This window comes from Lasioglossum baleicum, chromosome 12, assembly GCF_051020765.1.
Source record: "Lasioglossum baleicum chromosome 12, iyLasBale1, whole genome shotgun sequence".
Classification (NCBI taxonomy): domain Eukaryota; kingdom Metazoa; phylum Arthropoda; class Insecta; order Hymenoptera; family Halictidae; genus Lasioglossum; species Lasioglossum baleicum.
This window is the reverse complement of record NC_134940.1, coordinates 12,446,759-13,585,018: the sequence shown is the minus strand read 5'-3', so window position 1 is coordinate 13,585,018 and position 1,138,260 is coordinate 12,446,759. Positions and strand designations below refer to the sequence as shown.

General features: G+C 42.8%; 77 protein-coding genes, 3 long non-coding RNA genes and 2 other non-coding genes across 216 annotated transcripts; 42 read left to right on the top strand and 40 right to left on the bottom strand.

Annotated features, from left to right (window-relative positions):
• Window positions 1-3,074: 3,074 nt before the first annotated feature.
• Window positions 3,075-14,519, bottom strand: LOC143213952 (protein big brother). The gene is made up of 3 exons (XM_076434344.1): window positions 14,076-14,519; window positions 12,935-13,126; window positions 3,075-3,594 (listed from the first exon to the last, which is right to left on the bottom strand). Exons 1-3 carry the CDS (start codon window positions 14,265-14,267, stop codon window positions 3,298-3,300), a joined length of 681 nt encoding a protein of 226 aa, XP_076290459.1. The 5' UTR covers window positions 14,268-14,519; the 3' UTR covers window positions 3,075-3,297.
• Window positions 14,520-26,113: 11,594 nt separating this feature from the next.
• Window positions 26,114-31,451, bottom strand: LOC143214045 (uncharacterized). 3 transcript variants are annotated; one of them, XM_076434582.1, is made up of 7 exons: window positions 31,309-31,451; window positions 28,772-29,181; window positions 28,260-28,693; window positions 27,874-28,177; window positions 27,699-27,804; window positions 27,194-27,448; window positions 26,114-26,863 (listed from the first exon to the last, which is right to left on the bottom strand). In XM_076434582.1, the coding sequence occupies exons 1-7, from the start codon at window positions 31,413-31,415 to the stop codon at window positions 26,686-26,688; spliced, it is 1,794 nt and encodes a 597-aa protein (XP_076290697.1). In that variant the 5' UTR covers window positions 31,416-31,451; the 3' UTR covers window positions 26,114-26,685. The 3 variants fall into 3 exon arrangements, with proteins under 3 accessions (XP_076290697.1, XP_076290698.1, XP_076290699.1); XM_076434583.1 differs by having other exon boundaries at window positions 27,194-27,445; XM_076434584.1 differs by lacking the exon at window positions 31,309-31,451 and adding an exon at window positions 29,270-29,409.
• Window positions 31,452-31,989: 538 nt separating this feature from the next.
• Window positions 31,990-37,339, bottom strand: LOC143214042 (zinc finger FYVE domain-containing protein 1). Of its 8 annotated transcripts, none has more exons than XM_076434570.1 (9): window positions 37,200-37,339; window positions 36,263-36,400; window positions 36,012-36,125; window positions 35,224-35,724; window positions 34,873-35,139; window positions 34,395-34,767; window positions 33,597-33,861; window positions 33,071-33,518; window positions 31,990-32,894 (listed from the first exon to the last, which is right to left on the bottom strand). In XM_076434570.1, exons 4-9 carry the CDS (start codon window positions 35,675-35,677, stop codon window positions 32,671-32,673), a joined length of 2,031 nt encoding a protein of 676 aa, XP_076290685.1. In that variant the 5' UTR covers window positions 35,678-35,724; window positions 36,012-36,125; window positions 36,263-36,400; window positions 37,200-37,339; the 3' UTR covers window positions 31,990-32,670. The 8 variants fall into 8 exon arrangements, with proteins under 8 accessions (XP_076290685.1, XP_076290686.1, XP_076290684.1 ...); XM_076434571.1 differs by lacking the exon at window positions 37,200-37,339 and adding an exon at window positions 36,698-36,716; XM_076434569.1 differs by lacking the exon at window positions 37,200-37,339 and adding an exon at window positions 36,579-36,713.
• Window positions 37,340-37,381: 42 nt separating this feature from the next.
• Window positions 37,382-41,247, top strand: Rbpn-5 (Rab GTPase-binding effector protein rabaptin-5). 2 transcript variants are annotated; one of them, XM_076434580.1, is made up of 9 exons: window positions 37,382-37,737; window positions 38,033-38,140; window positions 38,206-38,651; window positions 38,843-39,339; window positions 39,477-39,758; window positions 39,848-40,067; window positions 40,154-40,264; window positions 40,332-40,546; window positions 41,074-41,247. In XM_076434580.1, exons 1-8 carry the CDS (start codon window positions 37,692-37,694, stop codon window positions 40,497-40,499), a joined length of 1,878 nt encoding a protein of 625 aa, XP_076290695.1. In that variant the 5' UTR covers window positions 37,382-37,691; the 3' UTR covers window positions 40,500-40,546; window positions 41,074-41,247. The 2 variants fall into 2 exon arrangements, with proteins under 2 accessions (XP_076290695.1, XP_076290696.1); XM_076434581.1 differs by having other exon boundaries at window positions 37,383-37,737; window positions 38,206-38,639.
• A 729-nt stretch (window positions 41,248-41,976) lies between these two features.
• Pat1 (Protein interacting with APP tail-1) lies at window positions 41,977-45,111 on the bottom strand. 4 transcript variants are annotated; one of them, XM_076434585.1, is made up of 10 exons: window positions 44,964-45,111; window positions 44,740-44,893; window positions 44,295-44,414; window positions 43,953-44,221; window positions 43,689-43,865; window positions 43,360-43,615; window positions 43,155-43,276; window positions 42,819-43,095; window positions 42,317-42,482; window positions 41,977-42,251 (listed from the first exon to the last, which is right to left on the bottom strand). In XM_076434585.1, exons 2-10 carry the CDS (start codon window positions 44,887-44,889, stop codon window positions 42,019-42,021), a joined length of 1,770 nt encoding a protein of 589 aa, XP_076290700.1. In that variant the 5' UTR covers window positions 44,890-44,893; window positions 44,964-45,111; the 3' UTR covers window positions 41,977-42,018. The 4 variants fall into 4 exon arrangements, with proteins under 4 accessions (XP_076290700.1, XP_076290701.1, XP_076290703.1 ...); XM_076434586.1 differs by having other exon boundaries at window positions 43,953-44,203; window positions 44,740-45,062; XM_076434588.1 differs by lacking the exons at window positions 44,740-44,893; window positions 44,964-45,111 and adding an exon at window positions 44,562-44,716.
• On the top strand, window positions 44,975-47,902 carry LOC143214043 (T-cell immunomodulatory protein). 2 transcript variants are annotated; one of them, XM_076434579.1, is made up of 3 exons: window positions 44,975-45,531; window positions 45,644-47,237; window positions 47,493-47,902. In XM_076434579.1, the coding sequence occupies exons 1-3, from the start codon at window positions 45,512-45,514 to the stop codon at window positions 47,754-47,756; spliced, it is 1,878 nt and encodes a 625-aa protein (XP_076290694.1). In that variant the 5' UTR covers window positions 44,975-45,511; the 3' UTR covers window positions 47,757-47,902. The 2 variants fall into 2 exon arrangements, with proteins under 2 accessions (XP_076290694.1, XP_076290692.1); XM_076434577.1 differs by having other exon boundaries at window positions 45,637-47,237.
• A 200-nt stretch (window positions 47,903-48,102) lies between these two features.
• LOC143214049 (cyclin-dependent kinase 5-like) lies at window positions 48,103-50,379 on the bottom strand. The gene is made up of 7 exons (XM_076434596.1): window positions 50,220-50,379; window positions 49,735-49,823; window positions 49,458-49,651; window positions 49,300-49,387; window positions 49,046-49,217; window positions 48,771-48,982; window positions 48,103-48,451 (listed from the first exon to the last, which is right to left on the bottom strand). The coding sequence occupies exons 1-7, from the start codon at window positions 50,254-50,256 to the stop codon at window positions 48,344-48,346; spliced, it is 900 nt and encodes a 299-aa protein (XP_076290711.1). The 5' UTR covers window positions 50,257-50,379; the 3' UTR covers window positions 48,103-48,343.
• LOC143214051 (uncharacterized) lies at window positions 49,640-53,658 on the top strand. 2 transcript variants are annotated; one of them, XM_076434601.1, is made up of 5 exons: window positions 49,640-51,678; window positions 52,379-52,441; window positions 52,502-52,564; window positions 52,643-52,756; window positions 52,826-53,658. In XM_076434601.1, the coding sequence occupies exons 1-5, from the start codon at window positions 51,607-51,609 to the stop codon at window positions 53,141-53,143; spliced, it is 630 nt and encodes a 209-aa protein (XP_076290716.1). In that variant the 5' UTR covers window positions 49,640-51,606; the 3' UTR covers window positions 53,144-53,658. The 2 variants fall into 2 exon arrangements, with proteins under 2 accessions (XP_076290716.1, XP_076290715.1); XM_076434600.1 differs by having other exon boundaries at window positions 52,643-53,658.
• On the bottom strand, window positions 53,342-61,451 carry LOC143214050 (orcokinin peptides-like). 2 transcript variants are annotated; one of them, XM_076434599.1, is made up of 4 exons: window positions 57,896-60,656; window positions 55,724-55,802; window positions 53,862-53,973; window positions 53,342-53,628 (listed from the first exon to the last, which is right to left on the bottom strand). In XM_076434599.1, exons 1-4 carry the CDS (start codon window positions 57,974-57,976, stop codon window positions 53,430-53,432), a joined length of 471 nt encoding a protein of 156 aa, XP_076290714.1. In that variant the 5' UTR covers window positions 57,977-60,656; the 3' UTR covers window positions 53,342-53,429. The 2 variants fall into 2 exon arrangements, with proteins under 2 accessions (XP_076290714.1, XP_076290713.1); XM_076434598.1 differs by lacking the exons at window positions 53,342-53,628; window positions 53,862-53,973 and adding an exon at window positions 53,984-55,513 and having other exon boundaries at window positions 57,896-61,451.
• Eef1gamma (elongation factor 1-gamma) lies at window positions 61,165-63,618 on the top strand. The gene is made up of 8 exons (XM_076434590.1): window positions 61,165-61,323; window positions 61,450-61,599; window positions 61,815-61,878; window positions 61,952-62,094; window positions 62,347-62,649; window positions 62,741-63,055; window positions 63,145-63,297; window positions 63,390-63,618. The coding sequence occupies exons 1-8, from the start codon at window positions 61,312-61,314 to the stop codon at window positions 63,543-63,545; spliced, it is 1,296 nt and encodes a 431-aa protein (XP_076290705.1). The 5' UTR covers window positions 61,165-61,311; the 3' UTR covers window positions 63,546-63,618.
• Window positions 63,619-64,305: 687 nt separating this feature from the next.
• Window positions 64,306-65,792, bottom strand: Mrpl49 (mitochondrial ribosomal protein L49). The gene is made up of 3 exons (XM_076434602.1): window positions 65,657-65,792; window positions 64,933-65,119; window positions 64,306-64,852 (listed from the first exon to the last, which is right to left on the bottom strand). The coding sequence occupies exons 1-3, from the start codon at window positions 65,759-65,761 to the stop codon at window positions 64,578-64,580; spliced, it is 567 nt and encodes a 188-aa protein (XP_076290717.1). The 5' UTR covers window positions 65,762-65,792; the 3' UTR covers window positions 64,306-64,577.
• Window positions 65,793-66,038: 246 nt separating this feature from the next.
• Window positions 66,039-89,741, top strand: East (enhanced adult sensory threshold). Of its 7 annotated transcripts, XM_076434564.1 has the most exons (9): window positions 66,040-66,179; window positions 67,510-67,733; window positions 68,107-68,232; window positions 68,488-72,774; window positions 72,862-72,937; window positions 73,416-73,678; window positions 73,818-73,973; window positions 74,065-74,378; window positions 74,671-89,741. In XM_076434564.1, exons 4-9 carry the CDS (start codon window positions 68,512-68,514, stop codon window positions 76,265-76,267), a joined length of 6,669 nt encoding a protein of 2,222 aa, XP_076290679.1. In that variant the 5' UTR covers window positions 66,040-66,179; window positions 67,510-67,733; window positions 68,107-68,232; window positions 68,488-68,511; the 3' UTR covers window positions 76,268-89,741. The 7 variants fall into 7 exon arrangements, 6 of the variants coding, with proteins under 6 accessions (XP_076290680.1, XP_076290682.1, XP_076290679.1 ...); XM_076434565.1 differs by lacking the exon at window positions 67,510-67,733 and having other exon boundaries at window positions 66,039-66,179; XM_076434567.1 differs by lacking the exons at window positions 67,510-67,733; window positions 68,107-68,232 and having other exon boundaries at window positions 66,039-66,179.
• Window positions 89,742-89,892: 151 nt separating this feature from the next.
• LOC143214048 (uncharacterized) lies at window positions 89,893-205,394 on the bottom strand. Of its 4 annotated transcripts, none has more exons than XM_076434591.1 (3): window positions 204,474-205,394; window positions 95,116-95,446; window positions 89,893-94,722 (listed from the first exon to the last, which is right to left on the bottom strand). In XM_076434591.1, the coding sequence occupies exons 1-3, from the start codon at window positions 204,547-204,549 to the stop codon at window positions 94,074-94,076; spliced, it is 1,056 nt and encodes a 351-aa protein (XP_076290706.1). In that variant the 5' UTR covers window positions 204,550-205,394; the 3' UTR covers window positions 89,893-94,073. The 4 variants fall into 4 exon arrangements, with proteins under 4 accessions (XP_076290706.1, XP_076290708.1, XP_076290709.1 ...); XM_076434593.1 differs by lacking the exon at window positions 204,474-205,394 and adding an exon at window positions 119,508-120,526; XM_076434594.1 differs by lacking the exon at window positions 204,474-205,394 and adding an exon at window positions 100,467-119,483.
• A 6,512-nt stretch (window positions 205,395-211,906) lies between these two features.
• On the top strand, window positions 211,907-212,818 carry Grx5 (Glutaredoxin 5). The gene is made up of 3 exons (XM_076434603.1): window positions 211,907-212,140; window positions 212,322-212,463; window positions 212,527-212,818. Exons 1-3 carry the CDS (start codon window positions 212,066-212,068, stop codon window positions 212,712-212,714), a joined length of 405 nt encoding a protein of 134 aa, XP_076290718.1. The 5' UTR covers window positions 211,907-212,065; the 3' UTR covers window positions 212,715-212,818.
• Window positions 212,819-221,983: 9,165 nt separating this feature from the next.
• On the top strand, window positions 221,984-250,631 carry LOC143214565 (uncharacterized). The gene is made up of 4 exons (XM_076435779.1): window positions 221,984-222,013; window positions 222,624-222,743; window positions 223,313-223,953; window positions 250,292-250,631. Exons 1-4 carry the CDS (start codon window positions 221,984-221,986, stop codon window positions 250,629-250,631), a joined length of 1,131 nt encoding a protein of 376 aa, XP_076291894.1.
• Window positions 250,632-250,638: 7 nt separating this feature from the next.
• Eag (potassium voltage-gated channel protein ether a go-go) lies at window positions 250,639-353,979 on the top strand. Of its 4 annotated transcripts, none has more exons than XM_076434453.1 (14): window positions 250,639-251,623; window positions 310,278-310,378; window positions 312,383-312,515; window positions 324,656-324,924; window positions 325,781-326,080; window positions 327,219-327,472; window positions 332,371-332,636; window positions 334,001-334,286; window positions 334,481-334,844; window positions 342,275-342,390; window positions 344,165-344,281; window positions 352,071-352,228; window positions 352,696-353,087; window positions 353,194-353,979. In XM_076434453.1, the coding sequence occupies exons 1-14, from the start codon at window positions 251,545-251,547 to the stop codon at window positions 353,833-353,835; spliced, it is 3,477 nt and encodes a 1,158-aa protein (XP_076290568.1). In that variant the 5' UTR covers window positions 250,639-251,544; the 3' UTR covers window positions 353,836-353,979. The 4 variants fall into 4 exon arrangements, with proteins under 4 accessions (XP_076290568.1, XP_076290567.1, XP_076290569.1 ...); XM_076434452.1 differs by having other exon boundaries at window positions 327,219-327,487; XM_076434454.1 differs by lacking the exon at window positions 344,165-344,281 and having other exon boundaries at window positions 327,219-327,487.
• Window positions 335,381-340,281, bottom strand: LOC143214003 (MTOR-associated protein MEAK7). 3 transcript variants are annotated; one of them, XM_076434465.1, is made up of 2 exons: window positions 339,796-340,281; window positions 335,381-338,836 (listed from the first exon to the last, which is right to left on the bottom strand). In XM_076434465.1, exon 2 carries the CDS (start codon window positions 338,834-338,836, stop codon window positions 337,505-337,507), a length of 1,332 nt encoding a protein of 443 aa, XP_076290580.1. In that variant the 5' UTR covers window positions 339,796-340,281; the 3' UTR covers window positions 335,381-337,504. The 3 variants fall into 3 exon arrangements, with proteins under 3 accessions (XP_076290580.1, XP_076290582.1, XP_076290581.1); XM_076434467.1 differs by having other exon boundaries at window positions 340,022-340,281; XM_076434466.1 differs by having other exon boundaries at window positions 340,040-340,280.
• Window positions 353,980-365,244: 11,265 nt separating the features above from the next.
• Window positions 365,245-372,597, bottom strand: Gnmt (Glycine N-methyltransferase). Its single transcript, XM_076434468.1, has 5 exons — window positions 372,365-372,597; window positions 368,623-368,958; window positions 368,374-368,509; window positions 367,885-368,005; window positions 365,245-367,083 (listed from the first exon to the last, which is right to left on the bottom strand). The coding sequence occupies exons 2-5, from the start codon at window positions 368,954-368,956 to the stop codon at window positions 366,793-366,795; spliced, it is 882 nt and encodes a 293-aa protein (XP_076290583.1). The 5' UTR covers window positions 368,957-368,958; window positions 372,365-372,597; the 3' UTR covers window positions 365,245-366,792.
• A 530-nt stretch (window positions 372,598-373,127) lies between these two features.
• On the bottom strand, window positions 373,128-375,525 carry LOC143214006 (zinc finger protein 706). 3 transcript variants are annotated; one of them, XM_076434472.1, is made up of 4 exons: window positions 375,383-375,522; window positions 374,871-375,166; window positions 374,518-374,662; window positions 373,128-374,372 (listed from the first exon to the last, which is right to left on the bottom strand). In XM_076434472.1, exons 3-4 carry the CDS (start codon window positions 374,659-374,661, stop codon window positions 374,283-374,285), a joined length of 234 nt encoding a protein of 77 aa, XP_076290587.1. In that variant the 5' UTR covers window position 374,662; window positions 374,871-375,166; window positions 375,383-375,522; the 3' UTR covers window positions 373,128-374,282. The 3 variants fall into 3 exon arrangements, with proteins under 3 accessions (XP_076290587.1, XP_076290584.1, XP_076290585.1); XM_076434469.1 differs by having other exon boundaries at window positions 374,927-375,166; XM_076434470.1 differs by lacking the exon at window positions 374,871-375,166 and having other exon boundaries at window positions 375,383-375,525.
• Window positions 375,526-376,089: 564 nt separating this feature from the next.
• On the top strand, window positions 376,090-380,985 carry LOC143214000 (NF-X1-type zinc finger protein NFXL1). The gene is made up of 5 exons (XM_076434456.1): window positions 376,090-376,709; window positions 376,822-377,128; window positions 377,200-377,312; window positions 377,381-379,061; window positions 380,064-380,985. The coding sequence occupies exons 2-5, from the start codon at window positions 376,865-376,867 to the stop codon at window positions 380,514-380,516; spliced, it is 2,511 nt and encodes an 836-aa protein (XP_076290571.1). The 5' UTR covers window positions 376,090-376,709; window positions 376,822-376,864; the 3' UTR covers window positions 380,517-380,985.
• Window positions 380,986-381,124: 139 nt separating this feature from the next.
• Window positions 381,125-391,309, top strand: LOC143214564 (uncharacterized). The gene is made up of 26 exons (XM_076435778.1): window positions 381,125-381,451; window positions 381,541-381,600; window positions 381,677-381,803; window positions 381,896-382,446; window positions 382,517-383,297; window positions 383,359-383,574; window positions 383,662-384,003; window positions 384,137-384,480; window positions 384,559-384,830; window positions 385,354-385,419; window positions 385,493-385,646; window positions 386,495-386,734; window positions 386,839-386,972; window positions 387,051-387,140; window positions 387,218-387,307; window positions 387,385-387,474; window positions 387,552-387,641; window positions 387,719-387,808; window positions 387,886-387,930; window positions 388,053-388,148; window positions 388,231-388,391; window positions 388,470-389,835; window positions 389,989-390,341; window positions 390,506-390,673; window positions 390,751-390,947; window positions 391,080-391,309. The coding sequence occupies exons 1-26, from the start codon at window positions 381,357-381,359 to the stop codon at window positions 391,222-391,224; spliced, it is 6,363 nt and encodes a 2,120-aa protein (XP_076291893.1). The 5' UTR covers window positions 381,125-381,356; the 3' UTR covers window positions 391,225-391,309.
• Window positions 389,823-397,621, bottom strand: LOC143214002 (cationic amino acid transporter 2). Of its 2 annotated transcripts, XM_076434464.1 has the most exons (13): window positions 397,326-397,621; window positions 397,145-397,264; window positions 396,737-396,915; window positions 394,513-394,759; window positions 393,884-394,168; window positions 393,417-393,521; window positions 392,947-393,325; window positions 392,704-392,843; window positions 392,291-392,393; window positions 392,053-392,201; window positions 391,812-391,978; window positions 391,634-391,742; window positions 389,823-391,566 (listed from the first exon to the last, which is right to left on the bottom strand). In XM_076434464.1, exons 1-13 carry the CDS (start codon window positions 397,378-397,380, stop codon window positions 391,439-391,441), a joined length of 2,166 nt encoding a protein of 721 aa, XP_076290579.1. In that variant the 5' UTR covers window positions 397,381-397,621; the 3' UTR covers window positions 389,823-391,438. The 2 variants fall into 2 exon arrangements, with proteins under 2 accessions (XP_076290579.1, XP_076290578.1); XM_076434463.1 differs by lacking the exons at window positions 396,737-396,915; window positions 397,145-397,264; window positions 397,326-397,621 and adding an exon at window positions 395,178-396,042.
• Window positions 397,622-400,325: 2,704 nt separating this feature from the next.
• Window positions 400,326-402,028, top strand: LOC143214007 (uncharacterized). 2 transcript variants are annotated; one of them, XR_013010082.1, is made up of 3 exons: window positions 400,326-400,800; window positions 400,877-401,045; window positions 401,887-402,028. It is a non-coding gene; the product is annotated as an uncharacterized LOC143214007 (long non-coding RNA). The 2 variants fall into 2 exon arrangements; XR_013010083.1 differs by having other exon boundaries at window positions 400,326-401,045.
• Window positions 402,029-402,304: 276 nt separating this feature from the next.
• LOC143214001 (protein kinase C, brain isozyme-like) lies at window positions 402,305-470,893 on the top strand. 5 transcript variants are annotated; one of them, XM_076434458.1, is made up of 13 exons: window positions 402,305-403,064; window positions 428,611-428,642; window positions 428,724-428,806; window positions 433,664-433,775; window positions 450,545-450,673; window positions 452,418-452,571; window positions 455,248-455,476; window positions 455,565-455,696; window positions 455,946-456,211; window positions 456,402-456,603; window positions 457,494-457,682; window positions 458,043-458,183; window positions 458,911-470,893. In XM_076434458.1, the coding sequence occupies exons 1-13, from the start codon at window positions 402,865-402,867 to the stop codon at window positions 459,061-459,063; spliced, it is 2,022 nt and encodes a 673-aa protein (XP_076290573.1). In that variant the 5' UTR covers window positions 402,305-402,864; the 3' UTR covers window positions 459,064-470,893. The 5 variants fall into 5 exon arrangements, with proteins under 5 accessions (XP_076290573.1, XP_076290574.1, XP_076290575.1 ...); XM_076434459.1 differs by lacking the exon at window positions 433,664-433,775 and adding an exon at window positions 438,895-439,003 and having other exon boundaries at window positions 402,306-403,064; XM_076434460.1 differs by lacking the exon at window positions 402,305-403,064 and adding an exon at window positions 408,899-410,530.
• A 3,412-nt stretch (window positions 470,894-474,305) lies between these two features.
• On the top strand, window positions 474,306-476,464 carry LOC143213917 (peptidyl-prolyl cis-trans isomerase sig-7). 2 transcript variants are annotated; one of them, XM_076434279.1, is made up of 4 exons: window positions 474,306-474,468; window positions 474,541-475,031; window positions 475,106-475,347; window positions 475,573-476,464. In XM_076434279.1, exons 1-4 carry the CDS (start codon window positions 474,399-474,401, stop codon window positions 476,312-476,314), a joined length of 1,545 nt encoding a protein of 514 aa, XP_076290394.1. In that variant the 5' UTR covers window positions 474,306-474,398; the 3' UTR covers window positions 476,315-476,464. The 2 variants fall into 2 exon arrangements, with proteins under 2 accessions (XP_076290394.1, XP_076290395.1); XM_076434280.1 differs by lacking the exon at window positions 474,306-474,468 and having other exon boundaries at window positions 474,544-474,684; window positions 474,773-475,031.
• Window positions 476,465-476,602: 138 nt separating this feature from the next.
• Window positions 476,603-528,709, top strand: Dnalig3 (DNA ligase 3). Its single transcript, XM_076434245.1, has 20 exons — window positions 476,603-476,844; window positions 500,461-500,797; window positions 502,362-502,676; window positions 521,466-521,704; window positions 522,319-522,398; window positions 522,660-522,737; window positions 522,857-523,034; window positions 523,170-523,325; window positions 523,858-523,989; window positions 524,058-524,137; window positions 524,191-524,278; window positions 524,362-524,439; window positions 524,636-524,759; window positions 525,186-525,256; window positions 525,548-525,694; window positions 525,850-526,500; window positions 526,585-526,698; window positions 526,919-527,010; window positions 527,232-527,322; window positions 528,020-528,709. The coding sequence occupies exons 2-20, from the start codon at window positions 500,482-500,484 to the stop codon at window positions 528,164-528,166; spliced, it is 3,177 nt and encodes a 1,058-aa protein (XP_076290360.1). The 5' UTR covers window positions 476,603-476,844; window positions 500,461-500,481; the 3' UTR covers window positions 528,167-528,709.
• LOC143213926 (uncharacterized) lies at window positions 477,386-507,859 on the bottom strand. Of its 2 annotated transcripts, none has more exons than XM_076434291.1 (4): window positions 507,481-507,859; window positions 484,657-484,838; window positions 484,257-484,485; window positions 477,386-481,409 (listed from the first exon to the last, which is right to left on the bottom strand). In XM_076434291.1, the coding sequence occupies exons 2-4, from the start codon at window positions 484,816-484,818 to the stop codon at window positions 481,348-481,350; spliced, it is 453 nt and encodes a 150-aa protein (XP_076290406.1). In that variant the 5' UTR covers window positions 484,819-484,838; window positions 507,481-507,859; the 3' UTR covers window positions 477,386-481,347. The 2 variants fall into 2 exon arrangements, with proteins under 2 accessions (XP_076290406.1, XP_076290407.1); XM_076434292.1 differs by lacking the exon at window positions 507,481-507,859 and adding an exon at window positions 494,700-497,204.
• Window positions 528,710-529,303: 594 nt separating the features above from the next.
• Window positions 529,304-650,918, bottom strand: LOC143213929 (prohormone-1). 4 transcript variants are annotated; one of them, XM_076434298.1, is made up of 5 exons: window positions 648,711-649,110; window positions 636,665-636,744; window positions 608,117-608,170; window positions 549,102-549,224; window positions 529,304-532,506 (listed from the first exon to the last, which is right to left on the bottom strand). In XM_076434298.1, the coding sequence occupies exons 4-5, from the start codon at window positions 549,210-549,212 to the stop codon at window positions 532,342-532,344; spliced, it is 276 nt and encodes a 91-aa protein (XP_076290413.1). In that variant the 5' UTR covers window positions 549,213-549,224; window positions 608,117-608,170; window positions 636,665-636,744; window positions 648,711-649,110; the 3' UTR covers window positions 529,304-532,341. The 4 variants fall into 4 exon arrangements, with proteins under 4 accessions (XP_076290413.1, XP_076290414.1, XP_076290412.1 ...); XM_076434300.1 differs by having other exon boundaries at window positions 531,964-532,506; window positions 549,108-549,224; window positions 648,711-650,918; XM_076434299.1 differs by lacking the exons at window positions 608,117-608,170; window positions 636,665-636,744; window positions 648,711-649,110 and adding an exon at window positions 558,768-559,003 and having other exon boundaries at window positions 549,108-549,224.
• Window positions 579,888-610,412, top strand: LOC143213928 (uncharacterized). 2 transcript variants are annotated; one of them, XM_076434296.1, is made up of 3 exons: window positions 579,888-580,433; window positions 609,257-609,430; window positions 609,960-610,412. In XM_076434296.1, the coding sequence occupies exons 1-3, from the start codon at window positions 580,311-580,313 to the stop codon at window positions 610,047-610,049; spliced, it is 387 nt and encodes a 128-aa protein (XP_076290411.1). In that variant the 5' UTR covers window positions 579,888-580,310; the 3' UTR covers window positions 610,050-610,412. The 2 variants fall into 2 exon arrangements, with proteins under 2 accessions (XP_076290411.1, XP_076290410.1); XM_076434295.1 differs by having other exon boundaries at window positions 579,889-580,433; window positions 609,257-609,436.
• Window positions 610,416-613,910, bottom strand: LOC143213914 (tRNA (uracil-5-)-methyltransferase homolog A). Its single transcript, XM_076434273.1, has 8 exons — window positions 613,230-613,910; window positions 612,963-613,121; window positions 612,699-612,897; window positions 612,469-612,596; window positions 612,144-612,394; window positions 611,838-612,072; window positions 611,389-611,581; window positions 610,416-611,249 (listed from the first exon to the last, which is right to left on the bottom strand). The coding sequence occupies exons 1-8, from the start codon at window positions 613,524-613,526 to the stop codon at window positions 610,975-610,977; spliced, it is 1,737 nt and encodes a 578-aa protein (XP_076290388.1). The 5' UTR covers window positions 613,527-613,910; the 3' UTR covers window positions 610,416-610,974.
• Window positions 613,627-616,584, top strand: Pnkp (Polynucleotide kinase 3'-phosphatase). Of its 2 annotated transcripts, none has more exons than XM_076434275.1 (9): window positions 613,627-613,785; window positions 614,050-614,220; window positions 614,426-614,946; window positions 615,006-615,251; window positions 615,312-615,380; window positions 615,449-615,718; window positions 615,784-616,065; window positions 616,147-616,208; window positions 616,298-616,584. In XM_076434275.1, exons 2-9 carry the CDS (start codon window positions 614,079-614,081, stop codon window positions 616,419-616,421), a joined length of 1,716 nt encoding a protein of 571 aa, XP_076290390.1. In that variant the 5' UTR covers window positions 613,627-613,785; window positions 614,050-614,078; the 3' UTR covers window positions 616,422-616,584. The 2 variants fall into 2 exon arrangements, with proteins under 2 accessions (XP_076290390.1, XP_076290389.1); XM_076434274.1 differs by having other exon boundaries at window positions 613,696-613,854.
• On the top strand, window positions 616,774-621,566 carry LOC143213905 (putative RNA-binding protein 19). The gene is made up of 12 exons (XM_076434246.1): window positions 616,774-616,905; window positions 616,980-617,184; window positions 617,260-617,462; window positions 617,538-617,756; window positions 617,830-618,097; window positions 618,166-618,372; window positions 618,445-619,376; window positions 619,451-619,653; window positions 619,726-619,842; window positions 619,931-620,036; window positions 620,111-620,234; window positions 620,299-621,566. The coding sequence occupies exons 1-12, from the start codon at window positions 616,870-616,872 to the stop codon at window positions 620,364-620,366; spliced, it is 2,688 nt and encodes an 895-aa protein (XP_076290361.1). The 5' UTR covers window positions 616,774-616,869; the 3' UTR covers window positions 620,367-621,566.
• On the top strand, window positions 621,745-651,890 carry LOC143213900 (uncharacterized). Of its 4 annotated transcripts, XM_076434231.1 has the most exons (19): window positions 621,747-621,988; window positions 633,278-633,338; window positions 637,432-637,614; window positions 637,692-637,951; window positions 638,201-638,455; window positions 638,516-638,701; window positions 638,772-639,037; window positions 639,360-639,835; window positions 639,950-640,072; window positions 640,148-640,606; window positions 640,716-641,004; window positions 641,116-641,310; window positions 641,378-641,458; window positions 641,517-641,597; window positions 641,667-642,123; window positions 645,558-647,006; window positions 648,762-648,930; window positions 649,334-649,453; window positions 650,106-651,890. In XM_076434231.1, the coding sequence occupies exons 1-19, from the start codon at window positions 621,980-621,982 to the stop codon at window positions 650,555-650,557; spliced, it is 5,571 nt and encodes a 1,856-aa protein (XP_076290346.1). In that variant the 5' UTR covers window positions 621,747-621,979; the 3' UTR covers window positions 650,558-651,890. The 4 variants fall into 4 exon arrangements, with proteins under 4 accessions (XP_076290345.1, XP_076290344.1, XP_076290346.1 ...); XM_076434233.1 differs by lacking the exon at window positions 645,558-647,006 and having other exon boundaries at window positions 621,749-621,988; XM_076434230.1 differs by lacking the exons at window positions 648,762-648,930; window positions 649,334-649,453; window positions 650,106-651,890 and having other exon boundaries at window positions 621,745-621,988; window positions 641,520-641,597; window positions 641,667-645,671.
• On the bottom strand, window positions 651,886-673,965 carry Actn (alpha actinin). 5 transcript variants are annotated; one of them, XM_076434251.1, is made up of 15 exons: window positions 673,060-673,203; window positions 672,604-672,728; window positions 658,268-658,502; window positions 657,813-658,148; window positions 657,285-657,374; window positions 656,666-656,751; window positions 656,106-656,451; window positions 655,614-655,890; window positions 655,349-655,520; window positions 655,052-655,288; window positions 654,807-654,891; window positions 654,634-654,737; window positions 654,319-654,558; window positions 653,951-654,247; window positions 651,886-653,835 (listed from the first exon to the last, which is right to left on the bottom strand). In XM_076434251.1, exons 2-15 carry the CDS (start codon window positions 672,703-672,705, stop codon window positions 653,677-653,679), a joined length of 2,766 nt encoding a protein of 921 aa, XP_076290366.1. In that variant the 5' UTR covers window positions 672,706-672,728; window positions 673,060-673,203; the 3' UTR covers window positions 651,886-653,676. The 5 variants fall into 5 exon arrangements, with proteins under 5 accessions (XP_076290366.1, XP_076290363.1, XP_076290365.1 ...); XM_076434248.1 differs by lacking the exons at window positions 656,666-656,751; window positions 673,060-673,203 and adding an exon at window positions 673,755-673,965 and having other exon boundaries at window positions 657,289-657,374; XM_076434250.1 differs by lacking the exons at window positions 656,666-656,751; window positions 673,060-673,203 and adding an exon at window positions 673,548-673,736 and having other exon boundaries at window positions 657,289-657,374.
• Window positions 673,966-674,970: 1,005 nt separating this feature from the next.
• LOC143213920 (uncharacterized protein C19orf47 homolog) lies at window positions 674,971-678,559 on the top strand. Its single transcript, XM_076434283.1, has 3 exons — window positions 674,971-675,449; window positions 675,530-676,585; window positions 676,657-678,559. The coding sequence occupies exons 1-3, from the start codon at window positions 675,431-675,433 to the stop codon at window positions 676,797-676,799; spliced, it is 1,218 nt and encodes a 405-aa protein (XP_076290398.1). The 5' UTR covers window positions 674,971-675,430; the 3' UTR covers window positions 676,800-678,559.
• Window positions 677,193-680,311, bottom strand: LOC143213921 (uncharacterized). 3 transcript variants are annotated; one of them, XM_076434286.1, is made up of 5 exons: window positions 679,418-680,307; window positions 678,795-679,336; window positions 678,117-678,682; window positions 677,853-677,998; window positions 677,193-677,758 (listed from the first exon to the last, which is right to left on the bottom strand). In XM_076434286.1, the coding sequence occupies exons 1-2, from the start codon at window positions 680,076-680,078 to the stop codon at window positions 678,933-678,935; spliced, it is 1,065 nt and encodes a 354-aa protein (XP_076290401.1). In that variant the 5' UTR covers window positions 680,079-680,307; the 3' UTR covers window positions 677,193-677,758; window positions 677,853-677,998; window positions 678,117-678,682; window positions 678,795-678,932. The 3 variants fall into 3 exon arrangements, with proteins under 3 accessions (XP_076290401.1, XP_076290399.1, XP_076290400.1); XM_076434284.1 differs by having other exon boundaries at window positions 678,795-680,311; XM_076434285.1 differs by having other exon boundaries at window positions 677,853-677,993; window positions 678,795-680,311.
• A 574-nt stretch (window positions 680,312-680,885) lies between these two features.
• On the top strand, window positions 680,886-686,292 carry Tmep (Transmembrane endosomal protein). 2 transcript variants are annotated; one of them, XM_076434281.1, is made up of 6 exons: window positions 680,886-681,338; window positions 681,680-681,873; window positions 682,524-683,118; window positions 683,187-683,422; window positions 683,497-683,581; window positions 685,039-686,292. In XM_076434281.1, the coding sequence occupies exons 2-6, from the start codon at window positions 681,688-681,690 to the stop codon at window positions 685,212-685,214; spliced, it is 1,278 nt and encodes a 425-aa protein (XP_076290396.1). In that variant the 5' UTR covers window positions 680,886-681,338; window positions 681,680-681,687; the 3' UTR covers window positions 685,215-686,292. The 2 variants fall into 2 exon arrangements, with proteins under 2 accessions (XP_076290396.1, XP_076290397.1); XM_076434282.1 differs by lacking the exon at window positions 685,039-686,292 and adding an exon at window positions 684,054-684,821.
• Window positions 685,231-690,738, bottom strand: LOC143213903 (uncharacterized). Its single transcript, XM_076434244.1, has 3 exons — window positions 690,080-690,738; window positions 689,891-690,004; window positions 685,231-689,820 (listed from the first exon to the last, which is right to left on the bottom strand). The coding sequence occupies exons 1-3, from the start codon at window positions 690,194-690,196 to the stop codon at window positions 686,704-686,706; spliced, it is 3,348 nt and encodes a 1,115-aa protein (XP_076290359.1). The 5' UTR covers window positions 690,197-690,738; the 3' UTR covers window positions 685,231-686,703.
• LOC143213909 (uncharacterized) lies at window positions 690,718-694,254 on the top strand. Of its 2 annotated transcripts, XM_076434261.1 has the most exons (11): window positions 690,720-691,058; window positions 691,185-691,348; window positions 691,437-691,831; window positions 691,956-692,112; window positions 692,225-692,461; window positions 692,530-692,656; window positions 692,737-693,121; window positions 693,198-693,310; window positions 693,381-693,548; window positions 693,620-693,751; window positions 693,834-694,254. In XM_076434261.1, exons 1-11 carry the CDS (start codon window positions 690,955-690,957, stop codon window positions 694,090-694,092), a joined length of 2,241 nt encoding a protein of 746 aa, XP_076290376.1. In that variant the 5' UTR covers window positions 690,720-690,954; the 3' UTR covers window positions 694,093-694,254. The 2 variants fall into 2 exon arrangements, with proteins under 2 accessions (XP_076290378.1, XP_076290376.1); XM_076434263.1 differs by lacking the exon at window positions 691,185-691,348 and having other exon boundaries at window positions 690,718-691,058.
• Syx8 (syntaxin 8) lies at window positions 694,197-697,286 on the bottom strand. Its single transcript, XM_076434288.1, has 6 exons — window positions 697,145-697,286; window positions 695,493-695,620; window positions 695,228-695,422; window positions 694,893-695,146; window positions 694,732-694,824; window positions 694,197-694,651 (listed from the first exon to the last, which is right to left on the bottom strand). Exons 2-6 carry the CDS (start codon window positions 695,525-695,527, stop codon window positions 694,491-694,493), a joined length of 738 nt encoding a protein of 245 aa, XP_076290403.1. The 5' UTR covers window positions 695,528-695,620; window positions 697,145-697,286; the 3' UTR covers window positions 694,197-694,490.
• Window positions 696,429-701,757, bottom strand: LOC143213901 (uncharacterized). 4 transcript variants are annotated; one of them, XM_076434236.1, is made up of 5 exons: window positions 701,486-701,757; window positions 699,763-700,496; window positions 699,258-699,665; window positions 698,753-699,160; window positions 696,429-698,655 (listed from the first exon to the last, which is right to left on the bottom strand). In XM_076434236.1, exons 2-5 carry the CDS (start codon window positions 700,424-700,426, stop codon window positions 696,692-696,694), a joined length of 3,444 nt encoding a protein of 1,147 aa, XP_076290351.1. In that variant the 5' UTR covers window positions 700,427-700,496; window positions 701,486-701,757; the 3' UTR covers window positions 696,429-696,691. The 4 variants fall into 4 exon arrangements, with proteins under 4 accessions (XP_076290351.1, XP_076290350.1, XP_076290349.1 ...); XM_076434235.1 differs by lacking the exon at window positions 701,486-701,757 and adding an exon at window positions 701,294-701,479; XM_076434234.1 differs by lacking the exon at window positions 701,486-701,757 and adding an exon at window positions 701,304-701,479.
• Window positions 701,758-705,216: 3,459 nt separating this feature from the next.
• Egr (TNF superfamily member 12 eiger) lies at window positions 705,217-711,789 on the top strand. 4 transcript variants are annotated; one of them, XM_076434278.1, is made up of 6 exons: window positions 705,217-705,351; window positions 706,017-707,110; window positions 708,163-708,794; window positions 709,074-709,185; window positions 710,150-710,470; window positions 710,547-711,789. In XM_076434278.1, exons 2-6 carry the CDS (start codon window positions 706,745-706,747, stop codon window positions 710,727-710,729), a joined length of 1,614 nt encoding a protein of 537 aa, XP_076290393.1. In that variant the 5' UTR covers window positions 705,217-705,351; window positions 706,017-706,744; the 3' UTR covers window positions 710,730-711,789. The 4 variants fall into 4 exon arrangements, 3 of the variants coding, with proteins under 3 accessions (XP_076290393.1, XP_076290391.1, XP_076290392.1); XR_013010061.1 differs by having other exon boundaries at window positions 705,220-707,110; window positions 710,547-711,281; window positions 711,360-711,789; XM_076434277.1 differs by having other exon boundaries at window positions 705,242-705,351; window positions 705,861-707,110.
• LOC143214563 (armadillo repeat-containing protein 3) lies at window positions 710,856-715,173 on the bottom strand. Its single transcript, XM_076435777.1, has 11 exons — window positions 715,130-715,173; window positions 714,742-715,044; window positions 714,227-714,551; window positions 713,884-714,132; window positions 713,452-713,764; window positions 713,287-713,400; window positions 713,011-713,241; window positions 712,264-712,438; window positions 712,052-712,158; window positions 711,405-712,006; window positions 710,856-711,030 (listed from the first exon to the last, which is right to left on the bottom strand). The coding sequence occupies exons 1-11, from the start codon at window positions 715,171-715,173 to the stop codon at window positions 710,863-710,865; spliced, it is 2,631 nt and encodes an 876-aa protein (XP_076291892.1). The 3' UTR covers window positions 710,856-710,862.
• On the bottom strand, window positions 712,394-713,218 carry LOC143213927 (uncharacterized). Of its 2 annotated transcripts, XM_076434294.1 has the most exons (3): window positions 713,088-713,218; window positions 712,842-712,997; window positions 712,394-712,764 (listed from the first exon to the last, which is right to left on the bottom strand). In XM_076434294.1, the coding sequence occupies exons 2-3, from the start codon at window positions 712,977-712,979 to the stop codon at window positions 712,525-712,527; spliced, it is 378 nt and encodes a 125-aa protein (XP_076290409.1). In that variant the 5' UTR covers window positions 712,980-712,997; window positions 713,088-713,218; the 3' UTR covers window positions 712,394-712,524. The 2 variants fall into 2 exon arrangements, with proteins under 2 accessions (XP_076290409.1, XP_076290408.1); XM_076434293.1 differs by lacking the exon at window positions 713,088-713,218 and having other exon boundaries at window positions 712,396-712,764; window positions 712,842-713,059.
• On the bottom strand, window positions 714,997-730,877 carry Gli (carboxyl ester lipase-like protein Gli). Of its 7 annotated transcripts, none has more exons than XM_076434253.1 (18): window positions 730,522-730,870; window positions 729,738-730,011; window positions 727,614-727,993; window positions 725,201-726,915; window positions 724,726-725,124; window positions 724,272-724,643; window positions 724,041-724,189; window positions 723,379-723,527; window positions 723,125-723,278; window positions 722,603-722,902; window positions 720,202-720,509; window positions 718,289-719,447; window positions 717,976-718,166; window positions 717,720-717,906; window positions 717,481-717,586; window positions 717,212-717,407; window positions 716,965-717,080; window positions 715,001-716,387 (listed from the first exon to the last, which is right to left on the bottom strand). In XM_076434253.1, exons 11-18 carry the CDS (start codon window positions 720,463-720,465, stop codon window positions 716,018-716,020), a joined length of 2,589 nt encoding a protein of 862 aa, XP_076290368.1. In that variant the 5' UTR covers window positions 720,466-720,509; window positions 722,603-722,902; window positions 723,125-723,278; window positions 723,379-723,527; window positions 724,041-724,189; window positions 724,272-724,643; window positions 724,726-725,124; window positions 725,201-726,915; window positions 727,614-727,993; window positions 729,738-730,011; window positions 730,522-730,870; the 3' UTR covers window positions 715,001-716,017. The 7 variants fall into 7 exon arrangements, with proteins under 7 accessions (XP_076290373.1, XP_076290368.1, XP_076290371.1 ...); XM_076434259.1 differs by adding an exon at window positions 716,745-716,773 and having other exon boundaries at window positions 716,212-716,387; window positions 722,603-723,278; window positions 730,522-730,877; XM_076434256.1 differs by lacking the exon at window positions 723,125-723,278.
• Bib (MIP channel family protein big brain) lies at window positions 724,287-740,696 on the top strand. Its single transcript, XM_076434272.1, has 4 exons — window positions 724,287-725,660; window positions 726,779-726,905; window positions 736,558-736,765; window positions 737,929-740,696. Exons 1-4 carry the CDS (start codon window positions 725,351-725,353, stop codon window positions 739,069-739,071), a joined length of 1,788 nt encoding a protein of 595 aa, XP_076290387.1. The 5' UTR covers window positions 724,287-725,350; the 3' UTR covers window positions 739,072-740,696.
• A 692-nt stretch (window positions 740,697-741,388) lies between these two features.
• On the top strand, window positions 741,389-762,383 carry Upf1 (Upf1 RNA helicase). Of its 4 annotated transcripts, XM_076434240.1 has the most exons (8): window positions 741,389-742,089; window positions 742,877-743,154; window positions 743,232-743,387; window positions 743,637-744,230; window positions 744,301-747,592; window positions 747,778-762,006; window positions 762,070-762,141; window positions 762,228-762,383. In XM_076434240.1, exons 1-5 carry the CDS (start codon window positions 741,889-741,891, stop codon window positions 746,441-746,443), a joined length of 3,372 nt encoding a protein of 1,123 aa, XP_076290355.1. In that variant the 5' UTR covers window positions 741,389-741,888; the 3' UTR covers window positions 746,444-747,592; window positions 747,778-762,006; window positions 762,070-762,141; window positions 762,228-762,383. The 4 variants fall into 4 exon arrangements, with proteins under 4 accessions (XP_076290355.1, XP_076290356.1, XP_076290353.1 ...); XM_076434241.1 differs by having other exon boundaries at window positions 741,389-742,077; window positions 744,301-762,006; XM_076434238.1 differs by having other exon boundaries at window positions 744,301-762,006.
• LOC143213911 (poly(A) RNA polymerase gld-2 homolog A) lies at window positions 749,189-753,618 on the bottom strand. The gene is made up of 10 exons (XM_076434266.1): window positions 753,433-753,618; window positions 752,978-753,366; window positions 752,698-752,885; window positions 752,346-752,629; window positions 752,099-752,267; window positions 751,877-752,020; window positions 751,667-751,795; window positions 751,405-751,594; window positions 751,220-751,335; window positions 749,189-751,159 (listed from the first exon to the last, which is right to left on the bottom strand). The coding sequence occupies exons 1-10, from the start codon at window positions 753,616-753,618 to the stop codon at window positions 750,996-750,998; spliced, it is 1,959 nt and encodes a 652-aa protein (XP_076290381.1). The 3' UTR covers window positions 749,189-750,995.
• Window positions 755,427-756,717, bottom strand: Epsiloncop (coatomer subunit epsilon). Its single transcript, XM_076434287.1, has 3 exons — window positions 756,575-756,717; window positions 755,941-756,414; window positions 755,427-755,858 (listed from the first exon to the last, which is right to left on the bottom strand). Exons 1-3 carry the CDS (start codon window positions 756,668-756,670, stop codon window positions 755,550-755,552), a joined length of 879 nt encoding a protein of 292 aa, XP_076290402.1. The 5' UTR covers window positions 756,671-756,717; the 3' UTR covers window positions 755,427-755,549.
• On the bottom strand, window positions 757,278-773,845 carry Cv-2 (crosveinless 2-secreting protein). Of its 2 annotated transcripts, none has more exons than XM_076434265.1 (11): window positions 772,878-773,845; window positions 767,316-767,459; window positions 764,758-764,843; window positions 763,369-763,471; window positions 761,629-761,805; window positions 761,079-761,261; window positions 760,685-760,944; window positions 760,336-760,495; window positions 760,023-760,210; window positions 759,541-759,938; window positions 757,278-759,233 (listed from the first exon to the last, which is right to left on the bottom strand). In XM_076434265.1, the coding sequence occupies exons 2-11, from the start codon at window positions 767,401-767,403 to the stop codon at window positions 758,975-758,977; spliced, it is 1,902 nt and encodes a 633-aa protein (XP_076290380.1). In that variant the 5' UTR covers window positions 767,404-767,459; window positions 772,878-773,845; the 3' UTR covers window positions 757,278-758,974. The 2 variants fall into 2 exon arrangements, with proteins under 2 accessions (XP_076290380.1, XP_076290379.1); XM_076434264.1 differs by lacking the exon at window positions 772,878-773,845 and adding an exon at window positions 768,420-771,905.
• A 7,302-nt stretch (window positions 773,846-781,147) lies between these two features.
• Window positions 781,148-786,860, bottom strand: LOC143213908 (protein PTHB1-like). The gene is made up of 12 exons (XM_076434260.1): window positions 786,478-786,860; window positions 786,327-786,415; window positions 785,507-785,771; window positions 785,039-785,349; window positions 784,764-784,894; window positions 784,310-784,487; window positions 783,929-784,177; window positions 783,485-783,730; window positions 782,454-782,746; window positions 782,211-782,381; window positions 781,997-782,134; window positions 781,148-781,910 (listed from the first exon to the last, which is right to left on the bottom strand). Exons 1-12 carry the CDS (start codon window positions 786,750-786,752, stop codon window positions 781,671-781,673), a joined length of 2,586 nt encoding a protein of 861 aa, XP_076290375.1. The 5' UTR covers window positions 786,753-786,860; the 3' UTR covers window positions 781,148-781,670.
• Window positions 786,861-787,462: 602 nt separating this feature from the next.
• On the top strand, window positions 787,463-800,161 carry LOC143213924 (dynactin subunit 5-like). 4 transcript variants are annotated; one of them, XR_013010064.1, is made up of 6 exons: window positions 787,463-787,624; window positions 787,706-787,893; window positions 788,207-788,318; window positions 788,391-788,622; window positions 797,422-799,678; window positions 799,828-800,161. XR_013010064.1 is itself a non-coding variant. In XM_076434290.1 (5 exons), exons 1-4 carry the CDS (start codon window positions 787,577-787,579, stop codon window positions 788,586-788,588), a joined length of 546 nt encoding a protein of 181 aa, XP_076290405.1. In that variant the 5' UTR covers window positions 787,464-787,576; the 3' UTR covers window positions 788,589-788,622; window positions 799,828-800,161. The 4 variants fall into 4 exon arrangements, 2 of the variants coding, with proteins under 2 accessions (XP_076290405.1, XP_076290404.1); XR_013010063.1 differs by lacking the exons at window positions 797,422-799,678; window positions 799,828-800,161 and adding an exon at window positions 790,510-792,112 and having other exon boundaries at window positions 787,464-787,624; window positions 788,391-790,176; XM_076434290.1 differs by lacking the exon at window positions 797,422-799,678 and having other exon boundaries at window positions 787,464-787,624.
• Window positions 788,604-834,038, top strand: Picot (putative inorganic phosphate cotransporter protein picot). Of its 4 annotated transcripts, none has more exons than XM_076434270.1 (8): window positions 788,604-788,622; window positions 827,096-827,286; window positions 827,865-828,107; window positions 828,625-828,712; window positions 829,349-829,575; window positions 829,794-829,943; window positions 830,109-830,483; window positions 830,863-834,035. In XM_076434270.1, the coding sequence occupies exons 2-8, from the start codon at window positions 827,128-827,130 to the stop codon at window positions 831,046-831,048; spliced, it is 1,428 nt and encodes a 475-aa protein (XP_076290385.1). In that variant the 5' UTR covers window positions 788,604-788,622; window positions 827,096-827,127; the 3' UTR covers window positions 831,049-834,035. The 4 variants fall into 4 exon arrangements, with proteins under 4 accessions (XP_076290385.1, XP_076290384.1, XP_076290382.1 ...); XM_076434269.1 differs by lacking the exon at window positions 788,604-788,622 and adding an exon at window positions 801,249-801,382; XM_076434267.1 differs by lacking the exon at window positions 788,604-788,622 and adding an exon at window positions 805,755-809,002 and having other exon boundaries at window positions 830,863-834,038.
• On the bottom strand, window positions 788,652-791,677 carry LOC143213931 (ionotropic receptor 75a-like). Its single transcript, XM_076434301.1, has 7 exons — window positions 791,369-791,677; window positions 790,903-791,018; window positions 790,535-790,705; window positions 789,924-790,165; window positions 789,585-789,793; window positions 789,112-789,386; window positions 788,652-789,030 (listed from the first exon to the last, which is right to left on the bottom strand). Exons 1-7 carry the CDS (start codon window positions 791,675-791,677, stop codon window positions 788,652-788,654), a joined length of 1,701 nt encoding a protein of 566 aa, XP_076290416.1.
• Window positions 834,039-834,729: 691 nt separating the features above from the next.
• Window positions 834,730-842,930, top strand: LOC143214437 (uncharacterized). 8 transcript variants are annotated; one of them, XR_013010150.1, is made up of 8 exons: window positions 834,730-835,065; window positions 836,488-836,700; window positions 837,366-837,541; window positions 837,762-837,920; window positions 839,312-839,660; window positions 840,180-840,350; window positions 841,273-841,403; window positions 842,789-842,927. XR_013010150.1 is itself a non-coding variant. In XM_076435515.1 (7 exons), the coding sequence occupies exons 2-6, from the start codon at window positions 836,499-836,501 to the stop codon at window positions 840,338-840,340; spliced, it is 1,047 nt and encodes a 348-aa protein (XP_076291630.1). In that variant the 5' UTR covers window positions 834,730-835,065; window positions 836,488-836,498; the 3' UTR covers window positions 840,341-840,350; window positions 842,789-842,928. The 8 variants fall into 8 exon arrangements, 2 of the variants coding, with proteins under 2 accessions (XP_076291630.1, XP_076291628.1); XR_013010147.1 differs by having other exon boundaries at window positions 834,737-835,065; window positions 840,180-840,493; XR_013010146.1 differs by having other exon boundaries at window positions 834,737-835,065; window positions 840,180-840,493; window positions 840,961-841,403.
• On the top strand, window positions 841,414-845,040 carry LOC143214439 (uncharacterized). The gene is made up of 5 exons (XM_076435517.1): window positions 841,414-843,363; window positions 843,568-843,782; window positions 843,960-844,032; window positions 844,113-844,199; window positions 844,310-845,040. Exons 1-5 carry the CDS (start codon window positions 843,134-843,136, stop codon window positions 844,491-844,493), a joined length of 789 nt encoding a protein of 262 aa, XP_076291632.1. The 5' UTR covers window positions 841,414-843,133; the 3' UTR covers window positions 844,494-845,040.
• LOC143214435 (transmembrane and coiled-coil domain-containing protein 6) lies at window positions 843,825-846,634 on the bottom strand. 3 transcript variants are annotated; one of them, XM_076435509.1, is made up of 8 exons: window positions 846,089-846,634; window positions 845,788-846,000; window positions 845,545-845,726; window positions 845,288-845,480; window positions 845,042-845,210; window positions 844,823-844,963; window positions 844,301-844,473; window positions 843,825-844,195 (listed from the first exon to the last, which is right to left on the bottom strand). In XM_076435509.1, the coding sequence occupies exons 1-6, from the start codon at window positions 846,332-846,334 to the stop codon at window positions 844,827-844,829; spliced, it is 1,140 nt and encodes a 379-aa protein (XP_076291624.1). In that variant the 5' UTR covers window positions 846,335-846,634; the 3' UTR covers window positions 843,825-844,195; window positions 844,301-844,473; window positions 844,823-844,826. The 3 variants fall into 3 exon arrangements, with proteins under 3 accessions (XP_076291624.1, XP_076291622.1, XP_076291623.1); XM_076435507.1 differs by having other exon boundaries at window positions 844,823-845,210; XM_076435508.1 differs by having other exon boundaries at window positions 844,301-845,210.
• Hdm (meiosis specific with OB domains hold'em) lies at window positions 846,214-849,874 on the bottom strand. The gene is made up of 9 exons (XM_076435506.1): window positions 849,103-849,874; window positions 848,875-849,006; window positions 848,211-848,479; window positions 847,798-848,029; window positions 847,568-847,684; window positions 847,325-847,484; window positions 847,032-847,239; window positions 846,641-846,944; window positions 846,214-846,355 (listed from the first exon to the last, which is right to left on the bottom strand). Exons 1-8 carry the CDS (start codon window positions 849,221-849,223, stop codon window positions 846,750-846,752), a joined length of 1,434 nt encoding a protein of 477 aa, XP_076291621.1. The 5' UTR covers window positions 849,224-849,874; the 3' UTR covers window positions 846,214-846,355; window positions 846,641-846,749.
• On the top strand, window positions 849,790-854,434 carry Alphasnap (Alpha-soluble NSF attachment protein). Its single transcript, XM_076435516.1, has 5 exons — window positions 849,790-850,012; window positions 850,617-850,813; window positions 850,887-851,152; window positions 851,234-851,407; window positions 851,526-854,434. Exons 1-5 carry the CDS (start codon window positions 849,924-849,926, stop codon window positions 851,673-851,675), a joined length of 876 nt encoding a protein of 291 aa, XP_076291631.1. The 5' UTR covers window positions 849,790-849,923; the 3' UTR covers window positions 851,676-854,434.
• Window positions 854,435-854,685: 251 nt separating this feature from the next.
• Ars2 (arsenic resistance protein 2) lies at window positions 854,686-861,970 on the top strand. 8 transcript variants are annotated; one of them, XM_076435495.1, is made up of 16 exons: window positions 854,686-854,843; window positions 855,234-855,378; window positions 855,479-855,745; window positions 855,964-856,161; window positions 857,360-857,426; window positions 857,515-857,762; window positions 857,829-858,001; window positions 858,073-858,204; window positions 858,298-858,548; window positions 858,619-858,759; window positions 858,862-859,110; window positions 859,189-859,359; window positions 859,421-859,683; window positions 859,838-860,113; window positions 860,218-860,349; window positions 861,497-861,970. In XM_076435495.1, exons 2-16 carry the CDS (start codon window positions 855,257-855,259, stop codon window positions 861,573-861,575), a joined length of 2,769 nt encoding a protein of 922 aa, XP_076291610.1. In that variant the 5' UTR covers window positions 854,686-854,843; window positions 855,234-855,256; the 3' UTR covers window positions 861,576-861,970. The 8 variants fall into 8 exon arrangements, with proteins under 8 accessions (XP_076291610.1, XP_076291609.1, XP_076291605.1 ...); XM_076435494.1 differs by having other exon boundaries at window positions 855,467-855,745; window positions 855,967-856,161; XM_076435490.1 differs by having other exon boundaries at window positions 855,467-855,745.
• Window positions 861,971-862,566: 596 nt separating this feature from the next.
• LOC143214432 (uncharacterized) lies at window positions 862,567-899,929 on the bottom strand. 5 transcript variants are annotated; one of them, XM_076435499.1, is made up of 10 exons: window positions 898,785-899,929; window positions 886,447-886,569; window positions 875,493-876,437; window positions 868,749-868,992; window positions 867,276-867,678; window positions 866,680-866,807; window positions 865,995-866,114; window positions 863,754-863,771; window positions 863,116-863,263; window positions 862,567-862,931 (listed from the first exon to the last, which is right to left on the bottom strand). In XM_076435499.1, the coding sequence occupies exons 3-10, from the start codon at window positions 876,435-876,437 to the stop codon at window positions 862,835-862,837; spliced, it is 2,103 nt and encodes a 700-aa protein (XP_076291614.1). In that variant the 5' UTR covers window positions 886,447-886,569; window positions 898,785-899,929; the 3' UTR covers window positions 862,567-862,834. The 5 variants fall into 5 exon arrangements, with proteins under 5 accessions (XP_076291614.1, XP_076291617.1, XP_076291615.1 ...); XM_076435502.1 differs by having other exon boundaries at window positions 863,760-863,771; XM_076435500.1 differs by lacking the exon at window positions 898,785-899,929 and adding an exon at window positions 889,363-896,366.
• On the bottom strand, window positions 873,978-874,139 carry LOC143214715 (U1 spliceosomal RNA). Its single transcript, XR_013010197.1, has one exon. It is a non-coding gene; the product is annotated as a U1 spliceosomal RNA (small nuclear RNA).
• On the top strand, window positions 885,269-885,340 carry Trnaa-ugc (transfer RNA alanine (anticodon UGC)). Its single transcript has one exon. It is a non-coding gene; the product is annotated as a tRNA-Ala (tRNA).
• On the top strand, window positions 896,365-898,411 carry LOC143214445 (uncharacterized). Of its 2 annotated transcripts, none has more exons than XR_013010152.1 (3): window positions 896,365-896,609; window positions 896,721-896,817; window positions 897,332-898,409. It is a non-coding gene; the product is annotated as an uncharacterized LOC143214445 (long non-coding RNA). The 2 variants fall into 2 exon arrangements; XR_013010153.1 differs by having other exon boundaries at window positions 896,367-896,609; window positions 896,753-896,817; window positions 897,332-898,411.
• Window positions 899,813-904,363, top strand: LOC143214436 (uncharacterized). Of its 3 annotated transcripts, none has more exons than XM_076435510.1 (6): window positions 899,813-899,966; window positions 900,693-900,724; window positions 900,812-900,922; window positions 900,997-901,183; window positions 901,289-901,621; window positions 901,882-904,363. In XM_076435510.1, exons 1-6 carry the CDS (start codon window positions 899,892-899,894, stop codon window positions 902,326-902,328), a joined length of 1,185 nt encoding a protein of 394 aa, XP_076291625.1. In that variant the 5' UTR covers window positions 899,813-899,891; the 3' UTR covers window positions 902,329-904,363. The 3 variants fall into 3 exon arrangements, with proteins under 3 accessions (XP_076291625.1, XP_076291626.1, XP_076291627.1); XM_076435511.1 differs by having other exon boundaries at window positions 899,855-900,189; XM_076435512.1 differs by having other exon boundaries at window positions 899,855-900,600.
• On the bottom strand, window positions 902,937-909,281 carry Chld3 (Chitin and LDLR binding deacetylase 3). Its single transcript, XM_076435504.1, has 10 exons — window positions 908,903-909,281; window positions 908,320-908,454; window positions 907,978-908,082; window positions 907,739-907,882; window positions 907,479-907,661; window positions 907,171-907,309; window positions 906,881-907,002; window positions 906,288-906,517; window positions 905,992-906,162; window positions 902,937-905,875 (listed from the first exon to the last, which is right to left on the bottom strand). Exons 1-10 carry the CDS (start codon window positions 908,949-908,951, stop codon window positions 905,597-905,599), a joined length of 1,557 nt encoding a protein of 518 aa, XP_076291619.1. The 5' UTR covers window positions 908,952-909,281; the 3' UTR covers window positions 902,937-905,596.
• On the top strand, window positions 904,615-905,504 carry Lsm7 (U6 snRNA-associated Sm-like protein LSm7). 3 transcript variants are annotated; one of them, XM_076435524.1, is made up of 4 exons: window positions 904,615-904,755; window positions 904,840-904,851; window positions 904,917-905,100; window positions 905,224-905,504. In XM_076435524.1, exons 1-4 carry the CDS (start codon window positions 904,747-904,749, stop codon window positions 905,361-905,363), a joined length of 345 nt encoding a protein of 114 aa, XP_076291639.1. In that variant the 5' UTR covers window positions 904,615-904,746; the 3' UTR covers window positions 905,364-905,504. The 3 variants fall into 3 exon arrangements, with proteins under 3 accessions (XP_076291639.1, XP_076291638.1, XP_076291641.1); XM_076435523.1 differs by having other exon boundaries at window positions 904,840-904,857; XM_076435526.1 differs by lacking the exon at window positions 904,840-904,851 and having other exon boundaries at window positions 904,617-904,755.
• Window positions 909,282-912,139: 2,858 nt separating the features above from the next.
• Window positions 912,140-918,949, top strand: Scp1 (Sarcoplasmic calcium-binding protein 1). Of its 3 annotated transcripts, none has more exons than XM_076435520.1 (5): window positions 912,140-912,486; window positions 914,387-914,553; window positions 914,820-914,949; window positions 916,102-916,205; window positions 917,480-918,949. In XM_076435520.1, exons 1-5 carry the CDS (start codon window positions 912,435-912,437, stop codon window positions 917,606-917,608), a joined length of 582 nt encoding a protein of 193 aa, XP_076291635.1. In that variant the 5' UTR covers window positions 912,140-912,434; the 3' UTR covers window positions 917,609-918,949. The 3 variants fall into 3 exon arrangements, with proteins under 3 accessions (XP_076291635.1, XP_076291636.1, XP_076291637.1); XM_076435521.1 differs by having other exon boundaries at window positions 912,458-912,599; XM_076435522.1 differs by lacking the exon at window positions 912,140-912,486 and adding an exon at window positions 912,968-914,322.
• On the bottom strand, window positions 912,467-914,415 carry LOC143214444 (uncharacterized). Its single transcript, XR_013010151.1, has 2 exons — window positions 913,694-914,415; window positions 912,467-913,552 (listed from the first exon to the last, which is right to left on the bottom strand). It is a non-coding gene; the product is annotated as an uncharacterized LOC143214444 (long non-coding RNA).
• Window positions 917,931-937,804, bottom strand: Npc1a (Niemann-Pick type C-1a). 8 transcript variants are annotated; one of them, XM_076435487.1, is made up of 22 exons: window positions 937,649-937,804; window positions 933,294-933,421; window positions 932,198-932,666; window positions 929,649-930,000; window positions 929,277-929,569; window positions 928,861-929,053; window positions 927,779-927,910; window positions 926,817-926,939; window positions 926,509-926,726; window positions 926,091-926,392; window positions 925,788-925,985; window positions 925,511-925,712; window positions 925,111-925,408; window positions 924,715-924,842; window positions 924,374-924,631; window positions 924,148-924,311; window positions 923,952-924,064; window positions 923,269-923,855; window positions 922,948-923,136; window positions 922,781-922,868; window positions 921,999-922,090; window positions 920,358-920,501 (listed from the first exon to the last, which is right to left on the bottom strand). In XM_076435487.1, exons 3-22 carry the CDS (start codon window positions 932,309-932,311, stop codon window positions 920,496-920,498), a joined length of 4,050 nt encoding a protein of 1,349 aa, XP_076291602.1. In that variant the 5' UTR covers window positions 932,312-932,666; window positions 933,294-933,421; window positions 937,649-937,804; the 3' UTR covers window positions 920,358-920,495. The 8 variants fall into 8 exon arrangements, with proteins under 8 accessions (XP_076291597.1, XP_076291600.1, XP_076291603.1 ...); XM_076435486.1 differs by having other exon boundaries at window positions 920,361-920,501; window positions 921,924-922,090; XM_076435482.1 differs by lacking the exon at window positions 921,999-922,090 and having other exon boundaries at window positions 917,931-920,501.
• On the top strand, window positions 935,294-937,898 carry LOC143214440 (mitochondrial coenzyme A diphosphatase NUDT8). 2 transcript variants are annotated; one of them, XM_076435519.1, is made up of 3 exons: window positions 935,294-935,771; window positions 935,870-936,300; window positions 936,765-937,898. In XM_076435519.1, the coding sequence occupies exons 2-3, from the start codon at window positions 936,256-936,258 to the stop codon at window positions 937,470-937,472; spliced, it is 753 nt and encodes a 250-aa protein (XP_076291634.1). In that variant the 5' UTR covers window positions 935,294-935,771; window positions 935,870-936,255; the 3' UTR covers window positions 937,473-937,898. The 2 variants fall into 2 exon arrangements, with proteins under 2 accessions (XP_076291634.1, XP_076291633.1); XM_076435518.1 differs by having other exon boundaries at window positions 935,294-936,300.
• Window positions 937,899-938,575: 677 nt separating this feature from the next.
• Mlf (myeloid leukemia factor) lies at window positions 938,576-943,581 on the top strand. Of its 6 annotated transcripts, XM_076435251.1 has the most exons (7): window positions 938,576-938,856; window positions 939,409-939,604; window positions 939,688-939,976; window positions 940,276-940,414; window positions 941,437-941,532; window positions 942,353-942,411; window positions 942,671-942,813. In XM_076435251.1, the coding sequence occupies exons 1-6, from the start codon at window positions 938,804-938,806 to the stop codon at window positions 942,369-942,371; spliced, it is 792 nt and encodes a 263-aa protein (XP_076291366.1). In that variant the 5' UTR covers window positions 938,576-938,803; the 3' UTR covers window positions 942,372-942,411; window positions 942,671-942,813. The 6 variants fall into 6 exon arrangements, with proteins under 6 accessions (XP_076291366.1, XP_076291363.1, XP_076291367.1 ...); XM_076435248.1 differs by lacking the exon at window positions 942,353-942,411 and having other exon boundaries at window positions 942,671-943,581; XM_076435253.1 differs by lacking the exon at window positions 941,437-941,532 and having other exon boundaries at window positions 938,578-938,856.
• Window positions 943,580-946,880, bottom strand: LOC143214338 (uncharacterized). Of its 2 annotated transcripts, none has more exons than XM_076435259.1 (5): window positions 946,720-946,880; window positions 945,433-945,766; window positions 945,155-945,344; window positions 944,520-945,071; window positions 943,580-944,433 (listed from the first exon to the last, which is right to left on the bottom strand). In XM_076435259.1, exons 4-5 carry the CDS (start codon window positions 944,958-944,960, stop codon window positions 944,254-944,256), a joined length of 621 nt encoding a protein of 206 aa, XP_076291374.1. In that variant the 5' UTR covers window positions 944,961-945,071; window positions 945,155-945,344; window positions 945,433-945,766; window positions 946,720-946,880; the 3' UTR covers window positions 943,580-944,253. The 2 variants fall into 2 exon arrangements, with proteins under 2 accessions (XP_076291374.1, XP_076291375.1); XM_076435260.1 differs by lacking the exon at window positions 946,720-946,880 and adding an exon at window positions 945,942-946,680.
• A 1,299-nt stretch (window positions 946,881-948,179) lies between these two features.
• Window positions 948,180-954,519, top strand: Anchor (integral membrane protein GPR155 homolog anchor). 4 transcript variants are annotated; one of them, XM_076435243.1, is made up of 11 exons: window positions 948,180-948,327; window positions 950,793-951,079; window positions 951,154-951,443; window positions 951,521-952,332; window positions 952,415-952,482; window positions 952,570-952,716; window positions 952,789-952,928; window positions 953,002-953,167; window positions 953,287-953,455; window positions 953,557-953,743; window positions 954,078-954,519. In XM_076435243.1, exons 2-11 carry the CDS (start codon window positions 950,979-950,981, stop codon window positions 954,389-954,391), a joined length of 2,394 nt encoding a protein of 797 aa, XP_076291358.1. In that variant the 5' UTR covers window positions 948,180-948,327; window positions 950,793-950,978; the 3' UTR covers window positions 954,392-954,519. The 4 variants fall into 4 exon arrangements, with proteins under 4 accessions (XP_076291358.1, XP_076291357.1, XP_076291356.1 ...); XM_076435242.1 differs by lacking the exon at window positions 948,180-948,327 and adding an exon at window positions 948,834-950,362; XM_076435241.1 differs by lacking the exon at window positions 948,180-948,327 and adding an exon at window positions 948,834-950,638.
• Window positions 954,520-954,997: 478 nt separating this feature from the next.
• Elp5 (Elongator complex protein 5) lies at window positions 954,998-957,237 on the bottom strand. Its single transcript, XM_076435255.1, has 3 exons — window positions 956,321-957,237; window positions 956,089-956,224; window positions 954,998-956,002 (listed from the first exon to the last, which is right to left on the bottom strand). The coding sequence occupies exons 2-3, from the start codon at window positions 956,147-956,149 to the stop codon at window positions 955,191-955,193; spliced, it is 873 nt and encodes a 290-aa protein (XP_076291370.1). The 5' UTR covers window positions 956,150-956,224; window positions 956,321-957,237; the 3' UTR covers window positions 954,998-955,190.
• Window positions 957,129-965,439, top strand: Madm (MLF1-adaptor molecule). 2 transcript variants are annotated; one of them, XM_076435244.1, is made up of 11 exons: window positions 957,132-957,803; window positions 958,643-958,729; window positions 959,258-959,482; window positions 959,573-959,703; window positions 959,784-959,878; window positions 961,926-962,009; window positions 962,088-962,375; window positions 962,667-962,826; window positions 962,927-963,113; window positions 963,206-963,325; window positions 963,619-965,439. In XM_076435244.1, the coding sequence occupies exons 1-11, from the start codon at window positions 957,222-957,224 to the stop codon at window positions 963,919-963,921; spliced, it is 2,262 nt and encodes a 753-aa protein (XP_076291359.1). In that variant the 5' UTR covers window positions 957,132-957,221; the 3' UTR covers window positions 963,922-965,439. The 2 variants fall into 2 exon arrangements, with proteins under 2 accessions (XP_076291360.1, XP_076291359.1); XM_076435245.1 differs by lacking the exon at window positions 958,643-958,729 and having other exon boundaries at window positions 957,129-957,803.
• Window positions 965,440-965,569: 130 nt separating this feature from the next.
• LOC143214329 (uncharacterized) lies at window positions 965,570-999,313 on the bottom strand. 5 transcript variants are annotated; one of them, XM_076435229.1, is made up of 23 exons: window positions 999,276-999,313; window positions 999,086-999,177; window positions 995,916-996,164; window positions 994,806-995,128; window positions 993,371-993,481; window positions 991,829-991,920; window positions 991,607-991,696; window positions 991,104-991,207; window positions 972,953-973,017; window positions 972,636-972,795; window positions 972,413-972,555; window positions 971,807-972,011; window positions 971,590-971,751; window positions 971,253-971,534; window positions 970,848-971,096; window positions 970,575-970,750; window positions 970,367-970,516; window positions 969,602-970,094; window positions 969,105-969,255; window positions 968,806-969,028; window positions 968,605-968,734; window positions 968,419-968,539; window positions 965,570-967,684 (listed from the first exon to the last, which is right to left on the bottom strand). In XM_076435229.1, exons 3-23 carry the CDS (start codon window positions 996,147-996,149, stop codon window positions 966,966-966,968), a joined length of 4,383 nt encoding a protein of 1,460 aa, XP_076291344.1. In that variant the 5' UTR covers window positions 996,150-996,164; window positions 999,086-999,177; window positions 999,276-999,313; the 3' UTR covers window positions 965,570-966,965. The 5 variants fall into 5 exon arrangements, with proteins under 5 accessions (XP_076291344.1, XP_076291345.1, XP_076291343.1 ...); XM_076435230.1 differs by lacking the exon at window positions 999,276-999,313 and adding an exon at window positions 999,252-999,270; XM_076435228.1 differs by lacking the exon at window positions 999,276-999,313 and having other exon boundaries at window positions 997,753-999,128.
• LOC143214339 (uncharacterized) lies at window positions 973,114-978,712 on the bottom strand. Its single transcript, XM_076435261.1, has 2 exons — window positions 974,626-978,712; window positions 973,114-974,136 (listed from the first exon to the last, which is right to left on the bottom strand). Exons 1-2 carry the CDS (start codon window positions 974,676-974,678, stop codon window positions 973,812-973,814), a joined length of 378 nt encoding a protein of 125 aa, XP_076291376.1. The 5' UTR covers window positions 974,679-978,712; the 3' UTR covers window positions 973,114-973,811.
• On the top strand, window positions 974,063-989,673 carry LOC143214337 (electron transfer flavoprotein beta subunit lysine methyltransferase-like). Of its 2 annotated transcripts, XM_076435257.1 has the most exons (6): window positions 974,063-974,373; window positions 974,565-974,682; window positions 978,367-978,506; window positions 980,661-980,816; window positions 980,896-981,360; window positions 989,037-989,673. In XM_076435257.1, exons 5-6 carry the CDS (start codon window positions 980,943-980,945, stop codon window positions 989,390-989,392), a joined length of 774 nt encoding a protein of 257 aa, XP_076291372.1. In that variant the 5' UTR covers window positions 974,063-974,373; window positions 974,565-974,682; window positions 978,367-978,506; window positions 980,661-980,816; window positions 980,896-980,942; the 3' UTR covers window positions 989,393-989,673. The 2 variants fall into 2 exon arrangements, with proteins under 2 accessions (XP_076291372.1, XP_076291373.1); XM_076435258.1 differs by lacking the exons at window positions 974,063-974,373; window positions 974,565-974,682; window positions 978,367-978,506; window positions 980,661-980,816 and having other exon boundaries at window positions 980,889-981,360.
• On the bottom strand, window positions 999,199-1,002,120 carry LOC143214335 (protein-L-isoaspartate O-methyltransferase domain-containing protein 1). The gene is made up of 6 exons (XM_076435254.1): window positions 1,001,215-1,002,120; window positions 1,000,676-1,000,769; window positions 1,000,185-1,000,488; window positions 999,988-1,000,122; window positions 999,655-999,906; window positions 999,199-999,471 (listed from the first exon to the last, which is right to left on the bottom strand). The coding sequence occupies exons 2-6, from the start codon at window positions 1,000,697-1,000,699 to the stop codon at window positions 999,248-999,250; spliced, it is 939 nt and encodes a 312-aa protein (XP_076291369.1). The 5' UTR covers window positions 1,000,700-1,000,769; window positions 1,001,215-1,002,120; the 3' UTR covers window positions 999,199-999,247.
• A 156-nt stretch (window positions 1,002,121-1,002,276) lies between these two features.
• L(3)mbt (lethal (3) malignant brain tumor) lies at window positions 1,002,277-1,012,089 on the top strand. 6 transcript variants are annotated; one of them, XM_076435235.1, is made up of 17 exons: window positions 1,002,277-1,002,505; window positions 1,005,779-1,005,986; window positions 1,006,650-1,006,944; window positions 1,007,069-1,007,284; window positions 1,007,358-1,007,980; window positions 1,008,050-1,008,206; window positions 1,008,277-1,008,451; window positions 1,008,525-1,008,705; window positions 1,008,777-1,008,975; window positions 1,009,045-1,009,262; window positions 1,009,339-1,009,567; window positions 1,010,097-1,010,286; window positions 1,010,362-1,010,483; window positions 1,010,570-1,010,933; window positions 1,011,009-1,011,083; window positions 1,011,162-1,011,468; window positions 1,011,533-1,012,089. In XM_076435235.1, exons 1-17 carry the CDS (start codon window positions 1,002,441-1,002,443, stop codon window positions 1,011,656-1,011,658), a joined length of 3,750 nt encoding a protein of 1,249 aa, XP_076291350.1. In that variant the 5' UTR covers window positions 1,002,277-1,002,440; the 3' UTR covers window positions 1,011,659-1,012,089. The 6 variants fall into 6 exon arrangements, with proteins under 6 accessions (XP_076291350.1, XP_076291348.1, XP_076291349.1 ...); XM_076435233.1 differs by having other exon boundaries at window positions 1,002,283-1,002,505; window positions 1,007,045-1,007,284; XM_076435234.1 differs by having other exon boundaries at window positions 1,002,285-1,002,505; window positions 1,007,045-1,007,284; window positions 1,008,789-1,008,975.
• A 565-nt stretch (window positions 1,012,090-1,012,654) lies between these two features.
• On the top strand, window positions 1,012,655-1,113,818 carry Fng (Fringe glycosyltransferase). Its single transcript, XM_076435246.1, has 9 exons — window positions 1,012,655-1,013,426; window positions 1,015,198-1,015,434; window positions 1,020,519-1,020,567; window positions 1,025,562-1,025,664; window positions 1,059,086-1,059,245; window positions 1,083,477-1,083,562; window positions 1,102,608-1,102,773; window positions 1,107,298-1,107,383; window positions 1,110,651-1,113,818. Exons 1-9 carry the CDS (start codon window positions 1,013,166-1,013,168, stop codon window positions 1,110,706-1,110,708), a joined length of 1,206 nt encoding a protein of 401 aa, XP_076291361.1. The 5' UTR covers window positions 1,012,655-1,013,165; the 3' UTR covers window positions 1,110,709-1,113,818.
• Window positions 1,113,819-1,138,260: the final 24,442 nt, after the last annotated feature.

Sequence of the window (1,138,260 nt, the reverse complement as noted above, 5' to 3'; positions counted from 1 at the left end):
TACATAGTGTTGTAACTTTTATTGAACAGCTCGAACCATTTAAACAATCCACACGATTTGCAATACACTTAAGAGGACGTCTGCCCACTTTGACTGTCATTCACGATCTACTGCGACGCACATGTCGCCGAATTCTCCCTCTCACATTCTCTCGTCTTTCCTTAATCGACCTATCACTCGTTCTGTTTACTCATTCGCTCACTCTCTCACTCGCCAACTTTCTTTCTCACTCATTCACCCATACATACACCACAATAGTGTACACAATTAATTGGACTACTTTCTGGTAAACCGAGAGATCGTGATCGTCAGACATCCGTGACGGTGGTAGCGAACGCGTTAATCGTTCTGCGGAGGAATAAAAAATAGGGCCGAGTCGGTTACTTCCTGTCGGACTGATCTTGAGGAACCTTTCGTGGGAAGTGACAGGGGTCCTTGTTCCCCCAGTATCGGTTCTCCGCGGGTATGGCTTCTTATAAGAATTCCAGGCCAGGCATTATCGTCTTACATCGAGGCTACGCGACGCGCGATTATGCTTGTCCTGCGAGCGTGTTTTGCTGAACATTCTGACGAACTACTTTCAACAATGCAGAATAACTCCAAAAATATTTGAACACTCAATTCCTGATTCTGACTCGATACCGGACGAATGATTCTACCTGATCCTCCGGCCTTGGGGTTTTACGATAGGATTTCTTGGACCTGGGAGATTGAAGGGAAAACATGAACCGTACAACTTTCCTCGTTGCTACGTGCCGCGTGTTGGCTGCAGACCGGCCAGCTAAAGAAATGACAATAGCTCGATGCTAGAAAGAAATTGCTGAAAGACTTATAGGGGGTCGACCGTGCCATAATGTCATTCCAAAAGTCCTCGCCTAAATAATGGGTAAGTTGTAATTAGGTGCAAGAATAAATCCAATGGCCGTAAAAAGTTGCGAGATCAAACAAAATACGGCCAAGTTCGTTAGCTTAGAAATACCTCTTGCAATACTGAAACCCGCGTTTGTAAAAATTAGTTTAAAAGAACGCTATTTAATTTTTCAAGAGTTACACGGAGGGCTAAATTATTCAAACTTGGCCGCTACCTAACACCTTCTATGGCCATTGGTTTAAAAAGTAACGGCCAAGTTTGAATAATTTAGTCCTCCATGTAACTCTTTAAAAATTAAATAGCGTTCTTTTAACCTAATTTTTACAAACGCTTTTTTCAGCATTGCAAGAGGTATTTCTAAGCTAACGAACTAGGCCGTATTTTGTTTGATCTCGCAACTTTTTACGGCCATAGGAACTTGGCTCCTGTTTACAGGATGTTTTTGTTGGGATTTCATCAATTTTTGTTGAAATTTCATCAATTATCAAGTAGGCATCAAAGAAAACGAAATCCTTTCCCAATCTGCAAGACAAAATCCAAATTCTATGTATCGAAGATTAACACTCTGCCGGCGACGCGACGCTCGGATCCCTTTGCCCCCCGCCGCTACTGTTTTTTTCATCAGTATTTGTTGCGACTTCGAAGCTAATAAAACGTATACTTATGTATGTTATGCTCTATGTTCTATCCTACGTACCTATTTCGTAATGTCTTTTTTCAATACAACCCCTTTGAGGTGTAAAATTTCAAACTTTAATAATTATTCCTTTGAGTGTTTGTTATGGTGGACCTATGTACCAAATTTCAAGCTGGTAGGTCAATGGGAAGTACCCAAAAGGTTTTGATGATCTGTCAGTCAGTCAGTCAGTGACTTTAGCGATTTTTGAGGTCCTATATCTCGGAACCTACTAATGTTGGAAGATTAATCTTTTGTCAATATTGAGACATGATAGCATTTAACAAGTGTACGAAATTACGTCTCTCTATCTGCCTCCAATGCCGAGTTATAAGCCTCTAAAAAACGGCTAAGTTGTTTCGTAGAAAAGGACGTAGTGCAAGAACTTGGCTGGTGCACCACCGTGCACCTAGATTCCGAAATTTTCGAAAATTCCTGGAACAGTTATCGACGAGGCGATTTCGGAAAGCCGGTCGATCGGGAACAGACCTAAACGCTCACGTATTTGCGGATCGACGGGGGAGAGCCGCATTAGGGTGTTATTTTCTGGAATAATGCCGTGGGCGTTCGAGCGTGGCAACGTGCGGGTGTATCGGTGCCCCGTTGATCCCATCAAACGGGAATCAGTCCGGAATCTCCCCCGTAAATCGGCTTTTATTGTTTTAAACTCGTTCGTATCGGATCGAATCGGATCCCGTCAACCCTAACGCGCGTTTATCCACCCTACCCTCCGACCGAGATGGATAAAACGGTAGAAGGAATGGACACGCGAAAAGGATGTCGAGGAATTTAATAATAACGGGTAAGATTAAGTATTAACAGCTGAAATGACTGGGATGGTAAAGAGCTTGAAATTAGAATTATAAAAATATAAAAGATAAATTTAATAAAATTTAAAAATATATAATAATTGGGATACATTTCCAGATAGTTACTACAGGTAATAGTGACAAATAATTAACTTCTTTTATTATAAAGTTTATTCATCTATTTAAGAGGAATATTCCTAATTTTAATCATAGTCTAAACAATAATATGTAATTACAATGTACAGTAGACTTTTAGTATACTTCTCATTTTCTCTTTCTTCTCTTCCTTCACGAACGCTTTTCCTTTTTGCACGGAGACAATTCCATATTGCGAGGGTGTTACATATTGTAATGTTCAGCAAGTAACACTAAAATGGTACAAGCAATATTTTTTACTCGCTGGACATTACAATATGGAATTGTCGCGAACAGGAAGAGCTTTCGCAGAGTAAGAGAAGATATAATCCCCGGATTATTGAAGAAATATCATAATCCAAAAGAAAATTTTTACTATACAAGGAGAAAATGTCGTTCTCATCCCCTCCGCTTCCAACCCCGACGTTTCACCGAACACGCTCCAACAAAAAACAAATATCGTCCAACAAAACGTTGTGTGTTATGCGAAGATAAAAATATGCGGAAAGAAACAATGTATTACTAAAAATAATAATGTAGCACGGCGTGTTGCTCCACATTTCGAGTTATTTCGTGTAAGAGAGAGGTAAACATCGCGTTCTTTCAATAAACATTTCCAAATTAAAACTCTCGCCTGATAATTATGTGGTGTAGTTCGTCACGAACTAACTCGCCCACCAGCGTACGACCAATATGTATCGCGGAGCATCTGGTCGAAGGTAGCAATGTGAAGTCACCTAATAATGAAGCACATGATGTATGCCGTCTGTGGCACCGCGCAGAAACGGTATCGCGTTTATTATTTATTATGTTTGTTGCGTTCCAATCGCATTGTATTGGTGGCCGTGTCCGTGGTGATGGTGATGATGGTGGTGGTGGTGGTTTAAATGGGGCGCTCCGGTTCTGTATGCCCGCTGTTTCTCGTCCAGGTCTCGTTGCCGCTGACTATACCGCTCGACCTGGTCCCGGAGGATAGCGTCCTCTTCCGCGGCCCGTTTCTCATCGAATTCGAGACAGCCGACCCCGTCGAGCCTCTCCAGGTCGATCCAACCTCTCCACAACACGCAGACGCCGTTCATTATCATCTGCGCCCTCAGGTGCACCTGCAACCGAAAAGACAGACTCCATTTTAATAATAAATTCTCCCGTCACCACTCAGAATTCTTTCGGTATTTTTCTAATTCGTCGTGCCATTTGTATTGACATAGTCTAATGCTGGGATAAAGATAATAAAGACAACAATGCCTTCAATGTAGACGTATGAGAACCATCCTCGTTAATTCCCTGCTGTTCTATTACGATGTGTAATACTGCAGCTATGTACACAGGGTGCCCCAAATATCTGTGGTTGCAAGGAAAAACGCCGCATGTCGCAATTTCAAAAAATTCGAGTTTATACATTAATTCTGCGGTTGCAAGGAAAAACGCCGCATGTCACAATTTCAAAAAATTTCAGTTTATGCATTAATTGAGATTTATGTACTGTAGGATTTACGTCTTTATCAGAAAAAAAGTCATGAAAATAAATTCGAAAGGCTTAAAAACATAATGCAATTAAACCGATATCCTATGGCAAAGCATTAGTGACTATAACTTTAAACGGCAATATCTCGAAAGTGAAATTATGTGACATGCGGCGTTCTTCCTGATAACCACAGAAATAATATTGCAGCAACTCTAATATTCCCACTACTCGACAAATGGCACGAATTGTCAGAGTTTCCCATTTACAAATCAAAGCAGAAGATCATGGCAATACATTTATTTTGAAAGTTGGATTTTATCGGCGGAGTGTAGCTGTCGCAAATTGCGCTGCCGAATAATGCAAATTACGCCTCGTAACGAAACGAAACATTAGGACTTTTGAGGGAGATAGCGCCCTAGAATCGATCTTTTATCTAGCGTTCTTGATTACTGAAGACCCCCGTGTTTGTATAATATTATCGAGAAATGAGAAGGTGAATCCCGCACCCTTGCAATCCTGAAAAAACGAGTCTACCCCCTTAATAATTCTCTAGCGAAGCCACGGAGAGCATTTCTGCAAAGGAAAAATTTGCTTCAAATGACTCTAGGAGTCAGCCCATTTAATTAAGTACAACATTTCTGGGACATTATAGATTATAATGTCGTATTATAGTGTCGTGATTGTATTGTGTTGTTGAATGGATGGAGAAACAAAATGTAAGAGGCCCGTCGTGACGCGTCTAGGAAATCCCACCTGTACAGATGGCACGTGACCGGTTGAGGGTTAATGGTGAAATTGTTTCGCAATTTCATCTTTCCTCGAAGCTTGTACCGTCCAATCTGCGTAATCGTTCTCTGGGAATAAGAAACGTTTGCAGCAGGGGGGGTCGAGGGGTCTCCGGGAACATGATTGAAACCTGAAGACGGGTTTGCGAGCCTTAATCGACCCCTCCCACGACGCGGTCCGTGGTACAAGCTGCTTTTGCTCGCTCGAAATTACTCGTCCGGCGATTCCTCCTCTCGTTCCTTCCTCTTTCATATACCCTCAGCCACCCCTCTTCAAACATTTGATTCAATCTCGCGAGAATCGATCTGCGAACTCTTTTCGATGCAGTCGAAGTTCTCTCCAAATGTAATCGAATCGACGCAACAACAATTTTCGAAATCCTATCGTCGAGAAAATCTTAATCAACCTGTGCAACAATAATAAGTGGACCGTGCATTCTATGCATTTGTGACAAATATTAATTGGCCAAATGAAAAACGGTATAAACATTTGAAGACTTCAAAAATGTGTCATTTTCAGTTTTTGCGATTATTAGCTCGAGATTAATATAATTTTTATTTTACCAAGCATAAAGTTTTATCTTTAGTAATTTCAGCAAGTTGAAAATAATACACTGGTGCCTCTAAACTCTCTTAACCCTTTGCAGTTGATTAGATACCAACATATTTAATAATGGAAACAATATTGTGAATAATGGTACAGCAATTTTCAGTGGCGATTCTGACAAGGGAAGCACCCCAAGTGTCCGACTTCGATTTTGATAATTTTTTGTGAGATGATGGTATGTGGATCCGTAATTATGTATGCAAAATATTAGGTGTAGTTACTCAATAATTTGTAAGATATAAACCATTAAAGTTTCATACCTGTGAATCACGCAACCTGCTTACACGGCTAATGGAACTTCGAAACTTTAATTGTTTATATCTTACAAATTATTGAGTAACTACACCTAATATTTTGCATCATCTCACAAAAAATTATCAAAATCGAAGTCGGACACTTGGGGTCCTTCCCTTGTGAGTCACCCCTCTACTGCTAGGGGTTAATTTTGCCACTATTGGATATTGTTCCATTTTTATTATATGAATAAAATCCGCAGTAGTGAGAACGAACGCAAGAAGGATTTTGTAAAATTCATCGAGTAGAAAATCTGAGCCAGCCTGTACCGTGGAATGTACGCGAAACGAGAAAGAGCGGAAGGGAGCTGGTGCCGACGGCTCTCGAAACAGTCGAAACAAGCAATTAGCTCGTCCCGGTCCGAACAGGGTTATTTTATTTCCTGGCAAATGGCCCCGTTTCCGGCGCGCCGCTTCAAAACTGTTACGGAATCCGTCTCGCCCCTGGAAAACCTGTCGAGAACCTTTTCTGGCTCTTTCCAAACTAATTTCACGTCCTTCTCCGCAGTTACGGAAACCGAACGCTATAATTCGGTCGCGTAGTTCGAGAAATTAATACGTCCGTCGTCGAACTAAATAATTATAGTTTCGAATTCGAAGAACCAAGTCTCCTTCCTCTCGAGATATTGAGGATTCCGTAGTCAACGTCGGATGCAATATTTTATTCAGACACCATTTCGACGCAGAGAAAGACGTTACAAAGGTTTTGTTATGAAATATAATTAATTGAAAATAACAAAAATTGTAAGAATCTGCGATTTAAATGAATAGCAAACCCCGAATTCAAAGAAACTTTGTACATGTATGCATTAGGTCGGAAAGAAAGTTCTTGCGGTTTTTATTATAAAATCAAAATAACAAAAACCGCAAGAACTTTCTTTCCGACTTAATAACTTACTTAGATTTTCAAAATATATGCTATAAATTTTCATTAAAGGCAGAGATAAACATTTTTAAAATCGTGACCTTTACCTCTTCCTTTGCAATTGCGACCAATAACAGTTTAAATATATATATATATATATATGTTCGGATACAATTTTTAGGAGAAAAGAGAAGCTTGTCGAGATAAATCGAGGTTGTCGAGCGTGGCAAACAGCGAGTCGTCGTCGAATTACGAGCGCGCGTCAACAGGGAAAAGTGGGAAGCCGGTTTCCGGGCCAAAAGAGAGAGACACAGAGAGAGGGAGCAGAAAGGACGACGGAAAAATCATCGTTAGAAGCCTCGGTCTTTTCAGCGTTTTTTCCTTCTCCGGTCGAAACTTACAGCTGGTTGTTGACACGGCGTAACAATGTGGCGGCGCAGCGTGCGACTCTTTGTGAAATCATAATCGAGCCGCGGGTGACTGGAACTTTCGGCGACTCGATAATCGAATCGTGTCGCCGCCTTCTCCGACCCGGCGAACCCGTCGAATTATTCGCTCATTTTTCACGAGCGTTCGCTCCGAAAAAAGATCCTCGAAACGCGTCGCTAAATCTCTGTTCCGTCGCGAAACTATAACTCTGCGGAGACCCCCAGGCTATTCAGTTTACGAAACACTAAATCGTTAACCACTTCAATGAGTCACGATCAAATTCTCCAGGATATGAATCTTCCTAATTGGTTAACCAGTTCATGACATCAAGAATATTCATTAACAAATTCGAACGACTAGCCCGCGAAAGCAGTTGAATTTCTAATCGATCGTTTCGCTTCTTTGATCAGCTGACGTCACCCACTACTGACAATACATTTTGACTTACAATGCCGAACGTCTGACGCGCTGAAATCGCTGCACGATTCGTGAGGCTTGTGCGACACGTAATCGGGAAGTACCGCAGCTCGGAGGACGAGCATGATCCACGTATTCATTTGCATTTGGGGAAAGTACCACAATTTCGCTTACGCGTTCGCCGAGAATTCGTCACGGAATTATTTTCGTTATGTTCGAGATTGAATGTTCCAGGTTAAATGTTCAATTTCGAATGTTCAAGAATGAATGTTCAAGTTTAACTTCAATTTGGAATGTTCATGTTTAACTTCAATTTGGAATGTTCAAGTTTAACTTCAATTTGGAGTGTTCAAGTTTACCTTCAATTTTGAAGTTCAAGTTTAACTTCAATTTTGAAGTTCAAGTTTAACTTCAATTTTGAAGTTCAAGTTTAACTTCAATTTTGAATGTTCAAGGCTGAATGTTCAAGTTCAACTGCAATTTGGAATGTTCAAGTTTACCTTCAATTTTGAATGTTCAATTCTACATATGTAAAATTGAAAGTTCAATGCTGAATGTTCAAGATTGAGCGACAAAGTTTCGTGCTTTAAACTAACGTTTACACACGACACTTAAACTTTGAATGTACAGGTGTTCAACCGTTCAAATTCGAATCCCCAAGTATGAATCTTTGAAGTCACTCTGGCAATTCAAGTTCAGAGCAGCCCCGAAGAGGCCACTAAATCAACGAGCAAAGAGAGCTCCTACCGGAGCGTAGCCGGAGAAAAAAAACCGGGAAAACAAATTAATCTCGTTAAAAGGGCGCGCGAGAGAGAAGGGTGCTTGTGTGTTCAACCCTTCGTCACCCGGCTGCTATTAACGAAATGTCCATACCGGTTAGAAAAAAAAAAACGAAAAAGAAATGAAAAGAGAGCGAGAAGCTAAAGAGACAAACGTTTCGTTCTCACGAGCGGAAGAGGAATATATGTATCCGAATCCATTTCACACCTTTTCTGTTCGCGCGACGACGGGGCGTGACCCATTATCACCCTGGCATAATAGTCGGGCGATATTTAAACTGTAACACGCGTGTCTCAACCCTTTCGCTGGCAACATTTGCATGTCGCGGCGGCGGCGGCTACAATGAAAACCGACAGAGACGTGACGTTCGAGCCTGCTGGAACGAAAGGGGTGAAAAATCGGAAAAGGGTGGAAACGAGAGAGAGAGAGAGAGAGAGAGAGAGAGAGAGAGAGAGAGAGAGAGGGAGAGAGAAAACATGGTCGAACCGAAGGAAGAACAAACGGGAGACCGGCTATTTCGCAGGCTCCTTTGTTTTTCGGTAGGCGTAGCCGGCCGCTGCGCTTTTTTGCGATCGGGTCCACTAACGACGGGCACAATGCCCGGAACATTCGTCAACCAGCGGTCCTGTCGGGAAGGCTAAACCGGCAGGACACAGCGCACATGGTCAGCGGAACCTCCTTTTGTCTTCCGTCCAACTGGGTTTCGACCGGCCATCTTTCTCTCGCCTCTGCTCGCGGGTTTTCTGCCGACGGTTAACCCTTTGCCTCGTAAAAATCATATCCGTACCAGTTTAGGGACGATCGTATTTCGCTTGAAAGTCAGTGATCTACACTTATCGTCTTCTGTTATCCCCTCACAAGGAGAGGTCACACCGGCGGGGTCGCCGATTTTAATTAAACTAATCTGGCGAATCTAGAGCAAATATAAGCTGACCCCATGTCCGAGCGTTTTTGACAGTACTCATTATTTATCAAGATAACTAACATTGAACAGAAAATTCATTGATATATTTTTGTTTTATTTTCTTTCTGATGTCGTCCTTGAAGGGTTAATATGTTTCGAGTTCCCAATACGATTTTGGCTGACAGTTAATCCTTCGACAGTCTATTATTTATTCATATTTTATTCATTGTCTCGCACAGTAGGGTTAACAGTGTGCGCCAACGTTTTTTCAGCCTATTTGCCATCGAATTTTACGATCGGACGAGTTCGAGGAACCAGAACGATTCTAGAGAACAGTGTTCCGGGCCGAAAGAACTACCGAAAGTCCTGGCCGAGTTGTAAATCTTCCCGATACCTAAGTCAACGGAAATGTTCGAAATGATATTAGAGGAAGAGCGTCCAGAGCTCTCCTTATTCGTTAGAGAGACTCTAAAAGTGAACGCGTTGATTTACCAAAACGCTCCATCACATTTTTGCATTCTGATGCCATGCGGATATGATGCATTTATGACAGACCGTGTAGGTGTAGGATATAAAACAGTCAAACTATTTAAAGAATGATACTACAATGATAAGATTTGTCTGTGGTAATAGGTGTCTCGGTTAATAATGTCGATTTTGTTATGACATTATTAGTACATTTGTTGGTATAGCCTAATGACGTCTATGGCGTTTTAGAGGGTAAACATACACCATCAAAAGCCAGTTTGTTATTAATAGTCATTGTGCAAAAACCATAGTTTTTCGTAGCTTTAAATATGTTGAATTTCGTACCAGAAAAAGGAAATACGTTTCTAACTTATAAGTTTAATAACCTTCTTCCATTTGAAGGAAATGGCTGCTGAAAGTTATCGATTGTTGTAATGTAAATGGGTTGATAAATAATCTGTAGGGTGTAAGAGATCGGCGTAGAAAGAGCAAAGCAAGCGTGAACGAGCAAGGATCTCGATAAGATCTTCGAGGTTCGAGTTCGAAGCGCGCCCTTTTCATTTCGCCGGTCTTTATCGGTCTTTATCGGGCTTTATCTCGATCGCGAGATCTCTCTCCCTTAATTATTTCCTCTCCGCGGGGAACGGGCCGCGTAGACAATGGCCGGCGGACACGTGCTGCCGCGCGTCGCTCTTTATTACGTCTCTTTTTCCCTCCGTTTCTCATTGTCGGTTAAAACAAAACGGTAGCCGCGGGTCGCCGTGTAAACAACTAGCAGTCCCATGCCCCTCCCTCTCTGTAACGTCTCCTCTCCTCGAGCAGGGAAATAATGAGTCGTTAGCGAGCACCACACTCCACGGACAAATCTCGAAAAGCTTGATCCCCGGCGATCACGATCCGTGATTCACCTCCGCACCGCGAACCACCGGCCGTTTGCAATTTTTATTCGACCTTTTTGTTCATACTATTCGTTCCAGGAATATAATGCAGATGCCATTTATAACAGTAAATCCAGAAGAAATTGAAAATACAGTTATCCTATTTATAATCTTCTAAACATATTGAATAAGAAAATTAATTTCCATCGTACTCTAGTTTGTTGTAATTTGGGTAGAAAATATTGTTCTAATTTTCTCGGAATTATCTTGGAATTCGACAATGAATTCTTCATTTTTGAGGAAATCATTGAGGATTTCCAATACGATTTCAAGAAAATTAAAACGATACAAATTCAATACATCTAACAAACACAATGCACTTAAAGAATAGGGTGCAATGTTCAATTTTTAAATTTGCACAAAACGAAATCGAACGTCAAGTGCAGATTAACTTTGGTACACTAAATTTATTTTTAAGTTCGATCGAACAAATAAAATAGCACGATTTATAACATTGTAAAATCGAGAACCTTCCGAGGTTGGATAACTCGAGGATCGAGAAAGCGTGGCGATCGGGCGAAGAGATCGAAAGCGGAAAATCGGGTGGGCCCGAGAAATCGAGCAAATTGCTCTTTAAGTGACGGCTAAACGGTGACAAAACGGTTCTGAATCGCGCCACTTCGAACAGAAGAGAATCGTTTCGGGTCCGAGAGACCGTTCCTAGATCCTGCCGGAGGATCTTTCGGTCCCGAAGAGGGACGGGTCGAGATTTATGAGCCATTATATACCGGGTGGCTGTTAAAGCCTTCGGGCATCTGGCACCGGCCCGTTTGACGGATTTGGAAAAGCGCTAATTGGCTCTGGCGACTGCTAATGGATCGCCGAGTCCTCCGTATCGGGACACTCGCTAAACAATTGCTCAGTGTTCTTTCCAGAAGGTGAGAACCATTATTCACCGCGAAGAACTTTGATCTTACAGTCTTCGGCGGTCTATGGTTATTATTAGAGACCGGATTTTATACACGTATCACTAAAATTGGCCAAACTAGAAACCTGTAGAGGCATTGGAAGACTTGTTGATGAAGATCCGCAGTCTACTTTATTAAAAAATCTTACGAGTTCGACGAGAGTGCAAGCACGCTCGAAAATTGCTCGGTTTAATTGTCAGCGGCGAACAGCAAATTCTGCAGGCGTAGCAGCTAGAAAATGGCGGATTCGCGACGCACCTATCGATCGCGATGGCGTCGCCCCTCCGTCGGCGCCGGCGTACGAGATTATGCGCTCTTCTGGAAGGCTCGCAGGACCGTCCCCATAATTCCAGACGAATAACAAACAACTTCGAATAAACTATAGTGCGACTACTTTTCGGAAGAACATCGTAGAACATTGTTGTGTTCCATATTTTCGTTGTTTTGGCAGATTAAAGCCTGTGCAATTTAGAATATACATACATTATACTTTGTGACGATTTAAAATATTCATCTCCATGGTTAGAGCGTCCACACACTGCCGGTAAGACCGACTTTGAAAAACAAGAAAAAGTAAAACATGAAACAATAACAAAACGCATAACGATAAGCGTAATAGGGAAGAAATGCAATGGAAATATTCTAGGTGAAAGATGTCGGTTTTGGAGTTGTAACAATTGACTCTGGAGAAAGATGAATGGTTTTTTGGAATTCGCCGTTGGATATTTTATCGGTAAGACGGTTGGTGGTCCGGCATTTTTCTTGCTGGCCGACTCGTATTTTCCGGCGAGGTTTTCAGGGCAGACGCGTCCGGACCCCTACGAACCAACAAAATTCGGGGCCGGATGCATGTCCCGTTCCGCCGAGAACGCTGACACGCTGACACCATTGTCCGAGAAGCAGAAACTGATACTAAATTGTCCGTGGGGGTGACTCCACGTCCCGGGACATACGATGCCAAGGACACGAAACGCGCAGACAATTCAGACCGGCCTGTTTGACGACCTCGGAGCCATTTGTCAGCTCGCAATCGACCAATTACAATCAACCAGTCAACCAATTACCGTTACCAATCTTTCAAAGCCAACCGATTCGTCCAATACCGCAATGTTCTGGTTCACAATCGATTCGAAAAAATTAGAGTTACAGTGGATCCGAAATGTGGTTCCTCATTATTGTTCTTTATAACAGCCGAAAAAAATCGCAGCTCAAGTTTCAAGCACTCGTTATAAATGGGAATATTTGATCTTCAAATCTGTCACAGTTTCATTCGGGGAAAAAATTTTTCATGCTTTCACAGACGATGCAATGTGTAGCATTTTCGACCAAAAACGTGTACTCAGTTTTTCACCTGCTTTATCGTGCGGAAATGTCCTAGCAAAAATGGACGACGGTCTCAGAAAGAGAGACTTCGAGCTTTAAAACGAGTCCAAATTTATAATTTTGCTATCTTTTTTTAACGAAATTATCGTAGTTGAAATATTGAGAATTTCTGGAGATTCGTAGATCTAGTGTGCAAATCCTTTTTGAATTTGCGGGATGTTTGCGTCGGTTCGAGATTGTTTAATACATAGTGCGACTCACTTTGCCGCAGTCTTTCTCGAAGTCGCAGTCGCTTGGATCCACCGCGTAGTTCCCGGAGGCTCTCCCAAAAGCCAATTGCAGATTGGTGCCGGTCGCTGCGAAAGCGATCTCACAGAGGCCCTCCCGGCAGCCATTTTGAAACCGTACCCGGCGTTCCTCGATCGGCCTGTCCCGGAAACCGGTGTATCTGACCTACAAAATTACGATTGAACAACAGCATTAGTATTTTTCAGCCTTTTTTAAAGATCTATTACTTAATTGCTTTAAAATCCTCACGAGCGACGAGTTTTGTGAAAAGAAAAAGAATTGAAGACACTCGTTTACGCTTATTTCTACGTGAAACTTGGATTTGATTAACGCTAAACCCACCGAGCTTTAAATAACAAGATTAAATTTATTTCAACTTTGTGCGGTTCATATTATAATATCGGCAATATTAAATATATTCATTTAATTATTTATCACGAAAGCATCTTTATAATTTCAATAATTGTGAGATAAGGAATCTGTAACCGGTTATTTGACCGGTGATGGTAGGTTTAATGTTAATGTCTGTCAGCGATTTACCCGACATGTTTAATAATGTAGGTTTACGGAGCATTAACATTACTTTATAATAATAACGAATTTAAAGAAAGGAATTTGTTGAATCCTCATGAACGCATCTTTACGTGTCCCGTAAATCTAGTGTTGAAATAAAGAGAGGAAAATAATAATAATTGCAATTGACGTTGCCGTCGGGAGTGAGCGAGATCAACGATTGTTTCGTAATCGTCGGGAAATCCATGTTTCCTCCAACAGTCGATGTTTATTTTGTTTGTACGTCTCAGCTGATATATAAATAAAAAACTCGAAAGTAAATATACCAACTCTAGCCGTTCAAGGACGAGTACCCTCGTATTGGTGACATCAAGTCGATGAATTTAAATCTCAAGGTTGCGAACGAATAATTTAATCATAATAATTGCACGAATTGTATGAAATCTCAAGCACTCCCCGTTTTGCGCGAAAAAAGATCCCCATCGAGGAAGCGACGAAATCTTGTCGGACACTATCCTGATGGCTCCGATCCCCAGAAGACCGACAATGTTTCTTTCCGACAAACCCACGGTCGAAAGCAAAAAGTCAAAATCAAAATTACCTCGCTTTCCCTGCTGAGTCTCCTGAAGAGCTCGTCGGTCTCAAACTTTCCCTTTTGATCGGGGACCACTTTGGGCACCTTGAAGACGTACCTGGGCCGGCGCTGTTCGTACAGGCCCATTCCGTCGAACGGCAAAACACTGACACCGAGGCCCCCGGCTCCTCCGGCGTGTTCGCTCATCGTGTGCATCATCTTGCCTTTAATCCCCCCACCAAACAATTACTGTCCGAAAATCAACGTCGACACAACAATCGACGATCAGAAAAGCGCAAGAGTAACACTGTGTTCTTATTAAGGTCGGTTTTTATTGTTCACACTGAACTGCGTCGGAGATCCTGAACTTGAAACACTAACGGAGCACCGAAAACCGCGCGTTCAACTGCGCCGAGCTGCGTCGAGCTGCGTCTCAGTGGTGACTAAGGACTCCGAGACTCCGACAGCGTAAAGCTCCGGGATCCCTGAATCCTGGCCCAGGTCACGCCCCTGGGACCGCCCATCAGTACCCCCACCACCCGTTTCGCGGCTCTGAATCACGGGACGCTGACACGTGGGGGATCGACCCCCCACCATCGCCACGAGGTGACTCCGAAATTGCGTTAGTCAGATTTCCCAGCAGATGATACGGTTGCTCGCCTACTCTCGGCCCCTGCGAGGCTGCACGTTGCAGCCCGGCGTCCTCGCTAAGAGGACCTCGCGGTCCTCTTGTTGCTACTCGTTCCAAAATATTTGAACGTCCACAACTGTTAAACAGATTTCTTCGTTCGAATCCTGATAAAATTTAAGAGAGTAGAAATGTCGGGAGAATCTTAAAATAATGTTGTATTATTTTCAACTTGTTCAACATATTAAGAAAGCTAATACGTTTCTATTCCACTCCAGTTTGTGCTATTGAACATTTCCATTCTGCATTCAGATCCGCTGTCTGGTTATTTACCTTCAGATACTCGCACTCCACTTTCTAGAATATTCTACACAGCTGGTTATATGGAACATAAATAAATTTTTATTCAATAATATGATTACTTTAGAGCAAAATAAATACAGTGGCTCCCATTAATATGCGGACGCTCTAAAAAAAAAACGATAGCTTTGTTAATATTGGACTATGCGATTCGAACTTTTTTGGGAAGCTAGAGCAAATAGTTTACTACAGGATGTTAAAAGAAATTTTGTCGAAAATTGCACTTGGTCGGAATTGTAGAAGAAATACTAAACGTTGAATTTTAGAACTTTTTTATGCGGGCCTATATTGAAATTTTAAAAAAATACGTTTTGTAGATCTGTGTCGATTATATGCACTGTGAAAGTTTCATCGAAATCGGTTGATGCGAAGAAAAATGACAGGCATTGGAAGATATAAGAATCCTTAAGAAAATCCTTTAGAAAATCGTGAAAAACAGCAATTTTTACCATCTTTAACGTTTATAGCTCATTAGAACGTCGACGGATTTTGATGAAGTTTTCAGAATATGTTTAATTGATACAGATCTGCGAAACTTATTTCCTAAATTTTCCATATAAGCCCACGTAAAAAATTTGGACAATACAATTTTCAGTGTTTTCTCTGCAATTCCGACAACTTGCAGTTTTTTCCAAAAACTTTTGTCACGTTGTGTAGCAAACCAACTGTTCTAACTTCTCCAAAAATTTCAAATTGTATATCCCAATATTAAAAAAGTTATGGTCTTTTTAAGAGTGTTCCAATATTAGTGGGAGTCACTGTATGTGCTAGCGTAGCCGACACCTTTTTTAAAATTTTGAGATGTTGTAGATAATATATGCGAGTAATTAAAACCAGAGACCTAACAGTGTCTCTGTTCATAGATTTATTCGGTTATTCTTACGCATCGATTACTCGTCGATTACTCATCATTGAGCATCGATGAGAGTCAGCCGTAAACAATTTCCGCACCGACTTCATAAACTTCATAAATTTTCTGAAGAATAAACGTCAATTCCAGCGTGATATTTTATATTTTCTTGGAAGAGACCGTCTAAAATATACAAAAAGACGAATACAATGAGTAAAAAAGTGTCCGTGCACCAACGGGAGCGAATGGAAAAGTATAGAATCTGGTGGATCCGAGTCAGCTGGTAGCAGTAAGAGCAGGCTGTCAGCGTGTTCGAGAGATGAAAAGAAGGATGGGCGAGGCGACGAGTGGCAGGACGATAATGTATAATATACTGTATCGGGATGATCGTGTACGGGGATTGGCCGACGCGTCCCCCCATAGATATAAGGAAAATACGTGTCGGGGGGTCCCTATTTTTCGAGCCGGGAACCTCTCTGCTCGCGTTCTAAGTTGTAACAGCGTGTATCCCCTCGAGGGAACAGATCTTCATCATCTATTTGAGAGGGCTCATCCATTTGAGAGGATCATTGTCAAGGATCCGCGATTAAAATCGACGACCCTTTGCATGATCCGCGTTACCCGCCAACGGATACCCGTTTATCCGTTTTTTTTCTATTTTTCATTCGTCGATACAACAGATCACAGTAGTTAGCTGAAGAAAATAATGTTCTAATAAATAACCCTTAGCACACTCGAGCGGTAACTCTGAGGCACCGCTAAAAATTGCTGCACAGGTACCATTATTCGAAATATTGTTTGCATTATTAAGTATGTTGGTATCTAACCAATTGCTAAACATTTAACATGTAAAATGACAAAAAATCCTATAAAATGGAGCTATTCTAGGTCGGAAGAAATGTTGAATTTTCGAGTTAAAATAGCTCCGACGAATTCAATACAATTACATTAAAATAATACGCTTAAAATTACATATTGCTCTTATTTTATTTATAGTGAGTATTGATACGTGGCGTTAAACTAAACAGACAAATATTACTTTTCCTGGTTTAATCGGATTATCATCATATTAGATTTTGACTATCGTAAAAGGACGATACCTTTTTTTTTAAATCAGATCATACGACATGGATATTTTTTGAGAAGTTAAAGCAATTATAGTTTCCTACAAGACGTGAAGAAAATTTTGAATCAATCGCAATTGATCGGAATTACAAAGAAAATACTAGAAGTTGTTGTCTACCAGTCTTTTAGAGAGGTCTATACTGAAAATTTAAAAAATACATTTTGTAAATCTGTGTCAATTATACATATACTGAAAATTTCATAAAAATCGGTCAACGTTGCAATAAACTACAGAGTTTAAAGATGGTGAAAACTGCAGTTTTTCACGATTTTCAGCCTACAACCGAAATAAATTTCTTTCTGCAAATTCCGTAAAATGAAACCGTTGCGGGTGGAGGAGACTTTCGAATATGGAGGGGAAATGAGGCGAATGTTTACTTTATTTATACAGGTATGGAGGCCAGTTTACGGGATAATAGAGCAATATCGATAATCCGAGCAGGGTAAATATTTTCCAAAGTCACAATACGGAGTAATAAATGTTTTGTATGGATAGGCTCGAGTGTGCAAGGGTAGATGGAGGAGCAGGGAAGGGAATGGGACTCGCGTTCCGCTCAGGTAGTCTCATTGCGAATGTTGGTGTTTGCGCGTCGAACCGAGAGATCCTCGGGATGAGGCTCTTCGTCTATGTTTTATTGCCAACGTTCTTCGTTTCCCAGGTTTATTTATTGCGCCCCCGCTTCCCTTGAGGAATCCTGTCCTTCGGTTCTTGCGGAACAGATTGCTGTTCGCTGATAATAAAACGTTGGAAGTGCGGGCGACACGCAACCCCTATATAAACCTCGCTTTCCAGCTGCCGTTAAACAACTTTATTGCTGAATTTCAAGCGTCACAACAGTTCATAGCAGTTTACGATCTCCCTAATTGCCAGACTTATCTCGCCGCGGAGAAATTCTTAATGTTCAACGACAGTTCTCACTTGTCGGTGCACAAAACAGGACGGAGGTGTTCCGTGCATTTTTCATCCCTCAACTCTGTCCGACGTTCAGGCGAGTCAGTTTGCTATAAATAATTCGGAACGAACTTTCACTATAATGATCGAGATATCTCGTTTTCACGATGTCGAAAAAAGATGCCGAAACGGACGAAATATCTCGTGTATCTTTATTATTGATATAAAGTGTTTTATTTGAACATTTTTGACACAAGTAATCGATTTTTAAGACATGTCATCGTCGGTGGAATGTGGCTTAAAAATTATAAATATAAAATACTCCATATTTTACACAATTAGGGTTCTTGTTGTTTATTTTGTATGCCATTGTATGGAATGCAGAAGGATAATTGTAAGCGTAGATGATCTAATATACAAAAATACAATTCACAGAAACAAATCTGATCCAACAATAGAATGAGTAGTTTGGAAAAAATAAATGGCCGACGGAAGGAAACCAGATATGTATTTATGTAAAAATTGTTCCGTCACGTTTATTCATTTCACCATGATTTCAAGCATTCCATGCGAAATAAACAATAAAAACTTTAATTGCGCCAAATATGGTGTATTTAATACTTATCACCTTTAAGTACTTTCCACCAACGATGACCATGTCTTTAACCCTTTGCACTCGGAGCTGTTCTAACTCGAAAATTAAACATTTCTTCCTAGCTAGAATAATTCCATTGCATATGATTTTTTTTCATTTTATGAATATGAAACTGTTTTAATAATGTAAACAATATTGTGGTAAATGGTACAGCAATTTTTAGTGGTACAGCACTAAGGAACCATAGGTCTAAATCTAAATTCAATTGTTCTCGTAAAAAATTATGGCGAAGTTTTCTCATTATCAAACTGATTTTATTTATATCAGCATTACTTTTTCGATGTGAATTCGATGAAATCCGATTAGAGCCGGTCGTCCGACGACGAGGAAAACGCGTCGCCATAAATGCTAAGCACGTCGAAACGAATTTCACGTGTTCGTTCGCCGTGGCGTCGCGACGACCGGCGAAAAACGCGCGATGACGGGACGCCCGCCCCTGTTCTGCTCGGATTGGTCCAGCAACCTCGCCAATCCCAACCTCCGACGGGAAATCTCGTCGATACGAATCCCAGAGCTGGTGCACGCTGCTGAACGCGCGCGTTTCTTCTTCGTTTCTTTATGGAAACCCCTCCACCGTTCCCGTTCGACGGTCCAACTTGAAATTCGAACCTGAAACGCATAAAACGGCCGTGTAAATCTTCCATCGCTATGCGGAAACGTTCAACAATTCCTATCTCCTAATGAAACACAATCTTTTGCAGTTTTGCTTCTTACGGACCTTCATTCTCAAGCTCAATATTAATCTGAAGGACGTTAAAATGGGGAAAGACGCGTTTTCCAGGATTGCAAGGGTACGAGCTGCGCCTTCTCATTTCTCGATGCAAAGATGGGGTTTTTCAATAGCCAAAAGCGCTAGATAAAAGATGAATCTGAGTCGCAGTCGCCCTCAAAGATCATATTTTTCCGTTTACGAAGCGTAATTTGCATTATTCGGAAGCATAGAGCTGCGGCCCGCATAAAAAAGTTGTAAAATGCAACATTTAGTATTTCCTCTACAATTCCGGTCAAATACAATTTTTGAAAAAATTTCTTTTCACATCCCGTAGTAAACTAATTGCTCTAGCTTCCCAAAAAAGTTCAAATCGCATAGTCCAATATTTGAAAAGTTACAGTGTTTTTAAGTGTGTCCGAATATTAGTGGGAGTCACTGTATATATTTTTTAAGCAAAGGTACTTTAAAAAAAATGTGACAAGAGATTGAAAATTCGAAGATCTCAATTAAGAAAATTAAGAAAAACTCACAAGGAAATTATTATTTAAAAATGATGTTTAAAAATCACTTAATTGGGAGGTGCATCTGGAAGGTCTTTGGCTTAATGTTCTATGACGGTCAGGGTAGATACGTCGTTGGTGGGTAGTTTACCTGAATTCGGACTCGCTCTTGTTCCTTCGTCGCAGGGTTTTATGACTGAACGAATTTCTTGTATTGTATACACTTAACTAATTTAGGTGACTGTGCTTCTTGCGGGTTCTGGGGTTAGTGGCAGGCAGTTATATTTTATTTGAGGCATCCTTAGCATTGGAAAAACCGAGAAATACCTGCATTTATTTCGGTTTCGGTAAAGCATCTTGGCATAATACCGGTATAAAGTTCCAAGACCTCTTTGGAGTCAAAGTAACCCCCCTATTCGTCCTATCAGGATTAAAAAGTACAGGAATTTTGTATTTAAAAAAAAATTAGATTAAAAAGTTACAATTATGGTATTTATGATCCTACTATAACCCGCATATAACTTGGTTATATGGGTTACAGAAATCTTGTGTTCGGGTTATTAGGTTAGCTTTTGACTGAAAAACCCTATCTTTGCATGATAATGAAGAAGGCACCCGTATCCTTGCAATCCTAGAAACGAGTCTACCCCCTTCAGATTTATTTGAAGAAGATTTGCGTCTTGCTCGATTTTCAATTCAATAATCTATCTTCTGTTATTTTGATTTTATAATAAAAACCGCAAGAACTTTCTTTCCAACCTAATAGTATACTGTTTAATACTTTGAGTGCCACGTCTACCAAAAATCGAAGTCGGAATTATTTCTCCAGATGTTTAAATCAATTTTCACGCTAATCTCTTCTTTGTACCTTTAATTAGAATCTGCAAAATGCAAACAGATCGAACAACTACTTGTTGTCACAAATTCTCAATCCTTATTTCTTTAAATAAATGACTTTGATTTTATGGAATCTTCGATTCCACGCATTATAAACTAGAGTCGTGTTCAAAATATTTTGCTGATCCATGATCATTACCAGTCTGCGGATTTTTATGCACTTATGGCTTCTAACAATGTTCAAAATATGCTAAAATACAAAATTGCACAGAGTTTAATACGATTTTTATTTATTTCAGGTCTACAAAGACTACCACTGAAAATAAGATTTTGTTCGTCCCCACTTCCTTTAAATTTTCGTAGGAAAATTAAAAATTGCATAAACATCCGCAGTCTAATCATTACATTAACATCAGTTTCAATAGCTCGAATTAGTTGTCGAACCTGCAACAAGTAAAAAATATGCATACGAATGCTACCTAGCCAATCAATCAGAATTGAACTTCTCAGAGTAACTTTCGCATAATCGATCGTCGTCTTTTGAATTCGAAATATTATTAGCTTTGACTAGGACGTCGATTTCTGCGATCGTGCTTCCGTCGCGAACGAAACGAAGCCGAAACACGAGTCGACACGGCAAACAAGGAGCAGATCGATACGAGCCGGTCGCGAAAGCGTTGCTAAAGAAACTTGGTAATGGTGCTGCCGTTTGGATACGGGCTGTAAACGTGTTCAGAGTCTCGTCGATCTTCGCGATCATGTCCTGCGAGAAGAGAAGTCCTTCCGATTTGAACGCTTGGGAGCACAAAGCCTACAAACGGCACCGTATGAAAGTAAGTATACAGCTAACGTGTGCCAAAAAGTTTCGGCAAAACTTTCCGAGGAAACGGTGTTTCATGTCGGATCCTCTATCGTTCGGTTCGAGTGACGTTAAATAGTGATCTAGCAGTTCATTTGGAAAACAATGACTTAATACATCCACATTACTTTCTAAATGTTTAGCAATGCCGAAAATGTCGATATTAATGTAATATAATAAAAATTATAATTAGAAAAAGCATTTAAAAATGAACATTTTGTGAATATGATTTTCGATCTTATGATTATCGAACTTATTTAATATTTCCAAAAAACTTTTTCTTAAAATTAAGAGCATTCGTTCGTTATTTATTAAATAAAGCTTATTGCAACGTTGACCGATTATGATGAAATTTTCAGAAGATGTATAATCGACACATAGATCTACAAAATGTATTTTTTTAATTTTCAATACAGGCCTCCATAAAAAAAGTTGTAAATAGCAACTTCTAGAATTTTCTCTGTAATTTCGACCAACTTAAAGAAGTCATCGTCCTGTTAAAAGTGTCCGAACATTACTGTGGTTCACTGTATTACTTTTTTCTCCTGCTTACAGAAACAAATTTTTATTTTGTGATTAAAATGCTTCGTCCGAACAGAATCGGTATTGCAATTATTAATAATCGTTCGGAACTTGATGGACAATCGAAATCTTGATTCAGGTAATGAAAGCCACCTGCGCGATAGACGTGAATCCCCCGCACGGTAGACCCCACGTGGTCCTGAACGCGAAGGGCTTGCAATTAGAACGGGAGAAGCAGGATCGCATCCTGCGGGAGAATTTCATCCTTTTGCAGAAGCTCCGTGACATTATGCACCGGAAACGACCCGCAGAGGAGAGCCAGAGACTGAAATGGGATCAGGCAAGATGCATCAGGACTCGTTAACGCGCGAAACGGGGTTCGTTCTTTTCATGATCCAGGAAATAACAAACAAGTTTGCCAATTTTGACAATAGTTTTATACTTGTAACAAATCGAACAACGAAATGAATGTATGTCGCAATCAGTAAATAACCAGTTTTAAACGCACACAGGGAACATTAATAATTAGACTGAGGATGTTTAATCAAATAAAATGTTGTTTTCAGTGGTAGTAATCTTTGTAGATCTGAAACAAATAAAAATCGTACTAAATTCTGTCGAATCTTATATTCTAGCATTTTTTGAAAATTTTCAGGAACCATAAATACATAAGGATTAGTTTTAATTAATTATTATTCGACCGTTTATTCTTTCGCTTCAGATAATTTCGGATAGGTACAAATGATGATCCGCTAGATGGAGCTACGCGCTTATTCCTACTTAAAATCTTAAAATAGCGCCGTTCAGTGTAGCGGCGAAATGCCCAAACTTGTAGTCAAATGTTACCGACAAAACACCAATTAATGCCGACGCCATCTGTCAGAGGGAACCGTAATTATTTTAACTACAAGCTAGGACGTTCTGCCACTACGCAGAGTGGCGCTAATTTCAAATTTCTAATCGGCTAGAATTTTAAATGTTTTGCCGCCATGGGGCTATCTTCAAATTTTGCGAAACAACTATAATTGTTACGCATAGATTGAAATTTTTTCAGCTATCCGTTACGTGCCAAAGGGGCAAATTATTTTTCGTAGTGTATTCATTCGGGGTTAGAAATAAATGAACTCTGCTCGTACTTGATTTTTCAGATTCTTTTCATTAATAAAGTTCTGTCTTGGTTACAATCTAAAGTATTAAATAGTTTACTCATTTATATAAGCAAGGTCAAAAACTTAACAAACATTTTACAGTGTTTCGTTTAAAATGAGTAATAATTATATTAATAATAATAATAATAATATAATTATCAATAATAATAATAATAATAATAATAATATTACGCATATCGCCAACAAAATTCGTATAATGTACAACTCGTAGATATACATATAAATTAACATCTGTTCCTCAAACAAATGATTTCTGCGTTTGGCACGATGTCATGTAATCGAAGCAAATTAAACACCATGTTACATTTTGATTGTCCGTGGCTAGATGTGAGATACAATGAAGTATGGTTTGCTTCGTACACTTGCGTTTTCTTCACTTCTCTCCCTCTCTCTCACTCTCTCTCTCTCGCTTTCTTTTTTTATTTTTGGTGTTTCATTCGTCGATGGTTTCATCTATGCAATTTAGTCGGCCGTTCTTCACGAGGATTTGAACATTATATTTAAGTAACGATTCGCATGCATTACAATTTACAAGGTCGCGTAAAAGAAACGGTATTTTCTATTTTGTGTACAGTACGCTACAGTAATACTTCGTAAAAAATACTCGACGAGTGAGCTATTTTGTACAATTACTGTCTTACAATGTTTTTTCGTTTTTATTCTTGTACTTATATATCGCTATGTGCAAACGCGTGTCGTTCGACTGTTCTTTTTCTTTATAAATAAATATCATTTCTCCCCGAGTACCGACGGCCGACCAGAGTATTTTGCCCAAATGTCAGGATTTACTGGTGTATTGCTTTTACGTTGCTCCGCTAATCGATTACATCTAGTTTGTAAATGATCGATTAGCTAAATTACTATTATTATAAATGGCATCCCACCCCCTAATTGATTACATTAGAATAAACTACATGGAAGAACAGATCTTCAGTCGTAGCAAACGAAAGCTAGACTAAAAATTTCAACAAATAGTGAAAACTGTGATATTACTTTCATTATATACATACACATGTATATGTATTCGTGCAATACATGTACATGTGTATATATATTTAATAATATACAATATATATTACTAATTTGAAGATGCCAGTTTCCCTATCTAGATTAGAATGTCAAGGTGTCAGCAAGAATGCCAATTCAATAATATCAGAAAGTGCGGGTCAACACCTATCCCGTTTCTAAACAAAACTTATAAAGCTCTAAAAACATCTGTTTCACCAAAAGTATAACAACAACAACAAGGCATGTTTAGTTTTGCAATAATATCACAGACAATAGAAAACGTAAAGTCTACAAAAACTGGTCTTGCTTGTGTGTGTGTGTATACGAATTTTGAAAAGAAAAACCGCTCGAATCAGTGAGAGCACGAGCATCTAAAGAATACAAATATACAATGTATACATTAAATAGGATAAATTTTTTTTTACATTACAATAAAAAATGTACATTTGTCTCAAAAATTGCTTCACCGTATCATATATGTATATATATCTATATATGATTATATATGTATATATATCTATATATGATTATATATATATATATATAATATATATATGTACATATATATATACGTACAACATGGCATTCTTCCTTGCACCCATATCTTGGATTACTTTTTTTCCTTCTGTAGCTGACTAGCTACAATCACATAAAAAGTTTTGGCAGCGCGCCCTGTCAATATTTATCCTTCGAATGTGTCGTTACGCTAAATCATAGAACATCCGGAGTGATGTCGCGTTCCGGTGAATTTTTCCAAATGTACAAACGACGACATCCTCCCGACTGAAAATTGTATAAAGTCGCTTCTCTCGAGCGAACGATCATCGCGTAGCTCTTTAACTAAATCAACTTACTACGGGGAGCAGATCATCGAAGACCTCGAGAAAGTAAACTAGACGTGTGGATTAAATATCGGACGATAAACAATGCGATAATCAATAAGTTAAACTAAATTGCACCTTCTTCGAAAGCTACACCTACACGACTCGTGTCTCCTCGTGTCTCGAATATATCTGAGCCAGCAGTTTAATATAGATCTCACGGGTAACAATTCGTTATTATTCCTCGATTGTGACGCTTAATTATCATTATCGACCTAACCAGAGATACCGCGTTCACAATTTCTTTTCCTTTAGGTTCGCACATGATGTCGCAAGACTAGAAACGTCTCCGATTTAAAATTTCCAAATCAATTTTAAATTGGTAACCGAGCTCTTCTCGAAAAGATTACACGTTGTTTTTCCTTTTATCTTCTTTTTCCTCTTCATGAAAATTTGCTTCGAACCGTGTAATAACGTTATGTAATCATAAAACACATGGAATTGTTCAGGTTGCGCTACCGTGCTGTGCTTGTAGTGTCACGCAAGTTACGCTATGATTATAATTAGTAAATGGTTTAAGCTAATAAACTGTGTTTTTAGCGAATTATTAGGAAGAGCTTTTATCACGCGGGCAGTGCCCTGTAAAAATATATACGTTCTCTCTATATAGAACTAGACGTTTAAATGTATGCCAGACCAGTTCTCTCCCGTATCGATATACATATATATCTCCACCCCCTTTGTATACACGTCTTCGATTACTTATCAGGTATTTCACGATGCCTCTTAAATATTACAGATATATTTGTTTTTTATTATTTTCTTTTTTTATAAAAATAAGTTTACCTCTTGTGTTTCCCACGCCCCCCGATCAATATACATAGTATCGACTCGACATGATATATTGATTCTTTAACAAAATTTTTAAACTGGTCCGCGCATACATCGTAGGATCTACATATATATATATGTATATATATATATATATATATATATATATACAGCATTGTTTAAAATCATCTCAAAAGCCACGAAGAGAGTAGAAAAAGGCATGAAATGATAATGTTTTCGTCATTTCAAATCCATGTTTTTTTTTTAGTGCACCTCGACTTTGTGATTCTTGTCTATCTCTCTCTGTCTCGCTCTCTCTCTCTCTCTTTCTCTCTCTCTCTCTCTCTCTCTCTCTCTCTCTCTCTTTCTCGCTCTCTTTTTTTCGTTTTTGTTATTGATAATTCTCGCGGTACGCATTTTTGCACACATACAGCTGCGTACTTGACCAGATGTATTTCAGTGTAAATGAATGAGCACATGAACGTGTCTGTGTATTTGTGTGTGTATGGCTGTGTATGAGTGTGTATGAGTGTGTATGAGTGTACATATGTATATGTATATATGTATAATATATATATAATCTTTTTTAAATATATTATCAATTTCTCTATCGAATAGATATCAATTATATCTCTATACATATCTACAAAAACCTAATATATAGAACTCTATTATCATTAATTAAACTCTCTATGAATTAATATGTATAATCGTCACAACAGGTCTAAAAAGTTTCATCGTTATTTAGTTTAGTATGCGATAGTGTTTCCTTCATTGACAATCCCGTGAACCGCCTTAGTTGTGTCCATGTTCATTGTTAACATCTCTCTTTCTCTCTTTTTCTCTCCATCTCTTCTCGACTCAAACACTACCATCCTATTATTGCTTGTTGCTTAGTACTACTGAATTTATTTTGGCATATAGCGAGTTCTAAACCCTGAGCGACCGCCAATTTTTTGTCATTTCTTGTTTCCCTCGCGTTAAATAGAAATGCACCTGACAGAGCTTCCCTTCGCGTTCTTCTCCCACACTTTCTTCTTACACGCCTAAAAATGGCAATATAACTTCGATGCGAATCATTGCTAGCATTGGTTTTGCGTTCGAAAGACAACAGAGCTTTTGTAACCAGTGATATATATCTACACATATACGTATATAATATATTGTATATGTATACGTATATGTTTAGAAGGTGTTTCAAGTCTGTTTCCGTTTCAATCGTATCATTGTATCGAAAGAAAGTAGAATATCGCGGGAAAACATTTCTGTTTCTTTTCTTATCCGAGGATGGAAAAAAATAATAACGAGCGCACGTGAACACCACCATACGTGAGGTACACGCCAACGATAAGTTTTATATAATTTGTTTTAAATACCGCTTTCCTTCGCTCCACTTTGGCCAATGTTTACGCCTCTTTTCCGGCGGGTTCGAGTAGTCGTTCGGAGCCGAACGTTTCTTCGGCTTCGACGTACCCTCCGACTTTGGTGCTGGACTAATACCTTGTGTGTGAGGCGTTCTAGCGTGATTCAGCGCCGTGGTCACGCCTGCTAAATTTAAAAGCGCATCCGCACCCTCTGCTATCTTCCGTTGCTCGTCGAAATCCGAATTCGTTTCCTCGCTTGGGTATCTGCTGAATAATGGAACACGAGAAACGCGTCAACAACGGCACTCCAACGCGAATTTGCCAGTCATTTCTCGACACTCTAAATTCTTTCGATTACAAAACATGTGCGTCTTTCCACAATGTACTTGTAATTAGTTCTAAGTATGAGAATCTAAATTTGTAATTCACATGTTATAATTCTTGTGGTCGCTAATGACCTTGATGTTGATGCGACCTTAAATAAGTAATTGAAAGAAAAAAAAACATGTGCGTTTACCTTTCTCGTTGCGCCGTAGTGATGCAGCTGTACGTATGGTCTTCGCTGGAGCTCCTAGTAATCACTGGAATCCATTTCTCAGACTCTGGTAATTTTCGCTTACGATCTGCAAGTAGAAGCTGTTATAATGCACATTCGCCTGATCGTGTCAAGCCTGTCCCTTGTTATACGGTACCTTTATTATGATTTAAAATAATAGGTCCGTGTTTAAAAGAAAGCATAGCAGCGGCGGCTGCATCCACATCGCTGTCTACTTCGGCTTCTGTGTTGTCGGAAATGTTACTCGACGCCAGTCTTTTGGAGAGGTACGGGAAGAGAATGGGGTCTGGAAGGCGCGTGCTTGTATTCTTTCTCGGCGGTTTTTCTGGGGAAGACAAAGTTTGAGCGGTAGGAGGTGGGAAGGGAGCGCGAGACAATGCTTGTATCAAGTTTGGTCGATACTGAGCATCTACCATCCATAACGAACCTTTGCCCAAATTCTGAAAGAAAAACAGCAAGTTTCCCGTTTAATAGAAATATATACGAAATATGTATACCGGAATTCAAGCCGACGGAACTTACCGGCGCTTTCTCCACTTTGCGGAAACATTTATTCAAGCTTAGATTATGTCTTACAGAATTTTTCCAGCCAGTGGGGGCGTTCCTAAAATATGGAAAGTGATCCAATATCCAAGCATACACTTCCTTGACTGGTAGGGCTTTTACAGGGCTATCTTCAATAGCCATGAAAATTAAACAGGAAAATGAGTATGGTGGTTTACTGTTTCTGTGCAAATGAGGATCGTATGGTATGTGGGTAGGATGCTTGTTCCGATTCGAAACCGGCAGATTGTTGTTGCTCAAGGAGATCTTCGTTTGATTATTTTGCGAGGAATTGTAATGATTTTTTACCGATTCCTGAAAGATTTGCATCGACTTTTGACCATTCTTAGTCGCGTGTTGAAAGCTCTGACTATGACTGTGCGACGTCGAATTGTTTATCTTGCCATTGTTATCTGTCGAGAGAACGAGAAAACGAAAATTCGTAATAAATATTTCAATCCGTTTAAACGATCCGCGTGATATATAACTACCTGGACAATAACCGTCGTCTAAGCTCGAGATGGAGTTCGTGTTTTCAGAAAAGTCTGCCGCATCGTCGCACACATTGTTATTCAGTGCGTTCTCGTTTTTTATATCTTTGGGAGGATTCGCGATGTCCAACCCCTTCAATAGATTCTGCTGATGGAGCCAACTCAACGAGGTCAAATCGTCGTCCAACTGACTATTCTTTTCTAGAGATTTTTCCGACATCGAGACGTCCTCGTGAAGCTCGTCGGACGAATTTGCCTCGACGAAAGCACTCGCGTTCTCCTCTTCCTTCATCGTGTACACCGTTTCTCCGAAACTGAACACCTGAGTGCTATTAAGTCCTACTCCAGTTTCTACTCCCGATGCATCTGGTCTATCTGGTGGCATGTTGTGTCCGGTATCTTTTTTGTCACTGAAAACAATTACAAACATTAGAAACTTAGTCTTCGTGCGGTCGGGTCAAAATGGACCCGAAGAAAATTTTATTCTATTTTTCCAACCTGAACAGGCAAAAGTTCGTGTCAGTGGTCAGAGGAAATTAATGAAGTGGTCTTTGAGGACACGGGTCAAAACAGACCCAGGCACCGCAGTGCGGGCGAGGAGGGGAGGGTGGGGATAGGATAGTGGTGAACAGATAAGAGAATCGCTCGCGTTATCGGCCCGAATTATTTCGCTCCTTGTTCGTCGAAGCGAAATGGAATTTTAGCCTCGAATCGAGGAAAGATAGATAAGCCTGAATGATTCTGCCGGCCACGAAGCAGAAATGCTGTTGCCAAGCAACAGCTACCATGTAATGCTAGCAATATGGTTGCACCTAGTTTCTCGAACGAATCTTCGATTCTTCGCAACGCTCTAATTATCGTTGTTGGTAAATTGTACGTTCGAAATTCGCCTTGTGAATTTTCAAGAAAATCGTGTTGACCGATGAGAGTAGACTGCAGATATCGCTTTACAGTCGAGTATCAAAGATCCGAAAGGAAATGGAATTTTTGATCGGGTATAAAACATTAATTCGTTGAATTATTTCAACATGAATCGATCCTCCGAAGCTTGTTGATTCTTTCGGGTCAAATACAAACGACAGAGAAACCAAAATACTTTATTGGGCTTTCGCGGTACTCGAACCTCTCGGCAGTCGCAGTAGGTCAACGATACCGAATCAAAAAGGGATTTTCGGTTGACTCTTTCCCGAGTGACTTCGAAGCAGCGAACGCGTAAAGATCCGCGGTCTATTTATAGCGGGTTAAACGCGTGTCAACTTGGTCGCAGATCATTCATAGGAAAGCGATGGGAAGACATAGAAATGAACGTGTAAAAGAGGTTAATCATCGTGGATAACGTTCGTCTCCTATTTTTGGTAGCATATAGGAATACTATAATTAAGAATGGACGCGTAAGCGAGTCCCGAGTGAAATTGAATTTCCGCGCATGCGACGCGCCTGTAGCCTCGAACCCAGAATGCCAACGTCGTCATTTGTTTATTCGCTAATAAGCGACAAAATGGCCGCGCTATTGGGAACACATTGGACTCTGAAAATAAACTTCGAAGGGATCGATGCGTTCCTCGATACCGTTCACGAAGGCCCTAAACGATAGTGTCGCGGGTACATGGTGCGTGCTACATTTCACGGATTCCGTGCGACCGACACTGTACATTTAAACAAGCGCTTCGAGAAAAATGGCGTCTGCACGGCGCACTCTTGTTTTCCCAGCATGTTTCTCTGGCCTTGTTGTTAACGTTGCAACGTGAACATGTTCGATACCGCTTTCCAGACTGTTCGCGTTCATGGTTCTTCCGAATTCGGGACAGTAAGAACACTCCGACTGCATACGACGAATACTACGTGGATCACGACCAAAAGATTTATCGCGGACGATTCGTTTTTTGCGAGAGACGATACACGACGGGTTCGACGATGTAAAACAGCAGGAAAAGCGGAATCGAACTTGTCCTCGGCGAGCTCCGGACTCCACGTGAACGGTCGTCGAATAATTTGGGAACACGCGAAAACATGCCACTGCGTTACTTGTTGAATTCAAATATGGAGTTGATAATGATTACGAAACTGGAGCAAACATGAAAATGGCCACGGTTGCGGTTACACACGATATCAACCCTCTGTTCCCCGAGAAATACGTCCCTTTTTCTTAATAATCTGTCCTCGGATAGATTTCCTAATAGATATTCTAGTAACGAACGAGATTCGAGCACACCGAAAAAAGCTCCTCTGCCAACCATATTTTTAATGTATTCTTATGCACGCGTCATCATTTCAGACGTCGAGATTTCAAGAGGACGAAACCTTTCTTTCCTAACACCGTGATCGAACGATACTGCTCCGGGTACATTCACGAGATTCTCGCTGTTTAGATGAACATTTTTTGGGTGATAGCCACATTGGAACGTTTAACGAATGAAACGGCGTTTTGCGTCTTTTTAATTTTCACCGTCGCGCGAGATCGTCGCCGCGCACACGAATCTCGTCACTTGAAAACGAACACGAAAAATGCACCGAGGATTTCTCTTGAAAAAACTCACGTATTCGAGTAGACAGACGGCAGTCTTCGTTGGTTTTCTAAAGACGGGCATCTCAAGCACACTCTACACAACACCCAGCTGATTGAGACGCCATATTTTGACGTCATCACGTGTTTGCCGAAACATTTATCGGATCTCGAACATCGATGTATCGCACGCAAGACCCGGGAAAACATGAACATCTCCGACACTACAAACTAGCCATCCCTATTTCATACACGTGTACACGTGTAATTCACGTAAGTACACATACTTCAGTACGTGTTATTTTAAGTACACCGGTACACGCGTACTATTTCACTTTAAAAACTATGTTTACATTTATTGTTGTACCAACAACCGCGCAATTTGTGAAACCATAGTCTCGATAAATAAATGAATATCGGTGTTCTAAAAATTAAACAAATATAATGAGTGTAATTCGCGTACACGTACTTCAGTACGTGTTATTTTAAGAATGATGTTTATATTTATTGTTGTACCAACAATCGCGGAATTTGTGAAACCACAGTCTCGATAAATAAATGAATATCAGTGTTCTAAAAATTAAACAAATACAATGAGAAAATGACACGCACGAAAGTACGTGTAAATACTTGTTCAAAACCACTTTTTCAGAGGTTTCGAAGCTTATAAAAGAGTCAGGTTCAGATTAGGATTGTCGGAGAATGAATAACCATATTGTTTGAGCATTTATAACTTTATTCTATGATATCTCAATCGTCGTAATTTACAGCATTGAATAGAAAGTAGTTCTCTTTTCTCTTAAATTTGCGAAAACGGGTTATAGGTACATAGAAGTCTAACAGAAAAGTTGCTTAATGCTTTTTCTGGGATCTAAAGGCAGTCACAGCCCGACAAACCGTGACGTCGATGACAACGTTTGTCTCGTCTCGTCTCGTCGCATAATAATACCTTCATGTCATACTTTATAATTCCATTCATACTGCTACAATATACTGCACCATATACTTTATACTGTTGTGTAATGTATTCGTATCGTAATGATGATGATTTGTTTTCGTCAACATGATTTCTCGCAGCGACGATAATTGTTTATCATATATGTATATATTCACATGGCACAATCATAGGAAAAATTCTTTACAATAATGTATTAAAATATTTAATTTCAATTCGTTCGATGGCGAAGAGTAGTTCGATAACCGCAGATCGGATTGATACCCGCGCGAACACATATACGGGGAGAGGAGGGCATATACAAAATTTGGAGAACAGCAAATTAGTACTTTTGATCACCTTTGTAGGCGGTGTAATATTCACAAGTCATCGTGTACTGCGCGGATGAGTTAATGACGTCCCTAACGAATTGATTTTCTCTTATCTTCTTACATGATTCTCTTAGTCGAGCTTCTTGCACTCGTCGCAAACGCGAACCGGCTTTTCCCATCCTCTGTGTGGAACAGGATTGCTATTTTGCGAACAGTCTTGACACACTCCACGCCCACAATCTCTGCAGTGGTGCAACGGAAGGGAGACAGAGAATTTTTCGTGACACACGCAACAGCTAACCACGTCCGAGTCGGGGACCCAATACAAGGGTCGAACGCTATCCTTTATAAGTGCTGTAACAAATTTGAAACAACGTTGAGCACGTAAACAATCTATTCTCGATGATGCAATTATGGTTTTCCTGTAGAAGTGTACGAGAGAGTGTCGGGTACCCGATGGTCGGGACAGGTTCCGATTCCATCAGGTGTTCGACATTTTCTCGCACATCTCTATAGTCCTGTCACCTTACATTTCGAGTAGTTCAAAACTGTTCCTACTGCGCTCAGAGTGGAGACTACTTGCTCCGAGACTTTCCTAGCGTTCACATCCTGCGACGTTTCGGTGACTTCATCGTTGGTATCAGTATTTTTAGCATAACAGTTATCGCAGACGCGGACCGGCGTATGCCAGTTTCTAAACGGGACACATTTCTTGTTGGAGGAACACTGAGAACAAAAGCCTTCGCCGCACGACCGGCAATGATGCTTCGTGTCCGCTGGTCCGAACACGGTTTCACATTTGTGACAATGTTTAATTTCGTTATTAGGTCTCCAGTATGACGGTGCTACTTGATCGGCAACCCACGCGGACAACGCTTTTGTCGGTTGTAACGAAACATTAGTCACAGCTTCGGTAATGTACGACACACCATCGATTACCTTTTGCGCAGTGTTCTGTGTCCCAACAGAATGATTTCCCTAAAAATAAACAAGACGATGAGACGGTTAAGATAATGAACGGTCGGGTGCAAGAAAAATAATACACGAACGGCGTACCATGTTCCACACATGTATGATCTCCGAGCGAACGGCAAACTCTTCTTCTGGATCTTTGTTGCCGTACCAATACTGTCGACTTCTATAGATCTTCCCGCAATGGGGACACTCTATCACATCCCCTGCCCATGCGTGCGTAACTAAACTGTACCAACTATTATCGTTCTGTGATTGGATACGTTTTGTGACTCGCACCTCGTTTCCATCGCTATAACATTGTTTACATATATATACTAAATTTTCGTACTGATGCTGATACCGGCACCTACGAACACGTAAAAGTCAAACGTTATCTGGTTTCGCCGATTCGACACATCGAAATTAATCCACTGTAATCGTTACTAATTAATAAACTGCGAATTTCATACATTTATGACAAAAATAGGTACGTTCAATTTAAAGCCACGAACCTATGAAAAAGATTTAAGGATATCAGTGCATTAGTTGCAACTTAATAAGGTAATCGATAGAAGAAAGAAATTTATACTTGACTGCTATGTCTTAGAATCAATGCAAACATTTTTTATTTTGCATAAAGATCCGCAATCTACTAATTAATCTAATTAACACGTTCCCTACTGCGTGAATTTCATCTGTTTCACACGTCAAGTTTAATGAATCTTACATCATACTCCATAATTTAGTTTAGTTCATTTCGGAACAGATAAACTGATGTTCAATGCCAATAATTTTATAAGAATCGGTGTAGAAACGGGTCTCGGCGTGTACCAAAAAATGGTACACATGGCAGGGAACGTGTAGAGTCTGATTCGATGGAATTTCGATCAGGAAACTGACCTATTGTTGCTATTGTGCGGTACTCCCTGTCGAAGATGACCCATACTGTTGGTGCATCTACACCCGCAGCTGAGACACTTGACGGGACAAGTGAAATATTGATCGGGAAACAGGCAAGTGGTATAGTTGTCGATTCGCCCAGAGAATTTGTCATTCAGAATCCGTAGCGTATTGTAAACTAAATGCGGTTGCCTGGCGTATCGAACAGTCGTGTTGTTTAATTCTTTCGTTATAGCAGTGTGCAACGGCTCGTAATCAGCTGTGAAATTTGCTGCCTGCAGACCAACGTATTTCATAGAACTGAACGCCTCTGTTCCCAGTTCCATCTCAGCGAACCGCGTTCGGAGGATATCTTCCGCGGTTTTTGTTTCGCCTGCAACAGAAGGAAAATAATATATCTGGTGTGACATCGACGCTGTGATTGAGAAGAGAACTTGTATTGAAGTTACTGTTAATCGGAAAATGTGGCAATATGTACTGTTAGTCAGAGGCTGGGTGTATCTAGTTTCGTGTAGTACTATGATACTTGGCCCCATTGTACTTAAGGAGTTTAGAACACCTTCCCTCTGCCCTACTGCTTGCAAAGCAGATTGAAAATGATGACTGTAAGCTCTAGAGGCAGCACCAAGAAATGTGAACAAGTCCCTATTCAATCTTTCGGACTGTGTTCTATACACTACGATATCGGACACAGCGAGAACTTTAAGCAGTAACCTCGTACGTTCATTCTCGTGAGGGGAGACACCTGAAAAGAAAACAATTTAATTATAGAATCGTTTCTGTATTTAGTTTCAAAGTATGGACTCTGTAAATAGAAATATTAGAATACCTAGCAGGCCTTCCGTATCCAAACAGATCACTTTAAGGACTGGATCGAAAGCAGCCCAAACACCCAACGTGCAAGAGTTCTGATCGTTGGAGGTTTTAAATACTTCGTCCCCTTTGAAAAATGTCTGATTCAACGTATGACTTTTCCCATCACCTGTATTCCCAAAAATAGACACTACTTTTACTCTCAGATCCTTCTGACCACAGTTCAATTTCTCCACAAACTGTTTCGCATTGGCAACCCTCAGATTTTCCTGTCCGTCGATCAATAAGAAACTCCTCGACTGGTTACACCGGCACTGTACTTGTAGTCCATTCTCGAAAATCCCATTCGACGAGATCGTGTCATGGTTGGGACAACACACTTCCCTGTTGAGAATGCTCGTGCTGTCTACACTCTTCAACATAGCTGGTCTGGTCGCTTCGAGCTTGTGTTCTCTCGATAATGCATTCATACTACGATTCTACAATGTCGCGCTTCTGGAACATTAGGTTAGATACTCTGGAAAATTAGATTGACAATAGATTATTAGAAAAGGAATCGGCGAGAAAGCGGAGTCACGTCGAATCATTTGAATGGTCGAGTCGGGAAGAGTTAGTGTGGTTAGCGCTTATGTAAATAAACTGGAGAGAGAAAAACGATTGTGACGCACCAGTGAAGCGGCAAACGATGTGTTATTGTGCAACGGGACATAACAAAAGAGAAACAACGCAAACACGCATGCGAGGCGATCCCGTAAACATTTACTTGCGCGAATTGACAGAAGCCATGATGGCGACGTTCCTTACCTTTTCAGGATTTAATGATTCATGGCGTTTAAGAAGGTAGCATCACGGTAAAAGCGGGTTAGCGTTTCGACAGCACCGTCGACGTCGACCGGGAACGAGGGATTTCGCACGACCCTAGAAATTCAAATGACCCTACTGGTAAATAACACCTCCATTACGAGTAACTGACAGTGCGGTCGCGCAGATCCAACCAGATCCAACAGGCAACTCTTTGGAAAAACAGATCGACAGTGATTTCAAGGCTAACGTACCACGCTTTCTTTTGTCCTGAGAAATGTATCGCAATCTTTTTATTCGTTGCTCGATCTCAAGGTGTACCGAAGAACCACCAACCGAGGTAACCTTACGATCGTGAATCGTAAACAGTTGCTGGAGCTGGAGTCGATTCCCTATAAAAACAAACGACCGTTGATTGTATATATGTAGTGCTAATCATTTTCCATTTTTTTGAAATATAGCGCGGTAGGATCCACACAATATGAGCTTAGATTTTTAGGAGAAAGTGTTTCTACAGTAGTTTTTAAGACATTATATATTTTATCTACTATGTATACGCGCATTACATGCCTCTATTTGTATCGCACAATGTTACGAAACATTATATATTGCTATGAATCATCAACCTGCTGGAAAACAGCGAATGCAATACATAATTGCATTGCAATTGTGCAGCTAAATAGACTCACGACTCGAGAAAAAGAAGGGGATTCCGATGCTTGGCATTGGTCATGCGTTATCAGGTTTCTTTCGCACACCGATACAATCATGTTCGAGATAAGTTATGTGCCCCGTTTCTTATTCAATGATAATGCAGGCACGTAAGTTGTTATTGATAAATATGGCGGTTCAATATTTGCGATGCATTGAAGTTGATTAAATTAACGGACAAGTATACATATATATATATATATATATATAGAGTCGTGAATTGTTAACAAATTATTTAGATATACTATGTTAATAAAATAAAGGGACAACATTGAACATTTCTTTATTCAATTAAGGAGCAATCGATACAATGAATCGCTGTATACATAATTACGAATATAATGCATAAATAGTATACTATTTATAATAGAGCTCTATCACCGAATATGTACATTGTAAAATATTTTATTTAAATAGTTTATATTATACCAAGAATGGCATATTCTATCAAAGGATGATTCAACATAAACGTATAATTACAGTTCACAAGTAAGCTGCTGCGTCGTTTCGCGAATTCATTGGGAATATTCCTGGCTGGCTCGCGGTGATCGCACCGTGCGTTTTGAAGTGGCCGCACGCGATATATCACTAAGGCGAACGAGAGTCCGGTAAAAGTCGACTGCGACGTCGCTCGATTATCGAATCCGCACTGTTCAAAATATCGATATACTGATTGACGAGGAAGTGCTGATAATACACCGCTGCGCTGGCTGACCGCTGGATTATTGAGGTTGATTTTTCGTTTCATCGTACGTGACATCGTTCTGCGTGGCCACGCGCGATTCTACTGCCGAGACGTTTTCGTTGGAATGAATGTCAGCAAAATCTGATACTGACTGGTACGGCACACGTGCCATAATGTCACCGAAAGACTCGGCCGAGGAGAGTTTTAGGATTCATTTCTCTCCCTTGCACGAGAACCAGTGACCCGCCCCGACGAAATTTTCTTTGGCCGCAGCACATCGTCGAACAATGGAGAACCACACAGAGGACAACACCATCAACATGAACGGAAGCGGTACGTTCGATACGCCAGCACATTCGCGAAATTGTTTTCAGTGTCACGTCAATGACAGAAACGCTTTCATACATTTCACGCGAGACAACTAGTCTTCTTCGTTCGTTTCCGCTCCGCTGCCGTATAACCCGTAGAAATTATAAAACTATTTACTGTAACTTGAATTATTTGTAGCAACGTTTAGCATACCATTTTATCCCTATATGGTTCCTTTAGAATTGTTCATGCATTGTTGACACCTTGTTCACCAGTGAACTGGATTGAGTTTATTAACAAAATGTTTGCACTGATTTAGAGGAGCTGCAGGAGAAGATAAGTAAATTGGAATCGGAGAAAGTGAAGATGCAAGAGGAGTTCAATGTTCAGAGGGCAAAGATGAAGGAGCTGTATCTTCAGAAAGAAGGTAACTAACATTTTTGTGTATATAGATATTGTATAGATGGTGTTAATCGCAGTATATATTTGCAGAAGAACTAAAGAGGGGATTAAACGACATCACTATCCTGCAAGAAGAGAACGCCAAGCTGAAAACTGAGTTGTACGAGGTAAAGAATGAACTGGATAGGACTAATCTGAATATTCTGAACGATGTACTCTTCGAGAAAAGGAAGGCTGAAGAGGAGATAGCGTCTTTGCAAAAAGTTATACATGAAACGGTAGAGGAGTCGTCAAGCTCGCAGAAACACATGGATACAGAAGTGTCTAAATTGAAAGTAACCCTGTCCAAGTTGCAAGAGGAGAACAAGTGGTTAAAGTCGCAGTTACCCAAGGAACCGTCTGTGGATGGGCCGCAGTTATCGTTGACCTCAGTAACGAAAGCACTAACTCGAAAAGTAGTTTCACAACTAGGCGCTGATGCTTTGTCTTTAGGTCCCGACAATCTCGAAGAAAGCATGAGGAAGGTAAAAAGATATGTACGTAAACATTAGGATACATGGTTTTTGAACTTTTCTGTAATGAACTCGCAATCGCGACACCGCGTTCTCAGAAAACTGTTCATAAATCATCCCCGATGATCACGATGAAGCATTTGTTTTATTACTTGTGTTTTTTTTCCTATCGATTTTACGTAGGTGTGCAAATATTAGAAAGTATTGCTTTATAGGCACAGGAAGATGCAGAAGTTCTGCGTTCACTGGTTGTGCCACTCGAAGAAGAGATTAAAGCGTTGAAAGAGAAATTGAGAGCCACAGACGACGAGTTACAGAAGTGCAAAGAAACGCAATCGGTAAAGAGACAACAGGAGCCGGGTTCGTTCGAGCCTGCATGCGACATGTGCGCCAATTACGAGACGCAATTAGTCAAAATACAAGCCACCGCGAAAGATTTAGAGAAACAACTGTTGGACTCCGAGCGTATGCTACAAATGCAGAAGGAGGACCTGGCCAAAGAGGTGGAGTTTCGCAAGGAAATGGAGGAGAAATGGAACGAAAAGAAGGAGGAACACAAAATCAAAGTAGGCGAGCTCACGGACACCTCGCAGACGGTACAACAGAATTTGGTCGAGTTGAAGAAAGCTTTCGAACAACTTCAGAGAAACGCCAAAGAAGAGCTGATGAAATTGACGCGGGGTCGGGAGGAAGTACAGAGGCACCTTATCGTGTAAGAAAACTTTTTGTAATTGTACAGCTTCGATATCGTTGTCGTAATCTTAATTTTAGACACGTGTAAAGTAATAAACCCCTTTGCCAAGGCATTCCTGACAAAATTTTATTGAAAATCTAGTTGAATCTTTGCAGACTGCAAAAAGAAAATGAGAATCTCGTTGGTAAGCATAGTAAACATTCCCAGCAACTGCAGAGTGAGAGTATCAACATGCCGAACAACGTCGAGGAGCTACATGTTAGTCTTTTGAAGATGCGCGAGGATCTGATCACTGCTAAAGTTGCACAAGAAGTCGCGCAAGAGAAGGAAGAAACGTTACGGTACGAGGTAACATTGCTGCATGAACAAATGGAACAAGAAAGCAGAGTAAAAGAACAAGAATTGTTGGTACTGAAAAATGAAATTAGCGGATTAAGGTACAGTTGCCTGATGTTCTAATCTTACGAGTATTTGACGACCTAATAAGCGTTCGGTATCTCTAATTGTATCTTTTTTCTTTACACAGAACTCACTTAGATAAATACATTAGGGATCATCGATCACTTGCCCAAAGGGAAGAGAAACTCGAGCGTCTAGAGAAGCAATTGGAATCTGTTTTGAAAGAGAATAAAGAGGCTGAATTAAAAATTGTTGAATTACGGCAAAGAGTTACCAGCCTACAACAAGAACTGGATACTAGTGAAGCGGTACAGAAAGACTTTGTTAGACTGTCGCAATCGTTGCAGGTATGAAATACGAAGGAACTTGGAATACGTACAATTGTTGGAACGTGTGTGTTGTTATATTACAAAATCGATTGTTTGCGATATAGGTACAATTGGAAAGAATCAGGCAAGCTGGTAGCGAAGTAAGATGGCAACACGAGGAAGATGTGGAGGAATGCCCCAGTTGTCATAACACTTTCACGGTTACAAAAAAAAAGGTATTGTTTTCTCTTGTTCATACATGTTTCGGCGAAGGCTAAAGAAATTTGTATATGTTTCTTGCAGGCGCATTGCCGACATTGTGGCCATATATTTTGTCAGTCTTGTCTTTCACATGTCGTGAAAAGTGGACCGAAACAAAGACCATCCAGAGTCTGTGATGTTTGCCATACGTTATTGGTGCAGGATACAGCGCCGTACTTTAGCCAAGAACCCCCACACACACCTGATTAAATATTCTAACGCGAAACCAGTCCAGCAAGATGTGCAATATGAATTCGGTAATTCAGCATGTTGACGAGTTACGGGGTTCGACTACTGTGAACTTACCAAACATTCGAAGTTTCTTTTATCGCTTATATGGTAGTTCAAGGTCTCGAATAAAATGCAGACAAATGCAAAAAATTATGTTTTGTTGGATTCGAAGAATCTAGTTTTACGAAGTAAACTATTTTTAACACTAGGTTTGCAGGATGCGTTCTAAGATTTCTTTGGGTATATATTATTTTAAAAAAATGACTAAACGTTCAGATAGGCAGATTCTCGTTATTTTGATAAAGTAATGTAAATTAGGGCACTTTCATTAGTTCTCCGTAAACCTAGTATTAATTTCTCTATTCGTTTTTGGCAATTTATCATACACTAAAATAAGATGTAAAAGCGCTACTTAACCGAATATGTAACTTTTCGTTTTTATGGACCGTATCCGAGAATTGATTGCCTTGTCGGGCAATTGCAGTAGTCTAACCCGTTAACTGTACCTCTAGGTGGACACGTGCGTTGATGTAACAAATACTTCTGCGATCAGTTTCAGGAAGATTTAGAAATGCTCTTAGTATGAGAGGATGCTAGATAAGATTCCTATTACCTGACAACTGGAGTGATAAGATAAATATCGTGTAAATACGAATTATGTACTACTTAATGTTTATTGTAATTTAAAAGATTAAAGCTTTTGAATGTATGTGTTATCCAAAAATTCATGACTCTATTGTCTTGTTATCTATATTATTAAAATCACTAATTAATTTCACTAATTGATTCAACTCATCTTTCGCGCATTTTGTTGTTTTTGCATACAAATTCATTTATTTTTTATTCAAGGTATCACAGATACAAACGTGTATGTTAACATACATATTTTATCTTATTATATTATCAACACCAAAACACGATACTGTATAGAAGACAGTGAACATTCAATAATATGCTGCTTGTGTTATTACTTTAACGTAGATACCATGAAAATCGAGAATGTATTACGATTTATGCCTGATATATTGTTCTACTGAACAATGGACCGTTCCGTAAACAATATGTATACATTCTTTCTGTTAATGTCAATTTATTTTCACAGATTGCTACAAGAATGTTGCATTATACCTGTAATTACAGGTGTGTGCATGCGTGCGCGTGTGTGCTATTTTCAACTCGTTTCAACCGCTGTACGGCTGGCTTATGGGAATCTCGTATCCATAGTATACATGTATATCAGTGCACGGTACCCGTGCCGTAGACTGATCTGGTCATTAGAGAGGGGGTATATCATCTCACCTTGATTCCCCTCATCTGGCATCACTGCGCTGTAGAAATATGAAAAATTTCATGTAGTTTACAATGAGTCTATCAACCACGGGCACCGTGTTGACATATAAAAGTTACATGTACATGACACGCGACTGGAGGGCTAACTAAAGAAGATTACACGATCCTTTCTTCATTTACATTTATTCAATACTATTTACAAAGTTTGTTACATGGTAAAAAATTGCTCGATCACATCCTCGATCGGGTCTAAGTGTCTACTGTGTAGAATTGAAAGTGGATCACTGAATTTCTCTTGTTCCGTTCTCAGTATCCTCCAGTTGTTCAACAAGGTTTGATACTCCATCACTTTCTCGAGTTCGTTCCTTTGTATATGAAGATGTAAAAGACCTTGGTAATTATATTTCAATCCACTGTAGTGTTTGCCGAACAATTTTATCCCTATAATTACACGAACGCATTAATTCACGGGCCATTAAACTCTGAAATGATCATTTCACACTTACAAATTGCAATACTGCGATGGTAAAGCTTTTCAGCGTCTTCGTACCGATGCATATCGAAATTGTATAACGACGCTAAGTGTTCTAGGCTCAAGGCGACATCGTGATCGTCCGGTCCTAATGATTCTTCCATGATTCGTATAGCTCTGACATGCATTTCTGCTGCTTTCTGAAAGTAGTTTTACATATATACATGCAGGGCGTCTCGTTTAACTCTGTCACCCCTTATAACTTTGTTATTTATACAGATACAAAAAAATGTTTTTAGAGAAAGTTATCGTATTTGGAGAGGGGGCGTAAGAAGTTGAGAAGGTCATCTCAAGGTCATATTTTCTGTTGCAGCTGCCCTTGAGTGACTTTGAATAACTCTATCGACATATAAAATAAAAGACTGCACATATATAACTTTCTCCCGAAACATTTTTTTGTATCTGTATGAATAACAAAGTTGCAATATTATTATGGAATATTTCATTCGCCTGTTAGTTACACCACAAGTACCTACCTCAAACTGGCCCATAGTCTGATAAAGGCGTCCTAAATTCCCATAATGCTTCGCGCTATGCGCATGGTTATCACCAAACGTTTCCCTTGTTACTGCTAAAGCGTTATTATGACAACCTTCGGCACAGGTTAATAGCATATACTGCGACTGTGTGTTACGTTTTTTAATTACTATTTCCTCCAATATTAACGCGTATATCCTCCTCGCACTCGCGAATAAGAAATTATTCCTGGACAAAAGCTTTTCCATGGTGCTTATCGCCGTTACAATCTGTCTTCTGCATCCGAGAGTTTACAATATGAATAAATTGAATAACTTCATTGAAAAATTGCTCACCTAGCTGTTACAAAATTTCCGGTGTCGTATTCGTACACGTATGTAGCATACGCAAGATCCACGTACGCCAACGCGACGTGTAAATTTAACTGCGAACACGACTTCATTAATTTTACTGCTTTCTAGAAAATATCATTTAGGTGTAAAACAAGTCAATCAAACGCAAATATACGATGAAATAAATTATAACAAGTAGTATGCTTACGTTGTAAATTAGTACGCTATGAAATAAGCAATCGACCTTTAATAAATATAATCCATAATCTAGAAGGGCATTAGTGTACACAGGATGGTTTGTCTGAAACTTTTGTCTGGCAAGCTGAACAGCTTGTTTGATTAATAAACCAGCTTTCTCAAATTCTCGTTTGCACATACACGATTTTGCAGCCTGTCTCAAAACGTCGACAGTGACGCGAGCTGGCAATGTGGGTTTCAATTCCTTCAAAGCGTCTATACTCCAACTGAATAACAATAAAAATACAATCAGCAAAATCGGCTAACAACTATAAGCGTTTACGCACAATGTATAAGCACCTATAAGCGTCATGGTAGTTATGCGCCATGTAACACATAAGGCTACATTCCGTGTAAAAGGCAGCAAAATTGCATTCTAATTTCGACTGTTGTAATTGCGTCCATATCGTTATAGCTTGCGAGTATGTTTCCACTGCATTTTTGAACGAGCAATACACGGCCTGGGTGTGCAGCAATCTGTACAATCAGAGATAATTCTTATAAATATATGTTTGTGTGCAATTATTTGTACAAGTTATATTAAAAACATGATATAGTGTTTACCTCTGGCGACACTCTAACGTTCTATACCAATTTTCTGGTGTAGTATTGTTCAACAAACATAATTTCTCGCATTCGAGTAATACTTGCTCACTGTTAGGATAGCAGCCTGCATCACTGAAGAATCTACCGAGTCTCAGACCTAAATTTATCATCCGATCTTGTGCTTTTACATTTTCACCAACATAGTTGCAGCACTTAATATATCTTTCTGTTAATTCTTCTTTGATCCTGATTCCATTGCTAACAAAGTCCTTGAAAGATAATATAAACTGGACTCTCTCTCTCTCTCTCTCTCTCTTTAAGCCAGGTGTTAAAGACTTAGTTTTCGTACCAAAGTCTCACCTCAAAGCATTTTAGTAAATCTACTCGCCGGCTTGTAACTTCTAACATCTTGGAAAAGACTTTCAATGTGCTCCATTTTAGTTCTTCGAAACAACAGGATATGCTAGATACCTTGTAGATCTGTAAAATTAAGGGCAATATATTTGTCTATTATGTTATCAGTGTTAATAGAAGAAGACATTGGTACAGTGTCTTCATTTGTTTTATCTTGTAAATGGATGAGAGTGTTTACAAAAGAAGAAACACACAAGTGCGTAATATACCTACATGTGTTTATAGATTTTTGCGTGATTCAAACGGAATCTGTGTATGCGTATGCGTGTATGGCCGTCTTATAGCATATAAAGTTCTAAGCATGTACCATGCATGCGCATGTTATACTTATATGAATCGCTAGTGACTGTGTGAGTTTAAAGAGCTGTACATGAAACGTTCTAAAGTTTACCTTGTAATAGAGATCGACCATCACTGTCGTCGGTAAAGTGGCCAGATGTTCATAATGTGGAAAATCGTGTAGGCGCCTAATATCGATTATTGCAGCCATGCTCAACTCGTAAAGACTTTTCGGTGAATATGCACATACTTTTTCGGCCATTTTCCTGGAGGGTAAAAAGTAACTAATAATAAATAACTATCTGCTATAACCAGAGAAGATATGAGAGTTCTCACGCTTGAGATTTCGGTGCCTCCAGTATCAAGTATTTTAGTGCTGCTGCACTGTGCTGCACCCTGCACCCCACACTTTTAGCTTGGATCTTGGACCCAGCTGACCCAGACGTTCCGACGACGCACTGATATGTGACTGATATATATACAATATATATACTATGGATACGAGATTCCCATAAGCCAGCCGTACAGCGGTTGAAACGAGTTGGAAAGAACTTTGTACAATTACAATTTTTAATGTGTGTATATAGTGTGTGTGAAAAATTTTGTTTATATAGTTGTGACAATATTGCATTTATTGTAACAGTTCACTAACAGAGTCGGTAATGCAGAACCGTGAACTGAGAAATGCAGTGCATGCACACTCTGTATAGATCTTAAGTCTGTGACAAACGTATGAGTCAGCTGTCAAAAGACATGAGCGACGCAATCGGGTGACGAATATATGTTTACGAGTGATTTTATCAAAAACTTATTTCACACTATCCTGTTTATAGAGAAAGCAAATGAATGGATAGTGGAATTGATTTCATGAAGAAACGACAGCAATGCGTCAGCGTGGCAAATGGTAGACTATCTGGTTACACAGTAACTGCAACCTTGGCAAATTAGTTAGGTTAGAAGTGTAATTCGTAATAGATTTTGTTCTTTTGAAACAGCGAATTGATTTAAGATTACAGGGGCTGTTTCTTTGATTCAATGGAGATACAGATTAACAGATGCAAAGGCAAGAGAATGCGACTCGAGTGGATAACGATTTTATGCGCGATAGCCTTAGCTATTGGATCAGCGAGCTGCAGCGACATAACAGCAGCGGTTTTCGGAGATGTTCTGGATGGAATGCCAGCAGCCTTCGGTGATTTCAATTCCGATGAATTGACCGATGTATTCATGTTGCGGAAGAACGGGACCACAGTTGAGATATTCCTAGCCGCTGAACAGGAACCGCTGCTGAGACCCAGCTCAGACTTGAGCTGCACATTTGGTCGCATCGTGGTCGGCGTGGTACCAGGAGACTTCGATGGAGACGTTTTCATGGACGTATTGGTGGTTACGTTTGATATGGAATCGAAATTGTCGTACCTCTACGTACTCTGGGGTGGTAATGGAAAATTGAATTGCACCAATGAGAAGGAACCATTGGTGAAGATGAAGGGTCAGCCATTAGCATTGGACCACAATGGTGACATGATCATAGACCTTTACGGAATAGACGAAAGAGGTGAGAGGATGTTCTGGATATTTGATCAGAGTAGAGGTCCACCCAAAAAGGAACCAATGCATCCTCCTAGGAATGAACTGGGCAGGCCAATACCACCGATCGACGAACCTCACTCGAACGCTTACTTGGATTGGAATGGCGACTTTTTAGCGGATCTGGTGGTGACATCACGGGAAGCGTTCGAGATCTGGTTGGGTGTCGAGGGAGGAGGTTTCGTCCACAGGAACACCATACCGTTCCCATACAACAGTTCACCCGAGAGAAGGTTCTCCGGCGTGATTGGACAAACCCTTTACCTGGACATGGAACTGACTCGTAATATGAACCTACTGCTGCCGCTGTGTTTCGACGAGGCGTGCACCAACAGCACGATTATGATGTACTCGGACCGCTGGTATGACCTGCGAATAAATTTCCGAGACAGCAACAGCGTGCTCTGGGGTTTCGTGAAGCCTGACGGGCAACGATACACAGACACGATCACTCTGCGAGGCGGAGACTTCAACATGGACGGCTATCCGGACGTGTTGGCCACGCTCCGTTCGACCAGTGGCAAGCAGAAACAGTCATTCCTACTCGAGAACGTTGCGTGCGACGCGTGCGTTGGCTTCACTCGGACGTTCCAGGTGAAATGGCAAGCTCTGAACCCGTTTTACAATGAGACCGCGATGGCCGTGTTCTATGACTTTTATCAGGACGGGATTCTCGACGTGATTATGGTGGAGGTGAACAAGAGCACCGGCACCTATCGCACGGCCGCGTTCAAGAACAGCCTGGACTATGACGCGAACTTCGTGAAAGTGATGGTGCTCACTGGCCGCAACAACAGCATGTACCCGATCTCGCCAGGATCCCTTGGCAAGAAGAAAAGAACCTATGGCACCAATTTACCAGGACCCTCGATAGCATATTATACCACCACTCAAGATGGTAGTCCGAGAAAGGCGTTAGCCGCACAGTTGCCCCAGAGCGCGCACTTTTCTCTGAATTTGCCGTACACGATCTTCGGGCTCGGCAGGACACCGAACTTTGTCGACACGCTCACGATAGGGGTGAGCAACAATTTGATATTAACGCGTTTACGATTGGCGGATATTGTCTGGCTCCAGGGTTAAAGGTAGATCTCTATTATTCGCACGAACGCGGAGCGTATTTGTTCAGCAGTGGTATTTATCTGGTCGTCTGATCCTACACGTTCCTTGCCAGTGCAGATAATAGAAATCTACCTTAATTCTGCAATTTTGCTACTCCCATATCTTCTGTTATCTTCCGTTATCCGTTTCACCGTGTTTTTCTGATTGAAACAGGTGGGCGGCAAGTTCCGGGAGTGGCCGCAGATCATTCCAAACTCTCAGATGGTCGTTATTCCGAATCCAATAGCGGAGCCTTCGAAGTGGAAGGCGCAGCTGTTTGTAACCCCGAGCAAACTAATTCTACTGAGCGCTGCTGCGTTGACCGGCACTTGCGGTTTGATATCGTTCATAATCATCGCCTTGTATTGGAAGGAGCGAAGGGAGGACAAGATCGAGAAACTGCAGGAGGCGCACAGATTTCCCTTCGACGCTATGTAAATGTGTAAATGCGAGGGGAAGAAATGTGAATGATTTGTTGCTCGCTCTCACCCTCAACGAATGTGTATATTTATTTCATTTGTCGACGTGTAAGTGTTTCATAAACGATAAATAAAATGGGTGATCGATCGATCGTTAAAATTGAAGTCGCTTCGTAGCATGGAAAACGTGTATCGGTAAACATGTATTTACTTTGAACGCGGGGGGCAAGGAGAACGAATAGGAAAATATACAGGAACGATACACGCGTGAATTTGTAAAGTATTTTGTACACGTGCTTTCTCCTCCCCCTTTCTCTCTCTCTCTTTCTTTTTCATTTGGCTCCACAGAACATGACCGACACCGATCAAATTGACAGTTTATTCGTTACTCTTTGGGCATTCTTAGAAAAAACAGGACTCGTCGGCATGTTTTATCACGCATCGCGGTCGACGCGACACATCGAATACGAAATATACGCGTATATTAATAGCAATATGTATATGTATATATTAACAAATGATCTTTACCAGATTTGTTTTGGTCGCTGCGCTACTCGCGGTATATGCGCCCCCGCGATCATCGGGGACTAGATTAACTGGAATGCGCTACTGGCAACGATCGTTTTTCACGGCAGGGTTCAAATCATTGAAGTAAGGATGAGTCATTGCCTCGTCTGCAGACAATCGTAACGCTGGATTGCACACTAACAGTCTCTGAAATAAAGAAGAGGAACGTGAGCGACGCATTCCGATTTCGTGGACGCGGATTACAAGATACAGTGAAGTCGCGATCGAGCTCGCTAAGGACCTCCACCATCACTGTCCCTTCGTCTACCCCTTCCACTGGGAGGCATCTCCGCGAGGGTCCAAGAAGCTCGAGCTGCCACGCTTTATACTTTCGGCACGGTCAACGCAGTCATAGAAAAATTGTTTTCCTACACGATCCCTGTCCCTGCTCGGAATAGGCGATGGGAGCTAGATCGCAATTTTACTGTATCTTGCACTCTCTTTATCAGCATCGGTTAGGCGTTACCTGTAACAAGTCTCTGCCTTTGGAGTTCAGTTTTGGTGTGACATGAGCCAATCCTTGGCCAGCCTGGTACGGAGGGAACGGCTTGTAGTCGGGAAGCGTGGTGAAGTCCGGCCAAGTCTCTTCGGTCGGTGTGCCGAGCATTTTGAATATCCGTTTAAGTTGATCCTCCACATCCGACCCAGGGAACAACGGTCTGCCGGCGTTCGCTAGTTCTGCGAGCAGTCAATGAATCGTGGCGAATCAAAGATTCAGAAAATTAACCGATCGTTACTCACCAGCGAATATACATCCCGCGCTCCACATGTCTATGGACGTTGTATATAATTTCGCGCCGAAGAGAACGTCCGGTGGACGATACCATAATGTGACGACTTCTGCCGAGTAACATTTCACTGGTATTCCGAAGGCTCTAGCCAGTCCAAAGTCTGCTAGTTTCAACTCCCCATTCTAGAAATCGATTTGCAACCACTTTCTAAAACTAGAGACACCTCCTTGTCCAATGGACAACAAGGTAAGATGGCCATCTTACCTTGTTGATGAGCAGATTCTGCGGTTTGAGATCCCTGTGTAGTACATTCCGGCTGTGACAGAATGCCAATCCACGCAGCAACTGATATCTGAAACGATTGATGAATACATAGCGACCAGATTTTTAACTTGTCCAAGATTTCTTCGCGGAGTTCTTACAGGAAGGATTTGACAACATCCAAGTCTATTTCTCCGTTCAGACTATCGAAGTACTTTTTCAGATCCTGGTCGCAGTGCTCGAAGACCAGAGTCAGTTTCCTGTCGCAGTGCAACACGTCATATAGCCTAACGATATTTTTGTGTTTCAGTTCCTTCAACAGGCAAATCTCTCTGAGCGCGGACGACGGTACACCCTTATGAGGACAGAAAAAGAACAACGAGCGTGTAACGATAAAATCAGTCGGCCGACTGTCACTAAGCAGTTAGGTGAACATACTTCGTCATCATCGTCCAAACGTACTCTCTTCAGGGCGACGATTTCGTGAGTCTCTCGGTTCTTGGCTTTGAAAACGGTTCCATAAGTGCCTGGAAAACAACGAGAACGTTAAGCGGACCCTACACGGTCAATCAGGAATGACAGTCTGATTGAACAGTCAGACTGTCAATCCTTATTTCAATCACGAAGAAATATTTCCAAATATCTGGAAATCCGTCAGTCCATTTCATCAGTCCGTCAGTATTAATCTTTCACGACCAATCCGAATGTCAATCTTCGACGTGACTGTCATTCCGATTGACCGTGTAGGGTCCGCTTTAAAGCGATCCGAAAACGATGCGCGTCTATTTATCGATGCAACTGTCAAAACCAATGCACTTCGTCGAACTGCACCCGCGTCGTTTACGGTCCGCGAAAACGTACACGTACACCATTCGAATCTTGGAAACGAATACATCGATCGACAATATTTGGAACACACCTACCTTCTCCTATTTTCTCGAGTTTCTCATATTTTTGCATATTTTTGGCGATCCTATGGGCGGAATAGTCGCAGAGTGGTTAGCGCTGCACTCGGGAACGATCGTGCGCGAAAACACCGGTGCAGATGGCAGCACTGCCGACAGAGGAATATCGATAGCTGACCCTCGACCTCGACCATCGATAGTCATCGACAGCGATAAAATGGAATCGTATCAGCCCCATTGTACCATTCAACTTTGTCTTTAGAAACAACAAAGATATTTGAGGTACAAACGTTTGGTGACTCACCCTGTATACATATATGTACTGATAAAAGTGGTGACAGAAAGTATAATTGTGCTCTTTCCTTGAATTCCTTGTTCAACAATAATACGGATAATTAATTGAACATTTCTCAAATCGAACACGATTTGTTGTCGACGCAAGTATACATTCTGTCCATTCGACGAAGATCGCGACCGTGAAGTGAAAGTTGTAAACGGAAATCAATAAAAAGCAAAAAAGAAAGGTAATTTACAGTTGAAACGACACGCGACCTACACAATATGTTGAGCAGATAATATCAGTAGATATATACGCGGGGCACGTGTTGCGTTTATGACGACCTCCACGAGGGGGCGACCCGCCAACGATTATTATGCATATACACGAGAATTATGAATATTAATGTTAAGATGATTCATATCCATCCTCTCAACAATGAATAGCTAAAAGGGTTTCTGTTATGTAGCGTTACCTTCTTTCCGGTTCAAACAATTCAAATCGACCGCCACGCTGCACGCAACTCGAAACTGTAATCTCTCTCGACTAATCAAGCTCGATCTTTCTCATTATCGATACTTTTTGAAATCATCTCTACCCAATTTCGAGGCTTGGTACATCACAGAAATTTTCTACTGGATGGGGTAAAATCTGGGACGGATCGAATCGAATGTCCTTCAGCAGGATAGGCTTCGCGTAACCTAATGCGAGCAGCATTACGGATAGTATCGGCGACGATAATTCAATTATAATATAATGTGTGGCTAGGTACTGTGGTAGCTCGATACGTTTTACAAATCCTACCGTGGCACTCCGTCAATATTCGGGAACCAAACTCTGAAATTGCGGAGAAAATAAAGAAAATATTTATACTTACATAATATAATGCATCTTCGGTTTGCGTTCTTCAAAACCGTTTAGTCGGTGACATTTATCGAAGCAGATCTTCGAGAATTGTTTTGTTGCGAATCTCGATGCTCGCTTCGTTGTTTCGCTCGGAGAAAAGTTCGGACGAGTGTGCCACAGAGCCAGGATGTATTAAATCCGAGAACTTGGAAAATGGATGGTCGGGTCCGATAGAATCGGCTGAATCAATTAAATCCACGTGATCGGACGTATCCGTGCGCGATGCATCAACTTTTAGGAGGCGTGATCCCGATGATCGCGCACATTGTGGTCCTATTCTACATCTGTTGGCGAGTAAGCCTCGATAAAATACTCCGCGATCACGACTAGCATAACTAAGTACGAGAATATAGTGGAGCAGCGAGGTGAGAGGTGTAGTGATGTTTGTTTCTATGTGCACCGCTATTCTCTCGTTATCGCTCCGCTGTATACAGTTGCATTTAATTTCAGTAAGTCCTCTATAATCGCGAAAGTCTCGGGGAGGTTCGTTTGCAAAGTTCGTAGACGGACACTATCTTTCTGAGCTTCAAAGGCCGAGCTGAACGTCAAGAAGGACAGCACGTGTAAAGAGAGACCACGACTGCGACTCTCCGCGTCGCTTTCTTTCCCATACGCTGTCCTTCCTTACGCCCAAAACTTTCACCGTCAATTAAACCACTAAATATAGTTGAAATTATATCGTGTTTGGTATTATTTTAATCAGAAAAATGACACAAATATATTAGTGAAAGTTTCATAAAAAAAATAAGTAGTAATAAAAAAGATTAAATATTGGTGTTACATTGTATGTTGCCGGCGACTATTAGTAGCGGTTCACACCGATATACCCGAGCCGAGATCAGATTACTACAGTGCAGATATTTTTTTTTCATTTATCGTGTACCACCTTTTAGCGACTATAGAGGATTTACTGTACATTGGTGTGATTTCGCCGCGATGTTATCCTCGATCTTCGCCGCTCCACTACATCCGTACCCTAACTCGCGGAATTTAGATTCTAGCGGCGGCGAGGGTGCGACGCAAGATCATGGCCGAGATGAGAGAAGTTTGCTCGAGCGTAATGTATAGCTGACTCGCTTCGGGTGCAAGTAATGTTACAGGTGGATCGCTTTGACAGGTTCGGCAGGTCCGCGAAAACATCCAGTACATCGGTGAGCACGTCGCCAAAGCTGTGGAAGAGGTGCGTGACACTTACCGAGACAATACCGTAGTTCCGTCGACTTGATTAATTCTTTCTTTGTCGCACGCGCTCTTTCAGATCAAGCAGGACGTCGGGGAGGAATTGCGAATCACCGATCGACTGACTGCTCAGAGCTCGAAGGTGGCGTCGATGTTGCAGCGATTCTCGGAGCTCGAGACAAGCGTGATAGAGGTAAAAAAAAAACAGGCTACTCAAAATCGCAGTCCGATTGCTTACTCGCGAATTCGGAATCGAGAGCAGGCGGTCCGGATGAACAGGAACATGGAGAACGCGATGATCGAGACGCCGGGGGACGTGAACGAGGAGATCAGAAGAATCATTGCTGTGATCGAGAACAAGAGACGCGAATGTGAAGAACGTTCGGAGGACGCGAAGGATAGAGTCGGAAGCATGACCGGAAACGGAGCCGGCCTAGTTCGCGAAGGGGCTCGCCGGAATACCCTGTCGAAGTTCTCCGTGTGCGCCCCCCGCGATCTTGTTCCCGATCGTCCGCGGACTCCGACCACACCGGAAGTCCGTCTTCTCGGGGAATCGGTCAAACCGACCGGCAGAGCTTAAAGCGGTTCGACTTTTGTTTATTTCTTTCGTAAAAATTTATCTCGAGCTCCCCCAGCTCTCGAACGAAGCAAGTTCCTCGTAGCAAGCTTCGAGAACTGAAATAAATATTACAACATTTTCGAAGCTCTGTCATGTGCGAGCTGGGAATAGCTGCGCGATAAGGATCCCGAGGCTGTCGAGTTATCAAGGCGAATAAAGAAAAGAAAAACGAGCAAGATTCTGTTTGCCAAGTGGTCTATTTGCGCGACGGAATCGTCGCTGCTACAGAGGTTACGATATCTTAGGATCAGAGGTTGAGGGCGTTCGATCCGCGAAACGCTGGATAACCGGTCCAACCAACGCGATCCCTTCTGCCGTGGTCCATGGTTCTTTTGAAGAAATCATCGAAAGGCGTCCTATCGATCTCGTCGATGTTCCGTTTGCCGAATCGTTCGATCGGCGTGAGATGAATTCTTCTAGCAGCCGTGGCGGGATCGATCCATCCGCTGCGAACAAATCGTCGACGACAGAACCAGTCGTCCCGTGAGAATTAGAGGTGTGCGAGAACCCGAAAATGTCAGGCAGGTTCTCCAAAATTTCGCGAATATGTCAGGTTTCCCGAGGAACACCGGGATATCCGACATTTTCAGGTTCTCGCATACCTCTGGAAAGAATACAACCGAACACGGGGGTCCACGGGGAAAGGAAGAAGAAAATTCATTCTTTTTTCTGTGCTTACCTGGGGAAAGAAATTCCACGGGTAAGATCGGACGTCCTCACGAAGTCGCGGACACGGTCGGGACGACCACGAACGCCGACTATGTCGTTCGGGTCGTCGTTGTCCAGCGCACCTTGAATGAAATCGGAACGAAATCGAAATGTTCGATTCGCACGCCTGCTGAACGGTCGCGGTAGACTATGAATTTCAACCCTTAGCACTCGAATGGTGACTCTGAGGCGCCACTAAAAATGGCTGTACCGTTGTTCAAAATATTGTTTACATCAGGCAGTTCCAGCCTATTCCCCTCCGACAACTGCAAGGTCACCCACCATCGAACCTCTTTATAATGTATGCGTGTACATCGCGTCGTGCTATACATTATAACGATGAAGTCCTGGGGGAAGAACCTAAGCAGGGAAGGTGCCTCGAATAGCTCCGGAGCTACTCGTTGGAACCGCCTGGTTCACATGATTAAATATGTCGGTATCTAATCAATTGCTAAACATTTAGGTATCGTATGAGGTATCATACCAATTTCATATCCATAAAATTGAAAAGATCATAGGGATTGGAAATATTCTAGGTCGGAAGACATGTTCAATTTTCGAGTTAAAATTGCTCCGAGTGCAAAGGATTAAAGTAAAAGGATTAGACTTAGAGGCTACTGACAAGACCGAGTTTTCAGTGGAGCGAGCCTCCGCGTGTCATTTAGGTACCGAGGTTTTTACAAGGAACTTTTCGCATAAGCTGTCTTCCCGCTATCTCTCCGCGGTATCAATGTGTGCTAGAGATCGTGGTTTTGAATAACACACGCGTATTTGCATGCACGTATACATATACTTTAGCGCGTGTCATTTTAAGTACACGTGTACTATTTCACTGGAACGATACGGGAACAGAAAAGGAAGATGGCTGCATCGAGATCGTTCGTACGTACGATTTTTATTGTCTAATGCAAGGAATTCGATACAAAGACGATTCTATCGTCGGCTATACCCGCAACCGTTCTCCAGCCGAGCGGAAAACAAAAGGGAAGCTAATTGGCGCAGCGTTTCATTGACCGGCGTCGATCGTGTCTCGCGATTCAGTCTCGGCCGTGCGGGATTGAAACTGTCGAGCGGCACGGGCCAGATTTCGCACCAAATTCCCTCCACCGATTTGGTCCAAGTTCCGGCGGAATTCGTCGCGAGCACCGTTCAAGCTGCGCACCAAATTCCCGCCTCCGATCTGATCCAAGTTTCGGGAATACCGATCGTTCATAGAGCGCACGAGATTCCCGCCTCCGATCTGATCCAGATTTCGAGTGTACCGATCGTCCGTGGAGCGCACGAGATTCCCGCCTCCGATCTGATCCAGATTTCTAGAATACCGATCGTCCGTGGAGCGCACGAGATTCCCGCCTCCGATTTGATCCAGATTTCGAGTGTACCGATCGTCCGTGGAGCGCACGAGATTCCCGCCTCCGATTTGATCCAGATTTCGAGAGTACCGATCGTCCGTGGAACGCACGAGATTCCCTCCTCCGATCTGATCCAGATTTCGATCGAACCTCGCGACTCCCGCCTCCGTGGTCGAGGCGAATCCTTTCGGCGGTCGGCGATCACCGAGCCATTCTCGATCCCGATCCGATCGCGACTCTTCTTCGACCGGCTTTCGTTGCTCCGTCGGATCTAAAATGTTCGTGGCAGAACCGTGATCGCGACGATTGATCGGATTTTGATCCGGATCCTGGACGAAACGAGAAGCATTCGGTACGATGCACCAGATATTGTAGACGAGACACGAGGGTACGAGGGTACGAGAGGTGATCGACGCACAAACACAAGAACAAAGCTCGAACGACACGGCTTCACGGCTCAACGATCAACCGGATAACTTACCGTGGTCTTCGAGGTACGCGGCGAGGATCTCCGCAGCCATCGGCCCGTACTGGTTCCGTTGCATCACGCTTTGTCCAGTCTGCAACCAACAATCGTTAAAAGCTCCTCCCTCGGAAAGCGCGCCGCGAGCATGCCAGTATAACACGCGACGCACAACAAGCCAGCAACACGCGAGCCTACGCGACCCAAATGGGAAATTAACTATTCGCTCGATAACTAGTCGCGGTTGAGATCGGCGTAGATACAAGTACGAGGACAGTTCCTTGAAACGGGGCTCGAAACGGGTCCGAAAATAACCCAGATCGGAAAATCAAGTTCTACGCTAGTTCTGATTGAAACGGATAGGAAGAACCTTCACCCTGAAAAAACCCTTGTGGAACTAGAGCTCCCTGTATCATGTATACAGGGTGATAAGGGCTCATGCGATACCAAAAAAATGTTTGTTTTTATGTAATTCTTTTTAGAGATGTGAAAATTTTTTTGGTTTCGCACACGAGCCCCATTTTACCATTCTCAACTTTGTTCTTCAGACATTTGACGCATCTTTAAAAAGAACAAAGATATTTGAGGTGACAACGTTAGGTGACTCACCCTGTATATGCAAATACACGTGTACGTTTGTAATGAGCGAAACCGGATCTTAATCCGTGTAATATTAAATTCACCGCGGAGGTACCCTTGTATTTTAATTCCACGTATACACTACATATTCGCTCATTTACATTACACGAGTTTCTTTAACTTTGAATTACTCGCGTATAGTAGTTGCAATCTCAAAACTTTAAATTCAATGTTTCAAGCATAAATACAGGTGTCGACCACGTTAGCAAATATTCACTTTACATTAAAATAGTTATTTCATTGAATAAAAATTTATTTTTGTTGGAGTGGTATAAAATTTCACGTAACCTGTTATGTAGGAAGTAGAGCGAATATATTCCTTCTCAAATTTATTTAAAACAGATAACGGTCTATTTCGGTTCCCGATCAGACCTTCTTTTCGGTGCTGGAAACGACACAAGCCGGGGCGCAACAAGTTGCGTCGAGTGACTCCAGTCGAATAGAGTCGACCCTTTACGGGCTAAATGGTTCTCGTACCTTGGTACTTGCTGTGACATCGTGTAACTCAATTATATCCCTGCATGTACTTTTACTAACCGATTTAGAACAGCTCGGAGTTGCTACAGTTGTTCTGGTAACCGTATAAATCAGTGAAATGAGTGAAACAACGTACCGAATTTCAGCAAGGAAACCAAACTTATCAAACAACTAACGTAGTATGTCCTAACTTATTTCATGGTGTCGCTAATAAAACTATAAATAAAAAAACTGTATCTGGATTATTGTCCTTTATTCATGCTTTTCTTCCTACCGAGCACAAGATGTGACTGTCACACGTTGTTTTATAAATATTGCATGACTGAATTTATTTAGATTTCTCACAATTTTTACAATAAGCGATTAAATGAAGAAATTTATTTATCTCATGGAAGCATCTTTGTAATGTCAATAATTATATGAATATAAACTGCGGATCTTTATGCAAAATAAAAATTTTCTTTGTCAATTACAAGACACGGGAGTCGTATAAAAATTTCTTCCTATCTTTTAGAATTTTAAATCGTCTTAACGAAAGTCATTCGTGGTACGGTTAGTGTTAACCAACGGATACCAAGGTACACCGATTTTAACCAAGTCCCTTTCAGGATTCTAGCGGAAGTTCTCGAAAATAAAACAAGTAACTATGGGCGCAAAGCTGATTGTATAAAAACGTAAATGCCATAGTTATTGTAAATATGAAGCACATTTTCAATAGTTGTGCTGCACCAAAAGGAAGCCTAAAAGTCTTTTATATAAAAATCCAGAAGAAGGTTGTTAGAATACATTACTGGTGGTGAGTTGTTGGTTCGCGATAATATCGAGTCAGACTCGCGATTAAGATTTCGAACAATATTTATACTGAATGTGTGTATGTTATTCAATTCCTTTAAAGCTTGAACACTTCAATTTTGTTGTTAACGATATGTAGCCACTGGAAAATATACAGGCATAAGACGGTAGCCTGAAATTTTCTCTTACAAAAATATGTTCTTGTTACGAACGACAAGAAAGTTTGAATCACCGTGACCGAAAACTAAATGATAGTGCAAAAGGGGATAATGTTATCTTTACCTGAAGAGGGCTGGCTGCCACCCAAGCTGCCGCGATCGACCAAAGGAAGATCGGCAGGGCACAGTGACCGAGTGTCGTCATCGCGCGTGTCCTTAGGGCGAGATCGAGAGTGTTGAAATGCCGATGTTCACGTGCGAAGGATCGTGTACCGTCTACGAGTCCTCCTCGACTCTTTCCACCGAATATATACAGGTAGAACGACGGTCAAGGGGTGAAAGGGGTGCGAGGACGCACGCGCTCCGACGCGATACCGTGGACACAGAAGCTCGTAGGGCGCGGGACGAAGGACGAAAGGCAAAACGCGACGCCACCGAAACCCATTAGATCGGCCCACATCGACGCGATGATGATGTTACATTTACGACACGCATATCGGTGCATTATCATGGCTATCGGTGACAAACAAAAACGGACGAACGAACCGTCTGCTTCCGGACGGACCGCATCCCCGAAGACTTGCCCAAGTTATACTAATTCATCGAGAATGCACATCCATCCGCATCCATCCTTACACAACTTCAAACCAATAAACCAGATAAGATGGTCGGAAACGCCCTTGGTCCAAATTGAACGGCCTATGAACCATTTCATAGGGTATCGAGAAAAAACACGTGAAAATTCTGAGAAAAATTGAACCGATGTCGAGCACCTAGATACATAAACCGCAATTAATACGGATTTTTCAGTTGAAAATCATGGTCGTAAAACGCATCGAAAACTTCAAAGAATTCGGAAGAATTCATTTATATTTTTACAGCATCGGCGTATGGATATCAGTATTGTTCACGAATTTTTTTCACACCTTTTTTTGTGGATTTGAGACTAGACTTCTTAGTCTAGACATCCATTTCTGCGCAACTTCAAATTGACAATACGTGTCTTGTTCGTTCGAATAGTACCGGTTCATCTGATCTCAGTTTCCCATAAGTTGCGATAATGCACCAGCATGTAACTTGCAGAAGTGTGTGTTGTTAATACATCGGTTCGTTCTCCGGGAGCAACTGTGGCCAGTGAGTTCAACTTGGTGGCCGCCATCTCGGAAGTATTTCGCACGCGTCGCGAGAGTCGGTCTAGCGAAAAATCTCGTTAGTGGTATTCGCAGTTTTAGAAGTGGATCCAGACGAGCCCGAGGGAACGAACGCCGCTTTCCTCTCGAGATGGAGCGGCAAACGATCAAAGAAAGACGTCTGCGAAGGAAAGGATCGAAAAAGGGAGCGGGTACTGGTGATTTGTAAGGAGAGCGGCGACGGGGGTGCGTCGCGGCGCCCGTGCGATCGATCTTGCTCGCATCCGATGCAGAAAATAAATCCTGGAGGCCGTGAAACGCAAAAGTGCGCGCCTCCGCTTGAGCGCGCCGTGACGCGTAAAAGCGCGACACTAAATCGCGACTACGAATTGCCCGTAAACACACAGTTCAATTATCCGCGATCCGTTAACGCTTTATGAGGGCTCGAGCACGCGTCGGCGAATCGACCGCGAGTCAAACGCCGTGGACGCAATTGTATTCTCTCCCGGATAGGATTACCAGGTGCCATTTGATCGCATTAGCGCATTAGCGCGTCTCCTCCTCGGAGTTATGAGTTTTCTTCGGTCGTGTAATTTTCACGGATAAAAAATTGATGTCGCATCGCATCGATCGCAACATCGAAGCGAACGGAGATAGCGATAGCACGCCGGATATCGACACTCGAGGCGATGTTTACTATGCAGTCCATCGAAAGTTTACCTTTCCGCGGTTCACGCTCGAAAGCGTTCCCGCTGGCAGAACTTTCGCTTTCCTCCCTATCTTCCCGACACCCTCTGATAGCTATCGACGCCCGACATCCACTCAACGAGCTTAATCCGCTAAAAGATTCGAGGCTTTTATCTTAATTTATCTTAATGCTGTTCGATCCCTGGATTATACGTCATTTGGATCGACTTTGGCCTCTCTCCCTTCGTAGTCTCCCGACCTGCTCCTCCTGCCCTTCTATTATCAGCTTGGATTTTCAACGCGTTCATGTTCCACATAATTGAAAGCCGTGCCGCCCGGGCAATTATGCGAACTGGCGCGAAATTATGTCCACCGCCAGCTGTCCAGCTGTCCCTAATTTACAATGTACAAACTTTATACTAGAGATCGCGGTTTTGAACGTGTACTAAAATACACGTGAACTGTTTAATAGGAAATTGAGGATCCGTGATACACGTGGTACACGGATTGAGATCAGGATTCGTTTTCTACATGTGAAATAGAGATCTCTATCGTATACGCACGCGCACCGAGTTCACAGAGTTCCACAGATATGTATAAAAATTGTCTGCGGCGTTGGTACAGAGTGCTTCGTATTTTTCGATTTTCCGTACGCCAGTTGTAGATGATTTCAAATCGTAATGCAGCTACCATTAAGCGCGTTCTTCCAGTTTTTATTCAAGTCCTGGAAAGTGAATAAATATTTTAAAAGTCGCCCCTCAAAGTTCAGCCACGTTGCTTGAGCAGTAAATCAGAATTTTGCCGAATTTCGGAACGATCTAGAATTTTCCTACGAGCCTAAATGGACCTATCGCACAGGACAAACTCTCAGGTCCTCGAAAATTGAACATTTCCGCCGCAAAAATTTGGATCTGGCGATGGTAGCGTCTCTCTCGATGGTAGTGACAAAACGCTCAAACTGTTAGCCAAATGTTACCGACAAAGAAGACCAGAGCACTCGGCGCCATCTATCGGATGAGAACTAAATTTAATTAGCAACAAACTTGAACGTTTCGCCGCTACGTTAAATGGCGCTATTTTCAGATTTTAGGCAGAATATCGGAACGGTACCATCTAGCGGATGATGGAAAACGACTATCTCTTTTTCTTTCGGAACGAGTCTTCGCTAGATCAACGAATTTATATGATCGATTATGTTTGCATTCTCTTCAAACTCAGACAAATAAGTAATAGTCTACGGACATTTCAACCATATAAATCGAAGTTTGACCTTTATGTTTATGCATTTTTCAATTCCGCAGCGCAGACAACCAAACGATTCCCAATGCTCCAATGCTTTAAGAACGTCACTGTTAGATGTCGCCGTCGTTCACTTTTTACCGCATAATTTGTTATTCGATTAAATATCAATTATTTCATAGTTATTGCAAGATTTCACAGCCCGATATCGTAGCATAGGATCGTAATAGATGATCTGGTAACGGTAACTCCTGTCTTTCATTCGAATTTTCCGAAATAATCTAACGAGTGCACGACGATCTATACCATAGAATATTATGCTATAGATAGGGATGTTGGTTTGGATGACGACTCTGAAGAGTAAGAAGTGGGGCTGACAGCTTCGCGTTGTACAGTGGCACATCTATCAACGTTAAAAGCTTTATGCACCGAAGAGAAACGATCCTTACCGGCCTTCGACTTCCTCTTCCCGTAACTGGATATAATGGCGTCCGGAGTAAGTCTTTCTCGTGTGATTCGCACCGTGAAACATCGACCTTACGACAATTCGATAAGAGCATACGTGTCAGAAAAATGACGGCTGGACCGAAAACGCAACTAATGGAGGTACTATTTATTTCAGACTCTGTACACCTACCCAGATAACTTCAGAGCCTACAAGGTGCTGATTGCGGCTCAGTACTCCGGTGCACAGGTCAAAGTCGCAGATGACTTCGTTTTCGGCGAGACGAACAAGACCGAGGCCTTCCTGAAGAAATTCCCCCTGGGAAAGGTACGTTTCCACGTCAGTCGTAACATGGTCTTGTTCTTTGTACACTCGTAACACTATATTCAGAAACCAGCTGGTATGAACACTACAAAAAAATTAACAAGTGTGTACGAAGATTTCCCCCGGTAGACATCTAATTCGTTCTAACAAGAAATATATATTACGGATCAAACTTTTCAAAGTATTCGCGTTAATGGTCCCGTGATTTTATCCATCAGGTCCCAGCGTTCGAAACAAATGATGGGAAGTACATCACAGAGAGCAACGCGATCGCTTATTATGGTAAAATTCATAATCGATATACCGTACACGCGACAGTACTCGACGATGTCTAGATTGAATTATATTTTTTCAGTGGCTAATAATCAGCTGAGAGGCAAGGACGATCTCGAGCGTGCAGAAATTATCCAATGGTTCGGCTACGCAGACTCTGAGATTCTTCCAGCCAGTAGCGCATGGGTTTTCCCATTGCTTGGTATTATGCCTTACAATAAGCAGGTATAGATTAAATGTATTTTGACGTTTTATTTTTCTCCCTATTCCTCCTGCAAAGGCAAAATTAGTCCAATTGTATAACTAGTTTTGTAACTCTTGGAGGTATAGAAACATTAGCATGTATTATAATCATGTATGGATTCTTTTGTACATGATTTGTAACATGCTTACAGTTGGAAACCTTTGGTCTGCAATTTGCTGCGTCTTGTTAGGATTGCAATTGTTTGCTAACGTGTATGTTTGATTCAATTTCAGACAGTGGAACACGCCAAGGAAGATATAAAGAAAGTGATGACTGCCCTTAATTCTCATTTACTTACACGTACTTACTTGGTTGGAGAACATCTGACTTTGGCTGATATTAGTGTAGCCATGACGTTGCTTCATTTATACCAATATGTATACGAGCCGAATCTACGTAAACCTTACCAGTGTGTAACTCGATGGTTCCAAACAGTAATTAACCAACCCGAATCTGTGGCTGTTCTTGGTGCCTTTAAATTGGCTGCGAAAACACTTGAATACGATCCAAAGAAGTTTGCAGAAACCCAAAGAAAAGTTAGTCGGTTACAGTCTTGTTTTTCCAAGATCTATATTCGTTTCAGCTGTTTTTTTTTTCTCTAAGTCAGTTATTCGTCCTATTTTACAGACTTCCAAGAAGGACAAAAAAGATAAGGAATCCAAGAAAGAATCAAAAGAACCTAAGGAACCTAAAGAACCTAAAGCGCCCAAGAAAGAACCAGCAGAAGAATTAGATCCTGCAGAAGCTGCTTTGGCTGCTGAACCCAAAACAACAAATCCTTTCGATACTTTGCCTAAAGGCACGTTCGATCTCGATGATTTCAAGAGATTTTATTCCAACGAAGACGAGGCAAAATCTATACCTTATTTCTGGGAAAAGTTCGATCCAGAACATTACAGCATTTGGCTCGGAGAATATAAATACAATAACGAATTAACAAAGGTAAGACTATTTGATCGCTTGACGAGAAATGGAGACGAAACGTCGAATGTTTCGCACGTGTTTTTAATGAATTTTCCTATTCTGCCCAGGTTTTCATGTCTTGCAATCTGATCAGTGGTATGTATCAACGATTAGACAAAATGCGCAAGGCCGCATTTGCTAGTGCTTGTCTATTCGGCACGGACAATAACAGTAGCATCAGTGGTATTTGGGTTTGGCGCGGAAAAGAACTCGCTTTTACGGTGAGTTTCGGTGTTTCGATATTTTCTATTCGCTTTTTCGTCGCTATATGTATTTAGAAACGCAACGGGACTAATCGTATCGTTTTATACAGCTGTGTCCAGACTGGCAAGTAGATTATGAGTCATACACTTGGACCAACTTAGACCCGAGCGAAGAGGAAACGAAAAAATTGGTTCAACAATACTTCAGCTGGACTGGTACCGACAAAGAGGGACGCGAATTTAACCAGGGAAAAGTTTTCAAGTAAACCCCTTTGCCCTATGCTTGCTATTAAACGGAACATTTTTGTTCGCATGAAATAAACGTAAAAGAAACATTGATTCAAGTACCATCGAACTTTACACAAAGAACCTTTAGAATCCTGTATTTAATTAAGGTGTTTTCATTTCGAGAGGAAGAATGTTCTTTTCCGCAAGTCTCTATTATTTGCAACGATGGCTTTTCTCAGTTTACATATTTTCGTGTAAACGTACTGTTCTTCGAGAGTGATATTTAATTATTTTATTACCGAGTTAATCGTTGCAGTATATGAACGTAAAACAAGACCGCAACATTAAAAAAATAATAGAGTGATATTAATTTTGGTATGCGCATTTTTAGAAATTTCATATATATATATTATATGTATATGTGTGTTAAATTATTTAATCTATAAATTGTTTAAAATTATGTCGTAACTATAGAAATACAATTGATTCGATAGACTTAAGAATCTTTATGCATTTGTTACTGGTTGTTTAATTAAAAGAAAGAAAAACCACGTAAATATTTCAATTTGTAAATTAAATATTAAGAAACACGAGATTATCATTGTAGTGCTGCTTCATCATACCAGAATTCATTCTCCATACCATCTTGTGTGAAATTTCATTTTAAATATAATGCATATTTTTACAAAAAATAAAGTTGTTGAATATTTCAATGATTGGAATAAAATTTCTACGTTTATAAAAGCTCTGTATATTCCTGCTTAAATATTTTGTTTTGTTGTTATCAAGGACATAAAGTTGCACGTTTTCCTAGCATTTTATTTTCTCACTCTATCTAACAAACAGCAATTATAACTACAAAATGCATTCTCTTTGTACACAAATACATAAGAATTATAATTTAATCGTAATTTGGCAAAAGGTAACTAGACTGCGGATATTTACCAAAAATGAAAATTGTCTGGCTCAATCGCATAAACGGAACTTAAAAATAGGAATGTATTTCCTTAGTAATTTTAATATGATTTCTTCCGATGTCTTAAGAAAAATCTGCAGTCTAATTAGAACATTTAAAACCCTTTAGAATCCATCCATCTCCTAATAAGGGATACAAAATCACCCCTAAATTTAATTATACCTACTAATTCGTTTATACGCATACCAATGGGCTTGCCTGTTTCTTTTTGCATATGTTCTTTTAATTCAGCTTCTAAAGCCCAAATATCTCCCTGAATACGTTTGAGAATTGTCAGTTTTCGCAGTCCTCTGTTGTACACTCGAAGATAGACAGGGAGCATAAAATTTTTCGAGCGCTGTACATAATACGGATAATCTCCTGGTTTAGCTGTTAAATTGTAATAGATAACATTTCAATGAAATGACAACATTTTAAACACGAAACCCTTTGAAGTAACATGGACGTACCAGTAGGTGGTTTCCAGCCAGATGCATATTCTCTATTCTCGAGCTCAGGCACAGGTATGACCTTAGGTCTGAGCAAACGTTCCACATACTCCCATTCTTTCGGATCTCTCGTTACCTCGTAATCTGTGTACTTTGAGGGATCTTCGTATATAGGCGAAGATACGTAGCTGCTCCATCTTTTTTGGATCTAGCACAAAACAAAAGTCTCATTGATTATTCCCGTGTTGTCCTCGAATAAAATTTGTGTACGCGTGCTTTTAGGTTAACGTCTCGTAACCACGTGAAATACTATCATCAAAACCGCATGTTTCTCTGCGAACTTCCCGATAACGATTTCATTGAAACGAGCGCCAATGTTTTCCCGAGCAACGTTAAAATAATATGGCGTACACTTTGCGTAGTATTGTTGAAGTTCAACAATCCGCTGCCCGAAGTTTCGTTTAAGGTCGCCTTTAAGAAACTTCATTAGAAACGTTGAAATCGTGAAAACGAGAAAATCGTCGTGAAAAGAACGCGATCGTCGCGAATACAGTATGATCGAACGATAAATGAACGGTTCCACACGTTTTTCTGGAAACGTGGTCTATTTAGCATGGCCCTTCGCTAGTTCGCCCGAAGGTATCTATTATGAAAACGGCGGACGAGCTTGTTTATCAGGCGACAGATTACGAGAGGCGAGAAAAGTGAGGAATACTCGCGAAATTAGAGAGATCGATAATATTACCTGAACCGGGATCGGCGTGGCATGGTTCAACGGTTCAAGTTGTCGAGCCGATCGCAGAATAATCGCGGAGAGTTTGGAGCGTGCGAGGAGCCGAAGGGCGGCCATTTTGACTTCGGTAAATAAGGGTCGGTGGCCGCCATTGGTGCGCACGGGCGCGTCTTCCTTCCCGTTCTCGTGCCAGATCGAGGATTTCCACGCGGCGAGCCTGTATTTCCAGCATTTTCAACGTTTTGCGGGAAACTTGGTCGCGGCCGGTCGCTCGCCCGATAGACGAACGCGTCGTCCGACGGTCCGGAGTTACGTGAAAATCGACCGAACGGCCAACGGGGCCTCCAGTTATCGCGAACACTGTATACGCCGAGGTAGCAAGTGCCGCGTTGCTCCGAATTTACCCGGAGGATCCTCGCGGTAGAACGAGGCTCGGTCGAACCGTTCTCGGGCCGGCGACCGTGCACGAGCCTCCAGGAAGCTGTTCCAGCCGGAAACACCGGCCCCCGCGAGCTCCGGAGGGGTGAGATTCTCGGTGAGAATAACCACAGACTTAACATCCCTACAGACATTGCATCTCATGGGCTTTTCTGTGTAGGGACGACGGGGTCCCAAGGACCCCGTCTACCATTTCAGTGTCGCGCCCGACGTTACCGACAGCTCGGCAATTTATTCACGTTAGCGAGAACCGAATGTCCTCTTATATCTCGTTTCTACTACGAACACTTCGTCCGATTTCGAAGCGACCAATGCTTTCAGCGCGTACATTCAAACGGTGGAAATAGTATTTGTGAAATATGTAACAGTTATTCTTATTTTAATACGTGTAACTGGGTCTGCCAATCACATCATCGGAGAAAGTATATTGCGATCAACCACCATTACAATCCTAGATTCTCAAAAATCGTTCGGTCCAATTGTGGAAAATGTTATTCTGACTTGCAAGTCCAATGAATTTATAAGCTTGATTGTGCGTGTATAGTGTATTCTTCTTAGTTCGAACAAATCTGTTAAGAGCCTTTTCTCCAATATCAAGCTAATCGTAATACCGTCTTCCAACAATGATACTACTTTTTCTTGTGTTAGTATAATTGGATTCTGTAAGACAATGCTTTGTTATACAGTGGACAGAGAAGCAGTATACCTGAAAGAAAAGATATAAATTTTGTTTACAGTGTTTATATCCATTACGATAATATTAATAATAAATGAAATTCAACTTGGCAACATAGTAATAACTGAACGAACATGTTAATACTAATGAAATGTTTGCTATAATTCGTGATTGTCTTGGAAACATTATCAACTAACTGGAAATGGTTTTCTCCAAGTTCATTGACGAACATTACCTGTGGTTTTCAACGACGAATTCTAACCTGCAATTTTGAGCAATAATTTATGCCTTCCTCAATAGTTTCATCGAACAAAGTGCTTATCAAGCACATTACATTGCAAAAGATTCATATATGCATAATAAACAATGCACTCGTAGAAAATTTCGAAATTCATGACAATCTAATACTTACACGAAAGAATAAAAATGATTTTCAACAGGTCACTGAATGTTCACATAACCGTGTGATAAAATTGTTTACTGTAGAGTATCCAATGAATCCGTTTCTGAATTTCGACAACTCTGAAAATCAGTGAAAAGAGATTCCTCGAATATTTTGGCACGAATCGAACGCGACAATGTTCCATTATTTGATCTGACAACATTGTAAAATCCAGTCACCTCGGCACATGGTTTTCGCGTTGCTGTCTGACGTAGTTCGCTAGTCGATCGTTTCATTTCGATAGAGTTCGTTGTGATCCTGCGCCGAGTCGGATGAACAGAAAAATGCATTAGCATGCGATGTCTATAGGAATCTCGCAGTCTGTGGAATAACGCGAACGGGAGTTACCGCGAACGAACTATGGACCTGGGAGAGGTCGCGTGTTCCGCCGTCAGGTGGCGGTAGCCTGAAAACAGTGGGACAGCGTATAAGAGACAGACACCCTGCAACGGGACTGTGTGTTTTTCACGGGATTGTTTTCCGCGTTTTCCCGCAAGCACCGTGCTCCCCGACGGTGATTTCTGGGCCGAGAGGTGAGTACACAAGGTCCATCGAATCACAGGACCCGAAATTGGCTCGGCAACTGCCCGCCTCGGCCCCACTAAACCTCGGAAATCCCGAATCGGGTCCGACCTTTTGTTTATTCGTGGCGATTTTTTCGCGACGATTCGTCGCGTGATTTTCGACGGTTCTCGTCAGTTCACCCCAGGATTTCCTCTCTCGGTAGTTAACGCGCATCCTGGGCTTTCTTACGAGCACCGAGTTGCCACGATCCCGGCCACGATCGTCGAGATATCACGGTTAATATTTCGAAGCGATTCCCCCCCGACCGAAAGAGAAGAGAGGCGCTCGCCGTGTGTATCCGTGTAAATGCAAAGTTTGTCACGTAATTTTTCTGACCGCCAGGGCCGCATCTATCAACCCCACTATTCCGGCCGGCCGATCGCCTACTCGCACCCAAAGACGAATTATGTAGCTTCTTTGGTTGGCGTGCGCTCTCGATTTGTTCCTGTCTCGTTTGTAAGAGGAAAGGTACTGTTTTTATTCGATTATTATTTTTTCTCGCGTACGTGTCCCTTCGAGTATCATTTCAGTTTCGTTTCTCTCTGTTATATGTCTCATTTAAAGTTGAACTTTTTGACGTATGTTTATTTAGAAGAGTAGAAAAAGGAAATGGGGAAAAAATGGTTAAATTTTATATTCGATATTGATACTAATTTATAAAATTATACTTTCTCCCTCGACTGGTAATTGATTTGCAATATCATGTTACCGATGGAATTGCAGGAGCCCAATGTGGGTGGAAGTGAGATGGCATCCAGGGAAAAGAAACCCTTAGCGCCTTCCAAAGCAAAACAGAAGGCGAATAATGAAAGCGGCTTGTCGTCGAATGAAATTAAAAGCAGGAAGGGTAAGACACTGTCAAATCTGAAGCAACAGCAACTGGCACGCGATATCTTAGAGGCTGTGGCGACTGGCAGTCAGCTTCCTCCGAAATTAGAGGCTAGCCTGCCGCGTAAGAAGGTCCTGAGGAACCTGAAGCGCAAGCAGAAGCTGAGAGTAGCGAAAGCAAATCTTATCAAGTCCAAAGTTCCGAGGAAGGTAGCCAACAGAAATTTATGCAGATTAACATCCGACGTCAAGAAAAGTGTGCGAACAAAACGAGTGAAACTGTCGGAGGAGAGCGGTGCTAAGACATTTGATAACAATTCAAAAGTTTTAGAACAACAGATCGGTGACATCGATTTGGAGGGTACAGGGACAGAAACGATTAATAGAAGTGCCAAGAATAATCTCAGGACCAAAAAGACCAAATTTGTAACAAAAAGTAGCGAAGAAATAGAAAACGAGGATACTCAAGACAAAGACACGGATTCCATTGCTGGATCCAGTACCAAGAACAGTCCGAAACTCAGCAGGAAAGGTAAAGGTTCGGACAGTCCGGATTCTTTGACGAAAACCGTCAAGTCGACAAAGTTCTCTGGATTCAAAAGAAGTAGTATCAGGGAGAAGGACGTGTGTCCTAAGAGCACGGAAGCAGACATCAAGTATACAAAAGGAAGGAAGAGTAATAACAGTAAAGACGCGGATTGCGGCAAGGTATCGAACGTCGACACGAAATTTTCGAAATCTCTCCTCGAGGCTAAAAGCTCCATAGATCTTACCATCGACGAGGTGATAGCTTCGATGTTGAGCGATTCGGAAATAGATAGTCAACAAGGAGTAACAGAGAAAATCGAAGGAAAAGTAACGAGAAGTAGGAAGATGCTGGTAGAGGACAACATAGTTCCTGACATTGAAATTAAGAAAGAACCAGACCGGGAGGAGACCAAAAGCGTATCCGACGGGGAAAATTTAGGCACGGAATCAATTCAAAACGCGATCCAGTTACGAAAACGGTCGAGCACGTCGATAGGCCAGAGAAGTTTAAGGAATGGTAAATTACGGCAATCGGACGCCGGTCTGCCCTCCGACCTGGATCAAAAGAGATGTCGCAGATTAAACTCGGACGACCCCAGCAATTCCGAAGTTATGGTAGATAATGTTACGGATAGCAATCTGGACACAGAGTCTTGCTTTTCAGAGTCTAGCGGCAGCGATCCTCATACGGTTCTCGTAGCAGCCAAAGATGAGCACTCTTTGAAGCAAGAAGCGCTGAAGAATTGCGACGACAGTTCCCAGAACGGATCGGAAACAGAGAACAATAATAACAGTGATCGAGTAGATAGAGTTAGCGAGATAGGACCCACACTGCGCTCAAAAACTAAAGCCAAAAGTACAGAGGTCGACGTGAAAAATGACAATATTAAAGCGGAGTACACGAGAATAGCACCTAAGAGTACAGAAGCAGCGCAGGAGGACGTAAAGAAAGTAAGCAATCTAGAACAAGTTAGGAAGGATAATATTTTAGCAAAGTTCACGGACAAGTCCAAGAGCCGGCGGAGTAGTTTAAACATAGATATGAAGAAGACGGTTAACTCTTTTTATAGTACAGACAAATCGGACGTGAATCCGAAGTCCCAGATCGATCAGATGATAGAGAACATTAAGCTGACTATAGCGAAATCGATCGAGAGCAAGATCTTCGGGCCGGAGAAGAGTCTTGGGTTGAGCAAGAACTTCGAAGTGCCGAAGATCGAGGAGATCATCGCGCCGTTGTGCACGGAGTCCCAGAAGCTCGGGCTCGAAGAGAACGCGGACGAAGAAAAATCGGCTATCACGAAAAACGAGATGAAATCGGACAGTTCGGAAGCGAACTCGGTACCAAAAGTGGCTGACACTGCCAAAGAAATTGAGAAACTAGTCATGGGTGATATCGAGCCAGCAGAAACTCATTCTCAAAATATCCAGGAAAGCGAGTCCCACGAGGCCGACGAGAACAACAGCGTGCACAACAACAATGCCTCTGAATCTGTGCAAGTCGCGGAGAAGAACAGCACCGAGAACAGTTCGAAAACCGTGGAACAGCCTGAACAACCAAACGAGAATTCCGCCGCGATCGAGGAGCCTGAAAAGTGTACGGAACAAACGGATGATCAAACGACGAAGACAGTGGACGACGCTAAGAAAACTGTCGCCGTTAGGAAATCGCCGAGGATAAGCGACAAAGGTTCTCCGGAGAGTAGCGAGACCAAGAAGCCGAGCAAAATAATAGCAAACAGTAAAACTGTTCACAACGAGGAATCTCCGCACGAGGAATCGAATAAACCCGCTTCCGAAGAGAATGTCCTGAACAAGGAGCCAGCGAAAGAGGTCTCTGAATCTTCTAAGTTGTCCGCCGAGTCTGTTCTCTTCGAGTCTTCGAGCAACGATCCTGAAGATGCAATCTCGCAGGTTCAAGAAAGCAAAGGGGATGAAGTTAAATCGGACGAGCAGCCCGTTGAATCGACACCCGAGGATCCGTCGACCGTTCCCGCAAACATGGAGGAAGCAGAAACATTGGAGAGTATTTCGAAAGAAGTGGAGAGACTGCTGGCAGAGGATCAGCCGAGCAATCAACAGGAAAAGGACACAACAGAGAATGTACAAGATAAAGAGGAGGCGAGTGTCGAGGACACAGCCGAGTCCTCCGCGCCTCACACAATATCCAGCAAGGACACGGAAGAGATAGCTGTAAATAACATAGCCGAAGAATTGGAGAAAACTGTCGAGCAAGAGAAACCGGAGGCAACAGAGAACGCCAAAGAAACTGAAGCTCCGAGCGAGGCACAGGACACGGGAGACAATAGGAATAACTGTCACATACCAAACAGCCCTAACTCGAGTTCAGATTCGAAAGAGAACACGAATACAGACTCCAACGATAGCTCTATTTCCGTTCAGGACTCCATTCAGGATTCTGCTCAGGATAGTAAAGAGAAAGATCCGGACGGCAATCCGGAGAGCGAAACATGTAAAGAGGACGACTCCTGCAACGATATAGCTAGCAGTCCTTGCGAGACCGTGGAGAAAGGGACGGATAAGAATTCCGAACACGTTGAATCGCCAACGGTGACGGAGAGCCCGGGGGAAAAGACGAGCAACGAGAACACGACGGAAGAGCAGAAGTCTGCCGGCGAGGAGAAGAAGAGAGTGTTGAGAGCTCGGGATAAGGCGAAGAAGGCCGAGAAAGGGCAGACGTCGTCGAGTAGGGAACGCAACGACAATTCGAAGGGAAAAGCTGACGAGGACGGTGCTCAGAAGAAACAGAACGACGCCGAGGAAGACTTGGCAGAGGAGAAGACGGAGACCCCAGCCAACATAGAGGATCCCGAAGAAAGCCAGAACAATGGCGACCTGGAGTTGAACGACTTGGACTCGAAAGCTCGCCCTCGACGCAGCAGGGAGCCGAAGAAACGCAAGGATGACCAGTCGGTGTCCCAGAAGATCAAGAGACCGAAGCGGGAGGTGCGGAGATCCGACCAGCAGAACAAGGAGGAGACCCTGCTGGATAACGAGGTGGCCACAATCAACGAGAACAATCGATCGTTCTTGAATAAGTACAGCAGCGGGGCCGAATGCGCCGGCAACTTCAGAGGATTCTCCGAGGGAGGCAGAGGAAGCTTGGAAAAGCATAAGAACACCGCGGACAGCGCGCGCAGCAAGTCAGAGAACGACTTGGTGATCGCTAAAAAGCTTAGCAAAGAGAGCTGCGAGGACAGGCTGTCGAGGAACTTGTCCGAGAATCATGTAACCAAACAAGCCGAGAACATTAGCATGCTGGACGTGGAGTGCAAACCGGCGAAGACACCCGAGACCTCGCAGAAGGATTCGGACGAGACGTCCACGTCAGGCGAGTCGTCTAGCAGCGTAAACGTCGCGGAAAAGATCCTGGAGACGCCCGAGGACAAGGCCAAGAAGGAGTCTATCTTGAGATTGTTGGGCCTCGAATCCTTGGAGAAAGCCGCGGAGAGACTCAACCATCAGAAGGCCAAGAAGGAACAGTACACCGGCACCTTGAAGACCGTGATCAGGGTGCAGAAGGAGAAGGAGAGGGACAAGAGACGATCCAGGTCGCCGTTGAAGATGGTGTTGAAGCAGGGTCGTGGGGATGGCGAAGGCGATTCACCAGAGTTCTACACCATTCAAAAGGAGGTAGGTGTCGATCACGATATGAACAGATATACGAGTGATTCGTCGACAGAAAACTTCTTAATAAATATGTCCTTCTTTCGTTTTCAGTTTGGAACCAGTGGTTTGGGCGATAGCAGCTCTGGTGCGAACCGAAAGTTCTCTACTAACCACAGACACTCTTGCGGTAATCCTGGTTGCGGGAATAACTACATTCTTAATCGTTTCCTTCGCCTCTGCTTTATTAAACAAACACGTGTCCTTGTACCCTGTTCAAGCCCTACAATCGCGGAGAGAACTGTTTGACTCTGATCGTCGGAAGAATTCAATCAACCCTTTCGATGTTTCTCTGGCATTTAAAGGGTTGAAGATCTATTCGATCGGTGTTCTTACATCTCGTGTCAAGCAGTTTTTGTCCCCCTCCAGCCCTGCAAGTCATGTTTATAACAGTTCTTCTCTTTTGTTTTTAAATAACAAGCATGCTACCCCGTGCTACTGCTTCAAAGATGAAACCGATTCATTTTGTAACCCTCTCCAGTTCACCTTCCAACTAAAGTGATCACACTTTGCCGTGATAAATAACATTCAATCTCGGTTCAGTCCACGATCCGAGAACCTCTCCGGAAGGACTGTACATAATCGTCGATCCTTTTTTATCGCAACAGACGAAGACAACGAGGACGCTGCGCCGAAGGATCGACAGTCTCTTGTGATTCCAGAGAAGTCCTCTTCATTCTCCATTCACCCGGGTCGTCTCTGCGCGGATGTCTGTTGCTATTGTTTCGGGAAGTTCGGTTCCTTGGACACACCGATGCATCTGGCACAGATGAAGTCCGACGAAAGACGAAAGAAGATCCTGAACATCGAGCGACATCTTACCAAGGACTCTTGCTTGTGCGACGCTTGCTACCGCCATGTCGACAGAAAGGTACATTTTCTTCGATTTGTTGGCGAAGTTGTGCAAAAGTTATAAAATAAGAATTTATCCAAGCAATGCCCAACTCCAATTTCTAGACTCGCGACCATTTTCGCCAGAATTGTTTGCTAAATAGGATCATTATTCTCAGGCGAACACGAGTCCGACGAATATGCAGACCAAACCGCAGAAACAACACCGACAGCTGATGGTGTCGAAATGTTCGGCCCGGGACTGCAGGGACGCCGCGAGACATCACGTGAAACGCCGCTGGTTGCTGAAGATAAAAGCCGGTTTGCAAAAGCAGGTGAGTAGTACGTTTTGAACGAAGGAACATTTCGTTTGGTACACAACGAGACATTTGACGTTCTAACGAGCCACTCCGCTGCTATCCACAGGTGGATATCGATTGGGAGTCCAGCCAACACACCTCCATGTCGTTTTGCGTCAGTCATTACTCAAAGATAGAGCGATTCTTGACCTGTGCGCTCTGCAAACGTCGGTTGGCGAGAAACTACACTCATCAGCTGGCGAACGCTGAGACGGACGAGCTGAACCAACTACTGGGACAACAGGGTGTTCCTGTTGTGCTGGCTGCTGGTACCTTCGTTTGCAAGCTGTGCCGTTACTTCACGCAGCTCCAACTCAAGTACAAGGACGTCGAGAACATGAACACGAGCCATCGGGGCTTCTTCAAGAATTATCGTAAGAGGTAGGTCTTGTGTGGTTAGACGATTACTAAGGTTAGCTGCGATACTAGCGAAGAGAACGAAGTGACGAGTAGAGCTATGCTCAGCAGTCGACTATTACAAGCGCTGCTCTGATCGACGCTCTCTTCCCTAGTATCGCAACTCCAATTTACTCCTTCTTCTGCTTTTATTCGGCAAAAACGTGAATGTAGAGTAAAGTAATTGTTGCTTCAGCGTGGACACAGATTTCGAGTCACCTGTAGAAACGGTGACTACTATTTTCATACATACTGTACGCTCGATTTTCTTGTTTAGAATTCTACACTACCATGATATCGAGGTCCTGGACAACGAGGACGACGAGTTATCGTCACAGAACCAGTCCAAGGACAAGGAGAAACGAAAGAAGAACAAATGCCCGGCGCAGTCGAAGAGCGGTACCACGAAATCCCCGGACGCTACGGCCAACTCCATCTCGGAGAAGTCGACGCCCGAGCTGGCCAAGGTCGAGTGCGTTATCTCCGAGACGGACAACGAGAATAATCGCGCGACAAAAACGAATTCGGCGAACGAGGTGATCGTGCCCGGGGACGCGCAGTACCTAGGCCTCGAGAGCACGGTGGAGAAGTTGAAGAAACGCAAGATGCTCGAGATGCATTCGTACAGTACCGGGTCGGATGGGACGATATCTTGCGATACCCCGAGCGAGGTGGTGGAGATCCTCGCGATGGATAAAGAGGTGACCCTGACCAGATTGCCAAAGAGACCGAGAACAAGCAACGACATCACGCCGGTGGTGCAGCGGCTAGGCGCGAACCCGTCGATCAGCGTGCGTACCTTGTTCCCCGGCGAGGAGGAAATGAACCTCCACGCGAACATCGAGTTCGGGAATGTGCGGGAGATCACGCCCCAGGGCTGGGAGAAGTGCGCCACAATGATACAGTACGACAGGGACACCAAGCTGCTCTGGCAAGAGCTGCAGAGACCGTACGGGAACCAGAGTTCGTTCCTCAGACATTTGATACTTCTAGAGAAATATTACAGGTCTGGCGACCTGGTGCTGGCTCCGAACGCCTCGCGGAACGCGATCAATTACTCCACGTCCGTTCAGAACAGACTGATATCGTACGAGGGTCCCGAGAAGATGGACGAGCCGATCATGGAGCCGATTGCTTCCGAGTACCACAACTCCCGGCGTCTGAGCGGAGGTTATGTGCTCGAGAGGGACCGGTCAGCTCTGCCCGGCACCAGCACCATGAAGACCGCCACGACGACCACGGCCTCGCAGCAATCGGCGAAAGGCAGTCCCTCGCGAGTCCTCAAGCTGAACTCCGGCGTGTCGATCATCAAAAAACCGCCGCCGAATTTGCAACGATTGAACCTGCCGTCCACTAGCAACGCCACGAACGGCAACGTGAAACGAAAAGACGGCGGCCAAAGGGCGTCGCCGGCCTCGTCCGGCGGCGGCAAGGTGTTCCAGATGAGCGAGCCGGAGTTCAAGCGTCTGCAGACGTTGAAGAAGCAGAAGCAAATGCTGACGGAGAAGTCGATGGGAAGCACAGGGGCGACCGGCGCCGCGGCCGGCACGAGTTCCTCCTCGCCGCCGAACTTGAAGTCGACGCAGTACCAGAAGGCGCAACAGCTCGCCGCGCACACCCAGTTCCAGAAACACCTGAGGATGCAGCAGGAGATGCTTAGCCGACAGAGCAGAGGCGACTTCGAGCCGTTGATCTGCGATGTACGCTCGTTGGCGAACGAGAACAGCCCCACTCAGAACTTGCTGCACAACCTGAACCTGCCGAAGTCGATACAGGTCACCACCAAGTCGTCCAACCAGATCCCGATATTGCCGAAGATCCCGAAATCGTTGACGGTGATACCGCAGACTGTCACCAGACCCGCTGACAAATGAGACAGAGAAAGAAAGAAGGAGAGACTATGAGACAAGGCAAGGCGGACGCTCGAGATTCGCTAGACAGAGCGGACAGTAAGTAGCTAGACAAACACGTTGTTATATCCTCTGCGAAGGAACCGTTTCGCAGGCCGTGCGACGAATCGGCTGCGAATCGAGGATCCGGGTCGAGTCGAGACCGAGCCGAGACCGAGCCGAGCTGTGGAATCGGCTCATCTCGCGGCGCGAGCGCGCGCGCGCTCAACGGCGCCGAAACGGACGGAAACCGCCCCCGATGGAAGTGAGACAATATCTGCCTTAATCGAGCGCTTCGTTTGCTACTGCGCTCCGGAAAAAGCTCAAAAAACATATATACGACGCGCGCGTCACGGGGCGCGTCGTCGATCGAATATTTTTCTTCGTCGACCTGGCCGCGCGTACGTTATAAAGATAGAAATATAGGAGTTACGAAACGAGGAGAAACAGAGTACGGATATCACGAGGACGTTAGAGGATACTCGGAGAGACACTAACGGAGATTTAATTACACTAACCAACCAAAGCATCGACGTGTGTATGTGTGACCAGGGGTGATATATATATATATGAAAGGAACGAAGGAAGCTAACGGAAATTAGGGAATACGGTCAGGTAAAGAGAGAGAAACGTATAGAGATTTTGTGTGTGTGTATATATATATATATATGTGTGTACACCCATTTCTGGGGGATGGTGGAGGGAAGTGCCTAAAGTGTGTCGCGAAACGAAAGTCGTTAGTTTTTAATGACAGAGTATATCGTTGAACGTATTCGAAACACAGTATACATGTATATATATATAGTTGGTACAGGTACAGTATGTCCGGTTTGAATTGATCAGGTTGAGACGAAGGTTGCAAGGCATCGTATCGTAATGATTAGACTGCGGATTTTGAGTCTCCGACAAAAATTGATACGTCGAATGCGAAACAGTAGAAACATTCAAAGAATTTAGAAGTAATATTGTATTATTTTCAACTGAATAACATTATCAATCTTCACATTGAAATGAAATTCTATTCTAGTGTAGTTATTACACCAGTAATATCGAACCACTAGAGAATACGTGAACGTACAATAAATCTGAATTTTGTATATTTCCTCCTGTGTTTTGTAATTAACACAGACAATTTTTATTTTACATAGAGACCCGCAGTCTAGTGTTGATAGTTTGACTTCACGGTGACCTTGGAGAGTCTCGCGAAGGATATACGACGTTCAAAATCTGACCGTACTACCACCTCGAAGTGTCTTTGAAGCTTAGTGTAAGTAGATCGCGTAACAAAAAGAACATACAGTGAACCACGAAAGTATTTGAACGCACTTAAACGTCCTGACTTTTTTTGAGCAATTAGAAGAATTGAATTACCAAATGACATGGAAAAAAGATTTTGAAAAAATCGCAATTGCTGAGAATTACATGAGAAAGTAAAAGAAGCAACATTTATAAATTTTTCATCAGAGCCCGTAATGAAAATTTAAAATATACGTTTTGTAGATCTATGTTAGTTTACACTACGGAAATCTTCATCGAAATCGGTTGACGCAGAAAAAAAAACGACACGCATCGAAGGATGTAAGAATCTGTGGATTTTAAGCAGAAACTGACCAAAAGTCGCGAAAAACAAAATGGATTTTGACCATATTTAACCACTCGTAGCTTGTAGGTATGTTAATCGATTTCGATAAAATTTTCTAAGATAGATCTGCAAAACATATATCTTAAATTTTCATCAAGAGCCCGAATAAAAAAGTTTTAAGAAATGCTTTTCCTATTTTTCCATGCAACCTTGCAAATTGTAATTTTCGGAAAATCTTGTTTGCAGATCATTTAGTAAAATCAATGCTTCTAATTGCTTACAAAACGTCAGGTCGTTTGGTACAATTATAAAAAAGTTATACTGTTTCAAAGCGCGTTCAAAAACATTCGTGGTTCACTGTGGACTCCCACGTAACTTTTCTAGGACTCTCCAAGGTGACTTCAAAGTCGAATAATTGGGTCATACATGTACTCTTTACGTGCTTCGCAAGAAGTCCCCTGCTAGGAACGCGGCTGTAAGCCGTCCGATTGGGTCACTCCACGCGCATTTTCAATTTTAGCCGAATTATTGACTAAAAAGCGTGTGACGTCAAAGCCTAACCATTGGATGCGAGCAAGGACCCCCTTTGCCCCTGTGACGTTCCGCAAGATTTCTTGCGAGGCACGGAGAATACATTCGTCCGATGCATTTGTTCTGCAACTTCAATACTTTGGGATGGAATCCCATGTACACGTTCGAAACGGACACACTGTATATCGAAAGCAGTAATAACGAGAGGGGTGGGCGGAGAGGTGGACGGAGGATTTTCCGACGGAAGGAAGCAGGCGGAGAGGGAGAGAAAAGAAATTAAGTGGACGGGAAGAATGGAGACCGGAAGCCCCGAGACTGCTTCCGGCCGTTTCGTTTCCTCGCTCGATCCGAAAGGGATCCTCCTCCTTAGATGAAACACGTATCGATAGAAATATTAATAAAGATATACATATGTATGCAATTCCCACGAGTGACGGAGCTGATCTTTTTGCCTTGCTGTTATCAGTACTTGAGTACTCACTGCTAGACATATCGTTGTTCCATGTTCTTCGGGAGAGAATGATAGGGAGAGAGAAAGAGAGAGAGAAAGTGATAACCGGAAAGAGATCGAAGAAGTGGAAATCGGTGGTTCGTTCCTTTTGTCGAAGGCGTCCGAGGAGAAAAAGTCGAGCATACACGCGGCGCCGGTGTGTTTCATCGTGCACCGGATGTCTCGGCCGACTCGCACTCGCCTTGAACCGCGGCCGTACGTTGCTCCCGACCGTGCATGTGCGAACAGACACGGCGGGAAATCCGAAAAACGGTTTCGAACCGTTTCGATTCCTTCTAAGATCTGAGAAGCATATCCTGAACCTGTTAACCGGGCGAATCGGTGTCGACAGACCTTGTGCCTGTGTCCCCTCGTTAGCGTAGCGTTCTCGGGAGACCGTATCGGGCTGTACAGACGTTCTTTCAAATTGCGTAACCCACCGCCGGCGGTGCCCGGGTCTATTCCGACCATTAGCATCTCGAAATTGTCACACGATTATCTAAGACGATCAAATGAAAGATACATACATATATGCTGGATTAGAATTAATAAAGGGACTAACGGGTATGCACGAAGAACCTTCAAAAATATAATATTTAATAAATTTATAAATAAACATGAAAACTGTCCTGAGCATCATCAATTCTACTGTTACAACCACGTGGTCATAGAAGAAAAAGAGAGGTTAGGGGATAAGGTGGGCACATGACAGCGAGACGTTAAGGAGGGAATACACCGGACAAGACACGAGATCGACTCCTGTGATAAACGTGATTACAAAGTAATTTTAGATTAATGTAGATACAGAAATGCGGTCGAATGCTTTTTGATAAACGAGCAAGAGCGGAGTAATATATGACGATGAAACATGATACGGAGTCTAGTGTAAGGGACGAGTTGACTTGTCTTCCCCGGTTAACAGATTAACGTGCTCTAGTGTAGCGAGGAAGAAAAGCGTCGTCCCCCCCTCCCCCCTGTTGGTTAAAGTTGTTCGAGGACGTCGATTATAACGGGAGAAATGTGATCAAGTTCCAGCACGGTCGGGAGGTGGTCGAAATCTTTTCGAATCGTGCGCGACGGACGAGACACCCGGTACATCCTGTTCGTCATTGGTACATACATATATATATACACACCTATGCATATATATATATATATGTATATATATATATTTTGTCTACCTGGAAATCGTTTCGGAGGTATAGAGGGATGCTCCGCGGAAATCAATTGTACATTAGAAGAAGAGGAAATATATATTTTGGCCCGCTCGCCAGAGGAGAGCGCATAATGACGACTTGTAATTAATTCTAATCGCAAAAACGAAAGGGGGAAAGAGTTAGCGGGCAATTGTTGGACGAGAGCGGAGTTACGAGATAATTGTTGATCGTGTGTGAAATGGTAAACACACACACTCCGAATAGGTGTAGATCTATTATGCCCCGAGCTTATTTATTACGTTAACTGCACACATATGTATGCGTACACGCACGTGCGTAAACGATCTGCATCTGTATTGCGCGTGTACACGTGCGTGTAAATATATATATATCTGTGTATGTATATACGTATGTATATGTACATATATATACGTTTCTATCGCATTGTATATAACTTGATAATTATTTTCTAGTTGATAACCGATGAGGATTATTATTAATATTATGATGATGATTACTATTATTATTATTATTATTATTATTATTTCAATTATTCGATTGCTACACGCCACGACGTATCCGGTCGCGTGCAGGATTCCTTTATCGATCGTGTGACACGATCTATAGGTCGCGCGCGGATCAAACGAGTGCGAGAGAAAAAGAAAGAAAGACAAAAACAGGCGAGCGAGAGAGAGAGAGAGAGAGATTTTGAGATTTCCACGATTCTTTTCTTTTCTTTTCCTCTTCTACACACTTCTTCTTCGTCTTTACATTGTCGCCACGTGAAGTTCAACGCGAGGATCCGATGTCCGAGCTTCGATAACCGAGTTCTACTATTCGTTCGATCGTGTTGTGTACCGTTTAGAATCTACTGCCTTAATGAAAGTGACTAGCGTCGTTATACATAAATATATATATATAATACCGATATTGTAAATAGCCCGAGAATGATTTTACATGATGAAACAAAACAAGCTAATCTTAAGGAATAAATGTAAATTACCTCGTTACACAGAGAGAAAATTCGAGACACGGGAAGAGCGTCGGGGCTCGAGAACTTTTATAACAGCGATCCCGGTTCTCGAGAACGGTTACGAACCATCTTTCTTCCGAATAACTGTTACGAACGACCGACATTTCCAACTGTTATCTGCTCTTATTACAAGTTCGGTTAGCATACAGGTTCCGAGTGGATATTTTCTTGTGATCGATATTACTATATTACACCCGCACGTATTTTTACTATAAAATCATTGTAGAAGAAGAAGATTTTTATATCGATTCCTAACACACCGTCGAAGCAGACGAAGCGACTGCTTCTTGTTCACTCGACACGCTATATATTATTCAAAGTAGAAGTTTTCATTTCATATCTGATATGTAACCACACTATAATAAACTCGATTGTACATATTCTAATATTTTTCATTCTGATACTTAGCCGCGCATTTTCTTTTCTACGCTCGAACGAGCCGATAGGATATATTATTTATGATAGAAATCGAAATAATTGTTCGACAGAAAGATGCTTCGTGACTGAACCTTCGTCTAACAGTTTGAAACAGTTCCGTACCGTTCCGAGCTCCGACGAGGAACAGGATCAAGCAACGAAACACGAGGGGCGCTTCGATTTATCGATCGATCCTCGAGAACTGCGATAGAGTGATTAGTTTCTTGAGGGAGAGAGAGAGAGAGAGAGAAAGAAATCGGCAGGAGAGCTGGGATATTTTCACTTTTGATCCGATCGTGTCGTCCAATCGAAACTGCCTTTAGTATTCGAAAGCAGGGAACATCCATTTCTCTGCTTTCTTCTGTATATTCGAACACGGTCGCCATCTTGCTTACAAATCCTTCGGTAATAGAAAGCTATTAATAGAAAGTTATTAATAATTTTAAGAGATTGAAAACAATGCAGAAGTGTTTCCGTATTCTTTAAATGTCTTCGCACGCGTCTGAACTAACAATTTTTGCCAGAAATACGAACTGAAAGTGGCGTAAGTGGATGTTGCACGTTTGCGGTGAAAATTTGTGTAACTTCAGACAGCAGGAAAATTCAAAAAAATGTATAAAGAGAAAAATAGATTCCTGTTTGATATTTCACGAAGATCTGCGATCGAGGAAGCTTTCGGTTCGAGGATTCGTTGTTCACCGTTCGCACTGGTTACGCGTTCAAGCTAGGACGCGATCGGTTCAAGAGTGCATATCCCCTTTGGTTTCGATTTGAAAAGAAATGTCTAATGTCGGCTGTGTTGAGTACGAGATAGGTTCGTAGCGTAGCTTTCGGCTGCTCTTTACTTTACCGGACTCAAAATTTGTGCCTTTCTCCTACGAATTATGATGTGTTTGGTATGTAATCCAGTAGATTTGTACCCGACGCGGATGCAGATCAAAGTTTCGAATCTCTAGGATCAATGGTTCAGGAGTTATGGTCGCTTAAAGTTGAGCATATTTCCAGTTTCTTGACAGGTAAGGGCGCCGCCATATTGGTTTGTAGTGACGGTCACACGCCGCTTACTGAGTTGGCTAGGATTAGGATGAGGGGGCGGTAAGGTAAGCGGCTCGCGGTCGTCACTACAAACCAATATGGCGGCGTCCTTCCCTGTCAAAAACACTGCAGATTGCTCAACTTTAAGTAAGCATAACTCCTGAACCATTGATCCTACAAGATCGAAACTTCGATCTGCAGCCGCCTCGGGTACAAATCTACTAGATTACATACCAAATACATCATAATTCGTAGGAGAAGGGTACTAATTTTGAGTCCGGTAAAGTAAAGTTCACCCTAGCTTTCGAAGGAACGGAGACTCATTGATGGGGAAAATTGCTTAAATGTTCAACGATATCGAGCGATCGTTTTCTTCGTATCGGAACTGTTCGAGGCTTCTCCATCCGCAAGCAGCGTTACCAGAGTGTAGTGGTATCCGCAAATGATTCTTCGCTGGGACAATTGAATAATCTCGCGTGCAGGGCCTCTCTTTCGCGAGGAGTTTTCTCGACGCGTCAGCTACCTTAAACAAAACAGTGCCGCGAAATCGAAGCAATATATTTCAGTGAAATTTTGAGAAGTATCTGAAAAATATCGAAATTTCTTTCCGGTCGAATAACCATGTAATCGCGACACTAAACGTCGTCAGAAGTTTAAGCCGGCTTCGTTCAAAATGGCAGCGGGCCCTCAGGAAGAATTATTAGCCGACACTACTCTTCAAAACGAGTTAACCCGTTGACCACGTGATTCTCATAGTGATTCTCGAACGAGATCAATGCTATGATCATTTTGCTGCGTAAAGCACGGACGCAAGTAGATGATAATGGGCCGATCAAAGAGAACACAACGGAAATGAGTGGACTACGAAGTCGGACATGACCGACGAATTAACTCGTGCTCCTACGTTAATAGGTTAACAGCTGATTTCGTCAAGAGCCTGACGACACGCTCTCGAGCACGATCTTTGCAATCCCGATGATCATATTGTATCATAGCGCGCTCTTCTTAGTCATCCGAAGATTTAGCAACGCGTTCCTCGTACTTGGAGTCAAACTGGTGTCCCAAGGGCGCCGTTGTTGATTCAGACTTTTCACGAGGCCGGCAAATCTACAGGGTGGACGACAATTCGCGCATAATTCGTTATAAATGAGTGACCGTCGTTGGTCTTTCGCACCACGATTTCTGTCGTGGTGCTTCTTTGCCGTTATCTCTGAATAGAATTATTTTATATCGTTACTAGACAGCGGATCTTCATGCAAAATAAATATTTTCTATCTGTATTGTAACGAAGCGGAGTGAATTAGAAGTTCGTCTTCTTTCGAAATATGTTCAACAGGGTTGGAAACAATATAACAGTATTTTTAAACTCTTCTAATGTTTTTACTATTTTAATGTACACCTACTCATCTTCGCTGTAAATGAATCAAATCCGCTGTCTAATCGTTACAGAATGCAGATAATCGTTCCTCGTTCGATGAGCCTAATTTATTTGGAATCGAGCAGGTTGCTCGCTGTTCACTTTTTAACCGTAATTAGTCGCCATTTGCGGAGTACAAGTGTAGACGACTCGTCCGTGAAAGCACTAATCGCGAACGGTGAATTTTTAATCGAAATCGAATCGGAAGTATCTATTTCCAGGGAATTATGGAGGTCAGAATTATTTCCACCCTGTCCAGCGAAACTAAAGACATATTTCGCGGCAGAGCGTCGCTTTCTCGAGAGGTTGCTTCATGCTCCGGTTTTTCTAAATGATTTTTTTAGCCATTTCTCACATGTCGACATCGTCGAACGAATCAAAATAGACTTGTGTTATTCGCACGAACATTGAACGCGTTCGTCCACAAGATCAACTTTTACCCTTTGTTGCGAGAAACAGTGAAATATTGTTGGAACAATTCTTTGCTCTGAAGACTCCTTGATCGATAACGAACGGATATGTATAAACTGCGAGTTTCGTGTACAGTGGACCACAAAAGTGTTCCTACGCCCTTTAAAATGGAATAACTTTTTTTATAATTGTACCAAACGACCTGATGTTTTGTAAGCAATTAGAAGTATTGGTTTACTAAATGATGTCAAAAGAAAATTTCCCAAAAATTGTAATTAACAAGGTTACATGCGAAAATAAAAAAGGCATTTTTTAAAAACTTTTTATTTGGTTCCTTAAAATTTAAAATATATGTTTTGTAGATCTATGTTAGTTGTACTGATGCTGAAAATTTCATCGAAATCGGTTGAGATAAACACGAGTCGTAAGCGGTTAAAAATCGTAGCTTTTCACGACTTTCGCTCAGTTTCAGCTAAAAAAAACAACAGAATCGTACATCTTTCGATGCCTGTCGTTTTCTCCTGCGTCAACCGATTTCGATGAAATTTTCAGTACGTGTATAACTAACATAGATCTACAAAACACATATTTTAAATTTTCAATAGGGACCCAAATCAAAAAGTTTTTAAAAAATGCGTTTTTTATTTTCGCATGTAACCTTGTAAATTGTAATTTTTGGAAAATTTTCTTTTGACATCATTTAGTAAACCATTGCCTCTAATTGCTTACAAAGAGCATTAGGTCGTTCGGTACAATTATAAAAAAGTTATTCTGTTTTAAATGGCGTACTACTTTCAAATGGCAAAATTGGAGAACTCGCATACAAAACTGAAAAGACATAAACACGTTGAACGCTACGTCGGTCGTACATGGGTGACACTATTGTTCGTGAAAGTCTAACGAATTAATTTTTACAGTGGTGCAGTCGAGTAGATTAATTCGTATCAGGACATGGAGGAGCGTAACTAGTACGATAAATTTCATCATAACAGTTTTGGATTGATCAATTGGATTCTTTTGCTTTCGTGAACGTGTTAAAAGACGTTGCTCCATCGTTTCCGACTTTCTCTGTTGGTTTAATGGGAAAATACATTTTCGCTTAATGTCGGCGACTTGCAATCCACTTAAACGATTTTTATTGTGTTCTAGATATGTGTTTGTGCGTATAACGGAAATCCATTTTGATTCGCGCGAGGCGTCGTCGAACGATCATCGGCCGATCGATCGTTGCCGAAAACGGATCGGATCGAATTGAATCGAGGAGCGACGGTTTTCGAAAGTCAAGAAACAGCACACGACACCGTGTCCGTGAGACGAAGTCGCAGCGAAGAGACCGAGCAACTTCGTGCTTGCTCGTGTAATCTAATCTGGAAAAACGTTCACGTGGCGACACGTAAAAAATGGCGTACGTACACACACACAGAGAGAGAGAGACACACAGACACACAAGAAGGACACTGTTCGGTCCACGTTTGCGAGCCTCACGTACGCGTGAACGGTAGGAAAGAATGTCTACGTTGGTATTATATGTATATTAAAAATATATGTATATATAATACTGAACGCGTTACGACTATACAAGTACACATACATGCGTGCACGAGGTCCACGTGTACGTAGATGTGTGCACGTATACGGCGGATAAACAAAATGTAATACAAAAAAAAGGTACTTGACAGTACATTATACATATAAAATGCTCTATTTTATTAAGGATATTTTTGATATATCTATATGCATATATATATATATATATATATATATATACATATATACGTATAAATATATACATACACACATATATATATATACATATATATACATATATATAGAAAGAGAGAAATAAAAATTATAAATATATGTATATCGAAACTATGCGAGATCACCGATCGAATAGGATATTTGACGATCAGTGGAATTATTGTTATCGGCGGCCGATCGCGTCCGAGGAAATTCGCGCGGCCATTTTACCGAGCGGTGTGCAGTGCGTGTCGAACCGTATTTTTCTATTCGGACCCCTTGTGACCCTAATCACAGCAACGATTGTTCACAGTTTCTCCGCTTTGTTTCCCGCGGAAAGAGCGAGCGCGAGACACAGAGAGAGAGAGAGAGAGAGAGAGAGAGAGAGAGAGAGAGAGAGAGAGAGAGTGTGAGAGAGAGAACGCGATCAAGCTGCGATCCCGCTCGTTTCTCGTCCAGGGGAGAATCGTTAATCTCTTATTTATTAGTGTTTTACTGCATGAAGTCTCGCGTCCCGACTTTTCTCGTTCTCCTCCTCTCAATTCTGATTTTTTGCTCGTCTCGCACCCTTCTCCTCCCGCCCCCCGCTCGGAAAAACGAAGGAACACGCGAAATTCGGATAGTTTTTTATAAGTCGTTGTTGTAAAGAGATAATTGTTACAGCCCCGTGTTTGTTATGTCCGCGAGAGAAAGGTGTAGGCGAGATGTACGTTCCTTCGTTCGAGAGCACGGATCTCTCTCTCTCTCTCTCTCTCTCTCTCTCTCTCTCTCGTCGAGACCTTGCGGGATCCTTTCATTCTTTACCCGTTTCTCTTCCACTCTTCGTTCCCTTTAACGTAACAGCTAAACATTTAACTGAGGCGTATTCGATTATTGTAAGAACCTGTGTATCGATTACAGTTTTGCGTTAAAATATACCTTTTTTTTCCCCTGAAAACTGGAGTACGTCGAATCAATTCTTTCTGGGAGCTACAGTCTGCTTTCGCGAAAGGAAGACACCCGAAATACGGGCAGTAGTTGTAACGGTTGTCAACCCCGCTCGTATTATCTGCAACGATTTGTCGAATTTCCGAAAAAAATCAATTCACAATGTCAATTTGATGTTACACACCGTTCACGTACACGTGCCAATTGATTTTTTAAGCGGTTCGAAGAATTTCGCCCTTGCATCACGGCTTATCACGTAGAAATTAAATCGATAAAAAAAATCAAATTTGTATTCGTGATTTGTTGTAATTCTGTTCGAATGGAATCTTTGTTCAGCAAATATTCCGAACCTTTCACGTGAACATATTAAAAATATCTGCTGATTCTCGATGTGTAAAATATTCGAACTACAAACACGTAAAACTATCAAAATCAATGGTTCCATCGTTGCAAGCACGATACATTTTCCTGAAAATGGCGGACGGGAGTCGGGGAACGATCGGACGCGCGAGTCGAAAATGTTGTCGTCCACGCAAACTGCATACTTCTCGGCGAATGATCGCTCGCGAGTGTACACGGACCGCTGTACACAAAGGAACGTGAGAAACCGCGGTAGGGGAATGAGAAGAGAGCGAGAGATTGTATACGTATGTTCCCGTGTATGTGTCCTGCACGTATGCGCGCGCGTGTTTGTGTGTGTGTGTGTGCGTACGTGTCTGAAGAACAGTGTGAACGAACTGAATTTAAGTTTTAAGAATTCTATTTTTGTGATCAAACGAGAAAAAGCGTAATTACTGGTAGTCGAGTGGGGATAGAAATCGTCGAATGACTTTTTGCTGGGGAAGAGAACGCGCGAGAACACACATTGGTGTCTTTGTTCCTTTTGAAATTCTCGTCGGCGACGCGAGTCGTCGCGGTAAAAATAATGCCGTGAGCCCGGCAGCAGCGCAGCGACTTCGAGACTTTTCGCTAGTAGTCGATCCAGAATTGTGAACGGCCGGAGAACCGTTAACGCTCCGGGAACACGTGTCTGACAACATACGGTTCTGTTTCCACTGGCAAGTAGACGCGACTACGTTTGCCGGGACACGCGAAAGAACCGCTTGCCGGGGCAACCGGATTCCTTCTCGGCTGCGAGAACACAACGCGGCACGGCTTTTCACTAGAGCAGTTCCTTGAAACGACGAACGATCGGCCGGGCTCGACTGCCATTAGATTCTCGCAACGTGTAATAACGTTGAAATATTTTTCGAGATGTTTTCAACGATCACGGCGACCCGTCGTTTCGTGAAACGAGTCGGGATCGCGACAGGGGAAAAAATCATTCGACGTTCCCCCGCGGGGAAGAGATATTTTTGAAAATTGCGTAAATCGAGAGATGCGGCAGAATTATGGTCTTTCTTAGCAGATAATATTTTATTACGTGAAGAGCGAGACGAACGATATATATATATATGCGAAAAAAAGCAATACGAATGAACGAGAGCAAAACGCTGTGAAAACTATGTGTGCCTGTGTGTATGTGTCCGTGGTTAGGTTTTCTCAAATTTGCATGTCGCAATGGCGCCAATTTCACCAAACAACGTTGCCGTTTCTCGGCCAACTTCAGAAGCATGACGCACGTATCTCGAATCGATCTGTTCGGCGCGTGGTTCTGTAGCTTACTTCAGAGGGACTCGTGCGCGCGCGTTGACAGTCCGACGGTACTTCACGTCGAACACAAGAGATTATCGTTGGCGTGTGAAACCCGAGGTCCGTTCGATTGTTTTCATGATATCTCGAATTTCGAACACATCGATGGTTCCCCGTGGAACGCGCGGCACCGCCGGCACCCTAGACAAGCATCATCCGACGACGCGACGGAAAAGAATAACGTGTTCATATTTTTTACCCGATTTTCTAACCGGGCATTCGAATCGGCCGAGGACACGCTCTCTCGGCGACGATATATGTAGTGACAGTCGGATGATTCGCGATCGGTTCTCGAACGGTCGCGATCCTTTAAACGCACAAACGTCATGTCGACTCGACACGGTGAATAGTGAGCGATTTGTGCGCGATTACGTATAGAGACGATTTTTCACTTTTTAATACAGCTCGTAGCTCGTCGGCGAACCGAATCGATACGCGCCTCGACTGAACTCGACTCGCGAATCTCGCGATCCATGAAAACACGGCGATCCACGAGGTCCGTTTCAACGGGAACGATAATTCGATGGCGTTCCTCGGAAAGAAGAAGAAAGAGTATATTAGGAAGTTTTGGTGGATTTGCCGCCTCTCCGTACCCAGCCATTCGATAGCTATCCTTTGACACAATATCGACATCGATCTCGAACATGTTTCTCTTCCCTACCCCCGCTACTTCTTTCCTCTCACTCTTTTTTCTTCGTTTTTCACTTCGAGGACCGAACGTCGCAAAGAGCAATGTCGATACTGTGCGAGAGAGCAATTGTTAGGGGGAACAAATTCGATACGAGACACGAATAAACAAATGACAGAGACGCTTCTAGCGTACGCAGTGACAGTGTCCATTTCATTTCTTTTTTAAAATTCGGCACACATCGTTATGATTACGTTATTTAAATAAATATTATTAACACGCGTTAATACTATTATCGTAACCTTTGTTTATTTGGTTCTAATGTAATAGTTATTAGTTCGCCATCCTTTGTATATATATTCGCAACACTCAATAAAAAGAAAATATTGAAAAATACTACACGCATGCGTTTTTAATATTCGAATATGAACTTACTTGTTCGCCTATTCCTGGTGTATACATATACGTACCTTTTCAGCAATCGTAACAGGATTCGTATAAGAGGTTAGAACGAAGAGGCGGGAACGGAGACAGAAGACGAGACGCGGTCTTATATTTTTGCAGTTTATTCGCAAATTGTTCGTATAATTGGTAACTGATCTCGGATAACTAGTACTAAAAACCTAAACAATGTATGAAACTTTATACATAGTTGATTACTCTTACACGGGTGGCTAAGGCAGCTATTTACAGTGTGACACGTCGCGTCAAACCATCAGATCGAGATCCCGATTTTACCGGCGTCGCAGACGATCGCGTATCGAGTTAGGAACCGTCCCCTCGAACTGTGGTTCGAACGTTCGAAAGGAAGATTGGATTTTTTTTTTGCATTATTTCCTCGTTTGTGTATATATATATATATATGTATATATAGACTGCGGATCTTTATTGTGACGTTGCTACAGAATTTGATTGATCGTTGAATTGTTCTTCACCTGTTAACCGTGCCCGACGAGTCGACTCGTCTATCGCGTTGTCCTCTTATCTATTTACCCACAGACTATCGAATTAGTCCTGTCAATTTTGTTGCTAAATCGTCTAATCAACAGTTTTGTAAATTCATCTATAAAAATTGTAAATTCGCATAAACACCCGCAGTCTCATTATCACCGTTTGCTTCGTTACAGTTTGTTTCATTCCAGCAGCTCTCTCTCTCTCTCTCTCTCTCTCTCTCGCACGAGATTTGTAAAAGTGTTTTGACGATACTTCGATTTTACCGATATGATTACGTAACGGAGACAGGTTTGCGTTAACCCTTTAGGTTGCACGATACACGTATAGAGGGCATCGTCCGTGTTCAGCGACTCGATTCCCGTTACCGGAACGGTGAAAATATGGAAAAGAATCTAACCGTGAGACGCGAGGGAGGCTAGGAGGACATACGAAAGATCTCTTTCGAACGAAACGTAACAAGAAGGGCTGCGGGAAAACAACGCGTCGTCGAACATCCAATTCCTTTTTAGCACTTTTGTGAACGGTATAGGGAAGGGGAAGAAGTTAGGAGGAGGGAACGGGCACGGGTAAAGCTAAGTATAGATCTAACATCCGATGTATTTTTGTGTCACGCGAGCACGAGGGTTCTACGACCCTTTTTATAGTCTTATCGAACTGCAAAAGAGATTGCAATAGTCTCGGTAGTAATTACTCGAGGCTAAATAATGCGAAGATCACACGTTTGTTCGAGTGTGTACTATTTTTTCTTTCGAATATTTCCGACCGACCACTGTGCGCCTAGGTTAATTATAGTTCCAAACGCCACCGCGCTTTCCGACCACTAACCGGGCAATAACGCACAAATCAAAATACGATCCGAAACGAAATATTGGTTCTGGTAAGGTCGGGGTAAGAGAGAAGCAATGATAAAGACACGCGTACTTTCTTGACAAGATCGTTGTTTCTGATCCCGTGACACAAACTCCCATACGATGTTAAATCTGTTCCCTGGCTTAATCGTGCCGGGGCCACTCTTACAAATGGATCAACGTGAAGTGCGACCGACTTGGTCCACGAATTAATGCCAAACATTCTTTTAGGACAATGTTCACCCTCGATCCTCTGTGGGGAAATCTCGTAGCTTCGATTCCTCAAGAACCGTACCAGATTAACGCGATTCATGTTTGAAATTGATTCGCGGATTCTCGCCGGTTAGCCAACCGGATGTACAAAGTATTGCACCATACAGTGTCTGCAGAGTCCACGCTAAGATACACCATTTTATCGATCGAGCTTATCTATATATGTATCTTCTGAACAATACATTCCTATGTACAAGAACAATGTGTACAAATTAATATACACGGTCGCGTGTATCGTTTCATCGTAACAAAATTTTACAAAACTTATTGCGACATTCTTAGCTTGAAAGGGGGAGGGGAAAAGTTGAGTTAACAAAATTCCGCGTACGCGCGGTCGTGAGACCGTTAAGTCGTTCGACGTATCGAAATGGAACATATACTTTGAAAAGCGAACAAAAAAAGAAAAACATTTGTAACTAGTGAAAACGAACGCTCGGCTGTACCGTTCGTCAATTCTCTCACAATTATTCGTCTCTCTATTCCGATCGAACACGAACCCGACCAACATTAACAACTCGCTCGAAGCCTAGCTGCGCCAAGGTTGAATCATAAACGCGGCCCTCGTTAAAATTCCTGCGATTAAAATCAACTCACGGTACAAATTTTCAGTTACCGTTTCGGCTCAACGATTCTCCGCTACTTCCCAAGCTTAACATTCCGTTTCGTTTACGACTCAACCCATTACCGACCGCCATCGTATTTAGTTTGTCTGCTTCGGTATTGACGACGCGATATTGCGTGTAGCCAGAATCAAATTGTGGTAGCGTTCGACAGAAAACCGGAAAAGCCCGTCGAAACAGTTTGAATTCGTCGCTGAAGGACTGCGAGGATACGACTGCCCTCTCGTTATTATCGGCGCGAACGAGGGGGGCGACACACGAGACGAAATATCGTTAGATAGTATAACCGAAGAACGTTGCGCAACAATTAAGGCCCACCGTGGCATTATCGCGGGGTACAGTGAATTCGTTCGATTTCATCGCACACCACCACATTATTATTATTATTTGTTTTAACTCACGACGCTACTCTAAAGGCATTTTTACAGAGGCGCAGGAACGCGTTCCATCGTTCAGAGCGTTTTCTCGTCTGTTGCACTTCGCGTAATTGTCCGTCGAGAAATTCCACTACAAATTCACCTATAATATTATCGATAACGTGCTCTTACAAACGTACTTAGAATATATACAAATTACACGTATATATGTGCATACACGTATGCATTGTCTACATATATATATACTATATATGTATATATATATATATATATATATATATATATATAGATATACATATACGTGTACATATACATATATATATACATGTATACAATATGCCTACGCGTAGTTCAGGACATTTTGGTACCGGTCGATCGTACGTACAACTTCCGGCGCGAAAATCTTCCGTACGTACACCTCTAAATACCAAATTCAACTCTAGAGAAGTGCCCAACGGATCTGGTTAACGATGCGACAGAACCTCGTCGAGGCTATTCGAAAAGCATTCTACATGGTGTCCTCTCGTTGCACGTCACTTCCGCGTCTCGGGCCGTACGTCTCCGTCAAGGTCGACGATACCAGGAAGAGAAACGCGTATTCGTACAGCACGTGACAAGAGAACACCGTGTACCTCTTTTCGAACTTCTTATCTATACAAACTCGCGCGATCACGAGACAACAAGACTAAATCCGCGGGATAGCATGAGGTAAACGCGACGCTCCTCCGCGTAACAACCACGGCGCCGATCGTCGCTGTTTGCTCGAGGCTCACCGCTAATGCCCGACCGTATAAATCTTTAACCTCTTGCCATACAACGTCAAAAGTCAGGCTCGCGATAAAAAATCTCTTCCAGGAAACTATAAGCGACAAAGACGTTCATAATCGTTGTCGATGTAACGGAAAAAAAAATCTTTAAGGGGTTAACCAATTTGCATCGTGGAGGAGAGATACGCACCCGTACATCTTAGACGACGTGACGAAGTTGGAGCAAACAGTGCATTGCTGTCGTCGTCATCAATAATACGTATGCGCGCAACAACACGTATAACAAATACATATATACAAATTACTAAAACGCGAAGTCTTTTTTTGCTTTTCGAAATTTTTCTACTTAAATATAATAAAATGAGAAAGATTGCTGGCCAGGGCCACTGTTCCTCGTTCTTCCTCACGATGCAAATGGTTTAATACTCTTTCCCGTCTGCTGGAACGATCGCCGTGCGTGTTACGAGCGAGGAGCACATATTTTGACGAATAAAAATTTCTATGGATCTAGTCTTATCGTCCGGGGATCTCATCGGTTAGTCGAATGTTCCCTACCAGTCCCGGTGTGCACGAGAACATTGTTAGGTGTCCCCTTGTGTTCTAGGGGGATACCTAGCCGACCGAAGAAGAGTCCTCTTTCGAGTCTCCGGTGCCAAACACATCCTCGACAAGAGGCGGGGCGGTGTCTGCGGAGCTAATTCGACGACTGAGCACAACCAGCCTCCTCTCTCTCTTTCTCTCTCTGCACCCTCCGTGTCCAGGTTCATCCTCGCCGTGTGTCCTCGTGTGTGCCGCGAAACCGTCTACCCACATCGTCGTGGTCGACGTCGTGGCCCTGTTTCGGGCCCGACACGACGATTGGAGGATGGAGCTCGAGGCACGGGGCTCCCTTCTAAGTTTCCAGGCCAGGGACTAGACTGTGGAACGTCTGGATGTCGTGGAAGGCCCTGCCGCAGCTCTGGTTGTTGTTCCTCTCGAACTTTGCCAGGTCGAAGTGCTCGTCCAGGGACTGCAGCTCGACCAAACGTTCCTCCAGGCTCTTCGCCGAATCCGCGAACCTGGCGAAGTCGCAGATCCGGTCGGGGTCGACGACGTCCGACGTCTCCATCATGCCAACGTCCCCGGATCTTGCAACCACATTATTCAACTGCGCGCCGGAGTCGTCCAACTCGCTGGGGAATATCACGGAGGAGCTGCAGCAACTACTTGTGGTGGTGGTGCTGTTGTTATTGGCGGTGTTGCTGGCGTTGCTGGCATGGTTGGCGTTGCTGTTACTGTTGCTGGTCGTCGTGTTCGCCGTGCTGGTGCTGATCATCGTGGTCGACGACGATCGAACGTCCACGGTGCCCAGACGATCCTCTGTATAGACCAGGTGATGGTGGTGTGGGGACTCCGGCTCCTGGACCTCGTCGATATGAGAGAGCAGCCGCGGCGTCGGTGGCAGGATGTAGAAGTCGCTGAACACGTCGTCCTGGAGGTCGAGGTCATCGTGCCTCTGCCGCTTCGAGCCGAGTCCGTCGGTCCTCGCGTCCTCGCTCAATCTGCGCAGATCAGTCACACGATCAGATCGCGAACGATCGTCAACTGTTACCACCGGTTGGTTATGTCTCTCTCGGAAGTTGGGACTCGCTAAACCCCCCACCCAAACACGTTACACCGTGGACGCGCCCTACTCCGTTTCCCCGTTGGTTTCTTGTGCAATCAACATTATGTAAAACGAAGCTAGAACCATTAAGATTTAGCGTTCTTCTTCCGCCATTGCGTAGATATCCGATCAACGTTACGCGACTCTACCGTTACGAGATTTAACCAGTCGAAAGAGTAGAAATCCCCTTGTGACTACGCGGCGAGGAACGAGTACCGAGGGTGAGACCGAGGTTCTAATCCGATATCGAATCCCGCGACATTTCCGCAACACCGACCGGATGCTGTACCTTTTTCTGGAGGTGGTGTCGTCGTCCGTCACACCGACGATAAGGTTACTGGAAACATTGTTCTCTTTGGTGGAGTCGTTCAGATACGTGACCACCGGAAGCCCGTAGTTCCTCGTCTTCTCGTCTCTGTTCTCGCGCTGCAGCCGCCTCACGGCGTTATTGATGAGGACCGATCTGCAGAGGCTGGCTTCCGGGTCCTCGATCCTCCTCAGTTTCCCCGCGGAGATCTTCAGAAGGCGACGACGTTCCTCTCGCGCACGATACTTGGCGGAAATCATCGTTGGTCGGCTCCTGCGTATCACTAGATCCTCTTCTAATCTCATCTTAGCGTCTGAAACGAGAAAATATTTCACGATATAGTTGTTTATTCTTCCACCGTAGAATTTGACAATTGGACTGCGGATTTCTGCGAACGTTTTAAACGTGTTGTTCGTAATCTACTCATTTTTATCACGAACGCATAAAATCCGCAGTCTATGTCGCGAAAGGTAAGAACAATTTTTTTTAGTGAAATCGTGAAGGTGCATTTTATCGTTGCACGGCGTGTCCGATGCATTTTGTTGCTGTTGACGGGCACGGTGGGAAACGGAAAAATGTTTGCGTAAGGGTGGATTTATAGTGGAGCAGCGAGGTGAGCTGTGCGGTGAAGAAAAAGAAAAACAAGGAAATACATATGTACTTTTTCATTAGTGTATGTGTCGAAATGTTGTCACGAATGCTGGTTTCTTTTCACCGCGCCGCTATCATCGATGCTCGCAGCTCCACTATAAATCCACACTAACGGTATCGCCGAGGAGACTGTAACGCGTGGCGACCATACAGGGAAGGTTAGCGGTACGCGAGCACGAATTTACGTGTTTACATGGAGCGCGCACTCCGCCGATTATGAGCCAGATTATCGTATTCTTTTCCGCTATTGTCGCGGATGACCCGAATACGAACTTCCGTCGTTCAGCGACGCACGATATCCGTAACACACCGCGTTCCTCCGAATCGCCGAGAACCTCTAAAGAATTCTAAGAATTCCCCTAAAAACGACAGCATGTTCATCTTTAACCTGTTAACCGGCCGAGACGAACGTTTTACATACCCAACTTCGTTCCGCGGTAATTTCGCCGGTTTCACTCAGCCATGTTCATTTTATGTATAAATTTTTATTTCGAACAATTCCGAAACATAAGGTGGACGTCATTTTGTCAATCGGGATTGATAGGATAGATGACAGAGGAAACAAGTATGATATAAGTGACCCTCCCACCCCTCCACCCTTTGTTCATTTTTTATGTAATTTGATCAGCCAATAAATCGTGTCAGCTCGGTACGCGACAAAAACAGTCGAGTGCGTTGATATTGAAACGGTCGAGATGTGAGACGTGTTTTTTTCTCCCGGCGAATTGACAGGATGTCAATGTTCCCGCAGGCGTGGAGCATGCGTGACCGATTAACAGACTGCGTAACACGCTATTTATAGAGATCGCTTTTTCTATACACGGGAGAGCGACGGAATTCTCCTGCGACACGAGCTTCCTAAGTGTTTCTGCCGGTGGAAGAAAGTCTGAGTCGTCGAATCAGAGTACGTTTCACTCGTATCGTTTATGCACCGATCTGTGGACATTCTCATCGAGCAACTTCCTAACCTATAAATCGTAAACGGTAGAAGAGCGCACAGTGTGCGAGTACGTTCCGCGAAAAATCATAAAGTTCCCGAAGACGCCTCCCGGGTTTTCCTTTTCTTTCATTGGTGGTCGCGTCATTCCGCGTAACGGACGTTCGCAACGTTTTTTCCACGAGTGATCATGGAAATGGCATAGAATTACGTTGTTCAGCGGCATAATCGAGCGGACGACGGCTGCCTAGCACGTAGAAAGTACGCAGAACCGGGACTACCGTTAAAAAGGAGAAAGATTCGACCGAATATCGTCGTGATTAACATCGGCGATTCTAGGTTAAGAGCGGACGCGTCGAAGGAAAATCTGATTTCAACGGGACCCTTTTCTCGCGGTTCATTTTCCCCGCGGGTTATTCCCGCGAAATGAGTCAACGGTTCGCGTACGTGACAATTAACACGTTAACGGGAAAAAGCATGAAGCATCTCTTTGCCGGAAATCATTCCCACGAATGATCGGTTGAGTCATAGTCGCGGACAGAAATAATTCGAAAAACGAGTTGTTCGACCGGCTGACAGGTGGCGGCTCCGACATGTTTGCCTGCCAGCAACAAGATGGCTGCCGCGCGCTACATTAATCGCGTTGAAAGAATCGACGTTCCGAGTGTCGCGTGACACTTGTTGCTAAATCATTTGCTGCGTATCGGTGTTGAACTTTAATCGATACGAGATATAGTTTGAGGTTCGAGCGACGATATCCAATATTAATCGGTGTCACGACGATCGTTATTATTTTGACGGTTTGAAAGCGTACGCGAAAACAGAGTCGTTTGATTCTAGTGTCCGGCTGTTTCGCAAACAATGGCGAATCACAGAAGTAAAATCAGTTAGTAGGGTAGTTTAACGAGACGCCCTTACGACGGGTGGAGGGAGTGGATGAGGAATGATGGAACCAGTACGAAGTGCCTATAGACTGCGTACGACCACCATAATGCGGTCAAGTCTACTTGGCGAGATCCGTCGAGCTTCGATTCCACGACGGTTCTACTTAATTTTGTTGTTACGGAGAACGGAGAAGCACCGTGGCGACCTGAGAGACGATTTTACGCTCCAAGCGTGCCTAAGCTAACTTTCTCTGCGAGAAGAAAAAACCGCCATGGATACGCGTTACCTAACCTGTACAGTACAGTCTCTGCTTCGGAGTCGCTGACTCGTGCGCGTCGTCCTCTCCCCACCCGTTTTCCGTAAGCTTGCTCGCGCGTAGGATATATATTTACACATCCACACGGGCTTCCCCTGTTTCCTCGCGTACCGTACCTTCTCCCTTCCTCCCCAACGTCGCTGCCTCGTCATTTTTATCCTATACAGTTACTCGAAACAACTTAACTGTCGATACTGTTGACATTATTCCCTTAACGCAAGACGCAGATTAGATAATTTAGATTAGATAAATTAAGCGAATTATAAATACGTCAACCCCTCAAACTCTAACAACTTGGCACCTCGAAATAAATTATACCCTGCAGTTTATTCTAACAAGTATAATACATAGCTGTTAATTTTTGTAACGTCGCAGAAATTTTCAAGGTTGCCACGTTAACGGATCGATTAAATCGTAGTGTCTTTTTATGTTCTTTTTCTTAGGAATTAAAATATTAAATATCTTTGCTTAACTTATTCCAGTATTGAAATATCGGTGGGTTGGTTATTCACGACGCGCGTCGCAGATTGCTCTTACATAGCGCGTTGTAACAGCTTCTCCCTGATCAGGATGTTCAATTTAAGAATTGATACCAAGCTCGCGCGTTGCTCGATAAACCCGAGACGGTCTATCGAAATTCGAGCTGCGCAGTTCAACCCTTATCTGTTCCATAATCGGCGCAGATAAGTTTTCGAGTACTCTTCGAAAAAAAAAGGCCGAACGATAAACCGGCGGCTTCCAGTTTCACTGGATCCCGCCCAATCCGTTCGCGAGGAGATCGCTCTAAAAAGTATACGTCACTTCGATGCCGTTACATCTAATCTTACATCACACGCCGTAGCGGAGTAGCGTCTGGCAATTAAACGAAGCTTTGACCTCGGCCAGAATTAGATCCGTTTAAACCTGTCGTTTCAAAACACAGAAATACTTGACCGTTACAGGATCGCTGCTTACTTTCGAACCGCGGTGCCGATTTCCGAGTTGCCGCGCTCTTTTGTCCTTTAACCCCTTTTGCCGTATTTTAACGAGTCACGATGATGATCGTAAACGAAGTCTAACAAACACGAATGTTATCGCCTTTCTTTTGAAATGAAATAAAATTTGTAATCAATAGACTGCGGATTTTATGCATTTATAACAAAAATGGGCGCGTATATCTTAAAGCAGTGGACATGTTAAAAATATTCAAGGACATCAATGTATTAGTTTCAGCTTAATAGGATAATTAAAAGAAGGATACAATTTTTATTTGGCTCCTGTGCCCTGCAATCGATACGAAGATTTTTTATTCTGCATAAAGATCCGCAGTCTAGTAATCAATATTTAAGCATGGAAGTAGATATATAGCCATACAAAAAATATAAATTTTCTTTTCTCTTCTACATTTTTGGGGATAAAGACGTTTTAATCACTGTAAGGGGTTAATACTGTCCTCTATAGAAAATCACCGTCCTCTACAACGGAGGTAATCTCTAATCTTTCGAGAACATCGCTATATAGAACCTAGATCGATATTTCTCCGATATTGGGTTGACGAGAAAGTAGTGTTTTCGCAGGGAAGGAGAAATGTATTCGGTTCGGTCGTACAATTTGCGAAACGCGTTTATTAATGCACCGCGTACACCGAGCCTATCGATATCGGTTCGAGGTAAGACGCGAGGTAAGGAAAACGCTTCGAAAGGCCACCATATTGAACCGTTCAAAGTAGAAAGCGGTCGGTGCATGGGGGACGACCAGGTCGAACCGTTGCCGCCCGTCCGTTCCCTGCAGGGGCCTTGAAAGGAATGCGCGGATAAAAAGAAATCGGCGAGCGAGCACTTTTACACGCTTCTAAATAAACACGTACAAAGCGAGTCGGCCGTGTGCGTAGCATTCCGTTTGATCCGTTCCTCTATCGCTCGACTCACGATTATTATCTCCGGTTTTCGGCTCGTTTACAAGCATTGTGTTTCATTATAGGCCGTGCATTTTATTCTACAGCTGATTTCGCGTGCGCGCGCGCGAGTACACAGAATTCCAAAAATCTCCAAGATTAAACCGTGAAACGGTTCGGTTAACGCGTTATACCGAATTTTCATTGTACCGTTTTATCGACCGTACCGAAAACAAAAATTATTTCACCGGGGTCCACTATTCTCTCCATGCTCGCGAGTAAATACTAGTGCCCCGTGTTGTAAATAAAGGTTTCACAGATGAACGTATGCGGAGAGCTGGTTCATTAGCTCGACGACTTTTCTCCTTCGAGATACAAATCGCTGGTTTTATTGGTGTAGATATGGCTAGAGGTTACATTTATTGCGAGAGCGTGGTCGTTCCACTTCCCAAGGACGATCCAATAATACAGTGGCGGCGCGAGTCGCAAGAATTACACGGAATAATGTGTCGGTTTTAATACGCTCGGGAACAACAGGTACATACGTAGTATTCGGCCGAGGAAACACGTTCGCGAACGCGGAGGGAAAGTGATAGAGAGGAAGAAAGACGACGTGTAGACGTGTTCCGTACGACAACATCGAGGAAAATCGTCAAATAGAGGGAACTCACTTTCGAACTATGGAAAACCGTGTGCGTACACGCGTCGTTACACTTTCCACATTCCTTGGCGCGATGCGGCCGGGACGAAAAAAAAAAAAAAAAACAAAGTACCGGAGAGTACCGAGCCGGGAGGATTAACTGTTTCACTAGAGTTCACAGCACACGAAACCGGAGAGTCGAACGAGATCTGGTTCCGTCGTTGCACTCGCGAGAGAGAAATTTCAATGGAAGTGCGTCCGCCGCGAGCCAGTCCGTGTCAGACGCGCTCGGTGTCTCGAACTGATCTGTGCGTCACGCGTAATCGCGGCGCACGTACGACGATAGTCCCGACGACAACAAAAGTGTTATCGGGCGTCGCGTGACGTCACGAGTGCTGTGTACGTGTGAGTGCAGTGCCGCGAACCACGCGCATGCGCGCCCCGTCAACCTTCCATCCCCCACCATCACCGGTGGAACGCGACACGGAGAGCTTCCACACACCGCATGCAGCAGGCACACCGTTTGTTCGAACTGGTTGTCGCGCGCGAAACATTTAGGCGGCCGGCCCCGGCCCGGTCCGAGCCACTGAAAACACTATCACTTTTCCCTTCAGCGCTGCGAAAAGAGAAAGACGCCGCAGCTGATTAGCATTCCGATTATCTTTTCGGGACGCGTCCGCTTCCGTCGAACCCCTCCACCTTCCGTGCTTCGAATGCTACCTCCGTCGCAATTACCGTTTCGTTACCCAGCGTAGGTCGACGGCTACTTCTCTCAATGATCGAATCGATCGACATCTCGTCGTAAATGGGCACTGGTTTTGAATTGAATAAATTCGCAATTTTCCACGCGAAATGAAAAGCTGGATCGAAATGCTTATTACGACGCTGCACGGTCGGATACCGTTTCATCTCCGCTCGCTTCAACGCGCTCTTTCTCTCTCACAGCTTCGAATATACCCTCCGAGACAGTGAACAGGTACCGCGCGCGCGAGCCCGTGTATGCATAAACACGTACGCGCGAAACTCCGTTAAGGATTTCTCGTAGCTCGTTAATTGCGCCGACGCGAGTACTTTTACTCTGCGCGAATAATGAAACGAGCGAATCTCTTTCGTGGAACGAACCCGTCCGCCCGCGCGCGCCTGTAACCACCCCTATCCGACTTCAACCCGTCCTCGAGTTTAATCCAAACGAATCCGAGATGGTTCAACGGATTACTTTTAGAAAAATATTCTTATATTTATCATTGTATTGTGTTTGTGTGATATAGCAGTATAGAGATCGTGGTTTTGGACTTGTATTTATATACACGTGCTTTAGTGCGCGTCAATTTTAAGTACACGGGTGCCCGTGGATCCTCAGTTTAATTTGCATGATTTTTAGAACATTGATATTAATTTATGCATCGAGGTCTCGCAACTTCCCCGCTGTTGTTGATACAACAATAAATTTAAACATCATTTTTATTTTATATGCCTGCATTTCGTTTTTCAAAATTAGTGACTGTGTCCGAAAAATTAATACCAATTAAAATGCACCCGTGTACTTAACATGACACGTACTCGGAGCTGGGGAAAATAGTATGTGTACACAACTTTGAAAATAAAATATTTTATTTGATGCAGTAATTTTTGAATATAAAATAATTTATTTGAGACAGTAATTTATTTGGAAAATAATATTTCATTTGAAACGTACAATTTTAAATATTATTCCTGAAAATAGTGGTTCGAATTCAATACATTTATGAGTGTAACTGTATGTTCACGCGGTTTCTCAGAGTACTATAACAATGCAAATAGTAAAACATTGTATTTCGCGTTTCAGATTGTTAGAATATAAATATTTTATTTTCGAAATTGCATATCTCATTTAAAATACTATTTACTTTAAGCAAAATAAAATCCGAAATAGTAAATAGTATTTGAAATATTTCTTTCGCCAAATAATGCCCACTTCTGCACGTACTGAAGTACCACCCTCCAGTCCACCCTCTTATAACGCGATTAATTCGTACCGCGTTATAAGAAACTCGGAATCACATACGATTGGTAATTTTTGGTTCGCGTTGCAGGAAGGTCTTACGTAGCGGGTTTTGTCTGGACTGTCGCAATATCCCCGTGATTTCTTTCGGGCTCCAGCGCCACGAAGTCTACATAGAAACGATGAAATTGTACGGGGCAATCGTTAAATAGGCCGTGACCATTTGGTCGGTCGACTTTCTCTGGCGAGCTGCGCGATGGACGAGGACGAGTAATCGGGGGGAAAAAAAGAAGCGGTTCGTATTTAGAACGCTTTGTCTCTCTGTGAACGACCGTTACAAGTATCGCGGGAAGCATCGCGACAATGCCACTACGACGACGACAGCGACATCTTATCTCCGGCGAGCGCGAGAGGCTCGACGATTCCTCGAGTCCCGCGCGCGCGGTCGGTGCTTCTTAAAATAAACCGGAAAAAGGGAGTCGTTCTTCGCTTTTGTTTCCGATTCCGTGGCTACTTAACAACCGACTGGCTTCGGCTCGTGTCCCATTGTTGGGAAACCTAATACCTATTCTATACGCGCCGCGCACACCAAACATTTCAATATGCTAATGCGCTCGAATAGAACTCGAATAGAACGGCGATCGGTAATACACATAGATGGAGTCACCGTTTACCCCGGGTTATCCGATGCTCGAACAAACGACCCGCTCATTTTCATATTCACCGGAACGAAAGAAACATAGTTATTGTCATTGTGACGCGCAGAGAAAGATGCGCATTGTCGCAGGATCACGAATACACACTCCGTGTCGCGGAGTCAGAATGCACGAGCTGCATACCGTGCGACTTGCGTAAAATCGAATCGACTTTGTGACGCATTTATATGTACCAAGTTTATGAGTCGCCAGTAGTGATTAAACGACCTTGCTCTTTCACCGATCTTGCTCGCTTACCTATCCGACACTATTTCACGAGAATGAACACTGAAAGACTATTTCTCACGATTTGTTTTAGTAAATGTTAAAGCAAAATACAATCCTAATTCCGCTCCTATAAAATTTGAAAAACCTCACATAGGCTCTCCTTCCAGACACCCATTCAATTACTCCTCGGCATTGTTTCAACGCGCTTTGAAACAGCAGCGCAACATCGATTTATAAACTGGCCAGTTATCGAAGTTGCTCGGTTAGAAGTATCAACCGAAACGCGTGGCATTGTATTTAAAAAAAAAAAATACAACAATCTGTAAATATATCACGTGCGATGCAACAGGTTGAAAAAAGTCAATGGACGAAAATCTCTCGATGAAATTTCCAGTTAATTTCCAACTCGCGACCCTCGTGGCTCCAATAACGATTCGGCGATACGTGCGCGAGAAATCAGTGAAAAGAATATTGTCCCGTCACTTTCTCCGAATCACGGATTTCACGTGACGCGTGCTCCGTTTCTGTTCAGCTTGTCAAAAAAGAAAAAAAAAGAAATATATCAATGTTAACGTGGATGTGGGCACTAGTAGTGCTGGCACTATCGCGTTAAAATGCAAATTAATTACACAACAGTTTTTCTTAGCGCCGATGTTGCGTAACCACGAGTGCCGTATTGTTTTTCCAACCATGGCTTTCCTGAAACCATTATATAAACTATAAAAAAGCATCGCGGGAAATATGTGCGAACATTTTCGTCGGCGAGAGAGTCCCTTAGCGAACAGGTGACGATTTCAGTGGTAGGGGTAACGTTCGGGGCTCGTCTTCCGAAAAATGAACCAGATAGGATTATCACATAGTACTGTAACTCGGCGAATCTCGGTTGGAACGCGGCGACCACGTCGAACGTTAGGTGCAGCGCAATATTCCGACGGCCTCGAGTATTCGCGTAGCAGGAACATTAACGACCGTCAGCTTACTTTGTTGTCCGTAGGCCGCCGCGCGCCGTAAAGCCACATCAATACACGGCAATCACGCTAAGAGCAGATGTTATCCCTACCAACGCTACCCCTCCAGTTTCCTCGACTCTTTGCCGGAGAGATCGGCCGAGATTCGAGTGGGGATGAATCGGCTCGTGTCGCCGATACTCGGCTGTCCCCCACCCACGCGACGCGTGTGTGCATCCACTACGAATCAGGGTTGTGCCGCGCGCGAGCACGTTCCCTTCGTGCGCGCGCGTTCGCTCGCTTGTCCACCCACCCGCGATTTTTACTTATTAACTCCTTATCGGGTCGACTTTATCGGAAAACAAAAGATGCCCGACCGAGGGCACAAAGAGATTCTCCGTTATCGCTTTCATCGTGATTAGAGAACGAAAATGACACGCGCGCCCGCGTAAGATTATACCCGAGAACGTATGACGCCTGGCATGTCACACTGGATTTTAATTAACCATACATCGATACGACCGTTCACGGTATCGCGTCTCTTCTCGATCGAAAGCGAATAACTCTTTTGTTCGACGCGAACGCCGGGGAAAATCATAAACGCATACATTCTCGGAATTGACCGATCGCTGAAAGACACTGTGATAACACAGTGTCGCAAGATTATCCTATGATTCACCATTGGCAGTAGTCCTCAGCGGAACCCTCAGCGTTTTTCAAACTAGAATCAACGGCGAGTGATCAACGTTGCCAAGAATAGGGTTGAACCTTTCTTCTCGGTACGTCACGAGCGTCGTGTAAATATAGCGTGACGATTCAATGAGCTACTCGCCGATGCGCCCAACGGGAGCTACGGCCCTGACACGTGTCTCGTGCCACGTTCGAAGGTGTGCGCACATCTACGTGCAAAGGGACCGAGGCTCGGTGTGAGTATGTATTTAGCCAGAGGTTCGGAAGGAGAACGTTCGCTCGGAGTGGGGGAGAGCAGTGTATCGATAGAGGCCGAGGAGAGAGAGAGAGAGGGAAAGAGGGGCAGAGAAGGAGAGAGAGAGAGAGGAGACGGCCGTAACGTCGGTGTAGGTAGGCGTGTGACGTCACGCGTTCCACCAGCTGGTCGGAAGACGACGCGCCACTCTCCTTGTTGCCATGCCCGTGTTTTTGTCACGATAACACTGTCGTCGAGAAATAGGGGCGAGAGAACCAGTGTGAGCTTGTCGGACCCAAAATCGTTTCCCGGGACTGTTCGCCTGTCGGTCCAGGGCTGTTTCGAAGCAGCTCCCTGGAGCTTAGGGGGACTTGCCCCACACTTTGGCTCCCCTGCTCCCACTTTCCAGGGCCCCACCTGTTGACGACACGCTGCTTCTCGTGACTCCAATTATTTTTCGATGCGTAACAAGTAACAGTCCCCCGATTGCGGAATCTTTCTGTGCATGTACGTACCAGGAATGATCGGCGGATTACTGAAAAAATTTAAACGAGCTTCCGTCGTCCGCTCTTCGGTATGCACAAAAGAGTTCCCATCGAATTAACGCACAACGGACGTTTGCCTGGCATCCTCGTGCGACTATGCGGCAACCCCTCACGCTATCCCACAGTCACGCGTAACCCGAGGAAATAGGAAAACACCTGGCAGATATTCGATCCTGTCGATTCTCCTTCGGAGGCGAACGTCGTTTTCGTTTATCACGACTCAATTCGGCCGAATCTCGACGGAACCGGTGTTCCCCTATGTATCATTTCCGACTTTATCTCCGATCGTGTATGATAGCTATCTGGGACGTGCTAGTATAAATTAATCCGGGCTAATTTCGATGAAAAACGACTCGCGAAACGATGACACGTTTCCGGCGACGAACAGGCATCAAACGATTCGAAGACGTTAATGACGTTAACGCAGCCAGGATTTCCCTAAAGACGGGTGTCGCGTACGCGAGCCGTGACGTAATGCCGGCATTAGTAATTATTGTGGCATAATGCCGCGTATGACGACGCGCAGCAACGAGCATTTATGCCCACGCAGATGGAAGGAAACGCGCGCGCACACCTAAGGGAATTCATAAAACCGAGAGCAAAGCAATGGCGGCCCGCGGTGCGGCTGAATGTGCTTCGGGGGCCAGGCCTCCTTCGGATTTCTGCCATTGTGAGCGATGCTTTGCATTCTGAGGGTGTCACATGGTTCGGTGATCCCCGCAGCAGCATCGTGGATCGTCAATGGCTTTCGTATATATCACTTGTTTCGCTACTGCGGCTTTCGGTCGAACGCCCCGCGAAAATAGTAACATTTACAACCGTGTCGCATCAAAGTGCGGGCTCTCCCGTTTGATTTCTGCGGTGAGGCGTTCCGTCGACAACTCGACGCTCTCTGTTTGTTTCAGAGAGACACTGGCTGTGATCAGATTAGCTGTCCGCCCAGCTTCAATCACTCTCGAGGTTCATGAAACAGATAGGGAGCAAGACAGCTGTTACTATGATCGACAGGCGGGTGTCTTCTCTCGAAGAGCAGCCGGTTATTGTGACAATTATTGCGAATAAATTCTTAGGTGTACATATTGGCTTTTGGAGCGGGAGAATCGTAACGGGTCAATAAAAATTCGATCCGCGGCCGTGCGAAACGAATGTCGCGGCCGATCGATTGTATAATTAATAACGCGTGCGACGCGCGTAATATCTCGCGGCGAGGTGCATGCTCGCGGAAGGTCAGTGACAGAAAGAAGAGTTCACAGTTCCACGGAGCGGCGCGACGCGGCGGCGGCCAGTCATCGTCCTCCCGAAATTTCGATTGGCATCGCGCTGGCAGCGCCGTCCGCGGCACCCTCCGCTACTATTCCTGGCTCGAAACTCATTCCACGAGTGAACAAACGGATGCGCGTACGCACGCTGCCTCTATTTTCGCATGTGCTTTTCGACAGTAAAGGCGCTTCACGGTTAGCTGCATTAACGTCCATCGATTGTTTTCCGAACTCGGTTTAACGCGCACAGTAAAATGATGATAATTAAATAAATACTAATGTACAGGGTGAGGTTAAGTTATGCTTTTTGAAGAGTAACCTTTACGATGGTCATTTGAAGGTCGACATATTGTAAATACATGGTTGAATTTGTCTCTTCATTAGCTATAATGTTACACTAATCAGAATACGTCGTTTCATTAAAAAAAAAAAGCGACGATCACCTTGAAATAACGGAAAGCAGGACCTGGAGAACCAAACACTTTTTCGTATTACTAAAAACAACGGAGGGAGTCTTAGCTGCTTCGGATCTTTCAGGATGTTCTGGAGGTACAATGGGAGACGAAAGTACAAGAAATTCGAAATCCATCAATATATTCATGAGTATATTTTTGTTTTTGAGTGTATTTTCTTTTTTGGAGTTTCTAGTTGCGTTTTTCCAAGGTTTAAATAGGGTTTGAAGTGGAATTTTATGAATTCTCCATAAGATAAGATTAAGTTGCTATAATTCTTAAACGGTGCAGTGAACCGAACCCAAACTTTGGTAATTGCATTAATTTAGTAAGAATTGTATCTTGTCAAATTTTCAAAAATTTTGTTGCGTTTTTATATACCTCCGGAACATCCTTAAGCAAAATAAAAAATATCTGCATTGATTGCAAGCCGCAGGGGCCAAATATAAACTGCTTTCTTCTTTTAACTATCTTTTTAAGGTGAAACTAATACCCTGGTGGCCTTAAATCTTTTTAACATGTCCACAGTTATAAATTGTACAAAATGTATAAAATCCGCAGTCTAGTCATGATCCTGGTGCTGCATCGATAAGTTTCGCAGCAATTGCTTTGTCTCGAGAACAGTGTGACACGATGGGCGGGGGGTGATAATCGCGGGAAGTTTGTAAAATCTCAACTGCAAGCGAGATGGAGATGCAAGCGTCGCTTTCAACCGAAGTATGTACACGGAAAGATTAAGCTGGCACGACGGTCTTTAATAAACTTTATCACGCACCGAACTGTTCACGCCGAACGTCGTCGCCGTTGCTTGCGACACTCTACTGCGTTTTCTTTCCCTGTGTAAGCACGTACGCTAAAAACCCGTCTAGTAGGGATGCCGATTATTTTCAAAAAGATCGATTTTTCTGAATCGATTATAATCGAAGCTTCGAGAATCGATCCACTAAATAATCGATGTTTTGAATAATCGATTTTTTTTAGAAATATCTAGAGATGATAAAAAAAACGAAGATCAAAATTTTGTTGGACTCTTTTATTGAAGGAATAAAGTAATAATAATTATTAGGCCGCGGATCTTCATGCATTTATAGGAAAATTGAGTATACGAAAATCGAAGAAGTTGAAAAATTTATGATGTACTTGTTTCGCGCATTCCGTTGCGCGTCAGCCAATGGTCGCGTGGTCGGCCGAGTACGAGTAGGGAATTAGCCATTGAACGAGTTCCGTTAGAACCCTTATGCGCAGTAGAATTGTCGCGTTTTAGAAACATTTATAGTTATTTTTGATGCTAGTTGGATCTCTTTATACAGTCTCCACAGTAAACACTCCACGGTCTCCACGTATTTTTACAATTTTAGAATCGATCATTTGTAAAAATCGGATACGATTTGTAAGAATCGATTCTAAAAATCGATTTATTTTATGAAAATAATCGATTTTTTAAATAATCGATTAAAAATCGACATCCTTACCGTCTAGTATGAAATCAACGGCGAAAGATCGAATAAGAATAAATCGTAGGCGAACTACCGATGGCGTAGACGCGATTAAGAGTTGATCGTTACGTCGTACGTACCTACCTAAACGCAGCTTAATAACCTGTCCACGACAGCGTTCTATTTCCGTCGAAGGATTCACCATAGAATGAGATCAGTGCACTAAATTTATAACCGATCCCTCTCCTTACACACCGGAATGTTATCGTCTCTCCGTCTCTCTTTCTTTCTCGCAGCTACGCTGGCTAGATCTCGCCGGCAGACACGTTTCAACTCTCGAACGGTCAACTACCTCGTAACGGCGCGGAAGTCTGAGGATGGGTCACCCGTGACCCATGCTACAATTTTTTTCAGGTGCGGATTTTTTGTTTCGACGACGGTACTCGCGAGACAATGATGTTACGCAGAAATGCGCAGGAGTTGAATGAAGTTGAAAACTTGAGACAATGACACGTTTACAAACCGACGTTGTCAATAAGGCATCGTGGCGCGCCGTGTGTCAACAAAAACACGTTCGCTCGCCAAGTACGTATTTACTGGTGTAATCGAGCAGCGACGGGTTCGTCTTCCACCAGACGATACCGAGAGTCGCGACCTATGACTGCTTGATTGTTCCTCTTAACTGCGATTCAAAGTTCAACTTCGATTTCTGCCATGAATTTTTGATCGTGCGCACATATGTATGTACATAGGTGACTGTAATCGAAACGTAACTCGGTAAAAATTTTTATAGCTTTATGTTGGGTTGGCAAGACAGTAATAATTTCGGTATTTTCAGGTGAAATGTGAAACCGAATTTCCTTATTCGAGCGATGAACTTTTTAATCAATAAAATATTTTCTTATTTAATTTTCTTTTGACAAAAAGATCATCGAACACAAGGGAAAATATTTTAATCATTATAGTCTATTGATTAAATAAAAAATTTGGATTCTATATATGTCACCTTAAAATACTGAAATTATTACTTTCTTACCAACCCAATAATTGGCAATACTTAGGACCGTTCACAGCTCTAATTAATAACTTGAAAAATTTATTTTTGATGATATCTCGTGTAGACATATTAGTCTTTCCGATATCCATAGTTGGGCAAAAATTTAATCAACGATTGACGACTAAGTTGCTACTTCAATCGTTAATCGCAATTAACAGTTAATCTCCTAGTTTAGTCGTTAATTGCGGTTAACGATTAAATTTCTACTTTAGGCGATAATTGCGATTAACGATTATTAATCGTCAATCGGATAATTGATTAATGATTAACTGCTGAAATTTCGAAATGAAATATGGAATCAACACTGTGTGAATACTGAAAAAAAAGTAAATGACAATTTCGATGTTTGCGGTCAGAAATGACTCCGGCACGGCACTCTGAGGGCTAACAGATGTTTCAGAAAAAGAACCGCGGACAAACCGAAGTAATTAGAAATGTAATCGATTCGAGATTCTGTTCTCCCTGCGTTCTTTTTGCGGGGAAATGGCCGACGGCAGCGGAAAGTTTCAAATACGGGCTCAATCGATCGAGAAATCGTGCGAATTATTCCGAACGAAAAAAATCGCGCGGACCGAATAATATTTCTAGAAAATTCGATCAAGCCGAGGCAAACGGCCGGCATCGAACAATGGTTTCGGTTGATCGGTCGCGTTTCGAAAGCCCCTATCGCGAATACACCTTTTGCGCCCGTAATTTCCCACGAACTCGCTTTCGAATTAGCCGATACGGCTCCGGTATTATAACTTATAAATGAAAATTCACCTGCGACTTCCAAGTGTCAAGTGAATCGTTGCGATCCGAACAGTGAATTTCCCGCGCGTATCTGTGACAGAATTGAGTAGATGAAATATATAAAATTGTTGGAAAATTTAGAAAATGGAAGATGTCGATATATGATTTCTCCTCTATTAATATTATTAAGGAGGGACATAACATTTAATTTACTTTCTGTTTCTTGCAATCGATGCAGATAATTTTTATTTTCCACGAAGTTCCGCAGTCTAGTTATTAACCTGTTCGCTACCACTGTCACAAATATTTGACACCCTTAATCTGACAGTTCACTTAAAAACAGTAAAATTAATTTTATACACTCTCTTCGTTGTTTGAAGTCATAGTAGAATGCATAATTTTCAGAGAGTCTGTGACTTTCTTCTGCTAAACTGTTCAAGATTGGCTACGTTGCATTTAATAAAACTTTCGAACAAGGAAGGTAAGCAACGAAACAAATGCTGGTAGCGAACGTGTTAACTATTAACGATGTTCTTTAATTTCTATGACCTTGTCACTGTGTTCTATTTCGTTTGCCCATTCTTCTGATAGACGCATAAACTCCGCAGTCTATTGAAAAGTTACGAACACGTGGTGGACGCGATTCCCAAAGGGCCGAGAGTCGACACAGTTCTTCCCGGTGCAAAAGGTTCGAACGAAATGGACTTGGTAATATCGCAACAATCGCGAGTCACCGAGAAGCCATCCTCGACGATGGCGCCGTGCCAAGTAATCCATTGCTTGACGATTTTATTCATAGGGGTCTGAGGAGATGTATGGCTCCTTCGTTCCCATTGTCCCGTCATTAGAAACTAATTTCTCGAAACGTGGAACGTTACAAATATGTATCACACCCGCAACACGAACCACCGCCGCTACGAGAATTATTAACTATCCCAGGGGCGGTTAGGATCGGCTTCAAAGACGTCCGTTCGTGTTTCCCCACAAGATTCAACGATCAAAGGCGCGCGACGCACGCGGATCGATGGGAAACACGCGAACCGCGTTACATATTTATAAACCGCTTGCGACATCTCTTACTGTCATAATTGCGGGGGAAAGTCATGGCCGGTAAACGTTGCAATTCGCTGACAATGGAAAATCATGAATCATCGTTCGACGGGAGAGAGAGAGAGGAGAAGATTTGGTCAAGGAACCAGCGACGAAAAAGACTTTCGATTTCGACGCGGCCATCTTGCGGGAATCGCGGAAGCGTAGCATTTCGGCTCGCGTTACGACAATTGCAGTTAATTGGGTTATTTTTCGCTCGACCCTGGGAAGCTGCCTCGCTCGATGCTCGTATCGGTCGCCTCGTCGTTCCCCTCTCCTCCTCCCCTCACTCTTTCTCTCTCTCGTCGCGACTAGGATAAAAGAACGGCCGCTGCAAAAGGGGATAAAAGAACAAGAACTCTCCATTTTGCCCGACCAAGGTAGCCTGAACTCTCCTAACCTTTCCAACGCGCGTCAGTAGACGCCAGCATCAAGGATTTGATTTTCAGCATTCATCGAGGGACAAGTCGCTTTGTGTCGCAGTCATTTCTCTTTGGAGAAATCGACCGCTTAACACATTAACGATTCGCATCATTAGCGCGTGCACGGGAATTCATCCGGAATTTTTCTATTATCTATCCACCGGAAGTCTATTAACCCTTTGCATGATGATGTCGTGGAGACTTTTAACAAAATTGATTAAATATCAGTGACGTAAATTGCCATTGGGCTGAAATAAAATTCTATGTATTTTGTTATTGTACAGTCAAAAATTATGAACGACAAAGTGTGTTCAATCTAAACCAGAAAAAATGTGGCTTTGTACCAAATGAAGCTTAAAAATCACATTTTGCATAATAATACCTAAGCGAAAGTATTATATTCCGTGACCGGAGGCGAGTATAATAATCTCTATTCGAAGAATCCGAAGGTACGGACTACGGGCTTTTAAGAATTGTAAAATAATCGCCGGAAAATGTGTTAATTGGAGTTCGACGCTAGATAACGCGAGCCCGTGAACGACTGCACTCCGCTTCCGAGCACATCCTTATTGTTACGAATATCGAACCGATAGTCGTAGGCGTTCACGCGCACGATAATCCGAGGAATGCGCGCCGGGACGATTTTCAATGCTGTCGTTCAGCGAGGTTGATACTGGCCCCGGGCCAACCTCGTAACAATCACCTTGACGACAACTTTCTAGAACCTCTGACGGAATACAATCAATTTGCATTTCAGCGACGCGCGACTCGGCTCCGCTCCGCTCGGCTCAGCTCAGCTCAGCTCAGCTCGACTCGTCTCTCGACGAGTCTACAGTGTTGCGTTCACCGGTAAAAGCGGCACGCAGCCCGAGAGCGTCGAGCAAAATTGCGCAGCTCCCGCTCGCGCGCGCGGGTCGACTCCCCCGATCGGTAATCGATAGCCTCTCAAGAAATTAGCGCGAGCTTGTGTTGTCCGGAAATCGAGTGTCGCCACCGAGGAATAAATTAAAACGAATAATCCCCCCGCTCCGCGACGACTTCCAGCGAATTTCTTTGGCAACCGCTTTCCTTCGTCGGTCAAACGCGTTGTCACGCCGCTCGCGATTTTTCAGAACTTTACAACCGCGAACAATGCGTAAAGTTAATCTTTTTTATTGAATCAACCAACCACTAAAATCGATTAAAATGTTTTACCATACGAAAATGACAAAACTGTATTTAGCTGGATTGCGAACAATTTTTATTCCAGTATGTGCTGGAATGAAGGAATTTATTGAAACATTTCCCATGGAAGTAGCTGTATAATTTTAATAGTAGAATAAAAAATATGAAACCAGATGTTTGATCAACCCCCTGTGTTACGATCTAGAAAAGATTATTTCCCAATGGTTATATTTCTATCACAACAAAATAGAACATTATTTCAGATTAAAGGAAATCGATAAACTAATTGTTCTAACTTATCGACAAATTCAGACTTTTTAAGGGTGTCCTAATTGTATTACACCTAGCACACAAGAGGTTAATATTTGTCTATTTAGTTCGGAGCTGGATCGAAGCGGACCCAGGCATAGATTCACGAGGATTCCCCGACGATTTCCGATGGCTGAGAAGACCGAAAATATATTTGTCTAATTAGATAGACCCTTAACTGGAAGCAGCATGGCGGTCGAGGGTGGGGGAGGGGAAGGTGAGTACTAGGTTGAACTGTACTTCGAGCGGCCCACTTTCTTTACTTTCACGCTGGCGTCGTTCTTCTTTCGACGCGCTCGCTACTCGGGCTTCGTAACTCGACGACGAGAAAGGCCCTATGGCGGACGTGCACACTTGCTCTGCTCGCGTACAGATGTGCAAGCAGGCGCGCGCGTGCGAGCAGTGCAAGAGCTACCAACACCACTGTCCCCCACCGCCGGCAGAACGCCGTTGACTCCCGAGTATGTATGTACGGTCGTTCGCGACACGCAAGAGTAGCATCGAACAATTTCTAACGGGTTTCCGTTGGTTCGCGCGCCCTCAGAGCAAGGAAAACGCTTCGCAGCAGTCTCGTCTGCTTTTCGCCACGTTCCATCTAATTGCTCTCCTTCGTTTCTTTTCATCGAGAACAGAATTTGCAACCTTATCTGATGCATACGCTAAGCTGTACGGCCAGATCGGATTGATTCGCACGATGAGAAGCGCAAACATCTAACCTCTTTCTCTCTTGAACGATAGTAACTTCGATCCATCGAATCTTAACACTTTGTCTACCGGAACCCTATGTAACCCTGTGCAGTCGGAGCTATTTTAACACGAAGACATTTCTTTCGACCTCAAATAATTCCATTGTAATGATTTTCTTACAGCAATTTTTAAGGGTCACTCTGAGACGTTACTAAATTGTTGGTTCACAATTAACATTACTGTTGAGGGATCCATTAGAAAGTCTTCAGCAATGGTGCCATGGGCTTTTAAAACTGATGAAATATTCCTACTGTTAGAAGGTTCATTCATTTTGCCCGTAAATGCATAGATTCTAATAGGGTCGTGTGTTCCCGGTGATCCTGGCAGTGAAGATTAGCTCCTAGGCTATTTCCGTCGGGCAACAAAAATCGTCGTAGAAAAACGTGTGCGTCGCAAACGGGATTTTTATACCGTTAATTGTTGGACGTTCGCGTGCGTCTATTGTTCTCGGGTTCTTTTGCAAGCGTTTACACGGAATATACGCTTCGTATGGTGGATGCCCTTTCGCAAGTCACTTTGTAATTCAACGCAGATCTGGTATGCGCGATAATACCTTTGTTTAGCGTTCAGATCGTCGTCTACGATGCAGGAGCGCGCGAGTTCGAGTGCGCAGAGAAAGAGAAAAGCTGGTGTTGCGTGTGCTGGTTTGTGTGTTCGCTCAGTCCACCACCAACAGCTGCGTTCGTCGCCGTAGCCCTATGAAAGTAGCTGTACGCTCTCTCGACCGAGACGTAAATAGTTACGAGCCTCTTGCCGTAGAATTTTAAAGCGGAGTTAACGTCTGCCTCGCGATACGTTTAAAGCGATATCTGTACGCGCGCGCACGAAGCTTCCGTGAACGCCACCGGTTGCCACTTTCAATATACTCGTCGCCTTGGTCCATGGCTTACAATTAGCTCGCGTTACATCCGCTCCTCCATTGCGGACGCAGGGCTGCCCCACGGTCCTCGCAGGCTACACGCATTTTTGCTGTCCGAACATTTTCTTTCGGTTTTCCTGTCTTGTTGGGACCGTTCTCCGCATCAACAGTCCGAAACAAACGTATTCCTTGCAATACGATCGAAAATTACGAGGGTTCGAGCCACCCCTCCGGCCAAAAACCATAACTGTATACAGTAAAGTCGCGTTTCCTGTCCGCGATCGACTACGCGATCACTGTTCTTCTCTACGTTCGCCTTTCTTTTGAACTCTCGCACAGTGAGCCAGAAACCGATCCTTTTGGACAAAAATCTGCCGACAACTCAGTTTCTCATCGACTGTATTCTCGGTTTCGTTTGGAGAAAACGGATTTTGAAATTTCGAACAGTGCAAACACTGGAAAAACTTGAGAATATAATGGTAACATTTTCAGCTTATTAAAATGATTGGCAATTGAAACGGGTTTTTATCGAAATTCTGTTCGTCGCAATCTTTTTGTTTCGCATAAATATCCGCAGTCTAGCCATACGTAACGATAACATCCCATTAAAAGCTGTCGAAGTCTCGTCGCGATAAATGTTAACTTATTTGTAGATATCGCCCGGAGGTTGAGTATTACAAAGGATATCGCGATAAAAAGTTCGTACTGGTGGTCGATGAAGCAGGGTGTACGCTCAATGACCGATACATTATCTAAGAGACCGGTTATGTACGCGAACCTCTATCTACTGTTCACCAAGTGTGGGATGTCGCGAGGGACCGTCTCGATGGAGTCGTAAATAGTTACGTCGATGCCGTCGTTGAATTTCAAGGAGGACGGAGAGGGGCACGCATGTCCAATGAGATGGTACATAACATGTAGAGTAACGCAGATTAGTCCCGACATGGCAGAAAGAGGTCAGAAATGCGGCTCTAATCCGCTGCTACTCGACCGGGAACATCTACTTTTTCTCACGGACGGTTTCGACGTAAACGACGTTGAGTAACGTATTTAAGGTTTTTATTTAACGTTTTTAGAGGAACATATTACAAAAATTGTTGAAGGAATGCAGTGAAATTCTGTCAACACCCTGTTAATGTTCCTCTAAAAATATTACCTAATTTCTCTGGATATATCCGCTCTTTGTGCGCCAATATACATTAACCCTTTGCACTCCTTTGTCGAGTGTGACTCGACATCAGAGAAAGAAAAATATAAATGAAACGGGTTTTTATATGCATTTGGTTCTTCCTTTATTTATTTAATTGTCTCTCATTTTTTTAGTTAAAACAAATATAAATTACTAGAAAGTTTGCGAGCTATATTTAATATAACTAGTAAACAAAAATGTTTAAAAAATGGGTGGCTGTCCAGGAACTGTCCTTTGAAGTAAATTTGTTGGCAACAAACATGAAAAATAATTCGGAGTGCAAAGGGTCAGTCTATAGTCTCAAACTGAGAATTTGTGAAAATCAGTTAAATTCCAAAAGGTTCTAAATGTCATTATTTATTTAATTGTCTTAGTTTTCCATTGAAACAAATACAAGTTCCACAAATATAAATTGCTAGAAAGTTTGGAAGCTGTATTCAATATGAATAGTAAACAAAATTGTTTAAAATGGGTGGCTGTCCAGGAACTGTCCTTTGAAGTAAATTTGTTGGCAACAAACATGAAAAATAATTCGGAGTGCAAAGGGTCAATCTATAGTCTCAAACTGAGAATTTGTGAAAATCAGTTAAACACAGAAAGGTTTTAAATAATCTATACATTTTGGTTGGCAATATTGTACCTTTTCCGTTTCGCTGAAATTACGTCGAGAAAATGGTGCGAGCAGGAACGAGAGAGAAGGATAGGACAGTTACGTTTAAATCGTCCTTGAATGTAAGCGGAGACACCGCGCGAGAGCGTGCCGACTGTAAGAATGTAGCACGCGTATGCAGGGTGTTTCCAGTACATCGGTAGACTGCGGAACTGTATGCGTGTGCGCGGCATAAAAGATTGAAAACAGTAGACTACAGCTCGATTTTACTCCCCGGTAGCCGGGGGTATTGAAAACGTACATTCGAGAGGGTAGTATAATGCCCTATAAAGGGTCAAGTGGTTAAAGCCTTCGACGCGGGACCCTAGGCTCGCTGGCCGGAGCGTAGCATACGGCGATTAGCGACCAATGACATTTTAGGTTACGTAAAATAGATTCGGACAGCCGGTGGTATCCGTAGCCCTTGTTACCTATCGACCAGCAGTAGTCGGAGTTAATGTGGTTCCCGCGATAATAACTCGATACGTTGGCTCGGTACGTGTCTCTGTTCCGTAAATCTACCGTGCATACGTTGCCTCGCGGTGGGGGGGACGCGCGAGGAGTGGGAAGAGCCGGAGGACACCGCAGGAACGCGATGAGAATCGAACCAAGTGCTCGCGAAACTGTATTAATCTGGATTGCGTCGAACGCCGGTAACAATTAATAAACGAAATTCCCGTATCAACGATTTAATAAAATATACAACGGTGTTTCGGAAGTAGTGTACGGTATATCGTTTTCGATACACACATTTCCCAAGCGGTGCACGGGTCCGCATCGTTCCGAAACGATGTTCTGACTCATCGACTCTGGAAACGGTTAGGGGAAAAAGTTATCGGTATTGTGGCGAGCTGTCCTGCGCGAGACCGAGGCCAGTCTCTGGAAATATCGAAAGATTTTCGACATCGATCCCCGGGTCGGAAACGCTTTCCAATTATTTATCGGTTTTCCATTTTCGTCGGGTTCACGGTATATGTATGTGTGTGTATGCGCCGCATCAGAAAATGAGATACGAATTGACCATGATCATACGTTACGGCCGTAAAGTGGACAAAATCGATAGGGGCCGAGCAATCCACTTAACGGCATTCTCTAAGCAGCCGCTGAACGTGATAAATCGAAGGCTGCGGACTATTTAGATATGCCGTAACGATACATCGAACGGTCGGTGCAATACGAGATACGGAACAGATTAAACGCTAACGAACAGTTCTCCTAGCTATGTACCGGCCGCCTCTCGAGCCGGCAATCGAATTCGTTCGATCGACTTTTTGGAACCGCGCGCGCTCTCCGCTCGACAATCGCTACGAGGGCGTTACGACGGTCACGATTATTATTAAACTAACCGTGGTCGCACGGTGCTCGACGCTATCGTAATGCGGAGGCTCGACCACGTAATAACGTCGAGACCCCGTCCAATCTAATGGTGCATAAAAACGTTACGACTCGCGATTAGTGGATTTCTTGAAAAGTTATTCGATAACAATTTCGTCGAGCAATCGTATTAGATCGGCTTGCGGTAGGCAGAACGTCCGAACGAGATTATCTGCAGAAAAGTGGACTTTAGTCAAAACAAAGCTCATCAAAGCTTAGTAAAATCTTTGACTCGTAACGAATATACAGAGTCAATCGACTATCGATCCGCGAGTATACCATGGAGTCGAGGGTCGAGAAAAAATATCGCGCGGCGGGGAGGGAGGTAGGGTCAAGTACGAGAACGAGAGCCTGTACGTGATACATACCGTGACGCCGTCCCTGGTACACGACAACAGAACGCGTTTTAATAATTGATATCCGCGCGCGGAAAGAAAACGATCGTTGTGCAACGTCGGCACGAACCGAAGCCCGCATGTCACAATACATACATCGAGGTTGGAACGCGCCACCCCTTTTCCGTGGCGATTCTCCGGTCGCGGAAACCGTTTCAAGGAACACAGCCGGCACACGGGGTTCATCAATCCTTGGGAGTAAACGCCCACAAGCAAATCCCCCCGAAACCCGACCGCGGGTTCTTGTTCCTCGGGAAATTACGCTTGTGCCATTGACGATAGATGCTGCGTGTCGTACGCACAGTACGCGCAATATCGTTTCTGTCGCAACAAGATCGTCGGCCGCGTTACTTACTGTACAATGACAGTAGGAACGCAGGGGTGGGAGGAGGGCACGAGAAAAGCCGGGGAAGATACGAGGCTGTGTGGGGTAGGGGGGTGGGGCGAAGGTAGGAGAGAAAGAGAGATGACGAGAGTGAGAGGGGGAGGGGGAGGGGGAGAAAGAGAGCTAGAGAGAGAGTCGCGAGAGCCACAGGGAACAAATAGGTGACGCGCGCGTGTGGATGGAGGTTGCTCAACTTGACATCGCTTTCGTGACGTCATAGAAAATCACTTTACCTCGAGACGAAAGCAACCGCGCTCCCGGTCCGCTGTCTTCGTACCCGTACGGACCCGCGTACGTCGATGGAGTCGGGAACGGAGAGTGATAAAGAACACACGGACGACGAGATGATGAGAATCCCCGGAGAGAGAAAGGGGTGAAGAAGGCACCGCGCGCGCACACACACTACACACGCGCGCACACACAGAAAAGCACAGAGAGAGCGAAAGAGAAAGAGAGAGAGGAGACGATGGTGTAAGTCTGTTGGCGAGCGGTACCCGCTCTCCACTCCGCCGACTGCCGGAGGACGTCTCTTCTTTGTTCTTCCTTCCTGCTCTCGCAGCCACTCTCGGAGAGCTCTGCCACACACTCGGCTGACTAACGGAACGAAGTTAATCGGAGCACGTTAGAGCTTCTCGCTGTCTTTCTCTCTATCTATCTATCTCTCTCGTTTGTTCTTTCTCTCTGTGTGTCTCTCGAGTCCGTGTCACTGTTGCACTCTTTGATTTGTATGCGTGTGTATGGACAGGTACACGATAACGTCGATAAGTGTGTGTATATATACGAGATAGGCCTCCTCCTTGGACGCACACCGCTATTAGATCTCGTCGGCCGTTAAAAGTGCCCTAGCACGCGACACCTAACAAAGTTCGATTGCCGTGTGTGCGTGTATGCCTACTCGCGAAACGATTCGACCGAAGGACGAACGCAGAGAGATGCACGTATACGTTCCGTGTGTGTCTCTTGTGCATGTATAGCTGTCTATAGCGAGTTCGTGTGTATGCGGCAGCACACGGTCACAAGTACGTGGGGACGGATATACACACGTATACGAGCGAAGAAAACACTGCGTATCCGTACTGTTAGTCGAAAAGAGTTGCTTCCGACCGACGACGTTCGTACGCAAGCAAGGCCGGAGCACGACTGAGCGCGTACGCGAGCCGACACTGGCCGAGCGTGTGGCCCACGACGCGGAGATACCCGACCGAACGTCGTACCGCTACGACACGAGTTCCGAGTCCTTCGCCCCTTCCCTCCCCGCCCCACTATGTATCTATAGTTTGCCCGACCCCCTCACTCCACCGCGGACCGCCACACCGTACCGACGCGACGACGCGCGCGTTGTTCCTCCTTCGTCCCCGCTGCACGATCTCTTCGCTATATCTCGTGCTTAAACTCGTACACGTCCTTCGGTGTACCGGAGATACATAACGCGATTTTTTTTCCACGCGACCACCAATACGCCCAGCCCGCGCCCGAAAAAGCCTAGCCGAATTGTAATTCTCTCGCTACCTGTGCTTCTTTCTCACGGGATCGAGAACTGGGGTCGGATCCAATGCCGAACAGGTGTGAGGCAACAAGGTGGGGGCCCGGGGTTAAAGAGACTAGGGGAATGCTAAGTGATTCGCGCTCAACGCACGCTCTCCAACCACACTCTGTGTTCTTGCTGTATTTGCTCGCGTTATTGCGCTCGCGAATTTCACGTTCGACCGCCGCGCCGCGCCGCGCCGCCGCGTCGGTTTTCCGCGAAGAGCGCGCGCGTCTTTACTGTTATCTGCTCGCTACTTTGTTATTAAGCGGTCATGTGATCTCTGGCTGACTCTGCCCTCCAGAATAGAAAACCGACGGAATCACGGACGTGAATCGTACGGTTCGAAATTAGAGATACTTATTTCACGTGTATTAATGTATGCGTAATGTATTCGGTACATAAAATAGGTACAAAAATTAATTTGCAAACAGGTCTTGTTAAAAAAATGTGATCAATACGCTGCGGATCTTAATGCGAAATAAAAATTGTCTTCGTCAATCGCAAGACACAGCAGCCATGTAAAACTTTCGTTCTATTTTCAACAATTTTAATAAATTAAAAAAATTATCTCAATGTTTTTACTGTTTTAAATTACATCCACCGATTTTTGTCATGAATGCGTAAAATCCGCAGTCTAGCGGAATCTGATATGTTTTAATGTTCCGTTTCAATCGATTTTTTACCACACGATGTAAATATGTTAGTGTTTTTCTATCAAAGCAGACAGTTTATTGAATAAACTTCATCAATAAAAATGATGTTGTTTATTGTTGTACCAACAACCCCGAAATTTGTGAAACCGTAGTCTCGATACACAAACTATAATATCAGTGTTCTAAGAATTATGCAAATTAATATGACGATGCATTAATGCATGTGTATTTAAATACACGTGTACCCGTATACTTAAAATGACATGTACTAAATACAGGTGTGCAAACACATATGAAGGTTCTTTAAAAAATTTATAAATGTAGCAGTGCGTGGATTTAAACATCATCGATGATATAATTATAAAAATGATCCGCTGTTCGATGGGTGAACTAACAAGGGAAGGACCCCAAGTGTCCGACTTCGATTTTGATGATTTTTTGTGAGATGATGGTATATGAATCTCTAATTATGTATGCGAAATATTAGGTGTAGTTACTCGATAGTTTTAAAGATATAAACAATTGAACTTTCACGCAACCAGCTTACACGGCTAATGGAACTTCGAAATGTATGAAACTTTAATTGTTTATATCTTTCAAAGTATTGAGTAGCTACAGCTAATATTTTGCATACATAATTAGGCATCCATATACCAGCATCTCACAAAAAATTATCAAAATCAAAGTCGGACTTTTTCTCCATCAATTACCCCACTATTTAAAATTCCAAGATTAGGATAAATTAACTTTAACATTAATTACGAATTGGTGAAATACTTTTTCTCCAACGAGACATCGTGGAATTATCTTCCATCCAGGAAATGACCATTCCTTGTTGATAAGTTGTTAATGTGGACGGTATACCGAAATAATAAAGCGTGCTAGAATACGGAAGACGGTGCGAGCCGACCGGCCGACGAACCAGTAGGTGGTTCGCGCTGGATTTAATGGCAGATAGGAAGGGTACATTATACCCAATGGGTTATACGTGGAATTTAGTGGATGTACGCGCGTCTAAGTACCGTAATGCGATATGATAATGCGCCGCGCGTGGTTTTGTGCGAACGTCCACGTGAAATATCGTCGCGAGCGTAGGGTGCGCTTGCGCGCGAGCGCACCTTGGAGGGGAAAAAACGCGTGCTTCTATCGAAACATTAAACCCGTAACCCTTTTGTTTGTTAATCTCGTTCTCAGCCTGCCTCAACCCCTTCGCTTATTTTTAACCATTTCCATCGGGTATATTTTCATTCGAAAATTAAACATTTCTTCCAACCTACAATAATTTCATTTTATATGATTTTTTCCCAATACAATACAATACTTAAATGTTTAGTAACTTTATTCGATAGAAACAAATTTAACCCTTTGCACTCGGAGCTATTTTAACTGGAAAATTAAACATTTCTTCCGATCTAGAATATTTCCATTCCGTATGATTTTTGAAATTTTATGGATATGAAATTGGTACAGTACCTAAATGTTTAGTAATTGATTACATACCTATACATTTAATAACGTAAATCGTAAACAATATTTGGTGGTGCTTCAGAAGGGACATCCGAGTGCAAAGGGTTAACAATTTCATTTTTAGTGGTGACCCTGAGTCACCAAGTGATCGACTTCGATTTTGATAATTTTTTGTGGGATGATGATATATGGATCCCTAATTATGTATGCAAAATATTAGGTGTAGTTGCTCAACAGTTTTAAAGATAGAAACAATTAAAGTTTCATGCTTCGAGAGTTTCGAACTTCGAAAACTACAGCTCAAATCATGGAACTTTACTTGTTTATATCTTTAAAACTATTGAGTAACTGCACCTAATATTTTGCATACATAATTAGGGATCCATGTACCATCGTCTCACAAAAAATTATCAAAATCGAAGTCGAACACTTGGGATCCTACCCTTGTAAGGGTTAATGATGTAATTATTTAAGTTTACTCGTAATTTTATGGAGAAGTTGATTAATTCGCTGGACTTCCTGAAGTTCGGTTTTATATTTTGGATTGTCCGGCGTTCGAATCGATCTCGAAGTAAAATCGGTGTCTTCCGTTCAGACGCAACATCGTTACGGCTGATCAGCTGGGCAAGACGAAAGCGAAAGTGACTTGATACGTTTAACTTATCAGCGATTAAGCGCGCGAGTTATTAAAACGCCCCCACCGTACCCCGTCATTCCTATCTTCTCGCGCGCGTTTCTTCCTTTCACCGAGTAAAAGTGAACAATTTAATGCTGGACAGCTTCGTGCGCTTAAATCGCCTCCGCCGTATCTAGGATATCTTCTCGATTCGAAGATATCCGGTCGAAATCGCTTCGGATTTCGAGCGAAACCGAAATCGCGAGAAACAAAACGAGATTCGCGGGCTCACGCGGTGACGTAACGTTCCGTCTCTCCCGTTAGTGTCACGTCTAGGGCGCCCATGCCCAGAAAATCCAGTAGGCCAAGGTGACATTCCTCGAGAAAAGTCGGATCAGAAAAAAGAATGGAGAATCCTGGCGTCGGGACACCGGTGTTTTTCCTCCATGGTGAAAGAAGAAACAAGCTGGAATGCGGTTGAAAAAAAAACGGCGCACGTTTAAAAATAGACCGTGGAACAAGGAACTTATCGATCGTTAATTACGTAACCGACTGAGGAAAGAGAGACGTTTCGAAAGAGTCACGTGATCAACGATCCCGTCCGCTCCTCTTGATGCCGGCCACTCTTGTGCACGGCTCTGCGTGTATAGCTACTACATCAAGCATAATTCCCCCATCTTGAACGGACTTAATCTACTCACTATTCATGACCGTTTCGCGTTCGCCGATTTCATTTTCCTGTTCGAGATTATCAACGGCTATCTCTCTGTTTCGTACACCACTTTACACGGCTAATCTTATCTGCCCCGATCCGTTCACCGGAACTTGTGTACGCACAAAGGGAATTGTGTCGTGCGACATTTCGCTTTATTCCATTCATCTAACCCCCTTGCCCATTCGCTCAACGTCGAAGGTGATTTTTATATTTTGAAAAATTATCCGAAATTCGGAACTGATATAACAAGACTGCGGATTTGATGCATTTATAAGAAAAAAAACTTTTCAAAAACCACGCTTATATTAAAATGCACTAAAAAGGAGAAAATCATTTTTTTAGACATTAGTCACTATAAATAAAAGCGTGGAGCGCTAAACTATATTGACGTAATCTTCGTGGGCGCCCCACGCTTTTATTTATAATCACTGATGTCTAAAAAAATTATTTTCTCCTTTTTAGTGCCTTTTAATATAAGCGTGGTTTTTAAAAAGTTGTCTTCAATGAACGGAACACCACACTGACTGAGCTCCTTCGGTGCGAAATGGGTCAGTGTAGTGGGAATGAGTCGGAGTGGAAACACGTAGAGGAGTAGGGAGCGCTGGCGTGCGGAGTGGGGATCGCAGAACGCGATCACGTACTACCGAGCGTCGCGCGACGAGGTGTGACGGTTAATATTAAATTTTTTTTCTCCTGAACGCACAGTTTCTTTAAAATTTATTTCTTAATATTACATTGCCATCCAGTTCTGAGCTATGTTTAAAGTTTCAAGTCTCTAGCTCATCGGGAAATGGTTTAAAATGTAAGCGTGGCGAAAATATTTAAGACCATCAACGTATTAGTTTCAGCTTGACAGGATTATTAAAAGAAGAAAACAATTTTTATTTGGCTCCCGTGTCCAGCAATCAATGCGAACATATTTTATTTTGCATAAAGATCCGCAGTCTAGATAGAACTTTAACCTGTCCGGGTAGCTCAGCGTTGAAGGGTGACAGAGTTCGCAACTCTGGGTTGAAACGGACTCAGGTAAGTATATTATTTCCTACCGTTTTCTCAGACTTTCATTTCTTGTCGCATTGTGTTGTCGATGCGACGAAGGATCGCGTTTCCAGCGCGGAAATAGATCAAATCACAGTGGAATTAAATCAAATGATTATGCACAGTGCGAGAAGCGCGTGCACTGTAGAAACAATCGCGGAGAGAGAAAGAGAAAGAGAGAGAGGGAGAGAGGGGGGACACGTCGAATCAGGAAATTGCGACGGGGATCGATGTTTCGGCTTAACTTGTCGAGCCACGCATTAGCACCGACAACTATTTTTTCGGGTTAACGAATTTAAAATGGCTCCGTAGGGCGAGGGGAAACTTTGATCCCCCACCTCCCGTTCCCTCCCGCACCACCCACTCCGCTCCGATCGAAACTTCACCATTGAACTGCAGGCCGAATCACAAAGCAGACATTTCGTTGAAATAATCGTAAACATCTGCGACACAAAGCTGACACATACTCGCAGGAACATTCACGAGCAGATTCCATGGCGAACGTGTACCGGGAGAAATTTAATCAATTTATTTGAAAATGATCACGAGTTTGCGTTCGACCGGTCGACTAACACTCGTAACCTCAGATAAATAAATGATTGTTGCATGACGACTTTTTACCGTTTATTTTTATTCGGAAAGTACGTGAACAAACGCGTGAGTCACTGTGCTGGACACGGCTGTGTATTGCTCATATATATATACACGTATATATATCCAATCGATGATTAAACACTTATTTCGGTCGACTGCGATTATACATCGGTCGAATAAAAAATACCAGCATCGATTGCGATTGATAATCAAATATTTGGAAGGCAACCGTCGACTGGCATCGACCGCACGATGCCCAACTGTGTGGATCGCTCGCGGGCCATTTGGACAGGATTTTTTTCGAAACGGTGGACGTTCGTTTACGTTTAAATATTACTCTCGTTAAGTGGATTGATAGCTGGGGTCTAGAGTATCTAGTCCCCGGAGCAGACAGGCGGCGTGAATTATTATAAAATACAGAGGGAGACGGGCGTGAGGATGGACGTAACGTTGGCTCCTTGAAAAGGATGCATTATTTAAGGAACTCGCGTTTCGAATGGAACGCCACGGGAGCAAGTTTCGGCGCGGCTTTTGTCTCGAGTTTATGCCGTAACGTTTCAGTCAGCTCGAATGAAAGTTATCCTCTGTTAGGACGAGGAAGGGTCGATCGGAGGTGGGGGAAGATGCTCGGCAGGGGGAAGAGACTGGCAACCTGGCGGCGGCGGCCGGGGAGACGCGCGGGAGGGGGAGAGGAGGAGAAACGATGCGCAGTACAGCGCAAAATAGACGCACCGAGGCTCTTACTCGTTTGTATTCGTTTTGCCTCGAACCGACATACTTCCAGCCGATATTGGCTACCGACTCTTCTTTCTGCCTAACCAGTTTACGTTACTTTCCTTGTTTCGCTCGTGCCCGGCCACGGACCACTCGATACATTTGCCGGTGGATCGTCTACAGTCAAACGAAAATTCGAAGGGCGATCGAATCGAAGCGAAATGAAAAGGGTCGCTAAATTTTAGAACAGCCTACTGGCGGAAATCGATTTATCGTGGCCCACATATTAGGCCTTAGTACTCGAGCGGCCACTCTGAGGCGCCACGAAAAATTCCGAAATCTTTATTCAAAATATGTTTTCGTGCACCATTGTTCGCTTTCTCGAATTCGAAGACGAAATTTCATGTTTAATAAATTACTAAAAATGTCGGTATCGTACGATTAAATTACATCAGTCTCGTATGCACAAAATTAGCAAAATCGCACACAATCAGAACATTTTAGATCGGAAGAAATGTCTGGTTGGATCACCCCATAAGTAGCGTCGTTTCGTCACTGTGAAATAAAGATGCGTACACTCTTGCTTTTGTGATCGATAGATTTTCGCACACTACGAACGATACAAATGCTATCGGTGTTTGTTTAATTCCGTGTCAGCACCTGTCAGTAGCCGTCGTGCAGCCGGAGCAGCAAGAAGGGGACACCGTGGACTAGGACTATAGCGCGGCAGGCCCGCCATTTTCAACCCTCGGCCGGTCACGTGCCGCGTCTAAAGGCTGTATCGTTTTCGGGGATTTCTACGGCTTTGAAGAAATTTGCATGCTCGAGATAATCGGAAGGAAAGATCGTTTATGAGAATAATTCGGTAGTGGGGAAAGTCGAGAGGCTGAGCACCGCTGGTCACGATAAGGTCTACAGTCGTAAACGTATTCGGCTACTCGTTCCGCTCCCAGATATCTATAAATCAGACGGTTATCGGGCATTCGGTCGACGTGGCAGATTGAATTCAACCTTGATAATACATTTATCGTAGTTAATTTATCGCGTAACACCTCTTTTAATAACCGGCGTGCGACGCGACGGCCGCAACACCGCCGCCAGAGAGAGAGAGAGAGAGAGAGAGAGAGAGAGAGAGGGACAGAGAGGGACAGAGAGAGAGAGAGAAAGAGAGAGCGAGAGAGAATCCGTGTAAATAATCGTGGAATAAAAGGAGGGTAAACAAGGTCGGTCGCCGGGGTAAAGGCTCGGGATCCAATGCATTGAACGGTCAACGACGTTCTGACTGGTGCGCAGACGGGTCCGCGCAACACGTGACCAAGCACCTAGCCAGCGAGAGCGTGCCTAGTCGAGTGGGGAAAGCCTTTTCCCTAGAGTTTCGTGCACGAGTAATGACAATCGAGGCTGGAAGAGAGGAAGGTGTATGATTGCGACGTGATGCGAATCGAGACTGCCACCGAACTTTCCTCGATATTACAGCGGCACACAACGGTCAACTCCATTTACCTGCGAATTTCGGATGAACGGCCATTCCGAGTTACAAGCATTTTCCAAATCTGTATTCAAGTTACAGGAACGATCTCGGGAGCATGAGCTCCTTTTTGCCCCCGGGAGCGATTCTCTGTTCCAGACAGAGTTGGGCATTAATCGATTAAAATTTTAATCAAGATTGATTGGTTGATGTGTACGATTAAAAAAAGAAATCATCGAAAAATCGGAGACTGATTTAATCGATTGTTGAAATTAATTCACACACGGTCCAACTCTGATTCCAGAGTCGTTCCCCTGGTAGCATTTATGGTGGGCATTTTGTTGGGCCTTGGTTGCAATGTTGGTTGGCCAACCGTTAGAAATGTTGCCTTTTTATGCAGGTGGACCGACGATCATGAACAACGAAGGGCCAATGTCATTATTGGACAGCGGATCTTTATGCATTTATATAAAAAATGAGTAGGTGTAATTTAAAACAGTGAAAACATTAAAGAATTTAAACATTCTGTCATATTATTTTCAACCTTTTATCCATATTGACAAAGAAAATAAGTTTCTATTTCATTCCAGTTTGTTATAATTCAGGTAAAACATTTTTATTTTGTATAAAGACCCGCTGTCTAGTCAATATACAAATACGAACGTCCAACTGGGCCTGTTAACATATTATTCTGATGTTCTCTTTGACGGTAATTTACAGTATATCATAAATAATGTACATATAAACAATGCATTTAAAAATTAGGATAAAAATTGGGAATGATTAACCCCTTGCCGTACCATTTTCTTTATAGCTACAGTGATTAGAACGTCTTTATCCCGAAAAATATCGTAGGAGAGAAAAGAAAATGTATATTTTTTGTATGACTATCAAAATCAAATTTCATTTCATCTAAAAAGAAAAGCATAACATTTATATTTGTTAGACTTCGTTAAAATCTTCATGACGAATTTGACTCGTTAAAATACGTCTATAATAATTAGACTGCGGATCTTTATGCATTCATGAAGAAATGGTTTGGGTAGAACATAAAACAATAATAGATCAGACAAATTTAAGAAACACATATTGTTTTTAATGTAACAAACTTATCAAGGGCCGAAATCAATGTTTATTTTCTTTCTGCTTCCCACAATCAATGCAACATATTTTTATTTTGCATAAAGACACGCAGTCTAGTAAAAATCGTAGGTCCAACGTTCGATATTGGTTGGCAAATTGTTACAAATGTTTGTCGCAGGCCTTATGTTGGCCCAAGCAACTTTTGACCAACCATAAATGCTACTCGATTGTAATCCTTTCTCGAATAATTTGATTTTTCCAATACGATTCCGGTTTCTGCGAGAGACGTCGGGATCCGTGTTTAAACGTAATAACACGGATTTTTGATGCGCGTCTTACAACACTGGTGCCGCGCGCACGCGTGTCCCTTTAATACGCGCTCAACACCGTAATCTCGAAAATAAACGTGTGTTTGCGGGAATGCGACCGGAGGAACGGCAACAGAGAAGCGAAACGGCGAGGAGAGAAAAACGCGCGTCAGGACTCGTTTCGTAGCGGAGCTGTCGGGAGCGTTGCACTCCGGGACTAGGGCTGCAAATGAAGTTCGAGCGTCGAATTCTACCGATTCGGATCCGATTTTTTAAATCTGTCCTTCGGTCACCAAGGATACGCAGACTTTTATTATGCAGGGTGTCTCATTGGCATTGTTATTTATGCAGATTGTTTGTGCAAACAAAAAATGTTTGGTGAGAAAGTTGTCATATTTGGAGGGGGACATGAGTCCGTGTGGGCGAAGGTCGTCGCAAGGCCATATTTTCCGAGATCTTACGAACAGTAAAGTTTCTTTTTTAACCAGTCAGCTGTGATTGACGAGTATGCTTGTCATGTAGAACTGGCAGTACATATTTTGTGACATGACGAGTATACTCGTGATGCGTAAAATTTAGTTAACATTGGCTATTTAAATTGTAATTTAACGAAAACAAAGATATATTCGTAAATTTCAATACGTTTAGAATATTTGAAGGTCAAGACAAAATAAAACGAACGAATAATAAAATATATGAAAAATACTGTTTAAAAACCATTATATTAAATATATTAAAATGCTTATATTAAAATGCACTGACAACGAGAAAATAATTCTTCTCCTGGTTCTCCATAAAATAGCGAATCCAGTTAAATGATGAATAATATTTTTCCCCAAAATTTTAAGCAATAAGTCCAAAATTATTTCTGTTATAAAATTAGTGTCGGAATAGATAGAAAAATTTAACATAAATTTAAATAAAATCATGACATCAGTGACTATAAAAATAAAAGCATGGAGCACCCACGAAGATTGCGAAGATTAGCGCTCCACGCTTTTATTTTTGTAGTCACTAATGTCATGATTTTATTTATATTTATATTAAATTTTTCTATCTATTTCGACACTAATTTTACAACAGAAGAAATTTTCAACTAATTGCTTAAAATTTTGGGGAAAAATATTATTAATCATTTGACTGGATTCAGTATTTTACGAAGAACCAGGGAAAAAATTACTTTCTCCTGTTTGGTGGATTTTAACCTTTAAAATGCTGAGTGGGGTCCTATGGGACTCCAGAAAGTATTTTTCCATAATAACTTTGCAAGTAATTGTTTGTAATTTTTCATATTTTATGTATTTTCTCTTTTTTCATCGTCAAGTATTGTGGGTGATTTGTCTATTCTAAAAACATTACTGTTATTTTGTTTTTAGATAAGATCTAGCGACAGAAAAGTAAATATTCTTTGTAAAGAATATCGAATGTTCATCTGCAAAGATCATAGAGTAGAAATAATGGAGAAGAAACCTGTACGTTGCTTGGACTATGACGAATGAAGAGTATATTCCATTGTTTAGAATCTTGATCTATTAAGTGCAAAATTTCAGCAAGATTGGACTATGGGCAGTGGTATAAAATTCGATTACAAGATTTGCCGCATACAACAACACGGCAAGTTAATATTATATAACCATGGTAAAAAGTATAAATAATTTGAGATGTATCTATGCATCCCCGAATGCACTGGCGTCATCGCGGGATTTTCGCGACACACATAGGTGCGCGCCCTGAACAGAGGTCGCCACAGTTAACTGGTTAAAGAATGATACGGTTTTGTATTTACATTTTGATAGAGCGTTTCAAAACAAATACAATGATCTGTTATGAAGATCATTTAAGATCCCTTAAGGGCAATCGACCCTAAAATCTGTATCTCCTACAATACATGTAATATTGATTTAGTAGCAGCCCTGGAGGCACAAAATCTTTTCGAAATAGTGGAAACAATGTTTGCTCGACACTTTCCATTCGGTGGTTACGAGGAGACCCTACCCTTAGTCCTTCCAGGGTAAAACTCGCAGCGGTATCTCGTTTCCTCAGATTATGGATGTCGAATTAGGGTCTTTCCTGAGCCTGGTCAAATTTTCAAGGGTATACTATACCTCTGCAGGGTACTCCATAGATCTCGATAAGAACTGTACCTCGAATATTTTCAGTAATAGGTAGAACTCAAGGTTAGGACGACTGAAACTTTTTCAACGCCACTTAGGATTGTCCTGCAATCGAACAGAGGAGACTTCCTGACGTTCGCGAGGGCGAGGAACCGTCCCTATTTCTGGCCTGTGCCGAGGCCTGATTCAACGGGCTGCGAACAGCCTAGGATTAGAAGGTTGTTTGTCCTCGCGGCCGGAATCCTCGGATTTCCGCTTTCGAGCAACGATTTTCAGTCTATTTTTACTTGTTGCGACAGGAGGCCGCGGTCCTTGTCGTTGCACCCCCGAAAACTAATCCCTCGTCGCGTGTCTGGCGCCCCGATGTATTTTTCCTTGCGGCCATCGCTGATTCCGTGACAGGAACAATTTTATAATAACATTTAGTCGATAAAATTAGGACTAGAATACTTCAATCCTCTCGGCTTTGCGGAGGGACTGCGGATTTTATGCATTTATGACAAAAATCGGTACGTACGATTTAAATCAGTGGAGGTATTAAAAAGATTTAAGGCCACCAGTGTACTAGTTTCACCTTAATAAGTTAATTAAAAAAACAATGAGATTTTTATTTGGTTCCTGTGTTTTGCAATAATGCAAACATTTTTTATTTTGCATAAAGATCCGCAGTCTAGTAATAACACATACATTTTAGGCAATAAAATCTTGTCTGGTGACTCCCAATCTCTCTGCCAATTCTTCTTGCGTCTGGGTCGGATTTTCGTTGAGCAATTCCTCCCAACTGACCGTCATCGAACTTTCTCGGTGCACCTGAACGATCGTCGACTTCCAAATTAAAATTTCCGGCTTTAAATCTTTGGTACCACTTTTTCCGTGTTCTCTAAGATACAGCGTTCCATCCCAGTGCCGCACAAATCATTTCAGTAGCTTCAACAGCTGATTTCCTAAGCTGGAATGCAAAGAGTAAATTGTTGCATAGAACTGGAAACTCTCACAAGGGCAGGACCCCAAGTGTCCGACTTCGATTTTGATAATCTTTTGTGAGACAATGCTTTATGGATCCCTAATGATGTCTGCAAAATATTAGGTGTAGTTACACAATAGTTTCAAAGATGCAAACAATTGAACTTTCACGCAACCTGCTTACACGGTTAATGGAACTTCGAAAGGTATGGAAGTTTAATTGTTTATATGTTGAAAACTATTGAGTAACTACACGTAATATTTTGCAGACATCATTAGGGATCCATGTACCATCGTCTCGCAAAAAATTATCAAAATCGAAGTCGGACATGATCGTAGAAAAAGAGGGGAGGAAACTTATTTGCACACCTAATAATAGCTTGCCTGTACAGTGTAAAAGTGAAATCAAAATTTTAAAAATATAAATCAAATTAAGAACAGGTTTTAGCGAAAAGTGGTGGTTTGCAATAACCCTAGAGGGTCGTAAGCCAAGATTAATTTCGCAAAATGCAGTTTGTGCTCGCGCATGGTTGATCCGTTGATAATCCAATCGGAAGAAGGTGTTTCCCAGGTGCATGACCGAAGGTGGATGACCGAAAGAGAATCAAAATCGACGGAACACGTATTCGACGCGGCGGCTATGCGGACGGTAGGCTCGCGGCGACAGTGTTCTTCCGCCGAAGGCCATGGTTTCGAGGCTGAGAACACTCGGACTAATTTATTCGGAAATATTCATGCGGTGACGAGGATGCTCGGCGTGCTCGTGACCAACTGAACGCGTACGCTAGAATTCACGATAAACAACCTTGTCTGTCTGTTCTGATTGGAACAAAAAAATGATAGTAACCCGAGACAATGTGCCAATTAAAAAACGGACAAGAAGGCTGGCACGGAAAAAATCCTTTTTCGCTTGGTTGAAACGGAAAGCGGGAGTCGTCATCGGGTTTCTAAAGCGAGCTACAAGCTTTGACCGTATCTCTGCGGGATCGTGGCGAGATCACGGATGGGCCAAAGGGGTTAAACAACCAAGACCTTTCGAATTCGAGGGCTACGGACTCGTTCCTTCTCTTTCATCCTTCGTGAATCCACAGGACTCTGTTCGTTGACTTTACGGGAAACATTGAGATTTAATATCTCGAGAAGGACGTCGCGCGGTGGCCACTCGCGGAGAAAGGAAGTTCGCCACAGAGAACAACTCGAAAGTTGCACACCGCTCGCTTCGTGACCGAGCGTATCCTGCTTTAATAGCAAGCGTCGCCGATTTTTCGTTCGACGGGCTTTAAATGCCTCGCTGATAGACCTCTCGAACATCTATCGTTGGACCCTCGTTCAAATTAGTGGATTTATTCGATCTTGTCGCGCGGGAATACTCCCGAGATACGGAATCGGAAGGCGATGGCCTCTTTTGGCAGCCCTATCGTCGAGCCTAATTCACTGGATCGTGTGTTATCGTACAGGGTTGTCCAAAATAGACTACAGGAAGTTTTTTTAAAGGTATTATCTATGACAATTATGTGTGAAAGTCGATATCTGTCAAATGACCACCACGACCATGTTTACAGACATCAATTCGAACGTCAAAATTTTCGATGACATTTTGTGGCATATTTGTTCATTTAATTCACCAATTTCATTTCTAATGCTGTTTTTTAGGTCATGAATTGTTGCTGGTCTGTTGGCATAATGTTTGCTTTTCAAATAACTCCAAAGGAAAAAGTCCAATGTGGTTAAATCACACGAACGAGGTGGCCGTTTCACATCACCATTTCTTGAAATTAATCGACCATTGGATTTCAATCGCAATAGAGTGATGTTTTCACGCGTTATGTGTGGCGTAGCTCTTGTTGCAAAATAGACATTGCTTATGTCGATTCCATTTAATTTCATAAATAATCAATAATTATTTCATTATAACGTGCACCATTCACTGTAACTGCATCTACATTCTCGTTTTCGAAAAACGAATGAACAGATTACGCCTTCAGACCAAAATCCACAGCAAACAGTAACTTTTTCTTGGATGAAGTGATTTTTCTTGAATAGCTCTTGGATTTTCATCTGCCCGTATGCAACAATTTTGCTTATCGACGTGTCCATCCAATGTGAAATGAGCTTCATCGCTGATGATGATGTTGTGTGAAAACAATGCATCAATTGAACGATGTTTCACGATCTTTCACGAACAGCAGCAATGTTTTCATTCGAACGAGCTGTTTTTGGTCTGCCAGACTTTGGTTTATCATGAACAGATCCAGTTTCGTCAAATTTTTCCACCAAATTTCGAATTGTTTGCTCTGGTGAACGACTATGTATGCCGAAAGAATCACGTAATTTACGACGGGTATGTTTCATTGAACATCGATTTTCAAAATAAGTATTAATAACTTTAACACGCTCTTCGATCGAATACAACTCCATTGTTAAAATTGTCTATCATTGTAGGTTAGAAATACAAGAAAGTGACAAGAAACCAACATCCTAAAGGTACTTTTGGATAACCCTGTATGTACAAATTACAAACATGGACTGATTGAAATTCGAATTGCTCCAGTTCGGAGTAAGATCTGTGAAGGGAGTATAGCTCCCATCAGCAGCCCTATGCCATCAGAGCTAATTCGAAGATGGAGAGCCGGGAGAATTTTATTTCATCGAACAAATTACAAGCATGGACCGGTGAAACTAGCCCGTAATCCTGAAGCTCCTTGCCGTCCATCGTCGGAGCTATTTCGAAGAAAACCTCGGTTTCGAAAAGGAGGGTAGAAAAAGGACCTTTCGTCACGCGGCGGGGGAGCGCGGAAAGGTGCGGCGCACGTTCGGGAATCAGGAATTTCCTTGAAGTTTGATTTTCATGTTTGGCCTGAGCGACCCGGCGCGACGCGACGCGACGGCGGCGCGGCCGCTGCTAACCGAGAAAAATTGCAGTGTACTCACGAAGGACGGTCGAGGAAGTGGAGAAGGGTATATGTATAGTATGTATAGCGATGGCAGGAGGGGCGGCAACGGAGGGGAAAGAGAACGCCGTCGTCGGCTCGCCGGCGATGCAACGGAGACAGAATCGAACGGTGGAACATCGGCGAGATAGGGGAACAGAGCCGCACGAAGGGGAAAACGACTCGGAACTCGTGTCGTAGCGGTATACTCGTTTTCTTCTCGGCACCCGCGTATCTCGTTGCCACGAAATTGAACAACCGCGACACCGCACTGTGAGCACCGAACGAACGCTCGCAGAATTTCCCCGCGCCGCTCCTAGACTAACCAATTATTTATGTATTTCTTTTTGTCAACGCGTCGCGTCGGTCCATACAGCGGCTCCGAAAACCGTTCGCACGCCGAGCAATTCGATTCCATTGAACTCTATCGGTGTCTCTGCTCCGCGGGTATTGATCCCGCTTAATAATAAGAATTTTCTGCAATTCCGCGGCTCCCACTCGCTGGACATTATCCGATTGTTTCCCTGTATTTTTGTGGAATTCGCTGCACCAATAAACCCTGTGTAGCTGACCGAGTTGTACCTATTTTCATGTACTGCATTTCCTTCAACAATTTTTTTAATAGCCCTCCAAAATTATCGCAAAAACACGAATGTGCTAATATGATCTGTACAACAAATGGCTTACAAGTTATTTGTAAACTAAGAATGTGTTTCTTACTATGCTACACATTCTATCTCATTTGATGAAATGTTGTTTTAATTTTCTCAAAATATTTTTCCCTTAAGTAAAACACTAAAGCTGACCTTCTTCCAATTTTTTCGTCCCAATTAAAAAGATCATGCAGTGAAGGGTTAAGTACTTAAGGTTTGATAGTTTACTGTAAACAGGATTCTCGACGAGCATATTACTGGCGATGAATAACCACTGATATACATAGGGTGATTCTGGGAACCGGGACAAGTTACTGCTCGTTTTTCAGTGAAACTAGAAGAAACAGGAAACAATTATATGTCCTAATACGTCCTAACTTCCTATGAACTTATTCTCCGTGTGGATGTGTCGATATTTGTTAAAAGATTCTGATTTTCCCGGCTGATCTAGGGACATCGCGTTGCATTTCCACCGTTTCCCGATTTTTCCAGGAGTCGGAAAACGAATCGGTTCGACTGGGCCCGTCTGATCGGTGAATTATTGAATATTTCCGTTTTGTTCGTAGAAAACGACCCTCTTGAGGAAGTCCGATAAATAAATAAATAAATGAACGGACACGTGATATCGGCGGTGCGTCTTGGGTCACGGGAGCGATATTCGCGAAGGAAGGCGGCTGGCCGTAGGGACGGTCGATCGGCAGGAATTAAAATATCGAGCGTCTCGAATAGGAGAGCGCAGTACTCGAAAGCTGCACGGTGCAAGAGGAACGAACGGGGAGGAGAGGTCGGGGAGAGCCATAGAGAAAGAGAGAGAGAGACGAGAGAGAAAGCGAATGAGGGAGAGAGAGGAAGAGGGAAAGAGAGAGAGAGAGCAGGACGAGGACCCAGCCTGGAGGAAAGAGGACAGCAGGACTCGAGTAGTCCTGGCTGGTTCCGTCCTCGTTTTACTCTTTCGAACTGCGCCGGGATCCCCTTTCCTCGTCTCTTCCGTTCGTTTTCTCGTCGGGTTGGCGAACGAACCAACCAACCAACCAACCAACGAACCAACGAAAGACAGAGGCTTTTGTTCTGGCTCGTGTACCGGATAATCCATGTTTATACGATTTTGGTCGATGCCTTTCGCGTAATATTGTTGGACGGGCATCGGCGCACAGTCATCCTCCTTGGCAAAAAGAGAGAAAGAAGAAGGACCCTCGTCACTTTCGAACGGCAGATGTTGTTCGATTCCTCGCGGACATGCTAATGAATATTTCGACGCCGCGTTGCCGGCTGCACCACCCCGCGTCAATTACTTCTCCTTTTTCAGCTTGAGGTAGGTCTGGCGACTGCGAGCATAAGTCGATCACTCGACTCTGCCGCACAGGTGAGAATCGACAGAAACCTGCGGAAAAACCGTGGCCGAATGTCGGCAACAACCTGCGCATAGTCGACACAACCCCGTGACTCGAGTCTCGCGCGAAGACTGCTTTCTGTATAGATTTTGCGTGGACGTTTACCACAGCGCTATCTGTCAAGCCTCTACGGTCCAGAGTTAGACAAAATTTTAATCAACGATTGACGAATACATTTCTGCTTCGATCGTTAGTCGCGATTAATAATTAATCTTCTAATTTAGTCGTTAATTTTATTTAGACGTTAATTGAATACTTATTAATCGTTAATTGCGTTTAACGATTATACATTCTTTTCAACTGTAATCGTCAATCGGATAATTGATTAATGATTAACTGCTGAAATTTCGAAATGAAATACGGAAATCAATACTGTACGAATACTGGAAACTGAGTTTAGATGTATTATCATTTGGTCTATAATACAAACTCTGTTTACGTGCTTCATGTTTTTTTTCGTTGATTTCTTTTCTTAATCAACGATTGACGATTAACTTCATCGATCGATTGAATTAGTCCCCGATTTCTCGATGATTTCTTTTTTTAATCGACGATTGACGATTAACTTCATCGATCGATTGAATTAGTCCCCGATTTCTCGATGATTTCTTTTTTTAATCGACGATTGATGATTAACTTCATCGATTCTTCAATGATTACCTTTTTTAATCGTACACATTAATCAATCAATCTTGATTAAAATTTTAACCGAATAATGCCCAACTCTGCTATAGTCGAACACGATGTCAACTTAAATACAGTAGGACCCGATTATATTAACAGATATGCGTTTAAATGTGAGTATATTATGAAGAGAAATAGATTTTCAAAAACAAAAAATTTATTTTGGAATATAATTGTACATTTTAATTATTTCCCTCGGGTGTCGATTATCCATCGATTTCGTATTTCGCTCATGCACAAGGAAAAGATATAAAAAGAGATATTGCCGTGTAATGTTTCGATCGGTAATTCTTTGACGTAGGACATCGGTTGAATTGTATTATTTTGTGGCGTTTTTCTTGTGCATGAGCGATTTCTTTCGACCTAGAACATTTCCACCCTACATGGCTTTTTCAATTTGAGTATGAACGCAGCTTTCTTTAGTAATTCATCAAACACGATCAATAACGCAAAAAATGAGAAATGGCAATTTTTAGTGGCGTCCCGGAGTCGCGGAGACAATGTAGAATGTACAGACAGTGTTAACTCCCAGGAGATTGTTCGAAAAGAATATCGAATATTACCGAGAAAAGGAATTTATTTCTCTCTTCAGTGGTTTTAGTCGTAAGAAATGTACTGATACTCTCACATTCTTGTAATCTCTTTATTACACCCACCCATTTTTCTCATATCTGCATAAAATCCGTAATCTAATCGTAATTAAAAACGATGCCATTGGAGAATACATAAGCGTACAATAAACATAAACAGCCTTGTTCTTTCAAGAAACAATGGCCGGGAAACGTGAATCACTGTGACCATAAAATAAATCGTAGTGCGACGGTGTGGACAAACGAGATCAGATATAAGCCCGTGTCCTTTCCAGTAGATCTCGATCATCGGCTTACCAAAACACCTAGTCGACTCAATTTCACGACATTAAATTAATACCATCTATTTTACAGGATCGATGTGCGTCGGAAGAAAAGCGAGTCGAGTTAGAGCGAGAGCATGACGAAGGGGGTTGGCGAGGGGGGTGAAAAGGAGACGAGTTAGCGAACGATAGAGACAGGACAGCATAAGAGAACGGAGTAGGTGTGCGCCGGTGAAGGAGCGAGCAGAGCGGAGCGGAGCAGGGCGAAGGAGAGAGTAACGGAGAATGAAGCTCGATGAGAGGAGGATAAGAGTGTGCGCGTGAAAGGGGAATAAAATCGTGCGAGCAAGAGAGGGTGAGGGAGAGAGAGAGAGAGAGAGAGTCGAAGAGAAAGAGTGGGAGAAACACGGCCGGCTGGAAAAGGATGGGGATAGCCGCGTGACAATCGTAGAAGGAAGAACGGTAGACGAGCCAGAACAAAAAAAAAGTGCTCTCTCGTTCTGTCCGTCGGAGAGAGAGACGCGAAAAAATGAAGGGAGAAGCGACGACGAAGTTCGAGGGACGAAGTGGAACGCGAACGAACGAACGAACCGTGGTCCATGGACTCGTCTTTGCCCTCTCCGTTCCTCCTGTCTGTTCCCTGTTTCCCTGTTTCCCTCTGCGCCACGCAGGACGCGGTCCACCCTTACACTGTATCGCGTAACATTCTGGGCTGCGAACTACACACTGATCCCACATCAGGATTTACCAGTTCAGAATCAATATACGCTCTCGCCCGAAAAACTCCCAACCCTTTGCACCCAACTCTCTAGACATTCTACCTAGAACTGTCTCATGTTGTCGCTCGTTAAATCGTTCGAAGCAAAATGGCGCAAGTCAATATTTGATTGGTTTTGCAACACGTATCGAGGGTGGTTTGTGATCGTCGTTAAAATAATTGTGATAGAATTATAGCTTGGATATTTATCATGGTTTATAGAACTTTTATTCGACACATTCAACAGGGTGTTAACCCTTTGCACTCCATTGTTGAGTGTGACTCGACATCAGAGAACGAAAGATGTAAATGAAATGGGTTTTTATATGTATTTGGTTCTTCCTCTGTTTATTTAATTGTCTTATTTTTTAGTTAAAAACTACGACAAAGTTTGAGTAATATTTAATATAATTAGTAAAGAAAATTGTTTAAAATAAGTAGCAGTCAAGGAACTGTCCTTGGAAGTAAATAAGACACTTGAAACAGCAGGGAGTTGTTGGCAAGAAAATTGAAAAATAATTCGGAGTACACAAATGGTTCATATATAATAACAACCATGTATAATAACAAACATGTGTATAATCATTCCCAGTGCAAGCATCGTTATAATGTCAATAATTGTAAAATAAAACACCGGGAGCTGTTCATTTGGTGGTAGGTTTAGCGTTAACTACCCAATGATTAGTTTGATGATCAGTTTCATGGTCTAAAATATTTGGCGGTCAATACAAACTTTTCTGTATAAAGCTTTGATCACAGATTCATTTACAAGCCATGAACATGTGCGTCGAAAATTTCCACCACAGGAAATCGTGGTCATTGCTGTAGGGATTAATTAATCTATATATTCTAATTCACTCCTATTCTGGACAGAACGGTGATCGGTTGGTCCGCCACCTTGCTTCTTTATCGGAGCACCTAGAGTCGGATCGCGTGAATCACCCGGTGAATATTCTCTGACTGCCTCTCTCCCCCTCCTCTCTCTCTCTTTCTCTCTCTGTTTGTTTGCCTCCCTTTGTCAGTTCTCCTCTTCTCTCTGCCGAGAACGAATACACGGAAGGGCGAATGCACAGAAAGAGAGAGAGAGAGAGAGAGCGAGAGAGAAATATGTGGAGAGGGAGCGAGAGAGAGAGAGAGAGAGCACGCAGTTGCGTTGACGGCGTGTCGGTGTGCACCGGGAATCTGTGAACAGCCGGTTTAAGCCGGAGAGGAAGAGGAGGAGACGGCGGTCGATCGATTTTCATCGTGTTTCAAAATTCTCTATGCGCGTCCTGACCAGGAACTAACCACTTATACCGGCGGCCAAGTATCGGCCGCTACTTTTCTACAGGTTAGCAGCTTCTACACCGCGAGCGGTTTCCCAAAAAAAAAGACACTTCATCCCTCGACTTCGCGCCCGCCCTTCACCAATTATGCCGGATTCACAATCCTTCGTTCAGCGACACGACTCCGAACTCGTGGATCGAAACCATTGTCTTCCAGACGTTGCTCGACGTCGACATATTTTCTTTTTCAGAATACAAGCTCAAGCTGTTGACCAAACTTCGGATATCATCCCCTATATCCTTCTCATTAGTGCGAGAAACTGGTGGAACTCAAACTATGAGGGAACATCAAACGAATTTAATATCACTGGTACGTTATTTACAACCTGTTACAATTATTCAGAGACGAAACCAATTTTGTGGTGCTAGCAATTCTACGTAAAGATCCGCAGTCTGTTCGTCAGTGTTTCGGTATGAAACCGAGTCGGGAATGAATGAAACTGCAGAATGGAACGTAACGGGGTGCTAAAATATTAATCGTTTGTCCAACCAAAATAAGTCGCGTGCTGCCGAAAGGTTTTTGGGACTCTGCTTTCGTAAATGAATTTTTTAACACTGTGAGGCGAGAGACTGAACTCGTCTAGATTTAGAGATACACTTTTGCGTTCATCCAATCCAGAATATCTGGGATTTGCTGAACGACCCGCAGCAAAATAAATCTGAACATTTCAATACTTATTTCATTCAACACGTTACTGTAATTTGTTGGAATTTTTTCGACCGCTAGATTGACACTCGCGAGTGTTAATTTTACCGTCATTGTCGGCCTTCTATTCGACGCAAAACACTGTTGGGCTTCATTCACAATTTCGGCGAGGTTTCCCAAAATGACCGGCGGAATCCCTTATTTTTGAACGGAACGCGATAATGGCGGAGTTTCCGTGTCGAACACACGGCGATATTGTTGCAGTTTGTTCGGTGGCGCGGCCTCTTTGCGATTCATTGGTCTCTGTTACATTACACGGGGCGCAACGAGTGTTTCGTCGGGGTCAATTCACCCCCTCCAGGCACGCGGCCGGCTCGAACGGGGTTTACTCGTCCGCCTGTCGGCTTTTTGGTTAATCGAGTGCGGTTATTCGTAAATATTGAAAAGCGCGTTTAGATCCTCTGCGCCCCCGCCCCTTCTTCGACAACCATCCCGTCCTCCCCGCCACCACCTCGCCCCCGCCTCGCCCCGCCCCGTTCGACCCCTTCCCCGACGCGATATCGATCGTTTGCTTTTTGGGTAACGAATTAGAACTGTTTGCCGCGGGGTTGGGTAATTTGATAATGACGTTTCGCGCGCGACAAATCTCGCCGATCATCAATCGCTCCAGCATTTCCGTATCGCGTTCCGAAAGGAACTATTCGGGCCACTAATTTCACGACTCGCAAAATCGTTTAACCCCCACTTTAAGTGTTCAATATAAATCCCCAAAGTTCTCCATAAAATATAATTTCTATTCTTGTAAAAATATATTTCTGCAAAAGGATTTGTCTAAGAATTTCAGATACATTCGTGCCAATTAAAACACTCCTTCTTTCTTTTCAAAGATATTATAACCAGTACAGTTTTAATTGTTTCGACATCGGAAAATTATATTGTACGGTCTAAATAATGGAAAATATGTACGCAAAATCTCAATACAAAATGGAAAAAATAAAATACAAAAGAAATCGAAACTAGCAATTTCTAGTATATTTTCTAGAATATTAAAAATATTTTTCAAAAAGTGGGGGTAAACGATTGCAAGCATTTTATGGTTTTCGGAAAGATCCGCAAGGGTCGAAGGGATTCCGGCGTGAAATATGGTGTCGGGGAAAGGATTGTAAAGTCAATGAGAATTCGGGGGCACTCGGCGCGTCGAAGTAGGGGCACGCGTTAATAGACGAGAAGACAAGAGTCTCGTTTCACTTTCTATGGGAGCTGTTCGATCTCTGGTTCGGATTGCGTCGACCGGGCCCTTACCATTCCAGTCCGAGACTTTCACCTAACGTTATGCAAACTACTGAAAATTCGAACAGCGAAAGACTCACTGTCCCTCCTACTTTTAGACTATCTCAGGGCCGTGCATGCCTCGACCTATTTCTCTTCTAATTGGTCCGCACCGTTCACGAATTTGCGCTTTCGAACTTCTAATCGATCAGCTGGGAAACAAAAATCAATGTCCATGGGTCTGTTTCTGAATTTATTCAACGACAGTTGCAACAATTCTCTAGTGGCTCTTTCGATATCAATTACCAACCGTTGAGACATTCTTGATGATTTGGTAAGAAACAACAACAATTTCGTTCATAATCTAGCAAATTCCATGGATGAATATAGTTTGTTACAACTTCGACTGGGGAATCATTATTACTCATCATTTATCATTAGTAGACTGCGGATCTTTATACAGAATAAAAAATGTTCATGTCGATTCCAAGACACAGAAGCTAAATGATAATATCCTTGTTGTTTTAATTATTTTATTTAGCTGAAACTAATACGATGATGTTCTTACATTTTTTTTAAATATGTCCACTACTTTAAATTCTATTTTTAATTATTATATATTATTTTCTATATTCAAGTTTTTGTTATAAATGCATAAAATGAGTATGCGCAATTTAAAGCAGTGGACAGATTAAAAGGATTTAAAAATATCAACGTACTCGTTTCAGTTATTTGATATCATTTGGCTCTTATGTTGCACAATTTATGAAGGCAATTTTTATTTTGCATAATGATCCGCAGTCTATTTATCATTGTGCACATTTTTCAAATACAAGCAGGCGTGTATACTAACAAACATTCATGACATCTATACTCTACAGCGTGAAGAATCTTTCAGTTAACAAATTGAGCTTGGTCCTCTGGTTTTTACAAAATGAGACATAGTATTCAGAATTTACGCAAAGATTCACGCTACTCGAGAGAAAAATATTGAGCGTCTTTTAAATACATCTCAGTCATTAAAAAGTCTGTTAATAGGCTTTCGGTGGCTAAAGGGTTAACTAAGAGGGACAGTTTATTTTATTTTGAGCGTCAGGAAGTTTCTTTTCAGCGAGAGAAATTTCCACAAGCCCGGCAGTTCGACAATAATGCACTTAAAGTTACTGTTCGAAATCATTTTTCCGTAAAATTGAAGTAGGCGTTAGCAGATGACGCGAACTGTATCACGCATTTCCTGCACTCGACGTAAACACAGGAAATCTGCGGTCTAATAATAAGGAAGATGAGCCCCGAAGAAAGATGGGCGATAATTAATAAAAAGAAATATTTCGGAGCGAGGCGGCGCAGGCTGGCGGCCATCCAAATTGACGAATCAGATTACGGGAACTAGGTGGACCGAGGGTTCATTAAAACTTGATGTCCAAATCGTTGGTAAAACACCACCGACTGAAAGAGGTTAAGAACCTCTTGCGCGTTTTCCTTTTCCGCCGGGCTTTTCTCGGTTTCGAGCTGGCCCCGATAATCGGATTATTTTGGTGTGGTGCGTAAAACATGCTCGTTATCGGACGACGGTGACGACGACGACGACGACGTCGGCGGCGCTACCGGCGCCGACAGCTTTTCACAGTTAGTCGCGCCACGCCGGAAGATCGATCAGCATGGATGGTCTCGTGCATGATATGCCTATTACGCTTGCATTACCTGAATCACGCTATCAGAATCTCCTTGTCCTTCGACACTGATCATACTTGTCCAACGATGTCGATGACCATAACATTTTTTTATCCATAACCATCCTCAGTTTTTGATGAACTGAATATCTTCAACTCTTTACCGTCCTATCGAATTGTTCCCAGCTTGTTGTTGAAGTTATTAACCCTTTGCAGTCAGAGCTATTTTAACTTGACAATGAAACATTTATTCCGACCTAGAATAATTCCATTTGTATATGACTTCTTTGCATTTTATTAAATTTTATTAAATGTGTAATTGATTCGTTTTTTTTTTATCGATAACAATCCTTAGTTCTTGATTAACTGAATTTCTTCAACTGTTTCCTGTCGTATTGAATTGTTCCCAGTTTGTTAAAATTATTAACCCTTTGCAGTCGGAGTTATTTTCACTTGACAATGAAACATTTATTCCGACCTAGAATAATTCCATTGTATATGATTTTTTTGCATTTTATGGATATGAAATTGATATAACACCTCATACAACACTTAAATGTGTAATTGATTCTTTTTTTTTATCGATAACAATCCTCAGTTCTTGATGAACTGAATTTCTTCAACTGTTTACCGTCGTATCGAATTGTTCCCAGTTTGTTAAAATTATTAACCCTTTGCAGTCGGGGCTATTTTCACTTGACAATGAAACATTTATTCCGACCTAGAATAATTCCATTGTATATGATTTTTTTGCATTTTATGGATATGAAATTGATATAACACCTCATACAATACTTAACCCTTTGCACTCGGAGCTATTTTAACTGCAAAATTAAACTCTCTTTCCGATCTAGAATATTTCCATTCCTTGTGATTTTTAACATTTTGTAGACATGAAATTGGTATAGTACCTCATACAATAACTAAATGTTTAATAATTAGATACCGATATATTTAATAGTGTAAACAATATTTTGAATAATGGTACAGCAATTTTTAGTGGTGCCTCAGAGGGGACAACCGAGTGCAAAGGGTTAAATGTGTAGTAATTGATTAGTAGATAGCGGATTTGATGCATTTATGACAAAAATGCGTAGGTGTAATTTAAAACAGAAAAACCTTAAAAGCATTTGAAAATACTGTTATATAATTTTCAGCCTATTAAACGTATTAAGAAAGAAAATAAATTTCTATTTCACTCCAGTTTGTTGCAAATCAGGTAAAAAATTTGTATTTTGTATAAAGATCCACTGCCTCTCAGAGTCTCTCAGAGTCGCCACTCGAGTGCAAAGGGTTTAAATAAGAATGAAATGCCAATCTGGCTCTAGTCCCATGCAATTAACATAGCAAATTTTTATTTTGCATAAAGAAATGACCACCGTGCACAGGATTCTTTTGAAGTCAGGGGTTTCCAAGATTTTTCGCAAGTTAGACGGCCCTGAGAATGAGTAATCGACAAGAAACGAAATGGAAATGTAATACACAGAGTGCATAGCAGCAGGTGCTAGCGGAGAAAAAACCCAATGCTGATGTCCCCGGGACGTCTATTTATCGATTTGCGCAGCGATGGTGTGTACAATGCCTCTTACTACAGAACTTGTGTTGCCACGAGAGAAAGAGAGAGAGAGAGATAGGGGGGAGATGGAGAGAGAGAGAGCAAGAAAAGAGAGGACATAGGTGGGGATCAGATCAGATTTCGAAGGATCGAACCGTGAGCAGGTATTCTCGCGAACAGATTCGATCCCGATAACCGAACCTCTTCGTATTCATTTAGAAAACGTTTTCGACGTCTCTCGAACGATTCGAACGCGATGCCCAGACACAGTTCTATTATCGCGGGACTAATCGACGAGCCAAGGATTGTTTAAATACATTATTATCGGCGACGAGCAAACGTTGATCTCTCTGCTGGGATCGCGCGCTCGGTATCCTAACGAGGAAATAACGATTTAACCCCCTTCGCGAAAATAGTCGCGGAAAAGATCGTCCCGTGGTTTCCCGTTCTATTCGTAATTTCATTTTCTCCAACGAATGAGATCGTTCAGTTATAATCAGATTGCGGGTTTTACGCGTTCGTCACGGAAATAATAAGTGTATAACTTGGAACAGGAAGAGCATTAGAAGAATTTAGAGAAATACTGTTATATTCCTTTCCATCTATTAACACTAAACCTATCATTGCAGGTCACATGACCGGTTTTATATTTTTCGATTTACAATTATCGAAATTATTCGGTTGCTTAAAATTACTACTAGAATCAGTTACTTGCGTACTAAAAATTGCACAAAATTTCAACAAGTAGAACCCTGTCATTTTTTTATAAGAGAAATCATTTTAATCGCTTTTATTGCTCGATGGATTGAACAACCGAGACAGAAAATAAATTTACATTTCGCTCCAGTTGGTTACAACTCGGGAAAATTTGTATTCAGTCCGGTAAACATATTTTCGTCAACAATCGACATTTTTAGGTTGTCGAAAGTGCCTTCGGTTTTAAGTTACAGCCGCTCGTATTTACCATAGAAAGCTTCAAAACCGCAGTCTAGTATTAAGGGCATAAATAAATAATTGCGTTCAAGTCGCTGATCCAAGAAAAGTCTCCGAGTTCAATGGAAATGAAACGACGATCGTGGAGTTGCGGTGGTTCTTTGTTCGACGAAAGGTGAACGCAGGGGCGAGTGACAGCAAACAGGGGGTGACAGAGAGAGAGTGAGAGAGGGTGAAAGAGGAAGGGCGAGAGGAGGAGGGGCAAATCCAGCGTCGAGAAATCGGGGATACAAACGAACTGCAGGCTTTCGAGCAGGATTCTCGAATGTCCGAGCTGTTTCTATCGGCAGGAGAGGTTGGTATCTATAGTACGGCGCTAGAAAATAGCGGTTGGCACGCAGCGAGCAATGGAGCCGAGGGCTTCCATTGAGAACCACCAAAGCGGCCCCTACAATCGCTGGCGGAGGCATGTCGAGGGTGGTGCACCTCGGTTAACCCTGTGCATACGCCATTCGAAATCATTTTCCACGCGTTATTAACCCGTTCTACGTTGCCGGCCCTCTGCACCCCCTCGTTCTACATTTTATTTCGTCGTCAAACATTTTCAAAACGAATCGACCGTGTTATTAACCTGTGCCTCGATCCTCTCCCCTCACTTTACATTTTATTTCCATTCTTGAACATTTGCAAAACTACATTAACCCATTCCGTGTGTCCCGATCCTCTGCACCCCCCGCCTCTCCATATTTTATTTTGTCCTTGAACATTTACAAAATCAATCAATCGCGTTGTGAACCCGTCGAACGTATCCCAGTACTTTTTACCCTCTCATTTCATATTTGATTGCGCCCTGCAACATTCGCGAAACGACTGCATTAATTTAGATTCTTAAACTTAGAATTAAATACAAGTACACACACATTGTGGAAAAATTAGTATCAATTATACATATAATAATGGTTGCATGGTGTGGTACAAATTGATGTATTTTAAAAATGTTATGACTTGGTTGATATTTTTATGAACATTAAGGCATTCACTTAAATTGTTACGGATAGCAAAGCGACGTCTTTGGAAGGTGAAAAGGGAACAGTGCAATATAAGATGTTCAATCGAAAGTATAGTATTACATCGAGTACACATGGGAGGGGGATCTTTCAAAATTCTATATAAGTGAGTTAGGTTAGTATGACCTTATAATTTTATTTGATCGTCGGACAATTTAGAAAAGAATTATCGACCTGTTCCCGAGAAGGATCGTACAGAAATTAGATCTCGAATTCGAGCGCGCGCGAGCACGGGTCCGGGTCCACTCGCTAGAAAATTGAAACGGGAGTAAGCGCACAACACGTAAAACAACAGCCGCACGCTCTGATAACTCGTGTTTTCCGATAGGTTAGGTCAGGGACGAGACTGGAAACAACCTTTCGAATCGCGTCCCAACACACACAACATACGCATACATAGATGCGCGCGCGAGCCCTTTTCGTCTTTCCTTCCGCGGTTTTTTCTTGTCTCCCATTCATCGAATCTTCCGCCATTATTGTCACCGCGTTGCTCGTTTGCTCGTCGATCTCACGGTATCTCAATTGAAAAAGAAACATAAGTTCCTCCAGAGTCAATTTTATGAAAATCATTGTCGATCCTCGAATTCCTCTTCGAAGGATTCTCTGAGATTTTCGGGACACCCTGTATAACAGCTACCTTTCTCGCTACGTCTCGAGCAAATTTCTCCCCAGGCATTTTCCAATCGAGGAGACGAAACAAGATGCGACTTCCTTCCAGGATTACCATCGAAAGGGAATTTATTAACACTTAGGGTTGCCAGATCTTCTATATTTGAACTTGATCTCCTATATCATATTTGAATTTTCCAAAATCTTTGTTTGAATAAAAAAAGTTTAAAATGTGCTGTGTACCTCTTTTACGTGAACTCCTATTATTTTGAGCCTATCTCATACATAGATAATTGCAGTTTTCACTACTTCTTCTATATTTGGATAAAACATTATCGCAACCCTATTAACACTAAACCTACCACGGTCAAATGACCGGTTTTATATTTTCCAATTATCGAAATTAGAAAAATCCATTCATGGATTGAAAATCGCAAAGTTACAGACGATCTCAATTATAACGTCGCCATTTTGCAAGGCAATATTTACCAGATACTATCAACGCTTGGTAGGTTTAGCGTTAATGTCCAGGACAGCCGGTGAGCGAGGCGTTCAACGTGCCAAGGGACAGAATTCAATTTCGCAGATGAGCATACTAAATAATAGTTCTGCCCGTGACCGAAAATATTCGCTCGCGTGTCGCGGCACTGATATCGACACCGTGAAATATTCTAAATATACAGGGTGTCTCGCGGCGCGTGCAGCCGCAGATTTACGAATGTAAAACACGAACGTCGCGCGCGCGTCGCCTCGCAGGTAGTTCGTCGATTTTTCTGGCGCGATATAAACATCGCGGGCGCGCCTTTAATGAAAATGGTCGAACGCAAATGGAAAGCCGTCCTTCGTGTCGCCTCCCCGGCTTTTCTTCTCTTTTTCCCCTCGTTCCCCTCCCCTTCCATCGAGCCCTCTTCCCTCGGCCTCTCTTACTCCGTCTCTCTCCAACCTTCTCTCTCTTTCTCTTTCTCTCTTTCTATCCCGACGGTTCCCCTCGTTCTCCTTCTGGTCGCTCCATCGACTTTCCTAGGGATCTCACGGATAATGTATAGCGTTCATTCCTAAACCATACGCATCGCATTCTCGACGATAAGCTTGAATAAAAAAACGAAATGGCTCTGTTTGCCGTTCTCCCCCTCCCATTTCTCGAATGTGAAAAGCGAAATTAGCTTCGCGTTGTTCACGCGGAAAGCAACTGGAGACAATTAATTTCAACATCCCCATCACTGGATCACGATATGCAAATGCAAAATGTAAATTGATTTTACCAAATCAAAACGCTGCATGTCAGATAATTTCACCTTCGAGATATGGCCGTATAAAGTTTTGGTCAGTTTGCCATAGGATATCGGTTATAGTCTACCCAATCTCTCGGTTTGGAATGGAACTGGCGAATCTAAAGTTTTCTCTGTTGTTAAGGATGTTCTGGAGGTACAATGGGAGACAAAAGTACAAGAAATTCGAAATCCATCAATATATTGGCAATGAAAGCCATTCACGAGTATATTTCTGTTTTTGAGTGTACTTTTTTTGGAGTTTCTACATAGTTGCGTTGTTTCGAGGTTTAAATAGGGTTTGAAGTGGAAAATTATGAATTCTCCATAAGAAGACGTGTTAAAATGTGCAAACTTTAAGTTGCTATTATTCTTAAACGGTGCAGTGAATCGAATCCAAACTTTGGTAATTGCATTAATTTAGTAAGAATCTTGTCAAATTTTCAAAAATTTTGTTGCGTTTTTATTATACCTCCAGAACATCCTTAATGAATGCATCACTCTTATATGCTATACGTTTATTGGTATATTATTTTCATCTTGAATAAGTCCAGTCTTGTCGCAGAAAAGGAACGTTTGAGGAGATATGTAGCCTGTGGTAAGTTGTCTACGTGAAGTGTCATCTTCTTGGGAAATAAGTTCATGTAGAATGTAATTGTCAATATTTGCTAATTCACTAAATTGGTCTCTGGTAAGTCTGGAGAAGGAAAATGTCAATTCTAGGTACAGTGACTCCCATTAATATTCGGACGCTCTAAAAAACGCGATAATCTTCTTAATATTGGACTATACGATTCAAACTATTTTCGGAAGCTAGAGCACTTAGTTCACTACAGGATGTGAAAAGAAATTTTTTCGAAAATTGCAATTCGTCGGAATTTTAGAGAAAATACTAAAAGATCCATTTTACAACTTTTTCATGTGGGCCTATATTGAAAATTTTAAAAATACGTTTTGTAGATCTGTTTCAATTAAACATATCCTGAAAATTTCGTCAAAATCGGTCGACGTTGCAATGAACTGCAAGCGTTTCAAGATGATAAAAATTGCAGATTTTCACGATCTTCCGCCTCCAACTGCAGTAAATCTAAGAATTCTTACATCTTTCAATGACTGTCATTTTTCCCCGCATCAACCGATTTCGATGAAACTTTCACAATGCACATAACCCACACAGATCTACAAAAAATATTTTTCAAAATTTCAATACAGGCCCGAATAAAAAAGTTGTAAAATGCAACATTCAGTATTTCCTCTACAATTCCAGTCAAATGCAATTGGAAAAAATTTCTCTTCACATCCTGTAGTAAACTAATTGCTCTAGCTTTCCAAAGAAGTTCAGATCGCATAATCCAATATTTGAAAAGTTACGGTGTTTTTAAGAGTGTCCGAATATTAGTGGGAGTTACTGTATGTCAGCCGCGTCATAAAGAGTTGCGTTTTTAACATAATGTTGTCAATCTGAAGGGGCAGAATGCTTTCCCCGCGACTAGGGCCGTATACCGGGTGTCCGGATCGCTTTCTGGAGCAGTAGGCCAGCGAGTAGATTAGGTAGATCGAGGTAGATCCAGTCGGGGCCGGTGGCTCGGCCGAGATACAGTTTTCTTCGCGGCGGCGCGGAAAGAAGTGAAAGTTCATTTTTAACCGGCCGCTTACAAAAGCGTAATTACACGGTTAGCCAATCGCTCCGATCATTGTTTTGAGCGGAATGATAGATCCCATCGAAACTATCATTAAACCGCGCGCGGTTACGTAATCGAGCCGCGTCGCGCGTTCGCATCCTCCTCGCGGACTCCGCGCGTATTAAATACGCGTGCGGGCGTGTATGTGTAACGCTGACCGTGCGGCACAAGCGTTATTAATACATGTCGAAGAACGTGTGCCAACAATAGTGATTTATTTTACGTCGACCACTGCCATTTATGCGTATCTCTCACCGTCTCTCTCCCTCTGTATCAAACTACTGGAACAATTTTCGACAGTATAGCGAGATTCAGGCTTGTGTCGATTATGCGAGCGTGCAGTTTTCCCTCTTTAGCGTCCCGCGGTTTCGACGAACGCTGTTTCCTATTGGCTGGCGACGTCGCGTGCGCGCAGTGACGTACACGACCGCCATTGGCCGAGTCCTGAGAGGGCAGGGCTAGAGGCGCGACGCTAAAGGGGGAAGACTGCGAACCCCTGTATCTGTTCGAAATTTTGGAAATTCATTCCTCCAGAGATTAACTAAATGCCGAGGCTGATAGCGTGATATTTTAATTCTTAAGACGATGAAGAATGTTTAGTTTTTTTCAAGAAATGAGAAAGCGAGATCGAAAAGTTCGTTGCAGCTTGTAGCAGTGGAAGTTCGATTGAAAATAGGCGAGAGCCTTAGCGAGGCACGGGTGTCAGGCTAGTTTATAAATAAATTGGTCGACGCAGCGAGCACCGAAAGCGGACGAGATCCGTTTTCGATAATTCTTTAGCGTCGTTTTTGTTACATGCAGTTTCGATGGGAATGGAGGGCCGAGCCCGAGACGGTTGAACGCATCAAAGCAGAGCAATCGTTTGTCGAATGAGCGGTACACTCCCGGTCTTTATTTTCAGTAGCAGGCCCGGCTATATTTAGGCTGCTTTAGTCACCTTCGAAAGTGCCTCCTCGTCGAACACTGTACGTTCGACGGGTATCGATAGCCTAACCTCGTCGAGGCAACGGGTTTCGTCGAAACGAAACGACAATCTCCTCGGAACTCGCACGCACCGAATTATTGCTCTGATCGACACCTAACGTGGAAATCGCGAATATCCAGTCGAGCAGATTCGATGGAAAAGTTTCGCAGCGAACTGGTTCCCTCGTTAGCTGGCGAGTCGCGGTTCTATAAGAGCTGCAACCATAAGCTGTAGACCGGGCTCCTCTTGCATCCTTTCCCGTGATTACAATCCGCGGGGACGTACGATCAACGCCGCGGATAACTGTGTTTACAGGAGCTGGCCCCGGCGTTATCTTCGCCAGCTTCCGCAACGTCCGTGCTTCTTTCGTAAACCCACCAGGAATTCGTTAACCTCCTCCTCAACGTCCGCCGTCACGGATTACGGGTGTCCCTCCCGACCTTCTTCGTTCGCGACTGATTGCAATAACTAGGCTGCCGATCTCGATTAACTCTCTCGTTTACGTACCAGTACTTCTTTTCTCCGAAAGGGTTAACCCGTAACTGTTGAAAAATGAGCTATAAAAAAAATATATAAGAAAACTTTTTAAAAATCACGCTTATATTAAAATGCACTAAAAAGGAGTAAATAATTTTTATAGGCATTAGGGACTATAAATAATCCCTTCGTGGGCGCTCCACGCTTTTTTATTTATAGTCACTGATGCCTAAAAAAATTATTTTCTCCTTTTTAGTGCATTTTAATAGAAGCGTGGTTTTTAGAAAGTTTTTTTTATATATTTTTTATTTTCTACTTTTTAGTCTTTTTTAAATGGAACGCAAGATATAGTAATACTGGTATGAAATATGTAGTAAGATATAGAAACGCAAGATATGGAAATACGCGACATAGAATGAGGGGATGACTCCGAGATGAGTCTGAAATTGTCCGAAATGGAACTGAATGAACGGAACACCACACTGAGTCGCGAAGTGGGCCAGTGGAGTGGGGATGAGTCGGAGTGGGAACGCGTAGTGGAGTAGGGAGCGCTGGCGCGCGGAGTGGGGATCGCTGAACGTGATCACATACTACCGAGCGTCACGCGGCGGGGTTGTGACGGTTAATATTAAAATTTTTTTTCTCCTACACGCACAGTTTTTTTTTAAATTCGTTTTTTAATATTGCATTGTCATCCAGTTCTGAGCTATGTTTAAAGTTTCAAGTCTCTAGCTCGTCGGGAAGTGGTTTAAAATTCGATTACAAGATTTGACGCATACAACAACAACGACAACGCGGAAAGCTAATATAAGCGTGATAAAAATATTGAGCTAAGAAAGCAATTTTGTTGCTGTAGTATCGGTACGCAAAGTTTAAATTACTGAGAGAGTGAGGCTTTCTCAGCAATATCTCAATGAATGAGAACACAATGTTCTAATTGTGCAGTTCGCCAGCAGATCTTCTTGAATAAGTCTCGAAGATTCAACTCCGTAAAAATCCATTGTTGATAACCACCCCCGTGGACGGGGGGTGCGGATGCAGTTCGCGGGTCGAATGGAACACACGATGAAGCAACTAATCAACTATTTCGCGTGGCTCGGATACGCTCGGCGATTTATTTTCGTCCGGCTTGGCAGTGGCTGTCATAACGTGATTAACCACTTGCCAGTATTAATTCTTCGGGATGTTTTTGACCGATCGTGCCGACAAATGCGCCGAGTTGTAGCGATAGAACCGTTCCGCGGATACACGAAGGATTGGTTACTTTCCGGGACTGTTTTCGCGTTGTCATAGCGCGAGTTAAAACGCAACAGACTCGGCACTCGACGACGCGACGTTCCGTTGTTACGAAGAATGGTAATTGTTCAGCACTGATTAGATAAACATTATTTAACGCGTTTGAATATACATACATAGGTGTTTATCATATCCAGAGTTGCCGGATTAAGACTAGTCTCCCACTCTACCCTTCCCCTTGCACAACGCTGGTCACATACTCGTCGGCCCGGTCACGTGTGACGTTTCGTTTCTGTCGTGCATGCGTCACAAGAGAGAGGGTAACCGTACTCCCCTTAATTCGAGTCAATTCCCTTGATCGTATCATAACCTAACCCAGACGCATATGGAAAACTAAATAAAGCAGGTATTATTAAACTATTATTATTAGACTCCGGATCTGTATGCGAAATAGAAAGTTTGTGCATAAATTGCGAGACACAGGAGAGCTGGAATTAAATATTTCCAGCCGGATATCTCGAGAAGTATGGCAAGATATTAAGATAGTGTAAAACACGTGACCAAGGATTTCGAGGGGAAAAGTGGAGGGCAGTGTCAGTTTTTTATTTGGGTGGCGTTTTCAAGGTCATCTGAAGGTCAACCTTGTTTTTTCAAATGGAAACCTATATTTTTTATTATGGGATCTTACTGTAGGTAAAAAGACCAGCAATTTTCATTGTGAACTAACAAGTCAGCCACAATAACGTCATCTAACAGTTTCATTTAAGATTACAATGTAAAAGAAAATTTCTGTGCTTTCTTTTGGCACGGTACAATTATAGAAAATCCTATTAACCCCTTGCCCTACGATTTATTTTACGGTTCCTGTTATTGGAACTATTTCGTAGATCGTAATTTCCTAAAAAAGGAGAGAAAATATCTATCGCACGCCTATATTCTTCTCTAATAGCTGTACATTAACAAAACCAAAATAGAAAATTTTATTCCGGCTTAAAAGAAATTATTAGCATACATTTTTATTAGAATCTGTTCAGAATCTTCATGACGAGACAGACACGATATTGTGAGACAAAGGATTAATAGGCTTCCGGTAGGTAAAGTGTTGATACTCTTAAAGTGTTTGAATCTTTTTTAAAAAGTCATAAATGCAAGAAATCCGGAGTCCTCGGCGCGGCAAGATTCCTTTGTGACAACGTCTTCCGGCTGTTGTGGCGACCTTCTAGCGAGGCTGGCCGTTTTCGCGAGGGAACGCAAGCCACCGGGAACGGTATCGGGACTAAGATCGGCCCGCGCGGCGAAAAATAGCGCATTTAATTATAGGTCAAACGCAAGATTCCGCGGAGCAGCTGTTTAAATAGCGATCCGCTCTCGCCCGTCCCGAAGACGATACTCTCGCCGAGCCGATTCTAATCGACTCGTCGAATCGAAACTTCGATTTCCCCCACCCTCAAACCAATCTACTCGCCGACAGCAAGGTGTTTCGAAAATGAGGCAGAAAATTTTTACTTTGCATGAATATCTAATAAGGCGCTCAACTAATAAGACGAGGGGAACGCGAAACAAAAGAACTTGCACACTAGATGGAGAAAAAAAATATATAAAAAAAACTTTTCAAAAACCACGCTTATATTAAAATACACTAAAAAGGAGAAAATAATTTTTTTAGACAATTAGTGACCATAAATAAAAGCGTAGAGGACGTAATCTTCGTGGGTGCTCCACGCTTTTATTTATAGTCACCGATGTCTAAAAAACTGATTTTCTCCTTTTTAGTGCATTTTAATAGAAGCGTGGTTTTTAAAAAGTTCTTTTTACAAATTTTTGTATTTTCTACTGTTTAGTCTTTTTTAAATGGAACGCAAGATATAATAGTATTGGTATGAAATAGTAAGATATAGAAACGCGAGATAAAATGAGGGGGATGACTCCGAGAGACGACGTCCCTTGATGGAGTTCGAAATTGTTCGAAATGGAACTGAATGAACAGAACATCACAACCACACTGAGCTCCTTTGTTGCGAAGTGGGCCAGTGGAGTGGGGATGATTCGGAGTGGGAACACGTAGTGGAGTAGGGAGCGTTGGCGCGCGGAGTGGGGATCGCTGAACGCGATGTCGTACTACCGAGCGTCGCGCGACGAGGTGTGACGGTTAATATCAACATTTCTTGTTCTCCTGAATGCACAGGTTTTTTAAAAATTTGTTTTTTAATATTGCATTGTCATCCAGTTCTGAGCTATGTTTAAAGTTTCAAGTCTCTAGCTCATCGGGAAGTGGTTTAAAGTTCGATTACGAGATTTGACGCATACAACAACAACGACAACTCGGCAAGCTAATATAAGCGTGGTAAAAATAGATTCATTTTTTATCTAGCGCTTTTAACTACTGCAAAAGCCCATCTTTGCTACCCCCTTAACGAATCTGTCTTGCCGATGTAGTTTCGTCCACGAAATTCGAGGGCAACCATAATGTCTCCAACTACCTGAAGACAATGTCCAGCGGTGGTTTCTGCCTTCGGCCCTATCGACTCTAGCATCATAACTCGCCGGACAATGAAAACAATGTGCTCGGCTGAGTAATCCTCCTCCTTCGGATGCTCTCGGGCGGTTAATTGTGAGCAAGAGAGAGGAAGAGAGAGAGAGAGAAACAGCGAGAAAAGGACGAGGAGAGCCGGTGACCTGGCCCGTTGTTCGATGGAGACGCTGTTAGTCATACGCATACCTGCCTACTTAGGGAATTCAAGAGCCAAGTATGGCAAGACCTTGTGTTATCCGAACCGATAATATTCCGGGTATACTGCCGCAGTGTTTTGATCGGTCCTGGCAATAATTCACGCCCCGTCACGTTACAGATAGTCGTCCACCCTTTGCACTGCAATTCCATTTCCTGGCCACGTTTCTTAAACTTGCAATTACGTCTCTCGCGAACAATTGCTCGTTATTCGACGCTTTATCCCGTGATAATGCCCAACAACTGCAGCTCGCCATCGTCTATTTGGCACAGGAAAGTTCACGACGACCTACCACTCTTCGTTTAAAAGTAGAAAGGATTAAAATATTCGGCAAGGATTGTTCGTATCTCGCGACCACTCGTTTCGTGGCTTTCTTCCGGCCTCGGTGTCTCGAGGACACGTCATCGGACTCGTGACTGGCCGCTAGCGGATTTTTATGCAATCCCGACTTTCTCGCAAAAAACTGCTCGAAGGGCGATGTCGTTACAAATACGAAACATATGTTTCCCTCACCGCTGAATGTCGCTGGAATTGTTTGCTTATTCTTCGAAAATTTTCTACGACATTCGATGCTGCTTTATAGTTTCAATCACAGTGTTGGGCAATAAATAAATTTATTTAAATAAATAATTACTTATTATTTGAGCAAGTCTAAAGGAATTATTTAAAATAATAAAGTTAATTGTTATTTACAAATACAAATTCAATTATTATTTGTGTGGACAAATAATAAATTAAATTGTATCTTTTTATACCTGAAACCTGTACACCTGAAAAGGTTGCCATAGCAGACAAAAAACGCGCACGCGTTCATTGTGTACACAAAATACGAGAAATAAAATAAGACCAAAAACTATCTATTTGATTTTCACCTCAATCCAAGTAATAAATCATCTTTTATTTGGAAATAAGAAATAACTTTTGGAATTATTCAAAAATTACTTTTATTTAAATACAAAGTTTAGTTATTATTTGCAATTAAAATCGCACGTTTATTTATTATTTAAAATAAAGCCCAACACTGGTTTCAATGCATATGTTTGGAACATAAAAATTTCTTCATCAGAAACCACAGAAATGTTAAAATGGTTACGAAAAGAATTTGAAAATGGTTACCCGGTTACTGGTATGTATAAGGGTTAATCTGTGTCGGTAAAATTGAATGCTATGTAAATACAGTAATTATTTCCGTAAAAATAAATCAAGTAACTTCGATTTGAGAAATGCCTCCGGTATCTAACTGATAGGGTCCGCAAATAATCCATGAATAATTCCGACGATCTATAAATTCGTAAGAAATACATTGCATAATGCTATTGTCATGCTCGAAGCGCCATCGGAGACCGATGAAGAACGATCTCACCGTTTCCAGATCTTTTCGCGGAACAATCGATCGGTTCCTCGAGTTCTGCGAAGTCGAATCCGAGCTTGCCGGGTCGCTTTCGCGGCTAATTATTTTTATCCACGCCGGCGAGTTTATTAATTGAGTCACGAGAGCGACGCGTGTTTGGCCGGTACTCTTGTTTCGTCATCCTCGGCTCTATCGTTTTAAATAAATTATTCCGTTGCGTAGAGCTCGCCGCGAAAGTTTCAGGCCTGCAAATAAGTTCGGTGCCTTTTTATTCGGTCGTAACTTTCGTTTCAATTATACATTCTTCCCGCTGCTGTGATGGCGTTAAAAATATATTCTTACATGCAATCGATATCTCGCGTCTTAAAAAGTTACAGATAAAATTCAAAAGCTTGGTCGATGGGTCCCTAGGAACTTTATCTTCGTCTCCAGATAAAGACTTGTTCCCCACTCTATATTTCCACTTCCAGGACGCTATTCCCGCACGCTAGGGTACTGGCAGAGAGAGAGAGAGAGAGAGGGTAACTGTAATCCCTTCGATTCGAGTCAATTCCCCTGATCTAGCAGGGTCACTAGACCAAATAGTTGTGTTATCATTTCTCTGGGATTTTAACGCTAAACCCATCACCGGTTCTAGATTTTTTATTTTACGATTATTGATATAATAAAAATAATTTCATAAGAAATGATTGTATAGATATCTTTAGTGGAGCACATATTACAATAGGAGCCGCACAAAGTCTAAATAAAATCAATCTTGTCATTTTTATAAGGAAACATCGTACCAGTTACTTTTATTGTACGTTATCAGTAGACTGCGGATGTTTACGCAAAATAAAAACTTTCTACCTAAATTGCAACAAGTTGGTGTGAAATAAATATTTAATTTCTTGCTGAATATATGTTTCCAATACGTTGAAAATAATATAGCAGTATACACATTTAAATTCTTCAAGTATTTTTACTGTTATAAAGACCTACCCATTTTTATCATAAATGCATCAAATTCACAGTCTAGTTATGAGGTGTACGATGAATTGGAGAGAAAACGATCTTTCACCGACCAAGAACGTAGGCACGTAATCCTGCAACGCGACAATGCTGGGTCACATTTTGCACAAAGGACGAGGGACATTCTATGCGTTAGTTGCCCTAACAGACTATCATCTGTTCAGGTCCGTCTAACACAATTTGTCCAGGGAACAGTACAATGACATTGAAGAGATGAAATAGTGCATCGACCACTTCGTACCCAGGTAGCCGCCATCTTTTTTCCGGGAAGGCATCTATAATCTAACATGGCGAATACTTCGAGACATGATCTTGGAATACTTTCTTCATCGATAAAAGTTTTATTTGCACGCCTAATAGCCGACTTCATTGGCAATGGAGATTGAGCCAGCGAATGTTTTCGCAGTCGACGAGGAAACGCACGATTACACACGGGTCTTTCTCGTTTCGGAAAGGACGGACTCGCACGAGGCTGTCGGATTTCGTCATTCCGAGAGCGAGAGAGGACCTGCGAGAGCGCTCGATTGGTAACCAGAGCTCCGGATTATCCGTTTACACGTTCCCGCGTATAATTAACAATTCCGTGTATCGTCGACGGACACTTGAAAATTCGTTTATCAACGTTTACGCTCCGCGTTTCAAACGGGCTGGGCGTTTGCACGTTCGAAGCGTAGGTCTCGAAATGTTTTCCAGAACCCCCGGGGACTCGCGGGACCGCATATTTACGCGCGAACAATCGGAACTCCACGCAGAACCGAGCGAATTATCCTTGGAACCGAGAGAAACACATCGTGAAAAGGACAATCTCGGGGTTGGGTCGCTGTCCTTCCAAGGATCACAGGCGGCTGATTGTCAACCAGGGAGATCCCTTCGGAAACCTTCCGAAATTACCTTTCAACAGCCAGTCATTTCCAGTGAATTCTACTACTCTCAGGACTTTTAAAGGCACGCAGCTGATCTTTAACCCAGGAACCTTTCTATTCTTCTTTAGAACGATACAAACAATTTTTATTTTCCATAAAACTCCACATTGATTGCAATCATGCTTGCTTTGGCGAACAAGGCTTATTTGGGAAAACGTTATGCATCAACCTAATATATTTTTAAAGCGAAAACTTCTTTAGGCGCACCGCGTACACAATAGCTGGACAGTGAATGGGTCTGATCCGTCACGCTCCGAGGTGAAACGCTGTTCGGTAAACTCGGGGGAGCAGAGAAACAGATAGGGGTTGTGCGGTCTTATGCGCATAGTATTGATCTGTTTATTTTACGATTGTTTATTTATACCTATCGCATCGACAACGAGACTATTAGCGACCACTAGAAGACAAATGAATACAGAAACGAGCACCAGAAATTGTTCAAACAAAAGATCGATGAAGCGACGATGCAAGCAACTGTTTTCGGTAAACGACTGGGACAATTTTGCATAGAATTTGCCGAGGGGCGCGTTAAAAACGGTGTTTTCGCGAAAAGTGGACCGGTACCGAGTGTCGAAAAATAAATGAAAAAAGAAGCCGAGCTCTCTCTCTCTCTCTCTCTCGGCCACGAGACACAGCGGAGCGGAAAACAGGATCCAGATATGAGTGGAGGGTTAGGAGCATTGTCCACCTGTCCACCTTCGTTCCCCCAGCCGGCCGCGAGGCACCTGCGTGACGTCACACGAGGAAACAGCTGGTCGCTCCTTTCTTACCTGCGAGTCTCTGTGTCCGCTGCTCTGCAACCTTTCCCCGTCTACCTTTCTCGTTCGCCTCTCCTCCTGCCCCCCGCCCTCCTCCTCACTCTCCGCCAAGAGCTCGATCCTCGTTCCTTTTAATCGCTTCTCGCTCGTGCGCCTTGTTTACTTTTCCCCTCTCTCTCTCTCTCTCTCTCTCTCTCTCTCTCTCTCTCTCTCTCTCTCTCACGCAAATACCGCCGAGGATCGTGTCCGCTTCGTTCTTTACCCGATCGCGCGCGAGTCGCGTCTCGTTTCCATTCGTTGGCCAACTTTGTCTCTCTTTCTTCCTCTCTCTCTCCTCTCCTCTCCTCTCCATCGGCTTTCTACTCGCTCCGTCTTCGTCCCGACACTTGTTTTCTTTTTATCAAGCATCTGGAACCTCCGGCGAGGTTCATTTCGGCTATACCGTACAGTTAGAGCGAGACACCTATTTTACAAGATTCGGGCGAAAACGATCTCCACCTAACGAAAATACAGATATTCTACTCTTCAAACCTTTCGGTGGCCGACCAATCAAAATACGTACACTAGGAGGAGTATCTACTTTTTATATCATTCGCATTGCACTCGTGTTTTGAGTGTTTCTCTCTTAATGAGATTCTACACAAGAATTTAATAAATATAAATCAATTTCAGAATAACTTTGAATACCGTGCCCACCTTTACACTCATAAAAGTATTTTAAGCATTGCTGGTTTACGGAAAATTGTCAAACTCGGGTCACAAGTGACTTATCTAACCCAGTCTTTATTATGCAGAATTTAGAAAGGACAGGGGAATTAATCTCCGGTGAAAATCATCAACGAACCGGACAATTTTGAACTGCGTTATTACTAGACTGCAGATTTTATGCATTTACAAAAACGAGTGTGGATCAAAATGAAAATAGAATCTAAAAATACTGTTCTATTATATTGGTCTTAGTAAAATAATTAAGCAAAGAACAAATATATGGAGCTTCTGTATGTTTTAACGAATGTAGACAATTTTTGTTTTGCATATACAGTTAGGAAGCAAAAGTGATCACATACTTTAAATCAGAATAACTTTTTTATCAATGGACCAAGCGACTTCTATTTCTCTGTAAGGTTACGTGAATTAGTTTGGTAAATGACGTCTAAAAAATGTGTTGAAAAAATGCATCTGGTCGGAATTGTGAGAAACAATAGTAAAATTTGAAAGATGTGTTTGGTCAACTTGTATAAATTATATACGCTCCGAAAATTTCATTGAAATTAGTTAATTTTGGTTTACGAGTTATAAACGATCGAAAGTGGTGAAAAGCCAAAAATCTTGAAAACTTGCGATTTTTACCACTTTTGATCGTTTATAACTCGTAGACCAATTAACCAATTGCAATGAAATTTTCGGAGCGTATATAATTTGTACAAGTTGACCGAACGCATCTTTTAAATTTTCGTTATTGGCCCAGCTAAAAACCAAATGCATTTCTTCAACATATTTTTTAGACGTCATTCACTAAATTAATTCTTCTAGCCTTACAGAGAAACTGAAATCGTTTCGTCCATTCATAACAAAAGTTATTCTGATTTAAAGTGTGTGTAATCAGTTTTGCTCCTAACTGTAAATCCGTAAGTCTAGTTATTACCCAAAAAATATCATTTCTCCGCGGTATTACAGTGGCCTACGAAAGAAATACGAAACGGATATATGTAGACTGCGAATCTTTGCGCAAAATAAAATTTTTATACATCAATTGCAAGCTATAGGAGCTAAGTAAAAATTTATTTTGTATATCGGCATTGTTAAACTCTTTTAATCCTTTCCCTGTTTTGAGTTACACCTACTTATTTTTGCCGTGAATGCGTCAAATCCGCAGTCTAGATATATGTATGTATCGTGTGTATACAGAATGCTTGACGGTCGTGCGTGGAGGTCTGCGATTTGTGGCAGCCATAGCGTTCACGGTCAGATAATTTGTTGCAGCTCTCGACCGAGCATTCTTCGTCGAAAACTTATTAGACACCCTCGCCTTCGAGGGCTTCTACGAGACCCTTTAAAACCCCGTATCTCCTGGCTGGCCTTGGGACCACCGAAAAACCAATCGATAGACTCGACAGAAGGAGCTCGTAAATCCGCGTCGTTCGGCTCGGCTCGAAAAGCAGAAATTTTCGGCCCACCAGGAATTCCGTGAAAAAAGAAAAGCAAACAACTCCTCCAGAACCGCTTATTCAAAATTCTGCCCTCGCCCCCCCCCCCGCCCCCGCTTCGGGACTGGACGTTCCAGCGCATTCCCTTTTTATTTCGTCGCAAAATACGAGTCCCGCCGTTACAAGACGTTCGCGACGTTCCCGAAACTTTATCCATACACAGGTTGTGCGTCCTAAGCTGACAGCTTTATCTGTACGATCTGCGTCATTAGTATTCTGTATAATCTTCGAACAATACTTCTAACTTGTTCTTTGTTCCCTTTTCTGAAAGATGACCAGTGAGGTTAACACTATCGCCTAACACAGTTAATCTTTTGCACTCGAAGCTATTTTAGCTCCAAACATTTCTTCGGACCCAGAGTATTGCCATTGCTTTTTTTATTTGATCCATACGAAACTCTGATCCAACTTACTCATACAATATCTAAATATTTAAGAATCTATTAAATACAACCAATAAGACTGCACGACTAAAGCGAAAACTTGTCCGTTTCTCGCTCGCTCGGCTAAACTCGGCTCCCCCGAGTTTACACGAACAGCTTTTCACCTCGGAGCGTGACGGATCAGACACATTCACTGCTCAGCAATTGTGTACGCGGTGCAGTGTCGCCAGATCGAGGAAATCGAGGGGAATACAGTTTACCCTCTTTCTGTGATGACCAGATTAATACGTTACCAGTCTACGGTCTTAGTGGGGGATGTTGGAGTATGCTCATGGTGCTGGAATGGGACAGCGGAAGGGGAAAAATCGACCAGTTCTGGTCGATTCTGGCGGCACTGACGCGGTGTGTCTAAAGAAGTTTGCACTTCAAAGACAATGGGGAAAATATTTCGAATAGTGGCGCCTCACAGTTGTCATTCGAGTGCACTGCACACCCGAGGGGTGCGGGTCCATGAAATTACGGGCCAAAAGTTTATCAACGCATAAATACAGGGTGTCTCCTTTATTTTCAATGGCACAAAAAATATTTATGGCATAATTTGTTGTATTCCGGATACTCAATATAAGTATATTTATTGAGTACAAATTCTAAACGAAATACAAACTACGGACGTAATACAAAAGATTTTAGTAGTCCAGACAAGACTCGGTAATTAGAGACTGATCGGAAGCGAATGAAGACTGAGAAAAGAATGCTCGCGAGAAGAAGAAGTCAGCAGGAGATATAGCTTTTGAGTCCTGTAAAGTGGGGGTTGTTTTAGGTCTAATGGTCAGTAAGGGATGAATCATGGGGATGAGGTTCAACGATGAGTAATGGTAGATGGAATGTCGAATTGAAGATAGAGAGACGAACTGAAACGTTTAGATTACATGAGTGATTACCAATGCTAGAGAGAATCTTATCGTTGGTATACAACAAATTTAAATGGTACCGAAGGAGGAATATCATAGAAGAACAATTCTTTTTTGTTCGGTTATTTTTTCATAGTTTTATTCAAGGTCATCGTTACTTTTTATCGGGAAACTTCTTTTTTTTTATAATTCGATCTTGTTAATGACTTAAGCATATTCAAATGTATTTTTTCAGCCGCTATAAGAAGGACTAAAAAAAAAAAGAAGTTCTCCCGATAAAAACAACTAAAATACAAAAGAAATTGTTCCTCTATGGTATTCCTCTTTCGCTACCATTCAAATTATGACATGAATATTTGTTGTGCCATTAAAAATAAAGGAGATAATTTAGGTGGCCTGCTTCAGCTGAGACACCCTGTATTTGTCGCATAAAAATCCGCGGTCTAATCATGCGATACCAATAAACAATTTTGTCGACGGAAACGCGAGAATCGTGGACGTAGTCGGCGAGGCCAGCGCTGCTAATTCCGAAACGAATGACTCCGGGATTAAGCGGGCGAGGAAGACGCGCTTACGAATACACCTTGTTACTAGAGTTCCGCTCGGCTATAGAACTGCATTTTGGAGGGAAGAGGCGGGCGTTGCAGGAGGAGGAAGTAGATTCGCAGGCGAGTAAAAACCGCGCGCGCGGGGCAGCAGTGCTTATCTCGAAAATGTGGCACACGTTATTCGCCCGGCGTCGTCCGTCTTTGTCCGACGGTCGTGTCACCGTGGCTGGTCGATGTTCCCCTCTCGTTCCACGGGGTTCTCGCGCTGGATGAAGCGAAACAGAGGAACAACGGCCGAGAGATGGCGATGGGGGGGAGGGGGAGTCGGTTCGTATATCTCCGTTCCGCTCGTGCGGAACTCGTTCCTCGTTCCTCCTTCCCGTACCTTTCGACCCGCAACACCTCCTTTTCCATTCGCTCGGCTCTGTCTCCGTTGCTCGGCCCGAGCCCGAGGTTTCTCCCCTCGATGGAATAGTGTGACTGCATATATATACACCCGGCTCGCACACACGTCCATCCGAACACAAACGTTCACATACATACACACACACACACAGGGTGTCCCGAAAATTGCCGCCGACTGTCGGACGATTCCAGCAGCGATCCCATGTATTCCCCGGTTTACGATGGAAAAGATTTCAGCATCTAGGTTGCATGCGACTCGGGGAGAGCTAATCGATCGGCGTTGACGTAAGTGTACGGATACTTTCTGGATGATATGCTTGCGGGAACACCCTCCGCTAGCCAGTACAGCATTCTGTCCCCGTAACTGTGAACAAGATCTCTACCATAGCTGTTAAAATGTCATCCCTATCACCGGGGGGATTGGATCCAGTGACCGAGCCAGAGCGAGGTATCTCGAGTATCGGTAAGACTCGCACTAATGCAAGCAAAAGATTGCAACTTTCAATCTTTTCTGCGAAACTTCTTATTCGTCTCTTCTTCTGATTAAAAATTCAAGACGATATAATTGCGATTGCAATTACTCGCTCAATAAGCGATTAAAGGTTCGGCCGTGAAGGAGAACGGGCAATGGACAAGAAAGAAGAGAGGCAAGCCAGACAGTCGTAGCGTTCGGGAGAGATGAAAGACTGGCGTGAGCTCAGTTCTCATTTTTGGTTTTCCGCGAATCAAACTTCTACCATCGCGTTCGTTTCGTTCTTCTGATTAAGACGACACCAGACACGATGTACTCAGGGCCGGCCTAAGATATTTGGCGCCTGTGGGCTATCTAGAATAATGCACCCCTCCTCATATAAGAAAATATACAGGCAGGGAAGCAGGGCGACCGGTGAAGTTTTACGAAAGCTTCAGAAGTAGAAAAAGTCAATATATTATTCCAATAAACAAATAGCCCATTTAGTCCTGTGATTACGGGATTAGACACTAGTGATTAGACAGTTATACGATTTCCACTAACAAGGGAAGGACCCCAAGTGTCCGACTTCGATTTTGATCATTTTTCGTGAGATGATGGTATATGAATCCCTAATTATGTATGCAAAATATTAGGTGTAGTTACTCGATAGTTTCAAAGATATAAACTATTAAAGTTTGGTACTTCGAAAACTTGAGCATGGTATATCAACAAGGCATGAAACTTGAATTGTTTATATCTTTAACACTATTGGGTAACTACACCTAATATTTTGCATGCATAATTAGGGATCCATGTACCATCGTCTCACAAAAAATTATCAAGATCGAAATAGGACACTTGGGGTCCTTCCCCCTTGTAAGAAAGGTTAGGCTAAGGAGCATTTTGGTCGAAACGAGAAGAGCGACGATACAGAAGACGACCATCGGCGGGTTAACCCAATTCCGAAGGCATCGAGGAAGGAACGAATTGCGGCGGACAGAAATAAACGTGGAAAGGGCGGGTTCAGAAAGGGTTCGAGAGCAATTGCTGTCTCGGTGGGCTCCCTACTTTTCAGACGCCTGTTGTGCATCCGAGTAGAAGGTTATACGGAGCGCGGCCACGTTTACACGTGTACACGTGTATCGTTGTATACATATGTATAGTATAGTTGTAGTCACTCGCGAGGCTCGTTCCTCGAGCCATCTTCAAACTACAGTTAATTCCCCCGATGGACGCGTGGCGCTGCTGAACCGCGTGTGCACGATAAACGCGACGATGACGATTCTTCTTCGATAACAGCGTCGTTTACTAAGTGATTTTCAATGCGCCAGCGACACAGCGGCTCTCAAACCACTCTCTGATATCACTGGCAGCGAATCAGACCGCGGATGACGATCGCCTGAGAATCGTGCGATTCCTCAAGACTCCTATATCGCACCGTTGTTATCTTCCAGCGTCGTTGATCGCTCTGTGTCTCGAAAGATCGTGCGTTCGCAGACTTTACTGACTTACACGAATTCTTGCAAGCGGACATAAACAATTTCAGATCGAACACAATGCATTTTTGCGTTAATTATTGTGTTGTATTGTATTATAATTATAATCATAATTATTGTATTGTATTATGATTATAATCATAATTATTGTATTGTGTTATAATTATCATCATAATTATTGTATTGTATTATAATTATAATCATTATTATTGTATTGTACTATGATTATAATCATAATTATTGTATTGTATGATAATCATAATCATAATTATTGTATTGTATTGTATTATAATTATAATCATAATTATTGTATTGTACTATAATTATAATCATAATTATTGTATTGTATTATGTATATTAGTCTCTCCTTTTCCTATGTCCTGCAAATAATAAAAACAATTTTTCTTTTGCTCAAAGATCTGTCGCGTTATCGAATAAAGCGAGCAACGGCGACATAAGGAAAAATGATGCCGCAGCCGCCCAAAGTATATTTTTTATTGTATTTACGTCGAAAAAAATGTACATTTCCGTAATTCAGAAATAACACGATCATCGGTTGAATACAATCCGATCGGTTTGTGTCGCACTCTCCTTTTGAGACGTCGAAGCGTGACCTTGCGTTCTTCCTCAAGGTCAATGCAACTGTTTCACCAGTAAACAGATGCTTTAAACTGCTGCGCGATTCATTGCACAGTTTTTTTGATGCACGTAATTAGTGCAACAAGCACATAGTTCTTGTTGACAGATTCTATACGCTCCGGCGATAGTGAACAGGAAAATGCGCATGTACAGGCATACGCTAATGATGCAAATCGGTCAAGTATATTTTGAGCAGCGTTCGCTTTCAGGAACGTATCCAGATTGACTGGCGATGATTTTTCCCATGGGGCCTGGTGTCGTGTTCGGGTTAGGGGCAAATCGGGGGCGTCGCCTTCGTCCGGAGAAGCCTAATCTCGGTCCTTGCTCTTTTATGCGGTGGAAGAAGTGTCGCCAGATCAGGGGAACTGACAGGAATTGAGGGGAGTACGGTTACCCTCTCTCTGCCAGTAGAGGGGTAGTCACGTCACATTGTGACGGGGCTGGCACATGGAGTTTCTTCATTTTGGATTGTCATACACGGCCCATTTTCATAGCACGCTGCGATTTCGTGCAGGAAACTCTTCCATTTCTTCATTTGGTTCATGGGTGACTCATCGACGAAGCTGTCGAATTTTACCTATAACTTTTCAAGGCGAAGAGATATTGATTACACGTAAGAGGGCATTTCCAAAGCTGAAGATCGACAGTTTAAAACGCCCCCAAGAACGAGAGGAAAGTACGATTCAAACTAAAGTTACGATTGAATTAAGAAGCATCATTTTGGATTGTCACACAGGGCCCATTTTCATAGCACGCTGCGATTTCGTGCAGGAAACTCTTGCATTTCTTCATTTGGTTCATGGGTGACTCATCGACGAAGCTGTCGAATTTTACCTATAACTTTTCAAGGCGAAGAGATATTGATTACACGTAAGAGGGCATTTCCAAAGCTGAAGATCGACACTTTAAAACGCCACCAAGAGCGGGAGGAAAGTACGATTCAAACTAAAGTTACGATTGAATTAAGAAGCATCATTTTGGATTGTCACACAGGGCCTATTTTCATAGCACGCTGCGATTTCGTGCAGGAAACTCTTGCATTTCTTCATTTGGTTCATGGGTGACTCATCGACGAAGCTGTCGAATTTTACCTATAACTTTTCAAGGCGAAGAGATATTGATTACACGTAAGAGGGCATTTCCAAAGCTGAAGATCGACAGTTTAAAACGCCCCCAAGAACGAGAGGAAAGTACGATTCAAACTAAAGTTACGATTGAATTAAAAAGCGTCATTTTGGGTTGTCATACAGAGCCCATTTTCATAGGACGCTGCGATTTCGTGCAGGAAACTCTTCCATTTCTTCATTTGGTTCATGGGTGACTCATCGACGAAGTTGTCGAATTTTACCTATAACTTTTCAAGGCGAAGAGATATCGATTACACGTACGAGGGCATTTCCAAAGCTGAAGATCGACACTTTAAAACGCCACCAAGAGCGGGAGGAAAGTACGATTCAAACTAAAGTTACGATTGAATTAAGAAGCATCATTTTGGATTGTCACACAGGGCCCATTTTCATAGCACGCTGCGATTTCGTGCAGGAAACTCTTCCATTTCTTCATTTGGTTCATGGGTGACTCATCGACGAAGCTGTCGAATTTTACCTATAACTTTTCAAGGCGAAGAGATATCGATTACACGTACGAGGGCATTTCCAAAGCTGAAGATCGACAGTTTAAAACGCCCCCAAGAACGAGAGGAAAGTACGATTCAAACTAAAGTTACGATTGAATTAAAAAGCGTCATTTTGGGTTGTCATACAGAGCCCATTTTCATAGGACGCTGCGATTTCGTGCAGGAAACTCTTCCATTTCTTCATTTGGTTCATGGGTGACTCATCGACGAAGTTGTCGAATTTTACCTATAACTTTTCAAGGCGAAGAGATATCGATTACACGTACGAGGGCATTTCCAAAGCTGAAGATCGACAGTTTAAAACGCCACCAAGAGCGGGAGGAAAGTACGATTCGAACTAAATTTACGATTGAATTAAAAAGCATCGGACTTATTCGCGCACCTAATGCATACACGTCGGTGTACGTAACAATTTTTGTTGTCTGGAGGCCGCGAGAGCCCGATGAATCGATAAAAGCGACGGCGACCGAGCGCCGCGCGGCGTGTATTACCGACCGATAAACGTAATTGAAATTGAAAGGCGGACGGATATTTGTTTGTCGAGAGTTTGGCCCGGCCGGTGATTCGAAATGGCTGCGTACAAAGCCCCCGGGCCGGCCCCCTTTTTGATCTTACGCAGTCGAAGCACAAAGACGACGACCCCTTTGCAACTCGGGGAGAGGACCGGGATATTTCTCTCTCTTGACGGGGTGTGCCCCGATCTGAATGCCCCGACCATAATAGAAGGGTGCAGAATTACTTAGGTTCGATAATGCTTCTTTTTTTTCCTTTCTTCGGTCTCTTGGCTGCGTGGACCATCCGATCGATATTGTTTTATTTCGCCAGTCCTCCTTCTTCTCTTTCCGTGCAGTGTCCGCTGGCCGCGCTCTCGATCATCCTTCGAAACTGTTCGGGACACAATATGTATTGTCTTCTTGTCGTGATCTTTAACGCTCCTTCGGCCTGTTAATACGCTTTAATAACCGTGCTGTATATTAAAGAATTATCTAACAATAACAACTCTTGAAAGTCTTTTTAATCCTGGATAATTAACCTCTTGCTGCATCATTTTCTCTACAGTTACAGTGATTAAATCATCTTTATCCGCAGAAATGTCGTAGCAGAGAAAAGAAAATTTATGTTTCTTGCATGGCTACGTTTATTTAAACGAATCTTAAGCGAATCAAATTTTATTTCATTTAAAAAGAAACGCGTAACATTCATATTTGTTACACTTCGTTTAAAATCTTCATGACGAGTGTGACTCGTTAAAATACGGCAAGGGATTAATCTTCCATAAATATGTCGATCGGAACAGTTGCATCTCGCGATATTAGAAAAGCATTAAAGTCAATACCAAGTAAAAATGTCTTATTTTGTGTATCCTGTTCCTTTATGGGTTAAAAAATGTTTTTGGAGCCTTTAACAGCATTACCAACTTCGATCATAAACCAACAAGTCGGTAATTACATAATTATGATACAGCACAATTATTTGACAATTTTCTAGTCTACCTGGTGCACCAGAAATATGAGACAGAATTATTCGCACGGTAATTTTTGCCATATTGAGTGTGGCAGGTTTTTCGATTTTTATTCACGCAAAATTGTGCTGCTAGTTACTGACATCGATAGTACGTTTCGAAACAAATTCCATGGATCATTAGACACACACTTCGGCGAAGACGCTCTGTATATCATTTATCTCGGTGATTCTTTATCTCTCAGTGTCCCTCTCTCTCTCTCTCTCTCTCTCTCTCTCTCTCTCTCTCTCTCTCTCTCTCGTTCTCTCTCGCTCTCTCGAGTCGGGGAAACGGGTTCGACCCCTCGATTACGAAGATTATTCCGTTGCTAGTAAATTGCTTATATAATCAGAGAGTTTCGTAATATGCTCTCCGAAGGCCGATACCGAGCGCTGAAATAGTAGCAATAATTTATTCGACGGTGGCCCTTTGGTAGAAATGATGCGCGAGATCTTTGTGCGAGCGGAAATTTCAACAGATTCGTTTAGCTCCATTGTTCTACGACATATCGATTATTTCACTGAATTAGAAATAAAATACGCAAAGTGAAAATACAAAATGTTCGCGAACGGGAAAGATTGCAAATGAAATCGATGGATTAGTAAAATATATAAAAAAAAGCTTTTTGATAACCACGCTTATATTAAACTGCACTAAAAAGGAGAAAATAATTTTTTTCCTGGTTCTCCATAAAATACCGAATCCAGTTAAACGATTTATAATATTTATCCCCAGAATTTCAAGCAATTAGTTCAAAAATTTCTTCTGTTGTAAAATTAGTGTCGGAATAGATAGAAAAATTAAATATAAATTTAAATAAAATCTTTACATTAGTGACTGTTAATAACGTCATTCAACGCTCGATGCTTTTATTTTTATAGTCAGGATTTTATTTAAATTCATATTAAATTTTTCTATCTGTTCCGACACTAATTTTGTAACAGAAGAAATTTTAAACTAATTGCTTAAAATTTTGGGGAAAAATACTATTAATCATTTAACGATATTTTACGGAGAACCAGGAAAAAAATTATTTTCTCCTTTCCAGTGCATTTCAATATAAGCGTGGTTTTTAAAAAATTCTTTTTTATATATTTTATTTTCTACTTTTAATGTCATCGGAAGCAAGTGTGTATACAAAATTTCAGCAAGAGGTTTAAAATTCGATCGCAAGATTCGACGCAACAACAACTCGGCAAGCTAATGTAAGCGTGGTAGAAAAACTTAGAATAAATCACGTGGATTAATTGCAGACGGCGCGAAATGATGTCAGGCGAACGGCGAACGCATGTAAATGAAAATTAACATTCAAACGAAGCCGTCCATACGGGTACGTAATTAGTAGACTGCGGATTTGATGCATTTATGACAAAAACGAGTGGATGTAACATAAAACGGTAAAGACATCAAAACGATTTAAAAACGTACATACGTTATATTTTCCATTTAGTAAAATTATTAAAGAGAAGAAATTTTTATACGGTTCCTGCGTCCTGTAATTGACGAAGAAAATGCTTATTTTACATAAAGATCTGCGGTCTAGTAATTCCAGCTGATAGTATGATAGAACGACCACTGGAAAAAAGTTTCTTTTACCAGGAGTGATATCGGGGAATGTCTTTTCCTTGGTCGTTTACAATTCCGATCGAATTTTGTGTGACGCACGAAGCTGCCCGAGCAAGTCTTCCGGCGTGATTTACAAGGGCAGCAGTTGCACATTCTTAACAATTTTATTGCACGGTTTTCTGGGGCACGGCAAACCGTTACACGTTCGTTCTTGCAATTTCTTGATGCCTACTACGATTTTGCCATTTAACTCTCTCTCTCTCTCTCTCGACGATCACGCACAGTCTTTAAACACTGTTTCATTCGCCATTCGAACGAAATAGTTGCATGAAAGATCTCAGGATAACGTCTCACTTATTTCTGCTTTATATTTTAACAAATTATGTTTCACCCGTGGCGTCACGTTTCAAAGAAATACATCTTGAAACACAGACAGGAAGGGATCCATTTTATAGTGTATTCGATAAATGTAAATCGGTAAATTTCCACACTTTAGCAAATTAATTATTGATGACAGTATCTCTCGAGCTCTGTGTTTGCAATTATATAATTTTACAGCAGCGCAGATACTTTTGCTCGTGACTGAATTAATCTTTAACCTTGCTCTCCTCTGGTAAAGTTTCCAGAATGTTTACCCCTCAGAATACTAAAATGTCCCGTGTCTCCAAAACAGATTTTCTGTATAAATAGGTTAATAACTTTTTACAATGCATTCAAAAATATGTACTTACATGGTTTTAATTAAAAAGACAAAATTGACCTCAATCCCCTGCCCCATTTATTTAACGGCTCCAGTGATTAGAATTTTATTTGTAGATCGTAATTTCTTAAGAAAGGAGAAAATTGATATAAATTGTATGCCTGTGTATGTTCTCCAACAGGTGTATACTAGCAAAACCAAAATAAAATTTTATTTCGGTTCAAAGGAAATTATTAACATACGTTTTTATCAGAATATGTTCAGAATCTCCATCAGGAGTCAGAGACACGATATTGTAAGGCAAGGGATTAACATGTCCTCTATGCCTCCACAGAATAATGCAACAGAAAATATGCATTTCTATTTAAAGAAATGATGCAATTGTTAATTGCACATGCACAGTTCCACCTAAAAATAATCTGAGGACCTACGAATGTAGCGCTCTTCCAACCATTTATCTTTCCCTTTTGATATTTTTTCGTAAATGCATTAATAATGGAGTTATGGCCCGAAACAGTTTGCGTGAAACACCCTGTAATTTCTAATGTTTTGTAACAGTAAATAACACAATGTGATATATCGTTGAATTCGTCTTGGAAAATGGTATCGTGGTATGACAAAAATATATATTTCCATTTAAAAGACTTACTTTGTTGTTGAAATCCCCCATCCCCGCCATCATAGTCCCGAAAAAAATGACACCGTATGATTGTTTCCTTCATACCGAACGAGATTTGATAAACGAAACACCCTGTATGCGTAGTTCCAAGAATGGTTCGCCGTTCGAGGGTTAACTTCTGTTTACCCCGTAGGAGAGCATCGAGGTTCCCACCCGGAAGAACCGAAAAATGGTGAAGAGAAAAAATTATTCGGCGCTTTCATCGAAGTCCACTAGAGACTCGCGAAGTCTGGAACAGATCGTTCCGTTCGGGCAACCGAAGTTCCCTCGTTAGACCAGATAGCGGAGGATCGAAGAGATTGCGATTGCGGGCCGGCCTTAAAATGGAATTCGTCCGAATACAGATGCAAATCTACGGTTTCGGCGATCCGCTACGCCGAGAGAACAATAATTCCATCCCGTTCCGTCGCGCGTCGCTCTGCTACGAAGGATAGTATGTATGTAGTACTAAATACGTGCAGCTTATCGCGATCGGGCCGTGTGTTGCAATGTAAACTCGCCACTTAAACCGTATTGTTTAACTATTTCGCGACGATTGTTTAGCAAACGTTGCTCGCCACGCGATCGCTCCGACAATTATACGGATTCGAAGCGACGTCCGACTGTACGTACATGTATGCACTGTACACGTGAGCCACGGTAATCGTTCACTTTTCAAGTTTATTTATCTCGAGCCGTTGTTTATGTTCGCTTGAAAGCACTTCTTATCGGGCACCTCGATAACTCGGAACGCGCGAACGTTTGCACCAATTTACGGGCTCGAACGTTAATTTATGAACAAGAAAATTCTCCGGTTTTCAAACAGCTCCGATCTCGTTTTATCGGCCTCTTAACAATCGCCTAAATGTCTCATCTCGACTGTGTGTCGTTGTGCGAAATAAAAATTGCGAATAGCAGCGAAATTGAAATTTACTTCTGTCCTCGACACTTCGAGTGCCCGATCAGCGATTCAACGAAATCGAAGTAGTTTATTTGACGAGAGAAAAATTGGAAAGTTAAGATGAGCGACGCTAATCACTAGACTGAGGATGTTTATGCAAAATGGAAATTTTTTCTGCACCGATTGTGGGAGCACAGGATAGATAGAAATATATTTCCACCCTTAACAATCATGATAAATGAAAAATTATTGTAGTGATCTTTAATTTCTCTGATGTCATTTAATAATAATTAGACAGTGGATTTTATGCATTTATGACAAAAATCAATGGATGTAAAAAACAGTAAAACATTAAGACAATTTAAGAACGCCCATATGTTATTTTCGATTGATTAAAATTGTTGAAAATAGAAAACAGTTTTATATGGCTTCTGTGTCTTGTAATTGATGGAGACAATTTTTCTTTTGCATAAAGATCCGCAGTCTAATAATAATTCTAATAATTTAAGAATAATTCCTCATGAAATTAAAAATTGAAATAAATTAAAAAGATTGTGGAAGCAAGCTTGAGCCCTGTTGACGAACACACAAAAATCGAAAGATGTAAATACTGATTTATTCGGTCGCATCTACCGAATTCGAGAACCACGACCTGAAAAATGATTTCGAGGATTTCGATGTAGCCTGGATCCTTCCAAGGATAACTGTCCCAACCCGTATAGTCTTCTTTATAGTGTTCCAGTTCCTCGGATTATCATGAAAGAGGAAAGAAGCAGCTGAAGGGCCAGGAAAATGCCCGAGGGAGCAGCGCGACCCACTTGTTCCCGTTGATAGACAATGAGACTCGGGTCCCGATGCCGACCGGCTCCCTCCGAAAGGTTAATCGGTAATTAAAACTCGATTACCGTCGCCGCGTTTCCGCGGGATATCGAACAGGAGTCGTTTCTCGTATTCGGACGGCTCGCCGATAAGTTTTTGGCCGGTGCAACGACCTCGCCAACGGTCTGTCGTTTGCTAAAAAAACTCTTTATCGGCCGCGTTACGTAACGGGCCGGCCAGTTTCCCGCGAACGCTATGCCGAGGCTCCTCGATTAAACCAACAGAACCCGTTCCTCGATCTACAATCTACACCTACACGATCGTTCGTCTTTATTACACGCTTGTCGTCAAAAGTACAATGTTTCTGTTCTGGGAGCGCTCCGGATTGCCCGCAGGGGCAAAGCATGAAACTTTCGATTTGGCCTACAGAGTAGATAATTGTGTATATCTTGGGTTTTCTATGTGTACCTAACCACAGGTAGGCGTGGCTTCCTGGCCTTCAGTTTTGACGGGGTCGAAACTAAGTTGTCAGCCTGAGATTGTGCTACGAGAAAAATTATGCCACACAAAGGAGAAAACAGGAAAGTCCGTTAACTTGATATTTTTCTGTGGAGATTATCTCGAGTGGACGTGGCTTCGTGGCCCTCGGCTTTTAACGGATCTAGAACGGTGTCCCATAGGACATTAAGTGCACTAAGTCTAGTATCTTGCTTTTTTCTGTATAGATTGTATTGAGTAGGCGTGGCTTGGTGGGCGTGGCTTTGTGGCCCTGGATTTTACCGAAGCCAGACGACCAGTGGTTTTTAACCTTTCTGAAGTCGGGGAATACTTTTGATTATATGAAAAATTTGCGGAACACCAAAATTAATGATCGAAAAAACAAACAAAAATTTCCCGCGTGGAGATAAATATATTTTGGACAATATATTATTAAATATATTTAATAGATTTCGCGGAACACCGGTTAAGAACCAGTGCTCTAGACTGTAGAAGCACTCGAGAGTAACGAGGAAACGGAGGACGGGGGCGGAGAAACATAAGAATCATATTCTATCACGATTGGGCGTGGTCTTGTTGCTCTCGGAGCAAAGAAATGTTCGAAAATCCGCAACCGAGAGCGAACCAGTTGCTTGTTCGTAATTTTTCGATAGAAACGAAGAGAGACTTCGTCGTTAACGGCAGCTAGAGTAAGGAATGAACTTTTCGAAGGAAGTAATGCCATTCCGTGAAAATGCTGGGAATGTGAAAGTCCGAGCGCGCTGGAAGGCTTCGTTTTCTACAGAAACGATTATCACCGACGCCGACGCCGACGCTGACGCCAACACCGACGCCGCGACGAGAGCCTCCCGGTGACCTAGAAGTTCTCGGTAATCGCGGATCACAATAGTGTCACCGCAGGATTATCCTGCAGTTGACAAACTACCTGCCGGCTACCTGGGCGATTTACAAGCGTCTCGTACTCTTGGGAATCACGTTCGACTTCTTCGTCGGAGGGGCGCGATTAAACGCGACATTGAGACTCTACCCTCGGTTAACTAGTCCTGGCCCGGCTCGTAAATCACGCGTAGGAAATTTTCGTCCAACAGGGAAGCCTCGTCGCCCCTTGTTTCGACGTCCCTGGCTCGTTTCAATTCCTTTACACGAGCGTGCTGGCAGCGAACGAGAAAATTGCTGCACCCCTTAACCCTTCTGAGGGCAACCGAAACTCGTGGACGAGGCTCAGGCGTCGATACTTGAAAGCTTTGAGCATTTATTTCTATCCTAAGAGTCTAGGAAATATTTGACTACATATATGAGACTGTACAACTACCATACTCTCTATACTAAACATACAAGACTAGACAAATACTATACTATACGAAATTGTACAACTACTATACAAAACTATACGAAACTGTACTGCTGCTACACCATACACTTACTACGCTATTATGTATTACTTATGCGAGACTATACAACCACTGTACGAGACTACAACTACTACATCACTACACAGTGTTCGGCAAATTTTTATTTTAAATAATAAATACACGTGTGATTTTAATTTCAAATAATAACTAAACTTTGTATTTATATAAAAGTAATTTAAATAATTTCAAAAGTGATCTATTTATTCATTCTTATTTGCAAATAAAAGATTATTTATTATTTGCATTGAGGTGGAAATCAAATAAATATTATAGTTTTTGGTCTACTCTTATTCCGTGCATTATTTTTATACAATGAACACGTGCGCGTTTTTTGTCTGTTATAGCAACTTTTTCAGGTATATCGCCAGTAGTCGAGCCTGTCCGGCCCGATTTGTATTTGTCAATACAAATAATAATTTGAAATTGTATTTGTAAATAACAATTAACTTTATTATTTCAAATAATTCATTTAGACTCTTGCTCAAATAATAAATAAATTGTTTTTGCTTTTTATTTGAATATCCAAATAACAAATAACTTGTTATTGAAATTTTTATTTAAATAATTATTTATTTAAATGACTTTATTTATTGCCCAACACCGACTACACTACAGTCAAGGTGCTAATGGGGACGTTGAAAACATTTCTCAAACTTCATCAAAAACCCCGGATAAACTGATTTTGTTTTTACGAGCAAGGAGATATGTGGTTCATACAGGGAAACAAGCGACAAAGGGTTTTCGAACCGGTATCGATAAAACAAGAGGATCGCGCGTTGGAAAACACAGGCGATTCGACAAAGTTCTTTCAGTTTTCGGGGCATGTTTTCGCCGGAAACGCAATTTTCGTAGTGGTTCTCGCCCCTCGGATGCGAACGACGATCGACAAAGGGGAGTTCGCCGCGAGATACGCTCGCGAGAGGACTACTTTCTATCACGGTTGCAGAAAAATCGACGACGAACGCAGTCGGAACACCGGCGCGTAGAGCCGAGATCTAACTGTACCCGGTCGCGAACGTTCCGAACGGGGATAGACTAGTAGGATAAGAATGTCGGGCAGCACACCGGTTGGGAAATGAATTGTGACGTGGTCTGGCATTGAGGGAAAGAGAGAGAGGGACGAAGAGAGAGGAAGAGAGACCGGGAGAGACACGCGCGTGCACGGACACGATGAAACGAGCGCATCCACGACCACGAGCACGGTAAAACGGAGAAACGAGCCTAACCAGCGTCGTCTAATTCGTCGCGTGGCCTGATTTCAAGGGACGCCGCAGAAAATCAAAAATCTATCATCTTCTCTTCAGTATTCTACAAGATTTTTCTGATCCGCAGTTTCCACGGTTCAATTCGTTGCTGGAAATCCCAAAATTCACACGACTCTACCGTTTCCAGCCATGTCTTCGAAACAGACGGTCCCCTAACTTCGAGGGGTGCTTTCACCCCCTCGACGGGGATATTAACAGCCTCGAACGTTCTCAGCCCTTATGCAGGGAATGTTATCCAAGGGAAATGTATGGACAATATCTTCGAGCTTCATTATTAGGTCAGCCTCGTGTGCCTGGTCATTAAAGCTGCAGACGAGCAATATAATTATTTAGATATCACAGGCTCTCTCTAGATCACTCTACAAGACTTGTTCATTTTTAATGTATTAGAAAACCTTCATCTACTAACAAGGGAAAGATGGTATATGGATCCCTAATGATGTCTGCAAAATATTAGGTGTAGCTGCTCAATAGTTTTAAAGATATAAACAATTGAACTTTCACGCAACCTGCTTACACGGCTAATGTAACTTCGAACAAGCTATGAAAGGTCAATTGTTTATATCTTTGAAACTATTTAGTAACTACACCTAATATTTTGCAGACATCATTAGGGATCCATATACCATCGTCTCACAAAAGATTATCAAAATCGAAGTCGGACACTTGGGGTCCTTCCCTTGTAAGGGTGATATAAGGGTGACATTCACTACTGTGCAAAAGAAAGAAACACACGGCCATATTTAATAGAAAAGAAGAGATGTAAGATATAGAAAATATCTTCTATAAGACAATCTTATCTTATCGTCTAATAAGATATACATATAGAAAAGATTTTGTTCCGCTGTTTAATTGAATTATAATTCTGAGAATATATATGTTATTGCGGATCATTGTACAATACAATGTCTACGTCAAGATATTGTTTGTCATTAGATCTTGTAATTATACCGGGTGCTCCTTTCTTTCGTACAGTAGTGTATGGGGAAGACGAAACTTCTTATTTTGCAGGAAGATCCGCAGTCCAATAATGTGACTTTTGGTTAATGAATTTCTTCATTGATTTCGTGTAGGATTTCATAAAATCTGGTATTGAACGCGGTTAAGGAGCGAAACAAATTCGTGTGTAGCGTGGGTTGCCTCGCGATCGATGCGAACATAATTCTCGCCTGGCATAAAGATCGGCGTGGTCCGGTGATAAACGCGGCCAGGAATTTACGTAAGGCTAAACGCGTGACGCTGGTCCCCTACTCCGATCGAGCCGCGCATTCCATGCCGGAGGAACGTAAAAGTTCCCGTTGCCCCGTCGAAACCCACCACTTTCACTCTCGGCAAAAATGTCCCCGGCGAGAGAGCACGCGGCACCGTGTCCATCCTACGAATTTCCTCCGTTGCGTCGCGACGATGGCCCCCCGTGGGAAAACGCGGTCGTACGCGGCCGTATGTGGGTCACCTACCCGCGCCACTGATAAACCGATTATATCCTTACTATTATTTCACTTTATCGTCCGCGCCGGTATCTTTCGACACTCATTTCCACTCGATCTTCGCTCTATGTACATTACTGTGCGAAAGAAAGAAACGCCCAACATATAATTGTAATTATAAATATCTTCTTTATTTTTAATGGCACAAAAAGAATATCCATGGCATAATTTGAATAGTTCTTCCAAGGTCATCGTTATTTCTTATCGGGAAAACTTATTTTTTTTTACTACATCTTGTTAATGACTTGAGATATTCAAATGTATTTTCTTCAGCCGCTATAAGATGGAATAAAAATTGAAAAAACTATGAAAAAATAACCGGATAAAAGAAGTTGTTCTTCTATGATGTTTCTCCTTCGATACCATTTAAATTATGCCATAAATATTTTTTGTGCCATTAAAAATAAAGGAGATAATTTATGTGGCCTCCTTCAGCTGAGACACCCTGTACAATGACTAGACTGTGGATTTTTATGCGAAATAAAAATGGTTTCCAATGATTGCAAGACACAAGAGCGAAATAAACATTTCTTTCTTCGTTCGATTTTCTAATTAAACTGAAACCAATACGCTTATGTCTTTAAATCTTTTTAATATGTCCATTGCTTTAAATAATGCTTTGATCTTTGTCATAAACGCATAAAATCCGCAGTCTCTAATAATGATAAACAATAATCTTTATACATATAGAAATTGTATAGTACAATGAATGATTTCTATTTGATCCGCAATAACACATGTTCTCAGAGCTATTCAATTAAACAGCGGAATCCTTTTCCAAAGGTGCTGCTGTCTTTTGCACAGTAGTGTGTACGTATACCAAATAGATTATACCGTCTGCCCGTTCAGGATCGTTTACGTAATCATTCTAATCAAAATGATCTGCGGCTAATTATGACAAAAGTGAGGGGGTGCAATTTAACCCCTCGTCTAATAATTTAACCCCTCGCATTATTGCTTGCTCTAACATATTTTATAACAATATCGATTTGTTTAATGGCACGTTACAGGCATTCATAACAAAATTGCGCAATACTATATGTTAACCGTACCTGTATTTGTTTAGTTTCGCACGGTCCATTTTTATGTAAATTTTAGTTAAGACTTAGGTTAAGATTTTACGTCAAGATTTTTTGTCGTATCTTCTTTTTGTTATATCAGTTATACTGTCAAAACTGTACACATTTGTATAAAAGGACCTCGGTCCGTATATAATAATAATAATAATAATAATAATAAATATTCTATTAAATTATTTTGTTGTAGTCGATAGCCTTCGGGGAAACGAAGAACGAAATTTCCATGAAACTCATGTTACAAAGAGTCTAGCAAGGAGTATCTCGGTTTTACAGAACTCTAGGGGTTGTTCGGTGGGCGTCACCCCTAGAGTATTGTGATTTCGGGGTTGCTCGGTGGGAAAACAACTATACTCCAGGTAACTGAAATTTAACTGTCCTCTTCGGAATAATGGCGATCGAACAATCTCTTTTTCACAGCAGTACTTTGATTTTATAAAACTTTTGGGGTTGCTCGGTGGGCGTAACCCCTACAGTATTCGTATAGCTTCTGGGGTGGTTTGATGGGCGTTAGCGCGCGACAACTGAAATTTAACTGCTCGGATAATAGCGATCGCGAAAAACGGCGTCATCGGCGTGCGTGTTCGTCTACGATATACGTGTATGTGTGGTCGCTACGAGATACGGCACTGCTCCGAAGAAAGTCGTTTCCCCGATAGTCGCGTGAAGCCGTTCTCGCCTGTGTGTTGCGCGTATCGCCGCGCGCTCTGACCCAGAAACCCACTTTCTTACCGAATTAAAAGCGACATCGCCGAGCGCGCCGCGGCTCCGGATAGATATACGCTCGGCCAAATACATAGATCGCCGCGATCTCCGATCGCTTCTTCGATCCCGGCTAGAAAATCGAGCTGTCGTCGGTCGGGAACGCTACTCGAACCGATAACACGACGAGATCATTCGTAGTAAAATGATCCTCTCGATACAACGCGGAAACGTCCTCGATCTCTTCCCTAGATCGAAGAAAAACGGCGGAACAATATTAATGCAGTGGCAAAAGTTTTTTTCTCAATTGTTCTTCTGCAAAACTCTTGCCAACGTATTCGTGAAATTTTTCTGATCGGAATTGTACCAAACACGACGCAATTTGGATGATTTGCAGCAGAGCAAAAAATTTAGACCATTTATGAGACGTGTCTATAAATTGATAAAGAAAGGGCGTGAGACACTCTGGACGTGGATGTAATTGAATCAATACGCAATTGTGTAAAATTTAGAATTAATTAAAATTATATTATACATAATATACGAACGCATGACGCGTGTATCGTTTACCTCGAGTCGCGCGAAAACGCCAAAATGTATCGAGCAACCTGTGTTCGAACACGGACTTCATTTGTCTGAACAATTCAATTATTCGAATCAATTTTGGGACGAGGAGCGATGATTTCCGAGTGGCCAAAAATTATGCGACCGGCCGTGCTCGCGTGGAAAAGCACGACTCGCACCTGTTCCACGGCTACGTAAATGTTTGCGGGTACAATATCGTGTTTGGCGATGGCTGGCGTTCTCTCACCTGGCCGCAGGGACGTGTCCTTTTTTTTCTTTCGGCTTTTTTTTCTCCGGCTTCGAACCCTCTCGATACCGTGCTCGCCAGTCGCAAGGCGACCTCTGTACACTAAAACAGTCTCACCTGTGGCCGCTCGTCGTCGATCTCGAGATAACGATCACGCGATGCCGCACGATAATCCGACATTTTACCCGGATCGTAGAATTCAAGCAAACCCGCCGCCCACTGCGCTTTATAAACTCTCTGGCATCGACCGGTCAGCGGGATTACAAACCGCGGGTTAATCAACACATTATCGACCGACGATTATTCCATAATTTTTGGAAATTCATCGCGCCTGACTGGAGATTTCAGCAACAGAAACTTCGATCATAAACCAACAACTCAGGTTCAATAAATAATCTAACCATTTCGTTTGGGATTATTGTGCGAAAGAAGTTCTCCACGCTTCCATTTGGTGCAGCACACTTATCGGAGAACCTATTAACACTTTAATTGCCGAAAGCATATTAATAGGATTCTCAGTCACTGTATTTTATCGAAAAGAGGCTCGAATAAGTATTCTATTAACGAGCCAGACTCGCAATGAAGGTTTTTAACCGAGTCTGACAAATATGAATGTTACGCGTTTCATTCTAGATGAAATAAAATTTGATTCGTTTGTAATCAATATTTAAGCATTCAAATAAATGTAGCCATACAAAAAATATAAATTTTCTCTTCTGTGACATTTTTCGGGATAAAGACGTTCTAATCACTGTAACTGTAAAAGAAAAGGTACAGCAAGGAATTAATAATCCCCGAGGGCTTATTAGACTTGGTAGACAGCTAATCTTTATGCAAAATAAAAATTGTCTATGTGAATTGCAACAAGCTCGAGAGAAGTAGAAACTTATGTTCTTTCTTAACATGTTTAAGATATTGAAAATAATATAAAAATGTTCAAATTCTTCTGATGTTTTTACTGCTTTAAATTACGTTTACTCATTTTTATTATGCATAAAATCAGCTGTCCACTTGTTAGGAATCATTGGGAACTGTTAGACTGTTACCGAGAGTGCTTTTCAGCTCACGAGGATTAAGAAATCCTTAGCCGTGTAGCGTAAGTGTCTTGTTTTATATTATCGCCGATAAGTAATGTGTTAATAAGTTTCCGGTAGATAAGTCTGGTCGATGTTCTACTATATTTAGTGAAAATATGAATATATACATCGTTTCTTAAATTCAACTGGAAGTGCATTTCAAGGCAACGCACGGCGCTGTTAAGTTCTACGCCCGACAAGTAGACTCCTGTGAATCATATCTGGGTAAACATGGCGACGAAAATGGCGGACGAACAAGTGAACGCGATGCTTCCGCGAGAATATGGGTCGTACATACAATAGTAATAGATACACAGGGTGGGACAGGTGCTTTCTCCGAGGCTCTGCTCCATTGTTGACCTCGATAGGATGTCGGTGACCTATAACAGCCGCGACCTTCGGATGACCTTCGAAAAAGAACCGTGTCTCCTTCGGAACTCGACCGCGACACTTGTTGGAACTCCGGCCTCGAGCTTGATCATCTGGCTTTTCTCTTCGAACCGGGATCTATCGATCCTTCTTCAACTTCTCCGGTCTCCGAACTACTCAATAATCTATCTGAACCTTTATCTCGATCGGTCTATCTTTAAATATGAATCTCACAATCTTACAATTTCATTGAAAATAGTCTAATTAACTTCATAGACTTATGGTGTCAAGCAGAGACCAAAAATAACAGTTATTCTAACATTTTCTACGATAGAAACCATTGATAAAAAGTTGATTATTGTTGAAATTTAAGATAATGTACACGAAATATAAAGAAAAAAATCCGAAGAACAAAATCATTAAAAGATATCGATCTTTGTACTTTTTGGTTACAAATAACAGTTATTAGTGTCCAAAAAATTGTATCCTCCTCGATAACAGTTATCGATGATCGAATTTCTCTTCACTTGTTCGTAATATTTATTGATGAGAAAATTCATTTTGGTTGTTTATTTAATTATTGAGTTGTATGGAGCAAGCCTGTGAAATTCATTGAGAAGGTTTCATACAACAAGACGAATCAACAGACCATAAGAACAGCACGAAATCTGTTTGTTTGTCACATTAAATTTTGATTGTAGCAATTAATTTTACGAATAAAATATTTATGAAATAATTGATTGTCTACCATTTGAAAGCTGTACTATTTAATAATAACTATTACAAATTTCCTTCATCGATAACTGTTATGAGCGATCGAAATGAACTTCTCTCAACGATAACATTTACCAACAAGAGAACAAATTTTCGGTCACTTATAATACTTATGTGAAACCAATACGATTTTAGTCGATGAAATACTTGTCATTCTATGACTTTTTTCCTTTTGATTATAACAGTTATGGTCCCTGGTGTCAAGTGTTAGTATACAGTATAATACATACTCGAAAAGTTCATGACTGTTTTTTAAATTGGAGTCTCTAAAAACATTATTTAATATTCAATTTAGCATTCAAACTCGTGCAGCAGCGTAACAAATACATAAATTTGGAAAACAAAAATATTACAGCTCGGATATGGAACCTGCTACCCCAGTAAAATGTCCTTTTTATCCACCACAGTAAAAGGGACATTTTACGGCGTTTAGGCTAGCTCGTCCACGCCATGCGTCGACGGGGAAGAGGTGGTATTTGCATTTAAGGCCAATGGGATACACATGGTTATCGTCCTCTTGAATCGCCGACCGGCGCCGTTTCCAAACGGTGGTCTAACTTGTTGCACGCGTCCGAAGAATTCGTAAAGGTCAAAGAATGGCGCGAACGGCATAAATCAGCCGGCGTTCAACGGCCGCAGTATCCTAAGTGCTCATTGGTCACCGATATCGACCAATCGGAGGTTAAAAACCATTTTTTCGTTACACTCTCGACTGCAACTCTACAAACTCTTCGACAAAATGCTTCCAAAAAATCATAACACTCTGCTTCGAACATTATCATATACAAGTTGAACTCCACTTGCTTGAAGCTTATGATTCCTGCGAAATAAATTCGCGAAGGTAGGTTCTCCCACAACACGCCTTCATACCTAATTTCTGAAGTGCAAACTTTAAATTGTCCATAATTTCCATAACAGAAGATCCCAGCAAAATTTTCTTTTTCCCCCGAATATTTTGGACTTTGCGAGGACCGCGAAGGTTTGACGCGCAATATTCCGGCGCGCAGGAAGTTGGTCAAGCTTACCTGAACGCTCGAGCGGCCATTACCACTCGTTTTCCGAATCGCAGCGAGATAAACGTAATATCCGGATAAAGAGTTTCGACGAACGAGCCGAAGATAAACAGGCTGAAAGAGAGAACGGCAGCCGTTCTCGTTCATCCATTATTCTAGCGGCCTCTGGGACCGGCAGGAAATTAGCCGATCGAATTGCACGGATCTGTGTTGTTCGAGTGCTGTGCTCTCGTCCACCGGACGGTCAGTTAGTCAACAACCGACGAGACGAAACCAGACGGGACGAGACGCGACAGTGAATAAATAAGAACGATTTTTCGACGGGTCGTCGATTCGTTCGCCGAGGCATTGACCTAATTGCCGAGTCAGGGACACGGGGCCAGGCTTTTCGACCGTTGTACCCTGCCCGCCATCAAGGACCCACCAGTTCGTTCACACCTCCTACGTACTGTCTCCCCTCTATTTTTAGATCGATACATGTATACTTCTTTTACACGCGAAAAATAATCGGCCGAAGGAAGGTCGATGCGTTTCGGAGAAAAAAGATGAAGATGTTCAAGAGAAATGTTATACAGGCTGGTCCACGCAACTTGCACACCTATGCAATAACTTTCAAAGAATGCGTTGCACGAAGAAGTTTTGTATACAGAAGTTGCATGGTCTGGAGGGGTACATCACGTAGTGTATTTATTTTCTTTACAGGTGGAAGCGTCTCGGAGATTTGAAGGTCGACTTTGTTTCTTTAAATGGAATACTATATTTTTTATACGAAAATATGGAAGAATGTCGAATTCTGAGTAAAACAAGTATTGACCTTCATTAGCCCTAAACCTAATAATTAACGAGTAATTTCACTTTATTTCTTGAAGATTTTACTCGTTAATTATTAGGTTTTTGGGCTAATAAAGGTTCCATTCTTCCATATTTTCATATAAAAAATATAGTACTCCATTTAAAAAAACAAAGTCGACCTTCAAATCTCCGAAACGCTTCCACCTGTAAAGAAAAATAAATACACTACGTAATGTACACCTTCAGACCATGCAACTACTGTATACAAAACGTTTTTGTGCAACGCATATTTTGGAAGTTATATAGGTGTGCAAGTTGCGTGGACCACCCTGTATTTTAACGCTACCTTGACTTATTTTTTAAATGTAGAATCACCCCCTCGTTCGTAAGAAATAGATTTATTCAATCATTTCAGCTACTCGATTTCTGACACCAATGCACAATTACTTATAATGATCAATTATAATTCTGTGTGTGCGTAATCGATAATTGAATGGGTTGGCGCAATTTAAACCAGTAAAAAGGTTGACAGAATTCAAGAACGTACTATTTTCAACACATGGTAGAATCAGTAACGAGGAAAGTAAATTTGTGTTTGGCTTCTATAGACTGGAATCGATGATTAAAAATTGTATTTTGCATAAAGGTCCGCCGTGTAATGACAAAGCATTCTGCGTGGCACTGTTGCTAACAGCTTGTTGGCTCGAACAGCCTAGGGGGAAATGAATTTCCATCAGAAAATCGAGGAACATTGTCGAAGATTCAGTGCTTGGACAGAGATCGGCAAGAGGATCGAGGATCGCACGAGAGTTTTGATGCGAGGGACGCGATCGCCATATCTGTATGGCGCGGCGAATGAACAGTAGGAGTAAGTGTGATCGGTAAGGAGGACGATCGTCTTTCCCGCTGGTGGTGGCTGTTTATACCTATTCGACCCGTTGAATTTTCATCGCGTGCCAAGATTTAAAATGCATCCGCGCTCCAGCGGCGCGGCGGCGAGGCTGTACCCGTTCGTTCACCGAAACGTTTTGATGAAAAAAATGCAAACGCGGGGAGAGAGACGTGGCTAAAGAGAAGGGGAGTAAAAGAGGGAGAGAGAGAGAGGGGGGGAGAGTGGGGAGAAGAGGGAGAGAAACGGAGAGGGAGAGAAAGGGGCAGGAGGGGCTCCGGCGGCAGCACTGCGGCAGAAAACTGGTCCAGGTGCAAGCTCGATACTCCCGGAGAGCGTGATTCGCGTTGAATATTCGCCAACTGGAATTCCTTATCCCTGCAAAGCCGGCGTTGCCCTGCGAACGCAACGGTACTACTCGCTTTTCAGCTCGTTCCTCCTCGCTACAAGCACACGATCGAATATCTCCCGCCGATTAGAAGCTTCGCGACGATCACGGCTCCTACTCGCGCGATCCTCCCATAATTAACCCTCCCCGTAAGGCCACGCCGGGTCGTTTTCGTCCGGCCGAAAATTTCACTTTCGAATCCTCTCAAAGGCAAACGCTGAGACGCCCTTATTTTTCCGAATTTAATCCGTAAAAGTTTCATAATCTATTGATACGAGACATGAATAAATATCCTGGATTTGTTCAATTACTGTCGCAGGTCGCAAACTAATCCCTGAAGAGATTCGAACATAGGGAAGACGGAGGTTCTAGGTTCTACTCTTGACTTAACTTTTGTCTACTTTCGTTCTGAACGTCGTTGCTATGCTAGTGCTAAAATGAATACACTTACATCCCGGGTTCGATACGAACACTTTCAACTTCGCCACGACTGACTAACAGCACTGCATAGTGTAACTAATTTCTAGGTAGATGTAGCAAGGATATTATTTCTAAGTGAACAGCGCACTTCGATCGACGCGTTTCAGACGATTCCACGATTTCACAGCGGGCACCAGGGAATTCCTGGTTTCAACTTTCAAAGATCCAAGGACGGATCCTTGGAAGGAGTGACGCGCTCGCCGCGACGCTCGTCGTTCCTCGTCGTCTGTTCGTCGATGGATTCCGTCCGCTTTCGCTCGTCGCGATAAGATTAAGCACGTTTATCGCCGCGATAGATTCCCCGACCTGTGAAATCGAGCGATCGCGCAACGGCCGAGCGCACGGTGGGCTGTGGAGACCCATGTCTTATAGAAAAATGGTCTGTATTGAAATTTACAGTGTACATAATAATTGTGTAATTCATTACGGCAGCTATGAAAATAATGTAGCTCTACGTGGGCAACCTGGGTCGTCACGTTTCTGAAAAAAAGTCTGGAATACGTATTCAATTCCCCATTTGAATATAATAATCGTTGGAAAGTTGAAAGCATTAATGGGAGAAAGTAAATATTGGCAAGTAAGAAAAGAATGGGATAAAATAGAAAAGATTGTAAAATTAACAATAAAGACAACTCTATGAAAATTACAGTGTATTCAATTTCGAAACACTTGACCCAAAATAACGCAGCTATTTTTGATCTCGTAGTCTAGAATCGACAGAACGGGAGTAACCCCCTTAAATCGGCTGTCTGCGAAGGTCCACGGTCGTCGGAGGGGCAAAGAGGTGGATAAGAGGGGGTGGTCGACGCTGAAAGGATTAATGAAAACGAGGGTCCCGAAGTTGGGTCAATGGCGTAACCGTAGGGCGCGTGACTTGCTTCGGATTCGACGGACACACGGGCCTAAAACAATAGAGCGGCCCGACCGCTCCTTCTTGTTTTAGCGAGACGATTAATCGTTGATAAACGAACAAACCGTCGCGGGTACACGGGAACAAAGTCGGTCGTATTAAATGAACACGCGGCGCGAACGAAATCCGCCCTCGATTTCGCTACAATTTAATTCGAAATACCTTTTCATATACCACATAATCGAAAATTCTCTTCTTCGACTCTCTCGCGCTATTCGACCGTCGTTATTCATCGGGACAACACGATCCGCGCCGCGATTTGTTTACAGGAATAACAGAAATCACGGGCAACGCGACAGAAAGGCAAGAATCGACGATTTTCAAAACCATTGTCGATGAAACGGATTGGGTGAACATTTTTGCCCGGTCACCCAGAGCTATCCAGTTAAAAAATTTCAAATTCCAATAAAAATCATAAAGGGTGCAAACGGAATGACCAACGTTCTCCCGCTCGGAAGGGTTAATTATCCCTTTGCGTCAATTTGTTGAAACACTATCAGCGTGAGGGAGTCACTGAAAATATTTCTGCAAATTACTAGGAGTTAAAATCGTATTAAAAAAAATTTCAGACAGGAATGAAAATCATAAGAGTGTCGATGAAAAATATATTATCGCGTTAGTTATCGTTTCCTATCGCCGCGGACTTGGTTCTCCGTGCCTGAAAGAGTTAAAGGGAAGAGGATCTTCGGCGAGTGTCTCGTCCGATCGATAGTCGGTCGCCTTCGAGTAGAAACTCGCGTATGAACCGGCTAGGCTCCTGGAGCTAATAAGACACTGTAGTTCGCCGGTGCATCGAGCCTTTCGCAGCGTCAAAGCGAATCCATAATTACATTTTCATCGTCGGGGCGTTCACGCTCGTGCCGAGGGTGGGGCAACGGTTCCCAATCAATCGTACCCGCTAAACTACGGAATCAGTTTATGCCGTAACGAGATCATTTCAACATTTAAATGACTCATGCCAGTTTGCTCGAGGAATTCTCATGAAACGCATGAGCTAAGAGAACAGGTATAATCATTGTCTCCAAAATACTCGCCGAGAGTAAGAATCCTTGGAATGACGTGGTCGCAAGTGACCAGTATACCGCGGATTTTTATGCACTTATGAAGAAGTTGAATTTAAAAAAGATTTAAAAAATCCAAGGATATTATTACATTGTTTACCATGGAACTCCTGTTTCCCAAAATCGATGCAGAACATTTAAAGATGTACAGTCTAGCGATTAGACCTAATGAACGCGATCGATAGCCTAGAGAAATGAGGGTGCAGAACAACGGAGAAGAGTGGTGGTCTCGAGGTGTGCTCTCACGCGTTTTCAAGTATGAAAGATTGCAGTTTGCCTTTGTTCTAGAACACAACGACGACCCCCAACCGCGCGAAGGTGTCATTAGAATATTATTTCATCTACAGGATTACTTTTCTCCAAAATCGAGCCTCCCTTATTCGATTACAATTTTTCGCAGACGTATCGAGCGTAACATCATCATCGGTACGTCGATAAGAGGTTTTCCGTCTTCAAGGGGGACGCTCTTAGTCTCCTCTCGGCGAGGATGTAACGCGCGGCCGATGGACGCGATAAGTGGATGTTTACGCGCGCCGAATCCGCGCAAGCCGGTAATAAAATGCAATGAAAGTTGCGGTTCGCACGCCTCCGACGGATATATCGCGTACGACGACGACGACGCGACGTCCCGATCGATATTACATGTACATACACGCGACACACGCGGCCCGCTCTCCGCTCGGTTCGGTTTAGAGGCCGGGCTCGATAGCAATTCGGTGTTTTACGATGTTGATCGACCCGCCGACATAATTACGAACCCGTGCGTCTGACGTCCAATTAATTCCTGCCGGACCGTCGGGTTTTCACGGACATCTTTCGCGTCGATTTTATCAGACGTTTTAACCCCCTCGGTGCAGTGGAAACAACCGAACCTGTGTAATTATCCGTTCGATCGAATCAAGAGAAGTTACCGTACCAGCGTTCGGATATTTTCATTCCGGGATGATGACATTGTCATCTCTAATTTTTTTATCATTACCAGACTGCGGATTTCTGCTGTTTGGGGGATCTCTGAATCCTCATTCTTCGACCGTCTTTGAGCACTTGCGTACAGTATAACGTGATCAGAAACTTGTTTAAAAAGACTGCATATCAAATCATTGTGTAAGAATTGTGATACACAGTTAATTGGGAGTCTGCTCGTGCTTTTAATCAACTTCCTCTAGCTCTCGAGTCTCCCGACTCCTAATTCCTGATCTAAAGCATCGGACGTTTTGCTATGATCGCGACACGTGTCCCTAAAGGACTCCTACGCTTCGAGACTCCTGGATTAGCCAAAGCGGATTGGTCGATGCCTCTCGCTGGCTAATAGAAGCTAAAAGGTGCGAGTAGAAAGTCGCTGAACTAGGTTGGGGGCGCTCACGGGGCTGCGGCTCACCCTGTTTTCGACGGCAACCCCGGAGAAGGTTAAATCGGGGAAGGTGTCGTAACATTATTACGCGGGCATAGCGAGCCGCCGATATAGTCCGTTGCGTAATACACCTTGTCATCCCCATCCGGTTCGGGGCTTTCCCGCTCGCGAATATCTGCTGTAATATTCCGTAACTCGTGGGAGGTGGTATCACTTCCCGTTTCATCGAACTTTTTATTAATAACGAGCCATTGTTTTCGAACTGCATGGAAGAGTCTGCTTTCACGGTTCGTTATCGTTTATTTTCGATTTCCGCCCAATCCTCGAGACTTTCACTGCTTTCTGGTGATTTATGTTAACTCTTGTGGTTGATGCTATTTCGTTGAGCCTACCTTGATTAACCCTTATCTCGAAATGTCACACGAGAGCTTGACGAATTCTAGTTGTCTGATGAAGACAATTTTTACTTAGATTAAATACACGAACTTTTCAAAATTTTAATAGTTAGGCCCGTTGGCATTGCGTCCAACAATATTTTCACATTTTCCTAAATATCATTCTATTAACTAGGTTCACCCAGCACTAAGAGTGACTATTTTACATCAGTTTATAAAAATAATCCAAATTTCGAGCCATTTTTGTATAATTATATACTCACAGAAATTTACACTTACAAGGGAAGGAACCCAAGTGTGTCCGACTTCGATTTTGATAGTTTTTTGTGAGATGATGGTATATGGATCCCTAATTATGTATGCAAAATATTAGGTGTAGTTACTCAATAGTTTAAAAGATATAAACAATTAAAGTTTCATACCTTTTTGAACCTTGTTGCGTGATTCACATGTTCAACTTTAATTGTTTATATCTTTAAAACTATTGGGTAACTACACCTAATATTTTGCATACATAATTATTAGGGATCCATATACCATCGTCTCATAAAAAATTATCAAAATCGAAGTCGGACACTTGCGGTCCTCCCCTTGTTAGTATCAAATGCAACGTTGCCTCTATATAATAATAATAATACGACATCGTGGTCGTCACACATGCATGACGCAGGTAGGGAATGACTGCGATGACGAATCGATCTTAAGTACGATAATCGTTTGTCTCCGAGATGACCTTGGAGAGTCTTGAAGGTCAAGCTTTTAAATGTAACTCTAGAGTTGTTTCTATAGGGTGTCCCAAAATTCCTTCAACAGCCGGAAATGGGAGGTTCCTAAGATCATTTCAAGCAACATTTTCCTCGGCCCGGCGCGCCAACTGTCTATTGGCCGACTGTGCCAACTCGCGTCTAGATCGCGCTCTGATTGGTCTGTGTTTTTCGTTAATAACTCCTAAACAAAGCCGCGGATAACATTTTTGCAAAGGAAAATGTTGCTTGAAATGATCTCGGGAACCTCCCATTTCCGGCTGTTGTAGGAATTCTGGGACACCCTGTATAGCGTCGGCTTCGAATTTGGCGCAACAGCTTTGTACGAAACGAAGCATAGTAGTGCCCCGCGATTAGGATAAACTGGGAACCTCTGATCCGAACATCGACTGCGTTGCGTAATGCGTTCGCGAGAGCACTTTCGCCGCTCGGATGTAAGTTGTCGGTTCGATGAAACAGCGTGATTTCCAGTCACTCGACTCCTCCGAGATTTCCGTGGATCCAGGTTAACAAACCAGCCGCGGAACGATCGGATCTTTTATCGGCATAGCGATCGGGCGATTCCCGGCCGAAGTCTTGTCACGCTTGTCGTCTTCTCGAACACCTATCGGCTTGTGCGCGGTGTATAGCGTACATGTACGCGTACACACGGGACGGGGGCCACACAGCATACAGACGTACGGGACCGGCGCTACATAATCGATATCTCGGCGTGGCCAAATGCCTTCTAACACCGGTTATTGATTTGCAACTCCACCTCTGGCCGGCGTGTACGCGCATAACGCCGGCATAATAAACCAGCTCTAACATCCGTGCCGGCGTTAATGTCGATCCAAGAAAGATAACACCACCCGGTTGACCTTGGCACTCGGAACACATCCTGGACAAATCGCGTCCTGCTGATCCATAAACTGGAGGGGCACCGTGAACGAGAACTGTTCGGATAACGGAGCGCGTATATACGTCGAACGAGTTTTCCACGACCGGAGAACCGCCTTGATCATTTCCAAAGTGAAAACCTCGGTGAAAGCTGAGCCGTTTCTCCTAGACGCTCGGGGAACTCGCGAATTCAACCCCCTGCGCTTCGATTTCTTCCGCGGATACACTAATCGGGAAAAGAATAGTACTGCTCCACCGACGGCGAGGCAGGTGGACGAAGAGAATGGATATTTATTTATATCGGATTTAGTTTATTATTAATCCTGCGTCTGCAAACTTATTTTATCGACGCCGTCCGGATCGTTCATGTTCACGAGTAATTTTCTTACTCGGGTTTTGAAAAATATTTTTCCATTCTGGAATACACATTGGAAATTTCTGGATATGAAGGGCCAGGTCGCAGACGGAGGGTTAACTTCAGTTTATTTATTTTAGTCGGAAACTTTTGCACAACCTCTGGAACAATTTTACGTCAGCGTCCCCCATGAAAATTATAAACTACCGTAGATCAGATCGTCGCGCGTTAGGTTAGGCTGTCCTGCGTACCGATACGTCAGAACGAATAATAATAGTTGAACGAGGAATCGATTCGCGTGGAAAGCGGTGAAAAGCGAAGAAAAGGGGAGTACTCGGTCGTCTGCGCGTGTAAAACGAAACGACGACGCAAGGACGATACGAACGTGTAAAACGACGTTGTTACATTATCTAGCCCCGAGCAAGCAACAGACTACCGGAGCAAGTAAATAATTAACCGGGGTAAAATCGCGCGACCCGTTGATTAATTAACCCGCGTCGCGTCGCGTCGACCGGACCCTCTTTAACGATTTCGCGTTCCGTTCGCGATGCGGTTAAAAGGCGGCTTCCTTCGTTGCTCTGTTCGGGTATCCGCGAATATGTATTTGATCTTCCTGATCCTACGGCAATTTTGCGGGGTTCCTCTTCTTGGAATTCAAGAAGGTGTCGCATGTTACGACAGTAGAAAGATTAAACTAATAATTATCAGTTTTTTAACGCTGAACCTACCGAGCTTTAAAAGTTCTTTGAAAATTACGCATTTTCGCTCATTGCCTCGGAGGTACGTAAACTGGCCATACGCATAAAATATGTGTCTGATCGTACTTAATCATACTTGTTCGTCTATAACAGAATATACTTCGAATTTTACATTGTTAAAAAGTCCATATTTGCCCTAAGTTGTCACGAAGGCATCATTGCACAGCTTGGCATTCTAACTTTTTCCGTGTGCGACGTTTCCGATTTCGAATAAAAAGATTTTTTCGACCCGGTCAAATCTGCAGTGTACTCATGACGTGTTCGGATAAGCGAGGTTCCAGCCCGCCCGATCCATTTGGCTCGTCGTCGGAGCAGTACGTCGCTCGGACGTCAAGGCACGGGACGTTTCTTCCATTCTGGACGTGGTTCGCGACACGACGGTCTTAACGTTAATTGTCAGTGACGCACGGACGTGACGAAACCCCGGTCCATCTAATTATGAGGCGCGGGTAGAGGCCAGAACCCGGTGAAAGGCGCACGGCTACAGCTAAAAGTCCGCAATCCGCATCGCCGCGGCGCTAAATAAGTCCTGGCCAGAAGGACTCGCTCAACGTTACTCAACCGACGCCGCGAATTATACCGTTGGAATGCGAGAGACTATACGACTCGAGCCTCTTATCGTTTAGTCATTGATTCGGCGCCGAGCAAGCGAGCAAGCGAGACAAAGAGAACACACCACCGGTTACAAACAAAAATCAATCGGCCCTCGTTGCTGGCGCAGTCAAGATTCGGGACACCTCGACTTTGAAGCGGCAGCATTTTTTACCGCGCCTAACCCAGATTCTCCCGTGATCGCTTTCGAAACTAGCCTACCGCCACCTTCTCCTGGCGACTTGTCCGTGCACGCCAGCAAATAACGATTGCTTCGTTAACGTGAATTTACAGTTCACGGATGACCAGAGCCGAAAGAGACAGATAAAAATCAGAGTATGTATTTAGGGTGTATGCATAGAAGTAAGGTTGTATGTATCGGGTGAACGAGGAATAATCATCGGGATATTCTTCAGTGAAAATTGATGGGGCCAATTGGTTTTTTTTCCGTGTAACTTTCACGAACGTGTTCTCGCGACGCTTTTCTGATTAAAACGATACTACTCTCTATACCATGCAACTTTTGTACACATCATTTTTTCACTTGCAAGCAATATTGAAGGTGTGCGAGCCTGGACCACCCTGTACATTCGGATTCCAATCGTTTATCCGGTGATCCGGTCCCATACGGGCCGGTTGAAAAGGGAGCCTACCGTGATTAAAGAAAAGCTGGTCGAAATTGAAGTAGGGCGGCGGGGTCCTTCGCTCTCGTAAGGGTGAAACGACCGACAGGGATCAGCGGGTCGGTGCGAGTTTTGAAACGCAACCGTGACACCGTTCCGCGCGGACCTTGTCCGTGAATTGTAGTTAGACAGGGCCCGTGACCCTATCCTACGCACCTGTGCGGTGCCCCGGGAACGATACGATCGCGATCATCGGCGAAGTTTTACGACGGGACACGAGGGCGCGATCGATAATCCACGGTGGGGGCCCGTCTCCTCACTCTGCTCCGCTCTACTCCGCGCCAAGCCGTTACGGTATCTGTCGTACTCCGGCTCGAAAATTAAAGATCCGGCCGTCACGCGGGCAAAAACGTTGTCGCGACAGAGACCAGCAACCTTTGCGACGAATATTTTTCCCCATCGCCGACGGATATGTTCCCGGTTCTCGCGGGCCTCGCTCCTCCCCGTTCGAATTTCCCGCCCTTCCCGAACGATCCTCGAGGAATTCATCGGACAACCTTCTGCCGATTAACGCGTTGACTGCCATGTCTACGGTGACACAGTTATGTAATATGTCATAATGCGTAATATGTATTGCTTTGATTTTATGGAATTTTCGAGGCTGCTGAATCAACTTTTAGCAAAATCGAGCTACACAAAAATTAGATCTCATCTTGGATCGTCGATAGCCCGAGAGATTTGAATCTGTGCGAGGCGGGACATAGTCGGAGGACGTGAGGGGCGCAGCCGCGAGATTTTCGTTCGAATTTCTTCGTTTCCGCGAGACAAGGAGACGACGTAGCGTCGCACCGGCGCGTTTCGTTTGTTTCCTTTCCGCCTAGTTCTTTTTTTGTTTCCTTTAATTTCTGAACCGGGTAGTTTCCTTTCGCTTAAAAGGAGCGTGCACCGGCGCGATGATCAAAAGGGGCAGAACACGAGGACAAAAAGGAGAAGCCGGCTCTCCGAGCGACGAAACACACGGCTCGCTAAAGGAGTCAAAGAATTTTTCGCGGGCAACACCGACCCCGGTTTGTTTTCCGGCTCGCATTGTGCTCGTCGCCGTTCGTTACGGCCGGCAATTATCTGCTGGCTAACCTCGCCCCGTTAGGTTTTAGCGCTTTTAACACCTTTAGGAGCACCGCGACAAGCAAAATCCTAAACACAATTTCGAGAAAATCGACTAACGAGACGGCCGCTCTCGAACCGGACATTGCACGCCATTTTGAATATATTCAGTTAACGTTGGAAACGTATAAACGGTATGAAATGTGTGTTAGATACGTTCCCCTACTTTGGTTCGTGGATTAATAAGAAAATTGTTGATTTCTTGTTTCGGGTTTTTTAAAAAACCGAACCAATTCTAAGGTACTTGTTGCAGTCCCTAATTTAATAAGTGATATTGCAGCAAAATGTTTAAACCTTCGCGCGACAAAAATAAAAATTGTACGGATTAGTATTTGCCTGGAATTCAGCGGCCACGCTGCTAGCAGAGAGGATCAATATATTATTTAAACGAATGACTTTCTTCTACACTACTAAATTTCTCATTCAAGAAAACAAAATTTTCAACCCCCAAACTAGCATCCGTAGATTTGATCCCGTGGGCGATGGTTGACTGCGGATTCTAGGCATTTACGATAAAAATGACTAAAATGTTAAACTTCGAAGATATTAGAGGAATGTTTGCAATTTATTCAAGTCACTAAAAGATCCGCAGTCCGATAAAAATGAATATGTGTCTACTTTTTTGGGAACCATCTCTCACACGTTTCACTGAAATTGGCTCGCGTGAATCGAACGCGTTCCGCCGTTAGTTACGTGTCTCAGGGTTAAATATGAGATTGATGCTTCGTTTCGGTGCACGGTCCAATTGATTCTTTTTTCGTTGGAAGTCGAACGGGAAGGTTCTCGATGGAGCAGACTGGAACGCGACGTGTAACATAGCGGGCTGGGCCATTGAACGGGCAACGTTTGATTCGAGGCATTTACAGGTCATCCCTAACCACCCCCGAAGGGACGAAGTTTCGGGCCGCCTCGACCGATCGATCAGTCGGCCCTGTTTAGCCACCTCCCCCCTGAACAACGCTGAAATCTCCTCGACAGTGTTCGCCGAAGGATTCGACTTACGTCGACGAACGAGACGCGCGTTGATCGATTCTTCACGCCCCGGTCGATTTGCCGAGCGGTGCCATAAACCCGAATCTACGTTCGCTTTGGATGAATCATCCGGGATGTACATCTAAAGTGAAAAGCTTAAATTTGTCTATTTACCAGCTATTAATCAACCACTGTGCTATAATTTATTTTAGGGTTGCGATGATTAGAATTGTCGTGCACAATGTCCTAAAAAAAGACATTGCTTCTAAGTTGTTTAACCCTCGTGTAGCCAACATACTAAAATATAATCTAAAAACTTTAGTATTCAACATTGTTTGCACAAATTCTTATTTCGAGACTATAAATCAATATTGTGGACAAAGAATTCAGAGCAGTTTTGTATGATTTTTGGAAGAACACTAAAGAATTGTTGGAAGAAATGCAGTAAATGGTTGGCTTAAATGCGTTTACTGTGTTGCGTTGGATCTACCCAATTTTGTAATAAATGCATAGTCTGGTTATCAGGAAGCTGAAGAGCGCTGTAACCTGCAACAATTTATTTTTTTGAAACTGATCACTGGCCAGCGGGAAGCTTTGTCGCGAGATTATCGGATGATTAGAGAGCCGCGCCAGGAAACAGAATATGTAAAAAGGGGAGAGTAGCTAGAACAGTCGGCTCGCTCGTCCTCAGACAACACATAGTATCGCCGGGGCATCGGTTATCGGCCGAGAAGCTGTTAGAAAGATCCACTCGCTATTACACGCTGGATGGTTGTATACTAGCGCCGGTGCAAAGAGGATTTCCCGGGGCGAGGATTATTCAAATCCGGCTTGAAAGCCGTTTTCAATGGAGACACGCCGATACGCCGAGCCGAGCCGAGCCGTGTCACCGCTACCCTCGTTCCACGTGTCTTCTGCACCCCTGGCTCTTCCGCGCCGCTCCGCGAACCACCTAACGTAAGAACAACAGTCGAAAGGAGTCAAGGTCGCCGTTGTCGTCCCGCCGTTTCGCCTTCCCTCTCGAACACGCCGCATCGCGCCCGTCTTGCCGTCTCCGAGTTGCCAATTGCAAAAATCTGACGAAATTCACGGTGTCCCGAAATGATGTGTGTCGGGCAAACTTTTGTGTCAGATCCCGAACCCGACTCGAATTTTTGGTAATCGCACGGGCCTGCAAAGCGACACGGTGCCGCTTGCCGATAGAAAAACAGCAAGGTTCGGTTACGGACGGGCCGAACCCGAGCCACGCATAACCAGCCTCGGAAATCATCGAGTTTAGTAGATCGGGGACGCGTATTTCCGCTCCTCTTGCGCGCGCCTACCATTTAACCTCGTTTCTTCCATATCTTCTGCCGCTCGAGTTCCCGCACCGCTCCACGCGACTGCCATTGTTCGATCTTCTCCGGTGACCATGAATATGCAAAGTCGAAACTCTCGATCTTCTTCCCTCAAACTTCGCCGCGGTTGCCTGTGAATGAGGCGAGACGAGAACCTTCAAAATCGACATGCTTTCAGCCTCTCTCTCTCTCTCTCTCTCTCGCTCTTTCCGTCTCTCAGTATCTCTGATTCTGTGGGTACTTCATGGTCGATATGATGGTACAAATTTCTTCTTTCTTATCTTCAAGGCTGTTTTTTCGCAAAGTATAGGAATTATTTCCAGAAAAACTATTGACCCTTTGGAATCGGGATTTTGCACACAGGCTTATTAGTATTCGAAGCACACGTGTGAGTTTTTTCAAATAGAAATAATCAAAATCACGCGAGTTATATATTTTTTTTGTAGAGCATCTTTTAAAAAAGATAGGTCGACAGACGCCATGATTCCAGTATTCCTGTATTGACTTTTTGAAGATGAAAAACCATGTCATCCCCTTTGAAAAATTTATTAGTATTCGCAGCACACGTGTGATTTTTTTCAAATAGAAATAATCAGAATCACGCGAGTTATATATTTTTTGGGCCGACGCCATGATTGCAGCCTTCCTGGTTCGATTTTTTGGAGATGAAAAACCATAACATCCCCTTGAAAAATTGACGCGGGAAATTTTAGAATTCAGAGGTGACGTAAAATAAATCACAGCGTGAGGGGTTAATGAAAAGAACAAAATGGTTCCAGTAGCTTATAAATAATGCAGGAAATGAATATCTTGCACAAAGTTCCGCCGTCTAATGACTACTGCGGTGACTTCGGGGAATTGTTGCAGCAGCGTTCAAAATTCATGAATTTGAAAAACAGGAAGGGAGTACGTTTAGGCTGCTCGGGCAGACTGCGCGCCGGTAGATAAAGGTTGCGAGTCAGGACAAACGCAGCAGGGCTGTCGCAACGATTGATGCATCGATGCGCCGCATTAAATAAACTTCCCGACGCGTTACTCTCCCGCACCCTGCAGCGATGCAGCAGGCAGCGACGAGTCTCAATTTTCCCGGAAGCTATGGCCGAATTTAAAAGTCAATTAACCGGCCGCCACTGTTACGCGATCGAAACCGCGCCGCGCCCAAATATTTGCAGCTAATTCCTCCCGCGCGCGCGTTTACCACCCTAATACTCGTCGACGAATGTAACCACTCGTTCGTTAATGCCGCTCGATAGAAAACGATTTGTAGACTATTAACGTTTCCGGCTAAACATTCTCGCCGCGTGACGCTCACTAGCTTGCTCGTGCGCGCGCGTGCTACTTCATCGTCGCACGCAATATTGTTCTCGATTCGAAACTCTCGCTGCGCGCGCGCTAGGGTTTTTTTTACACTCTAGTCTCCGGTGTTCTACCGCTGCTGCCTGCTTCCTTTCACTTTTCTTTCCACCGAAACTTTCGGACTTTCTTCCCATGCCTTCTCGTCGTTTGCATATCGAACGCTCATCGGACCAAATTCATCGCCGCACAGAAAAATTAGATTCGCCGCGTGCGAATTATTCTTCGTTCGTTACACCTCCAAAAATTATACCTACAGTTGTCAGTATTCGTATGTTTGCATACGCTCCTCGGGAATGATTGCATTAAAGATTCTACGATAATGTCTCGCCAGTGTTTGCTTCGCATTTTAAACCAACACATGCTTCATTTATAAGGACGTGTGGTAAGGACATACATTTCACAACGCAGACGGAAAAAGAGATCGATCATTTAACAGTAATGTGAAAATAATAAATGAATTTTCACTTCGAAGAACGTGCGACGGAAATATCATTATTCAAAATACTTTTTACGATATTAAATTTCATGTTTGATAAGTAAGAAATTTCTCTGAATGTCCATTCTTTGCTCGCTAAATTGATTGTCTTAAAATGAGAATTTTTGCAAATATGTTAAATACAAAAAAGGTATTAAATAATCTATACATTTTAGTTGGCTACATAAGTGTTCCACGAGTGAATCAGTTTCACAGAATGAGAAAAAATTATCTGAAATGGAAACATTCTTGATCGGAAGAAATTAGTGGTTTTTGAGCTAAGGGTTGAAACCAAATTGGTGGGCAGACTGCTGAAGGATTAAGTACGGTCCCGCAAGTTTTGGGACAGAACCGCGCCAGGCAGAGGTCGTAATTTGCAAATTGGACGGTGACGCGCAGCGCGTGCGGTTTCGCGAAAGAAAAGGGCGCGAAATACGGTACCGGCGTATGGATTCGTCGAACAGTGGTATTAAGGGCATTGAGAAATCACAGTGAGAGTCGTGGACGCGTCTCCGGAGGTTCGTGCGGTCAGAAAAAGAGGACAGCAGAGTGGAAAGGCTGGTCCGGAAGGCAGCTGTTCGACAGAAAGGACATTCTGACGACCAAGTGTCGCTTGTCACGGGTTTCGTTTCGCAACACCCTGCGCTCGATTATAATTTCCAGAGGGCACAAAGAGGACCTGGTCTTTTGTCGTTCGATTCTGCGACGCGTGTGCGATCACGCGACCGAGAAACGCTACGGGAAAAGTACCGAGTGTCGATATCCCTTCGTACACCATATTGCCCGGCGAGTGAAATAAAAAGGAAAAGGAAGAAATTCGAGCGCGCCACTCGCAGAGAAACATCACCGCAGTGCACCAACCAGCGATTATGCAGTCGTCTTAATCGCGGAGAAACTAACGGAACTATTCGCACGTTCGAATGTCCTTTTAATAGACTGCGTTGGTAGCAGGCGCTCCGAATTATCCGAGCGAAGTTATTTCCGTCTTTCTTCTTATTTCGAATTTATTCGAATGCATCTTGCATCTCCTGCGATCCTTCTGTCCCAAAATGTTCTACAACGAACATCATACTTCACGATTTATTTCAACGTATATTTTTATATCTCGAATGTAGATTAATAATCGTACAAGAAACTAGAAACCTCTTTGGCAAGAACGTCTTTCAACTCTTGTGTAGCCAACCGAGTACCTGCATTTCTTTCAACAATTTGTTGATGTTCCTCTAAAAATATTACAATGCAAATTTATGCAAATATTTTAAATACAAAAGACTTTAAATAATCTGCACATTTTGGTTGGCTACATAAGGGTTAAACAAATGTGGGGGGCAGGTATGTGGATGCTGACATAAGGGTTAAACGCGCGGGAAAACAAAAATGGCGGTAACGCGTTAAGATTGACGTTTCGTAGGTTAGGTTTCGTCCCACGCGGAAAATTTTATAATTCCATTGCATGAAATCCGTTCCCGTTTGTACAAAGATTATCGTTGCACATTCAATAATTTCGATATCTTCATCCCGCGGCTTAATTACTCCCGTTAGGACCGATACGATTGCCCTTTGAGCATCTCTGCATGGTTTATGTACGCTGCATGACAGAGCGCTCAAGTAAAAATATAATATATGCGTGTACGTATGTGTGCTCCTACCTTTTATTTCGATCCATCGACAAACCAGAAAGTAAATCCGAAATGAATTTCAGCGATGTATAAATTTTACTCCGAGCAAAAGCCACAGTCACAGGTGCACGAATACTTTTTTCCCTAGCTGTACGTTCCACGATAGAGCGTCTTAGAATACCTAACCTGACCTAGAAACAACGGTCCGCGAGAAAGCGAATTCAAAGAGGGAAAGAGAAAAAGAAATCAAGTGACGTTCGACCAGTGATCAAGGCGCAAGGTGCACATGGCTAATTTATTAACACCCCGTATAGTCGAGCACCGAGCAGGAAAGCAATATGCCTGAAAGGGTCATCGAGTGTATCCGCTTCGACACAGGTTTCACCAGGTGTGCGCCAATATAGCGTCGATACTGTCGTGCACAGTGAAATATTATTTCAAATACGCCGTATAACCTACTTCGGTTCCAATCTGACGCGCGCTTCTTATTGCTTCGTTTGTTACAAATTCCTCAAAAATACATTATCTAATATTTGAGATCTGGCTTCATCTTGCATCAACGTGTCACCGCTACGTAACTTTTGGCGGCAAATTTCATTGCGAACAATTTCTACATAATAGTTCTAGCATATTATTCTCGAAATGTTACCCAGAACAACTGGTTTTGGTTGAGTTACGAAAATGCAAGACAGACAAGGAAGAAGTAAAATTGCGAAGGTCGTAACGCTCACCCTCGAGCAGGTGCCAGTCTTCGTCGAGCGATGCCAGTGCCTGTGCCTGATTAGCCTGTTGTTCGAAGTCGAGCATCTTGGCCCACGGTGTCTCTCCTCTATCTCTGTCTCTGTCTCGCCTCTCCGCCTCTGCGCGCAGTGTATCTTCCTCTCGGGCACGGGCAAACTATCTAAGTCACTACACCTCGCACGACAAAAACTATCGCCACACAGTTCTGTTGTCTCCTGGGTCCGTATAGCTTAGTCCGCACACCGGCGTGGCGAAAGGAACACACGGATGATCGTGTTACGGTTTTGCGAGCCGGACACACCGCGGTGGAATCTCGTCGCGCGGAATCTTCTCGAGCGACAATTGAAAACTGGTGTGTATCAAAGACACGACTTTCCCCTCGTAGAAACGCTCGCTCGGATAATCTCGAACGTCCTTTCGTCACGAGAGAAAGAAAGAGTGGGTGGTGGGGATAGGAGCGAGCGAATCGGACGGAGCGTGAGGGAGCGAGGCCAGGCTTCGCTCTCTCTCTCTCTCTCTCTTTCTCTCACTCTATGCTTCTCTTTCCCGTCCGCGAGCGTCTCGCCGACCGAACTCTTTTTTTCGCCGTTTAAAACTCCGCTCTCTGTTTACATCGGAGTGTTTTCTGGTTGGTCACCGGTCCGGTCGGGAAACGGCGCAAGCGTCGCGCGCGCGGTCCTCTCTTCTCCTCTCGAAAGGCCTAATAAATGGCTGGGAGAGAAGATCAGGATATTTTCACGGTGTGCCCGACGACCGGGTGTACGCGTGTTCCATTTATTTCAAAGGGGGAATGATGATGGTGTGTTCGCGCGGGTCTTCACGGAAGAAACCGTGTCTCTCTGGCAAGATTACGAGACGAGCAGGCTCGCCCGCGTGCATACGTGGCGGTACTCGAACCGCGACTGATTTCCCCTATCACTACGTGCTCAGCTGCCACCCACTACCCTCCCCCCACCAGACCATCCACTGCCCCCACCTCCGCCTCCACGCAAGCTTGCTGGTTGCAAGCAACGGTAGAACGTCTGACCCTCCCCTCGGCGCCTATCCGCACCCCTTTCTCCCTATCCACACTTTCTCCGTCCCTGTCTTTCCTTCTACAGCTCTCCCTCTCTCCATCTCTCTCTCTCTCCCTCGCTTTCCTCTCCCTGTCTCTCTGTCGCACATACTCTCTTTCTCGCCACAAGTGTACAGGGTGCGGCGAAAGTTGTGGCGCAATCGAGAACAGGGTGATCCTACTCCGCAATAACAAGTGGAAAGTGTAAAATTAACTTCCTATTATACTTGGATGGAAATGGGTCGAACACGGAGAGCAGGTTTCCAAGAAGAAATGTGCCGAAGTGCCGACTATTAGATAGTAGATTATATTTTGAAGGTGATTCTACAAGTCTAAACGGAGCATGTGTCCAATTAAAATATCCAACGATTCGGGTAATACAGTAGCCGGTATAAAGGTTGAGGTCAAGCCGGAACGTCCGTGTAATTGTTTCTGCACAATCTACTCTTTGTACGATCAACTCTGTGGCGCTTATTGTTAACGGATTTCTGCGCGACGTCGACGACCTACTGAACACGTAGCTTCAACGTGCACCAGTGTCCGTGACGCTCGATATGAATCTATATTTACTGATATTTATACGGGGTGTCTAGCGATTGCCGTGCACCGACGACAACTCGTTCGCTTGCTGATTTTTCTTACTCTTTATAACACGCACGTTTTCCAATTCACAATAATTTTCCGAACTGTACAGCTTCTACTAAAGTTATGATGTTTTTCAAGGAAAAGTACCTAAGAATGGATATTACTAAGAGGATCGACCTACAATGCAGGGTTAATGCGAATCTATAAAATAATAAGTTCAAGGCCTGCATGCATAATTATACATATATGGAAGATAAGATAGGAATCAATTTTAACGAGTATTTATTTGCCCGTTTCATTTGCTTATTCTCAATCCCGGTACTAATTCCGAATATTCAGCCTTTTACGAAAAAGGTTTGCCGACCCCAGCGCTAGCTGAGTCCGCGAAGGGTATTGGTCTCATCGGCGAGCGTGTGCACGCCTCTCCCTCTCTCTCATTTCTCTCTCGTACTTTGTAGTCTGCGACCGTTAATGCAGAGAGAAGTTCGCGAGGCACTCGTGAATCCTCTTCCACTCTCTATTTCAGTTCCTCTCTCGGCCTCCGCGTTCCTTCCCGCTCTATTTCAACCGTCCGTCTCCCTCTAGCTGTGCTCGGTCCCGCTTCGTGCTCGGGCTCGGTCTCGGTCTCGCTTCTCGTTTCCACCGACACCGTTCCTCGTTCTCCGTCCTTCGTGAAAAGACTCCCATCCTCGTTCCCGTATTCTCTGGGTTATGGCTAGCCCGGGTTACCGGTAACCGGCCAGTAAACACAAAGTTATGCGTCTCCCGGTTCTAACCCGCTACTTTTCAGCGTGCTACCTGGGAAACGAGACAGATGCCGGAGATTCTGTCTTCTGGCCGATATTGCGCGGCTCGGAAACAGCTGCCGAAGCCGAAAATTATCGTGGCCAATGATTCTTCCGCGGTGCAAACAACGCGCACTATGCGCCTTCACGATTTTCCATGCAGACAAGCTATGCAGAAAAGATTCAACAAGTTTCGTGCGAGCGTTCGCGCAGGGATTCGATCGTGGGACAAATCCCAAGGCACAGCGCTGTTGTTAAAAAGCAACCGGTCGACGGTCGGTGTACGTTCTCGAAAAAAATTGGTGTTAACAAGAGTATTGTGAAATCTGTGGTGATCGTATTATCCCGCAGCATTGTGATTACTTTGATTAACCAGTTAAGGGTTAAGGTCGCGAGCGCAAGCCACGGCTCCTGGAACGTGTGTCGCGTGCTCCCTAGCATACGGCCCTGATGGCTCGCGCGCCTCGTCATTTGTCCTCGCGCCCCTCACCGCCCACCGCCGCCCACCACCGCACACAGGATACCGTCCGCCGCTCACCAAGCCACTCGATTTACTTCTCTCCCTAACCCCACCCCTTTCGCGCCGCTCTCCTCTCCTCTCTCTCTTCCTCCGACGAGCGCGTCGCGTGGCACTCTCTCCCTTCCACTCTCTCCTCCTCCCTACTGCTCCTCTTCTAGCCGTCTCGTTCCATTCCATCGTCCCTCGCAGTCGTCCTTCCCTCTTCTCCGGTTATTCGATTACATTTCCTTCTCTCTCCGACGAGACGCCGGAACCATCGGTCCGTTTCTGTTTTACATTGTTTTCTCCACTGCGCATCTGCCGAACTTCGTATATTTTTGTTTCTTTTAGGTATTCCCACATCTCCGATCGCTCGTGGATCGCCCCCGTATCGGATCGACTCGATCGTTCTCGAAATATCTGCGACGCTGATAACATAGTTCGATTACGATTAGTTGCCCGACGGTAAAAATCGACCGGTATCTGATACCGTGTAGAAAGGTCAGTGCTGCGCTTGAAAGGTGTTTTCTTATCGTGAATTCGATGCGAGACGCAGCGAGAATCCCAGCGGGATTATTTTTTCTCGTGTTTTCGGCCGAGCAGAGCGTCGCGTCAGGCTGGTTGCATTCGCGCCGGTACGGTCGACCGACCGGTCTGTCTTTTTCTGTTTCGTTCTCCCGTGCTCGACCTCGAGAGGAATCGGCGTAAGGTTTCTCCCTCTTCGTCGCGCGTGCCACGATCCGCACGTTCACGGATTGCCCCTCTCCCTCTTGTTCCCGGTAGTCCGCTCCTTCTCCCTCTAAAGTGTTTGTTCTTCATCGCAGATGCTCGCCAGTGCCGACAACCTCCCCCACCTGAACTAACTCCCGAGGATAATCGAGAGCCGACCTGACGATCGTTCGAGCCTTCTACATTCTATCCGAAATCGTACTCCTATCGTCGATACGGATTCCAAACTGTTCATTGCTAGAAACATATCCGTGCGTTTTATATAATTTTATAAAAAAATTTCAAGTCTAAAACGCGAGTCTTGTCTAAAAAGTATTTAAACATAGAGGCCCCTCTAGATCGTGTAACGTTCAAAGAGAGCGCACATGGTGTTTTTAATTCGATGTTCATTGACGCGAAAAATTCTGGTTTAATGACGTCGGTGAAATATTTGCGCCGAATAATATTTTCAGGCATCCAATAAAGTTGCACGGCAGAGTTTCGGCTACCTGGCCGCTGCGGGAGTTTCGAGTTTCCTGTGAACAGGAAACCGTATCATTTAGCGTCACCATCCCACGAGTGAAAATGCATTAACTGGCAGTGGCGGGCAACATTACAGCAAAGTGAAACCCGTCGTCACGGTGTGGTCACGTTAAAGCGAGCTCACGTAAAATAGTGCAACAATCGCAGCCCCTGAACAGTATGATCCCACTAACGTCCCTTTCCGGCTTGTCCCTTATTCCCTCTGCGACCGACCCCTCAGCAGCTCCCGTCAGCCTTCCTGTTTATTAAACTCGGGTCTCCCACTGAGCATTCTTGTAGATTGTAGCACAGTCACAGTTCCAACAAAAGAGCCAGAACGCAAGGTCGTCTTACAAGATCACGCGCAATCGTTGCGTGTGTCGCCTTAGTGTAACGTTGTAGCTCTACCATACCGACCGAGCGAAAGTTCCATGTGGTTCCATGCGTAAACGATCCATTATCTCCTAAAAACATTGGGCATACTACGCAACTGGACCATCCAAATTTTATAATACTTTTAGATTCGATGTAAAGTTTACTCGGTTACATTAAAAACTGTTGAACTTCAGTCTGGCTCCGGGATTCAGATAAAGATTTGTCCTTGAAATGGCGATGTTCCAGTTGTTTCGAGGCGGTTGTATGTATCCGTTGGAATTCCAATGCTACGTCATTTTTAGCTGAGTTGTTTATTCTACACTGTCGACGTCATGCGAGACGTACGGAGTGGGGCAAGAAGAGTGAGGAACATTATTTCTTTGAACTTGATTACGTCACGTAATCTTGTAACGCGACCGTGTAACCGATGGACAATAAGTAAGCTTGCCGGAATTACGCAATAGTGAAAAAAATGTACACGCCCGTCGCGCGTCGGAAGGCCGACTTGCCGTTCGTTGGTCGCGGGGAAAGAGTTTATCGAGTTTTTTTTGAAACATGCTAATGAAACACGCAACCGCCGCCGCTGCTGCTGCGAACTCTTTGACAAAATTCAGGGTTCGAGAATTACCGCGGTATGAAAATGGAGAATCAGTCGTCGCGAAAAATGTATTTTTCCAACATTTTAACCTGTTGCTATTTTCGTGGCTTTCATCCGTGACCTATCACAAGGACTTGGTCCGCGAAGCTGTGCGCCGCGACGCGTACATCGGGCGAACTTTAAAATCTCGTGGGCGTTCTCGCGTAGGTTTGCGAGTAGGAGCGAGTTTCCATGGTGATCGGTCGCTGTGACCATGATTTCGACGTGACGTCATGGATTCGGAAAGGACATCCACGTGCTGCAGACGTGCGGCGTCGGTTAACGAGTTTCCCCCGTAACAATTTTTCACCGTTACGTCATGGGAAAAATGCACTCGGCCAGACGATGCCGCCGAGTACGCATACCCCAGCTCCGGGGGAAAAGCTCGTGCGTGCGTCATTCGGTATTCAAGAATCAGAAAACTCGAGACGGACACGACACTAACGCTACACGGCGCAAACAACAATTAACATGGACCTAGAGCTAACCTATTTGATAGGGCCTCTATAACCTGATTCCGGAGCGTATGCGAAACGTCAAAAGAACAAAATAAATTGTTTGCCGCGTTTAAAACGAATCGAGTAAAGAAATATTTCAGCGGTTGAAAGCTAGTCTCGCGAAATCGTTCGACATCGGTCCTTAAAACATTTTTCGGCGTGGTTTCTGTTGGGCCGATACCGTATCGAAGCTGATAAGATAAGTTTACAGTATTTATGGATATTCGTGTAATCGTGCAAAGGACAGAGTCTCGACGCAAAGCACTTTCTACAGAGATACATACCGTGTATTGACTTCGCAGGTTAATTAAAATGAAGCAGCGAACAGAGTCTCATTATTATCTCGTTTCGCTGGCGAAGCATTTAAGCAAATACGTTCAAAGTTTATCTGAGAAGTATCGTAACTCAATGCTTATGTTACATGTAGCCTACGGAAGTAGGCCACGATCGTTGATACGGGTGACGACTGTAGATCGAATTTGAAATGGTCTGGAGAAATGCTAATCTATTTACTTAAAGGACTTTTATACGTTAAATAATATGCTCCTTACAACACGACTCAAGTCGAATTAAGAATGTCGTATGGCTCCAATTCTTTCGCGAATGAGACTGAAATATGTTTGATGTGGCTTGCGTAAGGATGATTTGATACAAGTCAAAATAATAACATATTACATAATTACGGCGTGTAATGGTTACGTAAGATGTGTGCGTGCAACGTTCCAAATGAGAATTGAAATTAGGTGGTGCAAGAGTCGTTCGGGTGGGAAAATTTTTTGCGACGCTTCTTCGAGTGGCTGTATTCAATTGGGATCGATAGACTTCTTGTGAAAGTTACTCTTCGAAGCTTGAAAGCGTAAACGTAGTAAAATGTCCGGTGGAACGCATGTTAGATACGAATTACTGACAAGATCATTAGCAGCCTGATACTATTCGTTCCCCTCCGTTGAGGCACTTGTTATTTTCAGCTTCAGCTCGGATATACGTGGGAAAATTAAAATCTTCCTGGTACACATATTTTCGTAAGCCCGAGGATTGATAGAGACGGAGATTTCAATAATAACGAAAAATTCGTTTTGCCGTGAGTAATCGATTCGTTCTTCAACTAAATCTGGAATGAATATTACACAAAAGAGTCTCTCTCATCATACATCGCGATGTATCTGGTATCAGTGTAGATGAGAAGTAAACTCGTCCCTAGGAATCATTTACACTTCGGCTATTGGAGTCCCAGGTGGCGCTTCTGCAGTTACCACTATGCTTATTTTTTTATTACAAAAAAATGCAAGCTCACAATTTTACTTTATTATTGATAAGCTAACAATTTTAATTTATGCATCTAGTGGCTACAAACAGCTTCCTTGGTCTTGTGGAGGAAGATGTATGAAAGATAGATACTGTAGATACATAGTATAGGAAGTATATGGCTTTCCCACAAGAAATGTCTTAACTACGTCTATTGTTAAAGCATTGTTCTAGACAACTATCAATTGGAGTACAAGTATAAACAACTATGGAAGACGTTTATTATGCTTGCGCCACAGACGGGAATACTATGGCCATCTAGTGACAGTTTGCATGAATACAAATGGCCTCTTTCGCAGAGTGGTTGGCCTCGTCGATAATGTGAGATTGTAATTAACAACAGCGGGTTACATATGACAAGCAGAATCACCGACCAGATACTATTAATAGTATCTCGTCGGTGGCAGAATATTCAATGGTCGCGCGACCGCTAGGTGGCTAAAATATTTATCAAATGTTGGGTTTGGTGAGCGGAATGGTAATGCTGCACAACCAATGGTTTGGCACGATCTGTATATTGACCGGATAACCTCTCGCACGTTGTATTTTTTTCTTCTGTAAAGACTCTGTTTATTGTCAAATTGTGGACACAGAGAGCTGTTTTTAGAGAAAGAGATGATTCCATTCCGATTTTACAATGGAATCAGGAGCTTCGCCACGAAACTGACCAAAGTTGGTGACCTTGTCAAGGTTTGTCATTCTCCGAATAATATGAATTAAATATAGTACGATATTGTTAGACATCGTCTATTTTAAGTTTCGAGATATCGTCTGCTTCAATTTTTGTGCCATCGACGACACGGGCAATAATATTTTTCCCGTGAAATGCTTGTCAAACCTCCTCCTCAAAGATCAATTTGTTTGTTCGTAGCAAAACAAAGTGGTTGTATTCATGAAGGGTGTACCAGAGGAGCCCAGGTGCGGTTTCAGCAACGCGGTTGTTCAGATATTGAGAATGCACGATGTCAAGTACGATGCACATGATGTTCTCAAGGATGAAAATCTTAGGCAAGGTAACTACAACCAAATAATTTCAATAGAATAAACGATACATGGATATTTTTACCTATACGCAGGTGTCAAGGACTTCTCGAACTGGCCCACGATACCACAAGTATTCATAAACGGTGAGTTTGTGGGAGGATGTGACATACTATTGGAAATGCATAGGAACGGCGAATTAGTGGAGGAGCTGAAGAAGGTGGGCATCACGAGCGCCCTTCTGCAGAAGGAAGAAGCCAAAGACAAGAAGCTTAAGGACTAAACGTTTGTTTAAGAGTCTAGTTTGTTTATAACATCTGTAAATAAATCATTTATTTGTTGACGTTCATTTTTGTTACAATAAATCTTAAATTCTTTATGCGGCTAGTCAGAAACCGTCTTTGCATCCCTTACTCTTTTCGTCGAGATAGTCGTTTACGAGTCGATTGATACTTTTGAACTGATAATTTTTATGCAATTCCACCTGCCACACTGCCACCGACGAGATACTAATAATACTATGTAGTATACATCAATAGTAAACATCTTGAAACAAACGCGAGTAGTGCATTATCTGTCGCGACACTAATTTATTAAATTCGATATACATACAAAACTCCCGTGCACTTTAATTTCTTTTTATGCAATTCTAACAAAAAGGGGAAGCAATAGCTGCTAGTACTAAACGGCGGCCATACCGGCTGCGAGTACTTAGGGGCAGCCGCCACACCGGCTGCGAGTACTTAGGGGCAGCCGTCACACCGGCTGCGAGTACGTAGGGGCAGCTACATCGGCTGCGAGTAGTCAGCGGTAGTCTTGTCAGGGTGCAGCGTGGCAATTCATTTATCGCAACTCTAAAAGGCGTTCTACATTAAACCGTCTACATTAAACCGTTAGACAGTACACGCGAGAAAGGGATTATACTTCGCGAACTCGAATATTATTGCAAATTCGGACTTCGCAGCCGTTTCGACTGCGACTACTTATCTATTCTATTGACCTATAACAAGATTTTTATGTAAGTGTTATTCAAATGATTTTCGAAATAGAAGATATAGGCTGTACAATTTTTCATTAATATTTTGAAAGGAAATGTTCAATAATAAAGATTAATTGAGAAGATATCTTGGAACTTACATTCTCTCTCCCTTGAGGTCCGTTTAAATAAGGACACCTAAATATCTCTTCAGGTTATTGTGATGCAAAAAAATATTTGTTACGTAATGTGCATGGTGTCAATGGACCTGGCACGAATATTTTTTTCCGAAGGTAATTTTTTTCGGAGTTATCAAGGTCATCGATTTTTCTTTATACATAACTACATTTCTTTTTATTGCATCGTGTAACTTATCGAAAAATAAAATACATTCAGATATTTATAAAAACATGACTTTAAAATGGCCTTAAACTTCGAAAATTAAAGTTTCTAACTGATCTTTCGATCGATGGATTCTTTGCCTCGGAATCTGATAACAGAAACAACAAACTCATTAATTTGAATCGACCAACAGTCAGAAACTACGTCAGGATTAATAATAAATAGTAGTAGTAGTAGTAGTAACATGATATTTGGTCCCCTCAGGGTTTCAAATTCATTTACCAATCCTCTTCCTCTTTCCACTCTCACCATCGCCTTTTTCAGCGGGACCTACTGTTTATGGTGGGTTCCGAACCACCTTTTGCCAACAACACGTGAAAAACACCCCCGGGTGGGTCACTTTCCGGTTTTTTACCAGACGGTCACCCATCCTAGTGGCGTTCACGTTCCACATTGTTTAACTTCGGTGATCTAACGAGAACCGGTGCTTTCAACGGGACTACGGTTGTTGGCGATTAATAATAAATAAATAATCCAATTTGAGTATAAAATCAAAATCAATTTGAACGGAAATTAGATAAACTTGATGTGTATCGCACGACACGAACTCAAATAAGTACAGTTCATCGTCACGACACAGTAGTAAATCCGAGTTAATGGGAAATAAATAATTCAAATTGATAATTCTTCATTAATGGTTTGAAAGAAGAAGTTCAAAAACACAATTTTATTGGGAAGATAATTCGTACTTACGCTCACGTCCTGTCCTGCATGAAGTAAGCACTAAATACCCCATGCTGCGTCTCGCTTTCGATTATCGAAAGCATTGACTAGTATCGATCTAGAATCTAGACTATCACTATGGACTTTGTTAAATGGAATTATGTATTTCTTTATGCATATCCTTTTTCTGCAGTCTCTATAATACGTGATATTTGCATCAACATTTACCAACATAAAGCGCTAAAACGGAATTGATAAACTATGATGATGTGCAATGCTACACAAATCACTGTATACGGGAACCGGCTATTCGCCGCGCGAGTGTTAAAAGCTCCACCGAGTCCTGGCTCCGCCCCGAGAGTCGAGGATTAATTAAATGAAAGTGATTAACGCACCTAGGCTGCGTTACTGCGGCGTTTATGGGGGCTGGCCGGTAGCTAGTCTCGGCAGGACATAAAACCGCGAAGGTCATCGGCGAGGCAGCGCACCACCACCCTACTACATCTGGTTGTCGTAGAGTGGAGCCGAGGGTAGTTAAATTTCATGGCCGGCTGTGAAAAATCGACCGTGTCTTACCTCTCAGTAATTGGACCTGGACGCGATAGAGGAAGAGAGAACTCGAAGAATGACAGAAGGGTATGGGAAGCGGAATCGGATTCACTCCCCGAGGGATAACATTATCCGGCAGTGCGTCGCCGAGGATTTACTACCAGTTTCCGGTTTCCTCGGCGCGAGTCGCGAGGTACAAATGCAGTCGGAGGGTGGAAAAAGTGGTTCAAGGCCGACCGTGTGTAGCGTAGCGCGCGGGTCACGTCACGGCCAGGGGTCATGCGTGAGCGTAAACGTGCATCGTGCATCGTGTTCTTCCGCATTGCGTTCACGAACTTTTCTTGCCCCCTTTACGATCCGCCGACCGAATTTATGGTCATCGCCAGCCAGCGAGGGCGAACGTTTACTACCGGCGACTGGCGTAAGTAAGGGAACGTGCGAGCTCGGACGCCATACTTTCGGCACTTGAAAAGCTCTACCAAAGTGTCTTGACCCTTCGAAAACGAATAACGGCACTTCCGCGTCGTCGGACTCGCTCGCGCGATTTCTAAAGCTTCTGGGAAACATTTCGCTCGAATGGCTTTCCGAACGGATTGCGAGGGCTCCGCAAATGCGAATATTACAATTCCATTTTTATCCTCGCGGCAGGTACGCGTGTCGAGCGACTCGTCCTTGAACGGGGATCAGCAAATCGCAGGATCGCGTGCGTGCACCCCGCGACTTACTCTTGTTTCCTTTGCCACCTTCTCGCGATTCTTTTCCGATTTTCCAGAGATTTCGATCTTTCGAACGCGCCTGAACGGTGACATTTTACGGCTCGGCTACGAGGTGCGCGTCGCAGCGCGCTTTCCGGCCGGGAACTATGCTCGCGGGAGCATCTGGCTCGAACACGTGCCATTTTGATTCCCCGACACTAATTGCGAGCCGTGTCTGGCTGGCTCTCGAGCACCAAATTAATTAATGGCATACCAAATGACGAGACCGAGCGAGAGAGTCTCCGGACTCGCGCGCGTGCACCCATCTCCCCGGAAAAACTGAAGTAACACGATGTACGCGACCGTGCCGCGAATACCAATGCTTCTTCGGCGTGGTCGTCGTCCAGAAGGAGCGTCGTCGACGTGCCTCGTTAGCGACCCGCACATTCTTTTTTCTCTCTCGCCTCGATTCGCCGTTTTCTTCATTTTCTCCGCGATGTGCTCTTTATCCCCGCGACTCCCCGCCGACGTTATCGCGTTCCCGATCCTCCTTCCGGAGACGCGACTCGAAGAAAAATTTGTAACTTTTCTCTACGGCGGCTACGGTGACCATATATTCTTCATCTGAACCCATTAACCCCTTGCCCTACGATTTATTTTACGGTTTCAGTGATTAGAACATTTTTATGGATCGTAATTTCCTAAAATAGGAGAAAATTGATACAAATTGCATGCCTGTATGTTCTCGAGTAGCTGTATATTAACTAAACCAAAATAGAATTCTGTTTCGGTTTAAATATTTAATGAAATGTGTTGTAGCGAATATCAACAATTTTATGGAAACTTGAAAAGATATTATACGTCATTTTTCAAAAGTCGTCGGATTTTGCTCATCTATTGACGTCACCGATGAACGAGCATTTTCGAACGGAGAACAATGTGTGCGGATCAGTGAAAAGTCCCAATTAAAAATCGGACATTTTTCATATGCGACAACGTATTGATTGAAATTACGGGTGCGTTTTCACGAGAAACGAACGAATATATTCCTTTGTTCCGGCACACGTTCTAATAAACATTGCGGAAGCAAGTTCAGCGTTATCCCGGCTATTTTGCGAAACAGTTATTCTCGAGACACCAATCCCCGTCCGTCGTAAAGATTTTATGAAAGATCGACGTTGATCCTGAAACGCAGGAAGAGGGGCGGAGGGAGGGAAGCTGCTTCCTCCTGAAAAAGGGGGTGGGATTAATTACGCGCGATTTCCGAGCACAGACTGGCTCTCCGCCAAATGGACTTTTAAATACGCGATCGCTAAACCGAGAACGGACGAAAACACGCGCGGCTGATACCCTCGCTTAGCAATCAATTTATATTTTCTTCCACCACCCCCGGGTTATGCTATAGTTACGTCCACCTCTGATACACTGAGCAACTGGGAAGTAATCAATTATTATCGAGATCGATATTATACGTTCTCTCCGTGTGTGCTTAATTTTAATGTTTATAATCCGGAAGTTAGAGAAACGGGCACGTTCGAGCGACCGCCTCACCTGAAAATCCTCGAATCCCCTTTTGAACTTCCGCAGTTGCAGGCGGATCTTCGGTAACTCGGTTGAAAAGTTCGAGTCGGCGAGAAAAATTCCTCCTAAACCAGTTCCATATTTCGGATTGAATAATTCGGCGAGAACCTTGGGCCAACCCCTTTTGCAGATTCGATTTGCAAAACTTTACTGTGTCGGATTTTTCCCTCGGCGAACAACAAAATTTCTATATCTAGTTTGTTGGGTAAATTTACAAGGCAGAAAATTCTGTTACTGACGCAATTATTAAAACAGATGCCAAACCACCTAAATAATTATTGCATAGATTGCGTATTTTATGCATTTATGATAAAAACGAGTAGATATTTCACTGATACAGTTTTATTCCTATGATGGCTCAGGTGCGGATTACGTCGTGTATCAGATGAGGGTACCTACGAGTCAGGAATGACTTTAGACGACTTAAAAAATTAGTACTCACTAATTTTTTCTAATGTAGAGAACATGTGAATCACAAATCAAATATTTTCTAAATTATAATTATTATTCTTATATTTCCTAATTTTTTAAATTTAAGTGGTGTAATGGTTTTCTAATTTGGCTTGTAGAGCTGTCCATAATCATCCCACAATTTCTCGAACTCTTTTTCCAACATTTATTCAAATAGCATATGTTTATATTTACTTTTGCATTCAAATATTATCGTATAATGGCTACATTTAATTAATCATCAATTAATCATTTTGTTAAAGGTACGTAAGTGTCCGGTGATTTATGGACGGGAGTGCACCAACATATTTAAGAATGTATACAATATTGTGAATAATGGTACAGCTATTTTTAGTGGTGACTCTCGGTCACCATTCAAGTGCTAAGGGCTGAAATTATTAAAGAAATTTTTAAGCAAGTTCTTGTAAAAGAAAATGATTATTCTGCATAAAGAACCGCAATCTAGTAATGATACAAATCTAACGATTCTATTGTAATCGAATACAGCCGAAAAAGTTGAGTATCGACGTCAGGGTTCAACTGGACAAGAAACACCGCGACGGAGTTAGCATCGGACGACCCTAATGTTATCCGATGTGGGAGAAAATTTCGGGTATTGATGCAAGGGTTGAGCGGAACGAGAAACCGCGATGGTAATGATAGGGGTGATAAGTGCGCGGTCCACGGCTGTGAGTGCCGATGGAAATGGGGTGGCCGGCGAGGTGGCGCCCTCCCTTCAACAACTTCGATCGAGCCAACATCCGTCGCCTTCTTCTCCCTCTCTTGTCCATGTTCTTCTCGCGCGTTTCCCTCCTTTATTCAGGAGCGTCGCGACGCCCCGAATCACCCCTTATTAACTGGTTCGCATTCGCATCCCCTTTCTCTTAGATCGAAACGCGATCGTCGTTGCTCGAACGAAACCTCGATTTTCTTCTACAGCCGACGCCACTGGGCGTCACGTGGCCTGGGGACGTAACGTCACGCGTTCGCTCGCGAGTGCTACCACCCCCTTTCGCCCTCAGCTTCGTCGTTGCTCTACTGTTTCAATAACACCTTTGAACGAATCGCAACTTTTAAAGTGTTACGTCACACACGTATTTGATACGCTTATTGCACGTTTAAATGTTAGTCGATTTTCCAATTGATGGAGAGAGTTACGGTTAATTATGTGTACAGCGTGAGGTTATAGATAGAAGGATTAAAGTGATTCGATTGCTTCGATTCGCGAGCAAACAGCCTTCGCTTTCGGTCTGATCAAATAGATCGCCCGCGGTACCGTGGAATTCTCCACGGTATTAATATGTTACTCGCGTTTCATAGCCGCGTTTAAAGAGCGCTATCTCGCTGGCTATCAAATGATAAGATCGACAGTTTCGTGGGCATTATAGCTCGAATTTCCCCGCTGTTGTTATTCTATATTGAAAGCTCTGAACGGGGCAGAACTTTCGCAATTGAAAACCGTTGAACGCGGGTTGTACTGAAAATCGAGCATCAACAGATCAAAGTAATCAAACGAGTTAATCCATTCGCTGCGACCATCACGAATACGTGACACAATCTTGCAGTTCATTTAAAGATAGCCAAACTAATTGTCCAAATTAATGTAAAGTCGAAAGTCGTACTACACAGTACAATAATATTCAGTGATTCCATGGACATTTGCTAAATAATTAGAGCATGAACAGAACAAAGTAATCAAACGAGTTAATCCATTCGCTGCCACCATCACGAATACGTGACACAATCTTGCAGTTCATTTAAAGATAGCCACACTAATTGTCCAAATTAATCTAAAGTCAAAAGTCGTACTACACAGTACAATAATATTCAGTGATTACATGGACATTTGCTAAATAATTAGAGCATGAACAGATCAAAGTAATCAAACGAGTTAATCTATTAATTGCCACCATCACAAATATGTGACACAATCTTGCAGTTCATTTAAAGGTAGTCAAACTAATTGTCTAAATTAATCTAAAGTCGAAAGTCGTAGTACACAGCATAATATTCAGTGCTTCCATGGACATTTGCTAAACAATAATTTCCATATTTCATAGACCAGGTATGCTGCGTTTAATCAAACATTTTAAGATAGCAGATGAGTAACGAAACATGATCTGCAAGCGAATTCATTCAGAACCACTGCAGCGTTAACTGGAAAATAGTTTGATTTTGACGCACCGGTACGTCATCGGTCGCCAAGGGGTTGATAAGTTGAACGAGTTTTATCGTCCGATTAACACAGCCGTATTTCGTATGAAACGATAGGATCCGTGGGTTTTAAGCGGGCTACGGTCCGAATCTTGCCGCTTTTGATTCCCGGTGCTCGAGAACGACTTTAAGGGTGGCACAATGGCGCGGGCCGCGTCTTTATGCACTCAGCCGAGTAATTAAAGCGTCGTTCATTAAAACGGTAAACACGTTCCGCGGATAATGAGACGCTCCTGGAGAGGGGTAGTTCGCGACACCCCTCTCGTGTCTCCGCTACCGCAGAATTTGCGTCGGGACGCCGCGCCGCGCGTGTCGACTCACGTAGCCGCGTTGTGTCTCCATTAACCTAATAAACCGCCGGAAACGTCGAACACCACCGATTCCCCCGATCCACCGACACGATTTTCTCTCCTACCACGACCGTCGACCATGCGGAAAAATCAAAGAGCAACTGGGTTATCGCCGTTTCTTGGACCGCCTGCATCTCCACCCCACTTCCGAGGGGGATCCCCATATCTCAACTTGCCGAGCGAAAATCGCCGAACTAAGGGGCGAGTTCAAGCTGAAACAATGTTCCTCGAGTTCTCGGGGGTTCCATGACCAGCGCACTGCGTTCCGACAGACCGTATCTTCCGACTCGCAGATTCCTCTTCGACTCCGGATTAGGCCGGAAAGAATTCTCCCTTTACTCGAGGTGGTACCGTTTACTCGAACGAATCTGCTTCGACGAGAGCTATTCACCTACGGTTCGAACAGTATTTCCAAACGGTTCGAATATTTTCAACTACTCTAGGATTTTGTGGCAGTCATGGTTAGGGTTGCCAGATCTTCTATATTTGATATGAGTCTTCTACATTTGAACTTGATCTTTACGTACCTATAGGAATTTTCAAAAATCTTTGTTTGAATAAAAAAGTTTAAAACGTGCTGTGTACCTGTTTTACTTCTTCTATATTTGGATAAAACATTTCTGGCAACCCTAGTCAGGGATGAACTCACTGAAATCCATACACAGCAATGTTATTTATCCCTTTACGCTCTGAAGGCGGCACTAAAATCTATTATTCAATAGAGTTTTTGGATTATTATTATTATTGAGTCGCTTTCTGGAATTTGAAGATAGGGAAAATATCAAAAGAGATTATTGTAATCTCTGTAATATCATATAGAAGAAAAGTGACAATCCATTGAGCAGAGTACAATTCGTCTAATATCAATTAAATTACTAAAAATTCGTGTACTGTATAGGCTTAATTACGTGTGCACAATGTAAATTTGTGTCTCCTAAACTCATAGGCATTTTAAAAAATTTTGTTGTAAATATTGCACTGTCATCCAGTTCGGAGCTATGTTTAAAATTTCAAGTCTCCAGTTCAGGGAAGTTAGTTTAAAATCAATTGCAAAATTTGTACCGAACAGACAAACAGACAGACATAAAAGCGAGCTAATAAAAACGTAGTAAAAAAGTAAAGCAGTAAAAAATGTATTGATATTGTGCAGTTTAAATAACTTCCATTTTGAACCTAGCGTTGCAAGTATACCGGTTGGAAACTTCGTAACTTCGATCGAGCGGCCAGAGAAGTAAAACCTGGTTGTCAACCTCTTGCCAAGAACTAATAGATTGCGGATCATCGTGTAAAATAAAGACTGCTCAAATTAATGGTTAATCCTGTTTAAAAGTCGGAGGAAATATCCTTAAATTCTTCTAACTCTCAGTTAAGTACTTGACCTATTCATTGTCCCCGCGAATTCATAAAATCCGCAGTCCAGTGATTAAACATTATACTGAACGTGGGCGAGTACAAGACCCGAATTTCCTATTTCATAAAGAACACTATCCGGCAAAGTTGTTCCACAACTACGGCAGTTGGTGAAGAAATGAGACAAGGGGGATGAAGCTTGAATAAGCCACCCCTACTCCGATAGTAAAATCTTCCGCAGACAGGGAAGAAGACGGTGCAGCCCCGACAAGAAGGTCTCCCCCGTCTCTGATAGTTGGTGTCGTTGGAGGATCTTCGCACCATGGCGCCCATGACCAGGGCAACATCTGCGGTAAGGTCGGCCCCGTTCATGCTCCGCGAACTATCTCGGATCAATCAGGCGTGGAAACCCCCGATGGAGAAACAGAGAGAAAGAGGGGAGAGGCAAGCGAAAAAGTTTCGCTCGAACCGCCCCCCCCCCCTCCCCCTCCCGCCGTTGTTCGAAAGGGAGAGAGAAAGTAGGGGCAGAAGGAGGAGGAGGAGGAGGGGGAGGAGAGAGAAGAGTGTAGAAATCCGAAGAAATTCAGAGACGAAGTCACGCAAAATAGGGGGAGGTTGGGTGGCGAGAGGGGGGAGTGGTCGGTTATGGTGGGGAGAGAACGTTACGGGGGATTGGGTGTTCGGGGGTAGTCAGCGCCGCCACGGAGGGTGAGTCTCAGTCGCCACTCGGTCAGCCTGCCGCACGGCTGGGTTTCGGAATCCGTCTACGCGAGTACGGGCTCTCTTTCTCTCCCTCTCGCCACACCACACACAAATACACACACAGAGAGACACACACACACGCGTACACTCGCACATGCACACAAGAAACACATACATATATATACATACACACAAGGCATACATAGAAACGCACAGAAACAGAGAGACACACACACACACAGACACACATACATACACAGAAACGGAGAGACATACACACACACACCCTCGTCGACATAGAGGAGTGTGCACGCGAGGAGAGCCGAAACAGGGGTGGCGGAGTGCTTGGAAAGGAGGAGCAGCAAGGTGCGGATCACCTAGTTCGCTGGAATCACCTCTAGCTTCGGCGAGAAAAAAATACGATCTTCGGCGAGTCCGGCGATCGTTGTAACACAGCCGCGACAAAACGTATCCCGGACGCGTACCCGCAACCGGTCAGCGCGTGTGCACCCGACCACGATCGATCCTCGCGGCGATACGATCCAGAAACGCGATGGACAGAACTGCCACCATCCTGCGACCAGCCAGATAGCCGAGACCGGGCCCAACGCCGCGCGGGACTGCTAATCGGTACGATCCGTAAGAGGCGGGCTCGTCCCATTTTTATCACTCTCTCTCTCTCGGCCCGAGGACGAGGACTCATCCGCGCGGCCTCTGGATGATCGTTGCGGTCGCGTGGTGCGCCACCGGACTCTTTCTCTTTCTCTCTCACTCTCGTTTCCTCTCGCCCTCCATCTGCGTCTTCTCTCTATCTATATCTTTACCCTCTACGTCGGCCAGTTACGTTTGTTAGACCCATGTTTGTGATCGAACGTCTCTCTCGCATCGAAATCGATTCGACGATCGCGAGAAAAGGAGAGGTTCCCGGAGGTTCCTCCGTCGGGTTTAGGGTACGTTCTCTCGGAAAAGTGGAACGCTTGTGGATCAATCGCCGGGGAGTAGTCAGTCGGCGGTGTCGCGCGCGCGAGAGAGTTCGTCGATCGCGAAAGATCGAGCGATCCACCTGAGTGCACCGTGCGACTCGGCCGACGACGATAGAAGTCGCGTCTCGTCGTTACATATATACGTTCGAGAGAGTGTTCTACGCCATTGGTGGGTGAGTGCTGCTGTACTCAGCGAGAGTTCCACGCGTGTCCTCCGCGGTCGACGCGGGGGTGGGGGCCTCGGAGGGTGTCACGGAGGGCAGAGAGGACAGAGGACTGGGGGTGGGGAAGAGAGAGAGAGAGAGAGAGAAAGGGGTGTGGAGGGGCCTCAGTTCCAGCGGACTCGCTTCGAGCCGAGAACAGGTGAATCCCTTCGAGGAGGCCGAGAGCGTACGCCCGGAAAACCAAGCCAGAGTCGTTTGTACGAGTTCGCGGCGATCCTGCGATACCGTGGCCACAGCGAACGGGAAATATTTGGGTCAGAGAGGGTCAAGGAGGCGGATCGGAGAGTCTCCGAGAACCACGACGGGAGTCGACGACTCGCGTTCCCCCCTGTCCACGAACACGCACCCTTCGAGAGTTTCGATCCTGCGATATCGGGACTAAGGTATTCCGGATGTTCGGGGCCGAACCACCGTCTCTCCCTTAGCAACCTTTCCCAGAGTTGGAGTTGTTTCGAGGAACCGTCTTCGGGTTCAAAAGCTTGTTTGCCAATGAGTGCTTCGAGAAACGATACGGTCTAACGGTTGGAAGAGTTCTCTCAGCATCACAAACCTTTACCCGTTGAGGTCCAAAAGAGCTTCGTCTCTTTCAGTTCCAGAATTTGCTCTGCAATCTAGATCTGATTAGATTGCTCTTGCATGTAATCGTGGCATTGATAAATCTAGATCAGTCAAATAAGTATATTGGTGCAAAAGTTAATTAAAATAGGACCGCAAAGGGTTAACATTTCAATTTGTATTTCGTTCGATATATTCCTCATGACATTTTTGAGCCCGCTAGTTTGGTACTCAAAGTGTTAACCCTCGCACGTTGTTCGAAAATGGTTGCACCGAAGATCCTTCAGTGCACCGAAGATACTTCTCACCCCTTCCGTATTTGCGTATTGTTATTTGATCGAGCTGCGATTTTCCCCCCATCTGCAACGTGTAGAACTTCTTTTGTGTTTATGTTAGCAAACTGAAACATATTCTACATTCTAATGGTTGTTGGAGGTAAAAATAGCAACGTCGTAACGGGGATGCGTTCTCTCATTGAGAAAATTCGTGCGACTTACAGAGAATTTGTAAAGGGTTGATCTTTTACACTTTAACTGGTGTATGTTGCCTTATAAAAATGACAAGATTGAATTCATTCAGATTTTATTCGATTTTTGTGTGCTTGAATATGGATCCTATGGAAGCATCTTTACAATTTCGACAATTGTGAAATCGAAACTCCCCGAAAGCGATCCTTCGACCGGCAGTGGTACAGAGATCCTCTCGGCACCGTGTCTCGTTGCGAATCTGGGTCACTTTCACAACGTACGTCCGAGTCGTTTGGTCCTAGATTCGGTTCATCTCACGAGACTGTTGGAAAATTTTCTGTATCATTAGGATTCGACCCTTCCAATTTCGGTCTCCAGATTGCTTTCATTCCGGCGAATTCTTCGGAGGCGTGATTCGGCAGTGAACTAGTTGATTCTATAAAAACGGGAATTCGCATAAACGTCCGCAATCTTCGTATATAACTGCCTCTTGGAAGCGAAGCATAATCGGTGTATTATTTGAGCCACGAGCCAAATCGATTCACCAGCCACCGGATTTTTTGACATTCCAAAGCTTTCGTACTTTTGTATTTACAATAAATTTCTTGACGGGCTCCAGCGTCGCACTTGTGGCAACCATGATTCAAAATTTACGCATGTCGTTATTTAAATGCACATAATGACTAGACTGCGGATTTTATGCATTCATAGGAAAAATCAGCTGGCGAATTATTATAGTTTCAACTTATTAAAACATTTACAAAAAAGAAATTTCGATGTACTTCCATTTCTCGAAATTAGGTAGAAAATATGTATATTGAATGAAGATTGTGCAAAAGTTAAGAACAGTGTTTATATGTTTATTATGTAAGTACTTATTTCGTAAATTATTTTTTAGTTCTTCGAGTTGACCGATGTGACGAACGAATTGGTCTACGACTCGTGAAACTTCGCGAACATATTCTGAACTTGATCCCACCCCCATCGGGTGGCGCGTGTCGTTCAGGGGCGTGAATCACGAGCTTTTCCTCGAGAAGGGAGCGAGAGGGGGAGGTTAGATTTATTAGGGCTTCCCGGTTAAGATAATCGCGAAAGGCTTACGCGATCGGATCGAGGTCGACACGCTTAACGAGTCGCGTGAAAACAGTTGCGTCAGCACTCCCCAAACCCTTCTCTATGTGTCGTGGACCAACGTTGTTCCGACAATATTTTGCTATTCCTAATGCGTGCGACAGGTCCCAAGGTTTGTCTCTAGAATTCTACGTGCTTCCACGTTCCGCTATTGTTTCAACGTTTTTGTTGTTCCAACGGTTTGGGGTGCGCCGAGTCACGTTACTGCGGACGCTTTTTCTCTCTTTCCCTTTTGCTCCTCTCCTGTTTGAAGCCGCCCTTGTCGTTGACAATACGCGCTGCGAATCGAAAGGTAATTTGTGCAATGATCAAAAGAAAATTTGTCGTTTTTAACACTACCACTGCGCTGGTCGACTGACCGATTTCAGCTTTTTCCATTCCACACTTATTGATCGTAGGAAATGATTATATCAATTTTATCATTCAACATTATATTATTAGGTGTGCAAATAAGTTCTTTCCTCTTTTTTTCCAAATTCAAGATTTTATTGCATAATATGTGATAAATGAAATGTAATAAAATCTTGTCTGGTGTGACTCCCAAACTTTCTGCCAATTCTTCTTGCGTCTGGGTCGGATTTCCGTTGACTATTCCTCTAACTGACCGTCATCAAACTTTACGGTGCACCTGAACGATCGTCGTCTTCCAAATAAAAATTTCCGGCTTTAAATCTCTGTTACCACATTTTGCATATTCTGTAAGGTACAGCGTTCTCTCCCAGTGAAGTCCTAAACTGGAATGTAAAGAGTAAGCAATGACGCATATGATGCTTCTATTGCACGCCATATATTGCTTGAAATTGTTGCATAGGACTGGAAACTCTTAGTCCTCATCACGACTCTTCTTAAAACTAAAAGAACGCTCTTTCTTGGTACCAAAATCGGGAAGTAATTAGAATTCATTCAGAAGTTATGATCGTAGAAAAAAAGGGGAAGGAACTTATTTCCACGCCTAATATTATGAATACTGTGTCAATTCTGAATACATTGAACCTTGTTATTTTTTACCACGCTTATATTAGCTTGCCGAGATGTCGTTGTTTTATGCGTCGAATCTTGTAATCGAATTTTAAACCACTTCCCGATGAGCTACAGACTTGAAACTTCAAACATAGCTCAGAACTGGATGCCAATAAATAAAAAACAAATTTAAAAAAAAACTGTGCGTTTAGGAGAACAATATTTTTTAATATTAACCGTCACACCTCGTCGCGCGACGCTCGGTAGTACGTCATCGCGTTCAGCGATCCCCACTCCGCGCGCCAACGCTCCCTACTCCACTACGTGTTCCCACTCCGACTCATCTCCACTCCACTGACCCATTTCGCACCGAAGGAGCTCAGTCAGTGTGATGTTCCGTTCATTCAGTTCCACTTCGGACAATTTCGGACTCCATCAAGAGACGTCGTCTCTCGGAGTAATCCCTTCATTCTATCTCGCGTATTTCCGTATACCAGTATTACTATATCTTGCGTTCCATTTAAAAAAGACTAAAAGGTAGAGAATAAGAAAATATATAAAAAAATCTTTTTAAAAACCATGCTTACATTAAAATGCACTAAAAAGGAGAAAATGATCTTTTTAGACATTAGTGAGTATAAATAAAAGCGTGGAGCGCCCACGAAGATTACGTCAATATAGTTCAGCGCTCTACGCTTTTATTTATAGTCACTATCTATTTTTAGTCTACGTCTAAAAAGATTATTGTCTCCTTCTTAGTGCGTTTTACTGTAAGCGTGGTTTTTAAAAAGTTTTTTTTTTATAAATTTTTTCTATGAGTCAACACAGCCGCTCATGATGCATGGTAAATCACTGTCGAAACAAAACTTACGTTGGTTGGCTTGTTGGCAACTTACGGGTTTTGGTAAAATCATCTATGAAGATGGAAGCTTGCATAGAGACCCAAGGTCTAGCGATCGCAAAGGGTTCCAGCAGATTGCTCTCGAATTATTTAACGTCGATCTCACGACCAGGGTTTCCCCAGCGTTGCAACTTTGACGCGGGTTTATCACCGACGAATCTGTGCTCGAATCGAAATGAGAATTCTCGAGGGGACACGGACCTGTTCGATAGATTTCTGACTGTGAGGAGTTGTTATCATCATGCTAAGTTCCCGACAAAAGGGACGATTTCGATAACGCTCCGTCCGATGATTATTATCCACCCTTCGGGTATGGGGAGGCGGGGATGGCTGTAATCGGTGGTTTCTTTCTGTCTTGACGCGAGTCCTGGAGCTCTGCCAGGTTCACAGGTCGCCGCGTTTGCAAACTCTTGGTACACGGCTGGCTGACGACGCGTTATCTATGCATTTCCGATACGGGACCGCTCTCTCTCTCCCTCTCTCTCTCTCTCTCTGTCACCCTCCCTCGGTTTACCTTGAATTTAAGGGGTCCGTACCATGCGAAATTTACATCGCGACGAGCTGTTGCCACGGAGCGCACGCGATTTTTCGCGCACGCTGCTGTACAGCATTTACAATCCTGCAGTCTACTTTGAAAAATTACGAATTTTTCGTTGCCGAATTTCTAGTTCACCCGGTTCATTCAGTTTTAATCAGTTGAAAGTAATGTGTGGGTACATTCTTTAAAGCGTTTTACTGTATTCATTTATCCATTTTTGTTGGATACATACAGTGAGTGTAAAAAGTATTCGTACACCCTTTAAAATAGAATGACTTTTTTATAATTGTACCAGACGACCTGATTTTTCATAATCAATTAGAAGCATTGGTTTACGAAATGATATGCGAAAAAGATTTTCCAAAAAATATAATTTACAAGGTTATATGCAAAAAGGCATGTTTAAAAATTTTTTTATTTGGGCCATTAATGAAAATTTAAGATATATGTTTTGTAGATCTAGGTTAGTCGTACACATACAGAAAATTTCATCGGAATCGTCTTCGTCGAAAATTTCATCGGAAAATTCGTGTAAAACTACGATTTTCACAATTTTTAACCGCTTGTAACTCGTGTGTATGTTAATCGATTTCGATGAAATTTTCAGCCTGTGTGCAACTACCGTAGATCTACAAAACATATATTTTTAATTTTCTTTAAGAGTTCAAATAAAAAAGTTTTGAAAAATGCCTTTTTCATTTTTGCATGTAACCTTGTAAATTATAATTTTTGCAAAATCTTTTTTGCGTATCATTTCTTAAACCAATGCTTTTAATTGATTATAAAAAATCAGATCGTCTAATACACTTATAAAAAAGTTATTCTGTTTTAAAGGGCGTACGAATACTTTTCACACTCACTGTATTTGCGTATATCTGTGAATTTTTTTACAAAAATTATCGTTCATTATTTTTGTTGAACAACCGGACCAAAAAACGAGAAACACATCTGATAAGTGATCTAAATATTCTGTTCCTAGAACTAGTATTCCGCAGGCTAGTTCGGATAAGTAAATACGATCTAAATACTGTCGCGTTTGGTCTCGTTTTAACCAGAAAAATGTCACGAATAAGCCAGCGAAAGTCTCACAAAAGAATCATCAAAACCAAAACAGTTATGTCACTGGATTAGCATAATTAGCTCAAAGTTCCATAACGTTAGAAAGAGATCAGGTTGCAGCGTCTGTAAACAAAGTAAAACTGTGATACGGAAGTTCCCGCGTGCATCACAAAGACGCTATTCTACCGTTTAATTAACAGAGATACGAAAATTTCGTCGGTCTTTTTCCGGTTCCGGTCGACGGTGCGCGCCGCACAGTGGAATGGATTGGCTTTATGAATTCGGCTGACCCCTCGTGGGAAATCGAGGACCGTATATGCGCTCCGTTGGCCCAAATAGAATTTCGCGGTGTTCGAAACGGTGGGGCAGGGGGAGGAGTCAACGAGAGAGGGAAAAATACCGAAACGAACGAAAGAACGATCTCGCTGGGGCGACCGGCGTGCGGCCGGATCTGTTGCTCGTTTTTCCGACCGGTCTCGTTCACCCCTTGCTCGCTTTTATCCGCGGCGGAGTTGCTCGGGGGATGCTTTGTCTCACCGTCTCCTCTTTGTCTAACCCTTTCCTTCCGTGCTCGGTATTCCGCCATTTTTTCCCCGCAACGTTCCCGTTCCCGATCTCGCGACGTCTTTTCACTCGGCCCTCGCGCTCTTGTCTTTTCTTATTTCCCTCCCTTTCTCTCTCTCCCACTCTTTCAACTTCCTCTCTCCCTCTCCCTCGCACAACCCTCGATCCGTTTCTCCCTTGCCTTGTGATTCCTCTCGCAACCGCGCTCGTCAAAGCCACTTCGTCGTCAACAATCTGCTATAAATAGACTGACGTGCCTCGCGTGCGCGCGAGATCAAAATTTCATCGAGCGATCGCTAGAACCTGGTCGAATTTCTTTCTACCACCCTCGACTTTCCTCTTCTTCTTTTTATCGGTTAACGGTCGTGTTTACCCCCCGAGGCAATTACAAGGAAATTCGCTTGCAACCGTGCAGCGCGCAAATTAACTCGAGCGGATTTTCTTGTCTCACGCTCGACGGTTTTAAGCTCTGTCCCGTGAAGCGCCGCCTATAACGAATCTAGACGGTTCGACCAGTAATGCATTCTTTTCTTGTTTAACACTGAACCTACCACCGCTCGTCATTTGACTGGTTACTGGTTTTTTATTTCACAATTATTGAAATTACAATGATGCGTTCGCTGGAAATGATTATACACATTGTTGTATCGAAGCACAGGAAATTAAATAAGTAAAATAAATCGCCGTGCGAGGGTTGCAAGAAGTTCTAAAAAACTGGAAGTGGTTACACTGGGTACTCCGGCGAGGAAACAGAGCGTTCGCGAAGTGCGCCGCATAATGCTCGGCCTTGTCTCGACATTTTTTCGGTCGAAGGGACGCGAAAATTGTCGCAGTTGCATGACGTCGAGCGTACCTCGTTTTCATTCGTGTCGCAGTGGCTCGAGATCGAAAAATCATCGAGACGTTGGTCTCTCTATTTTGTTATTGGTGCAACGAGGTTGACGGCAACCGACGGGATATTTCAAGATGGATGGGTTGAGGAGAAAACTCGGGAAAAATCCGTCGCGATTCCGGTTGCGCGCGACAATGGAAATTGGCTCGTTGAAATCTCGTACGCGGTGTAATTTGATTTTCTCGGGAACGGTCCGTCTGGACGTAGCGACAAACCGCCGGGGAACAGCGAAATTCACCGAGCTGTTTGTTCTCGTAATAACTAAAAGCGAAATATTACGTATGCAAATTGATTCGGTGCTTCTCGGATTCGCAAGTTTCGTCCGACTCTTTTTTTTTTACTCACGTTTCCTATTATTTTTCAACAATATGAATTTCGTCTTGTGTTTCATCAAATCTAAATGTGTCAAACCAATTCACACGCAGCTAATACATCGTGCAGCATCCTCTATAGATCGACAGCCATTTTAATTAGACTCCCTTTTAATCGGCCCTTTGGCATGATGAACAATTAATTGTCGGTTAATCCTTTTGAAATCATTTTGAGGATGTTGTGGATGTTCTAAAAATGTATTTCTTTGAAAGGGGTGATTCCTCAGGTTATCTGAAGTAATTTTTCCCGTTGCGATAATGTTCTCCGTGGCTTTGTTGAGAAATTATAAATGAAAAACACGGATTAATCAGAGCGCGATAAGTAGATAATTTTTGGATCACACTGTATAATAGATCTACTGTACAGAAAGCCGACATCTTCTTCAAAGAGTCTAGCCAAAGAATATTGTCCCTATCGTAATTGTTGTTCAACACGTCTGCTATCGCACTAAAACGATCGATTTTCCTATCCAGAGAAAATGATATCCCCGCACGCCCCCTTGTTTTTCCTTTTTTTTTCGAGTTTGAGGACTGTCAGGGAAAAAATGCATTTACGCACTATCATCCCGTATAAAGATGACGGTCGGGGGGAAAAACACTAAAAAAAAAAAACCTAACAGTCCAGGACTCAAAATTGAGACCCGGTTCACCCCTTACTAGCCAAAGAATGGTGAGCACTGCGACCCGCTACTCGCATTACTCCAGTGCTCACATATCTTTGGCTCTCTCCCACACCTGTTCTTGTCTTATAATATTCCCGCCGCCCCCTTAACGGTTATAAACGAGGGTTAACGGAACCCATCCGAACGTCCCCAGGCTTCGAATCCGTTCTGCTCGTAGAACTAGATATTTATTGGCAGCACGAAGCTCTGCGACTCGAACGGAAGAGAAGAAACTGCCTCCAGGGACGGGAGCTGCACCCCCATTCCACCCCCGACTCGAAAACGCAACATCGATCTCAATTAACACCTTCTGTGCCAGCGAGTCGCGAAGTTTCACCGTTCTCGCGACATTTCCGCTCGAAAGCTTCATTTGCGCCATTTAGTCGCACATCGGACTGCTAATCGCGATCTGACGTCAAACTTTGATCAGTCTTATCGTGAACTATCATGCTCTATCATACGAAACAAAGCTTCAAATTAAAAATCAAATTTACCCCGTCAATTGTCGATTCGTTTTCTCGTGTAGAGCCACCCCATCCGTCGAAGAAGGTGTGGCGAAGGTTATTCTATCTATGATGTTGGGATATCTGATAAAGAAATTGTTTGAACAAAAGTTGATCAGTAACTGCACGACAATAAATTGTTATAAGAAAGAATTAGCAAAAAGGTTTTCATCTGATAACAATAAACAAATCACTTAAATTTGTTTTAGCAACATTGTATTTTTTCCCATTAATCGATATACCTTGGTGTCCTCTTTAAAAAAGCATTAGGTATACAGTATTTTATCGATAATTGTCCCCAACACGGGTCTGCCCAGGGACAATTATCCGCCAGGGATACTATTCTTTGACTTTTGCCGAACGTAGAAAAGGACAGCGGAGCTCGAGAGGCCTCGATCGCCGAGAAGTATAAACAAAACTTCTATATTGTTCATTATTTATTGATGGGACTTTGACCAACATATTCGTGTCATTTTTATCATGAAAATGATACCAAATATGGTATAATTCCAATCAGTGGCGCACCCAGGATGTAATCTTGGGGGGGGCCGAGTTGAACCCAGTCCTAGGTTTTGCGTGATGACCTTTTTTTTAAGCCAAAATATCTATCATCGGTACCCAGGGCTATTCCGCGATTTTAATTTTGGAAGCTGAACATTTTTTTCTTGGTGGGGGACTTGGCCCCCTGGCTCCCCCCCTGGGTGCGCCACTGATTCCAATTATATTGACTTGTGTAATGAACGGTGAAAGTTTTCGACGCAAAGAAGGACAGTGTATTGGGAAAGAAAGAGAAGATGCAGTTCAAAGGAACTTCCCATATACTGTTCCCCCTTACGTTCGAAATTTGCATCGTTCATTAAACAAGTCAGTATACTCTGAATTATATCATATTTGGTATCATTTTCATTAGAAAAATACCGCGAATATGTTCGTGAAAATTCCATAAAAAAATAATGAAAAATAAAGAAGTTTTATCATTGGATTGGTGTGGTGTCACCGATACATCTGAGCCGTATGATGTCATACTTCTCGGCGACCGAGGCCTCTCGAGCTTCTTGGCCCCTGAAGGGGGTGCACACCGTAGGAGTGGGGATAGTTCTGGGCCACTTATCGGCCAGACATTTGGGACATTTATCGATAAAATACTGTATCAGGTTGGAAACGGATCAGTTACAGAGTTACTAATTTTCTGCCGATCCCCATAAGAGTCCGCGCACCGCGCCACTATGGCGTCCGCGAGGGTATATCTTCCGTTATTGTGTTTTCTCCTTAAATCGATTTCAGAGTGACAATTGCAATTTCACGCGCGGTTCGTCGAGTTAATCGACGCACTAGACGATTCACGGGGTTAAGGAGGCGGGATCATCCAATTAATCAGACTCATGAGCTCGGTATGCATCGGCGTGCGTCGGGTTGCCGTGCAGTCAACAAGGAACAACGATGAATTGTCGGGGATCGTTCGTTCGGAACCATTCCGGCCTGTTAACAACCGAATCGAATAAATTATCGACAGGCCGTGGAACGGGGAATGGAGGTCAAGAGGTCGGTCATCGCCGGTTCGATTCTCGTCGGATATGTATACCGCGGGGTATCGCAGTTCGTTCGTTCGTTGGTTCGTTCTTTGGCCTGGCTCGGAGATGCTCGAGACGATCCGGCGTCTAGCGATCTCTCGGAACTTATGGCTGCGGCCCCGGATCGTCTTCGACGCTTTACGGTCAACGGGAGCAATCGAACACGCTCTTAAACCATTAACGCCGGCGCATATTTCATCTGCTATTAGTCAGACGCCCGGGAACTTTATCTTCGGATCTTCAACTTCACCGATGAATCACGATCATACGACTTCAACGACTTCTCTCGCTAGTCTGCAAACTCCTCTCGGTAAGACGGCGAACTTTGATACATCACTGCGAATCGTTAATCCTCGTACGTTCCTCATTTTCTGTTTCTCTGTGCAGTTGTTCGCCTCTGGTTTGGTGGAAACTGAAACATTTTAAATTTTAACAAAAGTGCGACAGGAACCACCGATCAAAACTCAATTGTTCTCTTAAAAAATGAGGGCAATGCTTTTTACCACGCTTATATTAGCTTGCCGAGTTCTTGTTGTGTTTACTTGATTGAAAAGATCATTAACAGAACAACCATGAAACCACGAAAATATTTTTAAAGGTTGATCGGGTTTCAGCCATGATGAACCAATTTTTCAAAATGGACTGAGCCAATGAATTGATTAGATCCGCCGGCAGGAGTGTACTCGTGCTGGCCTAATGAAAACTTTTAACACCCCCGCGCCCGATAGCGGAGTATATTCTATAGACCCATAAAATTTGCAATCCACTTAGGCGTTCGAAACTTACCGAATGGAAGTTGGCCCGTTGATATTGACTAGGATTCGCGAGTACATGTGAACTTGATCCCATCCCTAGCGAGCGGTGTTCCCGTGACATGGATCGTAGAACGCTGCTGGATCGCGAAACAGGGACGCGCGAATGACGTCATACCGTGCTCCGGGACTCCATTGACCGACGGGGGTTCGCGAATTCCTCCGCAAGTTCCGATGAAATTCTCGGCAGAATTTATTTTTCAATCCATGATAAGAACGGCTTCCAGAATTCACCGCTCTGCTTTCTCTCTTTATTTCTGTTGAATGAAAATGACTGCAAACTGTCAGGTATTTTTTTAGGCGCGTGTAGCATGTGTGCATTCGAGGACGTGTGCACCTACATTTGTAGACAAATAATTTAGGCTCTTTTATGATATCATTATAACCTCTTGAACTGTATATCATTGGGAAGCTCTGAATTTTGCGATTAATTTCATATAAAATACTCGTGCTTAAAAAATACGTATACAAATGACTTTGTTGGAGAAAATGTGGTGGCTAACCCAACCTAATAATTACATTTATTAATATTATAAAAATATTCTTAATATTTTTACGAATAAGGATGTAAAATATATTTTGCTTTTCATGTAGTACTTGAAGTACACTATTGAAGTTAATTATATTCTTCGTCTTCATTAAGTTCGTGATCTTAATCCTCTGTGTGCTTACTGGGTCGATTATCTTGACTAAGTCTTTTATAATTCTAGGCTTTCAAAAAGTCTAAAAAACTTCTGGAATACGTACCGAAGTCGATATTTTAATATATGATCATTGGAGCGTCGGTAAAAGCACAAATTAATGATTAAAGATTGATGAGAAAAAATAAATCTTGAAAAAAATTGATTTTGAGGGTTGAAACAATGGGGAGAAATTTGGTTCACTTTTGGCCAGAATTTCGGCGCGACTTGTCGGTGTGCGGCGACTCTCCCACCGCGTTTATCGAGCCATCAATCTCTCCTGCCCTTTGCCTTCCTCCTCGGCGTAGGTGCAAGGTGAAGCCGAAAAGGTGGCCCACCTTCGTCGAACGAGGAAGGTCGATCGATCGATAGAAACACACCGGTTACGCTGCGCCTTTCGAAACCAGACGCTGGCAAACGCTTCGCTGCCATTGTCAACAGTGGACCGAGGTTACCATTTCGGCCTTCAACTTCGCTACCTTGTTCGCGTACCTGACGGTTAGGCTAGGTCAACGAAGCTACCGCGAACCGATTGATTCGCGGGCGCGGAGAGGGGGACAAAAACGTAACTTCGAAGAACTATATCGCGAAGTTCAAGTCGAAAACTAGGTTTTAGAGACGATCGATAGCTAGCCGAGATTGTTAATCGTTAAATTGTTTAATATGTCAAGGCGAATTCAACGACTATACATACTTGCTTCTTCACGAAGAAATCAAACCTTCCTTGGAGGCTAAGAAGTCGAAATTTATGGTAGCATTCTCGATGATTTTTACCACGCTTATATTAGCTTGCCGAGTTCTCGATGTTGTCGATGTCGTTGTTGTATGTGTCAAATCTTATGATCGAATTTTAAATCACTTCCCGATGAGCTGGAGACTTGAAACTTTAAACATAGCTCAGAATTGGATGACAATGCAAAATTAAAAAACAAATTTTTAAAAAAAATGTGCGTCTAGGAGAAAAAAAATGTACCTAACAAACTGCTGAAGTTGAAAACGATCTATTAAAAAGTCTTACGAACTTCAAAAAACTGTGAAATAACCGCCGGTTGATAATGCGTTAATAAAAGTATTTTTCTCGCCAATTAAGTCGTTAAGAGAAACTTGCAGCACGTGCACTTATCGCGTGCAAGCACTGCGGGGTTAATATCGGTCGCCGGTTTGTCGGAGAACAATCCATATTCAATTTTCAGTATTTGGTCGCGAGAAATCGCGCGGACCAGAGAAGAAAAGCGTTATTTTCCAGTGAAAAGTGGTCCGACTACCGGGGGTAGTTGTGTCGCCGCGTTTCGACAGTGATTTCCGAGGTTTTCCGAGGATATTTATTCGATCGTCTGGTGGTCGGAAGGAAACGCTGCACCGGCACTTCCGTTGTTCGGTGTCGCGCGTGAGCCATTGTCCTTGTTCCCGCCTCGGGAGCGATTTCTTCGGGGACGGATGGACGTTCGAGGGTTGCGGAGCACGGTTTCCTCGCGTCCCTGTAACACTTTCGACGTTCTGTTTTTCGTTCCCGCCGGGGGAAACCGCATGGAACAGCTATCCGAGAAGCAGTAGAGAGAGAGATACCTTTGGAACATTACGGCTCGTTAGCTATGAAAGTAGACGCCTCGAGGGGGAGGTTCGCAGGACGTCCCTGTCGGATACCGTCTGTTCGACGACATTAGTGTCCCGTTCGAGCACAATGAGCGCGCTCGCTCGTGAATATCGCTAGCCAATCTCCGTACCCGCTGTGGCTTTTGCCTATACTCGAGCCCAGCGATTCTTTATCATTCTGTACACCTGTGCCCGACGCCACCGCCATTGTCGCGACTCCTTGCTCGTATCATTAGCTTGCAAACGATAATTTTGTTCGAACGCGTACGTAAGAAAACACGGAACCGAGGACGACGCTGAGAAGTAGCAGAATATACTTGTTCTATCCTAGAATGTAATGCTATGAGAGTTTTCGAAAGAGAGTTCGCCTCGGCAAATCCTGAGGAATAGTGTTCCTGATTTCTCAACATTTTTCGTTTCTCGGGAAATGAGAAATAAGACTATGTTTCTCGAGAATTCTCTAGAATTTTTAATAAAATAAAAACATATTGGAAAACTTGTGATATTTGAAATATCGTTGATAATATTTATCGAAAGCGCAAAAGACGTTAACTCAATGTTTATTCCTGTCCACTATGTACATTAGGGTGGACCTAAGCTATATACTTGGAGAGAAATTTTTATCAAGATACAATGCACGCAACTATCCAGTATTGTTCCTTTAGGTGAGAAGAAAATTTGTGCAAAGTTTGAGATCGATCGGATAAAAGGATGACGTGGCGCACTTAAATTGAAAAAAATTTTGATAATTGTGATATTCACCTTAACTATGGAACGTGGCACATCGTTGGATTTGTATTTTTTTCTGAATAGGAATATAGAATAATTATATGACCTCCTTTAAATAAAACTAACGATGAACTTGATATTTCGAAATATGATTTCCAAAAAATTTTTTTATTTTGCCATTATATTTACCTTATTGAACAGTGAAAATTTCTCCTCTGACATTTTTTCGTATAATCACAAGTAACAGAGATATTTAAATACTTACATTAAAATGTAGCATATTTTGACTGATGGTAGGCCATACGTATTCGTTCATTTCCGAAAATATGTTATAAAATGAATGAGATTCGTAAGAATTTTGCTATATTTAAATTTCACGAGAAATACTGTAATTTCTGAGAAATAACCAATTATGAAATTTCTCGAGAAGGAACACTACTGAGGATATCTTGCCGCCGCCATGTTGATTGGCAGACGATCCGTAGACACCACGATTGATCGTGCAATTCGCTGGACAATTAATCCAGCATGATCGTTCCATTATCCGAACACCGAGTTCTCTCGATAACATTCGGGCAACCGACGTTTCACGGAGAGACCAAATTCGTTATCGAGATTCAAAGCCGAGGAATCTCTGGAGCCGAGCGCGTTTCCCGATCGAGAGTCTCGAAGGTCTATTTATCGTTCGAGTTATTCCGTTGGTTCTGTGTATATACTGGATACGGGCAGCCTGGGGAAGGGGAAGACCCGCGCCGGTGTTGAAAGCCACTAGAGAGGCTCGATTACGTGTTTGTTCGATGTTCGGCAAGGCGACCGGTGTCCGTGCTAGGTAAAAGCGTGGGTCCTGCAGCCGATCGATCAACGCCGAACGAGAAAAAGGGTAAGCGAATCCCGACAGTCGTGCCAAAAACTCCTCCCACGAAAAATGATGGGCTACCTTGAGATACGGCTTGCTTTCTGGCGAGGATTCGGATCCGCTCGAAATCCGGGTGACCTCTTTCCCAACACGGTCTTTGCTCCCTTTTCCTCGGCGTTTTCCGATCCCATCGGAACCCTCGCGATCGCTCTCGACATCTTCTCTTCTTTGGAGAACGCTTCGATTCGATGAAAGAATCGGCAATCCGCTATTCACAGATCACTCGAAGGTCTTTCGAAAATGTTTAGTCCTGTGGAGATTCCAACGAGTCCTCCAGAGCCTTTGGTAGACAACCGAAAGCTATAGAAAGTCTCAACGTACTCGAGGACCTCGAGTTATCCCAATTGTCCTAATTGTCTCCTGCAAGGCTTGATCACAAATTAACCCTCAGACAGCGAACCACTCTTACAACTACGTAATTGGTAATTTAGACTGCGGATTTTTATGCAAACTATAAATTCTCTGCATCGATTGCAAGAAACTGGTGCTGAATAAAGATTGTTTTCCTTCTGGAATCATTCTAATAAGCTAGAAATGGTATGTCGATGTTCTCTAATTCATTTAATCTCTTTACTGTTCTAAAATTTACCGTTTCATTTTCGTCATAAATGCATAAAATCTGCAGTCTATTGATAATTATTCACTGCTTGGCTTATCGATTTTTGAAAACTTTTCAAGGTACTTCTTGTGGACACGTTAGAAATATCCGGGCCTGACATCTCGGTTAGAATAATTGCAGGTTCTACAGGGACCTTGAGACCCTTTTAAATGTCTTCCAGCGACTTGATAATACTTCGTATATCCTTCGCGGATTCCTGGAAGACTTCCAAGATTCTCGAGACTTCTTCAGGAATCTCTAAAGCCCATCGAGAGCCTTGGACATCGTCTGAAGGTGTTCTAAAGACAATCGAAAGTTCATTTAGAAAGTTCCTCCGTCGGTCAGTCAGGAATTGTACCGGGTTCCTCGCGGTGACCTTGGAGGTCCTCCGGGAATCTTCGAAGGCGTTCATGACGTTCGAGAATCTCCGAAAGTCTTCTCATAGTCGTGGGAGTGGTCCGAGCGTCCTTGAAGGCTGCTCAAAGGTCTCGAGTGTCCCCTGGAGTTTCGTAGAAGTGTTCTACATCTGGAAAATCGATGATATTCTGCCGGATAGACGGAATTCCTCGCCGTTCCGAGCTCTTCTTCCGATACGGCCGCAGACGTCGCGACGTTATAGGATTTCTATAGGGAGACGGCGATGATTTGTTCCGATTACGCGCTCGTTTCCGCGTTCCCTTTGTCTCATTTTCGCGTTGGTCTGATGGAAATCGAATAACCACGCGAGCCGTGAAATTTCTCCCCCCCCCCCCGGAGGAAGGGTTAGGGTGCGATACAGGAAACCTTGGCGCGAAAATTAGCGAGTCCACATTTGACTAAAATTGAGATACCTGGAATCTTCTCTATCCCAAATCTTTTGGCTCAACCTGCACATTTGCGAGTTATCGAAGATTGGGCGTTCTGAACAGGTTTCTTTCTATCTTTCTTCTATCTCGAATGGAACAGAAAATTGTGATTGAAATAAAATCATTTTTTTCTGTCGAACAATAAGTTAAGATGTTGCAATTAATTTTCTACTTGGTGTTGGTAAATTCAAGAATTTTTAACAACACAAAATGATGTCTTTAATTTTTCTCTTCTCGAATGGAATGGATTGAAGATAGAAGAAAATGCATAACGGCCCACCCAGTATATTCATTTGATAAAATTATGTATTATCGCCTTGCCTCTCGCGGATTTCTTGAACAGAATGATTCAAAGAAGAATGAAATATCCATTTCGCGCGATGCAAACAGTTTTAGTTCGCATAAAAATCCGCGATCTACTAATAACAATCAAGTACTGCCGGTAACAACGGCGACCGTATAACTGAAGTTGCTCGTTCTATTCAAATAAGATTGTCGCGAGCGAAACGTAACAGTCGAGGCAAGCAGATTAAGATAGGTTGAAAATCGGCCGGCCAGTGAAGGGCTAAAGCGCGCAGATAAGATGGGTCTCGGAGCGAGAGACCGGCTGCCGATCTGCAAGTCAAATGAAAGCGGGTACGAAATTGGGACGGTTCACGAGGACCGGAAGTCCTCGGCAAGGGCGTCCAATTTCGATCGCGTGGAATCTCGTAGGACTCCGTCGCTCGAAGGTCGAGCTGCCGCGGTTCTTTCTCGAGAATGATCGAGCCTCGAACGAGGCTAAACTTGTTGTGCTCGCGCGTTTAGAAATTTTTAGATCAAGGATTCGACTGTTCGGCCGTGCCGTTCTCCGAGGCTCCTTTGTCGATTAGCGAACCATCAAGGAAACAATAAGACCGTGGAGGGCCAATATATTCGGATTCGGAGAAGTATTTCGCGAGAGCAGCGCCGCTCTTTCGTCGTGTTCGAGACGGGTCCCGCAATTGGCACGCGACCACGAGGAACAACTGAAATCGCGGACCCGACTTAGAAGAATTCTAATGGCGAGCGCAGGTCGGGTACGAAAACGGGGAAATTGCGAGCGGAGTCCTCGATAAGAATATTTTGTTAACACTAAACCTACCATCACCGATCAAATAACCGGTTACAGATTTTTATTTCACGCTTATTGAAATTATAAAGATGCTTTCGTGGTAAATTATTAAATAAATATATTTAGTAGCATAGATATTATGATATGAACCGCACAGAGTTCAAATAAATTTAATCTTGTTGTTTTTATAAGGCAAACTACTTTTAAAGCTCGGTAGGTTTAGTGTTAAATGCATTTTTCTGAGAAAATTAATATAATCAGATTCTTGAGAGAAACAATTACCCTAAGATTACGATTCAGGGATCGATCTGCCTAATACCAGCCAATATCGCGCAACAGCAACATTTTCAGTCTACAACGTCCCAGGTAGCATCAAGAATGTTCTATTTGAAAAGGATGTATGTATGTACCCAGTTTGTTGATAGAAACGATTACCGTAATTTAACTTGCAATTCTCCATCCGGGTCTACAAGCCAGGATTACGATTCAGGGATTGATCTGCCTAATCCCAGCAAATATCGTGCAACAGCAACATTTTCAGACTACAACGACCAAGCTAGCATCAAGAACGTTCTATTTGAAATGGAAGTACCCAGATTGTTGAAAGAAACGATTACGATCTGCCTAATCCCAGCCAATATCGTGCAACAGCAACATTTTCAGACGACAATATCCCAGCTAGCACCAAGAATATTCTATTTGAAAAGGATGTATGTATGTACCCAGTTTGTTGAAAGAAACGATTACCGTAATTTAACTTGCAATTCTCCATCCGGGTCTACAAGCCAGGATTACGATTCAGGGATTGATCTGCCTAATCCCAGCAAATATCGTGCAACAGCAACATTTTCAGACTACAACGACCAAGCTAGCATCAAGAACGTTCTATTTGAAATGGAAGTACCCAGATTGTTGAAAGAAACGATTACGATCTGCCTAATCCCAGCCAATATCGTGCAACAGCAACATTTTCAGACGACAATATCCCAGCTAGCACCAAGAATATTCTATTTGAAATGGATGTACCCAGATTGTTGAAAGAAACGATTACCGTAATTCAACTCGCAATTCTCCATCCGTGTCTACAAGCCAGGATTACGATTCATGAATCGATCTGCCTAATCCTAATGCCTTTCAGAATACAACCTCCCAGCTAATGGCAATGTTATTAGCACTGCCTACAGTCGGACTGTTGTCTTCGAAAGAATGTTTGTGGAGTCTTAACAAGCCTGGTTCAGCAGTCGAGAGTTAATTCCAATCGATGTGCCTAATCCCAGTCAATGTCGCGGAACAATTACGTCTCTTTGACTAGGACTGCAAGGTCCTAATTAGAGTTAATGAAAATGTTAGTAGACTTCGAACTATTACACAAAATAATAATTATCTGATTAGGAAGAAACACAGGTTAAATTCATTTTTGCTTTGATAATTAGAATAAGACGAAAATTATACATTCTTGAATTCTCTCATGCTTTAACTGCTTTAAATTGTACGTGCCCATTTTTGTTATAAATGCATCAAATCCGCAGTATATTAACCCCTTGCCCTACAATATCGTGTCAGGCTCGTGATGAAGATTCAGAACAGAGTCTAATAAATATGTATGTTATTAATTTCCCTTAAACCGAGATGAAATTCTATTTTGGATTTGTCAATGCATAGTTATTGGAGAACATGTAGGCATACAGAAGATATAAATCTTCTCCTTTTTTAGGAAATTGCGAATTACAAAAAAAGTTTTAATCACTGAAACCGTAAAATAAATCATAGAGCAAGGGGTTAATGACAAATACATAATATTATCGCGCTTATATTAACTTGCCGAGTTGTCGTTGTTGTTGTTGTTGTTGCATGCGTCAAATCTTGTAATCGAATTTTAAACCACTTCCCGATGAGCTAGAGATTTGAAACTTTACACATAGCTCAGAACTGGATGACAATGCAATTTAAAAAAAAAATTTTTTAAAAAACTGTTCGTCCAGGAGAAAAAAATTTGTCTATATTAACCGTCACACCTCGCCGCGCGACGCTCGGTAGTACGTGATCGCGTTCAGCAATCCCCACTCCGCGCGTCAGCGCTCCCTACTCCATTGACCCACTTCGCACCGAAGTAGCTCATGTCAGTGTGGTGTTCCGTTCATTCAGTTCCATGTCGGACAATTTTGGACTCCATCAAGAGACTTCTCTTGGAGTCATCCCCATATTCCATCTCGCGTATTCCCATACCTTGCGTGTCTATATCTTACTATTTCATACCGGTATTACTATATCTTGCGTTTCATTTAAAAAAGACTAAATAGGAGAAAATAAAAGAAAATATATTAAAAAAAAACTTTTTAAAAGCCACGCTTGTATTAAAATGCACTAAAAAGGAGAAAATATTGTAATTGTTTTAGGCATTAGTGGCTATAAATAAAAGCGTGGAGCGCCCACTAATACCTAAAAAAATTATTTTCTTCTTTTTAGCGCATTTTAATATAAGCGTGGTTTTTAAAAAGTTGTTTTAAATATATTTTACGAGACCCCGTTCCGAATGTTCGTCACGAGTCTGACTCGATATTGTAGGGCAAGGGGTTAATAAGCTGGGAATAACGCTGCTCTTAAATGGTTCTAATGTTTGTACTGTTATAATTAATTTATAAATGCATAAAATGCGCAGTCTAGTTACTAGTACTGACCACAGTTGGACAGTCGTCTTAGAAAGAATGTCGGTGGAATCTTGGCGAAGCCGGTTCAGGAGTCGAGGGTTAATTCGAATCGATCCTCGGCGGGCCGGCCTCTCGACGCTCCGCGCCGCTCTACGTCGCGCCACGTCGTCGGTGCCGTTCCAGGCAACTGTATTCATCCCTTTGCCGTCTACCATTGTTAATGGATCCGCGAATCCCTCTTATCCCATCCGTTCCGAAGCGTTTCACGGCTCGAAGCAACCAGCGGACCGTGAAAACGCTCGCGAGGGCCTCGATTCACCCCGGAAGAACGCGGACCCGTTGATGCACAGAGTTTCCTGCGAAGAGAGGGGAGCATGCTTCCCTGCCAGGGAACCTTGTAATTCGCGCCTATAATTGACACCGTTTGTGCGGTGGGATTTCAAGTGACTCGACGATCTCGATGCAGAGAACTCGGCCGCGGGCAGGAATGGGGGCCGAGAGATTAGCTGTGCGAGAAAGCGGGAAAATTTATTGTTAGTCTACACAAATTCGAGAGCCAATGCGGCGCACTGCCATAAGGAGGCGACTCCATTTTCGGGTGTTTCGAGTGAACCATTGCTAATCACTAGACTGCGGATATTTATGCAATTTTCAATTTTTGTAGACGAATTTGAAGAAAGTCGAGTAAAATACAATCTTATTTCCAGTGGTAGTAGCCTTCTGCAGATCTTAACGAAATAAAAGTTGTTCTAAATTCTGTCGAATTTTATATTCCACCTTTTCACAAAATTTCAGAAGCCATAAATGCATAAAGATCCGCAGTCTACTAATCACGTATTATAATTTACACAGTGGAGCTGATTGTTAGGATCCGAGGAAACTAAAGAATTTTAAATAAGGAGTTTTAAAGGAATTTTAAATAAGTTCGTTCAAAATTTTTCTAAAATCGAAGTGCTGTAACTTTGGAAGAAAACGTCGTAGAATATTCGTTCTCGCCTCGTTGTCAAGCTGGAACCTCCCACTTTCGAATACCATTGTTCGTATTTCTACTTTTTTGCAAATTTTGCAAATTCGAACGTTCGGACTGATGTTGAAAATTTCTTTTCACGAATGAGACCAATGCAGATTTGAAGACTACAGTCACACCTTTAATATGACCGCTCGAGGGTCACGGCATGATTATTTTTGTCCAAGTTAATTTTTGGCCAAGTTAATATCTGGCCAAGTTAATTTTTGTCCAACTTAATGTTTGTCCAACTTAATGTTTGTCCAAGTTAATGTTTGTCCAAGTTAATGTTTGTCCAAGTTAATGTTTGTCCAACTTAATTCTTGTCCAACTTAATTCTTGTCCAACTTAATTCTTGTCCAACTTAATTCTTGTCGAAGTTAATTTTTCTCCAAGTTAATTTTTGTCCAACTTAATGTTTGTCCAACTTAATGTTTATCCAAGTTAATTTTTGTCCAACTTAATTCTTGTCCAACTTAATTTTTGTGCAACTTAATTCTTGTCCAACTTAATTCTTGTCGAAGTTAATTTTTGTCCAACTTAATTTTTGTCGAAGTTAATTTTTGTCCAACTTAATTTTTGTCGAACTTAATTCTTGTCCAACTTAATTTTTGTTCAAGTTATCGAATGAATAGTGTGGCGGGGAGCATTGTCACAAAGGGAAACGTCACTTTGAATAACCTCAGGAGGTACATTTTTGGGTCAACCTGTAGTTCGAGTCGATTTACGAAGAGTTCGCTCAACCTCGCGTGGGCGCTGTTTAGGGTATCTTCGGTCGAGTTTTCATTTGGGTTGTCCGCCGAGATTCGACGGTGGAAATCTCGAGGAGCGCGAATCAGGGGCGGCGAGACGCAGTGACGCGCAAAAGTTATTACCGAGAGCAATTTTCGAAACGGTATGGAAGAACGGCGCCACCGCCATGCCGCGCCGCTATCGGCAGTAATCTCGGGCCAGCACAATGCCTGACAAAACAAAAGGTAGTATGTATCGGCGAAACGAGCTGCTTCAAGAGACTGACGCGAAGAGGAATGGCAATCTCCTGCCTCGACTCGGCCAAGTCGAATCCCGAAACCTCGTCCAACCTAGAATCTTCCTCTCGAATGCATCAAGTTGCTCCGAACCATCCACCGGCTCCCACGGAACCATCGAATATTAATGTTTCGAGCTACGGGTTACTCTCGAAGGTAATCCAGCGTTCGACTCGATCCGACGTAGCCATTGTCGTTGTTATTCATTCGAAATGAATCGTTTCTATATTCGATGCTCGCGAATCGAGAATTCGATCCTCTCTAATCGAATTAACCACCCTCTCCGACGGTTGATAAGCTACTGGTACAACGGGTCGGGTTAAACAATCATTTCTAAATCAGAAAATTAAACCCTTACACTACTATTTATTTAGTTTATACTTATTGTATATCCATGTTTTCTCCAAAGGCTATACAGGGTCTCCCAAAAATGTTGTATTTCCTTCAAGGGCCTGGTTCCTACGGTTATTTGAAATCACTTTTTCCTTTACGAAAATCTTCTCCTCGGTTTCGTTAAGGAGTTATTAACGAAAAACACGGACCAATCAGAGTTCAGCTACCTCCGACGTATTCCGGCTCGGCCAATGGTAACACCACCCCCAGGGCGCGTTCTGATTGGTCCATGTTTTTCGTTAATAACTGCTAAACAAAGCCGCGGACGCCATTTTTGCAAAGGAAAATGTCGCCTCAAATGACCCAAAGAACCTCCCATTTCCGGGACTTACACTTGGTCTGGGACACCCTGTAGAACGCAGCCTTCATTGCTAAACTGAGCAACAAATTGTTTTTACGTAATCTTGTTTTACAAACTGTAACTCTTTTACTAGACACCAATTCAATCATCTTATTTGAAAGTGGCGCCCTTTTTGGAATCAAACGAGCTGGATGGAGTGCGTTGTTTTTCGCGGGGTAAACGGGCGACATAAAGACGGTGGAAAGTGGGATACGATCGTTAATTGTCGTTCGGCGGCAACCCGATAAACTCGCGCCGGCTGTCGCGTCGATCTTCAACAATCGGACCGGTTTAATTTTAGCCGGGGAATAGAGGCGGTCTCGTCGCCGGTATTCTTGGAATCGGATCGATCCGTGAGCTTCCGCTCGAAAAACGCGACCAATCTCGCCGCGATACCCGACGAACGGACGTTACCTCTATCTCTCTCAGCTGAACATACAACGATGGCCCGCAACTTGTAAGTGTTATCGATTCGTTAAATGACGTCACCGATTTCAAACAAACATTCGTTTCCGATCGTTCGCCAACGACACGCCACAAAAGAGTTTCATTTATATCGGCACGCCTAACCTCTACTGGTCGGCTGTTTGCCGATGAAAAATTGTGACGGCGTTTGACTGGCAGCGTGGGCTCCTTTGAACGTCATAATCGTGCTCGTCCGAACAATAGAAACGACGTCTCTCTTTTTCGTTGGGGATCACAGTGTCCGGTATCACGCTTAGACCCGCTATTAAATCATCGAAACATTGAATCGAAGTGTTAAGGGAGTAGACGCCTTTTTCCAGGATTGCAAGGATGCTGGATTCGCGTTCTCATTTCTCGATAATACGAAAATGGGATTTCTCAGTAGCCAAATATTTAAATAACTTAAGTATTTAAAATATTTAAAACGAGAAACGTGGGCCGCATGCAATAGATAATTGATGCGTGAATAGTTTGTGAGTGATGATTGTTTGTATTGTTTGTGAGAGTTGTGAATGTAGAGTATAGATGGAAGCGTGAGCGCGCGTGACTGAGTGAGAGGCCACAAGTATATAGAGGGAGTGCTTGTTCTTAGAGGTTATGTTTGAGTCGATCTATGGACGCCGCGTGTTGAGAGTGAATTCTTTAATTTTTGTATTAGCATATATGTAATCATTAACTATATTAAATTACTATTAAACAAATATGCATTTCCACCCACTCATTTACCACATAGTTCACCCAAATCACTAACAATTTTATTGCACTGCAAATGATATGAACTGTCGTGCGAGTTTTCTCAACGGCAGCTACTCTCTACACTCCTTACTATGTATTATTTTGCTCCCCACCTTTTTCGTTTTAAATCTTACAAGTATTTTCACAGAAATTTTCAGGACTATCTGTACCGGGTCAGGAGTCTGTATGGGGCTAGGAAAAAGTATTTTATACTTTTCAGTCCGTTTTAAAAACGTGGTATTTTCAAAAAATTTATTTTTTTGTATTATCGAGAAATGAGAACGCGAATCCGGCACCCTTGCAAAATCCTGGAAACGAGTCTACCGCCTTAACTAGCGCGATCTTGACAGGACTAACTCGATTTGTCGATATTGACGTACGTATCGTTGATACAGAACATCGTGGAAGGGGCCCCAGGTGCTGTTTAAACTTTCCGATTTAAATATCGCACCGTGTTGTTGATGCTCGTCGGGGTGCTAGAGAGCGCAGCGCCATTGAACGGCTCTCTGTCTCGACTTGGCACGACTTACTGCCCGCAGCGTGAAAACACAATTTCATGCCCGGCCGTTGGCAAGATGTACCGGTGCTCTGTCGCCGAGATAGGCACCGCCGGCGCTCCATTCACCAAGGGAATTAGCTCAAACTTCTGAATACAGTGTATTGATACCTGCAGGGAACCGTAGACTGGAAAAGCGTGTAATGCTTGCGACCCGGGCTGAATACGACCGTGCTGGAATATATCCGCACGCGTCCTCGCATCCGTTCCCAGATTAGCTAGAGATAGTCCCTTGAAACGTGCTTTGGATCCCTTCTTTCGAAGCACACAGGGTATAATTGTAGCCGAGCGCCTCGAGTACGCAACTCGCACGCACCGTCATCTCCTGTTGGTGATGCGGGTTGTCTACTCTGGGCTATGGAAACTAGGCGCTCATCTGTTCCATTATAATTAGTTTACGGATTTTATGCATTTACGACAAATTGGGTACGCGCAACAGTGGCGCACCCAGGATGTAATCTTGGGGGGGGGCCGAGTTGAACCCAGCCCTAGGTTTTGCGTGATGACCTTTTTTTAAAGCCAAAATATCTATCAACGGTACCCAGGGCTATTCCGCGATTTTAATTTTGGAAGCTGAACATTTTTTTCTTGGTGGGGGACTTGGCCCCCTGGCTCCCCCCCTGGGTGCGCCACTGACGCGCAATATGTATATAAAGCAGTGGATAAATTAAAAATATTTGAGATCATCAGTGTATTAGTTTCAGCTTAACCCCCCGAGCACTGGGACCTGTACTGCTTTGCAGGGGTCATTTCGGATTCGCACCACTTTTCACTGATACGGACGTGTTCACGATTACTCGAGGTTCGCACGGGTACACAGGGTATTTCACCTAACTTGACCACTAGGGTTTGTCGGTTTTTAAAAACCGGTTTTTGAAAGAAGATTTTGCAATCCGCATAAATATATACATAACACTTATATTAATCCGCTATAATGATTTTGATGTAATCAAAAAGTACACAGCTAGTGGTATAGCGGAGAAAGGTCTGGCAACATTGTTGGCTTAGTGGAGTGTGACTGCACGAGAACTGCAAGAACCTGAAGAAGTGACTTCCTCCAGTCCTCAAACATTAAACAAGGAGTTCTTGGTCTTAGAGGCTACAGATAGAAGAACAAAAAATTTAGATGTATTATTTAATGGTTTAAAGACAATTAAGCCAAGTTCAGTAGCAAGTGAGCGAGTTTTCTCTATTTCTGGAAATTTTGTGTCCAAACTAAGGACACGACTAACAATAAGCAATAAATCCATCGACGTTCTTTGCTTTCTGAAGTCATACTTTATTAAACAAAGAAAGAAGTAACATAATAATTTACATAAATATAAAACATTTGTTAATTTCTGTGATTTTTTAAGGGTATTATTTTATTAATTTAATTTCGCAATATTTCTGCTATTTCGTTCTTTGCAATATTTTATTCATTTTTTAATTTAATCATTTTATGTATGTATGTACATGTACCTTACTTTTTCCTTTTTTGTATTTTTTTAATTATTATCAATAAAAAAAATTAAAATCTTCTATTTTAAATTGTAAATATGTCTTGTTTTCTATCTGTAAAATTTCAAAACCGGTTTTTTAAACAGTCGGTTTTTGTATAAACCCTATGGACCACCTTAAAATAGGGCTCATAGGATATAAAAAAAAATGGTTGTTTTTATGTATTTTTTTTGGAGATATGAAGGTCACCTTCATTTTTTGAAATGGAATGAAGTATTTTTTAATACATCAATCGATGCAGCTGGATATTCGTGATAAAAAGGTACTAACCTATGAAAAATGAAGGTGACCTTCATATCTCTAAAAAAATTACATAAAAACAAAAATTTTTGGTATTACGATACCCCATTTTACCATTCAACGTTGTCCTTCAGACATTTGACGTATCTTTAAAAACAACAAAGATACTCAAGGTGGTCGAGTTAGGTGAAATACCCTGTATAAACCATGTTGGTCAAGAATGACTGGGAATTGGGGTAGAAATTTTTATCTGGCTCCCGTGTCTAGTTATGTGGCTGATAGGATCTAAATTGACAAATCGGTAGAAAAGTGAGGAAACCTGGCGAAGCAGCAACCGTAAGTCTAACAAGAGTTCTCCTTTGGTTTCCAGGTGGTACACGGTCGCCTCCCGGAACAAGACGAAGCTGGTCGACGAAGAGGAATCGAGCTCTCGGATCCCCGAAACCCGCCAAGCATTCTCGATCATAGCCAGCCAGGTTGCTCGCAGCGGCAGCAGGAATATCCGGCGGCCGGACCCTGGTTCAAGGATCGAGGATGTGATCGAGTACGCGACCACCATCAAGGATGTGACCGACGACGAGGCTGTTGCCGTCGCGTCCTTGTTCCCCTCGCAAAGGGATGTTCTCCTCCGCGGGCACCAGCTGCACCGACGCCGAGGAGGACGCCGAGGATGTGGAGAACGACGTGGCAGGTACCGCGCAGTCGTCTAATTACTTGCCGTCGGGTATCCGTGACAGCGCGCGCGATAACCTGGAAGGACTGCGGTTAGATGGGTCATCGATCGCGCGTCCACCAGCCGAGGACAGTATCGCGAGGCCATCGACGTCGTGGTCGCCGCCTCGATAAATCCGGACCGCCGTCCTCCTCGTTCCCTTGGTCGGCGTTCTCCTGCCGCGCCTCCTCCCGCGCCACCCCCGCCACGCCGTCTAACAATAATAACGTTAATATTAATACCAATAATAGTAACAATAATAATAATAACGACCGTTCGAGGGGATCGACGTCGCGCTTCCGGACACCGGAAGAACCCTCCAAGACTGCTGCCGAACCCGAAGCGCCGGAGATCGTCCTCGCGAGGTGCAGCGAGCAGTTTGTCGAACGTCGAACGACAAACGGAGCCCGGTCCAGGTGACAAAAAAGACGACTCCGATCAACGGTGTCGCCCTCCCGGGACCCAGGAACGGTTTTATTCACGGTGAAACCGTGAAACGTTCTAGGGGAGGATCCAGGGGATCGATCAACCGGTCTAGATCGATTTCGACGGCCAGGACTCACCGTGTGTCGCTATCTCGGCCCTTGGGACTACATATTGGATGACCGGTGGTGATAGTCACGATGGTGAACTATCCGCGAGTCATGACATTCAGTTAGTGTTGTGGTGTCGCGGCCTGTTCGTCACCGTTGCTAGCCGAGCCGGATAACGGAAATCTGGGGAGAGAGAGAGAGATATATACATATATATATACACGTATGTATAATAGTGCTACGAGCGCGAGCAACCGCCCCGTTTGAGATGAGGCGAGGAAGACCGATGACCGTGATGATCAGCGTAGCCGACAGAGGCTGGCCTAGGTCCTGATAGCCGCAGCGACCAGGATCCGGGGATAAATCACGGGAGAAAGGATGCCAGGGGGGCGCAGGGGCCTGGTCGCCCCGCAAAACACATTCTTGGAGAACATCATACGACGGAGCAGCAGTCAACGTGAGTACCCACGGCTTTGATTGGTTTCGTTTTCCGATGGAATCGATGATAGCCAAGCCGAGGCGAGCCTGGAATCGCCGGGCTACCTCGGCAACCGAGAGATAGATATCGAGAGAAAGAGAGAGAGAGAGAGAGAGAGAGAGATAGACAACGGGAGGGAGATAGAGATGGGTTGCCGTTACAGGCAAGTATGCTTTTGTGGGAATTCACGGCATTTTAGTGCGTACCCCTTCCCCGCTATTTCCTGTCCCTCTCTCTCTCTCTCTCTCTCACTCTCTCCCTCTTTTTCTGTATCGAGTTCGCTTTCTCTGCATGGAAATAGGTCAAACTAATAACTTTACGTAACCGCGGCAAGTGTGCAGAGATAAAAGTTGGTCCGCGCGCGAAAGCTAGTAACGAGATTACTCGCCGTTGACCATGATAGATTCTACTTGCCAGGGGACCATGGTGTGGGTCGATCGGCCCACCGTTTATAGCGAGTCACACGCGAAACACCGATGCACTGCGACAGATTCTTTCGGCGTGGAATCGACCCTTTCGAATCGGACTGCGGCAGTGTGTTCGTGGTTTCTCGAAATTTTTCCGAATAACTCGGTAGACTTCACTTTTTGGTCGACGGTCGGGAGCAGCCGTTGCCGCAGGGAATAAAATTCTACTTGGCTCCCGTTCTCTCTTGGAACCTGGCCCCGACAGCGGGGTCATTCGAATGCACGTCCGCAGTCCGGTGCGGCTGCGCCGTTTAGTTACATTACGCTACGCAATTTATATTTCGACTGTTTCACGTTTTGTCGTTCGACTACGGAATCGATCGACGCTATTCGTTAATACGTTGACTGGCGGCCATTAGTGTGTCATTCGAGAATTATTGTTGTAACTAGACAGCGGATCTTTATGCAAAATAAAAATTTAATGTGTCTAACAGATTGAAAATAATATACCAGTATTGTTGAGTTTCTCTAACGTTCTTTTTACTGTTCCTACTTTTTATCGATCGTATAATTGTTGATAAAAGATGTAATGATGCTCTCGGCGCGCTAGTTCGATCCAATTTCACCTCAAAGCAATTTTGCAATTTGAATTAAATTTTCGACGTTTCGACCTATGTTTAGATCATTTTCAAGAAAAATAATAACTGCGTCTGTGAATTATTAAACAGAATAACTAGTGTCGACTATTACCATCAGTAAATTAAACATTAAATGTCAAAATTGTCGAAAATTTAAATCAAATTGCGAAATTGCTTTGAGGTAAAATTGGATCGAACCAGTGCGCCGAGAGCATCGTTCTTTTTACTGTTCTGAATGACATTTTTCTCGCGAATACATCAAATCCGCTGTCTAGTGATAATATAAGGATCAAAGGACATTAACAACATAGATATTTATTAAGCTCTGTTCAGAATTCTCATCACGAGTTTGACTCGGTGTTATAGTACAAGGGGTTAAGAGATTGGTTCCGATTTAAGAGATTAGTTTTGATCCAAGGAATTAGCCTTGCCTCAAGGGACACATCTTAGTTCTCGAACAGTTAATGTACCGGAACGCAGGACTTGAAAAAAACCGGCACGGAATCCAGTCGTCCTGCTTTCGCTTCATCCAGCGGGGGCGGGAATATTTAATTAATGTAATCGGATGAACCGGGTAATTGGCGATATCGGACCGCCTTTTCTTGCGTTTGTTTGGATTCGTAGACGTGTGGACGGTGCAGCGTCCCGGGACGCGTTAATTGCCGCCGATAACCCGTTTCTTTGTATTTCCTTGAGATAAACGTCGATCTTCTTACGGCTCCTTGATCGGTCAAGGATCGTTTTCTCTCCAGCTCGTCGTGTACATTAATCGTTGTTGGTAATAATCCACAGTAATTGTTTATATTCAGGTTGAGGCAGCTTCTAATATAATATGATGCCGTTAAAATCCTAGCAAAACGACAGGAAAATATTTTGACGTGGACGTGGAAGCAGTGTGTCTACACCAGGGGAACTGACTCGAGAGACGTCGACTCTCGGAATCATCCCCTCATTCTATCTCACGTATTTCCATATATTTGCGTTTCTATATCTCACTATTTCATACCAGTATTTCTATATCTTGCGTTCCATTTAAAAAAGACTAAAAAGTAGAAAATAGAAAAATATATGATATAAAAAAACTTTTTAGAAACCACGCTTATATTAAAATGCACTAAAAGGGAGAAAATCATTTTTGTAGGCATCAGTGACTATAAATAAAAATGCGTGGAGCGCCCACGAAGATTACGTCAATATATCGTCTCCACGCTTTTGTTTATAGTCACTGATGCCTAAAAAAATTATTTTCTCCTTCTTAGTGCATTTTAATATAAGCGTAGTTTTTAAAATGTTCCTTTTTATATATTTTTTTATTTAAAAAATAATGCGTTTTTGCACACCCTTGAAGGGGGTAGTGTGAGACTAAGGGATTCGGACTGAAGTTGCAACCGATTGAATGAAACGGCACTGAACTTGCTCACCCGATAGCTCTGGGTCGAAACCGACCCCGCAGTTCGAGGGTGGGAGGATTCCAGCAATCGACGTCCTCGATATTCCACGCAATATGAACTCGCAACTAGGTCTGCCTGGGAGCTCTTAAACCGGCAGGTGTACGGTATTCGAGGCCGTGGGTCTTGTTCGCGCTCTCGAGAGCTTGTTCCGCAAGCCTCGAACGTTCTCCCCGGCTGCAGTTCTCTCGCTGTAGTGGAAACCCGCGGAAACAGAGACACCGCGCGAGATATAAACGTCGTCGAACGTTGGCGTGTTCGTCTGGGTTGGTCGAAAATCGTCGGAACGCCGGTCAAAGGTCATCGACGATGAATAAGCTGTTGCGAAAGGGTTAAACCGAGTGTGAGACCCGCCGGCATTGACCCATTAACGCGGAAGCCCACAGATCCCCAGAACCGGAAAACGCGCGCGTGTGTGCACACCTCGGAACGATCGAATTATGCCAACGTCGGCGAGGAACGGCTAGACGGCCGTGTGTTTCGTACGGAATAATTTATTCCGCGAGGAGAACGATCGGTCGACTGAATTTCGCCGTTACGGACCACCGTGCACTCCGCTTCCGCTGATATTAGCCGTGCCGTGCCGGCATATTGACTTTATTTATTGACCGGAAAATTAGTCGCGTCGCTAATCGTATCCGGCAAACGCTGCGGCCGATAGTTAGCAACGATTCCCGTGTCCATAAGATATAGACCCTTCCGAATCTCCTGAATTCCGTTAACCCTTCGAGGACAGCATCAGTACACCATGATGAATATTTAAAAATTGATTGACGCGGGCTCAAAGTATCAGACACGATGCATCTTCGTACTTCATCATTTACCTTATATATTCCGAACGTAGCTGTGAGATATTTCAATAAGCCCAAGGGCTGTTAGGGCCCTTTTCTACCACGCTCATATTAGTTTGCCGTGTTGTTGTTGTCGTATGCGTCAAATCTTGTGATTGAATTTTAAAACACTTCTCGATGAGCTAGAGACTTGAAACTTTAAACGTAGCTCAGAACTGGATGACAATGCAATATTAAAAAACAAATTTAAAAAAAAACTGTTCGTCTAGGAGAAAAAAATGTTTGTATTAACCGTCACACCTCGCCGCGCAACGCTCGATTGTACGTCATCGCGTTCAGCGATCCCCACTCCGCGCGTCAGCGCTCCCTACTCCACTACGCGTTCCCACTCCGACACAACCCCACTCCATTGATCCACTTTGCACCGAAGTAGCTCATGCCATTGTGGTGTTCCGTTCATTCAGTTCTATGTCGGACAATTTCGGACTCCACCAAGAGACGTCGTCTCTTAGAGTCATCCCCTCATTCTATCTCGCGTAATTCCATATCTTGCGTTGCTACACCTTACTATTTCATATCGGTATTACTATATCTTGCGATCCATTTAAAAAAGACTAAAAAAGTAGAAAATAAAAAAATATGTAACGACAAACTTTTTAAAAACCACGCTTATATGAAAATGCACTAAAAAGGAGAAAATAATTTTTTTAGACATTAGTCACTATAAATAAAAGCGTGGAGCGCCCACGAAGATTACGTCAATATATAATAGTTTAGCGCTCCACGCTTTTATTTATAGTCACTATTGTCTAAAAAAATTATTTTCTCCTTTTTAGAGTGTTTTAATATAAACGTGGTTTTTAAAAAGTTGTTTTAAAATATTTTTTTAAAAGTTAGTCTAAGGACGATCACTAGGTACGAGGGAACATACGAAGCACTTGGTCGCTGCAAGTAATAATACATTTTGATCTGGGTTAGGTTAAGAGGGAGTCCGCTGCATTTCTTCCTTCGAAATCTTCTCCCGCTCTATTTGTACCACGATTTAAGCTGCAGTCTAGAACACGCAGACGAACCATGTTCGAATGTCTTCTGAATTTTATTCCTTGTCAAAGGCCAAAGATACAGACATTTTATCCTTCGAGCTGTGCAGAATCCTCTTCCGCGCTATTAGTGCCACGATGGAAGCCATAATCTGTAGAACGTGAACGTCGAGGTTCGACGGGAATTGCAGCCACCGCGTTGCATACGCACTGCGCATTCGAATCCTGATTACGTCGTCGAGCTGGGAACTCGGGCAACGATAGGAAACGCGCGACGTCGCGACGTTTCCGGTCCCCGTTGGCTCGTAACTATGCTCTTCTGCGATATTGTAAACGACTGCAGATAGCGGGTGCCGCGGAGCAGCAGGCGGCGACCCTTTTCTCCTCTTTTCGCTCTGTGAAATGAGCGATAAGCGGTCGATGGTTCTGTGCGAGGGAATATTTTATGCTCCGTAGCGAGTCGCGAAGATTTTCCAAAGACGCGCGCGACAATGGTGCGTAGGGAGCCGAGCTATTCTAGAAAGTACGGTTTCCCGAGGCTCTGTGATATTCCATTCAGCAGCTCGACGACTTGGCTGCCGTCGCGACGACGTCTCGGGTCTTCCGCGAAACTTTCCGAACATTCCCCGGAGCACGCTAAGCGTCCAACTTGCTCCGACCTGTCCCCGTGAATTTTGGAAACGCTCACGACCTCCGGGACCAGGCGGAAATCCTTCGAGCAGGGTCTGAACTCCGTGCTCTCAGGATCGAGAAGGATCCGTGAGGTCGATGAAAAATTTCCTCCGTGCCCAGGGAACGACGTATTAGCTATCCCGGCTCACTGTAATCCGGCCGATTTAATCTTTCATAAACCGCATCGCGCCGGGAACGATGGATCCGCGGAGCATTAGCTCGGTGCATTTTTTACGAACGGTAGTAGTCGCGTGACGCAAACCCGGTATATTTTCACCGGTCGAGCCAGTCTCGTCTCGTCCTGTCCCCGTCCCGTCTCGTCCTGTTTCGTCCTGTTTCAGTCGCGTGCTGTGATCGTGTCCGTGTATTGTACCATGAATTATACGGGGGAGAGCGCTAATTAGCGGTTCTCCCGAGTTGCCCGGGAATGACTATGTCATAGACCGGATACGGATCCGACACAAACCCGATACAATCTCGTCGTTGATCAAATTTACGCGCGAGACTATCTGAGGAATCTCCCTGTCACATCCTTGTTTTAGCATCTGGGAGTCTAAATTTATCCTGGGAGACTCTATAATTGTCTCTTCAATCGAATCATAGGTTTCTCGTAGACAACCGCATTAATTTCGCTATGGTATCGCTCGGGACACGCCCTGGGCCCACTGTAGCCCCTCCTTAGGCGCGACCATAGTCACGAACCTTCTGCATCTAGGCTCAGGACTGTTCAATTAGGTTCTCGTCTGTAATTCATGTACAATTCGTACCTGGCCCACCTTAGTTCGTCCTAGACACGTCCCATACCTGTTATAGTTCGTTCTAGACACGCCCTGAGGCTTTTATAGCTCCGCCTTGGACACGCCCACCGTAGAGAATGTCTTCCTCACAAGTCTAGAACCACCTGCTAGGATTCCGCTATAACCTCGTACTAAATCTTATCATTGGGCCTGGTGAATATCTCAAACACGCCCTGAGACCGGTGACTATCTTAGACACGCCCCGGGCCCGTCTTAGCCCCGCCCCGGGCCTTCTGCATCCACCTTTAGCCCTTCCTATCGTTGCCAAATGATGTTATTCATATCGTTCGTGATTGTTCAATCAATCCCCCGCTAGAAACTAGTTACCAACATCTCGTCGACTCCTTTCAGCCCCGCCCTGCCCCGCGTTGGCCCCGCCCACAGTCCCGAAACTTTCGATAGGAACTCATTGTTTGCTTCGTAAACTTGTTTGCCGGCGGCTTGTATTCGGGCGGGAACGTTCCTCGGATAGTTTCGCGCACGAGTTACGACCGGGCCTCGTCCTCGTCATTGATACGTGTGAATAGGCCGTTAAAGCTCGCGGAGCGTGGCGTCAACTTGCCGCGGCGCGAGGCGCGACGGCACTCGTGCTCTTGTTCGCGCTTGTTTCGCGGGCCCTCCTGCATAGGCTGTTACGCCCTCAATTCAAACGTGCCGTGAACGAATTAATTAGCGGCGAGAGAGGGACAGATGGAGAGACGCGAAGAGGAATCGCGCAGTCACGTACACTGTAGAACCGTGCCGCGCGTTTTCGCACTCGTGAAAAACACTCGGGGGGGGACCCGTGTTAAAAATCCTCGGCGACACGCTCTCGCCGCCCTTCCCGAGAACAGCGTAAACGGTTGACACTAACTTCCACCACGTTGCTGCGACATTAACTCCATAACGGACTCGTAAAACGACGAGAGGATAGCAGAGAGAGAGAGAGAGAGAGAGGAGGGAACAGACGTAAGAAACGCGTAATCTTTTTACGCTGCTAATTGCGCGACGGTGGGACGGAGACCACTGTCAAGAGACCCGTGTCTAACATTGCCACTTTAACGGGGGCGACTTTCAAGCCGCCTTCTTCTTCTCCACTCCTCGCGTTGCCCGGACTGTTCTCGAGAATTTTTTTGACGGTGCCGGGACACGGAGTTGCTGGGAACGCGTCGAAACGTCCACTGTTTCCAGGAGGAAGGGAAACAATGCGCCAAAGTCCAAGCAGCAAGCCGAGTAGTTCTCTTCCGAAAAATCTTGTGAGGAACAGCTTTTAACGCTCTGTTGTTCGACACACCCTGTATTAATTCGAAATGGGCTTCTTTAACGTGCCGAATTATATTGTTCAAATAGCTGGAAGATAGCGAGTTCCCATTGAATCGATTTCGATTTGAGTGCCGCCGCGGAGAATCGTTAGCCGAGGCTGGTTAATTGGTCGGATATTTGATCGCTGGGCGATCCGGTTCGATCGTCGAAAGGAAATTTCCTGTCAGCTTGGACGACGTTCATTTTCAACGAGATTTAAACACGGCTAAGGTCTCTCAGCCTTCGGAAAGCCCGGCGATATCCTCCCTTCTTACCTCGAGCTCCCGTTTCCTCTATCCCACGGTAATCCCGAGGCTTCGTACACGAAACTTTCGAGACTCGAACGTTCCCTCCCGCGGTTCCATTAATGCGATTCCATCGGGAGGGATGTTCGCGAATCTTTCGGGCGACGGGCGGGTCTGCTCAGACCCGGCTTCCCTTCCAACTTTTCGTCGAACTTCCCGGAAAGTTCCTCGCGGCCCCTATTTATTAAATGCACGCTGCGAAACTTCGTTTAACGCGTTGACCGACGGCTGCTCGGTCACCGGGAGAATTACACAAGGACAAGCAGTTTGTTTGGCAGAACGAAAATTCAGAACTTCACCGATTTATTTCGTTTCCTAGATCGTACAGATGGAATAAATAACAGGCTCGCGGAACTGGTGAAACAATGTTTCTTAAGCGGTAAAGTTCCTTCTATCTTTCCAGTGGAAACAAAGTTTTGTTGGGAACAGATTGCGGAGCTTTATGCAAAGTAAAAATTGTCTGCGTCATTTACAAGGTTACGGAACTGTGAAAGAAATGTTTCTTAATTGAATAATAAATAAACATGAGTCAAATAGAATATTAGTCAATTAGAACAAGATGAAAATAATACATTCTCGAATTCTTTCATGCTTTCGCTGTTTTAAATTTCTACTACTCAGTTTTCTTGCGAATGCATAAAACTCGCAGTCTGGTTATGAATGCTTCAGCGTCGAAGAGAACTTTTCTTTTGAGAAATGGTCGAGGGCGGAGAGGTGATCGGCATTTTTCTTCGAGAAACGATCGGAGACTGGGATTATAAATGATCGTAATAGCCAGGAGAATGGTACAAGGGGTTAACGCGATCGCGACACATTGAATACACGAGCGGGGCCAATAATCGTTTCCAGCCTGAACGAGATCTTGTGCAATTAGTAATTCTGGCTGGACCGATTCCGTGTGTCGCGATATCCATCCGCATCGAGGATTTTCCATTGAACCGGGGGCTTTCATTTGCGAAGCAATTTGTCCCCGTCAAATATTGACGGCGTATCCCGCCTATTAATTACAGAATTAACATTCCCTGGGACACGGGGCGCATTTGGTCGGCGTCAAACCACGAGCCAGCAAAATATTCAGTGAAAAGTACGCGCAATATTCAGAACGTTCTTCGTTAATCGACAAGAATATTTTTGAGAGACTGTTTCTATGAACAGGACGCAATTTTCGATTAGTCGATTAACGCGAATTGTTTGATTGAAGCTTAGACCATTTATACTTATAGACTCAGCTTCAGATAACATGCCTTGTTCCAAGATTACGTCGTCTACCAGATGACGGTTGTGAGCAGAGTGATATATTTGTGCAAATTAATGTGGACAAGACAATTTTTGTTCAACTTTTTTAATATTGTACTATACGATTTGAACTTTTCTGGGAAGCTAGAGCAATTAGTTTACTGCAGGATGTGAATTGAAATTTTTTCAAAAATTGCAATTGATCGGAATTGTAGAAAAAATAATAAAAGTTGCATTTTATCACTTTTTTTTTGTGGGCCTATATTGAAAATTTAAAAAGTACGTATTGTAGGTCTGTGTCAATTATATGCACTGTGAAAGTTTCCTCGAAATCGGTTGATGCGGAAAACAATGACAGGCATTGAAAGATGTAAGAATTATTGCAGTTGGAGGCCGAAAATCGTGAAAATCTGCCATTTTTACCATCTTTAAACGTTTGTAGTTCATTGCAACGCCGATTTTGACGAAATTTTCGGAACATGTTTAATCGACACAGATCTACAAAACGTATTTTTTAAATTTTCAATATAGGACCACATCAAAAAGTTGTAAAATGCAACTTTTAGTATTTTCATTTTACATTTTCGATCTATTGCAATCTTTGAAAAAATTTCTTTTCACATCCTATAGTAAACTAATTGCTCTAGCTTCCCAAAGAAGTTCAAATCGTATAGTTCCTTTTCACTTGTTCAGAATAATTATTGATGAGAAAATTCATTTTGGTTGCTTATTTAATTATTGAGTTACTATTACTGTAATATTACTATTATATTATTGAGTTAATTGGGTTACTCTTTTTTCGGATGGAGCAAGCCTGTGAAATTCATTGAGAAGGTTTCTAACAACAAAACAATTCATAAGAGCAACACAAACTCTGTTTGTTTGCCACATTAAATTTGGATTGTATCAATTAATTTTACGAATACAAAATTTATGATATAATTGATTGTCTACCATTTCAAAGTTGTACTATTTAATAGTAATTATTATAAATTTCCTTCATCGATAACTATTATGAGCGATTGAAATAATTTTATCTCATGGAATAACTGTTATGAGCGATCGAAATAAATTTCTCTCATTGATAACTATTATAAGTGATCGAAATGAATGTCTCTCAACGACAACTGTTATGAGCGACCGAAATAAATTTCTCTCATTGATAACTGTTATAAGTGATTGAAATGAATGTCTCTCAACGATAACATTTACCAACAAGATAAAAAATTTTCGGTTACTCGTAATTTTCATCTGTAACCAATACGATTTTAGTCGATGAAATACTTGTTATTCTATGACTTTTTTCTTTTTGGTTATAACAGTCATGATCCCTGATTGTTACTGAACTTCCTTTCCGAAATTCATATAAGACGAGATGTCGGAAATGGATACGCATTTCGCTCATGATTTTTTGTTGATCTTATACCCACGAAAACCTTCTCTAGACTGTCCCCGAACAGCTACGCTTAAGTGCGTTGGTTTATAAATCGACGCATGAAAATCTACGCACAAAAGTCGGCACGAACTTATGGGATGACCTAATAAAATGTTGGCGGGGAAAGTTGCAAGAAGCTTGCTCGAACAGAAAAAGAGTTTACATCCAGCTTGGAGAGAATTTTTACTGCGTACACGGGATTCGAATACTGTCGCGCGTGCCGTGAATTGATCGCTCGATGGTATCAGAATACGCGACTCTCTAATTATAATTACACCGGTCTGTGTATCGTCGCACCGGCTGCGTTATTAATAGCGGCTGAATTCGCCCGTGTAAATGTAGCTCGCGAACGGTCTGCGCGGGTTTAATCGGGCCGCGCCTCGCCACGTCGGTGAATCCTCGCGCGCGCGCGCGCGCGTGCCACTCCTTTTTTCAATTTTAAATAACGCACTTTTTTTACTTCTGTTTGTTCGACCGTCCGGAAACTGGGTCGAACTTAACCAATGTTTTACCCAGCCCGAATTGCGTTCTCCTGGAAAAAATGAAAGTCTCGTCGAGTAATCTTTTGCAGAAAACGCCCCCTGTGAAGGTTCACAAAAACGCGCGATTTTCAAGGCCGCGGCGGCCATTCTTCCCGCCGCTGTTTTTCGAATTGAAACGCGAAGAGCTTGTTCGCTTACGTTGATTTTTCGTGCAGTCGAAATGCAGATTAATTGAAAAGGGAAAGGCGTGTTTCGCGGAGAATATCTCCTTAAAATTATAATGAAATTGTGCCAGTTGCGAGGTCGAGGCGGCCATTTCTTCAACCGGTGCTTCGGGTTAAAACACGAGATCTTATTTATCGACGATTACAGTTTATTCGCACGGCTAAAATTACGTCGAGTTAGAGAACGAAAAGTGTGTTCAATAGAACGTTCTTTGGAGAACGCCTTCTAAAAATTATAATAAATTACAAAGGACGTTTGTGTTGAAATCTCCTACCAAAAATATCAGTAAAAACGAACGAGTTACAAGGTCGAACCAGCCATTTTCCCAACCCGCGTTCCCGATTAGATTCGGCACAGATAATAATCGAACCGTTGAAGCGGCAACGTGGCTCCCCGAATGTCAGTCTCTCCGGGTCAATTCCGACCCGCCGCTTTGTAGATCCGACTGCTCGCATTCCGGTGACTAATTTCTAATTACCATACTTAACGAACGGGTTCGTGGAAACGCTGAAAGCGGGTTTCCGTGCTCTTATAATTTACGGGGGCGCACAATCCAGATTTGCTGACGGTAGAATAAAGCGTGCGATCCGCTGGAACGGTTTTCCGGTGAAATCGATGGAACTGGATCCGTCGAATGTAGGACCGCGAAAGAAGTTCACGGCGACAAAGTGTCCGATGATCCGAGCTGCGCGGCCGGTCCGTTCGAGCTCGAAAGGTTCGATCTAATAAAGCAGAAATTCGGTGAGCCGGGAGTGGAAGAATTAGTTCGGCCCCCGGGGCAAAAAAAAAGAAAACCGGCCGAAGAAGATGAAGAGGAATCGATAACGCGGGCCAAACGGGCTTGAAGAAAGCCGGCCGAGTACGGAAGATAAATCGTCGTCGTATATCGGAGCGGAATGACTCGATTCGCGTTCCATCGGTCCTCCACAGTGAAAACACACCAGAGCCCCCGGGCTTTCCTGGCACCGGACCGACCCGAAAAATCGGCTACACGGTGTATCTCGTCGGAAAACTCGAAAACAAGCATCCATCAATTGTCTCTTCGCGAGCCATTGAGCGCTCATTGTCCGGGCCCGCTTTCAAATATTATTATCGTCCCTATTGTTCGATACCCCGCTACTGTAAGACCGTGTTTGCTCGCCGGACGCGGTCACTCGACTGTGGATTTTATGCGAATTTGCGTTCGTATAAATAATTACCGAGGAACTCTCTGACAAACGAATGGGAATTGATTCGACTGTGTCGATCGTTCCGGGCAGCGGAATTCAATCGTGGCTTTTCGAGATAGTTGTCTGTTTGATGTTGCCAAAATGTACGCTAGGCTTGAGAACAATCGCTGGTACATTTTTCCAGAAAATTCATTGATATACTTTCATACCGTGACCTCTGCTTGTCACAGGGTTAACATTCATTGTTTAAACCTTTTCGGAAAATTGGTTCTCGTTTCGTACCTTCTCGGACATTTTGAAACCTGTGCCGACCAAACGACGTTAGATAGAACGAAACAGGTGGTAATCCCAAAGGTCTACATTCAACGAGTGAGCCACACGAGGAAGAATTTACTAGCTCACAACCTTTCAGCCAGGGGCGACGAGCTAATTATCGATTACATGGATAACTCTTTCGCTTGATATCATTATATCGCGAGTGAGCGAATTAATTTCTGTATTTAATAAAATGAAAAGATTGTCATTGTCACGATGTAGATTCTTGCAAATATCTCGGTGCAATCAGGTCAGTGGAATAAGGGTTGCTGATGGTTAGACGAGTAGCTTGAAGTAGTAGAATGAGGATTACCTACGGTCAGGCAGGGAAATAGGTCAGCGCGCGATCAGACAAGTAGCATACGTTGACGAACGATCAGCCGAGTAGAATACGTCGGTATGCGGTCAGACAAGTGAAACGCGCGAACTCGTACAAGTGGAATACAATCTGTAATGAGAGGAGTATAATGAGCTGTGAAATGTTCCGACAAGTAGAACGGGTAGTTGCATGGTCAGACACACCTAAATTTCATTTCATTTTCATTTTGCATAAAAATCCACAGAGTAGTATTAAGAATAATACTGGCCAGGACACTGTAATGAAGTCGGATATGGTCAGACAAGTGGAATAGTGATATGTATGGTCTGACTAGTAGAACGGGTAGCTGTATGGTCAGACACAGCTACATTTCATTTAAAAATCCACAGAGTAGTATTAAGAATAATACTGGCCAGGCCACTGTAATAAAGTCCGGCATGATCAGACAAGTGGAGTAGTGACGTGTATGGTCCGACTAGTAGAAAAGGTAGCTGTATGGTCAGACACGCCTTTTCATTTAATTTTCATTTTGCATAAAAATCCACAGAGTAGAGAGTATATTAAGAATAATACTGGCCAGGCCACTGTAATAAAGTCCGGTATGATCAGACAAGTGGAGTAGTGATGTGTATGGTCCGACTAGTAGAACGGATAGCTGTATGGTCAGACACACCTACATTTCATTTCATATTTATTTTGCATAAAAATCCACAGAGTAGTATTATGAATAATACTGGCCAGGCTGCTGTAATAAAGCCGGGTATGGTCAGACAAGTGGAGTAGTGATGTGTATGGTCCGACTAGTAGAAAGGGTAGCTGTATGGTCAGACACGCCTTTTCATTTAATTTTCATTTTGCATAAAAATCCACAGAGTAGAGAGTATATTAAGAATAATACTGGCCAGGCCACTGTAATAAAGTCCGGTATGATCAGACACAAGTGGAGTAGTGATGTGTATGGTCCGACAAGAGACGGAAGAAGCGAACAGTGTCATTTTCGCGCTATGTTTTATTTGCGAAGATTAGAGTTGTCACTCCTCCACACGTGATTAGTAAAATTGTAAAAAATTGTTAATTGTAAAAAACCGCGCCTTTATGTAATTTAAAATAACACTTGGAACACCCTGTAGAACACGCGGGCATGAAGAATTCGAGTTGTATGCAGTCGAACAAATAAAATAGCGATGGTACACGGACGGAGCAAGGTGTGATTCACGATCAGAAAAGAGAGAATAGCCGATCAGGTGGGACAAGATTGAATTGTGATCTCGTCCGGAAAATGTTCGGAACAGTGTAGGCTGCGGAATAATGTATTGCTATGTGGAGAGTACCGAATACGATCAGACAGCAGCAACCAGGTGTGTTCAAATAGAATCGGCGATCAGGCAGCATCTAAATTGAACCGTGAACGCGTCTAATCCCGTGCACCGTCGGACGGTGTAATATTAACCATCGCGACTGGTGTGCCGGTGGAAGTTTCGTAATAGGCGAAGAGTCACGGGTTTGCACGGGAACAACTCCGTGGATCCGGTGGATCGGGCTTGCGTCGCTCGCCTGTCGAATTTCGCCGGTGAAAATCGACAGGCGGGGTCGTGGGGGTGAACAACCCCTGAGAGCGTTCTCGCGACAGGCTGTGTGGATCGCGAGGCGTATCGACAGGATTCGTTTCAAAATCGATAGCGGTATCGCGAGAGCGAACACCGCGTCACCCGGTAGCTAAAAAATGGCGGACAAGGGAGTGGGACACCGAGGGATTGATTACGGGGCACCGTGTCTCTCGGTTGTTATTAAAATTGCAGGTATCTACTGTCCCGATGGTTTTTGGATAAGTCGTAGAAATCGATATCTTGGAGAAAGTTTTTAGGGGGGGGGGGCGGTCTGTGATGTCGCATAAGTTAGTGTTGCTGACCGGTCGCCGGCACAGGACCAAGGGTAGAGCCCGTTTAATGGACCCGAAACTGCAAGAAATGTCTGTTACAATTCGATTGATACTGAACTTATGACGTGTCCAAAAATCATTGAAATCGGAGGGTGAATGGTTGTTCTGCAGTTTCACCCGGGGCTGTGCTCCGGCCCCAAGGGGAGCGGAGCCGCTCGGAGCCGCGCCGGGCCACTCTCGAAAGCTTCGACTCCGCTCGGTCTTGCTGCCTTCTAAAAATAGTCGCGCATCGAATAACGAGCCGGCCACCGCGCCGCTAAGGGTTGAAGTTTGCATTGTGAACGCGTACGGCCCGCCCCCTGCACACGACTGCCCCCATGTAACCGAAGATTTGACCCAATGACCCAGCGAACCGAGCCGAAACCGGCCGGAAACGCCCGACCGTCGACCGTCGCTCACCCTCTCCGACACCACCCTCTCTCTCTCTCTCTCTCTCTTCCCGTTTCTCTCGCTTTCCTCTTCTCTCTGTCTCCGTAACAACCCCCTCGCCACCACCCTCCTTTCACCTGTCACTCGCTTGTTCTCGTTCGGGAGTATCGCGCCGACTGCCAGTCGCTTCTGTCGGTGTCTTCGCCGATACTGCGACTCGTCATTTTTATTGGCTCGCCCTCTCATACACAGGGTGGACACACAAATCCTCTCCAACCCCTACCGTTGCCTCACCCGTAACTCGATTTTTATTTCCTTTGCCGCATCGCGCGTCCCATCAGTCACTTCTGCCGCTATTTTCGACGATACTGTCACTCGTCCTTTTCACAGGAACATTTTTCTATACCGGGTGCATCGAAAATCCTCTTCAACCCTCGGCACCTGTTATGTAGTCGCTTTTTCATCGTTTTAGCGTTCCGCGTGGAAGGCAGTTGCTTTCGTCGATGACCTCGGCAATATTTTCACTCGTCATTTCTTTAGATTCGTAGGGACATTTTTGTATACCGTGTGAACCCAGAATCCTCTGCAACCCCTATCACCTGTTCGTCGCTTCTTCGTAGTTTTCGCGTGGAAGCTGTTGTTTTCGTGGACGTCCTCGGGAATATTCTCAATCGCCTTTTTTGAAGGATCACTCGCACAGTTTTGTATACCGTGTGGACCCAGAATACTCTTCAACCCCTATCACCTGTTCGTCGCTTCTTCGTAGTTTTCGCGTTTCGCGTGGAAGCAGTTGCTTTCGTGGACGTCCTCGGGAATATTATCAATCGCTCTTTTTGATGGATCACTCGCACATTTTTGTATACCGTGTGAACCCAGAAACCTCTTCAACCCCTATCACCTGTTCGTAGCTTCTTCGTAGTTTTCGCGTGGAAGCAGTTGTTTTCGTAGACGTCCTCGGGAATATTATCAGTCGTTCTTTTTTCAGGTTCACGAGCACATTTTTGCATTACGGGTGGGCCGAAAAATCTCCTCTTCAACCCCTATCTCGTTTCACCTGTTATTCGCTTTTTCGTCGTGTTAGCATTTCGCGAGGAAGGTAATTTGCTTGCGACGACGTCCTGGGGAATATTATCATTCGTCCTTTCCGCAGGTTCACGGGGACATTTTCTCTCTTCAACCCTTTCCTCTTTTTCGTCGTTTTAGCGACCCGCGTGGAAGGCAGTTGCTTTCGTCGACGTCCTCGGGAATATTATCATTCGTCCTTTTCGCAGGTTCACTGGGATATTTTTATACACCGGGTGGACTAAAAAGTCTCTTCAACCCTTCCCTCTTTTTCCTCATATTAGCGTTCCACGTGAACTACAGCTCACTGTAATCGAGCTACCACTGATTCGTCCTTGTTACAAGTTAACCAGAACCCTTTCATATACCGGGTGGGTCGAAAATTCTCTTCTCACGTGGTTATATTTTGAAATATCAGGATCGTGGAATCATATTAGTATGCAGGATGATTAATATGGATAAATATAAAGAAAGTTAATATTCAATTATTTTTTTCCATAAAATTGGTGGATACTTTAATTCTTCTTACGCGTGTTACGATATTGTGCACGCGATTTATGGTTCGGTTAACTACGCCATATCCCGGCAATTAGAGCAAGTTCACAGAAGACAACGACGCGTCCGGCGCTTAGTTTAAAAAGGAACCGAGCTGTTTATCACTTCCGCCTACATTATTTCTGCGCCGTGCTTGTATGCAGGTCTATCGACAGCGTGGAATCGACGGGCCTCTCCTTGTCTATAGACGGTATCGATTAACCGACGTAATTGTGACACGACCGCCAGGAATATTTATTCATTTATTTATTCTAAACCGACCGGACCATTTTCGCTCGCATACATAAATCGCCGCGAACGCTTAACCCATTTGCATCATTAGCGTACATACGCGCGATTTTCTCTGGTCGTCAAAACGTCTTGCTTTCTCAAAGTGCGAGCTGGAACATACGCTTGTTTATTGAAGCTGTCAGTTTACATTGCTGTCACTCTCATGAATAATACAAGAGTGTAACAATGTACACATATGAGCAAACTACTGAAACAGTTCTATTTATTCAACAATTTTCTATTTATTCAACAATGTTCTATTTATTCAACAACCTTCTATTCAGTCAACAATTTCCTATTTTCTCAACAATTTTCTATTTATTCAACAATCTTCTATTTATTCAACAATTTTCTATTTATTCAACAATTTTCTATTTATTCAACAATTTTCTATTTATTCAACGATCTTCTATTTATTCAACAATCTTCTATTTATTCAACAATGTTCTATTTATTCAACAATCTTCTATTTATTCAACAATCTTCTATTTATTCAACAATCTTCTATTTATTCAACAATGTTCTATTTATTCAACAATCTTCTATTTATTCAACAATGTTCTATTTATTCAACAATGTTCTATATATTCAACGATCTTCTATTTATTCAACAATTTTCTATTTATTCAACGATCTTCTATTTATTCAACAATGTTCTATTTATTCTTTACTGTAAATATGTTTCTTCCCCAGTCAAAGGGGAAGTTTGTCCCCCTCGCGGTCGAAAAAATAAAAACAATTTGAATGAAAAACTTAAGAAAATATAAATTATGAACGGTCCAAAACGAACGGCCCGCTGCTACTGAGATTATTAAAAGAGGATATTTTTATTAAACTTTCTCGCAATCGACAGCCAATGTTTATTTTAAAAATCCGCAGTCTAGTGGTAATTATTTTCCACTCTTCCGATGCAAACAGGTTAACGGATACTACCAGAGATTTTCCGATTGTGTTCATGAAAAAAAAGCCAATAGCTCGCTCGGTTTAATAAATACCGGGTATCCTTTAATGGCCGAGCAGAATATGCTCCGTTATCGAGGCCGGGATATATTTATAAAATATTACGGCGCGGCGGGTCGCGGTCAAAGTTTGCGCGATGTTTTCCGCGTTTTTCGGCGAGCGCGCGCGTCGAAGTTTTTCGTTCCCGTTCCCATCGGATATTTCTTTCCGATTCAGCAACTCGCGCTCAACTATTTTCGCTCTTGCAACAACGCCGCGCCGGCCCGATAACACCGGCAAATATTCCTTTATTTTACGAGTTGCACACGGCCCGGAGAATGTGCCGTGCGTAGACACGCGCATTTTCTGATAAATGCAACACCTCGCCTGGAAAATCGCTTCGCGCAACTTTGCAATCAAACAGGAGCTCCGAATGAAGTATTAGGATATTGTATGTTAAATGTTCAGTGATTGGAACAATAATTTGAACACGCTACCAGCATTTCTTTCATTGCAAATCTTTCTTTAAAATACGTTTTATTGAAAGGACCTTCGTTGGTAAATATTCGAGCAATCCAAAGAGAACATCGAATCTCCGAATATTGATTTTTATGTATAAAATTATGACTCCGAACTTATTTTTCCGTGATTTAACACTAGACCTACCACCACCGGTCAAATTGACCGGTTCCAAATCTTTTGTCTTACACTTATTGAAATAATAACAATTATTTGATAAGAAATTGTATAGATGTCTTTAGTAGAGCACGTGCTATAATAGAGGCCGCACAAAGACTAAATCAAATTAATCTTGTCATTTTTTACCACGCTTATATTAGCTTGCTGAGTTGTCCTTGTTGTATGCGTCAAATCTTGTAATCGAATTTTAACCACTTCCTGATGAACTAAAGACTTGAAACTTTAAACATAGCTCAGAACTGGATGACAATACAATATTAAAAAACAAACTGTGCGTCTAGGAGAAACAAAATATTTAAATATTAACAGTCACACCCATCCGCGCGACGCTCGGTAGTACGTGATCGCGTTCAGCGATCCCCACTCCGCTGGCCAGCGCTCCCTACTCCACTACGCGTTCCCACTCCGACTCATTCCCACTCCACTGGCTCACTTCGCATCGAAGGAGCTCAGTGTGGTAGTGGTGTTCCGTTCATTCAGTTCCATTTCGGACAATTTCGGACTCCATCAAGAGACGTCGTCTCTCGGAGTCATCCTCTCATTTTATCTCGCGTATTCCCATACCTTGCGTGTCTATATCTTACTATTTCATACCAGTATTACTATATCTTGTGTTCCATTTAAAAAAGACTAAAAAGGAGAAAATAAAAAAAAAATATATTATATTAAAAAAAACTTTTTAAATGCCACGTTTGTATTAAAATGCACTAAAAAGGAGAAAATATTGTAATTGTTTTAGGCATTAGTGGCTATAAATAAAAGCGTGGAGCGCCCACGAAGATTACGTCAATATAGTTTAGCGCTCCACGCTTTTATTTATAGTAACTATGTCTAAAAAAATGATTTTCTCCGTTTTAGTGCATTTTAATATAAGCGTGGTTTTTAAAAAGTGTTTTTTATATATTTTTATAAGGTAGCATGTTCCAGTTACTTTTACGGCTCGGTAGGTTTAGTGTCGAAAAAGAAACAGTGTTTATTTTAATGGATACAGTCGCAAGGTAGCCATAAAGTCAATTTCTAGGTGTATTTACTTACGTGGTTTGTAGGGGTAGTAGAACATATATCTATGACTCTGACTGGTATGTTATAGAAAGTATGTGAACATGTTCCTAAATAAATATATTCATCAAAGTATTTCAACATTTTTGGATCCATGGAAAATTGAAGGAAACGTAGTGAAAGGATCTATGTTCTAGCGGGGCTGTCTACGATTTGTTGGCATTGCTCGTGATACAGATGGCGGCCATGACAGAGGAACAGTGTGGCACGCAAAGAACCTGCAGAACATGTAGATCAATTCAATCTTGTCATTCTTATGAATAGACTGCGGATTTTGTGCATTCATGACGCAAATGAGTAGCTGCAATTTGACGCAGTGTCAAAATTGGAAGAATGAAATAGCAGCAATATACAGGGTGTCAAAGTTAAAGAAGACCTTTAGGAGGTCACAATGACAGGACCATCTTGAGGAGGGCTGTCCACTTTGCTGGCATGGCTCGTGAAGTATTGCTGTCACAAGAGGGGAACAGCGTTGCACGCGAAGAACCTGCAGAACCGTCGCGTCACGTCGCGTCGCGTCGATTCGACGCAGTCCGTTTCACGGAAACAGTGCTCGTCTTTGCTCGTGAGAAGAGGCCAGTGTCGTATAAGCGTTGAAGAAGCCACTCGTCGAAGAAAAGGGAACACTCGGGGGGGCCGTCTCCTCGAGTTTCGATCGAGAGAGATCCTTTCAAGATCAGCCCTCAAACTGATTTGACTAATTGCGCGGACTTAAATCCCGCGGAAATGTTTCCTCGCCACGGGGCCAAGCGACACCATCCTTCGGTCGCAATTCTTTCGAAAGCGGATCAACCTGGGCAAAGTCTCTCTCCTGCTAGTGTCTTCATTCCCTTAAAAGTCGGCGAGAAACTACTCGCGGGAACGGGGAACGCCGCTTCTAGAACTCTCCCCGTAACTCGATTCCATCTGTGGAATTCGCCCGGTATGTCGAAATGGAATTAGTTAATTCCGATGTCCCGGCTCCACGGTCGTTTACAATGCTCCAGCCCGGCCTGCTCGGCCGTGCAACTTTGCATTTAAGTGATTAGGTTTTCGCGCTGCCTATCATGGCACTTCGAGAATTAGCCGTTAGAGAATTAGTTTTGCCGGCAGAATTTTTTCTTCGACTTTCACCGGGTTTCACAGGGTTAGGCGTGTTCTCGCAGAGCTTAAGGTTTCATGAAGATCATCATATCATTTATATTCCCATTCGCTGTGTTGCTAGCCTACGTAGGGCAGCTCAGAAATACTACTATTAAAATATATTAATAAAATTGTGGTGTTATCGATGAATATACCGTGAATCGGTAAGACACAGGACATAGTAGACGTCGGACCGGAAGGGGACAAAATTTAATTCGAAAAATATATATAAAAAGACTTTTTAAAAACCATGCTTATATTACAATGCACTAAAAAGGAGAAAATAATTTTTTTAGACATTAGTGACTGTAAATAAAAGCGCGGAGCGCTAAACTATATCAACGTAATCTTCGTACTTTTTAGTCTTTTTTAAATGGAACGCAAGATATAGTAATACTGGTATGAAATAGTAAGATGTAGAAACGCAAGATATGGAAATACGTTAAATAGAATGAGGGGTGACTCCGAGAGACGACGTCTCTTGATGGAGTCCGAAATTGTCCGAAATGGAACTGAATGAACGGAACACAACACTGACTGAGCTCCTTCGGTGCGAAAGGGGAGGGGATGAGAGGGAGTGGGAACACGTACTGGAGTAGGGAGCGCTGGCATACGGAGTGGGGATCGCTGAACGCGATCACGTACTACCGAGCGTCATCGTCATACACTCTAGCTCATCGGGAAGTGGTTTAAAATTCGATTACAAGATTTGACGCATATAACAACAACGATAACTCGGCCAGCTAATATAAGCGTGGTAAAAATGAATGTATTCGAAGAATCTCCCATCCGTCTAATGAGAAATTAATAATTTATGAGACCTTTGGGAGGAGGAAAATGAAGGAGATACCGTTGCATTTGTATTCGAGCAGCGAAAGGTCAAGGTTCGGAGGCTGTACGAGGGGGTGTCGAGGGTTTATTGAAAAAGTTTCGGGTCGAAAATTTGATTCGCCTTTGTCCCTTCACCTGTTAGCCCGAACGGGCTCGCTGCTCCCGCGCATAAACAATTTCGCCGGCACGCGACAAACGGCCTTTCCAGAGAGGAAATAAACGCGGCTTTAATTACGGACGTTAATTGCCGGACACACGCGACGGATATCAATTTGTCAATGAATCCGAGCGAGCGCGTGTCGGCGCACGAACCCTGCTCTACGTTCGAGACGTGTCCCTGGAGCTCGGTTGTTTTGCGATTCTTCGCCAATTATTTTGATCGAGCCGCAGGGGCCTGGCAGTAGCAGGACAGCATTACAAATTGGGAGACGAAACGTTGTTCTCTTCGCGGCAATTAATTCGATCAGCGATTTATTCGCTTCCGATTCTCGGATAACGGACTGATTTCACGGCGAACAGCTCGCCCCAAAAATGTCGAATTCGATCACCGGGAAATGAAGTCGCAGGCACACCAATTCCCTCGTAGACGGCGTAACTCCAACGCGTTGAAAACGATGAAGAACGTAAAAATTAACATTTCTTAAAGTAAAATACGTGCGCAGGAAAAATTTTTTTCCAAATTAAAATACGTGCAGGATGTAAACAATTTTGTATCGGAACGAAATTACCGTGGATTCGAAGGTTGAAGTCTCCCCTCTCCATCAAGCCCAAAGATTTTGAGTTACGATTTTTTGTTCCCATTTTATCACGCATTGAGTGCGCCGGCAGCGTCAGAATGAAGCTCGATTCATCTTGACTGAAAAGGGTTGACTTTGAAATGCTGTACCTGTGGTAGAAATATCGAACGATAACTGTATTTAGGTTCATTTTGAAGGCTTAAGTCTCTACTTCCAACCCTCTCAAATAGCTCCTTCGAAAAAAATTTTCCACTGAGAAACGAGCAAGGACATGGTAATTTTTCATCAATGAAAATTAATAAACGCTACTGTCACGGAGAAAAAACGCCGCGGAACCTGATCAGTTTCTATTCAGGATCGGCGCTCGTAGGCGACCGGAAGTGGCTCGAAAACAGAGTGACGGAAGAGGCAGCTATCGCTGCCACGTTTCCTCGATATCTCGTCCGACGTGGCGGCCCGTTCGCCTATTTAGAATATTAAACGAGGCTCGTTCTCCTCCGGCATTGTGCGCGGCAGTAGCAAACGCTAACTGCACATTAGCTTTTCCTCGTTTTACGTATTTGCTTTTTTTTGTTTCGACTTTTTTAGGTCGCTTATTAAAGCCGGCTCTCGAAGCGAGAGACACCTACCAGAAAAATCGGAACCGAGGTTCGTATTGATTTTTTTATTTTTTTTTCAATAATGTTCCGTCAATGAAACGATCTCGAAGCTTGTGTCCCGAATTTCTCTATGCTTTCTGCTCGGAGGATTGTTCTTGGAAACCCGAATGAATAATTTCTTCCTATGAAATTATTAGGCGAACTAATTCGTGGCTCACGCAGTGGATGAATTTTAAATTCAAATTTTTACTAGGTACGTCGGAGTTTTTAAAATGTGAAAATTTCAAGTTCCCGGAAATTCAGAGGTTGGGTGATTTTTATCGCGATAAAATATTCTACAAAGGCTCCTTTGTGCTTTTAATAATGATTAAACGGAAAACTTGTGTGATTTTACCTCCTCCGGTAATTTGAACGTTAAGCCTTGGTACTCGAAGCTATTTTTAACACGAAAACCGACATTTTTATTCGAGCTGTATCATCCCACGAACGAAGAAGAAATATTGAGCTCCAACTCAATGCATTTACTCCAGAGGTGGACATTATCTGGCGAAAAAAATATTTGAAATACTATTTAATATTTTAGATTTTATTTTGCTTAAAGAAAATAGTATTTTATTTGATCAATCTGAACCTCGAAATAAAATATTTCTATTTGAACAATCTGAACCTCAAAATAAAATATTTCTATTTTAACAATTTCATCCACAAAATAAAATATTTCTATTTTAATAATCTGAAACACAAAATAGAATATTTTAATTTTTGCGTCGTTATACCTTCAGATTCGTCGAATACTTTCAGAAATAAACAGTTTATTCTTACTTTAATAATTTTAACAAGCTGAGAAACATAGATTTGCACTCTTAAATCATTGTAACCTTTCTACTGTTTTAAATTGCAACCACTCATTTTTGTCATAAATGCATAAAATCCGCAGTCTAGTAATAAGTGTTACGAATTCGGGTACAGACTGAAGAGAAACAAGTTTAATTCCGTGAAAAGTGACTGGAACAGCGTTACAGTAATTTTTCGCCCACGCTTTAAACGTCAAAGGACAATTTAGCACGAACAAAGCCACGCCCTTTGTTCGAATAAAAGTCGGCGAAAAATCTGCAAGGACGTGCACCTTGTCTAAGATAACGCGCGCTACGTGTCTCGCATGAAGCGGCCGGAAATGAATAAAAAGGGCCCGAAGAGAGTGGAGAAGCTTAGAGATGCGTATAGGAATGGTATTCATGGCTCTGTTCCGCGAAGCATTCCGTTCTACGCTGTTCCAACCGTCGAGAATGTTTCCGCGCATTGCGAACGAATTTTGTTCGCCCACGATATTTCCCAGATTAACGTTATCGTCTGCGCGATCGGTAACGGAATGGGATCGATCCCGTTGCACTTCCGGAGAGTGGAAAAATGGATTGGAAATACAGGCCTAATAATACCGGAAAATTGTCCAGGCTATAGGATATTTTCATCCTCGGGGCGAACGAGAAACCGAGTTCCGAAAAATATCGATACTCGAACGATCGACTACGGCGTTTCATCCACTGAACTGCTGCCACGGCTCTTTCTACCCCATTGGAGTTAACCATCGTCGCACATATGCCACGTCCACTATCTTGCAATTTATTAACCCTTGAGATGCGACCCCTTTTCACAACTATAGAATTTGTATCGCTGAACGCCACCTTTATCTTTTATTTATCAATTTTTTAAACATATTTTTGAACACTTTTCTTGTAAGCTCGTTGATCTTTCCGATGTTCCGAAGGTAACATTTAATGTTTTGAGTAAAAATGGACCCGCGTTCCGCCGTCAAAGTAGTGATGGTAGTCAAATGAATTTTATACACAATGCAGCGAACCAAAATATACTTAAAACCTCAAATGATTACTTAAAACCTTTTTCATTTAACGTATTTGCAAAAATTCTCATTTGAAGACTATAAATTCACCCCTTGCCGTACATTTTCTTTTAGAGTTACAGTGACTAGAACGTCTTTATGCACAAAAATGGCGTAGATGGGAAAAGAAAATGTGTATTTTTTGTATGGCTACATTTATTTTAACACTACTCTGTGGATTTTTATGCAAAATAAAAATTAAATGAAATGTAGATGTGTCTGACCATACAACTACCCGTTCTACTAGTCGGACCATACACATCATTACTCCACTTGTCTGACCATATCCGGCTTTATTACAGTGTCCTGGCCAGTATCATTCTTAATACTACTCTGTGAATTTTTATGAAAAATAAAAATTGAATGAAATGTAGATATGTCTGATCATATAGCTAGCCGTTCTACTAGTCGGACCATGCACATCACTACTCCAATTCTCTGACCATACCCGGCTTTGTTACAGTGTCCAGGCCAGTATTATTCTTAATACTACTCTGTGGATTTTTATGCAAAATAAAAATGAAATGAAATGTAGATGTGTCTGACCATACAACTACCCGTTCTACTAGTCGGACCATACACATCACTACTGCAGTTGTCTGACCATATCCGGCTTTATTACAGTGTCCTGGTCAGTATTATTCTTAATACTACTCTGTGGATTTTTATGCAAAATAAAAATGAAATGAAATGTTGATGTGTCTGACCATACAACTACCCGTTCTACTAGTCGGACCATACACATCACTACTGCACTTGTCTGACCATATCCGGCTTTATTACAGTGTCCTGGTCAGTATTATTCTTAATACTACTCTGTGGATTTTTATGCAAAATAAAAATGAAATGAAATGTAGATGTGTCTGACCATACAACTACCCTTTCTACTAGTCGGACCATACACATCACTACTGCACTTGTCTGACCATATCCGGCTTTATTACAGTGGCCTGGCCAGTATTATTCTTAATGCATAAATTATATTGATTACAAACGAATCTATTTCGTCTAAAATGAGACGCGTAACATTCATATTTATTAAGACTTTGTTAAAAACCTTCGTCACGAGTCTGGCTCGTCAAAGTACGGCAAGGTGTAAATATATTAGCAAGCAAAGAATAGACATTCAGAGAAATTTTTTAATATTTTTAAAGGAAAATTAACAAATTGTTGAAACTCTATGACGTTTACGTATTCTCTCTCATTAGAGAAACTCGCGCACTATAAGTATCTACGAGGAGCCGTCCGATTCGTGAGTCTCCGTGCCTTGGAGAGTACTGTGCTCGGCTGCCAGCAGGATGGCCCGGGTTCGATTCCCCCTGCACTCTAACCACACCAATCGATTTTCCTTCCCTCCGAAATTTGTCCACGTTCAAAAAAATACAAAATTACAAGTATACAAATGTAATCTGGGAAAAACACCGCAAAGTACACTTTGTAAAACTGTACAAGCGGAAAAAGAATTTCTCCAAAGGACAAAATATGTATAATACAAACGATATGAAAATTGGCAACAGCGTGTGTGCATAGTTAATAATTGGGTTGGTAACAATTCCTCCCACGCAGGCACCAGGGAGAGATTCCCGCGTACACCGAATGCCGACGCACGCACACGAACGATGTAGGATGGTTGGAAACAGGAATGCATAAAGAAGAAGAAAATAGTGCCCGGAATTAGCGGAGGGCGGTTGTGTGTAGTTGCGTGTACACGCTCTAGAATGTCAGGATGCCAGCAGGTAAATGGCACGCATGGTTGAGCTTCCGGAATTAATTATTAGCCGTAACGTAGTCCTCATTCTGGGAAAGTTCGTGTGTCGTGCGTGGTTCCAGCTAATTCTGGATTCTGTCCGTGGGAGTAGCCGATTTAGTATCCATTTCTCCGAGAAGTGTCCTTTCTCTTCGGAGAGCAAAGAGAGGGAGAGAAGAGCAGCCTCTTTCCGGCTGTATCGACGTTCCCAGCCTACGCGGGGCCGTGCCCAGATGATTTTCGGAAACGACTGGCAAACGAATAACAGCGCGTGGAAGCACATGGACAAATTGTATCGCCGATTCCGCGGCACAATAGCGGTGGCAGCCGCTGCCGCCGCAGGTTTTCAGCAAGGCAAATGCCAGAAAGGCTTTGCCCGTATATAAAAGAGGAAAGAGAGAGAGAGAGAGAGGGGAGAGAGCCGGAAAAGAGAGAAAAGCCGTGGGTTCGAGGATCTCGAAAATGAATACACACAGAAAAGCTGCGCGCGGACGTAAATAGAGGGGAAGATTCGCGAAGTGGGACGTGTTCTAAAAATGGCGCGGCGCTCTCTAAAGATAGAAAAATACTTAAAAGCGCTCGAGGGAATCCTCTCTCCGAGGAGAATCGGGGACGAAGAAATATTAGAGGAGCACGAATTATCGACCGTCTAGTAACTTCGTAACGAGAGAAAGAGAGAGGAGAGAGAGAGAGAGAGAGAGCAAGCACGCGGCGGCTGCAAATATCCTCGAAATTCGAGGAATTTCCTCTGTGTGTAACCTTTCCGTTTCATCATTTTAATAGGCGGACTCTCGTTTCGCTCCGGAGCAGGTCGCGTGTCGCCGGGAATTTCGAATCGGATTTTCGTCGTATCTCGCAGCTTTATTACCACGAGCGCGGGTTATGTCCCCAGCCTAAGGTGTGCGTGAAACTTCCGTCATATATTCTACCGGATGGGAGAGAAATTTATTGAAAAGCTGCGAGCAGATATTCGTACTAGGTGTGTAATTGCACCCCTTCGTTGAAACATCCCTGTACATTATAAATTGAATCAATGTTAACCCTTTTGATCCATGTTTTACAATTCTATAGTCTACAATATTTAGGACTATTCGCTGCTTTACTTCCCAATTTTTATAAACATATTTTCGGTGGTATTAGTTTTTCTATTGATTCCAATAATGCATTCCATTCATTTGCTAAAAATTAAATGACGATTCCGATGCTCTGGGTCGAAATAAACCCAGGCTCCGCCGTCGAAGGGTTGGTCGGAAAATATACGGTGTCTCAACTGAAGGAGGCCACCTAAATATCTCCTTTATTTTTAATGGCGCAAAAAAAATATTTATGCCATAATTTACATGATATCGAAGGCGGAATATCATAGACGAACGACTTTGTTTGTCCGGTTACTTTTTCATAGCTTTTCCAAGGTCATCGTTACTTTTTATCGGGAAAACCTCTTTTTTCATTCCATCTTGTTAATGACTTAAGCATATTCAAATGTATTTTGCAGCCGCTATAAAAAAAAAGATGGAATAAAGAAAAAGTTTTCCCGATAAAAATATTAACGATGACCTTGAAAAAACTATGAAAAAATAACCGGACAAAAGAAATTGTTCTTCTATGATATTCCTCTTTCGATACCATTTAAATTATGCCATAAATATTTTTTTGTGCCATTAAAAGTAAAGGAGATATTTAGCTGGCCACCTTCAGCTGAGACACCCGGAATATTTGTAAATGTAAATACATACCAAGATTATAATATCGGGATAAAGTAGAAAATAATCATAAATGTTTTCAAAGGAGAATATGCATAAAGTCATCTAACTCAGATTAGCAGAAAAATTTAATAGTATGTATCGTTCGGTATAATTAACTTGTAAGTTAAATCCACATTGTGGGTTTTCTGCGTTTATAGTAAAAATGAGCAGATCAGATACAAAGCAGTGAAAACATTTAAATAATTAAAGAACATCGTTGTTTTCACCTGTATAAAGTCACCGAGGAAAGAAATAAATGTCTACGTAGCTCCCGTACGTTGAAACAGATGATTTTAACATCGAATATATGAAAGGGCACGGTCGAGGGGAAGCTTGCCAGTAAAAGGGAGAGCTTCGCGTTTTTGACGGGTCCCTGGACACTGACAAACTGCAACCGCGAGAGGATGCGTTCAGGATAACCGAAGACGCTTCTCCCGCGAGCTGTCGCGTCGACGTCAATTATTCTCCTCTGATAAATGGCCGGCCGTCGACCGACTTCCCCTATCCGACGCGAATCCTATTCGTTAACCGAGCTGTTTTTCCAACGAGGCGTGCGATAATTTCTCTCCTTCTTTTTCTTGTTTGCTCCATCAGCGGTGTCCATTCGGGTCGATCAGCGAAAGTTTCCTTCCTCGGAACGGGGACGCTGGTAATTTATTTATTTTCATAGACGAACAACTTCCCTTTCATACGAACGTGATACGTGATCAGTGGACAGCGAATCATTATGCGAAATAAAAATTGTTTGCAATAATTGCAAGACACAGGAACCAAACGAAAATTTCTTTCTTTGATTTCGAGATAAGCTGGAATTAAAAGATTTAACAAATAAGATATTTAATGGACTCGATCGTTGTCCATCATGTAAAAATTAACGACTTTCCGAGGTTGAAACTTCCGCTCTCTGCAAAATAAGTTTGATCGAGTTCAAGTTAACGTAAGAAAACATTTATCAGAATCAGGCATTAAAAATTTCTTTTTTAATCTTTCGGATTGAAATTTGAAGACTGCTGAATGTTGATTAAGTTTCGTTTAAAACATTTTCTTCTCACATTATCGGAAGTGTCTGATAAATCAGGTTCAGGTTTTAAATAAACACAATGATCAATCATTGTTGAAGTAATGGATTGTATAAACATAATTAAAAATATTTTATTTAAAACTGTGCGAAAAACATAATATTAATTACAAAAAACAGAAATATATCGCAATTTTTATGAACAACGATAACAGTTGACATTATATTATATTATATTGACAAATCATTATTGTCATCACTTTCTTCTTCAACATCTTTCAATATTAATTGTTCGACTGCCTCATAAAAATGCCAGAGGTTCGGCCGCAATTCAGGCGACAAATACTCTTTAAAGTTTAAACAATAATAACTTGTATACCGGGACCGAATGGGATATGATTCTTCTTCATAGAGAAAAGTACGCTGATAATAATGCACCTTGATACAATGGAGAACGATGGGGAACTCAAAAGATATCATTTACCAAAGATCGAAAACTTTGAAGATTCTCTATAGTTTATTGAGCATTGTTATCTCAATAAATTATAAATATTAAATCTTAGTACAAAAGATATAATATTAAATAGATTCTACATAATATTAAATAGATTCTCCAGGGCATCAATAAGAAAAGAGGTAATTTTTTCGGTAGCAAATGGGATTCATAAAATGTTGATTTTTAAATACTTGTTCTAATCACAATTTTTAATAAATCTCCTTAATTTAATCATTTTCGAATGTCATAGACATTTAGGAAATAATATACATTCGACAAACATTGATTTGGGCTAGTTGCTGTTTTACCAAATGAACAGCTAGCTAGATCGGGCGGCCAGTGTGCGACGTACGCAAATATTTTCAGTAGAATTACAGCCGTCTACGTCGACATCCGGGCGACAACGTAGAACGCATTCGAAATTAATCGACGGGCTTCGGTTGCGTAGGTGTGCATAGGTGTACGGTCGCGTGGCTATTATTCCGGGGATTCGTCGGCTTCCTAATAACGGAGATACCGTCGTCGATTCGGTTATCTCGTTGTCATTCACGGGATCGTTCCGTATTCCGTATTCATCGGTGAATATCGGCAATTTTCAATGATCGGGCCCGCGGCCGGCGCTAGTTGGGGGTTGGTTGCAGAGATAGAGAGAGGGTGAGCACAAGCCGGAGAGAGGAGCGGAAAGGGGATAGAGGGAGGGTGTACAATGCCGGCGGGCCGCGCATCGAAAGTCTATTAAATTCCGGCCAATTCTCCGGGTCGGACAATGAGTCACCGTTTCGTTTATCGTTCTCCCTTCGATCGTTCACCATTATCTGACGATTGTGTACGCGTGTGTGCGCGCCACTGCGAAATATTTCTCGGTGCATCTGCGCTCTACGTGCCCATCCGAGAACGCCACATACCCGGAACCTGCGAAACGACTGTACTGCACGTTCCTGATTAATTGAGCCCGTTAATGCGAAACTCGTGCAACTCAATTTACTCCGTTATTTACTCCAGATTTTTTATTTACAAGTAGACTGCCGATCTTCAAGCAGAGTGAAAATTGAAAGACATTACTATCGCTCGTTCAGAACTTCAAGAAGCTGGAAACAGTACATTGATACTCTCAAATTCGATCTTTGCACTCTTTCGAATTGCACCGCTGCACAATGGTCCGAGAACGCGATTTTACTGGTCGAATGTCTAAATGTCATTGATACTTTCTAACAGTTGGTAATCGGATGCTTTTGAGGTCACTGATAAGGAATCGGGCATAAAAAATTAAAAATTCAAAGCGGTGGATTGAAAACTATGCAAAATTGTTTTTCGTGGTCGAAATTAAACAGACACACATATCGACATTTTTCAACTTAATGAATTTGTATATAACTATATTTCCGATGTTAATACTAAATTATCCAAATACTTCAATATCGGTAATTCGAATTTCTCTTCATCTGGATCTCGCGAGCTTTTATTTCTTAATTATCGTACAAACTACTTATTCGAAATTGTTTAAACTTTCATATAAAGCAAGTTTAACGTTTAACACTCCTAAACATTTTTTCAAAAACCTTCCCAATGTTTAAATTGTTAATAATATTACAGCATTTGTACATAGATTAAATAATGCTGGGAAACTAATTCAATAATGAAAACACGCCTATTAATATACAGGGTGTTTCGTTTATCTGATAACGGAAATATCTTGTGACGCACTGAAGTTACGAAAAAAATTTGTTGACAAGAATTGTTCGGTATGAATTTTTGAGGACTAGGATGGTGGGGAGGGGGGATTTCAAAGTCAAGTTAAGTTTTTTAAATAGAATGTCCTATTTTTTATACCGAAAATTGACTTTTGGCCAGTAAAATCGCATTCTCGAACCACTGTGCGCTGTCTAATTGTTATGTAGACACAATACACGGTGTTCCAAAAATGCTGTACTTAAAAGCGGTGATTTCCGAAGTTATTTGAAGTAGCCGCGCGTATTTTGGTCCGTATTTTCCGCGAATAAGTCCTCAACAAAGCCGCAAAAGTTACTTCAAATGACTTCAGGAATCAACTTTTCTTAAGTACATCTTTGAGACACCCTGTACATTCCAAGTAAAAGCGGTGAGATACAAATGCAGGGAGTAGAAACGGTAGAATAAAAAGGCAAACATCCCTTTGTCACGCTCAATCGCTGCAACGAACACCTCCAAGATAAGATTGGAGGTCTAGGCCTGCGAATCGAGTGGCTAGAAAACCAGAATTGAAATAGCTCAGGAGCGGTCAAGGCCTGTTTTATTTAATTGGGGGGCCAGAATATATTCAAGCGTGTAAACAATCAAAATTGAAACACACAAGTCTAGATCATTGAAACGCGAAAAACCAAAAATATTCGAGCATTCGCCACGTTTGCCGACAGGAAACACTGCGGAGGCTCTCAGCAAGATCGTTCTCCTGTCCGATCCGTAATCGCAGATCGACCGTGGATCGCAGTTAATCGACGACCCGACCTTTACCGAGAGCCTCGAGATAAGTCGGCATCGATCGCCCCGGCGATAATTTTGACGGACACACGAGCACTATACGCCACCGGATTACGTAATCCACCTCCACTCTCGCCTTATACACGAGGAGAGCTATCTCTGTGATGTCCATGGAATTGTCAATTGGCTGACAGTTTCTCATTTTTTGGTAATTTATTAGTAAAAGATATTTATGCCTCCAAATTAAAAAATGTTATTTTGTGAAAAGCCAAGCTTTAAAGTTTTAATTTGATACTTTAATTTAGAGGGGATGACCGCCCCTATTTATTACGTACAGGGCAACTTTCTAGAAAATTTATGTTCCTTTCCACGTTGCTTTGAAAATTAGGCAAATTTCATAATCGCAGTTTCGATTACGAAGGCTTATGCCTCCAGGTTTAACAGTCTTATTTCCTGCAACAAAATTTTCCTGAGGGTGGCCCACCCCATCAATAGAGTAATCGCAGCTTCGATTATGAAGTTTGCCTAATTTTCAATAGGCAGAATAAAATAGACAAATCGAATCGCGTAGAAAGGAACACAAGTTTTTTAAAAAGTTGACTTGTACGTGATAAAGAGGGGTGGTCATCGCCTGCCGAAAAAATAAGTCAGCGCCGGAAGCGAGAGATATTCGTCGCGGAAGAGGCGACAATGGTGGTATAAGTCGACAGCATGAAAGACAGTAATGCGAGAGGACGCAGTGGGGGGTAAGAGGAAGGCCGGCGGGGAGAAGATACAGGGGTGAAAAGACGGGAAAAGAAGGGTAGACAATAGCTCGTCGATGTCATCACCCCGTTGGCAGCGTCGTCGCGATCATCCCTCGACTTGACATAAATTTTCTGTAAAGCTGCGACTATTTTTGGCGTCGGAGAGGGTATGCGATCGACGGAAGATCCGAAAGGGGGACAGGAATAAGAGAAGAAAGGGGTTCGGTCGTGCACAGTCAACCGTCAACGTCAAAATACCGAAACAACCACGCAACAACTCTCTCTACTATAGTTCGCGCAACTTTCGAGTTCCCCTCGTTGTTGGGGAAAATTTATTTACATCTTCTAACCGCCTCCGGGGTCAGTTCAACCCCTTATCGAGGTGTCGCCGATCGATTTCGGTGGAAATAAGAGAGAACTTTTTAATAGGCTCTGTTCAACTTTCTCTCAGACCCTTTTTACAACTATATATTCATAATCGACTATGTTTAGGATCATTCAGAGCTAGACAGTTATTATTAGACTGCGGATCTTTATGCATTTATAGGAAAATTGTGTAGACGAAATTCAAAAATGTTGAAAAATTTTCAAAATTGAAGATGTCAGTGTATGATTTTTCCTCTGTTAAAATCATTAAGGGAAGAAATAACAATCAATTTAGTTTCTTTTTCTTGCAATCGATGCAGAAAATTTTTATTTTGCATCAAGATCCGCAGTCTAGTTATTATTAACTACTCGAGGGAACGTGGATTGTTCAGATAGAACAAGATTTATTTATTTGATAATTGAACTGCAGATTTTAATTGCAAGATGCAACAGTTGGATTGACATTTATGTCTTTTCTGAATTATTTCAACGAGCTGAAAATAATCCAGCAGTATTTTACAGCTCTTTAAATGTCAGTTGCATTTGATCTACTCATTTTACCACGCTTATATTAGCTTGCCAAGTTGTCGATGTTGTCGTTGTTGTTGTTGTATTACAAAAGATATTAATATTAACCGTCACACCTCGTCGCGCGACACTCGGCAGTACGTCATCGCGTTCAGCGATCCCCACTCCGCGCCCCAATGCTCCCTACTCCACTACACGTTCCCACTCTGACTCATCCACTGGCTCACTTCGCACCGAAGAAGCTCAGTGTGGTAGTGGTGTTCCGTTCATTCAGTTCCATTTCGGACAATTTCGGACTCCATCAAGAGACGTCGACGTCTCGGAGTCATCCTCTCATTCTATCTAACGTATTTCCATATATCTTGCGTTTCTATATCTTACTATTTCATACTAGTATTACTATATCTTGCGTTCTATTTAAAAAAGACTAAAAAGTAGAAAATAAAAAAATATATAAAAAAAGACTTTTTAGAAACCACGCTTATATTAAAATGCACTAACAAGGAGAAAATAATTCTTTTAGGCATTAGTGACTATAAATAAAAGCGTGGAGCGGCCAAGAAGATTACGTTAATATAGTTTAGCGCTCCATGCTTTTATTTATAGTGCTTTTAGTCACTAATGACTAAAAAAATGATTTTCTCCATTTTAGTGCATTCTAATATAAGCGTGGTTTTTAAAAAGATTTTTTTTATATATTTTTTTGGTATAAATGCATAAAATGCACAGTTATCATACAATTACAGAATAACTTTTCACCAAGCATCACCAATAATTTACAAGAATCATTTTACATTGACGTAAAACACATTCGGACAATTACGAATTGAGACAATAGGGAAACATTTTCGACAAGAGCACCGGCGCAGGTACAGTTGCGTTGATTCTCGAATTTCTTTGTACCGGAGGGAATTAAAGAAAAAAAAAATAGAACGACAACGGTGAATTAATAACGCGAGTTAAGGCGAACAAAGGGGGGCTCTCTTCGCCGATTTCCGGCGCAGCTCGATCGCAAAGGCATTATTTCTTTCAATCCATTTCCTCCCCGATTACGCGACCGAAACTCGAAACCGGGGCGAGGGCTAATTGCGAGGGAATTAATTAACGCCGATTATTCCTCGGTCGATTCAAATAAAGGGGAGCTTCCCGATTCGACTCGGCGTGAAAATACGCGCGATTCACCGAGCAACCCTTGACAAAGTTCAAGGAGAGAAAAATTCTCGCGTTTTCTCTCCGTAGAAAAAGAAGGAGGCAGAAAGAATCGCTGCACGGTATCGTCTAAATTATACCCTCAGGAGGATTTCTTAACTTGTTCACCGGGGAAGACGCGTTAACTCTGTATTTTTCATCAATTATGTCTCCCATTATTTCTCGGCCTTTCCGGCGGGGAAAGTGGTTTAATTACAGAAGGTAGCCTGTTTCATTTTCTCAAAAATGAGAAAGTTCATCTCGTCCTTCGACGCGGGAATTATTAACAATTCTAGAGCCGAGTTCAGCTCGAACCACATCGCTTCGGTTTGTCCGATAATCCACAGCCATTGTGCAAATTAATTTTCAATTCAATATGGTACATAAAACAATATCGCACGTTATCTGTTTGATAAAAAAATGTCATTGGTAATGCAACAATAATGCATAAAAATATCAAATAACTGTTACATTCGTATTATTCCACACAGGACTGTGCACACGCGAGACTGTGATCATTAGACTGCGGATTTTATGCTTTTATGATAAAATTGGGTCGCTCGAACACAAAACAATAAATATGTAAACCGTTCAAAGACATTATTGCATCATTTCGTACCCATTAAAATCGTTATGGAAGAAAGGTCCTGCTGTTAAATAAGTACTTTACGTCACTTGTTACACGAAATAACGATTTGAATTTCAAGAGGGTGAGTTGGGTCTGTATAAGGGTTAATTTTCAGTGTGAAACTTGCATTACTTTTGGCCAAGATTCCGGCGACTTTCGGCGTTCGTTCGAAAGAGAAATTTCCCCGAGGCTGTTTCGTGTCTCGATCACGTGATCGTCGATCTCGATCCCGGGGAATCGTCACGAATCTCGTGTGTCGGTGTGTGCTCGGGGACGCACGCGAGACGACAGACGACGGCGACTCGACCGGAGGGCGCGTGTGTTCATTTTTGTTTTCGTTCCTCGACTCCCGGGGCTCCCGGGATTTTATCGGCCCAACGAAAAGCGAAACTGCACCGATTACGGGCACGATTTGTCGGCGAAACGAGCGTGGATCGCGTGTCGCGATGGAAACTCGCCCCAAGGCTGATCCGGCCGCTCGAATTCCGGTGACAAGCCCGCGACTTGCACGGCTCTCCTCTTTCTTTCTCTCTCTCTCTCTTCTATTCCGAAAGGGAGAAAGAAATCATTCGTTTCCGCACGACTTCTTACAATTAAGATTTATTACAGTGACCCCGAAAATCTAGCTTCCAAATCTAGCTGCCCAATCTAACTGCCAAAATTTAGCTTTTCGCTGAGAAACAGTTTTTTTCGTGTACAGTAGAGCGTCAATTATCCGAATCGATGAATGAGAGATCTCGAAATTAAAGATTAAATCAAAGATTGCTTTAACAAATAAGTTTCGTTGATGTTAATTGTATATTTATTTATTCATTTTTTGAATTCTTTATTCTTTTAAATTTAAATCATATATTCTTTTATTTTATATACATGCATATACAGTGAGTGTAAAAATTATTTGTACACCCTTTAAACACTAATAACTGAAATTGTTTATAATTGTACCAAACGACATGATTTTTTATAATCAACTAGAAGCATTGGTTTACGAAATTATACGCGAAAAGAAATTTCCCAAAAATTATAATTTACAAGGTTACATGTAAGAATGAAAATGGCATTTTTTAAAACTTTTATTTGGGCCCTTGATGAAAATTTAAAATATATGTTTTGTAGCTGAAAATTTCATCGAAATCGATTAACATACACACGAGCTACGAGCGGTTAAAAATTGTGAAAATCGTAGTTTTACACGACTTTTGATCAGTTTCTGCTTAAAATCCACAGGATCGTACATCTTTCGATGCGTGTCGTCTTTTCCTGCGTCAACCGATTTTGATGAATTTTTCAGTATGTGTATAACTATCATAGATCTACAAAACATACAGTATTTGATCGATAATTGTCCCCAACACGGGTCTGCCCAGGGACAATTATCCGCCAGGGATACTATTCTTTGACTTTTGCCGAAAGTAAAAAGGGACAGCGGAGCTCGAGAGAGGCCTCGGTCGCCTAAAACTGTAAACATAACTAATCCAAAACAAAACTTCTTTATTTATCATTATTTATTGATGGGACTTTGACTACCATATTCGTGGCATTTTTCTAATGAAAATGATACGAAATATGATATAATTCCAATTATATTTACTTGTGTAATGAGTGATGTAAGTTTTCGACGCAAAGAAGGACAGCGTATGGGAAAGAAAGAGACGCGGAAAGTCGCAGCGCGCCGACACAGTTCAAAGAACTTTCCATACGCTGTTCCTCATTGCTTCCGAAACTTTCATCGTCCATTACACAAGTAAATATCATCGGAATTATATCATGTCTGGTATTATTTTCATTAGTAAAATGCCACGAATATTGTTTTGTCGCGGAACTGTCGGTTCGCGAATATTCGGATCACTGCCCGCCAAGCTAATCTTGGGCAGGTAATTCAATGATATGATGAGCATAAAAGACAACAATTATTTCGCATGAAAATGAATGACGTTAATGGAAGCGTTTCGTCCCGGACCTGCTAGTGGACTCGTCAGTAAGGCTGATCTAGTAGGTCCTGCCTTATACGGTTGGTAATTCGTGACATTTACCTTATTTTGTCGTGGAAAGATTATTGGTGATGGAAATTTTGATTACGAATAAAAGAGTCGTTTTGTTAAATCGATCGTAACTGTTTTTTATGGGGGGAAACATTTGTTATTTGTTTTTGATTTGTGCCGAAACCTTCTTCATCGTGAAGAATTGGCTGATTTTAATGATGTTTCATGAAAATGCAAGGCGATGTGTTGATTGGGCATTGCCGAATGTTTGCAAAATCCATTCAAACACACCCTTGATGACTCGTCATCCTCCACGGCCGACTTGAGCAGCCTTCAGGTGAAAGGAGAGAGTCAAAGAATGAAGTAATCGATATTACTCCAGTAAATGGTCTCTTGTGATCGAGACAAAACGCATCTAAATATCGTCCGAAGGAAATACACGAATATTGTTCCTGCGCGACGGAACAAATATGTCGGTGAAAGTTCCATAAAAAATAATGAAAAATAAGAAAGTTTTGTCATTCGGATTAGTGTGGTCTCACCGATACACCCGAGCCGTATGATGTCATACTTCTCGGCGGCCGAGGCCTCCCCAGCTTCATGGCCTCTCAAGGGGTAGTACACCCCGCAGAAGTGGGAATAGGTCTGGGACACTTATCGTCCAGAAATTTGGCACATTTATCGATAAAATACTACAATATATATTTTAAATTTTCATTAAGGGCCCAAATAAAAAAGTTTTAAAAAATGCCTTTTTATTCTTGCATGTAACACCTTGTAAATTATAATTTCAAATTATAATTTTTGGAAAATCTTTTTTTGCATATACTTTCGTAAACCGATGCTTCTAGATAATGATAAAAAATCAGGTCGCTCGGTACAATTGTAAAAAAGTTATTCTATTTTAAATGGCGTACGAATACCTTTTACACTCACTGTACATACAGTGGCACGTCGGTATTCGTCTGCTTTGGAGTACGTCCAATTCGGAATACGTCCTATTTGGACATGACAAATTCTGCTCGGTGTACGACTTCTGTTCGGTATACGACATAATTTTTTTGTGTGACTTTTGCACACATTAGAAACACTTTAGAGGCATCCTGAGAAGAAGACAGAATCAAAGTTCTTCGGACAGATTTTTGATAAAAGTCAAACCAGCTGAGCCTAATAAAGACAGAAGACGGAAAAAGAAAAAAACACCAGAATGTCAGGTTTTACAGCAAGGGGACTCTTCTTCCACAGAATAGAATATCATTTGTTCCTTTTTGTAATTTACCATTAAGCAGAGCTTAAATTCAAAAATCTATAATAAAATCTCATTTTTTATTTATGTGTTCAAACAGCGTTTAAATTATTTTACAATCCCATTAATGTAGATATAATATCAATAAGAGTTTTTCTTTTACATGAGAACGGATTAATAATTTTTGCATTAGTTATGGGAAAGGTTCGTTTGGTGTACGTCCTATCCGGTATAAGTTCAAACATCAGGAACGGATTAAGGTCGTGTACCAAAGTACCACTGTATAATATAAAAAAAATGTGTGTGTCCCACAAATGTCGTCCAGTGTTACGGATAGTGTGGAGTTTGTCCGGAGGAGTAAGGTGGACACGGTGAAATGCTCGATCGCTTTGATTTACGGGGGATCGATGGCAGGTTCGAAATTCAGGGAAGTGTCCCAGCACGAGATCCGTTGGTCCGCGTTGCGACAGGTGCGACAGGAGCGTATCCGTGACTGTGGGAGTGTGTGCAACTGCAACTGCATCGGCTGCACCTTGACCCAGCGATCCGGCTTCGGTCGCGGCTGAAAACTCGCGTGCGAATCAAGATTAAGCAGCTGAAACACGGGCTGACCTTACTCGGGCGAGCACGCTCGCCTCGCCTCGCGTTGCCTCGCTTCGAGTCGCGTAGGGTGCGTAATAAACCCCTAAACGATTTCGCAAGTTATGCGTTATGCGTTATTCGTTATGGGCTATGCGCTATGCGTTATGACTTATGCGTTATGCGTTATGCGTTATGACTTTTGCATTATGCGTTATGCCTTATGCCTTATGCGTTATGCGTTATGCGTTATGGCAACAAACCCTGCCTTCTCGAGCATTTCCTCGGAATACAGTATTTTATCGATAAATGTGCCAAATGTCTGGCCGATAAGTGTCCCAGAACTATCCCCACTTCTGCGGAATGAACCCCCTTGAGAGGCCATGAAGCTGGGGAGGCCTCGGCCGCCGAGAAGTATGACATCATACGGCTCGGGTGTATCGGCGAGACCACACTAATCCGAATGACAAAACTTTCTTATTTTTCATTATTTTTTATGGAACTTTCACCGACATATTCGTGGCATTTTCCTAATGAAAATAATACCAGACATGATATAATTCCGATGATATTTACTTGTCTAATGGACGATGCGAGTTTCGGAAGCAATGAGGAACGGCGTATGGAAAGTTCTTTGAACTGTGTCGGCGCGCTGCGACTTTCCGCGTCTCTTTCTTTGCCATACGCTGTCCTTCTTTGCGTCGAAAACTTTCATCATTCATTACACAAGTAAATATAATTGGAATTATATCATATTTCGTATCATTTTCATTAGAAAAATGTCACGATTATGGTAGTCAAAGTCCGATCAATAAATAATGATAAATAAAGAAGTTTTATTTTGGATTAGTTATGTTTACAGTTTTAGGCGACCGAGGCCTCTCTCGAGCTCCGCTGTCCCTTTTTACGTTCGGCAAAAGTCAAAGAATAGTATCCCTGGCGGATAATTGTCCCTGGGCAGACCCGTGTTGGGGACAATTATCGATCAAATACTGTATGTTTTGTAGATCTATGATAGTTATACACATACTGAAAAATTCATCAAAATCGGTTGACGCAGGAAAAGACGACACGCATCGAAAGATGTACGATCCTGTGGATTTTAAGCAGAAACTGATCAAAAGTCGTGTAAACCTACGATTTTCACAATTTTTAACCGCTCGTAGCTCGTGTGTATGTTAATCGATTTCGATGAAATTTTCAGCTACAAAACATATATCTTAAATTTGCATTAAGGGCCCAAATAAAAAAGTTTTAAAAAATGCCATTTTCATTCTTGCATGTAACCTTGTAAATTATAATTTTTGGAAAATTTCTTTTCGCATATAATTTCGTAAACCAATGCTTCTAGTTGATTATAAAAAATCATGTCGTTTGGTACAATTATAAACAATTTCAGTTATTAGTTTTTAAAGGGTGTACGAATACTTTTTACACTCAGTGTATATGCATATATGTAAAATAAAATGGGGAATGGGGTATGCATTTACGCACACCCCCCTTGAGATGAAGTTTATGGGGTTAGTGTGGGACTCGGCTCCCTGTCAGATGGAAATTAAGGGAACGGGACTATATCCCTATCCACACCCACTAAACACCCACAGCCAGGGGACTCGCAACCCCGTTGTGTCCCTAGCCAGGTGTGAGACGATCGTAGGGACCCACTATACGTATTACCACCTACGATTCGCCCTGACGCTTTGACACCGGGTCTATCCTCCGCTGAGGGTATATGCTGTTCCGTATCGGAATATTAGCCTACTCGTCGACAACCCTCCAGCGTGGATAATTCGAGAGGCAATTACCGAGAGAAAGGGAGAGAGAAAGAGAGTTCCACGCGAACTCTCGCGCGAGACACGCTTAATATTTCGAGGGGATAAAAAATTTGGACGTATCTGGGTTAGGAACGAAATGTATTCCGGCCGTGCTCGGGTCCACGGGGTTGAAACAAAGCGGCCGTTTCATTAATATTTATCAAACCGAACACGTTTAATTGCGCCTTACTTAGTTCGAGCGTGTCGCGGCCGCGTAAATATATCCGCAGTCCGTTCATAATTAAGCAGAGGGACGGCCAATAAGCTACCGGGGAACGTGCACGCGTAAAGGGAAGGCTAATTAAACACAATCTTTTTATTGCCGTGATCCGAAGGCTTGCGCGTGCCCGTGTTACCGACGCGACGATTCGATGCGTCACAAGTGGAACAGGTTCGCGTTGGTCAGACGTATCCAGTGAATTTTTAATAGATAACTATAGGCGACGTCGTTGACAGTTACATTTAGGGATTGCAATCCCGCAATGCGGGATCCCGCGTCATTAGTCCAGTCAACGAAAAATCGTAGAGGAAAATGGAAGGAACACAATTTTTAATTTTGGGACTTTGTTTGGACTAGTTAGGAGGTAAACATACTAAAAGTCCCCACTCCTAGGAGGTGAGCGGGGTGCAGGGGGCACATAATTTCCGAAATATAAGCGGAAAACCGAAAAAGGGATCTTCTACGTGCCCCCTGCACCCGCTCACCTCCTAGGAGTGGGACTTTTAGTATGTTTACCTCCTAACTAGTCCAAACAAAGTCCCAAAGTTGAAAATTGTGTTCCTTCCATTTTCCTCTACGATTTTTCGTTTACTGGACTAATGACGCGGGATTGCAATCCCTAGTTACATTGTACGCTCAGACTGTGCCAGCAACTAGTAGACTGGGACTATATCGATCAGACAGCTCGCCCATCAGCCGGTTCTACTTGCGTCTGACTTTCCGAGATTGATTCTACTTGCTTCCGACTCTGTTTAGAATTGAATAATGCCAACACATTATTTCCAACATATAGCTGGAGTACTAGTTCTTCGCATGTTTGTTTCGCATAAACATCCGCGGTCTACTGAACCTTGAAGATTGTTTATAATGCCACCTGATCGTTGGACTGCGGATCTTTATGCATTTATGGAGAAATTAGTTGGGTGAAATACATATAAAACAGTAATGGGTTAGACAAATTCAAGAAATATTCTAACGTTGTTTTTAACGTAACAAAGTCATTAAGGGAGGAAATCAACTTTTTTTAAAATTATTTATTTGATGTTGCTTCGACATCAAAGGTCATTAGCAACGCGGTACATTTTCTTACAATATTTTGTACATATTTGTATCCTTAATGTACTGGGCAAGAGCGGCGATATACTCCTCAGAATCTAACAGAATTAATTTTCATATTTTGTGCATTCTATTGTTAGACGATTCATGTTAACTGGTACTTTACATATATCGCAGATCGTGTTTTCTTTTTTATTTAAAAAAAAGTGAATGGGTTATTTCTGAGTGCCCTAATTCTAGAAATTGAAGTTTGAATTTGACGATCTATTGGACTTGGGAATTTTTGCCACTCAAGGTCGGCTCCTTAATTTTATTTTATTCCTGCTTCCCACAATCAATGCAGAATATTTTTATTTTGCATAAAGATCCGCAGTCCACTGATCATTGTAGACCGTTCTCACTTGCGTCTGACTGTCATCGATCGCCTCTACTTGCTTCCGATTATTACTAGACAGATCTTTATATAAAATAAGAATATTCTACCTGAAATGCAACAAACTGAGGTGAAATAGAAATTAATTTTCTCTCGTTAACATATTTGTTAATTAGATAGAAAGTAGTATAATAGTCTGAAGAATATAATGAACATTCTTGCAAAAACCAGATAAGTGTAGATTTGAAAAGTGTACGAAACTTTCGGAAGTGCAATTTCACTCGAAAGCGAGCATGCACGATTCTTTCCTGAAGGTTTGCAATTACCACGAAAGAAAACGTAGGGCAAGGGGTTAACACGATCGCTGGCAGCACTTATTTCAACAATAACCTTCATAGTTGAAATATAATTTGCCTGGTAAAACACGAAGAAAGTGATTGTCAAAGAACGGTTATAAGTTCACCTTACTTTTCTAGATTTTATAGATTGAATTGAACTCTGTTGCGGATCGGAGCGACTTTCTCTTGACTTTCTCTGGACGGTTTTCGAGAATGCGAGTCGGTAGGATCGATAGAAGGATCGGTCGAAGCTTTCGGTTTGTTTACTTCGGCTAGATCCAGGCAGAAATCACGCGGCGCTGGCGTCCAAGGGTAGATTAGCCGTTTCACGTGAAAGGGGAAAGATGTTCGAGGATCGGTACGAGCACTTCGTTGGCCTCTAAGTAGAAAAGTCCATTAAACAGCAGGCGGTACGTGTGTGCGCGTGCACGTGCGTGCGACCGTTCCTTTACGTTCTGTACTCTCTCTCTCTGTGTGCTGTTACTCGTACAATCGAGAAAATCGAATCGTTCTCTTCTCTCCCTCTCTCTCTCTCTCTTTTTCTCGCGAACTCGATCGCGTGCGTCACGCTGGACTAGCTCGATAAAGATCGGCCCGCTCGATAAACAGGAGAATTTCATTTCGCAACAAATAACGGCAATTACATTTACCGTTTCTGTAATAACAGCTTGTTAAATCGGTGCTCTCTTTGTTCGTGCGCGGCTTTACCACAATCGCTGAACAGCTTCTCGAACCTTGAATCTTCTCGCTTTAATCCCATTGGACGCTCGATTACGGACCAATGGCGCACGGAAACTACCGACGAAGGACGCTGCGGTATACCTATGTATGCCGTTGTTAAAACATTCGGGTATTGTTTGTTCTTAATATAATCAACAGTGATCTATAGGAACAACTTGGATTTTAATGTGAAATAAAAATTTTCTGCATCGCTTTCCAGGTACTGGAACGGAATAAAAATGTATTTCTTCTCTTAATTTTATGTCGATAAGGTCACATCCCACTTATCTTTCTACTGTTTCATGATACACCTATGCACAGAGTTGGGCATTAATCGATTAAAATTTTCATCGAGATTGATTGATTAATAGACTGCGAGTCTTAGTACAAAATAAAAAATGTTCGTATCAATTGCAGGACACAGGTGCCAAATAAAAATTGTATCCTTCTCTTAATTAGCCTATTAAGCTGAAATTAATACACTGATGTCCTTAAATATTTTTAACATGTCCACTGCATTAAAATATACGTGCCCCCATTTTTGTTATAAATGCAGAAAATCCGCAGTCTACTGATTAATGTGTACGATTAAAAAAGGTAATCATTGAAAAATGGACGATTGATGAAGTTAATAGTCAATCGTTGACTAAAATAAGAAATCATCGAAAAAAAATATAAAAGCACGTAAACAGAGTTTATATTATAGACCAAATGACAATACACCTAAACTCAGTTTACGTTTTTTTCAGTATTCATATAGTTTTGATTTCGTATTTCATTTCAGCAGTTAATCATTAATCAATTATCCGATTGACGACTACGATTGAAAGGAATGTAATCGTTAATCGCAGTTAACGACTAAAGTAGAAATTTAACCGTTATTCCGAATTAACGATTAATAAGTATTTAATCGTTAACCGCAATTTTTTAACGATTAAGAAGTATTTAATCGTTGACCGCAATTAACGACTAAACTAAGAGATTAATTGTTAATTGCGATTAACGATTGAAATATAAATTTATTCGTCAATCGTCGATTAAATTTTCGCCCAACTCTGCCTATGCACCTTTGTTAATGAATTAAGTAATAAGATAACAAATAAATGCATCAAATCCGCAGACTCTTCATGAGATCTTAGGTTGTTGACCAAAACGAATTCAATTATGTTTCACATTCGTCTGAGGCTAATATGTACACACTTCGTACATATTTCATTCGAAGGTCTCGTCGCAAATTTGCTTCTCGACAAGACAAGATTCAGTGAAGTCGTGAACTCAGCGGTGCATAAATATTGTATTAGTACAATTTTCAAACGATCTTTCAGTGCCCACTACTGTATTCCATTAGTTATTGATGGAGACAACACGGCAAACGTTCAATGAATGATTTTCTACAGTGGCATAAAGTTAGAATATTCGGTCTAGCGAATTTCATTGGACGTTTCAAATTCTCAATACCGCTGCGCGACACGGAGAACAGTTTGGAAAAGGATCAGAAAAGACGCGAGAGAAAGAGAGTTCGAGGCGTGACGGGACGAAGTCGAGAAGCCGAGAGGAGCGAGAAGAGAGCAGAATTGCAAAGTGGAAATGCGAGACTCGCTTTAAAGGCGATAGAATCGATTGGTTCCGGAAGTCCTAGGAACGAGATGAACAAAAGAATACTGCGAGCGAGGCACTCTCGGCGACGATGATCGGGGACAACTTTATTCGATCAAAACTGATACGATGATTCGATATCGTTAGCATTTCATTTTGCCCGGCGCAAATAATGCTTGCGGACGGTGCTGCGAACAATTCGATTTTCTTCGAGCAGCGAAATTGCATCGCTTCTCTCAGATTCACCGGAGAAGAACACACTTAATTACTAATTAGCGGCTTCCTCGACCGACAGAAGTTCCTAGTTCATCCGCGGGACGTATAATTCTATAACGGTTCCGACGATAGTTTACCGAACCCCTACTCCGACGAGACCGTGCAAATAGTTTTGTTAATTAGATCCTGGATTTACCGCCTTTTCATTCGGTAATTATTGCAATCGCAAAGACACTTGCGTGGGAACGAGCAGGTATTATAATGAATCGGTATTACACATGTATGAGAAGCACTATTATATTATTTTTGACCTACTGAGTGAATTAACAGGTTCTTTCTTCGCACTTCTGTGCCGAGTGTGACTCGACTTCAGAGATACAGAAATGTAAATAAAGCTGGTCTTTATACATATGTATTTGGTTCTTCCTTTATTTATTTAATTGTCTAATTTGTTAGTTAAAAACAAACATAAGTTCCACAAGTATAAATTACAACAAAGTTTGAGTAATATTTAATATAATTAGTAAACAAAATTGTTTAAAATAAGTAGCAGTCAAGGAACTGTACTCTGAAGTAAATTTCAAATGAAACACTTAAAATAGTGGGAAGTTGTTGGCAAGAAGATTGTAAAATCATTCGGAGTGCAAAGGGCTTAATTGTTTTACTTGGATTAGACTCGAGTGTAGGTAAAAACAATAAGATATTAACTAAATTTAATTATCATACACGTTAACTATATTTTATTAAAATTCACTAGTAATATAAACATCTGAAAGAATGAAATTTTAGTAATATACCCTATTTAATTTTTAAAATAAAATTATTTTAACCTATAAGTGACCTTGGATGAACCTTGGGTGACCTTGGCCCCATGTGTGTGACGGATAATGTGTTCAGACAGAGAACAAACCTGTGTTTCACTCGAGTTTGTTGTAATTCAGGTAAAAAATGTTGCCTGAACATCCGCAGTCTATTGATCACAGACTCGGTAAGATTCGCAGGCAATTAACACTAAACCGAGCCTTAAAAGTAACTGGTACATGTTCCCTTATAAAAATGACAAGATTGATTTTATTCAGACTTTGTGCGGCTCCTATTGTAATACGTGCACTACTCAAGATGTCTACAGTGGGTGTACAAAAGTATTCGTACACCTTTTAAAAACCAATAATTTTTTTATAATTGGAGGAAACGACCCGATTTTTCATAATCAATCAGAAGCATTGGTTTACGAAAAGATATGCAAAAGAGATTATCGAAAAATTGTAATTTACAAGATCACATGCAAAAATAAAAAAGGGATTTTTTTATTAAAACTTTTTTATTTAGGCCCTGAATGAAAATTTAAAATATATGTTTTGTAGATCTACGTTAGTTACACACATACTGGAAATTTCATTGAAATCGATTAACATACACATGAGTTACAAGCGGTTAAAAATGGTGAAAAACGTAGTTTTACACGACTTTTGATCCTTTCGAACCACACATCTTTCGACGCGTGCCGTTTTTTCCTGCGTCAACCGATTTCGATGAAATTTTCAGTATATATATATAACTAACATAGATCTACAAAACATATATTTTAAATTTTCACATTATTGGCCCAAACAAAACAGTTTAAAAAAATGCCTTTTATTTTTGCAGGTAACCTTGTAAATTATAATTTTTGGAAGATCCATTTCGCATATCATTTCGTAAACCAATACTTCTAATTGATTATAAAAATCAGGTGAGATTTGATACAATTACAAAAAAGTTATTCTGTTTTAAAGGACGTACGAATACTTGTTACACCCACTGTATACAATCGTTTCTTATGAAATCAGTTTTATTATTTTTCTAATTGTAAAATAAAAAACCTGGTGCCACTGATTCTGACCGGCGTTGATAGGTTTAGTGTGAATCACAGCGTGACATCCGTAGAAGCAAGTGGAAGAAGTCTACGACTAATGAAACCGATTCAAGTCTGAACGGGCCACGTTGGTTGGACACAAATAGAAACGGTCCGGGGCGAGCACGAAACCGTACAATACTGTTAATATTTTGATTTTATTACTATTGAGCCTGCAGCGAAGCCGTGCAAGCGTCCGGTGCAACGCGTGCTTCATTTCCATGAGAAACTGCGGTAGCTGCGATGGAGATCCTACCGCTATAATAGTATTCGCACATCGATGCGCAAGGAGGAGACGCACATGAATTTTTTTCGCGATCGGTTTGACACGCGTGTTCTCCTTCGCGAACCGATCATGGGAACCAGGTTCGTTCTCGGGGCCGAAAGTGGTTCAAGTACGGCCATGCAACGACGCGCTACTGCCCCCGAAATAACGATTACACCCACACTGTTTACCTGGGAGACGAACTATCGATTACGCCGGCCGATAAATATAACGTTACTAAAGCCGGCCCGACCTTCTCCCCGCGGAGCATAGTCAACGCTCGTTTTCAAGGTGGCCTTCTTATTCCACGACCGTACGTGGACGTCGTCGGAGGAACGTGCTCCAGAAATAAATAAATAATTACTAATAATTTACGGACCCCCGCAGAGTGCACTCAAGAATTATTGTCGCGGAGACTGTTCGTTGGATCGGGCTAAATAATTTTACCACGCTTATATTAGCTTGCCGAGTTGTTGTATGCGTAAAATCTTGTAATCGAATTTTAAACAACTTCCCGATGAGCTAGAGACTTGAAGCTTTAAACATAGCTCAGAACTGGATGACAATGCAGTATTACAAAACAAATTAAAAAGAAAACTGTGCGTTTTCAGGAGACAAAAATTTTAATATTAACCGTCACACCTCGCCGCGCGGCGCTCGGTAGTACGACATCGCGTTTAGCGATCCCCACTCCGCGCGTCAGCGCTCCCTACTCCACTACGCGTTTCCACTCGGACTCATCCCCACTCCACTGACCCATTTCGCAACGAAGGAGCTCAGTGTGGTTGTGGTGTTCCGTTCATTCAGTCCCATTTCGGACAATTTCGGACTCCATCGAGAGACGTCGTCTCTCGGAGTCATCCCCTCATTCTACCAACGTATTTCCATATCTTACTATTTCATAACAGTATTACTATATCTTGCGTTCCATTTAAAAATGACTAAAAAGTAGAAAATAAAAATATATATTATAAGAAAATCATTTTAAAAACCACGCTTACATTAAAATGGACTAAAGAGGAGAAAATAATTTTTTTAGGCATTAGTGACTATAAATAAAAGCGTGGAGCGCCTACGAAGATTACGTCAATATAGTTCAGCGCTCCACTCTTTTATTTATAGTCAGTAATGTCTAAAAAATATTATTTTCTCCTTTTTAGTGCATTTTAATATAAGAGTGGTTTTTAAAAAGTTTTTTTTTTATTTCAAGCAGCAAGGTTCGAGATATCGTGGGAATTTTTCTAGTAGCGGTCATTTCATTTTATTTGGCCTGAGAAGTCAGATACCGCCTTCGCTTTAAGAGAGAATTTTAACTCGAAGACTACCAGTCCGATCGAGTTGATTCTGCTTTTGTTTTAACCAGCAAGGTTTAGGTAAACTATCCTAGAAATATTTACCTTATTCGTCAGTTTGTAAACTGGAGCAAAATCGAACGTTGAGTAAAGTTCTCCCTTGACCGGAAGTTTCCGGACGGAACGTTTCCCCCAGTTAGCACGGTTTCCAGCATGCGAGCAATCCAAATTGGTGGCGAAAGAGGTGCGGATGGTCGGGGAATGCGAGTTCGGCGACAGTGTTTCTGTTCCCGGTCTTAATTTCGAGCAGGATTAGAAAGTTTTCGAAGTCGGGATTAACCGAGACCGAACTAGCGGTGTCCCGACTGCGAATTTATCGGTCCGGAATCGTAGCTTCTTCGGATTTGGTGGGACAGGTTCTTGTCGAGTTCCAACAGAGTATTAATAGGGCGCGAGGGTTCTTCGGCCTGCGAAAAAGTTTCCGCGGTGGCCAACGGTTACGCGAAATTTTATTCAATTTCACCTGATCCGATTATCCTGTTATTTAACTTGGCTGGCTGCGCGTCACCGTTAGATTACCTTGCTAATGAGATACAGGAATTTCCGCGGGTCCTCCGTCCGCCAAGTTGCCCGGAAACGTCGCCGCGAATTCCGCCATTGTTCCCGGTTCTTCCACTCGCCCACTCTTGTTCCTGTAATGCTAACTCTATGGAGAAAGTGTAGATCCTCGCAGCAGCAAATTGCACAGTCGCCGAAACTCTGTCGCCTGGAAAATACCAACAGGAAGCTGCGAACCGAAATTCTCTGAACAACAAGGGAAACTGCACGCGAAAGTTGTCGATGTCCAAGCAAAAAGATCGTACATTTTTTATGAAATATGGAAATAAAAATTGTCACTGGCAAGTTGAGTTCTTCAAATATCTTACGTTACAATTCTGAATAACAAAGACATTGATTTGAATGATGTTAAAGGATGTCGAATTAGATGGTGTTAAAGGATGTCGAGTTAAATGATGTTAAAGGATGTCGAGTTAAATGATGTTAAATGATGTCGAGTTACATGGTGTTAAAGGATGTCGAGTTAAATGATGGTAAAGGATATCGAATTAGATGGTGTTAAAGGATGTCGGGTTAAATGATGTTAAAGGATGTCGAGTTAAATGATGTTAAATGATGTCGAGTTACATGGTGTTAAAGGATGTCGAGTTAAATGATATTAAAGGATGTTAAAGGATGTGGCTTTAAATGATGTTAAAAAATGTCGATTGAAATGGTTTTAGACAACAAAAACTGATGTCATTATAACCTCTCGACGCGAGCACTGTTCCAGAAGGGAAGAGTGTTACAAAAGAGTATGTTACAGCGTGCAGTTTCGGGGCAGGGAATTGGATTCGAAGTCGAGGCGGCGTTATCGGTAGCCGAATCGCTCCCGTCGAGGAAAATTCGGGGGAAACTCGATCAACGGGAGAACGTTGCGCCCGACAATCGTTCGCGGCCGTCGAGCGGAAGCAAAAGAACGCGGATCCGTCGCCGGAAAAATTGCTGCCGGCCGATAATGCTCGGAAATCCGTCCACCAGTCGGAAAATCGCGATATTTCGCGATCGACGCGCGATCCAATTACCGCAAAAGTTTCTACGACTTCCGTTCCGACGATCCTCCCTCCTCCAGCAAGAGCGTTAAGAGACCGATCGCACCGGAAGTTGGACTTGTCGGATGTCTGACACGGTCTGTTTCTACTGATTCTCCTCGAAAGCGGACGAGGAGGACCGCTTTCCGGCGATTTACGACTCCCAGACAATTTCTGCTTGAATTGTAAAAGCGCATTCTACTGTCTTGCAATTGAGATCTCATATTTCGCGTAAACGATCGTGATTTATTTATTCGTAATAAGTTTTTCGTTGCTTTTATCAATACCAGGTCTACGGAGCACTAAAAACTAACTATTTTACGTCGCTTTATAAAGATAACAGGGATGTACCCCTTCATATATATATGTATATAATAATATAATAAATTTGTTGAATAAATCCTCATGGATGCTCAAGTCCCGCAAACCTAGCGTTAAATTCCACGTTCCCACTCCATGAATTATTTAAACAATTCAGCGGATGGTTGTCACGTGACGTCTCTGAATATTATGCTGGGCGCTACGACTTCCGACATCCAAGTGGATTCAACTAATTTGACTATCTCCGAGTGCAGGATTGTGGACATCACAGATTTGTGACGGTGCCGGCGAACGTGTTAATACTATTCAACGCTAGAACCATCGAGCACACAACACGACTAACGTATATATTGCTTTATAATAACGACAAGATTCGATCCAGTCAACGTTTATACGATTTTTAAAATAATATATGCTTGGGTATTTAAGTTCATTGAAAATTTCTCATGGGAACACTTTTCAATGTTTTCAATAATCGTATAGAAGAAATCGGAAACAAGTCATTTCTATAAAAAAAAAACGCTGATTTTTCCAATTACCAATTTTTTACAATTTTATTAACCACATGTCGAAGTGTCAGCTGTAATATTCACAAATAAAAAATTAATGGGTGACTCTTCGTATGTTATCTATGAAAACTGAATAAATTCAGTCCTGTTATTGTTATAAAGGAATAAACATCAGCCTCGTTTACGGCTCGGTATTTCTAGTGTTAACATCAACAAGCTCTCGTCCCGATCGAGACTCTCGCAATCAACTTTTTAAAACACTCGAGGCAATTCAAAAACAAGTTGCGAAATGTGAAATTGTGCGACGCAGTAGAACAGTTCGAGAGCCAAGTGGAAGTGGATCTCGAAGCAGGTTCGGTTCATCGCGATTTGGGCCGGGTTCCGAATGTTTTCAGGCCGGGCCTGGCCTCATCCATATTCAAGAGCCACTCCGCTTCGCCGAATCGGATCCGCCTCGATAAACGCATCAAAAAGCCTCGCGGATCCGTGCCCAAGGGACTCCGAAGAGAGACGGAATTTTTAATCGATGATTAAGTTTGGCGAAAGTGACCTGCCGCGCTTTAATCTTCCCCGGATTAGCGCAGGACAACCTGGCCGACGCGATAGTTCCCTAGCTGTTCCCTTTATCGTCGTCAGCTTGCCAGGCCATTCTACCAGCCTAATTTGGCAGAGTCCCGGCCCCGGGAATATTAATGTTCAATTTCCTCGGCATCCTTCTTATCCAGTTGGCAGAGTCGACTGGCAAGATCAGCATGAAAGAGAGCCGGGGGCCGCCACTTGTTCGGACTCTGTACAGTTCTCTCGACCATTCCTTCCGCTTGCTGGTTCCTAAAGGCGCATTTACACTTCTTCACTCGGGATGAATCGCGGATGAATCTTCCACGATGAAAGATGACCACCGGAGTGTTTATGCTTGTCAGGTGGCTGCGCATAAAATGTCTGATTCCTGACAGTTAATACTTCTTATCGAATTCGATTCAATGGCTTTAGCAAAAGAAGAACCTCTGAACCTCTATTCTAGACGTAGCTCTTTCGAAGAGAAACTCTCTTCTCCGTTTTCTCTGACGCAGATAAAAAGGTGACTGTCTTAACGAAGAAGCAGGGTAGCTTTCGTCATGAACTAAATTGGTAGTTCTCGTTTTCAGTAGTTCCTTAAGGAGGAAGAATAACCTCTCTCAAGAATAACCTCCATCTAGATAGTTCTTTCGAGGGGAGTAGCTCTCTCGCGGAGAGAATAGAATAGCTTACTTATATAAGAAGGTAGCACCTGTTTTCTGAAGAAAAAGGCCAGTTTCCTCGCGAAGGAAGCCAGCAACCCTTTCAGGGAGAAGTATAGCTTCCAGGCAAAGCCACTACCTAATTCACTCGTGCAACAATCAATAAGCTCCATAACGAAGCTTCCTCGTTGATGCCGACTCGGATCTTTCGACCAGATGAGCAAACAAAGAAGAAATCCGGAGGTGGTAAGACAAACGAGGAGCAACTCGGAGGGATTTGTACCGGTGAATCTTCTAATCCGCGAGACACCGATCGTATAATAGTTACACTCTGGTCGTGTTAGAATCAGTTTGTCAGCAAGCGTCCACGGAGACCGTAAGCCGTCGGAAGCCAGCTCGGACGGCGATCGTATATCCCCGTCTTCATCTAATTGACAAATTTGGCCGAAACAGCCTCGGTTGGCAGCCTCCTCGAGAGGTTCCCGAACCACCACCGTTCCCTTGGTCTCGTACGGCTCCTGTTGCATAGGCCCGTCGAGGGAACACTGCGAGAAGCTTGGCTACGCTCGAGGACGCACTGTTCGCTGCCTATCGAGACCAAGAGCCGCGGCTTCGAGAGGACACTCGATCAAAAGTGCCTCCCTGTTGCTACCTCCGTTGTTCCCACGCCTTCTATCGGTCCTTCTCGCAAGCCCGTCTCAGCCCAGCTGTCCCTCTGTTTTAGGTTGTGCGGGACGAACCGCGTCCCGTTTCAAAACCGACGACGCAATCTGGCGTCTATCATTCTCCGAAACAGCACCGGGCACTCTCAAATTGATCAGGCGGTCACTGAACGCTAGATATTTTATTGTCTACCGAATTTTCAGCAACTGTGCTGTGTTCCAAGAGGAAACTTGACGATCACATTTTATAAAAAAATCTCAAACAAGATTAGATTGCGTTATCAGGAATGAGTGGTTAATTATAGAACAACAACTCGATCCTGGTGACGTAATCTAAGGATCTTCTGAAGTTTAAAGGGTTCATGGCTGAGGATTCCGCAATATATCCTTCAATAACGATAGCAATAGCAATTTTCTAACCCCTTGCCTAGCGTTCCTTCTCGAGCGTTATTTCTCATTTCTCGAGAAATTTAAATCTAGGAAAATTCTTATGAATCTCATTTATTTTATAAGATATTTTCGAAAATGAACAGATACATATGTATGTCCCACCATCAGTCAAAATATGCTACATTTTAATGTAGGTATTTAAATATCTCTGTTACTTGTGATTATACGAAATAATGTCAGAGAAGAAATTTGCACTATTCAATAAGGTAAATATGTGTAATGGCAAAATAAAAAAAATTTTTTGGAAATCACTTCGAAATTTCAAGGTCATCGTTATTTTTATTTAAAGGAGGTCATATAATTATTCTATATTCCTATTAAGAAAAAATAGTTAAGGTGAATTTCACAATTTTCAAAATATTCAATTTAAGTGCGCCACGTCATCCTTTTATCCGATCGATCTCAAACTTTGTACAAATTTTTTTTATCAACGATATTCCAAATATCATAAGTTTTTCAATATTGTTTTATTTTATTAAAAATTCTAGAGAATTCTCGAGAATTCTCTTATTTCTCATTTCTCGAGAAATGAAAAATGTTGAGAAATCAGGAACACTACCCTTGCCGTGTCATTTTCTTTACAGTTTCAGTGATTAAAACGTCTTTGTCCCCAAAAAGTCGTAGAAGAGAAATGAAAATTTATATCTTTTGTATGGCTACATTTATTTTAATGCTTACATATTGATTACAAACGAATCAAATTTTATTTCATTCAAAAAGAAAGGCGTTGGTAAGTTTTGTTCGGAATCTTCACGACTAGTGTGACTCGTTAAAATAGGGTAAGGGGTTAAAAAATTACTATTGCTATTGTTATTGAAGGATATATGTATTGAGGAATCCTCAGCCATGAACCCCATAGACTTTAGAAGATGATTAGATTACGTCACCAGTATTAAGTTGTTGTTCTTCATTGAAATTGCTATTGAACGATCTATCGAAGAATCCTCAGCCATGAACTATAGACGTTGAACAATTGTCAATTATCAATCATAACAAATAATCAGATTTTCAGTGGTCGTACCGTACCAAAAGGAAGCTTAGAAATTTTCTTTCACGTTATAATCTGAAACATAAATTCTTAGATGACGTAGCTGGAGGTGACTTGTCGGTGCACAAATGGAATTGTTGTTGCCGTTGATTTGTTAATCGCATTAAATCGAAAGTTGCGAATTGCGCGCCTCCGAAGGATCCACGATTGAGTTTCCGAGAGATCGGAATCTTTCGGTAGTAAACAGTTGTAGGAGCCGGATTTATGGCTGTGGGAGAAACGCGGAACGATCCCGTGGATGATTTCTAGGGTGGAGAGAATGGTGGTCTGCCGAGTCGGCGAATTAGCCTGTGAGGCTCGTAAATCGGAGGTGCGTGGCCTTGACCCGTTTCTCGGGACGAGACCGGGTCAAAGGAGTGCTCGTGTGCTCGAACGACGAAGCCCTCGCCTCTGTGGCGTGCACGACGACGATGACGGTAGGGACCGAGCTTAACCCGTGTGTACCCCCGCGCATTATCGTTATCGTCGAGACACGAGCTATTCGGAAATGGCAAATGTCGAGAGAACCGGAGGAACCTTCTGTCGCCAGGCTTGCCACTCACAATCGTAAACTAGTATCCTTTTCCCTTCTGTTTCGTTCCTGTTCTCGTTCCAACTTTTATTTCTCTCGAAGTCCCCGCAACGTTCGACATTCTGATCAATTTCAATTTGATTTTAATTATGGTCAATAGTTTTTCACGTGGAATTTTGTGCTTTATCTTAGTCCGAGAAAAAATATTGGCACTCGAATTAAAAACACTAAAGGTGACCTTCATGCACAAAATATAATAAATACCACAAAATACTATATACAGTGAGCGTACAAAAGTATTCGTATACCCTTTAAAAAATAATAACTGTACCAAACGACCTGATTTTTTATCATCAATTACAGAAGCATTGGTTTACTTACAATTCCTTAATTTAGAGAAATTGATGAAACAGTATTTTAAGGTTTTAAGATTTTGGTAGGGAGTCTCCGTTATTTTAAACATAATGCCAATGTCCGCTTATATTTCTTTATTTTAAGTGGAACAATACATGAAAAAACATCATTTTGGATTAAAAAATTTTTTTAAAAAGTCGAGTCGCCCATTTATAACATAAATAGAAATCTGTATTTATTTTTTGTCTACTTCGATAGGTGTTACCAAGTTTTTATATTAAATTCTACTTGATTTCTTCTTTAATACGAAGTAGATAACTCAAAATGTCCAAATTTCAAGTTACCTAGTTATTACATTCAGCCGGCGATATTATCTGAAGTAGGGTCTATACGTGTACTGTATGGTCCAAGGGTTAAGCGCTAATCATACCCGAATAAAGCCGACGCGACGTCGAGAGAAAAATCGTGGCGTGAGAAACGTCAGGATTATAGTCGTTCAATTTCACCGGTGACGAAATTCACGGTGGCTGAGCATCGTCTGAGCAACAACCCACGTAGAGGCCCGGGCAAATAAACAAATTTATTGACAAGCAGCCCGGTATTAGCCGACGAGAAATAGCCGGCGCGATCGATCCGGTTTTTCCAATAGCGAGAACAAGCGGCGAGTTCCGCGGCTGCCGCGCCAGAAAAATATTAATACCCGTTCGTTCGCGTTCGTTCGGGTTCTACCGTGTGTTTCCTGAGAACCGGAGGCCTCAGGATCAACAGTTTTATTATTAAACGTCGCCGTGCACCGGGCCCCGGCGAAATAAACGGCGGAACGGACCGCCCCGAGCAAAACACCGCCCATTTTTTGACAAACATGTGGAAAAACCAGCTGCCGCTGCACAAACAGCTGGAACTCGATCGATGCTCACGTTTTCGCTGCCTATCGGGGTAAACAGCGGCTTATTAACCCTGCTGCCACCCTTAGTCCACTCTCAAGAACCATTTTTCTGTGTCCTGTCCCGACACCCTGATGATCGAAAAACTTGCTTGTAAACTCCTCTTTTCAGGATTGCAAGGGTGCGGGATTCTCCATAATACAATTGCTCATTTCTCAATAATACAGGGTGACAAGAAATAACGGAGCTAATCATTTCTTATTATAATTCTGTCAAATCGACGAATTTCGAAAAACCAAATGATAACAACCATAACATAGACCTTTAGTATTCATATATTTAAGAAGTTTCGAAGTGGCCACCATTTGAGCCGATTCAGAGGCTCAAATGTGTTTTGAAATTTTCGGCTATGGGACGCAGCTCTTCTGGCGTCATTCGGTCCCACACCCGGTACAGAGATTTTTTTAGCGACTCGAAACTTTTGTTCTCGAAACTCCGTTATTTCGTGCCCTGTACAAACACGGGGTTTTTCAGTAGTCAAAACCGCTGGATATGGTAAAAGATCGATCTAGGGCGCTGTCTTCCTCAAAAGTCCTATTTTCCGTTTACGAGGTGTAATTTGCATTATTCACGAAAAATACGGACCAATCAGAGCGCGGCTACTTCAAGTGACTTTGGGAATCACCCCTTTTAAGAACAACATTTTTGCAACACCGTGTATTGTGTCTACATTAGAATTAGACAGCGGTGCAATTCGAAAGAGTGCAAAGATTGAATTTAAGAGTATCAATGGACTGTTTTAAATTGTTTGAAGTTATGAACGAGCGAGAGTAATGTCTTCCAATTTTCACTCTGCTTAACACTAAACCTACAATCACCGGTTCCACATTTTTTATTTTACGATTATTGATATAATAAAAATAATTTCATAAGAAATGATTGTATAGACATCTTTAGTGGAGCACATATTACAGTTGGAGCTGCACAAAGTCTAAATAAAATCAATCTTGTCATTTTTATAAGGGACCAGTTACTTTTAAGGCTCGGCAGGTTTAGTATCAAATATTGTAAAATATTCCACGTGAGAAAGTTAGTCAAAAATACAGAATACATTTCTTTCATTTGACTCCTCGTTGACGAGAAAATCGAGTTTGAATGTCCATCATGCTCGGGTCTCATTTGTAAGTAGAGCAGATAGGTTATGGTCAGACGCGTCGCCGATGAGAAACCACTTGTGACCGAATATTTATCCTGAGATGAATGCTTCTTTAACACGTCATCTACCGGAAGCCTATTAACAAGAAATCCTCTATCTTCGTGCAGAATAAAAATTTTCTACATCAACAGCGAAAGATAGAGGCCAAAAAACAATTTCCTCCTCTACTTAAGAACGTTAACCAATTGAAAACAAAATATATTGATGCTGTTAACTTGTAATGCTTGCGCACACTCATTTCTATAATTGTAAGATTACATTATTGAATTGTTGGTTCACGATTAAAGTTGCTGTTAAAAGACCTGTTAAAAAATCGTGGACTTTCGAAAATTTCGGAAGAATCGCCAGTGTATAATGTGTTAATTTAAAATGTTAATAAATCTGGTGCTTGGTCGAAGAAAGATTGATCAAAAGGCAGCCTCGACAGAGCGGATCGGTTAAGGCGGCTATTCGTTAATTAGAAAGTATAAAGGATCGTTTGATTTTCCGAACGCATAAAGATGATCGCCGAGGATGATTTCGGGCACCGTTATTTTCAAATGACTGTCATCCGAAGATTAAAACGCCACGGGAATACGATCAATCTTTCTTTTTTCTTTTTTCCAGCGAGCGAACGCTTAGAACGACGGACAAGCAGAAATAATTCCGACTAACCCGATGCTCTTTTTTTCTCTTCTGTTCACAGCTGACAGCAGTTTTCTCCTGGCGAACGCTCAGATCGTCGACTTCCCTATTGTCTATTGCAACGAAAGCTTTTGCAAAATCTCTGGCTATAATCGTGCCGAGGTAATCCTTGTTCCGCGGGAAATCTTTATTCTCTCTCTCTCTTTCTCTCTCTTTCTCTCTCTCTCTCTCTCTCTCTCTCTCTCTCTCACTCTCGCGAACTTAACGAGACCGCGGATTTTCATAGAATATAAATGTACGGCCCCGCGAGGGATCAGCGCCGCGAAGAATTAATTTTTATCGCGAGACAATTTTGTGCCTTCTTTCGAGTCGGGTTTAGAAGTGCCCTAATAGCTTCCCGAACAGATACCGAATATTCAACTGTTTATCAAAACGAGCAATTTTCCACGCGTCAACAGTTCTAAATTTTAATTTCGGCGAAAAAAAGAACCGTGTCTTCTAGTTAACAATACAGCAATTATTTAACGCGAAAGTTAGTCGTACATTAAACAGAACAATTTCGGAGAATCGAATATTTTTCATCGTCTCGTCGTGAATTGAAAGTAACAATTCTTCTCGACATCTTCGGAAGATCGAACTGTTTCAAAGTCTAATGAACGAATCGTTTAACGAGACCCAGTGGTAAAATAAATATTTATATTCCGCGATCGTCGAGAGACCTACAGGGTGTCCCAAAAATGTCGAAGTACCTTGAACGGATCCTTAGGTCATTTGAAACAACTTTTTCCTTTGCGAAAATCTTCTCCGCGGCTCTGTTAAAGAGTTATTAACGAAAAACACTGACCAATCAGGGAGTGGCGTTGCAGTCGGCTGAGCGTGAAACCGTCCGCTGTAGCGGCGCTCTAATTGGTCCGTGTTTTTCGTTAGTAACTCCTTAAAGCCAATGCGGAAATTTTCGCTAAGGAAAAACTTAGGGTAAGCTATTGCTGGCACTGCAGTAGTTATTGGAACTTTTGATTTAAATGGCAAATATTAAGAATTCCTGGTATAGAAAATCATGTTTTAATTGCTTCTTATTTATATTTCAATGCAACGTTGTAAGTTTTCATAACAGAGTTCCACATATGACTGTTTAGTTACACTGACGAGCATAACTGATTCAACACTGTTTAAATCAGAATAACTTTTTTATGAATAGAGCAAACGACTTGAATTTCTCTGTAAGGCTAGAAGAATTGGTTTAGTAAACGACGTATAAAAAATATTTTGAAAAAATGCATTTGGTCGGAATTGCGAAAAACAATAGTAAAAATTGATGTTCACTATTTTTTCAGCCGGGCCAATAACGAAAATTCAAAAGATGTGTTTGGTTAACTCGTATAAATTATATAGGTACGCTCCGAACATTTCATTGAAATTCGCTAATTGGTTTACGTGTTATAAACGATCAAAAGTGGTAAAAATTGCAGTTTTTCAAAATCTCTGCTCTTTTTACCACTTTTGACCGTTTATAAATCGTAAACCAATTAACGAATTTCAATGAAATGTTCGGAGCGTATATAATTTATGCGAGTTGACCAAACACATCTTTTAAATTTCCGTTATTGGCCCAGCTAAAAAAGTAGTAAACATCAATTTTTACTATTGTTTTTCGCAATTCCGATCAAATGCATTTTTTCAAAATATTTTTTAGACCTCATTTACTAAACTAATTCTTCTAGCATTACAGAGAAATTGAAGTCGTTTGGTCCATTCATATAAAAATTTATTCTGATAGAAAGTGTGTTGAATCAGTTATGCTCCTTTCTCTATTTGTCTTACGATTGTTATTCACTGAATATATTTTATAATAAAAGATTTATGACCCGTAAAACTGTTTGATTTTGCTGAAAAATCTCTATTGGCGTATAATAATCGAAAGTTGAGCTCGTTGAAACGTTTCAAAAAGAGATAAAAAGACTTTTACTACGATTTTGGCTTAGGGTGCTAACTGCTAATCATTGTACAGTTTACCCTACTTCGAATGACCAAAGGAACCGTCCCTGTCGACGTTCTCCGACATTTTTGGGACACCCTGTATACCGACGAAAACAAATATCGATGATTTGATGGGTCCCATACCGTGGTGGGAGCAGTTTCTGACATTTCTGTTCATGATCCTGTCAGGTTATGCAAAAGTCCTGCCGCTGCGGATTCATGTACGGGGAGTTGACGGACAAAGAGACGATCGCCAGGATCGAGGAATGCCTCGAGGGCCAGATTCACGATCAATTCGAGATCCTGCTGTACAAGAAGAACAGTAAGTAGCTCATCGATGCTCGATAGCGTGTCGCGGCATGGGAGAAGCTTAAATGTGGTGTTCGTGGCTTCTTTCGCGGTTGGAATCGACGATTTCGGTTTCTCTCGATGCCGTCCCCCAACGGCCATCGGTTTCCTTTTCTTATCGAGATCCTGGGGAATTTGTGGCCAACGGAACAGCCGATGTTTTATCGCCCGGCCTCGCTAGAAATGTCCTCAGAACGATTCCAGATAAAAAAAAAACGATCCGACCGAGAACTCTTCAATTTTTCAACTGGCAAAACCCTGCCCTGTATACTAGCGAGCTGTGAATTTCAAATTTCACGCTTTACGGACACTTCGCGCGAAATTCCGATCACACCGGCTATGCGACAGACTATAAACCAACAAATTATTGTTGCATCGAGTTTTATGAAAAATTCACACGTCTTAAAATATTAGATACTGATCCTTCGGGTCCTGGAGACGCTTCTAGTAATTTCGTGGTTATTTTATCACCTAATACAATTCAATGGCTACTTTGTTAAAAGAGTACTGGATTAGACGAATTTAATATTCATCCTTCGAGACCTGAAGTAGTTTAAAACATTGGATGGTTACTTTATTGAAGAAGTATAGAATTACAAAATTAAATATTTGTCATCTGAGACCTGGAGGTATTTTAAATCATTCGATAGTTACTTTATTAAAGGAGTGCTGAGTTAGAAAAATTTAATATTGATCCTTCGAGTCCTGAAGGTACTTTAAATCATTCAATAGTTACTTTATTAAAGGAGTGCTGAATTAGAAAAATTTAATATTGTTCCCTCGAGTCCTGAAGGTACTTTAAATAATTCAATAGTTACTTTATTAAAGGAGTGCTGAATTAGAAAAATTTAATATTGATCCTTCGAGTCCTGAAGGTACTTTAAATCATTCAATAGTTACTTTATTAAAGGAGTACTGAATTAGAAAAATTTAATATTGATGCTTTGAGTCCTGAAATATTTAAATCATTGGATGGTAACTTCATTAAAGGAGTATAAACTTAGAAAATTAAGTATCTATCACCTGAGATCCGAATTCGATGATTAACTTTATTAAAAAAGTACTGAACTAGAAGATGATGATACTAAGTCATGAAGATACTAAGAACAATTCAAATACTTTAAAGTTCCTGAAAGCAGTAATATGTTCAGTTTTAATAAGATTGTTCGAATCAAAAAACAGAAAATGTATAGAAGCGCAAGACGCGGTTGCTGATCCTCGAAAGGTGGACTTACAATTTCTTCAGCAACCAAACATTCGTTCCAATTTATACTCGAAGATCTTTCTCTCTCTCGTCATTTACCTACATTGAAATTGCATTTTCATTTAACTTCGATTTCATACAATTGACATGGGGAGTTCTCATTCTGCATAAAGATTCCAGCGACGAATGTCAGAGAATCGTCAAAAACTGCCGCCTTTCGGGGGGTTAGATCTGGGTTAGAAGAATAATTCAGGACGCGAAGGGTTGACACAGAAACGAGGAACCTTTGGTTCGCGGAAATAGATCGATGAGATCGATGCTTAATGTCAAAGTTGAATCTCACTAGGTTGGTGGTCTGTCGTAGTCGCGTTCCCCTTCGTTGACGGTGTCGAAGAGCACATCGAAAATCGTCGATTTTCCACAACTTGTTTTGACAGAACGCGGGACGATGTATCGTTGTGCATGCAAGAAGTCGCTGGTCGACCGGCGGGAACACATTGTAGTTCACGTGTGCGTCGATCGAGATCAAGATCAAGCGCCGATCGGACCGGCTTAGAGATTTCGTGTTGTACGTGTTGGTGTCGCCTGATAAATATATATATATATATACATTCTCGCCTCGTGTGTCAGTGAGACAGCGTGTCGAGCGACAATTTTGTTTAGCGAATTGTTCACTGTTCACTGTTTCGGTTCATGTTACTGTCTGTCTGTCTGTCTCTCTTTCTATCTCGTTATCATCGACGCTTCTGAATCATCCTTCTCTGTCATTCTCTTGTCCATCATATCTTTTTTTTTTTTGCTTTCTTTTCTGATTAATGTCGCAAGAGGGTTAAAAAGGCCGAGAGTTCTTTTTGGGGCAGAAATAAATCGTCGAGTTAAAAATACCCTAAGCGAGAACCCTATTAGACGACGAGCGAGCTCGCGGCCGAGCAAAATAATGAATGATCGTTCTGTTTAAAGGTGCCCCACGAGGTATGTCTAGCACAGGTTCGCAAAAGAGTGCTCGAAAGACCCACCAGTAAGTCACCCTCGAATCTAACTATACAAACACTATATAAAAACCTATATTATAAATATTTATATATATATATATTATACTATAATACACTATGAGACACTATATATATATATATAATTCTATCTTTCTCTATCTATCTATCTATCTCTATACATATATATATATTTTTTCTATTGATATATTTTATCCTGCTTCTCGAAAGGAGAGTCCCTGCATCCTAACGTTGGGCACCGAAAGAGAAAGTCGACATAAATTAATTAAATTCATCGATACTATCTTCGATTTTCGAAATAGGTACCACTATTACAGTGTTTTACGGTCTCTTCAACTTTTCGAAGTTTCTCCGCAACTAATGGCAGTCACATCGACTAAAACAAGCAACGACTGTTTGTCTTCCGTTCTAAATTGCTCCGAAGAAACATTAGAGTGCGATAGAATTCCCTCTTGTCTTTATGGCTTCGCGTGCCCTGCGATTTCTTTTACAGCAATCCCGGACTCGGACATCTTTAATCGTTACAAACGAAGACTACACAATTTTAAGTCATTTCAAAGACGTGCATTTGTTTTTTTTCTGTACTTCCATGATATCGAACGAAATTATGAAATATTGAAGAAATCAAGATAGAACTTTTTGTCACGGTGACATTCTATAACGATAAAGGTCCCTCTAAATCTTTGCCCTATCCGGACCGTTCTAATTTGGCCCCGAATTTTCTGTATTCATAGTGTAAGGCAGTGCTCGGATTTATTTACTCGCGACGGCCGAGTTTCGAAGGCTACGCCCCCTCGACCCGGCCCCGCGTCTCGCTCCCCGTGGCGGCCCTAGTTCGGCCGTCGCGAGTAAGTAAATCCGAGCGCTGGTGGACCGGAGCACCTCCGCGGATCGGAAAATGCAACTTTGAAACCGTGAAACTGGCACGGTCGACTTTCTTTTCGCCTAGTAGAGCTGTCCAGAACATAATCACGAGATGGACAGCAGTTGCGATTTCTGGCGATCCCCAGGGGACCGAGTTCTTTCGAGAAACAGACCATAAAGATATTCTACGAGTATGTACAGCTGAGATATGTATATTGTATACGATGTTATATACGCCCATCTGTAGCGTGAACAAGAGACGGCACACGTACAAGGATCGTCGAACGATCCCTGGACCGAGGGGCGCCCATAATGAGAGGACACTATTCGATCTCCCGTCTACTCTTGATTTCAGTTAATTTCTCCCCGAATCGTACTGATATAATTAGTACTATAGCGACAAGCACAAGTAATCGCGCGTAATCGTCTCAGCAAACACACCTCTTGCCTGTTGTTTGTGTTGCCTCGAAAGCCCGCTCCGGCGAACGCCATTTTCTCCGTTTCGCTGCGGTCCACCATCTTGTCGTCGCGAAGTTTCTGCTCGCCGTACTTGCGCGACGAGAAATTCACTAATTTTCGACCAGAATTGAATCACCGTCTTTGCAAACTAATTTCATTCGGGGATTAAAAAACTTTTTTCATACTTCCGTGAAAGTTTTACTACACGAGTCACAAGTAGAAGGCGGATCTCTTCATGCAAAGTAACAAATTTCTACGTGAATTGCAACAAACTGGAGTAGAAATAGAAATTTATTTTCTTTCTTAATATGTTTAATAGGTTCAAATAAATGCATAAAATCCTCTGTCTAGTCCTAAAATATCTGTTCTTTTTTCATAGGAGTTTCTTTCATAGATACTCGCTTCAACAGAATATACAAATTCGAAGAAAACCGAAATATTAAATCAAAGAAATCATTGGGTTAAATAAAAATTGAACTGCTGACATATTTATGATGCCGAAAAATTCGTTTATAAATTCAGACAAACAATTCCGTCCCCCATTTCTGCCGGACGTGGGGCACTCAAGGTGTTAAAATCATTTATATCAAACCCTGATGTGAACTATGCCGTGTATCGTTCACATCTACCACACGAAACTGCTAAAGGTCCGTTCACACGACTCTCAACATCAACCATTCCCCGTTAGTATCACCTTCGAGCCGTTCCAGCGGTTCTAAAGGAACGAAAAGAGTCCGGGAGGCTCCCGGAATTTCAAACGACCGAAACAACGGTGCCCCGGTTAATTTTCAAGTTGGAAGACTCCGCCGAATCGCAGCGAAACGATCAAAGTCGAGGCGAATCGAGTTTACACTGGGTGAAATCTATTCGATTAATCGGGAGTACGTTCGCTGGGCGGGCAGACAAGCGTAATGTAAGCAGCGGTGGGCAAATCCAACGATTTAAATAAAACGTTTCCAATCACGAACAAATGAGAGCGCTCCGAAGTGCTCCAATCAGAGAACTCGAATCGCGAAAATTTCCGAGAGTCAGATGCCGGTGGGAAAAAGCAACAACGTTAACGCGAAGCGACGACGTTCCCTCTGGTACAGAGCTTCCGGTCAGTGAGATAAATTCTGTCCATTCTAATCTGTCTGAAACGTGTTATTTCAAGGGGATGGTGCCCACCCCTGAACTGTATGTTTGTCCGTGTGTTTCGTCTTAATTGAAACGCTGCGAGATAGTATATATCGTAACTGAGATATACCGGCCTGCTCTGCCGGCGAATAGAGAGACTCCTCGCTGGCAGTGTGTAATTACGAGTTTCTTTGTCGATTTTATTCGGAAACAGCCGTAAATACCACGCCCACCGTAGTAGGTAAACCAGCAGCGTGTGTCCGTAGCCGACGTTAGCTCTCGCCGTCGCGAGGAATCCCGTCGGACGCCATCGAAAGCTCCACGAGAAGTCTCCTCTTTTAGACATTTATCTATCTCCTCCACCTCTCTCTCTGTCTCCGTTCCTTTTTTTCTTTTAATACTTTTTTTTCCACCCTCGATCCTGACGCGACCGAGCAAGCACGGTTTGTAATCGAGCGCGACAAGCTCAAAGTGAATTTGTTCGATTGTCGAGACCGAGCCAGATCAAAGAATCCCGGGAACAAGGCTCTCTCGCGAGACGGATTAAAGGAACGCCGAAGAAAAATGGAAACGAGGACGAGCCTTCGACCGGATGCTGGGGGAATTTAGAGGAACGGTTCCCCGCACTCGAGAACGGCTACCACGAAAATACACCGATGACGAACATACATTTTTGCGGGGACTTTTTACGACGCTTTCGTCACGTTCCCGTGACTAAAATGAGTCCAAACACAATACAATCTGTGGGACCCCTACGTTATCCGAATCTTAACCGTCCAATCTAGATGCATGTCTTGTAACACACGGAAAAAATAAATTAATACTCTCGACGTTTATAGAAAGAACGTCTTGTTCATTCGGGATCATTCTTCAATAGAAAATTGTACTTTGATGCAGTTGAATATTATTCACAGTTGAGTTCATTCGTATAAACATACAGAAAATTCATTCTCTCGTGCGCGATATTCGTCTGGAAGTGGAACAACAGCAACGCTAACAAGCCACAAGTAACTGCGAGGAACAAAAGAAGTTCAAGAAAAGAGAAAAACCAGATTACAAACCTGTGCTCGGCTCGGCGCGATTGTTTCCGGCCAAAATTCATTTCCGATCGGTACACTGTGGATCTTTATGCGGGACAAATGCGTTTAACATGTTCCCTGTCACTGTCGCTTCTGTGTAACGTTCGCAGTCCCGCAATTCATTGGAAGATAGTCAAATTAATTGCATAGTCAGGGACTTCATGACAATTAAACTCTTTTAATATTTCGTAAAGAAGATTAACATCGAAACTAGACTGCGGATCTTCTATGGCAATTTGAGAGATAAAATCTAAAAGACATTATTCTTCCTCTTTCTACAATAAAACTTCCAATCAAAAAAACAATATTTCACTCGATTCCATTTTTAGAAAGTAAACTATAAAAATGGTAATTTGCATAAAATTAAAAAATCAAAATAAAAGAAACAAATTATTATTATGAATTTTCATGCAAAATAAAAATTGTCTGCATTAATTGGAAGACGCAGGAGCTACAGGGACATTTAGTTCTCAATTATTTGAACGGGTCTGAAATAACGCGACACTATTTCCCAAATATTTTCACGCATAAAATCCTCAGTCTGCTGATCGGTACGTCCAGGAATATCCGTACAGCCAGGCGATTTGGGGACGAAAACGAACCGGAAGCGGGTGGAGAAAACGCCAGACGCGAATCTCCGCGAGTGCTCGGCGATAATATAAAATAATTTTCCGTGGAAATATTGGTGGGATATACGAGCCTTCGGTTTTAACGAGGAATTGTTGACGAGACGCGACTTTTTCACCCGCGGACGGTTCCTAGGAAGCCCTCGTCGACGCTTGTCCCTCTCCATTGTAGCCGCGTAGCCCGCGAAAGATCGCTTAATTAAGCGACATCGTCGAGCACCGAGGAGGAAACGACAATAGCCGTTGTCGAACGCTCGTCGACGACCTCCGAGCGATGTTTCGGGGTGAGAACTTGACGATCGCCGAGCGTCGAGGACTTTTCGGAGCTTCTCTTTTCACTCGGGAGACCGGCCCCGACAAGCCTCTCCAATTGGAACTCGTCCCATCTCTCTGCAAAACTCAAAACCCGTTCCCAATTCAGAACGCCATCCGGTCAGCGTTGTCCGGATCGATCCAGGACCTAGATATCGCGAGATCTCGACTAATTGAAGACTGTCGAAACGACGCGCGACACGGTTTCCCGTGCCAACATCTTTCCCGGAGTCCTCGCCGCTCGTGTAACCGTAAACACTCGTCCACCAATCCACGACCAACGCGAAACGCTTCTCCCCTATGTGGACCGTTGTATTTTCGAATTTTTTTCATGGTCGGACAGTTCCCGAGAAGCGTTTCGCTTGTTAACGATACACAGTACACAAACGAGTTTAGGGTTTAGGCTCCGCGAGAAAGCCACTGTTTTACTCCGCGAAAGTGACACTATTCTCCAATAGTGTATTGATCGTGAGGACACTACTCTTTTCTTCATGAAAACGCTTTTTCCAGAACCGAACTGTCCCATTCCTTCGCGAGATGAGTACTCTTTTCTCCACGAAAGAGCTACTATTTTTCTCCCCAAGAGAGCCATTATCTTCGCCATTGAACTATTGAACTATTTCTTTCCTTCGTGACATGAGTACTCTTTTCTCCACGAGAGAGATAGTATTTTCTCCACGAAAGAGCCGCTATTTTTCTTCGCCAATAAGCTGCTCTTCTTCTCCATGAGATAACTTCTCTTTTCTCCACCAGTAAGCTATTCCTCTCCTCTATGAGGTAACTACACTTCACGACAAAACTATAAGACACCTCTAGATTTCTAATGTTTCTCAATACCAATGATGTGTACAAAGATTTTCTATACAGATCTGTATAAAGTATCCTCTGTTTAGTAACACACGAAGTAATTGCTATTATTTACGTTGTGTCTTAGGAGTTGTATCTGTTTACATGAAAAACCGGTGCGTCAAAACGATAAGACATAGTGAAGAAGAATAGTGATGTAATTACTCTGTCCAACACCAGAGTTCCACAATTTTTGTTTGGTGGTTCTTATAGAGCTTTTTGCGCTGATTCCGAATCTGTACTTAATATTTCTCCTAGATGCACAGTTTTTGAGAAACATGACTTTCCTTTCTCCAATTGATGGCTACTATTTTCTCCACCAATAAGCAACTCCTCTTCTCCACGAAAGAGCGACTACTTCCCTCCAGAACATAATTTGACCTTCTCTCCGTGAAGGAACGTTTTAACCCCGCTCAACGTTTCTTTTTCAATTTACACAGCTTTGTAAGTAAGAAAAATCTCTGTTCATGAATTCGGAGAAATTATGAAGTCAGAGAAACGACTATAAATGTGCGTACTGTTATTTGCAAGACTTTTCCAGCATGGTAAATTCGATTTGTCGCGGAGCCTATTGTTCTGGGCCACTCGAAACACTGTATATACCCCGACAGCATACTCAACCTCTCTTCCTGCCCCTAACTATTTCAGAAAAGAAAATAGATTGTAACTAGAACTAGTAATATGTATACAGCCCTATGAGGACAAGTCCTCGAACCCGAGAGACCAATCATCTCTCTTTATAAATAGGCACGAGACATTAATGATCATTTTTCTCTCTTTCGTTCGATTCAAAATCCTTCACAGCGTTTCGAAATATAGAAGCTAACTGGACGAAACTGTACTCTCTTCACGTTTTCCGACAACAAATTGAAAAATCTCTCTCCATTTTCGTTTGAACCATCTCTCGCCATGAAACTCATTACTGGACTGCGATTCTTTGTGCGAGACAACAATTTTCTAAGCTCTCTGTGGCTCACAGAAATTCGACAGCAGTGGATTGCGATAATCATTTCAATAAGTTGAAAACGTTGAAATAATTAGGCTGCGGATTTTCGTGCATTCCCGAAGAAATTGACTGGATGAAATATGAAACACTAAAAGATTGAAAAGATAAGTTCTATTCAATCACTGCCTCCCGAAATCGACGCAGAACATGTTTAATTTCCATGAAGATCCACAGTCTGGTGATAACAGTCTCATGTATTTCGTCCACTTATTTTTGTTGTAAATGCATAAAATTCCAACACCCCACCTTCCAAAGAATGATCGACCGCATAAATAATGATCCAGATCGTTCACCTAGAACAGTGTTTCCCAAAGTGTGGTACGCGTACCCCTGGAGGTACAGTAAGAGTTTGGAGTTTCCAAACTTAATGAAATTTTGACACGTCATTTAGGGGTACTCTGGGGTGTCGAATCTCAGTTTTCGACCTCGAGGACCCTGTGCTAACTTGGGGAGGGGGAAAAAACCACGATTTTAATTACCTTGTTTTGGTTTTTCGTCTATTACTCAAAAACTGTGGGTCCTATGAACTTTTGTCTTCCATTTTGGGAAAGAGCATTAAATTTCCTTCAAATTTCGCTGGTCAATCTTTTTTTTCGACCAAATAGGCACCGAGAGACAGGCGTTCAAAATTAGGAAATTAAGTGGCAACTGAGATTCGACACCCCAGAGTACCCCTATGTCAAAATTTCATTAAGTAAATAATGAAAAATAATAAAATAATAAAACTAATGAAAAATAAAAAATATTGCCGACTGGACTAGTAGTTACTCAATGGTTTGAAAGATATAAACAATTGAAGTTCCATGATTTGAGCTGTAGTTTTCGAAGTATGAAACTTTAATTATTTATATCTTTAAAACTATTGAGTAACTACACCTAATATTTTGCATACATAATTAGGGATCCAAATACCATCATCTCACAAAAAATTATCAAAATCGACGTCAGACACTTGGGGTTCTTCCCTCGTCAGTGTTACAACAGTTATAGAAAGGGTACACAGATGTCGAAACTTTGGGAAACGCTGACCTAGGAAATACCATAAGCATTTCTCCGCGGAACGTCAAGTTTGGTCCAGCTAGCACGGCAAAGTTCGAAGCATTGTGCGCTTTTGAACGATCCATAGTGGATCCATAAATAGTGGACACTTTGCACAACGGGAAACATCCATCGATCACTTCGATCATCGCCGAGGATGACCACGCGTTAGACACGTGTCCTCCTCCTGCACTTATCGACACACGGAACACCTAGAACACACACATACACAGCCACAAGAGACACTCATTTGCATGGTGGCATGAGTTCGCCCACAAAGAAGGCTCCTCGAGTCGCCGAGGTGGCTTGCTTGCATCGCTTTGCTCGAGAAGACACGGCTAGAGCTACCCCTAATTGTCTGTTTTAGAGCTGCGACTATCGATTCTCCATGAATTATCGATATCGTACCGATGCTTAACCCTTCGTGGTGTTTTATGCAATTTTTAAAGCGCCCGCGAGATCCAGAGCAAAGTGCAAATAATGCATTGCTTGCGACGAACTCGGATGAAAATGCAATTGGACTGCGGATTTTCGTGCAGTATGCAAATCGTCTGCATTGATTGCACTATTTATTTAACATGCATTTTCGAACAATTGATTAGTGATTTTATTCCTTTCTACATAAATAGACAATTTCGTTACTGAAGCTTCACAGTTTTTAATTATAAATAATCGTTGTCTGCATGAATTACAGGAAACAGCAACCATGTAGGAGTCTCACTTTTTCTTTAGTATTAAAAAGAATACGTTGACATTCCCAAATCCATTTTATTAATCTTTGACTTACTTTAAATTGCACCCCTTTTTTGTCATAAATGCATGAAATCCGAAGTCCAGTTAATAATTCACTGTCCAACACCAAATTTGTTTTCAATATACTGTTGGGTCCTTCTTATAGAGTTTTTTGCGCTGATTCCGAATCTGTCCTTAATTTTTCTCCTAAAACATATTTTTCAACTTTAAACAAATATTGTGATGTTATTATAAAAGATATTGAATTGTTCTTTACAGCAAAAGATTCTGTAGACTTTCCCGAATACAGTGATATCCGATATTAATACGTTATGATTGTTTAAACATGTTTTAAAAATGTTTTTCAAAGCCATGTTTTTCAAAAACTGTGCGTATAGGAGATAAATTAAGGACAGATTCGTAATCAGCGCAAAAGACTCCATAGGAAGGACCCAACAGTATATTGAAATCATAAAAAAAGTTGAAATTTGTTGGACAGTGCAATCATCGGGTTGCAGTCTAATTTAGGTGATCATCGATTTACTAAATGTACTTGAATGTACTAAAATGGAACGTATCATCGATATGATCGAGGAATATGGGTGCCATTATCGATAGTCGCAGCTCTAGCCTGTGTAGTTGATCTCTGTGTGGTCTGTGTTGCTTTGCTAGCAAGCGGGCAACAGCTTCCGTGTGCGTAGCATGATAGACTGCGATAACGTTGCCAAGCCCTGCAGGAAGGTTCTCTCTCCCTCTCTCTTTCTCTCTATCTATGTATCTATCTTTCTCTATCGACCTTTCTCTCTCGTCCGGCAAACTTTCGCCATCCTACACTCGGAATGAAAGCCTTTAATCCTGGCACCCCTAACAGGGAGGTCGTCGAACCCCTACCAGTCGGACAACTCGGGATGAAAGCCACTTTGCTCGAGCTTAATGTTCTCGCGAACTTATGTTTGTCGTCCTGCACGCCTTTCGAATTAACCCGGGCTAATTAGACTGCGGCTCCTCTTCTTCGAGACTGTTCAACATCAGTCCCCCATTGATTCTGTATTCGAAAACCATTTGACTCCGAGTCGGAGTTGAGTGAAACTTTCTTAGAAACAGTTTTCAGTTCCTCCTGTAAGGGTTGATTTAAATAGAAACTCGATTGAATCGAGCGAAAGTTTGTTTTGAGCAATTCTATCTTCCTCTCGCGGAGATTCGATCGATTTTTTTGTAGAACAAAATCAAATATCGTTTAATCAACTTTACATCCGTCAGACCGTGAACAAACTTTACAGAAAAATTCGATTAGAATCACCGCGGGAAGAACGGAATTGCAGAGGAGCTGCATTGGACTTGATGACCGACAAAATTTTTTAACACTGAACCTACCACTGTCGGTCAAACAACCGGTTTTATTGTTTACATCTTAGAATTATTGATGAAGTTGCTTTTACGTGGAAATTGCTTCGATAAACTTCCTTATCCAAGCATATATCGTAATAAAAATTCCAGAAAACATTTTAATCGGTTTTAGTGCTCGGCAGGTTTAGTGTTGATAATGTACATTTATTGTTTGAGCATTCGGAGTGCAATTAATTAAATGAAAGGAAGCGAGTAGACTTGCGGCCGAGTATGGTGGTTGAAATCCTCCAGAGAGACCTTGCTGCAGGACTTTGCCGAGAAAGCAAACTTTGTCGCGGCAAAGAGCATCGGGCTAAGCGGCTCATTAGACCGGAGGACTAATGTCGACTAGACGATTAGCGTTGCCCGGCAACGTGGCACAGGGTCCGCCGTTGAATTGACAGTGGTCCCCGTTTCTTTTCCCGTTGATGCGCAGAAACACCACTATGGCTGCTTCTGCAAATAGCGCCGATCAAAAACGAACGGGACCTGGTGGTCCTGTTCCTGCTTACCTTCCGGGACATCACTGCCCTGAAGCAGCCGATCGAGACGGACGACAGCAAGGGCGGCCTATCAAAGTTCGCGAAACTCGCCAGATCGGTCACCAGGTCCAGATCCGTTCTCGTCTCGCAGTTCAGCTCCCATCTGCCCGCCCTGAAGGACACCGCGTTGCCGACCACTACGAAGCAGTCGCACCTAGCTCACGTGAGTACGCTAAATCATACTACCCATCGACAACCAACGCTCCACCTGCCAGAGATTTATGACAAAACCTCAATTATCCGGAACTCTTTATCGAATTCCGCAATTTCTCCGGAAAACGTAGGTGAACTAATAAGTAGATTGTGGATCTTCGTGCAGTTTTCTAAAAATAAAAATCGTTCGTATCAATTGTAAGAAGTTGGAATCAAGTCTTTCAATTAAACTTGAAAGATCTAATGTTACAAAAATATATAAATAAAAGCGTGGAGCGGCCACGAAGATTACGTCAATATAGTTTAGCGCTCCACGCTTTCATCTATAGTCACTAATATCTAAAAAAAATTATTTTCTCCTTTTCAGAGCATTCTAATGTAAGCGTAGTTTTTAAAAAGTGTTTTCTATATATTTTTGTGGATCTTCGTGCAGTTTTCTAAAAATAAAAATCGTTTATATCAATTGTAAGAAGTTGGAATCAAGTCAAAATTTATTATATCCTTTGAATCCCTATAGGAGGGGTTGGTCACGTGACTGCCAGTTTTATACTTTTATACTTCGTCGTATAATTCGTCAATTTGACAGAATTATAATAAGAAATGATTAACTCCGTTATTTCTTGTCACCCGGTATTTCCAAAATCCGATTGATCAAATTCGTTGGAGCTTTTTCTGAAAATATCGGTGAACTAATAAGTAGACTGTGGATCTTTACGCAAAATAAAAATTGCTTCCATCAATTGCAAGAAGTTGGAACCAAGTCAAGATTGCATCTGTAATAACTTCATAAAGCTGGAAGAAATACTTCCGCTATCAATATCGGTGGAACTTCGAAGTGAACTGTGTGTTCTCTCTTTCTGATTCAGATGTTGACCTTAAGCGGCGACGTGATGCCGCAGTACAGACAGGAGGCGCCGAAGACACCGCCGCACATTTTGTTACATTACTGCGCGTTCAAGGCGATCTGGGACTGGATCATTTTATGTTTGACCTTTTACACGGCCATCATGGTACCCTACAACGTCGCGTTCAAGAACAAGACCAGCGAAGACGTATCGTTGCTGGTGGTCGACAGCATTGTCGACGTCATATTCTTCATCGACATTGTCCTCAACTTTCACACGACGTTCGTCGGCCCCGGCGGTGAGGTGGTGTCCGACCCGAAGGTACTTCGTCACCTAAAACCCTCCAATTTTTTCTATGAAATTCTGAACGGTGAACACTTCCTAATTACTATAACCACAAAATGAATGGTAGGGATTAATTATTTTTTATGAAACTTGTACGAGCATATTCGTAGCATTTTCCTGATTAAAATGAGCCCAAACATGATACAGTTTGGATCCTATTTACTAGTTCGATCCACCGTACAGTGGAATCTCGATTATCCGAACTAATCGAGTAGATGTCGATATTCGAATAATAGAATAGTTATCTAGCTACAGTGCTAGATTTGTACGATAAATCGTATTGCATTTCACTTGGGATTGAAACACGTACGTACTTCAATCGGTTCGGATAATCGAGGTCCCACTATGTCGTGGATTTCAATCAGGAAAATGTCACAGATATGATGGCAAAAGTTTCATAGAAAGATCATTAACACTTTGAGTGCCACAATTTTGTTTATCTAAACTTGAAAGATCTAATGAAGATGTTACAAAAATTTGGATCTTTTAAATTTTAAACCACTTCCGATGAACATAGCTCAGAACTGGATGGCAATGCAATATTAAAAAATAAATTAAAAAAAAAAACTGTGCGTCTAAGAGAAAAAATAATTTTTATATTAACCGTCACACCTCGCCGCGCGACGCTCGGTAGTACGTGATCGCGTTCAACGATCCCCACTCCGCGCGCCAACGCTCCCTACTCCACTACGCGTTCCCACTCCGACTCATTCCCACTCCACTGTCTCACTTCTTCTCACTAAAAGGAGAAAATAATTTTTTTAGACATTAGTGAGTATAAATAAAAGCGTGGAGCGCCCACGAAGATTACGTCAATATAGTTTAGCGCTCCACGCTTTCATCTATAGTCACTAATGTCTAAAAAAATTATTTTCTCCTTTTCAGAGCATTCTAATATAAGCGTAGTTTTTAAAAAGTGTTTTCTATATATTTTTTCCATTCTTGTATCGCTAAATAAGTTATTATGACTTCGTGTAGCTTTTATAAGCATTGGCGTGGCACTCAACGTGTTAAAGACAACAAAGTTTAGTTACTGGATTAGTTTTTTGTCGGAACGAACCGTATTTGTTTAGAGGAAGATTGGCAAGGGTAAGGAGCGTATTGTGGGTTCCAGGTGATCAGGATGAACTACCTGAAGTCGTGGTTCGTGATCGACCTGCTCAGCTGCCTTCCGTACGACGTGTTCAACGCGTTCGACCACGACGAGGATGGGATTGGCTCGTTGTTCTCCGCCCTGAAGGTGGTGCGTTTGCTCCGCCTAGGTCGCGTGGTCCGCAAACTAGACCGGTATCTGGAGTATGGAGCCGCGATGCTCATTCTTCTGCTCTGTTTCTACATGTTGGTTGCTCACTGGCTGGCCTGTGTCTGGTACGTCACTTTAAGGTGATTTTACCCTGCCCACACACTGAAAGGTAACACAGCTGCGGCAGGATTGACGGCTAACCTCGACGTCATTTACATAACACGATGTTTACGTGTCCCGATTGCCGGATGGGACTCTCGAGAAACTCTATCGACAACAGAACCAACGTCCATCTCTGATCGCCACGTAGCTTCTCGCAGTTCTAACTCTGGAACAATTGGACCAAATTATTGAGTTCGCCTCTTCTGTTTCTTTGAGTCGTTTATACTTTTACTGGGCCTTTTGCCTTATACTAGCTCTTTAGCTAATGATTTGTGAGCTGGATATTAGAAAATAGTCACTCGCAATAATATTCGGACACTCTTAATAAGACAGGAAGTTTTTTAATGTTTAACTATATGAACTATTACTAACTGTTTAGCTAACCATTTGAGCTGGATATTAGAAAACTACGATAATGTCAAAAAAAGATAATAGCTTTTTCGTTATTGAATCATATGACTCGGATTTTCTTTAAGAAGTTACAAAATAGTTTACTGTGAATACTGAAAATACTAAAAGTTGTTATTTCGATTGACGCGGATCTGTAAAACGTATTTTTAAATACCGGGATCCCAAGCCAGATCGGGACGCTTCCAATTAGAAACATACAGAGACACGCAAACACTACACACAGTGACGCATGAGCCGCTTTCCACGCTCGTTCCGATCGGGGAGGAATCGTATTTAATTTTACAAGATTAATCGATAAATGATCCATCGTGACCCGGCTATATGCTATTCAAATTATTCGGTTCGCAGAACTTTTATCCGCTGTCTCGAAAGTCGTGTTTCCATTTCACTTTCAGAGAAGTCAAATTTTCGAATTCGACAGTTATCGAACATAACAGTTATCGATGATCGAATTTCTTCTCACTCGTTCATAATAATTATTGACGAGAAAATACATTTTGGTTGCTCATTTATTAAGTTGTCTATTCTTTTCCGGATGGAGTAAGCCTGTGAAATTCATTAAGAAGGTTTCGTACAACAACAGACCATAAGAACAGCACGAAATCTGTTTGCTTGTCACATTAAATTTTGATCGTAACAATTAATTTTACGAATAAAAAATTTGATTGTCTTATATATATAAATAATTGATTGTCTACTATTTGAAAGTTGTGCCCTGTGATAATAACTATTACAAATTTCCTTCATCAATAACTGTTATGAGCGATCGAAATAAATTTCTCTCATTGATAACTGTTATAAGCGATCGAAATGAATTTCTCTCAAGGATAACATTTACCAACAAGAGAACAAATTTTCGATTACTTATAATCCTTATTTGTAACCAATACGATTTTAGTCGACGAAATACTTGTCGTTCTATGACTTTTTTCTTTTTGGTTATAACAGTTATGGTCCCTGTTTATAACTAGACTGCGGATTTTATGAATTCATGACAAAAATGGATGACTGGAAAACAAAACTGTCCAGAATAATTTCAGAATATATTCTTGTTTTCTCTCTCGACATGCTAAGATTATTGGAAAAGGAAACACATTTTTATCGATTACGTATGACCGACTTTGACCATTTTTTATTTAGCATAAAAATGCCCAGTCTATTTATAACGTCACAAAAAAATGCAACGTTGCAGTCTACCATTTCCTGACGGTTTCCGCGGGGAGAATTAATTCCCAAAGTGAGTTGAGGAAAGTCTGAGAAAAATAGAGAGAATCCTCTCCCAAGACAGCGTCGAACACGCGAGTGTTTCGAGCGAAAAGTTGGCGAACAGGAATTGAAAGCAGCCGGCTCCCCGATACGGAACGAGACTGCTACAGCTTTTAGAATGGTAACGACACGTTTCCGTTGCCTAGTGAACCAGCTGCGCGAACCGAAAGAAACCCGGCGCAGCGTAATCACGCTGCCGGGGGAGAAACAAGTGGGAAAAAGAAGGGAAAAAGATGGGAAAAAGATGGAAACGAGGGAACGGGTTGCATCCTGCATCTAGCTCGTTCCACGCGCTTCTTAATTACTTTCGCTTCTGCCACGCGAGCGGCCATTAGCGCTTCAACTAGTCCAACAGATAAAACAGATCTCGATTCGATATTATAGAGAAACGTAGCGACCAGTTAGCTCGTCCCGTCCTCTCCCGATTAGCGGGCGAATTCGTCAGAATAGTCCAGGCCACGCATAGGCTGGCCGAAAACCCCACACGTTCATCGAAACCACGAAAGTGCCGGGGTGATTCAATAATTGTCCGGCAATGCCGTACAAAATTAAAGGATCACCAAATTGCCCATATTCAAACAGTTGTAACTTCATGAAAAAACGTCCCAGAATATTAATCCAGGTCTCATTTTAATGCTTGAATCTTCTACTTTCGAAACCCAATACCCATTTCTCAACAAAATTTTTTGCACGATGTAACAAGTAAAATAATAGACGTACATTTCTGTTTCGAAAATTATGCAAATTCAAACGGTCCTACAGACGTGAATAATTTTTTTGAATGGATGAGACACCAATGTAGATTTGAAGATAGGAGTCCCGCCCTTAAAATCATCCCTCGATGGTCACTGTACGATTCTTTTGGACCAAGTGATTGACAATTGAATGGAGGTTGTGCCGTGAAGAGTGTGCTCGCTTCCTCACCCGTTACATAATGTACAAACTTTGTTGAGAAAAAGGAGCAATGGACTCCAGCAGTAGAAAGTTGAAGGTCCAAAATAAAACTAGAACGAATATTCGACGACGTTTATTCGCGAAGTTACAGTACTTTGAACGCGGGCAATTTTTCACCGAAAATCTAGCGATCCTTTCATTTTGCACGCCAGCGTGATCCTCGCGCTTGCGTTAATGTTTCTAACAAAGTCCCTTTATTTTTCAAGTTACATGAACCACTTCATCCTTCAATTACCACAGCTGTTATCGTATATACGCTCTGTAAAAATTAAACTTTATTTCATCACGAGAGGGTGCGTGTTGCGCCTGTTGCTTCTTCAATTGTTGCAGGAGCAACGAACGGTTCTCCCCACTCGAAAATATGAAATTTGTTTTATTAAGGGCATGTGCTGCGCCAGCTGCTCTTTTCGTTGCTACATGGAGCAACGAATTGTTTTTCCATTCCCATTTGGAAATATGAAATGTATTTTATTGTCTGGCAGCGTGTGGTGCAACTTGGTTTTCTAACAGGAACGATGGATCGGCACTTGGCTCTGGAAAATAACATTTACTTTACGGTCTAAGAGTTTGGGTTGCACCTGCTGCTTCTCCAGTTGTTACGTCGGAGTAATGATATTTTTTCCCACTTAGAAAAATAACATTTATTCGAATATCCGCGGATGTATATCGGAGTTGCTGCTTCGACTGTGTCGGACAATTGTTTTAACGTTTCCTGTAAATTGTAGAAAATACAAATGCGTTTAGGACAGAGCCGGGGAACTGGCGGTCCATGGGCCGCACACGTATTGAGGAAATTGAGGAGGCACGAATTAAGGGAAAAAAGTTACCCCCTCTCTGCCATTAGCGGTCGCAAGCACGGTGGGGAAGAAGTTCCCCGGCTCTGGTGTAGGATCTTACATTTCTAATTGATCAGCTCTCCCGATCACATTATAATACTTGTCAATCATTGAATCACCCAGGTAGAAACAAGAGAATAGCGACTATAGAAAGCATGCCGTGTACTTGCATTGTCACAGTCGCCCGGCAATTGCCTGTCATTCGCCGATATACACTGCCGTGTATGTTTAGACGCTTGGAAAGATTCAATCAGACCTTTTTATTATCATACCAATGTTCTTTACGTCCTCCCTTGACTACTAAAGTACTAACACTAAACCTACCGAGCTTTAAAAGTATATAACTGGTACATGTTCCCTTATAAACGTGACAAGATTGATTTTAATAAGACTTTGTGCTGCTCCTATTGTAATACGTGCTCTACTAAAGATATCTATAGAATCGTTTCTTATGAAATCATTTTTATTATCTCAATAATTGTAAAACAAAAAATCTGGAATCGGTCATCGTGACCGCTACTGGTAGGTTTAGGGCTGCTTTTTACTTTACCGGGCTCAAAATTTGTGCCTTACACCTATAAATTATGATGTATTTGCTATGTAATCCAGTAGATTTGTACCCGGGGCGGCTGCAGATCGAAGTTTCGATTCTGTAGGATTAATGGTTCAGGAGCTATGCTTGCTTAAAGTTAATCAATCTGCAGTGTTTTTTACAGGTAAGGGCGCCGCCATATTGGTTTGTAGTGACGGTCGGTAAGCGGCTCGCGGTCGTCACTACAAACCAATATGGCGGCGCCCTTACCTGTAAAAAACACTGCAGATTGCTTAACTTTAAACAAGCATAGCTCCTGAACCATTAATCCTACAGGATCGAAACTTCGATCTACGGCCGCGCCGGTTACAAATCTACTGGATTACATGCCAAATACATCATAATTTATAGGAGACTGGCACAAATTTTGAGTCCGGTAAAGTAAGTTTACCCAGGCTTAGTGTTAAAGGTGTAGACTTCATTTTCTAGGATTGCAAGGGTGTGGGATTCGCGTTAGTTAGACTTCTGAGGGTGATAGCGCCCTAGATCGATCTTTCATGCAGCGTTTTTGACTACTGAAAAACCCCATTTTTGTATTATCGAGAAATGAGAACGCGAATCCCGCACCCTTGCAATCCTGGAAACGAGTCTGCCGCCTTAACATTAGAGCACAAGATCGAATAAAAATGCTACCAATTTGCACATCTGATGTTTGATACTTTCCGGAGAGGTTGCAAGCGTCTAAACGCATTTAGACGGTGGTGTACGTATCGCGTGGCCGTGCCTGACGGCGAGACGCGATGATCGGTGTTGGTCACGATCATCCGTGTGAGAGAAGGTGTGTGTCGGTTGCGTTTTGAAGGTACTCGATCGGAAGATCGGATGCTGACAACGGTGTCCAGTACTCCTGGCTGTGGAAGCTGGCGAACGTCACCCAATCACCGTACAGCTACCTGTGGACCAACACCAGCACCGCACCTGAACTGGTCGCGGGTCCGTCCCGTAGGACCATGTACGTCACCGCGCTCTACTTCACGATGACCTGCATGACCTCGGTCGGGTTTGGAAACGTCGCCGCAGAGACTGACAACGAGAAGATCTTCACCATCTGCATGATGATCATCGCCGGTACGGATAACACATACATACACACATACACACCTTGCACCACCGCATCAAACCGATAGTACTCTCTCGACCCGCTACAGTCTCGAGAATATTGATTAACGCGCCGCCGAGGACCTTGAAGGTCCCACGTATGCGTTCTGACCTAATTTCCCGTGGCGTAAGTCGTTCTCGTCGGGAACTCATGCTCCGCGATCGTGCGAGTGCATTGAGAGAGACTTCGAGGACACCCATGCTCGCGCCGTAATGATCCAGAGATCACGCCAGAGTCGTCAGATCAGGGGAATTCACTCGAATCGAGGAGAGTACGGTTACCCTCTCTCTGTCAGTACCGAATCAGTCACATGACATTGCAACACATGCACGACAGAGACGAAACGCGTCACGTGACAGGGGCCATGGCGGACACGTGGGGGAATAGCGTCGTGGAGGGGGGAGGTAGAGTGGGAAAGAAGTCTTTATCGGACGACTCTGGATCAGTGTCACCAGTTGAGAGCCAAACGGCTCTCACACATTCTCCTCCTTTACCCCTTCCACTATCCCATCTAGCACCATGCGCACACTCCAACGTCCCCCTCTAAGACCGTAGACTACGGTGCCCGTGCCGTAGACTGCACTAATCATCAGAGAGGGGGTACATGCATTCCCCTCGATTTTCTCGACCTGGCGACACTGCCCTGGATCACGCTGGTATTATTGGTAGCTGAAAAGAAGTCGACGTCACAGAAATCTCAAGTAGCCGAGGATCTGCAAATTTGTAGTACTAATTAAATGTATTAGTATGCAGTAGACGATGATATAAGCTGCATTATTATAGCGGATCTTCGTGCACAATAGAAATGGTCCAAGTCAACAAACAATTTAATAAATTTTTTAGAGGAAAGTAGGTAGAGCTTTCAGCCCAGTTCCCTTATCCCTGTGCTGTTCAGTTTGTAGATGCTCGGCAACTTACGGTCCCTGTACACTACGGTAGAGTACGGTACACACAAGGTGTGTTGATCACGTGTGTCGTATGGTTCGAGGAGTTATTCTGCGAGCTAATCTAGCCACGACTTTACTGCGAGGACTCGTCTTCGAATCGTTTAGCTGCTGCACGACGTCGCGTATCTGTTTGAGCTACGTGTTATTCTAAGATGAAGTGATTTCTGATTACCATAGCAGCAAAATTGTCGTTGGTTCGTGATAAAGTTACGTCCACAGTGAAGTAACATCGAGCAACTGTTTTGTCGCCTTCATCTTCTTAAAAGAAAGATATGAAAGTTGCTCGATGTCGCTTCACTGTGGACGCAGCTTCAGATTACCTCGTCGAGGCATTCGATGAAGTTGGGTGAATTCAATTGACTAATTCGTGGCCACGCATCCCACAGCCCTGCTCTACGCCACAATCTTCGGTCACGTGACCACGATAATCCAACAAATGACCTCCGCGACCGCGAAGTATCACGACATGCTGAACAACGTGCGGGAGTTCATGAAGCTGCACGAGGTGCCGAAGGCGCTCAGCGAACGTGTCATGGACTACGTCGTGAGCACCTGGGCGATGACCAAGGGCCTAGACACCGACAAAGTGCTCAACTACTGCCCCAAGGACATGAAGGCCGACATCTGTGTTCATCTGAATCGAAAAGTCTTCAACGAACACCCAGCGTTCAGGTGAGAGACAATGCGACAATGAACGTCTGAATAGTTTAGCCAAAAATATTTTAAAAGAACTTTATGCTTAACCAAACAAATTTCTGTAACTTGACAAACTACCGGGCCTGACGCAATGACGGATTTCAGACTATTTCTATTACACAGTGCTGATGAAAGTCTGTTATGCGAGTCGCGTATTTGTTGTTGCACAGGCTGGCCTCGGATGGTTGTTTGCGCGCGCTGGCGATGCACTTCACGATGTCGCACAGCGCTCCCGGTGATCTGCTGTACCACACCGGCGAGTCGATCGACTCTCTGTGCTTCATCATCACCGGGAGCCTGGAGGTGATCCAGGACGAGGAGGTGGTCGCGATCCTCGGCAAGGGGGACGTGTTCGGGGACAGTTTCTGGACGAACCAGTCCGTCGGACAGAGCGCGGCGAACGTGCGAGCCCTCACCTACTGCGACCTCCACACGATCAAGAGGGACCGGCTGCTGGAGGTCCTGGATTTTTACCAAGCGTTCGCCAACTCTTTCGCCAGGAACCTCATCCTCACGTACAACCTGAGCCATCGGGTGAGTCTCCGTTCCCCCACACCCTTCTTATAGCGCAGTGCATCCTCCCGTAACACAGAAAATTGTGTACTAATTTAAAGGACACGTGCAATGGACGGCGGAAGAGTTACTCTTCAAGGTCCTCTATTTGCAAGATTTTAAAGTCACGCGTGTTTCTTCACAGCGGAGCTTGTGTGTTTCTTTCGATGTCCGCGTAGGGCATGAAAAAACCAATTCGCCAACTTTCATAACCATTCTGATAATCTAGTATCAAAATATTTGTGTCTGAAAGTACCCTATCTTTCTTACATTAAACAATCAGAATTCGTTTTTTACATGCTGCACAGGGACATCGAAAGAAAAACGCAAGACACCCTTTAAAACATGCCCGTGACCTTGAAAAACTTTCCCCGCTAGTAGATGCGCCCTTTGAAACGTTGTAACTTTGTCTTGAGAAGCTTTTTCGTGCGACAATAAACAAGGCAAATATTCAGAGGAAGATGAGTAAAGGACAACTGAAGGTCAGCTAGGTATTTCCAAATAAAACGAAGACTATATTTCCCATGTATGTCAAAGGCTGAGTTCGGTTCAGGATAAACGATCGAACGTTCGTGGATGTTTCAGCACAGTTTATTCACCCCCAAAAAGTCTGGAACAACAGAGTGCGGTGTTTGTTTCTCTTTGGTTTATGTTGAATCGCGATAGGAATAACACGCACGCGCACACACACAGTCTTATGTAACAATAGTATTCTTAACCGACGTTTATCGCACGATGTTCACCGATAACGGCCGGCTATCAGCGTTATCGGCGCGTTCCGATTTCTAAACGACACACGACAGTCACGACTCCACCACCCAGGCACTAGAGAATAGGCATTCGAAAGACACGGCGACTCGTTTAGATTGCTTCCCTCTCGATGATCGCGACACGGTATGGTTCGTTGAGTTAAGTAAATCGCGCCGAACGACGATCGCAAATGATTTTAGCGCGAGAGAAATCTATATACAGGGTGGACCACATACAACAACTCGCCTCGTTTGCTACCAACGACAGGAACAAATACGCGCGGAAGCTGCTCGATCTCCAAGGAGCTCTATTACAGTCAACCCTCCTAGAACGCAATTAATTCGTACCGTATTATGTTATAAGAAACTCAGAATTAGTACAAATCAATTTGGCACAAATCGAATCGCAACTTTTGCTCCGCGTTATATAGAGGGTTCGCTGTAATAACATCTCCGGTTGTTTACAAGCGAAGCCACAGAGGACATACAGAGGTCAACCACGTTGTTTAAACGCGTTAAACGCCACGGGGTCATGGGTGACCGGCGCTATGAAATTACTTAAAAACGATTGTCACAGACTGCGGATTTTATACATTTGTGGATAGACGAAGCTTGAAACAACCGATACATTATTTTCAACTGCACAAAATTTTAAAAAAAAGAAAAGGAGATTGTATATTTGACTCCCGTGCCTTACAATTGATCAAACATATTTTTATTTTACATAAAGATCTCTAGCCATAAAATTAATATCAATTTATTAACGAGATGAGCAAGGCGAGAACTTCTATATCGATTAACTAACAATTGCTATGAATGACACCATCTCTATAAATTAAATAATTGAAACTTATGTGAAATGCATAAAATTCTCGTGGCAGTCTTTATATTCTGTTAGAGCATGGCGATTACAACAACCTATATTACGAAGGTCTTTCAAGGTCGACTACAATGGAAGCAATTGAACGACCTTGACTGACTTTCGTAGACAGAGTTGACCTTTATATATTCTCTACATGTACTTTTTCCTATCGACAGTGAGAAAAAGATGTCCTGGTGGCCTGTTTTTAATGCTTCACCCTGTACACACGTATATCAGGCCGTTACAGAGACACGAGAATTTCTTGAACGAACGGTACAGTGAATGGAAACGAACGCTTGTTGACCCCTTACACGATTGGTACGACCGCGAAACCCGGCATTTATTACCTCGCTCGTCGTAAGATCGTACAGATACGGTTTTACAATGATCTCTCTGTTCTAAGAAGCTGTTTACATTTTAAGTAGCCTGATACAGATTCGTCTATACCCGTAACCAGGGATCGAAAAAGTTATTAGAACATTTCCATGGGGACCATTTACACACAGTGAAACTACTTTAAAAAATGTTCTCACATCTCGAGAAATACAGAAATCAAAATTGAAACATTCCAACAGATGACTATTGTTAAACGAATACTACTACAAGGGTATTAAACAGTTATCGCTACACTGCTGATCTTTACGCAATCATCGATTGTTGTTAAAATCCGCAGTCTAGTTGTTACAGTTAAGTCGACACACTACGTTATTTATTTGCAATATTTACGCCGTTAATTCACATCAATTCTATGAGAACATTTTTCAAACAAGTTCCTACAAAACAGACTACAGAAGAAAATAAATCTGAACAGAACTTTCGAACCCCTTGCACTATGATTTCTTTCGACGCTACGAAATAACTACAACATTGTTCGACGTCGCTAGTTTTCTACAAGAAAAAGAAAATGTACCGCCGTGAAAGAAACTAATAAAACATTCTGATCTTGCTCGCTTGATAGAGCAAGGGGTTAAAAAAGAAAGACAACGGTCTATTTCGATCCCTGCTCGCAACACGCGAATGGCACCGGTGCATCACTCTTTCTTCTCTCTCTGTCCGTCGCTGTGCATTTTGCGGCCGGACATCTCCAGCATCGCTTTCGCGGTGTTGTCCTGGTCCAGTACCGATTTAGAGTCTCGCACGTTTTCCTCCACCTCTGGTAACGGGCCCACGCCCCACACCTCGCAGTGTTTGATCTTGAAGTTCTCCTTGCCGCTGAGCTGCACGTAGTTCTGGAAGGTGGTGCAGGTCAAGCTGGACTTTCCTGTCCCGTACTCGCCCTCCAGCCAGAGTCCAGGGTAGTTCAGCTGCCCACCCATGAGCAAACCGTTAGGCATAGTCTGTTGATAAAGATTCAGATACTGATAGTGCTTGTTGTAACCGGTGGACGAGAACGTCAGTATGTCCGGCTCGAGTTTGAACAGAAACGACGAATGATTCCCTATGAAATTGGGCCCTAGGGCCCAGCTGTCCGAGGCGAATCCGCCAAACACATGATTATCGGTGTCCTGGAGGATGATGATCGTGGAGCCTTGCATGGTGATTCTGCCGAGCATGGTCGAGAACGATTCCCCGTGCACTTGGCTGGAGAACAGGAATCTCCACTCGTTGCGAAGCTCGTGCGGCAAGCTCAGGTTTAGAAATAGAACGTCGCCTAGTCCTAGAATGCTGGGGAAGTGTGGTATGTTCTCCAGACCCTTGCAGACCGGCAGCAGGTTCAAGTCGTTTATTCTGCCGCTTGTGCTCTTGTCACCCTTCTTCTGGGAAACTAGGAAAAGGCACTGGAAGACATGCGATTGGATAGTCTTGAATGTCGCAGCAGTGACGAACCAGTTCTCGATCTGGTCGATGGTCAACATGTCCCCGTGTTTAAGAATGTCTTCGCACAGAGTCCTCGAGCGCATCCCTATCCTCCTGGTGTTCACGGTGCAGCCGATGCTGCTCCAGGTCATGTAATGCGCGTTACCAGAGTTCTTCTGGAGCCTCAAGTAGGAGTTGATGGTCGCTTGAACGTATTGCAGAAAAACCTCGGTCGGTATCTCTTGCTTCTGCTCCTCCTCGGAGAACCCATTGAACACCAAGCTCGTCCTCTCCTCTGGGCTACCTCGAACCGCGTACACGTACAAACGGCCAAAGTTCTCTCCGTTGATGGCGGAGACCTTCTTCCCTGGCTCGTGACAGAGGAACCGTACCACGAACTGCAACAACGTGTCGTCCAGGTGGATAGACCAGTGCTTGAATATGTCCTCACGCTTTATGGAGCCCGAGCTGCGGAACATCGACTTGAATAGGTTCTCCACCAACGTTAGCTCGTCCGCGGATAGGATATTCGCGGAGGAGGCTGTGCGGCTCCATGCATGACCCATCTGGAACAGTTCGTGTTGATTAAATCTTCAAATAAGATTGGGAAGCTGTTCTTTGATCAGATAGAGATGTGGAAGAGACAATTAGAGAGAAAATCAAGCAAAAGAGGTAGTGGAATTACAAAATCCCGCAAATTGCAAACAGTTGGAATCTATGCGAGTCACCGTAGGCATCGATCAAGCTTCAGCGAATTAACATTACTGTTGTTCTATTTATTATACAGGCTGTCTTGGCTGTCTTGATCACCTCGAATATTTATGTACGAATATTATGTACCTCTAATAAATGGTACACTGTGCCAGACATGAATTTAAATGGTGTCGAAGGGCACATCTCGTAAGGCACGTGCTGGTACATACTACATATACTTTGCAAATTGTTTCTACCGTGCTTTGAGGTACATTCTACTTCTCTCAGCTACTGCATGGTAACTTATTATCACAGTCAAACAGAATGAAATGATAAACAGATGAGAAATTTCTTGCATTTCCTATATTTTTCTATTATTTTATATACAGTCTTACTTCTGCGTAGCGTGGGTCAGTACTGACAAGCTTGTTTTGGACCGTTGCGTGCAAGCATGAGCTGTGCACAACGCCTGTGTACATTTCTTACTAACCAAGGTTATTAACACATTCTCACCAGGTGACGCATACGTAAATTTCCAGATTCTTCTGTGTTTAATTGAACAGAAAAGCTATTCTCTTATGCTAAAATAGGTATTTCAATAACAAGACATATTAAGTGGTCACTGGCACCATTAGATTGCTTAATTAAAAAAAAATTTTCCTCAATATCATAATATTCAACATATTAACTGGTTAAAAAATGACAGTAGTATTTTTTAACACAACATAACATTGCAAAATACCGTGACCTCGATCAGCGGCTGTGTCGAAATAGGTGCGAATGTATTAAACTGTACAACAGTAGTGTTATCTCGATAAAATTTGATTGATACCTATGTCCACTGAATTTGGTCCCGATGACAGCTTTGTCTGAGCAGCGACAGCCTATTCTACTCGACAACGACGTGTCACTTTCTCTTCGTTGGCATTCGTAACTCGTCGACGTGTCGTGTACGTGACAGGAGACCGAAGAAATAACAGTTTGTTTCCTCGTTGAAAGAGCGAGATAAGACGTCTTGTCGACGGAGAAATGCCGAGAGCACAGAGATCTGCACACACCTCTTCGTCGTTTCTCACCGTGTGAATTCAGATCGGTGGGAAGTGACGACGGTGAAAGTACGCGCGAGGCTGCGCACTTTTCGCCCGAATCAGGTTCGATGCATCCGAGACGAAGTTCCGAGACGGAACTCGTCGACGGAACGGTCCGCGACCTTATCCGTTCCGACGCGATAAATAAAATATTTTGAGGTTAGCCGAGTACGGGCAGTCTGCTACTTGTGCGCCTATCGACTCCCGTCACCGCGCGTGCGCGGTGGCCGAATGTGGGCGTGCGAACCGCCTCGCGTCCCTTTCGTTCGCGATTTTTCATCCGGAAAAACAACACAAGAACCTGTTTTTCCGGTGTCGAACCTGTACGAATGAACACCATCGAATCCCGACGACTGTTGCACGCTCCAAGACATCGAAGAATCAACTCGTGTCAACAATTAACCCATTTTACCGCTGAACCACTGTTTAACCCTTCCTATGTCAAATTGGCAATGACATTAGGAATTGAAGAACGAATTGTCAAATTGGCAATGACATTAGGAATTGTTGAAGAACGAGGCGTTTACTATTAATCAATTTTTCAAGCATCGAAATTGTAAGTTCCCACGCCAATCATTGTCCTAGAATATTCGGAAATTATGTGCCTAGGATGTGAAAGGGGTTAAAGGATTAAAGAGTTTCGTGAGGGCTTTTTGAATTCTCCAAAATGGGGTTTACGTTTACATAAATAGAAGTGGAGGTTATATAAGTGCCATTTTTATGTACTTAGTGAATGTAAACGGGGACTAATGAACGAAGTATAAAGGATAGTAGAAAGTATTTAAAAAGTAGGTGTTACACAAATATTAAATTATTAAATTCTATATTAGTGTCGCAGCATTATTTTCCGGGATCGAAAGAGTTGCGAAACTTTTTAATAGGTGCTATTTAAAACGTGGACCGCAGACCTTTTTTGAAAAGCGTTCTCGCATGATGAGCTCCGATGGGAACGGATAAATAAAAATGTATAGCGTCAATAAAATTTAGCAAAGTATAAATAGAAGGTATGAATTGTTCATCGATAGAGTAAATATTCTATTCAAGTAGTATTCACAGTAGTTTGATCGCAGTTCAAATGTCTGCGAACTCTTTGCAAATTTCGTAAGAAAATTTGTCAAAATTGGATATAATAACTTGTTTGAACATTAATAAGCTAATGAAGATAATTGTTTATTTGGACGGCCGATTATTTGATTAGGCGTCGAATTTCTTGCTCCAATAGATCGAATTCAATGTGCGAATTGGCACGTGTTATTACAAATCTAATTTTGAACGGAACAATGCGGTCCGTGTCGTTGAGATGGACCACGATAATTATTAATACTGAATAATTAACCGAATAATCGTCACCTACATAGTATGGGGCGGAAAACCGATAAAGGGTCCGCCGCGTTGCAGAACATTAATAATAGCAATGGAGATTCCCGGGAACAGAAATAATTATTCTGGGAACCATAAATAATCCCCGGTCTTCCTATACAATTGCGGATCCGCTAAATATTTGTTTATTTAGCCAAATTACCGGCCCAAGTGCATTGCACTATAACAATTAATTAGAAATGACCGAAATGCAGACCAACAAAACATTTCGAAATATAGGTTACATCCCGCTCTCGTACGCTACGAAAAAATATCTCAAATATTTATTTCGATTTGCTATTCGACTATCATCATGCGAACGCATTCATGCCGCTGCACCATCCATTATGCAACAAAGGGATCACTTGTGCATGAATAAATCGAATCGAGTTAACCCGCAGAAGACGAACTGAAACGTCATTCGTGCTCGATTTCGTTTCTGAAGGATCTTCTTAATATCTTGTTTGGATTTTCGATTCGATACAACTATGTGTAACAGCTTCGTTTTACAATACAATCTTCAAAGTAGAATCCCGTTTATAGTTGAATTTAGAACGTGATCAATTTCTTTTTATCCTCCGTTTAAAATGCTTTCACAATTACAATTCTCTCCTTCTTTCTAGGCATTCTGTGCAATAAGACATATCCACTCTATAGCGTCGCGTGACGCTAAGGGGGGAAACTGGCGTTCACTTCAAGAGCAGTCTTACATTTCTAATATTATTTTTAGCTACATTTATTTCTTTTCTTACTCGTTTCAACGAGTCTGAAATATTTCGACGGTGTTTTGAAATTATTGGAATGCATAAAACCCGCAGTCTAATTATATTTGACCTGTATTAGGAGAATTCGTTTTCTGTGCAGCTGATATTCCGGAAGGTGGCCGACGTCCGACGGGAGAAGGAGCTGGCCGAGAGGAGAAAAAACGAGCCGCAGTTGGATCAAGCGCAGGATCACCTGGTGCGCAAAATTTTCTCGAGGTAGGGACAGATTTGTTGCCATTGAGCTCGAATGGATACCGATCGCGAATCCATTCCGCGCGGAACGACGCCCGCTGCTTCGCTCGACGGTCCCTCGTCCTTCCAGCTTCATCAAACGCATTTCTCTTCGCAGAAAACTACTTGTTCACTGCCATCAAACCGATACTTTAAGCTCGCACAACCTCGGCAAAACGATCGACAATCTACGAATACAATTCCCAACAACGGGACCAGATCAATTCGATCCCTAAATTGCTCTCATAAAGCAAATGCTCCGACTGTGCTACATTTCGATTCCGCGCACGATGCAGATAACATTATCCAAGTCAATTGTAGGAAACAGGAGTTGTCAGGTGTGCAAATGAATTCTTTGCTCCTGCAATGACTCGATCGCAACTTCATTTCGAATCCAAATCGTTCGAATATTGGAGATCGATTAGAGAAATATTGCATTCGTTAGTAAGCAATTAATAGATTCACACGAATATAAACGAATTAATTGGTGCACGTAATAAGTGAAAATGTATTTCTTCTTCTAACAATTGAAAACCGTATACTGCAGATTGTATTCGTTCATAATAACAATGAGCTGGTGAAATACAAAACAGTAAACAAATGTAAAAGATATTGCTACATGTAATAATGAATAGATCAGTCACAAAACTATGAAAACATTCAATGAATCTAAGATTGTTATTATTTTCGACGTATTAAAATGATTTATCTTCTGTTCCCTAGAATTGAGACTTCGAAACTTTTTAATTCGCATAAAGAGCGGCAGTCTTATGACCGCACAAGCGAAAGGGACGAAAGAGGATGGAGCGCGCGAGGCGGCGGCGGCCTTTACACCGGTTTTGCATAGAACGGCTGGTATCCGGACATCGCTGTAGATCTTTTTCGAACGGAGAAAGGCGAAAAAAGAAAATAGACGAGAATGAGCTCTCGAGCGAATCGCGGCGGGCGTCTTCGACGAAAATCCGTTTTGAAAGGCGCGTGCGTTCTCTCGCCGTTGTTCGATCGATGCTGCCGCTCGAAGCGGAAAGAGCTTCGTGTTTGACGAGACAGGGGACACAGATCCTGGTCCTGGTAATCGAGACTTATGTCCTCTCAGGCGGGACATCAAGTCCTCGGAATGTGTCGAAACAGTGGGGAACGCGCATGCGCTCGCATCGATTGTTCGGCGGCTATAGGCGGACTGAACCGAACGGTATTTTCTACATATATACATATACAGTATATGAGATTACGAACGAACGACGAGAATAAAAAGGAATTCGTTAACGAATTTAACGGAAGGAAGCTTTGCAAGAAAGGGAGAGAGCGTGTGGCTTGCGTGCGTGCGTCTGCGTAGATGAGAGCGAGCGAGAGATTGTGTGCGTGAAAGAAAGGGAAGTAATCGGAAGTAATCAAAAGTAATGAAAAGACGCGGATTAAAATGAAAGCAGAGGTGTGTCGTCAGCGGGCGATCCACGTTTCATTACCGCTACTAAAAACTGCTACTTTGCTACTACTACTCTACTATTACTACTAATACTACTACTATCACTTCTACTAATACTTACTACTTACTACTACTACTTACTATTACTACTATTTACTACTACTACTACTTACTATTATTACTACTACAACAACTACTACGACTACAACTACTACTACTCTATTACTCTACTACTCTACTACTACTATACTACTACTATTCCAATCCGTATCTCTCTGTGGTAAATTGTTGTTGATTGTTGATCGTTGCTTGGCTGGCCTGTTGTCCGAAAAGGTTCAAGACCGACGGGGAAGCCCAGATTGGCGTGACCAGGGCCGCAAACGGACGGTCCCAGCAGGATTCCGACGAGGAGCTCACCGTGAACGTCCTGCCGCCCTGGCCCAGTTTTAGGCAATTTCATTTCTTACGTATTTATTTCTCTTCTTCATTCTTTTTTATTGCCATCTTTGCTACTTCTTACGTACCAATCTCTAATTAAGAAACTTTTGCGTCGACACCGTCGATCGATATATAATACTGGAAAATAAAGACAGATTTTAATGACAAAAAAAAAGGAAAAAATGAGAACACACTCTCTAGTTTACCGACTTGATTGAATTATACCGTTTGATTGATTCGATTTTTATTATTCTTCTTCTCATTATGATTATATTTATCATCGTTATTATTATTGTATATTATTATTATTATTATTATTATTATTATTATTACTGTACACTCTCAACTGTGACTTTTCTACCGCTATGATGTATATACATATATAAATATATATAAATATGTATTTATATGCCATCGAGATGATATGAATATTTATATATATGTATATATGAATATGCGTACGTGTGTGCGTGTCTGCGGCTGTGGGCAAGGACGGCGCGTGTCATTTTTTTTTCGAAATTTCGATGTGCGTGCTGATTACGTGGAAAGGAATTTTGTAGTTTTCAAAAGATAATACGATTCATAACCAGAGTCTAATATTTGATTCGTAGGAGCTAGGCAAGATGATGTCGGTCCGCAAAATTTTGGGAGAACCACCACTCTATTCGGATCTCTCCCCTCTCTGATTTCCTTCTATTTTCTATTTATATTCCGTAGTCTATTTATTAGTCTGCTTATGCTATAACTCCTTTAGCAACGAATAAAACGGCCAGCATTACGTTCTGTATGTTTATCTTACTGGAAATCACTTTTTAATATATGTATACATATATAAAACACACGAAACATACAAAGGAAGTAGAAGAAGGAGAAATAATCGTTTATCTCCGATTCGTATATCTTTTTATGTTCCTAAATTGCTACAAAATGACTTCATAAGCGACATAATAAACTCTTTCAACGCAATTTTATTATACGACATCTTTAAAGTTTCACTAATTGTAAGACGTCCATCGAGATTTTTTCCATTCTTCTTTAATACGATACAAAAACCATTCTTACAATTTCCCTTGGGAAAAGCATAATTTTGATGCGATCGAGTAATCATACCACAATTTTCTTTATTAATACAAATTGTACACCTAAAGCTGTGTCCACACTGCGGCAACATCGAGCAACTTTTTATTCGGTAACAAGAGACAAACAAGACACGTTGTGGACACAGCTCAATACACGCATACCTTAACAAGACGACAGAGAAACGTTGCTACTAACAAGAACATTTGAAATCGCTATGAATCTGAATATTTGTTGGGTCGCGTGACACGCGACGTTTCGCCTTAACAGCCCCAGACACGTGTGCATCACTACACTCACACGGATAATACCGTACACGTGACCACGTGCGAGACTCGTACACGTCCGATTCGCATCAATTTTTGTTTCTCTTTTTGACCGTCCGGAGAGAGAGAGAATATATATTAATATCCGGACAGGTAATCCTGATTTTTGGCGGACACGGGACCCCGCGGTATTACGAGCGACACGACACGATCAAGAGAAAAACAAAAACGTTTGATTTTTTTGTCGGAGAACGGAAAAAATTGTGCTCTCTCGATATAAGCGCGCGCACGGTCCCGTCCGCGCTCGGAGACACTCTCGTTCACGTTTCCGGAGTGAAGGGTATCACGGATGTGCAATCGCTGTACACACGCTTGAAAGAGACAATCGAATCCATTCTATATATGTATATATATATGTATACGTACACGCGCGTGTACGGTATACGTATGTATGTATACATATATGTTTATTCTATTTTCACAGCACGTCCACGAAACACCACGCCTGGCCGAATCGAGGCTCGAGGACTCTCTTCGTAGATAAGCGCACGTTTGCAGTAGACGTTTTCAGTATGCATAGACGCCCGCAGAAAACACGACGAATCTCGTTAATCCGAGAAAAACAGGCTCTGTCTTATTGTTCGATCCTCGAAACGCCGGCGAATCGACAGCCTCCGTTCGCACGGAAACACGTCCCCCGATAGAACAACACTTTTCTTTTACTTTCTCACGCCCCTGAGCGTACGCCACTGGCTAACTTTTAATTCGCGTCTGTATCCCTGCCAGAAAATATTCGATCAACATATATGTATGACCGTTTAATTATCTGGATCTTCCGTCTTTGATCAAATATGAGATAATGGGATCCACGAAAGTTTCTTAAGGATCACGTTGCTTCCTTTTTATTAAATTAGTTTAGACTACAATGTACATACAGGGTGCAACAAAATTTAGTGTCATGGTTTTGGCAGATGGTTGTACACCTTCGGATCGCTGGAGATTTGTTAAAAGAAATTGCCTTCAAATTTTTCTATGCTTGTATCGCATTCTACTCACCTGTGGACCAAACTTGTGAAAGGAACTTAATTTCAAGATCAAAGTCAATTTTGCGGCTATTCCTTTTAACTTTCCACCTATCCGAAGGTGTGCAACCATCTGCCAAAGCCATGACACGAAATTTTGTTACACCCTGTACAATTGAGGACACCGCAGCAAGAAGCTCCATCTTTACCAATTTCGAGTAAATTACTAATTATTGTTTTTTTGCTTGATTGTTTTACGTCGCTTCTTCAACTGTTATGGTTATTAAGCGAATTAGTAATTATTTCGTTGATAAATTTTCATTTTTGGCTAATTTTTCGAATCTCGAGACGCATTTTTCTCGCTGCAATTTCCTCGATTTACTTCTTCCACGAAAATGTTTTCTACTTACGAACATTCTCCCCCGCGGAAAATTAGAAATAGTTTATGTAAACTTGCATCGAATTTGGTACTTCCAGGAAAATATCTTTTAACACGTTACGAGATCCACCTCCGCGGAAGGTTAAGAATAGTTAATTTAAACTTGCACACGGTTCCAGCAGCCTTAATTGTAGCACGCTCAAAGGTTGAAACGGCAGGTGGAAAGTTTAACAAGCTAACGTAATTGTTTGTAGTTGCTCGTCCTTATAAATTCGCACAACGATCGCTAACTTTGGCCGGTGATGTACGCTCTACCTCAAAATTACGAGGTAAACCTCTGCTTATCTTGTAATTAGACTGTGGATTTACATTTGCATACTGGCACTAATACCTTTTTTGTCTTGATACCTCGATATGGATCGTCTTGAGAACATTTCTACAATTTTGATTGAAACGTTTTTGGAAAAGAGCACCGTTTTCTATACGCTTAAAAGACATTCTTTTAATCCTTATCTCAATATATTTTGAATTTGTCTTGGAGAACTTTTCTGCATGTTTTTGTAGACAGACAAGAAAATTACTATAAATTTCTACTTCTTTATTAGAAATTAATTTATATCGAAGACGATAAATTAAACTATACGCTGAATACTATCAAGCCAGACGACTACGATGTTATTGAACATTGTAGAAAATATTAACTGTTAATACATTATCTACCGGCAAATATTAATAGCTCCTAAAAGTATTGTGGTCTTAGTAAATTTTATAACAGACGTAGACATTTTTTTCTTATCATTTATATATAATATGTCCATATTATATATTATATATTTATATATTATCATTTTTAAAAAGACATCAAAAAGACAAGTTCATTTAAAATGTTTAAAAGTTCCGCGAAGCGTTGACAGCTTTCCGGTAAATAAAGTGTTAACACAAGGTTCAGACCATTTGTAAACAATGATTTTGTGAAAGCTACGATGATCTCGTTCTCACCGGGGACTGTTTCCTTCTGTAAGTATGCGACATATCGGTTCGCCTCCCGTTTTGAGCATTCACACGAATCTCATACATATGAACGTGTATCTCACGATACGGGAATCCGCGATTCGCGTGTTTCCTTCGCGAAAAAGTTCTGAGGGTGCGAATACGCTGGCAGGTAACTTGCGAAATTGCGAGAGCAACTTGCAGAAGTTATTTGGGTGGTCCAAAAACGTACTCCCTTGAAAGAAGTGATTTCTGAGGTTACATATTGTTAACAGAGCCACGAAGAAGATTTCCGCAAAGGAAAAACTTGTTTCTAATGATCTGTAGCATCGTTCCCTTTAACCTTTAACTACCCTCGCCTTGAATTTTCACGTAACTACTTAATAATATTGGTGTACTTTTTACACCAGCGCGGGTAGTTAAAGGTTAAGTAAATACATTTTTGGATCACCCTGTATATTGTTCCGCTCTCTGAGAACAACTGTCGCGAGTTCAACTTGCTGGACATTATCTCACAGTAGGGATGTTCGATTTTCTGAAGAATGCTCAGATTACACGTGTCGCGAGAGTCGCTCTTGCATGAATGTCGCTTATTATTTGCCAGTGTATTGGCACCTTAAGTCTCGCGAGAAACGCCGCGGCGCCGACAGCTAGAGGCCAGAAGTAGAGCTTCCGTTTCGTTTTCGTAGATGCTCTGTAGAAGGTCCAGGCATCGAACACGTAAAACTGCTCTCATTCCCATGTGTGTCTCCTTATTCTCTCAGGTGTGACTCGGGCAACTCGATTCGGCCAGGTGTCGCATTCCACGGGATGCGTTGTATACACACAACCACCACCAGATACCATATATATATATATAATACAATGTTTGCCAATTTCTGGCGATCATTGCAGTTCTGACGAATGCTAGAGTGCTGTAAGATATACGGCTTTAGAGGGTTATGCGCATCTTTCTCCCTCTATACATGTATATATATATATAATTTTTAGCGGAAACCAGGATTGTATAGTGCGGACCCAAGGGCTCCGTAACTCTTTCGCCCGACGTTCTTAATCCTAACATCAAAATGGCCGAGCGTTAACCCCTTGCCTTACGAGACTCTCCAGATCGAAATTTAATCAGGCTCTTCCGATAACACGAAATACAGCAGTGCAGCTCTTTCGATGTTCGATTCAACACGTTCGTGACTGTTCGTTTTGTTTCATAATTGCAATACTCTAATAAACCGTTGCACTAATATTTATATTCTATGGTTACAGTGATCAGAAACTCTTCGTCCTTCATAATTTCTTAGCAGAAGAAGAAAGTTTACAGTTATTCTATGCCTGTGTACAAAACAGAATTTAATTTAGATTTAATACGAATAACTAGACTGCGGACTTTCTGCATTTATGACATCTTTGATCAGGCTTCAAGAGGAAAGCGATAAAACGTAACGCGGCGCTGGGAAAGAAACGTGCTACAGAAAATTTCCAAAGAACAGAATAGGATTCGCGCGGAGAAGAATAAAATTTCGCGGGGGGACAGCGTTCCGCGTTTGGAGAATTGGATCTTGTCGGAGATAACAGATCGCAGGGCAACCGGTTAAAGTGGAGACGGTGGTCGCGCGACGCGAAACGAAATTTCATTCGAGATTCGCAGCCCCGCGGAGCGAAAGAAGTGGCGAAGTCCTCGCTGCGCCTCGAGCATCCGATCCTTTTACGATTTTATGCAACGCCGAATGCATGTGACGTACACACTCTAGGATTCAAGTTTCTCTTCTTCTTCTCTCTTTTCTCTTCTCTTCTACTCTACTCTCCACTTTCTTCTATACCTCTGTACTAACTATATCTGTCTATCTAATATCTGTATCTCTGTTCTCTCTCTCCCTATCTGTCACCTGTACTTATATATATATTTCTATATACATACACGGACACACCGACACACAAAGAGACGTACATATTATATATATGTATACACATATACATATGTGTATACATATATACATATACCGGTGGCGAGTGTAGCTGCTTGAAAGACTGCCAGACCGCCGCCAGGGTTGAAAACAGTCGCAGAACCGCTCGAGAAAAGATTATTATAGTTGTACCTCGATCGCGGCATGGTTATATGCATGATAGATACTTAGAGTACCTAGATTAATCGACAAAGAGGTGGTCGAGGATCCTCGCGAAGATTGATCCGGTTCTATCGTCGACAACCGATCGGCTAACGGCTATCCGGATGTTCTTCGAGCAGCTCGCCGCACACTCACCAACGTATCATCGGACGTCGCGCGTCGATCAACCTGAATCGTGACTCTGTTCGACAAAAACAATTTATGATTCGCAGAAAAATCGATACAGATCCTACGGGTGAAAACACACTGTCCAACGCTGTTTCCGCAATATCCGATCGCTCGTCCTCGAGCTTCTCACCCTAAACGCTCAACGGGACAGCAACCATTTTGCAAATTTACGGTCTTGAAAATGACGGTTCTCTCAATTTTTGTTGTTCAATTGCAGTGGCGGATCTAACGGGATACCATGGAGCCACGAATTTTAAATAAATTTATTCAATGTGTAACGGTATGAAATTTTTCATTACTTTTCTTTTTTGTTAATAAGTTTATGAGAGTTTTCTTGCAACTTCTATTTCTAGCTTGAGTTTGGACCTCCACTTGACTTGAGCCGCCACTGTTCAATTGTGTTAAGCCTGATTATTATTAGACTGCGGATTTTACGCATTTATGGTAAAACTGAATAGGCTAAATACAAAACTGAAAAGACATTTAGAAGAATCTAAGGTACTTTGATATTATTTTCGACTTTTTAAGATGATTTAAAAAGAATACACATTTTCATTTAACTTCAGTTTCTCGGACAATTTCTATTTTGCATAAAGATCCGCAGTCCGTACGTAAAGGTCGTCCAATTAAAACAATTGACACTAGACATCTGTGATCGAATACTTTCAGCCGGATTAAGGAAAAGTGCCGGTCAGAAAGCAAAGGAGATCGAGGAGAGCCGCTGCCAGGCGGATATTGCGGAGGTTTAATTCAGCGGACAGTGGGTCGAGATAATCGGGCAACCTAATATTTATCCGTCCGCTCTGATTTGTTATTCCGTTCGAGTGGCCGCGGAGCAGCCAATAATTCAAAGTTCGAGAGAGCCGGCAGTCTAATTACAGCGCTGTCCGAAGCTCTCGAGTTCGCAAGTCGGTCGCGATTCAACGTGCAAATCGTTGCCGCCCGTTGACAACGTGCCTCGACTTTTCGTCGGGAGCTGAACGGACTGTCGACATCAAATACCATTCGCCCGACTCGACTTGAAGAACGAGAGTCGAGTCACGATTGACCGTTGATCGACGGTTGCGATCGTCCAACCCGTATGTTTTATCGGCATCTTTTATCACCACTGCGACTACTGTCTTTCGAATCCCGTAGGCACACCAAAGTAGGTTGCTCGTGAACACACCGCTGGAGCTGTCTCCCTTTTTCTAGCCTCAGTAGAAACGAACTTGACTCATATATATAATAAATATATATATAATCTTTTTCTGCCACCAAGTGAACAAAAAAAAAACAACCATATATCTCTTCTTCACCCCGTCCGACTGAAACGCAAAAAAAAAGTGATAATCGTTGATGAGAACGAGATACACATGTGTATACGCCTCTCTATCTCTCTCGCGCTATCTGATATGCGATGCGAGAGAACGAACGGTGGGGAACGAAAGTTTCACGGATGACCAAAGAGAGAGAGACAATGTGAAACACACCTCTCCCGCCCGCACCCTCCACCCCCCCCCCACCACCACCGCCCCTCGTCCGAGGGGAGCAAAAGAAAAGAAAACAGAGTAATTTCTATATTACGATCCGATCTTCTTCTTCTTCTCCCATTCTCCACCGACTTTTGTACACCATGTATTTTATTATTACAACCCTTTACTTAATTGAATCGCCTAGTGAACTACTGGCCTCTTTGACCCCCGTAACAATTGTAAATAGCCCCAGCAACGGGTTGGTTTCTCGCCGCGGACTTACTAAACACGAGCGTTTCTCGCTCTCTACTTTTTCTCGATCCAGGTTCCGCAGGGAGAGACACACCGCCGACGTCGAGAAGGGCGACGGAAAGGACGGCAAGGACGGGAAGGAGGGCGAGTCCTCGCACTCGAGGAAACTCTCCACCACGGACGAGAGCACCGCCGCAAAACCGCGGACCGGCAAGTGGGGACGACTGTTAGGTAACTGGCGAAATCTCGTTCGGAAAAACATTCTTCCAAATTAACTCCCGGCCCATTCGGGAGCTAAGCGAAGCCGCATAGGTAGAGATCGAAAACGGTATTATAGCACACACGGTGGCGCGTTACCCTATGGGCAACTCGGGCAAATACCCGGGGCCCCAAGCAAAACGGGGCCCCGAACACAAACCAAGACCCAAGATCCAAATTCTACGTTTTTCTCCCCAAGTTATTTAGTTGGGGCCCCGAAATGCTACTTTGCCCAAGGCCCCAACTAGTTATAACACGCTACTGAGCACACATATGGACCGGTTAAGAGAGCACCTAGAGATGAAACGTTAATCGTGGTTAGGCTAACAGAGCCTCGATCACGTCTTCACCTACCCAAACAAACCAAAACTTGCTTTCTAAAAAGAGCAACGCGGATAAACGAAAAGTTTCACCCTAACAATTTTGCTTTCGCACCGCAGGAAGCGCGAGCCTGGACTCGGGCAGCGAGACAGGATCGGGCCCGGACACGTTCAAGCGATCGTTGAGCGCTCGGGACGCGCGACCAAGCTCCAGCGGAGGCAGCAACAAGATTTTCCCGAAGTTTGGGAAGCTGGCAGGAACGATAGAGGAGACCGGGGACGGAGAGAACGGCAAGGAGAGCAGTCAGTTGCAGCAACAGCCGGCGCAGCCGAGCCCTGCAGACTCGAAGCAGCTTCAGCTACGTCGTTTGGAGAGCTACGACGACGGTCTGATCACACACCCGAGCCACGACCGCGAGATCCTTGCGGCGGTGTTGGAGGTCAAGGTAGACCTGAAGCTGGAGGTACAGCGGGTGAACCAGAGGCTGGCGAAGATCGAGGACATGCTCCAGGTGAGAGCTCTGTAGAATTACTTCATAAATTGTAATTATGTAGAACGTAACTCGATTACAATTGTATTGATTTATTTTGTAATTCGTAATGCAAACTCTGCCACAGGTGTTGATGACGCGGCTACCGACGATCAGTCCCCAGCAACAGAAGCCGGGCGGTTTCCCGTCGGGCGGTGGAGGGTCGAGTGGGACCCAGCCGTCCAGTCAGGCTGCTCCGAGCTCGTCGAGCTGCCAACAAGGTTCTCAGGCGACCCAGACGACCGGCGGGAACGGTATCGGCGAGCAGAAGGTGTCCATAGCAACCGCGTCGACGTCGACGATGGCCGGGGAAGGTTACAGGGAGCAGGGTACGACGACCGAGCGTATCTCGAAGTCGCAGGAACACCATCATCATCACCATCACCATCATCAGCAATTGTCGGACCGGCTGAAAGACTCGGACTACAAGAGTTCGTCGAGGGAGGTCAGCAAAGAGCTGTTGGAGAGGCTCGCTCAGGCTTCGACTTCTCGGTCGGACGACGCCGCGCCCCTAGGACCGTTGATCCTGAGGAAACGCAGGAGCAAATCGAGGAACAAGGGTGCGGCGCCGCTCGCACCGCTCGCCAGCCAACCGATCAGCCCGTCCGAGGCCACGGAGACCACGCAGATGCTCGAGTGCACCGACGACAGGGATCAGCAAACGACCTCCACCGCCGCGGAGAGGAGCGACAGGAAGAGGCCTCCGCCCAGGCCCAGAGAGTACTTGTGAAAGTTCTTGTGGCTCCGGTCGGTTGTCTCGAGGCTCCTGCTCTGATCCTTCGGAATTCTGGGACTCTAGGAAAAAAAAGAAACTCTGAGAGCCGTTGCACCGCCTCCTCCGCAAAACTTGGCGGGGGAGCAGACGACTGGCCGCCGATATATACATACGTATATGTATATTTGACGAGGGCTCGGCACACGAAGAGCCCCGATGACGACAAACGGTGTGTTCAGGGATACCGGTCCCCAACGCTCGTTTCGTGACCGATGGGGACCACCGTTCCTTACGCGGTTTAGGTTAGATCGTGTATACCTATTGTTTCGTAGTCGATCGTGTGGAGCTCAAGGACAGCCGTACACACACGCCGGCGGACTATTCGGTTTTTTTTGTTATTTGTCTTGTTTGTTTTTTCTCGACGTTCAACGAACTGTCTAAACGCGAGGAGGCGCTAACTGCGCGTTGTTTACACCATTAAAGCCGCGCGCATTGTCTGTAACTTTCACCGCCCCGCGCCCGTGCCTCGGCGCCACCGCAAATTATACGCTAAAAATCCGCTTCGCGAAGAAATCATCCTCAGCGAGCTTCACCGAGGATCGTCGGAGCACACGCGAGAAACGAACCTACGGACAGGAGGAAAAGTACTAGTGTAATTAAGTATACATATGTTTATACGGGGCGGGTCCGCCACAGTGGTCGATTTTTCGAAAAAGTGGGAAACATGAAGCTTTTTCTTTTAGCCGTGTGTTTCACTGTTTACATTTCATGCGTTGTTATTTTTTAAAGCCACATTTCCAGCTTTTTTAAACAGCTCGGTGGAACACAAACATGATGATTCAGATTTTAATTGAGATTTTGTAGTTATAAATGAGATTAAACCGAGAGAGGCTTACAGCTGTACATATTAGACATTAATATATCAAATTGTATTACTATTGTCAACTTCTAAAATTATTTTTTTTGTCCCATTTTTCACACTCGTCGACCACTGTGGTCCGGTGACTGGGCCGCAACTGTGATTCTGTTGCTATCGCGGACAGGGAAAAATTCTGATTTTTCTTATTTTCTACCTACGATGAAAAACATAGTTATAGCTCGGCCCAGTTACTAGATTCACTCTATGTAGGATGAGCCTGGTGAAGCGACGGCTTTGAACAATGAATAAATTAATTGTTGTATAAAAAAGCGTTTCGAACAGAACTTGCACGGTGTCCAGGGTTAGTACTGTAATCCATATTTGCTTTGCTCTTTTATCAGGACGCGAAAATCATTGAATTTTTTAAACGTACCATATAAAGAAGCCTCTCAGTATAATATTTTAGCACTTAACGTTTCAACAGAGATAGTACCTTCCACAAAATAATTTTTATATTTGTCTAGCGATGCGTAACATCTACCAAGAACGAGATGATTCGAGAAGGGACATAAGTTGTTCCATGAAAAAGAAAGAATTGTACCAATCGCAGCTCGATAACAAAAGCGAACAAACTGGAAAACTGGAAGCAACCTGGATTCCGTGCAAACAATTTGCGAGTTGTTCGGAGTCGTCGCGTCGCGAGCCTCACCCTGTATATATCATAGTTCTCCCTCATTAGCGTCGCGCGCGCGCTATCAAACAGCGGACGCTGACGGGGGAAAGCCTGTAGACGATTATCGAATGTAAAAAAATTTCAATCGATAGGTAAACGATTTCGGGGGGTGGGGGGTTAAGGGGACGTTCGTGCCGACGAGACGCTCCCGCTGCTAACAAGTTGGCATATTTTTGCATGGCCAAAAAAAAAATAAAACAAACAAACAAAGCAAAAAGAAAAAAAATAATAATAATGCGATAACAGAGAGCGAGCGAATGAGAGAGAGAGAGAATATGTGAGCGTGTGTGTGTGTGTGTGAGAGAGTGAGAGAGAGAGAGAGAGAGATTGAGATTATAATCGAGTTTCAATTGCTTGCGCGACGGCTTCTTCGAGACATCGAACCACGTGTGTAAATCAACACGAAATCCGAGGGAAGGGAGAAGAGAAATCGAAGAAAACTGTTTTTTCCAAAAATACTCGCGTTCTACGTGGAACAACACAAATACAAGAACACACGTGAACACTATACACACGTAGACACGTACAGGGGTTTACACGCGCAGGAAACACGAACACCGTAATCGTAGATCTCTACACGCATTTTAGGGGAATCTCAGAGCTAGAGTCGTGGAGGCGCGCGAATGCGAATAGATTTTAAGCGACAATTTTATCGAAGAGAAAGAACAGGGATGAGATTCTGCGAAACGATTTTATACATATTCTTCCTTCGAAAGGATTGCTGGATCGCGTCGGGGAAGAGTTGGCGCACGAGCTTGTGCCGCAAGCTCGATCGATGAGGAAACGAATTGATATCTTATCATTATTATTAGACTGCGGATGGCATGCGTTTATTATAAAAATCAGTAGATGAAGTTTAAAATTGTAGCGAGATTAAAGGATTATGAAAATGTCTATAGCTTACTTTCGACTTATTAAAATATTAAAAAGAAGAAATACGTTTGTATAATACTCCAGTTAGTCGTAGTGGAAATATAAAATTTTTATTTTGCATAAAGACCCGCAGTCTAATTATTATGCTCGTATAAATGATCACCAATATGGAAAAATATGTGAAGCTTCGACGAGTACGGTTCTACATTAAAAAATGGACACGTCAGATCTGTGATTTATTTACAGTGCTAACAAATTCCCAGTCGCTTGAAGCGTCTTAGAAAATAATGATTGGAAAGAAATGAATATAAATCGAGTCTCGAATTAGACTAAATTGCCGCAAAGAAAATAGGACTAATGACTCCCGGCACAAGCTTGCGCGTCGACCCAGTGCTCGGAGCGATTAGGGCACGGTGTGACACAAGATCAGAAGTGACCTTCGCTCGGTATCAGCGACAATGGTCCCCTAATCGCTCCCCGATGTACATGTTATCGAGGAGGGGGCTGGAAATGCGGGGGTGGAGTCGACAGTCGAGAACCTGAGCTCAAGGCGAACCGATTTGTCGCCATTTTTCGCGATCCTTGAAGAGATTGTTCAACGCCGATCGGATTCGGTTTCTGACAGTGTGGAAACGCTGGAACTCGTTGGTGTTCTTCGCTTCGAGGGAGAATTCTGCAACAGTTCACCCTGAGAGAATTTTTCTTGGCTTCCTGTTAACGAAAAGTCCAGTTCGCTTAACTATTTTCTATTGACAGCGTTGTTATTCAATGTCAACTTCCCGAAAGATGCACGGGAAAGAGGGTGAAAATAATTGGGAAAATTTATTAATTCTCCGGAAAAAAGAAAAATTGTTTACACATTATTTGCAACCCATTAGAATTATTAAAAGCAGAAATCAATTTTTATGTAACTCCTTTCTCTCGCAATTGGGGCAGACAATTTTTATTTTGCTTGAACATCCGCAGTATTTTTCAACTTCATTTCTTCGGTTCTACATTATTAAGAGAATGGAAATAAATTTGAGTAGGCATACTCTTATTATTGTTATACTTCTGTCCGGTAAATAACGTTCTATAAAATGGCTGGGGAGGTTCTCTCAGAGCGAACAAACTCGTCGCATTTTTTCAAGTATGCTAGAACCGCGTTTATGCGATCAGCAGACGAGACTGTTGGAATAATCGACCAGTTTGGATAACAGAGACTCGCTGCTCTCCTCAGTTTCGATAATAAGAACTGAGACAGCTTGAACAACAATTTCGACGAACATTTTGGGAATTCTGATCGGAATTCGGATAATAGAGGCCCGCCTACGGTCCTACGGGTTCGCATGAAAGCTTGCTCGTATAAACGAAGTTCTACCGTGCTCTTTCTCAGAAAGTATTCTCACCGATCTTCTCGAAGAGAAGTCAAACATGGCCGGTTCGACAGCCGTTGATAACGCGCGTGTCCTCTCGCGGGAAACTTCTCCGAAGAAGATTTGTCGGGAGAAAGCCACTCGATTTTAGACAAAAGTGGTTTCCAATCGTTTCGACGCCTGAGATTATTGTTTGCGAGGTGTACATTCTGCGCGAAGGAATAACAAAGAGGTTCTGCGAGCAACGGGAATCGCAATGTACAAGAATCCGGAGATGCCTAGGAGTCAGCTTTATTTTTTTAAACGGATCCACGCGCCCGTTGCCGGCAGAACCTCTCTCGGATCTTGGCGACCGACGATCGCGATGATTGTCGGACCGGTCTACGTTGTAGAACATTGTTAGAAGTCAATTTGGCCGCGCTTTCGAAGCGTTCCCGTGACTCGCGAGGGGGACGAGCTTTTCTTCAAAAGTTGTTTCGTACCGTCTCGCGAGCTTGCATCGTGTCCCGTGGACGTCGCATTTCTACACAGTGGTCCCTACATCGAGGCAGTTAACATTCGGAAAATCAATTCTCTCGTGTAGGCGTTCGTTGAATTTATATTGAATGTCCGCCGAAAATGATTTTTATATGCATTTCTTAAACAGAGAGCAATCTTTTGAATCAAGTGTACACCCCGTCAATTAAAATATTCGGAATCTGTGAAAAATACTCGACAAAGAAAAAATTCTTTGAATGTTCGACATATCTGTCGAGTCTTAAGAAGTTATTGTTCGAAAATGTCCAGCTAATAGTCCTTGCGATATACAGGTAATTAAACGAAAAAAAATAATTTAAAAAATACAAGAAACACTGCGTTATGTACCATTGAATTTTTCGTTCAAGTGCGACATTCGGATCGGGACCACTGTGATCTCGAGTTGGACTCCGGGTTTCTCTCCACAATCGTTTCCCGTAGCGTCCGATGAAGTTCGACGTGTCTTATACTTTCTATTCGATCGGAGCCTCTTCTGAAATTGGCAGAATTGTTAATCGGCCGCTCGAATCGTCGCTGACCGTACCGATCGCTAAAAGTGTATCGAATTGTATGATAAAAACGACAGTGTACAGTTTCAATTCTCTTTACCTCGAGGCATACTAAAATGTCCGTAGTTCTTAATTTCCGGAAGAGCTTGGATGAAACCGGAGCGCCAATCACGAGAGGATTGCGATCGCCACCGATCGATGGTACACGTGTCTCGATCCTGGATCCCGGGTAGTCGATCACGCGACTCGCGACTCGCCAGGGTTTCTTAACTTTGTTACGTCGCGAACCATGACCTAATAACCGCGTACATATGGCATTCACGAAGCCGAACAGCAATATTAGGTGTATATATACCTTGTAAAACTAACGACGTCTGTATATATTATATATGATACATGTATCGTGCGTACGATTACGGCGCATCGCGTCCGTGACAGCGCGTTCGTCGTGATTCAGGATATGTCGTACGGATGTCGTAGGACGTCGCGACGTCGGCCAAAATCGACGGCGTTCCTCGACTTCCGGTTTGCAGACCGGAAGGCACCGCGCGAAGGTCCGACTCTCCGTAAAATCGACAAACGCGAGGCGTTCGCAGGCCGAATCGATTAATGTTAATCAACTTTCGAGTTTAGTCGACGCTTTACTGCCAAATCGATCGATATGCTCACCTTTAATCACGAACCCTTTACAAGTTTAACTATCTAATCTTTAACACGTTAACTGCCATTTTATGCGTTTCATACTTGTTTTATTCTTGGAAGCGATCAGCGGTATCAGTTAATTTCATTATGTCATCCAGTCAATTATTAATTTTTATTTCTGTCCAACGTGTGTTAATTTGCTACGTGTAATTTATAGGACGATTTCTTCTCTAAATTTTGTAATGATTTCTACGATTTTAAACAAATTTTTAAGAAGCTCCGAGATGTTTCGCTAATTTTCTTTTCAATTGTACTTCCAAATGGCAGTGTACGAAATGATCGTTAACTCGAAGCAACGAGTAGCACCGAAACGTTCAAGGATTTTCGCAGCGTAATACCCTATAAAAATTTTCCATTAGATTTCAATCCGAAGTGCAAGCTGGTCGATAAATTAATGTTCGATGGAATTTTCTCTTTTAGTTTGCCGAATTAATCGATTACGGCGAACGAGAGCGGCTCGCGCGATTCTCTGACAGCGATCGCCTAAAAGGGGTGAGGCTAAGAAACACGACACACACCGGTTCTCGCAAACTTTGTTGCCGCTGCCTTTTTCCAGATAGACAATTGCTGCGAAACAATTCTGAAGGACAATCAAAGATGGAAAGTACTGATCTCACACTCTCCGTAGAACGAAGCGATTAATTCACTAAGGCTAGATGTATTTCGTTAGCTTAAACTAAGACACCGCGGCGAATCACCGAGCTGACTGCTTCAGGAACTATATCGTTTCTAAACTCGGGGCAATCCTGCCGAAAACTTCATAGATTCTGGCAGGACTCTTCTTCGATTGCTCCACTGAGAGGTGTACATTTATTGGTACCATAAGGTCGTAAAGACTACAACATCAGAGTTGTGCTAATCCAATTACATTGTAATTAAATTACACAGTTGAATTACATTGTAAGTAAATTACACAATTGAATTACATTGCATTTCAATTACACAATTGAATTACATTGCATTTCAATTACACAGTTGAATTACATTGTATTTCAATTACACAATTGAATTACATTGTATTTCAATTATATAGTAATTCAACTACGTCGTAACTGAATTACATAATTCAGACCTTTCAATGAATTCAATTACTCAGTATTTTAATCAGATGTCTAATTGAAATACAATACAATTAAAATATGTACAGCTCTCCAAATTATAGCCCAGAACTTTGAAGAAGTGCGATATATTTTTATGTTTTTCTGTCATATACTTTTGTTTGCTGTCTACGCGGCGTAGGTTCCATTCCTCGTCCTCCTTCGTAATACGTAATGCTATGTCATAATTGTACTCCAATCGCAATTACAATATGACTGAATTACGATGTAATTCAATTACTTTGTAATTATAATTCCTGGAATAATTCAATTACTTTGTAATATTATAATTCCCGGAGTAATTCAATTGTAATTCTGCACAACTCTGTACAACATATTCAAACTTGAACAAAATCCGAAACAGTACTCCAAAAAGTGTCCGAGAAACGAATAACTTTTTTGAAACCGATCCAAACCGCTTCAGTTTTTCGGAGATGTTGAAAGGATCAGTTGTGAAACTGTTGTTCGAAATTTCGACAGAACGTGGAGGTTATAATTTTTAACTTTTTCATCCGTGCCTATAATGAAAATTTAATGCATGCATTTTGTAAATCTGAGTGAGTTGTACACGGGTAGAAAGTTTCATCGAAATCGGGTGCCGAAATCTGGACGCTAAAAATTGTTCGTTATTATTTTCTCGTGGAAGTGGTCGAGGAAGGTCCCGTTCGAATCCACGGGTGATTTTTCGGCAGTTTCAACTTAATTCGACTGCGCAGGCAGAAATAAATCTGGGACAAAATGATCGAATGCAATAATCGTAACGGAGGACGGAAGCGTGTATAATGGCGGACTCCTCATGACTAACCCTTCAGGGACGACGTAAACCGTACCGATTCCCAAAGATGAAGGGTCGAAACACCGACGACGATACGACCCGTCGAAGCCCGAGAACGTCGACACCTCCAAACACAACACACACACACGTATTTTGTATATTCTTTTCTACGTAACTATACCGCTTTAAAATCGAGGCGTTGATCGACGATCGTTGATCTCCGGAACGGGAACCGATGGGGAACGAACGGAACAAAGCGAGAAAGAGAGACGGGCGAACGCGCTGCCAGGGGTGGCCGTGCGTGTAAATATTATAAATAATCTAGGAGGAGAATGAACAAACAAAAAAAACAGAAAACAAATCGAGCGATTCGAAGAGAGGACGAAAGAGAGCGAGAGAGAATGTATGCGTGTACGCGTGAATGCGACGAGCGAACAATTGTAATCCCGCGTAATCGCGGGAGAGAGAAGGAGAGAAAGAGTTATTAAAGAGTTACCGAGGACTTTGTTAATTAGGTTTTAGCGGCGGAGACGATATAGCTGGCTCTATCGTAGTTTCTATACTTAACGAACGCGCGAAAGTTTAACGGGAATGGTGCGAGGGAAACGGTTCTTCTTTTTTTTCTTCTAGCAGCTCAAGCCACCAAGTCGATCGAGCAAAAGAATAAAAAAAAAAAACAATGCGAAACAATGCGGCGGATCCTTTTTTAAGCTGATCACTGGATCGAAGCTTGCGGTTCCGAGACTCGCTGTCTTTTATTCTTGAAAAGAGAGAGGGTTCACCGAAATGCTGTCGTTGCATCATTCGCGGGGGATGGAAGAGGATGAACGTCGATGGGTTGCGGTGTTTCAGGTGCTCGGAATCGCAAGGAGGTCCCTCGCGCTCGGTTCGCAATCCGAGAGCTTCTCCCATCGCGCACGTTTCCGTGTACCCGTCAAACGAACTCGTATCGCAGACGATCGTAAGCCACGCGTCGACGAAGGAACCTTCGGAACACCGAGAACTGTCGATCTCTTCTTGAAACGATCTCGCGATCGTTTAAGGTGAAAGATCTTAGAGAGAAGTAATACCGGAAACGTCGCAAAGAAAAGCTGGGAATCGCAAGAAGGATGCACAGCAAATTATGGTGAGGTAGCAGAAGAAAATCTGTAGACGCGACAACAGAAATTTTGTCGAAAATAAAATGGGGGCGGAAGAGGAATAATCGCAGGAAACAACAACAAAAATGTTGGGAAGTACAAAATAAAATGGGGGCGTGAGGGGAATAATCGCAGGAAGCAACAACAAAAATGTTGGGAAGTACAAAACAAAATGGGGGTGAGGGAGATACCTGTAAAGTGGGATTTTGGGGAAAAGAGCGAGGGATCTGAAGGATCTCTTGATCCTAGGTGACCGGGACGCGCGTTGGTTTGCGATCGATCCGATTCGAGTGTCGACGGAAACACGGGTAGCGGAACTCCGTCGACGCGGTGCTCCTTGTTGCCAGACGACGCAACGACGAACCGGAAGGCACACGCTTGCCTGCGTTTCCCATGGGCGATCGGCACAAAAGATCGGCACGGACGAGAGCGATTCGTTCAAGAGAAGAGCGCGCAAACGCGACGATTCAGAATCGTCTTTTTTTCGAACCGGAGACACACGCGAAAGCGGAAGCGTAAGCGAACAAAACGATGGATAAACATGTGATATTACCGATTTTTTATATCAGCTACTTCGCAATAATTATCAGCCGTACTCGAGGGGGGATAGAGCGTCGCGACACACGAGTCGTCGTCTTCAATTAACGAGGAAAGAGCGAAACGAGGAAAGAGAGAGAGAGAGAAAGAAATCCGCGAGGAAATACTTCTCTTATGCTTTGCCGGTGAACACACAGTCGATATTCGATACGGTGATCCGCTCGAGACCGAACGATCCTTGCGCGATCGATATCTTTTTACCATTTCCGTCGACCATGCCCGCCATTAATCCTGATTTCGAACGGTATCGCTGTCGCGCATCGATCGATCGATCGAGAACGACCGGTTTTTTTTGCCAAACGGTCGGACGAAATGGGAGAGAGTGTAAGAGAGAGGGAACGCGGGTCACATAGTTACACTTTTGCGACGACGACAGTGATCGCTGCGACGATCGAAGAAGCCGTGATCGTACCGAATTTTCATGAGAATGGTTAAGAAACAAAAGAACAAAAAAAAAAAAGAAAACAAAACAGTCTATAATAGTAGCTATCGAGCGGAATAACAAAGAAATAAAGAAAAAAATATATATATATTATTATTATGATTATTATTAATATGATTAGAACGGGGGGAGGGGAAATTTTTGCTATAACTAAACACTTCGTCCATTTTTCTATATGGGCAATTCGTTGCACTGTAATCAATCCTCGGCCTTGTAAATTCTGTCCTTGTCATTTCCGGGAACGCTGCCCGGTGAACGGATGCCGCGGAGGATCCATCGATCCCTCGTTTCCCTGTTGCCTCGATCGCAATCGTTCGGTCGAGGTCTTGTTGATGGGAAACAAAGAAAATAGAGTTTTTCGAATTTTTCGGGAATCGACGCGCGCGCGCGCGCGAGAGGAACCGAGAGATCGGAGGAAGGAGTGATTCTCCGCAGATGGATCCGCCGGGATCCACGCCGCGGCATTCGTGGATCGTTGTCAGCCCGAGCTCTTTTCGGACTCTCGTGTAAAAAGAATAACGACCGCGCGATCTCGACGCGAGCCGGCGAACGAAACGCGACGAACAAAACGAACAGCGTGTCTCTCACCGTGTCGCCGCGTTTCCTGTTCTTTGTTGTTGTTTCTCGGTCAGGAGCGATCGTCGACGATTCGTCCGTGGACACACACGCCTGCTCGATCCTCGAGGAATCGGCCCGCAGAGAGATACAGAGAGTGAGAGAGCGAGAGAGAGAGAGAGAGAGAGAGAGAGAGAGAGAGAGGGAGAGAGAACAGTCACTGGGGAATAGAAGAAAACGTTGTCGAGTGGCCGTGCCTTGAATCCACGATTCAACCGATTTATTCGTCATGATCTCGATCTTTTCAATCGGAACCCAAAGCTCTGACGCTACTAATTCGATCCTCGTTCTCCATGTTGACTGCCACGTCGATCGTACATTAATATTTTTTACCGACTTCGTAAAAGGAGGAGGTCACTCAATTCGATCTGTATGTGCCTTTTTTTTTCAAATTTTGCATTTTTTCATTCTCCGCGGTTTTTATTGCGAATAATTTATTAGCTTCATTGTGCATTTATGATAAAATTAGGTAGATGTAGATCAAACATAATTTGAGAATATCAATACGTTATTTTCAATTTAAGTTGAATAATTAGAAGTCAATTGTTTTTCTAGTAGGTGGAGACGTAGAGGACATATGAAGGTCAACATCATTTTTTCTAATTAAACCGTATATTGTTCAATCTAGCCTGTCATTCCTCGTGAAAAATGATTAACCTATGTATACTTGAAATTGTAGGATCAATTGTAAAGAGGTAAACATTACGAGTACTATTTCGCGATACAGAAAGTAAAATTAAGAGCGGCAAGAGCAAGAGGGAATCGTTGTGCGATTATGGTCGTCGTGAGAGCCGAGGCACAGCCACCAAGCGGTGTAATAAGAAAGTGTTTGTTTTCGATACCGACACCGTAGAAATTCTAAGCGTTCGAATGGCCAACACGCTCGACCAACGAAAAACGAGAGATTTCTTCACCGTTTCGCTAGTCTTCCCACGTTGTTCGCTCGAAATCGGCATTTGGGGCCGGGCGCGATCGAACGGCCCGAGAAAACGATCGAGAAGCGTCATTATTACGAATCGTCGTCAACGACCGCGCGACGCACCGTATCGTCGAGAGATCAAATTGTAGCATCGAACGAAGCCTGGCTAGAATACTCAAAAGAAAGCTGCTTTCGAACTTATAATAAAAAAACCATTAAAACTTGACGAGAACGATTTTCTGTGCGCACAGCACACGATCGACACCCTCCAATTCTACCGAACACTGTTCTCGTCTTTGTTCACCAGTCACTTTATTCGTTATTCGCGGACTCGCACGATGCGCGAGTCGATACAAAACATAGCACAATAATTAGATAATAATTAAGACTATATATCCAAATCATGAACGCAGAGCGCGATCTCGAGCTATCTACGCTCTTCACCTATCGATCGTTACTAGGCTGCCGATGTTTAAGCAAAATAAAAATTGTCTGCATCAATTACAAGGAAGTAACATCAAAATTGATTTCTTCTCTGGATAATTTTAATAGGTTGCAAATAATGTTAAATTCGTTTGATATGTCTCAATGCATCAAATCCGCAGCCTATTAACCCTTAGCAGAGTTGGGCATTAATCGATTAAAATTTTAATCACGATTGATTGATTAATGTGTACGATTCAGAAAAGAAATCATCGAAAAATCGACGATTCGATCAATCGATTGATGAAGTTAATCGTCAATCGTTGATTAAAAAAAGAAATCATCGAAAAAATACATAAAAGCACGTAAACAGAGTCTGTATTATATATAGACCAAATGACAATACACCTATAAACTCAGTTTACATTTTTTTCGGTATTCATACAGTTTCGATTCCGTATTTCATTTCGAAATTTCAGCAGTTAATCATTAATAAATCACCCGATTGACGATTAAGTACTTAATCGTTAACCGCAATTAACGACTAAACTAGGAGATTAATTGTTAATTGCGATTACCGATTGAAGTAGAAATTTAGTAGTCAATCGTCGATTTTTTTGCCCAACTCCGACCCTTAGCAGTCGAGGGGTGACTCATCTCATATCCATAAAATGAGAAGATTCATGTACAATGGAATTGTTCCAAGTCGGAAAAAATGTTTAATTTTCTAGTTAAAATAGCTCCGACTGCAAACGGTTAATTACTCTCTGAACGAGTTCACATTGCTCCCGATATCTAAAGCGTCGAGTTCGCGAGATCTACGATTAGTCCAGTCTTCGAAACAAAATGAAACCTTGAGTCGACTGATCGTTTGAGGCAGCTCCGCGCGTTGCTTCCAATAAATAAATCTAGAGAAACTAGAGTAGAGGTTCTGTGAGAAAAGCACACGCGAAACTTGCGCGCAGAAAAGCGTTTGCAATGGAAGCACATCCATATTGTAACCGCAGAGTATAGTACTCACACATTATACATAGAACGACGTTTCCAAACCGCACCCGCGCAGAATTACACACAGATTCAATAATTACAAGCCACTTAATATCTCAGAATAGGTAAACAAACCCAGACCTAACTCCTAAAAATTTTCTGCGTGAGCGTTTAATTTTCTGCGAGCAACATTCGCATGCGCTTCAGTCAAATAATGCCTCGCAACGATCCGCCCCGCCGCAACCAGAGATCCTGAGCGTCCTCCCGCGATCCTTGATCCTTCTCGCGAGAGTCGATCGCCATTGGCGGCGACGCGGATCACGCGACGGCTACAAACATCACAGAATAATTAAATTTAAAGAATATAGATATCTAAATAGTGTAAAAGAAGAGATAGCGGTTCATTCCGTCACGGGCATGTGTCCTATCTTTCAGACGCGTTTCTCCATCACGTGGATGTAGAAGCCGGGATGCTTGACGTCGTCCAGCTGCTTGAAGTCCCCGTAGATGGTGTGCTTCGCTCGGAAGTGGAACGCCTCGTCCAGCATGTTCCTGAAGATGGTAAGCCTGTGAGGATAATACGAGAGTCTGAACTCGCTGATCTGCTCCTGAGCGTATTCGTCTTCGACGTCGTCCAGAGTGATCATGTAATCCAAGGTCACCATCGCTGGCTTGCCCGAGACGAACAGTACCGACGCCTTTATGCTCGTCATGTGTTGGCTCTGGAAAAAAACGACGTTGTACAGATCTCTCTGAATTGTTTTCCAAATCTTCAGCGAAATTCTTTTCACTTTTAACAAAGTTTGGGTTCACTTTTGTCAGAGGGGGCAGGTTAGTCGCACCATGAGCGCTATAACCTTGCTCTGAGGTCCACCATCTCACTTTTGTCATAACTAGACTGCGGATTTTATGCATTTATGACAAAAATGGGTAAGCACAATTTAAAGCAATGGACATATTAACAAGACGTAAAGACATCCGCGTATTGGTTTCAGCTTAATCAGGTAATGAAGAGAAGAAAGAAATTTTCATTTCGCTTCTGTGTCTTGCAATCAATGCAAACATTTTTTCTTTTGCATAAAGATGCGCAGTCAAGTGATCAATCTTTACACATTAGAGCATGATCATTGTTGTTTAAACCCCTCTAGTCCAATCCCTTAATCTAGAGGATCTAGAGAATCTAGAGCAGGCATGCACAACTGGACGATTTAGGAGCGGGAGGGTGGGGAGAACTGCAACAGGAGCCGTTCTTGGAGCTACGAGTTGTGCATGCCTCATCTAGAGTATTCTAGAGCATAATCGCTCGTGAAGCTTGATCCACTTGGAATTGCCGTGCTATTCTCGCGTCGATCGCAACGATCATCCGACGACATTTGACATTCCCCTATCGCTCACCGATAAGGAAGCATAATCAATAGTTTCTTCTGTTATCCTTGTTTTCTCGTTCCTACGCGCATGAGATTAATCGAGCACACGCGTTTGCACGACTCGACATGATCGTGGACTACGTTATCGAGACTTACGTTATAGTATATGCATTTTGGTGGTATGTTCCCGGTATCGATGATGTAATCGTAGTTCCTGTGATCGATCAGCAACAGGCCGCCTGGTTTCACGCAGCGCTCGAAGTTCAGCAACGCTTGCCTGCGAACGATTCCCCGGAGGAATTAGACAAACGAATACTCGGGCTTTCGAAGAATGTGTTAGGTTAGTGCAAAAATTCCTGCGAAGGCGTTTTTATAATTTCGGTCATTCCATCGTGATAGGTTTAGTGATAACTCGACTGCGGATCTTTATGCAAGGCAAAAATGTTCTGCATTGATTTTTAAATTGATGATTGAACTTGAAAATTGATTTCATCCCTGAATGATTTTGTTGCATTAAAAACAACGTTACAACGTTCTCAAATTCTTCTAATCTGTTATTGTTTTATGTTTCACCCAGCCAATTTCTTCATAAATGCATACAGATCCGCAGTCTAGTGATAACGCTAATCTTCGTGTCTTAACTACCTTTGCTCCCGTTGGTCACCGAACGTGTCCGGCATGTGCGCGAAACTGTTTCCCAGGCAGATCACAGCGTCGAAACCCTCTCCTACCAGGTGGCGAATGTCCTTGGGCAAGGTCAACCAATTCGCCTCCTCGATCACTGGAAAATAAACATTTGTTTAAATTATACTCTCTTCCCGTTCTTGCTGGTGTTTTGAAGTGTCGATCTTCAGCCTTGAAAATACGATGCGAGTAAATCGGAGAATCATTTACCCCAATTGTCGAATGCCGGCTCCTTCCGCCGATCCCACCTAGTTTTCAGAGCGTATTTCAGCATTTTATCGGAAGCGTCGACGCTGACCACCTCGAAACCCTCTTCGAGTAGCATGATCGAGTCGACGCCGGTTCCGCAGGCGACGTCCAGGATCCTTTGGCAGCCTTTATCCCGCAGGAGACCAACCAGGAAGTCTCGGTAGTTCTGTGTCCTCTGTTTCTTGTCGCCGATGAACACCTCCCAGACTTTCGCGGCCCTGCCGTCGGCATACTGATCGCGGACCCCCTCGGCTGCTGTGCCGAGAGACCGGGTACGGAACACTGAGTCCATCATATCTGAAAATAACATTAATTTGAGGCAAAGGGTTAACCCTCCGTATACTATGCCGGAGTCTATTTTGACCGGGAACATCAAAATTGTCATTTAAGTACTTAATTTGTGGCAATTAAACTAACTGAATAACTGTTTCATTGAGGATATCGGAAAGGCTAATGTGTCTGCACGAGATATCATCAAAAGTAAATTTTTAATTAGAGCTGCGAACGGTCCTAAACATTGCCAATTATATAGCTAATACAGGGCTCGGAATTACGTACTCGCGACGGCCGATTTTTGAAGGCTACGCCTCACAGTGGGCCAGATCGACGCGCTAGCTGTTCATGAGTTAAAAAATGACAGTCCTCATATCGATTTTTAACCAATGCACAGTGATGAATTTTTTTGATTATACGGCCATTGATAAACATTCGAACTTCTCGCTAGCTAAGTTGAATCATTTGTATTTGTTTTTTTTTTTTATTTATTAGATATTAGATATTAGAGAAGAGAATAATAAATTAGAGACTATAGTAACAGCATCGGAGTATAGCATCACAGCAGTTTTTCCATATGGAAGACCTGTATTTTACCTTTGTTAAGAGGAATTATAGTATAGATTTTTGTTTATTCATAGATAAATAGTGTTATAAACGGAAAATCCGTATGATCAACTGAATATAGTCAGTGACTTTGTAAAATATAATACTTAATTTTGTTTGAATTTTTGTAATTCTTTAAATATAAGACAGTAATGACACATTTTTGTTATTTCATTAAATGTAATAAACTTCATCGATTAAAAAATTATGGATCACTCTTGTTTGAATGCTTGAATAGCCAGTTTCCAATTATTATTTATTATTCACACAATTTTTAAGACATTTCCGGTGGTGTAACAAACAAATGTTTTCTACGAAAAGTAATCAGTACACAGTCTTTTACAAATCTCAGTACAAAAAATTTAAAAACAAAATTTTTTTTTTTTTAAATTGTGTTCACCTTGATTATTTATCTATAACTATATATTTTTTATTCAATAATATTATAGCTGACGCCAAGACTAATCCAATGTATTTAATGTGGTCTTTATGTTTTGAAATAATGGTGAACAGCCAGTTTTCAAATATTATTCCTTATTCACACGAGTTTTCATACATTTCCGGTGGTATGAGAGAAAAATGTTTCCTACAAAAAGTAATCAGTACTCAGTCTTCTACAAATGTCAATACAATAAATTTGAATAATTTCTTTTTTTAAATAAAAAATTGTGGTCACCTTTAATATTTATTTATAACTATATATTTTTTATTTAATAACATTATAGCTGACGCCAAGACGAATTCAACGATCTATTTAATGTTGTCTTTAAGTTTTGAAATAATGATGAAATAGGCGTGAACAGCTACCGAGCCATTCTGGCCCACTGTGCGCCCCCTCGACCCGACCGGCTTAGGGTGCCAATCATTGTACAGTTTTCCCTATAATTCCCCATTTTGGGGAAGCAGAATGTAGGAAGAAATGCAGTAAATAGGAGTATCCGGGTATCCGGTTGGCTACAGAAGGGTTAAATAGCCTTCTGCTTCTCGAGGTCGCCGAAAAGTCACTGTCCAGCCAAGCTTATTCGACCTTGAGGAACTGGTCGCAAACAGCTTGCGAAACCGTGCGAACCGTGCGAAACAATGAATACACGTTATCAGAGTGTCCGATAAACCCCTGATGCACGCGAACCTTATCGCACCCGAGAAACGAGCGAGACTCGAGGAGAGACGAATATCGAGAAGGTCTTCTCGAAATTGAATGTCGTTCGACAAACTACCCGGCGTCGCTAGTTGCTCGGCTCAATGCCTAACTGTTAATTAGGGTTAATTAGGACCGCGATGTTATCGGGACACGAGGTGCACCCGGAAACCTGACGATGCATATCGGTTGCACGTGCATTGCACCGTTGATGCAATCGACGTCATCGCCGTGAGTCGGCAGGAATCCACAGAACACGGGACTATTGATAGACGACGACTATCAATCCTGAAATGGGACCCCTTCGTCGCTAGATCGCGGACTTTTGTGGGAAATAAAAATTGTCGGACATGGGTCCGTCGAGTGCGAGACATGTGCACCGAATGAAAGTTTGCTTCTTTCTTTGGTGACATCAAAAAATTGAGAAAATTATATAATTTTTCTTCTCTCTGTTTATCGCTAAACATTTTTCAGTCGAGATAGAAACTGCGTATTGCGGACGTGCACAGAAACATTGGCACAGCTTGCTTTTAATTATATAAGTCGTAATTTAATAATGAATTCATTTATTGAATCGATCGTGTGCAATCTCTTTTAGATACAGTAACCATAACTTGTAAAAGTTAACCGAGTACATCGGTTTATTTTCTGCGATTTTTATTACAATCTATACTCGAATAAAGAAACCGTAGGTGTTAAAACGGGGGTCCAATTTCTTATGGTACTTTTCAATTAGGTTCTCTTTATGCGCCGTCTTAAAAGACAATCTTCCATTGCAAGCTCCGATGGGAGTAGATCAAAGTTTTAATAATTCCAACTTCTGAAATATGAAAATAACAGGAGCAGATATTCCGTTAAAAATCATGGAGAAAATTGTTTAGCGACAGGCTGGAATGGCACTGCTTCGATAAGAATGTATAATTGGAAGAGAACCGCGAGCAAACAAATTGAACGTTTGAATTTTTTCGCAGATAATGGCGCCGCGCGTGGTTCGAAATGACAACGGCCAGTTTATCATGTTTATCGGGGCGCAGTTTCAATGGAAATTTCATGAAAATACGAGACAGTCGACAATGGGTAACGAGATTAAACAAGGAAACAACCGGACCCGGGATTAATAGGTGTTTACCTAGTTTCTTATCTCCTATTTAAATGATCCGCAAGTGGTCACGATAAGATTGCGCGAAGACCCGTTACGAAATTTCGATGAATTAACAAAAAACGTTCGTGCGGGTCACTCTGGATTCTTGGAGATGCGTGAAATTGTTGCGTCAGATGGCTGTTACACTGTAACGTCCCATATCGATTGTCCGAGACCACGGTTCGAATAAAAATTAGATAAAATTACAGGAAACTCTATCGAACAATTGTATAAAATTATACTCGAAAAAACATGCAGTGAAAAGACGAAATAATTCGCACAGTCTCCGGTGGTTAATACACAAATTTCCTTAAAATTCCTTCCGAGGTATTTTCCACTGTATTTGTTCATTCGTGCAGTCGAACAGCTTTCAACATTAATAAAAAAGAGATTGACAAAATTGAAGATAGTTGATCGAAAGGATAGCCCGAGGGCCGAGTTTCTCTTATAAAATAATCGGCAATGAAGTGGCTTTTAAGTTAGCTTTCTAAAAAAAGAAAAACAGTGCTGCAGGAAAACTTTCGAAAATGAAATGTGTAACGTACCGTTTGAGATAAATCTTCGACGCTTTCCTGGAGAGCACTAAGATTATTTCGTGTGACTTTCGACTCTAAAATAGCAAGTGGGAGCTGCGTAATCGAGAGAAGAGTGTTCAGTTCACACGGTGTGTCAAAATGCCACTAACGCGACGAGCACTGGCACCCGACCGTATATAAGGTTCCCGGGTCCACACGGTATGATGTAATTTTCAACCCGGTTGGAGTATAATAGTTGACGAACAGTCATGACGCAGCAATCCTCGAGGAAAATGCGTGTAGTAATGATTACCGTTCGATTTCATGGTGCGCGCAATTTTCCTCGCGATAACCACGGTATCCTTATCGTTACATCTATCCGTTTAGTAATAAAAGAATTCTTTTATCGCCTGGAGAATCGCTTATAGTCGTAGACCGACGCACGAAGTTGCACGGTAACGGTGCGCAAGGGGCAGACTCCCAGAAACGCTTGGACACATTTAGAAAAAGTTCCCAACAACAAGAAAAAATTGCTGGAAACCATGCTACGATAAAATTGCATGACAGGTTTCACTTTAATTACTTTTGCTCGATAAAAGTCTACTAAAGTCGAAAGCTTACGTGAGAATATTTTGCAACGTCCGCATACTATAATACGTAATTCGATACTTACCATTCAATGTGCCAGCCAAAAAAGGACTCTTTTTCGAGGGATCTCGAATCATTGAAGGATAGAGATTGAAAGTAACCGGCAATGATTGTAGGTCGATGAAAAAATTAAGCCATCGAGTCGTTCTGATTGGGTAACAACATATAATTACAAGTTCTGGTGTAAAATTCTATAATAATTATCCTCTGTCGGAACAAATTACATAATTCACGAACTTATTCCTATACACGCTAGAAATTCCTAAAAACCTTATCAGCTTTGCGATTACTGATAAATGCATTTCTAAACGCAGGGTTGCGTCTGTGTCAGCGTAGGTTCGTCTCGGTGTATGGAACCGAATGTACAGTGCAATTGTTGTTATGTACGTTTCTCGTTTAAATCTAGACGGATCAAAGGAAACGCTCGATCTCTCGTCGGTACAAAAGAGCATTCAAGTACTAAGCATCAGTTTCAACCATGTAAAAATCTAACAATGGATAATTTGGTAAGCTCGGGAACAAGAGAAACCAATGCTGAAACGTGTGCACGCAGTTAAACTTAATTGGTACAATGTGTCGGTTGTAACGTTCTTATTCGATAGAATAAATCGGTAAGGTATATAGTCGAATGGCAGTTTCTTGTCCCTTATAAATTATCTTCTCTATAGTCACTATTCACAACTTTTTCGATACTCGAAGACTACGTAATACGAACGAATTTTTCATCGATAGACTTTAAGGAAGAAAACGAACTACAGAAACAATTAGTTCTCCGTACGAAGAAGCGCATAGTAAACGAACGATTCGGAATCCACGGAGCATAGTGTTTTCTTTTCAATATCTTTCTTCGTCTTTTCTTGTCGCCGTTCGTGTTCTTGTCTTATACGTTGAAAAACGAGGTAACTGCTCTACTACCTGCATCGTTAAAGTACATATAAATATTTGGAATCATTTTGCTAAATCGATTTACTTTATTTCTTAGCAATGTACATGTTCAATTACGTTAACGGTTAAGTGAGACCTTAGCGATCGTGCTGAAGCATCTTTGGAAGAAAATGAAACGATTTTGTTCTCCGACCGAGTTGTCGACAGTTACAGCAATTTGGGGCGTGTGTGCACGGAAATTCATTTCTCGAATGTGCAATAGTTCACTCGAAACGCGCTAACAATGTTTAATTGAATTCTCTTAATTGGAACTATGTAATGATCAGTTGAACTGTATCACACTCTTTTATTATTCGCGATAGTTTCTTTCGTTTTACGTTCCCTGTCCCTTCCACTGTTACGAGGGATCCTACCCTCATATATTCTTCAAATCCTCTGGCAGATCGTTCTTCGGGTGCTTGTTCTCGAAGTGTTGTTTATACGTCTTTGGATCTGGCATTTGTGCCTGCGAAAGTGAATACAATCACGTATTAGCCAATGTTAAGCTTACCGATGCGGCAACGCATTCAACAGTTTTTTGAATCACCATTTAACAATTCTCTTCTAGATAATGGTGTCAAGTCCAACGGAAGGTGTCCCAATAAACTTACCTTGCATACTGTGCATACGTGTACTAAAGCTTTCTGTGCTGCCTTCTTCTGGTCATTGGCACTGTGTCCCTGTTGCTTTTTCACTTTCGCTGCCTTTTCAGCTGCCTTGGCCTGCGATTGGATTCTTTGTTGTCCACGAGCCATTCTGAAAAGAATCGTACCATCATTTTAGCAACAGCTCCGTTGAAAAATAAACTCTCCGAACTCCATTCTATATTTTCTACTCTTCGTTGATCAACATACACAAGAAAAAATCTCAACAAACAGACAAGAAAGAAAAAGGGCTATATAAGTGCAAAGACTTTATTTATTATTATGTAAGTAATCGGTACAGTAATGTGTGTTTCGCTTACAAATATTACTACGAACGAGTGTTAACAATGTTTTCTCTTGTGAAAGGCGCACATACATCATATATAAACTGGGCTACGATTCAACGCAGAATAAATATCGTCGGACCCGCATACGCAGCAGCCCATGGATCGTGAGCACTGTGTGTGGTTCGAAATGTTCACAAAAAGTTCACTCGAAAGCGACCGGATCGGGACTGTGCATCTTCGTTCGTCCGAGCAGAGTCCGTTCCTTTCTCTTTGACAAACTATTATTACGTACTTTCTCTTGAACCGAGATTACTCAGCACGTAGCCAACCTATAAAATGCGGTGCGAGTTGCGATACATTACACGGTGAAGCATTCGCGTTATCGCGAAATCCGTATCTCGATTAAAGAACGCAATCGGGCACCGTTCGATTTAGAGAAGCATATCTTACGCGAGCCAGAGGGAAAAATCGGGAGAAGAAAAAACGGTAGATCGGTGCTCGAAAATCGCACACGCGACCGAACAAAAAAAATATATTTCGCTCACCTGTCCGAGGATGAACGTGTTGCGAAAACGAGACTCTCAGGCCACCACGATGATCCGGGGCACGATTTTCGGCAGCCACGAGCCCAGCTATTTTTCCTCGATTTTTACGTTCCGTCGCGCGAGACCGAGCAATCGCCTCGAAAAGCGAAACACACGCACGAACGACTCGCGAGAAACGGAACGGGGATAAGTAAGTAAGTAAGTACGTTCGTTCAAAAGGAGCACCCACGGCACATCTGTCGGGACCAGTGGTCTTCGATCATCCGCACGTGAACTAACTAACCGTGCTACCGTCCGACGAGGAATCGTTTCATACGGGATCCCGAATCCCGAAAGGCAAAAGAAAGTACACGAGACACTCAAAATATTACAGTGTCCCGACGCGGTTAATCTTCCGCTCTCCGGTGGTCTTTTTCGTTCGAATTCCGCTGATACACACAAGAACGTGAAATTGTTTTCAATCGATATTTAAATAAAGGCTCGCAGGTTCAGTGTCCGCGTCCCTAGATTCGCCGGAGCTCCGTACGAGGTTTTACGTTCGCTCCGGAACATGTTTCCTTCCAATGGGAAATGTTGCCTTCCAATAGCTCCTCCACACTATTGGTTCTCGAATCGTTCTGGAATCGCACAATTTGTTTCGGTTTCGACGCACTATATACGTAACGGTGAAAAAGAAAATAATTTTTATTGCTCTAATTGTAAGATCAATGTGGAATGGATGGGTTATTTGTTGAGGTTAAAATAGTCGAGACGTCATTTCCTATTTAGGAAGGAGTAAACGGGGCTTGCCACAGCCAGTCTTATACTACTGATTTTAGAGATTTTTTTAAAAAGCTGTAGCAATACCAGAGAGTAAAAAGTAATTACAATGTCATATTGCAAATCGAAATGAAACACCACTTCCGACCTGCCGTAAGATGACACTGCTTTACTTTTCGGCGCGCAATTTGTTACGTTGTAATTATTTAACTATTATGCGCATCTTCCGGAGGGATTCGTTTCCCGATGCCCTTGAACAAGAATGCGGTGGTCTATTTATTATTCGTATAGTGTATTATCCTTTGCAAATTGCCCAATCTTTTTATCATTATACACGTACTTTCATAGATATCGTTTTATACGTATGTAGATAGGAACAACAGTAGTGGGGCGACACTTGTGTGTGTTTATTGGTGTGCGTGGCAAAAATATGGCTACAACTTGGTACTATTCAAATGGAATGTTTCGCAGGAAACGCTTCTCTTTCGGCTTCATATACATTACTGAATAAACATCGAATTCTTTTATGTACCATTTAAGTGTCAATGACTTGTTTGCATTGCTGCATGTAAGTAAATGAATCACATTTCATACATAAGTATTCTTTAAAATAACCTTGATGTAATTGTATCAATAAGGAGTACTTAAATAATTCGTCTCTTGTCCCATTGTATGTGCAGGCTCTGTTGAATCATTTTGACCAGTACAAATTTCCAAAGAAACATGCAGAAGTTCAGACGTGCTCAAGCACAAGATAAGATAGCGATTAACAAGCATTTAGAGGCGAATGCTTATTTAGAATCATCCAGTGAAGATGAGGACGATGTAAATACAGAAGACATAGAAAATGTAGTTGGCAAAGTGTTGTCTGCCTATCAAGGAGGAGAGGTAGACACGGAAAAGACTTTATGTTACTTAGTTAATCTATTTCAATCTGGCAGCACAGTTTGTTTAATCTGCATCTCAACTGTAAAGAAAGCAGACGCGGTACGATTAATTATATTGATTCTCTGATTGACACACCATTCGACACATTTATACACATTTATATATTACAGATCTGGAACTGCAGCAAGTGTTTTGCTTTTTTACATTTATCCTGCATTCTGCATTGGATACGAGATAGTCTTAACGTAAAACGTGAGAAAGGTGTTGCTCCTATTTGGGCATGGTAAGAGATACGTTTAAAGATACAATTTATACTATATGATTTTTTCTATATAAACAAATCTGTTTCAGTCCAAAATGTCGTATGGATTATGGACAAGACGAAGTTCCTCGTAATTATAAATGCTTCTGTAAGAAAGTTATAGACCCTGTGTTCCAACCATGGAGTATACCGCATTCCTGCGGAGATGTATGCGGCAAACTCTTGCAACCAGAGTGTGGTCATAAATGTGTTGTACTTTGCCACCCTGGGCCATGCCCACCGTGCGCGAAAACAGTATCGATCAAATGTTTTTGTGGTAAACAGGCTCCTGAACAAAGAAGATGCAACGCCAAGAACTGGAGTTGTGGCACAGCATGTAACAAAAAGTACAAATCATGCTCGCACAGCTGCGTGCAACTATGCCATGCAGGAGATTGCCCTCCTTGCCCGGAGTCGTTGCTACTCGAATGTCGCTGTAAGAGCAGCACAGAAATAAGGCAATGCTATGAAGGTGCGTGGAGTTGTGAGAAACCTTGTCGCCGGCCTCTGTCCTGCAACATTCACATTTGCCAAAGCACATGCCATTTGTCCGGAGACTGTGGTCCGTGTGTTTTGGAAAAGAATAGAACATGTCCCTGCGGCAAGAAGCGTTACGCGGTTTCTTGCAGCCAGGAACAGTTGCCCACGTGCGGAGACACGTGCGGCAAGCTACTGGATTGCGGTTCGCATTATTGCAACATGAGATGCCACATGGATCAATGCGGACAATGCTTAGAAGTAGTAACAAAGTCCTGTCGATGTGGTAGCTACAAGAAAGAAGTCGCCTGTGGCAAAGAGTTCCACTGCAACAAGAAATGCATGCAGATGCGCCTCTGCGGCAGGCACATGTGCAACAGAAAATGCTGCGATTGTTTGATCAAAAACACGTTCAACGTGTGCGAGAAAATTTGCGAGAACACTTTAAATTGTCGCAAGCACAAATGTTCGGGCCCGTGTCACAGTGGTCCGTGCTACCCTTGCGAGCGTACGGATATTATCCAATGCAGATGCGGATACAACAAAATAACGGTACCGTGCGGCACTACGAAGAGAGTGAAGCCTCCACCGTGCAACAAACCGTGCAAGGTGCCGCCGATCTGTCATCACCCTAAAAGGGAAACGCATAAATGCCACCAAGGTCCGTGTCCACCCTGTAAAAAGATTTGCGATTTGGTGTACAAACGATGCGGTCATTCTTGCGTTGCCGTTTGCCACACCAAGGTTTGGGTGAAGGTGAACAAGAACGACGTGAAAGCGCATCCTGCGGGACCGTGGGAGATACAGAAAGAAACGAAGCAGCTGAAAACGTTACCGTGTCCGCCTTGCGAGGTGTCGGTACAGGTCACATGTTTGGGAGGCCACGAAACACGTCCGTGGCCTTGTCACATGGCACGGCCTACGTCTTGCGGAAGACTTTGCGGGAAAATGTTGCCCTGCACTAATCATACTTGCGAGTTAGTTTGCCACAAAGTATTATCCACAGAGGATACCAAGAATGCTACTCCGTGTATGGATTGCGAGAAACCGTGCGAGTTCCCGCGTCCACAAGGTTGCACGCATTCCTGTCCAAAGTCGTGTCACCCGGCGCCCTGTAACCCTTGCAAGCAACTAGTTAAAATTCCGTGTCATTGCGGTATTGTCACTTTGTATAGAAGATGCGCCGAGTTGACATCGGCTACCGCAAAACAACGCAACGACTTGCTCAAATGTGGGAACCAGTGCCCTAAAAATGTAAATATAATGTCCAGAGGTGTGCGAAAAACGAAAATATGGTACCGGATGGATGAGACGGGTCGGGAAGGCATCGGGTTGAGAATTCTATTAGGTTGAAAAGAAAGTTTTGGGAAGTGTTTTGGATCTTCGTCGTAGTCTAGCCACTGAGTCGATCGTTTCCTATTGTCGTAAAGAATCCATTTTTCATCGCACGTTACAATTCGTCTGAGAAATGGATCAGTTTTATTGTGCAAGAGAAGGGCAGATGACACTTCAAAACGACAATTTTGTTGATGTTCGTTTAATTCGTGCGGCACCTATTTATCAAGATTTTTAGTTTTTCCAATTTTCTGTAGATGGTTACGGATTGTTGTATGCGTTACGCCCAATTCAGAAGCAAGCTCCCGAACGGTTGTACGAGGATTGGCTTCAACTAGGGCCCTCAGGTCATTGTTGTCAATATCTGATGGCCGACCACTGCGCTCATCGTCTTCAAGGCTCTCGTCACCGCTTCGAAATTTTTTAAACCACCATTGTGCAGTACGTTCGTTAGTGGTCCCGGGGCCAAACGCCTCGTTGATATCGCGAGCAGTTTCGACAGCTTTCCGACCTAGTTTGAACTGGAATAAGAAAATTGTTCGAATCTGCTTCTTGTCCATGTTGTTTTCAACACCCTGAGAAATCTGGAAAACTAATTTGCAAATAAAATTAATATCACATCTTCATAGAGCGAAAAATGCACTTTAAAATTATATACAAAGTCAATGCAATTTAACACCAACTTAATAGAGCATCTAAAATCAAAATAACAAAAACCGCAAGAACTTTCTTTCCAACCTAATAATATACTCGAGAATCCCAAAATTTTCGAGAACGCTAATATTCTTGGGAATCTCGAAAATTGTCGAGGACGCGTTCCGATCCCGAATAACATTTACGGGTTCTCGCACATCTCTAATAACATCTTTTGTACATTTATGAGATTTTGTATACAGTATTGTCTAATTGGTTCTGTTTCAGTATCCATGCGGTCACCGATGTATGTATGATTGCCATCCCGGTGTATGCAAAAACGAGAATGAATGCAATAAAAAGGTGAAGTTATTCTGTCCGTGTAAACGTATCAAGAAGGATTTTGCATGCTCATTGGTACAAAAGGAACAAATTCAGTTACAATGCGATGATGCTTGTAAGAGGTTGAAGATGGAGAAAAGTCTGGCGGAAGCAGCTTTGCTAGAACAAAAACGGCAGGCCGAAGAAATACGTAATCAAGAGGAGATCGAAAAATTCGAGAGGAAATTCAAACCGCGTCGCAAAGGAAGGGACAAGTACGATAAGAAACAATCGCGAAAAGAAACGAATAGTCGCTATTGGAAATATTGGATTTTAGCGATTTTACTGTGTACGGTAGGTATAGCGATAGGCTACTGTTCGGTTCAGGGGACCACAAATTTAGGACTTTTTTTTATATAAACCCGTAGGCTTCGACGACAAAATGCCGAAAATTTAAATTGCAATCCTAAGAATTCAGTAGTTCAAAAGTTATGCGTGTATAAAGTTCGATAAAGAGCGATGCCGCTAGATGGCAGAACAAGTACGCAGTGACGTCGATAATGTAGAGCAGCTATCTTTGAGATGTATACTTTGTTCACATGACAAGCTGTCATGGAACAGTAATTAAAATATACAGGATCTCAAAGAGAAGTTAGAGTCCAAGTTGGTTGGTGGTTAGGCGTTACGCTCTACGCTAGACTATGTATATTTTAAAACACTAAACATACCATCGTATATATTTTTATAATCCTTGAGTATAATCATTATGTTATGGATCTTGTGCCATCAAATTGAGAATACCCAAAGAACATTATTTTATCCTTACATGTGTAAAAAGTCATTAAACTATTGAATGATAGCAGCAATAAATTGTTTAATTTTACGTAAAGCGTTTTACTTTATTTGATCTACAAGAAATATTTATAAATAAAATATGTATATAATATATATGTACCTTATTTGTCACGTTAATATGAAAATCTAATGAACCAGCTTGAATAATATATATTGTTCTGAGGGAAGCATGATTATTTGTAGATTCTCACTAATATTACCTAATATTTCCGTACACCGATTGATGGTACCGTAATTTTATATGCAGCTAATAGATGGCTGTTGCATAGCATTCTCTTATCGTAATCTGAATGAGACTGTACAGTCAAGTACAGTGTACAGTTCCGTATATTTATGAAACCGATGAAAGCAAAGTGTTTGTTGTTTATATCAAGGTATTGAAAACAAGAATACACAAGAATAAGAATGGCAGTCCCATCAGTTTCACTGTCGACCAGAAATAAAAAGCATTTCTTGGGAGTACCGGCACCTTTGGGATATGTTGCTGGTGTTGGAAGAGGGTAACGTATAAGACACAATGTTGTTTAGTTAATCTAACCTCTGATGACAACACGAATTGTTGATTTCTATTGTAATTCATTATTTACAGAGCTACAGGATTTACAACTAGATCTGATATTGGTCCAGCTCGTGATGCGAACGACGTGTCGTAAGTATTCTCTGTATTAAATTCCTAGTGTAGTTAGTAAATGTGACATATCCTACTGTATTCGGTTGTGTTGTAGAGATGATCGACATGCTCCACCAACAAAACGGACAAAAAAGAAAGAAGAAGAGGAAGAAGATGAGGAAGATTTGAATGATTCTAATTACGACGAGTTTTCTGGATACGGAGGCTCGCTTTTTAGCAAAGTAAGATGGCATTTATTTTATTGAAACTCTCAACTATTCTAATCCAAATTTCTTGTCCTATCCAAGAATTAATATGTTGCGTATTTACACAGGATCCATATGACAAAGACGACGAAGAAGCCGATGCTATTTATGAAGCTATTGACAAGCGAATGGATGAAAAGCGCAAAGAGTACAGGGAGAAAAGACTCAGAGAAGAGTTGGAGAGGTACCGTCAAGAACGTCCTAAAATTCAGCAGCAGTTTTCTGATTTGAAGAGGGAACTGGTGAACGTAACCGAGGATGAATGGAAGAACGTTCCGGAAGTAGGCGACGCTAGAAACAGGAAACAACGAAATCCGCGGGCAGAGAAGTTCACTCCATTGCCAGACTCAGTGCTCGCTAGAAACTTAGGCGGTGAAACGTCCACGAGTATTGATCCCACGAGTGGTTTAGCTTCTATGATGCCTGGCGTGGCAACACCTGGAATGTTGACTCCAACAGGAGATTTAGATTTACGAAAAATCGGACAAGCTAGGAACACTTTGATGAACGTCAAACTGAATCAAGTTTCCGATTCCGTGGAAGGGCAAACGGTTGTCGATCCGAAGGGATATCTCACTGATCTGCAAAGTATGATTCCGACGTACGGCGGTGATATCAAGTAAGATTAAATAGTATCCTTAATTTCGATAGTATTTTCCTCGAATTTATAATCGGCTCTATTTTTCCAGCGACATCAAGAAAGCCAGATTGCTGTTGAAGTCCGTAAGAGAGACGAACCCCAATCATCCGCCAGCGTGGATCGCATCGGCCCGTTTGGAGGAAGTCACAGGAAAAGTACAAGCCGCTCGAAATTTGATAATGAAGGGCTGCGAAGTGAATCCAACGTCGGAAGACTTATGGCTCGAAGCGGCCAGACTCCAGCCACCGGATACGGCTAAAGCGGTGATCGCTCAATCCGTACGCCATATACCAACGTCCGTCCGGATATGGATAAAAGCAGCCGACTTGGAGACAGAAACGAAAGCGAAGAGAAGAGTGTATCGCAAAGCGCTCGAACATATTCCTAACTCGGTCAGGCTTTGGAAAGCGGCGGTGGAATTGGAGGAGCCTGAAGACGCTCGTATTTTGCTTAGCCGCGCCGTCGAATGCTGTCCCACCAGCGTCGATTTATGGCTTGCCCTGGCCAGATTGGAAACCTACGACAACGCTAGGAAAGTGCTTAATAAAGCGAGAGAGAACATTCCAACTGACAGACAAATCTGGACCACTGCGGCGAAATTGGAGGAAGCTAACGGGAACAAACACATGGTCGAGAAAATCATAGATCGCGCTATATCTTCCCTGAGCGCGAACGGAGTCGAGATTAACAGGGAGCACTGGTTCAAAGAAGCCATGGAAGCTGAGAAGGCGGGTGCGGTGCACACTTGCCAAGTTATCGTCAAAGCGATCATAGGTTTCGGAGTGGAAGAGGAAGACAGGAAACACACGTGGATGGAAGACGCAGAAACTGTATGTTCGACGATATGCTTCATTTAATAAGAATAATAATTAAATTTATATATTGTTTCAGTGCGCTCAACAAGGTGCGTTGGAATGCGCCAGGGCCGTTTACGCTTACGCATTGTCAACGTTCCCTAGCAAAAAGTCCATTTGGCTACGTGCAGCGTACTTCGAGAAAACGTACGGGACGCGAGAGTCTCTGGAATCTTTGCTGCAGAGAGCGGTTGCCCATTGTCCTAAGAGCGAAGTGCTCTGGCTGATGGGTGCGAAATCCAAGTGGCTGGCTGTACGTGTACATGATCGATCAAGTCTTACATCGATGTTTTATCAACGTATTTACATACATATATCTGACTGTGCTTTTCTTCTTCAGGGCGACGTTCCGGCAGCCAGAGGTATTTTGTCCCTAGCGTTTCAAGCAAATCCGAACTCTGAAGAGATTTGGTTAGCAGCTGTGAAACTGGAGTCCGAGAATTCGGAATACGAGAGAGCCCGACGATTGTTAGCAAAGGCTAGAGCATCTGCACCGACTCCTAGAGTAATGATGAAGAGCGCCAAGCTAGAGTGGGCTTTAAACAACCTCGACGCAGCCTTATTGCTTCTCAGAGAAGCTCTGGAAGCGTTCGACGATTTCCCTAAGCTGTGGCTAATGAAGGGTCAAATTGAAGAGCAGCAAGGAAATTTGGATAAAGCTCTGGAAACTTACAACCAAGCGGTGCGTTCGTGAATAGTAGAGGTGTGCGAGAACTCGCTCCGATCCGGCATTTTCAGGTTCTCGTACACCCCTAATATATAGGCAATGTTGTACAGCATCTAATCGTGTTTATACGTTTTGATTTGTTTTACAGATAAAGAAATGCCCGAGTTCCATTCCGCTGTGGCGTTTATTGGCGCAGTTAGAGCACAGGAAAGGTCAGGTGACCAAGGCTCGGTCAGTTTTGGAAAAAGCTCGCTTGAAGAATCCGAAGAACGCGGAGCTTTGGTTGGAGGCGATCAGAAACGAATTGAAAAGCGGCGGTGTACGGGATATGGCGAACACGCTAATGGCGAAAGCTTTACAAGAATGTCCTACGTCGGGGTTGCTTTGGGCGGAGGCGATTTTTATGGAGCCGCGACCGCAACGGAAGACCAAAAGCGTTGACGCGTTGAAGAAATGCGAACACGACCCTCACGTGCTTCTCGCAGTTTCCAAGTTAATAAATAAATAATTCATTACAACGCGACTGGTTAAAATCGATTTCTCTGGTAACTGGTCGTGTCTTTTTTTCAGATTGTTCTGGTGCGAGCATAAAATTTCAAAATGCAGGGATTGGTTCAACAGAACAGTGAAGATAGATCCTGACTTGGGAGATGCATGGGCATACTTTTACAAATTCGAACTTCTAAATGGCACTGAGGAACAACAAGAGGACGTAAAGAAACGATGCATTACTGCGGAGCCTCATCACGGAGAAAATTGGTGTAAAGTATCGAAGAATATAGCGAACTGGTGTTTGAGTATAGATCAAATTTTAATATTAGTGGCGAAAGACCTGCCAATTCCGATATAATAGTCTGTAAACTAAGAGCTCCAACTCATCTGTATATACTTTTTAAGGATTTACGTACGATAGCGAAATAAATGAGCGCCAAGTGTGTCATGAATGAGTTACTGTGTTTTGTAAATAAAATTTAATAAGACCAGTAGGCGCATTTAGTTTTACTTGATTCAGACTGAGATTTCCAATTGATCAGGATTCTGTATGTGTAAACTTTAGACTAATGAGACTAGATGTCTCGAAGGAAATTAGGATACTGAAGGATAATAGATGAAAGAAAGGTGCAGATAGAGAAAAGATAGAAAATTGTAACAAGAATATACAATATATATATTCAAGATATAACAGTATGCCTAGAGATACAAAAGTGATGGAAAGGAGAGAATGGAATTACTGATGAGGACGACGTATGATCGCGAAGCCCGCGAAGATAATACGGAAATATGAAAGAAAGTCGATCGTGTGTATCGGTATAAACGGCTTGATACGGAAGGCTGTATATCGGCATAAACGGCTTGATATAAAAGGTGACAAAAGACGAATGAACACACAGGGCGCTTGGCGCAGTCCTCTTTATGCTCTGGTCAACTCTGGTGGGCCATCGGTTTCAGCAGGAATAAGGCATGAAGTAGTGGGGATTTTGAAATTGATAGAATATGACGTTAGGGCAACGACCTAACGAACGGTCCAAAGAGAAAAAGGAAATAGGCAACGGATTTGACATTGGGAAGAAAGGATATAATGGCCGACGCGACAATAACAGCGAGTTCGACGAACTTTTGACGGTTTACAAATTATGTAGTTCGATTACCTTTTGCCGGTTGTCGCCAGTTGTCGCCGAACTCGAACAGCTGAGATTGATTTCATTATTCATTTTTTAGAAGCTATCTTCACAACTTGTGCACACATGCGCATTTCAATACGGAGATCCAAGATTATATGCATCGTCGGTGTTATATGTTCATTGGATTTTTTCTGTACATACACATTTTTCCAAATGCTCTTTGTGTTAAAAAGTGTACAAAAGTGTACAGAAAAAAATTTCTTCTATAGAAACGTACACTATTATTATTTATAAAGGTCCAAGAACCAAATTGAAAAAAGGGCTCTGTACGCTACTCCGCAATAATACAGAGCATATTTCAACACAAAGAACATAAAAAATATTGCTTCAACGAGGGAGCAGTGCTTCGATTGTGGACACCTCTTCTCGCGCATGCGCGAGAAAACAGTAACGTGTCCACTATTGGGTTGCAGAGCGGCCAGAGCCCTGAGGCAGCTATATTGGCGAGAATGTACCGAAATAATCTTACCGGACAAAAAGACTCCAGGACGTGTCCTACGAGTTACAAAATATACATAAATACATTTGTTATACATTCATTTTTCAGAATCAAATCATATAAATTTTTTTAAATTCTGCGGGGGTGCTCAAGGAACCCCATTTTATCGAGAAGCTTACGTTATTGAGGCTGAAATCGCCGCGCATGCGCGAGAAAAGGTGTCCACAATCGAAGCACTGCGAGGGAGTAGGTAGTTTCGCCTCTGTAGACGCGTTCTATGCTTTGTATTCGCGCCACCCATACTTTTCAATTTGAAAAGTTCAGTTGAAATCTGTCCTGGATCACGTTCGATCACGTTGCGAGGCGCCTAACAATCGGGACTCAGGAACACGTTTGTGCTTCATTCTCATGCAAATTCGTGCCATTTCAAAACAGTGAAGCTTACAGACGCTCAGATGGCTAAAAGTTTCAATCGGTGGCGTGATTCGCCTATTAGTAATGAAAGATCGATTCTTATTTCGGACAGTGACGATGATATTACTGAACATGCTGAAATAGAACCAGTTCTTTTTATCGAGACCAGCGATAGCAGCGAGAACTGTTCCAGGAGCCTAACTCCGGAGAGGTAAGCTAACTGTTTTCGTCTCTGGACCCATAAAATCTTCGTTTTTCGCATCGTACTGATGGGTGGTATTTCTACGCGTGTTTTGTTTTGAATTCTTTTTCCAGACACGCATTAAGAAACGAGAAGGAAGATGCGTTAAGAAAATCTCATTTAACGGAAAATGCCGTTAAGAAGAGCATCAAAAAGCATATCCTATATTCTGACAGCGAGGATGATAGTTACATACATGAAGGAGATGGCACGTATCGAATTTTCTTATATGTATAGCATAAGAACATAGTATTGAAACTGTATTAAGAATTATACGATTTTATAGAGTCGCACGATCTTACCATGCCAGAAGCACACAACGGCAATTTCAGTAAGCATTTAGACCTAACACAGACCAGTGACAGCGAAGGAGATGGTAAATATCGAATTTTCCTATATCTATAGCATAAAGACATAGTATTGAAACTGTATTACGAATATACGATTTTATAGAGTCGCACGATCTTACCATGCCAGAAACACACAACAGCAATTTCAGTAAGCATTTAGACCTAACACAGACCAGTGACAGCGAAGGAGATGGTACGTATCGAATTTTCTTATATCTATAGCATAAAGACATAGTATTGAAACTGTATTAAGAATATACGATTTTATAGAAACGCATGATCTTACCATGCCAGAAGCACACAACGGCAATTCCAGAAAGCATTTAGACATTACCCAGACCAGTGACAGCGAAGGAGATGGTATGTATCGAATTTTCTTATATCTATAGCATATGGACATAGTATTGAAACTGTATTACGAATATACGATTTTATAGAAACGCATGATCTTACCATGCCAGAAGCACACAACGGCAATTCCAGAAAGCATTTAGACATTACCCAGACCAGTGACAGCGAAGGAGATGGTATGTATCGAATTTTCTTATATCTATAGCATATGGACATAGTATTGAAACTGTATTACTAATATACGATTTTATAGAAATGCATGATCTTACCATGCCAGAAGCACACAACGGCAATTCCAGTAAGCATTCAGACCTAACACAGACCAGTGATAGCGAAGGAGATGGTACGTATCGAATTTTCTTATATGTATAGCATAAAGACATAGTATTGAAACTGTATTACTAATATACGATTTTATAGGAACGCACGATCTTACCATGCCAGAAGTACACAACAGCAATTCCAGTAAGCATTTATCCCTAACCCAGACCAGTGACAGCAAAGAAGATGATACATATCGAATTGTCTTATGTCTATAGCATAAGGATATAGTATTGAAACTGTATTAAGAATATACGATTTTATAGAAACGCACGATCTTACCATGCCAGACGCAGATGACAGCGATTCCAGTATGCATTCATCGGACATGAGAACAGAGGATCAGCCTATGTCTTTAAATAGTCAGTCTAATATAGATATTAAAGAGTTCTAGTTGTGGAGCACTTTATGAAATTAAATATAATTAATTTTGTCTCTTTCTAGGCTCTATCACGGACGAAAAAGACGTAGAATCTCTCAATGTCACGATGTCACTGGCGAAGCAAGAGATCGGAGTTGGCAATATAGATCCAATGGTCGCTCAAAAGAGAGCTCTGCTGGTTTGTAAAATGGAACACTTGCAGAATCAGGTGTACAAATCGAAAGTAAGTATGTTGCTTCTTGGGAAAAACGAAACGAAAAGAATGATTTCATTTACGCTGTTAATAACTTCGGATTTTTAGATGGTACTTGAGGCTGGTAACGTTGACCTGTTACCGGACAGAGGCAAAAAACTGCGCGAGAATGTTGCGGAACAAGAAGACGAAATCGAGAGAATCGCGAAAGAATTGGAAAACACTCCGCTCACGAAGCATGTGAAGTCAGAAATGTCTGACCCCGTTGTCGTCTCCGATGACGACGTACAGTTCGTTCCAGAAGAATTCGATAATACAGAAGTGTCCCATTCGAACAAGTTCTTAGATCCTTACCCCATCGATGTGGATAGCATACCAATGAGACCGAAGTTGTCTCCGCAGAACAAAGAACTTGGTAAAAAGGCCCAAGCGACTTTGGACAGAGAATTAGCGTTAACGGTCGACAGACTGCAAGACTTACACGGATCTCTGATCGCCATGCCGTCTGAGAATGAGAGAGCAGAAGACCCACAAGGTTTGAGGGTAAAGTTAATGCCCCATCAGCAGCGCGCGTTGGCGTGGTTGATGTGGAGGGAAGGGCAGAAGCCTTCGGGAGGCGTCCTTGCCGACGATATGGGCTTGGGGAAGACCCTTACGATGATATCGTTAATAATCGCTGGCATTGCGAACGCAGGACTGAAAGAGTCGAATGAAGACAGCGACGACGAATGGACGGACCACAATGCCCCGTTACGTCACAAGGGGGGCAGTCTGGTGGTGTGTCCAGCATCGTTGTTGTCACAATGGGAAAACGAAATCAACAACAGGTGCAAGCGAGGAATGCTCTCGGTCGAAGTTTACCACGGTGTCAACAGAGAGAGCGTTCCTAAAAGACTAGCGAAGAACGACGTGGTGATCACGACGTACAATATACTGTCCCGCGAATTCAAGACAAGAGCCACTGCATACAAGATCCGGTGGGAGCGAGTGATACTCGACGAGGCACACGTGGTTCGCAACCATAAGAGCCAAGCGGCGGAAGCGGTGTGCGGCCTTGTGGCCAAGAAACGATGGGCTCTCACCGGCACCCCTATCCAGAACAAGGAACTGGATTTGTACTCTATATTGAAGTTCATCAAGTGTTCTCCATTCGACGATATACGAGTCTGGAAGCGATGGGTAGACAATAAAAACGCGGCCGGGCGCCAGAGGTTGGCGACCGTGATGAAATCGTTGATGCTTCGTAGAACAAAGCAAGATCTGCAGGCCAAAGGCGATCTTGATTGTTTGCCCGACAAATGCATAGAGGAGGTGTTGGTGAAGCTCGACCCGCAGGAGCAGTTGGTATACGAGAAGGTTTTGATCTATTCCCGCACACTGTTCGCGCAATTTTTGTCGCAGAGAGCTGATAAAGATCATATGTATGATCTAGCCGCGGGAAAGTACGATAAACCCTCTTTTCTTTCGAATCCTAGTACGTATGCGAATTGAATACAGCTTTCGGTAATTACTTACTTCAGGGGAGCTTTCTATTATGCTAGCTCCGCTAAATGTAAACATTTACATACTCGTATTTCTCCCTGTAGAGCTTTCGAGCGTGTCTAGTTAAACCGTTATCCCTTTCCAGACAAGAACACCCAGTTCACGAAAGCGCAAAACAGATTATTGTCGATGCACGCCGATGTTAAAACACACGAGATCTTGGTTCTATTGCTGCGCCTACGTCAAGTCTGCGTCCACCCGTCTTTGATCCATTCTATGTTGGATCAAGAGGATATGAAAGAGTCTGGACTGATGGATACAGAAAACGTGGACTCTAACTTGTTGTCGAAAATGCACGATATAACGTTGGACGATGGCACGGGTGAAGGAGGAGATGCGAACACCAGCGACACGGAGATAGGCGTAGACCACAGGGTGGCAACCAATTTACTCACGTCCAGCAATCCAGTCTTTCGTACCGAACGTGTCAGCTCCAAGGTGAACAGTTTTCATACGGTTAATTCTTTTGAAGAAATTTTTTTTCAAAAAATTCAAATGTCGAAAATGAGAGCTAGCCTAGTGCTCGATTTAGGTCCGACAAGTTTTGATACTACATACTCAAGCGCATACTCAAATTCATGTTGGAATTTCTTCATTCCTAGATGCAAGCGGTACTAAAGACAGTGAAGCAGATTTTGCTAAAAGGCGATAAGTTAATCATCGTGTCCCAGTGGACGAGCATGTTGGAGATCGTGGCAGCCTATTTGCCTTCGTTGGAAGGCGCTACGTTCCGGTTTTTTACGGGCAAGGTGCCGATTAAAGACAGACAGGTACATATATCCGAAGGACAGATTCCCCGATATACGACGATACTTTGTAACTTAATTCGCGTTCGACGATTCTCTAGGGTATAATGGACGACTTTAACGCGGAACGTAACCCGAAGATATTATTGCTGTCTCTCACCGCTGGAGGTGTCGGATTGAATCTGGTTGGCGGGAATCATTTGTTGTTGATCGATATTCATTGGAATCCGCAATTGGAGGTGCAGGCTCAGGACAGAATTTATCGTTTCGGACAGAAAAAGGATGTTTACATATATAAGTGAGTGATTGACACTATTGTCGATAAGGCTGGGCCCGCACGTTGCAACGTCCGTTATTTCAACGCTTATGTGACCCGGCAGCCAAAGCGTCCGCGAACAGTTCTGGGTTAAGCATGGAAATACTTTTGCAGGTTCATCTGCAGAGACACGATCGAGGAACGCATCAAGCATCTACAAGAGAGGAAAATGGAGATAGCGGCGAACGTTCTCAGCGGCGACAACTCGACCGTCTCGAAGCTCTCCCTCAACGATCTCAAATCCCTGTTCGCTCTCTAACGAGAATTCCTTCTGGTTTAAAACCGTATATTGTGATAAATATTTATATTATAATATAGCAATATAGTTTTCTATTGATACATGAGTGGAGCAGTTTGGTTATTTTAGCGCGATCAGATAGGTACTCAGAGTTGTCGAAAGACTTTTATTAGAAATTTAGAACGCGCAGAAAGACACACACACACATACACACATAGAGAGAGAGAGAGAGGTATCACGTGAGCCTGGGAATGTTCGTGGTGTTCCACGTCTCCTCGTTGACGACGTTGTCGATCGGCTTCTGGAGTTTCTTTTGCCTCATCTTACTGTGCCGGACACCGTAGCAGAAATATATACCAAGTCCTACGAAAAAACAGAACATAGTTCGCGATTCGTTCGTCGGGTCTGCTCTACGATTCAATCCACTCACCTATTACCATCCATATTGCGAAACGCACCCATGTCATCTTGTCCAACATCATCATCAAGTAAATGTTTATGAGAATGCTGAGCGCGGGCAGAAACGGCACCAGCGGAACCTGGAGATTACCATTGAAGTAGTTAGCAACTTAAACTCGTTGGAAATGGTTCGTTGTATGCGCGCGTACCGAAAACGCAAGTTTCTTCCCGGAAGTCGGTTGCTTGTAGATAAAGGTGAGTACTGCTATCAAAGCGATCATTACGATCGCCAAGGGCACGATTACTGCGGCTCTTCCGGACGCTATGTCTTCGGAGTATAACGAAACTAGGACACCGACGCAGACGCACAGGACAACTGCAAAAGAATACTCTATGAAACAGCAACGCCAATCGGAAGAGAAGACAACGAAGAAGAGAAGCGATTCTTACGGTAGCAGACGACGAGGTACGTGACGATCTGCGACGTCAATTTCGTCGAGTGATTCAATCTGTTTACGTTAACCAGTTGCTTGACGATGAACGCTACGGTCCTCGGATCATGGTCTCCCTTCTTTTCGTATGCTTCGCTCTCTTCGTACCTGAAGCAAGAGCGATCAAGATGATTCAAGTAGGTTGTCCTATCTGTTGACTGACATCAGCTTGAGATCAGCACGTTGCCATTCCTTACCGGAGTATTAAAACACAAGTCGCGACGATCGAGTAGGCGAGCAGAGTTCCGATGCTCATCATGTTAACCAGTTGTGTCAATTCGAATATCGCGGCCAATACACCTGCGAATAAACGCGCAAGTTTGCAATCAGGTTTGTGCCACCGATAGTGTACAGGGTGTACCGTAATTATACGTCACGATAGTCACGAATGAGCATCATTCCCAAGGCCAAAATTTTAAAAATATGGCGCCATTGAAAGTTCGTCAAGTTCGCCTGACTAGCATTTGTAAGAAGTAGAACCGAGTAATATTAAAACCTCAATTATAAAAGATCGTAGAATCTCGCTATGGTAGTCGTGACATATAATTGTGGTACACCATGTACAGGGTTTTAGACGCGAACACTGAACAGACTCTTCGCGAAGGCAAACCTGTGAGAAGCCCGGCGGAGAAGGTTCCCATCAGAGGCGTCTGGAACCGCGAGCTGACTTTGCCCATCCATTCGAAAATCAATCCGTCCGAGGCCATGGCGTAGAGGACTCGCGGTAGCGGAAACATTGCACCTAACAAACTGCAACAGTCGAATCAAGAATGTTCATAAAATTATCATCGAAATCTGTGGGTAGGTAGCTGTTCTGCAGATTCACCGAACCGATCGAAAACAGCGAGTTTACCTGGCGCACAGGCCGCAGATAGCACCAATCGTGACGACCCATTGCGCCCAGGTCCAGCCGATCTTCTGGAAGAGGTACGGGAACGGCGCATCCGGGTTCTGCTCGTAATAAGGTAGAACGGTGGTAAGAACCGTGGCGACGCCGAAGTACGCCAGGAAGACGACGGTTAACGAGACCACGATCGCTATCGGAATAGACTTCTGGGGTTCCTTCGCCTCTTCGCCAGTGGTCGCAACACAATCGAAACCGATGAACCCGTAAAAGCACGTCGCGGCTCCTGTTATGATACCGGCGATGCCATAGGGTGCGAATCCACCGGTTCCGTATTCGCAGCTCTCTTCAGTGCACGGAGGTTTCGTTTTCCAATTGTTTACGTCAGCTTCGACCAATGGGACATCACAATTACGGTAAGCTAGATTCTGCTATTATTCGGGTATCGAGAACAAATATTCTACCGCTATTATTATTACCCTTGAACGATCCAGCGATAATCACGAACAGGACCACCAGCAGGTTCACCAGGGTGAAGAAGTTGTTCGCCACGGAGGACTCCTTCGCCCCGAAGGCCAGCGCGGCTGAGAAAACCGATTTCTAGTCAAGAATCGGAGAGAAAGAGGAGGGCGGATCCTACGGAGCAGCGTAACAGTAGTCCGGATCCATTAAATTACTACCGCTGTTATTTGCACGCCGTTCGCCATTGACGGAACTACTTCCTAGGAGTTTTCTTTCAAATTGGATCAAATCGTTCGAGCCTTTTTGAGATCGCTCAGAGGTTATTCTATTTTGATTGAATTCTATTTAAAATCGGACACATTTCATGTGCAATAACTTAACAACTCACGGATAATCAACGGATACGGACCACTGTGGCGGCGGTTGCGTAATGTGAAAAATCAGAAAGATACACGCCCCGGTCGGCGTTTACGAGGTTGTTTACCGGAGAAGATAAGGGTTACTCCAAACGCGAAGAAGTCCGGATAAGAGGAGAGGTGATCGACATCCATGTGCGCCGCTGATTCGAACGCGTTCCTCATCGTGTTGTTGAACAACGCGTCCACGTAGGTGCTTAGACCGCGTACAACGCTCGCCGAGCCGATCACGTACTCCAGGATCAGTGTCCAACCGATCAGGAAAGCCGTGAACTCGCCCACGGTTACGTAGCTGTACACGTACGCGGATCCGGCTCGCGGAACTCGGGCTCCAAACTCCGCGTAGCATAGCCCTAATCCACAAAGAGAAAATCTCCTCTTAATACTTGCACATGTTCGACAATCCATTGGAGGGAAAGCTTCCACTTGTTGCGGCACTTGTGACACAACATGATTCGGGATTATTCAATCTACGGATAACGATATTCACGATGAACAGAAAGAAGTACACTGCTGAAACTGGATGACGACCGGAACAAACGAATATCCAGGTAGATGCTATGAAGTTCGATCGACTGTGGTCTGGATGCAAACAATTGTTTTACACTTGCATATTTTTTAGCCGGGTCGCGAGTTACGAGAACCAATCGGTGATACTGGGGGCCAAGGAACAGAGTCAATAGAAAATCATCTGTACCTGCGAACATGGAAGCAATTGCTGCGATGGCGAAAGAAATCACAACAGCTGGTCCAGCGGTTGTTTTCGAGACCGATCCAGCGAGAACGTAGACACCCACGCCGAGGGTCGATCCGATTCCCAAGGCCGTCAGGTCCAACGTGGTCAGACACCTCGCCAACTTGGTGTCCTCCGGAGGTTTCGCGTCCTTCTTTCGGCTGAAAGCTTCCAGGAGGTCTAAGACTTTCCACGACCTCATGTTGTACAACTGAAAGGGAGAGAAGCACGTGACAGGATATCTCTGTCGGCCTCGAGAAGGAGCTCGAACCTTTTAACTAGGGCTTAAAAACCATTACAATATCGATTTCAGTTCTTGAACCTTCGTTTCGACTAGCTGCTACAAAGCTGCTACTAATAAGCAGATTGCGGATCTTTATGCAAAATAAAATTTGTATGCTTCATTGCCAGAACAAGAAGTCAAATGCGAATTTACTTTATTTTTGAATAATTTCAATTATTTGAAAATGACTTGCCTATATTATTATATTCATCAAATACTTTCGCTGTTCTATGTTTCATCCACTAATTTTTACCATGAATGCATAAAATCCGCAGTCCCCACGTCGGCGCTAGGATGGATTTTTGTATCAACTTTTCCGTAAACAAACAGTTATTCGAGAGCTTACCTTGTACAGGGTACTCATCGACGATTCCATTTCGGCGCAAAAATCGTTTAGGCAACGTGTACGAAGTGACTGGATGTTAACGCGGCGAACTCATGGCTCCCGACTACAGCACGCTAATTAAAATGTCTTTAAATCAAGCTTGGTAGATATCGGTCGTCGAGTGCGATTGAGTCGTTCAATTGGTCGGAATCGTTTCATCGCCCCGCGGCTAGATTAGAGGCGACCGGTCTTAACTGATGCGATCAAATCGCTCCGCTGGTTCGTTGATTCTCTCCGATAAGTTCGTTGATATCATGAACTCGTGCTATCGAACGTTTCACAGGCACCGTGATCGAAAAAATAGATCTTTCGTCTACGCTCGTCAAACATGCCAGCAGCCTGGCTGCGATTATCGCAGAGGCACAGAGAAAGATTTTTCCGAGCAATATTGCTAATTTTATAGTTTAAACACCGTTGCAACATTCCGTCCTGCCAAATGTTTACAGTAAATGTATACGTATAATGGAACACGGAGTCACGTACTCTAATATCAGCCATTTATCGCTAGATTGATTATTGATACAGTGTCGCGTTCCGAATCAAATTTGCCTCAAATGTTTTCTACATACATACCTGTTATTGGTATCTGTTCGCAGGTGGTTCTCTCCGTTTCTTTACCGACTTTGAACTGCTCGCGAGTACTATTTTGCTAAAGACCGTTCTTACTGTTATCTGATATCGATTGTTCTTGGAACAGTAACAGTGATGCGTACATGGTTCACTGCAACTCATATTTCCTAAGGCTGGGAGAGGTGGTAAGCCATTCGAGAAGTTATGTCGATGATAAAAAAAGTAAACGTTTATTTCTATAAAACAATGCGCTCTGTTGTCACGGCTACTACACGTCGCCGTAGCAACAATTATAAAATATATATATAACACTATATACTTGGCGTTAATAGAATATTAAAAATGTTTTTATCGGACGGATATTGTGGACGGCTCGAGTAAAGCACGATTAGGTAGATTCGCTTCCTCCACTTGTTCAAAGCCTTTTGCCTCTTGTTTCTTAATACTTCTACCCTGCAACGACACGCTGGGTTTCCTCAGATCTCGATAACATTTGTTTCTGCACCGATTTTCACTGCTACAACGAATGTGAGACGTTGGAAAGTGTTTCGAAAAATATGTACAGAATTTGAAAGAAATTGTGCTGTAACATTATGGAAAGAGCTTTTCCAGGGTTGCTTATTACGAATAATCCGAGCGACGCTTGTGATACATATGATGGTACTGTGAATGCACACAATGTGTCCAATCGTCGAGTCGCAGGCATACAGGTACAGAGATACGAGTCACTTAACTATCTTTCTTCGGCTTGTTCGTTGACTGATCTTTCACTGTCTACAAGTTCATGAGTTATGTTCTAGACCATAAATTAAACAAGGATATCGTGAATACAACTCCTATCATCCAGGATGGCTGCAAGTTTTCGACGCCAGACTAAAATGGAAAAAATCGAATGTACTTCTTAGTGTGAGTTATTTAATTCAAAAGCGTTATAGTGTGGTGTTACTCACAATAACATAATAATTGCATTTGTCTCCTTGACAGCAATCCGAGCATTTCCAATCCTGATACCAAATGTAGGTGCAATCAGGCATGTTCGCTTTTTTTATCCTCTCGCATTCCTTTTTGGTGGAACACTTTTTGGAAACATAAAATTGTTTCTTGGCGCCCTGGGACCAGTACGGTGTACCTGGAATTAACGGAATGGAATACAAGCTTGTTCTTGATTTAGTGAGAAGATGACTGTGGACTTCATGCATTTTTGGCAAAACGAAGTAGGTGCGATTTGAGACAACATTCAAATTATCAGGGAATAAAAGAAACTATTGCTTTTAAATACATATAGAGATCTACAGTCATGAGACGATGTAAACATAACCTCATCGTCAACGTTCTACGGACAAACATTTAAAACTTACTTCCCCATCTGATCTCGGTTAGACATGTATCCTGACCTTGTTCGCAAGTCTTTGTGCTTTTCAAACATTTTTCTGTATTACCTTCCTGTTTATTACACACGTAACATTCCAGGGCGTGGCCTAAAAATATTAATGAGTCAATCTCAAACAATTGGGAGAAAAATATATTCGTTGAACGTACCGATAGAGAAGCAGCACGCGATCACCAATAGTAAACAATATTTGTTTCCTGTCATTTTGAAGGTAACTTTGAAAACAAAAGGGTGTAAATAGTTGAAATAGTGTGTAGACTGAGCGCGCACGCGATGCGATACAAACAACGCGACACTTGTTTGAATCGAATCTGCTAAACCAAAGAGTAGGGATACATACAACAAGAGGCGACACTTACATTAGAAAGAAAACGACTTTTTGGAGGGAGATAACCCATACAACCAATTTAAAGGTCCATTCGGTAAGGATCGGTAAACTTCGGCAATGCTTGTTGAATGCTTGTATATATTTCATAATATACATATACTGTAATATATGTAAATTATTTAAATTAAATTATATATAAATAGATTTAATTGTCAGCAATAATAGTTGGAAATATTTGTATGATAAAATAATGGTATGCGAGAATGATATAGTATTATGAGTCTGTAAGGTTAAAATTACAAATATGTGTCTTTTATATTTGTAACATGTTTGTAATAAACATTTTTGTAGTATCTCTGTAATGGATTTCTAGAGTTATCATTTTCTTATATTTCTTCTTTTTTAACTTTTGAATTTCGTAAAATTAACATAAATACTTCGAAAACCAATGTTAATAAAAATATTATATTCTAAATTAAAATAAATAGACTCATAATTAATAGATATTGCCGCGAAATAAGCATATTAAATCTAGTTGATTTAAATTTCCCGCGTGTCTATGTCGAACGACCGACATTACTACTGCCCGGATAATGAGGAAACTATGAACAAAGAGTAAATTTGAGCAAGCGGGATATTTAAATCAACTGGATTTAATATTCTTATTTTGAATTGGTTTTCGAAGTATTTACATTAATTTTACAAGATTGAAAAAGAAGAAATATAATAAAATGACAACGGTGGAAAATATATTTTAAGAATATCTATCACAAAGATATTACTGAAATGTTTATTACTTTGCTACTTAAATTTAAGTATATTACGATATACAGCATGGGAGAAAAACACGGACCAATCAGAGCGCGACTAGAGCTGAGCGTAGCGTTGGTATTGGTCCGTGTTTTTCGCTAATAAATCCTTAACAAAGCCGCGAAGTATATTTCTGCAAAGGAAAAAGTAATTTTAAATCATCTCGGAATTCACTCCTTTGAAGGAAGTACAACATTTTTGGGACACGCTGCATATTATAAAATATTTGTAGCACAGTTCAACGAACGTTGTCGAAGTTTATCGATCCTTACCGAAGTAAGTACTCTAAATTGATTCTATTACCTCGTCTCTCTCTAAAAGTAGTTTCTTTGTCAGAGTGTCGCCTCTTATAAAAATAAACCTCGATCCTCTTTGATCGAGGGTGATTACTATCGATAGCACGAACTATCGATATTTCTCTATCAGTATTAGCGTCGCGTTGTTGGCGAGACAGTGATCGCGTCTACAAGAATTCGAATGTGCATACATACCTACCTACACGTGGGCACATTTCTCACGAAATTGAATAAAGATTAATAGAGCAGCTAATTCGATTAATTCGCGGTACCGGTAGATCGTTCGCGGACGCGATTGGCCGAACCAGTGCGTTGATCCGAATCGATCGTTACCTTTCTATCAAACCAAAATTCGGTGTTCGAGTGAAATGTACGAGCGAGAAGATCGTGCATGCACCTGGCCATTAAAAATAACTTGGAGGTATTATTGAACCGCGTACGTTTAAACTTGGATTGCTGATTTTCTAGTAGACCGTTATTGATGGTATCTAATATTCCAAGTATTTTATATGTTTGTAGAAATCTCGTCTTTGGCCATTCTACAGGCGTCTTTTTTCGAAGAAAACATGTACGCGCTCCATTCAGAGTTGAGCATTTGAACAGTCACGAATGAAATTAATGAAATATTTGATTATCGATTACGATGAGTAGGTGTTTCAGCTCGATGGAGAACCGGTATCAATCGATATCGAGCAAGATGCTGACAAGATCGACGATCGATTCCAATTAACTCCAATCGACTCAGTACGTTTATTGATGGCCAAATTCAAGATGGCGCCAGGGGTTTCGCAAGAGATTCGACAGTTTGAATTTGTTCGAATTGGAGTAGGAACAATTAGGTAAGAGAGCTGTCCTTGTCGTTGTCGTTCTCCTAAATTGTACCTAATCTGTTATTTTTACAATTAATAGATGAATGGATGACGAAACAGCTCGATCGTTATCCTCACGATCCATCTGATGATAACCGGACTGGCGCCGCTTCTCGTTTTTTTTTATGGCGTAAGTCTCGACGGAAATTAAATTCGGATATACATCTTTGCATAATTTAAATCGCATTTATCTTTTATAGGACGGTATTATTACACCGTTAGCGGAAGTCACGGTTTCGTACGATTCCGAAACCTCTCTACCGGAAGTGCTGTGTCTTTAACCCTGTCGACGTTTATGTCGTGTATGCTCGTCACGAAAATACGGCGATTTGACAAGTACATTCGTATGAAAATAATTAATCACACACAGATGCATACTTCCAAAATGAAATAAAACGCTGAAAGGCTTGTCGTTTAATGAAATATATGTATTCAGGGTGTTTAGCGAAACGGTGAAAAGTCAAGGTCACCCTGTTGCTTTTGAAATGACGCGACGTATTTTTAATTGCATAGTATTATAACCGTATCGTTTCGTCCGTCGAATACCCTCGTACACAGTATTGCTGATAAGTATGCAGACATTCCGCTATTTTTAATGACTAAAAAGTCTCATAACTATTTTCAGATATACATATAATTACAGTGAAGAAACTGTCCACATATTTCCGAGCGGCAGTGTACGTCGCATGGGGGCAGAACTTTTTCAAGAAACCGATCGCGTTCGAGTGACCGTGGGGTCGATCAGACGGGAGACTATGTTCAAAACTAAAAATATTCAACCCTTATGTGGACCATTGAGGTCGCTGTGGCCCTGTCCATACCATTCGCATCACACGGGAGAATGAATAATTTCCTCTTTACTATATTCAGATAGAGAAATTTCAGTACAGTAGGTATTCGCACATTGCACTTCAATTTCGTTCGTTGTATTTTGTATGTGGAAATGGTAATTTCGTGGAGGTTTATATTGTCATATGTACACATTGATCGCGATTTCGATTCAACAGTGGGAGAGTGTATGTGGGAAAAATCATATACGCTTGATTGGACCACCTCTCGTTCATTGCAAAAATGCCGGTTCGGTTCTCGTGCAACGAGCGAATAGTATCTACTGTACACGCTAACGACGCAAATAGCTTAAATCATTTAATACGTATCGATGTTAATTATTCGGAGATTTGGTTAATCCTTTATTGTCGCGTTTATCGGATCGGCGAAAATGAATTTACAAGGTATTTCTTGATATCACATTCGTTACGCCGGAGTTGTTGCGCTTTTTAAAGCCCACTCAAGAGTTAATTAGCCGGAAGTCCAGGTTAAGGTATGCTATGAATCTAGATGCATCGTTGCTGGATGGGACACGGGAACATTGGACTAAAAATCATGCTCGTCGACAGGTCAGAGCGGGAAGGCGAATCGCGGAAGAATGAGAGAAACGGCTGCTGTTGACGAGGCACGAGACGATTCCGGAGCACGTTCGTCGGAAAAAGCGAGTACGAAGATAGGAAGGAAGAATGCATGCGACAAGAGAAACAGAGAGAAACAGAGAAAGAGAGTGAGAGCAAGGTAGGCCGATGCAGGCGGTTCGTGCTCGCTCTCTTCTTCTAATTTGAACTCTCCCTCAGGGTTTCGGTGAGGTCGTGTGTGCTCGCTCACTCGCTTGTTCGGCTCGCTCGCGGCACTCGCGGCCGTCGGATGTCGATATTCTAGTGCGCGGCGCAGGCTGAGCAGTGGCAGTGTCGAGCCACTGCGCCGAGAATCTAAAATTATCGGTTGCTTCGAGAGAGAGAGGGAGAGAGGGAGTGCTGGATAGGTACACGTGCACACAGATAGGTGCACATGCACACTTATACAGGAGGAGAGTGAAAAGCGATGAAGGTGGAGCGAGCAGAGCTGACGAGAGCTTGATTCGGGGGGGGAGGAAAAAATGACGGGGTGAGGAGCACGGGGCCAAAGAGTGAGTGAGAGAGAGAGAGAGCAGAATGTAGGAATGGCTGAAAGAATACGTAACCGAGGAGGTAAAGAGGGGCAACTTCTCGCGCGCGGAGAAGAAGTATCGACGATTCAACGGAACGTCCGAGGTGTCGCGATGAATGTAAGCAAATTCGAAACTGTGAGCGGTCAGGACCAAGGAGACGCTTGCTCACGAGGGTGCCATAAATTAGGCCGTTCCCTGCAGACTATTGTATACCGCATACACTGGCCCGGTGGCTCCGATGCAATGACGACGATGATACATTCCCCGTAGTATGCTCGCCTCTTTACATATCATGCGTAACTTCCTCCGTTCAATCCATACGAATAATTCTCTTACAAGAATCTGCTCGTTAGTAGAACCTCTCCGTTACAATTTCCTTCGAGCAGCAACCGTGCACGAATTTTAATCGATGATCCTGCACCGTTGCAGGCCGGTCGCAGGTGGACCCGGAAGATCGAATCGCGGGGCAGAAGAGAACGGACAACGACGACGACGAGGATCAGAGAAGAAGACGGGGTAGCTGAAACGACGTGATACGAAGAGCCCCGCAGCGAGCGGTGGAGAAAGAAAGAGGACCGGCCGAGAATGGTGGGGGGCGTTGGTAGAGGAGGGGTGAAGAGTTGCAATGGTGGGGGAATACGGGGGATCTATAGCTATGGAAGCCGCGGCCGCGGGATGATAGAATGCGCGCGCGCTTGGTCCCGCGAACCAAGCTAGCCCGCGGGAGCGAGGAGGAGGGAGAAAGGTGAAACGGAGCGGGAGGGTGTAAGCGGGTGGTAGATCGGTCTAGTGGTGGGGTTGGAGAGGCCGAGGCCAGAGAATCGTCGACGGCGGTCGGCGCGAGAAGAACGTTACCTCAGCCACCGATCGGATCGAGGAGCCCGCGTTGAACGAACAACTGCGTTTCTAACTGGACGGTTTAGACTTTAGACGTTTCGTCGTGAGAGTATCAACAACCACCTCTCAGGCCGCTGCCCCCTTTAGCTCTATCTCTTTCTCTCGCTCTGTGTTCATACGTTTCCGGCGACGTCGTGTCCGCTCGCGGTCGATTCGCTGGTGTACGTACCGGTCCGACTCCAGCCGCTAGCAGCCGCTCGGAGCCGCTCGGAGCCGTTCGGAGCCGCGGCCAGCCAGGGTCGGCGGTGCGTGCGTGCTTGCGCGCGCGCTCGTCCATCCTTCGAGCGACGACGGTGACAGTCGGGGAACAGCCGCGGATGTGTCCGTAGCCGTTGCGCGCTAGACCCGAAAGAGAGAGAAACAGGATCGTTCTTCGTCGCGTTTCCTGTGAACGATTGTTCGTAAAGCCGTATTCTCGTATCTGAAAACACCCTGGTGTACCGCGCCGTCTCTGATCGTTTCACGAATTCCTATACTCGGGGAGGAGCAGAGAGCCAACGGCCGGCCACCATGGCCGACGAACAGGAGGCAAACAACACGTGCGAGGACTCGCTCGGCCCCGGGGACGCAACAACCGCGTTCGCCAAGAAGATCCGGGGCCGAAAGGGTGCCCTCAAGAAGAAGAATGTGTACGTCGTCAAAAACCACAACTTCATGCCGCGGTTCTTCAAGCAGCCGACCTTCTGCAGTCATTGCAAGGACTTCATATGGTGAGTGTCAATGCACATTGTTTATCCGTTTCGAATCTCGTCGCCACCCTCCCACCCCCTTCCTCTATTATCCTCATCCTCAATCTCTCCTACTCATCTACCGCAGATTTCGATCGCGGAGAACCCCCTTCGATGCACGGGGCGAACCCATTAGAGAGCTACCTGTGCGAGAGAGGGCTGCACGGCAGGCTGTGTAATGCGAGTGTTCTGTAAACCGGAGCACAGGGATTGTTGCACGAGCCGAAATCGATCAACCCCCAGGAGATAAAATGTTGAGAGAACTCGTGGAACAATATACCTTTGGATTTTAACCCCTTTCGGTCTGAACGGTGATTTTAGAACTTGTTTCAACATACGAATGCATCGAAAATGGGAAAAATAAGCAACTATTGGTGCAAAAGTTAATGTCGAGTCTAATACCGAAACTACCGAGCACTAAAAGCGACTGACAGGACTGTACTATAAAAATTGAAAGAGTCGTCTCGTTCCAATTTTACGCGAGCTTTATTGTAACCTGTACTTGAATGAAGCACGTTTATAATGTCAATAATTGTAAAATAAAAAGTCTGAAATGGGTCATTTGACCGGTAACGGTTTAATGCTCAAGGTTCTATCAATTTTTTTTTTGATAGATTCTCATTTGCTGGTATTCACTTTTCGGATGTTTTTGTGGAATATAATCTCGTATGAAAACAATTAGGCACACAGGTACACACTTCCGGGATTAAGCGTAACGCTTAAGGGCGTTTATTAATGGCAATGTTTTTTAATAGTCTAGCGGTTAATTTTTTGTCTGTGAATGGCTATCGCAAATCGTGGGACGGTCGTTATTATTACCATTAATCCTTCGCGCTCGGAGCTATTTTAACTTCGAAATCAAACGTTTTTTTCCGACCTTGAATATTTCCATTCCATACATTTTATTCATATGACATACTCCCAATCGACTCGCATAATATTTAAATATTTAGAAATTCATAAGATGCGAACTAGTGACGTGAAAAATATTTTGAATATCGCTATAGCAATTTTTAGTGGCGCCTCTCTCTCTCTCTCTCTCTCTCTCTCTCTCTCTCTCTTTCTCTCCGAGTCGTCACTAAAGCGCAAAGAGTTAATAGTATTGTGGTTGTACATATACACTTCGGAACATAGCGATAGCATTGCCACAACTGTCAGGGGGGTTGTGGAATGTCGCGTAATTATTTCTATATATGCGGTACATGAAATGTTCGTTTAAATTGAACAAGATCGAATTATAGTCGACGTTATTCGAATGAATTTTAATAACGGGTCTTGGTTCTTAATTCGAAGGTGTCACATGCTTTTTCTCGAAGACGGTTTCTTTCAACGGTAACATGTCTGAAGCTTGCCGACGACGTGACAGCTCGTCGAAATTTTCCGCAGCAAAATATCCAGATTCAGATCTACCGGATTACTCTAGCCGAGCATTATCTTGTTAGTTGGTCCAGGAAATGTTCTTGCGCGAACAAAGAGCAGCGAACGATTCTCCAGAACTTCAATGTACTCCGACTCTCTTTACTCGCGACGATGGAGACGTTGATTCGGGTTCGAGTGGAGATATCGAATGGAATTGAAAAATTACATTTTGATCTGAAAAGCTGGAAAATGTCAGCGGTGCTCCGCAGTGTGTACCGAGAGGGCACTCGACGGTTTATAATCACGTCGGTTCAGCAAGAAATTCTTCGTGTCCCAGCTAGAGATTCACTGGGTCATCGAGAGAAACTGAATTTTAACCAGTTTTTAGAAGATAGTCCCCTCATTCGATAACTAGGCATCGTAAATCTTGTTAGGACGATCCTTTCGAGAGGACACGATAACCTCGCGATTATGGTAGCTAAACAATCCAGAATTTTTTTCCACGCTCAACCTACTGGACCCTAAGGGTAGGTACATGTTGCTTCAATATATTTGTCCGACGAAAGTAATTCGACCACTTGCCACGATAACAGCTTCACAATCTCAAGAAGAAACAATAGAAGTGTTGTACAGTAGGATCTCGATTAACCGGATCCCGGTTATAAACAAATATGCGTTTAAATATGATTATATTACAAAGGGAAATAAATTTTCAAGAATAAAAAATTTATTTTGGTTCTCGATCATCCATCGGGCCTTAATTTATCCGGGCTGTTTGTCCCCCGATCAAGCCGGTTATGGAGGTCCTACTGTATTTCAGAATTATTGAAATTATACAAATTATTCATTGTTCGTAATAATGGGCAAAATGAATTTTTAAAGATACACCAAAGAATCAGCCATGTATGACTGAAACGAGCATGTTCATAGACGTAGTTCCGCTAAATAATAAATAAACAAATTAGACCTAGCAGACGAGATGCGAAGTGCCACTCTGTCGAGTAAACCAAATTGAGATATCCACAAGGTGTGTTAGAGTTAGCTCATATGTTAGTTTTCGTATTATTGAATAAGTTGTTTCGATTTTTTGCGACTTTTCTGTGCATAGGCGTGGGACTGAACGTGTCAAACGATTTCGACAAGACAGGTATAACAGGCCAGAAGCGTTCCTCGTGTTAACTTGTTGGTACAGCAGTAAGATGACCGAACGAACGATGTTTTAAGCTTAGTGCATCGAGCAGAGGTCGAGCGTGTTAGAGCGTGGTCGGGAAAGTTGGTGGGGTGATTTTGATTAGGAATTTGGCATGCAATCGTGCCGCGAGAGGCCGATTGCCGTTGTTTTCCTCTTGGCGCGCGACAACTGCTCCAGCGATTCCGTCTCCGATTTTCTCACGCGTATCACTCTGTGCAGTCTCTCTCATTTCCTTGTCGATTTGTCTGTCTCTTCGTCTATCTTGTCCGTCTGTGTTCGTCGGAGAGACACACGCAAATCCAGCGGACAGCTGCCATGCCGGCGAGGCAGCTCGAGCAACGTTAAACGGTCCGTCCTTGGGAATACTCGCGCCTCGTCCGAATTAGAAGCGAGAGGTCGATCTCGGAGAGCGCGGGGTTTACGAGTGTCTGTCTCTCGGACGAGTGCCTCGATCGTTCATCGAATTCCAGGTCGGAACACGCGGTACACCAGAGATCACCGGTGTGTCGCGGCCTTGGCTATAGTAACCGGGTAACGCACGGGCCCGGCCCGTGTAGTACCGTCGCGTCGCGAGAGACCGTTCACCGTACACAGCTGGCCTGCAAACGAGCATCTTATCTCTGCATCGTTAACATTCCCAATTTCGAAACGTCCATTCCTCCGGCCCGTCGCTGCTCTTCGAGATTCCGTGCCGCCTCTGATATACCCATCCAACTCCTAACATTCAATCTACCATCACCGGTTAGATCACCGAGTTTATACGTTTTGTCTAAGCTATTATTCAACTTAACGGTAAACCTACCGTGCTTTAAAAGTAACTGGTACATGTTACATTATAAGAATGACAAGATTGATTTTATTTAGACTTTGTGCGGCTCCATTATATTATAATACGTGTTCTACTAAAGATATTTACTCATACATACAATCAATTCTTATAGAATCATTTTTAGTATTTCAATAATTGTAAAATAATAAATCTGGAACCGGTCATTCTGACCGGTGGTGGTAGGTTTAGTGTTAACCCTCATCCGTCCCTCATTTCACGAACTGAATCTCTTCATTCGGTGTCAAATTGACACAGTGATAAAAAATCGGTAAAATAAAAAGGTAAACAGTTCTTTTTCGATGTTTTTTTATTCAAATTGATGAGTAGGTCTTTCGGTTATGTATTTCGCATTGAAGAAATAAAAGTTACGAAGTTTCGGACTTTACCTGCGAATTACAGAACAGTATAACTTATTTCGCGACGGATGAGGGCAGTGTTGGAAAATTTTATTTTAAATAATAGATAAACGTGTGATTTTAATTGCAAATAATAACTAAACTTTTTATTTAAATAAAAGTAATTTAAATAATTCCAAAAGTGATCTATTTATTATTACTTATTTGCAAATAAAAGATTATTTATTTTTTGGATCGAGGTGGAAATCAAATAAATAGTTTTTGGTCGAAATTTTTGGTAAAAAAATACAATTAAATTTATTATTTGTCAATACAAATAATAATTGAAATTGTATTTGTAAATAACAAAATTTTAAATAATTCATTTAGACTTGCTCAAATAATAAATAATTATTTTTGCTTTTTATTTGAATATCCAATTAACAAATAACTTGTTATTTAAATAATTATTTATTTAAATAAATTTATTTATTGTCCAACACTTAAAATACAAAGGGTTAATAAATCCAACCTTGTCGTTTTTATAAGCGTCCAATTTAAACCATTAGCCATTTGCATGGCCTTCAATAAGAAAGTTGATCTTGAAGAAGTAAGCCAGAGAAGCGTCCAACTTAAATCGCGAACTATTTGCATCGTGTCCAATAAGAAAGTCAATGTCGATCTCAAAGAGGTTCGTCGGAGAACATATCAAAGAGAATTGATGCGCAAGGATTCGAATGGGCCCATTCATAGTTATCGTCGAAAGCATCCGGCCTGCAAGGATTAACACTTTGAGGACGAATGTCGACACCGACGTGCTGACGTCAGAATTATGCGCATGATTTCTAAGTTTGCGAGCGAATAATTATTACTAGACTGCGGATTTTATGCATTTATGACAAAAATGGGTACATATAATTTAAAGCAGTGGACATGTTGAAAATATTCAAGGACATCAGTGTATTAGTTTCAGCTTAATAGGATAAAACAAAGAAAAATAAAATTTTTATTTGGCTTCTGTGTCCTGCTATGAATGCAAACATTTTTTATTTTGCATAAAGATCCGCAGTATAATCATTACACACACTGGGGCTCTCGATGCAAAATAAAAATGATTTGTATAAATTGCAAGAAACAGAGGATCCTCCAATTATTGTAACTGTTCTACTGTCTTAAATTGCATCTGCTCAGTTTCGCCATAAATGCATGCAGATCTATTAACTATTATATGAATTTATAATATCTGTCTGCATTAGTTTCAGTTTAATAAGATGGTTGAAAGAATACAAAATTTTTTATTTGTCTCTCGTGTCTTGCAATCAATGCAAACATTTTTACCACGCTTATATTAGTTTGCCAAGTTATCGTTGTTGTTGTAGAGACTTGAAACTTGAAACATAGCTCAGAACTGGATGACAATGCAATATCAAAAAACAAATCAAAAAGAAAACTGTGCGTCTAGGAGAAAAAAGATTTTTATATTAACCGTCACACCTCGCCGCGCGACGCTCGGTATGTAGTACGTCATCGTGTTCAGCGATCCCCACTCCGCGCGCCAGCGCTCCCTACTCCACTACGCGTTCCCACTCCGACTCATCCACTCTACTGATCCATTTCATACCGAAGGAACTTATTCAGTGTGGTGTTCCGTTCATTCAGTTCCATTTCGGACAATTACGGACTCCATCAGGAGACGTCGTCTCTCGGAGTCATCCCCTCATTCTATCTCGCGTATTTCCATATCTTGCGTTTCTATGTCTCTTACTATATCATACCATTATTACTATATCTTGCGTTCTATTTAAAAAAGACAAAAAGTAGAAAATATAAAATATATAAAAAAATCTTTTTAAAACCCACGCTTATATTAAAATGCACTAAAAAGGAGAAAATAATGTTTTTAGAGATTAGTGTCTATAAATAAATGTGTGGAGCGCCCACGAAGATTATGTCAATATAGTTTAGCGCTCCACGCTTTTATTTACACAGTCACTAATCTCTAAAAAAATTATTTTCTCCTTTTTAGTGCATTTTAATATAAGCGTGGTTTTTAAAAAGTTTTTTTATATATTATATATTTTATTTTGCATAAAGATCTGCAGTCTAACAATTATATACCAAACGAAACATCGATGCGTACGTAGTTTCGGTTTCTCCGAGTACTTTGGGCTCTGACGCAAGATTCAGTTTTCTCCGAGGAAAATATTGATATTTTCGAAAATCCTCGTACGAGAAGGGGAACCTTTTCCTTTCACGGTGAAAGCTGGCGAAATGATCGATCGCGTTATAGGAAGGTGGTGAAACTCGAGCAGAAAGAAGCAACAGATTGTCGCTCGAAATTGTTTCGTTCGTTATCGGCGGACGTCCGTTGTGTTGCAGCGCGGGTTCACGGAGGCACGAGAGTACAATTGGATAGAAAAATATCGAACGGTGCTACTGTCCGACGGGTTTCCCCGGGTTTCGTAGGGATATCTGGGGGGAAGGTCGAAGGGTGAGAAGGGCGGGCGCGCAGGACGGGCAGAAAAGGTCGCGGGATTGAAAATTCCGGTCTAAATTGATGCGGGCGCATCACGGATCCGAGTAATCGGAGCGTTGGCTGTCGATATCGGGTCCTGCACAACCTATTTACCGTTTATAGTTGAAACATTTACGGTTTCTGGTTGAAACGTAAAGGCCTGGCGAGCATCGAGGCACAATAGCTCGCGACCCAGTAACCAAACCAAACTAACTTGTTTCGCCGGCATCGATTTTACCGTCGAGAACGGACGCGGACGCAACAGACGTTTCCGATGCCCGATGCCCGATGCTGGGGAAAACCATGTTTTCTGACTTGTCCGCGATCATTTCTCCCCGTCTTATACGTTACAAGAATTCTCCAAGTCCATTGATTCTCTTCAATCACGCCCCACAGCGTTGCAAAATCCCCAAAACGCGCCATTAACGCGCCCCGACGATTTATTTCCTGTTGTGCGATGAACGGAAAATTTTGTAGCAATATAAGCGAGAGCGAGCCAATATTCATCTACAATTTGCATTTTGTTTCACATTCAAATATCTTGCATAGTTATCGAGAAAAACGCTTACGAAGTTACGGGTTCTCTGGACGGTATATGTATATCTAAACTAGTTCTCCGAAAATCGTCTCCGGGAAATCATTTTTTTTCTGCTCTTTACGATGCATAGAAAATTCCGAAAAAAATCCTATGATCAGAGTTAATTTCCCTGTGCAATTTGCATTTGGATTCGTTCGAATATCTCGCATAGTGATCGAGAAAAACGTGTGCAAAGTTTAGGGGTCTTGTGGACGGCATTCTGGACAAAATTAGATCGTTTTCAGAAGCGATTGCGAGGCGTTATGAAGACAAATCGAGAGTTCGCTAATTGCCGGGTTTCGTGCATCGTCGTCGACGTTCCTTCTTCCCCCACTTAGGATTCGGTTAACGAGGTCCAAGCGTAATCGACTTGAATTGCGGCGACCAGTCGGTTCAGCGAGACGCTATCCGATTCGATCCGAACTGAACCGATTCGAATCGATTCGAACCGGTCCGAACCGCGTCTCCAGCTCCCCCGGGACTGTTTCGCGGAGTCTTGGGAATTGTGTGGGACCCAGTGAAAAGCGAGCGTATGTCGCGACCGCTGGTCTACCCGGCTCGGAAATGGTGAAATTTCGGATCTTCGTTAACCGCGTCTACTCGAAACTGCAGGAGACCTTGGCGAGATCCATCGAACAAAGGTGTGTCACGTGCCCCCCTCCCGGGGGACGGGGGACATGCGCGTCCGGGTCGGAGTGACGGAGTAAATCCTAGAAGTTGCTGCTTACCGCTTTGCTGTACATTCAAACAGTGTCTACAATTTTTGTAGATTCGAGTCGGTGTAGAAACGTATTTTTTAAATGGTTCATATACCAAGTGTTTCACCCAACGAGACCACCTTGAGAATATCTTTGTTCTTTGTAAAGATACGTCAAGTGTCTGAAGGACAAAGATGAATCACCTTCATTTTTTTAAATGGAATGAGGTATTTTTTAATACATCAATCGATGCAGCTGGACATTCGTTATAAAAAAGTGCTAACCTATGTATGTCGAAAAGTAAGTAGTTCAGGAGATATTTCAATTAAAATAACTCTAAAACATCATTACTGTCGTTCTAACACATTAGCGTTTAGTTACTAGCGTAATGTTTTAGTACGATAGTAATGGTGTTTTAGAATTATTTGAATTGAAATATCTCTTGATCTACGAACTTTTCGACGTAGGTTAGTACTATTTTATAACGAATGTCCAGCTGCATCGATTGATGTATTAAAAGTACCTCATTCCATTTAAAAAAACCTTCACATCTCCAAAAATATTACATAAAAACAACATTTTTTTGGTATCGTATGAGCCTCATTTTACCATTCAACGTTGTCCTTCAGACATTTGACGTATCTTTAAAAACAACAAAGATATTCAAGGTGGTCAAGTTAGGTGAAATACCCGGTAGACTGAGATGAAAAGGTTGAATCTTCAATGGAAGAACATTAGAACACCAAGTTTTCTGGAACGATCTCCAGCCAGCATTTCGAGGAACGCCAGCACCGCGCGACGTTAATTAATACCGAATCGACCTCGAGCGACAACGTTTCTTCCACCGTGAATTCCTTCGGTCTGACTCCAACGACTCGGAACTCGAGACTCGCGGAACAGGAAACGTTTCCCGGACAGGAAGGTCCGTGGATCTGTCTCGCATTAGCCGGCGGAAAATGTCCTCGCCGATTTCGCGTTGTAGGACGTAATTTGAGGAAGCAGTCGCCGCTTCGCGTTTTCGCAATGATCTATGCAGCGCGTTGAAGAAGTGTAATAAGTAATATGTGATGTGTAAAAAAATTTTATAAAAAGAAATTAAACCGACTTCGAAAAAATGCATTAAAAATTATGATATAATTTCCATTTAATTTATGTGAATGCACACGAACTTTAATACAATACAATCATTTCGGAGGCGGCGAAAAATTGAAAATTTTCGACACTGGAAATTACGAAAATCCTTAAATTCTTCTACATGTTTCCACATGTTCATGTATCTTCTCTTCCCAGCTACTGATTTCCAAGTTCAACATATTCCAATGAAATCATAATCAGCAACATCTGTCATTTGGAAAATATTTAAATTTCGCGCCGCCTCCGGAAAGATTGTATTGTATTTAAGTTCTTGTGTATTCACATAAATTAAATGGAAATTATTTCATACTTTTTAGTGCATTTTTTGGTGCGTTTTTTCGAAGTCGGTTTAATATTTTTTTATACAATTCTTTTATTTCACGCTTTTTAGTGAAACGAGTAGAATTTGTAGAACACCGTAGGATGGTTTTTCGGTCTTATTGGTTATTTGCAATAAAAATCGCAAAGAATGAGGAAATGCAAAATTTGTTTTCAAGGGACCAATCGGGAGACATATCCTACAAAATGCAGAAGGTTTCGTTCCGATTGGTCCATCCATCTCGGAGTAATCGGTGAACATACATGAAATAATGCATTTTTCGCAAATAAAATCGTGAGGAATAAAAAAATGCAGAATTTATATGCACGGGACCACTCCGGGGACATACTCTACAAGATGCAAAAATTTTTCGGTCCGATTGGTCCATCCATCTCGGCGTAATCGGTGAACATACATAGAAAAAGAAGCGAGAAAAAGGCACATACAGATCGAGTTGAGTAACCTCCTCCTTTTCCGAAGTCGGTTAAAAAGTAATCTTCTTGTTACCGATTTGTGTAGCTACGGTGAGAATTTTGCTACTCCGCATCAATTTCCGCGTAGTCGTTTGTTTATTAACGAGGCTATCACGATTTCTGCCGATGCAACAGATGATTATTTTTCCGAACATGCTAGTAGTATGTGAATACATACTGTGAATGATAGTATACTGTGAATCCTCTGCTACGGTGAATAATTATTTCATCGATTTCTATAAAGTCGTTTGTTCACACAGCCGCCGCTCAAGGGATTCAGTGTTCTCGCTAAACATTAAAACTACGTTTACACAAAAGACTCGGCCCTACTTCGCTTCCAGAAACTTCTTGAATGCGCAGAAATTTATGCAGCAACCCGAGCAACTAGAATCTCAGGAGAGCCCGGTGGAAATCTTCGAGTTTCTTATCGAGTTTCGCGAGCAGAGGTTTAACAAACGAAAAACGTACCCGGGGTTTTATACGGCGCGGTAAGTGGAGTAGCCAGCTGGTTGTTATTTCAGGTCTTCGCGTATGTAATCGATAATAATTTTCTGCGTTAGGTTTGCAAATGAATGCGAGATACGTCACAGCTCGAATAATTCAGATCGTGGACGAAAAAACCCAAGAAGCATTTCCCCGATAGCTTGATATTTACTTCGCTGGCTTCCTGCGCCCGCGACTCACGTGCCGCGATCCCCCAGCACCTAACCTATTTAGGAGACCATAAATCGTTATCGAATTGTGTGGTTTCGCGCTAACAAGTTCGCTTTATCTGCAAGGATGTCGACCGGCTCACGCGGCCGCTTCGATCCAGCCACGCGCGCCGCCGTCTTTTACAATTCAGTTATTTCTCTCTCTCTCTCTCTCTCTCTCATTTGCTCTCTGGTCCTTCACCGTTGTTGCTCCGTGTTCGACGGAGAAGAATTGACTGCGAAGGAAGCCACAGTCGTCTACACTATGCCTCATAATTGCTGCCTCATTATTCCCCTCGGGTCACGTGGAATTACATAAAATTCGAGCGGCCATTTCCATCTTGTTTGCGGAAGAAGCCTAGTTTGTCGCGCACAGGCACGACTCGCCGCTTTACATAAATCAATGATCGCTGCGCGTTTCGGAACGATTCATTTGCTATCTATTTTAAGCACATTTGTTTTCCATAATTATTCACACATTTATGTACGCAAATTGCTTAGCCCGTTTCCTATTCCTATTATAGCCCGAAATTGGAATTTCTACGCCCTTGCGATGAACGGAAAATTGAAAAAACAAGTTCAATTCGATGTGCACGATGTAAAACAGATTACACAGATTAAAAATGATCTCTGGGTTGTAAGATAATAGTAATCGAGATAGGCACTTACAAAGTTGAGGGTCTTCTGGACCAGGTTTGGTTCCCTTCGAAAACCGTCACCAACAAGTCATTTCTTTCCGCCCTTCTCGAATGATCCAAATATTTTGGAAAAAATACTTGAAGTACAGCTAGCGTTCCTCTATAATCTGCTGTTTACTTCGTTCGAATATCTTGCGCAGTAATCAAGAAAAGCACTTATGAATTAAGTGTTCTCTGGGAAGCAAGTACTCCAGCCAAGACGATTTGCTTCTAAAAATCTGTTTCTGTCTTAATGAGTGCCCAAAAATTTTGAACAAAAATCCCCTAATTTAATATCTCCCCACAATGTGTTTCTTGTTCGTTTAAATATCCTGCATTGTAATCGACATGAACATTTATGAGGCTAACTCTGTGCGGTATTGTAAACAGGTTGGCTCCGCTGCGATTTTCATTGTGTAAACAATAATAATTCCGTTAACCCAGAGAATATTCAAATCTACGATCAGGAATTAATAAAACTACCAATGTTAGACTAGTGAAAAATTTTTACAAATTGGTCGCTCGCCGGTAAATCACGGATGGCAGCAGCTCGAGCGGGAACAGGCAGAAGCGTGTAAAACGCGATAAATTCCGCGAACGCTGAGCAGAGATGCTCGACGAAATAGAAACCGGTATAAATTAAAACGAAGCGTTATTCCAAAGCGGTCGGCGTCCGAATTCGAGCAGCAGCGGCGCGTCGGAACGAAGCGCTGCTTATTTAAACGAGCCGGAGGTTCTGTCAGAGAGAGAGAGAGAGAGAGAGAGAGAGAGAAAGAGAGATTAATATTCCCGGCTCGGCTGTTGTCGTGAGCTCTAATAGACATTAACGATATTATATTTAGCAGCGGCAGTGCAATTTTCCCGAACACACGTTTTCCGCGCGAATCGATCACGTTCGTCGTGCGAGAGGAGACTAGCGAGAATTGTTTTTCCTGCTCGCGTTGGTTGTCGTTGGTCGTACGTGATCGGGAATCGTGCGCGAGAACCGGTTTTCGTTGACTAATCGAATACGCAGTGGACAGCTTTATCGTTTGCCTCCGCGAGCGAAATAATGGAATTAGATTGACCCGGTGTAGAGTTACGAGGCCTCGACGACGACGACGACGGCGACGCGCGACAAAACGAGCCACGCGTTTCGATGCCGTAGAAAAACGCGTCCGATTGACCAGCAAACTCTCGCCACGACAGAGACTTCTGGACTTTTTTTTTTCGGGACGAGAGGACGACCCGAAGGATACCAGGAAACGAGGAAACGAGTCGATTGCCTAGGGAGAAGGGCTTGGCCCAGCCAACCCTCTCTACAAACACCCATCTACCAACGATTACTCAGAGGCCTTTGCCTTCGACGACGTTTGCACGATAGATTTATTATCGCGCCTTTATTGCTGATACGATACGCGCACTCTTCATCTAGCACGCTTCGCAGCTATTCCCATGCTACCGTTCACATCGGTGACAAACACTGCTTATCATTTTACCACGCTTATATTAGCTTGCCGAGTTGTCGTCGTTGTTGTTGTTGTATGCGTCAAATCTTGTAATCGAATTTTAAACCACTTCTCGATGAGCTAGAGACTTGAAACTTTAAACGTAGCTCAGAACTGGATATTAAAAAACAAATTTTTTTAAAAACTGTGCGTCTAGGAGAAAAAAATTTTAATATTAACCGTCACAACTCGTCGCGCGACACTCAGTAGTACGTCATCGCGTTCACCGATCCCCACTCCGCGCGTCAGCGCTCCCTACTCCACTACGCGTTCCCACTTCGACTCATCCCTACTCCACTGGCCCATTTCGCACCGAAGGAGCTCAGTCAGTGTGATGTTCCGTTCATTCAGTAAATTCAGTTCCATTTCGGACAATTTCGGACTCCATCAAGAGACGTCGTCTCTCGGAGTCATCCCCTCATTCTATCTCGCGTATTTTCATATCTTGCGTTTCTATATATCTTACTATTTCATACCAGTATTACTGTATCTTGCGTTCCATTTAAAAAAGACTAAAAAGTAGAAATTATAAAAATATATAAAAAAGAACTTTTTAAAAACCACGCTTATATTAAAATTCACTAAAAAGGAGAAAATAATGTTTTTAGACATTAGTGACTATAAATGAAAGCGTGGAGCGCTAAACTATATTGACGTAATCTTCGTGGACGCTCCACGCTTTTATTTTTAGTCACTAATGTCTAAAAAGATTATTTTCTCCTTTTTAGTGCATTTTAATATCTTTTCCCACCATTTACGATGAGCTTAAAATTCTGGCAAAAATATACGATATAGAATTAACTTGGCTCTGTTCTCTCCATTTCGATTCGTTCGAATGTCTTGCACGGGAGACGAGAAAACCGTTTATGTAGTTAGAGCTTCTTTGGACTGAACTCTGGACTACTTTGATTGTAGCATTTTATTTGTCGGAATAGAGAATAATAGAGAAACGCACCTGTGAAGTTAGGCTTTCGTTCGACCACGATGTACCGTTCTTCACCGCGTCTATTCAGTTCCAGTCTTTATCCTCGTTCATGATTAAAGTCGAAAGGTCCGTGAACATTGAAGTACATACACAACTACAAATTGAACGCATGCGCTGAACGATTCCGCGGAATGTCAGCGAATTTCGCGTAGGCCGTTCTCTTTGGAGCAAATTGATGAAACACGCGAGCGGTTGTGTTCTCGCATGATTACCAGCGGAAGAAATCTGATCGGTTCTCGAATGCATCGGGAGCACGGGGATCCCGAGGCAGCTAATAAGGGATGATGAAGCGTGAGAGCGAGCTGCGGTAAATTCGATGATTTATTAGGAAACGAAGATTATTGTGTGGAAGGGAAGCGTCGCGAGCGGTAGTTGGACTGTTCGGGATCCGCGGGATCTTTCCGGTCGGTTGGAAATTCATTTATACGGGCCGCGAGGCAGCCACTGGAAAAGACGACTCGAGGAAATGAAACGATCTCGACTCAGAGCGCAGCCTCATCCCTTTCCACTAGTTTCCACTCGACGCGAAACACCGGGCGCCGAGCGTTGCAGACGAGAGCACGCCAGAGGGACGAGCACTTTTAACACATCTCGGACCAGTTTATTACAAACTGTGCACTTCAGACTGCTTCTTCTTCCGGCGGAATATTTCTCTTCGAGCCAGCCTCGATTAAAAATCATTGTCCCGTTAAATCCCAATTGCCGGGCAATTAACGCCGCCGGAGGGCTAAACGCGAATCTAGACTTTTCCTAAATCGTCCTAAAGTGTTCGATTTGAGAATTTTCGATGTTCGAAAGGTTTGGATTAGGAAATACAGTAATGTCGCGATATTTTTCTGCGACCTTCTAGCCAGATTTATCCAGTGCCTACTCGAATTACAAAACTTCTTTATTTTTCATTATTTTCTTTTATGCGACTTCCACCAATATATTTGTTTCATTTTCCTGATTAAAATAAGACCAAACACGATATAATTTCAACTGTATTTAGTGGTTTAATCGACGATGAAAGTTTCGAATGCAACGAAAAACGCGACGGCGACTCTCCGAGTCTCTTTCTTTCCCATACGCTGTTCTTCGTTGTGTTTGGTGTCATTTTAATCAGAAAAATGCCAGAAATAAGTCGATGAAAGTCCTATAAAAAAATAATGAACAATAAAGAAGTTTTGTAGTTCGATTAGTAGTGGTTCACACCGATACGCTTCGGCCGCGCGATCCGTATTTACGTGTTGTCCTTTTCTACGTTCGGCTTCGATTATACTCCGGCGAAATCGGCGCGGTAGACGCAGTCATAAAAAGAATGTCTTTACACGACATGCCTTCGTGCAGACAACAGGTCGTTGGAAAAATATCGCGATTTTACTGTACTTTGGTAGCCTGCAGGTTTATTATACGTTATTATGATATTACCGATCAAAGTTAAATGGTGTCAGACTTTGCTGCATACCTTGTAACTTTATGCACTTTTGTGCATCGGTGCATCAGAAAACAGACCCCCTTTTTTGGATAGGAGACCTATGTTTTTGACTGTATCGATGCAATTTATTGTCCCCTACATAAAAGTATTAGTTATGCCCGGGACTTATTCCTTGGGAAGTTATCGTAACTAGAAAAGCAATTCTAATTAAAGAGCACGCTATAACAATGCGATATAACGATCCACAGTCGCAGCTTGCCAAAGCATCTAGGAAAAACTATATTTTTAATGTTACGATACGATTTTATTGGCCACCGCTCTGCACGATGGTTCTTCTGCGATATACAGGGTGGGAAAATAATTTTTCATACAAAGAAATATGCTCGGGTAGCATAGCGGGGGATGTAATAAATATTTTTCGCGTGGGTGGAAGCACGAAGATTTCACGAGGTCGACTCCGTTGTTTCAAATGGAACGCTGTATTTTCTAGTCACTGCACAGCAAGACATTCAGATTATTTTACGAGAGCTCAAGGTCTTCCAAGGTCGAATGTCGTAGTAAAATGACCTTCACCGTTGTCCTTCGAGCGTTAAATTATTGTTTTAACGACAGTTTGGTTTTGTTTATACAATATCTTCTAGTACCGGTTGAGGACACTAAGATTTTTACGACAGACGATCGAGTCAATTTCTGTGCTCGGACAGAAATGGCGCGAGATGCGAATAAAGGCACGGTCGGCGATTTTATAAGTCTGCGCACATCGGTTTTAGCGGCGGGACGTTGAGGCGTTAATGCGTTTCCACGTGTAACCACGGACAACCGATCCGTAAAACGCTCGCGACGTAAAACAGCGATTTGGAAACCTGTTATTGTGGACAAAATTATTTGAACGTTGTGTCAAGGTTTCAGCTTGTAGTATAGTAGGTCGTTAAATTCGTTTCGACACCGGCTAGAATATTATATGAAGTTACCAATTAAAAAATCGAGATGACCCCCATTATTTCTAAAAATATACAGCGTGAACATTATAAAGCGTTACACACACAGACGAATATCTCCAAAAATATTGATCATATGCAAAAATATTTCAGATGAAAGTTGTTCAGTAGCGAGGGGGATATCATGTGGTGGGACTTTTATTTTTCCCGGCGGACACTCCAAGGTGAGGTGAAGGTCAACTTTCTTTCTTTAAATGGAATGTCCTATTTTTTATACCATAGATCGACAGAGTATCAAATTCTGAGTATAAAAGTGTTGACCTTGATATGTGCTAAAACTAATAGTTAACGAGATATTATCCAAAGAAGAAAGAAAATTGTTTCGATAATGTCTCGTTAACTATTAGATGTAGGACATATGGAGGTCAATATATTTTTACTCAGAATTCGATAGTCAATCGATTCTTGATACAGAAAGTAGGTCTTTCCATTAAAAAAAATCAAGGTGACCTTCTCCTCACCTTGGAGTGTCCATCGGGAAAAATAAAAATCCCATGACATGATATCCCTCTCGGTACTGAATAACTTTTATCTCAAACATTTTTGCGTACGATAAATATTTTCGGAGATATTCGTAACGCTTTATAATGGTCACCCTGTATATGTACATATATTTTTTAATAATTTATATTGAAAGTGTGTGGGAAAGGCATTTTTCTGCCAGGTCATTGGAAATGCCTGAACAACTGTCCGACATTTCGTGTTCAAAATTAAAAATACCTTTACGTCGATTTATTTCCAAAAATGCCATGAATGTAACTGACACGAGATAAATGAGAACAGTTCCTGGATTTTCAAGCACTGAAGGGTTATCGATTGTATACAAAAATTGGTTGAAGATGTAAAACCTGAAAAATTAAATTCCGCCGTGGAAAAACGGGTTTGCAGCCGCTCTGTGCGCGGCGGTGAGCCTAACATGCTCGTCGACGTCGTTGATCCGTCGTCGGGTGATCGCGTCGCGACAATGTCCCGGAAACGGTAAGAGACGCTTGTAGAAGAACGATCGTTCCTCGGTGAAACAGCCTGGTAACAACGCGATCGTTATTTTTGAACGTGGTTGAAAATATTTTCGAGGCTCGCGAATTCGGAAGCTTGACGCCAGGCAGCCGCCAAACATGAACAGGTTTGGCGATCGTCGAGCCACTCCAGGATCAAGCGTTTCGAGCGTTCGCCGCCAGCTACTCGAAACGCTCTGTGATGATCCCTTAACCCTTTCGTCGGGCCTCAATATTTATAAGCTCGAAGAGGGCCGTGCATCCGTTAACAGTTTTCGTTTGATCGTTGCTTCGCAAGCTCTCTGGCCACGTTCCTCACTCATTCTCCCTTACTAATCACCGATCTGCGTTTCATTAGCGAGCGCTATGGTCTGCATCGCGTGCATCCAACGCCGGCGGATTATTATTACTCTGCTGGCCACCTTGCTGGTTAGAATTTATATCGAGAGCGACTGTCGACAACCGTCTCGAACTCTAGTGTTCGCAAAACTGGATTTTGTATGTGTTTATTGCGACACTTTTCACTTTAGCCTTCAACGTCGCCTCCGACAGAAAACCTTCAGGATTTTTCTTTGCTCTCAACACGTCATTTAAAAATTTGTAAAAAATGTACACAGTAGGGCGAAACCTGCACATATAATTCGCATTTTTGTTTATTCGAATATCTTGCATGGTAATCTAGAAATACCTTCGTGAAGTTAGGGGTTATCGATGTAATATTCTAGCCAAGTTTGGGGCCCTGCGCAAGCTCTCGCCGGAAAGATATTTTTGTACCCGTCAAAGAATGAACTAAAATTTTGAAAAAATATACAAAGCAGTGCGAAACCTGCGCATATAATTTGCATTTTAGTTCATTCGAATATCTTCCATGCTAATCGAGGAACAGAACGGAGAAGTTAGGAATCGCTAAGGTAGTATTCTATCCAGGTCGTTTGTGAAATCCACTACCAAAAACGGATTTTCCGCGGGTGCGAGAACTCGACTGTCCGGAAATATTTTATTCTGTTTCCGTCGCTGTTTTTTTTACTCGGCGTGCTGTTATTTATGTAACAAAGGGATTACGCGGGGCGAGTCGCAGCGCCGTGCCCCGTATAAATCGAATCGTATCGAGTCGAATCTTATTGGCGTTCTGTCGCTCGCTTCCGGGATTACCGGCAACCGGGACACGGATTCCACTAATCCCCGTCGTTCCTCAGAAATTCACGGGAATCCTGCTCGGCCGTCGAGGCCGTGTCCCTTCCCCTCCGAGCGCGTATGCGAATTGGTTCCCCGGCCTTTAAAAATACCCACATTTTCACGAATCGAGCCTGTTTCGTAATTCGGCCGTTCACGGGGCGCCACGCTTGCTAAAAAAGCCACGGGACCATTCCACGAAAGCGAAACGCGGTCTCTGTCCGTCTGGCCGACCGCCAATCACAGAAAACCGCCTGTTGAATTCGCCATCGAAATCAACCGCGAGCCCCCACCCCTTCCACCCTTTTCTCGATGATCGATCGATCCAGAACGGAGACACCCTCGACCGAACTTCCGCCGGAGCCGGAGTGTCCTCGCTTTCTTCACCGAGAGGAACTTTCGCGATCGAACAACTTTCCTCGGCGCTATCGCATCCTTTCTTCGAAACCGACCGCGAATCTTCGCTCCTCGAAACTTTCAACCAGCACACTAGTCGACTGGGAACCCATTTTTCGTAGTGAAAATTGAATTTTTCAAGTTTCATATTTTCAACACATTTTTGTATACACCAAGTCGACAACCCTCCGGAGCTTTGGATTCCAAAATATTAGCCATTTTGGTATTCAAAGTGGGATAAATTATTCTGAGAGCTCTTTGCAGAGCATGAAATAACAGGTTCGAATATTTTCATTTTATTTATAACAGTTACATGCGTGGCATTTTCTTTGAAAATAAATCGACGTAAAGGTATTTTAAATTTTGGGTTACAAAATGTCAGACAATCATTCTGGCAGAAAAAGTTTCGAACAAAAGTTCATCGGTACTCGCTTTTCTATTAACTTCAATGTAAAATATTAAAGAAAAAAAAATTGTTTAGAAAATATGGAGGTCATCTCGATTATTTTAAATATTTTTCATTTGTCAATATCTTGAATTAAACGAGTAAACATGCTTCGAATTGCGGCGTGTTCGGTCTCCCTTTAATCAGAAAAATGTGGCGAATAAGCCGGTGAAAGTTTCATTAAGAGATAATTGCGAACGCGAAAGTTCTGTCATTATTGTACCAGAGACTGATCCCAATCTCGCCCACTCGTTTCTGTAATAAGTGCATAAGGTCTTTGCGCGCCGATAATCTAATGTTACATCGATGCAGAAGATCGGATTGAACCGGGTGACCGAGTATCGGTGAATTTCAAGCATCTTCCTGTTCGTAGGTGGAAATTGGTCTCGCGAAATGCGTGGGCGGTCGGCCACGGCAACACGGAATCGCGCGAAACCGTTGTCAGAGTGTAGGCGGTGGTTAGACGAACGGTGGTTGGCCGTTCGCCAAAGTTCATCGTCGTTCTCTCTCTCTCTCACCGCTCTCGCGAATAATATCAATCATAACTATAATAACATTGTTATCGCGCGCGCACCGAGAAACATCAAAATTAGTCGGCAGCTATCTTCGATTTCGAGAAAACAAGCATTAACGAGCGTACCTCGTCCAAAAGATTTCGTACGATTCGTCTCGGAGTCAGTAGGTTAAAGATAAGTCGGTTAAAGATAGTTCTATATCTTCGAAAAACCGTGCGAAATTTGTTGTCGGTTTATTCGTCCGACATCGGGCGCGCTTGTATTTTATTAATTCCTTTTACGAGATGATTAAAACTTTTCTATCGTTAATGATATCTCGGAAGAAGTAGTCGAAGTCCGAGCAAAACGAAGAATTAATACATCATAAGGCACAGGAGAAACCTGAACTTCTTCCTTTAACAATATCTATAAATCATGAATAATATAGTTCCGTCATAAATGCATCAAATCCACAGTTTGCCGAGTCCACTCTATTCTCGAAAGTCGAGAAAATGAAAATAATAAAAGGAGCACGATATACTCGAATTGCAAGGAACGCGATCGCGAAGAATGCGTAACGTGTCTCTTTCCGACTCTTGTGTCTTGCGAGTACCTGAGAACACTTTGATCCTGTACGGAGTACGGAGAAATTAATTTGTATTCGATCTTTGTGTGATGCAATTGCTTGAGGAAATTCTGATCTTCAATGCAAAGAGAATAACACTGCAGTCTCCTCCAATTGTTTCAGTGAAATCTTAGTCTTGGAAATACTTCTAACTCCTTTAACGACTCTTACATCTTGCAACAGCTTCAGAAAAATTCAATCTTGAATGCGAGGAGAAACAAACGTCTAGTGGATCCGAATGTCTTGCAAGAGCTTCGGAAAATATTGATCCTGAATAGAGGAAGTATACCTGAATGTCTCTTTGCCCTCAGTGCCTTAAAATTGGTTCAGGAAATATTGATCCAGAATGGAATTGCTGAATTTCTATTCGACTCCTGAATCTTGCAACAGCTTCAGAAAAATTCAATCTTGAATGCGAGGAGAAACAAACGTCTACTGCATCCTAATGTCTTGCAAGAGCTTCGGAAAATATTGATCCTGAATAGAGGAAGTATACCCGAATTTCTCTGTGCCCTCAGTGCATTAAAACTGCTTCAGAAAATATTGACACTGAATGGAATTACGGAATTTCTATTCGACTCCTGAATCTCGCAAGAGCTTCAGAAAATTTTAATCCGGAATACACGATTAACTAGAGTCCAGTGTGTCGCGATGACTTTCGAAAATTGCGGGAGAAGATATCCAGAGGTTCAGTCCGATAATAATGTATAAACCGGGTGGTTTTTCGGCTCGAGGAAGATTTTGAGGGTCGCTTCGGCTGTGGAAGCTGGCAGGTCGAGTCACGGTCGGTCCGAGGGAAGTGGGTCGATGAAATGGAACGTATCGGGTCGGAGCACGATGCTGCAGCCAGCCGAGTTCGATACAGGGTGTATTCACGGGGCAGAAGCGGCTCTGGTGCTCCTATATTCTCTTCGTTGGCTCACGGAGCAGAACAGAACAGAATAGAGGAACAGAACGGAACAGAATAGAGCTGAGCGGTGCGGAGAGGACGCAGGATTTCTGTCGGAAGCGGGGCGAAGCGGATCGAAGAGGGTAGCTCTCTTTCTCTCTCTTAGTCTCTCTCGGTCGGTGTTCGACGAGGCTATCTTTGGGAATTTTTGCTGGTCCGTTGCCGCAAAGGGAGTCAGCGAGTAGAAAATCGATAGACACCGAGCGCATCCAATTAGGCGGGAACAAAAGGCTTTCGGTGGTTTCGCCGCCGCGTGTATCTATCTATATTCTATAATATGTGTATATTGTGGAGGATTGGCCGCGGAGAGGACCGGGAGCGACGCGCGTGCACCTCGGATCTTATCCCGCAATGAAATCCGTCCAGTCCCCCCAAGAAGCACGAAAATATCGTTTCGCGAAATTGGATTCAGCCCCGAGAGAAGCTCGCGAGATCCGCGCAACCGCGGCGTTGGCCGACCCGCGCGAAAATTACCCTCTATCCCCGGGCCGAAAATCGCGCCGTCAGGTTCCTGCACCAGTTCTGTCTACCACTGCACATTCTCTTCCACAGAGACGACGACGACGACGATCCCAAGTCAGTCGTACCCGTTCGCCACTGATCCACTTTTCTCTTTCCCTAACAAGCGTTGGAAAATTTTAAAAAATGCACAGAAGCCCGACATTTCCGCTTATTGTTTGCTTCTTGGTACGTTCGAATAGCTTTTGTAGTTATCGAGATAAATGCTCACTCAGAAATCATTTTTCTCCACCCTTTCCGAATGATATGAAATTTTGGAAAAAAATTCGAGGTATGGCTGGAGAGTTCCTCCGCAATTTGCTTTTTGTTTCATTTAAATAGCTTGTATAGTAATTGAGAGAAACGCTTATGAAGTTAGGGGTTGTCTAGACGGAATTCTACATAGACTTTGACCGCTTTCGAAAATCAGCTAAAAATCCAAAAATGTTGAGAAAAATATGCGAAATAGAAGTAACTCGCGCCTACAATTTGCAACTTACAATTAGTTTGCTCAAATATCTGGCACGGTGCCCGAGATAACCGCTCGTGAAGTTACCAGTTGCTCGAAACAGTATTTTCCATAAAAGTCATGAGAACTTCGGGCAGAGCTATAGTAATTCGCGATGTGCGCCGTCGCGTCTGTTCATCAGGACACTTTGAATTCACGAGAAGACGGTCTTTTGATTCGGCTACCTTTTGAGGTATATTTAAGCAGAGCTCCGGCGCGGTAGCGAGAATCTTCTGACGATCGTAAAACACGGTGATCCGTGGAAACTTCGGGGCTTTCGTGAAACGGGATATTTTTAGCGAACGTGCTCGCGCGCGCGCACACCCACACACCCACACTATTCACGATTTCTATGTCCAGCGAGGCTGGATTACGGGTTTCTTTTGGTTCCGGGCTTGTGTGTCGTCGATCGATCCTGTCCGCAACGGGCTCACCGGGAAATTGTGTTCGAGGCATGGCGAATTTTCATCACCCGCATCGCTCTGTATATTAAGTCGGGGTTCATATTGATTTCATCCTCCTTTTTTAATAATGTTCCTGTCGCTTCTGAAACTTTTATGAATAATACGCAAACGATGCAGCGCCGATCCTGATTTTTTTACGGGTCGATCAAAGGGTTCCTTTAGAGCCTGCAACATTTAATAACCTGATGCTCGACTCACTAATTCCCTCGAGAGTTAATCCGGTTTTCATAAGCCTTCCGTTGGTCTACAATTTCTCTTAGGCTCTGGATAGTGTGCTTAATCTGTTGTTTCTGCTGATGAACCTACGTTGATTAGGGTATATTTTCGCAGACGGGCATGCTCCTTCACGGGTCTTCAACTTTCCCTACCATTAATCTCTAAAGTTTAACTTCTGTGCGCCGATCGATCGTCTTTTAACCTCCTGCGTCCAAAGATCCCAAAATTTTTCTTCGACTCTATTCGGAATGAACCCATCCCAGCCATAGTAATTTTCTTTACGATTAAATTTAGTTTCCGTTAGTCTTAAAGCTTCTGCAGATGTCTCTAATTTTTCTTAGTCCTCAAAGTTCAGCTTGAGAACGCCCACGGACGATTTCTGAATCGTTTTCAAAGATCCCAAAATGTTTCTTCGACTCTGGTCATAGTGAGCAAGTTGCAATTCTTGAGATGAATCCATTCGAGCTGTAATAATTTTCTTTACGATGTTTGCAATATAGTCTTAAAGCTCCTGCATATAATCTCAGTTTGTTCCCAGAATCGAATTTATCTGGGACCCTATAATCCACGTTCAAGACGACAAGTCTTGATTGCGCGTAGAGACGACCATTTTTGAAGAAAGCTGTAGCAGAAGCTCGAAAGCAACAGGGAGATGGGGAGTTCGGTCCAGACCAAAATGGAACCGGGTGGTTCTCGCAAACCGTCGAAAGTTTCGAGCGCTTTAGCCTAGCCGGCGGCTAGCTCAAGCGAGAATTGCATTTTCAACGTCCAGGTCGGCTCTCGCGGTTTATAACCGGCGACGGTTCTACGCTGGACCCTCGATTAAGTCGGCTTCGACGAGCAGATCGATATTTCAAGGTTCCGCCGACCTGCAACGTAACGTTTGCCCTCCGAATACGAAAATACGATCGCGTAACTCTTTCCCTCCGAGCTTTCGTTCCGCCGCGAATCTCCTCGATCGTCTCCGAGAATGATTTATCCTGGGAACGAGCAGAAATCCCTCTGTGTATGGTTTCTGGTTGGTCGCGCATCGCGCGGGTCGGTAGAAGCGTGGAAAAACATTAGTTTCGAAATAAAACACTGTTTCGCAACTTGTAAAACACCATCGGAAAGTTATGACAGAAATTTAGTTAGTGCAGTTTAAAAAGCATTGCATATTTAAATTATTCCATATTCTAGATGTGTATTCTATAATATATAATATAATTCTATAATATAATTCTATAATATAATTTCCAAGCGAAATGAATTTGTGAACGATTAAGAGCTATGTTCCAATTTAGGAGCCGGACCGTATTAGGCTATTTTCACCGCACGTTCTTATTTGCGCGACGGGTGCAAACGGCAAGAAAAAGGTTTCCTGCCCCCTGCACAGAAACGATGCTGTGAATGAAAGAAGGGCGCAACGACAATGACAATCAGCGAAACGAGGCGAAGAAGAGGGGACGGTGGGAAAGTCAGGGAAACGCGACGAAACGCGAAGAAACGGCCAATGAAACGCAAGGTGCATCGACGAGGAGACGGGGGATGAAAAGCGTTGCCGCAAATCCGCGATTAGCCTACATTCCATCGAAGCTTCCGTCGAAACGTGCTCGATTACGTCGTTGCACAGGCTGCCACGTACCTGTGATCCACCCTCGAAAATTAGCTAAACCACTTTAAAGGCGTGGAAGGGCTCGGATAATGATTCGCAATCGCTTGTGTGTCGACCTAAAAAAAAAAACAATTTCCTGGAACTGGTTCTCCTTGCGAATGATTGTTTAAGCACGAAAACATAATCTCCGTTGAAAAGGGTAATTTTTCCTGAACATTTTTAAAATCCGCAGTCTACTGATCACACACACTTTAAATCGAAATAACTTTTTTTTATGAATGAACCAAACGACTTCAATTTCTCTGTAAGGCTAGAAGAATTAGTTTAGTAAGTGACGTCTAATAAATATGTTGTAAAATTGCGTTTGGTCGGAATTGTGAGAAAACAATAGTAAAAATTGATTTTTACGACTTGTATAGCTGGGCCAATAACGAAAATTTAAAAAGATGTGTTTTGTAATCTCGTATGATACGTTCTGAAAATTTCATTGAAATTGGTTAATTGGTTTACGAGTTATAAACGATCAAAAGTGGTAAAAATTGCAATTTTTCCAAATTTTCGGCCTTCTTACCGCTTTTGATCGTTTATAACTCGTAAACCAATGAACCAATTTGAATGAAATTTTCGGAGCGTATATTCTATAATTTATACGAGTTGAGGCCAAATACATCTTTTAAATTTTCGTTATCAGCCCAGCTGAAAAACAGTCGTAAAAATCAATTTTTACTATTGTTTTCTCACAATTCCGACCAAATGCATTTTTTATTTTTTCAACATATTTTTTAGACGTCATTTACTGAACTAATTCATCTAGCCTTACAGAGAAATCGAAGTCGTTTGGTCCATTCATAAAAAAGTTATTCTCATTTAAAGTGTGTGTTTTGCTCCTAACTGTATATTGGGTTGGAACGAACGTTCGTATCGTTTGTAAATTAAAATTGAAAGCTAACATTCAGATATTTATTCATAGATTTATTCAATACCATATTTTCCATTCTGTTCTATTACTTTTTGCCATCCTCGAGGTAACTTCTCGTGTTATTGAATAAACATATGAATAAAATACCTTAATTTTATCTTCGATTCTGAATTTGAAAACGCGCTACGAACTTTCCTTCCAACCCAATATTATTATAATCAACCCCTTGCCGTATCATCTCCTTTACAGTTACAGTGATTAAAACGTCTTTATCCTGAAAAATGTCGTAGGGGAGAAAAGAAAATTTATATTTTTATATGGCTACATTTATTTGAATGTTTAAATATTAATTTCAAGCGAATCAAATTTTATTTCAATTAAAATGAAAGTCGTAGCATTCATATATTAGTTAGACTTTGTTCAAAATCTTCATGACGAGTGTGGTTCGTTAAAACATATTCGTAACACATATTACCTACATGTTCACTACATGTCCCCAAAGTTTCATCATTTTTCGAATGTCCGTGTCACCACTGAACTTAACCAGCACAATCGTTTGTTTCAGGGGGTTCGGCAAGCAAGGGTACCAATGCCAAGGTAAGCTTTACCTCCACATCCTTCCCGGACATCCGTAAAGCATTGCAGACATAAGGTATGCCGATGATGCTCGTGTTTCAGTCTGCAGCTTCGTGGTGCACAAGCGATGTCACGAATACGTGACGTTCACGTGTCCCGGGGCGGACAAGGGAGCTGATTCGGATGTAAGTGTCGACGTACAAGTCCGTGTCTATATGAAAGTCCGCGACTTGTTTTGTTTCGGTTTATACTACTCGTTTCTCGGCGCAGTTGATACGCGCCCGCGCGCGCGCTCGCCTTTCCTCGTCTTCGTCGCAGCCGTGGATCCATCGTTCTCTTCGTTTATACGTTCCACACCGGAAGCGTACAGTCCCGGGAAACCACAGATCGAAATCATAGAAATACAAGGACGAATGATTCAAAAGATCCTGGGCTGGAGAGGACTGGGAAAGGATCACCCGGGGCTGAGAGCTATATATTTATTCCACGTTTTCTCGCACCGCGCACGATTGGCCTAAGCGTTCTCTGCGCTTCGTTTAACCACGCTTGTGACACGGAATAATTTTCGCGGATACCGAGCCGAACCGATTATTCCGCGAAATCGCTGGAACCGCCGCAAAACGTTCGCGACTCTCCTCGAGATCCCCGCGAGGAAATCAGTTGTCGAATTCGATTCGGAACACGAGGATCCGTCTCGGGTCGCGAACGTTTCGTCGACCGCGCGGAGAAACCGGGTTTTCAGTTTACTTTCGGGGATTCTGACTAAAAACGATCAATGTCCTAGCGTCTTCCCCGGCCCCTCGATGCTGATCCCCTCGTGCTTCTGTGCTTCGAAGATGACTCTCTCTCTCACTCTCTCTCTCTTTCTTTTTCTCTCTCTTTCTTTCTCTCTCTCTCTTTCTCTGACTCTCACTTTTGACACCCACGAACGTTCCTTATCCGATTCGATCTCTCGACGATCTCACCGATTCTTCTTTCACCGATCTCGCGACTTTAATCCGGCGATTTTACGCTTCGGATCTACGAGGCGACGATCTTAATCCCCGAGTCCTCAGAAATTCGCTAAGACGATTTTCACGTGAACCAATGGTCTAGCAGATGCATGATGTTTCAGCTGATTCCAATAGTTTCAATCCCAATAGAGCGAAGAACTCGCAGATGCAGAAAATATGAAATAATTTCCATTTAATTTATGTGAATACACACGAACTTAAATACAACACAATCTTTTCGGAGGCGACGCAAAATTGAAAATTTTCGACGCTGGAAATTACGAAATCCTTCAATTTTTCTACATGCTTTCACATATTAATGTATCTTCTCTTCCCACATACTGATTTCCAAGTTCACTATATTCCAATGAAATCACATAATCAGCAACATCTGTCATTTGGAAAATTTTCAATTTTGCGCCGCCTCCGAAAAGATTATATTGTATTTTAAGTTCTTGTGTATTCACGTAAATTAAATGCAAATTATTTCATACTTTTTAGTGCATTCTTTTAGTGCGTTTTTTCGAAGTCGGTTTAATAGTTTTTTTTATAAAATTTTTTTATTTTACACTTTTTAGTGGATCGAGCAGAGTTTGTAGAACACCGTAGGATGGTTTTTCGGTCTTATTGGTTATTTGCAATAAAAATCGCAAAGAATGAAAAAATGCAAAATTTGTTTTCACGGTACCACTCCGGGGACATAGTCTACAAGGTGCAAAAGGTTTCGTTCCGATTGGTCCATCCATCTCGGCGTAATCGGTGAACATACATAGAAAAAAAGCACATACAGATCGAATTGAGTAACCTTCTCCTTTTTCGAAGTCGGTTAAAGATGAGCAGGTACCATTTGGTACAGAAGGACAATTTAGGATAATTAAATTGATTGAAGAATACCGCCGTACTACTTTCAATTTCTGCAGATTATTATTAACGCGTCGAATACCACGGTGGTCATCGAGGTTAACTAGACTAACGGATGCTAGTACAGAGTTGTGTTGAATTACAATTGAATTATTTCACGAATTATAATATTACTAGACTGCGGATCTTTATTCATTTAATAGGAAAATTGAGTAGATCGAATTCAAAATTGTCGAAAAATTTTAAAAACTGAAGATATCAATATATGATATCTCCTCTATTAAAATTTATTAAGGGAAGAAATAAAATTAAATTCGGTTTCTATTTCTTGCAATCGATGTAGACAATTTTTACAATTATTAATACAATTTTTAATAATTACAAAGTAATTCAAATACACTGTATTCAATTATTTCGTAATTCAAAATTCAGTCGCTTCATTCACTTAAATTATGATGTGATTTGTAATTCTGATTTCTTATTCAATTAAATTACAGTGTAATTTTACAATTGAGACACAATTTCGATGTAGAGTGTAATTATGAATTATATGTAAGAAGAATAAGAGGTGGAAAAAGAAAAAGATGAACGTGTACATGCACATCGTGTCATCAAAATTAAACTTGTTTATTACGTTCGTTTCAGAAGAGAATTATAAATTGTAGAAAGACATAGGACAAAATTACTTCAGAGAAAAAGGTAACACTATTTAATAGGATAGACCTAAAACAAGAACATTCTTCACTAATCACTTACGCGGTCATATTCGCTGATGGCATTTGTCAGCAAGTTTTCAATTCATTTTAATGAACACTCATTGTTCAAACATCTTGTAACTAAGATTGCTGCATTCTCGTAGTTATCATAGCATCGTCGCGTAAGAAAACATCTTCATAAACATAAACATAAAATTGAGTTGTCTGTGAATTTGAAACGGAAGAGACACGACACATTAAACGAGTAATGTACACATTGCGTAATTTGAATTATATTGCACTTCAATTACATTTTATTTCAATTCTATTTTACTTCAATTACATTGTATTTTGACTACACGCACGATTCGCGTAATTATCAATTAAATGAAGTGGAAGGTTCGAATTATGTAATGCAATTACGATGTAATTCAAATAGTGCGTGTATATAAAATACAATGTAATTCAATTACGTAATCCAATTACGCGATTCAATTACGATGTATTGAAATTCGCGCAACTCTGTGCTAGTAATAGCCTGCGGATCCTTGTGTAAAACAGAAATTGTCCGCGTTAATTAATCATTTGAATGTGTCCAAAGTAATGCAATTTCACGTACTTGTGTTTTTGTTATAAATGTATAAAATTCGCGTGACAGTCAACGCGTGTTAGTTAACACGTTCGCTGCCAACAACGAGTTATCTCGTAGGTCGAAGTTTGTGTTTAGGTTTGACTACGATATAACTCGTATAATTAATAAAGCAATTAAACATTATCTAAATTCAATATCTTTCCCATAAATCCATGTTTTGTATTTTTATTTTACAATTATTATTAAAATTTGTTGGCGTGGTGGAACCGTTTTTGAAAATGTCGCTCGGCAGCGAACGTGTTAAGGAAACAATGAAATCTCTCTTCGGAACACTCGGAAATTTTTATATTGCAGACAGATCCACAGTCTAATAATAACATTGTCCAGTTTTGTAGGACAGGTCCGGTTGCCGCCGTTGAACGTGATAGAAAAGCACGATTGGACGTGCGCGTATCGAAAATTGAATCGCCCGTTACACCGAGGCGATAAATGTCGCGAAAACAAGCGTTAAAACCGAAATCGGGTGGCGTCGATCATCGAGCGAGCAGAATTACCTGTAACGAGAGGCGGTCGTCGCTGTGCGAAGCACATAATCGAGTTCGCGCTTCCGGACTTTGACGGGCGAGCGTTCCGTAGACTATAATAGTTCGTGTCGCGACGCATAACGCCCGATGGGAGTTATGGTAGCGCTCGGATAATTGTCGCGGCTCTTGTTTCGCAACAAAGATGGAAAATTTCGTGGAACTCGGCGCTGTACCACCCAATTTGTCGTTCGTACTAGCCCGTGCAATCGAGAATTATCGCGCGTACGCCCACGGCTCAGAGATCGCTATCGCGATACTCGCTCTGGACACTCGCTGATTAATCGTGCGTATTTAGTTTACACAAAGTATCGGAGAGTTTGCAATATCGCCCTCCACTTTCTTTTACACTCGGGAATTTATAAAAAAAACGTCCGCGGTTTGCAGATTGCTATCATGGTTCTTGCTTTAGATTCTCGGGGATTATTCGGCTTGCGTGTTTGCGGTTTGTTGAACATATCAACAAGATGCGAAATTTTATAGAGTTCAGGTTTGGCTAGTTCGTGTGCACCCTTTTCTTCGTACTCGCCTCGAGGATTAAAAATTTACACGAACGTCCGCGAACTTTATGAAGATTCTCGAAGGTCAGCGATGCACAAAGATTCCCGTAGAACCGAGCATAGGTTCTACGGGAATTCTCGCCTATGAACATTATACATTTGATCACTGAACCGCGGATTTTATGCGTTTACGGCAAAAATGAGATTATCAATATTATTTAAAAAAAAAAGGAAGAACTTCCTCTTTGGCTCCTGATCATTCTAATCGATGCAAATAATGTTCATAAAAATCCGCAGTCTATTGATCACAATTTTAACCAAAACTTGTAAAATTGACTTTGTAATTGACCAGGAAATCGGACGTTCGGAAATCCGCAGTTTATTGATCACAATTTTAATCAAAACTTGGAAAATTGACTTTGTAATTGACCAGGAAATTGGACGTTCGAAAATCCGTAGTCTATTGAACACAATTTTAACCAAAACTTGGAAAATTGCCGTGGTAATTGACCAGAAAATTGGACGTTCGAAAATCCGTAGTCTATTGATCACAATTTTAACCAAAACTTGGAAAATTGCCGTGGTAATTGACCAGAAAATTGGACGTTCGAATGATCGCGAGAGTATGGGGCCGCGCGACAATTATCCGAGCAGAAATCGGTGAGATCGGATCGAGTCCGATCGACGGATCCGATCTAGAATCAGTCCCGAGATCCCGACGATCCCGATCCCTCCCGGTCCACCGTGACATATCCGTCCCGAAGCCACGAACCCCCGAGAGTCTGCGTGTGTGTGCACGGTGTAATGGTGTAATAACGCAGGACACGCGGACGAAGCACCAATTCAAGCAACATACCTACAACAGCCCCACCTTCTGTGACCACTGCGGTAGTCTTCTCTATGGTGTCATCCACCAGGGCATGAAGTGCCAAGGTATCATAATTAAAAACCAAAGAAAACCGAGACTATTAATCAAAGAAAGAAATACGAGAACACGCAACCAGAGTCACACGCACACAGACACACACGAAAGGAAATGAATCCGATTGTGGAACACGGAACACTTGTCGCACGTACATATACCGAAAAGGAATCGTATACATTTTGTTTCTTTGGCCCACCGATTGTACATGGTGTTGCTTTGTTCTTCGTCTTTGTACCTCTAACAAACTCTTCGTACTCTTCTAATCGTGTTCTTATATATACTTCTTCTTGCTGTTGCTACTACTACTACTACTTCTTCTTTTTCTACGACTATGACGACTACTACTACTACTGCTACTACTGTTACTACTACTACTACTACTAATACTACTACTACTACTACTACTACTACTACTACTACTACTACTATTACAACTTCTACCACTTCTACTCGTTCTTCTTCTTCCTGCTCCTACACTATGTAAATAGATTTCTTGGCTTAGCTCCGTGGAGCGCGCTCTCGAAAATGCTTGTGTACAGTCTTCCCGAACGCGTTTTCGACTGCGCGCCGATTTCGATCCCCGACGACGAGGAAATCGGTTCTCTATTCGCTTAAAGACCGCTTGTCCGTGTTCTTTCTTCGCTGTCTCGATCGGCACGCGAGCCGGGGCAAATTTTCCACGCCCCTCCGATCGGGAACCAATCGCTGCTCGCGCTCTCTGCCGGAGGCGTGCACTTTGCGGTCGCGCGCTTCCTTCTGTAATCTGTGTGCGCACCGATGACTGGTTCTTCGAATAAAGGAACAAAAGCAATCGGAGATAGAGAGAGAAAAAGAGCCACACGAAGTATACCGACAACACGTTGTGTTTTTTCCGTTCGCTTTTCTCTCTCTCTCTTTTTGCTTTTCCTTTCGCGCACGGTCTTACGCAGGCACGGGCTCCGGATTGCCCCCAGGGGCACTGGTCCACGTCCAGTAATTAAAGAGTCTCCACCTCTCTTTCTCTGTGGAGATTGTTCTAAGTAGGAGTGGCTTCGCGGCTCTCGATACACACGATGCTGCGCTTTAAAGTCTTGTTACGGAGTAAACGATGTTAGAGAAAGAGATCGAATTCTATCTGTCTGTGTAGCATCGGAACGAGACGGAACTTTCTCTTTCTCCGTGTAAATTAACCTGACTGGGCGTGGAACATCCCTTTTCATCTGTACAGACTGCTCCGAGTGGGCGTGGCCTGGTGGCCCACGGGGCAATCCCCACAAAAGCCTGCCATAGACTCTTTCAGATACCGCGTCACTCTTTCTCTGTCTACTGGATCTAGCGGTGGGAGAAGCGCGAGTCGATCGAGAATTGAAACAATCGATTCGCCGGGCCCACCGCTGGACCACCGTCTCGTTTCTTCGTCCACGCACACAATTCTGATGGTTTTCCGATGCGTGCGCGCGAGACGTTTTTACCCCTGGAACTTCTATGTTTTCGGCGCGCTGCCGTGCACAGACTTCACTTTTCGTTGGTGTGTACGTGTGTGTGTGTGTGTATGTGTGTGTTGGTGTTGTCGCACGCTCGCTCGCGCGACCCGCGTCTCCAGCTTGACGAAGCTCGAGATCCGTGCGTGTCACTTTCGTCGATTCGTTCGATGAATGATCTTTGTAGTTGGATTCGTCGAGTCCCTTTCTCTCTAGTCTCTAGAGCACTAGAGCTTTAAGCACGTCTCTCGAGTCATCAAACCAGTCGCAAGTAGAATAGAGCAGGCATGGGCGACTGCCGTCCTACGCCCTGGGAGGCCGCTTCGTGGCAGAGTCGCCAGATTAAGACTTACCCCCCTCCCCCCACTCTAAGTCACGTGACTAATCCGATACTGGCAGAGACGGGGTCACTTTTTTCCTTCAATTCGAATCAATTCCCCTGATCTGGCGGCTCTGCTCCGTGGCATCCGGAGAGCAAAACGCTCCGGGCAGTCGCGAGTCTTTGGTCTTCGAACTCTGTCGGTCGTAAGGGTGCGATCACAGTGGATCCGATGTCGGACCGGTACGGTTAAGGTCGGTTTATCTTATTGTTAGCCAGTACGGGCTAGTCGGACAGAACCTTACCACCCTGGTTTTGTATCCAATATTTTCCAAAAAGCTAAAATACCGGATACAAAACCAGGCTAGTAAGGTTATGTCCGAATGGCCGGACTGGCTAAGATAACCGACCTTTTATTGTAGTCGTCGGATTTGTCTTTTCAAACTCTACAATGACATCGAAAGGAAAATATAAGGTTTTTCGTTAAAAATGAATACACCATGGCTCTTGAAATCGATGTACATACCTAGACTCTTTTATTTCCTTTACTGTCTTTAATTACTGGACTGCGGATCTTTATGCAAAATAAGAAATGTTTGCATTGATTGCAAGACAAATAAAAAATATTTTCTGCTTTTAATCATCTTATTAAGCTGAAACTAATACACTGATGTCCTTAAATCTTTTTAACAAGACCACTGCATGACTAAATGCATAAAATCCGCAGTCTACTAATTAGACTCCGTTTCCGGGAATCCCAGGTTTTCACACAGTTCGAAGACCACCGATTATCTCGCTCTATCTCGCTACACAGTAGTGCACATGTACATATATCAATATCGCATAATATATCTACAGGAAAGTAAAGAAAAATCAATTTTCTGTCTTACTGTGCACTTTAGAAAAAAAATTAGAAAAAATAGAGAACATCGTCGTCGACAATGTCTCACTACTGAAAAAATTCACACTCGCATGTGCTGTTCGGTAGAATGTTCATGAATTTATTTTCGTAATTGTTCGTTGAGAAGAATGAAAGAAATAGAGCTAATTCACTGGAACCAAGTTCTCGCTGTAGCTACCGTTGTGGTGGGGGTACCGATTTGTGATTTGCCACACAGGCGTTCTCTTTGGGGGCTCTGGAAGATCAGTCAGATTTCGGGGGCAGATTTGACGATCTTATCCAGCTGGGGTAACTGTGCCGATTACTGCGGTATCATATGCTTTAATCGTACTTTATTTTAACATTATTCCTAATTTATCATGAAATAGTAATGTCTGTAAGCATTTTATGGAAGAACGATGTGTTCTGAATACAAAAAAAAATACTTACTTGTTTCGAATAGGTACCTAACACAATTTTGTCTCGCCAACGAGAATCCATTCTCATCGTATTGTACAAATTTACTCAGGGCAAAATATTTATTTTTACGTATTTTAATCTCATTGGAAAAAGTACCGCAGTAAGACGTACACTCGTAGTTATACAGTGGGTGTACAAAGTATTCCTACACCTTTTAAAAACTAATAACTTTTTTATAATTGTACCAAACGACCTGATTGTTTATAATCAATTAGAAGCATTGGTTTACGAAATGATATGCAAAAAGATTTTCCAAAAATTATAATTTACAGGGTTACATGCAAAAATAAAAAAGGCATTTGTTAAATCATTTTTATTTGAGCTCTTGATGAAAATTTAAAATATATGTTTTGTAGATCTAGGTTATTTACACACATGCTGAAAATTTCATCGGAATCGGTAGGAAAAAACGACACGCGTCGAAAGATCGTACGATTCTGTGGATTTTAAGCATGAATTGATCAAAAGTCGTGTAAAACTACGATTTTCACCATGTAACTAACGCAGATCTACAAAACATATATTTCAAACTTTCATTAAGGGCCCAAATGAAAAAGTTTTAAAAAATGCCTTTTTTATTTTTGCATGTAATCTTGTAAATTATAATTATTAGAAAATCTTTTCTGCATATCATTTCGTAAACCAATGCTTCTAATTGATTATAAAAAATCAGGTCGTTTGGTACGATTACGAAAAAGTTATTAGTTTCTAAAAGGTGTACGAATCTTTGTACATCCGCTGTAGGTACATTTACCCTATGCCCTTTAACCGTGCACTACTGTAGAGAGTAGAGCGATTCGGTAGCTGTGGAGGGGTCGGGTTTCGAGTCGAAACTTTCGACGGGAAAGCAAAGCCCCAGAGGGACTCCCGTGGCCCATGGCTGAGAATCGAGTGTCGGTTCGATGGAACCGAGAGCGTAGTCTGGCGAAAGCACGCATTGATCAGCTTGCCGGATAGAAAGGGAGAGCTTTGGACGGCGCGGCGGCGGCCGGGAACGGTCCTCCGTCGTCGTCTCGGACATTGTAAATAGTCGTTGTTTCACGTTTTCTGTACAGTTTGTTCATGCGCTCTATGTCCCTTCGCTTCTATCAGCCTGTCAGCGACGACACTGTCTTCCCCCGCACTCTCTACACACCGTCTCTCTGTTTTCTTTACTCTTTTCTGTTCCCCGCAATCCCGCGCGCCGCTGCGAATTGAACCAAGGAACAGCAGGGTTCTCGCGAACGACAAGATCGAACACGTCTATCTATATCCACGAAGAGCAGCTACAACACCTAGCGAACCTGGCGAGAATTCTTTCTCTATCTTCGATCGAGAATTCTTCACGATCGAGAGTCCTCATTGAACCAAAGAAACAGGGAGCAAACAACAACCGTAGGAGAAACAACCGGAAAAAAGCGCGCCGCGGAAACGAACTTAATGCCTCTGCTCCGTCGAACGGAATCGGAGCTTCCGTCTCTCGTCGTCCTCCCCTTCTCTCTCCCAGTTTCTCTCTGTCTCTCGATCCTGTTCTCTGTCAAAGAGAACCAACGAGCCGAGTTGGCTCTCCCCGAGGGTGTCTTTATCGGTGCCTCGTGAAAGCGAAATCGCTGCCTCTGGTCTTCGCAAGCAAGCGATGAGTCGAGCTTGATTCCAGCCTCGACTCGATGCTTGATTCCGCCGTGGGACTCTGTCCGTCATCTTCGGTCGTCATCGCGAGATGCTACGGCACGCGATTCTCACCTGTCGCCACCTCCAATCCATCCCAAGGAGCTAGGGACCCGTTGACTCGGTTTTTTTTTCGGAGCGATCCACGCGAACGGTGGTCTCTCGGTGCTTCCGGCCCGCACTCTCTTTCTCTATCTCTTTCTCTCTCTCTCTTTATCTCTCACTTTCTCTATCTCTATCTCTCTGTCTGTCTCGCTCGTCCTTTCTTTCTCTCGCTCATCCCCAGGATCGGACCAGAATGAAGGACCTGGTGTTCCTGGACCCCTGTTTTGTGTTCCCAGATGAGCACCGCACACAAGTGGGATGTTTTCACGTACCTGACGCCGACCTTCTGCGACCACTGCGGCTCGATGCTTCACGGTATCGCGCATCAGGGACTTAAATGTTCAGGTAGCTAGCATATATTGAACGATAACAGAGAAAAACCGGAAACAGGCAGGGCCGCCGAACAGGAAGCTCTCGCGATCACGCGTCTCGGATTCGTCTCGCGGCGTCGCACGGTGGTGCCATTCCTCGGAAACCTGGCCAAAATTCAGTCTATTTAATTGCCGTCGATGAGCTTCCGACGTCGCTTGAATCTTTTTTTTTCTTTGACATATACACGGTCCGTCGAAGTTCAAAGTTCGTGCTGCTTGGTGCCTTGAAGTTCGGAGCATGTTCGATGTGTGTCAGAGATAGTTTTTCTCTCGAAAGAATTTATGTGTGAAACATTCTTACTGTTGACGTAGATGTACGTAGTATTACCGTAGTTCGTAGTATTTTTTTTTTGTTGACTCACGCTCGCATCATGTCGCGACAAATTCTCGTTCTTTCTACGAAGTCCTACTACAACATCATGTCGCACTAGCTATACAAATTGTATGAAAGAGGTGCTTGCCGTAGATAAAATGTCGGAAAATGTATTTCAATGATCATTTACAACGATTACTCCATTCTGATCCATTCACCGGTCTTGCAGTATGAATCGTACAAGCAATGTAGATGATACAGCTAGCACATCCCATTCCGATGATTCGGAAATAGAATCCAAACGTAGGTAGTAATAGAATTAATATACGAGTATATGACATCATTCCTCGTTTCAAACAATATTTACAATCCACTGTTTCCTTTTATGGATAATGTACTTTTCAATAATATACTTTTCAATAACATACTTCTCAATAATATATTTGAACTACGTGGCCCACTGAAATGGCCCAGTGAAGTGACCAAGCGAAGTGGCCCACTGAGATGGTCGACTCAAATGGCCCACTGAGATGGTCAACTGAAGTGGCCCACTGAGGTGGCCCACTGAAGTGGCCCACTGAGGTGGCCCACTGCAATAATGACTCATTGATGGGGCCCATTGTGCTGGTACAGTAATGGCTCACTGGAACGGTCCACTGAGATAGACCATCGAAGAGGCTCAATGAAATAATGGTGCATTGAAGTGGCTCATTAAAATAATGGCCCATTGAAGTGGCTCACTGAAATGGTCCACTCACTTAAATGAGTTGGCTATGTGAATTAATAACCCACAGAAGTGACTCCACTGAAGGAGCCCACTGAAGAGGCTCACCGAAATAATGGCCCACTGAAATAATAACCCACTGAAGGAGCCCACTGAAAGAGCCCACTAAAAGAGCCCACTGAAAGAGCCCACTGAAGGAGCCCACTGAAAGAGCCCACTGAAGAAGCTTACCAAAATAATGGCCCATTGCAGTGGCCCACAGAAACGACCCACTAAAATGTTGCCCCACTGAAGTAATCCCACAGAAATAGTTCACGGTGTCGAGTCCACTCAAATGTCGAGTTTTTCACCAAAAAAGATCGTGAAACCAATCGATGTTCACACCATCTAACTTAAAACCAACATTCCCACCAATCGAATTCAACGACGCATAACTTCTAAAATACACGAAATCAGTACTTCTGAAAAATATTGTATGAAAAATCGAAGTACGGAAGTTTGGCCAGGTTTTCGAGAAATGGCACCGTTGTGCACTCGTGTCCTTGTCTAGCCGAGGAGAGGCTCTCTTCGGTCTGCAGATTTCTCAGCAAACTCACCACCCGCGATTCTCCGTTTCGGAAAACCCTTTCTCCGCTAGCAAGCTAGCAAGTGTTTCCAGTACCATTATTGCTTGGCAAGTACCAGTATCGTATCGTACCCGTCCACGGTGTGTTGACCGTTTCGCACGGCTCCCTGTACCCGTAATTGTTGTTGGCCCGCCAGCCCCTGCTCGAGATCTTTGTCGGATTCGATGCTCTCGTCCGTAGCGAGATCATAACACGCATCGATAAGTAAAAGGGGTAGATGCCAGTTTCAACATTATTCCCCGCGCATTGCGTGCTGCGTACGCAATTCGTGTTAACCAGAGCTGTGTTGATCTATTACGAGATGCCCGCCAGAGCCCTGAACAAACATGAAATCGCCCGGGTGGCCTCGGATCACCCAAACGGCCGAGAATCGTCGAGAAGTTTGCTATCCAATTTTCTTCCAAATTTTCGGTCTTTTCCGATTCCGATTTCCTCAACGCTAAACTCGCCGAGCTTTAAAAATGGCTAGCACGTGTGTCGCCTCATAAAAATGTCACGATTGAATTTACTTAGATTTCTGAATATAAAGAAGTGTGTATACTCATCTCCAGTGTTCCAAACACATCTGAAATTGGTCATTTGACCGACAGTAGTATGTTTAGTAATTTTTATACACCCCTGGAATTTCTAATGAATTTCTGTTCGTGCAATAATTAAAATCATACTAATGAGAGCAGAATACTAATGGCGACAATGTACAGGATGTATCACGTCTTTTTTAAACGACCACGCAAAACCGCAATTTTCCTGAACATTCATGAAAAGACAGCAGATATTTATTCGAACTAAAAATCTTCTGTGTAAATTTAATTATCGCAAGAAGCAGGGGCTAAATGGAAGAGAGCCTTTTACTCTAAATCATTCTGAAGAGGTGAAAATAGCGTATTAACCCTTTGCACTCTTTTGTGGAGTGTCACTCGACATCAGAGAAAGAAGAATGTAAATAAAATGGGTTCTTATATGTGCTCGGCTCTTCCTTTATTTATTTCATTGTCTTATGGTTTAGTTAAAACAAATGTAAGTTCCACAAATATAAATTACAACAACGTTTGAGAGCTATGTTTAATATAATTAGTAAACAAAATTGTTTAAAATAAGTAGTATAGTCGAGGACCTGTCCTTTGAAGTATTAGGTTGTTGCATATGAAATGTCCGATTTTTACAATGACATTGAACAAACACAATTTTGTATACCCAATGTATTCTATCTACAAATTTCAAGTTTCTTGATTGTATTACGGCAATAATAAGATATTATGTTCACGTTTTTCATTTACAAGACTGTTATCTTGATTTTGTAGTTCTTCTTTACCATCAACGACTAGTAAGTTAATTAAAAAATCACATAATGTTATCGTCAATAAGTTATTTTTTCAGACATACATATAAAAGGAATACACGACAGTCGCGTTGGTTGACGTTGAAATAAACTTTTTTAAAAGTAAAATGTTACATCTAAATTAAAATTGAACATAGAATATTAACAGTAAACGTACCGAGCTATAAAAGTGACAGGCACGCGTGGTTGCCAATAAAAATGTCAAGAATTATATCTAGAATAAGAATTGTAACATGTGCTCTAATAAAGATATTTATTAAATCATTTCTTGTGAAGGCATCTTTATCATTTTATTAATTGTGAAATAAAAAAATCTAGAACCAGTCATTTGGCCAGTCGTGGTACGTTTAGTAACAATAAACCTATAGATTATAATAACATTTCTTGATTGAAACATTTGATAAGAGTTGCATTCTAAAATCGGACATTTCATATGCAACAACCTAATAGATCTCAATCAAAACAACACTTCAATGGCAACAAAATTGAAAAATAATTCGGAGTGCAAAGGGTTAATATTCCAAAATTGTATTGATCGTGCTTTTAAATTGCACATGATCAATTTCGCTCATAAAAGCTTAAGGATGTGCTGGAGGTACAATGGGAGACAAAAGTACAAGAAATTCGAAATCCATCAACATATTCGCAATAAAAGCCATTCATGAGTATATTTTTGCTTTTGAGTGTATTTTTTTTTTTTGGAGTTTCTAGTTGCGTTTTTTCAAGGTTTAAGTAAATAGGGTTTGAAGTGGAATTTTATGAATTCTCCATAAGTTGCTATACTTCTTAAACGGTGCAGTGAATCGAACCCAAACTTTGGTAATTGCATTAATTTAGTAAGAATCATATTTTGTCAAATTTTCAAAAATTTTGTTGCGTTCTTATATACCTCCAGAACATCCCTAAAAAAATTCGCAGTGTCTAGCTATCGTAGATCACGGTGAAATGTTTGCACACAAGCGACACTTCGGTTCCGAACTGTCTTGCATACACCGAGGCATGTTACCGTATGTATTTCGGTATTTCGTGGTTCATCCGGAGCACTTGGTCTGCCATTCCCAACAGCTCAGTGCTCTTTCTTGTTCTGCGGCCACTTGGACGTTCGTTGTTTCTCTATTGTTCGCTTTTCCAGTGGATCCGTTTAGCGCGGATCGATCCGACGATTAGCGCGAACGTTGGGGTCGTTAAAGTCTCGACGGTCTCGGCCGGTCGGATAGCCCGTGGCTACCCAGCGCGAACCGGTAGCCCCCCCCAGACCCCTAATCTCGCGTCACAGTATCGCGTGCTCACGTCACTCGGTTTTCTCTCTCCTTCTCGCTCCTCGCTTTTACTCACCGTCGCCTCTCTTTCTCTCTTCTATCTCTCTTTCTCTACCTATCTCTATCTATCTCTCTTCCTTTATCTCTATCTTTCTCTATCTCTCTCTTGATCGTACTCTCTGGCACGTTTTTTTCAGAGCTCGCCGCCTTTATACATAAGAAAGTATACATACTATACATATATACTGTATATATTGTGCCTCTTCTGACGTTGTACATACGATATACGACACGTGTATAAACCCCCCACCCCACGTGCCCCCCGCGAGTCTTCGTTTTTAGATCTCTGTGGATATCCTAGTTATACTCCATATATCGTACACTCTATTGTTTTCTATGTATCGTGCATGCTCGTAGTTGTACACACGTGTATGTGTCCCTTGTATGTGTATGTATATCAGATATACACCGTATATACCGTAGACTGCGAACCCAACGACGAGTACACGCGAGCGCAGAGACCCGACCCGCTCGACGGTCGCGCGCTACCCTCTCTGCGACTGTCGGGTAAATCATGTTGAACTTTTCCAGAAGAATGTATTTATGTAGTTTTATCAGACACCTCGTGACACTTGCATGCCGGTTAAATATTAGGCTGGGTCCGCGAGGACCCGAACTTGTCCATTTCGTAATTATTTCGATAAAAATGAATGAATGCTATTTGAGGCAGTGGGCAGATTAAGAGAATGCAAGCGTACCACTCTTTCTATTAGTTTCAGCTTATTAATGTTGTAATTTTATCGTTGAATTTTAATTTAACCCTTTGCAGTCTGAGCTATTTTAACTCGAACATTAAACATTTCTTCCGATCTAGAACTAATTCCCTTGTATATGATTGGACAGCGGATTTTATGCAGTTATGACAAACACGAATAAGTGTCATTTAAAAGAGTAAAAGTATTAGAAGAATTTAAAAATACTGTTATATTATTTTTAATCTATTAAACATATCAAGGAAGAGAATAAATCATTATTTGATTCCAGTTTGTTGCAAATCAGGTAGAAATATTTTTATTTTGCATAATGATCCGCTGTCTACATATGATTTTGTTCATTTTATGGATATGAAGTTGTTATAATACTTCATACAATATTTATACATGTGTATAGTGATGGGCATACATGTTGCAAGTTTTCGAACAAATCAATCACCACAGAGTTTCGAATCAATTCGATATTTATTCGAAATCAGAAATTCTTGAAACTCTTGAAAGTTTTGAAGTGTTGAAAATTTTAAAAATCTTGATAATCTTAATGAATGTTATACTTTTTATCATATTGGTACGTTCATACTGTTATTCATATCCCAATGCTGACATTATTTCGTGATAGATGTAACATTTCAAGAGTTTCAATTCTTACAAACCTTCCAAAGATTTAAGGCATTCAAGATTTTCAGGACAATGAAGCCTCGCAAGACGTCCAACAGTTTCAAGAGTTCTAAGCTTCGAATTATGTTACAAATGATTCGAATCTTTTGTTGTACGTAAATATTGAATCGAAGCGATACGAAGTGATTCAGATCCCATCACTACATGTGTAGTCATTCAGACACCAAGATATTTAACAATGTAAACAGTATTGTGATTAATGGTACAGCAATTTTTAATGGTGACTGTGAGTCACCACTCGAGTGCTAGTAAGATGAAGTAAGTAGCGAATATGATTTGAATACTATTTGTCCTGCCGTGCAAAATGCCCGCTCTTTTACCCGACGATCGCAGACCGGGTCGCAGTAACACTGCGCGCGCCATTTTACTCGATGCGCACCCGCTGCCGTAGATACCCGCGGACTCGCATCGTACCCGCTCTACGACCCCCGCCCCTAACTTTCGCGAGTACCCGCCACTTTCGTTTTTCGGCTCCCGATTCCGTTCGAACAGTCCCGTCGCAGCAATAACAAGCAATATTCAGTGAAAAACGTCGAAGTGGGAGGGTAGACTGTAGAATCCACAGCGTTTCTCAGCTTGGGGATCTACGAAAAGCTAGGAAAATTATCTATTTAGGAAACAAGCGATTCAGGGTAATGCAAAATAATTCAAAATAAATAAATAAAATAATGCAAAACAATTCAAAATAAATAAATAAAATAATGCAAAATAATTCAAAATAAATAAATAAAATAATGCAAAATAATTCAAAATAAATAAATAAAATAATGCAAAATAATTCAAAATTTGTGCCTTTCTCCTATAAATTATTATGTATTTGGTATGTAATCCAATAGATTTGTATCCTGTAGGATCAATGGTTTAGAAGTTATGCTTGCTTAAAGTTGTGCATTTTTCATGTCACTACTGCAAAAACACTGCAGATTGCTCAACTTTAAGCAAGCATAACTCCTGAACCATTGATCCTATAGGATCGAAACTTCGATCTGCAGCCGCCCCGGGTACAAATCTACTGGATTACATACCAAATACATCACAATTTATAGGAGAAAGGCACAAATTTTGAGTCCGTTAATGTAAAGTTTACCCTAATGCTGTATTATTTTTATCATTCAATAACATTTACAAGTAAATATACAGGATGCCCCGAAAATGTTAGATTTCTCTGCGAGGGATGATTCCTGGGAACATTTGCAGTAACATTTTTTTTTATTGACCCTTTGCACTCCTTTGTCGAGTGTGAGGCAACATCACAGAAAGAAAAATATAAATGAAACGGGTTTTAAAAGGTATTTGGTTCTTCCATTATTTGTTTAATTGTCTTATTGTTTAGTTTAAAACAAATATAGGTTCCACAAATATAAATTACAACAAAGTTTGAGAGCTACATTTAATATGATTAGTTTACTGCGGATTTTTATGCTTATTTTTATGGCTTATAAAAATTTTCAAAAAAGACTGGAATATGAAATTCCGACAGAATTTTGTACAACTTTTATTTGTTTTAGATCTACAAAGGCTGTTCCCATTAAAAGTAGAATGTTATGTCATTCCACTTTCTTAAAATTTGTCTACAAAATTTGGAAAATGCATAAACATCCGCAGTCTAATAATTAGTAAACAAAATTGTTTAAAATAAGTATCAGTCAAGGAACTGTCCTTTAAAGTAAATTTCGAATGGGACGCTTAAAATAGTAGGTAGTTGTTGGCAATAATATTGAAAAATAATTCAGAGTGCAAAGGGTTGAGGAAAAGACAAGAGAAAAATAATTCAGAGTGCAAAGGGTTGAGGAAAAGACAAGGACCAACCGAAGCGCGGCTACAGCGCACGGACTCCGCCTCCGCGGCAAATCCCGCCGAGCGTAGAGTTCGTATTGGCCGAGCCGGAATGCGTCCACAAAGGCTGCGCTCTGATTGGTCCGTGTTTTTCATTAATACCTCCTTGAAAAAGTTGCGGAGCACATTTTCGCAAAGGAAAAAGTTATTTCAAATGACCTCGGGGGTGATCTCGGGCATATATAAAATAATATTCTTGATTTTGACAAGCATTTTTATGATCGGCATCAGTCGATCCAATTTATTGGGTTGGCAAGAAAGTAATTTCGGTATTTTACGGTGAAATAAAATTTCCTTATTCAAGGAATAAACTTTAAAATGTGAATTAAATATTTTCTTATTTATTCTTTTTGACAAAAGATCATCGAACTAAAGGGAAAATATCTTATTCGTTAAAGTTCATTGCTTGAATAACAAAATTGAGTTCTACGCTCTCCTTTTTTATTCGCTACTAGTTCGCTTGAGTTCACTGCACCCGCTGCACTGAAATATGCATAACGTTATCTATTTATGTGAATCGGCTACTGTACTCTCGTCGTCTACGGTGTCGATCTGATTCCGATCGAAGGTTGAGGAACGCTGCGGTAGACAGAACGATGGTAAACGAGGCAACCGGAGGAAGAAATCGAAAATCAGAATGATCCACGTTTGAATGGGCGACGGAATTGCGACAGTACCTGATGGCGGGTCGGCATCGGGAGCCAAGAAACCGTCGCGTCGATTCGCATACGCGCGGGTAAACGAACGTCCGTCGTTCCGGTTCGCGATCGATCGTCTGCTCGTCTCGAATCTTTTCTTGGCTCGTTCGACCGGGCATGCAGCGGAGGGTGTCATCGACCGACCCCTCGCACACCGGGCTGGAAACCCGTTTTTCGTGGCCAAAATTCAATTTTCCAAGTTCCGTAATTTTCAAACGAAGTTTTGTACGCATAACCGTTCACAATCCAAAGTATTAGCCATTTTTGAGGACGTCACTCACTCCGAAGACTTCAAATTTTATGCATTTATGGCAAGAATGGATGAGTGGGAATTTAAGAATGTTACTTTATTTCCGACTCGTTAAAAACATTGAAAGAGGAAATTCCGTTTGTTGTAATCGAGTGAGGAAATTTTTATTTTGCATAAAATCTGCAGTCTATTTATTACATATGTAATAATATCTTTTTATTTAGGTTTGATGTATTTATTGATAGGCGTGTTTTCATGGTTCAATTATTCCCCATGCATTATTTAATTAACGTGTAACTTAAAACTTCGGCGAGGGTTTTAAAACACTGTTTCATACAAAAGGTTAGACGATTATGAAAAACGACACGTTGTGCAGATTTTTATTCAGTAGTTTTATAATTTTTAATTATTGTTTTGAATATTTTCTATTTTATGTATGGTAGTTACATTTTACTGAAATTTTTGTTGAGAATAAATCTATATAAAGGTATTCCCCAAGCATTATTTAATCCACGTGTCAATTAAAACTTCGACGAGGGTTTTAAAACACTGCATCATACAAAAGGTTAGACAATTAGGAAAAGCCACATGTCGTGCAAATTTTGGGAAGCAGATTTTTATTCAGTATTTTTGTAATTTTTAGTTATTGTTTTGAACATTTTTTATTTTACGTATGGTGGTTACATTACTGAAATGTTTGTTAAGAATAGGTCGATATAAAGGTACTTCGAATTTTGGTCACGAAAAGCCACTTTCCAGCCATTTTTCCTTTTTCTTTTTCTTGTCGCCGGCCACGCACGGGTCGTTTCGCAGAAGGTTCAAGGTCGTTGCATCTCGCGCGTATGCGATCACCGACTGCAGCCGCCCTTCGTCTCCTCGCGAACATGATCGAAAGCGGAAGAGCAACATGATTCCACCCTTAAAGCTGAGTGAACGTTGATGATGTGCAATGTTTGCCAAAAACAGAGTAATATATCTTTTTTAAATAAAATCACGTGAAGGAAGTACAATACATAGCTAAATTTATTTAATTATTTGATAAAAAAAGTTTGCATTAGAATTTTGAGCTTATAGAATTGTGTAAAAACTAAGAGGAACGCTGCTTCCAACCCTTAAAGCTGGGTGGATGATGACGAAATGGAACACGTTTGGTTTCAGAAGCTTAGAAATTGTGAGGCAACATGTTGCCGTTCATAAATTCGTATGGAGGAAGTAATACACAGTTGTATTATACAAATAATCGTCAAACAAGTCCGCATGCTTTGAAATTATAGAATTGTAGGAAAGATAAGAGGATTGCTGCTTCCACTCCTAAAGCAGGGTGGATGAAGATGAATTGGAACGTTTGTCAAAAGCAGAGTACATAATTTGTCTTTAATCAAATCGTGCGGGGGAAGTAATACAGAGTTATATTTACGCAGATGAATTGTCAAAAAGGTTGTTTTGAAATTATAGAACTCTAAACGAGAGAAGGGAAACGATGAGTCTGATCCTTGGAGCAGGGTGGACGTTGATGAAATGGAACACTTGGTTTCAGAAGCTGGGGGAAAATAGAAGGATTTGTCATTTTGAATAGAACCACGCGGAGGTAGTAATACATAATTATATCTATACGGTTGATTGTCAAAAATGGTTCAAATGTTTTGAAATTATAGCATTCTAAACAAGAGACGAGAATCGATGACTTTGGTCCTTGGAGCAGGGGGTGGACGTTGATCAAATGGGACTCTTGGTTTCCGAAGCATGCCAAAGATACAGAGGAATTTATTTTTTTTTAATAAAACCATTCACTAATATATCGTTGTATTTATTTAGTTAATTCTCGAGATTGGTTCACACGGTCTGAGATTGTACAGTTGTAGAGAATATGAGAGGAACCATGCTTCCACCCTTAAAGCAGGGCAGACATTGATGGAAAGAAACACTTGATCTCGAAAGCTTGACAAATTGTACAGGGATTTATCTTTTCCAGCTCTTTGATGGTCGCGCGTTTCTTTCCTCGGCTTCGTTTGGCTTTGTTCGTCGGGTATTTGGCAATTAGTAGACTGCGAATTTTTATGCGGAACAAAAACTGTCCTATTCCAACGTTTCAGGGCCCGCTCTAAGGGCGGACATTTGTCCGGGGCGCCATTTTGGCTGTATATAATTGTGAGAAAAATATTGATGTGTTAAATACCCAATTAATAGAAAATATGCTTTTATTCAAATAAATGCTTTTATTAATCTTAAAATAAAAAATATATATCTTTATTTAAAAAATATATATATTCTTAAGGGGCGGCAATTTGTCTTTTTATCCGGTGCGACGTAACCACTAGAACGAGCGCTGAACGTATTTACAATTTAAAAACAATTATAAAACAACAATTGAAAGACGAAATTATTTTTATATGCTGTTTGAAAACATACAAAGAGGAAGATGAAAGAAAATAAGTTACGCCCGCGTGACAGCGGCCTTCAAAGCGTCAATAAAATTCACGGGGAAGAACAAACACGTATTCATACAGTTAATTATATACATATACGTAAAATAAAAATCAACGGTTCCAAAAATATTGTACCTACTGCTAACTTACAAAATAGGCAATATTTAAAAAATTGAAAGAGCAATAATTCTTGTTACAAAATTTAGAGCCTGAAGATTCTCTGTTGGAATAAATTGTGACTTCCCATGATCGATATCGATTTCTTAACACTAATAACAAAGATCGAGCTAACGTAACATAAATTCGCGAGGGCAGAACGATCGGCGGCTGCAATTCCGGCAGCGAATTAGAACGCGCATTCAAGCATCGCACACCCCCTCCCCCCGCGCTGTTCTGCATCCATCCCACTGCTCGAAACGTTCGAATGTTGCGAAAGTATACATTTAACAAAAAAAAAAAAAAAAAAAGAAAGACGTGTACGAAAAACACGGCAAACGAACGAGGTTGCCTGTTGTCTGGCTGTGAGCGACGACGCTGACGCCAGCGGGAGCGTCGAACGATTCCGATAACTGATCGATGATCTGATGACGCAGCATGCGACATGAACGTACACAAGAGGTGCGAGGAGAGCGTGCCAAACCTGTGCGGATGCGACCACACCGAAAGACGCGGTCGTATGTTATTGAACATCAGCTGTTCAGGAAACAAGCTCACCGTCGAGGGTAAGTTACACCCTAAGTACCACGCTAACACCCTAGCTTCTCCGTGATCTTCGGAGTCAGCCTCTCTGCGAACTTTCTGGAAGAGGATGCACACTACTGTCTCGATATACAGGATGAGACCAGAGTCGCCAGATCGTGAATCGTATCCCCACTCTACCTTCCCCTTCTACTATGCTATTCTCCACGATTCCGCCATGACTCGGTCACGTGACTGATCCGGTAGTGGCAGAGAGGGGGTAACTTTTTCTGGCGATTCTGGGCGATACACAACTCGAATACGAAATTGTACTTACAAGACAATTATTCTTATTGTATCAAGAGGGAAATTTATTTAAAATTTAACTTTTTCAGGCACACGATTTCAAAGAAAATAAAAACCCAAGTTGCACAGAATTTTGTTTAATATCAATATAACTTTAACCTTTCGCGGTGCGTTAAAATATACTATGCATAAAAAGCTAGGCAAAAGGTGGGACAGTTTTTGACCCACCTAACCCCAAAGAATGAATGGTCAACTTTGATTTTTTAAACGAACCGGTTAAAAAGTATTAAGGTATTAACCCATCTACAGTTAAGAGCAAAACTGGTCACATACATTTTAAATCAGAACTTTCTTATGAATGGACGAAACGACTTCAATATCTCTGTAAGGCTAGAAGAATTAGTTTAGTAAATGACACCTAAAAAATATGTTGGAAAAATGCATTTGGTCGTTATTGTGAAAAACAATAGTAAAAATTGAATTTTAGGAATTTTTTAGCTGAGCCAATAATGAAAATTTGAAAGATGTGTTTGGTCATACGCTCTGAAAATTTCATTGAAATTGGTTAATTGGTTTACGAGTTATAAACGATCAAAAGTGGTAAAAAGACCGAAAATTTGGAAAAATTGCAATTTTTACCAGTTTTGATCGTTTATAACTCGTAAATCAATTAACCAATTTCAATGAAATTTTCGGAGCGTGTATAATTTGTACAAGTTGACCAAACACATCTCTTAAATTTCCGTTATTAAATGCATTTTTTCAACATATTTTTTAGACGTCGCTTACTAAACTAATTCTTCTAGTCTTACAGAGAAATTGAAGTCGTTTGGTCCATTCATAAGAAAGTTCTTCTGATATAAAGTGTGTGTGATCAGTTTTGCTCCTAACTGGTAATTAAATATTGCTGGTTGAAATTGTATCGTGTTCGGTTACACATATATTGGTTTCTCACATGTATCGAGAGGTATCCTCTTCCGATAATGATCTCCGAAGTTGGAAAAGATCACGATCGTGTCCCGCCGGGATTGAGGATCGAGGACGAACGGATTCTATTGGCCGAAAACGCGTAACCGTGAGCGGATTCGTTTGATTATTACGGGCCGCGTAATAATCCTGTGTCGGTTCCGCGGGAATCGTTATTAAAAATATCTCTGGAGATCGATTTATCGACTGATTCCCCGTCAAACGTTTTTCAAGTGGTTACGAGAGGAAGATTATCTCGTGGAGCAGGGCCTCGGTAGGAAAGCAGCGAGATCTTTATTATTAGACCGTTATTATCGGCTGGAAAAGGCGGTTCTTTTCGATTTCGCAAGGTCGGAACACGTGAAACGAAACGGTAATGGAAATCGATCGTGAAGCCGTTCGTCCTCGATCCGCGTCTCGAAGTTAGGCTGAATCGCGGAGGACAACACTCGAGAGAGGAAGATGGTGAGAGGATCTGAACGGACCCGATCCCTTGGATCGGATCATGGGTTTCAGTGAAACAGGGCCGGAACCTGATCCCGATGGACCCGAACGGACTGTCGGACCCCTACGTCAAGCTGAAGCTGATCCCGGATTCGGACAACGTCAAGAAAAAGACCAAGACCATCAAGTCCTCACTGAACCCCGAATGGAACGAGACTATCGTCTTGTGAGTCCTGAACGTCTCCCTTTCTTTCCTCATCTTCACTCTTCAGGAATAGTGATAGGAGTTCTTCGAGTACCAAGTATCTAGTCAAATGGTTAGCTAAGGAACTTTTTAACACATTGACTGCCACAACTCCGACCATCCCAAGCATTCGGTAAAATCGAACCTATATTTAACACTTTATCTACCAAAAGCCTGTCAACACTTTACCTACCGGAAGCCTATTAATAGGATTTTCAATAATTGTGCTGCACCAGAGGAACGCATTTTTCTTTTACATTGCAATCTTAAATGAAACTATTAAATGACGTTATTCAGGGTTATTTGTTAGTTCACAATGAAAATTGATGTTGCTATTAAAGGTTCCATTAAAAAGTGTTTAGCCATATACCATTGATTTTTCAAAATTATGCAATAATCACCGGTCGGTAATGTGTCAATAGACTGTTCAAATATGAATAATTCTCTCTCAATACTAGATTTACGGTAACCGTCAAAATAACAGTCGTGTAATATTTATAACTTACAAATTTCTTTGGGTATATACAGTGGGTGTAAAAAGTATTCGTACGCCCTTTAAAATGGTATAACTTTTTTATAATTGTACCAAACGACGTGATTTTTTATAAACAATTAGAACTATTCAATTACGAAATGATATGCAAAAGAGATTTTCCAAATTATTATAAATTTACAAGGTTACATGCAAAAATAAAAAAAGGCATTTTCTATAACTTTTTGTAGATGTTAGTTATACACATACTGAAAATTTCATCGAATTTTGAGCAGAGACTGATGAAAAGTCGATCAAAAACTACGATTTTTACCATTTTTAATCGCTTGTAACTCGTGTGTATGTTAATCGATTCCGATTTTCAGCATGTGTGTAACTACTATATATATTTAAAATTTTCATTTTTCATTTTCAATTTTAAAGTTTCAAAAAAATGCCTTTTGTATTTTTACACGTAACCTTGCAAATTATAATTATTTGGAAAATCGTTTTTGCATATCATTTCGTAGTCGAATGGTTCTAATTGATTATTATTATCAATGAGGTAATTTGGTACAATTATAAAAAAGTTATTCTACTTTGAAGAGCGTACGAATACTTTTTACACTCACTGTATATTATTCTGAAAATCACGAGAAAAATTTGGCTGGCCATTCTTTCCAGAGATTCTTTCGGGTAACTCGTTAAGGAATTCTCCACTATTGGTCATCCACTTCAAAATGATTATCACAAAATTGCGGATGAAGTGTTAATAAAACAAGAACTGAGAAGGTAGGATTCAAGGTGGAAATTACTTCCCCGGCCCTGCAACATTTCACAGGCTAATTAAGCGAGCAAACTCTCTACCTATCGCCGGAGAAATTGATTTTTGAGACTGGAGAAATGCTCGTGTCACCCACGCGTGGGTCAAAGTGTCAAAGTCAAAGTGTTAATAGGACCTTCAACAGCGATAGAAGCTTAAAGCATTAACCCTTTGCATTTCATTGGCATCGCCATAGCAACGTTCATGATCAATAGACATCGGATCTTTATGAAGGATAAAAATTGTCAATCTGAATCTCTCCAAACGAGCTCGAGTGAAATAGAAACTTTTTAACGTTTTCACTGTTTTAAATTACACCTTCATAAAATCCGCCGACTGCCGATAGCATCGATACTACTTTCATTGTGTCAGAAACATTTCCGATTTTCTCATCTCGGAGTAAAATGTTGGTCCTCGAGACTGTCTCTTTAACAATTGGGTCTGCCGATGGCAAAACATTTCGAGTGCCAAGGGTTAATTAACACTGAACCTACCGAGCGGTAAAAGTGGCTGATAAAGAATTACACAATTTATTTAGATTCTTCTAGATCAGGCCTGGCCAACGCGTGGCCCGCCATGTTAAATTGTGCGGCCCGCCAGGCGATTTTATATTTCTATCGAAACTTTTGTTTCTTGTTGTATGTATACAAAAAACTCTTAAATAAACGAAGTGTCATTGTTATAATGCGCAAGTGCGACTATGAACTTCAGTTCTATATTTGATATCTTTGATATAATTGAGTTACAGTGCAACAATGAGATGAAACAAATTTTTGCGTCCACATGAAAAATTAATTTTTACAATACTTATATCACATCCGAGAGATATTCCAACTTAAGATATTTTGCGCAACGAGTTGTAAGTTGTAACTGCTTTTGGATCCACATATGTTTGTGAAACATTTTTTTCGAAGATGAAATTTACAAAGGGTTCACCACGTGCTTCATTGACTGATGCCAATTTAGAGAACCAGCTAACAAAAGATGTGCAACGTCAAACATAGATATAGATTTACCAAAATTAAGTGAACGAAAGACTTAAAAAGAGACTTAATCATATTGAATCATAGTATAACAATAAAGTTTTATCCATTTCGTATTTGTATTACAATTTTTAAAAGCATGTTTACCTGAAGTGCGGCCCGCTGTAACGTTACGCGTCATCAAAATGGCCCGTGAAACCATTTGTGTTGGCCAGGCCTGTTCTAGATGTACTTAAATACAGATAACTGCATAGAAAAAAATCCGAAACCGGTCATTTTACCGCCGATAGGTATAGCGTTTAAATGCTAATGTCGGGCATCAAGTGGTTCCAGCGTTAGGCGACTTCTTCATTGTACCGAGACTGTTCTCGCTATTCCAGCGACCTGAAGCCAGAGGACAAGGACCGTCGGTTGCTGCTCGAGGTGTGGGATTGGGATCGAACGTCCAGGAACGACTTCATGGGCTCGCTCTCGTTCGGCATCTCGGAGCTGATGAAGGCTCCAGCGAGCGGATGGTTCAAGCTGCTCACCCAGGAGGAGGGAGATTTCTACAACGTGCCCGTGCCCGAAGAAGGCGTGGATCTCGCCGAGCTCAAAGTCAAGATGCGAGTAAGCTTCCCAATTCATTTTGATGAGCTTTCTTTTTCTGGGACCGTGTCTCATCACTTCCCTATATCTGTCTTCTTATCTCTCGTAGAAAACGTCGGTGACGAAGAAGGCCCCGGCCACCCAGGACAAGGAGGTGCCGCACAACATGGGCAAGAGCGACTTGATCAGAGCGAGCGACTTCAACTTCCTCATGGTGCTCGGCAAGGGCAGCTTTGGCAAAGTCAGTCGCCCCTCGATCCGAGACATTCGGTTTTTCTTTGTGCACTTAGATTCTACTTAGAATTACTGTGAACACCTCGCGAACAAAGTTGACAGCTTGAAAGAAAGCTGGTAGAGCGACGGATCTTCCTCTCGGAGAAACTGGAACATTAAAAATACATTTCCCTTCCCGACGATAATAGAAACAGAGTAGGGTATCTTCCCTTGCAAAAGAACAACAGGTCCTTGAAAGGTCGCTCTCGGGTTCCAGGTGCTGCTGGCGGAACGGAAGGGTACCGACGAGTTGTACGCGATCAAGATCTTGAAGAAGGACATCATCATCCAGGACGAGGACGTGGAGTGCGCCATGGTGGAGAAACGAGTGCTGGCTTTGTCCAGCAAGCCACCGTTCCTCGTGCAACTCCATTCGTGCTTCCAAACTATGGACCGGCTGTATTTCGTGATGGAGTACGTGAACGGCGGAGATCTGATGTACCAGATACAACAGTGCGGAAAGTTCAAAGAGCCGGTGGCCGTGTAGGTGTTAGTCGAGAGCTCCCTATCAGTTGTACAAATTAATCCGCAGCCTTTCACACGTGAACTTATTCACGACCAATCAATCATCTTACTTTTCCTCCGAGGGCCACGAATTAATTTGTACATCCAATGTAGTATAGTGTCAGGAACGTTAGATGAAACAGATCGACGAGAATCAGCATTTTCGTAGATTCTACGCGTCCGAGATCGCGATCGGTCTGTTCTATCTGCACGGACGCGGCATTATCTATCGGGACCTGAAGCTGGACAACGTTTTGCTGGACCAGGACGGACATATCAAGATCGCGGACTTCGGGATGTGCAAGGAGGGCATCAGCGGCGACAAGACTACCAAAACATTCTGTGGAACGCCCGATTACATTGCTCCCGAGGTTAGTTTCCCTGCAGTTTGTAGGGTAAGGTTACTCAAGTCGTACCAGTGCTCAAGTCGTACCCAGTCGTACCACTTGAATTTTGAACGAACTACGGCGACAACAGCACATACAACGGCAACCAAATACACATCTGAGTCAACGAAGTTGCTTTACGTGTTATTGTCTGCCATAAACCAGCCTCATTATAGATCCTGTCACCGAGTAAGTTTATTTCAATTTTCTTATAATTTTCTGCATACGTTTGGTAGTTAAACTTGCAAGTAAATTATTGATAAAATTGTGTTCCTTATTAAATATAAATTCCGTAGAATTTACATAATCGTTTGGTCGAAACGAAATCGTATTAATTTTATTCAATGTTAGGTTATGTTTATTTATTACATTCAACTTGTGCTGTGTCTTAAGGGGGTCCTTTGGGGGGGAAAACATGATTCAATGCTTGAAATGCAAATCATCGGTGTACGATGTATGCGCTGGAGTTGACAAAAGAACAGAAAAATTTGTATGTGATGTTTGTACTAACTGAATACCTATGAGTCAATGTAAACAGATTAATGAGAAATACGTTTTAATTGTTATTGTTGCTTGATTGCATTCTTAGGTACGACTTAGGAAACCGATTCGTTTAGTCGTACCGCTGTAAGTTTTTAGAGATTTCGTTTATTTCACGTGAAAGGATATAGATTTTCTAATTTCGTTATAATAAACAACAACAAAATTAACACAAATTTTGAATAACACATTTAATTTCTATCTATTCTATTGATAAATCCTAAGTTTCATACGGTTTTTTTCGTAAGGGATACACGACTTGAGAGCAACCTTACCCTACAAACACAGTGTAACAATATTTGCTGGAGGATGATAACGTAATGGCTCGTTCTCAGATTATTCTTTACCAACCATATGGAAAATCCGTGGATTGGTGGGCGTACGGAGTGCTGCTTTACGAGATGCTAGTTGGACAGCCGCCGTTCGACGGCGAAGATGAGGACGAGCTGTTCGACGCTATCAAGGATCACAATGTTAGCTACCCGAAGAGTCTCACCAAAGAGGCTAGGGAAATTTGTAAAGCGGTAAGAACTTGCTCCGCTCCTCCCTCGAAGCATATTTAGTTGGCAGTTTAACTGGGTCGTTAGAGTTTTCTCTCGTTTACGTCTACCGTCGGAGAATAACAAAAATTTGAAACTGCTCCTCGCACGCGTTGTACCATGATTTCCCAACGTGGGCGCTCGGGAGATCCGGAAGAAGTTACCGACGAACGTACACTTTGAAAAGAGAGCTGCGAGCCAAAGAACCTTGGGAAACTGTGGTATAACACGCTGCGAACTATAGCTCGCGAAGCCTCCGTCCAATTGTTGCGCAAGAGGGAGAGAGAGAGAGAGGGAGAGAGGACATGGTAATATGTTGTCGCACGAATAAACGTTTGTGTTCAGTTCCTCACGAAGAATCCGGTGAAGAGACTGGGCTGCGGGTTCCGGGGAGAGGAGGACGTGCGGAGCCACGCGTTCTTCCGGCACATCGACTGGGTCAGGATCGAGAACCGCGAGGTGCAACCTCCGTTCAAGCCAAAGATCGTGAGTGCCAATTACTGAACCACAACATAGCGATAGAAGACAAGAGATTCGACAAATTTAGAATATCAAATTCGAGACCGGTCGTCTGACCGACGCTGATCGGTTTAGCGTTGATGTTCAATCAATCGACATACATATGTCAATGACGCTTCGATCAGGCCAGAGTAGGGCAATAATCAACTAATATTTGAAAATGACTAACAGTCTTCTTGAATGTTAGTCATTAGTCAAAACTTTTTGATTAGTTAGTGATAAATTGTCTGCATCATTTGCAAGAGACTAGAGTCGGATAGACATTTAATTCTCACTTTAATAATCTTAACAAGCTGAAAACAGTAAATTGGCATTTCACTTTTTCACTGTTTTAAATGGCACCTACTCATTTTTACAATAAACGCATAAAATCCGCAGTCTAGTGATAACTAAATGGCAGATAGTTAGTCACAGCTTTAAGTAATCGTTAGCTATTGCTTACTAGTGAATTAGTAGTTGATGAGCAGTCATCAATCTTCAGTCATCAGTCACTATTGTGCGATCAACATATATTAATATTATTAATTAGTTATCACTAACTAATCAAAAAGTTTTGACCAATGACTATTTTGCTATGACTAACATTCAGAAAGACTATCAGTCATTTTTAAATATTAGTTTATTATTGCCCTACTCTGGTTCAGGCGTACCAAGCCCGCGTCCGCTAACACTCGTCTTTGTCCGGTGTTTCCAGAAACATCGCAAGGATGTGAACAACTTCGACAAACAGTTCACCTCGGAGAAGACGGACCTGACGCCCACGGACAAGCTGTTCATGATGAATCTGGACCAGACGGAGTTCATGGGCTTCTCGTTCCTGAACCCGGAGTTCGTGCAGCACGTTTAAAAAAACGGACAGGAGGGCAGTTCTCTCCTCTTTCGTTAGTTGCAAAGAAAGAAAGGAAAAAAAAAACACCTCTCGTCGCCGCGTCTCTCCCCGCCATTTTTCCCCGGGGGTTCATCTTCCTTCTTGCTACTCAGGGCTTTCACACGATCGTCTTCTGTCCCCTCCCGGATTATTTTCCCTCTCATCGTTTACCTCTATCCCGCTCCTCTCCTGTTCCCCTCCTCTTCCCGAAGACGATTCTCTTTCCAGGGTTTTTTGGGGGAAAAAAGAAATACAAAACAAAACCAAGAAAACCAGTTTCGGATCTCGAACGTAGAGCCCGTCGTAGCGACGGGTGTTGCAATCAGGATCCTCGAGGTCCGAACAGAGCTCCTACTTCCTCTATCCCCTAACAAGTCGATCGAAGTCGGCGAATAATCTAGAACAAGATTCGAATTAATCGCGCGAATGATCGCGACAGGAGATCTCTCTCTCTCTCTCTTTCTTTCTCTCTATCTTTCTATTTCTGTCTCTTTCCGTCGTTCACCCATTCTTTCTCTCTCTTTTCTCTATTTTCGCGCGCTTTCTCTCTCTATCTCTCTCTTTCTGTCCCTCTCGCGATTAGATACGAGACGGGAACACATTTCCTAACCGCTGTTCTCGGTCTCCCGCGCATTACCTGTTATATTATTATAATATCGTATATATTTACTTCGGTAGTTTCTACTGTCGCCTTCCACAGAGAGTATAAATATATAAATATATATATTATATATATACATATAAATATAATGTATATCGAACGAACGAACGGACGAATATATTGTTATGTACAGCGTCTGGCGGGACGGGTGCTGGAACCGAGGGAAAAACGATCTTATCATTATCATTATCCATTCGAGTTCATTTCACATTCACATGGAGTCATTAGCGATCGCTTCTGTCATTATCAGTTGTACATTAGGTCGTACAATTTATACTGTACACACGTCGTTAGTTAACACGTCGACTGCCCCGCGAATTTTCTGCATTTCATACAACTCCTGCCGATTTGATTTGTACGAACGACCAGAATTATTCAGAATTATTATTAATTACTTGGACATGAAGCTTCAGTCTTACACTATACTTTAGCTCATTTCAGAACGAATAAATTGATATTCGGATGACAATCATTTTCAAATTAATGAATAGCGGCGGTCACCAGCGACCGCCATGGCAGTCAACGTGTTAATAATTATATTAGTTTTATAACTGAAGTGAAATCGATCTTGCAAGGCACTCTCGAATGAATTTTCCGATGAGATTTCGTTTTTGATTCTCGGTTTGTCTTTCGAGAGGGATCGCCTACACTACACGGTTCTAACAGTCGTCCCGTCGTGCACTGTATACACGCGTGTACATTATGTGTATAGAGGACACGGTTACACGAACCCGTGTCGTGTGTCACTGAAATTTCTATCAACATTTCGTTAACGTTGCACTACTCGCGTCGATCCCGAGTCGAATCCAGTATAATACTCGTGTGCGCGATACGTATACTGAAATCTCGCCGGCTCGACGCTAAAGCAAAGTGGAGGGGGACCCTTTAACCAGGCAAGGACGAGTTAACTCCCTTCAGTTTTCTCTTGATCAACTCGTTTTGGCAAAAAGTGTATCTGTTAGTTGTAGAAATTAATTCGTATACCCTCCTCCTTCTTCGATCTATTTAAAAAGAATTACCGAATTCGGTGGATAGAAGATTCAACACTAAACCTACCGAGCACTAAAAGCGACTAAAATGTCCTAGCTTTACAAAAATTACAAGGCTCTGTTTACTTAGATTTTGTGCAATTTTTATTACTATACTAGCTGTACGCAGCCACGCGTTTTGGCCATATTTCTGATTCTAACTTCTGTAAAACTGTTGGACTCATTTTGCAGACTTTCGCACGCTAGGTAAGTCTGTTGGGCCAAAACTTATTTCCGACAAACGGTTCAAAAGTTACGGCCGAAAATACCTTAAAGCGAAACTATCAACATTTTCGAGTTCATATCGTTTTTTGCATGACCCCTTAGATCGCGTCGGAGGAAAAAGTGTCAAATATGAAAGTTGTAGAGAATTAAATTTCCAATCGCCAAGGTGGTCTCATATTTTTCCTAAAACTTACCGTTGAGAAGCTACAGCTGTTTAAAAAACAAAAAGTTTAAGAGAAACGCACGCTTTTTGTGTTATAACTCCTAAACTATGCAGCCTACGGAATCGGATCAGTGGCCATTTGAAAGAACTCGGCGAGCTGAATCCAACGAGTACCTCAAATTGAATATTGCTGCTACCAGTCAAAAGTTATAAGCAGAAACGTGCCCAAAAGAGGGCGAAAAAGTCGTCTCCAGTCATTAATGACGTCACAACTTTTGAACGAATGGACTTTTTCGAATGCGGATTGTCCTGAAACCTTCCCGAAGAAACGCTGCGTCTAATGACTGAAACCCCAGCTTTCTACGTTCAGCCGTTTCGGAGATCTTAGATTATGAACAAAGAAACATTTACATTTTTATTCATATAGATGTGCTGAGTGAAAAACTTTTCATGTAACCAACTTCATCGTTTCAACAATTCTGAAATAAAAAATATGAAACTGGTCATTTGAACGGCAGTGGTAGGTTTAGTGTTAAAAAATGTTACCAATGATCGATTGCGAGGGCCACGAATTAATTCGCACACCTAGTATATCAGACTTAGAAAAATCGTCTGCTTCAACTGCGAAACGGCAGCCATTGTTTAATGATTTGAATTTTGAAATCACCTGGTTGAAGGGTTATGCGCGCAGACCGTCTTGGAAAGTTGCGCCGTGGAAAGACACACAGCGTGCAATAAACCTGGTTCTGCTGTTGTCATCGATCAAAGAAAAATCGACTTGATAAATTCATTTCGTGGTGAAGAAATCGGTCGAAATTGATGAAATCGATCCGTTCACCGAATCACTATTATTTTCCTCCTTCTCCCCTCGACGACTCTGTATTTCTGTTTATTTATTTATTAAACTCTATCGTTCACCGCGAAAGACGATCTGAATTGTAAATCGAAGAAAGACAAGGCGCAAAACAATTCTACGATAGAATTACGTGTTCAACTTGGACACGCACGATGCAGTTTTTATTTCTTGACCTCGGTCGTCGACGGGTCACAAATTTGATTGTTGGAAAGATGCATCGTTCCTCTCGAAGAAGATTTCATTTCTGGAATCTCGCGACTTCGAGTGAGATTGTATTCTCAAAAAGAATTGCTGAATTTGTCTGCCTCGAAGCAGTGGCGGCTCAAGTCAAGTGAAGGGCCCGAGCGGAAAAAATTTTGGATCAAGAAAACTCTCATGAACTTATTACTAAAAAAGAAAAGTAATGAAAAATTTCATTGAAATTTACTTACTCGCTTACTTACGCCACTGCCTCGAGGAAGAGGATTCAATCTTCCTCCCGAGTTTTGTTTCGGCGCGACGATTCGGGACAGTCGGAATGTTTATCGTGAGGATTCGTCGTCGAAGTCGTTGGACGGTCGTTACGGCTAATTGATCGGGGCGGAAGATTACCGCGAAGATAATAACGGATTACGCTCGTTCGTTCGTCCATTCCGACGTTGTCCGCCTTTACTTTCTGCAGTTCGTTATCACCGAGCACACGATTATTTCGTTTGGAACACTGTCGTTCGAACGGTCTCTATTTCTCTTTCTCTCTCTCTATCTCTCCCTTTCTGTCCACTCTATCCATCTCTCACTCTCTTTCACTCTCGAGTTCGTTCAAAAACGTTAAAAAAAAAAAACTGAAAAAAGAATATTTCCTACAAGTTCGTCTCGTGCCTGAAAACCCTCGCATCCAGTGATCACACGCGTTTCTATCGAACGATCGAGGACGAGAACGATACGGGGACGAACCGAGAGCGTCGAGAGGCCGAGGAAAAATCGATACAGCTGAACAAGAAAAAAGAACGCAAACAAAAACCGATTCCACGGGACCGTTTTCCTCCTCGAACGATTATATCTTTTATCGCGGACAAGCTACAGAAGTAGACCGACCGTTGTTCGAGATTTCCGACAGTCGTTGGGAAAGTAAAATGTTGAGTAGGAGGGAAGGTGGGCGTGGCAACGCGCGCTCCTGGCCCCGGGAGCGCTCCGAGACTGCTCCGAGCGTCAAACTCGACGGCACGAGTTGCCGGAAGCGGGGGAAACATGGCTGCGTACTTCGATGACGTAGCAGTGGAGGGGAGGAAGAACGGTATGACATCGATTAGCTTCGCAAAATAAATATAGAAAATCTGATGGAGCAATACACGTGTAAATTATCGCGGTGAAAGCTAGTTATCGAAATCGACGAAAATCGAACGCGATCTCGTATCCAACGACGGGAAACGGATCGATCTACTTCTGTGTTTTGATCGGTGAATCATTCTCGAATCTCGATCGACACGCGCGAACCTAGAGGTAGACGATCAGCCTTCTTGGACAGAAGAAGGCTATAGTCCTTTTTTAAGAGCGCTCGGCGAACCTGGTCGAACTTGGTAGCTTTAGAAGGAAAACTCGAGTCGAGTGGAGGATCTAGGATCTAGGATCTGACGCGGCTCGTGCACCTTTCTCCTCGATTACTCGAGCACCGTGTCTCGCGTCGTCGATTCGTTCCTTCGTAGAGAGTTCTCGGTTCTGTCTCTCGCGACACTCGTTGCCTCCTTCGTCTCGGAGAGAACTCGCGGAAAACGTGAAACAATTAGCGAAACTAGATCTAGATCAGGGGTCGCGATCCCGCTGATTGTCCCCGCTGTTTCGCAACCGACGCACAGCCGGCTGGAAACCCATTCTTCGTGGTTGAAATTCACATTTTCAAGCTTCATAGTTCGACCAAAGTTTTGTATGTATCAATCGATGGCCCCCTCTTCAAAGCTTCAAAATCTAAAGTATATATATATATGTATATGAATAAGTTTTAATGTAAAAAAATTTCCGAAAACTGTTTTTCTTGTGAAAGGACAAAGGTCATCTCGATTTTGTAAACGTCAATGTACACTTTTGACTCCATGATATTCTAGCTGCTGTCGCGACGAATTCAACCACCTACTATAACTACAACGCTACGACAATTTTGGATACGGATTTCCAGTCCACTGTGCGACCCTGCAAAAGCCCGGAAATTGTAAATGACAGGTTTCGATGGTGATGGGTTTGCCTGTCGTATCTCTCGCGCGATAGCGGGCTTGTAAATAATTTGGGCGTGTTGAAGGCAGATGATTGATGTACAGGGTGAATCACGAATCGTAATTGGTAGAGATTACTCTGGTTTTAGCTGTCCGATCGAAAATGTTTTCAAAAAATTTTTCCCAATCTTTTTCGCAATTTTTTAAATCTTATGATACGTTTCCGAATTCGCCTTGAAATCCTCTAACAAATAGGCGTAAAAAAGGTACAGGTGTATTTGCAAAAAATTGAAGGTGACCTTGAAAAATCATGCGAAAGAAGAGTTAACGAAAAATTTGCTATAATCGCGTGAAAGCTCTCTTGAAACCATACCTAATACAAACATTTTCGATCGGACTGTTAATAGCAGAGTGATCTCTACTGATCACGATTCGTGATTCACCCTGTATATAAGTGGCAACAGGTATTGACCGAATCTGCCATGGCAGGTTAGCTACATTCCTGCCACTAATTTCCTGACACCATCGAGCATCTACAGTCATTCTAGTTGTTTCTAGACTGTGGATTTTTATGGAAAAATCAAAAATTGTTTGCATCGCTTACGATGAACACAAGAGCCAATCAGAAATACCTTTCGTGTTTCAATTGCTTTGATAAGGTGGGACTTAAATTAATTCTATTAATTCTTGCCATACGTGCATAAAATCCGCAGTCTAGTTATTACTAAACAATTAGAACAGCCATTGGAAAAATCTGGCTGGCAGGTTTAATTGACGAAGTGAATTCATTTATCAATATCAGTTGGTAGAATATGTTTTTCTTTATTCGATTGTGCTATTTTTAGTCTAACCACAAGCAAGAATATTTTCCTCGGAATTTTTCGGTCTTTTACAGTAAGAATTATATATCACGCGTACGCAGTTCGTGTAACGCTTGTCGCTTCGCAACAAGCAGGATAGAAATGTTATTCGATATTATTGTTACTCGCCGATCGATCCTTCTCGAGGGTTCTGCTTGTCATTGACTGTCAGTTCCAGGGTTGACGAGCTGGAGTACGTTTGCGTTCGAGCTGTGACGAACGATCAACACCACGAGGAACCATAAAAATGCATTTCATTGTTTTATTATCGAGAGTGTTTCTAAACTGTTTCTTCACGAGAAGAATTTAAAACAATTTAGAAACGCATTTCTTTTTTATCATTGATTGGTAACATGGCGACCATTATCGCCGCTTCACGACGTCATCCGAGCAAGATATTTTTGAGCATCTTTTAACTTCGCTGCGCATATTCAGCTCCAACGTAAACGTACCTTGAGGACTCGCTAGACTGCCGGATATTATGGACGTACACTACTTCTATTTTTCGAAAACTCCATCTCAGTGCTTCGATTGTGGACACCTTTTCTCGCGCATGCGCGAGAAAACAGTAACGTGTCCACTATTGGGTTGCAAAGCGGCCAGAGCCCTGAGGCAGCTATATTGGCGAGAATGTTCCGAAATAATCTTACCGGACAAAAAGACTCCAGGACGTGTCCTACGAGTTACAAAATATACACAAACACACTTGTTATACATTCATTTTTCAGAATCAAATCATATAAATTTTTTTTTAATTCTGCGGGGTGCTCAAGGAACCCCATTTTATCGAGAAGCTTACGTTACTGAGGCTGAAATCGCCGCGCATGCGCGAGAAAAGGTGTCCACAATCGAAGCACTGCTCCACCTCGCAAAAGAATCAAAGATACATGAATCTGAAAAGTACTATTCGGCAGTGAATCTTTTTCTTTTAGAATTCAATTATTCAATTCTACATTTTATAAATTGGCCGATACAAACTCGCATAATGCTCCGCAGTCTAGTCGCAACGGGTCCACAAAGTACGATGGGATCGAGCGTGAAAAGATTTTCGCCCCTGATCTAGCCGATTTCTTAGTCTGGGATCATTCCCGGCGGGGAAGCTCGCCAGTAAAGTGTGCTCGTTGCCAGCTTCGCCAGACCAGGGGAATTGAGGGGAATACGGTTATCCCCTCTCTATCATAACCGGATTAGTCACGTGACAGTGTGACACATGTACTGTGCGTCCAACGAAAGATGGCGCAGAGAAACTTGTAGGTACCACGTGGTGTAGGAAGTAGGGACTCGGTGCTTCGATTGAGCCCAACTTTTCTCGCGCATGCTCGAGAAAACAATAACGTATCTAATATTGGGTAGCAGAGCGGCTTAGAGCTCTGAAGCAGTTATGTTGGCGGAAATGTACCGAAATAATCTTACCGGACAAAAAGACTCCAGGACGTGTCCTACGAGTTACAAAACATACAGAAATACACATGTTATACATTCATTTTTCAGAATCGAATCATACCAATTCTTTAAAATTCTACGGGCTGCTAAAGGTACCCCATTTTATCGAGGATCTTACTTTACTGAGGCTGAAATCGCCTCAGGATCCGCATCGCTGTCAAAATCTCTGCCATCTTTCGTCGGACGCATAGTCAGTGTTGTTAGATTGGGCGGGTTGCACGCGCGTGCGCGACGATTCTAGCGTCAGTGAAGTACAAAGTTTTGGGGTACCTTGGTCACCCCGCATAATTTCGCAAAATGTTCTTTTTTTATGGTGAGGTCCCAGATGCGCAGGGTTTTTGGGGAAGAGCAATTACAGTTGTTCGGTATTACCCCACGAAGGCCAAGGTACATAGTGTCGCATGGTTTAACGATGTTTCGAAGCATTCCGGCCGTTGCTTAGGACTGTAGGATGCACATACGTTCCTGAATTTGGTCGCGCATGCGCGTGCAACCCGCCCAATTTAACAACACTGCGCACAGTAGGAAAGAACCGGAGACCGGTCACGTGACCGGCCCGTGGCTGAAGCATGGAGGAATAGTACCGCAGAAGGGGAAGGGTAGAGTGGGAAACGAGTATTAATCTGGCGACGCTGCTCGTTGCACACGATGCACTCGCGGTGCATCCTCCTCTCATACTCTTCCACTCGATCACCGGAATTTCTCTCGGTTTCTCTCGACCGGCTCTCCCGACATCGCGGGATAAGAACACGAGTTCGCGAGTTTCGGAACAAGTCGAAAGAATCGAGCATATTTAATTACGTCTTATTAAGCGTGTTCCAATAAATAAGTATATCGTAACGTAGTTCTCGCCCCCTTATTCAACGGGTGATTCCAATCTCGTTCTTCGATCGGCCGGGCTCGCGTAGCCTCGCCCCGATGATTTCCGCGACTTCCGGTGTCCAAGAACGCGTGTCCGATCGCGTACGGCCGAGGTGTATACAGTGGAAAAGTTCGTGGCCAATTTCGCATTGAAATGCAAACGATTGGGCACGAACTTCTCCGCTGACCGAGAGTCGCCAGGCTGAGGGGTGCGAGCACGAATTCAGGGGAAAATGTTACCCCCTCCCTGCCAGTACCAGACACATGCGCACGACAGAGGTGGAACGCGGCGGCAGCGGGGGGAACAGCGTCGTAGAAGGGGAAGGTAGAGTGGGGACAAAAGTCTGGCGACTCTGCACTGACCCGATGACTCGCGATCTATAGATCGGGACCGGGGCACCGAGCAATTGTTGCGCAGGTACTAAATATTCCGCCGCGAGGCTACGCAACCCGAGCTCGAGAATCTATTTTTGTACGAAAAACCAAGCAGAAAGAAAAGCAAAAAAAAAATATGAAAGAAACATGATATGAACAAGATGAAAGAAAAGAGAAGGGGACAAGAGGTAAAACTCGGAATAGAATTTGCCGCGACTACGCGACGGCCACGTACCACTTTTAGCCATTAGATCTCGGGGCGACCACCGATCGAGATCTTGTCGATCTTCCTATCGGTACATAGAAATGGTCAATATTAGCCAGGATTTTAGCCGCGTTCTCCGCGGACACAGCTCGCAATCCGTTCATTTGCAAGATTATCAGTGGACTGCGGTTTTCATATAAGAAAAATTTATAAAACTATAAAGACATTAGAAGAACTGAACGATTTTATTATACCGTTTTCGACTTGCTAACTTTATTAACAAATCGTTTTTCCTCGATTTTTCATTCTGGCCATTTGTTTTGTTCTGTACTGCATTATTTATGATACCTCATTCTGGTTTGGTGGGAATACATTCTACAGTCTTAAACTTGTTATAAGATTCATTACTTTAGCGCATTAAATATTAAATGGCACGGAACGTGTTGAAAGGGAAAATATTTATTTATTTCACTTCTTTCTCAAATTTTATTTTGCACGAAGATCCGCAGTCTAATTGTCACGTTCTCTGCCAGCTGTTGGACAAAGATCATGATTTGCCTTTTCTATTCTTGAATCAGCAACATTAAACCTGTCGAGCATTAGAAGGGACTAGTATATATTATATTTCCTTATGAAAATAACAAGATTTTGTTTGTTCAGAGTTTGTACAATTCTTATATCAATATGAGCTTGCGTAAAGAAATTTATATAATTATTACCTTGTTCTCATTACAGAGGGCACGTCGGTCGCACTAAGAACGAACCTAACCTTGCTTTCAGAGTAAATATCAGGCAAAGTCGTTATTGACATTATTTTAAGGTTTGTAAATATTTAAATTATTGAAAATGCACGAAGCTTAAAATTATATAATTTAGAAACCTAAATAAAATTCAATTTTCGCTCGATATGTACTCTTGGAACAAGATTAGGTCCGCTCTTAGTGTGACCGACCTGCCCTCTATGACGAGGGCGTGGTCTGCCCTCATTTTGCCCTTTATTTGGTATGGAATTTGGATCGGCAGATTCAGAGCAAATAAGAACCAAAGTTCCAAGCATATCTTGGCACCAGAATGACCGCCTTTTGCTCGCAAAGTATGATCGCAGACATTTAGTCCTAATCTGCTCGAACAGATTTTGCTGTTGCCTAGGTTGTTTCGTTTGTCGTTCGGCGCAATGAATAAATTTTGTTCTCGTGTGACTTTTACGTACATCGAGGTGGCACTCAAGAGGGTAGTTTTTCATAAAACAGAAAATCGATGTACGGTTTGGGAGCTGTTTGGAATCCTCGGAGAACTCGCGGAGAAATGGAGGATGATGTAACGATCGGGGCCGTACTCGTTTCCTTGCATGAGCGCGAGCACTCGCGTCCGAGGAACTTTTAGAAATGTTCTTGCCCACTTTCCCCCGTCGAGAATTCTCGAATTCCTTTCGTTCTCCCCTTTTCCTGCCCTTGTTTTTCGTCGCTCGTATGCGGTCCACGAGCCTGCCACTTCTGGCAATGGTCGCGGAAAAACGGTACCGCTGCTGTCGTGCACCGCGCGGCTTTCGACACCGATTCGACGTCGGCAGGTGAACGGGCAACAACCATAATCGGATGGCGCCACTGTTGCGTGTCCGATCGACGACACGACTTTTGTCTTTGCCTGCGCGAGCCTCGCAAAACTTTAAATTACGTTATCAATATTATTTCCAGACTGTGGATCTTTACGCAAAACTAAAATTGTTTCTGTCGATAGCAGTTCAGCGGAACTAATCAGGAATTTGTTGCTCTCTTGAATAGTTCTAGCATGTTGCAAGTATGGTATTCCAAAATCCCTTCAACCCTTTAACCACTATAATCAACGAGTCGTGATGAAAATTCGGAACACGGTTTAATAAATATAAAAGTTATCAATTCCCTTTAAACCGAAATAAAATTTTCTTGTTGATGTTAATGTACAGCCACTGAAGAACATTATAGGCATAAAATAGATTGTATACAGTAGGACCTCGATTAACCGGCTTGATTGGGAGACAAACAGCCCGGATAAATTAAGGCCCGATGGATAATCGAGACCCCCGAGGAAATAATGTAAAAATGTACATTATATTCCAAAACAAATTTTTTATTTTTGAAAATTTATTTTCCTTCGTAATATTTAAACGCATATTTGTTTATAATCGGCATCCGGTTAATCGAGGTCCCACTGTATTGTATTTTAGGCTTTCTCTAGGAAATGATGAACTGTATAGAAGCTCTAATCGCTCCAACCATCAGATTAATTATAATACAAGGGGTCAACCTTTATATCGTTTTCATTTTTCTGCATAGATGCTTAAATCCGCAGTCTATTTGTATCTAACTCGGCGTTACGTTCGATTCGCTATTTTTCGTTGGGAATTGGTTGCACGAGCGAAAACAAAATGGGTGGTTTTTCTGTTCGGAAATCGTTTCAAGGGATCACGAACGTTTTTGATGACGAGCCCCATGCCTGCTCGGGTCCGACACGGTGCCGGAAGAATTGTTTTCATTTTTCTCTCGATTTCGGAGGCGTTCGAGGGTCGGATTCTAATCGCGAACAGGCTCCGAACCGAGGCTTCCGAAACAGGCTGGGGAACCCCGTTCCTTCAACGAAACCGTTCCGCTCTTCGATCAGGATCCATGATCATCGATCCACGATCGCGGAACGCGTGGAATGCGCGCGGTTCGTCGGCCGGAAATGCGTCGAATGTAGAAAGACGACGCCGCTATACTTGAACACGTGAAGAAAACAATGCGCAGGACATTCGAAGCAATTCTATGAAATCTGACCCGCGTAGCTCCGTTCACTCTCGAAGCTGTAATCGAAGTCTGTTGTTCTCTCGACTACACGTCGCATGACTATACACGTTCACACGTACACCCATATTTTTAAGATGTTTTTGTGCATTTATAATGTCGTAATAAAAGTTTCGAATCGTGTCACGAAGGCTGTCTGCTTCCTTTCTTTCGATCATCCTTGCTGCTCATCGTTATGAGTAAGTATTTCTAAATTGTTTTAATTGTTCTTGCGTAATTGCCATCTACCTATCTTAAAGTACGTTCTCTCAGCTTTAATTTGCATCTCTAGACGTTAACAAATGCACATGGAATACCATTAAAAAATCGTTTTCTCGCGACCCTTCGCTACGAGCAGCCATGGTCGTGAAGGGATTATTAAAGAATTATTGTAACCATATTCAATATATTTTTAATTTAAGTTTCCAAACATTAAAAACACTACCAGGAAGTGATTATTATTTTAATCAAGAGAAATGATCTTTGCCGCTTTCATAACAAGATTCAATGTAAATTCCGTCACGCGTCATTTACTCCGTTCAAATGTTCGTACAGCGCCATTAAACGTAGCGGCATATCCCTCGACCTTCTAGCCATAAGTTACCGACCCAGAAGACCAGCCGATAATATTGTTATAAATTTTTCGGATATATGTTATGTACATGTAAAATACAAACATATTATGTATGAATCTACAAAGAATGAATAAAGATAATGTGATCAAAAAACGTAGCTGTGTATTATATTTATTGAACCACCAATTTTTACCGCACCTCTGAATAATCGTTGAGATGTACTACTGAAATTTCGTGCCACCTCCTTCGATATCATGTTCTCCAAATACTTTCTCAATTTTCGAGATTTTCGAAAATTTTTGCCAATTTTCGACCGTCTGACTTGTCGTTGATTTTTACTACTGAAAATTTTCGGCCGCCTGACTTGTCGTTGACTCGCACTACTGAATTTACGAAAATTTTCGGCCGTCTGACTTATCGTTGACTTGTACTACTGAATTTTCGAAAAATTTTCGGCACTTTTTCGGCAATTCAGTAGTACAAGTCAATGATAAGTCAGACGGCCGAAAATTTTCGTAAATTCAGTAGTGCGAGTCAACGACAAGTCAGACGGTCGAAAATTGGCAAAAATTTTCGAAAATCTCGCAAATTGAAGTTTGTATTAGGAGAACATGATATCATAGGAGGTGTTCGAAATTCAGTAGTATAAGTCAACGACAAGTCAGACGGCCGAAAATTTTCGAAAATCTCGAAAATTGAGAAAGTATTAGGAGCACATGATGTCGCAGGAGGTGGCACGAAATTCAGTAGTACAAATCAACGACAAGTCAGACGGTCGAAAATTGGCGAAAATGTTCGAAAATCTCGAAAATTGAAGTTTGTATTAGGAGAACATGATGTCGAAGGAGGTGGCACGAAATTCAGTAGTATAAGTCAACGACAAGTCAGACGGCCGAAAATTTTCGAAAATTGAGAAAGTATTAGGAGCACATGATGTCGCAGGAGGTATTCGAATTTCAGTAGTACAAATCAACGACAAGTCAGACGGCCGAAAACTTTTAAAAATCTCGGAAATTAGGAAAGTATCAGGAGAACATGATATCGCAGGAGGTGGCACGAAATTCAGTAGTATAAGTCAACGACAAGTCAGACGGCCGAAAATTTTCGAAAATCTCGAAAATTGAGAAAGTATTAGGAGCACATGATGTCGCAGGAGGTGGCACGAAATTCAGTAGTACAAATCAACGACAAGTCAGACGGTCGAAAATTGGCGAAAATGTTCGAAAATCTCGAAAATTGAAGTTTGTATTAGGAGAACATGATGTCGAAGGAGGTGGCACGAAATTCAGTAGTATAAGTCAACGACAAGTCAGACGGCCGAAAATTTTCGAAAATCTCGAAAATTGAGAAAGTATTAGGAGCACATGATGTCGCAGGAGGTATTCGAATTTCAGTAGTACAAATCAACGACAAGTCAGACGGCCGAAAACTTTTAAAAATCTCGGAAATTAGGAAAGTATCAGGAGAACATGATATCGCAGGAGGTGGCACGAAATTCAGTAGTATAAGTCAACGACAAGTCAGACGGCCGAAAATTTTCGAAAATTGAGAAAGTATTAGGAGCACATGATGTCGCAGGAGGTATTCGAATTTCAGTAGTACAAATCAACGACAAGTCAGACGGCCGAAAACTTTTAAAAATCTCGGAAATTAGGAAAGTATCAGGAGAACATGATATCGCAGGAGGTGGCACGAAATTCAGTAGTATAAGTCAACGACAAGTCAGACGGCCGAAAATTTTCGAAAATCTCGAAAATTGAGAAAGTATTAGGAGCACATGATGTCGCAGGAGGTGGCACGAAATTCAGTAGTACAAATCAACGACAAGTCAGACGGTCGAAAATTGGCGAAAATGTTCGAAAATCTCGAAAATTGAAGTTTGTATTAGGAGAACATGATGTCGAAGGAGGTGGCACGAAATTCAGTAGTATAAGTCAACGACAAGTCAGACGGCCGAAAATTTTCGAAAATCTCGAAAATTGAGAAAGTATTAGGAGCACATGATGTCGCAGGAGGTATTCGAATTTCAGTAGTACAAATCAACGACAAGTCAGACGGCCGAAAACTTTTAAAAATCTCGGAAATTAGGAAAGTATCAGGAGAACATGATATCGCAGGAGGTGGCACGAAATTCAGTAGTATAAGTCAACGACAAGTCAGACGGCCGAAAATTTTCGAAAATCTCGAAAATTGAGAAAGTATTAGGAGCACATGATATCGGAGGAGGTGGCACGAAATTCAGTAGTAGAACTCAACGACAAGTTATATAGACGGCCGAAAATTTTTCGAAAATCGAATCTTGTTTTGTGTACCCAAAATTTTCAAAGATTTTAATACTGTTATCGAATATTCGTGTGCAGGTTTGAGAAAAAAGAACATATTAATTGTTGTAACTAACATTCTTTATTTTTCACTAAACATACCATTACAATATACAATACAATAACAAAAATGATTACCATGATGAGATGAGAAGATGGTTCCTGGCAGGAATACGATGAAGTACATATTGTAGGTAGGAATGCGTAGACTTGATGTGGCTCGAGAACCAGGAACGTCACGGGGAGCTAGATGTGCAGCCGAGTCGAGGGGGTGTAGCCTTCGAAAATGCCTCTGATCGATGACCTTTTGTTTCTTACTCCAGCCAGAATACATTTTAGAGTGTATAAGAAAACACCGAATTAATCGAATGACACGATCTCCCAGAAGGCTGGCAAGGTCTCTCGACGGTGTCCATGTGTCCATGCCACAGATGTAAAGTGGATTCTGTTACCTGATAAAGATGATGTAGGTAGGTTCTGTTCCATGCTAAAGATGATGTATATAGGAGCTGTTCCTGGCTAAACATGATGCGCAGACAACAGTGGCACGGCCAATCCCCGGGCGTGAACACTCTCATATACATACTTTCTGGTCTACTCCTATATTTTGTCTGTGCCCATCGGTGATTGGTCTATCTATTCCTATATCTCTTTTGTGGCAGTTTGTGGTACAAGACTGTACAAGACAGAATGTATACACAATAATCGAAGAGGAATTATTCAATCACATACCCATTTAAGTTGAACTCATTATGAAATCATGGCTGTTGTAATAGAAACCACTATCGGTGACTTCACCGTTGATTTATACACCGACGAACGGCCGCAAAGTAAGTGGAAAGTCAGCGTTGAGGTTATGCATCCTACTGTCTTCGCTAATTCATTTCATTGATATTTTGCAGCGTGTAGAAATTTCCTAAAGCTATGCAAGCTGAAGTACTACAATTGGAACCTGTTTCATTCGGTCCAGAGCAATTTCATTGCTCAAACTGGGGATCCAACTGGTACCGGGAAAGGTGGTGAAAGTGTATACGGTGTTGTGTTAGGTGAGAAAGCACGGTATTATGAAGCAGAGCAGATGCCAAAGATAAAGCATGACAGGAGTGGTTTATTGTCTATGGTCAATTGCGGTAGCAACATGCTGGGCTCTCAGTTCTTCGTAACACTGGCGCCAGAGCTTCAGTCTCTAGATGGAGAACACTGTGTGTTCGGCGAAATCACAGAGGGTTTGGAAATTATCTTCAAACTTAATGAAACAATCTGCGATGGCGATCACAGGCCGTACCAAGACATACGTATCTCCCACACAGTTATCTTGGAAGATCCTTTCGAGGATCCCAAGGGTTTCGTTATTCCCGATCAAAGCCCACCGCCTACAAAGGAATGCTTAATGGTAGGAGACTTTTCGCTTTGAATGTCGAGAGTTCTAAGATATTCTTTGTAATCTTTAAATAAATATATTTGCAGAGCGATAGAATCGGAGCAGACGAGGTGATAGATGATACAGCTGGTATGACAGCTGAAGAGATAATGGAGGTGCAAAAGGAGAAGGAAGCAAAGGCTAGAGCCACGATATTGGAGATCGTGGGTGACATTCCGGATGCGGAAATGGCACCACCTGAAAATGTTTTGTTCGTTTGCAAATTGAATCCTGTCACGAACGACGACGATCTTGAGATTATTTTCAGCCGATTCGGAAAGGTCGTGGGGTTTGTAATAAAATATTATAATATTCTTAGATTTCTCTAATCTTTCACTGTCTTATATTTCACCCAGCCAATTACTTCATAAATGCATAAAAACCTGCTGTTCACTTATAATGAAACCAGCAAGAATCATTTGCACTCGATTAGAACGATAATATCAATGTCTTCCCCTGAAGATTTTTCAAATTTTGAAGGTTGAAATTAAAGCCGAGACCTTTGTCCTTTCAGCTGCGAGGTGATCAGGGACCGGCAGTCCGGGGATTCTCTGCAATACGCGTTTATAGAGTTCGCGGAACGGAAGAGCTGCGAGGAGGCTTACTTCAAGATGGACAACGTGTTGATCGACGACCGTCGAATACACGTTGATTTTTCACAATCAGTAGCGAAGATGAGGTGGAGAGGCAAGGGCAAGGGTATACAGTACTTCGATGACAAGACTGAAGAAGCTGTTGGCGAGATCCGAAGGAAGGGTGGTCCGAGGATCCAGAGGAGAGACGAGATTAGCAACGAGGAGGTCAAGCACAGACGAGAAACGGACAGGAGGAACAAGGAGGAGATTCTAGAGCACCGGAAGCACGAACGAAGGAAAGAGGACATCGAGTACTCGCGAAATGGTGGGAAGTACTCACAGAAAGAAAGATACAAGGAGAGCAAGCATTACGATGGCTCCAGTGAAAGGTACGATCACGAATCGAGGCGGAAGAAAGACAGGAGACACCGCAGCAGAGACCGGAGCAGGGAAAGACACAGAGACAGAGGTCAAAGTAAAAGAGAAAGCTACAAGGAGCACAAATCCAGTAAAAAGCACGACGGCGACAGGAAAAGGAGGGACAGAGACAGCTTCAGCAACGACAGCGAGGACTCCAGGCACGGAAAACACGAGGAAAGACACTCGGACAAGAAGAGAAGGGATCGAGACCGATCCACGGACAGACACGGGAAATCAGAAAAGTACAAAAGAAGAAATTAACGTAAATACCTGTGACTCTGAAGTACCGTACATCGGAAGTGCAGAGCTCAATGCGAATATATTTTATGAAACAATGGGTCGAGTGATCGACGAGATGTTTTTAAGATACGCTTGCGTTTTCAAGCGAATAAAATTATTACGTAATTTACATGCTGGTCAATTATTTCGTAGATCAAAGCCCTTGCCTATCCCTCGCACAGCTACGACGGTTCATACTTCTAGAATTTACTATATTTATTTTAATTCTTCGATTATAAGGGAAAAAGAGTAACGTCCGTGTTTAATAAATTCCGTTTGAAATATTCTTCGGAGGCCAATACGAAGTTGATAGGATTCTCCAACCCCTCGATGATTCGTCGGTGTCGTACACAATGGTAGTTGGTCATCGTTTGTGAAGATGTCGCAACATATTCGACTCCGAAAACGCTCCGACGTATATCTCGTCTTCTAAAATCCCCCGTATCCGATTTTTACGTTTTGTGCATCGTACGTGGACCACACACCGACGACTCTGGGACTACGAACAGCTCGTAAGTGTCTTGCAAGGAAATTGTATTTTGGGTTGTTGGTAATGTGAGGTTAGGTCGGGCGCGGTACGCTTCAAAATTCTTTTACTCTTTACTCGCGTTCGTTTTTTCGAAAGAGCTCTCGGCCTTCTCGGTCAGAACGTTCTCTTGAAATTTCCAGTAAAGGATAGCGCAAATTTTACCGGAGCGGCCGTGGTCAATTTGCGCATCGTGTCCAATCGTGTCCGAACGTGCTCGAGTCGGTCACATGCTTGATATCAGTCACGTGCTCGTGAGCACGTGGTGCAACTGTCGCGCGCGTTTCTTCTTATTTTGAATTTAGTAGCGCCTCGTCCTGCCATTTCTCTGTAAATTCTTGTAAAATGGCGCGTACGCGTTCTTAACTTGCGAGTGTTCAACAAAATAGTTTTAAATACTTTTAAATATTACAGAGACAAATATTCGCGCTATAATTCACTTGTTCTTCAGATCAAGCTACTCTGCTACATTTTCAATAAGAATATTATTTAGGATTCAGGATTCCAACATAATTATGCAGGCGCTGGTGCCACACTGATGCTCACACGTTTTATTTGCTATCGTTGTGTTATACATTGTCGCGGGAAATCGCGGCGGAACGCGATCGAGGACGTTCCCCGACGATTCCACGCCGAAGGGGATGAGTGTGTCGTCGTTTCGGTCCGGTTCGATTAGGGGCTCAGGTCACGTGGTTCTCCGTTATAATACAGTGGGGAAATTCAGTATACGGTGGCACCGAATCACGACGACAAGGGAGGGGGGCTGGGAACGTGCGCGTACAATGCAATTGAATGATAAACATCGCTGGATTAAGTGTCGGGTAGAAAATACAATCGACGACGGTGATCGCTGTCGTCTGTTCGGGTTAGAAATCGACCTCGTCGCGACAACGAATTCGGTGATTTGACGCGAGATAATTCGGAACGCGCGTGTTGTATCTTCGAATTTTTTTTAATTAGGGATGAGATCAAGTACCTCGAGTACCTATTGATTGAAATCGAACTCTCTATAAGTACCTCGAGAAACAGAAATAGTATTCCTAAGTATACTCGAACCCATGTCGGACAGTCTCGAACCTCTTACAAGCACTTTGGTAAACCGAAATAATACTCGCAAGTATATTCGAATCTTGGTCGAACAGGTTCGAAACTTTTATGAATATCGTACCGAAAATTCTCTGATATTTCTAATCATTATTATTTTTACCTTTAAAATCAATTACGTCGTCTTCTGATGCATTCAACACGTATAAGTATAATTTCATAATCTATCGGAAATATTATTCTTAAAAACCTACTATGCAGTTCTGATTTCCAAGATTCGAGTACTACTTGTGAAAGATTCGATTCCTTTCAACATCGGAGTACTTATTAGTATCTTTTCGAAACTTGTAAGCACGCAATTCCGAGGTTCGATATCAGTTTGTATAAAATGAATACTTTTCAAATATGAAAACATTATTGCTTTTAAGTAGTAATCGAAACCCATGAAGTGAAACTTGGTTATTGAAGCTTGATCCCATCCCTACTGATAATACTCTTCGCGCTCTTTTCTTGCGGATAATACTTCGGTCGATATTCTTCACACACATAGCACGGAAACATATTGAATTTTACGTTAAACAATTGGGGGCACGATGCAACAACTCTGCGAACAGATTGGCTTGATACATTTAAAGAGAAGCGGATATTAGTACAGTTATTATTGACAACCGTTTAGGCTTGCTTACATTCGAATAATACCATCCCCAATTCTTTGAACGTGTGCAATGGCGTTCTTCCTGCGGGTAATACTTGAACTGACATTTTGCGAAAATTGTAGTCGACGATCTTTTGCAATTGCTATCGCGAAAGAGAAAAATCATACTCGAGTATTTATTGCGTGTTTCCGTTGACGACGGGATGGTATCTCTAACGGGAACAGACCGTAGATCGCCGTGAGGATCGAGAAGTAAGACACGGGGCTGGTGAGGGTGTCGATAGAGCTAAATAAATAAAAAAAGGGGCGCATACAAAGACTACGTGAACGCGTTACACGTTTCTTCTCGCGAAACGATTATAAATAATTGCTGGAAGGGTGCAGACGGCGGCGGCCTCTCTCCTCCCGTCTCTCATACACACACTCTCATACACACGGATTCTCTCTTCGTCACTCATTACGTACTCTCTCTCTTTCTCTCTTTCGATGCGTGTTCGTTTTATCATTCGGCCGACGAGGGAACATTCCAGCCGCAGAAAAAATACTTGTTCTACTCCGTCTCGCGTTTCTCTCGAGGATAGAAGGTTCCAAGACGCATGCTACGCGTAGGGAAAATAGCGATGACTGTCCTTCTTCTCGGATAGCAAACATTTGCGGTCTCCACCGATTCGTTCCGAGGACAGCCTCGTGTTTCACGTGATTTCGCAGACCTGGCCCATGCACCCTTCTCGCTTAAAGCTAACGAATAAATACCTAATCGCCATTTCGATTCTTCGTCTAAATGGCGCGTCGAGGACACTTCACTCAGTTCACTCTCCGGAAAATATCGGTTCTTCCTCACCGTTTTTATCTCTCCTGTTCCGCTCGCGATCATTTGTCGGAGAGATTCGTCCTGATTCTCGTACGGGGTTCGAGTGCAGTGTCCTCCATTCACCGGATCAAAATGATTATACTGCAGAATACTAGAAGCGAAACACGCGTCCGATCGGAGACGGGCAAAACCTGGGCTGTTGATCGGATCAAACGTGTCAACGGGGAATACTATGTTTCTCGCATCGAACTCGGAGCGACCGGGGCGAGTCGCGAGCTCTCTCGCCTAGTTTGCGTCATTCTTTCCCATCAACCAATTATCTCGCCCGAACGATATTGAGCCAATTGACGGTGTTTTCTTTGTTTCAATGCTCGCCTCGTTCAATCTGATCAGCGTCCGTTGATTTGCGTGACGAGTCTTCGCCGCTTCTGCCGCCCCGACAGAAACTTCTCAAGAATTATGTCACCGGGTTTCATTTACTAGTCACGACAAGGAAGAAGCACTCGCGAGTCACCCGACTATCACTCCGACCAACACCGTACAAGAGTTACAGTTAAAAATATATTTATTCTGCCGGATTCTGCCCGTCACCGGTTGCTTTTCGAGATCGGGGACACGCGTCCGAACCAGTCGGAACGCGTGTCCGCTCGTCTCTCGGCCTGGAAGCGATACGAACGGGTCCGGCCGCGACAATATATATTATTTACATCTCCGTCGGGATTCGGTTCGCGGCTCTTCGAAACGGGGCGAAACATTTCTGGGACGATGTCGCGCGACGAGCATACCACCGAGGTCTTTCTGTACGCGGCTCTCTCGTCTGGGGATCGCTTGGGATTTCCAATATGGCGACCGACTCGGCGCAGACGCCACCTCGAACATTCCTCGAGACGCCGTTAGCTCGAATGGACCGGAAAAACGAAATTGTCGAGCCTTTTCGCCGAGTCTCTGTGGCAGACTCTAGATTACATCGGTGATTCTAGGTTTTAGAATCACTTCGAGGAGATTTTGAAGGTTTTACTTGTCCAATATGGCGCCGGTCGCGTCCGAAGCCGCCTCGAAGGTTCTTCGACGCGACATTTGCTCGAATGGACCGGAAAAGCGACATTGTTGAGCCTTTTCGGCGAATCTCTGTGGCAGACTCTAGATTACATCGGTGATTTTAGGTTTTACAATCACTTCGAGGAGATTCTGAAGGTTTTACTTGTCCAATATGGCGCCGGTCGCGCCCGAAGCCACCTCGAAGGTTCTTCAAGACGACATTTGCTCGAATGGACCGGAAAAGCGACATTGTTGAGCCTTTTCGCCGAATCTCTGTGGCAGACTCTAGATTACATCGGTGATTCTAGGTTTTAGAATCACTTCGAGGAGATTCTGAAGGTTTTACTTGTCCAATATGGCGCCGGTCGCGCCCGAAGCCACCTCGAAGGTTCTTCAAGACGACATTTGCTCGAATGGACCGGAAAAGCAAAGATTTTATCGAATCTCTGCAACAAATTTCGGATTATCTGAATGATTTGAAATTTTGGAAACGCCTCGAGAAGTATTCGAGGTGGTTACTCGTCCAATATACGGCCGCTTTCGCGCTCGAGCCATCTCGAAGATTGTTCTAGGCAGCTACGCCTTCGACATAGTAAAATCTCTAGATCACGGGTTTCGATTCGATAAATTTTCATGTCAAGATCTTCGCTGTACTAAAGATTTTATGTTACGTGGTGTCGTCTGGAGTAGTTTCCGATAAGATTCTGTTTCCAATATGGCGGCGATCGAGTCTGCTTCAGACAAATTCGAATCCTTGTCGCTGAAGCGATCCCCAGACGGAGTGAACAAACAAGTATGTCCTAGCGACATCTTTTTCTTTTTCTTTATGATCACTTCGCGCAATTTTCTTCCGGTGGTACGCGTGTTTCGCTATGTTGTCCGAGTGAAGAGGCTCCGTTCTCGACGTGGCCGTCAGTCCGCGAACGATCCCTGCATCCTATTTACTTGTGCAGCTGTCGCTTGCGACCCATGTTGCAGATCTTGAAGTGGCACAGTGTCATATCTGTTGGAATCAATGAAAAGTTAACGGATTAGTATCCTGACTCTGTTTAATTATGTTCGATGACGCGGACGAGCGGGAATCGACGGGGATTTTTTGGAAGCAGGCCATTTTTCTGTGGGGGGATCTCAACAGGCTAGATCGATCTCGGCTTGTTTTCCAGCGAGAGAACCGTCCTGACGTCACCGGAATCAAAAGTCAATTGGCGCAATCGATTGATTGACTCTCGCTCGCGAGTTCCTCGAAACGAAACCGCGCGATTCCGAGCAGCTTTCGACGCGATCGCTCGATTCGTCAAACGACTTTTTACTTTGATCTACAGTCAGGAGCAAAACTGATCACACACACTTTAAATCAGAATAACTTTTTCATGAATGCATTTTTGCATTTTTTCAACATATTTTTTAGACGTCATTTAATAAACTAATTCCTCTAGTCTCACAGAGAAATTGAAGTCGTTTGATCCGTTCATAAAAATGTTATTCTGATTTAAAGTGTGTGTGATCAGTTTTGCTCCTAACTGTATAATACATATAGATAATTTCTAATCAATTAACACTAAATTATTGGGGGGCTACTGTCCCAGAGTTTTATACAAAGATGAAATGATTATACGATTTATTCAAGTATACATTATAATCATGATCCCACAAAATCTAAATACATTAAATCGTATCATTTTTATAGGTATAATATTTTAGCCACTTATTATTAACTCTCTACACTCGAATCTATTTTAACACGGTTTCTTTCGCTTAAATAATATATGAAATTGACTTCTTGACAAAATATTTAATTCTATGTTTGATTCAATATTTAATTCAATACTTGAATTTTTACTAATTCACTAGGAATAGAAAGTTAGTAATGTAAGAAATAGTTTGAATAACTACGCTATAGAAGAAGTTTCGAGTACAAAATTTGTGCTCCTGAAATATTCACATATATTTTGGTGGTCCAGGAGCTGAACCAAAAATTCGGGTACTCTCCCTTATTTCAATTTTGAAGTCGGCTAGATATGTGCGTAACTGACAACTCGAAAGAGAGAGTTAGAATTATACAACACAGATCAACCGGTTCATCGGCGACGTGAGATTCTCATTAGACGGTGAAGTTTCGCCGAGGGAGTGCGGCGAGCGAGAAGATAGCCTCGGAGGATCTCGCGACTCGGTTTTCGTGTTTCCCGGGGCGAAAACGGACCGTTGCCACGCGAGGCACGTCCGGTCTACTTAATCGCGGGGGTTGGAGAAGTGCGAGAGACCGAGCGAAGAAGCTTGAAAAAGTTTGCGGGACGGATTTCTTTCCTTGGAATCGCGGCTTTCATTTCGGAGAGGGAAGTGCTTCTTCCCACGTCGGGGTCTACACTTCGAATCCCGTTCATTTTTCACGGTTATTGTACGATTAGTGTGAGGACGGAACCGATAAACACGTTCGCTACCATGGTCACACATCTTTTACACATTGAACACGTCGAATTGACCTTAAACTCATTTATTTCTATAATACTTGTAATAAGGAGAGGTCGCACCTGTGCGGCAGAGTAGGGCAATAATCAACTAATATTTACAAATGGCTAATAGTCTTTTTGAATGTTAGTCATAGCAAAATAGTAATTGGTCAAAACTTTTTGATTAGTTAGTGCTAACTAATTTAATATTAATATTAATGTATGCTAATCGCACGATAGTGACTGATGACTAATAGATTGATGGCTGATCATCAACTACTAATTCACTAATAAGCAATATAGCTAACGATTACTTAGAGCTAGTCCAATTAAAAAAAAGATTAAAGGCGAAGAGAATTTAGAATCACCAGTGTATTATTTCCAACTCACTGTGTTCTTTTAAAATTGATGCAGAAAATTTTTATTTTGCATAAACATCCGCAGTCGAGTTATCACTAACTAATCAAAAAGTTTTGACCAATGACTATTTTGCTATGACTAACATTCAAAAAGACTATTAGCCATTTTTAAATATTAGTTGATTATTGCCCTACTCCGCTGTGCGGTCGCTGATTCTAATGAAACTTTTTGTGGTTAACTGAGGACAAACTAAGCAGTCACGTGTCCGAGCTTTTTTGCCGATGCACAACATTCAGAAACACTAAAACTTTGTTCTAATTGTTTTAATAGTTCATAAGGAAGGTGCGTTGTATTTTAACAAAATATTTGAACACATGAATGGGTGTCTGCAAGAAGAGCCTTTGTCATGTTCTTTAAAATTTTATAGGACCGCAATTATATATAGGAACTTATTTGGCTTTAACATTTAATAAAAGAAACCGTAAAAGAGGTCTTTCAGTTGTCAGTCTTTTTCCAATGGAAGAACGGCCTACGCTATTTTCAGCTGGTTTTGATTATTGCAATTTACGTCTGAGATCAAAACTACACTTCTATATCTGTGATTGCCATAAAAAAACGCCGCATGTCACAATGTCAAAAAATTTCAGTTTCTGCATTAATTGAGACTTATAGTATAGGATTTATGTCTTTATCAGGAAAAAGTCATGAAGATAAATTCGAAAGGCTCAAAAACATGATGCAATTGAACCGACATCCTATGGCAAAGCATTAGTGACCAAAACTTTAAACGGCAATATCTCGAAAGTGAAATTATGTGACACGCGGCGTCCTGCCTGACAACCACAGATATAATTTAAAAAACCTGACATAGGTCCTTCTTCAACAAATGGTGGTAGCGTACGTGTTCACCACTATTCTAGTGTTTTAATTTCTCTTTTCTATTCTCCTACTGAGTTATCTTGAGAGACATGTGACAGGAGAATTTGCGGAGAAAATGATTAAAGGATGAAGGAAGGTAGAGGGAGAAAAGGTGTGATACTCACAGGTGAGTTCGGTTCGTTTTCCTGAACGCTGAGGCTGTCTGACGACGGCGTTCGGCGTTGGAAGTTCCTCGGCCGAGTAACCTGCAGATTGAACCCTCGGCACGGCCTTGTCCTTGTTCCTGGCCTCCATCGATTCAATTATGATCTCCTCCATCACGTCCAGCTCCTTCTGTCGCTCGTCGATGTTCTTCTTCTCCTGCTCCATCTGTCTCAGCTTGTTCAGCATTATCTGTCGAGAAACACGTTGAACCAATGATTGAGTCGTTCACTTCGAGTGAATGTCTCTGCGACAACATTACATCTAAAATCGGACATTTCCGTGTATGCGTTTTCGCAAATTTTAATGGAGCAGACATTCGCGAGTACGGCTATTGCGAGGAGCGTGTTTGGGGATACTCACATAGTTCTCGGCGTTTTTGAGGAAAGCCTCGCTGTTGTAGAGCAACTCGGATGGCATAGGACCCATCTCCGCAACGACAAGAATGTTGTCGTTCGAGAGGCAGAACAGTATCAGTGCCAGCAGACACAAGCCCGTTCGTTTCGTGTTGGACCTTCCCGTCATTCCCTCGATCCTCTTTGTAGCTGCAACAACAAGCAAAGCGGTGAAAATTAGAGAGGCGTAACAGACAGGATGGACATTCAGTCCAGAGGGACTCGATAGACTCGAGGGACTCAAGAATCACTCAAGAGGGATTCATGACGATCGAGAATACTTGAAGGATTCAAGACGATCAAGAATATTTGAGGGATTCAAGACGATCAAGAATACTTGAGGGATTCAAGACGATCAAGAATACTTGAGGGATTCAAGACGATCAAGAATACTTGAGGGATTAAAGACGATCAAGAATATTTGAGGGATTCAAGACGATCAAGAATACTTGAGGGATTCAAGACGATCAAGAATACTCGAGGGATTCAAGACGAGCAAGGAGACTCGAGGGATTCAAGACGAGCAAGGAGACTTGAGGGATTCAAGACGATCAAGGAGACTTGAGGGATTCGATCAAGAAGACTTGAGGGATTCAAGACGATCAAGAATACTTGAGGGATTCTAGACGCTCAAGGAAGCTTGAGGGATTCGATCAAGGAGACTTGAGGGATTCAAGACGATCAAGAATACTCGAGGGATTCAAGACGATCAAGAATACTTGAGGGATTCTAGACGCTCAAGGAAACTTGAGGGATTCGATCAAGGAGACTTGAGGGATTCAAGACGATCAAGGAGACTTGAGGGATTCAAGACGATCAAGAATACTCGAGGGATTCAAGACGATCAAGAATACTTGAGGGATTCTAGACGCTCAAGGAAACTTGAGGGATTCGATCAAGGAGACTTGAGGGATTCAAGACGATCAAGAATACTCGAGGGATTCAAGACGATCAAGAATACTTGAGGGATTCTAGACGCTCAAGGAAACTTGAGGGATTCGATCAAGGAGACTTGAGGGATTCAAGACGATCAAGGAGACTTGAGGGATTCAAGACGATCAAGAATACTCGAGGGATTCAAGACGATCAAGGAGACTTGAGGGATTCGATCAAGAAGACTTGAGGGATTCAAGACGATCAAGAAGACTTGAGGGGTTCAAGACGATCAAGAAGACTTCAAAGGATTCAAGACGATCATGAAGACTCGAGGAACTCGAGAACTCTTCAATCGATCCTGTAAAACAGCAGCTTTTATCCCACTGCAACTTTCGAAAGCGACTATCAACTTTGTTTATCGGCTCATAGTACGGATTTCTCTCCTAAGCTCTTCCCCTCATCCAATAACAAAGTCTGGTCCAGGAAGTAGGGCTTTCGACGGCAAGAACCCTTTTCGAACCCCCGATGTCGTATTTCAACTTTCATAAACGATTTCCAGCATCGTTGATCAACTTATTTTGATCACATGTTAGATGCGCCGATTACTTTTCCAAACTTCTTTCTCTGATCCAGTAGCAAATACACCTCAAGGAAGTAGGGCTTTCGTCGACAAGAACGCTTTTCCCGAGCAACAGCAATTTCAAAAGAATCGACACATTACTCAGTAAACTATTCCTTCAAACATTCGAAGAAAAACAAAACTTGAGTCAATAGAGAGAGAGAGAGTTTTCACCCTCCAACTATCAGGGATATTTTTATCGCCTTAACATGAATGTGAGCAGCTAAAAAGAAAATACGTGTCAAATATTTTTCAACAAATTATGTCCCACATAAATTTTATTAAAATCAGCGTGTTACACTTGGGCAATGTCTCTTGTTAGTTTTGCCGCGGACTGTACGTGTTTGCAGCTTCAGGAATTAAATATGTGGTCCCGACGCGTCGGTCGATATGTCGTATTGGTCCTGAAAGGGTTAACACGATCAACAGGTCCGTTTCTATTCTCGATTCTCGTGTTCCGCTGCGGCTTCGGTGATCCCGACGGACTTCGGGGAGGAGAGGAGAGGGCTCAGGGAAATTAGCTTGAAAAGGGAAAACGGTGGTCGGCCTCGGTGACGGGGAAAAACGAGTGCGAGGATCGACGGAGCGTTAAGGGTACGTCGAGTCTCGCGATAACGACCAATTGTCGAGAGGAGATCGAAGGTAGTTCAGCGGCGACGATATTCACGCTTCGCGTCTCTCTTCACTCTTTCCAGGCTCGGGAGACCGCAGGAGAAAAAAAAGCCAGAGAGCGAGAAACTGCCCGGTGGCGATCGATCCTCGAGATAAATCGACGTTTGATGGCTCGTTCGACTCGAAAATATACACCCACGCGGCTCTCACCTTCGCCGGCCGGTATTTCTCTTCGACTGTTTTATTTTCTGCCTCCATCTCTCATTGTATCTTTTTTTCACTCCCTCGCTCTGTCTCTCTCTCTCTTTCTCGCTTGGGCTTGTGGATTGATCGAGTCCTCCCTAAACGCGTCGATGATCGAGCATGCCAAGTTTCGGACAAGATTTTCGTATAATACGGCCGGATTTCGGATTCCAGGGGCGCGCCTACCTAGAGCCTCACTGTGAATGATGGATGAGAGGTTTAGGCTAGGCTGACGGATAGCATCCTGTAACTTGTATCTTGTATCTTGGATCTTGGATCTTCTATCTTGGATCTTCTATCTTGGATTTTCTATCTTGGATATTGGATCTTGTATCTTGGATCTTCTATCTTGGATCTTCTATCTTGGATCTTCTATCTTGGATTTTCTATCTTGGATCTTCTATCTTAGATCTTCTATCTTGGATATTGGATCTTGTATCTTGGATCTTCTATCTTAGATCTTCTATCTTGGATATTGGATCTTGTATCTTGGATCTTCTATCTTGGATATTGGATTTTTTATCTTGGATATTGGAACTTGGATCTTGGATCTTGGACCTCGGACCTTGGATCTTGGACCTCGGACCTTGGATCTTGGACCTTGGATCCCGGATCTTGGACCTCGGACCTTGGATCTTGGACCTTGGACCTTGGATCTTGGACCTTGGACCTTGGACCTTGGATCTTGGATCTTGGATCTTGGATCTTGGACCTTGGACCTTGGATCTTGGATCTTGGACCTTGGATCTCGGATGTCGGATGTTGGAGTTCTCAAATAATTAATTTATCGCTTTTCTATTAAATATCGCCGGGTATTTCTCTATTTTGCACAGCAGTGTATGTATGGTCTAAGGTCGTGCATGTGTCACAACGTCACAAAGTCACCAGTATTCTCCTTAATCCGAGTCAATTCCCCTGATCTGGGCGACACTGTCCCGAGCGTCACGACGCATTGCCTTTCCACTTGTTGCGTTCCCGCGAATCTCCGGTCGCGTTTGTTCGTCGAACATCTGTCGCAATTTCAGTTCCGGTTTATCAATGCAACCCTCTCTCCTGCGACTATACTCCCCCGTGTATCGCAGACACCGGAAGCCAGCGCGGAGTCAATCGAGTTAGGTGAGAATTATTCAAAGCATAACTGTCGCGAGCGCAACGTTTCCCACCCACCGTCGACTTGTGTATCCCTTTGTGCGCTCCCGTGGCTAACCGGAAGAATCTGTGGGCCTAATTCCCGTACTTCCGTGCTACGACGTTTCATTAAACTCTGACGTTGCTCATTAGCCGGTGCGCTGTTGACGCTGTTCGATTATTACGATGTTCTTCTTCACTGGATATGTACATACACCCAGTAAGCAATCTGCTCTTGATTTGGTACAAATTTGGCATCAAATACCGACCCATCTGTTGCCGCATTGGGCTCGGTATGTGGCAATAAAGTTTGCTGCCAAAATTCCATGTCAAATGAAGGCCAAACCGAAGGCAAGGTCTGTCCTCGATATAGAGGGCACGTCGGTAGCACTAAGAGCGAACCGACCTAACTAAAATCGTTATTGTCATTATTTTAAGATTTGTAAATATTTACGTTATTGAACATCCATGAAACTTGAAATTATATTATATATACATATACGTTAGAAATTGAACAATTCAGAACGATGAAAAATAATAAAGATGAATAATGATTCAATAAACTTATTCGAGCACAAATTGTGATAAAGATCTGCAAAATCGGAGTAAATACAGCTTTGTCATTTTCATTAGTTAAATCGTTTCGATCACTTTTAACGCTTGGTAGGCTCAGCGTTAACGCCGGATGAAGAAATTCGAACGAATTAAAGGTCTGCGCGGTCCAGCGATTATGTCGTAATGTAACGTTATCTGCGATCTCGTGGATTTCCTTTCGGTCGTTTACGGTCTTGTCTCGTTCATCGGTGATAATGATAATTAGGCTCGTCCCGCGGTGGCGTTGTTGCGTGATGCGGTAATAGCGAGATAAAGCAAGAACGCGTATTTTAAACCGTGGAGATAAAGGCCTGATAAAGTGGCCAGTTAAGAGGAAGAAGAATAAACTAATGCTTTTCTACGAGTTTACCTCGGGACAAATTGCAACGGTACATTATAATACGTCTCGAGCTAATCCTCGTTTTACTCGGGCAATTAAACACGGCCTTTGCAAAACAGAAATAATAATAATTTCTTCAACAGTAATTATAAGAGAAAAAGCTACATCGGAGGAACAATGCCGCGAGCGTAACCTATTAGAGTAGGTAGTAGATTTTGAGTAGGATTAACAATAACAGTAATATATAATAGTTCATTCGCAGTTGCTTGCTTGAGAAAAATAATTGATTAAAAAGAGAGAAAAAATAATTGATTAAAAGAGAGAAAAATAATTGTGATTAAAAAGCGGAAAAGTACGCTGAAAGAACAGTGTAACTGTGCACTCTACGGAGCGGGAACAACAATAACAATAACAGTTCATTCACAGTTAGTTGCTCGAGAAAAACAATTGATTAAAAAGAGAGAAAGCTACGGTGAAAGAGCAGTGTAACACGGGACGAGCGTAACCGAGCGAATTAGCTCAACCTCTGCACTCTACGGAGCAGGAATAACAATAACAATAATAATTCATTCACAGTTAGCGCCGGAGTAATTCATCAAAGAGAATCGGAGCTACACAGTAGCACAATGAACGTAAAGAAATAATAGTAGATACAGCAAACCGGGAAAACATGAAAAGATAAGGAGGAATAAAGAGTCGAGAACGAATGCTGTAAGATTAAAGAAAAGAGCGAAGACAAAGAAGAAGAAGAAGAAGAAGAGCAAATTGCGATTTCAATGCTTCCACGAGGGAAGTCGATAAGTTTCACGAAACAATGGAGGAACGCGTCTTTGCGGAGGAAGCCGCCATTTGCTTCGTCACGAGCCGACATTACACAACGGTAGTTTCGATCGATTACGCAAACCGTAATCTACGTGTCGGATCGGCGACAGAGTTCGCGAAATCTGTGCGACGATTCCATTGAGAATTAATCGGAGAAGCTCCCGGGCCGTGATTGGTCGCCGAACGCGTCCGATGTATCGCAATCGTGGCTTCGTACTTCGATCCCTGTTCGCGATCTCGCCTAATCTTATCCCCGACATTCCGTGCCCCACTTCTCGATTTCCGTTTATCAGGCGAATCCTCGATGACCCAAGAGAACAAGCTCTCTCGCCGCGCTTCAATAAAAGAGAAGAACAAAATGGCCGTTCAGCTTTGAAAAGGAACTGGCAATCTCTTTGTGCTGAAGACTTTTTCTCGTATTTCCATCGGTTTGGAAGATACGTCGCCATTTTCACACCGTCGAGCGAGGAACCGCGTGAAGGTCTAGCCGGTCTAGCGTCTTGCGAGTAAAAATTTCAGAGATGGGAATCAAAAATAGAAAACAAAATGGCTGTTCATCTTTGGGAAGAACTGGCAATCTTTTTCTGCTGAAGACTTTTTCTCGTATTTCCATCGGTTTGGAAGATACGTCGCCATTTTCAAACCGTCGAGCGAGGAACCGCGCGAAGATCCGTCTCGTAAAAATTTCCGAGATATAATAAAAAATCGATAACAATGAATAGCTAGGTCCCCTGTTCGTGACAAACAATTTCTGTTCTATTTCTATTAATTTCAAAGATATTACACAATTTTTCCTCGAACGTGAAATCCTGCGAAACGATGTTCCGCGTTGTACGAGACGCGATTTAAGTAACGAAAATGAAAAATCGATAGCCATCGAATATCACGACCTCTTTAAAAAGAATGGACTATTTTTATATAGAAAATTTTGTTTCGTGTTTTCATCAGTTTGGGTGTTCCACGATTTTCATCGAAAACGCGGATTTCCCGATACTCGTGTCAATTTCGTCGGAATCTGTGGCTCGTCCGATGTACCCCGCGAATAATTTATCTATCGCCGCGGACAGATAAGATCGACGGGGGGATGCGCACGATCACGTCACTTTACATAATTCATCTCTCGCCCACGAAAAAAATTCGACCACCCGTAATTACGCGTTTTCTGGCGGGAATTAGGTGTGCTTCTTTCTATCACGCGGGAATGCCAATTACCGAGAGAATTTATCGAAAAGCGAGTTCGCGGTAACCGAAATTCGAGACGCGATAAAAGAATAATTCTAATACGATTTTTATTTGCGGAACGTTTCCAACCTCGATTAAAACTTTGTGCGCCGCCCTTTTGAAAGTGAGAGGCGGAATTGTTCGCTCGAGATCTAAAAATGAATTTTCATGATATATTTGATGTAAAAGACTTTGTTAGAATTCATTTTTACCAGTTCCTCGCTCGATATATGTTTGAGTTTGGCTTGATTTTTTGGAACTCTCTTGCCAGTCGAAGGGCTAATAAGTTCGCCATCGTATTTGCATACGTTTGCGGAGAATTTAAAAGGGTTTTCGAAGTTGCGATTCAGAGCTGAACGATCTAAGCTATTTTATTTTATTCTATTTTTGTCCAATGAAACCAGTGGACAAGATGGCTCCCAAACTTATTCTTCCAAAGCAAATTCTCTGGATACTCTCAATAGAGCAAGGAGTAGAAACAATTTCTTGATTATGCGAAACTGGTTGTTTTAAAATAAATTCTGTGTTCTCGACTATTCGCATTATTCGAAGATATTGAGAGGAGCCTAATATCTCTTCGTCGAATCGGAAGAGAACCGAACGAGATCGATGAAACGAATATTTGGAAATGTGAACGAAAATTTTTCCGGCCTTTTTTCACGGTCGATGTATAAACGATCCGAAAGATCCTTTGTCATTTTCCGCACGTTTTAACGCTTTTTCCGTCGAAACAATAAGCTCCTCGATGGACAGGCTCTCGTTCGGCCGTTTAGCAAAGAGAATGGCGGCCTAATGCTCGATCCTCCGCTATTTTCGCCGGCGCCGTTTTCTGTTCTCCCGCGTTCCCAACACCGTTGTTCCTCGTTCGCTCCACTTCCACTTAGGCTCGCCGCGCATCGTTTTCACGACCCGGGTTCAAGGCCACCGATCGAGCCTAACATCGAGCGGCGAACCGATTCGCAAAACGGTAAACAAAACAATTAACCAGCGATCCGAGTGACGTTCTAGCTTGAAACTAACAAGAAATTTTCCCGAACTTAGAAATTCGTAAAATTGTAAAACTTCGGCGATACGTAGGTGTGAAATCGGACCTTGAAAATTCGGCTACACAAGGGATAGGAAAAAGTTGTTATTTTCAGGGACCAAAAATAACAGTTATTGTAAAATTTTCTACGATAAAAATCATTGGTAAAAAGTTGATTATTCTTGAAATTTAAGATAATGTACACAAAATACATATAAAGAAACAAATTCGAAGAACAAAAACATCGATTTTTATACTTTTTGGATACGAATCACAGTTATTAGTGTTCAAAAAATTGGATCCTCCTCGATAACTCCTCCTCAAAGCAGTTATCGATGAGAGAAGTTGTTCATTTCGATCGCTCATAACAGTTATCAATGAGAGAAATTTATTTCGATCGCTCATAACAGTTGTCGATGAGAGAAATTTATTTCGATCATTCATAACAGTTATCGATCATCGAATTTCTTTTCACTTGTTCACAATAATTATTGACGCGCAAATTCATTTTCGTTGCTTATTTAATTGAGTTACTATTACTATTGTATTATTCAGTTATTGAGTTATTGGGTTACATTTTTCGGATGGAGCAAGCCTGTGAAATTCATTGAAAAGGTTTCGTACAACAAGACGAATCAACGGACCATAAGAACAACACAAAATCTGTTTGTTTTGTCACATTAAAAGTTTGTACACAGTAAAAGATTGTAGTAATTAATTTTACGAATAAAAAATTTATGAAATAATAACTATTACAAATTTCCTAATGATAACTATTACAAATTTCCTTCACCAATAACTGTTATGAGCGATCAAAATGAACCTCTCCCATCGATAACTGTTACGAGCGATCGAAATAAATTTCTCTCATTGATAACTGTTATAAATAGACTGCGAATCTTTATGCAAAATAAAAGTTTCTTACTTGAATTGCAACAAAAACTGGAGTGAATTAGAAATTTATTTTCTTCCCTATTATGTTTAGAAGATTGAGAATAATATGATAGCATGTTTAAATTTTTCTAAAATTTTTACTATTAAATTTACTATTTAAATTACACCCACTCATTTTTGTCTTAAATGCATAAAATCCGCGGTCTAGTTATAAATGTTCGAAATGAATTTCCCTCACCGATAACATTTACCAACAAGAGAAAAACTTTTCGGTTACTTATAATCCTTATCATTAATCAATACGATTTTAGTCGATGAAATACTTGTTATTCTATGACTTTCTTTCTTTTTGGTTATAACAGTTATGGTCCCTGGTTCTTTTTAATGGGGATTACTGTTTGGTGGAACGTTCATCAATTGTTCATATCACTTTAAAAAAGTCGAAAAATAACCGAATTTTCAAGGATCTACGCTAATTAACTCGCAAGGAATCATCTCGAATTCGGAAATTCGAAAAATTGCTTTCCTCCCCAAATTCACTTTGACGGGATGAAATGAAACCTTGAAAATTCGGCTATAAGGGATAGGAAAAAAGTTGTCCTTTCTAATAAGAATCACCGTCTGGTGGAACATTTATCAAATCTTTATATAATTAGAAATATGTCGAAAAATAACCGTGTTTTCAAGGTGCGATTTCAACCCCCTTAAAGTGAATTAGGGGAGGAAAACAATTTTTCGAATTTCCGGATTCGGGATCATTCCTCGCGATTTAATTAGTGTTTCTCCGAGCGTGATCCATTGAAAAAATGGAGTTTTCGTCCTCAAGGGGGTTGAACAGCGCCGCGAGAGATGCGAAAACGTAAGAAGCGGCGTTTGAACGTGGTTTACGGTGATCCCCGAACGGGATTATGGCCGGAAAACGGAAATTCTGGCGCACGAGTTCGGACGCAAAATAACACAAAACAAGAGGAACGGAATGCATAAAACACCGGACGGAATACATAAGCGAGCGATCAGAAGTCTGTTGAGACTCCGGGGAGAAACACGAAACGTTCTGAGAAATCCGAGCGAGAACTCGAGAGAACGTCTGCTGTGTCTTAGCGATACTATCGACTGTTACAACGTTAATATTAATAGCGATGCAACTGTTGATGCCATGCGACGTACGGCAATTTAAAGCGTCTTTGTTTGAACGAGTAACGTCAGCGACTTCGAGTGAATTTACATTACATTCGCTATCAATGAGCTAGAATGGTACATGATTATCCCGACGGTTAGCATGGAGCCTTCAAGAAAGATCTACCCGAGAAACTCAAAAAATGGATGCTCCAATTCATTGTTTTTCAGTAAAACGTGCCGGAACAAAGAAACACATTTTCTGTCCAGTCAATTTTTTCTTTTTCGAGAAAATTATGAGCTATCCCTTGAATTTCGTACGAGTGTTTGGCAAGACTGTGCTTGCAATAGACTTGCAATAAAATGGTGATAAAAATTGTTCATCACTCAAGTAGACAACAATTATAATTAATAACAGATTTCTCACACTGTCGAACGTCGAAATGATCTTTCAGAGCTGATATTCACTGATAAATAAATAAATAAGTGAACAAATTCGAGACACATGTCCCGCACTCCTACCTGTCTGTGTCTCGAGAAGCTCCTCCGCAGGATCACTTGTAACGATCGGCGCGATCGATGGATCAAGTCGAGAGAGTTGCGTGTAGGGTCGCGACGCGCGTTGTCAACTTTTTGGCGGGACCGTGCGTGCAAGAATGAGCGGTGAGGGCTGTTGCACCCTCTATTATACCCCCGAGCAGAATCCGCCGCCACCCCCGTTCGCCTAACCGCACCTCCTACCACCTGTAGAGGAGCTGGCACGATAGCTGGCACGAGGATACACCCACGCGCGTGCCGCTATTTCCTCTCTTTCTCTCCTCTCCCCACTCTTTGTCTCTTCTCTCATATATTTGTTGGTTTTCTTTTCGCGCATTTTAACCGCCGGTCCACTGTACTAGGAGATGGACCATCGGAATTAGCCCCTACAGATTCGGTTCACGCTGAATACACAGGATGTTCCGAAAATCTGTTCTTACAGCCCCTTCTTTGATCATTTTTTTCTAGGAAAGCAGTATCAATTTTTAGCGAACATAATTGTGTGGTATTATAGTACGTATAGCGGAGTAGTGAGAGCTATTTTTGTTTTTTGGAAATTGTGTTGCTGTTATTCGTATGGCGCTGCATTGAACACGAGTGTTTTTTCTGCAGTACTTTTCTTCAGTATCATTTTTATTTTGCAAGAAGCTCGTGCCAGGAGTCGCGCAATATGGCGTCGATCGCAGAAACTCGCAGACATTGATCTATTGAGATACCGAGCGTACAGCGTTTGTTTCTTAGAATATTAAAAATAATAACGAGCGATTTCGTTGACTTGGAAGACGCGCGGAGAGCTCGCGAGAGACGGGAACGTTAATGGGGAGGGAAAATTCGAAAGGAAGGCCAAACGTGGCCGATTGAACAATCGATGAGGAGGCACGGTTCGTTAGGTCGGAACGGGGATGGAAATGTCGTTCCTTGATTTATTCACGATTCCGATTCGTATCGTTTACGAACAATGCCTGACCACCCCTCGATCTCTTTCAACCATTTCTCTTCCGAATTTTCATTTTCCTACCGCGTCGCGTCGAGTCAAATTTATCGCGCGCCCCCGTTCATCCTTTGATTTCTATTCCCTCCCTATTTTGTTTCCATAATGCGACACATCGAATCAAAGTTTCCATTGATCGACACTGGAGTCGACACGTCGCAAAAACGCGGTGTATGTGTAAATAGAGACTCTTGATTGACATTTGTATATTTGTCAGAAATCCAATTTTAGTCCAGCGATCTCGGTGCGTTTAATTCACGTTGCTTGTCGCTCCGATGCTTTTGGTTTCACATTTAAGTTTTCTTTTGTGGCTGTAGAATAGCGTGCATGCCGCGCCGATCAAATCTCGCGTTCGAAGTATTGATTTTATAAAAAAGAAGTATTAGCAACACAAGCCTTTGATAATATTCTCTTCCTTCCAGCAATCTTATTTTATTAGACTCTAGCACGAAGAATTTCCGTTCGCTCTTGCATCCGGTAAACCGGGAGATGATTCTCGTTCGATACTGGGGCGAGAATGGAAAATAAACAAATATCTCGACAAATCGTTCTGACGCGACCTTATAATTGGACTCTATAATAAATTCCTTTTATACATCGTAACGCAATTTTAGAGACGATCAATTTTCTCTTGTTATCGTTCTATTTCTAGTCGCACGAAGACGTCACGGGACTCGCAGTTTAGAGATCGATTTTACGGTCTTGCTTAATGCATGTTGTAATGCGTCTTCTACTAAGTAGGTGTCATTTTAAATTTCGATTTTTTTATTCGTGAAGACCAGAGGTGTCACGTTTCGACACGTTGTTAGTAAAATTGTAAAAAAAACAGCGTTTTTTTATCATTTAAAATATTGGCTTGGCAAGAAAATATTTTCGGAACTTTAATGAGTAAGATATTTCCTCTTCTGTTCGATGATCTTTTGAAAGAATATATTTTATTGATTAAAGTCCATCTCTTGAATAAAGAAATTCGGTTTTGTTTCACCTTAAAATACCGAAATTACTTTCTTGCCAACCCAATAATACTTCTTAATGGACGACTCTGTACTGTACACACAGACGATCTATGTATTTCGATTCCATTGATGGTTTCGCAAATCTTTTACAGTCACAGTTAATTGTCAGTTACGTTTCTTCATATTCGTTTGCAACAAAATTCGACGATTAACAATTCCATTGCATGATGACAGTTAATTATCAGTCACGTTTCTTCATATTCGTTTACAACAAAATTCGACGATTAGCAATTCCATTGCAAGATGACAGTTAATTATCAGTTACGTTTCTTCATATTCGTTTACAACAAAATTCGACGATTAACAATTCCATTGCATGATGACAGTTAATTATCAGTCACGTTTCTTCATATTCGTTTACAACAAAATTCGACGATTAACAATTCCATTGCAAGATGACAGTTAATTATCAGTTACGTTTCTTCATATTCGTTTACAACAAAATTCGACGATTAGCAATTCCATTGCAAGATGACAGTTAATTATCAGTTACGTTTCTTCATATTCGTTTACAACAAAATTCGACGATTAACAATTCCATTGCAAGATGACAGTTAATTGTCAGTTACGTTTCTTCATATTCGTTTGCAACAAAATTCGACGATTAACAATTCCATTGCATGATGACAGTTAATTATCAGTTACGTTTCTTCATATTCGTTTACAACAAAATTCGACGATTAACAATTCCATTGAATTAAATTATTAAACCAATTAAACCAAAGAGATAACATTGAATAAACTATCATCCTGTGAAGAAATATTTTTGCATTACTTGCATGTTTTTCTGGGTTCTGCGACTGTTCGGATACGTCGCATCGTTCTCGAGTAGTCCGAGCAAGTAGTATAAGTCCGCCGGTGGTCAGACGAGCGAAATACACGAGTGCCGAGGCCGTGAAAAATTATGCGAGCTTGAAAATGAAGTCGAAGTCAAAGGGACAAAATTGTTTAGAATGATCGTGGATCTCGGAGAAGTCGATAGAATTTGATGGACGATGTGCGACGATGTGCAACGCTATCCGACGGCCTTCTGCCATTGTTTGCCAGCGTTGCGACGCGCGACGACGTCGATCCCGACCAATCGCCGCGCGTTAATTGACAATAACAGCCCCTCGCCGCTTATCGCGGTCGTTCAATTAACGACACTGCCTCTTATCGCCGTCGATTCTCTTGGTCGCGTTCTTCGTGGCGAATCGCACGCCCGGCAAAATGGCGGATCCGCGGTTTTGCGTCTCGAAAACGAAACGATTACCTTTTTCGGATCGGTGCGAATTCGATTCGATCCAATCAATCGTAATTTCTACTTTATGCAACATTAAAATTTTGCGCATTAACTGCGAGGTACAGAAATTACATAAAAATTTGTTCCTTTCACTAATTATTTAAATATGTTGAAAATAGTAATGTCGTTAAGCACTTTCATTCTTTTCACTTTTTAAAATTTCAATGTGGATCTTGCAAGATTAAAATTTTGTGCAACAATTGCAAGGTACAGGAACTGAATAGAAATTTGATTCTTTCAATAATAATTTATAAATATGTTGAAAACAGTAATGTCGTTAAGCACTTTCATTTTTTTCACTTTTTAAAATTTCAATGTGAATCTTCTTGCAAAATTAAAATTTTGTGCATCAACTGCAAGTTACAGAAATTACATAAAAGTTTGATTCTTTCATTAATAATTTAAATATGTTGAAAACGGTAATGTCGTTAAGCAATTTCATTCTTTTCACTTTTTAAAATTTCAATGTGGATCTTCTTGCAAAATTAAAATTTTGTGCATCAATTTCAATGTACACAGAAACTGAATAGAAATTTGATTCTTTCATTAATAATTTAAATATGTTGAAAACAGTAATGTAGTTAAGCACATTCATTCTTTTCACTTTTTAAAATTTTCGATGTGGATCTTCATGCAAGATTAAAATGTTGTGCATCAATTTCAAGGTACAGGATCTTTATATAGATATTTGTTTCTTTCACTAGTAATTTATATATATGTATATATGCTTCCCACCTTTCAAAATTTCATTTATTCATTTTATGCACTTAGAAAAAAATTGGTTTGTGCAATTACTGTTATTAGGTCTCCGAAGTATAGTGTTAAAAAGTAATTCGAATATCGTCTTATGTTAGACCTGCTTCTTCCGAGAAGTCGTCGCGGCTGCGAAAACTGAGCCGGAAACGCTCGTCCTTTCCTTCATTTCCCTTCGCCTTTCCACACATCTCTCAGGAAGGAACAAGCAGCGAAGTATCTGCGACGCCGTTTGTTTTTCATTTCGAGCGGATTAACCCGAGGAGGATTTCTTTCCGCTTTGGATATCCTCCTCGAGCTTCTTCCACGACACATGTACGCTTCATCAGCAGGTGATCAGTACAAAATAATTAGGCTCGTTCTGTCAGCTTCCTGAAGGGTTTAATTCTTTGCATTCGAATGGTGACCACTAAAAATTGCTGTACTGATTTGAAGCAATCATTAAATCGTTAAAAACTGGAAAAGTATTCTATTTCACCTTTTTGTTGTTTCAAAAATGTCCTGGACCAAATAAAAAGGATTAATTATTTTTCAATGAGTTTGAAAGTTTATTTTTAAAACTCAAAAGTTTCATGGATTTGATCCGACTTCAATTATTTGGGAATACAAATGTACCAAAAAATTGTCTTGCAGACTACACGTGTTACATGCTAGGTGCACAGAGTCGGTGGATCAGTGATACGACGAGCGTTCGCGGACGGTTCAAGTAGAAAAGTCGGCCGATGGTTAGACCGACGCAGTCTGGAGTCACCAGAAAGTTTCAGATCAATTATTGCTCGGAGGAAAAAATGTTTCGGGCGATTTTTAAAGCACAATAGTTTCTTTAAGACTTAACAAACTCGCCTAGAACATTTTCTCGCATTCGCCACAGAAAGCGTTCGGAAAGTTTATATGTACATAAATTATTATTTTCAAATATGAATGTAACTCGCAAAGAAAATACGTCTATGATATTTGGATGTAAATGCAAAGAAAATACAGTTAGGAGCCAAACTGATCACACACACTTCAAATCGAAAGATGATTTTTATGAATGGACCAAACCACTTCAATTTCTCTGTAAGGCTAACAGAATTAGTTTAGTAAATGACGTCTGGAAAATATATTGGAAAAATGCATTTGGTCGGAATTGTGAAAAACAATAGTAAAAATTTTTGTTTACAACTTTTTTAGCTGGGCCAATAACGAAAGTTCAAATGATGTGTTTCGTCAACTGGTATAAATTATATACACTCCGAACATTTCATTGAAATTGGTTAATTGGTTCACGAGTTATAAACGATCAAAAGTGGTAAAAATTACAATTTTCCCAAATTTTCGGCTTCTTACCACTTTTGATCGCTCATAACTCGTAAACCAGTTAACCAATTTCAATGAAATTCTCAAAGCGTATAACCAAACACATTTTTAAAATTTTCGTTATTGGTCCAGCTGAAAAAGTCGTAAACATCAATTTTTACTATTGTTTTTCACAATTCCGACCAAATGCATTTTTTCACCATAGTTTCAAGACGTCATTTACTAAACTGATTCTTCTAGCCATACAGAGAAATTCAAGTCGTTTGGTCCATTCATAAAAAAGTTATTCGGATTTAAAGCGTGTGTGATCAGTTTTGCTCCTCTAACTGAATATTTGAATGTAAATGCAAATAAAATATATATCTATGATATTTGCATAATTAACAATTGCGAACGATTTTGAAGGGTTCCAGACTTGGTCGAAGGATGTCCGACGAAGAGAAGGAAGAGGAGAAACCGTTTGCAGTGGAGCGGGCGAAGACTGGCCGCGCGAAATGCAAGAAATGCAAGTGTCCCATCGAGAAGGATACAGTCAGAATCGCGAAGTTGATGTCGAATCCGTTCGGGGACGGCAAGATGAAGGCTTGGCATCATCTGACCTGCTTGTTCGAGGTTTTCGCGAAGCAGAGAGCCACCACGAAGCGGATCGACGACCCGGAAGAGGACATCAGCGGCTGGTTGAACCTCTGCGACGAGGACAAGCAAACGATCCTGCAGAAGATTGAGGAATTCGAGGCTTCCGGTAAGCTCCCCTCTATCAAACTATTGGAATTCCAAAAACTTTGAAGGGAAATGTTGTTCAGAATGGTGACCTTTTGACAACATATTGAAATTCGTCATTGAAATCGGTGAGGAGTTAGCGACGAGTTTACCAATCTTTGAAAAATCAGAAACTACAATTCGCTGTACATTACGTTCTTCTAGTTGTTAAAATTGTTTCGGGCAGCGACAAGATGGCGGCCGTCGGCGATTTCGACGCCCCACAGTGAAAAACGAGCGAGTAAATGACTGGACGCACGTCTGAATTGTCTCTAATTGTTCTTCCTCGCATGAACCGCCGCCAAAGATTTATATTTTCGTTGCATCGCGGGGACAGTAGTTTCTTTCCTCGCGGGATCAATGAGCGACCGGTGCCCTTTGGTGTTCCCGATAACATTTCTGCTCGCGTGTCTCTCTCGAGATAAACAAATTCGAGTAATTTCCAGCGTGGCGTTCCTCTCCGTCCGGGAGCTGCTCGTCTTATCGGCTTAATAACCACGAGAGAGACAGAGAAAGCGAGAGTGCTAAGACGGTTTTAATTGCCGTTGCAATTGAATCGCGCGCACGTACAAATTGTATCCCCATAAATCATCTATCGAGTATTATCGCCTATTAGAGCGATCGGTCTGTGCGCGATGATTTACGGTCCCGCGAAATAACGCTCTCTCCCGCCAATCCGCGTTATGACTACTATTCACGCTAGATTACGTCCACATTATTTGTTGTACACCTTTTGTTCGCTCCACCGGTTAATCCCACAATCGCGATCTATCTCGATCGCTCTCTGATCCTCTTAACCTACTACGTTCAATGCTTAATCCTCGACAATTAGCTGTAAACCACTTCTTTTCTATTGAATAACTCTTTCCAAATTATGCGAGAAACTGCGAAATACGCAACTGTTTTCCGGATTTTTATCTTTTTTCTATATATAAAAATGCAGTGCTGACTCATTCACTCACTCACTGATCAACGCCCTGCCTAAACCCTTGGACCTAGAAAGCTGAAATTTTGCACAGAGGTTTCCTTTATGATATATACAAGGGATAAGAAAGGATATTTCGAAATTCAACCCCCAAGGGGGTGAAAAGGAGTAGCAACGTTTGTATGAGGAATATTTTGTTCGTGGTCGGATTTACTTCATACTTGCTCTTAATGCTCTTTGATATAATTAATCAAACACCTGTTTCGGCATTTTAAAAAATTCAACTCCTGAGGGGGTGAAAAGTGGTTGCAACGTTTGTATGAGGAATATTTTGTTCGTGGTCGGATTTGCTTGAAACTTGGACTTAATGCTCTTTGATATAATTAATCAAACATCTGTTTCGACATTTTAAAAAATTAATCCCCTAAGGGGGTGAAAAGGGGTTTTGAAATCTAAGATGGCGGCATGACAAAATTAAAACTCTATAGGGATGAATTGGGGGTTAAAAGGTTTTATATGGAGAAACAATATCAATTTCCGAGGGCATTAAACGGTTTTCTGTGCGAGCGAAGCCGCGGGCAAAAGCTAGTAGAAAATAAACATTGTCTACATTGATTTTCAGCGCCGTTTAAAACACCGAAGGCGAAGAAGAACGACAATTCCCTGACGAAGAATGACAATTCCCTGAAGAACGACGACTCCCCGAAAAAGCGCAAGATGACGCCGGCCAAAGACAACGAGAAGAAACCGAAAATGATTAAGAAGGAGGATCCAGGATCCTCGAGCGAGGATCGATCGAAGAAGGATCCTTCAGCGCCTAGCAGGGACGACTCCTTCGAGGAATTCCAAAAGGTGTGCGAGAAAATAGCAAGGGTGGATGCTTACACCGAAAAAACCGCTGTTGTCAGAAGGATGTTTACCAAAGGATCTACGGGCGGTGAGTATTGCGATTTCTGTATGTTCATTAATGGACGATGGGGTCAATTAGGGGTGAAATCAGCTCTTGAAAAAATTTCTCAACAGCAGCTACTCTCTACACTCCTTATTATTATCTTGCGTAATAAGTTGCAGATTGCGCTTTTCGATTTTTCAACTCGATCTAATATTTCTTTTCAAGACAAAATGCCTGTATGCTTTAATAACGAACAGACAGACAAGAAAGCGAGTTAATGTTGCATTGTCATCCAGTTCTCAGCTATGCTTAAAGTTTCAAGACTATAGCTCATCGGGAAGTGGTTAAAAATTCCATTACAAGATTCGACGCATACAACAACAACAATAACGACAACTCGGCAAGCTAATATAAGCGTGGTAAAATGATTTGTAACTTCACCGAAGAATCGCACCGATATAACTGTACTGTCTGCTTTTATATTACTTCGAAAAACGGAGGCCCGAGCCAAACAAGAAGAAACTTATAAAAGCAACAAAATCAGCGTACAAATAAGATATAAATAAGCCGGTATCAGCGTGGAAAATACAGAGCGGCGATCATTCAAAAATTCTGAATCATCGTTTAATTGCGAGCTTATGTAAATCGAGAGATCCTTGCCGAGCGAATTAGCCTCGAGAAAATATTCTTATCGAGGCAGTCGTTTGACAGAAATAGGAAAACGCGAACAGGAAGCGAACGAAGAACAAAACGATAAGGAATCGCTGAACATTCGAAAGATGCAGGCAACAGGCGGCCGAGGAGCCGCTAATCTGCCAACGAGAAGAAACATTTCTCGGCGAGTCACGAGATCGAACATGCGAAACGAAAAGATCGCGCGACAATCGATTGAGAGTAGGCTCGTGCGCGATGTAATCGCGACCGCTGCCAATTCACAAAGCCGTGGCGGCCGGAGTCGCGGAAACCTTGACCCCTCCGGAACATTACGAAATTCGGTCGGGGCTTCTCTTTTTCTCCTTCTCTCCTTCTCTCTTTTTCTCTTTCCTCGGCGCTTACGAACGCGACACGTCTGTAGATCCGATCGGGAAAGACTTTGAACGTTGATCCAGGCTCTCGAGGCGATCCTCTGCGCCTCTGGTAATTTCTTAAACATTTTCGGAAGAATATCGCGTCGTTAACCCTCTACACTCGCGGCCATTTTAACTCGAAAACCAAACATTTCTTCCCACCCAACATTTTTTTTTCTATGTATAATCTATTCTATTTGTATGATTTTATTGTTCTGTGTACAGTAAGTGTAAAAAGTATTCGTACACCCTTTAAAATAGAACAACTTTTTTAGAATTGCACCGAACGACCTGATTTTTTCTAATCAATTAGAAGTTTACGAAATGATATGCAAAAAAGATTTTCCAAATAATTATAGCTTACAAGGTTACATGCAATAATAAAAAAGGCATCTTTGTAAAACTTTTTTATATGGGCCCTCAATGAAAATCTGAAATATATGTTTTGGAGATCTACAGTAGTTACACACATGCTGAAAAATTCATCGAAACCGGTCGACAAACTGAAAAATTCATCGAAGTCGTGTAAACCTACGATTTACACAATTTTTAACCGCTTGTACCTCGTGTGTATGTTAATCGATTTCGATGAAATTTTCAGCATCTGTGTAACTATTATAGAGACTACAAGACAAATATTTTTAATTTACGCACGCACACACACATTGAGGGCCCAAATAAAAAAGTTTTAAAAAATCCCTTTTTTATTTCTGCATCTAACTTTGTACATTATAATTTTCGGAAAATCTTTTTCGCATATCGTTTCGTCAACCAATGCTTATAATTGATTAGAGAAAATCAGGTCGTTTGGTACAATTACAAAAAAGTTTTTACACTCACTGTGTATGATTTTCATATTATACGTATACAGTGTGTTTCGTTTCACATGGATTGGCTAATATCTTCGGATATTATTGTTGTCTGTGATTTTTTTATTTAAGGTCCTTTCCCCTCCCTAGATTTTCAAGGTCATTGACGCTTTGTGCAGATTAACATGTGTTATAGTGGACAAATAATTCAGCATAACAACAAATAGTTCAGAGCATTCGGAAGACATGGACAATTAAACTAATAAACGTAATCCTCCATATAACATACGAGACTGAATAATATAATATTAAGCTCTATATACTCGCAGAAAGTGCAACCGTCCACATGTTCCGAGTGGCGCAAACAAGTAGAAACTGCCAGCCACGATCAGCCGTTTCGCCAACACTTTTTAAGCGTATTTTTTTTCGAAAACAAAGGCCTGTAGAAACAAAAAATTATATACCACAGTTCCGTCTCTGTTTTTCGGATACAATCAGCCCCTGTCTTCTTCAACCCTTCCGTTCCCTTCAGGTCGTCCGTGGAGGTAAGGAATCGTGTCGAGGTGAATTTTTTAGCGGAAGTTTAGAGCGATTCCCTCAGTGTTCGGGGAAAAATGGTTAGACTAATTAGCAGGAGAACTATCGATGGACTATCGGGTGCGCTTCCCATGTAAACACACTAGACGCGTTCCACGTCCCCTTGTTTGGTCGCCTCTTTTTCTTCGCCGAGAGAAAAAAAGAGAGAAAGATCACTCTTTCTTTCCGCAGAGAGCTCAAACAAATACGATACCGGAATCGGATACAAGGAAACCATTAATCAAACGAGAACGCCGTACGGATTCCACGGCTAGTGGAAGATTTTTACCGGGTTATCTGGCACCCCCGGCCGGCAATTCCTGCGGCAGGGGACGATTCCACGACCCCTGTGTCCCCCTCTAGTACCCTCCCGATTCCCGGGCGACTTGTTACCCAGCTTGAAAATTATTATAGTATCGAGCTCTGAGAAAGTTCCAGAATGTTTTCTATCAGCTACAACGGAATTGATTACCTGTGGTACCTTCTCAAAAAAAACAGTTCTCACAATATAAGCTTTAACGAGAACAGATATCACAAATAATTCCCGAGATTAAAATTTCTGGTTTCAATGGAGTTAATAAAATTGAAAAATCAGAGTCTTGTCTATAACAGGAACAGATATTCTCTTGATTGATATAAAAAAATGTTCTCAGACATTATAACGAGTGCCAAATAATTATTTAATACTGTAATATTGAGTTTGGTTAATTTCTGAATTGATATTTTTAACGTTAAATCTATCGAGCACTGAAAACGATTAAAATGTTTTATTTATATCTATTTATATTTTGTACAATTTCTATTACAATATGCGTTTGGATAAAGAAATTGATCGAATCAATTTCTGCGTGAGCTACTTCACGATTTCAATAATTGTAGAATGAAAAATATAAAACCGGTCGTAGGGCTAGCAGTGGTAGGTTTAGTGTTAATGTGTTATTAATTTGTAATATTTTGAGATTGGTCCAAAATAAAGTTGCATGTAGATACGAAATTTTCTATCTTTTAAAATTGTTGACGGATTAAAAAGAATTCCAAGGTGACTCATATACCGTGCAACTGATCTGGATCATTAATGATTAATGATTTCAACCAACTTTCGCAAATGTCGTTGCTGGCAAATCGATCGACTGATCGGCGAGACCGACGGTCACCATAGGATTTCCGCGAGAAATTGTTTTCGTAGAAACAGTACGCGAGTTAACTTCTGACACGGCACAGATTGCAGCCCGTTGATTCTTTCTACGCGTCATAGTCTTGACCCAGTGTGCATCATTCTGCATCCTCGCGAAACTTTCCGCTGCACCGTCTCAAAGAAGCTTGGCTTCGTGCACGAGAGCCGAGTATGTCGAAATTTTGGAAATCGTTGAAATTCTCAGCAACATAGAAACATATGTGCCCGTAATTGTGAAAGTGGTCTAAATCATATATTTCTTGTTTCGAGGCATTTATAAAGGAAAAGGATATTAACACTAAATGAATTCCATATAATGTTAAAATAACAAGGACTGTCAACAGTTCATTTTTGACAATATCGTAAAAAAATTGAATTAGTTTACATTAATTTAGTGTAAAATAATGTAATGTGAAATAACTGATAAACTCTTTTCAAAATTTCTTAAAACTTCGACTTAGACCACTAACTAATTTAATGTCAACCTTCTGTAGTTGCTCTTCTTCCCCACACTTCTTTTTAATCATCTAATTATTATCGAGATTACGGGTTATTAAATGATTTATAACACTTCATTGAATATTCCTCGAAAAAATCGACGATGAATAATCGGGGGTTGCTCGATGAATTATTCAACGATTGTAGCACCCTTGATTGTAAAACAAGAGGTTTTATTCGAAAGAGAAGTTAGCTTTTCTATCAAATCCTATCAAAAAAATTCTATCAAATCAAAGTAGGCGTTTTAGTGGAAGAAAAATTGAATTCAATTTCCTTTCAACATTCCTGCATATTGTTAATTATATGTTTACTAAATCCCTCTAAGCAAGAAATTGAAATCGATAAACAAGGATAATACCGACAAATCTTGATATAATCCCTCAAGGACATCTCCATATTTATCACGTTCTCACCTCACAATCACGAAATTTCAAATAATATTAATAATTATCGAAATTATTAAAGAAACAGAGAATCTACTCTTTACAACTTATCAAAATTATTAAAGAAACAAAGAGTTCAAGAGTACCGATCTACTATTCTCAGCAAAATGGTTAAACAAACAAAGAAACGTTTACTCGTTTCCTGTTTCCTGCGATCGATGTCGAAAGACTTATTGCGCATAAAGATCCGCGGCCGATTAATCGCCGAATCAAGAGCCTCGGATCGATCGAATCCGATCGATTCAAAGCGTGAGATACGTAGAGAATTGAATGGATACTCACAGCAGCCCGAAGTCGTTCTCCTGATTATTATCCCTCGGACTCTTCCTTAGAACCAGTCGGTTGTTGCACTGTACAGTGTCCCTCGCTTCGTCAACGACGAAGTCGATCGTCTTCGACCTTTTCCCTCGGTCCCTTGTTACCACCACGCTTACTGTCACTCTATCACCACTGAGTCCTTCACGATCCAACTCTCTTCTTCCTCAAAAAAAATGTTAGCTTTCGATTTCGATTTCAATCGGTTCGCGATCGTTTTCTTGCGGTCGGTTTCGACTTATTGCGCAGGGGCACGCGTAGCACGAGCTAATTAAGAGTTAATCTGCACGCGACACTGGCCACGCAATCACGACTATTGGTTTCGCGACTATTGGTCAGCCGGGGGGCTGTGCTCGCAGTCTTATAAGCTTAGAGTCCCCCACCTAATCGACTGCGGTTTGTAAACGCCGATGTCGAGCCCCTTCTCGTGCAGCCAGCTTGGCTCCAGACGGCTCGCACTCTTTCTCTCCTTCTCGTCTCTCCCCCTGTCTTTCTCTCTCTCTTTTCCCCTCTCTTTCCTCTCGTACTCACTCTCACCCCCTCTCGCTCCCTCCGATGTCTCCTGTCGGTATCCGCGCGCGCGATTTACCCCTCCCCCTTAATTTCGCGCGGATCCTCAATTATCACGACCCTTCCCCCACTCCCCTTTTAATTCGCGACCACCCTCGACCCCCCCACTTTTACTCTCAACCCCCCACCAACGATCCCGATCGCCTTCGCTTTTCATTTACGCGGATCTCCTCCGGCGATCATCCGACGATTAATGCTAAACCAAGTGTCTGTATGATTGAAAAATATTGTGGTCGCGATATTAGACTTTTATGCGAAATAAAAATTGTCTGTATTTGTTGTATGATGTAGCAGGCGCTTGAGAACGTTCTTCTTCTTCTTTTATGCATTTTTACTTGGTAAAAAGTAGTACGTTGATGCTGGTCGATTATTTAAATATTTACACCGTGTCGAATTGCAGCTACCCATTTTTGTCATAATTCAGAGTGCTTGTGTTTGTGAAGATTAGAGTTGGCGCTCTTCGACATGTGGTTAGTGAAATTGTAAATTGTAAAAGTTAGGGTCTTTTTATAATTTGAGGTAACACTTCTTAGCGACCCTGTGGATATTTCAGAGAATCTTCGAACATAAAAATTTACATAAATTTGCTTCTTTCTGCAATGATCTTGGAAAGTTGATGTCCTCTAATTTCGGATGAAGTCCTTAGGCTACTTGTTATTTTTTATAGTGCTACGGTAGCGTGTATACGCACGCCACGAGCAGGTGAAATACATAACAGAAGAGATTCAATGAATTTAAGAATACCGTTAACATGTATTTCTGTCTTGTTAACATTATCAAAATAAGAGATAAGTTCTCGGCCACCATTCATCCGCGAATCACAGTGCAAAAGCAGCTTGAATCGCAAACTTTTCGTACACGCATATTTTTGACGATATTTTCTCAGAGCGTGGTTGACCTTTTTATTGCCCCGATAACTTTGGAACCCTGAATAAATTTCAAAGTTAGTGCCAGAGTTAAAAATTCAGCTACTTTAAAACAGTCCGCCGCCGTTCAATGTACTCAATATTCGCCGATGGACCTTGCGTTTCAATAATCGCTAGCGAACTTAATTGCAGAAACTTTATTAATTATCACGTTTATTCAGGAACGCATTTCTCGATTCTCAGAGTATCTCGCGAACTTTCGAATTAACTAATTTAACAGGTTCATCGCGTCCAAATAAACATAAAACAGTATCCTACGACAAGAAGATTCTATGAGGAATTTACAAAAAATTGATTTACAGGTCCTTTTGACAGGTCCTACATTTTAAATTTACAATCATCGGAACAGTGAGTGTAAAAAGTATTCGTACGCCCTTTAAAAAAGAATAACTTTTTTGTATTATATAATAATTGTACCCAACGAACTGATTTTTTATGATCAATTAGGAGCATTGGATTATGAAACGATATGCAAAAAACATTTAACAAAGGGATTTTTTAAAACTTTTTTATTTCGGCCCTTAAAGAAAATTTAAAATATATGTTTTGTAGATGTATAGTAGTTACGCACATGCTAAAAATTTCATCGAAATCGATTAAGATTCACACGACTCACAGGCGGTTAAAAATTATGAAAATCATAGTTTTACACAACTTTCGATCGTTTTTTCCTGCGTCAACCGATTTCGATGAAATTTTCAGTATATCTATAACTAACATAGATCTACAAAACAAATATTTTAAATTTTCACTAGGTACCCAAAATAAAAGAATTTTTAAAAATGCATATTTTTGCATCTAACCTTGTAAATGATAATTTTTGGAAAATCTTTTTTGCATATCGTTTCGTAAACCAATGCTTCTAATAGATCATAAAAAATCAGGTCCTTCGGTACAATTATAAAAAAGTTATTCTTTTTTTGAAGAGCGTTCGAATACTTTTTACACTCGCTGTATATTATAGTTAAATTTAACTGAATATATCCTTGTTATTTTCACAAAATAATCCAAAATTGCTACTTTTCGTGTTCCGTAAGTGTTAATTGACCTCCAAAGGTAGAGCGTTTCGCGAATTGCGTCTGTTCGCGACCAGAAAGAGCCATTGCAGTTTTCCGCGAATTTTCCTCGATTTCCTCCGGAGAGAATGATCGTGCGCGCAATGATTGAGAGCGGGCGGGGCTAACCCGTCGATGATCGACGACGATACAGATCGACCAATGACGACTCGTGACGCAGCACGTCGGCCCGGGGATCTATGACGCGGGTCGGTTTCAATGTAAACGTTTGCCTGGAGATCTCGTATCTACATCGCATACATACAACAACGATTTCCGAGCACGAGCATAAGCACAACCGCCGAATTCTTGCGAAAAGTTGCGCAGAAATCTCGCTGCTGCGTTTTCCCGCGCGACGCTTGTGTCACCGCAATAAATAATCATACAGCGATAACAACAGCGAGTAAATATTGGGTTGGCAAGAAAGTGAGATTTCGCTATTTTAAGGTGAAATAAAATCGAATTTCTTTATTCAAGCGACGAACTTTCATCAGTAAAATATATTCTTATTTATTCTTTTTGACAAAAGATCATCGAACAAAAGGGAAAATATCTTATTCATTAAAGTTCATTGCTTGTTTAAAAATATTGGGCTCTATTTCACCTTAAAATATCGAAATTACTTTCTTGCCAACCCAATAGAACCGCGTGAGCTTCTTCTTCATCGGGCTCGTTTCTTTTTCGCCAATTTACGAACGCTTATTTTGGTTTTCTTCTGATATAGGACTCGAAACGGATACGCACAATGACTCGCGTGATCCATCGAGCAGCGCAACGTTTAAAACAGAATCGCTCTTCTCAAATTGGGAGACGAGCGATTTTTATTGTGTTTAATCGTAAACCTTAAGTAATTACTAAATCTTTTGCATTTATGATAAAAATACAGTGGGTGTACAACGTATTCGCACACCTTTTAAAAGCTAATAACTCTTTTGTAATTGTACCAAACGACCTGATTTTTTATAATCAATTAGAAGCAGTGGTTTACGAAATAACTTGTACCTCGTGTGTATATTAATCGATTTCAATGAAATTATCAACATGTGTATAAATAATATAGATCTACAAAACATACATTTTAAATTTTCACATTAAGGACCCAAATAAACAAGTTTTACAACATGCCTTTCTTATTTTTGCATGTAACCTTATAAATTATAATTTTAGGAAAATCTTTTTTGCATACCATTTCGTAAACCAATGCTTCTGATTGATTAGAAAAAACGAGGTCGTTTGGTACATTTACAAAAAGGTTATTAGTTTTTAAAAGGTGTACGAATACTTTGTACCCACTATAGGTGGGTTCAACAAATAAAGGTTGTAGTGGAATTTAGAATATCGGGAAATGACTTGCAACTTGTAAGGACCAGTGAAGAGAGAAGTTTAATTGACAGAAACAATTTCTAGGTAATTATTATACAATGGGGCATTCTTCATCGAGTTCAATGACCTTGAAATATGATACCAAAGTCATCGTTCCGAACAACTTTGTCCTTGGTTTGCTAGATACTTGCGGAGAACAGTCGGAACGACTACAGAGAACTCTAGTTTTTCCCAATGGCCAAATTTGCCCTCTGGGCAACTACGGCAGGACGGATCCTCCAGTCCTTGATCCCTCGTTCGCGAATCGATCCGAGAGAGGTCGCGAGTGCCTCCTGATAAAAACGAGAGCCGGTTCTGGGTGACCTCTCGCCAGCAAGTAAAAAAAGGCGGCCGATAATTATAGTAATCTCGAAATTATCGGGCTAGCGCGAGCCGCCGGCGCCGAAAATTCATAGAGATAGACCGTTTATCGTTGTCGCCCAAAAATAAGTGACGCGCACGATTCGTTGAGAATCGGCTCTCGTTCATTCACTCAGAGAGAGACCTGTGTGAATCGAGTGCTGACGAACTCGCGTTGCGGCTCTCTCTGTCTCTGTTCAATCAAAGCGAGAGATTACAACAATTTGGTAACACAATTCGTCTCCCTTATCGATTCTCGCGCAATTTCACCGAGTATTTCGTATTATACAATCGATTTTCCTCGTGGATCGACGGATCGACGGTTGGGGTAGTGAATTCTCGATTTCTGGGCGTTATCTGTGCGATTCAATCGTCGCGAATGCTAAACAAGTTACTTGTTTATACGGGGACGTTATTAAGAAACGTTATTTGAAATGTGGGAGATTTCTAATATAATATCATTGTAGAAGATCTTTGAACAAAGAAAATTTATTAGGAACACAATCATTATGATAACATAATACAAATGCACGTCTCAACTGAACGACGTTATTCGGAAGAGTGAAAAACACGCTGGCCTAATATAATAAATCAATATTCGTATCGCAAAGGAACGATTCGCTTTTTCTTTTATAAACAACTTGAATGTTAAGGTTTTGTTTCTGCATACTGGGTGTTTAAATGTAAATGGAGCAAATCGATCAACGTGAAATTATTAAAAAACGCTGCTTTTTACAATTAATAATTTTTTACAATTTTACTAACCACACGTATCGGGGAGTGACAAAATAATATTCTAAATATGCATTTATTTTGGACACATCGAAATAAAATTCTATTTTTCCGTTATCAATATTTAACCATTGCCGAAAATACGGGGATTAAAACGAGATAAATTTTCTTTTTCCTTCTAGGACATTATAAATGGGGTGAAGACTATGCGTAGGGATGGGATCAAGTTCAATATGTACTCATGAATCCGAGTCAATTTCAATAACCAAGTTTCATTTCATGGGCTTCGGTTACTCCGTAAAAGCAATAATGTTTCAATGATTCTATTTGAAAAGTATTCATTTTATACAAATTGATATCGAACCTCGGAATGAGTACTTACAAGTTCTTCGATGTTGAAAGGAATCGAATCTTTCACAAGCAGTACTCGAATCTTGGAAATCAGAACTGCATGGTAGGTTTTAAGCACTATCGTTATTAAATTCGTAACTATTTAGAATAATATTTCCGATAGATTATGAAATTATAGTCATACATGTTGAATTAAATGATGCATTAGAGGACAACATAATTGATATTAAAGGTAAAAAAAATAATGATTGGAAAAATCAGAGAATTTCCGGTACGATATTCTCATAAAAGTTTCGAATCTGTTCGACCAAGATTCGAATATACTTGCAAGTATTATTTCCGTTTACCAAAGTGCTTGTAAAAGATTCGGAACTGTCCGACAGAGGTTCGAATATACTTCGGAGTACCATTTCTGTTTTTCGAAGTACTTATAGGGAGTTCGAATTCAATCAATCAAAGTTCGAATCTGTTTGCGAGGTACTTGATCCCATCCGTAACTGTGAGTCTTCTGTGGCACCAGAAGGGTGACACAACATTGGATGCTGGGTTATAAGAGTTATATTGATTTCGTATTGCTAAATCTTGATTCGGGAACGCTATGGCGGCTTTATCTCCCACGGTTCGATTACAGGAAGGGCATTCGCGTGCTCTGCGTCGCGCGAGCAATCGTTATCGACGCTTAGGACTGGATAAATATTATTGTTTAGGAACCGCAAACGAGATTTCGTGGTTCTATCAGGTCGTTAAGTATGAAACTTGACAAATGTGTTTGAAATTTGTGTTTTATTTGTCAAGTTTCATACTTAACGACCTGATACAAGCTTCGGAGATTCGACGTAGCACGGGGGAGGATGGGAAACGGGTTAGTTGCGCAACGGGGCTTGTCGAACACTTGACAGTAAAATCAGAAAACACATACGAAAACATTCTGTCGGTCAACAATACCCTGATTATCTCAGAAATTGCTACAGAATAATAGGATTCGAATATGAGCGCGAGAGCTACGGAGCCACGCCCACTTGACCTTCAGCAAAGGATTTGCCTTGACCCTGCCCAATAGCTATAATAACAAATAATTTAAACAAGAAAAAATGTAATAGATTTCCGAGAACTACGAAGTCCAGGCGATCACTGTTCCGGCTCCGGCGAGGTCTAGGACAACTAAGCCACGCCCTCCGGGGCAATCTACGCAGCCAAACATAATTACACACGGTACGTCATCTGTTTCCCTGATGAGATTTCCTCCCGGGTTAAGCGAAAGTGCTTCGGAGGCAAAGGTCGCGGATTTCGCCGCTTCAAGGAATTCACACGCTCCCACAACGGCCACGACCGAGTTTCGGCCGCTGATTCTACTTTTTTTTATCGAACACGATCACATAATTTTCCTGTCGTCGAAATGCGTCGCGCTTAATCCCTTGCCGCGCCATTTTCTTTGCAGTTACAGCGACCAAAACGTCTTTATTCCCAAAAATGTCGTAGAAGGGAAAAGAAAATTTGTACTTTTTTTGTGTGGCCAGATTTGTCTTAATGCTTAAATATTGATTACATACGAATCAAATCTTATTTGATTTAAAAAGAAAGGCATAACATTCGTATTTGTTAGCGTTTGTTTGAAAAATCTTCATAACGAGCGTGACTCGCCCAAAATCGGCGGGGAAACCGGTAATTTACAAATTGCGTTTTCAATGTGTATCCGACGGAATTTCCGAGCGCTTTTTACGGCAAATTACAGCTAGATGACTACGTTTCAAGATGCCGCTAGTTAAAATTGCCGGCGGCCACGAAACCACATTGAATTTTTGAAAAAATGAATCGCAAAAATTGGTAATTTTCAAATTGCTTTTTCAATGTGTTCCCGACGGAGTTTCCGAGCGTTTTTTACGGCAAATTACAGCTAGAAGAATGCACTTTGAAAGGCGATGATCCAACGAACACGTCCGACGCTAGCCTAACACACTGGCGCATGCCACGGGACGCTGTCTGTCGTGTGCAACTGTCGGAGATTTCTTCGAATTTTTACGCGAGCGGTGTCGTCTGTACACCAGTGGACACTCATGTTCGATAAGTGGAGCGCGATCGAATTTTTCGATAGATTGCGCCGGGCCGAGCGGAAAGTCACCGCGACTTGGCACAGTTACCATCTCGAGGATGATCTTCGCGCTAGGTCAAGAACCTCCGCCCCCTCCGTGGACCGGACCGAGAGCTCTTCTCCTCCCCACTTTTCGAAATCCTCCCACCTTTCGAAACTAGATCGCGATCGCCGGTTTCGCTTCGACGCAGCCAAAGAACTCCGACGAATTCCGCGCGCGCGCCGATAATAATTGGACGGCGACATTTCGTCTGCTCGACTTTAATTATCGGAGAAATGCACGAGGAGCAGCTGCGCGGCACCATAAATCGTCACCAGTTGCGTCGACGTGTCACCGATCGACGATACTTTGACCGGCAACCGTTGTCCTCGCCATTCCGATTGCCAATTTCGACGCGCCGAAAATCGCTGTGCTTCCGGTGGACAAGGGTCGTGTCCGCGACGAACAATTTTTTAAACAAAATTCAGATGCGCGGCGTTTGCATTTACTGATTTTTTAAAGGAAAGCCTAAGGTCAGATATGTGTTCAACCATTTTTTTAAGGGTATTGAGAGATCGTATCCTCGTCGAACAATTATTTAATAAAAATTCAGCCGTGGTGTTTGCATTTACTGCTTTTTTTAGGAAAGCCGAAGGTCACGTTTGTGTTCAACCATTTTTTTAAGGGTATTGAGAGATCGTGTCCACGCCGAACAATTTTTTAAACAAAATTCAGCTGTGGCGTTTGAATTTACTGATTTTTTTAGGAAAGCCTAAGGTCATTTAAGGATATTGAGAGATCGTGTCCACGTCGAACAATTATTTAAACAATATTCAGATGCGGCGTTTGCATTTACTGATTTCTTTTTAGAGAAGCCTAAGGTCAGGTGTGTGTTCAACCATTTTTTAAGGGTATTGAGAGATCGTGTCCACGCCGAACAATTTTTTAAGCAAAATTCAGCTGTGGCGTTTGAATTTAGTGATTTTTTTTTAGGAAAGCCTAAGGTCAGGTGTCTGTTCAACAATTTTTTTATGGATATTGAGACATCGTGTCCGCGTCGAACAATTTTTTAATCGAAATTCAGATGTGACGTTTGCATTTACTGATTTTTTTCGAAAAGCCAAAGGTTAGGTGTGGTTTCAACACTTTGTTGAGGATACTCAGAGATCAAGTATGCGTCGACCGAATTTTTAAAGAAATTCAGAAGTGTAGTTTTTATCGATTTTGTTCTGCGGACGCCAAGAGTGTCAGGTGTGCGTTTAATTTTTCAAACGAAACAACCGTTGAGGGACAACATTATTATACTGACTCTGACGAATATTAAAAAACTGATTACACGCGAATGATTAAACACGATGCAATTTCATACTGTATCATTTACATTCTAGGATTTGAAGATCAGAAATATCGGGAAGTCTGAAGAATGACCTTCTGTAATCAATTTTGAAAAAATTGTTCTTTTCAGCAACACATTTTACCAAGGAACATTTACTAAAGTCGGCGGTCAGTCAATAGCTCTATGGAGGGCCGACCTGACCTCTCGCGCGTTCCTCCGAGAAGTGAAATCTCCGTCGCTCTTTCGGCAGATAGAGCGACAAGGAGAGAGAGAGAGAGAGAGAGAGAGAGAGAGAGAGAGAAACAGAGTGTAAACGGAGAGACGATAAAGCGCGGCGAGAAGATAGTTTGGGCGAAAAAACCGCGGCTGGTGCGAGGGTCGGCCAATTGAATTTCTTTTTGCTTTGTTTACGGGCAGATCGCGATTCCGCACGCTGGAGTAAACACGATTCTCGCGCGTCTCGAAGAACGCGCGCGCGGGATCTGCTCGCTTTCGTTTTCGCATCGAGGCGAGACGGGCGCTCGCTCGCAAAAGCGGAGGTGACTTCATGCGTAAGATTAGAGAATGATCAAATGGCGAGAGAGAGAGAGAATGAGTGAGAGAGTGAGTGGTAATTAATGATCGATGGGCCGAAGAAAACGCGGGAGGACGATAGAGGGGGAGAGGTCACCGAGTTGATACCACCGACTCGTACAAAGTGTAGTTCCGCGGACAGCGATAACTGATAACGCGACAGCGTGCTCGCCGGGCCCTCAATCAGAATTTCCACGGAGGGACACAGCTGACTCACTGAATCCTCTCACGACTCGCCGTAATTACCAGTGGAATCGGCTTTGCAATGATCAGACACGCCGACTGATTCTCGGTGGCCGATCTGCCGCACAGTGGACTATTTCCACGACTCTAGCTGGACAAAATTAAATTTTGATAATGATCCAGATGTATGAAATCACATTAGGATTCCATAGTAGAATGTCCATTTTCAAAAGTAGAGAAAATCGATGAAGCAGATTCATTTTAAAAATTGTTTCAATGTTTATCATTCAATGGGTTGGGTTAGATCAGGCCTGTCCAACACGCGGCCCGTCGGGCGATTTTATATTTCTACTGAAACTTTTGTTTCTCGTTGTATGTATACAAAAAATATTAAATAAATTAAGTGTCATTGTTATAATGCGCAAGTGCGACTACGAACTCCTGTTCTATATTTGATATCTTTGATATAATTGAGTTACGATGCAACAATGAAATGAAACAAATTTTTTCATCCACATCAAAAATTGATCTTTGCAATACTTGCATTACATCCGAGAGATATTTTGCACAATGAGTTGTAAACATTTGTTGAACATTTGCTAAAAACTGTACCGCTCTGAAAATTCGAAGAGTTGGACCAAGATAACGTTAAATAAGTTGCATCTAACGAGATAGTTGAAACATTTTTTTCCGAAGATCTTTACAAAGTGCTTCACGTGCTTCACTAACTAATGCCAATTTAGAAAACCAGCTAACAAAAGATGTGAAACGTCGAACATAAACATAGATTTACAAAAATTAAGTGAAAGAATGGATAAACAAATATCTCATTAATTAAGACTCGAGAGTCAATTATATTTAATCATAGTATAACGATAAAGTTTTATTCATTTTGTGTTTGTATTACATTTTTTAAAAGCATGTTTACCTAAAGTGTCATCAAAGTGGCCCGTGAAACCATTTGGCTTGGCCTGGCCGGGGTTAGACTAACCAAACTGTTAACAATCTCCCAGTCATTGTTACAATACGTGTGCAGAAGCTTAGGTGAAGACGCTGCTCTCGAAATCACTGCACGTCTCGAGCGTTTGCAGCAAGTTTTTCTCACTGAATCCTCTGTGTGACCATTCGCGAAAAAATGAGGATAAAAAATCGTCGACGTTGACTGTGAGAAATCGAAAGAGTGAAACTTAGAGCAGTGAAGCAACCGGTGCGTGGCTCGCCGGCAACAGGTTGCCCCGGCTAGAAGCACAGTTTCAAACGTTAGAAATGACAGAGAAATTAGATAGTAGTTGGATATTAGTAGAGCGATCCTTAGTTATACAGATGTGTGAGATTCCTGTATTCTTAAACCTGGACAAACTTTTGCTCAGTAGACCAAAAATTTTCAACCTTTCTAAATGCAATATACAATTGGACCAAAAAATTACAAAACTTGGATTTCACGTAGTAGAATTTAAAGATTTATAATTTTTTCGTCAAATCTATCGACCGTCCCGGATGAAAAGAAAACTTTTTAAAAACCACGCTTATATGGAAATGCACTAGAAAGGAGAAAATAATTTTTTAAACATTAGTGACTATACATAAAAGCGTGGAGCGCTAGACTATATTGACGTAATCTTCGTGGGCGCTCCACGCTTTCATTTATAGTCACTAATGTCTAAAAAACAATTATTTTCTCCATTTTAGTGCATTTTAATACAAGCGTGGTTTGTAAACAGTTCTTTTTATATATTTTTTATTTTCTACTTTTTAGTCTTTTTAAATGGAGCGCAAGATATAGTAATACTGGTATGAAATAGTAAGATATATATATGTATAGACACGCAAGATATGGAAATACGCGAGATAGAATGAGGAGATGACTCCGTGAGACGATGTCTCTTGATGGAATCCGAAATTGTCCGAAATGGAACTGAATGAACGGGACACCACACTGACCGAGCTCCTTCGGTGCGAAATGGGTCAGTGGAGTGGGGATGAGTCGGAGTGGGAACACGTAGTGGAGTAGGGAGCGCTGGCGCGCGGAGTGGGGATCGCTGAACGCGATCACGTACAACCGAGAGTCGCGCGACGAGGTGTGGCGGTTAATATTAAAATCTTTTTTTTCTCCTGAACGCACAGTTCTTCTTTTTAATTTGTTCTTTAATATCGCATTGTCATCCAATTCTGAGCTATGTTTATACTTTCAAGTCTCTAGCTCATCGGGAAGTGGTTTAAAATTCGATTACAAGATTTGACGCATACAACAACAACGACAACTCAGCAAGCTAATATAAGCGTGGTAATAAAAAGGTATTAAGGGAGTGTCACAGCGGAAAGTCGAACAATAAGCACCACCCTAATGGGCCGGTGTCTTGTTTATTTATTTAGACGAGAACTTTCTAACGGCCAGTAACCCTATTCTGTAACCGAGTCGCGGCGGCCCGGACGGTTCGCGGTCGTTATCTTATCGGCCGTAATTAATGAAGACAGATGACACCGGGAGTGTTCCGAAGTCGGCGCGCTGCTTCGATTCATCCCGAGAAATTACTCAGCCCAGTAATTGAACCAGGAAAAAGAAGCGGCCGGGATTTATCAATGGAATTTCTGTCTGTCGAACGACGCATTCCTCGATCCGTCCAAATAGAACGAATGGAACCTGTGTCTCGATCAGAGAACTGTCGCAACTAGAACAATTTCTACTCGCACGGGCCTTCAGATTAGAGCGACGAATATAAAATCATTGCGAAACGTCCATCGCTCTATCTGGACCCGGTTTACACACGTTTCGACGCGGAGAGATAAATTGTCGCCAAAATATTCGACACTTCGTGTGCAGTGGCACCGACGGAATCGGGGGCCATGAACTTTGTCCACCCCCACGAATTTTATCGGAAGAAACAGCTCCGTCACTCGGTCACCGATTTGGCAACGAGATTGTCCATTCGTTCACCTGATTTATTTAAGCTCAGGCGCAACATTGACCAATTTTTTAAGTGAAACCCTAGGGTCTGGATTAAACGATTTTTTTAGATGAACTCGGGGTAGCTTCTGCGTCGAGCAATTTTTTAAAATGATAGTCGAGGATCGTTTTTGCATTACACAATTTTTCAAAGAAACTCGAGGGTAGCTTCTACGTTGCACAATTCTCAAAAATGAAAGTCTGGCGTCGTTTCTGAGTTAAACAATGTTTTAAAGAAAGACGGCGGTAGCTTCTACGTTGCACAATTTTTAAAAATGAAAGTCTGGCGTTGTTCCCGAGTTAAACAATTTTTTAAAGAAAGACGGGGGTAGCTTCTACGTGGAACAATTTTTTAAATGAAACCAGAGGGTCGTTTTTGTATAAATCAATTTTTTAAAGAAACTCGGTGGTAGCTTCTGCGTTGAACAATTTTCCTAAATGAAAGTCGAGGATCATTTTTGCATCAAACAATTTTTTAAAGAAGCTCGAGGGTAGCTTCTACGTTGCACAATTTTTTTAAATGAAAGTCTGGCGTCGTTCCTGCATTAAACAATTTTTTAAATAAAGTCGGGGGTAGCTTCTACCTTGCACAATTCTTTAAAATGAAAGTCTGGTGTCGTTCCTTCGTTAAACAATTTTTTAAAGAAAGTCGGGTGTAGCTTGTCCGTGGAACAATTTTTTAAATGAAACCAGAGGGTCGTTCTTGTATAAATCAATTTTTTAAAGAAATTCGGGGATAGCTCCTGCGTTGATCCAATTTTTAAATGCAAGATTTATATACAGGGTGACCCAAAATTCCTGCACCTCCCATTTCCGGGATGTGCAGGAATCTTGGGACACCCTGTATATCACTCACTTTTCATGCTTGGTAGATTTCATAGACGCAGCATTGTGAAATGATCTCTGTAATACCGGAGCCGCAGGAATTTCGTTTCAGGTAGTTCGCATGTAATTCTCGGCTACAGACCCGTTATTAAAGGATCCTTGATGAATGTTTCGTCGAGCGGCGTTCTGCAATGATTGAATCGATAGACGAGTCGAGCTCGGACTCGAACGAGAAGAAACAGCGTGTGTGGTCGCAAGGGAAAAAGGGAGCGACGAGCGAAACGCGTCGCGTCGGAATGCAACGAGCGAGCGGAAAGTTCCGAGACGATAACTGTGCACGATAAAACCGGGCCGCTGATCGTGGATATTCGTCTCTAGCCAAGCGACAGCCTCGCGTTGCTGATTTTTTAGGGCCGAATTTTCTAACGGCCAGTAGAAATGATCAATTGTTCATATTATTAGATGAGAAAGTTTGTGCCCGATATTGTTTAAAAATACAAGGGTTCAAGGGAATTCAATGTTGTTATTTTTACAAGACAATATGTAGTAGCTAATTTTAATGATGGATAGGTTGAATGTTAAACCAATTAATTGATTATAAGAAGCAGCACGGAGAATTTGAAGACTAGCTGAAGAATTTTGAGAAGAAACTTCTCCGTTTTCCAGACGGTTTCAAAGGCAACACGGTGCTCTGGTGCAGAATGCTGCTACCAACCGCCGAGAAGAGGATCTACAACCTACAGAACAAACAGCTGGTCAAACTGTTCTCCAGGATACTGCTCCAGGACGAAAACGAGATGCTAGACCACCTGGCACAGGGCGACGTGGCCGAGACCATTCGATTATTCTTCGAGAAGAGTGTCGTCTCGAACCCAGCTCGCAGTAGCGTGCTCACCCTTCAGGAGGTAAAGCGATCCTCCATCTTGGAAATTTTACTTTTCCAAACTAGAATATTTCCATTCATTTTCTTCGTTCTATGTGCATATAAAACTGATCCAATCAGAATATTTAAGTATTTAGTAATTTCTTGAATACAAACTTGATGGTGTGAAAAATATTTTAAATAATGGTGTAACAATTTTTAGTTGTCCACTCTGGTTTAGTTTCTTCGGTAAACTGAATAACGCAATGTTGTCTCATTCGCAGCGAAAAAATCTGCAACTGTTTTTTTATCATAATATTATTATCTACGTATTATATTTTCGTCGTTTATACGCGGAAGTGGAAGTTGATTGTTTCGATAGCTCCAAGGGAAACAGGCTTCCGCCTCGAATGAGAATCGATCTGGCCGCGCGATTAGATTGCATAGAGTTTCGGACGAGAGGGGAATTCTTCAGGGCTCGATCGGCTTACCAGGATTTCGGGCCTGGAACGAGAAGCCCTGTGTCCCTTCTTGTAAAACAACTATGTCGTAAATGGAATAAATCACGCGCTGATTCGTGCGCATCGATCGCTCGCAACCATCGTACTCTCGCGAACATACATTTCTCTCTCTCTCTCTCTCTCTCTCTGCCATCAGGTGGACCAGTTCCTCGCAAAACTGTCGACCCTGACCAAAGAAGACGAGCAGACGCAGCATTTCCGCTCGATCGTCTCTAGGTAAATGAGGATCTCCTGGAATTTCTTTATCATTAGATTGTAGATCTTTAAATCTGCGTCAATTACGAACAGTACGAGTCAAGTAAAAATTTCCTGTTTAACGATCTTGGAAACTTGCAAACAGCACATCGATGCTCCTAAATTCTCCAAATGGTCTCGCCGTTTCAAATTGCATCTGCAATCTAAAATCATTCTGGTTCTCTAAAAAATGTTGAGAAACAAATATCACAAAGTTTATATTTAACTCTGATCGATCATCAGGTGCACCTGCAACGACCTCAAGATGATCATCAGGTTGATCAAGCACGACCTGAGGATAAACACTGGACCCAAGCACATGTGAGTGTCCTTTACAAGCATTATGATAAAAGTTAGAGTACAGGAATAACCTTCAATTAGGTCTGCTAGTCGTAAGATGAACGTTGCGAGGTGCGATCGATTGTTTAACGCGATTGCAGCTTGCAAGCGGTGCACGATGACGCGTACGCCGCCTACCAGACCTCCAATGACTTGGTGAATGTCCTCAAAAGATGTCTGGAGACATCTAGATCCGGAGGACCGGCTTCCTCTTCAGGATCGGCTTCCGGCAAAAAAGTCGCTGCTCTCTCTTTGATGACACCCGTTCTACCAATGTTGGTGAGCTATCTTCCATTTTCTTTCGCAGTTTTCATCTTTCATCTGTTGGATTATCATTGATAGGCTGCGGATCTTTCTCTCTTAAATAATCCTAACTAATAATATTAATATTTGTTGCGAATAACGAATTAACAGGCGGAAGCTTGCAAGTCCGTGGAGATGGCGATGAAGAAGTGTCCCCACGGAATGCTGTCTGAGGTGAAGTATGACGGGGAACGCGTCCAGGTCCACAAGAGAGGCAAGGAGTTCCGGTACTTCAGCAGATCCTTGAAGGACGTGCTCGCTCACAAGGCAAGTCTCTTGTTCTGCATCCTCTTCTAGGTGCAAGGAGCTGTGTAGAATCTAGAATCTATAAAATGTAGAGTCAAGAAAATCTAGAATCTATAAAATGTAGAATCTAGAATCTATAAAATGTAGAGTCAAGAAAATCTAGAATCTATAAAATGTAGAATCTAGAATCTATAAAATGTAGAGTCAAGAAAATCTAGAATCTAGAAAATGTAGAATCTATAAAATGTAGTCTAGAAAATCTAGAATCTAGAATCTATAAAATGTAGAGTGTAGAGTCTAAAAAATCTAGAATCTATAAAATGTAGAGTCTAGAAAATCTAGAATCTATAAAATGTAGAGTCTAGAAAATCTAGAATCTATAAAATGTAGAGTCCAGAAAATCTAGAATCTATAAAATGTAGAGACTAGAATCTAGAAAATATTGAGATTAGAATCTATAAAATGTAGAGACTAGAATCTATAAAATGTATAGTCTAGAATCTATAAAATGTAGAATCTAAAATCTAGAATCTAAAACTAAAGAATCTTTCAGGTAAGCCACTTCAAGGACTACATTCCAAAGGCGTTTCCAGACGGCGACGACTTGATCCTGGACTCGGAGGTTCTCGTAATAGACACGAAGACAGGCCAGCCCTTGCCTTTCGGTACCTTGGGCATCCACAAGGTTTGAATTGTTTACAGTACATCTTGACTTATACGTTCTCTTGTTTAACCAGACTTCATTCCCCGCAGAAAGCGGAGTTCAAGGACGCCAACGTATGTCTCTTCGTGTTCGACTGCATCTATTACAATGGAGAGGTCCTGTTGCACAAGTAAGTAATTTGGTAGCTAATTCTGAGACAGAGGTAATGATGCTTCTGTGCAGGAGCATGATGGAGCGCAGACGGATCTTGAAGAAGAGAATGACCGAGATTCCGAACAGGATAATGCTCTCGGAGGTCCAGGAAGTGCATGTAAGTAGACACGAGGTCTTCCATTCAATTGTAGTGTTTAGGCGCGTCGATTAGGCTATTTGTACACGGAACAATTACTTCAGGATCCGCGTGAGCTGGCCGAGATGATCGCCAAGGTCCTCAAGATGGGTTTGGAGGGATTGGTCCTGAAGGATGTCACCGTGAGTGTCACAACTTTGAACTTCATTACCTCTATTGAAAGAGTGTAGATGAGTAGACTGCGAATTTTAGATAATGACTGCAGTCTTTGGGGAACCCATTGTCTTTTTTTTTGTGAACAAAATTACATTGTGTGCCTGAATCGAGGTATCGATCGATGGTTTTTGCTTCAGTGAGCTAACAATAAGTTGTTCGCAGGGTGAATACGAGCCCGGAAAGAGACACTGGCTGAAGGTAAAGAAAGACTACTTGCTCGGAGGTGCGATGGCCGATGCTGCAGATCTCGTTGTTCTCGGTGCCTGGTACGGCACTGGAAACAAGGGTTTGTATCGACTATCGATACGTTCACGTTGACACTGAATAGTACCACAGACGAGATAGTACCCCTCGACTGTGATAGTACCCCTTGCCACCGACGAGATACTATTAAAGACTGCCAGTCCCTGTGCTATTCAGCGATACTAGTAAGCGGGCGCGACTGAGCGCGGGGATAACGTGGCACTTACAGTGATCTGAAATACCACATCGCTAAAAGTTCTACGAGATACTCGTCAAGTAGAAGAAGAATGATATAGTATAGAATGCTCGCATTACCCATTCTGCAATTGTCTTATAATACTATCACGAGATACTATCTCGTCGGTGTCGGTGGTTCCGCACTCTTTACCTAATTCCTAGAACGGAGTACATTTGCCATTCAAAATATTACCAATTACCATTTCGTCAGAATGTTCTCCGATACTTGCAGGTGGAATGATGTCCGTGTTTCTAATGGGCTGCTACGACGAGGAACACCGCCAGTGGGTAACAGTGACCAAAGTGAGAATCTATCGACAATAGCACCGTCCACTATCACTCAGTTTTCCAGAAATTTCGTTTGAAAAGGAAACGATCTGATAGTTTGAGTGATCCCTGCTTACTGTGTACTCTTCCAATAGCAAAAACAGTATATACTAGAAGATGTAGAAACAATTATTTTCGGAGGCATCAAATTAGAATCCCTTATTTGTTATTCGAAACACAAAATTGGTATTGGGGCAGTGTAATCAATCTCGAATGTCACGCAAGAACCCTCGAATACCAGCCTCGACAAATAATATCTTATCTTAGGTTCACACGGGTCACGATGACGCGACACTTGCCATGCTGCAGGACGAGCTAGACATGATCAAGATCGGCAAGGACCCTAACAAGCTGCCATCCTGGCTGCGAGCGAACAAGCCGATGGTTCCAGACTTCGTAGCGAGGGATCCGAAGGTACAAACTCCAGGGAGTCCCCACTGTTTCATAACTACGGATTTTTGAAATGTTCACTTTTACTGACGTTGAAAAGTCGAGAATAATGCAACAACATCCTCTTTCTAACGTCTTCAATGGTTCGTATGTCATAACAGCTCGATTGTTATTTTCAGAAGCAACCGGTGTGGGAGATCACGGGCGCGGAGTTCACGAACCAAGGTGTGCACACCGCGGACGGAATCAGCATCAGGTTCCCGAGGGTAACAAGAATTCGCGATGACAAAGACTGGTCCACCGCCACCAAATTATCGGAACTGCACGATCTCTTCAGCAAGAGAGCAGACTCTATAGACGTGAGTCTTCTGCTCAAGGGACAGCAGAAGATCGACGCGGAACCAGAGTCTTCGAAGGGCCGGAAGAAATCGAAAACACCGTCGCCCAGCGCGAAAAAGAATCACTCGATTAAAGACATGCTCGTTCACAAAAGAATAAAACAGGAGCCGAGCAGTGTGAAGGTTAAGGAAGAACCGATTGATGCAGACATCAAGGAAGAACCGATTGATGCAAGCATCAAGGAAGAACCAATGGATACAGACGATGACGAGCAATCAGTGGATATTAAGATTAAAAAAGAACGATCAACGGGTATAAGCATTAAAGAAGAACAAACGAAGATGAAGATTAAAGAAGAACAAACGAAGATGAAGATTAAAGAAGAACAAACGAAGATGAAGATTAAAGAAGAGCCAAGTCACAGTTTCGATGCTGCGAGTGAAGAAGATCAGAAGCAGCGGCCAGAATATTACGCGTTCGTGGACAAGGATGTACGCAGGCAATATTTTTGGACAGATTGTTATTGTTTTTATTGTTGACTGGGGTTGTTGTTTTATTTATCGTTTATTTCGCAGTATATAGAGTATTCCGCAGGTGGAACGCCTCTGAATTGGATAGACGGACGAAAACCCAAGGGCGGTCTTCCTGCAAATGCGAAACCGCTGTACAATCTCTCTGTTAGCGAATTGGTAAGACACCGTGCCAATCTTTGACACATTTATATGTAAATGCTAAGTATGCAACTTCATAATTTCAATAATTAATATAAAACGAAAAATATATAAAACCGGCCATTTGACAGGCAGCGGTAGGTTTAGCGTTAATATTTATTTAACTGATTCAACTCGACAGAACTATCGAGAATATAGTCTAGTCATGGTGTTCACCATTTGGGACAATGCTTTTCAGAAATCGAAAACGATCCTGGGAGCTGCTCGAGTGCTCCTCGCGTCAGGATTCAAGAGAGAGAGGCACGATCATGTTCGTCGTTTACTGAAAACGTATCCTTTTGTTCATCGAACCCGACATCCAGCTTCGACCAGTCACGAAGCTGATCTCCCGGTACAGATAGGATTATGTTTCTCCAACGAGGAATAAAGTAGGAAATCGGGGAACGGGTTATCGTTAGCCGTTTCGCTCGCCGAGAGACTTAAAGGGGATGATTGGGTCTCGCCTAACGAGTTCTAGGTATTTTCCTTAATCCTGATGAATCGGTCGTCAGGCTTGGAGCCAAGACGTTGAAGGAGCGAGAGGGATCGATAGCCACTCACGTGATCCATTCCCGCCCTGAGATATCCTCTTCGATGATCCACGTAAGTACGATTCGAGATTCGAGATCGGAAAGATTCTTACTCCTTTGTCTAGAGGCTATGTAGACAATTATTTCTTTTCATAATAATTTTATAGAGCTGAGAATTAGTGGACCATGATTATTCAGATATTACAACAATCAGTTACAACAATTACAACAATAATGCTTGCAGCGTATGTATTGGTCTAGATCAAACTATTGCTTTGTGGGAAGTATTCAGACATTAAAGGCCTGAATAACCGGAGTCCTATATTTCTAAATTCTTCAAATGATCTTAAAGTTTTGCCTACTAATCGTAAGGCAGGGGCTTAGGACGTTCAGAATAGATGAAGACCATACACATCGTTTTCTCCGAATTAATTGCAGCGTAAGGGATTGACAGGTGCAATTTTGACGTTTCTGAGCTTCCGGATGAGGTCACATTGTTCGACACCAATTTATGCGATAGTCAACCGATTTTTTCGACATGTTAGTCGAGCCTGGTCTCTCGATAATCGGGTTTCGAATCGATTGAAAGGTTCGGGCCCTGGAATAACAGGGTTAAAGTCGGTTAAGCGGCTTTCGGCCGCTGCAACTTGTCAGCTTTACTGATCGCACGCGCCAATTACCGGTTATCCGGTGCCCGGCGGCCTGTCGATCGCGATTTCCGCTTGTTCCGCATGCTGCAGCGACGCTAATCTAGCCGACACGTTTTGCAGGAGTTCGGGGACGTGCCGAAGTCTGCGAGGCACGTGACCGTCGGCTGGTTAGAAGCATCCGCCTCGGCTTCTGCCGCGCAAAATGTGGAGGAGCACGCGGTCCAGCTGGCCCCGGACTATTGCGTTTGTCCCTGCAAGCACCGATGACCCGAAACCGCTCCCAGAGTCGCCTAAGTGGCGTACAGTGGGGTAACGTTGCTTAATATGACCTCACAAGTCGCGACGTACATTGATGCGTTACTTTCAATTTAGTAAATCGAGTCCTTTCCTTTTACACAACTACGAAATGCATATTGCTTACGACCATTCGCAGTTTTGTTTATTAATTTTTTGAACGTATTTCTTCTTTATTCTTGGATGAATTTGATAAAACTGAACGCAGTAACATTTTGTATTAGGCAACCTCACCCTTCACTCAAACCGATAACACGTCCCTCGAATGAATTACACACAATTTTTGTAAAATCGATGCTACCTCGGACTACGCGAATTGCGCACGAAGAATTTTAAATATCTACAACGCTTCTCCGAACGTTGCGTTTTTTACGTAGACCGTATTTGAACGTGACATGTGCTGTCAATTATTTAATTACGTTTTCACTAGAATATTTACGCGCTAGGTAGAAAATCAATTTCGAGTTTACAAACCCACTGATCTTCACATGAATAAACACATTGACCAGAAGCTCTTCTTGTAATCCTTCGATCATCCCACCACGAACAAAACTTGATTAATATTTCAGCTGCTGAAAGCCTGCATCAGACTGCGGATTTAAATGTGTGCAAAATGAATGTCAACTACGACGTCTTGCGGTAAAGCACAAAATGTCACTGGTGTACATCAAATCCGAGAATACTACTAGAAAGTTGTCGATAGATAACAAATGCATTATTAGGGTGGTTTAGAAAATTGTTAAAATAATTATAGCGAATACATGTAGCCAGTTGGAAACAAAAGGAACAATAGAAAATTGTTAAAACAAAGAAAGATCAGAGTGTCTAGGATGAAAACCACGTTCGAGTAGATCTCGAGCACCGTTCCGGAAGCCATAAAAGGTGACACGAGTGCTGTAGTCGATGAAGGGGTTAATTGCCGTCGTCGGAACATTCCGGAGATTGCTAAATCATGTTCGTCGTATACGAGGATCACGCACCGTTCACGGATCAACGGCAAAGAGCTATCGAACTCCCGTTGACTTACCTTTCGACCGCCATAAGTACTGGTTCCTCGGACTCGTTCGACACGATCTACGAGGAACGGAATCAAAAAGGAGGACAAGTCTCGAACGTACCACACTTTTATATCGCTTTTCTGGATACAATTTGCGCCGGGTAACTCAACCAAATTATCGTACATTCGACGATCGCTCGCTGGAACTACCGACGACGTTCTCTTATTTCTGTATCGGAGCAATAACGATTACAGTGTTTACGAATGTCCGGGGAGATCATAAAGGGAGAAAATGAATAAGCGAATATAATTTCGATAAGCTAACGAAGCACCTGAACGGAAATTTATCGTTCGACGTTTCTTATCGGGGTTGCACATTTGCGCAACACACATTTCCTCTTTAATCACCGACTATGCAATTCCGTGAGATTTTATGGTCTGTCGAGAATAACGATTTTTATCGTGACAGATCTTAGATTGCGGATTTTGAAATAATAATAATAATACAACAGTATTATTTGATTCTCCTAGCTTTTTTTCACTTTCTTGTTTGATCTACTCATTTTTCTCGGAAGTTACTGTCGTTCTCCATCTTTTTTCATTTTTATCATTTCAAGCATGTCTAATATAATTTTATAGTTCAGAATGTTCCTCGTCTTGTTCTCCTCAGACATTCGCGTAGAAACAAATTAATGCTAGTACAATTGTATTAATCTAAATTCCTCGGTGATCATCAGACTGCGGATTCCATGCATTCATAACAAAATGACTCGTTAAAATGAAAAAAATCTGACGACAGAGAAATTGAAGAATATTGTTACACCACTTTCTACAATATTATTGAAAGACGGTATTTTTATTTCATTGTTGTTCCCCAGAATTAACACAATATTTATTTTGCATAAAGATCCACAGTCTAGTGATATATTCTATTGCAAACAAGCCAAATATCGTACAGCAAGGTTTCGATTCACTTTCGAACAAGACACTAAGACACGACAATTCGCATTCCCATTAAAACATCGCAACTGTGCGAAAGCTCTAGCCTGAACAGTTCGCCCCTCGTCGACTAAGAAGCGAAGTTTCGCAATTGTTGGCCGTCCTTTCGCAGTTCGATTCGAAGATTGCTCGCTAAAAATTCACTGTTGCGCTGTTCTCTTGACGGTAGTTCCAGCGCGATACGAAAACCGGCGACATTTAATCAGAATGGAAGCTGAGAGGAAAAAACGGATCGATATCAGAGAGATATTCATCGCCGATCACAATGGAAGGAAATAGTTTTCTTTTCCGACTTTCGACTGTTCGTGACGCGCTGCGCAACACCATATACGCGAAAATCCGTGCGTTTGCTGACCCGCGTAAACCCACGGCTCGCAATTCTCGCGAAAATATACATATAATACACGCAGTAAACGGCATTGTTTCACACGAGCTCTCGGACGTGTTACTCTGTCTAGCTAATCTACGATTTCTTGACGTAACACGCTCGCCGACGCCGTCATTTCTATGCCACACTTGCAATTTATATACACTCATCGAAATTTCTATAAAGTCACTGTGTTTTGTGCCCGTGGGAAATCAAGGCTGTTTCTGTACTTCTTTAAGGCCTGGTTTACGTTCCATTTTTGTGCAGAAGAATTTAAAAGTTGTTGCACACGTCTTGGTACTAGGAGCTTCAATTCAGCTCGAAATTGTGCTGCATTTTTCCTTTCCTCAGCCGCAGACCTCATTAATAATTAATGTTGTCTCTTTGATCATTTTTTATTACCACCTTTGAAATGATTTTTTCGTAAATTGATATAATTATTAATCGCAGCGTATGACCGATTAATTTTCTTAGCAATTGCGAGCGTCGATTGATGCCTTTCCTTCACTTGTTAATAAAAGCATTCTAATACACGTGAATCAAATTATAACAAACAGGATTTCCACGAGTTCGAAAACTAATACTATTAGGATGTTTGCAGTTTTCCGTAGTTCTCTGCTCAGAGAAACACTAATGTAAGTGACTTTATAGAAACTTCGCACTTGTGTTCTGCACCACACAGAAAAAAATCAAAACAAACGTAAACATAGCGGTCTAGAGTGCATAAATTCGTAATTTATTTGATAGCACCCAAATTCATTCGACAGTCGAACTTCATGCAATTTTCGGAAAGAATAGAAGTCGGGACACATTGACAACTGTTGATTCTTCTAGTGTTGAATTCGTGGTACACCGCGTAATGCTCAGAGGTTCCGTGAGTTTCTTCTGTAAAATTATTTCAATATTTTACAGAAGTGGTGCGCTGCATTTAATGAAACATTTTGACAGTGAAAGTAGACAGCGAATGGTGATAGTGAACGTGTTAACATCGAGTATGCATTCGCATCCGCGCGGCTCCTCCGGCACTTTTTACAGACAACATTACATACTAGGATTTCCTTAACCTTTTGGATCTGAAAGATGACTTAATTGTAAAGATCCCGATTAACTTACTGTTGGAGTAACTGGAGAATGATCGGTCGAGTGTTTCGTTTAGTAATCTCGATGCCGACTATAATAATTGATATCGGTTTCGATAACTTTTAATTCTTCACAAAGTGAAACGCTTTTGTTGTCGATCAAAAAGTATTCAATTACACCTGCGTTTTTAATTGGCGCTGTTCCATGAACGACGGTTTAATCGGATTGCTTTGACAAAAAATCTCTGCTCTCTCCAACATAAATACATATAAACCAATTAATGGAATTCGGAAAAATGGACAATTCGGCTTAGCTGGTCGACGAACGAGAAATATGATCGGTCGAAAGACACCTTTTAAAATTTAAAAAAAAAATTTGTCGTGACTGCAAGAAAACAATTATTTGATAAATCGATTTCCTTAAATGTACATGATGATTGGTGGTATAACCGAGAAGAGGATTCTTTATCGTGACAAACAAATAAATCCGATCTAGAAGAGTGCAATCCAAAGAGCAAAATTGATGTTCTATTTGAATGGAGGGAGACTAATCGAATTCAGGGGGTTGAAAGCGAGTCACAGGGCTGTCCGCGCAGATGTCGTGTCGACAGGAAGTGGATATCAGTGTCCGGAGGAGACCGGAAGAGACAGACAAAGAGGAGACGAAAGGGAAAGTTTGCTGGTCGCTGGGGCTGTCCAGGTCGATCTATTTGCCGAAGCACGAGACCGCGTTGAACGCGCACTGCTTCCAGTAACTGCGCTTGCGCTGTAGATCAGTCACGTCCAACTGGCTCCGGAGCCGCTTCTCGATCTGTTTCCTGAAGAGGTAGTTGATCAGAGCCGTCTCCACGCTGCTGTCGTCGTCCACCATCTGGAAACACACAATTCATCGTCTCCGATCCGCTCGATCTGAGGATCCATCGATCTCGCGGACAACAAAACCGCATGCCATCATCGATCTCACATACTGTCTTCCATTTCGCATGCTACAATTGCGTTAGCGTGAAAGCTGCGAGTGATTCGCGAACACTAGGCTTGAACGCGAAGATACCACATGCAAAAAAATCAAATTAATTTCGTATACGTTGTTATTTATTATTCTAAACTATTAGGTGTGCGAATAAGTTCCTTCCCCTCTTTTTTCTACGATCATGACTTCTGACTAAATTCGAATTGCTTCCCGATTTTGGTGCCATCTGAAAGAGCGTTCTTTTAGTTTTAAGAAGAGTCGTGACGAGCGCTCTAAAAGTTTCCAGTACTATGCAACAATTTCAAGCAATATGGCGTGCGAGAAGCATCATTTGCCTCGCTTACTCTTTGCATTCCAGCTTTGGCAATCAGCTGTTGAAGCTACTGAAATGATCTGCGCGGCACTGGGACAAAACGCTGTATCTTACGCAACATGCAAAAAGTGGTACGAAACATTTAAAGCCGGAAATTTTCATTTGGAAGACGACGATCGTTCAGGTGCACCGAGAAAGTTCGATGACGGCGAGTTAGAGAAATTAGATCAGACAATATTTTATTACATTCTATGTAATAAAATCTTGCATTTGGAAAAACGAATTTGGTAATAATTTAACAATCATTTCTTTTATAATTTCATAAGAGGGTGCGTTGCATTTAACCCCTTGCCGTACTTTGACTAGCCAGACTCGTAATGAAGGTTTCTAACAGAGTCTAACAAATATGAATGTTATGCGTTTCGTTTTAGATGAAATAAAATTTGATTCGTTTGTAGTCAATACTTAAGCATTAAAATAAATGTAGCCATATATAAAGACGTTCTAATCACTGTAACTGTGAAAGAAAAGATACGGCAAGGGGTTAATCGAACATTGTAACTACAAAGACTATTGCTGAAATAATTACTTCTACATTTTGTTTAGTATTTCACAAGACGTTGCTTTTCGACGAATCCTTTTACAAAAGCTGAATTATTTCTCCATTTTGTTCGGGCAAGTAGCATCGAGCAAATGAAAAAAGCAAATGGCGAAGGAACGCATGCAGCAGGTGCTTCTCGAGTTGTAACGTGTATGTGCCTCGTTTGTCTGTGTTATCGTCAATTAATTCGCTGCATTGTTATTAATCTGAATCGTTAAGTTTCCATACCGCAACGGAGACCCCTTTTCGTTCTAATTAAATAATGTGATCAAGAGAATCTGCTTCGCGGTTAACGATGCAAGGATTCCTCTTGTCCTCGATCAAGAACACGTTAATGACCGTAACGCGAACAGATTGTACCAGCTTCTAATTAATACTAAACGTACCGTACCTGGACAATATCGGATACATGTTGGCTTACATGATCTTTCTAAAAAGATATACAGTGGTGCCTCCGTAAACGAGGTTAATCCGTTCCTTAAACCAAACCAACCATTCCCATAACAAGTAATGATAAAATTGATTAATCCGTTCTACTGATGACTGACTAACTCCTTACATTAATAAGTAAAATAATTTGTAAAATAATTTGAACGCTGTTTAAACACATAAATAAAAAATGAGATTTTATTATAGATTTCTAAATTTAAACACTGCTTAATGCTGAAATACAAAAAGAAACAAATGACATCCTATTCTGTGGAAGAAGAGTACCCTTGCAATAAAACCTGACATTCTGGTGTTCTTTCTTTTTCCATCTTTTCTGTCGCTTTTCACTAGGCTCAGCTGGTTTCACTGTCCTCACTTGCATGATCAGTCAGTTAATAATACATCAGCTCCGAATATAATTGATTATTGATTTAATTTTTCCTCCGAGATAATTATTTTAAAATGACGCAAAATTTACACAAAAAATTTATGTCGTATACCGAACAGAAAAGTCGTACACCGAGCAAAATTTGTCACGTCCAAACAGGACGTACAGTATTCCCACGATTGATGTGACTTTCGGTTATGCGGGTGATGTTACTTTTTTATCTCCACTACTAGCGGGTTCCCCCTTGTGCGGTCGATCGCGCTACAAAGAAATTAAGGTATTAGGGTGTTTAAATTGGGGTTTTATGATAATTGATGTATCATTCTCAGGAACAATTTCCCACTTAGCACCGGTTGTTTACCCAGGATCGTCGTTTACACTAAAAAAACGTAGTACCATTTCGTTTCCTGAGACTCGACACCCCCGATGTTCTCACAACAATCGCGGGGAGACACTGTATTCCGAATTGAACGTACTCCAAAGCAGACGTATACCGAGATACCACTGTACTGCTATGTTTGGGAGAGTCTGCAGAATAATTGCACGTAAGAATCATTCGTTTTCGCGATTGCAGCAGAGAATATTCTTCAAATCGAAAAGATCTACTTCTTAACAGTGAACCTGCCAACGTCGGTCATGTGACTGATTTCATTTTTATAAAGCAACATTGACTACACTTAGTGCTCGCTAATGCAAGGAAAAATTCAAGTTAGCTGAAGAAGCGTTGGACCAGACTAACAAAAGTTCATTTTAATTCATGATGCTTCGTGATCGAGTTTATCCGCTCGGAAACCATAAGCTTCGCTTAGCACGCCAGAGCATATACGAAGCGTTAATCGGAGAATACTCGCTCGATGCATTTCCGCTTTTACCCGGCCGTAAAAGCGACTAGCACACAAAATCCACGGCGGTCCTAATTCGAAGTAATCGATGCAAACGTTCCGGGTCCGGGTCGCGGTCTCTCGCCGGTAAAATGTCGCCGCGATAAACGAATATTCTAATTTCCGACAACGGGCTCTCTCTCTCTCGCGCGCGCGCTCGCGTGCCTCTCGTTTATGAATTTACCGTCCCGATTGAGAAGTCGACAAAATTGAATCTACGCGGGGCCACCGCCATCGTTGCCGCCCCTTTTTCCCATTTAATCCGCTCGCGAATAAAATCTGCACTCGGCGTTATCGGCCATTAACGCCCCGTTCGAATCGTTGCGTCGCGTCGCCGGACAGCATCGAGAACAAACACACTCGCGGACGCGCGTGGCGAGCGGCTCCCATAGGGAAAACTATGAAAAATCGGTAGGAAAATCGTATATCCGACGCGATTCGTTTCAATTATTCAAAGCGATGCGACGGTTATCGGCCGTTAGGCGAACAATATTCGTTTCACGCGCTCGCGAACGACGCTCGCTAACGAGCGAGAAATCGCCCGGTCGAGCTCGTTTCGCCGGATACGTTTTCCGCGGAGACCGCCATTTTGCTTGATGTAAAAAACCGAGTATACAACCGAACCAAGTTTCGTGGCGATTTCTCATTGGCGAAGGCTCGACGTTCGTTGCTTGTATGCGGATTTTTATGCAGAATAAAAATCATCCGGATTCATTTCGAGACACGTGGCTGTACAGGATGTTTCATTTTATAATATATTTTCTAAAATATATTTATTTCTATACGGATGTTTCTGTTTGTTTTTTGATTCATTAATTTTGGTGTTCCGCAAATTTTTCATATCATCACAAAAGTGTTCCGCGACTTCGAAAAGGTTGAGAACCACTGCACTAGAGTGTGACCCCCAGAAAATCTTCTTTCATTTCAATCAAGTGCTAAACAAAACATCGATGACCTTCAAAACTACGAGAAAAGATAACATTTGCTGCGGAATCAGATACAGGTTGCTTTATAAAAACTTTTCCCTAGAAAGTCGCTAATTGCTCGGGATAAACATCAAAATATTTAGCGACGGTCTGGTTAATGGACCGCCGCGCCTTCCGTTTAGCAAATGATAAATCAGTTTTGCATATTGGTCCGTCCGAGTCTCCTCTCGGTCGAAGCTTCTCCATTTATTTCGTATTTATTCTCACTGAAAGTGGTGCGCGCGCGTGCGCCCACTACGATTTGAATATTAACGAGGCCGCTGTAATCACAATTTGTCATTCGCGCGCGGGACTTCGACAAAAACGGGAAAAAAGGGACGCGATTAGAATATCCTGAAAACCCGGCTACGCTGATAGAGAAAGCCTCTCTCTTGTTCTCCGTGGTGGTCTGTCCCTCCGAAAACGACAACGGACCTTTCTGCGTCGCATTTCTCGTAGTTTTCAAGGTCATCGATGTTTTTCTTCAAATAACTACATATATTTTCGTGCTGCATCGCGTAGTTCATAAAAAGATTCATTCAAATATGTACTGTGGCATAACCTTCAGATGGCCTTGAACTGCGAAGATGAAGGTCAACTTAAATTTCATTTCAAAATGTCTATCAACGTAGGCTACTGACCGCTTGATACAATTGAAATTACACATAAAAAATGTTTGTACTGTGTCACAATTGAGCCGCTCACTTGCCAAATCGATTAACTCCATCAGAATATAATATACATTGTTTTTCAATATTCCCTTTGGAATAAAAATTGAAACAAACATTGTGTGATGCATAAATACAGATGTAATTTCCATATAAAGACATGTAGAATGAATAAGATAGATCAGCCTTGGTGTAATCGTTATTGTCACAACTTTTGGGTGACTAAGTTAATCGGTTTGACATGTGAAAAAAAAGTAATAACATCAATATCAGTCTTCAAATTATATTTTTTATTGCAGAAAATTTCAATAATTCTATTTCTGCAAGATGTGCATGTATGAGCCGTTCACATGCCAAATCGATTAACTCTCTACTTTTTGAAATATTTCAAATTTAAGTGTCAAAGCACTTGGATCAGTCATAACTTTTTTTATTTATAATAAATTTTCCAAATAATACAGATTAACACCATTAAACGACAATATTTTTTGAACGCGGATTTCATTATTAATCCAAATAAATTATTTATTATTAGGCCAGAGCAAAGAAAATGTTGTCGTTAAAAAGTGGAGTTAATCGATTTGGCCTGTGAACGGCTCAATTGAAGAAAATATTCTGGAAGTCATCTGAGTGAGTAACACCTCCTGAATCAAAACAATACAATAATTTGATTTCATTCACCATATTCATTTGCCTGCATACTATAGGCGAAGATTTTTATTAGAATCTATTAAATTAGCCAATGTCAGATTTATTCGTAAATAGCGCAGGTTTTACATCCCGAGATCACCTTCCGCAGATCGCATTCAGCTTTTTGCAAACCAAATTCGCCCTTCTGCGGATAACCTATCCAACCAAATTCTCCCTTCCGCGGATCGAATTCACCCTCCTGTCGCAAATCAAATTCACCACGAAGTGCTAGAGGTTGACTCTTCCGAAATGAACGACGAACTGTCGGCATGAAGGGGAGAAACACAAATATGGCCAGTCAGCAAAATCTGCTCGAGCAGATTATGACCAGATATCTGCAATCGTGGGGCTATTCTGGGTTTTTAAAAAATCGATTTTTATTCGGCCCTACTACTTTCACCCCTTCAAACCCAATCTTGGGTGACAATCCTGATTACCAGACTGCGAAAATATTCTTTAATCATTTGAACAAGATGAAAATCAATTCAATTCGATTATAGCAAAGCTGCATTTTTCAATACTTCCTATCTACATCCATTTTGCATGGTATTTGACATTTGGCGTAGCAATTTTGACACTAAACTTTGCAAGCAGATACCCAGCTTGAGACAGAAACAGATGTGTCGGTATTTGCTAACAATGTTTGGTGACAAATTCGTACTCGAAGGGAAGATTTGCACGAGTGCTCGACACACCCGATAGATGCAGAGCCGTTCCCCTCGATTTCCGCCGACAACGTCTGTTTCCCCGCACGGCGAATAAAGTCGTTAAGCGAAAAGTGAAATAAGGGAAAAGTGAAATAAGAGAAACACCTGATGAAACAAAACCGTCGACGGGAACACGTCTGGAATATAATGAAAATGCGAGGTGAAAAATTCAATAGAGGAAGAACGCAACAAGATTTTCTTCTACGATGAAGGGAGAGAGAGAGGACGAGAGATAAAGGAAGCAATCTCTTACGCAAGACGTTCTCTCGAAAGGACCCGCGTAACGCGCGCTCGCCGATCGCAGTTTAAACGTAACCCGTGTATGCTAATGTGAGCGAATTCCACCGTTTAAACGTATACGACAGAGACGAAACGAGACGAGACGAGACTCACGCTCGCGATCCCCTGTTTTGCAATTCAAACGCGTTACGCAACCGAACACAAACGCCCATTGTTGCCTCTGTCAGTTGCGGGGAGTGGGTGTGCTTTCTCTGTTTCCCCGTTCTTTCTCGCAGGTCCTCTGGCATTTTTCTATTTTTCCCGTTACACTCGGTCGACTTTCCTCAAAAAACCTGTTCTCCAACGTTCCATGATTTTACTGCCTGCTCGCCTGTGCTCACATTCATGTTCCGCTAATCTAAGCGTGATGACCACCTGTTCTACATTGTTAGATAACAACATTGAAATTGTATGCGATTGGACTGTTTATTTGGACTGCAGTCTGGTCGATCACACTCTTTTGTTTCGGGTCATTGCGGTCATTTATTCTCTCTCGCCAGCAAATATTAGGTGTAGAAATTAATTCGGGGTGCCTTGATATTAAATTATTTATAACTCTGGTTTGAATGACAACAATCGCCCGCCATATTGTAACGTTTAAGTACCAACACTTGCAGTTATGAAACATTCGAGACCTAGTCAAAACAAAAACTATTAGTAAGCAAGATGGCGGCGTCTGACGTTCGCCTTTCAATTAAAGAAAAATGCTCCCGAAGCCGCTGAAATGATTTGTCCTGCTTCGGGTGAAGGTGCAGTAACACATAAAACCTGTAAAAAGTGGTAACGGATATTTCGAAGCGGCGACTTCGATCTTTCTGATCGAGAACGTACCGGACAGGAACGAAAATTTGAGCAGCTGCTCTCTGAAAATTCCGCACAAACACTACATGAGCTGGCACTGCAACTTGCGGTGTCACAGAAAGCAACTTTCCATCGACTGAATAAGTTAGGATTGATTCAGAAACAAAGTCAGTGGGTATCGCACAAGCTCAGTTCTGAGAACAGAGAACAACGATGCGAAAGCAACAAGGGATGTCATTCGTTCTTTGGACTGGGAAGTCCTCCCATTTGCGGCTTACTCTTCTGACCTGGCTCCATCGGATTTTCATTTATTCCGATCACTTCAGCATCATTTAGCAGATACAAATTTCCAAACATTGGAAGAGATGCTAAAAAGTATTGACGAATTCATTACATCAAAACCGCCATCTTTTTTCCGTCAAGGAAAATTCGACAGTTGTCTGAAAGATGGACCAAAGTCATCGAAAATAATGGAGACGATTTGTCAAAGTTGTACACATACTTTAAAATAAATAGGATTATATTTATTGTTTACTATTTAAAATACTATTTTCCCCAGTTCTGCTCTCAACACAGTTTCCTTGTGATCGTATGTAATTGGGTTGTTTATGTGGACTGCGGTCTGGTCGATCACACTTATCGTTTTTCTGGTCATTTCGGTTATGTTCGGTAATTTTCGGTAATTTATTCTCTTCCGCCAGGAAATACTGTCGTACATCTCTCCACGCAGTTACCTTTTTCCGTTCCAACATACTTTTCTCGTCGCACACGCCATTATTTTCCCATCGACTTCCCCGCATTTCCTGCGACTTCCGAGAAGAGCTTCTCAGCTTCGTTAAACATACGGAGAAGCACAGTTGCACCATGCTTCTTCGAGAGACTCGCAGCCAAGTCCGCCACAGCTATCGTAACTTTTGCAAAGTTGCGAATATTTAACGGCCAGAATTTTTACGGCGACCCGTTAAATTAACGCCACAGGGCGCAGATGTGTCCCTGATGCGATCGCGGTTTCCCATCCGATGGTGCGCCGATAAATAATTTATTACCGTGTCGCCTTCGCCAGAAGAACATCTTTCGATCCAGTGTTGCTCTTTGTACAAACAAATCAGAAAAACGGATCGTCGAGCCGCGGAATCTCGTTACACCGACGACTCTCTTTGTAATCCATCTCGCGGATCTTTTCCCCAGCTGTTTCTCGAATAAGGAAAATTTAATTCGCCGCTCTTTGAAGCAGTGGCCGCGGTACCTACTCGAGCATTTCCCCCCCGTGTTTGTACAATTCGCGTTCATCGTTTCTGCACGATGTAGAGAAGAAGAAGCGAATTAGGCGAATAACAGAGAATTTTCCCGAGGAAATTCGTCGTCGCCAGTCTTCGAAACGACGAAGATCGATCGGCTGCGGCCTCCATAAAATTCCGAGCTTATCGGCGATGATAAGCACCGCGCAGGATATTGGAAAAACATTGTCCCTCGTTACACGGTCGAGTCGTATCGCTACCTTCGACGGCAAGGTACATCGTTGCGCAAAAGTTTCTTGGAGATCGGTCTCTGACAACTATTCTCTGACGCGCAGAATTTAAGTCGATCGACACGGCCCTGTTGTCGCATTTCGGTTCGGCAATGGTCTTCGAGATTGGACTCTAGGACTTTGTGCATTTTGGACGGAAGTGAGAAGTTTAATGCTAAACCTACCGAGCACTAGAGGCGATTAAAATGTTTTAACTTATAAAAATGGACAAAGCTCTATTTATTTGTATTCTCCGCAATTTTGATTACAATGTATGCTTGGAGAAAGAAATTTGCCGAATCAATTTCCATGCAAGCAACGTCATCGTTTCAATAATTGCAAAATCACAAAAATAAAACCGGTCTTGCATTTTAGAAAATGTTTTTGTTGACCGATGGCAAGACTACTGTAGATTTTTATGTTCTTGTTTTTTATTGAGAATAAAAATTGTGTTAATTATCAGACACGGGAGTAAAATTGCAAAAAAAAATTGTTGATTGTAGAAGACAGAGTTTTCTATAATTTAAAGTAACACTTCTTAATGGCACGCGAACACGACGATATTTTACATGAAGATCGACGTCGGCTCTGAAAACATGAACAACTTTCCTGACCATTGTGCAAGGCAACGATTTAAGAAGACGAAAAGACGATTTAAGAAAATTGTTCCTGGCGGTCGTTAGTAAATTCCAATGATCGCAGATGCAAAGCTGGTAAGGTTAATGGCAAAGGTTGCCGGCAAGTTCTAATCGCGTCGCGAATGAAATCGCAGCTTGCAATTTCCTCGCGGAACTGGTGCTTGGGAAGGAAACGGAGGTAGTTCTTCGCAGCTTCGGTTAACGAAGGAAATTCTGCGGGAAGGAACCGTTCGGTCATGCTAACGGAGATTAACGCGTTACAATTACCGTCGGTATTACACGCAAGCGAGGAAATCGAGAGAGAGAAAAGCGAGCGAGGAAATCGAGAGAGATAGAGATATATAGGGTAGAGAGAGAAGAGTGGAGCAATGCTATTGTATCGTGTGCCGAGAGGCTCCTTTGTCTTTGATCGCGACGAGGACTAAAGCGCGATTAAACCCGTATCTATGGATTATTAGAGACAGCGTTAATTGTTCTCCAGCCACCGCAACGCGACATTACCGAGGCATCCGAACGTCCACTTGAGCCCTGTCTAGGAATTAACTGCGAATACACCCGAGAGAGAGAGAGAGACTCTTGAGAAACACTGAGATTCTAGAATTGGCCCTCGACCGACTTGGCTGCCCGAAAGAAAATGTCAATGGGGCACAGTCGAGGACCCCGTTGGTTCCATCAGAATCTGAAGGGGGACCCATCGATTCGAATTTAGTTATGGTTGATCGGTTGGCGCTTTGATCACATATAGTTAATGGAGAGCTGCGATTAGGTCTAATGTCGAGATATTGATGTGATTGCGCTGGGAGCATGGTCGCATGATTGCGTGGGTGGTTTAAATGAAAGGTGTATCTTATACGTGGGACGTAATTAGTCAAAGGAATCGAGGAGGACCACAGGAGAACGATTAATTATGGGGATCTGTGAATGAGTGTAATACACTCGCGTAGAATGTAGTTTGAGAAATAGTTTAGAAAAAGAAGCGGTCGTATTAAGGCCAATCGTGACAGAAATTGGTTATATCAAGAATCTAATCGTGTCAGAAAATGTTCATATTGAATTACTTGTTTCAGAATGTGGTCATATTGTTTCTGATAGTGTTATGAAGTGGTCATGCTGCTTCTGATAGTATTATAAAGTGGTCATGTTGAATTTACTTGTGTCGGAATGTGGTCATAGTGTTTCTGATAGTGTCAGAAAGTGACCGTATGTGGTCTAAGCGTATCAGAAAGTGAGCACATCGAAACTACTCGTGTCAGAAAATGTTCATATTGATTTACTTGTTTCAGAATGTGGTCATATTGTTTCTGATAGTGTTATAAAGTGGTCACGCTGTTTCTGATAGTATTATAAAGTGGTCATGTTGAATTTACTTGTGTCGGAATGTGGTCATAGTGTTTCTGATAGTGTCAGAAAGTGACCATATGTGGTCTAAGCGTATCAGAAAGTGAGCATATCGAAACTACTCGTGTCAGAAAGCGATCACATCGAATCTAATCGCGTTAGAGAGTGAGATTGTATCGCCTCCAATCACATGAAAAGCGATCATATCGTTTCCAATCGGCCTGGAAATGATCCGCCGAGTCCAACCACGAAATAAATCGCACGACCAGTACCCTACAGTATTCTTGAGGTACCTTGGAAACGCCTGAATTCCCAGAATTCCACGAACACGTCCCATCAAACAGTTAATCCCGGTCGTTTTCAGGAAACAGGACGTCGAACCAAGGAAACTCTCGTTCCGGTAGAAGGGGGCCTCGTGCAACAGGTTCCACCCGTTTTCGTCGTCCTGCTTTAACCCTCGGCCACTAATCGCGACAACGGTTTCCGTTTGAGGGATCCGAGCGTATCGACCGAGGTTGGTTTATGCTAACCCGACCCTAAATGTTTCTCAACTGCGGTAGAACCTGCAACTCCCCAAGAAATCGAGAACGCGCGTGGAAGTTTACCAGGTTACAACGAAAACCTCTTTGAACCCCATGGAACTTTCTACTTTTCACGGTGCGTTGGCTCTTTGAAGCTGTCCCGCGTTTGCTAAAATGTCAAATTTATCCAAACTATTTCACTGAAACATTATTCACTCGGAGGTAGCCAAGACTTTGCATTATATATTTGATATATCATTAACAACTTATAGTATTTAATTGACGCGAATTCTTTGATCAACTCGGACAACTGTTTATTTCGCATGAAAATCCTCGGTGAAATGCCGAAACAAATCCAGAATGTAAAGATGTAAAATTCAAGAAATATTTACAAGCACAAACGAAAAACAATCACGTCGAGCTCTCTGCACGAAGCAAACCCATCGCAGTCTATCGAAAAAAACAAAAGTATCGACAGCTATCGAACAAAAACGAACGCAACACATATTTACATAATCTTCTGTATCCCGTGGCCGCTCCTACGAAACGCTCAGTGTATTTTACAAGTTCTATTTCCGCTAAAACTTTTACTGGCAGCAACTTGCCTCTATCGGAACTTCCAACGCGAGAGAACGCTTTTAACAAACAAGCTTTGCGGTCCATGTCTCGAACAGAATCTGTTACAAATAATTCTTCGCTCAACCCAGAACCCAATCGATTTGCGAGTGGAAGCTGTGGGGTGTAGCCCTTCTCGAAGGTCCACGTTAAAATTCCGTACAAGTTTATTCAAGTCCACTGTTTCTTTTTATTTTGTGCGCGTTTCTCCGGAAGAAACGGGACATGTACGGGGGGGTTATAGGGATCGGTGATGGGTCGAGAGCTGTCGGGCTGACGCATGGGCATTATATTAAAGCCCTTATATTAAAAGGGAGTGACCGAAACCCGACGGGACATCGTATTCCATTTGTCGGTGGCCGCGCGTGGTCGCAATGCGAGATCAGCCTCGTTCCTTCCGACGAGCTTCCCGTCGTCAGGGAAATTGTTCTGGCGAATGGGTCTTCCTAGGAAACGGAAGACGCTCTCGTTCCGGTGACGCAACCGTTGCGAACCGACCCGTCGATCCGCTAATTAATTGTCGGATTTAATTAATTTCCGAGCGGCCAAATTTGTTTCAAACCGCGTCAAAGCGAACCGGCACAAAAGAAAATGGAAAGCGGTCGAAAATGAACGGAAAGGATACGATAATACAGTGAGCGGTTAAATTGTTAGATCCACTTGATTAAATTGACGAGTTTATGGGCAAATTAATTCGTGGGCATCGTGATGAATTTAGTTTAAACGAAAATCATTTTGCGGTGTATTGTGTCAGTTCGCACTGTGAAGTTGAGACTCGAAGATTATTAATAGAGTGTGAATTATTTACATTTAAATCGATATCATTTCTGAAATTGTCGAAAGAGAAAATACATTTTTATCTAATTTCTCAGTCCTTTATAATTAACTTAGACGATTTTTATTTCGCATAAAATCGTCTATCAAGAGTTCCTATGAACCAAAATAAAATTCTAATTTGGTTTCATCAATTTATATCCAGCGGGAATACATGGATTACTTATTTCTTCTAAAAGATTCTAACAGAAAAGGAAGGTACAGTAATTTTCAGCGATTTCTCGCGGAGTCGCCATTGCAGGGCAAGTAGAGCATCTTAATTCTACCTGGGTTTTTCTCATTTTTACGCGTGTACCGGAGCGCATTTATCCGCGGCACACTTGCACTCCCAGCCATTTATCCAACGCAAATAAATTCAACAATGTAATATACTGTTCTAAATTATGTTATGGAAATTTTTCGCAGTTCCTCGGAGTCGCCGCTCGACTGCGAAATGTTCAAATGGCAGCAATTTGTTCCTCAAGTGTTCTAATTCGCTGGACTACACATCGAACTGGGAGTGCTGGGAGTTGAATTAATTTCATTTCTCGTAAATCACTCGCAAGCAACATTCGCTGTGCAGTATGCTAATGAAGAACGTACTAAATATCAATGTTGTCACTACAGTCTAAAAAGATTGTAAGCACAGCCGAATCGTCCAAGAAAAGACCTCGACACACGTGGAACTCAATAAGGAACTTTGACCTTAAATAAACGGGTTAGAAACAACGAAGTGGAGAATAAAAGAGAATTAATACGCATGGATTTGAATGGCTCTAACAAGAGCTGGAACAGTAAGGTCCTCCGCGATTCCCATTTTTATCAATTATACCTCGCGGCACGGGTTTCCATGGACCTCGCCCGGAGCGTCGCAATATTTAATTAAACGCAGCGTGGTCCTTTTGGCGAGTCATTTCGAAAAATGTAATGAAGAATAGTCCCGGGTCCCTCGAATGTCGTGGCACGAGTTACAAATGCGAAACAACAACGAGCGTAAAATTAATTCGACTTCATTGCGTGACGCACGTGGTCGCATAAACTGCGGGTCATTATGCAAAAACAAAATTTTCTATCAAAAGCGAAAATTGCCATTTCATTGTCAATAATCATGGCACTGTGTTTTACCGTGTTCAATTTCAGCCACCATTTTTGTCATGAATGCGTAAAATCAAACTTTTCTGCTCTGATTTTAAGAAACGGGAAATTGCTATTCCATTTTTAATGTTCTTAATGCGATGAAGATAATACATCGATATTTTATATGTTTTTTAATTGTTTTACTGTGTTCAATTCCAGCCGCCATTTTCTGCATTGATTTTACGAAACGGGGAATTGTCATTCCATTTTTAATGTTCTTAGTGCGATGAAAATAATACGTCGATATTCTTAAATTCGTGATATCGGCAACGATATTGCGTTGAATCGTGATAATAAAGATAACACGTGAAACAGGAGTACATGTCAAAAGAAACAGGCACCCCAGGCAGTCCAGGCCCTCGGGTACACAGAGCGGAACGAAAAATGAGGGCGCAACAATATTTAGCGATGCACCGCGACACGAATATCTACGAGTAAACAACGTTGCGTAAACGCGGAGCTCATAACGAATGTTTACGCGCGGCTATGTCGTCGGAAGCGCGCCAGTCGAAGCGCGGGTCACCGTGTGCACCTGCTAATTAGCGGCTGCGAGGCGCCAGAGAATTAAAAGAGTAATTACCATGGTCAAATTCGAGCTTATATACGGGACTATCTAGAATTCCTTTTGCCTCCCGTGATATTGCCGAAACCTCGTCGATCTCTGAACTTTTGTCAGTTCCGGTAAAAAAAAAAGTCTCACCGAGGTCTGTGTCTGCGTTTATTTTAGATCGTAAAGTTTCTTTCGCGTACTTTAGCTTGGATTTTCCACAGAATTTTTCGAACGCTTTTCCAGACACCGTTTAAAACCAGAAGCTGAAGCTGATTTTTTTAATGAGATTTTGCAAACTTGAACGATTCTGCGGAGTTCGAATGACTTTTTCCCGAATTCTGGTGAACACGTATTTGTGAAGGGAAGTCTCCCAGAACCCTTTTCAATGTTATTGCAATTTTCAGATCCCAACCGCTTAATATTCTATCGGCGCAAAAGTTTTTTCAATGTAGATAAATGTCCACAGTTTCTGGAAGACGCTCAAAGTGTTAACAGTAAACCTACCACGGTCAAATCACCGGTTTTATATTTTACAACCCTGAAAACTATAAAAACTCTAGCTATAAAAACTATTATATTAAAAATTCCGGTGAATATCAATATACAAGTGGTACAACTGAGCAGGGTATGATACTACATGTAAAAATAAGTCGAAAAAAAGGAATAACATTTTTTTGTTTGACACTTCGTTTTCGAGAAAATCGAGTTTGAATATGCAAAATTATCTTCAAGAACCACGCTTATATTAAAATGCACTAAAAAGGAGAAAATAATTTTTATCCTGGTTCTCTAAATAATATTTTCCCCAAAAAATTTTAAGCAATTTGTTCAAAATTTCTTCTGCTACAAGATTAATATATAAAATTTAAATAAAATCATGACATTAGAGTGACTATAAATAAAAGTTATTTATATTTATATAGTTAGCGGTCTACGCTTTTATTTTTATAGCCCTAATGTCATGATTTTATTAAAATTTTTATTAATTTTTCTATCTATTCCGACACTAGTTTTATAACGGAAGAAATTTTGAACAAATTGCTCAAAATTTTGGGGAAAAATATTAATAATCATTTAACTGGATTCTGTATTTTATGGAGAACCAGGAAAAAAATTATCTTCTCCTTTTCAGTGCATTTTAATATAAGCGTGGTTTTTAAAAAGTTTCTTTTATATATTTTATATCGACTTATTTTTACATGTAGTATCACCTCCTGCTCGGTTGTACCACCCGTCCGACCACAGCCTGTATTTACCAGATACTTTTAATGCTTGGTAGGTTTAGCGTTAACAAAATACCAAAATAAATGTTGTCCATTAAATGATCCTAATGTCGAACGAGTGTCTCGTCGGTCTAAATACCCAGCTATGCGTCAGCTGGGTCTAAATACCCAGTGTGTTAGTTCGTGCAAGTGGAGCAAGCGGATGATAGCGCCCAAGTAGAATGGGAACGTAATCGGTCAGACGGCCGGAGGAATTTCGAAATCAGCGTGCTTAGGAGACGACGTTCTTCCTGGAGAAGATCGAAACGAGTTCAAGACGAGCCTGGCCGTTTTCTTGGGCGAAAAAATCGGGGCCAACGGTGGCCGAAGACCGTAACGAGGCCCATTTGTCGGCGCTCGAGGGTCGCGAGTATGCGACTCTAACAAGCGCGACATTCTCCTCGCGAGTTTCTAATTTTTCTCATATGCCAGCCAGTCGCTATTACCTCCTACACGGTTTCCATTCGAACGAACGATACTCGACCGGAATCGTGCCGCAAGCATAACATCTCGATACGAAACGCGACAGACAAGAAGAATTACTTTTCCTTGACAATTCCTGGCGAACGATAATTACTACACTGCGGATTTTATGCCTTTTATGTAGGGTTGCCAGATCTTCTATATTTGATATGAGTCTTCTATATTTGAACTTGATCTCCTATATCATATTTGAATAGCATATAATTTTAAAAAATCTTTGTTTGAATAAAAAAGTTTAAAATGTGCTGTGTACCTATCTCATGTATACATAATTGCAGTTTTCACTACTTCTTCTATATTTGGATAAGACATTTCCGGCAATCCTACTTTTATGGCAAGAACAAATCGATTTGAAAAAAACGGTAAAAAAATTATTAAGACCTAATATTAAGAAATTAATTTTACCACTTTAATTTGACCTTCAACTTTATTTTGCAAGATCCATAGTATAATAATTACTTTAGAAAAGTGCTTCTGTGACAATTTATTTACACAGGGGGTATATAGAAATTATATGTCGCGACTTAATATATCTGTACAATAGATTTTACACTCTACACCTCCGGTTGGTGGAAATTGATGTACGAAAACTGCAGAAAAATTAAATTTGACCTGAACTTCAAGGTGAAAAGGTGAACAATTCTTTTTTATTGCATCGCATTCAATTCATCACAAGGATAGAAAGTGCAATAGAAATCGTAACAAAATGTTGACAATTTTGACCATGAAATTAATTTTATAAATAAAACTTCCACTTGAGTTTCCCTGTTTCGATGGTACTAGAATTTCATCTAATTTCTTTATCGCCGCGGCACAAATTTGTCCGAACCTTTTCCTGCCTCCAAGAAAAATAAGGATTGCCGATGCGTTCCCATTCTACTGACAAGCTGGCAAGCGTTTTGCTACTTACGTCTACCTCGTTCAAGAGTCTCTCTTTGTCACCGGCCGGCAGAGCCGTGGACCAGTCGACTAGGATCATCAGAACCGTGGCGAGGAGCACGGCAATTCGCAGCGACGACATGATCTCTTCAATCTGCAACAATCATTTTCCAAAATGCTGTATACTTCACACAATCCTCGATGATTGTCCATTTTCCAACCTCTTACATTCTTTCATAGACTGACAAATTCGATCATTCTTTTGCACTATCCAATTCTCCGACCTTCATTAACACTAAACCTACCGAGCCTTGAAAGTATTAGGTCGGAAAGGAAGTTCTTACGGTTTTTGTTATTTTGATTTTATAGTAAAAACCGCAAGAACTTTCTTTCGAACCTAATAATTGGTACATGTTCCCTTATAAAAATTACAAGATTAATTATTATTTAGAAATGCGGCTCCTTTCTGCGGCTTCTATTATAATACGTGCTCTGCTAAAGATATTTATACAACCAATTCTCATAAAATCATTTTTATTGTTTCAATAATTGAAGGGGTGGATGGATAAAGATGTCAAGTAACAAATTGTTTGTTTTCTGTAACAGAGTTTTTAGCGAAGTATGTTGTCGTTTTTTGATGAATGAAGATAATAACACAAATCAATTACGATAATAATTATCTTCATTCATCAAAAAAGGGCAACATATTTTGTTAAAAACTCTTTTACAGAAAACAAACTTAACACCTTTATCCATCCACCCGTTCAATTGTAACATAATAAATCTGGAACCGGTCATTTTGACCGGTGGTGGTAGATTTAGTGTTAAAAAATATTTTTCTGTTGGAACGAAGATCGAACTTTCTTAAAATCTTAAAAATATTTTTCTATAGTGACCCACGCACCCGCTGCGTTTTAAAACAAAGCTCGATCATTTTCGCCATCGTTCCCTACGAATTTGTACAAACACAGACCGAATAATACGCCTGCATTTTTAGAAATTTTTTCCGCGAATTAATTCACCGTAGAATCGAAGGACGACGAAGCTTCCTCTTTCCAACGACCTCTGAAAAATTTAGATACAATTGTTTTAGTCGTTTTATCGAGCTTTCAACGAAAATTCAACGATTTGCGTGACCGAATTTGTTTTTGTTTCAGTTCCATAAAACAGACGGAAAAAATCGTATATCAATTTTTAAGGCATCGTTGTGAAGAGAGAGCTTGTACCTTTAAATCCATGGTATAATCGTACATGAAAAAAATTTTACAAAATTGTAGGGATGTTTGAATCTGCAGTATTTTTAAGAAAAATCGTGTCTCGATATTAATGTATACATATGTTCTTCGTTTTTGTTTTGATGAAACAAACTTTGGAACGATTGAACCTTGAAAATCGTTCTCCGACCGAGAAGACTCGGTCGACTATCATTGAATTGAATGGCTGGGCTATTTTTCTTAATTACAGTGGTCGGGACACGGCCCAGCCGGGCCAATGATCGCTTAACGAGAACGAATGAGGTCCTAACGCGGCTCGTTATCACCGTAATTCGTTCTGTTTCGTCTTGTTCCGACCAACAGGATTTTAAGGACTCTTTATTAATTCGTTTAATGATATTGTCCCAATAAATTCGAACCTTTTCTGCCGCTTTGTTCGTAAGACTGCTCCAATTTACTGCTTCGACACAATTACAATGCCATCAAAATGGCGGATTCCAGATTTTTCTTGCTCAATTCGTGCAGTTATACTTTCTTGGAAGATTTTTTAGTATACGTATTTATTCTAGTACATGTTACCGCAAAAATCTTATGAAATCTGAACAAATTCAATCTTGCGATTGTCATAAAAAGTGTTATCATCTTTAAAAGTGACTTTTATGCATTGCCCTATAAATTAGCAAAAATGAATTTAGAATTTGTGTAATATTTGTTATAATATACGGTTCAATAAAGAAATCTACTGAATTATTTCACATGGGCATTTTTTGTAATTGCATTAATTGTAAAATGAAATATCATAAATTTCAATATCAAATGTTCATCAAAAGACAAAGTGTTTATCGTTAACAGACAAATCAAATTTGACATTGAATCGATACAAAAAGGGGACAAAAATTGACAAATGGTGAAAAGTGTGGTGACGTCTATTCGGAGCTTGTCAACGCGAAACCGGCGCGAAAGATGAAAAATTCGCGGTCTGGGAGGCGTTCATCCACGTTCTATTGAAACGAGAGACGAAATTGATCGGAGATCGATCGAGAGAGCGAATCACACGTGGAATTCATCGAGAGAGAGAGAAAGAGAGAGTGATGAGAGACGATTCGAGGAGCGTTGATTGTGAATCCTTGACAGTTAGTTTTATTCGTTTGCCGGCGGCACGACACCGGCTGCAAAATTCCCTAGCGAATCGACAGTATTCGACGATTCGATTCCGCTCGATGAACGACGGCCGGCTGTCGTTGACAGAACGACACCGCGTCCGTGAAAATTTCGCCGATGGAAATTGCCAATTATATGGAACAGCATCTCCAAATTTGGTGGCCTCAACAAAAAGGGTGCATTCACCTTCACATTATACGGGGTGAGTAACGTTTACTTTTTTCCTCAAAATGGGACATCTATTAATTTTTAGTTCATAGTATGTGTATTCAAGAAAACGCATATTTCTTCATAGTTTCTATTTATTAATTGAAAAAAAAACAGGAGTGAACACGTGAAAATAAGTAATTGATGTGGTCTAATATTTTTCTGAAGAACAAACTCTTCAGTGTATGTGTGCATTCGCAACCGAGGAGCGAGCGAACTAGCAGGCTTCTGTCGAAGCGTCGTTTTTAAAAAGTTTCTTTTATATATTTTTTTATTTTCTACTTTTTAGTTTTTTTTTAAATAGTAAGATATGGAAACGCAAGATATGGGAAATACGCGAGATAGAATGAGGGGATGACTCCGAGAGACGACGTCTCTTGATGGAGTCCGAAATTGTCCTAAATGGAACTGAATGAGCGGAACACCACAACCACACTGAGCTCCTTCGGTGCGAAGTGGGTCAGTGGAGTGGGAACGCGTAGTGGAGTGGGGAGCGCTAGCGCACGGAGTGGGGATCGTTGAACGCAATGACATACTATCGAGCGTCGCGCGGCGAGGTGTGCCAGTTAATATTTAAATATTTTTTCTCCCAGACGCACAGTTTTTTTTAAAATTTGTTATTTTATATTGCATTGTCATCCAATTCTGAGCTATGTTGGAAGTTTCAAGTCTCTAGCTCATCGGGAAGTGGTTTAAAATTCGATTACAAGATTTGACGCATACAACAACAACTCCGCAAGCGAATATAAATGTGATAAATAAAAACGGGACTTATGGTCACATTAAGGATGAGGCAACTAGCTTGATCACCTCGAATCTGAATTATGCACAGCTGATCAAACTTTCGTGAATATCTCGGTAATCATTAGCTTTAGAACAAACAATGATAAATACTTCTTTACATGTAAATACGTCCGGATATAGGACGCTTCGAGCCATTTATCTTTCTCCTTTGGCATTTTTTCGTAAATGCATTAATAACGGGGTTATGGCCTGAAACAATTGCGCGGATCACCCTGTACATTGTACGGTTTATACGGCTTTGAGAGATTATTTAACTCGTATGGAACAATGGCAGGCGCAGCTGCCAGTTTAAGCTTTGTTTTCGAACGCAGCACTCGGATCCCACCCATTATAGCAGAATCTAAAATGAAAACAAACTGCTGGAACAATTGAGAAGACAATAAATAATGGACTTAAAAATTATTCGAATGCAGGGACCATAACTGTTATAACCAAAAATTTAAAAAGTCGTAGAATAACAAGTATTTCATCGACTAAAATCGTATTGGTTAATGACAAGGATTGTAAGTAACCGAAAAATTTTTTCTGTTGTTGGTAAATTCTATCGTTGAGAGAAATTCATTTCGATCACTTATAACTTATAACAGTTATCAATGAGAGAAATTTATTTCGATCGCGCTGATAACAGTTATTGATGAAGGATATTTGTAATAGTTATTATTAACTAGTACAATTATTTCATAAATTTTTTATTCGTAAAATTAATTGCTAAAATCAAAATTTAATGTGACAAACAAAAAGATTTTGTGTTGTTCTTATTCTTTTCTGTTGATTCCTCTTGGTGTACGAAACCTTCTCAATGAATTCCACAGGCTTGCTCCATCCGAAAAAGAGTAGACAAGTCAATAAATAAGCAACCAAAGTGAATTTTCTCAACAATGATTATTATGAACAAGTGAAAAGAAAATCGATCATCGATAACTGTTATGAGCGATCGAAATAAACTCTCATTGATAACTGCTTTGATCAATCGAAACAGTTTTTCTTCATCGATAACAGTCATCGAGGAGGATCCAATATTTTTGGATACTAATAACTGTTATTTGTAACCAAAAAGTATAAAAATCGATATTTTTTGATCATTTTGTTCTTCGAATTTTGTGTACATTATCTTAAATTTCAATAATAATCAACTTTTTATAAATGATTTTCTTGTGTGTTATTAATGGTTTTCTTGAATGTCGTTCTTGTACGATTGTTTTTGTACCAAGCTATAACAGTGCAAACATGCGCGTCCTAATTTAATATCAATCGCACTTTCTACGTACTGCGCGCGAGTTCAAAGGCAGATTTGCATCGAATCGAATGTCAAAATGGTTGAAACGAGAACATTTAAAAAAAGAAAGGTCAATCTCACCCCTCGAGAAAATATCGCGAACGGTCCCTTCTGTTTTATTTTTCCGGTAGATTTATTTATTGAATTATTTATGAGCAACTGGGCAGTGAGAGTGACAAGTAACCGAGCGAGCACTCGGCACGATTATCAGATTAATTAACGAATTATCCGGTCGATGGATGCTCTTCGCTCGTGCACTGGATAAGTCGCGATAGAGGACGAACGTGTTCGCTTGCAGGACCGAAGGAAACGATTTTTCAAATGCAACGACCTAATACGTCCCGGCTAACCAATTTCAGCCTGCGGTCCGCGGCTAATTGCCTGGAACTCGAGCACGCTTCGCTTAAATAATCTACGACTCGGTGTACCTATGTTGCAACCGCGATAATAATAATAATAATGGGAATAATATTAATAATGTCTCGTTGTTGGGCGTCGAATTCGGACAAAAAGCTAATCCCGTATAACCGCAAATAAATTGTTCAAAATGTAACACGTGAGCTGCATCAAAAATTGAAGAGCCAAAGAAAAATTATTCGAATTGTAACACATGAACTTTATCAAAAATTGAACAGACAAAGGAAAATTGTAGAAAATGTGACACATGATCTCTATCAAAATTGAAGAGTCAAAGAAAAATGGTTCGAAACGTAACACGTAAACTTTATCAAAAGTTGAACAGCCAAAGTAAAATTGTACAAAATGTAACAAGAGATCTATATCAAAAGTAGAAGAGCTTTAAAAAGATTGTGCAAAATGTGACACGTGATCTTTATCAAAAATTGAAGAGTCGAAGAAAAATTGTACAAAACGTGACACGTAAACTTTATAAAAAGTTGAACAGCCAAAGTAAAATTGTACAAAATGTAACACGTGATCTATATCAAAAGTAGAAGAGCTTTAAAAAGATTGTGCAAAATGTGACACGTGAACTTTATCTAAAATTGCACAGCCAAAGAAAAATTGTACAACACGTAGCACATAAACTTTATAAAAAGTTGAACAGCCAAAGTAAAATTGTACAAAATGTAACAAGAGATCTATATCAAAAGTAGAAGAGCTTTAAAAAGATTGTGCAAAATGTGACACGTGATCTTTATCAAAAATTGAAGAGTCAAAGAAAAATTGTACAAAACGTGACACGTAAACTTTATAAAAAGTTGAACAGCCAAAGTAAAATTGTACAAAATGTAACACGTGATCTATATCAAAAGTAGAAGAGCTTTAAAAAGATTGTGTAAAATGTGACACGTGAACTTTATCTAAAATTGCACAGCCAAAGAAAAATTGTCCAACACGTAGCACATAAACTTTATAAAAAGTTGAACAGCCAAAGAAAAATGGCACAAAACGTAACACGTAAACTTTATAAAAAGTTGAACAGCCAAAGTAAAATTGTACAAAATGTAAAACGTGATCTTTATCGAAAGTAGAAGAGCTTTAAAAAGATTGTGTAAAATGTGACACGTGAACTTTATATAAAGTTGAACAGCCAAAGTAAAATTGTACAAACTTAACACGCGAATTTTATCAAAAATTGAATAGTCAAAGAGTCGTCTCCACAAACACCATTGAGTCATGCTACAGAAATAAAAATAGCGTTACAATTTTGTCGTCCAACGCTAGAAATTCTGAAAAACAGTTCTATCCAACTTCAAAGTAACGTGGACAAATTTCAACTTCAGCGAAATCGGTTTCGCCAAGTTCTGCTTTTCTACAGTCACATACGTTGACGAATGAAAGGTTAACTTGTTGACTGCTATAACAGAGTCCATAAAAGTCACACGAAACCGGAACAACTTATTTCATAACGCCAGAATAGAGAAAACCAAAGATTTATTGTAGCTACTACTTCTGTAACTCACGTTGTTATTATGTTAGTCGCACGCCATTGTGTTGATAATTCTATCTTGTCTACCGCGTTGTATATTTTATGTTATGTATTTTATTTAGTAAAAAATACTGTATTATCTACTTTACATCTTCCAAATAATCGAAAACATTTTTCAACATTTGTTTCCGCGAATATCAGCAACAAACCAAAAAGAAGGATAGGAAGACTCGAGTGGCTATAGCTCGCAACAAAAATTGATTGGCAAATTTCAGAAATTAAATTGCTCTAAGCGATCAAGAAATCTCCCCCGTTTAATTTAATCTCGCAGTTTACTCCAGCATTGCTGTCTCGAAATACGCGTTCCCGCGACCTTCCTCTATGCAGCATCACGCACAGTTAACTTTGGAAAAATGGCGGGCAATATTCGAATGGCAGCCGCCGCCGCCTCCGGCACGTTTGCCGAGGATTATCCGAGAAAATCTGAGCTACGAAGCTGCGAGATTGCCGACAAAGTTCCCTTGCCCATTCGATATAGGCCCGTTAATCTTTGTGCTGCTAGTGAAGGATCGATTCGCAGCGTCGATTTTATGCCGTACTATCAGTAGTGTCTTATCAGTAGATTGCGAGCGTTAGCTCGTTTGTGGCATTTTTACCGAGCGTCGCAATTAACCTCTTCAGAGACGGATTTTCTACATATTTAATTTCCAGTTTTCATTAAAACATTATCAGTGCTCCCATGCGACCAGCATTTCACTTTTATTGTCGAGAGATTCTCCAGGGACTAGTTCACCAACAGATTACAATTTTAATTTTTAAATCTGCGTAAAATTATTTGAATTTTTAAATCCAGATAAAATTATTTTAATGAAAAAAGTTCAGCGTGTGATTAACGTCATCGGAGACGGAATTTTTCGAAGTGAGAAAAATTATAATTGAGATCTTTGGTTGATTGAAAATATTATCGGTACGACGAGAGATTATTATATTTTAAGAGATTCTCCGGTTAAACAGATTGTGATTTTGCTTTACCCAGAATAATTTCTAATTACGAAAGATGAACGTACACGTACGTGTTAGTGTTCCTGAACGGGTTAAATGAACATTAATTCCGCATACACTCCGAGGTTCAATTGTATTGTGGATACTTAATCTTTACGAAATCGAAGTTGAGAAAGACTCATCGGTAACTCGATTGTAATCTGGACATTGCGACTGTCGAGCGTTGCGATTGAGAGTAAAAGTTTGAAATGCAATTTGACTTATTCTGCTAATCACTCCGGTCAGGATTAAAACAATGTACAACAAGATGAGATTATGCTGAAGCTGTGCTCAAGGTACAGGAAAACACGGGTTTTAATCGTAGCATGACGAAAACGTCAGATTTGAATTTACGAAATTAAAATGAAATTTTGATGTGTAGTTTAATTTCAATGTGTGTACGTATTAATATTAACGCGCCGTTCGCCTGATTCGCATCGACGATGCAGAAGAACCTCGCTGAAACAATGCACTTGCAAAATCTTGTCTATCCTAATGGACCAAAGGGAACCTACTTGAAAATGCGACAAAGGGGAAGAAGAAGCTTCCGCGAGAATTCGGAAAGTTTGCGAAACGGAACCGTGCAACCTAGATTCTGAAACAACACTTTACTTTGTACAACTTGATTTTCGAACTTGAACGCGTCTTGCGACGAAAACGAATCTGTTAAGTTCGTTTTAACACATTCTATCTTTTCATGACTGAAATTATAAAGATGCTCCCATTAGAAATTTTTATCATAATGCGTGCTTGAGTGAAGAAATTTATTGAGTAAATTGTGAAAAATCTCAATACGTTCAGTCATGTAATTTTTATAAATAATGTATATCCGATACATTTTGTACCCGGTACAGTTAGTGTTAATAGCCCGTGGCATGAATAAAATTTACAATCTCAATTATTATCTTCCTGAAAGATACCTAAAGAACATTTTCAAAGCTAATACAAAGAATGTTCTGCTGCATAAAGATCAGCAATCTTCTTATACTGTTTCCACCTCGTTTCATTATTACCTCGCCAGGTTTCACCTCGTGTTAAAATTATGTGAAGATGAAACAAATTATTCGACTCCAATTCCTCGCAACTGATGCAGCAGATTTTATTTTCGTAGAGATCTCAGAAGCACAAGACACCCTCAAAGCTACGAATGTCATTACGAATTTTCTTTCAGATGTACAATCTGTTATACCGTTATCACTAGATTGCGGATCTTTATTATTGTACAACGATTGAAACGCGTGATAATCCGAACTCTCGCAAGGAATTTATTTCAGTTTATCTGTGAAATCGGATCTTCAAAGTGACTCTCAAGAATTTTCTTAAAAGATCTCTTGAAAATCGACTTTAAGGGTTCTTGTGCATGGGGGCGTAGAAAAATAAAATTTGAGAGTATGGGGTCGCCAAAAAATGGAATTGAGAGCGCGGGGCGCACGGAAATAAAATGCGGGAGCGCAGAAATTATTCTTTAAAAATATTTGAATAAAATTTTGGATATCACCCCTTAATAATATTAAACTTTCCGTAGTTTAAAATTGAAATGAAAAACACGGGGGCACACATAAATGAAATATGGAAGCACGGGGACGCACATAAATAAAATGTAATAGCACAGGGGCGTCCAAAACCCGAAAGTAGCGAGAACGAGGGTTCGCAAAAACCAGATTGAGAATATCGGGGCGCTCAGAAATAAAATATGAAAGCATGGGGGCACCCCAAAACCAAAAATGAAATTGGAAACGCACAAAAATAAAATGTGAAAGCACGGGGGCGTTCCAAAGTCGATAAATGCAGAGTACGCGAGCACTTAAAAATTAAATTGAGAACACGGGAGCGCTCAAAAATTAAATTGTGAACACGGGAGCGCCGAAAAATAAAATTGAGTGCACAGGTGCGCAGAAAAATTAAATTCAGAGCACAGGTGCGCAGAAAAATTAAATTTGAGAACACGGGTGCTCGCGAAAACCGAAAACGAGGAGCACGGGGCGCCTAAAATTGAAACGTAGAAAGTACGGGGGCGCCAAAAAATAAGATGGAGAGGCCGGTGGCGCTCTCGTTTGGGCGCGCGCGAAATAAAAGGAGGTTGAATCAGGAATGAGAAAATACCTCGTGTAAGGTGACGAAGGAGCTAGCGACGTGGGGTTGCGCGATCCAGGGTTCCAGGGGTTGTGTCGGGTGGTTGTTGTTTTTGGCTCGCGGCGACAAGCGGCAAAGCAAGGATCGGTGCCTTCACACACAGGGGACAGAGTGACTGAGCTTGCAAGCACGCGACCACTTTATATCCGAGACACGGACTGGGTCGGCGCTGTTGGCGGTGGTAACGTCGCGCTACCGGTTCGCTCGGTGGTGGAAAACTCACCCCCGCCAGCCCACACCGGCTTTCCGAGCCACTCTTTCTCGCAACTCTCCCCGAGCTCGACCGTACACGCGTTCTGTCCAACCCCCTTTTTCCTACCCCTTCCACCCCCCTGCAGCTCTTTTGCCACCCCTGGCCACCCTATCTGGGAACAATGATGCGAACGAGGCGAACCGTCCCGTTTGGTCTCCCACGACGAGAAGTCTCTCGCGACGAAACGAGACAACGATGGCTGCTCGATGGACCCCTTTGTTGCCAGTTGTCCGTCGAATTCCATTTCTGAGCGACTCTTCCGCGCTCGCGAGCTTGTCGATCTTGTTCGGCAATTCTTCGATCCTTCATAGGGGCAAGTTGATCAATTTTCTCAGTCTCTCACTTTTGTGATTCTACTCGAGTCAATTACGTAAAATACAGTCCGCTAAAATATTCTTTGTACCTTGCTCTTTGTTAATACGATTTTCAATAATTGTGCCGTACCAAAAGGAAGCTTAGAAATCTTATTAGACGAGGTTACTGGGGCTGAATTGTTGTTGCTATTGAAGGATAGACATAGACTTTTAAAAATTATGAAATAAACACCGGTAGGTAATGTATTGATATTTGGATAGGCTTAAAAAGACGATCGCTTTTTTCAATATTGGACTATACGACGCGAATATTTTCGAGAAGTTAGAACAATTAGTTACTACATACTAAGAGTTGTATTTTACAACTTTTCTGTGTGGGCCGGTATTGAAAATTTAAATAACACGTTTTGCAGATCTGTACCAATTATATACATTGTAGAAACTTAATCGGAATTTGATTTCGATGTTCTATTCAATAGATTTGCCTGTCATTGTATCAATTTCCCCCTACTGTTGCTCGTGGATTGTTTTAAACGTTTCAATTAATAAATGCAGTGCCGAATGAGCCGTGCACAGGTCGAAACGATTAACTATCTCTCGAGTTGTTTTCCATTTAAAACGCTTCAGTTCCGTTCAGTACTTTAATTAAGTCACGTCGAAAAGTGTCAGAACCTTTGAAATTCTAAAAGCTCGCTTAGAAAGCCTTGTGTAGCCCGAAAGCTTCGAAATTTTGGACAGTCTTAGGAGAAGACTTAATAATTTGAAAAAGCTCAAAAATTTTGAAAAGGTCCACATTTTTTTAGTTCCAAAGTTTTTGAAAATTTCAAACACGACGATTTCAAAGCTTCCGAAATCGTAAAAGTAGTTCTCAAGAATCACACAACTCCAAGTCTTGGAAACACAATCTGAAATTGCGAATGTGTAATTCTCAAAAATCTCGGACAGCTTCAGATCGATTTAAAAAGTCGACGAATTGTAACAAGCCGAAATTATTCCACTATTACGAAGATCTCGAGAGTCCACGAAAAAGTTTAAAAAAATATCAAGAAGCCCGAGTGCTTGGAAAACTAGAAATGATTTTCCATACAAGCTTTTAAAAGCTTAATACCATTTACTTTTCCAGAGCAGTACACATCTCGCTCGCATTATAGTAACCACATTCGACGCGTTCGCAGCAGAATCCGATATTCGCTGAAATTTTGCACGCACTAATTGCTCGTGTTACCGAGTGGAATCCTGGAAGAGGCGAGAAAAAACCCGACCAAATGTTTGCATATTTTGAATATTCTATTTACATTTCCCGGTGTGTTTCAAGTGCGCGAACGTTCACGATTTCTACGAGCATTCGATAGGGACTGCTGCTAGTTTCCAAATCTGATTGAAATCGCGTTTCGAATTGCTTGCGCAGATCATTCCAAATATCAATATACCAATATCGGTGATCAAATGTCAAAGAAAAACGCGTTAATTCTCGCATTCAAGGTGCATATGTATATTTCTAGCACCGAGAAAAAATAATAAAATGTCCCTAGACAAATAATCGCGTGTGATCGTGTTGCCTAACAAGATAAATGTCATCGATAGTCTCGAAAAGGTCCACGGCTCTCAAATGCTTCAGCAGCCCGGCACAGTGACAGCCAATTGTTCGCAGACAGCGTGACAATATTCTGCCACGGGCCATCCATTGTCTATATATTGCGGTACAGGTAGTTTTTAATCGAGACCCGCTCGCATGTCCCATCGTTTGCTTTCAATTACCGGAACTCAAATTCGATCCGACCGATTACCCCCGGTCGATAGTAATTCCCGACATTTAACTCCATCAATTGTTTATTCAATCCTCGACCACGATGATCTATCCAATTTTTAACGCGATCGATAACTACGCTCAATTAACAATTCAATTAGCTGCTTAACGGGCCGATCGAATCCACCGATAACTGTTAAACTATTAAACATTTCCGTTGAACGTAATCTGGTACCAGCACTCTGAAACTCAACTGTATTCTCGGGATAAGCTGGATTCGCTGGACACTCTGGGTAAGTATATTAAATTTTACTCAAGTTCAACTTCTTCAAACTTGCCAACAAAATCCAAGCTCGCCAGGCACCTTACCCTTCCGCCTTTGCTTCCCCCACTCTCCTATTAAAGCTAACTTAGCTTGCTCCAAGAGGTACGCGTCAGCGTTAGTGGGAATAGTGGGGGAAGCAAAGGCGGGCCTCGCTGCGCAGCTGGGCGAGGAGCGGAAGTGTAAGGGGCCTGGCGAGACTCGCATGTGGCAACCCTGCCGGAGAGTCACAGTCGTCGGCACAGTCCAAAGGCCCGAGCGATTAATTGACGATTAACGTTTCGGGTGCAAGGACGGACAGCGTATGGGAAAGAAAGAGACGCGGAGAGTCGCAGTCGCTTCGGCCGCACGCGATCTCTCTTTACACTCTCTTTACCTCTGCGATCGATGCAAACGAACCTCCCCGAGGCTTTCGCGTCGATAGAGGATTTACTGTATATTGCCATGAAGAGTGGGCAATGAAGAGAAAAATCGTGTCAGGTGGATGGTGGTCAGTCCGGAGGGATCAAAAATCGCATGACGTGTCCAGGGGCGGCCGAAACAATATTTGGACAGGACCGAGAATTGCGGGACGGTCTGGTTGAAATTCGGCAGCGGTTGTCCAAGCCAGGAATGTCTCATCGGCGAAAATATGCGTGCCGGTATGCGAGACGGTGCGGTTTCGCGTGCCACGAGCCATGAGCCATAGTTTATCCCTTTCTCACCCCTCTCATCAGCCGTTTCTCACCCCCCTTGTGCTGCAACCCTTCCGGTGGGCAACCGCCGTTTCTGGCGCACTCGACACCGTCAACTGTCTTCGTTGAATTACCATGACACGCGACCGATCCAGTCCATCGACGCGCGCGGAATTTCACGCAAACAGGTGCGAATCGGGTTCGCTCTACTGCCTCGCCCACCTTTGCGCATCCGTTCGACCAGCTTCGCATTAATTCGCCAATCGATTTCCGTGTCGATGATTGCCGTCGACGGACAAACCTCTGTTTCATTGACACTAGCTGTGCAAATAAATTCGGTACCGTTTTTAATTATATTCAGACTTCATACAGGAAGTATACAAAATTGTGTTTCGAAGTGTTTGCCAACATTTTGACGAAATCTTCAGAATGTGTACCATTGATACCGATCTAGAAACCGTATTTTTTACATTTTCCTGGTATTTTTCCTTGTAATTTCGACAAATTGCAATAGCAAGTGAATATTAAATATTTTATTTCATTTAAAACTGACTTTCATTTAAAAATGACTACACTTAACATGTGATAATTTCGTAAAGAATTATCGCACCACAATGAATGAATGACTTTAACTCATTTTAAAGCTGGAAACCTCTAGATTCATTCCGCGTTGTTCAGTTTATTCTAGCATGTTTTTTCACGATGTAACGCGCGAGAAACTGGAGACCTGTTTTTTTTCTCGAAAATGCTACACATTCGATCGTCTGTGGAAACTTTGAAAAATTTTTTTCGTGAATGAAACTATGAAATTCAAAGACACGAATTCGAAGACTGAAGCTTCCTCTTTACAACGACACCTTGAAAATTGATGTATGATTTTTTCTAGTCGTTTTATCGAACTTCGAATGGAAGGTGTGCCGGCAAGTTTGCGCTAATGATTACGACCGAACTGGTTCGTCGTTCCTGATCCATAAAACGGTGAAGAAAAAATTGCACACCGATTTTTAAGGGCTCGTTGCAATGGGGAGCCTTGAATCTTTAAATCCATGGTGGATTCGGTCACGATAAAATTCCGCAAATTTTTTATAGACGTTTCAATCCATTCGAGGAAAAATGTATTTTCAGTTCAATGGTTTCAATTAACCGTATCGTGTAAAAATATTTTCGGAGAAATCAAACGATAGGTTACGAAAGTGCAAGCATTGAAACGCCTACAGATTTCTCGTTGTACGATTATTCTCCGCGAAATTAAACCAGCGCGAATATCAAAAATTCTTCAAAAATCGGAAACGTAGTGTTCGAAAGCTTTCCGCTGTATTCGATGCATAAACACAATAGCAATAAATGAGAAGCAACCGTGGTAAAAGTCTCTGACGTCAAAACCGCGACCGGTCGAACACGGTCGAACGATTTATTGGTGTGCTAGTATCAACGTGAAATTGTTCGAATTGATTCGAAATGTGCACAGAGTCGTGGTAAGCAATACTAACTAAGTATAAATGTATAAAACGTGATCGTGTTTTTCGATAGAGATCCGTGGTGGCAGAGAGTCTGTTGGCGTAATATAAAACCGGTGCGTTTTTCGGTATAAAAATTTAATATATGCAAAATATTTAAATATTCATAATGTTCCAAAAATCGTTTAATATTAAAAGAGTTTTAAAATTCTTGTTATTTCCGCAAGGACGTTACATTTCTCCTCTTACGGAATAAATTAACGGTTCGGAAATGTCACCATCAATTCGCAACGGAATTAAAAATTAAGTTCGTATAGGATACGCAATGCGGGACACTGAAAATATTGCAGTTTAATTCGACGTTGCTCGTAAAATGCAATGATGCCCGTTAATAAATGATGAAACAGGAAGACAACATGTCAACGTCAAGTTTGCTCAATTCGAAGCAGCGGCGTTTCGAGCGCTTCCAGCTCGCGACTGGCTAGATAACGTTCGGGAATTGATTTTGTGCGATCGTTCTGTTGGCAGACCGGAACATAGACGGTAATCGATAGTCGACGATAGGTAATCGGCTCGACAGAGACTGGCCATCAGCCGTTGGGAGCTGTAATCTGCTCGTCGACGACCGTGAAACGCGATAGAACCGATGCGTCACTCTGATCGACGCTTCGATGTTAGAATCAAATCTCTTACGCTCGAGAGAAGGTATCGTTCGATCGAAAATTACACGGAATCGTGCTCACCGTGCCATTTCCTAATGCCAGCAATCTTAAATTAAATTAAATTAAAATTCGTTGAAAATTGTACCATGTTGCTAATGAATAGACTGCGGATGCTTCTGCAAAGTAAAAATTATTTGCGTTAATTGTAAGACACAGGAACCAAATAGGAGATTTATTTCTCTCTTAATAATCTTAAATTCTTTAAACTTTTCTACTGTTTGAAATGTGTCGACATCCACCCATTCTTGTAATAAATGTATCAAATAGCTAACCAATTAAAGCAATATTAAAAATATATTTAATACAAGGTTTATATTATTTACTATATAATGCTTAATTTATGGATATTGAGATTGTAAAGATGCATCCAAAATTATTCAATTTTATTTCTTTGCGACATTCTTCCAACGTTCATTTTAAGGGGTGTCACGTTTAAGCTGTTTTGGAGATAAACATGTTTGAAAATTCATTTCCAGAACTTCGTTCGAGTTTTACGCGAGCGCCGCGACGCATCCGAGTCCGTCGCTATCAATCTTTCACGAACACAGCACGTTCATAGTTAAAACGTCGTTCCAAAAGAAATGTCACCTGGACCAAAGTGAAGGCCAGAGTCATCCCCTAAATCTGGATCCAGATCAACCAACAGAAATGAAATAAAATAACTTCCTTCGGTTACATTAATTTTTTACAATGAGAATGTACAACAAAAAATTCGGAAAAAAATTCTGTCGTGCACACCGCGATGTCTACAACGTGTCAGATTTTTATTCTAATTTTCGCTCGCGATTCCAAGAAGAAAACGAAAGAGTCTACCGGTTCAGTTCAGTTTAGTTGTGATTCTCTGACCGCATTTTTCAGGAGAGAGAATATCGCCTTCCGACTCTGTGGCTCTGAAATTCCAATGGGAATTTCAAACTTCTCTGACAGAAACAACGCATTCTCGATGAGGTCTGTCACTATGAGATCTCTATCTCCCGACAAAGACTCGTCCCGTATCTAAGACGCGGAGGAGCCACTCCCTAGCAAATTCGAATACAATTCTCGCTATCTTTCAAGGCATCGTGTCCTTGAAACGATCGAGTCGTTGTCAATGATGAGAGAGTGAGAGGGAGACGAGAGCTCCCTGAATTCCTGTCTTGGGATCGCAGTGGAATAGATCGACGTGCAGTCAGACAACGAACGTCGGACAATGCGTTCTAACGTTTCGATCGCAAGCCAGAAAGGCGAACGCTCGTCGACCGAACTGACCGCATAAATCAAACCAGCGTTGGGCATTAATCCATCAAAATTTTAATCAAGATTGTACGATTAAAAAAGGTAATCATTGAAAAATCGGCGATTGGTTCAATCGATTGATGAAGTTAATCGTCAATCGTTGATTAAAAGAATAAATCATCGCAAAATAGACGATTGATTCAATCGATTGATGAAGTTAATCGTCAATCGTTGATTAAAAGAAGAAATCATCGAAAAATAGACGATTGATTCAATCGATTGATGAAGTTAATCGTCAATCGTTGATTAAAAAAAGAAATGTAGGAAGGAATGTAATCGTTGATCGCAATTAACGACTAAAGTAGAAGGTTAATTGTTAATTGCGATTAACGATTGAAGTAGAAAGTTATTCGTCAATCGCTGATGAAATTTTTGCCCAACTCTGAATCAAACTGAATGGAATTCGGCGAACGGACTACGAAGAACAACATATCTAATTCGCGTTCTGACACACGGTGCTAATTTTAAAAATTTTTAGCATTTCGTTGGGCTTATAGGAAACCCACGTGGATGGAAACTTTCGGTGAATTGTTAGAAATCGAACTAGATAGAATTCGACGATCTAACTGGGAAGAACAATATCTGTGATCCTCTAACTTGTGTTCCGACACAGTGCTAGTCCTCTACGTTGCCAATTTACTATAATTTATACCATTTCGTTGGACAATAGCAGCCTCACGTGGATGGAAACTTTCAGTGAAATGGTAGAAACTAAACAAGATGGAGTATGATGATATCTAACTTAAATGAACAAATTAATTTATTCTTCATATAATCTTCTAAATCATTTTGTAACACAATACCAGTGTTCCATGGTGGATGTTCCATGGTGAAGCTACTGTAAAAATCAAATTAGAGGACATTCAACGAACATGATTGGGAAGAACACCATCTGTGATCTCCCAGCTGACGTTCTAACGTGTCGCTAGTCTTCTACCGTTGTCAACTTTGGAAAAATCTTTGCCATTTGGCCGAGCAATTTTGCACTCGAGTTTCACTGGAACGCGGCCGACGATTACAGGCCGGCACGACACGACGCGAGAACGTGACCGTTCGTTGTAGGAGAACAACAAAGAAGAAGTTATCGAGGATCGTCCTGGCGACTCGTAGGGACGAGACAATTACTTCTCGATAATAAAGCCGCGTAAACGTTGTATCTCGCCTGCAAGAATCGTTACGTGACACTGACGATGACCGTCGTTACGCGAGCACCACGCTAAAAAGAAGCGACGACGGCTAATAAAGTCGTTACGCAAATCTGTCGGTGAACAAAGATCACCGTGGAAGTTAATTAACCCGTGGCCTCTGGCTGAATTAGACACAGCGTGATTAGATGGCCGCTCGAAAAAAAAACGAACTAATTACACGTGCACAGAATCCAACGTGTGAAAATTAGTATTTCTTTTCTCCGTTTCATCAAACGCGGTTCCGGTCCGTGTGCGTGCTAGGTAGTAGCAGAAGAAAGAAATATTACCGACGAGAATTCTGGGAAAATGTTCCAGCTCCCTAATATAGGGTCTTCTTAGGTTTTTCTTTACAATTAACAATTTTTTACAATTTTCCTAACAACAACTTCTTGATGGAAGACCCTTTATTAGTTTCGATTTTGTTTATTGATAAGCAGCTGATATATGGGGCAGAAGCAATGCATGCGGAAGCAAGTACCATCCCTCGAAAGCGGAAGCAGCTTGTGCGCCTATTTCCGAGGCCATTTTCGAGAAATAACATCCTCGATAAACCGACAACGACTCCTGAATATAAATGTTAAAGACAAACAATTCTTTAAAATTCTATCTTTCGGAACGTGTGCGTCTACGATGATAAAGAATCGTGTGTGCACGTTAGACTACATTAAATATACTATACATAAGCGAATAAAAATTACGTGACATGTAAACTGATGAACTGTGGTTATGACGCGAATGAGTAGGTGGAATATGAAATGTAGGAGAGCATTGTTTCCGACCTATCGGGACCAACAAAAGTGGAAACAGATTTCAATTTAATTCCCGTTTGGCGCATCCGGGCGCAGACAATTTTTCATTCGCAGAAAGGTGTAACAACAACTTGCGTCACTCGGCTGAAATAGAAATCTCGGTTGTCGGTGTCGCGCGACGTGGGTATCGCAAAAATCGAGCGGCCAACCGACATTTCTTTACCAAGGAAACCGATCGATCGGCGAGCATAGCGTCTCGGTTTTCCGCCGGTGGCGAAATTAAAGAGGCGTTTGAGCAACGGAAGAAAAACGGGCGAAAAACAGGCGAACAACGAGCACAGTAATTATCCGGCTAACGAGGCAGAGTTTCGTTCCGATTCGATCCCGAGGGATCGATCCACGGACGCAAAGAGTGTCCCTGTCAAAGCCCCTCGTCCCTCGTGAAATTGGATCCCCTTCTTCCTGAGAAAGGGTTCCACCATCAGCAGAGTTTCGTTCGACTCTTTGACGGCGTTCCCGTTTCTCGAGTTTTCCCGTAAAACTGCTCGCAGCTCCGCCACGGAAATTAAACGATCGGACGATCGCCTCGTTATTTATTAGACTCCGGATCTTTCGAGGGAATGAAAAGCTTCTGCGTCGACTGCGAGAAACAGCAGAAGCGTGTTTGACACGCTGACTGCCAGCTCGACCGCCTGAAGGATTCCATGAAATAAAAGTAATCGTTCGAACGACATTAACGTTGAATAATTAAAATGCGCAACGCTGGAAGCACGTATTTTTAAAAATTTACTACGTTCACACGTGCACCGTTAACAACAAAAAAAAATTATCGATTCCTCCCATTAGGAAGAGTTATCTTAAATTATAAAGAAGAGATGTCTTTTACGATTTACAATTTTTTACTAACCACGCGTTGAAAAGTGCAGCTCCAATCCTCACGAATAAAATATAGCGCGAAATTTAAAGCGACGACATCGAGCAGAAATTCGAAAACTTCCATGTTTTCTTAACCACGGCATTTGTAAACCTGTTACGAGGCGCGTTAGGGGAAAACCCACATGAAAAGTTCAAGCGAACCAGCAACGTTCGAAGCGCTTTAGAGAAACTGTTCTCAAGGGAATGATCGCGGCGAGGAGCTTTCAAGCAGGTCTTCCGAGGTACTCGTTGGTAAAAAACGAGGCTTCGGGTGAAACATTGATCACGGGGAAGAAGATCGGTGTCGTAGAGTGCGCCAGCCAGCATAGTGCGCCGGAATCGCGTCGGTAATCCCCGTATCGCACAGTTTCGATCCTCGATAGGTAGTTTATCGAACCTCGCTCTCGGCGGCTAATCTCGCAAGCTCCGCCCGGGAGACACCTGTTACTCTCTGTCGATAAAATCAGCCGTTTCCCGTCAAAATCGCTGTTTTTTCACCAGCGAATCCACAAAATTAAACAAAGACTTCGAAGAATTTCTATCATTACCACCGTAATTATAAATAATTCCTCACCCGAACATATAGCCGTTGTTTTGGACATTACAGGAAAAATTGTAGAGTCAGAATATTTTCCTAATGCATTTATTAACCCTTTCGGTCATGGCGTCCTCATATCAGGACATAAAAAGAAATCATAATGTAATTCAAAGAACTGCTTAGCAAAACCATGACTTTTCTTCCAGGAATAAATAATTCATGACCGAAAGGGTTAACTTATTAAGGGTTACTTTATCTAGAAAAAATTTTCTTTCAATAAGATCCGATATTCGATTTTTTTCCGTACCCTCGTGGCCATTATTTCGGCTTGCAATTTTTTTATAGGACAGGTCGAATATAAAACTACCAGAAAAAAGTTATTTAAAATATTTAAATACTTTGGGAAATTCAATGTGAGCTATCGAATTTCTGTCGCATCACTTTGCTTACCCGAGGCGAATGGGAGGCCGATTTTTTGTTAATTTGGATGAACAACGATGTGGCTCGCGAATATTTCTATTCGATCGCCCCGATTGTTATTAACGGGACGAAGTATAATTTGCCGGGGATCGAACGTAGGTTAACAGGAAGTCGCGAGATCGCATCGTAAACGGCAAAATGGTGGGCTAGAAGATCGCAGTAGGTGGTTGAGTGCTACCAGAGAAACCTTTAGGGCTAGTTCCCATTACAGGGCCCGTCCCAGCCAGTTCGTTGATCGACTTCCAGTGTCGCGAAACGCTTCTCATCGTCTCTCCCTCTCTTGCCTCTCGTTTTCTCCCCGCCTACTCGTCCCCCTTTTGCGCGTCCCCGAAACGAGCGTCGATAAAAATCTGTTCACGGGATTAAACCTTGTACCTCACAACCACATCCTTCATCTTTCAGCGATTTCGTGAACGACTCGCCGAACGGAACCATTTCTCCTCGACTCTTTCCCGTATCTCTACATTTACCCTTACTGCGATCGTAACTAAACCATCTTGTGAAAAATCTGTGTTTAATACCGGGCAATGAAATTTTATAGAGTCTCGTTCCGTTCCGATGTCGTCGAATATTTTCACGATCCCTTCGAAAGCAATCAAATATTCACGAAGATTGTTACGAACTGCTGCATCTCGCTAACGGTAAATTTACGTAAACATTTACAAGCCGGTAACGAAATTCGATCGGTTGTCGTAATGCAAGTTGAGGCTCCGTACACGTGCTCTTCTAACTCTTTATCGAAAATATCAAAACCAAAGTGCTTCGACTAATCAATACTGTTAGTCTTTAAAAGGAAATTATCGGAGAACGGTAAAGAAAATATAAAAAGTTCGACATCAATTAATTCAACAATAATTCTCTACGTATTGTCGCTACTATTCATTACATACTTCGTTACTCACATTTCTAAGTTTCCCTCCACGCTTTCTTTTTATAAGGCCACCTCCGTAAACATGTTGCACAATCGATACAGGCTGTCTCAAAATTCCTTCAACACCCGGAATGAGAGGTTCACGAGATCATCCGAGGCAACATGTTCCTTTGCAAAAACGGCGTCCGCGGCTTCGTTAACGAGTTATTAGCGAAAAACACGAACCAATCAGAGCGCGACCTAGACGCGTGTTGGCACAGTCGGCCAATTGACAGTTGGCGCGTCAAGCCAGTTCGCGCTCCGATTGGTCCGTGGTTTTTCGTTAATAACTCCTTAACGAAGCCGCGGACGCCATTTTTGCAAAGGAAAATGTTGCTGCAAATGATCCCAGGAACCTCCCATTTCCGGATGTTGAAGGAATTTTAAGACACCCTGTATACAGTCGCGATACGACATCAGAGAGACAGAAATAACAGAAAAACGGAACAACACGAACGCGGTTCATTGACGCGCGGCACCGGTAATGTCCGTACTGGTTAGCGTTCGCGGAACAACTGAGCTGTCCTTGGATCTTATCGTTTACCTGACCGGCCATTTTCCAGGTAGAAACGTGGAACACGATCCCCACTCCTTCCAGCAACATTGTCTACACGATTTTCAATCAATCTTTTGCACGCGATCGTTCGGAAGCCGGCTCTTCGTCTCGATCCAAGCTTGACGTACCGTGGCGTCATCGGTCTTGACGGTGTAAACTTCTCGACTCTGAACACCGTGTCTATTTGTTTATAATTCGTCGTACATTAACACCTAAGACAAATCAGACCAGATTCCAGTAATCACAAATGATGTCTGCAATTTATTAAATAGGATCCAGTACCACGAAAAGGTGACGCAAACTGTGCTTCATTGAATGTGGATCGTAGACTAGCGGTAAATCGTCCGCCACCGAAACGGGGTTAAACGGATTACGAGGTTCGTCGAGGGCTCGTTCCGTTTTCCTTTACCTCCGACTCTCTGCCTTTTTTTCGTTGGTACATTGTAAAATTTTAGTAGAGTCGGACGAGGGCGGGGGAGGGCGACCTGCTGCGCGGCGGGTAAAAGCTTCGACCCGCCGCGTCGGAGTCAAGAAGCATTCCATCGTTCTCGGGGTTTTATACGGTCCATCGTCGCGGTCGTAAGCGTCCCATTAGTGCGTGCAGCCGGCTCGTTAAACGCCGCTTAGCTTGCCCTTCTCGAGCGGATTCGAGCGCGAATCCCAGCATATTTCGCGGGACAGTGACTTGGTACCATTATCTTGCGATTTTTAGCTCTCTAGACAGTCTGGGGCACCTATTGACTCGTGGAGCATTGCTGTGGCTCCGCCAAGAGCAACGAAGCCACGCCCATTCAACAGGGAACGAAACAAGTGATGTTTTATCTGTTTTCTTTGCGCGTACAATGTTTAATATTTATGTCTCTTTTATGTTCTTAAGTTAAAGCATTGTTGTAAAGCAGGCTTTGGTATCGATACTCTATAGAGCACTGCGTGGACTCTGTCAAAGCCACGCCCCCTGAAAGCACACCACATTGGGAAGGAACAAAAGCAATGGTACCGTATTGTAAAACAAAATTAGAAACAAGTACTAACATAGACCTCCAGAGCAATCAAGCCACGCCCATTCAACAGGGAACGAAACAAGTGATGTTTTATCTGTTTTCTTTGCACGTACAATGTTTAATATTTATGTCTCTCTTATATGTATGTTCTTGAATTAAAGCATTGTTGTAAAGCAAGCTTTGGTATCGATACTCTATAGAGCACTGCGTGGACTCCGTCAAAGCCACGCCCCCTGAAAGCACACCACATTGGGAAGGAACAAAAGCAATGGTACCGTATTGTAAAACAAAATTAGAAACAAGTACTTGCATAGACCTCCAGAGCAATCAAGCCACGCCCACTGAAAATATTCCACACCGTGAAAGAACAACATAAATAATCTCCTACCCGTTCCTCTGTACCATCGTTTCCTCTGAAATGCCAATTAAAATTAACGACAAGCGTGAAGATGCGTTAGCTTGGAACACTGTCCCGACTTAATCGAAGTTCGGAGCAACGAAGCCACGCCCACTCGAATTGTACATTTGTGGATCGATCGAATAAAATCGAGAGCAAATTGATTTGACCAAGTGAGAAAGGTGGAAGCGTTTTGAGGAGCGTTTGGATCCGTTGCGAACTATAATTGCGCGGTGAACAACACGGAAAACAATTTGGAGAGCAAGCTCGCCGACGAGGAACCGCAGCTCGCGGTGCGCGCGTGTTGTTTCAAAGCGGGAACGAATCACGGTTCGTTCGACCGTCATTAGCTAATTAATGGCCGCCACCGGAGGTACTAATTGCTCGATGAGCCGCACAATATTTGTTGCGGGGGCGGTCTGGCTCCGTGTTTCCCTAAATCAACTCGAAACCCGCAAATTTTGTCGAGCAACCACTTCTTTCCGTTCTCTAACTTTTAAGTACATAACTTGATAGTATGATGGCGTGATTAAATTAATCAAAGAATTGAGTTGAGCAGCGACTTCCAGCTATAAGAACGTAGAAATCTGCCCGTGGGAATCAACTACATAATCCGTTTCACGGAATTATCCAAACTGAACGGCTACAGTTTCCACGCGATCCACAATCGGGTCTTGAACAATAAACCAGGCTTCCCGCATCGGTTTCTTCAGATGCAGGCAGGTTCGACGTTAACCCGTCGACGCATTTGTCCGCGTCTCGTGTTTTTCTCTGCTCCACGGAACGAGGAGAAACAAACGAGCCTCGTATCCCGAGGGGAATCGGGAATGCGACAGGTGGTTTGCCGAGGGGAAACGGATGGATTTAATTATAACCGTCTTCCGGTGTCACGCGCCGTTCCGCGCCGGCTATAATTAACGACTAATAACTCTGCGCAGTGACGAATGGATACCCACTTCTTTTCTGTGCTTCTTCGTCTTTCCCTCGACACAGAACTTGAAAAGACGTGCGTCCGTCCGACTCATCAGGCGAATTGAAACAGCAATCGCAGGTATTAAATCATTCATCCCCTATCTTCCTGCAATCAAGATAGTGCACGGCTTCTTCGAAATCATTTTTACACCCCTTACTCCCCTTCTTCTTCGTCCAGTTCTTCTTCCATCGCTTCCCCATTCAAACTCATGGCGTGAAGTTTCTTCGTTTGTTCGCCCCATGGAGAGAGACATTTCCGCGCGAGTTTCTGGCGAACTGAAGAGAACTCGATTATCCAAGGCGCAACCCTATCTGCGACCCCATCCAGCGCCCTACCGCGCTTCCTTTCTTTCTCTCTTCTACTTCTCCGAATACCGACTAATCACGTTTACGCCACTTTTCCGCCTTTTCACTGCCACGGATTTTCTCGACTATGACTGTATGTATTTGCCACTATTCGAATTATATCAACGCTTCAAGCACAAGATCATGAAGGGGGTAGAGGCTCGTATCCAGAATTGCAAGAGTGCGGGATGCGCCTTACCAGTAGTCCAAAGCGCAAGATGAAAGATCAATCTAGGATCAATCTCGCCCTCAAATATTCTATTTTACCACGTTTGATTAACTCGCTTTCTTATCAGTCTGTTTGTCTGTTCGGTACCAATTTTGCAATTGATTTTAAACTAACTTCCCGATGAGACTTGAAACTTTAAACATACCTCAGAACTGGATGACAATGCGATGTTAACTCGCTTTCTTGTCTGTCTGTTCGTTATTAAAGCATAGAGGCACTTTGTCTTGAAAAGAAATATTAGATCGAGTTGAAAAATCGAAAAGCGCAATCTGCAACTTATTACGCAAGATAATATAGTAAGGAGTGTAGAGAGTAACTGATGTTGAGAAAACTCACACAACAGTTCATATCATTTGCAGTGCAATAAAATTGTTAGTGACTTATTCATGCATGAATTATCTATTGCATGCGCTCCACGTTTTTCGTTTTAAATCTTGCAAGTATTTTCATAGCTATTCAAAATTCACAGTCACAAATTTTCAGGACTACCTGTATGGGGCTAGGAAAAATTATTCTATGCTTCTTCGTCCGTCTTAAAAACGTGGTACATTAAAATTTTTTTTTTATTGAAATAATTATATTCTATTATACTTTTTAGTCTTGTGTGTGTGAAATTTTTCAATCGATTTTGAACATTTTGATGAGATAACAAACAAAGATAACAAACAAAAAATAAGAAAACAAACGCCGTGGTAAAATGTCAAAGATAAAGGTTGACAGAGAATCTCGGTGTAACTGTTCTTTCGCTTGATAAACGAACATTATAGTAAAACTAGCTGCTCGTGGCGTTCCTTCGACACGCCCTCGCAACCGGGCGGGCGGCGCAAAGTGGACAAATTCGATACAATCTCCTTATACGCAATTTTTTGAGTTATTTTCGTTATATTAGCGATTTTTGCTTTTTTTAATTAATATCCTTGTAACCGTGTCACCATCTACTTTATATATTAGATAATACGTGGTAGCTTTGTGAACATCGCACGGAGCGCGAACGCACACTGAGCTCCTTCGGTGCGAAGCAGGTCAGTGGAGTGGGGGTGAGTCAGAGTGGGAATGCGTAGTGAAGTAGGGAGCGCTGTAGCGCGAAGTGGAAATCGCTGAACGCGATCACCTACTACCAAGCGTCGCTCGGGGAAGTGTAACGGTGAAATTTAATAGTCTGTATCTCCTAAACGCATAGGCTTTTTAAAAAAATTTTTTTTAAATATTGCATTGTGATTCAATTCTAAGCTATGTTTAAAATTTCAGCTCTCTAGCTCAACGGGAAGTTATTTTAAAATCAATTGCAAAATTTTTACCGAACAGACAGACAAGAAAGCGGGCTAATAAAAACGTGGTAAATAGGATTTTTGAGAGTGATTGCGGCCTATAGATTAATCTTTTATCTAGCACTTTGGACTACTGAAAAACCCCATCTTTGCATTATCAAGAAATGAGAAGGCCCATCCCTTGCAATCCTGGAAAAACGAGTCTACCTCCTTAACTCCCTGCTTAAATCATTTGGTTCAATTCTGAAAAAGCTGTTATATTCTAAACCGTGCTTGGATCCATTCATTTATTTATTCTGTAGGAAACTAATCCATCTATCTTCCCAAAAATGTCCAACTCACTTGAACCAATTTTAACTCACTGGATTCTTGTAATTTAAAACTCACGATGATGAGAAATGTGCTGCGCCAAATGCTCGACGACTTCCAACGACGTCGCCACGCCGTTTCAACAGGAAAGAAGGAAACAGTAGAAGTGGATGAAACTAGAAGTCGGTCTCGAGTCGAAAGCGTAATCATTCGAGGAGCAGCACAATATTATGAACAGAGGGCGGTCCCAAGCGAATAAAAGGTCAAAGGGCAGCGCGGCGGGAGGGCGAGAGTGAAAACTCCAACTGAAGATCAAGATCCTATTACCCGGAGAACGAAACTTTCCAAAACTCCCGAGACCGGAAGTTGGAATTCCCTTAATCGGCTAATCGGCGACTTCGTAATCGGCCTGCGATGAGGACTACCTCCTCTGCTCGTTGTCCGGAAAATTGCATCGTTCAAAACCCTGTTACACCTGTCCAAACCGTGACGAGAACGAGGCTAATTCAAATAAGTAAAACGAGGATAATTAATTTTTACGCAATCTATTATTTAGGTGTTTCCAATTAAATGGTTCACTCTGAACACTTTATGCAGTATGTTTCACGGACGATGACGGAACTACAGAGAACGTTAAATTCTCCATGGAAAAATACTAAAATACATCAAAAGAATACGATAATTCTATTCATTGAACGTATTGTTGAGTTCGCGTCACTAAGGCAATAAAGTTGACATTAAATTTAATTTTGAAATTGAACATTTCTTAAAAATTTCGTATTTACTCTTACCTTGACAGCAATACCTCCGTAATCCAGAATCACTATAGTTTTTAACTTTTCATCGCATTCAGATAAGAAATAAAAAAAGTATATGAAAAAAAACTTTTTAAAAACCACGCTTACATGAAAATGCACTAAAAAGGAGAAAATAATTTTTTTTAGACATCAGTGACCATAAATAAAAGCGTGGAGCGCTAAACTATATTGACGTAATCTTTGTGGGCGATCCACGCTTTTATTTATAGTGACCAATGTCTAAAAAAATTATTTTCTCCTTTTTAGTGCATTTTAGTTTTTTTTACATATTTTTTTACTTTCTACTTTTTGGTCTTTTTTAAATGGAACGCAAGATATAGTAATACTGGTGTGAAATAGTAAGATATAGAAACGCAAGATATGGAAATACGCGAAATAGAAAGAGGGGATGACTCCGAGAGACGACATCTCTTTTTTTCAAATTTTTTCTCTCCTAGACTCACAGTTCTTTTTAAATTTGGTTTTTAATATTGCATTGTCATCCAGTTCTAAGCGATGTTTACAGTTTCAAGTCTGTAGCTCATCGGGAAGTGGTTTAAAATTCGATCACAAGATTTGACGCATACAACAACAACTCGGCAAGCTAATATAAGCGTGGTAAAAAAAGAAACAACATTATTAAGAATTTAATGCCCTTAAATGATCGAAAGTCACACTGTGCGTCTTTGTAGCCGGATTTGCCAATTAGTTATCCAATTAGGCACGTTTCAGCACGATTGAGTCTCCGAGCGCTGTTCGAAGTCAGCGAAGATCAGCGACAAATCGGTCGAAGTCGTCGCTGATGGTTCGAGGTTCGCGAACTTTAATTAGCGATGCTCGCCGCAGAGGAAGAAAAGACTCTCGGGAACTTTGATGCGCCGATCTCTAAGGAAGTTTGCAACCGCGATCAACCGTGCAAGCGAAACCCGCAACCTGTTTTTGCCGCCTGCTACCCGCGGAGTAATTAATTTTCCTCAACCCTCTTCGCCTCCGAATTCCACGAATTTTTCATTTAACCCTTCGCGTTATTCTCAATGCGGTACAAAACGATTATTGTTACACGATGTCCAACACAGGTTTTTATCACAAACGCATTATCTTTTTCTGATTTGAAACCTTTAAAAGATTTCTTTCCTCTCCCACACTCCGATATCCGCAGAAGAAGAAAAATAATTTTTCTCGGAACGCGAGATTATGGTTTATCGAAGTTGCCCATAATAAGTATCGTGTTGCACAGTTTTCTCCGGGGCCCATCGTACGGAAAGCCTCGCTGGAAAGTTTCTCCCTCAAGTTAAAGTATTTACTATGTATAATACAAGGAGAACACGGTTGCTCAATGCTGTTGTCGGTGGCCGTTTAGGATCTCCATTTTCCTCTCCACTCAAAAATGAAACTTAAATTAAATTAAATTTTGAAGAAACTTTCCGCACATTTTCGCCTGCTATAGCAATTTTTAATGGGACCTCATAGTCGCCATTCGAGTACTAAGGGTTAAGTTCATTAACACTAAATAGCCGGTTTCTTATTTTACAATTGCTGAACTTACAGAGATGCCTTCGAAGGAAATTGTTGAAGTACATATACCTCAATAAAAATGGCGGGGAATCGGAATAAATTCCATCTTGTCATTTTTAGAAAGCGACGTGAAAATTGGGAGCGAGGAACGTAAATTCAAATCTAAAAATGGACTGTAATATTTTCCAAAGCCCCAAAATTGCCTGAGGAACAAGATATGTACGAAGCGAAGCTTCCTACAAGGAATCAGCAGATTCAGCATCGACCTGGAAAAGCATACTTTAGATCATATATGATCATATTTACATCATGTATGCCAGAGGAATGAAAGAGACCCTACAGATCAGGGATAGAGCACGAAAAACCAACTTCGAAAGTACACTTGAAATGGCAGGATTGTCTGGATCTGTAAAATCGTTTAGGAACGAGGAAAAACTTTCACCAATGCTCTCTGCAAGCAACCAATACACCTTTGTTTGAACATCCATACCGAAGGGATGAAACTCTTGAAACAGAAGGTGAGGAAAAGATCAGTACGAAAAGATCCTTGAACTGTCTACACCTCTAAAATCGTTACAGTACATTCCTAAGGAACCAGCGATGTTCAGCAGAAGTCTTAGAGATTATACTTTTGTTTAAATATCACTCGTGCCGAAGGGATGAAAGGGGCCCTTAACTCTAAACCTACCGTCACCGGTCAAAATGACCGGTTCCAGATTTTTTATTTTACGATTATTGATATAATGAAAATAATTTCAACAGGATTTTGATTGTGTAGATATCTTTAGTGGAGCGTATATAATACAATAGGAGCTGCACAAAGTCTAAATAAAATCAATCTTGTCATTTTTATAAGGGAACATGTGTGAGCGTGCGTGTGTGTGTGGGTGTCAGTTGCTTTTAAGGCTCAGTAGGTTTAGTGCAGAGGTAGGCATTATTTGGCGAAACAAATATTTCAAATACTATTTAATATTTTAGATTTTATTTTACTTAAAAAAAATAGTATTTTAAATAAGATATACAATTTCGAAAATAAAATATTTCTATTTTAACAGTCAGAAACACGAAATAAAAAATAATACTCTGAGAAACCGCATAAACACACAGTCTATCTCTTATCGTTAAGAAAAGATTTACCAAATGTATTGAATTCGAACCATTATTTTCAGCAATAATATTTAAAATTGAAATTGAAAATAAAGACAAAATACAAGTATCTGCAATATTCTTCAAATAAAATACTGTTCTCAAAAAAATTACTGCCTCAAATAAATTATTTTATTTTCAAAAGTTACTGCATCAAATAAAATAATTTTATTGTCACAGTTGTATACATACTTTAAAATAAATAGGATTATCTATTATTTACTATTTAAAATACTATTTTCCCCAGCTCCGCGCGGTTTACAATTAGTGTTAAAATTCGGGGCGAGGAATGGACATCTCTAAAAAGCAAAATTACAAGATACGAGGAATCGGTATTTATAATGGATGAAAGGCGCCCTTAAAATTCAGGGCGAGGGAACGACAAGTTTGAAAAGAGTCGTGTGAAGACGAAATTGTCTATGACAAAAAACTGTCATCATTCAGTCAAAGGATGACCTTGATCCATCAATCACACCAAAGGTAGGAAAGAGTAGCCCTTAAACTGCTCTGATCCTTATGCAAAATAAAAAAATATTTGCAAGACACAGAGGCGAAATAGAAATGTCTTTCTTCTCCCAATTATTAGTTCCCCTGTACGTAACGTGATAGCACGTGATAGTAACATATTTCTAACGTAGGTGGCACAATTCTTTGTCCTAAAAGAGTTCAAGAAGTAATTCGTGCGTTAAGCTTCAACATTTTACTGTTCATTGCAATGACCAAATTACTTTGACATTGTGAGATTTTTGGCGGATGATAATTCGGCAGCCGATGTGTTGAAAGAGTCCTAGGAACGCAAAATTCTCTGGACTTTGGAGGATCGGAAGAAAATGAGACGTCGTTCGCAGATGTTTCCTGATGATCAGGGCCAAAGGGAAAGGGACAAAGGTAGTTCGATGACGCATCGATGGTCGAGGAAGCAACGGTTGGTTTCGCGGGCGGAAATGGGCAGCGCCTGCGTAGCGTGGAGCACGCGTACACGCCGAAGTAAGTAGTATATAGGAGAGCGTTTGCCGCTCGAAGCGTCACATTGCGTCCTCGAGAGCACGTCCTTCGTCTTCCTCGAATAGTCAGCTGTCCTGCCGGACGTGAGATCGGTCTCCTGAATCCTTGTTGGATCCTCCTCGAGTCGGATCCTGCTGCGCGAACCCGCCGAAGAAGAAACACCGCAACGAAACTCCCATCGATATATTCATCAACTCTTTCACCGTCCGCTCCGGAGAACACCCGGAAGACGATAGATCATCGGAGGGAGATTCAGAAGTGGGCTGCAGAAGAGATCGAGTAGCACGAGGGGTGGGCCGATCCTGCCGAGCCTCGCCGGAAGGATCGACGAAGATCGAGAAGATAAACAGAAGACGAAACGAGAAGAAGAAACAGACAGACAGGTGGACGTACGGAAGAGAAAAACGAAGAGAGATACAAAAACTCGCAAATGGGTAACGGTGTGATTCCGTTGGTGGTTGTGGCAATGGTGCCGATCATCGCCGGCAGCATAGGGCAACGAGCCCTCGAAAAACGAAGCACAGACAACATAGACTACGCCGATTATGATCCGGTGAGTAATTCCACGCGTTCTGTTCCCATCGGAACACTGTCACGGCTAATCTCCGGCTCCGCGACTAAGTTACGCTTGATTTGGATACATCGGAAGTTGGGTCAATTGGCGGTTTCGAAGATTTCGCGCGGGCTCGGGAGCCGTGATGAAACGCGTAGGACCTCGTGCGCGATCGGCGGCTGCTCAGTGGGCTGGAAACTCGTTTATTGAATTTCTCAATTTTCATGTTTTCAACGAGTTTTTCTATGCTTCCAATACTTCGAAATATTGACGATTTTGTACAGATAATTATGTGGGCGGAGACGTCACTCGGAAGACAAAATTCGGAAAATCAAAGCGAAACAACTGATTATATTATAATATATATATTTTTTCATTGTTTAACTGGTTTCGGAGCATTATTTAATCCGCAAATGCCGCAATGTTTATAAAAAATTCAAGCTTTAGGCTTCTAAAAAATGTTCGGAATTGTTAGACGTGGGACTTCTTTCATATAAAGTTGAAATAACGCTAAAATAATTTCGACCATGGAAAAGGTGTTTCCAGCTCTCTGTGTACTGAGAGATCATCAATGCGGTTACGGGTGTCTCGAGGTTCCGTTCGCGCGCAAAAGAAGGTGCGAACGTGTCATGTTGCACAGGTGTTTCAAGTTGATTTAATCTGGTAAAAATGCTCCGCAACTTTGTGAAACAGAGAACAGTGAAAATTATAAAAAATCTAAGAATATTGTTGCTTTCAACGTAAAGAGACTGTTAAGGGTTGAAATGAATTTTTATTTATTTACTGCTTCCCACGATCGATGCAGAATAATTTTATTTTGCACAAAGATCCGCAGTCTACTTACGATACTTAGGAAATAGCTGTTCAAATTTTATCGATTAAATCCGAGCAAAGTTGTCCGATTCTAATAAAAATTATTCGGTTAACTTCTATCATTTTCTACAGCCAAATTTAAAAACATAAGTTGCTGTCCGTAAAGAGCACAATAGATGCACATTTCATTACAACAAATAGTCGTATTCATTTGAGTTTTGCGAATGAAATTGGAGCAACGTTCGTGTTCAATTTCCAGCGAAAGATTCTTCCCGAATTCGACTGTAACACGTGGGGAATGTTAATGGTACATTAATTGCCGCGTTGTCGAGAACAATTGAAGAGAGAGAACAATTGGGAAGGGAGGTTTTTCTTTCGGTAGAATCGACCTAAAGGGGTGATATCTCCCGAGTGGAATTTCCTTAGCCCCCATTGGCCAGCGGGTTCCGTACGTCATGCTTCAACGACGTCCACGATCCGCTATTTAGGTTGGAAATCTTCCAGAAACTTTTTAAATACAGAGTTAATCGAACTTTTGTCCAGGTTTTATTTCTTCCAGAGAGGAGACAGTCGATTTTCATTTCCGGTCAGCGCGTGCATAATACATCGTGTGCTATTCTAGAAACTGATGTCTCTACTTTGTTAAATTTTCGTTAATATTCCATAAAGTTCACAGACTATTTCCGAAGGATACAAGATCGAACTTATCCGACACGATTTTTCGCGTCCGCGGAGGAATGTTTAATCCTTGTCTGACCCACGAATTATTTACACATTTATTTACAATATTCTTTTCAAAGTTATCGATGCCCGAATGTACCCTGAAATTAGCCGGTGCGAAACCATTTTTCGATAAAAGATCAATTTTCTTCCCAGCAGAAAGAATCACAACCCAGGCAACAAATTCGAGTTTAAAACGAAATTGCAATTGGTTGTCGACGACAGTCACGAATTAATTTCTACACCCACTACGATTTCGCAGAAACGTTTCTGAAGCACTCTTCGAAAAGCGATCAATTTCCTTCGGAAAAAGTAACCAATTCGAGTTTAAAACGAAATTGGAATTGCCTGCTAATGAGAGTCACGTATTAATTTCTACACCCACCATAATTTTACAGAGGCGTTTCTAAAGAATCATTCTTCCAAAAGTAGATCAATTTCCTACAGGAAAAATAACAAATTCGAATTTAGAACGAAGTTACAATCGATTGTTAATATGAGAGTCACGTATTCTACACGCACCATAATTTCGTAGAGGCATTTCTAAAGAATCAAACCAAAACCAATTTTCTTCAGAAAAAGTAACAAATTCGAGATTAGAACGAAGTTGCAATTGGCCAAGACAGTAGTGTCAAACAAGACCAGAAGTCCCAGTGTTAATTAGTCCTGCAAGTTGGACTAAATTTTCGTGTCTAAAGAAAATGCAAGACATATCCGAGCAAAGAAGATTCCTGCATTTTGCAGGTTGACCAAAGCGCGAGACTGCAATTGGATCTTCGTCTCGGCCGAGTTTCCAGGTATTCGCGCGCGTCTCCGGTCTCTTTAATTACCTCGAGCGAACAGGGCCGAGAGGATCAACTTTGACAACCTTCTCGCTGTCCTGAGGGACTGGTCGAACCTGCTCGAATCGGTCCGGAATCGCTCCTCTCGTTTCCCGCGATGAGTCGCATGATCGCCGCGCGGAATCAACAAGTAGCTACCCTTTTCCTGGTCCCGGTCCTTTCTCGACCTCTCTGTACCGTCGAATAAGTTCAAATCAGGTCAGTTCCATCTTAGGACACAGTCTTATATTCAGTCTCCCTCGGTGTGGTACACTGGATTTCGAGACCGCTTTTGCATTAGGATTTTACACACATATTTATTTGCACTTGAAGTACATGTGTGATATTTTCCAAGTACAAATAATCGAGTTAGTCTAAACACAGTTTTATATTTAATCTCATTTGTTGAGGTACTTTCGATAAGGCTTTTGCTCGAGTTTTTAGCAATTTTTCAGGAAAGCTATCGAACCTTTTGCATTAGGATTTTACACACATTTTTATCTGCATTTGAAGTACATGTGTGATCTTTTCCAAGTACAAATAATCAAGTTAGTCCAAACACAGTTTTATATTTAATCTCATTTGTTGAGGTACTTTTCGATACCGTTTTTGCATTAGGATTTTACCCACATTTTTATCTACACTTGAAGTACATGTGTGATCTTTTCCAAGTACAAATAATCGAGTTAGTCTAAACATAGTTTTATATTTAATCTCATTTGTTGAGGTACTTTTCGATACCGTTTTAGCATTAGGATTTTGCGCACATTTTTATCTACACTTGAAGTACATGTGTGATCTTTTCCAAGTATAAATAATGGAGTTAGTCTGAACACGGTTTCATATTCAATCTCATTTGATGAGGTACTTTTCGATGCCGCTTCTGCACGAATTTTTAGCAATCTTTTCAGGGAAGCTATCGAACCGTTTGCATTAGGATTTTACACACATATTTAGTGGGATTTTAAGTACGTGTGTGATTTTTTTTAAGTAAAAATAATCAATATTACCTGAATTATATATTTTTTATATGTTTTATGTGTTTTGGAAAACATGGATCGAAAAAAAAAATGTGATTGTTCATTAATTCAGTATGAATGTAGTTATAGTCTTATAGTTATAGTTCTTTTTCGAACCAAAAGATAAAACAAATTTGAGTTACATTCTTCTAATGCCTATGACCACGTTAATTGTGCGAATTCAAAGAAATATTGCATACGACGCTTGCAGTTACAGAAAAAGCACAAATTGATTTTTTGGATATAGATCACCAGGATACCTCCGTATATTCCGTATTTCGTGGAACCAGCATGCCTTGAACACGCGACTAGAAGCATTATGGGTGAAAGACACAGACTCGATTCGGCTATTCCACCACATAAAAAGTGCATCCTCGAATCCGAATTTTCCCTGTAATTCGAAACGAATATTCGCGGTGTCCTGCATCGAGAAATCGAGATCACCCTCCCCTGTAACACCCTGTGCTACAATGTGTGGGGACGGTGCTATCGATTATCGATAAGTCACTGCTATCTGATGATACGGCGATAATATCGTGGAAAATATCGAATTTTGCGGGTCGAAAATGTCACGAGCCTGTTTGCAGGACAAAGAGGTTGGGTCATTATAATATAAACGTACATAATGCCGGTAGGTGGGCATCGGAACGATGCCCCGTACAGCCAACGAGCAACAGCCAGTTAATAGAAATGTCTTTATCTCGCTTTTCCAATTGACACGGCAATTAACGCGGCTCGACATCGCGTCGTCGCGTCGTGTAATTAAGATCGCCATTGATTTTTCTCGGACCCGTGGTGGCCCTGTCACCTTTCCTTTGACTCTATTGTTTTCAAAGCTGTTACGGTTTTTCCCATTTATGAGCTCCACATAGAACTGCAATGATTCAAACGCATTTTCTCGTTCGCGCAACGAGACGCACATGCGTTTACAGTAGTACAGTCACAGCAATATTCGGCCATTATAACCTTGCCCCTGCGTGCGCGATGCAAATACACCTCAGACTGATAAAAACGGAAATAAAAAATTCACGGATGGAACATTTCCAAAGATTTTTTAGGGATGCTATCTGCGATATATGTAGTTCAAATTTTTTACGTATTGCATACTTATCTTTGTAAACTCAATGAAATTTCACGAATACTTATGCAGACAAATTTTATCTTTACATTTTGCTGCGAAAGTGTATGGGCTCCAATTAAAAGACGATAACATTTTTAGTATCGAACCATACGACTTGGATGTTTGTTTTCTAGAAGTTACAACAATTAGTTTACTACGTGACGCGAAAAACAATTTTGAGAAAAATTGCAATTGGTCGCAGTTACTAGAAGTTACAATATCGCATAAGATGCAACTGGGGTAAACTTTATTTGACCGGACTCAAAATTTGTGCCTTTCTCCTATAAATTATGACGTATTTGGTAAGTAATGCAGTAGATTTGTACCCGGGGCGGCTGCAGATCGAAGTTTCGATCCTGTAGGATCAATGATTCAGGAGTTATGCTTGCTTAAAGTTGAGCAATCTACAGTGTTTTTGACAGGCAAAAGCCGCCGGTCCTTGCCGCCCCCTCCCCGACCTAATCACCAACCAACTAATTATGATTCTGCTCGGTAAGCACAACCGTCACTACAAACCAATATGGCGGCTTCCCTGTCAAAGACACTGCAGATTGCTCAACTTTAAGCAAGCATAACTCCTGAACCATTGATCCTACAGGATCGGAACTTCGATTTGCAGCCGCTCCGGGTACAAATCTACTGGATTGCATACCGAATACATCATAATTTATAGGTTAAAGGCACAAATTTTGAGTCCGGTAAAGTGAAGAGCAGCCTGCAACTGCATTCGCGGTGCAGTCTGAAACAATTCATGTTTTGGAAAAGAAAAGAGATTGAAACGAGAGTAACAGTATGCATATTTAATTAATCGGGTAACCTCGCAGAAATCAGCATGCGCAACAATACGCAGTTCCTAGCCATCTCTCACAGCCATACAAGTTGCCGACATATAATAATTATAAACAGCAACGCTCGAAAGGATATAATTAAGCATTGGTCATCACGATCTGTCTGAGAACTAAACACGCACGTGCAAATGAGTGCAAATGAATGGAAATGCATTTAATCTGAGCGTGTAGAGTAATTGCATTAGACAGTTCAGAACTTTTTCGACCGAATCGAGGATCAACTTCGGTCTAATTTCATTCACGATATTCGGACGCAACAGTTTCCTGGACGGCGGTGGGCGGAGCTTGAAATGCGACGGTGTTAGAATGCATTTCGTTCTGGGATACTCTGATGTTTAGGCGGGAACAAGAACGTGAACTATTTAAAAAGCGGCCCGCTTCAAACGCGTTCTTCAAACCACAGTCACAGGATTGAGTTTACAAATTCCCTTCGTACTTATACTTGATAATAATTCGACTGCGGATTTTATGCATTTATGACAGAAATGAGCAGCCGCAATTTTAAACAGGAAAAACATTAAAAGAATCCCAAGTGTATCAACACGTTACTGTTGTCCTGTGAACAGTATTGAAGGAAGCAAACAATTTTTCTTTGGCTCCAGAATCTTGTAATTGATGAAGAACATTTTTATTTTTCGTCTCTCGTATATTTGTCACTCGAGTTTGGCTTCTTCGCAAGGTTATTTTAAGGGATGACAATAATACGGGAATAAATATCGATTTTTGGAAACCTCGAATACCCCCACCCAGTGAGCAATGTGCTCTTGATTGAAATATCCGCCACTTGGGCTCTGCATTTGGCGACAGATTTTGGCCTGCAGATTCAGAGCAAATAAGGACCAAATCCTGTTCCAAACATGTCTTGACGTCAAAATGACCGCCTTTTTAACCGACTTCGAAGAAGGAGGAGGTCACTCAATTCGATCTGTAGTATGTAGACTTCTTTTCTATGTATGTTCACCGATTACGCCGAGATGGATGGACCAATCGGAACGAAACCTTTTACATCTTGTGGAGTATGTCCCCGGGACGGTCCCGTGAAACAAAATTTTGCATTTTTTTATTCCTTACGATTTTATTTGCGAAAGTGTAGGGTGGTGATGCCGTTGTGAACTCCGCTGAATGTTAGATATCAGGAACAGTAACGACGCGACGTCGTTACCGTTATTGATTGCGGCTTTCAGATATTTATAAATTACGATTTGGAATGTGACGATTGACAGAGAAAGACGTTTTTGTAAATCTCAGACGGAGATTTGTGAATATTCAGACGAAAGATATCTTTGATCCTACATTTCATGTATGTTCACCGATTACTCCGAGATGGATGGACCAATCAGTGTACGGTATATCTCCCGATTGGTCCCTTGATAAAAAGTGTGAAATAAAAAATTTTATAAATAAAGAAAAATTAAACCGACTTCGAAAAAACGCACTAAAAAGTATAAAATAATTTCGGTTTAATTTATGTGAATATACACACGAACTTAAATACAATACAATCTTTTCGGACGCGGCGCAACATTGAAAATTTTCGACACTGGAAATTACGAAAATCCTTAAATTCTTCTACATGCTTTCACATGTTAATGTATCTTCTCTTCTCACCTACTGATTTCCAAGTCCACCATATCCCAATGAAATCATAATCAGCAACATCTATCATATGGAAAATTTTTCGATTTTGCACCGCCTCCGAAAAGATTGTATTCTATTTAAGTTCGTGTATTCACATAAATTAAATGGAAATTATTTTATACTTTTTAGTGCGTTTTTACGAAGTCGGTTTAATCTTTCTTTTATGCTTGCAAACTATGATCGCAGTCATTTGGTCTTAAAGTCGCAGGGGATCGAAAGATCTGCGTTCGAGGAGAAGAAGGCCAGGTGAAGGCCTTCTAAAAGTCAACGCTATCGGGTCTCGTAATCAAGCGAAGGAATATCTGATTCCTGATCGACGTCGAGGTTGTTACCGCGAGTCTCTGAAATCTCATACTTCTCGAATCTCCTTATTGCAGGAACCGCGAACGGTTTAGCTCGCGTTTGTTTCGCTGCGGACCTCGACGGATGCGAGGCTCGAGTCATCCGGTGTTCCGTTTCCACGGTCTGCGATAACGAGCAATCTTCTCTTGCCGCGGAAACCGAATCCTATTCTCTTCCCATGCTGTCCCGTGACCGCAACACTTCGCTCCTGGGATCATCGCGGGCAAAATTAATCCTGTCGCCTCGACGCGACGCGACGCGCCATCGGAAATACATTTTTCCGACGGACCTCGATCTAAACGCGAGACGATTCAATTCTCGGTCGTTCCTTTCATCCGATGAATTCTGTCGATTTTATCGTTGTATCGAGCACGTGCTCTTCGAGAAGATTGAACTATCAAGTTTTCTTCGATTAATTTGTCATATGACACTGAATCTCGCGGTAAAGATTTCTCTGATGGAATCTGGCGAGATGTTTCTTTGCTGTCGAATGAAAATTCAATTTTTCTGATATTGACATTTAATACTTAACTGAACGTTCACCCACCGCGCATCCCGGAATACCGAAGTAATTCGACACGTCCGCTACCAGCATTTGCTTGATCTTCGAAATGTTTTATCGAATGCAACCCACCATCTTTACGAAGATCCAAATATAATCTAGCAGAAGTGGTATGCACTCTCTGAACGGTATGCTGTGTGCTACGATTTAGAACAACGAAATATACAATTAATTCGACTGTCTCTAAGTAGGCTGCGAAATTATGGACGTCGCGTGTATACACATGGTTGGTACAGTCTTGCTGGTAGTACAAATTATAATGAACTCCGGTTTAACACTAAACCTACAAAATATTAAGCTTGAAGCTAAGAATTTGCTTATAATTTTCGGAATCTAATGGATCGATTTTCACGCGTCTTCATAACTTCAATAATTGTAAAATAAAACTCAGAAACCGATCGTGTTATCATTGTTTAACATTAAGCAACTATACTGTACATGTCTATAATATCGGTAACATTTCTCCAACGGATGACCCTATTGTATTTCACATTCCAAAAACGATAACATACACAAAGGGTTGGATTGAGCCGAGTATCATCATCGTTTCGAAGCACGAGGCGACCTTGCGACCATAGCACCCATGAAACACGATAAATATATTACTTTGTTCAACGGCGGACGTGATCAGGTCGAATGTTTGCGTCGAGACCATGAGCAGCGGGATACGTCGTTCCCCGGGCTGGTAAATAATACGTCGTCGCCGCTACGAGTCGATTTAACGATGATTAAAGCCGCACAGTCTCGCCGCGTTACTTTTTATTAGCCGGCCCGTGTAAAAACCATATTGCGTGGTCCTCGTATGCTCGGCTTCCATGGTTTTCTGCTCTATCGATCCCTGTCCTGGCGATCCGCTCGTTATGACCCTCACCCCGTGCTCCCGCAATCTAATTTTTCCAAGTTTCACGCGGAACAACATGACTAATCACTGGCTAACTCTACCCCACGTTGTTCACCGCGACTTCGTTATACTCTCGTCTGATAGGGAAAGTTAGCCAAAGGGTAACTTATGATCTCCTCTGCTACCAGAAAACAGAGGTCTGCCACATGATTTTTAGGCGAAGAGGGTCCCAGGAACTAGAGTCGCCAAATTAAGACATGTGTCCCCACTCTATCTTCCCCTTCTTCGACGCTACTCCCCACGCTTTCGCCCCGGCCCGGTCACGTGACGCGTTCCGTCTCTGTCGTGCATATACTGGCAGAGAGAGGGTAACTTCTCCCCTCAATTCGTGCTCCCTCCCCTCATCTGGCGACTCTGCTGGACCCCCGTCAACTGTTTATTGGTGTACGCACCCTCTAGCGAGATCTGGACGCGTTGATTGGCTCATCTCTTCTTGTTTCTGATCTCGTCTACACCGAATTTCGTTGGCGAAAGTACATTGTCTATCATTGTCTATCAGCGAAAGGAGATTTTTAAGCTTCACTTCAGCACAATTGTGCAGTATCATAATCAGCCCTACTGCGATTTATTGATGTGAGAACTTCTTTAAGTGTACCGCTGAGCAGTGAATGTGTCTGATCCATTACGCTCCGAGGTGAAACGCTAGTCTAATGCGCACAATATTGGTCTGCTTTTCACGACTGCAAAATAATTTCCTCGCAGAACGATGATTGTATTTTGTCGAATTTGATTTTGAAATTTTTTGATACGAGTTACATAATGTTTCTAAACATGTCAGGGACATATCATGGTCCTTCACCAATTTTGGTCGGCCAAACAACCTATTCCTCTCACGTCGCGCCCGATATGGCGGCCCTAACTCGTTCCGCAGACAATTATTCGACAAAGGTCGCCGAGCAGTTTGTTCTTGTTACGGAGTTAATAAGGTCACATCCTGGAAAGAATCTTTCGTCCCTCTGATGACAATATCCGAAATTACCACCGAGTCGTCGTTCCAACGAAGCAGGAGAGATGACAGTGTCGTGTCAGACGATCAATTCTGCCGGACACTGTCAACGATCCCGAAGAGAGCTGCGAGCGATAAGACAGTGTGGCAACGCAGGCGTTGAAGTCACTGGGTCTCTCAGGACTCTCGCGATCGGTACTCTAATTTCGATTCTTGCCGTGACCTGGAAACACGGTAGAATACATTTGTCTGCCAGGGGTTTCTACCTCGCTGGTGTGTAACAAAATGTAACATTGCGTAAGACCTTTATGCAAAATAAAAAGCTATACCAAGTCGATTCTTTTGGTGATTTCGAATTTGTTTAGTGTCGTCACAATTCTCTATCTACTCTATTTTTGGTTATAAACACATAAATCCGCAATCTAGTGCTATTGAAATAATGATATTGATATAATAATTGCATAAAAATTGCAATCTCAAAATTTAGCCAATTCAATATCTTTAAACATTCGACCTATAATCACCTAACCATTTTTAATATTATCAACTTTCTGGGAATATAAAAATTGGGCGAAATATTACTTTTGTTATTCGCTATTTTTGAGAAGCGTGCACACTAAACCTACCACGTCCAAATCACCGGTTTCTTATTTAACAATTACTGAAATTATAGAGATGCCTTTTTATAAAAATGCCATAGAATCGGAATAAATTCAATCTTGCGAACATTTTCCGCGCAATTTGCTTGTAACACTCGGTAGGTTTAGTGTTCAGAAGCTCGATAAATAAAGCGTCGGTCAACTGTGTGCTTGCAAAAAAAACCCGCGTCGTCCAAGGGATTGGTAATTAGCCGTCGAGCGTGACACGGGGCGAGCAATTAGCTTGGTCCCGTCTCATTTCACCGGCGAAACGGAGACGTGATTAATGCGGCCGGAAGTTCACTTATTAATGAACCGACACCGGACACTTGTGGATTAACGGGCCGCGGCGCCATGCGAGCTGGATTACCAGGGAGTCCTGGAAACTGTACGTTTTTCCGAGGACTAGCAACTGAGACGCGACCAGGATTATTCGGTGTCTCGAGGATTATTAATCGAGAAAGGACGAGCGACAGGACGATGCTGGACGCGGGCTGCACCATTAAGACGTCGAAACTCTCGATTGAGTTCTCGAAACTTTCTAATTCGGCGTCGATCCGGTCGTTGAAAGGTCTTCGCCGGCGAGAGTTACTGCAATTTTTCAATTGTGAAGCAACCTGCTATTTCTCTAACTTATTAGGACACTTTTCAACTGTAAATAGATTTTCTGTTTCTTTATTTTTGGTGTCATATCCTCCAACTGTGGACCGATCTTTTAGTTCATTTACTTTACTCGATTTTCTCATCGAAAATTTTCAATTCGAAACCCAGCTGCTATCCCTTTAAATTGTTATTAATGGATTGCGGATTTTTGTATAAAATGGAGCTACATAGATATTTGTTACTTCTTCCACTATTTCTTCGTCTTAATTTTCGATCTTAAAAATAGCTTATTCTCATTTAAAAAGTTTTCCTATAGTCGTCCTATTTTTTTATATTTGTGAACTGCAAGTCAGTTTTCTATGTCCCGTGCAGAAAATTTTTTGCAAATCGGTATTCAGGTTCTCCAGCCTGTATATTTCTGTTTCATCGAGGATATTTCACAAGATTTATTTGCGTGTACAAACAGCTTGAAAAGAGGAGCGATATCTTTCTTCTCGCGACCCACTGCTAGTTTCCACTGGCACGTCGCACAAAGACCACGCTGGTTTGTTCTTGGTAACTCTAATTTCGCGGTGAAAAGTCTAATTACAAAGTCGCGAAATATTCTACGTGTAGAGCATCGGCGAGCACCTGTGAAAAGACAACCGGGGAATCACGTGCAAACCGTCGAATCAGTGACGTTTGAAGAGGTGCATAACAGACAAACAGTTGCAGGCCAGAAAGAATTCAATCGAGGAGAAAGTTCGCTACTATTGAGTCCCAAAATTGAAATGATTCCTCTGGAATTTTGAAGTAAGCCATTCGAGATTAATTTCGACCGCCACATTGAAGTTTAATGCGTTCAAGAGAACATTGCAACCCGACCACGGCAATTGAAATCAATTTTTCATTTCTATGACTTTATTCACTTCCAAGGAGAAAGAAATTAACTTTTATCCCAACGATTGACACGTTGACTGATACGCGAGTGACACAATTATTTGTCTATCTTTAGAAATGAATTTTTCTTTATTTTCCTCTCAGGCCTCGTTCTATATAGTAGTCGAATAAAACAAGCCCGAAAATTTTCATTTTCATCACTTTTTTCCGGCGCATTCCGACTATGAAATATTGTCGGAATTTCAGCTATGCCAGAAAACTAAATAACAATCTGTTTCAATCGTTTCTCGGCCTCTCAGTATTCAAAATATTCAAAAACCTCGGATCGATCTGACATCAGCAATTTCAAGAGTGCTCTATGTAATAAGCGGAAGGCTTCGCTTCAGCAGGAAAAATATTTTTTTATCAAACTATCGGAAGTTAGTCAATGAAATTCTTGAAACATTTGCGGATACAAAGTGACATAGGCAAAGCTCCTCAAGATGATCTTCGCGATTTTTCTCCAAGAGAACAGGTGAACGGATCAATACCAAAAAATTCAGGAACAGTTTCCAGACTTCGTTGAAACAGGAAAAAATATTCTCTCACCAAAAACTGAGAAATAAGGCAGTGAAATAAATTCTTGAAACGATGCTAGACACAAACAGTTGGAACAGCGCCTTAATAACAAGGCGACCTTTAAAAAATTCTATTGAAGAAACTAGTCAACGAAGCACTATGAAGCTTCTCGACTTCTTAAGGTGTACCTTAAAGAACACTTCTGAATACATATGAAAAATTTTCGATTTCGAAGTTGGTCACGTACCACAGATTAATATCAGCGGGAACTTCGGCGTCGCTTCGCGAAGAAACTTCTTCGGTAAAAATCGATTTTGCGGAACTGGATTAGAGGGACGACCGCTCGAGGAATCCATTAGCAGACCCGATCCCTATCGGACGTCAGAGTTGGTCGGGGTAACGGGTGTTCGCATGCTTTCCGGTCCCGTTTCCGCCCACGTGTCCATCGGAATTATTTCGGGTAATTATACAGAAAAGTATTGCCCACTCCGATTTTGATAAAATTTAAATATGTTATAGATATTGACATTTTGAACAACTTTTTCCTTTTCCAATATAGGGGGGTCGCTTTTAGTTTTCGAGATATTTGCAAAAAACTATCGCGAATACTGTATTGAATTTTTCGTATTCCTGCACGCTCCGCTGCAACGTAAACCTGTTTCGGTACGGCATTTATTTACATTTTGACTCTGTAGAGATGAGGTAGAAAACGGGAGGGTGGAAAGAGCCGACCTGACACCACACACACCCACCCAGTGTTTCTAAAAAGAAGGTTTCCGTTAAGAAATTAACATTTGCGCAAATTTTCAATATCATACTCGTAATCAGCACGTGAAAATACGTAAGAATCTAGAGTATAATTTAGAAACAGTGGGTGCATGTGAAATACCGGGTGGGGTGTGTGGTGTCAGGCTGGCCCTTTCCGCTCCCCCCTCTTTCTCTCTTATCTCCACAGCAGGCGTGGGCACGGGTGGAGCCCCTCAAACGCCTGCTTCCCCCACCAAGCTTTCTTTCGGTGGCGCTCCTCGTGGCTCCGATGCACGAGGCCTGCGCACTGCTTGCGACAAGCGAAACGCGTCCTTCTTACATAGTAACGACGGGTCTTGGTGGGGGACAGTGGGCGCTACGGTGGGGACAGTTTTGCCTCAATTGAGGCAAAATTGCCCACGCCTGCTCTACAGCGTCAAAATGTAAACAAACGTCGCACCGAAACAGACTTACGTTGCAGCGCAGCGTGCAGGAATACGAAAAATTCAATACAGTATTCGCGATAGTTTTTTGCAAATATCTCGAAAACTAAAAGCGACCCCCCCCCCCTATATTGGAAACGGAAAAAGCTGTTCAGAATGTGTTGCTGCATAACATATTTAAATTTCATCAAAATCGGAGTGGGCAGTACTTTTCTGTATAATTACCTTATTTCGGCGAGTAGGCTCCGCGTAACTTCGGCATAATAAACCTCGCCCACCGTTTGATCGCAGTTCACGCAACTCGCAAAAGCTCGCAGGCAATTCTCCGACAATTACGCGGCCATTCGTCGCCGCAGAACAGACCGTGCCGATCAATTGAATGTTAGTTACCCGGTGTATATGTCCGATCACCGCGTGTGCCACTCCACGCTGCCGACATTGGCACAATAATCGCGTGTTAAACGCTAATTCCGGCCAATTTCTTCTCGCGCTAATTTTAGCTGCCACGTGTCCACCGGACAAGCGTCGCACAGAGGGCTAGAAACTAATTACAGGTAGTCAACAACTCTTTTTCAAAATCGAACGTACATATATTGGCCATTTTAGAGAATCATGTCTGCGGGGACAATTCTACAAATCATATTGTAGAGCATTAAATAGCCAATGAGAACTAATGTTTTATATATATACCTAGGGTAAGGTTGCTCAAGTCGCACCAGTGCTCTTACAACTTGAATTTTGAACGAACTACGGCGACAACAGCACATATACAACGGCAACCAAATATACATCTGAGTCAACCAAGTTACTTTACGTATTATTGTCTGCCATAAACCAGCCTCATTATAAATCCTGTCATCAAGTAAGTTTATTTCAATTTTCTTATAATTTTCTGCATATGTTTTTGATAGTTAATCTTGCAAGTAAATTATTCATAAAATTATGTTCCCTACTAAATATGAATTCAGTAGAATTTACATAATCATTTGGTCGAAACGAAATCGTATTCATTTTATTCAGTGGTAGGTTATGTTTACTTTTTAAATTCAACTTGTGCCGTGTCTTAAGTCGTACCTATACGAGATTCCTAATTCGTACCACCTCGTCAGTCGAAATAACGTCAACGCAGAATAAAGAAAACATACAAAATCCGGCAAATAAAAGAAACGCAGTAATTAATAAAAAGGAATTGGCATTAAAAATTAAAAAGAAGAAAAGCGATTGGTTTTGTTTTGTTTGTGGAGAAGATCGGGAGGGAAACATGATTCAATGCTTGAAATGCAAATCATGGATGCACAATGTATGTGCTGGAGTTGATAAAAAGGATTAATAAAAAATACGTTTTAATTATTATTGTTGCTTAATTGAATTGTTAGGTACGACTTAGGCTATAGGTGATACGACTTAGGAAACCGGTTACTTTAGTCGCACCGATGTAAGTTTTTAAAGATTTAGTTTATTTTTTATACATGAAAGCATATAGATTTTCTAATTTCGTTATAATAAATAACAACAATATTAACACAAGCTTTGAATAACACATTTCATTTCTATTTATTTGATAAATCCGAAGTTTCATACGGTTTTCTTCTTCAGGGGTACGACTTGAGCAACCTTACCCTATATATTTTATAAAAATTTAAATTTTGGGGTTTGAAAAGCATGTTTAGAAGTTTGTCATGTTTAGTGTTGGTCAATCATGTTTAGTGCTGGACCAATTATATAGAAGAATTATTGTCTGCGACAATGTCGAGGGACTGTGACCATTTCACTCTCACTGAAATAATTCTAGCAAGCTGAATATAATAAATCGGCATTTCTAAATCATTTTATCTTCGCCACTGTTTCAACTTGCACGTACTCATTGTAATAAATGCATCAGATCCGCAGACTATTAATCACAGTTTTTCCGAGCACCTGATGCTCGCATTCGCCGACCATTAGTCAATGGACCTACTTCATAGATTTGTTCATTCTTATAATAAACAGTAGATAATGCTCGCTCGATAAATAATCCGTGGCTTGTTTAAGAGAGAGTCGCCCAACATTGTTTGATTAGCGAAGCAACCGTCTGTTTTCCTTGCTTTCAATATCACGGAAGAGGTCAATCAAGATGGAAGACATTGCTGAGGCAATGTTGCGATCTCCTTCGATGAAAGCAGATGTATATTAAAGAGGACAGTTGTGCTCATAAATTGAAAATGGAACAGTGAGTTTTATTTCTGCAAACAAACGAGGTCAGAGCGGGGGTGTAGGTTCCCCGACGTCAACAGTCGCGGAATATTTACCCTTTGCACTCGGAATTCTAGCACGCAGCTGATATTTCGCGTCTCTCGCAACAAGTCGGAATGCCAACGATGCTCTGGTATTGTGCATCTTAATTGTCGTTGCATTGTTGTTCAGACCGAATCTGATAAACGCTTCCCCACTAAATAATCGAGGTGTTCAGATTGCGTTGCGTCCACTAGGTCAACTGATAAATGTAGTGTACGGATCAGTGTAAACCAACAATAATAATAAGAACCAGAACATACTACTTGACTAGTTAAAACGATCGAGAAGACACTATCCAGAGAATTTCAAATGGAATAATCGGAAAAATTGAACACTGTGCTATAAAATTCAACTAATTTCGTCTACACCAAGCCTGGGCAACACTGGCTCGCGGAACAAATGTGGCTGTTTCTCTCCTTCTCTTGCGGAGAAGATGGGAAGTGGCTGCTTCTCTCCCTCCCGAAGAAAAGTAGCAACAACATCTGTTCCGCGAGCCAGCGTCGTCCAGGCCCGGTCTATACAGTATATCACTCTGTTCTCGATCTAGCAACATTTCGTGGTACATAATTGAATTAAAACTTCTTTTCATAATAATTTTATCGACATGAAAATACTGCAACAGAGTCATTAAATTCTTGCGATGTTATCACTGTTCCACGTTCGACTGATCGTCCCTTGAACGCTGTAGGAATTGAACATAACACTGAACTATGCCAGTTTCTTCTGGATTTTGCCACGGAAGAGAATTCGCATGAGCATCGCGTCGCGAATGGGAAACACTCGCATAAATTTCCCCTCCCAGCTACACCCACGCGACATAAGTCTCCTCGCTTTCGAGAAGACAGTCCATTTCGCTTGAACGCGTATTTACGAGCGGCAACATCTGCCCGCTGCCTCTTTAATCGCTCGTAAACGAACAGTCGGCATAAAGCGTGCTTCCGCCCACTTCGGGAAGAACTTTCCGCTTCACGGTGAATTGCGAAAGCGAGAGGACTCTCCCCGAGAGCAACGTTCAAATATTCTACCCGCGAAAAAGCGCGTCGCCCCTATCCGCGAGATCCTTGTCGATTATTAGCATTTTTGGTCGATCGTCAACAGGGTCGGTAAAAGAATCGATACTTCTTTGATGTACATAAAAATTACTATATCTAGAAAATATTTTCCTTAATTCCTCGGAGTGTTAAGAGTGTCACGAATTTCAATGTGTGGATCTTTATGCGAAATAAAAATTGTTCGAATCAATTCCAAGAAACAGTAGCCAGATTGTCCCACTCTTTATTATCATGGTACGTTGAAAATAATGTCATTGTTAAATTTTTTTTAACCTTCCACTGTTTTAAATTGCTCGCGGTGCGGGTCCGAATCTATTGCTCCATACTGATTAAAAAGCGGTGATTAGAATGAAGCATTCCGAAAGGGAGACACTGGCAAAAGTCGACGAACAGGAACGAGTTTATAATGGTTTGTAAAGGTCGATTAGCAGGGAACGTGGGCGGAAGAGCGATACAGTTTGGGGTTTGCAGGCGAAAGGTGTTCGCTGGGTCGGATACGTGTACCTACAAGCGCAACCAATCTTTTGATTAATTAGACGAGCCCACGTAAACCGTGTTTATGCGTTTCCTCGTTACCACGTGGCGCGATTCCCACGCGCCGCGCCGAATTTCAGCGACAAGCATCGAAGGAGATCTTCAACATAAATATTGTTCCGTCAATGTTTTCTTTGCCTTATGCAGTAACATTTGGGAAAAGATCAACCTTTCGTACGTAATTCCGTTCTGCGGATTTTTATGAAAAATAAAAATTGTCTGTTTCAATTGTAAGACATAGGAACCATATAGAAATGATTCTCTTTCTTTAATCGTGTATTTCAGTTGAAAATAACGTATATCTTTTACTCTTTCTACTGTTTGAAATTCCAGCCGTCCATGCTTCCTACAAAAATGCACAAGACCAGTCCAGTAATGAACGTCGTAATTTCGCGAGAGAGTGTAAAGATTAAGAGACTTGCTTCTCGAATCTCTCAAAGAAAGAAAGAAATTTCCAAGTGGTTCCTGTTGCATGTAGACAAGTTTTCTTTCGCATAAAATCTAGGTTTAAAATGACGGTGGCAGATAAACCGTGGAAAATCGAAGTGACACGCGGAAGCGTGAACATTTCCCTGTCATCTCTAAAAATAGCAAACGCTTCAACGCAGTTGATTCTCGATCCGGATCTCGAAACAGATCGCGATTCAATTACCGATAAATGCGGGAACCGTGAGCGTATCGCGCGTTTACGATTCGATTATATTGTCGACATGGCTCGCGATAACGCGGCCGAACAGTGGCCGGAACAGACGCGAAAGTCGCACGTCGATTTTAATTAAATCGATCGGCGAGCGATCTCCGCTGGATCGGACGCTCGAAACTCGGCCAGCCTTTTCACGTCCAAGGATTAAAGCATCCTTTGTTGCAGTTTCGCTGCTAATCTCGCGATTCTGCGAACCGTGCGTGTTTGAATTGTCGATTATCAATGTTGGATCGTTGCACTATCGATCGTTTCTGACAATCCTTCCGCCAAAGCAGCAACCAATACCCGGGATCCTTTGACGCGATCTTTTATTTATTAAGATTCATTCTCTGTTCGTCCTTGGATGATCCTGGGTGATCCTGAAAGATTAAGGACGATACATTTTCGGACAGCAACAAAATATCAATTTTTCTTTTATTAAAAACATTGACAGTAGACCATTCAAGGTCAAGCCAAAATATACATTTTCTTCCCATAGAAAATGTTCAACGACGAATAAATTCCAATCGATAGACAGCAGATTTTCATGCAAAATAACAATTTTCTACCAACAAACCGGAGTGAAGTAGAAATCTATTTTCTCTCTTAATATGTCTAATAGGTTGAAAATAATACTGCAGTATTTTTAAATTATACCTACTCAGTTTAGTCGCAGTCTACTTATAGCACGTTAATTATTTGAGGATCAACGAGAGTCGACGAGTCTTGCTAAACCAAATCGGCGAAAATTGATATCCAATGAAATGATTCCAAGGACCGGAATATTGTTTTCCATGTAATGGCGATCATCCAAATGAACAGAGTATGCGAACGCAAGGAAACAATGTTCGTTTCGCGTCCTCGGTTGTTCGGGAGTTAATCCGGTGCTGATTTGCTAGTGAATGTCGCAATTAAACGCGTCCGTGATCGCGACAATCGGCAGCCTTATTCCCCTGCGGACGCGCCCCTCGCGCGAAATCGATTTAAATCGCGGCGCGGCGAATACAAAACACCGTGAATACGATTGCTATGACGCGTTGCACGTTATACTGCACCCGTGAATTCGATACCAGCACACACGGTCTCTGTTTCTCTGTCTGTCCGTCTCTCCCCTCGTGATCGATCGATACCGATTGTTGCGGGGACAATTCGGTGTTGCGGTTTCTCTGGGATTACAGGGTCCGGTGCGCTCCGATCCATCAACCCTCTTTTCTAATCGCGAAAATGCTCGCGCGAGATTCGGGGAACGGTGAAACGCGACTGCGAGCAGCGGCTGCTCTATGATTTGTCCCGCCATCCACCAAATTCCACTGGAAATCGTCGGCGAGCCGTTAAAAAACACACTAAACGATGCGGCACTCCAAATGTCGAGAAACTCGATTGCGAACGATCAAGAGAGAGTGGTCTTTCCAATTTTTTCTAAACAGACTACGAACCGAGCAGTCCTGAAACTTTATGATTAAATAGCCCTGTATTCAAAAAGTATATACGAATTTTTTTGTTGAAAAATGTCCGGCAGAAATGGATTTATATAAACATTTATGTGGGGCCATTCTGGTAGAATCATAGTGGCAAGCTTAAAAATGAGGCGATCTTTGCGATTGTTTTCCGAAAGGACTGTGAGGCGATTCTTTCTGCAACTTTCCGGATAAATTTTCCTCTATTCAAGGAGTATGTATGAATTTTTTCCTTGAAAAATGTTCGACTGAAATGGATTTATATAAACATTTATGTGGGGCCATTCTGGTAGAATCATAGTGGCAAGCTTAAAAATGAGGCGATCTTTGCGATTGTTTTCCGAAAGGACTGTGAGGCGATTCTTTCTGAAACTTTCTGAATAAATTTTCCTATATTCAAAAAGTATGTAAGAATTTTTTTGCTGAAAAATGTCCGGCAGGAATGGACTTATATAAACATTTATGTGGGGCCATTCTGGTAGAACCAAAGTGGCAAGCTTAAAAATGAAGCGATCTTTGCGTTTTTTTCCCTAGAAGACTGCGGAACGATCGAAACGCCTCGAAACTTTCAGGATAATTTGTCTCGTATTCGATGAACATATACGAATTTTTTCATTGAAAAATATCCGGCGGAAATGATACATATGTGTACGTAGGACCACCCGGTACGTGCTGATACCTTTGACTGGAGGTTAGTTGTCTAGGGTAAAACTACATGGGATGGGCAGGAGAACGCGATCGACGTGAAACGCTTGTATGGTATAGTATTTCGAGGAATTTGTGGATCACAGAAGCTGGATTCGAGCAAGACGAATCGTCGGACGTGTCGAGGAGAGGTGAGAACGCGATTTCGCCGCGGATCGTTGCTTTTTTCATCAGAATGCCGTCTGCGAGACGTTGTGAAAGAGATGGGACGGCTCGGACGCGATCTTTTATTCGGAATTTGCCCGGCCCGGCGTCAAATCACGCGGAATAGGTTGACGCGTCGAGGGAAACGCGTCACCCGAAAATGGATGACGTCTATTCTCGACCGCAAACCGGTCGCGTGAAAGGGACACCTCGATCAAGTGACGGTCGAGATTACATGACGTTAACGTCGACGTAACACGGATAAATCTTCCGGAAGGAACACTGCAATCTACCACCACAAAACGATTTCCGGTGGGGCCGACGCAGAATGTTTTTCAGAGGAACCGTATTGCTTGTTTCCTTGAAACGTTCTCTGTTACTATACCTTATGTGTCTCCAATATTAACACATCTATTGACCCTCGGACAGCGGACCGTTCTTATAACTACATAATTGATGATGTTTAGGACATTTATCAATTTTTTAAAAACATATTTTTGGAGGTACTTCTTGCAGACATTTAATCGACTCGTCGGAAATTGAGTAACTGTACGACGGTTTCGATGTTCCGGGTCAAAATATACCCGGACTCCGCCGCACAGTGGGGAAAAGTGACCTAACTCGATTCGAAAAGAAATAACTTTCGATAGAAATGGGTTGAGCGATGAATTTTTTTTAAATTAAAGCTGAAACTTTGCAGAATATGGGAAAAATAAGGAGATTACGGTACGAACGATTTTTAACCTTGAGAAAATTCGTTAAACTTTCACAATTTCAAGAAAATGTGGTTTCTCCGTTACCACGGGCGGAAAAATTCTTTTTAATTTTTGCTATATATCATTTCCCGTAGATTTTTTCACGCTGATTTCAAATCTGGTCTCAAAACTTGTCTACGGCCTCTGGTTTTTTCAAGAAATCAATTTTTGTGAACAGAACTAATGTAATGATTTTTCGTTGAAATGATTTGATAACCCACTAGTTTGAAGGTATATTTATTGTATTCTCATATATAAAACACAATAAAATTAAACATAATGAAGTATTTGAACGTTTATTTGGCGTATTACAAAAAAAATTCATCGCTCTACCTCATTTCTATCGAAAGTTATTTCGTTTTGGATCGAGTTAGGTCACTTTTCCCCACTGTGCGCCGTCGGAGCAGTTCTGTAAAAGTTTGCAGAGGTTCTTCGTAACTGTTTTAACTTCTTTTCGGAGCCGTGTGCGAGACGTTTCTTTATAATTCAGATGGACGTCAAAAATGGTCATGCAGTCCGTCGGTGTCGGATAATGGCAACACTGACCTCGCGACGACGTTCGGGATCGATGGTTCCAACTTTAATTATTTCTCTAAAAATTCTTCCAATCTTAATACTGTGTCGAATCGCTACGAATTTTTATCACAAATTCCTGCACAAAATCCGAGGTCTGACACATACTTCGCAAAATAAAAGTTGAGACTCGCAGAATGGTGAAGATGTACGATTGGCCTTCTCTCGGTCGAGCGTTCACGTCGAAGGGGAACAACCCTCGAACATCCCTTTAGGGGTGGGAAGCATGAGCCCACAGAAGATCACTGCAAACAGCAAGACGTTTTAATAAGAAATCCGATCGAGCGAACGAAAATTGCTAGATCTTGCGTGAAAGATTGCCGACGTTCAAACCGTTGTAACTTCGACGATCTACCATTGCTCAATTTGTGGAAACAAATTCTTTGTAGATTGAACAAATTTCTTCTAAGAACAATTCCTCCTTTATCATTTTTACCATTTGGTGATTTACACGAAGATAGTCGAATTAATTTATGCACAAAGTAAGACATTTAACAATGAGAATAATTGAATAGGATTTTCAACCATTGTATTGTACCAAAAGGAACCCTTAAAAAATCATCATTTCTATATTAATCTCAAACGCAATTATTAGATTATGGAGGTGAGTTGTTGGTTCGCGATTGAAATTGCTATTGTTGATGAAAAATATATTCAAAACACAAAGCCATATCGTGAGCATTTTCAATTCAACATTCATATTCAATTCAAATTCAATTTTCAAAAAATTACAATTTACATAATGTGTTAAAATCGATAATGGTAAGTGTTGCCGCAGCTGGCAATCGTTAAACAAAAATGTTGAACAAGCAAATTTAAAACTGACTCGACAAATCCGACGACTTCCCGTTGGAACTGCGACGTCCAGCGATATCCTGCGAAAGGAAGGAGCGTGGCACCTGTCCGGAAGCGTCTCTTCCGCGACCGTCCCTGATCCCGTCACGGATCCGAGCCCCGGGGCTCCTTGATATCCCTTCTTTAATTGCGTCCACGTCTCCGACGCGCTCTCGCTAATTTCTACCGCCGATTTTTAATTACTAGCGACTTCCACGAAACTTGTTCCCCGTCGTTTCCCGACGAGGCCGCCCGATACTTTATCTGTCCGAGATAAGCCGCTCGGTTCCCTTGTAATTGGAATTTTCACGTTTATAATTCAGCATTCGAACTAATCAAAATTTGATTTCCGCAGCGATAATTAACCCTCTGAGAACGATGTATTGCTGCCATTAATCTTTAGATCTTTCTAGACGCTGCCGCTTGTTTTTATATTGCTGCTGATCATTTTTCTCATAAACAAATCTCCAGGTTACAATGCGGACTTTATGCATTCATGAGAAAAATGTGCAAGTGGAATATGAAACAGCAAAAACATCAGAAGGAACTACAGGAATTTTTATAATGGTTTAAGTTTGAACTTAACCCTTAGCACTCGAGTGGTGATTCCGAGAGGCACCACTAAAAATTGCTGTACCATTGTTCAGAATATTGCTTACATTATTAAATATGTTGGCATTTAATGAATTACTAAACATTTAAGTATTGTACATATCCATACAGTGGGTGTGAAAAGTATTCGTACACCTTTTAAAAACTAATAACTTTTTTATATTATAATTGTACCAAACGACCTGATTTTTTATAATCAATTAGAAGCATAGGTTTATGAAATGAATCGTACATCTTTCGATGCGTGTCGTTTTTTTCCTGCGTCAACCGATTTCGATGAAATTTTCACCACGTGTATAACTACCACATATCTACAAAACATATATTTTAAATTTTCATTAAGGGGCCAAATAAAAAAGTTTTAAAAAATGCCTTTTCTATTTTTGCATGTAAAATCATAACTTTTGCAAAAATATTTTTTGCAAATCATTTCGTAAATCAATGCTTCTAATTGATTATAAAAAATCAGGTCGTTTGGTACAATTATAAAAAAGTTATTAGTTTTTCAAAGGTGTACGAATACTTTGTACACCCACTCTGAATATCCATAAAATGGAAAAGATTTGCAGTACATCGATGAAGCCACAGAGGCAACGTCGATTTGCTAGGTAAAGGGATCAACTTACTTCGCCGGGAAACGGAAACAGAGCGCACGGAGCTGACCGGCGACCTTTCTCCTAATTTTCTCGTACGTCCTCCCACGGTTCTATCGGAAGTCTTTGTCGAAATCTGTATTACTTCGTCGGAATCCGGATTAACCGGTGACAATAGCGTCGCGAAGGTAAACGAAACTAATTCCTGCCCAGATTTATCTCTGTTGTGGAGTCACGTACCGGTTATTCCAAAGCCGTTCGCCCTCCTAGTTAGACTGTCCAGAACGCGCTTGAGAAAAACTGTCTGTTCAACTCGTACACACATACACAGTCTATCAGACACACAGTCCGTCATCAAACATTTCTTCGTAACTAGACTGCAGGTTTGATGCGTTTGTGCGCAACATTTCAGAGGTACTGTTGCATTATTTTAAACACATCGAGAAAGAAATTAAATTTTCATTTCACCCCAGTTTCTTGCGATTCTGGTAGACAGTTTTAATTCTCCATGAAGATCCCAAGTCTGTTCATAACAGTTCAAGTGCAGGAACACAGTTCTCTTCCCGACCAGAAGATTTCTAGTGAATAAAAATATATTTTACAATGACTGCGGATCTTCGTGCAAAATAAAAATGTTCTGCATCGGTTGTGGAATGTAAGCGGTTTTATATTCTGAAATTATTGAAATTATAAAGATTCATTTATGGAACATGACGGAATAAATTTCCTCCTATTTTTGTAAGGCACCAAATGAGAACTCATTCCATTTCTTAATAGTTATTTGGAGATCAACAAATAATATTTTCTTCGATTTTTTTAATCTATTATTACCACGCTTATATTAGCTTGCCGAGTTATCGTTGTTGTTGTTGTTGTATGCGTAAAATCTTGTAATCGAAGTAGACTTGAAACTTTAAACATAGCTCGGAACTGGATGACAATGCAATATAGTTTAGCGCTCCACGCTTTTATTTATAGTCACTAATGTCCACAAAAATTATTTTCTCCTTTTTAGTGCATTTCAATATAAGCGTGGTTTTTAAAAAGTTTCTTTTATATATTTTTTTGTTTCATATTACACCGAGCCAGTTTCCTTATAAATACATAAAAATCCGCAGTCTAACAATAACAACACTGTGAACCGTAGCTAAATATCTTGTACACAAGAACGTGATGAAATGTAGCAATTCACAAAGAATACAGTGGGTGTGTATGTATACCCGGTAAACAATGCCACGAAGAAAACTAATATCACGTTTCAGGACAGATTCGGGGTTGTTACGGTTTATTGGCCGAGCAATCGGGCCAACCTCCTCGAGAATGGTATGATAACGTTGCCACGTTGTGACTTGCGAACTGTCAAGGGCTCCGGTTGGCATCGATAGAAAAGCTCCGGGGCCCCTAGGGGCCGCGTCAGCCGCTGGGAAATCGCGCGCAGAATGAATAACCACGTTTACGTTTGTTTGCCTACGGTCGGCTGACTACGTTTCCGTGGGAAATCAGACTTTACCGGTGAAAATCATTTCCTCCTCGGATGACTCCACCCGTGCGCTCATGGGACTCCGACGATTTCGCGTAGTGCGTCGCGAAACTTCGCAGTCGGTCACCTTTCGCGCGGGAATCGCAAGCTTGGCAAACTCGAGAACGTCGTGCGTGAGTGCCCTTCACCTTCTGCCTAATAATGGAAGACAGTGAACGCAACAGTTGAATTAATTTAACTTTCTTTGCACAAAACATTGCTGCTGTTCGTGAAAGTGTTGCTAATGACCCATCAACATCAATTCCACGTCGTTCTCAAGAATTGAGCATTTCTTCGAATTGAAGTCTGCAAACATGGTCGTGATGGTAATTTAACAGATATCGTCTTTCACACATAATTGTCATAAATAATACCTGATAATTAAATTTAAAAAAAACCAATAGAATTAAAAATAGTATGTTTTTTATTTAAAAAAAAACTTCCTATAGTCTATTTTGGATAACGCTATACCACCACCGCTCAAATGGATAAATTATTGAAATTATAAAGATGCTTACGTGGTGAATGATTAAATACGCATATTTAATAGCTCAGATATTGTAGTATGAACCGCACAAAGTTCAAATAAATATAATCTTGTTATTTTTATAAGGTAATATGTTAATGTGTGTCCTTGCCTTACTTCAAATTTCGACAGAATGAGTAAGAAAAATCGTGCGTCGGTCTTCGAGGGTTCATTTTAAAGAAGAAGCTTCATTCTTCGCGTCTATGGTGGTCGCAGGCACGGAAAAAAATTTTCCTTCCGGGGTCGTTCCAATTAGCACCATTTTCGAGAGGAAACGAATGCTCAATTACTCACCTGCGTGTAAGAGCAGAAATCGAAGATAAAAGAGCTAGAAGAAAATTAAAGCGGATTGTGAAAGTAAAAGTGTGATGCTTTAGAATGAGACCAGGGGTAAATGGTCGTACGACTTCTATCCACAAAGTTGTAACATTTTAAACATCGGTATCTTTATGTAAGCTTTTTTTCTTTAGAAGGAATTCTTTATAAGGAGTTTCTAATAATATCATCCCGGTGTATGTCGTGCTACTGACCGCGTGAACGAGTTAATTAGGTTCGCGCCTAAACATGCGACAATCAGGGTCGAAGGGAAAACGTTGCGTTCCAGGCGTATTGGCGCGCATCTCGCACGACACGAGATTGGCGTCGAGCAATTTAAACCGCGCACGGCTAATCAACGTGATAATTAGATCCCGGGACGAGTTCGCAACTTTCGGGCAGCCCCGAGCAAGCGGATAATCGAGCGCAAACCTCCGGTAAACGGCCCCGGGAACTTCGGCGTCCTCTGGAACCTCGTTTCCTTCCCGACTCCACTCTTTCCACCGAACACTCTTCGATCAACTACGGTGACTACGGTAACGCGAATATTCGCTTGAGAATCTTCCGGCGATAGTGGAAACCGTGAACCGGAAATAATAATAGTTAAATTGCATAACTTTCTGTCAATTTTAAACAAATTCTAAACCGTCAAAATGATGACTTAAACCCCCTTCCCCCTAATTTGACATGGACTACGACATATTAGAACACAATCGTCGATGGTGACGTCAAAAAGTGATCTGGTATGGAATGACCTATTTAAAAACAACGTGGGTAGGTTCAATTTAAAATAGGCTTCTCTGAAAATTATTAAAAGCAGAAAATCATTTTTGCAATCCAGGCACTCGATTTTTATGTTACACAAAGGTTCGCAGTCTAGTTAACAGTACAGTCTGCGAATAGATGATTCTACAGAAAAAAGTGAGTCCAAAATGTAGAAATTTGATTCGACGATTCGCCAGGTTCTCATATACATTAAATACAAAGTAGAATCGGTCGGTCAGGACCGGACGCATCAGCCAATTTCATTCGCTCAATAGACAAAACAAATAATCAATATTTTCATTTAACGGGTTCGCTACCATTCACACGTGTGTGACGACCTGCGATCTTGCACATCAAGCAAATAAAATCAAATTGATTTACGAAACGATGTTACTAATAGGAAATGATTACTTCATACGAAATGATAAAAACGTAAAATTTTCGTGTAAAGATTGATTGTTCTGAAATAGTCGACTTGTGCAAACTAGCAAAGATTACCTCCGGACAAATAAACGAGGGCCAGCCTCGGGAATCCAAAGACAAAGATAGGCAAAGATAACGAGTACGCAGGATCCCCGGCAGACGAAAATTGGCAGTTACAAGTGGCCATTATTCAGATCGCGGCTGAAATTATTTTTTAACGATTCCCGTCGCATTGGGGGCCGTAACGACGCTCGCGGTTTTTATTGCCGCATTATTGCGTCGCGGCTAACAAAGGGGACAACAACTGATAAAATTCACCTACCGAGATACGTCGTACCGTGTCGTCACTGTAGCGTCCTCGCAGTATCCCCGCAGCCTGCAACAAAGAGAGCCGTTTTCTCAGCTAATCGAATAAGTTGCGATATTACACTGCGAGCTGGGAAAACTCGTTATCGTCGATATGAAAGCGAGAAGGATCAGAGAGGACACTGGTACGAATTAATCTTTTGTTCCTTCTGCCACCGTGACCGCGGAAGCGGTCCGACAAGATGGCGGTGTGCACGCTCATTTCAATAATGTAGTGATTCATCGTTGCGCGAGAAAACTTCGGTATTTCGCCTGTGAATGACCTTCAAGTGGAATGTCTCGCGGTTTATGCGAGCTGTCCAATTTATTGGAAGTTGTGCTCGCGTGGGCGATTCTGGGAACTGGGTCTCCAGATAATCTATGGATTTGTTGGACGGATTTCGTTTGAAAGTTCATCCATTTCAATGTGGAACTTTAACAACGGTCTAGCTAGACAGCTTCTTTTTTGTTTGCTCTTTATTAATTGTATAAAGAAGTATTATCAGTTAAGCTGTTACGGAGAGATGAGTCGCTCGTTAGCTCCACGAAACAAACAGTATATAAAATAATTGATAAAATAATACACACGTTTAAAAGACTGCGAGGGGTAGCTCTAAAAACTTGATCGTCGATCGACTGCAGGAGAAAATTGAGCATAGCGTTTATAGTTAATCGTTCCGGCCCACGAACGGGGGTCAAATAATGAGCACACGGTTAATCGATCAGCGATTTAAGAACTACGAAGACAGCGGAGATTCAGGACCAGTTTCGGAGGTTCCCACGCGACCGGCCAAACAAGGCAGTTAAAACTTCGCGGCAATTATCCTCGTGGCTCTAATTAATTTTAATTAGCGTGAAGATTAAATGTCGGGGAAAGGTGGGAGACGGTAGATCGATGGAAACGGCCGGGATAATAAAGAGTCCGGGATTTCGCAAGCGCGCGTGTTACCGCGTGTCGCGCAGCACAACGGCATTCAATCGATTATCGCGTAAATCCCGCGTGCGTGTAATTAACGGTTTGCGGCTTACGATTAGCTTGACTGTCATTGTTGTCCAGAATCCGGACGATGTCCGAGACTTGGTGAGAGGAATACATCGGAACTTATTGTTGTTGCAGGTGGTGGTGCCCAAAAGGGCAGCGTTACTATTGGACCAACTTATGGTTGCTCTACAGAAAGTTGTGGACAATCAGAACAGAGGCGAATTGAGTAACAGCAGATCGTACGCAAAAACCTCACCGCATATTTCAACCGACCATTCGCAGATTATTTCCAGCGGGGGCGAGGAAACGGTAAAGGTCTTATCGCCCTACGATCGCCACGATTTCTCTCTCCTTAGCGTCGCGGTCAAAGTGCGCGCCGTTACTCTGCTTGGCGAATGCTATTTTTATTATCCAGCTGATGTGAGAGACTTGTGAAAGTGCCACGGGGCGACACCGCGACGATAAAGAGGGAGAACTGTATTTTCAAAGCAAACGGTCTGATCTATGGTGGCACCAGACTGTGAGACTTCTCGATGTTTAATCCTTGTTTTATTGAAACAGTTGGGTTACAGATTCATTGATGAAAATTTCGAAAAATATTCGACACACTTTTTTATCCTCCATCGTTCACTTCGAAGAGGTCAAAATAGCCTTAAAAAAAAGATGTGTCGGATATCTTGCTCTCTTTCCGTGCATGGTGTATGAATTTGAAAATCCAAGTCAGCAGATCCTTATGACTCTGTACATTGTCCTGGAAGGGGGCGTGGAGCTTGGAGGTTTCACACAGCCATCATAGATCGAAAGAACGGCAAATTTTAATTGAAAATCGAATTTGTAGATGGACCTGCAGCGACGCGGTCAGACTAAAGAACATACGTTCTGGCGCTGCTATTTCAACGCGGTGGCGTGCTTCAAGAGAAAGCGATAATGCGCTGTTCAACAAAGCCAGCCTCGACTTCAACGCCCGACTCGACGACTCCGTATCATCGCCTCGACCTGCTGCTCGAGGAACCGAAACTCGAAACTGCTCCTCTGTTGCGTTCATTGCGTGCATACACATACAGCAGATTAAATAAATCGCGGAATCAGTGAAAAATAGGCCCCTAAGGCTCACCGTTGAAATTGCTCTCTACCCTTCGTCACGAGTCGGGATCGCCATCTGTTGTTTCTACTCTCTTTCTCTCATGTGTTTTATCAACTATGTTAGTCCCCCTGGCTTATAAAACGACACCCCGGCATGCTAGACTCGATTAAACGTACCCACTTAAAAGCGTACCAAGCAAGACGACACTCGCTGTTGCTGGTTCAATTGGCTCTCGAAGCTGAAGCGATCCCTGATCCGCGTCTACACCGTGACATCCCGATCTACGCCCACGTATTCCCATCGTTCCCTCCTCTCGAGGATTCCATCAAATTCTGCCTCCGCCTGTAGACTAAGGTTCTCTTGACGCGTCGCGCGTACGACACTCGACAAACACCGCTGGTCTTGGTATTATTATATCGAATAAAATAATTATTCAGATTACAAGATTGTAGATTGTACAAGATTAATCGAGTCGCTCGCATTCGTGATCTGTAGCGGGCGGTCGGAAGCTCGCGAGTTTGAGCTCTGGGCGAAGCAATGACACAGGGAACTCGTCCACCAACTCTGCGTGATGCTAAGCAGGGAACAGCTTCTACAGCAGGCCTGGACAACGAGTCCCATTAGAGCTGGTAAGAATGGACGTGCTTTTCCCAAGTTAGCGTGGCATCCCTGTTCTCGCCAAAACTGTGGCCCGCAAAGGGAACTCATTGTCCACGCCTGTTCCACCGGACAAAATTCAACCCAGAGACAAAGAAACGTTTCCCGAGCGCTAACTGGAGCTCTCCTCGGCTTTGACCGCGAGATCACGTGCTTTCATCGCATCCGACAGCCTCTGCAGGCAAAGCAGTAGCTCGCAGTGCTTCGTGTGAGGAAACATGTCGACGGCGACGGCCTTGACGGGCACCAACGGATCGCCGACGTACTGCTTCGAGGGTGGCCTGGCTAGGTCTACCAAGTTCCTGGTGGCAGCCCGAGGATCACAAGACACGTAGACCAGTCGCGACAGCTTGTTCGCTTTGCGCAGAGTCAACAGGGCTCGGTGATCTAGAATATTTTCGTCTTAGTATAATCCTAGCAGCAACGGGCTGTCCTATTAGGTCGCTGCATATGAAACCCAAAAGTCTCAATAGTTAGAACTGTATATGCATCAACCTAATAGAAAAATTCAGCGAGACGTTCTTACGAAGTCCTGCGCGGGGTGGGTCGACCACAGCGACGATGTCGGTCTTCGTGATCCTGCGGATCACCGGCGGCAGCATGTCTTCAGCTTTGCCGACGAAGAACTCGGAGTTGGTCACATTGTTCGCCAAAACATTCTCCCTAGCATCCTTGATCGCGTCCTCCACCATCTCAAGGCCGAACACCTCACCGCAATGCTGCAACGTGACGCATTCAATGCTGTGATCCTTGAAGCTATCCAGATATACAATGACTCGCGTGATTGATCAAGCACCCTCTAAACAGAGAAGCTAGAGGAGACCATTATTTAACGCAAGACCACTTGTCCAATTTCGAAAATGCTCTTCTGCTTTACAGAATGCCTGTTCAATTAGGCAAGTCACTGTACATGGAGCGGCAAGCGAGTTACTTCGAACAATTTTCAGATGCTTAGAACGAACAGATCTTGCCAACCTTCGAGAAGGCCAGGCCAATGGTCCCAGTGCCACAGCAGATGTCCAGCAAAGCGGTGTCCTCGTTCGGTGCTGCCAGCTCGATAGCTGCCTTGTATAACACTTCAGCGGCTGGCGTGTTCACCTGGAAGAACGCCTGCGGCGACACCCTGAACTTCATGCCTAGCAGTGTTTCCTCTATACACTTCGAGCCGGCGATGTGGGAATAAATGTCCTGGTTCAGCCCGTCGCGGCTCCTAAGCAAGAATAAAGCGATAAAATCCCCACAGCGAGACCTCCTCCTTATCGTTTTACTTTGGCAGTTTACTTTTTATTCATGATCTGAAAGTGCAAGGACGTGATGCCAGCTTCCAAGCCCTTTCCAGTCTCGAACAAGTCCTTCAGCTGCAACTTCAGCTCGTCCAGTTGTTCCTGTGTCAAGTCCTGAGGGTGGATGCCCACTATCACCATCATATCTCCACTCTGAGTCGTCCTGACAGTCACCTGCCTCCAGTGGCCACTGTGATCAACTGGTTGGAAAGGTTTCAGACCTGAGTTTCGTACGAATTCTTCCAGTATCTAAAAGTTGCTTGTGCAAAAGACGAATCTGGAGCCTGGACAATGAAGATCTGTGGTCGTTTCAGGGAACTTACTTTGATCACAGTCTTCATCCTGCTGGGAATGTGACAGAGGTCGTCTATCGGTCCCACCGCTGTGGATCCCGCCGCATAGCTGGACAGCCTGAATCCTATCATGGTTTCGTTGCTGTCTGTGCTGGTACCTGTACGCCGATAATGTATTGTACTCCTTTCGATCTCTTGCAGAGGCTTGTAGTACTCAAATGGTTAACATTATTATTGAAACAAATGGGATCTCGAATTACCAACTGTGAATTCACACTTGTTTCTGTACTCTGTGATCTTGTCTGTACTGAGAATGGGAAGCAGCTCGCAGGGCAGTCCTCCGTACTTATCTTTCTGATAGTTCAACCAGCCCAGCAGATTTTTGTCTTTACTTGCTCTTAACATTTCCTGGCAAATATTTGTCAGAATAGACCTCATCTCCTTTTGCTTCAACTCCAACTAAAAACAACATAACATCCTTGTCATCTCTATGTTCCTGTTCCATATTTCAACAATTGTCTTACTTGATCCGGGTAAGGTATATTCCACAATGGAATAGTGATGGATTTAATTTTATCCTCTGCAGAGACAGGTTCACTGTCTTCTGTCTTCAGATGCTTGTTTCTACCACTCTCCTGCTCCAGTTTTCGTTTCACAAACGGATCCGGGGCTGGCTTGGCGATCTATGTCCCAAATTAACGATTGAATCTTTTGATGCAAAATACAAAAGATCCCACCGAACGATCTAACAGTCATTTATGTAATGTAATAGATAATGAACAAATATATACCTGAGCAGTAAGTTTGCAGTTCTTCCAAACGATTCCATTCAGCTTTTCTATGGCTTTCTGACGGTTCTCTTCGTTTCTGAAGGACACGTACAACCAACCACTGCCTCTCCTAGGTGGCTTAACTTTACAGGTTTGCAATTCTAGCTTTTCGTTCAGAAGCTTTTTGAATTCGCCGATCCCGTAATACTTTGGCAAACCGCGTATTTCAATTTTGTACTTCTCTGACGTGAAATCGTCTCTGTCCAGATACGCATAAGGGTTCTTCTCCGCCTTTTCTGTGGACTCGTTCGCAGCCATTTTCTTCGAAATTCTCTTCCAGTTGTAATTTACACTAACTGAATTATCTCACTATTCTCTAACAAAGAGTAATATGTACACACTCCAATTGAGTCCACGTGTTTCTCTGTTTCTCTATCAAAACACCACGACACCACGTGCTGTTGTCCGTTGTGTAAGGTTAGGTTCGTATCGATCCTAACCTTCCCTGACCGACGCAGCAGATGCGAAAATGATCGGGAAGAATTTGCAACTGATGAAATTGAACGGTGAAGCGGAGGTAAAGAAATTTTATGAAAATAATAAAGCGCTTTTTAACTTGTACCGATCAAGATAAATAAATAAATATGTAAGTAAATAGATAACAATAATCTTCCAGAAATGTCCATTATCTGTAAGACGTAATTTTGCTATTTTTAGCATATGTTTATTTAAACACAAGCTGTACGAAAATCGCAATTTTTTTTCATAAATTTACACATATTTCAATTTGCTGAAATTCTTATGTCTTGACGTGAATATATCATTCTCATTAATATTATAGATTCAGTATTGTTTGCTGTATAAATTACAATGACTCACAAAGCTAAGAGTTGTTATTTAAAAAGCAATGATAAAGCAATACTGACGGTACACCTGCCACATCAAAAACCAGTCGTTGTGGGGCGATGCCCAGAGACGAACATTACAGACTCTCAGTGTTCTAGACAACAAGGTTTGTACTTTTTCGCATTATTATTCGTGTACATAGGAAATAGTAGATTTTACACGCTTATCATGAAAATAACTAGGTATGATTTAACTGTTATTTGATTCCGGTTTGTTGAAATTCAGTCGGAAAAATTCCATTTTGCATAAATATCTGCTCTCTAGTTAATCAGTGACTCCTCAGTTTAACAACTATAATTATTTTTCCATAGTGAGATTATGTGCCGATTATCAGGAATACAAAGTCACCGTACAGCAACTGGGTAAAAGACCTTGTGGGTTTAATGGCTTCAAGACCCGTAAGGATGTTAAGTTTATAGGCAAACACCAAGACTGCTTAGAGATTTTGTATGGTAAATATGTGTATGAAATTGAGTTCAATCCTCCTCCACCTCCCAAAAGCTTCCCTTCTGAGAAAAGGGCTAGAGAAATAGTTGAGAGTGGAGAAGATGAAGAATACTCTTGTAAAGTGGCAAGATACGAAGATAACAACTTGAGTTCTGGAAGCTCTAAAAGTGAACAGCAAGAGGAAAAGACAGCGAATGGAAGAAAATCAAAAAGAAATACAGAAACTGGCATTCTCAAATTTTTGAAGAAAGACAACATGAGTTCGGATAAGTCGGAAGATGGAAGAAGCTCAGTGAATCTCAAGGATGAACAGGGTACATGGGAAAGTATAGACAAAGGAGAATTATTAATGTACACGACGAACGGTGTAGAAGGCCGTCCGAAGGTAATTAAATAGTTATATAAAAATCTACGTGGAAATTACCGGGACGCTTCTACTTTCAGATAGCTGCGTATGACATGGACGGGACTCTGATAAAAACTCGTTCCGGCTTAGTATTTCCAAAAGACTATGACGACTGGCAACTTATATATCCAGAAGTAACAGGGAAATTAAAGGCGCTTCACGGTAATGGTTACAAGATAGTGATCTTCACTAATCAACATGGGCTTGGCTCTGGAAGGCACGTCGTTAAATTGTTCAAGAATAAAATAGAGAACATAGTACGAAGAATTGGCGTGCCGATACAGGTATACTTCACGACTCCAATTCAATTGTAATCCCGTATAACTGACCAAATTGATTTTCAGATTTTCATAGCCACTGGACACACCATCTACAGAAAGCCGACGATCGGTATGTGGCAGAAATTAGAAGAAGTAGGTATCAATTAATTCATAGATTAACGCTTGTATTCGCGAGAAGCTGAGTTACATTATTCTTCAAGAACAACGACTCCGTACCGCTCGACAAAGCGAAATCATTCTACGTGGGAGATGCAGCCGGTCGACCAAAAAATTGGGCTCCAGGAAAGAAAAAGGATCACTCGTTGGCGGACAGATTGTTAGCACTGAATTTAGGACTGAAATTCGACACCCCTGAGGAACACTTTCTTGGTCAAAAGGAACCACCTTACCAACTGCCTGTGTTTAATCCAAAAAATATAAAAACTGTCGAGGTGTGCACAGGAGGCGACGTGACGTCGAACGAGCAAGAGGTAATTGAAGCAGAAGAAATGCATTATTTACAAATACAATGCGAGTTGTTTAATTGTATTTTTAGATAGTCCTGATGGTTGGATGCCCAGGCTCGGGCAAGTCCCATTTTGTTAAGAATCACCTGAATGACTATGGATACGTGAACAGAGATACCCTTGGCAGTTGGAAAAAATGTGTTGCCCTAATGGAGCAAAACTTGACGGAGAAAAAGAGCGTGGTTGTGGATAATACTAATCCTGATCCTGCCTCCAGACAACGTTACGTAGAAGTAGCAAAGAAACGCGGCATTCCTGTCAGATGTTTCATCATGACGACGAACGTCGATCACGCAAAGCATAATAATAAGGTAACAGAATACTAATTGCTAATTACAATCATATGGAGCAATGATCGCGACAAGAAAACTGTATCAACTGTTCTGTTTCAGTTCCGGGAATTAACAGATCCTAGTCACACTAAAGTCAGTGAGATAATCATTAATTCTTACATGTGAGTTGGTAGAAATGAAATCAGTTATTAATTATAACAATTAAACGTTCGGTAATACAAATGTTTCATCGGTTCTATATTTTTTTTAGGAAAAATTATCAACCACCGACTTTGGACGAGGGTTTCACTGAAATTGTGGAAGTCAACTTTGTTCCTGCATTTCAGAACAACGAACACCGAGAGCTCTATGAAATGTACTTACTCGAAAGCTAATGATATTAATCGTGTAACTTATATTATTTGAAAAGGTATTAATTTTATAACAATAGACGCGTACGGTCCATTGAAAAGAGGCTGGCCTTTACTTGAACACAGTTAAGAAAGTATTATCATCGAAGACATTAAAGGAATTGTAACTTTTTAATAAAAAATAATACATTCCACATGCTTGTTTATTTTTATTGATTATTTCAATACGATCGTGAACCTTCCTACAAATATTTACAGCGTTATTGGTTATATCACCGACGAGATATATCGTCGGTGGTTATTATATCTCGTCTGTGGTTATATTTCGTAGCAACTATTTTCATCTTTTAAATATTCGCGCCACAAATTTGAAATCCTGGGGAACCTAACCTCTTAAAAACCACATGGTGGACTACAGTGTGTCAATGTAAACATTCAGAATTTTGTCAAAAATAATTATGACAGATAGAAAATGTCGCGTTTGATCGTCAAAAATTTGCCGAAAGGTGTAAGTAATAAACATTAATCTTGTAAATATGGTATAGAAACAGAAATGATTACATAGACAATTCAATTTTGTAGACTACAGATACCAAATTGAAGGAGTTGTTCAGCCAAAAGGGTTTGGTGACTGATGTGCAATTGAAGTACACGAAAGATGGAGTGTTTCGACGATTTGCATTTGTTGGATTTAAGATAGAGGAACAAGCTATAGCTGCGAAGGAATACTTTGACAAAACCTGTATAGATACCAGCAGAATATCCGTTGAACTCTGTGCAAGTTTAGGTACCCTAACAACTACAATATGTTCGGACTGTTTTGAAATTGTTATAATTTGATTTGATGAATTTAATCTCATAGGGGATTCTTCTAAACCCAGGTCATGGAGTAAATATGCGCTTGACAGTACCAAGCCTAGCAATAATGACTCTACTGATGTAGCAGAAAAAGATTCTACAGATAAAACACCAGTAGTTGAAAAGAAAAAGGAGAAAGAGAAAGATAAAAAGAAGAAGAAGAAGGACAATGTTACTAAAGACCAAGTAAAAGAGGCACTTGAGAAAGTATGTCTCTATATTTACTCTATCATTGCACAGTATTAATAACAATAATGTAACATTTACACTGTTTTGATTCAGTACAAAGATGATCCTTTATTCGCCGAATTCCTTGAAAGTCATGCAGCAAATAAAGCTGTGTGGAACAATGACACTGCGCTAGACGATGCTCAAGAGGAGGAGTCTAGCAACAGCGAAGATGACGAGGAAAAAGACAGTGACGTTGATGAAGATGAGAAAGAAGAAAAAGAAGAGGAAGAAAAGCCAAAAGTGGCAAACAAAGTTATATCTGACTTGGAGGTAACTGAAATTATTTTACATCGCAAAATTACTCATCTTTATAAAAACAACAACTTTAACTATTCTTTTATAGTATATGGAAGCTCTGAAGGGAAAAGATCAGAACGCAACGAAGGACATTGACAAGAAAACCACACCTGATCGTGGCCCTCAGAAGTTCTTCACATTAAAACTCCGTGGGCTAGGATACAATCACAAGAAGAAAGATATCAAACACTTCTTCCATCCCCTGAAAGCAAAATCGATAAGAGTGCCTCCAAAGATCAAGGGAATAGCATACGTCGGTTTTAAAACTGAGCAGCAGCTCAAAAAGGCATTGTTAAAGAATAAGAGTTTCTTAGGTAAAAATCTGATGATCATCGTGAGTCAGAAATCAAGCTAGAAGATTGTATTCAATTGGCTCTTTCAGATGGCAAACAAATAGTCCTAGCAAGGTACGAAGTGAAGGAGAAAGTGGATGCCGAGCAAACCGAGAACGATGCAAACTTTAGGTGGAAGAAGCAGGAGGAAGCGTTGAAGGAGGAGGAGACTATAGCCGAGTCTGGAAGGATGTTTGTCCGAAATCTATCTTACACGACGACGGAGGACGATATTCGGAAGTTGTTCGAAAAATATGGTACGGTCCGGAGGTCATAAGATAATAAATAAATAATAATAACTCTCTGCTAATCCACTGATTCGAAACTAGGTCCTCTTGCCGAGGTGGACCTCCCTGTGGACAGGGTGACCAGGAAACCAAAGGGTTTCGGCACAGTGACCTTTCTGATGGCAGAGCACGCCGTGAAAGCTTACAGCGAGCTGGACGGCAGCGTTCTCGGTGGTCGAATGCTGCACCTGCTTCCTGGCAAGGCGAAAGCAGATCCGATGGAGTTGCTTAACGAGAAGGGGCTGTCCTACAAGGAGAAGAAGGAGCTGAAGACAAAGGCGACTGCTGGCTCCGCACACAACTGGAATGCTCTGTTCCTGGGCCAGAATGCAGTGGCCGATACAATTGCAACCACCTACAACACGACCAAGGAGAAGGTTCTGGAGGATAGCTCGTCAAAAGGTTTGAGTGCCGCTGTGAAACTGGCGCTGGGAGAGACGCAGCTGGTCCAGGACACCAGGAACTTTTTAGAGGACAATGGAGTCTGCTTGGACGCGTTCAATCGACCCACGGAGAAGCGATCGGGGACCGTGATCCTGATAAAGAATCTGCCTGCTGGGACTCCGGCGCAGGATCTCGGACATCTGTTCAGCCAGCACGGCGAATTGGGCAGGGTGGTGATGCCGCCTTCAGGGGTCACGGCTTTGGTGGAATTTTTAGAACCATCGGAAGCTCGCAAGGCGTTCACCAAACTGGCTTACACCAAGTACAAACACCTGCCGCTTTATCTGGAATGGGCTCCCGAGAACAGCTTCTCCACTCCCGCCCAGAAGAGCAAAGCAGAGGCTGCAGTGGAAAATGAAACGAAGCAAAACGACTCTGCGGTGGCTCCTGGTAAAGAGAAAGAGCGACTGCAAGAGAATGCGAGCAAGAAAACCGAGGTGGAGAGCGAAGACGAAGAGGAGCCCGAGCCGGACACCACTCTGTTTGTGAAGAACATCAATTTCTCCACCACAGATGAACAATTGAAAACGGTACTTGTCTCGCGCTGATTTATTAGTATTCATAGGCTTTCTTCGGGAGGCTAACTCTACTCGTGTTTCCGCAGTACTTCAGCAAATGCGGCCCGCTCCATTATGCTACCGTGGCGACGAAAAAGGACCCGAAGAACCCAGCCGGGAAACTGTCCATGGGCTACGGGTTTGTCAGGTACAAGAGGAAGATAGATACTGAACGCGCCTTGAAGACCCTGCAGATGACCGTGCTCGAGGGGAAGACACTCGAGTTGAAGCGCTCGGAGAGAACTTTAACGTATGCTGACTAATTTATCCTTAATCTTCAGTGTTCGTTCCAACAAATACTCACAAAGACATTTGAACGCAGCACCGATGTCAAGACCACGAAGAAGACAGCCAAAGTGTCCTCTCAGACTGGCACTAAGATCCTCATCAGGAACGTGCCGTTCCAAGCGAACACTGCAGAAATAACCGAGCTCTTCAAGTACGCTTTTCAAATTTGTAAGAGCTAATTGTAGGGAAAAAATGGACACGTTCAGTTGCTTAAGAATGATTGCTTTATCTTTCTGCAGAGCATTCGGGGAGCTGAAGGCGGTCAGATTGCCCAAGAAGTTCGTCGGCGTGGAGAAGCACAGAGGTTTCGGGTTCGTCGAGTTCTACACGAAGAGCGAGGCCAAGGTATAGCATTCACGATGCAAACGTCTCTTTTTCTTTGGGTCTACGGTGATCAATTAAATCCTTTCTTTTTGCAGAAAGCGTTCAAGGCCTTGTGTCAGAGCACTCACTTGTACGGTCGAAGGTTGGTGCTGGAGTGGGCCCAGACGGAGGAGGGTGTCGAGGAAATCAGAAAAAGAACCGCTAAACATTTTTACCAAGGTATTTCCCCTCGACGATCAACCATTAAATTAGTCTCTGTATCGATAACACGATTAATTTTCAGAGGATACAGCGAAGAGGAACAGGAAGGCTATCATCAGTCCTGAAGACGTTGGCTTGGAAGATAAGTAGACTGTCGAACTGACTGTAAGCCGACGAGCGATGTCTCTCAATAAAGATTTTGAGTCTTTATGCATTCGAGTTCTATGTCTACACTGAAGTTTTCAATAATAAAAGAAGAAATCAACGAGAGGTGACAAAAAATTGCTCGATATTGCTACAGTGTGGACATAGCTTTAGGTATTGGTATTTAGCGTCTAGCTTTTACAGTTGGGACAAAGAGCCATCGTTCGACGACTCCGCCGAAGACTTGTACATAGCAACGAATAAACTATAAATTCACGAGAAGGCTTCACGATTTTATCGCGACCGACGGCGTTTCCTTTCGTACCCGGCTGGCAACGAGTCAAGCTCCTTGTCGAAAGTGAAAAAAATCGTCGCCGAGGGCGTGGATATCGGCATTGACCTTCGCGTCACGTCGTCGTCGCTCTTTCTCTCGCCGTGCTTTTCTCGAAAATACTTTGGATTTCTGCCCGCGTCGCGGTTACTAATGCCATGTATTTGGGCTCGGGACGGTGTTCTCGTCGCGTTTAATCGCCGACCCACGTCTCGGCCGATTTAATTGCAGCCTCGAGACGGGCTGTTGCACCTCGTTCCGATGCAAGAATGCGTCTACTGGTTTTCAACCTGTTTGCGCCTATAATCCAGGACCGCTGAAATTGGTGGAAGCCGATTTTATGGCGATCTTCCACCCGTTCACCCGGGACCTCGATAATTATACCCTGTTTAATTCTCCATAACATGTTGAATCTCAAAAACCACTCTTGTACTTAACTAATTTTATTTCTTGATTCCTCGGGAGGACTTTGGGAATTTTTTGGGGGTGAAGTGAACGACTTATATTTGTGAAACTTTGCGGACTATTGGTAGTTCTCTATCAAGCAAAGGGGTCCGACGCAAGAGGTAACCGCTTGTCTTGTATCGCGTTATAAATATGCGTGTTATTAGATTACAATTGGCCCTTTTCTATGTGGGCCTATACCGAAAATTAAAGAAACACGTTTCGCAGATCGTGCATATGTAAATTAATGTTGCCCGGGAGCTATAAAATCAGATGGTCAATCATGACAAATTTCGATTGTTCAGAACAGCGTCAAGAAGCAAAACTCGACAATAGTTCTCAAGTCCAATTTATAGACTAGTTAGGGTTCCAAAAAAAGGCGAGGCGCGGCTCGAGATTAGCATACATTCCTGGACGAAGAAATTCGCGAAAAAGCGTCTGAAAATACGACGGTCCCGCGTTATCAATATTAAAAGACGCTCGAGGGGGGAAGAAATGTTTTCCTTTCACCTGCGTGGTTCAAGAGGAGGTGGAAGGGAGTTCTCGAGAGGTGGCGAAGGTGGAGGGACGACCCATGAAAGTAACAGTGCCTTCTCCGGGATCCGAGCAAGACTCAGTCCTCTCCCAGCGTCTGGAGAACGGTGAAGCTCTCGCGCGAGTTTGACCAACCTGTGCCCTATCTGTGTGAGGTGTTCGCAAGGTCGCGGACCGTGCACCGGAAACGCGTGCACCGACGATCGAGGATCGTCTATCGTGTCAAAGGAACCGTGGTGCGCTATGTGCTCGACTTGATCGAACAGCGAGATCATTCGACACGGGATAGCTGCTCGCTCCAGCTGCCAAAATGGACTGGGTGAGTCTGCGGGCTGCGACCAACTATAATATGATTTGGGATTCGATAGGGCACGATGTTCACAGGTGTTCATTCGGATAGATAGTCATCAGTAGACTGCGGATTTTATGCATTTATAATAATCATGAATAGGTGAAACACGAGATGAATTTCATATTACATACTAGAATCGGGTGAGTCTGCGGACTGCGACCAAGTATAATATGATTTGGCATTCGATAGGGAACGATGTTCACAGGTTTTCATTCGGATAGATAGTCCATCAGTAGACTGCGGATTTTATGCATTTACAATAATCATGAATAGGCGAAACACAAAATAGAAGAAACACGAGATGAATTTCATATTACTAGAATAGGGTGAGTCTGCAGGCTCCGACCAAGTATAATATGATTTGGGATTCGATAGGGAACTTCCATCCGGATAGATAGTCATCAGCAGACTGCGGATTTTATGCATTTACAATAAACATGAATAGCTGGAAACGCAAAACAGAAGAAACATGATATGAATTTCATATAAGTAGACATTGTCTACAACCTCTTAAAATTATTAGGAGAAGAAATCAATTTTTATGTAACTCCACTTTCTGGTAACTGATGCGGACAATTTTTATTTTGCATAAAAATCCATAATTTAGTCGTTAGGAGCAAGATAGACAGTTCGTTCTTACTTTATCCGTTTCAACAAGTTGAGAATAACAGACTGACATTCTCAAATTATTTAACGTCTCTTCTGTTTTAAATTGCACTTACACATTTTTACTGTAAACGCATAAAATCCGCACTGCATCAAAAGTCGTCTTTCAATTGCTTCTAGCGATTGAATTAAATGAACAGCGTTCTATCGGGATCAACGGAGAGATTAAACACGATCGATTATAAAATTGTGAAAACGTTCCGGGTGTTAAACTTCCCTCGATCGCACTGCGGAGATCTCGATGCTCGGTTAGGATAGGCAAACATAGGGCTCGCTGGAACGTGTTGATGATTGGCTGGCCGATAAACGATAAACGCCGATAAAAGGCAGGCAGACACGGGCGGGCAAGCAGGTACTTGAATGGATCGGGATCTTGCGAAATTCTTCTGGGTCGTTGATCGATTCCACTTTCTCCGCGTGTCGCCGGGACACGCGCGTGCCTGAGGAAAAAAGAGAACGAGAAGGAATTCTGGTCCGGGTCCGGGCCCGAGTTCGAGTCCGAGTCCACCATCGCGTCGTCGTCGTCTTTTCGACGCTTCGAAACTGGAGAACCAGCTGGATCTCGTTCGAGGGCGCGATCTGCATGCGTATCGAATACCTGGGAACGATCGTCGGCTTCCTGGCCGCTGCGGCGGAGGAGGAGGAGGAGGAAATCTACCGGTTATTCGAGACATGCCGAGCCGTGTTTCAAGCAAACAAGGAGCGAACGTGTGTGTGGAGCAACGAGAGATTGCAAAACTGATCGCCGAGGCCGACGTTGGTTCCCGTGACCGTCTCGCGATTCATTCTTCCCCGAAAATCTCAACTCCCAAGTCTGTCTTTAACATCCGTGCATATCCATTCCGAGACGACCCCAAAGAGTATTCTTGTAATTCGCCAGAATGACCTACAAAAAGGTTGCAAATTCGCTTGCTTCAACATTCTCCTCCGGACACCTCGTTCTCCTGGTCCATAACAAGTTTAGGCTTGTTTCGCCGAAGCACAGCTCTTTGAATCGTATTTTCAAGACGATCTGTGTGGCCACTTTCCCTCGGCCAGGGAGCACTTACACCATAAGAACCGATGACGCGATGTGGCGTCAAATTGAACGGCAGCCTTCCGCCGTATACCGTGGGCGTATCGAATGCAAATTGATGTGAAACACAGATCGAGGATTCGATAGACGCTCGGAGAAAGGTGTCCGACGAGGTAAATTACAATTTCGGACGCTTCCGATGAAGGAGAATAGTGTGTGAGTGTGTTCGATAGCCCGCAGCGATCGACAAACGTACGAGCGGCGTAGAGCGCGTTCGCAATTAGAAATTCGTGGATCGCCGGCCGATTTTCGAGGAAGGATCGATCGGAAATCGTTGTGCAACGTTCGACGAAAGCGACGTCGAGATTCGTGAGGCTTTCCTACGAGCGGCTTTCACGTCGCGAACAAATACGTATGTTGATGGCAGGTGTTCTCTCGACGATTACACCGCGGAAGATTTCCCGCCGGACGAATCGACTCGGTACAAGGACGAGGTAGAAGGGTCCACAGTAGTTCGTGGAAGAGGAAAAGGGTTTCCTGTCGGGTCCAAGTTATCAGAACTCCGGGCGACCTTCGAGGCTCGACCTTCGACGGATCGAGGTGTTCGGTGGAATGCGCGAAAGGAAAAGAAAGCGCGCCTTCGGTCCGAGAGGAGAGCAGAGAGGAGAAGGTAGTCGATGAAAACAAGAGAAGAGGACGACTGCGAAAAAGCCGCTGGATCGAGCGAGGAAGGTCAGCCGGTGACCTTTCCTTCGAGACTCGCGGACCGATCCTTCCCTCCTTGTCCATTTAATCGATGATCGCGATCCTCCATTTGCAATTCACGCATGCTGCTGCAATAGCAGAGCCCTCGTCGAGTCCAATGCAGTCGATAAACCGCGCTGTTTCGTTTTCTCGTTATGACGCACGAGAAGCTACACTGAGAAAATAGTCTTCCGTTCGATCATCGCAGAATCTCATTGCGAGCAAATTGTTTCGTGTGCAATCTTTATAATTGGTCATGCACGATCGACGATTTTTTTACCAAACTTGAAAATGAATTTTTAGCACAATCTACTAGGTAAATCAAATTTTAGTAGGATCAACGAGATGTGAAAATGTTACTGCAATTCTATTCGAAGCTGTACTCGTTACTTGGAGAATGAATGCGTTCGGGAATTGCGATGCTAGTGCGAAAGGTTAGACTCGTTGCAACAAGAAGAGAGCAATGCGTTTGTTAATAGATAGGCAATGTGGTTCTACGGATTCAGCTAAGTGGATAGGATAATATTGACGTTGATAACCGGTAATTGGCGAGGAAGTCAACAAATATGCATATTGTTTGCTCAGCGGTTTCGGCGAGTTGTTTCGTTCCTTCGTTCCTCGCGGGTTGGAATTTCTCTGGTTGAGTCACCGCAAGGACCTTTAGACTTGCAGCCAGGATCTGCATTCCCGAGGCAGATCCGTTGAATTTACTTTCGCGACCTCTTGCGATTTTAACCTCTCGAAAAATTCCATTCGAGACGGGACTAATCCGAAGAGAGTAAAAAGCAAACGAGGATCAAGATGTTTTCCATTTTTAGACTCGGCGAGACTGGGATTAAGATAAATCTGAATAAATTTGAGGATTCCACTCGAATTACAAGCTCGAAGAAACTGAAAAGAAGCGAGGACCACGAAATCGGATTGTCAGACTCTGCAAAGTGTTGCACTCGGAAAATAAATCTAAATAAATCTCAGGAAGATAAAACAGTAGGAAGTCTGACTTTTTCAGCCACTGGGAATTCCACTTCGACTTTAACGAGCTGAAATAAATTGCAGAACAAGACGGGGACTAGGGAATCTTTCTCTAGGGGGAAAGAATGAAGAGTATGGAGCGAAATGAGCATTATCTTCGGACGGTCGTGGTCCATCGAGATTCCCCCGAGCAATTAGGGACGACAAAGGGTATTTCATTAGCAGCGTGACCGTTCCATTAGTTTCCCGGTAAACGGAGCGAAGGAAAAAGAGAGAAAGAGTAAGAGGGAGAAGGACGGAGAGCAACGGGTGCACAGCCTCGAAGCAAATTCCGCGAAAAGTAAAAGTGACCGAGCCACGCTAGATTTATCCGACGGCGACGGATCGAGGTGATTTTACTTTCGATCCCGCGGCTTGTTTCGCCGGGATGCGAATTTATTCGCCCGCTCCCTCGATCGCTCGATTACCATTCGAAATCGATCGTCGTTTGCGATAATTAATCGGTCGGCGCAGCGATTCGGAACTGGACCTTTAACTGTTCGTTTGCTTGGAAAGCCCACATCGAAATCTATTCAATTTATGTATATTTATATATATTCTGTGTGTCCATCACTTTTAACAATATCGGAAATAATGGAAGATTATTAAAAATATCTATAATAAAATTCTGTCTATATCTTCTCTGAAATAATCAACCTTTTTCCACACTAAACATCGGTGTCTTAAAACTACCGTTTACAATTTATTTAAAAAGTTCAACTAACGCGATTTCTTCCGTGACTCGAGAATCCGTGCAAGTATTACGCTAGCTAGCTTTCTAAAATATGCCACTCCGCTTTGAATAGACAGTGAACTCATCTTTAATTAAATGAACTAATAAATCACCTTTCAAGATATTACATTCTTTTCGATCAACTCGATGGATGTCTGTAAAGCGCGAGCAGCAAAACGTTGATTCCTCGTTGCTGGAATGCAAAAATTCGAAGATAGACCTGATAACTTTTCATTTCAACAGCAGGACCACTTTCGAGAAGGAAACTTGATTCCATTCGAAATATATGGAGAGACATTTCACGCGATTGAGGGGGATTGCCGACGGTTTTCGACAGATTTCGGCTCGAAAAACAAATTCCGAGACCGGACTTTTTCCAGAATGGTCGAGGACCACTCCCGAATCACCCTGTTCACCTTTGCGAGTGGCATACTCGATCCGCTACCGGATCCAGGACTCCCAAGGTCAAGTCGAAACGCACCGACCACTTTTTATTTCCCATTCTCTGTTCATGCTCGCCGAAAATAACGCGGACAGGTTCTCCTCGGAGTCCCATTTTTCTCTCGGAATCTCGGTAAACCTGTCCTTTATAATAATAGGTGCTCGAACGCATCGTACGACTTATTAATTCGTTTTCATTTCCCACGGTCGTCGTTATCATTCTACTTTCCTTTTACGTCCTCCCTTGTCTCCTCTGTTCACGCTGCAGAGTTGCTCTGGTATTATGCTTTACTTGATTCAATGCTGCGGCCTCGAAATTAGGCTAATGACGGCCCGCAACTACGGTTTACCCTTCGCGACAACTACGGAGGAGAGTAGCCTAATTTCGGTCTGCATCTAGACTGCACCGTGCGTCATGAGAAAGAGAAACACTTGCAGCGTCGTTAATATAATTGATTAGGAGTTCTATCTGTCAGAAGAAAGAATATTTACGGTGATGGCAGTGGTGCTAATTGACTGTGAGCTATAAATCGTGTCCAATTTAGATCCATTAGATACTTTTTTCCAGAAATACCTTCGCTATTCATGTCTCCAACTCGATAAAACTACGAAGAGAGGAAATAAATTTCTACGCTTTCTCATGTAAATAATTAACACGGACAATTTTCATTCCGCATAAGAATCCAGTGTATTACTGTTACACCGGCGAACGTGTCCTAACGACCGACGATACCACTCATCGAGCAACGGTACTCGATCGCGAAGTCATCCGCATCGGCAGCGGACCGTTCAATCGACGCCGACACGTGCATCGTGCAGCCCGTGCAACGTGCAACGCCACTCGAATGCAAACAAGCTCGAAATAATCGACCGGCAACGATTGCGCAACCGATCTCGTTCCACTGAAACGTTACGGACGTCCCGTATTTCCCGCCCTTCGCAGATCCTGCGTCACTCCTGCATTCTCATGTTATGCATTTGCAACTTTTCGAAACTGCAGCGAGTCATTAGCATACAAAATACCAGAGAAACCGACCCTTGCAGAAGAGATTGCAATACACCAGGCGCTCGCGCCGTGCTTATGGACAGTCTAGAGAATCTTTGAAATTTTTAATGAACTCGCAGCATAATATTGAAGCAAACTAACAACAAATTATAATGACAATTAATTTAATACGATAGAACAAACAGATACTGCAATAAACGAGGTTTGGCACTGTTCTTGCACATTCTACTGCATTTTGGAAATTTTTTAAGACTCCCAGTACAATATTTTTCTAATGCCGCATTGTTTGCAAAGCGAAAATGATTGGACCGAGACAAATATTGTTCGCCGAGCGAGATTTACGAGCGAGACTCCGCCCAACGTCCACTGCGGGCGTTGAAGTCTCCAAACTGGCCGTAAAACGCACGCCGTGCAATGCCCGAACGTTCCGCGCAACTTTCGCGGCCGAGTTCATTGAATTCTCTCCGCCAAACGTTCTACCGAAGCATCTTCGACATGTTTATGAACTCGTAAAAACGTCGTTCCTCGATTTTCTATTCCCTTTGCAGATATCGCATTCGTGGCATTTTTATGTTTGTAGAGTACACGGAAATATTTGTACCGATTGCGATCTTTATGCAGTCGTAAACCGCACTCAACTGTACCATATCTGAACCTAAATCTTCTTTTTAATGAGTTTACGACGTCACGCTTCGATTTTCTTTTTGCACAGCTATCTCTTTTCGCGTCGCGTCTAGCACCGAATAGTTAATACACTGTATTCATTCATAACAGTGTCGGAACATGTAACCTAGCGGAAGCCTATTAATTTTCAGTAACTGGGCTGCACATTAAAAAATACGTGTAGTGCCCATTTGAATATAATCGAATAAATTTAAATGTAATTTACATTCAATTTAAATGAATTTAGATAAATTCGTAATAGTTTGAGAAGAAGTTCTGTTACACAATACGTTAAATATCTACTTCTGTGAATTGTGAATGAAATTACTGCTGTCTTTAAACAATTTCTCTTTCAATTTCGAGAAGTTTCTCTACAGAAAATAAAAGTTGGAAGTTTAATACTCGACTCGCTGGCAATTTTCTTTATTAAATTATAAAATCAGGATCAACGACATATCTCTCAACTTCCATTTAGAATTTACAACGGAGGAAAGAGTAACGATTAATCGATAGATCAACGATCACGAAAGTTTTCGACAATCCGAAGCGTTACCCAAGAACATACTCTGCAAACTTGAACAAAGAACACACGGCCGGGAACATTCTCGCTCGTGTCTCGGCTTCTGTGTCGCGAAATCGTTCGACAAAAAAAAATCCGCACTCGGCCAGACGTGCACAGTCTAGCGACCAGAAGTCGTTTCGCTAATTCGCAGCTGAAGAAACGAATTGGATAATATGTTTCCTGGAAGTGGACGCGACGGGATTCCGTGACGCTTTCCGTTCCGGTTACGAAACTTACCGAAAGGAACTGGCCCGTCGAGCAGGTGGTTTTTCGCTGGCGTTACAAGCGTTACAGGACGGCTGTGATCTCGACGAGCGAAGCCTCTCGGCCCCGTAGAAAGTGATTTGACATTTAGAAGGGTCCGGGGGGAATTTTTCGAGCCGCTCCACACGCGTTCCCGGCCGATTCCTTCTATCAGAATCTCGTTCCGCGACGCGAGAAAGCGGCGGAACCCGTCGAGCCTTTAAATTTCGAGCCGCTTATTTTTCCTCGCAAATATCACCCGCTCGGGCCGGCCGACGATTATTTTAACCCATTAAGTACCATGATATTCCCATTTGGAATCACGCACACGTGGATTGCTTTAAGGCCTAAGGTGTGGCATCAAAAGAACTACAGTGGGTGTACAAAGTATTCGTACACCTTTTAAAAACGAATAACTTTTTCAAAATCGAACCCAACAGCTTAAGTTTTTTAGAGACGTTAGAAAGATTAGTTTACTAACTAATGTGTAAATAATTTTCTTTTTAAATTGTTATTGACCCCAGTGCGAAGAAAAAAGTAAAAATCACGAATTTTTAAGTTTTATCTGTGCCTGTGATGAAAATTTATAGGTGCCTTTCGTAGGTCTAAGTAATTTAAATACATGTACAATGTTTCATCGAAATCAATCAAGATTGTTATGAAATAATAATTGATTGAAAATAGCAAAAATTGTAAGAACCTGTGATTTAGATGAATCGCAAGCCCTAAAGTCAAAGATTTTTACATCTTACAATGCCCATAGCTTTTTTATGCGTCAACCGATTTCAATGAAACTTTGTACATATATGTAATTTACTTACATTTACAAAATACATGTTTTAAATTTTCATTATACAGGCACAGATAAAAAATTTAAAAATCGTGCCCTTTACTTTTTCCTTTGCAATTGCGACCAACAGCAATTTAAAAAAAATGATTTACATATTAGCTAGTAAACTAATCCTTCTAACGTCTCAAAAAAACTAAAGTTATTGGGTACAGATTTGAAAAAGTTATTCGTTTTTAAAAGGTGTACGAATGCTTTGTACACCCACTGTACATACATTCCAAGTGCCACCATTCGTGATATCTTTTCAATTAATCACAAAAATAATTAATTTTTCTTAAATAATCGTCTTCGATATACATGTTCCTAAGTTCCAAACTCATTCTTCTGTGTTTAATCGTGCGTGACAAATGTTACAAGACGGTTCGATTACTATATTAAAAATTATTTCTACATTAAAGAAATTCCTATGTTAAAGTCCTATTTGAACCAACGTTCGCATAAATCCCGTGCCAATTTTGCTCCGTTTAGCGAAGAAAAACATTAGGTGAGATCTCACAAAAACAGGCAATAAACGTCAATATGAGAGGTTTCAGAACGTGAAACGAGAAGACTAACGAGGAATTACGAGCGAAAGGGAAACGCGGGAAAACCAGCGGATTCCAAGGCGGTAAACGGGCGTGGAATGCGTTATTCGCGACCGAGGATAGTCTAGCCTAAATGCAGCCTCCCTCTAGACACTGGTTAATTGTTCGTTGGCACAGGAACGTCGTCACGACGTAACGTTACGCGAATGTAACGCGCGCTCGTCGGCCGAAACGCGCGAGAAAGTCGCCGCCGCGCTCCTTCTTTCTTCTTGCTTTCTCTTTACGCGTTCGCGGGTTGCATAACCGGAGGAGGTGCCCCGCCAGGTGTCGCGTACCTGATTCGCCTTTGCGCATCATCCCGAGATCCTCAATCGAATCCGGAAGTCGCTAGATCTACAGCGATGCGAGATCGGAGTGCGATCGCTATAGAATTTTTCCTGAAGTGTCCTGATTGTTTCGAGCTTGTAAAAAAATTGCAAAGCTTGTGGAAAAATTGCAAAACTTGTGAGCAAAGCTTAAAGTCCATGGTGAGACCAGAGCTCTTCGATGATTCCTACGCTCACTGGCCGATCAGTAGCAAATCTATGTATTTCTTTCGGTGAACGCGATCGCCTTGGAATTTTTCCTAAGCATTTTCTTAAGTTTATTGGTTATTTTGAGCTTGTAAAAGATTGCAGAGCTTGTGTAAAAATTGCGAAACCTTTGAGCAAAGCTTAAAGTCCATGGTGAGACCAGAGCTCTTCGATGATACCTACGCTCACTGGCCGATCATTAGCAAATCTATTTCTTTCGGTGAACGCGATCGCCTTGGAATTTTTCCTGAGCTTTTCCTGAAGTGCACTGATTGTTTTGAGCTCGTAAAAAAATTGCAGAGCTTGTGGAAAAATTGTGAAACCCTTGTAAGAAGGATTTTGAGATTTATGAATAATTTTCAAGACCCATAGGAAGAAAATCTGTAGTTAGTGGAAATGGGGAGGGAAAGATCCTTCGGCTGCATTTTGAGAAGGTGCACAGTCTACTTATCACCGCACGATCCCGTTACCCGGGTTTCTATTTTCACTGATACTGTTTCTAATACAGTGTATTTTCTCTTGAACTTGTTGTCTAATGGTCAGCAACATTTTCATAAAGCTGAAGAGTATACGAACGAATCCATCAAGTTGAAGTTCTCGGATCTTCGCGATCTCTATTCCAATCCTTCTATCTGCATGGCTCGTAATTAATAGAGTATGTAATTGAATGAGCAGGGAAAATTTCAAACAGTGAACGATGAAATTTTTGAAAATTGTGGAAGAAAAAATTTCTCAAGTCGCTTCGCTGTCGACCCAGATCATTTTTATTTTGCGTAAAGATCCGCAGTCTAGTAATTAATCTCTGTTATCGCGTCCTGTACTGCCTAAGGTAGTGAATAACGATCAGGTTCCGATAGGCTTGTGTATTTTCGATCGGCAGGAAAGTCGAACGAGGTCGACCGACGGAAATCCACGCAATTGTCCTCGACCGGTCGTTTCCGAGCGGCGGGATTTCGAAAGAGGATCGCGGCTAATCGTATTCTCCTCGGAGAACCCGCCTATGCAAATCCATAACAGATCGAGCCGACTCCGTTGAAGTCGAAAGTGGAATCGGCCGGCGGGCGTTAATTACGCGAGATCGTCAGAACCAACTGTAGAAAGCAGTCCACGAAAATAGTCGAGCCACGGGACCTAATATGGACCACAAACTTCCTTTATTTATTTGTTCTAACAACACCGTACTAACCATCCTTTTTCACAAGCCACACAACTTCTTTGCTCACTCTATCGATTTTTCGTAGGACACACTCTTTTCTTGGACCTAAATTTTTTCGTGGGCCTTGAACTGAATTTTTTGGAGGCCCTTTCTGTAAACCTTACGGGTCTTTCACAGTCTTAGAATTTTTTGGGGACTCTGTACTTTTTTAAAAATTTATTCGCAAGCTCTGCAATTTTTTTGATAGATCCTAAATGCTTTTCTCCCAAGTTCTACAATTTTTTCGTGGACACACTGCAATATTTGTACATATTCCATAACCTTCCGTAGACAGGTGCCTCCTCATTGGAGGGGATCGCGATTATCGAGATCCACTGAGAACGGATCAGCGATAACAACGGTGTCCTTGATTGCGACAACGAGAGAGAAACCAGTGTTCGCAGAAAGTAAAGAGAGCTCAAGGGTAATGGGGATCGTTGAACGCGCTATGCACCGGACAACAGAAAAAGGCTCAAGGGGAAAAACGCAAGAGAAACATAATGGCGTGTAGACAGTGGCCACGGAAGCCTCGGCCGTACAACTCGAAACGAGAGCCGTTCGTGGCTACTTACGATCATAATTGCAAGCCTGGTGCTGCTCGTGACTCGGTTACGAAAGCGTGGGGTAGATATTCAGGCTTAATCGTTTGTTTGTACAATTCTTATGTAGGATTAACTTTTACTTTCGAGCTAGGCCGCCTAAACTTTCCTTTCTTCGACTGTCTTCCACTAATATTCACAGAAAAATTCGTTCCTTTCGCTTGTACGAAATGATATAAACAAGTCGACTCAAAGATCAATCTTCTCGATGTGGAAGGCATTCAATATGCGAAGATAAAAAGAGAAAATTCAGTGTTGAATCATAGTAGTCATCATAGTCATAAAATGGTATTAATTTCCAGTTTGACTACGAAGGCAACGATTTTTCTGCCACAGTAGGAGAAAATATAGTTTCTGTATTGAAGTATTACGGTTCCATATTGATTTTGAAATGTCGTGTTGATTTTTAACGGGGTTGCTTTCTCATTTCAGGGGTGCAAAACGGTGTCGCTGCTGCTCGCCTTGTGTATTCTGCTCGCGACGGTACACCGTGGTGAGTATTTAGTTCTATTTAGCAACGAGAGAAATTTCGACATTAGAAACGCACAGCGACGTGTCGTCGATCTTGATCACGTCCGAGGATCCAGGAACAACGCACCGAACAGTCTACATCAGAGGTTCTTAAACTGTGATCCGCGAAACAATTTTTACATTAACCATACATCCCCCAACTTTTCGCTTTTATTCAAATGACACATTTAATAAAAATCCTACATGAAGAAGAAAAATGCCTAGGTCCGCAACAAAATGTTGTTCAAGAGGGAGCCGCGGGCTACATAGATTTAAGAACCCCTGGTCTACGTTACTCAGATTTCAATGCTTGCCGCGACAATATCAAGTCCATGTAAAAGTGAAACATTTCAGCCTTGATACACAGGAGTTTTTCTACGATCTACTGTACACAAAACCTCGAGATATTGCAACTCACTTCTACAGTAATTTCTATTTTAGCGCGTAACTCGTTGCACACATAAACTCGTCGAGTTTATCATTAGTAGCACGCGCGGGAACTGCTGAGAGCGAACGAATTCAAAGTTACCTCCATTTCGAGCCGAAGTATCGATGAAAATAGTGAAACTTTCGAGCGAAACATGAATGGCTAGAAACGTTAAGAGTCTCTGGATGTGATAGAAAGAGTTACAGAATATTTGAACAGGTTCTGTTTACAAAGTGAGCCGTGGAACCTTTTTAACATGCATTCTCACGCGATAAGTTCTATCGTTGTTGCATTGCATAAAACTGCTTACTCCTAGTAAAACAAGAATTCATTGAGGAATGCCAAGACAATCGGAAGAAGGTTAGAACGATGCATGAAATTTGATTCATGAATCTCACCGGTCTGTGCAGGGAAGGGTTAGACACAATTTCTAACGGGACCGAATTGACACTGTTGAGGCAAACGGTAGCAAAAGAGAAAGAGGGAGAACGAGAGAAAGAGAGAGAAGAGTACAACAGCAAGGTTAGCGCCGCGAAAGAATGGCCCATTTACTCTGTGACCGAGTCTCCCGGCGTCCCCCGTAATTTCTCTAGCGTGCTCGGTACACGGGGCCCGGTGCACGTGAGGACCGGTGCATGCATGCACGCACAGATGCAGTTTTCACTGCGTGTCCCGTGTACAGATCGGTGAAACGTGCTTCTACACAGACAGGCACCATTCCCGGTGAAAACGGTACGCGGCAAAAACCTCCCGGAGCGGAGGTTCGAGAGCCTTTCGATCAGATTCCGTTCGAGAGGAGAGGGGTTACCTATCGGGTGGGAATCAGGTGGGACCAAGTGAGATCAGGGGGAGGGGGAATCGGAGGCGGTCTTGGAACCGTCGAAAGCAACATTGTAAGCGTGAAAAGGCTCGCGATCGAGCGATCTTTAAAGGCGATCGTTCCCGCCGTGTTTCTATCTCCGCATCTCGTAATCGATACGGTAACCGTTTCCGGGATCTGAAAAAACCGGCATAATTGACGCAATCCGCTCATGACTAGCTAAAGGTGAGATCGTGATCTACGCGCGGGAACGCCCTTATAACCGAAAGAATGTTCTTCTCGATCGTTTCGTTCTCCTTGCGGGAAATCGATGGTTGGTCGCGTAGATCGGAGTTGTTCTCTATACAAATCGAGGGCGCGGGCGAATCGCCGGAAGCCTGAGAACATTTTCGGGATCGTGGAGAGACCAGAAGTAGGTCACTACATCTGCCGAAAAGTGTCCCACACACTCGAGAAGAATTTGGGACCTCTAAAAATACAAGGAACAGATCATTAGAACTGTTTACATCTTCAGGGTCCAGGAAGAGGAGATTAACGAATGAAAGAGTGAATGCAAAACATAGTTAGGGGTACTTTGCGGTGAAATATGAAATATCCCTACGTCTAGTCCCTACTAGAGGCACCTTAGAGTGCATAGTAATCATCAAAAAGCATATAGAATGTTTTCTTTTTTTTAAATATCTTCCAAGCAGCCCTTTGCGTGGAAGATAGTTTTAATAAGTTATCACAAACAATAAAAATATTCGTTTGCTTGTTGATTTTGAATAAATTTTGTACGATTATATTTTCTGTTCATTTATTTAATGATTTTTAACCAACCTTGATTTTGTGTTCTCTTCCCTGAGGCTGTCTATTCATATTTACACTGATTGTACTGCGAATTTCATCGTAGCTGCCAGAGTTGGGTAAAAATTGTATCTAAATAATAATTTCGAATAAAGTTGGTCTTTCCAAGTTGGTTTTAAACCCACTTTATTCGAAATTTTTATTTAAATAAAATTGTTGCCCAACTCTGGTAGCTGCACAAATATGGCAAGTAAACAAACTACGAAACAACGTGTTAATAACCATAGCAATTGAAGAAGCGACGTAAAACAATCAAACAAAAGGGACTAGAGGGTAGAGAGTAAAAATTGGGACCTCATAAAAGAACCAGGTCGCTAAAAACGAGAATTCCCCAACGAAGAAGTGATTGTGAGGAATGAGGGTAGATTAGTGAGCCTGTGTGCAGTGCCTCTAAAAACTTTGGAGGCCATGATAGCGCGATAGGAAAGCACGGGAAGAAGGAAATAGGTCGCAGAAAGCGTTCGCATTGTAATTTCGCGAGGCTCCCGGGCGATAATTCCAGGTTTTCAGCGAGCCACGCGCCTCTTACCGATATTATCTGCGGTGTTATGCACCGCCTTAACACCATTACCGTCGGCGCAACGCGAAACTATGCGGTGAAAGAGAATCGTCGCGCCGCCAGCCGCTTCCGTCGAATCGTCGATTCCTGCCGCGAACAATTCCGCTCTATGCAAAACGCGCGCAAGTCGTTAATGCTACCCGTGGAAACTGTGAAGCGATCGTCCGTTCTTTTTCCCACCGGGAAAATCGAACTGCTTTCTAGGCAATTATGAAACTTCTTTCGTGACTCGAGGCCGATTTGCAACAGCGCGGTCGATCGTGGAAACGAATCGAAAGGGACTAATGAGTGCCGGATAAACGTCGTTTTTCAATTGGCTCACCCTGCGTCGCGAGCGCACGCGATATCTGTGGCCATCTTCGTCCGAGACGTGAAAGGATTTTTGGAATGCGTTAACAAATTGTAGCCGCCGCGAAAAAATTACAGGACTTGTAGAGAAAGGTCATAGGACTCGGGAAGAAAATTATGTATATAATAATTGTAAAGCTTGCAAAAAATTATAGGATACGTGCGAGAGAATGCAATGTTTAGATCTTACGAAATATTGAGGGATCTGTGAGAAAACTTGTGGGGTCTGTAATGAAATTCTAGAGCCCACGAACGGGGAAATAGTGGTTTCTGTAGATATCAATGAATGTAGTTTTTAAATCCACTCACCCTGCGTCATGAGTGCGTGCTGTTGATGCTGTCACGGTCGTTCACTCATCTGTAGTTCACGGGGCACCTTCATTCGAGACCTGAAAGCAAATTTTCGAGAACGTTAAAAAATTGTAGACACAAATTGTGGGTCTGTAACAAAATTCTAGGACCCACAAAAGAAGAAACAGTAGTTTCCGTGGATCGTGCGATCGCTGCCCGAGTCCCAGCGCCAGGTGGGTGGTCACGGTCGCCCTCGATCTTAATTCCAGACTCGATTTTCGCATTGTATCTCGAGTCGACCTCGATTCGCTCGATCATCGGTGAAAGCACCTGGGGTGACTCTTCGCGATCGAAAGCAATCGTGGGGTTTCGCGCGCGCAAATGTAAAAGAGAAACTTCTGCTGGTTTTGTTAGCGGAGCACGCGTGCTAATTGCTCGCAGGGGAAACATTAACTTGTGACACTGTTCGGGATTATTCGAATAAGATTACAAATAGATAATTATAGAAACTTACAAAGTAGTGATCGACACAAGCCTCGCCGAAAGGAAATTCGTGAGAAAGTTCAAGGAACGGGTTTCAGTTTCTCTGGGGGGTGACAGGTGTCTCGATCGATCATTAGGCTGGATCGCGATTGATTAGCCTAGCCTCGTCGGTTTCAAAAGATCACTTCTCCTATTTTTCTCTTATAAAATCGTAATTCCCTTAAAGACCGTCGCTGTTCACGTAGAGAAATTCTGCGAAAACCGAAATGGGAAAACAGCTGGATGTACTTGACGCGTTGCAGGTGATGCCGAGCGCAAGGTCGTCTGCTACTACACTAACTGGTCGATCTACAGACCAGGTACGGCGAAATTCTCACCTCAGAACATCAACCCGTACCTGTGCACCCACCTGATCTACGCGTTCGGTGGGTTCACCAAGGAGAACGCTCTGAAGCCGTTCGACAAGTACCAGGACATCGAGAAAGGTAAAAGAAGCGACCTTGAGCATAGAGAGAGAGAGAGAGAGACGGTGTCTGACGATGCACCATGGCGAATGTTCAAGGTGGCTACGCCAAGTTCACCGGGCTGAAGACGTACAACAAGAACCTGAAGACCTTGCTGGCGATCGGCGGATGGAACGAGGGGTCCAGCCGATTCTCGCCGATGGTCGCCGACCAGGACAGGCGACGGGAGTTCGTCAAGAACTCCGTCAAGTTCCTCAGGAAGAACCACTTCGACGGCCTGGACCTCGACTGGGAGTACCCGGCGTTCAGGGACGGCGGGAAACCTCGGGACAAGGACAACTATGCTAGCCTAGTCCAGGTAAACGTCTGGTACTCGCGTACTTGATGTTCAAACTTGATCTGTTCAATAATTCCCCGTGGGAGGCTGTTGAACACATCCTGAACTTCTTTGTAGTTCATAATTTCGTAGAAGAGGAGCGATCTTTTTCAGCTGAACTACTCAATTCTCTAACTGTTTAAACATGAGCAATTTTTAATCGAAATTCAAGTGTCCGGTGGCGAACGTGTTGAATTCGATTGACATTATTTCTTTTGGTTTCTATTGAAGGAACTCAGAGAGGAGTTCGACAAGGAGTCCTCGAAGACCGGAAGACCGAGGTTACTGTTATCCCTGGCCATGCCAGCGGGTATCGAGTACATCGACAAAGGCTACGACGTGCCCAGGTTGAACGAGTACCTGGATTTTATCAATCTGCTTTCGTACGACTATCATTCGTCCTACGAGCCCGCCGTCAATCATCATTCCCCTCTGTATCCCTTGGAAGAGGACAACGAGTATAACTACGACAGCGAGCTGACGATTGTAAGACCAACTCTCTGGAACTTGCATTCGATGGCGCGTTGATCTCGACGAACTTTTTAGGATTACACGATCAATTACTTGCTGAAGAAGGGTGCCTCGCCGGAGAAGATCATTTTAGGGATCCCGACTTATGGTAGATCGTACACGCTGTTCAATAGGGACGCGACGGAGCTGGGAGCGCCGGCTGACGGTCCTGGAACTGAAGGCGATGCAACTAGGGAGAAGGGCTATCTTGCTTACTACGAGGTCAGGTTTGGTTCAGAATACTGAATTGTGTTTCGAAGTCTGTTGCTTCAATGTTGCTATCGATCCTCAGATCTGCGAGAGTCTATCGCAGTCAGACGACTGGGAGGTGGTGCAGCCAAACTCGAAAGCAATGGGTCCGTACGCGTTCAAGGACGACCAGTGGGTCGGCTACGACGACGAAGACATCGTGAAGCTGAAGGCGAAGTACGCGAACGAGAAGAATCTTGGCGGCATCATGTTCTGGACAATCGACAACGATGACTTCAGGGGCAAGTGCCACGACCGACCGTACCCGCTGATCGAGGCAGCCAAGCAAGCCCTTCTGACCGATTCCACGTGAGATTCTAGCGCTTCAATCCTCTCAACAATCTAGCAGATGATAATACAAATCGTATTATTGCGATCAGTCTAAATGAGGAACTCGAGAAGAGATTAGATAGAGCCCTAGTACCATTGTCCCTATGCAGTTTAGTTGCTCAGTGACCCAATATAATGTGTTATCGTAAACAGCCTAAAAACACCCTAGAAGAAATTAGGTAGCGCTGGCACTCTAGTCCCATTTTAGTTTAGTCGCTGGACAAATTACAATCTCTATGCAGTACCTGTAGATCGAGATCAGGGAGTAGTCTCGTTAATCTTGTCTCCGTGTTCCAATCAGAAATGCCGTTCAGAAGTCGCAGTCAGGGGACAATCGCAAGAAAACACGGCTACCAACAGTGCCCAGCAACTCAGGAGGTAGACGACAGGGTTCCGGTAGCAGAAGAAGCACCACAACAGCGGCACCGATCACGAAGAAGCGCGTCACGTCTCCAAGACCGAAATTCCGGACCTACGCGAGACCAAAGGCGAGCAGAGAGGAGGACGAAGAGGATCAAGACGTGTACAGGCGGTCCTACAGTCAATCTTCTTCCGAAGAAGATGACTCTGACAAGGGGAACGCGGTCAAAGCCGAGAAGAATGACAGATCGAGGGAGAAGGGGAAGAGCAGGCCTAAGAATCAATCGATAGGAAGTTCGAGTCGGAATCGCAGGAAACAGACTCGCCGCAAGCAAAAGAAAAATGAATCGGAAGAGGAGTCTCTGAGCAACCAGCTGACTACACCTGAGCCCCCAACCACGCCTGATCCTGGCACTGGTAAGTGCTCCGAGGCTGAGAAATTGTTACAGCGTTATTCAAAATATTTGTTCAAAATACAATTCTTTACCGGAATGATAACAAACCGATAATACGAACGCTATCAAATGTTAGATTTCAAGTGCGAGGACGAAGGGTTCTTCCCGCATCCCCGAGACTGCAAGAAGTACTTCTGGTGCCTGGACAGTGGACCAGGTGGCCTTGGCGTGGTCGCGCATCAGTTCACTTGTCCTTCCGGTGAGTTCAACCTTCACTTTCTCATCGATCCGCGTGGTCGGACCTCTCGATACTGACCGCATCGTTCTCGTACAGGACTGGTGTTCAACAAGGCGGCGGATTCCTGCGATTATCCTCGGAACGTGATCTGTCCGAAGACGAAGACATCGTCGCAGGCTACAGCGTCGACGACCAGGGCACCGATTACGGCAGCCACGAGTCGAACGACCTATCTCTACAGCAGTACCAGAAAGCCAACCACCGAGAAACCGGAAGAAGAGGAATACGAGGATGACTACGAAGGCGAGGATGAAAGCGAAGAGGAGGAACAGGTGGAAGAGAAGAAGGAGCCTAGCACGACCACCACTCCGAAGCCACTTCTCTATAAAACGATCACCAGGAACAAGCCTACCACGACTACCACTACGACCACGGAGGCACCACAGGTTACCAAGAAGTCCGAGAGCCACGAGGAATCCGTGAAGATCCTCGGCACAGAGGATGAAGAGGATCCTAAGGTCATCAAGGAGCTGATAATGCTCATCAAGAAAGCAGGTACAGTCATTTATTTTAGATGCGGTCAGGCTACCGTAGGTAGAGGGTTAATTGTCTAATTAACAATTAACGTTGTAACAGTCTTATCTACGAGGTTCCGTTCCCACAGGTGGCATCGAGGAGCTAGAGAAGCAACTGTACCTGCAGAGCAAAGGCTCGGACGAAACGAGCGTCGACACCGAACGCGTCACTCCTGCAACCATAAGTCGTAGCCTGTACGAAAGGGTGCTAAATCGTCAGTCCACCAAGGTGGCTACAAGTAGAGCAAGCATATCGCGGGGCACGAGTTACGCAAACGGACCAGGTGGAGCGCAATTCGAAGGTTTGGACGAGGTCCCCGAAGTGAAGAACTTGCGGAGGTCGCAGAAGCCTCAGTACGTGACCATCGAGAGGCCTAGGTGAATTTTTTGAGTACATTATATAATAACAAGTAACAAGCTCACGTAAAGAACGAGCGTTTAATCGGGAGTACAATGAGCAAAAACATACTGTAATGTCTTTTGGGTTAGGCCCTCCACGAAGGAGCCGCCGGTCGAAGACGAAGAGGAGGTCGAGGACGACGAAGAGCTCGACGACGACACCGCGGACGTCGCATCATCCGAGGAGCGGACTGTCAGCAATCCGTTCTTGGCCAGCTCGACGCAGAGGGCGACTCCCAACTACTTCAACATCAGACGAGCTCGGCCGTCAAGCACGACGTCCAGGTGAGAAGATGGACCGCCAGGAGAAGGTGTTGATAGCAGTAAAGAAACGAGACTTTCATTCTTTCAGGAACGAGAACGACGTCGAGTTGAAGGACGATGAGGAAGAGGAGGCGCCTGTCCGTTCTCGCCGTCCCACGACCCCATCCAGGTAAGTAATCAACCAACCAAGAACAGGAACAAACATTCTGAAGAGTTAACAATTCCAGAAGCACCGAGAACAGTTCTTCGGAAGACAAGGAAGAAGAGTCGCGTAACTCGAGCGAGGAGAACCCGACCACTAAGTCCAGGTGCCATACTTTAGCATAATCCTGTTTTCTTTCAAGCTCCGCAGCGCTAACTGAACCATGGTTTCGCAGGTACGTCAACATTCAGAGATTCCGAAGCACGACCTCGAGGCCTCTGGAAGTGGTCTCGGAGTCATCTGCTAGCCCAGATCCTGTGACGCAAGCGGTCTCGATCGGCAAGGAAGAGGAGAAGGTAGAGACGAGCACGGCTACGTCAACAAGCACCCCTTCGTCGACAACTGTGGCGTTCACCACGGCGAACAGCATCGTTGTGGAGGAAGAGACAGAGAGATCGGGGACGAACGAGAGCGCGGAGGCGATTAGCAGCTCAACGACAGAGACGGTGCGACTGGTCGAGGACTCGGCGACAGAGATCCTGCTGACCACGGCTCCGGCGGGTCTGTCGTCGACGCTGTCAGCTCCCAATTCTCGCAGCAGCGCCGCGACGGTGTCCCAGCCGAGACCTTTCGGACTGAGCCGTCGCAGCAGACCGACCACGGAGCCGACCACCCCGCTGCCGGGGTCCAAGGTGAGTATTCCCTCGCGAAACGTCGCGCGGCCGACCTTCCTGGCGGGACGAGGTCGCTTGAGGTCGAGGCAGGAGAAAACGATCGCCGAGAGCGAGAGTCCTCGCGAACCTATCGAGGACCCGGGCTTAGGTAGACCTGGCCGGTCGCGGCAGAGGGGCACGAGCAGGTACACGCCGCCAACCTTCAAGGCCAAGGCCGAAGAGCCTTCCAACTCGTTGGTCCGGGAACGCGGTAGAGCTTCGAGTACCGAGAGCACGCCTGAACCAGTCAGAAGGAGACTCAGAAAGCCTATCTTGCGGGCGGTCACTGAACACTCGAAGGGCAACGAGCTGGAGGACAGTCCTATCGTCAGGATTACCCAAGGCCCGCCCAACAAGATCTCCTCCAGGTCCAGGAGCGTGACGAAACAGGAGACCAACGAGGAGGACAGGATCACGAACATCAGAATTTTCAAGAAACCCGCTTCAAGCAGGGACATCGACGCCAGGGCCAGGTACACCAGGAAGAGGAACGACGTAGAAGAGGCTGTGAAGACAGCCGAAGTCTCCACCAGCACGCTCTCCACGACGGTGACTACGACGTCGAAGATTGAAGAGGAGGTTATCTACGATACCTCGAACGAATCTATCACAGAGGAACCTCGGGTTACCACCGCAAGCGTGTCCATCGAAGAGGACAATACTACGACCGACCCGGTGCTCGAGACCAACACCGTCGAGTCGGTTCCCACCACAGAGTCGATAGGGGAGAACGAAGTGGTTACCGCGACGGATAGTCTACCTTACACCACCACCACCACCGAGCCACTGCAAATTACGACTACGGTCGGGAGAGAAACTAAGGTCGAGGAGTTTAATCCGGATATCATCAAGATCGTGTTCAATGCGAATGCTAGCTCCCCGAATCAAGAGAACGGAACGGTGATGAGGAGGAGGAAGGTGTTGTTGAGGAAGAGACCCGTGACCTCGACTACCTCCGCGTCGCAGGAGGACGAAGAAGAGCAGCCGACGCCGAGGAGGAGGAAGGTGGTCAGACGTTTTCGTATACATCAGAACGCTAGTACCCCAGCGGACGTCTCTTCGACCGAGGACGACCGTATAGTCCTCAGGTTCACGACCCCTAAGGACGCTGACCTGAGCTCGACGCTGCAGGAGGATGTAGCAGAAGGCACTTCCACGGAAACTATCTTCACATCCACGGCAGAGACTGCAGGCACGATCGATTATGCTCTAACCAACGATTATACCAGCTTCGAGACACCGACCGCGGGCACCTCGATCGACGAAGACTTCGAGGACCCTGACACGGCCACGATGGCCTCGACCGTGCTCGACAACTTCACCGTTGCCTCGACAGAGCGAGGAGAAACCCTGGCTGAAACTGCTTCGACGGAATCGACGACATCGCCCACCACCTTCGTGATCAGATTCACGAGCGACGTCGTGGATGAAACGACGGCCGATCGAAATCAGCCGGAAGCTGCACCGACGGTGGCCTTGACCACGACCTCGCTGGCATCTCAAGGCACCCGGAGGCTGGAGCCTTACAACAGGACCTACTATCAGGACTCTAGGTTCGTAAGGAAGAAGTTCGTGCGCAGGAGACCGATCGAATTATCGGAGAACATCGGCGGACAGAACGTTGTCGCGAGGACTCCGAGTAGAGCGTTTTCATCTACCGAGGTGAGTAATCCGGAGGTGTCGAAGCGGAGGAAGAGTCTGTTCATTCGTCGCAGACCGGTTTCGTCGACGACTGCTAGAACCACGCAGACGGCGATAGAAGAAGAACCCGAAGAAGAAACGGAGCTGTCGCTGGAGGAGGAGGACGTCTCGTTGGAGGCGACCCCTAGGACCAACCGAGCTAATGTTCGGCCAGTCTTCGAGGTGAATTTACCAGCGCATGGAGATTCGAACGAATTTTGGAGTCGCTTCACCACTCCCTCGTTGTCCACCGGTCACTTAGCTCCGCTGACGCCACAGATACTTCTGGAGGAGGCTCTCTCAACAGGGAGCGAGGACGTCTACCGATCGACGCCCGGCAAGAACCGTAAACCAGAGTCCCGTCCCAGGTACAGGGTACCAGAGTCCTTAAGGAAAGTGAGTACAGAGAGCTCGTATCTTGCCGACTCGTCGCCAGAGGAATCCGAGGAGTCAAACGACTCGAAGCTCAACTACCAGGGCTACAGACAGCCGAGGACTCGCGGCAGGTTCCCGACAGACGAGGACGAGTCGGTGCTGGACGCCACGCAGTCGCCGAGCTTCGACTCGTCCGCGCACGTGAGGACCAGGTTCTACGCGCGGAGGCCCACCAGCACGGAGAACCCGGTTACCGAGACCCTGATCCCGGCGAAGAAGTTCGATTACGTAGCGGACGCTCACAGAAGGCTACAGCAATCTCTGCGAACCACCCCCAAGAGTCCTAGCGAAGACTCAACGAAACAGGTCCAGAATATCGTAGACGATTACACAACCACACCTTCCGCGCAGCCCCTGGTCACTAGGTTGGTCACTTCGGTCGAGGAGTCCGCCACTACCGAGAGGCAGAAAATCCTCATCAAGACCAAATACTCGTCTCTAACCTCTACCACGAGGATCCCCGTGCAGACCACCGCGTCCTCAATTCCAGACACCCTCTCGACGACCTCCAAAGACTCGTCCGACGGCGAGGACGAGTCAGCAAACGAAATACGACAAGGTCAGGTCGAAAGGTCCACGCTGCCCATCGAGGGCGAGTTTCTTCATCGGACAGGCGGCGGTAGACTCACCACCGAGTCACAGGAGTCCTCGACCATCGAGATCGAGTCGGTGTTCAGCAACTTGATCGCCGGCAAGGACCAGTGATGGCCCGCACACGTCTCATCATTCATCCCATCGATACTAATGTACATACGAGCGTTCATCTTCTTCGTCATCATATTGCAAGATCACACACGACTTTCGAGAGTAACGTGCGACCGGAACTCTTTTCGTCTTCCATTCATCAGTTCATCGGTCGGTTGTTCACGGAATTAGAGTATCGAGATAGAGGACCAGCCCGGAGGATGTAGATTGATTCTCCAAAATCGAACGCGATCGGAGATAACCGTCTGCACGCTCTTTGCGAGAGTTAGGGTATCGAAGTAGAAGACTAGGACCCCACCGAAGGCTGTGCGTATCGAAGAAGGATCGATACACGAGCGAGACTAAGCGGAGGTTGATCCTTCATCGGTTCATCGTTTGTTCGTAGAGGAGAGCTACGCTTTTCCCCGAGTTCTAGTACAGAGGAGGACCTGCGCCGATCGAGAGGATCGCCGGCTTTCTCTTATTTTCTCTCTCCGCCTCTTCTCCTCCAGGACGGAGACTGCCGGGACGGCACCGCAGAGAGAGAGAGGGAATCAAGGGAATGATCCGGGAGGATCGGTGATTAAGCGTGCTGCCTTTCTTCTGATTTTCAGGTCGCCGGCTCGGAAGCAATTAGGTTGCCGACCCTGAAGGAACTGATCGGTCTTCGGACCAGCGAGCTGGCCGACAATTCCTCGCCCGTGCAGTTGAGCTTGCTCGACAACAGAGAGACGAACCTCGTTCTCGAGGTCGACGAGGATAATGCTCGCGGCGAGGCCAGCGTACCCGAACAGCCGGGTTACCAGAAAGACGGCGCCTGGATACTGACCAAGGCGAAACAGGCCGAGCTGGACCCGATCGAGGACAAAGCACGTTTGTATTTCGAAGAGGAGAATGTCGCGGACGAGGCGGAGTCCTCTCTGGCCAGCAAGAAGAGGATCGATCGCGAGGACTCGTCGACCACCACGATCAGACCGACCACGCTGCGCGCTATTCCTTTGACCCACCTGCCCAAGAACCTGACGAACCCGCGAGGTTTCTACGTGACCAGAAGCCAAACCGAGACCCCAGCGAGCTTCACCGAGACCGAGACCTTTGCTACCGAGCCGACAACCTTGTCCATCGGAGAGGATAATAGAACCGAGAAGAGCACGGAGGTCCCAACGAGTTTGAACACCGAAGTGTCCCCAGTTTACACCGGGCCAAGCGAGACGACCACGCAACGGTCGCGTCGACGAAACACTACGAGCTCCTCCACACAGACTCCTTCGTCCACTGACTACCCAACTACTAGACAAGTAGTCCGAGGCAGGGGAAGGACTAGACACAGAGCAACGATTCCACCAGTCAAGCAAGAAGAATCAGTTAGCGAACCCATCACGGTGCCAACGACCATCAAAGCATCGTCCTCCACAGCCTTGAAGGCTTCCACCGGTTCGACTCTAGCCGTAACATCGATCGTCGAGTCGACCATAGCTCCTACGACAGATGTCGAAGCTAGCGTGCCGTACAAATCGCCGAACGATTTCCCTTCCTCCAGCACCGAGGAGGCTGATCAGACATCCACCGAAATTTCGACGGTAGAAGACATTGTGACCGAGACGTTGACTACTCCGAAGGAACCCGGACCAGAAGAGAAGTCTACAGCTAGTACCGAGAAAGAACCCACGACAAAGGAAGATCAGAACCCGACAACCTTAATCGTAACATTGCCGACTACCACAGCGAGCACGAAGACACCTGGTCCACCTGCCCGTGGCGCGCAGAGGTTCAATTCGTACGAGTTTGGTCGTCGAGGTAGCCGCGATAGGACGCGGGTGAAATCGCCGGTAGAGGATCAAGAGAATTCGGTGAAAAGGACGCAACCTCCACGGCGGCGATTGTACAGAGGACGTCAGCGGAGACCGGGTGCTGGTCACGTGTCCGCCGATTCTGTTCCCGAAGAGTCCGCGCCCAAGGACCTGGCCGAGAGGAACGATTCCTCTCCGGCGAAGGAAGAGCATGAGAGGAACGTCGAAGAACAGGTCGGGATCAAGGACAGTGTCGGTCGAAGCGAACCAGAGGTCAGTGTAAACTTAGTCGGGCGTAGGAGCGGGAGAGAGAACGAACCGCAATAACCAAACCTCGTAGAACGTAGGGCTAACTGTTGCTCGGCCATTCTTTTTACGTCTAACCAACCGGAAGCGGTGGCCGCAACCGGGAACACCAGCATCGTCCACGATCTCGCTATCCGCTGCTGACTAATGCGTCCGAACGGACCAAGCACGAGGAGCCTACGGCTTTTCTTTCGCTAGCCTCGCCTAACAAACAAATAAATAAATAAAAAATACCAACGGGACCCGTTCTTCATCTTCGACAATGGTTAACCGGATAAAAAAAAAACGCTTCGTTTCGTAACCTCCAGGAAGAATGTGAAGGTGTTTCGTTTGAGAGAAAGGGAAAGAGAGAGAGAGAGAGAGAGATTGTTGCACGAAGGAGACTCTCGACGGGGACCTGTCTCGCCGCCATGCCTGCCTATACATATATCTTCATACACGCCTGCTGACGTATTTTTTTTCTCTATACTTCTCTCCGGCCAATTAACACAACTCTTCCTATCGCAGGGGGCGCGTGTCGCACGTTATCGCGCCGCCCAGCCTGAGCTTACCATGTCTCTCTTCGCCCTATTGACCGTAGTCCCTGTGTGTTGCGTCTCTATGATCTTTAACCTGTCTCTAGCAGCTGACGAGTTCACTCGTCGATTCACGACTCACGTTTCCGATAGGGCAGGTTCTCGCTGTTCGAGATAGGTAACGCTTAGCCAGAACGTTTGTGTCGCTCGCTTCTGAACTCTAATTCGTACTTTTCTACGCCTATGCGTCTCTCCCGACACAAAATGGCGGACGAATTGATTAATTAACGCTAAACCCACAACACCGGTCAAAATGACCGGTTCCAGGTATTTTATTTTACAATTAGAAAAACAATAAAACTGATTTCATAAGAAACGATCGTCTTTAGTAGTGCACGTATAACAATATAGGAGCCGCACAGAGTCTAAATAAAGTCAATCTTGTCATTTTTATAAGGGAACATGTACCAGTTACTTTTAAGGCTCGGTAGGTTTGGTGTTAAATTTTTCAATTTTAATAGTCTAGATCAGAATAGACGCAGGCTCCGCCGTCGTAGGGTTAATAGTTAATTTCCATTCACGTTGCTCGGTATATTGAATGTACCGATAAATATTCACTAATTTGTTATAAAGTGGGATATTTCAAATTAGAAGCGCCTCCGCCATTTTGAATAGAAAACAATCCGAGAACACGTTGAATATCAAGCGTGTAATCGGTTTATTAAAAACAGTCGATCGCTTACAAAGATTACAAAATGACCAGTTATAAAATAAATGAAATTTCCGTGACACTTCGAGTCCGAAACAGGCTCAAAAGTTGAACCGTCACTGGCGCGCAAACGAGCAGCGCCATATAGAAGACAGCGGAACTATCGAGCAACTAGTAAAATCATTTTGAATTCGCATGAATTTCCCGCCGAAGCATTCGACAACGTTCTGTCGCCGAACGACTTTATTTCTCGAAAACATGAGCCCGAAGATGTTCGAGCCGTGATAGGATTAACTAATTAAGAGATTAACAATGTTTTCGTCGCTTCTGACGTCTCGGACGTCTCTGTTTGCGTCTAATAATGCCTCGAATGCTCGCGGCTCGAGTGGCTCGTTTGTACTACCAATTGACCGTGAAAATAGCGAACCTTATGAAAGAAATACTTACGATTACGGCTGTGTCGACACCAAATACAATCTGCGTGTGCCCCGCGAACAGGTGAATTCCACCAGAAGCACGGTAGCCTCCTCTCGAACACCGGGAAGTACGTCGACGAACAGGTTCAGGAAACCGTCCGGATTCACGTTGACGCCGCCGCGAAACAAGTCACCGAACACGATCACCGCTAACCGAAACAACAGCCCGACGGAAGGATTCGACAAACTCGGTAAGCAAAACACTGAGCAATAAATAAATCACGCGAAAACGGAGCGCGGCCCGACATCTTCGCTTCACTACGCGTCGCGACGATCTGCGCAGAAGAAGCTGCGCATTCGACCTGAGCCGCGCGCGATCGTTTCTCTCCTATTCAAACTGGCTTCCTGAGATTTAGAACTCAAATCCTTCAAAATACAAGTTTTCTTCGGGAATTTTCTTTTCATGAAACACAGAAAAGGACGAATTCGACGATATATAGCACCGCGAACTGGCGAGCGGAAATTTTCAATTCAAATCCGGTGGAATGGAAGCTTCTTCGAGAATTTTGTTCGCGGAGACGAGAAGAACGAAAGACGCGAAACGTTGTGCAGATGTTTAACAACGATTGTAGAATAGTGTGGTATTTGTTTCAGGTGTCACAGAGAACGTACCGGGAACGGCGAAGCCGGAAAAGGATATCGATCAGAGTAGTCGTGCGCAGGAGATCGCGGTGACCTTGGCGGAGCCGCCGCTGCCACAGACACCAGCCACCGGTACACAGAGCTTGTTAACTACACCACCAACCAACTTCTTAATCTACCTAGCTAAATGATCATACGTGAAGGTTCATGGATCATCCGGTGCATAATTTCTCATCGCATTCTCAACCTTCGACTTATACCACGCTCTCTGTCACAGCAGTCTGTTCTCATCCGTCGAGGTCTCTGTCATCGGAACCCTCGGAACTGCCGAGGCTCTCATTAAACGAACAACCACTAATCACATTATCTTCTTTCAACGAGGTACCTAATTCTCGGGGATCTGTCGGGGCGCTAACCATTGGTCCGTCGCGTCAGCGGCCAGAAAAATCGTCCGCTAGATTCGCTAATTTGAATCACTTAATCATCAGTCTTTTATCAGCCGTGCCTCTCTACCTAGAACTTTCTCTAGCTCCTCTCTCTATCGCTCTCTTTCTCGCTCTAGCTCAGTACTAATGCAATCACATAACTCGTGCGCACACATCGATACTTTCTTCCTCTGTCACCGACATCCTCTTGTCGGCCGATGCCTTCGGTTCTTCGTGGTGCTAACGCATCATCCATGTCCCTGCGACACTCTGTGGGTGCTAACAGGCCTTCCTCTAGACTGTTTCTTTCGAACGAATTAATCTGAGAACGGATTAATTGAATCGGGTTCCACGATCAGGTCGACCGTCGTTAAGGGACGCCCTAAGGCGCAGGATAAGCACTACGCTATCACCTAGAACAGACTCGACGACCCCTAGGACCGCAGTCAGCTTCTCCGCGGCGCGTAAAGACCGACAGAAGCCGAAGACGCAGGATAGACCCCAACAGAACGCGACCAGCAGACCGAGGAGACCCCAGGTTATCGACTATGACTATTACGAGGACGAGGAGGAACCGGTGGTCGGCAAATCCACCTTCAACGGCAAGCTGTTCCTGACGAGCCAGGGCAGCATTCGATGCCTGGACCAAGGAAACTTCCCGCACCCTTACTCCTGCAGAAAGTTTATCACCTGCGCGAGAATGGTTAACGGTCTGGTGATCGGAGCCGAATATACCTGTCCCGATAAGTTATCCTACGATCCTGTCGGCGGCATTTGCAACTGGTCCGCAGGACTCGGTTGCAAAGAGTAAACGGTTCTACGGATCCTCCGATCGATGAACCATTAAACACCGCAAACACAGACTAGGCGTGAGAGTAGATCGAGCACATCGTCCTGCTATACCGACAGTAAAAGAATCGACTGGTCGCGCCCTCTATAGATAACGAAGAACTTTGCTAGTGTCAATTCCTACCAACGGTGGCGTTACGGTGTAATGCCTGAATCTAATCGATAAGGATGCAATCCACGAATGATAATGGCGTTAACTGATTGGTCTATTCTCATGCCTTGTCCGTGGCGCAATAATATTGAGAAGAGGGAATGGTAAGGATTATGAATAAAATGGTATGCTTCGGAATGAGCGAGCCATAATCGATGAAAGAGCGGTGATATTATCGTTTAAAAAAGCATCCTCGTGTAAATATTCTCGAGTTACTGTATATACGTAGGCTTAGTCGAGGGACGCGCTCGATCGAGTCTTGCATTTGAATTTTCTGAAAAAAAACTGCTTTCGAATCTCTCTACAAAGATCGATCGAGCCGTTCGCCCGCGCGAACGTGCACGCCACGACGAAATTCTTTTTCTATTTCGAATAAAGGCATCGTTTAATCACAATAATGTCGGACACATTCATTCGAGCCTGGTACTCCGTTCCGTCGACCTTTCTCCTCGACATTTCTCTCCGCTCCTCTCTCTCTCTCCCTCTGTTTTTTAAACCTCCTTTCATTTTGATTTTCTTATTTCTCCTTTTTATTTGTTTTCCTCGTATTTTGACTTTACATTATATCTATATCGAACCAGTTCGGTAAATGGAGAGGGGCAAAACAAGTTTCTCGATTCGATCGATGTGTCGGAGTTTAAAATCAAAAGAATCGTGAACTGTAAGCGTACATGATCGATCGATAAGAATATATGTATGTATCACGTGTGCATTTTTGAGGAACGAGATCTCTGTTTTGTTTCTTCATCTTGTTTTCTTTTCCAGCCGTAAACCTCCGTACATCATACACATATTATGTACGCATTTCGGTTTTATTACATTTTGACGTACATCGATGTTTCCATTCACTGTGTACGGTAGTGATGGCTGGGTGTGCGTATGTTTCAATGTTTGTGTGTGTGTGTACATGTTCGGTGTTTGTGTCGAAATGTATACTGTTCGATTGCGTTTCTTATGCTCTTCTTTGTTTTCCTTCTGTTTCGATGATTTGTCCCTGAACGAAAGTGTAGATGCGAGAAATTAAGAAAGAACTCTCAAAACGCGTTAAGATAGACAATGAGTAAAGCGTTAAGCCTCAAGCGAAACAAAAATGGTTACAGTATACTTGTTTCCCTTTTATCTCGAATAAAATAATTGCATTTCACACACGAGCATTTCTTTTTTTTTTTAATGATCTTACAATAATAATAGTAGTAATTATAGTAGTAGTAGTAATGATTTGGACGACAATGATTCGACTAAATGATCGATTCTCGTTTTTTTCCCTTTTGTTTTGTTAAGCTGCTGCTAACGTAGGACTCGTGGACTCTAGATTACACGTGACGCGAGTAATGGCAGCTGCTGCGATTGGAAGAGATTTCACAGTAACAGGTCCTATATGTATATTACAGTGGCCGTTTCGTTTGTGTATCACTTCTCTCAAATATTTATAAAAATAAATACCTCGAAAAAAGTGGCGTTCGTTTCGCTACCGTGATTAATTATATCGGAACAATAATAAATAAATCATTTAATTCAAATAAATAAATAAATTTGCTTTCTTTAGCATCGTTTCGCGTTCCCTATCATTTATAATGTAATGATTCTTCGCGAAGTGTAAAGGCGACGGGTAGTATCGTCGTCTCGTTTAAAAAATTCGTGTTCGCCGCGTATTATTAATTATATAAAAAAATATGAACGTTTATGTTCGATTTTTTTTTCTTCGAGCGTGTTTACAATGTTTTCTGGTTCCTTAGCGAGAAAGTCGATTCGTACGTGTTTGCAAGGATTACCAAAAAGAATTCGTTATATTAAGTTTGCGTATCGTTAATGTCCGTAATTTACACACATACATCGTGAAATTTGTATCGTTTTTTTTTTCTGTTCAACCTTTTTCTTTTTTACGACAACGCGAACCTCGACTTGTACCTTACGTTTTCGGTGTTGACGCCTCGACTGTATCGACGAAACTAAAGAAACAGAACTGTGTGCGACCCGCAGGAACACGCGTAGGAACTGTACTTCGAGCACGATCAACAACTAATTCGGTTCGACACGTCGAAGGGGTTCTTTTGCCTTGAACTAAACGTCTTGCTTTTCGCTCTAAAGGAATTTCTACGTTCTATGACACGTAAGGCTACAACATCGATGTCGGCGCCGATCGGACGCGTCGCGAATTATTCTTAATCGCGTCCATCTTCCTCGTTATCCCGTTTTCTTTTCCCTTTTTGTTCTCCCGAGCTTCTTTTAAATATAATATTCGTTTTCGGCACAGCGTCGCTGGTTCCCCTTTCCCGGGACCTAAGATTTTTTAGTATTTAATTGTTGGTACTCGTGTGACTTCTCTCTTGGCTGGGGGGACGTTTATATACAATTGAAGAGTTAACTTATTAATTATAGGATCCGTCGTAGACGTTAGGCAAGAAGCGAGCTCGTTCTGGGCGAGCCTGTCGCGTTCGATCACGCGATGTCCTTTGAACAGAGACGGTTTACCTGGGGTAAGACACTTACTGTCACTGTACAGACTTATGATTTCAAGCGGTCCACCGCCTTACATTGAGCGCTTTGTGACGATCCTTCGCCTCGTATCTGGAAGACGGTCGTTCTAGGAAAATATCGGTGTATCAAAATTTCTAGATATGACTGCCCTCGGGTATCCCCTCGCGTTCAAACGACACCGCGCGTAAAAAATCTCGTTCGAACGCTCCGTATTTAAACTATTCGATGAGAGCCCCTTTCTCTTCGAAAACGCTTCGAATATTGTACTGCGCGGTCTCTTCTAAACGATGGTTCTCCTTGAGGATGCGCTAGCTTATTCCTGACTTATAGAGGTGTGTTCGAGTACCAAACATCCATGGAGCATACTTTTCGCTTTTATCGTTTGACTTGCTGTTCAACTGGGAATCGTCCGAAAACATGTTCTCTTCAGTTGCGTTTGTGATATGTATAATTTACAGATCGGATTCGCCGTACAAAGCGGTGGAGAACGAACGGTAATCCAACGCGCCGGGCATGGCGTTCGGTCCTTTGTAAGGCGGCATTCTCTGAATGCAGTATTCGGCCTGGTCGGGCGGCAGTTCTCTCCTAAGCTCGTCCGCCATGATGTACGGCTGTAACAATTCGTTTCATCATGTACCCAACAGAATCAAATCACAGACGAGGTATAGACAGTGCAACTATCATGAATAGAAACGGTACGCGATGATTTATTAAAGATATAGGAACCTTGTCTCCAGCAAGGATGCGGAAGCTGTCGATGACTTGTTCAGCTGTGTCGGTGTCCGTGGACTCGCGCGTCATGAAGTCCAGGAACGCGTCGAACTGCACGTAACCGGAGTTGTTCGGGTCAACGATGGCCAGAATACGTTGGAAGTCGATGTCGCCTTGCCTATCCTTTCCGATCGAGTAGCCCAGAGACACGAGACAGGACTTGAATTCTTCAGGAGCAAGTCGTCCCGTTCGGTTCTTGTCGAAGTGGTTGAAACTGCTGCGGAACTCGTTCAGCTGCTCTTGCGTGATACCCTAAAAAACGCGCGGACCATGAAGTGACTCTGCGTTGAAACATGTCGAGGAATAACGAAACGATAAACAACCTTTGAATCTCTGGTGAGGATCTGATTCTCGACTTCGTTGATGTTGCGGTTAATCGAAGTCAACAGCTGTTCCCAGCCGACTCGCAACGTCTCCATTGTGTACTGAGTGTACCGGTTCTCGAAGATCATACCCTCTTGTACAGCTTGGTGAATCTTCTCCAATTCCTCGAGATGAGCCTTGTACTGGTAGACTGCTTGCTCGTATTCTTTCAGACGGTGTAGCTGATCTTCAAGAGTACCCTGGAGAATTGTAACGTTTTAAGATACAACTTTCAAGACGATACTTTGAAAATAACAGCAAAAACGAATACTCACCTGAAGACCAAGACCGATAGCCGTAACAGCATCCAATTGACGTTCTATCCATGGACCAACGGCATTCGCCTTCTCGGCGAACTGTCGTCGAAGCAGTTCGTTGTCTGTTCATGCGATTAAGGAAACTTACTACTTAGAGACCAATCGCAAGATTGTTTTCATAAAAAGGATACTTTGTTGTTTGCGAAGTTCTGCTTGCAGTGTACCGTCACGCTGTGGAACGAGTTGCCTGACATCGCTCCATTTCTTCGTGAGGTCCTGCAACCCACAACACACTATGTACTTCTCTATTATACTACAGCCCTACTGTAATCAGTGGACTGCGGATTTTCAAAATTTCGTGCAATTTTTCTTTTGCATAAAGATCTGCACTCGGCGGTGCCGTAAAGGCTGAGAATTCTAGCAGGCTTCAATTTACCAATGCAGTAAGCGTCGTGTACGGATTCTCGAGACCGCCGGGGATCTGGAACTGTTTGACTATGGACTCGACCTCGCGGACCAATCCCACGATCGAGTTGTATTCTTTGTCAGCTTCGCCGAGGGTGGCCTTGAAGGCTGCGTGGGCGTCCATTAGGCCCTGGATCTCTTCCATCGTGTGAACGATGAACATATCTACCAGATCCTCCCTGGTTCCATCCAGCCAGTTGTTAAATGGCTGTGCAACGAATCGAATCGTTAAACGTTATTCCGAATTACTTCAGTGCAAATCACTTACAGCAGCTCGTTTCGCAAATTCGAGATGCAGCACATCAATCTTCTCGAGGATACGTTCAGCTTCATCCAACGCCTGGCGTCTGCGTTGAGTTAGGGTGCCTAAACGGTCCCACTGGTCGCAGATTCTCTGACACCTAGCGTTGACGGACGCGCTGTCGTGATATTCCAAGGTGCTGAACAGAAATAACGTTCCCATTTAACATTAGGTTCCATGAAATTATTCATGGTGGACCAAAATGAAGTGTAGCTATTTTTAAAGGCATTACTTGAGCTCTTGCGCGATAGCAGCTATCTGTTCGACGCGGTCTTGGTGAGCCGCGAGATCGGACTCGAAGGCCTCGTGTTTCTTCTTCAAGGCCTTCAGCTCGTTCAGTTTGCACTGTCGGAAGTGTTGCGACGTCAGCATCTCCTCCTTGCCCGCGGTCCATTCCTCGTGGGCGTCTGCTTTGTGCTTGAACTTCTGGGCGAGATGCTCCAGGCGCTCGAGTCGCATCATCTCCGACAGCAGCCATTCTTCGAACGATTTCTCTGCTAGCTCCAGGCCTGCAACGGAAGATGAACGGCGTTGCCGCAATTACGTTAAACACCGCAATGTACAGCAGGCCTAATAATAAGCTTCATTGCAACGATCGGCAGTACCCAGGCATATTCCTCTAGACTTCGGACTATCTAGGCTGCCGACCGTTCACTAAAACAATGCAGCTTGTATTCTCGGACAATGGGAGCATTGATTGGCTCGCTGTCCACGGTGGGTTTACCTTTCCAAGCCTTGTTGATGTCCGATACCATCTTGCCCTCTGTGGGCATGTACGCGGGCCGATTGCTCAGTCTCAGCTTGGTCTGCAGCGTGTTGAAATTCGTTTCGAGTTTAGCCTTCTGCTCGACACGCGGCGGCTTGTGCTTGCGACGATACGTTCTGTACTCTTCGAGCTTCTTCTGGCAGCCGGCGAGAGAGTTGTCAGTTTGACGGCTGGCTAGCCACGGCATCGTTTGTCGTATCCATTCCAAAAGATCGGAGGCCAGCCGCTCGTACTCCTCCATCAGCCTCTCATTCTCCTGATTGACTTTCAGGACCTTGCAGATCCTGTTCGCGGCCGTTTCCGCCTGTCGCGCAGATTAATGTTAGCTTTCTCAATAAAATGTCTCGCTGATATGCTTCGCCGTTGAGAACTGTACTTCTTAGAGGTGTCCGACATGTTAGACATATAGAAATAAGAGCCTTCCGAACGGCGGAGCATGATCGTGGTGGAAGCATTCGCAAAACATAGATAAGGTAGCTTGTAGTTACTGGTTAATGTCGGATGCAAAACACACACACCTTCTGCGCGCCGCTAAAACAGTGGTAGTAGGAGGATACGTAGGTCATCACAGCCCTCTCATCGGGCATTGCTGTGTTTCGCATATCTAGAAAACACACATTCAAAGGAGGCTCAAACCATGCGGTGTTAGCTTAGGTCAGTTGTCTGAGAACACGTCGCGATCTTCGACGGAAGGGTCTGGTGCGTGGTGGAGAAACGTTCGCGGACCTAACGAGTGCCACCTACATGGTACAGTGAACTCGTCGAACGGAGCTGAACGTACATCGATGCAAGTCGAACAATTCATAGGGTGTTACGAAGTAATCACGGTCAATATACACGATCAGGGTGTTAGACAGTCGGTTAAAACGGTGCGAAGGGGCTCGTGCACTTTGCGATCGACGGCGCAACTAATTTTGCGAGCGTACAACAGATTTGTGCATACCTATGTATGTTCTCTTGCGATGCTATGTCCACACCGAAGGCAACGAAAGGCGACGAAAAGTTGCTCGATGTTGTTTCAGTGTGGATATAGCTTAAGAGCTGATCGATCTCAATGCGCACAAGAGCCCCTTTCGAAGGTAGAGAGATCTCGGTAACGAAAAGTTAGGGGGAGCAACACGCATTTCTTTTTTCCGCTGACCTGCTGAGCACCTTGGAACGCGTGGTAGTAGCAGGACACGTACGTCATGATTGCACGCTCGTCCGGCTTGGGTGTGTTGATCAAATCTATACGATATCAATGGAACAATGTATTAAAGGATTTGAACGATCCAGCGGCGAGAGCTTCATCCAGTACCCGGACTAACGAACCGCCTAGCTTTACAACGACTCGGAGCTGTGTACCGGTAGATCGAAAGAGCATTAGCACGCGCGGTTTTGGTGTAACATTTAGGCAAGTCCCGTACAGTAAATTACAGTTCATAAATCCATAAACCTTGTGAGGGTTCCTGTCCTTTCGGATGACCTATGAGGTCCCTTTCATGGGTGCCAAGGTTCCCAAAGGATGTTTTCACACTGCACAAAAGGTCGCTTTATGTACTGCTAACGCTACTTTGATGATTCTATGTTGTTACAGAAAGAACTGCCGGTGCCAATGCTTCTTTTGTCTTGCATATCGGATCGGTGGGTGATCGAGTAGCCGAACAGATTGAGCAACGTATTTACCATCGGGATCTAACATGCGAGGAATGTCGAGATACTTCTCAGCAACGTCGAAGGCAGTGTTCAGATTTTCTAGAGGATTATCCTTGCTAAGCTTATTGTAATCGATAAGGTCGGGACGATGACGATGGATAAGAGCGCAGAACGCCAGCCCGTCTTTGAACGACAGATGGAAGTTCTGCACGTTGACGTTCTTGTACGGCGCGGTTTTCCGCTGACACCAGAGCAGCAGACCCTCTTTCGCAGTCATCTCCTCCACGGAGATATCCTGGATCGCGAATCGCAAGATTATGGTCCAGATCATGCCGAGAGTCATCTTCAGGTTGCCGTCCACGATTTCTGCAAACAACATCGGCATCAGCTACCAGAGATTCGGACGAAAAACCGATTTTTAGAAAATATTTTCATTCGATCGTAGATCATTTCAATTATGTTATACCATAATTATGAATACCAACCCTCTGCTCCGATCGAGACCAATTTAACTCCCTTGCTGGCGATGTAATCCAGCGCTTTGTTCACGTTCGCGATCTTGTGGAACCTCATCTTGCCCCGGTCAGGCCTCGGCAGAGTTTCACCTGAGATCACCTCGAGCAGCAGCATCAGCTTCAGCCCATTTCTGAAGTCGTCCTCGATCGATTCGATGGCGGTCCCGGCTTTGCGGAGATGCGAGTTACACCAGGCTGTGAATGTCTGCGAACATTTATCGTCGATCGATTACTCACCCCTTCCGGTGCAAAATGAAAATTTCAACATTAAACTCTTTCTTTGATAATTTCAACACCTTTCAAGGAGTATATATCATTATTCTTCAACTATTTTAATTTTTCAAATACATCAAATCCGCTGTCTATTAATTGATGTGTAAAACTTATATTACAAGACTATTATATTTGATTAATTTCCGCAATATTACTTAATCGACTCTCCCGCGTTGCCAACGTACCAATTCGATAGCTAGGTGTAAATTAAATTGGGAAAATGGGGGATGGGAGTTGCACCTTTGGCTTCGGAAGGAAATTGCCGCTTCATGGTTCCGCAGAGGGGTCAACAACTGTTTCGCAGCTGCGATAGAAATTCTTCGTCCATCTCGTCCGGCAAAAGTCTTCGCGATCTACGCGCGACAGGCTAGCATATTTTCTGGGAATTTCTATAGAAAGGACCGCGGGGAGAATCGACGCAAGGTTCTCCCGCCATGCCACGATGTTCGATTAAATAACACGGCAGCAGACAGGACTTTATGACCAAGAAGAATTTAAAATGGGGAATTGAGCTTGACTGCTGCTTAGTGTATATTTTAGTAACGACCCCAATCCCACCTGCTATATATATCCCCTGTCCTGGTTCTTAAACCGTGCTTCCTATCGCTTGGTCCGAAGATTTTCGAACCCTTGGTATCACCGAACGTGAACCGATCGCTGATAACACACCGAGCAAGTAATAACAGCGTACACTCCGTCGGAAAAGTCTCCGGGCATATTTCGAACGGAGTCGCTTTTTCCAAAGTGAGCCAGACGACTTGAATTTTTCCTTCAAGAACTTAGGATTAGCATCGTCACGTGACGTGTGAAAAAATTTGGAGTAAATTGTAAATGTTGATTAAACAGCTTTTTTATCGGAGCCTTCAAAAACTAAAAAAAAACTCTGTAAATTTCTATCATATACTACGTTAAAAAATTAATCGAAAACAATTCTCAACTCATTTAAAAAAAAAAAGTTATTCTGTTTATAAAGATTTACAGAGACTTTTTTGACCGATCGCGCGTACACCCAACGAAACGATTTAGTCCACTAAATCAATGAATCAGCAACGATAAAGAACAAGTCTTAGAATAACCACGAATGTCGTAAACGATTGTTCGATGTTTCAGCTTTCCAGCGAAATTCATAATTGTTAAGTGGAAAAGCCTCGCCGCTGCTCAGACAGAACAAGAGGAAAAAGATAGCTGATCCGCCGCGACGAGTGAACGAGAGGAAATCGCGGGAGATTGATTAAATCGCGACCGATTTAGTCGAGAAAATGGCGGCGGGTGGCGGGTCGGGGGCGCGTGAAAAATGCGGGATCGACGGTCCGCGGATTCTTTTTCTTTTTCGTGTCTTTTTTTCCCCGCTCCCTGTTCCTCTGTCTGTCGGTTGAACACAGCGAGGAGAGACGACCGAGAAAAATATTGGGTGAAATTTAATACGGGCGGCGTGAAGCGCGACCGGCCAAAATTGGACATGAGCCACCTTAACTTCTACGAGACCGCTCTAAGATCTATTTGTAAAACATCGACTCCTCCCGCGCCGGACGGCCTAGCATCTCGAAAACATCCTGCGCGATCGTTCACGGGCCGATTACACCTCGCAATCTCACCCACAACGATTTATTATGTTGCGAAACCGATTCTCATCGGTCCACAGTGTCTCGTCCAATGGAAAGAAATAAAAAACTCAAACCATAAGATCTACACAATTTCTTTATCTTAAAATGTTCATAACAAAGTGCCGATCGTAATATTACCTATAATTTTAGCAATCAATTTGTTATTAAAATTTACTTTACAAATTATTTATTTTGTCAACTTAAAGTTTCACAGGGTGTGTTTAGTATTATAAGACTTTGGAACTGTAAGAAAAATTGTTCGCGATAATCACAATTTGTCCGAACTTCTCCAGTAAATTTTTTACATTTTTTAGCATTTTTAACCAAAATGATTGCTACGATGTTTTTTAAAATTGAGAAAAAACATTTAGCTCAACGAGAAAGCAAGATCATCGCAATTGTATGTAATAAAAATGTTTTTATCTACCAATCAATTCGGATTTGTATTTTGTTTATAAAAGCAATACTTCACTCGATAATTAATTAGTTTAAGAGTGACGATTTTTCTCGCGAACGCCAATGTGCTCGAAACACTGTGCGATCGTGGAGAAACGCTTAGCGTGCGACGAACGCGGAAAAAATCGCCGAGCGACGCAGAAATTGGCGAGATCGAATGAATTTGCTGATAAAAAAAAATCGCGACCGATCCGGAAGAGCGGCCGCGGCGATCGCGTTTCCCGCGGCAAGCGCGAGTTTCTGCTCCGAAAATACGCTTCGCGAGAATCCGCGGCTGTCCCTTTCCGAACAACACGGTTCCGCCGCGTGTTCACGGCCGGATTACCGACTTTGAAATCTACAGTCCATTCCAACTGTGAAAATAACAGGTTACGTAACGATCCCAACGGCGAAATGATCAAACTATGGATTTTAATGTCACAATCGGTGAAATTGGCGTGCGTGCAAGGGCCGACGCAAACTTTCGCATCACTGCGGCCATTTGCCGATCCGGTGAACACGATAAAACAATATCTTTTACATTTTTCTTCCATTGGTTCTAATTATCAACGCCGGAAGCCTCTGTGTTTATTCAGTGGATCGAGCCAGTTGTAAGCACACTGCGATAAAAGTCGACTGGAACCTCAACAAACGCATTCTCGTAATTTAAACAGGATGAGGCACCCAAGACCAGCCACCTGAAAAATTGTTTGACTTTAGGTGGAGAGACTTAGGAGTTTTGAAGGTCAACTTAATATTTTTTAATGGAACCACGATTGTAGCCCTTCTCGAGACCTTTTCAACGACATGGCCGTTCAAGGTCGTTCAAGGTCATTTAAACTCATAAACGTAAAAAAGGATGAAAAATATAGATTCACTGTGAAAATTTATTTTTAATATAAAGAGTAAACAACAGAGATCCTTCGTATTATTTCTCATTGAAGAAACCAGCAGAAACATCGTTCTACGATTCAGTGGAAAGAATGAGAAGCAGAAGAGAAGAAATAAACGAAGTTACGCCATTGCCTCGCAGCGGAAAGTTCAGCAGAAAAGAATGCAGTGATATCAATTCCCATTGTCAGCGACCCAAGAAATTCACGAGAACGCCCTCTCGATGAAAACAGAAAGGAGGAGAAGAGACACGAATATTATTGATTGCATCAAACGAACAACAACCTTCCAGCGAATAGTGCAGCAAGTGTTGCACGAACCGCTTCTTCGCTCGGTACTTTCAATGTCAAAGGGGCTTGACCAACTGTAAGAACAGACCAAGACCAAGTCTAGGTGTCATCCACGGCAAATTAGCCGCCGCAGTAATCGCCGTCAAACTCGGCGAGTTGCGCAGGCACGCGGTGTCCCGACTGTTACGGTTAATTAAATGAATTAAACATGAACATTTTTACTCGAGCACGCGAGAAGATGGACGGCGTGTCGAAGAGGGTGGTAAAGGGTTCAACCGTCGGCTACCTAGCCACCTGCCCCTTGCCAACACCTGCCCCCCCCCCTTTCTCGTACTTTCCCTGCAGGAGTTTTGCAAGCGGAAATGCGTTTCTGCCGTCTTTTTATACAGTGGATCATGGTTTCCAATATTAAAATTAATGTATTCCCAACTTTACATCTTTTGAGATCTGGTGACCTCAGCTTCTATGCTCCAATCGATCGAACTTAAAGATTGCAGTTGCAATTGTGGCAATTTCGTGTTCGAAGTTGGCTTTGAAGGAGGAAAGACTGAAGGGGGGTCGTCGGCCAGAAAAGATTGACAGTATGTGCTAAATGGCTCTCGTAAATATGCATTACAGCCGCTTTGTCGCAAGATTGTTGCGGCCGGCTACCGTGGTACCGTGACTCGTGCCAATCTCGCCGCGACGACGACGACGCCTCGGAGGATCACGATTCATGCGGCGGATCCTCTTTCGGATCGTTGTATGTATTTCAGGGAGAAGACGCGACGCGAGAACGCGCACCGCTAATTAGACGACCGCGACCATTCGTGGGAACCTGATTTTTCAACTGTGACCGAATCGCGACAATTCCCTGCCACTAGCACTTGCCGATTCTGGAAGCGTAGAAGTAACAGACATACATTTTTATTGCACAAGCATAGGTAACTTGAATTTTTCTTTCAAATAAAGAAGAGAAAGATACGTATTCGGTAACACGAATAAATGTTTGTCTCGTTGTTGCTTGTTGAGGAATAGGCAATCTGTTCGTTGTGTTAGCATACTGAAGAACTGAAACTGGAGTAAACTAACAGAAGGTGAGCATAAACACGAAGTTCAGTGAACGACCATCACGCACAGTTGGTAATTGAATCCTCCCTGAATCATCCCCCTTGGAGAACGAGCCCTTTCTGACACTTCGGAAACAGATTGTATCATGTTACCCACAATCAATCGATAGTATCGATAAATATACGGATTTAAGGGGGGAACCTTGTGTAAAATGATATTTTCGAGCATTTTTTTTTTTTTTAATAGGAAATTTCCACAGGAATACGATAAAAAAGTTGGAAAGTGATCAGAGATGTTCTTGTACATACATACGTTATCTTCAAAATAAAGTGGACGGAGAGTAAGAAAATCAACGTGGACCTCAGACAAATAGGTTCAAAAGTATATAAAATAAAATTGCTGAGCAAATATCTCAATGGATCTATGGCTGCGATGAGATCGTCAAAATCGTCTAGCTCGTTTAACCCTTATACGATCCTCAGGGTAAAAATTCACCCATTCACTAGTTTCACATACTATAAAATCATTGATCCCATTATGTCTATGTTGTGGGATGTGTTTCTTTAAAATGTGACGTTACAAATGAAGCATAATTTGTTGATTTCACGTGTAGAGCAAACATGGGTGAATTATTATCATAGTCTCTTTTATGCAACTATTCTTGAGGAGCGTGTGAGGGTTAATCGAAATTGATATCGCGTTAAAATGTGGGAGGAATGAAAAGAATGAAATAATAAATTGGCAGGTGGATTCGAGCGGATACAGAAAACGTTTATTTTGCAAACAGATTCACGTAACTCTAGTAATAACTTTCTAATCGAGCGTGTTGCAACTGTGGAATGTACATCGATAGATCGTGGCCGATCGAAACGAGTCGAATCGAATGGAATCGAATTGGATAAAATCGAATAGAGCGGTCCCCGAATCGCGCGGCCGAGGGAAGTTCAACGGCTGAAAAGAAATTCAATGCCAGAGACTTTAAGAATAGACAGAATTCAGAGGCTGCGCGCGGTCGTGCGCGCGCGCGATATTTAGAATTCGGGTTACGTGAATTATGTGCATCGTATTTAGGGCGTTTCGTGTTTAACTGCATTTATTTTGGGCGCGACCGCGCCGGGCTCTACCTGTAAAAATCCCGCGAGATGATACGACCGTCCGCGCCACGTCGCGCAACGTTTTACGCGAAACGTGTTCTGTCCTCGTTGGATGAATTAATGATGACTTTAGTGAAAAATTTGTTCACTATTGTACAATTTTTGTATGGGCTGCATAGGATACACGTGTTTTTTTTATATATATATAATCATATATCTTTTATTAGAGACGATCCATCTCAACTCAGGAAGGTACCTCAAAGATGAAATTAATTATAGTCAATCCTAGATTAAAGACTAACCAGGAATCATCAAAGTGGTCGGTATGATACAGGGTATTTCACCAAACTTGACCACGTTATCTTTGTTGTTTTTAAAGATACGTCAAATGTCTGAAGGACAAAGTTGAATGGTACAATGGGGCTCATACGATACCAAAAAAATTATTTTACCGTTTTACCCATTTTACCATTCAACTTTGTCCTTCAGACATTTGACGTATCTTTAAAAACAACAAAGATATTCAAGGTGGTCAAGTTAGGTGAAATACCCTGTATAATTAGGGGTCGATCCGATCTAGAGGGTCGATTAGGGATCGACGAATACCGAAACTATTCAATCGCCAATTTCGAACCAAACATTGCTAATCTTGCCAAGCGTCATCAAGCACATCCTTCTCTTGATTTATGTAAAAATTTGGTTGTGTCAAAATAAAATAAATCATTTAAGAAACACATGTTTTCTTTTCTTTTTTTAACATTTTTTATAGAGGGGGTCGATAAGAGAATTAGCAAAGTTTTAGGGGTCGATGATCAAAAAAATTTGGCGGCCCCTGCACTAGTCTCCGGAGTTGAAGTCTAATCTAAACAGTGATTTACTCTAACTACGACTGGAATATCGTGGACGCAACATTCAGAAAAATGGCCCGAAACATTCGGGAGTTAAAAGATTGCGAAAATATCCATGGGGGTTCTGAATGATGGTAGAAAGGATGCAGCATCGATTCCGCGTTCCCCATCGTCCCGTTCAACAGACAGAAAAAGGACAATGGACGGCGGGAGCAGATGGTGCTTATCCATCGAGGGTGGTTCGTTCTCGGAAGCCGGCTTGAAACACAACTATGTCCCAATTTCCCGTCGTCTAGCGATCCAGGTGTGTCGCGCGATGATCTTTACAATGATCAATACTAGATTTCGCCGAAAACATGTTATTCCGGCAGCGGTTTACGTTACGCTCGCCGAAAATATGCGTGGATGATCGCGCTGAGCGGAAAACGCGACGCTCAAGCGATCTATTTCCGTACGATATCGGCGGGGGCGAACGGAAACGTGGCGAACATTCATTGAGGAAACGATCCGCTGACATTTTACTATATACTTGGACACTCCGAACCGTTTCGGACCACCCGAGCACAACTCCTAGTCGCTAGTAGCTTGGATAGAGATCTGTGATAGTCACGCACGTATGTCGGTGGTAGCAAATGTGATATAATTATTCTTATCAAAGATGAATAGCGTGCATATTTAGTACATTTAGCACGTGTCGTTTGAAATGTTAGAGAAATATTATATAGCAAGGGGCTGAACGCAATAATATATAATAATATAATTTTAGAAAGGTTTATGAAACCGGTGTGAGCTTTTCTACCGTTCCTCGGCGAATAGATCGGCCCGTTAGAAACAATTTCGACGTGCGCTGCGAAAAGCAGCACGTTTGTTTTGTCTTACGAAATCTAGCACATTGCTCTTTCTCGCCAAGAAGAATACATGTACGCTATGCTTTGACGAAGAGTAGCATATTTCGGTATGTTACCGCGAAAAGTAGCACGTTTCGCCTTCAGCCACGAAATGTAGAACATTTCACAGCGAACAACCGGGATTTGATCCAATCTCGAATTTGTGATTTGAATCTTGGATTTCTTGTATGAATAAATTTTTCAAACAAATCTTGACAAACAAAGTGCTGCAATCTGCTTTCTGTTACTTTCCTTCTCTATTCGAATGAAGTACCAAGTTCCCGATAAGAAAAGTATTACACCAAATAGGGCAGAAAATATCGACAACGGCGAAAGTAGAATTTCATTACGATTTGTAGAAAATTCGTGACATAAATATTTTATAAATTCTGTTCGAAATGTTCGTCACGTTGTGGTACAAGGGGTTTCAAGAGAGCGGGGAAACCGCGGGTCGGGGGATGAAATTTCCAGGTGCACCGAGCCAACACTTGTTGCACGTTGCTCGTCTTTCGCGCGGAGCTTTCCAGGCGGCGCGCGTTCCGTGTCCCAACAATGAGAGAGAGAAACAATAATTTCGCATAATTATCGCGCGACCTTTGCCAGCGCGAGCGCGGGCCCGTCTGAAAATAGAGGAGCGCGTGGGCGCCGTGCTGTTCCCGCAGCCGAAACGTAATCTTCGGGCTCGAGGAAGAGAGACGAGGCTTAATCATCGCATAACAATCGGCTTAGCATGAGCGTGAGCGTGATGGCGAGCCGCGCGGCTCACCCGGTTCCAATCTGAGATCTGGCGCACAGCCTAAAACTCTTCTGCGAAAGGTTAACGATCTTGTTCGTGCCGTTCCGCGAGGATCGGATCGATAGAGGATCGAATCGCGATCGACGACGACGACCAGACTACGCTCACTCGTCGCGATCCGCTCGACGAATCGACGCGAGGACGCCGAGCGGACCCGAGAGCTGATTGCGAGTGGTGCCGTGCAGTGGCGACGGACCGCCTCTAAAAATACACCCGTGTCTTTTCTGCTCGAGCAGAACACGGTTCTGCGACACCGACGCTCGAAAAACTCGCGGCGATCGCGAACAATCCGCTCGAAAATCGATCCGGAGGATCCAGATGATCCGGAAGGTAGCCCACGCGCGAATTAGCTACCACCGCCGTCCATCTAGATTTATCTGGATTTGTCCTAGTTTTACACGTGGATGGCGGGGACCGGGTCCGTTTAGACCCACTATTTTAAAGGCGTCGTCTAACCATTCATTTCCTAGTGATGAATCTCAAGCGGAAGTTGTGCGATAAAAAGACCAATGGATCTAGATAAAGTACTATTGAATAAATGAATTCTTCTTTTGGAATGATTCGAAATTAATTGAAATTGTGAAATAAATTCTTCAAGACATTCAGTCTTGTTATTTTTTTTAGGACAACGCATACTAATCACTTTCGACGCTCGGTAGGTTTCATGTCAACAATCTACAGAACTGCAATTAGTCATTACTACAGTCATACTACCAGTGGCTTCTGGTTAGCCGCAGTTATTATGTTTGTCTCTGCCATGAGTCACAACTAAATCGTTACAGTTAGAACATATTTATACTTGCGACCGAGTGTATTTTTGCGACAACGTAATAAATATGAATGGAAAAGTTATTCCTATCTCTTGGGTCTAAATCAGGTTCTGTTCTTTCGTAACCGATATTTGGACAGTGAATGTAGAGACAGAGGGTGTTCGCAGGCTGGTGTGCAACAGGAAAACGAGCGAATCTGGATGTAGAAGCAAATCACGATATATTCACGATACAATATGAATGTGTGCCACATGAATTTACAATGTTGATTTTGCCGTCATAAGTGACTGATCTATGTAACAAGCTGGCCAGGGGCAATCCAACTTGTATAATTACGAATAAATTATTATCAACCAGTCTCAAAGCGTCTGATCGTGGCAGACCAATTCTACTTTTCCTAGATACTAATGCACGAAAACCTTTACGAGTTACTAGAACTCATTTCAGAAAGGAAATTTCCGACTGTGCCACCTGATGAAACACCCTGTAGTCTTGTTGCGAGAGCACTTAAGGGGGTAGTATAGGCTCGATTTGTATCTAGAAAATTACTAGAATCTTACTAGAAAAATGGCTCGAAACATGGGTTTGCGCGAATCGGTTGTTTGTCCTTATTTGAGCTAATTGTGGGCTGGGTGAGGGCTCATTCTAAAGTGGAAGGTTCACCGCATGGTGCTCTGGTCATGATTTTAACGACATTATGTTTATATCTAATAATATGAGGGCCCAAAGTAGAGTAAAAATCTAGGGAAAAAACCAGCAGATTTCAATGCATTTTTCTGTCTCCAAAAGACTTTTTGACTGGTAAGATGACCAGAGCACCATGCGGCGAACCTTCCTCTTTCGAATGAGCCCTCACCCAGTCCAAAATTTGCTCAAATAAGGACATTAAACGAAACCGCGCAAACCCACATTTTCGACCCAAAATCTACTAAGATTCTAGTTATTTGCTAGATATTTGCTATTTACTAGAATCAGTTATGTAAAAGATTTCCTGTTATCAATAGAACTAACATATTAGCAACAAACATTAGTTATCGGAATACATTTAAGTTTTGCATCGAACTAAGCTTTCCTATGAAGAATAACTGACAAAATTTCTAGCGAGCGTGACTCATTTAGGAAACAGTCGAACGGATTTCCCTTTTCGAAAGTCTCCGGTTTCTTCGGAGCTTGTTCATTGAAGGAGGCCGGGAGAAGTAAAGAAACAAAGCTGCTCTTGCGTTTCTCGATGGAGGGAACGCGATCGGGTGTTTGTTTCACAGTGGACCACCCTGTATATCGGCTATTTATACGGTAACGCCGGTCGTCGCGACGCTCGGACGGAAACGACGAGGAAAGCGCATCGGCGACGTCGGATTCTCATGTCGAACCTTACGTTACGAGTCCTTGTGTAATCGCCGGGAATACATGCTATTTACCAGCGAACGATAACGGCCGATAAGCCGTTCCTCGGCCTTCGAACATGAATTTTCAACCGTTTCTAGATTAGTAGCTCGAGGACTCGATCACGCGAACACTCGTACCGTACCAATCGTTAGTTTCGATTCGGTGTTGATTTATTATATCTCCGTCTTCAATCTAATCCCTAACATTGAACCCTGCGCATTATTCTCGTCTTTTATCCGATGCAACTGAACTCGTTTCGCCGTTAAAAAGAAGATGAAAATTGATGACCGCTTCGAAATGGTCCCGATAAATTTCAGATGCTGCCACCGCCAATTATAATTTGTTATCGGCCCGACAGCGATACGCGAACAACAATGTACGATCGAGGTCCAAGATGATCTTTGCACGATCCGGAGAAGCGTTTCTAACGTGGTTTCTATTTAAAAGGGGATTAACGGCGGCGTCCACGGTTCGCCACCTCTGTCCGCCATTTTTGAAATGTTTCCCGCGTCACGGTACCGCTCCGTACGACAAACGCAAGGACGTTTGAAACGCGGTTTCAGCTGAGCAAAAATTTCAGATGGCAATCTTCGTGCAAAACAACAATTTCTCACGTCCGTTACAAGAGGAATAGAAATCAAATAGAAAATTAATTCTCTCATTACTAATTTTAATAGACCGAAAGTAACACATTGACATAGTAAAAGAAACATTGACAAAATCAAAGAACACAGTAGGATCTCGCAAGAAATATCTTAAATCAATTCAATGGTTGGAAATCGGAAGAATCTCAGGTGGAACCGCGTGTGAAACCACCGGGCAACGGACGTGTTAACGATCCTGTTCCGGCAGTCGGGTATTTTTTGAGAATACTTCGCAGCGCCGGGGACTCGAAAATAGTCGGAGAAGCACGTGGCAGCAACGAGAAAGCTGGAGCGACGACAACACGGAAGGGGACGGGATCGATCGGTGAAAGGGGCGAGGGGCGGCGGCTGTGCAGATAGCCGCATCGCCGATAGATCTTTAAATAATTTTGTCGGTGCAACGAACGGTTCCCCGGAGAGCAATTCGAGGTCGTCGTGTTAGGTGAATCAGCCTGTATATGGGAAACGAAGCAGCCGACTAGTTCCGTACGGGACGGTTAACTGTACAATTTCTCGTAAAATCTCGGCCGCGCACGGTCGCGCGCGTCAAACATTCCAGAGAACGCGGCGATAGTCATTTTTCCACGGCCGATTCGGAACGGGTCGTGATCCACTAAATTTCTCGCGGGACCAACCAACCAGCTTTCCATTTTCTAGCTGTGCTTCGGCGCAGGCTTGCCGCCGATTGCCCTACGGGCCACTGGCCTGGCTCCGTCGACGATCGGGAGCAACAAGGCCACGCCCACTCCAGATACTTGATGCAGCTATAGAGCTAGACAATCCTTTTATACATTTCTTTGATAGACGTGGCAACAAATTGCCCTATAGGACACTGGCCTAGTTATATTAAAATCAAGAGCTACGAGACCACGCAAACTCGAGGCTGTCAGTGCAGATGTGCAGCTAGTTGATCCTTTTATTTATTTATTTAGCGGTATTTGCCCCGCAGCATCGCTCTGGCATGGACATGGCCACAGATTGCCCTACAGAGCAGTGTCCTGGCTCCATCAACGATGGAATAGAACGAGGCCACGCCCACTCAGGGCATATTACACAGTCAAAGAGCAAGATTTCGTCCTTCCACGCAATTTGTCTTGCAGAGACGCTGTCGAATAGACGTAGACACAGATGGCTCCATCAGAATGTCTTATAGTCGTAAAAGCAGTCCGTCATCAGAGGGTTAAAATAATTTTAGTCCTCAGTAACCGCAAGAGTAAAAAGTAGAATTCATCCTCGTTCGCCCCAGAGCGTATGCTCCGGGGCATTTCGGAGCTCTCCTATCCCCATTGCTAAAGCCAATGAAAATTGACTACGTTTTGCCTTTGGAAACATTTCCGATGTGACGTAACGCTTTTGTCTATCGACTTTATCAAATAAATGGAGTTGATAAGAACATTGTTCAAAATGTACCGATAGTTTACGATGTAAAGGTGTGAGCTGTGAAGTTCTCGATCATCGGATCGTTTCCGTTCGATTTTCTGGCGCTGAGGGAGTCGCGTCTCGGGCCGAAACGCAGCCGCTTGCCAAATTTGCGGACGTTAATTACCCAGGGTCGTCGGAATCGCGCATTGTCATCGTAAACGTCGCGCGCTAGACGCACCTTGGCCTGCTAGCGCGGACCAGGTTCCTCCGGGACTCTCAGGGACTCCCGAAGCAAGACAATGATCATGACATCGATACCGCTCTATTTCACGGAGTCGTGCACCGGTTAGAAGCGCGCAATTTCATTGTCGAGCATGCACGCTGCAAAGACTACGGAGGATCGACGGAAGATCTCCGATCGATTCGTTTGGCCATTGGCGATTGGACGCCTCAGGACGATCGATCGGATTCGTTGTCCCTCTGGATCGTCGAGGTCGAGATCGATTCCTAGGAGCTCGAACTAAAAGCGTGAACGTCACTGGAGTGACTCAGTGCACGATTATTTTCGTCATAAAGTCTGAAAATACGATCTGAAGGGCTCCCGAACGGCGATCCGCGTAAACCGAGTCGGACCTGAGAGAGCCTTGAGCCCATGCCAAAAATTAGGAAAACGTCGCCTTTAACGCGTACTTGAGGCTGCTCTACTTTATCAATTGACACCGCATTAATCTCACTACATACTCCGTTGTGTCCTGTCCCGGTGATTACATCTCTCCTCCCCACTTTTCACTTTTTATCTGTCTCGCCCTCTCTCTCTCTCTCTTTTCCTCATCGTATTTAATCATCGAGAGCCCTACCCGTCCCGGATCAAACGTCTCGTATTACGTCGCCCCTGATTTCGTTTTGGAATTCTGCACGACCGTTCTTGACACCGAGAAACAATTCCAACGGAATCGGAGAATATCATCATGATCCTGTTCGATCAGGAAAATCTCGCGATTCGAATCGCTTCGCCGTTCGATTCTCTTACGATTCCTTAATCTATTATCCATTCCTGATAGCTCGTATCCTTTATAATTGAAAAAAAATACATTCGCGCTTGTAATTAGGCCGTCTGTTACCAAATTCGAATTTCCCGCTTGATCGTAGTCGTTACTCCGAAAGTTTAAAATTAACCAACAAATTCCCCGCCTGTTTGACATATTCGATGAATCCGCGCCAGCGTGTTTGTCGCACGTCGTTAACGAAAATAATTGGTCTGTCGAGATGAATATACACCGGATCGAACCACAGATCGATCGAAAACGATCATCGTACTTTCGCTATCGCGAATTCGCCGTGTCATTAATGTACAAACTGATTCGCGTTGGTATAAAAAAAAAAATATGATTCGTGATAATGTTTGAAGAAAAAGGGGAAGAGAAACGAGCGTGTTATCAAGTTTGATTTTCCCGGGTTTCTTTTGGTACGCTCACTATATTTACGCGTAAACTGTATTGCATCAATCTGGGCGATTTATTTGATCAATGACTGGCTCGATCGATCGTCCGCGATCGTAAACATTCCCATAAATTGTGAACGGACAGAAATTGGCGAGCCATCTGAAAACTAACAAACGCTGTTCTCGATCGTGATTTACTGCTTTCCGAAATTACGGAACGCTGTCGGCAAGGTTATGCGTAGCTGGACTGCCGACGAAGAATCGAATCGATGCAGACACTCGATGGATCGCGATTGAAAGAATCGTGGTCGTTTTTCGAGGAGCTCGATTCGCGTGGAATTTCGCTTATCGAGTGCACGTATCGCGGATTGAAGCCGGTTGGTTCGATCGCGAGCGTAACGACGGAACGATTGCGATAATCGAATCGAAAGTTCTCGCCGGGGAGACAGCGAGGGAAGCGGAGACCGCACACGGTAAAAGCGTCGGTTACGAAATAAACACGGTGGATATCGTGACGATTCATCGGGTTACTCACCTTTTTCTGCTGTTTTTCCCAGGCAGGATCCAAAAGACCTTCCCTCTCCCACTCTTCCTCCGGCTCCATGTATCCGTCCCCGTAAGCTTCCATGTCGTTCATCCTTCCGCGGATATCTCACGTTCCTTTAAACGCAAAACGAGTTTCCGTGTCACTTTTTTTTGGTGGTAACGGCGATTTTCGGGTTTCGTTTGGCTATGGCAAATGCGCGAATGGTCCCTACACACGACTCACGGCGATCAGAAACATAACGACGACATCTAATGCGTGTACCGTCGATAAAAGGGACAAAAGATTGTTCGCGGCTGCAACGAGAAAGAGAATGGGAGACCGATGTAGGGTACGGAGTACGGGACCGTAGAACAGAAAGATATGAAAATGAGATGAGACGAGAGGATGACCGACTCTACGGGAGCACGTAGAATAGGTGTACGTTTTGTAATCGTGAAAACGTACCCGCTAAGCCCAGAAAACGTTCGGTTCGTGTCGTTCTTTCTCTCGCGCTGACCCCTCTGCCACGAGTCTGACACACGATTTGCTCGCCGGCGCACGAGCCCCCCTCCCACGCTCCCTCCCTCTCTGTCTCTCTTTCTCCTTTTCTTTTTCTTTCTCCCCTTCCTCCCCCCATCCTCCCCCCTCTCTATCTCTCTCTCTTTGTAGGGTAACGTCCCGCACCCCGACCACCAACACCCCGTCGCCCTCCCAAAGATCTGGTTCCCATGCAGCAGCTTCCGTGTCCAACCCCCGCGAACTTTTCGCGATCGGGTCAAGTATTTCGAATATGCGTACTTACGCGTATGCATTCGTCAACAGGGGATCACGAGTCAAGAATGTATATACGACAATCTGCCCTACTCATTTGTATTTTTCAAACTTGTGTGTATTTGAAATGTTCGATCGACGATCCGCCGACAAAAACAAGCGAATTACCAAACCGAACGTACAGTAGATACCCGCGAGTTTTTCGAGCAGCCGGGTTATTGTTATTCTCCGTTTGACCGTGGCTCCTTTTGCTAATGAACTGTTGTCGCGTTGCGATCGACACGTTTCAATGTTCACCGTGAAAGACGCAACACCATCGTTCCTCGGATTGCTCCGACATCGAGCAACTCGACATCCGAACGTACCAAAGCACACCGTTCGAAACTAACCTCCGTTCCTCTTTTTAGAACGCGAATCCCGCGCAGCAGGCAGCTCGGTGAATACCAAGATATCGAAAATAGTATCGAAGGCGACCAAGACACCTGATTCACCCACACACGATAAAAATAGTACGGTAATTCGCGCGAAATCCCCAAAACAACGAGGGTAACTCCATTCCTCCGAGACTTCACGGACACTGGGGCATGAACGTTTTTCTACATAGAACGGCGACAATTGCGTTTCTCGAAATTGCGAACCCTTTACCTGACACTTGCATCTCGACTTCTCACTTGTTTGAGAACTTTGAGCATTCTTGCAAGAATAACAATTGTTATCCGTACAACAATTCGAACGCGATCCTTGTAACTACGCCTACTTGCATGTCAATTGAGGTCGTTGTTTTTTCACTCGAGTTCTTTGCGAATCAATTTGTTTTTGAAATAAATACATATAATATTACAGTTTATATGAATAAACTGTAATAAGTCGTATCGAAAGGTTCTTTCATTTTAGTTTATTTACGCATCTGTTGTATCTGTACGGAATTGAAAAAAAGAACGTAGAGTTGCTAGGAAGAAGGATACTTTTTTTTAGATTATTGATTATGTTTACATCTACTACATAACAAAGATGATTACAATATGAGACATCGAATGCGATGTGATGCAATAAATTAGGGTTTTTGACGTATAAGTAATGGATTTCATAAATAATTTGAAATAGTGTTTTATTATCATTTCGAAATATCAAAGCTGTTCAGAATTCGCTCGCAAGGAAATAGAGCGAATTCATCGACTAGTACACGCGTACACCAATGATGTCGCTGCACGTTGCAACTTCTAGACCATAAAGTATGTATTTATGGAGATGAGACTCTTCCATTTCTCAAGAATCAATGTCCAGTGCGCAGGCGTTCGTAAGAACATCCAACGCGCGTGCGTACACAAGTTTACACAGGCGACATCTGACGAGAATATTTTTTAATTCTTGGATATTTATACAAAATGGTCGTGATATTTGTTTTAAATGTATAAAAATATTCAGTTACATACAGTTACATACGCGGAATGGTAAAAATAATTTTTCTAGTAATATTCAGTGTATTACTAATGTTTTACCACCATTGCATTTTAAATATTGCCGCGCTGAAGAACGTTTCGATTTTCTCATTGAGATGCGGCAACGCTGTATGCACCTGGGATTCCAAGGTCGTCATTTTGCGAACACGAATCTCAACGCTTTTGTTTGTGTTTTCATCTTCATCTCTGATACGCCATACGCCGTGATACGCCGCGTGAGCAACCATTCTAATTTCATTTCTGTATTCGCGTTTGTGTACATATAAATATACATATATGTATAAGAATAGACGTGAATAGATCTGAAGCCATAAGCGATGAAATGTCGATGTTTATCATAATTTCTTAAATATATTTTGTAATACTTATTTGAAATACTATAATTAAATATTTTACAAAATAGATATACTTGAAACAAACTCGTTCGGTAATTTTTTGATAGATTTTCTTTTTCTCCAAGCGAAATTCTTTCGAGAGAAACCAAGTTTTATAAAATATGTGATACAGAATCAATGTACTCTCTTTAAACAGTGGATATTTGGTGAAAAATTTGTTTGGAAGGCATTCGTCGAGCGAGATAACCGAAATAACCTAACCGGTGTGAAATGGCATCGTCTTTATCAGGTATGTCATAGTTTCTTTTCGTTACCTTTCTATATTCGTGACCTTATTTGGATACGCTCAATTTTATCCTATTTTTACAGCGTACTGGGTAAAATTTTTCAAGGGAGCAGGATTTCCCCAAGATGTTGCCACAAAGCATGCGGTTGTATTCTCTAATAATCGCATAAAGCCGGACATGTTGCCAGATTTAGATAAGCCTAGTCTCAAAGAAATGGGAATAACTTTAATGGGAGATATGATCGCGATCTTGAGGTACGCCAAGAAAGTGGTTGAAGAAACAACATGCGAAAGGTTTCTCGTAGACACAGTAGATCCATCCACAAATCTGAAACCAGTCGTTAAAAAAGTGGTACCCAAAGCATCTACCAAAACAGTGGCTTCCAAAATCAAATCGGATTCTGTAGCAACAAAAAAGATTGTGAAAGTACCAACGAGTTCGGTAAAAAAAAGTGTGATCCCTGTAAAAAAACCAGTATCCACATCCAGCGAGGTAATAACAGATTTTGCTAATCAAAAGAAACAGGCGATTCTTAAAAGAAAATTGGAAGAAGAAGAATACGATAGTAGCAATGAGGAGGAATGGAACGGGACAGTGAAAAAGGTTAAATCATTGGACAATAAGGATAATAAAGTGGGCTATACGATAATACTTCCGAAGGGTTCAACGTCTAGAAGTCAACAGATCCTTAAGAAGTCTACAGAACAGAAGAGAACTGTTTTCGATAGACTAGGAGATAGTTCTGTAACTAGTACAACAAATCTAGCAGAAACATCGCCAACGTTCAATATCACTGGCTTGGGGAAAGATGTTTTGAAAAGATCTGTGAGTGTTTTTAAACGACTAGGAGACAAAGATGCTGAGAAAGACAGTGCAATGCATGTAGGTATACTGAAAAATGGGACAATTAGTTCAGGAATATTAAAACCAAAAAGTATTAGTGGAAGAACCTCTATCATTACAACAAACAAAGCGGTATCAAAAACCATGGGGACAATGAGAGCTGATCAAGAGGCTACAAGAAAAATACTATCTAATAATGTGTCTCAAGTAGTAAAAACTAAAAAAATTTCGTTTAATAGCACATCCCCGAATACCGTTAGATCCACAAAATCTAGTGTTACATCTGGAAAATTGGGTACATATTATGGTTTTTATTATTTTGCTCTGTAACTGTTTCTCTAGATTTAACGAGTAATGATTTTTCAGCTTCTGAACGACTGACTTTGATACCAGCAAAAGCACGTTTGGGAACAGTTAAGACGAATAGTCCGAAACAAGTTACTTTTGATAAAATCACGACAGTGGCACACGTGAAGAAACCGGATGTCTTTAGTCGTCTTGGAATTTGAATATTACGATATTACGAGTCCCTTCTATTAACAAGTAATTAAGTAACAAGTCCTCGTGATCGAGATCTTTTTGTACAAAGTTAACTAGTTTCCTACTACTTACATGTATTGTAGAAATATAAGAGATAAGTACTATTATTGAACGGTGTTAATTAAAGAACATAACATTAAATATAAAAACGCTTTCAGGAATTTCATTATTTCCCAGTAAACATTGTAGATATATATGTTCGTTTAAAAATATAAATATATTTAATATAGAAATGCGATTATTATTTTATATTCTCATGAATGTATAAAAATAATATTTGAAATGCTCTTTCAGTTAAACAAAATATTTAGTATATGTTTCAATTAACATGGGTACAAACATATTTTAGTTACAGAAGGATATAAGTATCAATACATTGTTTATTGTTAATAAACAATTTTTATATACAAAATAGTTTATGATTTTTGAGTCTACGTATGAATGAATTTTGATTTGTACGCAGAAACAATCGCAAGTTTTCAAGAACTATTACTACAGATACAAGAGTTCGAAATAAATGAACCTAATTGTCATCATTTGCTTATGTATTATTACATACAGAAACGATCTCTTTTTTTTGTATTACAGAAAAATAAAAAAAATATTGCACATGCAATATAAAAAAGTGCTAATTCGTTTACACTTCTTTTCCCTGAATAACAAAAACGTATTCTAGAATTCTGAATATTTTTCACTGTAGATATAAACACGAACGTTTCTACACAAATTTTCTAAAAAACAAAAGTTCATGAAATCGTAAAGAATTAAAATTCTGGCATTACAAGAGCGCTTTCGACAGGTCTACTTTTTTTCAAGTAGAAGGTTTCGTTTAGCATTCAGATTTTACTCTGAATTACCACGATATACTTGATCAGTGGATGGAATGTTGTTCCATATTGGCAGCTATATCCATAAAATGCAGCTGAAACTGAACCATTGAAAAAATGTTTGCAATACAGTTTTTCACGCAGTGTGGTCATTATACCATTTCAATGAAGAATACTGGTATGTGTCTACTCAACCTGCTCGTTAACGTATGTATTAAATTCGTATAAAAGAAGGGGGTGATCGTGATTCCATGTGCATTTCCCATAAGAAGCTCATCGCATTCACTCCAATCTAATACTCTACGTCGTTAAACCAAGCGCATCAGGAATGCCAGACTGTGCTAAATGAAACAAAAATATTGCATGTTTTATATATATATATATATATCGGGTGTATACGTTCGTGATTCAATGAATATAATTGTTTTCTTTTTTTAATCAAAGTTATATGTTGCCCACCTTTTCGCATCATCCTTGCTAGTAAACTTCAATGCCAATGTAATTATCCTGGAAAAAGTAAATAGTTACAGTTTCTGGGGAAAAGAAGTGACCCAGTGCTTATAGTAAGTCAAGTAACTAGCAGTTCTTCAGCACGTTAGCGACTACAACTAAACATAATAAGATCTTACAAGAAGGACTCGTATCTCGTTCGATATCATCGCTAACGAATATCAGCGATACAGCCTATTGCAAGAGGTAGTATTATACAATTACATGTAAACAGTTATGATCATTAAAAATATTACCCAGATAATGAGTCTCATACTTATAAAATAGTTATATACATGTTGGCATACACATATATATATATATATACATTACTATGTATGTGTTATATATATATGTGCATCCATGTGTCAACATATAGTGCATATATATATATATATATATATATATATATACATATACACATGTATGTAACATGAATGCTAGTTAACGCAACTTTCGCTCCGTAAGGATAATAGTCTTGTGTTGTTGTAAGAATCGGGTAGACCTAGATGGCGATATATATCTTCTTGATATACCTGAAAATACAGAGAATATCTACTACCATTACATACCGTTCATGTGCACATATATACATATCATTCTTTAACATTCTATGAAATGTCTATACTAAGGAACTTTAGGTAATACATTGTTCTATTCTTCTTTTATGCTCGTTACTCCACTGATCAAGAAATACTTTTATGCTCCTCTGTAAAATATCTGGTCCCTTTTATATGGGACGCATCATAGGATGAGCTTATATCACGATCGATTCCCCCTTCAGTTTTATCCAGAGTTCTTACTGTTTAAGTGACATATGGAACAAAATTCCAAAGATACTTTGTCTGAGTTTAAGTGCAGGCATATTCCTGTACTATCTAAATTTTGAGCTGTTTCCTCTTCTGGAAAAAAGTTGGACGTATCGTTTAAACTGTCCACTGAATTCATCATTTCATCGCATTTAGGCAGATCTTCGAATATGTCCATGTTGAAAGTAGACAATTGATCGAAATCAAGCCCGATAGTGTCGTCCTTTTTCACATGAATATTAGGAAATTCTGTTTGGGTAATTGGCAATAGATTATCCAAATCTTTTGTATCCTCCATGAAACTATCTCCTGATATCGAGTCTGTTGTAGAAGTTATTATGTTTATCGGGTCCTTCTTTTTTGGACTGCTCTTAACGTCAACTGTAGGATTATTGAAAACAGTGTAAGTGTGATCAAAATAAGAATAGGCTGATCCAATTTTATCAAAATTAGAATCCTTACATGCGGTTTGCTTCTTGGCATTAATACAAGACTCGCTCACTTGGCTTTCGGTGGTACTTTCTCCCGTTAATATATCATTGTTGACAAACATGTTATTGCTTTCGCCATTTAATAAACTCTCCTTTGTGTTTGTGTAACATGTACACTTGCGTCGGGTCTCTGTCTCTACCGGGTACTCGGTGGTATGATTCGGATATAACAGATTACCATTTTTTTGCGTACTCATTTTACGGAGACCCTCGTTAATAGTCTTGAGCAACGCCGTAATACTTGTGTTATTGTTCAGAACGTTTCTGAGATATGCCACCTCGCCTGTCAATCTTTTAATATCGATACCTTGTTTCCTGACGACGTTTACCAAATTTTTATTCTCCTGTTGATAAAATGATAGCTTGCTTTCTATTTTCTCCAGGTACGCTTTCTTGCGGAGCCTGTTCTCGCGAGCCATCAAAGCGTTTCGATTTAAGCAGGGCCGCTTTGAGGGTCCCCTGCCCCGTTTTCGTGGTTCCGAAATACTTTCATTCTCAGACAGATCAGCTTGCTGCGTGTTTTTTCGAGAATCCCTTAATCTCATGTTGCATTTCGGCTCATACGTGTCATCATCCTCCTCCGAGGAACTGTCCCATTTGACATTTGTTCCTCCTCGAATTTTCCCAGACATTGTCGCAGGAATGTGCACTCGCAATGGCTAGACTACCGAGACAACACCGTGATAATGTTACTTTTTTGACTGGTGAATAAATTGCACTTTCACGTTATAGCTAATTGATATAATCCGCTATCACAACCTCAATACATACGCAATTTTTCTATGCACTTAGGATCACTCCAAAATATGCGTATTGAAAGCAGTCATTAAGCCTTTGATTACACATCTCTCTCTAGATGTGACTGCGAACCACTGCGAGTATACAAGGCTCCAGCGTTTATATAAAAGATATTTCGCCCTTCATTCTGCACTATATAGTGCTATATAGACAATCTTCCAATCTTCTATTCATTTAAATGTTCTTTATCTTTTTAATTACCTGATATATGATTTGTTTTGAAAAGTGAACGGGTGGAGTTCAACAGAATCAGTTCATGAAATTGTGTAGATTTGTTCAACATGAACACAGTTATCTACCATTTCAAATATCGCGCTCTTTCCAACGTTTCCAATTTTCTACATGCCGTATCTCCGTCCTCTTTCATCCCGAGGCCCAATGTAAAGGACAGAGACGTGAACTTACAGAAATGGCATCTCTGTCTGTAAGTATGTAGGTCAAAAATTTCGAGGTCGTGAGCATCATTATCGAAGGTCTGCGCAGAGTCGGATGCGCAATGGGTGTGGTGGGGGTAGAAAACGTGACGACAGAGAAATCGCGGAATACGACGTTGTCGAGGTATTGTGCATATTGTGGCAACGTAGCTGCGGTGAGCGCATGCGTCCATGATGTTAAAGAGAACCATAGGACCATAGGAGGGGATTTCGCCTGAAGGAGAAGGGAAAAAGAGATCGTCCGTGAGCGTGAAACAAAGAGAGAGCCAAGGGGAAGATTTACGGGTGCAACGGAGAAAAGTATATGGTGGTGGTGGTGAGACCAGTTATATTTTTATTGTCGACTGGCATATTTCGCGAAGCTGGTCTCGCAACGAATGCGTGTTTGACGTATCGTGGAACGAACGTAAAGAGATGCCTGAAAATGTCGGGTAAAAGTGAAACTCGGTGATCCAGGCTGGACGGAAGCAGACAGTGAAGGGAAGTGAATTCGGTGGAATTTATTCCGCGCGTTTATCTCTCGAGAAGGTCACGACCATTCGCGGAAACCGTTGCGTTGGTGGCTGGTTTTAATTGAAAGCGGGGAATCTCGGAGAAGCTCACGGATCGTGCACAGGTCAGCGCGTTACGGTGCGCTATACGAACAGAAAAAGAGAACGCGTAAGTACTACGAGAGTTACGTCGACCGAGGGAACGCGTGTATGCTGGAAATCTTGCGAAAAACATCGACGAATGGATTACGGGTGCGTCCACGAGACGAAATTTCGCGCACGGACCGAGTGTACCCGTTGTTATTGTTGTGCATATATTGATTTTCGACGAGCGACTCGTGTACCCGTTCGACGTTTCTTCTGTGTCACGGGAAAACACGTTAGACTCGGTTCGCACGGTTTTTCTCCCCTCCGTGACCGTCGTTAAAATGATTTCATAGGACGCCCTCGATTACTTTAACACCTAATTTGTTATTGTTTATCATATCGCAACCACTGACTTTTCCTTAGATCGAAATATGACTAGCACCATGGCAACAGAACCGTCTACTATCGTCAAGTTCCTGGTAGACGGAATGACAACTACCACTGTCACCACGTTCTCCAAGGAGGAAGAACCATCGCCGATATTCTTGCAGACTAAAGCTGCTCAAATTATCGCTGGCACGTCTGTTTGGTTCGCTCTGTTCATAACGTGTCAACAGGTACTTCAAAACAATACAGTGCATGTCAGAAATACACAACCCACCAATATTTCGATATCTTGACAGTTTACGAAAAAGTTTTGCCAATACGCTATTTTAGGTTAATCTATAATAAAGTTTAAATTAACGAAAAGAAAGCATCGTATTATTTTAATGCACGTGACAGAATTGGCGTGATAAAAACAATAAGGTACTAAATTTCAAGCGTTCCATCAGTATATCAATTTTTATCATTGCCATTATCTTGCCAGCACTGTTGTTATTTATTCTGAGGACCGACATCTTTAGATAGCAATTTCGTTATGTATTTTTAATTAAATGTATTAATTTTAATCAATTCATAGATCTGCCTTTTTCATGTGTCATTTTGTAATCCTCTTCGGTAATGAAAAGTGCAATTTGCTTATATGAAGAATTTATGATTAGACTGCAGATCTTTATGTAAAATAGAAATTTTCTAAATCAGTTGTAAAAAACAGAAATCATGTGAAAATGTATTTTTCCTTTTAACAATTTTAATAAGTCAAAAATAGTGCAATTATGTTTTGTCATAAATGTATCAAATCTGCAGTCTATTTATGGTACACTCTATACATGTGTACTCGATCGTGTTATAGAATAGACATATAATTGTTTTGGTGTTTTTGTAGATTTTCCAGCACCTGAGGTGGTATACCAATCCGACAGAACAGAGATGGATAGTGAGGATTCTGTTTATAGTCCCAATATACGCAACACACTCTTGGGTCTCTCTAGTATTTTTTAACAGTGAAAGTTATTACGTTTATTTCTTCACTGTACGAGACTGTTACGAAGCATTTGTTATATATAACTTTTTGTCTTTATGCTACGAGTACCTGGGAGGTGAAGGAAACATTATGTCCGAGATACGGGGCAAACCTATTCGTTCCAATTGCCTATATGGAACGTGTTGCCTAGTTGGAAAAACATACACTATTGGTTTTCTTAGATTTTGCAAGCAAGCCACCTTGCAATTTTGCTTGGTAAAACCGGTGATGGCATTTGTCATCATATTCCTACAAGCATTTGGACATTACAGGGATGGGGATTGGTCTCCAGATGGGGGCTATATTTATATAACTATAATTTACAATATCAGCGTGTCCCTTGCGCTTTACGGACTTTTCCTCTTCTACTTTGCTACAAGAGACCTGTTGACGCCGTTCGAACCTGTTTTAAAATTTTGTACCGTCAAGAGCGTTATCTTCCTCTCGTTCTGGCAAGGTAATATTCAGAATTCTCCGAGATTTTCTCAATGTCCCTCGATCGTGAACTAATTTGTATTCTTTTAGGAGTTTTGCTGGCTATTCTTGAGAAAGCCAATGTAATTTCGCCTATTACCTTAGGCCAGTCGACCAGTGCAGGCACAGTATCTGCTGGTTACCAAAACTTTTTGATTTGCATTGAAATGTTGTTCGCTGCTATAGCTTTGCGTTACGCGTTTCCTTACCAAGTATATTCGGCTGGTTGTGTGACAGATTCAAGAGGAAGAAGCGTAACAATGCAGAGTATTAGCAGCAGTTTAAAGGTATTAACGGTTCAATTAGTAGTTGTATTCAAAATCGAAAAGAACTAATTCATTTTAATACGATTCTTCCGCAGGAAACTATGAATCCAAAAGACATAATGACTGATGCCATTCACAATTTCCATCCACAGTATCAACAATACACCCAGTACAGTTCTGGTATGTATGATTAACTTTTTTTGCAAGATGTCTGTTTTAATGAATATTGCCTTTGAGATTCTTTTCAATACTTTATGTTTCTTAATCGGTATATTTTCATATAGCATGACGTAGCGAATGATAAAATCTAAAATCATCTATATTTCATTTTGTACATTTGTATTTTTTTTCTTTGAATTTCTTTATACTCCGCAAATATTGATTGAAGAGAGACAGGAAGATTGAATCTAACATTTAACAACTCTTACGAATGTTTCATCCGAATTTAAACGAAGTAAACGATTTCGAATATAGTTCACTGCTGATTACTATAGTCCTGATTTAAAAGATTGCCAATATTTACGAATTACGAGCAAAGTTGCGACGAGAGGCGACTGTATAAAAGAAAAGATTATTTCTACTGTAATATCAGTTTACACGTGCCAGTTAGGGATAAATTCTTTGAAGGCACTTCCTTTTTATTATTTTTCAGACGTTAATACCAACTTGCCGTATGAAAAACTATGAGAGTGCGAGGGATCAGTTTTTTAATTACAAGAAATTGGACGTCAGGCATTTATACAGTTTAAACGAAGATTGAAAAATTCTTAACGCTCTAACTATAGTTTCTTAAAACTAATATTACAGATTTACTTGATGTTTTAAGTTCGAATGAAGTTGCAGGGTGGGCAAAGAGTTCTCTGCTCAAATTATGATTTAAGGTTTATATTAAAAATCCTGTATACGTATATACTTATATGCATACACACACATATATATATAATACATATAATACATAAGCATACGATTCCTTCATTTTGCAATTAACGAAATCTACTGTACAATAGAAATTAAGCACTTAACCACAGGAGCACTTAGAGTACAGTGTAATTTCATAAGAAAATTTTGCTTTTTTTTTTAATAAACGCAGAAGACAAATAACAATGACGGCAGTATATCGCAATTAAATATCATTTTAAACGATAGACAAAGAGTAATCGAAGAACATAGTATTATCTTGTAATGCCTTGATTTGTATTTTGGAAAGATGATTGGCATGCGTACATGATCGGTCGTGTTTAATTTAGTATTATTCATTTAGTATTATATTTTTGATTCTGTTTTCTCCTCATTCTGCCAGAATTCGAAAATTCAACTTACCATTCTATTGCATATGCATGTTCGTTTGGTAGCATTGTGTTACGCGTACTTACGTTCATTGTAATGATGTTATGAGAATAAAAAATGATGTAGTATATCATGCAGTGTGTACACAAAAATTTTGTCCGATTGCATACGACAAAAAAAAAAAATAAAGACAAAAAGACATTGTGCATATAATCTCGTGCATTGATGCAGCCTAGAGAGACAGGATAAATTCACGCATGATTGTTTTGCTAATTCGCTGAGTGATCGATGTATCCATTAGTCACGGTTTTGCCGGCGATAATACATACGTGATGTAATGTAACAATCAGGAGCACCCAAAGGACAACGTGGTATGCGGATATCCAGCTTTGATCCAGACGATCCGCAGAATATGCCAATTCCGCCACCGCAAAGACGACACACTTCTCACCAACGTGTTGCGACTATCTCTCAAAATTATAACGAGAAAACCATGCTGTTGAGCAGCGACGATGAGTTCCAATAATTTTCACAGAGATGAGAAAAGAAGTAAAACGGAAAAAAGAAAGAGAAACGGAACTGAGAATCGCATTTACAACAGAGAAAAACTGAAAAACTAAATGCGACCGCGCCACACTCTCCTACGTTGGACTCTCGTGAAATTACAAAACTGTATCTGGTCTCGAGGAAACGCAACATACACCATTGAAAATTGATTGTACATCATTAGGTAGGAACTTAACTCGCTCACGAAAAACAAACAGCAGATAGATAAAAAAGAAAGAAACAAATTGTGCGTGATGTGAAGGGAAACGATTCCATCATGCTGTAATAGTTCCATAATCCATGTTAATATATGTATTACGTTACATCATGTAAACATAGCATAGAAGATATTTATTTTAATATGCTGAACATATTTAAAAGGCAGTCTTACCTATAGAGGTGGCTCTATTATAATAATACAACTATTCTTTGTTTCACGGAACGGTTTACGTTTCTTAAAGGGGGAGGATTGTACAGTACTTAATATCTGAATACTCACAAATATGTTGTCGCATTATTTACCGTAGTTAATTGATATTTTTACACTCTGATCTAACATCGCGTATACGTTTTTACATCGATATTCCCAGTCTGAACGGAGATCAATGTAATTTCGCCGACGGAGAACACTAATTTCATTGGGATATACATTGGGAAAGATACTTATGATTCTTGCACGCGTCCGAGGAAAAAAAAAAAATATATATATATACATAAATATATATCTGAGCCACAAAAATCTTTGCGTCCTAGATTAAAGAATTAATGAGTGTATATATCGTTACAATAGAATGTATTTAATAATGCAAAAATTAAAGATTTTTTCTTCAATGTATTTATTTTATTCGAATATATATATAAGTATTTGATGTTCGATGTTCTATGCTTTATCTCTTCTGTTGAACGGTCTCCAAGGAACGAGAATCAGGTTCGATCTTAATTCAACTTTATTTTCTGTACAATAGAAATATTTCTGTATACATAAATTATATATTTGTGGAACGAATATATTATTCTGTTCCATGAGATAACAATAAAGTTCATTTGTTAAAAGTAAATCGCTATACTTTGTACTATTAATTATTAGCATCTTACAATATTCCGACTCTCTCTTATTAGTAAAAACACATAGTAAAAGACATAACAACGAATTCAATCAGAGTTTGCGAATCAATTCAACAAAAGATCAAGTCTCATATTATTCTACAAAAAAGCGTTATCTATCATTACATGTTAAATCCATCGAATTGGTACAACTATCAGTGAAAAAATAACTTAGTATTATATCAACAGCCTTTCTTTTGGCGGAAAAAAAAAATATATATATATATATACTTGTATGTATATGTATACATATATCGATACACTCGTCGATATATATATATATATATACATATCAAAATTTCTTGTCGCAATACAATAATACAGAAAATTACAAATTATTTGATATACTCGTGGTTTTGTTTCTTTTACCAACCAACCCAGTACGTATTTGTATTTGTTACAATTTTCTTCCAGCCGTGCCACGGTGATTCTAAATCTTGTTCCAATGACACTCTGGGATCGTCGGACGATTCTCTTTCTTTATGATCGTTGCTAGAACCACAACCCTCCGTTTTCAACGGTTTGCGTTTGGCGCACAATAAATTGTTATCCTCGTCTTCAATATCCTGATATTGTAACTCATCGTCCATGTACACCACAATATCATTCTCCTCGTTGGTGTATTTATTGTACTTCTCGGCAACATTTTGTCTCAATACTTTGCTGCTAAACGTTCCCGAGGTGCCTCCTTTACTTTGATTAGCGTCGCTCTTCGTGCCTTCATTAGGTATCGGTTTAAACCCTATCGACCTGAGTCGAGCAATCTTCAAGTCGCTATCTAAAGCGTTAACAGGTACAAATGCGGACACTCGTTTCATCGAGACTTTATTCTGTTCCCTTATCTTCAAAATATTGTTACTCGTCGACGTATTGCACACAGGTTGTACACATTTATACCTTCTCTTCTCGTTATCTGATCTGGCGGCTTCGCACGTTTCAGATTTCACATCTTTGCTTTCGCCGTATTCTATCTTGATAAAAGTGTACTGCTCGTTGCGATTACACTTCTGGCCGAAGTCGTACAACTTCAGGTTCCTCATCAACGGTTCCTTGATAAGCGAACACTGGGTAACCGCGTCCGTTTTACAGGGTTTGGAAACTTCGTCCGCCGCTTCTTCGGATTTGGCGGTTTTTAGTTTCGTAGAAATCGGTTGCATCAATTTTCTTTTCCGGCTGATGACCATGGATGTTTCACTAGTCTTTGTGATCTTTGATTTCTTGTTGTCGCCTCTTACGGTGATATTATTATTATTTACAATCTTATCGTCGACGTCGCGTTTAGTTAGTTTTCCAGGTACAGTAAGATTCTTGTGTATCCTATTCTCTTTCAACGCCTCGGATTTTTTAATACCAACCGCCGGCTTATCCCTAATGCGTTTACAGTTTCCGATTTTGATCAGTTTGCCGCGAGTTTTGAAAGTAGTCTGCTGCCCGGATATCTCGGGATTAATTTGACATTTGTTTAACGTACAGATCCCACCACCGAATCGTTCGCACGAGTGCTTCGAGTAGGTGTTGTTGATGCACCGTAGCCGTCTGTTCCGCGGACCACGTATTTTCGGACCAATTTTCGCGTCTATTAATAAATTCGCAATCTCTCGTCTCTGTTTCTTGTTTATGTGCTTCTTCATCGACGACTTGATCGCTTTTACCGTTCTCAAACGCGTCCTCATCTCGTTTCTGGTTCCTATGTTCTTCTTCGTACTCTTAGACGACTCCTGCAGACAATTAATCTTCTTCTGTTTCGCGTTTTTACTTTTCACATGCTTGCTGTGACCATTCGAAGGCAAAGTGTCCTCCTCCTCCACTTCCGGTGTATTCGAACCGTTACACGCGTTAAAACCCATTACACTTTGCTCTAAAATGTTCGAAGATTGCACAGACCTCTTCTGCAATTCTCCGTTCATCATCTTTCTAGATAATCTTCTGTGTCGCCTGAACTTGTAATACCTTGGTGCGGGTAAATCGTCCGAACTATTCTTCTTTGTCTTCGTTTCTTCCGTAACATCTTTCTGTGTTCTGATTTTGCTCTTGCTCTCGGGTTGAACTATCGACAAGTCGCGCGTTTTCAATGCCACAGACTGTTCCGATGTTAATCCTATCATGTTACCCATGAGCAGTTTTGATAAAGGATGACACTTGTTGTTGATCAAGTGCAGAATTTTATCCGGCGTCAATGTGTCCAAGGAGTCGAGCGATTTCAACTCCTGCGACTCTTCCAGTGCAACTATGCCTGTTGCATTGTCATCCCCGTAAAAAGAATTTGTCAAATTTAATACATCACTGAGCGCATCGGACGAATTGATCTCTTGTACCTCTTTCGAATCATTCGTCGCGTCTTCGTACGTCTCGCCCACGTTGCTCTCACGTATATAACAAGAATTTAAATTTACGTTCGTGGAACTACAGCACATTGCTGTGCTCGAATCTTTAGTTAACTTTACTTTCAGCGTATCCGACTTTACCGTACTAGACGAAATATAATCTACACGCTCATGAAATTCATTCGCTCCAATCGTTTGCACCTTTCCATCTAAACTTCTGTTCTTATCCTTACTAGATAAACTTACAGTTTCCGCTTGTGGATTAGCTCTGGGTAGATTAAGCGGTTGAACAGTTCTACAAAACGACGGTAAAGTATTCCTCTTGACGTCATGTTGCGTATTATGCGACGAATCGTAAAGCCCAGTACGTATCGAAATGTTTGTGTTGTGAGCTTTGGATCCTTGCATAGTCATATGGGTTAACGACTTGTTCTCGGACATGACGGACGTACTAGCTGCATTAAATGTACAATCCCCATTCCCTTTCTTAAACACGTGTCGAGTTACTATTGCGCTTTCAGAAGCACCTCGTTCCTTCTCGTCGAACTTTTTGCTCACGAAATTCGGGGACTGCAAAGATCCGCTTGCCCTGTCGTGTTTCCCCTTTTGTGCCTGTTCAGAACTGTGCAAGTATTTTTTAAACTCATACAGGCTCGAAGAAGAGCTCTCACAGTTGTTTTGAAGAGATACAGTTGTCGGAGTAGACTGCTTGATGCTCCAGGGTGGTGGATCTTGATTAGTTAAACGTAACAAAGCGAATTTGTAATATTTCGTAGCATCCGAATCCATGCCGATCCAAACGTTTGCCACGATATACAGACCGTCGTATCTATAACCAGTTTTCGGAGCAAATTCGTTGAACAGATTGTAACTCCTGATTAATCTTACTGGTATTTGACTCTCATAGTTTTTAATCAACGGATCTGCGTCAGACTTCTCGTCGAAATACCTCTGACCCGTTAGAGTGAGAAAATCACCAAGATCAATATCTTCATTGGAGTTAATGCTCGAAGTGCAAAACGAGGTGACTCCGAACGGTCCGATTTGGGCATTTTTTTCGAAAGGATCGTGAACACGGTCTCTGGAACAGTCCATGCGGATACCCCACCAAGAGCTAGGTGGAAACTCTGGGATCGGTCCGTACGTGTAATTCATAACCTAAGAAGAAAGAAGAAGATAGAATTGGTTCGCGCAAAAATAAAAACAAAACAATTAGATTAGATCTTACGTGTTTGTTACTCCAAGAAGTTGCTTGTATGTCTTCTTTGAATACTTTTAGTTGACAGTTAGAATTAAGTTTGATAAACAATTTTTCCAGATCTTCCTTGGATTTCGCGTCCATCTAAAAAATTGATTGTAGATTTATAGTTTTTCGTTTTTTCACATTTGTACAACACTCAAAAGATACAACACTCACTTGATGCCTGCGGCAAGACCCATGTAGCATTCTCTCATTCTCTTGTACAGTGTTCGCACAAAGGACCAATGAACTATTATTGTTCCTCGCCATTTTATAATAGAATTTTATTTGCATAATAGGCAATAAGCATAGGCACTAACATTACACACATAAACAGTAAATCATAATATGTTTTCTGCTTATGTGGTGCAGCCAAAATCTTGAAGGCACGTCGATTACTCCGATTGGGAACACCTGCATACCCTCCCTTCAATTATTCTACACTGTTTTTAAAGTTCGAACAGATCCACGTGTTCCAACTTGTTTCGGAACCGATATTTTTTCCTCATTATCGTGCGTAAATTAGACACGGGATGAGTTGCTTCAAAAACAAATATGGCGTACTTTTATTTTGTCTCGTGTGTCCGCTACAATGCATCGATCACGTACAATCACGTATTACGTCGTGCATTTCAAACGAGTGTCGTCGTTCCTCAATCGTTCATTTTTCCCATTGTTTTTGTTACAATGTAGAACGAACAGTAAAATAGTTGAACCACGAACGATGAGATATGATACAAAATATTTCAGATCAAATCTATACTTTGGAGCGCATCGTGGTACCGCTATACCTCGTCTGTGTGGTGGTGGTACGGTGGTACTATTTGCACGAGCAAATCATTCGAGGGGAATAACGTGAGAATTTCTCCCACCTAGATACCACAGAATGTACATGTTCATATAGCTCTGTGACTCTATATTGCACGGTATAATTCATGACGAACTGACGAAGTAATCGTGTGGAGTGGACCTGAGTGGACCCAAGTGGACCAGAGTGGACACCACACGGACAGTTGCCCGGAAAATGCAACTTGTAAATCCGTAGAGGCACAATGTTTTTAAAAAATGCAAGGATAATCTCGTTCTACGGGAAAAGGGCTATATTGTCTAGCAGTTCTTCCTTGAAAATTCCAAAACGCAATAGTTATTTAGTACTGTACGTATTGTCACGAGTATCTCTTAAAATAGGGGTTATTTCGTAGAACCTGTCCATTAGTCCAAAATTATATCTTATCCCAGTACTTCGAATACATAAAAACAATTCCTTCGTGTTCGAATGTAGCGTTCCAGAAATCGGAGATGATTTGCCAGGGAAAGATCCCTTGTTGAAAGAAGATAAAAATCCGGAGTTCAATACCATCACCGTAGAGAAATGTATAGCCGCTATCGGCAAACAATCGTTAGATTTCGAGAATGAAGTGAAAACCTTAGGGGAGGATCTACAAAGTAATTTTATTCGAATATTTTCTGCCACCTTTTGACGTACATTACATTGTAACAGCTCGTGTTGCATAATAAACAAATTTTCTTTCAGACGAGGCGAATGTAACTGTAGAGAGCCTATTCAAAAATGTGTTGGATCCTATAGAACAATTATACGCGTCCCTGTATATTACATGGGGCATTGCGAAAATATTGTATCTCGGTAACCAAAGTGTAATGCCCACACAATGTTATATAGGTATTCACGAACGTGCTAAGAGAGCTTTAGCTAGTCGAAATGTAAACATACCAATTTATGAGGCATGCCAAAGCATCATGTACGATAAAGATATTAAGTTGAGCTCCCAGCAAAGAATGGTTCTGAAGAAGATCTTATTAGAAGCTAAGCTAAATGGGTTAGATCTGGGCAGCAGAGACAGAGAAATACACTCAGAGTTAACATACGCGCTACTCAGAAAGTGTAAGGAATATTCACAAAAGTTACAGGTTGGTAAATGCTACAGTGTCCGAAAACATTTACAAACATTTGAAATTGTAGGCAGTGTTTTTATGTTGAGTGCCATAACGTATTAAAGTAACATAGTACAAATACTGATGTGCTCTTTTGTAGGTGGCAACCAGTCAGTATAAATTTGTAATAAAAGATGCTTCAACTGTGAAAGATTTTCCAGAAGAGCTTCTAAAGTCTATGGTAACGGATGAAACGCAATACACTGTTGGTCCTTGGACCGTAACATTAAATCCTGCTATTATGAAACCATTCATGGGTATAGTGATACAATAAATATATTTTCAATATTTTAGTGAAAGAGAGATTTTCCAATTATCTCTTTGCTAAACTAACATTTTTAACTATGTTTATTGTTGCACGCTAACTAGAATATTGTCCTGACCATTCATTGAGATGGAAAGTTTGGGAAGCAGATGTTATCAAAGCATCAGTATTGCAAGACAGAATGGTACAAACTAGTACTCTGCTGGAAGAGATTCGATACCAAAGGAAGAGACGGGCACAATTACTAGGATATAAAACATATGTCGATTTAAGTATGGAAACCAAAATGGCTGGAAATGTAGAGAATGTTTATCATACGTTAGACACTTTACTGGAAACAGGTAAAATTTTCGTGGTCGTCAATGGAAAGTGATAAAAGAACAATGTTCGAATCTTTCTTTGCATACAGCTCGTCGTGCCCAAGAAATCGAACTCAAGGAATTAACTGCATTTGCGAAAGAAAAAGCTTGCGAAAGATCGCTTCAACATTGGGACATACCATTCTGGAGCAAGAAACTACAACTTAGCCGACAAAAGTAATTAAGAAGTGAGCTTTATCTATGCACAATGGAAAATCTTGAAATGTAATATTGTTTCATGGTCATTCAATTTATAGGTTCAAAGAAGAAGATTTTAAACAATATTTTCCACTGCCGAAAGTATTATCTGGTACATTTGAATTCATTGAAAGGTTATTCGGTATAAAGATTGTCGAAGCCAAAAAACCGGACGTTTGGCATAACGATGTCCGATTTTTCGATGTCTACGATTTAAACGAATCGAGTACCACACCCATAGGAAGCTTTTATTTAGATCCTTATGTAAGAGACGACGGTAAAGTGAGGATATCGCATGATTCTGGTTACATGGTGCCCCTGAAAAATAAAAGCAAAGCAAGTGGAACGAAACCATTGGTTGCTTTGATATTTAATTTCCAATCGCCATTCGGGGAAAGGCCTTCTTTATTGTCATTTAAAGATGTTAAAACTCTTTTCCAAAAGGTAACTTTTTTCTTTATAAAAACGATCACCGCTTTCTCTGGCACCTTCGTTTGTAACTTTAAATGTTGTTGTCTAGTTTGGACACATGATGCAACATATATGCACAAAAGTGGATTATTCCGACATATCTGGACATGCGAATGTAGAATGGGACGCAGCATTTATCTCTGACTATTTCTTTGAAAATTGGTACATTGCAATTTACTCGACTCATTTCTAACGCTGTTCTATACATGTAACATTATGATTATCATCGCAGGTTGTACGAACCATTGATCTTGCAACAAATCTCCTCTCACAATGATACGGGAGAACCATTATCGGCAGAGATGATTAAAATGTTGAAAAGTTCAAAATCGCATTTAGCAGGATACAATTTATGTAAAGAACTGTATTTATCGCGATTCGATTTGGAGTTGCATTCTAGGTAAGATCTACCGAGACAATAGTAAATGGTAATATAGGTAATATATTGAATTATTATTCTTTTATTTTTAGCGACGAATTTTGGAACGACATAATGAATCGCATTTGGAGCAAACACTTTGTTTTACCACAACACAAAGTGGATTGTCATATCTGTTCGTTCGAGACTATTTTTAGCGGAGATTTCGCAGCTGCTTATTACAGGTGAGACAGAGGAAGCGTGGAAAGAATGCATAGCTTTGTAAAAAGTTTCAAAATCTTGAGATCATAATAATTTTTGTTACAGCACTATTTGGTCGCAAATGGTTGCTGCCGATTTATTCAATGCTTTCGAAGAGAAATCATCGAAAAATTTAACGGATGAAACAATACAAGAACTCGGTAGCAGATACCGTGCAACGTTTATGGCCTTAGGAGGAAGTCAACCAACGAGCGAGGTTTTCCGAAAATTCAGAGGCAGGGATCCTAATCCAAAAGCACTTTTGATAAATATGGGATTTGATGTTGAAGCTAGTATGTTAGAATCTAACGCGAAAAAGCAATAACAGAATATATATCTTAAAGATATAACAGTGTAAGAAACTTAGTTTTCTTTTTTGTATAATAAATCAGGAAATGTAATTTATATAAATGCGAATATTGTAAAAGCTTTATCTTTCATTGTTCAAGTTTATTTAATTATAACATAATATACAACTTTCTATGTTTACAGTGTTCAGTTACTTACAATAATTCTTTCCGGTACATTGTATCTTAAATAGAAGTAATGTTTCTAAACTAGTAAATATTTGAAAGAATAAAATCTTCTTTAATTGTAAAAGATTTTTACACGTATTTACAAAATGTTTATCGTTCACATGCTTAAAAGTATGTACAGTTAAAATGCACGGTGAAGTCTACATACAATGGAATTTCTTCAATTTAAAATTACGCTTATCTTCGTTTAAACTAGTGACACGACGATAATAGTAACAAACAGAAGAATTATTACTATCCAATAGCCACACGTACGATCCTTGGTACTGATACGTTGTACTTGTTGCGTTTTGTTAATTAATGATTCATCGGTTGCGTCCATATGATCAGCTAAATTGTCGATTATTTCTGCATAAGAAAATAAATTGTTAAGCAAATTTTCTCGTGTCTTCTTGTTTACAGTAAGAACGAATATCGATGTACTTCACCATTTTGATAATCTACTTCGTTAACAATGTTTTGACCAATCTCCTTTTGCCTTGCAATGACTTTACATAATTCTTCTAATCCCTTGTCTTGTTCTAGAAAAATATTAACATGATATTTCAATGGAAATGAATATAAGAGAATATAGGTATCACAGCTGTACCTAGTAGAATTCTGTCCTGTTCGAGTCTCAGGTCAGTAACTGTTCCTCCTATGTCTATGAGCTTCTCGTCGTCGTCGTCAGCTGCCCAAGAAGTTGTGCCACCATCCGCAAATGCTGATGATGTTGGCGCAAACAAGTTGGTGCGGGAATTCATATAACTGTCTGTACGAGCATGGTACAGTTTCTGCAATTGTATGTCTTTACTCTGTAGTAATTCTATCTGACGTGTTCTCCGTTCTGCTTCTTCAAGAGTTCTTTTTAGTATGTTTTAAGGAAAACATTTATGCAAGACAACAACCACAGAAATGTGTGTCAGGCATGGGAGAAAAGGATACATAGTTTTTGATCTTAACGCATCATCCACTTTACTTCTAAGCCGTTGAACATCTAAGCTATACTTTTTCAGACGGAGTCGCACAGTAGAAGAATAATGCCCGTACGCTTTCGAAGCCTTTGGAAATTTATTACGGGCCGTAAGTTGTTCCATGATGCTTCTAAATAGCTCCTCGCAGGCATCGTACTCTGTTAACCTGTTCACAAATAAGATATTGATGAAAAAATTCTGGTAAAATTAATTATTGCATGAATCATAATTTTTACCAGGGGTCAGTTTCTTCGGAAAAAAACGGTATCATTTTCGAGGAATTATCACGCACTCTTTTGACTGGGGATTGTATCGGTACTATTTACATTAACATTCGACGATAACACATCGGTAGTATAGACCTCTAAAATTACATAAATATATTGAAACATTCCATAATCCTAAATATTTCGTGACAGGCTCTTATAAATCCAATATTCGGTGTAAATAACGTCAAAAAGACAGGTTGTCACTTTAGTGTGAAGTACTCCGAGATGATTTGTATACAACTATCTAAACATCGTAATTCGGCGAAATTCTTTATTCTTCGATCGAAGTTATTTTACTTGCATATAGGTATAACTGGGTATAACCATATATGTAATTGCAAATGCATTCATAAATGAAAAGGAAATGTAAATACAGGCACGACTTCCAATAAACGATTTATCGTAAAGAATATACAATAAGCGCTCCTTATCGTCCATCCACTTAGGATACGCTCGAGAGTAGACGAAGCTATTTCGTTTTTGCTCTTATTGGCTAGCGATTTGTCTTGACACACGCTTTTATACGACATAAAAAAATATATAGCATTGCATATAAAAAATTGGCAATATTGGCATATGTCAATTTGTTGCGTATAAAAAACAGTACTATTTTTTCCTCTATCATTTTTTTCTAATATTTACTCTCTGCTATTTACAAAAAAAATGCTGTTCGTTGGTAAGCGCATCACTTGAGAACGGCTGGACCGATTTGGCTAATTTTCTTTTTTAATGTTCGTAATAGTCCGAATAAGGTTATAGGGTAAGAAAAATTGGAAGTTGCCCGGAAAAATGGAAAAACATTAGTTTATTCCAGTTGATTCACTTCTATTCCAATTTATTTCGTTACGTGCGCAAATGTCGTCAAAACAAAAAATGTAGTGTATGATAAAGCATTGCAATAAAGGAAATGGTGAGGTCACAGCAAACCAATCGAAAAAAAGCATTTCTGAAAACGAAAATTAAAAAAAAAATTTATTCAAATTTGAACATTTGACGCAGCGTTTCTTCGGGAAGGTTTATGAGTGCACTAAATTTGTTCATTTTTCCTTAACTTGACACGTATACTTTTAAATTACTAAAACTACTACTTAATATTGAAAGTAACTCATTCTGCTATTCTTCCTTAACTTGAACGTAATGTACTTGAGATATACTTGAGGTAATCACTACATCGTTATTATAGTATTAGGATTACCGATGCTAAGAGGTTTACAAGCATCCGTCAAAATTCTTAAGTCTTCGTCACTCAGGTAACTAAATATTTTTTCAGTACAGTCATATGGTAACTCAGGAAAGTTGTTAAAAAGAAAATAGAAAATTTTATTGCCTTGTTCAAGTAATTCTATTCTTTTCATACCCTTTCTGAAATTACTTTCTATCATACTAGCGTATATTGGAAATTTTGTTTTATAGTCGTCTGATTTTAAAACCTGCACTATATTTTCATTCCTCATATATATTGCTAATGAGCTTGTACCTTTTGCCAAGATATCATAAAATGAAATGTTAGGATTATTAATCTTTTCACTCTTCATGCTTGCTATTTCTTCCTCACATTTATCATGAAAATGATCTATTTCATCCCTTCTACGCAGTAATCGTAAATTTACTTCACTTACATATAAATTTGCGGTTTTCATTTTAACTATGTGGCGTTTAAGAGCTCTAGCAGTTCCATCACCCGAATGGACAAAACCATCAGAATCGTAAGAAGAATCATCATCAGAATAGTAAGAATAATCATCATCAGAGCTATCGCTAAGTTCACTATAAAACGACAGTTCAGCTATAACATTACTAAGAGATGTATAATTGTCTTTATTTGTAATATTAATATCAGGGCCATACTCCAGAAGAGTGACAACAACTTCTACAAGTCCTTCTGCAGAAGCGAGGTAAAGTGCTGTTCTGCCATAGTCATCTCTAGAGTCAATATTAGCACCAAATTTCAAGAGAATCTCGACAATTTTTGAATAACCTCTTTTAGCAGCAATATGAAGAGGTGTTACATCCGTATTAGTTCTCGAATCATATTCTGCACCATATTTTAGCAAGATTTCCACAACTCTTGTATGCCCTTCTTGAGTAGCAATATGCAGTGCAGTTATTCGATCTTTTTGCATATCATTGACGTTGGCCCCTTTGTTTAAAAGCATTTTGATAATTAGCTCATTTCCTATCTGAGCAGAAAGATGAAGTGTTGTTACTCCATTTTTAGTTTTAGCATTAACATTAGCCCCCTTACTTAGCAGCAATGCAACAATTTCTTCCTTATTTATATTTCCTTTTCGAATATTAGGCTCTTCATCCATATCGAATCCAAAAAAATCTCCATGTTTACTTACAGCAAAATGTAAGGCTGTTCTTCCATATTTATCACTAGCGTTAATATCAGCATCATATTGCAAAAGAGCTTCAACGATTTCTATGCATTCCTTCTTAACAGCAGTATTCAATAGTTCAGGACTATCTTTTATATCAGCTCTATTACTTAAAAGTAGCTTGGTAATTTTTAAATCGGCATTTTCAATAGCATAAAATATTGGAGTTTTTCCAGTTTTATTTTGAGCATTTATATCAGCTTCATAGCTTATCAACAATTTAGCTACTTCTTCCTGTTTGTTTTTGGCTGCACTATGTAAAGGTGTAAAACCTTTTTCAAATGTTGAATTGTATAACGTATTAACATCAGCACCATACTTTAATAGGTCTTCAATAATTTTTAAATATCCTTTTTCAACAGCAGCATGCAATAACTTAGGATTATTTGCATCTTTTGGGTTAACATTAAGGCCATATTCTAGAAGAGCCTCAACAATCTTTTTATTCTTTTTTTCACAGTTGTAAACTGCGATTTTAAGAGATTTTCTGTTACTTCGATTATTAATATCAGGACAATACTTTAAAACATCCTTAACAATTGTTAAATATCCATTTTCAACAGCGAGGTGTAGTATGGTTTTGCCATCTTTATCCTGATTATCAACTTTAGCTCCATGTTGTAAGAGCAGTTTTACAACTGTTTTACATCCTGTTGTGGTAGCAATATGAAGTGGCGTTAAATTATCCTTTGTGCTAGCATTAACATCAGCACCTCTATTCAAGAATAATTTCACAGCTTCTTCATTACCTAGTTCAGAAGCAAAATGTAGTGGTGTATATCCTTCCTCCAATGTTAAAGAATGAGTACAAGCACCATGGTTTAGAAGATCTTTGGCAATACGTACCTTCCTCAGCAGCAATATGAAGAGGGGTTATACTATCTTTCCCTTTAACATCAACATTAGCACCTCTACTTAAAAGCAACGTGATAACTTCTTTACTACCTTCTTGAACAGCAAAGTGCAGTGGTGTATAACCTTTTCTCAATATTGAAGTACAAACGCAATTAACATAAGCTCCATAGTTTAAAAGATGCTCAACAATCGTTAAACATCCTTTTTCAACAGCGAGGTGCAGTATGGTTTTGCCATCTTTATCCTGATTATCAACTTTAGCTCCATGTTGTAAGAGCAGTTTTACAACTGTTTCACATCCTGTTGTGGTAGCAATATGAAGTGGCGTTAAATTATCCTTTGTGCTAGCATTAATATCAGCACCTCTATTCAAGAATAATTTCACAGCTTCTTCATTACCTAGTTCAGAAGCAAAATGTAGTGGTGTATATCCTTCCTCCAATGTTAAAGAATGAGTACAAGCACCATGGTTTAGAAGATCTTTGGCAATACGTACCTTCCTTAGCAGCAATATGAAGAGGGGTTATACTATCTTCCCCTTTAACATTAACATTAGCACCTCTACTTAAAAGTAACGTGATAACTTCTTTACTACTTTTTTGAACAGCAAAGTGCAGTGGTGTATAACCTTTTCTCAATGTTGAAGTACTCACACAATCAACATAAGCTCCATAGTTTAAAAGATGCTCAACAATCGTTAAACATCCTTTTTCAACAGCGAGGTGCAGTATGGTTTTGCCATCTTTATCCTGATTATCAACTTTAGCTCCATGTTGTAAGAGCAGTTTTACAACTGTTTCACATCCTGTTGTGGTAGCAATATGAAGTGGCGTTAAATTATCCTTTGTGCTAGCATTAATATCAGCACCTCTATTCAAGAATAATTTCACAGCTTCTTCATTACCTAGTTCAGAAGCAAAATGTAGTGGTGTATATCCTTCCTCCAATGTTAAAGAATGAGTACAAGCACCATGGTTTAGAAGATCTTTGGCAATACGTACCTTCCTCAGCAGCAATATGAAGAGGGGTTATACTATCTTTCCCTTTAACATCAACATTAGCACCTCTACTTAAAAGCAACGTGATAACTTCTTTACTACCTTCTTGAACAGCAAAGTGCAGTGGTGTATAACCTTTTCTCAATATTGAAGTACAAACGCAATTAACATAAGCTCCATAGTTTAAAAGATGCTCAACAATTTGTAAACATCCTATCTTAGCTGCAATATGAAGTAGACATGTACCATCATTGTCTCTGGCATTAACATCAACTCTATGCTTTAAAAGTAATTCAGTAACTTCTATTTTCTTATTTTCAATTGCATTGTGAAGTGGAGTTCTATTGTATTGATTTTTAGCATCAATATTAGCACCTTTATCTAGAATCATCTTAACAATTTCTATGTCACCATTTATAACAGCAAGATGAAGAGGAGTATTAGAACACTTTTTACTTTTGCTGTTAACTTTAGAACCGCTTGTTAAAAGTAGTTTAGCAACTGCTGTATGTTTATTCTTAACAGCATCACAAAGTAAAACATATCCTTCTGACCATGATTGTGAGTAAAACAGCCCAAAAGAATTGATTAACTCCCTTGCTTTTTCTAGTCTTCCTTTACGAACCGCAGAAATTAAACTGTAGTTTACATCCTGATTACGTAGCATGACTAGGTAACCTTGCTAGGTAAACCTAGCTTCACCAGCTGTGCAGAAAAACGTCGCAGCGACCCGGAATCTGGAACCATCAGGAACACTGATATATATACCAAAGAGGATTAGATAGAGGCGAAGGTCCCATAAGAGCATGTGCACTGGAGCAAAAATATCACTATTTCCATTCGCCAATTGGCGACAGAGAAGCAGATATGTTTCTCGCAGGAAAGACACTGACACAGGATATGAAACAGCTTGATTTTTCAATCACGCAGTGCTGCATTTAGCGAAGAAGCAATATTTTTTTATGCTCTTTGTGTTGAAATGTTCTCTGCATTATTGCGAGGTCCCATACAGAGCCCTTTTTTGCAATTTGGCTCTTGGAACTTTGTAAACAACAAAAGTGTACGTTTTTATAGAAGAAATATTTTTCTGTATACTTTTTCCAAAAAAGGGCACTGTACGCTCACCCGCAATAATACAGAGAGTATTTCAACACAAAGAGTATTTGAAAAAAGCGTACAGAAAAAAATTTCTTTCAACATCTATACTTCAAAATGTTCTGTATTTACATGCCAGAATATGTCGCAGAACGAAACGTATTAAATATAATAATATTTTTGATTTTATGTAACAGAACAGAATGACGAAAGGAAAATACTTAAATAAAGCTGAAAAGGCAATAATATCTTCTTTTAAAAAAGGGGGGAATTGAATCGAAAGATTGCCAAAGAAATGAAACGTTCCGAGTCAATAGTACGAAATTTTTTGAAACGTGGTGAAGATTACGGCAAAAAACGTGCTACAAAAGGAAATACAAAAATCACAAAACGAGAAAAAAGTAATATAATAAGTGAAGCGGCAAAAAAAGAATATTACAATTATATACCAAAATACCAATAACGTCCAGACGTGTGCAACAAATTTTGCACAATGCACCATGCACCGAATGTTGTTTTCAGAAAACAGACGAGAAAGCCAATGATAAGGGGGAACCACGGTGTACAGTGTATTACTATTTATAATCTGGTACATATCTTGACTTTCAAATTTGCAATGTATACAACGTACCGTACAACTGGTGCAGTGCTTCGATTGAGCTGGATTGAGCCCAACTTTTCTCGCGTATGCGCGGCGATTTCAGCCTCAGTAACGTGAGCTTCTCGATAAAATGCGATTCCTTGAGCACCCCGCAGAACTTTAAAAAATTTATATGATTTGATTCTAAAGAATGAGGGTGTATTTGTGTATATTTTGTAATTCGTAGGACACGTCCTGGAGTCTTTTTGTGCGGTAAGATTATTTCGGTACATTCCCGCCAATATAACTGCCTCAGGGCTCTGGCCGCTCTGCTACCCAATAGTAGATACGTTACTGTTTTTCCGCGCAGCGCCTCTAGTGGCCATCCATCGTACGAAAAATGTTGGGCACAATCGAAGCACTGATCATTTGCCGTGTCAGGGACCAATCAGGGACCTGTAAACGTTATAGAGCTGACAACGTGAAAATCTGGAAAGATAATGGCGCCTCTTGTGGCGAAATTGCGTAGCTTCGCCCAGGGGTCTGTACAGCGCCACTTGACGTAGCGACGAAACGCTCAAACTGCTAGCCAATTACCGACGGTTGTTCATGTACCGACCTATCGATAACGTTTGGCTACCAGTTTGAGCGTTTCGCCGCTACATGAAGTGGCGCTGTACGGACCCCTGAACTGAGCAAATGATTCTTGCCAGAATCGCGTTGCCCCTTATGGCACAAACGGCAAAAATCATTTGCACTCGAATAAAAAGAAATATTTTTAGAAGACTCAGATTAAAGTTGGTTAATTAAATGGGTTACTATTGTTTGGTGATTATGACTGGCTCATATATTGTCATAACTAGACTCCGGATTTTATGCATTTATAATAAAAATGAGAAAATGCAATTTAAAACATAGTGAAAATATTAAATGATTTTGAGAGTATTAATAATATATTATTTTCGTCACATTAAAATTGTTAATGAAGAATATAGATTTATATTTAAATAGCTCCTGCATCTTGCAATTGATGCACAAACTTCTTATTTTGCATTAAACATCGGGAGTCTAGTAGTCTAGTCACAACAATACTGTACTTTTGATTCTGTTCACGTTCCATGCTCGTTTTGCCAGAAGCGACGCTGACGCGTGTCTGACCGGTTGTTTCACGTTTTTCTTGTTGCTCGCATACTGCTTCCGAGAACGCTACACTTGATTTTCCAGTAATGGCTTGCATTCGAGTGTCAAGTTTCTATCATCGTGTACCGACGATGACTTTTGCTGTTTGATATTTTATAGAAGTAGATGCTGATCATTGGTTTGTTGCGGCTAGAATGAGAAGAAGGAGGAAGCAGCCGAGGACAGGCAACATAATATGGCCCCTAAAACAGGAATTTGACTCCTAACCCCTGGTCAATTGCGGCGCTATATTTAGCCGAGAAGAGCACGCTGATCATCGATTCAGTGGCGTGTCGATCGATGCTCAAACACCCACGATCCACGATACACGCCTCGCAGATTCACAAATCTATTTATGTATATTTGTTTCCTTATTATCCTATTGAAGGAAGAGGTGGTTGTTTAAAGTGCAGCCAGTTAGAATAATCGTTTACGTTTACACGCACGAGAAAACAATTGACGGTGATTACAGCTCGTAATACATATCGCGTCGCCGGAAGTTGGATATCATTCATTTTCGAACGTGGGAGCTACTTTCGCAGCTTCTAAATTCATATGTTCATATCCAAAATAAACATGTTGGATTCTTTCAAATATAAACGACCGGCCAACTTCCGGGTACGAAGACATTCATGCCGTGTATTGACAATTTTATTTATTATGTATTTGTTCATGCTGAATTGTCATTTAAAAACCTGTAGAAAGGCGTTGCGCCCGGAGTATTTAAAATCGTTTTCTCGGTACTGTAATCGCAAGAAAGTCGTGGAAAAACCGTGTGGGCAGATCGCACGAAACAAGGAGAAAGACCGTATGAAGCAATTGGCAGTATGTTTCGGCTCGTTGAACCAGTAAATTGATCCAGATCACGAATTTTCGTCTTCCTACGCGGGAAGACTCAATTGCAGTGCTAATGGCACACGTGCGCCGCGGTGGTCGCACGGTGACTAATTACGCTCGCAATTGTAGAATTCCTGATAACGCGGTTGCGAAAGCGTAGGCATCTGACATTTGTGAACTCTTCTACGAATTGATAATCCCGAAGTTCGCTTCCACGTAGTATGCAGCGAGTTTTATGTGAACTCGCGAGGAGAGCCACTGGGACGAATTAATTACTGTCCAATTGCGCGCCTGTAGCTGGTAAACAACCTGTGGAAAGTGTCCAAAAGTTACACAATCAACGATCGAATAGCGTTATAGTTTACCTTTTACAATGACAAGCAACCTCGGTTTTCTTTTGTATCTTAGAAGTTTGTTAGGAGTATAACAAAGACGACAAGCAAAGATGCTCCAACAGATGCTCCATTATCCTCATCCCCAGACGGCAACAACCTGTGGAAAGTATCCAAAAATTACACAATCAACGATCGGATAACGTCTTTGGATAACGTTTAAACTTTAGCTTCTATCCTAGAAGTTTGTTAGGAGTATAACAATGACGACAAGCAAGATGCTCCAACAAATGCTCCATTATCCTCATCCCCAGATGGCAACAACCTGTGGAAAATATCCAAAAATTACACAATCAACGATCGAATAACGTCTTTGGATAACGTTTAAACTTCAGCTTCTATCTTAGAAGTTTGTTAGGAGTATAACGAAAGCGACAATCAAGTTCACAAATTTCCTGCGAGATAATCTTCGAGGGATGAAGAAATTTCTCGAAGAGGTTCTTACCAGCGTTCCCATAGCCGCGACGCGACGGTTCCAGGAGCCATTGTGTATCAAATTCGCTCTGCTCCGAAGGAATTCGGAATTGGAGATGTTGTTCCCCGGCATGGGTCCCTCGTTCACGATAGAATTCCACGTTGTTGCAGCCTTTCCTGGAACAAGCGTGCATTCTGAGAGAAATATGGCCAATAGTGGGCGTTCGAGTGATTCGTGACGAGACGGATGCAACGTCAACAAGTTGCAAATGAAAAAAATGCATGCTCATTTCGTTCGGGTCGCCAGAATCCACTTAAACTCGTATTAAAAATTCCTAGAAAAATATACTCTGTTCTGTTACAGAATACGCGTTACTTCCGTGAAACTCAGCGGACTCGAGCTCGAATATTAAATGTTTTCTTATGATCCAATCGCGTCGCTCTGTGCGCTTCGTAATTTTTAATTTAGCCATCGGACAGCAATCACTGGGTCAGCCTCAACCCAGGTTGCCGGCTGACTTTAGATCTGATTTTAGATTTTAGTTATTTGTAGTTAGACTGCGGATTTGATGCATTTATGATAAGAATGGATAGAGCAAATGTAAAACAGTAAAGACATTTGAAAAATATAGAAACCCTTCTGCATTATTTTTAACTCCTTAAAATGATTAAAACGAGAAAGAAATGTCTACGTGCATCCTATACCTTGCAATTAATCCAATCAATTTTTATTTTGCATTTATAAATAAGATAATGGGACTTTTTATCAGTTGGATCGAAGCGACGTAATTTCCCATTGATCCCGAGGGCTTTATCGATCGCGGAGGGCTATTGTACCGGTCGAGGAGGCTGCGTCTCGTCGATGGATCACTGATCTACGCCACTGAGATCCAGGGACGAAGGCGCTGCTGTAATCAACTCGAACATGTTTTCTGCTTCCGACACACGAGTTACGATCATCAGTATGCCCGAGTCTGTCGAGCACGTTGGTTGCTTCTTTCTCGTACCATTTCAAGTTCCTCTGTTCTTCGATTCAGTTTCAGTCAGATCGCCTTATCACTGAACCTGCACAGTGCCGCATCTGTTTACCGAACAGTAACTATCAGATCATAAGGATTTTTCACAAATATTGAAATCATCTCGACGACCCCAAGTCTTCCCCAACTGGAAAGGATTCACAGTCAAAATCGGGCACAGTGTTCCGAAAGAAAGCTAGCTGTACCAAATTTTGGTTTTTTATAACTTCAAAAAGCTGAAAACAATACGCCTGAAATTCTTTCGATCGTTGTACCGTTTTGAATCGCACCTATCTATTTTTACCGCAAGTGCGTAAAATCCGTTGTCTAGTAATTAGCAATATTTTTTGCTCGTTAGATTTTGGGTTTGGTCGAGCTAGTATGCTGTGCTCGAAACACTGTGTGACCGAGAAGACGAGTAGGGGAGACAAAAGCGAGTAAGGGTTCCGGTGGCGAGGGGGCCGAGGGGGTCGAAAGGGGGTCGAAAGGGTCGAATCTTCGATATTCTCTCGGCGGCGGTCCTGCTCCTCTGGACCTCCTCTGGACCTCCTCTGGCCAAGAAAAAAACCCACCGGACTGGTTTTAAAGAGGGCCAGGTCGAGGATGCGGGACATTTAACGTCTTGATCCTTGCGGCGCGCGGCATCCCGAGATCTGTGGGGTCGGACGAGGCGGCGTGCGACAAATCATTAAGGCGACAGATCATTTTCACGGGCGTACCTGACTGCACACGATTCATCCACAGAGGCTGTTGACACGATTAGCGGGCTAGGATGCTCGTCCCATGACAGTGGACCGCCAATGGAAGGAGAAAGTGCAAGCATGCGGAGCTCGTTACCACAGCTCATTTAGCGATTGTGTTATCGCCGAGGGGCCGTAGAGAAGCGAAGACGCGAACACGCCGCCAAACGCTTGAACAAGTCCGGCGGTCAAGCCAGTTGATAACAACTCGGCGACAGATAGCATGGACTTCGTCGACCTAATCGGTTCATCGGTGCTAGAGGAACGCGGCTCCTTGACTCGTTCGTAACCTCAGCTGACTTTGTGCGCGATTAGAGGACAGAATCTTCGGTGTTTAGATGGATCTGTAATTTTTCATGCGTTTATCTTCCTGCATGCTTCTGCGAAGTGCGATGTAAAGAGTCGGCTACCGTGTTCGGTCGGGCCTGTGTGTGTGTGTGTGCAGAGAAGAGGATCTTCAGAAGTTAGGCGATCGAGGACGACAGTGAAGGAATTGATCTCTCACGTGCGATGTGAGCTACCATCTGCCTGAGACCTCTACATACAAAGAAGAGGATATTCGGTGTTAGAACTTTCGGTGACTGAAGACGACATTGGATAAATTCATCTCTCACAATTATCTTTCAACATGTGCTTGCCGGATGTGATGTAAAAAGTCTCCTACAGTGTCAGCTACCGTCGGTCGAGATTCTGAGGAGCATACTCGGGTGAACTCGGAGAATCTTAATCAAGATGACTTCCGTGCTACCGGAAGAGGAGAGCAGAGTCGTGAAGCTGAAGCAGAAGCTGATGAACGACGTTCGGGGTAAAGAAGAGGTGCGCTCCTTCCTCAGCTTCTCGAGGGAGAACCTGAGCATCTCGCAGTCGGAGCTCGAACAGGGCTTCAACAAGCAGTGGTTCCGCCCTCGGAGACACACCGTTCTAAGCGTGCTCGCGCTTGTGATCGCTGTTCTCTGCTTGGGCCTGGAAACATGGAATCTGCGATGCTCTTTGACGAACGCGAGGCAGATCGAGGAGCTGAAGCGGGACGTGGAGACCTTGAAGCATCGGTTCCTCCAGCAAGATCTCCTGGACGAGCTGAAGGCGTTCGAGGAGCAGGTGAGTTACAATACAAATCGCTATAATTATATTGTTTTCAACTCTGTAAAGTTAGTCAGGTTGAAATGAATGTCTACGTAGCTCCTGTATCTTTTTATCCTGCCAGTCTGGTCGGTTTAGGAACGCAGAATATACTCGTTCTGCGATATGCGTACACCTCGCTAACAATTTCTCAGGTAACGAGATTTATTTATAACAGTGGTATATCGTTTCACTTGAACCACGGAGTGTCCTCCTATGTCGCTCTGGGAGTATCGTATCGCGGACAAGAGAAAACGGATCGTCGTGACGGTGGTCGTGAATTCTGATATTAATTACACGCAATAGCCCGAATCGCATGTAACAAAACGAGAAATCGGGTTATCGAGCGTGGTACGCGTGACACGAGAGGTCGGTGATAGGCCGAGGGACCACGTGCTCCTTGTTGGCTCCCTTAAACGGTTCGACGACCCCTCGATCGTGGAGAACACGTAGCTCGATCGGTCTATCGAAGCGATTATGCAATTCCCCGTGAAATCTTAACGATCTTAATGACTTCGTTCGTTTCCGAGTGCATTAAGAGGGTAGGCTCTAGCTTCCAGGATTGCAAGGGTGCGGGATGCGCCTTCCTATTTCTCTATAATGCAAAGATGGGGTTTTTCAGTAATCAAAAGCGCTGGATAAAAGACCAATTTAGGCCGCAATCGTCCTTAAAAGTCCTAATTTTAAATTTAGTAGTAGTATAATAGCACGTAGCTATTTTCATAAAGTCGCGACAGCTACATGCTGCGCGTAATGCAAATTACGCCTCGTAAACGTAAAAATAGAGCAATCGAGGCCTAAATTGATCTTTTATCTAGCGGTTTTGACTACTGAAAAACCCCATCTTTGCATTATCAAGAATTTAGAACGCGCATCTCGCACCCTCGTAATCCTGGAAACGACCTCCTTAATATCTTGCTCGAAGACTTCTAGTCCGAGATCGAAGCGAGGTATTGCTGTGCTTTTATCGTTAGCTTTATGCTAGGAGAGGAAGTATATACCTAAATGGATGAAAATAATTCTGAGTGCAGCTGTACGCCGGCGAGCCGAGCGACGAGGATGACGATGATGACGATAACGACGACGACGACGACGACGACGACGACGACGATGATGACGACCCCGGGGAGGCGGACATCGAGAACACAGACTACGACATCGCCTACGATGTCGGCAACGACGATAGTAGCACAGCTTCGTCGCAACGTCATGTCTTCTCTTCGACCATTCAAGACGCTCCACCGTTCTTCCCGTTCTCTCCGCCGAATTACGGGGCCAGGCCCTCCGATTTGCCAGATCACCCGTCGACCAACGCACCTGTGCCATCTCCACCGGATCCTTCTAGCGCTGATAAAGCCATGATGAAACTGTTGACAGCGGTGCGCAAGGCCGAGGTCAAGCATGGCCAGGAACCGAAGACGAATGCCCGGGACAGTGATCACAGGAACGCGGAGAAGGATCGTCACCTGGAAGAGCTAGATCATAAGAAGTCTTCCGAAGAGCAACGGGGCCAACCGAAACTGAGTACTAAACGGAAAAGAGACGTTCCAGGCGCTAAGGACACGCTGAGCCGGTTGCAGGAATGGAGAGCCGCTGTGAAACAGAAGCGCAACCTCGACGACCACGAGACCCCGAAGAAACCCAGCCGGACGAGACACGTCAGGTGCGGAAACATTTTCGCAAGATTGATCTTCAGTTCCAAGATCAAGCTTCTTTTAACACGTTCAATTAATTTTGATTGTGATGATCAAATTACTTTGCTTTTGTGGGATTTTTGGGGATTGAGTGTTCGGGAACTCAACTGCTTCCTTGGGAGTCTGTGACAAAAGTTTAAAAGAGGATTGATCTTGAATTTACAAGACGCAGGTCAATTTTTCGCAAAGGTTTTGTTTCTTGGTAACTGAAGAGTAAAATCGCAGCGTAATACTATTTCCTTCTTTAGGGCCAGGCACTCGTCCAAAAGACATTTCTCCCATTTCGCATCGGAAAATCAAGACGACTCGGATGTTGAGAACTATCAAGCGCAGCCAATGGACGCCCCGAAGGGCTTGCAGGTAATACGATGGCTAATCGTGCCAGTTGATTTTACGATCCGCCTGTTAGCGGCAACCCGGTGTACAGCGGTGTATTTGCATAGCTATCGCCACGCTTGCTAATGAAACTATCGAAGCACCTTTGTACAGGGTGTATAAAAAGTAATGGTCATCCGTTCTAGGGGTGAATCTACATCTCTGGATCGGTGGTTCTAAAATCATCGATCTGATTCGAGCGCGGTGGTTATAAAAATTTGTATAAGTACCTTGACATAAGTATTTTATAACCCTGGATTAATATTCTTATGTATAAAAATGGGTGTAAGGCATTCTTCCATATTTTACGGCTTCAAATTTATGATCCGAATGGGCACGATCATGTTCTGTCTCATCCACACGGTCGTGTGGATTTTAGTAGTAGGCTTTTGTCTATATGTAGTTCCACACAATCAAATTCTGCAAAAACTTTAACAGCTTATATCTCAATAACTATTTGTACGCGACATATGGTTTCTTTCAAGCTTTGTCTCTTCTGGATGAGTAGGTGTTGATGTAAAAAGAAACTTCACTTTAACAACCATTTTCTTTGTTATAAAAAATTTTGCGGCAAGTTTCTCTCACAAATGTCCACCGATCCAGCGATAGATTCACCCCTACGACGGATGACCATTACTCTTTATACACCCTGTACACAGTAGACTTGACCCGGTAAACTGCTGTGGTCACCAGTGACCGCTCAAAATTGACTTGCTTAAAAACAATTTATGACAAAAAAATGTATTTTAAACGTATTTTAAAACAGTACAAACATTATAGAAGAATTTTTCAACCGATTAAACATATCAAGAACGAAAATCAAGTTATTGCAGTAACCAAATCAATTATTATTTTTTATGCGAAAGAGCCATAAATAACGTAGCTGTGGCAACTTATGTGGAGCCATTTGTGTCCGCAGCCCCTTTAAAAGATCCATCTCTATTTGCAGGTGTCCGGGCACGCCCTCGCCGCTCACTATAGCGCCGATAGCAAGCTGCCAGGTGTGAGCGATTGCCGGCACAGATGCAGGAATTGCAATCTGACGGCGGTGGGACAATGTCACAGGGACAGGATATTCACCGCGTGGCGAGCCACCGATTGGATGCACGGGGCGCTAATGGACCAACACTTCAACATGCACGAGGACGGTAGTCTCATAATACCCAGGGACGGGCTATATTTGGTGTACGCGCAGATCCACTACGTGGACACGGTCCACGCAGCCGGATTCCGGTTGGAGGTGAACAATCGTGTCATTTTGCAGTGCTCGGTGAGTGAGAAACTCGTTCTCCGGCAATGTCCGGGATACGTCAGCGTAGAATATTTTTCGAATCGCACGATTCCAGGTGGCGAGAACCGGCACGAAGATCGACCAGTCCTGTTTCTCGGCGCAGGTGACGCTCCTCAGGAAGAACGATTCTCTGTCCTTGAAAGAGATCGAGGAGTCACCGCGGGGCGCCATACTCGAGGACATCGACAGTTTCCTTGGGGTAGTCAAACTCGGAGACATACACATGGAGATCCCATGACCGAGACGAGACTTTGAATAACATTTTTCTATTTTACCGCGGGATAATTTTACAAGGTGTTTCTTGATTTTCTACGATCCAAAGAGTGCGCTAGAGTGAGGGTGCGAAGAACAGATTTTGTAGAGGTTTTGCGTCAGTCGTAGCACACCCCTCGGCAAACCGCCTCCTGCTCGCGATACAGCCTCGCCCGACGACTGTTTATCGGGATCAGGTCGCCGGGCGAGTGCATTAAGTCGACGATGAAATTCGGCTTGAGCAGCTTCGACGGGAACGTCGTTCGACGACGATTCACGGATATCGAGTTCCCTTGCGGCTGTAGCTGTTGGAACCTCAAGAACTCTGGACACGTCGGGGTCCCCTCTATATAATGATGAAACGACGTTTCCTCGGCTGGCTCTTGTGTCTACAATGTTGTTATTTCATTAGCTTTTTATACGTTGTATAACCTCGGCAACTTGCTCACCAGCTGTCGACCTACGAGCCACTACCCTCACCACCGCGCTCTTAGTGGGAGTAGCGGTTCGAGATCCGCAACTCGTGAGCAACAAGCCTGTTGTATAGCATACAGGCTGTTCTATTCTAATTCCTGCCCGACTTCGATTGCTGTGTGAAAGTTTTCAAATAGAACAGCCTGTATAGCTGACCGGGAGCGTCCGATCAAGAAATCTCAGACATTACTTCGGGGACAGCTATCTCGATCCAAGCCTTCCCGTACTCTCCCCGTACCAAAGCAGCGGGTAGAAACACTCTATCCGCGATTACTTTAAACAGTAGGGCCCTCTCGAGGTAGGAACCGATCCGCAAGATCCCTAACGGTATCACGCTGGTCTCTATGGTCTCTTTGATCTCTTTTAAATGGATTTCTAGCTGATGGTCGATGCAGTTGACGAATTGATCAGGTCCCGACATTTGCTTGGCCACGAACTTCGCCAACATTCGAGCGCGCGATGCCACGTAGCTCACGTTTGTCAATCCCGGCTTTGTCTCGGATGCTCTGCGCGAACGATGTACAATGGTTATCGAAGAATAGTAAATAATATTTGTAAAACACTTTTCAAACGACGATGCGTACATGCGTTTCGATTCCGCGGCGACGACCATGCATTTAAATAGCTCCACGTAATCGTGCAGGCAATTGTCGGATGGCAAACGGCTAAATCTCGCGCCCATCTCTAGACTTTCTATCTGCGCGGACAGGAATATTCGAGGACGGACGACACTCTCCGCTCTTTCGGTGCTGATATCCTCTGCAAGATCGAGTAACGTGACTCGCGTCGATCACGACAGAATCGGCGACCATATACCTTCTATGCTCAGATGACGCAACGTATCCTGGGATTCCGACGCGTGGTTGACCGGGCAGTTGACTACGTAAATGGGATCTACTGGGCAGAACTGGAAACGGAAGATGTCGTCCAATATTGGAAACCTGTTTGCAATCCGGATATCGAGACAATTTCAGAAATACACGCCGGTTAAGAGCAGGGAGTCTACTGTAATCCGGTTAGAAGGTTTTGTAAGAATCAAGTCCTACGGGCAGATGTTTTTCCGTAGAGTGTAGAATCCATTCTGGGTGACGTCGTGTAACGAAAGTCGTCCGGTGAAAGCGAACTTGATTGGCAGGTGGGAGTCGAAGAGCGCGTCGATGCACGTGTTCCAGGACGGCACAATCTTCGCGGCGGAGCGGTTCTTCAGCATGCTTTGTTCGAGATATTTTCATCGGTTAGTTTCATCGAGAACGGTCGCGAATCTCTCGCTCTAATACCAAACCAAGGGTCTGGGGGGAGTTCGCTTACTAATTCAGATATCTAGCGTTCACGAAAGCGTCGGCCAGAACCGGATCCGCGCATAACAATTGAACGAGCTGGGCGGCTGCGCTCCTTGTTGGAACCGAGCTGACGTCGCATAACAAATTATATAATCTTCTTGGCCCGTGGCACTTCAGAAAAGCGGATCTTCCGATCCTGTCCACGCAGAGGATAGCGAGAGCGTTGCAGCAAGCGATCTTGTACTCGACCGTCGTTGGACATGTCAGCTGAAATATTATAAGCAACTTTCATTAGCGCTTACAATTCGCAAAAATGTCCCTATGCCTGCTGTCCAGAGGCTCACCTCGAAGGACGTGCATAGCACGTCCATAGTCTCCGTATTGACAATAGCACCGCGTAACGACTGATTCCTCCCTATCGTCGTTAGGCATTGGATGGCTCCGATCAAAATTTCTACGGGCATCTTCCCTGGTTGTTTCATCAGCCATACTAGATAATTCTGAAGGGTCATGAAACCGTTTCGTTTAGTTTATGAATTCTTTTAGAATCCCTCCTTTTCCTCAAAAAGAAAAATGATCTGTGACTAGACCTAATCGAAACAGCTACCTGGCCCTGCATGTCTAAGAAGTCTTGGCAATTCTTTATGTCGCAATTGAGCAGCTGGTTCAAAGCAAACATTGCTATCTGCCTGGTACTCCACTTGAATGATTCGTTTTTTAATATATCTAGGACACGTATATGTGCTTCTTAGGAAAGCGATTACAGGGGAACGTAGCTGACATCTATACCTAAAATATTTTTTATGCAATTGCTGGCAGTCAGTTCTTTGGCCGCTTCGTTATGAAGCGTCATCATGCCGATTCCGTGGCAACTGATCTCGTACAAGTTCGCTGTTACACTGACTTCGAGCGCGCCCAATAAATGATTCACGATACCATGAGCGTAGAGTGCCTACAGAGCAAACGAGCATCCAATCGAATAATAACATAGAAACAAGAACTTCGGAGTTTCGTCGAGCAAAGAAACATTTACCTTTCTACCCATAGGTGTGTGAGTAAGGCGAACTGCTACGTCCAGAGCTTCTATGAAGAGTTTCGAGTGCGCCGCGTCCTCTATATACTTCAGTATCTGCCCGATACCGCCTATGCTGTGTAGTAGCTCCACCGTCGCGGTGTTATCGGACGCCAAACAAAGGACCCTAAGTACCTCCGCGTGGAGATCTTGCCACTCGTCGTTCTGAACCAAGGGAGACGCAGAATTAAGGGGCTACATACACCTTGGTGAACAAAAAAAATTCAAGTTCCTAAAAATATTTTTATTCGATCGTAGTTTAAACTGTACTCCTGAAGTACATACTGAAAGTGTGTACTTCAAGATGTAATTCAAGAAATAAAAATTCTATTTTCACGCTTCAAGGTGTATGTAGCCCCTTCAATATTACAGGACCACACACAATCCTGTCTTACATCTAGGAACCTTAGCAAAGCTTGGAGACCATTCGATAGCCTGAAAATCTCCTGCAGCGGTTCATCTCGGTTCCTGTTCACTATATTGGCTATTACATTCAGAGCTAGCCTTTGGATCTGAAGATAGGGCGAGTTGAATAGGTCGTACACAAGGCTCAAATTAAAGTTCTGAAGGGATGAAAGAAGCATGTTAACGAGGAACGCAACAGACACGTTAAAGAAATGTTAAAAATCCTCTGTTTAACTGTTCATCCCAGTACACCTTTGTCTCCATGACCTCTTTCGATCCGACGGGATCCTGCAACAAGTTGTACAGGATCTGCAAGTTGTTCCTCTTGACATCCGGGTCAGGCGACTGAAGCTTTTCGAATAGAAACTGGAGCTGCGGACACATTTTCAACAGTTGTGCCAGGCCGAACAGGTCGGCCGAGATTTCCGCTAATATCCAGGAAGAAAATTCCTGCATGAACAGGTCCTTGTCGGAGATCAGCACTTTGGCGAAGTAACAGATATAGTAATTGCTCTCCACTAAAAAGTTGCGCACGTTGGGAATGAGTATCATTTCTGCCAATAGCTTCGCTGCAAATCTATGTAAATAATAAATGATGGCTCGGTTAACAATATATTTACGGTGCACTTAAATCGACTATTTTGTATTGGTTTATAAAAATAACGAGAATGTGTCTATCCAAGTTTCTGAATAATATATACCAAAAAAAAAAATAATAAATTAGTTGAATGCGACCCGTAAACCTAGTGTTAAAAATAAAACGAAACCTTCGGATAAATAAATCTTCGTGTTCGATCAACGGGATCACGCTCTCCACGATGTCGAGATCGAACAATACTTCTAAATTCTCTTTGGTTTTGCTGCCGTATTTGGAAAGAGCGGCGGCCGCCGCCAAAAGCACAGGTTGTTCTTGGCATTTCAGGAGCAGTATCGCTGTTCCAGGGTACTTTACTTCCAGACGAAGAGGATCGAAGTTGTACTTGCTCTGCTCCTCGCGGTCTACGCGCTCTTTTCCTCTCACCGAACGTTTCTGTTTCGAGAAACAACCAGACTGTAAAGGAGAAGAGTAACTAGCGTACGACAATCATTACTTCCGCTTTTTTCGGTCCCATGTTTCTTCGTTTAATGTCAGAAAAATTGTTTACATTGCGTCACGTGATAAACAGTATGTGCACAATGAACGTGGCCGCGATCAACATATCTAAACGATATAAACTGTAAAAAACTTACTCAACGGTGTTCTTTGATATTAAAATACTTGCGACGTGTACTTCGTGTGAATCTTAAAAAATATATAAAATCTCTCGCACGGTATAATAACGTGTGTATACATATACATATATATTTAATTGTATATAATTCGATTGTGCGTGTTACTGGACGCTTGAAACTTATACGTCTAAATGAACGGTGTCGACGGTGAGAATGAGATCGATTTGACTACAACTACGCGGGTCCTCTAATAATACTACGCACGTAGCTGTGTACAAATTATTCATATTTGTACATGAAAAATGCATTCGTTTCGTTGCAGTAAAGTAATGTGTCTTAGCTTACGCTATTGTAAAATATATTACTATTACATGTTGCTATCTCGCGAATGGTTATTCGTATATCCTACAAGGCACAACGTCGATCCTTATAAACCTAAAATCGGTATAAAAATGGTATAAAGTAAGTGCAGTGGCTCGCGTAATTAATCAAGTAGCCTTTAAAACAGAATAAGTTGTAGAAAGCAATTTTAGCAAAATTTTCTTTGCGCGTCATCTGATCTCAAGAACTCTCAAGTCGGTTGATTCAATTTTAACACTAGTATTTAAAAAGTTATTCCGATTAAAAGATACTTGATCGGTCACTGTATATCGATGTATGTACATTACAAATACAACAACGTTTTTATGGACGGATGAAATATTTAGCTGAATCTTCTAACAGTAATAAAATTCAGTCGTCACGCGCCGTCACCCGTCTTCGACGGAAAGTGGTTCTCTGCGCTTCGCGCATTATTATCTCAAATAAATAAGAAACCTGCGAATGGGAATTTTATACAGCTGTTTGCGGGACACCCTGAACAAGGTGTGTTTTGCTTTTGCGTAACGAGGTCTGGCTCAGCGCTTTATTCATCTTGGGATGGCCGTTCGGCGAACTGGTAACGAATCCCTCGGAGCGCATATCTTTCAGCGAGATGTTCGAGTTGCTTCTGAGCGAGGGAGTCGAGCTAAACTTCCTATTCTGCGTTAGTCGATCCTGAATCTTTGCCTCGTTCTGCCGTGTGACTCTAGACCTCAATGGCGGCGCGTCCCGATACTCGTACACGTTCTCCTTGGAGGAGCGAGTTAGATTCTCGATTCCCTCCGAGGGTTCGTCGTCTCGAACCATCAGGATGTCCCCGCTATAGTAGTGATCAGATTGTCTAAAAACACCCAGCATCAAAACAACTATTAGTATCTTGCTTCGGGCAAACGTATTACAAAATCGAGTACCGTTCTTCAATTCCACTTACAATCGGGGTCCGAAAGAGTTATGGAACTCATTATTAGACCGGGGATTTTATGCATTTACGAAACAAAATAATTAAGTGAGAGTAACGAATTATTTGAGGTAGAAACAAATTTATATCTGGCTCTTGTTTCTTGCAATTGTTGCAGACAATGTGTATTTCGCATAAAGATCCGCAGTCTACTTATTATTATGAATTCTTAGAACAGTGAGAATTTCGAAAGTGTGCACAAGTGCTTGAATACTACATGACAGGTGCAGTTGTAGTTACCTGCGTACACTCTGGCAGCCTTGGTTTTGCTGCGTGAATAGTAAGCAGAGATACCGTTGAATTAGTAAATGGAATTCTATGAGTGTTAAGTCTACGGTTTAAGTAGATGTAAAACCAGAACCATGTCCCGCATGCTCTACAACTAGATTATCGGGTAGCAAGCCCTACCAGAGCCTGGAGTAGTCGTCATATGGGTTTGGTTCTGTTTACCTTTCCTTACCTTTTGGCGTTACGCCAAAGCATGCAGCACACCACGGATAGCACGATCAGCAGCAGACACGCTGTGGAGACTGACCAGAAGGCGATTTGCAATGGCTGCTTTGGTTCCCACCAGTACTGTAATTTCATTCTTATTTTTATTCGTGTGAAGTGTAACTCATGTGACAGAGGAATTGGTGAGAAAGGTATTTTATCTTACATTTTTCTTGATTACAATTAGCCATTATAGCAAACGAGCATGATCTCACCTCGGTAACCGGTGGATACGTAGGCACCAAGCGACCAATAACAGTGGGCAGGTACATAGACCAAAAAGCGCTCTCCGTTTGCCTATAATTCAGCAGAATCGAGCTGTTGAAGGTGGTGTTTATATTCAAATACCGCAATTGTCCCTGTCTGGCGACTTCCATGTGCAATCCCAAAATTTGTGACGGTGTAGGATTTCTGGAAGAAAGCAATGTGATCTCTACACTATACTGGACTACAACGCGTTTTATAAGCCACATGGAACACGTACCCGAACGTTGCAAAATTTGAATACGCCTTCATAAAGAAGTGACTCATATTGCGATCGTTATCGGTCCACATGTCTCGTTTCAGTTTCCATTTCTGGGGGAAGAATTCTATAAAATTGTATTTCGTTGTTAGAAAATTATCCGGACAAGTTTCTTAAGGTGCGGCAGCACTAGCAAGTAACGTGTAACATGTTTTGCTAGTGTATTCGCACCTTTAGGCTGCATTACATCGCATACACACCAACATCCATGAATGGCGCTCCTGTGAGCCAAAGGAGTTCAGTGTCGTGAGGTACCCTTCGCCACTGTGGCAGTTTCAACGCTTCTATAGTTGTGTTTAATACGTACAAGAATGTAGGCACATGCTGTTCCACCAGAAGTTTCGCTACTTTATCAAACGGTGCCACATAATGGAAGTCAGACAACAGCTAAAAAGATAGGATCATTAATTATTCCTATTAAAACGCGCTCTCACGGCTACAGTACAGTTAGCTTACATTCACATACTGATCGCGAATGTGCGTAACGTTATTAGGATCCGGCCAGTAAGTATACATGTATTTGATAGCTTCGTATACACCCTGCGGGTTCAAAGTGTAATTATACTGGAGCACGAGTTCCCAGAGCTTTTGGTCGAACGATTCTGGATCTATGGTGTACTGGTTCTTTGCCAGTGTGGCGTTGTTATCTGAAATAACGAAAATATTAATACACTGCCAACGCACGTATTTTGTAGCAGAGTTGGGCATTATTCGTCAATCGAAACAACTTTTCCCCATCTCTGCTTTGTACTCGCTACTTGTTACTCACACAGTATGTACGATGCCTCTTGCGTCGTCACGCCAGCCATGTATGCCAAATTACGTTTGTACCTGTGCTTTCTGATGCTGTCCTCTGGCGTTTCGGTGAAAAAGTGCCAGTCTGATGTTCTCCAGTCTTCGTAGAGATTATCGCTGGGCACTGTGAAATTGAGGTCGTACACGGGTGCCCACGGGAACATTCCAACGTGCGGCTTCAGCTGGGAGTTACCCAGCTCGAGGAAGCTTCGTCCGTCTTTCAAGCATTGAATCAATTTCCAGCTGCTCTCTATGCTACAGCCCAGCATTTCAGCATATACTCTGGATGTGTTTTGAGCCCTATATTTGTCCATTATAACTGCCCAGTCCGCTAACGGGGAACCCGACTGAGCAATTACTTTCGAGACCATGTCTCTCGTTCTAGGAGCAATCATAAGCAATCCGGCGCTAGCAGCACCAGCGCCTGGACCAAAAAGCGTGATCGCGTCGGGATCGCCGTTGAAAGCCCGAATATTATCGTGCACCCATCTTAACGCCATCGCTTGGTCCAAGAGCCCATAGTTCCCAGGACTGTTCTCATCTCCGGTGCTCAGGAACCCCAACGCGCCCAACCGATAATTAATGGACACCACTACAACATTGTAAAATGCTGCCAACATGTGGCCAGGAAACAAATTACTAGCTCCATGAGTAAATTCTCCACCGTGGATATAAAGCATCACAGCATACGGTTGAGGTACGCCAGAACCGCTGTACGGTGTGAACACATTTAGGTATAGACAGTCTTCGTCCACGTCTTTGACTCCTTTAGTGGCGCCAGTATATGCGCTCGGCTGGGGACACGCCGGTCCCCAATCGACGGCTTGTAGCAGTTGCCAACCTCTGTGAGGTCTGGGAGGCCTGAAACGCCCCTCCCTCGTAGGTGGCATGGCATACGGAATGCCCAGAAATACATTGACAGTCTTCGTGACTCTCTCTACCGGCAGACTGTAAGGCCTGTGTCTTGCTTGTGGGTCGTCGTACAGGTAAACTTTGAATCCTTGCACTTGGCCATAGGCAGTGGTAACAAGGACGTCTCTGTCCAGGGTTTTTGAGTCGGACCGTTCCCTACCCTGAAGGTCCTCCCGCCAACCTCCCAGTATTCCAGGCAGTGGTAGTCTCGACGTGGTATCCTGAAAACAATAACAATCTGTATAGGATGTTCCAAGCAACTGGGACAAGGTATGTCTTCGAAATTGATCAAATTGGCATTGAACACTTTTTTAAAGCTCTTCCGATGAAGTTTCTTTGATTTCTAAGGGGCTAATCTGGTACCATTAATTTTTTTATGATACAAAGCTCAACCCAGTCTTTTTATTGATATTTTGCCAAGGCATTGTAGGACAAATGCAATGACCTATATATGGGAGTCCAGGTTTATGCATGTAGATTATAAAATCGGGGTCAAACGACTCTTTGAAACATACTGTACATTTATCTCGGGAAAGATCGCGGTAGGCTGCGGACGTACTTACTGGCTGCGATTTTCGATCGCATGCAACACACACTGATCTCGCTCGCTCCAATGCGACCGAACCGCTCTTGCGACAGCGCATTGGGACAAACGAGGTATCGCTCGTGTTCGATCGTAACCGCAGATCAATTTTGTATTTTCGCGGGACGACGCCTATCGCTTCAATTTGTCTGAAGGTGTTAGAAGAGCAGTTGAAACTTCAAACGCGTTGGATCAAGCGAGACGAGCGTCATCGCGCCACGCGATCGAAAATCGTATCCAGCGCAGCATAACATTTACTCATGGGAGTGACCCAGTATGCGAGCGCTTCGCGTGTCATCGATTCCGAGGCGTGTCAATGCAACGTCCTCGCGGAAACGAGTTCACAATGATCACCTGGAGGATTTTCTACGGGCGTTTTGTGCACAACTCACCTCGAAATGGTACCGGTCGTCCGGTAGTCTCGGTGGTTCTTTGTAAACAGGGTCCAGGTAACTGGGACGGTACCCGTACCTCCTATCCTTGTAAATATAGGTGTCGGTCCTGTGATCGGGCCCGTTAGGGGGCACATAGACACCGTCTCGGCCATAATACCGGCTGCCGAGTGATATTTGTTCTTGACACAGCACGGCAGACGCGAGGAACCACAGGGAAAAACAGACGCGAACGATCGGCCAGCGCAGTCTGTACACGGCCATCTTACCGCGTGCTATGCCGTCCCGTGCTACGGACCTCCGTTTCACTGAAACCAGAAAGAGAGAGAAAACGGTGGGGGACAGGTGGGGTATGTCCGTGTGCGGCCGCAGAGAGAACGGACGCGTGACACATTCACATAAACACGATCGCGCTCGCGCTCAAACCGGGGAACTCGGTCTCGACGAGAAACTCACCGCAAACTGGGGAAAAGGGAAAGGCGATACGAAAGTAAAATCCTACACGTAGACGACGCGCGTCGTACGTACGTATGTACGTTCATTGAGGAACTGCAACGAGTTCCTCGCAAAAGGTTAGATCACCAGGAACGTGTTTTCCACGAGGAGAAACACGACCGAACGGTACCCAGCGCAGTCGTTTCGAAATCGACGATGGTCACGAACGGCACGCGAACGGGCCAACACCCTGCTCGTGGTCCGTCACGATTGAAAACGACCGTTTCGCTCACCGTGGCCTGTACCCGTCGATTCAAAACACCGTTTAACCCTTGCGCAGTCAACCAAAATGTACATATACTCCCGCTCATAAGTCTTAGGACACCTCTGGTTTTTAGTAAAACTCTGGTATTTCGTATAGACTATGAACCTTTAACTGTATTAACTACATAATATAAATACATATAATGATAATGATCCAAAACCATTCTGTATTTACCATGCTTGCAGAGATTCTCATTATAAGACTATAAATTAATATATTAGCGAGTAAAGAATGGACATTCAGTGAAATTTTGTAATATTTTTTAGAGGAACTTTAACAAATTGTTGAAAGAAATACAGTAAATGGGTACCGGGTTGACTACACAAGGGTTAATTATGTCGTTTCTTTCACTTTTTCGTTTCTTTAATGCTGTCACGGTTGCGTAATCGTTGTTGACCTAGCCCAGGGGTCGGCAACCTGCGGCTCGCGAGCCACATGCGGCTCTTTGGATGTGAAGCTGCGGCTCTTTAGTTTCATACGCAAATATTATTTATTTTATAAAAAAAAAACATTTAAAAATCGTTCTGAACTGATTAACAAAGATTAGGCACCGATTCTATCTCTCAGCCACTTGTACTCGCTTTTCACCGCACCCCTCCCCCGTGACACGAGTCGTCACTGTCGTCAGTTCGTCGGAAGCTCTCGAATGACGCCGTCGTCGGATATTTCTATGTAGGTTTTAATTCGCTTTCGACGCCAGACGATTTGGCGTCTTCACCAGTGCTTTGGCTGTGACTTATAGTTTGTTGTTTCAAGTAAAAGAATTAGAAGCGAATTATCTTCTCAAAGTTATGTATGTATTTACATATATACAATATACATATATATTATCTAATTTGTTGTGAAAAACACTACTTATATATGAATAAACAGATATTCTTTCTTATGAATAAATAGATTCGTTTTTTTTTATCAAAAAACTTTATTTATGCGAGTACTATTTATTGTTGGCAAGAAAAAATTTTGTGGCTCTTTCAAAACTTTGAAATTTTGTAAATTGTAATTTTTGACTCTTCCGACTCAAAAGCTTGCCGACCCCTGACCTAGCCAGTTCTTCGTCGAAGGTGGTTTTACATTTAGAAAAATATAAGGAAACTGTTGCTAATATACCTGCTGGTTTTTTAATAATGTTTCATAAGGGCAGTGTAAACGATTTTTAGGTGGCCCCTTGCGTAGGCAACCAGGATGTATTGCATAAATGTTGACTTTAAAACTATAAATCAATGTACAGTAGTGTCCAAAGGGATGTTCGGAACGATTTTGTGATATGTATGTTGTATGTTCAGAAGAAAATAGGAAATTATTAAAGGACATGTGATGAATGCACGCCTGCGTAAACGATTGTCTACACACAGGGGCACACAAAAAACTATCGTTGACGGATGGAAAATTTAAACTCTGACGTTCACTGCCACTTATCGACGATTTGTAAACCATAAATAGATGTAGCACTGCCGAATGAATGGATATTCGTAACGATTTTATGTTTAGGAAAATATAGAAAATTAGGTAAAGGAATGCTTACTTGAATATAAACCGGTTGCCTGCGCACAGAGGCAAGTAAGGAGAGTTCCGTTAATAGATTAACAACGGATTTAACAATTTGGGAAAATTTTAACTCTGGAATTCACTGTAACTTACCGATGAGTCGTAGTATCGATCGATGATCTCGTTGGCACGTTAACCAGAGTTTCGATGCGTCATTTTAACGGGAAAAGCGTTTCCAGCGAATCGTCCAAGGGAAAACGTTGCTCGGTGCAACGTTTCGTGGCCACTGAACGGTAATGTACCACTCGCGTGCCGCGTGCAAATACACGCTGCGATCGGCCGCCCACTCGCCAGTAAGTATAGCTGCGATGTGATCGAGGAGCGTGATCCACGGGTGCTTGCGATCGGCGAAGTATGTCGTCGCGTGAATGGATGAGTCGGTGTGCCGACGCTCTATCCGGTGCAGAAAATGTTACTAATTAGTCCTTCTAATTAGCCCTTCGCTCGAACCGGATCGAATGCATTGAACAAACACTATGAATCGTATTCTTCGGAAATCGGTGGAAATCTAGTTTGTAGAACACCGTGCACTTCTGTACACTACCGTCAGTACGTTAACAGTTTTACAGAGATTACTGGTGTGAGCAACGGGCACGCTTATCGGAATGAGTATACCTGGTGAGATTAGAACAGTGATGCTCATCGCATTGGTATGAGAGTTCTTTGTCCTGCGTGTTCCGGACGTTTATCATTTATTGAACTAACGAATTAAATGATTGTAGGTGGACTGGCCATGGTTTGGATTGCCGGAGCGAAAAGAAAGACGAACCTGACGATGCATGAATTATTTGAAATAAAGCAGATGTTATATTTCATGTAATAATCGATGTTAATAAATAACTGTACTTAAAAAAATTTTTATAACCAACTTTAAGTGTGCAAAGGAAGGGAAGATCCGTTTTCTGAGTAAGAACATTTCTCTGTCTGCCGCACTCATGTTTCCATTCCGGCTGTCCTTACTGCACGCGCAGCTGTCCTCTTGGCTCCTGGATCGTTTGAAGAGGAAGATGACGGCAAGCTGAAATTACACGAGAAGAGTTAATAGACAGCTGAGAAATTTAAATTAATAGGAACGTTTGTTCTCAACGTAACAAAACTCTTCTCCGTTTCGTTTCCCCGAGACTGTCGGTGCGAAAACCAGAATTTGCTTCGCGCGAGCGCAAAATGATTTGTCAACTCTTCGCGATCTGTTCGATCTCTTAAGTTTCCTAATTGTAAGCAATCTTTTCGCCGTCCTTCGGGAAAGGACGTCCAAGTAGCCGGTTAGATTTACGATGTCTGCGAGGCGAGTGCAAAGGGTTAAAAATGTAAATTGATTTACCGATCGGTGAAAAGCAGAAGTAACGCGACAAGCGGTGAAACTTGACGAGAACAGACGCTCCCAAGAATTTCTGGAGTCCAACCGGCGCGGTAGCAGGCCAAAGCAAACAGTTTTTTGCCGGTGGTCGGCGTCGGGATCTCCCCCGCGCGAGTTCTCCAATTTACAGCAATTGCTGGATTTATTAGCCGTTCCCCGCTCGACTTTACTTACATGGCCGCGCGTGTACAGTCCCAGTAAAGAACCGAGCGGAGTTTAATTACACGCTATCCCCTTGGAATCGTCACGGTCCGAGCACCGGGGTCTCGGTTCTGGCAACCGAGAAGCGCGGAAAGAAAGGTCGCTGAATCGTCTCTGGAAAACTTGAAAAATACCAAGTTAGTATCTGTGTTATCCAAAACCATACATCAGCACAATTCAGATCAGTTTGTAAAAGTCAATTACCATAGTCCGCGTGCTATACAAAAGAAATCCTTTTGTCACCCGTCAGGAACATTTTCGATGAAAGCGTTCGTTTTTGTCGGAGGCAGGTTTGTGATTCGACGAGAAACGCAAATTTCCTGAACTCGATTGAATCGCGCCTCTGTCCTTGTCCGACGTTCGCGGAAAGTTGATTTAAATGAGCGCTATTATGCTCGTTGTTCGTGTCCTGTGGTGCGTACATCCCCCTTTTATGGGAACTTCGACAGTGGAGTGGTCTTTGAACGCGTGGGAATAAGAACGTCGACGTAATTGCCATCTTCGAGACGGCCAGCGTGTTCGATTGTTCGTTTAACAAATGAGATGAGATACAAGTTTGTGTCCTTTCCAGTCTATCTGAAATCAAGTATTGGCTTACCGACAGACCTACATATGTAGATGTAACTTATTTTATGACATGAACATTTTTGAATTCTACCGATTTTACGAGAACGGCTGGCGACGGTGGATTACTTTGCGGCGGTGGATGCGTGAACAATGACTCGAACCCGGGTTTTCACGGTTTTGGATCTGCGAGTGTGCCGGGTCTAGGGTATCAAGGGAGGGGCGACGCATCCCCGACACGTGGTCGGGTTCCTCGGGCTCTGCAGGCGTGCAGGCGTGCAAAGCAAGGCACAGATGCACCGGTGGTCGAAGGGTGGGGGCGTTGCGGCGGTGGCGGAGCGGCTCGATGGGGATGGGGCCCCACTTGTTTCGTCGTAGCCGTAAGGTCGGCTTGTCACTCGAGAGTGCGTTGCCATTCCGGCAACATCGGTCGTGTTCGTTCGCCAGGGTCCTTTCCCGTGCCTCTCAGCCGCGAACCGCCACTCGAGAGACTCTAGAACGAAACAGTGTGTTTATTTCTTCCGACTTTCCACGATTTTCGGAGTGTCCGGTATATTGTCACGGTTTACCGAGGGTGCGACGGGACCAGTGATACAGTTACGAAGAATGCTCTGACGATCTCCGAACGCTGAACGATACCGATACAATTGTTCGACGCGTTGAAGAAGGTCTAGAGTTTTTTGTTAGTTCGTCGGAAAAGAGAGCAACGTGCAGAGACCATGGCAACAGAAACGCTGTCACGCGAGCTCGACGCGCACATTGTCACCCTGCTGACGAGGATCTCCGCGTTGAAGGAGAACAACGCGGACGTAACCGAGCGGAAAGCACCGATGTCGATCGAGGCGCGCAGCCTCGAGCTCTGGAGAGCGGTCGCCGTCGAGTGCTTCGCTACTTTCCTCTTCAGCCTGGTGGTTTCCGGCGCGGCCGCGTCCTCCGCCGTCTCCGGTAGCGGACTATCCGTCCTTGCCACCGCTGTCGCCTCCGGGTTCGCCATCGCCGCAATTTCTCTCATCTTCGGACACATCAGCGGTGAGTAACCAACCCCCCCTTCATTTAACCCTTTGCACTCGAAGCTACTCTAACGTCAAAACCAAGATGGTTCATCCGATCTAGAATATCAACGGTTCTACATGATTTTTATGATGTTGAATACGTGAAATTGACCCTGGTTTTATTCATTCATTCAGTACTTTAATTTAAAATAATGTATTGAACAAAAACAGTTTTAGTGACGTAAATAGAGGCTTGAATGTTGGCCTGACAATTTCTAGGAGCACCTCGGAGTCGTCATTCAAGCACAATCGAATCTCCATAAATAATGTCGTTCTTTCCCCACGCCTTGAACAATCTGAGAGAGCACGGGATACCACCTGTGCCAATGTTCTAATCGCTCACAGACTCGTGAGAATGTCAAACAGAATCTACAAAATACTTCCGCAATCCTTTGCGAGCGAGGATTTTTTGAAATACTAAGAACATGTGCCTCAATGAACTAGAATGTACTGATGTAAAGTCCTGATGTCATCCATTCGTCCTCAAAGGGTTAATTGATGAAATATCCTTTGAAATAGAACAGCTTTTTAAACCGACATTAAAAGCCCACATGAATCGCTTGAATGGTTCGGGAAGGTTCAAAGTAGTTGTGGCAGTCTGTTTCTGTAGTACTCAGAAACGTAAACGCTATAAACGACATTATTTGTAGAGCAACGGTATCGGTTAACGACGCCAGGACGAGTCTTCTGATGGAAATGTGTTGGAGATCGCAATTGTCGCGTTCGCAGCCGGCCGTGATGGCTCGTCTCGATTAGCTCGTTAACCGATTCTAGCAGTCGATGGAAATATAGCCCCTTGGAACGCCGATTCAGCCTTTCCGGCGTGGCATCAGCGATTCGCATATTCGCATATATAAATAGACCTAGTCATTCGTTGGAGAGTTCTATTCGAAATTTTTCGGTCGCTTCTTACAGCCTATTAGCAAGCTTCGAAATTTTTCTTGTGTCCACGCTTGCTCTGTAACAAGGACAAAGTGGAAACGAGAGCAAAGGTGTCCAAAATATTGGACGAGACGTACAGGGGCGAGAATTGTAGCTTTCGACACTCGGAGCCCGTGAACTGATAATAAAACGATAAAACGGTTGTACACGCAGGTGGCCACGTGAATCCAGCTGTCTCGGTGTCTTTCGCTCTCTGCAGAAAGATTTCTCTGCTCCGCGCTGCTCTCTACATCGCTGCACAGTGTGGAGGTGGAATAGCCGGCGCTGCCATGCTTTATGGGTAAGTTCACCTAAAAAAACAAACTGAATTCTTATCGTGTTCCTTTCACGTGTCGCTATTCATACTTATCGCTCAGCGAACACCCTTCGATCGCAATTATACACGAGTTGCTAGACATAAATAACTACCGTCATACAGCGGAAGAACTAAATGAATTTCTTACGACTTCGTGAAATCACCGAAGAGAGAAATAAATTCCTACTTCTTTTAATTATTGCTGACAATTTTTATTTTGCATAAAGATCCGCGGTCTAGTTCGGAATTAGGCACGAGTATATTTCCTGAAAGCTTGGAAAGGACACCGCGTGAAAAATGGCTCGCGCAACGACTCCTTATCGTAAAGAGGTCTCCGGGCGAGAGATAAACGGAACGTTAGGGATTCTTGGACTGCGGTGTGCGGAAGAGACGTCCGATGGCAAAGAAAAAGCGAGATACGCGGTCTCCGAGAGAGCAGCTGCCAGATATGGCAGTCGAGGACTCTTGGCCGCTCCATTTCGTGTAAAAAAACGATCATACATATATTTAGCAGGGTGTCGGCCTCTTCAGCTACTCGATCGAAGCAACAACGTACGCGGAGCGTTTCGAATATTCAAACTTTCGGCGAACAATGCCTAAATTTTTACTTTCAAATAAAGTTTATTCCAATGTCAATGAATGCGATTGTCAAGTATCCTTCAGCTTGTATGAGTGGAAAAGTAACATAATTACATTAGCATTATGCGGTGTCTTGATGATCTTTGGCCGGTGTATAACAAATTTCTCCAAAGTATTATTAATCTGTGGGCCGCTGAAGAATCCGTAATTGGACGATCGAGACCGGTCCCGATCATGTTGCGGAACGAGATCTTCCTCCGAGGATCGGCCCGCGGCTGCGACTCGATTCGTGCACGTGCCGTGGTCCCGCTCGTGCGTCGAATATCGCGAGAGAAAAATGGAGAAAAAGGGGGGCCCTGGGGGGCACGACCGGATCCTCGGCTCTGCCCCCGTTCCTCGTAACACCGACCTCCGGGTGTACCTGCCCACAGTTTGGCTTGTGCTACCATTTATTTCGTTTCTCGCTTCCCTCTGCAACCGTCCGAGCTAACAATCTAAAACAAATGAAAAGAATTTATTAGTCTAGAGGAAATTAGTTGTGGGACGTTTACCCCGTTACAAATTTCAATAAACTTCGAGCGTATGCTGACCGAATATGACTATCTTTGAGTAAACTGCAGAATTGTGGACGTTACGTATTCGTGACGCTTAAAGACACAGAGGGGAGTTCCTTAAAAAAATTAATTTTCTTAAAAACAGTGGAGCTCGCAACGTGGCCTGATGCTACAAATTGAATATATGCTTCACATAGAACAGGATGATTCTGAAAGCGGAAACGTCGAAACTTCGTGAGCCGAGTACAAGGGTTAAAGTCGAAAGGCTTCTCGCGCGAGGTTCCAGATGCTCGATTTAAACAAAAAGAAAAAAGCGGTGGGCTAGCGAGAAGATTAGAGAGAGAGAGAGAGAGAGAGAGAGAGGGGGGGATCGAAGAGCAAGCAAAAGCGAGGAGAATGGGCTGAAAGAGGCACGCGTAATTGGCAGCGGCGAAAGTGGGGTGGGACGTGGGGGGGGGGGGGGAGAAGAAGCTTCTTCGAAGACCGAGCACCTGCCTCGTTCCTCGAGTCCTGCGGCAGGCCACCGCTTCGCAGCTGCCGCAGATGTTTCGTGGACCAAAAAAGATCCGCGAGAAGGTGAGCCCGGAGAGAGAGAGAAGAGAGGGGGCGAGGAGAGGCCGAGGGATCGAGCGTGTGTGCACCAAAGACCAAGATAATGAATACCTATGCATGCCAAGGTGGGACAAGTTTCACGACGCGATCGGCTCGTTGAAGGGGAGGACATGCGGTGATCCGGAGGGACCGGGCAGATGTTTCCCTGCGTTTCCGAGGATCATTGTCCTCCCCCTCCTCCTCCTCAGCTGCTTCCATCTCATTCTCTCCTATACTGTTCCCTGGTCTCCATCCGTACTTTTGGCTCTTGCCATTTGCAACATCGGAATTAACCCATTTGCGTCATTCGTGTACGTGCAAAGTATGTACGCGCTCTATTTTTTCCGGCCGGGGCGTGGACATGAGCAAGAGAAGAAATGCTGGTAGCGAGCGTGTGAAATAATGTTCAAAATCTGGACTTATAGATATATGTATAGACTACCCCTATATAGAACAGTATTTCTATCCTAGCCTGTTATTTCCGTACGGAGAGTATCGTTGAAATTTCGTGGGGTCCCGAATGTATAGGGGCGTGTTACTGTGCACTGCAACCCCCCTGTGATCCGAGTATTCTGGGGTCCGCGAGTATCCGCGCAACCTGCGTGAACCTGTGACCCGCCGCAGGTTCAGTGCACAGGTTACACTGTGACGTTTTGAAGAACAGGTGATCGTACGCGTAAAAATGATCAAAATATTATAGATTAATTTTAAGTTCGACTATGATGTTCGCTAAAGTTAGGACAAAGATTTTACGAATCCAACACTTGGAAAGTAGATTAATCCATTGAACTTTATCTGGTAGATGTTGCAAAACTACTTCCGGTTCCCGGCATTTAAAAATAGATTAAACTGAAATAACTATAAATAAAGATGTTAACGTGTACGGTGGGAAGCGCGCTTGCAATGGGAAACTACGTTCCGCAGGGAGACAGAATTATGCATTCGCGTATCGGGGTTTATATCGCGACAAAAAAAAATAGAAGAGAATGTTTGCCATCGTGGCGAGAACGGACCCAGTCATCCCTTAGAGACGAGAACCACCCTCTGACCACCATACGACCGCACAAAGAGACAACAAGTGCGCGATATGTACCGAAATAATAATCGAACAATGCTCTAGTTAACCGGTCGAGTTCGTCATCCCTCCAAGGATGGAGTTTCTCTCTCTCTGGGGACCAGGGAGGCAAAAAAGACGACTGGTCGGGGCGAGATAGAGAGAGAGAGAGGGTTGGCGCCCATATTCTTGCATCTGTTGCGAACGAGCCGCGGCGGTGCGGCGTTTGTAAAACACGTATCCTTGCGTCGTCGCAGCCGAACGACAGGGGTTGATGCGCTGCCCCCGCTGCGACAGAGCCCGCTCTTGCACCCTGGAATATAAATAAAAAGGGAAATAGAGACGAGAAAAGGGCCCGGAGCCGATAAATCGTAACACTGGGGCGGGATGAGTAACCAGATATTATGGGAGAATCGGAAACCGCGAGAGTCTAACCATCCGTAAAGAATTTACTATCACCGGGCTACAAGATTTTCCCATTACAGATCCGCGCGGGACCCAACGACCAGCCATTCTTTTTTTAGAGCACAGACGATTTTTTAAAGGCCATTTTTCGGGGAGTATATCTGGCGTCACGATTTTCATTCAATGTTCAATAACTCGGCCGAAAAAGATCGTACAGCATCCGTCGATGGCTCGTTTTAAAGCCGAGACGTTTTTTCATGAAGTTACAACACTTTGAACATGGGCAATTTTTGTGAAATATTCTAGAAACTTTTCTGCTCCCGGTGCTTGGTCGTTCTAGCGTTAAGGGAGTAGAAGGATAAATGAAATAAAGCTAGGAGTGGCAGAAAAGAACCGCGATTTTCCGAGACGCGCTCACCGAGATTTCCGGACGAATTAGCCAGAGTTCCATGGGGGAGAAGAACTTGAAGGTATAAACCTATTTGTCAGGGGAGTTTGCCACCACGGACCGAGGAAACAGCTGTGAGGAAGCAGGTGTGTTGTGACGTCGAGCCAGACACGGTGTGCGCGTGGCTCGCCGGATGTCCAGCGAGGCGACAGCCCCGCCGCGCGTTTCCTGCCCTCTCGAATCATTAGCGACGCGTTCTTCTTTCAAAATCACGCCTCCACCCCCTGTATCGGCCGTGTATTCTTTTCCTAAACATTTTTTAAATCAGACAGTCAGTCGAAGCCTTGACTTTTGACTTTCAAGTATTATATTCATACCTCATGAGGTATTATATCATCAGTTTCGTATCCACAAAATTAAAGAAATCTTTAGAATAGAAATTAGAATAGAAATTAGAATAGAAATCTTTTGAAAAACTCCATAACTCTTTGGATCCTGGCTATTTCTCAACAGTCAAATTGACTGTCGAGTGTTCGTCGCTTCTAGAAGTGTCTGTAGAAGCGAGTCTGACATAGGGACACTCATAGCAGGCCAGTAATATCCTAAGCTTCGTGGAGAACCTCTTGATATTGGATTCTTAAGTCCCGCTTTGAATAAGCCGACCTCCTGGATCTCCGTCGGCGGTCAAAGACACATAAACCCACGTTTCATCACGAGGTTTTCGCTTTTCCGACTGGTATTGAGGCTTGAGGTATCCACTCGAATCGCCGAACATCCGAGCCTGCGGGGAAAAGAGTGAGAGAAAACATACAGTTGCCACTCGTTATTAATATTTGCGGAAAGTATTGCACAATTACTATTTCCATTGAAACAGTGCAGTGATGACGGAAAATATTGTCGTGGCACTATCTGAATTCATGTGCAAACACTGGCTAAGAGGAAACTCGAGAGAAAATGGATCGAGTTAGAGAAACGGAGCGAGCATCCGGGATTTTTGCGAGGCAAGCATTATTTCGTTATAAGAGCGAAGCTCGACGAAACGCGGCATGGAAATACATATTCTTTGATTTGGCGCACGGGTAGGCCGCGCTTGGTTCCCTTTATGTATAAGGAGAGAAACTGTTGTTCGACCGAAAATGTAGCGTGAAAGCCAGGTGGGTCAGGTAGAGCCGTTTCAGTAGGAATGCTTTACCTGCTCCACGGAACACCTTTTACCGTCCGCACAAAGAGCCGTCGCGATTTTAGCTTTTACAGCCTCGGCCGTGTTTCCCCTGCCTCTCCTCCGGCTGCTAACGCCACTGTTCCTCTTTCGGTAAGTTATTTCAGGCCTCGGAAAATGCGTCCACCGAGAGAGCTCACGTGTCTTTCCCTCTCCCTCTCTCTCTCTTTCGCTTACTCCGGTTAGTAAAAATAAATTGTCACCCGGCGAAAAAACGGAGAAGCTTTTGGAACACGTGGCCCTACTTTCCCGGGCAGCTCTCAAACCACCGACGCCCGGTGACTCTTCTTAAACTAAATATTTAAGTCGACCGCTGGGAAAATTTACGCCTCTCGCTCGAGCTTCGTGAACCGCAAAAACAACCGCGACGAACCTCTTGTCGATTGAAGATGCTGCTATGAACTCACCGATTGCTGTTTGCAATAAGATGTCCAATGTTAGTGATCCACTGCTGAGGATTTCGTAACAACATCATTCAACAGTATCATAACTGTAATCATAACATAATAGAAGCAAAGCTTAACAATTTTAATAAATTGAGAAGAATACATCAATATTTCGAGACTCCTCTTTAAGTCGCAAATGCATAGAACCCATAGTTTAGTAATTTACCTTCAAAATTCTCATTATGCGACGTCCCGATGCTAAATCTCCCAGTTTCTTTGGACTTTAAAGTTTAGAGGATTCGAGGAAACGTTCGCAGGAGTACTGCACCGTTTCCATCGAGTGTACTCGGGCTTTTTAGGCTGGCCCGTAGATCCGCTTTTGAAGTAGGTAGTAGTTGAAAAACGGTTCTGAATGCGAAGACGTAGAAAGAATCGATGCCGTGGAGGGAAGAAAGGGGGCGGCGGCGGCTGCGGAGCGAATACGGTGCTCCGAGCCGGAGCTAGATGCCAACAGATGGTCTCGCAACCACGTGTTCGTTCTCAAGAATCTCTCGAGCTCCTCGATCGCACGCTGCCCGCGATTAGATGCACGCGCAGCCGCCAGCCTGTTAACGACCAACGTAATTAAGCGCTAGGCTTTTCGAGCAGCGGCGTGTCGACCTTCCTTAAATGGGGATCGAGTCTATTGGTCTTTTAACGGGTCCGAATACTTGACGTTGACGCGTTGACCGTTTGTTCATCGTAGTTGACGGTCTACTTCGATCCTCTGAAATCAGCGTACAAATTAGTCCTGCAGTTACCGTTGCTATTATCGTTACTGCAAAGAGGCCGTATGCAACAGTGTCGGACGAGAGTTTGCAAGAACGGGACACGAGCCCAGATTTCTGTAACCGTGACGATAGTTCGCGAGGCTATTCCAGGATGAAAAGATCCTATTGACCTGTTAAGGCAGAAGAGAGATGAGCCAGCTGTCCGTAGATCATAGCGTCGGATCCTTCTCCTCCGACGGATTCTATATGTATAAATCGCAGTCCGATGTCGGCGACGGTGGCAGCGTGGCTTTCTACGGGGAAACACGTGCCGGCCACATGTTGCACAAAAGGAATATCCAGGCGGCCCCGTGGTCCTGTTCCTTTCGAGCATCGCTGCTGCGGCTTACAAAAGCAACCTTCGGAGCCCATAAATGATTCCCTTTCGGCCAGAGGATCGAACGCGGACCGGCCCGGCAGATGTTTTCCGCCTTCGTAGACACACATCGATCCGTTACGAACGGTGGATCATCCAGACACCGGTGCATTGGGGAAAAAAAGCGGAACGGAAATTTACGAGCCGCCCAAAAATTCCCGGACGCGATCCGACTATTCACTCAGCCGCCCCGAATTCTTCTCGTTGTAAACTCTCTCTGACTCTCCTACAATGGGAAGAAAGAATGAAAATCCGCATTCAACTACAACATCATCGTTGACTGTCACGCGAATTTTATGCATTTCACACAAGTTTCGTCTATTTCAATCATACACGTGATCGGTATTATTAATGACAACTCATTAAAGTTATTAAGAAAAGGAATGAATATCTACCTATCTTCTGAAAGTAACGCAGACAGTTTTAATATTGTTAGTTATCGGTGATTATCGAACAAGAAAAGTTCGTGGTTTCCGGTAGATTTCGAATAGAATTTGGGTTACTCTCCGCCGAGATCTCGCAAGGCTTATTATCGGTTGCTCTTCAAGCAGACGGAGCCAGAGAATCGCTCGTGGGTGTACGAGCTTCCTGCTGCCTTTCTTCGGCCGTTTCCTCCCGTTCAGAAAAGGGAATAGAATCCTGATCCGACCTGCTTTCAAAGCGAGTCCTTCCCCCTCCCCCCCTGCTTTGTCGCTTCGTATTTCTTTCCTTCCACGGGCGGCGGGGCTCTCGTGCAGGAAACGCGCAAGGTACCCGTGAAAAATCCTCGGAATCGGTTCCAGAGCCTTGAAATATGAGTTTCAAGAATTTCAACAAAATCTTACAGGCAGATACAGGCCAGCTGGAATTAATAATTAAGTTGAAAACATAAAAGCAAAACGCCTTACAGAAGTGAGAAGATTTATTTGTGAGAAGAATTTGCTTAAACTTTTATAATTCCAATCATTGTAAAATAGAAAACCAGTCATTTGACCGTGTTAGGTTTAGTGTTGAGAGAATTTTTGCATCACTAGGTTTACATCTGATTGTGAAACATGTCCTATAAAATAATAACATGAAAATTTTTGAAATGATTCCACCTGTTTTATGGAAACGGTCCGCTGTGCGGCGTAAGGGGTACCCGTGCATCTGGGAACCTGTTACACGAATCCTGGACCAGAGGTAGCGTATATGCAGTTTCGCATGGGCATCCGATACCCCCGGCGATTGTTTCGCTGGTGTTTTCTCACGTTTTGCAGCGCAGCGCGTCGGCAAGAACTGAGAACTGAGAACCGAGGACCGAGAGATCCGCGTGATCAGTCGATCGGAAGACCGTTTAATCCCTCGTGCACTTGACTCGAGAGCGAGCACCGCGTGCAACCTGTGCCCCATATTCGCACCGAGGCGAGGGGAGCCGGTAAACAGCCCCCGGGGGGATTACACGATGCTTTTAAATAAATTTCAATTCGGGGTGGAGAGCGGTCATGTCGGTTGCGGTGCGCGCCTCTGTCGTGTTTAATGAGCTATTGATATCGGGTGCTCCAACCCCTGTCTGTGATATGGACCCCGTTCGACACCCCCTCGCTTCTCAGCACACCCCTGGTTCCCGTCGAGGAAAACCGCCACATGCGATTACACGGCGATCGGAGATCCACGAACGATTCCATTATAAAGTCTTGCCCTCTGGGAAAGTTCAGATGCGCGATTAAGGGAGTCCGACGCTACTCGATAGCTAAATGACCACCTTTCAGTCGGATCACTTCGACACGGTTCGATGGACGTGTACTAACACGTTTCACAGCGAATCGTGCACTCGTTTACGAGCAGTTTAAACGTGCAGATACATTAGCAAGCAACTTCCGACATTTCTTGCATGAGCGACTCTCATGCCGTGTGTAGATACATCTTAGACAGTTGAACTGGCTTGGTAGACATTATCTTAACCTTCGGACAGCGAATCTTAACATTCTTACAACTAATATGTAATTAACGTTTCCAGTGCCACATCGGTCATATATGATCGACAAAATTTTAGTTTGCACAAACTTGATGTATCCGATTAATGTATTATTTCTAATTTATCGAAGGCATAAGAGAAAGAAGGAAACTCCTGCTAGGTTTCTATTTCTTAGTATTGGTGTAGTCTACAGATAAATGAATATCTCCGTACGATCATCGTAAATCCAGTTCAGCCATGCTGCCATTGTTACGTATGCACACGACAATGAGCGAGGGTGAAAGCGAATAAAATCTCGCTTATCATGGTATAGACTCGCGAAAGGAACTCTCCTTTCTTCTGGCGTGGGTCCACCCTCGTTCTCCACGGACGACGCGCAGTTAATCCCAATTGTGTGGTCATGATCTGCATTTCTGATTCCATCAATTCGGTGTCTCTCTCGTGACGCGATTGCGCCGTTAACGTTAACGGGAGCAGAGGGGCCCACGGGTCTCTCATTTGCATCGATCCGAAGGGAGAGCTTTTGATCGTGCGACACGACCGTGATCTTTGCCCGTTTAGAGAGAAGATCAGCCGGTAATCCGACATCGGAGAGATGTTTCCGCACAGGTGTGTGGTCCTTTGATAGCTCGAGGGGCTCGAGGATCGAGGAAGAACCGAAGTAGTGGCGCTCCGATCACTGAAATTGCACGTGGGACTTCAAAACCGCGAAGATAGGAAACTCAGCGGCTTTGCTTGTTTATAACAATCTCATAAAAATATGCGTTGAACCTATAAAATACAACATCGATGAATATCGTAGAAAATGTTCGTTATTGGGTTAACATAAGGGTTAACTGACCAACAAAGTCTTAAATATTCTGCGGCAGGCTGGAGCCCGCTCTTAGGCTATCGGTGAACTCATCACGGTCAACGCAAGTGGCGCAACGGGTCACGTGCCTGTGACCCCATAAGATTGCCATAGGCGAGAAAATTAACGGGGTTTTATGCAAAGGAAACAGAGGGGGTTGTGGTTGCACCGGCTAATATAAACATTACTCTGCGGGGACCGGATCGCCACGGGGTGTCGGGAGTTGGTGTCGCTTTCAATGGGAAAATCATCTGTGCATTGTGTCGTGGACAGCGTAGTTGTCGCAAAACGACGCCATATGCGTCGCTCAGTGATATCTCGAGGCCAATCGATAATCCTCTCCGCGAGTTGCTGCTCAACTTTTAGATGAGCCGCAATCGAGTTTCGACTGTATAGTATACGGAGTGTGCTAAATAAATTGTTACAAGCCCATATCCTGCAATTAGAGTATAATTGAATTATAAATATATACAACTTGTTTCTGTTACAGAGTGACCATACCATCGAACACGCAAACTTTGACATCACCCGGCCGATTGAACGGAGCCATCGAGAGGCTCCTCGTGGAGCTAGCGTTGTCCGTGCTGATCGTTCTCGCTCACTTTACCTCAGAGTCTGCGAAAACGCTGCCAATGTCCATCTCCTCGAAACCAGCTGGCGTGTTGGCCGCAGCATACACGGCGGCCACCTTAGTTTCGGTGAGTGAAACCTTGCCCTCGAACGCGTTCCACTGAAAAGAAATCGTGTTTGGCCTTAAATGGTATTCATCGAGGACTTGTTCCCGAAAAATTTGTTCAACTATATTGAACGCTTTAGATACCTACTCCATACTTACTCCACGCTAAGTATGCGATTGCGCGCACACGCATCATGATGCGAACGAGTTAATGAAAATGCAAAGAAAGAATAATCGAGATGAAAAATCGGAATAAACCCTTAACGAGTAGCGTAGGTGTTTTAGAGGTTGGACGTATTAATTGGATAAAAAGTAAATTGAGAGTCGGTACCCGGATACCCGGCTATTGCTGCAAGGGCTAACGAGGCCCAGGGTTATCTTTTCGAAGCCCGAAACCACGAGATCCCCACCGGAATCCCGTGATAGCGGCCACCTTTCCCCCGTTCCTCTGGACTAACCGGTCTATCCGAGGCGTCTCTCTCTCGATCTCTTTCGAATCGGACCCACGTCCGTGTCTTTAAAGAGCACCTGCGCTCTACGAACAGGCCAGACGGGGGGTGGGAGAGTGCAAGAGGGGGCTCCGGGGGCAGAGAAAGACGCGGCGGAGAGAGAGAAAAAAGAAGCAAGAACTCGATCTCGATGCCACCTGCTCCGGACAGTGTGTGTACAATGCAACCCGTAAAAAGAAGCGCGAAACTACTGCGCCGAAACGCTTGCACCCGACGCTCCGGTGTCCTCGGAGTATCCGATGACGACTTCCGACCCGGTGGAGTATCGCCTAAACTCCGGTGACATCGATTAATCTATCATGTAACCAGGAATCGTGGCTCGCTTCCTCGATCGTTAGCTAGTGGAGCAAAAGCGGAGCAGCGCTGATCCTCCTAATCCATTCGAAACCGATGACGCAACGAATAGTCGAACCTTTTTTTACCTCTTCCTGGTAACCGAAGATGTTGCGGTTGCTTCATTGACCGAGACGACACGTTGTTGGCTATTTTCATAGAATAGGTGGAATTAATCTGAAGAGTTGAAAATAGGTCTATCCTCTAGCTTGAACTCAATACGCTGGACAGTGTACAAACCTTTACGATAGTATAAATACCGCGTGCTCTTTTTTAAGCTAACATATTTTAGGAGTTCTAGGCTAATTCGAGCAGGATAATCATTCGATCCATTCTGTTTCAGAGCCCCTTCCTGAATCCAGCGAGAGCCCTGGGTCCGGCGTTCGTCAGCAACCGATGGGACAACCACTGGGTGTTCTGGGTGGGTCCGTTGTCGGGTAGCGCAGTTGCCGCGTTGCTACACGAGTACGTATTGAACGCTAAACGGTCCAGAGACTCGCGGGACATTGACGACGGGGACAATTCATCGATGAGATCCGACGAGGACACCTACGACGATCTGGACAAGCCCACGGGTCCGAAGTTCCCTAGCGCGTACGCCACCTACCGTCCTGTAGCAGGGGCCGCTTCTTCGTCCATCTACAGCGCGCCGCCCACAGCATTGGAACGCGTTGAATCGATTTACGGTGGCACCAAATCCTTGTACTGCAAATCGCCGCCGTTGACACGTGCCAACTTGAATCGTTCGCAGAGCGTGTATGCGAAATCGACTACTGGGACCAAGGATGGCCTAATGATTCCAAAGCCAGGTCCGTTGGTACCAGCTCAGAGCTTGTACCCGATCAGAATAGGGCAGACAGCAGCGTCCCAAAACTCGAGAGAAGGTCAACCACCGCAAGGCGCGCCCGGTGGCCCGGTTCAGACCACCCAGAACCACAACAGCACCAATCAGAACATGCAGAACCAGCTACAACAGTGCACCCAGAGCATCTACGGGATCAGGGGGATCTCAACCAGCCTAAGCACCCGAGAGAACGGGATCTACGGCGTGTCCACCGGGTCTAGTATATACGGGCGCGCTCCTGTCCCTCCGCCGGCCAGCCAGAGCCCACCATCGGGTTCCAGTGGACAGAACTCGGGACAAAATCATCACCAACAGCAGCAACAGCAACAGCAACAACAACAACAGCAGCAACAACAGCCGCAGCAGTTGACTGTCAATACTGAAAACACAGCTAATTCTAGGAGACCGGAAAGCATGTACGGTCACATTTCCAGGCGCAGCGACGATTCCGCGTATGGCAGTTACCAAGGCTCCACCAGAGGGAACTACGGGAAAGTACCCGGCCCTCCGGGCCCGCCGGGTCCACCCACCGGACCCCCAGGCCCCCCACAATACCGAGACCAAGGCAGACCCAGCCCTGCTGGACCCTTGCAACAGAGCCAACAAAACTTCCAAAGGAACTCACCGAATCCGCAGTACTGACTATAAATGCGACCTTGTCGGTGGACTAAGACTGGCAGCCGTCGATGAGGCGTTGATTGATGAGACGGTTCCGGACTGTGCGATCGCAAACGGTCGCTCTGGCTTGGAACGTTCTGATAGGATGAGCCTTGCTAAGTAAGAAGCATCTACGTGTGCCATTTTTCTATATGTGATGAGAGAAGGAGATACAGTATTCGTTCCGAGAATGGACCAACCTCGGGCCTGAAAATGATCGCTTATGGTGTGGGGACTATGGGTCAACAAGAGAGATTGTGTGTGTGTGTACATGGTATAAGCGACATTTCGATTCCAAGGTTTTTACAAACATCGAGACATTACTGTAAATCCTTACCGTTGGAACGTGTCGGAACGCGGAGGACATCTATTGGCGACCGTGCGAATATGTTTGATGATGTTTCGCACACAGGAACTTTTGGTCACTTTAGAACGGTAACTTATTGCTGTTCGTCGAGCCGATCGTTTCGGACCTGAAACCAAAAGTCTACCATAAACATTTATTCCATTGAGATTCGTCGCGATTACACGTGAAATTCGACGGCACTACTTTACGATTATTCTTCGCTCGAGTCGGACGAACTATCTTCGATCCTTGACACGTTCACTGCCGATCCACTGGCTATCCTTGTCGATATATTCGTCATTCATAAGGTACTAAAAAGAAAACAAAAATTGAATTTCTTTATCACGTGATATTTTCACTATTTTGTGTTTCACTTATTTTTGTTTTAAATGTATAATCCGCAGTCTAATTGTAAGGCAAGTGGTTATTCGATTAAATTACTTTGATTTCGTGGTGACTGTTCGGCATTCGGCAGTCAACGCGTCGAATGATCGATATGCAATTTCGATTCACGAACGCCAACGGAACGTTTCCCGCCCGAATTCACGCGGGAAATTTGAAATGTGAACGTGAGGGAAGTCGTTACGTGTCTTCCAAGATGGCTGACGAACGAGTGATCTCAAATTGCGATCGTGATTCGAATTGCAACGAAACAATTTGGTTTACCCGACTTGATCGAAAGATGGTACCTGAATCGACGATTCAGACTAACTAGATTCGTAAATGGTGTATTGTCATAAGACTGATCTCGCACAATCATTTTGTTAAATAGATCAATTACCTTTTTATATACTGGTAGTAGTCATACGCATCGAATGTTCGTCATTAGAGAATATCGTAGAACAGTTTATAGTTTATACAATCTCGATTGAATGAGACCGAAAGTTTTCGCGACTTCCGAAAGTAAAATTTACGATATAGGTACCTTGTGTGCTAGGGCCGTATCATTTACAGAGATGTACTCTGGTATTTGATAGGAATATTAAGAAAGCGAGTTATCAAAACGCGAACGTGTTGCGAAGTTTGCTAATCGATAAACCCACGAGAACAAGTGTTTTGTACATATTATATATATTAAACTTTGTATTTATTATTTTTTATCGTAGCTATATAGCGTAGATTACAATTACTGTTGCGTTCGTGTATGCAAGTACGTAAACAGACAAGTTCGACAATAAACGAATCGATGAAAGCGACTTAGAAAATACACAAAAATATGGTTTCCTAATTACTTGATAAAATACATACGAAAATTGCTTCAATACTCACAAACGTTTTCATTGAACCTGAACGTCCTGAACCTGATTTTTTGAATCTCACGACTGCTTGCGACTATTTCCTGCTATTTCCTAATAGTTCAAACCACAGAATATAAAAATGAAAGACAGAGAATAATGCGTAACTTCCTGTTGGTGGAAAAGAGAGAAAGCTGATTGGGCAATTTTCGGGTAACTTGAACGCGCCTTTTTTGGACATTTTTCTCGAGTCAGTAAAATGAAGTAATCCGGACGGTATTATAAAAAATTATCTACATCATAATGTATGCCATCGAACTAAGCAATTCGTTTCTCAAACATTTTCTTGGAAATATCGCTTTGTAACGAATCTCTGTAACGGAGCAGAATCGTCCTGATGTCCACGATACTATCACCAACTATCACCCTCTTGCGGTGCGTGTACTAGCCGCGTAGCGCGCGGGAAATTTAATGTTGTATCATGCATCCTTTACTTCTTCATAATCTTCATTTGGAACTTGGAAAACTTTAGCCAGAAGGGGTGGTAGGAAACAAGTGAAAGAGAAAAGAAGACAATTCGAATTATGAATATTAAACTGACGAAGTAAATGAGTAGCAGCGAGAAACTGTTACTTGTTTATTCAAATTTTCCCTCTCGCGGAGGCCGCCACAAACTGAACCGATCGGGTGCCGCCATCTGTGGGCACGGAGCGGAATCTGTGCTTTATCGGACGAGTCTAACCGATAAAGAATTCAAGAAAAATCGACAGGAACGATTGAATCGCGAGAAAATCACGGGTCTCTGGGTTTCCGAATTAACGAAATCGTCAAATTCGCAGACATTCTCTCATCGAGTCCTCGGAGAGCTCACGTTCGAGATCAGCTGATGACGTAACACGCGACGAGCAAGGCGCAAAGGAGAAAAGTTAGTTGTGTGTGCGACTGGTGTCGGTGTTGGTGGGCGCGAGACTTGCGCGAGACGAAGTATGGCGTAGGATATTCTCTCTGGGCCAGTTTTGTCGAAAGTGTTGAACCGTTGATTCGTACAGGAACCGCGGTCGAGTCTTTGCCGTTATCCGTGAGAAACGTTTTCCAGTAGCGTTCTTCGGCAGCACAGAGTTGTCGCACGCGACAACGGTGTTCTCTGGTGTTCACCAAACCGTGCGAGAGACAGTCCATTTATCGTAGGGACACAAAAAGGACGTCGCGTATCGCAGCAGCATGAGCGTCGACGCGTACGGTCCCAGCAGTCAAACCCTCACGTTCCTCGACCCGGAGGAAGCGGACCTGATCGGAGCGGACACGCAAGGCAGCGAGTTCGATTTCACCGATTTTACCCTACCCTCACCGAGTCAGACGCAGGCCTCGCAGCACGATGTTGCTCAAAGTCAACCTAGCCAGCCCGTACAGGTTGGTTTTCTGGTTCGTCATATGTTTCTCAAGTTCAACCTCTAACCTATCCGCACGATCAATTTTTAGTCGAGATCCAGCCGTTTCCTCGCGGTTAACACGAACCTGACCGCTTGGTCCGGTTCATTTCAGTGACTCTTTAAATTTTAACGTGTACGCAACCGAGAGCCAGCGGGCACACGTTCACGCCTCGCGTTCATTTCCCAAACGGTTCTTTTCGTGTCTTTTCGCTCGAATCCGATGACGCACCATCGGGCCAACGTCCGCTAATCACGCCGCGATCCTTTCAGAACGTGGTTCCATTTCGAAGGCGGACTTTTAAGAATAACTTTCTCGAGAATGAGAGGTTATGTGATACTCCGACGAGGAACGTTGTTTCGCATTGTTATGCAAAATGAATTGTACGCGTTGCAGCTTTTTCACTTGCGTCAAGCATGATAATTAGACTGCGGACTTTATGTATTTATGACATAGATGGCTTGGTCGACTACAGAACTGTCGAAGGCATTAGAAAAATCGAATGATGGTTGTTTCACGTTACTTTGGAGTTATTCGAATTATTCTAAGAGGAAATGTACTTGCATGTAACTTCTGTTTCTTACAACTTTTATTTCACAGAGCGATCCGCAGTCTAATGATAATGATTGTACTTGTAATTGTGTCGGTTGGTATGACAGAAACCAAGTAGACTTCTGTTAACGTATCTCAGGAAATTGAAATAAACCCAAGCTTTAGTACCTGTATATTAAATAAAGAGAAGGGGGACTAACATTTGGAAATAATTTATCATTCTTCTCAGGTTAATGGAACAAGCGGTGGGTCTTCCTTGGAGTTAAAAATTTCTGGAGCTGCGCAGAGCCTCGCCGAGTTACAATTTGAAGAAGAGGAGGAGGAAGCATATTATAATCGTGATTTGCCTGAACATGCTTGTAAATATTGTGGAATTCACGAAGCATCTTGCGTTGTTATGTGTAATGTCTGCCGCAAATGGTTTTGTAATGGACGTGGTAATACATCCGGATCGCATATCATCAATCATCTTGTCAGAGCAAAGCACAAGGAAGTCACTCTTCACAGGTATCGTGTTTTACTCTGTGTACTTCATTCGAATGACATTTTTACATTTATACTACATGTTTTTCTTATATATTCAGGGATGGTCCCCTTGGAGAAACAGTTCTGGAATGCTACTCTTGCGCTGTTAGAAATGTTTTTGTTCTTGGCTTCATTCCTGCAAAAGCAGACTCTGTTGTTGTCTTACTCTGTAGACAACCGTGTGCGGCTCAAAGTTCCTTGAAGGACATGAACTGGTAATTGTTGATTTGAAGAAAAAAATTCCAAATATAGAGTGACAGTTTACCAGGTGATGTGTAAAGAAAATATCGATGAAATTTTGTACACATCATCTGGTGAACTAATTCTTCTAGCTTCTAAAAAAAAATCAAGGCGTTCGTTCGAATTTGAAAAAAGTTATCCTGTTTTAAAGAGTATTTGATCTATTAGGTGAGTCGCCGTGAAACGATGTTGTTGTGATTCTGAATGTTCATTATGCTTTTTAGGGACCAGGAACAATGGAAGCCTTTAATCGAAGACCGCAGCTTTCTTGCGTGGCTGGTGAAAATTCCATCCGAACAGGAACAGCTGCGCGCTCGACAAATCTCTGCGCAGCAGATCAACAAATTGGAAGAATTATGGCGCGACAACGTTGACGCAACCTTCCAAGATCTAGAAAAACCTGGAGTGGATGAGGAGCCACAGCAAGTGCTTTTGCGGTACGAGGACGGCTATCAATACCAGAATATATTCGGTCCCCTTGTAAAGCTGGAAGCAGACTACGATAAACGATTGAAGGAGTCACAAACGCAGGAGAATATCGAAGTTCGATGGGATGTTGGTCTCAACAAGAAGACCATAGCCTACTTTATGTTGGCCAAAACCGACGGTGATATGAAACTGATGCATGGGGACGAATTGAGACTCCGCTACTTGGGCGAACTGCACAAGCCCTGGTCAGGCATTGGGCACGTGATCAAAATCCCTGACAATTACGGCGAGGAAGTTGGTATAGAGTTGAAGAACAATTCTGGGGCTCCAACGGAATGTATCAGTAATTTTGTTGTTGACTTTATTTGGAAGAGTACGAGCTTCGACCGGTAAGTAACACTAAAAGATTTTGGATTCTTCGGTTTGATCGTATAATATACAAAAGCTTTTCCATTGTAGCATGCAGTTGGCATTACGGAAATTCGCCGTGGATGACACTTCCGTGTCCGCTTATATCTACCACAGACTATTGGGCCACGAAGTGGAGGAGGTCCTATTCCGTTGTCATTTGCCTAAACATTTTAGCGCCCCGAATTTGCCCGACTTAAATCGGTCTCAGGTGTACGCCGTGAAGCACGCGGTCCAGAGACCGTTGTCATTGATCCAAGGACCACCTGGCACAGGGAAAACTGTGACCAGTGCAACGATAGTTTACCAATTGGTGAAACAGAACGGTGGACCCGTATTGGTGTGCGCTCCTTCCAATACAGCCGTGGACCAACTCACAGAGAAGATACACAAATCAAATCTGAAGGTGGTGCGACTTTGCGCGAAATCGAGAGAAGCGATCGACTCTCCTGTGAGCTTCCTGGCTCTGCACAATCAGATCAAGAACATGGAGACGAACACCGAGTTGCAGAAGCTACAACAATTGAAGGACGAGACGGGAGAATTGTCGAGCGTCGACGAGAAACGTTACAGACTGCTGAAGAAAGCAGCGGAAAAGGAACTGCTGGAAGCGGCCGATGTGATTTGCTGCACCTGCGTTGGGGCAGGTGATCCGAGGCTGCACAGACTGAAATTCCATTCAATCCTGATCGACGAGAGTATGCAGGCAACGGAGCCCGAGTGCATGGTGCCGGTCGTGCTTGGAGCTAAGCAGCTGATCCTCGTTGGCGATCATTGTCAATTAGGACCGGTAGTTATGTGCAAGAAAGCCGCCAGAGCGGGCTTGTCGCAGTCTCTATTTGAAAGGCTTGTTGTCCTTGGAATCAGACCCTTCCGTTTGGAGGTGCAGTACCGTATGCACCCAGATTTATCGCGCTTCCCGTCGAACTTCTTCTACGAGGGATCTCTGCAGAACGGCGTGTGTGCCGATGAGAGAAAGTTGTTGAAGATCGACTTTCCCTGGCCCGCCCCGGACAAGCCCATGTTCTTCTATGTCACCCAAGGACAAGAAGAAATCGCCGGCAGCGGAACATCCTACTTGAATCGAACCGAAGCATCGAATGTCGAGAAGATAGCGACGCGTTTCCTACGTTGCGGCGTGAAACCCGAGCAAATCGGCGTGATAACACCTTACGAGGGACAAAGGGCCTATCTGGTGCAGTATATGCAGTACCAGGGCTCGCTGCACTCGAAGCTCTACCAAGAGATTGAGGTAGCCAGCGTGGACGCGTTCCAGGGTCGAGAGAAGGATATAATAATCATGTCCTGTGTGAGATCGAACGAGCACCAAGGCATCGGGTTCTTGAATGATCCGAGACGTTTGAATGTTGCCCTGACGCGAGCCAAGTATGGGATAATCATTGTAGGAAACCCAAAAGTATTGTCGAAGCAACCACTTTGGAATCACCTGTTAAGCTTCTACAAGGAACAGAAAGTGCTGGTCGAGGGACCGTTGAACAATCTGAAGGAGTCGATGATTCAATTCGCCAAGCCAAAAAAACTCGTCAATGCTGCGAACCCGGGCTCACATTTCATGTCCACATCTATGTACGACGCCAGGGAGGCTCTGATACCGGGATCGGTGTACGACAGGTCCGGCACTCAGGTGAACGGGACGCAGAACCATAATCCGTATTATCAGAGGAACGTGCCACTAGACATATTCAGCAGGACTCACGACACGATCAGCTACATCAGTCCAGAGAGGGCACAGGCGGCTATGAACAACGTGCCGGTTCCGGTGGGCATGTTCATGAACATGGCTCACGTGCCACCAAGATTCTATAATCAGCATCAGCAAGCGCTGCAAGCTAGGCAAAACCAACGAAACCGTCGTGGGACCGCTCTGTCCAAGAACAAGCAGGGACCGCGTATGGGCAAACTGAGTCAGACGGAGCAAAACACCCAACCGTATAGTCAGCCGGGGCTGCCGTTGACCCAAGGCACGACTCAGGGCATGTCTCAACCGGGCTTCAGTCTTTCTCAGCCTGGGCTGAGCCAGGCGGAGCTCTCACAGGACTCGTTTGCGGTTGGCGAGTTCCAGTCGCAGATGGACGGCTTGTTGTCACAGGACTCGACTTACCAAGGTGATCGAAGTGGATTTTATCAGTCAGGACAGTCACAAGCCGGGGGACAGTTCTCCCAGCCATACTGAGCCGAGACCGTACGGCTGAGCAACGCAATTGCTATGCAGCGTCGCGGGAGCGACTGAAGGCTCGTTCGACAAATTCTTCTTCGACCAACCAACCACAAATCACTAACTGCGCAAAACGGTAAAACGGCTCGAGGCGATCGAGTACGATTATTATGCACGCAGTCGTCGGCGTTAAAGAGGGTTTTAAAATCTACAACAAACAACAAAAAGCAACAGCAAACTACAACAGAGAGGAGTTCGTCGCGAAAAGAAAAAGAACCAAAAAAAAAAATGGAAATGAAATAAACGAAAATGGGGAAAAAAAGAACCGGAAAAGCGAACCGTCGATGCGAACAAAAGAAAAAAACATTGAAGATCAGGGGCGTAAAAAGCAAACAAACGAATGGCAAAACATCGTCGGGGATGGAACAGTGTGCGGCGACATGCCAAACGGTAATAAAAATAAAGGGGGTTCAGACTGGGAGACGACACACAATTCACCACCAGGAAAAAAAAAGAAAAAAACCACCAACTCACCGTGACACGCGCTTATCGTGAACGGACCGTTTTATCGCGGGGATCGAGTGACGCTAGAATTACAACAGGAGCAACAACAACAACCGAACCAACAAGCAAACGAAAACAAAAAAAAATAAAAAAATAAAGCAATAATAATAATAATAATGATAATCAATAATAAAGAGGAAAGAGGATAACGACGGGATGTGTAGCGCTTCGTGACTCGACCAGATTACGACAAAGTGTGCCAATATAGTAAGTTCAACGTACGACAACGCACGATGAAGGGGAGGAGAAGACGTAACGTCGCGAATGTTAATAGTTCACGGAAACCGAAGGGGAATGAGATGAATTGGAAATAATATGTATATCAGAATATCGATGCGCGCGTTACGTGTCTTACCGATCTCCCTCTGGGGGTAGGGGGAGGGGGCTACACAACCAGACGGGTCACGAAAGTGTTCGAACACTTCCGGTGAAGGAATTGCGACGAATGACGCACAAAAGAAGCATTGTATGCGGGATGTTTCGGTGGGTACAACTGAGTCGTCGAAAGCGTAGTTTGGACGTGAACGCTTGGTAGACACGTTGAGGAACACGTACTATAAGCACGGGTTGTTACGAGGACTCTCGAAACGGTGTCGCAAAAAGGTAAATCTCTTACTCCGGACCGTCCGCACGCGCGTACGTTCTCTTCCGTGACCTTTGGACAACGTCTGTTTATAGTAAATGTTTCGTAACCGTTCGCGGACTCGATCGGTTGGCCTTTAATCTTTGAGAGTGCTATTCTGCTGATTCGAATCGTATCGCGGCTAAACAGAAACCGCGTTCACAAGTTTTTCAGAACGATCGGCGCGTTGTTTCGGAGTTCGTTGAGGGTTCGTGATTGCTGCTGCAAGCGTTCGAATATCTTCATGACCTAGCGTGCGCGCGGAGACAGCCTGCCCGAGTCAGGGACAGAATTGGGAACGAACATAGACGAAGGAAAGCGGCTCGAAAAAAGAGATTCCAAAGCCAGGAGATGTTGGCGTCGTTCATGGTGGCTCGAACTATCTGTTTTCCACCCTCGCCTAGATCGTAAACCGTTGATGGGAGTGACAATAACGCGTGTACACGCCGGGGAACTCGGACAGAGGAACATGTTTTTACCGACGGAGAACATCGGTCGATCGAAAGTCGCCAAACTTTTGAATTGGTCGTCGAACAGTACGAGGCCGACACCCAAAAAATATCACGAAGATGGAGTCCTTCTCGCAGGCTTGGGGCGTGATGTTGACGATTATGCTGACCGAACAAGGAAATCTTATATATTGACCTAATTCCGATCATGTTAATTAGTTTCTATTTTTCTGGTTAGACCGCGCGTACACTATGTGTATATATTTTATTTACTGCAGGGGTCGACAGAGCGCGATTATGGCGAAACGAGTATATTTCATTCTTGATATATATGTACGTATTTTATGTTTCTTTTTTGGTAGGACTATGACAGTCGAACATTATTTTAAAAAAAAAGGAACAAAAAAAGGAAATATGGCAATAATGTATGTATTTAAAACGCGGAGAGGAATTACGGTGGTTTCTTCACCGTGGAACGGGCGAAGATCGGTTCCCGTGTAGCTACCAACGATGATACATAACATACACGCGCATACACAGAGTCGTATCAACACCCAACAAAACGCAGTGGATGCAGTTCTGAGATCTACAGAGTTCGCGTCTGAAAATTTCGAGGAACTTTCATTGTCGTGAACGGTATGAATAGTCCATTTTAGCGTTCAGCGTATTTTACTCGTTCTAATGTACTGACCAAAATATCGTTGTATCTACTGATTTTGAATTCTGACACGCTTTCTTTTTTTCGTTCATTTTTACCCTCTTACAGTACGTACACACACGCACGAATACCCCTGCTACTTTAATCTTCTACTTTTCTGTCTGTGTTGGCTTCTCGCGGTAATTGAATTGATTACAAAGGCAAATAAATTTGAGATGATTATAAACAGAAAATGAAAAAAAAAATCTAATGGAAAGAACAGCATTATTCAAACCCAAAATTGTTTTCTGTTTTCTTTTTTCCTTTCCGACCAACAGCGCACCGCTAACTGCAGAATATATGGAAATTCATTGTGAAACCTTATGGAACGAATAAAATTTAATTCGAAGGAACTGGGTGGTTCTGTCTTTTAACCGAAGGACGTTGCACACCGATCATTTAGGGAGCACTAGTCGATTAAGACGCGATACTTTAAACGTATATAAATATTTCTTTTATTTAACAGCAAAATGAAAGTTACAAAAGTCTGATATACTATTACTTTTAAACTTTGGCGTTGGATGTGCGTAGAATTGACAATTGGGAAGGGGGGGTGGAAGATAACAAGGTATTTCTCTCTGTCTGTTAGATCTTTTACATTTCGTACAAAAATAAGTAAATTATTAATTAGAAAAATTTGCTAGGCCTGCCTAAAGATAACAATTGTCGCGCGCATCGCGTCACGTCGCATCGCAAGGAACGAATCTGACAAAGTAATTTTGGGAAATAATTGTTAACGCGGCATCGATTTCATCTTTTAGAACAATCAAGTTTCGTCGAGGTTCGTTCGTACAGGCCCAGCTATCGGATACCTCGGTTAATAATGTTTATACTGTCAACACAGCCTTCTGTTTTCTAAGTATCATTCAACGAGTTACATTATACTTTGACGTGAACAGCAGACTAGAAACGGAATCAAAAGACAGTGTTCACATTTACATCGAAAATAGGAACTTCGGTTACTACATAACGAGTTTCGAAGATAACGATGAAATTTGAATTACTTCTATGGTAGTATAGTACTTTTCAGTCTATTTCTTAAATTCCGAAATGCATATTTGATTGGCGTGCCATTTTCTTTCAAAGAAAATACGCGTTGAGTAGGATGTTTAAATTGCGAGATATATCTCTTCACCTACGAAAGACGAAATCAATTTCATTCTTTGGCACGCAGTGTAGATGACCAAACGTTGATCACGATAAGACGTACGTAATATTATTATTCATTTAGTAAATTTGATTTTCTTTAACAATATTAAATAAGATACGTTAATTGAAGAGAAGTTCGATGTTGTCGATTTATATTTAAACTTTTTTTTTAATTTTCTCTTATTATTTTCTTCGAACAATAATTTTTTGTCTTTTTTCTTTTAAACTTTTTTTTCGTTACTTTTTAAATATAAATTTATGATTATATTAGGACTTTTGATCGAGACTAAGTACCTCTTTTTGTGTATATGAATATCTCTGATATAGACGAAAATTCATTGACGTGTCGTTCTTGAATATTTCAATGTAAATTCATTTTTCCCGACATATTAGGCTAACAATATTCATTTCTTCGCTGTGAATAATCATCATTAAAAACTGAAATAGTTCACCTTGTTCAGCATGAAGCTACGTGTATTCAACGACCGAATTTAGTATTTTGATAATCGTAAGGCACCATGTTCTTATACATATATGTATTCGAAAAGAAATGAAATTTGATCGCGAAGAACACATCAGAAATCAAATTTGGGCGAGAAGAACGCCCTATCAAATTCTCGATCTAATTCAAGGTCCTTCTAGAGACTATTGCACGTTTCATTCAAAGAAGAATATTTGTCGAGTAATCTTCATAAATACGTAAAGAATGATCGCGATCGATAGATTTTTGTTTCGCTTCGTGTAATATAAACGTGCGTAATGTAAATGGCATTGCACATTGAAAAAAAAACAGGAAAAAGTAATTCGAAAACACGGAAACGAAACGAAAGAAAAATTCGACGATGGAAAACGCAACAGGTGAGCCATTGCACGCAAGCGCAGGTTACTATCACAAGGTACGAGCGTGTTAGCTCGAAGTAAGCGTAGAGAACTGCCACATTCTGTGTACTCGACATCTCGTTGTGGCAAGGATATCAGTTTGGCTGCCTCGTGGTTACATTTGTCGAGGCTCGTTGCAAAAATAAACTGCTCCCCTATAGAAAATTACCCTAACTAAGACAAATTTCTATACTAGCCTGCAAACGACAGTTACGTAACGATATAGGAAGCAGGTGAGTCCACCTTGATGAATATTCTGGCCAGGTCGTGGTGCTCCTTCAAGTTCTGGTACGTACGGTCGAACACGCGTTTGATCCTCGCGAAAACGTCGGGGTCGTACACCGATCTTGCCGTATTAGTTAGATCAAATGGCTCTGGGGAAAAAAAGTCTCGTGAGATTGTTAGACGGAGAATATTGGCTGCAAATAAATTACCTTCAATGCACAAATATTTCCACTGGTGTGGATCATTTTTGTAAGATCTCGCTCTTCGACATTCTTCGATGAGAATCTTATTAGCCAGCCGCACAGATATCGCGTACTGGTTGAAGCTGTTCAAGTTTCATTGGTTTAATTTACTGTACTTGACACTGTCAAGTTTAATACGTGTCCATACTCACTCGAACATAACGTAATATCGAAAAAATTCAACTAGAAGTTCCCCTAACGACTGTCGATTCTTAGGCCGTAGTACAGCAGCTGGAATGTCTATTTCTTCTTGCATATCGATGCAATGAATATCGGTGTGCGGTGTAAATTTACCTTCGTAAAGAGAATGCAAGCAAGGCAATACTGGAGGACTGACACCGCCTAAAATAATAAACGAATAATATCAGCTGCGCATCGAACTTGTTGCAACAAAATACGAAATGTTCTACGTACACTGCAGAAAATGAATAACCATGAGAACCAAGGAATAACTTGATATGGTCATGTTTTTCGCGTCGTTAATATCCTGAGACTGAGCCCAAAGTTTGACAAGGAGAACCAATGGTCTCACTCTCCAGTCAACTGTGAAATTATTAAATGATTAATCTCCAATCGAATTATCTCGTGTTCAATCAAATATTTCGCTGCCTATAAGAAGCTTACTTCGTGAGTAACAGTAGAGTAAATGAGTGTTCCGAATGCCGACGGCGTTGTTGCAATTTAAATCCACTTCTAAATTCTGTATCGAATCATGAAACTTCAGGATCGGTACTTTTGCTTGTATAAGTTCCAGCTGTTCTATAAAATCTGTCGATACGAAATGCATTGTGTTATTTAGCTAAAGTGTGCACCGATAACATAATTGTATCATTGAAATCAACATACCGCATCTTTTCAGACATTTAAATATTTGTTCCAAATGTCCAATAGCTTCGATTCTTTGATCCATCTCTGTATGTCTCACTAACAGGCACATGTCAACATCACTATTATCCGATCCAAATCCATTCATCGTAGATCCAACCAAAAATAAACCGTACTTTGGAAATGCAGTCTAAACGTGAAACATTTCAATGTTGATAGATCGGTCGTATTAAGCATTAGCAATACAGTGAAATAGTATTTCTATTACTTTAATATAAATATAGAGGTATCTCCACAGCATCATTTTGTTTCTGTAAACGGTTTCAGTCTGTTGATTCATCATAAACTTTGACCAAATGTCTTTAGAAAGATTATCCCAAATCGATCCACTGAGCAGGTCGTCCGGCGTACGAGTGACTTCGACCAAGTGTGATCTAGCAAGGAATCGGTCTGGAGCAATTCCGTGTCTCGGAAACGTGCTATAACTCGGCGACACTAATCCTATATACTTTTTGCTTCGTTGTAGTCTTTGAGGAGGTGGACTATTTCTTCCTACAAATACAAATGTTCGTCAGACAAATGCGAAAAGGATACGACCGTTGTTGTAAACACAAACGTACCTGAGTGGTATCTCCTTTTATTTTGATAGTTCTGTACTTGGGACCTAGATGTTGACATCGCAGGCGGATAACAATTAACGTGTCTTGGATTTTGATAAAATTGATGCGTAGAGGCGTTTGAATTTCCACCGTACTGCATTGCTCTATTATTATTTGTAGCGTTATTTGAATGAGGTTTCTGTGGTTTCCTGTAAAAGAAAGAGGTCTCCTAATTTATGATACTTGAGAGTTATTCTCAGGAAACTACCCATCCTATTCTTACCGAATAGAAAATACTTACTTCATGTTTTGTTCAACAGAAGAAACTACAGAATCCCGTTCATCTGAGCTTTCTGTTAGACTATTATCGATTTGGTGTTTATTTGGTGTAGGTGAACGTGAACTAAAGCCGCTATCGCTACCATATTTCTCGTTGTTTCCAAACGTTTCCCTGAACGAAGTTCTTTTACCAGGTTTACTATACCAATTTGACTTCTTTACTAAACCATTGTTGGTTGGTCTAAAAGCGACATGAGGAGATGGTATAATAGGCGAATTGTTCGATGTGTTTACACGTCTCTGCCAATTTCCCAAAGGTGTTCCGCTATTCGACTGCACGTATTCTATGCGTCGCAGTGAAGGGATTTCAACGCCCATCAATTGCAGTAATTCCAATGGGTAAGATCCTGTCTGCAAGAATACTGCTTGTACTCCGTAAGATAATGGAACATCGACATTATTCGTGCAAGGATATACCTGTACCAACTGATGTCTATTCTGTGCACAAGCATCTGGTCGATACTTTGTGTAATCAGCTTGATGGAACGCATTTGTACCGTGAATGTGCATTGCGTGCGTTTGAACTGGTGGACACTGTCCATTTGCCTGTTGGCCACCCATTATCTGCACCATTATTTGCGGCGGGTACATAGTGTGATACATAGTCAAAGTGAATGTACAGAACTGTATTAAAAATACTACTTAAATCTATAAAAAAAACTTTGTATCTTTAATGGTGCAGCTGTCACAATACGTGGTGGAAAATCATCCATACATTGAATGTTAGTTACATTAATTTATGCCTTTCTTATGTGTCGGAAGGCATGAAACAAAATTAATCGTGTATATAAATCTCTCTGTTTCTCTCCTATACGTTCCTTTCAGTGCAGATACAAGGTAGTCTTTTTTTTTTGTTTGTTTTTAATGAGCAATAGTAAAGAAAATAAGTTATTAAATATATATATATATCGTGTGTATCTTGCTAGCTATTAAATAAATAATGTATAAATTGATAATGTTCTTGAAAAACTAAATATGAACCATGTATCTCTTTTCTCAATGCATTTCATTCCTTCGCAACTATAAATTACTTTGAATATACATAGGCTCGTTTTTCAGATTGTGTCTTGCTTATCGCCATATAATCCCAAATAGTAGACAGTGCTTTTATTCAAGAGCCAAAGTTCTATATTGAAACTTTCTATATCCCAAGGTCTCGGCGTGTTCTCCAATGTTCTACAATTTGCAAAGTGCGTTCCTGCAAACAACGAAATACAACAAATTATAAACGCGAACACAGACTAAATACATAAAGCGGATTGTTAGAATATACGTGAGTTGTGTATACCATAGAAATCCGTGTGTGCGCGTGAATGTGTTAAGGTTACGTGAAACTAACATCGTAACGTCGTATAATTAGAAAATTATTTCGAACTTATTGCTCACGCGTCGAGATCAGCATTGTAAACATACGTGGGGTTACAATGATCGGTTACAATCGGAAGGTGCAGGAAAAAAATCTACCTGTCGAGACGATTAACGTTCACGACAACGTTCATAAATAACTCGAAAAAAATCGGAGTTCTGGCCGAACGGAACGAGGCAATTGTGAAATAACAGAAAAATCTCGATAGATCAACGGTGCCGAAAGAATTGCTACACAATTCATCGTACTAGCTTCGAAGTCTGGTTAACGTCGTGTGATCGTCTATCAAATTCGTGTCGCCATGTTGCGAGGATCTGTGTTCGTTTGATCTATCGCTCGGTTATTTGCCAAAATAGTTACTATAGATTTCGTGTGTCGCTTCCACGCTATTACCAAGAGGAAGATGTTTCGAATTGTTGGCTAGCTGCAGTCGTATCTCCCGCCGGAATTGGATGGACCACCGGTGTCTCGCGATCCTTTCTGTCGAGTCTAGTGTTTTCGCGACGAACACACGTCCTTGGGATTTCCACGGGGCTCTTGACACTTTTAACGCATCCGGAGCAACTACGAGACTTGTCCGTTTAAATTTTCGAATTCCTCGACGTAATAGACGTTCCTCGGCTTGACACTAGACGCTTGCGGAACCCGTCGTCAGATGGCGAGACGTGCGACGGAAATTCGGAATTTACAGAATGAACCGCGAGAACATCAGAGAACATTCGCCGAATATCAGTCGGATAGCAATTTTCTAATCTTAACTCGTTCGTTTTTTTTAATTTTCAACGCGCGTGCTGGTACGGTTACTCTGAAACGTTGACGAGTATATTTGACGAAAGCAAGGTAATATTGTGCAACTGCTGTACAATTGAAATAAATTGTAAGAAAATCATAAATCTTTCTAGTTATCTTTGTTTTTAAATTGATATCTTTATTGCTTAAAGATTCATTCATATTATTTACAGAATTTTAAATATATCTTTTCATAACGAGTGTATTCGATATAAATATCGGAAGGGTTTAATGCATTCCATAAATCATTGCATGATGCTTTTATAAACTTACTAATCCATGTATTTATATATCTTTTTACTTTTTGTAGAAGTTGTTACAAACATTGTGTGTGTCTCTTTCGACAATGTTCCTTCTTGAATAATCTGATACAATATGTTTAGGCAGACACAGAAAACTGCTTCACTAGCCTTTGGAATTCTGAAGTCTTTTGAGAATATTCTTTAACAAATGGGTGGTCTGCATGAGACTCTTTTAATTGGCTCAGATAACGATTAATAATTTCTGGTTGCTTTCCTAAATGATGAGAGAGAACAACCATGTTAATCAGAGTTACTGGATTGTTGCTATCCTTCTCTAGCGATTCTTGTAAAGCTGTTTCTGCTTCATCGTATTTGCCTTGCCCAATGAAACAGCTAGCTTGTCCATTCAACATTGTACTGGTACGAGAATATTTATCTGTCATTTCCTACAACAATAAAACAAACAAATATAAAATGCCATCCAGGGAAGGTACATATACATATTTCTTAAAATAATTCTATATATACTTGTAGTATGTAATAAGCTTCATGTAACTTGTCTGCTCCACTAATGTTCAGCCACGCTTGAGCCAGTTGAGTCACGGTGCAATCTTCGTCTATTGTTTGCATATTTTTCAATATGTCTTTTGCGAGATCTACTCTGTGCATTTTCAAGAAAATTGCTAATCTCAATGCCAGGCACTCCAAGTGCTCTGCATCTTTGAGCAACAAAAGAGCTGTGTCTAGATTATTCTCGTGGTAATATATAGTGGCCGCAACGATCAAGAAGTTGTAATTCTTGACATCACCTTCTTGCAGTTGCTTGAGTATCGAATCTCTACGATCGGGATTGGCAAAGTAATCGGCTAATATTTTTAGAGGTTGAAGTGACACTGGTGACGAACTGTTGAGCTCATCCAGCACAACGCGATATTTTTTCTGTGCTATATACGCGCGGTAAAGATATCCATCTCGTTCTGTTGCCATGTCTGACGTAGACGGCTGCAACAAAAAATCATATCGTTAAACAACCAGTTGTTTCGGAATTGACAGACACTTGGCTGACGCGAAGTACACGTCACGTCATCTAAATACACAACTGTTGAACCGGATAGCATGCAAGCAAAATAATATTCGATATACTATGAAATATAACACAAACCTTTATCTTTTGCGCCTCCCTGATGCATTCTTGATAATTACCGATGAGAAAGTTGTCTTTCACACCGAAAAACTGACTCATTTTATCCGCGGCCATATTGTCTTTTCAATACTGCATAACACCGACTTCGACAACACAGAGAATTTATCAAAGAATTCTTAGTGACTACAACGACAGATGAAAAATATTGATCAACTGTTACGAATAAATCAAATATTTTACTTTCAACGTAAATGCATCTATTTAAATAGTACACGTGGACAACTGTATCACAGACGATGTATAGGATTAAACCAATCACGTGCTTGCGTAGTTCACCTCTTTCCCCTCTTACGCTAGATCCTCGCCGCCCTTTTTGATTCGAAAGTTAGCTGCAATACCGGCGGATGTAGACAAAGGTTCGTTTCTAAACTTAACGGTTGGATAGTTGATCTGCCGATTAGTAGATGTTGCTGTGCACCTCAATTCCAAGTCAATTCGTATTTCGCGCGTAAACGGTAGTCATTTATTTAGCACGTTTGTCTGGCCATTGTCCTCCGAAACGGTATTGTAACTTTTAAATCATTTCTGCAGATCGTCCGTTGCCGGAAAGTTTCGAGTAGACTTACCTGTGTGAAAAACGGAGTGGAACGAGGTGACAGGTGACATCTTTCGATTTTACAGGTTTCGGTGATGAAATCAAACAAGAATCGTTCTTACGAATATATACGTCGTTTATTTTGCTCGTGTTTCGGTCCGTACCAGAGTATCTCTACGCTATTATGTATAGTCGTTAAAAATTGGCTAAAGCTTTGGACTATCAAGTATATTTGCGGTTCTTCTGCGAAACGTTGGCGGCTACATCGACACGGTGCACACACACGCATATACATATATACGCACACACATACAGAATCGAACACACATTGACGCGAGGGTGTTTGCGTCGATCCTCGCGCACTGTACTCTATGAGGGAACAGATAAGATAAATCCGGAGAAAGCCGGAAGAAAGAAAGAAACGTCGAAAGGTCAAGGACGAGACACGGAGAAGGAAAAGAGGTTGGAAAAGCGAAGCGAAGGAAGGTGGACAGTGGCGAACACAATCGAACAAGGAAAGTAATCGTAGAAAAGGGACGCGAATTTTTCTCGCCGAGTCCCGTTCGTCTATGTACACGCGATCAGTGAGACGGTTCATCGAGGGTAACGCTTTGCGGTCCTTCATGCGGTCATATTGAAATTTAATCTCTCGCCAAACAGTAAGTGGAAAAAAGTATCCCCCATTGGTCCCTAATTTTACTGGTCTTTTTCTTACAACGATATCGATGCAATTAAATATTTTATACACAACGAAGCACAAACGATCGTGACACGCGTGAGTCGTTTCTAGAGAAGAACTCTACGACATGTTACAAGGGAAACCAATTTTCGTGGTGCGCGTGGTCGTTACAAACAATTTATTAACACTAGGCTTGCGGGACTCGTCAAAATGACGGGTTCTAATATTTTTAATTTACTTTTCTTATTACTTGATTTATTTTTAATTTTAAATTTGTTTCTTTGGGTATATATTATTTAATAAAATGGCTAAAAATTTGAATAGACAGATTTTTAGAGCCCGCGTGAACCTAGTTTAAATACATACGCTATTAATTTCGTTCTATTGGCATTAACGAAAGGTGACTCTATCTTACAGATAGTTCGACAATCATGGACCGGAAAGCGTGGTTCGAGGTTCCGATCGACCGGTCTGGATTCGCTCGCTCAGAATACACACAGAATACCCTGTACGAGGACGTTGGGAGGTCGCTTCTCTTAAATCTAGAAGGGGGACGAAACGGAGAATCGTTAGGTAGATGCTATGCCGCGAGCCTGCTCATCGGCCGAAATACTGCACGGTGCTCCGGAACCGTTCGGACGTCGAAGTGGGTCGCGGGTCGGGTTTCCGGGATGATTCCCGTTCCCGTGGGCGGTCGTCGATTGACGGTTGTCGTTGATCTTCTGCCCGAGATATCTCGATCTTCCCAGGGGAACGGGTGACTAGTAGAACGGACACTCTCGTCGAGCGTACATCTCGCGCTTCGGCTCGTGGAGGGTCGACAGGGTACGGGGAACAGGTACCTGCGACTCGCAAGGGAAGATACGGCTTTAGAAATCGCTTGTGGAACGGTACTCTATGTAGAGTGGAATAGTATGCACGTAGTTTTAAAAAATCCTCGTTGACTTTGTTCGCAATGGGTCCTTGTTTTTGTAGACTTTGCTACACGTGTATTACACCTTCCATAGGATGCCGTTCTAGAAGCGATCTCTGCAACCGTACTTTGTCTCTCTCTCTCTTTTGAGGTCCGAAGCCGAGAGGATGCGCATTCGAGACTGCGGAGACGGTGAACGGCGACCACGCGACGCGACTTGATGCGAAATTCTCAAGGGAATCGCGTGCCGAGTAATGGGGTACCCGCGGCGACCTGGTCCCAGCCGGTACGACACCTGGTCGACTTCCGCCAGTGTGGTAACTGAATGCCCAGTCTCTTGCACTCGTGCGCGTACGCGGTGAACGACTCGCAGTAGCAGTTCTCCCCGGGACACTCGCACATGTCTTGCAGGCAAGCCTTGTAGTACATGGTCGGGTTCACCTTCTTGTGGCACGCGTCGAAGATCTGCGATCTCAGCCGATTGCACAACCTGCGATCACATGCATCGAACGGTTATGCGTTTACCAATTTGTCTAGATTTATAAATGAATTTCTCCGTTAATGTTAGCGTCTACTAGATGCTAGAAGGTTGAAAGAGTACTCTCAGCATCACAAATCTGAACATTTAAATTTTAATTTCCTTCAATGCATTACTTTGATTTTATGTAATTTTTCAGGCTGCTAGATTGGTAGTGGAAGTGTTGAGGTGATATGAAAGACGCGTGTTCGTTGAAACGAATCGCAACTTATTCCTTACTAGAATAGTAAAAGGAAAGAGAAGAGGGAAAAGAGCTTACCGGTGATCCTTGCGGCCTCTGCAGCGTCTCTCCCGATCTAGATTGGCCGCCGGTCGCGGTCGGACACAGCTCTTCTTAGCCCCGACCGCCCATGATTGACCGAACTGTTGGGGGTCCTGCATCAACCGTCCCTTCCGGTTCTCGAAGTCGTCCTTCGGCAGGGAATTAAAGTTGCCACAGAGACCGCACAACCGGCCTCTGTACGACGTCGGCGCCGACACCTCCAGGAAGCTGATGCCGTCCCACAACACCTTGATCCCGATCTGTGTGGACACCACTATGCTGTCTGCTGTTCGGTTTACCTCGAGCCGATTCGCCACTCGGTACGGCACCTCCACTTTCTTCCCGTTCACCTTGACGCGCATCTTCTGCCCGAGATTCACCTTCAGATCACCGACCTAAGGGTTATAGATTGGTCAGCAGGTCACGTCTCGAATATCTTCAACGAGAACAAGTCTATTCCATCAACGCGACGCAAGCACCTTTATAGCAATCGTCTTTGTCCACGCGGAGAACCTCGTCGATCTGGCATCGTTAGTCACCCGGACGCTGAACGTGTGGCCGGCACAGTCGCTGGCTAGTTGATACTTACAGGCGCCTTTAAAACTGTAAAATTTGCCGTCGAACGTACGGTAGTGCGGATCCCCGAAGACGGTGCAGACTCCGTCGCCTACGCAAAAACAGGAAACAACATCGTTCGTGTATCATGATCGTAGGAGAGCCTAGAGGTGAATTCGGCGCGTTAGCCGACCAACTGGTACGTTACTACATATATTGATCGAACGAGATGATTACTTTCAACACAGCGTGGACAGCACTGGCCCTCCGGATGTTCCAGCCTGGAGTTCGGCGGGCAGGGTAGGTTCAACGGCGGGCACATCGGCATCACGCAACGCACTTTGCCCTGCGTGCACGCGCAAGCCTTGCACGAGTCAAGCTTCCAAGTCTCGCCATCCTGCCTAGGGCAAACAGGGACGTTTGAACTAACGATCAGGATGATCTACGTTTACGTTAACTTTCTATTGTTCTCTACTATTAATTTGTACGATAAATAGTTTCGGATAATCAAGGTCATATTATACGCCATTGTGGCCCATGTTTATCCTAATTCTAACAGCCCTGAAGTAACTCTGAAAATACTCGCCCCGTAGGTTTTGCCGGCATAAGTGCACGACGGCCGGACCTCTTCGATCTCGGGACACTGGGGACAACAGCGACCCGGCAGGACGATCTGGTGCTCGCTGGGACAATCGTGGACCGGACACGTCTCCCTAACGCACGTCACCGCCGAGTTCGAGCAGCTGCACCGGGTGCACTGGTCCGCAAAGAACTGTTTTCCGGTGTTGTAGATGTTGGTACCAAGCATGCACGCGCCTTTCGGCGGCGACATGTATCTTCCGCTACCTGTTCGCGCGTTAAACATGCTTCTATTAGTATCTTTTTATTTGATCCTTAACATTTACTATCGCTTTGCCTCTCGCCTTTGTCGAAGATTCCCTTCTTCGCTTTCTTATACAATATAACATTCGGCCATCTACCTTTGCATCGAGGACAACACTCGCCGGGATCGCGGACGATCCTCGAGGAAGGACAGTGCAGCACCGGACAGGCCCGTTTCGCGCAGATCAACCGACCAGCATTGCACCTGCAAGTCACGCACGGGTCCTCGGTGGTCGTGACGGACCTGTCCGCGGTCACCACCTGTCCGTTCACGTGGCATCCTGTGAACAGCCGAGTGACCAAAAAACAATTAAGGAAAAGAGATTCATTATAGAACATATTCACAAATCATCGAAATCGGATGATGGGCACCTGTTCTTCGGTCTCACCGAGTCAACACGTCACCTACCTGCGATTATTTCAGAATTTTTAAAAGCCCATGGTCCAAGAGTAAATACTTTTTAGCGGGTCATCTAACGTCATCTAACAATTTTTGTTTCAGATTATAATGTCAAATCTCTAAGCTTCCTTTCGGTACAGTACAACTACTGAAAATCCTATTAACAGTATGTATTTCGGTAGGTAAAGTGTGTTAATATCGCGGGCAATCGTGATCAAGACGATCAGACCAATCTGTATGACTCTTACCGGCGCAGACAGGACAGCATTGGCCAGGTGGAGCGGGTATCGGCTTCGAGCAGGGGGTGTAACAGTGCAGCCGAGATTCCGTGACGACGCCAGCCTTGCAGGTGAAAACACGGCATGGGTCGTTCCCTTCCGTCCACTCGGTCTCGGACTCATGATACACGCCGTTTCTCAAGCATCCTGTCCACAAGAGGATCGTTGCATTACAACGGACAGAAACCGACTCTCGGATTTGCTCGGGATTCTTGGTCAAACAAACGGCGCGCGAGCGAGCTGCGCGGAAAAGTACCGAGGACGTTCCAGATCGCGAGAGCACCGGAGTAGGAAGATTCTCGGCGCTCGACCCGCTAACCGGGGATCGCGAAATCGGTCGACTTACCAGTACGTATCCTAAGCCTATGTTATTTCAGACATTCGATCCTTTCACGTCCCGTCGTTATACAGTTCTCACTGTCGACGCTTTCGGGTGTAAGCCGAGTCATGGAGGAATTATTTTCCCAACATTTCAGTGTTCCTGTAGGTATCCTAATCTTATGCTCTTTTCGTGTACTATGTATCTACAGTCAAAGCTAGTTCGATAACTTCAACGTTTGTGGTTCCAGCATTTAGTAACCGAGAAGACTGCAGACTACTTCGACGAGGAAGAGTATGAAGATGAGGTGGAGAATTAGTTTATATAGTAGTACGCGTCCTAATGCATCTAGGGTGGAAGCTGACACGGTAGCTGGCGTGTTTCTTGCTCGAGGATTTAGTATCTGGTGAGGAAGCTATCCGAACTCCATGAACGGCCGGCTGTAGGGTTTTTCGATGAGGAAAAGGCGCGTTGGCGGGTCGCGCGAACTGGAACGGTTGTTTTGCGTCAGAGCGTCGCCCAATTAATAGAGCCGGAGATAAGGAGGCCGCGGCCGCGGTCGCGGTGCGGCCGAGAGCGCATCTGTCGGGCTGTCGGTCGACGACAGGCCGGTGTAAACACGCTGCTCAGAGGACGGCGGCGATGCCGAAGTTCCTCGGGTTTATCGGCCGTATCGGCGAACAGAAGCGGCTTTGTGCCGCGAGAACAATGCTCCGCGCCCCGGGGCATTCCTCTCGGCCGAAACTCCTCCATGTTGCTCGTTTTCGCGGATCGCGGATCGCGAAGAGCGTGAGCGCTCGTGACCCTCGTTCGCGCGAGCTCCGAGGCAATTGGAGCGATTCGGGACGATGGGAATTCTCATGAGAGCCGAAGATGCGTTTGTTCAAGAGATGGCTGAAGCGTATCCGAGGCCCAGTGAAAGCACGGACACGCTCGAGTCCGACGCCGGAAGCCCGGATGACCCCGCCGTAATCCCACCGGACTCCCACCGAGTATAATGACAATTTAGGCACGGAGAAGACCGGTTACCGCAGCGCGATTATCCCGGAAACACGGTAGAAAGAGAGTGTTTCATAATACAAACCGCACAAAGTCGAAATAAATTCTATCTTGTCATTTTTATCATTTTTATAAGGCTACCTGTTACTTTTATGGCTTGCCATTATTTGACAAGAATCTATCTACGAAAATTAACACAGTACGGTATTCGCGAATAAATTTAATTTTCAAGTGATACTAATATTTGTCACACTTTTCAGAAAAATCTACGAGCGATGTGGAGTCGTGTTACAATTTTCTCCGGAGCAAGATCCAAACCGTGAGTCACCGTGTTTTCGTCGAACAGATCAGCGTTTAGAGTCGTGCGATAATCCCGGTCGGATTGTCCATACCTTTGCACCTGTGGCAGCACTCGTCTTCCCTTGGCTCGAGAAGCGTGTAGCAGCCCTCGATGCTGGGGCACTCATGCTGCTTTCTGCACTCGACGAAGCCGTTCTGCGACACACAGAGAGAACAGAAAATAGAAAAGCTGACGGAAAGCTTTCGGGGGCGAGAAGAATTCCGTGCTACGAGTGGACGGCGGCCGAATAGTCGGTTCTCGCCGGAGAACACTATCGGGCTCGGACTATCGCCGAGATTCTCCCGGTGCACAATTGCTTCTCGCGGTCTCGCGGTCGACGCGTTATCGCGACCTATAATTAAACCCTTGGGATTTATCTCGTGGCCGAATTGCGTAAAGCGGCAATTGAACGCGGGTCACGCTGGCTAGCCGCGCAGCGAGCGCGAGAAGGTCGCGGCTTTCGAAAATAACAAAGATTACGCTGCTCGCAGCCGGTGAACGAGCGGACGAGAACGGACCTTTACGTTTTTTCCTCGAATAAGGACGAACGGCGAGGCCGTCAGGACGAACGAGCGAAGGAACTGTCCGACTTTGATCTCTATCGATGTCTGCGTATTCCTCAGGAAAAAGTTAATCTGATGCCCTCTTTAAATTCACACTGCATGCGACGCCGAGAACGAATTTCGTAAACACACACTCGTTCCTTCACTTATTTAAATAGAAAATAATCGAATGCACAATTTAGACTGTCGCATGTCGGTAAGCTGCATAAAAAGAAGTTGAATAGCAAGACGTTTATATATGCAAAGTGCGATAAGAAGCGACACGACTTATGGGATGACCTAATGTGTGTGTATAAAGGAGTCTGTGACTTCAATTGTTTATATCTTTGGAACTATCAAGTAACTACGGCTAATATTTCATGTGTAGCATCATTGACCTGCATGCTATCGTTGTACAGAAGCTCGTTAGAATCAAAGTGGGACAGTTGGGGTCCTTCCAGTGCATTGTAAGCGGATTCTGTTCTCGGACCGTAGCGGACTCGCGCAAAACAGTTTAAGGTGAAACGAGGACACGATTTCTGGAGAATCGGGCCACGGGGTGGGAAACTCAAAGATGTTGTACCGTACTGTACTCAATCCAGAATCTCGGGGAAATGTTGTTCTCGCGATTCGAAAATTTCTAAGTCTGCGGATAATCGAGTTCGCGCTCGCGACCCGATCGACCGAGAGCAAGAGATTCTCGTCGCGAGTCAACGAACCAAACGTGCTGATAATTGTCGGTTCGCCGACAGTTCAAGCTGCCATCGGAGTCGAGCCGAGTCGAGCCGAGTCGCGGACGATACTCGAAAGCATTTTTGCGACCGATAGGTCTACAGATAGCGCGTCGCCGAGACGAAAACACCAGCGACCGAGCCGATGGATCGCAATCGCGACGTTACCTTGCATATGCAGTTGAAGCACTTGGTGTTCGGGATCTTGTCGACGGTGAAATCTTCTCCCTCGACGTCGCACGTCTCCCGGCTCCCTGAAAGCAAATCCGCGACGCTAATCATTATTGCAATCCGGACGAAAGCGGACCGGGTACTTGTACTTTTCAAACCGAGGTTTTATTCACTTATCGCCTCTTGTAAAACAATGGTTCGAACTTCAATCTCTTTGTTTTGCGATTTTTGGGAGACTTGTGGAGGGTGCAGCAGATAAAGTGTTGCAAATTGTTCTCTGCAACGTCATTGTACGTAGGGGTGAGTTTCTGGAGAGTGGAAAGGATGCCACCCACATCGAGCGACTTAATTTATGTAGCTCGACTTCTGAAATCTTAGTATACACATACGAGCGACTGAACTTTGCTTTCTTGATAGATGCATTTCTTTCGATATCTTTACACAAGTGTAAGTTATTTTCCGCTGTAACTCCTCCACTATGCAGAATAAAAGAAATTGTCTTAGATTAAAGTCTTTGAACTTTTCGCATCCTTTTGAACATTGCAAGAATTCATGTATTTTTCACCCTCGAGTAATTCACCCCCAATGCTGCACTCTAGAATGTTCGAATGTTTCCGACCATTTAACACCTAAAGTGTATTGCTAAACACAGATTACTGAGGCTGCGAGTAACTGGTGATCCAACATCACTGACGAGCGAATTGAATCCGGCGCGGCGGTCCGTCGTGGAAACGGATCGGATCGAATCGGCACGATACGGCACAGCGCGCTTCGCGGTCGCACGATATCGATTTCTCCAAGAGATAATCCACGCCATACCTTGGCACCGCGATCCGCAACGACGTCGACCGTTTCAGACGGCCGACCTTCGCGTTCCACGTGAACCGGCGAGCGTGTTGCTCGCTCTCGCGAACCAACTCCGACGTCTTTGCCGTCGGGGTGCACAATGCAAACGGTCCAAGTCGATGTTGGACTCTCTCCCTTTTCCGCTGATCCCGTCGCACGGTATCACTAATGTAAGAGTGCACATTAGCTACATAAGACTCAAAATTGAAGGTGCTAATTCCTTTGCAAGTGATCCTTCTGTTTACTCAATTCCTAATTCGAGCTCGTTTGTTATAAACAGATAGTGGATCTTTATGCAAAATAATTGTTTGCATTGGACTCTCGGTTTGAACACGTTTGCTTATTGTGCACCCTTTCTACTTACAGACTATTCGATTCCGGAAAATAATTGCGTTAGGAGTCACGGATCGGCTAGTCTCTTTTCCATCTGTGTATTTCTTGGAAGAAGTTTTCTTTATTTTTGTTCGATCATAACATCGTATCATTCACACTTGTGCAATCGATTATGTGGAATTACGGATTGAAGTCTGCGCGAAAAATATGCTGATGCTGCTGTGCAAGCACATGCACGATAAACCAGAGCACCAGAGTGTCAGAGAATAGTCAATTCGCACGGATTTTTCCAGGAACCTAACAGAGATCTGTAAACACTGATGCACACGAGTTTCGCTGTTACGTTTTCGGCTTGTTTTCGCGTTGGTAACGATAATTTACGAACAACATGAAAGAAGGAGAGAAAGAAGGAACAGAAATACACGGCTTGGTCGTAGTTTTCGAGGCGAGAGCACCTGTTCCCGACGGTTTCCGCGACTCGTCGCCGACGCGTTTCGAGGTTGCGATCGAGATCGAAAGCGCCGCGAGAATCTCAGCGGCGGTCGAAGCGCGCAGGAATGCGTGCGAGAAAGGACGCGGCGTTGGTGTTCACGGCCTTTTTCTTCGCCTTCTTTTCTCTTTCTCTCTTCTGCGTGCCTCTTTGATCGGTTTCGCTGCGCGCTGGAAACGCGAGAGGCCTCTTTCCTTCGCGAAACCCGCGACTCTCGACCCGCGCGACCCGGAACCGGCAGCGGACGACCCGCCCCTCGATCGCTAAACGTCTCGGACCAATCCGATTCCTCTCCGATCCGAGACTTGCCCTTCGAACTCGATTGTACTCGACTCGACCCGATCCGATTCTGCTCTATTCTATTTTATCCGATTCTATTGCACTCTACTCTACTCTACTAGGTTCTATGCGATTCTGTTTCTTGACTCTACCCAATTCTATTCGACTCCACTTGAGTCTACTCGATTCTATTCGACTCCACTCTGCTCTATTTTACTCTACTCTAATTGATTCTACTCCTCTTTACTGTACTATACTCGACTCTACTAGGCTCAATGCTACTCTGCTCGACTCCACTTCGCTCTATTCCACTCTATTAGGCTCTGATTGATCTTACTCCTCTCTCCTCTACTCTGCTACACTCTATTTTGTTACTGCTCGACTCTGTTCTGTTTTAATGCGATTCCAATCTACTCCACTCTACTCGGCCTGCCCCGACGCAAATAGATGCAGAGATAATGGTGATAGACTAAGAATAGAGCGTTGAAAACCTGCAAATGGAGCGTGACGCGCTCGCGAGCGGAGAACGCGATCGGGACGGAGTCGGGCCGCGCGGATCGGCCCGCCGCCGAATCGATCGGGCGAAAACGTATTTATATCGACTTACCTATAATGCTCTCTGAGGCGTTGCACCTTGCGAGCGACGACAGCAAGGCCAGGGTCAGAGCTAGGGCCAACGGCGTCCTCGGCTCCATCCTCGTCTGCGATGGACGCAACCTGTTCGTCCTTCGTTCTCGCCGGCGACGATCCTCTGAACACATATACCAAACAGTTGTTATACTTTGCTCGTACATAAACCCTTTAGGGAGGACGTCTGGACCTTGCACTGACTCTGAGGATTATTTCAGAATTGATCACTGGATTGCAGATTTTATGTATTTATGAAAACACTGAGTAGATCAAATGTAAAGGAATATGGACGTTTAAAAAATTTTGAAATACTGCCGTGTGATTTTCAGTTCACTGGAATTATTAAAACCAAATGGAAATGTCCATGTAGTTGTTCTGGATCTTACAATCGTGCGATGCGTTCCCATGCATTATCGTTCGTTTTCCGAACTTGCGAGATAGCCAAGGAAAATGTCGGCAAGTCTAAATATCATCAAGAGTAACGTCGATCATAGAGAAGCAAACTGATAGTAGAGCGTCGTCCCTGAAGGGTTAACAAATGAAAATTTTCACGGAGTCGAGTCGAAGCGGAAGCACCGACGCCATGGTCCTCTCAACGGTGAGCACAGCTAAGCACTATACCTATTTTATTATATCATTTCGCCGTCCTGGTGTCGTGGGGTGTTCCCACCCAGGCGCGCATCGATAAATAATAAATGAACGACTCCACTTTATAGCCTTGTCGTACGCCTCGAAACGGAAGTGACGAGGACGACGCGCGAGGGTTCTTTCTTCGGTCGGCGCAACCATAAACGTTTCTATATCTACTAATTAGAATTTTTCAATGATAAATCAACCAGCCCCGACCGGTTAATGAGTCTAATCATTTCGTTTGGTATTATTATGTAAAAGAAGATTTTTATGTTTCGTTTTGCTACGACACAATTATTTTCAGCCTCAGAGTCGCCACTCGACTACTAAGGGTTAATAGGCTTCCGGTAGATAAAATATGTCAACATTTCATTTTCCCGTTTGTTCGTCGAGGGGCGTTTCACTATACTGGCACATCAACGAATAACGATAAAACTATTTCACAGCGCACCCTCGGCAGCCACCCTGCGTCCACGCTCGGCGAACCGGAATGAAGAATTGGCTTGCCCCCGTTGCGTTGCGACGACGATGACGCCGACGACGACGCTCGCCGTCGTAACCTTTCGTCTGTGGGCGCATGTTTGCGCTGGATCGGTGTATATTTTGACGAGTGACGCGCGGCCCGCGGAATCTTTCTTCGAAAAAGCCATAACTGCTGGTGTCTCGGCGGCCTATCGTTTCCGAGAAAGACTCGCCCTTCGGAGAGAGAGAGAGAGAGAGAGAGAGAGAGAGAGCGAGTTTCACGGCGCACGGCGGCGTAGATAGATCCGCGGGAACCGATCGAGAATAATTACACTCAACCTTCCTGTGAGGCGATTAATTCGCACCGTGTTAGATTAATGGATTTGAATTTCTGCTCCTGCTTCTATGGATAACCGCGTTATAGGAGGGTTTACTGTAGTCGTAGGATAAGGAAATCAGCGGGCGAGGCGCTGGTGTAAACGGCTCGCAAACGGCGAGCGCGATCGATAGGCGTTCGGTTTCGCAATCGTTCGAGCGCGATCGATCCGAGCTCTCGCGCTCTCGACCGCGATTCACGGAATTTTCCCTCGGCCATTGTCTCTCGCTCTCTCGTTCGCGCGTTTCCATGCTCGCGCGTCGCTCCGTCACGGTGCTCGGCTCGGCTCGACTCGGTTCTCGATCGCAGCAAGCAGACCTAGGCGCCGAGATTTTCAGCGTTCAAGGATCCTCTCGCGGTCTCCGGGGGCGCTAAGCGCCCAACCGACGAGCGCCGAGCGTGTTCACCGCACAGGATTTGCATATAATCCGCGCGTCTCGCGGACCGAATCTCTCCTACGGCCGTCGCGAACGCGAATGCGACCAATCCTACGAGCGCAACACCGAGCCTAGAAAGTCCAGCGAAATTTTCCACTCGGCCCCCGGATCGATTCTCGGCCCTGGCCATCTTCCTCTCGCGGCGCGGCGCCTTCGACCATCGTGACGCGATGCGACACGCTGCGAACCCCGAGCATCGTCATCCTCCTCCTACTTCGCCGGCCTAATGGACCGGACCAGTTTTCGTTTATCTACGAATTCGACCGTAGGATTGTAGACCGGCGGTCTTCGGTCTATAGGTACGCTATGGTCGAGCTGCGATAAATGAAGAAATACGGTACACTGTGTTTTCGAAGTCGTTTATGTTTTCTCTACGAGCAATGTCGACCGGACAATTGGCGAAGCAGATGTTACTGTTGCTTCGTCATCTTTACGCGATGCTGGTGGAAAAGTTAACAAGCAGTCTGCGGATGTTATGTAGAAAATATTTAAAAATTTCCAGATACTGTTGTATTATTCTCGACTGAGAGAGAATGATTAAGAAAAGAAATACAAATGTCTATGTAGCTCTTGCATCGTGCGGTCAATGCAGACTGCATTATATCTGATCATTATGTGTATCGTCTTGTGTTACCAGGACCAATTCTTTTCGAAGTGCAGAGCGAACGAGTCGTTGGAAGAATGTGGCTGATGGACCAGAAGAGGAACAAGGATAAAGGAGAACCGCTCGGCCAGCGAGATCTCGGAGTCGCGCGAACGCAAGACGGCGCGGCGCCTTCGAACCTGCTTCGCGGTGAACGCTCCTACGGCGAATCAACCCTCATCAGATCGCAGGATCGAGTTTAGTATCGCGAGAGCTTCAAAAGCGACACTGTTTCATTGGGTATACTTGCAACACTATTGCTATTGAAAGGTCTATTAAAAAATCCTCGGCCATGAACAGCCAAAAAATATGAAATAATCGCCGGTAAATAATATGTACACCTTCTCGTGTGCTTTTCAGCTAAAAATTTACCCTCTCTCCAAATGCTGATTAAGAAGTATTTTGAAAAGGAGACTGCGCGTCGAAGAAGATTTTGAAAGGGGTGCGGCGAGTGAAAGAAGATCAGGAATCAAAGAAGATGCTCTAATCGATCTGCTGCTCGCGTAACTCGTTCCGAATGGAATTCGTAGTTAGCGATCAGCGCGCGCGCGCGCGGTCCTCCATGATTTTTCCGCGCGAAATCAGCAGCGGCACGCGCTCCCATAGAGAAAGGGAAACGCGAGGGAGCGAAACCATGAGAAGAAGCGAGAGTATATACGGGAGAACGTATAGGTGGGAAGCCGAGGAAGTCGAAAGACAAAGAGACGCGTCAACGGAGAAAGGGTGAGAGGGAGAGGGAAGGCTGCGACCTCGCGTGCTCGAGCCGAGAGCGCCGGCGAGTTTACCGGAGCACTCGCAAGCGGCTCGAAGCGTTCGGGAGAGAGAGAGAGAGGAGTGGAAGAGAAAGAACGAGGGAGAGAGCAAGAAGGACGCGCGGATCCGCGGTCGATATCGCGTTCTTCGAGTACCGCCAGGACGATTCCCTCGGAGGAAAAAGAGCGGCGAAGACGACGAAGATGATGATGAGACGAGGTTTTCCGTCGGAACGTCTCCCGTCGAGGGACAAGCAACGTTGTTCTCGTCAGCAGCAACGGCAGGCAAGTGGCACGGGCACGAGCTGTCCCATGTAAGCATGCCGCGCGCCGGAACGACAACAACGGAACAGGTGCGTGTAGAGCGAGAAGGGCTTGCGCGCAACCTGGCTGCGTGTGTACGTTGGTATGCGCGTCCGTAAAGCTACGTTTTCACGTGACATTATCGCTAAGGTCGCCCCACGGCGTTTTTGTCACCGAGGATTTTGCAACAACTCGCGCTCACGCTCGTCTCTCCTCTGTTTCAGAAAGCTTCTCAATCATCCGACAATGAAGATTTCTAGAGATCTACGCTTGACAGGTAGACGATTCCAATGGTACTACCAATGACAGGACTTGAGTTCGTTAAGTTAGGTCGTTGTTTATCAATTTCGTTTCAGCCCTTCGCTGTTGAAGCAACGCTATGTTTAGCCTTGGGGAGATAGTGTAAGATTAGAAAATGGTATGTAGTTCGTTTAACTGAAATGTGAACGTTTTAGGTAACGATCGATCGAAAGTGCGTCACCCTTTCAGCGAGAGAAAAATAGCTATGACTAACAGAAGATATACACCCTCGGCTAATGCGATCACACAGGCCCAAGCAGGTTGAATCAGCAGGTTCTCGAACTACTGTGACAGCTTGAATCTATCCCGAGAGTATTAATCACCGGATTAATAGCCAGATGATTCGACTGAAATACCGGGTCAAAATGGACTCGTTCACCGTCATTCGAAGGTTGAATGACCGTCGTTTTACACGGTTGTTTATGAACGCAAATATAATTTGAAGCGAAGACGCATTATCATTTGCACTGTTATTGTCGTAGGCAATCGGGATGCGCGGTGTTACCATGCTAAGGCGACGAAGACAGCTTGTAGTCTAGGAGAAGGATTAAAATTACCCCTGTAACGTCAAGTTCAACAGAGGTACCAGTTCTCGTACGCATCGCGCAAAATGAGTTCAATGTTATACACAGCCCGAGAAATACAATTCGAAATGACTTGATACCCGTTCGTTCTAGCTGTCGATCCTTACCGATCTATCGAGGGGTTAATGATGCTCACCAGCGACGAGGAGGAAGGAAACCACGCGCAAGGCATTGTAAGCGACAAGAGTCGCCGATGTTTCCATCTCGATTCGACAAAAATACTACTGTTTCCTGGAGCACGGCCGCCGTGTTCCAAGGGGTGACCCGCGAGCGATTAAAAAACCGGCAAAATGAACATAAACAAAAACGAAGATAATCGCGGACCGTCACGTGAAAATGTAGCTTAAACGTACGCGCGCGTACAGTGGTTCAGGAAAGTATCCGAACGTTCGACGTTAAAAGTTAAAATAGTGAAAATATACAAGCTAAACTTAACTTCTGGTAGCAACATTGTGACTACTACAAGACACGAGTATCCGGATTGCATATGCGAAATATAGATTTCTGACAGGCTACGAAGTAATTGTCGGCAGGTAATGCGTCGATACAAAACAAAATGCGCATAATTAACGCCATTCGTATACTTTTGTTACTTCGTTTCAGTACGTATTTGCTACGTTCCACACAAATTCTACAAACATTATCCGACACGGTCGAGCTTTTGTGTATACGATCTCGACACCTGTGCCTTATAGTACTAGGAACATTACTTTCAGAACTTAAGGCTAACATGTATATTTTTACTGTTTAAACTTTTAATAGCGAGCGTTCGAATACTTTCGTGAGCCACTGTATTTACACGGACGCCTACTTTACGAGGCGACGTGGGCGAGCAGCGCTGTCGAGGCGAGCGAACGAGATGGAGAACGTGTCTCGGATCGGCTCGGGCCGGTTCGGTCCGGCTCGATTCGATCGCGCGCCGCTCGCGACATCTGTCTGGCCGTGCTCCGCTGTCAGACGGGTCCGCGCCGCCTCGGGTCCTCGATCGGGTCGCTCCTCGATCATCGATCCTTGATCGTGCGAGATCCGCTTCTATTTGATTTTCCACTCACCAGAAGAGACGGTGACGACGCGCGGGATCCTCGCCACGGCGAGTAGAACTAGTTGCGGGTGCGGTGACGACTGTGACGAGGACGATGGCGGCTAAGCGAGTCTCGCGGCGCTCGCGCGAGCGCGAGCGAGAACGCGCTCGCTCGAGCACCGCCGGGGCGAGTCCGCGCGGCCGACGACCACTGGACGGACACGACGGGTCGTCGCGAATCCTCGACACTCGGCGTCGACGCGTCGACGAGGCTGCTTTCTCTTGCCCGCGACCGTCCGAGGCTGGTCCGTTCATTTGACGAGCGTTTCCCGCTCTCCTTGCACACAGGTCCCGAGACGCGTCCGAACGCGCACACCTCTCTGTATCCTCTCTTCTTGCTCTGCCTATCTGACTGTCTGACTGCCTCTGTCTATCTTTCTTTCTCTAACTCTCTGTGTATCTATCGCAGATTCAATCGCCGCTTGCAACGTCGATCTCGGATCCGATCACAGAATTCGAAAATCGACGAACAGTATCTCGACACAGACACCGAACGCAACACTGCGGGGAGAAACACCGGCGGTGCGTGGCGTGAGGGGGCCGACGAACAGACGGACACGCACAGAGAGTTTACGACGTTTGCGTTGTTTTCCTCTCCGAGAGTATGCGTCGACCGCGCGCGCGAGAGCGGTATCTCGCGAACGAGCACGAAATCGGGCCGCGTTGGTTCGCGACTCGAGTCCGAACACCGACTAACCGAGGATTCCGCGTCAGCTGCTCGTCGCAGCTGCACCAAAGTTCCGTTGCGGACTTCCACCACCGTGCCCCGCCGGAGTAACGAGGTTCCCGTCCCGTCGTGGACGGTGGAGCCGCCGGGGGCACGGCGGGGAAAGGCGAGCCGAGGCGCGCAGCGTCCGAGAGTGGTGGCTACAGCGGAGATGGTCGTGTCCAGGCGGTCGGAGCGGTCGAGACAACGGCAACAGCAACAGCAATAGCAACAGCAATAGCGGTTGCGGTGGTGGCAGCGCGTGAGCCACCGATATCTACACACCAGGAGAAACTGGAGGAGCTGGAGAGGACAGAGTGTGGACGCGAGAGGAGACGCCGGAGCAGGAGGAGGAGAACCAGCGAGTGGCTGGGAGAGTAGTACGCTCTCAGAACCGGAGAAGAGAACGGCGCTCGAGAGAAACTCTAGCAGAGAGATTTCGAACGACCGAGAGGGACAAGCGCCGAACTCGGTCGCGCTACCATACGCTCCTCGCCTCGGCACACCGCGGCCCGAACTAATTAAATTATCGTTTCGACACCGATCTCCAACGCTAGCCGCGGGACCATTGTCCCCCCGCGCTCCAAGCATGAGTACATGGCGCTCCCTGCCTTCGAATTCGCATTTTCCATAGCGCGAAGCGTTTCAGATAAACCGTGTTAATAGGGGATAGAGCGCCGTTTATATCACTCTCTCTTCTTCTCTGTCTAGGGCACTGCGATTAGGCGTGGCTTCGTTACTCCGAATTTCAATACAATTAGGGTACGAGTACTTCGCGTCTCATGAGCAGAGACCCGGAACGGCCCCGGGGCAAGGTGAGGGAAGTTCTGGCGATACGCCTGAAGTAGTGGTAATCTTCTCAGCGAATAGGAAGAATGCATGTGACCCAACTGTGTGCGTCTGACTACTCAGGCACGGAGTGTGCGTGTCCTGCCCCGAATAGGCGTGACTTTGTTGCTCCCAGTATCATTGGAGATGTTCTCGCTTGCTCTGTATACCCTGGAGAGCCTAGCTCGATCTGTGGATAGCAACGAAGCCACTCCTACCCTATGGGACACGATAGGGATTCATTCATATTTAGTTTAGATTCGATATTCTTCGATTTTTTGAGATCCTTAGCCTATATTACTTTTAGCTTAAACGAAACGGGGATCATGTCTCATCCGTGTCCCCGACGTGAAAAGAAAAACGGGAAACAGCGAGGAATTGTGTTCGCAGGCCGAGGAGTACCCCGGGGAAAGAGAATAGGAGAAAGAGATCCTCCTGGTTTGGCTTATTGTGCCCGAGATGCTTATCGACGGGCTACTCTCGGTCCCTTCTTCGTCGTCCGCCTCTGTTTTCCGCCTGGCCTTTCGTCGAGTGGAAGCGGTCCTCCGTTGCAGCGGCTCGCTGAGCGCGTACCTGCCGCTCGTTAGGTCCTCTCTGGTTCGTGGAAGCGCGCGCGCGACCGGTCGCGAAGCAGGAACAAGGCAAGAAGAAGCCGATGCACCGGCAGGAGGCACGAGTCGCGATCCCTCTGTGCATCTATGTCTCGCCGCTCTCGGAGCTCGCTTATTATCGCGGCTACGACCCGTTGCGTACCGGCGATCCGAGAAACGACACGGACGACGCGATCGATCGTCCCGCGATCGCTGGCGATCGCAGCGGTTCCTCGCCGCGGGGGGCGAATCCTCCAGGGTTCGCCAACTGTGCGGACACGTTCGCTTTTGCTTTCGTGTAACGAGCGCAAGGCCGCCGGAATTCCACCGGCGTCCTCCAACCATTTCGTCTCTCGCACTCTCTCTCTCTCTCTCTCTTTCTTTCACTCACCTGCCTAAAGAGTAGGACATTATTCGAACAACGAATAACTAATGAAATATTATTCGCTATTCGTTCATGTTACAGGTTTTGCACTCCAAATTCACCATTTTGCTATTCTTGCCACTAATGGAGCCAAACTACTGCCCCATAAGACACTTTCTGCCGTGCCCAATCTAGCTTCTGCATCCTCTTGCTTGGGCCTCATTATGGACTATCCTCGATAACTGCGCTCGTGTTGTCGCCGGCTCCAATGCAGCAGAGCTAAAAGTGCTGCCCCACAGAGCAATCACAGGCCAGTCTGACTCCCGGGGCCAATAGCATCGGTCGCCGAAGCAATCGCATCGGCGAGGACTGAGGTAACGATTAGAAGATGCCGCGCCGCGACGCGACGGTGCGGTGGTCCCCGCGTCTTTCCGGGACCCGTTGGTCTTCTTTTTGCGCGTCGGGCTCCTTGGGCTCGGTGTTCCGCGAGCGACGGAACGTTGGACAGCGCAGGACGCGTTTCTTCTCGGTCACAATTAGACGCGACGGAGAAAAACCATGCGGGCACCGACGGACAGGTTCCAGGCGCTCCCGGCGAGCGGCCGCGGGACGGGGTCTGCCGCTAGTTTGTTTGAATTGGGAAAATAAACCGACCGCGAATGCTGAACAGACGCGGACACGGACGTGGACGTAGACGCGGGTCCGGTTGGTTTGGTCGCATACGATCTACGAGTCGGGAACTACGCGCAAAACAGAGTCGCAAATCTATTTTCGACGCGATCCTACGCCTCAACGTACCTCGTCGGGAACGACCGATGTTTCGGGCTCGAGCCAAGGTCAGGCTATAAATTTTGCGAGGGTAGCGGAAACGAGTCATTAGCGCAACTTTCTCTCTTTTCCTGCTTCTATCTTTCCATTGATCTGCAGGACCCGCTGGTAGTGCGGGGGCTGCAGCGATTTTCCTCGAATCGGAGCCGTTCGACGCGTTCTCGGGATGATTCATCCGATTCGTCGAACCGAGCGCTTTTTTTCAACCACGTAATTTCTGCGCAATTGTTCTGCACGCCGTGGAAGAGGAACGCTCACTCTATCGAAGAAAAGCGTGGAACGGCCGGTTCCCAGGGGTCCGAGGATAAGGGCCCCGAAAACCGACCGAGGGTCTGCCAGAGCCCTGGCCAGTACGGATATCGACCTCCGAAGTAGAGAGGCAATAGGTATTTAGGGTAGGAGTCGAGGAGCAAGGTAATTGGTCGGAACGAAGTCCTGAGAGGATTCTTCTAACCGCGTGGGCCCTCCGGCCCCTCGTTATCCCCGATTACCGCTCTCACGGTGACTTAGTCCTCGTCGGTGGAGCTCCATTGGTGGTCCGGTTCACGGTGATATGGAGAATTCGGCAAGGTGGTCCGCTCTTAAATCATGCGTGCCGACAAGATACCTCCACCCCTCTTTCCCTCTGCCAATGTACTATTACCGCGATCGCAGCTCTCGGACCGGAGGAATCTTCAAGTGGAACCCCGCGGGTCTTGTTTCTGCGTTCACCGCCTGAATTCTCGATGTCAAAGAATGCCCGAGACCAACCGTCTCTATCCTCCCGGCCGATAACGAGTCCGACGGTAGCTTTTCCGAGAAGAGTTTGCCCTCCGCAGCATGTCCTGTCTGCCGGAGCATATTACAAACATTTTGCCACGACAGCATTAACGAAAACTTGTGTCAAAATAGATCATGATCTTCGTTGTTTGATTTTAGAAGACGCAGCGTCTTGACACAGGTGGAGGCTGCTCTGTGGGACACTGTGCCCGTTCTCCGTCGAAATTCGGAGCAACGAAGCCACGCCTATACACGACAGGACACGCCTATACTCATCGAAACAATAGTAAGATAACTCTCTGTCTCAATCTCTGACACCGTTTGCTTAGTTGCATCAATGGTTCTGGCAGAAAGAGACACAGTTGACTGCAACGTCTTGTAGAATCTTCGAGAGACACGAGGCACAATTGACGATGCCCGAAGTTGCAATTCTCGTATACTTCATACGATAGAAATCTGCTGTTCGTTTGATAGCAATTTACTGCAATAACACGTAACCGTGTATAATTGATAATCGCAGGAACTGTTGCATTTTAATCGACACGCTTCGAATCTTCGTGCACTTGCATCTTCCGAAACAGTAGAATGCAAAGTTTAGCGAGATGTGATTTCTATTCACGTGCTCTTGAAATCGCCGAGTTGCTGACCAGGCTTACGACATTCTCCTAGAGACGATAGACCATTGCAAACGATAAATCTTCGCTAACTAAACTTTTGCCAAACGTTCTCTTCGATTTTACCAATCCGCAGGTGGTACGGGCGCACAGAGATCCACAGTCTATAGTCTGTAACAAAATCCTACTGTACCAATATTCTACCTAAGAGAAGATTGAAGAGTAGTGGTCCGGTGTTTCCCTTTTGGACAGCGCTCCTGAAGAACGTTGCTTATTGTCATTGCTCTATCGCAACAAACTCTACAGGTACTGATACAACAATTGAACACCTTGGTAGCAGACCTAGGAATAAATCCATTTGTTAGTGGTATTATATATCGTGTTGAAGTTCTATATATTTTCAGACATTGCCGATTGATTGGCGCAAGAAACATTTCCTCACCACGGTCTCCAATTATCAACTCACCCTGTCAGTCGATTAGGGAAAGCTCTGTTCTGTCTCAGTGTGATCTGCGTGGACCCCCGGTGGTTCGCGGAAAAGCGTTCCGCGTGCTCTGCCCCATTTCTCGCGACGAGAATCGGGTTCGCCGTCCGGAAGCAATTGATTGCGAGACCAACGCAGCAGCGGCCGCTAATTAGTTTCGAGCCGAGAGCCGGCCGATAAAGGCTCTGGCTCTTTGCCTCGTTCGGTCCGAGCTCCTTCTCCGCTCTCTTTCTCGCGCGCGTTTCCTCTGTCCTCGCCGGTTTCTCGCCTCGTCCGCGGCCACGGCAGGATACGTCGCTTCCGGAAACCCGATCAAGATTACAAGCAGCGTACCGTACACGCCGCAACCTTCTTCCTTTTACGCTCCCGATTGCGTCGTTCGGAATCGCGTTCGAGCGACCTCGAAAACCCCGCCGCGCCTGCAACGCGGATTGAACGCGCGCGCGAAACCAACAGCACGCATTCGCTGTGCTTGCGACAGCTGCGTTTGAACGTCGTTTAGGGTTGCGTGGCCTCAGACTCTTCGTCCGATTCGCTTTCAAGAGGAAAGCCTATCACGCCACGGTCGGGGAACTGCTTCAAACTTTTGTTCATTCTGAGTGAGACGTGCGTAACGGGTACTTCCAGGAGCAAACGCTGCTGCAAACGAAGACTGGAGACCTTACTGTGTTGCTCTCTTAGCTACTCTCTTGTTCTCTCGCTCTTCGTTCATAGCCAAGACACTGCAAAATCAAACAAGAAAAATCATCATCTATTTTGACACAGGCTCTCGTTAACGCTGTCAAGCAAGACGCCGCGTCCAAGAATAACTCTCAACGGTCTCTGATAGAATGACTTGCCATCGATCCGACATGATACAGTCGCATTTCGAGTTCGGTTCGCGAAAAACGCGCGTGCCTCAGCCGCGATCGCGAGCGGTTTTATCGCGCGGTGGCTTTTGTCCGAGGTCGATTCGACGAACGCTCGTTCATCGTCGGAAACGGTGCGGCGCGGCGCGTTAGAGGAAATACCGCATCCTCGATGAGACATCCACCGGTGACGAACGTTCGCGCGAAAGTTCTCTTCTTCTTCTTTCTCTCTTCTCTCCGACTCTTCTTCTTTCTCTCCACGGATGACTCTCGTCGCCGCGTCGCTACCGTTCGTTGCGAACGTGTTTCCGCCTGCGAAAGAAGCGCGCGAATTACGCGGAACCTCGGACCGCAGCTTCGCGATCGGTATTCCCGGAAGTCGAAGAACGATCCGTCGCGGGAACGATTACCGTTGCGAATCCGCTCAGACGTAACCGCGTCCTCGCAGCGCATTTTTTTCTTAGAAACAGGCTGCGGAGCTCTGCGCATTTGATTCTGTACGAAACGAGACATCGTTCGATTAGATCCGTTCGACGAGACATTCAGTCGGTAGCTGTTCGATTGATCTTGACGGATCACGATCGCGCAAGATACGCTTTACTCTTGGAGGCACCTTTTTTTTTAATGGTTATTTTACGTCGCACTTAACTGGCAGGGTTTTTTCGCGACACCTCTTGGTGTCACCTAACAACAATTTAAGAAAAAATATAAATGTCTGTGTAGCTCCTATGTCTTGTAATTAATGCAGACAAGTCTTATTTTGCATAAAAATCCGCAGTCTAATTACATTGAAAATAGCAAGAAACCTGGATAAATTCAATCTTGTCATTCTTATAACGCAATACATACTAGCTGGTTTTCATGCTCGGTAGGTTTAATGGAATTTCATGAAATGTCTGTGAAAGATCATGTCCACAAAATGTAATTGTCAGGCTGTTTCTCACGTGTCGAAACAATGATCGAGACTTCCAGACTCTAGACCATGTTTTCTTGAAGTTTGCCTGGGAGAGTGACGATGCGGAAACATTCATATATGAATTCATCGACGCTCAATTAAAATTGTACTGATATTCACGCGTTGACTTGAATATATTCTAAAGAATTTGATTGAACCGTGCAATCCATAATATGAATAACAGAATAATCGGCGATCGAGCAAGTTTGTCGGAATCCGGCCGGGTTACAAAATTTCAAGCAGACGGCGGCGGTGGTTCCGCGCTCATTATTCGGCCAGAAGAAAATCCGCGGACAAAGCTGGCACTGTGGAGGCCGGCTCCTTGTCGAGCGTAGACCTCTCGGCTCGCGTTCCTTCGATTAATTAACCTCGGAAAAGCAGAATCGCGGCGCCTCGCGTCTCGCTGCCGAATGAATCACCGGTGGCGATCCGAGCCGAGCCGCGAGTTTCCTCGGGTTTCTCCGCTGAATACTCCACGGAACAAAATTATCCGATCGCTCGCGACGCACGAGCTGTTACATAAAAGTTACCGTCCCCTGCGATCGGTCTTCATCGCGTCGCGTTTTAATTCTACAGTGATTTTATACAGACAAGCGCGCACGCTGTTCTTTAACACGTTCGCTGCCACGGTCGAACGACCGGTTTCTTATTTCACAATTACTGAAATTATAGAGACGCCTCCGTGGGAAATTATTCAAGTATATACCGCGATAAAAATGCCGCGGAATCGGAATAAATTCATTCTCGTCAGTTTTCGAAAGCAATATGCACCATCCACATTTAATACTTCTCTTCGATCTCGCAATTTACTTAAACATAGAGCAACCAATTCTACACACGTCACAGTTCAGAGCAGTAGTACACATAGTATGATACTCAGAATCCATGACTGTTTTTTTAGAGAAGGATCGTTGCATTTGGTAAAACATTTTAATAGCGACGACAGACAGCGGAATAAATGGTGGTAGCAAACGTGTTAAGTTTTCCGTATCGCGCGATCATTGCATCGATTTTTCGTGCGTTCTAGCTGGCGCAGCATCTTCTGCCAGCCTTGGACGAACAACGTCTGCGACCTTGATGTCATTATTTTTAATCGAGAGGCGACGCGCGGAGATCGTGGAGAAAAATCGAGAGAAGCTTCTACTTCGCACAACTGCAACGGCGCATTATAAGAGTCTGCGAAGATGTTTTCATATCTGAGTACCTACATCACACACACAGGATAAATTAAAATATCTATACTCTACTCTTTTAGCTGATAAGTCGACAATATTTACTACTAGTCACGTGTCGCGTATACGACGGCCGTTGTTAAACATTTCGGAGATGTTCCAGTTGGACAAAGTATGAAATTCAACGATATTGATGATCTTGACCCTAAGCAGGCCTACAGTTTGTACTTTATTTTTCAGTAGATCAATTTCAAAAGTAGAAAGAAAAATACACACGTATCATTAGACAATCGTAATTCATTCTATGATGTTCGCTTGTCGATGGACGTCTCAGAATGTATACCCGTCGTTACGCATGACTGTATAAGGTTTCGCTTAGAATTGACACGTGCGATTGGAGCTGTGCGTGAACAGAAAATGTTGCTAAGATCGCGAGAGACCCCACAGCAGATTTGAGAGGACGCTTGATCGTTTTCGGTGATATCCAGGAGACGTTGAGTCTAGAAAATAGAAGAGTACGATTCGAAGAGACACTGTGTATTTGCAAAGATTGTGCAACGGAAGTCGGTAGTGTACAGGAAACGTAGTCGGGGTCGCATGAGACCCCGCAGCAGGGTTAAGAGGTCGTAGGATCGTTTTGGTCGCCGGGTTCGATCTCGGCGATGTCGGATCCGTTCGCATCGTCCACGCGCTCGATCACGTGCGCCAAGCGTTTCTTGAGCCTGGCCAGCTCTTTGATGGATGCGATGGGGGCCATCGCGTTCCACGAGGTCGGTTTCGTCTCCGGGACGGCGGGCTTCTTGGAAACGGACCTGAGAACGGTGGTCAGCGCAGCGTCGGCGATCTCTTCCCAGTCCTGGCGTGCAACGAATCGACAGGTGGCGAAGAACGTTCGAGGAAAAGTCAGCTTCTCGAGAACTCCGGACGGAGGATTCTACTTACGAATCGGTCGCAGGGGCTGGCATGGAAACCGATCGCAGCCTCGATCGTCGCGTACTTCTCCTGGCTCGCGTTCAAACGCAACAGCAGTAGCAACAGTCTGCAACTGCAGCTCAACTCGTGGCCGGCTCGGTCCCGCGCCTGCAACGCGAAATGCAATTTATCCGAAGCTAGAGTAACCCCTTGCGATCTTGCAGGTGTTTCGCCGCAAGTTTACCGCTCTGGCAGCGATGAGGTCCTCGAGACGCGCGAAAATGGAGGCACAGGTCGCTTCGAGGAGGAACGGCAGCCCAGTTTCGGCGAGGGATCCGGTGTTCCTCTCGCGCACGGTACGCAGGATCTTCTTCTCGATGTTCCTCAGCTGAACGGTGAGCAGCCCGATCTCGTTCTAACGCAGAAAACGAAAACCATGAGCTTCTGAATGTGGCGAGGTTGGCAGCGAGAGGGATCGCGACCCCACCGTGATCCCTTCGATTTTTCGACGAGCGAGAAAGTGATCCTCTATTCGGGATTGGGTCAGCCGAAGGTGGTTCTGGCTGATGGTCGTCGACAGACCCCCCGGCGACTTCTCCTCCAACCTGTCGATCAGCTGCTGGACCACCAAGGTCGTCGACAATCCGTCGTTGGATTGCACCCGATACCGATTGCTCGCGTTGCCGGAAACGATCGTGACCGCGTGGTCGTTTCTCGTGTGCCGCATCCCCAACGCGTTCAAGTTCTGCCTCTGTCCCTGAGTCCGGTGTCCAGTCAGCTCTGTGAACCAGTAGCTACGTTTTATTCAGGATACTTAAAAAATCCCAGTAACTTAAAATTGCTGATTTTATATCGAAGTTATCCGATCATCACGTTCGTATGATTATGGTAGTTGTGTCTTGTTATGATTATTAATGAATATCTGCTTTAGATTTTTGGGTTTTCGCAAGTGTGTTCTCAACTATTGAAAATATCGAAAAATCGGAAAAGAATATTTCACATAGAAGTTTTAGACATATCGAATTTAAAAATATTCAGTAGGAAGACATTGTTGAAAGCATTGTTTTCCATTGTTGTTTTACATTATAGTTAATAGAATGGAAAATTGATTTTTTTTTATCAATCTGCCTTGACACATCGAATGACAGAGATTGAAAGAATTTTTAAGAATGATCCAACCTTTTCCCTGCTGTTACCCTGTTGCAGGGTCAAGATAAAAAAAACCAAACGACTTTTTCGACCCCGTGTGAACGGGCTTCTCGTCGAGGCTAGTTTAGACATCCCTGTTCTGGAAGTATAGGGATTACGGTTTAAACTGCCCCTTGTGAACGTCGACCGACCGAAAAAAGAGAACGCCGAATACAGTCGTTCCGGGGCAGCCATTATCGTATTAGGCTGCGGCCCGGAACCTCTCGATTCTGATCATAATTTTCCGAACACCGTAGGGGATCCAGGGCTGTCGGTGTTCGCCGCCCAGACTCTTCGAGGAACCAGGCTCGGGCAGAGTCCGCCGCTTACCGGGAAACAGATGGTTCAGGCTGATGACTGGGTCGTTCCGTTTAATAACGGTCGTGAAGGTGGTCGCGTTCTCGGGCGGACAGCTCTTCAGCATCATCTTCAACGGCAGCTGGCCGGTCCTCCTAACCGTTCGCAATCCTCCTTCTTCGGAGTCCGTTCGGTAAGTGACGATCACGCCGATCTCAGACGACATCGGCGGCAGATCCTCGTTTGCGTACACCGTTGTTTCTAGGATGTACCGATCACCTGGACGAAAGCGAGTAATTGACACATTACGTTCACGGGTAGGCGTGGCTTGCTCTAATGGGCGTGGTTCCGTTGCTCCCGCTTTCTACGAAGCTGGGACAACGCTCACGCAACCTCATTATTATTTTCCCAAGTATACTGTGCATCGTTTCCTGCAAAGAGGAATAGTTCCAACACTATAATAACTCAATTGCTTACGCAGGTTCGGGATGATTTGAAAATCGTGCGTCACCATCAGCGGCTTGCAAACCTCCACGCAGATTTGGACGTCAAGAAGACTCGCGTACGAAGATAACTCTATAACAACCTTGCAGGCCAGCGGTCGATCATCCTTGTCTTTGCCGTCGTCGTCGTCGTGGATGGATCGTCCTAGAACCTCCAGATCCGGCGAAACGTTAAGGGCGACGATCAGCTCTGCGTCCGACATCGCATTTTTGGATCGATCCTCTATTTAAACGCGTTCGATCGTTACCATACGGGAACCCTCGACATTTCGATTTTGATGTGTACACTTGTGGCTGTTCATTGGCAATTCATTTGTAATTCGGGTCTTGGGTTCTTTCTGGCCGGGTGACTCACCCGAGGACTTGGTCTTCTTCAGGATCGCCCTGAGCTCCGCGAGCTGGTTTTCTGCAGCCGTGTAATCGTACCCTCTCGAGTGCAAGGGTGGCGCGACGAATAGACCCGGCTCCGCTCCCAAGTAGCAAGCCTCCAGTCGGCCATCGTCCGACAACGCGACGATCGCACCTTGCAGGTGCTGAAACCGGAGCATTGAAGAGGATCGTTACCCGTAACCGGATCAGGCCGCTCGCTCGTACCGCAGACGAACCGTCGCCGTTTCTCAGTATCGAGCCAATTAATAACCGGCAGTTAGTATCTTCCGGAAAAACGACGACGGGGCAACCTTGCTCGACGCTGCGCGCTGCGATAACCGGTAGATAACGTCGGAACGATAACTACCCCGGCATCATTCGTCCATGTTCGAGCCTCGTCTCTCTCACCCTTTCGCTACGTTCGTACACGCGTGTTTTACCTGTAGGTGCGCCCTGGCGATGGCCACCGGAGCAAAGGGCAGCTGCGCTGACCACTTGAGCTTGGTGCCCTCGTAGATCATCAGCGTGCTGGTGTCGGCGACCACGATCACCATCAGCCTTCCATCCGGCTCTGGTATTTGATCAAAAGTATGCATTTAAATAGTAATCCCTAAGCGAGTTGTTATGTTACTGAGAAAACTTTTTAAGAAATCTTGAGCTGTGTATCATAGATCTCAGATAAGTATTAAATCGTCAGAATCGTCAGAATTTTTACCGATAACGTAAGCTCGACAGCAGAGCGGCTTGTATTCGAGCCTCTTGGCGTACTTGACCGTCGCGTAGTTGTCCCTCAAACAGTACAGGTGCCGTTCGCCGAGGACCACGATTCCCATCTCGAAGCTAGACAGCGTAACTGTCTGGATGTCCAGGATCGCCTCCCCAATGTTAAAGGTCCAGTCCGGCTCCAGTTGGTCCGCCTCGACGCGACCTTGTCCCCTTGGTCGACGGTCGTTGTCGTTGTCATCGACGGATTCGTCGCTGTCGCGTCTGGCGTCGCTTCGAACCCACTCCGCCATGCTTTGGTACCTGTAAAAGCTCTGTACTAATTCAACGACGAGCAACTCGCAGTTGATGTATCTTGAGAAAGTCGCTTCCTTTAGTGGATAAAAAAGGAGGTGACAACAAGAAGTCGCTCGAGGCTGTTTCAGTGTGGACGACAGCCTTAACAAAGAAAGGAACGTGCCTGTAGCACTCGAGCAACCATGACGTGCTCGAGGTGATGAACAAGTCGTTCCGCGCGACGTAGACGATGGGCTCGGGCAACAGCCGGCTCCTGAGGACTTGCTTGAACGCGAACACCTCCTGCTCGTAGAAAAATAGCGTGCCGTCGAGGCACTGCACGCAGAGGAAGTCCCTGCCGCGGACGCCGCCGAAGGGTCCCGTGGTCAGGGACACCGGATACCGCGGCAGCGGGTGCTCGTAGGCGACTTTCAAGTCACAGCGATCCCCTGTCGGATGAGACTGAGCGTTCACGGAATGAATCTGTGTTGACGGGTCGAACGGAGAGCCGATCGTTCTTCGGCCATGAAAGAGAAAGGTTCACGCTGACGCGATCGGGACCGGGAATTATCCTCAGCGAACGTAACCATACCGATCTTCGAACACGTCGTTAACGCTAGTTTAGTGTAGCTCGTGGAAGTCAGCGAGCAACCTGTATCGCTTCTTCGTGCCCCTTTAACTAGACAACCTGTCCAATTTCTTCCCGCCCCTCTTGCTAGGCAACTTGCTCGGATACGACGCGCCCCTTTAGCCAGGCAACCCGTCTGTCTCCTACGGGCTCCTCTGGCAAGGCAACCCGCTGGTTGCGCTAGTTATTTCTTTACAAGGTGTATTTCTACACAAATATTTTTCTTATTGATGGGCTACTGCGCGTGATAGATACATTGTTTGGGGATAACAACGTTAAGAGACCGCTCTACATCTAGACAATCGCCTATCAATTCAGTCAGTCATACTTCTATAAAAATATAGCAATACCAGAGTATGTATGTTAAATAGCAAACCGTATTCCGTAGAACCATCCGCCAGAGTAGCATTGTAGACTTTCAATTTCGTCGAGGTCAGCACCGCCAGACGAAGATCCTGCGAGCCCCTGCAACCAGTCACCTTCTTATTCCACGATTTTTGAATTTCCCGCGCGGCGCAGGTACTCACGAGACGAACTTCCCGGTTTGAATATCGACGATGCAGTCGCCGATCCTCGTCTCGATCATCGAGTCCGTGGACTTGTAGTTACTCGGGGACTTGGTTTCGTCGATCCACTGCGAGGAGGGACTGTAGATCCTCAGGTAACCGTCGTGGCTGCCCACCACGAGCACGTCTTTCTTCTCCTCGCCGAACAATGATGTCACCAGCAGACATCGTCCATCGAAGGTCTCGTTCGCACCGCACGCAGTTCTCCACCATTCCTTCGTCTTGAACAACGACATCGTTTTTGCTGACAGGTAAGTCCACGAGCCTCGGACACCTGCGTCGACGATCGACGTCGATGTCGGTTCGGTTGCATGCCTTGCTGGACTCTGGCCCTCCCACGTCTCGTTTCCATGGCACCGCGACGCCAAAACATGCAGGCCGGGCAAGTGCTATTTATTTAGTATGGATGCCCGTTCAATGGCCTTGAGGATGAACAGTAATTCGAATGCTGTGAGAAGCCTGTAATTCGCTCGTACCCGTAACAATCTTCCACTACAATCCTGTATTGCGAGTAGTAGCTACATGGTGGACAACTGTACGACTATGAACGTGTTTCAGGCATCTCACTTCGTGTTTCAGGCCATAACAATTAGACAGCAAACATTTGTAAAAGATACAATTTTGTATTTCGTTCTGAACGTATGAATGATCAATATTATGAGTAGATGTCATAATAAAGAAACGCGGGAGAACTCGCCAGATTCAAATTTGATATTGTGGTTCGCACCACGGACGTCAGATGGCGGGAGACTTCAAATTTGTGGCGGTCTCCGCGAGAACGGAATCCGGAATAAGTAAATCGTCGTTTCTTATAAATACTCGGTACGCTAATGATTTGTATGTGTACCTGAATATAAATGTAGACTTACCGATGAATCCAAATAATTCATCAATAATCATTTCGATTTTTAGAATTTAACTTTGTTTTGAAGCAATCATCTCGAGCGCATGCGCAACATGATATGACTCGTCGCCATACCAGAAATGTCGCAGTGACAGATAGGTGGAGTCGATTCGAAGTTTCGTTTTTGGTGATTCGATTGGGATTAAAATAAAGACTATGGAACCGCAGGACGTTTATTACAGCAAGGCGGAGTACGTCGAGACGGTAAGCTAAAAAGAATTGCGACGAAGAAACGACTGGTGAAGAGAATTGCGGTAAACATAACCTCGGATTTCGGTGTTCCAGGCGTCGGGAAACAAGGTTAGCAAACAAACCGTTCTTTGCGGTTCGCAAAATATTGTATTGCATGGAAAGGTGATCGTACAGACAGATGCTATCATTCGTGGCGACCTGGCGAATGTTCGGACGGGTCGTTACTGCATCATCAGCAAGAACGCCATTATTAGGCCACCGTTCAAAAAGTTCAGCCGAGGGTTCGTACTGTTTTTTTGTTCGCTTTTATCTTTTTCCTATGCATGAATCGATTATGAGAAGTTCTCCTCCATAGCTGAATGTCGTAGATGGTACTCTATTTTTAAGAACGTTAGGTATCATAATTTTTTATAGTATTTTAATTTTATGTTGCCAATAGCGACAATGCACGCAATAGTAGGGGATCGCACGCATTGTTGCCATTGGCTGTAGAATCTTCTTACGCTTTGCCTAGCTATTACCTGGCATGCAGATGATGCTTTACCTTTACTCTGGAAAATACAGTCTGCTACATTATGTCTTCTGTTTGTTCAGGGTTGCCTTTTTTCCCCTGATGATGGGAGACTATGTCTTTGTGGGAGAACGTGCTGTGGTGAATGCAGCGATGGTCGGTTCTTACGTATACATCGGAAAAGATGCAGTGATAGTACGTACATGGGCGATTGTTTTATTTGAAGCTGTGGACACTACGACAAAGTAACATGATTTCATTGCACAGGGAAGAAGGAGCATCCTGAAAGACTGCTGTCACATCGAAGATGGTGCGGTGGTACCTCCAGAGACCATTGTTCCGCCGTTTTCACGGGTCGCTGGCAATCCGGCGAGATGTGTCGACGATCTGCCTCACTGCACCCTGGACGTGATGCTGGAATTCACCAAGAACTACTATCGGCACTTTCTACCGGCCCGAGTTTAACCCCTGCTGTTGTACATACCTCGTGCATAGAAAGGTTTTCTATTGATTTCAATCTCTATTTGTTCATTGTACCGACTCGAATGCTTTGTCTGTATCCGGACGTTGTATGACAGTGGTATCGAACACTTGTTCTCCCAGCGGCCAATTAATCTCGGTCGTTGGCCGTTGTCGCCTATGGAACGTCAGGAAGGAAATTAGGCGAACAGAGATTAGATAAAGAGAACAGGGTGTGCATTGCTGGCTATACCATTTGTACCACAGCAGCTCCAGCACTAACACGAATAGACTCAAAAGTACTCCGTACCCCACCGAGACCAACGCGAAATAGCACTCGGTGATTCCGATGCTGATGAAGTTATATTGCCCGTGGCATTTGGGCCTTGCTGTGAACAGCAGACGCTCGTCCCTGCTCTTCACCCCGGTCTCGTGCAACCGAAGAGCTCTGAAAAACATCCGAAACGGTTCACCGGCCGACTCCGTGTTACGGGACTCCTCTTTAATCTACGCGATCTATGAATCTTACGCGTTCCTTATCAACTCCCTGTACGGTGACCCTAATTGAATCACCATCAACGGATCCTGCTTGTTCATAAAGTCGATCTCCTCGATGCCACACTTCTCGTCCTCCAGAAACGTGTCCTGCACGAGGTTGTAGGCGGCACCCAGGTCAGCATGCATTGCGAACATCTCGGTCCTCATGCGATGTATCCCTTCGGAGAGGCTCATCCAGTTGTGTTTGCCGTCCTTCGGCTCGATTTTCTGTTCTACTATCGCCTTTTTCACCGGGTCTTGGAATTCCTGTGTGATCGGAGCACGATTACACAGATGCTGCTCTCGATAGTACAGTTACTCACAATTGGACACTGTGATAAGAGTCACACTCGAGTGGCCTGAGAGTGCTGAATCTCAATACAGGGTCCACTCGCGAGAGTTTTACTCTCATACGGTTTCCCAGCTTTAAAGATTATGCCAACCAGTCGCATAGTGCACGCGTACCGAGAAGTAGTGACGGGCGTAGACGATATCTTGCGCACCAAACTTAAGCGGACTGACCAATAGGTCGGCCGGGGTCTTGATCATATCGGTAGATGACTGAAGCAGGGTCACGATGTTAGCCGTGTAGGAGGCATACAGGCTCATCGCTGCGATCAACAGCATAAGGGTGACGATGCGGGGCGGTACTCTGTACGGCTCGTAGTAGTAGCCTGTCGGATTCGAGATCGAGTCTCGATTCTAGATTCCTGAATGCGTATGAAGGACGACACGCTCCGCAATCCAAGACGGACCGTGTGTGTGGTGACTACCTTGTAGCCCAAAAAGCTAAAGCTAGCCTACCTTGCTGGGCAACGGCGCCCAATAGGACCATCATGTTATCGCTGATCGTCTGCTCTGCCGGGTTCAACGATTCCCAGTAGTCTGACGTGCCCCGATAAAATTCCCATTTGGTCGATAAGCACAGCATCACCAAGACCAGGAGGAGGAACAGGACGATCGCGTGCCAGACAGACCGGTGGAATGGCAACGTGAAGATGTTGCTCACCGACGACAGCAGGGGTTGGCGGAATATGAAGGCCCATCTGCGATATCGGTAGTTATAACTAGACTGCGGATCTTTATGTTAATTAAAAATTTTCATCCTCAATTAACGATTTCCATCTCGCGGATATTCAGGAAGTTACGAAACTTTGAGGATACATAGAGCAGGCATAGGTATGTATCACGCAATGTTTCTTCGCTATCTGAATTCCTCCGAGAGGTTAAAATTAGCTCCGAAGATTTTGCTATTTTTCAGTCTTATCTTGCTAACTAGCATACTGTAAGAGATAGGAAAATTATTTTAAGACAAGAGTTAGCCTCTTTTGGTGGTATCTACCGAATGGCGAAGGATTGAAATTTTCTGGTTGGGAATTTTCCATTGCAGATAGTGTAGAAGCGCGACCCCTTACCGCATTCGCGTGTATAGTTGCATATATTCCACTACGCCCAGCCGTTCATGGATGAGGAACAAGCCTGTGCCTCCTATGTCTATCTCGCGACGCTGCAACATCCCCGTCATCCCACTCCACGAGCCGTTCTCGGTTCGATACCCCCACGAGTTCGTGGTGCTGATGTCTATGCTAAAAAGTAAGCGTTGCGAACCACAGTAATGTACCAGTAATAATGTAAAAACGTGTGCACGAAATGGAGAATCCAGAAGATTTTCTTGTTCTCGTTTCGCAGTTCTATAAGCTATTTCGTGCATTCCACCGGCGAAGACAATATTACCGTGGTCGATCGAACCGAGGATGCAGGAAAACGTGGGAAGGATACTCACGTCGCGTTCATTCTCGCCATCATGATCAGCAGCCAGTGATAATTGGCCTTCGTTACTGCATCTATATGCTTATTTCCGTAATCGGTTAAGTGGTTGATCGTATCGGGATCGGTGATCTACGAACGCAAATGCACCGGGCTGATTTATCGGTGTGCCACGCACACTCGTAAATCCACCGTCGATCCTGACGGCGCTACAGCTATGCAGATACGCGATGCCATTCGATTCGATTCGACTCGTATACTCGTGTTTGTTCGGACAAGAGGTAGGAACATCAGAGAAAAAGAAAAAACTTCCACATTATCTAATCACAGGAGACAAATTTCCTATCACATCTGGGATCTCGAGAATCGCGCACGCTTTTACAAACGATTCTATCACCAATGATCAATCGACCGAAACGAGAGAACGATCGGACTCGAGTCGAATTCGCATGTTTACGTCACACGAAATTGCTCTTAGTTACCACGATGCACGACTTCAGCAGAGTCCCGTAAAGGTCTCGTCGACGCCGCGACGTCGGTAGCACATCTCCTGTACTCAGGCCTTGATCCGCTGTCCAGGTCCCTCGATCCTCTATCACCACCTCGCCGAACAGACTCCGTCTGTAGATCGATCGGATCTCCGTGAAATTCGCACGCGATATCGCCAGGAACACCTCACTGTCTGGCAGGACCCTCGCGTTCTTAAAGATGGATGCGACCGACGCGAGATCCGAGGATTTATACGATCGTCGATCTCGAAGTAGAAGCCATCTGTTCGGGGCATTGAACATCTCGATCTCGTTCGCCTGGAAACAACGTAACTTGAGCACGCAGGTTTCAACTTTTAGCTTCTAGTTATTTGATTCACTTCTTTCTCAATCGAACTTTTTAAACTACTCTAGTGTGATAAGTAGATTGCGGATTTTTATACAAAATAGAAATGATGCATTGATTGCAACATACAAGAGCTAAATACGCATGTATTTCTTAATTCGATCAATCATTTTAAATGTTTCTACTGTTTTGATATTTTGTATAAAATCCGCAATCTGATGATAAGCATTTGGGAAAACCAAATATGTTGGCACGGTTTTTTTGTATCTACAGTGAAGTCGCGATCTAAGCCGATTCTCGGTTCTGTGCTGTGACAGAGATCGTAAAGGGATACTATTTTTTTGTGGCCGCGTCGACGCAACAAAGAAAAATAAAGAAGTTTTGTAATTGGATTAGTAGTGGTTCTCATCGATATACCCGACCCGGTATAGGATTACGGAGGATTTGAACGATTACAAGATTACAAGAACTTTGGAATACGCGGAATAAGCCAGAAAGAATTGAGAAAGTTTGGATTAACATTCCCATCGCACCGATAGCAGCATCGGAATCGCATAATCGCAGTCCAGGTCCAGCACGCGCAGCTTCTGATGATCCTCTGGATCGCGCAGTCTCTCGGCGTATCCGTCCGAGTCTCTGTAGATCTCGTGGATCAATCCTGCTTTTGACATCTCGCGAGATAGCTCGATTCCATCTTCTAATGAAAATCGTAAAACATTAGAATCTAGGGATTGCGGTTTGTGAACAAACCGGAGGAAATGTTTGTATAGCAACGCAAATAGAATGATAAAATACGAATATTATTTGTTCGTCGAAACGTTCAGTCATCTTTGTATGCCGAGGAAAATCTTTCGACATCTGTCGTCATCGTCTTTGTTCATAGAAGTAAAAGTTCAATTCCATTCTATGCAGTTCAGTTAATACATCAAGTTATCATGCTTCCGCGAAAAATATAGGGAGGAGATTGTTCGTTATCGAGTGATTCGTATCAAAGGATTAATTAGCGAATTTTTCAGTGGCGGTAGCAATTTCAATCGTAACACAAAATCACTCCAGTAACGTAATCTAATGATATCTTCCGGGATAAATGCTTGAAAGAGACCTTTCGAATTCCTGCTTGATAGCGCGGAGTCATCTAGAGTCCTATAGATAGGAAACCGATTAGTACGGTGTCACAAATCGTTGTTGCATCGATTTTCAAGTGCAACATTACTGAAGATAATACGCAATTATAGGATGCGTTCAATGAAAAATATTTCTCAAAGATTCACGATTTTTCTTCATTTTATCTCTATGTGGAAGGAAATTAAAAATAGTAATTGCTGATAGGTTTGGGGGTTGATACTCTCATGTGATTCGTACCCAATACTTCGTCATTTTATTTCTTTGGAATGAGATTATTTATCGTTATATCGTCTCCATTGCTTTTGTTCACAACTGAAAGTGTTGAAGCACTTCATCGCGGTGCTCGCCACTTCAGAGCTTTTTTATATCGTCCGACAAGGTATTGTTTTATCTGCGGTTGAGAATTTATCGTCTCCATCGACGTTGTCTACAATTCTGTTATATCACTGACGTACGTTTTCTCAGTTCAATTAGGAGCAGCTCTACATATCCATAAAGGTTTTATCAAACTCGAAATAAAACCGAATTGCGCACAAAGTATGACGAATATTTGCAGGCCTTCGTCTGAGCCGGCGGTGATACAATGACTGTTCCTTGATAAAGGCCAAATGTTGGAAACGTTTAACCCTTTTCACTTCTCTCGAATCATCTAAATCGAACAGGTCTATCCACGAAATAGCAATTCACGTTCTAAATAGAGCTAACTATTGGAGTGCAATTAAACTATGTCATTTCACATTACTTTGTCAAACTAACGACAGCGTGCCTATTCAATTTTTTAATTCTATTTAAATTTGTTGAATAATTCCTCGTGGATGCAATCTCGATAATCGTAAACCTAGTGTTAAACGATCCAGCATAAGAAAGTCATGGAATCGCTGATTATTACGCTGTGTGATACGGCTTTAGACAACAAAGTGTGAAGAATGAATTTAACTATCTTCAGACTTCAGATAAACTGCAAGATTGTGGACGTTGCATATCCGTGACGGTGGTACGGACGTGTTAAGGTCTGTGAAAATCGGGCAGGAGCTTTCGCAATCATGCAACGCGCAGGTGGCTCTAGCAATTCGATCATACACTGTGGAGGCAACTATGTATGTGAAACTTGGTTTCGCTGAATCGGTTTCCGGGCGAGGGTAGCTCGCGTTCTCTCGACAGCTCAGCCTCTTCCGAGAGAGAAAGAGAGAGAGACGGAGACTTATTAAGCTGGAACGCCTACGCAATTGCATGTTTGCAGCGAGTGTTGCACAATTCCACGATTTCGTCTGGCCAGTTCTCTTACCTTGTCCCAGGCGACAGAGATGCGCTGACACTGTTATCGGTGGGAATAGAAGATCGATCGAGTCGACGATTAATCGAGCAAACGCCTCGTCAAGGGCCACTGTTATCCGGAAAATCGACGAGCAGACAAGCAACCACCAAACCAGCCGCATCCTGAACGCAGATTCGGCGACCCGACTCGACCGAGATTCTTACGAGTGAGTTACGTCGCCGGAGACACGCCCACGCAACGAACGAAGATCCTGAATGATTTACCAACCGACGTCTGACAACCGGCAGCAAACAATCGCCTTCGAAAATAATGGTCCGCTCGAGCCGGTTCCTCGAATCACCGGTACTCGAAAGCTCCGATGATACCTAGCCCTCTGAAAACGATCGATAAAACAAGCCTAAGCCGTTCTTAAAAGAACGTGAATCTTTGATCGACTCTGGCAAGCTTTGCTTACTTAACTATATCAGCAATTTCCGTATCGGTGATTGTCCTGTACTTTTCGAAAGTCTGCAATTCGGAGGATTGCTAAGGGTTTCAATTTTTTAACAGCAGCGGCAATTTCAAACGCGAAGCAATACTGATAGTGAAGTACTGAGTGGAGTCCACCATTGTTGATATAATCATGGAGTTAATATTAAAGTGATTAACAAGGCTCTTAATAACGGTGTTCTGTATACAGATAGCTCGGCAATTTCCCCCAAAAGTATAATTCTTAAACCACGTCACTCGCGATAACTCGTCCATTCGCGAATGAAATCGCTATCGGTTTGAACAATCGATCAAAAAGCCATCAATTATTAATCTTTGATTATTAACAGAGTGGCGAGTCATCGGCGATTCGTTAATTCGTCCCTAGTAGATTAATATGTTGATGATATAAGTAATTCATTTTGTGACCTCCGCCGACAACGAAAAACAAGATTATACGCATCATTCGTGATTAATGAAGATGGAAGACAATATTCGCTAATCAAAAGCAAAGTATCGGATCTAAAAATTTGTTTAGTATATGCGTTACTGTTTGGTGAACAAAATATTTGCTCGCCTAAATGTTGTGGCACTGCGAAGAGCGTGTATTTTTGCCAATTGTGGGGATTGAACTTTGAAACTCCGGTGGCATATACTTGGCATACTAAACTACAAATCAGTGAGAATGAAGAAATGTAATTGTGATAAATCGACTTTCAAGGGGGTGTGTTAGAACCTATTGATTCTCACGGAAAGTTTCTTCGGCTGGGGAAAACGACGAACGGTCGAGGGCGTCGTAAATAGACAGCACATCTTCTCATGAATATAGATTTTTCCGTATCGATTCATTAACATGATCGTCGACGCAGATTATATTATCTATTCCGTTAAAGGTTTCGATAAGCTAAGAATGAACCGAGACGCGCCGGTCGACGTTCAACGATGTGTTTTATGAATTATTTTTGTAACACTCGTGCTATGTTTATACATCTTCGATAACGAGGCTCAAATCTGCATACTTTCAAAGGCCATCGAGAATTGTACATTTGCAATTAGCCTTGTTGTAATTATCATTTTAGAACTGGATGAAATACGGTTCACGAAACCGAAACATTCTATAACTGTTAAGTGAAGGAGTTCATTGACAAATTCGCAGTCAAATTGCTATACCATTGTTCCAAGTACTGTTTACATTTTTCAATTTGTATTTCATAAATTACAAAACGTTTAAGTATTGAAGAAAGTCACATACTTTATAGAATATGAATGGACCCATTTGTTGTTTTTCTTTATCGGTCACGAGTACAGACATAGCAGTGTATCTATCTCAATTGTTAGGGTACAAAATGAAATTTCAGGGGAACATTTTCATAACAGGTGGCTACAGACGATTTATCTGAAACGGGCCCATAGAGGACCCTTTTCCCTAGACTTCTTCTCAATTGGTAAACTCGTAACGCGCTGGGATCTATCGAGTTTGATCTAGCGACGTATAACATAGTCTCGAGACGCCTCGAGTGGCGATAACGCGTGGATAATATCGTGTTACGATTATAGCTTGGCCACGCTCGATTTCCGAGATTTGCCGTTGCCGGGAAAGCAGCTTGGAGAGAAGAGGGAGGAGTGAAAAGAGCGGAGAGAGAAAAGGAGAAAATCACCAAACAGGTGTGAACGTGGAGCAGCGAGCAAGAGGGAAAATCCGACCTTGCTCGAGGATCGCATCGGCGTGTCGCGTGACGAGATGGTGATTGACACGTGCGTCGAGCCCACCGACGTCTTATCGTCGGTGTCGGTCGTTCGTCCGTGGTGGAGGAGGAGCGGGAGGCTCGCAGCCCGTCGACAAAGAGCTGAAAGAGCCAAAGCCGAGAGTGTGGCGTGCCGATCCGCTGCGCGTGCTTAGAATTATCGGATTTGCGCGAAAATTTACGCAAGGCCTCCCTCTTCAACGATCCCACAAGCCTCCAAACTCTCCTGCATCTCCTCTCTTCGATCTCGACACTAACAGAACTACGGATTCTCAGTAGAGTACACACCTGAGTAAATTTACCTGGTTATTTTCCCCAGAAGAACGTTTTCAAAGACTACACTAGTTCCATTATCGGATGATTGCTGTTCGCTGGGAAAAATAGCCTGAATTGATTTTTCCGGCATTTTTTAGCGTGAACTTGTAATTTTGATGCCGGTTGATATAATTTTACCTCCAGTTTAGATAAGATATAACATTTCACTAGCAAGTAAATTATTCATTCTGATTGGTGTATTTGTTAAGAAACACCTCCTATGTTGTTACATTATTTTTCGGAAACTTGCATCAGCTTTTGTTTGATACACCTATACATTAAACGTAGGTTAACCCCCTAAATTGAACCACCTAATGGTTCTTAAATTGGATCAGCCCGTATTGAGCGACATTGTTTTTTCCTTAAAGATAAAAATGTTTCAACCATCTGATATGTTATAAGAGTACTTACAGAAATTGGAAGAACTCTTCAACACGACTGTGCGAGAGTGTGCACTATCTAATCAATTTCCTGTTTATTTTGATGTGTCAAAGTAATCAAATTCGGCGACCAAGCGTTCATTTAGAAAGCAACTGTGTCGCGTCTATTTTTAAACAAATTGCAGTTCTGTAGTTCTAGTGATAATAATCTTCCACTAGTGCGACGTTGAAATTTGCAAGCTGGGTGTGCTAAACATTTCTATGGACACATTCCGTGTTGAACTTCTTTAAGTATTGTCAATTTTAGAATTGTATCAACAGTTCTATAAATGCATAATATTTGCAGTCTAATAAGCGATCTAGGAAGAACGAAACTATACTGTATGTTGCAGACAATGACGCAGTTTACCTCGCGGGCCACGAGAGGGACTCCTTTGAAACCGGGGCAACGTAACCACGCCCACTCGGGGCACATAGCGTTTCTAAAGTCTCTTCCTTCAACACTTTGACTGCCCGACCAGCAGCCTCAGAAATTCCATATAGTCAAAATAGCTTATTTAACCAGATAAAACTGGAAAAATTATTTATATTGATAAATTAATCAAATTAATATCGTCGATGTGTATTTAGTTTCGATCGTCAACGCGCGTAACGCGGTAATTTCGAATTCGGTCAGTGCGGGACGTTCAATTATGGTTGTCCGACGCGATCGAAATCCACCGACAGATCCGGCTCGTAGATCCCTCGCGGGGGATCTCGCCGTTGATCCTGCGGTTATCGCGTGGCAATCACCTTGCCGGTGTCGTTTATCTTAGACGACCGTAGGCCGATGCCATTACCATAATTTACTTTCCCGGTGGTTTACAGCCGGATCGCGGGTGTTCACAAGGCAGCGTTGCAATCGCGGGCGACAAATAATGGAACGGTGCGCGATATCACCGTGAACAGAAAGGCGAGGCGTAGACTTTGCTCCCGTTCTCTCGCACCTTCTCGTGCCCGCTGGGGAGGAGGAACCGGCGCGACGTGCGAGAGCATGCGACGCAGATTCCCTTTCGAATGCTGACTTTCGTTCGGAACAACGGATCAGAAATTTTATTCTTTCGCCTGACGTCAAAACCGACAACGGCCGCGTGACGACCGATCCCGTCTTGTTTGCTTGAACCGTCAAAAGCAACCAGGCGCCAGGCAAACAACGTGTCGATATTCGAATGTTTGCGCACATCCTAATGGGATCCTCCCGTTGGCCCCTAGCACTGCAACGTCAGGTCAGACTCTTTGATAGCAACAATGAGTAGGTGAAACGTGAACTAGTGGAAAGACAAAACGGATATAAAAGTATTGGTATATGTTATCATTAGACATTATAATTTTATAAAAACCAGGAGAAGGGAATTTTGCCTGACTGTTTCAAGCCCTGCGGAACAATATCTTTCCTCTAAGAAAATTGTAAGTTCTGCTCCAAGTTCTCCCACTATCGCGATCTTGGCCCCGCCCCTTTTGCCCTGGCTCAACCTTCCCGCCACGGTGACATATCAGCCAGCTGACAACGTGTATCACCACGGCTAACAGCGCCCACCAAAAAGCGTCCAGTAGAATCGCGCGCCGCAAACGAGGAAATGATTGTTCCGGGAACAGCGAGCGATTCGACGAACAAATAAAATCGATGGGTCACTATCTCTTTCTTTGTCGATCCGAAATAACAATTACCCAAGAGCGTAGCCCGTCGAGCAACGGTTTGTCGACCCACCCACGAGGTCGCGGCGAGATGTCGGGCGGGGCACTCCGGGGAATAGTTGATTTCCATCAGCGTCGGTCTCGTTAAGAGCGACCGTTCGTGATCGGAATAATTCGTCGTTAAACGAGCCGACCAGCTTCTTCTCTTTCTCTGTCTCTCTCTCCGCTGTCTCATTGTCTCCGCGATTTTTCGACGACGCGACGTTTCCCGAAGATATTATCGAGGATACGCTCGCGGAACCAGTTCGCCTTGACCATGGTCCGCGCTTGCTCTCGTTTCCGCTCGAAACTGTTTGCGCAGGTGTACGCGCGCGCGCTACACTAATCGCGACCTTTCGCGAAGCTGCTACAGGGTTCCAAGGCTGTTCTCGAACGTCCTGGAATGCTAACGCGTCGAACCACGGTGCGACGCTACGGAGCAGTGGCCGCTGCTTGCTTATTGGTCGGTGACGCCACGTGACAACGGACTAAAGATGTTATGGGCGAACTCGCCGCGGAAATTGCAAAAAGAGCGAAAAGTAACTCACAGGAATAGATTGTTCTGATTTTAGGGTCGTTTCGCGACGTTATCGAGTAGTGGACGCTATTGGTCGGAAGCTAGAGGAGGTCACGCTGTCAGAAAGCTGGCCCACTGGAAGATACAAAGCAAATCGCATGAAAAGGAAAATTTCCAATGAAGACGCGATACAGATTGTAAGAAAAGGGAAAAGCTTTCAACGTTGCTCGTATTTCCCGATTCAATCTCGCAATGGCGATGACTCCCATTGATCACGTGACAGAGTCGTGGGAATGAATGCGCAGCAAGGGGACGACCCGTGGATCGCCGCGAAATCTGGGCCGTTTTCGAATCTAGTCTCGTTCCTTCGAGAAGTTCATGGAACACCTGGGATTCCCGGCGCTACCGTTCGACAACCGGTGACGCAACGCTTTCGTTTATTTGCCTGATTTCTCTGTTAATTATTTTGTGCTCGATCGTACCCATTTTTATTGATTTATGGTATATAAAGAATAAAGACAAAAAAATTGGGAAACGAAAATATGATAGTTTCGAATAAATGTTTCAGATCGAGTTTCGACCGGCTGGATCGGGAAAATAACACACTGTGCGGTGTTAGATCGACGTGGAAGGAGACAGTGGGTGTCAATCACGCGGCCCGACCTAAAGAACGTCCGAACAGCGGTCAATCGCCTCGAAAATTTGATACTGCTCGAGAAAATGGAGTCGTGAGCGATCCAGCTTAGATAACATCGACATTCAGAACCGCTTCGTATTTGTTCGGAGCTAATTTCGATCAGATTTTGTTCAGACCCGCGTCGCGATAAAAGATGGACCTCGTCATGTAATTAACGCGTTCTCTGTAATCATACTTGTCGAAATAATCTGGCAAATTCACCGAGTATCGTTCCATGCGTATTAAAACGCCTCACCCTAACCGTTTTATAGCCGTCGTAAATCAAAGGTAAATAAATTTGAAGGTTTTTCAGTAACATGCTTTCAATAGGCACAATAATTCTATCGGTGAAGCAATAATTTGTCTCGAGCAATATAATCTGATAGCTCCCCACGAGAGATAATTGTTTAGAAGGAGCTCATGAAGCTTCTTCAAAGTTAAAAACAGTCATTAAAGAGCCTATTAAACTCGCTCAAGTAATCGTCTTACGCAGTAACAGGTATCAGAGCTGATATTCCATAAAAAGAAGGCTAACTTTATGGTCGGATTGAGCCAAACGGTGCCAGGCAGTTAATTAAAACGACTTTCGGTAGCTACAGCGTGGAAAACTAGGACATCTTAAATTAAATTATTTATATTCTTATATTGCTCGAAATTACATCCACAGATTTTCGGCGTAACCGCAAGAAATCTATTCATTCGATTCCCCTAACAAAGTTCTTAGAATTAGACTTGTTTTCGCGGTTTAGAGTGGCTTTAGCCCCGAATTTCGCAACAGCGCGTCTAGATCGCTCGCGAACATATCCACAGGTAACTTTCCTCGGGGATCGTCGATCACGACGATCGACGAGAGCGTGTCAGCCTGTTTGCAGGTGATCGAAGGATCGCGCGAGGCAGGTTGCCGAGGAGGGGGTAGGCGAGAGAAGGGGGTGGAATAAAAGAAAGTCGCGATTAGACCGAAATCCTTTGATCCTTTGGATTTCGCGCGGCGATTCGAGCCGATTCGGGTCGATTCGGTAGGAGCGCGGCGCTTGGTATCGACTCGTGGTGTTCGAGCGGGTAGGAGCGGGTAGGAGTAGATGCTGGAGGAGGAAGAGTCGGGCTGTCGGTGGGGCTCCAGGCTCGTGCTCTAATTGGCCAACGTCCGCTAGGTGTTCGCGGCTAACAATAAGTGTCGCGAGTTCGGCACCGTCGTGGACAGTGTCGGCGAGAACTGAGCGCGAGTGTTCGTGATCCCAAGACCGAGACCGAGACCGAGACCGCGTGTTCTCTCTGTCTCTCTCTCTCTCACTGTTCGACGAGCAGGAGCCACGCGCAAACCACACTCTCTCATCGACGTCGAACTTTTCAGTGACCAACATCATGTACAAGAACGGCGGAACCATGGACCCCAAGTCCGAGATCAAGAGGCCTGAAGTTTTCGAGGCAGAGGTGCCGCCACCCTCCAGTGAGTCTTACCCTATAAATTCTAGATCGTGATCCATAGCGCGCCTCAGCGTGTCCTCTCTTCGTCAAAATTGATCGTGTCCCAACATTTTACCTTTTATAATTTCTGAAAGTCTGTGATTCGAAACTAGACTGTGGACCTTATGAATTTGCAACTTGTTTCATTCTGTAAAAGTGGGCACAGAGAAGCATTTAATTCTCTAGATCATGATACATAGCGCGAGCGATCGTAATTCCTCTTCGTTAGAAACGATCATGTCCTGTCACCTTCTAAGGTTTTTGAATAATTTTTGACAGCTTGTATTTCGTAAGTCGACTGTGTGGATTTGATGAATTTGTGGCGTTTTCAATCTTGTACAATTACGCATAGAAAAATGTTCAACCATTTAGATCGTGATTCATTATGCGATCACGTTCTTCTACGTTAGAAACGGTTAGTAACGCTTTTCCTACTGAGGATTTTTAATTGTTTTGGAAAGCCTGTATTTCGTAATCCGTATAGCATTCTTAATCTTGTAAAATTAGCCATAGAAAATTGTTAAGCCATCCAGATCGGGATCCATAGCGAACACGCGATTGCGTTTTTCTACGTTCAAAACTTTCGTAAGATTAGCCTTGCTGTATGGATATTTGCGGTTCGTGAACATCGTAGAAATCGTGTTAGTATTGCACAAGTTCTTCATGTATTAGCAATGTTTTATTGAGGACCGCAGCAGTTAAAGAATACTGTTCAAACATTACAGTACACATTCGTCTTCTGTGACAGAAAATGTACGATCTCTCTAAACAACTTCGCACATTTATTGCCACATGAAACACGTATATATGTATGATCTTTTTTAATCGTTTGATCGCGTTACACGGGGGTCTACCAAAAAATTCCAACAAAAATCGGTTTCATTGAGAGATCTACACGAAAAACAAGTTGTCGTTAACGTTCATGTAAACGCCTAATCGCGTTTTACGAGTTTACAAATACCATAAACGTAGGTAAATCCCCAGTCCAATAATCTCAGCGATAAGTCTTAAAGCTTTAATTTCGTGAACGAAGTGGCTCTATAAAAATGTTTAACCTTTTTATGGGGCTCCTCGAAAAAGGAAACTCTTTGGTAACTCTAAACCTGCTACGGTCAAATGGCCGGTTTCATATTTTCGAATTATTGAATCGATAAAAATTCATTTGTGTAAAATAATAGAATAAATTTCCTTGTCTGAGCAACTATTATTATTGAAAATCAATCTCAATAAAAATCGTAAATAAGATATTTCTCTAATAGCCAACCGCGTGTCCAGCAGCGACCCGGAAGACCGATATCGGGTCACTTATGACCCTCTCAGCTATCACCGTTGATTTCGAAACGTTCGCTGGCGAATCGCGGGAATATTTTAACAATGGTAAACAAGCAATCGAAGCTTTGCCTCGTTCCTATAAATCCTAAGTTTCTTCGGACTCGCGACGTTGACACATGGTTCTAAGAAAGGTAGCAAATCGGTGAAACAGGAATCGTTTCTCTTTATCCGCGCGATTTACATGCGCGAACTATCACGTTCTTGCACAAGATCGGCACGGACCAACCCGTTTTCCATTTCTAATAAAAATTCCGCAGTCACGTTCGGTCGGATTGAATCACTTTAATCATTTCTTAATAATACTCTCCCGCCAAAACGCCTTCGCGTTTTCGATCGTTGTGAAACAGATCGTGCAAAAGACACGACGGAAATACTTCTATATTGAATTTTAAAGATTCCATGCATAACTCTGTATTTATATACATCGTCCGGTTTAGACAAACAAAAAGATGGCGCCGTAGAAGGCGCGGCTAAAAATTGCATCGGTCAAGAAAAATCGAGAACGCTACTGTCCGACCGTGCGTCATCTATAAGCTCGACGGAATTCGTTTACAAAGTGTAGCAGGTAACAGGAACTAGCTGCATTCGATAATCGACGAGTTTCTAAAGGAGGAGCGGGGTGTTGGATCGCGTGGTGTCGCCCGTCCGTAGATCGCGAGCGATCCCTGGATCGGTCGTAAATCGAGCGCGATAACTCGCTCGATTGCTCGTTAACGCTGCTCTTTGTGCGTCGCCGTACATTTTTTCTCGGATTCGCGTCCATTTACTATTTCTATGCGAAAGACAAGATATATTTTTCAGTTGTTCACATTTATCGAAAACATGCTAAAATATTCTTTGGATCATCCTGTTTACATATTGTCAGCACAACTTCGAGAAACATGCGCAAAAAAATAAGTCGGCTACGAATTTTCTGCATTTATGACAAAAATGTAAAGAAAATTTGCAAGGATATAAAGATGGAAAGAAAGTTCTATTTATGGTCCTTGGCCCGCCGGAGGTTATTATATAAAAACATCTCTATAAAAAGGTATCGACCATATAAAAAAGGGAAAAATGTAATCACCTTCCTGTCAAGTAACTTGCTAAATCACAGTGATATTTATATCATATAACGTTTTGTATAATATCTCCAGACAGATCGAGAGGCCAAACACGAATATTTACTTTGCCGCCGGAAAAACTCAACAGATTGAGTAACAGTTGTCCGCGTCTGCATATCCATACGTAAATTCCATGATAGGAATGAGTTAACTAACAAACCTGAAATACCCAACTGTAACTGTGTTACATGTACACGGTGGCCAGATGATTGCATTGTCTCAACTTACTCCGGTCTCCCCTACTCGCTCGAAAAATCGATGAAATCGACGTTCGCGTAATTTCCTTCCCGTACAGAGACTACGCGGTTGCGTGTGTGCAATTGCTGCACCGCGTTATCGCGTTCCAGGGAAAGCGAGTCCGTCGCCCGCACCTGATAAACACATGGAATTCGCACTGTTGCGTCGTCGTCTCCTGAAATCGATTCGCGAAGTCGACGCGGTTTCGATTCATTGTAATGGAAACCGTACAACCACGGTCCTCGCGCTTTGACGCGATCGAACCGCGAATAAACGAATTCACGAGGTGGTCTCGAAGGGCTCCGCCATTTTGGCGCTTGCGGAGATTGCTGCGTTAGTTGCTAATCTGAAGCAAACCGTGAGACTGCGGGGATCTGTATACCAGATAAAAATCTTATTCCTTTCAAAATTGTCTACAGTTGAAAACAATCTATTAACATTCTTAAATTTTTTCCGTAAATCCATAAAATCCGGAGTTAGGTTATTAGATTTTGCATATCATTTGAAGCAGATGGAAAGATTGCCGAATCGAATGTTGGCTAAACAGGTTAAAATGCCTCCAATGCCATACAAAAATATGCTTAAAAAAATAGTCCGTGGAATCGTCCTATGCTAAATACTTCTGCGTAGCTTCAAGAGGCAAGAAAAATTCTCTCAAAGTTGAACAAACACTGGTTAGATATTGCGATCGTCTAAGTGGTCGCGGTAGAGGAGGAATCAGTTGGACTCGATTTACAAGGCGAATTAGGAAGGTCGATAAACGGTGACAATGGGTGGTTCGAGCCGCTAATTGGTACTGCAAAGGAACGGTCTCCGGTCGGGCACTGGTTTCTACGCGATTCTCGATCATCGGGACGAGGGACACGAGCTGAAAAACACTGTCCCACCTGGCACGAAACAGTCAGCGGAGGTGGTCACGGTGTCCGCGGTCACGCTCGGAAAGTTTCGATTTCGTGGAACGAGTTTCGTACCAGTCGTTCTCTATCTGCCGCCCCGGTGGAGCGGGGCCCATTTACGAATATCTCGTTTCCTGCGAAAGCTTTCTTTCCCGTGACCTTTGCCCAGTCGTTTCTCACCCGTCCGTTACCTGCGTTTGTCACTGGCGCTCTCGTTTTGCGTTTTAGTGAAAATTGCGACGATGCAGTAGAAACGGAATCTGCAAACGCTGCTGAAAAAGTTGACGTTGACACTAGAACTATGCTAGCATGCTGACACTAGCATCAGAATTAAGATTCCCTTCAGTCTTCTTCCAAAATCTGCAAGCTTGTGTCTTCAGTGGTTCGTCCAGTTGGTCTAGAAAATGGCGACGATATAAAACAAACGTAATTTTGTTTTGTTTTCTAGTTTGCGGTGACATTTACAGTTTAGAGGTCGCGATCTGCGAGCTTGTGTCTTCAGTAGTTCGTCCTTTTAACCTACTTAAATAGCAAAACAAAAATAGCGGAACTCGTTGAAGAATTCTTGTAACCGCTAGAATTATGATATCATCGGCTATCGGTAAATTGCAAATGTTTATGCAAAATAGAAACGTTCTGCATGGCACAACAGCATTCTTCAATTCATTTAATGTTTTCACTTCTTTACATTTTAGTGACTCATTTTCTAGCCGTTTAGTTGTCTAGTTTATCGGGACTTGGAGTAGTTGACGCACGCGGCGTCGTCATAGTTGACAGGTTCGTAGATCCAGGTTTTCAAGGCACCGACTTATCAGTGTTTTTAAAACATTTCAAGAAACTGTAATATTAATTTTAATTAGGCCTTGCACCGCCAGACCTTGTAACAACGCCGTGTATTAACGCTTTGATCGTCGCGCCACCCGTGCGCGCATGATGCAATTACTTGCGCGTATTTCAGGATTAATTGTTGCGTCGATACATCCAGTGCACTAATGACAGTTGGTCGGAATCTTCCGTCGATTTTCATGGGACGCTGACGATCGCTGATTTCATGGTAATTTTATGGAAATTCACAATCAAAATAATTGTAATGTATGTTCAGTAATTTATTCAAACCTTTTCCGAAAAGGATACCTCTTAAAAATTACAAAATAATATCTCGCTTGTAAATAAATGGAACACAAGACGGTATTGCGTGTCGGAAGAATTTCCGAGTACACACTGTTGCATTATGTACAACTTATGAATAGTATTAACAGCGGAATCACCGGTCAGGGCAAAATGACTGGACCCACTTTCGCTACTGTGTTGCAAGAGAATCGTAAATAGAAAGTTACTTCGACTTTGTTTCATCATTTGCACTCCCTAGCTTAAACGCTAAACATACCATAGCCGCCGGTCAAACGATCGGGGCTTAAAATTGTTCATGCTACGATTACTGAAATTATAAAGGTGTTTCTGGACTACTAGCTTCAAGAAAAATTGTACAAAATCTGGATTTCTAGTAAAGTTTCGCGCGAACGTTTGCTATTTGCGAATTCGACTCGTTTTCGGCGGCCGTGAATCTCTCGATCGCGGGATCGATGGTGCGCGACGAGCGGAAACAGGGTGTTCGGTTTACGTAAAAGCGGACGCTACTAGCCAGCTAAGCAATAGACACCGGAGACGATCGTATCTCGTCTCGATCGGGAGTCGAGTTATTATCCGATTTCCGTCGCGCTGCAGCTATCCGTGGCATCTCGAGCCAGTGAGCCCTCGGAAACACGGCGAGGTGTCGCATCGACTGGACAAGCGCCTGGAATGGGCCTTATTAAAATCGTTATCTTATCCGAGATTCTTCTGCCGTTCCACTTACGTAACAAGAGGCGTCGGACACGCGATGTACGTCTCGCCTTCCGAATCCAAATCGGTATACGCACGTAGATTCACAGTACAACCATTCATTACAATTATTACTGATTACTAGACCGCCGATCTTTATGCAAAATACAAATTTTCTTGGATTGCAACAAACTAGAGTGATTTAGTATTTTATTTTTTTGCCGCAATGTATATTAACAAATGTATGTTAACAATGGTCTATCACTTACCATCACTAACCATCTTCACTCCGTGGGCTTCGCTCAAAAACTTGGAGCTTGAGTGCCACACAACTTGAGTGAGATGTCGAGCAGGTGGCGAAAATGAATTTTTCTGCCTCCTGGCACTTCCATTGAAAATGCCTGAAAACTGATCAAAATTAATTAATAATCGAGAAGTTGAAGCAGATAGGTTCGTAGAGCAAGAAAAAGTCTTGCGAATGCATATATTATACACTTTACCTAACAAAACACAAAATTGCGGGAAGAAAATAAAATACAAAAAACGCTGGAATTTCTTACACAACCAAAAAAATAAAAAAAATATTACAGTTGATGTAAAGTAAATCATAGTGCAAGGAGTGTATATGTTTAATAAGTCGAGAACAATATTTGGTTAAAGTTTTTATTACTGTTTTAGTTTACACCTGTGCTCATTTTTGTGGTAAATGCATAGAATCCGCTGTCTACTAATTATATTATTTAGCTGGGTTGGCTTATCTAATCTGATAATCTGTTCACTCGCTGCAATCTCACACCGCCGTGAATATCATCGTCACATTGTCATCCGTTCTACGAACTACAATTTTCTTTAAATACACCGTCCTCTAGTTGCATCTCAATTAGGTAGATGTCAATCTATAAAGTGATGCTACGAACGGTTGAATAAAATTGTAAATCCCCGAGAAGCGTGCGAGAGAATAGGTTTTCCTGTTCGTAACATATCTACTTTACGAAATATTAACACTCCGACGGCGGAGTTTGGGTCTATTTTAACCCAGAGTATCTAAATAGTCATTCAATTACTCAGTTTCTGACGAATTAATGAAATGTACCAAGAATATGTTTTAAAAAATTGATAAATAAAACAGTGAATAGTCCTAAACATTATCAATTACAAAGTTGTAAAAATGGTCCGCCGTCCGAGGGTTAAAGCAATTTAGCAAAGGTAAATAACACAGTAGAGAGATATGGAAAATATTTTGCTCGCGTGAAATATTTCCTGAGGTGCGAAGCAGGTATGCATCGCGAAACGCGGTGTTGGTTTGCGAGAATGCAGGTGTCGAGAGCGAGCTCCGTTCTGAAGGTGGAAACAGTTAGCCTGTAGTAGGACTTTGGAGCGGTTTCTCGAACCGGCGTTTCGATTCCTTTGTGTCCACCTTGAGTAGCTGATTTTTATGGAGCTCCATTGAATCACCACCTACATTGTGGAACGGATTAGTTGCATTCGTTGAGCGGACCGTGGTGCGATAAGGGACAAACCGGATCGATTGGTGACGCGACGGTGGAACTTGTCCGACGCAAAAACGACGCGTCGCGTCGCGAGCATAGATGCCCCATAAATATGCATGGGTAACCAGTTGCCAGCTGCTCGTTCGTTCGATCCATTTCCGATAAGCGTGATAGACGCGTCGCGGGATCGGCTTCCGGTCGGTCGGATCCTCGATCATCCTCTGAAGCGAACTGACGAGCTAGATTCGCCGATTCTATCATTCTAGAAGACGTCTCGCCGACTATAGTTCGCGATCGCACTTTTCTGTGTACGGAAGCTGTTTCTTATCTTGCAAGGGCGCTAAGTACGCGTGATGCGGAAGTGACAAGTGTCTCGACGGCGCGGCGCGGGAAATGATTCAGTGTTCTGTGGGTCAGCGTCCTCGCCTGGTGGGAGCATCGAAGTCAAGCATACGTGGACCGACTACGACAGCGCTCGGATTTACTTACTCGCGACAGCCGAGTTTCGAAGGCTACGCCCTCTTAATCCGGCCGCGCGTCTCGCTCCCCGTGGCGGCCCTAGTTCTCCTAGGCGCCACGAATAGCAAGTTTAGTACGCACCTGAGGAGCTCCGAACTAGGACTGGGGAGTCGAGGGGGCGTAGCCTTCGAAACTCTGCCGTCGCGAGTAAGTAAATCCGAGCGCTGGACTACGAGATCAGTGTCGCCAGATCGAGGAAATCGAGGTGAATACAGTTTACCCCTTCTCTGATAACCAGACAAGTCTACGGCACGGGCACCGTGGTCTACGGTCTTAGTGGGGGATGTTGGAGTGTGCTCGTTTGCTCATGGTGCTGGAATGGGATAGTGGAAGGGGAAAAGGAGGAGAGGAAAAGGCTTCTGGCGACACTGTACAAGATCCCTCTATTTTCAACGACATTCGACTTGGAGGATACAAATTTTACAGGACTAAGATTTTTCAAACAATTGGCTAGGAGCAACGAGACCACGCCCACTTGGATTAAGCCACGCCTAGACTTAGAATAATCGAAAATCCTATCTGTTCTCGACGACAGAAAGATTGCTCCTGAGACAGATCAGAGTGCTCCCAGAGCAACGTGTCGAATAGGTCGACTTGCTAGTGACTATGACCGAGAGTGAGACATCGATTCTCGGCGTGGACGAGGCTGCAGCGTTTCCCGTTGAATTTTGGGGCCGTGCAAGGACGCGATCTCGACCTTAAAGGAATTCCATCCCGCATGATTCCACACTCACTGCGCTCCTGAATAATGCATGCCGCGAGACTTGCTCGCCTCTTGTTGTCGGTAATCGTCGTGCTCGAATCGAATAGATAAAACGTGCGCAGCTAATAACGACCGAGAAGAGAGACAACCAAGCGAACGAGCGAGCAAGCGAGCAACCGACCAACCAGGCGGAAATAATTTATCGGCAAGGCGACGCGCGGGCCCGCCACGGAATTCCAATGGACCGAGTAATCGCGACCAGAATCGTCGCGGTCTCCTTAGAATATAACAATAATAATAATAATGACGGTAATCATTCAGGTTTATTGCACGCTTGTCGCTGCAGGATCTTTATCCTCGCAAACTGGGAAGAGACGATCACGCGAATGCGCGAGGCACGACACGTTTAGTAGCGTTGCCTTTGAACCACCCGTCGTTTCAATGGCTCTCCTACGTATTATTTATTATAATTAGACTGCGGATTTGATGCATTTGTGACAAAAATTGGCACATACAATTTAAAGTAGTGGATATGTTAACCCTTATACGCTCCTCAAGAATAGTTGCGTAAAGGCAATTCACAATTCACAAAAAATTCAACCATGTTTGCTCTACACGTGAAATCAACAAATTGTGTTTCATTTGTAACGTCACATTTTAAAGACATAAATCTCACAACATAGACGTAAACGGATCAATGATTTTACAGTATGCGAAACTAGTAAATGAGTGAATTTTTACCCTGAGGATCGTATAAGGGTTAATCAACGTATTAGTTTCAGCTTAATAGGATAATTAAAACAAGAATACGATTAATTATTTGGTTCCTGCGTTCTGCGATCAATGCGAACAGTTTTTGATTTCGCATGAAGACCCGCAGTCTAATTATCATCCTTGCTTTTCGGATTAGGATAACTTACAGTTACGTCTATCTATGTTACATTATCTTACAGCTAGCCTACTATTTTTTATATCGGCTCGACCGAATGCCGGAAGACCTGATCCGTACGGTGACGTTGAAATCTCCAAGAAAGTAGAAAGTCCGTAGCGAACGCGTTACGAGTGTCCCCCGGAGCGCTCCAGCTTGGTGCCCCGATGTCCGAGACAGCGTGGCCCGACCGGACGTGTCCGTCATTCGCGCGGACACCAACGCGGTGAACTTTCGATCCCGATCGAAGCCGCTCGATCGTCTCTAGCGATCTGTCTCCTTGGTTTCGCGTTCGAATCCACGCTAAGATTTGCTTTCCTTCCTTGCTAGTTCGGAGCCGATTCGCCGACGCAGGCCTTGGGCTCGCAGCGCGCGGCTACCTTAAACCGTTAATGTTATCTGTAATTTCTTCTTCGTGCGTATTTTAATACTCGCGTTCGTTGCTTATCGCTGCATAGATTTCGTTATGCAACGAGACTTCCGGCGCGATCTGTAATGAAGATCCCAGTCCTCGCGTTTACTTATTATTTACGGAAATACTTGCTGCAACGTGGGATTTTCTACGATGTTTGATTTGTACAAATTTGAAATATTTTTCGATCTTGTAAGTACCACGGTTGCCGGTGGTCTTCTCGTGCCCACTCGGAAGGAGCATCCGAGATGCTAATTAGATTTAATATTCCTCATTACGAGGGACTTCCCGAATTCGATCCGGCTTCTAGATTGGACTTAATGTTCCAACTAACGTCGATTAATACCGCGGCGAATACTTTGCTTTACCAAGATACGTTCGATCTGAAAGGCAATTCGAGTGTCCTCCGATTGTGCCACGAGGCGATCGACCGAAGTGAAACAACGTGAGCGACATAGATCGACGACATCGTTCGACGAGGAACGGTAACGCGAGAGCTACGTGATCCGAAGGTGCACGCTGTCCTCCGCGAAGAGGAAAGAAAAAGACGCGTGGAAGGGCGCGCGACTCGGCTCTGAATGCTTCGTTTGTATTCCAGCCACGTAGGAGTCGGGTTTCGAAAACGCGAACGGTGAATAATGGTACGCTCCGAGTAGAATGTCTCTCGTCCGTTGTCGCGGACGCTGTTGTCGGCGGTATGGCATCGCGAAAACCGTGTACACCTTGACACGAATCGCGAGGAGAGAAAAGTTCGAGGCGATGTCGGTCGCGCGACCGCGCTCTCGTTGAGGAGTAATTTCGCGCGGGACGACCGGCTCGGTTTAAATTTCGAGTTCCGGAGCAGGCGTTTCCGGCTGCATCGCGTGCAGGTCGTTTCGGTTCTCGCCCACGACGGACGTTATTTTCCACTTTGCCAAGTGAATAATGCGTTTAGGGGCCCAACCGTTTCCTGTTTGTCGCTCGCGATGCTCTGAGACTAGATCGGCCAAGAACAACGAGGTCGTGCCGGCCGGGAACGTCGCCGCGACGTATCGCGCGTCAAACGCGATCCATTTCGTTCAAATTGATCGTCTGTGTCCGGCAACCGGGCCGAGATTGTTAGCAGTCGATCGTGCCGATGCAAGACTTTACCGATAATTGTTTAGTCACGCAACTAGGAACCTTCTTTATCGACCGAAGATCCAGTGTAGCCTACATTATCGACACCGCTATCAGAGAGTGAACAGGAATTTTCTTCATCGATCGATGACGACAACGAGATGCTACTTACCGACTAACTTGCCTGTTGAGAAATACATTCTGAAATTAGAAAAGAATTACTATCTTTACGATATCACGTTCATCTCAGAGTTATCCCTTCTCACGATCTTGCAATGATAACCGAACGACTCTCGGATATAATTCCATAGCCTCCTACACGGGTCATTTTCGAACACGTGCGCTCTTGATATTAGCAGAAGGACGCGTCACGCAGGTGCCCATTACAACTATGCATCCGCATTTAAAGTCATTACATAAACCCGCGATTACATTTAGCCGGGTTTATTACGCATAAATTGGCCAACAATTGTTTGTCTTAAGCAAATTACTACTGTCATCGTCGCCGGAATATCGCTGAGTCAAGGCGCGTAGCGGTAATTCACGATCCGCCGACAGGATCCCAATGATTCGCCGAGTGAAGATGAATCTGCTCGCAGGCGTTGCATTTTCGCAACGTCATCGCGATCGATCTCATCGTGGACGAGGATCGAACAGGAAAACGGAAAAGAGAGGAGAAAAGGCGGAGGGGAGACGTGATCGTTGCGCTAAAGACGAGATGTGACGGTTCTTTGGCACGGGAATCTCGCGAGCTATTATTGGCGCGTCGCGGCATCTTTATTTTAAACCGCGATTTGGCGACGCGCGGTTAATACGAACGTTAACGCGTGTCCGCGGAACTATTCCGCCCGCGCTACCGATATTCTCGAGATCGATCGACCGATCTCGAGGATTTCGTGAAAGTTCCGACAAAATTTCGGGCGTCGCTCCGTTTCTGCGTGGCGTTACGTCGCGTCGCGTCGATGCGTCCTTGTTGGCGTTAATTGCGAAACGCGAGCACGACTCTGGTTAAACAAACGTTACGCGCGTATCACGAGGATGACTCATCGCTCGACGCGGCTCGCCGCGATCGAGCAAATCTCGCGGAGCGATAACGCGCGACGAAAGATTCCGCGAAGTCGCGGAACACGTCGTCCTAATGCTGCGTTACATATCCGAGGAGACTTGGATCCTTGGTCGTGACGCTAGACCGCGCCGCGATTATGCGACTCGCGCGCAACGATAATTGTCGTCGACGATCTGATAAGGCCATGGAGATTAGCCCCGTTAGCCCGATCTCGCCGATAACACTCGATCCCGCGATCCTGCCAGATTTCGGAGCTGCGGTATCGCTTCGCAAGTAATCCGCTGGTTACGCAATTTCCCGATTAATAGATCGGTTCGGCGCGTCTAAATGCGAAGCGGAGACGAATCTCACTCCCTAACGTCGCTCGTCCCTAGCGTCTTGCCTACAAGCTCGCTTTCTAACAGTCATTCTCCCTTTCGTTGCAACTATTTCTGATTATTTATAGGGTTAAAGTATTACTTTGTTCCGACTTAGTACACACGATGTATTTGTGTAAGGATTTTATCTTAAGCGTACAGCACGTATATTAGACTGGGTCTCGACTGACTCTTACAATTATTATAGTTAACAACTGACCTGGAGTCACCGTCGTCCCGTCTTCTTATTCTATCTAACTCTGTCCTTGTCTTTTTGGGGGAAGGGAAAAAATCCCTTCCAAATAACGCTGGTTTCCTCCAGACCTTACGCATGTGGGGTTCTTCCGGTCGCGGACGACCGCTGCCCTCTCGTCGAAGGTCCTTCGGCTCTCCACGGTTTATGCCAGTTTATGGTACCCGTATGCCGCTATTGGGACTAGTGTTGTATAAAGCTCGAGTCTTCGAAGCTCCAGAGCTCAGTCTTAAAGACTTCTTCTAAATCTTCTTCTATAGAAACTTAGTCTTTAAGACTGAGCTCTGGAGCTTCGAAGACTCGAGCTTTATACAACACTAATTGGGACTGTGACTAACGAAAGCTAAAAGCCTGCCAGTCTCTAAAACTAAACAGTTCTCTCAAAAATAGCTTTGTCTAGTCATGCACACCATAAATCGTGTTCAGCTGTTTTTACCACGTTTTTATTAGCTCGCTTTCTTGTTTGTTTGTCTGTCCGGTGGTTTACGCTTAGTTATTTTCCAGAGTTTCATCGACTGGTCCCTACAATTCATTCGACGATTACATTTTCCGATGAACTTGAACCCTGCGGAAGCGAACGTTCGATGACTAAACGCATCTTCGCTCTTGAACGTTTCGTCTCAATTTTGTTTTCCCGAAAGGCACACGGACATTTGGCTAAATTCTATTTTCGAGTTGGAGAGGAAATCTCCGTAATTTTTATCTCCCATCACGACGTATCCCAAAGCTCACAGGCAGACAGGAAGAGACCGTGAAATCAAAGTTGTGTGATCATGATAAAGCTGTCACATCCGTGTGACAGGCCAGCGTCGCCCGCCTTCCGAAATGTGCTAGGTAAACTGTGAACGATAAAAGAGTGATTTAGTGAAGAAAAGACCAACAAAAAGGTGCTTAGGTCATGCAGAAGGCCGCGAGTAACGCCTCGAGGAATGCGTTGAAAGGTTTCAGCGTTGAACGGAATAGGAATTTTACGAAACTGCTGAATGATGTTTCAGATATTTCGATTTACGACGAGTAAAGCGATTCGAACGATTGCCGCGCACGACGATCAGTTTGGCGCGCTGTGCCGCGATTGGTGGGATCAGGTGGGGAACAATAGATGGCGCGGGAGCGGCCAACCGAGGACCGATGCGGCGTCTGCGTTCGCCGATTGGCCGGCTATTGGTTGGCGGGGCTCGCGCCTCGGTTACCCTCGCGCCCCGCCGTCGCCGCTTCGGCTCGTCCGAAACTCGGGGCGCCGAACGCCGGCCGAACTCGGCCGAAGGAGCGAGCGAGAGAGAAGGAGGAGGCAGGTGCGTGCTCGCTCTTCCGAGCACACACGAGATCGCTGTTAATCATCGTTATCGGTGTACACGAACCGTCAACCGATTCGCCGCTTAGAGGCCGATTCCGTTCGCACAGTGTGACCGTTTGGTGCTGACCGAGCACGTTCTCGCGTTTCCCGGGAGTGTCGTCGTCTCGTGTCTCGTGTCGCGTCGTGTCTCTCAAGCTCTTCGGGGCTCTCTCGCTGTCTCTATCACTCTCGAGCGTGTTCTCTTGCCGTCCTTCTCTGTCGCGCTCGCTTGCTCGCTCGCTCTCCCGTCGGCCTGTCGTCGGCCAGCGAAACAATTCCGTGAATAATCGCGAGTACACGGTCGGAAACGAGAATCGTCGACGTTCGTCGTCCCGAGAGGTTTCTTCGTGTCTTCGTCTCGTTCGAGCGAGAATCGCGTTCCCGAATTCCGTCGTGTTCGAGCCGCGATACTAGCCGAGGATATCTACTTCCCCTGTGGCCGTGGCTAGAGAGCGCACACAAGGAGAGAGAAAGAACCAGTGAATCGCCAAAGGCGGGATGAACGGCAACGGCCGAGCCAACGGCGAGAACCGAGGACGGAATGGCCACGTGCTTGTATGGGAGCAACCCGGCCTGGAGGAAGAGGACAACACGCCGAGGAAACGAAGTATGTCTCTCGATCACCTCTACTCCGATCGATGCCTCGCGAAACGTCTACTGACGTCTACCGCGTTCCTATACTTAGGTAGTTTTACCCGACAATACTTTACCCCCCGTGTCTCCTGGAAACATTCGACATTCGACGTGTGCGCACGCGGCTGTATGCGTGTCTCTGCTGCTTGCGTGCGTGCGTGCATCATGCGTGTGTGTGCGTCGGTAAATGCGTCTCCGACCACGTGCTCTCGTTCTCGCTCTCTCGGCTGGCCGCGTCTCCGTCGCCCGACACAGCTCCGTACGTTCGAATTGTTCGGAAACTATTTCCAATTCGAAATTACCGTTTGGTCGCACAGCCTCGAGTCGTTTGACGTTCCGAACGAATAGCTCGATCTACTTGGAAATCGACATGTTCGACAGGTTTGATCCGCTAAAAGTTGGAACCGTTTCAGAGATCGATCCGTTTGATGTTCGAACGCACGAAATGTTCGATCTATTCGGCACGGTTAAAAAAAGTACAAGTTTCGTCGGGTACATACTGCGAACATTGTTCTTATCAGGAACAATCGACCCGGTCGTACTTACGCCATTTATCGCTTCAAGATATTCGCGCTCGGACATTTAGTAATTCTTTCGATTAACTCGAAGGTGTATATAACGTACGAAATCTCTTATCAGGCTAATCTCCTTTCGACGCTTACGCGCGAAAACCTCTGCTTTGATTTTTCCTTCTTAAAAGATTCGCGGATAGTTGAAGCGTGTGTCCCGAGACGATGAGTAAGAAACGACCGTCCGGTTGTCAACAAGCATAATAAACGCATAGATCGGCGAATCCAACGCAATTAGAACCTCGGGGTTTATTTACAATCGCGCTCTCGACTTCGAACTTTTATTTACACTCTTCTATTTTTTTGTTTACGGTCTTCATGGTAAATACGAATTGCATCAATTGCGGAAGAAATGAGGTCCAATAAAAATTGATTTCGGATCTTAATCGTTTTAATGGTCTGTATATAGTGAACCAATAATATTAAACTCGTCTGACGTTTCTCATTTTTGCCACGAACTCGTACAATCCGCAATTACTTAATAATTGTAATAAGAACGGTGTCGGTATCAATACCATGTGTTTAAAAAAAAAAAAAACAAGGAACAATGAACGGAGCCATTTTGATCGTTAGTCCTTCGCTCGAGACGAAATGTATTTATTTAGTACAGGTAGTGTAAGATGGTTCGAATGAGATGGTGTTGGAGTAAATACAGATGATTTGACGTAATTTGTGTACTCGGTACAGGGCAGGGGGTTAAAGCATCGAATTTAAAGGTTCCTTCAACCATTCGGCGCCGTTGTGTTTCTCTTTTCAATTTTCGGTTGTCGCTAGCGTCAGTTGCATTTCGCAGACGTAAGCTGTGACGATTTCGCGTTAGTCGCGTACACGCAAAAATAATCGCGCGTGGGTGTACCCGCGTCAAGTAGTTCTAACATTTTCCTCGTCCACTTTCACGTTCGCGCTCTCCTCTCCATTTTTTTTTCTTCTGTTGTCTGTTGCCGAACTGTTTTCCCGCGCTCTCTCGCGTCCACTTATAACTACAATCTTTTTAATTAATTATTTACGGAACAGAGTTCGTTCATAATCGTGCAAGACAACGACGTTTGGCATTCGTTTAAAATTCCTGGCAAGAAAATATACAAATAATTAACAAGAGGAGCGTGCTTGATTATTTCGTTAACCCAGTTGGTGTGCACAGATGCATCCAATTTCTCTTAATTAAATGAAGGTTCTGGGCGAACGGAACACCGCGCTCGGGAACTTTAATTACGCATAGTTGTCAGAACATTAGCAAATTAATTTGAACGAGTTTCCTGCTTGCGTGCCAGTGGATCGGTTTGTTATCTTTTAACGATAAATTATTAATAGCACCGAAAAATTTCAATCGCATCGGTATTTACTATTTATTGAACTGACGTTAACGCTCCTATGCTTTTCTGATTGACTTTCCACTGGAGAACTTCGTAGTTGCAAAATTTTGCGAAATGCGGCGAACCGTGCAGAAGGTTCAACAAAGCCTAGTCACGGATTCCCGGAACGTTACGCTACGCGTTACGACTTTGGATGGCGAACGTGCATAAAACTAATTTGACTTCGTTTATGTAAAATAGATTGTCACGCGTCGCCGATGCGCGTGGTAATTGAGAAGCTCTCGGATAGGTAACGACTCGTATAAACAAATCGAACGGGTTTCAGGATGATTCTATGTCTGGAGCTTCCTCGTAGAAGAGGGTAAACATCGATATCGAAATCGTAGCAGTATCTTCGGAGCCGGCGAACGGAAGCTGGCGAACGTGTCTTTAAGTGCTGGAAAAGAATCGATGCTTGCACAATTATGTAGCGGTGCTACACAATTGTGTAGTCATCTCGGAGTCAATTAGATTGTTTACGAACAATGAATCGTCGCGTCCGAATGTTAAAGTTTCCTGGCGAGTTGTGTTTCGCAAAAAACCAACATTAAAAAGACATCAATCTTTTTCACATATCTTTCTTGTAATTTTGGAACTCACTTATATGTATGGTAATTGTGTAAAGATTCTTCTTTTAAAATGACGAACCTTCAGGTCGTGGAAAATGGAAAAGTCTCCATTACCGACGAACGTGTCGACGCCTTCGTTATCGACAGGTCCTTTATCAACCGAGCGGATTACCGACCAAAATTCAAATTAGTTTCCGCGAAAAAATTCGGAAAACTCTAGAACTTCCTGTGTAGCTAAACGAAGTCATTCGCAATATGATGCAACACTTTTATCCTTGCTATCGTGTAGTTTCCAGGGGTGAAACAACTCTTCAGAGCAGTTTTCATTTTCCCCTGTTACGTCTTAAAATATTCAAAATTAATTAAACTTGAGGGTCCGAGCCAGATAACGGCTACCTGCAATTCCGTCGGTGATAAAACTTATTAATAGTAATCGATGACGTGTTCGTATCGCAATAACAGACCATACATACATGGAGCGTTATCTTCCCGGCGTAATTTTTGCAATGCTCACGATGAATACGATATTGCATCACAAGATTTACTATAAATTAGTAATTAGATGTATCTTATCCTCGGATGACGTAGAGTCGTCTCAATTGTCACTGCCTTGCATATGTTTGCAAACCGGTGGGATTTGCTAACGTTGCTAAACTATTCCCTATGCACGGGGTTACCTATATGAGAGGGGCTAGCATATTTATCGTAAAACTATAAAAGTTTCTACGACGCTCGGGACAATTATCCTAACTTTCTCGAAGACCGGCGATACGCAGTTTAAGCAAAAGCCGCGCGTTATCGCGGCCGAGGAACGTGGAATCGACAATCTGTTCCGCAAGTTATCGCCACGCTGCTCCGGGATTACTATACATAATTACACGTTTCGAGCAAGAACGTGCGTGTCCACTGACATTGTTCGCGGACCATCGATTTTTTCCAGCGTTCCTGGCGCGCGCTCTCTCAACACGTTTAAAAGGATATCGTTACACTCGCTAACAATATTCGTTCTCTTTCTATGCTCTCGTTCGTCTTCGTTCGATCACAACCGAAAAAACGACTTCGTCTATTGCTAAAGAATTCGGCCTTGAACAGCCGAAAGATGAGATAACACGCTCGTCCATCGTCTGCATGCGAATCGTCAACCGAGTCCGTCAGCGAATGATTACTCCGAAATGATTGCCTCACAAATTACCCCGCTCAAGTTTCTTAGATTTTCCATTCGCGATCGAAGAACACAATGCGGTAATTAAGCCTCGGCATTTTCTCTGTCTACATTGGGTATTTACGAAAGTGAATCTCTTGGTATCTTGATTTGCCCTCCGGCTGCAACCTGGGGCGTTTATGTCCTGAGCAAACTTTCACTTTTGAATTTCTTGCTTTCCGATATTCATCTTTTCCCATTAATGCTTTAAACGTTTCACGTTTAACCAACGATTATATATTAACCCTTACGGAGCCAACCAAAATGTATAGATTATTTAAAACCTTTTGTATTTAACATATTTGCACAAATTCTCATTTTAAGACTATAAATTAATATATTAGCGAGCACAGGTTGGGCATTCGGAGAAACTTCGTAATATTTTTAGAGGAACAATGTAGTAAAAAAAACCGGTCACCCGGTTGGCTACACAAGAGTTAAAGTAGGGACGTATTCCAGGATTTTTTCAGATTTTTTGGAAACCTAGAACAGTAAAAAATTTAGTCGCAAACGTGGCCGATAAAAATAAGGTTGCGAACGGAGGTTTAAAGAGAGCATATTAAAGTAATTAAAAAAATGACCTCCGATCAATTACAGAATCCCTAAAAAATATGAAAGAACTCCATTTGGTGGAGTTCTCAACTACTCTTCAACTACGTTCTCCTGTGCAGCGTAATCACACCTGATCGTTAAAGCATGCATCACTGTTGGCGAAGATCTCAAAGGATCAACAAGCTTAAATCGAACGGGTGTTCGTGTATACATTTGCTCGCTCCACAAGTTCTTTCGTAATACGCACCTCCAACACTGTAAGCAACATTTGTCTTATTTAACCACGTCGAGTCCTCGCAATGTGTGCATTAGACAAGAACCGAACGAGCTTACGGGACAATCTATTTAATCAAATAATACATGAATATCGGTACGAAGTGAAACATTGATCTAACATCTAACTGGATGTAGCTTTTCTCGTGCGTCCATGCGTGATGCTTCGACTGCGTATTTTATTTATCCATGACAAAAGTGAGTACATTTGTCAGAAAGATTTGTTGAACTAGATAATATTAATATATTACTTTTGACGTGTGTGTGTTAACGAGAGGCAAGAATTGTGTAACAAAAGAAATAAATATTCGTTACCTAGTCAAAAGTATTAACACTAAACCTACCACTGCCGAACAAATGACCGGTTTTATATTTTTCATTTCACAATTATTGAAATTATGAAGTTGCTTACATCGAAATCGATTCGATACATTTAATTACAAATAAATTACGAATAAATATAAATAGTAACCCCCGAAGATGATCTGAATAAAGATTGAAACGTCGGAATTACTTTAGTAGTTTGAAAAATGTTTGCGTCGAAAGCATTAATAATTTAATACTAAATATAGTAAATAAATATAGTCTTATCATTTTTGCAAGCAAAAACATTTTGATCGCTTTTAGCGCTCGGTAGGTTTAGTGTTAAAAGAAGAAACACGTTCTCAAGTGACTGCTATTTGATATTATAACAAATACAGAAAGTATTTATTTTGCCTAAAGATCTGCCGTCTAAGGAAGGGATGCTTCGTCGGAATCGGTAGTCGCTGGCTCCATCGGCTCGAGATTTCGGGCAGGCGATAAGCCACCGTATCGATACGTAATCGCGCGACCGTTCGGTTTCCTCGAGTCGAATTCCGACTGTGGCGCGGCTCGAGCCAAAGGTCGCTCGGCTGTCGGTCGTCGGACGAAACCGAGTCGATCGTTCGATCGCGTGAAAACCGATTCGGCTTGAAAGAGAACCGATCGCTCCTCTCCTCCTCTCTCATCTCATCTCCTCTCCTCTCAGAAGACCGAGGATTGCGCGAACGGATACACACGCGGATTCCGCGGAGCGCGTGCCTCGGCTTTAGGCGGCTTATTAGCTATTTCCACCGACTCGGCTCGCGAGCACGTGCTCGTCGGCTGCTAGTCAGCTGCTCGGCGGCGACACCCGACTAGAGATGGGCTCAAGTACTTCGCAAGCAGCTTCAGGCGATCATCGATCACATCCGAACCCTTCGTATCGCAAGCCAGGAGTGTTCCTTCCCCCGGGAGCCTCCTAGATTGCCCCCGACGGCCACGGAGCAATTATCTCCGAAAAAGAAACGGAAAGCATCCGATGGGATAACATTCACCCACTCATTCTGTTGAAAGGGCTTCAAGTGGGCGTGGCTTCGTTGATCCCTGTTTGAATAGAGCTTAAGTATCACTCCGTGGGACGTCATTAACCCGCTCCCTCCGTGAAGAGTTCTTCAAGTGGGCGTGGCTTCTTCACTCTCAATCTCAATGGACTTTGACCCATGCTTCATCAGGCAATCTATGTATACCCATGAACATTCACAGGGAATTTTTAGAGCAAAGAAAACGTGATTCAGAGTCTAGATTTTGTTATACCTCCCAAAAATTTAAGTTTAAAGACTGTTGCTCCTAAGTATTGCTCTCTCTGTGTAGAATAGGCGTGACCTATCCCGCGAATAGGCGTGGCTTCGTTACTGGGCGTGGCCGAGCAAGGTACAACTACTTGATAAGTGCATTGGAAACTTGATTGGTGTCCAAGTAAACTCGAATTCCGATCGATAATAGTAATATTGAGTTCCGAAATTAATTCGTGAACACACATGGAACTCGATGCCATCTCTACATATTTACATCGGCGTCGGCGGCGGCGACAGCATCGACGATGTCGCGTCGGGACGCCTGACGCACAAGTCGTCGCGCTGCCAACCAGCCTTCTCGTCCTCGGACATCGCTTCCTCGCGAGCGCTATGAACAAACCTCGAACTTGACACGTGCAAACCGATCGGAGTTGTCGATTGCATCGATGTTGCACCGCGCGGCGTTGCACTGACACGCGCTCGCAACGGCTCGAATCTTGCGGGTTTCCGATCGAGCCAACGCATTGTTGTTTTCGAGCGTTCGTTGACGTAACAATTTATTTATATTTCCAAAGTTTGACTACAGAACGATTACACTAAAAATTATATATTATACAATATAAATTATATATGCATAATTTAATATATTAATAATTTATGCAAAGTAAGAAGTTTGTGCATCAATTGCAAGCTGCAGGAGCTATATATAAATTTATATTCTTCGTTAATACTTTTAATGTGATGAAAATAATATATTAATACTCTCAAAATCTTTCAATATTTACACTGTTTCAAATTGCACTTGCTCATTTTTTTTATAAACGCATAAAATCCGGAGTCTATATATTACGTGTAGACTGCGGATCTTTATGCGAAATAAATGATTTCTGCATCATTTGCAAGAAAAGTAAGCTAAATGGGAATTCATTTCTTTGGTTAATGATCTGAATTATTTGAAAGTAACGTGCTCCCCCTAATGCTTACATTCTTGAAATATTTTTACAATTTTCTGTTTCACATTTTTGTGATAAATGCATAAAATCCGCGGTCAAGTATCTCGAGAATAAGAAATATTTCTGCTAATAGTCTTGGCGGGGAAAACAAAAATACCTGTAGCGTTATTAGTGCTATCAATTGACAGAGCAATACGATTTGTAAATTAGATCGAAACTGGTCCAAATTCGCCTACTCTTTCTTACTATAAATGGAACGCAAACATACGTGCACTCTGCACATTCGGTTACTGTAAACTTTCTTGTTTTGGCAAGCAGTCGTGCAAGTATGGAACTATTAACCTTCGCGTGTTCTCGAAGGTTCGACCATTTTGCGACTCTAGATCCTGTAAAATATGTGATCTTTTCTCGAATTACATCGTAGATCGACGAAGATTGTGACGAACCCTCGAGCATCTGTTTCCGAGGGTAGAACAAATTAAAACTTGTAAAACATGCAAATTACAGCTGACCCTCGGCCTCGATAAGAAGCTGCAAACCAGTTTCGCACTGCACGATACACCAAGTGATGTAACTGCGAAAGAATAGATAAAGGTAGCGATGTTTATAGTTGTGAACTATCATGCGAGATAACGCGAACAACGATAGGGCGTCTCGCACTCGCGAATTCGCGCGTGTGTCGCTCGAAACGTTCTTTCTGCACGTGCGAGGCGAAAATTCGATTCCGTTGGATCTAGCAGATCGGCGAGGTCGACGATCATCGATCGGGGGTATCGAAGCAAGGTCGACAGACCGAACATCGAATACACGAGCAAGTTCCATGTGTCTGCAAATATTATAATAAATATAGAGGGTGAGCCATCTAATTGGAACACTTCGAACAATCATTAAAAAAAAATTATTTCCACAGATGTTGTATCAAGGAGGACATGGTGTGCATCACTTAACAATATTTGAATTAAAATATCTGCTAAACTAATCTCGACATGGGTTAACCACTTGCCGTATCATTTTCTTCACAGTTACAATGATAAAAGGTTTTTATTGCCAAAAACGTCGTAGAGGAGAAGAGAAAATTCAGATTTTTTGCATAGCTACATTTATTTCAATGCTTAAATATTAATTACAAACAAATCAAATTTTATTTCACATTAAATTCTCATATTAAAAAGAAAGGCGCACCATTCATATTTCTTAGACTTTGTTCAAAATCTTCGTCACGAGTGTGACTCGTTAAAATACGGCAAGGGGTTAATAGCTTTTTAGAGGGGATAAAAAACTGTGTCGATCGGGGCAAAGAAAAGTACACGGATCTATTTAAAAAATCAATGGTGTGCACCGCACAACATCATGTCCCCCTTGATACCATGTAAGATCCGTAGAGATAATTTTGTCGTGCAACGTATAATTAGAAGTTATTCGAGTTGAGGTGCCTCGTATTGTTTGGTTCTCCGAGAGCAACTGTCGCGAGCGAGTTCAACTTGCTAAATCAGAGGCGTTCACACCTGTCGCGAGAGTCGCTCTCGCGAAAAAAATGTGGCAAGTGTCACTTCCTAGTGTACTCGCACCTTAACGAGGCTCGCGGACGCGACAAGCTGCGCAAAATGATCGCGAGAGTACGGTTGCGGGCCGAAAATAAAGCTTGCATCGGATCTAATAATAAGCCGCATCATTATTACTTGATCTTATCGGCCGGAAATTTTATAAATAACCGGCGCGCGAAAAGTGTTTCGCGCGGCCGCCCTACGGACCGTCGATCTCGCGTGTCTCGCGTGTTTCGCGTGATTCACGCGGTCCCGCGCTCGACCAGACGCAATAAACGATAATTATGTGCGACCAGAAACAGGAATATATATTCAAATAAATAATTAAATATAATAATAAATAATTATAATAAGGAATAATTAAATTAACAATGTAACCACGAGAAATTACGTAACACGAAATAACGCAGATGTATATTAACTCTTCTGTAGCCAACCAAAATGTTTAGATTATTTAACCCCTTGCCGAAGGTTCTTAACAAAGTCTAACAGATATGAATGTTACGCGTTTCATTTTGGATGAAATTAAATTTGATTCGTTTGTAATCAATATTGTAAGCATTGAAATAAATGTAGCCATACAAAAAATATACATTTTCTTTTCCCTTTTACGACATTCTTGTGCCATAAAGACGTGTTAATCACTGTAACTGTAAAGAAAATTGTACGGCAAGGGGTTTAAACCGTTTGTATTTAAATGTAATATATGTTAATTAAATTTTTAATAAATGTAATAAATTCATATATTAGCGAGCAGAGAATAGACATGCAGAGACATTTTGTAGTATTTTTAGAGGTACGTTAACAAGTTGTTGACAGAAATGCAATAAATGGGTTGGCTACGCAAGGGTTAAATAATCTTAAACGACGACTTGACAGGTCTAGTCGTATTGTAAATATTCGGAACGTACGCTGCTTTCTTGTTTAAACCGTTTGTATTTTAAATTTAATATGTGTCAATTAAATTTAATAAGTGTAATAAATTCATTTGTGTATCAGTGAGCAAAGAATAGACATGCAGAGACATTTTGTAGTATTTTTAGAGGAACGTTAACAAGTTGTTGACAGAAATGCAATAAATGGGTTGGCTACGCAAAGGTTAAATAATCTTAAACGACGACTTGACACGTCTAGTCGTATTGTGAACATTCGGAACGTACGCTGCTGTCTTGGAGCGTTCGGTGACAAAATCAGCTGATATCGATTTCCGGTATTTACTTTTTCTCTCTCTATCTCTCCCTCTCTCTCTCCAACTGCCTTAGGCTACCACAATAATATCTAAAGGGGCCCGTGTCCTGCAAGAAATTTCGCAAACGAAGAAACGGCATTGCCCGCGGCTCAAGGACCGCCTTGTCAGCAGTCCGCCTCGAATTCCACAGCGATCGAATTAGCCAACGACCATCGTGAGTCTTCGCGACTAGTCGAATCGAGAGGATATCGATAAGCCGATAGGAAATCGGCGAATTGCTAAATCGCGACTCAACACAGCTGTTAATTACTTAGCTTGGGAAGCTAACTTGTTCATTCATGAATTAATTGACAAATTATTATCATTTTACGTGTTCACAATTTATATTGAATCTGGGTGTGGGTGTAGTTCCACAAAGTCTACATCCGTTTTTCCTCAGTTAACTAATTATTAAAGTATACGTATTTCCCGACTGTAATTAATTTACCTCTCTGTGGAGGAGTGTGCACTCAGCAGTCCTCTACTATTGTTGGACAATGAGACGACAGGACAGTAAGCGTTTGAACAGACTTTGCGCGTAATCTTAAAAGAAAAATGGAGATATTTACTGTAATATAACGTAGACGCTTAAGGGGGTATATGTACAGACTCCTTTTTCCAGGATTGCAAGGGTGTGGGATTCTCCTTCTCATTTCTCGATAATACAAACACGGAGTTTTTCAAGAGTCAAAAACGCTAGATAAAAGATCGATCTAGGGAGCTATCTCCCACAAAAGTCCCACTTTTCCGTTTACAAGGCGTAATTTGCAATATTCGGCAGCGTCAACTGCGCATGTAGCTATGAAAATAGCCGAATAATGCAAATTACGGCTCGTAAACGACAAAATAGGACTTTTGAGGCAGATAGCGCCCTAGATCAATCTTTTATCTAGCGTTTTTGACTACTGCAAAACCCCGGGTTTGTATTATCGAGAAATGAGAAGGCGAATCCCGCACCCTTGCAATCCTGGAAACGAGTCTACTGCCTTATCTTGCTGTGAGCAATAATTGTTTGAAGACACTCTATTTTTGAATAAAGTTAGGACGATCTACTGTGTTGTCGAAAGCCATAGACGAAATCTGGCTTCGTCGGTGTCGTCGAACCACGTCGGCCGGCTTATCATTCGTGTCTCAGACACGCTCGTAATCGATTCCGTTGAAACGATGAATCGGCTCCGCGGCGCCGACCACCGACGTCATTCGGAGCTGGCTCTGAATGATCTACGCAGACTTCGCGACCTTCTCTAACCATGATATCGATCATCGTACCCTTGAATCGATATCTTTCTCTTTCTCATTGTCTCTTTTGATCTCGCGTTGACTTGTTGCTCGCGGAGGCGAGCACGTAGCCTGCGAGCCAAGTGACGCAACTGGTGCTGCGGGGTCGTTTGGTCGATCGCAGATAATTGATAATCATTTTCGAGGAAGCGCCGTCGAGATTTATACAACGTGGCCCGAGTCGCCGCCGATTCGGTAGGCTATTAAACGAATGTTCAGTTATCTAGGGTTAACATCAGTGAGGGAAACCGTCCGGCATTTTTTCCGGAAACGGACTAGAAGCTTGTCATACACTTGTGACCGCCGACGCAAGATGATAGGCGTTATCGATGCAATTTTTCTCGCCGATATCGTTCGATTACGTAATGATACGTGAAGGGTTGCGACGCTGCCATTCACTGTGGTTCTTGAATGTTTCAGGGTGGATCGGTTCCCGCCATGTGGTCACGTTCATGCTGTTCCTGGGTATGGCGAACGCCTACGTGATGAGGACCAACATGTCCGTGGCGATCGTCGCTATGGTGAACCATACGGCGCTACGTGACCGCGACGACCATGGTATTCCGACCCACGAGTGCGGCTACGATCCGAACGCGACCGTCGCCGAAGTCGTAAGCATCTGATTATGGTTTAACGCTTTCACAAACGGAAGTCTTTCGCCAGGTTTCTTAACACTAATCGTACCACTACCGGTCGATTCACCGGTGTCACATTTTTTGCTTTATAATCATTGAAGTTGCAAGGATAATTCCATTGAAGATTATTAGCCCCTTGCCTTACAATATCGTGTCTAACTCGCGATGAAGACTCTGAACAGATTCTGATAAAAAATGTTGATGTTCTCTATTGTAGAACATATAGGTATACAATTTATAGCAATTTTCTCCTTTTTGTGGGAAATTACGATCTACAAAAAAGTTCTAATCACTGAAACCGTAGAATAAATCGTAAGGCAAGGGGTTAGACGAGTTTCTTCATTCAAGCACGTATTTTTATAAAAATAGCAAGAAATTTAAATAAACTCAGTGTTGTCATTCTTATAAAACTATGTACATATAGTAGTCGCATTTTGTGCTCGGTACGGTTAGCGTTAAGCCGCCAGCCGTGGACACTATTTTTACAGACTGTGTTCACATGCAAGATATATACGAGAAGGGAGGAATAATTGCAATTGCTCGTTCAATTTTAGAGCCACAGTGATGGCGACTTCGTCTGGGACAGCACCAAGCAGGGCTACCTGTTGAGCTCGTTCTTCTACGGCTACGTGATCACACAGATACCATTCGGTATACTCGCGAAACGTTATGGATCCAAGTACTTCCTCGGTGTCGGGATGCTGATCAACTCGGTGTTCGGTTTGTTGGTGCCGGTAGCCGCCCGTGCCGGATACTACTGGCTGATGGTGGTCCGATTCATCCAAGGCCTGGGCGAGGTAAGTTGTCTCCTACCCCATGATTTTTCTTTTTCTATCTTTCTCTCTCTATCTCGACAACTCGTCGATCGGATAACGAAAAAAAAAAGTGGCGATCATGGAACGAATAGCGAGAAAAGAAAGAGTATAAACGAAACACGTTAACCTGTTCACTGGGCAACAACCCCCTTTCGGACCTCGTGTGTGTAAAAGAATCGGGACGAACCACCAGCGGTTCAACGGACAGATGATGGCAAGCTCGGGAACCAAATGCTCGATGGATCGATAGCAAAACGATTTTCGGTAGCCCGTCTGGCATGTGTGTGTGTCTGTGTGTTAAAACGAAACGAAAAGGATTCGGCGCTGAAACGAGACTCGAACGCACTCGTGTAAGTAAACGGATGGGAAAACGTCTCCACCCAGTAAACAGGTTAAAAAGAGAAACTTAACACGACGAAAATTGCCGTGTGATGTGTGAACGCTTTTTGATCGTTCGGGTGTATTTCCTCCCCCTAGGAATGGATTATCCCTATTGCAGGGTCCAATTGTGCCTTGCACGCACGCGATGCTGGCCAAGTGGATACCGCCGAATGAACGCAGCAGGATGGGTGCCTTCGTCTACGCCGGTAAGCTCGTTGCTGCCTTCCTCGATACCGCTCTACGAGGCCCTAGACCTCCTTTCGTCGCGCGAATCCCGAATGCCGGTTCTCTCGGCTGCCCGCGGCCTACCGATGGACCCGAGCGTGTACCCAAAGGCTGCCGGATCGACCGTCCGTCTCGACACACGCTTTTCTTCCTTTCCCGCTCCGTCTTCTTCTTCTACTTTTACTTCTACTTCATCTTCTTCTACTTCTACTTCTTCTTCTTCTTCGTCTTCTTCTTCTTCTTCTTCTTCTACTACGTCAGGCATGTCCAGGTAGGGCTTTCGCGATTCTCAGGAAGAGCGAGGATGGCTCGTGAAGGGGTCCCGCTAGTTGGCTCGCTTCCAGAGCGCCCCACCGCGCGATTATGGCTATGCGGGGGGCGTGGTCTGGTTCAAGCAGAGGGTCCAGTGAGTAAGTTCGCTTCCAAAGCCCCCCACAGCGCGATTGTGGCTCTCCGGGGGGCGTGGTCCGTTTCGTGGGCGTTTTTTGGCCGGTGAACCTGGCTCGCGTCGCTTGGACATGCCTGTTCTACTTCTCTTTCTATTTCTATCATTATCGGCGTCCTTCTCGATGACGCGCACCACTAATCGATAATATTTTTCACATGCTACGACACAGGTGCCCAATTCGGCACCGTGATATCTATGCCGCTCAGCGGAATCCTCTCCGAATACGGTTTCGACGGTGGCTGGCCATCGATCTTCTACGTGTTCGGAACGGTCGGCACTATCTGGTGCGTTGCGTTCCTTCTGATGGTCTACGAGGATCCTGAGACCCACCCCCGTATCCCGGAGGACGAGAAGAAGTACATATTAAGTGCTCTGTGGGGCAACGCCGGAGCTACCGTGAGTATAGTACACCAACTATTGTTCCTCCTATAAAGGCGAGATACTCGTATTATTTTTTAAACCAGAAATTCTCAGAATAAATGGAAAAATCAAACGTAAAAATTTAACACTACACCTTTATAGCTCCCAATTATAAAAATTCATTTATGGAAGATAATGTCTTCTCCTACATCGTTTGATTACGTTACGAATCATGTTTCTCGGACGTTGCGCAGTCTCCTCCAGTGCCGTGGCGTTCTATCGTCACCTCGCTGCCATTCTGGGCCATCCTGATCGCCCACATGGGTCAGAACTACGGATACGAGACGCTGATGACCGAGCTGCCCACCTTCATGAAGCAAATTCTCCACTTCGACATTAAATCGGTAACTCTCATTCTTTATACCGATCCGAACCTGCGTGTAGAAAAAATCTGTTAGGATGACAGGAAGGATATAGATCCTTTCCCTGACATGTGGTGTCAGAATAATATACCCACCACAGATCTCAGGATTAGCTGCTGAGCCTAACGATTCACGTATTCATTTCAGAACGGCAGCATCTCCTCGCTCCCCTACCTAGCCATGTGGATCTTCTCGATGTTCATCTCCCACGTGGCCGATTGGATGATCTCCACGGGCAAGTTCAACCACACCACCACGCGCAAGATCATCAACAGCATAGGTCAATTCGGACCCGCGATCGCGTTGATCGGCGCCTCCTACACCAGCTGCAACTCCTGGCTGACGGTCGCAATCTTGACGGTCGGCGTCGGCTTGAACGGTGGCATCTACTCCGGGTTCAAAGTGAACCATCTGGACGTGTCGCCGAGGTTCGCTGGGGTGCTGATGTCCTTCACCAATTGCCTGGCGAATCTCGCCGGGCTTCTCGCTCCGATCACAGCCGGGTACATTATCGTCGGAACGGTAATTATCTTTGACGTTGATCCCGTTGATCGCGCTTGTTTCTACTCGAGCACAGTCTCTTGTGTACAACGCGATGCCTCGTCAACTGTCGCGCTACAACCGGCACTTAACCGTCTTCTGCTGCAACGTATTACATTTCATGAAGTTTACATGAAGATGTAAAAATAATTCGAATCGGCTGGTGTATCTATAAATGAAATCGCTTTATGGTGGAAGATAAACGTATGTTACACTAGCCGATTCTTTTAGAGCCGAAACGAGCAATGAATTACGTTGAAGACTTCTTGTTATCCCAGTGCTTTAGATAGTACTGTTATCGAGGCAGTTGTACTAACATTGACCGCGCGCATCGAGTAACGAGAGGATTTTGATTTTTCAGCCGACGCAAGCAAAGTGGAGGCTGGTGTTCTTGATCTCGGCGAGCGTCTACATCGTGTGCGCGGTGTTCTACATAATCTTCGGATCCGGGCAAAGGCAGGCGTGGGATAACCCGGATAAGGACGAAGAGAAGCACGAGAAGCAGGGGTTGGAGCCCGTGAAGACAATATCGGAGACGCAGCATTGACGACGCGTCTGGTCGCGCGACGGACGCTCGCTCGCTCCTTCTCTCGTTCTCTCTCTGTTTCGCGGCTCCTCGGACCCTCTGTCGCCGATTCGATCGCGCGATAGACTATTTTTGCATCGGCGAGCGCGTTCGTTCCTACAATGCGCGGTGAATCGTGCGAAACAGTCGAATCGGTTGCCAGAACGGGTCGCGACGCTATGCGGAGCTGGAAAGTTAGGATGCGGAAGGAACGCGGGTCTGATTGTTTACTGGCCAGGCGTGTTCGCGTTCTTGGTACTGTCAACCGGTCGAGCCGTTTAAAGCTCCGCGGACGCACGTTGTTTGCGAGCGGTCTACCAAACGATATGCGCAACACGTTCTTGAAAAACATCCTGCGGGGACGATGTTTGTCGAACACGAGTCAGAGAATCCGAGAGATCGAACGGAGCGAGCGGAGAGTAGCCACCCTCTTTGTTGCCCTCGGCCCTTTCCGTTGCCATCTATTCAACCCCGCAGAGCATGGCCAGCTTCGTAACGGCTCGCGATCCGTGCACGGTTCATCGCTTCCTACATATTTATTGTCGAGCGCGCGATCTCTTTCGCAAATATTTGTGTAGCGACTAACCGGGACATCTCCGCGATCGTTGCGTCGACGTTTTGATCGCCCATCCTCTTTGCATGATATCAAACGCGGGACAGTTATGACTGCGGACTTTATGCATTCGTGATAAAAATAGTTCGGTCAAATACGAATGATGTTGTTACGTTCTCGACGAGTGATTAACCTTACTCGAAGAGTAAATGCACATTCATTTAACTTATGTTCCGTATAACTGAACAATTTTTATTTTGCGTAAAGGTCCGTAGTCTAGTTCTGAATATATCCACAGTGCTCGGTAACAGCTGAGAGATAGTCTTAGGTGACTCTTCGGGATAATGTAACACATGAATCAAGAATTAAAAAATTACGATTATAGCTTCGTTTTCAAATGATTCAAGATCCCCTTGATCTACCAGTAGTAGAATACGTGAGTCATATAATTGGTTGGTCTGTTGGCACTGGCTTGATTACAAATTTTCAAACAAAATTCTTGATTTTCGTATCGTATTGTCTCGAAGAATAACGCCTTATATTTTCTCCCATCCGTTTTCGAGCACTCTGTACAAGATGGACCCTCGAAAATATCAGCGTGACGTTCGGCGAGCTGTTCTGGCGAGTCGAATTGAACGTCTTGTTGCTAAGCGATGTTCGAATGGAATCAGGAGTAAACGGAAGTGTGTTTGTGCGTGTGATGCGCGAGAGAGAGAGAGAGAGAGAGTGAGAATGGGAGAGAGTGTGAGAGATAGAGAAGCAGGAAAGTCGAGCGTGTGAGACGAGCGAATGCAGATTTTACATTTTTATATAGCGTCCCTTTTCGTTTAACGAAATACGTTACGTGCCTTACGACCGACAAAGCCAAAAGAAAAGTATAAACACCCGAGACTATAGACGGGCGTCGCGGGTAAACGACGAGTAAAAACGTCAACCAGACAGAAAAATCGCTCGATCGTTCGGAAAGCAGCAGTATTAGAGCAAAATCAGTCTCGCGTTCGACGTCTTCTTGGTTGCGCGCCCGCGTGTTTTATCGCAACACAACTGCCATTTTGTATTGTACGTAAACATCCGCCCGGTAATCGATCAGCGAGAACCATCCTCGATCCACGATCTCTCGCGCAGCAACCCTTCGCTTCGAGAGCGTTCCAGGAACAATACGTTGCAATACAACAATGGTTTTATACATACTTGTAGATATTTCCACGCGTATCTTTCTACTAAGTTATTAGCCTTTAGAAGAATCATTGCTCCTACTTATTTATACGACGTGTACAAAGCAGACGGAAACATATATAGGAACAGAAAAAGAAATGGGCGCTTCGATCCGATTCGATCCGCAATCGCGAGTCGGACGCCCACGAAAAAAACATTCGAATGAAACGATTTACACCTGCATAGTGGAATGCATTTTTCTCCTTTTTTTAATTATAATTGTTGTTGTCACTATTATTATTATTATTATTAATACTACGTAATTATTATTATGATTGTTATTGTTATTATAATTGTCATCGTCGTCGACTTCGTCATAGTGTCATTGTCTTCATCGTCATCATCATCGTTATCATTAACGTTCTCGTGAACCATTTTCTACGCGACGAACATCAGTCTTACAATTAGAGTCGTTACCGAACAACCACGTTGCTACAGAACCAACGCCGCTCTCGATTCGTGTCTTCTTCTTTTTTTCATTAGCTCACAGATAGACGGACGGTCCAGTCAGTCGATCAGAGAGACAATTACGAGGAATCTGTTTGTTTCTGTTTGAATTCCCGATCTATAATGAAACAAAGGTTTGCAGCGTCCTCCACGACGCGTCCGGCTCGTTTAGGACCACGCGAACTCGTTGTTGCACAGTACCTGCGTTCTTCTGTGATCACGTGCCAAGGAAGTGCCTTCCACACACTTTCTCCGTTCGCTACCGTCGTCGTTCTCTCGTTTATCCTTCGATTAGTTGTACAAAGTTGAACGCGAAACGAGCGACCCGAGCCACCGATCACGCGAATCGCGTCGCGCGACGATTCTTCGCGGAATCCGTACACGTTTGTATACCCCTCATGTATATGTATATCCATGTGTATATGTATATACATATGTATACCCGTCGACGATCGTGATTACATACACTTTTGACCGCGCAACAATTGAACGCACCCCCTCCCCTTGCCGGAGAATTGTACGATTTTACAGTAGTCCACGATGGTCCAAACAATTTCGAATCGATATTTTTGTATAAAGATTTATTGATCGTTGCGCGCAACGCATGGGGAAACGGCACGATCATTTGTGCGATTCCGAGAAAACTGTATTTTCATGATTGAAATTAGAAAATATGTGATAATACACGAGTGCAGGTATAAATAAAATGTTGTTCCAACGAGAAACGAGTTCATGTTCCTCCTTCGCTATCATGTTCTCCTAATACAAAATTCAATTTTCGAGGTTTTCGAAAATTTTTCGAGGTTTCTACTAGGAGAATATGATAGTCAAAGAGGTAGCACAATTTTCATTCCACCTCCTTCGATATCACGTTCTCCTAATACAAATTCAATTTTCAAGATTTTTATTAGAATTTCCACAGGGTGGGAAATAAGAACACATTAACTTGTAAAAATATATTCTTTATTTATTATCATATACATATTACAATTTTAATTGTGTACCTATGCTGTGTGCAAAATTGCGTATTTTCCATTCCTTATTTATCGCTAAGTAAAATACAACACATTACACAACTAAAAGTCCGCTTGTTGTGACTAAAACCGAGTGAGTCTCCTTTACGACTGTGTACATGAACAACTGTCGATAACATTTGGCTAACAGTTTGAACGTTTTGCCACTTCGTGCAATGGCGCTGTACGAACAAAATGATTCCTAACGGAATTTGCATCAAGGCTTATGGCAAAATAAGAATTATGTGTCACTTGAATAAAGAATCATATTTCAATACTCAACCATTGAAATTTTGTGAGCAAATAATGATTCTTACCGGAATTTGAATCAAGTCCTATAGCAAAATAAGAATTATGTGTCACTTGAATAATAATAAGAATCATATTTCAATACTCTCCCGTTGAAATTTTGTGATTTCTGAGGACTCACATTTGAGTCGATTTTACAATATACTCCATTATTCTCGCGAGGAGACACATTACCAATAGTATTCGCCCACAACATTGGCGGATATTTCATCGGGCGACTTATCCCCAGCGAAGTAATCAGATTTTCGATTTCGAAAAAAAAGAGAGAGTAACGATATTGTTGCGATCGTGAAAGAAGCCGCTTAATGGCTCCAGCATTGGGCCATGTATTTCTCGGCCCTGGCTTCTTTTTCCCGTGAATACAACGAACAGAAAAAACGTCTAAGGTGATTTCGTTCATCGCCAGACATACTGGCTTGAGACAAAGTGGCTGGGAATCGGTAATCAAGCAACGGGAAATCGGTATGTTATCTATCGCGTTGATACCGGGAAACCTTAGAGTTAGAAAATAATGATTTTAGCATCGCGGGTAGAACTCGCAGGGTCATCATCGTACTGTCATCGTTAAAGAATAAAATCCTCAGAGATCATGCTCAACCGTTCACTCGCTTTCTGCGACTATGTCCTTCTGAATCTCGTTCGAGATCAGCCGATAAGCTTAACCTCGTAATCAGCCATGCCGATTATACTTTACTCCGTCGAAGAAACACGCGAGTCTGCTAGCAAAGTTGTTTCAACTAGCATATACAACCGGAAATTGGTGTGCACACTAATTTCATGATTACATTGATTTACGCGAACGAACGTTCATCGAAACGTTCATCGAATGTCAGCGATTCATTGAATGTCCTCGGGTCTAGTCGTGTGTTCTCGGTGTCGTGAGAACTGTATACCCGTATCCAATGAACCGTGACCGTATTACCCGTATACCTAAATACTAACCGGTTAATCGGTTAAATTCATTCGATTTAAAAAATTTCACCGAGCGCCCTGTACTCTGGTGAAGGTTTTACCAAGAAATAAGTAAACTGCCTTACCTCGTCTTACTTACAAGTGCCGGGAGATAAAATCTGTTCGCTGTCCGAGTAGATCATAACATCGCCCATGTAGCGAATACCGTGGATAGTTTTTTCTTTTTGTAAAGAGAATAACAAGAATGTTTTTGTCGATTGAAAAAATTTTGCCTAGCCCCCGTACCCTGGTGAAGGTTTTACCAAGAAATAAGTGAAGTGTCTTACAGAGAAATAAGTGGCGGTCTCTCAAAAATAGCATTTTCTTCGTAAAAAAAAACGTTAAAAATTAAGAGAAAAATATTAACCAATCTCATTTATTCTAGTCTATACTGGGGCTGTTGTTGTGCAGAAGAACTTTTTAATTATTGTTAAATGGTTTTTAAAACGCGTTTGAAGTTTTGACAAAGGAATTTTCACATACAAAATCTACTTACGTTCAATCAGCCATGCCTGTTATAATCGTCTATAACTTTTAAAGTATTTCGAATTTTCCTCTAAAATTTCCAGAGAATATTATTGAAATATGATACTTTCCAGTATATGATATACTTTCTAAAAGATCGATTTTTCCGAACCGAGAAAGTGTAAGATCCTCTTAAAAGGAAATTTATATGTGTAAATTAAAATTGGAGATAGAATCGCAAGCTTTGTGCCTCAAAGTAACGTACAATGAACCTGTCAACTGTAATAGTATTTCTTGATCAAAACGCATTGCAACAGATGCATTATAAAATCGGATATTTCATATGCAACAACCTAATAAAATGTATTCGCTCTCCGAGTAGATCTTATGATCGCCCATGTAGCGAATACCGTGGATAGTATTTTTCTTTTTTTAGCGAGAATAGCGAGAATTGTTTTTGTCGATTAGGAGCTCGTTGGATGGTGCACGAGGTGCACAGGATGGAGGAAGAGTCCACTCAGAAGGATACGGACGATACGACAACGCAAGTCGCGATCCCGCAACCGAACGCGTCTGATTTCTGCAACGACCGAGCACGTGCTTCCGGCCAAGAAGAATTCACGTGTTCCCTCTACATATCGCGTGCCGTTGGCCCGCAAGGCCAAGTGCAAGGAACGCAAGGTAGCCGTTTCTTTGTCTCGACATCACGTAAATGGCTGAAATACTCTCCTAATTCGAAGCACTACAAACTATACACACGTAACGTAAACAACGTTATACGTTAGAACGTTTCGAATAGCTTCCAAAGACAATTCTTGTCCCATATCGAGCTCCAACAGCTCCCAACGCATTTCTATTGTAATTTCCACATTCTTTCAAAGTGGCGCAAAGCCATTTTGCGAATGCTTGGCCAGCATAATCGAAAAGCCGTGCTCCACTCGCTATAACGAGTCCACCATAAGGACTGATGTAATCGGTGGTGCGGTGATTGCGCCAGCGTCCCCGCAACTTGTTCTGCAACATCCATTCGACACGTAACACGTGTAGAACTAGTTGCAAATCGAAGGAACGCTGTTTGCATACTTGTTGACGCTTTATCTACCGGAAGCCTGTTTGCAGGTCCTTCAAACGCTGAACCTATCGAACACAAAAAGTGGCTGGTTACTTGTAAAAAATGAAATGATTGAATCCACTTAAAAAAATTTCAGACTTTCTAATGGCTTTTCTTAACGATTCCAAAAAAAAACGAATTGACCGCGTTACTCGAGGTAGCTTGTCACTTACCGGTAGATCAAGTGCTGATACTTTTTCGTCATCGCTAAATGAAATGTAATTTGAAACACCAGCTGGAGAACTGCTGCGTTCGAACCTGGAAGATGTGATCCGCATTTCGGACCCGTTGGCAGGTTGGCACGTCTCCGAGACACCCTGCGGCCTGATCGCGGCTTTCGCCCGCGAAGCTGACGCCGAGAAGCTTCTGCAACGCGGGGATTTGGCACGTGTCTTCGAAGGACCCGTACAAGTATCCATGTTGAAATGATTCTGCTAGTAGTAAACATTTTCGTTGTCCCTCGAACGGTTCGCTTTTCTCTCTCGCTTGCGCAAGACACTTTCTTTGCGCAACGACCCGTTCGACCGCGCAACATTTAAAGAATTCCTGCGGAATTTCTTTTCCCCGCTGATACTGCCGGCTGAGACGGCTGATCGAGGATTTATTAAACAATGATTGTCGCGTTACGCAGGTAGCACGGTTCTCAGCGAAGGATTCCCGCTACAGGCAAGCGGTGCTGTTACGCGACGTGCCTTGGGCAATTCCACTTCAGGACATCAATTCCGCGTTGTCGAAGCAGGGCGTCGCTGCAGGAAGCGTCGAACGCTGGCGTCAATATGTCCGCGTCGAGGTACGCCTTTCGACCCTCGGAGCTGTTTCAACCTGAAAACATTTCTTCTATACTATTTTTTCACTTTATGATGCTGATGCGACCCACTCGTACAGTACAGCGAGTCCTCGACTTACGCGGATCTTATAACAGAACCAGAAAATCAATTCCGAACTGTGAGATTCGTTCTTTGATTGCCAGAACGGGAGCTTTGTCGGTACATTTGTGACAGAAGCGAAGATAAGTGTTTGCTTATGTACAGCGTAGGCATTCAGCTATTTATGAGTAGACAGCGGATCTTTATGCAAAATAAAAATGTTCTACCTGACTTACAACAAACTGGAGTCAAATGGAAATATATTTTCTTTCTTAATGTGTTTAATAGATTGAAAATAATATAATAGTATTTTTAAATTCTCTTCTAGATTTTTACTATTTTTAGTTACACCTACTCATGTTTTTGTCATAAATGCATAAAATCGAATACATATAGTATGTATGTACAAATCAGATCGTATTAAAAACCTTTCAGCGGTGGCACTCGGGCACAATTCGACTTACGCGGAAAGCGCTGAAACGAATTAACCGCGTAAGTCGCGGACTTACTGTACGTAAATGTTGATTAATGTATTGAAAAATAATTTGAGTGATAAACAATTTTTAGTGGTGTCTCACAGTAGCCACTCGAGTGCGAAGCTATTTTAATTCGAAAATTAAACATTTCTTCCGACGTTGAATATTTCCGTTCCCTACGATTTTTGAAATTTTATAGATATGAAATTGGTATAATACCTTGTACAGTATCTAAATGTTTAGTAATTGATCAGATACCGATATATTTAATACTGTAAACGATATTTTGAGTAATTGTACAGCAATTTTTAGTGGTGCCTCAGAGTCACCATTCGAGTGCTAAGGGTTAACTTCCGGTACCGCTTCGGAACGACCTCTGTCACAGAACTCTTACTCTATCCGTGAAAGTGTTTACATCATTACAGTATCTGCTACGAGCAACTTTCTTTAGACCTGTTATTACAAAACCATTAGAAACGTCATGCGGTTCAACTGTAAGGAAATAGAATCCATCCTTTCCGTCCTGATTCTACTTTGAACCCATTCATTTCATGGCCATTGACCGTCGTGTTTCCATTAACAAGTTGTCTGAAAACATTGCTAACTGCGAAACGATTACAAGCCGAGCATAAATAGATAAGACGGTAACAACAAGTCTAAAGTGTAGAGGCGCTATTAACATTACGAACCTAAGAACGTATTATAATATCGTACTATCGTCCCGTAGTTTTCCAAACTATAGAATACCACAAAACTGTTGCATGCTTGATGATGTTATTACTTCTGCCGGCGATTAACGAACCGGTCATTGGCTTCGACTGTTTAAGTATGCTTCTCAGGTGCTGGACGCTGGGCATTACGAGCTGCTGCTACGTCAGGGCCTGGACTTCTTCGGTGCCGCTCGATTCAACGCGATTCCAGAACGCTGGTGGCGCGGAGGAACCGGAAGTGGAGGTGGCCCGATGCAACCAGGCTCAGGAATGGCGAATAATCTTCTCGAACCTACCAACTTCCAAACGGGCGACGGAGTCCTCCAATGCTATCGCTGCCAGGGCTTCTGGCACATGGCTGCCAATTGCAGACACCTGCCGCGCTGCGTTCGATGCGGAGAACCGCACAGCGTCGAGTTCTGCCCCCGACCTCGGAACAACCCTATTTGCTGCCACTGTTCCGGCCCGCATCATGCCGGTAAACAATATTTGTGATACCCGGATACCTGAATATTATGTCGTGGATTTTTAAACGTTTTCTTAAATTTTGAAAATCTATATCAAGAAAAGAAAGCAGTGCATCGCATTGTATGAAAACTATTTTACTTTACATTTCTAAATGCCGGTTGAATACTCTTACCACACCTAATTTTTTGTCATTGACAGTAACAGCGATATTCATTTACTACTTAATCCAATAATGATTGAAGAAAGAGTAAAATCCCACCCCTAGTATATAATAGTTACACCTCAGAACCACTTACATATTCACTGCACGATGCATTTCATCGCAATCGATCAACAATGTTGCACCGAACTGTGTTCTTTTCCAGTGCAACCTTAGCCTCGTTGACTTCGCTAGAGGTCAAAAAAAGTTCATTCTTCACTTGAACTACTCTTCGACGATCGAACGAGGCTGTATACTAACGACAGATAAAAAAATCGGCGGGAATATTCCTCTAAATGAATTTTAATATTCATGAGTTTCTCGTTCCAGGCTACCGTCAATGCCCGGTTCGTCAGCAACTTTCGAATGCTACGCCTATTAGCATCACGCTGAGCACAACTCGGATTGGAAACCAGTATCCGGTGAACGCTGCCGCGAAGACGACCTCGTCATCTCACGAACAGCAACCCTTGAAATCGAGCCAGTCTTAACGAGAATAAGGTGATTCCGTTCCACTTTACTTTGTCCTCGCCATTATCGCCGCGGAATTATCAGTTTGTAAATTGTCCGCTTTTTATCAAACTGGAGGATACTTATGTACATATACTTAACGATGGCCGACTTCAGTCAAAATTCATTACGAAGTACGTGTGCTCGAAAAAACGCTCTACTAAATCTACCTCGTACGTAAACGTTTCGTTCGACTCGCTAAAACTAAGTCCGCTTCGTTTGTAAACTTCTGCCCGAACTCGGGATAATAAATCGACCGTTTCGCATCCGACCACTTCAAGATTTATAATTTACTGGCACTAGGTTTACGGAGCTGTAAAAGTGGCCAATTTACACAACTTTATAAAAATGACGAGAATGTATTTATTCAAATTTTTAGCCTTTTCCGTAATATTATACTCAAAGAAGTAAATTTGTTGAATGATACTCAATAATCGTGAATGAAAAATATAGGACGCGCTATTTTGACTCGTCCCGTAAACCTGGCGTTAAAAACCATCTTTAACATTGACTTAACTGAAATTGTCGTCGCAAAGGTGGCTGTCAATTGCCAACAAATAGCAACAAATTGATGCAAGAAACATTTACGCTTGTATTTCAGACGCGCAATCTAGTCACCGCTACCGGCGCTGACTTGTTGGTTCACAATTGAAACTGTTGCTGTTAATGGATCCATTAAAAAGTATTTAACTTTGGACCATGGACTTTCAAAATGGTGTTAGAACTAATGTTAAATACGCTCGGGTCATCGCACGAGGACGTATCGATCGCGCCGACTCAATTCTTCTAACACAGCTGACGCGTTCCGACGGATTTCTCTTTCGAAGAGATCATGACCGAGGATCGTCCGGCGAGTAGACCACTCGCTAGCCGCATAATTTCTTACGTTTTCGTCCTACTTTCTTTGTCCTAGTCTCCCTGAATGTGGGTCCCCCCGGTACGTGCAGCTGCTTTCTGCCAAATGTACCTCGTAACGCGTCGCGATGAAAACCGCCGGCAGTGGGAGGGAGCAGAGAGGACGGTAAAGGGAAGAGTCGCGCACAGGTGTGTAGCCTTCCGAGCCGTGCAGCTTGATAACTTTAAAAATGATTACCGCGACGGTAGAGGAGGGGGCAGAGGCCAGCATGACGTTCCCACCACTGGGGATCCGGACTGGCCGCTCCTTTCGGGGGGTCTTCTTAAACTTGGCAGGCTATACACATCCTGGATTCGATCGGCGACGGGGTCGGCTTCCTGACACGCTTGCGCTTGCGTGCATTATAGATACGCAAGCCGCAACGTTCACAGGAACTCCAGTTTCCGGCGAGGCGAGTTTTGTTGATCCTCCAGTGTTTCTTTTGTGCGCTGAGTTTTTTCTTCCGAGTGCGAGACATGTGTACCGATCGACGATGATACAAGTTGGAAAAGCCTGTCACCAAGTACGGTTCGCGGTCTGCAAATTTGGGTAAACGTTCGGGCGCAGTTTGCCTTGGGAAAAATAGCCTGCTCCAGACTGGAGACCCCCTAGATCTGCAGCAGAGATCGGTAGCGTGATGGTCTTGCCAGTAGAGCTGGATAATATGTTTCTTCCAATCCTTGTATCCCCCGTGAAACTTTTATGTAAAACGGTTCTCCGCCCCTCGGTGTCCGAATAAGTGTCTTGTGCAACTTTGAGGTGAACACGGGGACGGTGAACGCAGCGGGACCGTAAAGGGTGGCTTGCATCCGCGGTGGATGCTTCTGTTCCATGGTCTAGCGTAGACCGAAGTCGCATAACGCCGGGCATGTAGATTTTTATTCAATGATTGAGACGTAACGGGAATATCACCTATGAAAAAGGCCGAGGAATTAATGGTAGAAAGAGTCCGACAAGACTGACGGATCTTAAACAATCAAGAAAAGAAGGCGGTAAAAGAAACAGACTCTATTCCTTTTCCGAATCGCGCGCGATGGGAAGATATTAAGCATTTAATCGATATTCTTAAAAGGCGAAATTATAGTTTCATTTGAACGAAGTCGTACTGTTTTACGGTCTTTCTGAAACGCGTTTCAACCCTTCAATTCGAGGGCTGTCTTCAACCCTCCACTGTAAATAATGGCGTAGACTGCGAATTTTAAACACAAAACTGCGAATACATTGGAAGAATTGAAGAACATTACTACAGTATTTTGGACTTACTCAAATTACTAAACGAATGAGTACATTCCTATCTGTCTTCTGTGCTTTACAATCGACTTAGAAAATTTTTATTTTGCATTAAGATCCGCAGTCTACAGATCAGCAGTATGTGCACGTGTCATTTTCGCGCATATAGAACAAATCACAAATCGAAGACACTTAAGTTTATTTATAGCTGAGCCACTCGGTGCATTTAAAGAAAGAAAAAACAAACGTACCCAACAGTGGCAGGACTCCTATCGTTAACTGCAAGTCAAAACGCTTCTTTCAGATTCTGCAGAAAAACCGCTGCATCGACAGTCCAAAACGATCTAGTTTTCGTGGCAGCGCGTACTTTGACTATATAGTGTTTAAATAAGTCAGAACCAGAGGAAAAGTTTCCCGGGCGGAACCGGGAGGCTACCGCGATCGATTGCACTTATGTCTGACAAATTTCGCGGTCGCATCAACGATGTAACACAGTTTTTCCTGCGACCATTTCCCCGGAACGTTGTGGAGATGATCTAACACAGGACTCCCCCACGGGAACCATCAGAATGCGAATAAAACGGTCACGCGAACGGAAAGACGCGCAGTGTTGTGTTGTTTGCGTGTAGCGGTACTCTAAGGGGTCGAGATGTTCTTCCGGGGCTGGGTATTGTTTTTGGTTGTGGCGATAAGCTCCAGCAGCACGCAGCAGCCGATTTTCTTCAAGAACGTGTTCAAGGGACTGACAGGAACTACGCCAAGGCCCAGGGTTCCCGTCAGGGGCGATATCACGGCGGTCTACTATCACGATCAGACGATCGCGGTGGTCGACATCGGGACCAACAACGAGCTTCACAACTGCGACCTGATCGAAGTTTAGTGAGTGTTCCTTGCAAGTCCCGGAAAGGTTTTTGTTAGTAATAGTCTACTGACCAGTTTCGAATATCCCGGTTTACAATCATTGAAATTTAATAGAGAAAATCCTTTAAATCAACCCCTAATTTTGAGGATCATTTTCATCCCTGAATACGAATGATAAGTGCCAACGGAATATCGCGATTTAAACAAACGACATCTTTTCAGTGAGCAAGAAGAGGCTAACGAGGTTTTGAGGAACCTTTCCGCGACGACGATTCCGCAGCAGGTATCGTTCCCCGAGATAACAAAGCTTATGCAACAGTGCGAGCTACTAGATAAGATACAACAGGACGTTCTGACATCCTCGATGTCCAATAGCTTGAGCAGGGGCACGCGCGTCGTGAGTAGCTCGTTGTCCCTTCTTTCAGGCATTCTTCCAGGTAATTGTCTAAAATAAATACGCGCCACACTTAGACTGCAGATGTTTATGCATTTTGATCGTATTATTACCACAAGTAATCCTCCTGTTGACAAAAGACTCATTTCTATCATAAACGCATAAAAGCCGCAGCCTATTAATTATGAATCGGAAGATGCAGCGTGCATTGTTATTCCAGGGACCAAATGGTGTGGGACAGGGGACATAGCGGAAGGCTACCACGACCTTGGTCAAGAAGTGGAAATCGATAGGTTAGCTCAAATCCATCTTAATTATAGTCGCTTCGATTAACGCAGAGACCTTTGCTCTAATTGGACGTCGCTTGTTTCAGGTGCTGTCGTAGCCATGATCTCTGTCCTGTTAAAGTTCGCGCGCAACGAACGCGATACAACCTCACCAATTACTCCTTGTATACTAAGTATGAAAAATAGAATTTATTAATCAATTATTATTACATAATGAAGTCTTTATCACATATCGTTTATGGACCACTGTAAAACATATCAGCCTTGTTCTCACCTTCCGCAGATCGCACTGCACCTGCGACGAGGCACTGTACCGCTGTTTAAAAGCGAGCAAACATCCAACGGCGGACATTATGGGCCACATTTACTTCAATCTAGTGAAAGTACCCTGTATAGAAGACGTTACGAGGGACGATCATTCTTCCAGAGGAATACGACAATTTATTCCTGTTAAAATGAATTATTAAGATGAATACAGTTCTAATTGTTAGCGAGAACAGTCGACATTGTATAGTAACAATTTTAATATTTTTGTATCGAAACGTTGTATGCAAGTAAGGGGACAGAACGTTTGGAAAGGTGTTTTACCATTTACAATAATTATTAATGATATATACAGGGTATTTCGTTTCTCTTGGATTTCTCAATGTTTCCAATATTTTTGCCTAAATAATTATCCCAGGAGTATTCCAGGAGTAAAGAGTTTTATGTGAGACTTTGGAATGCAAGATAAATGAAACACATTGTGTGTATACATGTGAATGCTGTGATCGATATGTTGCTAAGCATGATATACCTGCTCAAACGGTTAAATCGGTATTCAGTGTCATAGTTTGTTGCGTTGTAGAGAGAACTGCTTGTTTGAGAGACGTCAATTTGGGTATAATATCTCGTACAATTTGTTTAATATCAGAGCAGTCATGGTTGTAAAGGTTGCCTGAAATATTATTTATTAGTCCCATTAAAACGTTAACATTGATTGTTTCATTTAATAATAAAAATTGTTTATAATTACCTATCAACCATAAAGTTTCTTTCCTAACATGTAAGTGTTGACACGAGAGTAATCTGTTTAACATCAATGAACTCGATTCAACGTACTTCGGATTTTCTAAAAGAAATCTCGCTAATTGCCCGGACCTTTCACTAACAGTGTTGGCTAACAGCCTCGTACATGCTGTGACCTAAAACAAAACCAGCAGAATTTTTGTATTCACAAACTCTTTCGAATGTAGAAAAATGCTGACGAAAGAAACTGTGCCTCTGTTACAGCAGTGATGTTGTTTGTAGTATTCTGGTGTAAGTAATCGACTACCAAAGGTACTGTATTATATAAATAGGTGTTGCAGACAGCATGAGATGACAATAAAGCTAGCAGCCAAATAAAGTATGGATCCTCAAAAGAGAGACTTCTCTGTGTACTCGTCTTAACCAGCTCAATCATTTGTTTTTCACTGAAAGCATTTGTACTATTAATTACGATCCTAGAAAATATTGAAACAAAGCGATAAACCTTACAGGATATGGTGAAAACCAGTGTGCACATATTGCATAGCTGTGTATGCTACAGAAGCCAAAATGGTGTTATCACAATGGCATATCAGCGATGTAATATACTTTAAACAGTCCTGCGCATGAAGTATTTCGAAGGCCTTGCTGCTTTCAGCTACCAAATTACCCACTGTCCATATGCAAACTTCCTGTTAAAAATAAAAACACATTATTCTAATCATCTTTTTCCGTGAACACTGTGTAACTCACCAGTAGAGGATAATTTAAGCTCTCTAATTCTGTGATAAGGTATGGTGCGATACTTTTGGTCAACGACGTGCAAGCTTTGCAATTTCCCAGAGCTATGTTGCAACAGCAACTAATAGCAGATAGTTGCAAAACTGGATTATGACTGGAGAAATCACGTACCAAGGCAAATATGATATTGTCCACTTTCAAAAATGCGTTCACATTTTCCTCGCTCTGATATGGAACGAAAAACACATTATTTGAAACATGCATAAACATTAGAATCTAAGAAAAACTTAGAATAGACTTAAAAGTAATTAACCTGAATAAGAGCATTTTGTAATTGTTTGTACTCCTCTGTCGGTAATGGTTTTTTTCTAAGTGCTTTCGCCTTTCCGACAACAAATTCCGGTGTGAAAGCTGAATCTAGCAGAATGTTGCCCAAAGCTACACGATTTTTATTCAATATTTTCATACGTTGTTCCTTCCTCTCCGCATAGTTTAATTCTCTCATAGCCTCTCTTATAACCTCGACAGCGTTTGCTTTCGCGGGAGCGTCCACTTCCATATTTTCTTTCTAAACTTACAACTACGAAAACCGTACAAAAAGAATAAATACACGAGTATGTACTTAGTAAAACACACGTGTCAACAATGACGTTTTGTAAGAAGCATTCCGCTGCAATTATAATTATAGATAACCATGAACCGCGTATTTACCAATCAGCTGATCGAAAACGGCATCGAGTTTGAAGCAAGGTTTATTTATATGAAAAACGATTCTTTATAACAACTCCACGTAGAAACAGAACGTATCAAACTTATCGTTGACAATAAAATACTGCTGTACTTTACAACAAGAATTATCGCTTACATACTGCAACGATGATACAATTGGACACAATTTTCAAAGGAACAAGTTTGAACGTCGACAAATTTTTGTGTCAGATCATTGTTGCAACAAACGAACGATATTCAAACATTTAGATTTCGGTCGTGTTGGCGAACTCGTCGAGAAGCTGCGTGTCTCCGTCTTCGTCTTCGTTGTGGTTGATTGATAAAATATTGTAAATTGCATTCGGGAAGACGGTCGTTGGCCCAAGGATGTGCAACCGGATGTCGCACTTCTCCAATGCGTATTTCCATTTCAAGTCTTCACGTTGTGGGATTATCATCGCCTAAAGTCCATGTATTTATTGTTTAACAAAGCGGTGGATTTCGAAAATATTATATACCCTATCTACATATTTATATTGTATAGTAACCTGGAACTCGGCAGCTGTACAGCCAAGAACGCGTTCAGCCACATCTCCTGATAGCTTGCAGCCGATTAGGTATCCCGTGTCGTCTTTTAGGTTTACCTTTAAGTTAAGGCTCATTACGTTCATGGGAGCGCGTGTTCCGTTTCCTGACGGACATTCCAGGTTCATACAGGAATCGTCTAGGTCGAAAACGATTTTCTTGCATAATGCGCTGCGAAAAATGAAAGGACGAGTGAAATCGTGCGACATGTTATGCTATTCATAGATGTTGTGCTATTCATAGACAAATGAGAGACCATCTGCTAGATATGATTCCAGCATCCATGCTATCGACGTTTATGTCCATTACGTTGGCCTTTAAGATTACAGCGAACTGCAGCCTGTCCTCTGTCTTCGGCATTTTATTCAGCCTGTCCGAAATTTCCTGTATCGTCATCACGGTGGAAATTGTATTCGCTGACAGGAAAGAATTAAAGGAATAGGACAAGCATTCATTTTAGTGGTGCGGAAATAGAATATGCATAATTTCTTTTCCTTACGATTGGGTGACGCGAACGTCTTCCCGGACATTACATCCGGATCGTAACACCGCAGGGAATTCCTGATGATCGTTGTTTGCGGTGCATCAGGGTTCTCGGTGATCAGAGTTTTCCTAACTGAAAGTTTATGAACGGTAAACTTCGGACATATTCTGACGCATGGGACAGTGGTTTCGTGATCGTTATTGGTTGTAATTGCTTAAGCATATATATTATTTCCCAGTTACGACCTATCGATAGGACTGTTCTTTTCTTGAAATTATCGTAACCGATCCGGGCCTCTGTCAGGAAAAGTACAGTCTTCCCAGGCTCCCAAGATGCGGCCCTATCGATCCATTCGTTCTCCCACAGCACCAACGATGCCACTTGATCACTGGATCCATCTGATCCATCTGCAGCCTCGAAATTGCGGAATCTGATGCTTCTCCCATCTCGTGTAATTATGTTACGAATATCGCTAACCTATCAATTATACAAGGAATTAACGAAGTACCTAGCATTTATCTTTGGAAAATGTACAAGGCCCTCGAGCTCTTTTGCGTTAATCGGGAGAGCCGCTACATTTTTTAATATATGCTAACAGCGATTGTTTATATGAAATCATCGATTCGACCATGTGGAATCGATCTAAATCGAAACGTACGAATGTGACGACGATTAAGACGTCAACGTATTGATCGCGTAGCTCCTCCAGATTCTGAAAAATGTTTTTCAGGGTTCGCATTGAGGTTAGGCTCTTAATTGGGCACATCAAAAGGGATTCATATCGTGAGCGTGTTGGTGCATCGTGTAATTGCACCAGCGCGTTGCCCTCGTTGACCGTAAGACTACATTGACTGGACACAGAGGGTACGAACAGCTCGTTCCTATCTTCTGGACGACGTTCCTGTACTTTCGGATTGATCACTTCTACTGTGTGTTGAATAGAAAATAATAATCATTCAAATAACATTTCCAGACACGAGTAGAAAGCTTTGTGTATACGTTACAGCATTTGCTCCAAGAACGATCAGAAGATCTTTATGATCAATTTTATTCCCATTACCAGAGGATTCCCCTCAGACGCTCGATCGCGCCGCAATGTCATTCTAATCTGTTCGTTAGAAAGATTTCACAAATATGTTGGTCAAATTTCGGGTAAAGGATACCAGAAATTGAAAAGTTTCCTGATTGCGTTACAATTCGGAGCGAATGCTGTAATTCGAAAGTCTCTGGCCCAGTGCTTTTGAATCGGCCTGTATATACATTATTCTTTCGATCCGAAAGATCCATAAACAATAACGAAACGATTTCAACCGGTTACAAACCTACGCTGCCTATATGGAAATTCGAGGACAATTTTGTTACAAATTGCACGCTACCCCATACGGTCACGTTTATCGTGTATTCTTCGGAATCGCGTAACGTGAATGTCCATACTCCACGTTCCCCGTGGTTAACTGAAAATATTAGGTGAATTTGTTCATAAATTACCGATGCTCATGAAAAATACTATCAGTCCCCTTTAGAAAGATACAGGTATAGAAAATTCTTACACCTCGACCGGTTGGCATCGATCGTTTTCATATTAAAACTGTTTATGATTATGCCGATAACGAGCGCATTTTGCGCGCCAGGCTGCAACGAATTCAACTCTTGTCTGTGTAACGCGGACATCCTCGAGTATTCGTTTTAATTTTCGAATACGCTCACCAAATCGATAACACTATCTTTCTCGAACTTTGATCTCGGATTCTCTGCTGGATCAATGGAAAATAATTTTTGGCGCCGTTACTCGCAACTGTTACTCAAATTCGATGTTCTATTCGACTCAAACATTAGAAAGAGACGCAACAGCAACGACGGTTGGCTCGGCCACGAGACAGACCTCTGATTGGTCCATTTTTTAATGGAAAGATCGGTTTAGTCACGTGACGCTAGACAATTCCGGGTTCGGGTTTGTTAATAAATTATTTTTTTGTTTTAATTTTTGCAAAATTATTGTTAATAAACTAAAAAATTGTCTGAAATAATACAGTTCGATAATTTCTTTTTAAAAAAACATAAAACTCCTTCAAATATAACACAGTTACGAAAGATTCTATTATTAGCTTCCGGAAGTGAAATTGTGAATAATAATAAGTTATAAATAAAATCGTCAACTGTGTGCGCAGCTAGTAGCGCGCAGCGCGATTGTAAACGGGACTTAATCCCCGGTAGCGATTTTCTTGAACGTTGGCTAACCTGCCGCCGATGACACTCGATTCACTTTCATTGACTTTAGTGACGTCTTTTTCTGAGAAGTGAACTGTTCGTGCGACGTTCATGATTTGAGACGTTTATTTCGACTGATTATTTGTCAGAATTCAAAGTGACGATGGCTGACAGTGAACAGAAGGCGATGCAGCTGATGGCCGAGGCCGAGAAGAAGCTGAATTCGAAAGGATTTTTTGGCTCTCTGTTCGGGTAAGTTTATCCACATCGATTTACTTGAACTCGCCCGACACTGAATCCAGCAGTGTCTCTTGGCTCTCGTTATTTATTTATCATGTTCCATCAACCTAACGAGCTTCGCGTTCTTTTTCCGTCAAATGGTAACTCCGTCTCTTCGCCGCGTTTCTTTTCTCGTTCATTTCGAATCGTTCGATGCACTGTGTCTTCGTGTGTGCATTTGTATGCACGTATACCTGTATACATATATAACAGTTGCCGTCCAGTTGCGATCAGTTGCGATATAGCGTGTCGAAACTAAATTAACGCATTCTCCGCCAATGAAATTAATATGAGACGCTATCGCCAGTCTGGCAAAAATAAAGAACCGTAATTCAATACAGATACGTTGTTTTCCTGCATACCATTAACCATTAAATGAAATCTGTTTGTAATACTCGCTAAATAGATTAGATCAGAGCTGTTGTTGTAGGCAGTTTTTGTGCCAACAATCGAGGGTGCCAAATTTTTCGGAAATATTTGATTTTTAGCTTTTTTACCTTGGTACTTGTAATTTCTGTTTCCTTTTTAAATTTAACTTTTTATTGTTTTGGTTACCAATGATTTTTATGTATTGCAGAAGTTCATCGAAAGTAGAAGAGGCGGTAGAATGCTACCAACGTGCTGCAAATATGTTCAAGATGGCAAAGAAGTGGAGTTCAGCTGGCAGTGCTTTCTACGAAGCAGCAGAACTGCATGGGAAAGCAGGGAATCGGCATGATTCAGCTAGCAATTATGTAGATGCTGCTAATTGCTTCAAAAAATCGAATATAAGTGGTACAGTCACGTTCGTTAAACAATTATATTCTCTGTTGGAAGAAGAAACATCTAATTGTCTATTCACTTGCAGAGGCTGTTAGCTGTCTGGTGAAATCAATTGAGATTTACACAGACATGGGTAGATTTACAATGGCAGCCAAACATCATCAAACTATAGCTGAAATGTACGAAAGCGAGGCTGTAGATCTCGAAAGAGCCGTTCATCATTATGAACAAGCTGCTGACTATTTCCGTGGGGAGGAAAGCAATTCTTCGGCCAATAAGTGTCTTTTGAAAGTTGCACAGTACGCTGCACAACTTGAAAACTATGATAAGGCTATTCAAATTTATGAACAGGTAAAATGATTTAGATTCATGCTATTTAAGATGCTTTCTATGAATCAAGAAATCGTGTAACTTTCTTTTTTTCTGCCACAGGTTGCTTCTTCATCTTTAGAAAGTTCTTTATTGAAGTACAGCGCGAAAGAGTATTTCTTCCGAGCGGCACTATGTCACTTATGCGTCGACGTGTTAAATGCGCAGCACGCGATCGAACGTTACCAAGAACAATATCCTGCATTCCAAGACTCTAGGGAATATAAATTAATAAAGGTATGAAGCTTAAACATCTTTTTCGTTGATTAATACGGTTCGCTCAAGTTCGAGATCGGAACGCACGGTAACTTTCACCCGCGTTTTCATACGATGGATCATTCAATTTTGATTTCAGACTTTGATAGAACACCTAGAGGAACAACATCTCGAAGGATTCACAGAAGCGGTAAAGGAATATGATTCCATTTCACGATTGGATCAATGGTACACGACAGTATTATTACGCATTAAAAAACAAGTTAACGATAACCCGGATCTACGCTGATCGGTTGGCCCGTCTTCGTACTATTTCCTGTCGATAATATTAATCCAAGTCTATGTGTATTCCTTTTTAAGTCATAGCCTGCTTTCAGTGGAACTTGTAAAGTAGTTTCGTTTTTTATACCCAAATATATTTTTCATAACACCTCCTTGCACACTTGGCAACTGTTATACGTACTGTTCATCGATTCATTTACTATTTATTCATAGAAGATCGTCATCAAAGAGTATGCAGAATGAACGTCAAGTATTCTATGGGATATACTAGTTCAATATGCCGTTATAACAGGGCATACAAATAAATATAGAACTAAATAATATTGGAACCCTGTTGGTATTCATACTTATAAATATATAAATAGCTTGCCAAAAAAAGCGATAGCTTGTGCAATTTAATTTCAGTGCATGTGACCGCGGTGAATTATCATTCCGAGAAAAATTGTTTTTCGTAAGTGGTGCGACTTCGGTAGATGTGGTGCAATCTTACGCATGTGTAATATGTTTAACAACTGTTACTACTTATTAACTAGCGATTCGGATTAATTTTAAACGATAAGGTCATCTGGCTACTGAATAAATAGTAGGCCAAGCTTACTATGAATTATAATATAAATCAACATTATGTTTTAGGAGCATCACTTTTGCAGTTGTTGGAACTATTTGATAAATTGTCAGTCGTTATCTATACACTGCCAGAGTATCAAAATGCATTATTGTTTAATCTATCTTATTTGAATTTATGAACACGAAATCAATTAGTAACGTTCCATTCTTTTTTTACATTACATAATTTTTAAAAAGGTGTTACTGAATCGTTTATATGGCTTGGTTTTAAGTCAATTGGAAAAAAGAACGAGAGAACACGATCATAGTACGCATTTAAGTAAAAATAATAATATTTTACGCTACTAAGTACGTTTATATTAATGTTAAATGTTTATTTCACCAATATATGTTTGTACTCGGAACTAGATATAATGTAGTTCACATTAGAGACGAACAAAGCCTTTGAAACGTTGCACTCAAATCTAATTTGCATTATGTTAGCTTATTCGTTGTTACTAGTGACTTAATTACAGCATATTGTAAGTATAATCAGTTCCATTCGTAGAATGTATTCATCAGATATGCATATGTACCAAAAGAAAAAGTTCCATTGTTAAGTAGAACTAAAAGTTACAACTCGAATGCAATGTAATGCACATGATTTATCATTTACAACTTTTTTCATTCGGAGAAGTGATTGCAATTGTAAAAAGATGGGGCAAATGGTCTGTTTTCGATAGAAAAAAAGTCGCGGGAATTAGAAGTATGTAAGGTGTAGAATTTACTATTGTATGTAATCTTCCACGAATAAGTTGTTTGTATACATTTACATATATATAGAGATATATGCATATATTAATTCTACTTTGTCAATCGATGAGTAAACAGAAAGTTACTCATTGGTTCCTACGTGAGCGATAACCATTTCTCTTGATAGTAATACTATGTTGATTACACACGCAGTTGACGTAACGATACTATCCGCTTGACAATGTAAGAGTGTAAATCTATTTCTAAATCGTTGGCGTCAATAATATTCAGGTTTATATCCAACCGAACAATGTACTATCGGACTATACCGTATCATTTAACAATAATGTTATAGCACGATCCGAGGAATGACTAAAATGCGGCCTTGTCCTTTGGAAACTGATAAGTCGCGAAGCTAATCTCATTAAGCTTTGTCGATAAGCAAGCTTTGTGTTTCGAAAGGGGAAAGAGTCGTCTCGATGGACACGTGATTGACCCGTTGAAGCGGACAAGTGTGTAAGAATGTATGTTGACCGCGTATTTGAAAAGTTTATTTCGTTGTTTATATTTGTTACATTCTTTTATATTACGTTTGAGATTGACACGGTTCTTTGTAATCTGGAGAAGTCGGTGTGAACGTACAATATATTATCGATACTCTGGAAACGTTTCCCCGAAACAAATCTTTTCTCATCGCGCCTGTAAAGATTTATTTATTTATTTATTCGTGTAAGCATATTGTGTACATCAATTCTGAAATTGTAATTAAAATGAAACTACGACACGAATGATGCTGAACTTTTGTAACTCGACCGACGTTATAACGCAGGGTGTCTCTAAATGATTTAATACACTGTAAGGCACTCTACTATATATATGCGACAAAGAAAGTCAAACTCAAAGCACCACATGATAGGTTTTTTAATAGCAACCTTTTCTTGCTTGAACAGCTATACACACGCCTGTCATCAACAAGGGCAATAATAATATGTGCAACAAAAAATATTTAGACAACTAGACTGCGGACTGTATGCATTTACATATATATAAATATATCATATACTGATGTCTAGAGCTCACAGCAGTAACAAGTTCAACAATATGTTCAATGAAACTTTTATTTTATTTTATTTTGAAGCTGGTTGAGCCCACGATAAGGGTGCAGATAACTATCGATAACCATTTTATAAAAACGTCCTACATATTACGCAATAAAACTAATGCATTTTCCAAGCTGTAGTATTGTAGCGGAATAGACAATACCACGTAAGTTTAATGAATCTATGTAATTTCATGAAATTACTCGTTCGAAGCATGCGTAGTTCTCTTTTTGTTATAGAAAACTTATTTACACAGCATAACGTACGAAAAAAAGAAGCTACAACTTCCCCCGAGCTATATTCTGCGTAGTGGATGATATACATTAATTTTACTTTGTAAATAAAGATAACTGATTACTAATCCGTATTCGATGCATTAGAAATATTTGCATTCCCGTTGATCGGTTAATATTTTCAATTATTTTCCTCGTTATACAGAGTGAAACCACGAATCTTGACCAGTAAAGATATATTCATGAGAGTATAGCATGGTTTCAAGACGAAAGTTTGCTATAATTACGTGAAAGCTTTTTTGAATAATTTGCTAATAATTTGATTCTTACGTTTGAATTTCGCGGGTCTCGAACTCCGAGAGAGATCGATAGGGGACGAAACCTCGATAGCGACATTAGCGACCATAGTCTTACTGGTAGCGACTGACGCCGCACCTCACGGCGAAATAGGCACTTTGGTAAATTTTGGTGACGCACGGTAACGGGTGGCAAAAATCCTCTATGCCCGGACTTTTATTTCCTCTAACGGTGTACCTGATATATGTAAGTACTCCATTTCAATGAGTTAAATTCCAACCGATCGCTTTACTCGCCCGATTCCTACGCGGAAGCATTACGAGTCGATTAGCTGACGAAACGTAACAGAATTCGGTCGTTCCGAGGACCTGTATTCGCGCGTTATTCGAATATTTCGTTCGAAAATTTCTTCGCAAGCACTGGCTCTTGGCCAAACATTTTCCTACCTATGTATTTCCTTTCGAATCTAGTTTCGGCGAAGAATGCTCGGAAATAGTAGCGCGAATTAGCATCAAGAAATATATGTGCTCCAATTGTCCACTTAACCCCCATCTGGTATGCTGTGGTTCAAGATCAGTGGTTCGTTGGTCTATGAAATGCGTTTTCCAATTTCTTTCTACCTGTTATGCGTTTCAGAAGTGACGTAACATTTTTTTACCATGGGTGACTCGGACGACGAGTACGACCGGAAGAGAAGAGACAAGTTCAAAGGGGAACGTACCGAGTCTTATTCGAGGGAAGGTCGTAGAGATGATAGGAGAAGAGATGACTGGGTCGACAGGTAATTAAAATTTATTCAGCCTACTATGGTTTCTGAAATGTTATAAAACTGAGCATATCAATACTCTCTCTAATTATTGTAATGCCAGCAACTATTCTAGAGAGTGGTCTAGTCGACCTAGGCAACGTCCAGACTACAGAGAGTATCGTGGCGGTGGAGGCGGAGGACGGGATAGATACAGTCCAGCCAGGTCACAGGAAATGGCTCCTCCGATGAAGAGAATGAGAGCAGACTGGGATGATCGTCCCAGATATGGGCACGATTATTATGGGGGTGGAGGAGGTGGGGCTGCATCCTGGGGTCCGGATCATTATCCACCTCCGCATCATGGCAATCATCACTATGGAAACCATGGTAACAGCAGCAGGTTTGTGTTTCTTCTGTTGTGTTTATAACGATCTTCTTTTCTTTTCTGGAAGTTGATTCTGAGCACGTCGACGACTTGTCATGAAAAAGAGAGGTTGCATAGTGATCATGCAAAAACGGAGTAGATTCACTCCACGCCTGCTGGCTCGTTTGAGGTAGCATCGACCGGCGGCGTTCTCGCGCGTTAACCGATCCTAATTTCTGTTTGTTCGCTTGAAGCAGTCGGGAGGTGGCTGGCAACTTCAGCAATTCGAATGTGGAGACTCAGCCGCCGATGATGTCGTTCAAAGCGTTTCTTGGGACACAGGAGGACACGATCACCGACGAGGAGGCCATCAAACGTTACAACGAGTACAAGTTGGAGTTCAGGCGGCAACAGTTGAACGAATTCTTCGTCGCCCACAAGGACGAGGAATGGTATATTTCGTTTCGTCGTCTGCTTGCAATTATTCACTTTTAACGTAACATGCAGCTCAACCCTGTGCTTTGAAACGCGGATACAAAAAAAAGAGGAATTAATTTCTACAGTGGTCCGACGCACGCGTTCACCACACTAAAACACTAAACGTATCACTAAAACTCGCATGAGACGAGAATAAACGGTTTCTTTATTACTGTTGCCGCGGATACCGTATCGTCCACTGTAGAAAATAATCTTTGGATCCTAATTAATGTTATCAAGGAATTTCTGGCCTAACGTGTATGCACCAAGGATGGCATACACGTTGGCCAGAAAAGGGGATGAGGGTGTAAGCGGCTTTATAATTTTTGCTAAATTGCAGACACCATTTTATCGGTAATATTCAAGCCAATATGACCAGCTCTCTCTGTCTATCCCTACAGCCATACAGCCAGCAACGCCTTGTCTTGGGCACAGATCTCGTCTCGCTCGTTTATTTTTTCCCGGTACATTTTATGCATACCGCGTGACGCGCATCGCAGAAGATTCGAACGAAAGTGTATTATTAGGTAGCTAATGAGAAATGCGAGCTGGGCGCGCAAAGCCCAAATTCTGCTCGCGGTAGGCCGCGCTCTAAACCCGTTTATAATCATTCTCACTGAAATTCGAAACGATTAGAACGTAATCGTTCACAAATAGATCTCTGAGTCGACGAGAAAACCGAATGCGAGTTATAATAACACCTACAGGTGAGGCTTCATTCTGTAACTGACCAATGTTGACAATAAAACTGATTAATTGTTTAAAGTAATCGTGCCTCAAGCGCGAAACTGAGGATTATAATGAGTTTAATACTTGATCACGAGAGGAACAGTTTTGCGCCGAGCGCGGAGGAGGGAGACCGTGATAACTCGGTAGCTGTTCATATCCATTCACTTTCTATTGTCTATACATATAGCGATCGTTCACTATCGCTGATAATCTCGATCCATAAGCATACACACACGTTGTGCTTGCGTAGAAGCGTGTAGAGATTATTCTGTCGGGAAGTCTGAAACTAACTGATATATCTTTGATTTCAATGTTATTTTTCCGAACGTAACGAATCGTAACCATATAAGAGTCCACAAAATTGTACGTCTGTTTGCTTTCCTATCGACGAAAGTCTACCCAGAGAAACGCGACTAATATCATTCTTTCTGTCGATTTTGCCAGGTTCAAAATTAAGTATCACCCTGAAGAGTCGGTGAAGAGAAAGGAGGAACAAGTGTCTGCCCTCAAGGTATCTGTTTCGGGATTTTAAGAGAATTTGTTCACCGATACCTTGGCCTTTCTCACTGTGATCTTCTGTTTCTGTGTTTCTGTCGCAGAAACGTGTCGAAGTTTTCTTAGAAATGCTCGATGTCGGAGAAATCGACAAAGTCTCGGTAGACGCTGACCAGTCGGACTCTCTGCTCCATTTGTTGGACGCGGTGGTAATAAAGCTGGAAGGCGGCACCGAAGAAGATTTGCAAGTTTTAGACGTAAAACCGGTGAACCCGATCATTTCGAAAGAGACCGCTAAAGAGAAAGAGGACGCGAAAAGTAAACCCATGACTGAAAAGAAGACGGACAATAAGTGAGGATCTTAATACCTGAAACCATTGAAACAGGAACTGTCGATTAATTTTCTCTTGTTTCGTAGTGACACGAGTAAACCGGAAGAGACTTCGCGTGCAGAGAAAACGTTTAAGAACGGACAGAGCACGGATGTAGAAATTAAGAGTGTCGAGAAGGAGGAAGACTGGTCCGGTGAACCCGAGAAACCGGAAGAGAACGTGGAGGAACCGAAGAAAGACGATGACATGGAAGGGAACGGTATGTCTTCCTGCTCGCGTGCATAGAATAACATTTCCTGCTGAACTGCACATTTTGGTTCGGTGCTATAGGTAAACTTGACGAAAGCAACACCAAAAAGAGGAAGCGTGCAGACAGTAACAGCAGCAGTAGCAGCAGTAGTAGCAGCAGTAGTTCTTCTGGTAGCGACAGCAACAAGATTGACACACCGAAGGAAGAAGCTGGTGAGTCTCGATACATTGCATAGCGTATCGTCCGCGTCTTACGAGAAGAGACTGATACAGTTGAGTCAAACTTACGTACATGTTGTCCCGCAGCTGCCGGCGAAAAAGCAGATGCGGCGAGCAACGAGAACGCAGACGCTGCAGAAGGGAAAGAAGAAGAAGAACGGGAACCCAACAAGTCCGATGGCGAGATACTGGAGCCTAAAAAGGCCGCGATAGAGCCGGAAGCTGTGATTGACCTGGCCAGTGAGGATAAGGAGAAAGAGCCTAGAGCGTTGCATAAAACTAGTAGCATCTTCCTTCGTAATTTGGCGCCTACCATCACGAAGGCGGAAGTGGAGGCGGTCAGTTAACGATCTCGCGTACCCAAACGTGGTTGCATTCCTCTTACTAAATTTACCTTTGTCCAAGCAGATGTGCAAACGATTCCCTGGATTCTTACGAGTTGCCATAGCGGATCCTCAGCCGGAAAGGAGATGGTTTAGAAGAGGATGGGTGTCCTTCGAACGACAAGTGAACATAAAGGAGATATGCTGGAGTCTGAATAATATTCGAGTAAGTTGCATGTTCCTTAACCGAACTTACACATGACTATACTATAATTGTGACATTGCTGTGAATGTTCTGTAACAAATTTGTTACTGGTGATTACTAAAGCTCAGGGACTGCGAGTTGGGTGCAATAGTGAACAGAGATCTCTCGCGCCGCATCCGCGCGGTGAACGGTCTAACGCCCCACAAGCAAATAGTTCGACACGATATCAAACTGAGTGCCAAGATCGTGCACAATTTGGACAACAGGGTCGGTCTGTGGAACGATGACAAGAAAGACGACAGCGCGGCCAAGCAGGAAGATGATAACAAAGAGGCTAAAGGCGCGCAGAATGCTCACGAAGTCGAGCAAGCTGTAAGTCGATATTCGGTCCGTTGAATAAATGCCTCTTCAACGGGAAAGAATCTTCTACAAACATCTTTGAACCCACAGGCGTTCGGATTGTCCTCGAAGAATCCGGTGTTGAAGAACATAACCGACTACTTGATAGAAGAGGCGTCCGCGGAAGAAGAAGAGTTGTTGGGCATGTCTGGCGATCAGGAGGAGGGGCAGTTGGGAGGCGACGGGGATGGTCCCATCGAGAGAGATCCGACCTTGGTGAAGGTACCGTCACCGTTTATCTACCGACCTCCATCAGATCCTTTAAATTCTATTCGTTTCTCAGGTGCTCGACAGACTGATTCTTTACTTGCGGGTAGTCCATTCGGTCGACTATTACAACCACTGCGAGTACCCTAACGAGGATGAGATGCCCAACAGGTGCGGTATAATGCACGTCAGAGGATCGCCTCCAGCAGCCAAAGTTTCCAGTACCGAGTTGTCCGAGTACTGTCGCAACTTCGAGAGCAAAATGGCCGCTTTCTTGCAGCCGGTCGCTACTCTGTCCCAGGAAGAGTTCGACAAGCTCGGTGCCAAGAACGCGGAAACGTATCCTTTTCACAAGGAAATGTTACTGTTGTTGGGTCCTCGATCTGGGTAAAACTTCTTCTGATAAATCCAGAGTAAACCTAAACTGACCGTGACCTCTTCTTGTTAGCCTTTGCAACCTTGTCCTATGGTTTCCTTGACTCTACCGAATCAGTGAGGTGGAGAAATTCGTCCAGGCGAACACGCAGGAGTTGTCGAAGGACAAGTGGCTGTGTCCGCTAAGCGGGAAGAAGTTTAAAGGGCCAGATTTCATCCGGAAACACATCTTCAACAAACATGCTGAGAAGGTGGCCGAGGTCAAAGCTGAGGCGGAGTATTTCAACAACTACTTGAGGGACCCGAAGAGGCCGCAGTTGCCAGAGCATCCTGGCAACAAGGCACCACCCAGGGAGGGTATGCGCGAGGGATTCACCCCCTACGGGTGCTCCACGTAAGTGTCCATCGACATTTCCAGCTCACATTTGGATATCTTGTTGTAGAAATTCTGTAGAAAAGAAATTCTTTTGTTTGATGTATGCAACTTTATTTCTACAGATTTGGAAGCTATGGAAGTGGTGGTGGTGGTTATGGTAGCAGCAGAGGAGGCTACGGGTCCAGTTACGGTGGAGGATTCGGCGGTGGATTTGGAATGCCACGTCCAAGTCGCGGTGGTTTCAATAGAGGACGGTAAGGAATCCATTCTTTTTCTCAGTCGCATGCGACTCGCATGTTGTACGCAATCTCTGGCATGCGGGTGACGCTTGTCGAGGTACCCGAGCGACTAATTAAAGTACGATCAACAATAAATCCCGTCGATCGCAAACAAAGTACCGTCTCGAAGTTCTTCTGTTCTCATTTCTTTCTCGTTTCTCGGCGACATGTATTGAACGTGGTGTGATCCACTGTTTTACAGGGCTGCCCCGGATTCCACCTCGAGGCCTATTGTTAGTTATAATGACTTGGACCAGCCAGACATGGACATGTTCTAAGTTTAATCGAGTTTAACTGGCACCTTCGAGTCAATTTGCGCGGACAGTCTGTAAACGGCAAAAAAAAACGGGAGAAAATCCTAAGCAATATGTCGGACTCGCCTCTGTGCTAGCAGATTTATTAATCTGGATTATGTAACACACGCACGTGATCGTCGAACGTTTTAATGAATTACCGGGAACGAGATCTGTGTTACAAAATCAGCACGTTTTTCCATGCTATTAACTCTTGACACGCGAGACTCGCACGGCTTTTGGCGTCTCACGGTACAGACACTCCGACGAAAAATTTCGTTCTGAATGGATCACGTGTATTTGAACATTTTATCTACCGGAAGCCTATTAATAGGATCTCCATTAATTGCGTTATTATTAGACTACGGTACTGGGGGTGTGTTCACGGATATGTTAACGATTGAAATTGCTATGGCTGTTGAACGAGCTATTAAAAAATTCTCAGCCGTGGATCATTTTCAAAAATTAAGAAATAATCACTGGGAGATAATGTGTTAACAAGGAGGCTTCTCGTGTCACGTTCCTTGTCGATCAGGGAGACGGAGAAGGGAACGAGAGAGGAAGGTCGAGAAAAGATCGGCAAATGCTGTGTAACCGTACCAGAAAGGGACTAACAAATAAACTTATTTGTTACTGCTTACACGTGTGCTTTTATTTTCTTTCATCCCATGCCTCCGTTCGAATTCCCACGTCCAGTTGGTCGCACGTCGCACACACTTCTCGAGGTCTCGCGCACGCGGTTTCGGCCCACCATTTTCTACTATTCTTTGTTGTCTACGCCCGTAGCTAGCTCGAAACACCACAGTTTTAATTGTTGTTCAACGTTACAGCGGCGGCGGAGGAGACTTTCGACCAGTCATTCATTATCGCGATCTCGACGCACCCAGAGAGCCGGACGAATTCCTCTAAAATCCTGCCTCGAGGCACGTTCGAGAGGATCCATGGAAAACCGCTTGATCTCGGGTGAACGGAGGACACGACCCTGTTTTCTCTAAGGCTAACAGTTAACCTCGGGACCTGCGTTAGATTTACAGGACGCTCTTGAAATAGACGACCATACTACCTTGGAATCGTACACCACTCGTCGCGAAGACTGCGTCCAGGCCGGAAATGGACCAGACTTACTTGTTAATCAAAATGAATTTCAAAATACACGTAGTAATAGGTAGCTACGATTGGGAAGAGACTTTTCGATCACGTGCCCATTTCCGGTTCAGAAGTTCGGAAGACTCGTTTCAGACGCGCGTGCATCTGCGACCTTTTCTATTCTTGTCATAAAGTAGTATGCGCCCTCAGAGTTTTAATCAGCTATTTCGGCGACAGCTTGTACACCTGTATATATTTAACGCATTGGATGCTTGTTGTTCAGATAAACGATTTCGCGAACGTCCGAAATTTTTATACAGAAGCGAGGAAGTCCACTGTATACAAAAATATGTATGGTATACCGTGAGTTTCTCAACAGCCAAGCTGGTCAATTTCATTGCCGAACGGAAGAAGAAGGCAACAAGAAGCGACAAAAAGTTGCTCGGTGCTGCTGCAGTGTGAACGTATAGTTTTATAGTGCGATGAGTATACGTTGACATTTTATTTTTCTTATCTATAAAATTGAACTCGATAGTGTATCTCTAGCGGTTTCGAACGAAGCCGATGTGCAATGCGTTGGATTGGCGATCTATCGAGAAGTGTGTTCAAATATACATAAAATATAAAAACTATGTAAAACACAGAAATCGATCGGCTTGGCTTCTGAAAGGCGCACGCGATTGTCGGATGTGTATAAATTTTACGAGAACGGTTTAATTTGTTGACGGCGATGTGACGAGAGAGCGCGAGCATCTATATATGCGTATATGTTGTGTATCTGTAGCACCGGGCAGAAAAATGAAGGAAAACTATAATATGTATAATGTTCCATTGAAAAAGACGTCGCGGTACAAAATACGTCACTTGTAATCGACTTTATGATACATCAATAAACTATGTCATTTCCTAATTGCAGTCAACCATGTGTACCGCTTGTAAACAATTTATTATGCATCGGCTGCATATCTATACGGCACAATGGTATATATATATATATATGTATAAATATATACATTAATTACACTTGTCGCTCTCTTCCCGTAAGAAAAATACTGTGATATAGACTCGGACCAGCAGAAGGATCAAGGGAATCGGTGCTTGCAGTGCCTCTCATCGGTTCCGTCGCCGCAGTCGTCGACCCCATTGCACTTCATCCCCTTTGTGATGCACCTATTGTTTCTGTGTACAATTCAAATGTTTTCGCGTGACCAAGAATATTTAACAGTTGCATCGGGAGTAATATCTGCTTAGAGATGGGATCGAGATCATCGTGTACAAAAAAGTTATGGGCTCTCATCGTTTGCATTGTCCAGGGAACGAAGTTACGCTCTCGATCCTATCACTGTGATCTATCGAGACTTACTGGCACGTGAACTCCTGCTTGTTGCATCGTCCTTGGCAACCGGACGGTTCGTCGGACTCGTCGACGCAGTCCGGCAGGCCGTCGCAGAAACGGGCCTCCGATATGCACTGTCCGTTGCTGCACGGGAACTCGTTCTCCGAAGGACAGGCTGGACAGTTGTCAACAGACATAGTAATCGCCGTTCCCGTGAACGCCTGAGATCGGTTAGTCAAAGCGCAACAAGCGGTGCAAGCGGAAAGTTTAAAGCTGACGGTGCACCGGTACCATAATGGATCAGGCAAATGCTTGACATTGATTCGATCTCCTCAAGGACAATCTGTAGAGACTCTAGGGTACGTTAAAAATTTGGAAAAGCAACGTTCACACAAACGGGACCATTCAGATTCAACGTGTCTCAATGAGCTGACGCGTCCTTGAAGAGATTAATGGTTACTAATCGCACTTGACACGTGTGTATGGGTTCTCCTCTGGTGCAAGATCATTCCGTGTACATGCTCAAAGAGCGCAATGAAAAGCGGCCATTGTGTGCCGGGCAAAATCAAAGGAATCTTTGTCTCGGACAGGAGGAAAGTGTCGGTGATCAGGAGCAAGCGTGGTGTTGTTGCATGCGGCCCAAAATGAACGAATAATGTACTCACACCTACCGAGTTTACCACCTACGAGGGAGAACAGAAAAAAAACGAAAGTTCAGAGAAGAGAGCCAGTGATGGAGAGAGAGAAAAGAGAGAGATAGAAAACAAAAATATAGAGAGAAAAGGAGGCAAACACCGTGATTTGTAAATATCTCGACTGGCCAACGAGACTGGGTCTCTTGCGATGACAACGGTGTTACTCTCTCGCGGAGAAAATCCTGTGCATTTCTAGAACGATTTCTCCCGTAGGAAAAGCGTTCCATAGTGCCGCTATATTATTAGACTGCGGATTTTATGTATTTATTTTAAAAATTTTCAAGATGAAGTTGTTATATTAATATCAGCTTTTTGAAAATCAGTGAAAGAGTAAATGTATTGGGAGTACAAATAAGTCTCCGCCGTATTTCATCTTAACTTGGGCATTTATTGCGAAAGAACGGTACCTTATGTTTTATTCAAAGTATTGTCCATCACTGGCCACTACTTTTTCCCATCTTTCTAGCAGCATCTGGATACCGCGTCGGAAGAACGTTTCATCTTTTGACGCTATCCATGCATCAACACAATTTTTGTTATCTTCACATGATGTGAAGTGTTGCTCAGACAGGCCATGCGTCATCGATCGAAACATGAGGACGAGCATTATCATGCAGAAGAATGATTTTGTCGAGTCTGGAGTAATAATGGGCGCGTCTTTCCTTAAGTGCTCGGCTCAATCTCATCAATTGAGTTCGGTAGAGAGCCCCAGTAATGGTTTCATTCGGTTTGAGCAACTCATAATACCCGACACCAAGCTGGTCCCACCAAATACACAACATAAGTTTTTTTCTATGAATATTCGGCTTGGCTGTCGATGTTAAAGCATGGCCAGGTGGTCCCCATGATTTCTTCTTCTTTGGGTTACCATAGTGGATCCATTTTACATCACCAGTGACTATACGATGCAAGAGACCCTTCCGTTTATGCCTGGCAAGCAGCATTTCACATGTGGTCAATCGGCGTTCAATGTTTCTCGACGTCAGTTCATATGGAACCCAATTTCCTTGCTTTTGTATCATTCCCACTGATTTTAAACGATGTGAAATCGCTTGTTGAGTCACTGATAATGCAAGTGCAAGTTCTTCTTGCGTTTGGCACGAATCTTCATTCAATAATGCTTCCAATTCCGCGTCTTCGTACACTTTCGACCTTCCACTACGTTCTTTGTCTTCGACATCAAATTCACCGTTCTTAAACTTTTGAAACCACTCACGACAACTTCTCTCACTTATGTCTGGTCGTTCGAGACCAACACCGAAGCTACGCGCATCCCCCGAGCTGGCCAGGCTCTCGGATCGTGGGTCGAGGGTGGTCTCGACGGGGTGATCCGCGTGTTTGCTTGTAGGACGTCTCGATCTGTGATCGTCGTCCTCAGCCAGCAGTAGGCTGTCGCGGAACTTTTGACACCTTTTCCAGGGTGTTTATTTGTCTGTTTCGTCCTGTAATCTGTTGTCCTCTGTCGTTTCGTTTAGTTTGGCACGGCATGTTATGCAGGCTTGTCTGTAGCCTATTTGCCTAGTGCCTCTCTTCACTCTTATGCAATTGTATTCTGTGTAGTTGTAGTAGATGCAGCCTTACCATATGCTTCTACAAGCAATCGATGCGCCTCAGCTGCAGATTTCTTCAAATTAAAGAAGTAAATCAGAACTTCCCGCAAATGACGTTAAAAACTCGACATTTTCGCACAAAAAAAATATACGACGCTGATACACAATCGCTAATATTTCAAGTTTGTTGTTGACAGATGTGCAACGTGCAACCTTACGATATGTGTACATCTGACACTATTTAGCCGCCAGCCGCCATAACTTACCGGTTGCGCTATCTGATTTCAAACGGCGAAGACTTATTTGTATATTTTCACCGAACTTCCCTTTCTTACAATTGATTTCGTCAATCTCTATTTTGCTTAAAAATCCGGAGTCTAATTATTATCAACCCCTCCACGATCTCTTCACTGAGAATATAGTAATTGCTATCAGAACGAGATTGCAATTGCAGATTCCAGTTAGACCCATATAAGTATTTAGAAGGATTTGATAGAGTACAGTTGCGACAGAGAAAAGATGAACAGTTATGTAGAGGGGTTCTAACGTTCGGACCGAGGTGATAGAGTCAACAAGTAGATTTGCAACTGGTTCGCGGTGATTTGGACCAGTCGACGATACTCTAGCCAACGGCGCCCGTTTCTCGCCGTGGCCTTCTTACCGAGTGTGCAATTAATCTCGTCGGCTGCGTCCCAGCAATCTATCTTGCCGTCGCATCTCTTCTCCAACGGAAGGCAGGAGGTCTCATTACCGCACTGGAAATGCGTCTCCGGATCGCAGGCTGCAACAAACCACGCGTTATCGTTACCTCATACTCGCGTTTCATTCACATTACTCCATTACGTCTGTGTCGAAGACACGCAAATGTTATACGGTGTACAAAAAATTGTAGGAACATCAACAAAATTCTGGGGCCCACGACAAAAATTAAAACCTTTCAAAAACTCTATATCCTTTTACAGAAAACATGTTAGATTTTTCCGAGATCCTATCATCTATATAACCAGTAAACAAAAATTGTAGGAGTTCTGAAAAAATTCTGGGGCCTGGAAAAAATTGTAAAGGTTCTAATAAGTCACTGTAGATGTCTGGCAAACTTCTGTGCTCCGTTAAGAAGTCTACGGAACGAAACGAAGACGCGGATTGGAATCGGAGAAAGCTCGGAGACGGTCGGTTCCATCGACGAGGTCTTTACCCGAAGGATTAGTCGCGACGGTTGCAGCGAAAGATGGCAAACTGAAGCCTCGCGAGCCGCGACAAAGCGGCAAAGCCGATCACACACGGAGAAGTTATGGGTCGCGAAAAAAAAAGTGGGCCAATGGGATCAGAACGAAGGAGACGCATACCGCAATTGAACTCGTCCGAATGGTCGTAGCAATTCATGTGGCCGTCGCACCGTTTCTCCAAGGGGATGCAAAGTGTGTTTGCGCACGTCCACTCGTCGTCCAGGCAGTAATGCTCCACCTCCACGCACCTTTCAACAAACATTCATTTTCTTTATCGCACACCAATTAGGATTGGATTTTAGTATAAATCGCGCATAGACATAGATTGCCCCTTGGAGCGCTGGTTCGGATCAAGAGCCACTAAGCCATGCATTGAAGCTAGATAAAATACCCTTCCGTTGCTATGCTTCGTCCAACGAAAAACCCCGTGTTTATGCTACCGAGAAATAAGAAGGCGAATCCCGCACCTATGCAATCCTGGAAACGAGTCTACCGCCTTAAAAGCCCAATTAGATTACGATGAGTCAGACTCGTCGTGCGATTTTTCAAGTTATCTATGATATCAATTTTTTATGAAACTAACACAGGAAGCACGACTCTTCATGGATGGTCGTTTTCTATCTCTGTGTCTATAATTTCGCGTTGAAAATTACTCGGAGCAACGGATGGATCGACGAGGAATTTAGTCGGATTTTCGTTGGGTGTTGGATTTGAACCTGAATGCGTCGACGTCGAGGCGATGGCACTTCTGCTTGTTGACGAGGCAGAAACCGGCGCATCCGGTCGGGTCCTCGAGATCCAGGCTGGTCCTGCAGATCGGCACCTCTTCGTCGACGAGGGCGACGCACACCTCCCCGTTCAGGCAGTCGTCGCAGTATCTGGTGGAGTTGACGGCCGGCGGACCGCTCGCTTCCGCTTCCGGTTCCGCGGTGGTACGAGCGCCGCTCTCCGGAAATGACTGGTCGCCGCTTAAAAGCACGCTCGCGATCAGGGTGCTGCTCGCCGGCGTCGTCGTCGACGCGTTCGTCAACAACGTTCCCGCGGTCGACGTTCCGATCGTCGACGTGTCGTTCGCCGACGACTTCAGGTACTGTTGGATGATCTGCAGCTTCTCCGGCTCTGTCAATCCGCCACAATTATTGCATTAGGTTGTTGCATATGAAAAATAGATATATTTTGACGATACTTTAATAATCGATGAAAATATGGTGGCAAAAACATTGCGTGGTGCTAGTAAAACAAGCAAATTGTTTCAAGACCACTCGTTACCGAATACTGTCCACAACACGCCCCGCTGGACTTCATTGAAACGATCATGGTTGTTCACGAAGGTCCGACAGAGTGCCAACAGTGTGCAACGCTCGATCGCTGAGATCTCAGTCCGTCAGTCGAACGCATCGGCGAACTATTTGGAAATACTGTTTGCGAGGCACACGTGGCCGTTTAATGTATGAAAGAGTGTGCGCGTCGGTCTCGTCTTCTAGAAATAACTGATCGCTCGGAAAATAACGAACGGTCAACGCCTTGAGTACACAAACGAGAGTGTGCATGCCGCTTCAACTCGATCGCCTCATCCGGCGCAGAAGAACAACGTTCCCGTTGACCCACCGGTTAAATTCATCTTGCCCGCCGCAATTGCCTCGCTTTGACGAATAAAAAGAAAACCTCGGCCATTTGTTTTCGCCATTGGGCCGAATGCCGGACGCGTTGGCTTCGCCACGTGTCTGTCGCGATCGATCGCGATTAGACCGCGAAGTCCGTTCCTACTGTGCAAAAATCTACCCGACTTCCGGTTCGCTTCCTGACCGTCAATGTTTCTTATAATCATCTCTTAAAAACCGGATCTTTGGATGCCGGCGAAAATTATTCGAACAAGTCAAGCGTCTATAGTTGCCATTATTCATATTTTCCATCTGGAAAATGTTTCCATTAATGATGAACCATGTAAATCAATTAGACCGAGGTTCTACCACAGACTTTGAACTACAGATGCCAACGATGTTCGTGTACAGAAATATAATGAAAATTATTGGGTTCTATCAAGTGTGTTATCGCGTTTGGCCACTCTTTATCAGCTAAGAATGCACAAGAGTCTGCAGTCCACCGATTAGGTAAAGCAGCCATAGCTCGATTTTTGATATTGGTTCGTAAAATGTAGAATGTATATTGATATTGAAGGAAGTACTCACCGAAGACGATGTAGAGAGCAACCGCGCCGATTCCGAGGAGCGCAAGGATTAGTATTAGCAGGAGGACCAAGGACCTCGAGCAACCGGAAGTCTTCAGAGGCCGCGCCAAGTGCAGAGTCCACCCATGCCGATGTTTTCGCAATCTGGCCGGATGCGGTGGCGGCTCTGCCCTGACGCTTCTTCGTTGATTCGCGCGATTTTGCGAGGACGGAGTCTGCGTTCGCACTGGGAGGGAATAGGCCCTCTGAAATCAAAGCGATCCGCTTCCTCAGATCTTTGTTTTCCTTCCTAAACCTCGTTCCTTCTCATCGTGTCACCATTTTCAACGCAGCTTTTGGTCTTACACAGACCAAATTCACCTTTTTACGGATTAACTCCTTGCCCTATCGAGTCAGAGACTCGTCATGAAGATTCTAAACAGGGTCTAATAGATATGCAATTAATTTGGCATGAGATAAATACAAACTTTCTTCTTTTTTCTATGAAATTTTGAACGATGCAGAATTTCTGCAGTATGCAGGGTGTCTCAGCTGAAGGAGGCCACCTAAATATCTCCTTTATTTTGAATGGCACAAAAAAACTATTTTTGGCATAATTTAAATGGTATCGAAGGAGGAATATCATATAGAAGAACAATTTGTTTTGTTCGCTTATTTTTTCATAGTTTCTTCAAGTTCATCGTTATTTATTCTCGGGAAAACTTTTTTTCTTATTCCATCCTGTTAATGACTTAAGCATATTCAAATGTATTTTTTCAGCCGCTATAAGATGGAATAAAAAAAAGTTTTCCCGATAAAAAAATAACGATGACCTTGAAAAATCTATGAAAAAATAATCGGACAAAAGAAATTGTTCTTCTATGATATACAATTATGCCATAAATATTTTTTGTCATTATAAAAATAGTCTCCTTCAGCTGAGACACCCTGTATAATCTGCAAAATGGTGAATCTGAAAGCCCGTTTTCTGAACAAAATGAAGGTTCAGTTGAATTTTTTAATTTCTGTTTATTATCAACGCACTGCGGGTGTTTCGGTCTCTTTACCTCAAATTTAACCATCGGCACTGCATTCTCTTCGAGCTGGCCTTTCTCGTTCGCTGTTTCTCGATAATCGCTTATCTGTGTTCCGATAGAGGTTCAAAATCAATTACCAGGAAGCTAGAAAGGCGCGGTGTCGCCACCGATGACGAAGACTCGCGAATCTAACCTGCGTGAATGCGAATCTGATCGAGAGTCGTCCGAGCATGGTCTTCCGCAAACACGTGTTTTTACAAAATCGCGATATATTAACTCCATGTCTTATGATTTTTCTCTTTTATTTTTCAGAGCATATAGTCGTCAATTTAAAAAATCTAAAACTTCTGATTCGACACTACTTCTAAACTTTATCCTAACCGCGTGAAACAAATTAATCTGTCTACCGTACATTCATTCCGTTACAGTGGAGCCGTAAGACTCCAATATTAGTTTACATACTGGCGTGTATTTTTGCATAATTGTTGTCGAGATCGATAATTAAATTCACTGGAGCTGGAACAGTTCTCCGTTGGCCGCGCCAATCAACTTGGAACTCGAACTTCGACGGTAGAACAGCGTTTCACTTCGAATCACGTGGATGTTCACCATCAGGATGATTATGTGCGACAAGCCGGAGGGTTAAACCGATGATTGGCAATCGTTGAAGCGAGATGGTCTGCGAGAATAGGACGAGACCGAAGAAACTTGCCGAGTCGATGCTTCGAGTCGAACTGACCGCCGTTTCACGAGAGCGCTTCACCTTACGCGGGAATCGACGTTCGATCCGCGGTTCCGTTATCTCCCTAACTGCGACGGAATCTGATTCGCCAAATCGTTTCGTCATGTCAATTCAGTAATAATGCGACATTGCTAAATTGTAGCGTCGCTGAATCAATCGTGACGCGCCCAGTTTTTGCAGGGATTTTCTTTTGCGAAGAACGTCGCAGTGGGGCCTCGATTATCCGAATTGAAGGACATTGAATGACATTGAAGAACATTGAAGAACATTGAAGAACATCCCAGTTAATTTGAAGTATAAAACCTGTGCACATATAGCTTAATTTATAAAAATGATTCTATTGCTTCTTGAGATATTCGATCGTTATTAGATATTATTTCAGAATATGAATCTCATGATGTTTTTTAATCGAGAAATTTAGAAACAGAAGCTAAGGGCGAGTTCGATTTGCAAGAGGATGAATTAGGTCCGCAGACGGGCGAATTCCGTTTCCAGAAAGGTGAACACGATCTACAATAATGGTTTATTTCGAGTGCAGAACCTGTAACATGGAAGCCACGCTGGACTCGCGACGAAACCTGAATATTCGCGGAAAACAGAGTCGGGCTGACAAGAGAATCTCAGGCGATTTCGGGAGGAATTCACGCGTGTTCACTTACGAGAGGCTCGAGCGGGGCGGCTTGGTACCGGCAGACGCTCATCGCGTCTGGCTATAGATAGACCTTTTCCACTTCCGTTCCGTTTTGTTCCTTTGGGGACGTCGGGCGACGCGAACGAGGACGAGTCGCGTGGAAAGAGAAAGAGAAACAGCAAGAACCGGAGGAGAGAGAGAGGAAAGAGGGAAAGAAAGAGAACATGCGCACCCGATTTCCTCGCGTCCGTCTGCTCGGGCAGACTGTTCGCCGAGGAAGCCGACGTTGACAGCTCGAAACCGCTCGCCACCACTAAATTAAGCTCGTATGTACACGCTGCCTCCACGGTTCTTCCGTTAATCGCGTTTTTCTCGATCGTCGCGTATATTGCCGACCAATGGACGAAGCTATCGCGCTTCGCACGAACAGATAACGACGCCGCGACTACAACGCCAGAAAAGAACTGACGCGTATGGCGCACTCCGCATTAGTTATAATCAACGCGATGATAATCATAGCGACCTTGCGTAACACCTGAAATTAACGACGCGCCTTGTAGAACTAAACGGACAGATTGCTGCACGTAAATTCCTTAATTGACGACTGATGAACGAGTTTCTTGTACTTCATATCAATGGTTGGCTCCGAGGATCTTATGCTAACACTATGTCCGCCGTGTTCGTCCCGAGTGTTTTCCATTAAACTTTAATCGTGCCGATTTTTATTGAACTGGAATGACTCTGTTGCCGAAGACACGAATGGTAAACAATTACAAGAGCAACGATGGATTTTTATTGTTCCAGAGCTTCTCTAGATTGGAAAATGCAATTACAGCATTTCGTTTTCTCCCGACTCTGAGGAATATTTTAGAAGTGATCGTAAAAGGGCAGATTCATAGATGCAATGTGTGTTCGTGCATTGTATTTAACAGTAAACCTACCACTGCCGGTCAAATAACCGGTCTTAGATTTTTAATTTTATAATTATTGAAACGATGACGTTTTGCTTACAAGGAAATTGATTCGTACTGCAATAAAAATTGCACAAAATATTAAGTCGGAAAGAAAGTTCTTACGGTTTTTGTTATTTTGATTTTATAATAAAAACCGCAAGAACTTACTTTCCAACCTAATAAATAGAGCCTTGTCATTTTCAATCGCTTTCAGTGCTCGGTAGGTTTAGCGTTAACAATTTGATTTTCCGAGAGACGGACGAACACGTTCGTTACGAGGGTGTCTTTTGATAATTGAGGAGCACGTAGAAAATAAGATGAAATCATGAGAAAATTACAATTTCGGATGCACCGATTTCGCATGCTCGAACCTCGAGGAACGAGAGCATCGAAACATTTAACGGTGGAAGGAGTTTAGCGCGGAGTGGTTCAACGATCTCGTGCTCGTGCGGGTTCAGCGTGGTTCCAGACAAACGAGGCATCAATTACGCGAATATATTCCCGTCGGCCGCGAGTCTTTTCGACGCGTCGACAGAAAGATAGAGGAAGTCGAGAGGGAGGAGCAAAGCGAACAACCGAGATCCCTTTCTTTGAAGCCGACCGACCGAAAAGAAATCACGTCGACGAACGGAGCATTCCACGTGGACTAGTCGAAAGAGAGGAAGGGGTGCTTGAGAGCTAGTCGTCTTCGTCTACGATTCGAAATAGAACGGAAAGAGGAAGATTCGAGAAGAGACTGCTGGTCGGGACGAAAGACCCCACCTGTCGCGCTAGACAGACTCCGGATGAGCAGACACACTCGTCTCATTTGTTCCCGACCACCCTTTCGTTCCCAGCGACTCTTTGCCATTCTTCTCGAGTCGGAACCTTGAATTGACGCCGTGCGAATCTGGGTCGAATGGCCCGCGATGCAACATGCAACCCCGGTACATAGTTGTATAATTCAGCAAAATATAGATTTTGAATCAAAACACTGGTGTCTCTGTACTGAATTGTTCAGAGACTGTGGAGAATTGAAGTTCGATTGGAGATGACGACGTATTTTGAAAATTTTCAATGAAAAGGTTGTACAATACAACTTTTCATGTTTCCTCTGTAATTCCGACCAATTGCAATTTTTCAAAATTTTTTCAAGTCGTGTGAAAAAAGTTAGAGTCCTTTTAATAGTGTCCGACGTCCGTCGTGTACGATCACTATGATTCACCTGAGATACTATAGATGAGATCTCTAATAGATACCTACCCTCCGGCTCCGGTCTCGATATACATAAGTAGATGCAAAAGCTATAGGAACATTTTGTTTCTTTTTTTCTAACCATTCTATCAGATGATTGCATAAGTTCGTGTCCGATTTGAAAATAAAATTCAATGGTTAAATTTTAAAGATTGGTTACAGATTTGGTTAAATTAAAATTGGTTTTTTATACAATTAGAAAAGAATGGTGACTATATGTATAATTAATTAATAAAGTTGTTATTCTTTAAAATTGGTTAAACTTTCTACAATTAGAAAAGAATGGTGACTATATTTATAATTAATTTAATAAAGTTGTTATTCTTTAAAATTTAACCATTGAATTTTATTTTCAAATCGGGCACGAACTTATGCAATCATCTAATAATTTTAATCGGAAATAATAGAACTTTTGAATATTTACCAGATTTGCGCATTTGATCTACGATCTACCCAATTTTGAGCACATAAAAAACTGTAGGCTAGAACAAGAATTTTATTAGTGAAGTCAATTAATTCTCTATTTAGAGAGTAATGTATTATATCCAACATTGTAGCAATGAATGGAAATTGAAAGAAATGGTGATAGAGAAGAAATATTTCGTAAGAAGGCTATAAAAGAAAAAAGGGTGGTTTTAGTTTTTAATTCTTTTGTCCGGGACAGCGCGAACGCAGTCCCGACTACCAAAAATTATACGCCCGAGATATCCACATTAGGGATATTCGCAAGGGTCAGCCTAACCGTAGTGCAATGGAAAAGCCTCGCCCTGGAGGAACCGCCTTCTTGATCACGGTAACCTCTGCGCCAGGTAAGTATGCTTTCCTTCGCTTCACGTTCCTACTTATACTCTTCGTTGAACATCTTTACTTGCGAGAAACTGATCCCTGGCGAAGCCACCTAGTGGTCGACTCGAGTAGTATACCTCTTATGCTACAGAGGTTCTCATTCTACCGTGGATGCAGCGGTTCTCATTCTACCGTGGATGCAGCGGTTCTCACTTTACAATCAATTTATAGAGACCGGTACCGATGACTGCCGTTTTGTATTGGGCAAATAGAGCTCAGGCTCTACAACGCCATCTTTATGTAGTTATATATAGAGAAAAGAATAAACCAGTAACCAGTACCGATGACTGAACCCACGTTTCTAACACAAATTCGAAACTTCTCCAACACCATTTAACACTAAACCTCTACCGAGCACTAAAAGCGACTAAAATATCTCAGCTTTACAAAAATTACAAGGCTCTATTTATTTAGATTCTGTGCAATTTTTATTACAACATCTGCCTGAGTAAAAAAATCTATCGAATCAACTTTCAGTTTCACGTAACCAGGGCGGTTAACCCCGCTCTAGGGGCGGACAACCCGGACATTTGTCCGGGGCGCCAAAATTTAGGGGTGCCATTTTGGCTGTATAAGTGTGAGAAGAATATTGATGTGTTAAATACCCAACTAATACAAATATCACATATCGATTTTTTCGTTCGTTAAGTGCGGAGCGTAAAATTAATTCAGAACTTGTTACGTTCGACTACTACACAAAATCGTCTTAATGGTTCGGCCATTTTGGCAATTGAGCATGAAATTGCTGATCAAGTAAATTAGAAAAGTTTGCAGAATTAAAAGTAAGAAAAGAAAGTTTTTTGTGATTTCAGCGTAGTTGATGTTACCTTGTTTTATTTTCAAAATAATGTCATTTTAATTGTTTGTGCAATAATACACATTTTTAATTGCATTTAAAAATTTAACAAATTATATGGTTAACAATTTATGGCTATGTACAGATATTCCTTAATTAATTTCTACTGTTTTGTACTGCTTGTTTATCAATTTTATATTGATGTTATATGTTTCTTTCTAAATACATGCTTTTAATAAAATTTAAATAAAATGATTTGATCTTTATTGAAAATAAAAAACATGTACCCTTATTTAAAAAATGGCGGCAATTTGTCTTTTTGTCCGGGGCGACGTAACCGCTAGAGCGGGCGCTGATTTAACCAACTTCACAGTTTCAATAATTGTGAAATGAAAAATATGAAACCGGTCGTTTGACCGGCAGTGGTAGGTTTAGTGTTAAAAAATAGTGAAAATTAGAGTACTCGTCGGTAACCAAAGTTCGAACAGTTTCAGAGAGCAACAAAAAATGTAAAATACTGTTGCTCACCTGAAAGGATCCATGCTCCTTGACATCAGTGCAGAAGATGGGCGCCTCCTTGGCGTACCATCTATCCTGCGAATAGATGGAGTTCACCCTCATCCCAGCCCTGCTCTTCTCCTGCGCACTGACAGACTTATCGTCCTTGTTCCTGGTGTCCTCTAGCTGGATCAGCTTGGCCTGGCTTTTCGGTGATCCGGTAGCTTTCTCAGAAATGGTGAAGACGCAGAGCGAGTTGTTTCCTCTGGCAGGGATCGCGTCACCGTTGGGAGCGCAAGTCCTGATCGCAGCCAGGTCGCAAGGATCTAGGATGGTCCTGGGATCATTGGAGATCAACGGCGAGAATTGTCTCTGCTTGTTGTCCCTGTTCTTCCTGAGCACTGTCTCCTCCTCGTTTTCCCTCTCGCCGATCTCGCATTCTCGGTCGTACGAGGCGATCTTGCTCTTGCAGTGTTTGCAGTCCTTCTTCCTGCGCCTCCTGTTCGGCCTGGCCTCGTTCGACTGCTTGGCGTCTCGATCCTTCTCGATCGACGTGATCGTTTCCGCGTTTTCCGCTTCCTCGTTCCAGCTGTTCTTCTTCTCTCTGCTCGTCACGCGGACGGAACTGTTCGCACCCGTAGTATCGAGGGCGCTCGATCGACGAAACGGCAATGTCAAATTCCGCCGGAAACCGTAGGACTCTTCCTGCTCGCATGTCATCTCGCTGATTCGCGAGATCCTCTCGTCTTCTGTCTGGGAGATCATCTGTCGGTCAACCGGGTTCCGATCGCGATCCGCTGATCCAGAGATCCTGGCGACCTGATCAACGCCAGGGAGAATGTCCTCGTACACGTGGCTGTCCGCCACGTGCAAGCCAGACACGTGTCCAGAGAAATCGATCCTCGACGCGGGGAAGGATCGCACGGATGAGCCAATACCTGGGTGATGCTCCTCCTCGAAACCTTGATTCTCCATCTGCAACGGAGGATCAGAGATCAGAGACCGTTCTGAATGAGTACGACATGTATACATGGTGTTCCTGATCCGGTGACAGAATTTTATGAAGCATCAGAACTTGTTTGAAGGAACGATTTGTACTAGTGTGCAATATTATTAGATGATTGCACAAGTTCGTGCCCGATTTTCACAGATACCGCAACCTGTACTGCACAGCGGAGTGTAAAAAAGAAAATTATATAGTCCACCATTCTTTTGTACTTGTAGAAAAAAGAATCATGACTATATAATTGATTAATAAAACAGTATTCTGTATTCTTTAAAATTTAACCATTGTATATTTTATTTTCAAATCGAGCACGAACTTATGCAATCATCTGGTATTAGTGAATTTGTCTGTTCGTATTCTAGAATGGATGGCACAAGGAAATTTGGAGAAAAGGATATTCAACCTTGCCCAATCCATTGATTTGCGCTACTGTGCCGCGATCAATGAATTTGTTAGTTCGTTGCCCATTGATTCCGTTTATACGGGGTGTTTCAGAATGAGTGGCACGAGAAAAATTAGAGAGGAGGATATTCAACCTCATCTACATCTTGGTTTGTGCTAATATGTAGCAATCACTGAATTCGTTTGTTCGTGGCTCATTGGTTCCGCTTATATAGGGTGTTCCAGAATGATTGGCACAAAGAAAATCGCCAAAAATGTGGGACAAGAGTTGCACGAAGCTTCGACTTATACCATTGTGCGGCAAGTCTCCAGTCATTGGATAAGGCGATTCCAAAGAATCTAAGCAAGAAAAATCCCTCAGTCGGCGAATACAAGCTTGCACAGGATCGCAATGGCGCAGTTCTGACGTTCGCCAGGAGAATACGAGCAAAACGAACGATTACTATGTCAATAGTGAGTTTTTTATGGCGAGCACGAGGGAAGAGGTGGTCAAAGATCAAGGAGTTCGCGCCGTCGACCACCTGCGTCGTCCTCGCGATCGACGATGCCTCGCTCGCAGCGTTTCGACGAGTAGTTTGATCGATTCATGACAGTTTATGCTCCCCACGGAAAGAGAAGAGAAAGACCGAGAGAGCGAGAGAGAGAGAGAGAGAGAGAGAGAGAGAGAGAGAGAGAGAGAGAGAGAGAGGAGAGTGAGGGGTAGAGAGATAAACAGGGAGAGTAGGAGAGAGGGAGAGAGAACGGGAAAAAAAGCGGGCTGCCTCGTGGATATAATTAAGCGTTTTGTGGGCCGGTGCCGGCCCTCTTCTCCTCGCCAATTATCGTGTCCCCGATGATCGCCGGCTCGTTTTTTCCTCGCTCGGTGTGGCTCCGGCCGAGGAAGCGACGAGGCCGACCGATTCGTTTATCGATTCGTTTATCGAATGTGGGTAGAGAAAAAGCTGGACGCTCCCACGACCACCGAACACCGAGACCCGCTTTATGACCGTTTAAACGAATCGATATCGAGACGATCGGCCATCGATCGGTCAACTATTCGATCGGTCTTTAAACCCACGGACCCTGAACCGGTGGCCACTGACCTTACCGGGACACAACAATCCCTGTACAATAATATAAACAACAACAACGATTCTGATACACCCTGTATTCTGAATTTTGTTGCAACAGAGTGAACAGAGTAACACATGGTGTGGGGCAATAGCTTTGTCCACTTTGTTATTTGCAACAATATGGGAAAATGGTGTATAAAAAACTTGCATGGTGAAGGCGTTTCGGAGATTTGAAGGTCAGCTTGATTTCTTTAAACGCAATGACCCACTTTTCGCATCGCGAATCGACAGAGAATCAAATTCTGCGTAGAAATGTGTTGACCTTCACATGTCCGAAACCTGATAGTTAACAAGATATCGGAATAATTTTCCATTGGCCAACAGTTTTCCATTTCACCAGTTTCGTGGATTAATTGGAATCACATGTCAGCAGATAAGGATGACGTCTTTGACTGTGCAAGGGGTAACGAATTGGGGTTCCGAGCAGTTTCGTATAGTGGTCCGAAGAGGGAGAAAAAGGGGGGTAGAAAAGAAGGAGCACTAGCAATTTGTCAGATCGGAGGAGAATCGTGTGCGGCGCGTGCCGAGATACCGATTCTTCTTCGACGGCTCCGTTCCGGTCCAGCGTGTGTCGTAATTGGTTCAGTCGGTGATTAATCGAGGGCCCGTTTCGACGGTTAGGCTCGCGATGGACAATTAGGGGCGGCACACGGGCGCGCACGTGTGCGGTTACGCAGGCCCGCGCGCAATTAGTCACGTTGCGGAGACGCGTGCGACGCTGGATCGCGGATCGTTTATGCAAATATCGGCGCCATAATCAACTGATTCTGCTCGATTACCCGCTCGTATCGAATCGAAACGCGAGGTTTCCCTCCTTGACACTGCAACCACCGAGCCCTAAACAAGACTGATGTATATTCCTTGATAATAATAACACTACAACTTCACGAATTGTAAAAGGAAAAATTTAAAATCCTGGATTTTCTACATTTATGGCAAAAATGAGTACACTATTAACAAAAAAAGAACTGGTGCATTATTTACACAATTATTGGAATTCTTCTTCAATGTACAAGGTGTAAAAAAATGTTTTAATCTAATCTAAATCCCTACACGAATGTGATATCAATCAAAGCAGGACGCGGCCGGGTCGAGGGGGCGTAACCTTCGAAAATCGGCCGTTGCAATCAAAATCACGATAGTGGAGGTCACTTGAACTGTATTCGTGTAGCCTTTAACGCTGTAGCGGACCGTTTTCATTCTCGCCATGACTGTGTTTATGTTAACAACTAGCATTTCAATTTGAAATCTCCAACTTCTATGAATAAAATTCATCTTACAGCCGACAAAATTTCTGCATCTATTTCTGGCGAGACGGTTGCTGATACTTTGTATCCCCATGATGCGTAGAATACAATGTAATAAAAAAAAATTGACTTTGAAATTCAAGATCAAGGACAATTTTGCAGCATCTTTTTTCTTACAGATCTCCATCGATCCGAAGATGTAGAATACGCGGAACCTGTACACGGTGCAGGTTCATCCTAGATGCTGATCCAACTTAGACTACCCTTCCCTATTTAGCAACTGCGAGCAAGGAGATCCGCGTTGTTTATCGGGCTGGAGACCCCGCGGCAGCTCTCGTCACATCGAATCCTCAATTATTCCGCAATTGCAACCCCGCGGGGGTCGCAGAAACCGTGGTGCACGCGTCAGCTGCGCCGAATCCTTTCGCGGCGCCGCTAATTGGTTAACCTTTAATTGAGTACACGGTGAATAGAACAGAGCGGAACGTAAGAAGAGACAGGGCAGCCCTAGAAGCGTGGACGAGAAGCAATTAGCTTCGGACTCGACCGACCGATTACCGCCACCCTTTTCGCCTCTGTTTCCCTTGGCTCGTGTCTGGTGCTCGATCGGTCGAAAACGGTCAAACGGTCGCGTCCGTTCGATGGAAACCGATCCTCTGGGCTTCCTCGTTTCATGGTGCTCTTGTACACCGATCGTACACTCTCTTCATCCGTTTCGTCCTATTTACTATCCAATCTACCTTCGTTTCGTCGAGAAACAACCGAAATCAGCAAACGGTTCACGGACAAATAGTTAAAGATAAATAACGTTTTGTCATCGTACTTCCAGCAAAAATGATATATGAAGCAAAAACTGAAGGTCGGCTTCGTATCTCGATAGAAAGGTGAGAAATATCTGAAGAATGTGAGAATGTCTAAAAACTTTTGTTCAGAACACTTTTTGATGCAACAAGTAGATTACGAGTACAGTCAAGTGACTCAGCCAGTATATTCGGCAACAATGCAAACGAGGTGACTCAAGTTGTCTACGATCAGACCATATTTCGACTTCGCGAAAAGATCAGCGATCTGCAACAGCTGTAGCAACGCTCGCGATACGCCGGTTCGCAAATTGAGTCGGGCAAGAATGTCGGGTGTTTCGAGCCGGGCCGGGTCTCTCTGACGTAATCGACGCCGATAGGTGCGTAACGTTAGCCCTCGGCTACCCATTGCATCCATTGCACTGGCCTGGACATATGGCGCGACACGTGCGAGCAAACAACCGGTCTACCCGCGCGCACCTTCCACGGACCCGCATTGCTGCCCAATGTCGATCGATCTTTTCATCGGCCGCGGCCGGTTTCCGCATTCATTGTCAGTGGCCCGGCTTCATGTCCTCCGTCGACACAGGTATATCGATGTAGTATAGCTTTCTATGCTATAGTCCGCCGGCGGGACCTGTTGTTCTGCCTTTGGCACGCGACACGCTTTATCCGCTGCGCCGCGCCGCGCCGTTCCCCGTCTCTCTCCTTTCCTCCATCTTATTGCGCGTTTCACTCTGAGCTCGTAAGCGGCGGACATTCCACCAGTACCTAAACAGAACTGATTCCTGTCCCCTGAATTAATAAGCTGCGGTTTCCAATGTGCTATTTCCAGGATTCCCGATTTCCGAACTGCGATCGGAACAATCATGAATAGTCTGCGCGGTTCTTTTTGCAAAATAAAGTTTCTCTGCATCGATTGCGAGGGGCAGTAGCCAAACACACATTTCATTCTGCCATCATCAATTTTGAGAAGCTGAAATTAAAATGCGCAGTCTAGTTATCATCAATGAATTCAAATTATCAGAGGCAGGAACGTATTCGGTTCCAGTAACTATTTTTATTTTGCACAAAGATCCGCAGCCTGAACGGAACTGTTCTCACGAAGTCTTCTAACATTTTTACTGGTTCGTCTGCTCGTTTCCTCCACAGACGCATAATCTAAATTAAACATTCCTGCCCTCGCATTCCAAGCGCACGATGTATACCCGAAAAACGCACGCGATAGAATTAGCGGTATAATAGAAATCCCGTCGTTTTAATCCTATCGGGAACGCTTGGAATCCAATTGGCGATTGTCGGAATCCTGTTGGGAACCGAACAGCAAGCGAATCCATTCTAAAATCGAAGATTCCCTCACCGCCATCGGTAACTGTTCCGCGTGTCTACGAGCGCGTCATGCTCGTCGTCCTTCGTCAACCGGGATTTTCATCGCCGTCGATCGATGAATCGTTCTCGTCGGAAAACGCAATCCTCGTTAGCTTGTAAAAGACGATACTCGATCCTGTTACCTCGTCGAATGCGTCACAATCGAAGCCGCGGTTGACTCAGAGCAGATGGATGCGCGTGGGGAATGATTAAGACGCGACGAGCATATAAACTAGAAATTTCAAAACGAAATTCCGCTTGTTGGAGATCCTAAGACCTGAGTCTATATCTTGTCTTGCGAAAAGGAATTTGAGCAAACGTTTCCTCTTCACCAAGACATTCCGAAGCACATATTATCCACGTATATATGGGTGACGAAATTGTTTATCCATATTTAAAGACGATTCCATTAGCTAATTCGGTGTACCAAATTTTAATGTTTCAATTTCTATTTCATTAAATAAATTACTTTGATTTTGTGCAATTTTCAAGCAGTATACTATAATTTGGCAGTAAAGTGTAAAAAAGAAACATGGGTGAAATTTTATCCCGCAGCATCTATTACGTAGCTATTTTTATGGAGCGTACGGGGGTTAACGGAGAATTTCTAAGGATTGCGTTATTTTTACCGTTTTGCCAGAGAGTCTCTCCCCTCGATCGCGTGGATCGCGATCCGAGGATCCACGAGGCGATGACGTCAGACACGCTTTCGCTATCCCGGGATCAATCGGAGAGTCAAGTCGCGATAATTGCGACAATCGTTCGGGACGCTCCCCAACGAGACACTTAATTCCGCTCCCTCGCCACTCTGTTTCGCCTTTCGTTCAATTTGCAGGGACCCCCTCGCCGCCATTTACTTCAGTTCGACGGATCGTCGGACGCTAATTGCGCGACCGTTCGCGCCGCCATTATTCCTCCACCTCGAGAGTTCCGAACCCTCCTTCGACGAGAAACGAGAAGCAATCTCGGAATCATTGATATACCCGCGTACACCGACTGTGAACTTTTCGAAAGCCGTGCCAATCTTTTCTGTATCGCGTGTCGGCTCTGCGAATATCGAGGACAAAGTTTACGAGCCGGCGGACGCCATTAAACAGGTTTTCTGTGTCAAAATTTAAATAGATGGGGTAGTGATTGTAGCGATTATCAGCGTTTAAAATATAATTGAGACGTCTAATACGTTTTAACATGAATTATCGTCCGTTTCTTCGAAACTTTTAGATGTATAAATTCTATTTTGTGGATTATGGTTATGATACGATCGGAAAACATTCGAGAAACAGGTTTGCCGTGTCTTATCCCGCAGTGAAGGACTTTCCGGTGCGTGCTCATGATTAAATCGACACGGTTGTCGATCGCGAAGGGATCGGCAACGGGTACGCGGTTATTAAATTTCGAATTATGCGAGGAATGGGACTCCTCTAACGAGCTGTTCCCAATTTTTTCCCGCGGAAACCGTTCGACGAGGGAGGAATGATCGATGCCGGCCTCGATCGCATGTCGCTCCGCTCGATATGTAGCAATTTTTGTGAAAGAAACTCGCGTGATTGCGATCTCCATCGAATAACGAATACCGTTCGCGAATATGTTGAATACATTGAATAAACGATAACCCCGTACCGCTTGCTAATTACATACATTTACCAAACATATTTCTGGATCGAACGATCTTCAACATATGCAATCAAAGATCTTTCTAAACGATGGAAGACGAACAAAAATAGTTTTATATGTATACATAACTACGTTATAACGAGACGAATTTTATTTCTTTCCGTTGCGACGAATTTTAAAAGATGTCGATGGTAATACAGAATCTTCCTGGGGATCTACAAGCAACTAGAAACATTGCGTTGATGTAGAAAAGCTGAGAGTAAAGAGCTTCTGCGGCTGTTTTATAAATCGTTGACGACAATATAGAATTGATCTTATACGAATTTAAGACAGAGGTAAGAATAAATCATTTCGACGGTTGTTCTAAAAATTTTCACAACAATAGGGAATTTTCCGAGTATCGAGAAGTCACTAGAAGCACTGCGTTAAATTAGAAACGTTGAGAATCAAGAATTGCAAGCTGTTGACGATAATATTCCGAGTATCCAGCAGCGTTACATTAATTCCGAACAGGTGAGAGTGAATAATTTCGACAGCTGTTTCGACAAGTGCGGCAGACTCTGGGAGAGTTTTCGGAATAGTTCTCAGGTGATTCGGAACTTTTGTCCGACACAGTTGTAGATCGCATAACAGATAATGGTCGGTTGAAACGACATCGTGTATCGTTAGCGGCGTGGCTGCCTCGTCACCGTGGGACAAGGAAAACGCGCCTCGATTTCAATCGACAAGCGAAAGAATTTCCGTTCGTTACGAACGTTCCAGTTCCCGTGGCCGGGATGTATCGCAATCGTCCGCCCGCAATCGATGCACCGGACAACGTTGTTATCGAGCGTTTCGCGGCTCGAGTCGCGCGTTTTTACGCTGATCGCTTGCGAATTGCGAACCGTCGCCGGTTTTTGCGCGTCCGGCCTTTCACCGCGCCGCCATTTTTCACCGTCGATTCGAATATATTCACACCCGTGTCCCAGAATTCGTGAAAATCTACTCAGTTCCATCGTACTGCAAACATTATTCAAAAGAGGAAAAGTCACTGGAACGAACAGAAGAAAATAAATAAATAAATAAACATAACCCATTAACATACTGCAATCATTTTTCGCAAGAAGAAAAGACACAGGAACGAAAAGAACAAAATACATCTACTAGAACGAGGGCATAAGAAATTAAACAGGGAAATGGCTGGTCCAAGGGAGCTGTTTGCCAAACAAATTCGCTAGTTTCTATTAATCGAATTCAGGAAGGGGGCCGCGTTTCCTGTTCTTTGGAGAATCAGAAAAGAAAGAAAAGAGAGATACGGAACGAGGGGGTTCACTTGAGTCACACCCCCGGAATGATCGAAGAGAGGAGAGAGAGAGAGAGAGAGATTGTTCGGCAACGATACCCGCCGATTCCTCGGCCCGCTCGGCCGTTATTCCATTCTCGTGTGCAGCGGTGATATCGAGGGAACAACAATGGCGCATTATACGAAAGCGTGGCCCGAGCCACGACTCTGGACTCAGGGCTCTCTCCCGATTTTTCTGGGGACGGGTATCGCGATTACCAGACGGTACCCGGTTTCGCGGCGGGTCCACGCCGCGGCCATTAATTCCGCGTTCCCAGCGGAACGCTTATTATCTCCGCTCGCCTCATATTTGCTTTGCTAATTCGTAGATCGTCGATCGGCGGAACGACAGATCCTGGATCCAAGGATCAACGGTACCCCGCCTCGCTCCGGTGCTGGCTAACATTCGTAACGAAAATATTTCAAATATTAACGCTGCTCGACAAATGGCAACATTATTGTAGATTTTTATGTCCTTCGATGAATATAGGCTAATTTGCATTCGACACATACAAGTTTTCGGTGGAACTATAACCCATTTCTATGTATCTCTAACGGATGACAATAATTATAGAAATGTAATGTATTGTATTATTACATCAACTGCAGGAAACCCGAAAGAAAATATTGTTCTTTTTGTAATAAATCATCTTGTAATAACTCTTTCGACTATGTTAAATAGCACTTGGCTATTTTATAGTAAAAAATGTACTTCGCCAACTGTATAATTTCTTTACAGATTTTATGAAACGTTCGACTACCTTTCGGCAGACATTTTCACAGGTTATGAATGTGCAATGTTTCGCAGCCAATTAGCAAGTGCATCATTACTCGCGTAATAGTCGTGTGGCCTCTAAAATGGAGAGTAAGTGGCACCGGCACGCACGCGTCGATCCGCCAACTACTAGTACGATATCTGAGCCGTTTCTTCCAAGAGGGGATGTAGCTCAGTGGTAGAGCGTTCGCTTTGCATGTGAAAGGCCCCGGGTTCGATCCCCGGCATCTCCAAATACTTTTTTTTCCTTCTTCCACGTGAATTTTTTTTTTAAAACCTCACACCCACCCACAACGCGTGGCAAGTTTATTTTATTTATGCGCGATACCCGATATTTATAGGCGACAGATGCACTCCCGACCTGCCGTAGATATAACTCGCGCTCGTAAAATCCTTATCCGCTGATTTATTTATTTATTCGACGGTGAAAAATGAGGCGCGAGGCGACTGCTTATTCTCCATTGCGAAATATTCCAGCACGGACGAAGATATTCTACTTCGGAGTATTACTACTACTGCAACACAACAATGCTCGGTCACATGTTGCACAAAGGACGAGGGACACTCACTGGCATACACTCCAAACACGGCCCAAACAGACTATCATCTGAGCTGATGACTTCCTTTTTTCAGGAGGGCAAAGTACTACAAAATAATGGTGAATACTTCGAAACATAATCGTGTATCTTCTTTCTGAATAAAAGCTGAAGACATCGAATTTATTTGCGCACCTAATATATACCCCGAGTCTATTCGGTCGGAGTGGCCGAATGGCAAATATCAAACGAAAGTTGGCTAAAAGGGTTGAGGCTAGCCGGCTCTAAGAGCGGACTATAATCGAAGGAGAAGCCGACCGGCTTATTATACCCGCTAATAAGCGCAGTATATCGCTATATGTCGATTATCCGCTAAGTATAGGGTCGAAAAGCGCAGGGCTATCGGCACACCAAGCGTTGGCCCGATGACTGCACGTCACTGGCATGCACACAGTCGTAACTCATACGGTCAGCTATAATGGCCGGCCCTGGTTCGGCCGTGGCTACCTCCTCTCCCCATCCTCCTTCTCCAGCTCATCTTCCTCGACCTCCCCTCGCCACGAGCAACACGAATAAATCATAAAATTCATAACTGGCCGTCACCGACTCGGAGAAACCGTCGATGAAAAAAGAAAGTTCGTTATCGAGTGACGCGCGCACCGACCCGCCCGACCCGTCCCTCGGGAATCACCCTTTCCTCGAGGAACCCACCACGAGCAATTGTTTTTTTAAACCCCCTCCGCGCGCTCGTTTATTTATCGCGAACCTGTTGGACACGCCGGAGAAAGAAAGGAACTACTTACGTTTGCTGTTACGTATCCCTTTATCGCATGTCGGGCTCTCTTGAAATCTTTCTCTCCTCCCTATTCTCCTCTTCTCCTGCCTTCGCGCGCTTCGCTCCACCCGGTATCTTCTTGTTCGGTTGGCTGGGGAAAATTATTATCAATTATTTCTGTTATATAGCTAAGGAAAATTATTATCAATTATCTCTGTCATGTCGCACAGAGCGTACGTGATTTTTTTATGTACGACTTGTCGACGGTCTAGGCATTTTAATGTACCGACACATTACTATCACGTTACGTGAGAACATATAATTTCCCGGGACATTCCCAGCTGTGAACCATGTATGTATACGTATGCAGTATTATTTTCTGTGAATGTAACGCGCCAGCACGAGATTTCACGTGACGTGATAGTAATGTGTCTGTACCCTTAACGACCGTTCAAACAATTTTTTACTGCGTTCACGGCAAAGTCTTCGAAGATCGGCATGATTTACCGGTTAACAAGTTCGCTACCACTGTAGCAGATATGTGAATTACACAATCTTGTAATTAACTGGAAGATAGTCCAATTAATTGCATTCCCGTTGTCGTAGAAAGTCACTGTGCATAGCATAATGTCCAGAGACTCGTGACCTAATAATCCAGTATCGGTGCACATTTATTGTATATCACGAGCCCACGTTTTTTAATACACCTAGAATATTTACGCTCGGCCCCGTTCATTTTTACGTTTGCCGCGGCCGTAGCGTGACCAATAAAGCCACCGGTTATTATTATTATTGTCAAAAGCCCGGTTAGTAAGACCTACGGAGTGCCGGCATTCAGAGGTCGATTGCCCGTTAAATAAATAATTGAAAGGAGAGCACTGTTCCGCGTCGCTTGAAAGAGTCCCTCTTCAACTCTCTCTCTCTTTCTCTGTTTGGTCGAGTGATAAACGGGCGCCGTCGACGCGACGCGCTCGTCTCGCGAGCCTAATTAGACTCGATCGTCGCGGTAATCGGCCGTTTTCTCTCCCTCTCTCTCTCTCTCTCTCTCTCCCTCTCTTCTCTCTTCTAGGCTATCAATTCATCGCCGGCTGTCGCGCGACTATCTCCGAGCATCGAACAAATGAAACGGCAGGAGTTACGCTCGCGAGACGCTATCTCGCGATCCTAAGCACGCTCTATCTGGGTCGATATCGAAGCGGGGGCGGATCGCGACACGGGAAATGGGTTACGGATTATCGCGGGAATCCGCGATTAGGCCACCCCGCGGCTGACCCTGACCATAAACAGGTTTCTCTTATACAGTCACTCAAACCGATCTCGTATAATTCCCATTCGAACTCTACGAGAGTTTCATTCTGGCTCTCTGTGAAGGTCTACTCTGTTTGTTAGAGCTTGTTGAAGTTTGTTGAAATCCTCTAGTACTCCCAAGATTTTTTGAAAGCTTCTTAGTACATTCCAAAATCTGTTGAAGTTCCTTAGAATTCTGAAAGTACCGTTGAAATTGTTCAGAGCTTCTCAGATTTTCTCAGAGAGCCCTTCTACATTTTTTTTAGACCTTCTTGATGTATCATAGATTGCCTTAGATTTTCTCAGAGCATCGTAGACAATCTTTTAAGATGCCCTAGAAGTCTGAAGTTGTTCTTGGAATTGTTTAGAACTGCTCAGATTTTCTCAGCCTTCTACATTTAGAATTTACTCCAGTTTCTTATAGCGTTTCTGCGTACTTTTAGATATTCTCGACATATCCTAGATCTTGCAATTAGATTTTCTCAGAGAATCTCGGAGACGCTGCCCTCCCGACCTGAAGCGGTTATTGAATTTCCCCGGAGCCGCTATCACAAGTGCTCGGTATCGTTTTTCCTCGAGTTTCCCAGCGCTCTCCGGCACCTCTCAGAGTCCTTCACACGTGTTCGTCTCTCGTCGTGTACCATCGATCCCTCACTCGCGAAGACGAAGAATCGTGATCCCAGTTGCCGGCGTGGCGCGGCGTCGGGATCGATATCGGAACGGGTCGGCGACGTACCGGCTTAGGAAATGGGTTAGGGATTATCAGTCGGATCCGCGGTATCTAGTGGATTTGTTGCCCGGTGACCCTGAGCATCCGAGGGAACAGGTTTCGTCCCGTAGTCACGCGATCCCGAATCACCGCGTTTCCTTCGCGCTTCCTAAGCGTTTCCTCGCGTTTACGCGAGGGAATGCGCGCCGAGATTATCGCGCCAATTAGCGCGCGCGCGGGTTCCTTACGTGGGATCGCAACGAGTCGAGCTTCCCGACCCATACCTCGAGAAATTCCACGGGGATTCATAACTACCATCGGCAATTATAACAGCATAGATCCCCGCGCTACCCGTTTTAGATCAAAAGTTACTCCCGCCGAACGAACGCCGCGCCGCGCGCCGGGGCGAACGACCCTTAAACTTCCTTTTCGCTTCTAGCCTCGCTGTGTTTCGTACGAGATCTTCGAATCAGTCTGTTGGTAGACATTTCCTCGGGATCTTTATGAAATATTAAAACAATTTAGCAAAACTCGTGGACCTGCGAATATTGACTGTTTTATTTATACCACGAGATTGTGGACGACGCGCATTTATTTAATTTCATTGGCTTTTTGAAATTGTCGTTTTAATATATTCTTGACTTCGCAAAGATAAGCAGTATCCCACGACGAAGCACAATATGCACAGTGACCTGTTCAAACGAGATTAGAAAGCTTCAAGTCAGGAAGCATTGATAGGATCGTTTCATTTGTTTCTCTCCCCGGTTAATTTGTCTAGTTGCCCCCAATCACGCGTGATTCACGAACTTTTTCAAATTATAATGGCCCATATATGGGACAAGAGCCTCCACACGTGTTCAGGCAGCCCCACGGAGCCAACTTCAGCGATTTGCCGAAGACAGCAGTCGCGAAGCTCGTTTGATCGCAGCCGAGGATATAAATACATACCCGGTCGTGGTTTAACCAGAGTACTGTTGACCGCATCGTGTCTGCATACTGTTTCTCTCCTCCGAGAGAGTGAGAGAGACAGAGAGAGAGAGAAGAGCTCTCTGTATTTCCATGCCCTTAATCGGCAGATAAGAGACTCGAGAGAGGGCCAACTGTTTTTCCTCTATAAAACGTGTCCGCCCGTTTAATTTCGGAACGGGTGGCTTCTATTTCAGGTGCCGACCTCTTCCGCTCTGGAAAACCGAGACCCGACAGATCATCATTTTACCTTCATTAAAGAGATCTCGCCGCGAAAATAGCGAATGAGTTACATGAAGAAAGGGCTACGATTTCATTTGTGCACCTACTAATTGCAATTTCGAGGTTCAAGCAGTTCAAAGCGACAAGCTTTCGATCGTCGACTAGTTTCCACGCCGACTCTATCAGTTGAATGAGAGAAATAAAGAGAGCGAGAGAGACGAGTCGGTTCGAGACGAGGTACAATTTTCGCGGCGCATTCCCTCCCGTCTCGAAAGTATTACAATGGACGATGATTGCTGCCCTCCTCATCGTTTCCTGTCACCAGTCGACGCACCGGACTCGTTTCCACGCGAGGCTCTCTCTCTCTCTCCCGGCCGCTTTAAGGAGGCCTCGTAAAAGAGTGCTGCGCGAGGGCTCCGGCTTGAAAAAAGTTTTCCACGATCCCGTCGGATTGACGGGAGCGCCGACTGCTCCTCGATGGGGAATTAGTATGCGAGAAAGCGGAGCGCGGCCCGCGGTGGCAAGAACAGAGAGAAGAGACCAGCTGACAATGGAACTGACTGAAGAGAATGGTCACGGTTGGCCGCGCTTCGCTGGCCGAGGGTTGGTTATACCCGCTCGCTTTTATTTACACCTGCCGCCCGGCACTCGGGTACATAGACCAGCCACGCGACGCTTATGCCATCGCGATCCCACAATTTTTTCGAGTCCAAAACGGTTCTGATACGCGAAAATCATTGGGTGTGCAATTGAATTTGGTGCCTCTTCGGTGTGTGGCAGCTTTTATTCAGAAAGGAAGTATACAAGATTATGTTTGTAGTAGGGTGAGGTTGTTCAAGTCGTAGCAGGGCGACGAGATTCCTAAGTCGTACTACCTCGTCAGTCGAAATAACGTCAACGCAGAATAAAGAAAACATTAAAAAATACGGCAAATTAAAGAAACGCAGTAATTAATAAAAAGGAATTGACATTGAAAATTAAAAAGAAGAAAAGCGATTGGTTTTGTTTTATTTGTGGAGAAGATCGGTAGGAAAACATGGTTCAATGCTTGAAATGCAAATCATGGGTGCACGATGTATGCGCTGGAGTTGACAAAAGAACAAAAAAAATTTGTATGTAATGCTTGTACTAACTGAATACCTATGTGTCATGTAGACAGATTAATAAAAAATACGTTTTAATTATTATTGTCGCTTAATTGAATTCTTAGGTGCGACTTAGGCTATAGGTGGTACGACTTAGGAAACCGGTCACTTTAGTCGTACCAATGTAAGTTTTTAAAGATTTAGTTTATTTTACGTGAAAGCATATGAATTTTCTAATTTCGTTATAATATATAACAACAATATTAACACAAGTTTTGAATAACCTCTTTAATTTCTATTTATTTGATAAATCCTAAGTTTTATACGGTTCTTTTCTTAAGGGGTACGACTTGAGCAACCTTACCCTACTTGCTTACACTGAATCGTTCAGATAACTGGATCGTTCGGATAGTAGGAGGACCTATCCAGGCCCATGTTCTCCGAAATTAGCAACCGTAATGCAGAGGGACGCCATTTACGCGAACAGTTTTCGGGGAGCACAAACCGAGTCCACTAACTCTCCCCTCCACTATCGTTTCTTCGTTCGTATAACTGGATTTGTGCTCACCTATTCGAATACGTAGACAGTAGGGTTTCTGTGTTTCTCAAGCATTAGCGGAAGAAGCGTTGCGATTGTTTCTTCGAATACTACAAGCTCCGATAAACGGTATGCTGCGAGCGCCGAACAGTTAGTTCGTATAATAGGAGCTCAGTAACCAGTTCGGTAAATTGGGTATTCTGACAGTGATGGTTCAGATAAATCCAGCTCCGATGAATGGAATCCCACTGTACAATGAACCCTGAACTAAACGCGTTGCTTTATAATTTATAATATCGACTCATACCGCGGCGAAGATTTTCAACACGATCTGTTAAACCTCCAGCAACGACGATTCTTCATTTCTTTCGACGTTGTACAGTGTCACATATGTTACAATGATATGTTCATTAACCTCTTAGCGCACTCGCCCGAGTTAAGTCGTTTTCCAGAAAACGATCTTTTACCGCGCGCCCGTGTTAACTCGCGAGACCTGCAGTTTTGGTTCTCTTATACAAATATGTACAACCGAATATTCTCGTTAGACAGTGTTGTGGTTATTTCCTCTCACCCAAAAAAGTTTTCTCCGTGATTCCCAGCTTTTTCATTTTTTTCAATTTTTTTTTTTGTTTCAAGATTTGTTAATGTTCTTTTGTATTTCAAGAAAATAGAGAATAAAAAATATGGTGGAAAAACGACCGCTTTTGAATTTTCAATTGCTGCGTCAAGGAGTTAATTAGACTCTTTCGTCATGAAATTAATCGTGAGGTAAGGGGTTAAATCTTTACATTACGATTCTTTTAACATCCCGATACGTCTCGGTAAGCCTGGACACTTCCAGATTAAGCTCGTCGCTTACGCAAGTCGAGGCCGCGATTTCGGGTAAGAAGAAGAAGCCGGAAGGCGGCGATGAAATCGATTAGGCTTGGAGACCAGTTCACGTGCCCCTTTCTGATCCGCCACCGGGGCTAGGCAAACTTTGAACCGAGTTGCTCGGCTATATTGCAGCCGGTTACAACTGACGGGGTATAAATAGGCGGCGTCAGTCGGCCGAATCCAGGAAAAGTTCCCAGTGACCGGCCCCGACTCGCTGCGGAAGAGCACTGCGAGCCTATTCTCACCTGCTCGACCCGTGTTCCCCATATTTCAACCCCCAAAGCTACACGCATCTAACCGTCGTACACTCTTCGATATGATTTCTCCCAAAACTAGGCTTTTCCATTTTATTATCATTGTTCTTGCCGAAATATACAGGTTAACTGAACACCGACGAGTTAAGAGAGCATATTCTGATCTAGAAATGTGAAACAATTGATTCTTAACTTTTTGGAAATTTGAGAAAATGACGAAACTTCGCCGAGGGTTTAATAAGATATTTCCAAAAGTTCTAAGCCTACGAAAAGTCCGAAAAATGCTGTGCAATAACTCATAGTCCAGCGATCACGCCCTTGCCGACACGTGGTATGGTACCACTTCCGGTCTGAGAAAGCGCTCGTAACAAGTACACGTGGGCTAATACATTGCCTGACGATTTTATCGCTGGCCATGCCCGGCAGCGATTTACATATATTCTTAAAATATACGTCGATTATCCGATTGCGGATCTTTGTGCACATTAAACTCTCTCGGCCCTTGCAATTCTCGCAATAAACAAAAAATCAATTTTTCCCACAAAGTACAACATAAGCCGTATTAAATTCAATTCTACATTGGGCTTCGCACAAATGCGTAATTGTACTCTGCACAGTTTCTTGTGCCATTTATAAAGACACTCAATTATTTTAACCTTTGGCACACGAGTGGCGACTCTGAGGCACCACTACAAATTGCTGGAGCATTATTGAAAATATTGTTTACATTAGTAAATACAGTGGGTGTAAAAAGTATTCGCACGCCATTTACAATAGAATAACTTTTTTCATAATTGTGCCAAACGAACTCATTTTTTATAATCAATTAGAAGCAGTTGTTACGAAATGATATGTAAAAAAGATTTTCCAAAAATTATATTTTACAAGGTTACATGCAAAAATAAAAAAGGCATTTTTTAAAATTGTTTTATTTGGGCCATTAATAAAATATCATTTCGTAAACCAATGCTTCTAATTGATTATAAAAAGTCAGGTCGTTTGATACAATTATAAAAAAGTTATTCTGTTTTAAAGGGCGTACGAATACTTTCTACACCCACTGTATGTTGATATCTAACCAATTACTAAACATTTAAGTATGAGGCATTATATCAATTTCATATATTATAGAATGGAATTATTCTAGGTCAGAAGAATAGTTTGATTTTCAGGTTAAAATAGCTCCGACTGCAAAGGGTTAATCCGATTTCGATTTCCCCGCTACCAAACATAGCACTTCAAGATCTAATTGTAAGAGTCCAACTTTAACAACTATTTTTGTAACATATCAAACCTTCGAAAACAAAGTAATATATAAGGAAAAAGAAAGTAAACGTAAGGAGATAATATAAGAAAACGGGATAACGAATAATAAAACAGATTAAAATAAAATATATGTATAATAAGTTAGCGATACCAGAAAAGCTTCCGAGAGGAGAGTTAAGTGCAATGTTCGCAACTGCAAACTTCCACGTATGAAACGCGAGGTTCGAGACGTGTTACCAAACACTCGTGGTTTGTTATTTCGTCGGCTTTCCCGCGGGATGAACGCGGAACGTCGGGAAGAGGAATGTCGACGCTTGCTCGCGCCGAATTTTTCAAAGGCTAGCGCGAGTGCATCGCCGCGTGCTGGATGCACTTCAGGCGGTCGAGTGCACACCGTTCGCCAACTATGAACGAACTTCTTTGTTCGGCCAAGAAAGGAGAGAGTTCCCTTTGCAACAGCTCCGATCGACCATAGTTGCGCGACGATCGATTCGATATTAATGGCTTGCTCTCTCGCTCTTTCTCTCTCTTTCTCTCCAAGGAGAACCGGGTGCAACGCGGTTCTGTGAACGCGTTTCGTTCCCGATCGGGGACCAACCAAATTTAGAACGGGATTCAAATAGCGTCGAATCGATAGCTTCCGCTTTTAGAGGTGCGTTTCGATGGATATTATACTGATCGAACCCTAGACTCCGACACTCTTATCATTAACCAATTGAACTTTCCTTTGAAATTCAAAATAAAAATGTATCTATCAATTGCAAGATACATAAATATCCATTTCTTTCCTTGACAATTTTAATCTGTTGAAAATTTTGCATCGGAACTTTTAAAATTTTTTTAATGTTTTTACCTTCTCGAGCACGAATATATTTTCCAGTCTAGTTATTAGCCCACCGTCAGCATACTGGATCGTTTATGTTGGCGACTAATATGTTTGCTGTTCTAAACTTCAAAAAATCTAAAAAAAATTCTGGAATACTTATGGAAGTCCCCGTTTGAATATCTGATCGTTGGAACGTCAAATGTTTAAACGATTAATGGGGAAACATAAATATCGAGAAGAAAGAAATTCAGAAATATCGGACATAAACGACCCATGATTATCACGTTGCAAGGGTGAAAATGATGCTCTTCGAAGACGTTCGCCGGCGAAAATAAGGTAAGCTTGGTCTGCGTTTCACGTTGGAGCAAGCTTTACAGGTAACGGAATGGTTCTTGATCTATTTAGGACGAATCACGATGGATTTATGGGGACTGTGGGAAATCGAGGTGACTAGCTTCGACTATCGATTCGTTGGGAGCATGGTCAGCGTTGGCCGGGGCCCGTTATCATCGAATCGGACTCGAAGCGTGTCGAAGAGGCTCGTGAAAACAAAGAAGCGCGGGGAAACTCGATGGCCAGGACAGTCTAAACCCTCTTCCCAGCGATAGTACGCGAACACGCATGCAATATGCATAAGCCGTGCCAGTTCGCGAGCGGTAGCATGCATACCTGGATAAAATAATCGTTCGCGGGATCGACGGTAAATAGAAACTTTTTCTTCTTTTTTTGCTCCCTCCCCCCTCGCGTAATGCCCGTAACGGATCCGACGACAATGTTTCCGGAACGCAATTGATAGCGGAAATGCATGTATACATATACAGGTATATAAATAAATTTTCGTCCGGATGGCCTTGATGCTTTCGGACGAGCAAATCGTGGAAGACTTTTCAGTTGGCTGTACGCGACCCTTTCCGGTACGAGGAACTCGCTGGAAGCGCCTTCCGTTTCCCGGAAGCGGCCGTCGAGATTAACGTTCCCGAGCGAAACGTGAATCGAGTGCCCGTCGCGAATCAATGAAACGCACACTATCGTTTAATGGGACCCCACGCGCACATACACAAACATGCAACCGCGCGTCACGCGCGTTTATCGTACGACAAGTTGTACAACTTCGTTTGATAACGCATTGTTTGAACTGACATCGGAACACGCGCCAATACTGATTTTGGTCAACATTACACTAACAACATTTTACACGAATTCGTACCTGTTCGAAATTCTTGTTATTCACTCTTGGTCTTACTCTGTTATTTATTCTTGATAATAATTCTGCTACTAGATTCTTTTTACATATTGTATTAAGAATGGTTCTACACCCACACAACTTCCTTCCACCCAAATATTCTTCACATCGTATTTTATACCAATTTATATTCGTGTTACATTAATCCTAATTATAATTTTTCCTAATGATTTGCTTTTACACCTCACTACATTTGCTCGACGTATTATGAAATCATAATTTAATAAAACAAGGCCAAGTTTCGAGGAAGAGAAATTGAGTACGGGTTTCGTGGAACGCATCCAGTGACAGGAAGTCGGAAACCGAGGCGCGGTAAATTTGATTCGTAGGAACAAATTAAATCACGCACATAATCCCATTAATTATTTGCAATTAAATCCTTTAACCTATCCTTCCTAAAAGTATTTACACAAGGATTTTATAAAATGTTTCACTATTTCAATCCAACAATCGAACTAATCGATCTATCAAAAAGACAGCGTAAGTCACTGTAAGTATTCGACCAGACATCTACAAAACCGATATACAAAATCTGGCAAAACTCAACAACAAAGCTAGGAGTCACCAATAATCTCAGTATATGCATGTAACCTACAACACGCAATTGAAAGAAAAAAGCTAACCGAACGAAAACCTGTATGCAATAATTAAAAGCCGCATAAACATCCGGTGTGGTTCATTTTAGTGATGGGCACTATCGACTAAATTCAACTATCGACTAGTTACTATTTAGTCGCTACATACTATCGACTATTTAGTCGATAGTTTTTAGTGGTTTTCAGTCGACTGAATTGCTTTACTAGTTATGTTCTCCATGTTCGATGAAGTTGATGAAACTCAGCTTTATTATTGAAATATTTAATGTTATTATATATTTTACATTTGTCGTAGTAGAGATTAGTAATAAAATTAAATTAAGGTAAAAATTCCAAAATTATAATTAACCTAACCTTAAATTATTATGGTCTATACTATTGAAATTCATCCAAATTTACTAAATGTTAACATTTAAAAACATTAATTGGTCTAGGTTTTTTGCTGAAAGTCGGTTCCTTCTTTCAGACATAATCTGTCCAGCCTTTGAAAATATTCTTTCTGATGGGACAGAAGTTGCTGGGAATACAGAGGTATTTACATATTTTTCTGCTATTTTGAAAAGCTGTGGCATTGTGTAATTGTGTTTATTCCAAAATGCGACTTCACAGCTCTTAATATTTGCGTACAGTAAATCTATATACATATTGACGAATTATGGTTGTTGCATATTCTATAGGTGTGGATTAGTTTGTCAACTGCGATACTTTTGTTACAAGAAGATTCTAAAATTCATTGTTTTCTTCAGATGATTCTTGATTTTCTGCTGCAGCTCTATTTGTATTAGTTTCATGACTATTGCGTGTTATGCACAAGGAACTTATTTCATCTCTAACATATTCTGCGCTGTCTGTGCAATCCTATCGACTTCAAATACAGCTGTTTTGAATCTTGGACCTAATAGTGTGGCTATTAGAGTAGTATTATTTTGTTCAATGTAGTCAAATCTTATCTCAATATTATTTAAAATGTTATTTTGTAAATGTAGTCCTGCTATGGTTTTTGGTATAATGATGTTTATGGCATTTTGAATTCCTCTTATTACAGGAATAATTTTGGATGCTGTGGGATATTTTTCTGCTGATAATTCAACTGTAACATACTCTAGTGGTTTCAACAACGGTATACCTCCCTGTGTTCAGCTATAAGTGATATGGGACTTGTGGCTAATGAAACTGTGACAGCAGACAAAGGCACTTTTATTTCAAATAGTCTTTCCAGCGTCATGAAAGAAATGTTTAATTTTAAGTTAATGTATAATTTTCTCTATAGCGATGCTATGTTGCTGCAATTGTTTTTTTATTTTTATTTGATTTAATTTTATGTATGCATATTGGGTTTTACCTGTATAATAAATAAATAAATAAATAATCCTTTTGGTGTTATCGATATTACATAATATTATAGGATAGGATAAATATAATAATAATATATCAATTTTGTACTAAATGTAATAAATATTTTATTAACATAAATGAAATGCATAAATCATTCATATTTTCGGAGAATATTTGTAATAATTAATATTTAGTAGTAGAACAATTGAATTCCGTCCCTCGTGTCAATCTGACACTTTTCTCGAAATATCGAATTGTTTGTAAGAAACACGTAACCGAAAAACTTAAGATGTAAATTTTAACTCATCAATTTGACTAAAAAAACATCGAAAAATAATTAATCACCTGCTTGTTATTTTATCGTTTTTTTTACTACTGTGTCAATTTGACACCGAGGGACGGATTCAGTTCATGAAATGAGGGTTATGAATTAATTAATTTGATAGGGCTAATGAAATAGATAGTAGGATAGTAAAGAGATAGTAAATGTCATGATTGAATCTGATCGATTCAGTTGATATATAGCTCTACCCGCTCCATAAATCAGTCGATAATTCAGTCAGAGAGGTAACCTCTGATTTAGTATAGCATTCGACTGAAAATAGTAACCCCTACCACTGCGAAATTCAGTCGTTCAGTAAAACAGTCGACTGAAAATAGTAACCCCACCACTGCGAAATTCAGTCGTTTCACTAAAACTAGTCGACTGAAAATAGTAACCCCCACCACTGCGAAATTCAGTCGTTCTACTAAAACTAGTCGACTGAAAATAGTAACCCCCACCACTGCGAAATTCAGTCGATAGTTTAGTAAAACTAGTCGACTGAAAATAGTAACAGCTACTATCGACTAAATCGATAGTTTTTAGTCGATTGCGCCCATCACTAGTTCATTTATCAATTTCGACCAAACTCTCGCGTGGGAACGCATTACTCATACCGTAAATCACTGTCCGCAAGTGCGTTGCACTATCGCGTTACGTCCGAGTGACATTTCGCACGCAAGATTACACCACAGTGTTATCCAGTAAACAACGGAATAAAGTAACAGGACGTAGTTTCGTTTTCCGGTGTTCGACCGCGGGAACGATTTTACATTGGAAACAACGCAAGTTCACAGACAACGCAAAGTACGCATGCAATATTCAAGAGACATCGACTCACCTTTGGCCAAACTTCACGCACTCGCCGAACTCATGCTGCCCGGAATTGTTTTCGCGGTCACCGGCGCGTCAACTGTCCTGGTCGAGAACGTTCTTCGTTGAACTAATTGTCGATTGTTTTCGATGCACCAGAAAGACCGTTCGAGCTGTCACATTTTGATCGAGCCCGCGTTTTCCACTCGGCGACACGACACAACACACAACGTGTAGAAGGGCGCGTGACTATCGCACAGCGACACTCCCGCGCTCCACGACGCGCGAACTCCGAATGATCGCGAGCACGAGATACACGATACACCATACACCGGCCCCCATGCCGACTATGTACACAACCCGCGGCAGCCCGCAATGACCAATCGCCGAGCAGCGATTGCCCCGCGGCCCAATCGGATCGTCGCGCCACCACCCCTTCTTTGGTCGTACCACCACCTTGCTTACCGACCGCGGGCAATCGACGAGTCGATACATCGATCAACACACAATGGGGTGGTCGGACAAAAATGCGCGGGAAAAAATGTTTTCCTCCTCTGTAATCATGTTAGACTATGTACCGACTTTTATGCAAAATAAAAAAATGCCTGGATTAATTGCACGACATAGGAGCGACGTAGTCATTTACTTCTTTTCTTAAGTTGAAAGTAGTGCAATGACATCTTTAAATTCTTTAAATACATTTGCTGTTTTGCATTTAATTATTTTTTTTTCATAAATGCATAAAATCCGCAGTCTTGTAATCATACTTTCATCCCTTATTTTCAATACCATTTTATTAGGATGTGTATTTGTAGTCTTGTAATATATTGATGTAACCTTGAAAATAAAAAATTGTTAGTATAACGTCTGTGTAATGTCACATTTTAAAGAAACGCGTTTTACAAGATAGACAAAAATAAATGAAAGGTTATCTGAAATGAGAAATTGGACGAATTTTGATTAATGACGATGGTGTTATAATTATGGATTAATCACGGGAGCGCGAGGCCCGGAAGAGCCAATTGCACTACGAAGGAAGGCGGGTTGTTCCGCAGCCTTCGCTAGATACATACATATATGATAAACGAAATGCATATATAAGGTGGCGCGGTGGCATGCACTCCGTGGTAGAATTATGGTGCAAGCTGTAGGCCGCGCGTTCGATGTGCTCGTGCTGACCGCACTCCTGACGCTCCTGTTCGTCGATCAAGTAAGGACGGCGACGAGGAACAACTCGGCTTCTCGAATGATGCAGCCGTCGTGTGTACCGCTGCAGCATGCTATAGCCCCGTAGAATGTTAGCGCATATCTCGTGTACCAGTGTCTCCTTGTTCTATTCTGCTCGGCCTGAGGCCGATCAATACGTCGGTTTTACACACGGTTCGCCCGTGTCTAGACAATGAACCCCTGTCCGCTGTATTTCTCGTTCATGCGTAAGTCTTTCATCACGTCCACTTATTTTCACGATAAGCTCGCCGCAGTCGCGTTTTATTCACGCCCGAGCTGGCTTTCAATTTTCGTCCTCTTCCGTCCTTCTACCCTCGTATCTCGTTACCGTGCGACGAAAACAATTCTTTCCGAAATCGGATGCTCCTCGATAAGACACGGCAGCATCCACGGACGTTTCCGCAACCAGTGTCGGACATTTCCGAATTTTTACCATCGTTCCTTGTTCGACTCGAGCCCCTGTGGGAAATAAGCAGACTGTGGATCTCTGTGCAAAATATAAATTCAATCTTTAATAAATTCATTCTTTAATAAGTTCTTTTAATCTTTCTCCTGTTCTGCATTCCATCCAGTTCTCTCATAAATGCACAAAATCCACAATCTAATAATAATAGCATGTAATGTATCCGCTTCATTCTCATAGACCATGTTTGAGATTCGATGAGCTTTGTCTGTATCGTATCGCTGATGTTTCCTTTTTGATTTTAAGGTGTCTTCTAGGCTGTGCAATGGGGGGCATGTGTAAGTTGAATTGACATATTGTACCATTGAACTTGTTACGTCGCAATAGAAGTATATCAACTACATCCTGGTGTTCATACTTTTCAGCTGCTTGCCTCCAAAAGAGTGCTGTCCCTTCGGCTGTTGTTACGGTGTATACCAGCAGCACTCTGCATCAGACATGTTCAATTTCTTGATTTGGACTTACTGGTACTTATGGTCGGTGTTTTAGGTTTATGGGTATCCAATATATCTTGACAGCTGTGTTAAAGTTGTGCTATTTGACTCTTCAGGGCAGCAGTGCTTATAGGATTGGCAATAGCAGCAGCATGCGGTTGCTGGTTATGGAGACGCCACCGTTCGGTCATGGTGGAAGACTGTGCTTCTTCCGACAGAGCTTCCACCGGTCCTTGGTATCCATCCCCGCACTACAGTCACTGCAGTTCCTTTGTTCAAGCCCTGCCTCCCCCGTACAATGAGGTACGTATGTATATCTATGTAGCTATGTATATCTATAATCTATAATCGTTGAACCTAATATATTTTTGTGTGAATTCACTTGTTAATGTACTTTGTACGTTCCAGGTCACAGCCAAGCCAGATCTGTATCCCTTAGTTATTGGATACGACGAGGGGAATGGCAAAGGAACTTCGGGATTTGTAATGCGGTACTTCAGGTCGCTCTCTCAGGCCAGCACGCTGGATTCCTTGGTGAACGAAATGAACACCATAATTCCACCACCGTATTCTAGTAACAACAGCGCCGACGAACTCTCAGCAGTCGAATGCGAGAGGATGGAGAACATGGACGTGGGGTCTGTTGTTTCGTTGGCTAATCATAGGACAACGTCTGACATATCGAGTTTAGCTGCTCAATCTCCGTGTTCACCGCCACGGGCTACTAGTCCAACGATAGAGGTACTAATCCATTCATTGAGTTAAGATGCCAATACACTAGCAAGTAACCTGGGACATTTTTTGAGAGAGCTAAAATGTCACAGGTTACACTGTCCAACAAATTTCAACTGTTTCTTTGTTTCGATGAGAAGGTCTACCGTGAGATGTTTAAAGCTTGATGGACAGTGTAATCTACAGGTTGCAGATACAAGAATTGTATATTGTTGTAGTTGTAGACCTCGTGCTTTGAATGTCCTCTAACACGCTGATGTTTTTGGTAGTTACGCGAACTTCTAGATAAAATTCAGCAGCTGCCACAGTTACCCAGTGGGCATAGCACCGTTTTGCCTTGTTATCAGAACCGACCGCAAGTTTTGTGCACGACGAACGGGAACGGATCTACGCAACGGCCTCTAAGTCCAGGCGATGTGACCGGTTCTCACCGAGATCGGAGAGCAAGAGGAAAGATGTACATGCCGCTAGGACTTCCAAGCTCAAGGAACAAAACGAAACGATGGTTGTCGCGGTCGGCGCCGACGACGCCATCGGGCACGATACCGATGTCGTTTTTGTCCGTGCAAAGCAGGCGACCATCTGAAACTGACAACAATAATCAGCAAGTGGTGCCGCTGCTCTCCGAGCAGGATGAGACGGAGAACAATAACGTGGATCAGCTTAACGGCATCCCGTTGCTGTCCGAGCAAGAGGAGGACCCGCAGCAAACATGACAAATCGTCTAAGCGTATCAAGAAACGATTAATTAATCATTAAGGATCCAACGTCAGATGTCGTTGCCCCTCCCCCTTCAAGTAATCAGTATACAATAATATCTCGATATACAGACTATTTCAAACACAAAGAAATGTTTCAGACGAATGTTGTACGGTATCGAGGAAGACATATCCTGATGATAATTATCTGACTTTGCGACGACATTGAAGAGTTCTGCGGAGGTCACGTTTAAATTTTTAAATGGAACTCTATATTTTTTATTATATATTCTACTGACTTGAAACTCGTGTATAACAAAAACTGATATTAGCGCGGATAAAATGTTGATGATTTTAAGAAAATTCATGTATCACAATATCCGTCGTTCCGAACCGAACAACTTTCTCTTAGAACGATTCTTTGTATCCGTAGAAATAACGGAAAAACAGGGAATTCAGAATAAACGAAACACCCTGTATATCGAGAGATTACTGTGTTTTTAAACGTGGCTGGCCAACTCCTCGTCGCAGTTCCAAGCGAATGGGAGCACAACGTTTGGCAATTAATTTCGTCCAACGAAAAGCAGACATCGCCTACCGCTCCTAGAAAAGAAAAGAAAAGAAGATTAAGAGAAACGACTCGATGCTGTGATTTCTGTTATTATTCGCGCGAGCGCGTGTCTACAGCCACCGCCATTAGTACACGTTCTATTTTCTAGCGAGTCTCTCTTTGCGAACCGAACCGGATAGCGATAATAATCGATAACGGCGTACATACTACTTAAGCTCTGTGGTATAGCTTGCAGTTTAACTTAACATGACAAACACCTTCTCCCACGTTAACTTTTAACGAAGCGTTACCGACGATATAGATCATATGTAGACGATCTTCGAGCCCGGCTTGTTCTCGATCTCGATCGAACCGTGCATTTGATACATCGAATTTAATTTTCCCGCGTAACTGTTAATCGAAACGTATATCGCCACGCCTTATCGACATGGCGCGAAACATTTGAAAACAATGTCGTCAGTTCCTTTAGGTATAACTTCTTATAATGAAGTGCACATATTATACATTAATATGCCACTTGTTTATGCAAAATTGTGCCGAAAAAACTGAGCGTTTTAATCCTTGTTTGAGTCACTTTGTACAAGATGTTTTCTAGTTCTATTCACTGAACGAGCAAAAGAAAAAATTATTCGATCCGAGGTAGTACACGTTCAAAGTTGTTTGTAGGTCATAATGTCGATGGCCTTGTAGTCTCGTAATATACGGCCTTGAATAAAGTGTTTCGGCCTAGAATATTGGTGCTCTTGGATCGAAAAATTTTTCTCGATCAAAAGCTGCGTATGTGCCCGGAAATGTTTTAGATGCTCTAATTAGTGGATGAAATTTGAGCAATGGCGGCACTGACCGTTGCAGCGCTTCGGGTGTCGATAAGGCGGTAAGTTTAAGGAGTGAAAATACCTTAGTTGTCGCATCGATGAGTTTTAATCGTACACAATAATACAGTGTCCATCCAAAAGCAGCCAGCCAGAATGAAGTTGAGGACAATATGTACGTGTAAGAGGGAGAGAAAGAGAGAGCGAGTGAGTTAAATCGCGCGATTGTGTGAATGGAACAGCGGCACACGAAAACGATAAAAAAAGAAACGGAAAAATAAAAAGTAATTGTTTCGACGTGTTAAACGTACAATATCAATTCCGTCGAGCAAGGTGTAGGAAAGCAAAGATTTCATTGTAAACCGGAGACTTATCGTGAGCACAACGATTACAGTGTCGTTCTAAGTAATTTTAATCGCGAGACAACGCGAAGTATTAATAAACTGTGCGAAGAGAATCGATACAGATCCCCATTCATAATCATAAGGTTTAAACAGAACATTTGTTACAACCGATCACAGACTTTATTCTTAAAGACAGAACGGGATAACTTCGTCACTCCGGAGAACAAAAAAATACTGTACCGCGTCATTTCACGTACACACCATGTATTAACGTGTATTTTTTTATAAATCAAAATACGAAATAAAAAGTCCAAGCTTTTACGAGATCGTTGCACCTGTTACTGTGTAAGCCCGTCGTTGCGGCTCGTTCCAACGACCGACGTTATTAATAAAGATGTTGGACATATCTTTAGATCTCACGCACAAGTTTCCCTTATTTTTCTTCAAATATTTCACGAAACAAATTGCAAATTTATAGTGGCGGAGAACTATCGAAAACTCTCGTTAACTATCGATGGTTAACGATTCGATTATCGATATTTTTCCATCGCCAATTCGAACAATAATCTAAAACGCGGGAAAGAATCGAGAATCGATATTTTGAAACCTTGAAAGCGTATCTAACCTCTAAACCGATTTAAAATGCGTCTTGTCTGCGTAGTAGCTTCGTAACGTGTAATTCCTGATTTCTAGTTTCTAACAGAGATCAATGATGTCTGTGAGTATAACATGCAATTTTTCGCTTGAACAGCATCGTTCGAGAGCGAGTCGAATGATCTAATCGGTACTTTTCTTTTTACAGGCGCCGAAACAGGTAAAGGTTTGTTATGGTGACAACATAACCTTCAAATTTATGTTTCAATCTGCTGTTTCTTGTAGCAACAAAATGCCCACGGAGAGCCCAAAGAGAGGAAGAAGAAGGAGAGCATCCTTGATCTGTCTAAATACTTGGAGAAAAATATTAGGGTGAAATTTGCGGGTGGAAGGGAAGCCGCTGGGATACTCAAAGGGTACGATCCCCTTCTCAATTTGGTGTTGGATAACACTACCGAATATCTTAGAGGTAATTTAGCAGATCAGTCACTGACCTAATATAATGCTGAGTGACACACTAAAATAACTTGGCTGCTGCCACCCATATTTAGTGAGGAACTATGGTTGCTTATCAAGGTATCTCTGTCGTTAGATCCTGACGATCCCTACAAGCTGAACCAAGATACTCGCATGCTAGGTCTGGTCGTCTGCAGAGGTACCTCTGTAGTGCTAATCTGTCCGGTGGATGGAATGGAATCTATTCAAAACCCCTTCATACAGCAGGAAGGTTGATCCTATTTTCCATAAATAATTTTAGCTTAAGTTTAATCTTAAGAAGAACCTTTTTGTAACGGAAATGGGTGTAATTTATTTTACATGTGAACTATGTAAGTAAGCTTATATGGTAAATAGATATGATTTTCTTAAAAGATACACGTGCAAGTCTTCCACAAATAAATAATTCCATTCTCTCCTATACGCGCGTAATTTGAACAATGGCATTGCAACAGTCAGAAGCACGTGAGTCACTCCAAACCAAACTCGTTCCTCAACCACGGATACTCTTTGGGACACTCGAAGCAGGTATACAGGTAGCGGTGCGACTTGAGCACCCTGCTCGGCAATTTACAACTATTCGGTGAATCGCAGGCGATTTCGAACGGTTGAAGTTGACGAGCGCCGCACTGCCAAGGAGCGAACCTCTCGATTTCGCTTAGGGGCGTCGGGGTGCGCATCCACTCTATCACTTGGTGGCTAGTTACGAAGTACACGTCTTTCAATTTGAGCACATCATCCACGAATTTCTGACAATGAGAGTATAAAAGCAGATGCATTAAGTCAGTGCAAAAGTTCGTGTCCGATTTCGTATTAAAATACAACAAACTGCTTAGACCGAGATACCGAGAAAGAAACTGCTTACCGTTAAAGCGTCAAAGTATACACGGTTCCGGAACCAGGACGAGTGAAGATGCAGGCCCAGTGGGGCTCGATTGCTAAGATAGTGCCTCTTGAAGTTCAACATCAATATCTTGTACACGTCTTCGCCGGACAGCTCCGCCGAGCATGTATCCAATCTTGTGCAATTGTATCCCTAGTGTCCCACAGTAAACAATCATCTGTATTGTATTGCTATTGCGTCGCGACGTTTGGCGGTTCACAGTTTTCCGAAATATTGCAAACAAGACTGTTAGGTAATGTTTGTTTATTGCTACCTACACCTGCCAAAAGCTGATTTAATGGGAGCTCCCAGAGACCTGGGTATGCGCGGGTTGGACAGAGCTGCTCGGCACCCACGCAATCATGAGGTGGTCTGTGGTCCAGCGTGTACGGCCAGAACGGTGGATCAGAGAAAGGAGCTACCATCGACGAGTCGTAGAGGAAACCGAACTCCGACATCATTAGAAATTGCCGGTTCCATCCGACGCGTAAGAACGGGGCTCTCAGACCTGTAGAAATATGTTTATGAAAATTAATAAATAACTCTAAACGGAGGTAAACATCGCCATTTGTACACTCGTGAAAACTGTCCGCCTTTTGAATGTTAAACTCTGGTTTCATTGGACAGCGAACATCGCTCATCTTTACGTATCGCCTGTTAACGGCAACCCGCTTTACACCGGGGCATTCCTGTACTCTAGCATATTTGAGCCACCTATGGCAAACTAATAAAATACGCCACAGACAATGGCACTATTTGAGAATTTCTGTATACGAGAAAATCATTGTTCGCCTTCCTACGACATCGATCAATCTACCGACTCTGCTCTACACAATATAAAATGTGAAAAAAGGGGGTGAGGGTTGTATACCTCTGATGTCTTTCAGCTTAACTGCAGCATACTTGTTAATGATATTCGCCACGCCCACCATTTCGTCGAACCAGTCCTCTATAGTCGCATTCTTGGACCACCAATCTTCTGGTCCCCGATGCCTGTACATTTTAAATCAGTTGATTACTAGGTACTCAAACCCAAGGTACTGTAGAGCCCACGAAAAATTCTAGAGCCTACGAGAAAAGGTCCTAAGTCAAAATGAAAGTAGCACTATACCTCCGACACCTCTAACACTATACCTCCAACACCGAAAAAAGGATTCTCACGTGACAGAGTGCGCAGCGATCTCGTGCCCAACGTTCCACAAGTACTGCACCTCCCTGTAATCGGTGTACTGATGGCTGATGTAGAAAGTGCCCCGGACAGGACATCCATTGGGATTTTTTCTGTCCGCCGAAAATATCACTGCGAGCAACGCCGGCGATCAGATAACGGATCAACTTTCTCTGAGAGAACGTCGCGAAGGAGACGGTCGAATTTCAAATAATTAAAGAAATTGACTGGTCCGAACGAGAGCCGTCTGGATCCATATCTCGAGAGAAATTCGACCGTCTACTGGTAAAACGTCGCTTACTCGAGTACAGCCCGAAATTGTTAGCGTCGACCGCGTCGTCGAAAGTGATGGTTATCATCTGCGGGATCGTCGACGCCGTTAGATTACCTGGCACCTGCGTACCGTCCTCGGAACACCAGCAATCCGGCAGGTGACAACTCTTTGGATCGCAGGTTGATGCTCCGTTTGGGTCGTTTCGGACGTCTGTGGGTGTTGAATGGCAAAAATTACTTGCTAAAAGTATCTTACAAAGTCAGAAGTGATATAACCAGACATCTTACCACACCAGCCTTCGTCGGAGCCATCAGGACAATCGACGCTTCCGTCGCAGAAGTACGCAGCTGGGAAACAAGTGCCATCACCGCAGGCGAAGTGCTTCTCCTCGCAGTCGCCATTCTGAAGAAGGGGTCTGGGTGGCTGTGTCTCTGCAAAGCTTCAGAATTTTCGAATCACCATTCGACGTAAACGAGCAAGATTAGCTGCTGCTTCAGCTCGGATCACAGCTTGGATCAACCTGTACCTGAAGTGACGTCGCAATTATCCACGTTCGCCTTGAAGTCGCAGATCTGCCTGGCGACGTCGAAGAGCAGCCCCTGCGAGCACTTGAACTCGAACACCTCGTTGTCTGCGGGCACATTCAGGAATCTTTTTCAGAAAAATGATCGAACCTTCTGCATTGGGATTTTGCACACATATTTATCGGTATTTAAGGATAATCTAGGAATTGATAGTTAAGGATCATCTAGAAATGCAAAAGTTCCGATCGTTGTAGATGCGAAGAAGATCACAGTGCAAGGGGTTAAGAGGAAAGTTCAGAGGAACCGATCGCAACGAAAGTGGAGCGTGATTGCGAGGCAATTACCTAAGCAAAGATAATACTTGGCGCACTCGGCTGGCGACCAAACGTCGCGGGCCGGGGCGTTCGGGTTCCGATAGAATTTTTGGTCGTCGATACAAGGTGTCTCTTCCGTCTTCTCCTTGCCCCGAGCTGCGCCCGCTGAAACACAGAAAACGGTCAAATCGATCTACGCGTCTTTCTGCGAAAAAGTTTAGCAATATCTTCGCGCGTTCGCAAACAGAGCCGAAAAATCGTTCGACTCGAAAGACAGGCTCTCGCGAACGTCCCAGCGAGAACTTTCACGAGGATCCCCTTCGCACTCGAGAGAAATCTATTCGCCCCGTTTTCTCCGGGTGGCAAAAAAAACGGGAGCGACGTTTCCGTCACGCGACGCTATCGTCGAAAAGGCGAACTATCTTCTTCACGGTGGATGACTTCCGGTTCTTCAACGCTGCGCGCCCAAAACATTGCACCGACTTTCTTCACTCGAAAGTTTGCACTCGAAAGAGTTCGACCCCCGGTTTTGCGAGGTCGATCGACGCTACTTACAATTAATTAATACGGATGTTTGCACTTGCGAATGATCGAAGATGCGCGCAAAACTCACCGGAAATAGCGAACGCGGCGAGAAGCAGCGAGCGCAGCATCGGTCCCATGTTCGATCGAATGGCCGAGCGAAACAGTCCGCTTCTCGTTCCTCGTACGAGAGCTCGCACTTTCCAACTGACACCTCCCTCTCCAGGATCGAGCCTTATATGATGAGTATTCGCTTTGCCTGACTATCTTCCGTGCCGCTTATTTTCACTGACCGCCGCGCCGATCGGGGAAATGTGCATCAAAGCGCACCGTCGATTTTCAATTGGACTTGAAAAGTTCGAGAATTTACCATCCGTCCTTATCGTTGCTACAAGCGTTTGTACCATTCCAGGTGAAATGAATTACATCTTTTACTTTCTCTGACACGATTCTCTAATTCCTTACGCGTCTGCAATTAAACGGGCGTTGACCGAAATCACAACACCCAGTTAGCAACGCTTCAACAAAATCATCATAGCAATCAAAGTACATACTAGCTAGAGACATTTTTACTGGGAACCGTTTCAGTGAAAGCTAAACTTTGTATTTAGTCAGTAGTGTACAATATCCATAAAAATCAACATTTTCAAAACCCTTGGCAATTCCGTGTGCTAGAATTTTCAAATATGTCTTTACTCACTCAGGGTGAGACGTGTTTAAGAAAAATTCTTACAGAGAAACTTAAAGGTTCCTAATAGTTCCTAATGGTGCGGTTGTTAAGCTAGCTAAAGAAATAATATACGACCGTGATAGTAGGGAAACAAGTATTGAAGAAAACGTAAGAGGGGCCATCCGATTGCCTGCGTAGGGGTTGGCTCTGGTTTCCGGCAACCGGGTGATCAGAAAAAGCCTTGAGGAGCCGCTAGAACGGGGCCAGCGGCCGGCGCGGTGCGTTCTCGCGAATAATTACGATATGTAACACGTAACCGGAAGTGGTGAGATTTTTAACGATGCAACATTCCGCACCCGGTTGTTCGGTAACCTGTCCCGCTTCGTCGAGGAAAGTTTTCCGCGTGACACGCGCGCGACGCAGACAGCGGGGGCAGGGCACACACCTGGGTGTCTTGTCTTTCGTTTTCACGTGGAAAACGCTGCTCGCGAGGCGGCGACCGTGAGCCGCTGTCTCCGTCGAGCCAAACCGCCCGCGGCTGATGCAATCGCGTAAAATTGGTATTTTACAATAGAATAGCCGTTTCCACCGGTCCCTGTTTAAACGAGTTCGGTTCGAGAAACTACGGCCGGGAATTTCAGAAGGTCGGGGCCGCTACGAACGCCACGCACGTCGACCGAAGTTAAATCGCTTCCAGATGAGAAGGTGTCGCAATTTGCAGGTATATTTAACGCATCCTCGCTGTTGCACAGCTTGTCCCCTGCTCTTTGGTGAACCTATATCGCAGCGGCATGGTCGGCCTTGGATACTCGATTCGCGGAATCAATGTCATGGTCGACGCGACTCTGGTTTTCTTGATCGTTCGAGACCACTCCGCGCGAAAATAATCGATTCGCGGGGAGAGTATGAGTTGACGTTATAGCGCAAGGGGTTGGCATTGGCTCAAAAAGTTACACAGAATCAAAGCAACATACAATATCTATTGTAACTGAACTTTAACTTTTGTGAATCCTGAAAAAATCCCAACAAAATGCTGCTCACTCGAATAAAATAAATCAACTCTAAACTAGAATGTCCACCAAAGACTGAAATAGTTGCGTTAGCGTGTTTGCAACTTTAGAAGCTGGATGCTTTCTTCCTCAAAGGAGTAAATCAACTCTTTGTGACACGTTATGACGCAAAGTGTACAAATTGTATCAGATTTCTCGGGGCGAAATAAAAAGATGCTACATGACGTCGGTAGCTAGCGCGTCAATCACTGTCTGTTTTTCTGCCTGCTCTAACGTTTTGCTAACACGTACTCGCCTACGTTTAATCAGATTCGTAGCAGCGTTTCCTAATAATACTTTTGATATCGTTAGTGGCGCGAAGACGTGTCGTTGACTAAATAATTAGGCGAGCGAGTCGCGGCGGATGCTGGTCAAGACGGGGCGACGACAGCACCGGTTAATTAACTGACGTCGAAGAACGACTCGTTCCTGGTCGGATGGATAGCATTCGCGTGCATTCGACTCGGGGGGCGTGGTTTCGTTACTTTTGCGTTTCTTCGGCGATCGAGGTTGAAGCAGGCGTTCGGCCAAGTGAACGCGAGTGGCCCGAAAGGCCATTAGCATCTCTCTTTCCGTGGCTGGGAAATGAACGTTCTCGGGTTCCTGAAAGGATCAAAATTAGAATGAAGTACCACGACGAGGAAAAATATGGGAGCGCTTACCCGCCCCGAAATATACTCACGAACCAAAGGACACCGAGGACCCGTCGCTGAAAGCTGCGAGGTTGAATTCGAAGAAGGAACGAGCACACTGGGCTTTATAGTGTGAACAAAAACGATTTTCAGAGACTGATACTCAAGAGTGAAATTTCGCTCCGGACATAAAGGAATACTTGATATAATACCAATCCGTTGGATAACAATTTACAGCGTGAACATTTCAGATACGTATCATTACCGTAAGCCATTACCGTTAGTAACGCTATCGAACCGAGGCGATTTGAAGATAAGAAAAGATTCTAGATAAGACTACAACCGGGTTGTTACGGTACCTTGACTTTGACTGAAGCTCGAATACCTTTTCGCCTGAACGACAACGAAGGTGAAACGCGACCACACTGGGTAAAAAGATATTCATAGTTGACTGAGTTCGGTCTTCGGTCGCCGATTGTTATGAAATCGTAAAATTATTCGTGTGGAACCAACGCGCGCGAATCTAACTTTCTATCACCCTTGTGTGCGCAACCAGCTATACACGGATACGATTTACTATATTTTTGCCTCTTCTAAAAACATCGTATAAACATTCTGAACGATTGAGTGAGTACTGTAGCGAGTATTGTATGATGATCAGACTGAGTACCATGTACTATGTAGCGAACTGATATCGTCGAGAGTGGAAATATTTGTCTTTCTTCAGCATGGGGATCCTTGTCCTTGTCTCGTGTCGATCCTATCGTTGAATGCGCGAATAGGTGTCGACCGAAGGATGAATGGAAGAAAGGCGGACGAGGAGTCCTCGAAAGAGAGTGACCACCGATGAAAGCGGGCGAAAGCAATTCGCTTTCAGTAGCGGGTTCGGTGACTGTGTCACGGTGACACACCTGAGAGAGGAGCCCCTTCCCTTGAGCCGCGAGCAACGTGTCCTTCCCTTTCGGCGGGGTACTCTAAACTTAGCAGACGCCTCGAGGAGACTCGAGTCGAGTTCAGTGCGGAATCACCATCCTCTCGAGCGACTTTCTCCGTCTCTGCGCGGTCTCCTACAAGCGGGTCCACGGATCTTTTCTCTTCCAGAGGGAAACTGGTGGTCGCGGCAACCACTGAATCGTTGCGGTCCTCTTTATCCTGTTTTTCCGGGATCAACGTGAAAAAAAACAGAACAATCAAGACAAAGAAAGGAAAAGATTCGCGAAGATTATTCGGTAATATTGGGAGCAAGGTATCCGTTGAAAGATACCTCGGAGGATGGCTTACAGCTGGAACAATCGGGTCGATTTCATTGTAAGGTTTCTCTACGGTTAGTAGAACTCCGAAGCGCACTGTGTGACACGTCCGATATGCTTTCCGCGAGCGTGTGCTTACAATTAGTATGATCCTCTGTTGCACGGATTATCCTGCTATGCTGACCACGTGAGTACCGCAAAGAAACCCACCTTGCTTCCATTAATCCTAGAAAGATCGGACCTAACACCGTCGAGGACTAAGCAGCTCCCGAACCCTGTAGGAGGAAAATGTCGAAGAAACATTATTCTAGTCTCAACTCGAACTAGTAGAATTATAACTAGACTGCGAATGTTCATGCAAAATAAATATTTCAATAATTTTAACGAGTCGAAAATGGTGTAACAATATTTTCAAATTCTTCCAGTGTCTCCAAGTGTACAAAATCCGCAGTCTAATTATAACTAAAAGAAGAGACTATGATCAATACTCCGAGATCAAATTCTGCTTGTGCAGAGTATCTTGGCTGTAAGCACCTCTAATATGACACCGCGTGAAAAAAGCTATACTTGCAAAGATTTTTCAGATAACATTCTCCTCAGCTTGTTTGATTATCTTGTGGATGATTCCCAGCACAATGCAAGTCCTACTTCAAGAAGAGTGTCCTTCTATCGATGTCCTTGGTCCAATCATCCTTTCCTAGAAACTAAAAAGCGTGCTCACAGAGTTGCAGTGCAAACTAATGACAGAACCGAGAGAAGCGAAGTATGCTAGGAGTACAAACCTGAGGAACAGGGATCGGGGATCGGGAAATCGGTCCTCTTGGCTTGAAGATCGTCATGCTTGTTTAGGATTTAGGTTGACCGTTCGAAGCGAACCGCGGCATCGTCAGAACGCCCGCAATCAGCCGCTGCCAAGATTCAGCTTGGCTCTAATTTGTTTCATGGAACATTCGCGGCCTTTTTCATCGGTCCCGATTCTCTGCAACGTTGCGGGGAAATGGACGAGTTTGTTAGGCAGCGAAACGTTCGCTTAGTCTCCAACGTTATTCGATATACACATTCGAGAGCTGTCCGTTTCGGAGAATGATGCGCGTTCCGGCTTGAAAATAACGAGGCGAGGCTAACTTTAGAGCCGCGCAACTGTCCAGGAAAAAATAAAACGTGAAATGTAGCTAAACTGACCGAGATTCGCAGTACATTCATCTTTACTCTATCAATTATTCTTCTAGGCTGCAGAATTATTTCTTAAAGCAAGATCCTACAAGATGTGCTTAAATGTACCTTTTTCATAAAACCAACATTGCAACTGTCTCGAAGCCCTGCATTTCCCACTGTTTTCGAAGAAGCAGCTCATCCTAAGAGATTAAGTTGGAAAATGGAGAGTCGATCAAACTTGGATGAAATCCCGGTAGAATTTAATTGAATGTGGCAGTTGGAACCGCGTTTAGATAGTGAATGGGAGGATATTGTGCCAAAGTTGTTAATTGTGCCAATGATTGAGTCGTTGTCCAAGCCGTGTATTTATCACTGCTTTCGAAAAGACAGCCTGAGGGATTCATTTGGAAGAATGGGTAACCGATAAAATTTAGAAGAAGTCCCGGTAGAAGTGAAACGAAAATTGGAAGTAGCTCTAGGGTTTGAAGAAGAGGAAATCGTGCCAGAGTCGTTGATTGTGTCACTGATTGAGTCCGCAGACGGGACAGCGTCGGAATCGATGACTCTCAGAGGTTTGAAAATACCATTCGGACCGGATTGACGCTTAGGGGTCGAGTACTTGGTGACGAGCGGCAATTTCTGCCAGAAAACAAAACATTTGGAGCCGGTCCAGAACCGTCCGAACGACAAGTAATCTCCTCGGAGCATGAATTGGAGCGAATCGATCGATTAATTGGCCCCGTCCCGTTTCGAGGGTACATACCGAGGAACAATGTCGATTTCCCGTCGGCATAAACGCCGCTTTTCCACATGTTTCAGACACGGACAACAATGGCATGGTGGAGAAGCATGACTTCGAGTGCATGGCGCTCAAGATGACCCTGATCGAAGGGAAAGGCGAGTTCAGCTACAATCGGTACCAGGAGAACCTGCACATCATGCTATCCTTGTGGGACGAGATCGCGGAACTCGCGGACTTCAACAAGGTAAGGATCGTTTCATCATGCATCATGGCTTTTTGGAAGCTGGGCACACCTGGAACAAGTATCTGATCGTACAAATTATACGCCCTTTTGTGGATCTATGCGGATATTTGACGTAAAAAATTCTTGAAATTTAACTTTTAGAGATATGGTTCGTAACTATTCATTTGCTGATTTTAACGAGTTAGTACTATTAGTGTTATTGTCAGTACTATTGCCAGGTGTAGACGTGTCGAGAATATCGCGGTTCATTGAAATCTCGAATTCAGGACGGTATAGTGACTATCGAGGAGTTCAAGGAAGCGGTGCAGAGAAGTTGCGTGGGACGACAGTACAGAGACTTCCCGCAGGCGATGAAGATGTTCATCGACAGCCACTTCAAGCTGGTCGATCTGAACGGTACGTCCAACGATCACCCTTTGACTTCCTGTTGAACGAATAAATATCGTCATCTATCTAGCACAATGCTTGAACGCCATCAGTTCGACACTTCCTTTTCTATTATTTGCAAATTTGTCGCTGTTGATCCGATGTCGTTCAGGTGTTACGCTGTTAAAGATAGGGACACACTACTATCGCGTCAGGCGAAGACAACGGAAGAGAAGTAATTTCACATGACTCGAAGAGTGTAAGCCATATACAGAGTGTCCAGTGGATGGTTCCATTTAACAAAATTCAATAAACCTTCATACGTCCTCTATATACCTTCATCTGAATAAAAACCATTGATATTAAATTATATGTTCCCCTCAGTATCTTTCAACTTTTGTTCGAGACCTTTTCCAGAATTATAAACAATTTCGGAGATATAAATGGAACATTCTGTATTATACAGAGTATTTCACCTAACTTGATCACATTAAATATCTTTGTTATTTTTAAAGATACGTCAAATGTCTGAAGGACAAAGTTGAATGGTAAAATGGGGCTCATACGATACCAAAAAAATTTTTGTTTATATGTAATTTTTTTTTAGAGATATGAAGGTCACCTTCATTTTTCAAAATGGAGTGAGGTATTTTTTTAATCATCAATCGATGCAGCTGAACATTCGTTATAAAAAAGTACTAACCTATGTATGTCGAAAAGTTAGTAGTTCAGGAGATATTTCAATTTAAATAACTTTAAAACACCATTACTGTCGTACGTTATTTAAATTGAAATATCTCCTGAACTACTAACTTTTCGACATACATAGGTTAGTACTTTTTTATAACAAATGTCGAGCTGCATCGATTGATGATTTAAAAAATACCTCATTCCATTTAAAAAAATGAAGGTGACCTTCATACCTCTAAAAAAATTACATAAAAACAAAAATTCTTTTGGTATCGTATGAGCCCCATTTTACCATTCAACTTTGTCCTTCAGACATTTGACGTATCTTTAAAAACAACAAAGATATTCAAGGTGGTCAAGTTAGGTGAAATACCCTGTATATTATTACTTCCTCTGTATGTAACGTGATAGCACGTGATTTCACGTGGCGTGATAGTAGTGTGTTTCTACCTTGAATGTGGGCGACGATTTGAATGCATTGCGTGCACTTAGACGACGGAGTGATCGCCGCCGACGAGTTCCGTTACAACTGCGTGACGAGGATCCCCGTGGACAACATAAACATCCTGGACGAAGCGTACCAGAACCTGCTCACCGTAAGACCACGCGTTCCAAGCTTTTGCAACGGGTTTAAAGCGGCGCGATTAGACCACCCCAGTTCGCTATGCAACCTTTTCATGCTACTTGTCTATAGATAGAACTACTTCTGACCTTACCAATGAAAAGCCTCGAAACACTTTCTTTCCGGTCTCTGGATAGGGCATAGCTTACCAAAGGTAGCCCTTTGTAGATCGAACTTACGTAAAGGATTCAGAAAAACAAATCATCAAATACCGAACATAAAAGCTTGATTGTGATAACAACAAACTAACTGTTTCAGACTTCAGACGGGAGAATAGATCGTGTATATATGCTACTGATGCAAATTTACCAGCGTGCATATGTTCTTGCATTTTAGAAATTAGTAAATCCCACAAATGCATAAAGATCAGCAGCATGTGCGTCGTTATTCTGAACCCTTCGATGCAATATTAAGCTACGCTCACACCAAAGGTGTACAGACTCTACTTTCTCGAAAAGTACAGTTCAAGAGATTCGCCCCTGTAACAGTGATTCGCGGGGTCGTTTCAAGATGAAATGCCGCGCGTGTACGCTAGCCCAGTTTCGCATAGCAAACGGAAATCGCAGCCAGTTGCCCGTGTAGTTGACGGAACCGTTCACGGGCGCGGCGCGGCCAAACAGAGCCGAGTAACGAAGACGCGACAGTGACCGGACTAATTCTGCGCGTTCGACGCTTTGGAAACAATGGTTTGACTGTTTGCCAACTGGTGTGGCTCGCGTGGTGCCGAAACACCGGTCCGTCTAGCGACTAAAAATGTTTATGGATCGAGGTGCGATTTAACAAGAACGCGCTCGCGCGTGTAATATAAACCGAACGAGTATACATGTATTTACGCGCGTGCAGATGAAACAAAGCGTGCGCGCGCGTTGATTTGCGTCAAACGGCGGTACGAATTTCGTCGATCACGAGAAGTCGAACGATCGGACGCACAGTGGGCCGAAATAGCAAAGAGTTGGACAAGATTGCACGTTATGCGTCGCTGGTCGCTAGAATAGCGGAACTTTATGCAAAATAAAAATTGTTTGCATCCATTGCATAAATCGTCGGCCAAATAGAAATATTTTAGTCTTATAACAAACACTAGAAAAGGGTAACCCTTATTTTGGCTGGTAGATCGCGTAGACAAGTTCGCAGAAAAATGCAGGATCAGTAATTAGGAAGGCAGATTGGACGAATTCCGTCGGTTTTATGGAAACGGCCCACTGTGCGACGTCTCGGAGGATGCATTTTAACGTGTTCTGTTCGCAGGACGACGACAGGAGACGTGGAGGGCTGACCTTGTCCCGCTACCAGGAATTGTACGCGCAATTCCTCGGTGATCCTGACGAGAATATTGCGGCGGTTCACCTGTTCGGCCCCCTACACGCCATGGGTTGACGGGGACCGGTTCACGCGGTCGGTGACGATCCTCTTGTTCACGTACAAAAGACAACTCTATCCTATTTAATATAATTGTTATTTAATTTCTGTAAGACGACACAATAAATCGCATATTTTATCGTAGTCCAACTAGATGGCCACGTCCCCGGTCGGGAAACTGTTCCAGTGAAACAGAATCTCGTTTGGCACTGGGTAACGCGTTTCAGGAACACGTGTTTAGAACGCGGTCGTTTCGCAACCGCCAGACGGATCTTAAATAACGACACAAGGAAAGAGAGAGAGAGAATGATAGAATGAAACTACGAGACAAGTTGTGTCGTACAAACAGAAAAAAAACGTTTATTCGTAAATTTCACGTGTTTAACACGGTTTCGCGTTGCTCGGACACCTCTTTGGTAGTATCGCCGTGCTCTGCTCCCTTGTCTCGAGAATTTAATACTGAGAATTTCTACTCTGATATGCAGTCTACTAGGAAACACAGTTTTGCACATTTGCATCGCCGTGACGCGGATCAATCCGAATGAACGCATCCCGTGTGTATGTATGTATGTACGTATGTATATGTGTTTTGTCTGTGTACCACATTTATACAACGGCTTGTTTCTCGTTTTTGCTTTGATCCACTCGCGCATGCGGAAACATACTTTTCTTTTAGTCTAGAATTACTTGTCTCCTGTCGCTGGATTTTCTACCCGCGGTCAGTATAAAAATCGTTCTTTGTATACAAATGAATTTCGCGAGGGAAACGGGACGCGCGAGTTCCGAACTCACCGCCGCCGCAGATAACACCGTCTAATTAGACGACAGGACAACGAAGAATACTGATTCAGATAAATTGATCGTCGCAGACACCGAGCAGAAAGCGTCTACGCTTCCTTTACGAGACAATTCCACACCGACAAAGCACGCAACGAAACTCTAGAAACAGCTACACGCTTCTAACGTTAATCACTTTCAGTAATTCGGCTAACTACCTTCACACACACCCCCCTCCCCGCACGCCATCTCGGCTTGTTAAACACACAGAGTTTCTCTCTTAACAAACGTACACAGACACCAAGCAGCGACTCGCGTTTCTCTCCTATTTTTTTCTACAATGCTCTCTACACCTTTTTCTCTGAACACACTCGCGAATCGAGGTTCAGTCGAACCCCCCGGATAATTGGAACACGTTACCTACCGGTACGATACTTTCTCGACATCTGTGATTCGCGCAGCTCAGGATTTTAGCCCTTGCCCAGCCGAGTCTAGGTCTTTCGAGACCCGCGCGTCTTGGTCATACCAAAGATACATGTGGCTTCAGTATTTTTAACAAAGTCCTTCCGTTTTTTTTTTTACTATAATCATCGTTAGACAATACTTTCTACCGAAAAGACAAATGTAACGTTTAAACTATTGGTCTGTTGCATCGTTGTGTTCGACCGGCTGTTCGAAGGTTTGCCCTCTACAACCCTGTACAACTTTAACGTCGCACATTCGTTGTTGTAGACATTTTTAATGTACTTGAAACAAACGGAGCCTAGAAGGTTGAAAAAGATTTCGTAAATTCTTGCCGCATCGCGATCGTTAGGAAGCCTGCGAACAAGTTTCCCCGGTAGGTAATGTGTCGAGAAAGAGGTCGCTCCATAGAAAACGTTTTTAGAAGTCCAGTATCTCGAGGGATAAATTTCCTTGAATCGTGTCTTATCACGGAGAAAATAAAGCACGTAGCGGATGTGTTCTTTGCGAGGTCGATTCCGAGCGAGGAAGATCTCGAACCGTTTCCATTTGTTGCTTAATCTCGACTAAGGACGGTTAACGCTCGATTGAAACGGCAGGCCGAAGATTCTCATCGCGCGGAACACGTTGCAAAATGTCGAACGCTGACAATGATACGTCGATGATTCGCTTTCTATTGAATTGTTAGTCACTGGACGACGAATCAAAGTTGTTACGCGTTATCAACGTATCCGGAGAGACTGTGTCCTATCTACGCAACGATAAAAAAAATGCACGCGCGCGCGCTGATGAAGCACGACAGAAATGCAAATACATTTTTGTTTGTTTGTTTGTTTCGCGGGTCACTCAAGCGATACACCAATTCATGCGCTCTTCGCAAAAAAAAAACAGAATTAAAAGAGAAAATACCGGAAAAAGCAAATTGACATTCGTTAAAAACTAAGTTGCATACCCTAGCCGTGATCGATCCGATCGATCGCGCCCAAATTAAAGATTACGTGAATACAAATTCGTAAAGCTTCCGAGAGCGATAAAATAACACGGTAATTGAGAGTTCCTTTTGTTTTAAACTGTTCTTCCACAAACAATAAATACCCTAACATTTATGTGTATGTATGTATATATAGATGTGTATATCGCAATCTTACGGTAATCGTAATAATATTAATAATATACAAAAGTCCTTCTTCCTAGTTACAAAAAAATACCAGACACGAACTTCATAGTTCAGCGTGTCAATTTCAACGATCGCTTACTCTTTGTTTTCATTTTCGTTCGTTTTTCTTTCGTTCGAATGGTGAATCGTACAACCTGTTTGTTTCAGAATCACGTAGAAAAAGAAAAAGAAATTTTTACACGTCGTCAGCGTCTCGAATTACGATGCATCGTGTGTGTGTATATGTGTGTTATGTGTGCTCGACGAGGATTGATATATTCGTCAGTCCCTCTCTAAATTAGAAAAGTTCCTATCGTTCTGACGATTAACGTTAGAATGTCACACGATAATCCGCCGCGTCTATGTAGTTCACACTGGCGTAGGAAGTGGTTGGGAACTGATTGTTGTCGTCTTGGAGTAGAGGAGAGTGAGGCCCGCGTTCTTCACTTCTAAATTCGTCTCTAGCCCTGCTGGCACAGTAACGGGCCCTGTTGCGCCCTCGGCGCGACATCACGCCTGCAATCAATAATTACAATCACAACACTTGCCGATTATGCCAGCTTCAACACTCACAATCGCTACTATAATTAGGCTGCGGATCTCCATGCGTTGAATACCACTATTTTCAAATTCTTAGACTGCTATTTTAACGCCAGGTTTAGAGGAGCCGTCGCAATCGAATTCTCCGCAAATCCAATGCTAGCTTAGAATGTGCTCGAAAATCCGCAGTCTACGTAGAAGAGAACATTCCGAAAAGACATCTGTAGATCTTAGTGAAACTTTCGGAGGATGTAGTTGAAAAATGTTGGAAAAATGTTGGACACAAATTTTTTTTAGTGGCCATCGTTCATATTGAACGAGTGAAAACAGCCCTCAAAGTAAGGGCGTTTTCAAATATGCGTTTAATATCTTTGCAAGTACCACTTCCTCCTAAAGTTTTACTAAAATCTAGAGACGTCACCTGAAGATGTTCCCGTGTTAGAGTTGACTAAATACAAGAGCAGCTTGCAGCTAATGGTGCAGTCGAAGAGGTGAAGCAGAATTTGCAAGTAAAATAGGTCCATTTCTTCACAGTTTCGCAAAAGAATATAAACTTTGGACATACTCTACTTGTGGATCAACGAAAGAACAATGTTAACGGTGCAATAAAAGTACTTGAAAATAAATAGAAAGTTGTGTGCAGAAAGAAGGTACATGAGTTCTGTTCACCAGTGGCTATTCACCTTTCCATATCCCTTCAATAACTGTGCACACCGCACCCATATAATATAATGCTGAATCTCATAGCTTACATTCACGCGATTAAGTTACTGAAAGTATAGAATTCGCTGGATTACGTTTACGAGGGCCAACTAACCACAAGAGCACACGTTTACAACACACAATAAAAACATAAACATTACACAACTAAGTCACAGCATGTCCAAACAATTAAACAGGATTAGGAACAAAAACAAGGTTGTGATTGGAACGAAGCAGAGACAAAAGCGTGTGTTTGCAGAATCGGAGTTCCCATCCCACACTCATCGACAAATACACACGAATCCTCTTCTAGTGCGCAAGTTTCTCGTTGTCAAAATGGTATGGAAAAGAAGCTAGTGTTGCAAGAGAAAGCTGGAACTAGTGTTCGTAAATGCAGATACCTTTCTCCTAGATGCTAAGCAAGCACGATGAAACGTGGCAATGATTCCATCGGATGTGCTCAAAGTATTTACAAATAAGTACACGTTCTCTTCCATTCGTGTCGCCATTCTTCGGTTGTCGAATGGCCGACACCGATCCGGAAAGCGATTTATCGTGGTCAAGCAATGTCGTGTGGCGGAACATCGAAATGAAGTAAAGTACGGTTGTCACGAGACACAATTGAGAGAGAAAAAAAGGTAAAAAAAAAGGAAGTTGGCAAAGAGAGCGTAGAAAAATTTTGGGTATCCTGCGTACCTATCTTTCGTACTCGAGCACTCTGAAGGTAGGTGTGCTTGTAGTGGGTGTGGGAGGAGAATTGGGTTTGCTTACACGATGATTCAAGGATGTCTCCTGCACGTTGTCCAGATTTCCTTGCATCGCTCTCTTGTGATTTGCTAGCTTCTCTCTGTTCATTGGTGTGCCTGGAACCACCGGGAGCGATAATAGTTTGATCTTACTCGATCCTTTCCTTTTTTTCTTTTCTTTTGGTTTTGTTTTCTGAGAGCGAACTACGTTTGTTAAGGCTGGTCAGTGTTTTACGGGGCTTTTTTGCGGCGAAACTGACACAAAAGCATGTACAAAACACCGGATGTTTCACGAACAAACCTTTTCACGTGTTCGTTGCCCGTTACAATGTACAGGGATATGAAAATCAAATTCATTTATTATTACGACACTGGTGTCTCCAACGCTAGAAGCACCGAACGATCGAAGAATTGCGCTGCTAAGTTTTTTCCTGCCTGTGGATTAAGTGCACACTGTTTGACGGTCTAAAACTTGTGTCATGCTGTATATTGTATAGTATGAAAAATGAATACATAAATATTATTTTTAAAAAGTCGTAGAAAATAAAGATCCGTCCAAGTAGCTACGAACATTATTTCATTGATTAAATGCTCGCACAAAATAATGCGAGCTTGTTCTGAAAGTCCACAATCCACTTATAAAATTTACAACAATAAATGTCTGCAATGCGTCACTTCGATCCGCCCGATAGTTCTGGCGTCAATAAATGAATCAAAGTAATTGGTCAGTGATACGTGATTGGCATGAAGGTCTACTGTTTGCAAAAAGTTTCTTTGGCAAGCATGCTTGCGAGTGCTTTATCTTACCGATATAGCTGAGTAACACTGGCAAGAATATTAAACCGTGCGCAGCACCGAACAGTACGATGCCCAGGTACATTCTGAAGTAAAAGACCTGAAAGAAAATACAATGTAACTAAGTAGCATAATAGAATCATTTTGAAAAACATTCGACAACACTGCACGTTGCATACCTGAAAGATCTGACTTTTGGCGAATCCAAGTACCACGATTCCGCCGAACTTGGTGAGCGTGATGCCGCTGAAAATCGAGCTTCCCATGTTGGTCAACGCATCGGCTACTCGGTCGATTCTCGTGGTCTTCACCGACACCGAGAACGAATGTACCAGGTGGCTGCAAAATTCAACGGCGATACCTACGGCCTAAAAAATAATCGTTCATTACTTTATAGAATAGCCAGCAAAAATGAAAGAATATTTATTCGGTGGTCAGGCAACAAAGTATAGGTCGACTATAATAGTTCTTATAATAGATGTAACTGTCCATAAACTTACCATAACGAGGTTGACCAAAGATACAGCGTTCAATGTGATGTGCCACCAGTACATTAAACCGCCGATATTAACGACAATCATCGTGATGGTTATTATAACCACCACGGAGGAAAATATGTCTAGCCCCATCAAGAAGAAAGTCACCACGAAAATGGCAAGCAAGGATATGCCTATGCTGTACAACGTATCTGGCCACATGGTCAGGTATTGTTCGTAGAAAACGTAGAACACGCTGTACGGGAACACTTCGACGCCGCCGTTTTCATGGTTTTTAATCAGGTCGCTGTTGATCATGTTCGTAATGTTCGCGGACACAGCTCTAGCGGCCCTCATTGATTCGTAATAATCAGCGGACGATTTCAAAATTGTATGGTAAGCCATGAAGTAGGACGCCCCGACCTGCGAGAGGCCCGTTTTCGGATCAGTTGCATAATTCACACCGTGGCCATAAGCGGCATGTCCTGCTTTGGCACACATCTCGTCAGGGTTGTCTTGCAAGAAGAAAGACACGTACTTTTCGAAATCGGTCGCCGATGGTCGGCCGTTCACCATATTGATGTTGCACGAGGCACACCGGTTCGAGAACTCTGAAACCCGTTACAAGATGAAATAAATATAGACGGCCCAGGCATAGGAACCTCGAAACATTTAGCAAACAATTTGCAACAAAAATATTTGCATACCCGAGTGTGGACAGAACGAGTTGTTCGCGACGAAATATTTACAACAAGAAGAGAATTGGGTCCAGTCGATGTAATCGTCTAACCACGACGACGCAGGTTTCGCTATATACGTTCTAAAAATATCAAATTGCACAATTACTTCAGGCACTCTTGTAGAATCGAATTTAAAGGGTAACTTATTTTCAACAGTGTTTACCTGTTCGACTGCTTCGACGCTATAAATATTTGCGTGGACACTGAATCGCTGTTGCAGTACTGACCGCCGCACACGAGATTTTGGTGTCTCGGGTCGGAATAGTTTAGGCCGTCCTTCACGACGAAGTACATCGGTGGTCCAATCGATAAATAGCTATTCAGAAACTGGAATCAAAAGGAAACGGTCAGTTCTCCTTTTTACCAGTATCAACGATATCGATACATACTTTGAAATATTGTAGAACGAAACTGTCTTCAGGCATCGACAGTTCTTGGTCCAGACCGATCTCGATGTGTGGGACTACAGCTATGCTCGAACAGAGCCAGCCGAAAAAGACCAGCATGACCAATGCGCGCACCCATTTCTTCAATAACAACGGGACGTAGACTACTTTGAAGATTTTGTACAATATTCCATTTATCGCTTCCTCGCCGTTGTCTTTCTTTGAACCATGAATGAAGCAACATACGTCCAGCCTGTTGTTCTACAATTCGAAGGAAGTAAGATAAAAGAACTATCATAGTGACACGCGCATACGCGTCAGCAATTAGTAATCGCAATACATACTGTTTGACGAATAGTGTCCAACGCTAATAAACTGACGAAGCACGTTACTTGTAGCAGAAAGTCTACCAATAACGCCATGCCGGCGTAAAGAGCGAAAGCCCTGACCGCGGGCATGTCAGACAACCCGCCTGCAAAAAATTTTCATTTTTCAATAGCTATTCCACCTTTGATCCGTCGTACGTAAGATGTACAGTCGATCACATAATTGATGACACACATATACAGGGTGCTCCAGAGAGAGTAAGGAGAAGAAAGGAGCGTGATTCTAAGCACAAAGTGTGTTTCGGCGCGAATTGACAAAGGAAAAATGTTTCTTCTTCTTATACTTTTTCTGGGACGCCCTCTGTGTACCATCAATTAATGCGTCTGACGACTGTATAATAGTTTGACGCGCACCAAGGAAGAAGCAACAGCTCTCGGACACGCTGGTCAGTAGCATGCTCGGCCCTACTTGGCCAAGGGTACGACCAATGTGCTCTGGTATCGACTCGTTTGGTCGGCGACCTTCTCTTTGATGGGTCTGGACTAGAATGAAAATGTTGTCAACGCCCACGGCAAGGACGAGGAACGGTATGACTTCAATAATAATGAGCGTAGCGGGAATGCCGACGAAGCCAAATAAACCCACGGAACAGACGACAGAAGCCAACACGATCAACACGCCGCCGAGCCCGAGAGTAATTTTAGAGTCGATCTAAAATTAAGGTTCGAATGTAAACATTGGGAGATGCATGCGAGCTCTGCTCTGCGCTTTGGAGAAAAGCGCGATTGTGTTTCCGCTTGTCACGACGCTTACCAGAAGCCGACTGCAACTCTTCATCTGACCCAGCGAAATTGCAATGTACGCAAACATAATCACGTACGACACAAGGATGGTTAGAACGTCGGACTGTGACTCGCGGTTCAACTCGTCCTCGATCGACCGTTCGGAGGTGAACGCGATCTCCATGTAGTCCGGCTTCTCCGTTGCTGTCCAATTTTTCATGAACTCGATGTAACTGGAATCGTCAACAACGTTCAAAATGCTTCACTGTTTTTCTTCTCTTCGTCGATGCGTAAACTTAACCACTCACTTCTTTTCCCACTCCATGGCAGGACCAAGTTTCGACTTGTCATGATAATTATTCACCAGCAGCGTCAAAATTATGGCTGTCGCCTTCTCGTACGGTGGATCGTGAAGATCTTGACCTGGCTTCAAGAAACCTCCAACCGCGACCGCTGGCTCTACAGGACCACCATACGGCGCCAGACACTCCGGATTGAACGCGTTTCTACGAGTAAAACAGAAGGTAATGAATACTAACTCTCCATAAAATTACAATACTAGTACAATGAGCGAGAACCTACTGTACTTCAGTCGTTAGCAGCCTACTTACTGAGTACAAACTCTGAAATGGTCCAGGTAATTGACTGTATAATTGTTCTCGTTGGAAGTCGCGTTGAAGACCGACATACTATCTTGATAGTATCCCCATATGCTTTGAATGACGCATTGCGAGACTGTAGGAGGCCCTGTGAACGGACCAGTCAATGGGGCGAAACAAATGTCTGCCAGGGTATAATTGTTCGGAGTGATAATCTGCTTGATCTTCTCTTGGAGCTGATAAATTGTCCTCAAGAAGGTGTCGTTGAACACTGGGCCAAACGTTATTGGACCGTTTGACGTCTCGTGAACGATCTGAACAAATTTATGCATACGCAATTTAACGGGAGTACTGATGATTTCATTATCAACTGATCGAAATAATTAGAAAGAAGGAGTAGCTTTCCATGTAACTCTCGTGATGCACTTACATTGGACAAGCCCTTCGACGTTATTATGATCTGTTCGTTTCTATAAAATGGTTCAAAGTGTTCGTCAAAGTACTCTCTTTCGACTCGCGAGCGAGATTGGGGCGCAGCCCACAATTCCACGGGATCGGTAGTTACATGAATGTATTTTATACCATGTCCCATGGCAACGATAAATAGGAAACCAACAAACAGCACGAACCACGGTCGGGAAGCACACGCTGCAAAAAAAAAGTATCGAAAAATGTTTATAGTAAGAGGAAACCATGGAAAGGTATCTGATAACAAGAAATGCTGACGATCCCCCGTACCTGTGCCCCACCAACAAAAGAATTCTGCCAGCAGTTTATCGGTGCCTGCGCCCAATTTTTCGATAAAAGTGGATTGTTGTTCGTCGTCGAATCCGCTCGGCAAGTCATCTGCAGATATCACACCTATAAAAGTGTCTGTGTTACGAACGGAGAAGTATATGAACATGACCAGAACGTGCTGCGGCAAATATGAGACAAACAATGTAGAAAGTGTGCGCTGTAAACACATACATCAAGCGTTGTACACAAAAGAGTAAATTCGAAGAATCGTCCTAGTAATACGAGAATAGAGACAGAGAGAAAGAAAGAGAGCTGCAGTAAAAAAAAAAACGACATTAAAGCAACACAAATTTTTTGGAATAAAACGATCGTTCTCTTTACAAACGGACAACAACTAGAAACGTAACTCTGATATAGGTAATATCTATGGTTTACCAATTTTTCATTAATCTTCACAAGTGTGGATCATAGCACTGTGCTATGCGTGCTTACATAAGAGAATACAAGACATTAACGGTGCAAAATGGAACATTAATGAAATCATGATCACAGAAATGTTACAGACTACAAAAACAAAATGGTTTTTGCACGTTCTTACAAGAAACATATTAATTATGATAACGGTATTTTGATCGAGTTCGTTGCAACATGTATAATCTACTATCGAAATGACACACGAGTTATCTACTCTTCTTTTTTTCATCGTTAAGATATAATGCTTGAATCGTGATTAATTGCACACGATTCAAGATGCATCGAGAGTCCTGAAAACGTATAAAGGTTTTGTGGTGAGAGTGTGAGGTACACTGTTCATGCTGCATAGAGAAGAAAACGATACGTGATCCGGATAAGCAAAGCTGACACGCGACTGATCAAGCATGAGGGAATGCGGACTACGCAAAGTAATAGTTTAGGAGCAAGCAGAAGTCCATATATTGAAGATACACTTGGTAGGAACCTACTGGAACGCTTAGATTGTAGTGGGCTGTCTTCCTGGTCTGCGGCGAGAGCAATACGAGCACCATCTCCTGGGTGGTGTAACCCTGCGGCTAGGCGTCTACCCACCTGCCTTCCTACCTCCTCCCCTCGTGCGACTATACATATATATGCACACCATAGATACAACTGATGGTATTAGATCAAAGTCTTCTTCGAGGGATTTTAGACGCGGTTATTCAAACAGAAACTGTACACTGTTAATATTCTCCCTGATACTCTAGGATCGTTAAGGATGGAACTGAGATGGTGTCAATATTCATCCGTGTTAACCCCTTGTACTCGAAGCTGTCTAATATTTCCATTCTATGTATATAATTTTCTTGATTTTATGCGTACCAAATTCAACTCACTCATACCACACTGAATTTTTTCGGAATGTAGTGCAAGGGGTTAAAAGGGTGAACACAGCCCTTCAAGTTAGGCATGGAAAGAAAGAAAACTTTTTCTTTATTACGTTCATTGCCGTGGTGGCCACCAGTGACCAGCGCTGTTCACTTGCTTAAAAATGATTGTCATACTCAGATAAAAATGCAATCAGGTAAAAAAAAATTTTGTTGTTCTACAGGGTCCCATCCCTAATGACCACTACGACTCAGTCGTTCGTAACTCGTAGTAATTACGGGTAATTGGATCGGTTAATCTTTCAAAAACACGTTCGTCGAACCTCGACGGTGCAGGGTTCGTGAAATTAATTCTTCAACCACAACCAAACGATAGAATAAAAAGGGTGACACAACAGTAAAAAGATATAAACCATCCTGTAACCAAGGCGGTAAAAATCAATGGCACGGTTCAGTAATTTGTATTATTAAAACTGTGTCTGATCGAAAATTAGTCACCAATGGCGAAATAAAAGAAAAAAAAAATATGCAAATCATTGGTCGAATCAAATATGGAGTAAAGTTCGAAGGAAAAAAGTGTTGCACACGTGTACGGTATAGTGAAATTTAGCAGTTTCCTTGTACCAAAAAAAAAAAAACAAAAAAGATATAGAAAATCTTCTGAGTAGATGTCAAAGAGGCGCTTACGGATTCAAGTCTCTTACCAATCTGTTTCCTATTACTGAAGCACACTATCGAAAGGATGAAGAGGACCGAACCACAGATATAGACAATTATCATTGTCACCGCGTAACCATCGTAACCGAAAATGGTGAATGGATTTGGCAGAGGAGGCATCGGCGGTGCCACCGGGCAGCTCTCCTCGCAGTCCACGCAGCTGCAGGCTGGTGTGTTTTTCTAAAATCAGACTTTGCTATTCACTCTGAAATTATACAATTTCGCCTACTAAACATTACCAGGGGTTGTAGTTATCAAAACGCGAAATTAGTGTCTATCAGTGTAATTACGATCAATTCGCATCGGCAATTAACGAGCACGTGCCAAAAGAAAAAGGTGTTCGACTGACCAACTTAGATATATTTGTGACTAATTAACATTCGCATCCCTGTTAAACACTTACGTTCAACGCCTTGTTGCAAGGTGTGATTCGAGGATCCACAGGTGTAAACGATTCGACCGGAGTGTCGGTGTTTATATACGTTATTTGGAAAGGTACGTAATTATTGTTCTCCGCGTCGCCCATGTAATGGAACCATTTCAATGGTGTGCATCTACTGGCACCCCATTCTCCGCACATTATATCCATAGCTAATTGTCCGGTACTAGGTACCGATACTTTGCTGCAAGATTTAAATGTGCCTTCCAGATATTTATTTGTTATATAAACGTCTATCCTATTAATATAGTCAACACCTAAAAGGAAAAGTAACGTACTAGTTAGTTCTTACACACTGAGAAATCATGTCGATTCGTAAGAAACCTGTATAATCACCCTTATCATTTAGAATCTCTGTAACATTAATGAATGAACTCTGGATTGGACTACAAGTGAATTCACAAAAATGCTTTACTAAATTATCTAAGCAGCTAGGGCATCTGCTTATAAAATTCGCTGCTAATTTGACATTAGCATCCATGGTTTCCAGTTGAGTTGTATTACAACAGGTTCTGATTCCGTTTCCAGTGTCCTGGACTAAATGTGGACAATTCTTAGCGAGCAACTTCTGCCCATCGAAATCCAATGGTTTGGGCGGTCCATTGTATGGACAATTCTTCTTATGCATAAACGAATCTGTGTAACACTCTCCGTACCAGACACAATGGCCCTCGTCGGCTGCAGACACCTGTTATTAGAAATAAAAAAAATAACATTATGGCAACTAGTTCTAAATAAAACATTAAATAGTTTATAGTCGAAATAAGGGATAAATGTTTATTGTTGTATCAATTATAGAATCTCTGGGCAGTGTGAATCACTGCTCAGCATTATGAGACAGTACAGATAAAGAATGAAGCATTACTTATTGTTGAGTCATTTAATGCGAGCACAGGAGATTGACATTAAATGAACTCATTGCTATAAATTAAATTAATCATCTTTGTCTCGAGGGTACAAAGGATAACAGGCTCTATCGTATCTGTCTCATTGAACTTTGTACACGCGCGATCCTGCTTAAAATTCGTCCAATAGGACAATTAAAAAATACTCTCTCCGTTCGAACTCATTTTTTGGAAGCTACTCGCGACCAACGCGATTTTGGTCCCAACTTCGATAACTTTATTTGCGCGTTTTCTTTCGCGAATTATCAACGTTTCTGTGACTCAGAATATATTCTAAAATTATAGCGATAAATCGACCGGAACGAGCGTAAACAGAAAGTGAGCAACGCGAATCCAGGAACTGACGCGCCGAGCGCGTAGAGATACGAAAGGAAATTCCAAGGATTCTTTTCCGCGACGGCGATCGACATTATTAAGAAACGCTTATGGTAATCTCTGTTGACCTCGTCCGGGACAAGTAGAGCTTAACCCTCTACAACGTGTGACTTTAAGTCACGCACCTATACATCGATATTTTTTAAGTTGTATTCGCGTCGCCCCTCAAAAGTTAATATAACATCTTATCGGCATACCACGTACTCATAGTTTCTTTACGATTCATGGTTTCCGCTTTTCACACCAGAGTATCTACATATTGCTAAAAAAAACTCTTTGAAGTAAATGAAATGATGTGATCAGTTTGTTTACTCAACGCCAACAATATATGTACATACATAATACGTAATAGTTGTTTTTATTTTACCATATATACAGTGAGTGTACAAAGTATTCGTACACCTTTTAAAATCTAATAACTTTTTTATAATTGTACCAAACGACCTGATTTTTTATAATCGATTAGAAGCATTAGTTTACGAAATTATCTATCTATCTATTATCTATTATTTCGATGCGTTTCGTTTTTCCTTGCATCAACCGATTTCGATGAAATTTTTAGCATGTGTATAACTAACATAGATCTACAAAACATATATTTTAAATTTTCATTAAGCGCCCAAATAAAAAAGTTTTAAAAAATGCCTTTTTTATTTTTGCATGTATAATTTTTGGAAAATCTTTTCTGCATATCATTTCGTAAACCAATGCTACTTATAGTAAGGTTATTAGTTTTTAAAAGGTGTACGAATACTTTGTACACTCATACTTTGTACCATCATAATTTACTCATTTACGAAATTAAATATTCTTAAGTCATTGCAAATCTTTTTTACATTAATATTTATCATAATTTAATAGTTTTTAATAGACAATAAAATAGCAAATACACACTAAATAAAATTTGTTGTTATGAGGTGGCGTTATTATTTATTGGAGTTGGAAAAAGAGGTAGTCAGTAGACTCCGGATGTTTATGCAAAATGTTTGTGCATCAATTGCAAGAAGCAGGAGCTAAATATAAATTTATATTCTTCTTTAATAATTTTCACTGTTTCAAATTGCATTTTCTCATTTTTGTTATAAATGCATAAAATCCGGACTCCAGTAATAATAATATTTTGGTGAAATAAAATCAACTTATGGCCGATTTTCGCATGAATCTATGCATTCTCTTGTTATTCTGTAGACCTTCCTGACTGACTGTGAGTCTAACAATAAGTTTCTATCGGCGGTTTGACATTCGCGGATCTCGCGTCGTAGAATTGTTCTGTGGCCGCGGGAGGGAAATTGGGTTACAGAGGAAGGTAAGTACATAGAAGTCGTATCGGCTGGTGTCTCCATTCGCCGGGATAAGGCAAAGGTATAATTAAATTTAATAGAGTTCTTCGGTCCGAAGCGGCGACAGTGGGACGCGTCAACGGCGATAGGCTTTCACGAGGATCGGCCGAGATGACGTCACAAGAGTGCGAGACGTTTCACGACGCGAGAGGGTGTGGTGTGTACGTCCGTGTGTATTCGGGGAGCATCGGGATCGAATACGAAAAATGATATCGCGGTGGACGCCAACGAAGAACATCCGTGACACAAAAGAGAAAGTACTTACAACCGCGAAGAGCCAACAGACACTCAGCGCCAACAGCATTGTGTTCACACGCGACATACTGGCTTCTGTCAAAGTCCGTCTATGACCTCGAGGCGACACATCGAACCAACGCATAGCGCGTTACAACGACGCTGACCAGCGGGACAGGTTCCTCGTTTGACGTTTCCTCTCTTCTATCCCGGATCCAATGTTATTGCGAACGTTTCCTGTCGTTACTCATCGCATGCACACGTGAGCGACGTATTCCGTCGAGCTTTTCTTCTTCTCCGTCAACCAACAACACACGGGAGTGACAAACAAGCGTGCTTCATCCACCGACTGGCATTCCGTACTAAGAATGAGAATACAGCGACGCCGACGCGCACCTTCACAAAGCGTCGAATATGATTCAGTGCTGTTCGGATGTCCTCGGCTCCGTTCGCCGCCGACTCGAGTCGCGCCGTCTACGCAAGCGCTTTTTGCCGGGAACCTGAAACCCAGGGGCCCCAACGACATATTACGATTCACCGTGCGATTACGTCGAATTTGAACGGCTTGTCGAAGCTCGATAAGTCGTACATTTGTTTAACACGTACTTGTACGTAATGATTCCTATCGTTAATTGCTCCGATTAACCTCTAAACGGCGGGCTATCTTTACTACTATGTATACAATCGTCTACGTTCAGTACTATTCGCGAAATCATTAATTTTTTTGATACAAAGTCTTGAACATTTTAAAGAAAATTGAATATGCAAATGAAACGGGGCGTTTTATAGAAATATTAATAGATGGGTATTGTCGGTCCGAGTAGACCCCGTATTCATTAACCGCTATATAATTCATCGTTCACGATGACTCATCAATCGCATTGATGATTAAACTGGAGTTAGTTTAATCGTCAATCGTTACGGTTAACTGATCGAATAATTTTGTGTTTTAATCGTTAAACATTGAGTTGAATAAATCGCTTTTCTTGAATAAAGTTTTCAATCAAGATTTAACCGAACCTCTCCCATATACATATACAGACCTGCCCGCAGCCATACTTGTACATTTTTTCCTATCAGCCAATTAATCAATCCCTACTCCATTAAACTAATCTAATAAATATTACCATTCGGGATTAACGCGTCGGACGGAGTTGCATAATTCTTCTTACAATACATCGCAACGTGTCCGGGCCTCTTTATTTTCAGATTTCGGAGAATCTGAAATTTCGGAGCCGATTATCTCTCGAATGATCTGGAACAGAACAACGAAACGCAACCGGTCGTGATTTAAAATTCAAATTCGAAAGAAATATACTGAAGAAACTGAACACGTATAGGGTGTATCTTTTACGGTCAATCACCGTTTAAAAATTCCTAAAAGCTCTACTCTGAAGCGGTCTATGATTATAATCGATACTACTGATTAGACGAGATCGGGTTTTAAGAAATCGAACGACGGTTTACGATTTCAATCGTTCGACTTATCGATGAGAGCGCCCGTCACACCACATTGCATGCACACGTAACTGACATATTTCGCATGCTTATTCTTCAGCTTATCTCGCTGCGAGCTGAGTCATTTTGTTAGTGTGTATTCGCAAGTACCAGGTGAACCTAAATGGGATTTATCACTAAAGCCGACTAACGCGAACAAATATTATCAAACGATAGCGACGACGATTGTTTCCTTTTTCTCATCGCTTGCTCGAGTGTCGAGACGACTCGCAGGTGTGAGAGTTTCGATAAAATCCTCGAATCGATAACGACACGTAGGACCGCCGCCGTTAACGGCCGTCTATAATTACAATAATTGTCGGTCTTGCGTAACACGCAGCGCCGTTTGCATACACCCCGGATTTCATAATCGAATATGACACCAACGACTCTAGATTTCTTTTTCTTCCGGATGGATCGGCATATCAAACAGCGATGCATTAAAATTCGAATGTATTCCAGCCTTGGCGGCATGATACTTTCCCAATCTTAACCCAAGGATCTATGCGTCGCGTCGCGACGCGACGGGTTCGGGTCATTGATTTTCCAACTACGTAAAACGATCATTTCCGTTTTATTTTCTAGCTGCCGACCGATCCGCGGCTCTATTGTTGTCATATCATTTGTCCCCGATTATTTCGCGTTTGATCATTGAAAATCATCGGCATCGAGCGACCTTGCATCACGGTCAATGAGCTTATACAAAGATAACGAACTGTAATCGTCGACGCGATATTATCGGACTGCGTTTGTTGCATCTATTGTACGTTCCATCCATTCGGATAATACCAACACTCCACGATAAACTGGAGCTATTAAAAAAATTAAGTAATTCAACGTGGACGAATACAGGTGAACAGAATTTCTTCTGCGAATAACAGGTTATCAATCGGGCAAAACAACACTGTTGATAGTTCCAGCACGCAACGGCCACTGATCGGTCTGCTTTGCATTGGATAGGGCCGTCCGTGTCATATAACTTCCCTGCGTTACGCTTGAATTTTCCATTGAACGTAATATAACGTATCTTAACCTGTACGCGCGGTAAGATAACGACTCCAATGAAACCTCTGACCATACGTATTTTTCCGTGACTATAATAGAATCATTCGACAAGGGAATTAAAACTGTCTCCTATCTTTATACGTTCCACCGGTGCATAAATGTCTGCTGCGTGTGACGCAATCGTTGCCCTAGGCATTGAAATCGTTCAAGGTCCCCGGAAAACCTTTATAAGGCGAATAATATGAAACCAGTAAAAAAAAACAGTATTGTCGGAAGAGAGCGCACTCTCGGAGTCTGCATGGAAATCGAGAAACAGGGAAAATTAACTGAGATTGATGAGCAGTTTGATCATGTACACGCGTAAACTAGGTCACGGTCACAAACCAGACTTATACGGGGTGTTCGCTTTAGTAGTCACGGAAACGTCAGAATTTTTGCGAGATAAGACAATGACGAAACAGGACGGAAGATAAATCAAGTATGATCATACCCAGCTCATTAATCAGCATATTAACTGTGGAACGATAGGAGTCGTTCATTTAAACTTCATACGCTTCGCAGAAATAGTTGTATGAAAGGTCCTCGAACGATAGTTCGCCCATTTTCGTTCTACAGTATATGCGTAATTGGCTCGTGAGAGTTCAACCCTCTTAATATTCGTCCTTATCGAATAATAGTAAATGTTTGTCAGAAGTCTGCAAGAAATCGAGATGGACGTGCCGCGTCAATCCACCCAACGGAAAACAACGGCAATCTGGCACCGTTGAAATAAACGTTAATTTGGTCAATAAGCAGGTGGTGTGCTCGTCCGTGTCTAGCTTCACGTAACCCGTCGCAAATCCGTGAAAGGTGCCACTTAACCTCTTCCTGTTTTGTTTTCCATGTTTCTCGCGCGATTCATGGAAAAGCGAAACCCGTGTAATCAGTGTTAATAATTTCATTATCCGAGACAGTCCGAGCGTACGGGGCGTGATTCGGTGAATGCGTGTTAATTACTCGTCACGGAGATCACGGTTCTTAACCCCTTCCCGTATAATAACGAGTCTGACCTCAAGATTGACTACAGGCTCTACTAAATACGAATGTTATTCCTTTCCTTTTAGGTTGTGATCGAATTCTATTCTTTCGTAATCAATATTTGAGCATTACAATAAACGTGGATATGGAATAAATATACATATGTTTTTTCTGCTCCTTCTAGAAAATTATTAAAAACAAAGAAGATCGGTCGTAGCCGTGAAGAAAATTGTACAGCTAAGGGGTTAATGGCCAGTCCCCTCGGTAATTACCGCGAACGAGATATAATTTTGTAGAGCGAAGAAGAAAGTAGAGTCGCGGATGGACGAATAAAAAATTAATAACCGATTTTTCTTCGAATAATGAATCGCTCAAAGCCGATCGAACCGACATCTGACAGCGGCGCGTGCAACTGTCGCGAAGATAAACATAGTGTCAGAGATTCCCGATAAATCGAGTGACGAACGAAACACAGAAGCGCCGGCAGCGGGAAGGTTTGCTCGTACAAGTTTTCATCGATCACCTTCAGATTCGGGCAAACATTTCTTGCGGAGAACTAATCGCACATCGATGAAACTGTATTCTTTGCCTTTACGCTGCCTTCAGCGAGTTCTCGTAAGTAATTTCACCTCTCGTGAAGGACGTCACCTAAGCTGTTGCGTTTCGTTCCCTGCGCACACTAGGTGGCAACACTTTACCGGAAATCCGTTACAATTATATCTTGTATTTACCACAGAGAAGATATACGCAGCTACCATAGGCACTAATTTGAATGTTAATGTTATGTTTGTCTCCTTTCGCGTACATTCAGATACAAATTTGAATGATATATTTCAATAGAACGCGCGGAACACATATTTTTCGCGATGTCGGTATTTCAGGTCGTACGACACGAAACCCCATAAGGTGATTGGTCTACTTTTATATCTCGTCTGTGGTTGTATTAAAAATCCAAAAACCTATTCCCAAAACAAAATTAAAAAGGCTTTCTTTTCAAAAAAATTCGAAACCGATTGACCCGTTTCCCTTGCTGCTGTCACTGTAATATTGCAATTAAACTTTTCTCTTTTGAAACGAAGCCGGTAGAATCGCAACGGGGCCTGAACGCGAGCACGCTCGAGTACCTGAAACCGGAAGTGGTCCTCAGCGAGCAGAGTCGGAAGTCGTTCATCGAGAAGTTCAAAACTCGCAATTCTACTAAGGATTTGGAGAAGAAAAAAAATCGGGCCGCTGTTCTGGTTCCATTATGCAAGCACGAGGGCGAACTGGGTTTCCTGTACACTCTGAGGTCCACAAAACTGACCTCGAATCGGGGCCAGGTCTCGTTCCCTGGAGGTATGTACGACGATAGCGATCGAAACCTCGAAGAGACCGCGATTCGCGAGACATGGGAAGAGCTGAATATTCCGAGGGAGAAGATCGACGTCTGGACTTCCGGTAACATGATCAACAAGAAGGACCTTCACGTGCTGCCCGTGTTTGGGTACATCGGCGAGGTCGATCCGAAAATGCTTCAGATCAATACGAACGAGGTGGAGGAGGCTTTCTTTCTCAGCCTGAAGAACCTATGCGACCCGTCCCAATATCGACATACCCAGTTTCGAAACAATTACATTATGCCGACTTATTTGGGCGGGAAACACCGTGTGTGGGGTTTTACCGCAGTAGTCACACACCTGGTTCTAAACGTTCTCGTACCTGACGCTTACCAGCACAAACTTGTGTTTATACCACCAGTTCTGCCAAAAAACAAGGACAAGATCAAGGGTAATGTTCGTCCTTCGTGAAATTCTGTACCCAACAATTGTACTTTGTTTCTCTGCCTGTTCCATGACCAGTGTGACTGATTGTATAAAGAATTAACGAAATTGTTGTTATCACTTCCTTTCATTTCAAAATGTATGTACCACTGCCTATGAAAACTTGCCCTGAGATTATAAAATCGATAAAAAATTGACAGTACCTTGTGTCCACTAAAATTTCAAACAAGCGTAGAAATAGATCCTCGGAGAATTACTGTGGAGAACATCCCGAATAATATTTGCGGAGAGGAACTGTCGGAAGGAACACTTTCACAACAACTGCGTTACATTGTATCCGATTATACATAGACAGCGGATCTTATCGGAAATTCGAGAAGTAGAACGTGTTCTTGGCGCCATCCACGACGAAATGACTAAGCTACAAATTCAAAGCAATTCTAAAAAATAAACTTTATATCTAATCCGAGAAATTACATGTTTTATCACAGACGTTATACCTCGTTTGTGGTCTTATTATCTTAAAATCATTTTAAACATTCAAAATCTGAAAATAGCGACTATCTGTCGATAATGACGGTTCAAGTTCCGGAATTCGCTACCAACGCCATCTAGCAGTACATTCTGAATTGGTCGGTAACAAAGATTAGCTAGAAGTTTGAACGTTTAGCCACTACGTGGAATGGCGTTATTTTGAGATTTTACGGAGCAAATAATCTTGCCTAAATTTGCGTTGTGTCTTATGACAAAAGCGGCAAGAATCATTCACGCCGAAATAAATAACTATCACTTTCTAACTTTTGAGGGTTTATTTGAAAGCTCAAAAGTTTTGTATTGTCAGGTGAGGTTGGCTTCTCTAATTAATAAACAAATTGTCATGTAACTGCATTCACGACTGTTGGGTGCAAATACAGCGGTAACCTTGCGAATATCGTTGTGGGAAAAGTCGAAAATTTTCGATCACTCGGGAAGAAGATACTGAACTGTATTTTGAACGAATTTCTCCTGTAATAAAGCTTTTCGTCTAATTTTTTAATTGCACACCATCGAATATCGAAACTTAAGAGAGCATTCTCATTTCGAACTGGTGCCTTTCCAATTGACGAAAGTGGTCCGTCAACTATCTGTACATATTTGGTTCGTGTTCGTTTCAAGATAGATAAACGGTACAGTTAGACGTTGTCGGATAATTGGTTTACGTTTACGTGCAATCCAGAAGGTTCCAAGGTGTTCTAGAGGAGATTCTCGTCGCATAACGAGAAATCTCGAACGGCAGAGTATTACCAATTTCTCGATTCTCATCTGGCGATTGTAAATTTGTTTCTGAAGGAACAGTGCCAAATCAACTGTTTTCCAAAATGTCCTTGTTCGGACTGATGGGTGGTGATCTCGACGATGATCCTTTTTTTGGGTAAGTCAAACGAAATTGTTTGATCTATACTCACCTGCCATGTGCAGCCAATAATTTTCGTTGAAATATGAATCGTTTCTATTAAAACATGTACAAATTCAGCGTTAACGCGATACGTTGCAATGGTCGCGCGTAATTACCGAGGGAAGACAACGTTTTCAATCAAAAATCATTACCAAATCGCTTTTCCAACGCATCGCATAAACTAATGCAATCCCTGTATAAGTTAGAATGGCACAATACGTTTGTGACTTTTTTTAAAAATAAAAGTACAAATAATAAAATCCGCGAACGAGGTTGTTCGTGAAAAATCTGAAATATGGAATTGATCTATTTAGGTGTCAACAATCGAGAGGTTAAAAACGTATGTCAAATTTCGTATTCGATCTTAGTTGCCATAGTAATTGGATTTTGTTTTAGTCCTCCCCCACCCCTTCATTTTTTATAAAATTATTTGATCATCTTAATTTATTGAAATTTGATGAATGATGGAAATGTTCTGACGCAAGTAAATAAAGTGCATTAAAAGTCTTTATGAATTTTTGATCACAGCTCTCAAATGAGATCCATGAGACAGATGAATGACATGATGAATTCAATATTTAGTGACCCATTTGGCATGATGGGTCAGAATGCTATTACAAACGGTGGACATGCAGGCAGACACCCACAGAGTAATCTTCAGATGATGCCATTTGGATTTCCACCGATGCCGTCGTTCAATATGAACACTATTTTCAGAGACTTTGTTAGTAATTTAATATCTTTGCATTATATAACCATTTTCATGAAAAATGATCCTGCAATTAAGTTTATTTTCATTATATTTAGGATAATGTGGCACCAGGTGGAAATTGTCATTCCTTCACTACAAGATCGGTGATGACCATGGGTAACGGTCCGGACGGTCGTCCTCAAGTGTACCAAGAAACTATGTCAACAACAACTGCACCTGGTGGAGTAAAGGAAACCAAAAAAACAGTTCATGATTCTCGCACAGGAGTCAAGAAAATGGCCATCGGCCACCACATCGGAGAGAGGGCACACATTTTGGAGCATGAGCAGAATATTCACAGCGGTGAACAAGAAGAACGTCAGGAATTTATCAATCTAGACGAAGGTATCTTATGTCTACATATAATATATCATGGATCGACTGCAGATCTTGAATTGCAACAAATTGGAGTGAAATAAAAATTGAATGTCTGTTTTAATATGCTTAATAGGTTGAAAATAATTAACAGTATCTTTAAATTCTTCTAATGTTTTCACTACTTCAAATTACATCTACTCGTTCTTATGATACATACATAAAATCTGCAGTCTAATTATGTATAAACGAAATTTGTTGGACGGTGTTACTCTCTACTATGGGAATTTTTTTCTTCATAAAACTAAACTATATTTAATATTTACCAGAGGAAGCAGAGAGTTTCAATAGTGAGTGGCAGACGCGTACTCGCAACGCAGTTGGTTCCAGTTCTCATTACGGCGGCCATGGTCATAGAAGCCGTCCCGACCATAGACAACTTGCTCTACCTGATCCATCAGGAGGAAGGTTGGTTTGCTAATTTTATATTTATATATAACAAGGAAAACCTTTAGAGATTATTCATTGAAGGTAGGATTTTCTTTACGAAGAAAACTATGGAACAATTTTAATTAGAAAAGGAGATAAACCTTTTATATGCAGTAGTAATGCATGCAGCATGCAAATGTAAACTAAGATACAAATTTTCTCGTATAAGTAAATATTATGTAATAGTAAATAATAGTAATGTCTCGATACATGTATCTATGTGAAAACTTAGGGACCAAAATGTTCTTCCCGCCACTGGCGAACGTAATCACAAATATCGAGACATTACTGTACTATTATTTATCTCTTAGTAAAGTGATAACGTATTAAATATAGATGTAAATTTGTATGAAAACATCACTGACGAATTCGAATTTACACAGTGGTATTAAGAAATCCAGAAGGCGTGCCAGTAAAAAAAAGTGATGGGAGAAACGGGATTACATCATGCTGTCACTCTCTCTCTTCTACCTCACTTCGTACATTTCCTATCAAAATTTTGTATCAAGCATTAGAATAAAGTCATGCATGACCGATATTTATTTCCGTGTCTCTCAGTTCGGTGTAGCATGTCTACTAGTTTTACTTGCATTATTAAACTATTTTGTGATATTCTCGAAATAATAATCGATATAATTCTGTTCTTTAGAATCTCTTGTTCGCGTAACATTTATTCTTTTTATTATTATTATTTGTACGTACATCACTATATTATATAAACTATTAGCCATTCCATATTGAAATTGTATACGATGAATCGAACAACGCTACTATATGTTGAGCTGTGTGAAAAGAAACGTTCAAATTATAAGAGGTACAAATAAACCGTATATAATAAATCACATAATGTTGTACTTGGTTTTCTTTTTTTACTTGCACACTATCGATACGGATTATCGGAAGTTACGATCGGCCTTTTTTGCGATTCTCGTTTTATTTTCTGTCACTGTTGCAATTTTCTTTTTATAGTATTGATATGCTTATTATATATGCTTTCATAGTCGATACTCTAATTCTTCGAGATGGACACCTTCTTCCAGACGTAGTATTAGACCTTCACCTACATCTAAAGCACGCACCTCTCCTCTTGCTTCGAGGTAAGTCTGACATTCAGTCTTGTTTAATAAATCGATTTCCAGTCACAACAGTTCAATGCAGTGGCGCACCCGGGGGGGGGGGAGGCAGGTGGCCAAGTCCTCCCCAAGAAAAAATGTTTAGCTTCCAAAGTTAAAATCGCGCAATAGCCCTTGACAGATATGTTAGCTTAAAAAAAAGGTCATCACGCAAAACCTAGGGCTGGGTTCAACTCGGCTCCTCCCCCCCAAAGATTGCATCCTGGGTGCGCGCCACTGGTTCAAAGAACGTCCATGTGTTTATAAGGGTGAGTGATGTAATTCAGCACCTAAATATTTCTGTTACAATCGTCGTGGTAATATTATTTAAAAACACCTATAGATCACCTTCAAAAGACCTTAAACACATTTCATTTCATCCTTGATAGTAAAGAAAATATTTAGGTTCTATACGACTCACTCTGCATAGTAAAGGTGGTAACATATATTCAACGATAATTTAGTTATGTGCAATTCATCCGGAAATCTTCGAGTATGCAATTGTAATGTACTACATAGTATATGGTATCGGTACATAATAGCAAACATTTTGGTGCTTTTATTTGCTGCATGTTTAATCACTGGATAGGTCTATTAGTTTTGCGCTGTCTAAATCTTTTACTATTTTCTTGGTATTTCTCTCAAAATATTTTCGATCGTTCTATCGATGTTGCCTCTGTGTGTACATCAGGCACAGAGGAATCGATGGCTGTATTTATCTGAGAATTTTTTATCGTTTATACTACGTTACTCGTATAATATGGCAAAAGACATGGTATGGAATATACCATATTGTGTATTACAGGTACAGCCGCAAATATTAAATAAAGTAACACAAGTACACAATGGTGACACTTTTGCAACGTAAGTACGTTGCGATTAATTCTACGTTACTTTTGTTTACTCAGCGTTGTTTAACTTACTGATGTGTGTCTATCATGTACTTTAATTAGTTTTTTTTTCTCTCGAATTAAAATGTGCTACCCCATTTGCAAGATACTTCTCGAATTTTCTTTATACATGGACTAATCACGTAACAAACAAGGCAATATCTATTTGATATTTATCCAACGACTGCACGGCAAACGATGGATACTAATTTTTACTATCGACATGTTCACAGTTCCGAACCATCTGGCCGTAGTAACAAGCCCCTCGCTATCACAGCTAAACCATCATCAACGGCGGCAGCAGCATCAACATCTGCTCCGAGTACAACAACGGGAAATCGAAAACGCGAACATACGCCAGACGTAAAAGTTAGCAAGAAGCGTCACGCAGTATCCGATAGTAATATTTAGATTTTCTGCTAAAATCATTTAAATTATATTCTGGCAACACTGCAGAACTTCGGTAAAGCCGTCGTTTAAACGTAGCCCGATGAAAACATAGAAAAGAATTGTTTATTCTACCTGTAAAACTACGTATAATCCGTGAAACGAGTATTTCATGACATTTTCTTGTACACTATATACACAATTTTAGAATACTCTTTTTTTTAGCGTGTATCAAACGATAATAATTTTACTGTTATTTGAAGTATAATGTGTCCGTGTTTACCGAGGTTCGTTGCAGTTATTTCCATTTTACACATAGACGTATTTCTTAGCATCTATTGTATGTGGATAACAAAGTATAACTATATATGTAGAGATTCTGTGGGATAACGTATATAAGGATATTGTATGGAAAGTGTGAGAGTAAGAATGGGTAAAAATTATGTTATGTTGTTTTGAACGCGTAAACAAGATACACGGTCAGAGGACAATAGGTGTTTCTCCGAAAGTTTAGTTCGTAAGTAAACCATAAAAATATTTTCCTCGTGATTCGAATAATCGTTGAAGTATTGCCTGCTCGGTTTCGAAGTATATACATATTTCATCTTCGTAGAGAACTTATTGTGTGTTCAAACGAAATCGATCTATTCTTTGTATTCTTTTTTGTTTTTCGTTTTTGGTACAAAAAATACACTTAATCTGAAAAATGCGTTCGTCAAGAGTGTACTCAACAATGCCAAATATAAGAAGGAACATATTTTGGGGTAGTGTATTTATTAATAAATTAGCAACTACATGATATTGTTTCCCATGTCACTTTTCATTGAAATACAAAAAAGATAGCTTTAGCATAATTCGAAATCCAAACATAATAATAATGAAAGAAGACCCGAATACGAAGATCCCTAATATAATGAGGTCTCAACGAAAATCTATATAAGCGGTAAACTAATCAAGCCTAACTCGGCTCTATTTCGACATAAACATGAAGTACCCAACAGCTTCTAAAGCTTCACATTAAATGCTAATATATGCAAATAATAATAACAACAATTTATAAATTATGCAGAGCGTTATTAAATATCAAGTAAATCCCAAAAAAAAAGTTGCCAGTATATACCTTGTTAACATTTTTATCGAACCAATATTATTCCGCAAAATACAATATATTTTTATTTAAGATTTCTCTTAAAAACATCAAGCTCTAGATAATAACAAGAATAAAATGAACCTTTACGATACATAGTGGTAAACCGTTAACATGGTAGTAAATAAAAGGAAAATGAAAGTAAGAGGAAAGCCGACAAAATCATGTTTTATCTTGTTTACACCTCTCGGGGTGAATTCGCGTCCGTTAACTCTTTGCTGTCGAAGTCCGGGTATTTCTCTGCGTGACGTTTTGGCAGTGAAACGCGACATTGTCAAAGAGTTAATTGTCCTCTGCTAAAGTGGATATTCTTGTATTGATGGCCAGAAGTTGCGCCACGAAGGCTGAATCGTTGATGACAATAGCAAGAGCAGAAAGTACATCTTCCAACGTCTCCTGTGGCAGATTTAATTGCCGAGCACATTCTCCTAGAATTTCCTTCTCTTCGGTGTCGAGATCGATCTGAAACAAATATTTCATCGTTTTTACAAATGAATAATTAACGCGCACGTACAAAACAGATCGTAAGTATGGATGGAATATTTTACCTTCGCAGAACTGAATTTATTGAATGCCATTTTGACCCGTTTTTTGCCGTTACTGGTCTGATAAAAAATTGTAAAATTTTGTGCATTGTTCATGTCTAATACAACAGGGAAATAGAAGCCAGCGGTAACATGGCCTTTTGTGTCTCTTGCCAGGAGACTTCGGAAATTATAAACCAAATTTCTACGTTCTGTAACATCGATGGCTGTTAAATACGGCCTTGCTACGTATATGAGAGCAACTTGCGTTCTCTCCAAAGCATCCGGGCGGATCTTCCTCTCGTGCCATTCAACGTAATCAGGATCGTTAGCGCAGAGAAAATAGTTGTACTCTTTCTTACAATCTGGTTCATCTGACTGAATAAACCAACCTGTATGCGGATATAACTTATCTTCCATTACAGTAATAACTCGAGCTACGTGATATCCAGGGTCGAGGAGCATAACGCCTCGACGCCCATTTATTTCAATCTTTAGGCACACTAGGACATGTTCTTTCTCACCGCTGTCCGCGGCAGGTGGTCCGCCGACGTAACTAGCAACGTTGCAAATAGTCTGAAAGGTAAACAGTTCTTACAATTAGTATACTTGTACGAATATACGTCGGGGACATAGATATGCGATCTCATTTAACATACCTCCTCGCAGGACACCAAATAGAGGCCACTTGATATACCAGGAAATCGTTTATTCAAACCCCTCAGCCGATGTAGTAACTCGAATCCTAGACCCACGCATGTATGATGTTCTTTAGTTATGAGTGGTTGATATTTGTGATAAAATCTTTCCAACACACTTTCACCGCTTGCAACATAGTCCTTGTAGAACCTGTTTGTTGCGAAATAAAATACATTACAGATCGATTCGTTTAGAATAATTTCAGAGTTAGAGTCGTTCTAATCGATAGAATACTTGCTTTAGGAAGTTGCCAATGGTATCGTAGCGATGCTCACGCAATAGGTGTTGCGTTTCTAATTCAACGCTGCCCGCTAGTTCCTCATACAACTCGACCGTTGACACGGTCAGGGCTGGTGACTCGTAATGGGCCCAGACCGGCAGGGGTAGCGGCACACCCCTGATCCAGGGCCCGCGTGCCTGCCCCTGTGGCTGGCACCATATCTCTGCCGTCCCGAGTCAACTTGGCCATTCGCTTCCCCAGCGGCCAACCGTTGGCACGAAGCCATGCTCATCCCTGCAGCTGCTTATTGGCTCCACAGGGCTCTCTCCGTGTTTTATACTCTTCTCTCGCTCTGAAAAACGAATATTATTCTCAGAATTCATTCAAGTATCCGTTAAAAATCATTGATTTTAATCCTGGCGATACGTTATCAACAGATCTTTATCGCCACGGCGCAATCCATCTCGATAAGAATTATAAGAGCTCTACATCCGGTGACTATTATTCCAAATGTTTGACCAATTTACCGAAAGTCCACTGCTATTTGAGAACACGAATAAGCACAGTGCCATAAGATAAAATTTGCGAAATAAGCGCGGAGATCGGTTTTGTCGTTGGTTTGGTGTCCAACATGGCGACGGTATGTATACGTGGCGTGAATCAATGCACGACCAAATAAATATATGTATAGCAAGCCACGTGTCTACTGCGACCTTCGTCGCACTATGTTACTAATTCCCCATTAATACAGTTCGCCTTGTATAATTAGTCAAATGCAAACAATTACCGATGCCGTTGACGTATTCAATCGTCACAAACTAAATATAAACATATCCGTTTCCTATCATTTCCCACACGAAAACCGTTATAAATGCGACGCAAATAAAAGGATAAACAATTTCTTGAAAGACAATCAGAAAACAAAGGCATCGAAACGCTATTAGCAATTATCATGAAACAAATCGAACTGTTAGGCTCGAATCATGTAAACTATAAACGAAACGCTCTGATCATTTGTTTACGTTTTGCTGCGCATATCATCGATATCCTAAGCATCGCGTATATATCATCATCAAAATCCGTAGGTGTCGTTCGTTACGTCATCAATGATACCGATTTAAAGAGCAAAATGAATGGCACTCGAAATAAAGGACAGTTGAATCAGTCGCAGAACATATCGAATGTCTATTTACGGAAAGACGAATTACCATTACCAATCGAGTATTTCATTCGCGAACGAGCATAGAACGATTTCCCGAGGCAAAGGAAAGAACGGAAAAACGGAAAAAATCGTTTGCAACTTACCCATACAATGAGCGCACCAAACAAACAAAAACTTTCCCTCGTTGGAAGCTTGACACAATTCACGTGTCCGAAGTCCGAGTGGAACTGGGTGGTGGAAAGCGAGCGGGAAGATTATATACGTTCAGAGTCTATCGCCCTTCCCCCACCCACGGCCGCGTCCGAGTCTTCGATAGGTCGCCACGTGACCGCCATCCTCCACAATCCTCCATGCAAACTTTACAAGACGCAGATCGCGCTTGTTTCTTTTTCCCTTTGTAAATAAACCCAGGAAACCGATTTCCTCTCATTGTCTGATGGTAGGTGAGCGTAGCCGTGGCTGGTTTCTCGTGTTACATGCGGCGATTGTCTTACGATTGTCGCTTGGATGCGAATTCGAAAAAATTTCGGACCCGTTCCATAGAGACATGAAAATGAAAATGCGTATTTCGAACGGACTCGAGGTGCATCGGTGCATCGGGAATTAATGCGATTGGTCGGGCGTAATCGTACCTCTAGAAATTGAACCGTTTTCCAGCAGCTGTTCGGCTATCGAAGCCTTACGTCAGCATCGTCTGGCTGGAAGTACGTCACGATGAGTAACGACTCCGTTCGAACGAAACGCTAACGCAAGTTCCAGGAAAAGCCGGACATTATCTGGAACCTCGTGGGTTTGTTCGTTTCACGCCACCTTGTCGTGCTCCTTCTGTCGGGACTTTCTAACAACCTAATTCAACATGACCTTGAAACGGCATGTTATATATATATTTTTGCGATTTTCTTTTAACGAGAATCTTATCGCGATAAGGTCGCAATAATAACGAGAGTCTGCGTTACGTTAGTAATTCCATTGACGTCACGGATATCTCTAATTCACGTATACACGCAGACACGTGCGAATTACTACATAATCGCGTTAAAATGTTAAAAGCCCTGGCTATCGGCCACGTGAATATAATGTGATCCGATAACAATATATGTATATCGATTAGAACGCACTTTCGGCGCAGTAATTTTGTTTATTTAAGTAAATTGGAAGTAAACCAATTGTTTCCTGGTGGAATTTGGCCAGGTTTGACCAGACACCTGCAACATAATAGAATTATATGAATTGAATTATAGCCGAGACCGTTGCGTAATAATTCGCTGCAGCACATTGTATTCTACGATAAGTAGAAGAATAGTTTTTCTGTAATACGGTTACTGGACGTCGGGCGTCGTATAGTTTCAACATATTGCGCAACTGTATACACGAATAGAATTTTTTCTTTTTATGTTCTAACACGCGAGTATTATATTTTTTCGTTTGCTTTGTAAACACTACTCGGTTAGCGTTGCAACGCTGCTACGTATCGAATGGACTTTCCACTCGAGGCAATGTGTGCGAGCAGTTTTCCGTTACGGATGAATCATACGTCCAATGAACGAATCCATGGACGGAGAAGTGTGTAACAAGGGCTTCTTATATAGATGCTTTGTTCTTAGGACTCAAGAGCCGACGAGTTTCTGCTAACCTCTCGATCGATAGATTAAGCGCGGATCGATTCGAAAGAATTCGTCGGATACGTTTCTCTCTCTCTTTCTTTAGATTGCAATTATTGCGCAAGCTGCAGGAATTCATGATTCATGGAGGTCAGTGACGTAAAAACATACATATTCTACCTGTCACTCGTTCGGTGTGTGTATAAGCATGCGTAAACGTCTGTATGCGTGTGCGTCTAGATGTGTACACAAAATCCAGCTGAATGAACTGTGATGCTTTCCAGCGATCTTTCGTCTGTCTCGGAACATTATATTGAATGATAACGTTGTTTTACAAAAAGGGGTTTATTTAAAGAGACGTTTTCGATAATATTATATATATATTTGTCTACATTGAAAAAAATGTTGTTATTCTTTGAAAGGTCAACTGCTTAGCAATGAAAGAGATCGATGTTGAGTGGTTCGTGACCCACGCAAAAATTGAACAATGTGATGTTTTATTAATAAACTTTTTTAAATGGCAGTAGTAGTACAGAATATTTAGAATGGTTCGATTTTGAAATCATCAAGGAAAAAGCGACTTGTTTTGCGTTTCGTGCGAGTGCAAAGTCGAACGGAACACTTTAGTTTCCCGATAAGTTTCAACATCGATGCGCTTATTCCGGCTTATCAGCACAGACAGCTAAGCAAATTTTTCTTCGATAAATAACATTTTTTGTTCTCTCGTGTATATAACGTTGCAGTTGTCTCAAGAGTAGACTGCGGATCTTTATATGTATTCATGGCTTCAGAAAATTTTCAAAAATGCCAGAATATATAGCCATCAACAGAATTTAGTGAAATTTTTGTATATTTCAGATCTACAGATCTACACTGAAAATGATATTTTATTTGGTTCCCCCTTCTTAAAAATCGTCTCCAAAAATTGCAAATTGCATAAACATCCGCAGTCTATTCATTAGTTATGCGTTGCGCACGCGTTACACACGCGTACATCTCTATGTGCAATGTAGAATAAACAATAGAATCTAATATCGACCATTTGATTGGTTAGATATGCAACACGATATATGCGTCGCGTATTGTTCAGAGCTGGAAAGAGCTATTCCGGTCGTCCTATCTGCGGTTCCGATTGCTGCATGATCCAATTCGCTTAGGCTTATAGGCTAATAACCAATGTTAAATGTATCTAATAACCCCAATCGAATCCACATTCCTCTCACACAACAACTTTCCAATTTTCCATCTGTTCCAGATTCGTATACCGATTGAATGATTTACGCAAATCAAGTTTTTTATTTTATTTTTAGCGACGGAAACGAATGTCAGTTCAATTTCCATGCTTGCAAATTGATTGATTATTAGCTTGCAGATTCACGTAAACATGTGAACTCGATAATGAACACTTGTTTGAAGAATATATATGCATTTGCATTTATCGAAACGTCTGTTTTTCAAACGTTATCAACACGTTTTTACTGTGCATGAGAACTGAACAACATTGCACTTAAAGAAATCATTGCCTATCAATTGTAATTAACTTGTATATCTACAAGAAGCTCAATAGTTTTCTTTTAAATAGTTTCAAGAGACTATTTCAAGACAATGAACACAGACAACATAAACTCAAATTGTTCGTTTACGAATGAATTAAATTGCTAGCTCCATGCCTTACGATTATTTTTTTGCACTATGATTAGAATTTCTTTGTCATTTATAATTTCCTAAAAGAAAAAGACCGAATATCAACCGAACAACAGAAAGAAAATTTTATTTTAATAAAATATTTAATAGATTCTATCCGAAATGTTCATTACGATATTGACTTAACATTATAAAGCAAGTGGTTAAGAAATTTTCGACTGTTAATCTTTGATCTTCTAAGAACTATTAGATAACTGGTAAAGTGTTCATTTTGCTGTGAATATGATGTTTAAATATTTTCGCGTGACAAGTGTCGTTGAGGACACGTGATATGGAGGACCAATCCGATGAGTCAGCGGAGAATTATCGATGTCGCGTGCGCTTCGATAAGATTGAAATTTGCCTGTATGCATAACGTCTACAGTACAGTATATTGTGAATATTTTGTGAATATAGTGTTGTATAAGTAATTTTTCCTACGTTCGACCACTGTCAATAACTGTCACTGTCTTGTCGACAAGATTACGAGCAGACACCTAGTGTACTTAGTTAATTTCTTATCATGCACGAAAGCATAATCAACATGCTTGACATGTCCGCGTGATTCACGATAAGTGAAAGTTCTCGTATAAGTCGCACAGTAATTACTGTCATGTTTTGATTCATTTTCTTTCATACCCCCAACGATTGATAATAAGAATTCCAACATCATATGGTTTATTTTCTAATACTATATTTTAAATAGCCTGTTTCTCGCCCGAACATATGTCAGCTGTCACATCGGATGACTCGATATCATAATGCATTGCAATAAATGGTAATATCAATCTGTTGATTATACGAAAATTTAATTCATTCAACTACTAATGCATCCTCGCTATTGTTTCTGCGTATGTACATATTTCATTTTTGTGTGATCAAAGTAACCTTAACAAGAGCGTCGTTCATCGTATATTTTTCCATATTTTCAGGTCGTATCAATGAAAGCTTTGCGGGAATAAGAATGAAGTTGACATGAAGTTGATATTCTATAATATTGTTTCCTGTAAATGTCTGTTATGGTACAATTCTACAATCATACTAATTAGATGACAATTGCATACTATATTGTAGAAAGAACAGTAACGATTAAATATTACACTGTTAAATGATTAATCATGTCTACTATGGAGGAAATACAACTTTCTCAAATGGAAAACGAACCCATGGACAACTTGTACCTGGCATTGATACAATGCTTCGCTATCATATTATGCGGGTAAATTTTGGATGCCAGTCATTTTGTTATTCAAATTCCATTATCACGACCACTGTAATGTTTTATTTTCATAGATATATTGCTGGAAGATTCGATATCATTACAAAAACTGAAGGAAACGGCTTGAATACTTTTGTAGGAACATTCGCTCTGCCAGCCTTAATTTTCACGTCATTAGCAAAGCTTGACTTCAGCTTAGTAAATTGGACATTTTTAGTTGCTGTTCTGCTAGCAAAAAGTTGTATATTCTTTATCGTTCTCGGTGTATCTCTAGTCATTAAAAGACCCTCCAATCCAGGTTGTGCTGCATTGTTTGCGATATTTACTACTCAGAGTAATGATTTCGCTATAGGATATCCCATGAGTAAGTAAAGTAGGAGATAATGTGTGTGCGTTTACTGCTATTATATTACTAATATCACTAATAATGTGTTTTTCTAGTTGCTGCATTATACGGGAAAGTACATCCTGAATATGCTGCGTACCTTTATTTAATGGCACCTATATCGCTGGCTATTTTAAACCCGATTGGTTTTGTGTTGTTGGAAATTGGCAAGCGCCAGAATGAAGACCACAGAAGCTACAAAAATATGATCTTCTCTATAATGAAGGGGATTGTGCTAAACCCTATACTTTTTATGACTGTACTTGGTATAGTAGGAAATCTCATTTTCAGTCATGCAATACCATGTGTACTCGCTGCTGTTCTCGATGTATTTGGCAATGCATTCTCCGCCAGTGCATTGTTTTTGCTTGGTTTGATGATGGTTGGAAAAGTGCACAAGTTGAAGGGCACAGCCCTGGTTATACCAGGCATATTAATATCAGTGAAACTGTTGGTGCTTCCATTGGTCATAAGAGAGTCTATTATTCTGTTGGATGCTGGACAAAATGCTACAGACACACAAGATCTAAGCACATACGGGTTTTTGTACGGAACCATTCCAACAGCTCCGGCTCTGTTCATTTTCACTCTTCGGTACAACCTTGAAACCGACTTGATAGCATCTTCAATGGTCGCTTGCACATTCTTATCTGCTCCACTTATGTTTGTGTCAGCAAAATTAATTGACGCAGTTTCTGCTGGAACTACACCAGTAAATTATGTACATCAGTTAAATGTATTCTCCTTCGACGTAAGCATTGCTTCGATAATAGTATGCGTATGGTTGATAATTTGCTTCGTAGGATTGCAAAGGAAGAAGTACAAATGTGTCACTCATCGATGCACATTGTGCATTGTAGTTGCACAGGTCTGTACCAATGCATTTCAATCGAAAATACACAGACAGTGTGCAATAAACGTTTCTATATGGATGTTGTTCATGTTTTCAGCTAGCCACAGCTATAGGTGTGATTATTTGGACCAAAATCGATGCGCATAGCAATGGGTCACCCCTATGGTAGTCTAATACTTATTTTCTCATTTCACTAATTCTATACATTTAATACTATGAACTTTTAGTACTATACATTTAATTTTACTATAGGTATGTCCAGTTCATTTTAATAACCACGGGCGTTTACGCGTGTCGCATCTGGACAATGGCGATAGCAGCAACTCTATTATACTTAAGTGCTCGTTCTTTGAACTTTGTCAAGAATATGCACAAGTGGTTTTTCCCTGTTGGATGGGGGTACGATGATAAACAATAATTTCTTGTTATAAATATCATAACAACGTAACTACAAGTTATATATGTTTACAGGGTTCCGCTTTTAATAGCGATTACATTGTGCAGTACATTAAGTCCGAAGCAAATAGTGGTCGATTACAGGAACCCTAACTTTCAACTCGGCAGAGCTCAAGCCGCGACGTCTACTTTCGTATTGATATTTTGTTTTATAGGTATGTTGACACTGGACGAAAAGATAAGCAAGGTCAAACACCTCTCTTTAATTATATCTTTTTTTTTTTACAGTGACCTTGGGATGTTTGATTCTACAACAGAGATACCAGCGTCAACGCGTCTCAGCGTCCTACAGAAATTTAACAGATAATAACATAGAAAATTCTGCGGACGATGGCGCCGAAAGACACGTAGTGGACGTCGAGGATCTAGTTTCGCCCACTTCCAACACACCGATGTTTGTACAGTTGCTACGATTAGACTGTAAATTACACTGTCCAATAAATATTTTTGCGTTGGACAGTGTCGCATGGAAGTTACGCGATGTCACTTTATAGAGTTACCGTATAATTTCAGTATCGGCTGCGAATACTCGGAGGGTTGTCCGAACGGGGTATGCCGAAGTAACAATAACGATTCCGATGACTGCGATCTGTATTTGCAGAGCGAACGTGACGCAGCGGACGATCCACAAATACTTCGACACCTAGTATTTCTCATTTTGCTCCTCTGCTCTATGTTCATTGTAAGTATGCAGCAGAATTTTCCGTTGGCAATATGCGCAATTGTCAACGGAACGTTATCGCGTAGTTGCAATGTAATCAATATTACACAACGCTGCGGCAGGGTTTATCTATATCGATTGGGACCCTAATTATGGAACAATTGACCGGAGTTTACGCGGAACTGACATTCTTGGACGTCGCTTTGAACTTTGGCCAATCATTAATCGCATTCGCTATCTTCGGTTTGGATCCTGGCCTAGGAAAATTGGGCTGCTGGCTCCGAAAAATATGCTGGGAATGGCGTACCGGTGGGATTATCACTCATTCTATTCATACCATTAAAAAAAATGAACGAGATTCTACATAGTAGTTGTTACCTTTTTTGAGTTACTCAGGTCGTTTTTTAATTACGATTCCCTCATTTATTAACGTTATATGCTTTAAAATACATTAAAGCTCTTTTTCATCTGTTTATCCATGCTCTGCAGTACTCTGGGTAATTGCTACTAATTATTAAATTAAATTTGAATGTTATTTATACAATACGTAAATTGTTTGCTAAGTCACAGGAAAAACTCCTCAATGTCGTATTCATGTTCCCGTCACGTCTCAAGTATGTAACACGTGTTAAAATGCTTTTAGGCAAAGAATTGCAGCTACCTCCCGAAGATGAATTAAGCACAGAGGTAAAGGCTATTCGGGAACAATTCAATCGTTGCCACTTAGCCGAATGTCGAGCTCGCATTGCCATCTGTCGCAGACGCTTGTTAAGGATACACAAAGGTGTTTTCACCGGAACTGATTTAGTTAATTGGTTGCTCGATGCCGGCGTTGCACAAAACAGAGATGAAGCAGTTCGATACGGTCGCAGCTTATTAGAGAGTAGAGTACTACAACACATTGACGGTACCTCTCACTTTAGCGATGAGAATATACTTTACACTTTCAATGCCTAAATGCAAATAGGTTTCATGGACGTTAAACTCATTTTTCTAGTCCCTTTCTCAATCGATCTATTTATTTATTTAAGATGTTGTAAAATAAGATATTTATAATTAGATAAAGTGTTATTTTCCTTTTGTTATCTACCGAATTAATTTATTATGAAAATTTTTACATATCTATGGATGGATTTGTATGTCGCATGTTATATATATGTATTATACTACATACATATATATATATATATATATATATATATATATGTTGAGATGTCTTGCAAGGTACTAACGAACTTTTTATTCGAGACTGTATTTTCGTCTCGAGTAACGATTATATCAGTCACATATATTTTATTATAAAATTAGATCTTGCAGATGAAAGTGATATATCTATGTTACGACAAATGCCAAAGATGAAATTAATATTTAACATTCTATTTTTAAATGTTAAGACTTTACACGATACCGAACCTCCTTTTTGGAGACTAGGTCTTCAAAGCATGTGTATTTTTTTACAAAGCTCTTCTAGAGTTTCACCGATCCGTGAACTACAGATGAAAATGATTTTGAACTAGTATAATTTTAAAGAGCAGTGCATTAATAAAACTTGTATTTTCCAAATATTCTTTAAGGGAACTTTTTATTGGACAGCTGTTGTTGCGCAGTAACAAAATAATATACAGCTATGTGGCTTTCAACAAAATTGTATAAAATGCATAATAAATATCTAAAATAAATATCTTTGCTTAAGGTATCAATGGCATAAATATAAATACATCTGAGGAGTGTAAATTAATGTCCCAGGATGTGCAAATTAGATGCACAAATCATCATCTGGATCTTCCTCATCGATATCATCTATGTCCTCTGGTTGATAAAGAATTTTAGATGTGTTTGTCTGATTTGAATTGATTGTATACGGTAACGCTGTTTCTTCTCTCTGTTTCATTTCGTGTTCGCTTATTTCTATCTTGAACGAAGATTCGACCTTCTGTTTTTCTTTTTTATATGTCGTGTCTAATCTTTTGTTTGTTTCAATTTTTTTCGATTGAATCTCATAAGAGATACTACATTGGGTAACTAATTCGTTGTGCCTTACAACTGTACCACCCGATACCAGTCTCCGGTGCATAATCTCCACTACATAATTAAAATTATTGTTTCTGTACACATCATGGCATCTTTCTATTCTCACGTACGTAGTACCTAGTGAGTTGACGCAAGGAATCTTACTCTGCAGGAAGTCTCGTCTGTAGATGCAGATTAATTGCGGTACTTGCTTACTTAATTTTTCTAAGAACCACAATGCTTTGGACAAGCCGACGAACAACATCAAAGACGTTAGACAGTCTATGATGACAGTGGATTTTGTATCTGTGGTTTTTAAAATGTCTTCCAGATTTTGAAAATCTTTATCATTAACGGTACTGGTGTCAAGCTGATCTACATCAGCCGTGTAATAATCACGAATATTTACATTCTCCGGCCCAAAAAGTTTAGGTTCGCATTCATACGTGGACTTTGGATCGGAGAACAACAGTAAGTCGAGCATCAAACTAGAGTCTTTATCTTTCCACATCTGTATCCATCCTGCAATTAATTTTCTCGCATACATAGCGTCCGCCCCTAAAATATGTGCAAAATAATAAACGTTTCATTCTTTGTTGTTAAAAGGAATAATAAAATAAAAAGAATTACTAATCTTTCCGCACCTTCGTCAAGCACAATGAATTTCGCGCCTTCTAACAGAGGCAGCGTTTTTATAGACATCATCGCGATAAATTCAATCAACAATCAACAATAACCACACAATTGTTGAAATGTACGAGACAAGTGGTCGACGATCACCTTCGAAAATTTCGATGAAAATTTAAAAAAAGAAAGGAAACGTTTACCCAACCTGTTCTAAGATACAAAGTATTGGCATATTCCATTTTCAATTACTTCGATAAATTCATCTCGTGGTAAGTACAAATCCCATGTATCATTGATTTGTAACTTATGCTGATTGACTACAGTATTGCTCAACTTGTGAAAAAGTTTGGTTAACTTGTTCAAGTCGAAGTTATTAAATGCAAGTTGAGGGATACTGACGATAATACAAGGAAAAATGCGTAGTGGGGGCACCGTCTCCATTGATGATTTCCGGTGAACACTATTCCCTCCGTAGCGGCGCGCAATTTCGGTGACGTAACGCGAAGTTAGAGTGGACAGGAAAAAGGAGATCATCGTTTCTCAAATTACGAACCGAAAAAAAAATAGTTACCACTTAAATTTAAATGTCAATTGAAGCATTTACAATAACAGGACAGCGGATTTTATGCATTTATGATAAAAAATAGGTTCTGTTCCATGCTAAACCTGGCTATGCTCTGTCTTTGTCCATACTGAAAAATGTCCTCTCTGTTATAAACAAATGTGTTTAAAAACAAATGCATAAAACAATTTAATGCATAGAAAAAAGTCAGTCTATAATTTACAGATATAAAAAATCGGCAGCACCAGCACCACGTTAGCCTCCCAAGATGGCTGAAGGAGGTTTTAGAGGTCGACTCCCCTTCCTTCTTTCGGTTCAACCCCGCAGAACTATATAGGATCCTCAACATGGTTGAGAAGCACTGTGATTGGTCACGAACTACAGCTACACTATAGGTAGTGGTACCCAGAACGAGATGTAATACGTGATTGGTGCTGCGGAATACGAGCTTCGACGACCTTGAGAAGGTAGTACCGATTCTAGTCGGCAGATAGCAGTTGGATCGACTCGAAAAGGGGTGCGGTACACGGTGATCGCCATACTGGGCGAACGTGACCGAAGACAGAGCGAAAATGAATACCAGAGTGTATGTCACATCGAACCTATTTCGCTCATAGCAGAGGTTTTTATTTTGACAGTGTGATCAGCGAGCGGCTTGCGCGATGTCCGGTACACCGGCCAAGCCCTGAGGGAGTCCAGAAACTGTGGATTCGTGCGCGTGACCGCGTAAGATCAGAAATATCGCAGCTCGGGTTTCCTGCGACTCGGGTTGTCGCTGCATGTGTCACTGTGAGTGCTGCTGCTACTGCTACTGCTACTGCGGCTACTGGTACTGCTGCTGGTGCCAGATCACACATTCGAAACTTGACGTTCGCTGCTAGTTCTCCGTTCCACGTTCACGTGTCCACGCGCGTGTGTAAATCCTCAGCGGCGGTGCACAGATGCAACATTGAGGAGCTACTCCGTCGGATAATAGCCACCGATGAGTTTGGCCGCGTTGTGCTCTGTTCGGTGCTGCTCCTTCAATTAATCGCGTGTGTGATGCCCGGGAGTCGCTCCAGCACGGACCCAGAGCACAAGTCACCGCGGGAAAGTGGTGAAGATTCCGAGGATGAGAGTGAGATCCTGGAGGAGAGCCCCTGCGGGCGGTGGCTCAAACGCCGGGAAGAGGTACACAATTTCTTCTTCTTTCTCTTCATATTCTTCTTCTTCTTCACTTTTCTTGGTACCTCTCTTATCATCGTCATACATCTTGTCGATCCGTCTCTGTTCATATCACATGTTTGTCCACTCGTACATGGATACGGGCTTACCACGGTTTGTACAGCTCCTAACACGTTGGACGTGTATGTTTCTCTGTATGTATCGTAACCACTGTCGTCAGGTTCGTACCACAGAGGTGGGGATAAATGTTCTCCGCGAGAAGCCTATAACTCTCGTCGGATACTTTGTTTTGATTGCTGCCGTGGGACTGTTGCATCTTCCATGGTGCGAAGACTAAACAAATTCTTATGATTGTCTGGAAAGATATTGTTTCTTTATGAAATATATGTACCAAGATTTGTTTAAACTGTAATTGTTTGTGGATATTTTTTACATATTTTTTTTTGTGAAGCATAGAATATACCTTCGATCAAATGGTATCTGCGAATCGATCTCCGACAACTTCTTGGCACTAAGCTTTTACAGACGGCAATCTCTTTCATATTTCATCCTAAAAATAAATTGGCATAGTTGGACCATACTTACATTAACACAAGACTTGTTTTTGTTCTAACACGTTTTTTCTTTGTTATTTCTTACAGCTTTGAAAAACAGAAAATTGTTGGAAAAAAGGATTGAAGTTTTGTTTTATAGCACTTAAGGACGATTTTCTTTCTGTACACTAAACATCTGTTTATTTCAGCGTGTAACGCCAATAACGCCTGTTTCGGTTGAATAGTGGTACTAAACAAAAGTAAACAACATGTTTGTCTATTTGTTGTTCAATAACTATTATTTTATGTTAGGTATACGTAGGTTCCAAGTCCACGTTAGCCGAAGGCTCTACCTTTGGAGCAGCCAGAGGCAGTGAAAACGAAGTCACTGAAATGGAGGTATGTCTATTTAAACGAAAATAGGCTATCTCTTCTGTTTTGTATTGCATTCCAGTCTGTGTTTTTGGAAAATGTTTGAGGATCCATTTATTTAATTTAGGAAGGAACACTATATTTATCGCTTTGGTCTAGTATAATGTGAATACCTACAATGACAATCCCTTCTCTAAGCAAGCAGCTTCCCCTCCTTAAATTCCTCACAAGGTCACATTAATGTAATGGCAAATAGGCATGAAATTGTTTGAGTTGTGCTTCGAGTTCACTTTAAACTGAATGATTGCAGTAACATATTCTGTTACTCCATATATAAGATCCTTACAATGTATTAATAGCCTGGTCTTGTAAATAAATCGATGTATATATTACACTTGTAAACTATAGCTATAAATAAAACTAACTTTCTGCGTTTTATACTGTTGATTTGCATTGTGTAAACAATGTGTTGAGTATTTTAGAATCAATGTATATATGTGTGTGTGTTGGCTTGCATAAAGTAATGTATTCTTATGAATAATGTTTATTACTTAGGTGGAGCAACGTGATGTACCAGGAATCGACTGTGCCTACTTGGCTATGGACACGGAGGAGGGAGTCGAGGTTGTTTGGAATGAGGTGCAATTTTCCGAAAGGAAAAACTTCAAAGCACAAGAGGAGAAAATACAACTTGTATTTGAGAACCTGACACAATTAGAACATCCGAATATTGTTAAATTTCATAGGTATTGGACAGATACTCACAATGATAAGCCTCGAGTGAGTGGTCGAATATAATTCTCTTTCAATGTTCTTGGAATGCTTAATAATCGCTTATTGCTACTTATCGTACTCTTTATTGTTTCACAGGTTATATTTATAACTGAGTATATGTCCTCTGGATCATTGAAACAGTTCCTAAAACGAACAAAACGTAATGTAAAAAAATTACCCCTTCAAGCATGGAAACGTTGGTGTACCCAAATATTATCTGCACTGAGGTAACTTCTGATTTTTTTTACTTTTCACTCATAAGTATATTTATATATTCTGTATACTAATCTGGTTGAAAATGTTCCAGTTATTTACATTCCTGTTCACCTCCGATTATTCATGGAAATCTCACTTGCGACACTATATTTATTCAACATAATGGACTTGTAAAAATTGGCTCGGGTAAGTACTTTCGTGGCAAAATCTAAAGAGGTTTTCATTTCGAGAAGGAAACTATATATGTATATACTGAGAGTACAGAGTCTTGAACATATATCTGTACTTTATGTAATGAAACACTCTGCTAACAAGTATGAATACATAGTTGCTCGTAGGTATTGAAGAGAGAGCACTTATCCTAAAATGAAATAATTTAGTGTACATTGGAATAGGAGTTTGCAAGGAGCTTCCCTTTTTTTATTCACAGGACAATGAGAGGCTAATTGTTTTGTTTCTCATAATTTTCATGGAAGAATAATAATGCAAAAAATAAAAATAAAATATTTCACAGTATAGGATTGTTAACAACCGATCGGTGAAGTTAAAAAAAAAAGTAAACAACTGCAAACCTAACTGGTATTTATTTTGTTCTTACATGGGGTACATGCAAAGTACGTATATTGCTATTACTGTGATTGTCTCGTACAATAAGCCAATTGACAGTAATAAATCAATTTTTCTACAATTACCGAATCAATCTCTGCCTGACAGATAATGTAATCGAACTAAAGTGACGTATGAACAATACTTTGATACAAATCCTAGAAAGATCATATTAATGTGTGGAAGAGAGAGAGAGAGAGAGGGAGAGAGAAAGAGAGAGCGTGATTCATTTCTGTCGTTCAAAGAAAATCTCGTTTGGTGCTAACATAATCATTCTCGAATGAGATAACATTAATTGATTCTTGTAACGAGATCAATGACGTGTGAGGCAAAGGATTACTATTTCTACGGATATCCCCGATAGCTCTACTGGAATACTCTATATATGTGAATTTAGCACTTCATTTTAATATTGAGTCGATCACTTTTCTAGATACCATATCTTACGATCACTGTAACTGTGTTTTACTATATTCGTTCTACATACATATGCATACATAGAAGTTTTTTTTGTTGTACATGTCCATTAGTAATGTCAATCTGTTAGAAAGATTGTGTATAAACTGCTTCTACATATTAGGAGTAACTTGAGTCCTCATTTTTAATTGTAGCAGATAGGCTAAATCTAGATAATGAAACAAAAACACAGCAAAGATCTTCGAAGAGAGAGGAAGTACAAAAATCGTACTTTTTCGCCCCAATCCGGAGGAATCGATCGAGCGACAGCGACCTTTCTCGATTGGTGTAAATTCTGAAAAAGATGGTGAATTTGATGGAAATACATTTGGCAGATAACCAACGACTATTGCCAGCTAAGTAATTTAGGCGTACAGAGGTAAACATTCCCATTTATGTATATATATTATATACATCTTAATTACTGGTAGACTGGGGGGGGGGGTATGTGTTCCTACAATATATATTAATACATTTATTTCGTTTAATACTGTTAGTGCTGTATACATTGCACTATTTATCCCTCGAGTCAATGAATTTAGCATCTGCGATTAAGGGCAAACCGTTTTCTGTACTTTGGTCCTCCTGAATCATTCTGCGCACGCATCTCCATTGTATTCTAATATTTTTTTGTACCCTTGGTCACCAATAAAACGAGATCCTTGAATCCCGTTCCCGTTGCTAAAAGTTTCATCGCTACTCGATGAAAGTGTCTCTTTAATATAATCAACTATATACATGTGTATATGTTTTAATTTATATTTCCATAAACCAGAATTTTGCATACTGCATCGTATCCGATTGTCGTCTTTAAAGAGGCACTTTCGTGGTATATGAATGTGTCCAAGAAAAAAAAGAATATTAACTGTACGAGGGCTCAAGTTACTCTTAGGATAAACTTTCAGTTACAACACAATTTTTCTAGCGGTTTATTAATTTACTTGTTACGGCAGAGGTGGCAGGTAATTCGAACGGAGCACTGTGTCTACAACCGTTTTTCTTATATTTTTTTATTCAGGACGACTCGCAGAATTCCTGCTGCCTCGTACAAACGATTTTTCTAACACGTTGCTTGTCGAGATCTATCGTATAAATATATATCACCTTCGTGTGTGCACAGTGGAACTCACGATCACTGAATCTAATATCGTTCTTCTTGTTCTAATTACAGTGGCTCCGGACGCGATCCACCATCACGTGAAAACATGTAGAGCAAACATGAAGAACATGCATTTTGTAGCACCTGAATATGGAAGTAAGAAGGGACTCACTACAACCGCACGTCTTAAAATGAACTCGCATTGAAACCGTTTGCGTTTTCTTTTTTTTACAGATTCTGTAACACCTGCCATTGATATTTATTCGTTCGGTATGTGCGCCTTGGAAATGGCTGCATTAGAAATCCAAGGGAACGGTGATAGCGGAACAATCGTAACCGAGGAGAACGTTAGAAAGACGATAGAATCTTTAGACGATGTCCAACAGAAAGACTTCATCCGGAAGTGTCTTCATGTAGATCCGCTTAGTAGACCAAGCGCCAGGGAACTCCTTTTTCATCCTGTCCTGTTCGAAGTACATTCGTTGAAATTACTCGCGGCCCATGCACTGGTCAATTCAGCTAGTAAGTGTTTGACACACGTATTCATTGTAGGACGCATAGAATTAGCCCACGGGTCGTTCCATAATCCGAGAGAGAACGAATAAAAAGTTGAAGTACCGTTTGCATATGCAAATAACTAATGTATTCTACTCGGATAATACTACAATTTTCGTTATCGTGTGTCGTTTCACGACAGAAGGTGCATTAGATATAACAAATGAATGTTTATAAGTGACGCTATACGATAAGTCGATTGTAATGATGTAACTGGTTGAGGAAGAAACTGATAACGCGTTTCCGTCGTTGTTTCAGCCAACATTTCAGAGACGATAACCGACGAGGTATTGCAAAGGCTATACGGACCGGACACGGTGGTAGCCGAAATCAAATACCAAGGTCGACCGCCTCAGCAGATTCGGTTAAGTGATATCCCTGTTACAGAAAAGTTAGAGAAGTTTGTCGAAGATGTAAAGTGAGTATAACCCGATAATGGTAGACGGTAGTCGCAGGGGTGAGTTTTCCAGCACGGTCGTCGGTACATTAACGGTACCAATAATTCTTTGTGTCGACAGATATGGAATATACCCGTTGACAGCATTTATGGCGAAACTACCACCGCCAGTTCGGCCCAGGGCGATATCGCCCGAGGTGACCGAATCGGTGAAGTCGGTTACGCCAGAGCCGGTGGACGTTGAGTCTCGAAGAGTAGTTAATATGATGTGTAACGTTAAGCCTAGAGAAGAGAGTTGTGAATTACTTGTGAGTGGCCAAGCGAGATGTTACTACTGTGTAAGAAACCACCGCTGACAAATCGTTTCCTGTTCTTTACGCCTGGTATATATATTTTATAGATGACAATATTGTTACGAATGGACGACAAAATGAATAGGCAATTAACGTGTCCTGTGAGCCAAGTAGACACGTCGCTGCTTCTCGCGCAGGAACTTGTACATTTTGGGTTCATTAACGAGGTAATTATCACAGTCCCTTGAATGATCTTACTGGTATGGCGCGGAAGCAAGAGATTAGGCGTCTCTTCGAATACACATGTTTCTTTCTGTTAGCAATATTCGGTCAGTGACGATATAAAGAATTTTAGAAAGTTAATGGATCGAATCAGGCTTATATTCCTTTGACTTTCTTTCGAAGCGAAAAATCGAAAGCTAGGGATCGCGCGAGACGCCTAAATTTCTGCTCCCCGGGCATAGAGAATGATGCGTTCACACGAGCAACGTTTTAAAGGAAGTACGATGATTTTTTGTAGAACGATCGTGATAAGATAGCGAATTTAATCGAAGAGGCATTAAGGAGTTGCTTTAACAAGCAAATGATGACACCAGGAATGGTATCATTAACTAATCTTCCCACCCAAACTACTTTACTGCTGCCTGGTCCAGAATTTCCATGCTTGCAACACTTTGATAACTCGATGTATAACGCGTCAACATCCAATAGTGATAGTGTAACTAACCCGCTGCCAAAAACCTCAGGTCTCCCCGTGTCGAGTAACACGAGCAAAAGTCACGACGAAGCTGAACCACCGACGAATACTGAGAGCGGTAGTTAACCATCCAGGATATCTGGTAACTCAGTTCACTGTGCCACTTTGCACGCTCTATGTATAGACTGGCTATGTATTTTTATATTTAAGTAAACAGGAGGAAAGAATGGAATTAAAAACGATTAAAAGAAACAACAAAAAAAAAAGAGGAAAAAAGAATAAAAAGAAAAGGTGCCGTGGCTAAACCACTAGGCTCGACGCGCAGTATAATCTAGTATTGATTTTTTCTTGGGAACGCGAGATTTTTTTCTTCGCGAAGTTGTTCCACGTTGAATTTTTTTCATTTGTCGGCTCGTCAACCGTTTTTTTTTTATAAGCTATAAAATAATTTTAGGAAGCGAGATTATAAACAAAAAAAAATGAAGAAGAAAATAAAAGAAATAAATAAAGACCGTGTCGTACGATTTCAGTTGAGGAGAATGTTGAGATTATGAGTGTAACAAGTATAAGAAACTGCGTCTAGTTATACGAATCAGTCTATTCCTGTTTCACGTGTCTGTTGTCACCCATCATTAGGCTGATATAAAGGGCATTTTTACTAGAAAAAACCTTTCAATTCTTCGAGAGCTTGGGTAAATTATTTAAAGTAATAATTTAAATAAAAGCAAACAAAAAGTGAAACGAAGGAAATTACCTTGTATCGCAACGTGACGAAATGTATCATAGAAATTTATTTTGTATATACAATTTGACGGATCGAGAGACGGCGGAAGAAAACAAAATAATGATTTAATTATTAGCTATGGAATTAGCTTGATCGTACAGCAACGCGAAAACGACGAACAAGACTACATGAATTCCACATTTATTTTCGCTTAAATACTCAATACATGTTGTAATTCATCCACCCTCACCCCTGCCCCTGAATCAATCAGATTACCAAATTTATATTTCCTGTTTACAATGAATGAAATAAAAGAAAAAGACCAGGTGTCGTTTCTCTTTGTTTATTGTTTCTTTTTCAAAGAAAAAAAACGATAAAGAGGAAGAACAATAGTACTCAGTTGCAGCCACGGCCCTCCTATACTTCGGTATTATTGATGTGATTAAACCAAGGTTATTAAATCTCGATAAAATTAGCTGAAATCCTTGTAAATAATTTATATTTTTAAGAAAAAAATCTGTTGACACAGAGAACTAGTCATATAGGTATATTCGAGTGCTAACAAACTAACACCGACCTTATTATGTCTTTTTGCATTTATAACACGTGCTTGGCCAAGAGAATACTGCTCCAATTTCGTACCTCGGTAAAAGAAATTTCAGTGACGCATTTCACTAAGCGAACGACTAACCATACTAGTGGTAAAGAAGAAAAAAAAAGAACTATTACCAACAACATAAACTTCGATCTTAAGTATGTAAGTAGACTTATCGAAACTAAATTGAATGTGTATAGCTTTATAATTCAAATTATAAAAACGAGAGAAAAAAGTGCGACGACTAAATCGTGGATATTATGAAAAGGGCTGTACGATGACAGTGATAAATAAATACTATAACTCGGAATTCCACTGCCTGAAATTTGTTTTTCGTTTCATTGAAACTGTCGCTCCTGTCTTCCTGATATCAATTTCGGCTTCTGCTCTCCTATATATGTACTTTGTACCTGGACATCTGTGGAAACGGAAAACATGAGTCCGAAAAAATAATGTATTCTATACAAAATTTATTTATGTGACCTTAATAGTGGAAGGACAAACATGGGCTGTCTTCGATGTAAAACATTTTTATGGATGGAGCACAATGGAAAAACGTCCTTAACAAAGAGTCTTCTTAGTAATTGATGTTTTTTAGAACATTTAATGAGAGAGAGAGAGAGAGAGAGAAAGCAAGAGAGATAATCTTGAGAGAGAAAGAGAGAGTATGTGTACGTGTTTGTCAAAAAAAAATTAAGATTGTACATCTTCCGAGTTGTTTAGCTTAACACATTGCAAGCGTAATGTAATACTCTTACAACGCTAGGTCTTTGTTACGTGATCAAACATAACGTTAAACGACATTATAAATGACGATGATAATAATAACATTTTTTAAAAAGTACTGCAGTTCTTTTATTTGTTTAGATGCGTTCTGTCGAATTTCCCTGTACGATTCTGTTACTACACAGGAGTTGGTAAAGTGTTGCATCATAAAAACGGCTAACTTGTAAAATCAATTAAAACGTGTTCGAGTATTTTATGATGATTACATAGATCAATGCTTCTCAATGAATCGCCTTATTATTAGGCCTAATCGCCATTCGAATAAATATAGTAGAACTTGAGTTATTCAAACTTTCTTTCGAAAATAAATTTCAAACTTCGCGCGCTCACGTGGCGCAAAGTAGTTCCGGCCGTTTGACGGAAGTTGGCAGTAAATTCGAATACGAAGCGTCGGGCGCCAAATTCAATCGATCCGAGAAGAAGTTTCTACTATATTTTTATTACATAATCATTGAAAAACATTGAGCACACGTTACTTAAGGGGTTAGACTACTGTGAGATATCACCACATATTCGAGAATTCACGCTTAACCGCTTTTACTCTATATAATATCAAGCTAATCTAAAATAAAATTCTAATTTGCCATTATAAATATTTAGCTATAAGAGAAAAATTCTAGACATGGAAGAGATATAAATTAAGAACGTTGAGGAAGTTCTAGTCGTTGTAGCTATAAAATAAATATGACAAGGAAAGTTTTACAATTATTTTAACACGTTGACTGCCGCGTGAATTTTGTCCAATTTAAACAAGTCTTGTCTACTTCACTCCTATAAACGATTAGAGTTTTTCAGGAATATCAGGACGAATAAATTAATACCCGGTGCCACTAATTTTATGGCAATTCAATACGCACCATGGCAGTCGACGTATTAAATGTATAACATGCTAAAACGAATAGCGGAACCTCCGAGTAGAATATTTAACATTTTCCTGCAGTCCGCATATGAAAATCGCTTGGTTTTTCGGCTGGTACAGTAGTCGAACCCCTTAAGGAGTTAAGATTACGGACAAATTGACCCCATTACTAGACCGGTGAACACGATCGGTATATCAGACGCGATTTAAGTGCCGTCTGTGGAGTGCGTGCGGTTCAACAGGTAATCAAGATCGTGAGAGATTCGGTCCAGCATACCGCTCGTCGTAGCTTCGCAGTTTGTGACCACGATCTCCGGCGCTTTTTCTTCGCCGTCGGGTTGCTTGCGTTCCGTGGTGTTCGCTATATCGGGGATAACGTTAACGTGTTCTCTAGTCTTCAGTTCGCTGGTGGACAGCAACTCGACGTCGTTTGTAACGGCTAACGTGACGTCCGGCATGCCGGTCAGACGGGACTCGACGTCGGCGCTGCACAAAACTTTCGCAGAGGCTTCCGGCGCCGGATTATTGTGAGGCATGAAGATCTGCTGGCTCTGCGGCTCCCGATACTTTCCATAATCTCGAAAGGTGCAGCATTCACTGCCGTTGAAGGGCTCGCTAACGCAACGGGACGCCCTTGGCGAAAAGACAGCGTCGAACGCGATCGTTTCCTGATACTTTCGCGGGCTGGTGCTATAGTTCTCTAGATTTATGTCGTCGGAATGGTCGATGCGTATCTCCGGCAAAAATCGGTTGGCGACAGGGACGGAAGGCTTCGAGTACGAGGACGAGGACTCGCTCACGAACTCGCGCATATCTATGCTACCAGCTGCGATTCCTCGAGCTTCTATGTAGGGCTCGCCTACGCCCAACGACGACGGAGGTGGCGCGGTGTCGTTCTCCACCTCTGCGCCGCTCTTCGAGCACACTGGCCAAAAGTTGAACAAATTTCAGCTCTAATAAGATATTTACGGTGTGCGGCCTAGGTTCCCAGTTGATATTCTTTCTGGTTTCTGAGCATCGGTCGTGTCCGCAAGCAGGGCCGTGCCGGACTATGATACAGAGAGGCGACCGCATAAGCAGCGAAATCAAAATACAATTTGAATGGTTCGATAATGAAAGATCTTTATGCAAGATGACGTAAGAGAAGAATAAATTTAAAATAAACTTTTTCGTATTCGCACATTTTCTGCAGTTTTTCTTTTTAAATCACAATTGAAGGTTATTTTTAAGAAAAAAACATTTAACCCTTGCGTAGCCAACCGGGTAACATTTGTTAATGTTCCTCTAAAAATATTACAACATTTCTCTGAATGTCCATTCTTTATTCGCTAATATATTAATTTATAGACTTAAAATAAGAATGTGTGCAAATATGTTAAATACAAAAGGTTTTAAATATAATCTACACATTCTGGTTGGCTACATAAGGGTTAAGGGGCGGCGTTTCGAAGACATGCATCATACTCAGAATATCTACCGCACGGCCTTGTCCGCAAGTCTAGTTGTCACGTTAAAATGATCTTGGATTCGAAGATCCCCGTACAAAAGACTCCGAAAGGAATACGACCAGTACTCGGAAACTTCAAACATCGACTACAGGAACCCAGTTTTCGTTCAACGTACTGTTCCACCTGTTTGTAGCCCACTTTCATGAGATACCTTTAATTGGCTCAGATGTAATCTCCTCCTCTGTGCTCTGTTTCCATGCCAGTTTCTTCAGGATGGAATCGACGATTGCCAACTCGCCGCTCACGATGTAGACCATTATTATAACGAACCCCTTCAAACACAGAGATTACTCAGAGATAATAGTTTCAGCTAGTATTGTTAGGGAGATGTGCTTACCAGAACAGAGGACAGAGATGCGAATACATAGTGAAAGATGATCGAGGTGGAGTTTATGTAGAAGATGGAGGACGCTTCTATCGAGATTACACCGCAAATCACAATGGCTGCGCGGTGAAGCATTCGTAGCCTGAACAAAAGGCATCTTAATTCTCCGGAAACTATGAACAATTGGTAAACACGATTGGCAAACGTCTGTACCTTGCTTCTATTGCTTCTTTCTTCATAACGTTCTCCCCGACCAGAGCGTGCGCTTTGTGTAAAATACCTAAATATAGTAACGCGAATATGAGAAACATCACGGTGGCGCAGGTTACAAATATGTTGTAAACTCCGCTGCCAAAGATCAGCCACCAGGATTCATGTCTCCATCTCGTGCTCTTGTGTGTGAGCTCCGTGGCTAGCACAGCTAAGATAGGGACACCTGCGTCACATTAAATAATCGTGTTGCAGCGAGTTTAATCTAGAGCTTTGTTCTTGTTCAACACGTTTGATTCTACCGGTAATTACTGCGATGACGGTGGGCTGGAAATGCTGGCTGGGTCGGACTTGCGTCAATCCTGCATAAATAATCAACGCTTCCGATATGGGAGCAGACATGCCAACGAGGAGGAAAGCTTCTAGAGATATCGCCACAATGGCATAGGAGCTCTGAAATTAAATGGCGCGTTCGCATAAGATTGGTCTGTCGGATGCTAAAGTATCCTACTGCAAGTAGATTTTTTCTATTCATTTTGTACATCAGGGAGTTCCAACTTGTAGCTCGCGAGTCATACACGGCACCTTCTCCGCTGAGGTTCTTCCCCCACTCTTAGACTTCATCGCTGCCGTAGAACTTCGTCCCTGTTCCCTTAACTTTACGGCTGTACGTAGTAGTGGAAAGAGGTTTGGCTAATGGTGGGGACCTTGCGGTTCCAGGAGGAGAACAAGTTGGAACTCCCTGTTGTACATGAGGTAAAATAAAAATTAAAAGAAGTACGGATTCTGCTGTAAGTACCTCAGGCAAATTGTTGTGCACAGCATATATGAAGATGGCCATTGCCCCGACTAGAGCTGCACAGCATTGGAGTTTTAGGAAGTTCAGCCAATCTCTATGTTTCCACCAGAAAGTGCCAAGAATCAGGGAAGACAGAAAACACTGGGCCAAGCAGCTGCCACATCCGAATATGACAATGAACGTGGTCTGCTCTTTCTTCGCTAGCATTACCCTCACTGCACGCGCTGTCAGAAAAATCGCGTAGGTCCCGGTGTTAGGGCATAAGCAATGAGTGGTAGCGTCCCCCGACACAGTGTTCACTATACAACTGTTCAGATCCCAGCTGCCCGCGTTGTCCAAGAGACCGCAAGACACGTTCCAGAAACTGGACTGGTTCTGAATGTGTCTCATCTGCAGGTCTACCCATATTTTATTATGCTTGTCTAGACTGAAGCCTGGTACCGCAACCATTACGACGCGAGAATTGATGCGGAACTCGAGATCGGTACCATCGCTATGAAAATCGAACGTTCGAGTTAATGAAATGAGCAGACCTCATATCTGTGGTTGTCAGGAAGAACGCCGCATGTTACATATTTTCACTTTCGAGACATTACCGTTTCAAGTTTTCATCAATAATGCTTTGACGTCGGACATCGGTTAAATTGCATTACATATTTTTTCGAGCCTTTCGAATTTGTTTTCTATATCCTATACGATAAAGTATAGCGGCGGTTTTCCTTGCAACCACGCAGATATAGTCTTTGGGTTACTCGATTCACTCACTCGAGTTCTTTAACGTAAGTAGCTGGAAGGAAGTGAGACGCGTTTTTGTAGACCACCACGATTCCATTTAGACTGTTGTTGGACTTGAGGTTCCTCTGTCGTTTCTTCCACAATCTTATGGTCACCTTATCGTCGTACCAATTTGGGTACCTAGAAACAAGTAGTCGAATCAAGAGAAAATTTAGAATCTCCTGCAAACGATAATTACATGGAGTCGTCGATTGGGATCTGGAGCGAATGCGTGATACTGTCGCCATTATGTTGCTGCAGCTCTTGAACGTCTACCACCAAGGAAGACAGGGACAGGTGCTTGTAAGGTTCACTGGCCATGTTGGACCAGTGCATTAAGCTTCGTTGCGTGATTTGGAAGAGCAGCAGGACTTTCTAAAAATCGTGAAAGCATTCTGTGAAAATTTACGTCCATCGTAGCGTCCGTCGATTCAACGCACGTGTGACTCCGCCCTTATTGGGATCACCTTACCTGTTGACTCAAGATCGAACTTTCATCGTGAAGTATTCGACTGATAATGCGTATCAGAGCCTCTGTCGAGGCGTGTAGGTCTAATGGGTCAATATTATTCTGATAACGCTCGATCTCCGCCAGTATGCCCAATATGCGATCCCCCTCGCCAGAAAACAGCGGTAGTCCACGTGATCGTAAAATTTCCCAAAAGGAAAAGATTGTCTGCGACCCCGTGACGTTTTGGTAACCCAGCGTGAGGCTCTTGAACTAAAATCGAAAAATGGGTGGTTAGCTTCACGAACGGATTAACAAAGTGTAACACTGAACCCACCACGGTCAAACGACCGGTTCTATTTCACTATTGACTGAATCGACTTTTGTGCTTGGTAGGTTCAGCGTTAACGATAGTTACCGAACCGATACCTTGTCATACTGAGTGGTGAACGGTTCGTACAAACAATGGGAAAAGTCCGGAGTCTGCCATTCGGGTGTGGTAGCGTCCTTCATGGAGCATAGTCTGGACACCTTGTCGCCCACGAAGTGGTGAGGACACTCCAGCAGTGCCTCCGACCCAGGGGCTGTATCAGGCCAAGTCAGGTCCTGAGATTTGCCTCTCCGACAAATTGGTATGAGCGTCCTGTTCACTATCTCAACCCTGACGGACATAGACTTGTCTGCCACATTGCAGGTGTATATGGCCGATTTCTAGAAGAGGACAACGATCAAGCAAGAGAGAATCGGATCAGCCACACAGGCGTACCTGTGCGTTTGTGATCTTCAGTATACTGCCGGCTGGATGGAGATCCTCCCAGACTTCGCTGCCAAGCTCCAGCTTCAGCAATGCTCGGTTTTTCGTCCAACCAAATCCTATTCCTATATTGGGCATGTTGGGCGTCATGCACGTCAGCTGCGTGTCACCACCCTGAAATAGCGGGGGTAGTTAGCGAATCAATTTAGGGGAATTGGTGTCGAGTTACCTTGTCTATGGTAGCGCTCATGGGCATCACTTTGACGTTGGGCTCGTCCCTTACGTCAACGTAGATGCTTTTACACTGTTGCACGCCCCAGTCGACCACCTGGCAGGTGTATTGACCCGCGTCGAGCATTGTCGCTTTCTCGATGATCAACAGAGACGTGTGGACATCCGAGCCGTCGTTCGGAAGGTGCCTGCACTGGATATCCCTAATGGACGAGTCATAAACGGTAATGCAACTAGTTAGCTGGGTCATACGCTTGGGAAAGAGGGTTTACTCCCCGGGTCCTTATCTTGAGCTATTTACGTCCTCGTTGGTTGAAAGGATCAGTCCCCAGACTGATCACTAGACTGCGGATCTTTAAGCAAAATAAAAATGTTTTGCATGGGAATAACATAAAAATTGATTTCATCCCTTAACGAATTTGTTACATTTTAAAAGCAACATTTTTGAATTTTTAAAATCTTTTACTGTTTTATATTTCGCCCAACCAATTTCTTCATAAATGCATAAAGATCCGCAGTCTACCGATCACCTTCCGGGAGAATGTCGTAGGAACATATTTTCTTTTGCATAAAAATCGAATGACGAGACTACGCCTCCCATTACCTGGTCGCTTTGCTCGTGTTCACCAGCATGTTGTCCTTGTACCAAGTGAAATTAACGCTGTAGCTCCCCTGAGCCACGCAAGCCAGCGAGATTTGGTCCCCGAGATGAACCTCGTGCTCGTTTGCCTGGTTCAGACGGAGGCTCTGTAGGAAGACAATGGTCCAGCGGTAAGGATTCGCGAGGAACAAGGATACATCATGTTTTTGGATAACCGAACGAATACCTGCAGTCTAAGAGCTGGTTTTTGCTGGAAAGTGAAATGGGTCGACTCGAGGGAGATCTCGCTAAGCCGCCGACGTTGCACCAGCTTGTTCAGGGATTCCCGGATCCTGTCTCCATCCTCCGAGTTCCCGAAGAAATGGAACGTGATCTCGGACGTGGGTCTACATAATGAACTGAATCAACGACTGTCCCAACATCGGCCCTGTCTTATGTTACTAAATCAGTGTTTTTTTTTTTTTTTAATCTACTACAACACAGACAACGTTCGGCGTCGTTAAGCGGTAATTCGCCTTTTTATTGTTTAATGTACCTACTCACGTCACGCTCAGGATTTGAAAATCCTCCACAGACGAGATATTAGAGTACCTCAAGTACTTCGTGAGCTGCGAATAGATCAGAAACAAGTTCTACTTAGCGGCTTCTCGTACAGAAAAACGGGCTACAGGACGGGGCGAAGGAATAAATTAGACGAGGATTGCTGTTCTTGAGCAGTGCTTTTTATTCTCGTAAAAAGGTGTACAATGAAAACTCGATGACGGATTTGATTCGGATGTCTCTAAGGCTGACCACCGACAAGATGGCGGACGGTATCTGCGAGATCGAACCGCGCAGAGTTACCTCCGCGAATTACAAGTACAAAGTTACAAAATAGAGTTACAACAGTTTCTGCAATCAACAATTACAAAAATAATCTCCAATAATCCTCCTCCTCCTATCGAAGATTACAACGTTCAAGTTGCGCGTGTGCGCGATCTCGAGCAGCCAAACGGTAGCTCTGTACAACGTTACACGGCACGAGGTAATGGTTGCCGGGCTCGGTTTCGCAATTCGCGCTACATTCCGCACCGTGGGTCGCCGATGATTCGCCGATCGCCAGGCGACCGACGTGGCACCCAACGAACGTTTCACAGTGATATCGATACATCTATCGCGCGGTGCGTAGACATTCTTATCTCAAGAGCGCTAATCATCGTCCGGTATCAAACGTGCTCGTTTTTCTTTTTTCGCTTGAACGATCCATCGGTCCGCGGGACACTGGTTCGCGGAAAATAGATCATACACTTCCCCGTTGGCGCGGCGGTGTTCCTCGACCTGCCATTTTTCAAATAATGATCACGTGACTGCGTCCAGTCGAGACTTAAATTCGTTTCAGAAGCTTCCCAAGCGATCCGAGGCTTCACTCGGGGGGATCGAGGAAATATGGATCGTCGTTGCAGATCAACACGCAGGATAGATCGCAGCTTCCCGGGCACAGATGCTCTTTTATCCTCTCTCTGGACACCCGTAACACTTTGATCCCTGTCTCGCGACAATACGCCTCCAACAGGATCATCTGCAGATGGCTGGCGGAGTCCATTTCCGTGTCGAACGGCACCAGGCAGATGGTGCCCTGGCTGTTCTCGCATTCTTTCGAAGCGAGGGCTCGTAAGGTAGGCAACATGCCGCAAGTGATGGTTCCCCTGGGGCATCTGGAATCTTTCTGGTCCGTCCATAGCGGTCCACTAAAAATTCAAATCGACAAATCAGTTCCGACAACTCTCCCAAAGGATAGGAGCTAGCAGCGAGGCAACTTACAATTCCGATTACCGTTCTCGCGCGAACTGGATCGCGTCGGCTAATCGGAATTATCAGTGGGGTAACGTGGCCGGCTTGTCGGATTGCGATCGAACATTTTTATCTCTGCGATTCTCGAGTGCAAATGCTTAGACTGCCGCGATAAGGACTCCGAAGTCACGAAGGTAAATACACCCTTAAATCGGTATGGCGCAATGCGATGCAACAGTTAAACTCCTCGACCCATTAACTCCAAAGCAACTTTCCCGTGCCTGATTTTTTCGTTAGACTATAAATTCTGGTTAAACTACGAGAGAGATATCAAAATTGATAAGAGGAAAGCTATTACACAACGGCGTTTCTACTTTGTCCACAGTTGGAAGAGAACCGACCACGTTCCCGGCGAGAAAGCTAGAGCTAAACTGTAAATACCGTACCTTTCAGCCATGGTGGCGGACCCGTAGGAGTGCAAGCTCTGGCAACGTGTCATATCCGTGAGTATTTCTTCTTTGGCTCTTTTCGAATGACCACCCGGCGTTCCTCGTTTGCACACTTCACTGAATGTAGGAATTTTCTCGGCTGTGATTGCCAGTGTATCGCGAGGAATCCACGCGATGCCGATCGTTCCACTGATTCACTTCAAAACTGTGTTCTTTCTCTTCTGTCAACTGATAGACGGCGCACGGTTCGCTTACGCAACACCGACCGACTTTCCCCGATGTGTTCTTTCGGAAAAGTGCTCTGATCGGACTCTGCAAGGGCGGTACGTGCTCTGCGGAGTTCCGGCAGCGAGTGACCTCGAGGCTCGCCGCCCGCTTCTTTTATAGCCTACGGTTCTAGCCCCCCACCGTCAAGACGCGAAACGATGCGCGCGCTGGTTCAGATAAACCGTGGCGCGAGCTTTTCCGTGTATAGCAGTGTACACACATGCACGCGAGAGCTTTTTATCGACGACACCGTGAGCTTTACCGAGAAACGGAGTAACACGAAGAAACAAAGCTTCCCGGTACGCTTCTTTGTGTGCGACGTTTGCGGCATTTCAAATGACCGATCGTTTAATGTACGCCCAACCAAGACCTCGTGGCAAATGGCCTGAGAGATGCGATAGTCGATACGTCTCTCGGGGTTGGAATGTCGCTATTTGGAAATGTCAGGGGTTCGGAACTTTGGGAACTCGACGAGCTAGATCCTTCATGTGTAGACTCGTCCGAATAGGATAGTGTATTTTTCATAGCAGACAATCATAGTTGAAGGAAGACGTCTTTAGTGTACCAATTACTTCTTATCTTGCTTCAGCTTAAGAATCTTCTTTTATATAATGGTCGCAAAATTATTAGATTACGTTATTGAGGAAGAGGTTTATACGATTGTTTCCCCAGCTATTGAAAGATCCATTAAAAAATCCTCAGCCATGGACCGTAAACTTTAAAAATCATGGGACAATCGCCGATAGATAATGCGTTAAGAGACTCGAGGAAATCTATTCGTTAATAAGTAGACTGCAAATGATGAAAAAAGTTCAACAACGTCGATGCATTATTTGTAACAGGGACAATCAATTTTTCCTCAGCTTCTGTGGATTGCAATCGATGTATAATTATAATATTGATAAGATTATACGGATATCGAACGCGTGCGTCGCACCAATGTCTACAATGATATCTTTGAAGCTTGAGCGGAAAAAATGCGACTGTAACGAATTCTCGTAGGAGTTTCCCTCGGTTCCGATAAATTGCAACAAGGAAAATGGAACTCGCCGTAAACACCATCAGCCTTGTGCCGCTGTCATCGATCGTGGTCGTATACAAGCCGTCGAATCGAGAGGAATTCCGACGCAATCTGCAAGAAAGTTTCCACGTCATGGCTACCGATTCCATTGCGGGAATAGATCCACCCTAGAAGGTGTTTTGCGGAGATAGTGCCCGGGTCAGGGACTACCTGCGACGTTTGTAAAAGCCTCAGCCTGTTGCAAAAGATTTGCCCTTCCATTCGCGAGACAGTCGAGCCAACGAACAGCGAAAGAGAGAGAGAGAGAGTGAAAAAAAAGATGCCTGCGTGACATGGCAATTCTCTCGAAGCAAACGGGTTCCTCGTGTGGCGTTAGAAACGCGGTCTCCATTATTTGCTCGCAAGGCTAGTTATTTGGAAACCCCTCTATCCTCTTGTCTAGTAAATCTTTATATCAGATAGCTATCTTCTTCAGGGACCTAATCAGATCCTAGCATCTGCGTACTAAAGTCTACACTAGAATCTGTCGAAGCGATTGGGGACCTGTTTTATTGCGTTGAACATGGAATGCAATGGCTATCCTCTGCAGGACTCAATGGGATCCTAGCATTTGCCTGTTAAAGTCTACATTAGGACGTGTCGAAGCGATTGGAGACCTGTTTCATTGCGTTGAACATGAAACGCAGTGGCTATTCTCTTCGGAAACCCAATGGAGTCCTAGAATTTGCCTACTAAAGTATACATCAGGACCTGTCGAAGCGATTCGGGACAGTTTTATTGCGTTGAACATGGAACGCAGTGGCTATCCTCTTCAGAACCCAATGGGGTCCTAGAATTTGACTACTAAAATCTATATTAGGACCTGTCGAAGCAATTGGAGACCCGTTTCATTGCGTTGAATATGGAACGCAGTGGCTATTCTCTTCAGGAACCCAATGGGGTCCTAGAATTTGCCTACTAAAGTGTACATTAGGACCTGTTGAGGCCACTCGAAGCGAAACGAAGTGGCCATTCTCGCGGCGCCATTGAAGCCCGTTGATATAGGAGAGCACTTGGTCTAAAGATGATACACTTTTGCTGCACAAGACCGGTGTAACTAGACACGGGTAGCCTACTATAGTTCGCGACACGGATCGATAGCACGTGCCGGTGCTCGGACATAGGCCAACCGTCTGTGTACCGTGTCATGATGCAAGTACGACGTCTCAGGCCGTACGGTTTCATCAGCAATCAAGCAGGTTTCGTTTCGCTGATAATCAGTTATAGGAATCAACCCTGGGAATCACTGTTGAATCGTGAAAAGTTGATATTCCGCATCTGTGCCTCTACCCTATATCTTTTGTACACAGAGATACCGAGTGAATTAGCGCCGGCTGACACACGACAATGGGTCCCTCTTTCTATTCGACGTACGCGGCTCTTCCCACCTTTATAACAATAATAATAATAATAATAATAACAATAACAATAAGCAAGCCAATATACGCGGCAAAGGACGACTCGCGATCTATTATTAAATCGGACTATGTACTCATGTAACGAGTCGCCGCCGTAACGATTCTATTTTAACGACGACACACTGGAAAGTTAATTCCAGTTGTGCAATGGATCCTCCGACCGTTTTATAATCACGGGTCCTTTCGAATCCGGGGAATCCTGAACGCTCGAGGAAGGGTCCCGTTACTTTCCACGAAAACTTCTGCGGCATGCGTACCGGTGTAAAATAAAGTTCTAATTCCGTGAAAACTCTTGCACAAAGCGGTTTTGAGCACGCCGCAGGTATTCGAAATTTGGCTGGCATTTACAATATATTTTATCAAATTACTCGGCTGAATATGTTTCGCAGAATTCGAGCGCAACGTCGGCCGGTTCCTGACAATCCAGATATTGATTTGCGTCGGGACGTACTCTCTGACGAGGAGGCTCTGTTGTAACTAGGCTGCGGATCCTTATGCAAAATAAAAATTGTCTGCATCGATTACAGAAATTGAATCCTTGTATTAATGATTTTAATAGGTTGCAATGGTTCTATTTTATGTTTCACCTAACTAATTTTTCTATAAACGCATAAAATCAGCAATTAAATACCGCGGAAATATTTTGCAGGATAATTGCCTTCCTCGCACGAAATCGTACTTGATTAGACATGAATTTCAAGCGATCTATATTTGTTACTTATTTTCACAATTAAAAAACAGCCATAAATAAGTAGAAGCAGCTTCCGACAAACAACATCTTGTGTACCATCGATTAAACGAGCTCCCACGTCTCAATTTATCCCGCCTCGTCGTGGAATGAAGTTGTACTGCTCAAAATGCTTTCTATGTACCTATACGTATGTATAAGGAAAAGGAGCAACAAAAATCATTCTGCTCATTGTAGAATCGTAGTTGAAACCACTGTGTGCGTCGTGTTCGAAGAAAGCTTTTAGCTATTCGTTCTTTTTCTAGGTGCAATGGCTCTTCAGGGGATAACGAGCAGCGATTAGAGTGCAGTCGAGTCTCGGTCGGTCAGCCACCTCGTTCTGCGAGCTGCCTCGCTGGGAATCCCCGGGACTCGGGACCTCAGGCAAGAGGAAATTGGACATTGGGTGTGTTGCCTTGAGATTATGCCGAGTAAACGACGATTCCTTTTCGATTGCACTCGTTCGCTCTTTCCGTGGAAATTCCAGGTTTGGAATGAAATTCCTTCGTTCGATTTCGACTTTTTGCCCGAACGAGTGGCAGCGAACTTCAGATTTTTACGATCACCGAAGGCGAAGATACCTCTTGCAAACCGCTGAACAAAGAACTTCGGAACAGTCACTCTTACGTAATACGTATTCCGAGAACCGATAAGCCTTATGCAAGAAAGCAATTTTTTCTGTAAAACTTATTCAATCTCCGATCTCGCCTTCGATAAAGTAGGACTTAATTGGCCATGTCGTTAGATGAAGATACGTTACGTTAGATGAAATTAACAAAGTTGTTACATTATTTTCGACCTGTTAAGATTATTGAAAGATTAAATACATTGTCATCTAGCTTCCATTTTTCTTACAATCTATCTAGAAAAATTTGATTTTCCATAAAAATCCGCAGCCTAACGATCAGTGTGAAATTCCGTGGCAGACCACGTCTAGTGTTCAAGAAGTATTTGATGATCTCGTTGTAAAACGACCCCCAGTTTCTAGCAATCCGACCCATTCGGAATCTACAAGACGCAATTCCCGTCCGAGTTCAATGAAATGTCGACTTCGTGAAAAAAAACCCAGGGGATTCACAGGCTCCCGATTGGCGAGAAAGATTGCACAATTTCGCGTCGCCTGTCAGATAATTTCGCCAGACTCCAACAGGTGTCAATATCCGAGACGAGTCCATAGATCTTGGTTGAACGACCCCGTGCTGCTTGTCGATACGATTTTGTCGGATTTTTGGAAGAAACTAATAAAACGAGTATACTAACAAGACTTGAAATTGTGCAGGTTTTGCATTCCAAGGTCACCCTTCTGCAGACCGAATTCATCCAAGGGTCAATTTGATTTGCAGAAGGGTGATCAAGCAACAGAGTTGACGGTCTACAGAAGGATTCATTTGGAGCGTGAAACAAGACTCGAATAAGACTCGAAATTATATAATTACACGGGGGGTTGTGCGGCGAACGGCCTTGAGAAACAATTGGTCAGATTACGTGGCGCAATTGGCCCCACGAGTCGTTTTAATCAGAATGTTCAGCGCGCGTACATAAATATCGAGTATCGAGCGCACAAAGAAGACTCGAAATAATCTTATCGGAGCCGGAGTCTTGGGAAAGGAAAAAAATTCGAATCCACCATTATCTGCCCGTAAGATTGCGAGTCTTGATACGATCGTTCTGGGAAGCCGTCCTCCACCTTATCTGCGTCTACTCGACGAAACGACGGTCTCTCGATTCGTTCGCCGTGGTACAGGAAATTAGATCTAAATAGAAAATAATCGATTTTCCCGGTTAATCGACCTGATGTCCACGAGCAGATAAAGGACGGGGAAGTACGGCGAAATGTTACTTTTCCCCCTCGGCGTTACACGATATCTCGCCGCTTATCGCCGCAGATCTTATCGGTTTATAATATACACAAATGAACGCGCCACTCGGGCGGGTGGAAACATTGTACGAGAATTGTGCAATTTGTCAAATTCGACAATACGAATTTCGAAAGTAGACTTGCATCATCTTGAGACATCTGGCTTCGTCATTTAGTTGAAATGTGTGGAGTCGAAACGGGGGAAAAGCAACTCCTCAACGGGGAGATTAGGCGACCATTCGGAATTTTTTCGTGGGAAACTGTGCAACCGATTGTTCCGAAATTATCAGGGTACACGACGGCACTGTTAGAGCAACAAAACATATTTTTTTCGATAGAGAAACTGTGTCGGTTCTCGAAATAAAAATTAAAAATGGGGTTCTAACTCCGCTGTGAGCAGCTGGAGAGGGTGTCTCTTGTGGAAGGAATATTGAAATTGCGACGCGTACCCTTCAGGTAAACACCCAGTGCACATTTGGGGGTGCAGGTAGCAAACACGCTGACAACAAGGGACGACTAGAGTTTACCTGAGCGGTCACTCTTCCAATTCCAGTGACGCTCGGAGTGTCGAGCACGGAAAGATCCTTTTAATAAATCGCACCTTAGCGGACGGCTTCACCGTCAGTGATTGTATTTATTTACCGCCCACACCTTCAACCTAGCGAACAGTTTAGTTAATAGGCAATTATCTTACACTTGCAGGAAGGAGAAGCCAAAATGGCTTAACCTACGCTGAAACAACAGGTGACCTATGTCCAACTTGAACGACCAGTTGTCCTCAATCCCGACGAAGAAAGTTTTGATCGGCAAGTCGCGCGCAGAAGACTGGTCGCGATCGATTCCGCGTATCTTGAGCCATTAAGTATTCGCGTCGTTTATCGATCTATATTTAACTCGCTTCCGGAAACCGATCTTCTTATAGAATCGCTTTGTTTAGGCTGCGTGGCGGTCGTGAGAAGAGCGCCAGTTATTCCGTGGGGCGTCATGCCGAGCATCTGGAAGACCTGGAACCGCGTCACTGGCTCTCGATGCATTCCTCGGGTGTGCATTCTTGATCCCGATGTGGTCCGAGAGATCCTGAACAACACGGAGATCTCGAGGAGCCACATGACGCCGGAAATCAAGCTGTTCCTGCTGACACCGAACTGCGATCTTTATCATGCTCCGTTCTCCAGCATTATCGAGTCGGACGAGACAAAGAGACGCGTCTTCTCCGAGCCCTTCTGGTCCATTTACTGGCCAGGTGGACAGGCCCTGACGAGATTTATCTTGGACCAGGGGAAGAATATTTTTTCGCGGTCTGGGAATCGCGTCTTGGACCTGGGGGCTGGCTGCGGAGCCGCCGCTATCGCTGCGAAACTCGTCGGCGCGGACATCGTTGTTGCGAACGACATAGATAAAGGTAACGGTAATCGATTCTGCTACATTTTATAATTTATTACAGTCTGTGGCTTAATTTTTTAAAGTCTGCGGCTTATAGTTGAAGACTTTTTAATGGATCCTTCAACAGCAGCAACCATTTTAATTGTGATCTACAGGTTATCCCCAGTAATATCATCTAATCATTTAATTTGGGAATGTATAGGGTTATCCAAAAGTACCTTTAGGATGTTCAATGAGAATATCTGTCAAACGCCATGTTTGTTTCTTGTTACTTTCTTGTATTTCTAATCTACAATAATGGATTATTGAAGAATACGAATGAAGAGCATGTTAAAGTTATTAAAATTTGTTTTGCAAATCAATAAAAAAGTTCAATGAAAAATACCCGTCGTAAATTACGTGATTTTTCTCGGCATACATGGTCGTCCATCAGGGCAACCGATTTGAAATTTGATTAAAAAATTTGATGGAACTGGATCTGTTCATGATAAACCAAAGTCTGGCCAGCAACAATTCATGACCTGACAAACAACCTTAGAAATATGCCAAAATGTCATCGAAAATTTTGATGTTCGAATTGATGTCTGTAAACGTGATCGTGGTGGTCATTTGACGCTCGATGAGAACGTCTTCATAATTTCATTAATTTTAAAATAAGAGAGACCGTCTATCTGACCGTGGTATGTTTAGTGTTAACGCGTCTACGTCTTGTGCAGCCTTGTTGGCCGCAAGACCATGTAATAGGGGCCCGTAAGTCAACGGTAGCCGTCTACCTGCGCGAGTTCCATCTACCTGACGTCAATTCTACGTGTCTGATCCCGTCGCGCGGTATTCCCACCAGTTTGTCCGGGTTGTGTCGGGTTGTTTCGAAGCGGAGCCGGTTCTTCACCGGCGCCGATTCCCCCTTCTCACGGCCCTGGGAAGTTCCAGGCGCAATTGGACCGCGCTCGCGAGCTATACTCGACCATAATTGCGTAGTGGAAGTTGCAGGCACGGACGCACGAGGTAACCGGATAACCGAGGGATTTTCTTTTCGCGACATGTCTCGCGCGTAATCAAACTGAATTGAGCGTAGCCGGACACCGAGAAACGGCTTTCCGCAGTCGCCCTGACGCGTTTACCGTTTCCTTTCCCGGAAAATGCCATCCAATACGAAAGCCGCCGAGATCCGAACTGGTCCCTTGACCCGAATACGCCGAAATTAAATTTCCCCGAAGCAAAAGTTCGCTCGAGTACCGCATTTCCTCGTAATTCCACGCTCCCTCTTTGTCTTCTCGCGAATCGATAAACGAAGCGCAGTCCTCGCGTGCCGGCGCTTGTACGCGGAATCGCTTCCATTAATGAACGGAATTCCGCAACGTCGCAATTCTTTCGCGACTCCGGAACTTCGAGTTTTCTGATAGCCGGTATTATCTTCGCGCGGGAACTCGTACGTTCGGTTTATTAATGGAGCTCGTATCTTTCTCTCAGAGACAATGCACGAACACGTCGCCTTTCATTCAGTAGGTTCACAGAAATCTGTTCCGCAATTGTTCTCCTTAATTACTTTTGTACACTCGAATCTCTGTTTCCTGATAGTCCTCGGGTTGCAAATAAATTCGCGTAACTGCGGTACGAACAATTGTTCACGAGCAATTTGTTCTCCCCGATTGTTTCGGTGGACGTCCATCTCTCTTTCTGTTCGAATCCGATGAACCACGATCGACACGTTGGATTACAATTGGTATTGCATTGTTGATATGTATAACGATTAGAAATTTTAAGGTCCTTGCGTAGGCATTGTTACGAAGGCAGACGATTTCGAAATTCTTGCCGTACGTCAGGAATCCACTGTTACATTTCGACCTTGTTATCGCAAATTTTACGCAACATCCCCTAATTGGGTAAATATTTACACAAACGGAGCCGCCCCCGATTTCGATAATAATGAATTGCGTAGCTCATCGCTGGACTGCGGCTTGTATGTATGTATTTATGACGGAATTTTGAATGAGCGGTGAAGAATTTAAAAGAGGGAATATATATTTTCATCGAATTTCTGTTTCTCATAGTGAACTTGACGATTTTTATTTTGTGTAAATGCCCATAGCCATTAAGCTGATTAAAACAGATTATTTCACAATATCCACCGAGTGGAGTCACTACGAGTTTCTAGAGTAGATCCTGTAAGAAGGCCAACATTGATCTCAAGTAGGTTCACAAATATGTAAACAAAGTTGATGCGTAAGGAGCGAGTTAAGTAATAATTAAAATCGAAGAGATGGCTCGGTTTTTGCAAATATTTACACCTGAGCTATAATGAATTCATGACGGTCGGTGTTGTGGCATAGTCGATGAACAGACGCTGTTGTTTTACAAATGACGCAGGTACTAGCGAAGTCGGCGTTTGTCAGGTTATCGTCGCCTGAAATAAAAGCGATCCAGAAGGACAGCGGAGGGCTCACAATCAGAGTCGCCAGATTAAGATTTGTCTCCCTGTTCTAGCTTCCCCTTCTACGACGCTGTTCCCCTACGCTTCCGTCACAGCCAGGTCACGTGACTCGTTTCGTCTGTGTCGTGTATGTATCACAATGTCACGTGACTTATCCGGTACTGGCAGAGAGGAGGTAACTTTCTCCCCTCGAGTCGGGTCATTCCCCTGATTTGTTCTTACAGTTCTGTCTCGAGAAATGATACCAATGTTTGTTTCGACAGTAGCACATTTCTAACCCCCTTCTTCCTTTGAAGTTGTCTTTATACAGAAATTGAGGTGGAAATTGTCCTAACCTTTTCCAACAAAAAATATGATAATAAGTGAAAAGAAAAAATAATAATGAACCTCAATTCCCCTGATCTGGCCTTACAGTTCTGTCTCGAGAAATGGTACCAATGTTTGTTTCGAGAATGAGAAATTTCTTACCCCTCTTCTTCTTTTGAAGTTGACTCTATACAGAAATTGAGATAGAAATTGTTCTATCCTTTTCCAACAAAGAACATGATAATGAATAAAATTATGAATAAATCGGCCCATTCAAGAACAGAGGGAAGGCGAATAAGTGCCCTGACCCGAGAAACGGCAGAAGCCGTTCCACTGCCGCCGTTTGTCGAGAGACAAAACTGTATATAATTCATGATTTCGATCGAGCCAGTGAACCGAACCGATGCACGGTGAAGAAAGTCCGGAATGTGGGTCAGACCCGACGGATTTTCCCGATTTCACCGGGAGCCTCGGAACAGAAGGGTCTGTTTGTTCTCGTGCGTCAGTGAAAGGCTGCCCGATTCTGGCTGCTACGTTCATTGCATTCTAAATTGATCGGCCGCTGACGCAGCGACGACGTTACGTCGCGCTTAATTAATCGTATCTCCGCCGGTGATCATTGCGAATGCATCACTGGGATATGACTATTGATGTGGATCGGACGGACGGTGAAAGAATCTCTGGGCTATAGCCAACCACGCGACCACCGAGAATCTCATCAACAAATTTCGATCAATCTCATCACCGACAAAATACTTGACCGTTATATCTACACTTGGATAGCGCGATTAGAGTACCGTGTGACTTTATCTCTCGTTGTTATTTATAACTTGTAACCGGACGTTTTCTTAAACGAGTTGCTTCGCTGTTGTATTTTTATAGTATGCTGACGCGAATTCATCCGTTGGGGACTTTTGATCGCCTGTTTCCGTAACCATGTGTCTAGCGCAAGGACAAATATTCATTCACAAAATACGTCACAGTGTCCGCACGTCTTTGTAACATACGCTTCTCAGAAGTGGTTACATAAAGGAGCCTAGGATAATATCTCACCCATTTTTGCCTTCCCCTCAAAATCAACAAATTACGTCGTAGTAGAATAGAACGGAAAATATGTTATTGAATAAATCGACGGATAAAAACAAACATTTCTTCCGACTTAGAATAATTCCATTGTATACATATGTATGTATGATCTTTTTCATTTTATGGATATGAAATTGATCTAATACCTCATAGAATATTTAAATTTGTAGTAATTGATTAGATACCAACATATTTAATAACGTGAACAATATCGTGAATAATGGTACAGCAATTTTTAGTGGTGACTCTGAGTCACCTCTCGAGTGTAAAGGGTTAATTTTACCCCGATAGACGCACGAGACGTAAAGTGTGTAATAGAGTGCAATAGAATTAAAAACCGAGTCCTTCTCAGGTCCTTAAGCGCCAATTTTTCGCTTGCTTCCAATCGCAAGCTTAGAGTAAACTAAGCTATATAAAAATGCGACTTGAAAAACAGTGACTCCCACTAATATCCGGACACTCTTAAAAACACCATCACTTTTTTAATATTGGAATATACGACTCGAAATTTTCGGAGAAGTTAGAACAATTGGTTTGCTACACAACGTGACAAATTTTTTTGGAAAAAACTGCAAGTTGTCGGAATTGCAGAGAAAATACTAAAAATTGTATTTTCCAACTTTTTTATGTGGGCTTATATGGAAAATTTAGAAAACACGTTTCGCAGATCCGTATCAATTTTTTATGGTAAAAATTGCAGTTTTTCACGATTTCACGAAATTCCTGTCGTTTTTCCCGCATCAACCGATTTCTATGAAACTTTCACAGTGCATATAATGGACGCTTAAAATTTCAATATAGGCCCGCATAAAAAGGTTGTAAAATACAACTTTTAGTATTTTCTCCGCAATTCCGATCAAATGCAATTTTTGAAAAAATTCCATTCACATCCTGTAGCAAACTAATTGCTCTAGCTTCCCAAACAAAGTTCAAATCGCATAGACCAATATTAAAAAAGTGATGGTGTTTTTAAGAGCGTCCGAATATTAGTGGGAGTCACTGTAGATGTTGCTGCAAAATAAGAAAATGTGAGTTGCATTCCGAGCGCACGGGACCATCTGGCCCCGGAAAAAAATGGTGTGGATCGCACAGAGCAGGTGTTTAGAACCGCAGAGGAAGATGCAGGAATGCTGTACACCTTTCCCAGTCGCAGCAGGATCTCGGAGATCCTCGATCGAATCGAGCTGACTCATTTGATCCCCCTCAACGATCAGAGGGCACGCGCGAACGCGGCTCGAGTCGCGTGCCGAGAAGAATCGTGCCAGGTTGCATAACCCGATCTTCGTAGATCCCGTGTCTGCTGGCGGCTGTCAGGTGAAAGTGAACTTGAAGAGGCCACGTGAGATAACGTCTAGCCGAACTGCTCCATTCCTGGCCACGCAGGAATTCTATTGCGAGACCTTGACTCGGTTCTGGCTCTCGTGAATCGGCCTCTCGCGCACGAGCGAGCATGATCGACGCGCAAACTGGTCTGCGCGGGTATTCACTACTATTCACGTCTCGAAACTAATCCCAGAGGAGAGGGGGACCAATTAAATTGTTACTCCCGACGATCCCCGCTCGGCTTTCGGTCCAATGTTTACAGCGATAACGTCTAATGCCTCCGCGAAAGCTTCTTGATCCCGGCTCGATCGTCTGAACCCGGATTTTCGTGTCTGAACATTTATCAACTTTTTTAAACATATTTTTGGAGGCACTTTTCATAGAAATGTTAGTCTTCCCGTTGTTCCTGATGTTGTTCATTTAATTATATTGTCAGAAACCGAGCAATTGTATAACAATTTTGATACTCTGGAATGATCTTCTGGAATCTTCGTAAACCATTATCTAATTAGAATAGCCGCGTCGGCTACCTGGTTTTTTTTTATTTAACTAATTCGAATCGCGTATTACCTGTTTTTCTAACGCATTTGCATCGCCACGGGGAGTGAAAAAGAGAATTATAATTAATTTTTCTTTGTCGAGACGCACTGTGTGATCGCATTAATCTGTAAGCAATTACGTGCATTCTGGTTAACTAACCCCTTGCCCTACAACATCGTGTCAGACTCGTGATGAAGATTCTGCGCAGAATCTAGTGAATCTAATAAATATGTGTATGATCTCCAAACCGAGATGAAATTTTATATTGGTTTTGTTAATGTATAGTTATTGGAGAACATGTAGGCATACAATAGATATAAACTTTCTCCTTTTTTAGGAAATTACAAACTACAATAAACGTTCTAATCACTGAAACCGTAAAACAAATCGTATAGGGCACAAGGGGTTAGAAATCAAAATATTCTTGTTTCTAAAATTGCCTAGCTACTGTCAGCCTTTTAATACTAGTACAGTAACCAAAATTTAATCTGAAAAACGATCGTGTAGGTCGAAGCAAGTAAGGCACGAGTTAAATGCCCTAGCCCTAGAAGGTCCAAGAAGTTGGTTCCAAATGCATCCGCGCAGGATCTACTGCGCAAACAAACAGTCACGTGGACCCGAGCGCGGCGCATTGACCTGGCGCGCCATTTGTCAAACTTCATCTTATCTCTGCGAGTAATATAATTAAAGTTTGCGATCGTATCATCGACTGCTTTCAAAGAAAATTGATAGCTGACGATCGGATTAACATTTTGCGACGCTGTTGTGGTCTGCCCACTGCTTTGTGTACGTATTCTTATCGAGAATCTTTCATTGGAAACATTGAGTGGTGGTTTAACCCGCGCGATTCCGACTAAATAACATTATATTTACTTCTACTTATTACGTGTACATTTCACTTGTTTCGTTAGCAAGCAGATAACACCTCGAGTGCCACGAGACAATTTTTAGAAAAAGTCGAAAGGTCTACAATGTGTGAGAATGTTAGAAATATTATTGTTATGATAAACTTTGTCTTTATTATTCAATAAATTCTTTTGATTTTGTGTGACTTTTATGGGCATTGGCGTGGTACTCAGCGGTGAATATTTTACTGTCTCTCAGAATATCTTCATGCTACTTTTTAACTGTTTCGTTCCGATAATTATAATTGAGGAACAAATACCTCGAATTCACGGTGGGGAATATGCGTGTTTACAAACACCGTATCTCTTTTATTTTTTGTCGGACGCGTTCCAAACGAACGTAGACTGGCAAAGTATGATCGACAGAAGGTTTTAAAATTGCCGGGGTTATCGATGAGACAATCTCTCTCTCGATGGAGACTAACTCCAGATTATGTAAGACGCTCGTTACCGCGATTACGCGTTGCTCGGTTGACGCGTAACCGTGCGTCGGTGTTCGTTAACAGGGAATAAGGGAATTCGTTACAAAATCAACGTTATTGTTTAGAAACGATTACGAGCTCCCGATCCAACCGGTTTTAACGGGCGCGAGACGGGATCTGGAAACCGGCTGCGAACCGATTCGGTTCGGTTTGATCGATGCGTTCTCGGCCAGGACGATCGGGCCCCGTCACGATTAGTCTGCGGATGTTTATGCAAATCTGTATTTGCATTGCTTTAAGAACTCCTTAAGCAAAGTAAGATGACTAACAAATTCTGTGTGAAAGTGAAACAGCAATATCAATTTAATCAGTCAATTTAAACACGTTCAAGCAATGTTTAAAGAGACGCCTGTAACGCGCAGATATTTCCGATTTATTTAATAAACTATGACAAGATTGGTGTAGAGCAGTGTCACGCGGGTTTGTGTGTCATTTAGCTCGAAGCTCACAACTGCTTTGAGCCAGCGCCGAGTTCAGACGAACCGGTCCAAGCGGTTTTCCTTTCGAGGAAGATGGCACGCGGGTACATCACTTACGATTGCGATCACGTGCAGGAATCTGCATTTGACGCATGGACCGGGATCTACAAACGATCGTATTAATCATATGCATGTGCTTTCAGTGGCGTGCGTCGCAGCTTCGATGAACGCGGCACTGAACCACGTGGACGTGCAGGTGTCGCAAGAGAATTTGTTGCAACAATCGCACGGGAAGCTCGCGGACGTCATTTTCATCGGAGACATGCTGTACGACGAGGAAATCGCCGACGTTCTGGTCCCTTGGCTCGAGAAAGCTCGGGAAAACGGCACTCGGATTTTCCTGGCCGATCCAGGAAGACACGGTCTCACAGAAGACTTGAAATCACGGATGAAGATAATCGGACGGTACTCGCTTCCGGAGAATGTTCGAAGCGAGAACTATGGCTACCATAAGTGCGAGATATGGGAGTACCTTGGCTTCAAAAGAAATTGCTCTTAACAGTTCAAAAGAAAGCCGAACGCAGAAAAGGACAGCATGACAGTGGAATGGGTAGGCACTGGACAGTAGTTGCGACTTAAAACATTGAATCAGAAGAATAGCATAATATTGTCAACTTATTGAAATGACCACGATTCCAAATCAGTTTTTATTCAACTTCTGTTTGTCGCAATCAACGCACAAGATTTTTAGTTTGCATAAAGATCCACAGTCTACACATTATCTATTGGCGATTATTTTTTCCTTTTTTAATGATTGCAATAATGCAGTATATTGGTGCTCTACATAATATGTTTACCTTTTTCAATTTTCCCATCTCATTTTCGTCACAAATGCGTAAAATACGATTCAACTACATTTTATTCGTACTCCAGCTAATCGCGTGCCGGATGTTACGTCACCGATGCGTGAATGACGGTGCACTAATATCTCGCGAAGGATTGCGTAAACGATAAGGTGATAACCAGTCTTTTAAACGTTTCTGCGTTTGCTGCTCTCGAATAGCTCTGTTGGGCGTCTCCGTAAACATATTGTTATCGCGCGGACTGAACCATTCTGTCAATAACTAACTAACTTTTCGCAAGAGAAATAAATTCCTGTTCATTTCGTACGTCTTGCAATTAACGCGGAAAATTTCTCTTTTGCATAAAGATCCGCAGTCTAGTGATGATACAAGAACATAAAAATTTACGATATTTTTGCTATTTGATGGAAACAAAATATTGAAAAGGTTTGAAAAAAATTGGTAGTGGGTAAACACCCCTGATTATTGACATAAGCGTCAAATCGCGTAACCCGGGGTCACCAATTAATAGCAGATCGCGTGGCCGTTCTGCGATCGCTGTGATCGCACGAACGGGTCGCGTGATTAAATAAATAGTTGTCGACGACCCGTATCTCTGTCACACGGAGGCGCGTGCTCGTTCGTAAACAGCAGTGGTCGGGCTCATGGCACGCCGATCAGACGATTACGAAAGAGAGGCCGATAACGCGACACCGTGGCATTGTGTCGCCGCTATCACTGCTTCTGATACCGAATTCACGATCACGATCTTAGCGTGTCTAAGTCTTCTGACGAACAGCAGATTTTCTGTTGCTGTTTTCCGATGAGTCACGCGCGGGCCCGCAATCCTCGCGCGACTGTACATCAGCGATTAATTAGTCCGTGCTAATTGCCTGTGAGTTGGGTTTGCGGTACCGACGAAGAAAATGATTTTTCATTTTCTTAATAGCTTGGACTTGCCTATTGTTCGAGTTCCTTTAATGTTCGTTCAACGAAGCGATTGTTGTGAACGAAATCGACTTGTCGGGTCATGGTCGAGTCACTTTCGATTCATATCACAATGTCCATGAACTATACATTCCATCAATTGTATGCAATCTATCCGTTCGATATGAATTATCCGGTGGTGGTTCTATTGAACCCTTGTACGCTGTTCAGGAAATTGGGACACTTATAATTTGAGAATTAAATTATGTGTGACGCTCAATTCTGTTAAAAATGTACCTGTTAACTTCTGTAATCAAGCAAGAAAAATTTCAATTAGAAGCAACCCTATCGGAATGAACAGCGCACGTGGATTAAAAAGATCTAGCAGATGGGCCACCTGAGAAACCGTGGACCACCTGTTCGGGCCCAGAGGACCAACAATATCGCACTACTACAACTTCTCCGGTTCGTCTTTCATATTGTAAATCGTGTTTCACTCACCTGTTTGCCGACGTAGGACTCGAGGCTTCCTTGTTGCAGCACGGAACCGGCTCTGAGCGAGGTCACATTCGTCAATTTAACCCTGCACTCGTACCGCGACCGATCTGCGAAAAAGTATAACACCATTTGCAAAAGCAAGTCCAACAGGGAAGCTAACCCCCCTGCTCTATAATAGCGAGTCAGTTCATAAATCATTGTAAATATTCATCCATTAACAAAAATGTAGGAATACAATCAATACAATCAAGAATACAACCTACAATCAATTGTAGGTATTCAATCATTAGCAAAAATATATTAATACAATCACTAAAAATATTCTACTCCTTCTAGGAGATTATAATGAGGTTCTCTCTCAACCATTGGTGAAACTGCAAGAATAAAATCAACAGGAATGTGTTCTACTTCCTCTAGGAGATTATAAAAAGCAAAGAAGTTTGAATTGCCGTATAAAGAAAATAATGGTGCAAGGGGGTTAGCGCTTCGAGGAATGCAATTCTCACTGTTATAGATCCTGGTGCCATTCCTGCAGACGCACGGGGCCTCCCCGTCCTCCAAAGGGCACTGCATTATGCAACTCTCGGGTCCGCATTCTGCGAACAGGCAAGCATTGACCTCGTGAAGCGCCAGACCGACAGATCCTCCCGTCAATGAGTCACGCTCGTCGTAGTATGCGAGTATGACTCATTGAGAAATTATCTGAGCGATGCCGAAGAGCATTTTACCCGGGTCCCAGGTGTCCATCAAGCGAATCTCGCATCGTCTACCCACGTAGCCGACCGGGCAGTGGCAGCTCATCGCTTTTGCTCCCATTTGCCTGCAATCATTCAACGTTACCGCGTCAATCATTTATACAATCCATATTGTACTAAATGTCAATAAATGTACAATGAACTGAATAAATTCAATCTTATTATTATTATAAAGGAGTATATACTGTCAGTAAGTGAAGTCTTTGAGTAGATTGTATAAAATGGGTTACCCTGGGTTGGTCGACAATTCATTTGACCGACACTGTTTTCGTCAACGATTAGACCGACAGTAACTTCCGTCGACACTATGTTTTCATCTACACGGTCAAATCGTCGACAAATGTCTTCATCGACACGGTTTGGCCGACACTAACACGGTCAAATCGTCAATGAAAACAGTGTCGGTCAAATGAGTTGTAGACCAACCCAGGTTAACCCGTATGAAATTAACTAGACTATCTTTCACTAAACTACGAGATTGTGGACGTCACACATATGTGACGGTGGTAAACGGAGAAGTAGAAAAATGTCGCTTGACCCACTCAACGACCACAGTGTTGTCCTAATGGGGGCCGATATCGCGTCATTAAAACCCGTTTGAATGGGGCTCGCGCCATTGAATTCTTTTTGAAAGCCCGCCTGGCAATTTCTTCCCTCGGTTCCATAAATTTCGCATAGACCGAGGACGTTCTTGTGTGGCAAAATCGCGTTATTTCACCGACGCGGAACAAACGGTGGCTCCGAACGTGACCGCGTCGCTATTGTCCGCGTTACTTCGGCAAACATTGTTCACCTCCTTGAAAGCAGTTCCATTTATCGCCGGAGAAAAGGGCGATTTTTATAGTGGGTTGAACAATAGGATCGAAGAGGACGATTTTTATAGAGACTCGAGGTTCCGCTTCGAACGGGAAACGCCACAGTGTCGACACGGGGTGTCGGGCTTCGCGACCGACCTACTTCCATCCTTTCGGAATGATTCTATCTGGTTACTGGTGCACGATGATCGTCATTAGTGGTCTCGGATCAACGGAGAATCGAGTCTTGTCATTATACAGGGTGCTACCGAAATCTCGGTACAAAGATGTAGAAGTTGCAATGGCTACCGGTGACGTCCTTGCTGAACAGCCTTCACAAGAGTTTCTGGATATTTTTCTTTAAAAATTGCAATAGAAACTATAGAAGATATACACATTTCAGAATAAAAGTAATTTTTCAGGAAATAAAAATTCTTTTATTTGACCCCATTTGTCACGGTTCAAGGTGTGCGTAGCCCCTAATTAAAACACGAGCGACGAGGAAATCCTCGTGACGTGCACAGACAGCGTGGCATTCGTCCTCTAAATATATATTTTGGCACGCCCGTCTACTTTGGTCGACTACGAACGACTGAGAGCTTAATTTAGCCGTAAGCTGGCGATTCCAATGAAATTCTGGAAAACTGTCGAACGCAAGCGTTGTCTAAGGGTTAATAAACGGTACCACAGTGTTATCAAATATAATTTTGGTCCTTCTCACCTGCAGGTCCCTCCATTTTGGCACACGGGCTCGCGACTGTCGTCGAAGCACTGGGGTCCCTCGTTGCAGGTCCTTCCACTGAAGTCCTCGAAGCAGTCGCACCAGAAATTACTGAGGGAAAATGCCGGAGGGGACCTTGTTACAAGCCGACAAGAATTTTGGGAAGTTCAAGAATGGGGTTGAAGAATTTTCAAATCCAAATACTTAGTATTCATTTTTACTGAACTGGCAACTGGAAATCGATTTTTCTTTGCAGCACCGGAAACACAACGAGCTAATTAGAGTCCATCTACAGCTTTAAATAGTTACTTCGAGGAGCTATCAGCATAAATTTAAATAGGCCTTCGGCGATTCCGAGACTGCATTAGAATTTGTTATTAATAATTTATGCATTTACGAAAAATGACTACACGAAATACAAGATTCAGCTCATTAAAACTATTGGAGAAAGAAATGTCTATGTGGTCCCTGTGTCTTGGAATTAATACAGACTTCATTAGCAGAATTATTAAAAGAGAAAATACTTTTATTTCAAACCGGCTCATTTGTTTATTTAATTACTTCCCCGTTCAAACAGAGTTGCCAGTCACAGAAACGATAGTTAACAGGTTCTTTAGATGCTGTAAACAGGTTCTCATTCTTGGAACCATAAGATGGGGAAAGGAAGCCGTGAATTCTTTGGGAGCGTCGAGTATGAGTCAGCAAACTTTCCGCGGGCGAATACTATAGTTTCGCCATTCGGGCTGCTCATAAAGAATGCAAGCACGTGTTCCGGGGAGAAATGGGTCGCCTTCCGAGAAAACAAGAAGCTCGATACCGGTAGGGACCAGATGAAACCGGCGAAAAAAATGTGAAACGATAACCCGGGGAGGTCCTGGCTCGCGTGCGGGATAATTGCTGGTTGCAATGCTTAAACCCTACATGCATATGCTAATTCGTCGCTTTAGACATCGATCTATGAAACGTATAATACATTCAGCCAGAATTTGTTTTCATTCACCCCAAGACTGGTAAATGAATTGCGGATCCTTATGAAAATTTTTACGAGTTCGTCTGTGCAATGTGCAGTTGAAGAAAAATGTCGTATTTATTTTTTAGAGATCTTATCCAACCTTATCTTTAGACGAAACATTTCCTACATTAATCATATGGAACAGCAGCCATATAAAAATGTCTTTCTTCTATTGGTAATTTCAATAAATTGAAAACAAAAATAGTTAAGAACATCAAGATCATAATAAAATAATGAAGAAATGAATGTCTAAGTTTGTATCTGGCAATTTTATTTTTATTTTGCATAAAAATCCGCAGTCCTTTATGAATTAGCGCGATGCTGGTATGCCTGAGCGGTGCGTTCCGATGGAAAGAAACAAAGGTAAATGGGACAAGGTGAGTAGCACAAGGTAAAGTAGATGGAAAGATATAGAGAACTTACGCGTAATCCGCGGAGACCAGGCAGTCGCCGGTGAAGGAGCAATGTTGCACGGAGCACGAATCCGAATTCGGCTCGACCTCGGTCATCTGGTACGTGACGTTGAACCCGTACACATCGAGGAGATCTTCCAGTACACGCACGTGGTTCCCTTCTAAACGATCCAGCTCGAATTCCACGACGAGAAACGGCCGAAACGTCCGTAGCCACCTGAACTCGAACACGTTCCCCTCCGTGACCTCCTTGATCAACGCCGCGCCGAAGTTCATGCTCTCCGATTCATAGTAAGCGTACTCGGTGAACCGGAGCCCCTTGTACACGTACACCTGCGGGGAACGTTTCGGAATCCGATGAATCCACGAGGAATATAAATTTTCATAAATTTTTCATTTGGTTTAAATCCTGTGTACGTATTTGTCAATGGCGTGGTACTCTTTACGGTCAAATGAAAGGTCCACGTGAAAAGGGGAATATAAACTTTAAACAATTTCGGGTTTGACCCTTTGCGTTCGAAACTGCTTCAACTCGACAATCAAACATTTCTTCCGACCTAGAGTATTTCCATTCTATGATTTAATGAATATTTAAATGTTTACTGATGTACTAAATAAAACAAATTTAATAATGTAAACAATATTTCGGATAATGTCGTGGCAAGTTTTAGTGGCGTCTCAGAGTCCCCACTCGAGTGCTAACGGTTCTAGTGGAAATCTCCGGGTGAGATTACAGATGTTGAATTTTAATTCATGGATCCTTCGAATGATTTTGATTTCGGAGTCTTAATAGGACCGAGGACAGTCGAGTTGCGGAAGCGACTTAGACTCGGTGTCCTTCGACAGAATTCTTTCTCGTGAGGCAAGAAAATTTGGGGCGAGGACGCTCTCCCTCGACTTTCTACGAAAGCATCGTGATCGAGGGTTGATCATTTCCCCACCACAACAAGGAGAAAAAGAAATAGATACGATGACTATTTTTTTTATAGACAAATCTGGAGAAAATTAAGGGTAACTTCATCCCCTGCAGAAATAATTTTGAGGGGTATTGCGTCCAGTTTTTGAGTTCGATCAAATTGGTAGATCGCTGTTGTATGAAGTCATGGAATTCCTTTCGCACCTGGGTCAGGTAGACGACGATTGAACTGTTGGTGGCCGGTATGTCGGACACGTCGATTACCCAGCGACACTTTATGGGGACCGGAAACGAGGCGGGGAAGTTCGGAGTCTGGATCACTCCCCTAGGTGCCGTCCGACGATCACCACAGGAAACTTCGGCTGAAGTGGAAGCTTCGATTAAGGTCAGACACCAGAGGGGAAGAAGGGAAATGCTGCTGGATACGGTGAGCCTCATCTTCGCTAGGACTTCCTGAAATAATCCATTGAATAATGTTGCTCAAATAAACCAAGATTTATCGATGAACGGAGAAAGTGGGTTGTTGCATATGAAATGACCGATTTGTAACAGTAATGCTAAACAAACAGTACTTCCTAGATAAAACCTATTGATCAAAGTAAGCAGCATTGTAATCAACATATTCTGTTAATGAATCACAAGTCGTGCCTCCATTTACCATATTTTGATCAATCATCGTATCATGCTGTCGTGCTATCACTCATATAAAATGCATACACGATAAATCTATTGATTGACGTTAAAATAAACTTAATTTAAATGAAAACTGAAGACCTTAAATATCAGTTTCGTACCTTAAACTGGTATATAAAGAACCTGAAGGCTATAACAGTATTTGTTAATCCAAATGCTTCATAACGTTTGCATTCTAAAATCGGACATTTCACATGTAACAGCGTAATAAGCATTTAAAGTAGAAAGAGTATTCTATATTCGATAATTAACGGTGACAATGGAGCAGCGAATCGCTTGCGACGTAATCCAGCAGACAGATACCGTGCTGCAATGTTTATCACACGCCAGGCGAGGACAGGATTAATCCACGTGGGAGTATAATCCGTGATTACACAAAGCAGCCGTTCCACGAACAAGCACAGCCTCCAGTATTCGATTTATTTACATTCCTCTGAAAAGAACCATTCCGATATTGCGCCGATTCTGTTCGGGATTCGTTCTCCGTGAAACTTATTTTAGCCTTGTTAGGAATTCGATGACTCATTGACACCGGCGCACGTCTCGGAATAATCTCTTTAAAGGCACTCACGTTGATACCGTGAATCATAGATTACCGATTAGCTTCTCACCGGTGTTTCATAATCTTTCTCTACTTGTGCGCTATCGACGATGCAATTATTTAAAAAACGCTATATCAACCGTCGATTGTTCCGGTGAAAAAACAATTCTTGATTCAACGCGGAAGGAAGTACTCGACCCGCTTTACAATTAACAACTCCATTGTTACTGTTACGGAGAATCTTAAATCACACTTGACAACGAAGGTGATTGCGCTACGATTTTCTCCAGAAGAACAAGGAAATTTCTGTCGACCGCGTTCTCGCTAACGTTTAACACGTTGAATGCCACATTAATCGTATACATATGGGTGACAGTACCATTTGACCGAATTTAATAAATTAATGTGTATTGTGTCGCATGTATGATAAATTTTGTCTTTTTTTTGTGGAAGATATCTATTTAGAATTATGGCCCGGCAGTCATCGTGTTAAATGATATCGGCAACGGAGAAATCGAGAATAAATTTGATTCGAGCTAAACTGGATATTATAGAACAAGGGGTTACAGAGACTGAAAGCTCTGGGCGCAATATAAACAAAGCTCGGACTGAAGCTCGCATCGGTGGCTGGCGCCTTGCCGTTCAAACGATGATCGAGCTGTACATGAATGTTCACAATATTTTGCAACAGCTGCCGCGGGAAACGCGTTCGTTAATGAGTTCTGTGAGATCCCGGACGGAACCCTTACGCAGCCAACAACCCGGAAGAGCTCGGTGCAGCTTGGTTCGCTCCAGTTCTGAGCTTACCTATATGTACTCCTCCGTCGAGCGTTGCCACACACTTTACTCCCGCACAGACACAACACCCAGGGGGGATGATCGCGTCGAATGGAGCTTACATCGAGCACCCACGGACCCGATGGGGTGCGAAGTCATAGTACCAGCCTGGGATCCGGGTTTCTAAGAGCTCGGAGGGCGAGCGCACTAGGGGTTCGGATGACAACGATGCATTTTGATCGATCTTATCACACGGCGCGACAGCACGATTTAACGAACAGATCGCGGAGGACGATCGCGAAGGGTTGTCCCGAGCCAACCAACGAACGAGCGAACCCGCGATCTGTCGGCCGGCTGGGCGTTAGCCTCTTCCGCACCGCTGATCTCGCACCGCGCACCCTCAGTCCACCCCCTTGGCCCATCAAGGGGTGGGACAGGAACCACGCTGCTTCAAACCGCGATTCTACCCTTCCCAGAATCGTCTCGCCATCATTTCTTTTCGCATAGGGAAAACCGCGGCAAGTAGATACGTTTGGCAATTTTCGTTCCAACCAATTGCGTAAAAAAAGTATGCTAAAATATTCTTTGTACCTTCCTCTTTACACATTCTAAGCGTAACTTTGAGACAAATACATACAAAAATAAGTTATAAGCTTTTTACTTGTGATAGATGCAGCACATGTTACCCCACCGCATTATTAATATATTTTGTAATTTTATTTTTTTATTAATATATCTTAATGTTATATTTGCACATTGCCTCAGTGCCAATAAATCTTCTTCCTCAAGATAGTCTTGAGCCTTTTCAATAGAATTGAAAAGCCAACACGAATACTTTAAAGAATAGTTAACTAACAAACCTGAAATATCTAGCCATAACTGTGCTACATGTACACAGTGTCCAGATAATTGCATGCACCATCCTGCCCCTGCATCAACTTTATCAATTTCATTAGAAGACTGCGGATGTTTATGTAAAATATGGTTTCCTTGGTGTAATCTAAGAAGGCTGCAGCTAAATATTGTAGTACGCCAGTACAAAAGCTCGGGTCCGATTCTTTGTTGCATTTCAATACGAAAGAGTATAAAAAATGAAATGAAACGTCACGCGAAGTCGTCAATGTAGTCCAGTGATTTAATATTATTATATATAAATAGGCGATGATATCCTCCAGGTGTCGATGCTTAACACAAATTACTCTGACAATTGTATTATATATAGCACCGTTATCAGATTAACGAAAAAACCAGTGTAGAGCTGGTTCGTCCTGATATGGATGAGCCGATATTTCCAAGCAACGCCGGTAAAAGATAGGGGAGATAATTATCAGGTCGATCGATGAATAACAAACTGTTCAGTTACCGTGTCAAGTACGGGGGCCTCTGTAAGGTTGATGTACGATGAGCGTTTATGTTGCGAGTGCGGTGAAATTTTTCCATGATCGCCGAATCTCCCTTTTCAATCAGAGAAAACTATATTATTATACATGTACATATTTATTGAATAATTGTATACGCGCATATCTTACAAGTCGCGATTGTAATTCGTGTACATTTTCAGTTTAATCGGCAACGGTAAGCGACGTATGCTTTCCTTCATGTGACTAGAAATGGCGTCTCTATTTACACGAGTGACCTCGACCTTTTTGGACACTAAATTGTTCCCGTTATGCCTCCAAATGTTTTCTAATAGTCTCTTCCTTATGGTTCCTCTGCACAGCTCCGTCAACGAAACACGACTACACTCAGCTGAAACAATATAAAATCGTTATGATGCATTCCGATGCACTGCATTTGTTTGAACACATTACCCACTGGTAATTTTATTCCTATATAATTCACATGTGAACATTTTTTAATAGCGGTAACGATTAACAAACCAATTAAAGCTTCCAGTAGGCAAAGTGTCGAGGCAGCTGTAAACATACATACGCAAACGAATGTAAGGCTCTATCGAAGGAATAGGTACAACTAATTGAGCAAACGATACTGGCAGGATATTGTACATAAGGAAGCTTTTTTCGTTAAGTCTGATGTACTGTCTCAAGAAATTCTGGGCAGGCATTACAAGGATTCCGCCAATGCATACAAATTGTTTGATAAATGCATGATTCGTTTCAGGACATTCTGCTCCGCAGTATACTCTGTCGTATTGTCTGTCTTGCACAACATTGAGACAGTTTCCTGTTGAATGCATAGTTATGTAACTGTTCCTTGCTCGACCCGAAGCCACATGCACCTGTTACTGAATTCTCTGTGCGTTACCTTGGATGAAACGTGGTTCACAGAAGTCAAACTCATCCAGAGCAGGTGATTTCTTCATAAACTGTTCTAGCCTTTCGTTGGCATACTTTATACAATTATCTTTCAACTCGATACCATGATTTATCCCTCTGTGAGCTAGGAAAGGAACAACGATATAAGGAATACTCTGTAAGGGCTCGTTAAAACAATGTCCTTACTCAATAGGAGTCCCGCTACTGTGTTCAGGTAACCAGTTCCTGACCCGATGTTTAAAAAACTCTGTCCTGGTTGTAAACAAAGCTTTTCTATTACTTCACAGTACACAGACGGTGCAGACAGATGAATATCCCCCAGCTCCCAAGGAAAATCCTTGTAAGCAATGTGTCTATGGGATGCCAAAACGTAATCTGCTCTATCGACCGCTCTAAATGCTTTCTCAACCAGTTTTGATTCTATGTGCATGTCGTCGATTAGGTCATCATTGTTTTGCCTTATTTTCCCACTTTTGAACATCATCAGGTGCTTGAAGGCCGGTAACAGAGTAAAATATTTAGTCAAATAAATAGTTCACATCGTATAATCAAAGAAAAAATATATATTATATATATGTGAAATATGTACTGAGATACAAACAGACTCCGCCATAGTTTATTCTAAAACACTAAATAACCGAGATAACGATAATCATGTCTCGTTAAAAATAACTTACCGCGACAAGACATGGTGTATCCATGGCAGGTATCAAAGTTCATGTAAACATGGGAAATAATATAGATATGGTAATGTCCGATGATATATTTCACCTATTAAAAAATGTAATATAGAGGAATATTAAATGTTTTACGTCATTGTCATCTTTTGTTCTCAAAAAATAATTGAGAAAAATTGAATGAATCATTTCAGTGCCGGGGGTCTTTGCGAGAATACAGTCGAAAAATGTCAGGCGATCGCGCATCTTTCGTTTTGCATTGCAGAATGTTACACTGCAATGTAATTGATTCTTTAGTTTATTTAGTTATACTGCTCGATTCTATAGAATTATGGGCTGGCATTTTTCGGCAATGAACAGAAGAAACACGATCGCGCTGTGTGGCACTAAAACGGTGAAAGTACGGGAAATTTAAAATTTGAATGTCCAACGATCTCGTACCGCACATTGAAATCGTAGATCGCAAAATGAGTAAAAAGATTGACAGCTGGTAAAACGAAGAAATATTTACAAGACTTATGTTATTCTAGAACCTTTACCTTTAATTGTCTATTTAGTGTATAGTTGATCGTAAAGAAGAAAAGGAAGACAGAAAATGACAAACGAACGAAGACACGCGATCACTGACGTCGTTAAATTCCAAGATTCAGAACGCGACTGCGTTGTTTTTGCAGGCGTCGAATGTAAATTGTTGATAGTGCAGTATGAATTATATTTCATATCTTCCGCTGCTTTTGTATCTTTTATTTTGATCGATGTTTAAAAACGCGAAAGTTTTGTAAGTACTATGGCAAGTTTCTAGTGCGCATGCGCATCTACCGCAAGATTGTATTCAATCGGGTTGCTAGAGTTGGGCATTAATCGATTAATAATTTACATCTGCATGGTTACGATTACAACGAATTCATGATCTGGAATCGTATTTAATTCAATTAATTGATAAAAGTAGTTGTCTATGATATAAATATTAGTCAATCGTAATCGTCAATCGCTGATTAAAAACATTAATCGTTAATCATTGACTGCCGAGAGTTACGTTACATTTTTATTAAGAAACTATGTGGATGAATAGGTGGATCATTGTATTTCACAAGCAATATTTTTATTTCGCGACAAAAACAATTATAATAATTATTCATCAATCTAATCGATGCTGAAATATACTTATTTCAGTTATTAGATACATATAATATAGATTACACATCTGTTACATTAAAAATTTAGTCGTATATTTAATTATATTGCAATTGCATACGATAAGATGATATTGCAAAATTAACCCTTTGAATACCAGTACTATTATCGAGACCTAACCAAACCTTATACTGGCTTTCTCATGCAGTCTAGGCGCGTATGTAGTATTCGATACAAAGTTTTCAAGTGAATCGATCAGAAAGCAAAAGCCACGTGGTACTTTCGACAATTTAGAACTCTTGTGAACGATCTCATACCGAGGTATAAACAAAATCATCGCGAACCACCAACACCACCAACTGGTGGCTCCAGCCTTGCGGAAGACTATAATATCTACTTGTAAACAGAAAGTATATATATATATATATATAGCATATTGCGCTCGTGAGAGTTGTGCATACTAAAATGTATTTCTGTTTTATATTCGAAGTCGATAACGCAGAGAAATACGGAAGCGTAATTACACGTGTTCGAATGCACATGTATCTCCGAAGTGATCGAAATATTTTTATCTGGCATTTTATACTGTACGAATGTGAATGAGCCTTTACAGCAGAAGCAACATGGTTCGATGCGCACGCGCACTTACAATGATACCGTCTCCTCGCATATGATGGCGACTGACAACTTTAAAACGTGAGTTTATTATCATATAATTTCTTATGTATATAATTTGCAGTTTGAGTGTAAAATGTAACAGTGGCATCATCGAATGTTCAGATCTCGATCAATCAGGTAATTCTTTTCCACGGCGGCCGCCCGTTAGAGTATATCCTTAAAATTACCGCTCATTATTCGTTAGACCAACATTCACTTATCCTAGTACTTATATACCTATAAAGCTTCCCGTAACTTCTCGCGCTAGCGTGCTTAGAAAAATATTATAAATTCTTTTCTGAATGAACAGAATGTGCACGAACTTGTCAGAGATTTTTTCACACAATTCAAGACAACGTTCGCGTATTGTCGGTCGCTTTTTTTTAATTTACCACCGATTCGCAATCGAGATACTTATAACAGTGGCGAGTTTGGGTACCTTGATAATGATTTGTACCTCTACGTACTCGTAACAAAAAATTGATTATGTTTACGTTGAAACGGTCAGTGCCTCTTCGTTTTCTAATTATCGAGAACTATTTAAATAACCTCGATATATTTGCTACAACAAAAACGACATACCAATGCGTACACAACCAGCAGAATTTATTTCGCGAAACAACAAAAGTACTCGAAATATTTACACCGTAAAACGAAAAACAATTGGAAAAATTATTTCACAAAATTACGTGATATTTAACATATTTACGCATTTGAAAGGTTCTTGTAATCGGTCGTTTTGTCGTATTGTTATCGTTATTACTACCTTGTAACTCGTTTTATAAAATATAAAAAATTATAATAAATTATTTAACAGCAAGCCATTCGTCACTGGGTTTTATACTTGTTTTACATTAAATTGTATCGAAATATCGTGTTTCTCAGAGGAATTTGCGACCGGAATATATTTTAAGACGAATCAATAATCCAGCGAGCATTACGAGTATTAGTTTTATAGTTTGGAGGTTAACGCAGAAGTATATCGAAATCGGAACTCCAGTACTAGCTCGACCGGCGAAAGAACTTTTCTAATTAGCATTTCTCTCGAATCAGTATGAACGATATTTTCACGCGTGAATACGTCAGAAAATATTGATCGTCGAATTTGCGAAATTTGCAAAGGCTGCTAGAAATTGCTGTTTCAAAGACAGAATCCTTTTTCTGATCGCACGTATTGCTCGCTCGACCAATCCGGTTACGATAACAATGCGACGTCACGCTGATATTAGCCGCCATTGGTTCGAACCGAGGGGGAAGGTCTCTGCAGAAATGAAGCAATAAAATCTAATATGCAGCCCAACTTGAAATGAACTTCTACCTCTACCGCGAAACAACGTAGATACTTTCTATGCTGCAAGCTCGCCGATGACAAGCATGTCAACCAAAAATTTCAACTTCCTCGATCGAAAAGCACAATGCGACAATCATTATTGTCCTCTCGGATTTTCCCAAACAAATTCCTGCTGAGGGCTGGGTAAAATTTTGGAGAAAAAATATCTTAAATAATTGTTGTTCTACAATTCAAGTGAAATACTATTTCAACTAATTAGTCAAAAATTTCCGGAAATAAATTATTTTTATTTTGACAATACTTGAGATCTTTTTGTTCCTCGTTACGAGTCAAGGTCAAGGACGTTTTTGCATGGGCCTTTATGACCGACATAACACTCATTTTTATACACCTTGTTTATTAATACATTTTTCAGAAATAATATTTGATCGTTACAAATAAGAGAAAGAATAAATAAAATTCTCACTATTTTGAGAATCGTACAAAGAAAATACTATCTTAAAAACTTTTCTTAACAAATAAGATATTTGCTTTTGTGAAGTGCACGTGCAATTTCAAATAAAATTGACCATTTACTATTTACTATTTGAAATAGTATTTTACCCAGCCTCTCTGGTCCAGGTTGCATCGATCTGTAGGACGCAAATTGGTCGTCCTTTTTTCCCCCACGAGCGAATATTTGCGCGGGAGAATGGTGATGGTTTGCGACGAGAGAAGTCGCGTCTCGTTCCGGCGATCGAACTCGAATCGAGTAAACGTTCGTTCATTCAAGTTCGATGGTTATCGATCTGCCAAACGAACGATCCGACGAACGATTTCAAAATTGCTCGTGCTCGGAGAAAAGTCTGTGCATCGAATGCGGTTAACAACGGGTCGAGAAACTGGCGATTGGTCGAGATCGCGGACTCGTTCCTCGATGTAGCAGAAATCGACCAATCGCGTGGTGTCTGTTGCGCCGTCGCCACTACAGTCAGAGCCTATGAGGATGTAGCTGTGGCGTACGGAGAATGAAGGTTCGAACGCTCAAAAGATACGCGAAGGGAATCGTTCGAAAACCCATGGAAATCTGAATCTTCGTGTCCTTCGCTTACGGGAAAGCAATTGCTCGCCTCGCGTTCCACGATCCCCGGTGGGAACGATCGATTTTCAGATCGGCCCGACAGTGTCTTTTATTCCAGTGAGAGAAGTGTGCGTGCGCGTTGTGTTCGTCGCGACTCCGCGAGTGATTCGTGATGCGCGACGACGACGAATTTCTAAAAGTATTTGAACGTGGTTGTCTGCATTCGAACTATTAAAAAAGATCGTGCTCGCGACCGGCCTTTTTCGCGTAGAATGCGAGAAAGAAGTTGTTCGACATCCTGCGTCTCGTTTGAAAGCGTGAATCTTATTAACGTAACTCCACTCAGCAATAATAGTTCGGCGCGTGTTTTAAATCACGCTAGCGATCCCCTTAACGCCCAGTTATGGCTATTCGCGGATACCATCGCGTTTATTATTAAATAGCTCAAGTCCGTCTGACCCTTCGTCGTATTTTCCGATTGTTTGTTATTGCAATTGTTCGCGAATTATGTAACTAGCAACAATTCCATCGACCGATAGGACTCATTATACACTTTTAGGTCTGTAAAAATGATAACTCGCCTCTCCTTTGTGTTTGCCCTTGTCGTTCGTTTTCCAAACAATTTTTTAAGAGATTGCTTTTGTTCTTATAGTTATCCTGACTTTTCATTATAAATTTTCACAATTCTCGTTTCCAAAAATTCTGGTCACTTTTTTTTACATGTAAAACATCCAGCAGTACCTTTTCCTGTAGTTTTTCCAATTATGTATATTACGTTTACACATGTTTTGTTGATACTATGTTGCAATGTATTTTGAGAAGAATAAAGTGTATGTAATCCTTCACCGAACTGCCCTAAGTTTCTTTCCGTGACTGTTGTGAAGGAAGTTTCATTGCAGTATATAATGCAAAAGTTTCGTGGACGTTTGGAAAATATATATTTGTTGTGTTTTCTTGACAGAATGGAAGAAGAAATCGTTGTTGATGATGTTGATGAGAACAGTAATACAGAGACTCCACAATCGGACGATCCAACGACACCCATCATGCCTTTATTATATATTCAACAGAGTAAACTACGTTCAGCACCGCCGACAACAACAAATCAGACTTTGGTTTCACAGAATGCCACTCAACTCGCTGCCATTATTAATCCAGTCAACAATCAGGTAATTTTATTCAAATATTCCAGCCGTATAATTTCAAACCATTAACATTTCTTTTGCTTGTGTTATATAATTTGAACAGTGAAAAATAATTGTCATAAATCTTAGTAATTGTAAATATATGCATATATAATATGATTCTTACATAAGTAGATATATCACTTTGTACTATATGCCACAATAAACTGCATGGTTACTTATATAGGTCATAGTAACCTATACTTGCTGAAAATGATCCAGAATAATTACTATATTCTACTAAGCAACTACTGTGGAGCGCAAACAAGTGTAACCATGTCATAAGTGAATTAATATACAATCTAAACACTTTAAGTCTGAAATAATAGGACTCTGTGTGTAGGTGGTGTGACAGTGAGTGGCAGATTTCTGTTATAAATATATATATTTGTTCAACACACTTGGGATAGTGAATCATGAGCAAGCAAAAGGGTTACAGATTAGATTCAAAATTGTTTGATTTATAAAAATCTGGCATTTTTTGTTGCATTGTAATACAAAATTCGAAAAGAATATTTTTCAAAGGGTTGCACCAAGTTATACAATTTTTTCATCAGCAACACACCATTGCCCGTTGAACTGTCAGAATCGTTAGATTAGTGTCAAGAATTGTGAACCAGTCAAACACCGATGTTGTTCTTATTTTAGATTGTTGCTGGACAAAATAAAGTGTTTATACAAGGGCCAAGTCAGGTTACCACTTCTCAAAGTAAACAACATATTGTGATTCACCGACCAATCAACACTGTCAGTACAACAACAACATCTCAAGGACAGAAACACATATTGCTTAGAAAGTCCAATACGTCTACTGCTCAGATTGTGCCATTAAGTTCATCTCAGGGGAATCAGACTACCGCACAAGCTGGCAAGCATACATTCGCATATCTCGGAACGCTTATCAAGCCAAACAAAGCGCGCGAATCTGTTGTAATTCCTGCAGGTGATTAATTCCTTTTTAATAACATTATCATCTATACGATGGACACCATTTCTTCTTTCTGGAGACAATGTTAATCGATTTGTTAATGTTCCTTTGTTAGGGGCTTTAACAACAACTCAAATAGCTAAGCCAAAATTAGTGATCGCACCGGTTATCTCTCAATTGGCTCAAACATCAACTAGCACCACCTCAGGCTCTCAGAGTCAGCCTACCAAGCATATGACGAATTTGTTACTACCAGTCACTATTCCTCAGCAAAGCGGATCTACTAAATCTAGTATGTTCAATTTAAAAATTAACAATGGCCAAATTAGCACGGAAAGCAAAGGAACGATTACTGGTACGTAACCAGATTAAATCTCCGTTTTCTCGAACCAGTATTTCTTGAATATCATAATATTTAAACATTACAGTTTTACGGGAATCGAAGACAACGAATTCGGCCACGCATCCGCCGCCGTTGCATCCTATCGCGAAAATGAGTTTGCTAAGCGCGAATAAAGGAAACAACAATTCCACGGATAGTATAAAAATTACAGAGAATCCTGACTCTGCTGTGATCACCCCTATCCCTAAAAAAGATGATAGTGGTATACCCGAGAAAAGGAAGAAAACCATAAGCAATATATTAAGAGGCTCTAGTGAGAAACGACTGAAAAAGCAAAACTTATCAAAATCGCCGCAAGATAGTATGGTTGAGGTCACTTATGCGCTGAGCAGTCCAGAATCGGAGCAAGACAAAGACAAGAAGGTGCAAAACGACGATGATATCACTTTGATCAAAGTGGTACCAAGCGAGGAGAAAAGTGTTAAACTGAATACCAGCATGGATGATGATATAAAGATAGAAATTATTAAAACGCGCACGAGTTGCGTCGAGTCGGTATCAGACAATAAGCACGATGTTAAATTGATTAATCATGACGACATGAAAGATCACTTGAACACCAGTCATACAAACGATACGAGTTTCGATGCTGCGAAAGTGCTAGACTGGAAAGACGGTGTTGGCACATTGCCTGGAAGCACGTTGAAGGTGCGTTACACATTTCTTTTATGAGTAAATGTATTATATATTTTACAATAAAACGTGTATACTTTACAGTTCTGTATGAACGAATTTGGTATCATGGAAGTAGTGGACGAGGACGAGAATAAACAAGGGAAAGATGGAATCGGTGACAAGGAGAATGTTTGTTTAACACAGAATTCCTCGAAATCTAGCCCCCTAACTGTCAACAACGTGAATTCTGACAAGAAGTGTAAGTATCGGAATAATATCTTTTTAAAATAGTATTGTCAGACTAAATTTTAAGTATTTTTCGTTTATAGCGGACGATAGGAAGTCCCGGACTGTTTCAGCAGACACAATGTACCACTGCGAGGGTTGCGGGTGCTATGGTTTGGCCGCTGAATTCGAAAGTCCAATATCTTGTAGCCCAACGTGTACAGACATAATAGACGCTAATAAGAAGCAACCATCGTTGCGGAAGGAAAAGGATTTGAAGTATGTTCTTAGAAAATTTATTCGTTAGATACTCGGCGAAATTGATACTTAAATGAAATATTTGTTTGCACAGAGACTTACGTGCCAAACGGAAACGTAAAAGGCTACTCCAGGAACAACAGCAATCCAAAGAAATGGAGGACAAATCCGACGAGAAAGGGCAAGATAAAGTAAAGTCTGAAACTGACGAGGACACGAAAGATACTATCGCTGGGATTGATGAAGAGAGCCAAGGAGACTCGGCCGAGTCAAAGGTAAGTAAAACGCGGCCTAAATGACCGCATTTTTTAAAACATACTGCTTATAAGTGTGTCTCTGTATGTAGTATCCTTGGCAGACAGGAAAACTCGGATTCTCGTGGTCCAAATACCTCGAGCACTGCAAGGCAAAAGCTGCTCCGGTCAAGCTGTTCAAGGACCCGTTCCCGTATAGTAAAAATCATTTCAAAGTTGGCATGAGACTGGAAGGAATAGACCCGGAACATCCCTCGCGATATTGTGTTCTTACAGTCGCCGAAGTAGTGGGCAAGTCATTCAACGTTTCAGCTGGAAATAAAAATGTTCAACGCTTAATTTACTGTTTTTGATAAACAGGTTACCGAATACGCCTGCATTTCGACGGCTATCCAGAAAATTACGATTTCTGGGTGAACGGGGACAGCATGGACATATTCCCGGTCGGATGGTCGGAGAAAAATGGACACCGATTAGATCCGCCGAAAGGTTACGTGGCCAGTAATTTCAATTGGAATGCTTATCTAAAAATTTGCAAAACTACTGCAGCACCGAAGAATATATTTTCAAATAAGAGTGTAAGCGAATGTGACTTGAGTTTGTATTTTATCGAAAACACTCCAAAATTGCTAAACATAAGCTTTCTCGTTTCAGTCGGTCTTTCCAACTGGTTTCCGCGTAGGAATGAAATTGGAGGCAGTAGATAGGAAGCATTCTTCGTTGGTTTGCGTTGCTAGTATAGCAGGCCTAATGGACTCCCGCATATTAGTTCATTTCGATTCTTGGGACGAAGTCTACGATTATTGGGCAGACGCCAGTTCCCCGTATATTCACCCGGTGGGTTGGTGTCATCATAACGGCCACAGCCTCACTCCGCCCAACAGTAAGTAACAAAATATTGTAATTTATATTCCGGTTCTCACTTGCTTAATCTTATCTGACGAGAATTTCGAGTATGTACTCGTAAAGGCCGTTCGGCACCGATCGGAAGAACATTCTTTAATGCATTTCAATATCTAAACAAAAAAGGTATTATTAAAGTATTGTTGGCTAAACTTCCGAAAACCTCCATGCTCCGAATTGTCTAAAATTTTGTAAATAAGTTCTTTTCTTTTTGACAAAAATTTTCATTACCATTTCAATGTCATTTTCTACCTTCCCGACGCACCGTAGTGTAATGGCCGAACCTTTTAAATCAAATAATCACAGCGCTATAAATAACAAAGTTATTAGGAGTGAGAGAGTTAAATGGGGCACTCTGTATACGAATTCTTCGCCGATCCTCTATTATTTAAACTCATTGGTTATCCAGACGAGTTCGGACAAACGAGGTTCTACTATAGCGAGAACTGCAATTTCTATGCATCCGTAAAGATTCCGCATTGAGAGGAAACGTCGATTTCTCGTTTCAGATTACAAAGATCCAAAATCATTTACGTGGGACACGTATCTGAGGGAGACTAGATCCATGGTTGCACCGGCAAGGGCTTTTAAGCAACGATCGCCTTGCGGGTTCAAGCGTGGAATGAAGTTAGAGGCAGTCGACAAGAGGGTGCCACAATTAATAAGGGTGGCGACGGTCGAGGACGTGAAAGACCACATGTTAGTATACCATGGATAGAAAGAAGAGAGATTATAAAAGAAACGATACAAAAATTATAATAATTTATATTGTAGGTTGAAGATACGGTTCGACGGATGGCCAGAGAATCACGCTTACTGGGTCGATGATGATTCTCCGGACATACATCCGATGGGATGGTGCTTGAAAACGGGTCATCCTCTGGAGCCACCGTTAAGTAAGTCTTGTTTTAACTACACCAAACGTTAAAATAATTTGTTAGATTGTGCCTGATAAGTTAATATCCATTTTGTTCGGTTGCAGCCCCGGATAACTTGAACGATAGAGCAGAGTGCGGGATGTACGGTTGCAGAGGTATAGGACATGTAAAAGGACCTAAATACGCAACGCACAATTCTGCGTCCGGTTGTCCCTATTCGCCTCAGAATCTTCACAAGGTCAGGCAGCTGTCCGATAGGCTGAACCTGAAGCATGAGACATGTGATTTCGAGGACGATGTGTTGGATAAACCGAAAACAGAGAAGACTGATAAAATTAAGATGGAAAAGTCTGAGAAGCCTGAGAAATTGTTGTTCGCCGACGAACGGTTACTGAAGACTGAGAAAGACATTAAGCAAGAGGATGGAGAGTTGTCCGATAAGAACGACAAGTCTGAGAATTCGGAGAAGTAAGTTATACATGAATATTTTTGTCTTTATGTAAACACTGATTATACGAGTAAATAATGACGCGTGGTGTTCAGGTCGAGTAAGTCGAAGCATCACCACAGCGACGGACAAACTGACGATGATGAGCTCTTGAGGAAGAGAAAGAAAAGGTAATTTTTGTTAATGTTAGCGGTTTTACTATTTATTCGAGTTGTGCATTTTACAGTTGTTGTTTTTTATCGACACAGACGACAGATTTCCGAGGAGCCTTTGTATTCTTTATCTAATTACGGCGACTCGTCGCTGACGACTGTACCCTACGCCGTGAATATTCCTGATAAACAGTTGCGTATGGAGCTGTATCAGTCCGTATACAATCCCGGTTACAATCCGTTACCGGACGCGCCGCATATATGGGCGAAGCACAGTAACGCTCTGAATAGAGTGGTGGCGAAGCAGAACACGAATCCTCGACGGTGGTCGAACGAGGAAGTGATCAAGTTCATCCAGAGCATGCCGAATTGCAAAGAAATTGGGAACATCTTTAGAAAACATGTGAGTATTCGAATTGTCTTCTTTCGAAGTGATTCAAACAAGTCTAATCATCGATTGCTTACAGAACATCGACGGCGAAGCATTCTTAATGCTGACCCAAGAGGATTTGGTGTCTCTGCTCGAACTGCGCCTCGGCCCAGCAATTAAGTTGTACAATAGTATAGTTCTCCTGCGACGAAGGGCATCATGAATTACGTGCGATGAACGCACATACAATTGGATTTTGAAAAGTGCAAACTGGCAGCTATCGTGACGATATTGTCGACTGTATTTGTTTTAGAAGTTTATGGAATTTCCCGGTAGAAATGTATTTTCTACTGCGATTGGAGAACTTTATTTCAATGGTGATTCGCGCGAAAAGACTTATATTAATTTCGATCATGCGTGAAAAATTTTATTGTCAGACGACGAAGAACAAGGAGGACGAGGAAGAAATGAGGGATGATAGTGTACGAAGAAACCGAGATCAAGTTTTGAGATATAATCATAGGAATGTACGTGCATTATAAGTACTTACGATTGTCCTTTCTAATTTCTTTTCCTATACAGTCAAGTGCATTCAATCATGTACAAATGTAAATACTAATGATCTTAATAATTAAATATTGTAATACAAAAACATTTGAGGCGCCTGAGAGTGATTACCCCAATCTAAAACAAAAAGTAGGAAGTAGAAATAAAATAATACACATTCATTAACATCCCAAATAATTCTAAAGTAAATCTATATATGTATATATATATAATAAAGAAGTGTGTGTGTGTGTGTATGATCCCATTGATCTGATTCGGTGGGTCTGTCGCACGTGTTTGTCCATCTGTCGGGGTTGGAGTTGTCGGAGCCCGGTGGTTGTAAATAATCAGCCGGTTCGGAACTGGTCCGTGTGCGTTTTTTGACTGCTATAACAACCTTTCCAGGTATATCGCCAGTGGCCGGGAGCCACCCGCCCGGAGGGTGGGGTAATAAAATTTAAGTGGTAATAAAATAAAGAATTCAAGTTTTCTCCTAATTTCGGATTCCATTATACATATACGTCCGAACTCCGAACGACACAAGTGCAACGTGCGGACTAATGATGGAGAGGGAGGGTGCTCCATTTAAAAAGTGGCATCCCCTCCATCGGTTTCGGTGTTGTGCCGCTCACGTGACGACTGGTACCCCCTCCGCCGGCCGGCTGCTATGGCGATGTTTACAGCGTAGTCAGGACGACTGGCCATGTGTTCAGTCGGTGGCTCGTCGCGCGCCGGGTAGCAGTGAGTTCTGGTGCGCGCGCGTATTCTGCTCGTGTTTTCAATCTTGCTTGACAACCACTTGTCAATCTCGACGCTGCTTCTTCGCCAACTGTTCACCGCGTGTCGTTCGAATTGTGATAGTTCGGAGAAGTTGTAGTATCGCGGGGAATTGTAATATTTCGATTGACCTGGAAACCGATCGATAAAACTGTGCGGAACGGAACGATGACACCACCGGTGTCGCGAATGTCACGTTGCAGCGACTGCACTTTCGAATTCCCGTGCGTCGCGATCGATTGTTTACATAACAAAGGGGAGGATCGTGTTGCCCGGTGATCGCTGGCAGTTTTCGACTCGTGCGTAGAGGACGGTCGATTGCGAGGAATACCGAAGGTGGGTCGATCGGCCGAATTCGTTTCCGCTGGTTTCGAGAATCGGACAACGTGATTTCGGCGGTGTGTGTTATGACTGGATTATTTTTCGCGCGTGAAAAGGAGGAGAAGGATGCGGGGTGGTCGTCGCTGATCGTTCTCGAGCGAGAAACACGCGAGAACGCCGAGGAGGAGGGCCGCTCGGTGAAATTCGGCGCGGGATTCGCCGGTGCCACCGGTGGCGCCAAAATGCCCCGTGGCTTGCCGACTAGACGAGGCCTGCAAGCGCTGGCACTCGTTCTTGCCACCGCTTATGCCACAATCCTCCTCTACCAGGCCGTTGCCCCACGTCAGGTAACCATCATAATTCATACACTCTCCCACCACGATATCTATCAACACAACATTCATTTTTCTCAACCCTTCACCGGGCTATTTCACTTTTCGTCTCACCCCTCAAACGCAACTAGAAAAACAAGTAGACATCACCTGTCAGCTATGACCTTATTATCTAGTAGCCAAGATCTAGTATCTACGTGCAAGACACGTTTTTAGGTTCGGCGGTAGGGCATCAGCTTACTACGTAGGCGGTTCGGGTTCAAGGTCTTTTTTCCCCAATTTTTACCGTGGAAATACATTATTTATGATATACTGAGTATATCATGTATAATAGATTAGCGGGCCCAGTTGTTCGTACTACGTATAGTGACGTTGGCCCTTCGTTGGCAATGATCGTTGGCCCACTTGCATGAAAAGGCAACATTTCTAACGGTTTGCCAACAAATATTGCAACGAAGGCCCAATAAAATGGCAACCATAAATACTACGTTCGGAAGCGATATTGGCTAAGTTTTCTCGCACATGCGCAGCGATTTTAGCATCAGTAAAGTAATATTCTCGATAAAATAGGGTACCTTGATAACCCCGTAAAAAGCAAAAATCGTTATGATTTGATTATGAAAAATGAATGTATAACATGCGTATTTGTGTATATTCTGTAACTCGTAGGACACTCGTTTCATTTCGCGTCTCTGGTCCTGAGTCTCTTTGTCCGAAACAGATTGTTTCGCTACTTTCCCGCCAATATCACTGCCCCACCTTTTTAACATAATACATATACAGATACGTAACTGTTTTGGACGCGCATGAGCGAGAAAACTTGGCCAATATCTTAGCACTGGACGCGATATCTAGTTATGTTAATTCGACGACGAATCGAGAGTGGTAAGTCTACCCTACCCGGTCGAGTTTGTTTTCATTCCGGCGGACCGGGTAAATGTTTGCCGTGCGTGCACGTGCTTGTTTCTTTTCGGAGAACCGTTTGGTCATCGAGCAATGTCGATCGAATTTCTGTATGTACATACCATCATCATCGTTATCGTTATTACACCCGTCTTCATTACGTATGCAATAAGACTTCGTCTTACGAAATAAGAAGTAAATGAAATGATATTGTTACCGCGAAGCACTCGGGCTGTAATTAAAACCGGTTTAAACATAACCTATTTACGGAGCGCGATGAAGCAACCGTTGCAAAAATTCGCCTCGCAAGATAAGCAAGAAACGAAAGGATATATTGTTAGCTTAAACTGCGGGCTGCTATTAAACCCGTTTACAGCGTAACCTATTTATCTGGCGCATGCGCCAAACCGACCGTTACGAGAATTCAAATTTGATCAAGAATCATTAATACTAGGTTTATGGAGCACTAAGCGTGATTATTTTATATTACCTTACACAAAGAACGAGACTGTGTCTATCCTAATTTTTAGCCATGTTTTTATAATATATACCCAAAGAACCGCAAATTAACAATATTAGAATCCGTGAACCTAGTGTTAACACTAAACCTACCATCGCCGGTCAAATGACCGGTTTCTGGTATTTTATTTCACAATTATTGAAATTATAATGATGCTTTCACTGGAAATGATTAATAATAAATTGTATTATAAATTCTATGATGTGATTTTTATGAGGCAACACATGCCAGCCATTTTTAAAGCTCGGTAGTTTTAGTGTTAAGCGAGGATTCTTGATTTTTAGAGATACTGACAAATAAAATTTTTTAATTGTGGGCGCACACGTAACAAGAATGATTAACACGTTGCGTTACCTATTTCAGTGGGTGGACGAAATGACGGTGGAGGTGAACAGCCGAAGCGTGTTGGTGGAGGTGCCTGCATCTAGGAGAATCATCAACGAAGAATCATCGGTGACTCCCGCGGTCGCGACAGCGACCATGGCACCGCCTTCAACGAACCTAGATGATGTATTCATCAGCGTGAAGACAACCAAACACTACCACCATTCTCGTCTGCCAGCGATCATCAGCACATGGTTCCAATTTGCTAAGGATCAGGTATTGTAGAATGCATTCTTCTCTCTTACTTTTAACCTATTGATGAGATTTTGGAAAATATCGAATTTTGTGCGAATTAATTCTCCTAGGTCATTGAGCATTGATAACTTGATCACTTGCAAATCGAGCCTCTGAGCTTTGGAGACGTGAATTTTGAGGCACTAACGCTTTTGGCCCTTGAACTTTGGAAGACTTGAGTATTTGGATCCTAAATTTCGGACGTCGAACTTCGAGATCTTGAGAATTGGATTCTCAAGCTTCAGAACTAGTACACTAGTACAAAGCGTGTTGATACAGTTTGGAAACATAGGCGCATTTGATGGGACGTCGTCGTGGGAATGGGATTCGCTCTATTTCTGCTTGACTGTTCCGTCTCTCTACTTTTTCGCCCCCTTATTCACCATTAGCATTCGCGCTGTTACGGCCAGGCTAGACAATAACTAGTCTGTTTGCGTTATCGTTTATCTTCGGAGCGTACAAAATTTGATCTGCTCCTCCATTCCGCGTTTGTCGTTGATACACAGTTCCATGCGCGTCCCGTTGTATTTTCCACGTGCGCTTATCAGCTTCTCCTCGGTTTCTCCTTCGGCTTGAAAAAGAGCCCGTTACCTTGTAGGGATACGACTGCGAGAGAGCGAGAGAGAGAGAGATGCGGTTTAGGAAGCGGCAGGTAACTTTCGCGATATTATCTGTCGCCGCGACTAATTGCGCGCATTGTAAATCCTCCCCGCTGTTCCCTATCCTATGAGGACAGGTCTTCCTGGAACGGTAGCCCAGAAAAGTCGAGGGCCAACCTTCGGCCCGGCAGATTCTCGAGAATCGCGCGTTCGCTGCCAGTACTCGCTCGCTAAAAGACCATTTCGGAGCACTTATCTCTTCCATCCGGTGCCGTATTCGCTTGTAACGCTGTTGTCGGCCCCCTTTGAGACCTGCCCGCGCATTGAGAGACGTCGCACGACAAACAGAAAGATCTACCTTGGAGCCCGAGCTCCTCGATCAGAATTTTTTCTGATCAAGATCCTGACGGCTCGGGCTGCAGAGCTACGAACTCTGACGTCTTGGTACAGGGAACTTGAGATTGGAAATATTAGGGGTCGATGGAACCGATCCTAAAGCTGTGGATATTTTTATTAGAAGCTTTCCTTGTTGGATTTTGTCGTTGGCAAGCTCTAAAGATCCGAGCTAAAGAGCCTGAAATGCAAAATCCCAAAGTTGCAGTCCACCGGCAACAGGTTGATCGAAATTGGTCAGTTCCCCACTTTTTTGCAATGATCACGGCGATTTTGTTTTCCCTGCATGGGAGAGTCCCACGGTTCACCTCCGACCCTCCGACCTGCACGCTAAACTGCGTCCACGTACACACGAGGATCCCGGGTACGAATCCGCATTTTCGTATCCCGAAACCCTTTTACCTGCTGGCTGATCGGCCAGGGTGCTTTAATCACGTGTAATCAGCGGAACCGACGGTGATTAAGCGGGCACCGTAGCTGGGGATACCATAGAGCCCTTATGCCCTCTCTCTCTCTCTCTCTCTCTCTCTCTCTTGCACGATTCGGTTTCGCAGCTTAACGTTTTCGCGTCTATTTGGTTCTCGCCATAAATTCTCCGGAATAGATTCTCGCATTGTCTCGCGTCGGACAAGGATATTGGAAAACATTAGTAGGGGCCCGGTCCGAGATAGGTTCGGGACGGGTCCGGGCCCGGGATTCATGGTGTTACCGATTCACGAGCCAATTTGCGGAGAGTGATTTACCGCGTCGAAGGAAATAGAGTTAGACCCGGAGTAGGCCGTTGCCCGGGGCTTGGAATTGTTTCCAGATGCAAATCGACTTCGTCTTTGGTTAGCCAGTGTCTAGGATTCTCGCAAGACAATGTCTGCAAGCTGTTCTATTCGATAAATCGATCCTGACCGCGTCGCTGCTCGCAAATCATGCCAATTAAAAAGTCTTAGACGATGATCTTGAAAAAATTATGGGATGATTGCCGGTAGATAATGTGTTAAGAGCCGCATTCCATCTTTATAACGAAAGATCAAAGGGATAAGAGATCGTTGCTCGAGGCGACGAATTATATCAAGGTGTGAATCGAGCTGGCAGTTCTTGGTTGTTGTTAGGTGTTCAGAATCGAGCGAGACAAAGTCTGGAAGCTGTTCTTTTGGGGCAAATCGATCGTGTCGCCGTTTGCAACCGTGTTCGATCGTCGGGCTTCCGATCGGGCGCAGTCATTCTGGTCGATTGCTTCGTTGTGCCGGGTTGCTCGATGCTGACATTCCATCGGAAGGAGGGAAAAAAAGTCTCGGTTGGGCGGCGGCGATCGATCCGGTCGCTTCTGGATCGTTTGTCATTAGTTTCAGTGACTCCACTCGCCGTCGCCGAACCCTTCAATTTACAAAAGCCGTGCTACCTTCGGACCGCTCGCGGATAATTGCTCAATTACGTCGTTTATTTATCTGAAAGCGCTTGCCGACCGCGCCGCAGCAATTTTACGCGACGAAAGTACACGGTACTTGTCCGAGTTCCACGTTTTTTTCGACCTTCGGATTGATTGGACGCCGCGAGTCGATCGTTAATGGGGCACTATCCTGGCGAGCTTTGCGTGTCCCGAGCGGCGAGAACACGAGTTCGAAACGGTTCGCGTGAATTGTACTTCGTTTTTTGGCGATCGCTGATTGGTATGCGCCGAGATAAGAAACCGGATCGAACTCTGCCAGATACATTGTGAAAAAGCAGTAGAGAAAGTCGATATGCTTCTCGCTAATGTAGCTCTTTCGTGGAGGAAAATCAATTTGTTTCTCGCGGTGGAAAATTGATAGTTCTTTCGGGACGAAGAGTACAGGAGAAGCTCTTTCTGGGGAACAAATTTTGGAGGAAAATCTATAGTTTTTTCGTGAATGCAGACGAGAATGACTAGCTCTTTCACGAAGGAAAGAATTGTAGAGGGAGAATGAGTAGCTCTCTCGTGGAGGAAAGAATTATACGAAAGGAATGAGTAGCTCTCTCGCGGAGAAAAAGATTGTGGAGAGAGAATAAGTAGCTCTCTCGTGGAGGAAAGGATTGTATGGGAGAAATGAGTAGCTCTCTCGTGGTGGGAAGAATTATAGAAGACCGATGAGTAGCTCTGAGAAGCTCATTCGCGGAGGAAAGAATGGTAGAGGAAGACTGAGTAGCTTTCTCGCGGAGAATGAGTAACCAAAACGTGTCCTATGGTTGACTCCCACTATGTCCAAGTGTCGACCCACCTCGAAAGAGTATCTCTCACTTACCAGAATGATTGCACACCCAGTGCCGGGTGTTCAATTGGAAAACGCTTCCATTAGACAAGCTCCTTGCTAGAAACGACGAGGCTAGGCCAGCCGAGCGGTCTCGGATTCCCTTAATCCAGCGTAACGTCCGATTAGTTTAATTCGCCTCGCTGGCAACTGCCGCCACCCACAGAAGCGGTGCACGACCTCTCGAAGTCGAAACGTATCAAGGATCCTGTGGCTCGAACAGAGAGAGAGCGCGCGATAAAGAAAGAAACAAAAGCAAAGAGAGTGCGAACGCGAGCGTTAGGCTCCGAAGAGATCGGGCTACCGTACAATGACGCCCGTTTTAGCCGCGCTGTACGTGCGCGGATTAACGTAATTATGTCGATGTAACGTGACGCCGGTGCCAGTGACGTCATCCCGTTGCTCGTCCCTCCGTCAGTGTTTCTTGTTTGCCGGATATTCGTATCGTTTCTGCGAACGCTGACGACGACGACGTCAACCTCGACGACGGTGCGTCTTCTTTCTCTTCGTGTCTCGCCGGTCTCACCTTCTTTTTTCTCCCTGCGACGTTGCTCCGATTCTTTAATCTTTTAATTGCACCGGACGTCCGTCGCGACGCGCTCAAATTGGACGACGGACGTCACCGGCGTTGCACCAATTGCGCAAGCAGAAACCTCTCCTCGAGGATCCGCAGTCGGCGGGACGCGACGCGATTTCAGCTTCCCGGCGACGTCCTTTCGGTTCCCACAGTTTATCTTCCGAATAGGAGCATCCGCGGGGTAATGAACCACGTGGAAGTCCTCGAGACAATGCTCCTGACGTCTGCCCTGCCTTCTTGCTCGCTGCTCGCTTCCTGAAGGGAACTAAAAATAGGAGGCGACTGCTTTAACACGTGCGCTGCACCGATCCTAACGACCATCAGCCTGCTCCACAATGGAAGCTCGTATCATAGGTGGTTTTGCCAGTGAGATTACTCTCGAGACGACAGAAATTCTGTAGATCCTGTGGCGAATAAGTAGGGTCCTTAATTGAGACTTATCCGGTCCAATTAAATACTTTTGGGAGGCTTTAAATCTAATTATTGCGGACGCTGAGTCGAGTGCCGCGAGAAAGTTCATTGAACTCGAGTATTGTACTGTATGCATAGTGAGTATACTGATTTAAGTGTAACACTTGTCTTCATTCCCAATCTTTAAGTTTCTAATGATCCCACAGGGTTAAACATTGAACATGGAATATGTTATCCAATAGCGATTCTGTTCAAAATGTGCTATGACATAATTCAGAGGAAATTAGGGCGGGTTTAAGTCATCGTTTCACCGACCCAGCAATTGTTTACAAACTATATTTACGAAGTATAGTTGCACGAAATTGAATCGCGTCGTTTTTACAAGACTGCGTACACTTTTAATGATCGGCAGAGTTCAGTGTTAATTAAGATCTAATCGGCGGCGAACCGGTGTGTCAAAGTCGTTGAAAAACCGCGGTTATAGCTTAATTTTCCCGGCGCGGATCCAGCGGTGAAACGCGCGCGATCGATCCTAAAAAAGGCAGCCGGCTCTCGAAGATTTATCGATCCCGGCTGCGGACGTGGACGGAGCTCGCGATCCACTCGGTGCCGTCGCGAAGAAATCGAAATTTATGATCGGTTTCGCAGCGGCTACGGCTCGGCATGTGTGCTGTTCCGTCGCTCGTCGGTTAGAAACGTCCGCTGTAAACAATGGCGCCTGTACGTGACCGACACGCCGATCGTTAGACTTTCTCGCTCGATCAACTCGAAATCGCCGACAGCCTGGCGACTCTGGTTCTCATTGTGCGTTTCCTTTCTCTGTTGCAGACGTGGTTCTTCACCGATCGGGACGACCCCTACTTCCAGAACCAAACCAGTGAGTATACATATACATAAACACTAATCGTTAAACCGTAGCTATTTGTACAAAAGAAAAGTTCCCTGACCGATTGCAAAAAACTTTTTTAAAGAAGATATTTTGTTGGGAAGGGAGAAGAAAAAAATAGACGAGAACGACTAGCTTCTTCACGGAGGAAAGAATTCTATAGGGAGAATAAGTAGCTTTCTCGTGGATGAAAGAATTATGTACATGTGGCCAATGAGTAGCTCTCTCGCGGAGAAAAGGATTGTAGAAGGAGATTGAGTCGGTCTCTCGTGGATGAAAGAATTACATGTGGCCAATGAGTAGCTCTCTCGCGGAGAAAAGGATTGTAGAAGGAGAATGAGTAGCTCTTTCGTGGAGGAAAGAATTATAGACGGAGAATTAGTAGCACTCTCGTGGAGGAAAATATTTTAGAGAAAAATCTATAGCTGTTTAGTGGAGAAGAAAAATTCCCTGATCGATTGCAAGAGATTTCTGCGTACTTAGCAAGACCTTCTATTTTTTGTTGGCATACGAGGTATGCTGATCACGTCATCCATGGGATAATTTCGCGTCACCTGTTATTCATTTTCTACGTGTCCGTATTAGAGAATATAATATATATGGTAGAATAATAAAATAAATGGTACAAAAGGACATAAAAATAATTTTATAAATATATGAAGCATATCATATCATTGTGAAGCAATACAAAAGAGCATACCTCGCCGGTCGAGGATTAATTAAATCGTTGCCGAGGAGGGCGTTCTGTAATTCACGCGAGATCACGGATCAGAAGGCGCGCGTAATTTTTCTAATAGTGAGAAACTCGGGCCGGGCCGAGACCCACGATCGTTACCTCGGCGGCTCCCGGAGGGGAAGCTCGTTAATTAAGGAAGTAATTAAGACCGGAGCCGAAAATTGTCGTCGTTCGTTATGATCTTCGCTCTGAACTGTTTCTTGGACAGTTATACTTGGAAAACGACTGAAAGGGACTCGTTAATCCGTTTCACCTTTAGATTTCCCGATCGTGACCCGAAGTCGTACCTCGAAGACGAATCGCCGACGTATTAATCCTCGCACGAGCCTTTCAAGCTGTTCCATGAAGCATAGTGCCTCATCCGTTTAACAATTTCAAACGACAGTTGTGGTTCGAGTATGATCTGTAGCAATTTAACGAATTTATAGTTGTAACATTTTATTAAATGTAACAGTCGTGGGCAAAATTAAGTGGACACCCTTTAAAAACTTTTTTAAAATTGTAACAAACGACTCGAGGTTTTTTAGTTGTTAGAAGGATTAAACAAATGTCTTTTGAAATGATTGATTGTCGGAATTGCCGAACGAATGGCACTAAACCGAGGAAAGAGGGAGAAACGGTGGTAGCGGGATGCGAACGACGAGTTAACTCGTTCTGGCCGGTTAACAGGTTAGCGCAGAACGTCGAAGTAGATCGATTATCGTTTGTTCTTGGCACGAGGTGTATCGGTCGAACCTCGAAGCCGGTCCGAAGGCCGTGGCTTTCCGTTGCTTCCAGGTAAACGTTCTCCCCGGTTAAATGGCTCTATTAAAAAAGAAACGTTGCAGCGAGAGGCGCGTTTATTTCTGTTGTAATACGAGGCACGGATAATTACGCGGCCGGGACTTAATGGTTGCCCTCGTTTATGCGATAATTGCTGGCGAAACGAGCGCGTGCGTGTAGGAGCCAGCGACTCGTCAATCATCTCAAAAGTTTTAGCCGTGTCCGACCATGCGCGGTCACCGAAACACGCTTCTCTTGCGCAATTTTGATACACGCCGCGATCATCGTTCGGCATACTTTCGTCGAAAAGTAAGAGTCAGCTTGCACGGGTCAGTTTTCATGGTTGCTCTTTGCCAGCGACTGATCGGTTGCCGCGTGATTGCTCGAATCGGACACTCGTGGACCAAGCTCATTTATTAGTAAACTGCGGTTCTTATGCAAAATAAAAATGTTCTATTGTGGGAGACTGGAGTTATAATTACATATATCGTTCATTCATAAGAAAAGTGACGCAACTAAAAAAGAAAGGAAATTTTACAGGAGTCATTTGAAAATTACCTAAAAAAAATAGCCAATTTTTTTTACTTCATATCATCAACTTGGAAATGTAAAATAATTTGTTGTTATTTACATACTGGGTTAATTGTCATGTACATTAATTATAAAGTAGAACACAAATTTATATATTTATTATTATACTTTTTCTATATGTATTTCGAGTTGTGTCACTCTTGTTATGAATGAACGATATTTTCTCTTTTAACACAAGTTTTGCCTATTTTATGCATAGAAGTGATAACGAAGCGTTCGATTATTGGTGCACACAGTTCCATTCGATCGTTAATTTCCCCGCGACTGTCTCGAATAATTAGGCGTAAATATTCGATCGTAGTGGTCGGTCTCTCGCTGGAGGATCGATTGAATGCTTCGCGAGCGAAATTCGACGCTGTCGGAGTCACTATCGCAATCCGAGTCGATGGAATCCGCTGGTTACAGTACTGCGAGACACGATGGGCCAGACTCGCAAAAAGCTGAACACAAAATTCATGCATTATTAATTACTAGGCTGCGGTTCTTTATGCGAAATAAAAATTGTCTGGGTTCATTGTAAGAAGCAGAAAATATATACAAATATATGTCTTTAATTTCTTCAATCCAAGAACATTAAGTGCCTTTATAGAAAAATCATTTATTGATCATCAATTAATTGGCAAGAAAATATTCGCGACATGACAAGACTGCTTCGATCGACTCGAATTTGACTATTATTTATAACAATGCGATCAGATACGAGTCTGTGTCCTTGTCAGTCTGTCTCGATCAAGTACTAGCTAAATCGAAGAGACCTAGTCGAAGTGAAAATTTCTTTAGGCGCAGCGCGTTCACAATTGCTGGACAGTCAATGAGTCTGGTCGAGCGAGAAACAGACAGGCGTGCAATCGCCATAGAAGTTTTTACGTCGGAACAATCTTATGTACATAATATCTCTTTTCCAACTATTTTCCAAGCAATTTCGTGACAAGAAAATTTTTCGCTTAATTCCGCCCATTTTATAAAAATTGACCACCGCGCGGCGTTCTCGGAGGGCGTTTCGGTCGCGAGATTCGCCACCGGGTTTTTTCTTTGGATCGTCGGCGAAACGGTCCGGAGGGGTTGATTATTACGGGGCCCGGTGATTGGTATTCTCGGGAATGGCGCGGGTTTCTGAAATTCGTGGCCCTGCGGAGTCATGCGAGCGCGGCTGGTAGCACGCCGTCGGAATATCCACGGCAATAAAAATGGCAACGGAGGATTCTCCTCGGCAATATTATCGTCGAGCGTGCTCCTGGCATCGCGCGCATACTAACAGCACCCTCCGGCACGGATGCAAATGACGACGACGAGCGAGAGGAGGAGAACGAGCACGGAGAACGACTGCCCCGACCGAGGAACGACGAAACGCCCGCGGTTTTCGCATTCGAACAGGAACGCGTCCAATCTTCCTCGGTACTTCTATATTCTTCGGAGATATTAGGAGTTTAAGTGGAGACACAGACATCTAGACGCGACATGTCAAACTGGGGTATAGCTGGGCGCAACTGGGTTGAACTAGATTCTATTAGGCCTGGATAAGACCTCTGCAGGTGCGAGTAGTTCTATCCAGAGTTGATAGTATACACCTAGATCAATTATCTTCAACTACATGTATTCGACGACAGCTGTGTTCGATTATGTTCAACTCTGAACCAAGGTGCCGGCGTGATTCGACCGTTCTGCAAGCCATTGGTATCTAGGTGGACGAAGGAAGGGTGGATGATATGCGAGGCAGGTAGAAGCGATCGAGGTGGAGGTGCAAAACCGGTGCAGAGCGCGTGGTGAGGTCAAATGTCGGACGGTGCCCGAGGGCTCGCGTGCTCATCCCTCCTCCTTCGTCCTTCCGTGCCATTATCCTCCCTGTTGGCTCGAGTCCACCCACGCTTCTGCTACGGGGCTAACTGGTGCGCCGTATTATGTACCAGGGAAATACCGAATCGTCGCCGGTGGGGATAGTCGTTAGCGACAGCAATAAACTCTTCTTGTTAACATTTCCAAACCGTGTCGTTGCTAACATCGTTTTAGTTGGATCTAGTTGGCTCTAGTGACGCCTAGGTTGGTTATAGTGACATCTGGTTACATGCCGATTGGTTGTAGTTGAATCTAGTTACACCTAGGTTTGTCTTAGTTGAATCTAGTTACACCTAGATTGGTTGTAGTTGTATCTAGTTACATGCAGATTGGTTGTAGTTGTATCTAGTTACATGCAGGTTGGCTGTAGTTAGAATCTAGTTACGCGTAGATCGGTTTCACTTGAATTTAGTATCGCTTAGAATTGCTGTAGATGGATCTAGTTACACTTAGGTTTGTCTTACTTGAACCTAGTTACATGTAGGTTTGTCACCTACTTGAACTCCGTCCGACTGATTCAATCCTAGGCTGCTCTACTACAAACTCGAGTCTAACTAAAAATGGTTTAGTTTTACCTAGTCGAGTCCAATCGACAGATGTTAAGTCTAGTTTGTGCAACCAGAATCAGCAAAAAGATTGTGTAAAGTTGAATGCACGAAGATCTCGTCGCAGGAGGAGCTCAAGTGAAAGGAGTCCGCTCGCCGCAGCAAGGTTTTTAATTGCGGCCAGGCCGATTAATTGTCGGGCATTGTTCGCGGTCGTAATTGAAGCGCGTGGCGGCCCGGGGAACAAGCGTATCGTGGGAGTGCTTCGGCACAGGTACACGCGTGTGTACACACGTTATCACGATGATCGTCCATGGGGTCCGGTGTGTAAATACATACACGAGCCCGTTCGAAACATCGCATTGGCGGGGCTCCTTCAGGAGCGAGAGGCCATCGAGCCGAATTAATTAAGGTACCCTGTTGCGGCGATCCGGGGCAGGATGATTATTAACCTCTTAATTAATTGCACGGCAATCCCACCTCCGCTGACGATCGTCCCTTCTCTTCTCTGCTTTCAGACGGCCACATGATCAACACCAAGTGCTCCTCCTCCCACAACAGGCGCGCCCTATGCTGCAAAATGTCCGTCGAGTTCGACAGGTTCCTCGACAGCGGCCGGAAGTGAGTAGACAATCATCGTTCTCCGCGTTGCGCTCGTTCACTGCGGTGTAATTAACCTGACCGCGTTTATGGTCACGCTGCACCCGCGATCGGACCAGTTGGCAATTTAGGCACTCATGATTTTTTGAGATGAGATGTGTATAATTAAACAATTTTTTTTAGACAATTCTCATCGAGCACGAAAGCAGGTTTGCTGCCTGCGAGGGCTAAGATTTACGATATGATTATTTGGAATTTTTGGAAAATTTAAAATTGATCGTGCTGTTGGTTCGGGGAACTGTTACAGTGCTGCAAATAATTTGATGTTCTTTAAACGATTTTTACCGAATACGAAAGCGACATTTCGATTAGCGTGTTCGTCGGCGAAAAAAGCGGTCTGATTAAAATCGGGATTATGCTACGACCGGTTGAAGAACCACGGCCCATTGATAACGCGGCTATACAGGTTCGAAAAAGGGAGCAACGACTTCCGGCGAGGAGGAGGAGGAGGGCCTCCTCTGAATCGATTCACGGTGGAATGACCTCGATAAATTATTCCGCGAGCCATTCAAGAAGCCGGGAGCGCTCGGGTGTTTAGCACCCGGCGCATAAATCATGGATTTTTCGCAACACCCAAAGGAAACGGGACGCTCGTCACGATCTTTCGATCGTTCCTAGCCGAATGTATTTATCTCGCGCGTGGCTCTGCCTCTCCGGTAGAATAGAAACCGTACGGGTGCACGATCCTACCAGCGGAAATATAAATTTTCCTCGGGAAGGAGTGGCCGATGGAACGACGATGTCGAGACGACGGTTCAACCTGTTGCTTCCCTCGACGATATCCGATCGAAGTGTCAGGACTAATTAACCGGCCGATCCTTAATTGACGACCGGTTCGGGGCACCGACTACCGAAAACGCTGTTGTTCTCGAACTCCTCCGACGATCTCGAACCTATACTTACGCTCCGGTGCAATTAGCGATAAATCACGACGCTCTGCAGCCACCTGTTTAGCCGTGAGTGGAATGGGAATTTTTATGGCCGCGGATTTGTTGAATTTATAAAGATTGCGGTAGACCAGAGTCGCCAAATTAAGACTTGTCCCCCCACGCTTCTTTTTCCCCGCAATTCGAGTGGATTCCTCTGATCTGGCAACTCTAGCTGACTTCAAATTCAAAATTACTGGAGTTTATTTACACCCGCAGTATTTTCTCTTTGTAAAAACATCCAAGCTAATTTTCTATAATTTTTTTCACCTGTGATTTTAATGAAAATTGAAGAAACACGTTCTTAACTTGCGGTAACGTTAGCCGATTTTAAAGAAGTTTTCAGGATCTACACAACTGGCTTACAAAAGGTATTTCTTCAACTTTTAATTCGAGTTCAGGTAAAAACCTGTAAAATCAATGTTTACAGTTGATTACTGTTTTCATTTTGCTTAAATTCTTGAAACTGACGAAGTCGTTTGGATCACTTTTGAAAAAGTTGGACTGGGGACTTCTAGAATTAACCCTTGCTGCCCGGAGCAAGTTGATCAGACGGCATCTCTTCCGCAGTCGACACCGGTGCTGGATGCGCGCGTCGATAATGCTCTCGACATCGAATCGGATGGGCCATCGATCTCGCGCGAATCGATACGCGCCCGTTAGAGATCGCTGGAGCCGAGAATGCGAAAGACAGGATGACGATGACGCTTCCAGACGAATGAACCGAGGGCCCTGACGGATTATAACACGAGGAAGGGGAACCGGGCCCCATTATCGACCGCGAGTTATTATACTGCTCTCTCTCTCTCTCTCTCTCTCTGTATCGGAGCCGACAGGAAGATTCATATCTTCGTTAATTGTTTGCTTTTCAAAGCGGCCCCCGCTTCATGTCCAGGCTAATGCGCCAAGACACGCCGCCCGTGGAATTCATTTTTTCCACGGTTTTTCTGGACCCCTTAGCTGCACGTGGGCTCCAGACTGTCTCTGGATTTTCTACGAAGGTTTTTAATAGCAGTGAATCGCTCTCTTTCAGTTTTCGAAAATCTGCGGGGAAGTGGCTAGGCTCTTGCTGGGATTTATAGTCGGCAGCATAAACAGTTTTGAGTGGTTGGCTGGGTTGTAGACGAGAGAGTCTATTCGTGGGACACTGTAAATATAATTGTCGGGAATTGTGTTCCAAACTAGCTGTTTTATTTATGTTTAATCCTAATGTGTCTTCATTTTTCTTTCGAATTTGTCGTTCGAAGTAATATTCTGTTTTCAGATGTTTCGGATTGTACACTTTTATGGGAATTCATTGTCTTAGATTTTGATGTATTTTCTCTTTTAATAATTTTAACAAGGCGATCAATAACGTAAGAGTATTAACACATTTTTCTACGTCTTCTACAGTTTTCAAAGTTTTAATAAATGCATAAAATCCGCGGTCCATTTGTTGCAGAGATTACTTCTTGAGCAATTTTAGATCGTATAAATATTATTATGAAGGAAATTAATGTTTAAAAATAGTCGAAGAAGTGCGTCACTCACACAGGATCGTGAATGTGTCAAGGGTATATTAAAACTTATATTTCATCTAAGAAGGCCTTCTTCACCGGCCGAGAACTGTTTACAATTTCCTCGTGCAATCTACATGTTCAAGTTCAGCTACAAGTCCCCTAAATTCGTTCCAGTGGCCCACTCGGCTTCCGAGTCCTCGAGAAAATCGGTAGGCCCTCCAAAGCGGTTACTTGTTTGCAAATCAGACGTCATTAACGCGTCCCCGCCGAGAATTTCGTGTTTGGATAGGCCCGTTGCTCCGATCACGGCTTGAAAATATTATCTCTGCTCGAGTGGCGCCTAGAAAAACACCCCTAATGGCCGACGTCGTCGTCGTCGTCGACGTGAACCGATTATCGACGTTTCCCCTCGTTGTCGTCGCACCCGGCAACCGTCTTTTCTTATTTGTTGTCTCGCTTCTTGAGCGCCGGAAAATTCTTGAAAAGTCGCTTCTCCCTTTGTGCAGTCTGCCTCGATCATCTTCTCCAATTTTGTCTCGTCCTCGTGGATGCACCGGGTGCAAAACAAACTTCTCTTCCATTGCAGAGAATCTTTCGAGAAAGCGTCGACTCGAAGTTTGTACAGAATTTTCATTCTTGTGCTAACTTTCATTTACTGGGGACGAATAAAACCAAATATAATATTATATTTCGAACCAATGACATTTTCTCGAGAATAAATTTTATTCGTCCAGCTTCTCGGTATCGTTAACAACAATTAACAGTTGTATCTAACTGTCCGAATACTCATTTCATTAAAACAGCGAAATAAAATTCCATACCACCGTGATCGATGTACGAAAGCGCAAAAACAGAAATGTTCGTTACCGACGAGGAGATGAGGCAAGGGGTTAATTGTTCAGGATATCCAAAGGGCCTAACTCGTCCGAGGAACACGTGTTCGACGTCTCCACGAGTCTCTGGAGCGATTGGCGGTTGCACGTGCACGAGGGGAATCCTTTTGTCCGGTTTCAGAAAAGTCTATAATACGAGAGAAGCGGCGAGGAGAACGAAGGACGAAGGGCGAGGAACGAAGCATAGCTCTCGGTGGTGCGTCGTGAGGATCAGGGCACGGCCAAGGATTAACGATAGAAAGAGGGAGAGAAAGAGAGATGGAGAGAGAGAGAGAGAGGGGAAAGAGGGCCAGCTGGCCCGAGAGGAGACGATTCAATCTCCTTTCTCTGGCCTTTTCTGAGGACGCAGCCGGAATAGAAGACGGCAGGGCGAAAGGGAGTGTCTCGGATGTCGCATGCGGGCTTCGCTTCTTCAGGATCCTCTTCCTCTTGTTCGCCGATCCTTCCCCTCGCCCTCCGACACCCCCTCTTCCTCCGCAAGGATCACGCGCGTCTTTTTAAACCCGTTCCTTTTTTCCTTGTCTTTAACCCCTCGCTCGATGTCGAGCAACTTGTACTCTCGAGAGGAGCATGATTTCGATGGACGGACACCGATTTTTGGACAGGTTGCGGCCAGTATCCTCAAGGATCTTTCATGTGGAAGGATCTCCCACATGTCCGGGGAAAAATTCGTGCGCTATTCAACGTTGATCGCTGGATCTTTACGCAAAACAAAAGTTTCCTGCATAATTTTAGTAGATTGAAAAGCATATTCAATTTTCTTGATGCTTCTTTTATTGATAAACGTTCGAAATGGGACTTTTGGAAGAGCATTTGTTAGAGGTTATATTTTTTTTAACTTTATAATTATTAAAATTATGACGCTGTTACATGGAAAATGATCCGATAAATGTCTTTATTCAAGCACGTATTGCAATAGAAATTGCACGAAATCTAAATAAATTGAGCCTTATCATTTTTATCAGCTGAAACACACATTTTAATTGCATTCAATGCTCGGTAGTTTGTGTTAAGAGGATTTAACATTATTTCTCTCCATAAAAATTCCAGGGTGTTGTGTAGAGATTTTATTGAACGCCACATGCTGCACAGTTTTTTCGATATTTTGATTTTACTAGGAAATCTTCTATGGGATATTCTTTGCATTCGATGGATTTTAATCATTGTGTTTCACGCACTTTTGATTCCCATGGATGGCACTAATTTCCACAAAAATTCCACAACTACAATTTTGTCGAATAAAACGTACAACAAAATTGTTTGGATTTTTTTGGAATTCTTTCCATTCATTGATTTTAGTAATCTTTGCCTCTGATGGATTTTAGCAATGTTTGATGGATTCCAGTGACGTTCGCATTCGATCCGATAATGCATTCGATAGAAATGTGGAGTAGGCGTCGGATAGTGGGTAACCCGCTTTCCCCCAGTGCGTCTATCGATCTCCGTGTTTATCGATCACCGCGTTTATCGAATGCGGATTTATTCGATTTCCGTTCGAATTGCCAGTGACCCCAGATATCCTCGCCAGATAGTAGGTGCAGTAGACTCGTGGCGCAACGATGTTTAATTCCCTGCTCGGGGCCATTCTTCCACGGTTTGTCGGTCATTCCGCGCACATAAAGCTGTTTTTACACGTGGCGATCGCGGTCGCGTGACCAGAATCGACGAGCCAACACGCGACGACCGGCTACGCGACCAGAAACGTAATAATACGACGCGTATCTCTGCCTCCTATCAATTTGTCCAACGTCGCTTCGATTCGGCAGTTGTGTCGTCAACTTTTACAACACACTATGCATTGACCAACTGGCCACATTGAAAACGACCCTGCTACTCGTCAAACTGGAACGAACCTCCGTGAACTATAAACGTCACTTTCGGAAAGCGATGATCGTAACTGTGACATGTTCCGCAAGGTAGCACAAATTAAATCAATCATTTATGTTTCACGTAAAACATGTGCAAAATTACAGAATCACTGTTCAAAAACTGCTCGCGTTTAAAGTGTCGTAACTTCACGAAAAAATGTTATAGATTAATCGTTTTGGGCTCATTTTCAAGCTTGAACTTTCTTATTCTCGTCCCCCATTGTCCCTTTTTCGAAACAGAAGGTTCAAGTTTTGAAATGAGACCAGAAGTAATATTCTGCGACATTTTTCTGTGAAGTTACAACACTGAACACGCGCAATTTTTAATTTCAATTTTCCATGCCGGAGTAAATAGATGAATGGACCTGTGAAATAATAGTAAATGGGTGAATGTAGCTGTGAAAATAGTAAATAGGTGAATTCTCACCTGGAGGAATGTACGAGGCTCAAAAAATTGGTCGGAAGCTGGCGGAAACATTAGTGGCCGAGCCTAATCGGCAAATTCGAGCGGATCGAGCGCGAGTATCGTCGATTGGTGGCTGCCGTTGGCCCATTGTTGTCTGAATTTTCGATCGGTAACGACGATACCGATGATTTATAGCTCTGCGAGTTGTATCTTGCGGCTTGGCTGGCCCGTTTCGTATAGCCGGTGAAAGGAATCGGGTTCGCTCGTCATCCGACCGAGCCGGCTTCGCGTTTCAGCTTGTCTTATCTGGGCCTGGTCGGACCTGGTCGGGCCCGAGGGTCTCTTCAACGATAGTCCCCTATCGGTCTGTTCAAATAACGCGCTTGGATCGCGTGCCTCTTCCGTAGATCTCTCGCCTATCGCTGTGCAAACTGCTCTCGCAAACTGCTCGCAAACGCCTTTCGATCCTCCCGGAAATTGTTTAACCACTACGACCCTGTAACGCTCTTCATATCATTCTTTACACCCATTTCCAGATTTTTCCTGCTTTATCTGGTCATCGTTATCTGGGTTGGGCCTGTGCACACTTCACAGTTTCGTTTACCAGGTTCGCTCAGGAATGTATTATATTTTAGATACTTTCTTTACTACATACTGTGGGTTTTATGCATTCACCGCAAAAATAGATCAACTGCAAAACTGTAAAGATGTTTAAACAATTTATAAATACTGCTGTTGTTCTACGTTCGCCACCACTGCCACAGATCTGCGACGTCCACGATCTCGGAATTTAGTTAGCCACGTCAGTTGTATACATTTTGATGTCTAAAGTCGTAGCACACAGTGTGATAGTTTATGAAGAAGGCACGTTGCATTTTATTAAACATTTAATAATGAACATGAGCATCGAAAGACACGTAGCGAACGTGTTAGGATAATTAAGAGAAAAAAAAAATAGATGTCTATACAGTCTCCTGTATCTTTCAAGTTATGGAGACCATTTTTATTTCGTATAAAAATCTGCCGTATAACTTGCCTAACTATTTACCAAACTTGGGCAAATGCCCGGGGCCCCAAACACAAACCAAGATTCAAATTCTACGTTTTCCTCATAAAAAAATTTCAAACTCGAACGAACTAATTAATAATTTTTCAGCAAAAAAAAACCCGAGTAGTAAATATTTAAATAAATATTGCACTCATGTATGCATTAGATTTATAATGCTCTTTATATATCAATATGTATAATTGTTTACCAAATATTTCGTATTTTTATGTAAAAGGTTTTCATGGATGAGGGAGAATTTATTTCACTTTCTATGCAATAATAAATATGTAGATGTTTTTACAATTGTTTTATCTTCTCCAACGTGAAAGTTATTTAGTTGGGATTAGGGGCCCCGAAATTCTACTTTGCCCAAGGCCCCAACTAGTTATAACGCGCCACTGCAAATGTGGCAACACTAAATACAATAGCGTAACAATTCATGACACGGTTAAGCAGCCCAACAATTCCCAAAAAATCAGTACCAACAAACGATGTTAGTATGTTTAAAAACTGCATATACTAATAAGATCGGCGCAGACGAGATCGCTTTATTGGCGTCGGTGCATTGCTCTCATAAAAGTGCTCCGAAGCGGAATTCAGTGGGATTAAGACATCGGAAGGGGCCGATCGATCGTAATGCTCGATCCCGGGACCTTGGGCTGTGCACCGGGCCTAAAGTCGTCGTCTACGCAGATTCACGCGTGTCTAACCGATTCGTGGCGCGCACTTGTTCAGCAGAGACGAGCACGGTGCGTGTCGCCATTTGCAGATCGGGCCGGTGCACTCTCCTCTCCCGTATGCACCGAAACTGGTTTGCACCTGATACCGGCTTCGTGATCGAATGACGCGTTTCAATGCGTCCTTCTCCGTCCCCCTATATGCGCCCTCTCGTCCGTGAGGGGGCCTCATCGGTGTGCTCCCGGTTGTTCCAGCTTATTTTTCTTCCGCCGGTCCCCGCGCCACTGGTTGCTCCTTTTTCCACGTTCACAAAGATCAAGCTCACGCGAGATCTCCCCTCGATTTATATATGTGCGTTCCTCTTTTTCTTCTTTTTTCTTTTCTCTCTCTTTCTCTCTCTCTATCGCGCTTTTTTCTTCTCCTTTCTTTTTTCGGCACTTCATCCCTCTCGCTCCTCGTCGCTCGCCCTTTTGCTGGCCGCCGCTCTATACTCACCGATTTTTTTTTCCTGTCCCCCGACGAGCATCCAGCGTCGAAGTTTTGGCGGCCGTGCGCGGGCCCCACTGGACACTCCGCAAAAATTTTCTCGAAAATTTTTCACCCCCGATGACTGCGAGACGAAGCTTTCTTTTGGAGGCCCAGGTTCGCGGAATTAGCCATTTTTGTGATGTAATTGGGAAAGGTTGCGAGTTGGAAAAATGTTAAGTGTCTTTGCCGGAGGTTCTATTATACTCTGAAGAAAGTAAAAAAATTGCATTTGGATTTTTTTAACATTTTTCGAACTGTCTGACGAATTGTAGGCCGCAAATTGTTAACACATATCGGACCAGATCGATTATTTACGAAAATAAATTTCTCGGACGTTCACAAGAACAAGAAAAAATTCGTTTTTGTAAAGGAACATGATCGAAACTTCGACTTTGAGATGGACACCAAAGGGACCTTCACAAAAATCGAAAAAAAGGCAAAGGCAAAAACAAAATCAAATGTTTCCAAAAATGAAAAAGAAAATTGGAAAGGTATTTACAAAATCTAAGAACGTTATAGTATTATCGGTTTATTAAAATTGCTGAAAAAGGAACACATTCTCACCCAATTACCATTTCTAACGATCGACTCGGGCCATTTTGCATAAAAATTCGCAGTCCGGTGATGAGACTGGGAGATCGGTGGACCATTTGTCGATGGCATTCGCATGGCGGAGGTCCCCGATCGCGAAAGATTGACGAATGGAAATGGGAAAGGGACCACCGGTGTTCCGGCGAGCACGGCTGGCGCATTCCTGCGGGCCATTACCATTTCAGCGACACGTATCGAGTCGAGAGGCTGGTCGCGTGCAGCCGAGAACAAAAGGCGACGACTGGCGCGTTGCCAACGGGACGATCATCGTATACCTCCGCGCTTTATTTTCCCTGGCCGTCATCGTCATCGTCATCGCGGTCGTTGTCGTCGTCGCCAGAGAAAATAATATTCACTCGGGATTCCAGGAACACCGTAGCGTCGCGTCGGGACCACCGAATTCGTATCACGTAGACACCGAGAGCGTTCTGTACACCTCGATACACCTGCCCGACGACGGACACGCACGTTTCGGGGTGGGATTAGGCCGTTGTTATCATTCATTACCATCGCCGACGCGCGATGTACGCACAATGGGACGTTTCTATAAAATCGGTGGAATTAATTCGACAATTTTCCACCCAACAAATAACTTTTATAAAATTTGTTCGAACGGTTTGAGTTTTTTTTTTAGATGTTAGAAGGATTAATATACTAGATAATTTATCAAAAAAATTAACATTGGTCAAAATTGCGAAGAGGAAAGTGGATATAGGCATTGAAAGACGCAAAAATAGCTTGAATTTTGGACTTACCATTGTTGCCATTTTTAATTGTTTATATAGCTCATAGCAGTCTTAATCGATTCAGATGAAACTTTTATATTTTATTATATTTTAACTATTTTTTTATTATATTATTGTAACTATTATATTTTTTAAACGAGCGAATGAAATAATATTTTTGTTAGAAGGATAGGCACGACGCGGTACCGTTTCAAGCGGCAGCTCGCTGCTCCACGATCGATCGTTTAATCGATTTGACCCGTTGGTTGTAGCGTCCAATTGATTTAGATGACGCTGGTCCGTTGGGCCGTGAGTCTCGCGATTAGGCGAATCGATCGTTGCGTAACCGTGTCAAAATTAATGGCGGTGCACGGAGCTTGTTCTATCGGCCGTGTACGCTTCGTTCGCTGCTACAAAACCTCTCTGCTTGTGTCGCTTTTCAAACACGCTCGACAGTTTTATCGGAATATCTTCTCACACTGAGTAAATCATCGTGCATTTGTCATAAGCATGATGGGAAGCTTAGAACGTTGAAAAACATACATTATTTTCAACTGTTTTAACACAATTAAAAAGAGAACGATGTTTCTATTTATCGCAACTGACCAAGAATATTTTTACTTTGCATATACAATTCCAACAATTGTAAAATAATTCGTGACACATGCACGACAGAGACGAAACGCGTCACGTGACCAGGCCGCGGCGGATGGGGAAGGTAGAGTGGGTGGGGGAGGGGCGTATCTTAATCTGGCGACTCTGGCGGTAGTAAAAGCAATAAAATAATTTCTTAATTCCTTCTAAATATTATTTCAAACACAAAGAAATTGAAGAAAATAAATTAAAAATTAAATTTACAAAATAAGGTTGGCGAGAAAGTAATTTCGGTATTTTGAGGTGAAATGAAACCGGATTTCTTTATTCAAGCGATGAACTTTAATCAATAAAACATTTTCTTATTTATTCTTTTTGGCAGAAGATCACCGTACGAAAGGGAAAATATCTTATTCAATAAAGTTCGTTGCTTGAATAAAAAAATTGGACTCTATTTCACCTCGAAATACCGAAATTACCTTCTTGCCAACCGAATAGATGGGCCCCCTAAATAGGGTAGTCAATTCCGGCACGCCAGGCAGCCGATCCAGCTTGTACACATAATGATAAACAACGATGACACGGAATAGCCAGTGCTCTACTACAACCTGTTTTTTCTCGAAAACGTAGAATGTAGAACTATCTCGCGGGGCAGAGCACAGCGCGAACGGCTTCGCGGCCATTAACCGTCCACAGACCATAAACCGGCAGCTATTCGACGCTGATAGCGCATTTGTTTACGGTTACCGAGGTTTCGCAAAATCGTTTGCGACACGCTCCGCGAAACCGATCGAGAGCGCCGCTTTTCAGCTCCGGGAACACAACTCGGAAACGCAGGAATGTATAGCGACTGGATCAACGCAGCGGAAAATGTATTCCTCTTGCACGACGAGCTTGAAAAACCTGACAACTGACGTTCACTTTTGTCAGTACAGCGATGCTATTCCCAGTACCATTTGCCAAGAAGAATCTATACAATATTCATTTCCGGAACGTTTCCTTGGAAATAGGTTGCTCATCAATTTTTCAGAGCTACCCTGACCTGTTATGCGAATGTACATCTCTCTGTGAATGCACATGATCCATATTAAATGAATAGCATGTAGGGTCGATGTTTGCCAATTTGCGTTTGGTATTAGAGTCTACATTGTCAGGAGTCCTCAATTTTCAGTCCAGGTTCTAGTAATAATATTAATCTAGTAAAAACAAAAATCATGAAATGCTGTCAACACAAATTTTTGAAGCCATCATTGGAAGCTTGCAAGTTTCTTTGGAAAACGTTGAATAATAAAATAAACCTGAACATATTAGAGTCTGCCTTGTCAGGGGACCTCAATTTTCAGTCCAGGCCATAGCAATAATATCGCTCTAGTAAAAACAGAAATCATGAAATGCTGTCAACATAATATTTCTAATTTTTGAAGTCGCCGTTGGAACTCCGCAAATTTCTTTGAGTAATGTTGAATAATAAAATAAACGTGACTGATTCTTGCGACATTGCTTTTGGTATTAGACTCTTCCTTGCCTGGAGACCTCAATTTTCAGTCCAGGCCATAGCAATAACATCGCTCTAGTAAAAACAAAAATCATTAAATGCTGTCAACACGAATATTTGAAGCCACCATTAAAAGCTTGCAAATTTCTTTGGAGAACGTTGAATAATAAAATAAACCCGAACGTATTAGAGTCTACCTTGTCAGGGGACCTCGATCTCAGATCCCGGACCTCGCAAGAACATCCGAGTAGAAACACAGTGTAACAACGTACCGAAGAAGTATCCGGAGTCGCGATATTGGCCATCATCGAACGGGGATAGAGGAGGATGGAAGAAAGACGCGTTCTGGCATCAGGCCACAGGATAAAAAGTTCCTCCAATCCATCGATAAGGTCGAGTGGTATCTTCCGATTGGTGCGCGACGCCGGATATACTCGAAGACTTTTTACCCGACTGGCTTATCTCTCGGGGGGACCAGGCAGCAGCAGCAGTCGTCTTCGTGTTCTACGTGTCCCCGCATGAATGATTCCATTCAGAATAAACCCGACGGGCCACGGGGAACGTGTTCTGCCCGATGAATTCGCAAGATTGGATTTCGTTTCTTCGAATCAGGTACATTAACTCGTTACGCCCTCTGTTTCCTCCGAGAATTCGACTCCTGTGATCGGTGCCAGCTGAACCGAACCGGTCGGAACGCCATTGTTTCTTCTTCAAATCTGCGATCCAATATCTTCCTTATTTAACCCTTAACACTCGAGTGGTGACTCCACGTCATCGCTAAAATGACTATACCATTATTCAAAATGTTGTTTAGATTATTCAATATGTTGATATCTAATCAATTACTAAATATTTAAGTGTTGTATGAGGTGTCCATCAATTTCATATCCATAAAATGAAAAAAATTATATAGAATGGAATTATTCTCCGGGCGCAAAGGGTTAATACCTTTACCTCAATGTGGATCGTTCTAATTTTTATGTTGAAAATTACAACTGATTGTAATGAATAGACTGCGGATTTTATGCATTTGGGACAAAAATCAGTAAATCAAGTGCCAAAGGGTAAAGACATTTCAAGAATTTCCAAACAGTGTTGTATTATCGTCTTCCAACGAATAATTAAACATACCAGGAGATCAATTGCCATAGGAATCGAAGACGAATCCCTTAGTGCACGTGTAAGCGAGCGTTACACAGCCGAAATGTTCCAGGGAACGCTTTTGTTCCACTTTCGAGTGTATCAAGTTATATTGTGTACCGGCGAGTATCGTGCCGGATGTAGCAATGAGTGGCGCGGCGAGAGTCAACGAGCCATTTCCGGGGCCTCTCGCTGCAGAATATTACATTGATAACAGAAATTGGCGTCGAAGTGTTCGCGGCAGAGAAGACGTTCTCCTCGAGGCGTCTCGTCGCGCCAAGACGACAGTCTCGAGGCTGGGAAAAGAGCTCCGATTTCCAAGAGATCTTCACTCCAAACTTTTGCGAAGCAGAAAGCTCAGAATTTTCTGTCCCGTATTTCCACGCGTAGAATTTTCTATGCTCCAAATTTCCACGCGTAGAATTTTCTATGCTCCGAATTTTTACGCATAGAATTTTCCATGCCCCGAATTTCTACGCGCAGAACTCTCAGTGCCCTAAATTTCCACTCGCAGAACTCTCAGTGCCCTAAATTTCCACTCGTAGAATTCTCAATGTCCTGAATTTCCACGCGTAGAATTTTCTATGCTCTGAATTTCCATGCATAGAATTCTGAATGCCCTGAATTTCCACGCGTAGAATTTTCTATGCTCTGAATTTCCACGTTTAGAATTCTCAGAGCCTTTTTGCAGGAGTAGAATTTTCAATGTCCCGAATTTCCACGTCTAGAATTTTCTATGTCCCGAATTTCTACGCGTAGAATTTTCTATGCCCCGAATTTCCAACCGCGGATCTTCCATCGCCCGAACTTCAGGTCGACTGAAATTTCCATTCGCGAATCAAGAAGTACACGAGAAACGTAAAACGGGAAACCGCGCGACATGTAAATAACGCGCGAACAAGTATCGTATTAAAGGCAGTCTAGAGAGGCGGGATGAAATATAAAAAAGAAGATAAGGTGGTTAAGGACGTGCTCGAAACGGTCATCAAGTGATTAAAATCTGGTGTAATTTCAGACACCGCGATTATAATTGCGAGTTTTCATTTAAATGAAACCTCGATCGCGGTGCGAAGGATTTTTGTAACGATCGTTGGCGCGTACCTACACGGGCGCATGAACAAAACGAAAGTTTCGAGAGCTTGGACTGGCCCCGTTCGTCCGAAGGGCGTTCCCTTGCCGTCCCTCGGAAATAAGAAGAAAACGGGCCGAGCGAACGAGCGGGTATATAAAACGTGTCCCGATCGGCGCAATCGTATCCGCGTAACAAAATATCCTTCTCGTCTCGAGGAAAGAAAATCTTGCGGTACGACTCCGGCCTTATTGTGTGTATCGAGTGTCCAGAAGTTCGACGTCCACGTTCCCCGGTCGGCCCCTTTCTTTTCGACCTGGAAAACAAACTAGTTTCGATTCGAGAGCCGAATCTCCGTCTCCGTCCACCGATTTCCTTCGTTCTCTTCTCTTTCTCTCAGTCTCTCTACTCCTCTAAACTTGTTTGCTTTTTGTTTACCGCGAGTCGAGGACGTCGAAAAAGCACGGAAGCTGTGCCGCACTGTGTCTCGAGCTTCCGTCTCGGCTACCCTTTCGAGTTAGGATACGTTCTTTCGGAAAGTTTGTACGGCTTCCCCTCGAGCTGATTCCTTCTTTGCTCAAGTGGCTCGCTTCTTTTAGGACCGAGGAGTTTCAGCCGGATTTATATTACCGGGAATCTTCGAGAGGCATTCGACCGACCAAAGTGCGCACTCTTTCGCTACCAGCCAGAAAGACCGATGTCGTACTAATGGCACCTCAAGTGGGCCTTCTGATCTCATTCGAGATCGTGCGCTGAATAAGGCTTCTGCGCAACGAATTTCTGCACGGGGGATTAACTGCGTCTCAAATTATCTACGCGCAGAATTTCCGACGCCCCGAATTCTCTAAACCCCGAATTTCTACGCGCAGAATTTGCAACACCCTCAATTTTCACGCATAGAATTCCCTACGCCCCGATTTCAACGCGTGGACTTTTCTACGCACAGAATTTCCAACGCCCCGAATTCTCTAAATTCCGAATTTCTACACGCAGCATTCCCTACGCGCAGAATTTTCAACACCCTCAATTTTCACGCATAGAATTCCCTACGCCCCGATTTCAACGCGTGGACTTTTCTACGCACAGAATTTCCAACGCCCCGAATTCTCTAAATTCCGAATTTCTACGCGCAGCATTCCCTACGCGCAGAATTTTCAACACCCTCAATTTTCACGCATAGAATTCCCTACGCCCCGATTTCAACGCGTGGACTTTTCTACGCACAGAATTTCCAACGCCCCGAATTCTCTAAATTCCGAATTTCTACGCGCAGCATTCCCTACGCACCGAATCTCTAAGCGCAAAATTTGCAACACCCTCAATTTTCACGCATAGAATTCCCTACGCCTCGATTTCAACGCGTGGACTTTTCTACGCACAGAATTTCCAACGCCCCGAATTCTCTAAATTCCGAATTTCTACGCGCAGCATTCCCTACGCGCAGAATTTTCAACACCCTCAATTTTCACGCATAGAATTCCCTACGCCCCGATTTCAACGCGTGGACTTTTCTACGCACAGAATTTCCAACGCCCCGAATTCTCTAAATTCCGAATTTCTACGCGCAGCATTCCCTACGCACCGAATCTCTAAGCGCAAAATTTGCAACACCCTCAATTTTCACGCATAGAATTCCCTACGCCCCGATCTCAACGCGTGGACTTTTCTACGCCCCGAATTTCTAAGCGTAGAATTTGCAACACTCCCAATTTCCTACGCCCCGAATTCTTAGCGCCTTGGATTTCCTACGCCCCGATTTCAACGCGTGGAGTTTCCTACGCCCCAAATTTCTACGCGCAGAATTCCTTAAGCCCCGAATTTCTAATCGCAGGATTTGCAAGGCTCTCAATTTCTACGCATAGAATTCCCCACATCCCGAATCGGCACGCTCTCAATTTCCAACGCCCCAAGTATCCCCGCGTAGAGTTTTCGAAACCCCGAATTTTCTGCGCGTAAAATTGAGAACGCTCCTAATCCCTCTAGCCAAGAAGTTACTATCATGAACATCGAGTGTCCTGACCACCTGGGACAAAGGAAGTCGAGGTGGGCCTGGTGTCGTGGGCAAAGTGCGTGAAGCACACACAACTGGCATCGCTCGCAACCCCCTGGCATGCGAGCATGTGTACCGGTTCGCGATAACTTCCCCCATGCAGAAGGATGTTCCACGGTCGTGGGAACCCCCCTGTTAACAACGCGTGTCAGTGGCTCTTTAAAAACCAGCCGACTGACTACGAAAGTCTCGGTCACACGTGGCACCGACACGTGCTCGCTCTTCGTCCGGCTCTTCTGTCTCGTCAGGCGGTGCTCGCGTGTATCCTCCGTAATACTGAAACGCAAACAGGGGTGGAACTGTAAACGGGGTGCTCTGCACCCGTACCCGCTATTGTGGGAATTGTTCCCGGTTAGATTCCCATCGAGACAGTGGCAACGCGCTGCAGTCGATGCTCGACTTTTCTGACTCATGGACTGACATGGACAATCGATTTTTACCGACAATGATATAATAGACGGTTTTTATGTTTGGTAGTATCGAATTTAAGTCACTATTCAATTAAGGGAGTAATCCTTCTATATCGTATCGATCTTGACTCGCTGATTCGTTGGAATTGGGGTGAGCTGGGAACTCGACGCGTGGGAACACAGATTAGAGAGAATTCTGTGCGTAGGTGTTCGGCACAGAGGGATTTGAAGGCGTAGAAGCTCGGACGTACGGTGTTCCACCTGTAGAAATTTGGAGTATTGGGATTCGCAGGCGTTGAAGCTCGGAACGTGGAGCGTTCTATACGTAAAGATCATGAGCATAGGGATTTGTGGGCGTATGATCTTGGAACATGAAGTATTCCACACGTAAAAATTGTGAACGAAGATTATTGAGGGCGGAGGATCTTGTGCATTCAGTAATCCAGCCTTAGAATATTTTTGGTACAGGGGTTTGCAGACGTAGAAGCTTGAGATATGGAAAATTCTACTCGTAGAAATTTGTATCGTAGGTGTTTGGTGGCGTAGAAGTTCGAGACACGAAGAAAATTCCATGTGCAGAAATTTTTTAACTCAGGTATTTGAGTGCGCAGAATTTCGTGCATTCAGTAATGCAGCTCAAGAAATTTTTAGCGTAGACATTTGAGGACGCTTGTAACAGGAATTCCACAGAAAAACGGCCAATTAGGCAAATGCTTACGTGACGAAATCCGCACGTAGACAGACTGCGCATATTTACACGAGGCGGCAGTTTCGAAAGGCAAGGGAGTTTGAAATCGTCGCGTGAACCGGGCAAATTGATTCGGACGAGTCGTCACCGAATCGATACAGAGGACCAGCAATCGGCGAAACGGGTTTACTGCGTTTGGTACACGGATTTTTTTGCCCGGCTGTACGTAGGAACGCCGTGGATAATTGGCACGGAATCAAACGAATGGCCCGGCGCAGGTGCCGCCGTTTCTTTTCGCACCTCGAGCGTCATTAAGCAGTCGGACATCGTTAACGGAACGGAAAAAAAGGAGCGACGACGGTATTAAACTTGCTAATCACACCCGTAAACATCGTGAAAGTTCGAGGGATCGTTTTCTGGCAAAAAACTGACGGGGTTCGGCGAATTGATTGCCGTGAAACTCGTTCCCGCGTTCCGCCGCCAAAATCGTCCGAACAATGTGTAACACTCGGCTACTTTCACGAATATGAATGGCGGCGGCCGACCTCGCAGATCTCTTGGTTCGCACGCCCAATTCCCATCGCGACGAATTCCTTTCGGTGCCGTGTTTCCATCCTTGGACCCTCTGCACGTGCAGAATTCTCATTCATTCTCGGTTCTGCGCTCTGAATTTGTCGAGCTCTGCAGTTGGACGCTTAATAATTTGTACGCTGTTAATGTGGTGCGCGTGGAATTTTTTGCAGCCCGAAATTCTACGCCAAAAGTTTCTACGCGTGGAATTCCCTATGTTCCGAATTTCTATGCGTGGGATTTCCTACTCCCCGATTTTCTACGCGTAGAATTCACTATTCTACTTCACTGCTCCGAATTTCCTACGTGCAGAAATTCCTACGCCCCAAATTTCTACGTCCAAAATTTCTACGCATAGAATTACCTTCTCCCCGAATTTTTGCGCGCAGAATTCCCACTCTCCAAATTTCTTTGCACAGAATTCCTTACTCTCAGAATTTCTACGCGCAGAATTCCTTATGCCCTGAATTCTCTACGCCCCGAATTTTCTACGCCCCGAATTCTCTACGCCCCGAATTCTCTACGCCCCGAATTCTCTACAACCCGAATTCGTACACGCCGATTTCTACGCACAGAGATATCAATGCCCCGAGTTTCCGAATATTTACCAAATGCTATGTCAGCAATGCCAGCATGAGGGCAACTTTCGAAGCGTCAATGTTGAAAATCCGTGAAGCGTGCCTCGGTACTGTCCACGAGCGACCAGCCGGCAAATTGACATCGAGACCGGTCGGATTTAATGAGTGGTGGGTGTGTCGGCGACGTTAATTAGCGTGTAAACGGTCTAGGTGGTCGCGTGGCTGAAAACCGGACGCGGAAACTTGACCGAATTGCTCTCTGCTTTGTTCGCCGTTCCTTCGTCTAGCGGAGACAACGATCCCTCGAAGGTTTCTCCGTCGTGTGCGTGCAAAAGCTTACATACAGCACACTATACATACATATATCGCACGTTGCGTGTATAGAACTGTCGACCGCGGAATTCGATCGCGCTCGAACAAACGATCCGCGGGCGCGAAAGAATTTTTGCGGGCAGCCGTACGCAGTCCTCTCGCAGGTGCGTCTATCGCGGCCGGGATCTTCGCCTTTTCCTGAGAACCTGCGTGCCTTCGACACACGCATGCACCTCGATATACGTTTCACCGAGTACAACGGTCCCTTGCACGCAGAATTATTTCTCCGGTCGATTTCTCCGAGAAAAGATTTATCTAGTGTGTCTAGATTTCCTCTTATTTTTCCACGCAGTTGCTGTATTTATTATTTATTTGCGCAGAAAAACTTGTCATTGCAGTTTTCGATCACAGAAAAATTGCTTCGACATCCACAAAATTGTTTTTTCAAATTCTCATCGATCGTCTCATTAAGCTGAACGCTTCCTTATGGTTCGCAGATCAGTGCATGCTGCAATGCCCAAAGATCCGCAATCGAGCCATCAGACCGCCAAAAATTAATGCAAATTTACGACCTCGAAGAACACAGGATTAAAAAGACCATTCCCCTGTTTATCACCGTGCCCGATAAATACCGAATCAAATTGATTTCCAGCGAGTCCGAGGGTTGCTCGATTTCCTCAGATTTAATATCTTATGAATGCATAAAGATCCGTGGATTGTTCGTGATAATTGCATTGGTGGCGGGTCGCAGATGCGGCACAATTAATTACCCATGCATACGATAATTATAACCGTTCTGCGTCACGTCGATCCAAATTCTCTCGCTTCGGTTCGTTATAATAAGCAATAAATGCGGCTTATGATAACTTTACGCGACGCGTACGACATCGTGATCATTATTTATGCGCGCACAAATAATTGCGGGTTAATTTACGAAACACCGGCACCGAACAAAGATCTCTCTCTCTCTCCCTCTCTCCTGGCCTTATTAAGAGTTCCCTTGGGCCGCGAATCAAATAAGATCGCCATTAAAATTTATTAATTCCTCCGATCGCGTCCCGAGCAATTAAACGAGCTATAAACACGAGCGTGCGCGGCCTAGGATCGTTAAGCGACACTCCGATCGCAAGACCCCGAGCAAGAACACCAATTTGTTCGATCGGTTATATGCTCTCGCGTTAAATACATCGTAAATCGATGTTACTCCGATAAACATCGTACCGAACGCGAGTCCTCCTCGCGCACAATTTCCGGTAAGATCCTCGGGACGCGAAGAATTCTGCGTGTAGAATGAGTATGTATAGGGATCCATAGGCCTAGAAGCTAGATACATTGAGAATTCCACGCGTAGAATCAGGAAACACGGAGAGTTCCTCGCTTCGAAATTGCGAGCATAGGGATTTCTATACGTAGAAGTTAGAAAGATTGAGAATTCCACGCATAGAAGCTAGAAACACTGAGAACCCCTCGCTTCGAAATTCTGAACATAGAACATAGAGAGATTGAGAATTCCACGCGTAGAATCAGAAAACAGGAGAGTTTCTCGCTTCGAAATTCTGAACATAGGTTTTTTCTAGGCGTAGAAGTTGGAAACCTTAAGAATTTCACGCGTAGAATCAGGAAACCTTAAGAATTCCACAGGTTGAATCAGGAAACACGGAAAGTTCCTCGCTTCGAAATTGTGAGCATAGGGATTTCTGGACGTAGAAGTTAGAAACATTGAGAATTCCACGCTTGGAAGCTAGAAATACTAAGAACCCCTCACTTCGAAATTGTGAAAATAGGGTTTTTCTAGGCGTAGAAGTTGGAAACCCGAAGAATTCCACTGATAGAAGCTAGAAAGATGAGAGCTCGGCGTGATTGGCAACGTAAACCGGGCTATTCGTTCGCAACAGCATAATAAACGGAAGATAACGGGTTGGCAGTAATCGTTGAACAGTGGATCGATTTGGTGCGATCGAGTTCGACAGGATCGGATCATTAGTATCCGGTTATTAACGAGGTTGGCGTTCGCCGATGGAGATCGTAGATTCGGATTTACAGATCGATTTATCATCGGACGGCGCTCGGGCCCTTAATGCTTTCCGATCGGTCGTGAAAGTCGCTTAATCGTTTCTCGGATTCGAGGGTGGCTGAATACCAGCGAGAGTTATTTCTCTCTCTCTTTTTCTGTGTTTCAAATCCGTCTGTCTTTTTCTCTGTCTTGAGCTCTGCTGGCCACGAGACGTTGTATTTAATTAAGCCCCCCATTTGGTGGTTTACGAGTCGGTGCCCGTTCGCCGTCGCGATCAAAGGACCCGAAGTGTCGAAACTCGCAGCACGAAGTCCTCAGCGCCGGCACGTTCTCGCTTTCGCGAGCCTTAATTAGGAACCGTCGTATATTAAATATTATACACCGGCCCGGTCGAGTAAATTGGACTCGATCCTACCGAGAGAGAAACTCTCTCTTTCTCTCTCCGCGCTCCCTTTTATCCGGTGGTAATTTATTCATCGAAAACGGACAGCCTTTTATAGACGCTCAGCGGGATGAAGTTACGTTGCCCGGTGTATGGAACTGGAACGGTAATTCGGGTTCGATTCCGGGTGAAATATTCACCGGCGAGTGCTGGAACGCCTCGGTACTGGACGGGGTTGATCAAATTTGTTTCGAGGCGCTGTGAACGGGGATAAAACGGAAGCGAATGAGAACGGATAGGAAGAAAGTGGGAAAGAGAGCGCGCGTGAAATAAAATTAAGTTATTTACGTTACATGTGGCGAAATCAAACACATTTATTTTTCTTATTTTTGTTTTCGAATAAACTTTGCAAACTTTGTGGCGAAGTTTTTCAGGTCACGAAACCAATAAACGTGAACGAAGAAGTCAATTCCAGTTGTTTTTCCAAATTCAATAATTACGAAATAAAAAATCGTGGTTTAATGTTTAATACAGAACGCAAATTGCAGTGAAGAAATCACGGAAGTGCGTCGAAGATAGCCGAGGCAGTTGGCAGAGAGGAAGCGGGTATAGTGTGGAGCATGGAAAGTTGTTTAGCGTTGTTCGCGCGGTCATTTAGCAGGGGTTGCGAGTGCAATTTCGTCGCGGTGCAAGGAGACGGAGTCCGAACGGGCGGCGGCTCGCCGCGGAATCCAGAATGCAGCTCCATTTATGCGGGCCGTTGCGGCTGGCACACGTAAATACACGTCCGCGTGAAACGGACACGCGGGGAGGGTGAAGGGGAGTAGCAGAGGGTAAAAGCCCCTCCGGTGGCCGCGGTTAATTCCTGGCAATTCCTGGCAATTCCTGGCAATTCCTGGCAAGGTGCGCATAATTCTCGTCCGACTGCGAGCACAATGCGAGCAAGCCTCTACGCCGCTTACCGGCCGTAGCTTCGGTTTAATTTATACATGCCGATGTACACTGTCTACTACGCCATATCTAACGTATGCCGCTGACTGCGTCCAGCCCAGCGTGTGTCCGCTGCGCTGAGACGCTGGGTTCAAGGGCGGGGATGAAGAGCTTTATTAACCCTTTTGCCGAGGAATCGAGAAACTCGCGACCGTAGAATCGTTCTCCTCTCTTCTCTAGACTTCGGGAAGAGGTTGTAGGGAATTCGGGGCGTAGTGAATTCGCGTATTAGTCAATTCGGGGCATAAGTAATTTAGGGCGTACGGAATTTAGACGTAGGAAATTCGGGGCTTAGGGAATTGAAAGCATATGTAATTCAGGGCGTAAAGAATTCGGAGCGTAGGAAATTTGGGGAGTTAAAAAGTCAGAGAGTAAGAAATTCAGGGCATGGGAAACTCGAAGCATAGGTAATTCTTGGCGTAGAGAATTCGGAGCGTAGGGAATTTCGGAAGTGGGAAATTTGGAGCTTGGTATTCTCAAAGCATAGGTAATTCAGGGCGCAGAAAGTTCGGAGTTTAGGGAATTGAAAGCATATGTAATTCAGGGCGTAAAGAATTCGGAGCGTAGAAAATTTGAGGAGTTAAAAAGTTAGAGAGTAAGAAATTCGGGGCATGGGAAACTCGAAATATAGGTAATTCTTGGCGTAGAAAGTTCGGAGCTTAGGGAATTGAAAGCATATGTAATTCAGGGCGTAAAGAATTCGGAGCGTAGGAAATTTGGGGAGTTAAAAAGTCAGAGAGTAAGAAATTCGGGGCATGGGAAACTCGAAGCATAGGTAATTCTTGGCGTAGAGAATTCGGAGCGTAGGGAATTTCGGAAGTGGGAAATTTGGAGCTTGGTATTCTCAAAGCATAGGTAATTCAGGGCGCAGAAAGTTCGGAGCTTGGGGAGTCCAGATCGTAGAAAATTTAGGTGGTAGATTCGGAGTGCAGAGATTGAGAACATTCAGAATTCACCGCGTCAAATGGTATTCCAAGCCTGACAATTGATCCGACAGGTAATTCCACGGTAGAATTGCAACGCGTAAATATTCTACCCACAGTTCCCCGAACCCTCAGCGATTCTACGGGCACGAGTCGTGCATACAATAAATCCTACGCAAGGTAACTGCGCTATAGGTATCTACTCGAGCATAATCGAGCTCGAGCAAGATAGCAGGGGACTGCCTTTGACTAACGTTCCCGATATCACTCGAAGCTCGTATCCGAACAAAGTTGCGAATGTAACTTGTCTCAGAACGCGTTATCCGTCCCGTTTTAGGGTCTCCGCGAACAGGATTGTTATCGTGGCAAACATTGAGCCATAGACGATCGTAAATCCGTGGCAGGAAACCCGAGAGAAAGAGAGATCTTTGCTCACTAACCATCAATTTTCATACGTTTCGAATCGTTCTCGCACTCGTTCCTTCGACACTTCTATTTCTTATTCTCATATTTCCTTTTTCCTCGAGGCTCGTTACGTCTAAGGCGGTGCAAAAATTCTTTACGGATCGCTAATGAGTATACTCGAGTGTACTTTCATGGTCGAACGTTGCTGCAACAAAAAGCTGCGAACAAAGCTTGAAAGCGATACAATAGGTTTTTCTTAAGAGTGTTCTGGGTAGTTTTAGTTGTCTCAGTTTAGGACAAGATAAAGTGTTGGTGTAAAACTGTGGATTTTTATGTAAGATAAAAACAGTGTGCATCAATTGCAAGGAGTTGGGACCATATAGAAGTTTCTTTCCTTCTTTAACCCTCATACGCTCTCCAAGAATAGCTGCATAAATGAGACTAGCATAATAATTCACCCATATTTGCCCTACACGTGAAATCAACAAATTATGTCCCATTTGTAACGTCAATTTTTAAAGAAATACATCTCACAACATAGACATAAAGGGATCAATAATTTTGCAGTATGTGAAAATAGTAAATGGTTGAATTTTTACCCTGAGGATCGTATAAGGGTTGAGAACTTCAAAAACCTGATCGATATCTTGAAATTTTATCAATCTTTGGACACCTTCAAACTGCACCCACACGTTTTCGTCGTAAATGTATAAAATCGGCAGTCCGATGCCCAAAGAATTTGCAAGATACGCTTTGCACTTGATCGAACGAATACTTTGACAAATATTCACGTGCCAGAAATTAGCTTACATTCACAACAAAAATCGTGAAGAGGGTCAGAGAGATGAGTCAGAGATCTACAAGCTCCGTTGGATCGTTCTGCACGATCCTGTTGGCGGGCTACGCGCGCGAAATAAAGAGAAAGAGAGAGAGAGAGCGAGCCAGAGAGAAGGAGAGGAGGGAGAAGTACGGCGCGAAGTTGGTTATCTTTGTAGGATCTCGGTTTGCGCGCCGGTATCGAGGAAAAGGTCAGGGCTGACGTGTGCCGCGCGCTCGCTCGAAACCGGGCGTGGCTCGATCACGATGCACGATCCACGGATTAAATCGTGATCCGTGCCGGCCGGGAGCACGACCCTTTCGTGTAGAAGGCGATCGCTTTTGCGCGGCCACCAGTCGAGATCCTAAACGGATAGACAAGGAGGAAATTAAAGCGGCGCAGACACGCTGCCAGACGGCCACCAACACTACCACTGCCACTACCAACCACCGGCAACACCGTCGTCGTCGTCGTCGCTGACATCGTCACCCCTACTCTCCTTTCTAGCAGCTGTAATTGCCTCGCGAGCCTTTGCTTTTGTTCGCAATCGGATTTATCGTAATTGATACCCGAAGCTTCCTTTTAACAGGCGAGATTGTTGTAATATTATGTACCATGCGACTTTGCACCAATGCATCGATGCACGTGCATCGTCCGTGAAGGGTTAAACGAATTTCGTTCATTTCTGCGTAGAACCAACTTGAAGACTGCTGCAGGAACAGAGCAAATCTAGATTTTGGTAAAGATTTTGTAGACAAGATTTTTTATACAAGATTTTTTATAACGAATGTCCAGCTGCATCGATTGATGTATTAAAAAATACCTCATTCCATTTAAAAAAATGTAGGTGTCCTTCATATTTCTCCATATTTTTATGGTATCGTATGAGCCCCATTTTACCATTCAACTTTGTCCTTTAAACATTTGACGTATCTTTAAAAGCAACAAAGATATTTGAGATGGCAACGTCAAGTGACTCACCCGGTATAAAACATTCCTATTTCGCTCCTGTCCCTTGTAACCTGCAAGTGGCGTTCACGATTTCGCATGTGAGAAGCAATCCAAATTATAATAATCACACCAAATTAATATACGGGCAAATTCAAGTGTTCTGTTTCTCGTGACGCACCCTTTTATACCCAAATATAATTTTATCTGTGCATTTTTATCAAAAATCTTTCAACTCGATAGAAAATTGCAACTATAGAGGCTATTGATGGGAATAAATGCCGATCGGGAGCATGTTAGCTCTCGAACGCGCCTAGAACAAGGTCGCGACGCGCCGCGAGGCATTTCGTTTCGAAGAATGCGATACAGCGTCTCGCGTGCATATCAGCCCCCTAATGCCAATCATTGCAGAAAAAGGGCCGCGGTATCGGGGTCTTCGAACCGCGATCGCCGTCGGCCGGGAACCGCAATCGCGGTTGCATTTTATCCCGCAGTTAGATTTAAAGTTGCAGTTTCGTGCCCCGAGGTAACAAGACTCCCGAGAGAACAAGCGAGAAAGACAGAGGAAGAGAGACGGAAGCCGTGGACAGGGAGGGAAAAAGAAGAAGAGAGAGAGAGAGAGCGATCGAGGATCTGCAATTTTCTCTACGTGTAATTTCACCTGTTGCGCGCATCCGGCGCGAATCTGATCGCTCGGCTCGATTTGTAAAGGTAACGAGCCGTCTCGAACGGTCCCGCTCGATTATTGGTGGCCGGCGATCCTCTCTCTCTCTCTTTTCTCGAGCTCTTAGTTCGTGAACGACCTACCGAGGATCGTTGAACAAACGAAAACGCGTTCCACCGGCCACAGAAGCGATCCGGACGTAACGGGTCGCGAGCTTATCTATGCAACGAGGATATTTATGCAAATTCGAGGCCGAAGACGATTCCCCAGGAATCCTCTAACGATACTGTAAGATTAGGAATTTATTGCGACGATTTTATTTCGGAATTTCGCGGTGGAAATGACGAGTCCTCCGGAACGACTGGTTTCAATGCGGAGAATCTTATCGGAGCTCTGGAAGTATGTTTCCCGAGACTTCGTGCGACTCCGACTGCATTTTCGATTGCATCGATTCGCGATTTGTCCCCGGGCCATTCGCTTAATTTAATTATTCGTTCCCCGAGGAATTTGCGTTCCTCCTCTCTACCAGTCTTCAAAAAAACACCTTTTATAAGGAGTTGGTTAATTGATTTCAATGATCATCGTAATTTGCATTTCTTGCCTGAAAGTCTGCCGTTTCGATCAAGAAATATTTTTTAACACTTAGCACTCTCGAGTATGCACCATTATTCATAATATTGTTTACTAATGTAAATTAAACATGCTGCTATCTAATCAATTACTACATACATATTCAAGTATTGCATGAGGTATTACATCAATTTCATATCCATGAAAAGGAAAAAATCATATACAATGGAATTATTCTAGGTCGGACGAAATGTTTAGTTTTCGAGTTAAACTGGTTCCGACTGCAAAGGGTTAATTCTGTTTTCTGACGTTCAGGCACAAGTGCAGAAGAGAAGATGCGAATAAATGACATAAAAGTCCTTCGTACGTGGAGATTAGAAGATCGTTCGTGAATCATGGCATCGATCGTCGCGGTCTAAGCTGTCCATTAAAGTACGTACAAGGGCGCGTACATCTCAGCGCGAACGCATGATATCGGGCGCGTGATCTCGCCAATTAGCCCGTTAATTAGCCAACGGCGTAAATCGAGTTGACATCGACCGACCGCCGAACGGTTCAACTTCAACGGGAACGCTAAACGCGAAATACAAGAAATTCTTTTTTCTTCCAAAAATCTTATTTCTTTATTTATTTTCTTATATTTCAAGGAGTTGTCATCACTTGTCGCCAGAGTTGTGCAGAATTACAAATGAATTACTCCAGGAATTATAATTACAAAGTAATTGAATTACATAGTAATTCAGTCATATTGTAATTTATAATTCAGATCTTTTTTAGATTAAATTACGATGTAATTCGTAATTGCGCGATTGGAGTACAATTATGAAATACTTTGTAATTAAGTTACAATGTAATTCGTAATTGCAATTAGAGTACAATTATAAAATAGCGATACGTATTATGAAGGAGGACGAGGAATAGAAACTACGCCGCATAGACAGAAAACAAGTATATGAACTGTATTTTAATTATATTGTATTTCAATTACACATCTGATTAAAATACTTAGTAATTGAATCAATTGAAAGGTTTGTGAATTATGTAATTCAGTTGCGATATAGTTGAATTACTATATAATTGAAATACAATGTAATTGAATTAGCACAACTCTGCTTATCACCAGAACTACCTGGGCGATTTCAGATTGTTTAGTTTTATTGTTTGAAATTGATTGTGCATGAAACATTTCCAACAAAAATTCAATTGGAATTGAAAATTCATAGTGTGCCGAGAGAGAGGCACAGGTAACGTTCGAGAAGCGGCCTTGAGGATCGCGATCCAAGGATCCAGCAGGGTTGGAGAATGGAGAAGCCTCGAGGAATCCCGAGCGACAATTAGTATCACTCGAAACCGAGAACAGGGAAGAAGCAAAAGGGAAAGAGAGAGTAGCCGGCGCGCAACATCTTGCAAGCGATGGTCGATTGGTCACCTGATACAGGTGCGGCCAGGCGAGACCGGAAGTGCCGTTTTATCGATCGCACCGAAGGATCTCGGTTTTCCTCGGTTTCCTCGATCCGACTTCCTGGATCCATTTTTCTCCAACTTCGAACCCGTCGATTTCCTTCTCATTTACGCGAACACTCTTCGATGTCGCAACAAGCAATTGTTATTATTTCCTAAAAAACAGCTAAAAAATAGTTAAAAATCCTTAAAAAAAAAAGTCAAGTCGCTATAAGCTACTTGGTTTCAGAATTAATACATTGATATTCAGTGGAATTTATGAACAATGATGAAATCGAGTAGGTGCAATTTAAAACAGTGAATATTAATACATTATTTTCACTACATTAAAATTGTAAGCGAAAAGTATAGATTTAGTTATTGTTCCTTACTTAATTCAGTTACAAAATTTCTATCTTACATGAAGATGCGCATTCCAGTAACAAGAATTGATTTTCACGTTTCACAAAGAAACTATGAATTTATTCTTTGTTAATTTGCGCATACGGCTTGCACAGAATGTACTAAACTGTTTAAAACTCTGATTGGCGTGCCCGAAAAATCTTTGCTGTTACTTGCTGGGTTATTAGCCGGAATGACTTCCAATCACTTCCGTTAATAAAAAGTCGGTGCTCGTAATAACGCAATTACCAGGTGTTTACTCCACGGCCCCTTGTCGATCGATAATCATTTCAAGAGTTCAAGAGTGCACGACCTCCGCCGAAAGTCCATTAAGCACACGCGATTCGGGCTCCAAAACACGCACCCCGGCAAATTGCATCGGCCGAGCTTGATCGCTTATTATTTTTCCATTTCTTGCACACCGCGGTATTTCCTATAGCACAGTCTTCACGTATCCCGCATTCGGCTTGCGCTGCGCGCAGTTTTATTTTATGCGCGCCGTGCACTGTAGTCGCGGTGCATTCGGCTCTCTACAATGTGCAGCGATATACATTATTCATCTTTGCAGTCTACAAATTGCATAATTTGCAACGTGCACCCGTCCCTGCTCGACTGCGAGTGCGCATTGCATTTTTCTTCTTCAGAGAAGAACGCAACTGGGACGTTAAAATGATGATAATGAGACGGTAGCAACTATTGTAAGCATTTCGGGGATACGTTTTCATGCATTTATGCAGTTTACACAATTTATGAAAAATGTGTCGAGTATGTTCGTAGGGGGCCACTCTGTTTTTGAATTAGTTGCAACCCTCTTAGGAAATGAATTTCAACCATTGTTGGTATACTTGTTGGCTTCTAGGTTTTGTTTAGAATAAAATCACGAGATGAATCATTTTTGCAAAGCGTTATGCATTTCTGCAATTTGTACAATCTACAAATCTTTGAAAATTGTTGAACATACAATGATAATTTCATTTGGCTTCTCTCTCTCTACCTCTTTATTTACCATTTTTATTTACAAAAAAAAAAACAGGATAGAGGGAATAAAAAAATATATCTGCATTTAAAAAGCATTGAAACATTTTGGAAAAATATAATCCACAATGTCAAACGAACACAGAATTGTTCCAAAAAGTTTATACCCAGGATTAACATTGACTGGTTAAACTATCGGACAGGCTGTTGTTCGAGCGCAGTTTTAAAGCATTTTTCTCGAGGATTCGCGATAGAATCGAAACTCGACCGACCGACGAAGCCTCGCTCGGTTATGGCGTTTCAGTATAGTTGCCGCGCCGGGGCCCCAGTTTAATAATCAATAATTTCCCCCGCGGGGCCCCGGGGCTGCACGTGTGCGGACCGTGCCACGATCGTGCCGTTCCGCCGATTTCCTTTCGTCCGTTTTCCCGAAGGCCGTGCCCCACCTACCTGGACAACAGTTTCGCCGGTACCCCGGAGGGGGCACCCTTCGCAAAACTCTGCTGGCCGGTCTTTATCGTGCTCGTTTTATTTGGCAAACAACGCCCGAGGTGTGCACACTTCCTCCCGGGAGTATCTGGCCCCGATTTTCGGAATTTTACGGGGGCGGCCCTCGCCTAATCTCTTCAACCCCCTGTTCGAACCCCGTCATCGTTCCTGAAGGAATAACATTTTTATTGCAGGTGAAAGTTCCCTTTTGCTGGCGTCCTTCTTGCTTATTCTCTATCTGTTGATTAAGCAACGGTAAAAGTCAGATAAGATCAAGGCAGTTTATTTAACACTGAACCTACCGACCGTCAAAAGTGACTGATGTCCATTGTATTATAAAAACAACAAGATTATATCTATCACGATTTAAACATTTTTAATGTCGATTGGTATCTCGATCAGTAGGCGAATTTGGAATAATTCAGGGACCATAACTGTTATAACCAAAAAGAAAAAAGTCAAAGAATAACCAAGTACGAAATAAACTCTCGTCAATAACTGTTATGAGCGAACGAAATAAACTTCTCTCATCGATAACATGCAGTTATCGAGGACGATCCACATTTTTGGACACTAATAACAGTTATTTGTAACCAAAAAGTATAAAAATCCATATTTTTTAATGATTTTGTTCTTCGAATTTTTTTCTTTAAATTTTGTGTACATTATCTTAAATTTCAATGGTAATCAACTTTTTATTAATGATTTTTATCGTAGATTATAATAACTGTTATTTTTGGTGCCTGGAATAATTGTTGGATGGTTGAAAAATACCACTTGAATCAAGTTTGTATTATTTATCCGCATTGATCGAAGCAGTATGTACTTTTCCTGGTCACCTGACACAGTTTTTCGAAAATAGCAACTCGAAAAGCAGCGGGTGGGTCAAGATTGCAGAGCAAGAAGGCCGAGGTGCGTTTATCTGCGAAATATAATAACCGACCGATACACAATTCCCCTTAGAGTACCCGAGGCCATTAATTCGCCCGTTAAGAGCTCGATAGAGGGGAGGAGATTGAGAGAGAGAGAGAGAGAGGGAAGAGAAAGGGAGAGCGGAGGAGAAAGACAAAGAGAAAGAGATGGAAACAGAGAGAGGCTGTTCGGAGAGGGCACTCAATCTCACCGGGTATGAAACCATAGGAAGGAGAAGTTCGCGCCTTTATTTTCTGCCGGTGCTCGCCGTGCAGGTTCCTCCTAATATATATGCAGATTGCAGGTACAAGGAGTGCTCGGATTTTGCACGCGGCGCGCTCTCGGTTTTGCGCAACACGCCGCTTTTTGCGAAAAATGCCGCTTAATAAATCCGATTGGCCGACCTCGGGGAAACGAGGCGCGCAGCTTGCTCTGATATGCTCTGCTGTGCTCTACGCCTCTCATAGTGATCTAGAAAGATTTTTCCGCCAGTTTTCTCCGGAGTTTGTGCCACGGCAGATTTCAAATTAGCCTCGACGCCGGGTCCAGGGCCGTATAAATGATTCATGGCGTCCCGCTTCGCTCGGCCTGAATACTCCGCGCGTATTATAAGCGGCTCTTCCTCGACTTTCCGCGACGACATCTTTCTGCGATGCCAGTCGTTCGTGCTACTCTGTTTCCAGTTATTCCGATGCTGATCACTAGGCTTTGAATTTCCGTTCATTTTGAGTTCCAAACGTTCTATTTATGTGCATGCGAAATACGAAAATTGTAGGCTTGTATTTTGGACACGAGTGATTACTTGGTGAAATGATCACTTACACCCAGCCTAATTTACCCTGTACCAATGCCATGTTCAAATAAAATACAGAATGGATAACATGATCAATCTTTGCTAGTTGCAAATGTTCCATCTTCAATATTCGTCATTCGAATCGACACAAAAATTGCTGAATTTGCGGGTCTATAGTTTACCCGAAGAATTAACGAGCCATTGAAATGATGATTGTACTCCATCATATCACGTTTTCATTAAAATCCCTAATGGACAACATGATTAAACGTCTGCTATCAAGAGTGCGCAATAGTGCGCATATATTATTCGTATTAACAACCAAAATTTCTACAATATTCAATGCTGTTGCACTTTACAGTTCCGACGCATACTTTCATGCCTCGAATGTATTGGCTTGGCAAGAAAGTAATTTCGGTATTTTTTAAGGTGAAATAGAGCCCAATTTTTTATTCAAGTAATGAACTTTAATGAATACAGTATTTTCCCTTTTGTTCGATGATCCATTGCCAAAAAGAATATCGCCTGTTCATCGCCTGAATAAAAAAATTCGGTTTTACTTCACCTTAAAATATCGAAATTACTTTCTTGCCGACCCAATAAATTGTGACCACCCAAGCACGTAAAAATTGTTACAGAATTTTTAAAAATGAATTGAAGAAGCGCTCTTCCGTATGCGAAGCAGTTCCACAATTTTCCAAGCCGCGCCACAGGAAATGCGCCATAAATTGCCGGTCGAGCGGCATCGATTTAATAAAAATCGTAGCACCATAGCCCCATGGGGTTCGCCCCATAGCGCTGTCGCGTTGTATCGTTCCGGTTCACGCGGAAGATACGATCCGGCGCGCGTATGAAGCGGACCGAGACGTCGTTTCAGCTTGGTCCGTTGTACCTGTGTACCTGGCTACGCCATTAAAGCTGGAATTCAGGTGTATTAACGATGCCGGGCCTGTGTCGGGCACGTATGGAGCCTCCGTGGCCACCCGGTAGCGCTAATGGTGCGCCCGGAACCGTTCGTTAGACAGATTTTATTTCGCATAGAGGTATGTACGCTCGAGAGTAGGCCCGTTTATGCTCTCTGTCACGAAGCCGAACCGTTCCGGGAAACGCCTTCGGGGATTGCGTTTCGATGTCAGCACGCCTCGATACGATAAGACCCCCGTAATCGAGAGTTTTCCTTCGGCCCCGCTCGATTAGATTCGATACCCTATGCCTTATCCACCGTATCGCATAACCGAGCAATTATCGGCCGGTGTCGGCGGTTTATCGACGACCCGACCCTTCACTGTACCGTTCGAACGCCCCTAATCACTGGAATCGCCGAGTGCCGGTGGAGTGGTTTACCAATCGAGTTCTCGAAGACTATGGTTTTATTGGGCTGGGGAAACCGTTCGATTTTCTGTTCCGTATGGCCTTTCATCTGCTTGGATTTATGCTCGCTTTATTCTCCTCAATTCGAATGCGCTATTATTTTGAATTAAATCAAAATCTTTTCTTTTTACCACGCTTATATTAGCTTGCCGAGTTGTCGTTGTTATTGTTGTTGTTGTATGCGTCAAATCTTGTAATCGAATTTTAAACCACTTCCCGATTAACTAGAGACTTGAAACTTTAAACATAGCTCGGAACTGGAATGCAATATAAACTGGAATGAAAAAAATTTTAATATTAACCGTCACACCTCGTCGCGCGACGCTCGGTAGTACGTGATCGCGTTCAGCGATCCCCACTCGGCGCGCCAGCGCTCCCTACTCCATTACGCGTTCCCACTCCGACTCATCCCCACTCCACAGACCCATTTCGAACCGAAGGAGCTCAGTCAGTGTGGTGTTCCGTTCATTCAGTTCCATTTCGGACAATTTCGGACTCCATCAAGCGACGTCGTCTCTCGGAGTCATCCCCTCATTCTATCTCGCGTATTTCCACACATATCTTACCGTTTCATACCAGTATTACAGTTTCATACCGTTTCATACCACGCACTATATTAAAATGCACTAAAAAGGAGAAAATAAGTTTTTAGACATTAGTAACTATAAATAAAAGCGTGGAGCGCCCACGAAGATTACGTCAATGTAGTTTAGCGCTCCACGCTTTTATTTATAGTCACTAATGTCTAAAAAATTATTTTCTCCTTTTTAGTGCATTTTAATATAATGCGTGGTTTTCAAAAAGTTTCTTTTTATATTTTTTTATTTTCAATTAATAATCATTGCAAAAGAATAGAATTTTATTTCGTCTTTATGGAGGCTTAACCGTTCGTGACCAGTTTAATTTGTCGTTAGCAGCGGATTTTTATGCAAAATAAAAATTGTCTGTATTTATTGCCAGATAAAAATGGTACATAGATTTTTTAAATCGTTTTAATTGCTTAAATATTCTTACGTGATGCATTTTGTCAGCGGTGCATAAAACTCCAGAGGATTTCCAAATTGGAGATTTTGAACACACTATGCTGTGTCTGGTATCGAAAGTCCGTGGATAATTGGTCCAGTTAATGAGCTGACGTTGGGACAAGATGTTTCCACAGTCATGTAGACCGTCGTCCGGCATCAAGGATTTAAATCGAGCCTGTCCTGCTGGTTTTCAGATGGTTCTGCCACTTCGACGACGATAATTACGTGAACGTGCCACGCCTGCTGAAGCTCCTGGACAACTACAATCCACGGGAGGACTGGTACCTGGGCAGACCGTCGATACCCGCGCCCTTGGAGATCATCAGGCAGGGCCCGGAACCCTCCAAGAGACCGGTGAGTTGTTTTAGAACAGTTCTGGCGTGTACCCCTTTCGTTTGGAACCTGTTCCTCGCGTCTTTTTGCCGTTTCGAGAAACAACGGACCACCTTAACGAATCATTTCTGCGGGTAGATGGGTAGCCTGCTCACCCAGATACCACTCGAGGATCGATTTACGTGACTCGCGTCTCGATTCGATCGAGAATCGACGAGATATGTATTGCGGAGTCTGAATGTTTTTCAAGATTCGAGGGAATGTGGTCGGGGGTTTCGTTTAAAATCAAACTTGATGGGCGTGGATTTAGGGGATGAGGGGAATCTGTGTGGATTATAGCAAGAATGATTCAATTGAGCCGGATAACTGGTTCTCGAGATGAAAACTTATAAATATCTTTACGAAGTGATAGATATTACTAAGTCCAGAGATCGTTTAAAATAAAATTCAATGGCCGTGGATTTAGGGGATGGGGGTTTGGGATAATATAGTTTGGACTCTCTAGATCAGAATAAAAAAGACTCAACCAATTGGACAACTAGCTTTCCAGATAAAAATTCATAAACGCAGCACGACACAGTAGTGCATTCAGCAAATAATGGACGTTGCGAAATTCAGAGGGTGTCCAAAAATAAAGTTTGATACTTCAAGAAATCCAATGATCGCAGTTTCGCAGAGTCCATCGTTTTGGAATCATCATCCGTGGAAGGTTAATAGCCAGATTAGGGTTCCGAGGAAATTACAGCGTTTCCAGAGGTCGTTTTTCTGGCGAGGAACCTCCCCTTCCGGTTACCGGGTGCGTCCACCGTGAACAATAATAAGTAGAGTCTCTTTTTTCGTTGCGGTGGCCGGGGATCAGCGTGAAATCCGTTTGCTCGCGGGAGGTCCGACGACGACAGAAGCTTCCGAAGCGGATTCTCTCTCCGTCGCAGCCACCGGAAGCGAAACAAGTGTCTCCGCTTGAGAATTTAACATTTCCCGCTGGTAACAGGACGCAAAGGGGTTGATGTCGTAGTCGAATTTATGCGCGAGTCAGCCTGCATTTTCCAGCTCGCGGCCTGGAACTGATAAGGGTTGCAACTACCCCCCTGCATCGAGGTAGCGACGTTAACCAAGTTTCCGAATGCCACCCCGACAAGGATCCTTTTTAAACTTAACTTTTAGGCACTGACTCTGATCTTCAACGGAATCTCCGAATCAAAAAAATTCTCGATCGTGAAGATTCGGTGTTTCTCGAGCAAGTTTCGTGTATATTTGGACAGAATTTAATTCGACGATTATTATCAAGGATAGTATCAACGTATCGTTATCCGGACGAATCGCCGCTCACCGCGTCCTTCAAAGTGGAACACAGGAGAATGACCAGTCTCTCTCGATCTCGTTTTTGAGATTGTCGCGTTCTCCGCGGTCGAAATTACCTTGGGGAATGACGCGGCGCTATTTCCCGCGAAGAAACGTGCCCGGTGGATCGCGAGAGTAAGAGGGGGGGGGGGGGGAGCAGGGCCCGTGGTCCTGTCAGATGTACAAAGTCGGGGCAGCTTGATCAAAAATCGATAAAAGGCCTGTCTTACCAGCGGACTTACGAGATACACGACGCGATTTGGATTTCCGCGATATGATCGGGCCCCGGAGAAGGGGCCGGCAGCCGACAGGTAAAACGGGCCCCGCGATCTTATCGGCCGGCAGTGTCATGCTATAAGCCCATTAATCCTTTTTCCTTCGCAACCAAAAAAAGAATCGCGGGAGAATGAGAGAGAGAGAGAGAGAGAGAGAGAGAGAGAGGGAGAGAGAGAATAAGATGAAGAAAGAGCGAGAGAGGTTGGAGAGCAAGATGAGAAATAAAAGGATCACCGTTGTCAGACGGCCGGCTTCCAGGAGAGGGGCCCGCGGTACGTACCCTCGAAAAAATTCCCCGGGGCATTTATCATCCGCTTAGACAAATTAATGGCGGCTCTGATCCGCCTGACGGTGCCACAAAGAATTTCCCGAACGCGTCGTCCTAACACGCTCCCTTCTTCCGTGACACGCGTCTCCTAGACAACCCCCCCAAATATTTCGATGACTTGATTCTACCCTGCACTCGCAGACGCACGGCCGAAGGTAAATCGGATTATCGGGAATAACAGGGCTTGGGACCTGCTGAGCCCTGTTCTCGAACTCTCTTGCTTCCTTTTCCTGATGTATTCGGGGTTTTGGAAATTGAGAATATTGGTACTCGAAGAGTTCGAGAGTTGCGAGATCTGTGTTTGAAGAATTTGGAATTCCTTGAAAGACGGTGTTCGAAGCCCTTGAAATTCATAAGTACGAGTATTCGAAGGGCTTGAGATCCCTAAGTACCGATACTGGAAGATTTAAAATTTATTAGAGCAGATATTTGAAGCGTTTGGACTGCTTGAATACCGGTATTCGAAGGGTTTGAGATCAGTGAGTACCGGTGCTCGGAGCTTTAAAATTTGTCAGAGCAGGTGTTCCAAGCCTTTGATATTTGTGAGAATCTCCGAGTACCGTTTCTACTTGAAGAAATTGTAAACGTTCGTGATTCCCCTTGCGAAATCGGCGGACAAGTGGAAATGGAGCAACCGGCCTGATGAATTTCGCCAGGAAGTGGCCGTGATATCCCTCGGAATGCAAGCGAATATCGCGGAATGGGTACATTTACGTGGAATGAGATTCGTCCGACCATTATTACGGTCTAGGTTAGCTTGGATTTGTTTAATGCCGCGGATACGGCCGAGATGAAGCTTGACCTTACGTTCCACTGATCCTTCAGGAATCACTGGGAAATTGTGTCCTTTAAAATTTATCAGAGTCTCTCGAAATACCTGCTCTACGCTACCCATGACATCCCCCAACCCTAATATCCACCGCAACGACCGAATACACGTGCCTAGGCCAACTTCAATCTCCTGTTCTTGATCTTTAAAAGAGTCTATTACTTCACCGAATAGACTTTGCAGTTTATCAAGATATCTGCATGTTTTATTCTCTACATACATTTTACTACAATTTTCAATTGTAGTTATCCGACCGTAAATGGTTAAGCCTATTTAGAAGCGAAATAAATTTTTATTTTGCGTAAAGATCTATTGATAATTAAGTGGTCCATTATCTAAGACACGAGTCTTTTATTTTTCAGGTTTATTTGCTCTTGCGCCAAAATTATGCAATTTTATTAAATGAAATTGAGTGGAGCAAAAATTAAAAGGAGATCGCGGTATTGAATTAAGAATCGATTTTCGAATCGGCACAATAGAATAGGCGTTTAAGTAGGTTAGCAGCGAGGTTGTTATCGATAGTCTAGTTCGCAGTGGAGTCTCGATCGACTTTCGAGGGGGGTTTCGAGGAGCGATACTGGTCGGACCGGATCGTAAGAAGCCTGAATGAAGAGGAGTCCTCGAGAGGAGGGCTGAAAAACATCGAGCACCGAGTCGAGACCCTTCCTTTTATGCGGCCCGTGTCCGCCGAACAATGTCCATTCACTCGAAACGGCCCCGCACCGAATCCGCTCGCAATAAAACCAGAATAAAACCGCGAAAACCTGCGGCACACACTCGTGGCCTGGCGTCTAGATATATCCTTGCGCAATCTTACATAACCGACTGCCATACTGGTCGAGCGTCGATATCGAACGCGTTCTGTCCAACATTTTTCAACTGTCGTTATCCACCATTAATTTCCAGCCGACACCTCTGACCCCGAAATTCCTCAACAAGCCGACACAGAAATTCTGTCCCTTTCACGAAACCGACTACTTTGCTAATAGACATGTTCCGTGCTGGTTGCAGCTTTATACAATCTTTAATTCACGGTATTGTTCACTTATCGAGGACAACGAAAGATTTCAATTTTGTTGATTCCTTGACGTACGATTGTCTTCGTGATTTCAACAATTAAAAGTTTACTGGCTTTAATAATTCTGCGGACGAGTAAAGAAAATTTAATTTTAACCCAATGGACCTATTGAAAACGGAAATAAATTTTTACATTGCTCCAGTTTGTTGGAATTGAGGTAGAAAATTTTTATTCTACATAAACAACCGCAGTATAATCGTAGGGGACTAAAAAAGATGCTCCAAGATTGCAATTATCTCCTAATTGCTATGCCACTGAAGTGTTTGAAGAACAATTTTCAATGGACCTATTGAAAACGGAAATAAATTTTTACATTGCTCCAGTTTGTTGCAATTGAGGTAGAAAATATTTATTTCATATAAACAGCCGCAGTCTAATCATAGCCGGGGACTAAAAAATGCTCCAAGATTGCAATTATCTTTTGATTGCCACAGCATTGAACCGTCTGAAGAACAACTAAGAAATTGTTTGAACGTACTACGAGCCAGAGGCTAGCTGTTAGGGCAACCTGGCGATTTTCGAGAGATCGTTTAGCGATCTGGAAAAATGTTGGGTGAAAAGTGGATTCGCAAAAGGATTCACCGTGTTCGTATCTGCGGGGAACGCGATGCGGTTCACCATGGTTCTCCGTGGTATCCGTCGACCCCCCATGGGTGTGGTACCATCGTCCAGCCGAGATTATGGTCTCGGTATGGTGGACGTTGCTCTCCCCGGGGGCCCTCGCGTACTCGTATATTATATTTGCCCGAGAAATACGTCTCCCTCTCTTGCTCCCACTCTTTTGCTTCCTCTTGTACTTCCTCGTTCACGTTCTCTCGGTCCAACGTCCTTTTTCTTTCTCTCTCTCTCCTCTTTCTCCTCTCCTCGCTGTCCTATTTGTTCCCCGAGCTTCTACGGTCTCGATGCACTATTCGCGGACCTGCAGGCATCGCACGTGCATCATACGAGCGACTCTCTCTCTTTCTCTCTCTCCCTCTCTCTCTGGACATCGATTCAATGGCCACGAGGGTGGAGATCCTTTTACTTCGTCGCCTAACAGAAAACGAGCCTTTTTTACTCGTTTTTATACCGGGCTCGCTGACCTGTTAACGGAGTAATCTTTCTGATAAATGACTACATCCAGGATGGAAGGCACGGGCTTGTCCGCTTTTCTTTTTTGTAAAACGAAATTGTCTGTCCTTCGGGATTGCTGCACTCGGGATCAACCCGTTGCACTATGATTTATTCTACGGTTAAAGCGATTAAAACTTTTCCGCTCGTGTAACAGCTACTGTGAAATTCGCGAGTACCGGTATTCAGAGGGTTTGAAATCGAATTCGAAGGTATTTGGTTTGGCAACTAAGTTTGCGACCTCCACATTTTCTCAAACTAAGTAATTTATATACAGGGTGTATCTCCGTTAAGTTATGTCACCATTTTTTAGGAATTTCCAGTAGCGCAATTAAAAAATGTTTTAGACAAAAGTTTCTCAGTACTTGACGAGCTACGTGTTCGCATATTCTTGAATCTGAAAAAATGTTTTTTACGTAAAAAAGTAAAGGTCACCTTTAAATGGCACTATATGTTTTGGACATCATAGGATTGTTTCTGACGTCGAGACGAATTTAACAGTGTACTATACTATGATCTTGAAATGACCTGAAACTTGAAAATTTTGTGCAAACGTAATTTTAATGAAGAATTATTTCTTACAATATAAATCAAGTTACATTAGATGTTCGAACTGCGATCCACCTTCTATGATACAGAACTCCGCTCTTTGTATTAGATTTTTCGTTGTTGCCATGATTAGGGCGTCTCGGTTTATGTTATTACATGCAGTTGTTATGGGATTTCGAAGTTCCTGAACATTATTGATTGCTGTATCGTATACAACAGATTGCAGATATCCCCAAAGATAAAAATCCAACGGAGACAGATCTGGAGGACGCGGTGGCCAACGAATTGGACCATACGTTCCTATCCAACGATTTCTAAACGTCTTATTAAGATATTCCCTAATCGACGAAATCAACGTTATTGGTCAACAGAGAATCCACACCGGACACGAGATCGCAACATTTTTTAATTGCACTACTGGAAATTCCTAAAAAATGGTGACATAACTTAACGGATACACCCTGTATATTTTTTAAGCACCAGTATTTTCTATATCGAATTAATCACAAAATTCAGAGCTTTTCAATGATATACAGTTCAAAAGGAATGGTCACTGAATGAAGTTGCAATGATACAATGAAAGAATTACGAAACAAAAGGTCGCGAATTTAGTTGCCAACCTAATACTTAAGATCAAGGAGCACCGGTTTCCAAAAGGTATCTACCACTACAGAGGTGTTAATTAAGAAACGGCCTGTATCACTACCCAGTAAACATCTCCAGCTTATCGAGCCCTGAAATTGAAATGATGCCGAATGAAATTGAATAGAAAATCGTGGCACCGTTATATAAAACCATAGGACGATTTAATTCGTCTCGGCTAGTTAACGGGTTCAGGGTGGCACGAGAAGAACAAAGACATTCCTGCAGCGAGGTCCGATTCATTTAGCGCACGATATTTGCTGAACCGGTGCCGCGGTGCATGTCGGTGTTTCCCGAGCCCACATGTCAATGGCGACCGGATAATTAGTCCGGCCGTTGATCGTCGGCGGGCTGCAGCGGCCGTAATTACTGGGACTTTTGTTACCGGCCGGAGATTAAAGTTAGCCGGGTGTGTATCCGTTGCTCCACACTTCTCTTCGGCGGAATTCTTCGTGCCTGTTGCATTGTCGTTCCGGAGAGAGGTAGTACTCCTATCCCCCGGCTGGTTGCGGTGTGTTCGATCACCGTTCCTAGATCGATCGGTGATTACGACAGAGCGATCCATGTGTTCTGCATGTCCGAGTCTCGGAGCTATGGCGGAAAACCGGGTGCATACTATGCACCGCATAGATCTCGTGCTTTTTGCTACTTCGTTGCGTCGAACGGATAATTAGTTTCAGCGCGCGTCGTTGATTTGCATTCTTTCGCGCGACCTCGCGCCGACTCTGTCTATTGCGGCCCGTTTGATCGGATCTACGGTGAAAGGCGTTCACCGGCGTTGAAATCTCGCGAAAAATCACCATCTACGGATGATGCGAACACGAAAAACAGGGTACGCGCCGATCCTGTGGCTAAACGCCGCGGGGGATAGTTTGTTAATGACACACCGGCCATCGGAAACTGTACATAGACGCGCATAAATCAAGGTACCCGGGAGATGCTTCTTGAATAAATACGAGTCGCAGAAACGTATAATTAATCGAAAGACACGTTTCGGCTAGTCGATTCCATTCGCCGGCCAGCGCGGATTTGAATACGAGGGCTCTCGAGGGGGCGAGCGGCCATTTACATAAGAGCAAGAAATATTGATTATTTGTCGGGAGGGAATTTATAAGTTTACAAGAGCTCCGGCTCGGGGGTGTTCGCGGCTCAAGCGTACGAGATTGTGGGCGTTGAAATATGAATATATTGAGTTTCGGAGTAAGCAGTGTCGAAGCTGTTGCGATTTGGAGGCGAGCGAATTTTTGGCCGAATATTGCAGCGGTTGCAATTTGGGGGCGTTCCGAATTGAGGGTGTGCCGAAGTGGAAACATTTTAAATTGGGGGTGTTCCGGATTGAGGGCGTGCCGAAATGGGAACGTTTTAAATTGGAGGCGTTCCGAATTGGGGGCGTGTCGAATTGAGGGCGGGCCGAAGTTGTGACGTTATAAATTGGAGGCGTTCCAAATTGAGGGCGTTCCGAAGTGGGGGAAGTTTGGGAGCCTTAAAATTCGAAGCGGTGTAATTCGGGAACGCTAAAATTTGCAGGCGTGCGTCGAACTACGGAAGCTGAGATTTGGAGTCGTAGCAATTTTGGGGGTGTTCCAATTTCAGGGCACACCAACTGGTACTCCCCGCAATGAAGCACCGTTCAAGCATTAAAGCGTCAAGATGACCGCTCACTCGACTTCGAATCGCCTAAAATACGGCGCCGTTAGGTCTAAGCTCCTCAGCTACTCGGAACTTACGGGGTATCGGGTTTATGTTCCGCGCGTTTAACAGTTCCCGGTGCAATTCAACTTCGGGTCTGCAGTTGGCGAAATTACAGACATCTATGCGCGGAAAGCGACCCGGTAAAAAGCATCGCGGGGCCAGTCCGGGCCATAACAAGAAAATGAGACGGCAACAATAGGGACGCGTAGAGCCGCGGAAAGAAATATAGGAACGTAATTATTCGCCGTTGGCCGGGTCGTTACCCGAGTGCAATAAACTCGCTCGCAGCTAATGCACTGGAATAATTCTGTGGCTCGCGTTTCTCTAGCCGGTGCGGGTAATCCGCGTGCAAAACCGACGATTTCAGCGATATGGATAATAACGCCTGTAAAAACATGCCCCGTGGGGGACGTATTAAATTCCGGTTGAATCCGGGAGGAGCTCGATACGCTTCTCCGAAGTGTTTCGCCGTGATTAAATTAAGAAGAGGAAGAAATCGCGGTCGCGTCTTGTGTACCGAGAGGAAAGAACGAGAAAGAAATGGACACGAACGATTATTGATATTGCTTGCTCTGCGCCGAGTGATTCAACCGATTCGTCGGCGAACGGATTACGGTGTACTCCGGTTACTCGCACGGATACAATATCGATTGGCCCGGTCGGGGCACACGCGAGGTAATAAGGTTTATATTAGAATTTCCGCGATAACAGTACGATCTAGCCAGCCGTAAAGTCCGCGCACGATATCTCATCTGGTCTCGGTTGGTCTGCAATTAACGTGAAACGACGCCGAAAGCTCGGCAGCAGCACAGCCAAGAGAGGATCGCCGCGCAAATAAGCTGGGGTATCTCCTCGCCGTCGTCCATCCTCGGCTTTAGAAACACGTGCAGCACGCGGCGCACACTCTGTGAGCGGCCGAGCTGCTGGTAGTAGTCGTACTCGTAATAATAAAGGTGGGGTACGGGCGAGTACGAGAGCGTACAGCCGAGAGAGAGAGAGAGAGAGAGAGAGAGAGCGAGCGAGTCAGCGATACACCGCTCCGTAATAAGTTCCTGGTTTACGGTTCATCGGCAGGTTATCCCGGGGCCGGATCGGCCTACCGGCCAACAGAAACCACTGGCTCCTGCACGAACTCCGGCTGCCCACCGTGTTCTCTCTCTTTTTCTCTCATTCTCTCGCCTTCCGTTGCTCTCTCTCTCTCGCGCGCTCTGTCTCTCTCTCTTTCTCTCGACGGATCACCCTTTCACCGGGGGCGTGGCGCCGCAATATCACAGCGCCAAGACGCGATCGTAATTGCACTGCCGCCGTCGAAAGAATGGGGATCGGTGATTAAGGCCGTGCCGAGCGGACATTTTCAGCCGATCGCGACGTTCATCCAACAAGATCGATCTACTCGACCGGACACACGCGCGAAACGCATGACTAGGCGCTCTAGTTGTCGTGTCTTGGCCCCTGGAGCGCCGAGACTCCGCCCACTTGTGTGGACCACACCGTTGACCACGCCTTCTTTGAATATTTTCATGAGTTGCGAGTAATTGGAGGCAAGGTTGTATACGAGTGTTGTTTGATAGAAAGAATGAGGTAGAGTGGGGTAATTTGTTTTTTGGTGGGCGTTACCAGGCCACGCCCAGTTGGTTCGATCACTCTGAGATGATGCATGATCTTTTTTAATATTTGATCGAGTAGAGCGTGTCTAGAAAATCTTTTTGCACAAACCTGCGCTTAATTCTCAATTCAGATTTCGCCGCGATTCCCGCGCCCCGCCTACCGCCCGGCCACCCCGCCCGTTGCTGTATAAGCGCGGTACACGCAATAACGGGCATGCACGACGACAGAAAACGCGTTCGTTTCTTATCCGTTGTTTCCCCGGCTGTCGTGTCGGGGTTTTTCTGTGTTTCGACGGAGTACGACGGGAATAAATCTCGACGCGTTTATCGAAGTGGAGGAACACGGCGCACAAAGCGCAATAAAAATTGATTACCTCGTTCCTCGGGCTGATAGGACTCGCGATCTAGGATCGGTAACGACGTTTCGCCGGCTCGGCGTGGAAAAATGGCTGGATCGAGGGGCCCCGCGTAATGGCTCCATTGTGGCCGATCGCGCGATTTGTTCGAAATACGAGGGATTCCGTGGATACCAGAGACCACGGCCTCTCTCCCTTCCTCTCTCTCTCTGTTCGTTCTCCAGTTCCCGGAATTCGTCGCTCGGTTCCCGTACATCTTTCTGGCCCCTTATTCCCGCTGTGCTAACTGCTAATTGGTCTTCGAGCTCCCCGGAGGTGTCCGCCACTAAATATCTGCCCGCTACGCTCGCAGATCGCTCGATAAAAACCGCGGTTCCGTGGGAATTCATTGTTCCACGAATTAAACAATCTAATCCCTCGGGGTGGTGTAATTTTTAAAATTGGTCAGCGAGTTCTACCGGCTTTTCCAGATAAGGCGTTCCAATTTATACGGAAAAAATGCCTAAGAGACGAAATAAAATGGGGCAGTTCGAATTAGGGTCGGTCGAAATTAGGGACGTTCCGAATTGGGGGCGTTCTTTTGGGGTGTTCCGAATCGGGGGCGGTCCACATTGTGGGCGTTCTAAATTAGGGACGTTCTGAATTGGGGGTGTTTCGAATCGGGGACGTTACCAATTCAGAGCGTTCCAGATTGTGGGCGTTTCGAATTAGGGGCGTTCCGAATCGGGTGTGTTTCAAATTCAGGGCGTCCCCAATTGGGATCATTCAGACATGGAAGCGTTAAAATTTGTAGGCGTTGAAATGTTGGAATAAAAAAATTGATCGAAGTATTTCACTGATTTTTGGAAAATCGGTGCTCCAGTTGTACGATGAGAGGCTAAATTGGCGGTTCACTGTGGAACGTTTCGGCGACCAGAAAAAGGCGGAGTCTCAGGGGCCAGATGTCCACGGTACGAAACAAAACGAGCGAACTCAATCCACGTCGGCGACCCGTTCGCCGAGAAAGGTTCCACGAACAACGGCGACGGTTCCGTATCAATTTTCGCGCGAGCCTAAGGCAGATATAATTGCGAGCCGTCCAAGCGGTTATTTGGCCGGGAATTGAAACTGACGAAGAAGCCGAAAGCGCGGTTCTCCCAATTAAAACGGCTGGTAGCGGATAATTATCGGCTGCGGGATTCGACGGATTGCTTTAATGAAACGTCTCGTATTTCACGGGAGTATTCCTTTCGGCCGCGCGTTGCATCCCTTCGTCTCTTTCTCTCTCTCCTCTCTCTCTCTTACGCTCTGTCCCTCCGCCTTTTTCGCTTCGTCCCCGCGTCCCTCGTCCGCGAAATGATTAATACGGCCACGGTGGAGCTGCAGGTTTACTGCTTTCCCGCTGCGGCCACCTACCGTCCCCTTTTTTCTCCCGTTCCATCTCGAAAGGCCACTTCATCTTCGTTTTCAAGGGAGAACAGCCGCGCGCTCGCGCCAACAGTAACCTTCTGCCACGGATTTCCTGCTTTCCCCGCAGCGTTTCCGGCCGCCTCGACACTGTCGACACTTCCCGCACGATGTTACGCCCAAAGAGTCTCGAAGCTTCCTCTATGAAACACGAAAAGACTCGACTTTGCTCCGCTCTCCCAACTTTGATACGTGAAACCTTCTTTCGTCCGATCTAAAGTCTATTGTTCGAACAAAAATCTCACTTTCCTTCACCACCGTTTTTGTCCAATCGCGGTATTCGTTTCTCCCAGCCTTGTTTACACTTATTTCTATTCGAGTTCATTCCTCGAGCTACATGCCGAAAAATAGAACGAGGAAAATATTTTTTAACAAATCCTGTGAGACGAGGCAGACAGAAATGGAGGAATACGGAAGGGAAACAGGGATATAACGAAAAGTAAACCGTAGATGGGTAATGTTATAGAGTATAGCGAAATGTAGGAAGAGAAAGAGAGAAAGAGGTCGGCTCGCAGAGTCGGCCTTGATCTTGCATTAGAAGGTCAGCGAGCGAAGAAAGCAGTTGTGGCCGACGATTCCCTCGGGAAGCATGCTCGTTCCGCGCGACCGGCTCCCCTTGCGGTTTTCCTATTAGCATGTGGCAAAAAAGCCGGGCAAACAAAAGCTCGACAGGGCCCAGACAGATTCCGAAGTGCACACCGCGAAAACTGATTGCGTGCAAGCCAATCGAAACCGCGAGACATGTTCCGCCTGTTTACCGCGGTTTCCGAAACACGGCTTCTACTCGGAGCCGCTTCCGAGCTGCTTTTTGCCCCATTCGAACTAGTTAGGAACCAATTTCGAACAAACTCTAATCGTTCGTCACGCTCGAGTCAGAATATTTTTATCATCACAATTTTATTCCCCAATATTTCTCGGATGTTGGCGTTGGTTTAATTTCAATTGGTGATTTTTAGAAAGATTTAATTGGTCTAGCATCAAATGCAAAACATTAAACGTACTGTTGTATTATTTTCAACCGATTAAAATTATTAAGAGAAGATATTAATTTCTACGTAAGCTATCTCGGAAAAAATCTGCTGTCCAGCAATAATATCCATCATGTGCCAAGCAATCATTCCCACAATAGCGCGATCTAACACTTTCTTTTGGAATTGTTGGTGGTGTTCGAGCAGCTTGGACATAGTTCGAGGGTTGTTTTTCCGATAGTTAGAAATATTTAGCGTCGGTTGGAGGAAGAAGCGAAGTAAAGAGTGCAGTTTATCAGGGATCACAGGCCTGGAGTAACACCTATTCCCGCATTCGGCAGAAAATCGCAGCCTGTTTCGCAGGCTGGTGGCACGCGGATGCGCGCCACATGTCCCGCATTCCCGCGAGCCTTCTCTCTTCTATATCTTCTCCTTCCCTTCATCCTTCTCTCTCTCTCTTTCTCCACTATCCATCGTTCTCCTGCTACGCGCGATCCTGCGATCCTTTCTCCTCTCACCTCGTCGCCGTTCCCGGAACTATTAATTAGCCTGTTCCCTCGACTACCGTTCCAAGTCGCGCCGACCGATCCCTCGTTTGTCACTTTCGTAGGACCGAGGTCTATCAAGGACGCTGCCCCTGAATCCCCTCCCTATTTACTAGTCTCAGTCTACCACAATCGCGTTTCAATTTTCCCCATTGTCCCTCTCAATGAACCACAGAACCTTAAATGATTTTAATCGAACGTTTCAATAAATGACAACATTTTTCCAACAGCATCACAATTTTATTGTACGCCGTTCCACGGAACGTTTCGTTGGCCGAAAAAACGGGGCGTTCCAAATTGTGGGCGTGCCGAAGTGTGGGCGTTCCAAATGGTGGGCTTTCCGAATTAGAGGCGTTCCGAATTAAAAGTGCGTTCGAAGTGTTGCAACTTCGTGAAAGAACGTCATCGAATATTCGTTCTGGTCTCATTTTGTAGCTCGAACCTCCTACTTTTGAAATACAATTTGGATTTCTCTCGATAAAATTTTTTACACTGTGTACCAGATGACAAACTGAGTATACTTTTTTATTTCCAAATTTTGCAAATTCAAACGTTCGTACAGACCTCGGAAAATTTTTTTTATGACCGAGACTAACATAAATTTGAAGATTGGAGTCTCGCCTTTAAAATGAGCTATCGATGGTGACCATATGATTTTTTTTTTGGCCATGTTATTGAACATTGAATGGCGCCCCAATACCTTCCTCGCAGATTTTAGTTTCTAACCGTGCACTACCGTATTCTGTTATATGAAACAAAAGGTTTGGAACGCCTCGGATCAGCTGGCTGTTCCCTCGCCTAATTAATCGACGCACCGAAGGGGACACGGTCGGGTTCGGTTCGCGCTCGAAATCTCCCGGAAATCACGGCTAGGTGCAGAACGCGTTACGAACGTGGGAATCGTTTTCAGAGTGCACGCCGCCGTGAAACTATCGCGGCCGTGATTACATCTCGCTGGTTACTCTCCCGGAAAATCAACATTATTTATGAATGCGTCCGGTCAACCGACCAATATTCCTCGCGATCACTAATTGCTCGATATCGTCAGGACCAATAATTCCTTCTCGTTTCTTGTTATTTCTGAATTCTCTTGATCCTTCTCCTTCTCATCACATTTTCCTCTGGCTTCTCTTTTTCGTTTACGTTCCATTATTTCTGTGTTTTCATTCTTCATTTTGTCATTGTTTTCGATTCCACGGTTTTCCTCTTAGTTTTTCTTCTCTGACTGATTTCTCATTATTTTTCCATTTTCTGCTTCCAATTTTCCACTGGTTTCAACTCAATGATATTTTCCCTTTTGTGTGAATTTTCCCTCACTATTTTTCCATTTTCCGTTTTCTGTTTAATCTCATTAAAAACGGCATAGTAAGTTCCCTCTATTTCGTTGTTTTTCTTCTAGCCTTGTACTCTTTTGTCACATTTCTCGGTCTTTTTCGTTCCCTGTCTCCGTCTTCGGGATTCATCCTTCGTTTCCTCTGTGAGAATGATTCGATAACTGGGACAATGGACGCACTTATCGTGGGCACGGCGGCGAGAAACGAACCCGGACGAAAAATTACGAAAATTACCGGAACTCGCGAAACCGTAACAATAATTACAATGCAGATGACACCCGTGGGAGAGGGTTTATTGAACGGGGTTCTGCGAATTCCACCTACTTCTTAACCGCTGTCTGGAATTTCTCTTCTTAATTAAAAATAATAATAACAGTGTACTCATGTGTACACGTTACACGTTAGTCGTTAATTGCGGAGCGAAGTCCCATTTGTCTTTCTTCGTTACTCATCAAATCTAAGACAATGGCACTGCTTCTCAGGACCTCGTTTCGCGATCGAATATTGTACTGCGTGTTATTACTTATTACAGTCGCGTCATGCGGTAACATTTCTGGCAACACATACAGTTTTAATGTCTTGTTTAACCGTTGAAGCTCGAGTAGTATAAATAAAATAGAGTTGTGCAGAATTACGATTGAATTACTCCAGGAATTATAATTACGAAGTAATTGAATTACGTTGTAATTCAGTTATATTTTAATTTATAATGCAGATCTTCATTCAATTAAATTACAATGTAATTCATATTTGTAATTGGAGTACAATTATAAAATACTTAGTAATTAAATTACAATAATTACGAATTACGATGTAATTAAATTAAAAATTAAAGAATAATAAAGTAATTGGTAAGAAGAGGTTGAAAAATCCATGTGAAGGTTTCAAACAGAAGGAATTTATTATTTATAAATTTATAATATCTGAACAGAAATAACTTCTAAGTTACACATTTTTTAAATTTCAACCATAAACATGAAATAGCGTTACGTATTATGAACGAGGACGAGGAATAAAAACTACGCCGCACAGACACTAGACAAGTATATGAAAGAAAAGCATAAAAATATATCGCACTTCTTCAAAGTTCTGGGCTGTAATTTGGAGAGATGTATTTTAATTATATTGTATTTCAATTATATTGTATTTTAATTACACATCTGATTAAAATACTTGGCAATTGAATTAATTGAAATACTTAGTAATTGAATTAATTGAAAGGTTTGAATTATGTAATTCAGTTACGACGTAATTGAATTACTATATAATTGAAATACAATGTAATTGAATTAGCACAAGTCAGAAATAAAATGAAGTACATATCTAGAAAAAATAATATACAAAGTAATAATCGATTGTGAAAGGAATAAGGATGTAGCATAATAAGGAAAAATAGTGAAGCGAGCTGCAATAAACTAAAACCTAGCAGTCAGCAGAAATGCAAGCAATAAAATACAATTTCCAGGAGGAATGCAAACGATAAGCTGCAGTTCGAGCAATGAGACAGAACGCAGCTGCCGGTGGAAACGCAAGTGACAAGATAAACCGCAGGTGTCGGTGGGAACGCAGATAACAAACGAAACAAAGCGTCGATAAAAAAAGAGTGATTCGATGGTAGTTTTCGGTCGCGCATCTCCCTACCAAATGACTGTAGCGTCCACCAAACTGCGTCAGGATCTGATTGAACGGATGATTCGCGTAACGAGCACCGGGCCGGAGTCCGGCCGAGATTAAATCCCGCCGCCTGCACACGTATCAATCATTTTAAACGATTTAGGTGCTAATTTAAACAGCGCACCCGCGGTATACAATATTCCGCGTTAAATTACTTCCATTAAGCTGCACATCGTCTCTCTCTCTCTCTCTTTCTCATTCTCTCCCTTTCCCCTTTTCTTCGCGGTCCGCCGCCTCCCGACAACGCGGCAATTAATTTCTCGACCGCGCCGCGAGATCCTCCTTTTTCCACCGTCAATCACCGCTCTATCTCGATCCCCGTCGATCCACCGCGATAGATCCACGGTGTGTGCCGGGCGTGGCCAGTTTTTCACGGTTGCAACCTTGACCAACGAGCGCACACGTGCTCCCTCGCAACTCCGTAAGAACATTCTCTCTCGGCGTGCTCTCTTTGCCGCGCGCGCTCGCTCGCTCTCTTCCCGATCGGCCGATCGATTAACCTTTCGGATTAACTCGCCGTTAGGCCGCAGAACCACAGTGCTATACCTCCAGCGATGCACCGGTGCATCCGCGCGCCAGGTGTGCTGCGAGCCCCATCGCTCTGAGAAAATCTGCGAAAATTCCCCTTCCTTGGAAATGCTCGACATTTTATCCGTCATCGCGCCTCGCGAGCAACATTATTTACCCGACCGCGTGACCTCGCCAGTTTTCCCACGGAAATATTTTTCTCTGTTAAAACAAAGGTTGAGGAACACTTCTGTATTTTTTTTATCCTGATCCCTTCACTTGTCGAGTCCAGAAAAATGTTCGAAGTTGCAGTGAAAACGCTGTCGTCGTTCCTTACGAGGAAGGCAATCGTTTCAACTATCGTTCCCTCAATTTTCCTCGGAAAAAATACTTTTCAGTTCTCCACACCGACGCGAGTATCAAGTTCCAGCACCAGGATCTCGGCAACGTTAGCAATTCCCGAGGGGCATTAGGCGCGCGAGAATTCCCGGTGGCAGTTTCCACGAAATCGCGGCGATTCATCTCGCCGGGAATTCAATCTCGGGAAATGGCAGCCGTCTTCTAATCCGATTAACTTCCTACCCATTGTATTCGGTGTAATAACTTTCCGGAGGAAGATCTTCGCTGCATTGCACCGGATTGCACCGCGATGCACTGGGATGCGCTACGAGGCGGTAAGTGTACCGGTCCGGTCGTCACGGGTCACGCGTGCAATCCCAACCGAACAATACAGTTCCTAATTACAGGTGTAGGTAGCTTCGAGGGTTCGAGCACCAGACGAGAGAGAGACTTGGTTGCGTACGAGCGCCTATAATCGACAGATCGTAACGCATCCAGTTAATGAAACACCAGGCGCGCTCAAGGAAACGCTATGAAACGTCGAGGAAACGAGCGTTGCGATTTTCCGTTCGCGAACCTAGCGCGTAAATAAGCGTAATTGCCAGCTGGTTTTCTCGCGAACGATTCTCTATGGTTGCGAGATGAAGAAATTGTGGATTCCGTTCCTTGATTGCAGGCTATCCTGTTTATCGATGGGCACACTGTGCATTTTTCTACCGGGGTACTTGTGCTTCAATGTTCAACTTTCAACATTTCCTGATCGCTACTGTGCCTAGCTTATAAGATTTAATTTCAAGAGTTCGATGAAGGTTCAACAAACCTTTTCTTTATTCTTGTTCCAAGGTACTAGGCTCGACAAACGTTCAAGAAAGCTTCTAGTTGGGACTGTCCTAAACTAGAAGGTTCAATGAAGCTTTCCATAGACGTTGTTGGAAACTAGATGGCTCAATGAAGCTGACAATTACTCGAATCCCATACTAGAAGGTCCAGTAAAGCATTCACTTCCATTGTTCTAACCTGGAGGGTTCATAAAATGTTTTAGCTATTGTTCTAAACTAGATCAAGCGTTCGACAGACGCTCAAGAAAGCTTCTAGTAGGAACTGTCCTAAACTAGAAGGTTTAATGAAGCTTTCCATAGACGTTGTTGGAAACTAGATGGCTCAACGAAGCTGACAATTACTCGAATCCCATACTAGAAGGCCCAATAAAGCATTCACTCCCATAGTTCTAATCTGGACGGTTCATAAAATGTTCGGTAGCTATTGTTCTAAACTAGATTAATAGTTTTCACCCCTATTGTTCTAATCTGGACGGTTTATAAAATGTTTGTTCTAATCTAAATGGCTCAATAAAGCTGCCAGATGTTAGGCTCCTATACTAGAAGATTCAATAACGCTTTTAATTTCTGTTGTTCCGAACAAGATAGTTCACTAACCCTGCCAATCATGATTGTATGATTCATTTCTGAATCAAAGAATCTCCAATCGTGAAGTTTCCTCTCACTATATCCATCATCCCACTCCTAAAGAATTGGTACTCTCCAGAATCATAGATTCCATCCTCCATTCTTAAAGATCTCCGAATTCCCATCATGCAAGACACGTCTTCCAACTCCCGAAGTAGACCCAGAGGATCATCCCTTAAACTCGAGCAGACTTCTCCCGATCAGAAACCCGACTGAACATTCTGAACAGACCGAAGTTCGAAGTGAAATAGAATCCTGGAAGTTGCATAGAAGAGCGGCTATCAAAAATGGCAGATCACTGCACGCATCGCAGCACATGCATTCAGGCTTCTCTATCTTCTGCCCGTTCGGTGCCGTTATTCGCACCCATGCGAACATTCCGCGCGTCCGACCAAGCCCAATCGAGCGATCCGCATAATTCGACAGCGGCCTCGGTTAGGTTCGCCACGCCACGAGGGGGATCCTGGTGCTATAGCAAAGCAGAACCGAACCAGGAAGCGTTCGCCGATAGCGCGCGCGCGCTCTCGGTTAGCCGACTTATCGGTCGACTAATGAAACCAGGGGAAAGAGGACAGGTGAGCATGGAACAAGCGAGGCAGAGCGAGGCGAGGCAAGCAGAAACGTTCGGATAGAAGATACGAGGCCATAGACGCGTGCTCGTGACCCATGACGGCCCCCGAGGCCGCAAAACGGACGAACGCATGCGTGCACCAAGCTCATGCGACTCGGAAATGGGAAACTAAAGAAGAGACAAAGAATAAATAACGCAAAATAAACATTCTCTCTTCGTCGATTGCAAGGAACAGGAACCGCGTAGAAATTTTTCTTCTGTCTCCAATGACTTCGATAGTCTAGAAACAATACACCCGTATGTTTTTAAATTCTTTTTATCTTCCTTTTCTTTTCCATTACGCCTACTCATTTTTGTCACGAGTGCACAAAATCCGCAGTCTAATTAATCATGGAAAACTCCAATAGAGGATACATACTATGAACTCAACGAGAATATAATTTTATCCAAGTACTACAAATCTTGTTTAAAGGCCGTTATTTAATTTTCCCCAGCTTTCAAAATCCGAAAGTACTGCCGCGGATATTTTTTAGATAGAAAACGATCATACAGGGTGTTTCGTTTAAAACAGGACACCTAAATATATCTCCTCTATCTCTGAAAATACAAAAAATGTTTCCGACGTAATCTAAATGGTTTCAAAAGACGAATCCGATGGAAGAATCATTTTTTACAAATTGTAATTTTTCAATAGTTTCTTCAAGGTCACTGGTGTTTTTTTTTTCTACGTATATACACACATTTTCTGTTGTTGTATGTTACAGCGAACATGGATGAATGCACAATAACGTTTGCTATAACATACAACAGAAAATGTGCGTATATACGTAAAAAACACGAGTGACCTTGAAAAAACAATTAAAAAATTACAATTTATAAGAAACGATTCTTCCATCTGATTCGTCTTTTGAAACCATTCAGATTACTTTAGAAGCATTCTTTGTATTTTCAGAGATAGACGAGATATTTAGGTGTCCTGTTTTAAACGAAACACCCTGTATAGTAAGTGGGCAAATTTCTTGTTCGAAGTAAATAAATGCGAAACACAAGAAGCAATAATTCGCAGAGCGTGATGATAAAGGCCGATACAGACGGACGGATAGTTTTTAATGAAAGTTTAGCTTGAAGAGCGTCTCGGACGTCTCAGCACGACATCTCGCGTATCCGTAGAGCTTCGAGCGATATCGGGGTCTCTAATCTGTTCATTAGTCCTAATATATCGAGCGGCAGCCACCCACTCTTCATCAGATATTACTCGCCGTGTCATTCAGGCCCTCGTTTTACGACTTCTCTTGTCTGCGGAGAGATCGGGTCGGGCAGAGAGAGAGAGAGAGAGAGAGACAGACTGAAAAATCTCTCTTGCTCTCAATCGGAAAACTACGATCCACCAACAGATAAACACAGACGACGATAGCAACTGATCAAACAATTTATGGGGATATTTCTGCTGGGGACACGCGGGAACCGGCGAACACCTGTCACAGGGTGCGTCGTCCGCTAATTTACCCGGCAACCCCGTAAAACTCCGATCTTATCGTCGCCGTAAAGCGACAGAGCAGAAGACTAGCGTCCCCGCGATCGGATCGTCGAAAGAGAGAACGAATAGAGATCGAGATAAAGTGAAAGGGAGAGAGAGAGAGAGAGGACACGTTTCCGCCGGAATTCCTCCGGTTTCGCTTGGCCATCGGCAACGACGATAGGCCCGTGTTGTTATCGGCCGGGAATATTAATGAACGATAATTGCGGACAAGCGGCGAAGTCGATTTGCATGAGTGTCCACGTGCTGCGAACGGGACCGATACGCATACACGTGAACACCGGCGAAATAATAAGATCGGCAAAACCCCCGGCGGATGCGAGCCTCTGCAAAACGAACATTCCGCCATCGGAGCGGTGCGATATCAACCTGCAGGTATAATAATGTCGAAGTAATGGAGGTAGCGTACGTGGCGCGGCAGATCATCTCGTCTTCACTTACCTCTTCTTCCATCATTATTTCCCTCGTCTTTACCTCCTCTCCCCTCCATATTTCAATATTCCAGCGGTGCGATCTTTTTACTCCCTGGATACACCCCTTTCCTCTATCATTGTAATTGTTTCTGCTCTTCCTGCGAGTTCATCGATACTCCTCCATTTGTAGCCTGGCTGATGGATAATTAGTTCCTTTTCTTTATGTCGATACTCTCGAAGCTTTTTCTGTCTCGCGTTCTTCTGACTGCAGTTCTGTGCGTCGATGTTCTTTGTGTTCAGCATTACCGGTTAAATAAAATCTAATAGACGGCAGTAAAAAAGTATTGCTCTAAACTGGATTAAGGGTTCGACAAACGTTCAAGGAAGCTCCTAGTTGCTACTGTCCTAAACTGGAAGGTTCAATGAAGCTTTCCATAGACATTGTTGGAAACTAGATGGCTCAATGAAGCTGACAGTTGTTCGAGTCCTATACTAGAAGGTTCAATAAAGCTTTGAATGGGCGTTGTTCTAAATCAGATGGTTCAATGAAGCTCCTAATATTTGTTCTTTTAAACTAGATGCTTCAATGAAGCTGACAATTACTCGAATCCTATACTAGAAGGTCCAATAAAGCATTCACCCCTATTGTTCTAATCGGGACGCTTCATAAAATGGTAGGTGAAATTTCTTGAAACATATTTTTCATGATATTTTACCTAGAACCAGTCCTTATAGTGATGCCTTTGATATATTGGGTTTAAATGGTCCCGGCATTTTTAAGAACCCTAGGGTGTACAAATTAAATGCATAACGATCCTCGTGATACCCGCGAACCCCTACCACGACCGCAGTACATACACCCGGCCATAAATTGCAAGAAATCGGCCATAGTTCCGAAACTTGGCGTAACTGAACAGAGTTCGACGATCGCAACAGCTTCGAAAGCGATTCGAAGCACGAGGAGCGGTCGCACGGACACACGCACACCGTCTAGACTCGGTTTTCCCTGAAAAGTGTTTCAGGATCCCCTAATTGGAGGACCAGCTCCCGTTAAACTTGCCCGCGATAAGGGAGTAAAGCAGCCGACGGTGGGAGCAGCAATCAGAGAGCCGAAGTTATCTTCGGATCGCTGCCAATCGTCGCTAGGTAATTGGATATAGGATCGTATAATCGCCTCTCTTCCCCTCCCCTCCCCTTCCCTTCTCTCCTCTCCTCCGGAGCCAACCCTTTCGAAGTTAGGGTTCGGAATGTAATTAGTCAGAGGAGCAATCTTCCAGGAGGATCTATACTGCGAGCGAGCCGCGCGATTCCTCGGGATCCAGCGATCGCTGCTGGATACCTGCGCCAGTAACATCATTAAAAATCGTTGACCGAGGACGGACGCGTCCTCCAGGTGTCGCCCAGGGCCTCCTTTCACTTTTCCCGCGGGAATTCTGTCTGGTTTCTTCGGTCGTGCACTTTCTTCGGGGAAGGACGGGTAGACTGCAAAATAAAAATCTGTAGCAATTACTGGAAACGATTTTACGAAGAAATCGCCAGCTTCTCTTCAGGACGAAGATACTCGAGAAATAAGATACCTTTAAGTTGTTAAGAAACGAACAAATCTGGTCAGTGTCGAAGCTCTTGCGGCGAAGAAGAAGCAACAGGTTTCCGGGATAGCAGAGGGAGGGTTGTAGTTGTCGTCGATCGAGGGTGATCCTTAAAGTAGACGCTGTAACAGGAAGACAGGACCTCACGAAGGCATTAGATATACACGGCCGATTGGGGTGGGCTTAGATAGCATCTTCGACGGCTGTACAAGGAGGGAGGCCCTTCGATCTTCCTCCCTTTCCGTCTTTCTTTGGTCGTTGGCTCCCTTTGGCTCCGTTTGGCTCCCTTTCGCTCCCTTTGGCCCCCATTTGAATAACACAACGGAACGCTCGCGACAGTCACGAGAAGCCACGAGGCTCGCGCGGAATTCTGGGGTCAGCTGAACCCGCCAACCGGTGGACAAAGCGACCACGGAAACGGTAACCGGTGTTCCGACCGATTCGAACCTTGTTCCAGCTTCCTGTGTTGCCCCCGAGATATCCACGGTGGCCGTCGGCAACCTGCAATCATCCCCTAACACCGTCCCCCGGTGATTTAGTTTTATACCACTCTGAGGGGAGGCCTAACTGCGCTGAGCAATTGCAGGTTTCTTTTGGTTGATCTTCTAGAGGAAAAACAAATGCCTGGAAAGTTCCTCGGAGGTTCAGGATCCGGAGCGATCCCTGGCCTAAGTGAATCGGTTGTTGGTTCGCATGTAACTGTAAAATTGGACCACTGCAGATAAACTGCGAGACTAACGCACGGTTGCATCGATTAGAGGATACTGTGTACAGTGTATCACGTTCTGATTGATTTTGTCGATGGAAAAGAGGATCAGGCACTTTTTTAGCTACCTGATCACCTGGGAGTCATTCGGTATTGTTGTGTTTGGTTGTTGCACGGGATTAGTGGTGAGTCTTTACAAAACCTTCTCTGCTAGGACAATTTTAATGCACAGGACTTACAAAACTGAACCTGGACCAGATTGGTATAGTTGTCGATGAAAACACTGCATAGGATCGAATCTGTGCAATCTCCTCTGCTAGAACACAAAAGACCTTTTCCATATTTAATGACCAGGGTGTCACAACGCTAGAAACAAAAATCGGTTGATCCTCATCGTCAATATTCCAGCTGACTGGCTATCGTTTTTCCATCATGAAGGAACAAGACCTAAACCATGACAACTGAAAAAGACCCATTGTCTCGACAGAATTGCTTCCTGTACACCGAACGCGATTTATGGCTCCGGACTTGGGCAACGAGCTGCTAGTCACGTGCTCGAAACGAAAAATCAATCGATCGGAGCTCTCGAGGGGACACTTTTCACGAAACCATTGCGCAACGTGCAGCGCCAGATTGCGCAAGTCCTAGATCGAAAGATTTCGGTCTGCCGCGGGTACAGCAAACATTGTCCTGTGCGACGCACGTGCACACTGTCCGGCGTGCACCACGCCTAGAAAGGAGCAGCTCGCGGACCAGTTCAGAGATAGTATCGCCTAGGCGTCCAGCTCTAATGGCCCCCGGGGTATGTCGATCGGTCAGAAATCGACTGGCACGCTCGTAACTCTCTGTACAGCTCGCGGTTTCTTGCCAGTCCTTTACTAAACGGCTCGCCTAAACGGGACGTTGCTCTCCGTCTAGCTCAGCGATCGATGCTGGACCATCGGACCGGAGGTTAGGAATTTAGGTGGATGCTTTGCCGCAGAGATCTGCCGAGTTGTCTGAACTTTGGACGCCTCCGAGGAAGACTAGTCTAGATCCATTTTTTTTTTTGCTGATCCTTTAGACTCCTACATAGAGTGCGGAGTCAATTTTACAATTATGGATCAGGAATGGATCCAGCTTACGACTGATTTTCTTTATTGTTGAGAATTGTTGAGATGGAGAGAGAATGAGAAAACTAACGGAGGCGCGATCGATCGCAGAGCCAATCAAAGGCAAAGTGATCGACGGACGCAATCGGTAGCCGGGCGATCGATCAACCAGCCGGGGGACGATCGATCACCTGGCTCTCGGACCCTGATCGACTTGGTTCAACGCTAACGAACCGTGCTCGGTTTTTTCTGTTCCAGCAAAAGGTGAAATTCTGGTTCGCGACCGGAGGCGCAGGATTCTGCATCAGCAGGGCGCTGGCGCTGAAGATGACGCCTGTCGCTGGGTAAGTGCAATCATTTTTCTCATGTTTATCAGTGAGAAGCAACTAGCTGCGAGGCTGACTGAAGCATCGTTATTTAGAATAATTTTTCGTTTTCATCCATCTTATACATGGTTCGAATAAGCTGTGTTCGATAGTTTTGTGACACAACTCCGCCATTGAACAGGGACTGAAACACCTAGACTGCGAGCGAAATAAAAATGTCTTCCTTTAATAAATTTGAATATGCTAATGGCGATATATATACATATATATATATATAACGACACCGTTAAATTTCTTTTTACTGTTATTATTTTACCTATCCATTTTACCATGAATGCATAAAATCCGCAGTCTAAAGTCACCAGAGCACGATTAGAGCGAGTCGAACAACGTGCAAGAAGTGTAGCGGAAAAACGCCGGCGAATAGAATAAAGGTGCACGAAGTCGAAGTAAGAGCGGCGAGAGTAAACGGAGCAAAATGAAAAAAAGGATTACAAGTCGAGCGTTGTTAGCCAAGGTCCGCGTCGGTCATAAAAAGTCTACATTATCGCGGCGCACTGCGACTGCGACACAACGAATGCATCGAATGCAGTTCTATCGGCGCGGCGCGGAGTGCACGCAAGCGTAAAATAATATACGAAGCCGGGGATCACTATGGGACATTAAATCTCGCCGGGGAAAAAACTGGATCGGTGATTTCTATCGTTGTCGATCGGCCGTTGTGCTCGATCGAGGCCAATGTAGGATCGAGAGGGGCGCAAGAACCGAGAACAAACACACGACCGGCCACTGTGGACGACATAAATAATGATTTACGAGGGGGCGGGGGCCCCCATAGTCAGCCGGAGCCCCGACGCGAACTCCCGGCCCCGAAGAATTGATCCTCGAGACGAACTTATTGATAATAACGCGCATAGCTCGCGACGTCGCGATCAACAATCCTGATCGCGCGTCATTAAGCCGTAAGTGGACTGTCTCCGATCCAGGCCTCTCTTATCGCTCGTCCCCTCTGCGATCCGCTTTTGCAAATCTTGGATTATTAATGGACACTGTCTACGGGCGAACGATTATGTTGTTCGGAGAACCGCGATCTTCTTATTCCAATTATCCTCGATTTTATCCGCGCAATTATGCCGGTCGCGTGCTGGCTCGCGGGTTCCGACAAAACGCGCATATTAATGTTTGTTGCGTCATTGCTCCGTGTATTTACTTTCAACGTATCCAGATTATTAATATATAAGAAAGCAACTTTTTAAAATCCACGCTTATATTAAAATGCGCTGAAAAGGAGAAAATAATTTTTTTCCTGGTTCTACCAAAATTAAAATAACATACGCTGTATTCTCTAGAACATTTTAACAATGAAAATGAACAACGAAACAAATGCTGATTGGCGAGGTAGAAAATGTTTATTTTTCATTTTGCAATTTTAATGTACGTTCCGAGTAGATCCAGATTTAATGCACGTTCGTCTGACCACGGATTTTCAAGTGTCTGTTTCCACTTGCATCGTCGGAAAATGTCAGACATCAAATTCCGGAACCACTCGACCCAAAATGTTTCACAACGCCCGGTAAACGTTTTATGCATATACAGTTTATTACTAAATTTTTAACCATTTTTTAGGTACACACTAATGTAAAAATCGATTTAGATGAAACATGGAAATTTTTTGTGGCGACTTAGAGTCGTTAGTAGAGTGCTTGAGTAAAATTTAATCGATAGAACGGAGGCTAACAACGCGTGCGTCCGCCGAGAACCAGGATGACTAAGAAAAATAATCATGATCGAGCAGGCAGTCTTGCACAACTTTCTACCTCAATAATTTCATCGGCCGGTTAAAGAGAAGAGAGCGACCGGCTATGTCGAATCATTAACAGGCAGGTAATCTCGAATCGAGGAAAACGATTAATCGGAGGGGCGCTCGTTCGACATCCTCGAGGATGAGTCGACGCATGTTCTCGGGGCTACTCGATCCTCAGGTAGAACGGAAACCACGTGGCACGGCAACAGGAAGAACACGATTTCAAGGAACGTTATTACAGTTTGCTCGTTTTCACGACCCGTTCTCTTTGCTCTCGTTGCATCCTGTCACTCCGAGCAGATTTATGTGCGGAAAGAGCACAAAAAGTCCCAATTTCGAACGCTGCTTCTCTTTAGACTTCGGTCAATTTATGAATTACGTTTTTATAATTTGGCATATTCGGATGCAAAAATTGTGCTTGTCTCGCGAGTTGTATTGGGTTGGAAAGAAAGCTCGTAGCGTTTTCAAATTAAGAATCGAAGATAATACTAAGGTATTTATTTATATGTTTATTCAATAACACAGAACAGAATGGGAAATATGTTATTGAATAAATCTATGAATAAATATCTGAATTTTAGCTTTCAATTTGAATTTACAAATGCTACGAATCCCAATTCTAGTCTAACGCTTCCTCGACGCTGCATTTGGTCGAGAGGGTAGAAAGTGAAAACGAATATGTACTTTTTTAAATACTTCCGCGTGTTGAAATGAAAAAATTGTACTTGACTCGCGAGTTACACTTCCTTCACGCTGTATTTGGTCGGGAGGGTAGAAAGTTGAAACTTAATTCTTTTAGTTTATAAACGAGTACACGTTTATAATTCAGCATGTCGAGGTATGAACATTATACTTGCAACACGAGTTATATTTAATGTATGCTGCACTTAATCGAGTGGATAGAAAGTGGCAATTTGAAACACCTACTACTTCCCCTTAGAATTCCTACTACTATTTCTAAATCACTGCCCTGGTGTGCTAAATGAAAGCTCTAAATGCTCTCCTAAAAATCGTTGATATTCAAACCGCTATAACATCTTCTCTGTCATATAGCTTTCATATAACTTTATATATAATTATATTAATATATTGTATCAATATATTAATATTATCAATATTATATTAGTAATATTATATTATTAATATTATATTAATATTAGTATATATAAATTTCGTATAGCGCTGTCCCAATTTCTCCCAAAAAATTTCTCCACCGCGTGGGAAAAATGATTACATACATATGTCAAACAAATGCTGAAAAATCTAAATCTTCCCCATAGAAACTTTTTAGAATAGAAACCATAGATTTTCAGTGTAGAAAATTTTTTACCACAGTAAAACCACCGTGGACTCGGAGAATGAAGTCTCCCCTTTCAAAAAACCTTTCGAATCTTGCCGTATCATTTTTGCTTACCATTTTATCGAGCGAGAAGTGTGTCGTCGCACATCCATCAACTCGATAATACCGTCTTGTCGCGCAGATTTTGGCAAGTCCTCGTACAAATGAATTGTCCGGAAGGTAACGAACGTATCTGGAAAAAAGCCCGTCACCTGAGGGAGGTCACCTTTCGCCGAATAACGATCGTCAAGCCCCCACAGCCTCTTCGATACACCGGGTTTCCCGTTCGTTCTTGTCCACGCAGCGTATACACGGTCCTGGCATTATCCTGCCTCCTGTACACTCGTTCCTTTCGTGTTGCAACACGTCCACGGAACAACAACGGGCCAGCCACAATCGGATGGAGAGGGAAGGGGGAAAGGAGTGGCAAGTGCATCGAACCGCTTTCTCATTCAGGGACGTCTCCACTCTGCTCCCCCCTGCCCCTTTCTCCTGTCCTCGCGACTCGATTCAAGACTATCCGATGCTCCACTTTTTTCCCCCCAACCCTTGCCTCCTCTTCCTCGACGGAGAACGGCGAAAAAGGGACGCCGGAACCTGTGGAGTTCGATGATTTTCAGGAACGAGGGGGTGGGAGAGGGTTTATCGATTTTTGTTATGGTGTTGCCGCTTCTAAAGCTTCTGGGATCTATTGGCAGAATTTTACGGCGGTTTCGGAATTTTTCTCGATTTTTGTTGTGGTGTTGTTGGCACTTGAAGATTGTAAAACACAACTTTTGTGTTATAGTGGCTCCGGGAAGTCACGCCCTTCGACTGGTCGCGTTTCATTGGATAGAATAGGCTCCGCTCATCGAATGGGCGTGTTCATTGACTATAATGTGCTCCGCCCATTGACTAGTTTCGTTCTATTGGCTAGAACAGGCTCCACTTATCGAATGGGCATGTTTTATTGGCTACAATGTACCACGCCCATTGAGTAGTTGCGTTTCATACGTTAAACAGGCACCGCCTATCTGTTAGGCGTGTTTCATTGACTATAATGTGCCCCGCCCATTGACTAGTTGCCTTTCATTGGCTAGAACAGGCTCCGCCCACTAGCTAGTCGCATGGTGGGGATAGTAAAGTAAGAAAAGCGAACGATTTTGAGTATCAAGGAATGAAATATGTTCGAGCAATTAAAAGGCTCATATTACAGTGCTTTAACAGACACTGTATATTACTCTCGAATGTCAACGTGACAGCATAATCACACCGTGAAAACTTGCTTAGCAAGAACGTCGGTTCCGAGGAATTTTTGTTCGCCGACCTGTCTTTAGTAATATTTTCGCCGATGGACTATTACTCGGAGCATTTCGTGATTAATGACGCGCAACGCTGGACAGCAGGCAGTGGTCCCTCGCTGTTGCATCGCGTCACTCGCAGCTATTTCCAGGCCGTGCTGTTCGTTATTTACGCCGAGAGGTCCACGAGGAGCTCATAACGGTGCACTGAAAGCTGCCACGGCCGATCGTAACTCGCCGGTGATTTTCTATTATCGCCGCCTCCTATCGCGGACCTTATTAATAGCTGAAAAAAATCCGTTTACGGTTTCTCCGTGCGGCTCTTGGCCGCGCTTCCTGCTCTACACACCGTGATCGTCGCTCTACCCATCTACTTATACCCGTGGAACAATGTCCTCGCGCCCCATCCCCGCTACCTTATCCTATTCGCATCTTCGCTTCGCTGCGTTCCAACTACGAACTTGTTACTTTCTTCGAGGCGCGCTGGAATCGTACCGGCTCTAATGGCGATGCTAATTAGCTCCCGGGCAACTTTGGATTTTAGCGTAGTCCGGGCCTGGGAAGCGGAGGTTTCCGTTTGTTCCGACACAATTTTATTAAAAGTCCTGACGCACGAACCGTGAAACAAATTTTATAATATCTGGGTAGAAGTGAGAAAAAATATTAAGCTTGCTTGTAGAAGTACTGTTGTAGGTCCATTCTTCGTTGAATAAAACCATCGACAGTTGTATTAAATTATATTAAACGATCTGCATAGTTTAATACAATAATTGCGTTTTATTCGTTGAGACAAGTCCCGCCCATCGAGTAGCCCCGCCTCTTCAGTTCCGCCCTGCAAGTTGTCACGCTTCCATTGGCTGAAACAAGCCCCGCCCAACGATTAGATCCGCAGTGGGGATAGCCAAGCGGTTTTACAGAGATCAAAGCATACTTAATACATGCTTCAAACTAAAATGTAGACGATGTACTAAAAAATTTGAAAATAAAGGGTTTTCGTACCGAGACTGATTGGTTCTCGAGTAATTTAGATGTCCAGGAAGCCACTGAAGCGTCGATAAGTAGAAGTTTTGTTTCTCAATTGGAATTAATTAATGCTTATCGACAGGTTGGAAGCCCGATTGCGATTAATAGCGTAGCCGATCGGAACTCGAGGAGAATTTTTGCGATGTATCGGTAGTCGATCGAGCGCGACGAGGAGAGACAACGACTGGTTCTGGTGAATCTCCCGGAGATGGGTCTTAATTAACGATGAACGCAACAGGTCTGGTCACAATGGGCCTGCAGAGGCTGATTGCCACCCACGTGCACGCACGACCGCAGGAAACTCGATTCCGCATGGGCAATATATCTCTGTTTCTATCATTTCCTTGTTACGGGGCTTAACGACCGAACAGGAACCGACTCGAATTTCGATCTGACTCCTCCTTTTTCGGTCAATCCAATCGCCGAGACCGTTTCTCTCAATCTATTTTGATTAACTATCCTCGTAATTTGTATTCGAGTTTCTCTGAACCCTATTATAATTCGATTTTTATTTTTCATCTTAACAATTTTTATAAGTTGGACATAATTGTTGGAGACTTTGGCGGCAATTCACAATATTGGTAATTGGTAACGCTCTCTCTAATTGCATTATAAACTGCTTTATATATGTGTATTCAATAATTATATAGAATTTTTAATTTTAATTGGAGACACCTCGGATAAAATCGATTGAAAATCTGTTCGTAAATCTTCGAGGAACTTGGCTCGCAACCTGCGGATCTCATCGGCACGTGTTTGGATATTTAAAGATCCCCTTTCGACGCGCCTCGAATTTTCCCATGGTTCGAGTCTTCCTCGAGGAAACTCTCAACTTTTTCTGCGCACGGAATTAGATCCTCGATGGATCTTTTCTTCGTCGCGACGATAAACGTGCCGTCGACAGCTTAGAAAAACGTTTACACCATGGGGAACATGATTTATGAACCTCCGATTATTTCCTGACACACTACATGCGCCTACATACGCTCGCAAAAATGTTGGCAATCGAAACAATAATAAATCACGCGAACAGAATCGACAAACATACTCCTTTTGATCGAACACTTTACTTTTCAATATTTATTAAAAATTTCAGGGCTTCTTTCGTGGGTGCCATTGTAGTTCTATATCCACAATCAATTTAAAAAATTTTTATTCACTTCACATGTATGTATGAAGGCTTCATTTATCAATTTTGTAATTCATATTTTCGAAAGTACCTCTTGCAGACATTTTATTCTTTCTATTCTTCATTGAATATAATCGCCAGAAATTAATAAAACAATTTCCATTTGATTTAATCGAGAAAATAATTCGATCACATCCTTTCCCAAATTGAACGTTATAAATTTGGACACTGTGGTTATTATACAGAGTTTAATTTTTTCTATTCAAGTTGTTGCAAACAACACTCTATTAAACTGTCTATTAAACTTATTGCAAATACGCTTTTGTATACCGGAATTATTGTTATAAAATGGCACAAGACAGGTACCAATTAAAGGGCAAAGGGTGCACGTGTCTCCCGAGATCGAGGGCCGCGGATTTTCGAGCTGGCACCGGTATGCGGCGCGTCGTTCACGGGATCTATAGATCACCGGATCGGCCGGGCCACGTACTACACGTATACGTAGGAATGCCCAAATTGGTTTCACGAGCCGCGGGTTTATAGATGTACAGGGCCGCGATCGCGCAGAGGAATTCAATTAGGCGAGCAATAATGGAATCAAAGAGATCCTCGAGCGCGAGCGTCTCCCTGGAACCCTTCTCCAGCCTCTTTACCCCCTTACCCGTGCATCATCCCCCACCTTTTTTCGGCGGTTCGATCCGTGGGATTTCGACGACACGCGTTTGTTTGTCTTGTTTCGATCGATGGTGGGATCCGGCGAACAGATGCGCTACCGAAAACCTTATTTATTCAGAAGCAAAAATGGACGACGATCCCCACCAAAATTTATTGCTTGTATGAATATCAATGTGTTTCTCGAGATGCGTGGCCACCTGCGGATGTTCATGCACAATAAAAATAAAAATTGAATTTGCTTCCCTCTTTAATAGGTTCAATTTTTAATTTTTCATCATAAATGCATTTTCATGAAATGCACAAAACGTCAACAAAAACAAATTCTTTTCATGATTTTTCTTTTAGTCATACACAACATACGAATAAGTCTCTAACCAGTCGACAATGAAGTTGACAATTACAAGTTCGTGCAATGAATTTGCAAGAAGCATTACACGTTTACAATTTCGAATTTCGCAGATTTGATTTGTCCGCGGGGTGGGGCATATGAGAAGCGACCGGGAAGACGCAGTGCTCGTTGATTTTATTGTCGGAATAAAAGTCGAGCCGGCTGGATCGTAAAGCGCACGTCTCAATTCCGGCCGAGCGGTAACGACGTCCGGCATTCATGCGTCTTCGCCGCGATCGATATCGATCCGTCGCGTCGTGTCTTCGGGAAGGATCGAGGAGCACAAACCAAGCAAAAGCAAAAGCCCGGCGCGGCGCACACCGTCCCGTGCTCCCGGGGTTTCCTTCCATTTCTGATCGGGAACGATCTTCTTAGGCTCCGGCTCGTCCATCGACGAATGAAGTGGCGGTACGTGCTCACGATCCGCCCGATAGTTTCATCCGGATGGTCGATCGCGATATCGATAGACAGGGCTCGGAGACAAGCGTCAGGATCCCTTTGAGATCGCCTCGTTTCTGCCGGGAGACGAGAGGAGACTTCATTCTGTCCGTCGTTCGGCCTCGAGACGTGTCCCCGACGCGAAATATTGCCCTCCTTAACGTCCCCGACGCTTGTAATTGGAAAATCAACGTGGAATCCGCGAGCGATCGAGATCCTAGAACCGCGGTAATACCTCTCTGCTTGTCCCGGCTTTTTGCTGGAAGTGAGATGCCGGGCGGGATTTACTTGAAATTATTCTCAAAGCTCGAGCGTTCGAATCGCTGAAGAGTTTACGAGGTTGAGAGAATTTGAAAGTACAGCAACGTCTCTATAGATGCTCGGAAAAGTTCTCTAACTTCGCACTTGATTGTAACTCCCGAGAGAAAATCATTTTCAAAAATACAGTACTGCCCCTGTAGTGGTCCCAGAAGTACAGGCAGGGTCGCCAGATTATCAGTTGTCCCCCGACTGCCACGTGACGCGTTTCTTCACGATGTCACGTGACTAATCCGATACTGGCAGAGACGGGGTACTCTCCTCAATTCGACTTCCCGATCTGGCGATTCTGAGTACACGTGTAGGATCTCGGTAAGAAACCGTGGAAAATCATTCAAAATTATTTGAAATGATCTGAAATCTGTTTCCGGGGGTGGGGGAGGCTCGCCGGGAATGTCGGGAGCGATTGCGTGGCGACCATTGAGGAGAAAGGAGAAGAGGATCTGCGAAATCAGCGAAATCTGTCTGGGATTATTTAGCGCTGCGGACGAAGACGGAAGGCTGTTGGAGGGAAGAGGACGAGAATCCTCCGCGACGTCGCCCCCCTCTTTTGTTGTAACCCCGAAATTTCGATTTCGTCGTGGCCCTTAGGTATTTTAACGAGGCCGATATTCCGTGTCGGCGGTGCCGAAAGGACGACGAGGACGAGGACGAGGACGCGGCGACAACCAGCACCACGAACGAGGAGGACCCAGGCGAAAAAAGGATCGCAGAGGTCCTTCCCGAGGGGAGAAAGAGGGTACGCGATTTCGGGACTAATCTGGCCAATTAAAAAGACCCGAACCGGGGAGAGCGACTGGCCTACGGATTCGAGAATCCGCCGATGGTATTCGCTAATGAATCCTCTCCGTCTCTGCGCCGCTCTTCTCCGCTCTGTTCTGTTCTGTTCCGCTCACCGGGGAGCAAGGTTACTCGCGATTCGATTCCTGCGGCGTCCGCGGCCTCATTTTCGCGTCCCTTCGGTCCCCCTTTTTTTTTCTTTTTCGCCGGAGCTGTGTGCCCGGCTCCTCTAGCCGCGCACCGATCGACTCTCCAGGAAAACGTTAATTAGGAGAGCTCTCCTGCGACCCGCGTACGCAAACGGATTCCTCCTAATTGGACGCGCATAGCCCGGAAATTTTCGGCGACCGACGCGAGAAACGAGCGTGAGAAAACCATGGAATCGCCGGGGAATCCTTCAGCGAAGAAGAAATTGTTTATGCGAGCCCCCCACCACGCTCCTCCGCGCGGTTTTAGCTCCGCTTTTGAAGCCGTTGCGAATGATCCGTCCCTCTGTTTGAGACCGATGCGCGGTCGCTACGTCACACAGTGCAGTAAGCCAAAGTAGGCCAAAATACGATTTTTCAAATCATGCGTAAGGCGAAAAATTTTAGTTGTCTAAACTGTTGGAATATATGAACAGCAATGTACCAGATGTATTTTTTTTCTTTTCGCCCGTTTCTGATGTATACAGGGTGTCTCAGTGTCTTAGCCAAAGCAGGCCACCTAAACATCTCCTTTATGTTTAATGACACAAAAAATATATTTATGGCATAATTTAAATGGTATCGAATGAGTAATATCTGGGAAGAACAATTTTCTTTTGTCCGGTCATTTTTTCATAGTTTTTTCAAGGTCATCGTTATTTTTTTATCGGGAAAACTATTTTTGTTTCTATTCGATCTTGTTAATGACTTAAGCGTATACAAATGTATTTTTTCAGCCGCTATAAGATAGAATAAAAAAAAATAAGTTCTCCCGATAAAAAAATAACGATGAAAGAAATTATTCTTCTATGATATATTCCTCCTTCGATACCATTTAAATTATGCCATAAATATTTTTCGTGTCATTAAAAATAAAGGAGGTATTTAGGTGGTCTGCTTTCGCTGAGACACCCTGTATTATAAATATACAATAAATATAATTTAATACAGTTTCATTGGAACCGTCGCGTCCATAGAAAATAATTTCAAAAAATTTCCGAACCCTGTACAGTTAACCCCTTCGAACAAAACGAAATGTCTTCTATAAATTATTAATATCCCTTAAATCTAAATGGAATTCTATTTTGTCGCAGTCGATATACAGCCTTTAGAGATTATGCAACACCATACAATAAACATAAACATTCTTCTTCTTCGAAGAAGTTATGAACAAGTCAATGTAAATGAGATTTGTCCAATTTGTACAAACGATGATAAAGCTCGGGATTAACGGAGGCTGTTCCACGTCCGCATTAGTCACCAGAATCGTCGACGGCCGAGCTTAAGCGATTTCAGAAGCGGAAGTCTCGAATTAGATAGGGATAAACGGGAGAAGTCGCCGAGACGTCGTCGAGAGAAATCATAAAGCCTGCACGGAAAGTAAGCTCGTTAGGCTAGGTCGCGCACACACTCCTCGTTGCATTTGCAATGCAACGAGGGGTCCCGCGACCGTTAAGAAAACCAGGAGGAAGCGCAGGTGCACGCTCGGATAGCTAAAACAAGGTGACCGAGAGACCGGAGACCTGTTCAAATCTCCGGTTGCACTGTCCGGCTCGTGAAAGTCGCTATAAACTCGTACCTACTGTACAAAAGAAAGAACCTACCACTTTCCTTTCTCTAAAATTGGAGAAAGTTCAATTTCATCAAGTCCGAACAATTTTAATGTGCTCTTCGTTGGCGAGCGGCACGTACCTTCTTGGTAGAGACGATCACAACTGCATGGAATATAATATCTTATTCTTCAGCTATGTTATAGTACTGGATAGTAAAACAATCTTAATGAAATAGAATCCTCGGATCTAGGAAAATTGTTGTGTGACTGTTAGAGAGGCAGTACTGTACTCCGAAAATGAATTACTATTAATTTAATGTAAATTCTCAATCGCAAGATTTAATCATGTTCAGTGGGGACTTCCAGCATAGATTGAACCGAGTTCTCAAGTCAGAAAGTCATCGAGACAATTATGGAGGTTGTACTGTACTTCAAACATTAATTCTCATCAATCTTAAGATTCTCAGATGTTCAATGGGGATTTCAAGCATAGATTGAACCGAGTTCCCAAGTCAGAAAGTCATCGAGACAATTATGGAGGTTGTACTGTACTTCAAACATTAATTCTCATCAATCTTAAGATTCTCAGATGTTCAATGGGGATTTCAAGCATAGATTGAACCGAGTTCCCAAGTCAGAAAGTCATCGAGACAATTATGGAGGTGCTACTGTACTTCAATAATTAATTGCCATCAATCTTAAGATTCTCAGATGTTCAATGGGGATTTCATGTAGATTCAGCCGAGTTCCTAGGTGAGACAGTCATTCAAACAACTATGGAGGTATTACTGTACTTCAAAAATTAATTCCCATCAGTTTTAATGAAAATTCTCAATCTTTATTCAATATTCGTCTCAACTCAATTTCAATGTGTCAGTCTATATGCCGAGACTGGTCCTCGAACGATTAGACTCTTTTACCTACAAACGTACCGTTAGATCATTAATTATTCACTTAAAAGTCGGCAATAAAGTGGCTGTCTGATTTCGAAAGGAATTGCTGAAGGACTAAGGGCTCCTCTCCATAATTTTTGACCGTTTCCGTGGATAATTGGTTCCTCGAAGCGAATAGTTCGGGAAGAATTCGATCCGATTCGGATCGGACAAAAATTTCGGGAAAGAGCAGCGATGAGAGCGCCGGAGAGAAGAGGAGAGAAAGAAAGAGTGAGAGAGGAAGAGGGGTGAGAGATGCACGAGCCACGCCGGACATAAATCGTGCCAATTAGAGCGGCGACCGGTAGTCACAAGTTCGGCGAGCGAGCTTCGTATATCGGCCGGCACCTCTCCGATTCGGTGAGAGAACACCGACGGACAAATGTCTCAAAGGCTCGCCGCCTATCGTAGATTTGTCTGCTGGACTTCCGCGGTATGTCCGAGAAAACGAGAATAAATTGGTCCGATCGGGAACGATACCCTCGGGAGCCACAAGAGCTTTTCAATTTCGAGAAACACTGCCGCCATCGTTCCTCCGAAACAGTGCAGCCTCTGTCCACAAAACCGCTGCAATCTGCACATTTTCATACCATCGATTCCAAAATTAGATCGAAAATGCATACTCCTCCTGCAAAATTAAAAACGCACGGAACAAATCAATCTTTCGAAGACATTAAGGTGCTTCACACCCAAAAATCACTGAAAAAATTATTTTGAAAAATAATGTATCTAAAAGCTACGTTTAAATGAATGCTTGTAGAAAATGCACGCTTCTCCTGCAAAATTAAAAACGCTTCGACGAAATGCATTTTCCGAAGACATTAAGGCGCTTCACACTCAAAAACCACGGAATAAATAAATTAAAAATCAATGTATCTGAAAGCTGCGTTTAAATGGATGCCTGTAGAAAACGCACGCTTCTCCTGCAAAATTAAAAACGCATCGAAGAAATGAATTTTCCGAAGACATTAAGGTGCTTCACACCCAAAAATCACTGAAAAAATTATTTTGAAAAACAATGTATCTAAAAGCTACGTTTAAATGGATGCTTGTAGAAAATGCACACCTCTCTTGCAAAATTAAAAACGCGTCGAAGAAATGCATTTTCCGAAGACGTTAAGGTGCTTCACACCCAAAAATCACTGAATAAATAAATTAAAAAACAATGTATCTGAAAGCTGCGTTTAAATGGATGCCTGTAGAAAATGCACGCTTCTCTTGCAAAATGAAAAACGCATCGGAGAAATGAATTTTCCGAAGACGCTAAGGTGCTTCACACCCAAAAATCACTGAATAAATAATTTAAAAAACAATGCATCTAATATGTATGACAGTTACGTTTAAATGAATGCTTGTAAAAAATGCACACCTTTCTCGCAAACTTAAAAACGTATCGAAAAAAATTAATTTTCCAAAGACATTAACCAGGTTCGCGTCAAGAGCCGAGCAAGAAACAAACTGCGGCGCACTTCCTCGAAAATCTGCACGCGTCATCCGGCCGTGATCGACGTTCACGATCGTCCAGGTTCCCCTAATCAGGAATCATTAACGAGTATATAGGGCCCCTCGCGCGGTAAATTGAATCTTCGCGGCCGTGAACGAGGAACGATGCGGCGCGTAAAATAATTTCAAGCTCGTCGAAGCGTGTCGGAGCGTATTAACGAGCGTGACACTCGCGTGCCCGGTTTCCACCGTTTCGCGGCGTTCGAGTCTATCCGATTCCGTTTGAATCGGCCGAGCGAAACGGGAACGTAGGTATCGAACGAAAATGAATAGGTCGCGTTATCGGGATAATCGATGGAAATTCGTTAGCGCCGTAGGAATAGAGGAGGATGCCGATTGCCGATTGTCGATTGTCGATCCCGGTCGGGGCTTAATAAATGCTGGGGGGACTCGGTTTAATGCGGACAACCAGTTTCCGAACGAGGGAGAGCGAAAACAGGGGGACACAGGACAAGGAGGACGAAGAGGACGAAAAAGAAGAACACGACGACAGCAGTGCCGCGGCAGGTGCACGCTCCACGACTAATCTACATGCGTGGAATGCCGTTAAATTAAGGAGCTCGCAACCTCTCCCCTCTCTTCTTCCCTCTGTGCCTCTCTGTCATTCTGTCTTTTGTGAATTTTTCCACTTGATGTAGGGCAACTGAGAACTTCTTCGTTTCTTATCTCCTAATCTTTACAGTGCTTCGCTATACATCGAAAGAAATTTGCGACAAACAACTCTTTTGTACAACGTATAATTCAGAAGACATTCGAGGAGATCAAGTTAGTCGTTCGCCACTTAAGAAACGTATACCTGTCGTAAAATTGCGCCAAAAAAGAGTGAGTTCTTTTTGAGATGTTAGTATGATTAGTAGCCTCTGCGGATCTTTATGGATTTATGACTTATCAAAATCTTCAAAAAATGCTGGAGTATCAAATTCAACAGAATTTAGCACGATTTTTGTTTATTTTGTGTACCACTTATTTATTTAGTTTGTTGTACCAATTTCTTAAAGTTTGTCTACAAAAATTGAAAATTGCATAAACATCCTCAGTCTAACGATTAGTTTCTCAGGTAATGTGTAAATAATTTTGTTTTTAATTGCTATTCATCACGATTACGAAGAAATTACGTAGAATGCCACAGATAGAGAACTTATATATCGTGACCTTTATTTTTTCATCACAATTGCGACCACAATAGCAAATTTTTAAAAAACTCCACATTCTAACACCTCAAGGAAAAATTCCAAAAGTCCAATTTAAAAATGTTATTCGTATTCAGAGGGTGTGCGAATACTGTTTACACCGAGTGTACAGCTCCGAGTTTATCGCGTTCCACCCGCAACAAACAATCCTAATTACTTTCGACTAATAAATAGCCGCTAGATAGTGTCGTGTCACGTTGTTGCACACCCCCGCGAAACAAGGAAACGCGATCGCGCGGATAAGAGACACACAGGAAGGGCCAGGCGGACGAGGTGAAACCAGCTCGAGTGTTCCATTGTATGAAGCAATTAACTGATTTTCATAGAGACTACGAGGAGAGTGTTCGCGGGAGCGTGTAGACTGGCCGAGCTCCACATTTCTGGCGAGAGGTTATGGGAAAAAAAGCGCGGTGGCTAGGACTATAAGGAGGACTCCCCTTCGCGAATAAATTATGCCGCACAGAGGCGGAAAGTCACGCGATCCGGACCTTAAGGTCCTTAAACCTTTCGCGTGGCATCGGGGACACGCACGCGCGATTAAGATCGACAGGAAACGGCCAGCGGTGGGACACGATTTCCCTGAACAAGCCGAGTTCCCCTTTTGTTGGCACCGGCCGTACGGCGAAACTCGTTTCCCCAAAATTTCGCCGCCCCATTGTTGATGATTCTCTGGATTATGGGGTTCAACACACGATCGGATCCGCTTATACACACATCGCACAGAAGAAGTCGCTCGAGAAACTCCTTTCTCCGCCCATTTGTCACTCGGCGCCGGAAGTTCACGTGTTTTGCAGATTTCGAAACAAATCAAATTACCACTTGTACCCTTCCTGAAGGATTTTTAATGTTGTACGGAACCGTTTCTTAGGACTTTTAAGATTTCTCGTCGCTAGAAGGGAGGGTAGGCGACTCTGAATCTACGACTAGGTTGGGCTGGCTTAACAATTATCTTGCAGAGTTATGTTCAAGTTTTGTATTCTACTGTTTTGTAATTTTTAACCGACTTCGAAAAAGGAGGAGGTTACTCAATTCGATCTGTACGTGCCTTTCTTTCGCTTTTTTTCTATGTATGTTCACCGATTACGCCGAGATGGATGGACCAATCAGGACGAAACCTTGTGCATCTTGTAGAGTATGTCCCCGGGGTGGTCCAGTGAACACAAATTTTGCATTTTTTCATTCCTTACGATTTTATTTGCGAAAAATGAATTATTTCATGTATGTTCACTCATTACGCCGAGATGGATGGACCAATCAGGACGAAACCTACTGCATTTTGTAGGGTATGTCTCCCGATTGGTCCTTTGAAAACAAATTTTGCATTTCTTCATTCTTCGCGGTTTTTTATTGCAAATAACCAATGAGACCGAAAAACCATCATGTTCTACAAATTCTGCTGGTTCCACTAAAAAGTGTGAAATAAAAAAATTTTATAAGAAAAAACTAAACCGACTTCGAAAAAATGCACTAAAAAGTATGAAATAATTTCCATTTCATTTATATCAATACACACGATCTTAAATACAATACAGTCGTTTCAAAGGCGGCGGAAAACTGAAAATTTCCCAAATTACAGATGTTGCTGATTATGATTTTATTGGAATATGATGGACTTGGAAATCAGTAGGTGAGAAGAGAAGGCACATTAATATGTGAAAGCATATAGAAGGCATTTATGGATTTTCGTAATTTCCAGTGTCGAAAATTTTCAATTTTGCGCCGCCTCCGAACAGATTGTATTGTATTTAAGTTCGTGTGTATTCACATAAATTAAATGGAAATTATTTCATACTTTTTAGTGCATTCTTTTAGTGCGTTTTTCGAAGTCGGTTTAATTTTTTTTTATAAAATTTTTCTGTATTCTGTTGTGCACGTGTCATGATGTCACGTGACTAATCCGGTCCTGGCAGAGAGGGGGTAATTGTACCGCCCTCAATTCGAGTCAATTTCCCGACTCTCGACCAACGTAATGAATAAAGGGCGACGAATTAATTTGTACACTAGATCGAGAACTTCAAACTTCGGACAGAGTTGATCAGTATGTAGGACTAATCCAGTACTGGCAGAGAGGGGGTAACTCTTTCCCCTCAATTCGAGTCGATTCCCCTGATCTGGTGACTCTGGACTAATGAATACAGTGTCACGAATCAATTTCTACACCTAATAAATTGAATTTGGGATAAAAATGTTGATTATGCGCTCGTGTCAGACAGTGTTGCATTATTCAAAAAACATCTTTATCATAAATGCCACCAAGACACTAGACCGAGAACTTGGAGCTTTGGACAGAATTGAGTATATTCGAGGTGAATGCGAGTCGCATAAGCGGAGGTTCGCGGAGCGGTGGTTTTCACGGACGCGGATATTTCACGGGCGCAGTAAATAATAATGGTCGTTAGTTACGATCGAGGCTGCCCAGGGTTTTCCGGGGCGAGTTCGAGAGCCGGTCGCGCCGTAGACTCTAGGAATTTATTGTCCTCGGAAAGTCTCCGGGTGTCTGGTCTTGCTCCGGGGCGTCCGGCTCGTTTCTCTTCCGCTCTTCTTTCGCGGTGTGGCCGGCCACCCGAAGCGTCGAGGTAATAAACACCAGATAATCCTAGGGAGAAACTGGGCGCGGTGCCCTAGGGAATCTCCTTCGGACCCGGGCTCCGTTCGAACAGTCCGTGTGCCCACGGCGAAAAAGTATCGCGTGCGCGACGGGGATCGTTCCGTAACTCATACGAGGCAAGGCTCGACTTTAGTGCCGCGGCTGCTGTTTAGGTTTATGCAGGAGCGATTCCGCCAGAGACAGTTTATGGAACGGTGAAATACGAGGATGCTCGTCGAGGAGAGCTGGCGGATTTTATTCGACTCTCCTGGATTATTTACCGGCGCGTACTATACTCCGTCGGAACGGGGATATTCGATTTACCCATCTCCCTTAATAGCACGTTCGACATTCCTAAGAATATCGTTCGGTTGAAACGGCAATAGCATCGTTCAATCGTTATGCTCGTAAGTGGAACATAGATTTGTGATTTTAATAATTAAATTGCGGATTTTATACATTTGTGAAACGATCAGATTGAATACGAAACTGAACACAAAATTTAAAAGAATCTAGCAAACTCACTGGATCATTCACTGAAATTATTGGAAAAAGAAATAAATGTCTATGTAGCTTCTCTGTGTGTAGGGTAAGGTTGCTCAAGTCGCGCCTCTTAAGACAAAAAACCGTATAACACTTAGGATTTATCAAATAAATAGAAATTAAATGTGTTATTCAAAACTTGTGTTGATATTGTTGTTATTTTCTATAACGAAATTAGAAAATCTATATGCTTTCACGTAAAATAAACGATATCTTTAAAAACTCACTTCGGTACGACTAAAGGAACCGGTTTCCTAAGTCGTACCACCTATAGCCTAAGTCGTACCTAAGAATTCAATTAAGCGACAGTAATAATTAAAACGTATTTTTCATTAATCTGTTTACATGACACATAGGTATTCAGTTAGTACAAACATCACATACAAATTTTTTTGTTCTTTTGTCAACTCCAACACATACATTGTGCACCCATGATTCGCATTTCAAGCATTGAATCGTGTTTTCCTCCCGATCTCTTTTCCACAAATAAAACAAAATTAATCGCTTTTCTTCTTTTTAATTTTTAATGCCATTAATTTTTAATGCCATTAATTTTTAATGCCATGCCATTCCTTTTTATTAATTACTGCGTTCCTTTTATTTGTCGCATTTTTTATGTTTTCTTTATGTACGACTTAGGAACCTCATATGGGTACGACTTAAGACACGGCACGACTTAAACTTAAAAAGTAAACATAACCTAACATTGAATAAAATTGAACGATTTTGCAAGATTAACTACCAAACATATACAGAAAATTTTAAGAAAATTGAAATAAACTTACTTGATGACAGGATTTATAATGAGGCTGGTTTTTGGCAGACAATAATACGTAGAGCAAGTTGGTTGACTCGGATGTATATTTGGTTGCCGTTGTATGTGCTGTTGTCGCCGTAGTTCGTTCAAAATTCAAGTGGTACGACTCGAGCAACCTTACCGTATTTTTCATTTAATATTAAATTGAATGAAAACTTGTTCGAATTGGGAACTGGTATAATTAAAGGGTGCCTAATAGCTGAAGAAATTCGAAATTCAATTTCGTTTGATCCATTTTATTCGATAAAAAAAGAAGAAGACGACAAGAACGCGCGGCAACCAGTAAACCCAAATTGAAAATAACTGGCCAAGTGCTCGGGCAATTAATTTAACAGAAAGCGTCTGGGAATATTGGAGGGAAGGAGTGATCGATGGCGGAGTTTAACGGGTGCGTGCGAACGTCGCTCGTATTCCAGTATATTTAATTATGCAGTTTGTTTGGACAGACAGTTTCCTGTCGATCGTCGAATCGACGAGACACGTCGCGACGCGGTACAAGCGGCTGCGGCTGCGGCTACGGCTGCGGAACCGAGCGCATGTTTCTCAGTGGCGAGTAACGATTGTTTGCTTTTGCTTCCAGAGGCGGAAAGTTCATCACGGTCGGCGACAGAATTAGGCTGCCCGATGACGTGACGATGGGCTATATTATCGAGTACCTTCTGAAGAAGCAGCTGACGGTCGTCGAGCAGTTCCATTCCCATCTGGAGCCGATGAAATTCCTCAACAAGGACACGTTCGCCGAACAGGTCGGTACATCATGCTCTACCAATCTCTTGATCGACACCTGGACGATCACAATCAGATAATAATAATTAAGCGATTGCAAGATTGCACGAAATTGGCTATTGTTATTTGGGACATTATGGAAATTCACGAAAGACTCGAGGCTCGATTCCAGAACCTGCAATTACGTAATTTGATGGTTTTGCTGCTTGGAAGTAACCGATCTTGACAATTCCATGATCTGACAATTTTTTATCTTAGAAATTATTTACATTGACAATTTTATGCTCTGGCAAGTTTTTTCTCTAGAAATTCACTAGTTTGGCAATCCCATACGCTGACAATTTCATACTTACTTCTATGCTCTTACAATTCCATATTTTCATATTTTTTATTGCAAACATTATCTACTTTGACCAGTCCATGTTCCGGAAATTTTTTAACTTGGAAATTCCACGTGTCTACAATTCCATACTCTCACAATTCCGTGCACTGACAATTTTCTGTTATAATATTCCCTACTTGGACAATTCCATACGCTGGCAATTTTATATGTCGAAAATTCCATGTTTCTACAATTCCATATTTCGATAATTTTATAACTCAAATATTATATTAAAATGTTCGCTACCACCGTCACAAATATGTGACATCCATAATCTGTCACTTAAAAACAGTCAAATTAATTTTATGCACTCTCTCTCTCTCTCTCTCTCTCTCTCTCTCTCTCTCTCTTCGTTGTTGAAAGTCATAGTAGACTGCATAATTTTCAGAGAATCTGTGACTTTCTTCTGCTAAAGTGTTTTAACCATTCAAAATTGGGCACGTTGCATTTAATAAAACTTTCGAACAAGGAAGATAAGCAACGAAACAAATGCTGGTAGATGATAGTTACATTGCAAAAATAAAAAAGTCATTTTGTAAAATTTTTTTATTTGGGCGCTTAAAGAAAATTTAAAGTATATGTTGTGTAGATCTATGTTAGTTATACACATACTGAAAATTTCGTCGAGATCGGTTGACGCAGGATAAAACCACACGCATCGAAAGATGTACGATTCTGTGGATTTTAAGCAGAAACTGATCAAAAGCCGTGTAAAACTACGATTTTCACCATTTTTAACCGATTGTAGCTCGTGTGTATGTTAATTGATTTCAACAAAAAGCATATATTTTAAATTTTCATTAAGGACCCAAATAAAAAAGTTTTAAAATATGCCGTTTTTATTTCTGCATGTAGCCTTGTAAATTATACTTTTTGGAAAATCTTTTTTTTGCATATCATTTCGTAAACCAATGCTTCTAATTGATTATAACAAATCAGGTCGTTTGGTACAATTATAAAAAAGTTATTAGCTTTTAAGAGATGTACGAATACTTTGTACACCCACTGTACATTCATTTTCAAAGCCGACGCGTTTCATGATCAACATCGCACGCTGTATAGAAAAATTCTGAAATCCGAATGCTAAATTGAGAAATCTAAATGATTTGGAAGTGATGCGCACATCTTTTGCTTCTAACATGTCCGCAGAGTCGGTTCCGCGTTCAATCTCGGCAGCGTTCCAAGCAATGATTAATTGATCCGGTACGAACGGGGGATTAAAAAAATTACAGCACAAGGGGATGGAGGGGTGTATTGAGTAAAGAGAGAGAGAGAGAGAGAGGGGGTGAATTAAGATCGTACGGGTCGCAGTGTGAAGTCTAATCGCTGGTAATAGAATAATCTCCGCGGTGATTCACCGGGCGGCTGCTTTCCTTCACGGTACACAATGGCCATTATTTAATTCTTGCCGTTCGCGTCCGTTGTTCGGGAATTGCCGTCGGGCCGACTGACTCATGAAGAAAACCAGGTGACCATTATTGTACGGTCGCGTGATCATCGGGCCACCAGGTGCCGCCATTATCGCCCCCATCCGATATATTCCATCGTGCCATAATTAATAATTACAACACGCTGTCTCGACGATTCCATCTGGCGTTGCTGTACTATTCCCTCTCTTGTCCTATCCCCTTCGCAATTTCTTTGGTAGCACCAAAATTTAGCCATAGCTCTACTGTTTAAACACGTAAATAATAATTCTTGTCAAAATGCGTGGAAATAATACTGAAAATAGTAAAATGCTTCATCGAAGATGAACACCTTAATTGAAGATTGAAGTGTAACTGTTCAAATATTTTCAAAAGTGTTCTCGTGGATGAAAACACTGAATATTTTTAGACAATTTTTCAGGCAAATGTTAAAGTATAAAATTGCGGTTCTTTATGCGGAATAAAAGTTGTCCGCATCGATCGCAAGGAATACGAACCAAATGGAATGTTATTTCTTCCCTTCATAGTTTTAATGGAGGACAAATTATATATTTACAGTTATCAATTTGGTTAATCTTATTGCAGTTTAAAATTTCACGTACTCAATTTTGCTCTAAATACATAAACCCCGCAGTATACATATTAATCAAATATTTATAAACACATTCATAAATTTCGTTAATGTTCCTACAGTTTAAAATTTTAAGCACTCAATTTTTCTGTAAATGCATAAACTCCAAGTATATTGATCAAAGATTTATAAAGACATTTATAAATTTGGTTAATCTTCCTACAGTTTAAAATTTTACCTACTCAAATTTTCTGTAAATGCATCAACCCCAAGTATATTGATAAAAGATTTATAAAGACATTTATAAATTTTGTTAATCTTCCTACAGTTTAAAATTTTACCTACTCAATTTTTCTGTAAATGCATATACCCCAAGTATATTAATCAAATATTTATAAAGACATTTATAAATTTGGTTACTCTTCCTACAGTTTAAAATTTTACCTACTCAATTTTTCTGTAAATGCATCAACCCCAAGTATATTGATAAAAGATTTATAAAGACATTTATAAATTTGGTTAATCTTCCTACAGTTTAAAATTTTACCTACTCAATTTTTTTGTAGATGCATCAACCCCAAGTATATTAATCAAATATTTATAAAGACATTTATAAATTTCGTTAATCTTCCTACAGTTTAAAATTTCAAGCACTCAATTTTTCTGTAAATGCATCAACCCCAAGTATATTAATCAAATATTTATAAAGACATTTATAAATTTTGTTAATCTTCCTACAGTTTAAAATTTTACCTACTCAATTTTTCTGTAGATGCATAAACCCCAAGTATATTAATCAAATATTTATAAAGACATTTATAAATTTGGTTAATCTTCCTACAGTTTAAAATTTTACCTACTCAATTTTTCTGTAAATGCATAAACCCCAAGTATATTGATAAAAGATTTATAAAGACATTTATAAATTTTGTTAATCTTCCTACAGTTTAAAATTTTACCTACTCAATTTTTCTGTAGATGCATAAACCCCAAGTATATTAATCAAATATTTATAAAGACATTTATAAATTTGGTTAATCTTCCTACAGTTTAAAATTTTACCTACTCAATTTTTCTGTAAATGCATCAACCCCAAGTATATTAATCAAATATTTATAAAGACATTTATAAATTTTGTTAATTTTCCTACAGTTTAAAATTTTACCTACTCAATTTTTCTGTAGATGCATAAACCCCAAGTATATTAATCAAATATTTATAAAGACATTTATAAATTTGGTTAATCTTCCTACAGTTTAAAATTTTACCTACTCAATTTTTCTGTAGATGCATAAACCCCAAGTATATTAATCAAATGTTTATAAAGACATTTATAAATTTGGTTAATCTTCCTACAGTTTAAAATTTTACCTACTCAATTTTTCTGTAGATGCATATACCCCAAGTATATTAATCAAATATTTATAAAGACATTTATAAATTTGGTTAATCTTCCTACAGTTTAAAATTTTACCTACTCAATTTTTCTGTAAATGCATCAACCCCAAGTATATTGATCAAAGATTCATAAAGTGCGATAAAGAACAAAATCATACCGAAATGAAAGGAGCTGCACGAAGAATTGGAGAACATACTTGAATGTCCGTTCAACAAAGAAAGTATAAAAACGATGAAATTCGACCAGCTACCCGAGCCTAAACTGATACGTGGACTGGCTCGAAGAGATAATTTCGCCAAGTAAAGAGGTGTGCAACATCACGGCCAGAAAATGAACAGCGCGGAGTCACGTCGGTATCGTAAGCCCGATCGAAGGCAATTTATCCTTAACATGTTCCCGGGCAATTATTTTCTCCGTTGTTCGGCTTGATCGGTCTGCAGGAACGATATAATACTTGGAATTGTGGGGACACGGGAGACTCGCGAAAGGGAAATTTTCCGTCGGCCGAACGCGATCGTATCGCCGCGGCCGAATAACGCTCGCTGAACAAATATTTTCGTTCCGGTCGTGGGCAGAACTTGATCATGCGTTCGGTCTCGCGTTTCATGCGAGCTGGACGCTCGGAGAAAACGACCGACGAAATCTGCTTGTGCTTTCGAGTGCTCGAATCCTGTCTACTCATTTCGTTCGAATTTTTCTTTTGCGTTAACTCTGCGTGCAACATCAGGCTCGTGTATTTAATTAATTAATTTCTCGTTGTTACAGGTCTCGTTCAGCTATTCGAAGGGCCCGAGGGACGAGTGGAACATACTGAAGATCGACGGCTTCGACATGAAGGACGACCCTAAACGGTGAGTTCCTAAAATCAATTTTATTGCTTGACTTGCTTCGTTCGCCCTTCTGCTTCAACTTTTCTATTCTATTTTCCTGTTTCTATTTTATTGACCACTAGACTGCGGATTTTATGCATTTATCACAGAAATGGGTAAGTACAATTTAACGCAGTGGACATATTAAAAAGATTGAAAAACATCAGCGTTATCGGCTTCAGCTTAATCAGCTAATTAAAAGAAGAAAGAAATTTTAATTTCGTTCCTGTGTCTTGCAATCAATACAAACATTTCTTATTTTGCATAAAAATCCGCAGTCTATTGATTACTAATTACTAGACTGTGGATTTCTATGCAAAATAAAGATTGTCTATGTTAACACAAGACACAGGAATTACAGGGACATTTTGTTTCTTCTTTTGATAATGCTATTGAGTCGAAAACACTACAACAGTAGTTTCAGATTTTTGATTTTTGTCATAACTGTGCATAAAATTCGCAGTCTACTAAAGATGCACAGATTCGCAAGACCATCTGAACCAAGAATTTATTTAAACCTTTCTATTACTTGATATCTATTATCATTATTGATTATATTATCAAATTGGCCCATTGCCAGCGACTTTGTAAAACGTGTATACTGACGAAAAAACCAACTTCTCTTACATTTTTAGCAAACTACCTACTCAACGAAATCAATTTTTGCTTCTCCCCTTATATTTTGGGAAAGACAGCGGAAATAGAAGCGTACATAATTGTAATTATAGTTGGATTAACAAGACCAGATTCTTATGATTAGAATCTGGATCTTTAATTGTTCAAGCTATTGAACAATCATTTAAATCCGATCGAAGAAGCACTTTCAATTACCCGATCCGGCTGTTGGTGTTTAATGAAAAAGTCCGTGGACTTCCTCAATCCCTCGGGACCAATCCGTCAGCTTTACGATCGCGGCATAAAAGGAGTAATTAGCGGCTTGCACGTAACAGAATAGTTCCCCCCTCTGTCCCCCTTCCCACAGACACGTTCTTCGTCAGGTTTCTCGTATCATTTTCCCGTTTCTTTGACCCGCTTCGTGTCTTCCCTCGCGAGCGGCGCGGCGCGGCGTTCCTCCGTAAACGCTTCAATTGCTTGTATAATTGGTCGAGCCGTGTGGCTAGACCATGGTGCACACATACACGCAGTATAATCCATATAACGAAGAACAGAAGAGAACAGTCGGAAGAACCACGGTACCTGGAGAGGTAATAACGAACACCGCTTTAATCGTCTTTATTCTAATTACCGGTTGCGTATACTCGCGCGACCTGTTTCTGCGAATCTTCTGCCCGCCAGCCGGGGAGATGAGAATTACTTCTTTGAGGACGTTGGACTTTCTCGGGACCTCTGGGTGATAGATTTTGCTCCTTTTTCGGGATATTGAGGCACTAGTTTGCTGATATTGAAGCCTAGTTTCTTTAGGATATAGATAACTAAACGAATAATTGATTGGTGTCCTTAATTATTTTATAGGAAAGTTGTTTTTGTGCTGAGACAGCTAGTATGAGCCTAGCTTTGTTAGAGGATCGAATAATTCAAGGAATAATTGATAGGTGTCCTTAATTATTTTATAGGAAAGATATTTCAGTGTTGAGATATATACTATGGTCCTATCTCCATTAGAGGATCGAATAATTGAAAGAACAATCGCAAAGTGCCCTTAATAGTTTTTCATTGCAAAATTATTCTGGCGTCAAAACATACGAAATATGGAAACAATGAATAATTGGACGATTGGGATATTCAACCATTTAAATAGTGGAATGTTCACACATAGATTAGGATAAAAAACACGGAGAGTTATAATACAAAATAGAATATAGGAAATATTGAAGTACATAGTCGAGAATCAAGGAAACTAAAACATAGTTAAAAAAATATTGAAGAAGACTCAAGACGCGTTGACCCCACTCTTCGATTCCTTTAGATTCCCAACTCTCCAAGGATTCGAAACCGAAAAAGCCAATAGCAGAGAAGAGAAGACCCTAGCGAGCAAGATCCCGAACTCCCATCACGCGTCCCATCACAGACCGAACTCCGACGCCCATAAAACTGCAACAACGCTCAAATATTTAACGAAGGAGAGTTTCTCATCGATAATTCCTGAAGATGCAGCTTTCTACTTCGGCCGACAACTTTTCCTCGTTGATAGTCATGGAAACTTCGTTTATCTCCACGGAATCGCGATGGCCAGACCCGTGGCCGAGGATCCGAGATTTCAAACTTTCTCGAGCCAAGTCGGTTCTGTAAGCGTCGCATCTCGGGAATCCTCTGAAAAAATTACTGCACTAGTTAACAATTTTTCTGTTTCTACGGCGAGGTAATTTTTCTGAATTTTTTCGTGAGATAGCTGGAGGTACACTATTTTATTTCAAACAATAGGATAATATTTCTGTGTAACGATTGTGGACACTCGGTGATTGTTCTTTTAATTACTCGATCCTCTCACCACTAGGCCTACAGTATTTTTTATTGTAACACATTACAATGTTCCTACATTCCTAAATTCCAAAACATTCCCACATTCCCACATTCCTACATTCTTACATTCCTACATTCCAACATTTCTACATTTTAGTATGTATTGCTGTGTTACTCTACTCCTATATTCCAATATTTCTACATTCCCACATTCATATATTCCCACATTCATACATTTCAGTATTGTTGTGTTACTTTACTCCTATATATTCCAACATTTCTACATTCCAATATTTCTACATTCCAACATTTCTGCATTCCTACATTCCAATATTTCTATGTTACTCTACTCCTATATTTCAAAATTCCTACATCCCTACATTTCTGCATTCTTACATCCCTACATTCCTGCATTCCTATATTCCAACATTCCTACATTCCAACATATCAATATTGCAATTTTCTCCCTTTTGCAATATTCTTTACTCATCCCCTATCTTCTACTTCAACATTTTCTCTTCGCCGTGTTTTTTCTCTCTCTTCACATTCGTTTTTCTCTCTCCTCTTTCTCTTGCCCTTTTCTTCAGCAAGATAATAGTTGAGAGACCCTTTAACGATCTTCACGATTCCCGCGGGGCATGCAAAAGTAACTTCGACTCTTCCTCAGTCTAACACTTCTATGCACTTCTGCAACACCGCTGTGCTTGCACAAATTAGCTCGTTTAACGGTGGAAGAAGTCAGCGACGAACATAAGGATAAAGTTCGAAAAACGATTCGTTATGGGACCCAGCGGTAATCACGGCACTGTCGATGTTTTCTGATTGCAGATTCAGGTCGATCCACTGCCATCTGTTCCCCCACGTGGCCAATTGTCCGCACAGATGATGAGCAGCCGTCTGAGCCGTCGCCGGCCGAACACGGAGACGAATGAAACGGGGCCGACGATCGATCTCGATCCAACAAGCTGAACCACCGTTCAGCTACATCGATCCATAGAGATCTGGATCCGCTTCGTTCATCGCCGTTTTGTTATTCCGTTCGCGATCGTTTGTACATTGGTCTTTGTACATACCTCCGCGCGGCTCCGCGAACATTCCCCCGCCGAATGTTGCGCCGAAGCTCGCGACACTTTCTCATTCTTTTTTTTAAGCGAACGAACGATGGATCGACGATCGAAGTCGTCGATCTTCCTGCTCGATGGTCGCGGGGCAACAGGCTTTAATTTTCGATTTTAAGTTTTTCCACGCTGGTCCGTCTCCCGTCGACGCGGACCGTATTTATGGGACTCGACTAGAGTCGCCAGATGAGCCATGTACCCCCTCTCTGCCAGTACCGGATTAGTCTTAAACCATATATACTTGTAGACCCGGCATAGGTATAGGTTATGTATAGAACGCAGCAGTGTTGCCAGATCGAGGAAATCGAGGGGAATACAGTTTACCCCCTCTCTGATGCCGGACAGTAGGCTCATGGTGCTGGAATGGGATAGTGGAAGGGGAAAAGGAGGAGAGGAAAAAACAATCGGTTTCGCTTGTTTCTGGCGACACTGGAACTCAGTGTTGTAACTTATAACAAGATAATGGAACATCTGGTGTCCACAACTGACGTCACGAGATAATCCAAAATGGAAGATAGCGATATAAAGGCGAGCTATACATGTATAGATATGTAAACATTTCGTAAAATGGCGCAAGCTTGTTGCATAAAGAATTTTAAGGAAAGATATAGCAAATATACCTTTTCACACAAGCAAGTATTCTATACTTAATATCGCATATACAGGGTGTGTCGGCTGAAGGAGGCCACCTAAATATCTCCTTTATTTTTAACGGCACAAAAAAGGTATTTATGACATAATTTAAATGGTATCGAAGGAGGAATATCATAGAAGAACAATATTTTTTGTCCGGTCATTTTTTCATAGTTTTTTCGAGGTCGTTGTTATTTTTTAACGGGAAAGCTTATATTTTTTCAGACGCTATAAGGTGGAATAAAAAAAATGAGTTTTCACGATAAATATATAACGATGACCTTGAGAAAGCTATGAAAAAATAACCGGACAAAAGATATTGTTCTTCTATGATATTCCTCGTTCGATACCATTTAAATTGTGCCATTAAAAATAAAGGAGATATTTAGGTAGCCTCGTTCAGTTGAGACACCCCGTATATTGTTCTTACTATTCTTTTTTTATATTAATCAAATTTCATATTATCATCAACTGCATTAAAATTTGACTTCTTCCAAATTATAATTGATTAAATGAGTTCGCACTATTTAAACTATAATAATAAGAGTAAACTAAAAATGAACAAGAAAATAGATATTACAGTTACAGTTTTCATAAATATTTATACAGAGCGAGATACTCTAGCACTTTAGCTTTGCGGTACTGCAACTTCTCAACGGACTATAGCAATTTGCCCACAACCGTCATCTGGTAGATGATGTAATCTTGGAACAAGGCATGTTATATGAAGCCAGGTCTATAAGTATGTATGATCTAAGCGAATAGTCACGTGCCGTCGTGACGCACGCACGACAGAAACGAAACGCGTCACGTGACCGGGCAGTGACGTGGGGAAAAGCGTCGTAGAAGGGGAAAGTAGAGTGGGGGGATAATTCTCGATCTGGTGACTCGACAGCGAATCTGTCGCAAAGAATTTATGATATATAGATTGTACATAGGGAGATAGAGCGACCGGTATTTGTACATAACAGATAACTAGCCTAATATTGCTCGAGGACCGGGACTTTGCTCGAACGAGCACAAGTAGCGAACGGAAAAATTGTTTGCTGTCTCAACGACGTTTTAATGAATATGCTTAGGTGTTTAAAGTGTGGTATGTATCTCTGCGAATCATCCACTGTGATGTCTATATTAGAATATAATAGTTTTAACTTCGAACACCTTTGTAAAATGTGAAGACTTTGTGAAGGTTTTTCTCTTTAGCAGTTGTAGCCAGCAATTTTTTCCGTTCTGTATAAATATATACACGGTGTCTCGAAGCGATTGTACCATAGGACGAGAGATGCGAGGAACAATCGGCGACGCTCTCGTGAATAAAAATTACCTTAAGCTAGTCTCTTGCGAGGAAGCCGACGGCCGTACAATGTGATATTTAATGGGTGCGAGTGGATTCGCGATTCTGCTTTCGCGCGTGGAACAGGAGATCGGCCGAACTCTCACAGAAGAAATATTTATTCTAACCCAGGCTCGGTCAAAACCGATTTTAACACGGGAAGAACGAAATTAACTCCTTGCTAAGGCAATATTACAAGTAGAGTGCGGATCTTTATGCAATTTATGGCTTTCGGAAATGTTCAGAAAACGGCGGAATATAATATTTGACAGAATATAGTACAATGTTTAGTTCTTCTAGATCTGCAAAGGCTACTGCCACTGGAAATAAGATTGTATTTTATCCCTCTTTCTCTTAAAATTCGTAAAATTTCGTAAACATCCGCAATTTAATTAGAAGCAGACTGACAATTTTATTCGGCTATTTTTTACTTTGCATGAAGGTCAATGTTCTGATCATTGCAGCTGCGGAAGAAATATTATAGCAAGGGGTTAGACCGTATTCCAAGTGTGAAAGTAATTTATTATCACTGCAGCATCTACCTGCAGGAGAAGTCTCGGGAGAAGCTGTCCCAGATCGAATTTTTGAGGAAATTTCTGTGGGCTGGTGGAAATCGATTCCTTTTATTCCCGTTCTCCGCGCCGTCGATCGAATCAGTGTGCAATATTGAGAGAAAGAGAGTGAGAGAGAGAAAGTAAGAAAGAGAGAAATATAAATAAAATTGCTCGGATTAATTGTTTGCTAACCCGGGCGAAAGATCCCGCGGGAATGACTCGTGTAATACACCTGTTGCGTCAAACGCCGGGAGAAATGTGCGAAAAAGTGGATTCCGCCGAGTGGAATCGGTGAGCCCAGCGATCTACGATTGTACGTTGTAACAATGATGTTTTATATAATACACGATATCCATATTACGAAGGCGAGTCGACTTCCTGTGGATTGTTTCCATTGTTCCGTGGAAAACCCGGCCACGTTTCCAGTTTTCCGGTCTTTTAGAAAATTGCCTTCCTCTGTTCCTCTCTAAAGAATTTTAAAATTGATCCTCTCCGACTACATTTTTATCTACGTACATTTATATAATTTTTACAATAATTATTGCAGCCATTATCCATTCAGATTGACACATTTTTCATTGATCATTCGAATACTGCTTCATTTATATTATATTTTTAGTTGTGTTCTAATTGTCAAGTAGGAATGTTTATAAATTATCGACATTCGAATTTCGCCGGAAATTCCGTCCTACTACCTCCATCTGTCCGTTCCAAGAGAAACCGTCCATGAAGTCGGTAAAGTGGCTCTCCTTGTTTCTTACTTCCGATTTTCAACTTCTGATGTCATCAACTTCTACCATGCTCTGCCCTAATTGCATTTAAATATTTGTAAATCAGCTAGAAATAATCATGAACATTTTTTGACTGAAGAGGAAGTCAACGATGGACAGTACCGATCGAGTCGTGTCGACTCTGTTGAAAATGCCCTTGTACGACAGCGGACTCTATCGAAATGAAACGATCAGCTAGTGAACTACATGAGATTGCAACACAAAAGGTGTGTGTCCGAGCGAGCTGGATTTTACAACGGTGTCAGCCTCTGAGCCAGTCAACATTCATGTAATAAATGTTTAGAATATAAGTTATGTACATGTACATTAGTACAAACATTTTATGTATGAAACTACAATGAATGAATAAACACAATGTAATAAAAAAGCATACATGCGTATTTATTTGTAGTTTCTACCATTTTTATCGAACGTCGGACTTGTTGTAGATTTCCGTAAAAACTTTCGAAAATTTGGCTTGACGTTGAGTTGTACTACTGAATTTTCGCCCCACCTCCTTCGATATCATGTTCTCCTAATACTTTCTTAATTTCGATCTTTTCGAAAAATTTCCTCCAAAATTAAGAAAGTATTAGGAGAACATGATATCGAAGGAGATGGCACGAATTTCAGTAGTTTAACTCAACGACAAGACAGACGGTGGAAAATTTTTCGAAAACCTCTAAAATTGAATTTTGCATTAGGAGAATATGATATCGAAGGAGCTGGCACGAAATTCAGTAGTGCAAGTCAACGTCAAGTCAGACGGCCGAAACATTTCGAAAATTCAGTAGTTCAACTCAACGACAAGCCAGACGGTGGAAAATTTTTCGAAAACCTCGAAAATTGAGTTTTGTATTAGGAGAATAGGATATCGAAGGAGGTGGCACGAAATTCAGTAGTGCAAGTCAACGACAAGCCAGACGGTCGAAAATTTTTAAAAATTCAGTAGTTTAACTCAACGACAAGTCAGACGGTCGAAAATTTTTTGAGAACCTCGAAAATTGAGTTTTGCATTAGGAGAATAGGATATCGAAGGAGGTGGCACGAAATTCAGTAGTGCAAGTCAACGACAAGCCAGACGGTCGAAAATTTTTAAAAATTCAGTAGTTTAACTCAACGACAAGTCAGACGGTCGAAAATTTTTTGAGACCTCGAAAATTGAGTTTTGCATTAGGAGAATAGGATATCGAAGGAGGTGGCACGAAATTCAGTAGTGCAAGTCAACGACAAGCCAGAAGGTCGAAAATTTTTAAAAATTCAGTAGTTTAACTCAACGACAAGTCAGACGGTCGAAAATTTTTTGAGAACCTCGAGAATTGAGTTTTGTATTAGGAGAATATGATATCGAAGGAGGTGGCACGAATTCCAGTAGTTTAACTCAACGACAAGTCAGACAATTGAATTTTGCATTAGGAGAATAGGATATCGAAGGAGGTGGCACGAAATTCAGTAGTGCAAGTGAACGTCAAGCCAGACGCTCGAAACATTTCGAAAATTCAGTAGTTCAACTCAACGACAAGCCAGAGGGTGGAAAATTTTTCGAAAACCTCGAGAATTGAGTTTTGTATTAGGAGAATATGATATCGAAGGAGGTGGCACGAAATTCAGTAGTGCAAGTCAACGACAAGCCAGACGGTCGAAAATTTTTAAAAATTCAGTAGTTTAACTCAACGACAAGTCAGACGGTCGAAAATTTTTTGAGAACCTCGAAAATTGAGTTTTGCATTAGGAGAATAGGATATCGAAGGAGGTGGCACGAAATTCAGTAGTGCAAGTCAACGACAAGCCAGACGGTCGAAAATTTTTAAAAATTCAGTAGTTTAACTCAACGACAAGTCAGACGGTCGAAAATTTTTTGAGAACCTCGAAAATTGAGTTTTGTATTAGGAGAATATGATATCGAGGGAGGTGGCACGAAAATTCAGTGGTGCAAGTCAACGGCAAGCCAGACGAATTTGAAAAATTATTCTCTATCCAAAAATTTCGAAGATGTTAACTTAATTTTACTAACGAATAGCCATGTATACAAGGTGTGGAAAAAAGAACACATTAGCTGCTGCAACTAATATTCTTTATTTTTCATCAAAACAATTACAATATTAAAAGTGTATCGTGGTGAGATGAGAAATTGGTCCATGGCAGGAATGTGGTGACGCAGGTACGAATGCGTATCCGATTGGAGCAGAGTGGGATGCCTTCCTCCAAACGCATTTTCGTTTCTAACCGAGCTAGGGCGCACACACATACTGTGTAGCGTGTGACGTCAAACCTAACATTGGGATGACGGGTGCGTTAGAGGTGCGGATAGTCGGACCAAGTGATAGACATCCCTGCCCTTGTGCCGTCTCGTGAGGTTACTCTTCTCAGTTCACCATGAAAAATAGAGAATATAGAACAAACTACAATCTTAGACAATAATAGAGTAATCACAATAATTGCTAATACGCCTAAATCCGCGAACTATCGGTAACATGGGGTGCGAAACCGAAATGGTATGGGGGCTCTTACAGCTTCCCAAGAGCCAGACAGAGTATCCCATAAGTTGCAATGTCTGTACTGGTCTTTTAAGTCTGTGGTACTGTGAATCGGTCAAGAAGACAGCAGGAGGTAAGTCAGGACTCTGTAAAATATTACTAGAATTTCTTGTTGTCCCAGGGATCCGTAATTACCACTAGATATGGAAAAAATTTACCAGGGTCAGAAATTGTCACTAAATTTCGAAAAAATTTACTAAACCCAAATTTCTAGGATTATCACTGATAAATCAATTTTTAATAGGATTTGAAACATTCACTAGATTGAATGTCACAATTAAATTGCACAATTAAAATGAAGGATAAAATAGTGATCTCTATTGTCTTGAGAATAAAAATTCTTAATTCAGATTGCGAGTCGAATCTCGCCAGGAAAATGCAAAATTCTGGCACGAGCATGGTCTCGTTAGGTATGGCGGTTCCTCAGACACGTGCCATGTACGATCCCACATGCGGGCGAAGTGTACATTACCAAGATACATGGGCCCGGGTATATTTACTCGGGACTCTTCGCAAAAATTTATTCCCCCTTCGCCGAACCCCGTAGCGAGTTATTCTCGCACCGAATATCGCAGTTATATGTGCCAGCGTTCAAATTTCTCGAGGAACGAACCCTCTCAATACGTGGCCGGAAGTGCATCTGCCGAAAGAGAGCACGAAGAGCTGAGGTAGAAGGTGTTCCGAATGCAATTTTTCGGAAATACAAGAGACGAGCGCGTTTCTGCCGATGGACGTATTACGTCAGTACTATTCATTCCGTTTTTACACCAAAACTCAATTTTGCACGTGTATCAATTCGTATCAACTCCGCATTTATCTTTTAATTAGTGACCGTATCATTTAGTTCCATATTCATTACCTTTAATTTACCTTTTTGCGCGGCCCCGAAAACCTGGCCGAAACTCGAAATATGAAAATTCAAGAGAATTCATTCATAATTATCCTTCAGTAAATTATAAGTTAAGAATATGCTCTTGTAGAATCAGTAAAAAATAAGAATGTCGATAAGTTTAAAATTAGTCATTGCTATGGAGTAAAAAATAGATGTTCTAATAAGTATATTTTTATAAGTACACACAACAATGTCTACCAACCAAATTAATATGGCTTGCTCGTCTCGTGTTCCGTGTTCTACATATTTAGTATTGAAATAATAAATTACATTATTTCAACGTAATTTATGTGCAAAAATAATTTTTCCCAGCTTTCGGGTGGAAGTACTCCATTATCACGATTTTTCAAGGGTATCCGATAATCTGAGGAAAAACTGTTTCAAAGAAAAGAGAGAGTGTTGAACAGTACTTAAACATCTACAAACCTCTATACACATATAAACTTTCGAAAAACATTCTTTTTCGACAGGGAATAATGATCATTTTGATTATTTAAGACGAATTCAGCGACCTGTACTGTATTATGGACATTAAGCCTATAAATAACGCTAAAATAGTTTCTTCCGACTTCTCAAAAAATTTCACAACATTATTCATAACTTTACATAAAATTGACAATATTCAATAAGTAAACAGGTGTTCAGAACTCTAGGATTGGAAAGTTAAGAATTTTTAACAATCGAGTATTACGGCAGTTTGTTTGCGGAACCACAGCGAAGTGATTATTATTTTTAGTGGACACACCCGGTAGAAAAGCTGCCCGATTGGCCGTAGCAGTGGCACGCTCGAAATTGCAACCGGATAAGTATTTGCCGGATGCAGTCAGACGCGAACGAAAGTTTTCCAATAAAAGATGTTTATGTCGGCCGTCGGATAGACGATCCTGGTGGCCCGTTCCACCACTCGGGATATTTCAAAGAAATTTTTAGGCCGGCCGGGCCGCGGAACGTTGATCCGACGCTCGTCTCGCGTCGAATATTTATGAGTTCTTGAAAAGGCGTAGCGCATACGCGACGCGACGTGGGTGCAGAGACAATATAAATTTCTCCTCTTCCCCATAATATACAACCTTTCTCAAATTGGCCCCGTGGAAGAGAGCACACCAGTCCTTGGTAATATTCAAATAATCGCGCTATGAATTATCCGAGAAACTTTGAATTTATCGTCGAGCCCTTAATCCTAGAAATTTTGCGTTTCCGAATGGAGGAAAGTATGTGGGAGACAATATGAGAACGCTGAATTCAGCTGTGAAATATTTGGGTCCGAAGTGCAGTCGGGAAGTGCATTAAACAATTCTACAAATATTTATTTGGTATCCTTCGGCCTGCGCAGGCAGCATTTCACGGTAGGCTTGCCGAGCATTAAAAGTGAATAAAATGCTGCGCGTTATAAAAGTGACAAGACTGAATTCTATTCGGTTTTGTTTTATTGTACTTGATTTTGTTTGATTTTATTTTATACGATTTTATTGTATTTGATTTCATTTTATTGTACTTGATTTTGTTTCATTGTTCTTGATTTTATTTTCATTGTTCTTGATTTATTTTGTTGTACTTCACTTTATTTTATTGTACTTGATTTTATTTGACTTTATTTTATTATACTTTACTTTATTTGATTGTTCTTGATTTTATTTGATTCCATTTAAATAACATTTACATTTGGTGTGATATGTGCTTGAAAAGGTCCAGTTTCAACCCCCCAACTTCCAACATTGATTAGAAAAAGAAATACGAAGATAACCAGTGAAATAGATAATTAAAGGAGAAGTGTTTCCGACAAAAATAAGTAAAGACTTTAACCACGGCAACAAATTTTTAAGTATTGTGTAGCGTGTAGAACGGGCGAGGCGAAAATGCAAAATAAAAATGCACACAGGTCAGCAACGTGAAGAAATTTGGTAAAAGCTGCTGTGATGCAAGTAGTCCCGCATAAATTCAGTCCACGATCGTCCCGCTGTTTTTCGTTGTCACGTATTCTCCGCGAAGTTTGACGGAAATTATATATCCCACGTAATCGGACCTCTAACCATCGAGTTTTCGAGGGTGGTTCCCGGCTACAGCTGCAGTAGCAGCAGCTACCGTTCTTTCCCGGTGACTCCATTCAGAAAGAAAAAGGATGCACCTCGGTTGCAGCCGATGACGTAAGAGGCTGCGACCAGGGATGGCAGATAAAGGGGGATGATGTAAGAACAGGGCTGGCTCGAAAACCACCCGTACCCCCGACACCTTCTCCTTCTCTGCTTCATGCAATTTCTACACCATTTTCTTTCTCAAAGAATCCTCAATTTTAAATCGTTTTAAACGCACTGTGTTCCCAGCACGTTTCTCTGAACTGGTTCGTGGTTTAAACAGAATTTTTTAAAGCACACGTTAAAAGCGTGTTCCTTTTTAAAAAAGCGTGTTCTCCGTACAAAATCTTTTCAAAGTAGTTTATGGTTCAAACAGAACTCTTTAATATTTTCACAAGAAGTCTCTGTAACCTTTAAAATATCCTTATGGCACTCCATGATTTTTAAATCATTCCAAAAGTACTGTGCTGTTGAACGGCAGGCCGCTCCACCCTTAATATCCTTTAAAATATCGCACTAACGACAAATACTACAATTTCGCAAAGTTCGCACGCGAATAGGTTCCATCAGACCTTAAAGGGTAGGAAGCAGCAGATTCTCGGGTCGTAAAAAAATCGAGTGTGCTCTTTCACCCCTGTTCGGAGGGCGGTTTCGCGTGGCGGAGTAATTTTCACGCCTGCTGGTCTCCCAGCGGGTGGCTCGTAGACAGTTGCCAAACTTTCTAAGAAATTTCCACGGGGGTAAGGCGGGTGAGAGGAGAGGGGTGGTTGGAGGAAGAGGGTGAAACCCGAGCGTGAATCCGTCACTGAGAAACTGAGAAGTAGAGATAAGGAGTAGGGGGTAGGGGGTCGCAATCGTATGTAGGTCGGCACTGTCAGTGCCGCGACCCGGTTTCCCGAAGCCACCCCCGCGTCCTCCCGCCCCTCGGACCCAGAATCATCCCCGAAAGCGTCGTCCTGCGTCATCCCGGCTGGTCTGCAAATCCCTAAATACATTTCCACCCTCCCTTGTCCACGTCATAATGCTGTATTATTCACGGCGCGCCCCTTCTCATCCCCCTTCGCACCCCCCTTTTCCCGGGCAGACACCTGCTACAGCCCTGCACCAAGAACCCTTCCACCGACGAATTAACTCGTTATCCGACCGCTGCCCACCGCGAATTTCCTCATCGACCCTGCTCTCGAACGACATCGATACTCGAGCCTGGATCCAACCCTTCCAGCCCGCAATCTCATTCTGCAAACCACCCCTTCACTGTTTTTCTTCAAATTCGCCACATCAGTTTTAAATCGAGTTACCCTTTTTATAGGGGAGTTTCTTACCTTCTTGTGCCCGATAGGCTGTAATTATCGGAAGGGTTGTTTACCCTTCGCTCTGTGCGAAAATTGTACATTAATAAATACAGTCGCTTTCCACACAACACTAAATTTCTTTGAGAGAAAGAATTTAATAATAATTTTAATATATTGCCTTGGGAAATTTAAAATATATCTTTCTGTCATCTTCATTCCATGTATTCAGCTTTCTCACGTGTTTAACACTACTTAAAATAATCATGGTTAAATTCAGACATGTATTCAGCTTTCTCATAAACGCATAATTTATCTCTCACGCGTTTAACACTACTTAAAATAATAATGGTTAAATTCAGACAAAAATTGGGAACCGGTTCGGTTCGAGCGCGATAGGGGTCGAAAGGCATTCGGCCGATTTATTTCCCGGCGCGTAAATTCTAATTAGAAATTTATTCGAGAATTCAATTGCGAGGGGAAAAATAATCTTCAGTAATTATCAAATATTCCGAGCGTTCCTGCTGCCCTCCCGCGGCTGCATAGTCGCGCAAAAGTAATTATCTCGAGTAATTATTCAAATTGGAATATCGCGGAATCATTGCTCGGAGTTCGTTCCACGGTCTGCAAAAAGATAATTCGTGAAGCGGACAGGGTTTTTTTTTCGTGAAACCCTCCAGATATGGATCTCTCCTCGATTCCTCGAAAGCCTGCGACACGTCTGTAGCAATTACGCGCATTGATTATTACAAGATTTGCAAATTGCTTCGAATAGTCGGAACTACCTTTTCGCGTGCATGGACGAGGAAACGATTCGAGAGCCTTGAACAGTCCCTCGTCATGGTAGAATCTTTTAAAATCCGCACTTGAAACCCGACTCTCTTCAAATTGCAAGAAAGTTAAATTTTCTGCGAAAATATCTACGTTCCATTTTCGACGATTGAAGTTTATTCGAGCTTCACACCTCTCAAATTTTAGTCTTCCGACATGAAATTGAAGCTGGGACATTTATTTTTATAACTAGATTGCGGATCTTTATGCAAAATAAAAATTGTCTTCATCAATTACAAGACACAGAAGCCATACGAAACTTCCTTTCTATTTTCAACAATTTTAATAAATCGAGAATAACATATGGGCGTTGTGAAATTGTCTTGATGTTTTTGGCGTTGTAAATTACATACTTAAATTACATACATAAGCTGACGATTTACCTTTCATCAACTCAACAAAAAATGTTTTTGCATTACTTTACCGGTCGCATAAAAATTATTAAAATTTTCGATCGAGAAAGTGTAATGTCCCGTTAAGACGTGATTTTTGATTCCACTGAGAAATAAAATGAGAACTCCAGCTAACATCTACCCACGTTTTCGTCAGGGGAAAACTGTTTGATCGCGCCACCAGTACCGCGAGGATCCAGACTCTCTGAGGTATCAGACTTGCGAGTCCGGAACTGAATAAATTCCGTTAAAAACGAGGGGGAATCCCACTTTTAAGTGGCATATCCAGTTCCCAGACGCAAGACGGCGTGTTCGCGAGCGTGATCGAACAAATTCATTGTCGTGGGGGTCGGAGGCGTCAGATTACTTTCGTATCCTTCGCAAACGAGCCGGACGACTGTGTTTCTGTCCGGTAAGCCGGCGCAGGATCCTGATCCCGGACGAGAACCGTGCTGTTATCCAGCCGTGGGAGGTCCTCGCTGAATATTCAAGACCCGGCCGCCGGTTGTCGCGAACCAGAATGGTCCGGGTCCGTCACGGTTCCTTGCTAATCGGCCGATTTCGCGTATGCGCCCCCACGAACGCGTCAGCTGTTATTTCCACCGGGAGAACAATGCGCCGCTCGGGAAATTTTAAGCACGATCTTAGAGACCGCCGAAAGAGACTCGCAGACTCTTTGGAAACTACCTTGACGCTCCAGATGAATTCAGAATGTTTCCGCAGGGAGCGAACTCGGTTCCCTGAGTTAATGCCAGGCCGTTTTCAGAAATTTCTTGACGGAAACGTGTCGCGTAGAATAATTTGAAATTTGGTGGACTTATTAAGCGACATTTGAAGCGTGTACTCAAATTTTTTGAGGATACGATAGTCATTTTCTTCGGAGTTAGAGTATTGGTAATCCTTCAAACCCAAATCAATTTCACTGTAGAAATTGCCCACATTTCTGGCTGTAAGAAGGAATCTATGCAAGCTATCATTTCAATTTTAGTTTAGAGGATCGCAGGACTCTTGCTGACAGTATAGTTAAAACTTCATGTCGATCGGCCCGGTACTTCCGTCTCCGAAAATTCTGCTTCCGAACTATGAAACTGGAAGTTGGAAAGAAAAATATCAAGGTCATCAATAACTTCAAAACCAAGAATTCTATTTCAAGATTTCGCGGAGACGTCGCCAAAGAATTGAACAACAAGATCTATGTACAAATTGATGTTTTCTATCGGGGAAAAGGATATGCCCCGAGACGGTCGAAAATTGAAGATTGTTTACGTGAACGGGACCCGAGGCGGTCGAACGACGAATTTTTAAGCCGACTGTGTGCGAAAGGTGGTTCTAGGACGCGGAGCTTACGTTTCCTCGAGTTGAGCCGGCGTTAATAAAATTGTCGTGCTGCGGGGGATGAAAAGGCGAGGAGGGTCGTCGGGCAAAGAGGCTTCTAATTAAGTAAGGCCGGGGTATCAAGGGAGTGCTGTCGCGGGCGCGACGTTGTCCAACTGTATATTTTCTTATCCGACCTTTTTTTTTCAATTTATTCGAGAGGATCCGCGCGAAGAAGGTGTGTCCGTCTATTTCGGCGGACAAATCGCGGTACAATGCAATTAACGAGAGGACAGAGAACAGAGAAAGAGAGAGAGAGGGAGAGAAAGAGGGACTGCGTTCTTTCCGGGGGCCATGGGGCCTATCAGAAATTGATCAGAATGCGAGGCACGCGCACCCTTTGGGAAATCCGAGTCCTGGCCGCTTAATTAATTTATCGCGGCCAGACGATGTCCCGTTGATTCGAGTCGATGTTCATTATAGATATCCCAGCTGCCGGCATTATTCTGGCGCGGGATCCGTTTAGCGCTGAGACGTTGCCGCGCCGTTCCCGTAAACGATGTTAGAATGATTAAATGCGCCAACGTCCGAGGACTCGTTCTCGCCATTTATTCGGGCCGGTCGTCGTCGTCGCCGTTCGTTCGTTCGCCTCTGGCCGACGGTTTTTCGCGAGTTTTTCTTCCACGGGCGCGGTCCGCGGTTTCTTCGTTCGCGAAAATTACGTCCCGGGACGGTCGAGAAATCTCATTTCCGGCCTGCTCTTATTCTATTTTCCGGCGACTTCTCTCGCGCAAGCGGCGACGACGAGTTTCGCGACTCGCCTTGGCTCGCCTCGCTCTCCGATTCCATGTAGAAACACGAAAGGCTCTTGTAATAACGGCCCAGGGACGTAAACGACCGCCCCGCAACTGCCCTCCACCCCTGGCTCCCCCTCTTTTCCCTTGCAAACGAGTACGTTTACACCCCTTCTCTTCCCTTTCCTTCCTTCCTTCACCAAGACTTGACCTCCGCGATGCTCTTTCCCCTCGAGTATTCCCGATGGACCAATCGAAACAACCGTGCCGTGTTCTCTGCAACACATACTACTCTGCCGACTCGCTCGAACGCACTCCGGAGGAGCTTCTTTACTTATTCTTCTCCTCTTACTTTGTCGTGCACTTCGCTAACGAAACTACCGGAATGTTCTTACCCGCTTGTAGATTGGGTATTTAAGTGCTAACGACTGCTGGCGCCCCGTAGCTACGCGATTATGTAGACCGGTGGCATTAGGTTCTTAACTCGTACTACGGTTAACTACTAACCTCGTCTGTGTATTTGAGAACTCTCGGCACTGCTGTGCAGTTTATTAAACTTTTATACATCTTAAGTATTTGGGGTAAATGTCTCTATTATCGTTGTTGTTAGGTTCGACTCTGTTCTCTTTGGAGCTGTTTCCTAGAAACTCTTGGAGGTGTACCATTTTGTTGTATTTCTATGACCCTTTTGTATTCCCCCGAGTCTAGAGATATTTGGCCCTTCGTATTCCCAAGGACTCCTGAAGGGGTATCTGGCATTTCCAGGATCCTTGGAATAATATTTGACCTTGATATACCCCCAGGGATCATCCTTGGAATATTTGACCTTGGTATTTTCTCCTAGAATCCTTGGAATATTCGATCATGGTATGTTTTCTCAGGTCCCAAGGGCTGTAAAGTTGATCATTTCGCATTCCTAGGACCCTTGGAATATTCCATCATTCAGTGGAATGGTGTAATGTTCGGGAATTATAATGTAGATATTAATGAAAAAGGGCTGAGGCAATCCGCCGAAATTCGAACCCTGATCGTTCGCTTGGTAGTCGAGTACTCTACCTGTTACGTCATGGTAATCTAGGTGCACGGTAGTGCACCAGCCAAGTTCTCGCACTACCTCCTTTTACACGAAACAATTTAGCCATTTTTTAGAGGCTTATAACTCGGCACTGGAGGCAGATGGAGAGATGTAATTTCGTACATTTGTTAAATGCTATCATGTCTCAATATTGACGAAACATTAATTTTCCGACATTAGTAGGTTCCGAGATATAGGACCTAAAAAATCGCTGATTTTGTCACTGACTGACTGACTGACAGATCATCAAAACCTTTTGCGTACTTCCCATTGAACTACAAGCTTGAAATTTGGTACATAGGTCCACCATAACAAACACCCAAAGGAAAAATGATCAAAGTTTGACATTTTACACCTTAAACTTGAATAACCAAGTTTAACTTAGCCCTCCATGTAACTCTTTAAAAATTAAATAGCGTTCTTTTAAACTAATTTTTACAAACGCTTTTTTTCAGTATTGCAAGAGGTATTTCTAAGCCAACGAACTTGGCCGTATTTTGTTTGATCTCACAACTTTTTACTCCTGTTTACAGGATGTTTTTGTCGGGATCCATTCTTCCAAATACCATGACAAAAATCATATATTCAAACAATTCCCACTGGTTTACACCATCTACATTATTTGTATCCCTCAATTCTCCAAACGCAATATACCCAACAAGTATTTAATTACTTTCCTCGGCCAACCTCAAAATTTCCTCCGTCAGCACGGACTTCGTTCCAACAAACGTTTCTCTGTAGTTCGCGATATTTATTTCGTTTCAAACGAAAGTATTTCATTCGACGGAACAATCCGAACTGACAACAGCACGCTTCAACACGATAACAACAGCAACAATGACAAACACCTGTCGGTGCTGATTCGCTCCGTTCTGCCCCGTTAAAATTGCCAGCTGCCGGCTGCATCCGCTCGTGGAACGTTCCCGAAGCTTCTCCTTCGATTATTTAATTAAGTTAGCCTGCGCCGATAAGAACCGACTCAGAAAAAGAGCAAGAGAATCAAGAGCATTAACATGGACGATCGTCAATTAACACTATCTCTACCAGAGGTGTCGCACCTTTTACAATTTTAAATAAAAATTGCACTGTGAATTATTTGTCTACATTTATACAGGGTCAACCGTTTTTAAACGGCCAAACGTTAACCAGCTGTAGAGGACCCCGAATGGAACAACTTTTACCCGTATCACTTTTTTTTGTTTCGGCCTTGATTTCCAGATAATTGCGAAAAACCATCATTTTTTGAGTTTACATAAAATTAAATATCTCACGACTCCAATGATGAATCTTGATGGTTTTTCCTTTGTTTAGTTTAAAATAAGTAGGGGCATCTTTTTTTATTGAATAAACTTTTTTGTATGACCTTCGGATCATGGTTTTTTTGGCGCGAAATATGTTGGAAAGTGGCGGTGTGCCCCACGCCAAAAAAAACCATGATCCGAAGGTCATACAAAAAAGTTTATTTCCGAGATATCCGCGCTCAAAGTTCACTAATTGTGAAAAAGAAATTTTTGCCTGACACGTTTCTGCCTTATTTGACTAGCTAACTCTTCAGCACAATTCCGCTCACCTCCTAGGAGTAGGGACTTTTAGTATGTGTACGTCCTAACTAGTCCAAACAAAGTCCCAAAGTTAATTGTTTTCCTTCCATTTCCCTCTACACCCCCATTATGAGCATTCATTGACTGGACTAAGACCGGTCCGCAAACATCAAATTGATTTGCACAGAATTAGATCCACTCCGATCAAATTAAAAAGGAATATGCCGAGAGAGAAGGCTGTCGGAACACAATAGAAACAAAAGGCATAGCAGTCGCTAAAGACAAAGGCACGGGCAAATTTCCACTGTAGGATCCCATCCTTTAGCGAAAGGTACGAAAGAAAGGGTACAAAAGATTGTTAAGCAAAATTTTGGAGAGCTCTACCGGTTATTAACGCGATATTTAATCCGGCGAGAGTTTCTTGGTCCATTGTGTGCCGCGCGGAGTGGTAAAAAGCGTAGAAACTCCCCTAACTTGGCTGTTTAGCCCGGTTTACCTCCCCTCGAAAGATAATGTCGATAACGGGCTGAAAGAAAAAGGGTGAGCCAGCAGAGGGTGAGGGAAAAGGAGGATGGGTTGGGGGCAGGCAATTTGTCGTCCGTCGAAAGAAAGAGCAAATTTTCCAGGCGCGGAATTAACGAGGCTGTAGAAAAAAGTGGCTGCAACCGCGTGTAGAATCGCTGTGTCCGAGGCTGTGTCGACGACAGCCAGCGTCCCGAGATGTCACAGAATTTTAATGGCACAATAATTGCCGGTGCTGCAACGACGACGTCGACGACGACGACGCCCCTAACACGATAAAGTTAATGCGCGCCAACGGGCTGCACGGTCCTCCGGAACTAACACTTGCACAACGACCCGAAACTCAACGATTCCAGCGAAATTCGAGTGATGCTAGTTGCCTGGAAAAAATGTTTGGCACATACCGTTTTCACACTTTACCTACCACGATTTTATGTATGTATATTCAACTGATTTTTTCATGTAGAATATTTAACGTATATTTGTAACCGGTATACTCAAAGAAACAGATTTACTGAATAATTTCCTTCTGTGCCAATCTAGGAGTCTGAAAAATACCACGAAGTTAAGATATTGACTGAAATAAGCATTCCGGAGAAAAATTAACGAGAATGTTAATCTATAAATGCAGACAAATAATTCAGAGTGCTATTTTTCTTTACAATTTTAAAAGGTCTGGGTTAGATCTGGGTTATGTACAGTAAATCCTCTATCGACGCAAAAGCCTCGGGGAGGTTCGTTTGCATCGATCGTAGAGGGACACTATAGTTTTGAGCTTCAAAGACCGAGCCGAACAGAGGACTCCGCGTCTCTTTCTTTCCCATACGCTGTCCTTCCTTGCGCCCGAAACGTTCATCGTTAATTAATGCTGATTAGTAGTGGTTCACACCGATATACCCAAGCCGAGATCAGATTACTACAGTGGAGGGAATATTTTCTTTTGCATCCATCGTGTAGCACCTTTTTGCGTGGAAAGAGGATTTACTGTATTATCGAGAAATGAGGAATCCTTGCAATTCTGGAGACGAGTCTACCGCCTTAACGAACATTTAAAGAGCATACTCAAATTTCTCTCAAGACCGCTGGGTCCAGGAATAATCATTGGATCCGCGATTAGGGGGTTTCTAATGAAAAAGTGACTAGGGCATTTTCTAAGAAAATCATCTGCTGCGCAGGGGGGTTACAACGTGTTACCCAGTTCCCGAACCGGTTGTTGGCGGTCTGGGCGAGGGTTAAACAGCAGAAGGAAAGGTCAGGAGTCCCTCGTTGCCCCATTCATCCTCGTCGAGGGTGGAAAGGTAAAGAGAAAAGGACTCGAGCCCTCGAAACCAGCCAGAACTCTCCAACCCTCTCCGCAAGGCTCTCGGCTTTAAGCTCGTACGCCACCGGAGAGTTGCGGGGGTGGTTTTCTCTCTCTCTTTCTCTCCCTTCGAGAACGAAAGTGAAATCTCGGCCCTTTCACGGCGCCGAGAGCCCAGAGCCTCGGGACCCGTGGATCGCGTCGAGGACATGCATTTCGAAGAAGGTCGACGGAAGCCTCGAGCTTGTAATCCCCTCCGGGGGATGCACTTGATTTTCTTTCATTCCCGGCGAGCTACCCCCGCGGCACGAAGAAAGGCGTTAACGAAGAAGGGTTGACGGCCTACCCTCGCAACCCCTTCGTCATCGGGAAAATCGTGGCAGAGCGGAACGAGAATTGATTCGCGGATGATTGCACGCAATCTGATTTTTTCGTTGGGGTTCGCGAGAAATGAGGAACGTCGAGGAATTTCTTAAAGTGCCTATTGTTAGCGAAATTAGGGCTGCGGTGGCGTATAGTTTTTATTAATACTTATTTATTGTTTCTAAATCATATTAAATATTCGTAGTAAAAATGGTGTATGTACTTGCAATAATTTTACATAGGGTAAGGTTGCTCAAGTCGTACCCCTTAAGAAAAGAACCGTATAACACTTAGGATTTATCAAATAAATAGAAATTAAATGTGTTATTTAAAACACTTGTGTTAATATTGTTGTTATTTATTATAACGAAATTAGAAAATCTATATGCTTCCACGTAAAATAAACGAAATCTTTAGAAACGTACATCGGTACGACTAAAGGAACCGGTTTCCTAAGTCGTACCACCTATAGCCTAAGTCTGGCATGGCCAGAAGTAGCACGCGCGCTAGGGATTCTGAAGGAATAGCCGTGGAATACCCCCACTTCTCCCGGCCGCACGTCTCAATCCCCTTAATTTTAGTTTTAATCCACATCATTTTATCAATAATTTACTTGCAAGATTAACTGCCAAAAATATATGCAGAAAATTATAAGAAAATTGAAATAATCTTACTTGTGGATGACAGGATTTATAATGAGGTTGGTTTATGGCAGACAATAATACGTAAAGCAAGTTGGTTGACTCAGATGTATATTTGGTTGCCGTTGTGTTAAGTGATACGACTTAAGCACTGGTACGACTTGAGCAACCTTACCCTACTTTAAACCAATATTCTGTGCACAATATTAGTTCTGGTCGATAAGGGTAGGACACAAGTTGGGCTCTAGAGCCACCGAAGGTGAGAAACAAAACTACATTAAGTGATTGGTCTACTCTACCTTGTATGTGCTGGAAATAATAGACTGGCGTTCTTAAATCATTTCAACCCTCCCACCGTTTTGAATTGCACTCAAGTTTTGCCACACATGCATAAAATCCGTAGTCCTGTCATTACTGTTGCATACAAACGTAATTACTAGACTGCGGATCTTTATGCATTTATAGCAAAATTGAGTGCATGAAACTCAAAATTGTTGGAAAATTTACAAAATTGAAGATATCAGTATATGATTTCGCCACTATTACAATCATTAAGGGAAGAAACAACATTTAATTTAGTTTCTGTTTCTTGCAATCGATGCAGACAATTTTTATTCTGCATAAAGATCCGCAGTCTAGTCATTACGTTTCAGAGTCCCCAATAGAGTGCAAAGGGTCAAACCGAAACAGTATCGTGCAACATCGCGAAGAGTGTTCCACGACGTCGATATATTCCCGCGAATCTCCTCGGTTCCCAACAGTTTGAAGAGTTTTTATATCTCGATCCCAGTAGTATCGTCCCGGTAATATCAGCCACTTCTGTCCAGCCACCGAAACTTGTGGACGGGGAAAGTAGCGCGAGTCCATAATATCTTTCAGGTTTTTATTCCCGTTGCCAGAAGTCCGTTCCCACATTACTCGCTTACGGTTCTCCACGTTTGCCCCGCTTAGGCCACCGCGTTTAGTTTCCATTGTCAAGAAACGGTCCCGAAAAATCCACGACCATTTTTGACGTTGTAATTAAACTGCACCCGGTGTTACCGGAATTTCAAACGTTTCGAAATTTACAGAGTTATCGCGGCGATCCCTGTGCGGACCGTGCAATTTCGAAAGAAATGCATAGCCCGCGGTGAACAGGGGCTCTCAACCCGTTTTGATTTACTGAGTTCACAGTATCGGAGCTGTTTGGCTAAAACGACACATTCCCAAATTTTGATTGCTACTGATTCGAGGAAATCAGGGAAACACTTTCTTTGGAAATTTCTGTAACAAATTGAGACTGATACGTTGTACAAAATTGAGTCATACGTTGCGAACGATTAAGTTAGATCTATGTTAAGATTTTTATAATTGACAATACCTGCAACTTTATACAAGGTGTCCCAAAGTTCCTTCAACAGCCGGAAATGGGAGGTTCCCGAGATCATTTGAAGCAACATTTTCCTTTGCAAAAATGTTATCCGCGGCTTTGTTTAGGAGTTATTAACGAAAAACCACGGACCAATCAGAGCGCGACTTAGAGGCGAATTGGGACAGTAGGGCCAGCGCGCCAACTGTCTATTGGCCGACTGTGCCAACTCGCGTCTAGGTCGCGCTCTGATTGGTCCATGTTTTTCGTTAATAACTCCTAAACAAAGCTGCGGATAATATTTTTGCAAAGGAAAACGTTGCTTCAAGTGATCTCAGGAACCTCCCATTTCCGGCTGTTGAAGGAATTTTGGGACACCCTGTATACCTAATTTTATTATGAAAATCTACAGTGTGAAGTTAAGAATTAATATCCAAGACGATTCCAATTTATGTCGTAATTCATAGAATAAATAAAAAAAATGTGTCTCTAATTTTTGTGCACTTCAAATAGTTAGATACAATGAGACGATCATTAGGGTGAAGTGTCCAAATATAAATTACTTTTTGTTGGTTATTTTTTGATTACTATAGAATGCTCTTTTTCGTCCAAAAAATTACCAGTTGTACATGCATTTCCTCTCTATAAGATTCTGGGGTCAAGTTTGTTCAAAAATTAATACAGCTTGGGAAAAATATATTTTTTTGTGGTGTGTCAGTTGCAGGTTCCAGTGAAAGGGGTATTTAATATGGTACACCTTGAGTCCCGAATATGACACCTAGTGCCATATTCGGCACCCACACCAAGAATGTCAATCTCTATACCCATATTAGGGAACCCTTGGTAGTGCCATATTGGGAACTCCACGTGGACTGATAATAATAGCTACTGACAAAGAGAAAATGGATTTCAGTCCGAACCAACGGTTGGCAAACATTAATATAAATAAACTGGAACTACAGATATGTTCAAACATTTCAAAATCACTTACCTTCCTCGAAAAGATACAATCGAAAATCTAACCACAAAAACATTCAACACGTGGAAACACAACTGACGGAGGATGCATACTAAAATCTATAGAATGGTGCGATTGCACTGCACACTGTTGGAATAAACATGCTAAACTATTGTTTGAGGATTTTCTCACTAGAGTGCGACTTCTCCTAAGGTAGTGCCATAATAGGGGACTATACCATATTTGGGCACTTTACCCTATTCTCTCCACGTTTCTATTAAATTGGTTATGGAGACGGGTCTGAATTAACTACGAATTATTATCAACAATGAAGAGCCGACGAAATGGATTTCATTGTGTAACGTTCCAAGTTGAGAGCCAGCGCGCAGTCTTCGGTGCCACCGAAAAAGCGGGATGTGTAAAAATGGGGGAATTCCAATTTACAAAGCGGCGCGATCGAACGACGTTTTCGTTCGACGATGCAGGTTTTCGGGATGGTTTGTGGAGTGGTTTGGGGGTGCATTCGCAAGGGGAATCGGACCGTGGCATTTTAATATCGCGGCGAGACCCCCGAGCCGCGAATTTCTGGACAATAACAGCGAGCGGCGAGCACCGGACCGTATTGCGGCCGGACATCCGAGTTTTGACACAAGTTACAACTGTCCGCCGGTCGAATTAATTAATTGAACGGACTGGTAATGAGCGGGGACGAGCGCCGGATTACCGAATCAACGGCGAATTAATAACGTCTTTGGCCCGCGAACGGCCCGAAACGGTCAATGGCCGGATTTCGAAATGGCGGCGGCGCAGCGGGGAAAAACTGAAACCGTCCAGCACACGGTCGGCTACGCACGCGATTTTAATCAATTAATAAATGCGTTCTATTCGCACCTGTGTCCCGCGGTTAAAGCGCCCACGCCAGAACGCCCAACTGTAATTTTCATATTATGCGAACGGTGTATTAGGCCACTGTCGATATTGATAATTAACGGATACACGCCTCCGCCCCCATGATTTACAGCTGGCTTTTTTGCCTTGGTGCGACGCCGGTTTCAGAGAATTTCTATTTTAGCTATCCGGTATACTGTGTTAGCTTCGGAATGAACTTGCGAAATAGACTTCATGCCGAGCTAACTTGTAAATAAACTTGCGTCGGATAATTTATGCTGGTTACCCTTGTAAATTCATTTACGCCGCGCGGAAAGTAGACCGGCAAAATACTAGTCCTTTTGTGTTTGGACTTTGGACTTTTAATAAGCTCCGCCGAGAGAAGCTTGCGAATAGTTTGAATTTGCAGTCGGAATTAAGGGATCACTGTATTTCGAGAAGTCGTTGTTCGATTTGCTGTAATTTCGTGAACGAAACTTGTTTAATGCTCTAATTTTAAAGGGTGAAATTTAGTCTACTTTTAATACAACTACGTCGCTTTTTTTTAGGACACCGCTGATGTAAATAGCGGACAGGAAACTACAGTTTTTCAACAATTTGGATAATTGATCACCTGTAACTTTGTTAAAAATGGTTGGATAACAATGTTCCTGCGCTCATTTTAAAGGGCAAACTCCTATTTTTTAATTCAATCAGGTCCCTTTTTATTGTAGAATGTTTTTGCCGTGAAAAGTGGATAGAGAAATGCCGAAGGGGTTTCCACCAATTTAGCGAATTCGAATGAAAGCGCTGCGTTTGAAAAGTTTGATAAAATAAATGTTGAAAGTTTATATTGATTAATCGTAAACAGCTATTGAAAATTATTCTACATAAAACATGTGTTTCCAGTATTTTATCGAAGGGTAGTTTATCGAATAGAGACCACTGAACGAATAGCACCACGGAACATCGAAAATCTCCGCAGTCCAGTAAACCCGGGACTAAATCCGATTTTTTTCGCGGATCGTTTTAGCAGTGCATCGAGCATTGCATTATGCAAATGGAGACCGTCGGACTCGCATAACAAGACCATTGGGTGCGTTTTCCTTGTGTGTCCTCTATGGTGCCCCTATTATTTATAATGCCCCTATTAATAGATTTTTGTAATGTCGGAAGAATTACAACGGGTGGGAGTGCTCGCGAGTAGAAGAACACCGCATAATTGTGGCCCGGTTATAATTTATGTTTTTCAATACTAATGGCTCGGGGGTACGTGTAAAATGCCGGCTGGAAAATTTTACGCGGTGGTTCGTTCGAATTACTTCACCTCGCTTATACAACCGGAGTAACTTCATTACGAGGCTGGCTCGGGACGATTCGCGCTCGAGCTCATTGTTTCGAACACAATTACAAATAATTACCCTCTCCCAAGCCTCACCCCCCGCGCATCGACTCCGTATTCTCTGGATGTAGTGCTAATTACCATTGCCCGGACGCGGAACATTTTTTTCGAAATAATGGACGAGTTAACAGCGCTTCTCCAAAACCACCTAAAGCACGAAGGGTTGTGTTTAATTCAGTGAACGAAACGAAGCCTTGGCTGACTCTGCATGTGCACTTCGCGTTTTAACTCTAGAACTTTATGCTTGTCCTTGGGACTAGAACATTTTTACGAGTGTGCAGAAGGTTTTGAAAAATAATGGAATTAATTGTCCAAGCATTTATATTAGGGTTTTTCGTACAGTAAACCATATTCACTTAAATGTATATGCAAAGCTATTTAATAAAGAATACGATTTTTCAGCCCCTTCGGATGGTCGGTCAGAAAAGTGTTTCTTACCAAAGTTAATCGGTATTTAACCGACAAGAAATTGCCATTTTTTAAATTAAAAAAAATCGATCTTCAACGAAAAATTAAGATCGCTGTCATATCTTTCAATTCAACTGGGTATTTTTAACTTCATAATATTGTAGGCGACGTCGAAACGAATTCAACGACCTGCTATACGATGACTTTCAGATGACCTCGAAAGAAAATATCGCCATGAATCAAGTTATTGCCCCACCCTGTATAATGTAAGGTACAAATACTTAGTTTACTTCTAATAACGTATCACATGTCTGTACGCGACTCTATCTATAAACGAAATGAGCAGGAACGCACATCATGGACGCGGGAGACAAAGAACACAGACCTATTGCCTGATTTTCATGTTTGCTTATCGCCTACTGGCGCCGCCTTTGCTCATTTTATATTGTGTTGAAAATTACGGACTATTTCAATAAATTTGGTCCTTCACATTTTGGCTAGAACTTTGTGATTTCATTCTGAAAAGACAAATGTCCCAAGGGTTGATTGAAGTAGTTCGAAGGGCTGAGATTTTTTTTAGCAGCCAACGCGTTAATTATTACACCAGACAGGGCAGGTTTCAAAGACGCAATTTGTTGGCGTGAGGGGAGTCTCCGAATAATTCTATCCGAATGTCATCCAACTTGCAACCCCCACCCTCGGACCACCCTCCAACCCTCAATTCTTCACTCAGCCATCCTTCACTCGACTCCACTCGACTCGTCTTCGGGGGTAGCTCGTTCAAAGGACACACGCACCCAGTCAACAACCCTAGAGACAAACCACCCCCTCCTCAATTGCCAAGACCGTGCCACCCTGACACCTGATCTTCGATTTTTTATCGAACGATGGGAAATGGAATTTTCAAGGTGGCTATTCTAATTTATATTTTATTCTAGACCTTTCGGTTTGGTTGTGCTTCTCGGGTTAAGCTAGATTGGATCATAATATTTTATGCAATGAGACTTATCACACGAATTATTTTGTTAATATTTAAGGAGACTTTTGGTTCAATTTTATTGATGGATATATGTAGACTCTAATTAAATTCATATGTAATTGAACACATGTATTGCATTTACTTTAGGAACCGCGTTAGCAATATTTGTTTCTAGTGAAATGTGTGTGCGTGTGTATTACTTTTATAGAAGGGAATTATTGTATTGTGCTTTTGTACTGCGGTTGTGCGAAACAATTGCAAATAGAAAGTCAGCACTCATTTTCTGAATCCACCTCAAATACGTGTGATAAAAAATATTCAAAATAATTCCACCGATTGTTTTCATGAATATAAATGTTTTTTGGAAAATCTTGTGCAACGGCGAGTCGCAGTCATGGATTATTTTTTGAACCAACCCCAGAATCTATAGAAATTATTAATAGAAAATTATTTTTCCCAAATCTTCCATAGTGGTGACTGGCAGCGAGGGATTATTTTCTAAACCAACCTCAAATAGGCCAGACAAAAAAAATTGAATATAAATAATTCCACAAATATTTATCAGATATAAAAATTGTTTTCTCTAAATCGTACATAAAGATGATTAGCAGATGAGGATTATTTTTTAAACTAACCACAATTACGTCTAATAAAAAATGTTAAAAATACATCTTAACAGTATCTCCAGAAAAAATAAAATTTTTACAAATCTTACCCAAGGGTGAACGACATCCAGCGACATCCTCCAGCCACCCTGACTCACGTCCAGCACAAACCATTAACATTAAAACTACCACGAGGGGTCAAATGACCCGTTTCAGATTTTCTATTTGACAATTATTGAAATTGTAATGGTGTTTTAATGAGAATTGACTGAATACATTATTTGACTCCAGTATATATTATAGTAAAAATCGCACAAAACAAAAATAAATTTAATCTTGTTATTGTTATAAAATAAATACTATATACATCAGTCACTTTTGATAGTCGGTAGGTTTAGTGTTAAAAATTGTTCTCCAGACTGTAGTCTCAATAAAGACATTTTATACAGAATCTTACTGAAGAGCAACTAATACAAACAACTCTTCTCACTCCACAAGGACTATCACCCTCAATTCCACCCCCACGAAAGCAAATTCAAACTACATCGAAAAACCCCAAAAAAGCGCACACACCTCGGTAGGACCGGCGCCGCACGGAGTACAAAGCCAGAGCTCCAAAACGCAATTTCATTACAAAATCCATGCCCGTAGTTCGCAACAAATAACACAATGGCTCCATTGAAACGATGCTGGAGTCGGGGTTGCTTCTGCGAGCGGCCCATTGAAAGGACTCACGCACCTAACGGGGCAAAGAGAGAGACTCACCCCCTATCCATCATAAAGCACAAGGTACGAGAGAGAGAGAGAAGCGGAAGAGAAAGCGCGCGCGGGAGAGAGGGAGATAGAGGAAACGAAAAGGGAAGGGGGGTAGCTTGCAGCCCCGTTCGAATTTCGAATTTGGCAGGCATGTTGACAGCGAGTGTAGCATCGGGGTTGGATGCTGGCTCGTGAGGACTGCGCGCACTAATCAATATGGAGGGGAGTCTGTTCGGAAAGGATGGTAGGGGCTGTTGTCCAGGGGGTGGTTCGAGTGAGGGGGGAGGGGGTGGTTAGGCGATTCCGAGAAACGTTGGACGATGGTGTCCGGTTGTCTCGGTTCGAGGAAAGAGGCGCGGAAATGAAATTCGGGGCTCCGGGACGGCGAAAGAAAATTTTTCGGGACGCAGGAAGGTGGAAGGGGGGTTGAGTGAGCCTCGGATAGGGGTTGCGAGGGCCGCGAAAGGGGAAAACTCGGGTCCGCGCAGCCCTCGCGAGAGCGTCGGCCGCCTCAGTTGGCATCGCGACGTGCTGGCGTCCGTACCGCGCACTCGCCACCCCCGTCGCAAACTGGGTCAACCTCTGTCAGCCCCTTGCAACCCCCTCGGACCACCGTCGAGGGCTGTTCGACACACCGAGGCCAGTTGCGAGGCGCGCGCGCGACCATACACCGCTCCGAACGCGTACGCGCCGCGCCAAACGGACTAAACACGCGACAACCGTGTCATCGTCATCCCCTAAGAAGGATTTTACCAGGCTCAACTACCCTCTGGAACCGCGTACACTGTCAGGGGACACTGTCAAGCCCGTCTGCTAACGGTACCGCCGAGATTCGCGATTTTTCCGCAGTTTCTCTTGGCATAGTTTTTGCAGGGTTTTCTTTCAAGGCTGAGGGTGGTTTGGGGGATGATTCTGGGCCAAGGAGGGAGCCTGTGGTTTTGGTGTCGAGTCCTGGGTGGTCGGATGCCTGGTCGCTTTGATGCTCATGGTGATTTTCGGCTGTGGGGTTTAGGGGTGGTTTTTGGGGTGAGCTGCTCTGGGGGATGGTTGAAAGAGATTGGACGATTGCCGGGAGGAGGATCTGTGGAACTCTAGATTGAGAATTTTCAGGTGAACAGTTCCAGATTGATTAAGTTGTTTGCTA

What these genes read in the sequence shown, in the direction of transcription:
- LOC143214003 (XM_076434465.1), bottom strand. Translation starts at nt 338,836, where the DNA reads ATGGGTCATGCATGGAGCCGCACAGCCTCCTCCGCGAATATCCTATCC.
- Dnalig3 (XM_076434245.1), top strand. Translation starts at nt 500,482, where the DNA reads ATGTCCGACGAAGAGAAGGAAGAGGAGAAACCGTTTGCAGTGGAGCGG. An exon ending in TTCCGCTCGATCGTCTCTAG is followed by an intron (nt 522,399 to 522,659) that starts GTAAATGAGGAT and finishes ATCGATCATCAG; the next exon opens with GTGCACCTGCAACGACCTCA. An exon ending in GGAGAGGTCCTGTTGCACAA is followed by an intron (nt 524,138 to 524,190) that starts GTAAGTAATTTG and finishes GCTTCTGTGCAG; the next exon opens with GAGCATGATGGAGCGCAGAC.
- LOC143213900 (XM_076434229.1), top strand. An exon ending in ACGACAGCGAGCTGACGATT is followed by an intron (nt 638,456 to 638,515) that starts GTAAGACCAACT and finishes CGAACTTTTTAG; the next exon opens with GATTACACGATCAATTACTT. An exon ending in GCTATCTTGCTTACTACGAG is followed by an intron (nt 638,702 to 638,771) that starts GTCAGGTTTGGT and finishes ATCGATCCTCAG; the next exon opens with ATCTGCGAGAGTCTATCGCA.
- Pnkp (XM_076434275.1), top strand. Translation starts at nt 614,079, where the DNA reads ATGACTCACAAAGCTAAGAGTTGTTATTTAAAAAGCAATGATAAAGCA. An exon ending in TCAGTGTTCTAGACAACAAG is followed by an intron (nt 614,221 to 614,425) that starts GTTTGTACTTTT and finishes ATTTTTCCATAG; the next exon opens with TGAGATTATGTGCCGATTAT. An exon ending in ATAATCATTAATTCTTACAT is followed by an intron (nt 616,209 to 616,297) that starts GTGAGTTGGTAG and finishes TATTTTTTTTAG; the next exon opens with GAAAAATTATCAACCACCGA.
- Mlf (XM_076435248.1), top strand. Translation starts at nt 938,804, where the DNA reads ATGTCCTTGTTCGGACTGATGGGTGGTGATCTCGACGATGATCCTTTT. An exon ending in GACGATGATCCTTTTTTTGG is followed by an intron (nt 938,857 to 939,408) that starts GTAAGTCAAACG and finishes TTTTGATCACAG; the next exon opens with CTCTCAAATGAGATCCATGA. An exon ending in ATTTATCAATCTAGACGAAG is followed by an intron (nt 939,977 to 940,275) that starts GTATCTTATGTC and finishes AATATTTACCAG; the next exon opens with AGGAAGCAGAGAGTTTCAAT.
- LOC143213908 (XM_076434260.1), bottom strand. Translation starts at nt 786,752, where the DNA reads ATGTCGTTGTTCAAGACGAAGGAATGGTGGAGAACTGCGTGCGGTGCG. An exon ending in CAAACCGGGAAGTTCGTCTC is followed by an intron (nt 786,416 to 786,477) that starts GTGAGTACCTGC and finishes GACTGGTTGCAG; the next exon opens with GGGCTCGCAGGATCTTCGTC. An exon ending in CCAGCCCCTGCGACCGATTC is followed by an intron (nt 781,911 to 781,996) that starts GTAAGTAGAATC and finishes GTTGCACGCCAG; the next exon opens with GACTGGGAAGAGATCGCCGA.
- LOC143214045 (XM_076434582.1), bottom strand. Translation starts at nt 31,415, where the DNA reads ATGACGTCAAAATATGGCGTCTCAATCAGCTGGGTGTTGTGTAGAGTG. An exon ending in CCGTCTGTCTACTCGAATAC is followed by an intron (nt 29,182 to 31,308) that starts GTGAGTTTTTTC and finishes AATTGTTTTCAG; the next exon opens with TGACAAAAAAGATACCGGAC. An exon ending in TATTTTAAATCATAATAAAG is followed by an intron (nt 27,805 to 27,873) that starts GTACCGTATAAC and finishes TTCTACTTGCAG; the next exon opens with ATCGTAAGCGAAAATTACCA.
- LOC143213901 (XM_076434236.1), bottom strand. Translation starts at nt 700,426, where the DNA reads ATGCTACGTAATCAGGATGTAAACTACAGTTTAATTTCTGCGGTTCGT. An exon ending in TCATATTGCTGCTGAGGAAG is followed by an intron (nt 699,666 to 699,762) that starts GTACGTATTGCC and finishes CTTCTGAACTAG; the next exon opens with GTAATGAAGAAGCTGTGAAA. An exon ending in TCATATTGCTGCTGAGGAAG is followed by an intron (nt 698,656 to 698,752) that starts GTACGTATTGCC and finishes CTTCTGAACTAG; the next exon opens with GTAATGAAGAAGCTGTGAAA.
- LOC143213911 (XM_076434266.1), bottom strand. Translation starts at nt 753,618, where the DNA reads ATGTATCACACTATGTACCCGCCGCAAATAATGGTGCAGATAATGGGT. An exon ending in ATAGACATCAGTTGGTACAG is followed by an intron (nt 753,367 to 753,432) that starts GTATATCCTTGC and finishes GTATTCTTGCAG; the next exon opens with ACAGGATCTTACCCATTGGA. An exon ending in GAAATATTTGTGCATTGAAG is followed by an intron (nt 751,160 to 751,219) that starts GTAATTTATTTG and finishes TTTTTTCCCCAG; the next exon opens with AGCCATTTGATCTAACTAAT.
- LOC143214337 (XM_076435257.1), top strand. Translation starts at nt 980,943, where the DNA reads ATGCCGAGCATCTGGAAGACCTGGAACCGCGTCACTGGCTCTCGATGC. An exon ending in TGCGAACGACATAGATAAAG is followed by an intron (nt 981,361 to 989,036) that starts GTAACGGTAATC and finishes ATGTGCTTTCAG; the next exon opens with TGGCGTGCGTCGCAGCTTCG.
- LOC143214338 (XM_076435259.1), bottom strand. Translation starts at nt 944,960, where the DNA reads ATGCTCCTCGACCCTGGATATCACGTAGCTCGAGTTATTACTGTAATG. An exon ending in ATAAATTCAGTTCTGCGAAG is followed by an intron (nt 944,434 to 944,519) that starts GTAAAATATTCC and finishes TATTTGTTTCAG; the next exon opens with ATCGATCTCGACACCGAAGA.
- LOC143214002 (XM_076434464.1), bottom strand. Translation starts at nt 397,380, where the DNA reads ATGACAGGAAACAAATATTGTTTACTATTGGTGATCGCGTGCTGCTTC. An exon ending in AACCGAGATCAGATGGGGAA is followed by an intron (nt 396,916 to 397,144) that starts GTAAGTTTTAAA and finishes CGTTAATTCCAG; the next exon opens with GTACACCGTACTGGTCCCAG. An exon ending in AGTAACCCTTATCTTCTCCG is followed by an intron (nt 393,522 to 393,883) that starts GTAAACAACCTC and finishes CGGTTTTCTCAG; the next exon opens with CCGCGCTGGCCTTCGGGGCG.
- LOC143214440 (XM_076435519.1), top strand. Translation starts at nt 936,256, where the DNA reads ATGAAACTGTATTCTTTGCCTTTACGCTGCCTTCAGCGAGTTCTC. An exon ending in GCTGCCTTCAGCGAGTTCTC is followed by an intron (nt 936,301 to 936,764) that starts GTAAGTAATTTC and finishes TTTGAAACGAAG; the next exon opens with CCGGTAGAATCGCAACGGGG.
- Gnmt (XM_076434468.1), bottom strand. Translation starts at nt 368,956, where the DNA reads ATGATGGACTCAGTGTTCCGTACCCGGTCTCTCGGCACAGCAGCCGAG. An exon ending in GCCGGCATTCGACAATTGGG is followed by an intron (nt 368,510 to 368,622) that starts GTAAATGATTCT and finishes TTTATTTTCCAG; the next exon opens with TGATCGAGGAGGCGAATTGG. An exon ending in GGTGACCAACGGGAGCAAAG is followed by an intron (nt 368,006 to 368,373) that starts GTAGTTAAGACA and finishes AATCGTTCGCAG; the next exon opens with GCAAGCGTTGCTGAACTTCG.
- LOC143214006 (XM_076434469.1), bottom strand. An exon ending in ACGTATGCACAGTATGCAAG is followed by an intron (nt 374,373 to 374,517) that starts GTAAGTTTATTG and finishes TCACTTTCGCAG; the next exon opens with GCACAAATGCCAGATCCAAA.
- LOC143214339 (XM_076435261.1), bottom strand. Translation starts at nt 974,678, where the DNA reads ATGACACGTTGCCAGAGCTTGCACTCCTACGGGTCCGCCACCATGGCT. An exon ending in TCCGCCACCATGGCTGAAAG is followed by an intron (nt 974,137 to 974,625) that starts GTACGGTATTTA and finishes TTGAATTTTTAG; the next exon opens with TGGACCGCTATGGACGGACC.
- LOC143214335 (XM_076435254.1), bottom strand. Translation starts at nt 1,000,699, where the DNA reads ATGGATACACCATGTCTTGTCGCG. An exon ending in ATACACCATGTCTTGTCGCG is followed by an intron (nt 1,000,489 to 1,000,675) that starts GTAAGTTATTTT and finishes CCGGCCTTCAAG; the next exon opens with CACCTGATGATGTTCAAAAG. An exon ending in TGAACCACGTTTCATCCAAG is followed by an intron (nt 999,907 to 999,987) that starts GTAACGCACAGA and finishes TGCATTCAACAG; the next exon opens with GAAACTGTCTCAATGTTGTG.
- Bib (XM_076434272.1), top strand. Translation starts at nt 725,351, where the DNA reads ATGGCAACAGAAACGCTGTCACGCGAGCTCGACGCGCACATTGTCACC. An exon ending in GGCGCTGCCATGCTTTATGG is followed by an intron (nt 726,906 to 736,557) that starts GTAAGTTCACCT and finishes TTTCTGTTACAG; the next exon opens with AGTGACCATACCATCGAACA. An exon ending in CGGCGGCCACCTTAGTTTCG is followed by an intron (nt 736,766 to 737,928) that starts GTGAGTGAAACC and finishes ATTCTGTTTCAG; the next exon opens with AGCCCCTTCCTGAATCCAGC.
- LOC143214050 (XM_076434598.1), bottom strand. Translation starts at nt 57,976, where the DNA reads ATGACGACACTCGGTCACTGTGCCCTGCCGATCTTCCTTTGGTCGATC. An exon ending in TGGCAGCCAGCCCTCTTCAG is followed by an intron (nt 55,803 to 57,895) that starts GTAAAGATAACA and finishes TGTTGGTTGCAG; the next exon opens with ACTGGACAAAGCGTGATGCA. An exon ending in CGCGTACCTCGAAGACCACG is followed by an intron (nt 55,514 to 55,723) that starts GTAAGTTATCCG and finishes CGAACATTTTAG; the next exon opens with ATCCGACGGAGCAACGAAAG.
- LOC143214565 (XM_076435779.1), top strand. Translation starts at nt 221,984, where the DNA reads ATGGCGCCCATGACCAGGGCAACATCTGCG. An exon ending in AGCAAGGTGCGGATCACCTA is followed by an intron (nt 222,744 to 223,312) that starts GTTCGCTGGAAT and finishes CGTCGGGTTTAG; the next exon opens with GGTACGTTCTCTCGGAAAAG. An exon ending in CCTGCGATATCGGGACTAAG is followed by an intron (nt 223,954 to 250,291) that starts GTATTCCGGATG and finishes TTTGGTTTCCAG; the next exon opens with GTGGTACACGGTCGCCTCCC.
- Hdm (XM_076435506.1), bottom strand. Translation starts at nt 849,223, where the DNA reads ATGTCCGCGTTACACAGACAAGAGTTGAATTCGTTGCAGCCTGGCGCG. An exon ending in GACGTTCGCGTCACCCAATC is followed by an intron (nt 847,485 to 847,567) that starts GTAAGGAAAAGA and finishes CTTTCCTGTCAG; the next exon opens with CGAATACAATTTCCACCGTG. An exon ending in GGAATCATATCTAGCAGATG is followed by an intron (nt 847,240 to 847,324) that starts GTCTCTCATTTG and finishes CATTTTTCGCAG; the next exon opens with CGCATTATGCAAGAAAATCG.
- Mrpl49 (XM_076434602.1), bottom strand. Translation starts at nt 65,761, where the DNA reads ATGGCCGCCCTTCGGCTCCTCGCACGCTCCAAACTCTCCGCGATTATT. An exon ending in CCACGCCGATCCCGGTTCAG is followed by an intron (nt 65,120 to 65,656) that starts GTAATATTATCG and finishes GTTTTGTGCTAG; the next exon opens with ATCCAAAAAAGATGGAGCAG. An exon ending in TGGCTGGAAACCACCTACTG is followed by an intron (nt 64,853 to 64,932) that starts GTACGTCCATGT and finishes ACAATTTAACAG; the next exon opens with CTAAACCAGGAGATTATCCG.
- LOC143213926 (XM_076434291.1), bottom strand. Translation starts at nt 484,818, where the DNA reads ATGACGGGAAGGTCCAACACGAAACGAACGGGCTTGTGTCTGCTGGCA. An exon ending in TCAAAAACGCCGAGAACTAT is followed by an intron (nt 484,486 to 484,656) that starts GTGAGTATCCCC and finishes GTTTCTCGACAG; the next exon opens with ATAATGCTGAACAAGCTGAG. An exon ending in AAAACGAACCGAACTCACCT is followed by an intron (nt 481,410 to 484,256) that starts GTGAGTATCACA and finishes TGATTCCAACAG; the next exon opens with ATATGACACTGTGCCACTTC.
- LOC143213903 (XM_076434244.1), bottom strand. Translation starts at nt 690,196, where the DNA reads ATGCAAATAAAATTCTATTATAAAATGGCGAGGAACAATAATAGTTCA. An exon ending in GGTCTTGCCGCAGGCATCAA is followed by an intron (nt 690,005 to 690,079) that starts GTGAGTGTTGTA and finishes TCAATTTTTTAG; the next exon opens with ATGGACGCGAAATCCAAGGA. An exon ending in CTTCTTGGAGTAACAAACAC is followed by an intron (nt 689,821 to 689,890) that starts GTAAGATCTAAT and finishes CTTTCTTCTTAG; the next exon opens with GTTATGAATTACACGTACGG.
- Eag (XM_076434452.1), top strand. Translation starts at nt 251,545, where the DNA reads ATGCCAGGGGGGCGCAGGGGCCTGGTCGCCCCGCAAAACACATTCTTG. An exon ending in AGCAGTCGCACCTAGCTCAC is followed by an intron (nt 324,925 to 325,780) that starts GTGAGTACGCTA and finishes TTTCTGATTCAG; the next exon opens with ATGTTGACCTTAAGCGGCGA. An exon ending in CCGCCCTGGCCCAGTTTTAG is followed by an intron (nt 344,282 to 352,070) that starts GCAATTTCATTT and finishes TTCTCGATCCAG; the next exon opens with GTTCCGCAGGGAGAGACACA.
- Pat1 (XM_076434585.1), bottom strand. Translation starts at nt 44,889, where the DNA reads ATGGCCGAAAAAGTATGTGCATATTCACCGAAAAGTCTTTACGAGTTG. An exon ending in ACGTTAGAGTGTCGCCAGAG is followed by an intron (nt 43,866 to 43,952) that starts GTAAACACTATA and finishes CTGATTGTACAG; the next exon opens with ATTGCTGCACACCCAGGCCG. An exon ending in AACTACCATGACGCTTATAG is followed by an intron (nt 43,616 to 43,688) that starts GTGCTTATACAT and finishes ATTGTTATTCAG; the next exon opens with TTGGAGTATAGACGCTTTGA.
- LOC143214435 (XM_076435508.1), bottom strand. Translation starts at nt 846,334, where the DNA reads ATGGAAGTGGACGCTCCCGCGAAAGCAAACGCTGTCGAGGTTATAAGA. An exon ending in TACAAAATGCTCTTATTCAG is followed by an intron (nt 846,001 to 846,088) that starts GTTAATTACTTT and finishes GTTCCATATCAG; the next exon opens with AGCGAGGAAAATGTGAACGC. An exon ending in ACTGGTTTTCACCATATCCT is followed by an intron (nt 845,481 to 845,544) that starts GTAAGGTTTATC and finishes AAATGCTTTCAG; the next exon opens with TGAAAAACAAATGATTGAGC.
- Egr (XM_076434278.1), top strand. Translation starts at nt 706,745, where the DNA reads ATGACTTCCGTGCTACCGGAAGAGGAGAGCAGAGTCGTGAAGCTGAAG. An exon ending in ACGCCCCGAAGGGCTTGCAG is followed by an intron (nt 709,186 to 710,149) that starts GTAATACGATGG and finishes CTCTATTTGCAG; the next exon opens with GTGTCCGGGCACGCCCTCGC. An exon ending in GTGTCATTTTGCAGTGCTCG is followed by an intron (nt 710,471 to 710,546) that starts GTGAGTGAGAAA and finishes GCACGATTCCAG; the next exon opens with GTGGCGAGAACCGGCACGAA.
- LOC143214563 (XM_076435777.1), bottom strand. Translation starts at nt 715,173, where the DNA reads ATGTTGATCGCGGCCACGTTCATTGTGCACATACTGTTTATCAC. An exon ending in AAGAGGTCATGGAGACAAAG is followed by an intron (nt 714,133 to 714,226) that starts GTGTACTGGGAT and finishes TCATCCCTTCAG; the next exon opens with AACTTTAATTTGAGCCTTGT. An exon ending in TAAACTAAACGAAACGGTTT is followed by an intron (nt 712,439 to 713,010) that starts CATGACCCTTCA and finishes GATGAAAATATC; the next exon opens with TCGAACAAAGCATGCTGAAG.
- Lsm7 (XM_076435523.1), top strand. An exon ending in CACTACCGAATATCTTAGAG is followed by an intron (nt 905,101 to 905,223) that starts GTAATTTAGCAG and finishes CTCTGTCGTTAG; the next exon opens with ATCCTGACGATCCCTACAAG.
- LOC143213914 (XM_076434273.1), bottom strand. Translation starts at nt 613,526, where the DNA reads ATGGCTGCGAACGAGTCCACAGAAAAGGCGGAGAAGAACCCTTATGCG. An exon ending in ACTGCAAACTTACTGCTCAG is followed by an intron (nt 613,122 to 613,229) that starts GTATATATTTGT and finishes TTTGGGACATAG; the next exon opens with ATCGCCAAGCCAGCCCCGGA. An exon ending in CCCACCCCGCGCAGGACTTC is followed by an intron (nt 611,250 to 611,388) that starts GTAAGAACGTCT and finishes AAAATATTCTAG; the next exon opens with ATCACCGAGCCCTGTTGACT.
- Gli (XM_076434255.1), bottom strand. Translation starts at nt 720,465, where the DNA reads ATGGCCGTGTACAGACTGCGCTGGCCGATCGTTCGCGTCTGTTTTTCC. An exon ending in ACGACCGGTACCATTTCGAG is followed by an intron (nt 719,448 to 720,201) that starts GTGAGTTGTGCA and finishes TATTGTTTTCAG; the next exon opens with GATACCACGTCGAGACTACC. An exon ending in AGAGGCATCGTACATACTGT is followed by an intron (nt 718,167 to 718,288) that starts GTGAGTAACAAG and finishes TCGTTATTTCAG; the next exon opens with ATAACAACGCCACACTGGCA.
- Syx8 (XM_076434288.1), bottom strand. Translation starts at nt 695,527, where the DNA reads ATGATACCGTTTTTTTCCGAAGAAACTGACCCCTG. An exon ending in ACAGGACAGAATTCTACTAG is followed by an intron (nt 694,825 to 694,892) that starts GTACAGCTGTGA and finishes ATATTTTTCTAG; the next exon opens with AACAAGACAAGGGATTAGAA. An exon ending in CGAAGTAGATTATCAAAATG is followed by an intron (nt 694,652 to 694,731) that starts GTGAAGTACATC and finishes TTTCTTATGCAG; the next exon opens with AAATAATCGACAATTTAGCT.
- LOC143214329 (XM_076435229.1), bottom strand. Translation starts at nt 996,149, where the DNA reads ATGAGGCTCACCGTATCCAGCAGCATTTCCCTTCTTCCCCTCTGGTGT. An exon ending in TCGTCGTCTACCTGACCCAG is followed by an intron (nt 995,129 to 995,915) that starts GTGCGAAAGGAA and finishes CGTTCCCCGCAG; the next exon opens with GTGTACGTGTACAAGGGGCT. An exon ending in AAAGAAGCAATAGAAGCAAG is followed by an intron (nt 968,735 to 968,805) that starts GTACAGACGTTT and finishes CCTTTTGTTCAG; the next exon opens with GCTACGAATGCTTCACCGCG.
- LOC143214436 (XM_076435510.1), top strand. Translation starts at nt 899,892, where the DNA reads ATGGTGCAAGCTGTAGGCCGCGCGTTCGATGTGCTCGTGCTGACCGCA. An exon ending in CTGTGCAATGGGGGGCATGT is followed by an intron (nt 900,725 to 900,811) that starts GTAAGTTGAATT and finishes CATACTTTTCAG; the next exon opens with CTGCTTGCCTCCAAAAGAGT. An exon ending in TGGACTTACTGGTACTTATG is followed by an intron (nt 900,923 to 900,996) that starts GTCGGTGTTTTA and finishes TTGACTCTTCAG; the next exon opens with GGCAGCAGTGCTTATAGGAT.
- Elp5 (XM_076435255.1), bottom strand. Translation starts at nt 956,149, where the DNA reads ATGATGTCTATAAAAACGCTGCCTCTGTTAGAAGGCGCGAAATTCATT. An exon ending in ATTCATTGTGCTTGACGAAG is followed by an intron (nt 956,003 to 956,088) that starts GTGCGGAAAGAT and finishes CACATATTTTAG; the next exon opens with GGGCGGACGCTATGTATGCG.
- LOC143214001 (XM_076434458.1), top strand. Translation starts at nt 402,865, where the DNA reads ATGGCCGACGAACAGGAGGCAAACAACACGTGCGAGGACTCGCTCGGC. An exon ending in ACAAGGGAGCTGATTCGGAT is followed by an intron (nt 428,807 to 433,663) that starts GTAAGTGTCGAC and finishes GTAATAACGCAG; the next exon opens with GACACGCGGACGAAGCACCA. An exon ending in CTAGGGAAATTTGTAAAGCG is followed by an intron (nt 457,683 to 458,042) that starts GTAAGAACTTGC and finishes GTTTGTGTTCAG; the next exon opens with TTCCTCACGAAGAATCCGGT.
- LOC143214437 (XM_076435515.1), top strand. Translation starts at nt 836,499, where the DNA reads ATGGTGCACGAGGTGCACAGGATGGAGGAAGAGTCCACTCAGAAGGAT. An exon ending in GTCAATATGTCCGCGTCGAG is followed by an intron (nt 837,921 to 839,311) that starts GTACGCCTTTCG and finishes TATGCTTCTCAG; the next exon opens with GTGCTGGACGCTGGGCATTA. An exon ending in TTCCGGCCCGCATCATGCCG is followed by an intron (nt 839,661 to 840,179) that starts GTAAACAATATT and finishes TTCTCGTTCCAG; the next exon opens with GCTACCGTCAATGCCCGGTT.
- Epsiloncop (XM_076434287.1), bottom strand. Translation starts at nt 756,670, where the DNA reads ATGGCCGCGGATAAAATGAGTCAGTTTTTCGGTGTGAAAGACAACTTT. An exon ending in GGGAGGCGCAAAAGATAAAG is followed by an intron (nt 756,415 to 756,574) that starts GTTTGTGTTATA and finishes TTTTTGTTGCAG; the next exon opens with CCGTCTACGTCAGACATGGC. An exon ending in AAGCTTATTACATACTACAA is followed by an intron (nt 755,859 to 755,940) that starts GTATATATAGAA and finishes TTATTGTTGTAG; the next exon opens with GAAATGACAGATAAATATTC.
- Tmep (XM_076434281.1), top strand. Translation starts at nt 681,688, where the DNA reads ATGACTAGCACCATGGCAACAGAACCGTCTACTATCGTCAAGTTCCTG. An exon ending in TGTTCATAACGTGTCAACAG is followed by an intron (nt 681,874 to 682,523) that starts GTACTTCAAAAC and finishes GTGTTTTTGTAG; the next exon opens with ATTTTCCAGCACCTGAGGTG. An exon ending in GTATTAGCAGCAGTTTAAAG is followed by an intron (nt 683,423 to 683,496) that starts GTATTAACGGTT and finishes ATTCTTCCGCAG; the next exon opens with GAAACTATGAATCCAAAAGA.
- Fng (XM_076435246.1), top strand. Translation starts at nt 1,013,166, where the DNA reads ATGACTGGATTATTTTTCGCGCGTGAAAAGGAGGAGAAGGATGCGGGG. An exon ending in AGGCCGTTGCCCCACGTCAG is followed by an intron (nt 1,013,427 to 1,015,197) that starts GTAACCATCATA and finishes TACCTATTTCAG; the next exon opens with TGGGTGGACGAAATGACGGT. An exon ending in ATGAAGGACGACCCTAAACG is followed by an intron (nt 1,107,384 to 1,110,650) that starts GTGAGTTCCTAA and finishes TTCTGATTGCAG; the next exon opens with ATTCAGGTCGATCCACTGCC.
- Scp1 (XM_076435520.1), top strand. Translation starts at nt 912,435, where the DNA reads ATGGCTTACAGCTGGAACAATCGGGTCGATTTCATTGTAAGGTTTCTC. An exon ending in CAAGCTGGTCGATCTGAACG is followed by an intron (nt 914,950 to 916,101) that starts GTACGTCCAACG and finishes GCGTGCACTTAG; the next exon opens with ACGACGGAGTGATCGCCGCC. An exon ending in CGTACCAGAACCTGCTCACC is followed by an intron (nt 916,206 to 917,479) that starts GTAAGACCACGC and finishes TTCTGTTCGCAG; the next exon opens with GACGACGACAGGAGACGTGG.
- Grx5 (XM_076434603.1), top strand. Translation starts at nt 212,066, where the DNA reads ATGATTCCATTCCGATTTTACAATGGAATCAGGAGCTTCGCCACGAAA. An exon ending in AAGTTGGTGACCTTGTCAAG is followed by an intron (nt 212,141 to 212,321) that starts GTTTGTCATTCT and finishes GTTTGTTCGTAG; the next exon opens with CAAAACAAAGTGGTTGTATT. An exon ending in GGATGAAAATCTTAGGCAAG is followed by an intron (nt 212,464 to 212,526) that starts GTAACTACAACC and finishes ACCTATACGCAG; the next exon opens with GTGTCAAGGACTTCTCGAAC.
- Chld3 (XM_076435504.1), bottom strand. Translation starts at nt 908,951, where the DNA reads ATGGGACCGATGCTGCGCTCGCTGCTTCTCGCCGCGTTCGCTATTTCC. An exon ending in CGCCGCGTTCGCTATTTCCG is followed by an intron (nt 908,455 to 908,902) that starts GTGAGTTTTGCG and finishes TCTGTGTTTCAG; the next exon opens with CGGGCGCAGCTCGGGGCAAG. An exon ending in TAAGCTGAAAGACATCAGAG is followed by an intron (nt 906,518 to 906,880) that starts GTATACAACCCT and finishes ATATTTCTACAG; the next exon opens with GTCTGAGAGCCCCGTTCTTA.
- Madm (XM_076435244.1), top strand. Translation starts at nt 957,222, where the DNA reads ATGTCACATCGAACCTATTTCGCTCATAGCAGAGGTTTTTATTTTGAC. An exon ending in GGCTCAAACGCCGGGAAGAG is followed by an intron (nt 957,804 to 958,642) that starts GTACACAATTTC and finishes ATTTTATGTTAG; the next exon opens with GTATACGTAGGTTCCAAGTC. An exon ending in ACTTGTAAAAATTGGCTCGG is followed by an intron (nt 959,879 to 961,925) that starts GTAAGTACTTTC and finishes TTCTAATTACAG; the next exon opens with TGGCTCCGGACGCGATCCAC.
- LOC143213931 (XM_076434301.1), bottom strand. Translation starts at nt 791,677, where the DNA reads ATGTTCAATGCCCCGAACAGATGGCTTCTACTTCGAGATCGACGATCG. An exon ending in ATGGCGAGAATGAACGCGAC is followed by an intron (nt 790,706 to 790,902) that starts GTGAGTATCCTT and finishes CTTACTTTTTAG; the next exon opens with CATAGACATCAGCACCACGA. An exon ending in ACGCCCGTCACTACTTCTCG is followed by an intron (nt 789,387 to 789,584) that starts GTACGCGTGCAC and finishes CCGATCACACAG; the next exon opens with GAATTCCAAGACCCGGTGAA.
- Npc1a (XM_076435482.1), bottom strand. Translation starts at nt 932,311, where the DNA reads ATGCGTTGGTTCGATGTGTCGCCTCGAGGTCATAGACGGACTTTGACA. An exon ending in CGTCGAAGGGCTTGTCCAAT is followed by an intron (nt 926,393 to 926,508) that starts GTAAGTGCATCA and finishes AAATTTGTTCAG; the next exon opens with ATCGTTCACGAGACGTCAAA. An exon ending in GCCATGGAGTGGGAAAAGAA is followed by an intron (nt 925,713 to 925,787) that starts GTGAGTGGTTAA and finishes TGACGATTCCAG; the next exon opens with TTACATCGAGTTCATGAAAA.
- Rbpn-5 (XM_076434580.1), top strand. Translation starts at nt 37,692, where the DNA reads ATGGAGAACCACACAGAGGACAACACCATCAACATGAACGGAAGCG. An exon ending in AATGAAATTAGCGGATTAAG is followed by an intron (nt 39,759 to 39,847) that starts GTACAGTTGCCT and finishes TTCTTTACACAG; the next exon opens with AACTCACTTAGATAAATACA. An exon ending in TCACGGTTACAAAAAAAAAG is followed by an intron (nt 40,265 to 40,331) that starts GTATTGTTTTCT and finishes TGTTTCTTGCAG; the next exon opens with GCGCATTGCCGACATTGTGG.
- LOC143214439 (XM_076435517.1), top strand. Translation starts at nt 843,134, where the DNA reads ATGTTCTTCCGGGGCTGGGTATTGTTTTTGGTTGTGGCGATAAGCTCC. An exon ending in TCTTTCAGGCATTCTTCCAG is followed by an intron (nt 843,783 to 843,959) that starts GTAATTGTCTAA and finishes TTGTTATTCCAG; the next exon opens with GGACCAAATGGTGTGGGACA. An exon ending in CAAGAAGTGGAAATCGATAG is followed by an intron (nt 844,033 to 844,112) that starts GTTAGCTCAAAT and finishes CGCTTGTTTCAG; the next exon opens with GTGCTGTCGTAGCCATGATC.
- Picot (XM_076434267.1), top strand. Translation starts at nt 808,672, where the DNA reads ATGATTCAGTGTTCTGTGGGTCAGCGTCCTCGCCTGGTGGGAGCATCG. An exon ending in ACGCGACCGTCGCCGAAGTC is followed by an intron (nt 827,287 to 827,864) that starts GTAAGCATCTGA and finishes GTTCAATTTTAG; the next exon opens with AGCCACAGTGATGGCGACTT. An exon ending in GGGTGCCTTCGTCTACGCCG is followed by an intron (nt 828,713 to 829,348) that starts GTAAGCTCGTTG and finishes GCTACGACACAG; the next exon opens with GTGCCCAATTCGGCACCGTG.
- LOC143213928 (XM_076434295.1), top strand. Translation starts at nt 580,311, where the DNA reads ATGGGTAACGGTGTGATTCCGTTGGTGGTTGTGGCAATGGTGCCGATC. An exon ending in ACTACGCCGATTATGATCCG is followed by an intron (nt 580,434 to 609,256) that starts GTGAGTAATTCC and finishes TTGTTGTTGCAG; the next exon opens with GTGGTGGTGCCCAAAAGGGC. An exon ending in GGGGCGAGGAAACGGTAAAG is followed by an intron (nt 609,437 to 609,959) that starts GTCTTATCGCCC and finishes TCGAATTTGTAG; the next exon opens with ATGGACCTGCAGCGACGCGG.
- LOC143214043 (XM_076434577.1), top strand. Translation starts at nt 45,474, where the DNA reads ATGGATAGTGGAATTGATTTCATGAAGAAACGACAGCAATGCGTCAGC. An exon ending in ATGCGTCAGCGTGGCAAATG is followed by an intron (nt 45,532 to 45,636) that starts GTAGACTATCTG and finishes AATTGATTTAAG; the next exon opens with ATTACAGGGGCTGTTTCTTT. An exon ending in TCGACACGCTCACGATAGGG is followed by an intron (nt 47,238 to 47,492) that starts GTGAGCAACAAT and finishes TGATTGAAACAG; the next exon opens with GTGGGCGGCAAGTTCCGGGA.
- East (XM_076434562.1), top strand. Translation starts at nt 68,467, where the DNA reads ATGTTACCGATGGAATTGCAGGAGCCCAATGTGGGTGGAAGTGAGATG. An exon ending in TCTACACCATTCAAAAGGAG is followed by an intron (nt 72,775 to 72,861) that starts GTAGGTGTCGAT and finishes TTTCGTTTTCAG; the next exon opens with TTTGGAACCAGTGGTTTGGG. An exon ending in ACCGCCATGTCGACAGAAAG is followed by an intron (nt 73,679 to 73,817) that starts GTACATTTTCTT and finishes CATTATTCTCAG; the next exon opens with GCGAACACGAGTCCGACGAA.
- Ars2 (XM_076435490.1), top strand. Translation starts at nt 855,257, where the DNA reads ATGGGTGACTCGGACGACGAGTACGACCGGAAGAGAAGAGACAAGTTC. An exon ending in GGAGTCTGAATAATATTCGA is followed by an intron (nt 858,760 to 858,861) that starts GTAAGTTGCATG and finishes TGATTACTAAAG; the next exon opens with CTCAGGGACTGCGAGTTGGG. An exon ending in ACCCCCTACGGGTGCTCCAC is followed by an intron (nt 860,114 to 860,217) that starts GTAAGTGTCCAT and finishes TTATTTCTACAG; the next exon opens with ATTTGGAAGCTATGGAAGTG.
- LOC143213920 (XM_076434283.1), top strand. An exon ending in TGTTACATCTGGAAAATTGG is followed by an intron (nt 676,586 to 676,656) that starts GTACATATTATG and finishes ATGATTTTTCAG; the next exon opens with CTTCTGAACGACTGACTTTG.
- LOC143213927 (XM_076434293.1), bottom strand. Translation starts at nt 713,009, where the DNA reads ATGACCCTTCAGAATTATCTAGTATGGCTGATGAAACAACCAGGGAAG. An exon ending in TGCTATGCACGTCCTTCGAG is followed by an intron (nt 712,765 to 712,841) that starts GTGAGCCTCTGG and finishes ATAATATTTCAG; the next exon opens with CTGACATGTCCAACGACGGT.
- LOC143214048 (XM_076434591.1), bottom strand. Translation starts at nt 204,549, where the DNA reads ATGCTCGACTTCGAACAACAGGCTAATCAGGCACAGGCACTGGCATCG. An exon ending in AGACTGGCACCTGCTCGAGG is followed by an intron (nt 95,447 to 204,473) that starts GTGAGCGTTACG and finishes TTCTCGTTTCAG; the next exon opens with ACGCTAAGATGAGATTAGAA. An exon ending in GACACCACCTCCAGAAAAAG is followed by an intron (nt 94,723 to 95,115) that starts GTACAGCATCCG and finishes TGATCTGCGCAG; the next exon opens with ATTGAGCGAGGACGCGAGGA.
- Anchor (XM_076435243.1), top strand. Translation starts at nt 950,979, where the DNA reads ATGTCTACTATGGAGGAAATACAACTTTCTCAAATGGAAAACGAACCC. An exon ending in TTTTTCCCTGTTGGATGGGG is followed by an intron (nt 952,717 to 952,788) that starts GTACGATGATAA and finishes ATATGTTTACAG; the next exon opens with GGTTCCGCTTTTAATAGCGA. An exon ending in ATGCTGGGAATGGCGTACCG is followed by an intron (nt 953,744 to 954,077) that starts GTGGGATTATCA and finishes AAATGCTTTTAG; the next exon opens with GCAAAGAATTGCAGCTACCT.
- LOC143214051 (XM_076434600.1), top strand. Translation starts at nt 51,607, where the DNA reads ATGCATCAACTTTTAGGAGGCGTGATCCCGATGATCGCGCACATTGTG. An exon ending in TATTCTACATCTGTTGGCGA is followed by an intron (nt 51,679 to 52,378) that starts GTAAGCCTCGAT and finishes CGCGGAATTTAG; the next exon opens with ATTCTAGCGGCGGCGAGGGT. An exon ending in TGAGAGAAGTTTGCTCGAGC is followed by an intron (nt 52,442 to 52,501) that starts GTAATGTATAGC and finishes TCGCTTTGACAG; the next exon opens with GTTCGGCAGGTCCGCGAAAA.
- LOC143214564 (XM_076435778.1), top strand. Translation starts at nt 381,357, where the DNA reads ATGGCAGTCCCATCAGTTTCACTGTCGACCAGAAATAAAAAGCATTTC. An exon ending in CAGTGACAGCGAAGGAGATG is followed by an intron (nt 387,475 to 387,551) that starts GTATGTATCGAA and finishes ACGATTTTATAG; the next exon opens with AAACGCATGATCTTACCATG. An exon ending in CAGTGACAGCGAAGGAGATG is followed by an intron (nt 387,642 to 387,718) that starts GTATGTATCGAA and finishes ACGATTTTATAG; the next exon opens with AAATGCATGATCTTACCATG.
- Eef1gamma (XM_076434590.1), top strand. An exon ending in AGAAATTCCCCCTGGGAAAG is followed by an intron (nt 61,600 to 61,814) that starts GTACGTTTCCAC and finishes TTTATCCATCAG; the next exon opens with GTCCCAGCGTTCGAAACAAA. An exon ending in ACAATAACGAATTAACAAAG is followed by an intron (nt 63,056 to 63,144) that starts GTAAGACTATTT and finishes TATTCTGCCCAG; the next exon opens with GTTTTCATGTCTTGCAATCT.
- LOC143214042 (XM_076434570.1), bottom strand. Translation starts at nt 35,677, where the DNA reads ATGAATGCATTATCGAGAGAACACAAGCTCGAAGCGACCAGACCAGCT. An exon ending in GGATACGGAAGGCCTGCTAG is followed by an intron (nt 35,140 to 35,223) that starts GTATTCTAATAT and finishes TTTTCTTTTCAG; the next exon opens with GTGTCTCCCCTCACGAGAAT. An exon ending in CCGCACAATAGCAACAATAG is followed by an intron (nt 33,862 to 34,394) that starts GTCAGTTTCCTG and finishes ACGTGTTCGTAG; the next exon opens with GTGCCGGTATCAGCATCAGT.
- LOC143214000 (XM_076434456.1), top strand. Translation starts at nt 376,865, where the DNA reads ATGCAGAAGTTCAGACGTGCTCAAGCACAAGATAAGATAGCGATTAAC. An exon ending in CTGTAAAGAAAGCAGACGCG is followed by an intron (nt 377,129 to 377,199) that starts GTACGATTAATT and finishes TATATATTACAG; the next exon opens with ATCTGGAACTGCAGCAAGTG. An exon ending in GTTGCTCCTATTTGGGCATG is followed by an intron (nt 377,313 to 377,380) that starts GTAAGAGATACG and finishes AATCTGTTTCAG; the next exon opens with TCCAAAATGTCGTATGGATT.
- LOC143213909 (XM_076434261.1), top strand. Translation starts at nt 690,955, where the DNA reads ATGTTTTTAAAAAATGCAAGGATAATCTCGTTCTACGGGAAAAGGGCT. An exon ending in CTTAGGGGAGGATCTACAAA is followed by an intron (nt 691,349 to 691,436) that starts GTAATTTTATTC and finishes ATTTTCTTTCAG; the next exon opens with ACGAGGCGAATGTAACTGTA. An exon ending in TTCGCAGCTGCTTATTACAG is followed by an intron (nt 693,752 to 693,833) that starts GTGAGACAGAGG and finishes TTTTTGTTACAG; the next exon opens with CACTATTTGGTCGCAAATGG.
- LOC143213905 (XM_076434246.1), top strand. Translation starts at nt 616,870, where the DNA reads ATGTCGCGTTTGATCGTCAAAAATTTGCCGAAAGGT. An exon ending in TCAAAAATTTGCCGAAAGGT is followed by an intron (nt 616,906 to 616,979) that starts GTAAGTAATAAA and finishes TCAATTTTGTAG; the next exon opens with ACTACAGATACCAAATTGAA. An exon ending in AAAGAATAAGAGTTTCTTAG is followed by an intron (nt 618,098 to 618,165) that starts GTAAAAATCTGA and finishes TGGCTCTTTCAG; the next exon opens with ATGGCAAACAAATAGTCCTA.
- LOC143214049 (XM_076434596.1), bottom strand. Translation starts at nt 50,256, where the DNA reads ATGCAAAAATATGAGAAACTCGAGAAAATAGGAGAAG. An exon ending in AGAATCTGCTCATCAACAAG is followed by an intron (nt 49,218 to 49,299) that starts GTAAGATGGCCA and finishes ATCGATTTCTAG; the next exon opens with AATGGGGAGTTGAAACTAGC. An exon ending in AAGGCAGAGACTTGTTACAG is followed by an intron (nt 48,452 to 48,770) that starts GTAACGCCTAAC and finishes TCTTTATTTCAG; the next exon opens with AGACTGTTAGTGTGCAATCC.
- LOC143213924 (XM_076434290.1), top strand. Translation starts at nt 787,577, where the DNA reads ATGGAACCGCAGGACGTTTATTACAGCAAGGCGGAGTACGTCGAGACG. An exon ending in AGGCGGAGTACGTCGAGACG is followed by an intron (nt 787,625 to 787,705) that starts GTAAGCTAAAAA and finishes TCGGTGTTCCAG; the next exon opens with GCGTCGGGAAACAAGGTTAG. An exon ending in TTCAAAAAGTTCAGCCGAGG is followed by an intron (nt 787,894 to 788,206) that starts GTTCGTACTGTT and finishes CTGTTTGTTCAG; the next exon opens with GGTTGCCTTTTTTCCCCTGA.
- LOC143213917 (XM_076434279.1), top strand. Translation starts at nt 474,399, where the DNA reads ATGGCTGTTGTAATAGAAACCACTATCGGTGACTTCACCGTTGATTTA. An exon ending in CTACAAAGGAATGCTTAATG is followed by an intron (nt 475,032 to 475,105) that starts GTAGGAGACTTT and finishes ATATATTTGCAG; the next exon opens with AGCGATAGAATCGGAGCAGA. An exon ending in CGATTCGGAAAGGTCGTGGG is followed by an intron (nt 475,348 to 475,572) that starts GTTTGTAATAAA and finishes TTGTCCTTTCAG; the next exon opens with CTGCGAGGTGATCAGGGACC.
- Actn (XM_076434251.1), bottom strand. Translation starts at nt 672,705, where the DNA reads ATGAACGACATGGAAGCTTACGGGGACGGATACATGGAGCCGGAGGAA. An exon ending in GGGAAAAACAGCAGAAAAAG is followed by an intron (nt 658,503 to 672,603) that starts GTGAGTAACCCG and finishes AAATGTTCGCAG; the next exon opens with ACATTCACAGCCTGGTGTAA. An exon ending in GGTCTCGATCGGAGCAGAGG is followed by an intron (nt 658,149 to 658,267) that starts GTTGGTATTCAT and finishes TGTTGTTTGCAG; the next exon opens with AAATCGTGGACGGCAACCTG.
- LOC143214432 (XM_076435499.1), bottom strand. Translation starts at nt 876,437, where the DNA reads ATGGAGAATCAAGGTTTCGAGGAGGAGCATCACCCAGGTATTGGCTCA. An exon ending in AGGAGCATGGATCCTTTCAG is followed by an intron (nt 868,993 to 875,492) that starts GTGAGCAACAGT and finishes CTTTGATTTCAG; the next exon opens with AGGGCCTATTCCCTCCCAGT. An exon ending in TGCTCTCTACATCGTCTTCG is followed by an intron (nt 867,679 to 868,748) that starts GTGAGTACTTCC and finishes GCGGATTGACAG; the next exon opens with AGCCGGAGAAGCTGCAGATC.
- Cv-2 (XM_076434264.1), bottom strand. Translation starts at nt 768,618, where the DNA reads ATGGCTTTTTCGAAGAAAGATTCCGCGGGCCGCGCGTCACTCGTCAAA. An exon ending in GTGCTGCCACAGGTGCAAAG is followed by an intron (nt 761,806 to 763,368) that starts GTATGGACAATC and finishes TCTTGTGGACAG; the next exon opens with GATGCTTGAGAAACGGCGTG. An exon ending in ATGCTGTCCTGTCTGCGCCG is followed by an intron (nt 761,262 to 761,628) that starts GTAAGAGTCATA and finishes GGCTGTTCACAG; the next exon opens with GATGCCACGTGAACGGACAG.
- LOC143213929 (XM_076434298.1), bottom strand. Translation starts at nt 549,212, where the DNA reads ATGTCGTCGCTGCGAATTGCCGTGCTCCTCGCCACGGTTCTGATGATC. An exon ending in GACTCTTGAACGAGGTAGAC is followed by an intron (nt 532,507 to 549,101) that starts GTAAGTAGCAAA and finishes GTGTGTTTCCAG; the next exon opens with ATGGTGGACGACGACAGCAG.
- LOC143213921 (XM_076434284.1), bottom strand. Translation starts at nt 680,078, where the DNA reads ATGTCTGGGAAAATTCGAGGAGGAACAAATGTCAAATGGGACAGTTCC.
- LOC143213952 (XM_076434344.1), bottom strand. Translation starts at nt 14,267, where the DNA reads ATGATGCACACGATGAGCGAACACGCCGGAGGAGCCGGGGGCCTCGGT. An exon ending in GACTCAGCAGGGAAAGCGAG is followed by an intron (nt 13,127 to 14,075) that starts GTAATTTTGATT and finishes GTAATTTTGTAG; the next exon opens with GTCAGATACACCGGTTTCCG. An exon ending in TCGAGAAAGACTGCGGCAAA is followed by an intron (nt 3,595 to 12,934) that starts GTGAGTCGCACT and finishes TTTCGGTTGCAG; the next exon opens with GTGCACCTGAGGGCGCAGAT.
- Alphasnap (XM_076435516.1), top strand. Translation starts at nt 849,924, where the DNA reads ATGGCTGACAGTGAACAGAAGGCGATGCAGCTGATGGCCGAGGCCGAG. An exon ending in TTTTTTGGCTCTCTGTTCGG is followed by an intron (nt 850,013 to 850,616) that starts GTAAGTTTATCC and finishes TATGTATTGCAG; the next exon opens with AAGTTCATCGAAAGTAGAAG. An exon ending in CAAAAAATCGAATATAAGTG is followed by an intron (nt 850,814 to 850,886) that starts GTACAGTCACGT and finishes ATTCACTTGCAG; the next exon opens with AGGCTGTTAGCTGTCTGGTG.
- Upf1 (XM_076434240.1), top strand. Translation starts at nt 741,889, where the DNA reads ATGAGCGTCGACGCGTACGGTCCCAGCAGTCAAACCCTCACGTTCCTC. An exon ending in TCCTTGAAGGACATGAACTG is followed by an intron (nt 743,388 to 743,636) that starts GTAATTGTTGAT and finishes TATGCTTTTTAG; the next exon opens with GGACCAGGAACAATGGAAGC. An exon ending in AAGAGTACGAGCTTCGACCG is followed by an intron (nt 744,231 to 744,300) that starts GTAAGTAACACT and finishes TTTCCATTGTAG; the next exon opens with CATGCAGTTGGCATTACGGA.